At 46.2% G+C, this 975,459-nt stretch overlaps 3 protein-coding genes across 7 annotated transcripts in view; 1 reads left to right on the top strand and 2 right to left on the bottom strand.

The window, feature by feature from the left end:
* Positions 1–33,244: 33,244 nt before the first annotated feature.
* Positions 33,245–96,746, bottom strand: MED28 (mediator complex subunit 28). Its single transcript, XM_085642372.1, has 4 exons — positions 96,189–96,746; positions 87,583–87,649; positions 57,720–57,832; positions 33,245–33,646 (listed from the first exon to the last, which is right to left on the bottom strand). Exons 1-4 carry the CDS (start codon positions 96,333–96,335, stop codon positions 33,449–33,451), a joined length of 525 nt encoding a protein of 174 aa, XP_085498498.1. The 5' UTR covers positions 96,336–96,746; the 3' UTR covers positions 33,245–33,448.
* A 105,824-nt stretch (positions 96,747–202,570) lies between these two features.
* FAM184B (family with sequence similarity 184 member B) lies at positions 202,571–699,245 on the bottom strand. 4 transcript variants are annotated; one of them, XM_085642369.1, is made up of 18 exons: positions 698,732–699,245; positions 548,631–549,401; positions 527,029–527,164; positions 526,799–526,944; positions 480,597–480,803; positions 477,938–478,048; positions 467,911–468,051; positions 466,547–466,623; positions 463,727–463,850; positions 461,772–461,984; positions 461,509–461,662; positions 423,442–423,558; positions 396,422–396,602; positions 347,496–347,642; positions 314,211–314,328; positions 303,035–303,136; positions 246,443–246,645; positions 202,571–203,079 (listed from the first exon to the last, which is right to left on the bottom strand). In XM_085642369.1, the coding sequence occupies exons 1-18, from the start codon at positions 698,858–698,860 to the stop codon at positions 202,989–202,991; spliced, it is 3,168 nt and encodes a 1,055-aa protein (XP_085498495.1). In that variant the 5' UTR covers positions 698,861–699,245; the 3' UTR covers positions 202,571–202,988. The 4 variants fall into 4 exon arrangements, with proteins under 4 accessions (XP_085498495.1, XP_085498494.1, XP_085498496.1 ...); XM_085642368.1 differs by having other exon boundaries at positions 396,422–396,606; positions 423,446–423,558; XM_085642370.1 differs by lacking the exon at positions 347,496–347,642.
* Positions 699,246–817,827: 118,582 nt separating this feature from the next.
* The window catches only part of NCAPG (non-SMC condensin I complex subunit G), a 460,352-nt gene continuing 302,720 nt past the window's right edge, over positions 817,828–975,459 (top strand). For both annotated transcript variants that reach the window (XM_085642367.1, XM_085642366.1), the window contains exons 1-5: positions 817,828–817,945; positions 899,500–899,615; positions 914,452–914,673; positions 917,437–917,665; positions 937,944–938,089. In XM_085642367.1, coding sequence (XP_085498493.1) covers positions 899,505–899,615; positions 914,452–914,673; positions 917,437–917,665; positions 937,944–938,089 — 708 coding nt within the window. In that variant the 5' untranslated portion in view covers positions 817,828–817,945; positions 899,500–899,504. The remainder of the gene's footprint in view (positions 817,946–899,499; positions 899,616–914,451; positions 914,674–917,436; positions 917,666–937,943; positions 938,090–975,459) is intronic.

The raw sequence follows: 975,459 nt of genomic DNA, 5'->3' as shown, positions 1-975,459 counted from the left end.
GCTGCAACACAAAACACGACACAACAGATGTACCAGTATGCACAAAATGACTATCCAGAGTATCAGCGCTACACATGAAACAGCCTAGAGAGGGAAGTTGGCTTACCCCTTATTGAGGTTCCTGTAGATCAAGAGGGTCCTTATGTACAGAGTCAAGTATTAGGGAAAGACAGAAAGTTTCTACTTGATACAGGGGCAAGCAGAACAACTATAAGTCACGATGAAGTCCCAGGGGCACCCCTCTCAGGCTCACAAAATATTTCCCTTGGTTTTTCAGGAAAGCCTACTATTAACGAAGTATCGCAACCACTTGCATTTACAGTCGGTCCATTGACACGGACTACAGATCTATTGCTTACGAAATCATGTCCAGAAAACTTGTTAGGTATAAAAACATTGAAAGCTCTGGGAGCTATAATATGTTGTTCTCCGGACGGAGTACGACTATTTTTGCGTGACTTTAAAGGTCACTACGTGTCTAGAGACATGGACCACCGGTTACAGAATCTACCTGCACACTTATGGGCACAAGGCCCCACTGATGTAGGTTGTATGCACATTACACCATATCGAGTTACACTCAAAACAGGAGTGGTACTACCACGAATGCGACAATACAAGTTACCGCCAGATGCTGTAGTGGCTTTACTGCAAATCATTGACGAGCTCATTGCACAAGGAGTGGTTGTAGAAACCGACTCCAATATATGTAATTCTCCGATCATTCCGATTCTTAAACGAACTGATCCAAAAGCACCCCCAGTATATCGATTAGTTATTGATCTGCGAGAATTGAATAAATGCATTTTACCACAATATCCCGTGGTCCCAGATATCTCTTCATTACTGACAGCTATTGATTCAGAGGCAACGTTCTTTACTGTAATTGACCTCAAGAACGCCTTCTTCAGCGTCCCTATCGATCCGGAAAGCCAATATTTGTTCGGATTCAGTTTAAATGGACGAAGTTTTAAATTCGCACGCGCACCTCAAGGATTTACAGAAAGTCCTAGCATCTACAGCCAAGCACTGAAAAGACAACTTGACAGTATCCACATGCCTGTTAACACTGCACTGCTTCAGTATGTCGATGATCTACTGATCACCGCCCGAAGCGAACACGAATGTGAAAAAGCATCGCTGACGGTTTTACATTTCTTAGCCGACAAGGGGCACAAGGTGTCCCCTTCAAAGCTGCAATTTTGTGCCCAGCAAGTTGTGTACCTAGGGCACTTGCTGTCCAAATGGGGGAGACAGCTCACACCTGACCGCATCCAGTTAATTGTAAACATGCCACCACCCAAGACACAAAAGGAGGTACGTGCCTTCATAGGCCTCACTTCGTACTGCAGGCAGTGGATTCCCCAATATGCATTTTTAGCAAAACCACTCATTCAGTTGACAACCCAGGAGGCAGCGACATCGACTGTCCTCCCTTGGACTCCAGAACACACACAAGCTTTTGAAGACTTAAAGAAAGCTCTATGCCAAGCACCTGTTTTAGCGACACCATGTTACAGTAAACCTTTTACACTCTTTGTTACAGAACGTGAAGGTACTGCTTTGTCAGTACTCACTCAGGAACAAGCAGGATCACACAAACCATGCGCTTACTTTTCTAGCACATTAGATCCCGTAGCTCAAGCTCTTCCTGCGTGTCTGAAATCAGTTGCAGCGACAGCTTTAGCGATTAGACAAAGCGATTCCATAGTATTAGGACATCAATTGACAGTACAGGTACCACACGCAGTAGAAGTTCTCTTGAACCGGACACAGACACAACACTTGACTATAGCACGACTAACAGGTTACGAACTCACATTGTTTCAGCCACACATAGAAATCAGACGTTGTAGTACATTAAATCCTGCCACACTTTTGCCATTAAGTGGAACAGACCCACTGGCACATTATTGTATTGAAGTCATTACTATTACGACGAAACCCAGACAAGACTTGACAGATGTCCCATTACCAGATCCAGACCTGACACTTTATGTAGATGGTTCATGTATGAGAACAAGTACAGGAAAGTTAGTGGCCGCTTATGCAGTCACGACAGACACCGAAGTCATTGAAACAAATTGTATTGACACATTATCTGCTCAAGCAGCAGAACTTATTGCTCTGACACAAGCCTGTATTCAAGCCAAGAATAGAAAAGTTAACATATATACAGATTCACGTTATGCTTTCGGAGTCGTACACGACTTTGGAGTCCTTTGGCGAGAGAGAGGTTATTTGACTTCCCACGGCGCCAACATTCAACACGGTCCCCTCATTCAAGCTCTATTAGATGCAATACATCTGCCTACTTCAATATCTATCATGAAGTGTAAAGCTCATACAAAGGTCACCGATAGTATTTCCCAGGGTAACGACCTAGCAGACCGAACAGCTAAGCAAACAGCACAGAATCAGACTCATGCAACTGACTTGACAAAGACAATAGTTCCGACACTGACACACTGCATGACAGTTAAGGATCCCGCCCTTGATGTAATTGACATACAGACACATGCTACACCAGAGGAAATAAAGAAATGGACTGAATTAGGAGGGATCCAAACAGATCAGGGATGGATGACGAAGGGAAAATCTATATGGTTTCTCCCCGACTCAATGGTTCAAGTTATCATTAACACAATACATAGTCCAGCACATCTAGGAGAAAAAGCCATGTTAGACAGTATTCAACACATTTGGTTCAACAAACACTTACGAGCTGCAGCCAAACAGAAAGTCCGAACTTGTATGATTTGTTGTCAGTTCAATCAAGGTAAAGGCGTACCTGTAGAGCAGGGTGGATTTCAACCTCCCGATCACCCTTTTGAAGTCCTCCAGATGGATTATATCCAGATGGAACGATGTCGAGGATTCAAATATGTCCTCGTAGTTGTATGCGCTCTTTCCCGTTGGACAGAGGCGTATCCCGTCTCAGATTACACTGCCCCGACTACTGCCAAACAATTAGTTCGTGAATTCTTCCCACGGTATGGTTTGCCCCGTATGGTGTACTCAGATAATGGCCAGCCGTTCTCATCCGAGCTAATGAAACACATTTCACTCTTGTTAGGCTATCAATGGAAATTCCACTGTGTCCGACATCCCGAGGCAGCAGGTCTCGTGGAACGTCATAATCAGACCCTGAAAATACGACTTTCTAAAATCTGTAGAGAGAAAGGTGTCGACTGGATAGTGGCCTTACCGGTTGCACTATTTTACATGAGAATGGTAGCCCATTCTCGCACAGGGCTATCCCCGTACGAGGTGGTCTTCGGTAGGCCACCAAATATGTGGGGGACGCCTATACCTCGTAAAATAACTGATGTTGATTGTAATATGCTGACAGATTACCTTGCTTCCTTGATGTCTGCACTACAATCTTGCCGTTCACAGGTAGCTGCAGCCTTTCCCGACAACACCGAGGTAAAGCCCCATGAAGTGGTTCCGGGGGACCTAGTTTTCGTCAGAAACTTCGACAGGAGAAGCCCGTTGGAGCCTCGTTGGCAACAACCGAAGCTGGTTCTTCTAACGACGAGGACAGCAGTGAAGGTCGAGGGTCGCAAGGGTTGGTTACACTCGAGTCATATCAAGAAATTTCATGGACTACCATCCGATCTGAACTCTCAGCCCTGCCCCCTTCCAGAGACTGATTCAAAACTCCCCCTGGTTGAACAGACCAAATCACAGGAATACAAACTGAAACTAAGGTCTAGCAAGTCAGACAATTCGATTGTTTAAGTCCTCTCCAAGGTGAATCGGTTGAATTAAGTCTTTGACATGTATCCTCTAGACCGAATGAGAGAGAGAAATAGACAGAAACAGCTCAAGAAAGATGCATACTGTAAATCACTTCATAGTCACTGTATAGTGACATTGTTGATTATGTTTTTTCTAAGTCTTTTTATTATTGCTGCAAGTATACTGTTACACATGTACTATCCTATTTTCAAGCGTGCTTATAATGTTACTGCCGAACATTCTTTTAGTGAACTACCTCCACATGAGTTGTCCTATAGATTTGCGCTGCGCAACAACACATTCATTAGTATGTTACACCATTTCCATCAGACCAGCAACGCTACAAATTGTTGGATATGTGGCCGACTCCCTCCCTATCAGAGATACAAAGGAGTTCTGCCTCTCTTTCCGTATCCGTTCACACACAATGGTTCCTGTGGAGCATGGTTTAGTTTGATTAACTCTTTAGATTCAAACACCGTAGTTTACCAGAGCAACTGGGTATGGGGAAACCTGAACTTAGTTTTGCTTAAAGCCTGTTATCCTAACAAGGAGGGACTTCCCAAAAGAACAGGAACTGACCTAGAAAATGAAGTATATGGATTAGGTAATTTTACACTTAACCTCATGATTCTAAATGTTGAATCTGAAGCTACACTAATCTTGCCTGCTATGTCCGTATTACCAGTCAAAGGTGAATTATGTGTAAGAAAGAATGGTTCAGTACACCTGGGTCATAGTAAATGTACTACCGTGATCGAATTCAGTGATAAAGGCAAGTCTACATTTAGAGCTTCCCGTCATTCCTACTTCATCTGTGGTCACACCGCATATATACGCCTACCCCTAGATTGGGATGGTACCTGTTACATTGCATTCCTTCTGCCACCTGTTTTCCTAGCCCCTCCTGATTATCATAGAAATACCAATCTAGTACACCATAGACCCCAGAGAGATATCCCGATTGTTGACTACACCGAAACAGCATGGGAACAATATACCGACTTCAATAAAGGTCTCTTTCCTTACATAGGTGTTGTCTCAAACAGTAAACTGATACGTAGATTAACCAGAACCCTTGAAGCAGTAGTGAATGAAACTACCTCTGCCCTAGGCAACTTAACAGAGGAGCAGTCTGCGATGCGGATTGTTGTTCTCCAAAATCGTCTTGTCCTTGACGTCATCCTAGCAGATAGGGGCGGAGCTTGTAGGGTCATCGGATCAAGTTGCTGTGTTTTCATCCCAGAAAACGCGCCATCCGTATATAAAGCCATAACTCGTCTTCACAAGATTGCGAACCAGATACATCAGAATGCAGGCACCTGGACATGGTCCGGTTGGTTCTGGAGCGTGTTGTCAGCCTGGGGATGGAAAGTCCTATCCTTCCTAGGTATTGGATTTCTCATAGTATTCAGTTGCTGCCTATGTCTACAATGTGGACCAGCGATTTGCGGCCTGTGTGCCACATCGTGTATTCCACGTTCAAGTTTTCATTCAAGATCCCGGAAGAAGAAAGAAGAGCAAATGATATTACATGAACAGATTGATGGATTCCTGAAGATCGATATTTCATGAAGGGTCGTAGGGGACAAGGAGGGAATGAGGAAATATGAATTTTTATGGTCAATTGTGTCCCCTATCTAGACCCCAACGGCTCCATGTACATGTTACAAGTACATGTATGTTCCCTCCACTTCCAGCTATGAAGACGCAAATACAATTGTGTCCAACGTTAATATGTCCTCTTTCAGATCTGCCATGAATGGGTCAGATATTTCCGTTCCTAAGTATGCCTTGCCACCGTCTTTATATGGTATACTTTTCACGTTTTCCAGCTCTGGCAAGGTAGGCCCTGAATTCTGCCATCGAGCTTTTTCCTGTTTCTGCCTCTGAATGCTCCAGCCTGGACCTGCATCTGTATCCATGAACTTTGTCTTACTTCTTGCACGGCTAACGGTGCCTAGCCCGGCCTGTTGCCTGCCAAAACTGTATTCAGCCTTCAAGTTATCTGTTCCGCTCCTCAAGAAATGCATTCCTGTCTAAGTAGCTTAGGTAAACATCCCTCCAGCTACAGAGCAAAGGGCCCGGCCTTACTGTCTCCGTGCAAGTAATTCATGACTCTCGTTACCATGGTAGGCCCATGCCCCCTCGCATCTCATGTAGACACTTAGACGCTTGTACACGCACTAGCAGTCAGTATAGAATAGGCTTTGTCCGAAAAGACCTTTCCTTCCAGATAATATAGTTCCTTAAACACAAGATATTAGATATGATTTAGGACTAGGGTGTCCTGACACCCCAGACTTCTGTCTCCTCATGTAGGGCTAAATGTCAAGTTCCCTTCACCCTCTAGTTACACGTCAATCACACGTCATGCAGCTGCGCGCGCATCTCTGCCATATATTTTTTGCTGACTTAGCAGGATCCTCTTATGGATCCACCCACTTGTGTCATCATCATAATGACGTTTTTAGTATACGCCTCTATGCACGCCTATTGTAACGCCTTTTCTATTACGTATGTGTATTCTTATCAGCTGTTACGCCTCCTGCATCTGTCTCTACTGTAATGCATTACTATATATGCTATAACCTGTCAATAATGTATTGCTGATCCCTTCCTGAACCTTCGTGGTGACGGAACTCGATTGCCTGGTTCGAATCATCATTCCTTTGTAAGGAATAAATTCCCTATTATACCCTCGAATACCACGGATTCTGCCTCTTATTTTTACTGAGTTATTCGTATTGTATTTTACCGCATAAATTAAGTCTAGGTAATTTATATTTACCACAGCTTAAACAACTTACAGATCAAAATTTACAAAGCGGTCTTCAACCTGCCTAAATCTGCCTCAGCCTCACAAGTCAGGCTTGAATTTGGTCTGCAAAATCAGAAGTACCGGAGCATGAGCGGCTTCGTGAAACTCTGTCATAAACTTCGAACTGCTCACTCAGAAACATTGGACTGGCTAAGCTGGGAGGAAATAAAAAAAAGTGGGGAAACTGAAAAGCCGAACAGCTGGGGACAATATCTGAAACTATGTGTGGAAAAGTTGGAGCTGGAATCAGTCTGGAAATCAGGGACAGACAAGGCAACGCTAAGCAAACTAGCCAACGCAGTGGCAAAAAGGAAATCCTTTATGGAGGATAAAGAGACATTGGCAAAACGTCGGCATGGCTGGACCATCATGAACTCTTTCACAACTCTAAAACCACTGCCATATCTAGCATCCCACTTCAACGGTCACCTCAAAAAGGCATTTATAGCCTATCGGATGGGGATGCATGTCTCAAAAGACCGACTACCATCTTGGAAACCGCCTCACCAGACGAAACGATGCCGCCTTTGCGGGTATAATACAGAAACTTTGGTCCACCTTTTCTGTACATGCCCGGCCTTGATAAACCAGAGACGATTCTTACTGAAACCCATCTTCAACGAGCGAAACATTCGCTCTTGCAGACACGCAGTCACATGCTGGATCAGAGGCTCCTCCATAATCTTGGCATGCCGCGGAGTCAAATTTCTGGAAGAAGCAAAAAAAAGCCTAGAATTAATAGAACAGGAGGGCCAAACAGACAGTGGGCCACCTGGGACTTCTTAAATTCTGGACTGTATATGCACCTTCCCCAAAAGAAATGGTAGCTAAGAGTAATTATCCCTAGTATTTTTTCTTTTTAAATAAACATTTATAATCTTGTAATGTTATTTTACTATGCGAACTTTGTAATAATTTTAATTAATTATGCAAATAAAAATGTTCTTCTTCTTCTTATGCCTTTAATTAAGATCTTACTTAACCCATCATAGTAACTTTGAAAAACCTATTTCAAATTCTTCTTTGCAATCCAAATCATATCCACTACAATAGAACTCTTGTACAGTATTTCTCTTTTCAAGCAAGTCCCACTACATTCCCTCATTCAACTCACTTAGCTGTATGGACCAAAGTCCCAGAAACAGTGCAGCTGTGCTAGTGGGACAAGTTTGTTGTCGTTGCTCAAGTTTATCCTGCAATTTTTAGCTTCGGAAGCAAAGGCTCCCAAAATGGAATATTTGTACTCAACAGTGTCACAGGCAGTGGCGGCTGGCTTGTACCGAGGGTAGAGGGGCAGGGTGGGGGCACAAAAAAAAAATCACTTTTCTACGCAGCACGATGTCGTCCTCCATCGGGTGTATTCTCTCCTCCTGGAAGCTCCAGATGCAAGGAACTGCCCTACTCAATGTTGGTTCGGCTTTCACACCATGAAAGCAGCAGCAGGATTGGACAGAGCAGGCTCTCCCAGCGTTCCTAAGAGCACTGGAGGCCTGCACTTTCTCTAATCCAGCTGTCTAAGACAGGACGCCGAAAGAGGAGACACCTAGTGGGTCTCCCCACCCTTATTTCGTGGGTGTACCCCCTTCTTAACACACTTAGCCTATGCTTTTCCTGGTTGTAGCATATGGATAGTTTGTGAGTTACCTAGGAGCACTGAGTGAGCTGTTCACTGGCCTCCTTTGTAAATTTGGTACAGATGTTTGGGAAAATGGGCCTTCTTCATATTTTTTTATTTAATAAATTCACTGTGAACAAAAATTAAGCAGAGTCCTGGCTGGATTAACATGTAGCCAGCATCAAAGTGAGCAAGCAGAGTAAAAGGCTTTGTGAACCTTTACTGTGCATCTGTTATTTGGGTTACCTGTTCTTTGTGTAATAATGGCGTTTTCAAGATGGATGAGATTTGTCTAGAGTACAAACCCACCTTTGATTTCTTTCCCTCCTCCTCATGCATCCAAGCTTTCAGGAAGGATGCTATCCCAGAGGCCACACTACATAGAGCAACCCTACTTTACCCTAATTGGCTGCCTATCTTAACCCGAGAGGTGTACAAGTGATGACTGGCAGTATCAACTGCTGACCTTTAGAAATGTAAGTTAGGGCTCCTTTGCAGCTCATCATTTATGCTCAAGATCTACATGAACCCGGTCGCTGAACATGCATTCATAGAGGGTTATGGCACTATTGCACCCCCTGACAGAACTCACCTCAAATCAGCAGCCCAAGAATGTTCTATACAGATAGAAAGATATCCAGACGCATTTGAGGTACCCAGATTACGAAAAGAGGAAGCTCAAGTATTGGAGGAAGTAATAACACTTAAGGAAGTCAGAGAAGCTATCTGAAGCCTGGGAAAGCCCCAGGTCCAAATCGACTACCACCAGAATTCTTTGAACAAAATGCGGCACTATTAAGCCCCATCTTCTGAACCTGTTTCTAGAAGCACAAACTGTGGACAGCCTGCCGAAAGACCTACGAACAGCCACAATAGTGGTAATACATAAGAAAGATAGACCGCCACAGAAATGCAGCTCGTATCGACCCATTTCACTCCTTAACATAGAAACGAAGATACTGGCATGCATACTCACAGGCAGGCTCACAACAGTCATATCCAGCCTTATCAATGGTGACCAATCTGGCCTTATGCCTAAGAGGTCCACGAGAATAAACCTACGGAGAATACATAATTGGCTAGAAGTAGCCAACAATATGACAAACCCACATTTAATACTAACACTCGATGCAGAAAAAGCATTTGACACTGTTCACTGGCCCTTTCTCATGTCAACAGTGGAAAAGTTTTGCTTTAGTCCCAAATTTAGGCAATGGATAACTATTTTATACGAGCAGCCAATGGCCCGGGTACGGGTAAATGGAGCAATCTACGGGGAATTCTCAATAGAACGCGGGACACGACAGGGGTGTCCCCCATCCTTTTTGCCCTTGTACTGGAGACCCTTGCGTGCTTCATCAGAACACACCAGGACATGACAGGTTTTCTGCGCAATTAAACTGAGATTACAGATTAACGCAAATCATTATATAAGTCCGATTGGTCGCACTCTGCTCGTCCTACCAGCGTGTTACCCCAAGGCATTGTGGTCCATGAAGTAGCGTCGGCGAGTACGCCTGTGCCAAAGTTTTAAGTGAAAGTAAGTGTCGCGTTAGCCATCCCTGGACACGTGTTTCGAGGTAGTTCCCTCTCGTCGGCAGGGAGTAGGTATATGTGTAGGGTTGCTGCGTAGGATGCCAAAAAAAAGTATTCTCAGGTAAAGTACCACTCATGGCGCACAGGTGCTGATCCATTGGCTCGTCAGCCCCACCGGCTCAAGGGAGCCTGAATGCAAACAAAAGTCCGATTGGCCGCACTCTGCTCGTCCTACCCGCGTGTTACCCCAAGGCATTGTGGTCCATGAAGTAGCGTCGGCGAATACGCCTGTGCCAAAGTTTTAAGTGAAAGTAAGTGTCGCGTTAGCCATCCCTGGACACGTGTTTCGAGGTAGTTGAGAGGCAACTACCTCGAAACACGTGTCCAGGGATGGCTAACGCGACACTTACTTTCACTTAAAACTTTGGCACAGGCGTATTCGCCGACGCTACTTCATGGACCACAATGCCTTGGGGTAACACGCTGGTAGGACGAGCAGAGTGCGGCCAATCGGACTTTTGCAAATCATTATATGCGGATCATATCCGTCTCTATGTCACGAATCCCAGGATGACGCTCCCACGAATACTGGACAGTTTCGAATGCTATGGTATACATGCCAGATACAAAATTAACTGGGAGAAATCCTGCCTCTATCCAGTAAACCAGGGTTGGGGTTCTCTTGACTGCATGAGCCAACTCCAGGTAGAAAACAATGGAATACGATACTTAGGCATTTACGCTACCACTGATCAACGGGAAGCTCTAAACCGTAACCTCTACAGACTCCTTAGTGAATTTAAAATGGACATAGAAAGCTGAAAAGCGCTGCCCCTGACATTTCTAGGCAGGGCCACACTATATAAAATGATAATATTTACTATATTCCTCTACATCCTCCAGAATACATACTACCCAGTTGCAGAGGATGTGTTTGTTAAGACAGATGACGCACTACGTACATTCCTCTGGGATGGAAAACCCACCAGAGTGGCCTTAGCCACGCTACAATGCAATCAGTATAATGGTGGCATATCATTACCAGATATCAGAGCCTATTATTGGGCCACCCATTTAATAGTTGTCAACAACTGGGAACAAATGCTCGGCGACCATCCTACATATGCGTTGGAACGCACGTAATTTGAAATACATCCACACACACACTACCTTTATGGAGGGAAGGGAATTGCAAAATGATTAATAGCCATGCAGGTGGTGATTGCCACCTGGAAAAAAGCAGAAAGGCAAATAAAATGGAACAATAGAGTTAAAAGAGAAACCCTTATCTGGGTGGGAGGGAGACTTGAAGAATTTACAAAATTAAGCGGGTTCAAAAAGTGGGATCTGCTGGTATCTCCCAAATCAAAGACATACTAGATTGCAAGGAACTTGCCACTTTTCCCGTCCTCCAGAAGGAATATGATCTACATCAGAAACAGTACTACAAATATCTGCAATTGGCCCACGCGTCTTGCCACTTTTCCCGTCCTCCAGAAGGAATATGATCTACATCAGAAACAGTACTACAAATATCTGCAATTGGCCCACGCGTGGGAGGCGCACCGTATAGACACAGAGGATTTCCCCAAATATGCCCCGTTAGAGGGAAGACTCCTCATGGGCGAAATTAACGAAAAAGCAGTTTCCTGGACATATTGGGCCATAATAAACAATAAAGCAGACACTCTCCTGAAACTAAGGGCTAAGTGGGAAATTGAACTGGGAGTCTTAGACGATTTAGATTGGGGAACTGTGTTGATGCACCCACTGGAGATAGCCATTAAGTCACGGCTTAGACTTATTCAATTCAAGTACTTGCATAGGACTTACTATGATAGATCTCATTTACACAGAATAGGGAGGGCAGATACACCCAACTGCCTTAGATGTAACGAGGAATCTGGTACCTAATTTCATACGATATGGGAGTGTCAGAAAATACAGGCTTATTGGGAAAGCATACTGATTGAGCTGGAGGCTGTTTTGGGGGATAAGATCCCTAGAGACCCCAAATTTGTGCTACTAGGCATACATACTGAAGTGGACCTCCTGAAGTTGAAGTTACTATTAAACAATCTTGGCTTGATGGTTGCCAAGAGAGATTTGGCACGTAAATGGGGGACGACACAGGGGCTCACATTGGATGAGTGGAAGAAGGCAATGGATATGTATATGACAGGAGAAAAGAACACATATGTGGCCCGGGGCTGCCCAAAAAAGTTCCAGAAAATATGGAATCCGTGGATACAATACTATGGCCTTCAGATGGAAGATTCGTAAATGGTCACCCAAATCACAGGATAGAGGGGGGTGGGGAGGGATGGGACTGAGACGCAGGGAATTCGAGAAGTATATAATACTGACTTTTGTATCAATGCTGCACTTGTCAATGCCTCTGCGTGAAAATGTTAAAAGGACCTTGCTTTAATTGCTTGAAATTATAAACTGTATTAATGTTGAATTAAAGAAAAATGACACTAAAGATATTTAAAAAAAAGTTTTATACACTGAAGAGTGTTAGGCGGTCTTTGACACCCTGAAAGAAGGCATGTGCTCGGCACATGTCCTCAAAGCACCCGACTTTAGTAGAGCACTTATTGTCCAGACAGATGCTTCTGAACACGGGATTGGGGACTGTAAAATGATGAAGGCCAAGATGAGCCAGTTCTATTACTATCCAGAAAGTAGCGTTGGAATGCCATTGCAAGGGAAGCCCATTTGGACCACTTGTGTGTACACGCACTAGTTGTCTCTGATGAATACAGGCCCTAGCTAGGCCCGCAGGACACAAGGGTTCGCTCTCCTGTAATGGAATCTACAAGGAAGTTGGCCCGGAAACTGCAAAGTACAAAGACAAAGTTTATTAATCCTTAAGGGTGGTCCTACAATCCAAACAACACCCTTCAGTATTGCATAGAGTAGCACACAGAACTTGCGAACACAGTCCCCTTTTATACACAACAGAGGGGCTCATAAGTGGGTGGATACAACATGAGACGAAGAACATTACCTTTTATGGACATTTTCGATACAGAATCAATATGTGGGCGGAGTTAACACATCTCTAAGCCCGCGAAAACATGGTCAAGCGAGGATTAACTGATAACAGATGTGGTCAAGCCTGGGCATGCGCCAGACGGACAAAGGGGCTATTTATAGACTGTTACTAGGAAGATTACAAGAGCAACTAACACGAAGATAGGACTCTTCTCGTGCTGAGCACGTGGAGACATGACAATACAAAATGGAGTCCAGACTTTAGTCAACATAACGGAAGAAACTCGGTCCTAAAGGGGAATTCATGTCTTTAGTGAATGCTTAATCACATCGTTGTTTCAATTTTCAACAGACGACCCTTTCAGCATTTACTGAAGACATCCGGTTTATTAGAATAATCATCGTATATGTCAATTTTCATCATTTCTTCTATTTCTTTAGTTAAATGTTTCTGGTAAGTGACATTGGCAATAGCTTTCTCATCAGGAATACAGAGTGACACACATAGGGAACAGAGTAAAGGACCACATTGGATACAAATGCAACAGGAAAACAGAATTGCTACGATAATACAGAGACCAGTTAAAACCTTCCACCCCCATGTGGTGATCAATGCCCAAAACCATCCAGAAAAGGTCCAAGTGCCATTTTCTGTATGGATTTCAGCTGCAATTTTATGTAACTTGTTGACAGCATTATAGACTGATGGCGTGTGGTCAGGAATAAACACACAACAACTACTTCCGATAATTTTACATGCTCCACCTCGGTCAGCTAACATAACATCTAACACCATACGATTCTGCAATGCAACAATTCTAGTAATTTGTAATTCTTCCGTAAGATTCCCAAGAGCAGCAGCGGTTTGATTTGTCACAGCCTCTACAACTCTTGTTAACCTTCGAACTTTCCTACTATTTAGGGCAGCTCCAACAAAGAAGAACAATCCTAAATTAAAATCAATATACTGCTGCAGGCTAGTATCGGTTTGGTCAACATCATCAATAGATAGAGTACGTTTATACCTATTTACAGTCACATTATTCAACAACTTCAAATCTTTATGATAAGATGCAGGTGCCAAGAACACAGGAGGTAATAGGAATGCTACGTAACATACTCCAGACCAACCGGCTGGCAAACGATAATAACCTTTATTTCCACATACGAAGTATGTATTATGGGATGCTAAGAAGGTACTGTTATTCAACCCGTCGATGTTTAAGGTAGTGATACAGTCACTAACACAAACAGGAATATAACCCACACTCTGGACACACAGGTCCGCTTGAGCTTGTGCCACTTGAATCACGAATCGGTCTTTCCCCACAGTGTCCCTAGTGTTCGTGAAAATATAGGGAATCGATTCATTGTCTGGTCGATACTCTTCCCATTCCCAAATTGTCCCATTCGCTTGTGGATAACCATCTTTATCTTGATGACATTCCCTATTAAGTCTGAAGAGTAACCGTCCCACTGTAGGTTTCCGAGTGGCAAAAAGCAAAGTGTACCATGCTCTACAAGAGCCATTATGAGAAAAAGGAAGAGGTATGAACGGAGTTCCTCCTTTCTTCTGGTGCGCTGGCATCATGCCACATATCCAACAGTTCGTAGCATTAGTGGCAACATGGGTATGATTATCAAAATAAGGGGGGGAAAAAGAGGTTGATGGTTAGGTTCACCCTCCAGCAGTATATGTATCACAAAACAACCTGAACTAGTCAAGTAAAAGAACCTAACCTTAGGGAGAAGGAAGGTATCAGAAGCCAAATAGGTTCTGAAATACCAAATGTAGAAAAAGGAAAAGATTGTCCTTTTCTTGAGTCCCCTCACTCACCAGGGTTTCCCCACGGTGACATGCTTCATCATTGGGGTCCTCCCAGTCCTCTACGGACTGAGGCGCGCTGCGACTTGCGGATTACGTAGGAGCACTGGAAAATCAGACTATGTGTAGTGCAAGTGAAAGTGGAGTGGATTTGTGAAATTAAAATTAATCAGCTAGTGGGCCAAAATAGACTTTAATAATGCTCTAAGCTGAAGAAATTAAAAATGGGGTGATATACTAAGGTCCCTAGTTATAATGAAATAGGTGTACCTAGCATATTGTATTGTCAACTAGTTTCGAGCTTCCCCAGCTCTTCGTCAGGACAACACTGGGACCAGCCCAGTGTGACAGTGCCACTCCTAGTCAACCTTGATACGGTGAAAAATGAAAAAACGCTGCAACAGTGAGGCATGCGTAACTTATAATACATACGTTTTGTACGTCAGGAAACTTTTTTTAAAGGACATTGATATGCCTCATGGTCAACGGAGGGGCAATGGCGGTCTAATACATTTGTACCAGGACAGCCACGCATCGGAAAACCTACTGGGGCATTCTGCGGTCCGGAAGGTGTTGGCCCCAGTAGGTTTTCCGATGCGTTTTTTCATTTTTCACCGTATCAAGGTTGACTAGGAGTGGCACTGTCACACTGGACTTAGTATATCACCCCATTTTTAATTTCTTCAGCTTAGAGCATTATTAAAGTCTATTTTGGCCCACTAGCTGATTAATTTTAATTTCACAAATCCACTCCACTTTCACTTGCACTACACATAGTCTGATTTTCCAGTGCTCCTACGTAATCCGCAAGTCGCAGCACGCCTCAGTCCGTAGAGGACTGGGAGGACCCCAATGATGAAGCATGTCACCGTGGGGAAACCCTGGTGAGTGAGGGGACTCAAGAAAAGGACAATCTTTTCCTTTTTCTATATTTGGTATTTCAGAACCTATTTGGCTTCTGATACCTTCCTTCTCCCTAAGGTTAGGTTCTTTTACTTGACTAGTTCAGGTTGTTTTGTGATACAACATGGGTATGATGCAACATCTGGATGAAAGTGTTATTCAAATAAGACTGGCGATGCTTCAACTCTTGATACGGAAGGGTATAAAAGTAGTGCTCCTCAGGCACTGGAGTAGTCAAAACAAGCAACTCTCGAGCAGGAGTCACATCCTCAACAAACCATGTGGTTATCCCAACAATAGCTACTGTAAGAATAAAACCTGTTGCACAAAGGATTTTTCTTTTTCTCCATTTTAGAATGAAAAATCAATATCTTCCTGAAACTAAAAGGTTGTCAGAACTCTTCCCCTTAGGCAGCGGTTGATTTCTTCACCAGCGGGCCAAGACGGGTGTCGCTACACTAATGCAGGGCTGATCCCCCCCCCTTGCCACATTGGCTCTCCGTTTCACTAACCTAAGGGCCGTTCTGACAACTTGTCCTGATACTGAAGAATTCACTTCCTTGGTCTGAGATGATATCGTCTTCCTCCAGGAATCACGTGGTCCGGAAAGAGCTCCTCAGTGTCGTTCGGTTCCACAGCACGGCCTTTCTCTGCAGTCAGAATTTCTCGATGGTCGGTCAATACAGCAGGCTCCGCCAATCCAGGCGGCACTTTGCGACAGTGCAGGGAATGGATCCAGTTCTTTCGGTTGGAAACCCGCACAGCCGTCCTCGTTGCAAGTAAGACTTGCTCAGGACCAACCCATCTCGGCTCCAAGCTGTTCGTCCTTTTAAAAATCTTCAGCATAACATAGTCTCCAGGTCGGAGACTATGACCTTCGCCTGTGGACCGATCAGGGAGCGCCTCTCGGACCTGTTGATGAATAGAAACCAAGTTATCCGTTAACTGTGCCAGATAATCATTCATCATTACACAAGGTACATCATACACAGCCTTAGGCCTTGGTGGACCCCAAATATTCATTGGGCGTCCAAAAACCATCTCATAAGGCGTGAGACCGGTTCGAGAATGTGGTATCGATCTAATTGACAATAATGCCAGCGGTAAAGCATCTGGCCAAGTCAAAGAAGTCGAAGCTTGGATCTTAGCGATCTTGTGCTTCAGCGTACCATTATACTTCTCAACCAGTCCTGCAGACTGAGGGTGAAACACTGCATGAAACTTCTGGGTAATGCCTAGACCCTTCAGGACATACTTTATAACATCCGCTATAAAGTGAGGTCCGTTATCACTCCACAGCAGTCTACAAACGCCATATCGAGGGAAGAACTCCTTCAATAGCATCTTGGCTGTAGTCATTGCAGTATTATCTTTCGTAGGGTATGCCTCAACCCATTTACTGAAGGCACAAACCACTACTAGAACATACTTCAAATTGTTACAGCGTTCAAGCTGGATGTAATCCATCTGCAAAACCTCAAAGGGTGCAGTAGGTGTCACAAATCCTCCTGCTGGAGTTCGAGTACCCTTTCCTGGGTTATACCTTAGACAAATCATACAGGTCTGCACTACCCTCTTTGCCGTGCTAGCAATCTCTGGATGCTCCCAGACTTGAGTAAGCAATTTTACAATTGCGGAAGCTCCAACATGTGCTAGCCCATGTGCCATCTGAACCATAGGCTGTACAAAAGCTGTGGGTAACTTCCATCTATCCATCTGCTTATTTCTCCAACAACCCTCATCATCCAATTCTCCATCATTGGACCATTGCTCCCGTTCTTTGTCAGAAGCGGTCCTCTGTATTTCCAGCACTTCTCTCTTTGCATCGTGCCATCTTTCTACCTGCGACTTCACTACGTACATGGCAGTAGCACTAGGCTGCATTGCAGTCTCCCGTGCCACCCGGTCTGCCAAAGCATTCCCTTCTCCAACTTTATCAACCACTTTCTTATGGGCACTACATTTAATTATAGCAATCTTCTTCGGATATGTCAATGCGGTCAAAAGGTTGTGAACTAACTCTCCATGCATTATCTGTACTCCATGCGACGTTAGAAACCCTCTCTCCTTCCAGAGTAGGCCGAAATCATGCGCTACTCCGAAGGCATAGCGACTATCTGTATACACATTCACACACAATCCTGTACTGAGCTCACATGCTCGTGTTAATGCTATAAGTTCCGCTGCTTGAGCTGATTTCTGTGGTATGCGTGCTGTCTCCACTATTGTTTGCAGTGTGGTAATTGCATACGCTGCTGAAGTCGTACCATCTGGTAGCTTCAGGCATGATCCGTCCACCCACAATTCTCCATCAACATCTGGAAAGGGCGTATCTTGGAGATCAATACGACCCTTTGTCTGTTCCTCAGTCACAAGAATACAATCATGTGCTTTTCGTGCTTCAGACTGAGTTTCCGGAAACGGCAACAATGTAGCCGGATTTAACGTTACACACCTCTTTAACGTAATATGAGGAGCCAAAAGCGTCAACTCATATCCCGTTAAACGGGCACTGGTCAAATGCTGCGTTTTTGTCTGATTAAGCAGGGCATCAACAGCATGGGGGACTAATACCAACAGTTTGCGAGATAACACAATTCCCTCGCTTTGGCGTATTGACACAGCTGTCGCCGCAACCGAGCGAAAACAACCAGGCAATGCTCGGGCAACAGGATCAAGTACAGCCGAAAAATATGCACAAGGGCGCTGCTTGCCGCCGTGCATCTGCACTAAAACTGATAATGCACATCCATCTTTCTCATGCACATACAGCGAAAAGGGTTTTGTATAATCAGGGGTCCCTAACACTGGTGCTGCGCAAAGGGCCTGTCGCAATTGCTGGAAGGCAATGTCACACTCATTTGACCAGGGAAGCGGAATAGGTGTGTCTTTTGTCAAAAGGGCTAATAATGGCTTGGCTATGTGTGAAAACCCTAATATCCATTGCCTACAAAAAGAAACAAGACCCAAAAATGCACGCACGTCCTTCTGTGTGGAAGGCACTGGCGTGTCCAAAATTGCTTGAATACGATCTGGCGTGAGTGCACGCCCCTCCTTAGACAAAAGGTGACCCAAATAAGTCACCTTTGGTCTACAGAATTGCAATTTCTTCCTCGATACTTTGTGATTGTGAAATGCCAAAAAGGAAAGCAAGGATAACGTACTCTTCTCACACAGCTCAGGAGTGTCAGCCGCCAACAAGATGTCATCGACATATTGTATAAGGGCGACACCCTCAGGCAGAACAAAAGAATCCAATTGCCTTTTCAATGCTTGACTGTAAATGCTAGGGCTTTCTGTGTAGCCCCGAGGAACTCTACAAAATCGATAAGACCTATTATTCAGAGTGAAACCAAAAAGGTATCGGCTATCAGGATGAATAGGGATCGAAAAGAAGGCATTTTTCAAATCAATAACCGAAAACGTGGTCGCCGTTGGCGGCACCAAAGTGAGCAACGTCGTGATATCAGAAACCACTGGATACTGAGGTATCACGATCTTGTTCACCTCCCTCAAATCAATGATAAACCGATAAACTTTGGCATCCGTATCTTTCTTCAAGATGGGTAAAATCGGACTGTTACAGACGTTGTAGGGAACTTCCTCCACTACTCCCACCTTAATCAAATCCTGCACAATCTGTATAAGGGCCTCCTCCCCCTCCTGGGAAATACGATACTGAGGGAGGCGTGGTAACACCGGCCCCTCCTGGACACTAATATTGACAGGCGGAATCACCATCTGTCCCACATCGGTATCCGAAATGGCCCACAAAGTACGAGGGAGAGAAGCTAACACAGTATCCTCTGCAACCACACACATCCGTTCTGTCAGAGGGTGATTATCGTTTAATATCACACGTACTCCAGCGGGGGAGCAGCGGATCGTAGCTCTGAAGTGCTTGAGCATATCAAGACCCATAATGTTGTCAGGCGTGTTCGGAGCAAGCAAAAACGGACAGGGTGCAGAAAAGGGATCAACCTGGAATGCAAGGGGTCGAGAAAGAGGGCTTCGAGAGAGTGTACCATCAAACCCTACCGATGTAACCATTAAGCCAGATGGGGGAGCCCTCGGAACCAATTGTTTAGACAGCGCGCTACGAGTCGCTCCTGTATCTACTAGGAACCGATCAGTAGAACCCAAAACCTTCGCTGAGACATAAGGACCCTTCTGATCAACCGGCACTTCAACTGATTCTAACCCCCATCCAACGCATTCCTATGCATGCTGCGAATCATGGTACCCAGAGCGGTCCGTCCCTGACACTTGATACTGGTGCTGTCGATCAAAGACATTAGGTCTATCTCGCTGCTGCACGGTAGGTTCAAAACGAGCACGATCATTAGAATTCCCTCTGAGATTCGGGAAACCCCCTCTACCTCTCGGTGGACCTTGATTATGCCCCTGGCGAGATGCATACAACGCCGGACAATCTCTGGCCCAATGACCCGACTGTTTACAATACGCACATTGATTCCTATTTAAATCTGATCGACCCGAAGGGGGACCATAGAATCATCCCCTACCTCTATTGACACCCCGACGAGGCGGACCATACACTTGCGCTAACATCACCTTCGTTTTTAAATCTTTCGATTTCTTCTCCTCCTGCCCCTTCGCTTCTTGTTCCTGACGCTCATAATACTGAGCTATAGTCAGGAGGGATGTCGGAGACGCGGTGGACCAAGAACTTTCACTCGCTTTTAAACGAGCTGCTATTTCCGGTAATAAATTCGCCACATATTTATCAGCAAAAAGGTGTCGACCCGTATCATCCGTAAGTGACTGACCACTAAAATCATGAAATGTCTCCTCAAAGCGCGTAAAGAAATCTGCAACTGATTCATCAACTTTCTGTTTACACGAGGCTAACATGTTCCAGTCAATCTTTTTAGGGGGAATAATTGTTTTCAACTTGGTCAAAATAGCAGCGGGGAGATCTAAGATAATCTGAGGCGGTTTCTGCGCGGGCTTCCTCTCCCTATCCTCATCCTCAATCTCAGACCACCTAGCCTTAAAAGCGGCTTGATCATCCACCTTCCGTACAGATCGCCACATATCCGGTGGTAAGATAAGCCCAAAGAACAGATCTAAATCTGCTAAGGTAATAGTACAAGAATTCAAGGCCCCTTCGACTTCTTCGTAAAAGGCCGCTGGATTATTGCGGGGGTCAGGCAATGCATTCTTTAATGCCATAACATCAGCCCTATGCCAGGGAGTATAAACCCAATTGTACACAAAATATCCCTTAGCATCGACAGAAGTAATATCCGCACTAGTTCCCGCTCCTTTAGGAGGAACATACAAAGGTGCCGCCTCTCGCATGGGTTTAGCATGCACTAGTTCGCCCTTATCTGACTGGGAGGAAGACGGCTGCTGGTCGTCCGCCTGCAAGGTCAAGCTCTCCTCCTCCTTGTTCCGGCGCGCTTTGTCCCGCAGTTGAAGCATCTCATCCCGTAGCGCAAACAGACGTCGGACCGCATCAGGCACCTGAGAGGGAGAGAAAGTACCATTACGTAGTGCTCTAGAATCCGACACTATCTCCTGTGGCTCAAAAACATCAGAATATTTTCGAAAGGCAGCAACCACTTCATCAGAGAAAACGGCAGCAAAATACAATTTCTCCCTATCCTGCCATCCTTCCAGAACCGGTAATAACTCTGCAGAAGACATCTTATTTGAAACTGCACGATAAGAAAGTTTCCGAAGCTCACCCGAGCGCTCAAGAGATAACATGGATCGCGTGTCTATCTTATCTTTACCCAATCCAGAATCCTGAACTGTCGGAGCAGACGCACCCACATAAGGTGGCGGGGAACGATCTAATAGGAAAAAATCATCATCAAGATTAGTAAGGACAGGATAAAGAGGCTGCCGAACAGCATATTGACCCGACACTTGCAGCCTACGCTCTTTCTCTTGTCTCTCCGTCTGTTCTCTTTCCTCCCGACGCTTCGCTTCCTGCGCTCGCACATGATCATTCTTCCGTTGCTCTTTATCAAACAGCGCTTTCTCAAGTTTTTCTCGCTCACGCACTTCCTTCACCCATAATCGCACACACTCAAACATATCTTGACGAGCACGCCGTTTACACATACACTGTTCCACATACTCAATCTTACGCATATCAAATGATCCATACAAAGGCCAGCGCAACTCAGGATCCTTTTTGGTGTATTTCCTCCATACTGTGCTGTACATTATGGAAGAAAGACCATGCTTCACATACATATCCCTATTAGGAGTCCCCTCTGGGGGGGCTGGAGCAGATTCCTCGAGGTTTAACCGGTTTCCAAAGCAGCAGCACCACTTACGGAGTGCGCTAAAAGCAGGCATGCTCAAAAAATAATGCAAAATATGCAGTATTATCAAAAATAAATGGCACTTAAACTTTGCGCCGTTCAAATTTACACAGCTCCGGAGAAATATCTCCACATTACCTGCCTATATGTGTTGCAACGCATATATTCTCACAGTAATCAATACAAGATATGACCGGTCATCACAAATCAAACTCAAATAGCCAACCCAGGCTTCAAAAACTCGGAGAAAGTACCGTACAACGGTTCTGACCAATCAAGAGTGTCCAGATTCCAACTGCCAAGCTCCAAAATTCGCCCAAACGGCTGTCACGGCAGAACCGACAAAAGAGGTCTCAGTCGAGGACCGGCGCCACCCAGATGGTCAGTTCGGAAGGGAAGGAAGAAAACCTCGGGATGCCAGGACTAAAATGCCTCTGGCGGTGATCGCATCCCCGGCCAAATTCCTCACCTTCGTCACGACCAGTCCTTCGAGCATCCGAGTCGCCGATGAGCCCCACGTGACGGGCGCAGCTAGGCCCGCAGGACACAAGGGTTCGCTCTCCTGTAATGGAATCTACAAGGAAGTTGGCACGGAAACTGCAAAGTACAAAGACAAAGTTTATTAACCCTTAAGGGTGGTCCTACAATCCATACAACACCCTTCAGTATTGCATAGAGTAGCACACAGAACTTGCGAACACAGTCCCCTTTTATACACAACAGAGGGGCTCACAAGTGGGTGGATACAACATGAGACGAAGAACATTACCTTTTATGGACATTTTCGATACAGAATCAATATGTGGGCGGAGTTAACACATCTCTAAGCCCGCGAAAACATGGTCAAGGGAGGATTAACTGATAACAGATGTGGTCAAGCCTGGGCATGCGCCAGACGGACAAAGGGGCTATTTATAGACTGTTACTAGGAAGATTACAAGAGCAACTAACACGAAGATAGGACTCTTCTCGTGCTGAGCACGTGGAGACATGACAATACAAAATGGAGTCCAGACTTTAGTCAACATAACGGAAGAAACTCGGTCCTAAAGGGGAATTCATGTCTTTAGTGAATGCTTAATCACATTGTTGTTTCAATTTTCAACAGTCTCGTTCGTGTACATCTTGGTTAGCCCAGCCTGCACATACAATTCTTCCTCTCCACTTCCCCGCAACCTGGGTATTTGGCCGTCGGGTCTCACCCACAGCGCAAAAGCCCATAAGGAACAAAGATGAAGAGAAGAGCTTATTGTGGGTTGTGCAGCTCTTCCTTAACCTTTTGGTGCAGAGAACAGTGAGAGGCTGTACCTTACTGTAGCATGTGTATTTCGTGTATCTTGACATACTGGTTGTATATGCTATGTAGGTTGTGGTGCTTTAAATGCCTTTGTGTTTATTTGATCTTCACTCTAATTCTGTTGGAGCGTGCTGCATGGTTCTAAGAACTTCATGAATCATTTCTGGCTGTTCTTTGGTCCACCTGGGCGCTTCCTGTGTCATGGTTCTCTTTCTTGCAATAAGGCATTAAATTGATTTTACATCGACTCCAGTCTTTTGTGGATTCTTCACTTCACACCCCTTCTCCATTTTGGTACCAGGAGTGGGGTGAAAAGCATCTTTGGATCCACTACTGAGACTATGGGACCCACCGACTTCTCTTCTTACAGTTTGCGCTGGATCTTTTCAAGGCTCCGTGGGACAGAGGTCTTGGTTCAGAGATGTGCAAAAAGTGTGTGGTGTGCCAAAAGTGTGTACTGTGTTATAGAGCTGGCGCTAGGTTTCAGATATTTACTCTTACCCTGGTGGATTGAGCTAGCATCTTTTAACTTCCAACGCTCAGAATCCGAGAAGTCTTCTCGAGCTGGAATTTACTGTTGCAACACTGCTGTTTTCTCCACAAGTGCAGGGATCCGCTTGCGTCCTACTTCTTCTATGCTGCGTCTTCTCCATAGACGTCTGGAGTGTCATGACCTTTGCGCACATTAGGTGAGGGCCATATTGGGTGTGCTGTTTTCCTCTGCCTGTGCTCTCGTCCACTGAAATTGCAGCGGGTGACATTTTCCTTTGGGGCTTTTTCCTTATCCCGTTTTTAGGTCTCGCCTGAGCCAGCGCATGGGCTGCTCTCCGAGACATTTAGTTAGTGGGTTTTCAAAGTGCTACCATAGGCTTTTGCTGGCCTCAAGCTTGCGGTTACGCGCACGTGCGCAGCCATCTGCCTTTCTTTCATGGCTCATTAAGCCTTACAGCATGCTCCTCCACCCCTTCCTCTCTGCTCTCACTACCCCCTCCCACGCAGCCCTCACTACCCCTCCCACGCAGCCCTCCTCCTCTGTAGCAACCCACTTCCATGCTTAGCCTTTCCTCGCAACCAACGCATAAACACACAACCCGGCCCCCCTCCCGCACACACACAACCTGGCCCCACCCCCCCGGCCACTCACTGCCTATCAGCTACATGCCCCTCCCACTCCCCACCACAGTTCACGTCTCGCTGCTTGTTCAGTCTGCGAATTAGAAGCGCAAGTTTTCGTGGTACGAGTCGCCTTCGCAGCCAGCATTCATACACACCTGCTCCGGTTTGGCTAGTTCTTTGGCAGCGTAAAGCCTCCTGAACACTTTGTTTGGCTCGCACCATGCCGAAGTTCCGTAAAATAGTCATTCTTGCCTACCCTTCGGTCGGTGAGTGAAAAACGGTCATCATGCTGTGCATGCGCACATCGAATAGTATGCATCCCGCGCTTCGGTTACTGCGCATGCGGGAGTAAAATTGGATTGTTCTTTCAGAGAGAAATGAACTGCACCTATTGGAAAGATTATGTGTTACTTAGTGTCTGTTATAAAGAGATCTTCGTGTTCTCGCCTTAAGTGGCTCACACACCTCTATTCCTTTGGCAACACTTATTAGCCACAGCGCCGTTATCGGCTGACTACCTGAACAGACCACGCTTCTCTTTTGTCCCCATAGAGAGAGCTTCCGCCGATCACATCCATTTCGGGGTCAGACTCCTCCCCTCAAATTATTGCTCCGCCTTCTCCCACTGGCCACCCCTAGCCTCAGTACGTGTTCCGTTACTTTCCTGGAGCCACGCCCACGGTTCCGCTTGCCTTGCCACACGTTCATCTGGCCACGCCCCTTGCTTCTAGCCTCGCCCCTGCCGTCCACTTTGGTTCTGCCGCTCTTGCCTGACTCTGTTTTATGTTTGCCTGGGCGCTTTAAGTTTTCTTCTTCTGCCGCCCTCCTCGGTGTCCTAAGGATGGCCGGAGCTGGGACTCGGCTGCTGCTTCTCTGCCTCTGCACGGGGATGTTTTTGGAGGAGGCAGCATCACTTAGTACCACCACAGCATCAATCAGCACCACCACAGCATCAGTCAGCGCCACCACAGCATCAGTCAGCGCCACCACAGCATCACTGCAGCGCCACAGCATCAATCAGCACCGCCACAGCATCACTCAGGGCCACCACAGGATCTCTCAATGCCACCACAGCGTCACTCAGGACCAGCACAGCATCACTCAGGGCCACCACAGGATCACTCACCTTCACCACAGCATCACTCAGGGCCAGCACAGCATCACTCAGGGCCACGGCTGCATAACTCAGGGCCAGCACAGCATCACTCAGTGCTTCTTACACTTTTTAATTACAACTTCTCAGCATGCTGCACAGCAGACACTTTTCTACAGCACAGGTTAGAAACATTGGCAAAGTCAATAGCTCTACCTAAACACTTATAAGGCCCCCCCCAATGCATAGTCAATAGGTCTCGCCTTTGGGACATTATAAGTGTTTAGTTATCCAGCACAATATCCTTCATTAAACAACATCAAGTGTTGCATGGCTAATCACTTATAAGGTCCCGAAAGCGAGACCTATTGGCTATGCGACTGGAGGTAATTTGTGTGGATACTTTGGGGAAAAGTGGTCATTGAGCCGGCATAGAAATGACAATTGGTGGACTTCCTGCTATACAGGTGAGACTTTCAGTATGAGTCTTGGGTTGTCATGGCTACGGTTCAAGGTGAGGTACTACCTCCTGCTTTCTTGCAAAAGCCAGGGATTCCTGAGATTAAGTGGAGAGAATGGTTGCACATTTTTGAAAAATACATTACGGCCATTGATGCTGAGGAGTATTCGCTTGTTAGGAAGGTTGCACTCTTGTTTAACCATCTTGGCATTGCAGGACAGAGGGTTTTTGATAACTTGCCTATCGTTCCAGTTCCTTCTGAAGAGGATGTGCCTTTGAATATATATTTGGAAGCCAAAGAAAGGATGTGCAAACAATATACAGCGTACTGCTGGAGAGGCATACTTTTTCAAAATGTAAACAAGCCACGTTGCTTGTTTTGGCATTGAAGTGTGAATTTGAGAATAATGTGGGCATTTACAGAAGGGATCAATCTGTCTTTAACTGTTTCTCTAAGAAGATGCAAAAGAGACTTTTGACATGTAAGAATCACAGTCTTAGTGAGACAATCTATATAGCCAGAAGCATAGAAGTCGATTATAACCTCTAAGGTCATGAACAATCAGGCTTTGTCACAGGATAATTCTCATTACAGTTTACTTGCTGTCAGTCTAGTCATGGATGATTCAGTGATTACGGTTGTCAATAAGGATAGTAAATTCAAGAAAGGAATTTGATATAGATGTGGCTGAAGGAGTCACTTGGGTAATCATCCTACTTGTCCTGCAGTAGGGAAAAGGTGCAATCATTGTCGCAAGGTGGGGATTTTCAGGGTGCCTGCAGAGGTCCATCTGCTAATTCTGATTATCATGTGGATGTTCTGAGCTCTTCTGACTATTCAAAAGATTGTGCTGACCGATTTTACAATTTAATCCTCTCTATAGACGCTTCCTCCATGGGTACTTTGAAAACTGTCAAAGGTCCTTTTTGTCAGGCCTCCATGCATGGTAATACCATTACCATGATGGTGTACTCTGGTGCACCCGTCTCCATACTGGCTGACACTACGTTTTTAAAGCACTGGTCTCCAGGGAGGTGTATGAATTCTCCTGACATTTGGCCCAAAGCGTTTGGCAAACAGAACATTGAGCTCACAGGTAATTGTGTCTCTACTCTTGAATGTTTAGGTAGACAAATCCGCACCAAGGTGAATGTTGCGGTCAAGGAAAGGGACTTCATTGGGTGGATGCATCTTGCTAAACTAGGAATATGTTTGCATCCAGGGCATGATGTACCTATAATATCGGGGGATGTTCCAATTTGGGCTGTGTACAGTCAAGCTGGAGTGACTCGGTCAATGGTCCAAAGGTTTCCCACAGTGTTTAATGATACAATAGACACTGTAAAGGGGTTTGAACATACTATCTAGCTCAAGAAGGATGTTACCTCTGTGATTCACAAAGTGCATCCTGTACTGCTGAGCATAAGGGATGATTTGAAAGCTCTATTAGAAAATCTTACTGCTGAAAGTGTCATTGCTAGCACTGACTCTGAGTGGGTTTCTCCGATTATTTTGTCCAGAAAACGCTCAGGAGATTCGAGAATTTGTGTATACTTGAGGTCAATTAATCAGAATATACTAGTGGACTGTCACCCTCTTCCACGCATACAAGAGATGATGGCCAACATTGGTGATGCTAAATTCTTTTCCACCATAGATCTTCATTCGGCCTACCATCAAATACATTTCAGTCTTGAATCCCAGTCATTAATTACATTTTTCACTCCTTTTGGAGCTTTCAAGTACCTGAGGCCTCCATTTGGTCTTGCATCAGCTGCAAATGTCTTTTAAAGGACACTTTGTTAGGTGATGAGCCTCAGGTCCAGGCGTTCCAAGATGATATACTGGTATATACTAAGGCTGAAGAACACTTGCTGGTTTTGGACAGTGTTTAAAGTGTTATAAGAGGGTGGCAAGACTGTGAGGTTGGACAAATGTAATTTGTTTGTTCAGGAGGTGGAGTATTTCGGCCATACTATTTTGGCAGAGGGCATTAAACCCAAGACTTTCAATGTAGAAGCCATAAAGTCTGCTCAATCACCAAAAGACAAAGGTACTCTGAGGTCCTTACTTGGACTTTGTGAATATTACACACGCTTTGTCCCAGGTTATGCTTTGTTGGTACAACCATTGCGTTCACAGATCAACCAAGCTTTTGAAGACATGAAAGCCCTAGTAGTTAATGCTCCTGCTTTGCAGCCATTTAATCTGAGTGGGGAAATCTTTTATCATGGTGGATGCCAGAATTAACAAACTTTGGGCAGTTTTTGGACAATTTGTTGATGGTTGTGTGAACACTGTAGTGTTTGCTTCAAGTGCTTTATCCACAGATGAGGTAAACTATAGCACCATTGAGCATGAGGTGCTAGCATGTGTATGGGCAGTGGATACAGTTAAGACATATTTGGGGAACATGTTTAGATTATTTACTGACCACAAACCACTGGTATATCTGTGGAGTGGAAATAGTTTGGTAAGCCGTTGTCACGTTTAGTGAGACTGCTTTCAAAATGACAGGAATTTCATATCTGAAATACATTCAAGGTGGTGAGAATTTCACAGCAGATTGCTTGTCTTGCATACCTCTCACTTTGGAAGCTGACATAAGGGGTGATGAGTGTGTGGTTGCTGTGTAAGATGTAGGAGATGCACGTGATGGGATAATTTCAGAAGGTGAATGGTAATCAGCCACTGCACAGGATATTCTTCAGAAAGATCTTACGTTCACTAAACTTGGATGGCCCTCTGGCAAGTTGCAGTCTGATGAACTACACAGTTCTAATCACATTGCTGCAGAACTATTGTGTGCTGGTCAAATTTGTATGCGAGGCAATTTGTTTGTTCCACCTTCAACTCTATGTGAGCGTGTTGTTAGTGGAAGAGGAGTGGCGCACCGGCCAGGGCGTCTGACTCCGAAGCACAGGAGCTCACGGTTTGATCACAGGCAGCAGGTCAGCTCAGCACCATGTGACTCTGGGCAATAGCTTGCTTAATCTTCCAGACGGCCCCCAGTGCCTTGACGCCCTCGGGCAATTGTTTGCGCTTTACAAATCCTGCATTTACATTTACAATAGCTCATGAAGATCATTCAGGAATCTCAGCAGCTTTTAGCAAATTGAGGCAATTTTTATTGGTGGCCAGGCACAGACCGGATGGTAGCTGTTCTAATTGGTAAGTGTCTTCAATGCCTGGTTTTTGACAAGGCCTGGGCGTTGAATTCCGCTCGCGGAATTTGGGTAATTTTGCATTCTGCGGAAAACGCGGATTTGGCAAAAATTCAGTGCTTCACGGAATTGTTTGCTTATTCGCACTTTAAAAATGCGTGTTTGCGAAATATTTCTCCCCGAGCACGCAAACGGCGTTCGCGAACAGGGAAAAAGCATCGCGAACGGGCAGAACAAGCAATTTTGCGTGTTGGCAGAACTTTTGCATGCTTGCGGAGATTTACCGTTTCGCGGAGCTTTGCGTAGCGCGACTACGCAAATTCTGCACACCCCTATTTTTGACAAGCACTGGGTCACAGCCACTAAACCTCTTCATCCTGTTCTTTTACCATCAGGTCCATGGGCTAAGGTAGCCCTGGATGTTTCTGGTCCTTTTAATTTGTTGCCAACTAACCAGGAGTTTCTTACTGTGTTAGTGGATTATTTTTCCAAATGGATATTCTGCTTCTTTGTAGATTCACCTTGCACCAAATCACCAATTGATTTTCTGCAGGAAATATTCTTGATTGAGGGTTGTCTGCAATTACTGGTAACTTATAATGGCACATATCTTGTTTCTAGAGAAATTAAAAATTTAGTTTAGGTATTACGCATTTGTAGGTAACCCTTTGTAATCCATCTTCAAATGGTCTTGTAGAAAGGGCCAATCGTATATTAAAGGAAGGGATAGTTCTAAGAACTCCAAGAATAATTTCTGGCTGTTCTTTGAACAATCTGGAGACTTCCATTGTCATGGCTCTCTTTCTTGGAATACAGAATTACATTGCTTTTACATCGATTCCCGTCTCGTTTGTGGATTCTTCACTTCACACCCCTTCTACACTTACCCAACCCATTCCATAGGTTAGTCTCTATACTTCACCCAGACAAGAGCCAGGAAGCAGTCTCCTGTCAAACAACTGGTTTGTGTTCTGGTTGCATTGAATGGAGTATGCCTGTATGATTTTGGAACAGTTCGAACCATCTGCCAAGCTCTCACAGTTCCAGATATATCCTGGTTGAATTAAGATTAACCATAAAAGGCCAGTTATACCAGTGTATTCTAAGTGTGCCCTCTCTTCCCATAGGTGCCACCGGCACTGCAGGAACTTTACTGAAGTCAGCAGATTCTAAAATGCAGTTTTCCTGTAAGAAAGAACCTTAGGACCAACCTACTGAGCACTGATTCAGTAATCTACCTGGCCCTCAAAAAACAGGACTATCCTTTAGGTCCTTCACATGTAGTTGTACTCTTATCTAGTAAGTTAACATTTGTTGACAGTCACGCCCAAGAGAACATTTGACACTTTGGTAGCTGGGTTTTGAGCATGCACTTATGTTTCGGGGGTAAAATGTCTTATTATATATCCATCTTATTTTTAGGGATATGTTTTATTCCACTCTTTGGTAGCAGAGTGATATCAAAGAGCAATAGTGGTGCCCCTCTTTCAAACATTTTTTTTGCAAGAGTTTAGTTAGCTCTTGCCAAGTCTAAAATAAAGACCTGAGCCCTTTTGACGTTCTCCGACTCGTCTCAAAGTAAACTCCATAGGATTACTTGGCCAATGTTATCAGAATTCTAGCACCATGAGGCTAGAACGATGTTGGCTTAACTGACAAAATACTTTTTTTTTTTAATGTAAAGCACTGCCTGGACATTAGAGTTAGTGAATGTTATTTAAAGTACCATACCAGGGCGGAGCCAGGACGCGAATGGAGTGAGGCGTGCTTTGCTGAGTCTCCACTCCACCGCGGCCTGCTAAAAGCTTGGAGGTCTTGCCGCCGGCCACACTGAGCGACACGGGGGAGGGGGGGGTCTGGCCTGCTCATTGGCACCCCCGCCTACCTGAACTCTGCCTCCCGAGCTCGGTGCTGCCGCCATCTTGATTTGGTTATGGCGTGAGGAATCCTGTCCCTTGCACTCGTTCCCGGGCCCGCTGCTGGTCTGTCCTGCTCAGTAGATCGCCTAAGGAAGTGTGGACCTCTGTGAACCCTCGGGCCTGGTTTCCAAACCCAGAGCTCCTGCGGTGGGCAGGCCGGCTGAGTCACCTACACAGCTGCTGTCTTGCCGCGGTGCCCACAACGATCCAAGGTGCCTGCTGGTTGTAGCGGCTGGCCCTCTGGCACGCCGCTGAGTGGGTGGACGTTGTTTGTTGGGACTTGCCCCACCCCGTGGCTGCTGGGGGGGGGTTGGGACCTCCTGCTGAGCCCGCTAGCTCCGGGTCGCCCTTTAAGTGGAGGGATATACAGGCTCGTCCTGGCAGAGTTGACTCAGCTGTAGAAAATAGCGCGAGCGCTCTACGGATTAACAGAGCACCTTTCCTGCCAACCAGAGGGCAGCAGTGCGCTGGGGCTGCTGGTTGAAGCGGTTGGTCTCTCAGTTGTTGGGCCCCGATGCCAAGATTCCTGCGGCGGAGCTTCTGAGCACTACTGGAGCTTGTGGATGGTGTGTGGGCTTCCTGCTGGCTTGCCATCTAGACGTGGCCCCCTGACATATTGACACACCCAGCACAGCGTGGGCAGCCCAGTTGCAGGCCCCTCTTGCTTGGGATCACATCTCAAACCTGCTCCTTACGCACTTTACATATTAACGGTAGGCCTCCCCTACGATTCTTGGGGCAAAGGTGAATTGGAATTGCTGTTAAGAGACAGAGGGGTCCTAGGTCGCGGTCGACTGTGCCCGGCCTGGGAAGGACTGTGGCATTTCCGGACCACTGGGATCTGCAGAGGTTAGTGTGCACCTTACTGAATAAAGCCTTGACGGTCTGGGATTGACGAGCCCTACCACCAGGGAACTCCTTAATCCTTTTGTCTCAATAAGTTGGTTTGCTGAGCCTGAATAGTCTATAGCAAAAACCGTACTCTTTGTCCTCCTGCCCAGACTGTGGCTCCCTGGAGCTGGCAAGGGGTTGCCTATCCTCATAGAGGGCCCGTCCATAGCTACCTCCAGAGACTAAACATCACAATTCAAACTCTGCCTGCTCTGGTCAGATCTCTGGTAGTGCCATCTTTGAGCCTTGGGTGGTAATTCATTGGGAGTTGCTGAAATCCAGTCAAGGAGCTATAACCAACTATGCCCCCTAAAAGCAAAACCAACAAGGACCTGGATCCCACCTCGACCAGGGACAACCCAGTAGCCTCCCTATAGTCCAAAAACAATTCACAGCCCCAGGCCGCAGCCGCCTCGTCAGTTCCTGCAACTGAAAGAGCCCAGCCCGATCACACAGGCCTTCATGACCTCATTTCTCCAAGAGATCAAGGACGAAATTGATCTCTTAAGCAAGAATTCAAAGCTGGGAATTAAATCTCACGGACGCAAACCTTTCCCACACCTGGCAACCATTAATTAAACATTTCTCCAAGCTGGACCTCTCAGATTGGTCCCTCCTCGCCTACGAGCTTTACAGCTTTTTGACGATTCTCTTGAGCCCTTCTCTAGGGGTCGCCAAACGGCATCTCTGACTACATCGGAGACGGAGGGATGTTCCACCTCCTCCCCCTAGGAGGCCCCAACCTCCCCGTCCTCAAGATATTCTGCGCATCTCCCCTTCCCTGACCCCCTTAACTGGGGTCCTGTTTTTCCTTTTATTGTTCTAGGTTTGAGGTATACGCCTAGTTTTCCCCAAGTTCGCTAGCAATAATATTTGGTGATAAATACACGTATACGGTTCTACATACTTGAGTGTTAATTATTTCACTTCTTCATTAGTGGTGGGCCCACACGACTCTTTTGTATGAACCTGACATGGCACTGAGGCTTTCTTAGCCAATGCAATGTACAGCCGAAACCCTTGTTAGGGACGCAGCACACAAGCCTCCTCCTTCCTCTTTCTTATCCTCCCTTCCCCCCCTTATAATTTATTTTAATTTTTATTATCTTGGCCCCACTTTTTACTTTGATGTAAAGAGTAATGTCTTTCTCTTAAAGGATTCTATAGCTGTATTTTGATATTCATATTGGGGTTTGTTTTTTTCTGCTCTGTTTAATGGTTTGCTTTTCACTGTTTTCAATAAACCGATTTGAAATAAAGCACCATACCATTTTTCTATATCTAATGACCCCCTTCCACATAGCTAAGTGTAAATTGGAGAAGGGGGGTTGGGGGGGGAGGGGGGTTTACAGTCTGGTGAAAGGATAGAAAATATCCTACTTCCACCAGAAGCACGTATGAAGTATCTACATTTATCTGACAGTGATGCACACTCAAACTGCTTCTTAGTTTTAGTTATAGAAGATAAACTTTAAAGCTTTGCCCCCCGCCTTAAATCCAGATTTAGTAAACACACTAATCTGATAAGAAAGAAGAACACAGGGAGATACTCACATGTTCATCAATACAAAATTTTATTTACAAATACAAACTGTTTTTGTAACAAAATTCACAACACTAGTAATATATAACATTTAAAATGTACAAATTCCTTCTGAATTCAAAGTTAACTACGGAGGAATTCACAAAGTGAATAAGAAAAGAAGCATTCTTTTAGTGCTTCCCTAACATACGAAAGCTTAATGCAGTTATTAGGAAGGATCATGTTTGTTTCAAAGGAGCTGGAATATTAGCAGAGGCTTGTTCTAGATATGCCAAAGGTCCTTGGGGCATTTCGGGTGGCTTTTTGTGTTGCACATTGATATCTTCTAGGACCTGCTGCCAGTTTCGAAGTTTTGTCAGGTGTTTCTGAATCAATGTTTCTTTACGGAGCAATTCATTTCTTAGTTCTGAAACATCCTACAACAAAATGAAAGATCGATTAATTTACTATGCCAGAATTGCATCTACTTTACCCAGAACAGAGTAGTAAAAACAGGAAACATTTTTTCTGAAGTGAATTAAGGATGATTGATTTTTCAACAAAGTTAAAATTAGTATAACGGGAGAACATATTCATATCTTTAACCAAAAAAGACTTGAGCGAATTTTGGAAAACAATCATTTGCAAGAAGAACAAGTATAGGCAAATGTACTAGGTCTCATCTTTGGGACCTATTGCCTTTGACATTGTTTTTTAGCCATGCTATGCAGCCTGGCTAAAAAAGGAAAAACAGCACTATATACAGGCCATGTCATTTTCTATGCATGTGCAGATGTGGTTGTTTTTGTTTACCGATTCAAGTATTCTAGCGGGTGTGCAAGCAACATGTGGGGCGTGGGAGTAGAAGCAACACAGAGGGTGAGGGAGAAGTCCACAACATGGGGGACAGAGCAAAATGTGCAACGCATGGAAGGCAGGGATTTGGAAAGAGAAGCAAACAGACCATAAACATGAAGGTGGAGCTTGAGGGGAAGTAGCATACGGGCAATACAGCAAAAAGGAGGTGGCAACATGGAGAAGGGGAGAAGCACCTGGGTGTAAGAGAGCAAAACAAAGGGAAGAGAAATACACTGGAAAGCTGGTAAACATGTACTGTGATGGAGTTTAACCAAAAAGAAAACAAGTAGCACCTGAAAAGTAAGAAGTGGAAGGGTGCAAGTAATGAGGCCATGCTCCAGGGGACGGGAAAACACAAGTGGAGGATGCCAACAAATAACGAGCAAACAAATTAAAGTGATAAAGCCAACCGATGTTAAGCAATGTGCGGGCTCCACAGTAAGCGGACAATAGGTTTTTTGCATATAGACATCTTGTGATGTCTGGTGCATAAGACCTAAAAAAGGACACTAGTTTCACGTTGAGTCCAGTGAGACAAAGGGTTTCTATTTTAATTGCTATTACCACCTAGTGGAATCCTTTCAAGCTGCATACAGGATCACTACATGTTCTTAAAATACACCGAAATGGAAGTAAAAAAAGCCTTTCCTGAACCAGGCCGTCTAATTCTGCAATGGTATGGAATTGTGAACCTCACAGAGCAAGAGAAAGGGGATCTTAGTGAACAGTTACTTAATTTTTGGAGTGCCCAGAACGTTGCTGCTAAAAGTTTTTGATAAATTAGAGAAGCCTAGAAAGAAATGTCAGGGAACAATCCAGCTGCCAATGATTTACTTCCAATCTCAGGTGAGATGCAAACACATAGTGAAGTAGTGTTCTAGTAGCAAACAGTTTTGCTCTAAATAAGCTCTAGCTTCAGCCTAAAGAACATCCCTACTGAAAACCTACTTGTCTGGTGTATGTTGCGACCCCTAAGGAAGTTTGCGTAAATGCTCATCTTCTCCTAAACCTGGTTGGATACTGAGAGAACCATTTGTTGAATCAAAGGATAGTCCCACATCTGAATCACCAGGTTGTGCAGAGCGCAAAATAAAATTCACCGCCAACTGACTACTTCCTCTCATTAGACGGAAAGTTAAGACTTAAAGCCTACAAAGCGTCATGTGGTTAATTTTATAGATCTGTCTTTCAGCATCCAGAGGCAATGAGTCTAATTGTCCCCAGCCATTTCTAGACCCGAAGACATACTGAGCAGTGTGTGTGGTCACTGAAATTGCAGCAATTAAAACTTAAAATAGTGTCCCGCCAGTTGATTTGACTCCACAGACTATTAAGAGATACTAGCACTTGGCTGGACACTGAAACCACTTTGTAATGTGTGTCGAGCAACAAAAGCTTCCTGGAAGCACAATGGTTGACTAAAGCTCTACTATGCCTGCTTCAAGATTATAATCTCTGAGATGGGAGTACACGAGATAACGTTTGGGCTACAAAAAATAGCAGATCAAGGAGATTGTTACAAATGAAGGGAGGATTCACAAGTCAAGCATTGTTAGACTGGGCCTTGATTATCAACTTGCCTAAGTAAGAGTCAAAGTGGATCCTCTGAAAATAAAGTTAGTTCTCCCACTCTGGCAGGGCCTATCGTGAACTCTTAGTGTGATGTTCAGTTGAAAAGCATACAAAATGCTGAACTCAGATTGCAAATCTCAGAAACAGTCACTGAACAAGAACTATTGCCAACTAGGTCAGAAGACCTCCTACTAAAATGGCTCACCTTGGGGCATTTTGGATATGGAATCCAAGCATTAAAATTAGATGTCACACAGAGCGGTATATACCAAATTAAGAAGGACTGATCCATAAAGGAAGCCTATATGCCAAGCAAACAATGCACTCGCACCACTCTGATTTCACAGTTTTTTCAGGGTGGAAGCACTTGGGTCTCCCGTATCCACCCTCAAGTGGGAGAGAACATGGAAGGTGTCATTCAGAGGCCCTTTCTCCACTGACCTACCTATGATGAATGGTAAGGAGCCAAGGCTCAGCCAGCCTTCCTGTGGAAGACTGATGAGGGCCTTCACTGCCCCCTAGCCCCCTTGCAAAGGGGGCACGCCCTGAGAAAAGCCCCTATGAGCGCCACCAGAGTAACTCAGGTTCTCTGCCGCACTCCCTAGTAAACGCTGACTGCTACTCAAGAGCCCAGATGGGAAGGTGCAATGCAGGGTCAGAGAGGGACTTCCCTAGTAACTTGAATTAGGGGCCTGCAGTGGCAGCGCCCAGAGTTTGATGACATTTGCTCAACACATGAAGTGTCATACAAATGAAAAGGATCTGTGCAAGATGTAGAAAAATGGGAAGAAGCAGAGGGCTTGAGTGCATTGAGAAAGACTGGGGATCCCGAAGTGCAGAGGGAGGACTGGGAGGGAAGGTGAAAAGGCGTGTCACGCCTAACGACATCCCCAACAGGCAGACACTCTAAATTTGGGACAATCTGAGGAATCCTTGTCCCCTGTAAGGGCATCCAGGCACACAAAGAGAAACTAACTTAAGACTAACCCTAAACAGTGCCATTGCATATAGATGAGTCTTGAAGGGGTAATTGCAGGGAATAGCAGCCGAAATTCTGGAAAAAAACTGGTTGGAGGATAATAGGATTGGTTAACCTAGGCACACAGTTAGAGAGAGCCTGCCCTACCCAGACCCAAGATGATAATGCTTTTTCAAGTGGATACTCTAACTACAGATTCCTCACTTTATGAAAACCTTCCAGGAGCCAGACTGAATCAAGGGACTTTTCTCACACGCCTATGGGTGGTAGCATGCAGCTCGTGTCTACTCCCCAGAAATTACACCGGAGCCAAATATACCCGCCACCCCTGCATGCTGAAGTCAGTTTCTTTTTTAATTCTGTCTGCACCGGATACAGATCTCTTAGTCAGATTTGACAGTGTGCACATCACTAAGCAGGGACCTTTTTAAAGATAGAGAAAGTGTGATTCCACGGAACAGGGATATGGGATGGCCGGTGAGGAATCTACGGTTAGAGTATCCACCAGAAACAACATTACCAACGGAAAGTAACTTGTTCTTCTAATGGATATTCCTAAAATCAGACTACTCACCTCGTGAAGAGATACTGAAGTAATACCTCCTAAGGTGCTGGGTCCTTGGGATGGCTCAAACCACAAAGTCCTGCAAGACCGAATGGGCAAAGTGTCCCTCCCGCCAAAGTGGTTTATCAACGCAGTAGTGCTTCATGAACATCTGAACGGACAACCACATTGCATCCTGAGCAGCGGTGTGCCTGTCTAATCAGGCACTCTGCTTGCCAATGTAGTGGTAGCAGTATTGGCACTGGTTGAATGAGCCCTTATGCGTTCTGCTTCTTCAACAGTGAATAGAATGGTGTCACAACCTTAGGCAGAAAAGCCACTCAAGTCCAGTGCATCAGCCTGAGTGGAAAAAAAGGTGTTGGAAGGACAGTGATTTCAACTCACTCAGGTGATGAGCTGACTTTCTGTTACGAAGGAAACTGTTTTTAGAGTTGAAAGACAGAAAAGCACTAAGCATTGGTTCAAATGGAGTGCACATCCAATCTGAGGCACCACATAACGCATGAGTGGAAACGTGTGTGTTAATCCTTTAAAAAAAAAAAAAAAGGACATCACAATTGATTTAAACAACAAGTGTCAATATGGTAACTATAGCAAGGCCGAAAGGAGAGACAAATAACCTTTAACGATGGTCACAGCAAAATCTTGCTGGGTTAGAGAAAGCACAAGCAGCTGTACATGAGACACTGTATGGTTAGTATCTGTCCACAAGTACACCAAACAGCAAACTTCTCCCAGGGTCAAGCATAGAAGATTTTGGTGGATAGACCCCTGGACACCTAGATGACATCCACAACCTTGGGGGAAGAGGAGAAAGCTAGTTAACTGTTGCTTCTCAATATCCACACATTGAGGTGTCAGTTGTACAGGCTCGAGTGTAAAACTGCCCTGTTGCTGCAACAGAAGATCCTTCCGAAGCGGCAGCTGAATCAGAGGACTGATGCTCATGGCCAGGTGTTCCATGTTCCCACACACTTCTGGCCCAATTTGAAGCCTCTCAAATGACTTGACCACGGTTGTTACTCATCATCTTCAGAACTTCTGCGGGAGGCATACATTAGTCCCCTGTCCCACTCTAGGCAGAATGGCTCTCTGACAGACACTTTTTGGGTACCCCAGTACACAAAATTGACATCGCACATTCTCGCCGATGACAAATAGATCGACACAGGGATCTTCCCAGTGCTGGAAGACAGCCAGCGCCACTTCTAAATGAAATTGCAGTTTGAGAATTGCTAGACAACACAGGCTGTCTCCCCACCCCTGGCGTTCAAAGATACAGCCAGGCAGTTGACCATCAGAGAGATTCTCTGACAGTTCCAAAGGTGCAGAGCCTCCTGACAAAGATTCCACAAACACACTCCGCCCTATTTGTTGCAATATCACATGGCAGTGGTTTTGTCTATGAGGACCCGCACCAGCCTTCCCTTGATGGTTGGGAGGAAGGCTCTCAGCGCGAGGCAAATCACCTGTAACTCCAACAAATTGATGTGGAGGTGGGACACTGCCACAGAATAGAGTCATCAGACTTCCTTCTCTTCCAGATGACCTCCCCTACCCAGGAACAATGCATCCAAAATAACCGTCGGCTATAGGTGGATTAGGGAGAGAGATCTACCACCAGTCCAATTAACAGTCACTACTGCAGATAGTTGCCTTTTCCTCTATCATCTGGTTGAAATCCAAGAATTTCCCCATGTGCTGAGCCCACATGTGCCACCTGGTGTAGGATGCAGGAGGCCAAGAAGTCTCCAAGCCACTCTCGCGGATACCCAGACCCGGGGCTAAAACATCCGGACATTAGCCTGAATTTCCTGGACTCACTGAGCTGGAGGGGAGGATCGAAAAGGCACCGCACCAGAATGGCTCAGAAACAGGGTAGCTCCTGCAACCCAGTTAGTTGTTACTGGCATTTTTTTATCAAAATCTCCACAGAGGCGCAGAAGTTTGCAGTCGTTTGGAGGTGGTCCACAACTGACTGACCTGAGGACGTCTTCAGCAATCCGTTTTCAAGGTATGCCAAGATTGCTATTCTAATCATCAAAGTTGTGCAGCAACTACCACCATCACATTTGTGACAACCCGAGGGAACTGACCAGGCCAAAGGGGAGCACAGAAGACTGAAAATACTTGTGGTCCACCTGGAAACACGTCATGCCTGTGGGACTGCAAGGTGGAAATATTAAAATAGGTGTTTTGTAGATCAACGCCATCATCCAGTTACCTGGATCTAAGGAAAAGCAGGACTTGTGCCAGAGTAAGCATTTTGAATTAGTTCTTTTTTCTATTAATAACAAATAAAAAAAATTGTGGAGAGGGCGTGGATCTAAAATAGGACACAACAGAAAATAAAAGAGTAACATCAGGTTCTTATCTCCAATATCGAGCCCTTTTGATGGCCCATCCTTGTTCAAGAGAGCCTGAACTTCCCTCTGCAAGATGGATAAGTGGTCCACTGGCAATCGCTGTGGTGCTGGTGGTATGTGTGGTGGAGTGGATAGCGAGGGTAGGGCCTGTGGAGCTAAAGCCAGTTCCTACCCCCAACAGGATTTCCATGAGCCCCTGATGGCAAGTTAAAGAGATTTTTGATATGGCAGAGGCCAGGAGACTGAGTAGGACATCGCCACTGAGGATCTGAATATCAACGACTGGATCACTGACCTCAAAAGGACTAGGAACTTCTGATGCTGTGAGGTGGTCCGTGGCATGATCTCTCTTGGAAGCCTGCAAAAGGGTGAAACTGCTGCATGCGCGCTGAAAGAGCACAATGTAGTTCTGCTCTATTTAAAGCACCTCAAACAGATGAGTGACACCGAATGAAATGCTTTAAGCGACACCAAGATATCACTGGAAAAGCCTGTGGATCTTATCCATACACGGCGCCAAAGCAACACGTATGCTCTACCCAAGAAGTTTATAGGGTCCAGACTATCGCAGATGAGTTATTTTGCAGCTTCTTGTCTTTATTAAATGATTTGCGCCAGATTAGCACAAAATTCATCAGTAAGCATAGTGAGACTGGTGGAGGAAAACATTCACTTCCCAAATGTTTCCATGTGCTTGGATTTCTTATCAGGGGGTGTAATAAATAATGAATTTGGATTCAATCTGCTTGTGAAGGCTTCAACTACAAGGCTCTTTGGCATTTTAGCAGATGAAAGGTGGGCCTCCAGGAGCAGGTCTGTGTTGGCTAGCTACAGACTGGTGAGTAAGATCCAGATTTGGCCCACATACCCATTAGGGTATCCATAAAGGCCTCATTGACGGGGAGGAGTGGTTCTGAGGAACTTTTCTCAGGTTGTAGCACCTATGTTTTGATCTCAACCAAGGGGGAGTTGGAGGTACAGAACTTGCGCAGCTATTCTGATGACCACAGGGAAGGAGGTAGAGTCTTTTGTTAACGGGCTAGGTGGGGCATGTAATCAAGTGTCTGGAGAAGTGTCCAACCTGTTGGCATCCTGAAGGTACAGAAGGGAAGGAAAATGCTACTTACACAGTATGCATCTTTTCTTGGCATGTAGAGCTTTAGATTCACATGCTTTGCATAGCTGCCATCTAGTGATGGGTCTGGATGTTTGCACTTTGTTTTTCTTCTAAGAAGTCTTTTTCAGTCACGAGGTAGGCAACTCTTCCTTTCGGTGATAGTGCGCATGGGCAGTAGTAGAATAGAGATGTCCATGTGTATGTATCTAAGTAAGATATCACTGCAACAGGTATAGGTACCCGGGGAGGCGGGTGGGTGCATGTGAATCTACAGCTCTACATGCCAAGAACAGATGCATACTGTGTAAGTAGCATTTTCCGTTCGATGCCAGGTGAGCTGTAGATCCCATACTTTGCATAGACTATATAGCAGTAATCTCCCAAAGCAGTGGCTAACCTGTAGCTGTTGCAGTGCTTTGAAAGTGTGTACGTAGAACTGCCTGGCCCACACTAGCTTGCTGTCTTGGTAAAAACATCTACAAAATAATGTTTTGTGAATGTGTGAGTTGTAGACCATGTTGGAGCTTTACAGATGTGATCTATGGGGAGGTTTCCTAAGAAAGCCATAGAAGCCCCTAGTTTACGAGTGAAGTTCGCTCTAGGGGAAATTTTTAAAGTCCATTTTGCTTTTGCATAGCATGTTAGAATGCATTTGACTATCCACAGAGCAATACCTGATTTTGAGATGGGATTGCCTTTATGAGGCGTGGCAAAAGCCACAAAGAGTTGTTTCATCTTATGGAAAGGTCTTGTCCTTTCTATGTAATAGAGTAATGCTCTTTTAACGTCTAAGGTGTGTAGAGCACGTTCTGCCACACAATCTGGTTGAGGGAAAAAGACCGGCAACTCAGCAGATTGGTTGATATAAAAGGTAGAAATCACCTTGGATAGAAATTTAGGATAAGTCAGAAAAACCACTTTGTTTTGGTGTACTTGTAAAAATGGTTCCTGTATGGTTAGTGCCTGAAGCCTACCCACTCTCCTCAGTGATGTAATAGCTATGAGGAAAGCGACTTTCCAAGTGAGAAATTGCAGTTCACATTTTTGCAATGGTTCAAAGAGTGGACCCATCAGTCTGGTGAGAACAATATTAAGATTCCACACTGGGGCAAGCGGAAGTCTTGGGGGGGGGGGGGGGGGGGATGACTCTCTTGAGTCCTTCCATAAATGCCTTAATAACAGGCACTTTGAAGAGACAGATGTCCATTTTGAAGGTATGTGGCTATTGCAGCAAGATGTAAGCGTATGGATGTGTATGCTAAATTTGAACACAGTAGATGCAGTAAATAGCAATGATGTTCTGAACTGAAGTATCAAGTGGATTGATTTGATTGTTATTAGAATAAATAAAAAAACGCTTCCACTTTGCTGCATAGCAAGCCCTTGTAGTAGGACGTCTAGTCTAATGGTTGATTATGTTCATGCAGTCTGGCAGAAGATTAGGGTAGCCAAACTCTACGACTTCAGGTGCCAGGTTGCAAGGTTGAGATGACCAGGATCTGGATGTCTCATCTCTCCACAGCTCTGCGTGAGGAGATTGGGTGTAAGATGTCGTTTTTGGTGAGGAACTACTGAGAGCTCCAACAGGGTGGTGAACCACGGTTGACAGGCCCATGTGGGAGCAACTAGGATTATTGTCAGGCGGAAAAGCATAGGCAAATATCCCTGACCAATTTATCCATAGAACAAGTTACTTACCTTCGGGAAAACGATATATATGTAAGAAACATAGGTTAGTTATAGATTCCTTACCTTAGAATTACCCCCAGGCGTCAGACTGGATACAGAAAGTTTTTCTTCAGCAGTACCCCAGCGCATCGGAAGTTGGCAGTCGGTCAACTCCGCGTTCGTCTTCTGCGTCGCCAGAATGACGTTGCGGTAGCTATATAGATGCCGCCCTTGCGTGCGGACGTCCGTTCTGTACACGACTTTCCACGCCAGAAGCGCAGAGCCATGCAAGACACTGACCACTGGTGCACAAAACTAGGGCCCGGAAAGTATGTCCTTGACCTTAGAAGTCAGTTCGCAGAACGGGGAGGATGGGTGGGGCGGTAAGGAATCTATAACTAACCTAGGTTTCCTACAGATATATCGTTACCGAAGGCAAGTAACTTGTTCATCTGAAAGAAACAGTTAGTTATAGATTCCTTACCTTAGAATAGATACCCCAGCAATACCAACCCCGGAGGTGGGTCTGCGAACTAAGTTCACACCAAAAGTCCTGGAGAACAGAATGTCCAAAGAAGCAGTCTCCTCAGACTTGACTGTCCAGGCAGTAGTGTTTGGTGAACGTGTGCAGCGATGCCCACGTAGCTGCCCGACATGTTATTTAGGGGGACTCCTCGTCCCAAAGCAGTAGCAGCTGCCGTCGCCCAGGTGGAATGGGCACGCAGCCCCACTGGAGGCTCCTTCTTAGCCAAAGGATGCAGAAAGTGGAGCCTCTTTTCCTCTTTCGAAGGATGCGGAGGCGGAAAGAAGGTGGGCAAAGTGATGGTTTTGCCAATGTGGAAAGAAGTAACCACCTTGGGTAAAAAGGAAGGTCTAGTTCTGAGAACGACCTTGTCCGGATGGACAGCCAGAAAGTGAGGCTTGAAAGACAGAGCTTGCAGCTCACTCACCCTGCGTGCAGAGGTGATGGCCACCAGAAAGGCAGTTTTCAAAGTAAAGTCTCAGAGGACAGTTATGCAGTGGCTCAAAAGGGGCGTACATAAAATATGTCAGAACCAAGTTCAAGTCCCACTGGGGCATTACAAAGGGAACAGGAGGAAAAAGAAGAGTAATGCCCTTAAGAAATCTATTTACAAAAGGGGACTTGAAAAGAGAAGGCTGATCAGGGAGCCTGAGGAAGGCTGAAATGGCTGAGAGGTAGCCCCTTAAGAGTGCCCAGAGCAGTGCCCGGCTGGGCCACAGAAAGGAGGAACAAGATACCTCAGAAAGGGGATCAACAGCCTTTGCTGTGCACCATGCCACAGATTTGTTCCATCTGCAGGCGTATACAGTCTTAGTGGAGGGCCGCCTGGATTACATCACAGACTTCGGGAGGCAGGTCAAACAACATCTGCCATCACTCAATCTGCACGCAAGGAGGTGGAGGCTGGACAGGTTCGGGTGGAGGACTGTCCCCTACTGCTGCAACAGAAGATCCTCCCGAAGAGGCAGTCGGATCAGAGGATCGATGGCCATGTCGAGCAATTCGGGATACCAGACTCTTCGTGCCCAATCCGGAGCCACAGGAATAAGTTGAGCCTGGTCACGCTTGATCTTCTTCAGCACTCTGGGCAGAAGTGGTATAGGCAGAAAGGCGTATAGAAGACCACAACTCCACTCACGACGAAAAGCGTCCCCTTGCGAGTGCTGCCTTGGAAATTCCAATGCGCAGAATTGCTGACATTGCGCGTTCTCTTCAGTGGCGAATAGATCTAACCAAGGATCTCCCCACTGCTGAAAGAGACCTTGCACCACCGAGTGAAGACGCCATTCGTGATCCATCATGAACCTGCGGCTGAATTCGTCCACCCTAGCGTTCAGTGAGATTGCCAGGTGTTGAACCACAAGGGATATGCCCTGATGTTCCAGCGATGTCCAGAGGCGAAGGGCCTCTTGACATAGGATCCACGACCCCAACCCGCCTTGTTTGTTGCAGTACCACATGGCGGTGGTGTTGTCCGTGAACACCTGCACTACTCTTCCCCGAACAGAGGGAAGGAATGCTTTGAGTGCCAGACGCATCGCCCGAAGCTCCAGAAGGTTGATGTGGAGCCCGGACTCCGCCAGAGACCAGAGGTCTCCAATTTCCGCCTCTCCCATGTGGCCGCCCCATCCCAGAAAGGATGAGTCTGTCACCACTGTGTGATCTGGTTGGGGAAAGGAGAGGGATCTGCCATTGACCCAATCCTGGTTCGTTAGCCACCACTGCAATTGTCGCGCAGTGTCCTCGGAGATCTGGACGCAATCAGACAGATTCACCTTATGCTGCGCTCACTGGAACTTCAGGTCCCAATGCAGAGCCCACATATGCCACCTGGCAAGATCGACCAGCAGGCCCAGCAACCTCAGGGTCATCCTGACCGAAACCCGAGATAGGGGCTGAAAGATGGGAATCATAGCCCGAATATCCCGGACTCGCTGTTCGGGAGGATAAATTCGAAACTGCGTCGTGTCCAGAACCACTCCGATGAAGAGGAGCTTCTGAGAGGGAATCGGGTGCGACTTCGACACGTTAATGGGAAACCCCAGCAAATGCAGGAGGTCGGCCGTAGTCTGGAGGTGGGAGACGACAGCCTGGGGACAGCCCGCCTTCAACAGCCAGTCTTCGAGATAGGGGAAGACTGAAACCCCTGATCTGCGCAGATGAGCTGCGACCACCGCCATCACTTTCGTGAACACCCGAGGGGCACTAGTAAGGCCAAAGGGGAGCACAGTAAACTGAAAAAGCTTGTGGCCTACCGTGAACCACAGGTAACGCCAGTGGGCCGTCAGGACAGGGATGTGAAAGTAAGCGCCTTGCAAGTCCAGCGCTACCATCCAGTCTCCAGGCTGGAGGGCAGACAAGACCTCAGCGAGCGTTAACATCTTGAACTTCTCCTTCCGGAGGAAGCGGTTGACGTTTCTGAGATACAATATAGGACGCAGGCCTTTGTCCTTCTTGGGTACCAGGAAGTAGTGGGAATAGCAACCACGACCTACTTCTGGGGCAGGATCGCGCTCGATGGCACCCTTGGCCAAGAGTGCTGAAACTTCCTGTTGGAGAAGGGCCAGGTGATCCTCCTACATGCAATGGTACTGAGGTGACATGGAGGGAGGGGTAGTCTCGAAGGGGAGTAGCCCCTACGGACTATTTGCAAAACCCACCTGTCCGATGTGATGGTGCGCCAGTGAGGGACGTGATGGTGGATCCTGCTGCCCACTGGCGTTTGGTGGCCCTGAAAGGTCGGACTAGGAGGGTTTGGAGGCTGCTGCAGAGTGGGTTGTGGTTGACTGGCCCGCACGCTGGCCCCCAAAACCACGACGGTGGTTCCCACGTCCCCGGCCGCGCTGGAGCTCAATAGCATGCGCCAGCCTGTGGCTCTGGGCGGGACGTAGCGGGGCACCCCTTCCATAGGCGCAAAAGGGGCGAAAGGCAGACTGCGCAGGCTGGTTGGTGGAAAGGCCCAAGGACCTGGCCGTAGCCCGAGAGTCCTTAAATCACTCTAGCGTGTTGTCTGCCTTGTCGTCGAAAAGGCGACGGCCATCAAAAGGCAAGTCCATAAGGGTGGAATGGACAGCCCCGGAAAAACCAGTTGAACGCAACCAGGCGTAGCGTCGAAGGGCTACTGACATGGAAATCGTCCTGCCAAATGCGTCGGCGGTATCCAGCCCACAGCGGATGGTAAACTTCGGGTGAAGCCCGGGCCTCCTTCATGCACAGAGGCAGCACCTGCGCAGAGTGGGTGTAACGGCCCAACAGACATGCAGTGTTTACAGACCTTAGTCCCAAGCAGGCGGAAGAAAACATTTTCTTCCCAAGGTGGTCCAGCTTTTTGGGTTCCCTATCTGGTGGTGCGGTAGGGAAGGCGCCTTTAGAAGTGGAGGCTTGAACCACCAAGCTCTCAGGGGTTAGGAGAGGAAAGTGGGGTCACCCGGGGCCGGGCGGTGGAGTCGGGCAATCATCATGTCCACAGGAGCCCCTGTGTTGGGCCTGGACCACGTGCCCAAAAGGATGTCCGTGAGGGCTTCATTAATCGGCAGCAGGGGATCCGAAGAGCTTGCTGCCGGTTGAAGGACCTCTGTCAGGAGGTTAGTCCTGACTGCCACAGTAGGTAGCTCAAGAGCCTCGGCCGCCCTACGCAACACCACTGCGTATGACGCTCCGTCCTCTGTAGCCACGGTAGGAGGAGACAACATGTCAAGGTCTGGTGAAGTATCCAGACCACTGGCTTCCCCCAGTTCCTCTCGCCAGTCCTGTTCGTACATCAAGTGGTCGGTTAAAGGGTCCCCAGACCTCTCCCAGTTCTCCTCACCCTCCTCTGGCTACCAATCTGGTCTCAAAGAGCCAGGGTAGAACAAGGGCACAAAAGTACCCGCCGGCGTCTTATCTGGCATCGATCGACGCTGATCCGGCTCCGTGTCTGCCTCGAGGGGGAGGCTGGGCTCGAAGTTGGCTGAGGACACAACTGGTGGCAGACGTGGTGCCCGAGAAATCAGCACCGGTGGAGGCGTAACGAGGTCGACCAGCACCGATCCGGATCCAGGCCTGGCTCCAAGGGGACCCTGTGGCGCCGAGGCCGAAGCCGCTAAAGGCCCGGGCCCCCCAGCAGAGTCCACGGGGCCCAAAGGCGGGCTGGCGTTGTCGGGCTGCCCGAAGATGGTGTGCATAGCTTCGTAGAGCTGATGAAGCTGGGCAGGGGTCGGTCCCGGGAAGGGTGGTGTGGCGGGGGAGAGCCGGACCTACGGGCTCCGTACGCGAAGCCGTGGGAGGGGCACCACCCGCATCCCTCATCACGTCGGCCGACGGACGGAGAGAAGTTGGAGAGCAACAATGCTTTTTCGACTTCTTTTTGTGCTTCGACTTACCTGACCCAGAGTGTGAAGACTTCGAGGAAGAATGGTGTGGGCTCCACAACCAGTCCCTCGACCTTCTCCACGACTGGGACCTTGAATGACGCGGAGCCGACTGCCGGGCCTCGAGTAGCTTTCGGGACTGCTCCCGCAAAGCCTTCAGGCCATGGTCCGGCAATCGGAGCACGACTTGGGGTCGTGGTCACGCTCCAGGCAGTAGAGGCACACGCGGTGCGGATCCGTGACAGTCGCTTACAGGAACCGTAAGCCCTAAAGCCAGGCATCTCTCGTGCACACAAAATTTGTATTCAGGAACTGAAAGATAATATCACAGCACTAGGAGAAAGGGTTGAAGACCTGAAACGCATTTCAAATCGGTGAACTAAAAACCAGGAGCACCTCTGGAGCAGAATCATAACCCTATAGGAACAAAACACTGAACTACAATCTACACAAGAAGATTTAGAAAAAACAAAGCTGCCGTAACTAAACAAGGGGTGACCACAAAAGGGAGGAACACTAAGCCATCAAGATAGTAGTTCGAGATGTTTTCTGAGCTCAAAGAATTTTTCCAATAACTGGCTTTCTTATAGGGAAGAAGATCCAATATCAATGGGGTCACCTGGCTCGCCTCTTACTTCACTGGAATGACTAACAGAAAGCCCTATGCTCGCTCAGAGGCAAATTAACTCTGTAAGGTAAAAGTGTAGCAGCTGAGTTGGATCTCTTCTGATTTTTCGTTAACAATGGCCTACATGCAAACCGTTCACAACAGGGCCAGAACAAAAGACAACACAGACAGCAATGCAGTCTGGAGCCGGTACCTAAAGAAATTTAGGGGGGAGCCTCAGACCTCTCCCCAACACAAAAAGAGAAGGGGGACTATTGATAAAACAAACCATGCCAGTCAAACATTAGATATAGAGCCAAGTGGGCTTGAGGGCCAGGCTGGGAGGACAGGGGAACAAGCTGCACAAACAATTATTCTCAGTTTATGTGGCCTTAAGTCACCTCTGGCTATGCTAACCGTTGCCCTACCATTGTGGAACTTGCACTCTCCCAGCATCATCATTTATTTTGACTAGCCCAGGTTAAATTAGAATGACTGTTTACCAAGGGGGGAATGGGAGTGGGGATCACTTCAAAGGAATCGCAGAATAGGAAAATAAAGAGCCAGGATCTAAGTACAGGCAAGTAACTCTAAAGCAAGTTTAAACAATACCTCCCATAAGGTAAAGGGGTTAATTCCTTGAGTTATATTGCTAACCTTGACCACGATGCAGTCTTTCTTTATAAAAACCCACTTTCTCCAGTGTGACCAATTTCTTATGAGGTAACAATCCTCCCCTGACCAATGTTGGGCCTTTGCCCCAACAAAAACTGAAGGGTGGCAATCCTCCTTAAAGACTATATAGGAGGAGTGTAGGTCAAGACTAAAAGAGATTAATGGGAACTCTACATTAAAATACAGCTCAACCAACGTTGGGTGCCTTTCTTGCAAGACGATAGACACTGAGCAATCAGTGCCACACCACCACCCCCAACCCCTCTGGAGCCACTGCGGCTTCCCAGGACTGCTCTGGGCCCCACGGCCCATCCCTTTCATTTTGGTCCCCTATGGCAGCAGGCTTGAGAAGTAGGAATCGCCAGTGAATGGTCCCTGGACTCCTCTCCAACCACATGCTCTCTCCCCTTTTATCCTCCCCTCGTTTACCTTCTACCCCCTTTCCGTCCCTCCTCTCTTACCTTGCTCATCCTCCCCCCACCATCACCCTCCTGTCCCCTTTCTTCTTCTGTCATTTGTCTTTGCTCCCCTCTTCCCCTTCACCCAGCCCATCCACCCGTTTAATAGTCTTCCCTCCACCTCATCATCCCATCTAGCATGTTCCCAGTTGTCTCTCCCAGGCTAATGTGTCTCTGTTATATAGCACAGCCATGAATCCTGGGTTTGAATTACAGAAGCATTGCATCATATGCTGTACCACGGTTCCCCTTCTGTTTTTCTGATGTGCAAAACCTGGATGAAGAATTGTGAAACAAAAAAAAACAGCTATACCTACAATGCAACCCTCCGGTACAACTAAAATTATATGCCCCTAACACTGCCCAGGAACTCTTCCTCCACCAAATTAGGAACTGATTATGGGATGTAGAGATTTAATTGTGTGTAGAAATGTTATCCCAGTGTGGGACACAGACTTGGAAATGACCAATAACACTTACATAGAAATTGTTGTCAGTCCCAAGAAAGAAATACTTGGCCTAGGATTAGTAGATGCATCAAGAAACGTCTCATTTTACTTCCATGTACATGCCCCACACTCAGGAATATATTATATCCTGATTACACACTTGATACCGCGCTAGTCTGGAAGAACAAGTTACTGATCTTTCGGAACGTTCTTTTGGGTGGATACTCTAACCCAAGATTCATCACCTTTAGACTATTCCCCAGTGGCCAAACTGGATACATTAGTTTTCTTAGCAGCGCACCAGTGCGTCACCAGGTGGCGCTGGTCGGCTCCATAATTACTTTGTTCCAAACTAGAGGTGACGTAGCAAAGCATCATTTAAGCACCACCTTGCCCAGCAATGTAATTTTCTAACTTGACCCTTTCCATGCCCTTGTACGCAAATCAAAATACAGTTGGTGGTACCAGTGTGCAGAGCTCGAATGTGGGACCTCTTTAGATGGCAAAAAGGCCACTCCACAGAACAGGGAGGTTGGTAAAGGAAAGTGCAGGTAGAATAACTACCAGAAAGAGTTACCAAAGGTAAGTAACTTGTTCTTCTGCTGGACACTTCTAACTGTGGATTCCTCACCATTGAAATAGATACAAAAGCAGCACCTCAAAGGTGGAAGGTCTGTGGAGTGGACTCAGACCAAAGCTGGTGAAATGCCTTTCCCCATTGGACTTCGCTGCCAAGTCATTACTCTTTGGTGAACGTGTGCACTGATAATCATGTTGAATCTGGACTAATGTTGAGAACAGGCACTCTGCATGCTAACACTGTAGTAGCAGCCCTGGCCATGGTGGAATGGGACATTACTGCTTGCGGAAGCTGCTTTCAGCCAAGTAGTATTAGAGGGTTAGGGTGCCGCACTCACCGATCTACTGGGGGCAATACTTTTTTTTTCAGCCGTCTCTTGGGGGAAAGGTGCATTTTTTAAACTTGTTTCTGCTGCTATTTAACATGTTTTTACCGCTGTGTAAGTATTTTTAACTCTTGAACTTTTTAATTTGAGCACTTACAAAACATTCAATTTAAGAGGTGGTGGAGCTTTGGGACTATCTGGACGCTGGCTGACGTAGTTTTGATTAGCGTTCCAGTTTAAATAATTGTGCCTGGGGCGTGGACGCATACAGCGGGCACCAAAGGCAAGCCCGTCTGTGCCCAATCGGGACCAGGAACCCTGGTCCAAAACAAGTGTTATTAGATACTCCTGTTCACAGCTTTTTGCTCTACAAGGCACCCCCCATGATAACTGCCTTCACTCCATTCATCCCTCAAAAACAGATACTACCTGTAGACGCTGTTTGGAGCCCCTCCCCTGGATCAACACTACAGAGCCCAAATCCTATACTAGGGCATGATTAATTGAATATCATTGCCTTGCCATACGTTTGAACTCTTCTCTCTCTTACAGGAGGAGAATACAGATGCTGTATATTTTTTATTGAAACCTGGCTCCATTCAGAGTCCAGGCCGGATGTGGCACAACGCCCTTCCTCTAGGGTACTATATTTGGCGCAAGGATCGTGAGGGAAAGATGGGGTGGAAGGAATGCCATCCTACTCATAGAAGAGTATAGGTGCATGTTGGATCCTAGATCAATCCCAGACTGTTAAAGTGCTTCCTTTTCCCTCTACATCTCTCCTACCACCACATTTTCAGGGGTCCTATTATACCAGGCCTCCAGGTCCATGTGGGAAATTTTTCCAGGCCCTTCCAGACTTTGGCAACATTTGCCTGTACCAAAGCCTAATTCTCAATATTAGGAAGACTTTAATATTCACATAGAAGAGCTGGTGGGCGCTCACACCTCCAGCCTAATTGAAGACATTCTAGCCTTATAACTCTCACAGAAGGCGACTGGTCACACCCACGAGAAAGGCCATCTTTTAGACCCTATATTTTCAAACGGCATCTAGCTAAAAGCTGGTACCCCCATCTCTGTAATGAGGTCTTATCATTTTCTGATCCCTTTTACACTGAAAACATGTTATCCTCTCCTCTGCCCTGAACCTACTACATATAAAGATGGGCCCTTGTCGAAACTTTCCACTGAAGCCTATTCACAGGTCTTTAAGTACACCAGACCTACCCTGGGCTCAGACCCGGTGACAGCCAACAAAAAGGTATCCGAGTAGATTACTTCCTCCCTTGATCAGGGAATCCCTATCAAAAATGTGCACCAAAAGAACTAAAGTTCGCACCTTGGTATACTCCCACCCTTCATAAACTAAAACAAGATCGTAAGGAACTAGAAAGCTGCTGGAGGAAAGAATATTGTGAGACCAGCAAACAGAAATACCGGGAAAAGATAAGACTATCAGCTGGAAATTAGATGAGCCCAAGCAGTACATTAGGAGGAAAGAATTAAGCTTGACTCCAACTCTGCACGGGAAACGTTTCAGGTGGCAAAAACATTATTAGAGCCCTCCTCCAAAGGTCCTTCCATTTACCACCCACCTCCCGATGTAATGACCTTACCGAATTCTTCCAGAAGAAAATTCAGGACATTTATTCAGTGTTCCAACCTCCCAAGGAAGTTTTGATCTTGGAGGATCAACCAACACTCACCCCCCTTTATTCTTATTGCATTTCCCACCCTCAGGCTAGATAACCTCCAGGACATCTTAGCCACAGTCAAATCAGGCTCCCCCATGGACCCAGCCCCTCCCTGCATTTTAGGGAAGGTGGCAGGGAAATTTCTTCCTACCCGGTTTGATGTACTAAACTTTTCGTTGAGCACAGGGATTGTTCCTTCAACATTGAAACAGGCCATGGTGAAGGCTCTGCTGAAAAAAGCCAATTAAGTTTGCCTTGACTTAGGAAACTAGAGACCCATTTCTCTTCTCCTGGCTATGAGTAAGCTCTTGGACTAGCACGTCAACTCCACACTAGTTGATTTCCTAGAAAACCGTGGAATTCTTCATAATACTCAAACAGGATTTTGTCCGTACCATGGCACGGACACTGCCCTTCTGGCCAAGGTGGAGGACGCTAAAGAACGGCTGGATTGTGGAGAGATGGTAGCTATCATCCTCCTCGATATCAGTGTAGCATTTGATACTCAACCATGACATCCTTATTAAATGACTGAATAGCGCTGGAATCTCTGGTCTTGCTCTTGCATGGCTCAAATCCTTTCTGGAGGACAGATCCTTTCAAATCTTTGAGGGTGGCTGTACCTCTGTCTTCTTCCTGCTTAAATGCAGTGTTCAACAGGGCTCCTCGCTGAACCTTACACTTTGTACCTTATATACGAGGCCATTGACAGAGGTTGTCCAATCCTGCTAGATCTCATTCGTGACTTATGCGGATGACACCCAATTGGTCTTTTCTCTCACTCATAACCACAGCCCTCACTCGGTCACCCTAGGCCCCTGTCTTGAGACGGGTGCCTCCTGGATAAGTTACTCCTGTTAGAAATTAAATGGAACTAAAATTGAGCTCCTGATCCTTGGACGGATTTGGATTGGCCTAACTGCCTGGGACCTGCACTTGTTCCCAAACCGGCCCTGGGGTTATGGCTGGACTCTTTAAATCTGGAGGCTCAGGCAACACAACTTGCAGCATTGTGCTTTGGCAATCTTAGGATGGTAAGGAAAATACTCCTTTTGCTTCCACCACTCTCCAGGCAGCTAGAGGTTCAGGCCCTCATACTTTCTAGCCTGGAGTACTGGAATCCCCTCTACCTAGAGGCCCCCAAAATGACCCTAATGGAAACTGCAAGTACTGCAAAATGCAGTTGCTCGCATTCTCTACAATGTCCCTAAACCTCACTAAGCCCGCCATAGTCTCAAATCTCTTCATTGACTCACTGTAGCGGAACGTATTAAGTTTAAAGTATTCTGCATTGCCCACTGGGCCTTTTTGAATATCGGGCCTCTCTGATCACTTGTTCAGTGATCTTCCCTCATGTCCCTGGGCAAACCCTTCGCTCTTCTAGGGCTTTCTTTGATAAATGCCCCTCTATCAGGCGACCTAGATGGGGATGACGGCCCTTTGAGTTTAATGTTGCAAATCTGTGGAACTGCCTCCCTCTCAGTCATGCAGGACCTTCCGTTCCACAAACTACTTAAAACCTGGCTATTTCAGTACAGCCCCCTCTGAAGTATCGGAATAGACGTCTCGCACTGACCGCGCTAGAAGGCCACCGGGTAGCCATGCGCTATAGGAGTGCAACATAGAACAGAAAAGATACTAATACAGAGGACTATCCACCTTAATAGAGCCAACTACTGCACAAACGTACCTTTCTTTGCCCCAGAGAACCTTACAAAAAGCTTATTGTCTATCCAATGGTCTTTGGTGCTGTCGATGTAAAAGCTTGAGACACTTTTGGGGGTCCAGTCGATGGAGCCTCTCCTCTTTCGAAGGATAAGACATAGTAAAGAGCTTTGGGAGGGTGAATGTGAAAAGGAATCACTACTTTTGGCAAAAGGCTGCTCTGGTCCTCAGCATTAGCTTGTCCGGGGGAAATGGTGGTATAGGAAAGCTGCATTGAGAGAGCCTGGAGCTCACTCAAAAGCTAAAGTAGTTGCAATGAGGAAGACTGTTTTGGAGTCAGAAGACGCAACAAGCAGTCTACATTGGCTTGAAGGGGGGTTTAACATGAGGAAATTAAAATAACACTGTGGTATCACAAACAGTTTGAAAGGTAACGTGTCAAACCTTTCAGAAAATGCATCACAGCAAGTGTCAAAGAAGGAGGCTGGCGAACGCAAAAAGACTGAAATGGTCAGTGTAAGAAATTGGGTTGCTGCTTGAGGGGGTGAAACCCAACTCAAAATGAAACACAATCCTTGTCAGGGTGAGACACAAGCAAACCCTGAATTAACCTGTACTCAACCCTCTGGTAGCTTGGCACAGAGCGGTCAGACTTAACGTAGAGGATATGTGTAAAGTATTAATGCAGCATTTCAAACAGTAATAAAGTGAGTACACAACACTAAGTTGGTTTGAAGTTTAAAGATTTAAGTGCAAACAGCACCAAGAAGCACAAAGTACCAACTGTGGTAATCTGGTCACGCCGGACAGACACAAGTTCAGGATGACTGCCGGCCAGCTACAGGGACCCTCGTACGCCTGCTCAACTCAGTACCTTAATCCTAGTTATGAAGAGCTATAGAGTCGTGTGTGAATGATGCCGATGAGGGGCTTACAATACGAAGGCCTGCATTGAGGATGCGATGCGCAGAAACAGTTCTGAGGGCGGTGATGCAAGTTCTTGTGTCGGGAAAATCCATGTGGCAGAGGTGATGTGTCGGTTCTGCTTGGGGCTGAGCGGCGCAGCAGGGGAGATGCTTTGGTTATGCTGAAAGCACAGGTGGGCTGGCGAAGCACTTTCAGGCCCACTTCCAAGAATCCAGGACTGGAGTGGCACAACTTGGCAGGGAAAGACTCACAGATGGCAGAGTCAAGTGCTGGGTTCAAGGTTGTTGGTGCCTCTGCGGCAAAAAGATCCAGCCAGGGTTCTCTCCACTGTTGGAAGATACACTGCCCCCACCTTGAGGTGCACATGCCATTTGTGATCTGCCAGACTTTGCAGACTGAGCTTGTCTGCCCGGTCGTATAAAGATCCCGCCAGGTCGGTCTTGATCAAGGAGATGTCCTGATGCTCAAGTCAAGTTCAGAGACGTACCAACTCTTGGCATAAGACCCAGGACCACACTCTGGCCTACTTTTTGCAGTACTAATTGGCAGTGGTGTTGTCCATAAGAACCAGTACCCAGCCTTCCCTTCCTATATATAACAAACAATGTCTCGAGGGGTATCGTTTGAAAGGCGAATAGTTAAAGAGAAAAATAATTTGCTATGGAGGGGCAAAGGAAAAACAAAGAAGTGAAGCGAGTGTTTAAAAACAAAAAATGCTTTCCACATATATTTAAGTAAATTATATGTTCAACACAAAAACAAATGAATCCATATACAAAATGCACTGTGTTACATTAAATGTCATGTAACCTGTGATTAACGTGTAAAAGTGCTTATGAGAGGTGAACAGCGAAAGTGACGTGGGGGGGTATGAAACGGGAAAGGGGTCGCAAACAGGGTTATATATACAGTGAGATTGAATGTGATGCCAGTACAGTTAATACATTTTATGTACAAACTTTTCTGGGCAATCACACTCAGGGCGCCGTAAATTACGCTGTGAGAGTCGACAGCGTTTCGGCCTTTATGCAATTTTAGGCCATCATCAGGACCAGGTTACAAAATGTCAATACAGTGTGGGTAGGTGTCACGGAGTGAAACCTAGACTGACGGTGTGTCCTGGTGATGTGCGGCAGGCCGCTCTAACAGGGATGAATTAACTAAGTCGGTGCGGGCTCAGAGGGGAAGAATTCCAAACACCAGTCAACAAGAGGCAATCAAAGACCACATTGTCATGGGAGGGAAGGGTTATTCGGGAGCCCCAAGCGCAGTCAGAATGAGTCGAGATGGCAGCCACACACGCACACACTTCCTCTAATTTAAATACCTTGCAATATATTCTCCTAGGGATAACCTCCCCTAGAGTAACAGGACTTGGCTTTCTGACCACTGGCACTAAACAAATGTGCCAACCTCAAATCAGAAATCAGCTAGACTGCTACCCATACACAACCCACTGGGCAAGGTTGAGTAGAAAGTAGGAGCAATGTTGGTTAACTTTCAGTTCTATAAGATAAAATTCAGAGACTACCATGAAACTTCCAACACTTTTGTAAATGAATAACAGATTCAACAAAACAGAAATAAGAAAAAGGATGCATATTTTATAGCATATTTAAAAATCCTAGCCTAGTGCATACAATATGAATGGAAATCACACAGAATATGAACAGTAAGGCAGCGGAGCAAGCTATGGATAATATGAATAAGAAAAGAATTCTAGAGTGGTTATTGAAACCTATAGTCCTAACACTCTCCATCAGAGATACAGCATACCCGTTGAGTCGTTCTAAGACAGCAAAGTAGTTATTTTCTATCGCCTTAATGCAGTTCTGGAACACAAACAGCAACCTGTTAAGGTCACTCTGCTGGTTGTCTCTCTTAACTAAAGCAGGTGCTGCAAACTGGCATGACCCTGTCTGTGATATTCATGGCGATGCTCCCATAATGATACCAATCGAAGATACCCATGTTTAAATTAGCTTAGCAAGAGGACAAACCATCCTGACATCAAATGCGTCAGCTCGATTATCACCTTTATCTGATACATTTCATATTCTAGTTATAAAACCCTAGAAAGTGGATGTATATGCTGCGAGCATGTCTAAAACTTTACATTTTCTCTAATAGAAATAGAATGCTTTAAATAGAAATAGTTCAAATGCACATTTTGAAGGAAATAGAAGAGTCTGAACTCGATGTTTACGCCACTTTTTGTATTGCCGCTCTGTGCGTACCTTTAATCACAGATTTACTTTTCCTCTAGAGCCCCATAATTTACATAGCTTGTATTTTCTTTTAATATGTCACTTGTTCCCATTTGCGCTCTTTATATTTTCATAATTGTGTTGAGAAACAATAGCTCTATGTAAAGTGTTTAGTCACCCCGACTCTTGTCTACACTGCACAAAAGTTAGTAAATAAAAATAAAGAAAAAGAAATACATTATTGGTAGTTACCTTGTACACTGCACCTACTTTATTGGAATTCTGTAAGAAACTGATCACTTATGAAAACTTTGAAGAAGTTCTCTTGATGAATATCTTCCTATTGTCTACAGAATCCTACATAAGACAAATGCTCATTATGCATGGGTTTTTATGAAGATTAAATATGCAAGTTTTTGAAAGAAATTGATGGAAAATATTGTGCCTCCTTTTTCAAAGCAAGATTTCCATCCACATAATACATTTAATAAAATGTTCTTACTGCCAACCTCATCATAAATGGGGAAGCAAAGAGAAGTTAAATAGCACCAACAATGCAAAAAACATCAAGTAAAACATTTACAATTGGAAATTTCAAAAATTGTTCTTAAAAGCTGTGAAAAGCAGCAAGGGTTACCCAGGTTTAATATTTCCTTCAATCTCTCCATGACACCATGAAAACCAGCATACTTATTTCTAGCCCACAACTTGCAAGATCAAACACACTTTAAGAATGCCCAGCTATATGATAGCTTTTGGGGGTAGAAAAATCAAATTTAGCGAACCAATGTCAATCGATTCTTACCAAGAACCATGAAAGTATCATGGTTGAAGGTGGGCATATTCAAACAGTAGGAACTTGCATACCCTCAAATCTACAGAAAAAGATTTACACAGCATAATTCTTTCATCCTATAACATACCTCTTTAATAACTTGCTCAGGTTTCTGGACAGACAGCTGCAATCTTTTTTGTAAGAAAAAACATTCAGTCTGTCTTGCAACATCCAAAAATTTCTGAATACACTGATCAACACCTGCAAAGAAAAATATTTATATTTTTATGCCGTTACATTTCATCCAACTCATTTCATTGATCATTGTTGCATTAGGATGAAGGTGTACCATCATTTTGTTTCTGTATCTTTATAATCTTCATCTTCAGGTTATGGAAATTATAATACAAATGCTAATCAATGTAGGACTTGAACTTTGTTATACAGCCTTTTTATGAGGATCAAAAATATCCACCTACACACATTTCACTGGGAAGAAATCCACAATCGGAGACATTTCATTAAAAAAAAAATATCAAGTTTTTTTTTTTAAAGCACACTCAAAAATTATAATAGCTTTGCATCGTCTAATTGAGCACATGGCCTACAACGTAACAAATACATTACATGTCTGATGCAATGTGTGCATTTTGTGCAGTACAAGGATATGCAGTTATAACTTGTTAATGCAACTTTATAGTGTATATTTTTCCTACTACATTTTAAATTCTTCCAAAAGTATCTGATACAAAACGTACCCCCTGAATGAGATGATTAAATATTCTTCCTCATTTCATGTTACATTTCCAGAAAATTATAAAACAAAATAAGCATTGGCAAATCCAACAGGTCTGGCATTGGCTGCCAGCCTTTTCGCTTTGTCAATGCGTACTTTGTTTATAAAACATTATTGTTGTAGGCGCTACTGAGAGATATATCTATCTATCTATGTATTGGTCACATATTGCAATCCCTGGCACTGAAGGGAACAAATCTATGTGCAAATGTCCTCCTTGTGAAAATGCAGAATGCTGTCACTCCCAGTGAAGTTAGCCAAAGGCTGAAGTGGGCTGACCTAGTGCCCCATGGTATAGTTGGTGGAAGAAAATATGTGAAAGACACAAGACCAATGGAAGAAAAGGGCTGGCTCCAAACTCCATGAAGAGAAAATAGACAGACAGACCAACTCTGTAATGTGGGCTTATAATGCCATCAAGGGGTGCTAATGATATTTACAAAACCATAAGGGCAAATGGTTTATGTCATCTGTACTAGGAAATTATACAACCATATTACACATTACTTGTTATGTATTGTTTTTTATTACACAATTGATTAATTGCACTTAGCACTCTCTAGAACGATTTACAACATTTGACCATGATCTATTTAGCATTCATTGTATGCCCGACACTGCAGCTAAGTCGGTCAATGTTTTGAGAAAATGATTCTGTTGAGGATAAATGTGCTAATATTTAAAATGTCTTAAGCCACAATATGTATTGTTATAAATCAAGTTTTAAATGCAAAGAGCATTGTAATGACATTAAAACTATCCATTCTAAAATAGTTTTTTGTAGTACATTAACACTAAAAGGTAAGTTTAACAAGACCGATATAAATGAAGAAAATTTAGTGCAATTGAGACAGTAACTTTTTGATGACAGAGTCCTGCATTTGCAATGTTTATTTTCACACACTGGGGAGGATTCATTGGTAGATGTTTGCATCAAGGATGAGTGAGCTTGAAAGGTATGCTGATTAATTGTCTATGATCACCACTGCTACGTTAAAAGCCTATTTTTTTACCAGCAATGAAAGAAAGACTAAAAACTTCATTTGCTCAGGAAAGCGAAATAGTCTGCTAACTAGAACAGCACCATAAATAACAGGAAATAATTCACAGTTGGACCTCTTTTCTGGGAAATACAAACTTTGAAACAACTAAAAAACACTCAATTAAAAGGCTTAACCAAGTACATAAATAAATAAACCAGCTATACTCAGTACACCCCCACCTCTACTCACAATCCCACTGCCAACTTACAATTGCCAAGTTGCCCTCTACATGTGCAGCCACCCTCTAACGCCCTGCATCTGCCTTCACCCCACAGTTACCCCCTATCTTTTACTGCCAAGCTCATCTCTGTGATTGAAAGTCAAGGGCTTCTGCACTTGTGAATTAGAAAATAATAGAATATCCCCCAAATTCTTTTCAAGTTGGTTGTTCAATTATATATTGTTTTAAAGGAATATTACATTAAGTTCTGTTAATGTAGCCATCAAATAGGCATAGATCAAAAAGAAAGATGTTATCTTCCCAAAGGACACCATGACCCCAAACATTGGCAGTACTGTTTATTGTTTGTGACACTTTATAAAGATCTCGGAGTTCAGATATTTGCAGAGTGCTGCAGAAAGGTGTTGAGACTTTATAAGTTGTAAAAGTTCATCTGTACTGGACTAGTAAGAGCATAATGTGGCCCATGCATAATGAAGGAGCATCTGTTAAGTAATTGTACTTCTGAAAGACTACATCAGTACTTGGTGGACTTGGGGTTGGTCTTTCCTCAGGAATTGGGGAAGAATGCGGACCTTTTGGTCAATACAAGGGGGTTCAGAAAGACCCACGGTGGGGGTGACCAAAAGAAAGGAGTTACTGTTCCTCCCCAAGGTAAAGATGTGGGACACAATGGGAAAACATCCAAGAAACCTACTCCAGGTCCCCAATAACCAGTTCAGGAAGGTGGACCCAGAGACATCCCAACCAAAGCGTAGGTACCAGGGTACAAATTGGGATCTCTGGAAGGCTTGGTGTCATCTCTGTAAACAGAATGGACCCCGAAATGGGAACTCTTCCTGCCCCAAAAGGATTACCACTAGTCCAGTACCCACAGAGTTGCTAGTCTCCAGATGGAATCCCTGATGTACCCTGACTAGAGAGCACACTGAAGCTACTTTAATCTCAGAGGGAGGGGCAGATATGGCTACCCTGCTGTCAAGCCCAATAACCTGGAGAAGTACAGATAAAAGCCACATATCAATGGGGCTGAAGTAGAAGCAGTGTGGGGTACAGGAGCAAGTGTCACCATGGTGACTGAGAAACTGATATCCCCAGAACAGTACTTAACTGGACTGACATATCAAGTTATCAATGCTCATAACATTGCCAACGTTTTACCCATAGCTATGGTGAACTTGGAAGGGAGATGGGTTACTGGCCAAAAGACGGTGGTCATGTCCTCTACAATTCCAGTAGGTGTTTTGCTAGGTAATGATCCAGAGACCTCTGCATGGGCTGAGGTAGAGATGAGAACCCATGCAGCCTTGCCAAGAATACCTGAATGGATGGGTGTAAAAACAAGAGCACAAAGAAAACCCCAGGGTGAAAAGGAGGTATTGGAGCCTGGAATAATGGCCCAAACCTCCAAGAGAAAAGGCAAGAAGACTAGGAAACCAACTTCTGAGGGGAGACACGCTCCGGTACACTCTCCTCAGGGAGAAGACCCGTCAGTCCTTGAGGAAAACTGAAACTCGGGAACTTGGGCCTTCACGGCAGAGCTCTTAGGTCCAAGGGGACACTCAAGAGAAGACTTCCCCCTAACTGGGAATCCTGGCCAGACTAAGACTTGGAGTATGTTAGTCACCCACCTCTACTGGCCAAACAGGTCTCAGAAGGTGAAGGAGTTTTGCAACTCTGGTGTTGCCTGCCAAACCAGTGGCAAGACAGGTAACAAACCAAAGGGCCCCTTAATGTCACTACCCGTAGTTGGGGGTCCCAATGAAAGGGTAGGGATTGACATTGTTGGTCCCCTTGACTCTCAAGCAACATCAGGAAACAGATTTATACCAGTGGTAGTGGATCATGCCACTAGGTATCCTGAAGCAATTCCCCTTAGAACTGTCACTGATTCTGCAGTTGCCAGAGCCCTCAAGTATTTTTATTAGAGTCAGTTTTCCTAAGGAGGTGGTTTCAGACAGAGCTAGTGACTTCATGTCTGTTTACCTAAATGCCATGTGGAATGAATTTGGTGGGACTTACAAGTTCACTATCTCCATATCACCCACAAACCAATGATCTGTTTGACAGATTCAACAGAACACTATGAAAGGTATGATCATGGGACTCCCTGAAAATCTCAGTAGGATATGGGATGTCCCTTTTGCCATGCCTACTTTTCGCCCACAGATGGGTGCCTCAGATAAAGTGGGCTTCAGACCTTTTGACCCGTTTGGCTACCTTGTTAGGGGAGCACGGAGTCTAGTGATGGAAGGCTGGGAGGAGCATCTCCAAGAGCCCAAACTTGATATTGTGGATGATGTGATTGGCTTTCGCTCCAGGATGGCTGAGAACATGGAGAAAGGAATATGAACACTGTGGCAAGCCAGGAGCTCCCGAAGACATTGGTTTGACCAAAAGGCTTCACTAGAGGAGTTTCAGCCAGGGCAGACGGTATGGGATTTGGAGCTTGTGGCACCTAGGGCCCTCCAGTACAAATGGAGTGGTCCCTACCCTATCCAAGAAAGAAAAGGAAAGGAAAGAGCACCTATCTGGTGGACCTAGACACTTGCAGGGTCCCTACTGGGTCCTCCATGTAAATTGGCTGATGTGACCATGCTGATGGTCACTGATGAGGATCAGGAAGAAGAGTGTGAACCTCTCCCTGACCTTCCCTCAAAAAACCTTAAATAGGAGCCTGTGGAGGGATATGACTTGTCAGACGCCCTGACTGACCAACAGCATACTGACTGCTGGAGGGGCAGGTGGGGGCGTGGCCTAATGCCGATAGAGTGAGCAGCTCATTTCGGAGCTCCTCACGGCTAGCCCTATCCGGCAACATCCTGACCCCCCCACGTCTGTGGGAGCTCTAATTAGGGGCTGAACACTGCTGGGGAAGGCACACACGACCACAAGGTGCATACCCCTCCATATGGACCTGAACTAATCCCTAAAAGCTGACCCGGGCATCGGCTCAAGACCCAAGATGGCGGAGCCCGGAGGAAATAGCTGTGCCCGAAAGGAAATGCAGGAGCAGTAAGGAGGCCAGCGACAAGATGGTTGTATGCCCCAGAGCTGACCGATCTGTCAGAGCAGCATGACACATAGGCTGTGATGGCCATCAGGAGAAATTGCCCAGACCAGCTTCGACCCGGAGCAGGCAGAGAGCTCAGCCCCGGAACTGAGCAGACCCGGCCAAGCAGCGTGGCGCCAAAACTAGGACGGCCGGTAAGAGAGACTGCCCACACTGCCCTTGGCCCAGAGAAGAACAAGAGTGGCGGAGAGGATCGCTGTTAACCTGGAGGCAGCCCGGGCTGTGGTGATCTGGGCCGAAACGGTTGCTGGCCTGCAGCTCCCTGTCCTCGGGGAGGGACGGACGACTGACTGCCGAGGACGCGCGCTGGGTCCAAAGGCGCCAGATGAAACTTGGCGTGCAGACCCGAGGGAGGACGAGGATCGAGAGCCGGCTCTACGCCAGAAGCCGGATCACAGCAACGCTGACCCTACAAGCAAGTAGGAGAGCAGAGAGCTGCTTGCAGGGAGATGCCTGAAGAGCCCCGACCTATAGCAGCGCGTGGACTGGAGGCCTCTATCCCAAAAAGAGGCCAGAGGCTGAGCCAATGCTAAACCAAGAGGAGGCCTGGCTGAGAGGGGGCGGCCTTGTTGCACGCCGCTCCGTCGGATTAATACTGCCCCCGGCACCCTCCGCAGCAGAGGACAGAAACCACATAGCTGCGCCAAAGGAGAAAATAGGGCCTCCTAATGCTATGCAGATGAACGGGGCACTTGCTTGACTACTGCCCTGGAGGGGGAGAACAGGGAACCTCGGGCCCCCTGCCACCTGACGAGCCAGGAGCCGAGAGTCCGCTGTTGTTCCTGGCAAGCTAAAAAATGGAGAGCGATGGATAGAAATCACTGTGCGATGTTGGAGGAGCGTAGGAGTTGAAGGCCTGTGCCGACCACATCCAAGGGGGACTGACCCCTCCAGACCAGAGCCTCGAGATGAGGTAGATCTGCACTGGAGTGGGAAGCATCACCTGCGGAGTCGCACTGGATGGGGGGCCCTGGGCCAGCGGGACAGAGAATGAAGGCCTCCATCTCGCAAAGGGACCAGGCATGGATTGGCCTGAGAGTGGAGAGAGGGGCTGGCGGAATGGCAGAGCTGACCCCACACCACCCTTGATGAGTCGCTGCTGAACTAAACTCGGTCTACAGAAGCAGGAATAAAGTCCAAGAAAGACACTGCTGTGGGCCTGGACGTGGCCCCCCCCACGCTGAAAAAGAGACCCTGCCTCCTGAGCAAGAGCTTACCCACACAAATAGGCCGAATTACCCTGCATTGAGGAGCATAGCACCTACCCGACTGCTGCCCCGAGGGAGGTGGAACTCAGAGCCCATGGCATCAGGAGTTTCAGAGGGAAAAGTGACTAAGGCTTAGAGGTGTTGTTACCCACTCAATGGCTGTGAGGTGCCCCCTATGCAATGAGAGCTGCAGCTGCCGGCCAAGGCTCCATAGCTCATCTACGCCTGCAGGCGTGGACCCGAGGAAGAGCCTGCAGGCTGAACTAGCTGTGGCAGCGGACGACATCGCACTTATGACAAAGCAAATCTCGCCCGAGGCACCCAGTACCCTGAGCCGCCTATAGGCGGACCGCCACTACCAAACGCATAGCCCCTAGGGCACTAGACAGGACTCGTCCCTGAGAAACATTCACAGGAAAAGAGAACAAATCACGACGTGGCGGATACATACCAGGGCACTCACCCGAAGCCGAAACCTCGGAAACAATTGGCAAGCCATCCAAATGGAAAGACCTGGATCAGCCTGAGACAACTGCACCTGTGACATCAGAAACAACTGCGCCAACAGCCAACGGGACAAACACTACACCCATGCTCCAAGATTTATACTTCACGCTATCACAGCCTCCAGAGGCGCCCTGGAACTCAAAATTGATGCTATTGGCACTGATCTCAATTTGCTGAAAGATGAGCATAGAAAGCGAACGGAGAAGGTGACCAGCAACGAACGTGCATTAGCAGACATTTCCCCAAATATGGCCGCAATGAAAAAACAGCTGCAAGCCATGGAATTCCAAGTGCAGACACTGGAGACAAGAGAGGAAGATGCCGAAAATCGTTCCCGCCGCAATAACATACGGGTCATAGGCCTCCTAGAGAAAATTGAAGAAGCAAATGCCCTACAATAACTAGAACAATGGTTGCGCCCCAAGGGCCTCTCTGCTTTCTTTGACCTCAAGAGAGCTTATCGTATCCCGACGAGGCGTCCGTCGCCAGGGGCTCCCGCATGACTAATGATTGCGCTGCTCCTACACTATAGAGATCGGAACTCCGCACTAGCAGGAAAAAAGTGGAACCAAGGGTCAACAATGAGACTGTGCAGAGACTTCTCTAGGGAAGTCCAAAGACAGAGGACACCTAACCAGGAGGCTAAAAAGAAATTACACTAGATGGACCTCTAGTACTACATTCTCTTTCAGTCGAAGCCGAGAGTGATGACCCCAGACGGGGTGTGGTTCTTTCAGACCCCGCAAGAGACATGGGATTGGCTAGAAACCCAGGTCGAGCCAAGACCTAGCACAGAAGATGGAAAACGGGAGCGCATATGCAGGAATTCCTGACCCGTGCGACGCCGACAACAGGTAACGATACAATTCCAGGCTTAGGCTCGACTGGGATGTCAGAGAGCGATGGAGGTTGTAGCCCAAATAAGTAGGGGTCAACTGGAGCAGGATGCACCAGAGCAGGAGTCACTCCATCTAGACTCTGAATCAGACCAGGAATCCAATGCCTCTGGGTCATGAAGCTCAGAGATGCCCAAGATCACGCCCGCACCGAAGACGAGATCATTTAAATCCCGCCAGTTTGCTAGGCTGGCTTTCAGCCCTAGAAGCTACTAACCTTCTACCCACAGACCCTGGGAAGCTTCCTGAACAAGTACTCTAAGAAATGCCTCACAGTAATTCCCAGACATGCTGGATCAGAGCCTAGCTGCCCGTAGAATAGGCGTGGCACCCCTTCACACTACATAGCACTGTAGATGCTCTTTCACTAACGTTAACGAACAATAACATGGTTTGGGAGGGTAGCATGTTGCTGCTGGTCCTGGGGAAGGGGAGTTGGGGGCTGTTTGGTGCCATTACTGTTGGGACTTAGCGAGTCGCACACATGATACACACAATCTAAACAGGGACACATTAAGAAGGGTGAGCGGTATCACAAGTATAGAACAAAGGGAGTATCTACTCAACACAAACAATGAACATGGCTACTGATCTAGGATATAATTGTCTGACATGGAATGTCAGGGGTATGCTTACCACAGCAAAACGGTACAAAGTGTTCTCTTACCTGCATAGAAGAGGAGCACATTGCCTCACTGCCAAAGAAGGCCAGGCGCTGGCGAGGCCATGCGTACTTTACACATACTCGGAATATGCCAGAGGTACGCTTATAAGGATAAGAGAAGGGGTCCCATTCCAACTCACAGAGGTCATGATTGATACGGAGGGTAGATATGTGACAATAAAAGGCCGATTAGCTGGCCAAAAGGTGGTACTGGTGAGCATATACGCTCCCAACATGGATCAGGGTTCCTTTTTTTGCACATAGGTCTTGAAGCTTGGCTCAATGAGTAACAACAACAACATTAATCGGGGGCGATTTCAACTGCGTCTCTGAAACCCTACTGGATCGTTCGCATCCCCCGCTGCGGGGACTCCCAGTCGATCCACGCAGCCAAAACGTTTTCAAACTGGCAACAATAATGGGGCCTGATAGACTTCTGGAGACGCCAGCACCCACTGGGTCGAGACTACTCCTATTTTTCAAGCCTCTAATTGCACGTCCGCTTGGAATTTGTTTCTCTCCACCCCTAACATACATAACCTAATTGATGAGATTGAATACCTGTCCCGTACCATTTCGGATCAAAACTGAGACTGAGATGGGCACACCCCAAACCTTCCATACCTACATGGAAACTTAAGTCTGAATCAGTGAAGGACCCGGTCTTCCACGAGACTATGAGGAACAAAATCACTCATTACTTTGCTGGCAATGCTGGCTCAGCGTCCAGACCCCATACTGAATGGGATGTGTTTAAAACCGTAATGCGTGGGTACTGTATTGCAAAGTCCAAAGGGATTAGACGGAACATCTTAAAAGATGTAGAAAATGCTGAGGTCTGCCTACGAGACAGAAACCAGACGATCAGAAAATCCCGAGCTCCAGCGCAAACATCTAGAGGTGAAAGAGTAAGTGGCAACACAGGTAGAGAGGCTCCAATGTTTTGCTCATCGGAAATACAAGACGCATGCTGAACGAGAAAAATCGGGTGCATTGCTAGCATGGCTGGCCAACCCTAATAAGCTAGGTTCACTTATCCTAGAACTAGAAGACGGGGAGGGCTCCAGAGTATAGTCACCAGAGAGGATCGACATATTTGTAGGTTATTATTCACTCCCATATGCAAGCCCCACTGCAAGAGGCACAAGCATTATTGACCGGCCTCCAGATCCAGCGGATCACGGAGGAAGAGGCAGACGTTTTAGGAGGGGACATAACTGCCCATGAGATAATAGCCAATATTAAACAAATGGCGCGTAAGAAAACCCCGACCACAGATAGTTTTCCCGCAGAGTTTTACTCTACATATTCTGCAGAGTTAGTCCCTCACTTGATTACACTCTACGAGGCAGCCGGCATCGCTGGATTCTTACCAGACAATACAAGAGAGGTCATTGTAGTCCCTGTTGTAAAATCAAATAAACCAGCCCATGATAAATCAGCATACTGTCCGCTGTCAATACCAACCATGGACTATAAAATCCTAAGCAGAATACTAGCTACCAGCCTTCTACCTTTTATGATCACCCTAGTGAATAAAGACCAAGCTGGGTTCATACCATGTCGCAATACCGCAGGGAATATACAACGCCTTTTATCTGTCTTGGAGGTGAACAGAGGGAGTCAAGAGACAGCTGCAGTGGACATAGAAAAAGCTTTCGACAGCCTTGAATGGTCCTACCTGTACGAATTATTGGCATATATGGGGCTGGGGGAGGGATTTATTAAATGGACTAAACTCCTATACACCACACCCAGAGCTCAGGTGCGAACCGGGAGAACCAGATCGCAAAGGTGGCAAGTAGAGCAAGGCACAAGAAAAGGATGCCCGCTCTCCCCTTTGCTTTTCGCCCTTGCTCTGGAGCCCCTTGCAATCGCAGCTAGAACAGGGTAGTTTTACAGAGGGCTACACGTGGGAAATAGCTACCACCTCATAGCACTCTATGCTGATGACCTGTTGCTGTTCCAGGAAGGGAGAGAGCGAGACTTAATGGGAGCCCGTGATCTACTAGAGAGGTTCAGCTCCATATCGGGGTTCAAGGTGAGCTGGGCAAAGTCCTGACTCTACCCAGTGATACCAGATACCAACAGGACGCCCCCTAGGGGACCTCGCAAGATTGCGATGAGAGCCCAACTGCTTACCATATCTAGGAGTCCACATCTACCATATCTGGCCGGATATTTATGAAGGAATGAGGGCACCCATGGATTTCTGGCACACCCTGCCGCTCTCGGTGGCTGGCAGAATTGCACTCCTTAAAATGGTATTGCTCCCCCGCCTGCTGTATTATTTTAATGCACTCCCTTTATGGATTTCTGGGGCTTGTATTAGGAGACCTGAACTTCCAAATTTTGGCCTTCATATGGAGATCGGGATGAGGTAGTATTGCTCTCGCGAGAATGCTTCATCTGATAATGGCAGGTGGGCCTCAGGGTGCATAGGCCATCTCGAAATGACCCTCAGGTGCGCAAAGAACAGGCTAAATGCTGGCGCCGAGGGTTGCAGAGAATGGGTGTGAGGATAGCGTATTCACCGGACATCCCGATCGATATGCTAAAAGCCCTCCAACACAGAGGTAACTGGCGAGACATGGAGGTATGGATGGAAGCTGGGGAGACAAAAATGGGAGACCTTTATTCAGACACTGAACTACTGCCATTCGAAGAGTTTCGAACAGAGTTTGATCTACCTCTGGGACTCTTTCTGTTGCACAGTGCCGTCACAGCAGAAATCCGTAAACACTGGCGAACATGATCTACAGAACCCTCACCACAACAGAACTGCTACTATATGGCCCTGTCGGCAGGAACCATCAAATCAGTATCCTGCCATATATGGACTGGTGTATGTTTAGGGAAAAGACGGTGTATGTGGCGAGAGGCAAGCCAGGGAAATGGACTAGGGTATGGGGTCCGTGGAATTTATATCGAGGACGTATCTGCACCCTGCCTCTGACATTAGAGGTCGATATTGCTTTGACCCCCTAGCCACGCATTCTGCGGGAGGGTGTGAGGTGTGTTCCATGCTTTGTTTTCTCATTGCCCCCCTCTACCGCTTCCGGACAAGAACTGCTTTGGACACTGTATGTTATTCCCCGTCCTGGGAAGAGCACGCTGCTATTTCGGACTCTCATTGCCTTGAGTGTGTTTTATATTTAATAAAAAATGAAACTGTTGTTTTCAATTGCTCCTGGCCTATGGCCACGGCCTGTTATATGTGCTTACGAACTGCCGGGCGCTTTGCCTCTGGTTCATTTGAATGTGTGGCGTTACACTGCGGGCCCTCGGGCTCTATAGCGGCCGGCCCTGGTGGTTGTAGGCCCTTGTCTGTCTTTTATTGTGTGCTAACGGTTTCTAATAAAAAAAGAAATTAAAATCAGTATCCTGCCAGTACAGAGCGCTCCATGCTGACAGACTACGCCCACTGGAGGCTCTCCGCCTCCAGTGGGAAGAGGGACTTGGACACATCAACCCCAACGAAGGACTGGAACAATACTCTAGCTGGCATACCCAAGGTATCCAGAAATGCACGAATCAAGTTGATAAATGACTACGTTTTTCACAGAGCCTATTCGACACTTGATCGCATTCACAGATATTTCCAAACAAAAGGGGCAACCTGCCCGCGGTGCGGCGAAGCACGAGCACATATTATACCCATGTTCTGGACTTGCACCCAAATACGAGAATACTGGGAGGGGGTGGTACAAACCGTTAGTGAGGTCGTCGATAGGGAGATCCCCTGCACCCCAGCACCCTGCCTATTGGGATGGTTCTCCCATACGACCAATACCAAAGTCACAAGTAAATTCCAGGACCTGGCATTCGTGCTGGCGAATCGTGAGATAACTCAGAATTGGAAAGCTTCAAGAGGCTCTTATCTGGCCACCTGGAGAAAAGAACTCCTGAAATGGGCGGGATGTGAGGGGCGAATACTGATGAGGGAGGCTAAAAGGGGCTTGCAAAACATTGAGATGGCCAGAGCCCCTCATGTATGACCTAGAGCACCTGGAGGTGGAGACCCAAGAGAAAGAAGGAGCAGACCTCCCCCGGACATACATGCACCACCAGACCCAACATTACCCAGATAGTTCCCATGTCAGATAGATCCCACAGATCATTACATCGACGGCTCGCAAGAGGGGGCGTTTGATAATGAGGGTTATAGATCTAATGTGAGCTGTGATTATGGAGCACTCCCATATGTAATTACTAGTTAACATGTTGAATGAGCACATAACGGATGCTATGTTGTGAATTGCTGGATTGCTATGCTGTTTTTGAAAAAGGATCAATAAAATCGGTTTAAAAAAAAAAAAAAAAAAAAAACCTGACTGCAGGACTCTTTTCTTTGAATCCAGGTCAGACAACCTTGTGTACACGTGATGTGGACACTGGGGACAGCCTACTTGTCAAAAACAAACTTTAAAGGCAGGTCTGATCAAGGCAAGGAAAGCATCAGAGCTGAAGTCAGCAAGATGCTGAAGTTAGGGTGGATTGAACCCTCGGAAGTCCCTGGGCCAGCCCAGCGATCTATTCCAATGGGAGGTACAGCAGAGCTGAGGTTTTTGTGTGGATCATAGAGGTCTCAATGCAGTCACCAAGACAAATGTACACCCAATTCCAAGAGTTGATGAAATGATTGATAGGCTGGGTGCAGCAACGTTTCTCAGTAACTTTGATCTCACATCAGGGTACAGGAAAATTGGCCTCACGCTAGAAGCCAAAGAAAAATCAACATCCTCCACCCCAGATGGACATCACCAGTTTACTGTAATGCCATTTGGACCAAAGAATGCCCCCGAAACTTTCAAGTGGCTTGTGAAAAAAGTCCTGGCTGGGCTGGAGTATTTTGAGTGCAGCATATCCTCATGATATTGTGGTCTATAGCTCCACTTGGTTGGATCACCTTATCCAACTTGGCAAGGTCCGTGAAGCTCTGCAGAGTGCACGTCTCACTATCAAGGAAAGCAGGTGCCTGATAAGGCGGGGCTTTGTTGTATACGTGGGCCACCTTGTAGGTGGAGGCCAAATTCAACCTTTGCAGCCCACGATCCAAACTATTTTGGACTGGGTGGCTCCAACAGCTCAGACCCAAGCCAGGGCATTCCTTGGCTAGACTGGGTACTACAGCAGTTTTGTGAAGGGGTATGGTACTATTGTGGCACCACTCACATAACTGACATCCAAGAAGCAACCCAAGAAAGTAAACTGTACAGTGAGCTGTCAAAAGGCTTTTGACACTCTGAAGGAGCACCCATTCTAAAAGCTCCAGATTTTACAAAGCAGTTCATTGTACAGACAGATGCCTCTGAGCATGGGATAGGAGCAGTCTTATCACCGACCAATGATGATGGCCAGGACTGTTGCTTTATTAGCAGGAGGTTACTCCTCGAAGAACCATTGAGAAGGAAGGTTTTGCTGTGGTTTGGTCCCGGACGAAGCTGAGACCATACATGTTTGGTACTCACTTCCTTGTACAAACTGACCACAGGCCTCTCAGATGACTGATAAAAATTAAAGGTGAAACCCCCAAATTGTCGAGAAGGTCCATATCTCTACAGCATTGGTCTTCAAACATTTTAATCCATTTTAATCCCACACCCCTCCAGTGGAACAAAAAAATCTTCTGGCCCCCATCCAAATTTTTCACAAATATTCCTTTAAATTGGCAATGTTTAAAAATGTAGACACTTATTTAAAACACTGCAGTTAAGTTTTATTACTCTTTTAAAAATGCAATCAAATACATGATTGCCAAACATACTCTTTTGGTCAGCCAGGCCTAACGTGTAAAAGTATCTGTAGTGTGATTATCAGACATGGGTGTTGAGGTTTTGGAGAATATTTGGAGCCCCTTCCCTTTAGACACATACCCGCAGCTAGGATATAAATGGTAAAACAGGTTAGGGATGGCTCATTACAGAGCAGCTTTCCGCTGCTCATTTTTTTCCCACTTAAAACAAAGCACTATTAACATAGTGCTTCTTTTGGCCAGAGTCTGGCATCCCCCTCCCGGGACTAACCAAAGGCCTCCCTAGGGGGGCCCGCTGCCCAGTTTGAAGACGACTGCTCTACAGTGAATGGACTTCACAGTGGAACATAAACCTGGGACTAACCATGCCAACAAAGATGGCCTTTCCAGGTTCTTCCACTCAGACAATGAGGAGTCTCTTGGGAAAGGTTACTCTCACCTTTTATTTGGGGGAGAGGGTTGCGTAGGAAAGTGCCCTGTTCGACATGGTCACCACTACTTTTTGCGCACTATTACTTATTTTCTTTGACCGGAAGAAAACTAGGTCTCTGCTAATCAGGCCCTAGTACCTGTGCTCTTTATCCAAAACAAGGCAATCTCTAATTGTAACCCAATTGGCAAGGACTTTAGCACCCCTGTATGTCCCTAGTAAATGGTACCCCTGGTACCTAGGGCATGGGTACAAGTCCCTAAGGACTGCAGCATGTATTATGCCACCCTAAGGGAACCCACACCAACTGCATGCAGATTGCCATTGCAGGCTGCGTGAAATGGTGCAAACCATTTTTCAAAACATGACATGGCACGTTCCCTGTGTTCCATGCCCATCTACACTGCATATAATATATGCAAGTCACTCCTACAGCAGGCCTTTGAGCCCTAAGGCAGGATGCATTTTATTATGTATGAGGGCACCTCTACATGAGCAGATATGCGCCCGTGAGGTATAGTTCGATCACCAGATATTACAAGTAATCAGGCAAGCCATCTTAAGTATATGTAATTTGTACTGATCTAAACAAGTTACCCAGATACATTATGGCATCACTGAAAATAATGGTGTTTGGTTTCAAACAGCTGGTCTCAAATCTGTACTGATGCCAGTATCAGATTTATTGTGAAATGCACCCAGAGAGCACCTTAGAGGTGCTCCGTGAAAACCTAGTAGTTCTCTAGTGTGTTGGCTCCTGCCACCACAGTCAAGTTTCTGACCCCCTGTAGGTGAGAGACCACGCTGTCAGAGGCAAGCAACAATGCCTGCTTCGAAGGAAGGTGTTCACATGTCCTCCAGCCGGAAGTCTAGTGATTTTGCATATCAAGGCCAGAGGCTTCAAGGCCTCTACTGCCTTTGATATGCGACCTTGGCGTCCGCCTAGACATGAGGAATGCCACCCCCTGCCTTGATGCCCATTTGGCACCCAAGCAGGAAGGGGAAATTAGATAGTAGGCGTACTACACTTTCAGGCTAAGGAAGCAAAAGACACACAGATGATGGACAGAATGCAGAGCAAATCAAATATTCACCCCAGTCAAAAGATCTGGGTTAAATCCATCGTTCTTTTGCTCACCCTGCCACCCCTGGTTTAGCCCAAGCCATAGGCAAGTCAGTCTTGACCCTGTGCCTCTTGGGAACAGTCCAGCCCGAACTGCCAAGCCAGACCCTCTCTGGACCGGAAACAATCATCCTGGGACTGGTTTTGGGCATCACCCCTCATCAGCCTGGCTAGCTTGATTCCAGTGGCACAGTGAGCCCGGGACCCACGTCTGGGCATACCCGGCGCACTTAGGGCAAGAAAGCAAAAGACACACAGATGATGTACAGAATGCAGAGCAAATCAGACATTCACCCCAGTCAAAAGATCTGGGTTAAATCCATTGTTCTTTTGCTCACCATGCCACCCCAGTTTAGACCCAGCCATATGCAAATCAGTCTGGACACTGTGCCTGATGGAAACAGTCCAGCCGAAACTGCCAAGCCAGGTCCTCTCTGGACCAGAAACAAGCATCCTGGGACCGGTTTTGGCGCTTTCAGGCTAGGCACACCCTTCAGGTGGGCCACCTGAAGGGGACAGCCGAGAAAGGGTTTCACCCTCTTGGATTTACTGAAACTAGAACTCTGGATCAGGATTATGCCCACTCTCCACAAGAAGTGGTCATCTAGGGGGTGTAGACACCCCAGGGGTAGGTAGCCTATTTGCTACTACCCTAAACTTAATTCATTATTTAGGGGTCCCCTGACATGAGGGACTTAGAGTTTTCAACCTGGGAACAGAAGAAGGGCAAAGAAGAGCAGTTACCTTGAGAACTGAGGACTTACCCTGTACTTGGCACCAAACCCAGCCTTACTGCTGGAACTCCAACAATTGCACCAGCCTGGCTTGTCCAAAAGCTGTGCATCCTCCTAAGTGTTTGGAGGACTGTCCAGTACTTTGCCAACCTCGCAGCATCTCCCTTGGCGTGAAGGAGTCATCCACGTGCATCTGCAAGCACCGACCACACTTGCCCGGTACTCCTTTTTGCTACCTATTGGGTCAACCGAGGGAGCATCTCACCAGGAAGAAGTTGTCATGAGTCCAGGAGTTCAGCCCCATCGTTTCAAGTCTAGAGGTGCCAGACCCTCCTGGAGCATCCCTGCACCAATACCCAGGCTACAAAAGCCTTTGCAGCAACCAAGACTTGTTGCGTGTCCAACCGAGAAAACATGGACCCCAAAGCAGACCTGCCAACGAAAATACTTACCTGATTCAGATGATCTTGGTGTCTAAAAATATATAAATATCTGTGTTTTTCTAAATTAGTCTCTTATTTCTTTTTGAGTGTGTGTCTCATTTATTGACTGTGTGTACAACAAATACTCAACACTCCCCGGATAAGCTGCTTGACCACACTACCACAGACAGAGCACTTGAGAATATTAAAGTAAGTCCCTGTAAACCAATAAGGGTCATCTGGACTTTTTGCAAGTGCTTCCTGTGTCGACCACGCATTTTTACGTACCTGCAGGGTGGTTGTCGGCTGACCGCACCACACGGAACAGACCCGCTGCGGTTTCACTTAGTCAGCGATGTACCTGCTCCATCAACGGCTTACAGCACTGCGTGGAACACACTGCTGCCTTGCTTTGTCAGTGTTGTGCCGGCTCACTCTAGAAAACGCTGTGGAGAGCTTCAGGTGATGTGGCAAGACGCACAAGACAAGGCGCAGAAGTGCAAGTTTGGTGGGTGAGCAGTACTGCACACTGCTTATGCGCTGCCTTTTTGCTGCTGCCTCATTTTACCCCATTACACAAGCGTGTGTCCTGCAGTACTGTAGTTTGTTGGCAAGCAATGGGGCTGGAGGGGGGGCGACATTGGTTTTGGGACCATTGATCTGGCTGATTTTTCTGTCACACATAGAAAGGAAATAACAGGACTCGGTATTGCATGGTTGTGGCAACTCTAGAGCTACTGTGGCATTCTGTTCAATTTCGCTTTGTGTTTGCGATTTTTCCCAGCTCTTTGGATATTTCTACAGTATTTTTGTAATGGAGGAAGTGCAGGTATATTTATTGTGAATTATTTACATTTATCTAGAGTGTGATTTAACCTATCAGCAACATGCAGTTTGACCCTCCTAAGTTTCTACAGAATAAGGGTGAACCACCAATTATGTGGGTAAGGTGGTAGAAGGAGTTTGTAACGTATTTTATAGCCATTGATGGGGAAAGAATGGCTGCGGAAAGGAAGAAGAACATTCTACTGCATTGTTTAGGTTCAGAAGGTCAAGTGGTTTTCAGGAGGCTACCACCTATGGAGACGGCCATGTTGAGGATGGAACATCAGTTCAAGCCTAAGTCTAGTGTTGCACAACACAGGTTCAAGTTTTATACCAGTGCACAAGAGGAAGGCAAAAGTTTTGATGCATTTCTTACGGGTCTTCGAGCTCTTTAAACTAACTACAACATTATACCCATCACTGACGAAATGATTAGAGACAAGATCATTGTTAAGAGCAAAAAAGTTCAGGAACAGTTGTGGGTTTTAGGTGATCCTATCTTGCAATTGGCTATTAGCACTGATACAGCGTTGGAGCGGTCAGAATTGTGGATGAAATTGTTGAACAAAGGTACTAAGACTGAAGGTGTGTCTAGTGTGAATTCTGGTGGTAAAGGGGTGGGGGTGGGGGTTCAATAAACCGTCAATGCCGGAGGTGTCCCTGAAGCAAGTCAAACAATTGGTGCTGGCTGTTCCCATGGAGGTGTTAAAATTTCTAGAAGTAGTGACAGGAATTTTCATTGTTTTAGGTGTGGTAGCACTGGCCATATAGCGTCATCCTCAAAATATCCTGCTGCAGGTAAAGAATGTAGCAAATGTGGGCGTGTGGGTCATTTTGCACGAGTGTGTAGGGGTTTCAGGAAAAGTAGGTATGCCACTAATATAAAAGGGAAAGTATTTTGTGTTAGCGATGAGGGAGGTTTCCATGAAGAGGCTGAAGGCAGTGTGGAAAATGTACTGTCCATCAAAGGCACTGGTGAGGGTTTTCAGGAGGGAGGTATGAGACCTAAGTGTGTAGTTCACATTTTGGATGAGGAATTGGAGTTGATGGCCATTCCTAATCAAATTGGGCCATCATTACTAAGGAATGTTGTTTTCCCATTCGTGAGATGGTTGGTTATCTGCTTAGTTTGTCTGCTTCCACGTTCTCCACTCCTGGCATCTTTATTGAGGCGAGTGTTCTCTTTCTTTGGACGGCCCACCTCCAGGTTTCCTGTGCCAGTTTTGATAGGGCAAAATACTTTGTCTTCAGGGAGGTACATTCTGTAGGTCCATTATATTCAGGCGTTGAATCGCTTCTTCTGGTTTCCAGACCTCTTTGATGTCGAGTCGCCCCATGTGTGTTCCCTATCGTATGTTTGAGGCCTCCATGGTGATGGGCACTGTTGGATTTGGTAGTGTAAAATGTCTGCCCATTCTTGAATTTGTTTCACCATACCATTTCCTCTTGCACTTTTTGCATAGTAACCATTAGATCCTCCCAACTCCACATTGCTTGTGACCATTGGTTCTGAATCAATTTCCATACTGGCCTTGCATATGGAATTAGTGTTGTAGAGCTTATATTTAGCCTCCATTTTAGCTTTTAGGTTTTGCATGCACAGCGCTTGCAAAATCTATCGTTTTGAATATCTTACAAGGGACTTGCATCCAGACGTCACTTTTTATTGGTCCGTATGCTTGCCAGTTTACTTCCTGTTTCTATTGGTTATAGAAGTAGCTATTTCAGTTACCCTGCAGTTAAAACGGGTTATATTTAAATGGTGCAGCAGGTAACAAAGCTCTAGGGACCCCACTAAACACAGATTGTTGCTAAATGTTACTGCTAAACAGACAGTCACAAGTGCAGTTATCTAGCAGGCACTATGGTTATGATTACAAGGGTGCAGCAAGAGCAGCAACACAAGGACCAAAAGCACTAGGCACACCACTAAGCACCTAATATCGTTACATTTTCCTAATACGCAAGGCATTCACTAGTGCAGTTACCTTGCAGGCAAAAGGGTCATGATTGTAATGGTACAGCAGGTGCAATGGCACCGGGGCCAAAAGTTGTCATAACTCCTCTAAACACCAAATATTGCTATATTTTACTATTAAACAGGCAGTCATGAATGCAGCTATATAGCAGGCACCAGGGCCAAGATTTCAAATAGTGCAGCAAGTGCAGTGACACCGGGCCCAAAAGCTCTAGGCACCCCACTAAACACTGATTATTGCCATATTTTACAACTAAACACAATTGCAGTTATCTTGCAAGCACTAAGGTCATGATTTGAATGGTGAAGTTGTGGAACTATATTTTTCCTCTTTTAAGGCAGCACAGCATTTACTGATTACGGATACTCATCTTCCCCTGGCTGCACGCATTTAAAACATGCTTGTGTAATTCTGCTTTAGTGGGTGGAAATTTTAACTACTTTTTACATTCTTTAGGATATTGTTCCACTAAAAGAACTGCATTTTTTTCTGTGTCATGTTTGTCACTAATAAAATAGTTATTTTTCCTGCCAGGCGCATTATGTAGCGTAAACATGGACAAAGTAATTGATGTGCTTTACATGAGCACTCTCCGTGGTAATTTTTAACCTCCTTTATCCGTTGGTACAGTTTCAGTGCAACATTACAGCACCAGACAACTGCCGCAGTCTTGGATTGTAAAAACGGTCATGTGTCCTTTCTGAAAGTATTTCTTGAGTTTTGCAATTGCAGCCCGTTCCTTCTACTGGCCGGGAAGGGAGGCTGTACAGCTTCAAGAGCAGTACATTTTAAAATTCCAGATACTAGGCAATGTTGTTGCATTGTGTCAAAGCTGGTCTTTGTAAGCAAGCGTTTGGTAACTGTATGGGATCTGTGCTGCTGTTCTTTAAATCGGAAGGCATCTATTTTTTAAATTAAAAATGGTGATAAGACTGGCCTTTTTTCTGACTGGCCTTTACCGTGCAGATTGTATTGTTCTAGCACCAAAAACATGCTATATCATTTGCTGCATTTTCTGTTGCCCATATGAAAAAAGCAACATGGTAATTGAGCTATACTCAGTTAACTGAAGCAGGAGTTATTTCCTAATGTGAGAATTTTGCAGTTCATCTTTCTGGGGATGTAAAATGCATTCATATTTATTTGCATACTTTTAACGCATAGTATTTTAGCTTAATAATTGCTAAAAAGGGTTTGAGTTCTCCAAAGTAATTTAACAATCCTCCTGTATTTTTGTGGTTATGTAAAGAACACCAACTGCACATTCTTAAAACAGGCAAAGTGCAGTTATCTAGCAGGCACTAGGGAAGGGATGTGGAATTGTTATAGCCTGACGCCCAGGATATATTGTTTGGGGTCAAGGGCAACAAGTTTTCATGTGTATTTTGTCCTTGGGACAAGTAGGCCCAACCCCCTGCAGCTAACCTATGGCTGCCAGTTTGCAGTACCACATTATGGATCAGGGAAGGGCACTGTCTGAAGTTAAGGTAATATTTTGCCCATAGGTTACTGCGGTTCAAACTTGTATTTATGGTTCAATAATTGAACGCCTTTATTATTAGGGTGAGCGTTCCAAGTAAATGTTGTAAGCTCCGACTGCAGCACTGACAGTGGTTCCAGTATAAAAATATGCACACACGTTTTCAAAGTTTAGCAATGAGGCTATGTGTAATGCTCCCAGAATGCGCTCTGATTTGATGCAAATATTTCCAGAAACTTGAAAGCAAGATTGATGATTCTTTGCCTTCAAAATAAAATGTTCATTAAAAAAATGAAAGCAGGAAAAAAACATTTTTCTTCTCTACTGTCAAATTTCAGGTACCATTTCTTTGTAGCCCCATTAGGAACATGTGTTGATGCATGCTAGTATTTCCCAAAAATATTCATAATGGAAAATCAGTGTAACCAATTTCAATAAAATTATGGCAAAGCCAGTAGGTCTGGAATTGGTGGTCAGTTTTTTAGTTTTGTCAATGTGTGACTTATTTTGGCGTGGTTTTTGTAAAACCTTATTGGTGTGGGAGCTGTTGAAAGAGCAGAATGCGTTCACAGGGGAGGGAGAGATTTTAAATAAACACAAAAGGTCACGGTCAATGTCAGACCAAATTAGGGGCCCAATTATTAAAGGAAGCCTCACAAGTGCACCCATGGTATATGTCCTTGCATTAAGTGCAGCTTAACGGCTTTTGTGAAGTCCCAAGAATTTACAGTAGGACAAGAAATAGTGCTCCTAGAACATATTTGTGAACTGCACGCATGAGCAAATATGCATGTGCAGATTTGCTCATGCGAAAATCTGAGTGTTTGCAAGTTCACTTTTCCTCCACCCTCCAACCAATTTTTTCCCCTCGAACCACTGTCCCCCCCCCCCTCTCAACTCTGGAAGAAGGTTTTTTACGTCTGCCTTTGTCAGGAGTACATTTCGAACATTTCTCAGTATGGGAAAAGATTAGAGAAGAGTTGTTGAAAGTCCTTAAAACATGCAAGTTAGTAGGTTTGCACAGACTCAAAAGGGCATTCTAAACTTTGAACTATTGCTTACCACTACCTTCAGCCCGAATATGTAGATCTGTGGAAACGTGGCAACATAAGGGGATTGTAAGCATTCAAACACTATGGTATGAGCCCTGGCATAATCAGAGAGGCTATATCAGAGCTCTTATATAATGAGATTGCTGCCATAGTTTGTTGCTGCACTACATGGCACCAAAGGGGCAAGTGGATTTTGTTATAGGACAAGTAGATTTATGAAGCAACCTGCCCCACGGACAAGTAGATATTTTTATTAAATTCCACACCCCTGCACTAGGGTAATGATTTCAATGGTGTAGCAGGTGCAGTCGCACCAGGACTTACAACAAATGAGTTGAAAAAAAACAGTATTTGTTACAACATACAAACTTCTAAGTATATATCACAATAACTGAAAATGTAAGAGTACTGTTTAAGCAAAGAAAAATTGTAAACCATAAGCTCACAATGCCAATGCAAGTACAAATATGTACTATATGCTCATTATTGTTTCAGAGTTTAATTTTCATATTTAAGTTTTGCAATAATAACAAAAAGTGCACTCAGTGCATAAAAAAAACTTCGCAAGAGAAATCTGTAATAAAGAAAAACCAAAAAAACTTGCCCAGTTCAATATAACAATCTAACTTTTAGTGTGTTTCTTTCACTTATATGGCACAACTGCTCAAATGCTCATTTAAAAAATGTTAACTACATTTTTATTTACCTTAATAATGGACAATAATCAAACGCCACCTTTTCATCTAGTTTTCGTAATCTTGTTTTTTTGGATTTGCAAAAACAGCCTGTACGCTTCATTTGTATGCTTCTTCATCCACGCTTCACCTATTCTCCCTATAGCTGCACCACTTTCAAGACGACTTATCGGGTACATGTTTTTTTAAATCTTTGTCCTATACCATTAACCTTATCTCCCCGCTTTATAATACCACTAGTAACAGCACAATATACTGCCTTTTTGTACATAAGTCAGTCATAACACTTTAACATACTTTCTGTAACTTATATTGTAGTACTTGGCAAGCTACAACTTAGAACAACAAAAAAAGCTTACTATTAATCATATAGGCTAAACCTAATGCAATTGCTAATGCTTGTTTAACTTCGCATCTTTTTCTAATGGTGATTTGCAAGTTTTCCGCCTAGTAAGAGGGCGTGCCACGCATGTAATCATTTCTGATGGATATTGTCGCCCGATATTCTGCACAATATGCTTGCTATATTTTTGTGCTCGTAGAAGACTACTCTCTCCTGACTAACCTAAAACGCTGTTATGCACTTCTAGCACAGTAAGCAAATGATGGATTATTTAAAGAGCATCCAAGCTAAATTCAGTGAGAGGCACTTTGTGCCGAGGTTATCATGGAACACTCCTGTGAGGTGTGACTAAGTAGCAGCCCTAGTGGCCCAGACCTTCATCCTGCAAAGGATGATAATCGTGCAAGAGAAGTGCATCACTTTGACAAGTCCAATTGATTATTCAATGAGGCCAGCTTCCTGACGCACAATACAAAGGTATAGGCTTAGACCATTCCAACAAGTCTGGCAGGGTGGTACTCCAGCTATGCTCTTGTTGGTGTAGAAGTACTGTTGATAGGTAGGATTAACATTAGGAACACTTAACATGGTTGAATTGTTTGCGTGTTTCACAAATCTAATAATGCTTATAACAATTGTGTTTTTCATTTGTTTTAACAATCACAGTTCCATTTTATGTACAAGGATTAGAGCTTTTCAATACATATTTGAAAATGCATTATCATTTTTCTTTATAACACCTTAGGTATGCAAAAGTGACAAACGGAAGGGTTAGATCCGTTTAGGACAGTGATGAGTAAAAAGCTAGTTGCCTTGTTCAGTTTCTTGCATGGATAGGTGAAGGTGGTATTTCCAAGGCTTCCTCGAAGGACAGCTGAAGGGTCGGCGGCTGAGCAGCAGTTCCTGGAGGGCAGGTAAGAATACGGCCCATGTAGGGATGTATCATTAGGTGTTTCTGCCTAGCTTTGATCTCCTCTTGCAGTCTATCGAGGATCGGGTTGACAGTACCCAAGCCATGGTCAATCTTGGCGGTCGACGGGTTGGCTCCAAGGCGGGCACGGGAGACGCCGAAGCAGTCGGTCTCAATAGTTTCTTTGGCGCCGAGCCGGAACGCAGCGTCCAAAGGTGGTGGTTGGTGCCAACCATGGCTCGAATGTAGTGGTGGCCCAGCAGCCTATTTCTGGTGCTCCACAGCAGCTGTACGGGCCTCGATTGTGCGCGGAATTGAGGAGGATGGAGTACCGTACTCATTACTGGCTGCGCTAGTGGAAGATCCTCTATCGCCAGATTGGAGCTGTTGTCCGGAAGAAAGCTTCCTTATCTGTAGGTGACATTTGTATTTGGTGTTCTCCCTCAATGCCCTTGGGGCTGAATAGGTCTGGGATGTCGTCTCCGCTCCTACGGGACATTCCAAGACATCAAGCCCAACAATCATGGTGGGCATTCCATAGAGCAAAAGGAGCGGCAGGCATCGCAGGGAATTTCACATGGCAGCAAGAACAGTAGCAGAATGGCATCCATTCCATCACTATGAAGGCATGGTGGGGGGGGGGGGGGGGGGCACGAGTTGCGTGGGGGTACGTGTTCGGAATACAAAAAGAGGCTCCAAAGTGCAAATGTCCACGTGGGGGAGAGTTCGACAGTCTCGCCTGGTCGAAGCTGGAGTCGTCGACCGGAAACAGAGAGAATGGGCAAAATGCGACCCAGAAACAATACTGACTGTGGGAAGAAACCACTGTAGACCGAAAAAAAGCACTGAGACGGTCTCGAACCAGAGCACACGTTCAAACCAGACAGCAGTAAGCAAATAATCTAACAATGGAATTGATGACCGTGTGCATTACTAACAAGAGGAGTTGCCGCTGTACCTTGCGACTCTAAACACTTGTTTGAAGAAAAACAACTTGCACACATCCGGGTCCAACACTAGATGGCAGAAGTATACAGAGCATGTGTATATACAGCCACACACGCCTCAAAATGATGTTTTTCCTTTTCCCCTATTGCAGATGATTTTTCTATGGTTATTTTGAAACCTAACCCATGAAGTGTTTCTGTGAGAAGTTGGCCTGATGTAGGATGTCACTAGTTCTAGTGTACACCTTATATCAGTCCAAACAACCCTTATGGTGATTGGTTGTAAAGTCAACCTTATAGACCAGCTATCCTAGTGGTAGCATGGACAAGAGCAGTCTTAGGCTAAACTCTGAATGGCATGTGAAGCCAGCTGTGATACCATATATAATCCCTTGAATACCAAATGAAAGGACACCACAACAGATATATATCAAAATAAAGTGTATTTATTCTAGACAAACCCTCAGCACTCTTTATGAGATTAGAGGTAAGTACAACACAGTCTTATTTAAGCATACATTAAGTCACACAGGTAAGTAATACAGTTAGGCCCTAGGGGCCACGCAAACCATATACTAAGTAAGTGGTATAAGGACCACTGTCACGGAAATAGGATAGGCCTAGGGAATCGCTGGGGCTACACTATACTACCAAAGGTTAGGAAGTGGGAGGCCCACGGGATTCCGGTGCAGAGTGGAAACACTCACGCGTAATGCGTATAATCGATAGAAATAGTACAGTTTTGAATTAAGCAGTTTTAGGACACTTCTGGTATAGCTAGAAAGTCGAGACTCGGAAACTAGACCCTAGGATAGTCAATACCCTTGTGAGCACCGAAGTACCCAAGTTACCTAGCCCACGGGCTGCGGGTGCATAGGTGTGAACTTGCGTCGGGTTTCGTCGTGGACTTCTATGGATGCCTGAAGGAAAGTTGCTGACAGGCAGTCAGTGAAGTGTCCCCGGTGGATCCCAAGGCTGGGATCAAGAAGAGAAGAGACCTGCAAGCAGAAGGGACAGAGTCAAGGTCACTAGCCAGTGACCACGTGGAACCAGGAAGGAACCAGGCGATGTCGTGAAGATTGCAGGTGAAGGTGAAGCTTGTCGCTGCAGCCACGAGGACCAGGGAACGTCGAGGACGACCAGGACCAGGAGGCGAGCTGTCCCACGAAGGCTCTTGCTGTCGGCGGCGGCGAAGTTGGACTAGGACTCACCAAGCCTTGGCAAGCGGAACCCACGAAGAACGGAGGACTTGCTTCTGGTGCAGACCAGGAAGGTCTGGGGTGCTTCTTCTTTGCAGAGAAGCGGGAGCCAGTCTGGAGGAGCCAAACCAGCGCTGAAGATTTCAGGGTGCGTCGTCTCAAAGGCCACTAGCCAGCAGGCAAGCAACCGGACAGACGCGGCAAGCAGGAAAATGCAGAAGGGCCCCACGCAGGACTCGTGGAGTGTGGGGGGCTGATCTTCGGTGCAGATGGTGCTTGGGGTTGGGGCTTCTCAATCCCCGGTGCACAACTTCGAGGGTGCCTCAGAAGCTGCGCTTGAAGAGACTAGCCACTTTTTCCAGGTAGCCGGTCCCACGTCTCTCGTCGCCTCCACGGATCTCAGCACGGTTGTGGATGTGGATCAGGGTCGGAGAAGTCTGGAAGTCAAGGCTCTGGTCGGGCTCTGCAGTCGGTCCCTCGTAGAACTTTAGCAAAGCAAAGGGTAGTCTCTTGATGGTGCCTGTTTGCACAGGGTAGCCACTCCTTGGCCACAAGGGAGATTCTTCAGTCTTCTTCTTTCGTCGAATGTCGAAGGTCCAGAGTTTCTGTTCAAGTTGCAGGTTCAGGATAATCTAAAGTCTTGAGGCCCAACTCCCACTCTTATACTAATCTGGGGGGCTGGGATACCTGCTAGGTCACGCCTTATGGGTGGGACCTGGGAGGGGGGTGGTTACACCCCCTTCCCTTTGTCCAGTTTCGCGCCAGGACTGGGGCGCCCCAGCACCGGTTTGAACTGGACTAGGCACGGGACACCTTGTGTGCCCCAGGCCGGTCTCATTCTATACATCCCTCCCTGCCCCAATACACTAAGGCCTGTCTGGGGTGGTGCTAGCACCTCCCAAGGCAGGAAACCTATTGTCCAAGCCTCCCTTGCCGGGATCACTCCCAGCAGCAGGAGGTCAGACTCGTGTCTGTGGCAGCAGCATCCATTTTGTGATGCTGGGGCTCTGGTTAACTTTAACCGGGTAAGTAGGTTACAACATGTCTTCTCCCTCTAGAAGGGAGGAATAATATCCTCATCCCCAGAAATGGGATGGGGGTATTATTCCAAAGTGTTAGACACCTTACACGACATGTTTTGATAAAGCCAAACCATAGTTACCATAACCGTTTAAGATTATAAGGCACTTTAAGAGTATATGGTAGGCTATATCATAGAACAGCTATAAGGACATGGTTCCGAAAGCTGCAGACAGGCTCAGCTCATGCTAGAGCACCATCTCACATGTTACCAAGCACTCTGCCTCCAGGATAGTTAAGGCCTGCCATAGGAGTGACTGATAGGTACACATGTGTCTATACATAAGGTAGGTATAGGAATACTACACCTAAGCAAGGGGTGATTACACGGCCTTGCCCCAGCTGAGTGATCAGCCAGTTGTGTCATAATGGAAGGCCAGGCCAGGGGTGGCATAATACATGCTGCAGCCCCTGGTAGGCCTAGGGTACACCTATGCCCTGGGTACCTAAGGTACACTGTACAGGGGCCAATAAGGTGATCCTATCCAATTGGGTTATGCACCTAAAGTACATAGTATTAATTTAGAGAGAGAACAGCAGGGCTGTGGGTCTGATTAGCAGGCCCACAGCCACATCTAAGTCGAAAACCAGTAAAGCAAAAGCAAAAAGTGGGGGTGAACATAGAAAGCAGACCCTACTCTCCTACAGTTTCCATCACCGTTTTAATGCTGCTTGCAAACCTGGAGAACGAATTTGCCTTTACCAGCCTACCTACTAGGTAGAGGTACACATGTATCCCCTTCCTCCTCAAGTATGCCGCTATGGCCGTAAGCATTTTGTAAATTCCCTGGGTGCTGATTTTATTCCGAATGGTAGAACTCTGAACTGGTAGTGTGTTCTGTTCACTACAAAGTATAGGAAGTCTGTGAGTCTGTTGTTCATAGGGAGATGCAAGTTAAGATTCTTTTAGGTCCATCGTTGCCAAGTAGTCTCTGCCTCTTGCAATTGAGGGATGGCATCTTGTAGTGATGTAAATTTTTTTATTCTGGTCTATGAATTGGCTTAGGAAATGGAGGTATAATATTGGGCACAGTGACTTGTCGGGTTTTGGTACCAAAAAGCATGTTGAGTGGTTTCCCCAATTGATCTATTTTTGTGGTACACTTTCTAATGGTAGTTTCTGCAACAGCTCTTTTACCTCCTGTCATAGATATGATAATTCCGGTTTCGTATGTAGTCTTTCCTTTGGTTCGCTTTCTGGGAGGTGTCATACCTATGCAATATCCATGTTGAATTATGTTGAGAATTCATTTGTCTGACATGACCTTTCTCCACTACTAGAGAAAGGCCCCAATTTTTCACCACACTTGAGTTATGTGGAGGGGGCTCAGCATTGGAGAGTCATTCGTTTGAGGGGTTGGCTCCTCTGAATGGTTGTCCCCTAAATCTTGCGAAAGACTGCCTTTGTAGTGCTTGGCATTGCCATTGCTGTGCTGCTCCCTGCAGTGGACTTGTTTGTTGGAAGGGTTCGTGCGAACTGTTGGACTAGAAGCTACCTCTTCCTGTGGGTCTTCTTGTGGAAGAAGACCTGCTCCTAGCCCAATGGACTTAGCTGTGTAATTGTCCTTTTGTAGTTGCTCCAGGGTGTTGTTCATCGCACTGCAAAAGAGCTGCACTTTGTTTAAGGGAATGTTGATTATGTTTGTCTAGGCCTCATTTTAAAAACGGACAGCCCAAGCAAGGCATGTCTTCTTAGTGTTGTTCCCTACATCACCTGCCTGCTTGCCGTGTCAGCAGCATTTAGTGCAGATTTTATGCACGTTGGCTATAGTCTTGCCCTCTGATGAGCGAGTGCGCTTTCCTTTGGTACTGTTCTGGCAGGTGTTTTAGCAATTCTCCTACCTCTTTCCAGTGCTGGTGAGCAAGCCTCTTCAGCAGGGCAATGGATTTGGGGATGCAACATTGTTACAGCTCTTCTCTCAAACTTTCATCCCACCATCTCAATCCTTTTGCTCCCCTCTTCAAGAGATGGCCCGATTATGCCGGTATACTGGCCCTTTTTTTTGCATTGGCCACTATGATAGAGTAAGTTGGTGCGTTACCTCGTATGCAGGAAGGGTCTTTGGAAGAGCGTCTATACTCATTTTACATTCTCAGTATTACCAGTTTGCAGGTCGCTGGTTCCCTGAACGCCTCTTTACTGGACTGATCAATGTTTTACTGTCCACGGAATAATTGATCAATGTTTTACGGACCATGTAAATTGTTATAATACAGACATGAGATCTATTTTGCAATCTCACAATTTGGGTGTGTTTTATACTTCATTGTTGATATTCACCACATACACACGTTTCCTTTCTGGTTGTGTAATTGATAAAAATGTTAAAGTAATTTAAACAAACCTGACAAACAGCTGAAGACGAGCACGTCAAAGCTCCTTTCGAAGTGTTCACTTACTAGAATACGAAGCCATTTTTTAGATGACAAGAGGATAGCGATAAAGTTGCCTCTATGGCAGATCGGAAAAAAAGGAGCAGTCTTCTTTCATTAATTAATAGTTGCCAACCAACGCACAGTTAAGTATTTAACAGATAGTAATTCTGAAAATAATTTGTTACGCTAATATGAACATAAAATCCCATCTAAAGACAAAGTACATTTTATTGAAGAGCGGTTAGAAGTTCTATTTTGTTTAGAAATGTTATGTAACAAACAAGATTGCTTACCAGTCCTGATTTCCTCCTGATCAGTACCATTCACGTAGTCCTGGCTCACAAGTGACGCAAAGCATGCCTACAAAAACAATCAAAATAAATGGAATCAGTGTGCAAATACACAACAATATATTAAAACAGCAAAACTTTCTCCAGTCTTTTTTCTACAATGAAATACTTTGAAAATATTCCAGAAAGGCAGTAATAACTTTACAAAGAAAAAGTGCGCTAGACACAGGAAAAACCAACAGGACACACGTCGATTAGATGTAGATCACAGACCAGTTAGTTAACAGTTGGAATTCATCTAACACTATCCAGAACAATGAGGATGTCAGGCAATTTTCAAAATAACCTGAAATGCCCAGGTACTCTTAACCCCTTCGCTGCGGCGCGAATTCTGCCGCAGCGCTGGGGGGGTTTGGGGGCAGCACGGTGGCGCGGTGCTCATGACGGAACCGCGCCGTCATGCGTCACGGGCGAGCTGTGCTCATGACGGCGTGGTTCCGTCACGACTCCGCCCACTCTCTAATTCGCCCGCACAGGCGGGGAATTCGAACCGCGTGGGAGGAGCGGCCGCTCCATGACGGAACCACGCCGTCATGAGCACACGGTGCCCGTGGCTCATGACGGCGTGGTTCCGTCAAGGGCACACAAGGGGTTAAAGCAAAGTCTTGCTGATCAACAAGTACGGTCTATGGTTATTACTGATAAAGTGCACCAAATGCCGAAGTTTCTTGGCGCTGTAATTGTGACTCATAAGGTTTTTATCCGGCTGGAATGCAGACGACAAAGTCTTTATTGGGTAAACCAGCACTTCATTCTACAGCTGAAATTCGAAGTAATTGACAAATATACATTTCAAAGTGGTCTATTGATCTGATAAATATACACACTACCAATTGTGCCTGATCACACCAGACAATGTGCAAGCTTCAAAGTAAGGTGGCTCTGCTCCTCAACATTTCAAGAGTGTTTCTTTAACTGGAGTTTTTAATTAATAGTGAGTGTGCAAAAATGTGCCAAAAGGAATGCGGGCGACAGGCTGTACCCAACAAAAAGTGCTTTTCCAGCACTTATTCTGGACTCCTGCTCTGGACTCTAGTGACTAACTTTCCCGAATGCTCATAGTTTCAGTGACTTGCATGGCGTTCGATACTTGCATTATCGGCAACTTCCATTTCTTTGGTCGTCCGAACAGCACTGACCAATAGTGAGCTCCACCAAATGATACTGCCCATCACGCTTAAAGTCAGTAACTTACTGCTGAATCTACCAAAGGGCAAGGTTACCGGATCTCCTCCACTTTTTAATGTTTAGTGTTTCCTTAAGTCACACTTTAAACACTGCGCAGCAACGAAAGACCTTATCATCACTACCACTCATCACATGAAGTGCTTGTGTAATAAAAGGAAATTTCCCACATAGCCTAAATAATGTCAGGCCACATGCTTGTTCGAGTAAGCTCTATTCGACTCGGGGATTACAAAAACTGCAGGCCAATAACCGACATGGCCAACTCATGCAAGCATCTTGAAAATAAAGTTTTTCTACCTTACGGTTCAACTTAAACATTCAAAACCTTCTCAGCCTCTTAAAAAGTGGTATTTCTGCCCAGAATATAGCTCGAAAACAGACCACACCAAAATCTGGTACCTACCCTTGAAGTAGCTAACAAGGACATGGCATGCCACAGAGTACTTGACTATCATGACCTTCAGCTTTGTGCAAACACCACCATTGTTTGACATACGTCAAGAGGAATTCGTATTATTAAATGTATCCCTTCCCTTGTCCCATCCATCTTAGTAAATAACTTAACCCCTTCAATGCCACGATTTATGCATACTTCTGTGATGCAGACTTGCATTTTTCAGAAGTTCATACTCAGCATGTGCAAAGTTGGCCTGGACTATTTCATTATTGTGTCCTGTGCCCATGACATACACAAGTAATAAAGGCATGTTTTTATGAAGGGTACCTTCCTCTCTACCCATGAGATCTTGCGTGGAGGTGTGCAATGATCATCCGTCACAATGCTCTTCAAACTCCGCCACTACCTTTGCCATTAATCAAAGACAAATCGCAAACTATCCTACCATTTTTAGGACAACACAAAACTTTATAAATGCATTACAACAAAATAATACTAACAAGGTGTGGCTATGGAAGCCAAGATGATGGACGCCTAAAGACTCTGCTCCAGCTACTCGTGTATCAGACACTAGTATGGCAGACTGGGTGCCATCCTTAATGCGTTAGTGGACCTCCGATAGGAGAGGCTCAGGGGAGTATCTTTACCCTTTATTTTTCTGCTCCCCAGGATCTGGTACACTACGCGTGGCAAAGTGGAACGACGTGGGCTGGTGAGCCCGGGACACTGCTAGGCCGCAAAACGAGCCTCAGCATAATTTACCACACTCTTGCAGAGGATGGATTTGCAGCTCTTTTCAGTGGCGTTGGAGGGCATCCGGCTGACGACTTCAACCTGTGGTGGCAGGCTTAAGACCCCCAAGCACGCCCCTCCCCTCCCCCTATTGACGGAGGCTCAGCTTGGAGGGTGTGGTTTGCTCGCCACCGCAGGAGGTCTGCCAGCTCACGCTGAGGAAACTACACCTAGACTTGCCACTTGCTATCGTGGTGAGCTGTCACATGCATCCACAGTGAGTGACAGCTCATCCTGCAACTTGAGGACGGAACCCTTGGGTGCACTAGGACTGTTGGAGACCCGAGTGCCCCTGCATACCACAACATGTGTACCTTTGATGGTTGGTGCATTCCAGTATCCTTATCTGAACCATACCATAGGCAACGTCAGACAGTTTTGAGGAATGCAATTACACTGAACTTAACACAGAGGGCATCTCCCTGGCTCTATAGTGGTGCTCTTCTTGCCCCTCCTGCGCCCGGTCGATTACCCTTGCCCTTGGAATGGTGACTGGAGGCTGGAATGCCGAGAAGGGACGGAACATGCCAGGTGGAGGACTTCTGAGTTCACCTTCTTCTGTGGTGCATGGCACCACCCAAGACCTGTAGCGCTTTACGAGTAGCTCCTAATCATATGGGATCCACACTGGCCCTGCAATAGCAGGGCTCTACCTGTCGCTTGAGCATCTCGTGCTGCAGGATTGGCTGGGTACGATGCCGTGCCTGCAAGCGGGTCAGAGCAAGTTTGCCTTGTCCGTGGTGCTGCTAGCAAGACCACCCAAACAGAACTTGTCATGAAGGGACAGCCTCAGTCTGAAAAGGTGAGACGCCTGGACCCTTCGGTCGACCTATTGCGCCTCCATCTCCAGTCATGGACACCTCAGAAAAGTTGTGACTCCATCCTGGCTGCCATCGAACAATCAAAGACGACGCTGGGGCACATGATGGACGCGGTGTCTTTAAATTTAGGATTGCTCCGCGACTCTCCAAACAGGGTCTCCTGTACGTAGACGACCACTTTGCGGAGATCAAGCCTGCGCCAGTGGATATGAAGCAGCTGTTAATGGACTTGCAGGACCGGGTGTGCTACTTGGGAGAACGCGGAGGGGAGGTCTCGCAGCAATAATATCCACATTGTGGGCCAGGCGGATGGTCAGGACAACGTGTCCTACCTGGAGACTTGGATTAAAAGCTTTATGTCGGTGGGCAAGTGATCTCCCCTTCTCGATACAGAGGGCACATAGCGTGGCGGTGAAAAGCCCCCAGGATCTGCACACCAAAGACTAGTTTGCCAGACTACTGAATTTCAAGGACCCAGATGAGGTGTGGAGATAAATTACAATCTGCACTTATGCTCTTCCCAGATTACACCACATTGTGGAGCAGCTTCAGTGTGCGTACTTTACCATGGTTAAATGTAAACTGCGTGAGCTGGGCATCTCCTACTCCATTCTATTCCCAGTCATGCTCAGAGTAGTTCATGCAAACAAGTCATTCTTCTTAGACAATCTGGCTGCCATACGGCAAGAGTAGTCCCCAATCCCCTAACAAGCAGGCCCTGCTGTGGTGCCGACAAAAACGCGGACGATCAGTGCAGCGCACTGGATGCAATGTCACAGGCAATGTGTCTCCTTCAGAGGCTCAGAAAGATGACGACTGGCACCAAGGTGCCGAACTTCTATGGCCTTTGATCGTCGCGCAAATCAGCATCTCAAGACTCTTTCAGTGACATAGAATCCTCCATCTCTCGCGCCCCGCTCACCTTTTGGTTAGCCTACCCTTACTGACTCCTCAGAGATCAAATGACTTTCTGCAATTAAATTGTTGCTTTTGGGTCTTCACTTCAAGGGAGAGATAGGCAGGGGGTACGTGGGTGGTGTTTACACCCCTCTTGCCCCCCTCCTTTCACCTGGTGTTCTCCAACCCCTCCCTTACGCATCTCCCTGGCCCTCAACGGGGGCTTGGCAGCATTTCCCACTCGCCTGCCCCCAACTGTGACTGCCCGCGGGTCTCAACCTCAGGGCTTTGTTGTCACGTCCCTGGAACTCTATTCGCTCTATTTTTCTCTAGCAAAGACAAACAGGCCCATAGCGGTTCCTCAGTTCCTTTCAGAGTTAGCTACTACCCTGTAATGTGGTCTACTCATTGTTTAAGTGGTTGCCCCATCACCTTTATTATACACAGTGGTGCATCAATTAATATCATGCCAGTAGACCAGTTTAACAGCTTATCTCCTGTGTCACACCTGGCACCATCAAACACAAAAGGTATACACGTGGGTTGCTTCTAACAGTTACTGTGGTCCTGGGTTATTTACAGCAACCATGAGTCACAAAACAACGTCAGTGCAAGAGCAGATTCAAGTTTTTCTGGGAACTTCATTGAGTGCATGTCTACTTAGCTTTGCCACTGCTACCGACATGGGACTAAGATTTCTCAACTACAACCTCTGCGCCCAGTTTGGAATTGTGAGTCGGTTCCCATCGTTTTGGATGCTAAAGAAAATGAACGTGCAACTGCATATTAATGTGGACATTTGCCCAGTTGCACAACAGTACCATAGAGTCACTTTTCATTTACAAGAGGAAGTTGAGTAAGAACCCGAAGTTTCTATTGAAGCATGACATCATTGAGCACTCTACTGATCCTATGCCGTGGGTCTCTGCTATAGTTGTGGTGCTGAAGAAGGACAGTGGAGGTGTTGAGCGCATTTGTGTGGTTATGCACCAGGCCAACAACGCAATTGAGAAAAACAACCTAGTCCCCAAATTGCAGACATGATCAGGCAGCTGAACGGAGCAAAAGTCTTCTCCCCTCTTGAACTGAAAAAAGGATACCATCAACTCGAGCTGGAAGAGAACTGTAGGTACATTACTACTTTTTTGATTGTTAGATTGTTCAGATTATCTTCAGCCACGGAGATATTTCAGGATGTTATTTGCCAAGTAATTCAACCCGTTACACATGCTTTTAATAACAGTGATGCAATACTGGTATTTGGATCAACACAAAAGAAGCACGATAAAGGCTCTTATACAAGTGTAGATAAACAAAAATGTTGCCAACGTGCACTTGATTTTCAACGATTAAAGTCAAGGTTTTCAAATGTTTTTTACAATTGTGCTTCACTGGCCATTGCTCCGTGTCCAATGGTGTCAACGCCCTCTACGTCAGAGCCTCATCCAAGCTCATCAGCAGACTACAGAGAATCCAGAATGCCTCTGCACGCCTGATCCTCAAAGTCCCGCGCCGCGACCACATCACCCCCCACCTGAGGAATATGCACTGGCTTTCCGTCGACAAAAGAATCTCCTTCAAACTCCTGATCCACGCACACAAGGCACTCCACAAAACCGGCCCAGCCTATCTCGACAGCCGACTCTCCTTCTACGTACCCAACAGGAAACTCCGCTCCGCCGACCACGCCCTGGCCACAGTCCCACGCATCCGGAGAACTACTTCAGGAGGCAGATCCTTCTCCCATCGCGCAGCCAGGACCTGGAATACCCTCCCCCTCTACCTGCGACAAACCGAAGACCCGCTGACCTTCAGGAGACAACTCAAGACCTGGCTCTTCGACCAATAGCAGCAGCACATCCCCCCACCCCCAGCGCCTTGGAACCCTCACAGGTATGTAGTGCGCTTTACAAGTTGTGATTGATTGTTCGAACGTAACGATTGTTAACAAGTGTGCAAGAGGGACCACCCTTTCTGCTGGTAGGAGCACGATTCCAATAACAACAAGATGTTATCAACCAGTTGGAACTGGGTATTCAAGAAGTTATCACTCCTCAATCAAGTTATTGGTTCAATTTTTAAATGTTTTAATGTTCATTCAAGCCATATGGAACATGTGATTCAATCCATGGTCACAACATAGCACAGCTTCGCTTCCCTATACTGGAGGCGCAAAAACCTCAACAGGGCATAGACCCCCAGAAAGACAGATCGGAATTTTACTGGATCAAGAAATGACATGCCTTGTAGCCTCAAGGAATGAATGACAGAATTGAATTAAAACATTTTTTGTAAATGATATGATAACTTGCGTTTTTTCTCTGACATAACCACTGCTTTATCGGTTTTTCATAAGATATTTATAATTTGATTTCTACTTAATTTATACATATTTCCACATGTTGTTTATGTCTTTATTCGATTTTGAAGTAAGCAATTGTTTGCAGGCACCAGCAGCCTTTATTTTGATTTTTTTTTCTTTCAATAACAACGGTTTCCACAATCCTCCGGGCCTTAGCCTTTTTCTAGCCTTTCAACTTTATTCGCACCCTTTTTCGCACATTTTGTATACTGTTTCTTTAAGACGCTGGAACCTACATCGTCGATAAAACGCTAACGCGGATGCACGTCACGATTTACTGCTCCGCAACGCGGCTTGAACACCGAAAATATCTCGGTAAGCTCCCGACTTGATATATCCTTTTCAGTTTAGATACAGCATGTCTCCTTCCCCGTTGAACACCTAGCATGACTCGGGTGAGTGTGGGTAACTTTTTTCGAAGTCTTTGGTGAAGGTCGGAGTTTCCGTTGTACAGTATACGTTCATTTACTTACTTGTGTCACTGTTGTTTAGCAACCCTCACTTATATAGCTTAACCCGTCGGACACAGCTACCACTCCTGAGATTTGCACGGCTGTTTGACGCTCTTGACAACTCCAGTCAAAATGTTTTACCATCATATTTATGTTACTTGAATGATATTCACGATTGACACGGCAGCTGCCTCTCTATGGACAATTGTTTCACCAGCACTTTAACGCCTTAAGGATGCACTATCACGTCCCGTTCAGTTACTCAGTATATGCATCCTTCACTTTTTTCCTAGTTTTGGTAATCTTTGAAGCGTAATACAGTGGACTGTATGATGAACAGTCTCCTGTTTCCATTTCATTTTTTTAGAGCCTACTCAGTGACCCCTGACGAAGGGTAATGTTCCGACCCGAAATGCATTGGGTTTATGAATATGCCTTGGATTTAATTTGAAGTGGGACCATGGATTGAATCACATGTTCCATATGGCTTGAATGAACATTAAAACATTTAAAAATTGAAACAAGAATTTTATTGAAGAGGGATAACTTCTTGAATACCCAGTTCCAACCGGTTGATAACATCTTGTTGTTATTGGAATCGTGCTCCTACCAGCAGGGAGGGTGGTACCTCTTGCACACTTGTTAGTAATCTTATACAAGTGTGCCAGTTACCTGCTGATGCAGGTCTCACTCTGAATGCAGCACAGTACAAGTTTCACAAGACCAAACTTAAGGCCTTTGGTCATATATTCTATGATAGAGAATTACTCCTGAGCCGGATATGGTGCAAGCACTGACGTCCACTTGCCCTCCCCAAGCAAGAGTGTGTGGAAAGTCTATGTGAGGAAGAGAAGGTAAGGCGCAATCCTTCGCCTAGGGTAACTAGATTGCCCAGTAAATTGTGTGATTATGTTTTGAAATAGTATTAAATGTTATTTACAACATACATGCGCTCAACTGTTATGGAATTCATTTATGCAAGATAATCATAGCTCATATTGTATGTACATTTGTAATTAATGATTGCAGGTCCACATGTTGTGCATGTATGAATACAACTGTTAGTGTGTCAAATTGTTCTAGGTTCTTTTTTGGAGACATTCTTGTGTTTGTTGTAAAGAAGGAAGATGTGTTAGGTTGCAAAGTAAATAATGCAAGTATGAAGGATAGAGACACGGGAGAATGTGAGTTGGCTGGCGTTGGAGGCGGAATAGAAACCGATCCGTGTCCTGCGGTTGTTGATAAATAAACTTACATCTACTTACCTTACGACAGGCATCTTAATATTTACATGTTATTTTTATGAGTTATCAAGTATTCTTATTCTCTTGTAAAGAGTTCTGATGCCAGTTCCAACTAATATACCCCTCAAACAAATGAATACACAAACTGGGATAGCGCCATAGGTCCCAGGTGTTCGATCCACCAAAGACGGAGTAAACAAGGAAACAGAACTTCAGCAGCCCTGAATCCCACTGGTGGCTTGCTTAGACGTCAAGGCGATAGGTCGCAAAGACTCGGCACCTGCCTGAGCAACGTCAAGTTTCAGATAGCAAGCGAACACGCAGTGCAACACCGGTACAGCTTTAAAAAAAACAAAAAAAAAACACACACACACAAGACAGCATGGTTTCCCTTACCTCGAAAGACGCCTCCAGTTCGTCTACGAGGGTATTTCCTGCGTTTCTGGGGCCGGGCGGAGTGGACATTAGCCCCGCAGGAGGCAGACCTCCTGGCGGTACACCGGTTCCCTGGGCAGAAAACATTCCGCTCAGAGAAGCCGCCATGTTCTGTCGCTATTAGAGGCGCGGCTAGCTTTCACTTAGAGCAACGCCCTCCCTGTCTTCCCCGCCCCCAGCACCGACACAGCCATCACTTGTCGCGCACGCTGGTTACGTCACTTTTTTCTGCTTTGTAAAAATTCCATTTCCATTCAGAGCGATGACACGGGAAAGTGCGGTCAAAAAGTTCTCTGGCGAGGGTTAGCAGCCGTGAGGCAGCCCAGAGAAGCGGATATTGCAAATTATTTAATCAGTTAGTTTTATAGTTAATCAGTGAATGCTGTGGTGTTTAGAGGCGAGGCACCATCGCCGATCTGGTCTTTAGCTTGACGGGGAAGCGCGGCATGCCTTCAAATAAAGACAAGGAGCCGGAGGTGCATTGCTTACGTCTACCTCGTACACGCGTCCACTGACGTCATGTCTGCGGCAGTCCCTTTAATAAACTGCTGTCACGTGACCTGGGCCATACTATCTGGCCAGGTTCTAAAGGGGGCGAGACCCCAGTGTTGAGTAATGCAATGCAATCCACAGTCAAGATGAGTTTCAAGTAGTTATTGCATAAAGGCACCGACAGAGCACACCACCTTCAGTCCTTCTCCCTGGCTAAACGCTGATAAGAATACCGGTTGCCAGGATGAACGACTGAAGAATGGAACATTACTTTAAAAGCAAACATGGTGAAAAACATTCCTCGCGCATAGGCACGAGGTACACATGTACGTCTAACTTAGAGGGACACAACGCATCTTCCCCCTTAACAAAATACAAAAGAATAAGATACAATGCCAGTAATAATAAAAAAATAAAAAATAAAATTAAAAAAACATTCAATTAGATTGGTCATCACAAATATAATCATCTAACCATTTTGGTTTAGTGCGTGTGCGAGCAGATCGATCACCAACATTATCAGTACAAATATCAGTAGTAAATGCTGCTGCACTGTTACCTTCACCAGCAATTTTAGTTAAGTCATTCATAATTGCTGTAGCATTATTATCATCATCAGTTACATTGGTTGTGTCTGCTGAAATACCATCGTTAAGTACTGTGCCAGAAGCTCCAGGACTAACACTAGTATCAACCATGCTGCTCTCCACAAAAGAAGATGCAACAGCGGGGAAGTCACCAGTGCCAGCGACAGAAGACTCTTCAGCAACATGACAATCAACACTGGTATCCGCCTGAACAATGGACTGAGTAGTATTGGTACTGCTAGATTGACTGCAAATAAGGTCATCATCAATAATAAAATATTGAGACGCCTTTCTTGACAAAGCTGGATCCTCAGTTTTTTGTATAAATGAATTTCACTTTTAAGAACTGCAATGCGTTTCAAATTCCATACCTTTCCATCATTCAATTGCACAGCATTGCGAAAATTTTTAATGACTTTCATAGGTTCAAAATATTGACTCTCTCCTTTCTTTACTTTTCATTGTTTTTTTACTTTAACCCAAGTACCCACGCTAATGTCACATGTTTTGACATTATGTTTGAGATCATAAACCTTTTTGTTTTTAAAATGCTTTTTCTCAATTCTAGACCTTAGAATATCCATGGATACACAAGGTTTGTAAACATCAAACATCCATTCTGGATTTCATTTAGTTCGAACTGTTCTTCCTCTCATGACCTCAAATGGTGATACCCCTAAAACATCATGAGGAGAAGTCCTATACATCCAAATGGTCTTGAATAATTGTAACTCCCAATCACTATTGTTACTAATTGCGGATTGTATGGCATTTTTCAATACTCTGTTGAAGCATTCAATCATGCCATTTCCACTTGGGTTGTACAATGATGTAGTACAATGTCTTATTCCTACTTTATCAAAGTAGCTTTTAGCTATCTTTGAAGTGAATTGGACGCCATTGTCACTAACAAGTAGTGCAGGAAGTCCTTCACCAACAAAAACACAGTCCAAAAATTTTATAACTTCTTCAGAGTTAACCGTATCAACAATTTTTAAGACTGGCCATCTTGAGAAAAGGTCAATTACAGCTAACACATATTTGTTTTGAGAACCAATGGGTCCCATTATATCCATAGCGACAGTATGCCATGGTGCTTTAGGAATTATTGGATCGGCCATAGACGGTCTAGGAGTGACAAGTGTTTTATCAGAATCGGCACACCGAACACAATTTCTGATGAACCTCTCAATAGCTAAATCCATGCCCGGCCACCAATACCACTGCTTTATCCTCTGCTTGGTTTTAAATACACCGCCATGCCCTTCATGACACATTTTAATAATATCATCTCTGATTTGTAAAGGAGGAATGATTCTGTCTCCTCTTCTGATATTCTCATGCGATATAGAAAGTTCATCACAAACCTCCCAAAATTGTCTAAATTCATCTGACAATCTACTCTTGGATGACCATCCATTAGTAATGAAAATAAACATTTTCTGCAATACATTGTCCTTCTCATAAAGCCTTTTCCATTCACTCTTGTCAATGTTAGGTAAACCTTGATCATGACCTAATGCAACTTGAATATTTTCCCATTCATGGTCAGAACTGTCTAACAAGTTTGTGGGCATACGTGACAAAAAATCTGCCACTACATTCTCCTTACCAGGGACATAAACAATTTTGTAGATGTAGTCTTGCAATCTTAATGACATCCTAGCAATCCTAGGAGAAGCATTGAATAAACCTTCAGTGGGCAAGAGTTTTACCAAAGGTTTGTGATCTGTGCGAAGAACACATGGTCTACCCCCACACAAATGCTCTAAAATGTTTAAGAGACCAGATGCAAGCGAAAGTTTCTTTTTCTATTACCGAAAACATTTCTTCAGTTGGTGAAAGAGCACGGGAAGCATAAGCAATTATGAATTCCTTTCCCTCCTGATTGACCTGGGAAAGTACACCACCCAAACCTTTGTTGCTTGCATCTACAGTAATAAAAGTCAAAAGCACTTAAGGCTGGTGCATCAGAAATTGATTTCTTGATTCCTTCAAATTCTTTATCACAGTCAACAGACCAATTGAACTTATTCTTGTTTTTGAGTAATTGGCGTATGTTAAAAAGTTTACTTGATACATTGTGAACAAATTTGGAGAAGAACTCCACTAACTAAATAAATGAACGTACTTCATCTTTGTTCTTAGGGTGAGGAGCGTTTAATACAGAATCCACCAAAGAAGGCTTTGTGGATACTCCCTCACCACTGATGACATGTCCCAAATAAGTAATGGACTTCACGGCAAATTTACATTTAGTGTGTTCAACAGTTAAACCTATTTTTTCCAGAACGTTTAACACCTCCTTGAGCATAAAATCATATTCCTGTCTGTCTTTTCCAAAAACTAGAATATCGTCTTGGAAACATCGTACCTTGCTAAATTTACTAAAAAGCTGATGCATCAATCTTTGAAAAATTTGCGCAGCAGAGGCAAGCCCAAAGGGTAAACGTTTGTACTGAAAGCACCCTGAAGGAGTTATGAAAGCAGTTAATGGTTTACTGTTATTAATGAGAGGAATCTGATGATATGCAGCAGATAAGTCTATGGTTGAAAACCAATTTGCATTCCTCATTAAACTAAGCATCTCAGAAATTTTTGGCAGGGGAAACTTGTCTACCACAATATTGTTGTTCAGGTGTCTCAAATCGATACAAAGTCTCAACTTTCCATTACTGCGTCGTGCGACAACAATCTGAGAAATCCATTACAAGGATTCAATAGGTTCTATTATGTCAGCTTTAACAAGTTTCTCAAGTTCCAAATCCAACTCTTTTCTTAATAAAATAGGTCTGTTCCTAACTTTATGAATTTTTGGACAAGCATCAGGTTTAAAAATTATCCTGTGTTCAAAATCAGTAATTTTGCCAATTTCTTTACTGAATACTTTTGGAAAGGAATTCAAAATGTCCTTACACAAATCTGTATTGTCATCTAACAACATGACAGGGTCATCACTATTAGGGTTGAGTATAATGTCTAAACTTCCTTGATCTTTCCAGCCAAGTACTGAAGGACCCTTTTTTGACACATATAATTTCCCAAATGCTTCTCTTCCTTTGAATCTAAATAAAAGGGATCGATAACCTACCATATCAATCTTTGCTCCTGAGAAACCTTCAGGCTGGATATCAGGTGGAAGTAAATCATTTCCTAATTTGTCTACAAATTTGTTAACCCAAACCTCTTCATTCACAATAGTGTATGGAGATCCTGAATCAGCATATACCTGAACATTCACTCCACCAAAAGATATTAAGCACAATGGTTTCTTTTTGTTCTCTATTTTCTTATCAATAATATTTAGCAAAAATAACTCTCTACCTTCATAATCACCGTTACCAGTATTCTCAGTGTCTGTGATTATATGAGAAGAGAGTTTTTTGACTAAATGTTCTTCATCATCAGAATTAGTTTCATTTCCATCAACACATTTCACCTTGGAAAACATTTTTTTGTGACATACTTTGGCATAATGTCCCACAACATTACAATGTGAGCATCTTTGTTTCAATGCAGGACAAAATTTACTAGAAGCTAAATGTGAACTACTATCACAGCGATAACATTTAAAATGTTCATTCTTTTTAGAGGAGTCATATTTTAACGATTTAGAATTAAACTTTCTATTCTTTCAGAAGGGTTCTCTTTAATTTTGCTGACAGTAACTTCAGTTTTGTCGTCCACTTTAGATTCTTTTTTAAGTACTGTCGCACTGCGGCTGGATAATTCTGCCTTTCTTACAAGGGCTAAGATGTCCTTTAATTCCGCATCACCATTGATCCATAAACGATCCTGAATGGATGGGTCCCTGGTGTGCATGACCACTTGGTCTCTTATGAATTGATCCTGTAAGTGATCACATTTGCAGTCATCTGCAATGAGTCTAAGAGCAGATACATAGTCATCAATAGTTTCATTAGGTTCTTGTTTTCTATGAAAAAATTTGTACCTAGTAATGCCAATGCATACCTTGGGAGCGAAATAATTGTCAAAGTCTTTCAAAATGGCCAAAAATTCATTAGTATCACCACTTACTACCCCTTCTGCATTCAATCATACGCTTTTATCCCTCCAGGACCAACAGAATGTAAAAAAAGAGGTTTTTTTCTGTCTGCTGACATTTTGTTGTCTTCATCAATAGTTTTGATGAAATTAAAAAAATATGCCTTCCAGTCCAACCATTTCATACAAGGTTCGATTCCTGCAGGCCAGAAAGGTTGAGGAGGCTGCATAGTGTAACTTTGTGAAGCCATGTTGAAATAGAAATGTTATGTTGAGGTAAAAAAAATAACAAGTAATAGTAAAGAAAAAGAAAGAAAAGAAAAAAATAAATATAACCCAGAAAACACTCAATAGTGAGTAAAATGTACAGTACCTGTCGTGGTCGATGATGAATTCACTCTGTAATGTGTAGAAAAAGAATTGGCACTTCCGATATGCAACGTTGGATTAATGACTTCAAGTAAACTCAAAATGGTGTCACGTTTCTGTGCGTGACTCCAATGATGAGGGAACATTGAAACGTAATGAAGCGTGCTGCCGTTCTCTACACCAAAAGTAAACAAGCTAGTTCAGGCACTCGCTAAGCGCTCGCACCACAATCTCGTGCGCGATGATCGCCACGAGGAAGGCTTGCCTTACCAACTCGTACGCGATGCAGTCCAAACAGGCAACTTCAGAAAACTTGACGGAATTTATATAATTAATCTTGGATTGGCAGACCGAGCAATTCCTGGAACACCGCCCACTCAGCGTGCCGTGTTCGTCAGGAACACAATGTCGAAAAAGAAGAGCAAATTGCGCTGCCACAAAGTGAAGATCTAACAAACACGGAAATCTTCAACGAACAGGAGAAAAACAGGTCCGTTGAAAGTTGCGTGCTTGAAACTAACAACTTGAATTGAATAAAAATTCCGTCTAAAATGTGGGTTCTGTAAGTCAATGCCTTTTGTAGATCGTCGCCAATTTGTTTAGTAATGCAATCTACAGTCAAGATGAGTTTCAAGTATTTATTGCATAAAGGCACCGACAGAGCACACCACCTTCAGTCTTTCTCCCTGGCTAACCGCTGATAAGAATACCGGTTGCCAGGTGAACGACTGAAGAATGGAACATTAGTTTAAAAGCAAACATGGTGAAAAACATTCCTCGCGCATAGGCACGAGGTACACATGTACGTCTAACTTAAAGGGACACAACACCCAGGCACCCCTCCCTCGGACCCGAGGTTGGGACACCCTACTGGTCGCATCTGTTGCGTCACGGGTGCCACATAACACGTGTCTTGACGACGTGTAGTGATATAACGTGTGAGAAAAATGACGTAGGCTTTGGGTTGCAATCGTGTAGTATTCTTCAGTGTATTTTGTGCTCATTACCAATTAGTCTTGTTAATTGAGTTAAATGGCCATGCTGTTAAAGGCATAATCCCCCAGCTGAATAAATTCCCATTAAAGTTTGGTAGTTAAAAAAGATGATTTCGTTTTGAATCTGAAACCCACTATAGTTCCAACCGATGTCCTCGGTCCATCGGCTAGACTGTCGACTTTGGTGCTGGAAACCAGGGTTCGAGCCTCGGGGTCGCGTCCACATCCTGTGATTCTGGGCAAATCACTTAATCTCCCCGTGCCTGAATATGTAATGTAAATACGGTGCTCATGTACAGCGCTCCAATACCTTCGGGTCGAGTTCGCGCGATATAAAAGATGCCAAAAAAAGAAAAGAATGACCAGCAGACAAGGACGTTTTTGGCATGAGCCAGCTGAGCCCAGGCCCAAGCAAGCCTTCTGAGGCGTGCACATAGCTGTGTGTTTTAGGGTTGATGAAACAGTAGCAACAGCATTGCCTCTCTTCCCTGTCTCTGCGCGTTCGTTTCTCTGTCACACTTGCCAATTTACTGTGCCAACAGACCCGATTCAGGCAGGAGCCTCCCGATTTCCTTGAAGAACAAGCATTGGCATAGCCAATAGGTCTCGCCTTTGGGACCTTATAAATGTTTATCCAGAGCTATTGGCTTTATCAATGTTTTTAAACTATGTTGTAGAGCATTGTGGCTTCTGTGCAGCGTGTTGAAAAAGTATAATAAAAAAGTGTTATAAACATTTTTGTTACCTTATAGATATCCAAGAAGACATTTGTACAACTGAACGAGCCTATTAAAAAACAGAATTAACATAAAAAAAAATGTCTTCTGTTTTTTTTGTCCTTGCAATGCTGTCAACTTCTTCCTGCTTGTTCTAATGCTTGTTAGTTATAGGGTTTTTTTTGTTATGGGGGGCATAAACAACTTGAAGGTGGAGGTTGGGAAATAGTATCGGAATTACAAAATGAGCAGTGGATGGATACTAGGGGAGAATCAACAGATGCCCGATCCGAGGACAGCAGGGGCGGCTCCCCTAGTGGGCGTAAGAGGGCCATCCCAGTCTTTATTTTGCTTTCCTTTTCTGCCTGACATTAAATTCTGAAAACGACACGTAATAGTGATAAAAGCAAAACACACTTGTATTAGCACTTGTGGCCACAGTCACTCATAACACACATACATACAAACACACAACATAACTAAGTTGTTACTAACGCAGTACTCACCATCTGTCATAGTGACTAAACTCTGGTGGATGGCACGCATGCGCAATTTGCGCATCCTTTCGTCTCAGGCTGCCAAAATGAAACTGTGGGGCTGACGATCTGACATCCCTGAGACCTGTGATGTCATCAACCCCACATAGCAATAGCCTCCTGGGTCCAGCTCCACCCCTTGAGGACGTTTTAATAAAGTTAGCACCGGGCGCTGCAGCCTGAAGCCCTGCAGCGCCAGGGGCTTCACGTCAGTCAAGGTTTGGTACAATGCCACTCACTCCACCCTTACCTAACTCATCACAGGGTGGGGTGGGCTCAGGGGGCCTCATTTACCCACCCCACTCTGTGACGAGTTGGGGAAGGGTGGGGTTGAGATGCTGAGCACTGGATTCTGCGCAGTGTATCAGATCGGGTTTCAACGATCCACTGCACAGAATACAGTTCACAGTTTCCCATGTTGCTGTTCAAACTGCGCGCCATAGAATCCAGCCTGCAAGAGAGATCACGCTGCAGAAAGCAGTTTATCTTCCACACTTTGTCTTGTGACTCTTCCCAGACACCGGGAAGACAGGAACGAATTGTAGGCTGCTTGAGGTGAGTATGTTATCAAATTAACAGCAGCACTTCCACATATTCTGTCTTGGGAGGGAGGGGTGGGGGAGCAGACCACAACCAGCTTTTGTGTGTAAAAGGCCACTTTATTGAAACAGGTGCACATAACAATTATAAAAGCTCGGCCAACGCCTTACAAAACTAAACCTCACTAATCAAACCGCTTACCTAATCCCGTCCCCCGCCCCTAAAATTTTCTTGAACCCGCCCCCACCCGTACATTACAACATTACAAAATTACAAACAATACAAATCAATGCATCAACGTATAAACCTATAAATAAAAACCATTTGTTATACAACCTCTCCTGCCTGCCACTTTACAACTGTTGATCACCCAACCTGTGTAACCGCCCCATCAATTAACCTGCCTACCCTTTCCCTGTCGATGACCCAACTTCGAAACTGAACAACAAAACTCTGCCAACCCTGGCAAACTTCCAATAACCCCCGCACTGCACCTGTTCCAAGCGACAATACATAACCAATACCCTGCTCACCTGTCCCAACAACGCCGCCCCAGATTACCTTAAAAAGGAAGACCGAAAAGAAACCCCCAATTAAATATCTAGAGGGAGGGAGGGAGGGCAAAAACTAGTCTAGCTACAGCTTCCAGCCACCAGGTCACCCCACCTAAAATGGTGGCTGGGAACCGGAGCCCAAAGCATTTATGCTTGGGCTCTTTTTGGGCTACAAATAAACAAGCCCAAACGGAAAATGGCCGGCATGAAGCCTGCAAACCACCCCCGCCCCTCCCAAACTGCCCGGGGGGGGGACCTCCCTGCGGTCGGCTACCCCCCCAAACCCCCCTTGGGAGGGAGGGGTGGGGGGGGGGAGCAGACCACATCCAGCTTTTGTGTGTAAAAGGCCGCTTTATTGAAACAGGTGCACATAACAATTATAAAACCTCGGCCAAAGCCTTACAAAACTAAACCTCACGAATCAAACCGCTTACCTAATCCCGTCGCCCCGCCCCTAAAATATTCTTGAATCCGCCCCCGCCCGTACATTACAACATTACAAAATTACAAACAATACAAATCAATGCATCAACGTATAAACCTATAAATAAAAACCATCTGTTACACAACCTCTCCTGCCTGCCCCTTTACAACTGTCGATCACCCAACCTGTGTAACTGCCCCAACAATTAAACTGCCTACCCTTTCCCTGTCGATGACCCAACTTCGAAACTGAACAACAAAACTCTGCCAACCCTGGCAAACTTCCAATAACCCTCGCCACCCAGAAAGCAAGGGGGGCAGAATACTACACCCCTCACAGTATGCCAGAAAAATTTCAGACCTCCACAGAATGCTCCTGTACATTCAAACACCTAGACAACACTTCCCTAATTTCGAGCAAATAAAGGTCCATACCCAGCCTGGATAAATGGACCCCATCATCCCTGAAAAACTCCACTGCCTCAAAGCGAATGTCTTTTTGAGTTACCCTCCCAAAACCCAAACTCCTACAAAGCCTAGAAATCTCGAGATTCACCTTCTTACGCGCCCGGTCAATAGCCCTAGGTTTCAGGGTGCCTCTCCAAATTCTGTGAGGCACTAACTCTGTCCACAAAATGTGACAACCAGACCACTGCTCCTTCAAAAGTGACAGGTCCCTCTTCATTGCCCTCAACAACACCACTCCTTTAACCCCACAAAGATCGTTCACGCCCAAATGAATTAACAAAACATCCGGGCCCTGGCCCCCAACTATCCACTTATTCAGAGAGGGTATTAACTCCTTCCAAAGCATCCTCCCCTTTCCCTTCCAAACAATTTTAAACAAACGCTCATTGAATCCCAGCATTGCCCCAAAATAACAACGGCACGCCTGAACCTGCGCCCATTTGATGAATGAATGCCCAACTATCCAGATGGTCAATTCCGTCCAGCGGGGACCAGCTATGGAACCTGTAACGAAAAAAATGGTATGAGACTCATGACAGGGAAGATGACGCATGTGCTTCCTCCGCATTCCTTCTCACATAGCGTTGGAAACAGTTTGATGACCAGCGCCCCAGTCGCATAATATCCCGGTGGTATGCTTTCGTTGCCGCCCGATCCTAAAAGAATGAGTCCCAAACTGTGCCCCATCCAACCCAATACTCTGCAAGCCTTACGTAGCACCATGCGCAACTGGTACTCCGATACCCGGGCCCCATTGACGTGCAAAAAAACCAACTTGCCCACCTCACTTCCAGACAAAGTCCTCCAGCGCCGGGCCCAAGCAGCGGGCATGTAGAGGCAGGGGAAGCTGCCTCTAACCAAACTCCTTTCCCTAGGCTTCTCTGGTCTGTTTTTGAGCTGGCCAGCCATATATGAATCCCCCTCGCGGAGAAAAACACCTCTTGCCAATTGACGCCCTTTTTCCGCTTGGTACCTAAGAGCTCAGAGACTCTAAAAGCCCCAAAAAACATCCATACCATAAGGGTCAAAAACAAACATGCCTCAAATCCATCCCTACAAACTACTGGTAAAACTTCCAATAATCGTGCCAAAGTACGCTCCCTAGCCCAACCCTCCAACATCCTCCTCTCTACTTCCCCCGCGGATGGAGAGTAACCCCACAGGAGTTTCCCCATTAAAGAAATGCCCGCCAATTTCCCGGCGATGGTGACTCTAGGAAGACCCTTCTCAATGAGGTCTAAAATAAACTGGATCACATCTTCGGACCGCCTCCATACCTCCTCACGCCTACAGGCCCCTGATGCTACGAATTCCCTCCAGGCCAGAGCATATGCCGCACGAGTAGCCACTGCCAAAGAACCTACCACCAATTGTATAACCCTACGTTGCCTACATACCAAAGATGCTCCGGCATTGGGGTCGGTGTCCTGTCCGCCTCCTTGGCCAGCCCATGGAATCTCTCCCACTGCGAACGAGACAGAGCATCGGCAATGTCATTGTCCACACCAGGGATGTGCAATGCCCTGAAAGCATAATCATGTTTAAGGCAGCCTAGCACAAAAACCCGAAGCAACTTCAGAATCTGTTCATCTCTTGCTGACTGCCTATTGATAATCTCCACCACTGCCATGTTGTCAATCCGGAACAAAACCTTTTTATGTGCCAGCTCTTCACCCCACAGTGTCAGTGCCACAAGTACCGGAAAAAGTTCTAAAAAGGCTTTGCTCCTCCCCCCATCCCTCCATTGAGGAGGCCACTTCTCAGCACACCACCTGCCCTGCCAGTATAGCCCAAAACCGTCACTGCCTGCTGCATCTGAAAAAATCTGAACATCCCACTGCAAGTCATCCTCTCTGGCCAATGGGACTCCATTAAAAGAGTGTAGAAAAACTGACCACTTACGCAAATTCTCTTGCACCCCAGCCGACAAGTGGACATGGTGGTGAGGCAAATGATGTCCTGCCAGTGCCCACCCCAATCGCCTACAAAAAGTCCTCCCCACCCTCACCACCCTGCAGGCAGAATTAAGATGGCCTAGCAAGACTTGAATGTCCTTTACCGTCACTTTCTGTTCGATAGCATTCTGTCCAATAATTCCAACATTTTCACTTTCTTATCAGCTGGCAAGCGAGCCTGCATTGCCACGGAATCAATTTTGATTCCCAGAAAAGACATGGTCGTGCATGGTCCCATTGTTTTCTCCGGTGCCAACGGCACCCCCAAATCCTCCATGAGTTCATGGAACGTGTCCAGTGCTACCTGGCACTCCGTGGAGCCCGGGGAACCGACAAAAAAGAAGTCGTCCAAGTAGTGTGTCACCAACTCATGACTCGTGTGCTGTGTGAAATACCATTGCAAAAAGGTGCTAAAACACTCGAACAAAGCACAAGACATTGATCAACCCATCGGTAATGCTTTGTCCACGTACCATTTACCTTCAAAATGGATCCCCAGAAGGTTCTAATCATCTGGATGGACTGGAAGCAACCGAAATGCAAATTTTATATCGCATTTTGACATCTCTGCAGTTACGTCTGCGGTCACACCTAGTGACAATGCAACTTCAACTGAGGAATATGAAACCGAGGCCGCCTCCTCATCAATAAAATCATTAACCAAAGACCCCTCTGGCCATGATAAGTGCTGAATCAACCTGTACTGACCGACTTCCTTTTTGGGGACCACCCCGAGTGGTGAAATAATCAAGTTTTCCAGTGGCCAATCATCAAATGGGCCCGCCATTCTCCCTTCTCGCACCTCTTTGTTCAGTTTATCTTGCACAACTGACCTGTGTTCTGCTGCCGATTTTAAATTCTCCGCCCACCGCCTCTGCCGTGGCCCTCTGTATCCCAAATGAAACCCCTCTTGAAACCCTTCCAAAAGCACCTACCTCGCCCCCAAATCCCCATACCAGCGAGGGCAAGCCTTCTACCAGCCTCACCACCCTAACTGGCGTAGGAGCCTTTGGGCCCAGTCCCTTGAGGACCCTTACCTCCCCTAACGCTCTGGACTTGCTGAGAGGGGCCAGGGGTGTTGGCACTTGTCTGCTGCCATTATTGGCTTCCCTGCGGTTTAACTCCCCAACAGTTAACAAGGGGATGTCTCTTTCCGCACTTAGAACACTCGTGTCGGAACCTGCAGTACTCTCTTGTGCACAAGCCTTTATTAAAATCCCAGCACGCCCCAGTCCCAGTTTGTGTAGCTGTTGTGTTCCCCACCCCTCCCCTGGTGGGCTTTCCCTGAAAGGGCCAGTATACCAATGGTAACCCACTAGCTGTGAAGATGGTCTTACCCCCAGCCGCTGCTCCCATCGTGTGCTGCCATAAATCAGTGTCCAACTCACCCCACTTCGCCTCCGGGTCCCAAGCCATCTGAGCCCGGAATTCCTCATCATATTGCGCCCATTTGATTTGTAACTCCTTACTCTCTAAATGCTCCTTACCTGCCCCGGTTGCCTCAGTATTCGTCCCGCTCTCCACCTTGGTGCACTGCGTTCCCCCCACGTCTCCCGTTCCTACCCCCGATCTTTGACGTATTTTCCTCTGTGTAGCCTCCCATCCAACACTCCCCTCTCCCTGTCTCCCCCAGACACCATTTTTGGTTTGGCCCGTGGTTCTTTGCCAGAGCCGGTTTTTGCCGATTTTGTTACAGGGCCGATTTTGCAGCTATGCTGCAAAAACGGCCCTGTAACAAAAACGGCCCCCAGGGGCCCAAAACCAGCCCTCACCCGTGCGGCGCACCGGGGGATTGCCCGGTGCCCGCTACGGCCAGTCAGGTCCTGCTCCCTCCCCCCTACACTCATGAAACCCCCCGCAGCCCCACCCCTGGCCACCTCCTCCCCCAATGGCCTCCTAAAACCGTCCGCACCAGCCCCGAGCTGTATGGGGCCATGAAAATCTACACGGTCCCCTTCGCCAAGGCCACGCACCCCTTCCTCCCAAGAAGGAAAGATATCTAAGCCCTCCCATGCCCTGCCCCCACCAGCCGGATACAGATCTGCTGCCAAATCACCCTCAAACTCCATGAGACTACCCCTGTCCCCAGTGCTCCAAACCACAGACCCACTGCCCACCCTGGAGGTCCCCGGCCTCTCCAGACCAAGCAGGGGGCCCGCTCTCACAACCCCCGAATCCTCTCTGGCATCAGAACTGTGTAAGCCTCCCCACCCTCCTACCTGTGCCCACTCCCCCACCCCCACCGAGCTGCCAACCACCGAGGCTGCCGCGCTCCTAGAAGAATACGGGGGCGAAAAAAGAAGGGGGCTGAATGAATCCCTGTCCCCCAAGTCCTCCAACCCAGCCATAGCTCGATCCTCCCCGCCACCGAACCCCGTGTAAAGGCCCCCCACAGATGCAGAGGCCTTCAAAATGGGGCCGATAGTCGCCCCGCCTCCCACATCACCAACGCCGCCTTTTCACATCAACGGTGCCGGGCGGGGAAACGAGGAAAACCTGCCCCTCCCCCACCGCCGCCCGGCTATTTATTTGCGGCGCTCCGACCCAGGAGATAAGGCCCATGTCCCCCACCCGCCCGCTCTCTACCGCTGCATCAGAAGCCGGAGCGGCGGAAAGAGAGACAGAATGCCTCTTGCCGCACCGCCCACCCCCGCGCTTACCGCTGGTCACTGATGCCGATACAGCTCGCTCCACAAACACCAGAGCTGAAAAAGCCCCGCCGATACCGAGGCCACAACGCTCTTCCCCGCAGAGCCCTTCCCACCCCCACGCCCCACACCGCTTGCCTTCCTTGACACTCCCCCCTCCCCAGGCTAAAAATTAACCTCCGGGGTCGCCTTCTTGGCTCGTGGGCGGCCCCGCTCACTCACCGGAGATATCCGGGGACGTTTGGGCGATGTACAAGCCGCAACCGCTGCTGCTACGCCTGCTGAGGCCTGCTGCGAGGGGCGCGCCGGCCCAGCCACATCCCCAATCATCAAGTCAAACCCGCCTTTCTCTGGAGCCGGAGGGCTTCTAGCACACGATAATCCTCTGCCGCCATCGAAAATCGTTGAACAACTCACTTAAGGACTACCACAAAAACTAGTCTAGCTACAGCTCCCAGCAACCAGGTCACCAAACCTAAAATGGTGGCTGGGAGCCGGAGCCCAAAGCATTTATGCTTGGTCTCCTTTTGGGCTACAAATAAACAAGCCCAAACGCAAAATGGCCAGCATGAAACCTGCAACCCCCCCGCCCCTCCCAAACTGCCCGGGGGGGGGGGGACCTCCCTGTGGTCGGCTACCACCCCAAACCCCCTTCATATGTGCTTAGAACCATTGGCAAAAAAAACGGACTGGCTGAAGGACACCTTCAAGGCATGGGGCCAATTAAAAAGATATCGTAACATACTATGTTTTCCTGTTTTGTAAAAATAGGGGTGTAACAAATGCCCCTGCGATGCATGGTGTTCCCAATCTTCCAGGGCACCCCCATTCAGCCAACATATGACAATTTGGTACTGGAAACTCACATTCTGCAGACGGTCCCATTATTTTGCTTACAAATAAAACCTCCATTTCCCATTGTGCATCAGTAGGTGGTGACTGTCTTTTTAAATGAACCTTTGGATGTGGTAGTGCCCTCTCATAGGCTTCTGTAGCTATGGAGTGCTTATAGATATACAGTGAGTTCAGCAGCACTACATTTTAGCTACATTCTGCAGCCTGCCTTAACCCTTAAGCCCCAGACACTTGCTCAGCTTGCTGGGTCCTGAATAAATCATTGCAGGTGTGCATTTGGGAGAAGCACATTGGGTAGAAGGCTGAAGGTATGTTTGTTGCTCGAATTATAAAATGACTAGAGAAGGATTGGTTGGAAATGCCTCACTTTCAAGTGTTCGTGTAATCTTGCGTGTGATTTCTCCATGTTTGTAATTCCATTTCAAAAAGGAGTAGTTGCGTCTCGTTTTACATAAGCCTAGCATGACCCTGTCCTTTCACCTCAGAATAAGGCTGTGTGGTTTCTTAGGTTGAGCAGAGTAAACAGCTCAAGGAGAAAAGGCAGTGGTGTCAATTTTCTAATTTTAAGTCTGGCTCATGGAGAAGTGTGAACTGGGCATAATGGGACATATATGATTATGGACATTCAGACCTCCTAACCTACACAGTGCCACTGTGTATCACACAATATTGACATGCTGCGTATGCATAGCTGACACATTTTCGGATTGCTTATGTGTGATATTTCCATGGTTTCATTGCATTTATGAGTGCCATTCAGCAGCTGAATGTGTGACAAATTCTCTCAAGTAAATCCAAGAATGAGGTAAAAGGAAAGGGATAAATATTGGAAATTACGCCCTTTTGATTACTAAGAAGGTCTAAGAATATCTTGAAATTGTTGCAGAATTCCTGGAATGGAAGGTTAACACTGGCTTTAAAATGAAATTAAATCTCTGCACATTTTGCTGCAGCTTATGTTATACTGTGTGTAATACAATTTTAAATCAATGTGCATATTCACACCATGCTCCAGCAGTACTTGCTTCCTCTAGAATCCCTTTCCTCCATGTTTCTGCAGTAATCCTGCTCCAAGTTACTGCAACTCTTCTCACACTAAAGGCTCATGCTGCATCACTCTCATACTTGGCACCTGTAGCTGCACCCTTCTTGCCTGAGTCCTCCAGTGCTCCTCTCTAACAAACTTGCCACAGCACTTCACCCCTCAGCGCTTGCCTGGTTATTGCAACTCTTCCCTTCTTCCAGATTCCTGCTGAGCTGCTCTCCCTGCAGTAGTCCCCCACTTCTAGGTTCCTGCACCTATTCCCTCCTTCCAGGCTCCTATGGAACTTCCATAGCTCCATGTTCTTGCAAGGTGCTACTACATTCAGCCTGCTAAAGCATCCATTATCTCTAGGTTCCTGCACTTCCATATCCTCAGCTTCCTGCACTGTTTCTGTTTCTCTACTTCAGGTCCACTTCAGATATTGTGGAATTGATTTCCGTCAGGCTCTCAATTCATTGTCCGAATCTTCTTTCAGCACATCCTCCTTATAGCCTTATCTAGGCATCCTGCTCAAGCACAGATGTCATCCATGCACACAGACTTTGTTTAGAGTGCACACCTAATCCTTCAGTAGCAAAAGCGTAGATACAATAGTGTTGTGGCACTGGGTCCCAAAGACCCACTGAATTACTGTTACCTCAGCATTTTAATACTCATCTAGCAGAGTGGGGACGCATTTTACTTGCCTCAATTAGCACCTTTTCTTGGCACCATTGCTGTGCCACTCCCAACAAAATAAACAACCAATGCTTCTGCACCAATGTTGGTCATGATAGGATCACCACAGAATTTCTTGCTCTGGTTTGACTTGTGGCCTTACTCTTTGCTCTTTCTGTTTTGTACCTTCTTCCTCCACTCTACTTCTCTTTCCTGCCCTCACCTTTTAATTCACTCAATTCCATTCAAAATCACCCTCTGACCCTTTCTTCCTTGTTGGTGTTGTTATTTCTCTGGTCCAGGCATTGTTGCGTTCTCTCTGAGGCAATTGTCACTTGCACAGAGAGGTTGATCAGGAAGACCACTTAGGGTGTAAGTCATGAGCATTTGACACCGTTTATTTAGAAATGCCAGTGGAAGCTATTATTCTGATAATTTTATTTTCAAAATTGTACTGTAAACTGCCCCATTTTAACTTATTTTTACAAACAAATTCTTAGGGGAGAAACCACCCGCACCCAAACACTCCTCCGGACAATCACACTCTCTCAGGTAAAGTCACTCTTCCAATTTAAGCATCACCACTTTCAAACTTCACCGGCCGCCACTAGAGGACAGACTGAGGTGGTGGTGTGCTGGGGCTGAGGTGATGCTTAGCTGATGCTGAGTGGTACTGAGGTGGTGCTGAGCTGAGGTGATGCTGCACTGATGCTGAATTGCTGATGGGCTGTGGCTGTGCTGGTGCTGAGGTGCGGCTACGCTGGTGGTGGTACACTGATTGTAGTGCTGCACTGGTGTTGAGGTGGTGGCCCAATTACTTACGTTGTGTTTTCAAGAACAGTGGTACTACACCGTGACAATTTTCGGTAAAAGTAAACATTTACACCAAGCCCCTCTACTGTTACACACACACACACACACACACACACACACACACACGCACGGGCATGAACACTCCATGCAGAGTGCGGAAATCCGTTATCTCTCTGCTTTGCGCACCATAATGTGCTCTCTGGTAAACAAATATGTTTTTGTTCAGAAAAAAACTCATGCACAAACCTCGCAGGAAAATGACACTAGTGAAATACAACGCAGATGAGTATTAGAGCTGGGTTGGTCATGAAAAAGAGTGGGAGAGACATCTATTTTCTCGGGTCTCATACAATAAGGATTGCTGATATAGAGGCAATACAATAAATCGGGTGCGCTCAACATGTGATTATGATGCACCCCTACAATGAAATGAGATTTTCACTCTGTCAAACTTGTGCAGGTTTTATTTTAATATATTGCATATTCGCCCTGTGTTACAATACTGCACATGCAGTCTTATCTTGTGTTATTGAAATGCTGTTTCAAACTGTTTTGATGTAAAAAGTGTAAACACTCAGCTCATAGTACGTAATTTGTGAGAGAGCACCACATACGAATTGCCCCTACTATTTGACAAACCAAATTAGGTCACTTCAACATCAATTGAACTGTATTATCCAAATTACTAAAATTGTCATAGATTCTCCACTAAAGCCCATGGAGACTAGATTCCCCAAACATGTAAAAAGACTCAATCATTTTTGCCAAGAGTGACATTTACACACAAAGGCACACACATTTCCCTGGCCTAAGGAGGGAACATTTGACATGAACAAAATTGAGTACACTAAAACACATATAAAAAACAAAAATACAGGTCAGAAAAGAGACAAGCGGGAGGCACTGTTAGAATTGTAGGCCATCTTTGAAGAGGTTCAACGCGATAACTCCACGCTGCCAAAAGCAAGCAAGGCATCGTCACCTCCTCCACCATATGCAGAGATGGACGTGCTTGCAACATTACCCCTGCATTAGGATATTCTAACTCAATAGTAGCAGGAGCCAAGGACCCCCCTCCCACCCCCCCCCCCCACCGAAGAAGATCAGCCAGGTCCAAGCCCCAGAAATCTAGAAGCATGGGAGCCTCAAGCACAACCATAGTTTCTAGGCAAAGTCCCCAAAAGCTTGACTCCCCGTCCACCACACTCGACACACCAAACCTCAAAGGTGGGTCAAATACGCATTCCCACTAGGTCAGGCAAGTGCAAAAGTATGTCAGGGAAATTTGTGGCAGTCCTCGACAGTGGCACAGCGAGCTCAGGAGATGAAGGGAGACCCAGTCCCCCAAGAACCGTGGATGAGTGTGGGGCCACCGGGTTTACCCATGGAGCCCAGGAGAGTATGGAAAGCGAATTTGAGGGTGAAGCAAAGCTAACTAAGGCAGCACGCAGCTCTGAGCTAAGAGAACAGGCCAGACGGTGCAAGGTAGAGAGGCACAAATGGAGGCTTGAGAGAGAAAGCGCACGCAACAGGGAATTAAAGCAGGGCTACAGGGCAGCAGTCTCTCCTTATGAGGGAAGCAAAGCCAGGTACAGGGTGCCCCGCTGGGAAGAGTCAGAGGTCGATGAAAGGCTGTTAGCAGGCTCTGAGACACATCGTTCAGGCATAGCATAGGGGCTGACCAAGAGATAAAGGAACAGGGCAGCCTGGTACTTACTCACAGGCGAAGCAGAAAAAACAAGATGGCACCAGTGTGCGCACACAAGGGGAGCAACGACGTGGATAGGCAAACCCCAGAGGAGATAATAGCTGTGAGGAAAGGCAAGATCTTTGTGCGCCTGTTTTGCAACCTTTTAGCCAATTAAACTGAGGATAGGGACCACTATGACAAGCCTTGGCCAAGAGAAGGATTGTTTGAGACAGAGGACATGGCAGTAGCGTAGGACTGCATCAGACAGGACGGAGGAAACCCTAAGTGGGATTTCCTCTACATGTTATGTTATGTTATGTTATGTTATTGACTTTTGTATAGCGCGGCAATTACCCGGAGGTGTCCTGGCGCTTGTCTAAGAAATCCTGAGGGCCCTAAGAGTGAATCGACCGGAGCTAATCCTTACGGAACAGCCAGGTCTTAAGCTCCCTTCTGAATGACAGAAGATCCGTCATGGTCCTAAGATACAGAGGGAGTTCATTCCAGGCTTTGGCGGCACCGTAGACAAAGCTCCTGCCTCCCCAGCGAGCTTTCCTGATACGTGGAACTTGAGCCAGATTGGCTTCTTTAGATCGAAGGCTTCTACCCGGCACATACCAATGTAGTTTATCCTTTAAAAATTTTGGGCCTAAGCCGTGCAGTGCCTTGAAGGTCAAGGTCAAAGCCTTGAACTGGATACGGCTATTAACCGGAAGCCAGTGCAGGGCTTTTCTTCCCAAGGACGCCGAGGCGAATCTAGAGGTGCCCGTAAGAAGACGGACTGCAGCATTCTGCAGAATCTGGAGTTTACCCAGAGCCCTGCGTTGTGCATTTAGATACAGCCCATTGCAATAGTCCAACCTGGCAAGTACCAACCCCCTGACCACCATGTGTCTGCTGTCCTGAGGTAACAGGGGTAGCACTTTCCTCAGCATCCTAATGGTGAACATGGTTTTGGCCGTCACCTCCTTGATCTGATGGTCTAAGGTTAGTCTGTGATCAAGGATTATGCCGAGGTTTTTTGCTTTTACAACTGGAACTGGAAGCGTGCCCATAGAGTCAGGCCAGCAGGCCGGGGTCCAGAAATTAGATATATTTCCAAACAAAATGACTTCTGTTTTGTGGGAATTTAATTTAAGGCAGTTCTTTGCCATCCAGCTCCCTACTGCTAGCATACATTCCCGCAGACTGCAATCTCCCCCCCTGGCGTCAGAGAGACCACAATTTGAGTGTCGTCTGCGTAGGATGTGATGCCAAATCCATAGACGCTGATGACCGGTGCCAGTGCACTCACATAAATATTAAAAAGGGTGGGGCTAAGTGATGAACCCTGGGGGACACCACAAGGAGTGGAGAAAGGAGTAGACTGAAATTCCCCCAGTGTCACCACTTGTTCCCTATCAGTGAGAAAGGATCTGATAAGGTCCCAGGCTTTTCCGTCAATACCACAAGTTTTTAGGCGATTCAAAAGTATCGAGTGGTGGACCGTATCAAAGGCCGCCGACAAGTCGAGCAGGATCAGCGCCGCTTTCCCTCCTTGATCCACAGCCTCTCTGATTTCTTCTGTAGCCTTAATCAGGGCGGACTCAGTACTGTGACCTGGCCTAAAGCCATATTGCGTAGGGTCAAATGCTTGGGTATCGGCCAGAAAAAGGCTGAGTTGCCTAATCATCATTTTTTCGACCAGCTTAGCAGGAAGAGGAAGTCTGGCAATCGGACGAAAACTGTTGGGGTCATTTGTTGGTAGATTAGGTTTTTTTAAAAGTGGTAGGATTGAAGCAAGTTTCCACTGTCTTGGAAAGAGGCCAGTTTCGAACATAAGATTAAATATGCTCGTGAGCATAGCTCCTATCAGACCAGGGGCCAGTTTCGCCACCCTGCTGGGGCAGGGATCAAAAGGGGAGTCAGAGTTAATTTCCATCAGGCCTTTTTGGGTATCTAAAATCGAGATTGTCCGGAATTTATCAAAGGTTGGGCCAATAGCAACCTCTGTCCTAGGACCTTGCTTCCACAACTCCGATGAACCTGTACATCCCTCAGTAAAGACCTCAAAAATACATTCCACCTTAGTCAAGAAAAACGTGGCCAGATCTTCGCATAGTTGTTGGCTAGGAAGAACCGGACTTGGTTTTGGCGAAGCCAATAACGCAACTGTCTTAAATAATTCTTTTGTAGTGTTTTTAGAGTCTAAAATCTGAGCTGCGAAATATGTTTGTTTTGCAGATGCAATAACATGTTTATAAGTTTGTAGGCTGATTTTGTATGCTTTGCGCTCTGCCTCGTTGTAATTACTCCTCCAGGCACGTTCAAGTTTCTTACAAAGGGCCTTTTGAGTTCTAAGTTCCTGCGAATACCATGGGGCGGAGGGCTGTGCTCTCTTGGGCCGCAGTACTTTGGGCAGAGCTAAACTGTCACATGCCCGTTGCAGCCAGCCTGTATAGTATTGACAGGCGCTATCCACATCATCCAGCGTACCATTCGTTGGAGAGGATAGCATCTTGTTAAGGGAGAGTTCCTCCACTCTATTCCAGGCTCGGATTTTTATATGATTTTTTCGGTTAACAGTTTCCTTGTCAAGGGTGTCAAGCCGTATCTCAAACTGAACTGCGGCATGATCGGACCAGGTCAGTGGGAGAAGGCCCTGGAAAAGGAGATTGCTGGAGTTGGAAAAAATCCCATCCAGGGTATGCCCTCCCCTATGCGTCGGCCCTTTAACCCGTTGTGTGAGGTCAGCTGCCAACATAAGATCGTGCAGCGCAATGGTGTCCCCATCCTCTCTTGCTTCAAGATGGAAATTAAAATCTCCCATGACTGTGAAGGACCGGGAGAGCAGACCCTCCTCCAATAACGATCCTACGGAGGCCAGGAAAGGGTTTCGAATCCCCGGTGGTCTGTATACCAAACAGCCCTTAAAGGACTGTTGATGGGTGAGACCAAGATTAAAAAATAAGGCTTCGCACGTATCTGTAGGCTTGGGTTGGAAAGAAGCTTTGATGGACTGGTGGTATATAACCGCCAAACCTCCGCCTCTCCTTAAAGGTCTATCCATGTTGTACGAAAGGAAGTCCGGTGGAGTGGCTTTGACCATGTCCGGCCCTGAGTATGGATCGGTCCATGATTCTGTTATAAAAGCAACTTTAATCTCTAGTTCCTCCAAAAGTCTGGCACACTCAAGGCTGTGCTTAACTAGCGACCTGGCATTTAGCAAAATACATGCTAAGAATTCTTCCTTCTTAGTATTAGTTTTCCCAAGGTTCCCTTTTGTAGTGTGGATGGGAGAGTTGAAAATTTTAGGAATAAAAGTGGCACAGCCTGAGCCATAATTAGGAGGGGATGAGGGCAGCTCCTTCAGGGCCAAACAATGGCAGAGTGGAGTGGTCCCTTTTCTCAGGTTCAGCAGAGAGCGTGAGTCATATCTGCAAACTGGTTTGGCATCCGGCTCAAAAATGACAGCATTCCTGGCACTGGGCGCTGAGCAGGCGCGGACGGGCGCAGACGGGCTTGCCTTAGGCGCGCCTTCGGCGCGCCAGGACGCCTCTTTATACGCGGTCAGGGGGACTAGCCCGCTGACCTGCGTACACCTAAGATGGCGGCAATATTCGGAAGCCTGTCTCGTAGTTCAGACAAGCCTCCACCAGGTTTTTAAAAGCACAAATTATCACACCAAACGTTAAAATCAAGAGCAGCAGGCAATCAATTAAAAGAATGGTCGAACTTTGTACATGTGCAAATAGCAAGGAAAGTGCAAATGTCAAACAATTAATGCTCACGCGTCTCGCAGTAAAGCTCCCGGCTCAAGCCTCAGGAGCAGCAATGCCTTGGGAGATGGGAACATTATGTTGAGGGTCGACCCATAGAGTCACCTAGTGTGAGCACATGCCCCTTACTACAGAAGGGCGCGTCAGGGATTGTATATGTGCCACGCGGCAGGGATTGTATATGTGCCAGATGGATGAAGAGGGGTTGAGAACCAAGTCACTGTCATTGCTGGATTGAGCAGGGAAGTAGATTACATGCTTCGAGAAGAACACCGCAGGTTTCATCCTAGTGATCGGAGATATTAAGAGTCTGCTAAGCAGTGTAATTAGGGAGCAGATGAACACTGTGTTTGCCCAAGCTTGCATTCCAAGCTTGCATTCCAGCAATCACGCTACCATGCCAGCATGACAGGCCCTTAAGGAATTATTCCCTGGCCACCCAGATGTAGAAGGGCTTATGGCAGAAACCTTGAAGCCAGAGGAAAGTAGAAAGGATTTCCTGTATAGTATGAAAGAGAGATCGGGACAAAACTCGGACAGCCATGGACCGATACGAACCCACAAGTCCCATTTTTCTACAATATTCTTAAGAAAAGGTTACCCACTGAGATACAAAGGAGGCTGGGCAGCATAGTTGGGCTAGATATCAAACCCTGGCAGGAGATACAAGCTCACATACTCCCCTACCACAAAAAGAAGCAAGAGAAGGATAGAGAGAAGCAGGAGCAGGCCTAAAGAGACACATCAAAACTTGTTCAACACAAGTTGAAAAAGGCTGCCCTCGAGGGGGCAGCGATGGCTGCAAAACTTTAGAGGGTACCAGACAGGCAATCCAGAAGCACGACTAAATTAAGGTAGTGGAGGCCAGGAGGGCTGGTTGCAACCAGACCCTAGAGAGTGCTAATATTTCCACAGGTGGGGGTCACCTGGTAGAGAGATGCCGGATGCAGGCATATTATGAGCTACAGAAGCAGCAGAGGTCAGTGAACCAGGGCCAGCCGCCACAAACCTTCTCGAACGTCCCTCTTCAGCACCAAGCACGGGGTAATCAAAACAAACCCTACACTCAGCCGCAGGGAAGTCCGCCGTTTGCCTCATAGCCACAGGAGGAGTCTAACAATTGGGCGAACTTGTGGCAGCACTAGCTACAGATAGGGAACCCAGTGCAACAGGGACCAGGTGAACAATCCATCCCAGCAGGGAGGGATGACAGTGCGTTGGGGTAGTGCCTTCTCACAATCAGAATACCAAAATCCACAGTAAAGTAGGTCCCCCTCAATAGACGAAGACAGGAAACAATAAATAATATCAATGACCTAACCCCAGTAGCATAGCCCTGGTAGCGAAGACAAACAGCAACCCCCTTTCCCCTTTTCTAGAACAGAAAAAAACACAGACAATATTAGGGGGTTAAAAAGTTTTACTTATTTCTAGGATCTCAGGGTTATTGTGGACCATGCCGATCAGATATCCACACCAAGTCCAGGTATCAATGATGAGTCCATGGGAACACAGAATAGCCAGTCTTGCCCAAAGCACCTCACAGAAAACTAGGCCCCACTCTGCTAGCTGACTCCCCAGGAAAGGCCACTGCTGAGGGGCAGGGTAGTCTGACGAGGGAGCGGTGAAAGTAAAAAAAAACAACAACAAAATATATATCGATATGAAGAGTATGCACCCAGGTCCCACAGCCAATGTCTAAGGAGACGTACTCCAATAACCAAGCCAATAGGACTCCATTTCCTCTGGCCTCACGGCCAAGCTCAACATTTCCTTCATGCCGTGCAGCAGTTCCAACAGCATCCCCAGATTTCTCCAAAAGGCTCTGATACAACGGAGGCCTCCCTCTCAGCTATGAACAAAGACATCCTTGGTGACGGGAACGAATACTCGTCTAGCGCCTAAGATGGCAAGTCCTTAAAACTCTACAGTTCCCCGCTCACGTGGGCGCCAGTAAACTTAGAACCCTAAGTGCAGGGTGACCAGCCATCTCAGATTTGCTCAGACAGTCCAGTTTTTTAGGTCTTGCAGACCTAGCGTTGCAGCGCGCATGCACTGCGCTCTCTTCAAGGCATATTGTAATAGGGTATGTTTTAGAAGTGGGGTGGAAGCCCCGCCCCTATTTTTCATTGGCTGGCATCATCGTCTATGGTAAACGCTGGCCTCCGATTGAAAATGAGGCTTCTTAGTCCCTCTTCGTTACCACCCTGTTTCCTTTTGGGACGGCCCATCAGGACTGGATCTTTTACTTGTGGCGTTACACTGTCTCCTTCAATTATTGTGTAAGCACTTTTTTTTTTCATTCCTGCAATGGCCACAGCTTGTTTGTGGTTATTTGCAGCGCGGTCCTCTTTCACTTTAGGGACCGCGCTTGTATAGTTAATTGATTTGCCACGCGGGCTGCTTTCACTTTTGCGGCCGCGCTTGTTAAATCAGCTGCGAATGTATTTATGACTCAAGGCCCAAAATATATTCATGAAAGCAGCATTTATTTTCTGCGACAGTGTGGGCAGTTTTATACGATTGTATTGAAGGAAGAGTCAGCATGCAATAAATAACAGAAGCCTGTCTGTATCCAAGCCGCCGTGCTCTCATCAGTTGATCACTGCTGTCTCCCGGCTCTGTCTCCACGGGGCGTGGGTGGGAGGGCTGAGAGGACAAAGTGAAGCACATTGAGGGAGCCCTCATCCATTAATCATCGCTCCTCTTCCTTGCCTTGAATCAGCTGGAGGAAGTCTAGAGCTCAGCTCGGATCGCGCACTTCGAGGGGCTCAAGCAAGTCCGGGCAAGCAGCAGCAGTGCTTCCTCTCAGCCTGCTCACGGATGTAGGGCAGGCGGCAGCTGTGCGCGCACAGCTCCCATCTCCAGCCTGGATTACCGTAGCCATGTGACGAGAGGGAGCTCCATTAAGGACACGCAGATGCATATGTGCTGGAAGATGAAGCTTCAGGTAGGAGGACGGTCTTCGTGTCGTTGTTAAATAACCCTAGGTGTCTTTTTTTTGGGCACGACGACGTTCAAAATAGGTTTCCATGGTGGTGACATGGAAGGGCCTGCCGAGGAAAAGCCTCATTTTATACATGCAGCTACATTCCAGTTTAGGTTTCTGCTTGCTCTCCATTGTCTGCTGCCAGCGAAGGAGCACTTCCCAGTCACGTTAAGTGCAAATCTGTCCTTCCTGATCGCAACTCGGCGCCTTGACAATTATAAAGCAAAAACCAAAGGAAATGATGGACGGAGTGTTGAACATTGCAAGCACTCACCCCCAGTCAACTGATCTGGGTTTAATCCATCACCGTTCTTTAGCCCACTCTGCCACCCCAGTTCAGACATGGCCATATGCAAATCAGTCTGACCCTGTGCCTCATGGGAACAGTCCAGCCCGAACTGCCAAGCCATGTCTTCCCTGGACTGGAAACAAGCTTCCTAGGACCGGTTTCTGGCATTTCAGCCGTCTTCAGCCAGGCTTTCTTGAATCCAGTGGCAAAGTGAGCAAGGGACTCACGTCTGAGCATACCCTGCCAACTTATGGCGTACAAAGCAAAAACCAAAGGAAATGATGGACGGAGTGTTGAACATTGCAAGCACTCACCCCCAGTCAACTGATCTGGGTTTAATCCATCACCGTTCTTTAGCCCACTCTGCCACCCCAGTTCAGACATGGCCATATGCAAATCAGTCTGACCCTGTGCCTCATGGGAACAGTCCAGCCCGAACTGCCAAGCCATGTCTTCCCTGGACTGGAAACAAGCTTCCTAGGACCGGTTTCTGGCATTTCAGCCGTCTTCAGCCAGGCTTTCTTGAATCCAGTGGCAAAGTGAGCAAGGGACTCACGTCTGAGCATACCCTGCCAACTTATGGCGTACAAAGCAAAAACCAAAGGAAATGATGGACGGAGTGTTGAACATTGCAAGCACTCACCCCCAGTCAACTGATCTGGGTTTAATCCATCACCGTTCTTTAGCCCACTCTGCCACCCCAGTTCAGACATGGCCATATGCAAATCAGTCTGACCCTGTGCCTCATGGGAACAGTCCAGCCCGAACTGCCAAGCCATGTCTTCCCTGGACTGGAAACAAGCTTCCTAGGACCGGTTTCTCGCATTTCAGCCGGCTTCAGCCAGGCTTTCTTGAATCCAGTGGCAAAGTGAGCAAGGGACTCACGTCTGAGCATACCCTGCCAACTTATGGCGTACAAAGCAAAAACCAAAGGAAATGATGGACGGAGTGTTGAACATTGCAAGCACTCACCCCCAGTCAACTGATCTGGGTTTAATCCATCACCGTTCTTTAGCCCACTCTGCCACCCCAGTTCAGACATGGCCATATGCAAATCAGTCTGACCCTGTGCCTCATGGGAACAGTCCAGCCCGAACTACCAAGCCATGTCTTCCCTGGACTGGAAACAAGCTTCCTAGGACCGGTTTCTGGCATTTCAGCCGTCTTCAGCCAGGCTTTCTTGAATCCAGTGGCAAAGTGAGCAAGGGACTCACGTCTGAGCATACCCTGCCAACTTATGGCGTACAAAGCAAAAACCAAAGGAAATGATGGACGGAGTGTTGAACATTGCAAGCACTCACCCCCAGTCAACTGATCTGGGTTTAATCCATCACCGTTCTTTAGCCCACTCTGCCACCCCAGTTCAGACATGGCCATATGCAAATCAGTCTGACCCTGTGCCTCATGGGAACAGTCCAGCCCGAACTGCCAAGCCATGTCTTCCCTGGACTGGAAACAAGCTTCCTAGGACCGGTTTCTGGCATTTCAGCCGTCTTCAGCCAGGCTTTCTTGAATCCAGTGGCAAAGTGAGCAAGGGACTCACGTCTGAGCATACCCTGCCAACTTATGGCGTACAAAGCAAAAACCAAAGGAAATGATGGACGGAGTGTTGAACATTGCAAGCACTCACCCCCAGTCAACTGATCTGGGTTTAATCCATCACCGTTCTTTAGCCCACTCTGCCACCCCAGTTCAGACATGGCCATATTCAAATCAGTCTGACCCTGTGCCTCATGGGAACAGTCCAGCCCGAACTGCCAAGCCATGTCTTCCCTGGACTGGAAACAAGCTTCCTAGGACCGGTTTCTGGCATTTCAGCCGTCTTCAGCCAGGCTTTCTTGAATCCAGTGGCAAAGTGAGCAAGGGACTCACGTCTGAGCATACCCTGCCAACTTATGGCGTACAAAGCAAAAACCAAAGGAAATGATGGACGGAGTGTTGAACATTGCAAGCACTCACCCCCAGTCAACTGATCTGGGTTTAATCCATCACCGTTCTTTAGCCCACTCTGCCACCCCAGTTCAGACATGGCCATATGCAAATCAGTCTGACCCTGTGCCTCATGGGAACAGTCCAGCCCGAACTGCCAAGCCATGTCTTCCCTGGACTGGAAACAAGCTTCCTAGGACCGGTTTCTGGCATTTCAGCCGTCTTCAGCCAGGCTTTCTTGAATCCAGTGGCAAAGTGAGCAAGGGACTCACGTCTGAGCATACCCTGCCAACTTATGGCGTACAAAGCAAAAACCAAAGGAAATGATGGACGGAGTGTTGAACATTGCAAGCACTCACCCCCAGTCAACTGATCTGGGTTTAATCCATCACCGTTCTTTAGCCCACTCTGCCACCCCAGTTCAGACATGGCCATATGCAAATCAGTCTGACCCTGTGCCTCATGGGAACAGTCCAGCCCGAACTGCCAAGCCATGTCTTCCCTGGACTGGAAACAAGCTTCCTAGGACCGGTTTCTGGCATTTCAGCCGTCTTCAGCCAGGCTTTCTTGAATCCAGTGGCAAAGTGAGCAAGGGACTCACGTCTGAGCATACCCTGCCAACTTATGGCGTACAAAGCAAAAACCAAAGGAAATGATGGACGGAGTGTTGAACATTGCAAGCACTCACCCCCAGTCAACTGATCTGGGTTTAATCCATCACCGTTCTTTAGCCCACTCTGCCACCCCAGTTCAGACATGGCCATATGCAAATCAGTCTGACCCTGTGCCTCATGGGAACAGTCCAGCCCGAACTGCCAAGCCATGTCTTCCCTGGACTGGAAACAAGCTTCCTAGGACCGGTTTCTGGCATTTCAGCCGTCTTCAGCCAGGCTTTCTTGAATCCAGTGGCAAAGTGAGCAAGGGACTCACGTCTGAGCATACCCTGCCAACTTATGGCGTACAAAGCAAAAACCAAAGGAAATGATGGACGGAGTGTTGAACATTGCAAGCACTCACCCCCAGTCAACTGATCTGGGTTTAATCCATCACCGTTCTTAAGCCCACTCTGCCACCCCAGTTCAGACATGGCCATATGCAAATCAGTCTGACCCTGTGCCTCATGGGAACAGTCCAGCCCGAACTGCCAAGCCATGTCTTCCCTGGACTGGAAACAAGCTTCCTAGGACCGGTTTCTGGCATTTCAGCCGTCTTCAGCCAGGCTTTCTTGAATCCAGTGGCAAAGTGAGCAAGGGACTCACGTCTGAGCATACCCTGCCAACTTATGGCGTACAAAGCAAAAACCAAAGGAAATGATGAACGGAGTGTTGAACATTGCAAGCACTCACCCCCAGTCAACTGATCTGGGTTTAATCCATCACCGTTCTTTAGCCCACTCTGCCACCCCAGTTCAGACATGGCCATATGCAAATCAGTCTGACCCTGTGCCTCATGGGAACAGTCCAGCCCGAACTGCCAAGCCATGTCTTCCCTGGACTGGAAACAAGCTTCCTAGGACCGGTTTCTGGCATTTCAGCCGTCTTCAGCCAGGCTTTCTTGAATCCAGTGGCAAAGTGAGCAAGGGACTCACGTCTGAGCATACCCTGCCAACTTATGGCGTACAAAGCAAAAACCAAAGAAAATGATGGACGGAGTGTTGAACATTGCAAGCACTCACCCCCAGTCAACTGATCTGGGTTTAATCCATCACCGTTCTTTAGCCCACTCTGCCACCCCAGTTCAGACATGGCCATATGCAAATCAGTCTGACCCTGTGCCTCATGGGAACAGTCCAGCCCGAACTGCCAAGCCATGTCTTCCCTGGACTGGAAACAAGCTTCCTAGGACCGGTTTCTGGCATTTCAGCCGGCTTCAGCCAGGCTTTCTTGAATCCAGTGGCAAAGTGAGCAAGGGAATCACGTCTGAGCATACCCTGCCAACTTATGGCGTACAAAGCAAAAACCAAAGGAAATGATGGACGGAGTGTTGAACATTGCAAGCGCTCACCCCCAGTCAACTGATCTGGGTTTAATCCATCACCGTTCTTTAGCCCACTCTGCCACCCCAGTTCAGACATGGCCATATGCAAATCAGTCTGACCCTGTGCCTCATGGGAACAGTCCAGCCCGAACTGCCAAGCCATGTCTTCCCTGGACTGGAAACAAGCTTCCTAGGACCGGTTTCTGGCATTTCAGCCGTCTTCAGCCAGGCTTTCTTGAATCCAGTGGCAAAGTGAGCAAGGGACTCACGTCTGAGCATACCCTGCCAACTTATGGCGTACAAAGCAAAAACCAAAGGAAATGATGGACGGAGTGTTGAACATTGCAAGCACTCACCCCCAGTCAACTGATCTGGGTTTAATCCATCACCGTTCTTTAGCCCACTCTGCCACCCCAGTTCAGACATGGCCATATGCAAATCAGTCTGACCCTGTGCCTCATGGGAACAGTCCAGCCCGAACTGCCAAGCCATGTCTTCCCTGGACTGGAAACAAGCTTCCTAGGACCGGTTTCTGGCATTTCAGCCGTCTTCAGCCAGGCTTTCTTGAATCCAGTGGCAAAGTGAGCAAGGGACTCACGTCTGAGCATACCCTGCCAACTTATGGCGTACAAAGCAAAAACCAAAGGAAATGATGGACGGAGTGTTGAACATTGCAAGCACTCACCCCCAGTCAACTGATCTGGGTTTAATCCATCACCGTTCTTTAGCCCACTCTGCCACCCCAGTTCAGACATGGCCATATGCAAATCAGTCTGACCCTGTGCCTCATGGGAACAGTCCAGCCCGAACTGCCAAGCCATGTCTTCCCTGGACTGGAAACAAGCTTCCTAGGACCGGTTTCTGGCATTTCAGCCGTCTTCAGCCAGGCTTTCTTGAATCCAGTGGCAAAGTGAGCAAGGGACTCACGTCTGAGCATACCCTGCCAACTTATGGCGTACAAAGCAAAAACCAAAGGAAATGATGGACGGAGTGTTGAACATTGCAAGCACTCACCCCCAGTCAACTGATCTGGGTTTAATCCATCACCGTTCTTTAGCCCACTCTGCCACCCCAGTTCAGACATGGCCATATGCAAATCAGTCTGACCCTGTGCCTCATGGGAACAGTCCAGCCCGAACTGCCAAGCCATGTCTTCCCTGGACTGGAAACAAGCTTCCTAGGACCGGTTTCTGGCATTTCAGCCGTCTTCAGCCAGGCTTTCTTGAATCCAGTGGCAAAGTGAGCAAGGGACTCACGTCTGAGCATACCCTGCCAACTTATGGCGTACAAAGCAAAAACCAAAGGAAATGATGGACGGAGTGTTGAACATTGCAAGCACTCACACCCAGTCAACTGATCTGGGTTTAATCCATCACCGTTCTTTAGCCCACTCTGCCACCCCAGTTCAGACATGGCCATATGCAAATCAGTCTGACCCTGTGCCTCATGGGAACAGTCCAGCCCGAACTGCCAAGCCATGTCTTCCCTGGACTGGAAACAAGCTTCCTAGGACCGGTTTCTGGCATTTCAGCCGTCTTCAGCCAGGCTTTCTTGAATCCAGTGGCAAAGTGAGCAAGGGACTCACGTCTGAGCATACCCTGCCAACTTATGGCGTACAAAGCAAAAACCAAAGGAAATGATGGACGGAGTGTTGAACATTGCAAGCACTCACCCCCAGTCAACTGATCTGGGTTTAATCCATCACCGTTCTTTAGCCCACTCTGCCACCCCAGTTCAGACATGGCCATATGCAAATCAGTCTGACCCTGTGCCTCATGGGAACAGTCCAGCCCGAACTGCCAAGCCATGTCTTCCCTGGACTGGAAACAAGCTTCCTAGGACCGGTTTCTGGCATTTCAGCCGTCTTCAGCCAGGCTTTCTTGAATCCAGTGGCAAAGTGAGCAAGGGACTCACGTCTGAGCATACCCTGCCAACTTATGGCGTACAAAGCAAAAACCAAAGGAAATGATGGACGGAGTGTTGAACATTGCAAGCACTCACCCCCAGTCAACTGATCTGGGTTTAATCCATCACCGTTCTTTAGCCCACTCTGCCACCCCAGTTCAGACATGGCCATATGCAAATCAGTCTGACCCTGTGCCTCATGGGAACAGTCCAGCCCGAACTGCCAAGCCATGTCTTCCCTGGACTGGAAACAAGCTTCCTAGGACCGGTTTCTGGCATTTCAGCCGTCTTCATGCACTGGGACAGGTACAGACTAATTTGCATGTAGCCTGGTTCTGAGCTGGGATGGTGCAGTGAGCTAAAAAACGGTGATGGATTAAAACCATGATCTCTTGACTTGGTAAGAGTATTCTGCATCATTCAGAAACTCTGTCCATCACCACCCCCTTTTTCCCAAATCGATTTTATCCACACTCAGTTTGGGAGGGTATGCTCAGACGTGAGTCCCTTGCTCATTGCACCATCAGGATTCAGGCAAGCCGGGCCGACGAAGGCTGTGATGCCAGAAACCGGTCCCCGGAAGCTTGTTTCCTTCCCAGTATAAGAATTGGCTTGGTAGTTTGGTTTGCCCTGTTCCCATCATGCACTGGGACAGGTACAGACTAATTTGCATGTAGCCTGGTTCTGAGCTGGGATGGTGCAGTGAGCTAAAAAACGGTGATGGATTAAAACCATGATCTCTTGACTTGGTAAGAGTATTCTGCATCATTCAGAAACTCTGTCCATCACCACCCCCTTTTTCCCAAATCGATTTTATCCACACTCAGTGTGGGAGGGTATGCTCAGACGTGAGTCCCTTGCTCATTGCACCATCAGGATTCAGGCAAGCCGGGCCGACGAAGGCTGTGATGCCAGAAACCGGTCCCCGGAAGCTTGTTTCTTTCCCAGTATAAGAATTGGCTTGGTAGTTTGGTTTGCCCTGTTCCCATCATGCACTGGGACAGGTACAGACTAATTTGCATGTAGCCTGGTTCTGAGCTGGGATGGTGCAGTGAGCTAAAAAACGGTGATGGATTAAAACCATGATCTCTTGACTTGGTAAGAGTATTCTGCATCATTCAGAAACTCTGTCCATCACCACCCCCTTTTTCCCAAATCGATTTTATCCACACTCAGTGTGGGAGGGTATGCTCAGACGTGAGTCCCTTGCTCATTGCACCATCAGGATTCAGGCAAGCCGGGCCGACGAAGGCTGTGATGCCAGAAACCGGTCCCCGGAAGCTTGTTTCCTTCCCAGTATAAGAATTGGCTTGATAGTTTGGTTTGCCCTGTTCCCATCATGCACTGGGACAGGTACAGACTAATTTGCATGTAGCCTGGTTCTGAGCTGGGATGGTGCAGTGAGCTAAAAAACGGTGATGGATTAAAACCATGATCTCTTGACTTGGTAAGAGTATTCTGCATCATTCAGAAACTCTGTCCATCACCACCCCCTTTTGACAATTATAAAGCACTCTGACAGAAGGTGCACGGTTCACGCTAGAGGCGGCTTGCGTATTGTTGCACTGTTATCGCACTAATCATGCACAGCAGTCTTATATTGCATCACTGTCCTGTAAATACTGCAGGCGATGAGCACTGGGCATATTCGTATGCTTGTGTGTCCTTCTACTAAATTTCCGTGTTTATCTTTTCAAGTGGAGAAGTTTGCTGTCCTAAAATCTAATTTCGCACATAGACCACAGGGCAGGGGGGCGTGGCTTGGAAGCCGACGGGCATGGACGCGTGAGCGACGAGCTCCGCATCCAGCCCAGCTGAAATCCTGTTTCATCGAAGCCCCGGTGTCCCGAGGAACTCCGGAGGGCGCCCTTGCCCGGCTCCGACCCCAGGGACGGCGCGGCTGGACGGCGCGAGGTGACGGGGGCTGGCACTGAGGCCGGCCCTGAGGCGAGTGAGAGCCGGCACCGGCCATTTTGTGTGGCCTGCGGGAGGAAGCGCAGCCGCGGCCCGCGGTGATTTGGCAGCCGACCGGAAGTGAGACTTGCCCGGCTGGGGACACCGGAAGTGGCGGTCCCCCCGCGGAAGACACCGGAGCATTGCGGACCCCGGCGGAGGCGAAGCGGAGTTGTGCCTCTGGAGCCCCCGCAGGCTGGCGGCTGGGGGGCGGATCCTGCAGCTGTGTGTGCCCGGAGGAGCGGAGAGTGGTCTTGCGGCGCGGCTGACCTGGGGGCGGAGTGCGGTCGCCGGTGTTGTGGACTGTGGCCCGGAGGGTGAGGAGAGAACTGAGACCCACCCAGGACTTCGGACTGTGGCCAGCGGGTGGACGGCCTGCTCCGCCGGAGCTGCGGGGGACGTGAGCCCGGCTGGCACTTGGTTCCCCGGCCTGCACCTCCTTGGGGCTTTGGGACGGCTTTTTGGCGGGGAGCGGCGGCTTCTTACGGACGGCTGGAGGGCGGCGACAGTACTGGCAGAGCGGTGAGGGGAGGACCCAGTGGCCTGAGGTAGCGCTGCTTGCCACCGCCCGTATAGACAGGAGGACTATCTTCCCAGTGAGGAGTGGGACCTCATTGCCTGGGAGTCATGAGGAGCGAGGGGGCCGTGGAGTGCCGGCGCCATCACGGACAGGTGGCGGGACTGTGTTGGGCTCTGTCGACAGTGGGGGCGGCCCCGGTGCTCCATAGCGGCAACTGCCTCGGGGGGTCGCCCTGGAGGACGGTTGAAGTGGGTCCCCCGGAAGTGAGTCCTTGCTTGGCAGCATGGGCAAACCACGACCCAAGTTGGGGGCGAACCAGACGGGCCCCGTCGACGACTCCACAGGCGGCCGGGATGGAGGGGCGTGCTCTGAGCCCGCAACAGGCCTTCAACAACGCCAGCTGGACCAAATCCTGCAGGCCATATCGGACACGAGAGCTGCGTTGCAGAGCGACATTGCGCAGGTGTCTACGGATTTGGGTTTGCTCCGGGCAGACCACAGGAACTTGGCAGACCGGGTCAAGCAGGCGGAGGACACGTTGGAGCTGGTGGTCCTGGCGCAGAAGGCATCGGAGGCCCAGACGGCGGACCTTTTGCGGAGGGTAAAGCTCCTGGAGAAGCGGGCCGAGGATGCAGAAGGGCGTAATCAACGCAACAACATTCGAGTGGTGGGCCTGCCCAAGAAGGTGGAAGGGGGAGACATGTTGACATATCTGGAGACCTGGCTGAAAGAGGTGGTGGCGCCGGGGGGGCTCACGCAGTTTTACACCTTGGAGCTGGCGCATAGGGTCCCGGATCGCCCCCCGTACCCGGGCAGGCCCCCCCGACCAGTGGTGGCGCGCCTGTTGCACTACAGGGACCGCGATATTATCCTCCAGAAGGCTAGAACAATGGGCCCCTACCAAGTGGAGAATGTCCCAGTCTCTATATACCCGGATTACTCCATGGAGGTCCAGCGTAGGCGCTCCTCATTCCAGGCGGTGAAAAAGGCGTTGCGGGACGAGGGCTTGCAGTATTCGTTGTTGTTCCCGGCCCACCTCCGAGTTGTGCTGGACGGTAAGACATCCTTCTTCACGGAGCCCGCAGCAGCCTGGAGTTGGCTGGAGTCATCCCGTACTGGGGCGGCGGCCCACGTGGACGGAGGGGAGTCGTCGGGGACTCCGGCGAGGGCCCGTCGCAGCCGGCGCACCAGGACACGGACTGCAGGGGTCAGGACTCCGGGGGCGTCCCAAACTGTGCTGGAGCGATGGGCGGCGTTGCGTGCCGTCTCTGTTATATCAGGGGCCACGGCCTCCAGGCCCAGTGAGGACTCGGGGTCCCAGAAGGGCTCTGAGACTTCCCTCTCCGATGGTGCGGGGAGGGACGTGGAGTTGCTGCCTGACGTCACCCCAGGGACGGCGGACGGAATGCTGGACGCTTGACACTTCAGGGCTTCGCCTGTGTACCGTAAGGGGGGCACGTGCAGGGCGGGGGATGCCTGGGGTGGGGGGCCTCGCCTTGTGTTGCATGGGGTGTTGACAGTGGGCTGCGGGGGACTGCCAGGGTAGTCTGTTGAGGGGTCTGGGGCGCAAAGGCCTACTGTTGACAAGCCCGTCTGGCGCAGAGCCACCACCTCACCCTCACGGACGTAGTGAGACCCTGGTGGCTACCAGAGTGTTTGGTTTTTTGGGGTGGTATTTGGATGGGTAACTGCGGTTTAGCACCTGTTCTGGGGAAGGGAGGGAGTTTGGGGAGTTGGGTAGTTACACGGTTTTGGGGTGATGTCAGTGTGCCTAGGCGGGCCGGGGACGAGCGGAGTTTGGCCAAGCTCTGGGATGGTGACCCCACCTGAATTGAGATTTTTAACCTGGAATGTGAGGGGGCTCACCTCTATGGCGAAGAGATATAAAGTCCATGCATACCTGGTGCGGAGAGGGGTACAGGTGGCCTTCCTTCAAGAGACCCACTTAGATCGAGAGGAGGGGCAGGCACTGCAGCGGCGCTGGAGGGGCCAATTGTTCTATACTACTTTTTCGAAGTTTGCGCGGGGGGCCCTGATTTGGGTGAGAGCTGGAGTCCAGTTCCAGCCATTGGCGACGCTAGTGGACACGGAGGGGAGGTTTGTAGCAGTGCAGGGATGACTGGACGGGAGGGACATGGCCTTATGCAGTATATACGCCCCTAATATAGACCAGGCCGCCTTCTTCTCAAGGCTGTCGGGGAAGCTGGCGTCATATTTGACGGGGACGGTGGTGCTGGGAGGGGACTTTAACTCGGTGACTGACGTGGATTTAGATAGGTCCCACCCCCCCCTTGCTCAGTCAGTGGTCCGGCGGGTGGCCAACAGCAGACGGGTGTCGAGAATTCCTGTCATGCGAGGGGAAGAAAACGGTAACCAGCGAAAACGGACTACATCTCCCAGGATGCTTAGCGGTTGAGAGGTTAGGTAAACAGGAGAGCTGTTACATAACTCAAGGAAAACACGCCCTTATGTAAACAGGAGAGCTGTTACATAACTCAAGGAAAACACGCCCTTATGTAAACAGGAGAGCTGTTACATAACTCAAGGAAAACACGCCCTTATGTAAACAGGAGAGCTGTTACATAACTCAAGGAAAACACGCCCTTATGTAAACAGGAGAGCTGTTACATAACTCAAGGAAAACACGCCCTATAAAGGGAGGAACCGGGAGGTACAACGCTGTCGGATATTGTGTTTACACCGACGTACCTGCTTCGTGAAGAGCAGTGTTCCGGAGTGGTGCTCCAGTAAGGCAAGAACGGAGGTAGGTCGAGTCGTTACTCCCTGGGCCGTGTCTTGCCCCATCGTCACCTGTGAAGGACCCGGAAGCTCTACCGGTCAACCATTGAGCTTCGCTTTTTGACTCGGCTGAGTCAAAGCGCAGTGGCGCTTTTGCTGGTTGGAGTCGTAACTCCCAGCCAGACCAGAGATACAGGGACTGCCAGCTGTAACGCACACCAGGAGGTGTTTGCCGCGTTACAGACTCGGAAGTCCACAGGATCGATCGAGCGGCTGCTCTCGGTTCAGTCTTCTTGCTTTTTGATTGGGGTATCGGTGACGCATCACCAGGAGGTGACTCCGCGTCCCGGTGCAGTCTGAGGAAGAGGTTGAGCGGCTGCTCCCTTCAGGTAGAGACCCCGGCTGGGTGTTTCCCTGACTCCTCGATTCTCCCCAACACTCTTCGTGCCCCTCACAGCCTACCGATAGGCATTGTCGGCCATTTCATTTCTGCCCTCTGTTGGCATACGCCGGGATCGGCGTATATGCAGAGGACGGTTAGGACCATCCGTGCGGTGGGCTGGTAACGTACTTAGCCTGGAGGATTCCAGTGACTATAACTTTTGTTTGTTCTTTGTATTATTTTTGCCTTCATTAAAATAACTAACCCTTCACAAGTGGTTGCGTCCTCATTATCGTGTCTGTTAAACGATCCCGAGACGTTCAGGGCGTTACAAAATATCCGACCTTAATACACTAACTGTCTCCCGGTCGATAACAGACATGGCAACACTTGATGATGTGCTGGCTGCTTTAGCGACCGTGCAAGTTGAATTGGCTGCCTCTAGGCAAGAAACAGCCGATGTAAAAGCCAGACTGGATGCTATCCACTTGGACCCGCTCACGCCCAGCACCTCCCTCACGAACCCGACCCCTGCGGTAGTAGTGGAAATGCCGGTAGCCATCCCCTTGGCCACACCAGAGAGGTACAGTGGGGATCCTAACACAGTGCAGGTATTCCTCACACAAGTGGCGCTACATTTATCGTGCAAACCAAAGGCATTCCCCACGAGTCAGGCTCGTGTGGCTTTCCTTATTTCCTATTTGGCTGGAAACGCGGCACAATGGGCCGTACCTCTGGTGAGCAGGGACGACCCCATCTTATGTGATTGGGGTGCTTTTCGCGAGGAATTCCTGAAGGTATTCGACAGAAGAGCTGACTCGTACACGGCGGACCGTGAAATGCTTGAGTTGAGACAGGGATCCAACGACCTGGTGCAGTATCTCAACGCGTTCCGACGGCTGGTTGCGGAAACCAAGTGGCCTGTTGCTAAACAGACGGCGCTCTTCCATCACGGGCTGTGCGATGAGCTCAAAGACGCCGTGGCTCATATTGACCCTCAACCCAAGACATGTGAGGGCCTTATCAACCTGGTATTACGGCTGGAACATAGGCTAAGTGAAAGAAAAGGGGATCATGGGAGAAAAGGAAAATCCCTTCCATCCTATGTGACGGTGGGAAGTCCTGAAACTTCCACCGCATCCAAGGGAGAACCCATGGACATCGGCGCAATACGAGCGAGCCTCACAGCCACGGAGAAAGAGTCACGCCGTAAACAAGGATTGTGCCTATATTGTGGCAAAAAAGGCCACTACGTACGTGAATGCCCTGCCAAACCGAAGACGTCACGTTATCGGGCCAACCGGTCGGTAACAGCCGTGGTGGACATACCGGCGGAAAACTAGAGGACTCCCAGACCAAAGAAGGGGCATCTCGGAGTCACTCATCCATCCCTTCACTTTCCAACTCGGTCACTAAGGGACACCGACACCTGTTTATCACGGTGCACGTGGGAGTGCATGACCAGTGGATACCCGTTGTGGCCATGGTGGATTCAGGGGCCACTGGCATGTTTATGGACCACAACGAGGCATGCAGGCTAGGGCTAGTGCTTCTTCCCAAAGCTGTACCCGAAGACGTCTATGCTGTAGACGGAAGGCGATTGGTGACGGGGCCCATCGGGCAGCACACGGGGGTCCTTCCGATGAGATATGGGAGGAACCATTTGGAACAAATCGATTTTAACATCATCCGAGCGCCCCAATATGGCGTCATATTGGGATTGCCGTGGCTACAGAAACACAACCCCTCTGTGGATTGGCCAACACATCGCGTCGAAATGACGTCACCGTATTGCATCCTGCATTGTGGAAAAAGAACGGAATCCCTTGACGCAGATGAGAGCGGGAGTCAGACGGTGGCTACAGCGGCAGAAAAAGATGTGGCTCTCCCCCAGGCTTATCACAGTTTTGAGGATGTATTTGATGAGGTAAAGGCGGAAGTGCTACCACCACATAGACAGTTTGATTGCCAGATCGACCTGGTGCCAGGGGCCAGCGTTCCCAGCGGCAGGCTGTATGCCCTGACGGAGCCTGAAAACGTGCATCTCCGGGGGTACCTGGATAAACTCCTCAAGCTAGGATTCATCCGCCCGTCCAAGTCTCCGGCCGCCTCGCCACTCTTCTTCATCCCGAAAGCTAATGGGGAGCTGAGAGCCTGTGTGGACTTAAGGGCATTGAATGCGATAACCATAAAGAATCGGTACCCCAAACGGTATTACTGGGCCTCCCAACTAGCTGCAATTAATCATGGCCTTTACGGGCCCGCCTTGAACCCGGCATTTGAGATGGACAGGACGCTTCTGCCCGGTGGCGATTATAATCGAGCGCTCTACTCTGGCGCGCCCGACTCCCGTTTGACGGGACCGACGCGTGTCATGGTGCGTGTCTGGCACGCGGCTAATGCAGCTATGGGGTGGAAGGACCGTTTGACCCGAGCGTCTCCGCTGTATGCATCTGAGAGGTTGGGCTCCCTGTGGACGTCGAAGGGCTTCGAGAAGTGGGACACGATCGGAATCAGCACGGTGGGAGATCTCTGGACGAGGGGGGGATTCAAAACTTTTGAGACGCTGCAGGCGGAGTTTCAGCTGCAGGGCAGTGAGTACTTTCGGTACCTACAGGTCCGCCATGCGCTGGGCTCCGTCTTCCCGGATGTTGCATCCATTCCGGAGTCTTCCCCCCTGGAGGACAGAGTGCTAGATGGCCATGTCCCGGACAGCACGATCTCCCTCATATACAAAAAATTGATTAACGATAGATCGTGTCTGCTGACTAGTCTCCGCGAGGCTTGGGTTGCCGACGGGCTGGAGCTGGACGACGAGGATTGGATCTCCGCGGTGGCCTCTCCGAAAGAGGTGGCCATCCCGGCTCGCCTTCGTTTCGTCCAGCTCAAGATCCTTCACCGGGTCTACGTGACGGGGCCAAGGCTTTTACGTATGGGTTTTGCCGGTGATGGAATGTGTAAGCGTGGCTGTGGTGCGTTGGCGACTTTCATGCATATACTGTGGGAGTGCCCGAAGGTGGAGCGATTCTGGCGTGGTGTGCATGAGGTTCTACGAATGGTTACGCGTGTCGCGCTGCTGCCTGAAGCGAGGAGATGCTTGCTGAATGTCTGGGAACCAAATGACTACTCGGTCCCGCAGGCGCGGTGGGTGACTCTGGGATACATGATAGCCAAGCGTGATATTGCCCAATTGTGGGGATCCCAGAGGCCCCCTGCGGTGTCGGCCTGGAAAGAGCATATGGATTGGTGTATGTTTCGTGAAAAGGTGGTGTATGTGGCGAGGGGTAAGCCTGGGGCGTGGATGAAACTCTGGGGCCCCTGGAACGCCTACCGCGGGGGTATTTGTGAGCCGCCGCTGCTACCGGCGGCCTCGCCGGCTCCGTCCCCCTAGATGGCGCCCCTCCCTTGGCCGCGGGCGCGCGGTCCCCCAGTCCCTGATCTACTCCCGTCCCCCTCTTCAGAATCTTGCTGCTGGTTTGGATCCCCCACTTATGGAGCACGTGTTGTCACTTTGGATCGAGGGTTGCCTTGCGGTTGTGGTTTGTTTACGTTGTTTTGCGTTAAGAAAATGGAACCGTACTGTGGGCATGGAGCTGTGAGGCCTGCACCATTGATCACTCCTGTCTTCCTACTGTGCACCGCTGAGAAAGCTTTTTGCTGTATGTATGTAATATGCTTTTGATGCTCTAGCGGCCGGCCGTGTGGTTGTAGGCCCATACCTGTAACTTCTATAAACTGCAATAAACGGTTTCAAAAAAAAAAAAAAAAAAAAAAAAAAAAGAATCGGTACCCCTTGCCTCTCATCAGTGTACTTCTGGAACAGGTCAAGAAAGCTCGTATCTACACCAAGTTGGATTTGAAAGGGGCATACCATCTGGTGCGCATGAGGGACGGAGACGAGTGGAAGACCGCCTTTAAGACCAGGTTCGGCCTTTTTGAGTACCTCATCATGCCGTTCGGTCTGTGCAACGCCCCGGCAGCCTTTCAGTACTTTTTGAATGAGGTATTCAGAGAGGAGTTGGATATCTACGTGGTCGTATATATCGACGACATCCTCATCTACTCGTCCAGTGTGGAGGAGCACGTACACCACGTCAAAGCTGTGCTCCAAAAGCTGAGGGAAAACAAGCTGTTTTGTAAACTCAGCAAGTGTGACTTTCACGTCACGTCCGTGGAATTCCTCGGAGTGATGCTGAGTCCAGAGGGACAGGAGATGGCAGAACGAAAGATCAAGGCTGTGAAAGAATGGCCGGTGCCCCAAAGCGTGAAGGACGTCCAAAGTTTCATTGGCTTCGCCAACTTTTACAGGCGGTTTATAGATGGATTTTCAGGAGTGGTGGCCCCCATCACACAGCTACTGAGGAAGTCCAAGGAGTTTGTCTGGTCCCCTGAAGCGAACACAGCCTTTGAGGCCCTGAAAAGCGCCTTTGGTAAGGCGCCGGTGTTGGCTCACCCCGATCCGGATCTCCCCTACGTGGTGGAAGCGGACGCTTCGGATGTGGCGCTGGGGGCTATCTTGTCCCAACGCAACCACGACACAGGGGTGCTTCATCCCGTTGCGTACATGTCCCGCAAACTCAACGACGCCGAACGCAACTACCATATTGCGGAGAAGGAGCTTCTCGCAATCAAGGACGCCTTCACCGAATGGAGGCATTGGTTGATGGGGGCAAGACATGTGGTATCGGTGTACACGGACCATCGGAATCTACAGTTCATGACGGCCACAAGACACCTTTCTCCCAGGCAGCTGCGGTGGATGATCTTCTTTGCGGGGTTCAACTTCCGCATCACATATCGGCCGCGGACGGAAAACCGGAAGGCGGACGCCCTGTCCCGTCAATCTGCAGTTAAGGAACCATTGCCTGCGACCGAGCGTTCCATCATTTCCCCGAGGATGGTATTGGGGGTTATCCAACCGGATACTTTCCTGAGGGGAATAAAGAGAGGGATCAGGTCGTTCGCATGGCAGAGGTGGCTCCTCAGTCACAGAGAATGGCAGCTGAAGGACGGGATACCCCTGAAGGGCAGGTGCCTATTGATACCCACGCCTAGGCTAAGGAAACAAGCATTCATCTGGTGCCATGACTCTCCATGCGCAGGTCATTTGGGCTTTGAAAAAACGGTGGATAGCATGGGACGGCATTTCTGGTGGCCAACCATGAGAGTGGATGTCAGGAGGTGGGGACAGGAGTGTCCTACGTGTGCTACCATGAAGGCCGACCATGGCCGAACCCAAGGGCTCTTACATCCACTTCCGACCCCGGATAGACCATGGGATAGCATATCACTGGACTTCGTGGTGGGCCTACCGGTAGACCAGGGGATGATGGCAATACTGGTGGTGGTGGATTACTTGACGAAAATGGGGCACTTCATCCCCTGCAAGAGAGTCCCTACGGCCGGGGAATTGGCGTCACTACTTCTAAAGAATGTGGTACGACTGCATGGATTACCTGGGGTGATCGTGTCGGACCGGGGGTCGCAGTTTACTGCGCAATTCTGGAAGACTTGGTGCACTGCGCTGCATGTTAAGACCGCCCTGTCCACCAGCTACCACCCTCAAACGGACGGCCAAACCGAGCGCCTGAACCAAACGCTCAAACAGTATCTGCGATGTTTTGTGGACCAGGGCAGGGAAGAATGGGTCGACTTGCTATGGGTTGCAGAGATAGCCTATAACAACGCCACTCACAACTCCACACAGTCATCTCCGTTCTATAGCAACTATGGCCAACATCCCAGGTTCTTGCCATTTCTACATCCGTTCAGAGAGGACAGGATTCCCGCCACAGCGGACAGGGTGGCACACATAAAAGACACGTTGATGCGCTCAAGGGCTGTCCTAATAGAGGCCAAGAGAAAATACAAGGCTGCGGCAGACAGGAAGAGAAGGCCCGGGCCACTGTACCGCACTGGGGACTACGTCTGGATATCCACAAGAAACATGAGGTTTTGAAAGAACAGTGTGTTCCATCCCAAGTACATGGGCCCCTATCGAATTGCCAAGTGTATGGGTCCCGTGAACGTGAAGGTGTGCTTGCCCCAGTCATTGCGGATACACCCTGTCTTTCATGTATCATTGCTCAAACCTGCACCCTCCAAGCCGTCTGGGACACCTAGGCCGGTATGCGTGGAGTCGGAGGTGGAGTATGAAGTATCGGGCATACGGGCGTCCAAATGGCGCAGGGGGAAGCTGTGGTACCTGGTTGCGTGGAAAGGCTATGGCCCGGAGGAGCAATCATGGGAACCGGCTGAAGGGGTTCATGCTCCGCGCTTGGTCTCCTTGTTCCATCGGCGTTTTCCTGCCAGCGCTGGACCCGTGGGGAGCCGCTGAGAGGGAGGATGTACTGTCGAGAATTCCTGTCATGCGAGGGGAAGAAAACGGTAACCAGCGAAAACGGACTACATCTCCCAGGATGCTTAGCGGTTGAGAGGTTAGGTAAACAGGAGAGCTGTTACATAACTCAAGGAAAACACGCCCTTATGTAAACAGGAGAGCTGTTACATAACTCAAGGAAAACACGCCCTTATGTAAACAGGAGAGCTGTTACATAACTCAAGGAAAACACGCCCTTATGTAAACAGGAGAGCTGTTACATAACTCAAGGAAAACACGCCCTTATGTAAACAGGAGAGCTGTTACATAACTCAAGGAAAACACGCCCTATAAAGGGAGGAACCGGGAGGTACAACGCTGTCGGATATTGTGTTTACACCGACGTACCTGCTTCGTGAAGAGCAGTGTTCCGGAGTGGTGCTCCAGTAAGGCAAGAACGGAGGTAGGTCGAGTCGTTACTCCCTGGGCCGTGTCTTGCCCCATCGTCACCTGTGAAGGACCCGGAAGCTCTACCGGTCAACCATTGAGCTTCGCTTTTTGACTCGGCTGAGTCAAAGCGCAGTGGCGCTTTTGCTGGTTGGAGTCGTAACTCCCAGCCAGACCAGAGATACAGGGACTGCCAGCTGTAACGCACACCAGGAGGTGTTTGCCGCGTTACAGACTCAGAAGTCCACAGGATCGATCGAGCGGCTGCTCTCGGTTCAGTCTTCTTGCTTTTTGATTGGGGTATCGGTGACGCATCACCAGGAGGTGACTCCGCGTCCCGGTGCAGTCTGAGGAAGAGGTTGAGCGGCTGCTCCCTTCAGGTAGAGACCCCGGCTGGGTGTTTCCCTGACTCCTCGATTCTCCCCAACACTCTTCGTGCCCCTCACAGCCTACCGATTGGCATTGTCGGCCATTTCATTTCTGCCCTCTGTTGGCATACGCCGGGATCGGCGTATATGCAGAGGACGGTTAGGACCATCCGTGCGGTGGGCTGGTAACGTACTTAGCCTGGAGGATTCCAGTGACTATAACTTTTGTTTGTTCTTTGTATTATTTTTGCCTTCATTAAAATAACTAACCCTTCACAAGTGGTTGCGTCCTCATTATCGTGTCTGTTAAACGATCCCGAGACGTTCAGGGCATTACAACGGGCCTGGCAGGACACCTGGGGGTTGGTGGACACTTGGCGGGCCCATCATCCGACAGATAGGGATTATTCCTTCTACTCGGCCCCCCATGAGTTACATGTCAGGCTGGATAGTATACTGTGTTCGCCGGATGCCCAGACGTTGATGCGGCACAGTGAGTACCTGGCAAAAACCATCTCCGATCATCACCCCTGCGTAGGGGCGCTGCAATGGTCCAGGCACCGGCAGGCGATTCCTACTTGGCGGCTAAACCCCATGCTGCTGGAGGATCAGGTTTTCCGGGCTGAGGTTAGCGGTTGTGTAGAGCGGTATTTTGCGGATAACTCGGAAACGGCGTCGAGTAGGGCGTTGGAATGGGATGCGTTCAAGGCGGTCGTTAGGGGGGTCTGCATATCGTCCACCGCCGGGGTGCGGAAGACGCTGCTGAAGGACATAGAGGGAGCGGAGACCCGACTGCGTATGGCCGAACGGGCGCATCAGGCGGGGGAGGACCTGCAGGCTGCGGTTGCCGAGGCACGTGAGGGAGTGGCACGCTCCGCTGCTTTGACCATAAGGACTACCTCACCCGGGCGCACGCGGAGAGAGATAGGGTGGGCTCACTCCTGGCCTGGCTGGCGACCCCGATGGCCCGAGGTGCCCCAATACTTTCCCTGGTCGAGCCAGGGGGGACCCCGGTCTACTCTCAAACAGGGATAAATACACAGTTCTCCAGCTATTATGCGGGATTGTATGATAGCACTATGCAGGGGGCACCTGAAGGCTTGGATGACTTTCTATTGGCGGCTCGGCTACCCGGGTTGGATCCGGAACACGGGAAAGATTTAGGGGACGCCATTTAGCTGGGTGAGATTCGCGCCGCGATTTAGCACATGGCCCGTCGTAAGACTCCGGGGCCGGACAGACTGCCCGTCGAGTTTTGTGCGGCGTACACGGAGTTGCTGGCCCCACGGCTGCAGGCCCTCTACGGGGAGGCATGGCGGGTTGGGCGCTTACCCGCCTCCGCCCGGGAGGCGATTGTGGTACCTTTGCTGAAAACCGGGGGAGATGCTAGTGCTCGCACGGCATACCGCCTGCTCCATTTGGCGTTTACTGCGGGTGATGGAGGTGGATCGGGACGAATATCCAGAGGCCCAACGCTTTCGGTCGACATAGAAAAGGCCTTTGACAGTGTAGAGTGGCCATATCTATATCAAGTGTTGCAAGCATTTGGCCTGGGGGATGGCTTTGTACGCTGGACCACCTTGCTCTATAAGGATGCCACGGCCCGCGTGAAGACGGGGGCGACCATCTCAGCCCCCTACCGGGTACGGCGTGGGACGAGGCAGGGCTGCTCGCTGTCCCCATTGTTGTTCGCCCTGGCCATTGAACCGTTGGCGGCGCATGCCCGACTGGGGCGCTCCTACGCTGGAGTACAGCTGAGGGGGGAGGCCCACTATATCTCCCTTTACGCGGATGATCTGCTGATGTTTTTGGCAGATGCAGATGGCGCATTACGTGGGGCGACCGACTTATTGGGGGTCTTTGGTCGTTTGTCGGGGCTCAAAGTCAACTGGGGCAAGACATGCTTGTTCCCGTTGTTACCCGAGGGACAGGCCCCCCACTCGCTGGGAGCAATACGATGGGAGGGTCAATGTCTGCGCTATTTGGGGGTTAATATTTACCACACCCAGCCTGATCTGCTGGAAGGGAATATCGGCAGAGCCATTCGGGGCTTGCGTGGCAGCATAGGTTTTTGGAGTACGCTGCCACTTTCGTGTGCGGGGAGGGTGGCGCTGCTGAAGATGGTGGCGCTACCGCGCCTCCTATACTTTTTTCGCACCTTGCCCATCTGGATACCAGCATCGTTTTTTGAGCGGCTTCGTGCACTGTCGACGGGCTTCATATGGGGCTCGGGACGGCGGCGGGTGGCTTTGACCAAATTGCGGCAGCCGAGAGCGGAGGGGGGCCTGGCAGCTCCAGATTTTGAATGGTACTATCTGGCGGCGCAGCTCCAATGGCTCACACAGGCGGTGGCTAGGGAGTATAGAGACCCAGAGTGCCCGCAGGGCAGGTTGATTCCTCGTCATGTGATCGCTTTCATAGTCCTCCAGCAGCGGATGGACCTTGCTCAGCTCACTCTGGAGGAGCGCACCCTCAGGCAGTGCTGGAATCGATGTCAGAAGAGGGCCGCCATAGATCACCCATATGCCCCAGAGATCCCCCTGGGTATGTGTACGGCGCTCCCCCACAGGGGCGATTGGTCGGGACTAGCTGTTTGGGAGGAGCTGGGCATACAAGTAGTGGGGGATTTGTTTAAGGAGGGGGTGCTGTTGCCCTTTCAGGACTTGCAGGACTCTTATGGGCTCCCGCGGGGAGACTATTTACTTCATGCAGCCCTCGTAGCGGGCCTTCAGAGGCATTGGAGTATGGGGCTCTCGGAGCCGCCGGTCGCCGCGGGCTGCCAATACGTAGTTATGGCGGCAGGGACATCCAAGGCTATTACCTGCCTCTATCGCAGGCTGTCGACAGCATGCCTGCGGCCCTTAGACGCGTTGAGGGATAGGTGGGAGGTGGACCTCGGGAAGCCCATCCCCGAGTCGACATGGTCCACGCTGGTGCGGCGGGCCTGGAAGGGAACGCATAATGCCCGGTTTCAGCTGGTTCCGTTTTTTACACTACACAGGGCCTATCTGACGCCAGTTAAGATATTGCAATACTTTGGGGGCGCGCATTCTCAGTGCCCGCGTTGTGGGGGAGAGGGGGCTGATTTTCAACATATGTTTTGGTCCTGCGCGAAGTTGGGTGACTATTGGGATGATGTTATAGACTGCCTGAATCAGGTGACAGACCGCGATATTGCCCCGGAAATGGGGGCCTGCCTGTTGCTCTGGTTTCCCCATACCCGCCGAACGAAGATTACCAGTAAGTTTTACGACTTGGGGTTGATTATGGCCAAGAGGGAACTAACCATGCATTGGAAATCACGGGGGGGGCCTAGCTTTCTGAGGTGGAGGACGGCGTTTGCGAGATGGGCAGGAGCAGAGGGCACACTCCGGTTGCAGCTAGCACTTAGGAGGGATGATGATAAGGCATTGGCGACGGCCCGTGCATGGGAGGCGTTGGTGGTGGAACTTCAGGGGCTGATGTCTGACACGGGAGGAGATGGGAACACATCCGATCGACGGGAGGAAGCGGCAAGTGGGGAGTAGGAGGGAAGCCATGGGGAGAGGTGGACACACGAGCCGTGGCTAGACATGGGGGGACAACCCGAGCTTCCAGGGAACGGTCTAGGTAGCTGTACATGCTTCACAGGAAGGTGGGGTCTTAACAGGAGGAGGACAGGCAGAAGGGGGCAAACTGACATGGGCTGAGGGGAGCCCACGCGGGAAGGGTGATTTTTCTTATGTTCAAATGCCTGAAATATCAAGGGTGACACTCTCCGGTGGAGGGCTGAGGCTGTTGGGGGGTTGCATTGCGATGTTGGACAGAAAATATTTTTTTTAAAAAGACCACAGGGCAGGTTTTTGAACTGTCATCCAGCAGGACCGCAAGGCCTGTTTGTTCTGCATATCTGTATAATTTGCAGGGCTCTCTTAATGTGTGCCAGGCACTGACATGTAATCAAGTCTGGCCAGAATGTTGTTGCTGTTTGTGCCTTTTTTCTTTTTTGTTGAGTAAGGATGCAGACTCTGGCAGTGAACTTGCTGCCTTGGTAGAGGACTAGACAGCTGTCCAAAATCTAAACCTGAACCCACAGGATACAGTTGAAGGTGCAAGAGCAGAATTTGTTGGAACGGATGCGATTGGATGATGTTGCAAACATTGGTAGGATTCACAATTTCTCATATTTAAATCCTCCCCAAGTTTTAGAAATTGCTTCACTTGTTTATGTAAAAATTGTCAGCTTTATGTGACATCCCTGAGAAGATTAGAGATCAAATGTTCTGCTGGCCGGCTTATTTATTAAAATACACTACAAATACATTAGCAAACAGAGTGCTCTTCAGGGGCCATGGGAGACAGAAGGGGGCAACTCGGGGATGCCTTCAAGCCTTCTCGCATTTGCTAGAGTTATTGGCATTGTAAATGACAATGCCTTTTATTTATGTTTTAAAAACCAAAACATAAATAAAAGGCATTGTCTTTTACATTTACAATGCCAATAGCTCAAACTCATGAAAATGCGAGACCTATTGCATTGCAGATGTTTACATTGTAATAGGTGTCGCATTTGCGAAAGTTTGAGCTATTGGCATTTGTAAATGACAATGCCTTTTATTTATGTGTTGTTTTTTAAAACTGATAAATAAAAGGCATTGTCATTTACAATACCAATAGCTTAAACTCTTGCAAATACGAGATCTATTGCATTGTAAATTCTTGTTCTTTTTGGGGCCATCTGTCCCGGAAGATCTTTCCGGGGTCAGGGAAGGGCCCTACCGGGCTGGCATTTGTTTTTTAGCCCGTACATAGACTCTGTCCTGTAGCACCTGTGGATCGGTGTTCTCTCCATTGGTGAGCGCCGCCTGCCGGGCATTCTGCGCCCCTCAGTGATACTTCCATTACTGTGAAAAATTATCCAATCTTGGACCTGGGAACATTTTGGTAATCCTACCTCAGCTTAATGACGAGCTCGGGACTTGAGTCAGGTGCTCACTGAGCCTTCCAAGGCAGTGAATGCCCGAGGGAGAGGGGTGATGCCAGGATAGGAGGCCTCCAAAGCTCTACCCCCGCTCCAGAGGGATCGCAGGGCATCAGGTTCATCCAAAGCCAGACTCTACCGACTTCCGGTCATAGTTCACTCATGTTGCTCCAACCCTGCAAGCACCATCCAGGAAACAATAACTAAATGAAGAAACAACCTGCCTGATATATTAGTCAGGCGGAATCTCGCGCCATAAATAGAGAAAAGCTCAAAGTTGCTAAGAGCCATGTGATTCAAAACAATATGTATAAAAACATATAGACAATAAATCTCATTAAATGTTCAATATATTTTTTTAGTACATTTTAATATTAGATATGTGTCATTCCAAGAACATACGACAACGCGCGTTTCGGTGGAGACCAAAATTCCAAGAGGAAAACAGCTGTTCGGACTTGCTGATTAGGAAGTGATGAGAGAACAGGAAGTCTTGCTCATGCGAAGCAAGAACGTTGGGCCGCCTAACGAACCCTGTTTGCATGCCATGCCACATTGTGAAAAATAAAAAACTAAATTGTATTTTTCTTTACTTAGCATGCATTCGTAGTGCATCATGGTTCCTCCTGTTGTCACACTCGCATCTAGGCGAACCCTCGCTATGTACACCTACTGTGGACTTTGCCACTGGGACCGCATCTTGGTATACGTATGAATTTTTACAATGTGGCATGGCTGGGAGTGCACACTACTCACACCATACTGGGAAGCAGTAATAGACACCATTACAGAGGTCAGCGAGAAGCAAGTCCCGCTCGAACCTAAATGCTGCCTCCTCAACATATGGGGACCCACAGACCTCAATCACGTTGAACGTTAGTGGGCAACGACAGGCATAATGATAGGTAAACGAAACCAAGCACAAAAATGGGGGTCAGCAAGTATACCAACTTTTTTCGAATGGTGTAGAGATATGGATATGGTTATGGTAGCGGAAAAGGCCACCTTTGTTCACAGGGGGGGGCGCCCAAAGAAATGGGGTAGGGTGTGGGGCAAATGGAACTTCTATAGGGGGAACATCTGTACACCTCCGGGGTTGGATCAAGACTCGGACGAGGAGATATAATTCTGTTGTAGCCATCATAGTGTCGGTGTTTTTGTGGAAAATGTATACCGATTGACTCTGTGTGCTTGCCCTCGTGACTGTGATAATGTATATGCAGATTGTCTTTTATTGTTAATAATAACAATGTGGCATGGCATGCAAATAGCGTGTTTTCTGTGAATAACATACAGGAGTGGTACCAAGGAACTAGTTTCCCATGGTCCTAAAGAAGAGTCATAGGGGCACGGCTCAAAACATGTTTACCCATAGGATCGTAGGTACATTATAACCTCCTCTTCCTAATTACACCCAATTTTTTCATCATATTGACTAGAGGCAGGAATAAAATAGATATACCTACTAGCCATGTATTTTTAAACTACACCGTAACACGGCACTATCCTCCACTGCCCCCTTTTATAAACACCTTCTTTATCATTAAATAAAGACCAATAAGAGCTCCCACGTAGATCGTAGGGCGCAGCACGCCCGATCCGCAGCGGATTGGGATGGACCGGATGATGAAGCATCCCCACCAAGGGGTAACCCTGGTGGGTTAGGGTTATACAAGAAAAACTTTGTTTTTCCTGACACAAGAGAGTTATCAGGTGTACAACTACTGGGTTCTCTGTTTTGACATAATGCAGTCATTATAAAGCCAAAGGCTCTCTGTAGCACTTAGAATGCACTGAGCAGAGTGCATTCTGGGAGCGGTGATTTTTGTATGCCACCAGGGAAACAGAGCCACACACGAGCACTTGAATAGAAAATTGCACTGGCAGCACCATTACCAGTGAACCAAGGGCCTTATAACTATTCTGTGCATTAAGTGAGGAATGGTACAGACACTGTCCAGTGTGTGGATGAGATGCCTTTGGGTGTTGGAAGCTGTATTGCCTTTTGTGAGATTGGGTTCTGATTAAGACAGATCATCATGTGCCATGGAGTTAAGACAGACTTTGAGATCCTTGCCTCACTCATTAGCAATACCAACTTCTCTAATGGGATCCATATACACACGTCTTTCCAACAGTGGCTCGTTTGTCATTTGTCCTCTGTGAGGTGGGCCAGATAGTCTCCGTCATCCTCCAGTTCATCAGCCTCCTCTGGTACTTCCTCCTCCTCCTCCTCTTGCGAAGTACTGGCAGCTGAAATGGCTGCTTGCAAGAGTAGTGGGTTCTCCCCTTCCATTGTCCGTCGCCCCCCACTTGTGGAAGGTCCATTGTCCTCATCATCCTCATCACCTGGAAGACAGAGGTTGCAACAGGATACGTAATTGACCTATTATATGATGTGGTACAACACAAGGATTGCTTCTACTGTACTTTACATCAACGGATGATGCAAATGTGACCTGGTTTGGGTACACCTGCACTTGACAGCTCACACCATAGCACTGAGGTGTTGAAGGGAGATGTACAATGCACAAACAAACTCACCAGCTCCTGCCACAGCTCTGTGTTACTTTGTGATCTCCCCCGATGTCAACTGCTGAACCTCGCTCCTTATAGGTGTATCGGAAGATGTGGTCCTCAATCCAGCAGCTTGAGAAGGTAGTGACACCATACTTAATGATCTGCATGACTAATATGCTAACAGGCACACGTGACAGGCACATAACTGAAATAGTGTGTATATAACTTTTTACATACCAACTACAGATGCTATGCAGAAGGGATTTGGATGTTTGGAATGATTTTGGAATCCATAATATGGAAACACTTTATTTCAAGCTTACCTGATGGGCACATGCGAGTGGGTTTCACTGCTGCAGCCAGGATATCTTGTATACCCCGGGATGTTGTTGTCTGCAGCACTGATGGTATCCTGCCAGCAGCTGTTATGAGAAATACATGTCCACATTCAAGTACATAGGCTAATAGCAATGAGTTAACATGTACATGTCATTGTCATAGACCATTGACATGCTATTTCTGGCCAGTGTGTTGCATGTTTACCTCCTGAACTTTACATGTGGGCCCCTGGTCACCAGCTGCAGTTGCCAGCTGTTACCTCCACACAAAACGGACATCAACGAGATATCACATTAACAGTCAAATGTGTGTGAGAAGGTAACTGATTTTTGAAGGAAGGGGATCATTATGGTGAACGCCTCCACCTACCTTTGGTTACACCTTTATTGTTCGGCCCATCTTGCCTCATGAGTATGATGTTATCAGTTGACAAATCTAAAGGAGTGTACATCATCATGCACACCAGTTTCACATTTGCACAGCAGATCATATCATTGCATATGAGAGCTAACATGTGAGATGTCCATTAGTCAGGTACATTTTGTGGTACATTGTCCTTCCCTCCCCATGAAGTCACAACAACCATTTAGGACTGGGAGATTGTTATGTTCAATCTTTGTGTGACCTCTGTTACCATTATAGATGTACAACGTCATGGTAGAGCTTAGATGTCAACGGATGATGTCTTGTACAGCACACATCCTAACCTCACATATTATCCTGTCACTTATATATGAGAATATGGTAGAAGAGGATGCAAACTGAATTCAACGTTTCACTAGGATCACATATTGTGGTAAAGTGTAGAAGCTTGGATGGTTGCCGCCTACACTGGATTCCCATTTTGCAGTTCAGTCACCAGATATATATATTTCACTTCCTCAACATCCACCTTTCCAGCCCACACATCCCTCCCAAAACAACACAACCTAACTGGCATCAGTGCGACCCACACCCACATCAATTTCCATACATTTTGTTCCCTGTGATTTTCCTTGAGAGTTTTCATATCATTGACTTACAATCCAGTTGTGGCTGCTCCACTTCATATGACACAAGATAGTCTATTAGTACATACTGCACTCACTTGCCATACATTTAGTGTCATTCTTTCACTAGCCACCATTGTGTGATACGGTATGCTCTAAAACGACATATTTGGGCAGATGAGGGACAACAGTGTTGTTGAACACATACAGCATATTTTATGAGCATGAGCGTTCAGGTACACCATTCTTGGGTTTACTTACCAAGGTCCCGCGTCTGCCCAGTGTATGGTTCCTGACCAGATGTCCCAGCCAACCTTGTAGCAGATGTCACTGTGGGGCGTGGAATCCTGGACGACATCTTTGGGCCTACAAAAATATATGTGTTTACAGTTAACATTCTAGTTGCCACCTGTGATGCACTCAATCTCAGAGTTCAGTTCACAGTTCTGGCACTGTTGATGGAATACATGAAATATGTCCATGTGCTGTCTGCTAACATTGTAGGCGTTTGGACACTTTCCGGACCACTTTAACTTACCAGTTTGTGATATTGGTATGGATTGTTGTGGATTATGCTGTTTCCTCCCAGCAGATGCAGGGACCTCTGCTACAGTGGATGACTGTACTCTGGCTGAATGTGTCACTAGAGGAGAACTCAGCAAACCAAAAACGTACATGTGCAACTTGTCAGAAATTTCCTCACTGCATCTACATGCTAAGAGTAATGCTAAGTGCAGCCACAGCCAATGCAGGTTGGAGCAGTGGGGCAGTGAGAAGGTGGGGGGGTGGGGGCCATGGCTGGGCGGGGCAGGGGAATTCAATAGATGACGGAATATGGAAAATAAAATTATAAAAGAAAGCAAACCACTTGGACTCGGCGATGCGGCGAGTGCAAGGTAATTAGTTGTGATTTTTTTTCTTCCCTATTCCGTTTTTTGTCAATTTCCCGCACACCCTACCGCTCTTACTGGTTAGCTGGTTAAGTGGAAGGGCACAGGGCCAAGATGGCGGAGCGGTAGGACGTGTATTTGCCGGCTCCTGCCTGCCTGCCGCTCGCCCGGAGCAACACAGCGCGGCCCGTGTGGGGCGCTACCAGCTCATTGAGACCTGGGTTCCCTGCCTGGGATGTCCCGGTCCTGCGGGGAGCATTCGGCGGTAGCGGAAGAGGCGAAGGCGAGAGGTTCGGCGGCGCCGAGCAGAGCCAGCGCCGGCCTCCCCAGTGCGGGGAGGCCTCAACACTGCGGTGGGTCCTGACGGGCTGCATCGAGACCGGCTTCGGGGCTCTCGGGAGGCCGCGGCCCTACGCCCCAACGACGATTGCCCCTCTGGAGCTTGGGCGGCACACGTGCCTGAGACAGCCTGCCCAACCAGAAGCATCATCGGAGCGAGCAGCGGTGCCCCCGTTCGGCCTACGGGGCCTAGGCGGGAACAGCGAGACTTGCGCACTGAAGATAGCGGCCCTAGGGGGCTGTGGCGGCAGAGGAGACGGCGCCGATCGGGACCGACCTTCGGCCGCTGGGAGGGGGCTGCCTCGGCGCTGCAGTGGTGACGGCTCCGAGGTCACCGAAGAGTTCGGGAGCCGCGATGCTCCAGTGCGGCCTATGAGGCCTAGGAGGCGGTGACGGGGCCCGAGTGGTGGAGACAGCGGCCCTGCAGCGTGGTGGTGGCGGCGGAGACGGTGCTGGTCGGGGCCTTGGTGAGCGGCTGCTCCGGTGCAGCGGCCGCGACAAGTACAGGAGTGCTGCTGAAACCGGGAGCTGGGAGTAGAGACTGAGAGGCTACGCGGGCGGCGCGGGGCTACCCTAGTGGCGCGGCGCCCCCCCCCCTCATTGAACGCTTGGCTCCCCTCGGATGTGCCCTTGAGGGTAGGGCGGAGCACAACGGGAGTAATACTTCCTCGGATGGATACCGTGGGATGCAGTTGGTGCGGGAGGATCCCGGGGGGGTCCCGGGTCCGCGAGTGAGCGAGACTCCAATGTGACTCTGTAGCGCGCCGGAGGTACACCGAGGAGAGATCCTGCCCTCCCTGGACTCAGACAGAAAAGGCGACTAGTAGTGGGTGGTAGAGGTGTATTGCGCCCCAGCGCTTCGCCGGGCTGTGGCTGTCGGTGCCCCTGTGGAATTCCTGGCCCAGAGGATTGGCTGCGGGAGTCACGTGGCAGGGCGGTGCGGTCCCTCTGGTGGCAACGGCGAGGACCCCCTCTCTGTGGTGCTTTGGGGCATTGGCCTGGACTCTGGGGCTCCTGCTGCAGCCTGGACTCGACTGAATACACCCCGGGCCGCACTCTGGACTCAGCTGGGGTGGGCCCTACTGCTGGAGCGTCGGACCGGGAGCACGCGCCCATCTAGGGGGCCCCTGATTGCACTCTAGCGGACTCTCCCGCGGCGGCGCCGGTCTCCGAGAGGGCTCTGCCCTCCCTGGTCGCGCGCCCGGGGGAACCAATGGAGGAGGGTGAACATGTCCAAGACAGGCCCTCCAAGGTGAAGCCTCTGAAAGATATTTTCGGTCGGCCTTAGTCGCCCGCCTCCATGGCTGGCGTGACGCCTAACATTGCACCCTCCGGACCTCCCCCGAGCACCGGGGAGGAGCCCATCACGAAAGCTTTCTTGGAGTCCCTGTTTCTTACCTTACGTGCAGACATCCAATCGGTAAAAGCCGAATTCGCCGCCGAACTCAAGGATTTGCGTAGGGATGTTGATGGATTTGGAGAACGGGTTGCCACCCTCGAGGAGAAAAGTGATACGGCGGTAAATGACACAGCCCTGCTTCAACAAGAAATCCTCCGACTGCGGGATCAGAACAAGGATATCCAAATATGTTAGACCTGGCACCTTGGCGTGAGTCTCCCTTCCACTTTTTGTCACTGTGCCTCATGTGTTTTTATGGTGTTGGCCGCTCAGAGCACTGTGCCACTGCCAACCAGTCAATAACTCAAACAGAAGAAATGCTCTACCTATTCATATACAGGTGGATCAAATAAATCTCACTAATAACTCACCCACTATTGGTCGTCAACAGCAACACCATTGGGAAGAGAGCACACAAACAAATATAAATTGTGATTAAAGATAATGTTTTTCTCTTTATTCTTTTTGTTTAGTAATTTTGTTGATAAATGTACAAAAAACACATGTGCTCAGAGTAAGCAAAAAGACAGATTTTTTGGAAGGATATATACAAAAAATCAAAATGGGCCCCCATGGGGGAGTTGGAGGAGTGTATAAACAGTTAAATAACAGTCATTCTCATCAAACAACCCATACAATCATACACAATCAACCCAAACATAAAACATACATTTGCTCTACATTAAAATGTTTGTAAATATACAGAGGAACAATCTCCTCACAATATTGAAGTGTCTAATATGTTGGACACCACTAAATCGTGCAAAGGGACACGCCAGATCGTACAAAAGGACACGCGACGCGCGTTTCGGTGCAATCACCCAATCATCAGGGTGCCACCTTCTTCAGGGCGTTTTCTATAATCACAGGGGGCCTGCAGATAGGTAAGATTCAAAGAAAGAAACATCATATTGGAGGTAACAAAATGAATAATCAATTGTTCACATTGCATACATCAATAATAAGATAAAGCACATCAATAAATGATTAATATTTGTTCACAAGTCAATTATAGACCAAAATGGTGTGGCATGCAGGCGCTCAAGTTGGGTTTCAGATGACATAACCGAATACTGGACAAATAAACAAATACAATGAAGATAATCAGGATGTGTTAACCTAAAACAACTGCACATAGTAGGTAATCTCTCATAGGATAGATTGCCCATGGAGAAACCAAAGGAAGGAATCTAAGAAACTGAACGCAAATAGTGCGATAAACATAAAGATAACAACAGCCAAAAATAGAAAGAAGAATAATAGTATGATGTATTGTATGGGTTAAAGGCCTCACCCAAGTTCAAATTTTACGGAACATCATGTAGGACAGAGAAGCAATCATAGGGAGGGTTGTAGAGGGAACCACTACGATAAGTGTCCTAAATCAAGAAAAACATAAAGAAAAAGAAGCACCCAATTTAGAGTCATTTAACCCAGGTTGTGCTAGAAATGTAACAAAGAAACAAAACCGATCCCGCTTGCCTTTCAAATTGTGCGGTGGAAGCTACAGTCGGGGAAGCTTCAAGACCGATAAACGCCCCAATTTCTGTTCGTGAGGACGGTTAATTCCATTAATTGCTAGCAAGCTAGATGAAAAACAGAATAACACACAAGTATAGGTGAAGGCTGGAGATTTGAAGCTTGGGGCATCCATTCTATAGCTAGATGTGACACGAATGTAGCTAAATGGATACGTTTCAAGACAGGGAGAAGTCGCTAATTACTCGCGGTTTCAAATAGATTGTCGGGAGATTCAGTCATACCTTATAATCCGTAGCGCGATGATAGAGAGCCAACTGATCACGTTGCGGTATCGCAAGGAGTTAATGAGCAATATATCCCGAGAGCAGCCGCTCAAGTGGAAGTGTAGGTAATTGACGGGGCAATGAGGTTGAACTAAATAAAAAATGGTAAAAGAATATAATCAGCAGACCTGATTACTGTACAGATAACTCGAAGGAGCGCACTAAGTTTTTACATCAAAATCATGTAAGTATCTAAAATGCCATTACCGGTGCTGGGGGAAAGAAGGAATCTACGCGTCTGGTTCTTTACCTCATAGATGGATTCCTGATGTCTCAAGCCGACGTGGGGCAGTGATAGCGAGGTTCCGAGTCAATGGTTACCGTAGCAGATAACCGCGCGAACGGTGGGTGAAACACTGGGTCTTTAAATACAAACATAAACCAATGGGAGGACAACAAAGCTGTGACGTAAATGAGCATGTGATATTAACTTAAGTATGACAACGCCGATTGGTGCTCTAAGTAGGTCGGGAAGATAAGGGAAACGACCTATAGGTTCCCTGAATGGCTCGATACAAACATCTGCCACGAAAGAAAGAAGGCGTAGTCTCAGACATATTACAGATAGATCTGTTTCTCAACAGGCATTCCAAAAGGTTCAAAAGATGGAATCGAATAAGAGGTAGAACAGCGTATAAGTGTATAAACAAAGAATCTTGTTGTATGGAACAAATACAGAAAACGTGATTCAGATACATCAATCAAAGGGTGAAATGGAAAAATCTGACCATAAAACGATCAGTCACAAAAGTTTACAGCAGTTTAAAAAGTTGCCATAATCGAATGAAATTAAACAATCTGAAGAAAGATGTGAAAAATATGCCCCACATGTAAACCCCCAAACGAATCAACATTATATGGGTCAATAAAGATGGTTTGAGCCAGGTCAGCAGGGTGTGATATCGCCAGAAAAACAGCTCAACGGGGTTATAGTATCGCGTTTTCCCATGGTAGCGATTCATTCAGGCCATTTTTTTGAGAATCAAGAAGAAATATCCAGAAAACCTCACGTTTTTTACGGATGTTAGTGATGTTAGTGCCCTTATGGCTTTGTATTTTTTCCAGAATGGTGTAACGTAAATCACTTTCATTATGATTTGCCTCTTTCCAATGGGAAACGAGTGGAGCTGAGAGATTGTTACGTCTGATGTTTGATTTGTGCTCTCCAATCCGTACCCTGCATTCCCTCGCAGTTTCTCCGACATAGGGTAATTCGCAGGGACACAAGATGACATAAATACAATTTGAGGTACGGCAGTTGGTCATTTCCCCTAGTTCTACCGAACGGTGACGAAAGTTAATTCTTTCACTTACGATGGCATTGACACATGCATGGCATGTTCCGCATTTGTGGTGGCCACGGATGGGTTGGCTGCCAGTAATGGATTTCTGCACAAGTGGGGTCTTAAAGCTTGTGTATTTGGCCTTAACTAACAGGTTCCTCAAGTTTTTGTTGCGTCTAAAGGCAAATAGTGGTTTTGGAATCCTGGGTGCATCAGCGTCAAGATTTAGTAGGTGCCACTGGGAATTGACAATGTGTCGGATTCTGTTGTTAAATGAGGAGTGTTTTGTTATGCATATCAGTTGTTCAGTTTGTTTTTTCTCTTTGGGAATAAACAGTGTGTCCCGATTGTAGTAGCGAGCTCTTTTAAAGGCATCGCGTACCACTTTTTTAGGATACCCCCTTTGAATGAATTTAAGTTTCATAGCTTCTGAGTGGTAAAGGTAATCCTGAATTGAGGTGCAATTTCTACGCAAACGTAGAAATTGACCAAATGGGATGCTATTTTTCTGGCTGGACGGATGGAAACTATCAAAATGAAGGAGAGTGTTTCTCGATGTTGGTTTGGTAAACAATGTAACTTTTAATTGGGCATTTTCGTGTTTTACTGCCACATCCAAGAATTCCAAACTTGTGTTACTAATCTGGGCAGTGAATCTCAGATTAGGGTCTGCCAGATTGATCCATGATAGGAATTCATCAAGATTGTCCTTTTCGCCCTGCCAAACGAAAAAGATGTCATCAATGAAGCGTGCCCAGTATCGGATGTTCTCATAATACGGGGCCACTTCATTGTAGATGTTCTTTTTTTCAAAGTGCCCCATGTATAGGCAAGCCACACTTGGGGCACATGATGCCCCCATACTGACACCTTTGATTTGATGATAGATGTCTCCGTCAAATTCAAAGTAATTTTCCTCAAGAACAGTTTTAAGACATTCCATGAGGAATTTGCTGTTATGTAATGTCGTCTGGGTTTCCAGGATATCCTTAATAACCATAAGAGCATCTTTCTGTGGGATGTTTGAATATAAGGATTCGATATCCATTGACACTAAGAATTCTTTTTGATGGTTAAAATCAAGGCCCTCAATCTTAGATATAAAATGTCCAGTGTCTTTGACATAAGAATCCAGGTTGGTCACCATTGGTTGTAGAAATTTGTCAATGTATTTTGACAAAGGTTCTGTAGCTGATCCGATTGTAGAGACAATCGGTCTCATAGGGGGATCAATTTGGTTTTTATGTGTTTTAGGGACCCCATATATAATGGGGAACCTAGTAAATGTAGGGGTAAGGTATTCTGCTTCTGCCAACCAGTGCCACAGTGCAAGTGCTCCCTATTTAAAAAATATATGTTGGTTGGATTCCATGATTGGCTTATTTGATTTACTGTTAGACCCCATTAAAGTGCACCAGGAGTGCCCAGGGCTTGTAAATACAAATGCTGCTGGTGGGCTTGCAGCACTGGTTGTGCCACCCACAGAAGCGGCCTGGTAAAATGCATCTAAGGTCTGCCATTGCAGAACCTGCGTGCAGTCTGGTACTGTCATGCTGACTGGGCAAGTGCACCCAAGTCCCAGTCCCTAAACCTTCCCTTAACTTCATATTAGTCACCCCTATGGTAGGCCCAAGGGCAGGGTGCATTGTAAGCATAAGGTAGGACAAGCCCTGATGTGTGTGGCATGTCCTAATAGTGAATTACAGCCATTTTCGTTTTTCACTATTGTATGGCTACCTGTTCTCCATAGGCCAGAATGGGCTGTTAGAATTGTTACATCCTATGATCCTAACAGACCCAGGGAACATGGTAGAAATTCGAGTTTAGTATGCCTGAACTCAGAATAATAAAATACATCTTTTAGTAAAGTTTATTTTAATATTCTGTGTTTGCAAATACCACTTTTAGAAAGTTGGTATTTGCTTGCCTGACCATTTCAGCCCGCCTCTGCTATGATGTGTATCTGCCTGTCTGGTTTGTGTGAGTGGCAGGGCTGGGGAAACCCAGAGGGGCAGGGCTAGGTAGCCTGGTGGTGAATAGAGAGATTGACAGCCAGATGGGTGGGAGGAGTACACCTGGACTCTGAATAGGGCTGTGCTCTGCCACCACAATGCTGGCTCCACCTCCTGTGGAGCGGCTGATGTCTCTGCCCTGCACCCTGAATGGAAAGGCAGAGTCATGTCAACAGAGTGCTCAAGAACTGGTTTGGACTGGGCAAAGGCCCCTCTACCCCAGAGGAACAAAGGAATTAGGGGTACAAGTATTGGGACTCTGCTCCCAAGAAATTAGATCCTGCTTGACAAGAAGAACCTCTGCCTGAGGAGAAGGAACTGGGAAAGCTGTAAGGAGGAGTACTGTCCCTGACCTGAGGGATTGGCCTGCAGTGGTTGCCTTGCTGCTGAAGGGAGAGGAGAAAGACTACAAAGACTTTATTTCAACTTGTGCTTAAAAGATCTCCAAGGGCTTGTGCTGTGCTTGCCCCCTGAACGAAGTCCCAGGACCAGTGGACTTCACCCCCCAGCTCCCCAGAGTTCTTTGGAAGTGCCTGCTGCTGTTGTTGGGCCTTCTGAGGGACTGCGTGTCGCAAGGAGCTGGAAGCGCGACGCAAGGAGGAGAAGCGTGCCGCCGTCGGAGCTGCTGTCGTCGCATCTCGCAAAGGGTGTCGCCGCTGCAGCATCGCATCGAGCGGAAGCGTTTCGCATCATCCGGAAGTGCCTCGCAACGCCGTAGAAGCGCGTCGCCATCGCAGCCATCGTAGCTGACGCATTGCACTGCATCAAGAGAAGAGTCTTGCATCGAGGAAGAAGCGTGTCGCCATCGCAGCCATCGTAGTTTTCGCATTGCACCGCTTCAAGAAAAGCGCCTCGCATCCACGGAGAGTTATGTATCAATGGGGTAACCCGATAGACCACTGGACTCGGGTGTATATATTGGTATATGAAAAGACAGTCACAGTGGAACAATTTAGCTCAATTAGAACGCAAGTTTATAATATAAACTTAAATAGAGTTATGACAACACCTTATTGAGATACACAAATGACTGCATTTAATCGTTTGAGCATAGAAAAAGGTCAACATATCAACCTGTTCGACAGACAAACGCATGTCAAAATCATCATTTTCAATTAATAAGGGTGTAAGTAAGGTGAAAAGTGCAACATAAATCAGGATAAGTGCAGACAATGTGAAGGGGAAGGTCGTGTGTTTAAGAACATCCAAAATCAATTTGAAGACCTAACCTGCCACTTGAATGGCAATAACACAAATGCAATAACATGAACAAGAAAAGCAGTTGTAAAATCACTGTCAGTCTCATGTATTGAACAAAGGGAAAAAAAGTCGTCGACGTTTCGACCCCTAATCGAGCCAGCAATTAGGAAATCTTGGAAGCGGGGTCTTCTTCAGGACCAGTGGGGGGTAGAGGAGATGGACTTACACCTAGGGATAATGAATAGTATTAGTACGGTGTGTCTATGGGGTCATTAAATGTCATTAGGTAGAATTAAGATATTATTTACCAACATCAGCAGGGATGACTCATGCTGGACTATTTGTAGATTGGGCCCGAACGGCTCCTAAAACAAAAAGACGGAACAAGAGGAGAATGCACATCTGTATGGGGTCTCAATTAAGGCCTAATGATCAAACCAAGATGGTGTACTACTCACCATTCAATGTTGAAAAACCGGTGCTATTGGTGAGAATATTCTTATCGGTATCTGAAGAATCAGAGTGGGCAGTGGTTCATACGTAACCAGAGCTGGGGGGGCAAGAACACGAATTTCAAAACTCAAAACCGGGTTTGGAAATATACCTAAAACATTATGGTATAAACATCAAGGGTAAAGGAAAATGTAAAAAATGTTTAAAAACAAATTAGCGGCAATTATATCGAAAAAGGAGTCACCGTGAGGAGACAACGGGGGTACGGGAAAATTAGAGCATAAACAGCGCTGCGGGGTCTTTAGAGTTGGTGAACACCCAGCGTGTTACGGAATTAACGTGTAACCCGCCTGACGGCTCTAAAAGCCCGGAATCTAGTCAATTGATGTGTGGCTGGCAAAGGCCCATATGGCGGCTTTTACATCTAAAACCCAACAAAGGCAATGTGTCTCGCAGCGTGTTACGGAATTAACGTGTAACCCGCCTGACGGCTCTAAAAGCCCGGAATCCAGCCGTTCGGGCCCAATCTACAAATAGTCCAGCATGAGTCATCCCTGCTGATGTTGGTAAATAATATCTTAATTCTACCTAATGACATTTAATGACCCCATAGACACACCGTACTAATACTATTCATTATCCCTAGGTGTAAGTCCATCTCCTCTACCCCCCACTGGTCCTGAAGAAGACCCCGCTTCCAAGATTTCCTAATTGCTGGCTCGATTAGGGGTCGAAACGTCGACGACTTTTTTTCCCTTTGTTCAATACATGAGACTGACAGTGATTTTACAACTGCTTTTCTTGTTCATGTTATTGCATTTGTGTTATTGCCATTCAAGTGGCAGGTTAGGTCTTCAAATTGATTTTGGATGTTCTTAAACACACGACCTTCCCCTTCACATTGTCTGCACTTATCCTGATTTATGTTGCACTTTTCACCTTACTTACACCCTTATTAATTGAAAATGATGATTTTGACATGCGTTTGTCTGTCGAACAGGTTGATATGTTGACCTTTTTCTATGCTCAAACGATTAAATGCAGTCATTTGTGTATCTCAATAAGGTGTTGTCATAACTCTATTTAAGTTTATATTATAAACTTGCGTTCTAATTGAGCTAAATTGTTCCACTGTGACTGTCTTTTCATATACCAATATATACACCCGAGTCCAGTGGTCTATCGGGTTACCCCATTGATACATAACTCATCCTAGTGCAGGTTTTTCCTGCGAGGGTATTTGCTTTTAGCCTATTTAATTTGCATTTTCACATTATGACGGCAAATGAAACTTTATCATATACTGAGGAGTACATCGCCAATCTCATTCAGGACCCCACTAATCTCTTCATAACCTCCAACACTCCCAACATAGATGTGTCTCTCAACGAAAAGATAAACAAACTGGAAAGACTGGAGAAAAAGCGAATCCGTACAAGATTACACGGACACGTCCTGACCAAATACCTACAGGCTAATGTCATCCCGGTAGGATTACAAGTCAAGAACGAGCCTGCGATCTTTGTGGACCAACCCAAGTTCAAGGAGGGCTTCAGTTTTGTTGCCAACAACTGCTCACGGCACTGGATGGTGCTTGTGGTAGAAACAGCCCTTGAACAGGTCGAGAAACTTATGAAAGAAATCGCAGATCTTAAACGCGATATCTCTACTGACAGCGCTTTAACGAACGCCAAAGAAGCCTTGGAGCGTCTTGAGAAAACAATCAAAGAATTCGACATTAATACTCAAGCGAAGAAGCTTGATAAACTCTCCAAAGACGTACGTGTCTATGACAAGAAGTTGACCTACCCATATTTACACGACGACTATTACAAACAGGATCAGCAGGGTCGTTTTTTCAATAGAGGAAGGGGTGGTTTCAGAGGTACCCGCAGATTCACAACTTTCTCTGAATCAACAGGATCCACTGGAAGCGACAGCGAACAAGCAGGGATCGGTCTCAACTACCAAGACCAGGACACGGCATATTATCCACCATCTGGACCTTCTTTTTTAGAGGACAGACAATGGCGACCACCAAGAGGAAGGAATACGAATTGGAACTGGAACAGAGGCCGGGGACGCGGCCACCTTCAACAAGGATGGGGTCGAGGCCAACCCCAGGGTATGACCCCTGCCCAGAAGCAAGTGCATTTCCCCCAGGAACAGCACGGGGAAATTCAAACGAGACGCCGGGTCTATCGCTGGTGACCACCATCAAGGACCCTATTATGAATTTGTCCAATCATGTATTGACCAATGATGAACATAAGGTTCTCAGTAAAGGGTTATCATACGTCCCCACCACATATCCTAACAAATTTAATCTGCAAACTGAATTACACCGTTTCTTTCGTAAGATGAGGTTACGCTATTTTTTCCGTCAGTCCCCAATTCACTCTACGACATCTTGTACTGGACTCCGGACTCCATCCTCCTTCACTCCAACCTCACAAATGGTTTCACATCGGCTGTTAACCTATGAGAGCATTGTGCTCAAGGAGGCCCTCAACACGTGTTCCATCAAGAAATATGTAACACACAACGTTACCAGTGGTGAAAGGAAAGCCCTTGAGAACCTCAAAAACAATCGCTCCATAGTCATCAAACCTGCTGATAAGGGAGGTGCCATCGTGCTTCAGAATGTGGAGGACTACAAGGACGAGATTTACTCCCAACTGAATGATGGTGTCAGTTACACCAGATTAAATCATAATCCCTCTAAGAAAATCAGTAGCATGATTTTGCGGACAACTCAGGATGGCCTTGCTCAAGGTTTCCTCTCAAATTTGGAATTTGCCTACCTGAACCAGACTCACCCACGCATTCCAACGATTTACACCCTACCTAAAGTTCATAAGAATCAACAACGACCACCTGGGCGCCCTATAGTCTCTGGATGTGGGTCAATTCTTGAACCCTTGTGTAAATACGTGGATTTCTTCCTAAAACCTTTGGCTGAACAAACCGGGTCATATGTACGAGACACGATGCAGGTCATCAACTTAATTGATGGTATGTCTTTCAATCCAGATACCCAGATCCTTGTCACGCTGGATATTGTGTCACTATATACCAGCATCCCACAACAACATGCTCTAGACGTAATGTCAAAATATTTGGACACAAGAACACAACCTACACATGTCCCATCCGAGTTCATAATTCAATTACTCACTATAGCGATGACACAAAATTTCTTTCTCTTCCAAAATGAGTACTTCATGCAGACTAAAGGCGTCGCGATGGGGGCCAGCTTTGCTCCGGACCTGGCGATCCTGTATATGGACGATTTTGAGCAGACCTTTGTGAACAACATCATAAATCCATTTAATAGGCAAGTTGCGTACTGGAAGCGTTACATCGATGATGTCCTCATGATTTGGACAGGCAGTGATTCGGAACTCAACAATTTTTTCAAATGGCTTAATGAGAGAACAGGTGATATCAAGTTTACTATTCACAAAGACAAGTCCACCATTGACTTCTTGGATATCTCTATCAAAACTGCGGATGAGTGCCTATACACGACCCTTTACCGAAAGCCTACTGAGAGAAACACGCTACTCAGATATGGGAGTCACCATCCAAGAGGCCTACGTGATAATCTGCCCTTTGGCCAGTTCCTCAGGATCAGGAGAAATTGTACACGGAAGGAGGACTTTTTTAATGAATCTGATGATCTGATTGCTAGACTAATTGAGCGTGGCTACCCCAGACGGTTGGTTAAGAGGGCCCTTAAGAGAGCATGGTTCAATCACAGGGATATGCTTCTAACTCCAAAGAACCGTGAAGAGGACCTCAACAGGTTAATATGCGTAACCACCTTCAACACCAGGAGCAACAAAATCCGGCATATCATAAACAAACACTGGCATCTGGTATCATCGGAACTACATCTTCCTGAACCACCAATGCACTCCTTCAAGAAGGGCAGAAATGTTCGTGATCAAGTGGTAAAGTCCTTTCTGGACACACCTCCTAAGCCAACAATTGAATCAATGTGGCAACTTCCGGCACCAGTAGGCCATGTCAAATGTGGACAATGTAAAGCGTGCAATCTTACCATTGAAACTAAAGTGTTTCAATATAGTAATTGCACGGTGCCCCTAAAAACATTGACAAACTGCAACACTAAGAATGTCATTTACGCGATTGTCTGTCCCTGCAACAAAATATACGTAGGTCAGACTACTCAGAGGATCAAGTGCCGCATCCTACAACATTGTAGCAGAATAAGGTGCAACACCACGGGGGCGCCCATGGTTGAACATTTTTCAGCATCTAACCATCCCCCTGAATCGATGAAATGGCTAGTTCTTGAGGCCATCACTTTGGGCATCAGGGGAGGCGACCTGGGAGCAATTCTTAATACCCGTGAATGCAAATGGATGGACAGGTTGGATTCTGTCCGTAATGGCCTTAACGAACTTGACGCTACATATGCACAATTATCCCTGTTGAATAACACCTAGCCTTTACATTTGGGGCTTTCTCGTCCATGTATACCTTTATGGATTTTTGTTACATGGCACATATCACATTACTGACACTTTTTCCATCTTTTTAGGCTCATAATTGCCTTTATTCCCCTTTTTAAAATCTGAGCAAAACTCTACCTATTATTAATCCGTTGAGGGCAGTCTATCACTGCATCAGAATGTAAGCTGCCTTTGCAGTCAGGCCATTACCTTTGTATATACTTCACCCTGGAAGCTAAACTGTTCTCTGATTTTTATGCTGTTTTATGAATTGGTTTTCACGTTTATGAATTGGTTTTCACGTTGACGTATATCTGACAAAGTGTTTTTTACCTATCTTTGCATTTACGTACAATACTGTGAATATCATGCCTCAATGATACAAGCAAGATATTTAGATTGTAAGCTGTTTGACAGCAGTTTCTATCGGCATATTTGAGTGCCCTTTGTGCGTTGTTGAACTCTGTTTGCCGCTCATGTGAAAACACTTTCAGTTTTGCCTCTTCTGAGTGTTCAGCTGTGCTGACACACACACACCCCCTGCCCTTGTCCAATGAGCGCGTTACGCGCAAATCCCTGACGTACCTGCTTTCGTCAGCTACTTAAAGGGTCATGTGACACCTCCCAGGGTTAGCTGTCAGATGCTGTTGACGCTGCCCGGGAGGTATGTCAGACCGCGATGCATGCTCGCGTCTTCTTCTTACTGGAGATTGTCTCTCACCGCGCTGCTCACCTGCCTTTGCCCCATTAAGAGACTGGGTGTTGCTCCTCCTCACCTCTCCATTTGCGAATCTCCCGTTGCGAGACACATCGCCTTGTTGGATTTTAGATGTAAAAGCCGCTATATGGGCCTTGGCCAGCCACATATTAATTGACTGGATTCCGGGCTTTTAGAGCCGTCAGGCGGGTTACACGTTAATTCCGTAACACGCTGCGAGACACATCGCCTTTGTTGGGTTTTAGATGTAAAAGCCGCCATATGGGCCTTTGCCAGCCACACATCAATTGACTAGATTCCGGGCTTTTAGAGCCGTCAGGCGGGTTACACGTTAATTCCGTAACACGCTGGGTGTTCACCAACTCTAAAGACCCCGCAGCGCTGTTTATGCTCTAATTTTCCCGTACCCCCGTTGTCTCATCACGGTGACTCCTTTTTCGATATAATTGCCGCTAATTTGTTTTTAAACATTTTCCTTTACTCTTGTGGGTCCCTTGATGTTTATACCATAATGTTTTAGGTATATTTCCAAACCCGGTTTTGAGTTTTGAAATTCGTGTTCTTGCCCCCCCAGCTCTGGTTACGTATGAACCACTGCCCACTCTGATTCTTCAGATACCGATAAGAATATTCTCACCAATAGCACCGGTTTTTCAACATTGAATGGTGAGTAGTACACCATCTTGGTTTGATCATTAGGCCTTAATTGAGACCCCATACAGATGTGCATTCTCCTCTTGTTCCGTCTTTTTGTTTTAGGAGCCGTTCGGGCCCAATCTACAAATAGTCCAGCATGAGTCATCCCTGCTGATGTTGGTAAATAATATCTTAATTCTACCTAATGACATTTAATGACCCCATAGACACACCGTACTAATACTATTCATTATCCCTAGGTGTAAGTCCATCTCCTCTACCCCCCACTGGTCCTGAAGAATCCTGATTTATGTTGCACTTTTCACCTTACTTACACCCTTATTAATTGAAAATGATGATTTTGACATGCGTTTGTCTGTCGAACAGGTTGATATGTTGACCTTTTTCTATGCTCAAACGATTAAATGCAGTCATTTGTGTATCTCAATAAGGTGTTGTCATAACTCTATTTAAGTTTATATTATAAACTTGCGTTCTAATTGAGCTAAATTGTTCCACTGTGACTGTCTTTTCATATACCAATATATACACCCGAGTCCAGTGGTCTATCGGGTTACCCCATTGATACATAACTCATCCTAGTGCAGGTTTTTCCTGCGAGGGTATTTGCTTTTAGCCTATTTAATTTGCATTTTCACATTATGACGGCAAATGAAACTTTATCATATACTGAGGAGTACATCGCCAATCTCATTCAGGACCCCACTAATCTCTTCATAACCTCCAACACTCCCAACATAGATGTGTCTCTCAACGAAAAGATAAACAAACTGGAAAGACTGGAGAAAAAGCGAATCCGTACAAGATTACACGGACACGTCCTGACCAAATACCTACAGGCTAATGTCATCCCGGTAGGATTACAAGTCAAGAACGAGCCTGCGATCTTTGTGGACCAACCCAAGTTCAAGGAGGGCTTCAGTTTTGTTGCCAACAACTGCTCACGGCACTGGATGGTGCTTGTGGTAGAAACAGCCCTTGAACAGGTCGAGAAACTTATGAAAGAAATCGCAGATCTTAAACGCGATATCTCTACTGACAGCGCTTTAACGAACGCCAAAGAAGCCTTGGAGCGTCTTGAGAAAACAATCAAAGAATTCGACATTAATACTCAAGCGAAGAAGCTTGATAAACTCTCCAAAGACGTACGTGTCTATGACAAGAAGTTGACCTACCCATATTTACACGACGACTATTACAAACAGGATCAGCAGGGTCGTTTTTTCAATAGAGGAAGGGGTGGTTTCAGAGGTACCCGCAGATTCACAACTTTCTCTGAATCAACAGGATCCACTGGAAGCGACAGCGAACAAGCAGGGATCGGTCTCAACTACCAAGACCAGGACACGGCATATTATCCACCATCTGGACCTTCTTTTTTAGAGGACAGACAATGGCGACCACCAAGAGGAAGGAATACGAATTGGAACTGGAACAGAGGCCGGGGACGCGGCCACCTTCAACAAGGATGGGGTCGAGGCCAACCCCAGGGTATGACCCCTGCCCAGAAGCAAGTGCATTTCCCCCAGGAACAGCACGGGGAAATTCAAACGAGACGCCGGGTCTATCGCTGGTGACCACCATCAAGGACCCTATTATGAATTTGTCCAATCATGTATTGACCAATGATGAACATAAGGTTCTCAGTAAAGGGTTATCATACGTCCCCACCACATATCCTAACAAATTTAATCTGCAAACTGAATTACACCGTTTCTTTCGTAAGATGAGGTTACGCTATTTTTTCCGTCAGTCCCCAATTCACTCTACGACATCTTGTACTGGACTCCGGACTCCATCCTCCTTCACTCCAACCTCACAAATGGTTTCACATCGGCTGTTAACCTATGAGAGCATTGTGCTCAAGGAGGCCCTCAACACGTGTTCCATCAAGAAATATGTAACACACAACGTTACCAGTGGTGAAAGGAAAGCCCTTGAGAACCTCAAAAACAATCGCTCCATAGTCATCAAACCTGCTGATAAGGGAGGTGCCATCGTGCTTCAGAATGTGGAGGACTACAAGGACGAGATTTACTCCCAACTGAATGATGGTGTCAGTTACACCAGATTAAATCATAATCCCTCTAAGAAAATCAGTAGCATGATTTTGCGGACAACTCAGGATGGCCTTGCTCAAGGTTTCCTCTCAAATTTGGAATTTGCCTACCTGAACCAGACTCACCCACGCATTCCAACGATTTACACCCTACCTAAAGTTCATAAGAATCAACAACGACCACCTGGGCGCCCTATAGTCTCTGGATGTGGGTCAATTCTTGAACCCTTGTGTAAATACGTGGATTTCTTCCTAAAACCTTTGGCTGAACAAACCGGGTCATATGTACGAGACACGATGCAGGTCATCAACTTAATTGATGGTATGTCTTTCAATCCAGATACCCAGATCCTTGTCACGCTGGATATTGTGTCACTATATACCAGCATCCCACAACAACATGCTCTAGACGTAATGTCAAAATATTTGGACACAAGAACACAACCTACACATGTCCCATCCGAGTTCATAATTCAATTACTCACTATAGCGATGACACAAAATTTCTTTCTCTTCCAAAATGAGTACTTCATGCAGACTAAAGGCGTCGCGATGGGGGCCAGCTTTGCTCCGGACCTGGCGATCCTGTATATGGACGATTTTGAGCAGACCTTTGTGAACAACATCATAAATCCATTTAATAGGCAAGTTGCGTACTGGAAGCGTTACATCGATGATGTCCTCATGATTTGGACAGGCAGTGATTCGGAACTCAACAATTTTTTCAAATGGCTTAATGAGAGAACAGGTGATATCAAGTTTACTATTCACAAAGACAAGTCCACCATTGACTTCTTGGATATCTCTATCAAAACTGCGGATGAGTGCCTATACACGACCCTTTACCGAAAGCCTACTGAGAGAAACACGCTACTCAGATATGGGAGTCACCATCCAAGAGGCCTACGTGATAATCTGCCCTTTGGCCAGTTCCTCAGGATCAGGAGAAATTGTACACGGAAGGAGGACTTTTTTAATGAATCTGATGATCTGATTGCTAGACTAATTGAGCGTGGCTACCCCAGACGGTTGGTTAAGAGGGCCCGTAAGAGAGCATGGTTCAATCACAGGGATATGCTTCTAACTCCAAAGAACCGTGAAGAGGACCTCAACAGGTTAATATGCGTAACCACCTTCAACACCAGGAGCAACAAAATCCGGCATATCATAAACAAACACTGGCATCTGGTATCATCGGAACGACATCTTCCTGAACCACCAATGCACTCCTTCAAGAAGGGCAGAAATGTTCGTGATCAAGTGGTAAAGTCCTTTCTGGACACACCTCCTAAGCCAACAATTGAATCAATGTGGCAACTTCCGGCACCAGTAGGCCATGTCAAATGTGGACAATGTAAAGCGTGCAATCTTACCATTGAAACTAAAGTGTTTCAATATAGTAATTGCACGGTGCCCCTAAAAACATTGACAAACTGCAACACTAAGAATGTCATTTACGCGATTGTCTGTCCCTGCAACAAAATATACGTAGGTCAGACTACTCAGAGGATCAAGTGCCGCATCCTACAACATTGTAGCAGAATAAGGTGCAACACCACGGGGGCGCCCATGGTTGAACATTTTTCAGCATCTAACCATCCCCCTGAATCGATGAAATGGCTAGTTCTTGAGGCCATCACTTTGGGCATCAGGGGAGGCGACCTGGGAGCAATTCTTAATACCCGTGAATGCAAATGGATGGACAGGTTGGATTCTGTCCGTAATGGCCTTAACGAACTTGACGCTACATATGCACAATTATCCCTGTTGAATAACACCTAGCCTTTACATTTGGGGCTTTCTCGTCCATGTATACCTTTATGGATTTTTGTTACATGGCACATATCACATTACTGACACTTTTTCCATCTTTTTAGGCTCATAATTGCCTTTATTCCCCTTTTTAAAATCTGAGCAAAACTCTACCTATTATTAATCCGTTGAGGGCAGTCTATCACTGCATCAGAATGTAAGCTGCCTTTGCAGTCAGGCCATTACCTTTGTATATACTTCACCCTGGAAGCTAAACTGTTCTCTGATTTTTATGCTGTTTTATGAATTGGTTTTCACGTTTATGAATTGGTTTTCACGTTGACGTATATCTGACAAAGTGTTTTTTACCTATCTTTGCATTTACGTACAATACTGTGAATATCATGCCTCAATGATACAAGCAAGATATTTAGATTGTAAGCTGTTTGACAGCAGTTTCTATCGGCATATTTGAGTGCCCTTTGTGCGTTGTTGAACTCTGTTTGCCGCTCATGTGAAAACACTTTCAGTTTTGCCTCTTCTGAGTGTTCAGCTGTGCTGACACACACACACCCCCTGCCCTTGTCCAATGAGCGCGTTACGCGCAAATCCCTGACGTACCTGCTTTCGTCAGCTACTTAAAGGGTCATGTGACACCTCCCAGGGTTAGCTGTCAGATGCTGTTGACGCTGCCCGGGAGGTATGTCAGACCGCGATGCATGCTCGCGTCTTCTTCTTACTGGAGATTGTCTCTCACCGCGCTGCTCACCTGCCTTTGCCCCATTAAGAGACTGGGTGTTGCTCCTCCTCACCTCTCCATTTGCGAATCTCCCGTTGCGAGACACATCGCCTTGTTGGATTTTAGATGTAAAAGCCGCTATATGGGCCTTGGCCAGCCACATATTAATTGACTGGATTCCGGGCTTTTAGAGCCGTCAGGCGGGTTACACGTTAATTCCGTAACACGCTGCGAGACACATCGCCTTTGTTGGGTTTTAGATGTAAAAGCCGCCATATGGGCCTTTGCCAGCCACACATCAATTGACTAGATTCCGGGCTTTTAGAGCCGTCAGGCGGGTTACACGTTAATTCCGTAACACGCTGGGTGTTCACCAACTCTAAAGACCCCGCAGCGCTGTTTATGCTCTAATTTTCCCGTACCCCCGTTGTCTCATCACGGTGACTCCTTTTTCGATATAATTGCCGCTAATTTGTTTTTAAACATTTTCCTTTACTCTTGTGGGTCCCTTGATGTTTATACCATAATGTTTTAGGTATATTTCCAAACCCGGTTTTGAGTTTTGAAATTCGTGTTCTTGCCCCCCCAGCTCTGGTTACGTATGAACCACTGCCCACTCTGATTCTTCAGATACCGATAAGAATATTCTCACCAATAGCACCGGTTTTTCAACATTGAATGGTGAGTAGTACACCATCTTGGTTTGATCATTAGGCCTTAATTGAGACCCCATACAGATGTGCATTCTCCTCTTGTTCCGTCTTTTTGTTTTAGGAGCCGTTCGGGCCCAATCTACAAATAGTCCAGCATGAGTCATCCCTGCTGATGTTGGTAAATAATATCTTAATTCTACCTAATGACATTTAATGACCCCATAGACACACCGTACTAATACTATTCATTATCCCTAGGTGTAAGTCCATCTCCTCTACCCCCCACTGGTCCTGAAGAAGACCCCGCTTCCAAGATTTCCTAATTGCTGGCTCGATTAGGGGTCGAAACGTCGACGACTTTTTTTCCCTTTGTTCAATACATGAGACTGACAGTGATTTTACAACTGCTTTTCTTGTTCATGTTATTGCATTTGTGTTATTGCCATTCAAGTGGCAGGTTAGGTCTTCAAATTGATTTTGGATGTTCTTAAACACACGACCTTCCCCTTCACATTGTCTGCACTTATCCTGATTTATGTTGCACTTTTCACCTTACTTACACCCTTATTAATTGAAAATGATGATTTTGACATGCGTTTGTCTGTCGAACAGGTTGATATGTTGACCTTTTTCTATGCTCAAACGATTAAATGCAGTCATTTGTGTATCTCAATAAGGTGTTGTCATAACTCTATTTAAGTTTATATTATAAACTTGCGTTCTAATTGAGCTAAATTGTTCCACTGTGACTGTCTTTTCATATACCAATATATACACCCGAGTCCAGTGGTCTATCGGGTTACCCCATTGATACATAACTCTCCGTGGATGCGAGGCGCTTTTCTTGAAGCGGTGCAATGCGAAAACTACGATGGCTGCGATGGCGACACGCTTCTTCCTCGATGCAAGACTCTTCTCTTGATGCAGTGCAATGCGTCAGCTACGATGGCTGCGATGGCGACGCGCTTCTACGGCGTTGCGAGGCACTTCCGGATGATGCGAAACGCTTCCGCTCGATGCGATGCTGCAGCGGCGACACCCTTTGCGAGATGCGACGACAGCGGCTCCGACGGCGGCACGCTTCTCCTCCTTGCGTCGCGCTTCCAGCTCCTTGCGACACGCAGTCCCTCAGAAGGCCCAACAACAGCAGCAGGCACTTCCAAAGAACTCTGGGGAGCTGGGGGGTGAAGTCCACTGGTCCTGGGACTTCGTTCAGGGGGCAAGCACAGCACAAGCCCTTGGAGATCTTTTAAGCACAAGTTGAAATAAAGTCTTTGTAGTCTTTCTCCTCTCCCTTCAGCAGCAAGGCAACCACTGCAGGCCAATCCCTCAGGTCAGGGACAGTACTCCTCCTTACAGCTTTCCCAGTTCCTTCTCCTCAGGCAGAGGTTCTTCTTGTCAAGCAGGATCTAATTTCTTGGGAGCAGAGTCCCAATATTTGTACCCCTAATTCCTTTGTTCCTCTGGGGTAGAGGGGCCTTTGCCCAGTCCAAACCAGTTCTTGAGCACTCTGTTGACATGACTCTGCCTTTCCATTCAGGGTGCAGGGCAGAGACATCAGCCGCTCCACAGGAGGTGGAGCCAGCATTGTGGTGGCAGAGCACAGCCCTATTCAGAGTCCAGGTGTACTCCTCCCACCCATCTGGCTGTCAATCTCTCTATTCACCACCAGGCTACCTAGCCCTGCCCCTCTGGGTTTCCCCAGCCCTGTCACTCACACAAACCAGACAGGCAGATACACATCATAGCAGAGGCGGGCTGAAATGGTCAGGCAAGCAAATACCAACTTTCTAAAAGTGGTATTTGCAAACACAGAATATTAAAATAAACTTTACTAAAAGATGTATTTTATTATTCTGAGTTCAGGCATACTAAACTCGAATTTCTACCATGTTCCCTGGGTCTGTTAGGATCATAGGATGTAACAATTCTAACAGCCCATTCTGGCCTATGGAGAACAGGTAGCCATACAATAGTGAAAAACGAAAATGGCTGTAATTCACTATTAGGACATGCCACACACATCAGGGCTTGTCCTACCTTATGCTTACAATGCACCCTGCCCTTGGGCCTACCATAGGGGTGACTAATATGAAGTTAAGGGAAGGTTTAGGGACTGGGACTTGGGTGCACTTGCCCAGTCAGCATGACAGTACCAGACTGCACGCAGGTTCTGCAATGGCAGACCTTAGATGCATTTTACCAGGCCGCTTCTGTGGGTGGCACAACCAGTGCTGCAAGCCCACCAGCAGCATTTGTATTTACAAGCCCTGGGCACTCCTGGTGCACTTTAATGGGGTCTAACAGTAAATCAAATAAGCCAATCATGGAATCCAACCAACATATATTTTTTAAATAGGGAGCACTTGCACTGTGGCACTGGTTGGCAGAAGCAGAATACCTTACCCCTACATTTACTAGGTTCCCCATTATATATGGGGTCCCTAAAACACATAAAAACCAAATTGATCCCCCTATGAGACCGATTGTCTCTACAATCGGATCAGTTACAGAACCTTTGTCAAAATACATTGACAAATTTCTACAACCAATGGTGACCAACCTGGATTCTTATGTCAAAGACACTGGACATTTTATATCTAAGATTGAGGGCCTTCATTTTAACCATCAAAAAGAATTCTTAGTGTCAATGGATATCGAATCCTTATATTCAAACATCCCACAGAAAGATGCTCTTATGGTTATTAAGGATATCCTGGAAACCCAGACGACATTACATAACAGCAAATTCCTCATGGAATGTCTTAAAACTGTTCTTGAGGAAAAATTACTTTGAATTTGACGGAGACATCTATCATCAAATCAAAGGTGTCAGTATGGGGGCATCATGTGCCCCAAGTGTGGCTTGCCTATACATGGGGCACTTTGAAAAAAAGAACATCTACAATGAAGTGGCCCCGTATTATGAGAACATCCGATACTGGGCACGCTTCATTGATGACATCTTTTTCGTTTGGCAGGGCGAAAAGGACAATCTTGATGAATTCCTATCATGGATCAATCTGGCAGACCCTAATCTGAGATTCACTGCCCAGATTAGTAACACAAGTTTGGAATTCTTGGATGTGGCAGTAAAACACGAAAATGCCCAATTAAAAGTTACATTGTTTACCAAACCAACATCGAGAAACACTCTCCTTCATTTTGATAGTTTCCATCCGTCCAGCCAGAAAAATAGCATCCCATTTGGTCAATTTCTACGTTTGCGTAGAAATTGCACCTCAATTCAGGATTACCTTTACCACTCAGAAGCTATGAAACTTAAATTCATTCAAAGGGGGTATCCTAAAAAAGTGGTACGCGATGCCTTTAAAAGAGCTCGCTACTACAATCGGGACACACTGTTTATTCCCAAAGAGAAAAAACAAACTGAACAACTGATATGCATAACAAAACACTCCTCATTTAACAACAGAATCCGACACATTGTCAATTCCCAGTGGCACCTACTAAATCTTGACGCTGATGCACCCAGGATTCCAAAACCACTATTTGCCTTTAGACGCAACAAAAACTTGAGGAACCTGTTAGTTAAGGCCAAATACACAAGCTTTAAGACCCCACTTGTGCAGAAATCCATTACTGGCAGCCAACCCATCCGTGGCCACCACAAATGCGGAACATGCCATGCATGTGTCAATGCCATCGTAAGTGAAAGAATTAACTTTCGTCACCGTTCGGTAGAACTAGGGGAAATGACCAACTGCCGTACCTCAAATTGTATTTATGTCATCTTGTGTCCCTGCGAATTACCCTATGTCGGAGAAACTGCGAGGGAATGCAGGGTACGGATTGGAGAGCACAAATCAAACATCAGACGTAACAATCTCTCAGCTCCACTCGTTTCCCATTGGAAAGAGGCAAATCATAATGAAAGTGATTTACGTTACACCATTCTGGAAAAAATACAAAGCCATAAGGGCACTAACATCACTAACATCCGTAAAAAACGTGAGGTTTTCTGGATATTTCTTCTTGATTCTCAAAAAAATGGCCTGAATGAATCGCTACCATGGGAAAACGCGATACTATAACCCCGTTGAGCTGTTTTTCTGGCGATATCACACCCTGCTGACCTGGCTCAAACCATCTTTATTGACCCATATAATGTTGATTCGTTTGGGGGTTTACATGTGGGGCATATTTTTCACATCTTTCTTCAGATTGTTTAATTTCATTCGATTATGGCAACTTTTTAAACTGCTGTAAACTTTTGTGACTGATCGTTTTATGGTCAGATTTTTCCATTTCACCCTTTGATTCATGTATCTGAATCACGTTTTCTGTATTTGTTCCATACAACAAGATTCTTTGTTTATACACTTATACGCTGTTCTACCTCTTATTGAGCAGGGGTTATTTTAGGAGTGTAACCCCTTACCCTAACTAGAGGAAACGTTCCCTGCTTGTCACAAGTACCTACATGTGCCAACCAGAGAACCCGGATTCTAACAAAACACATCTGGAGGACCTCGAAAACCGGTCCCGAAGACACAACATCCGGATTAGGGGGGGTCAAGCCTACCGAGGACACCAGAGACCTGTTTGCTTTCGCCACGGCCCTCTTCCGGCACATTCTGGGGGGCGGTCCAGACGCGGACATTGTCTTGGACAGAGCCCATAGGGTGTGGGCCCGCCCCGGGGCCCCAATGCCCCACCAGCGGACATCCTGGTGTGTGTGCAAGACTTTAAAACCAAGGAATCTGTTCTCGCCAGGGCCCGAGCCCTCCATCCCATCTCCTTCCAGGGCCACACTCCTGTTCTATATCAGGACCTGGCCCTAATCACCCTCCAGAGGCGACGGCAGTTCCGCCCCGTCACGGAGCATCTCCGACAGCGGGGGATCACCTACTCGTGGGGGCATCCATTTCGCCTCATATTTCACCATGAGGGGAGGCTCCACCAACTGCGCTCTTTGATGGATGTGTGCCAGCTGCTGGGCCTGGCGGCGCCAGGAGATGTAGACGATGGCGGAGGAGTTGCATCGGGCTCAGAGACTCCTTCATCTGGATGGCAGAGGCAGACTAGACGGCGGCGCTCTCGTAGGTCGGCCCAGTCAGAGATCGTCCAGAGTCAGCAGGCAGCACTGCCCGCAGCGACGGAGGCGCGTGCTGGGAGCGAGGACACGGCCACGTGAAGCTAGAGTGCGCCTCTTGGGCGAATGCACTCTCTCAGCATCTGTGCTGGCTCTGGGTGGGCGGCGGGGGGGATGCTCTTCCGGAGGCTACGATATGGACCCCTGTTTATTGACTGACCAGTTGTCCTGGGACGACGGACTATGTTTATTGTTGTGTATGGGTGGTAGGTTGCTTGGGTTATGGGGGGTGATGTCCTCTTTTTTTTTGTTGGGGTTTTTGTGTTGCGTTGGGGTTTGCTCCTCTCGTCCATCCTTCTTCCCTCCACAGACAGATGGTTTTCTGGTAATGCGCTATATTCCGAATGTCTTTGTGTTAGATCCCAGCATAGGCGCTGCGCGCTACGCCTTGGCATGTCTTTCCTCCACACACTAGATACCCCAGAAGCCACTTAACATTTTGACCCTTAATGTGCGGGGACTCAATAACCCGGTCAAGCGTAGGGCGGTCCTTTACTTCCTGGAACACTCAGCCGCAGACATATGCCTCTTACAGGAAACGCATCTCACCCCTAAGGACCACCATAGGATGAAATTGCGCGCCTTCCCCACGCAACTCTTCTCCTCTAATCCCACCAAATCAGCCGGGGTTGCTATCTTGGTCTCCCGTTCCTTTCAAGGTAGGGTCCTGCAGAAGGAGGCTGAGATAAGGGGCCGCTTACTTACCTATCAGTTCCTGGTGGCGGGGGTCTCCCTCATTGTGGGCTCTGTTTACGCCACAAACGAAGGTCAGGATAAATTTTTCCACACCGTCCTCACTGAAGCCACGGCCAACACGGAGCGCCGCCTGTTGCTGGGAGGGGATTTGAACTTAGTTTTCGACAACTTACGCGACCGCTCGGCCCAGCGGACGTCTCAGGTGGGAGCTCTCTCTCAGGCGGGGTTGACCCGCTTTGGTGATCTTGGCCTCGTTGATCTGTGGCGCCACTTTCATCCCCGCAGCCGAGCTTACACACACTTCTCGGGGGCACATAAAACATACGCCAGACTTGACTACTTCATTAGCTGCTTCCCATTGCAGGCGCTTGCGACGGGCTCCGAGTTCCTTACTGCATCACTCTCAGATCATTCCCCAGTTGTGGCCACCTTTCACTTCCCCCAAGTCCAGCAGCCATTGCGGCACTGGCGGCTGCGCGACACGCTGCTACACTCTGCAACTAATGTCGAGCAAATCAAGGTAGCAATTGCCAACTACCTCACTCTTAACGCGAACTCAGACACGTCTCTAGCGACACAATGGACAGCCCTTAAAGCCGTCCTACGAGGGGACTTCATAGCCATCTCGACGGCCAGTAACGTGGAACGCAGTCGCAAATGGGCGGAGCTCACCCAGAGGGTGGCTGAACTGGAGCAGATGCACCAACGCACCGGCGCAGCCAGAGCATGGCGGCGGTTGTGTGTGGAGCGGAAGCAGATAGCGGCGCTAGACCAAGATAGAGCCGAGTATGCGGCTCTGCGGCTACGCCAGTCCTTTTACGTTGGCGGCGATAAATGCGGTCGTCTACTGGCCCATAAGCTGCGGGCAACCTGGCAGCACCAGGGGGTGCAAACCATTCGTCGGGGCCGTGGGGAGACCTCACGTCAGACGATGGGGCGATTGCGGAAGCCTTTAGGGATTTCTATGCGACTCTCTATTCAGGTGACTCCCTGGACCCATCCCACTGCTCCGCCTACCTGGAGACCGCGCAGATACCGGCTCTTACCCCAGCGCAAGCTGACCACCTTGATAGGGATATAGGGACGGAGGAGGTCATTGCGGCAATCTCGCGCCTAAAATTAGGCAAATCGCCTGGTCCGGATGGTTATTCGGCAGCCTTCTACAAAACCTTTTGTGCGCAGTTGGCTCCCTTACTGAGAGACCTGTTTAATACCTTCTCCCAGGATGGCGCCATCCCGGTGGAGATGCTAGAAGCATCAGTCGTGGTCATTCCCAAGCCGGGGAAGGATGAGACATTTTGTTGTGCGTACAGGCCGATCTCCCTACTCAATATCGATCTTAAATTGTACACGAGCATCCTCGCAACCCGACTTGGGCCATACATGCCCCAACTCGTGGAACAGGACCAGGCAGGATTCATATCACAGAGGCAAACGAGTGATAACACCAAGAGAGTCCTCCACCTCATTGAAAAAGCGTCGCGCACAGCCGGGGAATACATGTTATTGGCCATAGACGCTGAGAAGGCCTTTGACAGGGTAGACTGGCCATATCTAGAGCAGGTGTTGCGGCGGTTTGGCTTGGGGGAGAAGCTGCGCACACGGATCCTGAATTGTTACTGGCTGCCCATGGCCACAGTCCGGGTGAATGGACAGTCCTCTTCCCAGTTCCCCATCTGCAGAGGTACGAGACAGGGATGTCCCCTCTCCCCCCTCCTCTTTGCGCTATATATGGAACCGTTAGCTCTCCGGATCAGGCATCACCCCCTTATAACGGTCATTAAATTTGGCGGAGATGTACATACCATCAGCCTCTACGCGGACGATGTCCTATTGTCTCTCACCGATCCGATCCAGTCGCTCAGAGCGCTTTTTATCGAACTTCATAGTTTTGGGCAGGCTTCCGGTTTTAAAATTAACATGGAAAAGTCGATGGCACTTAATATCTCCCTTACCCAACACACGTTGGCTAGTCTACAGGAGGAGCACTCGATACAGTGGGCGGCTGTGAGAAGTTGGCCTGATGTATGATGTCACTAGTTCTAGTGTACACCTTATATCAGTCCAAACAACCCTTATGGTGATTGGTTGTAAAGTCAACCTTATAGACCAGCTATCCTAATGGTAGCATGGACAAGAGCAGTCTTAGGCTAAACTCTGAATGGCATGTGAAGCCAGCTGTGATACCATATATAATCCCTTGAATACCAAATGAAAGGACACCACAACAGATATATATATAAAATAAAGTGTATTTATTCTAGTCAAACCCTCAGCACTCTTTATGAGATTCGAGGTAAGTACAACACAGTCTTATTTAAGCATACATTAAGTCACACAGGTAAGTAATACAGTTAGGCCCTAGGGGCCACGCAAACCATATACTAAAGAAGTGGTATAAGGACCACTGTCACGGAAATAGAATAGGCCTAGGCCTACGGAATTGCTGGGGCTACACTACACTACCAACAGTTAGGAAGTGGGAGGCCCACGGGATTCAGGTGCAGAGTGGAAACACTCACGCGTAATGCGTATAGTAGATAGAAATAGTACAGTTCTGAAATAAGCAGTTTTAGGACACTTCTGAAGCAACTAGGAAGTCGAGACTCGGAAACTAGACCCTAGGATAGTCACTACCCTTGTGAGCACCGAAGTACCCAAGTTACCTAGCCCACGGGCTGCGGGTGCATAGGTGTGAACTTGCGTCGGGTTTCGTCGTGGACTTCTATGGATTCCTGAAGGAAAGTTGCTGACAGGCAGTCAGTGCAGAGTGTCCGGTGGATCCCAAGGCCGGGATCAAGAAGGAAGGGTACCTGCAAGCAGAAGGGACAGAGTCAAGGTCACTAGCCAGTGACCACGTGGAACCAGGAAGGAACCAGGCGATGTCGTGAAGATTGCAGGTGAAGGGTGAAGCTTGTCGCTGCAGCCACGGGTACCAGGAGACGTCGAGGACGACCAGGACCAGGAGGCGAGCTGTCCCACGAAGGCTCTTGCTGTCGGCGTCATCGAAGTCGAACTAGGACTCACCAAGCCTTGGCAAGCGGAACCCACAAAGAACGGAGGACTTGCTTCTGGTGCACACCAGGAAGGTCTGGGGTGCTTCTCTTTTGCAAAGAAGCGGGAGCCAGTCTGGAGGAGCCAAACCAGCAGTGAAGATTTCAAGGTGTGTCGTCACAAAGGCCGCTAGCCAACGGGCAAGCAACCGGACAGACGCGGAAAGCAGGAAAATGCAGAAGGGCCCCACGCAGGACTCGTGGAGTGTGGGGGGCTGATCTTCGGTGCAGATGGTGCTTGGGGTTGGGGCTTCTCAATCCCCGGTGCACAACTTCGAGGGTACCTCAGAAGCTGCGCTGGAAGATACTCGCCACTTTTCCCAGGTAGCCGGTCCCACGTCTCTCGTCGCCTCCACGGATCTCAGCTCGGCTGTGGATGTGGATCAGGGTCGGAGAAGTCTGGAAGTCAAGGCTCTGGTCGGGCTCTGCAGTCGGTCCCTCGTAGAACTTCAGCAAAGCAAAGGGTAGTCTCTTGATGGTGCCTGTTTGCACAGGGTAGCCACTCCTTGGCCACAAGGGAGATTCTTCAGTCTTCTTCTTTCGTCGAATGTCGAAGGTCCAGAGTTTCTGTTCAAGTTGCAGGTTCAGGATAATCTAATCTCCTGGGGCCCAGCTACCACTCTTATACTAATCTGGGGGGCTGGGTTGCCTGCTAGGTCACGCCTTATGGGTGGGACCTGGGAGGGGGGTGGTTACACCCCCTTCCCTTTGTCCAGTTTCGCGCCAGGACTGGGGCTGGTGTGCCCCAGCACCGGTTTGAACTGGACTGTGCATGGGACACCTTGTATGCCCCAGGCAGTGTCTCGTTTCATTCATCCCTCCCTGCCCCAATACACTAAGGCCTGTCTGGGGTGGTGCTCGCACCTCCCAAGGCAGGAAACCTATTGTCCAAGCCTCCCTTGCCGGGATCACTCCCAGCAGCAGGAGGTCAGACTTGTGTCGTGGCAGCAGCATCCATTTTGTGATGCTGGGGCTCTGGTTAACTTTAACCGGGTAAGTAGGTTTCAACATGTCTTCTCCCTCTAGAAGGGAGGGATAATATCCTCATCCCCAAAAATGGGATGGGGGTATTATTCCAAAGTGTTAGACACCTTACACGACATGTTTTGATAAAGCCAAACCATAGTTACCATAACCATTTAAGATTATAAGGCACTTTAAGAGTATATGGTAGGCTATATCATAGAACAGCTATAAGGACATGGTTCCGAAAGCTGCAGACAGGCTCAGCTCATGCTAGAGCACCATCTCACATGTTACCAAGCACTCTGCCTCCAGGATTGTTAAGGCCTGCCATAGGAGTGGCTGATAGGTACACATGTGTCTATATATAAGATAGGTATAGGAATACTACACCTAAGCAAGGAGTGATTACACGACATTGCCCCAGCTGAGTGATCAGCCAGTTGTGTCATAATGGAAGGCCAGGCCAGGGGTGGCATAATACATGCTGCAGCCCCTGGTAGGCCTAGGATACACCTATGCCCTGGGTACCTAAGGTACACTGTACAGGGGCCAATAAGGTGATCCTATCCAAATGGGTTATGCACCTAAAGTACATAGTATCAATTTAGAGAGAGAACAGCAGGGCTGTGGGTCTGATTAGCAGGCCCACAGCCACATCTAAGTCGAAAACCAGTAAAGCAAAAGCAAAAAGTGGGGGTGAACATAGAAAGCAGACCCTACTCTCCTACAGCGGCCTCCACGGTCCCCTACTTGGGAGTGCAATTAGGCCCTAACATCCGGGACACTGTCACCGCTAATTATGATCGGCTCCGTGCGGGGAACAACCTTTACAACGCAACTTTTACAACGCACTACCTTTACAACGCATTTTTTACAACGCATAATCCATTACAACGCATGACATTACAACGCATGACACTACAACGCATTTTTAAAAACTACCTTTACAACGCATTCCATTACAACGCATACTACCATTACAACGCATACCATTACAACGCATAATATTACACTACACTATCCAACACTTACCCTACTGTTGCACCCCCTGGAGTTAGAATAGTAATTTTTACCCCTATACTATCCAACACTTACCCTACTGTTGCACCCCCTGGAGTTAGAATAGTAATTTTTACCCCTATTCTATCCAACACTTACCCTACTGTTGCACCCCCTGGAGTTAGAATAGTAATTTTTACCCCTATACTATCCAACACTTACCCTACTGTTGCACCCCCTGGAGTTAGAATAGTAATTTTTACCCCTATACTATCCAACACTTACCCTACTGTTGCACCCCCTGGAGTTAGAATAGTAATTTTTACCCCTATACTATCCAACACTTACCCTACTGTTGCACCCCCTGGAGTTAGAATAGTATTTTTTACCCCTATACTATCCAACACTTACCCTACTGTTGCACCCCCTGGAGTTAGAATAGTAATTTTTACCCCTATACTATCCAACACTTACCCTACTGTTGCACCCCCTGGAGTTAGAATAGTAATTTTTACCCGTATACTATCCAACACTTACCCTACTGATGCACCCCCTGGAGTTAGAATAGTAATTTTTACCCCTATACTATCCAACACTTACCCCACTGTTGCACCCCCTGGAGTTAGAATAGTAATTTTTACCCCTATACTATCCAACACTTACCCTACTGTTGCACCCCCTGGAGTTAGAATAGTAAGTTTTTACCCCTATACTATCCAACACTTACCCTACTGTTGCACCCCCTGGAATTAGAAAAGTAACTTTTACCCCTATACTATCTAATACTTACCTTAAATGCAATTTAATATTATGCGTTGTAATGGTATGCGTTGTAAAGGTAGTATGCGTTGTAATGGAAATGCGTTGTAAAGGTAGTTTTTAAAAATGCGTTGTACTGTCATGCGTTGTAATGTCATGCGTTGTAATGGATTATGCGTTGTAAAAAATGCGTTGTAAGTGCATGCGTTGTAAAAGTGTGCGTTGTAACGTCATACATCCGCTCCGTGCCCACATCCGCAGTGAATTGGGTCAATGGAAGCATCACACCCTTTCTTGGTTAGGCAGAATCGCGGCCACCAAAATGACCATCCTTCCTCAGATCCTATATCTTTTTCAGACGCTCCCTCTTCGCCCTCCGACTGGCTGGATTCAGCAAACTCAGACAGATCTGGCGCAGTTTATCTGGCAGGGCCGCAAGCCCAGATTTAAGCATGCTATAGCAATTCCACCGCCCGAGCGAGGAGTGGGGGTTCACGATCTGCAGCTTTACTTTTACGCCGCACAGCTCCGCTACGTTGTGGAGTGGAGTCGTTTGGAGTCCGAGAAGCATTGTTTGTTCCAAGACCAAGCAGTTGCGGCAACGACCCTGCAGGGTGTCCCCTTTCTGCGTAGGGCACATAGGCCACCGAATCTCTATGCTTCCTATATTACGGGTACGATTTTGGAGGCGTGGGATCGTACCACCGTCACACATGCTCTGGCAACCTTTCCCTACCCCTTAACGCCACTCTTTAACAATCCGGAATTCCAACATGGCATGACGACTAAGGCCTTTGCACAATGGCGGCCTTCTCCGTGTAGATGCCTCGGGCATCTATTTGACACGGACGGCATTCTTCCCTTCCCACAGATTTGTACAGATTATGGCCTTCCAGAGACCGAGAGGCTCCCATACCTACAGCTCAGACACTGGGTCCTGCAACCCCAAGTGAAACCTGGTGCCCAGCGCTCCTTCACTGCTTTTGAGAAATGGCTTATTACTAGATCGTCAGATAAAAAGCTTATCTCTGATCTTTACAAGCACCTCCTGACTACTAACACGCATGCATACAATGCGGGCCGGACACGCTGGGAACGCAAGATTGGCAGATCTCTCACTCATAAGGAATGGGATGACATCTACTACAGGGCACGACATTCAGCACATCACGCTGGCCTTACTGAGACAATGACCAAGGTAGTTACTTATTGGTACTACACACCAGAGCGTCTCCACCGTTTTGACCCCCGCCAGAGTGCTCTCTGTTGGAGGGGTTGTGGAGAGGTGGGCACTTTAGAACATCTATTGTGAAGTTGTGAGCACATTCATCCGTACTGGGCCCAAATATTGGACGACATAGATACTCATCTGGACACGCAGCTCTCGCGCTTCCCTGCCTACATACTGCTCGGCCTACCAAATCCATTGATGTATCCTCTCAAATCCCGACGGGGCGCTTGATCGCCATAGCCCTGGGGGCGGCCACACAGAACATACTGGCACACTGGCGCTCCCCCTCGCCCCCGCCCTGCTCAGGATGGTTGCATAGACTGTGGATGGTATTGGGGATGGAGAAGCTTACTCTCACTCTGGCAGGCAGAGGATCTGAATTCCCAGAGCTCTGGCGTCCATTCCTCACTCTCCTCAGAACTGAATTCAGGGAACTAACATGCCCCCGCTACCTTAGATTGCTGCGTCTGGTAGATACACAGATTGCACAGAAGGCCCTCCCACGCAGATCTACTAGACTGAGATGATCCGCTGTGGTCTGAGGTTCTCCTTTCCTTTCCCGTGGGTTTATAGTTGATGGACGAGATGGGGGCGGAGGGCGGACACGTTTGGGGAACTTTTTGGTTTATGTCTTTGACAGGTTACCTTCTATTCCTTCCAATATTCTGTTTCTTACTTCGCTTTCTTTAGTAACCTCGCTCCATGCTTCTTACCTTGGTAATGTGATTAGTAGCGGCACTTGTGTCTGTTCTACATTGTATTCAGGAGCCGGGATCTGACTTCTCCTTTTCTATGGTTGATATGGAAAATTAATAAAAGATTTAAACCATAAGTGGAAGGGCACTTTGTCTATTGCTTTTTGCCAGTGTGAGGTGTATACTCCAGCAGTGCTGGGTCCCTGTTTTTGATAGTGGGAATGGAATTTGCCATTTCCATCACAAAGGTTTTCGGGACTTGTAGTGCAACGTACAGAAGGAGACACATGATTTCTGACTAACAATGTTTTTTACACATATTTGCGAGACAACTACCATAGTCACAATTGTGGTGCAACGCAGACAGACATTTCATATTCATGTTCTTGTCATCACATTTACATCACATTCTTGTCAGCACAGGTTTGCTAGGTTTCCCTAGGTGCTGGCTGAGCTATGGTCCAAAGCCTAGAGCAACCTACAATGGAAAAAAGAGTAAGTTTTCAGTTAAAAAATTTGATGATTTCATGTTGTGTTTAGGCCCATTTCCTGTTGCTACAACAATGTAGAAACTGGGATTAGGGTTCCTTCCTTGTAACGTGTTGGATAGAAAAAAATACATCATGTATTAACATTACAACACATTGCCACTGCACACAGTGCAGTCAGTATATGCATTAATTACACTTTGTTTTGTCTTGTTGTTTTGAGAGTGGAAAAGGATACCCCGAGTTCACACTTATCTACTGATGAAATTTATGCAGCCCAGATCATTGCCTGTTCTGATACAAGTAGAACGATTAGGTAGAGTGTGTAAGTTTCAAACAAACATGAAATACTGCAAATGGGCCTTGGATGGGCCAGAAAGCTCCGTTGAGGGTGTTCCACCTGCCTTGAACCCCGGTTAGGGTACATGTGTTTTGACCAATTTCATCAGTGTTTTGCATCATACACAAGCTTTCTGAATAGATACAAAGCATTGCTTCCCTACTTCAACAGAGAACAAAAATTAGACCTTTTTCGCACTGCATGCATATTCTCTAAGATTTCTCTGCACAAACGTGTGCAATCCATGAGTAAAATTTGGTGTCCCTAGGGTTAATATATTAACGGGAGGGAGACAAAATAATATGTTGTTTGTTTTATTTCTGCATGGGTAGGGCTTATTAACCCCTTTGCTGTAGGCTTTTTCCCTACCCTGTGCTAAGCCTTTTTTATGGCTAATTGGGGTTGTTCACGCTTAGGCCCCCATAACTTTTTGCCCACATAAGGTATCCATGCCAAATTTGCATCCTTTTTTTCCAACACTCTGGGAATTCTAAAGGTAGACAGGGTTTGTGGATTCCCCAGGAGGGGACAGATACATTAGTCAAAATACAGCTACATTTGGGTGTTTTGGGGAAACAAGTGCTGCAGAAGAAAGTGTCTGGGTTTGTTGTGCTAAAATTATCATCTTCCCAGCATTCAGGAACAATCAGACTTGAATCAGAAACACATTTTTTAAACACAGTTTCGGCATTTTACTTGGACGTAGCATATTTTTCCAAATTTTCTGTGTGTTCAACCTCCTTCCAATTAGTGGTAGAATTGGGTGTGAAATCTATGGTGGATCCTCAGAAAGCTATACAATTCTGAAAAGTACCCCATGGCCCAGTGGGGGCCACAGGGCCCCGTTCAGATCATCTGAACCTAGCCACGCAGGGGCAGCATTCCCTTTACGACACCGTGGGCCGGGGAAGGGAACACAGGGCCTCGGTGGGCTCGCAGACTCAGGCCTGCCGGCTCCTTGACCCTGCAGAGCCGCATCCTGTCCGCTCAACAACTCAGAAGCCCTGCCTGAGGCCAGGGTGAGGTGTTTCCAACCAAGCAGCCTACAGTTGCCCTATAGGCCCAACGATGCCAGATCGACCAGAGTCTGGTCTGGACCTTCCCCAGCCAGACCGCACTGTCAGTGACCGCGGAGCCCATTTACGCCACAGCGCACTTGGCTGAACAGAGGGCCGGCGCATGGAGCCCGGGTCCCGCCAGGGCTCTGACTGAGGGCGCAACCAAGGTCTCGCGGCCTGCCAGAGAAGGGGGAGAGGGCTCCTCAGGCCTGCCACTTCCACTTTGCCATGCCCCGCTCGTTCTTAGGAGAATGGTAAACCTTGCGTTGGGCATGCCGACAGTTCTTCCTGGGTGGCGTGGGACATCTAAAGTCACTGCTATTTGAGACCAGGCCCAGACATCTGCTGAGGGCTTCTCAGAGCTCTCCCAGGCTTGTGTTCCAGCTCAGCGCCCTTTGGGGTGGGTGCTTCAAGCTGGGTTGGTCTCCGCTCTTTAGCCCAAACCCAGTAGGGGGGCAAGAGAGTCCTGCAGCCACCCTGCCCTGGGTACTGATTGTCACTGCAATACCCTGGGCTCAGGGTGATGCCTTGGGTTGGTGCCCTCTACCTTTCTGGAGCTGAGGGAGCCAAGGATGGTTAATCCCAGGCCACATCCTCTCCCCACGGGCCTGCCTGGGAAGCCCATTTTCCTCAACTAAGGGGGGGCTTACAAAACCCAGGGGGGCGGGACAACATTTCGGAGTTAGTAATTTCCTCAGTGGAGAAGTTTGAGTAGTATTCACACAGGCCCATAAAAGACAACAGTTTGTCTTTGTCATCTGGCGATGGTGTTTCTCTGACTGCTCCATTATCCGAGATGGTATGCCCTAAATAGTCACTGTGCTCTTTAAACAATCTGCATTTTTCTGGTGTTAGAACTAATCCTTTGGTTTCCAAACTATCGCAGACCTTATTAAACACTTCTAGTTGCTCTTCATTATTATTGGTAAAAACTAAAATGTAATCTTGGAAACACTTAACCTTATTTTCTAAGTCCTTGAACATATAGAACATAGGGGCACATGCATCAAACTCCTCATTTGCGATTACCAAATAGCGATTTTTAAGGAAACGCTATTTGGTAATCGTAAATGCCTATGCATGTAGGAATCGCAATAAAAATAACATTAGCTAATAGCGATTTGGAAATTGCGAATCGCTATTAGCTAATGTGACTCCTTTCATTCCGATGGGCCTACAGGCCCATCGGAATAAATGGCAATGCATTCGCAAATTGCGATTACCAAATTGGTAATCGCAAATGCAATCCAAGGATTCCCGGGGGCCTAAGGCCCCCCTGATGCATCCCCCAAAAAAAGGTAAGTGTGCACATGTGAAGCACACACATGCCCTAAAGGGATGTGTGCACTACATGGCACTTTGAAAAATGCATTTTTCAAAGCATGCACAGATTACCATCAGCTCCAAGTTGATGGCAATTAGCATTTACTAAATGCACAGTTCGCATTTAGGAAAGGCTACATGCATTGGCAAATAAGGATTCGCAAATTGCGATTCCCTAAATGCATTCGCAATTTAGGTAATCGCAAAAAAATGCAATTACCTAAATTGCGAATGATAAAATGTACATGCATCTGAAAAGGCCTTTTTCCATTTGCAAACGGTCTGATTCTGCAAATCGGCCCTTTTGTGAACAGAAAAAGGCTTTATGCATGTGCCCCATAATTCCCTGGAAGATCTCGGGGCTGACGCAAGTCCAAATGGCTTCTTTTTATGTCTGAATAATCTTGAATGGAGTTATAAAAATAGTTAAGTGTTTTGACTCTTCTACCAATGGTATTTGGTAGTAATCTTGAAGGAGGCCAAGCGTAGTAAAAATGGATGCCCCATCGACAAGTAATGTCATCTCATTTATTTTAGGCAAGGGGTGTGTGTCTGTTATCATTGAGTCATTCAGGGCTCTTAAATAGACACATACATGTAATGCATTGCTGCTTTTCTTGGTCAGAATTAGGAGCTATACCCATTCAGAGGATTCCGTTTCTAAAGTAATGTTGTCACATTGTAAGTTTTCCAAACGCATTGTATTCTTTCCATGCATATAGGAGTACCCCTCTTAGCTTCTCTCTTACCGGTGTAACACCTTGCTTGAGCTTAATGCAATGAAAAAAGTCCTTCTGTTTCCCTAGTCTACTATTGAACACCTTGGGATAAAACTTGTACAACGTGATCTTTCGCGTCCACTCCATTGACAGCCAATTCCGTATCTGGCAGGGATGGGTTCACAACAATTTTCAATGATCACTGATCCTTCCATTCAAGCACAAACACACTCTTGTTTGTCACAACGATTTTTATCACTGCTGTTCTACCTTTAAAATGGTTTGCACAAAGAAGTATCCTGTAAAATCAATAATTCTTCCATCAAATGACACAGCCTTGATATCTGGTTCCATTTCTGTGTATCAGATGAATGGAAAACCTCTCAAATTCTTTCTTGCTTATAATGATGTAGGAAGACCCAGAGTCTGCCATCATGAGTTCCTTACCCATTACTTCAAGTGTATGCATACAGGGTTTATCTAACTTGTTATCCTCATTATTACCCACTGCATTGACTTCAGGTACCACGTTGCTCGTTTTAACATTTTATTGTTCATCCTTTATAGTTTTATAGTTTAAATCTTTTATTGGCATTTCAAAAATACACAAAAAGGCTCCAACCAAGGAAAATAACGACACCTTGCTCAGTCCCCAGGTGATGGGTAAATCTAACATTTCCCTGCTATAGACTAAGTTAAACGGCGACCAACTTGGAGACGCCATAGTAATCCCCAATAAGGTGTCATGGAGCAAATACTAAATCTAAGAACCCCTCCGCCCTTACCCTAACCCCCTCCCTCCCCGCGTTCCACGTCCATCTGTCCTCCGTCCCCCGCATTCTCAGCCGCGTCCAATCCCTACCCCTCTTTCTGTCCCTCGGATAGTCGCAGCAAACGTAGATAACGGGGACAAGTGACTTCCCTAAATTCTGTGGCCAACAACGTCAAAAAGGACCTCCACAACTCCCCATATTTGGAGCCCTCCCCAGTTAGTGTTAATGTGAGTTTTTCCATGCCCAAGACATGCCACAGTCGGTACAACCAGCCTGTAAAAGTTGGTGTGGTGGGGGAATGTCAATGAGTAAGTATGTTCTGCATCGCTGAGCCCAACGCTATGGCCATCTGTCTGCCCCTACGCGACTTAAGCGGGTATGTCAAAGGATTTGGGAGACCCAACAGTACATACGCCGGGAAGCGCGGTATCGAAGTGTCGAAATGCTTGTCCACTTCATCGAGCACCTGAGTCCAGTATGTCTGAACACCCTCACAATCCCAAAGCAAATGCGTCAAGGTACCTATCCGCCCACAGCCCCTCCAACAGTACGCATCCCTCTTCTTGTCAATCGCGTTTAAGCGCTCTGGAGTATAATACCAATAGGTCGCAATCTTTGTGAGTGTGTCCGTGAGTCCCATGTGGAACGCTGAGTGTCTGGCCCTATAATATATTCCCTCCCACTCCTCGTAAGTCAGAGTCCTACCGAGCTCCCCTTCCCAACGCGTCTTCCCTGTATTATATGTATGCGCGAGTCGCATTTGGAGAATTCTATACAGGTCAGAGATTAGTTGTTTATCTGATGAATGCGTTATTAACCATCGCTCATACTGGGAGAGCCGCCTGTCTGCCACGGGCGGACCCGTCCATCCAGCGCCCAATGTCGGACCTGGAGATAGCGAATCCGTTCCGTCCCCGGTAACCCGTAGTCCTGCCTGAATTGCTGAAACGAGCGCATCCCATCCGCATTGTACATATGATAAAGAAAACGGCAGCCCGCCGGTTTCCACCTGTGGTAGGCTACCGAGTCCATTCCGGGAGTGAAATCCGGATTGTCGAACAGGGGTGTAAGCGGGGAAGGAAAGGTGGTGAGATCATGAAAGACATTAGTGCGATCCCAGATTTCCTGGGGAATGCGGGTGATGTGGGAAGCGTAGAGATTGGGGGGCCTGTGCTGTTTCTGCAGGAAAGGGATTTCCTGTAAAGGCCGGGCTGCTACCGCTTGGTCTTGAAACAGCCAGTGTTTTTCCAACTCCCAGCGACTCCACTCCACCAGATAGCGTAGCTGTGTGGCCCGGAAATAGAGTTGGAGATCAGGTATCGCAAGCCCCCCGTTTTCAGGTGCGAGAGTGGACAAAGACCTCTTCATGCGCGGCTTCCGCCCGTTCCAAATGAACTGGGCCAGCTCCGATTGTGTCTGCCGAAGCCAACCGGCAGGCGGGTATAGAGGTATGGTGCGAAAGAGGTAGAGGATCTGAGGTAGTATGGTCATCTTAACCGCCGCGATCTTGCCCAGCCACGAGAGAGGATAGTATTTCCATTGCCCCAACTCTCTGCGGATCCTCCGGCGCAGAGCAGCATAGTTGAGGGCCACCACTCATGAGAGCGTAGGAGCGAACTGGATCCCCAAATAGGTGACCGATTCCTCCGCCCACTGAAAAGGAAGTGAGCTCTCCAGGTATTCCCGGATGGAGGGAGACAAGGAAAGGCTAAGAGCCATTGACTTGTCCGCATTAACCTTGAACCCCGCCACCCGTGCAAAGGCATCCAAGTCTGCCATGCACGCTGGCAATGCCTCCCGCGGGTTTGATAAAGATAGTAGCACATCATCCGCGTATAGGCTAATGGTGTGAACATGCCCCCCGAACTTGATTCCGGGCAAGGGGTTCCATATATGCAGCATAAAGCAGCGGCGACAACGTACACCCCTGCATTGTGCCTCGCGTTATGGGGAAGCTAGCGGACGTGTGTCCATTTACTCGAACCATTGCCGACGGGAATTTGTAGCAATTAAAAATATGGGTGTGGAATTTCTCTCCCAGCCCCATCCGTAGCAACACCTGTTCCAAGTAGGGCCAATGAACACGGTCAAACGCCTTTTCGGCGTCGATCGCGAGTAGCATGTATTCTCCCGACGTACGGGAGGCCTTCTCGACCAAATGTAGGACACGTTTCGTATTGTCGGGGGCTTGACGTTCTGGGATGAACCCCACCTGATCCGGGTCGATTAGGTTTGGCATATAAGGTGCCAATCGACCGGCTAGGATTCCCGAGTAGAGCTTAAGATCGACGTTCAACAGGGGGATGGGACGGAACGCCCCAAATCGAGTCCGATCTTTCCCCGGTTTGGGGATGACTGCTATGTGGGCCCCCAGGAGGTCTGGGGGGATCGCCCCCGCAGTCTAGAAGGAGTTGAAGAGCCGGGTGAGAAGGGGCGCCAGCAAAGTGCAGAACCTCTTACAGAAAATGGCGGTAAAGCCGTCAGGCCCTGGGGCCTTCGCCGGTTTCAACCGGGAAATAGCCCTAATCACTTCCTCAGGGCGGATGTCTCTATCCAGCTGGTCCGCCTGGACCTTGGTCAGAGTGGAGAGCTTGACCGAATCCAGGAAGGCCGCCCCATTATCGGCGGTCAACCTAGAGCTAGCGTACAGGGCAGCGTAGTATGCACGGAACGTCTCAGCTATGTCCCTGTCTTCAGTGACTCTCGTACCGTCCTCCCGGTAGATCTCGCGAACCCCATGGCGCTTCCGGACCTCCCGGAATTTGTGTGCAAGAAGGCGCCCGCACCTATCCCCTCCTGTGTAATAAGCATGCTTTAAACGGAGGGCGGCGTATTCTGCCCTATCCTGATCAAGAGCCGCCAGCTGCTGTCGGATGGCTTTCAGTTGCCGCCATACCCTAGGGGCGCCCGTCCTCTGATGCATTTGCTCCAACTCCTTAGTTTTTTGTGTAAGCTCCTCTCGCTTGTGTCGCCGCTCTAAATTGTCGGCCGCAGAGACAGCAATAAACTCTCCCCTTAGGACCGCCTTCAATGCCGCCCACTGTGTCGCTAAGGTCGTGTCGGTGTTGGCATTGTGTGCAAAAAAATCTGTGATCGATCTGCGGATCTGCCCCAGCACTTCCTCCCGGCGTAGCAGGGTGTCCCTAAGGCGCCATATCCTATCTGGTCGTACCACCGGCGGAAGAGTCAAAGTAGTAAACACCGGAGCGTGATCAGAGAGCGAGGCCGCCCCTATCTCCACTGCCACCGCCATCTCTCTAACCGCGGAAGAAACCAGGAGGTAATCCAGCCGCGCATATGTTTTATGTGCATGAGAGTAATAAGAAAACTCCCGACTCTGAGGATGAAAACTACGCCACAAATCGTCATGCCCTAATTCTCGTAGTTGGTTAAGGCCCGACGCAGAGAGCGCCCCTGCCTGATGCGTACGTTGACAAGATCTATCGCGTGTGTTATCAAAAACGAGATTCAAATCTCCCCCCAAGAGTATATGGCGATCGCTCGTTGCCGTGACCTCCGTGAGGGCGGACAGCAAAAAGCGCTCCTGACCCTCATTGGGAGCGTAAATTGAGCCAATAGTAAAGGTCAAGGCTCCCAAGGCAAATCTGTAGGTCAATAGCCGACCTCTAATTTCAGCCTCATTCTGCAAAACCTCCCCCCTAAATCACTGAGCCACCAAGATCGCTACTCCCGCAGTCTTGGTGGGGCTAGAGGAAAAAAGTTGTACCAGGAACTTGCGGGACCTGAGCCGGTGACAGTCTTGTGTTAGAAAGTGGGTCTCCTGAAGGAGACAAATATCGGCCTGCGAGTTCTCTAGGCAGGACAGCACGGCTCTACGCTTTACCGGGTTGTTAAGACCCCTAACATTGAATGTTAATACTTTAAGTGTGTGTGGAGGCCATGTACTCCGTCTCGCAGTGTCAGAAAACGCAATGCGAAAGGCGCAGCTCGCGCATGAGGACTGTACCATGGGCGAGTGCTACTCGCTCCCTGCGTGTTTGCGACCAGCACAACCCCACCCCATGATGGACATGGAACCCCATGCCCTCCCTCAACCAACCTCCCCCAACCCTCCCCAAACATCCCAACAGTTGAACAGCAATAGTCCAGAACCAGTGTCCTCCACTTTCCAGTGGATAGTGATGTAGGAACGTAAGGTACGGCAACACAGTGAAAAGGGCCCCCCCCACAGGCAGCCCGTTCAGAGATCCAGCGGTGTGTCCGGCCTCAGCCATCACTCAGCCCCACCGGGCGAAGGGCCACGCAGACCTGCGGAGACTGTCTCTAGTGCCGCTTGTTGTCCTCTGAGGATCTCCGCCACTTGAGGTTTCTTAGCGCGCCTACGACGGCCCTGTTGGCGCCAGCCAGGCCCGGCCGCTGCTGCATCCACTGGGCCCCCCTCAGCACCACTATCCTCCTACGGTAACTCCACCCCAACAGTTTTGCCGCCTCTGACAGGGACCGCAGTTGGTAGAGTGTGCTGTCAATGCGGAACACCAAGCGGAAGAGATGGCCCCAGCTATACTGGATGTTACGCTGTTGAAGGTGCACCGTGATCGGCTTGAAAAGTCTACGTTTGTGGAGCGTGAGAGCCGATAGATCCTGATATAGCACTGGTGCATGATCACGAAACTTCACTGGGTGTTGCTGACGGGCGTTGCGCAGTATGTCCTCTTTGGTGCGGTAGTCTTGCACACACACTAAGATGTCAGGTGGACTGGCGGCCGCAGGTCGCGGGGGACCCACCCTGTGCGCCCGGTCAATTCGCAACTCCGACTCCAGTGGGCGGTCCAAAATATGAATAAAGAGCTCTTTCGTGAAGGCAAATAGGTCTTTCGAGTCTTCAGTTATTCGCACCCCACAGATGCGTATATTATGGCGTCGAGACCGGTTTTCCAGGCCTTCTACGTGTGACTGAAGATCCACCTGCTGGTGATGGATCCGGAGGATTTCTTGTTGTAGCGCCGCTAGTTCCGTGTCTCGGCCATCACATTTGTCCTCCAGCGTGGCAACCCTTTCCCCTATGCCGTCCACATCCCTGCGGACTTCTTTAAGCTCCGCCATGAATTCTTTTTGAAGATTTTGGATATCAGTTCGCAGGCCAGTGAACATGGATTCTAGAAATGACTTAGTGATCAGTTCAGCTCCCTCCGGCTGCGTGGGCGGGGGACCAGATGCACCCGCCGCCATGACGCCTGCTGAGTGCCCCACCCGTGGCTTCTCGAACAGCTCTTTCAATGTCTTGTCTCTGCGGCCCTTCGGGGGACCATAACGTGCCCCCAGCTCCTCCGTTAGCCTGCCCGGGAGGAGGCACGACTCTGCCGCCTCCACCGCCGAATCCAATCCGGCGGGCCTCACTCCGGCCGCCGGGCCCCGCTGGTCCGGTGTGCTGCCCCTGATATCGCTCTGGAGCCGTGCCCTCGATGACGCTCCTCCCGGTCACTCCGTCGTGGAACGCTTCTCCGTCCCCTAGTGGATCTCCCCCCTCAGGTCCCCTCGCCACAGTCTCGCCACTCAGGGGCTCCGCCGGCTGCCCGGGATGTCCCTCGTCAGTAGGGCTCGCCACAGGACGACCTCAATGCTATGTGTCCCGCTTCGCGGGCTCAGTGGGTCCCTTCCATTGTGTCAAGTGTGCTGGGGGCCCGTGATCCGCTGGGCACCTCACCAGGCCCACCTCAAATGGCAGCGCAGGCATCGCCCTGATCCAGCCCCATGCAGCTCCCACTTCCTGAACAAACGTTCGCTGGGTCGGTGCAGGGGCAGAAGGCCCCCGACAAAAGAGGCGGCCCCCCCACGATCTCCGGGCTGCCCAAGTAGCGGTGTCCACAGTGGTGGGCCCAGTCTCTCCGGGGTCCCGATCCCAGGCCTCCACTCGCCGGCTCCGCTGGCCCTGGCCCGTGCACAGCCCCCGTGCCTCACCAGCCGGCGGGCTCCGCTCCCAGCGCCACTATCGTCCCTCCAGGCAGCCCGCTAGTCCTCTGTGGGGCCCAACGTGCGCGCGGGGCCCACCGATCCTCACCACTGGCCTCTATTCCCTTGGGCGTGTCGTCGAGCCCTGCACCCAGAGGAGGGCACCGCAAGTCCCCCGTCGATGGCCTCTGCCTGCCCCCCTGGACCCCCACCGATGGCGCCAACAGCGCGATCACTTGCCTGTCCGGCGATGGGGTCCCGTCAGGGTCCTGGCGCTCCGATCCGGTCCAGGGTCATCAAGGCTCCGCAGCGTCCCCAAGGTAGCCGATCCACGCCTCCCCTCTCCGGGACCGCCGCGCCAACACCACGCCGGCTGGTATCGCCGCTCCGCAGGGCCTCACGCTGCCGCCAAGCCGGCCCACTTCCCCGCTCTCCGGGCTAAGGGTGTCAGGTCTCCCACATGCGGGGGCGGCCGGGATCTTCACCCGGCGCGGCCCCGCCCATCCTCCTCCCAGGGCCCGCATAGCAGCAAGCCGACCCGGGTGCTCCCGCTACAGCAAGGCCGCTCCTCCTCGTGTCCGGGCCTCCACCTCGCGGGTCCGCTCTCTGTCCCGTTCGTTCAGGCTCCGGGGGTCTTCCCTCCGCCAGGCCGCCACTCTCCCGCCACTCTCCCGCCTCCGCAGTCTTGACAAGCACCCACTGGGCTGATATCATGAGTGTCGGCCAGCTGGAAACGGCCGATCACCGAAGCTTTTCTGGGCCGCCCGCGGGAGAGGCGAAACCACACGTCCGCCTAAGCCGCCATCTTAACCACGCCCCCTATTGTTCATCCTTTAGCAAACATGGTAGGATTTTTTCCTCCGACACTTGTGCGACATGTGAGTTAGTAAGTCGTTTATTTCCCCCACACTTTAGAAACTGGCTTTTTTACCACACAGGTTGCAGTTCCTATTAATAGCAGGGTATTCTTTAAATAATGCTATATGGAAGATGCTTCCCCAGCAATAAGAGCTGACTTTCATTCCTATTCTTTTGTTTTGATAGCTATCTGCTTTTGCCGGGTTACTCTCTGCACAAACTTTTACATTTTTCTTTTCCGATCTCTCTCCAGTGACCTTCTTCACCCAGGACAAAGATTGCTCTATTGCTTTGGCTGAGTTGGTGGCTTCATCCAGACTTGGGTTACCCATGATCCATAGCCTTTCTTGAATGCATTTATTGCACTGATATCTTACCAGTTTGATGCTGATGGTGAGTTTGAAATAGTGTTCTGATCGTACAAGGGCCTCTTCATAATCATCCTAAATATTCCTTGACCTTCTGAACCTAGACAGTGTGGAAGGATTCCCTTGCTTCTATCAACTGTCATTTTTGTGATGGCATCTATCGCAATAATGTAATTTAAAAATTCTTCCTTCCATTTCAACTATGTGAGAGGTGGTTTCCCTTTACATTTCAGAAATCTTTGGGGTGGTTCAATTGTATTTCAGAATTTATAACAGGGAATTAAAGATTGTGAGAGTCAGGATAAGTATATAAACAATATGTGGTACAAATGACTAACCGTTGTTATTAATAACCGCTTTACTGCTGGCGACAAAAATGATAAAAGCAGTCACGATTTCCACTATAGGTCAGCATTAAACACACAACAATACCCTCAAAAGAGCCAAAATGGCTTTATACAGAAAGAGGCTTGAAACGCGGGTAAAGTTTGAGGAGAATTCCAATCATCAGAATTGAGGCAGAGGATCCTGTGCACCAACCTCTTAACCACACTACTGATAACGTCCATGGGGCCTCCACTAAATGTTGTGTCTCAAAAGGGAGCAGAGTTGATTGGCTGGATCGGTGTAATGAAACAAGCACACAGGAGGGCGAAGGCAGCAAAGCGGTCTTTCAGTGCTCTGGCTGGAAGTATTCACCAAACAGCCTTCAACCGACGACAGTACACTGGAGGCTAGGAATGTGCACAGATTGACTCCAATGGATAGTACACAAGTTGTGACACAGAATGCACTACAAGGTTTCCACAAAAGGCCATCAAGAACAGGAGAAGGCCCAGCACACAGAAATATCGATCCCGTCACTCATCGCCAAAACGGTGTTACAACGTACAAAGAAAAGTAGCCAGGTATGTGCGCTTTGAACTCTTTATTTTCTCATGTAGGATAAGATAAGTCATCAGACGCTGCATTCCTACTGAAAAACTAGCTTTTCACCGAGGCACCGTTGCCTCAACATTCTTAGGGACGATACCAAGGTCAGCAGGGAATGTGGGGGGAGGAGGGGAGAGCAAGGGAAAGAAGAGAAAAGTCGGCTTTCTGAAATGGTATCTCTCAATTGAGAAAGACAATCTGCACTTTTACAATGACAACTAAGTTGACAGCTAAACATTTAATATTTCCTGTATTTTAAAATTCTGTATATGGAAAAACCTAAATTTAGAAAGTTCATCTTTAAGTTTGCTCCTTAAGTTCTGGCATAGTCCAAGCCAACCGAAACAGGTAATTATCAAGCCTGTCCTAAATCCCAATTTAAATCCAGACAACAATCCCATGACACTTTTACAAGCTATAGCAAGACTCCTAGAGTTGAGAAGCTAAGCACTATTAATCTTTCTTGAGGAACATATTCCATTTGATGACCCACAAGTGAGCTTCCGCCCAAACAGAAGTATTGAATCCACCCTTGTGTCAGTTCTTGATGACCTCCCCATGGCTGCCCACTGCAAAAATACAAGTGCCTTAATTAATTTGATTTATCAGAGGCATTTCATAACTGGTTGCAATTCAAATTAAGTACGACTGGCTAAGTCTTAGTAAGCGGAAAAAAGGAAAGATCCTGAAGGACGAGTGTTCCTATCAGGGGGGAGATATCCCTCAGGACAAGAACCCTCACTCATGATTAGGTGACATGCTTCATTATTTGGGTTCTCTCCTCAAACCGAGGTCTGGGCTACGACTTCTCTAGGGGAGGAGCTGAGGTGTTTTCTCTGAGAATGAGCGTGAAAAGAGGATGAGTGAGGGGCAGAGGGCATAAAAGTGTCAAAGGTGTAGTATAAAAAATGTCTGTCTGAGTCCACTGAAAATATATTAAGTGGTCACAGCGAGATGGTTAAAATGCATGACGGGTAGGGATTCAAGAGATATACCCTAGTACATTAGGTCAACATGTTTCTGCCACCAGGCATTCGTCAGGCCCTAACTATCCAGTCACTCGGCAAAAAGATGATAAAAGTGAAATTATTATCCCAAAGAGAGGGGACAATAGGCTTTTGGTAAGGTCCAGCGTACATGCCCTAGACTGTCACAAGGAAGAATGGTACAAAGTTCCTTGGTGCCTTAAAAATCTTGGTCAGAGACCTAGTTATAGTCACTTAAGGCAGGATGACCTGTCAGTTGAGTAGTGAGAGGAGAGGAAGTGAAATTATACAAGCCACCACTGGAACTGCGTGGCCCGATGTTCAACGTCCCTCTTCTTTTCAGATGGGAACGTGAAACTGTTGAGAAAAGGTCATGTTAATGTTATCAGGCATCTTTTTTTTTAACACAAACTTTATTGAGTCTTGTCGATGGTACATACACATGTATGATTAGAATCAGACGTTTTGTTTACATTTTCCTATAACAAGATGGTAATAGTCGCATACATGAACTACGTTTTCATTATTCAGAACTATTATCCACTTAATATTAGGTGTGGAAGCATTGCATAGATATGAATGTGGACACATTATAAGTGCATAAACAATAATAATGTGAGTATTGTCCGAAATATCAGTACCCATTACCCCCCCCAAATAAAACCCACCCCAAATAATATGAAAACCAAACAATAAAAACTGTTGCCGCTACAAAGACAATACACCCTACCAGATGTTTTGTATCGGGTGACGGTCAGGTCCGAAATCACAGGGGAAGGGGAAGGTGAGGCTCGGAGAAGGGGGGGGGGGGGAGAGGGGCGGGAGAGGGGGAGGGACAGGGGAGAGAGGGGGAGGTAGGGGGGAGGCAGAGGGGGAGGAAGAGGGGAGAGAAAGGGGAAGGAAGGGTATGTATGGGGGAAGTGGGAGAATGGGGGGGAACAGTACATCTTTTAGAAATCCAGCCATCTCACAGGCAGTAATCATGCGTCTGTACCGCTTTCCATCACTGTAGCCTGTGAGTCTTCCAACTCATCCCTTGTGTCTACTTTAAAAAGTTCTATTAGGTGTGCCCAGTCTAAGGATATTGGACGTTTTCGTAGTCCCCTATATTCTTCATGCTGTAGTGATTCAGACCTCTTTAACATCATTACAGACCATAAAACACCTGTGCTTCATATATACATATGTATTGGCGCTTACCTATTGTGCAAAAAAGTCACATGCACTCTCCATGCTCTTGGACCATCTCGTGGTGCCCAGCTGTAAGTGCACACAACATAAATGTATTAAGAATCAGGTATACAGCTATCCTTGTATACAACAGACATGGCATCAGAGGCGCTAGAGGAATCCGCAATCTCCTTGTTCTGTGCCTCCAGACAGAGAAGGCAAACGGCTTGACAGTATAGGCAGACACTTTGCTACTATGGTCGCTACTTCCATCAAGGCCTCTAATGCCTTAGCAATTTTGGGGCGATACCACTGCCAGTTATGGGCAGTCCTTGTACTTCTTCTTGAATATCTTCCCGAAGATAAAAAGAAGGAAGCAAAAGACCTGCTATAGGAAGGTGCTAGAGCTTCGTCCGAAGTGATTGACTCGGCAATGGATTTGTCTTCTATTGCTTTTAGACAAATGGCAGGAGATGCTTTTCTCTGTAGACAGGGCTGGCTGTGGGCAACATCTTTCCGCCCTGAAGTACAATCGAAAGTGTTAGACATGCCCTTCGACGGGGAAAAACCTGTTTGGGAAACACATGAACGAAGAACGAAGAACTTCAGGGTATCAAAAAGGAAACGGAGGCAGCACGTTCTTTGGGCACGTTGCAACAAAGAAGTTATCAGTCCTTTCGTGGGTGAAGAGGACGAGGTCAGTTCCAGCAAAGATCGTCCTATCAGTTCTACAGATTTCAGCCGTATTTCCAAAAATCGTACAGACCACAATATGGAGGACAGCAACAACAGCAGCATTTTCGGGCTTCCTATGTCTCATATAGACAACAGTCAGCTCGGAACCCGACGACTATGAATTTACAAATCTCGACATCGCTCCAGATTGCAAGTCCATCCTTCAGTGGGCCATAGCTTCTTCCACTAATAGGGCATACGCTGCAAAATGGAAAAGATGTTGCTACTGGTGAGTGGAAAAGGACATACATCCTTTACTCTCGACCCCGGAGCAACCTACTTCATTTAGCAAAGTCAAAGTTGGCTCATTCATCTATCAAGGTACACCTAGCTGCAATTTCTAGGTTTCGCAGATAGCCAGGGGAACTCTCGCTGTGGTTAACGCAAATTATTAAAGAGTTTATGAAGGGCCTTTTCAGAGTTTTTCCACCACTGAAACGTCCGGCAGTTCCATAATTAAACACAGTCCTATCTCAATTGTTGAAATCGCCATTTGAGCCGATCCACAAAGCTGATTGAAAATAAGTTTCAAGGATAAACGTCTCTCTTACTGGCCCTCACTTTGGCTAGAAGAATCAGTGAGATTCAGGCTTTCACGGTGGCTGAACCTTTTCTACAATTCAAACAGGACAAGGTAGTGTTGAGAACAAACCCTCACTTTATACCAAAGGTTCCAACGTCTTTTCACTTAAAGGAGCTGGTCGTGCTCTCAACACACTTTAGAAATCCTACAACTTCTGGATGTAAAACAATGCATCAAATTCTACATCCAAAGAACAAAGACTTTCAGGAAATCGGACCAGCTCTTTGTGTCTTTTGAATCTTCAAGGAATGGTCAAGCCCTTTGCAGAAACAGTATCGCACGTTGGATCTCTTCTGCAATTGTCTTCTGCCATAATAAAGCTGGAAAACCCCTGTCTGCAAAGGAGTCTGCGAACTCCACAAGGAAGATGGTGGCCTCTACTGCCCTCTTTGCTGTAGACATCTGTTAACTTGAGGTACATCTTATTTATATCTTTTACCTCTGTTTTACTTTATGCATTTGATTTCATGGTTTTACATGTTTCTAGTTATGTATCTGAATTTAGTGATGCATATAGATCTATATGCTTATATATGTTTCTTAAATGCTGTTTCATTCTCTGTGCATACGAAGGTCTTCGCCTAGTCGCAACGATTTAACAAAGAACACTGCTAACTACTCTGATACAAGCATGTGAATCTATGAAAGATTTAATACTGGAGAAAAAACAAGTTACTTACCTATACACTGTGGTTTTCCAGTATTGATATCTTTCATAGATTCACATGCGGCCCTCCCTCCTCCCCGTCTAGGCATGCCACTTCTTACCTCATGCTACTCTTAACCTTAGCACACTTGTGCGCGAAATCTGAGGTCTGGTGGCTCTGCTGAGGAGTTGAGGTCTAGGGCTCATCTCTGATTGGTCGAAGTTTGGACCTACATAAGGAGGCTGACGAATGTTAAAAGTTTTTATTTTCCTTTGGTGGTTTCTAATGTACTTTTACAGTACTTCTTTTCTATCTACTGGGATGCTCCCACCATGACGACAGGGAAGATACAAGAATGTAAATCTATGAAAGATAGCAATACCTGAGAACCACAGTGTACAGGTATGGAACTTATTTTTCACTTGGTTTCTGACCTAACATTGTCAATCCATTAAACCTCTGGGGTATGAAAAACCATGCCTGCCGCAATTCATATCCAATTCTGGTGCAATATCTGACAGAGAGAGGAAAAGAGAGAAGAGTACACAGTTTAATGAAGCCTCGCAATTCTTTCCTTTTGGCACTCTGTGTACAGGATATGATGCCGTATTTCACAGCATCTAGTTGAGTCTGTGACAGTGTCATGATCACTGATAGAGTATCGGAAACAAAAATATCGTGTGGACAGAATATCATGTCAAAAATATCAAAGACCAAAATTTCTAGAAGGTAATTACAAATAGGTAAATATAGATTTACAAGCTTTAACTCCACATCTATGTACATCGACGATATATATATATCGTCAAGGTACGTAGATTTCGACTTGTATATAGAAAAACTTTGCTTACCTATAGTAACTTACTTTCACGATATTTTAGTATTCAATATTCTTGACACAATATTTTGTCCCACGATATATGTGGTCCCGATATTTTGTCTAAACACCCCAGTTTTAATGAAAATCACAGGAGAGATCTCTGCTCTTCGGGCATCCATTATGTCAACAGCTGCCCTTCGTGTTTGAGCTGAGGACCCAATAATTGTGTAATTTCCCAAAGGAGTGCAACAGAATGGGATGCTTTTTGAGCTGGAGGAGCTGACATAATCCTGCCCTGAAAGCACCTATGGTCCCTTTCTCATGATAACCACCTGCCAGCATCCACACACCAGTAAGTGGCCTACTATCCACCAGTAAAAACAGATACCATGGGCCGTATTACACGTAGTGCCCCAGGGGTGCAACAGATGTGTGCACCAGATCTTCACACCCTGGAGGCACTACGGAATTACAGAAGAGGGCACAGATGCTTGTGCTGCCTCTTTTACATGTGTGCCAGTGCTATCTTGAGAGGGCATTCCCTCATTTGCTTGGAGGAGTGTTCCGATGCAAATTAGGGAATTACTGCACCATATTACAAACGCGGGCGTAGAGGCATAGTTGCCCTTAGGAGGCGCCATAAAAAGGGTGGCAAACTGTCAATGTGTATCCTAACGCCCGCCCAATGGAGGGGGGGATAAAAATTGGGAATTAGGGGAAAACGTTTCTTTAACAATTAACAAAGGAAGCTTTCTTCTGTGGTTGTCCTTTGAATCATTTGTATCATTTGTGGCCTGTGAAATTATTTGCACCTCAGTAAGGTAACATCCACTCAGTCTTGCCCAGAGAAGCTTCCACAGAGATCACAGAAAGAATGCATCAAATAACTGTGCTTTCTAAACTCCAATAGCCAATGAATTTGAAATACAAGAATACTCGTGGAATTCAGTCCTTTAAACCATTTTATTACAATATCCATCAGTAAAGCAATTTTAGCTATAGCATCAGATGAACTCGAAACACATGCCACATTAGCACAGTTCTGTGCAATGATTACATTGTTCAGCGACAGAAATTATTACATGAAAGGATACTGCAAACTATAACTGCTGTGTTGCTTGAATGAATTCTTCACATTCATTCGTCACATGATATTCTGACCAAAATATATTCCTGAGATACAAATGTAGCATACCAAGGTTGTAGAAGTGCAAATTTAGGACCGCTTAGCCTTTATAAAAGGCATCTAGTTTAATTATTTCATTTTAAGGACACGTCCGTTTTCAATCGAGAACCATTTAGAGCTTCCAAACATACATTCTTCTTATGTTTCTTCATCCAAGCAGGTACAGAATCAATCATTCTTAGAATGAAAAGTATTTCGTAAACCATTCAGGACGCTTTGTTTCTTGCGCCTGGTCTTCGCTAGGCTTAGCAACAACATTAACTTGAGGCCTGGAAAGTGAAGAAAAACAACAGATGGTACATGTTAACACTATTAATAGAAAGGACCTTATATTGATACTGTGAACAACTTTTCAGGGGCGCAAGACGGGTTTTTGCATCTGTTTTCAAGAAATTGCTTAGACAATATCCACTGTGATGCTGCAGAGAACACAGCTCAGAATCACACTTCCCTCATGCTGAGGTGGCTGCTAAAACCAGACTCGAAAACCGGCCAGGGGTAATACCTTTACCTCACAGAGTAACAGTAGTTTGCCAGGAGCTTTTTTTGAAGAATACTTGCTACTAAATGAGAGAAGCTTAGGACAATTTAAGGATGGGTTTAGGAAGATACACAGACTACACTTCTAAAGTTACTGCAGCCCTAAAGACGTCAACTCAGTAGTCTAGCGAGTTTACAACAGTCTGTTCGAAGGTGCGCGAGTTGCAGAAAGTTTTGGTTGTGGCATTACAAATTACAAATCATAACTTTGTAATTTCTAAGGTTTGTGTAGTTTAGGTTGGTTTTCTATAGAAATAATAAATAAAGATTTCCCAACTATAATTTATCTTCAACCTTTGGTTTTTTTAATGGAATTTCTATATTTTTAGTGTTTGAAAACATTGGTTTTTAATCATATAATATTGTTTATTTCGCCAGTAGGTAGTTATAGTTAGGACCTATTTTCCATAGGAAATCCGCAACAATCTATTCCCAATAACTTTGGCTCTGGTTGACGAATCTTCGTGAAATTTTCAAAACTTTTGGCCAGCTCCGGTCCGCTCCTATCCTGAAAGTCTCGGGGTGATTCGTCAAGCGGGGGCCGAGGAAAAAGGGGGGGTCCCAAAACGTGTTTTCCCCATGCAATGTTCCATAGGAACCTTTAGTCGCAGCTACAGCCCGAACTGCTGAACGGAAATACACCAAATTTGGCAAAAAGGTAGCCCTTGGTTCAGAGTCGTGCCTTTTAGTTAAATGGTGTAAATCCGTTCGGTAGTTCCTGAGAAAATCAAAGTAAAATCACATATATATCTGGGCGGAGCCTAACCACACATCTCATCGTGAGATCTGATTGGCTGTCAGCACTTCATCCAAGAAGTGTTGGCAGCCATCTTGGGATCAATTTACATGATAGCACCTCATTAAAAAGCATTGCAGTTAATAGAAGGTTTTAAGACTTTAGTTACATTATAAATCATTTGTTGATGGTTCCATACTAATTTTAGGAATTTTGGTGTGTTCTAAGGTGATTTTACCATGTGAAAAAGCCTTCTGCTGGCAAATCATGAATCATGTTTGAGAGAAAACTATTTTCTCATGCGTTTCCCACAGAGGTTTGGAAAGTGATCTATAGAGCATATTTTCTGTAAATTCACATTATCTTTCTCAGTCATGTGAGAATGAAGTCTGACATTCTCAGTAAAACATGTACATCCAACAAGGGAAGAGACTGTCATTTGATTCCTTTGTGTTCTACTGCAGCTTCCCAGAGTGTTCTAAAGAACAACTAGAGCGCTAACAGTCTTACTTATGACAAAAGTATGGCACACCTGAAGCCATCTTGATTGGAATAAAGTGGTAACACTTAAAACATTTAATTTGCAAAGGAACAACATAAGGGGGTTCATTTTGCCATAGAAATTATGATTAGTACTGAAGAAAGAAAAATTAGGGCACATTTTGAATGACTTCTCAAATCCTCTTCTATTTCATGAAAAAATTCTGACATGCAGACTGAAACATGCACTTTTAATACCAGCAGCAGACTTCCGTGGTGAGCAGTAGCTTTACTACAGTGATCTAATGAGCCACTAGAGTGCTAACATTCAGAATTTATGGCAAATGTGTGACATATCTGAATACCTTCTTGATGGAATCAAAGTAAAAAACTGAAAGCATTTCCTATAGAGGAGACTGCAGTAAATGAGGAAATTAGGAAACTTCATAACAAATAAATCTCTCAAGATGGCCACCAGAGACAAAAGAGCCCAAATGCAGCACAAATATCACCCAGATGTAGCCCACATGTAGCCCAATGACAGAAATGTGCAAAACACTTTTTATTTGTTGTGTTTTTGCAGTTTTATATAGTGCAAACTTGTCAGGTATTGGAGTGCTTTACATGAGCATTGGTTACATCACACAAGAACAAATTAATTTTAGTTGTAGACATAGGGAGATTAAGTGATTTGACTAGAATCACAGAATGTCAAGCTGAAGCAGAAACTCCAACCTGGTTCCCCTGTTGCAAGGTCTGCAGCTCTGGCAGTAACACCACATCCTCTCCCCTAAGTGCAACATTTAATGAAGTGGTCAACTGGATAAAAAAACTAAAGATAACAAATAATTTAAAAGTGCTTTGTCGCTATTTGAAAACTCAGAAAATATGTCCTCATTTTCGTTTTTTAGAGCACTAACCGTAATTTTGATGCAAATAAGACCCTCTCATATATCTAATTTCTAAAGGAAATGCTCTAGGTATTACAGTTTTGATTACATCAAGATGACGTCAGGCGTTCCACACTTTTGTAATAAATATAGAATGTTAGCAATCTAGTTGTTCATTAGGATACCGTTGAGAGGCCAGGGGCACAGACTCTGAAAATTGAAGGCAGGTAGGAGGGTGCAGAGGCAACAATTTGACCACACTGGGCAGGCAGGAAGGGCAGTGGCAGCACAACAGACTATGGAGGGCAGTGGAAAGGGGGCAGGGGCAACAAACAAACAATACAGGACTGGCAAGAGAGGCAGTGGCAATATAATAGACCATTGTGGGCAGAAGGAAGACGCAGTGGTAGTACAACCATACATGCCAACAGACCCGATTCAGCAAGGAAACGTCCAAAGTTTTTAAGCTCAAATGGACTTTATTTGATCTGTCTCCTGTCTACAAACTCCTCTTTTTCAATGTAACTCAAAGGGGAAAATCAATACCCCAGTTTGTTTTCAAAAACTCCCTCTTACCAAGTTCAAAATGTTCGCAAGTATGGTACATTGGATCATGGAAGGCAGGAGGAATTGGGGTAGGGACATGGACTCGGATAACAGAGGACAGGAGAGACATGGAGTGGTGCACCAAACTGACCCTACAGGGCAGGCATCGGGGTTTGCAGCAGCACAATACACCGCACAGGGCATGCGAGATGGGAGTGCAGCACAACAATTCATAGAAAGCAATAGGGAGGGGACAGGACCATGCACATGGACAACAGAGAACAGAGGGGAAAGAGGCAATGGTAGCTAGCTGACCATAATGGACAGACAGGAGAGAAAGCTGCAGCATAACAGACCATAAAGGGCAGGAGGGATGGATCAGGGGCATTACAATGGAACAGACAAGCCAGGAGGGAGGGAATAGGGGTCTGCACATGGAAACAGAGGGCTGGGGGCAATGGGGCAAGGCAGGAGCAGCAAGATGAACATGGAGGTCAGGCAGGATGGGCACTAGAAGCAAGACACACCATGGAGAGCAACAATGAGACTATGATGCCATACAGACAGACCATGGAGGGAAGGTGGGAGGGGGTCAGGGGCAGCTAGCTGACCACACAGGGAAGGTGGGAGGGGCCGTGGCAGCACAGAAGACCATGCATGGCAAGCAGGAGGGTTAGTGGCAGCACAATGGCTATGATGGGCAAGACGGAGGGTGCAGGGGCATGCACAAAGGACCATGGAGGATAGAAGGGAAGGTCAGGACCTGGGCACAGACAAGAGAGTTCAGGGGAAGGGGCCTCACAACAGACCACGCGGGGCAGGCTGGAGGAGCAGTTGCAGCACGACAGACCAGGGAGGGCAGAAGGGTGTGGCAGTAGAATGGACCATGGAGGACAGGAAGAAGAGGATAGGGGCATGGCATGTGGACAGGCAGGGTGGAGGTGGCAGGGACAGGTTACAGTCATCTGACAATGCTAGGCAGGTGGGAGGGGAGTGGCAGCTCAACAGAACACTCAGAGTAGATAGGAGTGGCAGGTCCATGGGACATGGTGGGCAAAAAGGATGGAGCAGGGGCATGCACAAAGACATCGGAGGGCAGGGGGAAGGAGAATAGGGACAGCAAGCTAAGCACAGAGGCTAAGCAGGAGGTCAATGATGGGCCATAGAATTGGGCAATGGAGGGCAGGAGGAGTGGACTGGTACATCATGCTAGATGGAGGGCAGTGGCAGCACATCAGACCATGCATGGCAGGAGGGAGAAGGCTAGTCCATGGATTCAGACAACAGAGGATAGGGAGGAGGTGGATGGGGCAGCAAGCTAACTGTTCATAGAAGGTGGGTATTAGGAACTTTATTGTTTTTAAAATGTGTGTCTGTGCGAACTACTTAAAATATGAACAAGTATGCAGAATAATCTCACTTTTATTCAGGAAGAAGAGGACGCTTGTGACTGTGACTCCAGGCTCACTTGGCAGAAACACCCCCTGACCCTCCACCCCCCATCGCAAAATGGAATGCCCGTGAAAAAGGGTAGGTGGACGCAGTGTTATATAGAACATAGTCCTGAGAGCACGATTGAAAATGAAAACTAGATATAGTATATGGTATAAACTATGCACCAAAAAGTGTGATATAAGATGAACCGGGGCGTGAAATATAATATGCAATACATTGTGCGCAATGACAGATTCATTGGAGAGCGCGAGATAGCACAGGCACTAGCGCGTGCTATGCGATATGCGCCTTGGAGTGTAATATGCACAGGGCAGTGTTGTGTAACCTAACTAGTCTCTAAAGTTGTAATATAAAATATGTGCTGGGGAGTGTAACGTTGCATATGCACTGTGACAAAGATATGGATCCCAGATTGTAATATGTATGGCATAGCACTGTGCGTTATAACATAGGCATCGAGGAAGGCACGTTAGATGGGGCAATATAACCCGTGCGAAGACAAGTGTGGCATGACATATTCACGGGGTGGTGTTACAGTGCACATGGGCTAGAGAGTGTCATAGCATATGCACTAGCTAGTGGAATACAACACAGAGGTGTGTGGCACTCAGCAGGCAATGGTGGGTGTAACACAGCATTGGGCTCTGCCAGAAGCGCGCTGTGACTCTCAAGTGATGTTCGTCCCCTTTCCAGAGAGTAAAATAAAAAGTATTACACATCCGGCAGTGGATGTGTGTTTTATTAACCGTGAGGGGGGTTTCTTGCATAGTTTTGGTCGAATTTTTGTCGAATCCCCTTTGAATGGCTTGGTGTGCATGTGTATTAAATGTGCCCGTCAATAGCTACCCATGTTTGTATAAATAAACGACAAGGGTGTCTACCGGGATTAGGCACGGTAGGGCATCAGACATGTCAGAGCTTCACTAGTGGTGTAAATACATTCCACGTGGATTCATTGTATGCATAGTCGCCTTTTAATGAATATCACTCAAATCGTCATGGTGATAGGTACGTACGGTTTGTCCAGCGTGTCCTAGGTGTGCCTATAATTATATATTTTTTTTAAATAATAAAAAACAGTGCCCGGCCCTGGGGATTGGGGTCAAAAAAATATAATTAGGAGACAGGCCCTAGGGGATGGGGTCATCAGGGCCAATAAATTAGAATAAGAAGGGGAACCACCCAGCCCCCCTTCTTAAAAAATTAAAATATATAAAAGACTGGCATTGTGCCGGAGGCCACGCCCTCTCTTTGCAGCACTCTGCAAACACGCCCCCTGGCGAATTGTAAGTTGGGGAATTAATTCCTCTTCAATACTGAGGGTCCCTGAGGGCCAACTAGCCCAACAGGCATCTCCAGTATGCGCCAGGGAGCTGCGCTGCAGACAGGTGTTCTGAGGCCAAGCCCCTTTTTACACCTCTCTGCAACGCAGCTCTGTGGCGCTTACTGGAGGTACCTAGTGGTCTAGTTTGACCCTAGGGACCCTTAGGATTCAAGGGGACTTAATCTCTCAACTTAGAACAGCCACAGGGCGCGTTTACACAGTGGTGAAGGGAGGGGACGGGGCCCGAGGTGACGTGTGCAAACACGCACTATGGCACGTTTTAAATTGGGGATATAATTTCCCTTCAATACTGAGGGCCCCTGGGGGCTAACTAGCCCTCCAAGTGCTTCCAGTAAGCACCACTGAGCTGCATTGCAGAGAGGTGGTCCAGGCCGTGCCACTTTTTACACCTCTCTGCAACGCAGCTCTGTGGCACTTACTGGAGGTACCTAGTGGGCTAGTTGGACCCTAGGGACCCTCAGGATTCAAATGAACTTAATCTCCCAACTAAAAACGGACACAGGTCGTGTTTACACAGTGGTGAAAGGAGGGGACAGGGCCTGAGTTAACGTGTGCAAAAACGCCCTGTGGCCTGTTTTAAGAGGTAGTTTTAATCCCCCTGCCCTATTATATACTAGGGGCTTACAGAGGAGGTCATGCTAATCACAGGGGGACCCCAACGCATAATGTTCCCTAGTGTATTTAGGTGTTTTCACTGTATTCTAAGTGTCTTTTAACATAGCACTGGCTCTAGGACTGGTTAGTCAGACTCAGTTACCACCAGTATCCGTCTGAAAAAGTTGAGGGTACAGGATGATTTTGCAACAAGGCTTCTTTCTGCTCTTCTTTTTGTTCTTTCAGCACGTTATCCTTCTTCCTGCACTTTTCTTCGTCTTTGAGGAATTCTGTTGCTTCTTTCTGCAATTCTTTTTTTTCTTTCTGTGCATTTTTTCTTCTTTCTTCACATGTCCTATCTCTGTAGGCATAGTTAGAAATTAGCATTTAAAAAACCTTTGAAATTCACAGAAAAAACCATAGGTTTCAGGCACGTTATAGTTAGGAATTAGCATTTAAAAAACCTCAGAAATTCACTGAAAAAACCATAGGTTTCAGGGGTGTTATAGTTAGCTGGACTTTTCACTTGTACAAAACCATTGAAATTCCCCCGTTATAGTTAGTTCAGCTAACTATAACTCGCGCGCCCACAATGCACTGCTGATGACGTCACATATTACATCACTCATGACATGGTCAGTGACATCACTCATGACATCACTGATGACATCTCAAATGACATCACTGATGTCATTTGCAGTGCATTGCGGGCGCGCGAGTTATAGTTAGCTGAACTAACTAGAACGGGGGAATTTCAATGGTTTTGTGCAAGTGAAAAGTCCAGCTAACTATAACACCCCTGAAACCTATGGTTTTTTCAGTGAATTTCTGAGGTTTTTTAAATGCTAATTCCTAACTATAACGTGCCTGAAACCTATGGTTTTTTCTGTGTAAATATATATATATATATATATATATATATATATATACTACTGGAGGTCACCAGTAGATAGTTATAGTTAGGACCTATTATCCATACGAAATCTGCAACATTCTATTTAGAATAACTTTGGCGCCGGTTGACGAATCTTCGTGAAATTTTCAAAACTCGTGGCCTGCTCCGGTCTGCTCCTATCCTAAAGTCTCGGGGTGATACGTCAAGCAGGGGCTGAGAAAAAATGGGGGTCCCAAAACGTGTTTTCCCCATGCAATTTTCCATAGGGACCTTTAGTCACAGCTACAGCCCGAACTGCTGAACGGAATTACACCAAATTTGGCAGAAAGGTAGACCTTGGTTCAGAGTCGTGCCTTTTGCTGAAATGGTGTAAATCCGTTCAGTAGTTCCTGAGAAAATCAAAAGTAAAATCACATATATATCTGGGCGGATCCTAACCACACATCTCATCGTGAGATCTGATTGGCTGTCAGCACTTCATCCAAGAAGTGTTGGCAGCCATCTTGGGATCAATATACATGATAGCACCTCATTAAAAAGCATTGCAGTTAATAGAAGGTTTTAAGACTTTAGTTACAGTATAAATCACTTTTTGATGGTACCATACTCATTTTAGGAATTGTAGTATGTTCTAAGGTGAATTTACCATGTGAAAAAGCCTTCTGCTGAGATATCATGAATCATGTTTGAGAGAGAACTATTTTCTCATGTTTTCCCACAGAGGTTTGGAAGGTGATCTATAAGCTAAACTGAGAGCATATTTTCAGTAAATTCACATTATCTTTCTCAGTCATGTGAGAATGAAGTCTGACATTATCAGTAAAACATGTACATCCAACAAGGGCACAGACTGTCAGTTGAATCCTTTGTGTTCTACTGCAGCTTCCCAGAGTGTTCCAAAGAACAACTAGAGTGCTAACAGTCTTACTTATGACAAAATGGAACACCTGAAGCCATCTTGATTGGAAAACAGTGGTAACACTTAAAACATTTAATTTGCAAAGGAACAAAATGAGAGTGTTCATTTTGCCATAGAAATTATGATTAGTGCTGCAGAAAGAAAAATTAGGGCACATTTTGACTTCTCAAATCCTCTTCTATTTCGTACAAACATTCTGACATGCAGACTGAAACATGCACTTTGAATACCAGCAGCAGACTTCCCTGGTGAGCAGTAGCTTTACTACAGTGATCTAATGAGCAACTAGAGTGCTACCATTCAGAATTTATGGCAAATGTGTGACACATCTGAATGCCTTCTTGAAGGAAGCAAAGTAAACAAGCATTGAAAATGCAATAGGTCTCGCCCTCGTTTAAGTTAAAGCAATTCTGTTTGTAATTAGGTGGCTTTTTAGCTTTGCTTTTATTAGTGTTTTTCAAACTTTCATGTACATAACATGCATATGCATGCATATATGTATATGTATGCATGCATTTATATTTTTATTTATATAGCTATGCAGATTATATATATGTTTATATATGTATGTATGTATATATATATATACATACACATACATATATATAAATGCATATGCATATAAATATGTGCATATGTGTGCGTGTAGAGAGAGGTAGAGGTGTAGAGTTAGAGAGGTAGAGGTAGAGAGGTAGAGAGTAGTACAGAGAGAGGTAGAGAGAGGTAAAGAGTAGAGAGTGAGTAATAGAGAGTAGAGAGTGAGCACTAGAGAGTAGTAGAGAGAGTAGCAGTGAGTGAGTAGGAGAGAGTAGTAGAGTGAGTAGTAGTGAGTGAGTAGTAGAGAGTGCGTAGTAGAGAGTAGAAGAGTGAGTCGTAGAGAGTAGTAGAGAGTGAGTAGTAGAGAGTAGTAGAGAGTGAGTAGTAGAGAGTGAGTAGTAGAGTGAGTAGTAGAGAGTAAGTAGAGAGTAGTAGAGAGTAGTAGAGTGTGAGTAGTAGAGAGTGAGTAGTAGAGTGAGTGGTGGAGAGAGAGTAGTTGATAGTGAGTAGTAGAGAGTAGTAGAGAGTGAGTAGTAGAGAGAGAGTAGTAGAGTGAGTAGTAGAGAGTAGTAAAGAGTGAGTACTAGAGAGTAGTTGAGAGCGAGTAGTAGAGAGCAAGTAGTAGAGAGTGTAGTAGAGTGAGTAGTAGAGAGTAGTAGAGAGTGAGTAGTAGAGAGAGTAGAAGAGAGTGAGAAGTAGAGAGAGTAAGAGAGAGTAGTACAGTAGTAGAGAGTGAGAAGTAGAGAGTAGTTGAGAGCGAGTAGTAGAGAGTGAGAAGTAGAGAGTGAGTAGTAGAGAGTGAGTAGTAGAGAGTAGTAGAGATTGAGTAGTAGAGAGAAAGTAGTAGAGTAGTAGAGAGTGAGTGGTAGAGAGTAGTGGAGTGAGTAGTAGAGAATAGTAGAGAGTGAGTAGTTGAGAGTAGTAGAGAGTAGTAGAGTAGTAGAGAGTGAGTAATAGAGAGTGAGTAGTAGAGATTAGTAGAGTAGTAGAGAGTGAGTAGTAGAGAGTGAGCAGTAGAGAGTAGAAGAGAGCGAGTAGTAGAGATTAGTGGAGAGCGATTAGTAGAGAGCGAGTAGTAGAGTGTTAGTAGAGAGTGAGTAGTAGAGAGTGAATAGTAGAGAGTGAGTAGTAGAGAGTGAGTAGTAGAGAGTGAATAGTAGAGAGTGAGTAGTAGAGAGTGGTAGAGTGAGTAGTAGAGAGAGAGTAGTAGAGAGTGAGTAGTAGAGAGTGAGTGGTAGAGAGTAGTAGATTGAGTATTAGAGAGTGGTAGAGTGAGTAGTAGAGTGAATAGTAGAGAGTAGTAGTAGAGAATAGTAGAGAGTGAGTAGTAGAGAGTGAGTAGTAGAGTAGTAGCGAGTGAGTAGTAGAGAGTAATAGAGAATGAGTAGTAGAGAGTGAGTAGTAGAGAGTAGTAGAGTGAGTAGTAGAGAGTGAGTAGTAGAGAGTAATAGAGAGTGAGTAGTAGAGAGTGAGTAGTAGAGAGTAGTAGAGTAGTAGAGAGTGAGTAGTAGAGAGAGTGGTAGAGTGAGTAGTAGAGTAGTAGAGAGTGAGAAGTAGAGTAGTAGAGAGTGAGTAGTACAGAGTGAATAGTAGAGAGTGAGTAGTAGAGAGTGAGTAGTAGAGAGTAGTAGAGAGTGAGTAGCAGAGTAGTAGAGAGTAGTCAGTCAGTGTCAGTCAGTCAGTGTCAGTCAGTTAGTGTCAGTGTCAGTCAGTCAGTGTCAGTCAGTCGGTCAGTGTCAGTCAATCAGTGTCAGTCAATCAGTGTCAGTCAGTGTCAGTCAGTCAGTGTCAGTCAATCAGTGTCAGTCAATCAGTGTCAGTCAATCAGTCAGTGTCAGTCAATCAGTGTCAGTCAGTTTCAGTAAATCAGTGTCAGTCAGTGTCAGTCAGTCAGTGTCAGCTAGAGCAGCTCTGCTGACCTGGTTCTCTGGCTCTAAAGCAGCTCTGCTAGCCTGGTTCTCTGGCTCTAGAGCAGCTCTGCTGACCTGGTTCTCTCCCTCTAAAGCAGCTCTGCTGACCTGGTTTCTCTGGCTCTAGAGCAGCTCTGCTGACCTGGTTCTATGGCTCTAAAGCAGTTATGCTGACCTGGTTCTCTGGCTCTAGAGCAGCTCTGCTGACCTGGTCTCTTGGCTCTAAAGCAGCTCTGCTGACCTGGTTCTCTGGCTCTAGAGCAGCTCTGCTGACCTGGTTCTCTGACTCTAAAGCAGCTCTGCTGACCTGGTTTTCTCCCTCTAAATCAGATCTTCTGATCTGGTTCTCTGCCTCTAGAGCAGCTATGCTGACCTGGTTCTATGACTCTAAAGCAGCTCTGCTGACCTGGTTCTCTGGTTCTAGAGCAGCTTGCTGACCTCGTTCCCCGGCTCTAAAGCAGCTCTGCTGACCTGGTTCTCTGCCTCTAGAGCAGTTCTGCTGACCTGGTTCTCTGCCTCTAGAGCAGCTCTGCGGACCTGGTTCTTTAGCTCTAAAGCAGCTTTGCTGACCTGGTTCTCTGGCTCTAAAACAGCTCTGCTGACCTGATTCTCTCCCTCTAAAGAGCTCTGCTGACATGGTTCTCTGGCTCTAAAGCAATTCTGCTGACCTGGTTCTCTGCCTCTAGAGCAGCTCTGCTGACCTGGTTCTCTGGCTCTACAACGGCTCTGCTGACCTGGTTTCTCTGGCTCTACAGCAGCTCTGCTGACCTGGTTCTCTGCACTCAGGATGCACGCACTCGACTTCGCGAAAATATATTTAAAAATAATATAAGTTTATTATAAGTACAAATATATTATTTTTATGAATATCTTAGATAATCTCTTGCCCTAATATGTATATTAAAGACACATAGTCGCGCACCCAGTGAGCCCCAGCACGTATATGACGTCACGCGGGACCCGCAACCGCGCAAGCATCTCGTACCGTAATGCGCATGTGTCGCGAATGCGCAGGAGCAGGAGTTTTTTTTTGCAATTTTCAGAAAAATATATAATGTTATTTAATGAATAAAATATTTATAAATAAACAGTTACAAAACTGTAGAAAATCAGCACAAAAAAAATAGGTATAACTACTATTACACTTAAAAATTAGCATTTAAATAACCTTTAAAATTCACTGAAGGCAGCCGAGGAAGATGGCCGAGATAACTTGGACCCTCCTGAGGCGCAGCCGGGAGTAGAAGGAGACAGAACTATTCACTATTTTTAAAACTTAAAATACTGTATTTTTGTCACTTGGATTTTAATTCACTCACCCCTCCTGGGACACATCCTCTGTGTGCAGGCACCCTTCCACGCTGAAAACGAGCGCTGGGAAGGGCGAAATCGCCGCATATCCCGCCTAATTATCTCCCCTCGCCCTGATTGGGCACGCCCTCTAGAGGCCACGCCCCCTTAGTGCTAGCTATAAAAAACGCGCTGAACTACTTGCTCAACTGCAGATCCCTGCCCAAACACAGGGCAGAGTTCGCATTATTGCTGGAAGAACGTATGCCAGACATTGTCTTCCTAACAGAAACCTGGCTGGCCACAGATTCGGACCCCGCGGTAATCACAGCCCTCCCTCCCGGCTTCCAAATCATTCGGCAGGACCGCCCTGAGGGCAGAGGAGGAGGTCTAGCTATTATCTATAAAGACCAATTCCTCTGTCGAGTAATTCCGGAGACCATCCCTGACTGCGAGAGCCTAGCCTTCTGCCTCGAACTCTCCCCTAACACCTGCTTCACAGGTACTCTAATTTACCGCCCTCCAGGCCCTCCCAAACAATTCCACAATCTTCTCGCCTCGATTGTGGCGGAACGCGTCAGCACTTCCTCGAACTTCACCCTGTTAGGGGATCTTAACTGCCACTTTGACTCCACAACCGATCACATAGCCACTATGATGATAAATGTCCTAGCAGCGCTGCAGCTAACCCAAATCGTTAGGTCCTCCACTCACGTCAAAGGCCATTTGCTGGACCCTGTGTTCAGCAATTGCGCAGATCTTACATCTAGCCTACCAATCCCCCTTCCATGGACTGACCATTTACTAGTCCCCTTCACCTGGACCACACTCAAACCCCCAACCATTAAACCCACAGTACGAATAGCCAGAGCCTGGTCCCGCCTTCCAGTCGACAAATGGATGAGCAAACTCGCTAGCAACCCTCCTCTCCATAATAAGGATCCACGCCTAGCTGACCAGACCTATGAAGACTGGATCACCTAATCCCTTGACAACATTCTCCCCAAAAGAAAAACCACTCTAAAACGTTCCCACAAATCGGCACCATGGTATTCAGAGGCCCTTAGGGCAAAGAAACGCCTACGCAGGAAAGCTGAAAGGAAATGGCGTCTGGACTTCTCTCCAATAGGAAAAACCCAATACCGAACGCTACTTAAAGAGTACAAAGAAGAAATCAAAGCCACTCAAGCGGCATATTTTTCTAACAAAATCATGTCAGCCAAATCAAAACCTAGGGAGATTTTCCTAATAGTAAAAAATCTCTCCAAGCTACCACCCAGCCTACCTGTAACCACATCCACAGAGCATTGCAACAATGTGGCAGCCTTTTTCCACCCAAAAATTGACAAAATCTACGCCTCCTTTCCCCCCCTGGCCACCTCCGTTCCAGCCTCGACTAACACAGTCTTGGCACACCCTACCTCACAGACTCCCACTACACTAGCTCACTTCCCCCCCCTAGATCTGGCATCTCTGGAAACTGTAGCCCGGAAAGTCAAATCTGGCTCCCCCAACGACCCAGCCCCACCAGACATTATAATGTCGGCATCTCAGGTCACCCTACCCATCATAATGGACCTCCTGAATGCCTCTATCTCCTCCGGCACGGTCCCTCCTGGATGGAAACGGGCCATGGTTAAAGCACTGCTGAAGAAACCCAGTTTGGACCCATTAGACTTCAGCAACTATCGGCCAATCTCCCTGCTTCCCTGGCTGAGCAAGGTGTTGGAGAAATACATCAACAGCCTTCTGGTCACCTTCCTAGAAACCAACCAACTGCTAGACCCCACCCAGACAGGCTTCCGACCCAAGCACGGAACCGAGATCGCCCTCCTCAAGGTCACCGAGGAATCCAGAAAAATCTTGGACCAAGGAGGATCAGTGGCAGTGATCCTCCTTGACCTCAGCGCGGCCTTTGACACGGTCAGCCATGACATCCTGCTGAACCGTCTGTCTAATGTTGGCGTCAAGCACCAGGCTTGGCTATGGTTCGAGTCCTTCCTGAAAGACAGATCCTTTCAGGTATTGACGGTGAATCAGTATCTACCAGCAGACCTTTAAGGTGCGGGGTCCCACAAGGCTCCTCTTTAAGCCCGGCGCTATTTAACATTTATATGAGGCCACTGGCTGAGGTTGTTCGTCCGTATGGAGTTAAGATCATCTCCTATGCGGACGACACCCAACTGGTGGTCTCACTGGCACATGAGGCCAACATTCCCATGAGCGGGGGACTCTGTAAATGCCTTGAGGAAGTAAAGAGCTGGATGTCTTCCTCATCACTCAAGCTAAACGGGGACAAGACGGAGCTGATGCTTCTAGGTCCCGCGAATCCTAGCTCCTTCAATTCCCTGTGGCCACCCTGTCTGGGCACCCCCCCAACACCCAAGGACAACATCAGGAGTCTTGGGGTGTGGCTCGATAAATCCCTGTCATTCGACACACAAGCTACCAAACTTTCCGCCACCTGTTTTGGCCTTCTTAAAATGCTCAAAAAAATTCTTCATCTTTTACCCATGGAGGCAAAACAAGTGGCCATCCAGGGTCTGATCCAGTCCCGCCTGGACTTCAATAACGTCCTATACCTCGCTGCACCAGACTACACACTGCGGAGACTTCAAACAGTACAGAACTGTGCAGCTCGGACACTGCTCCAGCTCCCACTCCGACAATCCGTCAGAGCTAGTCTGACCAGTCTACACTGGCTGCCAGTCCGCCAAAGAATCCACTTCAAAGCCTTGTGTATTGCCCACCTGGCTTTCTGGGACAAAGGCCCAATCATCACCCGCGACCTAATCTCTCACTACCATCCAAGCAGAAACCTACGGTCAAACCAGACTTTTCTGGCCACCGCACCAAGAATAAAAAGAGCCAGAGCAGGTGGTAGGACCTTCACCCATAACGCTTCCAAGCTATGGAACGCCCTTCCTCTTCATCTGAGAGCCAATTCTAATCTTACCTCATTCCGGAAACAGCTCAAGACTCTTCTTTTCAACTCCCCACAATAATTCTGGTAACTATCCCCGCCTCTGCCTATACATCTGTCGGTCCCTCAGCGCTTGGACGCCCCCGGGCATCAATCGCGCTTAATAAATCCACATACAAATACAAATACTCTAGCGCGGCTCCGGAGCCGGGCGCCCAAACCCGCACCGATCCTGTACTAATCCTGGCCCGACACCGGCAAGAAAGCTAGCGACTCACCCCCTGCACACCCGGGACTCCGTACGGGCGGCGGGGCCCCGGCGAGGTGTGACTGACCTTGAGGCTTCCTGCAATGGACGCGCGGCCTGGAAGCGGCGGCGGAGCCGGGGCCTCGAGTGGTGGCTGCACCGATCGGGAGCAGTCGGAGGGGGCGTGGCCAAGGCCCCGAGGCGTCGGCATTGAAGCGCCGAGACTGGAGGCCCCGAAACGAAGGAGCAAGCAGGGCAACGGGCCTGGAGTGAGACTTCCCCCAGCCTCACTCCGCGATCGAGGCATCTGGCGGTGGAGTCGGTGACACGACGGCGCCTCTTTCAAGGCAAAAGGCGAGTGGCCTGGGCATCTGGACCTCCCCCGCGGCCCCGTGGGGCCTTGCGGGGCGACGTGAGGAGGCTGATGGCGAGGCGCGGAGGGAGCCAGCGGAGACTGAGCAACGATTGACCCGGTAAGGAGCCGGTACACGGCCCGAGACCTGCGTGGTGTGGGGAGTAACGAGTGGTGACGACTGGACCCTGGGAGCGGCAGATAGGTGGCAAATCTGTGCCCCCGGGGCATAAGGCGACATCTACTGACCCCCCGTTCACGTTTCGGACAATCCCCGGATCGCCCCGGGCCTTGGCAGAAGGGGTACTGACACAGCCTGCGCCAGACAACATGGGGGGAAAGGGCCACCGTGGGGGAGCACAGGCGAAGCTGGAAAAATTTGCATTCCTGAAAGATCGGACTACCTCTTCCCCCCCTGACAAGACTAAAGAGTTTACCCTGGCGGATGTCATGGACACGTTGACCCAGATGCAGGCCTCAATCGGCACGATCTCCACTGACGTTGCGCTTCTTCGAGCAGACGTCGCAAAAATTAATTCTAGACTGACCGAGGTCGAGGCTACCACGGCAACCCTCACCCACGAAGCGGCCGAGCATCAGAAGCGAATACAAACTCTGGAATTGGTGCAAAAGCAGCTGCTAGTCAAGCTGGATGACCAGGAAGGCAGGTCAAGGAGGAATAACGTGCGTGTCGTTGGGGTGCCGGAGAGTGAACGCGGCCCGGCGTTGGACCTCTTTGTGGAAAAACTCATCACGGAACAGTTGCAGCCACGTGGGCTCTCAAAATTTTTCTCAGTAGAACGGGCGCACCGGGTGCCCGGTGGGAGGCCTCGACCTGGGGCCCCCCCGCGCCCGATCTTGGCCCGAATTTTCAACTTCCGCGACAGGGACGCAATCCTCCAGGCGGCGCATACCGCCCCCCCGCTGTGGGTGGACAACAGCACAGTTACCCTCTATCCGGACTACACCGCTACAGTGATGCGGCAACGAAGAGACTTCCTGGCGGTCAAGGCGGAACTCCGCACTCGAGAACTTAAATATGCGATGTTATATCCGGCGAAGCTACGAGTGGAGGCGGAGGGGCGCACTTGGTTCTTTGCAACGCCGACAGAGGCCACGGAGTGGCTGGAGGGGTGGCGTCCGGTGAGAACGAAGGGCCGAGCGGGGCGACCCCCTCGCAGCCATTCCGCCTCCCCCGAGAACCTGGAGGTTGAGGAGTCAAGAGCGGAGGGTGGCGCGCCGCGGAGCTGAGGCTGCGATGGAGCAACCGAATTTGACGACGGTGAGGGGCCTAGTGCCGGAGTGCACCAGGCGACCGGGTGGGGCTCGGAACTGGCAGGGGAATTGTTGACTCTGAATTTTTTTGTCTCCGGACAGTCGGTCGGTTACTTGAATGGACAAACACATGGTGTGGAGATCGTCGGCGGGGCTGTGAGCGGCTTCCCCCCCATACGCAAGTAGCAAGTTATGGGAACTAAGCACTCTGCTAAGTTGGGGTGGCGGGTAGTTCTAAATCCGCTGGGCAGGGAGGCAGGGAGGGGGGTGGGGGAACGGGGGCAGTTTGGTAATGTTGGTTTGTGTTTTGTTTCAGGTTTAGCAACTACTCATTGGTGTATTTGGCAGGCTAGGCATGTGGGGGACCACAGGAGGGGTACACGACAGTACACACTTTCCACATCCATCCATGACGACGGAAACACAAAGCGAAACTCAGGGGGCCACCGCTAGCTTAAGAGACGGGCAGGCACAGCAGCACTGTCCCTCTTTCAGTGTTCTGTCCTGGAACGTGAACAGATTAGGGGACAAGATCAAACGAGGGCTAGTGTTGCAATATCTCAAGCGTAGAGGGCCGGCGGTGGCACTCCTGCAAGAAACGCATTTAGTGGGCACAACCACGAAAGCGCTAGACAGATGGGGGTTCAAGATGGCGATACATTCGGAGTTCACGACGGGGTCCCGAGGGGTGGGCATATTAGTCAACAAACGTTATCCCCTGATTTTGGTTGACTCTCGTAGGGAGGAGCATGGCCGCTTTGCGGCACTGACCTGCCAATGGGAAGGGAAGTTGTACAATTTGGTGACAGTATACATCCCCCCGACACTTCACCAGGCCACTTTTAGGGCATTGGGTGAGTTCCTGCTGGCGCTACCACAAGGGGAGCTCATCATGGGCGGGGACTTTAATGCAACCATGGACCCGACTCTGGATAGGTCTTCATACAGGGAACATGGCAGCGCCATCCCCATTCTGCGAAAATTCACGGAAGCACTGGGCCTCATTGACACCTGGAGAACCTATAGGCAGGAGGAGAGGCAATACACATTTCATTCGGGGGCCCACAACACTCTTTCCCGCATAGATTACATTTTCACATCACCCACGGGGTTAAAGGGAATGACTGAAGTGTCGCACCTACCCAGAGGTATTTCGGACCACTCACCGGTGGTCATTACGTTTGCAACCTTTGACCCACGTAAACGCACAGTGTTCCCAGTTCACCCCGGTTATATCAAAATCCCTAAAATCAGCAAGGCCCTTAAAGCGACGACTACACAATACTTAGCTGAAAATAAAGATTCCGTGAGGAGCCCAACGACACTCTGGGAGGCTTATAAAACAGTCCTTCGCGGACAGGCAATCTCCATGATTGCTGATCACAAGAAAACCCAGCGGCAGGCGGTGCTGGAGCTCGAGCGGGGGGTAAGTGAGGCGGAGGCAATCCACGCAGCGCAAGCAGATGACGATTCGGCACATAGAGTCCGTATGGCGCAGCAGGAGTATAGGTCCCATCTTTGGGAGGCCGCACGAGCTAAACAGGTGGCAACTCAGCATACGATTTATGAGCTGGGGGACAAAGCAGGTAAACTACTGGCCTGGCTTGAAAAGGGGGAGCGCGCGGCGCGGTGGGTGGCACGGATTAGGCTGGATTCCGGGGAGTATACGTCGGAGCCGCGGCAAATAGCGGGGGCCTTGGCGGCCCACTACAGAACGATATATACCCCTGAGGCCTCCTCTACTGTTGCAGAGAACGAGGCCTTCCTTCGGGACATCGCAATTCCACGGCTGACCCCATCTGGGGCTGAGGCCCTGGAGGCGGACCTGACGGCTGAGGAGCTCACACTGGCGATTCTGGCCCTTCGCGCCGGGAAGGCGATGGGGCCAAACGGAATTCCGGTTGAATTCTATAAGCAGAGCGCCTCCCTCGTGGTCCCGCACTTACTTGCCATGTATAGGGACAGTCTCTCGACCGGGATCCTGCCCCGAGATCAGAGAGTGGCTACGATAGTGGCAATCCCGAAACCTAACAAACCCGCGCACGAGTGCGCATCTTATCGCCCGATTTCTTTGTTGAACGCAGAGGCGAAGATTCTAGCTAAGGTGCTGGCGACAAGATGACAGCCGTAACTCTCGACCCTGATACACCCGGACCAGTCGGGATTTATGAGTCACCGAAATACAGCTCTGAATATACGGCGTCTCCACGGGATTCTCGTGTGCCGTTCCTCGATAGAGGAGGATGCGGCAATCCTATCATGGGACGCACGGATGGCGTTCGACCGGGTGTAATGGCCATTTCTCTTTGCCGTTCTTCGCCACATGGGTCTTGGTCCCAAGATTTGCGCCTGGATCCGGCTTCTGTACACCCAGCCACTGGCACAAGTGGTAGTAAACGGGCACGTCTCAGACGCCTTTCCGTTGGGCCGAGGGACGCGACAAGGCTGCCCTCTTTAGCCGCTCCTTTTTGCTCTGGCTCTGGAGCCGCTGGCGGTGTGGGTGCGACAGGACCCGGTGATCCGGGGCCCTTAAATGGACGATGGGATGGGAAGATCGTATTTCCCTATATGCGGACGACGTTCTGCTGTACCTGGCCTCGCCGGTGCGCTCAATCGCTTGCCTCCTAGACATCTGTGCGTCGTACGGGAGGAGGTCCGGATATGAGATCAACTGGGAGAAATCCATTGTCTATACGCTCCGAGGCTCCCCGCCTCGGCTCCCGAGGGGATGCGATATTCGGGTGGTCGAGGACGGATTCAAATACCTCGGCATCTATGTAACTGCGGACAACGACAAGTTTGTGGCTGAAAATCTAACGAAGCCCCTACAAAGGCTTCGCAAGGACGTCAAGCACTGGCGCTCCCTGCCCCTGACGCTGCTGGGGAGGGCCTCTCTTTTTAAAATGTTGGCCCTCCCTAGATTCCTATACGTACTTCAAAATACTCCTTTCCCGGTTGCGCCTACGTATTTCGCGGCCGTCAACGCGGAGATCACCGGCCTCTTGTGGGAGGATAGGGCGTCGCGGATAGCACTCCATAAGCTCACCAGTGGGTGGTACGATGGAGGTATAGCCCTCCCAGACATGAGAACGTATTACTGGTCGCAACTTATGGTTATAAATCAGTGGCTTCATATGCCTGGAGACGACCCGGCGTATCGTATGGATAGACAACTGCTGGGGGCCGAGGGGGTCATGGGCGAACTTTACAACCCCAAGAGAGGTCGCGTTCCGGCAGGGCCCACAGCACATACCCTCCAGATATGGTTTGCGGCACAGCGGACTATGGGATGGGCGGGAAGGATTACCCAGGCTACGCCTCTATGGGAGACAAGACAGCTAGGGGTGCTACGCACCACCAAAGGATTCCACCAGTGGGATCTAATTGGCATCTCCAGGGTCGGTGACCTCTGGAAGAAGGGAGAGGTGGTCACTTTCACCCAACTGCAAGCAGATTACGACTTGGCTGACACTGAACGTTTCCGGTACTTGCAAATCTGTCACGCACTTCGGGCGGTGATCCAACCCGGGACCCGGCTCCCGGAGTCATCGCCACTAGAAGACCGGCTCCTCACGGAACACCTAACGCAAAGAGCGACGTCCCTAACCTACCGGAAAATGATAAACAATCGACCGGACCCTTTTGTGACCCTTAAGAGTAAATGGGAGGCAGAACTGGGAGACTTGGATGAAGCGGAGTGGCAGTCGGCGCTCTCCTCCCCTAAGGAGGTGGGCATATCGTCCAAACTAAGGCTGGTCCAACTTAAAATTCTGCACCGCACATATTACACCCGTACACTCTTATTTAAACTGCGGCGGGCGGACTCCCCACAATGTCTCAGGCAATGTGGGCTGGAGGGAACTCTTTTTCACACCCTCTGGGAATGCCCAGTTATAGCGCTATATTGGAAGGGGGTACTGCACACACTCTCCCAGGTGACCAAGGTCCCGACACTCCCGGAGCCGCGGAGGTGTCTCCTCAATATCTGGGAACAGACAGACCTCAAGAGAGTGACACAGCTCTGGGTGACACTGGGGCTCATGCTGGCGAAACGCAAAATAGCCCAGCGATGGGGATCGGGGCAGTCGCCTACCCTCGCTCAATGGATCCAGGACATGGACTCTGTAATGGTGGTTGAAAAAACTGTATATGTGCATAGAGGTTGCCCGAGAAAGTGGACCCAGGTGTGGGGTGGGTGGAATATTTATAGAGGAAATATATGTGAACCCCCGCACGATGCCTCAGACTCTGAACTCAGTGACCAAGAATAGCCAACCTATCGTTTGCCCGTAGTATGGGATGGATACGAATGTATGATGCAGACGGAGCGTCTATGTATATTAAATGTGCCCGTACTGATGTATTCCACTACCGATGGGCTGATTTCATGCGGAACTTGATACCAAGATGTGTTGCTTTTTGTTTGCAAAAACTCAATACAAATATTTCAAAAAAAAAAAAAAATTCACTGAAAAAAAACATAGGTTTCAGAGACGTTATACTTAGAAATTAGCATTTAAAAAATCTTAGATATTCACAGAAAAAAACCATAGGTTTCAGGGGTATTATAGTAAGCTGGTCATTTCACTCGTACAAAACCATAGAAATTCCTCCGCTATAGTTAGTTCTGCTAACTATAACTCGCGCGCCCGCAATGCACTGCTGATGATGTCACATATTGCATCATTCATGACATGGTTAGTGACATCACTGATGACATCTCAAATGACATCACTGATGACATCATCCATGTGACAATCTGATACACCTCATCATACACTAGTATAACCTTTTATCACTCACTGTAAAATACAGAGTATAATATTTGAAACCATTGACACACCAATACCAGTTACTACATAACCACTCACTGATTCCTAAGTCTACACACGCAACTACTGTGAGAAGTTGGCCTGGCACCAGTCCAATTGGACTCTTATGATAGATAGGTTTAAGACAACCTTTTCAAAGAAAGCTATCCTAGTGGTAGCTGTGGAGAGCAGCCTTCAGGCTAAGTCTCAGAGGAATGTAAAGCAGCTTGTTTTACCTTATAAGCTCTTGAATTACCAAACAAAAAGACACCACACAGGTATATATATAAAATATACATGTATTTATTACTAGACACAGTCTACTAATCTCTTTATCAGATTAGAAGTCAGGAACATATGTAAACATCAATGTTTCACAACAAGTTAAGCACAAATATGGCTGGGGCCCTAGGGGCGTACCAAACCATATACTAAAAAAGAGGTTTAGGAATATCGACTTGCAAGGGGACAAGGCCTAGGACCTTCAGAATCACTGGGGCCTCACTAATCCACCCAAGACAGGTAAGTAAAGGACCCATGGGAGGCGCGTGCAGTGTGAGAACACAGCTGCGGGTTCCCTGTTGACTTCAATGGAGCAAGTCGCGGTTGGAATTTTAACGTTGTAGGGTACTTCGGGAGAGTCTACAAGCAAGTCACTTACAGGGTAAGTAGTTCGACAGCCAACACACACAGGAGCACCGTAGTGCACGAGTTACCTCACCCAGGGAATCCGGGTGCATAGGGGACTTTTGGTGTCGGGTCGCGGCGTAGTTTTCAATGGGAGCCAAAGAAGTCTTGCTGCTTGTGAAGACAGAAGAAGTGTCCGGTGGAATCCAAGGCTGGATTCAGAAGAAAGAAGACCTGAAAGCCGAGGAGACAGTGTTCAAAGTCACTTGCCAGGGACCCGGGGCCAGGAAGATGGATGCCCACAGTCGTCAGGTGATTTCAGGTGATCACGGGTGTCTTGACTCTTCAGCCACGAGGTCCAGGAGGCGTTGACGACGACCAGGAGCTGGATTCGGAGTGTCTCACGAAGTCTGCAGCTTACTGAGGTGTCGGCAACCGGATTGGAGCCAACAAGCCTTGGCAACAGCAAGTCTTGTGGAAAGTGAAGAAAGTCAGCGGTGCAGACCAGCAAGGTCTGAGGGACTCAACCAGCAAGGGTAAGTCCGGGCAGGCCTGGAGCAACCAGGGGAGCCCTTTGGTTTGATAGAAAAAGTCTTCAGGGGACCCACAAGCCAACGGGCAAGGGATCGAGAAGACGCTTCGTGAGAATTCCCTTCGCAGGAGCCCACGGTCACTCTGGACGGGGTAGGCCTCTGATCTTCGGTGGAAATCCTGCTGGAGGCTTGGACCTCACGTGGTCCAATGCACAAGTTCGTAGAATGTCGTGAAGGGTTTGCACTCGACAATAGTGCACGGCACCTGGGTATTGCTGTTCCTCGTCATTTGTGGGGTCCACGTGCCTCAGCTTTGCTGGGGACTCACGATGGCCTTTGAGAAGTCAGGAAATCCACTTTCGGGGCTGTAGGGACTTCGGACTCCGGCGGGAGCGGGAACGTTTGTGACCATTGATTCAAAGTTTTGGTTTTGGTCACTCCTTGACTCCAAGGGAGATTCTTCAGTCTTCCAAAGGTAGTGGAACGTCAAAGGTCCAGGATTCTTCTTCAGAGCGTCATCCAGGGATATCTAACTTGCAATGGCAAGGGTTCCCTAACTTATACTACAAGGAAGGGAGGGACTAGCTCTATGACCCCTCCTATGGGAGGGTCAGGGGAGTGGGTGGCTACACCCACTTCCCTTTGTCCAGTTTCGCACCAGAGCAGGGGCAGGTATGCCCGTGAACCGGTTTGAGCTGGCATATGCACAGAGGAGCCTACTGCTCCTCCAGTGCAGGACTTCAAAGCACTCTAGGAGTGCACCCACCCAGCCCCAATACACTAAATCCTGTCTGGGAGGTGGTTACACCTCCCTGTGACAGGATGCCTATTGTTGGGCCTCCTCCACTGCGAGATTTGGTCAGCAGCAGGAGGGCAGCCCAGTGTCTGTGTTGGTGGCATCCATTTTTTGATGCCAGGGCTCTTTCAGGATTCTACCGTGTTTCCACAGTAGGTACATGTCTACCCCTCTAGAAGGGTGGGATCATACTCCCACACCAGTTACTGGTGTGGGGGTATGATTCTAAAGCGTTTGACACCAAACACGACATGTTTTGATGCAGCCATCCCAGAGTTAGTATTTACCGCGAGGTTATAATGTACTTAAGAGTATATGGTTTAACCGCATCCACAGAGAATAGACTCTGAGGGCTGCAGAGGGGCCCTGCTCAGGCAGAGGCACCCCCTCACTTGTAAAACAAGCACCCTGCCCTCAGGATTGACCGGTCCTGCCTTAGGGGTGACTGATAGCTTTATATGTGTGTGTAAGGTGAGATATAGGGAATCTATATCTCAGTGAGGAGTGCTAGCACTACCTTACCCAGGCTGCAGTAGCAGGCCTGTGGTGTGAGATTTAGTCTGCTTCCCAGGGGTGGCATAATAAATGCTTCAGCCCCTGGTAGGCCTGTGAAGTACCTATGCCCTTGGTACCAAAGGTACCATATACTAGGGGCTCATAAGGTACCACAGTATCCAATCACCAGTGCATCTAATATGCACTCCATTTTGTTTAGAGAGAACAGAGAGGCTGGGGCCCTGATTAGCAGGGTCCCAGCCTGACTATAGCCTGAAACCAGTGTAAACATCAGACATAAGTGCACCCCCCCCCCCCCCCCCCGCAAACGCAGGGACACTAAACTAACCTTGACCAGTTGAGTCTTGGTGTTCTAAGTGGAAATACCTTGAGAGTCCATCTGCATTGGCATGTTGGGTCCCAGGTCTATGTTCCACTGTATAGTCCATCCCCTGTAGGGAAATGGACCACCTTAAAGGTTTTGGGTTTTCACCTTTCATCTGTTTAAGCCATATGAGGGGCTTGTGGTCAGTCTGAACTATGAAGTGAGTGCCAAACAAGTATGGCCTCAGCTTCTTCAAGGCCCACAGCACATCAAAGGCCTCCCGCTCTATAGTTGACCAACGTTTCTGTCTAGGGGTCAGCCTTCTGATTATAAAAGTTACTGGCTGGTCTTGACCTTCATCATTCAGTTGAGACAGTACAGCTCCCACACCCAGCTCAGAAGCTTCTGTTTGAACAATGAACTTTCTGGTGTAATCTGGACTCTGTAAGATGGGGGCAGTGCACATGGCCTGATTTAGGTCTTCAAATGCCTTCTGACAGCTAGCTGTCCACTGAACCTTTTTTGGCATTTTCTTTGAGGTAAGATCATTTAAGGGGGTCACTATAGATCCATATCCCTTAACAAACCTCCTATAATACCCAGTCAGGCCTAAAAAGGCTCTCACCTGTGTCTGGGTGGTTGGAGCTACCCATTCCATTATGGTTTAGATTTTGCTCTGCAATGGTTGAACCTGGCCTCCACCTACAAGGTGGCCCAGGTATACAACCTGACTATGCCCTATCTGGCACTTAGTGTCCTTGATAGTGAGGCCTGCTTTTTGCAGGGCCTCCAAAACATTTCTGAGGTGGACCAGGTGATCCTGCCAGGTGGAACTAAAGACAGCAATATCATCTAGATAAGCTGAGCAATAAGTCTCCATCCCTGTCAGAACTTTATTCCACCCTCTGAAAAGTGGCAGGTGCATTCTTCAAACCAAAGGGCATCACCACAAAGTGGTAGTGCCCACCAGGGGTTGAAAATGCTGTTTTGGCCTTGGCATCATAAGCTAACTTGATTTGCCAGTAGCCAGCTGTTAGGTCAAATGTACTCAGATATTTGGCTGAGGCCAAAGTATCAATGAACTCATCTGCCCTGGGAATTGGATAAGCATCAGTCCTGGTGACTGCATTGAGGCCTCTGTAGTCTACGCAAAACCTCATTTCTTTCTTACCACCCTGGGTATGAGGTTTGGGCACAAGGACTACTGGACTAGCCCAAGGGCTATCTGAAGGCTCAATTACACCTAGTTCCAACATTTTCTGGACTTCAGTCCTGATACAGTCCCTGACACGGTCAGGTTGCCTGTAGATTTTACTCTTGACAGGCAAACTGTCTCCAGTGTCCACCTCATGGGTGCACCAGGAAGTCTGACTAGGGGTCAGGCTTAACATATGTCTAAACTGCTGCAGAACTTGTCTGCATTCAGTTTGGTGATGGTCAGTGAGGGTGCTTGCCAAAGCAACACCATCTACTGACCCATCATCAGGGTTCTGTGGGAGCAGGTCAGGGAGAGGTTCACTCTCCTCCTCCTGTTCCTCATCAGTTGCCATGAGCAAGCCCATGTCAGCCCTGTCAACATATGGTTTCAATCTGTTGACATGGAGCACCCTAAGGGGGGTCCTGGGAGTTCTAAGATTCACCAGATAGGTGACTCCTCCCTTTTGCTCAACAATTGTATGGGGCCCACTCGACTTGTCTTGGAGGGCTGCTGGGGCCACAGGCTCCAACACCCACACTTTCTGTGCTGGCTGATAGACAGTCAGTACAGCCTTTTGGTCATGCCAAGTTTTCTGTAGTTCTTGGCTGGCCTCCAGGTTTTTGGTTGCCTTCTTCATGTATTCAGCCGTCCTGGAGCGGAGACCAAGTACATAGTCCATCACATCCTGTTTGGGAGGTTTGAGAGGTAACTCCCAGTCCTCCTTCACCAAACATAATGGACCTCTTACAGGATGCCCAAACAGAAGTCCAAATGGGCTGTAACCAACCCCCTTCTGTGGAACCTGTCTGTATGCAAACAGAAGGCAGGGAAGTAAAAGGTCCCATTTTCGCCTAAGCTTTTCTGGGAAGCCTTTAATTATTCCCTTTAGGGTTTTGTTGAACCTTTCAACTAACTCATTGCATTGTGGGTGATAGGGAGTAGTGAATTTATACGTTACACCACACTCCTTACACATTGCCTTTAGATACCCTGACATGAAGTTGGTACCTCTGTCAGATATGACCTCTTTTGGGAAACCCACTCTGGAGAAAACTCCAATGAGGGCTCTTGCCACCACAGGTGCTGTGGTGGTCCTCAGGGGTATAGCCTCTGGGTACCTGGTGGCATGATCCACTACCACCAGTATAAATCTGTGCCCAGATGCAGTTAGAGGGTCAAGGGGACAAACAGTTTAAATCCCAGCCCTTTCAAAGGGTACCCCCACCACAGGTAGTGGTATCAGGGGGCTTTTTGTTGTGCCACCTGACTTGCCACTGGCTTGGCAAGTGGCACAGGAGCGACAAAACTCCTTGGTGTCCTCTGACATATGTGGCCAATGAAAATGTGGAACAAGCCTGTCCCAGGTCTTGTTTTGGCCCAAGTGACCTGCTAAAGGGATGTCATGTGCTAGGGTCAAGAGGAACCCCCGAAACTTTTGAGGTATTACCAACCTCCTGGTGGCTCCAGGGGTTGGATCTCTAACCTTCAGAATATAGGAGCCCCTCATCCCAATAAACATTATGGGACCCACTAGCACTCCCAGCAGCAGCCTGCTGTCTGAGGGGTTCAAGAGAGGGGCAGCACTGTTGCTCCTTGCTCAGATCTTCCCTAGAAGGTCCCCCTGCCCCCAATAACTCAACCTGATCAGGTTCAAGTCCCTCTGGGGCAGTTCCTTCTTCAGGATCTGCTTCTCCTCCCTCAAGAGGTGAATCTGTGACCTGAGACAGAGGGGAAGGCACTGCCTTAACCATACTGCTCCTCTTCTTGGGAAGCTGCTGGTCCATAGTTTCAGGATCCAGAGCTGGTTCAGTTTGATGCATTTTGACCTGTGACCTGGTCACAGCAAATACCTCTGCAGGTATGCCCAACATCTCAGCATGAGTCCATAACTCTACTTCAGACCAGGCTGAAGTCTCTAGATCATTGCCCAATAGACATTCGACAGGGAGGTCTGCACTGACCGCTACCTTCTTGAGGCCAGTTACCCCTCCCCAGGAGAAATTCACAACTGCCAGACTATGGTTGGTCCTGACAGTGCTTGCATTGGTAACCTGGTACATTTCACCCGGATGATCTGCCCAGGGTCCACCAGATCCTCTGCCACCATGGTGACACTTGCACCTGTGTCCCTGAATGCCAAAGCCTGTTTGCCATTTATTACAGGCTGCTGTTTGTATTTGCCCAGATCACTGGGGCTCACTAGGAAAGACATATCAATGTCTCAATCACAAACCAGCAATGCCTGAGTGGGTACTCTGACTAGGCCAGAGTCCACTTCAGAACCCAGGGTCAACCCTATTACACCCTTATTCTGAGTACCACCTCCACCAGTAGCTGAACTAGGGGGAACAGATGCCTTAGGGGCGGGAGTGGTGGTGGTTTGGTCTTTGGACTTGTTACTATCAGAAGTCCAGTGCCCTTTCTGTTTACAGAATTTGCACCAGGGCTTCTTTTGGCCTTTTCTCTTTGTAGACTGTGAATCCCCACCAGATGCAGATTTTTGGGGCCCTTGTGAAGACTTCTGGTCTTTTGACTTATCCCCACCTTTCTCAGAGCCTTTAGGATCTTGCTTCTTAGTGTCACCCCCTTGGTTCTGGGTTTTCTGCCTCACCCTGGTTCTGACCCATTTGTCTGCCTTCTTTCCCAATTATTGGTGAGATGTCAGATCAGAGTCCACCAGGTACTGATGCAACAACTGGTTTTGGCAATTATTAAGGATCTGTTCTCTCATCATAAGATTATACAATCCCTTAAAATCAGTAACTCTACTACCAACCAGCCAACCCTCCAGAGCCTTGGTTGCACAGTCTACAAAGTCAGCCCAGTCCTGATTCTGTGCTTTCTGGGTGTCTCTGAACTTCAACCTGTACTGCTCAGTGGTTAAGCCAAACCCATCTATCAATGCACTTTTCAGGACTTCATAGTCATCAGCTTCCTCTTCTCTAACAGTGAGGAGCTTGTCTCTACCTTTATCTGAAAAGGAGAGCCACAAGATTGCTTCCCACTGTTTCTGGGGGACCTGTTGTACTCTTCAGGCCCTCTCCATAGCAGTTATCCATTTGTGGATACCATCCCCACTCTGGTAGGGAGGAACAACCTTGGACAGGTTCTCATGGTCTGGAATGTATTCTCTGACTCTAGGGACACTGTTGCTGCCACCAGGGGGTTCTAACCCCTCTTTTCTAGAAGCTCTCTGGAGCTCAAAGGCTTCTTTATCTAATGCCAACTGCTTGGCCTTGAGGGCAAATCTTGCTTCCTCATACTGCAGCAGTTTGTACATTCTTTCAGTGGAGGTCTCTCTTCTATTAAAGTATGAGCTCCTCTGCTGGACAGATTCTCTGCCAGAGTGATAGGAGTGGTCAGATTCCGGAGACGAGGAAAAAGCAAGATGGCGTCCGCCTAGGCGCTCGCGTCGGTGCTCCCCCGGAGCTTTCAAATCTTACCATGCTCCTTTTGTATGTAATGACCTGGCTCTCTGGAATTCCTCACGGCTCATGGCTCCTTCGGGCGATTAATCCGCTTCACTGCGATGCTCACGGGATCAGCGTGGAGAGGGACGAAGAACGGGGACTGGCGCCTGTTCTGAGAGCCTGCTGCTCGCCGGTGTCTCAGTGCTCTGGACTGGTGGGCGGGACTTGCCAGGAAGCTCCCTCGACTGGCTCTCGGATCAGGATATCGTACTGCCTGGGTGGTTGCCTGCTCGAGAACGCCACCAAAACCTGCAAAGACCTTGAAAGACAAAGGTGAAGCGTCCAGTATGGCTCTGAACAGATCTACAACCTGTGCTCCTGCGGCCAGACTGGATGGGACTCTCAAGCAGTCTGGGCCAGGTAAGGCAGCAGCTGCAGTAACAGCTCAGGTAGGAAAAAACAGATGGGGCAGTATCAACACTAGTAAAAGGAGGAATCAAGCCCCTAAACCAAGTAAGATAGGTGCTGGTGCAAGTGTTGAAGAAGCACCAGGGGCTCTGGACACTGACTTACAATATACACCGCAGACCTCAATTACAGAATTTTTTACCAGCAAATATACAGAGACCTGGCAATCTTAACCATCTCTGCCATCTGCGATTAAAAAAAATAGTAGGCAGGCCACACCAGCAGTGTTAGATGCCACACCACAGGAAGATGTGATGGGAGAGGACGGAGAGGATGGGACAGAGGGCAGGGACCCCCACAGTTCTAGCGATCCTTTGCTACATGAACAATTAACCGAAGCTGCGGTGGCAGGGGGCGGCATGGACAAAAGCAAGGAGGGTAAGGACCGCGCCGCTGGGCTGCACGGTGCGACAGCGGCTGCATCCTCGGACACCACTTTGGAGGGGGTTGATACATTTTTTTCTTTGACGGATGACTCGGACTCGGACTCTGACTCATATAACAGCGAGTCTAGTGGGAATCTCTCAATCACATCGGAATCCAGCACCCTGGAGGCACCTGAAACAGCACTTAAACGCCCGAAGAAGCAGAAAGTGCGTAAGGGTAGCACTGAGCCCCGAAAACAAAGAACAAAGAAAGTTCCTGGTAGCGGCTTAAAATAGGATTACTCTCACACAAGGATGGCTGGGATTTCGCCAGGGGATCCTACTGCTGACAGCTCAAAGACGAATATCCCACAACTTACCAACGCCACCACTATTAGCCCCGAACTTAGCTTAATACTAGATTCTATTAAAGAGCACCGAGCTGAGACACGGGCAGATAGCAAAAAAAAGAGGCAGGCGACAAAAAAACTAGAAGGGGCTGTACGAAAGGTCGGGAAGGCATGCTCGGAGATTGGGGAGCCCTTGACCCATATTGAGGATAGAACGGCGGCCCTTGAAGATGCACTCATGGAAGTGAAAGAGCAAACCAAGATGCATGAACACCAACTAAGCGATGTACAATGGAAGCTGGAAGATATGGAAAATCGTCAACGCAGAAACAACCTTCGCTTCCTTGGTATAGAGGAAGGCCTGGAGGGCGAGGACATACGAGTATATATGCTAGACCTTTTGAAAACATCATTCCTCGAATTGGCCGGATGGAACTGGGCCTCGGAAATGCATAGAGCCCATAGATTTCCAATGTTTCGCAAAAAAACAACATCAGCTGACAGGAATTCAAAGCAGCCACGAGCTATCCTAGTATTTTTCGGGAATTTCCTGTTGCGACAGGCAATATTTGAAAAAGCCCACCCAGACACTCGACGGACATATCAAGGCGTATCATTCTTCACGCGCTCGGACTTCTGTCACACGACAGTTGAATGTAGGTGGCGACTGCGACAGGCTATTAAGCCGTTCCAGGATGCGGGTCATGAAGCTTATCTACTGGCTCCTGCCAGACTGAAAACAATTGTGCGTGGCTCAGTTACATTTTTTAAGTCAGAGATCCAGGCCAAAGAATATTTGTGCCAGGTTTCAAAGAGCGATAGTAATACTTGAAGACCAGGACAAGGCCGGGTTGGGATAGGGGGAGGGGGGACTGAAATTTGCTGTACATTTAGGCAGCCCTCTTTTTTTTTTTTGTTTATAGCAATTGCTTGGTCACTGATTTTTTTTTGGGTTGAATTATGTTCTTCTAGGAGCAAAGAAGCAAAGGAGACAATATATGTTAAGAGGGGGGGAGCACCACGGTGCTGTTAAAACGGCTTCCATCACACAGACCAGGTGGTCTGACTGCTTTCACTAGGGGGGGGGGAGGTGGGAGGGGCGGGACTGAGTAATCGCACGTTATGCAATATACAGCAAGTAGTGGTAACAGTATTATTGGGGCAGCATTTTATGGCCTTAGGAAGGAAATGTCCTGATACACATGAATTCAGGGGGGAAAGAGAATGGGCAGCAGGTACTCTAGAAGCAGGGGTGGCTTCACTTTGGAGTAAGACGCCAGGCCCTAATAGGAGGTTATCTCGTATGGTTGAAACAATCCCTTTGAGATATGGCTAGGTTGCGCATAGCATCTATTAATATCTGCGGCCTGAATGATAAGGCTAAAAGAAGGAGGGTACATGAAGAGCTTGGTTATCTAAAAGCAGACGTGTATTGCCTTCAAGAAATTCATGTTGCCAGAGAAGATAGGGCTTTGCTGAACACTCTAGGTTTAAAGGTTATTTGTCATACAACACAAGAAACCAGGACCAGGGGGGTGGCTATTTTAGTGAAAGGCACCTCAACTATTCCAGGCCGCAGCGCTGTTGACAAGCTGGGTAGATGAGTGATACAGGAATGCAGGGCTGGCAGTGGCTCTTTTACACTGTGCGTAATATATGCCCCAGTGTTGGATGATCCAAGTGTTTTTAACTATTTGGCTGTTGAATTATTAACGTGGCCTGGTCCATTTGTTGTTTGTGGGGACCTCAATCTAAATGGGTCAAGAGGGGGGCTCTGTAATATGGAAGAAAACTATACTGTACGAAAGCCACAATCATTTCATGCACTTGGGCATCTGCGTAGAGAGCTCGTTCTGGTAGATGTATGGCATGCCCTAAGGGCACCAGACCCAGGATATACCTACTACTCGGCCCCGCATGGCAGCTTTGCCAGGTTGGACTACTTCCTAGTTACACCTGTATTGGTCAGAGGGGCACGAGTGGAACTATATTCTAGAGTAGTGTCCGACCATAACCCGATTCTGTTCGAACTAATAATTGCTGGTCTGACTCGAGTACCTAGAAAGTGGTCGTTTGAAAGGGGGCTGCTTTTGGATCCTGATTATGTTGATCATATGCGGTCCTGGATTACGTTTTTTTTTCCATAAATAGGGGAAGCGCAGAGGAAGGGTTCGTTTGGGACTCCTTCAAAGCAAGCATAAGGGGTGAAACCCTGAGCTTTAGCATTGCTAAACAGAAGAAGGCCCGTGATCGCTGGGGAGAACTATATCGAACTTTAAGCACCTTGGAAATTAGATTAATTGGCGCTGTCCAAAATGGAAGAGACTTGGCTCCTGTCTTAAATGAGATAGCTATCACTAAGGCCCGCCTTAATAAACATCATGCAGAGAAAATAGCTGGGAAACTCCTTGCTAGCGAACAGGATCGCTATGAATACAATGAGCGCATTCGGAGGTATTTGGCAGTCAGGGCAAAACAGCAGAGCATGGATTTTAATATCAGGAAAGTTAAGAACATGAGTGGAAATATAGTTACGGAACCTGGGGAAATTAGGGAGGCCTTCAGGGAGTTTTACGCTAACCTGTATAAAGAACCGCCTATATCCGGCCCTGTATTACCAGACAACCACTCGGTTGGCCCGCTGGGCTCAGCTATACTTACAGATGAAGACAGGTTGATGATAGGGAGAGAAATTTCATTAGAAGAGCTGCAATTGGCCCTGTTTGCCCTCCCTCAGGGTAGGCCTTAAGGTTAGACTCTATACCATTAGAGTTTTATAAAATATTCTTTGCAGAAGTTCAGCAGGAGCTCTTGAACCTTGTAAATGGAGTCAGAAAGGGGATTTCACCGCCCAGATCATGGGATGCTGCCAACATAATTATATTCTTAAAGAAAGATAAAGATCCTATTGCTCTTGGCTCCTACAGACCTATTACACTGCTAAACAGCGACGGAAAGCTATATTCAAAGATCTTTGCTACCCGTCTGGCTGGGGTCATACATCAGCTTGTAACTGATAAACAGCACGGGTTTATTCCGGGCGGGGAACTACAGACCATATCCAAAGGGTAATAACCATATTTGATGCAACTGAAGTCTTGGCTAAACCAATGGGGGTCTGTTTTTTGGATGCTGAAAAGGCCTTCGACCATGTGTTGTGGGCCTTTCTTTGGAAAGTGATGGAGGGAGTTGGATTGGGGATAAACTTTATCAACGCTATCCAGGCAATATATAAAAGACCTAAAGCCTATCTGAGTATAATGGGATAACAAACTGAATCCTTTGTAATAGAGAGGGGTACAAGACAGGGTTGTCCTATGTCTCCCCTACTCTTTGCACTATTTATTGACCCTTTTATTAGAACGTTAGAAGCCTCACAAGAGGTTGTGCCCGTTACATTACAGGGGTGGGTTACTAAGACCCTCACCTATGCCGATGACATCGCCATAATTACAAGTGATCCAGACAGGGCTATAAGGGCAGTGGAGAAACTGGCTGAAGCATTTGGAAATGGGTCAGGATTTTTGTTGAACAAAACTAAAACCCAAATATTAGTCAACAGACACATGCTAGCAACTGATATTAGGATTACAAATGAGGCTACGTATCTTGGTATTCGCATTACTTCAAAGATAGACATGATAGTTGATAAAATGTGTCCCCTATCCTGGATAAAGCCAAGCTTGATTTTAGAAGATGGGATAACTTGAGACTGTCGATAATGGGAAGATGTAATTTAATCAAAATGATCTTTCTTCCCAAAATATTATACGTGTTTAGATCTCTCCCACTAGAAATTAATGATGGATGGTTTACGAAAATTGATCGGATAACAGCTAGTTTTATTTGGGCATACGGGAAGACCAGAAGAGCGAACGTTTTTATGTGTTTACCTAGAGGTAGGGGCGGCTGGGCACTACCAAACTTCAGGCTGTATTATCTCTCTGCAGTCTTGCAGTGTTATCGGATATTGTTTAGCTGTCGCACAATGGCGCAGGATTCCAGTATCAGGTCACCCTCCATTTATGAGCTGTTGCTTGGTAAACCGGCTCAGGGCTGTTTAATGATGTTTTTTGAGCAAAGCTATTTCAAACGAACCCGCTTTACGACTCTGTATGCAGCTTATAGGAATTGGGTATTGGTTAGGCAAAAAGCAGGGGTGGGTAGGTATAGTCGATATACCCCTCTGATTCAAAATGAGCAACTGCCTTGTATCTTTCAGGACAGCTGCTGTAATAGATGGGGGTGTAATGGGGTTAGTAGACTGGGAGATTTTTTGGTAGCTAGATCGTTTGCTTCTTTTGAACTTGGCCGTAGTAAATTTAATATCTCATCGCGAGATTTTTTAAAATATTTACAGACCAGGGATTTTTTTTTTTTTAAATAGGGGGGAATGCTGGCTATGATCAAATACCGGTATTGGAAGTAATGGTAAAAGAAGCTATCCCTTCCATCTCTCAGATATACGGCTGCCTAATGGAACTGGTCCCTGATGACCTAGAGAAGCATGAGGGGAAATGGAAGGAGAAACTTGACATGGTCGATTCAGGGTTTTAGGAATCACTGGAGCTAGGGGGCACAGTGATGTATGCCTCAAATTTGCAATCGCAATATTATAAAACGGCGTATGATTTATATATATAACTCCAGCAAAGATTGCAAAATGGGGCGGCACGGCTGGGACAAACTGCCCCAGATGCCAAGCTCCAGGGGCAGACCTGGTTCATATATTTTACTCCTGCCCCAGTCAAACTCAAATAGAGCTAGAAATTGTGCTCTTTTTAGGGGAGATATTAAAAAGTAGCATCACTCCGTCCCCGCAGCTTATGCTACTGGGAGTAGACAAAGCTTATTTAGGGCCCGAGCGTGAAATTATTTTTATAGCTATGACGGTGTATAGATTGTGCATATCTACTGTACGGCTGGATAGACTTCCTCCGACATTCCAGCAATGGAAAGGGCGCTTCTGCATGTATATCAATTTGAAATGGCCCTATGTAAACGTAAGGGTACTCAGGCTAAACGAAAGGCAAGGAAGATCTGGGGAGTATTATCTGCATGGATAAATGAGTTCTAAGGTGTTTTTAAAGCTGCAAACTACCCCTAAATATGACTCAAATTGGGTTAATGTTAAGTTGAGCATTACTTTAGCCCAGTTACCGGGACTTGAAGTGTTATTTTGTTTAAATCTGTTTTTCTTTCTCGCCTAACGCTGCCCGCGAATTTATGTACGTACACTTGCTGATATTGTATATGTATTATGTGATTTGGGGGGGGGGGGAAAGGAGTGGTCAGATTCCCTAGAAGGGGGGGACCGAGGCCTCTCCTCCACTCTGTCAGCTCTCTTAGGGAGAATTCCTCTGTCTTGTTCAGATCCTTGTGGATCTGGCCCTTCAACCACAGAGTCCAGGTCATCTTGATTTTCATCATCTGACCCAGACACTGTAATTGACCTACCCCCTGATTCCGACCTGTTAGCTCCTAGAGCTAACCTAAGATCATCTGCTGTCAGCAGATCTATCAGGTGTAGTGTGGAGGGACTCTGTCCTAGCTTCAGGTGCCTTGCAGCACACATGGCTTTCAGGTCAAAGAAAGTCATGTTCATATACAGAAGCTGAGTGGACCCACTGGCTCCACCCTTTGAGGACATTCTAGTGTTGTGCAGAGTTGTACTACCTACACTAGTTTGTGGCCTATTGATCCTACCTTGAGCTGTAGCAAGGGCGTGCTATCCCTTCACTCACAGCTCTAAGTTCAGTAGAACTTATTGATACTAAGCTTGACTTTATATGTACCTTGAGTACCTTTAGTGGTTTTCACTTAGTAATTCAAATAGAGATTTTCTGGTAAAACAATGGCAAGCTGGAATCCCACCGCTGCCACCAATGTGAGAAGTTGGCCTGGCATATGCTGGTCACTGGTTAAAGTGGCCACCTTGCACCAGTCCAATTCGACTCTTCTGGTAGATAGGTTTAAGACAACCTTTTTAAAGAAAGCTATCCTAGTGGTAGCTGTGGAGAGCAGCCTTCAGGCTAAGTCTCAGAGGAATGTAAAGCAGCTTGTTTTACCTTATAATCTCTTGAATTACCAAATGAAAAGACATCACACAGGTATATGTTTAAAATATATATGTATTTATTACTAGACACACTCTACTAATCTCTTTATGAGATTAGAAGTCAGGAACATATGCAAACATCAACGTTTCACAACAAGTTAAGCACAAATATGGCTGGGGCCCTAGGGGTGTACCTGACCATATACTAAAAAAGAGGTTTAGGAATATTGACTTGCAAGGGGACAAGGCCTAGGGCCTTCAGAATCGCTGGGGCCTCACTAATCCACCCAAGGCAGGTAAGGAAAGGACCCACGGGAGGCGCATGCAGTGTGAGAACACAGCAGCGGGTTCCCTATTGACTTCAATGGAGCAAGTGGCGGTTGGAATTTTAAAGTTGTAGGGTGCTTCGGGAGAGTCTACAAGCAAGTCACTTACAGGGTAAGTAGTTCGAAAGCCTACACACACAGGATCACCGTAGTGCACGAGTTACCTCACCCAGGGAAGCCGGCTGCATAGGGGTCTTTTGGTGTCGGGTCGCGGCGTCGTTTTCAATGGGAGCCAAAGAAGACTTGCTGCTTGTGAAGACTGAAGAAGTGTCCGGTGGAATCCAAGGCTGGATTCAGAAGAAAGAAGACCTTAAAGAAGAGGAGACAGTGTTCAAAGTCACTTGCCAGTGACCCGAGGCCAGGAAGTTGGATGCCCACAGTCGTTTGGTGATTTCAGGTGATCACGGGTGTCTTGACTCTTCAGCCACAAGGTCCAGGAGGCGTCGACGACGACCAGGAGCTGGATTCGGAGTGTCCCACGAAGTCTGCAGCTTACTGAGGTGTCGGCAACCGGATTGGAGCCAACAAGCCTTGGCAACAGCAAGTCTCGTGGAAAGTGAACAAAGTCAGCGGTGCAGACCAGCAAGGTCTGAGGAACTCGCCCAGCAAGGGTAAGTCAGGGCAGGCCAGGAGCAACCAGGGGAGCCTTTGGTTCGATAGAAAAGTCTTCAGGGAACCCACAAGCCAACGGACAAGGGATCACGAAGACGCCTCGTGAAGATTCACTTCGCAGGAGCCCACAGTCACTCACGACAGGGTAGGCCTCTGATCTTCGGTGGAAATCCTGCTGGAGGCTTGGACCACGCATGGTCCAATGCACAAGTTCGTAGAACGTCGTGAAGGGATTGCACTCGACTATAGTGCACGGTACCCGGGTATTGCTGTTCCTCTTCATTCGTGGAGTCCACTTGCCTCAGCTTCGCTGGGGACTCACGATGGCCTTTGAGAAGTCAGGAAGTTCACATCCGGGGCTGCAGGGACTACGGACTCCGGCGGAAGCGGGAATGTTTGCGACCGTTGATTCAAAGGTTTGGTGCCTGCCAATCAGGGGAGTCAATCCTTGACTTCAAGGGAGATTCTTCAGTCTTCCAAAGGTAGTGGAACGTCAAAGGTCCAGTATTCTTCTTCAGAGCGTCGTCCAGGGATATCTAACTTGCAATGGCAAGTGTTCCCTAACTTAAACTACAAGGAATGGAGGGACTAGCTCTATGACCCCTCCTATGGGTGGGTCAGGCGAGTGGGTGGTTACACCCACTTCCCTTTGTCCAGTTTTGCGCCAGAGCAGGGGCAGGTAGCCCCTGAACCGGTTTGAGCTGGCATATGCACAGAGGAGCTTACTGCTCCCCAGTGCAGGACTTCAAAGCACTCTAGGAGTGCACCCACCCAACCCCAATACACTAAATCCTGTCTGGGAGGTGGTTACACCTCCCTGTGACAGGATGCCTATTGTTGGGCCTCCTCCACTGTGAGTTTTGGTCAGCAGCAGGAGGGCAGCCCAGTGTCTGTGCTGGTGGCATCCATTTTGTGACGCCAGGGCTCTTTCAGGATTCTACCGTGTTTCCACGTAGGTACATGTCTACCTGTCTAGAAGGGTGGGATCATACTCCCACACCAGTTACTATTGTGGGGGTATGATTTCAAAGCGTTTGACACCAAACACGGCATGTTTTGATGCAGCCATCCCAGAGTTAGCATTTACCGCGAGGTTATAATGCACTGAGTATATGGTTTAACCGCATCCACAAACAGCCACAGAGAATAGACTCTGATGGCTGCAGAGGGGCCCTGCTCAGGCAGAGGCACCCCCTCATATGTAAAACAAGCACCCTGCCCTCAGGATTGATAGGCCCTGCCTTAGGGGTGACTGATAGGTTTATATGTGTGTGTAAGGTGAGATATAGGGAACCTATATCTCAGTGAGGAGTGCTAGCACTACCTCATCCAAGCTGCAGTAGCAGGCCTGTGGTGTCAGATTCAGTCTGCTTCCCAGGGGTGGCATAATACATGCTTCAGCCCCTGGTAGGCCTGTGAAGTACCTATGCCCTTGGTACCTAAGGTACCATATACTAGGGCCTCACAAGGTACCACAGTATCCAATCACTAGTGCATCTAATATGCACTCCAAGTTGTTTAGAGAGAACAGAGAGGCTGGGGCCCTGATTAGCAGGTCCCAGCCAGACTATAGCCAGAAACCAGTGTAAATATCAGAAAAAAAGTGGGGGCAACATAAGTGCAGATCCTACTCTCCTACAGCTACCCATTCAACAACAGAATCATTTATACATGCAGTCACTAATTAATAGAACACTATCAAATGCACTTATACACATATATAGACATTGACACATCAGCAGTCATCTTAGTCGGTTATGCAGTCATCCTACTCACTCATGAAAAAAATCAATCACACTTACACAATTATCCAACAACACCTCATTTATTCAAACACATAGTAACTCATAGTTAATATGTTAAAAAATGACCATTACAATTATACACTTATCATATAGTTACTCTCACAATCACTGACTCTTACACATACTTATTTATATATAGCAACTCTCACATACAATGCCTTTTATTTTTTTACTTTGTTGAAGATGTACAACTAAAACATATATTCGCTCACCAACACACAAATAAATACACTCAGTCACCCAAACAACTGTTTCCACATGCACTCTTAAACCTATACACCTAGTCAATCAACCATTCACACATCTATGCATAGAGTTACACACACCCCATCCAACCACACAAACTCAGTGTCCCATACAAATAATCACCCAACTAATCAATAACTAATATACACACTCATGTAGTTAGTGACCAACTGATGCAGCATGTTATACAACAACAGAGACAGTGCTGCACACATTCACATAGTTTAGTTACTAATTCATGTATTAAGTGAGAAACTTTTAATTACTCACTTAAACAGACAGTCAGACAGCTACTAAATCCTCCATCCAGACAGTTATATATCCACTCACTCTTCAATACAGATTGATATATATATATAATACATATTTAAATTTCAAACTAAACCACATTCACTGGATGATGTCATCAGTGATGTCATTTGAGATGTCATCAGTGATGTCACTGACCATGTCATGAGTGATGCAGTATGTGACATCATCAGCAGTGCATTGCGGGCGCGCGAGTTATAGTTAGCAGAACTAACTATAACGGAGGAATTTCTATGGTTTTGTACGAGTGCAATGGCCAGCTAACTATAACACCCCTGAAACCTATGTTTTTTCTGTGAATTTCTAAGGTTTTTTAAATGCTAATTTCTAACTATAACGTCTCTGAAACCTATGGTTTTTTCAGTGAATATATATATATATATATATCTCCTTACTCCGCCACCTTCCGCAATGCTAAATAGACGAATGCAGACCCAGGAATTGGAACAAATTTTCTTTATTGAGGAATACCCTGCACCTCCGCCATTACGTGTTTCAGCCTACCAGAGGCCTTGATCACATGACATGCTTTGGGAGTGGTCTCACCAACTTAAAGTGCTAGTGCAAATCACATGACAGGGTTGACGGGTAACCAAGGACATGAAAACAACAAACATATACATTCATAGTCTGTCCTCACCTTCTCTGTTTTTGAAAGTTCACTGTATGACTACAATAATTTATAATCATCATCCAATATACAACAGAATAAATTAAGCATTATAAATATGTAAATACATAAATATTTAGTGCTTAAGAGAGATGGCATAACATCATTAAAATCAATATAATGATAAAAATTGAACAAAAACGCGTCATTGTTGACCCCTGTGCTTGGCATTCATGGTCAGCTCCATTCAAATCAATGGGTTGATATCTAAATACATATAAATACATGCTTAAAAGATGTAATATCACCACTGAAATATGCTATTAATGCTATATATGATATATATATATTCACTGACAAAACCATCAGTGATGACACTGACCATGTAAATAGTGATGTAATATGTGAGATCATAGGCAGTGCATTGTGGGGGCTTGAGTTAGAGTTAACTCAGCTAACTAGAACTGCTGAATTTCACTGGTTATGTACGAGTGAAACCTGAGCCTCACTATAACGTCCCTGTAACCTTTGGTTTTTCCAGTGATTTTCTAATTATTATTTTTTTTAATTCGATTTCCTAACTATAATGCCCCTATAACCTTATTTTTATAATGAATATATATATTCACTGAAAAGGCAAGGTCACAGAGGAAGCTCATTCACATTTCTTACAGCCAAGCAATGGAACGGTCTGCCACCTAAACTGCACTGGTCTGAGTCATTGACTATTTTCAAAAGAATACTAAAAGCCTGGCTGCTTGATGCAGCTTTGTCTCTTAGATAATGCAATAGGATCTCTGTGTCTGCTTAGTGCGCCAGGACGCTTCTGCCGAAACAGCTGTACGCTTAACAAGTTTTAATTGATTGATTGAATTCCCTTCTGTTCCCTGGGGTTGCTGTGTCTCCTCCTTCACCTGCACCAGGGCTGCAGGCAGCACTCTTCCTCGTCACACATTTCTATTAGCTGCAAATCCTTCCCTGCTGTCTCGTAAGACATAGATGACTAGTTCCAACTTTATTTCTTCATTTACTTCCCACAGGTGCATCCTTTATCCCCTCTTCTCTCTTGTCTGTGTGCACTGCATATCTTCCCTCAAGTCCATCTCAGGTACCCACATTGTTTTTTTTCTTTCATGGCTACCCATTTCCATAGTGCCACTGTCCCTCTCTTTATTCGCAGGCTGTGTTCCTCCATAAAGGTGCTTTGTCTTCCCTTAAGTAAACCAAGCAATACTCCAACACTGTCCCTCCTCGATCACTTCTCAACAAGAAGCATCTGCGCATCTTTCTTATTTTCATCACTTCTGTCTCATGGATGTTAACCCTCTTTCCCTCATCCTTAACATTTCTCCCAGGAATGCTGCAACTCTTTTCATTCTACTTAATGTCTCTGCAGCAGTTATAAAACCCATTGTTTCATGATTAGCTTTCCATTTCCCCTCTACTGCTTCATGCTATCCAGGAGTAGCTAGACGGATTTCCCTCAAAACAGAGATCCTATGTATGATGGTGGCACATTTTATCCTTCTCCATTATGTTTTTTCCCACAAATGATTTAATTCCCTTTCTGATATTCCTCAATTCCTCAAACCTTTACCGCACCTTGCCTACATTGCTCGCCTTCCTATATCATGCCTCTGTGGCTATTGTAGAAAAATGTTTCAAAATAAAACATACGTGGAGAAAACATAATAGGAAAGAGCCAGGTACGACTGCACATCAAAGCATATGTGGCTCAGGTAAAGAGAACACCAAGGAATGCTAGAGGGAGAGGTGGTGAGGTGGGCAAAAAACAGTAGGAGATGGAAGTGCAGCAATGGCAGGAAAAAAGAAGTAGAGAGAAAAGACAGAAGTGGGGATGGTTTCAAAGATAACTGGATAACAATCAATAGTAAGGACAAAGTAATATGGTGGAGGAAAGAGTGACACAAGAAGCAATGAATGGACCTTTACTGGCAAGGGATTGAGAGTAGAGTGACCACAACCCAGTAGAAAACTTAGTACACTCGATGCTAGTGTGGAAAAACAGAAGTAAGAGAACAAGCTAATCAGTAGAGGAAACAAAGGTGGATAGAAGAGTGGACAAGCACTGGCAATGCCAATAGGTCTGGCTTTGAAGGTATGTTGATTGGTAATGTGAGGCAGTTACAAGTAAATAGCATGGGAATAGATATCTGTTGTGTGAAGGCAAAGAACTTTAGAATAATATTAAAGGTGGTTAAAAGGTCAGGTGAAAGTAGCACTGTCAAGCCAGAACTAAACATCATGTTGAGTAATTACTGCCCTTCTACCATCTGTACTGCTGCCAGAGAAAAACTACATAAATTATCTCGTTATCTAAGACACTTTAATAACATTCCATTGTCATGTGAGAGCCCGTCAAAATTCACAGGAGTCAAGCTGTCTTGGCAGATGAGGGGTGAAACCCAGAAACCAGACCTAGGATGCTTGTTTCCAGTCCAGGGAGGACCTGGCCTGGCAGTTCGGGCTGCACTGTTTTTGTTCCCATTGGGTGCAGGGTCGAGAGTGATTTGCATATGACTGGGTTCAAACTGGAATGGCATGGGGAGCGAAGAAACAATGGATTTAGGCCCAGATCTCTGTACTGGGGTGGATGTATGACATTGTTCTGCATTCTGACATTAAGTGTTCTTTTTGTATTCCTCAAAGTTCAAGCATAGGCAGCTAGCTAAATGAACAAAATGATCATAGCTGCCTGGAGGAAAAACATTTTTGTGTGGAGGCACACAACTTCTGTCCAATCAAAACATGTACTCCTGGCTCCCAAAATGTGGAAGGAGACAAAGCCCCTCTCTAGTGATGCTCACATAATTGTCTGGCGACAGCTACGCTGTCAACCATACCATAAAATGATTATGGGGAAACCAAACAGTTCTGTTGGGAGGTGTCACCAGATAGCTAAAGTAGGAGAATCCTGGTGGGCTAGAAGGACGATTTGACAATAAATGGTGTTTGGGAGAGAAATACAGGTGCCTTAAGAGAAGTAGATATGCAGAAGTGAGAAGATGGTGAAGCTTGAGTGTGGAATGTGATTGTACAGTATGGAGTCGGGGTACGGTCAGAATGAGCTGAAGAGCAGAGTGGAAATAAATCAGGAAGGTCTGTAGGTGAGTTTACAGGTGAAGTCCTGAAAGAAGAGGCACCAGACTAGATGGCAGTACAAAGATATAGACATATTTTACAACTAAACCAGATATAGATGAAAATGCTGTTTGGGTAATAAGTGAAAGAACAATTGAGATTTCCGCGTTGCATGTGACAGAGTAACACTGCGATGTCTGACTGCTGTCAAACACAAAAATGTAATGCAATGATATATTAACCATAATATACCTGGTTATAGGCCTGGAGTCGATAGGCTTCAACGGCTGTTCACAAGGGCGTCCTCGGCTTGGGCTCGGGTCTAAGCTGGGCGATTTCACTATTTGTCGGATGTTTTTTTTCTGAATTACTTCACAGTTGGCTAAACTCTTTTCGTAAGATACCAAGTTTGGAACACTCACAACTCGGATAGGTGCTTCGTCCATTTTCTTTTTCTGTCATAAATAAGAGCAGAAATTATTAACGCATTCCTAAAAAAAGGCGGTCAAGGAAATAATCTTACCTGACTCAGCATAACAAGCACTTAAATGAGCAAGAAATATTACTAGGTTACTTAAAAGGCAATTCAACTTTTTTTTAAGGTTATTGTTAGAACTGGGGGTCTCTAGTTGGCAATGGTATACACCTTTGTCCAAATAGGGACCCCTGCTTCTAAGTCAGGCTAAGGGGATTACACTCCTAGATAACCCCTGCTCACCCCCTTGGTAGCTTGGTACGAGTAGACAGGCTTATCTCAGAGGCAGTGTGTTAAGCATTTGTGAACACATACAGTAATACAGTGAAAACACTACAGATGGACACCACACAGGTTTTATAAAAAATAAGTATGCTTTATATAGACTTAACACAAGACCACAAACGACAAAAATCCACAATACTGTACTTAAGATTGACTTAAAGATGGTAAAAGTTACTTAGTTTTAGTTGATGATAAATGCGTCACAGTTCTCACAAAAGTACCTGGATGCGTAACGCAAAATATAGAAAAGGCTCACAGAGGGAGATGCGTCGGTTCCGTGCTCCGGGGAAAATGATGCATCGCGCCTCAATGCTTGCGCAGAGTAGGGGATGCGTCGTGATCCTTACCGGTGCAGGGGTGATGCGTAGGTTCTCAGCCTGCGGCCCGGTTGCAATGCACAAGATGGCGCCTTAATGCGATGCAACAATCCTGGTGCGATGCGAGAAGATGGCGCCCTTGATGCGACGGCGATGCGTTCACACCCTGGCAGCCTTGCGACGACCCTGTACTTTAGAGCCGCGACAGGCCCTGCGACATGCTTCTCCGGTAATGCGATGGCGTCACGCTTCTCCGGTGATGCAACAGTAGACAGCTGCGCTGAAGACACGCTTCCTGGGAGATACAGCGGCGGCACGCTTCTCCGGTGATGCGACGACTAGAGCTGCAGCGGCGAAACACTTCTTCTTGTTGCGTCCCGCTTCCAGCTCCCAGCGACACACAGGCTTCTGCAGATAGAATTCCCAGCAAGGAAATTCAGAGGGGAGCTGGTGGTGAAGTCTTTTGTCCCTGAGACTTCATCAGGAGGCAAGCACAAGTTCAAGCCCTTGTAGAAATATTCTGTAAGATGATGAAAGTCCTTTGAAAAGTTCCTTCTCCTTTCCTTGGCAATGAAGACACCACTGCAGGCCAACCCAGCAAACAGCACACCGGCAGAGGGGCAGTCCAAACTCCTGCAGCTTCCTTGGTTCTTCTCCTTGGCAAAAGGTTCGTCTTGTTCCCAGAAGTGATCTAAAGTTCTTGGGTCTGGGTCCCAATATTTATACCCCAAAATCCTTTGTTCTCTGAAGGCAGAGAGGCCTCTGCTTAGTCCAAACCAGTTCTTGAGCACTTTGTTTACAGGACTCCTTCTTTCCTTTCACAGGGCAGAAACATCAGACGCCCCACAGGAGGTGGAGCCAGCATTGTGGAGGGAAAGCACAGCATTGGAGCACTTTGTTGACATGATTCCTTCTCTTCTTTCACAGTGCAGGGCAGATACATCAGCCGCACCCCAGGAGGTGGAGCCAGTATTGTGGAGGGAAAGCCCAGCCCTATTCAGGTCCCGGGGGCAACTCCTCCCGCCCATCTAGATGCAGATCTCCTTATTCACCACTGGGCTGACTCATTCTGTCTCCTAGAATCCCCCAGCCCTGTCACTCAAACTCCAGACAAGGAATACACAACCTAGCAGAGGTAGGCTTTGGATAGTTAGACAAGAAAATACCTACTTTCTAAAAGTGGTATTTTCAAACACAGAATGTTAAAACAACTTTACGAAAAGATGTATTTTATCATTCTGAGTTCAGGCATACTAAATTCGAGTTTCTACCATGTTCCCTTTGTCAGTTAGGATTATAAAATGTAATAATCTAACTGCCTATTCTGGCCTGTGGAAAACAGGTAGCCTTGCAATAGAAATGGCTGTAATTCACTATTAGGACATGCTACACATACCAGGGCATGTCCTACCTTATACTTACAATGCACTCTGCTCTTGGGCCTACCATAGGGGTGTCTGATATGAAGAAAAGGGAAGATTTAGGGACTGGCAAGTGGGTGCGCTTGGTCAGTCAACATGGCAGTACCAGACTGCACATAGGTTCTGCAATGGCAGACCTGAGACACACTTTACAAGCTGCTTCTGTGGGTGGCACAACCAGTGATGCAAGTCCACCAGCAGCATTTGATTTACAAGCCCGGGGCACACATGTTGTTCTGTATTAGGGTCTGACAAGTAAATCAAATAACCCAATCATGGAGTCACTAATCAATACATCAATTTAACATAGGGAGCACTTGCACTGTGGCACTGAATAGCAGTGGCACAGTGCCCAAAGCATATATCAGCAAAAACATATCAAAAACAGAGGAGGCAATCTGACAAAATGGAAGGGAGACTCGCGCCAATGATGCCAGGTCTAACACTTATGCTCTGCAAGGGAGGTAAATATCAAGTGCAGAGGCTGTGAATGCAAACATGCAGTTCACAAGCAGGCTGCTGAAATCCTCACTTTTTCTGTTCCCCTTTTAAGACCTCATTATGAATACTGCAGGAAACCACATCTGGAAGTCCACATCAGGAATCACTTATTTCACCAGTAAGGTAATTCTGGTGCGGAATTGCAGAAGTATTAGCAGCATTTTCCATTGGCGAATGGAGCATAACTGGTGAACTTTCTTACCTATTCCCTTAAGGAGAAAATTCTTAATCTAGCACTAAAAGCGAAGTCAGTGACGGCCACTGGCTTCTCGTTTGAGATCCGGTCAGACCTGTCTAAAATCACCTTAGATAGACAGTGGGAGCTAGGCCAAAAAATGGACAAGTTTAGAGCAGCAGGGGCAACTGTACAAATGAGATTTCCTGCCTTCCTGAGGGTGATGTATAATAATAAAATGCATAATATCCGATCCCCTCAGGAGGCAGACGATCTAATAGCTTCCATAAGTCAGCACCCCTGAGAAGAGAAATTGATCAGGTTTCTGAGTTGGGGAGTCTCTCTTGTCCTCCTATCCTTTTTCTCTTTTCTTTTTTTCTTCTTGGGCTATAGGGCTTTAGGCTCCAAACGTGGGGAAAAGCGAAAAAGCGGAAAGAAAAAAAAAATCTTAATATTGCCCTAGTTTGACAGTGCCATCACGTCAAGTGTGGGTATTTGTTTCGGGACCTACTCCAACTAGACCATGAGATATTTAAGAAAGGAAAAAAGGGGAAACAAGATTAGACTAAATAACTTATATGAGTTAGGGGGGTAAGGGGCATAGCACAGCACAGTTAGAAGGAGGGATTAAGGGGGAAGAGATAAGGGAACACTCACTAAAAAGTGAAGAAGAGGGAAGAGGGGGGAAAAAAAGGAAAAAAAGAGAAGGAGAGAAAAAGGAAAAAAACAAAAACAAAAAAAAAATGTTTTATCTATTTCTCAAAGGGGTGATAAACACGTTAAGTTAATTTGGGTAGCAATGGGTGAGGTGCCCCCTCTCTTCTTAGTGATTCCATTTAGTCATTATCACATTTCCTACGTCCTTCATGCCATTCTCTTGGCCGCAGGAGTCAAATAGATCCTGAGGTGGAGGAATGCTGGTGCCTCTTCTCATTTGGCATTGTGGGGGCTTAGGGATGGTCTTTTTCTGACGCAAACTGGCGACACATCACGCCAGTATTAACAAGGGAGGGTTTTCCGGGGGGGTGGAGGGAGTAGGGGGGGAGAAAGTTAAAAAGTCCTCATAAGTTTGTCGCAGCGTTTCTTATATTTTATAAATTAGCCTTTAAAGGGTTTCAGGTCGGGAGATGTCGTGTGGACCGTTCTAGAGAGTCTGGTTCTATAGGTGGAAGGATAGGATGGACAGGAAAGGTTAATCTACCATGATTGGGCTGCAGTTTATATCCTGGAATGTCAACGGCTTGCGGGTGAGAGCTAGAAGACATATAATCTTACAATATTTAAAAGACTCTCCCGCGCAAGTAATTGTCATCCAGGAGACACATCTATTAAAATATGAGGTTAAGGATATGCTGAAAAACTTGAAGTGGGTGGACAAATTCATATGCACGGACCATAATGCCAACATATACGAGGGATACTTATAATATTTAAAAAGCAGATCTGTGCCCAAATCATGGATCAGAAAGAAGATCTTAGTGGTAGATGGCTATTGGTAAAAGTGCAGTTGGAAGGGCTAGTGTATACCCTAGTGGGTTATTACGGCCCGAACCAAGATGACCCGTCATTTCTGAATAAAATTCAGAATCACCTGATCTCATGCCAAGACCCCATTGTTTGGGTGGGAGATTTTAATATCGTCTTAAATCACAAGCTGGACAAATCGTCTAACTCAAGAGCAATAACTCCCTCTAAATCTAGGCAAATTCTTATAGCTATTTTGTTGAATCTGGGGTTGGTGGATGAATGGAGGCAGAGAGCGGGCAATAATCCAGGGGTTTCCTTTCATAACTACAAGTACAAACACAAGTCAAGAATGGACTACGCCTTTTTCAGTCATAAGCTGAAGGACGATTTGAAGGATATAACATATATTCCCTCTCACCTCTCTGACCATTCTGCTATTGTTTTTACCCTGTCACACCATCAGCAGAGCAGGCAAAACTCTTGGTCCTTCGATTGGACGATTCTGCTTGAAGAAGATGAAATCTGCTTCCTTGTTGCTGAGGTATGCATATTTCTGGACATCAATATAAACTCAGCTTCAATAGCCATTGTATGGGAAGCATTGAAAGCCTTCCTAAGAGGCTGCATAACAAACAGAGCCTCTTATAGATGTAATGCCCATAGAACAGCAGTCACCAACATAGAGCAGGAACTCAGGCAGATAGAGCTGAAATCTGGGTCACTCTCGGCAGAAGACCAGGAGAAGCGGGCAGCGCTGAAGGTAAAGCTTGAAAACCTACTTCAGGAAAGGGTGGCCAAGAGATGGGAGGCATGTAAGCTTTCACATTTTGAATATGGTGAGGCGGCTGGTAAAATCTTGGCTTGGAAAATAAAAACAGACCAGGCCAAGAAATATATTAAGGAAATAAAATTGGTAGGGGAAGCCAAGGCCAGATCCACCACCACAGAAATAGGGATCGCCTTTCAGGAGTTCTTTCAAAACATCTACAAGGAAGATATTGTCGATGACCAAGTGGCCAGGGAGGCTAGGGAGGTTTGGTTAGACCAGGCCCACCTCCCTACCTTTTCGTCAGATCAGCGCGACCACTTGGAGACCAAAATAACAGAGGTCGAAGTTAGTAACACCATCAAACAACTGAAGCGAGCTAAAGCCGCAGGCCCGGATGGCATTCCAGGGCAGGTGTATAGTGCTTTAGGTTCAGTTATAGTTCCATCTTTGACTGCCCTTTTTAACGCTATATTCTTAGATGGCATGGCCCCGCCAGAATAGTGGAATGAGGCTACGATTGTGCTGATCCCTAAACCTGGCAAGGACCCGGCAGATTGCAGGTGCTATGGACCAATCTCACTCCTAAACAATGACTAGAAGATCTTTGCGGCCATTCTTGCAGGAAGGTTGGGGAGTTAGATTGGTTCAATAATCTATCAGGACCAGAAGGGATTTATAAGGGGCCGACAGCTAGCAGATCTTACCCACGACCTGGTTGGAGCAATAGATATAACCACCTCATTCTGTCTCCCATTGGCCACCTTTACCCTGGATGCCACCAAAGCTTTTGATAGGGTCAATTGGCCCTACCTGGCCGCGGTGCTGAAAAGGTTTAATATAGGCGATAACTTCCGTCGTGCCATCTCACTTCTTTACAATGACCCAAGGGCTAGACTTCTGGTCAAAGGGGTTCTCACCGAACAATTTAAAATCACGAGGGGTACCAGACAGGGTTGTCCACTTTCTCCCCTCCTATTTAATATGTATATAGAACCCTTAGCTCAAATTTTGAGAGATGATAACAACATTCCCTCTTTCAAGTTTGGAGGATGGGCTAAGCGGATAGGACTCTATGCGGATGATATAATAGTCTATACATCTGACCCTGTGCAGGCTCTCCCCGCTATTATTAAGAGAGCTAAGGAATTCGGGCAGATTTCGGGATATGAAATCAACGAAGGAAAGACTGAGGTAATGACCTGGAACATCCAAAACCCAAAGTTGTCCGTTACTTCATCCATGCGCTACCTGGGAATAAGGATCACCCAGGAGATAGGTAAAATTGTTTATACTAACTTGGAACGGGTTTCACGAGAATGTCGGGCATTATTAAAAGCCTGGGCCTTTCTTCCATTGACAATTCTGGGGAGAGTTAGTCTAGTAAAAATGTCCATCCTCCCCAAGTACACGTTTATTTTTAATACCATCCCTCTAGCTTTTGATCAGAAGCAAATTCAAAAATGTCAACAAGACATAAATTCCTTTGTTTGGAATTATAAAGCTACCAGACTAGCATGGAAAAAACTGAGAAGGAGGAGGGAGAAGGGGGGGCTCACTCTCCCAGACCTACAATACTATACCTGGGCATTTAAGTTATCATACTCCAGGATGCTGTTGAAGGCTCCATCAAGTGCACCGATTGGTAAAATGTTCAAGGCCATGCTGAATGGGGCTGATTTGCCCCTTGATGGTTTTCTTTTTAAATTTGGAGACCGGAAGTTCTTCAAGAAGGTGAGGTTAAAGATCTTACTATCATTGGCCAATGCGTGGAAATTGATTGGGGAAAGGGTGGGGTTGCCCTATTATTCCAGGTTTGCCCCAATCTGGGACTCGCCGGAGCTTCCTCCGTGTTTGAGGGATAGTCTTGCAATACCTATTAGAGAGGCAGGGATAGTAACTTGGGGTCAGCTGCTAGTGGAGGGGGCATTGGTGGGTTGGGAGGAGTTATATGAGAAGGTCGGCCCAACACTATCCAGATTTAAATACATCCAGCTAGCCAGCTGGTCCCGGGAACTGATTAGGAAAAAGATACACTTGGGGAGGAGTTGCCTCCTGGAGGAACAGTTGGTAGAAAGACAAGTGGGGGGGAAAGAGGTAGCCTTCTGGTACTGGGCCATTCTGGAGGAGGTGGATGGGGACTTCACTCTACCCGATGTACAGTGGGGAGGGCTCACGGGGATGCAGTGTGAGGACATATGGATAAGATCTTTCACTCTCCTGTATAAACTGGTTAAGCCGGCTTGGTTGAGGCGGAACCACCGGTTTACCCTCCATCGAGCTTACCTATCCCCTCAAAGGCTATCTAAATTTCAGCCTGGAAAATCATGTAATAAGTGTAATCTTCCTGCAGCCTCCGACGTCCACATGTTTATGGATTGTCCATTTATCAGCACCTTTTGGGAGGAAGTAAAGATCACTTTGGACTCTATCCTTAAGAAGCCTATACCTATTACTCTGCCGTTAATTATATTGGGGGTGGACGATAATATCATAGGCCAGGCAAAGAACTTTTTGTTTTATACAATTCTGCTGGCTAGACGGCAGATTTGTAAATTCTGGGTAGACCAGAAGGCACCATCACACGCAGGCTGGCTAGAGTCTTTATATGATACATCAAAGGTGGATATGGCCAGAACATGTCATCATCGTAACCTCTCTTTTTGGAACTTGTTGGTCCAGTGGAAATAATTGGTTCTGTTGAGCCTCCGGGGTTTATTTATTTATGTATTTTTTTCCCCGGGTCCGATGATTATGCCATCATACTCCAGGTGCCTTGGTGGTCCCTTCCGAAAGGCTCATCAAGTTTAGATGGAGTAATGAGGGGTTGTGAGCCCTCGCATATATTTCCCTTCCTTCCCACAACATCATCCTGGAGAACGTCTCTCGCCGGTTTATTCTCGCTTGATGTCTGGGTTTGGGATGGAATAACATCTAGTTCCAGACGACATCTAAGGGGAGTGGCGCTTCTCATGGAGACTGTGGGGCAGGCAAATGGGGACAAAAAAAAAAAGACCTAATTATGAATACTGCAGGAAACCACATCTGGAAGTCCACATCAGGAATCACTTATTTCACCAGCAAGGTAATTCTGGTGCGGAATTGCAGCAGTATTAGCAGCATTTTCCATTGGCGAATGGAGCATAACTTTGGAAATCTGCGTTTGTGCAGCAACTCCTACAGATTTTTTCCCATTCCAGGTCTTTTCCTACAGACCCTGCGCTACCTTATTCCTGTGTAGGAGACGTTTTCCATCAGTACATGTTTTATCAGTTGACTTGCAAACTCCAGTTTGTGCTCGAATCAGAATGACAACTGTACTATTGAGGTTGGGGGGGGGGTCTTAGTACTCACCCTAAGTTTACTTGTCATAAAATTAGTCTTCAACATCCTAAATATAAATCAAAACTTCTTCTCAACCGAAAGGCTACAATTGAAGCTAATCCTCAACGTTAATTTGTCCCCAAAATGTAGTCATCACCAACTCTGCTCGAGTTGAGACATACGTTTCCCCCCAGAAGGAGTCTCCTTACTAGAACGCTGCCTCTGTGCCATGTGTCTCTAGCTCGTAAGCAATAGCCCCCTGGTGGCCATCCTTTGCAAAGGCAGGAGAGCACAGGCGTTGCTGTTAATGTGGCATCTCACTTTCATTCCCCATATACAATGCACCTAGAGGTTTATCAATTTCTCCAAAATCTTGTGCATTTTCTTTGTTATTAAACGGGTCAACCATGACATTCTAATGCATTGGCCCTATTGTTCTGACTCATAAGCTCCTGCCTCGGTGCCATTTCCCAGATTAAAGCAAGCACAATAACAAAATGCCTGCCATAGAATTTGTAAGGAGCGAGGATAGGATTAAATACATTGCTGAGATTTCCTACTGTAGAAAGCTGTAATCTGCAATTGAAAGACAGCTGCTGTACACCGGGAGAGCTCAGTGGCGCTTGCGAATGGCAGTTTAATGCTGCACTATAGAGTACATGGACGCCTACCTAAACCAACATGTTATCGGAGCAGAGCGAGATGACATGATGTGCGTGGCCTACCTTTACACTAGGAGCTCTCAGTTCTGTAGGTAACAAGCAAGCAGTCATTCCTTACCATAATATGCTCAACACATTTCCTTGCCTTTTGTCTCGTCCCCGCTCCTGTTCTGCAACTGTCTGAGCTGAAACGAATGCAAGCTTAAGATATTTGTTTTCTAGTTACGCCATCACTGGGCGCTCATTTTTCTGGTTAAGGAACTACCATAATGCAAAGCCCACGACTGTCCTCAGAAGATACCCATATAATTTATAGCGAAGACAAGTAAGAACAGTGCCCTTACTAACTACAATGTGAAGTCGGTAGGGACTGTTACCTTCTGGTATGTTTTCGACTTTCAGGCCGATAGATAGCATACTGCCTTCACGGGACAACACTGGGGCAGCCATAATATTAGTGGCATGCTCGCCGCATGAGAATGCAGCCAGCTAAGCAGCTATGCACGGGGCTCGAGGAGCTCTTGGGTGGAGTTGTCAGATTCATATCCTGGTGTACACTACTGTACAATAACACTTTACAGCACAGGGTAAACCGCCACAGGGTGAGACACTGTCTTCAATAACCTAGTAACACAACGTCGATGCTGTGTTACTACTAATAAAAGGAGTATTGCCTCTGTGTTGTACAGCCTACACCCAGAGGGGCATATTATCAAGAAACGGCGTTAAAATGATCGCCGCTTTAGCAGCAGTTTTCTGCCGCTAAAGCGGCGATCATTTTAACGACGTGCTTGATATGCCCCCAAGTTCTTAACCCGACAAATAATTGCTGCTGAGTTGCTCATGCATCAGATTTTTCAGTAGTGTGCAGTGTAGTTAATGAATTAGCATGTGCCAGGTTTTACTGAAATTTCGACAGCGATGTTGTAAAATACATTGAGGTACTGTCTTGCCTTAGGGATGCATAAAGAACATGGCACTTTGTTCGAGGTTGGCACTTTCTCTGACGTTGATATTTCTGTTGTACAATCTTGATTCAACACTGATCACTTAAATGACCACAGTTCTATTAGATGACTTGAGCTGTCTATAAACTAGTGTGTTGTTGTTGTGTTCCCTTTCTGATTTTCACCGACAGTGATCTACACCTTCTGACTATGAACTGGTGCAGATTTGCCTCCCTTAGATGCACAAGTATAGCATCAAAGTAGCATGGAAACAGTGGCGTCACTAGGGTTGGTGTCACCCGGTGCGGGTAACTCATGGTGTCACCCCCTCGCGACTTACCCCATGATTGACCTCCTCCGAGTCCGCCAGTGCCAAATAACGGGTGCAGATATCCAGAGCGTCATAATTCAAGAGTAAGGACCAAGAGCCCATTCACTGTGTTGTGTGGACTGTATGCCAATGTTGTCAGTTCCCTGAGTCCAGTCTTTGGGGCTTTGTCTGGACACTTTAATGGTGGATTTGAGTGATGGAGTCTAACGTTGGCCACTGCCCTCGGGATATTGTTTTACGCTTTGGGTGGTAGAGTTTAAGTATCAACAGGCCACTGTACACTTGAAAAGAAACTTCTTCAGAGTGTGCATCATCCACTTAATATGGACACACTAGAGACATTAATGGTTACTCTCGTCGAGGGGTCTCTGCTAAAGTCTTCCTTCTTGCATTGGCCTCCTTGATAGCCACTTTTGTCACAGGGCTTCACAAAATCACTCTTCCTCAATGAAACTTATAATCACTTAACTCTTAAAACTCTGGACCAGAACACAACCTCTGCAACACCATCACAAACTGCGATGGAAGCCTCGTAGTCACAATAAAGTCAGGTTGATTGCCAATAGCATGAAAAGGCCATACTGCATAACACAACATCAATATCTCTGAAATTCCTTCCCTGTTAGAATCCCGTGTACTTCCCTTACAGGGGCTGTCCACTCTGTGTCTGCATAACCCATTTTCCCTGGCTCTGTAGTGTCTGTAAAGGAACTCTACCTCCTATTTTTAGTGGTACTTTTAAAGGTCTAGTATTCACAACAGCCAAAAGCCTCATGGCATGTCTCATCACACAGTTCAAGCTTTTAGCTGACAGCCCATTGCATTCTGGCATTTTATTCTGTTGGTAGTGTGACAATGGACTCAAAAAATACTGTTGGCTAAAAAGTCTGGAATGGCTGAACGTATGACATGTGACTTGGGGACGTTTGACAGCTATCCATCATCAATAAATGTGTGGTACTATTAAAGGGACTCCAGTACTGAATTTGTACCAGTGGTGTACCACAGCACGTATTTCAGGGGAATGAGACTCTTTGCCACCTCCCTCATGGTCAGGTATCAGCTGAAGCTGTCTCAATTTACAGCAGTTAAGTCCCTCTTACGTTCTCCAAAGTCATGGAAGCAGAAGGACCACCAAAACTGAGATTTTTAACCTTTCAGCACACTGCTCGCCCTTCTGCTTTCACAAATCACAGTGGAAATAATAGGAGGCCCATTACTCGCCGTCCCAGACAGGGTTCATGTTGCTCCTCAGCCAGACTGTGTAGTCGACAAGCAGAACTTAGCACAGGTGTTTGGGTCTTTCCGTGGAGGAGGTAGGTAAGGCCTGCTGAGACAGAAAGCAACCTAAATATGCAACCTGTAGGAACCGATCAGAGCATGCAAGCTGTAAAAAGAAAAATAAGACACATAGTGCTCCATGTCTGGGACAGACCGCTTAAAACATGTAAGTTTGAGTGTACACATCACTTAAACATCAGTCTAGCTTGCTGTAAGGAAATGCCTTTTTTGTATGGTCATTCCCAAGTTTCTGGATTGATCCTGCAGGTTTTTCAACTCTTGGAGTTCCCATGCAACCATGCATTGTTTTTGAGGCAAAGTCACATCTATGCTGTAAGTATGCCAGCGCAGAGGCAGAGAAACTGTGGCATGTGATGGTAGATATGGAGCTGTTTATTCTCGCCCTTAGAAGCAACGCTTTGGGTGCTGTTCTGGGTTGCGTTAAATTATAGTAAATCTCCCCCTTGTTTACACAGGAAGTTTCACAATGTGAGAGCAGTAAGTAGCAGAGGCTCAGCAGGCAATGATGATCGTACATTTCGAAGGAGTGATTGCAAAAATCTGAGGAGAGATTGTCTCACTGAGCTACGAGGGAGCTTTATTATAGAGGAGGTTGTGGGTTAAGCATGGAATTTTAATTTACCAAGTAGGGATGGGTAACTAATGGATATTTCCATCATGTTCGGATTAATTATGTTGCCAATTGTTACAAAAACTGGAATCTCTGCAGTGAAAAAAGATAAAGAGGCATGTTTTAAATAAAAGCGGAGTGATTTCCAATTCGTCTGCTATATCTTTGGTATCTTAATAAGGCTACAAGCTACTATGCAAATTGGGAAACATTCTTTTTGTAGGATGAAGCTAAGTACAATTCAAAGTGCAAAATGAAAAGCTCGTCTGTACATTCTGTTAAACGCAAATGCAGACCATAATATCATTTTATGTTGCAGAAAAATTGATTGCTCTGGAAAACCACTTAAGTCACAACTATAAAAACAATTAAGGCACTGTAGCCTTTTCAGTGATAACACTACATTTGAAGTCACGGCTTCATAAAGCAGTAATGCACACAGTGAATTTAGATTTTCACAGCATGTGAAATTAACTTCCGGAACATTCGGGCTAACAAAGTGTAGGTTAACGTGATTGAAACCAACGCATAGACATAGCTTCTTCCAGGCATACATATAGCTGGTGAGCGATTCAACAAAGGCTTCATGGAAACCGATGGAGAAAGTCACGAAATACCATTCCAGGCCAATCTTCAATCGGGGACTAAATTAGCGAACAGCGTGCCCATCCACACAACACCGTATCTGGCAATTGCCCCAACCAACACAATCACGGGAACTCAGAAAACCCGTAATAATGATATACCAAGGCCATATCACAGAGCTTAGGCACAGACGAACAAACACAGCACAGAAACGAAATGCACCAAAATCGTGCTTACTAACCACCTCTGCATTCACAAATTGAAATTTGCCTAAGACCACCCTTTCTATCATGTGCAGCCACTATAATTTACACAAACGGCCATCTGCTACTTACAGGCCCCCGCCCAGCCACAGAGGAGTCGCGCTCCTCCACCCTGCCCCGACCCAACCTCGCTTCCTTACCTGGTGGTGGTGATCTGGACAAAGAAACAGCAGTCAGTCAGTGCTTAAATTTTAAGCACGTGTAGTTTGGGCACTGGGCAGTGGGCTGATGATGAAAATGGCGGGTCCAACCCCGGGAGGCACGTCACGTGAGTGACATCGTCAAAGTCCGGACTCCGGACGCCGACGTGGTATTTCTAAGCCAGCCTGATTGGATAATAATCTTGGCCGGCGTGCGGCCGGGTAACGGGTTCTTGGATTTAAAAGCAGAGGATCTGCAGAGGCGTCACTAGGCTTGACGCAAAACAAAATAACAAGTTTTTGTGTTTAACACTCACTAACATCATTTTGGTGTCACCCCATGTGCTGGTGTCACCCGGTGCGGTCCGCACCCCCGGCACCCCCCTAGTGACGCCACTGCATGGAAACGTTTACAGTCCTTAAGATGGAAAATTCTCCATTTATGGTCCAAGTGACCGAATGAAGTAAGGTACTTGTTAGAGAGAGGGCCACATGTCATTAGCAGGAAGAGACAGCATCCCAGTGTCAGGATTGCCGCGCACAGGACGCCGAGATCGGTGACTTCAGCCATTGCCTACGCCTCCTCTTCCCTGGCACACTGTGTCTCTTGATTTTATTGTTGAATTACCACTGACCACCAAGGGACATAACACTCTGCTGGTAGCGGTAGACTTGTTTACAAAGACTGCACATTTCATCCCGCTAAAAGGTCTCCCTACAGCGGCCACACTCGCCACCGTTTTTCTCCAACATGTGGTAAAATTGCATGGATTTCCCGCTGTGGTGATTTCAGACAGGGGGGCCCAGTTTGTTTCTCGGTTCTGGAGAAAACTATGTGATCTTTTGCAAATAGACGTGAGACTGTCATCTAGCCACCACCCACAGACCGATGGTCAGACAGAAAGAGTAAACCAATGTTTTGAACAGTATATAAGAACCCAAACATTAACCTCCAGTTCAGAATGGGATAACACGGTGTGGATTGCAGAATTTGCGTACAACAACAGTCAACACACATCCACCAAATACACTCCTTTTTTCTGTTCTTATGGTTTCCATCCTAAAGTTTTCCTTTCTATCTCTTCATCTGAGTGCACTGCTCCGGCAGTTAGTGAGTTCATTCAGAACATTCAAACCATACATCGACTCACACAGACCAATTTGAATCAGGCTAAGGCTAATTACAAGAGAGGAGCTGATCTACATAGATAAGCAGAACCACTATATAAACCAGGAGATGAGGTGTGGTTATCATCTAAATTCATACCCCTACGGGGTCCTTGTAAATTCAAACCCAGGTTCCTGGGTCCATACAAGATTACGAGAGTAATTAATCCAGTAGCTATGGAACTAAGGCTTCCAGTGACTGTAAAGGTGCACCCTGTTTTTCATGTATCCCTGTTGAAACCCGTGGAACCCGGTACTCGTCTCCCTCCAACACCAACGCCAATATCTGTGAATGGAGACGAAGAGTACGAAGTGGAAGCCATTGTTGACTCCAGAAGGAGTAGACGCCGTCTGCAGTATCTAATACATTGGAAGGGTTTCGGGGTAGAAGAACGCTCCTGGGCACCCGCAAGTCAGGTACACTCTCCTCGATTAGTACGTCAGTTTCATAGGAGAAACCCTCACAAGCCCAAACCAGTGGGGGGTGTTCTGGGGGGAGTGTACTGTCAGGATTGCCGCGCGCAGGACGCCGAGATCGGTGACTTGCTATCGCGCATGCGCGATAGCGGCCCGACTGTAGAAAAGCCTGAGGCACGATAACTCGGGGCTTCGCGTTCTAGTGTTGCCCCGCAGCTTTGTCCTGCGTTTCCTGTTTCCTGTTTCCGTATCCTCGACGCCTATCGGCGTTTTCACGCTTAGGACTTTGTTCCTTTGAATAGTCCTAGTTCCCTTTACAGAGCTCTGTTCATTTAGGATTTCCCGATTTATTTCCTTTCCAACCCCTTTATATCCTTGCCTCTGCCCAGTGCTCCGCCCGCCTGACTGGATTGTTGTCTCGAAGGCCGGCCGGGCACCCTTGCGTGCTCCGCCCGCCTTTCCCCAGGCGTTCCCGCTCCCGTCTTCACTTTCTCTGGGGGCAGGACAGCATACTCAGCGCTCCGCCCGCCTTTCCGGAGTTAGTTCCCGTGGGCCGGCCGGGTGTCTTGAGGTGCTTTTCCCCCAGTCATTGGCCTCTCGCTCCTTCCTCTAAACCCCTTTGGTGCTCCCCTCAGTATTTACTGTGCGCTCCTCCTGCCTTGCTGGATTTTGTCTCGAGGGCCGGCCGGGCAATCATTACGGACCAAGTGTGGATGAACAGGTTGCCGCCTCCTCACACAAACTACAGGAGGCTCATTTCACCAGACTGTGGCTACTCCATTGCTACATTGAACAGTGGATCATCGTCCTGCTTGAAGAGCCGGTAACGGGGTATGGGGATTTAGAAAGGGAAGGGGGAAGGCGATTAGAAGTTAATCTCACTCATGTATGTTTTCTACGTTTAGGATATATATATTGTAGAAGAGAAGGACTCCTCCAAAGCTGGCTCACATAAATCTCACTGTCATCTTCAAGTAGACGCTAGGTATTCTTATATGCACCTCTTTTTTCCTGGTGAATACCTCTGTGCCTCGTCTCTCCTCTTCTCAGCCCTCTCACCCTGTTCTGATATTCTTTCCAGATACACTATCCCCATGTTATCCAGAGAGCACAGCAGAGTCGGGACACAATCTACGTTTCAACATTCAGAAGAGGTAGCTGGCAGTTGCTCCAGAGATTTCTTCCCCTCTTTCCTTGTTTTGTTTCCCTGCTTTCCCCTATTGCCAGTGCTCTCTAGGGTTCGATAGAGGCATTGGGTAGTGGTGGAAGGTAGGGGTCTAGCAACAACTTCACCGAAACTCCACGGCGCTCCTGCAGAATCCATTCCTTGTAAGATCCTTACAGAACGCGAAGCCCATGTGGTTGTTCTGCCCGAGCGCCATGGACATGCAACAGGTGACATTAGCAGACCTAGCGAACATGATTGGGAATCTCCAGGTTGAGACTCAGGCCTTGGATACTCGGGTTAATTCCATACAGAGGGAGAGACATGGGGAGGGTAGTTCCAGGGATCCTACGCAAGTTATCCATGTTACCACACCACCTTCTATCCCCCTTGCTCCACCCGAAAGATTTGCAGGTGATTCATCTAAATTTGCAGCCTTCATTAGTCAGTGCCAGTTGCATTTCACGTGTAAAGCCCACTGTTTCCCCACTGACCAAGCGAAGGTGGCTTTTGTGATTTCATATTTGGGGGGATCCGCAGCCAATTGGGCAATCCCATTAATTGAAAGAGATGATGCTTTATTACAAGATTATGTGGCATTTAAAGAAGAATTTAAGAAGTTATTCGATAGACATACTTATACCCAGTCTGAAGATACTGAGTTACTCTCTCTAAAGCAGGGAACCACGGATCTTGCTTCTTATATCAGATCCTTTCAAAGATTGGTGGTTGAGGCCGGGTGGCCAGAGGAGAAGCGTGGCACCTTGTTCTATAGAGGGCTTAGAGACGAAATTAAAGATGCTTTATCCCAAATTGTGGATCTTCCTAGCTCATGTAAAGAACTTATTGAGTTAGCGGTCAGAATCGATCATCGTATGCAAGAACGCAAGAGGGAAAGAGGCAAGACAGACGTTAGGGTGGTTACCGTGAGAGAAAGGAAACCTGACCCCGTCCTTAGTAGAGAGGAGGGGGAACCCATGCAGATAGGTACCCTGAGGGGGCCATTAACACCCGAAGAAAGACGTTGCAGATGTGACAATAGGTTATGCCTATACTGTGGGAAAGCGGGACATTTTCTTAAGACCTGCCCTACCAAGCCTATACAGACAAAGAAGCCGGAAAACTAGCAAACCTGGAGCCCTGTGAGACGAGGACTCCGGGTTATTCTGGTTTGAGTGTCTCCTCTTCTGATCTCAATGCATCTTCGGGTCATTTCTTTGTTACAGCTGACCTGTCCTGGGAAGCGGGAAGGAATAAGGTTCCCATTATGATCGATTCAGGCGCCTCCGGGAATTTCATGGATAGGGCCTGGGCTCAGGAACATCAAGTCCAAACTCAAGATAAAGGTTACGGAGAAACCGTAACAACAATTGACGGGAGTGTTTTGAAATCAGGGCCTATTACGCATAAGACGGAATCCATTACGGTTCTCTTGGAACTAAATCACATAGAGCAGGTGGAATTCGATTTGATTCAGTCCCCTCAGTTTCCAATCATATTGGGTCTACCTTGGTTACGTTTCCATAATCCCCTCATTGACTGGCACAAGGCAACATTAAAGTTTAGACCTGAGTGCTGCAAGGCACATACTCTAGCTTCCAGTCAGGTCTCAACGGAAACGGACACCGGGGACACAGAGGTATTGCCTTAAGTTTATCACGACCTTAGAACCATCTTCGACCCAAAAGAAGCCACTTCACTACCCCCTCACAGACCATTCGATTGTAGAATAGATCTACAAGCTGGAGCTAAATTACCTTTCAGTAGAGTGTACTCCCTAACTGAGAAAGAAAATCTCTACTTACGGGAGTATCTGGACAACATGTTGGAGTTGGGATTTATCCGTCCATCCAAATCACCTGTTTCTTCTTCCTTGTTTTTTATACCTAAACGTGAAGGTGGCCTACGCTGTTGCATAGACTACAGAGCCATAAACAGGATTACCATCAAGAACAGGTACCCTCTTCCACTCATCTCCTCTCTTCTTGATAGAGTAAGAGACGCCCAGATCTTTACAAAATTGGACTTACGTGGGGCATACCATCTGGTTCGGGTTGCAGAGGGAGATGAGTGGAAGACAGTATTTTGTACGAAATATGGGCTTTTTGAATATCTTGTAATGCCGTTTGGGCTTTGCAATGCCCCTTCAGCATTTCAATTTTTTATTAATGAGGTGTTAAAAGACATGCTAGACAAATTCGTAATAGCCTATATTGATGACTTGTTAATTTACTCCTCATCCGTACAGTAACACATATCACATGTAAGACAAGTGTTGGAACAACTGCACAACAACCAGTTGTACTGCAAATTGGAGAAATGTACTTTTCATGTCCAAACGGTCCCCTTCTTGGGTTTCATAATTTCACCCAGGGGATTAAGCATGGATCCACAGAAGATGGATGCCATTCATCGTTGGCCAGCTCCCCAGAAAGTGAAGGACATACAGAGTTTCATAGGCTTCGCCAACTTTTACAGGCGCTTCATTAAGGGCTTTTCAGGGTTGGTGACGCCTATCACAAGATTACTAAGGAAGGGTACTCCCTTTGTGTGGACCGAAGAAGCGGATCAGGCATTCCAGGAACTAAAGAAGGCATTCACTCAAGCCCCGGTACTACAACATCCAGACCCTGGTTATCCGTTTGTGTTGGAAGCAGACGCATCAAACGCTGCGGTGGGCGGGGTGCTATCTCAAGCAGACAAGCTCACAGGGGAGTTACACCCTGTGGCCTATTACTCCCACAAACTAACACCCGCCGAAGTCAATTACGCTATAGGGAATAAAGAACTGTTAGCGATTAAAAAGGCATTTGAGGAGTGGAGGCAGTATTTATTAGGTGCGAGACACATAGTAACTGTGTATACGGACCACCGTAATTTGCAATTTTTGAAGTCTGCTAAGGCGTTGTCTATGAGACAATTACGTTGGGCCCAATTCTTCAGTGAATATGAGTTCATGATCCAGTACCGGGCAGGAAGAAAGAATGGCAAGGCAGACGCATTGTCTAGATTAGGATATGACCTTCCTGAAAAACAGATAGAACCTCCTTTTATTATCCCTCAACACAAGATTATAGGAGGGACTTCTGAAGAGGAGTTTCTTACGAAGACAAAGAATGAACAACAAACTGTGAAGGGACAAGAACTGATAGAGTCAGTGGAACACTGTATGAAGGATGGGCTTGCCTATGTCCAAGGGGGTTTAGTCTTAACAACCTCAGAACTACAAGAACAAGCGTTAGAATGGTGTCATGCTCACCCTTTGGCTGGACATCCGGGTATTAAAAAGACCATTGACCTGTTAATAAGGTGGTTTTGGTGGCCAACCTTAAGAAAAGATGCTGAGCACTTCGTAAAGACATGTCATGTGTGTGCACAAAGCAAGAGTTCTCATCAAAAGCCCACGGGGTTGCTTCAGCCATTGCCTACGCCTCCTCTTCCCTGGCACACTGTGTCTCTTGATTTTATTGTTGAATTACCACTGACCTCCAAGGGACATAACACTCTGCTGGTAGCGGTAGACTTGTTTACAAAGACTGCACATTTCATCCCGCTAAAAGGTCTCCCTACAGCGGCCACACTCGCCACCGTTTTTCTCCAACATGTGGTAAAATTGCATGGATTTCCCGCTGTGGTGATTTCAGACAGGGGGGCCCAGTTTGTTTCTCGGTTCTGGAGAAAACTATGTGATCTTTTGCAAATAGACGTGAGACTGTCATCTAGCCACCACCCACAGACCGATGGTCAGACAGAAAGAGTAAACCAATGTTTTGAACAGTATATAAGAACCCAAACATTAACCTCCAGTTCAGAATGGGATAACATGGTGTGGATTGCAGAATTTGCCTACAACAACAGTCAACACACATCCACCAAATACACTCCTTTTTTCTGTTCTTATGGTTTCCATCCTAAAGCTTTCCTTTCTATCTCTTCATCTGAGTGCACCGCTCCGGCAGTTAGTGAGTTCATTCAGGACATTCAAACCATACATCGACTCACACAGACCAATTTGAATCAGGCTAAGGCTAATTACAAGAGAGGAGCTGATCTCCATAGACAAGCAGAACCACTATATAAACCAGGAGATGAGGTGTGGTTATCATCTAAATTCATACCCCTACGGGGTCCTTGTAAATTCAAACTCAGGTTCCTGGGTCCATACAAGATTACGAGAGTAATTAATCCAGTAGCTATGGAACTAAGGCTTCCAGTGACTGTAAAGGTGCACCCTGTTTTTCATGTATCCCTGTTGAAACCCGTGGAACCCGGTACTCATCTCCCTCCAATACCAACGCCAATATCTGTGAATGGAGACGAAGAGTATGAAGTGGAAGCCATTGCTGACTCCAGAAGGAGTAGACGCCGTCTGCAGTATCTAATACATTGGAAGGGTTACGGGGTAGAAGAACGCTCCTGGGAACCCGCAAGTCAGGTACACTTTCCTCGATTAGTACGTCAGTTTCATAGGAGAAACCCTCACAAGCCCAAACCAGTGGGGGGTGTTCTGGGGGGAGTGTACTGTCAAGATTGCCGCGCGCAGGACGCCGAGATCGGTGACTTGCTATCGCGCATGTGCGATAGCGTCCCGACTGTAGAAAAGCCTGAGGCACGATAACTCGGGGCTTCGCGTTCTAGTGTCTCCCCGCAGCTTTGTCTTGCGTTTCCTGTTTCCTGTTTCCGTATCCTCGACGCCTATCGGCGTTTTCACGCTTAGGACTTTGTTCCTTTGAATAGTCCTAGTTCCCTTACAGAGCTCTGTTCATTTAGGATTTCCCGATTTATTTCCTTTCCAACCCCTTTATATCCTTGCCTCTGCCCAGTGCTCCGCCCGCCTGACTGGATTGTTGTCTCGAAGGCCGGCCGGGCACCCTTGCGTGCTCCGCCCGCCTTTCCCCAGGCGTTCCCGCTCCCGTCTTCACTTTCTCTGGGAGCAGGACAGCATACTCAGCGCTCCGCCCGCCTTTCCGGAGTTAGTTCCCGAGGGCCGGCCGGGTGTCTTGAGGTGCTTTTCCCCCAGTCATTGGCCTCTCGCTCCTTCCTCTAAACCCCTTTGGTGCTCCCCTCAGTATTTACTGTGCGCTCCTCCTGCCTTGCTGGATTTTGTCTTGAGAGCCGGCTGGGCAATCATTACGGACCAAGTGTGGATGAACAGGTTGCCGCCTCCTCACACAAACTACAGGAAGCTCATTTCACCAGACTGTGGCTACTCCATTGCTACATTGAACAGTGGATCATCGTCCTGCTTGAAGAGCCGGTAACGGGGTATGGGGATTTAGAAAGGGAAGGGGGAAGGCGATTAGAAGTTAATCTCACTCATGTATGTTTTCTACGTTTAGGATATATATATTGTAGAAGATAAGGACTCCTCCAAAGCTGGCTCACATAAATCTCACTGTCATCTTCAAGTAGACGCTAGGTATTCTTATATGCACCTCTTTTTTCCTGGTGAATACCTCTGTGCCTCGTCTCTCCTCTTCTCAGCCCTCTCACCCTGTTTTGATATTCTTTCCAGATACACTATCCCCAGTTATCCAGAGAGCACAGCAGAGTCGGGACACAATCTACGTTTCAACATTCAGAAGAGGCAGCTGGCAGTTGCTCCAGAGATTTCTTCCCCTCTTTCCTTGTTTTGTTTCCCTGCTTTCCCCTATTGCCAGTGCTCTCTAGGGTTTGATAGAGGCATTGGGTAGTGGTGGAAGGTAGGGGTCTAGCAACAACTTCACCAAAACTCCACGGCGCTCCTGTAGAATCCATTCCTGGTAAGATCCTTACACCCAGGTGATGGTCACCGTAAAGGGATGGGGAGAGGACGGCTGGCGTGGACCCAGTCTTGAAGCCATCACAACAAGGTCTCTTTCTGGTGTCCCTGAGAGGTCCCTGAATATCCTTTCCTGCTTGGCCCTCTTTTCACGTGCTGAGTCTACCACTAGAAAAGTATGTATTTCATCAACATCACAGGGTCTGTTTATGGACTTCAAACACGAAACCTGTGTTCTTTGGTAATGCTGTCTCGAACCAGAATCCATTGTAGTCATTGACTGGCAGATCTTGAGAGGAGAAGTTGCTGACAAGGTTTATGGAGTCCTGTGATCACGTCCTTTATTCGGGTCATTTTTGAGTCAGTATCCTTGTCAGGCTTCTGCACTGGTTGTAGAAGCGTTTTATTCCATCATGAAACTTTTGCTCACCCCTGCTTCTTTGCTGTGCCACAATAGACAAATGTCTCATTCATACTACCAGGTACATCCTATTTGACTAAATATCTTCCCAAATGAAAAACGTTAGTCGGCGTTTTTGCTGTAGAAAACGATTCCTTTTATTCTTTTAATCCATAGAAATTCTTTAAAATCTCAGCACGCATTCTCATTGTTCTGTTATGGACTATGGACATTAACTTCCTTTCATTAATCAATTATTTGCTCTTTTGAGTGCAGGACAGTCTCTGTTCAAATTTGTGTGGGGGGGCTGTATACCACTCCTTTGGAGGCGAATGAAGGTCACCTCCTGGGTCCTCTGCACCTAGTTCTAATCAGAATATCATAGCCGCCATACTCCATAACGACTGGTGCAGGGTATTGTCGCCCTGACCTTTTTCCTTGTACTCTTACATCCTATTTGATGACCAGTGTAGTGAAAGGTTTCATTTATATTTAAACCTATGTACGATCTAAGCCACTGTGAACTGAGGTCTGCAACGCTATGGGCCTGATTACGAGATGCTCATAATATGCAAACCCATGCCAACCCCTGCTTACACGTGGATAGCAATTACAGGTGTGTAGTTATTTAACACATCCGATATTTATCAAATGCGTTAAATAACTCAACCTTAATTACATTTTGGCATGTCAATCCTGCCGAAATTTAACAGGGGAAAACAATTGGTTTCATGCAGATTTTGGTGCAGTAAACACCAAAATCCACATTATTCCCCAAAAACTCGTTATAGGTGTTGTTTATTACACCCGATAAATAAACGCTTCCCTTGGTAGTATTTATCAGGGGTGATAAATAGCGCTTTAACACGTAATCAGGCCCATAGTCTACACCACGGAGGGTCAGAAAGCAAACTATATCAACAAAATATTTTCATGGAAGGATATGGATTTTTTAAAGATGGACATACAATGAAGACTAAACTTTTATTGGGTCACTAGGCGACAAAGCAGTAGTAAGGAGGCCCCCCCAACCTTGGTCAATAATATGTTTAATTACATGGTCTTTGCTCAGCACTCTGCCCCAAATGATTAAAAATATCGTTAATAAGTTGTTCAATCATGTTTCCCCATATATGCATTAAACCTCTTTTAATTATGCTCCATTACATTCAGAACTAAGTGAGGATTCCACATGAGTATCTGTTAACAAGTTGAAAGAAAACTTGAAGATTTTCCTATATTTTCAGAAATTTGCTGAACATTTGTTTGCATTTTTCAAACAATTATTCATTTTAGGATGCTAAACAAGAAAATATTATCCTGAACGTCAGATGTCTGGCAATAATAAATATGTGTATGTCTTTACAGGGATTGTCACAGGCACTTGTGATATTTTTGTGATTCAGTAAATTAAGCAATATATTTTCCAATTTTATACACAGTATGCATTCTATTCTTGGGAAGCATGTTTTGCTCGTCCCGATTGTTTGTGCAGTACAGCTTGCAGATATTTTATATTGTTTTGATTGTTTAGGAAATTGGAAGAAGTAGGTGTTTCTAGTCTATCCCTATAGCAAAAACATGTTAAGCACTGAATAGTCCCACCAACTTGCGGGGACCCCTTTATATATATCAGTGTAGAATTTTCGCCTTTCTTCAGGAAGGCCTGCAAAGACATTTAAGAGAGAGAGAGACAGATTATGCAGCCTATTTACATGGGCTACCATGGTCAGATTCTTCATCTTGAAGAGAAAAAAGGGCCCAGAATAAAGCAATTTTAAGATAATTTTAGTGCAAAACAGTATAAATATCCCTCGCAAACCCTTTTTAATGATAAAGAAGAAGGAAGCAGGACAGAGTAGCCTCATAGGCTGCCATTATATGTCTTAAAAGGCACTGTGCCATTAAGAATCCAGATACCACCAGCATCCCATCATGCACAGCAGGTAACAGTTACTTCAGTTATATTTGAAGGCTTATGTGAAGAGATATGGAATAAGGAAATTCCTCTGTTCAGTCCACCAAGGAGGAGGGAGGGTCGCCTATGACTATAATGTAAATACCCCTGCGAGAGAAAAGGAGTTACAGGTAAGAAAAAATTCCTTCTCTCGTGGGGGTTTTCCATTTATAGTCATAAGCACTGAATAGAGTAGCAAGCCCATCCGAAGATAACGCGGTGGAGTAGCCAGAGGATAATGTGGATAAGTTAAGCAAAGAGATTTCTGAGGGAAGCCGGTCCTACTTGAGCATCTGCTCTAGCGTCAGAATCTAGACAATAGTGTTTGGTGAATGTATGTACTGATTTCCAGGTAGCTGCTTTACAGATTTCTGGAATGGGAATATTGCGCATTAAAGCAGCCACGGCTGCCTTCGCCCTAGTGGAGTGTGCCTCAGGTTTAGCTGGAAGACTCTTATTAGCTTTTTAGTAGCATAATAAAATGCAAGATACTATCCATCGCGAAACTGATTGTTTGGAAGTAGCTGGTCTGATTGGCAGATGGCCTTTTTTAAAATCTAAATAACATTTTAGAACTCTTCTTACATCCAGGGAATGAATTGTTCCTTCCGCTGGAGTAGAGGGATTCTGGAAGAATGCAGGCAGATATATTGTCTGGTTAATATGGAAGTCCCATACCACTTTTGGGAGGAACTTTAAGTGAGTTTTCATAATCACTTTGCTCAAATGGAACACAGTATATGGTTCATGAGAACAGAGAGCTTGAATCTCACTAACCGTGCGGACGGATGTTATCGAGACAAGGAAAGCGGTTTTCCAAAAGAAGTGCTGGAGAGATGCCTTATGAATGGGTTCGAATGGATCCTGCATAAGGCGTGAAAGGACTACATTAAGCTCCCATGGAGGAGAAAGACGTCTGATGGGAGGAAAAACCTTCGTTGAGTACTCTAGGAAATCCTTGATGACGGGGATTCTGAAAAAAGTGTTTTGTGAAGGACATTTCCTGTAGGCAGTCAGAGCTGCCAGGTGAACTTTAATCGAAGAAAATTGTAACCTGGTTTTGCACATGGAGTATGGAAGAATAACATCTTCCTGGCAAGTGGTAGTGTCCTTGTTCTTGGATGAACACCATATGCAGAATCTCTTCCATTTGAAGGCGTATGTGAAACGAGTAGAAGCTGCATGGCTACTTTGAGGATCTCCATGCCGTACTGAGGCAAATTTAGATGTCCATATTGCACTAGCTCAGGAGCCATGCTGCCAAATTCAAAGAGGAGAGATTGGGATGAACTATCTGGCCTCCAAACTTTATGAGCAGATCCGGTCTGCATGGCAGCCTCAGATGTGGACGGATAGACCGGTGAAGGAGGTCTGTGAACCCCCATTGATGTGGCCACTCCAGAGCTATGAGGGTCATCTTCGTCGAGGACTGACCTAACTTGAGGAGAACAGCTGGGATCAGGGGAATCCGCAGAAAAGTGTACAGAAATCTGCAGGACCAGTCGATCCATAGGGCATTCCCCAGAGTCCCTGTCTGGAAGAACATTGATGCGAAGCTTTGGCATTTGCTGTTTTCTGCGGTGGCAAATAAGTTGATGGCTGGAGTTCCCCATCGTTGAAAATTGTCAACACACTTGTGGTTTTCTTGCAGGAGTCTGCTGAGTGAGGCTCCTTGTGCATTTTGGACACCTGGCAGGTGTGTTGCTGTGATCAAAAGTCCCTTGGCTAGAAGCCATTTCCAGATAGTCTGGGACTCAAGTGACAAGAGTGTGGACTTTGTCCCTCCCTGCTTGTTGAGGTAGTACATGGTTGTGGTGTTGTCCGTGTGAACAAGCAGGGAGCAGAAGAGGAACGACGGGTAAAAGGCTTTTATTGCCAGATGGACTGCACAGAGCTCGAGGAGATTGATATGGTACATTGATTCCTTCACCGATCACTTTCTTTGGTTCTGGAGGTGATCCATGTGGGCTCCCCAACCCAGCAGTGATGCATCTGTGACTATGGTCTGAGTTGGAATCTCCTGATAAAATAGAGTGCCTTGGAGGAGACTGGTTGGGGAATACCACCATTTGAGGGACAGCTTTACATGAAAGGACAGTTGTATCCTGTCTTCCCAGTAGCCTGTCAGTTGGTCCTACTGGTGATCGAGACATTCCTGTGGAGGCCTCATGTTGAGATGGGCATTCGGCATGAGAAAGAAGCCATCAATTCGAGAAGGAAGGATACTGTCCTTACTGTTGGATGGGAAGTTTTCATGAGAGCATGACATTTCCGAAGGATCGATAAGCATCTCTCCTTCGAAGGACACACTTTTGCCCTTACAGTGTTGATGGAGGCTCCCAGATAATGTAAGGTTTGAAATGGGGGTAGAGATGAACTTGCTGTGATTGATCTGAAGGCCCAGCCTCTGTAGGAGAGAGCAAGTCCAGTTGTGATGAAGCTGCGCTTCTTGAGACGTGGACGCCTTGATTAGCCAGTTGTCTATGTATGGGTAGACAAATAATCAAAATAGACCAAAATCTAGTTTCACTTCACCCAAAGTCAATCTACCAGTAGAACTGATCGACTTTGAAAAAGCTGTCATGAAAGATCTGGGAGAAATAGATCCAGCAACCAACAAGGTCTTTCACAATATCACCAGAGAGGAAAATGAGGCACTCCGAGAACTAGCAAACAACCCAGAATTGGTAATAAAACCAGCTGATAAAGGAGGGGCGATTGTAATACAATCAGCTGAGAAGTATGACCAAGAGTGCCTACGCCTCATCCACGATGAAAGGAACTACGAGGTCCTCAACCAGGACCCCACAGAGCAAATACGAGTGAAAATTGCAAGTGTGGTGGAAGAGGCATGATCAAATGGGTGGCTATCTAAAAAGGAAGGGGATTTTCTAACCACGACTTCACCAAGAACACCTTACCTATACACTATACCAAAAATCCACAAAAAGCTGGTCTCCCCACCGGGCAGTCCAATAGTGTCTGGAATTAGATCCATTTTGGAACCAGTCTCCAAATTTGCAGAAGCTTTCTTAAGACCACTTGTACAACAAACTTCCACGTACCTGAAAGACACCAAAGACGTCCTGCAATTGTTAGAAGGGCAAACATTTGACCCAGAAAGAGAATTATTGATAAATTGTGATGTGGAGAGCTTATATACGAGCCTTCCCCACAACGAGACCCTCAACATCATAGAAGATGTCCTGTTCGACACCGATTGGGACTACCAGACACCAAGAAACATGATTATGGAGTGCTGCCAATTGGCACTCAAAGAAAATTTCTTTGAATACCGGAACACTCTCTATTTGCAAAAACACGGGACCAGCATGGGGAGCACCTTTGCTCCTAGCATAGCTGGTCTCGATGTACATCAACTTGAAAAACAGAAGATCCTCAATCCCAACAATCCATTTCGTAACCATATACATATATGGAAACGATATATAGATGATATATTGATCATCTGGGAAGGAGATGAAACCACCGCCAGACGTTTTCTAACATGGTTGAACTGCCAAGACCAATTTTTGAGATTCACAAGCACTATCTCAAATGAAAAACTTGTCTTCCTTGATCTAAACATATATGCAAAAGAGGGAAAACTAACAACTACTACTCATTTCAAAGAAACCTCCAAAAACTGTCTACTATTGTACAATAGCTTCCACCCTCGACATCTCCGCGATAACCTCCCTTATGGGCAATTCCTACGCCTACGAAGGAACTGCACGGAAATCGAAGATTTAAAAAAACAATCAAAGGATCTGAAAAAGAAACTGGAAAAGCGCCAATACCCTAAAAAGGTGATTGATAATGCATACAAAAAGGCACGCAACAATTGCAGAGACAGCCTTTTGGAACCCAAAATCCATAAGGAGGAAGAGAACCGCCCAGTATGTATAACAACTTTCAACACAAACTCCAATGGTATCACAAAAATAGTAAACAAACACTGGCGAATCCTGAACAGTGGAAGCATCAATCTACCAAAACCTATCTTCTCTCATAGAAGAGGTAAGAGTATCCGTGATTTGCTGGTACACACCAGACCAAAAGAAAGAAGAGAAGAACAGACAATGTAAATGTATATGTATGTGTCTTGTAAAGCTCACTGCTGCGCTGAGGCGTCCTGGCGCTGTTGACCGCTGGGGAACCCGTCCTGGCTATCCCTGTGAGATGGTCCCTCCTGGGGTATCTCCAAGGTGAAACCAGGCATCCCCGGCGAATGTGGGGGGCCGTTGTGGAGATGAGGCAAGCTAATGCCCAGAGTTGCCGAGTGTGATCCCTGGTTAGAGTAGGCACCGAGGCGAGAAATATCGAGTCCGCTGGCCCTGATCCACGACCCTGCCGCGTCGGGAATTGAACCCTGGTCCCGGGCCGTCCTCTGCTTCCGGGTCTGCTGCCTCTAACCAGTGAGCCACACCACTCCATGCAAACCACTTTAATGCCCCCAATCTCTGGGCATCATCCCTGTGGAATGTGCAATGTGTGCAAACTAACTAAGAAAAGCAAAGAAATCTTGTTCCATGATGGAACCAAATGGGACCAAAGAAGATTCACAACATGCAATTAAAAAAATGTGGTTTATCTGATCACGTGCCCGTGTCTTTTGGAATACGTAGGAATGACCACACGCCCTGTCAAGGTAAGGATAGGGGAACACAAAAGTAACATTAAATACAAAAAGAGTACCACCAAGATGGCAGCCCATTTTTGGGAAAAAGGCCATAAGTGGGAAGATCTCTCGTGGACAGTAATCGAACAAATCCAAAACGAAAGGTATTTGTTCGAAAAAGAACAACGATGGGTGTTCCGTTTGAGTACTCATGAGAAAGGCCTGAACGATGAGATTCCTTGGAACCAGCTTTGATGTATACAAAATCTAACACAGGAATCCCCTGGCAACTAATGATCAACCAAAAAGTTGCAGACTCATAAGGAGTATACAGTACTACAATTACCCCCATAACTAATACTGAACAAAGAGGAGGTTTATGCCCTTGGAAACTGGGTTTCTTCCTTTTTCAGAGAAACTATAATTTTTTTAACCTGAGTATACATACACTCTATTTTTAAATGTAAATTTACAAGGTTTTTGCTTTTCAATCCTTATCCTCTGACAGGAAAATGTTTTCCAGTTAATATTTTTCCAGCCTCTAGCGTTCTACTGCTGGGATTTATTCTTTACTTTTTTTTCCATTAAGTTTTCCATTTTTCATAATTTGACTCCCGTGTTTTTTCAAAAAACCCACATACATGAATGCATGTCTGCGATGTCTCTAGCACAGCGATTTGTTTTTCTTTTTTGTTTTATAATTCCTTTAAATTCAACCTTTATTTGGCTGCCTTTTGAAACTCCTCCAAAATAATCCTCAAAACAAACAAATATATGCTTGCTTTTTCAACTGATTTAATGTTAATCGTTCCAACAGGAAGTGGATCAAAATGAACCCTGTTTTGGGTCCATTTACCGGCGGCCATCTTTAAAAATTCCAAGGTCTAGTGTTTTTTCAACCTATTCAGTGTTCATCGTTCCAACAGGAAGTGGATCAAAATGCAGCCATCTTTAAAATTTTAAGGTCTAGTGTTTCCAGCCACACCTGTTTCCTATCAAGCATGCCTCCTAGCACTTTAAAAGACCGGGCTCTGGCAAACCTCAGTTAGGTTCCGACGAGCCACGAGAAGGTACTTCCTTTGGTGATCGCGCTCCTTCCAGCATGTAAGTAGGACAATGGCATGTCCTTAAAAAAGCCAAAGAGACCACGCTTGTTTGTTTAAAAACCACCCTGGCGTTAGAACCTTGTTTTTCCTTCTGTTCTTTTAAAATACCCACAGTGTCTATTTTTTTTTTTTTTGAAAAAATTTTATTGTGCAGAGAAAAGGTTACAAGCACGGGCCTACAACCGCCAGGGCCGGCCGCTAGTAGTTAAAGTGGTCAAGCAGTTCAAAAACAATGACTGGCCCACAGGGGCTCCGCTATAGTACAGAAGATCAGACTGCACATAAGGGAAGTCAGGATATACACTTTTAACATAAATAACAACAAAAATAAAGAAAAACAAAAAGCAAGGCGAAACGACATGAAATGGGCGTCGAACCACAGCCGGGGGGCTCCACACCCGACCACCCGAGGGCGGTCAATAAAAGGAGGCCTGAGAGGGAGGGGGGGGCCACGGGAGAACCAAATCTGTACTCAGATGTACGAGATAAGCAAGGAACCCTCAAGGATCAGGGGGACGAGGCAACCTCAGACGTATCCACCAGGGGGGGAGCACAGATAGACCCGCGATACACATTCCACTGCCCCCAAATTCTACCCCATGCCCCCGGTTTACCACGAGCCACGTACACAGTTTTCTCCCTGAACATGCACCAGTCCATGTTCTCCTTCCATACGGACACGGTGGGAGGCCGTTGGGAACCCCAAAGCTGCGCTATATCTCTCTTTGCGATCATGTTCCCCAAGGCCGCCCACCGAGCCTGGGCCGCATTATAGTCATTGGGCTCCCATACATTCAGAACACAGCGACGCACCTCCGGCAGCAGAGCGACCCCAGTGACTCGTCTCATAACATCATGCACCTGGCGCCAATATTCCGCCACCTCGCGGCACTCCCATAGGATGTGGAGAAAGGTGGCACTGAGCCCGCAGCCACGCTTACAGAGCCCGTCGTCAGAAAACCCCATCGAGACCAAGCGGGGGCCCGTCACATAAACACGATGGAGAATCTTAAGCTGGACCAGACGGAGACGGGCCGGGATGGCCACCTCCTTAGGGGATGACAGTGCAGTCTGCCAGTCCTCGTCGTCCAACTCCACCCCATCTCCCGTCCATGCCTCCCGAAGACGTACCAAGAGGTCAGCCCGATTATTTATCAGTTTTTTGTAAATCAGAGAGATAGTACTGTCGGGGACGTGACCGTCGAGTATGCGGTCCTCGAGAGGCGATGAAGCAGGGACCGTGGTCCCCTCCCCAAAGACCGAGAGCAGGGCATGCCGAACCTGTGCATAACGGAAGAACTCTCTTTCACTAAGCTCGTGCTCGCTCTGGAGCGCCGCGAAGGATTTAACCGCACCTTTAACCCATAGGTCCCCCACTCTGCTGATGCCGATCGTGTCCCAGTGCTCGAAGCCTTTCGTTGTCCAGAGGCTTCCCAAGCGTTCTGAGGCGAATAAAGGAGTAGCACACGTTAAACGCTCACTCCAGCCCATCGCTACGTTCGCCGCCTTCCACACACGTACCGCAATCCTAGTAGGGCCCGTGAGGGTCCTACCAGCGGATCGAGAGTAAAGCGCTCTGTTATAGTTACCGCCGGGAAGCAGGAATTTATCCATCTCATATGCCGGGTTCAAACCAGGAGCGTACGTAGCATGGTTAATGGCAGACAGCTGGGAGGCCCAATAGTACCGTCTAATATCAGGAAGCGCGATGCCCCCGTCATACCAGGGGAGAGTCAGCTTTGCCAAAGCGATACGCGCTCGCCCGTCCCAAACCAGTCTCCTCTGCAAACTCTCCACTTCCTGAAGTAGGCCGCCGGAATGACATCGAAGGAGTTCTGGAGTGCATAAAGAAATCTGGGAAGGGACATCATTTTAAACAGCGCCGCGCGACCAAGTGGAGACAAGGGCAACTTACACCACCGAGCCGTATCCACCCTCAAACGCGTGGAGACAGGAGATTCTGCTCATAGCGGACCGCCGGATCCAACGAAACGTACACCCCCAGGTATTTAAAGCCGGACTGAGATATTTGGAGCGGAAGCCGAGGCGGCAAGAGAGGAAGGCCACCAGAGATAGGATACACGCAAGATTTGGACCAGTTAATTATCAGACCCGAATTTCTCCCGAAGGAAGTAAGGACATCAAAAAGAACATTGAGCGACTTCCGCGGCGAGGTGAGGTACAAGAGAATATCATCCGCGTACAACGAGACCCGATCCTCGAAGCCCGGGGCCCACCGGATCCCCCTGATCGAGGGCTCCCAACGGAGCCAGGCCGCGAGCGGTTCCAAGGCGAGAGCAAAGAGCAGAGGGGACAACGGGCACCCCTGCCTAGTACCGCTCCCGAGAGCGAAAGGCCGAGAAACCCGCCCATTGACAACAACCGGAGCCATTGGTCCAGCATAAAGAAGCTTCACCCAGCTAAGAAATCCCTCCCCAAAGCCAAACTTCGCCAAGACGGCCCAAAGGAATGGCCACTCAATGGTATCAAAGGCCATCGTGGCGTCTAAGGAAACCAATATGGCCGGTTCAGAGAAGTACTCCGCCCTAGCGAGGACACCGTGCAGACGCCGTAAGTTGAGAGCGGTATTACGATGAGGGATGAAGCCGCATTGATCCGGATGTATCAAGTCACATATAACGCTCAGCAGGCGATTAGCGAGGACCTTAGCAAGGATTTTGGGTTCGGCATTTAGTAGGGAAATAGGCCTATATGAGGCACAGCGGTCACGTGGCTTACCATCCTTTGGAATCACCACTATAGTAGCCAGACGCTGGTCGTCGGGAAGGGAACCCCTCTCGAGCGACTCCTGAAACATACGACGGAGGAAAGGCGCGATTTTATCCGGGCGTAATTTATATAGCCCACAGTGTCTATTTGAAGGCGCCCTACACCGCTCGTGTGAGCTCATGGAGCGATAACGATAAAATTCTAATATTATTATGGCACGTCCTTTTGAGAGCATGAATACCATTATTTTAAAAAAAATAAAAAGACACACCGTGAGATCACAGTTTAAAAAGGACGAGTGCACAGACTTTTGCCAAACATCTCCCATTTTTTCCAAGGCCTGTCATGGGAGTACGAATGCGAGTGCTCGTTTGCTGTGATCATTAATCTGTAACCTTTTGTGGCACAATCAGAGTGTACATATACTTCCTTTATGTATGAATGTATTGTAACATAAGATGTATCTTGCTAGGAGATACATATGTATGATAGAATGTTGAGCAAATGTGATACTGGGCACTAGAAATCACAAGGAGTGTTCTTTCAGATGATTTATGAGTAGAGGATATTAACCAAATGGTGCCATTACATACAACAGAGTTGCACAAGAGAAATATATCACAAAAAAGCTTAAAACTTTCCACGTGATGGTGATGTGAATAGATAAAGATAAATGATGAAAGCCATGATTTATCCAAAATATTTTTCTTTTCAGGTTCTTAAGATATACAAGTGGTATATTTTTCTACTCCCATAACAGGGAACAAAGGACAGTGTTTGTGACTATCAGGCATATGTACATTTATTCTATCACCCATTGAGGTGTAACAGTGATCGTTTTTTTGGTCCTGAGGAAGAAAGCCAAGGGGATGGCTTCTGAAACATGTCAACCTTGTAGGAGGTGACTCATTATAGTACACCATCTACACCTCCCCACTTTTACTATTCTCAGCCAGGGAAGACAATAAAGTATTTTTGTTCCACTACCCAGAGAATTTTTAACCATCTCACATTTTCTTTTCACGATTCCACGCACTACACATACTCACCAATCACTGAATAAAGTGCTCCTGCATCTACGTAAGTCGTAGCACGCCCCGTCCCGTAGAGGGGCGGGAAGACCCCAATGATGAATCATGATACTGAATCAGGTTTCAGTGTGTGAGAGGTATTTCACAATTTTTCTAAACATTGCCCTTCCCACAAATTGAGAGAAGGCGCTCTGATCCTTTTGCACCATTTTTCACGTATGACTAAACACTTCAAATAAAAATAAAAATAGCAGCACACACATGGGTGCATATATATTCACATAATACATGGTAGAATCCCTATGTTGGATAATGGGTAGACAAATATCCTGTGTCTCCGGAGATGGGCAGCCACTACTTCCATGCACTTTGAGAATGGTCTGGGTGCTGACTTCAGACCAAAGCGGAGGACTTGGTATTGGTCCTGACCCACCACAAACCTCAAGAACTTGCAATGCTTTTGACGATGGGAATGTGAAAGTATGCATCTTGTATGTGGATAGAGCAGAGCCAATTTCCCTGGGGGGTTAATTCGGTGTAATGCTAGCATCCAGAACATTTCTTGCTGAATCCACTTGTTGGCTGTTTTGAGGTCGAGAATGGGTCTGAATTAGTTTCTGTCTTTCTTCTTGATGAGAAAGTACCTGGGATAAATGCATGTTCCTCATTGTTGGAGAGGAACCAGTTCCACTGCCAACTTCTGTAAAAGGATGTTGTCCTCTGCTCGTAACAGTGGAAGTTGGTAGTTGGATGGCTTCAGAGGTATGGTCAGTGGAAGACTGATGAACAGAAGACAATATGCATTACGAACAATATTCAGCACCTAGGCCTTTTGCGTTATGTTTTGCCACTCTGCCAGGTAATGTTGTATGCTCACCCCCACTGGAGAAGGGAACAGAACAGGGGGAAGTAATAATTCAGGGCTTTGACCCAGAAGGCTGCTTGTCCCCTTGGGTAGACCTTCCTCTAGGCTGCCATCATAGGTAAGATTGATAAGGATGCTGGTGCTGATTCTGTTGCTGTGCACTGCTTTCCTTGCGGCCCTGATACCACTGAGAGAACTAGCCTCTCTGGGAGGAGAAACAGCGTTGGAATGGCCGGAAAGATTTTCTCTGCTCCCTGTGTCTCTCTAGGCCGACTGCTTTGAGAGTTTCCATTTCTGCCTTCATTCTTGCGATTTCTTCATCAGCATTAGCCCCGAAAAGAGTTGTTCCAGAAAAATGTAGATTCAAAATTTTCTGTTGTGACTCTGGCTTTAGGGATAATAGGCATAGCCATGAGTGTTGTCTTAGAGCTACTCCGTGGCAGAATTGATGAGCAGCTCATAGAGAGGAGTCTGCTGCAGCACCGATCACTTGATTCGAGACCATTAACCCCTCGATCTCCATGAAGTCTTCCCTTTTGTCCAAAGGGAGATGTTAAAAAAAACGGGTTCATGGATTGCCAAAGCACCCTGTAGTATCTGCCTAGTAAGGCAGTAGCGCTAGCTGCTTTAATGATAGTTGCTGCCTTCCCACACATCTTCCGACCCACAGAGTCCAACTTCCAACTGTATGAAGTAACCATAGAAGAAGGAGTAGCGGCATGTTGTTTCTTTGCCGCCATGACGATCACAGAGTCTGGTGTAGGACCTGTGCGGAGGAAAGCTGCATCCTGCTCTAGAGGACGATATTATTATAATTTCAAACATATGTTTATTAGCATTTTACATATACTGCAAAACAGTTCAGACAGATGGCACATAAAGGTATGCATACTCAGCATGGCAGCATGAAGAGTCCAGGGTTGATGTATGCTACTAGACAAATATCCTAGCCTGTTCCCCAAAAAGAAAAAGCATCTACAAAAACAAGTACAGATTCCAAATTTACACGGGCGAGCAGAAAGCTTATCCTAAAGGGTAAGATATACCTATAACCCGTCTTTCTTTTGCGACAGGTCTTGTCTCTACGCCTTCCAACGGGGAAAGTGCTCCCCGTGAAGAGAAAACCCCAGAGGTAGAACTCCCAAAAAATAACATGTAAAGGAACAACATAACCCACCCCCCCTCCTTCCCAACCCAAAAACTGGTGGCATCTACGCAACTCCAGTGTATTTCTGAATTGTATCATGCACACGGTGATTAAAATTGAAAGAGATGCATTTCTCTGGTAGAGGCGGGACATACTGCCAGTGGCAATCCCCTTGTGAGGAAAGTAACCAGCGGGCCCCATCGGTATTCAAAAGTTTTATAGTCATCTCGGAATATATCAGCCATCCTTTCAAGACACAGTAGATTCCAGAGTCTAGAATGCCATAGTGAGATGGCGGGGACCTCCTACTTTTTCCAGGCCGCCGCTATCACTACCCTCGCCGCCCCAATGCATGTCCACATAATGGCCTTATCGGCCGTTGTTTGACATATGAGAGAGGAGTCACTGAGGGCCAGGAGAATCTCTGCCTTAGTGGTCGGAATAGGATACCCTAACATAGCTTTAATTTGTGCGAGGAATTCCTCCCAGAAGGGTCTATGACAGGGCAGTCCCACCAAATATGTTGGAAGTCACCCAATAGCCCACACCCTCTCCAACATGTGTCTGATGTGTTCGGGAATATTTTTTTGAGTTTAGTGGGACACAGGTACCAATCCATCATTGTTTTAAGGTGGGCTTCCTGTAGCTCTATTGAATGATTGAATTTCGAGATGTCTGACCAGAGCCCCATCCACTCCCTATCTTGAATGTCGCGTTGTAAGATTCCTTCCCACATGGCCATATAGCGTGGTCTTGGAGAGTGTGCAGAGGTAAGTAAATAAGTGTATAAAAAGGAAATCACTCTTTTCATAGAGTCTACATTCTGTATATATGTTTCAAACTTCATGAATGGGCGTGTGGCCGCTTCATGGATATGGGGTGTGAGGGCCCAGGGTTTCAATTGAATGTAGTGAAAATGGTCAGTAGGTGCCAAGCCGTAATCCCTCATGCAGTTGTGGAAAGTAAGAAGATCAGAATTATGGAATAGACGAGTCAATGCCCTACATCCACCCTCCCTCCAGGGGCCAGAGGGTCCCTCTCGAAGAGCCGGGGGGAAAGCTGGGTGAAAACGAAGAGCTGTATATGGTGAGGGGAATGTGGTCCACTGTTCGTTCCCTGATATGGAGTCCCATACTCTCAAGGTGGTCCGGGTAGGTGTACTAATGTAGGCATTCTCAGGTCTCTCCCTCTTGGGCCGCCATATGAGGTCCCAGATCGACCTTCCTGCAATAGCTCTGTCCATATGGAGCCAGAGGACGATATTTTTTGTGGAGCCTGGAAGGTACCATCTTAAGAGAGGCTGGTGTAAAAAAAAATCTCCATAGCCGGTTAAAGAAACATGGCACTAGCGGTAACATGGGTCTAGTTACTGATCTCTGTTGCAGTGTCTCGAAAATGATCGATGTCGTTGGTGTTGGAGTCAACAAAGGAAAATTGAGCTTCATCGCTCCTCTCACAAGGACTTCTTGGAATGTGGTGACATCATCCACTGGTGAAATACGTGGAGGTGGAGAGTCAGACAATGTTGGTGAATAAGTTCTAGTAGACGTGGAGGATCTTGTCCAACACCGTGACTGATGATGGTGACCATGATGGGAGCGTCCAGAAGAAGCCGAAGTATGCCGTGAGCTATGATGATGGTGCCTAGAATGGTGGTGCAATCTAGATCGTGATCTCTATGGTGTCACTAGCACCTGTGATGGAGGAGACTGTGATGGTGGAGGAGGTGGTGGAGGTGGTGGCGGAGGAGGAGAATGTGGTGGAGAAGCTGGATCAAGACCGGAAGATGGAGAATATGTTCTTGAATACAGCGAGTCTGGTGAGAAGTAAATGTTCCTTCTCTAATTCCTAGTCACTTGTAGCCTGGAAGATGTCGAAAGAGATCTCAACATCGACAAACCTCTATGACTTGACATCAACCTACTTGTCGATGGTGAATGTCGGCATCTTCGGCGGTGCCTCGACGGCGACCTCAATGGAGACCTCGACATCGAAAGGGGCCTGCGGGTCGATGAAGCAATTGACAAACTCAACTGACATGGCCTAAACACTGCACAACATTGTAAATTGAATAGACGGTGAACAGGTCGGTGCCATACCTCTCCTCGACGTAGATGTCCTCGACATCGACCGGTACCGAAAATGTTTTTGCATCGGTTTTTTTCTTGGCACGTCTACCAGAGGCTGGTAACAGAGACCTGGTAGAGGTCTGACCCTCTCCATGCCCTGAGGTCCCACCTTCAGACGGAGATTGTGGCCTTCCTCTGTTACATGAAGGTGAATCTTTTCACAGTCTCTCAGGGTACACTTAGAAATGTTCCTGTAGTGCTGGCAAGACTCAGGAATGTGGCCTTCTGGAAAGCATACTATACATACATCATGTGGATCTGTCTTGGCCTCTTTTCTCCCACAGGCTGGGCACTTGTCAAAAAGAGATGGCATTTGTCTGGTAAATTGCCTGTAATTTCTGTCAGGAAAACACAAAAAAGGCAGGGAGAGACAAAAACGTCAGGTGAAATTGTTTACAGTCAAATTCAGTTAAGAATTTTGAAGAAAAAACTATTTTGGTTGAGCTGAATGCTACAGGGTCCTGTCAGCAGGTGCCAGACAAAATAAGTGAAGTACCTGCCAGCTGTTGTGAATGATGGGATACTGGTGGTATCGGGATTCTTAAAAGCATAGTTACTTTTTTGACATATAATTGCAGCCTATGAGGCTACTCTATCCTTCTGCCTACATCTCTATCATGAAAAAGAGTTTGTGAGGGATATTTATAAAGCTTTGCACTAAAATTATCTTAAAATTGCTTTATTCTGACCCCTATTTTCTCTTCAAGATGAAGAATCTGGGCACTGTAGCCTAGGTAAATAGGCTGCATAATCTGTCTCTCTCTTTCTTAAGTGGCATATATATAAATAAATAATAATAAAAAAAAAACATATATACATATATATGTATGTGTGTATATATATATTATCTACTGGCGGTCGCCAGTAGATAGTTATAGTTACAACCTAGTTTCCATAGGAAATCTCAAAATTCTATTTTGAATAACTTTGGCGCCGGTTGACGAATCCTCGCGAAATTTTCAAAACAAATGGGGCGCTCCGTTCAGCTCCTACCCTGAAAGTCTCGGGGTGATTCGTCAAGCGGGGGCCGAGAAAAAGGGGGGGTCCCAAAACACGTTTTCCCCATGCATTTTTCCATAGGACCTTTAGTCACAGCTACAGCCCGAACGGCTGAACAGAATAACGTGAAATTTGGCAGAGAGGTAGCCATAAGGTCAAGGAAGTGCCTTTTGCAGGTCTGGTGTAAATCTGTTCAGTATTTCCTGTGCGCGCACCCTGCCGTGCGCGAGCGCAATTCTGATTGGTTGTTAGATGTCGGTAAACATTCGAATCGGTCGAAACCAGGAAGTGTCGGCCGCCATTTTGTCTCTCGCAGTCTGAGGGGGTGAAAAAAAAGGTGGAGAACGTGAAAAGGGGGCAGAATGGACAGATCCTGACCCCCTAGCCTTGGTCAGGGGGTCACAGAAGGACCACCAAGGGAGAAAAAAACATTTTTTTTCCCCAAAAAATCACGAGGTGCGCGCACCGCGAGCGCACGGCACGCACTGCGAACCGTGGGTGCTCGGTGCGCGCTGCGCACTGAGCGCCCACTGCGCGCGCACGGTGCGGGCACGGTGAAAAACCTGAAAAAAAAAAATTAATAAATGCATAACTTAGCATTTAAAAAAACGGACAAATTCACTGAAAAAACCATAGGTTTCACACACGTTATAGTTACAAATTAGCATTTAAAAAACCTTGCAAATTCACGTAAAAAACTATAGGTTTCACACATGTTATAGTTAGCTGGACATTTCACTCGTAAAAAACCAATGAAATTCCCCCGTTATAGTTAGTGCAGGCAACTATAACTCACGCGACCGCAATCCTCTGCTGATGACGTCAGATATTACATCACTGATGACATATGTGTCTTTATGAAAAATAAATATTTGTAATATATGTTTAGCTAAAGATTAATGGAAGAAGACATGGGTAAATAAGTGTCTAAATACAGTGATGTAATATCTGACGTCATCAGCAGAGGATTGCGGTCGCGTGAGTTATAGTTGCCTGCACTAACTATAACGGGGGAATTTCATTGGTTTTTTACGAGTGAAATGTCCAGCTAACTATAACATGTGTGAAACCTATGGTTTTTTAAGTGAATATATATATCTATATATATCTATATATATATATAGATATATATATATATAAGCAACTCGTAACTCTTTCCCTTTAGGGAATCACAGGTGCAGACCTCTTATGATACCAACAGTATTTTTTATTTATTTCCCATTCATGATGTCCAGATGTGTTTCGGCCGTCCAAGCGGCCTTGATCACCTGACTACGCGCTTTAACAAGCCCGTTTTTTAAAGTGCAAGTGCTGATTGAATTTCAAATAGACATGGAAAACATACTAGTCAGCATACAAAATGCAATAATAGAAAATGTTAACTATTTGCATTGATACACAGTACATATTTGTTTTTGCTAATGCACAACCAATATCTAATTATATATGTCAAAATTAAAGGCCTAAATGCCTATACATATATAATAAATATTTCTAAACATATCCCTTTACTAATTTTTTGAACTGACAATTTTTTCCACATCATCTTACTATTCCTATTGTGCTCACCTTACCGTGTTATAAAAAGAAAAGAAAAACTTAACTATCTACACTCCAAAGGTAGTCCATCACTATACCAAAATATCTTACTGATAAACTTTCTCTATACATCGTATAGGATTTCAAAACTTCAGTCATATTTGACTTTATTCATGGGCTGGTGGGAGGAGCAGGTTGTGATGCACATGGCGGAATTCGAAAATGTGGCCCTGTGGCTGCGCTACATTGATGATATTTTTTTCATTTGGTGGGGTGATGAGGTTTTGGCTAGAGTCTTTATTGAGAAATTGAACATCAATAATCTCAATTTGAGGTTTACTGAACATATCAGTAAGAAACTAATGGAATTTTGGATGTGTGTTTGGAAGTCAAAGACAATATCTTGACGACCAAACTATTCAGGAAAGAGACTGCAGGAAATAGTATCCTCAATGCTAGCAGTAGCCATCCCCGCAATTTAGTATACAGTATCCCTTATGGGGAACTGTTACGTGCAAAAAGGAACTGCAGCGCTGATGTGGATTACAAATGTGAAGAGACTATCATGTGTCAAAGGTTTAAGGACAGGGGATATAGTAAAAAGAATATCCAGGATTCTATTTGTAGAGTAGAAAAGAAATCTTGAAATGAATTGCTGTACTCTAAGAAAGAAGATGAGAGTAGTGATTGTATTAGATTCATTAAAACATTTTCTGGCCATGCCAATGAGGTACGTAAAATTTTCAAAAAACATTGGCATGTACTTCTGACTGATGAACATCTCAAGAAAAATGTGGGGGATAATCCTCAGATTACATTCAGAAAAGGTCGCTCACTTCGAGATGCGCTCAGTCAGAATTATGTCACTGAATCCGACAAATTCAGAGGGAGACCAGGCTTCAGATGTTGTCATAAATGTAAAGCATGCAGAGGGAGCATAGATTGTGACACATTACAGTACCCAACTCCAAGAGGGAGTTCAGAATTAAGAAGAGTCTCACATGCCATACAACATATTGTGCATATGTTTTGATGTGCCCATGTAATAGATGGTATGTGGGCAGCACCAAACATCAAGCCAAAAAGCGAGTATTGGAACATCTGCGGGCTATTAGAAACAACAACAGACTATACCCCATAGCTCGGCACTTTTTTGAGAGCCACATGCAAGATGTCACACTAGTACGCATGGTGGTTATTGACAATGTGAATCTGGGTTTGAGAGGGGGCAATAGAGAGTTGTCCTTGAGAAAATTGGAATCGAAGTACATTATCAATTTGGAAAGTTTGGCACCAAAGGGGTTGAACCTAAGTGAGGAATTGGCAATTCATTTATATGATTAAGTATTCACTAAGAACATTGGTCCGCAGTTTGTTTATAATATTAATTTTAACATATACTTTTTCCTAGGTTTGCACTTCCTCTTGTTACTGTCCTATCACAGTGTGAGAAGTTACGTTGATGAATGGAATTGACCTACTGGATCGCATATGGATGCCCGTATTTATTGAGAAAATTTCACTCTGTTTATAGAAAGAATAATTTTACTATGAAAATATGTGCAATATGCCCACTGGGGCAATAAGTGTAAATGTATGTGGATATATCGTTTTTATGCCATAACCTACTTAGGGAATAAGGTTAAGTCACTAAGATTGAATAGTGTATCTTTATTGCTCGCTGATACTGACATCCGCTTAGATAATTGGCCTCATCATGTGCCAGTGAATATATTTGGATGGTGTATACCGAATGACAGCGGAGGCATATAGAACGCTATTGTCCATACATATATTATATTAATCTAGCTTGAGCTATATGACTTTGGTAGAAGAAAAATTGGGCATTATGCGATCTTTATTCGTACATTTATAATATCATATTCAAATTGTGGACTCGTATTCATGATGACACTTGAATTTAGTTCGCAAGAGTATTTGATTCTTCTTGTTGCTATTTATTGCACTAGGGATGTTAAATGGATTAGCAATGAGGATAACTGTACCTTTCCAAGATGGCCGCCATAGTAACAATGGTGTGGAGGCATTGATACGATAAGTCCGTTTTTTGTACATGTAACCAGGAAGTGTATTTAAACATGGTGAATGTGTATACATACGAGCGTGAACAAGGCATAAAGCTGAAACGTGTCGTTTTTTACCCTGCCATTAAAATTATTTGCAGCATTCTCAGCGTCCGAGTTTCTTCCTGGATTGGTGGAGAGTTGTGGAGTGCATTATAAGGAGTATCGGTATCCTACCTCGGACCGCCCACGACAGCCCGATTTATTGCACCGATATTTGTGGATTGTATATATATATATATATATCTATATTCACTGAAAAAACCATAGGTTTCACACACGTTATAGTTAGGAAATAGCATTTAAAAAACCTTACAAATTCACTGAAAAAACCATAGGTTTCACCCATGTTATAGTTAGCTGGACATTTTACTCGTAAAAAACCAATGAAATTCCCCCGTTAAAGTTAGTTCAGATAACTATGACTCGCGCGACCGCCACTCTATCAAAAGGATGATGTCATCAGTGATGTCATGAGTGATGCCACTGACCATGTCATGAGTGATGTAATATGTGACGTCATGAGCAGTGGATTGCGGGCGCGCGAGTTATAGTTTTCTGAACTAACTTTAACGGGGGAATTTAATTGGTTTTTTACGAGTAAAATGTCCAGCTAACTATAACATGTGTGAAACCTATGGTTTTATCAGTGAATTTGTAAGGATTTTTTAAATGCTATTTCCTAACTATAACGTGTGTGAAACCTATGGTTTTTTCAGTGAATTTGCAAGGTTTTTTAAATGCTAATTCCTAACTATAACGTGTGTGAAACCTATGGTTTTTCAGTGAATTTCAAAGGTTTTTTAAATGCTAATTTTCGAATGTTTTAATATAATTTTTATATATTTCTTTTACAAAAATTTCCTTATGTATACATTTATAAATTAGCTGTATCCTTTAATTTGGTGTGGCTCAATTTTTTTTTACTTTGAATTTGGATAAAGTTGAACAGCATAGTTAATATCTTCTATTAACTTATGTCCACTTTATTTCTTTTTTTTTCTATAAATTTTTAGGGTGCGCGCACAGAGCGCGCACCTAGTACGTTTGCGTACGTTTTTCATGTATGCAGACGTACGTTATCTACGTACGCATACATACGTTTTAGTGCGCGCTCGCAGCGCGCACCTAGTACGCATGCGTACTTTTTTGTGTACGCATACGTACGTTTTAGTACGCGCTCGCACTGTGCAACCAGTACGCATGCGTACGTACGCTTGCGTGCGTCGTACGTGCTCCGCGCGCTACACTCTCGTATACGCGCAGAGTACGCGCGCTGACGTTCACGCATGCGCGCGTGCTGCGTATGCGCGTTACGTACGCGCATAATACTTATGCGGATGCGCGCGTACGCGTTTGCACATGCGCAATTGCACCGTGCGCGCTCTGAGCTTGCTCCGTGCGCGCACCTCGGGTTATGTGATTAATAAAACAACACTTTTAATTGGTTTTCATTACTTTCAGTTTCAGATTGTTTCAACACCACACCCAATCCCCTCATGGCAAGTCATGTGATCAAGAAACATCACTTTTCATTGGTTCAAAGTACTTTCAGTTCCAGATTCTTCCAAAATCACACCCACTCCCCTCATTGTTAGTTCTGATTCCCTTGGAGAAGGAGCTACTCTGTTTTTGTGAGACAATGGCAGAGCACCAGCCACCTTCTGAGAGTGAACAGGACACTCTTGAGAGACAGAGGCAGAGGAAGCAGAAAGACTCCTTTATATGGCAGTTTTTCACTTTTCCTGAGGGACAAAAGAAGGTGAATGCACCAAAAGTCAGCTGCATACTTTGTCAGCGCACCTTATCACGTGGGAATGCTAATAAGAAGTACTCTTTTAGTATTCACACAATGTTGAGGCATGTTGAGAAAATGCATCCTGTGACTTTTCGTCAAGCTTCTGGAGCAAACCCTCCACCTGCTCAGCCGACGACATCTGCAGCAGCTCAGCCGAGCACATCTTTGGCAGCTCAGCCGAGCACTTCTTCTGCGATGGTGCCTTCACCTTCTTACACACCTCTGGATATTCGTCCTTGTTTTGGGAGGATGAGTACGCACTGCATGGATTGTGGTACTCTTATTACTATGGGTGAGAGCAGTGTTGATCTCATTCAGAGAAAATTTGAGGAGCACTATTGCAGTGAGCCATAGTTTTTTTTTTTTTTTTCGTTTTTCTCTTCCTCTGTCCCTACATTAACTCAAGGGCTCTTTTAAGAGCCACCTAAAATCTAAACACAAAAACTCGTTTTTTGAAACTATTTGTCTTTTTTTTTTTGGGGTGTGCGCACCCTGCGTGCACCCAATGATGTTTTTTTAAAAAAATAATCATTTTTTTCACCTTTAGTAAACCTTCAGGGACCCCCTCACAAAGAGAGGGGAGTGGCAAAGTAATTAAAAAAGAGATGGTGTACATTTCAATGATGAAGGGAACAGAGTCTTCTCTTGAACTTTAGACTCTGCATCGGTACTTACTTGTAGGTACCGAAAAACACTCAAACACAAGGGCTCTTTTTAGAGCCACCTAATATCTAAACACTTAAACTTGATTTTTATTTCTATTTTTTTTAATGTTTTTTTTCAGGTGCGCGCAGAGTGCGCGCACCTCGCCATGTTTTTAAAAAAAAATTAAATCTTTTTTTTGGCCCTTCGTGGTCCTACTGTGACCCCTGACAATGGCTAGGGGGTCAAGAACTCCCTACTCTGCCCCCTATTCACGTTCTCCACCTTTCCTTTTCAGTGCGACAGACAAAATGGCGGCCGACACTTCCTAATTTCGACCGATTCGAATGTTTACTGACATCTAACAACCAATCAGAATTACGCTCGCGCGCGGCAGGGTGCGCGCACAGGGCTACAGTGCGCGCACCCTGCGCGCGTATAGATATTGATATGCTTTTAAATGCTATTTTCTCAGGAAATACTGAACAGATTTACACCAGACCTGCGAAAGGCACTTCCTTGACCTTATGGCTACCTCTCTGCCAAATTTCACGTAATTCTGTTCAGCCGTTCAGGCTGTAGCTGCGACTAAAGGTCCTATGGAAAAATGCATGGGGAAAACGCGTTTTGGGACCCCCCCTTTTTCTCGGCCCCCGCTTGACGAATCACCCCGAGACTTTCAGGGTAGGAGCTGAACGGAGCGCCCCATTAGTTTTGAAAATTTAGCGAGGATTCGTCAACCGCCGCCAAAGTTATTCAAAATAGAATTTTGAGATTTCCTATGGAAACTCGGTCCTAACTATAACTATCTACTGGCGACCACCAGTAGATAATATATATATATATATATATATATATATACACACACATATATATACACATATATATATACACATATATATATCAACTGCTCCGGGGTCCCTGCACTTGGGCGGGACTGTTCAGCACTTGTGACTTAAATGGAAATACCCTGTGAGAGAAGCATTGGTTCTCATTGGATTTGGGGTGCTCACACACACAAACCCAAACATAAACTGATGTATGATTTTTCAAGGAAGTCAAGCATAAATGCTATTTTGGGTACTCTCTTATTAGTTGGCGATGTCAACCCCTGAATGTTACGGAATCATATCAAAATTATGTATTATCATCATCCGCACTCCACAAGTATTCTCAGTGGATGGCTGATCTCTCTCATCCTGTTTAATTGCCTGGCATACAAACCACATAGAATATGCAGTCTTTTTAAAACTTTGTGCATTTGTTCATAAAAAGAAGACATTTATCTTCAGCGTGGTTTGTGGCTTCTGTCCTTAGATGCCAGATATCTACATTTGGACCATAAGGAAACTTATCCCCTCTATGTACTTTTCCTTACTTCACACCATAAGCAATCTAGAAAGACGCAAAGACCTGCCTCACAGTAACAGAATAGCTGGGAAAATGCAAAAATCAAAATGTTTTTCATGGAATATCATTTCCCTTTTTATCTCAGGACACATTAATGACATATATCAAAATGAAATATGTTCAGAATTTGAACATTGCATATCTATTGCCTCCTTCGACTGGCTGGTTAGGAGAAAAAATTGCTTGTTTTCATCAATATCCTAAAATATTTTTTACTTCAGCCGCTCCTTTGTAGGAACAAAGAACAACTCACATTTCGGATTCTCTGGATCTCTGAAGCTGATGATATGATGCATGTCTAAAGTTTGCAACCGGTTTGGTTTGTCCACAGTGAAGTCCAAGTGGAAGTTCTGGTATGGAACTTAATGGTAGATATCAACTCCTGTCCTATAGGCAAACATTGAAGTCATGTTGGTATTTTCACCATCTATACCCTGAGAAAAGAAGCATTTGGAGCAAGAACAGACTCCCTCTGAATGGTTGCCTTGGAAGCATTGTGCAAAACACGTTTCTCAAATCTTCACACAACCTCCAAAATATGACATTTCATTTCTGCCTCCCTCACACAGAAGCATGCCTGTGACAAATGACAATTTGCATATGTTTCCTGTGTCTCCTAATGGTACATATACAATCATATGCGATGTGCAATAAGTTTACACGCTAAACCAGATGCAGTACAAACGGCCGTTTTTACAAAGAAGGCGGAGTAGAAAAGCTGGTATTGCTCAACTGTCAGGAGGCATCAGATCACTTCTGGACAAATGGATACATATCAAAAACCATATATTTTCCACATCGACTGGTGGGTGGCAGAACAGCCTCACTTTAGTTAGCTGGTCATGAGTCTGTGCCAAAAATGAGAGGTAAATAAAAAGTTAGCAATTGTTCCCAAAAGTTGATGCTTTCTGTCAGTTTCTCTTACACAGGAGCATGGCCTTGTCAAAGGCCAAACCATAAAGTTATTCCTTGATCTTTCCTAATTTAAGGGTACCAAAAATGTAAAGATTTTCAATAGGTTTGGGGCGCTCACAGACTGTGCACTGGGTGCATTGTATGCACCCATTTTAAAAAGAAATTTGAGCAAAACTGCTGATATGTGTTACTTGTCGTTCAGCAAAACACACAAGATGATGGACGGAATGTTGCACATTGGCAAAACATTCACCCCCAGTCACAGGTCTGGGTTTAATCCATCGTTATTTTGCTCACCACGCCACCCCAGTTCAGACATGGCCATATGCAAATCAGTCTTGACCCTGTGCCTCATGGGAACAGTCCAGCCCGAACTGCCAAGCCATGTAGGATACTTGTCGTTCATAACATACATCAACCCCTGGACCTTAGGGAAAAATATAATATTTTTTCAACATCTGTTCAGAATCTATGAGTGAGTAGAAGGACTCACTTTCCATAAACTACTGGTCAAAAGGCCGTGCAGGATATGGCATTTTCAAAAATGTTCGGAAAAAGGATATTTCCCTCCATATTCCATCCCACAGAAGCATGGCTGTGGCAAAGATCAGTCCAAAAAGGGGTCAGAGAAGAGTGAGGATTTTAAATGGGGCTGTGGCGCCCAAGGGCACTAAACCTGCGAACATTTTCAGAATAAAATTTAGCAGAAAAGCTTCTCTTTTTGCAGATATTAGCCCCGGGACCAAATGAAAACCTGACAAATCATACATTTTCAACATCAGCACATCCTACGAAATCTAATAATGTGAGGTAGACTTTCCTTGCTCCTATTTTCTGACTGAGAGATTGATAGTCACACAATTCCCCAAAAATTACATTTGCCTTGGCGCAAACAAATAATGACCAAAATGATAATCCTGAAGAACCACTGGATTATACCGAGTAGTAGAACAGATTAGTTTTGAAAGGTAAGAGTGTACATCCAAAGAGTTCCAATAAAGTTATTTATACTTGACAACCCCATTTTTTTACTAAATACTCCACACGTTAGACACATTCTTAATCACTTCAACAAGTGGCTCATTCGAACCCTTCCTGACTCCCACTGGGTGTGACTGCTTTCTTAGTTGGATTTGTGTTCGCGGGACTGCGAGGACCAGCTTCCTTTGCGCATCCCCACCTACGGCGCACCTGGGTCCCCTTCCCGCCCTCCTCTTGCACCAGCGAAGCAACGACTCGCGGCCCCCGCTTCGCGGGCGCCGCTCGGCGCTTAAATAGCCCTCCTTGCCTGTGAACTCTGGTGGCTCATTCGAACCCTTCCTGACTCCCGCTGGGTGTGACTGCTTTCTTCGTTGGATTTGTGTTCGCGGGACTGCGAGGACCAGCTTCCTTTGCGCATCCCCACCAACGGCGCAGCTGGGTCCTCTTCCCGCCCTCCTCTTGCACCAGCGAAGCAACGACTCGCGGACCCCGCTTCGAGGGAGCCGCTCGGCGCTTAAATAGCCCTCCTTGCCTGTGAACTTTGGTGGCTCATTCGAACCCTTCCTGACTCCCGCTGGGTGTGACTGCTTTCTTCGTTGGATTTGTGTTCGCGGGACTGTGAGGACCAGCTTCCTTTGCGCATACCCACCTACGGCGCAGCTGGGTCCTCTTCCCGCCCACTTTTATCCACTTACTTCAGGAACCATTCCTTCTTCCGCGCTAGCGGGACGCGTGCGGGACGACGGCCGGGGCGAAGACCGGGCTAAGAGCGGGCCGTTTGAGGCCGTTCGAGACTGTACGAGGCTGGGCAGGGTCCTCCTCTTAGCAGGCACCCCCCTAAAGGTAAAAATACTATGGCTACTGGACTACTGAGGCTGGCCCCTAAGGGGTGTAACGTTGTGGGGACTTTGGACAATTTTATAACCCGGGCTAGTAATGTTTTGGCTTACGAGATTGCTGCCACAGAACGTAGACTATTCCTAGACCCTATACTAGGGAAACGTTCCTCATTGGGAGCCATCATGTCCGTTCCTTCCCCTGACAAATCTGTGTCCCAGCCCTCAGATCGCCCGCTAGATGAGGTTTTGTCAAGTGAGTCACCTTCCTCTGTCGGCCCCACACTAATTAATCTTTCTGTTGTAAGGTCAACTGAGGCTGATTTACAATCAGCCGACCACCCCTCCCCAGCTTCTATTTTTAACTGTGCAAAAACAAGGTCCATGACAGACCGGTCTGTCAGAAGCAAATGCCTTGGGGCGAACCCACCAGTCACAAAAGGGAAGAAGCGTTAAGGGGTCCCAATGAGATGTCCCCCCAAAAAAAAACATAAAATACAACGCCAGTCCCTAATCTAGACCATAATACCCCCACGAAAGTGATTGATTTACATAATATCCCTACCCGAGACCCTGTAGTACCTCCTATTCCCATAGCCATATGCGAGGAAGCTTTGGGAGGATTAACCCCCAGCGCTTTTTGGGATAGAATGGCCGCGATTATTGATGGGAGTCTGTCTCCTTTAGCTAAGCGCTTATCTATACTGGAAAGCAAAATAGCACTGCTAGTTGATACCATCCAGCCCAATACAGTGGCAACAGTATATCCAGCCTCGAAGACATCCTGTCACCAACCTGTTATACCATCTTTTAACAGGCTTAGCGAGCAGGCCGTCGATCACTCTTCCCTTCACAATCAAGTTCAAATTGAAAGGGATTCACTATCCAACAAAGACGGCAGGCTTGCTTCTCCTCTTCCCCCACAACAGGTTCAAGTATTAAGTGAAATCGGCTGTGCGGCAGGTCCCCCACCCCAACCCCTCTCCTTCCCCCGGTCAACCCCAGTCTTGACACTCCCTCTAACATTAGGAATTCTCAAAGAATCGACCTACCACCAGACTCTAGTCCATACGTTGTGGTTTTAACAGGTGTACCTGAACTTCCCCAACATAGAGTTGAACCTTATTTGTCTTTAAAGCATAAGGTAATTCATTGGTTGAATGTTAACAGACCTTTGCCATCCAATCTAAATGGGGAAATCTTGATGGTACGAAGAGTCTCCTGGGTAGGCCGGGGTGTGAAGACTATAAGGGGAGACTGTATTGTTGTAAATTTCAGAGATCCTAGGGTGGTAAAATATGTGGGGGAGGGGGGGCGGCCTAATATGGCTGACGGAATTCATACTCCCTTCCTATCTTATTTTTATCCGCTAGGAGTATCCAACCATAGGAGGGACATAGTTAACTCACAATGGGGAAGAGCGGGGATGGGCCTTGGCCCCAGTGGAACTCAAGAGGCCGACACATATCCCCTACACATATCCCCTACGTTTCAATATACCTTGCCATAACAGGTTTAGCCTCTTGGACTGCATCGATTGACTGATGCTCGACTCGGACTCTGGGCATATTGCCCCAACGCAGATGGAGTCCAGGGTGAGCCGGGCTGTATCCCCATATCCCCAGGTATCCCTGGGTTATGATAATTGGAAAGCCCGGGAAGACGGGAATGCTTTGAGAATTGGGGGGGCACCCACAAGACTTTTTGTAGTGACTCCTGAATGCCGAAAATCCCCGAAAGACGGGAACACTCCGAGAATAGATGTTGGTCCGGGAACTTCCCTTGTTTTGACCTCGACTTCTAACTTGGGCGAAAGCTGTAAAAAAGGGACAACCCACCAGATCGAGTTGAAGCCAGTGGAGACATTACTTCCTAAGCCAATTGTGTCCCATCCTGTTATCTCCCCTATCAACACGTTGCCTCCTGAGCCCCCCATAGAATTAGGGCTAACAGTCAACACTAGGGATAATTCAAGCATCCCCCTGGGAATTACATCTATCCCCCACCGGTTACACCCCGTTAAACCCTCCACCATTCGGGTTGAGGGGCTAAAAATCCTATCCTGGAATGTGGCGGGACTATATCGTTTGTTAGAACTCCCCGATTGGGGGGAATTCATTGACGAACATGACCTTTGCCTATTTCAGGAAACTTGGGCACTGAAGCCTCACCATCGCTCAGGGTTTGCTACTTTCTGGGAACCCGCTGTAAGGCCAAAAGGGGGAAGGACATCGGGAGGGTTGTCCATCTGGGTACGAACACATTTGGGATGTACAATCAGGAAAATTAGTACTGACTCTCCGGACATTATGTGCTTAGCTATCTCTTTTCGGGATAAACATGAGTTGAGCCTGATAAACATCTATTCCCGTCCAGTGAATTACGGCCAAGTGTCCTCTACTCTGACTAGTTTAGAGGTATTCCTGACCTCAATCACCAACACTGACCAACTTATAATTGGTGGTGATTTCAACTGCCACTTCGAACCCCTGAATGGGTTGATTTCCCCAGTATCACAGGAAGAGGATCAAGTGAGGGCTATCCCACCAACTAATACCTATCCCACGAAGGCTTGGACACCACTGGTTCTCCAGCTCACTTCAATAACACTCACCTTTTCGCTAAGGGCATGTAATGGCAGGTTCCCAGCAGATAATCCAGGTAATCCAACTTTTGAAAGAAATGGCCAAACCTCCATTATTGATTACATTATGCTCAGCATGGGACTGTGGCCAAGGATCATGGACTTCCAAGTTAATAAATGCTGTGAAAGTGACCACAATCCCATTGCTGTAACCATGGAGGGTTTCACCAACTGCCATATTCCCGCTAATGATTTACTCATATCTGCACCCTTGGTTACAGCCTGTGGTGCTCGAAGAGTTAGATGGGAGAAGATGGCCCAATCCCAAAGGAATCTTTGTGCCATGTATACTGAGATTTATCCCCTATTGGAGAAATCTATGGGAGAAGCCATCTCGTCAAAGGCTCATCTAGAACTGGATTTGATCGGAGCAACCCACCTAGAACTCTGTGGCATTCTAGAGACCCATTTTAGTCGGGAAATCAGGAGAAATTCGGCATCTATGAGGGGGAATATCACTTGGTTTACCAAATCCTGCAGGGAAGCAAAGTCATCGCTTTTGATAACCCTTAAGAACGGTAATAAGCCATTAGTTAAGGAAGCGAGGGCTTACTTTAAGAAAATTACCAACGAAGGAAAAAAAGAATGGGAAATAAGCAGATGGGAGGAGATTTCCTCAGCACTTAAGAATAGGGACTCAAGATCGTTTTGGAGTTTAGTCAAAACTGGATCGTCACGTCCTAACCAAGCTCTTCAACCTAATGTTGGGGAAGAAATATGGCGTGGTTCTTTTGAAGCCCTGTACGCCTCTAAGCCACCAGTAGCGAACAATTTTCTTTCCTACCCTAACGTTTGCCCACCCCCTACCCCGGGGCCGGCTCAGAGGTGCACCCTTAGTGAGGTTAGAGTGGCTCTTAGTAAAGTCCTACCAAATAAAGCCCCAGGCCTAGACAGGATCCCAGGTGATCTTTACAAAAGTGAGCCTGACATCTGGGTTCCATATCTATATGGTCTTTTTAATGCAATTTTAGCTGGAATGCCGCTACCACCCACATGGGCCGGTGCCGAGATCATACCGATACAAAAAAAGGGTTCTCACCTGGATCCGGCAAATTATAGGCCTATTAGCCTAATCGACGTCGCCCAGAAGATTTTTGCGCGCATTCTTTTGGGGAGACTGCAAACCTGGATGGAGGATTTTAATATTCTAACCCCTCTGCAGGTGGGCTTTAGAGCCAAAATGTCAACTGTGGACCAACTGTTTAGGTTGCAAATGATCCACTGGAAAACTATTATTCTAGAAGGGGGCAGCCTTTATCTCACGTTTGTTGACCTAAAGTCTGCCTTCGACACGGTGGATCGTACCCAGTTGTGGGAGCTGTTAAAAGGGATGGGAGTACCTCTTTACCTCTGTGACCTACTCGAGCGATTACATAAAGATACTTTTGCTAGAGTTAGGTTTGGACTTAATGGAGAACTTACGCACCCTTTTAAAGTAGAGAAGGGAGTCAGACAGGGTTGCGTTTTAGCCCCAACTCTTTTTGCCCTTTTTTTAAATGGGCTGGTTGAGGATATTCTGGCTCTAAGAGACATAGATGCTCCTAAGTTGGCAGGCAGGAAAATTCCTGCACTAATGTTTGCAGACGACACTCTGCTTCTGTCCAGGACTCCCATGGGGATGGAAAGAGTCCTGGACGGATTTGCGACATTTTGCAGGAAAAGGAATTTAGTCATCAATGTGAGTAAGACCAAATATATGGTCCTCCACGCAGACACTATTAACCGCCCTATTCCAAAATTGGACAGTTTGCCCCTAGAACGGGTGAACATCTTTGACTACCTGGGCTTGACACTTAATAATAAAATGACTTGGGGCCTCCAGATCTTAAAAGTAAATTTAAAATTTGCACAGATATCTGGGGGAATCACAAAGATGTACAAAAATAGTCAATTAAAACTAGTTAGCCCACTGGTGGAGATTTATAAAACCCAGGCTAGGGGGGTGGTAACCTATGGAGCTGAACTATGGGGCCACAACTCAGCCCAGATTTTAACTAAGTCAGAAAATCAATTTTTAAGACAATTATTTGCACTTCCAATGAGCACTCCTATTCAGCCGCTTAGGATGGACCTAGGTATTCAACCTATTGCGGACCTGGTCGCTTCTAGACCAGTAATGTATTGGCGCCGGCTATGGAGCACCCCTGAACTCGCAAATTTTCAGGAGGAACTAAAATCTATCCTGTTGATACCAAAGGCAGGTGCCATCCCCTGGCTAGCTTATGTAAAAAAACTGCTGAGGGAGATAGGGAGAGAAGACCTCTGGCTCACACCTGAGGACTCTTGCCCTTCTCCTTCAAAAAGATCATTGGCAAAATTCTTGGAGGAACATAATTTGACTCAGGCTATTCGATTAGTTAACACTGCTAATTTGACCTCGGCATTTTTCGAGGTAAAAACTGGCTATAGCTTTGAGCCAGTAATAGATCTGATTCACCCAGTTATTGCCAAAAAATTATTTCTACAATTTAGGCATGGTTCACTCCCGCTCCACTCAAGAACGAATAAGTGGGCTGGTTCTGTCTGGCAGCCTTGCCCCGGGTGTGGTGCTTCTGATGAAACCGAGGTCCACGTTATACTTTTTTGTGCAGCCTATAAAGTCCCCTGCCGAAGATGGATTATCCAACTCGCAAATAATACGGGGGCTAGGAACTATAGAGATCTGTTCAGGCTGCTGAAGTACGACTCTTCTCCCTTATATGTTACGGTGATTGCCAAATTCTTGTTTTCAATGTGGTTAATCAGAAGACAAGTATTACCACACTAAGGCAATTCCTGTGTAATTATCTATCCTAATTATTGTTTTCTTTTTTATTATTCATATTTATAACTATGTATTATTCTCCTTAAACTTGCTGGTACTGTTTTATGTGTTAAATGAACTTTTATGGCTGACAGCCGAAATAAAGTTTTCTGACTGACTGACTGACTTCAACAAGTCATAAGTAATAGTAATCTGCCGAAGGTTCCACTTGCCACCAACAGTACAGTTTGAATCACATATTCCTCTGTATCTCCCAAATGCGACGATATATGACATGCATAGTTGATTATATGAGTTGTGACCTTGTAGAGATAAGATTGACTATACATTTTCTGTGCATCTTAAAGAATGTATCCATGGCTAGTGAGGCCACATTGCCACTCAATGGTAGGCTAAGAGACAATGCTGAGATTCAATCCTGTATATTCTTCAAACAAATGTCCACGAACCAGATTTTTCTGTTAGGCCTCACCCTTTCAGAAAAATGTTAGCTGAACAGTGGGATGCACATACTTATTTCCCTGGGTTTGTTTGATGTGGGTATATTTGACATGCATAGAGGTATAGAGGTTTTTAGTTTCAAATTGCAAGTGAGTACCAACCTCAGGATTCTTATGGACACTATATAGGCACTAGCCCTCTGTTTCTCACTCTGTATAGCTCAAACAATCTTGTAACACAGGAGGAAAGCCATAGCCTCCCTTGGACCACCAGTGCGGGTCAGAAGGAGGAAAAGCAGGAATAATAGATGGACGCAGTGATGTCTCTCCCCATCCCTTCCTGTTTCTTCTCATCCACCCCACATTGTGCTAGGGCTGTGGGCATGATGAGAAAGACTTGGATGCCAGCTGAGCTATTTGAGATCTAAGTGGAAACGTCTTACCTGGGGGTTCTCGTTGGGTTGACAGTAGGTGAGAATAGAAGGGGAATTGTAGCCTCTACCACTATTCTCCCAGCTGCCATCTCATGCCAGCCACAGAAATAGGGGTTGCTGGGTGGGTATAGTTAGGATAAAAGCTGAGAGCAGTGATCACTGTTCTAGGCCCTTCCCTTCCATTAATTTCACATACTCAATGTTCATCCATGTAAAGCCTGAAAGATGGCAATGAAACCCCTCCCAAGTTCTTCTGATAGACATGGTTGACCGTCCTCTGTTACATTAACCACACACCATTGCCATTTCCCAGTAGAACATTCATAACTGCTAGTAACCAGTTAGCACACTCAAATTCTGGCAGTAATAATCACCACTACCAGTTCAAAGATGACAAAGATGCCCATTGTACAATAGCTTATGTCATATCACATGTGCCTATGAAGGTTAACACAATACTATTTCCATTTGAATTTTCAAGTACGTGTACACGAGTAGCCATCTGCTGTGTAACACATCTCGCTTGACTAGTAAACAAATCTCAGTCTCAAAAGTTCATCATCTTATGCAGATGCAAGAATCTCATCCTAAACTTCATACTGGCATTTTTTATTATCACATAAAAATGATAAACATCTCCAATGTATGCTGGTGAAGACACACGTAAAGCACCAGAGTAAGACTGACATGCAATGCATTACATGAACCAAAGTGAGCCTTACTTCTGTCAGAATGAAGCCTGTAAACAAGAGTCTTAACTCAGTAAAGGCAATGTTTACCTGAGAAAGTTCAAATGTGCCCAATAATTTTAACTCAGATAGAGGATTTTGTTGCAAGGTTTAACTGGCCAAACTTGATACAGTTCCAAAATCAACAGGCATGAAGAGATGCATCATAACATTCACAGCATGGCTACCAGGACAATTCTTACATGTGTACTGTTACAGTCACATGATTCATGCGAAAGTCTACACTGCGCAAACTCTAATGTGGAGTGATGTCACTTGTTTATTCAATGGACTGCCTGTATTGATGAAACTACACTTCCCCATCAACTCCTTCATAGAAGCGGGGAAGATGTTTTTGTAAATGAGTCTAGGTGCTGTCCCTGCCTTGGATCTTCATGAACTTGTGGTAGTATAAATTGAACGGTCATAGAAGATGCCTTGTGTTTCACTTCAGACAACTTGGTATCCATATAGATAGAAATGGGCTATCAGTTTAAAGTGCTTGATAGTTAGGAATTAATTTGAGTTGAACTAGCAATTTGTTTTACAAAGTGATGGTTTACCTTCATCGTTGGAGTCAGGTTTCCCTGGTTAGGGTTGAAAGAATAAGATCGGTTGCGGTGTGCTTCAACACTTGGAACTGTATGCTGAAGTTTTCGTTCCTCCTAAAACACAAAACAGCTGAGGTTGAGTCACATTTACTAACAGTTTGAGCAATATTGGCTTTCAAAAAAGGAAATTGATTTACTGATCAACTTTGCTGCATTTGACTTGAGTTATTCCATATGGTATCATTAAATATCACTTCATTCAAGATAAAGTTACTCAAAATCATATCCTTTAAATGAATCCCTTGTAGGCACCTTTACCTTTTTGACTTTATTACCGTAGCTCACAAGGGTCTATTGGGTTACCCATTTTCTTGTTACACTTTTAGAAAGTAGGCATTTCCTTACTTTAGCCATTTGGTGCCTGCTGCCTGTCTCTGATTACGTCTGGGGTGGGTGACAGTCGGGCTTTTTGTATTCCCCTAAACATCCACACACAAAGGGATCTTATGTTAACCTGATGGGCCATTCTGGTAAGATGGGAGGGAGGATCTGGATCCAGCCTCACTTACATGTGAATATGCTGTGTCCTGTCCCCACACAAAGGGCTGCATACTGTCCTGTAGTAAGTCTGGATCCAGAAAGGGAAGGGAGGACTTATGTGCACTTCAATGGCATGCCTTTGAAGTCTCCTCTACTTCAAAGGCACAACTAAGTATAAGTACTGGACCTCTGACAGCACCACTTCGGTACACCTCTGGACCTGTGGATACTCTGCCAGAGAGAAGGACTGCTGTGCTGCTGGAAGGACTGTCACTCTGCTCGACTGCCACTCTGAAGGAGCAGCTGACTTGCTGTGCTGACCTGCTGCAAACGTCCCTCTTGCCTGGAGAGGAAGAACTGGACCTGAAAACCACCTTGAACGCAGGACACAGAGGGACTCAAATGGCTAGTCTGCTGGCCTCCTGATCTGAGCCTCTCAGATCCCTGGGCCCTTGGTGTGGTTCTCGAGCTCTTAAAGTCAAGCTTTTTGGCTTTTCATGTACGGGCCGTTAGCTCCAGAACAGTGCAGCTCGCACAGAGAATCAGCGCAAGCCACCACAAGTTCGTCTCTTTGTACAGCAAATATCGTTCGCTGGCATGGATCGCTACTGCAAGGCTCCAGCCAGTTTGTCCGCGAAGTCCGGCCTGCTTGTTGCGCCATGCTGACATCGCCAGCAGCGCTCTCCTTGCTCCCAGCGACCTTTTTCCCTGCAATCCACAAAACTTAAGAAGGTAAACCTTCAGCTGGTCTAATCTGGAACTGTATCCGACTCACGCTCCATCGCAGTCGGTCTGAACCTTTGGATTTGACCCGGTTCAATGTTGTTTTGCTCTTCTTTTATTAATGGAATTATGCTCTATTTTTCTAACATGCTGTGGAATCTTTTTATGTGGTGTTTTCACTGTTTTACTGTTTGAAGTGCTGCACAAATACTTTACACATTGCTTCTAAAGTTAAGCCTGACGTCTCTGTGCCAAGCTACCAGAGGGTGAGCACAGGTTAATTTAGGGTGTGCTTGTGCCTTACCCTGACTAGGATTGTGGTTACTGCTTGACCAGGGCTCATACCCCAATCAACCAGGAACACAATTTCTAACAGGTACTATCTACATGACTAAGCAGACAGTGCTCCCCTCTCAACATATTGAAACTGGCATATCCTGGATTGGAATAGTTTACTCACCAAGAGGTCCCCAGTATATGGTATAAAAGTGTACCCAGGGCCTGTAAGTTAAATGTCACATGCTGACTGCAGCACCCATTGTGCCATCCACTAAGGTGAAAGAGTAAACATGATTGCTGACCTACCATGTGTAGCCTGGCAGTGCAGTTTTAAACTGTAAATTCGACCTGTCAAAATATCCCCTTTTGACAGACCTGAACCGTCCTTTTGAATATTAATAAGCCCCCCCCCAAGTATTCGTTACTGTCCATAAGGCAGTGTGCATAATATTTAAAAATAGGTCATGTAAAGGTTTAATGTTAAACATGTTCTATAACTGAACAGCCCCAAATACTATTTTCACTGGTGAAGGGCTAGGTGTTCCATAGGAAAGCTTTGGGCTACAATATTAAATTGAATTGTGTCTCCAGCTACGAAGAAACAACAGATGTCATTACTGGACTTTTTAAAATGTTTATTATAACTCCAAATCACTGGTGAAGTTGGATTTTAATACCTATTTTGGAAAAAGTACTTTTAGAAAGTTACATTTCCCTGCCAAAAGCCTCTAGAAGCCCATTTGCCTGGGACCAACTGTCACTCCCCCTTGATGAGGTATGGGCTTGCTCCCAGAGCTGAGAAAAAGGCCTTGGGTGTGGAGAGGTGTTCTGTTCCTCTGGCAAGATAACCATCTTGGCTGTTTCAAAGAACTTGATTAACTCCAAAGAGGCCTACCCAGTCATAGGCAAATGTTAATAGACACCTGGGCAGGGCCCTTCTTTGTTACCCCAAGTCAGACAGGCATCAATCCCAATGGGAGAGGTGCTGCCCCAGAACTGGTTTAGAGTGATCACAGAGGAGAGGTTGCTCATTACCCTGGGGTGGGACCACAGGCTCTGCACAAGAGGAGAAGTGTTTCACCATCTTGGATTTAGGCAGAGAGGGGTACTGTAGGATTGTTTGCAGTAGGGCACACAGGACATGCAGCAAAGGTGAGTAGGGTTGCCCCTGAGAACCTTTAACCTATTGGTTAGGGAGGGGCCAAGAGTTATCTCCTCCCACAGGCTGGTGCCAGGCATCAATGTGGCACCCATAGTACTCTCCTTAGAACATTTTCAGGACCTGTGGAATAATAGAAGAGGACTGGACCTGCTGTCTGTGACCTCAGACGAGCCTGAAATACTGGACCTTCTCTACTTCTTGTACTCAGTAGCAAATCCAATTTAGCGAGACGTCAGAGAGAAACTATCCGGTCTCGTGGAGCCCTTTTCGGATACAGCCTGCAGCTTAGCCAATCTGGAAGAAGAGGCGCTCCACAAAACATGACTAACTTAGAAGGTAGAAATCTTCACCAGACAAAGGCACCAAAAGTACCTGGCCAGCAAGGGGCGTTCCTTGGGCACGAAATTCAAATTTGTCCTGCTTGGAGATTTCCCTCCAGAACTCAACAACTTAACCAAGACGTTGTCCAGTGTCTATCTAACAATGTAGAGCCCTTTTCAACCACAGCCAGCTGCCTTGCCCCAGTTGGGATTTTTGACTTCCATTTCAGAGACTAGGCCTGATTTAGATGTTAGCGGACGGGTTACTCCGTCACAACGGGGACTGATATCCCGTCCGCAGAAATCTAAATCCCATAAGATATTAGTAGATTTAGATTTCACCGGATGGGATATCCATCCCCGTTGTGATGGAGTAACCCGTCCACCGATATCTAAATCAGGCCCTAAGTCCAACAGTAAAACTTCCAGCAGGGCCGAACCTGGTTTCTACATCTGAGATGCATTCCATGGCAGTTTGACTTTACTTGTGCCTCAGTATCAGTCAAGCGCATCCAGATGACAGTGGTTGGCGAATAACATTTGTTGATTATAAAACCATAACTTTGGTTCCCTTTTGTGGATTTTTGTGATTTACTAAATTGGTTTTGAATTTTTCTTGTATTTTGACCTTCTTATTGTTTTGCTGATACATACATATTCAAACCATTGCCTCTACGTTAAGCTTGTGTGCTCTGTGCCATACCTACCACAGAGCTCAGGGTAATTTAGTGACTTTGAGAGTTCACCCTGACAAGGGTTGTGGTTGTCGCTTGAGGTGGGTACTTGCCCCCATCAACTATTACCACAATTTCTTACAACAGATATGACAGAGGTGTGTTCAGTGATGACAGGCAGGACAGAAATGTTTAAAAAATGAGAGGAAGATGTGCAGTCTGACAAGCAATGATGTCAGCCAAATGGACCAACTCTCTCTGAGAAAATTCCCTGAGTTAAGTTTAATATTAAGATACTGATGCATATTTAGTTGCCACCCTATGTGACTCTGATGCATATTTCTCATGGTGACTTCATTTTACAGCTGCTTCTGTCAACAAAGTACGATACCTTAGCAGTTACCACCACATTAGGGGATATGGCTAGTAAGAGGTGTGTAAAAGCATGTAGCCTGTTTGGCTATCTGGGGCAGCGTTTCAGTATCGACCAGTTACTGTCGTGGACGCTGGTTCTGAATTTCTTTTTAAAAATGCAATTCCAATCGCTAGTATTTTTCTCAATTTTATCTTGGCTGAAGTCACAGTGGTGAGAGCGGCAGTCCTGGTAGTTCAGTAGGCTCCAGAGCTGGTTTTAAAGACTGACCCTGCACCAAAATAAATATGTTTGCCAGACAATTGGTACATCTACTATTTCTTTATCCCTTTATGAATGTGTTAAATATAGAGGTGTGGGAATTTGTGTAATTTCCTTTTGCGTAATTATGTGAAATTTCCTAAAAGATATGCCACATTAACATTAAAACACACTTTGCATTAAAAAAGCTCAAAACACACAAGTGCCAAAAACAAGAGCTGCTTCTGCCCACATACATTGATCCAGCACACCAACAGAAAGGTGGATTATGCCTGCCAGTTATTGTTTCTTATTACCTATTTTGGGACACAACATCAAGCTGTGCAACAGACAGTATAAACGGGCAGGTGGTACTCATGCGATCATGCTCTGCAGCATTAGCTTGTCATTTTCTCCTCCTGCGGAGGGTAAATAGAGTGCGCTCATTTTGGATACCTCCATACATATTTTTATTCATCCATAATATTAACGCTACCCTGCACTAACTTAAGGTTATCATGCTTGCTTTCCCAAAACGTTAGTGGCCTATTGAGCCCTCGCCAGCTAAGATCCTCTTTCTGGCCTCATTTCTACATTAGAACTGGTGGAAGCCTCTGATACTGAATGCTACAAGGTTACTTACACAAAGATCAAAAAATGCAAATAAAAGTGTCCCTGGAAAACCTTACAACTTACACTCTTGAAGCAAAGGAAAGCCAACACTTAGAGGGGTAGAAGGAGCAAGAAATACTCAAAGAAGGTCACACCAGAGTAGATAAATACATAAATATACGTAACTATTCAACTCCTCGATTAAATCAACCAAGTGCAAGTATTGGCCAGAAAAAATTCCTATGGTAACAAACTTTGGCAATAAATTGTTCAATGCAGTCAACTCATTACTTTCTACACAGCCTAGCCCTCTAACTACTCCACCTTCTCCAGAATCCACTGACATGTTCTACTTACGGTTTGCTAAAGAGATGCTTACATAAGGTACAAAATTGAGACAACTGACAACCCATAAATTGCTTCAAGTGTGTCACTGCAGACATTTAGTGATTACATGGATGGAATGATTCTCTCTCCCAAACTAGAAATCTTGGGGCAGATTTACAAGAAAGTGCTGCAGCGCGACACCGCAAGCCCTTTAGCTGCGCCACGCTGCGGCACTTTCAGAGCACAGGAATCCGACATATTTACAATGATATGTCACATTCCTGTGCTCTCCCCTGTGCTGGCGCACAAACAGCTGGCATGCGCTGGCGCAGGCACCCTTGCACCATGGTGCAAGGATGCCTGCATCATGGGGAGATTATTCTTGTGTAGAAGAGGCACCTTCCTGCATGAAAACAATCACTACAGGCATTTTCCTCTTTCAATGCGTGCTGTAGAATGCAGCACGCATTGAAAGAGGAAAAAACGAGGAGAAATGAAAACATTTTCTTCGTTGCGCCTCGCTACGCCACTGTCAGGGGTCGCGGCGGCTGCGTACGCGCTGGCAGGCGCTAGGGTGGGGAAAAACTACGTTTCCCAGCAGCCTCAGCACGCCGCGTGACGTCAGACGCCAATCACCGCGACCCACGTGATGCGGAAGCGGTGATATGGCGAGGCGGCAGAAGGAAACGCTGCCGATTATTCCGCCGGAGTTGTGGTCTTTGCTGGACGTCTGCTGAGCCTGAAGGGCGGGTAAGGGTGCCATTGGCACCACTCGTTCTATATTGAGGAGTATTCTTTGAAGAGTGTGATCGGCTACAGAAGTGTGACTACGCTGGGAATATTTGTGAGCGCGCTGCGCTGCCCCTGCCTTTCCTGATTAAAAGTTACACGCAAAGTACCACAAGCCTGTTGTTGCATCTAGAACGCATGCCCTGTTGGTAGCAGTGATATGATACCGAAATACTTTGATGTTGTGGTGTGCTTTTCCCTATGTTGGCGAACTCCTAACTGTATCTGATTGCAGAGTTCATGCGAGGGAAATAACCACTACACCTATAACTAAGGAGGGGACGCCCTCAGTACACAGCCATTTATTTGTGACATTACACTTTGTATGAGTGACGTAACTCTATTGGGAGTGTACCAGATTCTACGCCCGCAGTCCACAGCCAATTATTTGTGACATTGCACTATGTATGAGTGGCGTAACTCTATTGGGAGAGTATCGGTTTCTACCAGAAGAGGTTAGCAAACCTGTGCAGCTAATCGTTGGGTGCATCGCAGTGCGGTGTACCTTCTTCTGATTCTATCAGCCTTAATATCATCGTTAATTTCCTTTTCAGGTTAGTGGAAGTATGGGTCCGAGAGAACAAGAGGGTGAGGGAGAAGAGGAGTAAGGTTCTTGTAATAACCCGTGTTCATTTGTGTTTTATACAGGTCTCCCTCCCTGCTGTCCCCATCCTTTCCTTCCCCCGCTTAACCACCCTTTAGTCTGCGTATGATTTGTATCCAGACTTGGGGCGGTTGAGAGGTGGACCACTAGAGCATCGATTTGATCCTGAGGATACGTTCAGGCCTGGGACAGCCACCCCTAGGGTGGCGTGGAATACTGACGCATTTCCAGGTTTACGATTCTTCGTAAATCTGGATATGTGTCTGGTTCCATGGGTGTTGCGTGGAAACCCCCACAGCAACACCCATGGAACGTCCCTTTCACGCAAAGTGCTGCACGTAAAGGGGCCGTATTTACAAGGAGTCAAATGAATGAAAGAATTTTGGAATGACAAGTATACGATGTCCGTATTATCCGGATAGTGACTTCTTACATAAATCGGAGTACTGTGCAATAATAACACATCAATATTCAAATCTATAGTTTATCCGACGTGAGAATATAGCATCCAAGATATGGGTAGATACTGGAGCAACAAGCGAGTCACGGAATATACTCCTGGACGGTACAGGAAGGTGTTTTACAATACATTGCATTATTTGTACAGTGTAGTTGTAACAAATAGCATGATAACTGGGAAAGGCTGCCAGTTATCATGCTGCTCGTTACAACTACACTGTACATAACTCTACTCTCCTGTTGGTGCACTTTATCCCATTGCTTTTTTTGTTCATTGTTCAAGGGTAAAGTATCCAGATGCCCGAGAGGCCTGGTGCATGCCACGACTGCACTCACCCAAGTGTGGCGAGGGGACAGTTAAAGCCTCCCGCCAAAAAGGCTGCACGGCACCACTGTGAGAGATTTGCAGGAAAAATGCTGTAGGAAAAAGACTGAAACAATTGTGTTAAAAATGTATTCTGAAAAAATAGAATAAAAAGAGTTGTGGCCACAATAAAATCGAAAAATGATGTGCATTACAGGGCAATGGTGAGTGTGCTGGAAGCATGGGCATGGGGGCATCCTGCTGCTAAAGTAGGCAGTGGGATATACAGTGAGGAGAGGAAGGAGAGAGGGACTAGGAAGAGGTTTTTAGTATTCAGAGATTGGTAGTACTAATCTGAAGTTAGGGGCTTTCAGGGCTCAGGTAGTGGTAGTGTTAAGTGGTAATAAGGTTGTTTTTAAGTTTCAGGGAAGGAAAGCCACAAAGGGTGGTTTGGGGCTTTTTTTATAATCAAGGTTATTGTTTTCAGACAACAAGGAAAGAAAAATAAAACAGAACTGTATTTGCATTTCAAGGATAATACATAATTGATTGATTAACTTCATCAATAAACGTCAACACACATTGCGGCAGGCATCTGTTCGTAAGGCTGCGCCTAGACCTGGTCTCAAGGAGTGGGGGGAGGGTGCCCTGTTACTCAGTCTGGCCCAACCACTTCCCCCAGACCCTCCCGTGTTTGGCTGGAGGTTCTGGGCTTTTAGGATTCAATATTACAGAAAGTCTTTTGTAGTAGATCAACCATGAGAAAATAAGAACTGACCAAAATGCTTATCATAATGGTTTTAGGATACATAGTGCTTCTACATACATCTGCCACCAGAACTATATATTGCCTTAAAGTCTCAAAATTCTCATTTATGACAGTATCCAAGTTATTCCAAAGGGTGCCTATAAGAAATTGGGTTATTGGTTGAGGGGGGGTGGAAGCCCCTCTCAGGCAAAAATCACAATTGTTGTCAGGGTGAACCACAAAAGTCACTAGATTAACTGGACCTTACCCCACTGGCAGCTTGGTAGAAAAGCAGTCAAACTTAACTTAGAGGCAATGTGTAAAGTATTTATGCAGCACACAAACTGTAATAAACTGAAAACACAATGCAAGAAAAATTTCCAAGCCAATTTAGAGTCAATTTTAATAAATAACATGATATCAAATCAACCAAAGCAAATCACTAGTACCGGAGATATTGAATTTCAAAGTTTTAAGTAAGTATAATGTCTAAAAGCACAAAGTGCCACTCACGGTCATCTGGTCGTGCTAGACCGGGGGAAAGTCACAACTTTAGGCTGACTGAAATGAAGTGTGGGACACAGGTAGTCCTGCTGAAAAAGTTAGCTTCTCAAAGTCCAGTGCATAGTTCATAGTGGAGGAGGTCGGGAGGAGAAGGCGCAGCGTCGTGGATGATCAACGCTATCACGTGAAGAGCAGGCCAGATGACACAGACTGTCGTCGCTGTGATGCGAAGAGCCGATTGGGCATCAAGTTTGGTCGTTGCTTGATCTTCATGTTGGCTATCACCGAGAGCTGTTATTGCTGTAGCGCAAAGGGCAGATCTCCTGTTGCCGGTTGTCCCTAGCAGTCGCTGTAGCTAGAAGAGTCGGGTTCACTGGAGCTTCGCAAAGGCGGGCGGTCGTCACAGGCAGCAGCCTCTCTGTGCACAGGCCCATTTGCAATCACTAATAGACCAAAACGTCTGCATTTCAACATTTTTCTCAGGAGGAACTCAACTGATGCCAGCCATGGGATCATGACCTACGGAGGGACCTCTTGAAAATCTGGAACTCACTCCAGCAGAGGCCAGCACGGCTCAGGCCGTTACAGTCATAGGTCCAGGCAGGTGATCAGCTGGGCAGTTGAAGGGATGCCCCTGGAGCTTGATTTGCTCCTCTAGCTCAGACAAATCAGCCAACTGACCCTTGAAGACACTCTGGTTAGCCTGTGATGAAGGCAGAAGGTCCAGTCGTCCTTCTCTGAGAGCAAGGCAGTCCTCAAGCACCAGGGCAGTCTTATGGTGCCAGGGCAGTCCTTCTGTAATATCCCCAGCTCCAGGAGCGTACTGAAGAGTGGCTATGGAGGTCCAATTACACCTGGTGCCAGCCCTTGTGGGAGGGGGGGCACACCCTGTATTATCCCTACACCTGGTTTTGGAAAGTTCTTCCCTTCTTCTTCAAGGCTCCAAGAAGTCTGGGGTGACAAAAGGCTGGTGTAAGGGTCCTTTGTGTGTGCTGGAGGCAGGCCCTTTGAAGTGTAAGAGGGGCAGAATGCAGCTCTGCCCCCAGCCATCCTAGCAGGATGGCCCATCCTGGCCACACCTTGTCCCCTCTGTTTCACTGTCTGGGAGGAATACACAAACCCCCAACATCAGAGCCATTCACAGTCATGTGACCCATGACACTGTCAGAAGGCACAAATGGTCAGGACAAGGAAATGCCAACTTTATAAAAGTGTTACAGCAAACAAGTGATGGACGGAATGCTGACAATGCAGACATTCTCCCCTAGTCAAACGATCTGGGTTAAATCCATCGTTCTTTTGCCCACTACGCCACCCCAGTTTGGACCCAGCCATATGCAAATCAGTCTTGACCCTGTGCCCCATGGGAACAGTCCAGACCGAACTGCCAGGCCAGGTCCTCCCTGGACTGGAAACAAGCATCCTGGGAACGGTTTCAGGGTATGTCACCCTTCTTCAGCCAGGCTAGCGTGAATCCAGTGGCACAGTGAGCAAGGGACCCACGTCTGGGAATACCCATCCCACTTAGGGCGAAAAGTGTTACGGCAAACAAATGATGGACGGAATGCTGACAATTCAGACATTCTCCCCCAGTCAAACGATCTGGGTTAAATCCATCGTTCTTTTGCCCACTACGCCACACCAGTTTGGACCCAGTCATATGCAAATCAGTCTTGACCCTGTGCCCCATGTCTGAACTGGGGTGGTGGAGTGAGCTAAAGAATGATGATGGATTAAACCCAGATCAGTTGACTAGGGGTGAGTGTTTGATTTGCTCAAACGCTCCGTCCATCATCCCCTTTGGTATCGCTCTGTTCGCCCTAGGTTGGCAGGGTATGCCCAGACGTGGGTCCCTTGCTCACTTTGCCACTGGATTCATGATAGCCTGGCTGAAGAAGGGTGACATACCCTGAAACCGTTCCCAGGATGCTTGTTTCCAGTCCAGGGAAGACATGGCTTGGCAGTTCGGGTTGGACTGTTCCCATGAGGCACAGGGTCGGACTGATGGCTGTTTTAAGACTGCACACATAAGCTGTAGTGGCAGGCCTGAGATGGTTTACAAGGCTACTTCAGTGGGTGGCACAATGAGTGCTGCTGCCCACTTCTAGCCTTTAATTTACAGGCCATAGGTACATGTAGTACCATACACTAGGGACTTATGAGTAAATTAAATGTGCCAATTGGGTGTAGGGCCAATTTTACCACGTTTTATGGACAGAGCACAAGCCCTTTATCACTGGTTAGCAGTGGTGAAGTTCACTGAGTGCTAAAGGCAAAAAAAGGGAATTCAGCAAAACAGCATTGGTGAAGACAAAATGTTTCAGGGGTGACCTTAAATATTTTGAAAATACTCCTGGATACCCACATAAAAACATAACATTTACTATTTTGTTGAATAAAATGTTTGAGGGCAAATCAAAGAAGATAATAAATGCGAAGAAATGTGACCAACGCTTTGCCTGTTGACTAAATTCTAAACCCTATTTATGCTCTAAATTAATAACATTTACGTCAACAAAGAAGCGCTTACCGAGAGCCGTTTGATAACTTGATCGCGCTCACTTAATTTCTCCTGCAAGCGACCAATGAGCTGCAGGTCTTCTGGTCTGGCCTCCCGCTTTCGTGGCTTCTCTTCCAGTTCCTTAATTCTGCATGGAGTCAAAAGGGTACGCATTCATACAGCTGGAAAGCACAGTATTTGCATTGAACTACAGCAGCGCAGCATGCAGCACTTATAGCAACTTCCCTATGTAGAGACGAAGAAAACTGAACTGCTGTGCCATACAAATATAAAAAGGCACTCGGCCTAATTATGAGCGCCCTTGTTAAGATGCGCTAATTATTACACTTGACATAAAACCCAACGCCACGATGTCCTAAATGTATCAGCTGAGATCATTATTGACTATTCCGACTTTTTGGAGAATAACATAAATGTACGTCGTGGTAAATAATGACCTTTTCCTCTACTCAAATTCTGGCAGGTTTGACATGTCGAGATTTCTTAGCGAGTGTGAACTTTATGCACTTTGTAATTACAGGGGCGAACGCTTGGTATGACAAACAGGGGTTTGAGCAGGGATTGCAATTTAAAGGGCCACTTGTAATCAGGTGCAATATGTTTCATAATGTATAGATCGTATTGAAAGACCCCCCAGCCTGTGTAGTCAACACCCGCTGTCCCGGCGGAGGTCTGCCTGCTCTACTGTTACATTGCCACCTGGGCGAGATACTTACCAGGTGAGATAAATATCTCCTATTCCAAGTTTCTCACCTGGAAATGAGCTATAACAGCCAAGACCAGAATTTACCACACCAAGTCAAGCATATTTTGCCTTTTTTTCCAGGCCCTCCCATAAGTTTTGACAAACTTTGAATCCGATCCCCACACAAACTATTTTGTATACGTAAAGTTTGAATAACTATAAACATGAAGCAAACGTCATCATTTCCGTTTACAGTATTTATTTTTGTAGCTGCCAAAATAAGGAACGCGGCAAAAAGATTTTTCTTTTGTCCATATACTTGAAAGAAAATATATCACTATGGCAAAAAAACAACAAAGTGACTGAAAAAGCACTGCAAAAGTCTGAAAGGTGTAGTGCAGCGGCCAGAGCGACTGACTCTGCAGCACAGGGTTCACGGTTTGATCCCCGTCAATGGCGGCAGCTCAGCTCAGCAGCCCTATAAAAATAGGAATTATTAGTATCTACTGGTTATATATCATTCCACTTGTGTAAGAGAACTTATCTCAAATACAAACTAGCTCATGATTAACCCTCCTAAAATATATTTACATGTCAAATGATTGACATGGAGCAACCTGATTTTGCATCAAACTTATCGGTAGCTGAAAAATCCCCCGCAATGAAAATAAATGCATGGTCATTAGACACGAGCTGATGGAAAGGCAGCTGCAAACAGTTTCCTTCATATTTACCTCTGTACTCAACATTGTAGGTATCATTAAGTCGCTTAGGGTCCTCACTGATTAAAGGCCCCTCCCGCTTGCGGTACTTGAGGTATGGGTACTCAGTACTGAGCCTGCACTGGGATGTGCAGTATATGTGGTCTCTAGGAGCACCTGGAAGCAGTGCCCAGAGTTAAAACAAACATTAGTAAATGCATTAGGTTTCGCCTATGTGATTAATTATAAGCTTTTTTGTTGTAAGTTGTAGCTTGCTGAGTAGTCGTACAATATAAGTTACAGAAAGTCTGTTTGTGTTATGACTTGTTTAAGTACAGAAAGGCAATAAATTGTGCTGTTACTAGTGGTATTATAAAGTGGGAAAATTAGGTAAATGGTGGAGGACAAAGATAAAAAACATGTAACTGATATGTAGGCTTGAAACTGGTGCAGCTATGGGGAGAATAGGTAAAGGGTGGATGAAAACTATACAAGTACAGCGTAAGCGATGTTTTGGCAAATCCAAAAAAACAAGATTACGAAGACCAAATGAAAAGGTGTTGTTTGGTTATTGTCCATTGTCAAGATAAATGAAAATGAACTTTCAATTGTTCAAATGAGTATTTGAGCAGTTGTGCAATATAAGTGAAAGAAACACACTGAAAGTGAGATTATTGTTTTATTGAGATGGGCAAGTTTTTTTTATTACAGGTTTCTCTTATGACGTTTTTTTATTCTGCACAGCACTCTTTTTTAATATTCTGAAAAACTCTGAACATGAACAAAAAACTCTGAAAGAATAATGAGCATATAGTAAATATTTGCACTAGCATCGTCATTGGCATTTTGTTACTTATAGTTTAAAATGTGTCCTTATTTAAACAGTACACTGCGACATTTGTAATTATTGTGCTATATACTTTGAAGTTTGTATGTTGTAACAAACATAGTTTTCCCCCCCAAGGCATTTATAGTAAGTCGCGGTGCCACTGCACCTGCTGCACCATTGAAATCATAACCCTAGTGCCTGTAAGGTAACTGCACTTGTGACTGTTGAAATGAAATGAAATGAATGAATGAAATGAAAAGAATATTTGTAGAGCGCGATAGCTACCCTAAGGCGTCCTAGCGCTACAGACAAACGCGGGCAAGGAGGTTGCCAGGTTTATTGGGGACTGTTAAAAAGCAACGTTTTTAGGTGTTTACGGAAGGGGAGCAGGTTGGGCTCTGCCCGCAGGTGGAGAGGAAGAGTGTTCCATAATTTGGCCGAATTGTAGGAAAAGGAGCGGTCACCACATCTTGCTTTCTTGATTTTGGGAACTAGGGCGAGGAATGAAGACACGGATCGGAGCTGCCTATTAGGTTGATAGGGAGTGATTAGCGATTGGCTAATGGCCGGGCCAGTTTTCCAGAAGGCCCTGTGAGCAATGCATAGGGCCTTAAATTTTATTCTTTCCCTGACCGGAAGCCAGTGTAGGCTCTTCAATCCTGGGTTGATGGAATGCCGGCGGGGATCTGAAGGAGTGTGCGGGCTGCACAATTTTGAATAATCTGAAGTTTGCGGGTTGTGGATTGAGGGGCCCCTAGATAAAGGGGATTCCTGTAATCCAGGCGTGACAGAATAAGGCCCTGGACCATGATCTGTCTTGCCTGAAATAGGAGAAGGGGAAGGATTTTTCGAAGCAGCCTGAGTAGTCCATAGCACTGAGCTGAGAGATTTACTGCTTGGTGGTTAAAATTGAGGGAGTGATCCAGCCAGACGCCCAAGCTTTTGATTGTGTTTTTGGGGGCTGGGGCGGGGCCGAGGCAAGTAGGCCACAGTAAATTTGTATTGAAGGAAGCGGTCTTTCCTAGGAGCATGAGCTCAGTTTTTTCTCAATTTAGCTTTAAACAGGAAGTTGTCATCCAACTGGCAACCTCCTCTAGGAAGCTGCTTAGATTGCTTGGTGTGTTGTCCGGCTGGTTTAGAGCCACCACTAGCTGAGGGTCATCAGCATAGGTGATGATTTTTACGCCGAAAGGATGGACGATCTCAGCTAGGGGGCTCATGTAAATGTTAAACAATGTGGGGCTCAGGAAGGAGCCCTGAGGAACCCCACAGCTGAGCGGCCGGCTGGTGGAAACAGTGTCGCCTTCAAAGACCTGGAAGGAGCGGTCAACTAAAAAGGATCTAAACCAGGTGATCGCATTTCCTGACACTCAAGTCTATGGATTAGTATGTCATGGTTTACAGTGTCGAATGCGGCACTTAAGTCGAGGAGGATAATTGCCACGGCGCCTCCTTGGTCGAGAATTTTCCTGGCCTCCTCGGTTACTGTGAGGAGGGAGGTTTCGCTTCCGTGCTGGGGGCGGAAACCTGTCTGGGAGAGATCAAGTAGGTGGTTACTTTCCAGGAACTCTACCAGTGCTGAATTGATATGTTTTTCCAGGATCTTACTCAGCCATGGTAGTAGGGATATTGGCCGGTAGTTGCTAGGGTTATCTTGGTCAAGGTTGGGCTTCTTCAAGAGAGCCCTGACCATGGCACGTTTCCAGGGAGGGGGAACAGTGCCAGAGGAGATGGAAACATTAAGCAGGTCGAGGGTGGTAGAAAGGATGTTGTCTATTGGTTTAGTCTGGTTTTGTCTGTTGTCTGTTGGTTTAGTATTAAAAATTATGAATATTCTGGTAGAGGTTTTTGGCCCCAGTGCCAAAAGCTCTAGCCCTGGTGTCTGTTTAGTAGTAACATTTGGCAATATTCTGCTAGAGCTTTTGGCCCTGGTGCCACTGCACCTTCTGCACCATTTATATCAAGCCCCATTTAACTGCAATTGTGACTGCCTGTTTAGTAGTAAAATATAGCAATATTGGATGTTTATAGGGAAAGATTACAAAATGTAAACAGTAAAGGTTCTGCCGCATTTACCAAATGAAAAATAGTTCGAATGATCAACGCAGATGGGAATGAGCTGGCATTTGTAAACATAACTCATATGCACACAAAAATAACATGCAAAATTATGATAATTGTGCAGGCCAGAAAGAACGAACTTCACATCCGGATCTAGCCCTGCAAGTATTATCCTAGGAGAAGGGGTAGCATTCTTTGAGATTTCAGGTCTTTTACTCGATAGGGCTATAACCTGTCACAACAGTGCAGAGTAGTTTTCAGATCTAGAAATGGAAGTGGGACAGATAGACCTGGTGTGTGAGTACACTACATCGGAGGTATTTTCTGTTTTCTAATCTTGTGTCTACTTATTTATGTACAGTGTTAAAGAATTGTGCGAATTTACAGAGATTCAGTGCAGCATGGAAAGGGGCAGTTACTGAGAGGCGGATTCACAATCTCTTTTGTGCAACTGCGTAACCTGCAAGTGCAAAGCAAGAGATCCTGATCCAAGACATATTGCACTATCATTTAGAAGTTAGCACTTTGTTTAGGAGTAGGAGCCAGGGCAGGTTCTGGGTCAGGTGATGCCCAATGGAAAGGAAGAGACCACTCAGAAAGTCAGTTGCTGGGTATTCATCAACCTTCCCAATAGTTTTTACAATATACAAACCTAACAGCGGACCCTCAAAAGCTTCTTTATGTACTCCTATGTAGAGACCCTACATCTGCTTAAACAGACTCCTCTCTTTAATAGGGATTACTTTTCTAACTGCAAATCAATAACATAATTGCGCAGACAAATGTTCCCAAGCGATTTAGAAATGGTTTCCGATGTTCAGCTCTCGGTGGAAAGAGGGACCAAACTATTCTGAAAAAGGCAGAGAGTACAGAGTAGTGGGATCCGTGAAGCGAGCTCAACACATATTGGGCATGTTCTCTGAGTTGCAGGAGAAAACCCATCAGGCTGCCTCGCAGGGCTTCAGTTCAAACCACAACATACGTGTTCTGCATTGTGATTTGATTTTGACTGTACACAACTCGCAAATACCCAAAGAGTGCCCTGGTGCTAGAGAGTGAAAGAGGTGCACTATTCAAAGCAAACATAAATGGGTCTTTAACTTCTAGCAGAAATTCAAGAGGTTGGGTTCTGGTGAATGGCAGGTGGAAGATATTTCCAGGCCCGAGTAGTCAATACAGAGAAAGCTCGCCCGACTGTGTATATCTTGGTGAATTTAGATGTATTTACTAAGTGTAATGAGCTGGGACGAAGGGATTTGGCAGGCACATAAGAAGAGAAGAAAGATGTTATATAACTTCTGGACATTAGGCTATGCATGGCTTTATGACAAAAAAGAGGGCCTCGAAAAGGCAACGTTTACACATAGGTCACCAACAAATAGCGCAGGATGGATAAAAAATTATGGTGCATTTGTTAAGACCTAAAATAAGACAAGCAGCCGCATTTTGTTCAGTTGCAGCTTAGAGAAAAGATGGATGGAAGGTCAGATGAAAAGATGGTTGCAGAACTCAAACCTACTTGTGATAAAGGACTGTACTAAGATTTTCCTGGATGGACGAGGAAGCAGAGGAATACTTTTACTCAAAACCTTCCCCCTAAAAAAAAAACACTTGCCAAAAAACAAACCCTCAGTCAGTGTTGATCAAGAGAGAGTTTACATTAATCCAGTTGGCCACTGAGCAACGGCAGCTTCTGAACTGGTCCTGAAAAAGTTCAGGCTCTCCACCCAAACGCAGAATAATATGAGGTACGTCCACGTAAGAAAAAAACTGGAAACCATAAGATGCTGTAAGGTCAGCAAGAGAAGCCACACAGAGATTGAATACCATGGTGTTCAACCCCCACAGTTGACTGTTTTAAACGTGGAACGATAGTGCATCATGGAGAATGCACAAGTACCTCACTTCAGGAAGGAAATCAACCAACTGATTATGTTGACCTGTAGACCAGTTGAGTCTCTTCAGGATATTGTCATGAGGAAGCTGCCAAAAGGTCAAGAAGAAGGATAAGGGCCGCAGAGCTCCCGGCATCTACAATTATCCAGATATCATTGCAGGCAGCTGTCAACACGGTTTCAGTACTGAGGCTGGAACCTGATTGGTAAGTGTTAAGAACAGAATTATCCTCTATGGGCCTCATTTACAATATTTTAGTGCACGGCAGCGCAGCAAGCCTTCCTGCTGCGCTGGCATGCTTCAAAATAAAAGGGCTTGAATACGCTGCATCTACAAGATACGGCGGATTCCTGTCCTTCTCCCCTGCGCCGGCGCACAAACAGCAGCTGTGCGCCAGCGCAGGTACCCTTGCGTCATTTTGCAAGGGTGCCTGCGCTGAGGGGATGATTGTTTTTGTGCAGGAAGGATTGCCTTCCTACACAAAAAGAAACATTAAAGGTATTTTTCTCTTGCTATGCATGCTGCAGAATTCAACACGCATAGGAAGAGGAAAAAACGAGGAGAAATAAAAGTATTTTGCCTTGTTGCGCCTCCTTAGGCCTCACCTGGGGAGGCATAGGATTCTGACGTATTCCCAGGTTTACAAACTGGTGTAAATCTGGGAATACTTCAAGTTCCATGGATGTTGCGTGGGAACACCCACAGCAATACCCATGGAATGCCCCTTTAATTCAGAGTTATGCATGAAAGGGAAGCATATTTACAAGGCCGTGAAAAGTCACGCAGGTAGACTTTACATGGCCTAGTAAATATGGGGAAGTCCACTGCACTGCCGTTACGTAAATAAATGTGACACACCGTTGGCGCAATGAGCTTGGAAATAAGCCCCTATGTGATCATTGGTGTAAATGTCATTGCATATGCAATATTATCCAGAACAGGTGCCTGAAACTAGTTGAAAATTATCCCACACCTGAATGAAGCTTGCCAGGTTCCAAGATGGCTGCCTCCTTCCAAGTTCCAGAGCAACCCCAGACTTGGACATGTGTTTCGGTACTGGGAGATGGTGGAAAGACCTGAAACAACAGTGAAGGCTCATTGAAGTGATGGTGCTCCCTGTTATGATCTATATTGCAGTAAAAACTACCTTAAGTGGCACAGTCTTCTATGGTGGGAACCATTCCAAGTGGCAAGCATATTGTGAGCATCTTTTGTTTATCGTGGGGTCCCGTATGGGGAAACACCGCTCCAAACTGATTTGTTTTTTGTGCAATCCAGAACAGATCCTCTAACAGAGTATTAGGGAATAGTAGAACCCTGTGTATCTCCTATGGATAATCCAGATCATTCCTAGAGACAACTAAACAGTCATACACACACATTTGCAATACAAAATTCACACAGTATGGCTCTAATAAACAACATTGTCTGTAAAAAATAAAAAGCAACCTTGGATATTTTCAACGGTCTCTTCTGCCAAAATAGCACCTGAAAGCAGAGATCTGACAGTATTTTCTATGCTCGGCTCTCAACATGGCTTATCCGTCTCCCTCAAGGGTATCAGAACAGTTCATGACTGTTTGCTGCCTGAGTATCGTAAATTCTACACAATACTGATGCCGAAACATTGTCCTGTGTTGATGACATATATCTAACGATGCTGACTGAAATACACACTTAGCCAGGGTAGATCACATTGTATTGTGATTTGCTGAACATGGCTAAAATTGAATTAAAAAAAACAAAAATTGCTTTTCTCAGTGTCTTATTTTTGGGATACGAGTTATAAAACGAGAGTAAGAGCCTGGCACCACATTTCCTAGAGAAATGTGCTCTCCTGCAACCACCAAATACACTGAAAATATTCCAATCCTTGTTAGGATTCTTTAACTTTGGCGGAACTTACATACCAGATTATGCACAATTCATAAAACCCTTGTACGATTAAATTCACCCTGATTTTTCCAAAACACAGTGGATATCACAACATACACAAATACTCAGAGCACTACAGACTGACATGCTTGCATCAAGACATTTACACATGTGTCAACAAAACAAACTTGGTCATCCATATTATTGCGGGTGCCATTGGCTTCACATATGTCACATTCAATGAAGGTGACAAAGTGCTGATTGGCTATAAATTGCATCTATATTCCAATGCCGAAATGTGTTTTGCATCCAAAGAAAAAATACTAATTGCAGTTCAGATGGCTGTCATTAAGGAAAGACCACTGGCTCAAAGAAGAGACATAATTGTCGTTACTCCTGTTCCAGACTTAGGGGCCGTCACAAAACCCAGCGTTTATAACGCGAAAGCCTTACATCCTAGATGGATACAATGGGCCACTAGATATTTAGATTTGGTTGAACGGGGGTGAAGGGTGGGGTCCACCCTGTACTGTTCATTGTCAATTGCCATAATACTGTCTTCAATGGAGTTTAAAATGTTACAATGTTCTAATGGCAGGTATGTGCCATGCTTCACCTTAGCATGCAATAAGGGTAACATTTTAATTTCAGATCTTGGAATTGTGATGCTCAATCTTTCAGGAGAGGTGTGAAGAGCTGATAGAAGAGGGGAGAGGAGCTGAGACAACATGCCACCCAACACACCACATGCAGCACATCCAGCAGCAGCGGCAGCAGCTGCAAGATAGCAGCAGCAGTTAACCTGTGGGCAGGAGGCGGCAGTACTGTGCTGCACTGCTGGACTACCAGGAGTACCGGGTGTGATTTTTGGTATTTGGTTCGGGGCCGGCGGCAAGTGAAGAGCCAACAGAGGGCTATAAGCCAGAACATGCTAGAAAGAGTTTTAAGGGCCACTAACGTAGGAGCTGGACCATGTACTAGGCCTGGAGAACTGAGCTCTGGAGTTGGGATTCGTTGGAGCTGAAGTTGTTGACTCGCTAGAGACAGCAAGCGAAATCCCCTGAGGCAGCTGGTGTGCTCGTCTGCCACTGGCAATTGAGCACCGTGACGAACTCACTACCTAAAAGTCAACACCGGTCAGTAAGGGGGGTCACTATAAGGGGGTTAGAGGAGGGCCCACTCGAGGTAGAGGTGCTGGTGGCAAGCTGTGTGATGTTGCATGCCAGGTGGCACCGGTAGATCAATCAATCAATCAATCACAGAATTTGTAGAGCGCACTACTTACCCGCAAGGGTCTCAAGGCGCTGGGGAAAAAAAGGGGGGGGGTGCCGCTACTGGTTGAACAGTCAGGTCTTGAGTAGCCTCCTGAAGGTCAGCAGGTCTTGGGTCTGTCGTAGGCTGAGTGGAAGGGTGTTCCAGGTCTTGGCAGCAAGGTGGGAGAAGGATCTTCTGCCTGTGGTTGTTCTTCGGATGCGCGGGACGGTTGTGAGGGAGAGGTCAGAGGAGCGGAGCTGGCAGTTAGGGACGTAGAAGAAGAGTCGTCTGTTGAGGTAGGCTGGGCCGGTCTTGTGGAGTGGCTTGTGTGCGTGGATGAGGAGTTTGAAGGAGATTCTCCTGTCGACGGGGAGCCAGTGCAGGTTACTCAGGTGGGGGGTGATGTGACCGTGGTGTGGCACATCGAGGATGAGGCGTGCAGAGGTGTTTTGAATGCGTTGCAGTCGTTTGATGAGCTTGGCCAGGGCTCCCGCGCAGAGGGCGTTTCCATAGTCGAGTCTGCTGCTGACGAGGGCCTGAGTGACTGTTCTTCTTGTATCTGTCGGGATCCACCTGTAGGTCCTGCGGAGCATGCGGAAAGTGTTGAAGCAGGAGGAGGAGACTGCGTTGTCTTGCTTGGTCATGGAGAGCATTGAGTCGAGGATGACTCCCAGGTTGCGTGCGTGGTCGGTGGGTGTCGGGGCTGCCCCCAGTGTCGTTGGCCACCAGGAGTCGTCCCAGGCTGAAGGGTTGGAGCCGAGGATGAGGACCTCCGTCTTGTCTGTGTTCAGCTTTAGTCGGCTGCTCTTCATCCAGTCGGTGACGGCCTTCATTCCTTCGTGGAGGTTGGGTTTGGTGGTGAGAGGGTCCTTGGTGAGGGAGAGGATCAGTTGAGTGTCGTCGGCGTAGGAGATTATGTTGAGGTCCTGCTGTCGGGCGATGCAAACGAGAGGGGCCATGTAGATGTTGAACAGTGTCGGGCTGAGGGATGATCCCTGGGGTACGCCGCAGGTGATCTCGGAGGCTTCGGATCAGAATGGGGGGAGGCGGACTCTCTGGGTTCTGCCGGAGAGGAAGGAGGTGGTCCAATCCAGGGCCTTGTCTCGGATCCCTGCGTCATGGAGGCGTGCGCGTAGAGTGTGGAGGCAGACAGTGTCGAAGGCGGCGGAGAGGTCCAGCAGGATGAGGGCTGCGGTCTCACCGTTGTCCAGCAGGGTCCTGATGTCGTCGGTGGCGGCGATGAGGGCAGTCCCAGTGCTGTGGTTGCTGCGGAACCATGACTGGGATGGGTCCAGGATGCTGTTTTCTTCGAGGTATTGGGTTAGCTGTCTGTTGACGATCTTCTTGATGACCTTGGTTGGGAGCGGAAGCAGGGAGATGGGCCGGAAGTTCTTGAGGTCTCTCGGGTCCGCCTTGGGTTTTTTGAGTAGAGCGTGGATCTCGGCGTGTTTCCAGCTCTCTGGGAAGGTCGCGGTCTCGAAGGAGAGATTGATGACGTTGCGCAGGTGGGGTGCGATGGAGCTGCTGGCTTTGTTGAAGATGTGGTGTGGGAAAGGGTCTGACCGGGAGCCGGAGTGGATTGTGCTCAAGGTCTTGATGGTGTCTTCGATGTTCACGTTGGTCCACGCTGGCAAGGCGTCGTGGTCGATGGTGTGCGGTGAGTCTGGTGTGTCGGTGTCTGTTGGGGTTGTCTGGGTGTTGAAGCTGTCGTGGATGTCGGCGATCTTGCGGTGGAAGAACGTGGCGAGGGAGTCGCACAGGGCTTGCGATGGCGGGATGTCGTTGGTGTTGGAGCTGGAGTTGCTGGCGTTGTTGTTCTCCAGGTGAAAGTTCAGGTCTCAGCGGAGGATGTAGTCGGTGGAGGTCAGGGCGTGCGTGCTGATGAAGTCGTCGATGGAGTTGCTGAACTGGGGTCCGGGGGGTCTGTAGACGAGGGTACCTCTAAGGGTGGTGTTGGGGTCCTAGTGGATCTGGAAGTGCATGTGTTCGGCGGTGCAGAGAGTGTCATCGGTGCTGGTCGAGACCCTGATGGTGCTCTTGTGGACGATGGCGATTCCTCCTCCTACTCCGTTGGTGCGGTCTCTGTGGGTGATCTTATAGCCGTATGGCCGTGGTTCCCAAAATGTGCGCCGCGGCACCCCGGTGCGCCGTAATGAGGAGCCAGGGGCGCCGCGACCACAATGCGTGCAGACAAAGGGCCGCTTGTAAAAACGGCGGGATCAAACCTTGACACTGTCCCTAGAAAAAACTGCTTTTGAATGAGGTGGTGAAACGCACACCGCTTCCACGAAGCCACAGTAGCGGGGCTGTTAGGGGCTGGGGTGAGGGAGCAGAGAGCTCTTGCAGTGGGCGCAGCCGAAGCACGCGCTGTTTACACACACACAGATCCATGGCACTGCGAGTGACGTGTGAGTGAGAAGGGGCAAGCGCTGCATGGTCTGCAGGGTGAACAGCCGTCAAAGTTTCTCGCTAATGAGAAAGATCAAACGTTAGCGCGTACATGCTTTACAACTAACAAGTGTTAAGCGGTTTATTTATAGGCAAAAATAATGACAGAATAACTCGTACCAGCAGAAGATAATCTTATGGTCATTTTAGAGGTTGTACACAAACTGTAAGGAAACTGCATGCCTTTTCGAACCACAACCATGTCGAATACACATGAACCACAAATCAGAAGTTAAACAGAAAAAATATGCACTGAACAAACTTACTGGGTTATCAAATACTTTGCAAAGAAAAATCCCAGCTGCTAGAGTAGTACGTTCTTAATGGTAACATGCACAATGCATACAAAGTACACGTAGACTCGTATAGGTAAAAAAAATGGCAGACACTCAAAACACTAACAAAAGTTACGTTACATGAGGCAGTGGTGGCCGTTGTGCATGTATCAAAGGCAATCAAACTACAAGAGGTAGCAAACGATACGTTACAAAAGGAAAGGTGACGAGTGCATGTTACAAAAGAGTACAAAGTACAAGTAGAGGTATAATACTGCACTAAATGGCAGACACTCAAAACCCCCTGGCAAGGTAGGGATTGCTTTGGGGTCCGTTCAGTGACTGTGTTGCACGGCACGCTCTCACTGACATTGCAGCTGAGGTTGTCTGTAACCAGGCCGAGGGGGAGAGGGGATTCGCCGGTTTATTTTCAGCTCCCCCTTGCAGTGAGCTTGGCCCCTCATAGGGCAGACCCGGTGTGTCTAATATACACAGAGTGCAACCTCTTCACCCGAGGCCGCAGTGACCCCTGACCTCCATGTGTCCAAAGCCCACATCCCTTGGCATGCGGGGTATTTAACTAGCTCGAGCCTCAGCACTCACTCTTAGAAGAACTGGCACTTAAGTGCAGAAATGCACCTGAACAGACTGGGACATAAATTAACCCAGAAAAATGTTTTTGGGCAGCTTGTGGTGGCGCAAAGGACTGATCCTTATCCAAGATCTTTTTTTAAATGTCGAGTTACATATATAATGTCTGACAGACGTCACAGGCAGTTTAATACTACAGCGCCTGGAAGAGTAACTTGGAGCATTGTTTGTCCGCAGCAGTAAATTATGCATGTAGCTTCTCAATGACTTCCCAAACCAGATCCTCTCTAAATTGGAATGCAAGCAATCCAAGTCCGGTTCTGGCCTTGTTTGGCCTCATCACTGAGGTGCAGTTTGAGTCCTATGGCACAGCGAGTTTGGGACCCACATCTTAGCATTCCTATCCTATTTAGGGAGACTAACAGGAAGCACAAAACCTGATTGAAGTAATACTTGAATTAATCGGTTCAGTGTTGCCATTGTCTGTGCGTCTTTGCTCCGGAGAATGGGTCTATTGATTGTAACGGTAAACATGTCTGTGGGTTACTGCGTTTGTCAGAGATTTCCTTTTGTTAGTTGCAGTTTACAGTGAGCTAATAACTGTCATAAAAGAACTGCTGGCAGACTTCAAGGTATAGATTTAGAAGATATGGGTTTTCCCCCCAGACTTTCCTTATTGAAATGTTGAGCAAATGGTTCACTTGTGTACAAATCTGTTCTTGTCATTAAAGAGAGCCCCAATCTGTTGGGTTACATTTGAAATTCTGAGTTTGTGCTTCTCCAGCCCAAGTACTCTTCAACTATACTGCCTACCAATATGGATGCCATGTGAATTCACCCCTTGGAGGCGGAGCTTCCGAGCCGGAGGTGGAGATTTTGGCCATGGTTAAATCTCCGCCACTGGCCGGAATCCCCACCTCCGGGCCAGAAGCTCCGCCTCCGGCCCGGAAGCCCCGCCTCCGGGCCAGAAGCTCCGCCTCTGGGCCGGAATTTCCGGCCCGAGTGCGGACGTAAAGTTAGTAGTCGTAAATCCATTCTGTGAATAGCAAAAGTAGTAAGTTTATTCCGTGAATCGCAAAAGTAGTACGGTCATTCTGTGAATACCAGAAGTAGTAAGTGCATTCTGTGAATACCAAAATGGTACTAAGTTTAGGATTTTGTCTTAAGTTAATTCTGTGAATCAGGCCCATAGAGTCTGTATAGACTACAATAGTACAAACTTAAATAACGACAAGGCAAAACTGCAATGCAGTCACACAGACAGAATATTAAACAATAGAGCTAGAATTTAAGAAATCCAATCATATAAAATAATCTGAAACAAGAATAGAATATGAGGCTAATGTACTACAAATTGATAACCCACGATTGTGTCATACACCCAATGGTATTGAGAAGCCTGATGTATCTCATATAAATGTTTATTTTCTAATGGATGAAAATTGTTTAAAAAAACCTAATAAAATACGTTAAAAAAAAAAAAAGTACTACAAATTGATAAGTCTATTCAAATTGAGCCTGATGAAATTAATACAAACAGTCATCAAATTTGTAGTAAAAGTTTAGGTGACAACAACGAAAGCGATGAAAAGAAGACAGTGAACCACTCTGGAGCTGTCAAAGAACAGATGAAGAATTACCCCATTAAATAAAGGGAGGGCGATGTGGACCTGGGACCTTACTGTAAATAAGGAAGAAGGAAAGGAATAAAATGGGAAGAAGAGAAACAAGCATTTGCAATGCAATCGGTCTCGCCGTGGGGACCTTATAAGTATTTAGCGATGCACCACATTATTGCACATTACTGCAACGAGACTGGTTTTGTTTGTGTTTGACAATGCTTTTTATTTATGTTTCAAAAACCAAAACATAAATAAAAGGCATTGTCATTTACAATGCCAATAGCTAAAATCCGCGTTAATGCGAGACCTGTTGCATTGCAAATGCTTGCTTTTAGGGCAAAGATTACATGCTAATGCTGCAGGACCTGTCTGGTGCCTTCAAAACTATCGACCACTAAAACAGTTTTTTTTTACATATGTATTGTTATAAATAGTAAGCAGACCTCCTTGGCGTCAGAGTACTGTTATTCCAGAAGAGGCATAGAAGCATGCTACACAACTGTCTGTCAAAAGACTGTCCGATGCCACAAAATGCTTGAAGACTAGAATCTTCATGCCACACCCCACAGCTGGGGTTTCTGAAGGTAACCTCCCTCCCCCCTCCCCATTTACTTATCGGCGAGTAGGTCTAGCCCTTAGTTGAGATCTTGTCCAACCCTGATTTTGATTTCCACCACTACACGAAGACGGGCGTCGTGAAACCCTTGCTTTAGTAGCTAGAGTGTTGGAGTTTTTATGGGCCTCTTCTATCTGCAGTGTGCCAGATAAAACAATACTCAGAATTGACATTATAAGGAAGAAAGATGGGTTGATAGAAAAGGGAAATAATGATGAATGGATGCAGGGATTGCTGAATGAGTCAATAGGTGGGTTGATGGATGAATGTGTGTAAGGATGGGGGGCTAAAGGAAAGGTGGATGAGTGGGCAAAAGAATGATGGGTGAGTGGGTAAAAATGGGGTGGATGGGTGGGTGAGAGGAAGAATGGATAAGTGGGTGAAAGGATAGGTGAATGACAGAATAGATGGGTGAAAGGATGGATAAGTGGGTGAGGACAGGAGGATGGCTGGATGAAAGAATGGATAAGTGGGTGATGGGGATGGATGAGTGGGTGAAGATGAGTGGATAGGAGGATGGCTGGATGAAACAATGGGTGAAAGAATGGTAGAGTAAATCGAAATCTGAGAGGATGGGCGGGCGAAGGGCTCAATTGATGGATTTAATGCTTTATTGATGGATGGGTAAGCCAAATGATTGGTGGATGGATGGATGCATGCATGCATAGATGATGGACGCATTGTTTTGTGGATGGAATGGTGAAAGATTAAATGATGGATAAAAGAATGAATGGATGACAAAATATAAGGGTGAAATGGTATATACCAAAGAGTGAGTGGAATGTAATGGGTTGAATGGATAGGTGGAAAGAGGGACTATTTTAATTTTCTGACTACTGCCCTGCATGAAGATATGCAGCTGTACCTTAGTATCAACGGCACTGGCAATAGTGACACTCTAGTCCAATGCCTTTCTGACGCAGTGTCGAGGATTTCCCAGATTTAACTTGAATTTAACACACAAGATAGTTCCTCCTGTCGCCTACCAGCTCAAAGCCCCTTCACCCAGATTGTACTGCTAATCTACAGGCTTTAAACACTTTCCTGGAGATTGTGAAATCTGCAATAACTTTAAGCTTCACGTTCACAATTTAGGGGTCGATTCCGATCCTGGAAAAACCGGGTACGAACCGTCGGTCGGAGTGTTTTCTCCGTCCGACTCGTACCCGGTAAGAACACCATACAAACTTGCAAGTACGATTCGCACGGAAACACCATTTCCGTATGAGTCGGAAAAAACACCGACCGACAGCAAAATCCATACGAATGTGATCCGGGACACCGCGGACGTGATGTCCGGACGGAGTTAGGCATGTTTTTACGTCCCAGCAAGTACGATTCGTACCGACAGCAGTCCGGACGGCAATATTTTTACGGCACCCAAAAAGTGCCGGAAAAGCGAAGGACGCCGCGATGCGAGCGGAATAGGGGGCCCGGTACGCGCCGTCCCCCCCCAGCCCCCCGTATGTATGCGCCGTCCCCCCCAGCCCGCGGATGTACGCGCTGTCCCCCAACAGCCCCGCGGATGTACGCGCCGTACCCCCCCAGGCCCCCGTATGTACGTGCTGTACCCCCACCCCCGTAGGTACGGTGCAGACCCCCACCCCCGTAGGTACAGCACGTACCCCCACCCCCGTAGGTATGGCACGTACCCCCACCCCCGTAGGTACGGCACGTATCCCCACCCGTGTATGTACGGCACGTACCCCCACCCGTGTATGTACGGCACGTACCCCCACCCGTGTATGTACGGCACGTACCCCCACCCGTGTATGTACGGCACGTACCCCCACCCCCGTAGGTACGGCGCGGACCCCCAGCGTGCCGTACATACACGGGTGGGAGTACGTGCCGTACCTACACAGGTGGGGGTATGTGCCGTACATACACGGGTGGGGGTACATGCCGTACATACACGGGTGGGGGTATGTGCCGTACATACAGGGTGGGGGTACGTGCCGTACATACACGGGTGGGGGTACGTGCCGTACATACACGGGTGGGGGTACGTGCCGTACCTACAGGGGTGGGGGTACATGCCGTACATACACGGGTGGGGGTACGTGCCGTACATACACGGGTGGGGGTACGTGCCGTACATACACGGGTGGGGGTACGTGCCGTACATACATGGGTGGGGGTACGTGCCGTACCTACGGGGGTGGGGGTACGTGCTGTACATACACGGGCGGGGGTACGTGCCGTACATACACGGGTGGGGGTACGTGCCGTACATACACGGGTGGGGGTACGTGCCGTACATACACGGGTGGGGGTACGTGCCGTACATACACGGGTGGGGGTACGTGCCGTACATACACGGGTGGGGGTATGTGCCGTACCTACGGGGGTGGGGGTACGTGCCGTACCTATGGGGGTGGGGGTCCGCGCCGTACCTACGGGGGTGGGGGTACGGCGCGTACATACGGGGGGCTGGGAGGGGACGGCGCGTACATCCGCGGGGCTGGGGGGGGTGTTCGGCGCGTACCGGGCACCTGTTTGGACCTCGCCATGGTTGATATAGGAGTTCGCTCCGGACGGTCTTTTTACCATACGGTTGTACAATCGGACGGACGGTACGAATCGTACTTGCGCGCTCGGACTTCAGTTTTCAGATTCGGACGTAAAAATGTCCGGGGACATGTCGGACACCTTTTCCGACCCGAGGACATGTCGGGGAATTTACCCAATGCGATTCTTTTCTACAGCACCTTCATTTGTAGCTGCCATTAGTATTTTTTTCTATTTCCATCACATGTAGTAGTACATATATAATTTTCATTTTATTTGATGCCCCCGCCATCATGTTCCAACAAACCTGAAACACATGAAACTCTTCGCCTGTAACAACACTTTCTGACCAAATTAACAAACACCTGGGTGGACCCAGTCCACGGACTTTCGTACTCACACGTACTTTCAGTTTGATAGATAAACATAATATTGCGGTTGACCTCGCATTCATTTTAATCTAGTGCATGTGTTTCGTCCTTCGCCCACTAGAGGGCACTAAATTATCTCTTTTGATGGATTCATTCAGGTGGAATTTCTTTTATGGCTGGGTTATGGGAAGAGGAAGCACGCCTGGGAGGCTGAAAATTTCATTTGTTTTTCCAAGCGGCAAGATATATTGTTTGCGGTGACTTTTTTGTTAATATACATCCTGGACAGGATTTATGCATATTGTTCCTCGTTTACATTGTCTTGCTCATCTCAAAATACTTGCGCAGGAAAACATTGTGCTTCCCTGTGAGATTTTCCTGAGACTCAGAGCAAGCGATAATTTACACACAAACAAGCATGTGCAATGCAATAGGACTCACATTTACGCAAGACCGATTGCATTGGAAACGGGAGTGTGGGCGCGAGAAGGCACGAGCACAACTGGGAGTGGGCGGGAGAGGGTTGGGGGGGCCCCAAAAAGTCACGGACTGCAGGAGGAAGGGGGAGGGACGGGAAGAAACTAGTCTATGCAGTAAAGGAGCCAGTAGGCATGGAAGGACACAAATGACAACATGGCCATCGTGAGGAGGGACTAACAAGCCTAAAACCAATCGGAAGGCAGCATTTAAGACACAAGCCAATGAAAATGATGGGCGGAGCTTCCACAAAGCTTCCATGCTATAGTGTATACTGCATGTCTCAACGAGACGGTGCAAGTCCTGCCTAGGCGAGACCTAAAAACGGAGGAAAAGGAGATGAACCACGCTGTATACTTGCGAAGATGGCTATTCTCCGAACTAAGAAAGAGCGATGCTGGGACCGTAGTGAAAAATAATATAGGAACTGAAACCATTGAGGGGCAGTGATGACCAGGCATTTATTCCATCTTTAAAGCCAAGGTGACACGAGCAACTGGGAATAACATTAATATAGGACAAGATGGTGAAGTGAGCAAAGATAAGAATAAGGAACTGGCAGAAAGGCCAAGGAAAAAATGCAGAAAAGGAAGCAACGTTTTAAGAAACTGACAGAAATAAGTGGCAGAAGACTGGATGTAGCAGATGATAAAGCTGCAAAGATAAAATGCCCTGTCTCAGGGCTCTTGTAGATGGCTGGGACACTGCAATCACTAAAATGATTAGCCTTCCACTTTTTCAAGGCAGGAAAATAAGTTGAGATTAACAATACGACCAGCGAATCTAGTATGGGGAAGGTGGTTACAAGTGATCCCAGTGCAGCTACCTGTCCCCAGGAATTAATTGACCAATTTTCTTATACAGGTTCCACAACTACCTGGACTAGATCCAGGCTAGTAGCTCTTTTCTATGCAGTGCCAGAGAAAAGAAAGAGACATCACAGGACATAAAAAGAGAAACTCTCATCAATCAATTAGATATGTGTAGGTATATTAAAAACAACGTAAGTGGAGTTTGCAGCAGCAAACATAAGTAAGTTAGTTGTAAGCCATCAGGATTAATTCCACATGATAGGAGTAGATGTCCTTCCATGTCAACAACAAATAACTAGGATAATGATTCACCACTGTGCAATTGGCCACTGAGAGAGTTTGCCAAGTCGTTGAAATCAAGTGACTCTTGCCCATTGTGGAGTGACGGAATAAGCAACTGTTTGGGTCCCAATGAGATTAGTTTTGACAAACTTTGCATCATCAGAAACAATCACTCGAGGACAAATAAATTACTGGATACTGGAAAAGTGACAGGCAAGCCAGGAGATGAAGATTGGACATGGCTAGCTGCAACCATGGTAGGCAGAGTCAGAAGTACAACCAATGATCAGACTGACTGATCATCAGACAACCAACAATTGCCAGGCAGCGCAAAGGACCAAGGAAAAGGAGACAAGTTGTGCCAATGAGGGTTTTAAAAACATTTGAGCATGGAATATTGCTGGGTTGACTAGTAAATTGGAAGATGGGTATTGCTTAAAGTTCATTAACAACTATGTGGTATTCAGTTTCTAGGAAATATGGGCCTTGTCCAAAAACAGTGTAAACTGATTTATGGAAATCAGTGAACCTGCAAAAAGGGTCATACACAAGGCGAAAAACAATTGGGTAAAAAATATCTTTATCCTAATGTGCTGCATGTGAGGCTCACTAATGTTAACAAGGAAGTCACCGGGTAATCACCGGAGGTGCGGGCGGTGTGGGGAAAGTTAGCTGAATATGTTAAACTCATTGGAGGAATATGACAGCTGCACTAAAAGAATGAGGGGCAGATGAGATAGGCACCTAATACTGGTATGTGGAGATTTCAATACACATCCATCAGACAAAATTGTTATCAAAGAGATGTGGTGGAAGATTACTGTTTAGGTCATGTTATGAGTCTACCAAAAGTGAGTAAGAAAGGGGAGTGCTTCTCATCATTCCTTTTAAATCAACAGTTACGTTGTGGGTAGAGGTGAGAGAAAGCACTTCTGAAAAGGACACCAAAAGGTTCTGAGAAGTTGTTACCCATCTAGAGAGGGGTGCTGTAAACAAGCAAGAGTGCAAATAGGTCCGAAGATATAAGTGAAATACTTCAGTGACCTATATAAGAATGATAGTAATGGTGTATGCATCTACCAACATTGAGTGAGGAACAGTGTGAAAACTATGCCACACTCAATGTTTTAATACCGGAAATAGATACTGCATTGACCGGTATAAAAACGTACAAAGCACCAGGTCTGGATTTAGTACTTATTGATCTCTTTCAGGAAGATTCTCAATTGTGGGCTACAGTACTCTCAAAAGTATTTAATGCACTTGTAGCTAGTAACAACTTCCCCAACTCCTGGTGTTCAGCTATTTTAGTGTCGGACCTCTTGGTCAGCCACAGCATTGTATTCGGCAACTTTCTCTTTAATGAGTGCAAGCACAGAAGGGTCTGGAATGCTCTCATACCTCTGCTCCAACCCCCTTAACTCACGTTCTAGCGTAGACAATGTACCCCTGAGGGACCGAGGAAACCCAGCCTGGAGACCAATGCAGACCCCCCGTATGGTCACCTTGAAGGCTTCCCTTAGGGTCCCCACCGCGTCCACCGACCCGGTATTACACGCAAAATAGTCAGTAATGGCCTCCCGAACGCCCTCACAGAATACTGTGTCCAACAAGGCGGACGACTGAAGCCGCCACTGGAAGGAGGGGGGAGTGTAAGCCGGCAGAGCCATACGGATATGCACGGGGAGTGATCCGTGAATGTCCGAGGCAAGTGTTCAGCATGCACTATCCAGTCAGCGGCGTCCCGGGTCAGCAACCAGAAATCTATACGGGACCAGGCGGGATGCGCATAGGAGTGACATGTACCCTCCCTAACACAGGGATGATGCAGACGCCAAATATCCACAAGCCCCAGCATCGACATACCGTCCTGCAGAGCAGTGACAGCCTTCTTGGGAGGCCTGTCCACAGTGGACACTCTGTCCATAGCAGGGTCCAGGGCTACATTAAAATCACCCCCACAGATAATGGTGCAGGGGGGCAGTTTATAGAGTTTCCCCCATAGATCATCATAAAAGGTGGGATCGTCAGTATTGGGACCATATACGTTGACTATAACTAGAGACCAACCATACAGTGTACCCTGCACTATAAGAAGCCTCCCACCCTCGTCCTCCTCTACCAAGAGCGGCAGAAAGGGAGTGCCTCTTTTGACCAGAATCATAACCCCCCGGGCATAAGAAGAGTAAGAGGCAGCAAGGCGGACCCCAGCCCACCTGGTAGCGACCGAAGACACCACTTGTTTGGTAAGATGCATCTCCTGTAGAAGAGCAATGCGAATACGATGTCGGTCAAGATAAGAAAGCACCTGGCGCACTTTACGCGGATTATTGAGTCGCCTTACGTTCCAGCTAAGCCATGATATTGTCTTGTCCGCAGAGTCAGTCACGTCCTTATAACAAAAGGCAGTAATCCTTCGTAATGCTCAAACACAGCCCCCAATTTTACCCCCTACAACCGCAGTGCACTGCCAATGTACAACTCATAACATAGCAAACCCCAACAACCTGACCCACCCCCTCCAGCAGCATAAACCTGCTGTGACACTCCAGAAAACAACAGAAAAAAAGGCACCCCAAAACATGTCGCAGATCGAGCAAAGCATTCAAGTAGGACCTCCAATCAGAAACCCATGCGACCAAGACACCGAAATGTGCCAAAACAGGAAATACAACTATGTGGGGATTTCCCATACAGAGAGGCACCAGAGGCCCCAGGCACCCCGAGACATACAGGGTGGGCCGAGACGGAAAGGATGGAGCCATCCAAATATGGGTACGAGTGTCCCCATACGGCAACACCTAGCACCATGACAGGAGAGGCCCCCCCCACCAGCATACATTAATACAGTCATTGCAGTCAAATCAACCAATGCAACGTAGAGCAAAACATCCAGATAAATACCATAAGGCATAATGAAACATCTGAAGGACCGTCTTAAGACATTTGAGGCAACTAAAGCCAAGTGATGGGGCCATCCAAGACGTTAGCGCGCAGGGCAGGGATCTGGAAAACAATACAAAAAGGAGAGACAAGTCTCGCCACTTAACCATCAGAGTCAGAGTCTCCCATCTTCCCATGTTGCGGCGAGCCCTGCGGCGAGCGACGCTCCAGCTGCCGGAGGTATTGGAGCGCCTCTTTAGGGGTAAGGAAGATGCGGGCCTTTCCATTATGTTGAATGCGCAGGCGCGCCGGGTAGAGCATTGCATAGGGAATGCTGAGAGATTGCAGTTTTTTCTTTACGGCATGGAACTCCCTGCGCGCCTGCTGCACCGCCACCTTGAAATCAGGGAATAGCTACACATTAATTCCCTGATAACTCAGGCTGCCCTTCTCCCGGGCCAGCCGCAGCGCAGTGTCCCGGTCGCGGTAATTCAACAAGCGGGCTATAATGGGACGGGGTGGCGCCCCGGGGATAGGCCTGGCAGCCAAAGAGCGGTGGGCTCTTTCGACAATGAGAACTTTCGAAAAGTGCCCGCCCCAAACAAAGAGGTAAGTAGCGGCTCCACATACAGTTTCATAGGCCCAGTGTTGGTCGATTCCGCAATCCCAGTAATGCGTAAGTTGTTCCGCCTAGGCCGGGCCTCAATGTCCTCATTCTTAGCCCTAATGACCTCCAAGATCTTTTCCATGCTCGCACACAAGGAACTAACTGCGTCCACTCGATCTTCGGTCGTAGAGATGCGTTGCTCAGCCTCAGCCAGATGTGCTCAATGTTTATCCAGCCTGGACGCCATTGTGTCCATACGCATGTTCAGATTGTCAATTTTGGCATCAATAGTATGTAAGCTCTGCTGTATGGCTATCATCATGCGCTCCAGTTTAGCCCCAGATCCCAGCTCACGATCTGGTTCCGCGTCCGAAGTAGCAGGAGTGAGGGACTTATGGTTCTTTTTAGCCGCAAATGTAAGCTTGCTCTGCTGTTTGTCGGTGCGCCCCATAGCCGATCAAGCAAGCACCAGAGGCGCACAAAGAAAAGGAGCGGCAGCAGATAGCAGCAGGTAAGTAGCACTATGGCGCCAGCACCCGAAGGCCCAGGATGTGGATTGCCCGGTCACACTGCCAAAAAACCGCAAACAAGGCGCACAAAGCTGCAGGGGCACGCCGATCTACAGGCACAGAGGGCACACCGCCTGCAAAGCGACGAGGAGGCACGCCACCATAGGCCCCCCCGCCACCAGCAGCCAAAGCAATAGGCCCCAAGCCTCCAGGCCGGCAGTGCAGGCGCTCCGGGGGTGATCGACCACCACAGCAGGCCTCAAGAGTCCGCCGCTCTATGGAGTCCACAAAAATTGCGGGGGCAAGAGGTGACAGGACCCAAAAGAGCGCCAAACAGCGAAGGCAGGACCGGGATGCAGGCGAACTTCAGGCCAGATCAAAGCCACCCAGGGGCGCGCAAAGCTGCACCACGCTACACAGGTCCCTCGGCGGCAGCAGGGTAGGCCCAGCGAGGCCCGCAACAGTCAGCAGCCTCACCTCAGTGTCGCAGGAGCAGCCGCAGCATCCAGCAGCGGAGACAGCGCAGCGGCCGACACCTCCCAGCAGCCACCAGGAGCAGGTCCTCCGCGCGCCGCCGCAGCAGACCCGGCCGCCTCTGGGACTCGCGGTGCTCAAGGCCGGGCAGGCGCCGGACGGGAACCACGTACCACGCTGCCAGGCTCCAGACACCCAGAACACACCGCTCCGCAGAGTGAGCGCCACCGAAGTGACGCAGGTTCGGACCCGCAATGCCACCAGGGGCAACGCTACCATTCGCCAGCAGAGCGACACGCCTGGAGAGCAGCTGCAAGACAGCAGGACATCAGAGGGAGCGGAGCGGCGCCGCCATTACACAGGGGCTCCGGAGGCAGGCAAAACCGGAGCAGCGGGACAGCAAACACGTCAGAAGGATACCAGACTGGAGCCAAAATGGTAAGGAGGGCAGATCCGGGCCACGGAGGTGTGGATGGCACTGAATTCCCCAGGATATTAGGCGGATTGGAGTCTCGGCCAGCAGAGCCACACTTAAATACAGCCATCTTGCTCCGGGCTCTCTAGCGCCCCCCCTTCCCTGAGTAGACTTTGGTGTTCAGGGGAGAGTCTATGTTTGAGAGGTGGAAACGTGGGAGACGTGAAAATGTGCTCCAGACAATAACAATGTTAGATAAAATCCAACATCCACTGGTCGGAGGTGACGTTCCGCCAAGCGGGAAAGAATCTTTGTAGGCGCCCTTGACAGGTGTGTATGATCAGGGGGAAGAAGAGGCAAATCAGAGCTTAGTGTTGTGCAGGTCCCTAGCCGGAGCAAACGTTACCCTGCCTATCGCTGATAAGATTCTACTAATGAAGTTGCTGGATGTTGACATTCTACACACAAAAGTGCCTCTGGTGAGACACAGCTGATTTGCACAAGCTGCTGCACCTTGATTTGCTATAATTGGATTTGTGTGGAAAGTCTTGCTTAAAATTGTGAATAACTTAATTAAGCCATGCTGCTGTTATTGTTTGCGCTAAGAACATTGCTTCATCTGTCTTGTGACATGCTAGAGACATGTACCATAAGTAAAAATAGGTAGGAACAGAATGGTAGTGGAAATAACGAACCGATTATCTTATTGGTTAAATTTTATTGGAATTATTTTAGATATAGTTTAAATTATGATTCTTTGAACTGTATATGCACTTGCACTCTATTAAGATGCTCACACTGAGCCAAGCAGCAGTGCTTTGCCAGACTCTCCGCTTCAGCAAATGGCACCGCTGTCGCTTCCTCATGTTCAGCGTTTACCTCTGTGGAGTGAGTTCTCCTTTTACGCAATTGACTGTGTTGTTGCCGCAAAGGACACAGCGCGTTTTTATCTGAATATAACCTTGGACATGCAGATTCATCTATCTATCTAAAAAGCGAATTAACAGTAAGTAGAAGAGAGGAGTAGGCAAATGAAGAGGGAGTAAGGAAAGCGGTATGGTGACGAGGATACGAAGAAATGAGGGGGAAAAATTGGCTGCAGAGGAGCATCAGCGGCGCCCGCCCTTAAATTTATCGTTCGTGAGGGGATGCGGAGGCTGGAGGGTCCGGCCCCCTCCTCTCTCCCGAGGGCCGTCCGGCTCTGGGATCCGATTCCGGCGGTCCCGGCGATCTAAGGTGAGGGTGCTGCATTGCTGGAGGGGCCTCTGGTGGTGAAAGGCAGTGGGCCACCCCTCACATACTGCCCATTCAGTGCCTGGCTCTGGGGGCAAATATAAATAGTGGGGGCAATCAATTTGGGCTTGCCTGATTCAATAATGGTGCCCAGAAGAGACATGCTTGACCATAATATGGCGCCCTCCATGCACCACAGCAGCATGCAGGACTTAGCCTAACTGCCCCTTTGAGACTCTATGGGACTCTGTATATATGATTATTGGGAGAGGAGGCCGGCGTCGAGCATGAGCTTTAAGGTCAACACCCCCTGGTGGAAAGATTGGATGCCTGCCTTGGTCCTCGCAGGTGCTGCTCTTAGACCTCAGAGCTGGAAAAGGGTACACGCTTATCCCTGTTTGCTGAAGTAGGAACTTCCTCCAGAGCGTGAAAAGGCGACTGCAGGAGGGATTAACGCAGGAGAGGTGACACGATTAAAAGTGCGGTTTCTCCACACGCGGTGGGAAGAGGAGAAGGAGGTGCACATATGCCACCAAAAAAAGCCTCTGCTAAGACCCCCTGCGCATACAACAGAGGTGATAGCGGGGGGTCTACCCCAGTTGAGCCTGGCGCCGAGTGTGCGATGGATGGCTAGCGCTGAGGGCTATTTGGGCACCTCCAGACGAGTTCCCAGACCATTGGGTTCCCGGCCATATTGGAAGTTTCTTTTGGGACACCGGGGCCTGCGGCGAGAGGTTTCTATTCCTACAGTGGCCTTTGGATTTGACTGCTTGTTCCTGGCACTACGTTGCCCCAGTGAGGTGTAGACGAGGTGATCTTTTCCGGCGCCCCAGGCACAGACGCATAATCATTGCCTGGAACCGGTCAGTGGCGCGGACCGAGAGTTCCCCCCCCCCCATATTGAACAGCTGGGCCCAGTGTGGATTCGTGCTGAAAGTCATGCTTCTTGGGTCTGATTTGTGTAGGGCGATGACCAACCTTGTTTCAGCGCAGCTTCGTATTCTTTATTGGCCGGCATCATTAACTGTGATTTTGGCGCCATGGCTACCAATAAGGGATCCAGGCAATCTATCCTGGCTAAATTGTCAAAGTTTGCTCACTCTAATGCAGACGCAGCAGAAGATAAACCGGCAGAGTCTGAGGAGAAGCAACCGACGCCTGCTGAGGGCCCTTCCCTCTTTGATGTAATGGAGTAAATGTCATCCACCATGGCCGCCAGACGGTGAGGAGCTCCAAGAGGGAGCTTCGAGGCTGAGGATTGCTCAAGCGAGCTGTAATCCTTGTTTGGCCTCGTATCCCGTACATTGGACCCCCGAGCCGATACCGGAACATTCGACCCATGCTGGGGAACCTATATGAATGAGGACTCACTGACAGTGGCCGGGACGCTTCAAGAAGGGACAGGAGAGGTGCCCCGGCAGGTCGATGGGGTTCGCCGCATCCCTGGATCGATGGTGGTGACTGCGGCTCAAGGTGAGACTGGGCCTTTGTTTTCGAGTGTGGTCCAGGTGGCACTGCCGATGGGTGAGGGCTCGGCTGGCTGGAGTGCACCACGAGACTTGGTCCAGGTGCGGACCTGGAGTTCGCTTGAGGTTCTCGCCCAGAGGCCTGCACTGCACCCTCACCCCCCTGAAGGCATAGCAGATACCGTAAATACATGGTTGGTGGGGTCCTGACCTCTTGTGATTTAGGAGATACACTGCCAGTAATGTTTTACACTGCAGTTAATATGGCACTTTAAAGTTTAGTGTCTATACTGCATAAAATTGTATGATAACTATCTCCCTGCCTTATGCTTGATTCCGGACTGTGCCTCGGCATTTCTTCTTCGGCCTGAGTCCTGATTGTATCTCGGAAATTCTACCGTTTAACCATGCGCCCACCTTACCCCACCCGGAACTCGAATATTGTGCGCTACGGACCAAACTCCTGGTCCATTAACTACCCAGACAAAATGACCAGTAATGCAAAAAAGAACTTCAAGAATAGTATTCTAAAACAACACCCGGAAACACTCATTTTAAATAACTTACACACAGCGACCAACGGCAACACGAAAACTAACTTCATTTTCTACACTAATCGCCCGGCTAAATGGAAAAACACCTTCTCTCTTCACCTTCAAGTCGCCAAGTCAGTAATCATTCCCTATGGTGAAAAAATCTCCACTTCCATCTCCCCGACCTTCAAAGGGGAACTCACCATCTCCATCTACAGAACTGGAACCATTCTCATACAGGCCACCGACCCGCACCTCACCACTTTTGACCGCCACTTCCCCACACTTCTTTCCTCGTTAACTCAACTGAGCCGTCAAACCATATCTCCCCAACCCACCATCACCCTTACTAATAACGTGGAACTGATCCCATCTCCCTGCCCTGAAGAAACTCTCTCCAACTCATGGACATCCACCGTCACTCACTATAATCACACTACCCCTATCATTACTCTCCGACGCCAAACACCCACAACTATTACATCTACTGAGCACACTAGGAACAACAAACTCACAATTAACAAACACCACAAGACCGATCTAGATCTTGACAGCTCGGACTCTAACCCCTTCCCTCCCGTAACTGAAATCCCCACAGGCACTCTCCGCTCGACCCGTGATAATCTGAACCCTCCCTCACAAACTACCTCTTCCTCCAACAGAGACCCTTTTCCCCCGACCCTTACGTCCCCCATGTCCAACGTCATCTCCAATCCAGTGGTCTCTCTGCCCCCTACTACCACTGCACACTCCCCCGCCGATGTCCCACTTCCGCAGACACAACCGGTCTCCACCGATTACCTCACTGACAACCCCCGCGACATCCCTATGGCCAACGTCGTCACCAATCCTTTAAACTTGTTCCCCCCTATTATAACTACACGCTCCCCCTCCGCCGTCGCACACCCACATACACAATCTGCCTCCACCGCTAATCTCATTGAAATTCCCCGGAAATCTGACTTCTTACCTAGAATTTCTCTCCCTCCTCACTTGGACAGTAGACCCTCTACTCCTCCTTTGAACCCCTTGAATGGGAGCATTAATAATCCGGCTCCCCGCGTCCAACCTCTCCCCTCTCCTAACCCCACTGACTCTGTCCAATCCCCGACCCCTGTTCACTCTCCCTCCAAAGTCCCAAGTCATTCTCGGCCCCTGCCTAAAACCTTAAACTTTTTCAGCTCAATAGCACAGCAACTGAACAGAATGGAGCTGAAAATTAACTCCCTTGCTGCTGATTTCCTATACTTACAACAAGATCTTCTCAACAGGACCAAGCCGCCGTGCTCCCTCTCCCCGGGTAGATTTCCTCCCACCCCACTCAATACCGCTCCCTTGGCCCCTCAGTGCACCGCTCGTCCCTCCAGTCCATCAGCGAGTCAGGCACTTCGACCCAACCGGGATCGCCAACCCTTTTCGATACCGAAACCTGATGAGATCAGCAACTCCTAACTCACTTTGAGCCAGAAGTCAGCCCCTTTCCCCATCCCTGTTATTATCGGCACTAACAGAATCCTAAAAAATGTCCACTCGCCTAGACCTCCAGCTCAATACTCCTCTATCCACCTCACTCCCCCCATCATCGAGGCTCCCCGTCCTCTCTCTTGCATGCTCCTCAACTGCAGATCAGCAGTACAACACGCCACAGACATTGCTGAAGCTCTAATCGCTGAAGAAATTGACTTCGCTTTCCTCACTGAATCCTGGCTCAATGTCTACTCCACACCCATTCTTGACATTCTCACCCCTCCAGGGTACACCATCATCAGACAAGACAGACCGATCAAAACGGGGGGGGGACTAGCCATCATCCACAAGGCAGGAATTCAGATTACCAAACTTAAACCTGCAGAATACCTATCGTTTGAATACCTAGGTGTCGAACTCAGTGCCAAGGGCACCTCACCCATCAAATTCCACACCATCTACCATCCTCCTGGAGAGCGTACCCTTTTCCCCGAAGAACTAACAGACCTAATATCATGGTTCTCCATGACAGACACTAAAGACGTGTTCCTGGGTGACCTCAATATCCACTGGAACGACCCAGAAGACTCCACTGCCCAGAACCTAACCAACCTACTTGAAATATATAACCTCAAACAACTCTGCAATAAACCAACTCACATCAAAGGTGCAACACTGGATGCGATCATTACCAACAATGATCTGGTCTCTCTGACAGCAATTTCTCCCATTGACTGGTCCGACCACCACCTCATTCTGTTCAAGATTGATGCACTTGTCCTCCACCAACCTATTAGTGATGACAAACCTAAACAGTGGACTAGAAATATCAAAGCAATCCCTTTATCTGAACTTGAATCCAAGATTCATGCCCATCTTCAACTCCAACCCTCATCATCGACGGCCGATGACCTCACTACACACTTTAACTAAAAAATGACAGAGGTTCTAGACCAAGTAGCTCCTCTCAAACTCAAACAATTGAGGCGAACAAAATCTAAACCCTGGTTTAACGTGGTTCTGAATGAGGAAAGGCATCAACTCAGACAAATGGAAAGGTCTTGGAGACTAAACCCCTCGACCTTACACCTAGCGCAACTTAGATCTGCTCGGCAAGCATACAAAAAACACATTTTCAGTGAAAAGGCGTCTTTCTTCCGCAGCCAAGTAGATCTGGCAAAAAACAGACCGAGAGAACTCTTCAACATTGTCGAAAGCCAAACTAACTCTCAAGAAATCAAAGCCACCAATGAACGTTGTTAAGAAATTGCCACCTTCTTCACTAATAAAATCTCGAAAATTGATCAATCCTTCATCCAAATCTCTAACCCTCCTTCCCTCTTAACCTGCCCCACTCTAACCACCCCTGATCATTCAGAAAGAGTCCTTACCAAGGACAATCAGGTCTGCCTCCAGCTAAAAAACAATGCACATTGGTCCGACTTTGAGCTAATGTCAGATAATGAGGTTTTCAGTATAGTTTCTAACCTAAAACCTTCCTCCCACACTATGGACCCCATCCCATCCACACTCATAAAAGAACTTAACCACACCTTTCTGAACTAAAATCATCAACGCCTCTCTCACCTCAGGCTGTGTCCCAGACTCCCTTCAACTTGGACAAATCACACCCATGCTCAAAAAACCAGGGGCCGGCCCTAATGATCTCAACAACCTCAGACCTATCTCCAACCTCCCATTCCTTGCAAAAACATTGGAGAAATGCGTTCTCCAACAACTCAACAAACACATTGATGAGTTCAACCTCCTCAACACCTTTCAATCAGGATTCAGGAAAGGCTGTAGCACGGAAACAGCTATGCTCAACGTCTCGGACGATATTCACAAGGCTTTAGATGAAGGTGATGCCTGCCTACTCATCCTTATTGACCTATCTGCGGCATTTGACACAGTAAATCATCCAGCGCTTCTGGAGACCATGTCGAAGCGCTCTGGCATCAATGGCACAGTACTAAAATGGTTCACCTCCTTCCTTCAACACCGCTCGCAACAAATTAAAATCAACTCCTGTCTCTCAAAGCCAACAAAAGTCACACTTGGGGTCCCGCAAGGCTCGATCCTCTCCCCGGCGCTCTTCAATCTTTTCATGGAGCCCCTCACAATCATCTTGAAAAAAGCTGGAGTGAATTACCACATTTACGCTGATGACACCCAAATCTATTTCAAAATCAAGTCTCCCAGTGACATCCAACACCTCAATGCCACTCTAACGGAGATCAAAACTTGGTTCAACGCTAACCACTTAAAACTCAATCCAGATAAAACAGAACGAATCCTATTCTCTCCAAAAAGCAACCATCGTCCAATCCAAGAGTGGCTCAAGAATCTGGTCGCCCTAAACTGCCCCATCGTCCTATCCGACTCAGTTAAGTCTCTAGGTATCACCCTTGACAAGAACTTATCTTTGGAAGCCCACATCAAAAACTCTGCAAAAAGTGCTCTTTTCTCTCTAAAACACCTCAAGAAATTGAAACCTTTTCTTCCCCATGATGACCTCAAGACAGTAGTCCAATCCCTAGTTCTCTCTAAAATCGACTACGGGAACGCCATCCTAACAGGGACTCCAAAAGCTCACCTAGCCCCTCTAAAGGCAGTGTTGAACATGGCCGCTCAACTCGTATCTGGAGTAAAAAGATTTGATCACATCACTCCAGCTCTCAACTCCCTCAACTGGCTTCCCATGGAAGGGAGGTGTATTTACAAACTGGCCTGCATCGCACACAAAACCCTTCACTCTCCGGCCCCTAACTACCTGAACAACAAACTGGTAAGAGCAGGTCAATCCAGATCGCTGAGAAGCTCCAACTCACTCCTTCTTATTCATCCGAAACTGAAAAAGAAAACCACACAATACCGATCGTTCTCTGGCAACGCTCCCAGGATGTGGAATGCTCTCCCTATAGTCCTCAGATGCAACCCCTCCTTCTCCTGTTTCAAAAGGGACCTGAAAATCCATCTCCTTAACAAATACTTTCCTGACCAACGTCAACTAACCTAGACTAATATCCGAGTTTACTCCTCTCTCTTGACATTCAAGGATAGTTTTTATCCCTGGTTTTGCTTCCTTACTGCCTACTATGTAATGCAATTTCCGTCTGTTTTTCTTTACAGTATGTATGTAAAGCGCTCTGATACCTACGGGTCAAGCTAGCGCTATATAAAACTTTTAAAATAAAAAATAAATAAAAAAATGCTGGGAGTCAGACATGCTTCGATTGCATGTTGTAGTAATTGTGATCTTCACATTATCAATATTAATAAGTGGCTGTGTCGGAATCTACTACCCCCGAGCCCTGATTCGGGTCCTGAATCACCCTCGCAACAAACCGTCTCTCTCTCCCTTCCGGTTGCCGGATGCAGACTTGGAGACCGGGATCACCAATACACCTCCCTGGAGTGGCCCTTTAATTTTTCCACCGACGAGGGAAGCCCCACCCCCAAGGGGACGGACGACTACATCCTCTGCCCGGATAAGATGCGTGAGACCAGCGAGAGGTGTGTCCATGACCGGAAGGAGGAAGCTGAGGGAGCCCAGGGTACTGAAGACGCAAGGACGAGATGAGCTGACCGTGGGGAGTCGGAAATCCCAGGAGAACAGCCGGAGGATGCTGCGCCCAGCCACGGCCCTGGAGGGACGTGGCTCCAACAGGTGCGTGCCAGGATTCGAGGAGCTGGCAGGGAAGTTCGTGTCCACCGCTGAGGTTGGAAAAAGTGCGAGTGTAGGCTAAACTGTTCTGTGAGGCCCCGCAACCTGCCTTACTCGCTTCCCTTCCCTGGTGTCGGTCCTCCCTTCCCCCCACACTCCCTAATAACTGGGTGCGTGCCTCATCACTCCCGTTCCCATAGGCTGGTTATAACCAGCACTAATACTGGTTCTTTTCCTTTTGTTTTGGCCCTGAGAGACTGAAGCCCGCGAGTACGAGCGCCAAGGAGGAGACTTCCCATCCCCTGAAGACGACGCCGTCGGAGTACATCTTTAGGATTGCTAATTACCTGCATGTTTCATTTGGACTAAATAAAGAATCCAAAGGATTTCTTGTATGCGTGGTCCATTCTGCTACCGACAGCCGCATCTGTTTTTCAGCCTTTGAATTGCCATTATGTGTGTTCTTAATTGTATTTATATAAAGCAAATGTGTTTATCTGTCAATTGTAAGGCAAATACCTTAAACAATAAAGATTTTCTGATTTTAAATTTCAAGTGATTTTTTTTCAAGAAGTGTTGAGCAGTTACTATTTCATTTTTAAAATGTTTGACTTTATGTAGCTTCAACAGTTTTAAGGGGTACCATTTTGGCAAAAGAAGGTTGCTTATGTGTCGATACGAGTAATCCATAATTTTAAAGTGTATTTAGATGAGGTTACATTAGCATTACTTACTCATTTTCTAAGGAGACTATCTTTGCTTGAAGATGTGCTTGAGAACTACTGAACTCGGACACCATGGTTTGCATTTCCTTCCGGTGATCGTGTCGCAACGATTCCAATTCAATTTTTTGCTTCATTTTGAGATCTTCCTCGAGTACCCTTTCAATAAAATGAAAAATATCAAAAAGTTGTGAAAACTGCTATTATATGTTTAACCTCTTTATAAAGTCAGTCCTATAATTGCTACATGCTGCATGTGACCGCAAGAATCAAGTGCAAACTCCTCTACTCTGTTCACAAGTTCTTCAATACCTACAAAAAGGCCCCATTGCACGCCCAATGGGATCCTGCACTTGTCAATGGCAATGTTAATTAGACAACACACCTATAACTGACTCAGACATGGAGGTAGGATTGTAGGGTGCACGTTCCTCATCTGAGGAATGCTCTGAAGCCAAGTCTGAGAGCAGAGCCCAGCTACTTTCTTTTCAGAAACAGCTAGAGAACAGAACTGTTCCATATTGACTCCTATTGAGTTTTCACAACGTGGCCAGGGAAACGCATAGCTCTCTAGAAAATCTCTATGGAAATCAAATATTGTTTAACATAATTTGTTATTGATATTATAGACGAAAGCTATAGACAGAGAATGGTCAAAATACGATTAGCTTATGTGGCCTACTTCGTAAGTCAGATTTACATTCCACTATGCATTTTTATTGCATTTAACACATTTTAACTCATGCCAGTAGTCACTCAACTATGTTTTTTACTTAGTACTGAGCCTGTCGGTCAAGACTGACATTTTTTAATGATGGACTTTCAAATGGTGCGCACTATACATAAACACTAACAAAGTTTACACCAGTGGCTTTACTCCTATGTTCTGAATACATTTACAATATGCTTAGAATTCTCCAAAAAATTGACATTTACTCCAGGATAATCTGCACGTATACCTGCTTTCAGTACATACACACAAGCATTTTGAAAGTTATAAATGGGTGTGCCCTGTTTAATTCGGATTCGTAATTTCTCCATACCATTACTTCAGATTTATAATTTCGAATTGGAAACCTAATAAGATTTAAAGGAGCAGATATATATATATATATATATATTATCTACTGGCGGTCGCCAGTAGATAGTTATAGTTAGGACCGAGTTCCAATAGGAAATCTGAAAATTCTATTTTGAATAACTTTGGCGCCGTTTGACTTATCTTCGTGAAATTTTCAAAACTAATGGGGCGCTCCGCTCAGCTCCTACCCTGAAAGTCTCGGGGTGATTCGTCAAGCGGGGACTGAGAAAAAAGGGGGGTCCCAAAACGCGTTTTCCACCATGCATTTTCCCATAGGACCTTTAGTCGAAGGTACAGCCCGAACGGCTGAACAGAATTACTTGAAATTTGGCAAAGAGGTAGTCCTCAGGTCAGGCATGTGCCTTTTGCTTAAATGGTGTAAATCTGTTCAGTAGTTCCTGAGAAAATCAAAAGTAAAATCACATATATATCTGGGCGGAGCCTAACCACACATCTCATCGTGAGATCTGATTGGCTGTCAGCACTTCATTCAAGAAGTGTTGGCAGCCATCTTGGGACCAATATACATGATAGCACCTCATTAAAAAGCATTGCAGTTAATAGAAGGTTTTAAGACTTTAGTTACATTATAAATCATTTGTTGATGGTACCATACTCATTTTAGGAATTGTGGTGTGTTCTAAGGTGATTTTACCATGTGAAAAAGCCTTCTGCTGTGATATCATGAATCATGTTTGAGAGAAAACTATTTTCCCATGCTTTTCCCACAGAGGTTTGGAAGGTGATCTATAAGCTAACTGAGAGCATATTTTCTGTAAATTCACATTATCTTTCTCAGTCATGTGAGAATGAAGTCTGACATTCTCAGTAAAACATGTACATCCAACAAGGGCAGAGACTGTCAGTTGATTCCTTTGTGTTCTACTGCAGCTTCCCAGAGTGTTCTAAAGAACAACTAGAGTGCTAACAGTCCTACTTATGACAAACGTATGGCACACCTGAAGCCATCTTGGTTGGAATAAAGTGGTAATTCTTAAAACATTTAATTTAAAAAGGAACAAAATGAGGGGGTTCATTTTGCCATAGAAAGTATGATTAGTGCTGCAGAAAGAAAAATTAGGGCACATTTTGATAGACTTCTCAAATCCTCTTCTATTTCATTAAAAAAATCTGACATGCAGACTGAAACATGCACTTTCAATACCAGCAGCAGACTTCCCTGGTGAGCAGTAGCGTTACTACAGTGATCTAATAAGCAACTAGAGTGCTAACATTCTGAATATATGGCAAATTTGTGACACATCTGAATGCCTTCTTGATGGAATCAAAGTAAAAAACTGAAAGTATTTCCTACTGAGGAGACTGTAGTAAATGAGGAAATTAGGAAACATCATAACAAATAAGTCTCCCAAAATGGCCACCAGAGACAAAAGAGCCCAAATGTAGCCCAAGTATAGCCCAATGACAGAATGTCCCAGAGTGTTCTAACGAACAACTAGAGCGCTAACAGTCTTACTTATGACAAAAGTATGGCACACCTGAAGCCATCTTGAATGGAATAAAGTGGTAACACTTAAAACATTTAATTTACAAAGGAACACAATAAGGGGATTCGTTTTGCCATAGAAATTATGATTAGTGCTGCAGAAAGAAAAATTAGGGCACATTTTGACTTCTCAAATCCTCTTCTATTTCATAAACAAATTCTGACATGCAGACTGAAACATGCACTTTCAATACCAGCAGCAGACTTCCCTGGTCAGCAGTAGTTTTACTACAGTGATCTAATGAGCAACTAGAGTGCTAACATTCAGAATTTATGGCAAATGTGTGACATATCTGAATACCTTCTTGATGGAATCAAAGTAAAAAACTGAAAGCATTTCCTACTGAGGAGACTGCAGTAAATGAGGAAATTAGGAAGCTTCATAACAAATAAATCTCCCAAGATGGCCACCAGACACAAAAGAGCCTAAATGCAGCACAAATATCACCCAGATGTAGCCCACATGTAGCCCAATGACAGAAGTGTGCAAAACATTTATTTTTTGTGTATTTGCAGTTTTATATAGTGCAGACTTGTCAGGTATTGGAATGCTTTACATGAGCATTGGTTACATCACACAAGATCAAATTCATTTTGGTTGTAGACATGGGGAGATTAAGTGATTTGACCACAATCACAGAATGTTGAGCTGAAGCAGAAACTCCAACCTGGTTCCCCAGTTGCAAAGTCTGCAGCTCTGGAAGTAACACCACATCCTCTCGCCAAGGTGCAACATTTAATCAAGTGGTCAACTGGATAAAAAAACATAAAGATTACAAATAATTTAAAAGTTCTTTGTCGCTATTTGAAAACTCAGAAAATATGTCCTCATTTTGTTTTTTAGAGCACTAACCATAATTTTGATGCAAATAAGACCCTCTCATATATGTAATTTCTAAAGGAAATACTCTAGGTATTACAGTTTTGATTACATCAAGATGACGTCAAGCGTTCCACACTTTTGTAATAAATGTAGAATGTTAGCAATCTAGTTGTTCATTGGGATACTGTTGAGAGGCAGAGGCCAGGGGCACGGACTCTGAAAATTGAAGGCAGGTAGGAGAGTGCAGAGGCAACAATTTGACCACACTGGGCAGTCAGGAAGGGCAGTGGCAGCACAACAGACTATGGAGGGCAGTGGAAAGGGGGGCAGGGGCAACAAACCAACAATACAGGACTGGCAAGAGAGGCTGTGGCAATATAATAGACCATTGTGGGCAGAAGGAAGAGGCAGTGGTAGTACAACCATACATGCCAACAGACCCGTTTCAGCCAGGAAACGTCCAATGCTTTTAAGCTCAAATGGGCTTTATTTGATCTGTCTCCTGTCTACAATCTCCTCTTTTTCAATGTAACTCAAAGGGGAAAATCAATACCCCAGTTTTTTTTGCAAAATCTCCCTCTTACCAAGTTCAAAATGTTCGCAAGTATGGTACATTGAATCATGGTAGGCAGGAGGAATTGGGGTGGGGACATGGACTCGGATAACAGAGGACAGGAGGGACATGGAGAGGAGCACCAAACTGACCCTACAGGGCAGGCATCAGGGTTTGCAGCAGCACAATACACCACACAGCGCATGCGGGACGGGAGTGCAGCACAACAATCCATAGAAAGCAATAGGGAGGGGACAGGACCATGCACATGGACAACAGAGAACAGATGGGAAAGAGGCAATGGTAGCTAGCTGATCATAATGGAGAGACAGGAGAGAAAGCTGCAGCATAACAGACCATAAAGGGCAGGAGGGACGGATCAGGGGCATTACAATGGAACAGACAAGCCAGGAGGGAGCGAATAGGGGGTCTGCACATGGAAACAGAGGGCTGGGGGCAAGGTGGCAGGGCAGGAGCAGCAAGATGACCATGGAGGTCAGACAGGATGGGCACTAGAAACAAGACACCCCATGGAGAGCAACAATGAGACTATGGTGGCATACACACAGACCATGGAGGGAAGGTGGGAGGGGGTCAGGGGCAGATAGCTGACCACACAGGGAAGGTGGGAGGGGCCATGGCAGCACAGAAGACCATGCATGGCAAGCGGGAGGGTTAGTGGCAGCACAATGGCTATGATGGGCAAGAAGGAGGGTGCAGGGGCATGCACAAAGGACCATGGAGGATAGAAGGGAGGGTCAGGACCTGGGCACAGACAAGAGAGTTCAGGGGAAGGGGCCTCACAACAGACTGCGCGGGGCAGGCAGGAGGAGCAGTTGCAGCACAACAGATCAGGGAGGGCAGAAGGGTGTGGCAGTAAAATGGACCATGGAGGACAGGAGGAAGGGGATAGGGGCATGGCAAATGGACAGGCAGGGTGGAGGTGGCAGGGACAGGTTACAGTCATCTGACAATGCTAGGCAGGTGGGAGGGGAGTGGCAGCTCAACAGAACACTCAGAGTAGATAGGAGTGGCAGGTCCATGGAACATAGTGGGCAAAAAGGATGGAGCAGGGGCATGCACAAAGAAATCGGAGGGCAGGGGGAAGGAGAATAGGGGCAGCAAGCTAAGCACAGAGGCTAAGCAGGGGGTCAATGATGGGCCATAGAATTGGGCATTGGAGGGCAGGAGGAGTGGACTGGTACATCATGCTAAATGGAGGGCAGTGGCAGCACATCAGACCATGCATGGCAGGAGGGAGGAGGCTAGTCCATGGATTCAGACAACAGAGGATAGGGAGGAGGTGGATGGGGCAGCAAGCTAACTGTTCAGAGAAGGTGGGTATTAGGAACTTTATTGTTTTTAAAATGTGTGTCTGTGCGAACTACTTAAAATATGAACAAGTATGCAGCATAATCTCACTTTTATTCAGGAAGAAGAGGACGTTTGTGACTGTGACTCCGGGCTCACTTGGCAGAAACAACCCCTGACCCTCCACCCCCATCGCAAAATGTAATGCCCGTGAAAAGGGTAGGTGGATACAGTGTTATATAGAACATAGTCCTGAGACCACGATTGAAAATGAAAACTAGATGTAGTATATGGTATAAACTATGCACCAAAAAGTGTGATATAAGATGAACCGGGGCGTGAAATATAATATGCAATACATTGTGCGCAATGACAGATTCATTGGAGAGCGTGAGATAGCACAGGCACTAGCGTGTGCTATGCGATATGCGCCTTGGAGTGTAATATGCACAGGGCAGTGTTGTGTAACATAACTAGTCTCTAAAGTTGTAATATCAAAATATGTGCTGGGGAGTGTAACGTTGCATATGCACTGTGACAAAGATATGGATCCCAGATTGTAATATGTATGGCATAGCGCTGTGCGTTATAACATACACATCGAGGAAGGCACATTAGATGGGGCAATATAACCCGTGTGAAGGCAAGTGTGGCATGACATATTCACGGGGTGGTGTTACAGTGCACATGGGCTAGAGAGTGTCATAGCATACGCACTAGCTGGTGGAATACAACACAGAGGTGTGAGGCAATCGGCGGGCACCGGTGGGTGTAACACAGCATTGGGCTCAGCCAGGAGCACGCTGTGACTCTCAAGTGAGGTTCGTCTTCTTTCCAGAGAGTAAAATAAAAAGTATTACACATCCGGCGGTGGATGTGTTTTTTATTAACCGTGAGGGGGGTTTCTTGCATAGTTTGGTCGAATTTTTGTCTAATTCCCTTTGATTGGCGTGGTGTGCGTGTATATTAAATGTGCCCGTCAATAGCTACCCATGTTTGTATAAATAAACGACAAGGGTGTCTACTTGGAGAGTACCCACCGGCGGGGGCGCCGGGATTAGGCACGGTAGGGCGTCAGACACATCAGAGCTTCACTAGCGGTAGAAATACATTCCATGTGGATTCATTCTATGCATAGTCGCCTTTTAATGAATATCACGCAAATCGTCATGGTGATAGGTACATACGGTTTGTACAGCATGTCCTAGGTGTTTCTATACATATATATATTTTTAAAATAATAAAAAACAATGGCCGGCCCCGGGGATGGGGTCCCCGGAGCCATAAGTGGCCTGAGGAGGGGGGCAACGCAGCCCCCTCCTCAAGAATTTAAATTAAAAAAAGGCCATGACCCGGGGGTTTGGGTCCCCGGGGCCGATTAAGGCCTTGGGAGGGCCAAATTAATTTTTTTCAACTAAAAAAATTAGGGTGCAGGCCCTGGGGGATGGGGTCCCCAGGGCCAGTAAATTAGAAAAAGAAGGGGGGCCACACAGCCCTCCTTCTTAAAAAAATAAAATAAATAAAAGACCGGCATCGCGCTGGAGGCCACGCCCCCTCCTTGCAGCACTCTGCAAACGCTGCTTACAGTTGTAAGTTGGGGAATTAATTCCCCTTCAATACTGAGGGTCCCTGAGGGCCAACTAGCCCAACAGGTATCTCCAGTGTGCGCCAGGGAGCTGCGTTGCAGACAGGTGTTCTGAGGCCACGCCCCTTTTTACACCTCTATGCAACGCAGCTCTGTGGTGCTTACTGGAGGTACCTAGTGGGCTAGTTTGACCCTAGGGACCCTTAGGAATAAAGGGGACTTAATCTCTCAACTTGGAACGGCCACAGGGCGCGTTTACACAGTGGTGAAGGGAGGGGACGGAGCCTGAGGTGACGTGTGCAAACACGCCCTGTGGCGCGTTTTAAGTTGGGGAAATAATTCCCTTTCAATCCTGAGGGACCCTGGGGGCCAACTAGCCCACCAGGTGCTTCCGGTAAGTGCCACTGCTCTGCGCTGCAGAGAGGTGGTGCAGGCCGTGCCCCTTTTTACACCTCTCTGCAATGGCGCTTACTGGACGTACCTAGTGGGCTATTTTGCCCCTAGGGATCCTCAGGATTCAAGGGGACTTAATCTCCCAACTTAAAAAATGGCCACAGGGCATGTTTACACAGTGGGGAAGAAAGGGGACGGGGCCTGAGGTGACGTGTGCAAACACGCCCTATGGCGCATTTTAAGTTGGGGAAATAATTCCCCTTCAATCCTGAGGGCCCCTGGGGGCTAACTAGCCCACCAGGTGCTTCCAGTAAGCGCCACTGAGCTGCGTTGCAGAGAGGTGGTCCAGGACGTGCCACTTTTTACACCTCTCTGCAACGCAGCTCTGTGGCGCATACTGGAGGTACCTAGTGGGCTAGTTGGACCCTAGGGACCCTCAGGATTCAAATGAACTTAATCTCCCAACTAAAAACGGCCACAGGGCGTGTTTACACAGTGGTGAAGGGAGGGGACGGGGTCTGAGTTAACGTGTGCAAACAAGCCCTGTGGCGCGTTTTAAGTTGGGGAAATAATTCCCCTTCAATCCTGAGGGACCCTGGGGGACAACTAGCCCACCAGGTGCTTCCAGTAAGCACCACTCCGCTGCGTTGCAGAGGGGTGGTCTAGGCCGTGCCCCTTTTTACATCTCTCTGCAACGCAGCTCTGTGGCACTTACTGGAGGTACCTAGTGGTCTAGTTGGACCCTAGGGACCCTCAGGATTCAAGGGGACTTAATCTCCCAACTTAAAACGGCCACAGGGCGTGTTTACACAGTGGGGAAGTGAGGGAACAGGGCCTGAGGTGACGTGTGCAAACACGCCCTGTGGCGTGTTTTAAGAGATAGTTTTAATCCCCTGCCCTATTATATACAGGGGGACCCCAACGCATAGTGTTCCCTAGTGTATGTAGGTGTTTTCACTGTATTCTGAGTGTCTTTTAACATAGCACTGGCACTAGGACTGGTTAGTCAGACTCAGTTACCACCAGTATCCGTCTGAAAAAGTTGAGGGTACAGGATGATTTTGCAACAAGGCTTCTTTCTGCTCTTCTGTTTGTTATTTCTGCACGTTATCCTTCTTCCTGCACTTTTCTTCGTCTTTGAGGACTTCTGTTGCTTCTTTCTGCATTTCTTTTTTTTCTTTCTGTGCGTTTTTTCTTCTTTCTTCACATGTCCTATCTCTGTAGGCATAGTTAGAAATTAGCATTTAAAAAACCTTTGAAATTCACTGAAAAAACCATAGGTTTCAGGCACGTTATAGTTAGGAATTAGCATTTAAAAAACCTTAGAAATTAGATGTCATGAGTGATGTCACTGACCATGTCATGAGTGATGTAATATGTGACGTCATCAGCAGTGCATTGCGGGCGCGCGAGTTATAGTTAGCTGAACTAACTATAACAGGGGAATTTCAATGGTTTTGTACGAGTGAAAAGTCCAGCTAACTATAACGCCCCTGAAACCTATGTTTTTTTCAGTGAATATATATATATATATATCATCATGATGCACCCTGATTGATGTTAGGATATAGCCAGGAGTGAGTTATTGAAAGAAAATTTTACATGAGGCACTGGATCACGAAGAATTGTAGGAATTGAATACCATGAATTCATATATATATTGTTGCTTGGAATCTTCTCTGTGAAGCCCTGAAGAAGCAAAATGAAGACTGACATTGAGGCTATGTTCTATGACCTTATGTATATGTAGAAGGTCATCGATGTATATGCTGGATTATAATACATGTGCTTCTTATTAACTGAAGAGAAAAACGTTTTTTGCACGTGATAAGGCCAGAAAATAAAACAAGGATTTATATGGACACTGATATTTGCATTTTGTGTTTTTCTCAGTACATGGCCTAATATATATAGATATATATTTAGTATATCCCCTCAAACTTTTATTTATATGTAAACCCCCCACAGAAGCAAAAGGTGTGCTTTTAGGGCTCAGGGGCAGAATAAGTGTAGGTGTAATAAAATATGAGATGGTAAAGGTTAGAATAGGCTTGGTGTGCACGTTTTATTATGGTTTAGTGGAAAAAGTTATTTTAGGTTTAGGCTAAGTGTTACATATTTTTTGTTTTTAAAAAGGGGAGGAAGGCTTATATCAACTTTCTCCTCACGGTCCACCTGAACTCCAACAACAAATTAGACTCTTCTCAAAATGGCTTTCGTCCTGGCCACAGCACAGAGTCGGCGCTCCTGGCTGTGACAGAACATCTTGGACAGCTTTGGATGCAGGGCAGACGTCGGCATTGATCTTTCTGGATCTTAGTGCCGCGTTTGACACAGTGACCCACGCCATTCTGTTGTGACGCCTGGAGGAGGCTGGAATTGTAGGCTCAGCCCTAAAGTGGCTGGCCTCATTCCTTGCTAATAGGATGTTTCAGGTGATAGCCCCCCCTTCACCTCTGGCATCTTTCCCATCAAGCAAGGGGTGTCACAGGGCTCTTCCCTGAGCCCTCTGCTTTTTAACCTATATGTACAACCTCTGGCTGTAGTAGCCAAGAGCAGAGGGATGACCATGGTCTTCTATGCCGACGACACACAGCTGGTGGTGTCTCTCTCGAGCGACTCTAAGCAGGACGCTCTTAAATTTCAAGATGATCTTGTGGTAGTCGCAGAGTGGATGACCGCCAACTGTCTCCAACTTTATGCTAACAAGTCGGAGGTGTTGTTGGTGGGAAAGGACCATGGTATATGGAATGAGCTCTGGTGGCCAAAGAGCCTTTTCATTGCCCCCTCCCCCAAGCAGGCAGTGATAAACGTAGGGGTTTGGATGGATCGTTCCCTCAACTTCCAGACTCAAACAAAAAAGGTGGCGGGAACCTGCTTTGGGTTGTTGCGAGGACTCAAACCCATCTTGGGCTTTTTTGATGCCCCTACTAGGCAGATTATCATTCAGGCCTTGATTTTGTCTAGACTCGATTATGCCAGCTCACTGTATCTGGGAGCAAACAAGACAGATATACACAGGCTACAGAGAGTTCAGAATGCGGCCGTAAGATCTCTCCTCGGTCTGCGCAGAATCTGCTCGGTGACTAACGCTATTTGCCGTCTCCACTGGCTGCCTGTGGCCAGGCGGGTTGAGTTTAAGGCTCTATGAATAGCCTTTAAGGTCCTGAAATTTGCCTGTCCTGGTATTCTGACTGACCTGTTTCTACCCTATGTTCCCTCCCGCCAGCTCTGTTCCATGGGACAACACCTGGTGGTGGTTCCCCGGGTTAGGAGGGTTCGCGCCTGAGGTCGTTCTATCCGGAACAGAGCGGCCATCCTCTGGAACACGCTGCCTGCCCACATTCGTGGGCTCAACAATTACCTAGAATTTAGGAAAGCCATAAAAACCTTTCTCTTTCCCACTCCGTAGACCTCTCCGGGGCCCTCCCTGATCCTGCCCACCTCATTGATGTCCGCGCCGGGACGCCTCTTTGCTGGGGAAGCTGTTGCGCTTTATAAAACCCACTAACATAACATAACAGGAAGTGGGGAGCATGGCTGGCCGTCAAAGTTGGCAGACACACATTGAATGTGCTTTGCACTCCTTGCCCAATAATCAGGCATCATCCAGGGAGGGGATCTCTGAACGATAACCATAAAAGCAAGTGGTAAATCAGAGCGGTGCACTACCAGATTGTTATTTTATGTCACACAAAGTGGTCAGTTTTCTTTCAATAGAAAAAGTCTTTATTATGATTATCCAACAGAAATGTAAGGACAGTCTCAGCCAATGCGTTTCGTTCAGAAATTGAACTTCGTCAGGGCATGCGTGAGAATGGATGTTCACTCCACAGTAGGGCACTTGGTGTGACATAAAATAACAATCTGGTAGTGCACCGCTCTGATTTTCTTCAAACTTTGTCGATCTGCTTGGCAGTTTGCATCCCATAACGGCGGATGCAGGAGCAGTCTTGTGCACACCAACTACAACTATATTACTAACTACACCTTATGGGAACATAGTAAGGAGGTGCGGCATTTGGAGTCCGCCGTTAATCCTTGTTTTATAAAAGCAAGTGGTGCCTCCGGTACGACTTTGGAGGCCTCAGCTGTGAGTCTACATTTGTGATGGGGCATAAGATGTAAGCATCTCCAGCCTTTGTCGGAGGTTCATCATGCGGAGGACTGCCCTGCTGAACTTTGCCGTGGTGAACCGTATACACCTCGGGCCTAGCAGAGGCTGACAGGTGACGGGTACATGCCCTCAAGGCAGACCTGTAAGCAGTTCCGAAACAAATGCCAACGATTGCCTGCTCTTTAGTAGGGTGGGGGAAAGCACGACTGGCTATCGGCTGCCTGCAAGTACCCATTGGTGCTGTCCATGATGGTGGAGGAGGGGGTGCTCGCCCACAAAGCGGGCTGGCATGCATGGTCTGGCATTTTCAGAGTCGCCCCAGGGCTCTGATTTAATGTTGGTGGGGTTCTGACTGTGTGGTGCTCCCCAGGGGCGCTCTACAGAGATGCCAAATTAAAGAAAAAGGAATACCCCGGAGCACAGGGGCTCTAACTGAGATGTATGTGTCGAGGACTTGAGGGGGTGAAGTTTTCAAAGACAGAGCTCTTGCAGCCCGCTGTGGAACAGAGGGCTCAAACAAAGAATCACTGTGGATTGGCGAGGGCCATGTGGAGTATTAGTGAACACTCACAACACAGGCCGGAAGGAGTGGAAGCTTTGATGGTATATGTGTCCCCCCACCCCAAGCCTCCACTATAGCTGTGTTTGTGAGACCCTCCGTGAGAGCTGGAGACAAGCATCCTAGGGTCCATACCTGGAGAAGAGTCGTTATGGGAGAAAATACCACCCAAGAACTGGGAGCATAGTGTCTTCCAACTGATGTGAGCCTGATTAGGCCAGCATACAGTACAACCCATGGATCCCCTGAGACTATAAATCAATGAGCAACAGATGCGACAGAAAGAGGGCCAATATCAAATGGCTGCTCATGACAGCCCTTAGGAGCAGGAGATACTCAAGGTATTCCTCAGGGTGCTCGAAGGGCTGTCCTCCATTGTGTATATGAAGTAGACAAGTGAAGGTATTCCTCGGGATGCTCAGAGGGCTGTCCTCAATTATGTATTCAAAGTAGACAAGTGAAACACATGCCCTAAAGGTTTCCCTCGTGAAGTAGGTTGCGAAAGTTGGCACAGCTCAATGGGCAGGATCAGGTCCCGCAAGAGTATGCTGCAATCAGGCAAAGCAAAGAAGGGAGAAATGATACAGTGCAGAGGTTCCAAAGATGTGCATGCTGCAGAATTACATTCAGATATGAAAAGCATGGTACCTGATAAATTAGATCAAATCTAGGCATTGTACTTCTGTTTTGCTGAGACACATTTGTGAGGAGGAGGAGGAGTTTGCCCGCGGTCTGCAGTCCGAGCGTGCGGAGTGGAGGGAAGTCGGAGCTGGAGTGAAGCTGTGACCGAGTCGGTGATCAGAGCTGGAGATGGGGTTGAGCTGGGGTTGAGCTGTGGCGAGCGAGCTGGTGTGGCGGCTCAGTCTCCCGCTCACCCGGTTAATACTTTCACTCACTACATAAAACGAGTGGAGCCGGTGACTAGGGAGCTGGGGTTGAGGCGAGTCGAGCTGAGCCGAGTGGTGACACACCGACATCTCGTGACACGCCAACACCCTGAGCTGAGCGAACAGCAAGTGGCAAGCAAGTAGCAGCGAGAGGCCTCCCGTCTCCCGTCCACAGCCCGCAGTAAATTGTGAGAGTAAATTGTGAGAGCGGGAGCCAATTACAGGACGGATTCAGGATTCTGGCACCCCGGGACTTTGAAGACAGCAGCAGGAGGAGGCAGGAGGACGCACATCGTCCAGAGGATAAGAGCGTCCGTAGAGTGCTTGGAGTGCACTGGAGTGCTTGCCCAGCGGGTCAGCTAGCGGCTTCCTGAACGGCTTGCCTAGTTGTCAGCCATCCAACCACTTTCTTTACTGGTTCTGCTCTTTTTACTCTTGAGGAGCGGCGAGCAGCGGGATGAGCTGCGAGCTGCAAGGTAGCTGGGAGCTGCTAGGTCGCCGGTGCTGGTGCATGTTGGAAGTGTAAGTTGGAGCCCGAAATCAGCACTGTTGTGCTGTGCACTGCACAGATCAGGACTCAGGAAATTGGCCAAGTCCCCTGTTCCTCCGTTCCCCCTGTCTCCTGCGGAGGACTTCGGAGGTCTTCGCAAGCTCCAGGGAGGCAAACAAGCTGAACCAGAGAGTAGGTGTAAGCGAGGGCAGGAATGAGCACTCGAGCAAGAGAGCGCCACCTCCGTAGTGGGGGTTGCAGAGTGAAGAGCCCAGGTGTGTTCCCAGAAGTGACCCAACTAGGTTGGGTGCGGCTTGTGACACCCAAGTGCGCCCTGCTCTCACGCTCTCTGCCTCCTGCTACCCGCCAGCGCTGCCCGTGCTTCTGGCCTCATTTACTGCTGCCATCCCATCGCTATTTCAGTCGGGGCTTGTGACACATCCACAAGCTGAGCAGAGCAGTAGTAGCAAGGAGGAGTCTTGTGGATTCTTGTAGAGCTAGATAACGCTGGAGGAGTGGAACGCCGGGGAGCAGCCGGGCAGCTGGTCAGAGTGACCCAACCTAACGCCAAGAAAAGATAAAAAAACATCGAACATCGAACTCAGGTCATACGATCTTAAAGCTCAAAAAAGTGCCTAAAAGCATAAAGAGATGCGCTCAGGGAGAACAAGAAGAGCGCAGGAGGTAGTCCGGCGGGGACAGAAACAGCAAGCCTGGGCAGCTTCATTCATAGAGGACAATGAAGATACGAAAGTCAACATAGCAAATGGGGTATGTATGGAGGAGCCAGGCATAGTGGTACAAGGGGAGGGGTCAGCAACCCGCCCCGTTAGATCCCCAAATTGCAATCAAAATAAAAGGGCGAGGAAAACGGTCTTTTCGAAGAACCCAGTGGATGTACTGCTTACATATCATAAGGATATGCACATTAGGGATCTACAAAGCCCAATACAACCGCAACCACAACCAAGGCCATCTGAGACGCCTGAGTATTCCAAATTGACCTCCAGTGCGGCTAGGAGTAATAAGGAGAAGTCGGAATGTTTTTCCCCCTCGGGGTCTAAATACAAAGAAAATCCTGTTTAATTGGGAAACCTGTGCCTTAAGTAGTGACCGGCTAAGAGGGAAGGAAAGTAGTGTGTCAGTGGCCTTGCAAAAGGAGGCACCTGTCACACAGGAAGCAGGCGATAACAGTTTACCACAATGGAAATCAGAATCTCCCACTAGGGTTAGGGTGCTAACAGGGCCAACGGATCCATCGACGTCAATGAAGCCAACTAGCTTGGGGAAAGAAATCCAGAGTCTAGCGCAGGTGCATCAACAAATAGATGACAACATGGTAAATCCAGTAAAGATGGATGATTTAGGTGACCTAGAAGGAATAGACCCTAAATGGAAAGTAAATCGAAATCAGGAAACGGTCTTATCAGGTGCCTTTGGGGGTAAAACTACTCCTGTAGAGATAGAAGCTCAAGTAGAAAATGCATATGATCAATCTCATGAACTATCTCAGAGAGAGGATAAGGTTGAGGGACTAAATCTGTGGGAGGAACAACCAACTGGTTCCCCTATAGAGGACCTCCCGGGTATTTTCACTCAAGTCGGCTCCCCAAGTAGTCAACCAATGGGAGAACAAGGCCGGGAACAAGGCCAAAATAGTAATACTTGGGAGATCTTACTTAATTAATTACTTTCAATCGGTTGTCAATGCTTTGACATATCAATCAAGCAAGTTGGACATCCAGGTGGATCTATTAAACACAATGGCATTATACATCACGGTTATTGACACAAAAATAGGAGTATTGAACCAGTTGGTACAAGGGATGCAGGTGAAGAAGCAGGTGGAGATAGTGCCCACTAGCACTTGTGCCTGTAGCCTTGTTCTGGAGAAATTGTCCACACTCCCTGGGATGCTGGGTCAGGTCCTTGTAGAGATAAAGGAGCAATTACAATCTGCCAAAGCAGCGACGAGCCCTGTAGGTCATATAAACACCAACAGGTGGGAGACAGATGAAAAAAAATCAGCCCAAATAAGCGAAAAGGAGGAGAGGTGCCTCCGGGGGGAAAATTCCAGTGCGGGAATTTACAGCAGAGGAACGAAGTTGATTTCAAACGGCAAAGTAACCTGGAAAAAAGCGTAGCCCATAGGAAAAGGCACTCAATGTCCAGTCATCCAGTACACCAGGTAGGAAGGAGGCAGAGGAGCATGGAGTATCTGAACCAGCTTTACAAGGGGAAGCAGACAAGATAAATAAGCTTTCTAAGAGACAGCGCAAAAGACTTAGGAAAAGCCATAACAAAAAAGAGGTGGAGAGCTCTTCAGTACATCAAGGGAAGATGTATCCAGTTTTTTCTTCAAAAATAGGTAATCGAATGGCGTGTCAAGAAAAAAGAATGAAGACTTGGTAGGGAATAACAAGGTGGAAAAGGATATCGAGAGGATATCTGCTCGAGTGGAAGTAAAAACGATGACGAAGGAAATGGATCGACAAACTGACGAGACTCAGCGGGGGTCAGTCCAGGTCAGTCCAGGAAAAAATGAATTAACAAGCCAAAGTAAAATAGTAAAGTCAGTGGGGGACCGGTAAAGAACTCAAAAAGCTCTTGAAGCAGAGAAAGGCATTGAAGACAAAGACGAAAAGGAGATTAGAATGCGGCGCTTCGTATTAACGCTAGTCCTGATGCTGGATGCCTGCCCATATTCCAGGACGCTTCCTCAGGTAAACTGCCTCCCGCGCTGGAGCGCTTGGTTGTGTATCTGCCCGTGACTCTGCCTGCCCGTGCTGGAGCGTTTGTGTAGTCGCCCGCATTGCCGCACTGGAGCGCTTGTGTGTGTGTATCTGCCCGTGACTCTGCCTGCCCGCGCTGGAGCGTTTGTGTAGTCACCTGCATTGCCGCGCTGAAGCGCATGTTTTAGTTGCCTTGCCCTGAAGCGCTAGGGCGCTTGTTTTGCCTCTGCCTTTAATCTTGCCACATTGCGCAGGAGCGCTTATTTTTTGTATTTTCCCTTGACATTGCCACCACGCTGGAGCGCTTATTATTTTTGGGTTCTTGCTTATATAGCGCAGGAGCGCTTGTTGATTTGTTGTACATTGCGCAGGAGCGCTAGTTACTGTGGCAAGCTATTCTATTCTTTTCTCAAAGATGGCGGCAGATCTTATGATGTCCACGAATGAGGTAACTGCTGACTTCCGCCATGAGTGTGTGTTAGTGATTGGTAACAGGTTTGTTTGCGCTGATTGTAACAGGTATTCCCTTGTCTCCCTGTCCAGCTTGCCCACGGTTCATCCGAACAGAGGGACGCCCTCTACTACCTTCCTGACATCATCCTGCCATTATTAACTACCTTCCCCACTCCCATCTTCATCCTAGTTTGTTGTCAGATCTAGAGTGGGGTAAGGTGGGCGTGGGGGAGATAGCTCATGTCGTCTCTGCGAGATCTCTCCGCAAGAAAAACGTAACTTGTGGGGTATCTGACAGAATACAAAGCTCGCGCTGGCCCGAGACCAAAGAAGTATCCGTGTTTTACCAGGGTCTACGCGATGACTTGAAGGACCTAATTTCACAGATGCCTGATCCCCCGGATGATAATAGGTCCTTTCATCGATCTGGTGGTCAAAGTTAACTACAGATTACAGGAGCGAAGAAATGAGAGAACCAAAGGAGGCGACAACCGGTTCCTGACATTTAAGGACAAAATCAAGGACGAGCCAACCCTTTCCGGTGACGTGCCTGAACCGATGCAAATAGGCGGTATACGAGGACCTCTCACCAACGAGGAAAGAGAGAAAAGGAGAAGACAGAACCAGTGCCTATACTGCGGTAAAAACTGGCACTTCATCAGGGAATGCCCAGTAAAGCCTACCCGAACTAACGGAAGAAGACCGTTTGCACTGCCTGTATCCAAGATGGACAAGGCGGGAAATGGAGAAACCCAGTAGGTAGCGGGGTCCAGCTACTGGGTTCTTCGTCCAGCGAGACAACGACCCCTGCCTTTTTCAGTGGCAGCCACCACCTGGGTGTTGAGGTGGTCGTACGAGCCGGGACAGGGCAGGTATGGCAGGTGACCGCCCTTCTCGATTCAGGTGCCACCGGCAACTTCATTGACACCCAGTATATGAAGAACCTGGGTATGGCCACGGTAATGAAGACGAAACCAGAGACAGTAAAAGCAGTGGACGGTACTGACCTCACTTCTGGTCTTATCCGGTACCAAATTGAGGACTTGAGTATGGTGTTTGAGAACGAACACACGGAAACCATAGCTTTCGACGTAATCGATGCCCCCCAGTTACGAGTTATTTTGGGCCTGCCATGGCTAGTGCGAAACAAACCCATGAATAGTCTTGGATTCAGCCTTCAGCAGCACCTCCTGCTATAACCCTACCAACTCTTCTTGTGTGAGTACCATACAGGCCCACACCCTACCAATGACAGGAACCAGCATGACAACACAGGACAACGTACCACAAGCATACCTCGACCTGGCTGCGGTGTTCGACAAGAAGGGAGCCATCACCCTTCCTCCTCACTGTCCGTTCGACTGCAGGATCGATCTGATCCCTGGCTCCACGCTTCTTTGTAGCCGGATATACACCCTCACTGAAAAGGAGAACGAGCACCTCCGCTCCTACCTGGATGAATATGTATGTATGTATGTATAATTATTTGTAGAGCGCACTGTAACCCTACGGGCATCCTGGCGCTATAGGCATAATGCAGGGCAGAAACAGAGTAGGGGGAGCAAGGAGGAAATTAGACTCTGGGAAAAAGCCAGGTCTTGAGCCGTCCACGGAAAAGAGTCAGATCCTGAACCTGTCGTAGCTCCGAGGGAAGACCATTCCAGAGTCGAGCAGCCGCGGAGCTAAAAGCTCTGCCTCCCAAAGTGGCTCTCTTTGTCTTGGGAATCAAGGCCTGCCTAGCTGAAGAAGAGCGCAAAGTGCGCGAGGGGACATACCAACCAAAACGACTTTGCAGTGGTATAGGGCCAAGGCCATGAAGAGCTTTGAAGGCTACACACAGGGATTTAAACATAATCCTCTGTTGCACAGGCAGCCAGTGAAGCTCAGCCAGAGCCTTGGTGCTGGAAAAATAGCGCGGTCTTTGAAGGGCTAGTTTTGCGGCAGCTGCCTGGACGCGTTGAAGCCTCCGGATCAGATAAGCCGGGGACGCAAGCAACAAGGCGTTACAATAGTCCAGACGACTAAGAATGGTGCAGCGAACTACTGTGCCTCGCACATGAGGGGGCAGAAGAGGTAAGATCCTGCTGAGGCCTCTCATGATCATATAACAGTTTGAGACCACCTTGTTAACATGTGACTCGAGGCTTAGCTTCTCATTGAAACAGACCCCCAGATTACGTACAGTCTTTACAGGAACCAGGGGGGTGTCCAAAGGAAGAGGCCAAAAATTGAGAGGCAGGGGTGGCGATACCCTGCCCACTGAGCAATGTAAGATCTCAGTTTTGGCACCGTTAAATTGCAGATCATTGTTTTTCAGCCAAGTCGTCATTTCCAGCATGCAATTATGGAAGGTGGGTAGAGAATCCGCCTGATCACCTTCCAGGGAAATGATTAATTGTGTGTCGTCGGCATAAATAACAGCCGTAATGTTGCAAGATTTAATGATTTGTACCAGAGGTCGCATGTAAACATTAAACAGTATCGGGCTGATAGAGGAGCCCTGTGGGACACCCTGTTTGTTAGGCAAAAATTATGACTGATATGGAGGCAAAAAGACCGCCTGCCGTCTGTCCGACAGATAGGACCATAGCCATTTTAGGGCCAAGCCAGTGATCCCCATCTCTTCGAGCCGATGTAAGAGAATCTTATGGCTAACTCCACACCCCCAAAGCGTCACTCCCTTCAAGTCAATTAGGGCGCGGTCGCTTAATGATGACGTTTAAATAGGCGTCAGGCACAAAAGACTGGAGCGCTGACCGCCTATCGAAAAAACGCGCTAGTTCCGGTCACGCAAGTAATTAGGTTACCAGGAATAACTTTGTGCAAAAGAGCAAGAAACAGTAGCAGGTATATTTTAAAAAAGTGCGAGTCAATTTTAAAATCAGGCAGCGATAAAAAACACAATTCCCAATTCGATAACTCCACACCCCCAAAGCGTCACTCCCTTCAAGTCAATTAGGGCGCGGTCGCTTAATGATGACGTTTAAATAGGCGTCAGGCACAAAAGACTGGAGCGCTGACCGCCTATCGAAAAAACGCGCTAGTTCCGGTCACGCAAGTAATTAGGTTACCAGGAATAACTTTGTGCAAAAGAGCAAGAAACAGTAGCAGGTATATTTTAAAAAAGTGCGAGTCAATTTTAAAATCAGGCAGCGATAAAAAACACAATTCCCAATTCGATAACTCCACACCCCCAAAGCGTCACTCCCTTCAAGTCAATTAGGGCGCGGTCGCTTAATGATGACGTTTAAATAGGCGTCAGGCACAAAAGACTGGAGCGCTGACCGCCTATCGAAAAAACGCGCTAGTTCCGGTCACGCAAGGAATTAGGTTACCAGGAATAACTTTGTGCAAAAGAGCAAGAAACAGTAGCAGGTATATTTTAAAAAAGTGCGAGTCAATTTTAAAATCAGGCAGCGATAAAAAACACAATTCCCAATTCGATAACTCCACACCCCCAAAGCGTCACTCCCTTCAAGTCAATTAGGGCGCGGTCGCTTAATGATGACGTTTAAATAGGCGTCAGGCACAAAAGACTGGAGCGCTGACCGCCTATCGAAAAAACGCGCTAGTTCCGGTCACGCAAGTAATTAGGTTACCAGGAATAACTTTGTGCAAAAGAGCAAGAAACAGTAGCAGGTATATTTTAAAAAAGTGCGAGTCAATTTTAAAATCAGGCAGCGATAAAAAACACAATTCCCAATTCGATAACTCCACACCCCCAAAGCGTCACTTCCTTCAAGTCAATTAGGGCGCGGTCGCTTAATGATGACGTTTAAATAGGCGTCAGGCACAAAAGACTGGAGCGCTGACCGCCTATCGAAAAAACGCGCTAGTTCCGGTCACGCAAGTAATTAGGTTACCAGGAATAACTTTGTGCAAAAGAGCAAGAAACAGTAGCAGGTATATTTTAAAAAAGTGCGAGTCAATTTTAAAATCAGGCAGCGATAAAAAACACAATTCCCAATTCGATAACTCCACACCCCCAAAGCGTCACTCCCTTCAAGTCAATTACCTATGGAATGGGTTCATACGCCATTCTAGGTCCCCTGTATCCTCTCCTCTTTTCTTCGTGGCCAAGAAGGAGGGGGATCTCAGGACGTGAATTGACTTCAGGGCCATGAACGCCATCACCATCAAAAATAGGTACCCACTGCCGCTAATTTCCAACCTTCTAGACCAGGTGAAAAACGCCTCCATTTTCACCAAATTAGATCTCAGGGGGGCTTACCATCTAGTCAGAGTCCGGAAAGGTGACGAATGGAAAACAGCATTCCGGACCAAATTCAGCCTCTTCGAATACCAGGCCACGCCTTTCGGACTCTGCAACGCCCCTGCGGCGTTCCAGTTCTTCATCGACGAAGCATTGAGGGACTCCATCGATATATTTTGTATAGTGTATATCGATGATATACTGATCTATTCACAGACCATGGCAGACCACGTACAACACGTTTGGGCCGTCCTCCAACAGCTGGGACGACATGGTTTGTACGTCAAACTGGAGAAAAGCATCTTTCATACCGAGTCTGTCGAATTCCTGGCACATGTCATCACTCCAGCTGGTATCCAAATGGATAACAAGAAGGTAGAAGCTATCTTGCACTGGCCATCTCCAACCACGGTGAAGGGGGTCCAATTCTGCTGGGATAATAAGGCAGAGCATGCCTTTCAGGAACTAAAAATGAAATTCACCACAGCCCCCGTTCTGAGGCACCCCGACTCTGAACGACCGTTCACTGTGGAGGCCGATGCCTCACAGGACGCTCTAGGAGGTGTGCTGTCGCAAAGGGACGCTGAGACGGGTCTTCTACACCCTGTAGCGTTCTATTCCAGGAAACTCCTACCAGCCGAATGCAACTACACCATCTCTGACCGAGAGCTCCTAGCCATCAAGACAGCTTTCGAAGAGTGGCGCCACTACCTGAAAGACGCCAAACATCCCGTGATTATCTACACAGATCACCGGAACCTGCAATTCCTTCGTTCGGCTCGTGCCCTCACATCCAGGCAATTACGATGGACTCTGTTTTTTAATGAGTATGACTTCCGCATCACGTACCGACCAGGAAAAGAGAACGCCAAGGCCGACGCGCCATCCCACCTTGAGGACACCAACGACTCTGTGTTCGCCGCTGAGCCCTTGCCCATCATTCCCGAACAGTGTTTCCAGGGTGTTGTGCTGTCTTCTGAGTTCCTCTCCCAACTCCATGACGACATCACACGGATCAATCCGTCTTCCTTGGTAGAGAACCACAAGGGTGTTACCACACAGAACGGGTTCTTGTATAAAGAAGACAAGTACTACCTTCCTCTGGTAGCCCGCCAACAGCAGGCCCGGTACATGTGTCACGACCATGTTCTGTCCAACCATCCGGGATATCACAAGACGATGGACCTTTTACAGAGACATTTCTGGTGGCCCACGTTGGAAGAAGACACCAAGGTCCATATTGCGCGTTGTGCCATGTGTGCCCAGGGAAAGAACATGTCTGGACCATCCATTGGGCTGTTACATCCTGTTCCTGTTCCTCCTCATCCCTGGCACACCATTTCCATGGATTTTGTAGTGGAATTGCCGGCCACCACGTTAGGGTACACTACTGTCCTTACCATTGTGGACCACCTCACGAAAATGGCTCATTTTGTACCACTGAAGATACTACCTTCGGCAGCCAAATTGGCAGTGATTTTCCTGCAGAACGTGGTTAGACTGCATGGCATACCGTCTGTGGTGATAACAGACTGGGGTAGGCAGTTCGTGTCTCGTTTCTGGAATGAGGTCTGTACTGCCATGGATTTGGACGTTCGTTTGTCATCGGCATACCACCCTCAGACCGACGGTCAAGCCGAGAGAACAAACCACACCATGGAGCAGTATCTCCGTTGCTTACTTCTGTCAACAGAAAAGGAATGGGCAGAAGTGCTGTGAATGGTGGAATTCGCTTATAACAACAACACGCATTCTGCCATCGGTATGTCTCCCTTCTACTGCCTCCAGGGCAAACATCCCAGAACTATGCCATGGGAAGAACCACAGAGAAGTCCCTTGCCCACGGTTCAGGCATACCATGCCAGGCTCTGCACACTCTGGCAGCAGGCCCGGTTTGAACTAGCCAAGGCCAAGGAGTACTATAAACAGTACGCGGACAACTGCAGGAAGAAGGAACCCACCTACAAGAAAGGAGACAGGGTGTGGCTCTCCATTCGGAACCTCAATGTGCACGGCCCCAAGAAACTATTACCCCGTTTTGTGGGTCCTTATGTGATTGAGAAGGTGATCAACCGTGTGTCCATGAAGCTCTTGCTGCCTCCTTCGATGAAAATGCACCCCGTCTTCCATGTCTCCCTTCTACATCCCGTGCACCCTGAGTGCAATGTGTCCTCCCCTCCTGTTCCAGTTCTTAGGGATGATGACATTGAGTAGGAGGTCAGGGCTATACTTGGTTCCCGTCGTACCCGGGGGAGGCTCTTTTACCTGGTTGACTGGAAAGGTTATGGTCCGGAACAGAGGTCCTAGGAGCCCCCGTCACATGTATGCCACACTTCCCTGTTGGTTCGCGCCTTCCATGTCCGTCACCCACTCAGCCCTCGCCCTGACACACCTGTATGATTCTGCTGTTGCAGGCGGGGGTTCTGTTTTGGGCGGGGGTGCTGTCATGGTTCGTTTGTTGGCCCCCCTTCCCCTGTCACCTGGGTGCCTGTGTGCGCATGAACCTTGGCTCATGCGGGAAGCATCCTCCTCACTTCTGGTTTTTCTGCCGGTTAGTGGTCCAGCCTTCCTTGCCGGAACCGCTATGACGTCACTGGTGCTTCTGGGGGAATCCGTATAACAGCAGCAGTTTTCCCCCAGTTCGGCGCTTCGTAATGACGCAAGTCCCTATGCCGGATGCCTGCCCATGTTCCAGGACGCTTCCTCAGGTAAACTGCCTGCCACGCTGGAGCGCTTGGTTGTGTATATGCCCGTAACTCTGCCTTCCCGTGCTGGAGCGCTTATTCTTGTAACCCGCATTGCCGCACTGGAGCGCTTGTGTGTGTATCAGCCCGTGACTCTGCCTGCCCGCGCTGGAGCGCTTGTGTAGTCACCGGCATTGCCGCACTGGAGCGCTTGTGTGTGTGTATCTGCCCGTGACTCTGCCTGCCCGCGCTGGAGTGCTTGTGTAGTCACCCGCATTGCCGCGCTGGAGCGCATGTTTTACTTGCCTTGCCCTGAAGCGCTAGGGCACTTGTTTTGCCTCTGCCTTCAATCTTGCCACATTGCGCAGGAGTGCTTATTTTTCTGTTTTCCCTTGACATTGCCACCGCGCTGGAGCGCTTATTATTTTTGGGTTCTTTCTAATATAGCGCAGGAGCGATTGTTGATTTGTTGTACATTGCGCAGGAGTGCTAGATACTGTGGCAAGCTATTCTATTCTTTTCTCAAAGATGGCGGCAGATCTTATGATCTCCACGGATGAGGTAACCGCTGACTTCTGCATGAGTGTGTGTTAGTGATTGGTAACAGGTTTGTTTGCGCTGATTGTAACAGGTATTCCCTTGTCTCCCTGTCCAGCTTGCCCACGGTTCATCCGAACAGAGGGACGTCCTCTACTACCTTCCTGACATTATCCTGCCATTTTTAACTACCTTCCCCACTCCCATCTTCATCCTAGTTTGTTGTCAGATCTAGAGTGGGGTAAGGTGGGCGTGGGGGCGATAGCTCATGTCGTCTCTGTGAGATCTCTCTGTAAGAAAAAGGTAACTTGAGGGGTATCTGACAAAGAAATTCCAGAGTTAAGTCATATAGAGTCTACGGACATACAATCAGTAACATTTGTAAATATCCCAACTTGGGAAGGTGAGGAACCGACTATGATTACATGGGCCACTCCAGAGGTAGCGGACCGAGTCTGGGCTGAAAAGGAGAAATTTGAAAATGGGGCATTGAGATGACTAGGGAAAGGGAGGAACCCTATCCACAGTTTTTAGATCCGGATGGTTGTGGCACCCGTCGAAAAATGGTAGGAGAGGAGTGTGGCAGGGGACGTCATAGCCAAATGAAAAGTTCATTAATGTGTAAGAAAAAGCAGCAATCTGGACTAAGAATGATCTTAAAGGGGGCAAGGAGTAGTTCGTTTACACCTTTAAGGGACAACACAGTCACTCAGGCAGATAACTACATAGACGTCATGATGAGCAAAGCAGCTCATCCAAAATCTTATTGGTCTTGGCTCCCGAGTGTGCTGAAATTAAGTTTCCTGGATATCTATGTTACAGTAAGCCAGCAATCAAAATAAAATTGAAGGGGCGAGCAGCAGGAGTGCTGGCTTTATATGTAACAGTGGACCTAAGAATAAAAAATCGAATAAGTTGAAATTGATCATTCGAACATACAAGCTATTTAGGTGTGGCCTCTTAATCCAGCTAATAGGATCACCTTGATGATAAAAAATGTGTACACACATCCCCTTGGTAGCAGAAAAAAAGAAACAATTGATAAGATTCTGAGTTTATTGACATCGCAAAGTATAATGAGTCCAGTTCCGTGGATCCTCTTGACGGGAGATTTTAATATGAATCTTTTCCAGGTGACGCCCAGGGATCAAATACTGGACGTAATGCATCAAATCTGGCACATCCCGGCGATGGAAGTATTCAAACAACGATCAGATATAATGGGCAAAGAAGTGGTGAAAAATTTGGAGCACCATGGACTCAGAGTATTGAATGGCCGGATGTATCCGGATATTCCAGCTCAAGCGACTCATTACTCGGCAAAATCGAAAGCCGTTATAGATTACTCTTTAGTATCACTCCCACTATATCAGATTGTAACAAGTTATAAGTTGGGCAATAGGCTGGAAAGTGATCACCAGCCACAAATGATTAGACTTAATATTTCTCTACATGACCAAACTGCCCCAGAGTTAGGTCAGTCAATTGGCCTTACCTATAAGAGACTACACTGGTCAGTAAATAGCATACAAAAAATCGAACAGCAAACAAGAGACCAGTGGGAAGCCTTAAATAAAATAGTTCAAAATCCTTTGACTCATTGGGAGCAGTTTTCAATCTGTCTAGTAGGGGAAAATGCTGTTCAGTCAAAAGTCATGGCAGCAACAGTTACATCTTTCCCACATAAGATGTCTACGCAACTTAAATCAGCGAAGAGAAAATGTAATCATGCCTTAAGGGTTTTAAGAAATGACGCATCCTCATGAGGTATGGTTACAAACAAAGCGGAGCTAGATTTGTATTGGTGTAAAATTAATTATGCAGCGAAACGTAAAGATGCACGTGAGTTTTGGAGAGTGGTAAATCAAGCCAATGGCAGGAAACAACAACTAATAACTTCAAATATATCGGAAGAAGTCTGGGAAAAGCATTATGGATTTACGTCAGGAGTCATAAACCGCATAGCAAATCTATTGGAAGATGGATCAGGGGATAATACAAGGGACATCACGCAGTTAAAGATCCAGTACACAACAGTGGAGAATATTATAAGTTCTAGTCGTCGGAGTGGTGCTCCAGAACCAAATGGCATTCCTGAAGCCCTATTTAAAGAAAACCCGCAATATTGGGCAAAGAATCTGACAATATTATTTAATCATGCCTTGCAGAATGAAGAAATCCCCAATAAATGGAGGGGCTCAATATTGGCCCTGATTTTTAAAGCTGGTCAGGCCTCGGACCCTGCTAATTATAGGCTAATAGTCTTGATTGATTGTGAATTTGCTAATTGTCTGCTGGCAGAGCTAACGGCTTGGGTGGGAGCCAGTAAACAGCTGCCAATGAATCAAACAGGGTTTATATAAGGCATGGGTACTATTATTAACAAGGAAAACTACGACGTAAGTAGGGTCTAAGGGAGTATTTAAAGACCTGGCGTGGATATACTCCCCAGTCATAAGCTAAATACACTACAACAGTATCAATGGGTCTATACAGACAGTTAGAATCACAAGAGACCTAAGAATCGCAACCATTAACCTATATACCTCTAGCAGGCTACAGAAGAAAAAATCCTTTAAAAGGACGGATTCCCATCACTCACCAGTGGTGACATGCTTCATCATCTGGGTCTCCTCCTAGTGTCACACTAATGGCACTAAGGGCTACGACCCTTTCAAAAGGAAAGGGGAGCTTGCGGTTCAATGAGCCATCTGGGGAGGTGATATATACATATTTTTTCACTTTTTGAAGTAGCAACAACTTAGTAGTCCTGAAGAAGGCATAGGATAAATATATTTGTTTTTTGCTGAAACATGTTGACCCTTCACACATAGACAGTAATTTGTTGAAAACTGTCGTTTGCACTGTTTTTAGGTTTGATCACTGAGAGATATTAATAAAAGTTTTTTCTCTCAGCGGTCAATTTTAACTCACTTTTTCACAGCATCTTTGCACTGCACTTAGCACTCCCACACAAATCGATTACTCACATCTGTAGGTTCAAATTCAGCGTGTTTTATCGCTACAATCTGTATAATTTAAAAAAAAAAAACATCCATGAGCTCCCCTTTCTTTTTGAAAGGGTCGTAGCCCTTAGTGCCACTAGTGTGACACTAGGAGGAGACCCAGATGATGAAAATGATTGCAGATAGAGGTAGGAAGGGGGTGTTGATTCTGCTGGATTTGTCAGCTGCATTCGACACGATCTCTCATGACATTCTTTTGAGGCGTCTCGAATGCAGCGGCATCTCAGGTATGGTGCTGAGATGGATTAAATCCTTCCTGACTTCGCGGAGACAGGCTATCACCCTTGGTCCTTTCCTCTCTTCCGAACGACCCATTTCAGCAGGAGTCCCCCACTACTTTTTAATGTCTATATGGCTCCTCTTATCACTCTGATTAGTTTCTTCGGGATTGAGGTTCTATCATATGCAGATGACACTCAAATGATTATCTCTTTGGAGAACGACTCCACGCAAGCTGAAATGAATTTTAAAGCTTGTTTAACAGCGGTCCTCCAATGGATGTCGACTAATCATTTGAAGTGTAACACTGATAAAACAGAGATTCTCCCCATAGGGATTGACACTTCTTTCCACCCGTCTAAGTGGTGGCCCGATGGGGCAACCCCACCCCCTGAGGTGGTCAAGGTAGCCAAGAACCTAGGAGTCCAATTCGATAACTCCCTTTCCTTTCATCCCCATACCAAAGCAGTTGCAGGAATGTGCTTTGGCTTAATCAAAACCCTAAAAAAATTCTTCCGGTTTCTCCCTTTGTCTGCTAGAAAGTCCGTAGCAGTGGCCCTGATACTTTCTCGTATGGACTACTGTAACGGGCTACTGGCTGGAGCCAATAGATCAGTCTTAAAGAAGTTTCAGGTGGTACAACATGCTGCAGCCCGCCTGGTACTTAAACTTCCCAGAAAATCCTAAGCGTCTGCCGCCTTGAATAAACTCCATTGGCTCCCGGTCCACAAAAGAATTCTCTTTAAGATTCTTCTTGTCACGTTTAGGGCAAAGATGAAGGTTGGTCCCAAATTTTTGTCGGCACGTGTCACTCCTTATACTACTACTAGGCCACTCAGATCTTCCTCGGCAAACCTTCTTAAACTACCCAACTATAGATATAAACTAAAAGGCGCAAGAACCTTAGCCTTTTTGGGTGCCAGAGCATGGAATAAGTTGCCAGCCCAGATCAAACTCTGTAATACTGAACTTTCATTTAGGAAAGATCTCAAAACCTGGATCTATGGTATTTCGGACGACTGTTGTTTTGCTCTGATCTAATTACTCTCAGTAAGTCAATATTCTGTGCGTTCACTACCGTATGACGTTAGCGCCAAGATACTCCTTGCGGAGTGATAGCGTGCTCTACAAATACAATCTCAAATCAAATCAAATCATGAAGCATGTCACCACTGGTGAGTGATGGGAATCTGTCCTTTTAAAGGATTTTTCCTTCTGTAGCCTGCTAGAGGTATATAGGTTAATGGTTGCGATTCTTAGGTCTCTTGTGATTCTAACTGTCTGTATAGACCCGTGGATACTGTTGTTGTATTCTTATAATTGAAATGGCTAAGTTTGGCCTTTGACACGGTACAAATGAATAATCTTTGGAACAAGTTATCGAAAAGTGGAATTGCAACTAGTTTGTTGAGTGGGATCCAACTGCTGTATACCAATACCTGGAAGAGAGTAAGGTTGGGCAAGGGTACAGTAGAGTAAAAAAAAAAAATGAAAATAAGGAATGGGATGAAGCAAGGATGTGTATTGGCTCCTACCTTGTTCAACCTTTATTTAGCTGACATCTCACATAGGTTGAACGATATCAACTCTAATTCCCCGTCGGTGGCCGGTTTAAAGGTTTCCCACTTATTGTATGCCGACAAAATTGTATTAATAAGTTATACAAAGGTGGGGGCTGCAGAGACTAATAAACAAAACTGCTCTATACGCTTCATCTCATGGGTTAAAGGTCAACTTAAAGAAGTCAAAAACAATGCTGGCGTCAAGGGGGTTAGCAGCGCGACCTATATTGAGTATAGGAGTGTCTGTGTTAGAATCTGTTTCAGAGTATAGATATCTGGGTGTCATACTAGATGCTAGGGGTTCGGGTAAGAATCAGTGGGCAGCACTACAGAAAAGAAATAACTCATTAACTGCAGCTTTTGCTACCCTCTAGAATAACTTAAAAAGCCTTTACCTCAAACCGTTACTACAAGTAATGTCAGTTTAACACGTTCCATCTCTGACATATGGAGTAGAGACCTTTAGAGGACGCGCTGATAATATCATAGACAAGCTGGTGAAAGGTACCTATCATCGCTTGTTTCATCTCTCTTAGCAGACATCACCAGCCCAAATTCAACTTGAGTTCGGCCTTAGACGACAGAACCTAAACAGCTTAGGGGCATATTTGAAATGTTGTCACAGACTAAGACGGGATAATAACTCAACGCTTATGACAGTGCTCTGGGAGGCGATAAGTGACAACAAACATAAGCAGGCCCATGAATACTCAAATTGGCTATAGATACGTTTAAGGCTGAACAATTATGGGCTTTACCCCTTTCACAGGTGGCAGTACAATTTGGTACAGTACAAAATGTTCCTTGCTATTGGATAAAGCAGTATTGGCAAAAAAATCCCATGCATGGACAGTGATTGCTTTCTATGATATACTCAAATCTCAGAGCTATCTAGGGGATTTAAATAGCCGAAGGGCCAAGCTGAAGTTTATGAGTCTCCGGTTAGACAACTGACTGACTGACTAATGTATTTGCAAAGGGCTCGATTGCCGAGGCGTCTTGGCGCTAAGATAGGTTCATACTACTCCAGATGTTTGCTTATTCAAGAGCACCTGGGAAGCAGCCAGGTTTTAACCTGTTTCCTAAAGATGTTCCTGTTGAATTGCAGTCTCAGCTGTGGGGGGAGGGCATTCCACAGCTTTTCAGCTAGATGAGAGAAGCTCTTGCCACCCCATCTAGCCTTTTTTATTCTGGGCACGAGTACCAGCCCTGTATTGGCAGATCTCTAGCTACGCATAGGATTGTACCAAGAGAATAGTTTTTGAATGTCAATAGCACCACCTCCGTATAACGCCTTGTGCACTAGGCAGATGGCTTTGAATTTTACTCTTTCGGGGATGGTAAGCCAGTGGAGCTGTCTGATGCTGGCAGACGTGGGATGGTATTTAGGAAGAGTGAGATGAGCCGCCGCATTTTGTATAGATTGTAGTTTTGCAATTTGACCTTTGTCTATACCTAAGTATAACGCGTTCCCGTGGTCAATACGAGAGAGTACCAGGGCTCCAATTACCGTTTTCCTTAACGTGAAAACATGAAAGGGATAAACAACAGAATTTTGTGTAGAACTTTCAGGGTGAGAGAGCAAGCAGAGGTTACTTGGTTGATTTGCTTTCCGAGCTTTAGTTCAATTGATACAAACATGTCGACAAGCAGTCATAGCCAGCCTGCAGGGAGAAGGTTTACAATTTACTGGTAGACTTTTGAAGTTTATAGAAATAGTAGAGAGGAAACTGACTAATAGTGATCAATGAAGAGATTGTTTAGTACTTATGAATTGAGGAATAGTACTTTTAATTATGTGGTTTTTAAATAAGGGCCGAGGATTGGTCATGTATGAAAGGTAAGGAAATTGCATAAAGATGTTTTATTGAATGAAATGTAAGAAAACTGAATTAAGATGCTTTTTACTGTAAGTTTTTATTAACTGAGCAATACATCTTTTTCATAGATCAAACCTTGGCAGTAATCAGAGACACGAGGACTGCACTTCAAGTGAAGAGCGTGACAATGGTGACATGCCTGAGCTTGCAAAAGGAGGGGTAGCGAAAACGCAAGGAAAATGTCCACCATAATTAAATGACTTCAAAGGATCTACTCCTGAAGATCGCAGACCTGGCACAGCAGGTGCAAGAGTTGACAGAGTACGATTTCTTGACAGTCAGGCTGAAGATTCAGAGGACCTTGGCAGGTGCAACAACCTGCACATTGAGGGCTTGATCAAGAACATGGAGGGCCACAACACAACACTGAATCCTGGTTCCAAAACGAGATATCTCCGCCGAGCCTGTTGCCTATGTTTACAGTGGAATGTGTCCACCAACTGCATGCCAGGAGGATCCCCCAGGGGCACCAACAATGCCGATAGTAGAAAAATCTCAAACTACCACGAACAGGAACAATTCTAGTAAAGGCCAGGTTGAGAAACCCACTGATGGCGGTCTCCTCCAGGGTAATATTCTTCCCTGACTTCACGCTGAACATACATCATAACGCCTCCTTTATGAGTGAAAAAAAACCTCATAGAACTTGGACTTAAATATGCTCTCTTCTTTCCAGCTAAGCTGAGGATTGTAGCAGCCCAATAAACTAATTTCTTCAAACAGCCAGAGGATGCTTGAAGCTCACTCAAACAATATCAGAACACAATGAAGAGCCAACCTGAGCGCAGCCCATGAGTGATGGCCCAACGCAACGATGGAACCAGATGTTGAATGAGAAGAACTAAATGCTGGACCATATATAATGCCCCCCCCCCCCCCAGTTGCAGGCCTAAGAGGGACAAAGGGCAGCCCTTGAGACATTGGTTGCAATTCGAGACGTTGACAAGTACCTATCTAACAAGAATTTGGAGGAAGAGACTTAAGTGTCAGACATGAACAATAATTCAATCTGGTTCCCGTTGGTAACGCCACAAACAGCTCAGTTACAAAGTTGAGAGCTGGGGTACTGATAAATGAGTGGTCATTCTCATGCTAGTAAACTGTGTGGACAGGACTGAGTTACAGTGACACGGTAACATGGTGGCACAAAAAGCAATTGCCCTTACATAACAGAGACAGTGCCGGTCTGGTAAACAGGAGTACTTCGGGGGCTAGTAGTTCTGTGAGAGGGCAGATGACTCCCCAGAACTGGAGAGAATTACATACTATAATAGACAGGAAAAGCACCTTCATGTACAGTAGGGCTTCCCCTTCAATACACATAACTTTATAGTGCAATCGCAGGGCTCGGAACTAGGCCCCTTAGACAAGACACAGATAGGTGCTGGATTACTTCTCTCCATGAGATTCGCCAAAATTACGCACTCGCACTTCAGAGACTAAAGTGGGAAACATTGGTTGAGCTAAGTGCTTACATTTGTTTAGACAGATGACAGTTTTGCCTCTAACCAGGAGCTTCAGGGGAGGAATCATGTTATTTAGGGTGGTTCCTATCTAGATGCCGGGGGTGGGATGAATTGCTATACTAATAAACAAATACCCCCAGATAGAGACAGTCGAAACAATAGCCTCAGAGTGCAGACATATTCAGATAAAATATGGTGGCACAGGGTAGGTACTATATATGGCCTATAATATAACCCAGTTCAGAGGTCCATGGCGCAAGCAGAAGCTATTGGGCCTAACCGTGGTAGGTGAGGCCTTTCACTTCTGATGTCCAAGGGTCCACAATACTATAGTCTTTGAGCAACTGGACCAAATACCGCTTCAGCACTTGACTCCCATTGGTAGAGTGGGTTGAGCAGTCCAGGGATCCCCAGGAAGGAGGTAGGTGCAGGGTGAACAAAGACTCTTAACTCATAATACACCAAGCAACCCCAATAAATGATAGTCCATTCAAGACTTGTTTTTATGTAAAAGGTAGTATTTACATACAAACACAAAGTATAATACGGCACACCACAAATAATACACAAAGTCTTCATAAGTCAGGCATGATAATGTTACCCGGTTCAGCTTTCGAGTCGCACTTCCTGTCTTTTCGCAGGGGTTATTCACCATTCAAGTGAGGAGATATCCAAGCTAGGCCCGCTAGTCAGTTCAAGTTTTAGAAATTCCATGATGGTTTGAGAAAGTCCAAGTTTCCCCACACCATAGCTTGATTGTCAAGGCAAGTTTCCTCACAGGCCTGGCGACCTGGTATTTAGTCATCCATTCTCGGTGGATTGGCGGTGCAGAAGGCCTAGAGTGCATCGGCAGCCAGGCGTTGCATAAGTCTAGATTCTGTGGTCCAGGTGCCAGGTGTTTAAGGTTCTCCTTTGGTCATGCGGTATGTCTCCCAAAATTTGATAAGTTAAGTAAGGGTCTGTTTCCCTGTGTGCTGCTTTTTGAGATCCCCTATCTATCGAGAGGGGGCCATAGTGAAGTGTCAAGAAACAGCTTGTAGCAATGAAAAAGAAATGGGTTGTGACCCGCATAGGAAGAGCAGTGATTCTTCTATCTGAATCCAGGAGCACCCAAGACCTGTCATCGGACTTTGGGATATATCAACAAACAATGGAGGGACAGAGGGCGCTTAAAGGTCCGGCATACGTACCCCAGAGAGACAAGTACGTTAACAGAGTATGCAGTTCCTGACGTGAAAAGCAGAGGAACGGGAGGTGGCTAGGAAGGTTCATTACCCTGACCCTGTATTGGAGACAGGGTGTCCACCAATTTGGGAACTAGGGCCCTCAGACACCCGGCTGGGTGTCATGCTTCATCATAGGGCATGCTCCTCATCAGGCCGGTGCTGCAATAACTGATGGGCACCCTATGAAGGGTTCTTTATCGGAGATCTTTTCATTCCAAGCCATCGGGTGCAGTGTGGGTAAAGGGCCTTCTGGTGTAGATGTGTGTGAACGAATGTGCAACAATAGTGTAAGGAGGGTTTTTTAAAAGGGGACTCCAGTGGTGCTCCAAATTCTATTTTAATCAGATAGCCCACTGGTCCCAGTTAAAAACAAACAGTGCAGGCCACTTCAGAAGTAATGTCCAATGGCGGCTGGAAGTTAAAGGTCGACATGTTTCTTGCCTAGTGTGTCAATCAGATCATGTGGCAATTCTTCAGGACTAATCTCTGTTTACTATCTACACAATGGTTGGTTCACTCTTAGTGTCATATGTGAACCAAGCAAACGAAACCTAGCAATGAGGTACCTTATGTATGTAGACCAACCCAATTAGGGCGAATACCTGGCTCCTTCGAACAATTAGCGGAGGAAAACGCTATAATTATTGGCGTCGGTTCAGCAGTCGCTGATCAACTCTAGACCTACCCTATCCTCCATCATATCTCGTTGTAGCGATGCACCCGGGGGAAGGCACTCAATCTTCACAGCGACCCCCAACTGTCACACAGGGGTTGCGAGTGGAACAAATAAGATGACGGCCCTCTTCAGGTCATGGCACTGCACAGGGCGATGGCTCTTTTCACATCACAGCGTTGCACCAGGGTGGTGACTATTATTCTTCCCCTGGCTCCCACCTGGCATACGGGGGTTGTGAACAGTGCACACAGGCTTGATCGGTGCTGTGGTCTCGACAGACAAGATCCACTCAGCAGGATTCCTATTGAACCTCACTCCCTCCAAGTGATCCTCACAGGATACTCTGGTCTTAGGTTCGGCAAAAGATTTTGCTTGAGATTCCAGGGTGAGTGTACCTGATGCTCCTGCATGATGTCCCCTCACCCCAGCAGTCCCTCAGTTTCAAGTCCTGGTCACAACAGGCAGAATGGGTTGCTTCTCCACGCTGATTTACAGCATCAGTTTGACAATTTGGCAACCTCAAGCTCCTCAAGCTTATTGTGTGTTTCCAGACACAAATGTGACTTAGTATCTCAATCTTTATAATATGTGTTATGGGTGTAGCTCCTTTTGAAGTGCCCTCTCCTCTGTCCTGTCTTTTGTCACAGTAGGAGCGAGTCCATGTTTGATAGGCCCACAACCAGGCCGGGCCTTGCGAGGGTCTTGAGATTCACATTGTTAATCAGCTTCTTTGGGAGTCTTCTTTAGATAATGTTGCAGTATTCTATGTACTCCATCCACAGGCATCTTGTTAACTCAATCAGATGGGCAGTAGGAAGGAGAAGAATTTACCAGAGCATGGAGATTTGTTAGGTGGATGAAGTCAACAATGACAACCAGGTTTTTAACTTTCACTGTGGCCGATGGTGAGTTTCTACGCATTGCAAGCCAATTGAAGAGGAGAGATGCATATTGGTGTCTTCCCAAGGTTAGCATTCCTTTTCTACTGTTTAGGTAGAGGAAGCGTTCTCTCGGTCAGTGTTGGATGTGCTGTAGGACAAACACTGAGTTATTTAGAAGAAGGACACAGATTTAAGCATTGTCCATGTAGCTCTACACATGAATGTTGTACTGATAGCCTGTGTTGGAAGGGATGCATGTAGCAAATGAACTGTACTAGGAAAGGTGCAGAACCTTGGGGAACATTTCATTGTAGCCTGTGAAAGGAGGTTTCTGGAGCTTCTAGGCATACCTCTTGACTTCAGTCACTAAAGAAAGAATTGATTTAGTTAAGGGCACTTCTAGAAGTCCCAACTTGTTCTTGGTCATCAGAATATTCAATAATGTTGTTAGCTACAGCAAGGCTAAGAAGAATCAAAGTAGGGTACTGGCCCTCACTGAGATTTGTTAAAGTTCTTCTATGAAGTCTACTAGTGCTAATTCAGTTCCTCTGGTGGGTCCAAATCCTGACTGGATGTTCTGTAACAGTTAGTGTTGTTCAATATACTTCTACAGCTGTTCTGTAACAATTATTTCTATCATTTTACTTGGACATGGGACAATGGAAATACAACTATAGTTTTCCAAGACATGAGGGTTTGCTGTGGATTGTGGGTGGTTTTAAGGAATCTAATAGGAGTGTTCATTTTTGCTAGCAACTATGCCCGTTGATAGAAAGGAATTATTCACAGAAATCAATGAAGATTATTTTTAGATGTGATTTCAAAACTGAAACATATGTTTACAGTGTTGTGCCGTTGCGTGTAAGTTACCTTTTAGATCACCATTATTGGTCAGTCTTTTATAGATGCTATTTCTTACCAGTTCTTTTGTTTGCCTTGCTCTGTTTTTAAACCCATTTTTTGTTCTCCAAATTGACTTTTGGCAACATCTTCTATGGATCTTGTAGGGAGTTTAGATTCCCACAAACTGTGGTTTATGACATTAATGTTCAAGGTTTAGGCATTGTCTTTTTAATGTCACCAGTCCATGTTTGAACTACTGCTGGTTGCTTCAAAGCTTTGCTTGTGTGCTCTAATGTTCTTTGTTGTTAGCTTGTTGAGGGTAAAAGTAATGCTGTAGTTTTTTTAATTTTTATTCAATTTCATAACAAATACAGAAACAATATAACAGTGCAATATAAGTCGCCGGAGTGGGAAAGAAAGATTTCTACCATCCATTTGTATACATTTAAGAACATGTCAATCAAAAAGATCATTTCAGTAAAAGGATACCAGTAAAGCCATACCAGACGTAATAAAAAAAGATCAAGTAAAATGTTACCAGTAAAGCCATGCCAGACGTACATGATTGTAAAGCCAAAAATGTAACTTGAGTATGCAGTCTATGCATAACCACAAATTCAAGGCATTCAATTTGCAGACATATTAAAGCTGGATTATTCAGAGCCCACACAATCCAGGATTTTATCTATTGTTTTAGGAGCTTTCTTTCTGCTGATGAGGTGCTATTCTGATGTGTTCTGAGATATTAAGTATTCTTGGAGGAACCCCAAATGTTTTTATGTCGTGATATAAGAGAAAGGGTGGAAGTTTATATATACAACACTTCATTAAAGTAAATAAGGTCCGCAGTTCAATCCCTCACTGCAGATGTTGGTCACCTACTACCCTTCATTTTGCTAACAGACATACTATGTGCCGTAATGAGGAGATATTGCTGGGCACTAGGACCCTGCACACACTGGACCGTTAGGGACTGGACACCGAAAACCGCTTCCGCTCATGAAGGAGCGAAACAGAAACTGGTAACATAGGGTTGGGACCCAAAGGAGAGAAGTGGTGCCTGCATGAGTGGAGGGCTAGCTGCAAATAAAGAACCCCTAAACTCACCTGCCAATCTCACTAGGTCATTATACCAGCACCTGGGCATTGGAACATGACATTTGGCGATGAACGTGGTGAGCCGGACCCAAGCGACGAGGATATGCATGCTCCGCGACGTTCACCTGCATCGGCGCGGCACCAGGTGCCCACCCTCGTCGAACCATGGCAATCAGTAACAGCGCGATGTCGGTAGCCCACCCCGAGTGCAATGCAATGATTCGGCATTTACAGCAGCGTCGGGAGCCCACCCCGGTTGCACGCATCAAAGTGTGGTCTTAGGAGCCAGCCTGTTCAAGCCTCCCACGTGTAGATCTGTCTATACCACGAAATCTTGCGAGATCTTCACTATCTCGGCAGCCATCTTTGAGTCAGGCAAATAGGCCTCTGAACTTCGTGGGATCTCCAGTGGCCATTTTAAAGTCAGGAGTCACGATTGGTACTGAAGCTGCACTCTAGGAGTCAGGATAATACATCAAGAGGCACTGTACTTGCACTCTTCCCAAAGGATCCATAACAAACATATCAGCAACAAGCACTACACATTGAATCACGTGCTTGCAAACTACTTGCTACTGAAATGGCTGACGAACGCAATAAGAACATAATTCCGAGTGGGATCTTTCGATGCCCTCTGTCCTTTGATCTCTCTGACTCTCAAACGAAGGGTGCTGGGTGGGAGAAATGGATCAGGAGCTTCGAACACTATCTGCGTGCCACCTGTAAAAACTTCACGGATGAACAGGCCAGGGATCTGTTCCTAAAACTTGACGGGGATGAGATGGAAAATCTGCTCATAACTTTCCTGCCTGAGCCCATAACTACTTACAAAAGCCTAATAAAGACAGTTTCGACCCCATCGGTATGTTGACTTTGAACTGTACACGTACACAGTGTGCGAAAGTGCGGATAAGTCCCTCAACGATTTTGCAATCTGGCTGCTCAAATTAGTGACCTGATGAGCTTGACAAATTTGACAACGAGGCAGCAATTAGGCTGCACATAATTGAAGGATGTCTCTCCACTAGGTTTCTCACAAAAATATTTTAAAAAACATACACAATAGACAAAATATTAACCATGGCTGGGACAGAAGCCAGAGCCACATCGCACGCCTTCCATTTTGAAAATGGGAGAACATCAACAATAGAACAAGCTCATCGCATGGCCGGGGGCAACGGCAGACATGACAAGTCAATGCCGCCTTTGAACGAACCTGACAGAGAATACTATAGCTGAGGACTGGAGTACCCGCAAGTCGACACCTGTCCGGTCATGGGACAGAAGTGCTGCAAATGCAACAGACACAATCACTTTGCGAGTATCTACAAGGGTGAACACGTCAAGTTGGAGGTAGGGCGATCTGCCAGGCCGATGTCAACTAGACACGCCAGGCACATGCAAGCATGTAATAGTAGCCCCTCAACAGACTTAGTCTCTGTTTCTACGCGAGGGACCACCGAACGCCTATACCTCATGACGGATGCCACAGCACCTAAGAACTCCTCAACGCATGTCCAGCTACTCGATGAACAGCAGTTTCAAAAGATGAGCACAGTGAATCTCCAAGTAGGGAAACACACACAATGAGAATTGTGATCGACAGTAGAGGCACATGTAACATCATGTGCGTGTTGGAATATGACAAAATATAACAGAAACACCTGTTGTTGCCCTCCACTATTGATGTTTTCACATGGGTTGAGAAACACCCAGTAACGAACATGGGGACATTTGTGGAGATGCTCACATGCAATGGGAGGTCTGTGCAAGAAGAGGTGCACGTCCTAAAATGTGACATACTGACACCGTGTTTACTCAGAAACGTCACAACTCATGGGTCTCTTGGCCATGACTTTCACATGTCTGACCATCACAGCATCTTGGAATCTTGGAGTACCCACTCTTCAAAGTGCTTGGAAAGATGAAGAACACACAAGTCACCCTTCGCATCAATGAAGCAGTCAAACCGGTAGCTCGGAATCACAGCAGAATTCCAGTGCACCTCCAGCCGCAGGTAGAGGAAGAACTCAAAAGCATACTAGCGCAAGACATTATTGAGCTCACAGGGGGATCATTTTCGTGGGTGTCCCCCACTGTGGCTGTGCCGAAGCAAAACAAACAGAAAATTTGCATTCGCGTTGACATCAGTATACCGAACACAGCCATCGAAAGGGAACAGCACCCAGTACCTCACCTGAATGACATGATCAGCTGCCTTAATGGAGCCTGTGTGATCTTCAAGCTAGACCTAGTCAAAGGCTATCACTAGCTGGAACTTGACCAGCAGTCATGTTACATTACCACATTCTCCACTCATTATTCAAGCAAATCGATGCCAGGCATTTTTTGTGCAGCCCAATAAGTTTAATAGCACCCTGGGGTTAGAAAATGGCTTGGTGAGGACAGTGGTTAACAGTAGGGGGGCTTGACATATCTTTTTCTATCATGAGACGTGGGGCTGTATACTTAGGATGGTACCGATGGAAGCCAATAAAAGGCATTTTGCTCCTGTGCCACCCAGAGGTTCCACTTGAGATACCGCCACAAAAAAAGGGTCTCAGTAGGATAAGAGAAATAGTGCTGAAGATGTACAAGAGCTTTGGTAGGAAAATCATCTTAACTATCGCAACCCTACCAGCTATAGATAGGAGGAGGAGTCACCAGCAGGCAGTTTTCCCCTCAACATTAGCCATGACTGGTTCATAGTTTTCTTGCCTAACCCTTCACAGATCACAGTGAATTTACACACCCACAAAGTGCTCTGCCCATCATTCAGTTAAGTAATCAAATTGTGGCTCATGTACGGTGGGTGTGATAGGAATGCATTGGGACTTATTCCGGTTAACTTGGAGTCCTGAAACAATTCCAAATTGTTTAACCTCTCTCACTACGTAAAAATCATCTGCATACATTGAGGTCAAATAGTTGGTGCCATCAATCCAGAGGTCCTGAGTCGCAAGGAATTCTGAAAAACGTATGCCATGGCTCAAGTGCAAAATCAGACAGCAGGGCCAAAACTGGAAACCCTGCCTTGTACCTAGAGTAATTGGAAAGGAGGCTGTTTTCCATTAATCTAATACACACCTGTTGCTTGTTTTATAAAAGGGTTATCCAGCCCAATATGTTCGCCCCAACCCCATTCTCTTGAGGACAGCAAACATATATGGACATACAAGGGAATCAATTGCCTTTTGTGTGTCCAATAGGGCCCCCCTAGATCAATTCAAAGGCCATGAGTAAACAAGGTTTGTACATTTTTTGAGATATAATGCCCTAGGATGAATCCAGGTTCCTTGGGAAACACCACACCTCACATCACAAGCTGTATATGATTAGCAATTATGTTGGCCAAACTTTTGGTGTCAATATAAATTAAAGGGAGTGGTCTACAAGAGGGACATTCATCAGGGATTTACCAGGTTGTAATAAAACTGAGATGAAAGCTTTTCAAAGTGTGGGGGGTGATATTCCACTCTCCTGAGCCTCCTCATATACAGATAACAAATGTGGAGCCAGCAAATCAGCATATCCTTTATAGAACCCAGACGCTTTGCCTCCGGGGGTGTATTTTCTCTTCTACCATGAGTGCATGGTTAAGGGGCTGCCTTTCAGGATGCTCCATCCAGGCTACAGTAGCCATTGGAAGACACTCTTATTTCCTCACACATGGCAATGGATTTTGTTATGTAAAGTTTAGTATCATAGTCTCAAAATACTGTTCGTAGACATGTAACATGAACCCTCATTACCTTTGATTTTGAGAAGCATCCGGTCGGCATGCCTGGGTTAAAGCAACCAAGTTAAAGTGCAACTAGGCCTCCAACTCTCACCAATTTATTGTGGATTTGCATATTTGCTCAAATATTTTAGTTTGCGATCTTATGCACAATAATCTGAAAGCAGCTCAGGAAGGTACCCCACCACCGCTCGATCGCTAATGTCAAGTAGTATCCATGATGTTCCTCATGTGGCTTCCCTCCATGAGCTTTGGAAGTCTCAGTTACAGGTAAACTGGGAAATGTTCTGAAAGAATGCAGGAAGTATTTGCATCTCAGTAGCTGGTATGCAAACCTCTCTTGTGACAAGCCAGTAGTCAGTGTGAGACGTATCATGAACAGAGGAAAAGTAAGCAAAGTCACTTATGTGTGTATGTCTAGCATACAAAATGAAGACCAAGTTGTAATGTGTTTTAAGTACAAGAAACACAAGTGCCACAAGTGACAGGGAGAGGGATCTAGAAGTGTGTGTGGATCTGTCTCTGGGCAGGTCCAGTGTTATACTTAAGTCTCTGCTTCACAGTAGGGTACAAGTGACTAGTTTTGATGTTCATAAGGTGATTAAAGGAGTAAGGGGAATCCATGTTTTGTCAAAATGAGTTAAGTAGCGTTACATGTTGCTTATTTATTAACCCTTGCAGAATTAGGTAGCTGCCCTCCTTCTCAACAACTGTTTTTAAGTGACAAAAGTGTATTGTCCGTTTGATCAGTATCCCTACTGCTCTGGAGTGGGAGTTGAATGAAGAGAAGTATCTGTGTGACCCCCACAAGAGGTAGCAAATACCTTTTCAGATACATTAATCAGGTGGGTTTCCTGCAAGTAAGTGATGCAGAAATGTGCCTATTTAAGTACTTACCTAGCTTTTCTCGTGTCATTAAGACCCCTAATATTCCATATAAACAGCTTAATTGAGTGCATGTTCTAGTCAGTCATCAGTCATGCCATAGAGCTACAAGAGTGGTAGCGACTGTCAGGTTATGAAAGGTCGATCTCTATGAGCACTCTATTTCTAGCTGCAGAAGAGCTGTGTCGTAGGGCCCAAAATGCACATGGATTACAACTTCAAACTCAAGTAAATAAGTCCACATTTTCACCATCCCCCTCCCAAACAGAAAACTACAATCCTCAGAACACAAAACCCTCTCTAAAGCATACCCAACATACCATTCTCAATGAGAATGTAAGGTAAAAAGCCTCATTAAAAAATAAAGATTGTGGGCCCGATTCACAGAACAAACTTAAGACAAAATCCTAAACTTAGTACCATTTTGGTATTCACAGAATGCACTTACTACTTTTGGTATTCACAGAATGCTCTTACTATTTTTGGTATTCACAGAATGGATTTACGACTACTAACTTTACGTCCGCACTCGGGCCGGAAATTCCGGCCCGGAGGCGAAGCTTCCGGCCCGGAGGAGGAGCTTCCGGCCCGAGGCGGGGCTTCCGGGCCAGAGGCGGAGCTTCCGGCCCAGAGGTGGAAATTCCGGCCAGTAGCGGAGATTTAGCCATGGCCACAATCTCCACCTCCGGCCTGGAAGCTCCGCCTCCGGCCCGGACGTAAAGTTAGTAGTCGTAAATCCATTCTGGATGCCTGAATCTCCTGTAGGTTTTGGGCTTGCTAATGAGGTGAGCACTTTGATAAGAGTATATCGGAGTCAAGCTAAGAAACCAGTATATGCATATTAAATCCCTAATGAACATACTGGGAATATAAAGCCTTCACCTAAGATGGCACTTTTGTTTATGCAATATTTTGAGTGTGATATTAGTATTTTTGCTACTTATTATTCTAAGCAGTCTATTTTTTACTTGCAGGCTCACAGAATGAATTTGTGAAGATTATAAACAATGAAGAATGATGTATGGGGTGTGGTTAGATATGGGGTCCATGGATGAGCACTGTATGAGGGCCACGCCTCCATATCACGAGCTGGGTCCATTGTCATAGGCAGTAGTGGAAGAAGTCCAGCTCACTGGTGGAGCCACTCACAGTTTTGTCAACTCAGGAGGCACCATATCTGCTGGAGCTCAACAAGTCTTTGGATATCCAGGTGAATGGGGTAAAGGCAAAAGCACCCCTTCAATGGACGCAGCTCTGGGTTTTCTGGTAGGTTGACCCGTCAAGTCAGACCGGTGACCAGTGGGTAATATACAAAAGAGTATAGAAAGTTGTAGGACAGAGGGACACTGGTGATGAAAGTGCTATGAGGAGCTTGGTGAGGGACCGTCTACTCTTTTACCAACTTGCCAGGCTATGCAGAATCTAGGGATTCCAGTATGTTCCATATACAAACATGTAGTGAATCAATTTAAAACTGGCCTTTTGTGACACAGTCCTATAAGAATTGCACATCCTGCACCACAGAACATCTTTCATTAGAAAGAGATCAGGCTCCCAATTTGCCCTGACTTTATTTATCACAATAATTTCCTTATGCACCAAAGGAAGCTGGCTCTTTAAATAGTACACCAAAATGAGGCATACTGTGCAAAGATTCCAGATATCCCTTACAAGTGGACGGGGCTTGCTCTAGTAATCCCAAGGTGCTCTCTTAGGGGGTAGTGTGGTCGAGCAGCCTTAGGCTTATCAGATAGGATTGTTTGAATTCTGCAATACACACACAGTTAATAAATGGTGCACACGACTCAATAAGGAGAATCACACCGATTGATAAAGATAACATTTATCTTTATATATTTGGCACCTAGATCATCAAAATCATGTAAGTATGTTTTGTTATAGAAATGTTTTTAATTTTCAAAAGTTGAGACAGTGTAATTTTCAGAGGCAGTAATGTTATCCTAATGAGGAAGAACAAATACTGCATACAAGTTCTTTACAACGACTTACGAGACCAATTTCCTGGACTTACGGTGAGTACGGGGCAAGGTCCAAGGCAGCACCAGCAGGTCAACTCGGGTGCCTGGGTGCAAAGGTGCAATACAGCATCTGGTGTCCCACTGAAGTCAATAGGGATCGGTCCTTTCAGAAAGAGACTGCAGGTTCGGACTGGGAGGCCAGTCCGACTGAACCAACAGGGGGGCTCAGGACGCACGATGCTCAGAAACGTGGGGACACCTTTGGTCCTCTTCTCCTCGGGCCGGGGCAGTCGGATGCAGAGGTGACCTGAGTTGTAAAGTTTTTGGCACCGGGGACACTCATGATTGAGAAGGCCTGCACAAAGAGGCGACAGGAAGTCCACAGCTGAGAAACCAAAGGTGGGTTTCAAGTCTGGAGGGTCTGAGGACCACGCTGGCACCGTTGGCTTACTTCAACTCAGACTAAGGGGCACGGGTGCAGTGGTGCTTTCCGGTGTCAGGTAAGTAGGAGTTTCTGCAGGAGCTCCCAGGGTTTGGAGGCACAGCAGCTGCAGGACGAGATGACTTTAGTGCAATTAGTCGGGAACAGCCGACAGCCTGGCAGGCTTAGCACAAAGTCAGTTGCTTCACCAGTCCTTGCTTCACGCAGCTCTTCGGTGTCCTTCTTCTTCTTAGGTCGGCAGGAATCTGATTTCCTATTGCCAGGGGCTCTCCTAAATACTAAACGTAGGGATGTTAGGGGAGTGTAGGGTAGTAGCCACAAGAATGGCAGATTCCTGACCTCCTGAGAGCATTGGCCCTCGCCCCCGGTGTCAGAAACGTGTCTGTGGTGGCAGGCTGGTCAAGACCAGTCAGCCAGCACACTAGTAGTTGGTCGGTTTTTAGGGGCACCTCTAAGGTGCCCTCTGGGTGTATAAATTAATAAATCCATCACTGGAATTAGTGTGTGTTCATTAATACAAGATGTTTGATACCACAAATCTTTGGTTTCAGTGATGCCATCATGTAGCTGAGGAACTCATTTTCACCAGTGTCCAGCACATGTACTTAAAATGGCTTCCCTGGTGACTTGTTCTGGAAGTAATTGATCTGGCCAGCACCGGCACATCTGCTTATGCAGATATGTCCACACATGTAGTATAGTGCACCCTGCCTTATGGCTGTCAGGCTTGCTGTGGGGGTGACTTACATATACTGTATGCAGTGTCTGTAGGCATGGCACACAGGTCTGTGTGCCATGTCGTGTTTTCGCTTTTGTCTGCACCAATGGCAGTCTGCATGAGTTAGGTGATGGGGGGTCCCCTAGGTTGGCACAATACATGCTGCAGCCCATAGGGCCCCCTCTTTGGTACCCATGCCCGAGGTACCAGGGGTATCATTTACTAGCGACTTACAGTGGTGCCAAAGTTATTGACAATTGTGGGAATAATTGTACAGTTTTTGGAAAGAGATGTGGCACTGGAGACCAGAACAGCAAGAGCCCAGTGCATTTCCTGTCAAATTTGCATCGAATACCAGGTAAAAAGTGGGGGTGACCATGTCAAAAAGGTGCACTTTCCTACAGGCACACACCTTACACAACTTGATGATGGGTGTACACACTTCATCCAGACTCAATAATGTACACTTACAAGGTGCATTTCTAGTTCTTTAAAAAGCAAAGGTAACTCAAGCTGAGATGCTGAGATAAGTCAAGGAATTAGGTATTTGTTACACTTATAAACAGGCACAATAAATGACCTAGATATTACACCTGTCACAGAATCAAAGGACCAGAGCACTCATAGTATTTGTTCCTCAGGAGCCCAGGTTCCGCAGTACCCGTAGCCCTGCAAGATAACCTGAGATCTACACAAATGATGCTGAGAATATCTGGTCATGTTGGAGCATAAAGGGTGCTGTATATGGTCGTGTGGGTAAGGAATCTACACTTTAAGATGGTATAGAAAGGTAAAGGGTTAGCAAACAGAGGCTGATGGACTACCAGAAACTCCACCAGGCTCTTGGATTCCAACTGGGATACACCTTAAAAAGTTCTAAAGTTGGTAATTGTCAATTCACTGGGTCTTAAGGGAATCTAAAAGAAGAAATAATAATTCAAACAAAGATTCTTACAACAAAAGATTCACGCGTGATGAATCCAGCTGTACAAGCTGACAGACTCCACTTATTGACTCACTGTAAAACATGTAGCGCTCTCAGGACTAGAATTATTTTAACAAGCATAATCTGACCCAACGAAGATATCAAGAAAGAGAAACTAAATGAAACAAGCCGCTCAAGATTATTAATAAGGGTGTAATATTGTCTACATGCCTAGGTTCCTGAAATGTGCTAGAGCACATACCAACAAACAGATCACTAAATCTGAATACATATTTTCCAGGTACTGAACAGAAGTACAAAACTGATTTACACCAGTTAATCTGGATTCCTTAGGCCATGTTTCTCAACCTGTGATCCAGGGACCACTGGGGGGTCCGCAAAGCCTACTCAGGGGGTCCGTGACTGTTTCGAAAATTAAATATTTTTAACAGATTAATAAAGTGTATAAATAAAAAAGCAAAATGTAAAGTAGATTTTTAAAACCTTCTTTAGATGTAAATGAATTAGGAAAATCTCCAAGCTTCCCAATAAAATTAAGATTTTCATTTTTTTTTATATTTGTTTGTGAATTACATACAATATTTCATCATGTGTCTATTTGTTTGATGAATGCTTGTGTCTGCATTTTTGTGTGTGTATTACACTACCCCCAGCACGACCCCCTACACTACACAAACACCACAACACTACCCTAAACCCTAAAACACTACCCTACAGTACACAAAAACCACAACACTACCCTAAACCCTAAAACACTACCCCCAGCACGACCCCCTTCACTACACAAACACCACAACACTACCCTAAAACACTACCCCCAGCACGACCCCCCCGACCCCCAGTCCGGTCCCTACACTCAAACACTACCCTGCACAACCCCCCGACACTACCCTAAACCCTAAAAACCTACACATACACTACACAAACACCACAACACTACCGTAAACCCTAAAACACTACCCCCAGCGCGACCCCCATGACCCCTAAACCCTAAAAAAGTAACCCCCACCCCATGCCCAATCCCCCTTACCTCTCTCTCCTCGTGGTTCCTCTCTCCTCCTGGTTCCGGCTTCACATCGTCTCTGTGGGGCGGTGCACGTCGTAATGAGGAAACAGAACAGCCTCTGTTACCTTACAACAACGTGGATCGTCTACATTTTTTTAGAACGCATGGTCATTTACTATACATAACTTTACAACGAAATTCGTTGTAAAGGCATGCGTGATAAATGACCATGCGTTCTAAAGAAATGTGTAGTAATGACTTCACGATGTACAACTCATGCGCGGTAATGCATGCGTTGTAATGGTATCGCGAAGTAAAAAGCTTGTTGTAATGGCTGTTTACCGTCAGATCTCACAGGCACTTATGCCACTGTCATCCCATCCTGAGCTAATTTGGGTTTAAAAAAATGTTCTAGCAATCAAGGGTCAGTGCTAATATTGGCCGGACAAGGGCCTCTGTCTTGATTTTCTGCAGAATGGCCAGGTTGGGGAGATGACTTCTGAATATAGCAAGGACAATCAAGAGATCAGCTGTTCTCAAAGTCTAATTGTAAAAGCACGTCAATCATGTGTAACCATCATGCACATGCCTCATAATTATTTGCTTTGCCACCAATAGAAATTGAATGTCAAACTACTGCAAATCTTAGAAATCATACGCAAGATTATATAAGGTTTTTGATTTTACAATATCTGCATTCACTAACATTCCATTCTGTTATCAGCCTGTTGAAAACACATTTCTTTTGTGCAGGTATATATCATGTGCTCCCTGGGAGGGGGGGAGGCAACTCTTTCTTTTAAAGCACAGCACCTATCATCCTATTTGAAGACCTATTTCCAATGTCCGCTCAGGTGTGCAGTATTCATATTTATTATCACAATGGACACTGACTCTTCACCCAAAAGACACTTGCATCTGCAATTTGGTGATGGATAATGATTTAAAGCTTTCGTCAACACCTACATTAATGTAAAGTAAATAAGTCTGCCGTACAAATACCAAAAGTGAGTCGCTCAGGATGAAGTTATAGGACAGGGGTGTAGAAGGAATCATGCGAGAAGATAAGGGTCATTGGCAGCTGGTGAATCACGCCTGGAGCAAGAAGGGGGAGTATATGGGAGTTTGTCATGCACATCAATACATTTAAAATCAAGTGTACAGCTGAATTATAAAATGGGGCATAACAAAGCAATTAAGTGATACCTCCTTCATTGAATTGAGGAAGTCAAACACAAATTGGTCAACAATGGGCAGTATGCATATATGCATAATGTAGGGAAAAGACCATTTACAGCTAACAAACATATTTAAAAGAAAATAAATAAATGGTACAAATGGTACCTACGTATCTACAAAAAGTAAAAGAAAGATAACATCAAAGGACAGTTTCCTACACTGATCTTGAATGTTTACCATGCAAATATTTTACATGTGGTTTTAGGTTCACTATTCACAATTTTATTTTACTTTCAAGTGGGTCTTGATTCTCCAATGGCAAAGATGAGACGGATGGATTGGGAGAAGCTTGCTTCCATCTTATAATTTAATGAGATGGTCAAGAAGCAAAACATAGTCATATTTAGGTAGGAAACATGCTGCAGTTGCTATTATTCAAGAGACCCATGTGATTGTGAGGTAGCATATGAAGTGGCTTTAAAAGCGGTTGTAGGACATGTAGATATATAGAACTTGGCAGAGTTGGAAAGATATATGTTTAAAGTGGGAGGAACTTCAGAGACAATTATTGAAATATGCTTTGCACACAACCCATGACTTTCACCCACTTCCTCATGACCTCTCCCCTTGGCTGCCCTCCATTTTATCCTCTCATTGTCAAGCATCTCATTAGCGTCCCCTGTAACATCTCATTGCTATTCCACCTTAACCCTTTGCTTGCATTCCAGTCCCCGGCTGCTCCCTCCCAGTGCTGGAACTAATAGTCTCTTCTGTACCACCCTCCCCTGCTTCCGCCCCTTTCCTCTCAACTCTGCTCAATAAGCATTAGAGGTTTACACACCTTTCCAATGACTTGTAAATAATCTTATTTACTGTGATGTATGTAATATTAGGAATATAGTTAATCTTATTTCATATTTATAGATAGCGGATCAATATTTCACATTACTTTTAAAAATAAGAAGACTGTGTATACCACTGCATGCTAGAGAAAAAAATACAAAAAACTGCAAATGCAACAGAAGAGAACATCTGGGTACAACAGATAAACTAGTATGAGCACGTGAAACAAACTGACTTACGCAGTACTAACTACTTCTGCAAGCACAAACAGTAGGCTTTAAAAGCATATAAATTCTGCTCCTTGACCTTCAGTAGAAGATGATGGTGCAGTTTCACTTATAATAAAAATCATTTGAATCCTCGATTCAGGCGTGCAGGCAGTAGTAAATGAAAGCAAACCTTCTATGGCGCCCTTCCTTTTCGTGAAACTGTGCGGCCTCTTGCTTCTGTATTTCTAACTCTGCACTAAGCAGTTCTGCTGAATTTTTCAGGAGCGAATTCTCCTTTTTGAGTTCAGAAATTTCATTCTGGCAATTATTCAGTTCACCAAGAAGTGATATTGTCTGGCTTTGGTTGCTTTCTTCCTAAGAAAAAACAAATGTTATCATTACTGTCTACATAGCAAAATATAACCAGAATAACATTGCACCCAAATGCAACCGACGATGCTATAAGTCAACGAGACACCAGTGTGACACCAATGTGATTGGCTGTAACGTATCAACAGTTAAGACACACACTGTCCTTTCCATGTGATCGGTCAACTATCTGCGGCTCAACCACCTCAAAGATGGTAATGTGGCACCAAAAAAAAAGCTTACTGTCCACGACAGCAGCTTTATGTGACGCAAATGATGGCACCCTCTTCCACAGTGGCATTAGACAGTTATCAGCAGTATGGCAGATGCCACCCTTGTTTACAGTAAGGCTAACCTGGCATCCATCAAATCACAGATGCTAGAAACATGCGCATTGTCCGTGCCTGCCCACAAACTCCACTAAAAGGGTGACCATACATAAGTGAACCTGCATATAAACTTAGCATCACAATATGTTGGTCCTTAATATTAAGGTCTTAATATTTTGGTCGCCAATACTTTTGTCCTCAATCTTCTTGCATACAGCCTCTCTTCTGTCGGGGGTTTGGGATGTGGCAGTGGAGATGAACCCCGCTTTTACCTCCGTCATACCGGTGTGATCAGTTATAGGTTGTGGAAAAAGATGGCAAATCTATTGGTGATTGCTATCAGGTTAGTCAGTATTTGACCTTGTTCGTTGATGATTGTTGAGATAGAATATTTAGATTCAGCTTGCTTCAACGCCATTTCCAGTAGCTTACCGGCCTTTTCACTCCGCTCATATTGTTTCTATTTCATCCTTAAGAATATATTACGAGTTCAGCAGTCCACAGGACCGCCAAACCCGGGGTGGCGACCATCCTCCGACCACCATCACACAGCGGGACTACCACGAGACCGCCAGCACCTCCGGGATCAAGGATCCTGCAGGGCCAGCGGTCTGCAACCGGCTGTAATATGCTGGCGGTGCCACTGCTGGCACCACCGAGCATATTACGAGTTTCATTTTCGTCACTCTTTTCATGGCGGTGATCCTGCCATGAAAAGGGTGGCGGAAAGGGACCCTAACACGCCCCCTGCCGGATTTGGGCTGGGGGGTGCATGCGGGAGGCACATGTAGTGCCCCCTTGTATTTGCACCCCCACTTCCTGCATGGTGTGGCAAGAATGCCATGCCATGTGGGAAGGTGCAGTTGGCGGTCTGACTGTGGCGGTCTGCATTATAGTCTCTTCTATGAGCCTTGCAGACCGCCGCCGTCAGACCGCTGAAACACCGTCCACCAGACCAGAATGTAACTCTTGATCTGGTGGGTGGTCGCACCACAGGTTTGTCGGTCCTACAGCAGACGGTGGAGGACCGCCAACGCTGTAAGACCACAAAACTCATAATCAGGCCCTAATTCTACTTTAGATGTATATAGGTCATCTTTAATATCATATGTCGCCTTAAGTGCTGATCTTAAAATGAATTAGTGTAGTTCCATATTATACTGCCCGTATAGTCTGGAAACCTCACCCTTCAATTGAAACTGGGACGTCTTACTCATATTTTCAGATCCTGCTGCGTCCCTAATTAATTTCCCTCTTAAATAGGCTTTCCTAGCTGTAGAAAGTGTCTGGGCCAAATTAATCGAGCCCTCATTTAATCTAAATATGCCATAAAGTAAAGAATGCAGGTGGTCTTTGTAGGCAGGCATTCTAAACATGATATGCTCATCTGCCATGCGCCTTATGGTGGGACATTTAGGCCAGCGACTATTTGCAACAGGACTATGTCGTGATCGGGTGCACTGTTGAAGATAATCCAAAGTAACAACATCACTCATTAATGTGTACTCCCTCTCTCCTGGATGCAGTAAAGGTCACGATTCAACAGTTCATTGTCAGTTAATAAATCTTGTGGGGAGTGCCTGTCCTGAATCGTCATGCATCAAGTCTGCCTAGTGCTTGTGCTCACTCCCCTAAACATAGTGTGATTGTCTTAACCTGACTGGCATATTTAATTTACTTGTAAGTACCTTGAAGAGTGGAATACCATATACCCAGGGCCTGTGAATTAAATGCTACTAGTGAGCCTGCAGCACTTATTGGGCCACCCACTGAAGTAGGCCTTTAAAACATGTCCCAGGCCTGCCATTGCATCCTGATTGCAGTTTTAAACTCACAATAATGTATCCAAACCACAATGAGGCTCATAGACCTACTCAACTCCTTATGTGGCGTATGCCGCAAAATGCGGAAAGGAAGCAATTCCTTTTGTTATTTAACCCTCACTCACCCTATTGGTGTCATACTTCATCATCGGGTCCACCATGACTCCTAAAGGTCAGGGTGGGGTCGACCATATTTCAGGGTGCTCCTAGGATATGTAGTCCAGGGGGACTTAAAGATAAAAATCCTACTACAATCCCCAGGTATCCCATTATTCACAGGGATAAAGTGGACGTTAAAAGGATCAAACAGGGTCTTCTTGGAGGTTATGGTCCTATGACCCTAAAAGACTGCCAACATGTTTCAGCCCAACAATTCAGTGGCTAAAAATGGTTCTGGGCTTTTGTCAAGGCACAACAAATATTCCCTCCCTGGTGTTGACCCCAAAAATGTTTGACCTATATATTAGTGATGAAGGTACAGAAAGCTGTAACCTTTGTGACAATAATAATAATGAAAACAATAACAACGGGGAGAATACTTATCTCCCTTCTTCTGATAGCAAAAAATTCCGCCTGTAAGGAGAACAAAAGAGTAGAGGACAAACAAATATGCATTACAATAACAGACCCGATGTACGATTGCGCCCATCACTTCATAGACAACAGGTAATTCATGATTGCTTCTAGAGCTACTTGCAACACAGTAGATGTGTAAATGTAAATGTATGGTTTTTTATATAGCGCTGATCACCACTACGAGTATCTCAGCGCTGTATTCATACCGCTGAAGGAACCCTTCCTGGCTTTCCATGTGAGGTGTCCACTCCTGGGCACCCCCAAGGTGAGGCCAGGCATCCCAGCGCTGTTGGGGCCGTTGTGGAGATTAAGCAAGCTATTGCCCAGAGTTGCAGCGTGGGACCCATGGTTAGAATAGGCACTGAGGCGAGAATATCCAGTCCGCGGAATTTATAGCCCGAGACCCTGCCGAAACAGGAATCGAACCCTGGTCCCGGACCAGTGCTCTGCATCGAGGTCTGCCGCTCTAACCATTGAGCCACACTTCTCCAGATGTCTATGCAGTCTTTCAGTTTTGGCGCAATCCCTTCTGTGAAAATGATTTCAGGGCAGACATGAGATCAGTTATGTTGTAACAGGTGAACATCAAAGCAGAGAGCACGTGCTCAATGCAGTTGGTCTGTGTGAGTAACAAGCATGAGAGATAACCGGCACCATCCTCATATCACATCTGTTACGCCCAGAGTAAGTGCCACAACTGAGAATTCTATAATATTGTTAGAAATTTGGTTTCTAGTTGGCAGAGGTATGCACCCTAGTTCAAGCAGGAACCACAATCTTAGTAAGGGTAAGTCAAATACACACCCTAAATTTACCGAGCAGGCAAGCTTAACTTAAGAGGCAATGTGTAAGTATTTGTGCAACACTTAGTACAGTAAAATAGTGACAACACAACACAAAAATACACCACACCTGGTTAGAAAAATAGAGCTTAATTTATTGAACAAAACAAGACCAACATAACAACAATCCAATAAGTAGAACTGGAGTCATGAATTTCTAAAGAATATCTGTAAAAAAAGTAGCGCCAACCAAGGTTATCTGGTCGCACTGGACCTGCTCAAATCTGAAATCTGAAAGTTCCGGCCGACCGTGATGGAGCACAGGTCGGATACAGGGACCAACCTTCTCCCGCTTAAAAAGTATGTTGAATGGAGGATGCTGTCAGGACCTCTTCCCGGTTACGTGCTGGCTGTAACGCTAGCGCGAACCAGGAAGTGAAAAAGTAGAAAGCAACTACAGCTCCCGGCGTCCTCCGCGAGTCACTCCCCACGTGACCGCTAGGCGACGTCGGAAGTCGCGTAAAGGCAGTGGCCCGGGAAGAGGGCGCTGCTGATGATTCCAGTGTTAGCGGTCGTCAGCGACTCCAGAAGACCCAGTATACAGGCGGTAAGAGTGCTACTAAGGCACGTTTCAGGAACAGCTGCTGGTTTATGACCCGCGAGGACACGAGAGGCGGGGCTCTGCTTCCGTGTTTTAAAGGCTAATACCCTGTTGGAGAGCCCGGGGCAGGGCTCGTTCAGAGGGAACATACACTCCCTCCTGGAAACTTGGCCAACAGGTTGCTGTGTGTGTGTGTGGGACAAGGAAACCCAGTAACATTGTTTTGATCCCTTGATGAACTTTGTGGGCCACCCCAACGTTGTGTATAATAACAGCAAGCAGGCGACCTTAGCAGAGCTCGGACGCTCCACTGTTTAAAACGCCCTTCGTTGTCAGAGCGGAGAGGCAGGACGCCTGCCTGGTTAAACCCTTCCATGACTCTTGGACAAATACGTAGGCATCACGGGGGTTAAACTAACGATCAGAAGTGTGTGTCTTGAGCCATAGGGCATTGAGGAGCATCAATGTTCAAGGCTGTTCACATTGATCACATTGATCTAATAAGAGTGTGATTATATTACCAACCTTCAGGAAACTCGACAAAGGTCGTTGTTCTGTGTTTGTTTCTGTTATCTTTTCTTTTCCTTATCCAGAAGTGAGAGCGAGCTTCGGGCGATGTTCCTAATATTCGTTTAAGGTCATACCGGCATTTACTGTGGTACGTGTTGTGCAAGTTCTCTGCAGAAAGCGATCCATTGAGGGGTGGGGTACAGAGTGTATTTTCAACATAATAGTTCTTCTTTGTCCTCCCTAGTGCCAGGCAGACGAATACACATATGCCCTGCTCTCTTCTGGTGGTCATGGCTCCGGTTATTTTCCTTTACAGGTAGGGGGGGAAACACATGGTTTTAGAGTTGTGTCACAAAGCATTGTTTGCAGCAGGGCTGGTTGATTGCGAAACACCTACTGATAGTGTTCTTGTTCCTGTGTCTTTTTCAGGTCTCCCTCCCTGCTGTCCCTACCCTTTCCTTCCCCCGCTTGATCACTCCAACAGTCCGAGAGTATTGCATTCCGGACTTGATGTTATCGGGAGGTGGGCCCCCATAGAGCATCAACACCACTCCGAGGATCTGAGAAGGAACTGCCTGACAGATGCGTTCACATCGAAGACCCAATGCGGGGAGCAGAAGAGGCAATACATCGCCGCTGATCCCTTTGGATCTAGGTGATGTGTGGGTTCCGATCCACGCAGTCAGAGATGAGTTGTCGGCGTACCCTTTCCAACGAAGGTGATGCGTCATTGTTGAGCCGCGCAGTCGATGCATCAGTGTCAATGGAGTCACATCGGTTCTGACTGGTGCAACAGCTGCGATACATGGATTGTTGCTGGTTCAGCACAGAAAACCCACTTTGAAGGGCCTAGGACTGGATTGGCACCAATTGGCAGGGTAGGACTCACAGATGGCAGAGCCCAGGTGCTGTTTCAGGGTTGCTAGCAGCCTTTAATGTCCCTGAGACTTCAAAACAGGAGGCAAGCAGACAAGCCCTTGGAGTCACTCTGGGTTCAAGTGGTGCACGTCCAGTCCTTCTCACCCAGGCAGAGAGGGCAGCAGGCAGTTCAGCACAACAGAAAAACTTCTCTTTCAGAGCAGCAGTCCAGCAGAGGGGCAGTCCTTCAGCAGCACAGCAGTCTTTCTTCCTGGCAGAGTACCACAGGTGCAGAGGTGTACTGAGTTGGTAGGGTCTGAAGTCCAGTTCTTATACCCAGTGGTGCCTTAGAAGTGGGTGAGACTTCAAAGTTTTTTTTTTGTGTCTTGCAATTGTTTATTAAACAAGAAATAAGAATGTACAACATGGATGATCGTCATCCCGCATGAAGATTTAATAATGTGCGGACGTTGCACAATAGAAAAGAAAAGAAATATGAAAAACCAGGATGAATAGATACATACCAATAGGAAGGGAGGGGGGTGAAGGGGAGTCGTACAAAGTGGAGTTAGGGGCAATGTTTGTGGGCTGCTGGGGGGACGTGGACAAATTCTCCTGCGCCATATCAGAGATCAGGGGTGAGAGATAATAGTCTGTTAGGGGGGGAACCCTGAAGGCCCATGTCGCCGTCTTTGGGTTGGTTCCCAGGAGACTTATCTAGTGGAGCTGACAGCGACCTGTGTTTGCAGGGAGGGTCGCAGGAAGGTAAGGATCATGGGTAGGAGACGTCTCCTGGGTGGAGGAATGGCTGGACCCGTGGATAGGTAGGGTGTCCGAGGCTAGGTGATATAGGCAGCACGCAGGGCGGGTGGCAGATCAGGGAGAGGGGGAGGGCTACTTTCCAGTCCTGTTGGCGGTAGCATGTCTGTATAGTGCTGGGGGTGTGTGTGGAGATACAGTGAAAGAGATAAAGAAGAAGAGGAAAAGAATGGTGACTGATAGCCTCGTCTGCTGACTCCGGTGTTGGGAAGGTGCTTCTCGCCTGTTGATAGGTCTGTGCGTCTGGAGGGGGAGGGGAGAAGGGGTTGTGGAGAGGGAGGAGGGTTTGGTGGAGAAGAGAGGTGGAGAGGCATGGGGGAAGAAGGGACAGTGTGAGGGTATAGGGAGGGAGCTGGTTGGGTGAGGGGTCTATGAGTGTTTAGGGTGGGATGGGGGATAGTGGTTTAAGAAAGGGGGGGTGCCGGGGAGGGTGGCAGGGGGGGACAGGACGTGGTGAGACAGGGTGTGGAAGTAGAGGGGAGGAGAAGAAAAGGACAGAGGGGTAGAGACCGATATGCTAATGGAGGTAGGGGTAGGAGAGATAGTGGGAGTGGGGTGTGATGAGACAAATAAGTATTCTGTGTTGTAATAGTGGCAGCCAGCTGTGCAGTTCAGTGTGGTCCTGCGTAGGGTAGGTCATTGGGGTAGGGGGTCTGGAGCACCTGGGGTGGATTGCCTGCTGTTGTTCTCATCCTGTAGGAAGGGTGCACATGTCTGAAAGAACAGATCGGGCTGGTCTTGCAGGTTATAAATGGCTCGCTCGTGTGAAGCCATCTGGATCATGGCCACTAGCCAAGCCTTCTGTGATAGGGGCGCTGGCGACCTCCTTTGGCAGAGGATACATATATTGGCCTTGGCCAGAGCTGTGTGAAAGAGAAGGCGCAGTGGTCGGGAGAGCTCTGGTGAGTACTGTGTGTCATGGAGGAGAATGGCTAAGGAGGTGAGTGGTAGCTGCAGAGGCATTGAGGTGCTCAAGACTGATCCAACGTATGACCTAAAAGGTTGGATCCAGGGACATTCGCAGATTATATGCGTCATATTGTAGTGGGTGCTCGCACATCCCCATTAGTGCGCGAGCAGAGGAGAACTGCTCTATTCAGTTTAGTTGGGGTCCAGTGCCAGTCGTGCAGTGTTTTAAAAAGACAGGACTTCAGACGGGCCTCCCTCATACTCCTGTCCAGAGCCTCTAAAGTGTCTGCCCATTCATCGTCTTCATATGTGACTGATAGTCGGGCATGCCATTAGGCGTGCAGAGCTCCTGAAAAATGCTGCGAGAAAAGGTGGAATGAAAGTGTGCCGTATAGTCCTGACATCACCCCTTTATATCTCCACTATATATTCGGATAGGATACTTCCGGCGAGGACTGTAGGGATCACGGGCGAGGTCCGAGGCAGCTCCCCAGACAGTGTTGTAATTGTAAGTAGTGGCAGGTTTGTTTCGGGTGGAGGCCAAATTCTTCTCTCAGTTGGGCAAATGATTTAAGGTCCCCATTTATTAAGAGTTGGTCTATGGTGTAGATACCCGCTTTACTCCAGTGAGTCCAGTGCAGGATCTGTCCGTATGCTGGCATTGCTCTACAGGGGGGCTTTTTCATGCAATCGTGGGTCTGTCCCGAATAGATGATGGTCACGTTACCAGGCCTTGTGCATAGCGTGCAGTACCGGATGGAAAGTGTCATGGCTGCCGGGGCGGGCTCCATACATGATAGAAAGGCCCATGTCGGCGGGTAGTATGGCCCGTTCAACGTGAACCCACTGCGGTGGGTCATGGACACTAGGTAGCATGTATGCCAGTTGAGAGAGCAAGGGCGTAATGTTCCACCGATGGGAGGCCCAGGCTTCCGAAGGACCGACATGCCATTAGCTTGGTTGCAGCTAATCTGGGTATCAAAGAGCCCCACACAGAAGATTGGATTTGGGAGTCAATGAGACATAGTGTGGACAGAAGTACTTGAACTGGGAGCATCCCGAGAGTGTACGTGAAGTGTGGTCTCATTACCATCCGTACCGCCTCCACTCTGCGCCACATGGAAAGCCCCAGTACAGACCATTTTTCGAAGTCACGTTTCATCTGGGCTAGTAGTGGGTCCATGTTGTCCAGGACCATACCCTCTGTGGCCCTGTTCACCAGGATACCAGAAACTGAAGGCGGGAAGGTTGTCATCGGAAAGGGTAGCCGTGTAAGGCCGCTTTGGTGGTGCCGGCCGAGATTGGAAGGGCTTCGCTCTTGTCCCAGTTTACTTTATAGCTAGAGAGTGTTGAGATGTCATCGATGATGTCTAGCAGGGCAGAGAGGGATTTTTGTAAATCGGTCAGAGTAAGAAGGACATTGTCCGCATATAAATATATCTTGGAGTGCCCGGTTGGGAGTGGGGTGCCTACAATGTTGGCAGAGCTGCAGATAATAGAGTCTAAGGGTTCCATGGCCAAGAGGAAAAGGAGTGATGTGAGGTGGCATCCCTGACAGGAAGCCACTGCAGTTAACCTGGGCCGTAGGGCAGTCATATAGCAGCCGTACCTTGGCTATGAATTGGTCCCTCAGGCTGAAGCACTCCATTGTAGCGAAGAGATAGTCCCATTCAATGCGGTCGAACGCTTTCTCTGCATCAAGGGAAAGGGTCAGTGCGTCTGCCTGTAAATCTTTGGCCAAACACTGGGCGTGGGCTAAGGTTAAAGATGGTTTCTAGAGGACCGACCTGGTACGAAGCCCACGTGCGTGTGTGGTATAAAGACGGGAGAACCTTGCTCAGACGGACTGCTAAAATGCTGGCCAGAATGTTAATGTCACAGTTAAGTAGGGAGATAGGCCCGTAGCTGCCTCATATCCGAGGATCTCTCCCAGGCTTAGGGAGAACATCGATTAGCCCCTTATTAGACACTGGTCCTAGGGAGGATATCTGCGCTGCCACCTGGAAAGAGGCATGTAAAGTCTCGATCATCTCGATCGTCTCCTCTCCAGACCATCTATAAAAGTCTGCAGGGAGGCCGTCCTCCCCGGGGGCTTTATGGTAGGGTAGCTTGGATATTGCGAGTGCTATTTCTTCTTTGCTGATCTCCCCCTCCAGGGGCTCTCTACCTTTGTCCGAAAGACGGGGGAGGTCAACCCCTCTCCGGAAGGCAGTCATGCATTCCCTGTCTGCCGGTTTCCCGGTGCGTAAAAGGTCTTGTAAAACTAGGCAAACTCGTTCACAATCTCCTGGGCGGGGTGAGGACCTCACCTCCTGCCAATGTTATAGCAAGGACGGCCATAGCGGCCTCCTGTTGGCGGAGCTGGGCTGCAAGTAGTCTACTGGCTTATTCCCCTTGTTCGTAGTATCACCCCTTCATTCGTTGTAGAGCGTATTTCGCTTTAGAGGTAAAGAGGCTATTGTGAGCCATCTAGGCCTGTTCTAGGGACCTGAGGTGTTGCAGGGTGGGTGTAGTGTGAGATGTCCTTCTCTAGTTCCTTCTGCCGGGTAGCCATCTGTCTGTTGGCCATCACGGCATCTCTGAGAAGTCTCCCTCTAATAGTGGCCTTCAAGGCAGCCCAGAGTACTCTACGGGAGGTCACTTAGTTATTGTTATCTGAGAGATATGAGGAGAGGTAAGCTTTTAATTGGGATTTACCCTGTGAGGTGTGGTGGCGCTGTATGTTTATTCGCCATGGTTTGTGTCCCGGGGAGGTCCCTGGGCATACCCGTCCCGAGTGGGACGGGTTTGCCCAGACGTGGGTCCCATGCTCTCCATGACACTGGAAGTCAAGCTGTTCTGGCTGATGAGGGTTGAAAACCCGAAACCGGTCCTAGGATGCTTGTTTCCAGTCCAGGGAGACCTGGCCTTCCAGTTTGGGCTGGACTGTTCCCATTGGGCACAGTGTGGCCAAGTCAAACAAGACAAAGTGGAGAATGACCTGAAACAGTGCCTCTGTGAGGAGAGCCAGGGAGGGGGTTTAAGGAGGTAGGAGAATGTGTTATAAGCACATGCTTGTGTAACCCTGTGTGGCTCAGAAGAAGAGGAACATGCCCAGTGGTCATTAGGAGGGGAGAGGAAATTAGGGAGCTTACAGGAGCAGCATAAGAGTGTATGCTGGTTGCGGGTGTGGCTGGGAGGGGAGGTCACAAGGAGATATGGCTATAGCGTAGGCTTCTCTCAACAACAGTGGTAGCAGTGGTAGCTGCGTTTCTCTTCATCTGGAAACAGGAAGGGCAGAGTAAGAGAACAACCTGTCCCTTACTACTGGCCAAATTCCCCGGAAGTGGAAACATGCCACCGTTGTCCCTCTCTTAAAAAAGCCACATTGGATCCAGCCAAGCTGAAAGGTTTTAGGCCTATTTCTCTACTCCCTTTATTCTCCACAATAGCAGAAAAACACATAAACTATCAGTTGATGAAATATATTAAGTCCACAAATCGAGACGGTAATACTGCGGCCTTCAAAATGCTGGATCTGAGGGCAGCGTTCAGTACCATATCCCATGGCCTTGTGCTTGAGCGGCTGTGGTCTAATGGTGTTGGCGGTTCAGCCTTTAGATGTCTCGCCTCTTTCCTTGAGAATCGGATCTTCCAAGTAATACAACCACTTTTCTCTCCTGAGGTTTTCCCATTACAGCAGCCCAACACTGTTCAATCTTTACATGCACTCTCTAGCTGATATCATCAAGCATTTTGGTGTCAAAATTGTGTCATATGCCGATGACACCCAATTGATTATTATGCTGAATCAGGATGGGGGTCTTTCATCTGATTGTTTCAGATCTTTCTTGGTAGGACTTGCCTGAAGGATTGATCATAGCTGCCTCATGATGAATGCTGAGAAAACTGAGGTGCTGGTGGTAGGGAAACAGCCTTATATCTGGTCCACATCATGGTGGCCAGATGTATTGAGACCAGTTCCGAGCCCCAAACAGAAAGTTAAAATCTTCAGTGTATGTTTCGATAGTAACTTTACCTTTGACAATCAGATATCTTGTCTTGCTGGCATCTGTTTTGGCACCCTAAACATGCTACAGACGTTTGTGTGTCTACTGTAATCTATTGTGTTTAGGTGTAACTGATGATAGACTTAAGAAAGTTCAAAGGGTGCAGCATGCTGCTACACGTTTGTTATTGAATATTCCTACAGTCTTCCATTTGGCCAAGCGCTGGCTAAGCTGCACTGGCTCCCAATAAGTAAGAGAGTGATGTTTAAAACTTTATGTTTTTGCCACACAATTCTGAAAGGAAGAAGCCCTCGCTACGTTCATTTTCTGATCAAGGCATATTGCCCTAGCAGAAGTCTCAGGTCATCTGAAGCAGCATTGGCAATAGTTCCTAGAGTGAAGAAGGCACATTTGGGTGGTCGGACCCAAATATGTGTCTATTGTTTACATTAAATGAGCGGTGCTGAGTCCTAATAAGGGCTACTTGGTGCATCATTTGGGTCAATGGAAGAGGAGGTGCACCTGTTACACTCCTTTTCAGGAGTCAGTTCCAGCTGACACCAGTTTCAGAACCGATCATGGTTTGTCCCTTTCTTTTTCATTAGCATTCTCCTCCTTCCAAACTGCTTCAGTATATATCTGGGATGAGTTGTTTCCTGTGTTTCTACCAAACTGGTGTAGTGTAGTGTAGTTCCTACATCCCTGATAGGCTCTGTGCATTGGAATAATATACACTATAGTTTTGACATAGGACTGAGGTCAGTATGTCTCTATTGAGTACATTAATCTTAATTACTTGTGTGTGCCAGCTAACTCAGAGGTCACTAGAAACTTCTCGAATATACAAGAAGGGATTAGTTTCTGATAACCATATAAACATGACAACTTTGTTTCCCTTAGAGTCGGAACAATCTCAGAACCGTGGAAACAATAGATAACAGTTTCACTCAGTCAATCGTGCATGCTTTGTTTCTACAGAGTTACACAGCAATAGAGAGACAGGCGTTTCAATAAAAAGGGGTTTATTGAACAGTCTTATTTCTCAAGCAAGAGATATGAACTGCTACAATCGTAAGACAGGATGCGAAGTACAATACGTACAGAGTTAGCAGTAAGATGAAATAATACTGCAATAGCATGGTTTGTAGCTATGACATATATTCATAAAATACATACATAAATAACACAGGCTAAAATGTGAATACTCATCTGATGCTTCTAAATAGTTCTACCCCAGTGTACCTAACCTAAGTGTAGTACGGGGTAAGAAGTAGGTGCTGTTTTCTAAAGTATAGCTAGCTATAGTTTTAGTTTTGCCAAGAGTTGCCAAAAGTTTCTCTAAGTTCTAGTCTGCTCCATACCTAAGAATATGTGAGGTTGGAATCTCTTTCCGGGACTCGATATCTAACACCCCGCAAGGGGAGTCAGAAACACTTTAGCTGGATTCTCTGCGAGGAGGATGACAGCGTCTGGTCAGTGCATCAGGCGGGAACTCGATCTCCTTCCGAACTTGCTGTGGCGAACCGCAAGTAGGCAGTCGAACTGGACCGTGCCGGAACCGTGGTTTGCCAGGGCAAGTGCTGGTATATTTATACCTTGAAGGTGTTTAGGAATGCCTGTATTGACGTAAAAGCCAGGCATCGGAACGTCATGCATGAACCCCTAAGGAATTGATGTTCATGCATACTAAATGAGCTCTTGGAGAAATCAATATCCAAGCAAGGGAAATTCCTAAAGGCTTAAGAGTCTGGTTTTCCAAGAACTCGTTGTGACGTGGATTGACGGATGTAGGAGACCATGCCTGTATTTGGTTAACATGGACAATGCCTAAATAAGGGCTGGATTTTCTATGCCTAAATAAGGGCAATATGAATTGTACCTATATAAGGGCATAAATCGGGAAACCTATATACGGAATCTAAATCTACACACAACAGTAGGGTGCAGGCTGAAGATCATCAGAGGCAAACTGGCAATACCCCTTTCACCAGACTATCATTGTTATTTAGGGATTCACAACTTTATGGAGAGCGGGTTTCTGGACTTGTACAAGACTGTTACAGAAAGGAACGAGTTGTAGTAGAGACCACATCACTGTGAGTGCATTTTACCTTTAGTGGTGAGTTTTCGGTGCTGCATGGAACCTGCATCTTCATTCTTTCCCCTCCAGTTGCTATCACTCTCCACTGATTCTCAGTCAGTGCTCTACCTGCTCACGGTCATCAGCCTTATGGCCAGCCAATAAGCAGATCATTTCACCATTTGCGGTGGTCTGAAGGCTAGTTGGTGCATGGTTACAGTGGTCAAGAGGATTGTATGGTGAACTGTTATGTTAAAGCGATTTATAAAGCGCGCGATTACCGGATTCGGTGTCCTGGCGCTAGCTACTTCTCCCAAGAAATGGCCGGGTGTAAAGAAATTAATTCACATTAACTGTGCAAGTATAAACCAAACAATGTAGACAGCGTTTAAATGTGAGACCAGAGATGGCAAAATTAATCATTCATAGGTGCTGGAAGAGGGTAGAAGGGGGCAGCAGCCCCAAAAGAAGAATGCTGCAGTTCAGAAGGTGAATGAGCGATAATGATGCCTTTAAATTTTGTCGGGTCATATTTGCTATTCGTTCAGGCTATGCCTTCTGACAAATTAATGCTTATTCTTTTAATATGTAGATTGGTTTTACTTCTCTTTCTCTAACAGCAACGTTAGAGGATTTTGTAAAATTAGCTATCTGACAATCTTGCTTGGACACAGGGAGAGTGTAAAAAGAAGGGCTGCAAGATGTCAGTTGTTTTCTGTTAGACCTGTCAGCCCTTTGGGTGGTCCCTCCTCATCATTATTTATTTTGTCCCACTTTTGCCTCAAACCCTGTTAGTATTTTTTTCTTTTTGGGAACCACCAGACTTTTTAGTATTGATGCAGATTCAGGGAGCCATTTTATCTACCCCTGGAACTTCTGTCTGAGGGCCTGAAACACAAAATGGTGGCCACCCATTGTCACCTGTGACATCACTGGAACCTACCAGCACCTTCCAGAACATTCCAGAACCCTGTGACCGTGTGAGGCAGGTTTAGAATGTTGGGAAGGCATCTCCAGGTTGGCAGTTGGAGTTGGCAGTTGGCACCTGACTGGTGAAGAGAGAGGAGCACAGAACTGAAGGAGGAAGGAGTGAGGCAACAGGGGTGGAAACTTGTGCCTGGAGTGGGGTCCAGAACCCCACCCTTGATACTAGTCCCTGCTGACTGAGCCCAGCCTGGAGCCCTGTGTGGGAGAAAGCAAGAAAAACCATCTTAAGGACCTGGACAGCCGGAACAGGCCTTAAAAGTAAAGAACAGCAAGTTCCTGACCTGGTTACTGGTAACTTCCTGAAGTCCGACGTCGAGAAGCCTGGAGACCTGGAGCCCGAGGTGGAGAAGCGGCGCTGACTGGAAAGCAGACGTCGTACCCGGAGCCGCCAGAGGTCGAGAGAGGGCGCCGACGGAGGTCGTGGAGACACCAGAGGTCGAGGAGGAAGTCACCTGAGGTCGAGTGTGCGGCGTCGACGGGGGAGTGAAGTCCGCCCCCCGGAGTCGCCGGAGACCGAGGTGAAGCGTGCCGGAGGTCGGGAGTGGAGATCGCACTCCGGAGTCGCCGGAACCTGAAGAGAATCGTGCCGGAGGTCGGGAGTGGAGGTCGCACTCCGGAGTCGCCGGAACCTGAGGAAAGGAGCACCGGAGGTCGGGAGTGGAGATCGCACTCCGGAGCCGCCGGAAGTCGACATCGAGCCAAGGCCGCCCGATGTCATCGAACCGGAGCCGCCCGAAGTCGACATCGAGCCAAGACCGCCCGACGTCATCGAACCGGAGCCGACATCGAACCGAGGCCGCCGACATCGATCCGGAACCGCCTCCCCGCGTCGACAAGAACTGTCATTGAGCCGAGGCCGCCGACATCGAACCGGAACCGCCTCACGGCGTCGACACGACTCCAGCGGCGTCGGAACTTCATAAAAAGGGCAGTAAGTGGAATAGAGGGCGCCTAAGGCCCTGTGAAGCCCTAAGAGACCATCCTAGAGGCTAGAGAGGTGCTGGAACCAGCTTGATAGTGCCAGGGGTGAGCTGAGACTAATACAGAGGGGTTGTGTAGTGTGGGAGAGCCAGATCTCTAGATTCCCCCTTGATCTACCTCAGTTTAGGCCTCAGCCTTGTCCAGGCCAGGTAGTACACCCCTCAGGTCATCCAAAACTCTACAAGCTGGGATTGGGCCAAATCATCCCATAGTACCTCAGGAATGTGAACTGATTTTCAAGTGTCACTGTTGGCTTTTATTATTTATTGAGAGCACTGTATTTATTGTATTCATCCTATTTATTGCCTCACAGTATTTATTGCCTCACAGTATTTATTGTTTCACAGTATTTATTGTCGCACAGTATTTATTGTCTCGCAGTATTTATTGCCTCGTAATATTTAATTGCCTTTTATGTAATGCACTTATATTTATGCCTTGATTATTTATGATCGACCTTATTTATTGAATCGTTGAAGTATTATTTATTTGACTTACCCTTCCACAGGAAAAGCCTTGTGTACTGTGATTGTATTATTATTTATTTAATCAGCAACTAAGAGAAAAGAAGATAAAGAGATATATTTTCAGTATAATTTTTAAGGTGTAGTGTCGTTTTTGGAACGGATGCACGCATGGTTATTGTGTGGGTATGACGTATGCTTAGCACGGTGCCTGACCCCCGACCGCTCGAGCCAAGCTACCACAGTGTATGTCTGGGAGAACACCACCACCCTTCCAGTGTGGGAGTGTTTTTCTAACATAATTGGTGTTCAGTGGTGGGATAGAGCTGTGCCTACGTATACTCGACAATAACTGTGGGTAGTCCATAGGCCTACACCGGGAGTTTTCTCCAAGCGGACTTCCTAATTGTGAGTTTTTGTTTTTTCCAAATTTACTCTGGTGGTGGGAGGAGGTATTATAAAAGGTACCCCCCTGCATAGCTTCTGCAAATAACTGTCCTCTGACCTGAGTGGGCAAGATGGAGTTTGTACTGGAGAATTTAGAAACGTACACTGTGGCCCAACTCAGGGAGTTTTGTCAGCGGGAGGGGGTATATTGTCCCCCAGGAGCAAAGAAGGGTGCACTCCAAACCAGCTTAAGGGCTTGGGGGGAGGCACGACGAGAAAGCAAGGCTGAGGAGGAGGACAGGGATAGAGAGCCTGACAGTGAGGGAGCTGGTTTGTACCAACCTGAGGTGGGGAACCTGTTAGCGGGGCCCAGGGCACTTTCTAGGAAGGGCAGCAGTGCCTCTAGCGGTGGCTTGTCTGAAGTGGAGTTAACAGACCGGAGGGAGAAAAGACAGCTCACATGGGACTTAGCAAGGCTGGAGAAAGAGAAGGAGGAACAGAGGATGGCTCATGAGCTGAGGTTAAGGGAGATAGATCTCCAGATCCTACGAGCCGGGGCACACCCTATTCCTAATGGTGGCAGCGAAGAAAGAGAGTTCACCAGGGAACCCAAACCCTATTTGCCGAAAGACATAGTGGCTAGCTATGGAGTGGGCGACGATATTGCCAAGTGGCTAGCGGCCTATGAGGTCTCATTAAGGGCCCATGGGGTTCCAGAGAAGTACTGGGGAGGGGGATTGTACAGGTACATGCCTCCAGCTGGTAGGGATGCATTATTGGCCCTAGAGCAGGATGAGCAGACCCACTACCCCACCATGAAAGTGGCGCTCATACGAAAGTTTGGACTAACACCCGAGAAATACAGACAGAAGTTCCGGGGTAGCCACAAACTGGGCACACAGAATTGGGTGGACTTCCTGGATTATGCAAAGAAGGCATTAGAGGGGTGGATTCAGGGCAGTGAAGTGAGGAACTACGAGGGGTTGTTTGATTTAGTATTGAAGGAACACCTGCTTGAAAAATGTTTCCATGAACTGCGTCAACACCTGGTGGATAGCAAGCTGACCAATCCCCGGAAGCTTGCTGAGGAGGCGGACATTTGGGCTAGTACCCGGGTGTCCACAAGGGGGACTGGAGGGGATACTCAAAAGGCCGGACAGGGCGCCCCCCAGAAGAAAGAGGGAGGGGAAAAGAAAAAGGAGTTCTCCAAAGGCCCCCAAAATAATTTCCAAGGTAAGGGAACAGGATTCACCCCTAGGGCTAACCCACCCAGAAACCCTAATCCTGGCCAGAGTCAGCAGCCAAGGGTTGTCCATTGCTTCGAGTGCGGTGGCGTTGGACACTATAAGGGAGATGCGAAGTGCCCAAAACGACCACCCCCTCCCATTGGAGGAAAGGCCCCCGGAGTAGCTAGTGTAGTGCTCGGGGAGGAGATGCCTTTAATTAAGGGAAGGGAGTGGGCGGGTGTCACTTTAGTGTCCCTGGGAGAACGGGAGATGGTTCCTAAGATCCAGGTGCCCGCAAATACTATAAAGTATGGGCAGTGGGTCACCATCAACGGCCAAAGGGGGGAGGCTCTGAGAGACACAGGAGCCAGTATGACTATGGTGCGTAGCCAACTGGTGTCTCCAGAGCAGGTGATTCCCGATGTACTCCACCCTGCCGCGATGGCTGACGGCAGAATGGGCCACTATCCGGTGGCCGAGGTTCCCTTTGAATGGGAAGGGGTTGCAGGTTCACTTCGAGTTGCCGTAAGCCCTGCCGTGCCAGTCGATTGTCTACTAGGGAATGACATGGAGCACAATGCTTGGAAAGAGGTGGAATACCGGACTCACACTGAGATGCTGGGTACACCTGTCTGGGCCTGTGTGAGCACAGGGTCCGCGACTACCCGGAGAGGGAGTTCGTTCAGGCTGGAGCCTGGAACAAAGGCCCAGCCAGCTGCCGATCAAGGGAAGAACCGAGGACGGGTGGAGCCTGCCTCGGCATCCGCGCCCCGTGTGACGGATAGGCCACCGGAGGTGGTGGACCAGGAGTCCGCGGTGGGGGATGTTACCAAACAGGAGAACCTACCCATCCCGGCCGAGTGGCACGTGGAGGGAGGCCCGACCAGGGAGGAATTCTGCCAGGGCCAGGAGGAGTGCCCTACCCTTGAGGGACTGAGGCAACAGGCCGAAGCCCAGGCAGCAGGGAACGTTGAAGGGAACTACAGTGTTTACTGGGAGGATGGCCTCCTCTACAGTGAACCCAAGGCACCCCTACATGGATCGTCACGAGCCTTGGTAGTCCCTCAACGTTATCGAGCCTTCCTTCTGGAGTTGGCTCACGAGATCCCATTGGCAGGACACCTGGGGCAAGACAAGACCTTCGCCCGTCTGGTCCCACACTTTTATTGGCCTCAAATGAAAGTGTCGTCCGACACCTACTGCCGGACATGTGTGTCTTGCCAAGCCAGTGGGAAAACAGGGGTGAAGCTGAAAGCTCCTCTGGAACCACTTCCTGTCGTTAGCACCCCCTTTGAAAGGGTGGGCATCGACATTGTGGGTCCATTAGATCCGCCTACTACAGCTGGTCACAGGTTTATCCTGGTTTTGGTGGATCATGCCACACGGTACCCAGAGGCTATACCTCTAAGGACCATTACAGCACCTGTTGTGGCTAGGGCCCTGATGGGAATCTTTACCCGAGTGGGTTTTCCCAAGGAAGTTGTGTCCGACAGGGGGACCAACTTCATGTCAGCATACATGCGGGCCATGTGGAAGGAGTGTGGAGTGACCTACCGGTTCACAACTCCTTACCACCCCCAGACCAATGGTCTGGTGGAGAGGTTTAACAAAACCTTGAAAGGCATGATCAGAAGTCTGCCTGAAAGCCTGGGGAGGAAATGGGACGTCCTCCTACCCTGTCTATTGTTTTCCTACAGGGAAGTGCCACAGAAGGGAGTGGGCTTCAGCCCCTTCGAGCTTTTGTATGGGCACCCTGTGCGTGGACCTCTCAGCCTGGTGAGAGACGTATGGGAAAGAACTCCCAGAAAGCTTCCCCAGGACGTGGTGAGCTACATGCTGGCCTTCCGAAGCCAAATGGCTAAGTTGTGGAAGCAAGCTTCTGACAACTTGGAGGCCAGCCAAGCAGTAATGAAGGCGTGGTATGACCACAACGCTCACCCGGTGGAGTTGGAGCCTGGCCAGAAGGTGTGGGTGATCGAACCAGGAGAGCTTAGCGCCCTCCAGGATCGCTGGTCAGGACCCTTTGAGGTATTGGAGAAGAAGGGTAAGGCTACCTACTTGGTGGATCTTAAGACCCCTCGTCAGCCCCTACGGGTGCTGCATGCCAACCGCCTCAAACCCCACCACGAGAGGCCCGAAGTCATTTTCATGATGGTGACTGACGGAGCAGAGGACGCGGAAAGCGAGCCTCTCCCCGATTTGTTTGCGTCTCAAGAGAAGGATGGGTCGGTGGAGGGAGTGATTCTCTCCCCATCCCTAACTCCTGAACAGCAGGAGGACTGCCGCCAGGTCCTGGGACAGTACTCTTCGTTGTTCTCCCTTGTTCCGGGTAGGACTCACCTGTGCGTCCATGACGTGGACACAGGAGACAGCCCACCTGTGAAGTCCAAGATCTACCGGATGTCAGACAAGGTGAAGGCCAGCATTAACAGTGAAGTCACTAAGATGCTGGAGCTAGGAGTGATCGAACCTTTTAGCAGCCCCCGGTCCAGTCCGGTGGTGTTAGTACCAAAAGCCGCACCACCGGGTGGCCAACCGGAACTGAGGTTCTGTGTGGACTACCGGGGACTAAATTCGGTAACCAAAACTGATGCTCATCCGATCCCAAGGGCGGATTAATTGATTGACCGGCTGGGAGCTGCCCAATATCTAAGTACCTTTGACCTTACTTCTGGGTACTGGCAGATCTCTTTGACTGATGGAGCTAGGGAAAGGTCAGCCTTCTCCACGCCCAATGGCCACTACCAGTTCTGTGTGATGCCCTTTGGGCTCAAGAACGCACCTGCCACGTTTCAGCGTCTGGTGAACCAGATCCTCACTGGAATGGAGAGTTTCTCTGCTGCTTATCTGGATGACATAGCCGTCTTCAGTAACAGCTGGGAGGATCACTTGCGTCACCTGCAAGCTGTTCTCCAGGCCCTGAGACAAGCTGGTTTAACGATCAAGGCCAGCAAGTGCCAGATCGGGCAGGGGTCGGTAGTGTACCTTGGACACTTGGTGGGTAGGGGAGCGGTGCAACCCCTCCAGGCGAAGATCGAGGCCATCATGGCCTGGGAACCCCCCAAGACTCAGACTGAAGTCCGAGCATTTTTGGGCCTCACCGGATACTACCGCCGCTTCGTGAAGGGATACGGTACCATCGTGGCCCCCCTCACGGAGCTTACGTCCAAGAAGCAACCTCGACGGGTAGTCTGGACGGAGGCTGGTCAGCAGGCCTTCGTAAAGCTGAAGCAAGCCATGTGCGAGGCCCCGGTCTTAAGGGCCCCAGACTTTTCCAAGAAGTTCATTGTCCAGACAGATGCATCGGAACATGGCATTGGGGCAGTGTTATCGCAACTCAATGAAGAGGGTCTGGATCAACCCGTGGTCTTCCTATCCCGGAGACTACTTCCCAGGGAACAGAAGTGGAGTGCAATAGAGCGAGAAGCCTTTGCAGTGGTATGGGCTCTGAAGAAGTAGCGGCCATACCTGTTTGGCTCGCACTTCCTAGTTCAGACCGACCACAGACCCCTTCGTTGGCTGATGCAGATGAAGGGGGAGAATCCCAAGTTGTTGAGGTGGTCTATCTCCCTACAGGGAATGGACTTTCAGGTGGAACATCGGCCTGGAGTGGACCACGCCAATGCAGACGGTCTCTCAAGGTATTTCCGCCTTAGTGATGAGAACTCCCAAGGGGTTGGGTAGCTCTCCCCACTTTCAGCTGGGGGGGACGCGTGTTAGACCTGTCAGCCCTTTGGGTGGTCCCTCCTCATCATTATTTATTTTGTCCCACTTTTGCCTCAAACCCTGTTAGTATTTTTTCCTTTTTGGGAACCACCAGACTTTTTAGTATTGATGCAGATTCAGGGAGCCATTTTATCTACCCCTGGAACTTCTGTCTGAGGGCCTAAAACACAAAATGGTGGCCACCCATTGTCACCTGTGACATCACTGGAACCTACCAGCACCTTCCAGAACATTCCAGAACCCTGTGACAGTGTGAGGCAGGTTTAGAATGTTGGGAAGGCATCTCCAGGTTGGCAGTTGGAGTTGGCAGTTGGCACCTGACTGGTGAAGAGAGAGGAGCACAGAACTGAAGGAGGAAGGAGTGAGGCAACAGGGGTGGAAACTTGTGCCTGGAGTGGGGTCCAGAAACCCACCCTTGATACTAGTCCCTGCTGACTGAGCCCAGCCTGGAGCCCTGTGTGGGAGAAAGCAAGAAAAACCATCTTAAGGACCTGGACAGCCGGAACAGGCCTTAAAAGTAAAGAACAGCAAGTTCCTGACCTGGTTACTGGTAACTTCCTGAAGTCCGACGTCGAGAAGCCTGGAGACCTGGAGCCCGAGGTGGAGAAGCGGCGCTGACTGGAAAGCAGACGTCGTACCCGGAGCCGCCAGAGGTCGAGAGAGGGCGCCGACGGAGGTCGTGGATACACCAGAGGTCGAGGAGGAAGTCACCTGAGGTCGAGTGTGCGGCGTCGACGGGGGAGTGAAGTCCGTCCCCCGGAATCACCGGAGACCGAGGTGAAGCGTGCCGGAGGTCGGGAGTGGAGATCGCACTCCGGAGTCGCCGGAACCTGAAGAGAATCGTGCCGGAGGTCGGGAGTGGAGGTCGCACTCCGGAGTCGCCGGAACCTGAGGAAAGGAGCACCGGAGGTCGGGAGTGGAGATCGCACTCCGGAGCCGCCGGAAGTCGACATCGAGCCAAGGCCGCCCGACGTCATCGAACCGGAGCCGCCCGAAGTCGACATCGAGCCAAGACCGCCCGACGTCATCGAACCGGAGCCGACATCGAACCGAGGCCGCCGACATCGATCCGGAACCGCCTCCCGGCGTCGACAAGAACTGTCATTGAGCCGAGGCCGCCGACATCGAACCGGAACCGCCTCACGGCGTCGACACGACTCCAGCGGCGTCGGAACTTCATAAAAAGGGCAGTAAGTGGAATAGAGGGCGCCTAAGGCCCTGTGAAGCCCTAAGAGACCATCCTAGAGGCTAGAGAGGTGCTGGAACCAGCTTGATAGTGCCAGGGGTGAGCTGAGACTAATACAGAGGGGTTGTGTAGTGTGGGAGAGCCAGATCTCTAGATTCCCCCTTGATCTACCTCAGTTTAGGCCTCAGCCTTGTCCAGGCCAGGTAGTACACCCCTCAGGTCATCCAAAACTCTACAAGCTGGGATTGGGCCAAATCATCCCATAGTACCTCAGGAATGTGAACTGATTTTCAAGTGTCACTGTTGGCTTTTATTATTTATTGAGAGCACTGTATTTATTGTATTCATCCTATTTATTGCCTCACAGTATTTATTGCCTCACAGTATTTATTGTTTCACAGTATTTATTGTCGCACAGTATTTATTGTCTCGCAGTATTTATTGCCTCGTAATATTTAATTGCCTTTTATGTAATGCACTTATATTTATGCCTTGATTATTTATGATCGACCTTATTTATTGAATCGTTGAAGTATTATTTATTTGACTTACCCTTCCACAGGAAAAGCCTTGTGTACTGTGATTGTATTATTATTTATTTAATCAGCAACTAAGAGAAAAGAAGATAAAGAGATATATTTTCAGTATAATTTTTAAGGTGTAGTGTCGTTTTTGGAACGGATGCACGCATGGTTATTGTGTGGGTATGACGTATGCTTAGCACAGTGCCTGACCCCCGACCGCTCGAGCCAAGCTACCACAGTGTATGTCTGGGAGAACACCACCACCTTTCCAGTGTGGGAGTGTTTTTCTAACATTTTCCTAACATAAACTGTACAAATATTTGAAAACAGCTTAGCAGTTAGAAAAGCACAAAGATTTTAATAGGATCAAAACAATTCAAGACACTTTACCTGGTGATGTGCATATGATAAATATTTGCTGAAACCTGATCTCCACACCTTTTTATTTTGGGTAGTTTTCCATAGCACAAACCCAAATGTATTGGAGCACTTTACATGAGCACCAGTCACATTACACAAGGACACATTCATTTTTTAGGCATGGGAAGTGATTTGCCTAGAATAACAGGATTTTGAGCCGATACCTGAACCTGGTTCCCTATTTCTGAGTCTTCAGCTCTGGCCGTAACGCCACATCCTCTCCCATTATTTGTGTGCTAGTTTTGCCAGTAAAACTTCATGTCAATGTGAATTGTTTTGCCATTTCAGTGGAAATTGTGCTATCTGTAAATTACAATTTGCTACCTCACCATGCATTAATAATACATTTGCAACAGTGTGCTAAAAAACGCACCAGCGTCCACATACCAAACCTTTGCCACTCTCCTGCTAAATGGGCGTGTGATGCTTGGATTTTTCACAACCCCTATGACTTCAGTGATGTAACATCGATGGCAGTACCCCCACTTCGAAAATTCTTCCAGCACCACTGCTCTTTGCCGTACTTTGACTATCACTGATGTAGGATATTGACTGCCCTCCTCCCATATGTGCGGTTGCCAGAGAAATAAATATATAAATTACCTAGTTGTCTATGATACAGCAGTAGTATTCCAATGTATGCCCCTTCGAGTTCAAACTTAGGCAGCAGGATAAATAAACAAAATTATCCCAGCTCCATGTTGGACAAGCACTTTTTTGTGTGGAAGCACACAACTTCTGCCCAATCAAAACGTACAGCAGGTCCACATGTGGGTGGAGCAAAACCCCTTTCTAGTAATGATCACATCACATAATTGACAAATTTTTCAGCGGCAGCTGCGCTGTCAAACCAGACAACGACTACCCAAGTTGGCAAGCCTGAGCCGCTTTTTTGGTATCTCACTAATGGAGGCAACTTATTTTTTGGAGCCCTGGCCTAAAAGGATGTCCTTTATGGGCAACAAAATATTCATGTTGGAATTCAGAAAAAAGTTTTTGGGGAGCTGCCAGGCAAAGAAGGGGTTTGCTGTTTTTGAGATGGACGATCTAGGGCGCGATGTCGTAAGGAAGCAACTCGGGCGTGGCATTCCCTGGATGCGCAGATTGGTAGGGTGAGAATTCAATGCAGAGGTTAACAGAAGAGAAACAGTGGCGTAGCCAGGGGGGGCGGTGGGGGCGGTCCGCCACAGGCGGCACTATTTTGGGGGAGGACAAAGGCATTCAGATAAGGCTCGGCTTGCTTTCCTGGACGTTCGGGGACGGGCAGAGAAGGAATAGGACTCGGGCAATGTCCTCTTCTTTTTTGTGCTGGCAGCTGCCCCCCCTCTCTTCCTATTATTCCCTCTCTTTCTGTCTTGCTCCTCACTTACTGAAAACTGTAACTTGAAGAAACAGTTCACAACCTCTTTCCTTCTTTCATTTAGTTGCTACCCTGTGAAATGAATCCAAAAAAGAAAAACACTCTTGCGGGAAAAGCCCTTTTTCTGACATTTTTCTATTCCAAAGTGCAGCGGGATGGAGAGAAATAGAAGGTTTTAAATATGAAAAATAAATACATAACTAAATAAAGCAAGACAGAGTGGTTGCAAAGTGGCCAGATTGGTTTTATTTACATCCAAACACATCAGCCTCACTTTTTAGACTTTGCAGTGATACGCTACTTTTGTTTTCTCGTCTTTCTTTGAACAGCATTGTTGTCCCCAGGTGGGGAAGTGCACCATTCCTGGAGGTACTGCAATACCTGGTTGATGGATGGATTGGAAAATAAAATGTGTACCATGGCTCTGTTTATGGATGTGGTCTTTTTAAACCATACTGTTTACGTTTATTAAGGATATAAGCAATGGACATTGAAACGGTTCCCTTCAGGGCCCTGTAGTCATGTCCTTAACTTTTCAGGTAAAACCACTCGCTGATTTCTGAATAGTGAGTGAGAGATCGTTAAGGTAACCATGTTGTTTCTGCTTACATTTCACATGCTTTACTTAATCTTGCATTCCCCATGAGTGTTTGCTTTTACTTTTTTTTTTTAGGCAGCATATTACTCTTATCAAGTGCATAATTTAAATTGAGCCACATCCAAGTGTTTATAGCGGGCACAATTAGGTTATAGCTGAAGGCAGTACGAGTTTCTCTCAGTGGGGCAGTATGGTGTTCAGTGGGGGAGAGGATGTGGCACTATGGCCAGAGCTGTCGAATTTGGAACTGGGGAACTGGGTTCAGCCTTCATGACCAGTCCACCAGACCACTCTACTGAGGGAGCATATTCGCATGCTAGACCTTACAAGGCCCCACTAGACCTTAGAAGGCTTGATGTCTTAGCACAAGCAGGTGTACCCTAGTGGTGTCAATTGTGAGATAACCTTGAAGGCCTGTCCACCACAATCCATACTGAAGTTCATCTCCAGTATTGCGGGCAGGCCTACGAAGCAGCACACCCTAGAGCAACAGTGATCCAGTCACTGTGACTCTGTCACTGAGGTCACATGAACCTTGAGCAGGTTAGGGCGGTGCAAATAGTGTGACCGCACTGGGTACCTATTTCGGGTGGGTGCATAGTGTTTGCAAGTATATTATGGCTTAAAAAAAAACTTGCTGCCACCTTCCTGGCCTCCAGAAATTTTCAGAAACAATAAAAATGTCATGATAACTTTGGTGATTAATGTTCTTCCTAGAGAGAGATCTGAGCTTTGTCCAGTGGAAGGGTTGACTCCTGGAAAGGTAGCACAGAGGGTTAATATGCCTGCTGCAAAGAACATGTACCATGCAGATCACAAAGTGCACTGCTTTAATGGGGGGACCATGATGAATGGTCATTTAATGTCAGCTGTAGATAATGGATCCCTGAACATTGTCATGTATGGGCATGTTTGCATTGTGCTGAGGGATTACCAGGTAATTGTTCACGCAGCTCTCTGATGGATGTCACATGCGGTTTTTCTGAGTCCTCAGATAGATCATGCAGTGTGTGTGATCCCTTTTGTACTGCCAGTCACCGGTGTATTCAACTGTGTAGCCTTGGAGCGTGTCATGTATGTGCATGTAACTTGCATGATCGAGGTAACTATTAGCGGCGATACTACGTGTCTCTCGGTCCTCTTTCAAGTGCTTGCCGTCCTTTTTCCCCAGGGGCGGCAATCTGAGGGATAGCCCCGGGCGCCACAAACTCTAGCTACGCCTCTGAAGAGAAAGGCAAGGCTTAAAGACTGGTAGGGGTGATTTTAAGCAGCACCGGTAGGTTGAAGTTAGGAGTGTGGGTCATGAAGAGGGGAGGGCACTAGGCCCAAGGGGAAATGATTATTTAGGATACTAAGAAGTTAGGGGGACTGGCTTGTATTAGGTGGTCGGTAATGTAGGAAGAAAGGTACAGTAAGTGTCTGTAAGGCAGTCTTTTCACAGTGTCTTCCGATAGCTCCTCCATCCCGACCAACGTTGCAATGAGAGACATTTTTATAAAGCGCCACTCGGTTCAGGCTTTGAACGGTGCTTTACTGCCACCTGGTGGTTAAGTAAAATAAAACCAGTTGACCATAAAAGAGGATAACGGCACAAAGGGCTGACTGAGCAAGATGGACAGCATAAAGGTATTGAGGAAGGAGTGTTTTTGCACATTATGGGTAACATATACGCTACAGTTTTGAAGCAGCTGTTGAAGATAAGAAACTTGCCTGATGTTTCCTCAGTCCCTTCAGATGTTTCAGCTCATTCAGCAGCTCCTCAATTTGCTTTCTTTGGTTGCTACAGGAAATCTGATGCTCTGATAGCTCTGCCCGAAGGGAATCTGCAAACAAAAACCAAAGGGCAGAGGCCGGTTACTGTGAGTACTGACGTCCAGGCACAACAGTACACATGGATGTCTGTGTTTGTGTGTTCTCCAACTCCCCCCAACGCCGCCTCGCTCGAAAGCTAAATCCGGATTTGAAAAAAAAAACATCTGTTAATTTCTTTTAAGTATGATGTGTCAGTATGACTTCACTGCATCCTCCTACATGGGTTCAATGTTGTTTTGTAGAAAAAAGTCAGCCAGGAGTCATTCATTCAGTCACTAGTAAGCCTTACTCGATTTCAAATGAAATCATAAACGCATTAAAAAAAAATCACAGCATAAATATATATATATATATATATGTTAAGAACAGATACGTCGATCATAAATGACTATATAAAAAATTATGACATACAATAAAAAAAATTGGACAATAATAATAGAAAAATGCCGACATACAAATATGAATTAAAACATGCCATCTAAAAACGCTGTTATTATATATATAATTATACATCATTAAAACGTCTTTCCTACAAAGATCGCTACCCACAAAAAAATTGACAAAGAGCAGAATATATCCAAAGAAGTTAAGGTTTGCAAAAACAAATATGCGGGCGGCATTGTTCGAAGTTAAAAGGCTTTTAGTATAGCGTTTCCTCGGTTCTATATACAGTTTACAAAACAGCAGTACGTGCATAGGGCTCTGTTGTGGCACTTGGTCACAGGGACAGTTATCCAATGCAGCCAGGTAGTCGGTGTAACACACTACACTCGTGTATACCTCAGGCTTGCTTCTCCTGCTCAGGCTGTGAGTCCCTGCGATGTACAGTGTGTGCGGTGTCCGAGCTCATCTGTAGAGGATACAACTTTACCGTGAGGAGCCGAGCCATCATCAGAGCCTTCACCGGGCAGCATGTAAATCTGGCCACAAGGGGCCCAATTCTAGCACTACGATGAATTTGCAGTGTCTAAAATAGGGGTCAAATTAATGCCGCATAGTGCATTCTCCCGCACATATGGGGAGTTAAATTTGTATCAGTGCAATTGAACTATGCAACGGGTTCCCCCAAAATGAATTTTGAGGAAGTTTGTTCCCTGAAAGAAGACATTTGCATTTGTTCATTGTGGACTAACCTCTTTAGCGTTTATTTTTATTTTTTTGGGGGGAGGGGGGACAGTAAAAGGAAAATGCACTGTTGTGTGCTTTTATGGGGTAAAATAGGACACATGCCACGGTCCTCCAAACACCTGACCATGCTTTAGGGTGTGCCTCCTTGGGAGGACAGTTTTCATTTTAAGACTGACTTTTTTTAAAATCAATTTGATAATTTTGTTCTTCTTAAAAATCTATTCTACCAAAGGCATGTTAGACCTTTCCAGGTCCATACAACAACAGCTTTAGCTGTCTCTCCAATCTTATGTATTTAAAAACGAATCCTCATTAAAATATACAAATATAGTGGCTTCGTGCCAACTATCTTCACTCATTGGTCTCTTCCATTGTTATTCAGCTGCTACGCGCATTTTGCTTCCGCCCACCACTGCATACAGCATGAGGCAATGGCTCAGCCCACTGCAGCAACTGGCTCTCTAACAGTGTGAGTGCCAGCATGCATCCATTTCACATGTGCACATCAGCATAAAAAGCAGTTGAATTAAGGGTAGGGCCGGACAGGCCGTAGCGGGAACCGGGCGTTTCCCCGGTGGGCCGCCCGGGGAGGGGCCGGTTTTGGGTCCCCAGGGGCCGTTTTTGTTACAGGGACGTTTTTTTGCAGCATAGCTGCAATATCGGCCCTGTAACAAAATCGGCCGAATGTGGCCCTGGCAAACAGGGGGGGGGGGGCGGCCAAGCACTTTGCCAGGGCCGGTTTTGGTTCCCAGTCCGGCCCTGATTAAGGGCCAGATGTACAACTGCTTTTAGCGGTCACAGACGGCAAATTGGGCAGTTTGCGGCTGCTAAAAAAAAGGGTTGTAGCATGTACAAACCTATTTTGTGAGTCTGTAACCTATTACTGACTCGCAAAATAGGGTTTGCGACTCGCTATTAGGAAGGGCCTTGCCAACGGCACCCCTTCCTAATAGCAAGTTGCACTAGTATGTACAATTGTTTTGCAACCGCAAATGCAGTTGCAAAACAGTCACAGTTAACACCTACTACAAAAAGTTCTTTCATTTAAAAAGCAAACACACACTTAGTGGTCTCCTGTCCCCAGCAGGCCAACATCCCAATGATTGTAGCCCATTACCAATGGGTCGCAAATTGCGACCCTCCTCAAGAATGTGATGGGAATGCGGTCGCAAAACATTCGCAGTTACCACTAACTTCAAGTTGGTGGCAACCCATTCGCAAATGGGAAAGGGTCACCACGGTACCCCTTCCCCTTTGTGAATGTGGGTGCCAACAGTTTTTAAGAGCAGACAGTGGTCCCACGGACCACTGCCTGCTCTTAAAAAATGGAAAGGTAGCTTTTCATTTTTATATTTGAAATGCATCCTGTTTTCCTTAAAGGAAAACAGGCTGCATTATAAAAAATATATATATATATAGCTTTATTTAAAAAGCAATCACAGACATGGTGGTCTGATGACCCCAGCAGGCCACCTTCCCTATGAGTGCACGCCATTCCCAATGGGTTGCAAAGCGAAACCTACCTCATGATGATGAGGCAGGCCCATTTGCGGCCCACTGCAAATCGCTAACAGTGTCAAACACACTGTTGTACATCGCAGTTTGCGATTTCCTAATAGCGAATCCCTAGAATTTGTATCAGGAAATAGTAAACATGCAATTTCATACACCTGGCCCTTGATCTCCTGTGGCCTATATGAGATAACTTAATCCAGCTTGAGAAAAAAAATGCAGGAAAGATAAAAGACGACGCCAAGGGTTCTCTTGGTACACTCCTAGAACTCCTGGAACGTTCTTTCGTCCCAGATACAGCAACCTCCCCTTGTAATACCTGCATTCATTCCTTATACCCATTCTCTTAGCTCCTTCCTGTAATGTCGCCATGAGCAGTGCAATAGTAGTGCACTGATGATGACATGGAGACTTCACGTTCACATGCTCCTCGTGCGCATGACAGAAGCGGGGAGGCAGGAAAGACTAACTCAGCATGGCGCTGAGGAGCAGAGAAGATGCTCTGGCAGCTTCGCTAATGAAGGATCCCAAATCCATTCCATGCAGCCTTCATCTGTTTGAGTGTAGGTAGTTAAATATAGATAAGAGTGATGAGCCTGAAATTGTGCCTGAATTTGTACGTAAGTGTGTCCTAGTCAATGCACTGATCAAAACCTCCACCTTTGAGCAGTGTGTGGTATTTCATATATGCTCTTCTTCTGGTGAAGCGCAAGCTCCCTCATCCCTGTGTATCGCACTGATCTCAACATCACTTACCTAAATGTTCTACATTTGTCAGTTGCTGATGTATTTTGTTGGCTGAGATTGATTAAACCACTTGCTCGAACTTCTGGTGTTCCTGGAGTTTATGTTGCATCAAGACTGGTAAATTTCACCTGATATAGATGACTCCACTTCTATTTCCTATTTGTTCGAGCTTTTCATTGCGCTAGCATTCAAAGTTATTTTATCATCTTGGAAAGACAATTCTAAAATATCTTCATTGATGTGGTGGAATTTTATTTGCGATGAACATAGGATTGCCAATGTCTCTTCTTCTAGTCTTTCTCAAAAAATTAAATCTGATCTTCTCTGGTTACCTTTTACATCTTATCTTTCTACACATGCTCCTATGCCCTAAATTGCTTTTTTTTTTTTCCTCTTATTATCATATCTGGTTTTATGTCATTCTCCATTTTCTTATTTATTTACTTATTTATTTACTTATTTATTTTTGTCTTTTTCTCCTCTCTCTTCTCCCTAATTCTTCTTTCCCTTTCCTAGTTCTTTTTCTTTTCTTTTTCCTTTTACTGTTTTCTCATATATTATATTTCTATATTAATTGGTTATTTACAAATTGTAACTATGGTTTTTATTCTGTGTAGGATTGTATTCTTCCTTTTTGTTTGTTCCTCTTGAAAACTCAATAAAAATTCTTAAACAAAAAAAAAAGACTGGTAAATTTCAATCTGGGGACTATCCTGGAATCATGTTGTTTAAGCTGAAGACGGCTGTCAGGTTTACAGCTCGGCACGCCATCCGAATAACATCTTACAGCTTTTGGGGCCAGATGTATGAAGAAACCATTTTGCTATTTCCAAATTGCGAATCCTTGCAATTGGCAATTAGGAAATCGCAAAACAGCATGTATAAAAGTGTTTTGAACACTTTCTGCGATTCACAGTGGGTCGCAAAATACCTACTTCATGAATATTAATGAGGTAGTTCGCAATTTGCGAGCTATTAGGAACCGCTAAAATCACAGGGATGGTGGCCCGCAGGTCAGCAGACAACCATGTCTGTGATTGCTTTTAAATAAAGCAATCTTTCTTTTTTGTAAAGCATCCCATTTTGCTTGAAGGAAAACGGATGCTTTTCAAAAAGAAAAATGAAAAGTTTTATTTTTTAAGAGCAGGCAGTGGTCCGGCGGACCACTGCCTGCTCTTTAAAATGCTTTTACAAACATTCACAAAAGAGCAGGGGTTCCTTGGGGACCCCTTCCCATTAGCGAATAGGTTACCACCTACTTAAAGTAGACGGTAAAATGCAAATGTTTTGCGACCGCATTTCGGTCGCAAAACATTCATACATACCGATGTGGTATTAGGAAGGGAAGCCCTAAACACACCCCTTGCTAATACCGAATCGCAGTTTGGGTTTGATACATGTGAAAAGCCTTTTATTGCGTTCGCAAATTGGCCAAATCTGCAAATCGGCCCATTTGCGACCTCAAAAAGGCTTCATACATGTGGCTAGGGCCGGTTCTAGAACTTCTGGAGTCCCAGGCGAAAGGGAAGATGTGAGGCCCCTCTAACTTGCATGCAAAATCACAAGCAGTGACATCACAGAAAGTGACATCGCAGGACTATTGATCTTATTTGGCATCACTGAATAGACCTAAAGTGGATATCAGTAACATAGACAAAAAGATAAACATACACATGAAATAAATCCAATATTTTAAAACTGTATTAAATGAAAAACCTCTCACACTATGGTTCGGAGATTTCAAAAGGCTCCTTTATCTTTCTGTGCATTATTGTGCCACTTTAGGACGACATTAATACTTAGTAATTTTTTTTTATAGTAAATCCTCTCACCAGTGTCCCATACGCACATGCTAAGAGTCATGGGACAATCTTTTTTGTGTGTGGGCTCTTTACTCACCAGAATTAGGTTAAGTGTAAAAACACAACACATATAATACAAAATCACAAGACACCATTGCAAACAAATAAATATTGTACACAAATAAAAAAAGACTTAGAACAACCGAGACCAGTGCTAAATCATACATTGACTTGAAGGTATGCTGAAGATTCAAGGGGTTTTCAAATCAAAGTTTTTGATTTGGTGTTAGAACTATAGGAAGTGGGAGTGGCCGGATTTAGCGCTGGTGGAGCCCTGTGCGACAATGTTTGTTGGGGCCCCCCCAATGACTCCTTCTGCCACGGATTCCCTCACTACCACCCTTTAACAGTGCCCCTCAAGTCTCCAAAACCACATTCTCGCTCAGATGCATTTAATTTGATTTACAGCGCCACTGATGCCAGTGTAGGGTATCAGAGAACTTTATATCACACATATTACACAGAGACAATCAATCATACATGTGTAAATCACTGTATAAAAAATGTTACATAAGACAAAGGACTACAAGGTGTAGGAGTCACATGACAATCATACTAGTAGGCAGTAGAGTTTAATAGTGATTGGTCTGGAGACACACAAACTCTGAATTTAGAACGTAATACCATGGTTGGGTGTTCTCTTTAATAACCAGCATTGATTTATATCCAAATGAGCCCTTTTTGCAACATTAGGATAATCAAAGACTGGGGAAAAAAACATAACGCTCTAATTTATACCTTGCCATTTGCATGCAGCTCTTAAATGACAGTTAATAGTTAATCGTTCTATGTTAGGATTTTGACTTATAAACCACAAGTAACAAAAGGATTTCACGGACAAAAGCAGTAACTCACAGACCTATTTACATTATGCGCACTTTGTGGTCTGCATGGTACATGTTCTTTGCAGCAGGCACATTAACCATCCGTGCTAACTTTCTACGAGTCAAAACTTCCACTTGAAAAAACTCCATCCCTCTCTAGGAAGAACATTAATCACCACAGTTATCATGACATTTTTATTGTTGCCGAAAATTGTTCGAGGCCAGGAAGAAGGCAGCAAGTGCTTATAAAAACATGTTTTTTTTTTGTTTTGTTTTTTTAATTTCTTTATTGCGGATTTAAGGTTCACAGCACATAATAAAACAGTACTATTTTACAAAAAATTCCGAATTAGAAGCCTCACATTCTCTGTCCAGCAACAGTTAGTCCAATTAGGGTTGCCTTTGAAGTGTGCACCGAACCAGCAATAAGCATGAACATTGTCTTATAAAAACATGTTATACTTGCAGCCATGATGCCCCCACTCAAAGTCAGCGCTAAGTGTGATCTCACCGGTTGATCGCCCTAGAGCCTCCCTGCTCAAGGGTCCTGTGACCTCAGTGACAGAGTCACTGTTGCTCTAGGGTTTTCTGCTTCCTAGGCCTGCCCAAAAGACTTGAGGTGAGCTTCAGTAGGGGTTGTTGTGGACACGCCTTCAACGTTAACCCACACCTGCCACTGCTAGGGTCCACCTGCTGGTGCTAAGACAGCAGGGCTTCTAAGGTCTTGCAGGGCCTTCTAGGGTGTAGCATGGGAATCTGCTCCCTCAGGAGAGTGGTCCGGTGGACTGGTCATGAAGGCTGAACCTGGTTCCCCAGTTCTAAATTCGGCAGCTCTGACCATAGTGCCACATCCTCTCCCTCACTGAACACCATACTGCCCACTGAGAGAAACCCCACTGCCTTCAACTACAACCCGATTGTGCCTTGCTATAAACACCTGGATGCCACTCAATTCAAATTACGTACTAGACAAGAGCAATATGCTGCCTAAAAAAATAAAAGTGACAACATGCTGGAAAAAGCAAACACTCTTACGGAATGCAAGATTAAGTAAAGCATGTGAAATTCAAGAAGGGACAAATTGGTTACCTTAACTACTTTGCACTTATTATTCAGAAATCAATTAGTGCTTTTGCATGAAAAGTTAAGGACATGACTGCAGGGCCAGAAGGGACCCGTTTCAAGTCCGTTGCTTATATCTTGACAAAACGTAAGCAGTATGGTTTAAAAAGACCACATTTGTGAGTACAGAGCCGCAGTATGCATTTTGTTTTCCAATCCATCCATCATGCAAGTATTGTAGTACATCCAGGAATGGTGCACCTGGGGAAAAAACAATGCTGTTCAGAGAAAGACAAGAAAACAAAAGTAGCGCTTCGCTGGCAAACTCTGTAAGTTGCGCTAATGTGTTTTGGGCGTGAATAAAATCTGCGTGAAGACTCTATCTTCCTTTAGTTATTTTTCACATGTTTAACCTTTTATTTCACTCCATCCCGAGGTTTCACTTTGAAAGTGAAAAATGTCCGAAAAAGACGACCTTCCAGGAAAAGTGTTTTTCTCTTTTGGTTCCGTTTCACAGGGGAATAAATTAAGGAAAGAGGGAGTAATGGCTACAAGGCCCAGGGAAGGGGACCCCAAACCTGGACCTTGCAGCTTGCTCTAGTGCTTAGAGACCAAGGGAAAAGGGGCCCCCTCCCCAGGGCCTCGAAGCAGTAACAAGGCAATTTGTAAAACACTGCCCTACCAAGGCAGTTCTACAGACATTTTAAATGTACATTCCAATCAAAACAAGCATTTGGAATGCCATCGTTCTCGCCTTTGGGACCTTATATGTATTTAGATATACAGTACATTAGCCTGGGTGCTGAAACATCTACTGTTCTTTAACATGGAGGGAAAGTGAGCACCAAACTGCGTGACACGCCAGGTATGGGAATACATGGAGAGAAATATTGCCTTTCAGTGGGAAATGTTATAGTCCAAATCTCTGTTTTAATATAAAATCAGGGCCTTCGGTGGTCATATCACTGAAAATACAAGATTTAAAAAAAATATTATTGTCTACGGGTGCTCGTGGAAGACAATTTCGATGGACTGATTAAATCTAGAGAATGCTGAAGTGATTCTGGTATTTTACTGACCTCTAACGGTTATTTTCTATCAAGACAGTTAAATAGAGGCAGTTGAACAGCAAAAAAAAAGTTACTAAGCAGAAGCAGACAAGTCCTAGGGCTGATCTCCAGAGCCCACAAAGTACATACACATATAAGTATATACTAAAGGTCTCAAATGCTCGACCTAAAAACGGGTGTTGCAAAAGTTAACTAAAGCCAGTTGATCTGGCTGCTCCCTCCTCCCCTCACTCACGTCTCCTTACCTGTGTCTGGCTGGTCCTGGAAACAAAGGGGCCTTCTGTCACCTAGCAACATAATGCCGAAAGTGAATGGTCGGTACTTAACAGAAGCGCTGCCCCACCCCTGACACTGTGAGCCAACATAATAACTGGCCCGGCTGCTGTGCTTTCCCTATTCTATTTGTCCCTTCCTCCAACCCTGCACCCCCAGGAATGCCACCACTCCCTGACCAGCAAGGTCAAGACACCTGCATTTGTATTACGATTGTGTGGGGCAGGGGGCCCTGGAGGAGCAGGTGGGCTAACTGCGAAAGCGTGGCCTTTCACAGTGAAGCGGGCCCCCTGTTTTTTAGCTGAGCACAAGGCCCTGGGCAGCTACCCACACCTCTCGCCCCTGCATGTGGCCCCTTATTTCTTTACGTAATTACATTGCTGGAAATATAAACGAGGTGAGCTTGTTTTGTTGACTGTTCAATTTTGTATTGTACCAATTCATTCACTTTGCTTTTGGAAGGAGGGAGAGCTGGGAAACGCTTGTCAGTAATCTTTCCCATACATAATGGCCGTGGAGCGTTCCGAGCTTTGATTGCTGAAACGCACGGTTTGCTTCGAAAGCGGCATGTACTCATTGAACATGGATACGCTTGTGCGCATGTACTGCCATCTAGTGATGTTTTGTTGAACACTCTGTGTGTGTTCCAAAAAAGACCCTTCCATGTTGATCGGTTTCAGCTTTACTCAACGATTGGTACTTTGCAGAATCAAGTTCAACATAATGGATGGACACCACTTTTGATATTGAATTGTTTCTCAGTGATGCACACACCTGGAAGGATCATTAGTAAATTCCGCTCTGCTCGCGGAATTTTGGCAATTCCGCATTCCGCGGAGAAAGCGGAATTGCCGAAAATTCAATGATCCGCGGCATAGCGGCATTTTTTCCTTGTTTGCGCTTACAAAATGCGTGTTCGCGTGTGCGGTAGCGACCTACCGGGATCCCGGCTTTCGCCGACGAGTTTTCCTATCCGTTCACATGCGGCATCCTGTGATCCCGCAAAAGTGTGCAATCGCGGACACATCATTTAGATGCGCCATTGGACATCTGCGTTCGCGAACAGGAAACACGAATCGTGAGCGGGTGGGAAATTAGCAGACACATATACATTTGGTAATGTATGTGAAGAAAGGATAAGAGATCAGTTGGTGCTACATTGCAAGTCGGACAACACTAGAGAGGAGTTATAGCTTAAGTATGAGCTATCTCTGGACAATGTTACAAGTACTGCAAAGCATGTGGAACACATGTTGAGCTGTGTGCAAGAACTAAGCACAGAAAAAATGTAGAAAAACAAAGTGATGTGTGTTATAGAGATTGTTGGACCCGGCCTCGTTGCGTGGCCCATCCAGACCCGTAGCGACACCAGACTAACCTCTACACCCCACACGACCCTGACTAACGTAGCCTACGCGACCCGGAACCCGGGGCTACCCCCATCCTCCCCTCCATCTTCCCGACACCGGGCACCCTTCCCCTTCCATCAGCCTCGCGGCCTCCAGTGAGCCGGCCCAGCACCCCAGATGGTCGCCCTCGACTCAAGCGCAACCCCGGCCTAGTCGCGCCATGCTGGCTGGGGAGAGAGAGAGCTCCTGGTGAGCAGGAGAGGGAGGAGTAGTTTCATTCACACCTGGCCTCCTCCTAGAGATAGTTTTGATCGCCCCTCCGGCCACCCTGAGGGCTGGCTCCACGCCTGCTGCGTGTCTGGGATCCCTCCTGACCCCACTTTGAAAGGATCAAAGGGCCGCGTGGCAGGAAACCTCAACAAACGACCCCCAGGCGCTAAGACCCCTGCCCGTGAGGGCTCCGGACATCAAAGAGGAGTCACCCTATAACAAGGGGCGCTCTGGGACCCTCGGCAGTTGAATCCTGGAACGAAACAAGCCCTGCTGACGTGGTCGCGGCTGAAGAACATCATCCCAACATCCGACGGAACTCTTGGAACCTCGGTGAGCCCTGCAGACAGCGTCGCGGCTCCACCTGGCAGAGACGGACTTCTGCCTAGAAACATCCGAGCCCTGCTGACGTGGTCGCGGCTCACCTTGCACCCTGGAGAACTCTGAGCCCTGCTGAGCGACTCGCGGCTCCTGGAAGATTGTCCGACCTCCGACACCCTGACTCGAGCCCTGCAGATTTGGTCGCACTCAAGAGACATTCTGGTCCGGCTGGGCCCCAAAGATCGTCTCGTATCCCCCGGCTCGAGGATTGAGAGCCGTGCGCCGGATACGCTCCCGCATTGACCCAGATCCTAAGACTGTCCCGCTACCCCTACCCCAACCGAGACTTTGTGAGCCCTTGCTCTACTTGTACATACGCCTCTGCGGATCATAAAGATCCTGATATTCCTAGATAAAGCATACGTACTTCAGAATCTACGGTGTGGTGTCTCTGTGTTGCATGGTGCTAAATCAGCGTGTACGATCCTAGGTACGAGACCCAGCCCTGAGGGGGTCTCCTGCCAGTGCTCGGCTACTTCTCCCGGAAAAGGTGGGGCGCTGGGTGGTCAGGTACATATTCTGTCCTTCCCTGAGGCTGGCCCTTCTAATATTGGTGGCAAGCGACGGGATCCGAACCCACAATCTAGAGATCGTACAGCGAACGGCTGACGCACTACCGAACAAAGACGGCAGAAGAAACCACCATGAGCACCGCTGAAACCGACGCGAGTGCTACGTTTTGTGTACAGCGGTTAGAAGAATACACACACAAGGAGCTGAAACAATTTTGCAAACAAAGGAAGATCGCTACCACTGGTCTGAACACCAAGGAAGACATGCAACAAGCCCTGAAAGCCTGGGTGGAGTCCGGAGCCTCCCTTCCCCGACTGGACGAAGTCGGTGAGGAGACAGAGCGGCCGGACGAGCTCAGGAACTTCCCGAGAACAAGTCATAACGCCCAGGCACAAAGCAACGCAGCGGATGGGGGCTGGTCCCCGGAAGACGTCACAGACAGGGAAAGGGACCGAAGTCATGAACTAGAAATGGCCAAACTGAAAATAGAAGGCGAGATAAGGCTAGCCGAAAAAAGGCTAGCGGTGGAACAACTCCGAGTACAAGGAGAGCTAGAAGAAAAGAAGTTGCAACGGGAGTACGAGGAAAAAAAACTTCAGCTGGAGCACGAGCGCAGCTTGAAAGAAATAGAGTTCCGAGCAAGGAGCGAAGGAGCTCGACCCCCGGGGGGCCAAGAACCCGCACCCCTGGGGGAACCGAAAGTCCACATCCCTAAGGATGTGGTCAAAGAGTACTATCGAAATGATGACATCCAGCAGTGGTTCAAAGCCTACGAGGTAGCCATGACCTCCCACCGCGTCCCACAGAAGGACCAGCGGGGCCGGGTTGTGGGGGCGATTCCTGAGCGAAGGACGGGACACCCTCCTCGACCTACCGGCCTCTATGCAAACATCCTACAGCCACATGAAGGAGGCCCTCCTCACGAAATACGGCCTCACCCCCGAAATGTATCGGCAGCGGTTCCGGGACTGCCGAAAGATCCCAGGCACCACCTGGGTGGAATATGTAAACTTTTACAGCCGAGCGCTGGAAGGGTGGATCAAGGGCAGCAAGGTAACCACCTTCGAAGAATTGACCGACCTCATTGCCTGGGAACACTTGTTCACAAACTGTTTTGTAGAACTACGCCAGCACCTGCTTGACAGCAAGCTCGCAGACCCGAGGAAGCTGGCCGTCGAAGCAGATCGCTGGGTAAACACCCGGGTCCCCCGGAACCCCGTAGGAGACTACCACCGCAGCCATCAAGGACCTCCCCGTCAGAGAGGGGGGGGGGAATCAAGGGAAACAGAGGGAGTTCCCATCCGGGCCCACGCGTAGCCCCCCGAGGAACCCATCCCCGGGGTTCCCAGCTCCTCCGCCAGGCAGTACCGCCACCCCAGGCAGACAAGGACCCCGGGTGAATATCACATGTTTCCGCTGTCAACGGCTAGGGCATTACGCCAGCGACCTTCAGTGCCTCAAAGCCCAGAAACCCCCCACGACAGCTCCCCCAGCCCGACACATGGCCAGCGTAATCCTAGGGGAGGAGTTTGATGACCCTGAGGGATGGGAACCTGCAGCCATGGCCCTAGTCTCTCTAGGAGATCGAGATATGATTCCCGGGGCACCCCTACCCGCAAACACCAAGAAGTACCGCCAGCTCGTAAAGGTTAACGGCCACCCGGTGGAGGCCCTTCGCGACACCGGGGCGAGCATCTTTGGTGTCATCAGCCACTTAGTCCAGGCGGACCAGATCATCCCAAATGTCTTTTGCCCTGTGATGGCTTCCGACAACACTGAGAGTTTGTGTAAGGTGGTCTTGGTACCATTCGAATGGGGGAGTAACCGGAACATTGCGGGTGGCTGTCCGAACCGCACAACCTGTAGACTGCCTCCTGGGAAACGACCTGGAAAGTTCCCCCTGGAGACAGGTCGAGCGCAAGACCCACCTCGGGATGATGGGTCTACCAGAATGGGTGTGCGCAACCACCCGATCCATGGCGGCCCGACTACCCCCCCCGCGGGGGAGTCGAGGACGAAACCCCCAGCACCACCTCCGTTGACCAAACCGGAGACGACCCTGTTGAACCTCACGCCCTATCCCCAGGAGGAGAGCCCCTCGCCGATGACGGGCTCATTCAGCCCGACTACACGCAGATCACGGAGTTAGGTGATCTGCCCGAGTTGGCCCAGTGACGCCACGAAGGGGGCCCCTCCCGAGAGGAGTTCTGCCGAGAACAAGCGACCTGTCCTTCCCTGGTCGGACCCCGGCAGCAGGCCGCAGCCCAAGCCGCGGGCGACCAAACGGGAACCCACTTATTGTATTGGGAGAATGACCTCCTGTACAGCGAACAGCGGTCTGCCGAGCAAGGGTCAGCCCGGGTGCTGGTGGTACCCCTACGCTTTCGAGACTTCCTCCTGGGCTTGGCCCATGATGTACCCCTGGCCGGCCACTTGGGCCTGGACAAGACCTACCACCGCCTAGTAACGCACTTTTATTGGCCAAAAATGCGAGCCCACGTAGAGGCCCACTGCAAGTCCTGCCCCACGTGCCAGGCCAGTGGTAAAAGTGGAGGGAAGCGCAAGGCTCCCCTCCAACCCTTCCCAGTCGTCAGTATCCCCTTCGAGCGGGTCAGAATTGACATCGTGGGGCCCCTGGATCCCAAGACCGCCCAGGGTCACCGCTTTATCCTCGTCCTAGTGGACCATGCCACACGATACCCGGAGGCCATCCCCCTCCGTACCGTCATGGCCCCCGTGGTGGGCCGGGCCTTAATGGAGATCTTCTCCCGGGTAGGGTTCCCCCGAGGCACCAATTTTATCTCAAAATATATGAGATCCCTGTGGCAACAATGTGGAGTATCTTATAAATTCACTACCCCTTACCATCCCCAAGGCAATGGCCTAGTGGAGCGGTTTAACCGGACTCTGAAGGGAATAATCATGGGTCTCGAGGAGCCCCTGCGGCGTAAGTGGGACGTCCTTCTCCCCTGCCTCCTGTTCGCCTACAGGGAAGTCCCCCAGAAGTCCTTGGGGTTCAGCCCGTTTGAATTACTGTATGGGCACCCAGTCAGAGGTCCCCTGAGCCTGGTCAAAGAGAGATGGGAGACTGCACCCCGGAACCCCCCGCAGGATGTGTTCCGGTACCTGTTGACTCTCAGGAACCAGACTCTGAAGTTCCGAGAGCTGGCCGAGGCCAACCTCGAGGCGAGCCAGGAAGAAATGAAGCGCTGGTATGACCAGAATGCCACGCTGGTCGAGTTTCAGCCCGGCCAGCAGGTCTGTGTGATGGCCCCAGTGAAGCCGTGCGCCCTCCAAGACAAATGGACCGGGCCCTTCAAAGTGGTCAAACAAAAAAGCCAGGTGACATACGTGGTGGACGTCCAGTCCCCTCGGAACCCCCTTCGGGTCCTCCACGTGACCCGCCTCAAGCCTCACTTTGTGCGGATGGAGTTGAGCTTGCTCCTGGCCACAGACGACGGGGCGGAAGAGGAAACGGAGCCTCTTCCTGACCTCTTGCGGGCAAAAGAAAAGGACGGCTCCGTGGAGGGGGTGATCCTCTCCCCCTCCCTCAAACCCCAACAACACGAGGACTGCCGCCGGCTCTTGGGCCAGTTCTTCCGACCTGTTCTCCCTTGTCCCCAAGGTCACCGACTGGTGCGTCCACGACGTGGACACCGGAGACATCCCACCGGTACGGCACCGAGCCTACCGCGTCCCCGACCGAGTCTGGGCCTGCATCCAGGCGGAGGTATCGAAGATGTTATCTCTAGGGGTGATCGAGCCCACAGACAGTCCTTGGGCCAGCCCAGTGGTACTAGTCCCGAAAGCAGCTGCCCCTGGTGTTGCCCCCGAACTACGGTTCTGCGTGGACTACCGGGGGCTCAATGCGGTCACCCGAGCCGACGCTCACCCTCTCCCCCGCGCAGATGAGCTCATTGACCGCCTTGGGTCTGCTCATTTTCTCAGCACCTTCGATTTGACCTGCGGATACTGGCAAATTGCACTCACGGAAGGCGCCAAGAAGCGGTCCGCCTTCTCCACCCCGGATGGGCACTATCGCTTCAGAGTGATGCCATTCGAGATGAAAAATGCCCCGGCCACCTTTCAGAGACTGGTGAATAGAGTCCTGGCCGGGCTGGAAGAGTTTAGCGCCACCTATCTGGACGATATTGCGGTATTCAGTTCCGAATGGGGTGAGCACCTCCAGCACCTCCGGAGGGTCTTGAGGGCCCTGCGCCAAGCCGGCCTCACAGTGAAAGCCAGCAAATGCCAGATTGGGCAAGGATCGGTGGTCTACCTGGGGCACCAGGTCGGCAGCGGGCAGGTCGCCCCCCTCCAGCCTCCAAGGCGTAGGGTGGTCAGGTACATATTCTGTCCTTCCCTGAGGCTGGCCCTTCTAACAGAGATGAAAACGTTCAGCAAATCTAAAGTAATATTTAAAGTAAAAAGTGCTTTGGGAGTGTTTCAATGGGTCATTTAGCAAAATCCAAAGTCTGTTCTGCATTGAAGGTTTCCTGTAATAAGTGTGGAAAAAGGGGACATTTCATGAAATGCTGCGGAAGTGGAGGTGCTTCTAAATAGTGTGTGAAAGTTGCCTGTGAAGATGTTATTTTGTAGATTGGTCATTTTGGTAAATGCAATCCTATTGAGACTGTTAAAATTGAAAACAGAGATTGAGCTCATGTTTGATTCTTGCTCAAGACTAACCATTATTTCTCAACAGGTGTTCAAACTGTTTTTTGCAGAGATAGTAGTTTTAAAGAAATGGACAAAAATCAGGATGGTATGGAGGACATCTGATTAAAATGGTTAGTTACTTTCATGATTTGATTGAATTCAGTAACTGAGGAAAGATTTATGCAACCGTCAAAGGTGGTAATATTCTTGGTTGGCCACACCAGTAAGATTTTGTTATTTTCTTGCATACTAATGCTAATCCTCAGATTTGCATTAGGGAAATGATTGTCTAGAAGGAAGGTGTAAGCAAACGTATCTGTGGAAAATTTTCAAAACAATTTCCAAAAGATTTTGATCCCAATTTAGGTTGTTTGTTGGGATAGTCTCACAGCATTAAATTACAAAAGGGGCTACACCTTCTGAGGCTAGAGTGAGAAAATTACCTTTAAATGTTCAAGATGATGTAAAGAAAGAGCTGAGTCCTCTGGAAAGTGAAGATATAATTGCTCATATAGAGGCAACAGCTTGGTTGCCACCTGTTGCAGTAGCTAACAAGCAGAATGGTGACATAAGACGATTTGAGGAGCTTGAATAAAGAGGTCGTTTTTGATAAGTTTCCTCTTCCAAATCTGGTTGAGATCGTTTCCATTGTCTTTAAAGCCAAATATTTCACTATGTTGGACTTAGCTTCAGCGTACCACCAGATTTAGCTACATGAAAGCTCACAAGAACTTACATCTTTTATAACACCTGTGGGTTCTTTCATATTTCTTAGGATGCCATTTGGTCTTGTATCCGCGGGTTTCGTTTTCCAGAGGGCCGACCATACTATTATGGTTAATGTGGAAAGTAGCAAGTGTTTTCATGACAATGTCCTAATTTGGGGTGCAATCTGGGAAAAACACAATGAAAGAGTATTTTCTGTTCTAAAAAACATTGAAAAAAGCAGGCATTACTGTAAAAGAGAGCAAATATAAGTTAGGTAAAGAGGAGATAACTTAATTAGGGAACACCATTTCCGAGAACTGCCTTCCTCCAAAGAAAGATTTGATAGAAGCAATCTGTAAACTTGAATCTGCATGTAATAAGGAAGAAGTATTATCATTTTGGGGAATGGTGGAAATTTATATCTGCTTTATTCCCAATTTGGCTCACAAAACAATGGCAATGATAGACTTGGGTAAGAAAGGGAAAGAGTTTTTATAGGATGATAAGTGTGAAAAAGAATTTCAGGGATCAAAGAAGGAATTAAGAATGGCTCCTGAGCTGAAGACTTTGGTGCCTGAGAAAAAAAAACATTGTTTGTGCAGATGCGAGTAAAAAAGGGATTGGTGTTATATTATTGCAATAGGACCAAGTAGAATGGATCATTTGTTTTGCTTCCATAATACAGAGGAGTGCCAAGCTCAATTATTCAGTAATAGATAAGGAATTTTGGCTGTATGTTGGGCAGCTAATAAATTCAGAGATTTTCTTTGGGTAAAAACGTTTGCCATCAGATCACATCATAAACCGTCCAAGGAGATTTTTTCACTAAAATAGAGCTTGATGCAATCTATCTCGGCACATTATCAGGAAGTGGGTGGTTGAACTACATGTTCGTACCTTCTTTATGGAATACATTCCTGAAAAGTCTAATTATGTGGCTGATTATTTATCAAGGCTAATACAATATGATGCAGATTCAACTGAAAGGGGCGTGAATAAAGATGTGTGAATTGATAAAAAATGTTTGTATAATCAGGAATGGTGCTATTCAAGAAACAGAGTGGAAAAGCGAGACGGAGCAAGAATCCATTTTTTAAAAGTGTAAAAATGATTTGAAATTAGGCTGGCCTGAGAAAAAGCTATTGGAGCAGGAATTGTGTGTTATCAGAAAAGGCAAATTTGTTGTTTTAGAGGAGACTGGCTGGTAGTGCCTACAAAATTGAAAAGGGAAATTTTGGAATTAGCGCACAAAGGACAATTTTGGATCATAAAAACTAAAAAGCGCATTTGTGCATATTTTTAGTGGTCTGATTTTGATTGGCAGGTGGAGAGGTTTATCTGAAAGTGTGAGGAATGCAGTGCCAGTCATAAATCCTGGAAAACTTGCACACCTCCTATGGTATGCAGAGAGCTACCTTCGGGTCCTTGGGAAGAAATTTCTTTAGACATTGTGGGTCCATTGAAGAGCGAAAGTTATACTCTTTATTCGATTGTGGCCATAGATATGTTTCTTGGTGGCCATAAATTACGTGTTTCATTGATATTATCTCGATCTCTTGAGGAATTCTTTCAGCATGAGAGTTTCCCTAGTTCCTTATTTACTGATAATGAGGTGTTTAAAGGAGTTTCAAGATTTCATACACTGATGTGGAATTTGTCACAAGAAATGCTCTTTGTACCACCCAGAAATTAATTGTATGTGTTAGAAATGGGGGTCTCTAGTTAGCAGAGGTAGGTACCTTTGTCCAAATAGGGACCCTTTCTTCTAGTCAGGGTAAGGGGGATAGACTTCTTAAATAATCTCTGCTCACCCCCTTGGTAGCTTGGCACGAGCAGACAGGCTTATCTCAGTGTGTAAAGCATGTGTGAACACATACAGTAATACAGTGAAAACACTACGAATGGACACCACACCAGTTTAGAAAAATAAGTAATCTTTATCAAAACCAAAAGACAAAAATCCACAATACAGTAATAAAATTATGACTTTCAGATGGTAGAAATAGTTCAGTTCAAAGCAAATTGCAGATGCAACACTTTTCACACAAAGTACCTGGGATGCGTCATGCAAACAAACAAAACGGGCCGCAGGGAAGGTGATGGTCGGTTCCTTACACTCAGGGAAGGTGATGTGTCGGTTCCTTGCTCCGGGGGAGGTCATGCGTTGGTTCCTTACTGCAGCGCAGCGGAGGTGATGCGTCAGTTCCTTACCGGAAAGGAGGTGATGCGTCGGTTTTTTATTGCGTGGGGAGGTGATGCATCAGTTTCTCACTGTGTACCCCAACAATATGACAAACTTGGTGCCTCAATGCGATGCAACGATCCAGGACGATGCGTGGATTCTTCCAGCTCCCAGCAGAAAACCATCTCTAGAGGTCCAAAACAACAGCAGGCACCTCTTTGCAGGTCAGAACTTCCAGCGAGGAAGTTCAGGGGAGCTGGTGGTGAAGTCTTGGTGCCCCTGAGACTTCTGAACAGGAGGCAAGCTCAGTTTCAAGCCCTTGGAGATCTTCCTCAAGCAGGGGACACAACAAATAGCAAAGTCCTTTTCTCCTTTCCTTGGCAGCAAGTAGCCACTGCAGGCCAACCCCAGACAGCAAACAGCACAGGTTCAGTATTCCTCCTCAGCTTCTCCAGCTCTTCTCCTTGGAAAGGTTCCTCTTGATTTCCCAGAGGTGATCTAAAAGTCTGGGGTCGGGTCCCTCTTTTTATAACCCAACATCCTTTGTTCTCTGAAGGCAGAGAGTGTATGTACCCAGCCAAAACCAGTTCTGTGGGGCACTTTGCAAGCGCACAACAACCTCCATTGTCAGTGTGAGCCCTGACTCCAGACACACCACAGGGGGGCGGAGCCATCATTGTGGAAGCCAGGCACAGCCCTATTCAGGTGCAGGTGCTACTCCTTCCACCACTCCAAATGCAGACTAGGCCTATTCAGCCCAGCCCAAACTCATCAGGCTCTCTGGAGCCACTGCTACTCCCAGCCCCTGACACTCCAAAGCCAGACATGCAATACACAAAACTAGCAGAGTCACCCTAGATGGCTAAGCAAGAAAATATCTTCTTTCTCAAAGTGGTATTTTCAAACACAGAATACAAAAATCACCCTCACTAAAAGATACATTTTAACATTCTGGGTTCAGGCATATCAAACTTTATCTTTCTACCTTATTCCCAGGGGCAGTTATGTTTATAAGATGTTATAAACAAACTCCCCATTTTGTCCTATAAGAGCAGGTAGCCTTGCAATAGTAAAAAACGAAATTGGCAGTATTTCACTATCAGGACATGCCACACACATCAGGGCATGTCCTACATTTCACATACAATGCACCCTGCCCACAGGTGCACCTTGGACCTACCTTAGGGGTGACTATTATGTAGAAAAGGGAAGGTTTAGGGACTGGCAAGTGTGTGCACTTGCCAAGTCGACATGGCAGTCCCAGACTACACACACGTTCTGCAATGGCAGGCCAGAGTTTACATTTACAGGCTGCTTATGTGGGTGGCAGAACCAGTGCTGTAGTTCACTAGCAGCATTTGATTTCAAATCAAATCAAAAAGTTCTTTATTCGACCTTCCGAAGAGAGATCATAAAAGATGCAGAGGCAAATACAATGTTAAAAAAACATCTCATTAAAATATACCAACAATATAAAATTCATCATCACTGATCATAACGTTAAAATAGTTTTAACAACCAATAAATAAGAAAAAGATCAAACATAACATTAGTACAGAAAAACACTTGTATCCCATCGTCAGCCCAACCTCGGCATTAATGGCTCAACAGAATCAATCTAAGTTCGCTCTATGGCGCATGATGTATTGTAACAAATTAGAGACGATGTAAACCAAGGCCGCTCCATCCAATTGCTGTAAGAAGAGAAAGGCTGGGCGACATGTTCGAAAGCCCAGTCGTTTTAACAATGGGATGAGTAGTTTTTTCCGGTGATCCGTATAAAATTTACAGAAAAAAACAGTGTGCATTGTGGACTGAGTAGAAGTCTCGTCGCAAGGGCAGGGGGAAAGTATTTTCACCCAATTATTTCTTAGCGGGAATGCAACTAGCCGGTGAAAAAAGTTCAGCCTAAACCTAACCAGAAGAAATAATTCATAGGGAGTAAGGTTACAGATTAGGTACGGCTGCATCCCGAATACCGTCTGCACGGTTAAACTATGTCTAACAGATTGTTTCATGGCTTCGGAGGTAAGTCTTAACTCTTCGAGGTGATTTAAACAAAGCTTCTTAAAAACCTTCCTCGGTACCTCCCGAATTAAAAAGGGATCATGGTAGTATTTTACTAACCCTAGGTCAATCAAAAATCTTTTGAGATAGGATAACCAGCTAGATTTAAGTGCATTATCTAGGACTTTACAGTCTTGAATAATTGATTGTGAAAAGACTATTTTGTCCGATGACCAGATTCGATGCCACAATAAAAGTGGCTGAATTCTTGCGAGATCTGCCACATAGGGGAGACCCAATTCCAGGTGACAGGAAAAATTTGCGGAGCTCCTTGGCAATGCAAGAAGATGCTTCAGAAAGATATTTTCTATCCCCTGGATAGAATCCAAAGCAACATAGCCCCACACACCTGCTCCTTTCAAGGCCACTGTGGTACATTTAGCCTTATATATTTTGACCATTTCCGGGGGTACTTTTTTACCTAGTTTCCTGGAGAAATTTACAAGGGCCGTGGTGGTTCTCATAAATTGGAGTTTCCTCACTTCAACTGCCGCCTTACAGTTTAATTTCTGGTCTATCATCACGCCTAGGTAAGGATATTTATCAGTAGTTGCCAATTTTTCCTTGTTCAGATAAATATCCCTGGTTTTATTATTTTTTATTTTACCAACCCGTGCCTTCATGACAAAAGTTTTACTAATGTTGACCTTAAGGTCCAGGTTAGCCATGAAGGATGAGTACCTGTTTAGCGCCCTTTGTAATTCATTTGGGGTGCGGGCCAGTATCACGGCTTCGTCCGCGTAGAGAAGGGCCGGAATAAGGCGATTGCCTACGATGGGGAGGTCGCGGGCCCCCCTCAGCATATCTCTCTCCAATCCGTTGGTATAAAGGGTGAAGAGAAAGGGGGCCAGAGCACAACCTTGCCTGACGCCCCTCTCCACTCCGAACGGCGCAGTGAGTTCTCCACTGGTCCCAAACCTCACCCTGGCAGTCGCATCTGAGTATAGTTCTCTCAAATAGGTGACGACTCTCTGCTCCACCCCCATCTCTAGCAAAACAGACCAGAGTTTCGTGTGACTGACACAATCAAATGCGGCAGAGAGGTCAACGAAGACCATGTAGAGGACACCGGCCTTAATATTTACATATTTATCTATCAAAAGTGATAGATTTAAGGCTTGATCAATAGTCCCGAGGCCCTCGCGAAACCCATATTGAAGGTCGGATAAGATGTGACTATCCTCGGCCCACTCCTGCAAACGACCTAGAATTATCCGACCCATCATTTTCCCCAAGGAATCTAAAAGGGAAATTGGACGATAGCAGGAGGCTAGATTTCGGTCCCCTTTCTTGAAAATGGGAACTAAAATGGACTTTTTCCAGGATTCCGGGAATCCCACAGTGCACAGTGCATTAAAAACCCTCATCAAATAAGGAATCAAAAGATCAGTGTGAGTTTTAAAAAAGTCTATTGGGACCCCGTCGGGGCCCGGGGCCTTCCCTGTCTTACTTGCACTTAAGGCCCGGGTTACCTGGTCTAATGAAATGTCCAGGTCAATAGGGAACGGAGAGGGCCATAGATCACAAAAATCACCAGTGGTTTTATCGGTGGATACTGGGTTTTTCATAAAGATTTTGGAGAAATAATCTACCCAGTCGTTTTCATCAATAGCAACCTCAATTTTGGGGGAGTCACCACTGTCCGTTAGAAATGGAGATTTTACCACTTTCCAGAAAGCGGCACTGTTTTTCGATAAGCAGCTCTCATGTAATTGGTCTCAAAATTGTTGTTTTAACTCCAATTTTCTTTCTTTTAAAGCAGAGTTATAAGCCCTCCTCAGTTTGGAGATCTCAGCAGGGACCCTAGTTGTCAAACGTAGTGCGGATTTTAAGTTTGAATAGGCTACGGTACAACTGTGATTAAACCAGCCCGATCTATTCCTTAATTTGTTGTTATTTTTCGCCCTCAAAGCTTCATTTATGGCTTTGGTCAAAATTCCAAAGTTGACAACAACATCAATATCTGCTGTGGCCAAATCTAGACATTTTTCAATGGGCGAAAGTACATTGGTGACCACTGTTTTAGTGATTTCAACAGGATCAACAAGGGCCCACTTAAGGGAATAGCCATTACACCTGTCCATAGCTAAGTTATTTTGATCCAATAGGCTGTGGATATTAAGATTGTGTCGGTGAGAGAGCTGAATGGTGACACTCAGGGGATAATGGTCACTCAAGACAATGTGATGTAAATAAAAACAGCTATCACCAATTAAAGCTTCGTTAGACAACAAAATAAAGTCAATAGTAGAATGAAAACCTCTCCCATGAAAGGTGGGAGCCATTGACATGCTTGGATTTACTAGATTGTTTGCAATTCCTAAGTCTAAATTGGACATAGCTTCATTTAGGGAGCTGCCCAGTCTTGTATGACTACAATGGGGAATAGGGTTGTCACTCTCATCATTAATACCACATAAAAATTGGTTAGCCACTTGGCAAGGGGGCTTTAAAGTCACCACCCCATAAGGTAATTACCCCCTTGGATAGTTTCCTTGTAATAGATGAAATTAAGGAACTAATAGTATTTACTAGGTTCGCAGCTTCTGTCTCTGAGAGGTTATTATAGAAATTTACCAAAAGAAAAATTTCCTTTGTATTTATTCCAAAACTAAGGATCTGATAGTTGGGATCAAGTTTTATTACCCTCAGATTGTTAATATTGATCAGATTTGAGATGTAAATATTTAATCCGCCCTTAGCCCTTCCAAACTTAGATGGTTGGGTGGGTGAAAAGTAAGTTTTAAACCCATCTACGTGGATCTCCGTTGTCAGCCACGTCTCCTGTAAGCACAGAATGTTGAAGGTGGAAATGAAATTACTCCATACATCATTCGCAAGTTTGGAACGTTGTCCAGCTACGTTCCAAAATAGGACGTCAATTTTAGGCTTAGTAATCTCCCGATTATGGCCAAACGTGGTATTCGAGGATGGGGAGGGGAATACCCCTGGTACGTCCACCCAAGATTGTACAAGGGTTTGATCCCGTTGTTGTATGTAATTGTTTTGAGCTGTGGAAAAATCAGGGCGGGGAAGCCGGGGGTCGCAGTTATCAGATGACTTATCACCAGACCCCAGGAGATCCCGATTTTTTCTCCCAGTAGAAAGTCAATCCACGTCCTTCAAACCGCGGAGAATTGAAAAACGATTGGAGATGGGAATATTGAAATTTGGGCCCCCGGTTTGGAACCGGGGATAAATTGTAGGGTGTATGGGTTTTCTCAATAATGGCTGTGGGTAAAAATAAGTCAGATCATAAGTTCTGATAACACTCTGCCCTGCCCCTTGGTAACAATTTACTATGTGCGTTGTTGCCCTGTGATCTCTAAAATTTACAATGATCAAATCCCCTTGTATTTCTTTCGGTCTAGGGCCGACCCAGCCCAGTCTACGGACATTTAGAATTTGCCCATGAATATTTAGGGGTAAGGTTCTATTCTGGGCCAGCCAATGAACGACCTTATTTTTTAAGTCAGAGTATCCCTCTTTTTTCCCTTTTTCTAGTATTGGGACTCCTGCTAAAGCGATAACATAAGGTACCGCCTCCGGAGGCAAATCTATGTGCTCCCTATTTGCCCCGTCGGGGTAACCCAACACACTTGGTGCAGTTCCATTTTGTCTGGGCGAGACAGTCCCAAGAGATTGCTCCCTGGGATTTATCTGCCCGTAATCTGTATCAGACACAACCGTCTGATGTGTTGTCAAGAGTTTTGGGCTCAAGAAGGATGGTACTGTTTGGACGGCTACTGACCTGCTCTGTCTATCAGCAGTCAATAAAGGTGGATTTAATGATGACGGGCAGTTTGAATGTGTCACTCTATCTGAAATATGAAGTTTTATTTGATTAGTGTTACTTTGGATCGAATTTTCCAGTGACCCAAGTTGGTTGGACACTCTCTTCAATCTTTCTAAGAATGGAAGAAGGAGTGATCTAACAAGAGACTCCAAACGTTCCGTTAGATCATCAATTAAAGAATTAAAAAAGTGAGGGTCCGAGTAAGTCTCGCCCCCAGGCACCTTTGCAGTGTCTGAGGAAGCAGACCTCTTGGAAATTTTAAGTAAATTAGTTTTATTGTGACCTTTTTTCCCTCCCCTTTTCCTTTTCTTAGGTGGTGGGCCGACAGAGAGGTTTTCTTTACTTTTGTTCATCTGGGCTGTTACAGTGTCAACACTGAGAGTATGACTCTCTGAGATAATAGAAGCTGGGGAAGACAGAGAGGATTGTTTGGGCACATTCCCTATGGTATTATTAGAAATATGAGCCAAAAGAATGTTATCTTGCACAGATATAGAAGTATTAACATCGCTCAATGAATTATTCCCCAGGCAAGGCAGGGGTGGAGCAGGCTCTGGGGAGGTGACCAACTGGAACGAGCCTAGTGAACAGCGCTTATTCGATAGATGGTCGGCCGATAAGCGTCGCTCCGCCAGGGCAATTTCTTTTTCGAATACCGAAGTGGCCCTTATAAGAAAGTTGTCCAGAGTACCGCATACAGAAACTCCTAAAAGCGATGGTCTGCCTTGGGAATTACGGGAAGACATGGTGAGCAAAAAAGGATACTTTCGCTACTCAGTGGACCTTAACAGTCAATGCGATGAACACACCAGGGAGGACACAGACAAGGAATTATACGCCCTTACAGGTAATGGTCGCCTCAGCGATACAGTTCGGCCAAAGAATAAGAGTCTTACGGTAGTAGTCCGGTGAACCAGAGCCACGATGTGGGGCCCTGCCCTGCCCTGCCACCTTCTGCCCCTGACGGCCACAGACGGCCCGCCCTTTGCCCGGGCTTAGCCCGACGCAGCCCGCGCGCTGTCCCGCGACGCGGGAGGAAGCCAGTGATTTATAGCGCCTCCAGGCGCTTAGGCGGCGTGTCCAGGTTCCGCCCTCAAACCGCTAGGTAGCCTGGGAAATGAAGTCCCTCCACACTGCGGCCGCGATGGTTTGGCGGTGCGGCGGCGGGAGGGAAGGCAGAGGGCTACTACACCCAGGTCAGCAGCGAAGAAAGATCAGGTAAGTTCAGTTTCCACGGTGTGATGCGTGATTCAATGTGGTCCCCCGCTCCACCGGAGGAAGCCAGTGATTTATAGCGCCTCCAGGCGCGTAGGCGGTGTGTCCAGGTTCCGCCCTCAAACCGCTAGGTAGCCTGGGAAATGAAGTCCCTCCACACTGCGGCCGTGATGGTTTGGCGGTGCGGCGGCGGGAGGGAAGGCAGAGGGCTACTACACCCAGGTCAGCAGCGAAGAAAGATCAGGTAAGTTCAGTTTCCATGGTGTGATGCGTGATTCAATGTGCATTTGATTTACAGGCACTGGACACACACAATGCACTGTACTAGGGTCTGACTAGTAAATCAAATATGCCAATCATGGAATCACTAGTCCTTAACAACAATTTACAAATGGAGCACTTGCACTTTGGCACTGAACAGCAGTGGCAAAGTGCCCAAAGCATCTAGACCAGCAAAACGAAGTACAACACACAGCAAAAACACAGGAGGCATAAGGCAAAAATACAGGGGAAATCCACGCCTACGGTGCCAGGTCTAACAGTATGGTAGAGCAGTTTGATTGTACTTTAAAGGGCAATTGAAGTGACTGGAAGAAATCCTTACAAGTTATAGGTTGTCTCCTCACACTATAACTAACAAGTCATAGTTCAGAGGTAGAAGGCCACACAATGGTTTAATCTGTGGATGGATGTGCTGGAGGAAGGGGTGTGTTAATGTGTCATGTGAGAATGCTCGAGGGTTGGAGAGAGGGAAAATATCCAAAAGGAAAACTTATTTTGATTAAATCAAAACGGTAAAGCATGCACATGTATAAGTTGGTGATCTTGTTTAAAAAGCATGCACCTGGTGGGTGGAAGTTTGTGGATCTGTGCCGGTTCCAGAACTTTCCATCACAGAAATGTGAGGAAAATGTGTTTTTTGTTTTACAAAGTTTGAGGTTTGCAAGGGATTTTGGGTAACAGAACCTATTGAGACCCACACAAGTTACCCCATCCTGGATTCCCCTGGGTGTCTAGTTTTCAAAAATGTATAGGTTTGCTAGGTTTCCTTGGGTGCCAGCTGTGCTAGGACCCAAAATCCACAGGTAGGCTCATTCTGCCACCATGGGGAGGGGGAAAACGGGGGCTATTGCCCCGATATGCCCCCAAGGGGGACAGAAAGACTGTAGCTATTTTTTGGGGGGGTGGGGACATTGGGATGCCCCTTCTGAGCAGCCCCCTCCACTACGTATTAAAATAGCAGCATAATCGCTGGCACCTAGTGTGCTCTCTGCCCCCCCCCCCCCACCCCCCCCGGGGAAGATCAGGGGCTCCTGCCCCATCTACCTCCTGATGGGGGGTGGGAGACTGTGGCATTTTTTTTGGGGGGGGGGCATTGGCATGCCAATTCTGGACAGCCCCCACCCGAACTTTGGGAACAAAAATCCCTTGTGTCTAGTGTGCATTCTGCCCCCCGGGGGAGTGCAGATAAGGGGCTACTGCCCCTTTCTGCATCCTGCGGTAGACAGAAAGACTGAGGCATTTTTTGGGGTGTTGGGGGCATTGGCATGCCCATTCTGGGCAGCTCCAAACCCTATGTATATATATAGAAAAATCCCTGTTTCATTGTGGGCTTTCTGACCCCCCTGCCGGGGGCAGATCTGGGGCTACTGCCCCGATCGCCTCCTGGGGGGCGTGCAGAGCGACTGTGACATTTGATTGGGGGGTGGGGGCGCTGGCATGCCAATTCTGGGCAGCCACCCCCCCGAACTTTTGGAAAACAAAATACCTGGTGCCTAGTGGGCTTTCTGCCCCTGGGGGCAGATAAGGGGCTATTGCCCCATCTGATTCTTAGAGGGGGCAGAAACTGTAGCATTGTTTTAAGTGGGTTGGCCAGCCCCCCCCCCTATGTATATATATAAAATCCCTAGTGCCTAGTGGGCTTTCTGCCCCCCATCTGCCTCCTGGGTGAGGGAGCAGAAAGTATTTTTCCTTCTCTAGGGGGGTAGGGTGGGGGCATTGGGATGCCCATTCTGAGCAGCCCCCACCCCAGGCCTATAGAAATATCATCCCTGGCGTCTAGGGTGCTTTTTGCCCCCCCCCGCCCCCCCCCCCCGGGGTGGACAGATTGGGGGCTATTGCCCCATCTGCCCCCCAGGGCGACAGAAAGACTGTCTGTGGCAATATTTTATGAGGGGAGCAAAGGCCATTGTCCAAGGAGCCGCTCCCCCTCCCTGGTAGCTAGTGGGTAGATCCCTGCATGGGAATTGCCCTCCTGGGGCGATCCCCAAACAGGGATCCACTAGGGAAGGGTACCATTGGAAAGGGGAGATTCTCCCCTTTCCAACGATACCTCTCCCAAGTGTTTCAATGCTCGGGGGGCTGAGAGAGCCCCACGAGCATCAAAACATTGAAACTGAAACTAGGTTTCAGTTTCGTTTTCCATGTAATGACGACAGCGCGTCATACGCGAGATTGTCTTTACATTGAAATCCTGAAACGGCCTCGGGAGGTTGGGGAAGCTCTTCCCCACCTCCTGAGGCCCCATAAGAAACAAGCATTGAAAATGCAATAGGTCTCGCCTTTGATTAAGTTAAAGCCATTTGCTTTGCTAATGGTATAGCAACGCAAATGGCTTTAACCTGATGAAAATCGAGAATTTTTGCATTTTTAATGCTTGTTTTCCCTGAAACGCCCACACAACTGTACAAGCAAAGGGAAACCTGCGAAAAACGTTTCAGTATAGATCAAATCAAAGCAGAGGGCAGATAGAGAGTGGCCAAGGCGCAGCATACCTGGCAGAATAAAATAGTGGCAGCTCATAGTTAGCAGCCCGAATAACAAAGCAGGTTCACATAGCGCAGGAACGAGGCACTGAGTAGTAAGGGCAAAGTGAGGCCACGCCCTAAGCCAGGCCATGGGGCCGGTAGTAATTGGCCTAACATGTCATACGAGACGTGGCAAAGCTGCCCCAGTTCCTGCTCCAAACAAAGAAGTATTAACTAGATAATAAAGAAAAAGAACAGAAGCCGCGCACCTTAATGCTCTAGGGTATTATTTTTGAGAACTCCTCCGCCAAAGGTATGTACGCGTATTGCCAAAATGGAGGGTGCACAGTAAGAAGGCTCGCTCCGTTGAACGCTCGCTTACCTACATGATCCGCAGGTTACAAGCGCGAACATCTGCAGGGCCAATTCGGCATTTCATTCTTCTGAGATGTACTACTCCACGGCACAAGTCCTTCGAAAGATAGTTGGGGGGGGAGGGGGGGTGACTAGGTAGCATATGCAAGTGCTGGGAAGTGACATCACAATACGTAATGTCATATTATTATATTGCTCATTCGAAATTGGATTGGCCTCTTTTACAATAAAGTTAACATAACGCATGATTTCTTTTACTTTATAAATCACATATAGTTTTTCCACATATCGAAAAATGACTGAAAGGGAGAGGTTTTGAACACACTTGTGAAACTTGCTAGATACTTCCTTAAACGTTCTTTAGATCTTAAACATAATGTACTGGGTTTACTTTTTGAACAGTAAAACGTGATGCTATACGTGTTTGTTTTCTGCTGGTGCCCTTTATCCAGCTTCAAGGCGCATTTGCTGTTCTTTAGGCGACAGACGCTTTTTTGCACTACTTAAATTCCTCTAACACTTTAGGGCCAGTGAGTGGCCTTTCACCACATCTGTGAAGCTGTCAGCAGGACTTTAAGTGGCTTGAGTCCTCTAGGTCCTGGCTTTGAAACACTGTCCACTCTGCCTCTTTAATCCGGTCTTTCACTTTACTGAAACAAGCATTTACAATGCAATGGTCTCGGCATGGTTAAAGTTAGATCTATTGGCATTGCTCATGACATTATTTTTGTTTATGTTTTTGTTTTTAAAACATTTAAAGAAACGGCATTGTTATTTACACTGTCAATAGCTTAATCACTCTCAAATGCGAGACCTATTGCATTTGCACCCACACACAGAGCCACCTACACACACACTGATTAAGCTATTGACATTGTAAATAACAATGCCGTTTCTCTACATGTTTTAAAAACAAAAACATAAACAAAAATAATGTCATGTATGGGCCAGGCATTTACAAGTAATCCAAGCTGCAAGGCAGAGTTTCTTAAATAGAGGTTTCTTGTCTAAAATGCTATGCAATCTCTCAGGCTATATTAAAGGACTTATGGAAATTGAAAGCTGGAGTTTAAGATAAGCCTTCAAACTGCCAAGCAAAGGCATTTGGCCCTAGCTTGATGTATGCACCCTGCAGTGCATGTACAAATAGTGTTGTGTCTTTAATTGTTCAGGATGGGGTGTCAAAGCAGATGTGAATGCCTCTGCACTGTGCAATCGTGTGCAGAATACAACCGTTCCTGTCCAAGACTGCCGTTATCGACAAACCACTGATGGAACCAGTGTAATCAGTCTGAAATCAAGTACATGAAAGAAACAATATCCAACTGGTAAACTAGTTCGAGGAATTTCTAGATGACCGAACACCTTTTCAGCAGTCCTGTCAATATAAGCCTGTGCTACAGTTAAGTTTTTTTTTAAAAAAAAAGATCACGGAATACAAACATGAGTATGACGGCATATCCGCCGAGGCTTTTATAACATCAGGATACAGGACACTCAATAGCCATGGTCCAACGCCATCCCATAAAATTATATATATATACATACATATACACACACACACAATGCTTAAGTAAATCACACAGACAACTCAAAGTTCACATGGCCACAGATTTATTAATAGAAAAATGTAATCACCGCTCGCAGGCGGGTAGTACAAGGGGTAGGTCAAACTTTTATCACTCCATCCGAGTGAAACTCTTAAAAGCAGGTTGTATTTAAGGTTTTAAAAGTATTTTCAGTCGATCCTTGGGTTAACAACTTGTAGATTCTAGGCTTAGCCCGCTACAGATATCTAGTTCATACCGGCCACTCCCCAACCATCCTTGACCGAGTGTACTGTGTCTCCTTTGCGATATACTCCAGTCTTTCCCCGCTAGCACTACTATATGGCATCCCAAGCATGGTTTTCATCTTTTGATGGCTCTGCTTTTGCTGTCTATTTCCCACCAAGAAATGTAGTCTCCTATGCCCTTGGTCTCAAGGCTTGCAGTGTTGCAAGTCTACCTTTGTGGGTAGGCGAGGAACATTATTCCCCAGAGTCTGAATGCTTTTATAACCATGCTGCCAAAGTGTTGGAATCCCTTTACAGATCCCCCAGTTTACTTCAGCATCTTGGTACCTTCTGAGCAAAGTTTAAATGCAGCCAGCTAGATCCACTTCCCCCAATATGTTCATTAGAAGCATGTCACACTGACCAAGTACAGGTCAACCTTGTAATCTGCTAAAAGCCTAAACTTTCAAGATCAGCCCATTTCTAATCAAATTAAAGTCCATTCCTCTGCAGAATTTGCACATTTCAAAGTTTAATTTCCTCCTAGATTTTTCAACCACATATTGGAATGTTGCTCCCCACCAATTGAATCGCAGTATAATTTTGGACCACGTTACTCATCAGACCAGGATCGAGGATATTGCAGTCTAGCCTCATCTCATGTCATTAAAGTCTCCCCCTTCGCAGTAAAGGCAGACAATTTCCTCCCTTGTTGTTAATCCAAATGGCATCAGTGAAAGCAAATGAAGAATACTGTCGGGGCTTGAAGGTGGCCAGGTCCCTCAGGGTCTTAGACATGGTAATAATTAAAAAAGTAAAGTTAACGGGTCCCTTTTGGGGCCTGTATTTATGTCCTTCACTTCACAGGCAAAAACACTGATCGATTTCTTAGTCTTGCATTCCCAGATATTTACATTCTTTTGTGTAGCATATTACTCCTGTATTGTGCATGATTTGAACTGAGTACCCTCCAGGTTTTAATATGGGTGTCACGATTAAGAGCTATGCAGTTGAGGATGCAGGCAGTGCGAGTTTCGAACAGTGCCTGTCAAAAAGGTGTTCAAAATACATGGTCATGCAGTTCTCAGCCTCTTTGAAGAATGAACAGGGAAAAGGTCACATATTCATATTATGTGCAAATATGCGTAAGAGTAAAAATAAATAATTTACCTGAACACCACTGTATTGCATTCCTTCTTCTTCTGGCCACAGGCTCCCAGACTGCACTGCGGGGAATCCTAAGGCATTAAAGCAGCGTTGTGATTGGTCTAAGCACGGTCAACTTGGACTCCCAGACAGACTGGAAGCCTGTGCCTGCTCTTTCCAGCGCAGCACAGCAGCTGGGACTGGAAAGAGCTTCAGTGCGCATGACGGTTTGTCCAACCTGAGACGGCAGGCCAAACAGCCAAGCGCATGGTAACCAGATTCCTGGGGCGGGTTGGGGGATTAAAATAAAACGGGGTTAATTATTGTTTTATTTTGAGGGTGGTGGCAAGAGGGGGCGGCACTCCTCTGGCCTGAGGGGGTGGGGGCGCTGATGACGAGAGTGATTGAAACTCTGAAGACCATTACCCCTTCCACAGACCCCAGTAATGTTTAATTCATTCTTAGTTTCAGAATTCAAACATTTTCAATAATATTTACAGCAAAATCATGGCAGTTACTCATCTTAAACAGCTAACCAACCTCCATTTTTTGGGGGGCATATTTATATTGCGCGAACCCAACCCGAAGGTATTGGAGCGCTTTACATGATCACCGGTTACGTTACACAACGACAATTCATTGTTTTGGGGTAGGCACAGGGAGATTAAGTGATTTGCCCAGAATTAAAGGATATGGAGGCTCGAACCTTGGTTTCCCAGCTCCAAAGTCGGCAGTCTAGCCATCAGACCACATCCTCTCCCATTAGTAAAACCAGGAGTCCTGGCTGGTTTTAGATGTATGCCAGTCGTAGTGTTATAAATATATATTGAAGTAATACGAGAAATCTCAGAGAGACACCAAAACACCGTCAGGTGGCACACTATGGGAATCAAAGATTTCGTTTACATGTAAATCACACATTTACACATGCCATGCTTCCTTTAAAAGGCGAAGCCAAGACGGGGTCGCTTGTACAGTAAGGTGGACACAGTTTCAGGAAGATAAAGTTGGGGTTAATCGTCACTCTTTAAGGCTAGTGTGCTGTGATTTGCCGAAAAGTGAAGTTCCTCGCCTGTGAGAGACGCGTTGGCAAAAATGCAATTTGAAGATGTCAAAGAATACTGCGATTAACATAACTGCTCACTTCACGATTTCAAAAGGGGGACATGTTTAGTCACAACCAGGTATACGCTTTGAGCTAAGATTGGGGCATAAACCGTGCTAGTCACACAGCTCCACACCCACGTACAGTACTCATTTGGAGAAGGTGCATTCTGGGAGTTGTAGTCCACCCTTGCCATTGTTAATGTAACAGAGTGCCAGAAGGAAAGCAGTACGCCAGGAGTGTCAGCGCTCCTAACACCTGCCTTCTGAGTCGGGTTAAACGCGACCATGGCTGGCTGGGTCCAGGGGGGCCCCGGTGCAGTGTGCAGTTTTCCCAAGTGCTGTGGCGGGTTCTGCAGGGCCGGTGCCTCCGTCCATCAGGCCAGCGCGGAGCTCTGCCAGCACCTTCAGGGCTGCTTCCCGCTTGGTTCCTTTCTTCGTGGGTCCGGTGCCCGAGCCCTCCACCGCTTCCACCCGGCAGGACATGGCGTACTCCCGCTCATGGGGCTGCCCCCTCTCCTCGAGCTGCGTGTACTGCGGCAGCCGCCATCCCTTGCTGGTGCACAGAAGCAGTAGACCGCCAACACAGCTTTTACCACAGACCGAAAACGGGCGGCCATCTTGCGTGAGGCTCATGTGACGTTTATTATCAATGTCGGTGGACGTGAGAGTGGTGTCGTGCTGGACACTTTCTAGTGTACAGAATCAGAGGTACAGGGACCGGAGGTATAGAGCCAAGAGTCCAGGGGGCCTGTTGTGTCGGGTGATTGCCGGGGTGACGGGCCAGCACCGACACTGAGAGGAAGAGTGTTACTGGGGCCTAGTCTTTAAAATAAGACACGGGAGGCAGGAGTGTAGGTGTTACTGGGTCTCGCCTGCGTAGCCCAACTGGTCTGACGCACGTTCACGCGGACCCGTTGTTAGCCGAACATAGGCCATATCACCAGCAAGCAGACGAGACCTCTTGCCACAAGAGGGCACGCTCAGAAACGAAACAGATTAAGAGGGCGTCCTCTGCCTGGTGCCGGGCTGCTTACAGCTTTGGAGGCAGTGGCACCACTCTGTTGAGACAACTGCGGTCGTGTGAACGCATGACTACGATACAAACAAACTACGTGCAAATAAAAACTGCCATGCTTGAGATTGATATCCATGGCGTCCTGCATTCGCAGCAGATATCTTGTCTCATTTTATACTTAGCTAAAGAAGCAAGACTTCACCGCAGCGAGCCTTACCTGAAGAGTTGCCACCCGTGGAGTAGAGAACACGCACACCACCGCCTTTCTCCGAGGCGAAGCAGAAATGCCTCGGAGAAAGGCAGCGGCGGTTTCGAATTCGGGGGCGTGTTTTTCTTTACTCTCCTCTTGCCATTGGCTGGAGGAGATAATTAGAAAAGTTGGAAAAAACACGCCCCCGAATCCGAAAAGGACGGGGCCTGTTCGGAGTGACGGACCTCTTCTCCAATGGCTGGCCAGCATTCAAGAGGCCAGCCAATGGAGAACAGGGGAGTAGAGGGGCGGGTTCAAGCCCCTCTTCTCCAAGTCATTATCTCTTGCGAGCGAGACTGCGCAAGCGCAGCCTTCGCTAGCCGAGACCTAAAAAGGAAATCCCTCTGATGTTTGCAGCAGAGAGATTTAGTGCACCTGTGCACATGACGGAATGGTTCCGTCATGAGCACAGGAGCACTGGTGCTCATGACGGAGCCATTCCATCATGAGGACCCAAAGGGTTAAAAGAAAGCTGAAAGAGACAAAACATTACTGAAATATGCTATGATCACATACAGAAAGGCATCTGGAGCAGTAGTACAAAGTGCCTCGAGGAGCAACAGGCATTTATTCCCATCTTTTTCACCAAAGCCTACTTCTATATTAGGAACTGTAGATGCTCGTGGGGATCTCTCTGTAAAGTGTGCAACCACGTAATCTCAAAGAAATGTTCACCTTTGTTCCTGCAGCCACATTGTATTATGGATGCAGGGCAGGGCATACAGGCTACAGGGATGTGCACTGACTGCACCACATTGAAGATGCGTCCTAAGGGCATCCTTTGAGGGTAAACTCTCAAACATCCCCCTGTAAGCTGTCACATACTACACCCAACTGCAAACGGATCTCATCCCCTGTGCAGGCACGAGTATGTGCCTGGACAATGGACAGCACTTTTTTATCATATAGAGTACTGTCTTAGTCTGCACTAGGCGTTCACAAAGTGGATGCACCTTGCACAGACCACTACCATGCCCGTTTGTATTGTAATACAACCCCTAGTGTGTAAAAAAAACAATTTAGACCAGAGCGGGCCTAAGGAAATGTTGAGTGCTCCTGAACTTTTGTAGTCAGTCTGTACTCAGTTTGCTGATATGGTCACTCAAAAGTCCTGTAAAAAGTACATCCACTTCTTTGGACATAAACATATACATATGTCCATCTTCAACAGGGGTCACAGCATAGTTTTCAATGGGCATCACATCCCGTCCCAATGTTCTGTTTCTAACCATGAGGTCAATAGCTACTTAATTTCCCCTTAAACCTTAAGGCATGTGTCAGGAGTTTAAATTGACATTTTCTGGATTGGGTGCCAGTGGAGGTCCTTCAGGTGCTGGGTGATGTGGGTCCTATTTGGCAGGTTGAGGATGAGTCTGGCTGCTGCGTTCTGGATCGTCTGGAGTCTCCTCAAGATTTTGGTGGTGGTGCCTGTATAGAGTGCTGAGAGCAAGAGGATTGGCAGTGTAGGAGACTATGTTGATGTCATGGGCTCTGAGGATGTCTACAAGTGGTGTCATGTAGATGTTGAAGACGGTTGGACTGAGGGAAAAGCCTTCAGGGATGCCGCAGATGGTGTGCTTCGGTTGAGAGGAGAAAGGAAGGAGACGTATTCTCTGGGTGCGCCCCGTGAGAAAAGAAGCCATCTATTTGAGCGTGTTGTCTGTGATGCCGATCTGTCATAGTCGAGTGATGAGTGTACAGTGGGAGATGGTGTTGAAGGCTGCAGAGAGGTTGAGAAGGATCAGGGTGGCTAATTATCCTCTATCGAAAAAGCTACAGATGTCATCTGTTAATGCGATCAGTGCAGTCTCTTTGCTATGATTGGCTCTGAATCCTGTTTGTGAAGGGTCCAATAGGTTGTTTCTCTCTAGGTGTTCGGTGAGTTGGAGGTTGACAGCCTTTTCCAGGACTTTGCTGGGAAGCGCGAGCAGTGAGATGGTACAGTAGTTCTGGAGTTTGCTAGGGATTGCTGATGGTGTTTTGAGGAGGGGACAGACCTTTGCATGTCAACAGTCATCAGGAATGGTGGCTGTGGTGATGGAGGTGTTGAGGATGGTGTTGAGCTGGTGGCTAATCTCATCTCTTACCAGGTTGAAAAGTCGATGTGGGTAGGGGTCAGTGGGTGCTCCAGAGTGGATAGAGCTCATAAGGGTATTTGTGTTCGATGTAATGAGTTGTTCCCATGTGGAGAGTGGGTGGTTGGTGGTGATGGTCAATGGGATGCTGAGAAGTCCAGTGGGTTAGGGATCAAAGTGGCTGTATATGGTTGCTTACTTCTGAAAGTCGTCTGCGAGGGAGTTGCAGAGTTGTTGTGAGGATGGGATCGAGTTTTCAGTGGCAGACAAGGATGTGAACTCTTTGACGATTGTCAAGAGTTCCTTGGTTTAGTTGGTGGTTCTCCATCTGGCATGTAAGTGCATCCTTCTTCGTGGCTTTGAGCTGGTAATGGCAGTTGTTGGGGGCCGATTTGTAGGTGGCTCAGTTGATGTTGATCTTGCTTTTTCACCACTTTCTTTCCAGTTGTTTACATCTGTTTATTTGAGCTGAGTTCTGGGGTGTACCAGCTGGCTCGTTTGTTGGATCTGTGCGTTTTGACAGGTTTGGTCGGTGTGACTTGGTCGGCGGCACTGGTGATCCAGGTGTTGAAGTTCTCTACTGCCTGCTTCAGGTCTGTGGTAACGTTGGGTTGGGCGATGGTGAGGGCTTTGGTCCATTGGCGCTAAGTGACCTTCGTCCAGCAGTGGAAGGGGGCGCTGTGATGGTTGGGGGTGATGCTGGTAGGTTCGGTGATGGTGAAGTGTAAGATGGATTAGTCTGACCAGGTCAGTAGCGTGGTGTGGCTCTATCTAATTCTGTTGCTAGACGTGAAGATGGGGTACATCGTGTGTCCTTCTCTGTGCATGGGTCTGGGAATAATTGTTGAGGCCGGCGTTGTCCATTCGTTCTAGGAGGTCTGTGGAGTTGGTTTCTGCAGGGTCATCCAGGTGGAAGTAATGGGGCGTCTACTTCTCAACTCACTGTCAACTCATCATGAATATTAGCAAAGACAATAAACACCTTGTTAGTAACCTGATATACCAAGTAGACGAGTTATTTTGCAAACACAAGGCTAATATGTCATTTCTAGGAGGTGCATGGAGAATCAGACCCGCACTTGTGAAATCCACTACCCTTGTGTTTGATGAACTCCTAAGAAGAGTGTACAGATAACTGAAGTTTACCCTTCCCAAAAAGGCAGAGATGATAAACAGCCTTTACGGACTGATGACTTCTCGATCAGAAGTTTTTTTTCCCTGCCATCAACAAGAAGACTTTTCAAGCCTTGTTTTCTTATTGTGGCAGTAGTCCCAGCTTCCTATAGGCCTCACCACATTTGACAACAACAGACAATAAACATGTCTTTTAATGGATTAGACAAATATATTACATCTTGTAGGTCACTTCTCTTGAATGTTTTCTGTGACTTCTGGAATCAACACGTTTTAAACAGAGACGGGTTAGTTGCCACTGGGGACTCGGCTGCTGAAGACTGCATGTGTGTTTCCAAATAAGCTTTCTTGAGTTTTTCTACAAAAAAAAGGCCTCTAGAACTGAATAGTGTATCGGTGTACAGCAAAGATAAAGAGCTACCTAAACAGCCAAGGGGCATTGTCAAAAACTTCCAAGGGAACCTCATGTTCTATGGTGTTTTATTCAGAGGTGAGCTGAATAATTTCCTATGCCACACGTTCTAGCCACTTAATACTTTAGTGCTCACCTATGCAGTATTAGAAAACATTTATACGCCAACGACATGGATGAGTACTTGAAGCCCAGTTAATAGTCATCCACATGTATACTATTATTGTTAGCAGTTCTGGAAAATGAAGGATGATGCCCTAAGAAGCCCAAAGAGAACCGAAAGTCCTATTAAAGACAAAATTCCATACCTAAATGTGCTGTTTGCTGCTTTAGTACACGATCCCGTTCAGCCTGCAGTTCATTGTTCGCCTTCTCTTCCAGTGTCTGCATTTCTAGTCTGTGAGACTGGTTCTGGAGTCTCAAGCTTTCAGCGCGCTCTTTCTTAGCTCGTTCTTCCATCTCCTGCAATGATGAACAATAATAAGAAAAGAGAAGCTGATATTTTCTGACAAGCTGAACTATTTCTACTACATTAGAAAGTAACCCGAAAGGTACGCCCCATCTGATGTACCTTTATTTCCTGTCTTTTGCTTTTTTCCAGATTCTTCAGGGCTCGCTGATGAGTGGCTTCTAGCTGAACTTTCACAGTTTGACTTTGCTTGATGTTGTCTTGGAGATCCTGGAAAAACTTTTCTTTTTCCTTGTTGGTCTGTACTGTTAATTCCCTCAGTGCTTCTTTGGACCTACTGCTCTGCTGTTCCAAAGTCTGCTTCAACTGAGCAATCTACAAATAAAATTGGAATTTACACTTGTAAGTATTCACTGCACAACATCTGAGAAAGAAACTCAACACTGCAGAAATGTAACCATAACAGATGACAGTTTATTAAACAAGACCAACCATTGCCCCTTTAATGTTCCCCCTGCTCTCCTCATACGCAATAAGATCAATATTTGAACATGTGAAGGCCCAGTAATATCATACACCAACAGATTAAATTACTACATCTCCTCCTCTAACTTTTGAAGCAAGACACATTGATTGACACATTTGACAAGCCTTTAGGAAAACCAGAAGGTAAACATCTTGCTAAGAAGTAAGTACAATAAGCTGCCATTTCGAAAGATACTTGTTTATTGGGGTGCAATACTTCTAAGGTAACCTAATCCTACTCTGTGTACTGGCTCTCTCCTATTCCCAGCCTGCAAGAAGATTTTGAGAAAAAAAGGGAAAGACAGGAGGAAGGACGAAAAAATGAAGCAACTTAAGCAAAGGAGCAAGGACGAAAAAAGGTTGCAACTTAAGCAAATGTATTTTTAGGATCACTTGGATAAACTGTGCATCACTTTAAGAAGCATAAAAAGTATAGAGTGTGTAGAATGTCGGTGGGCTAGCCTAAGTGGTTACCTTGCTGATATCTCCGATGGGCATAGGGGTCTGCAGAGCATGAGCAGAGCTGTTTTTGTTCTGCTGGCTCTGGTAGGCATTTTAGGAAGATGTCTTAAGGAGCAATCATTTCTTATACATGAGGCTATCTAACTAACAATGGTTCTCTTTCCAACATCAACATCAATATCTTTGCTAGCAGATGGTTCATGGAACTAATTTCCCTGATCTTGTTTTGGGTTAAATTGAAGTGGACTCCTTACATCCATGTTTTGAAAGACCACTCCAATATGAGCACGCAGAAAGAAAATAGAGAGAGCTCCTCAAACAAATGAAAGGTTGACAATACCATGGAAACAAAAGATGTATGTTTTGGAAGAAGAGAAACACTGTTTGAGGTACTGAGGCACATAGCCCTTACAATTCATGATTGCATCTCCCAGAAGTTGTCCAAGAAAGCAGATTCACGTCACATGAGCTTAAATGCGAAATGGCTTATTTATACAGGAGAGGACAAGGCAAACATTTTATCTATCCATATGTTTTCTAACCTGGGTTAAATTGGTGAAACAGGCCAATCAAGTTGCCTCTCATGCCCTCAACAGTCAACAAATCCACCAGCAGGGTTCTGTGCTTGCTGTGCCACTAAACAGGTTCTGCAGATAAATCCCGTTGGGCAAGGCGCCTTGCTTCTGCGCTGGGAGCAGGTTAGGGATTTTCAGGCATCTGCTAAAAAAGTCAGTTTCTCAGAGGAAATACTTAGGTGAGCAAAGCTAGTTTCTTAGGAGAGGGTGCTCTAGCTGTGAAATTGTTGGAACTTGGCGTATTGTGACACATGCATCACTACCTGAAACAAGGAAGTGACCAAGGAAGAAGAAGCAGAGCAATGCCGCCAGCGTTTGTAATCTCTGAGCAAGAGAAACACAAGTTTCAATCCACAATGATCAGTGGAAATAAATACATTTGTGAAGGTGAATCATCAGCATGGAAGAAGTCAGCTGGTCAGAGACTCCCATGATCGGAGAACTTCAAGTATTCTTTGAATCCAAAATGATTCCCACAACAAACATAGAAGGGATTGGACCCATTAAGACGGGTCTACGGGACAATACAATGGGGCGCATATACTGTGACTATACCTGGGACTGTAAATCGTGTCTTTGTTTCTTCCAGTCCTCCTGTAGGGCTTTCATGTCCATGTCTCTCTTCTCCGGGGTCAGGGGTTGCTGGTCGTCCTTTTTCAGTGCACATTTGCACTCAGTTCTTAAGAAAGAGAACTGTTGTGATGTAGATTACTCAAGTAGCACATAGAGGACTCATAGACATCAGATAGTACAACTTCTTAGCATAAATGACATGTAGGAACCTGACCCCACAGGCAGCTAGCTGTATCTTGCTCAGCCAGCCTTCAGGTCTACACAGCCTCGACCAAGTCACTGATAGAGCTGGGAAGAGAGACCATTTAGCCTGCCTAGTTGATGATACGTTATTCTCAAGCAAAACAAATACATGGGTTACACATATACACCAAGTGAATGCCTCGCATCTGTACATAAATATAGTACTGAAAAACACATATCTTTAATTAAACAAGTAGACATCAATTCACCATTTAAAAACCTTTACATAAATATAGTACTGAAAAACACATATCTTTAATTAAACAAGTAGACATCAATTCACCATTTAAAAACCTTACATTCATCAAGCCTACTGAGTAGGTCAACCTATTAATGATAGCCATGGAAAGTTTGTTTCACCTTCAAACATTTTGTGCGTTTTTTTCCTTTGTGATGGCGTCTCCTTCCCAACCCACTTTCCACTCATCATGATACTTAGCAAAGACAATAGTAACCGGATATCCCATGTAGACACCATGCTATTTGGCCAACTCAAGACTAAAGTGTCATTGCTAGGGGCTGCATGGAGACTCAGACGGCCCAGCACTTACGCAAGCCACTGCCCTGTTTCTGTTACTTTTCTGCTTACTTTACTAGTTAAAAGATTGTTTTTGCTCGGCACTGCAAGATTATTTTCATGCTGAAAGAACACAGACAAGCCAGATGCGACCAACAAGGGGGAGATCAATGTTGCTTGCATATTTGTGTCATAATTCCATGCTGGAAATTGCACACAACATTTTTCCGCACAAATTAACAATTTACCGGGCTATTCTATGGACAATGTCACTGCAGAGAAAAACAGAAAGTTAGACTAAGCACTGAATTAAAAAGCGGTTTTAGCCTCATAAGTATGGGTATTTGCATGTGCCAGGAGAGACCGAATGGAAAGACTGAAGCTACCTACAGCTTCTGTCCCTAAGATTGGCAGACCCTGCATAACAAAATCTAAGCCCACGTTCCGTATTACACAAGTGCCCCGGGGGTGCATCAGGCATTTCCTCCCGATTTGTGCACCCCCTGTGCACTTTGGTATTTCAGAAAGGGCTGCAGATGCTTGCTCAGCCCCTTTTGTAATACAGAGAGCGCTGGCACACATACATCGCCAGCGTTATCATTAGAGGGGGTTCACTCATTTCAATTAGGGCGTGGCCCATATTACAGATAGGGAACTCTTTCCATGTTTGCGCCATGGTGCAACTTAAAGCAGTTGCGCCGGGTGCAAACATGGAAAGTGTGCCCTATCAGGAAGAATCTACTGAAGACAAACGCCTGTTGCGCCCCTGGGGTGCTTGTGTAATACGGCCCCTGGGCCTGTATTATAGACAGGGTGCACTTTCCAGCAACTTTAAAAGCTGCTCCGTGTTTCTCTGTGCAAGCAGCAACCTGCCTGCACTTTTAAAAGGGATTAGAGAACCCCTTGCAGGTGGGTACATGTAGGAATATGCGATGTTACAACGCATACAATACATTGCATGCCATTACAACGCAGTCGTTACAACGACCACGTTGTTACATCGTACACCTTGCATCCGTTACAACAACTTGCTCTAGGGGGCGATGGAAGTTGGAATAGTTAATTTACTATTCCAACTCTAGTCTGTGCAACAGTGGGGAAGGGGTTGGATTTTAAATTCAACACTTCTGCCCCGTACAGCAAGTCTTTGTAACAACTTGCGTTGTAATGGTTTGCAATGTAACAACTTGGTCGTTGTAACGATCGCGTTGTAATGGAATGAGTTGTATCGCATTCATTGTAAAAGATGTCTCCATACAGTTAGTGACTGCATCTGCTTGCAAGGGGAAGACTCGGGATCCATGGGATCCTTAAGTGGGCTGCATTTAGAAGGCACATTGAAAGTGGCCCACCCTCAGCGTGCCTTCTAAAGGCATGTTTGCCTCTGTGCCCACGTCGGTAATACAGCGCGGGCACAGAGGCAAAAGGATTCCCCCATTTGCATGGCGGAGGAACGTCGCCCCACTGCTAGAAACCAGCTGATGAAAAATAAAATGATAATAAAACAATTTATTATCATTTTATTTTTCCCTGGAGTGATAAAAGTAAAGCTACAAATAAATATAAAATTAGGGCAAAAACCAAGTTCTTATAGCTTGAGGAGACTATGCCTGTGTGAAGGGGAATATGCCTAATAAAGAAATGGGCACTTGGGCCCTGATGTGCAGTCTCAGCTTGTCTTTGAGTTTTTTCTAGGGCAGTCTGTGGCAGTGCAGTGTTTTGCTCAAGATACAGAAATCTTCGTCAACTGAACATTTTCACAACAGCTTAAAGCAAACGCCTAGGTTTTTAACGAGAATTTTTATAAGCCAGTTAGGGTAAACTGCATTCCTGTACTTTCTTTGCTTACTATGGCCCCTGTATCCTAATTCATACAAACAGCAAAGGTTTAGACAACATTTCTGGCTCTCTAAGAGAGCGTTTGACAAGGATGTATCCACCGCTCTTGCAAGAAGTCTAAATGCAGCCTCAATGCACCCACAACTAGAATAAACAAAGGTGGTTAAAAAGCTTCAACATAGAAATTATTATTCTTGGATTACCTTGCTTTCTCTTCCTTTCTGGCACTTGTAGAAGTTAAGTGTTCCTTGAGTTTCTCTCTTTCTCTCTGAAGTTGATCCTTTAAGAGACATCAAAACGAAATGAGACATTTTTAACTGCAGTATATTTCTCGTTATGGTGCATGCTGCATTTGAGTAAAAAAATAGATAAGAAAATAAATTGTAATCTGATATTGGTATGTATGACGTGAAAATTAGAAAGTAAATATTCACTGGCATATCTGAATATCTAAAGCAGCACGACAATTTATTAATTTGAGGACATATTCTTGAGAAACTTTTGAGAGTTGCCATTTCACACATGGAGAGGAGTTTCTGTGTGCCCAATTGTACATACTCATACCGAGTATGTTGGAATGCCTTCCCAAGGATTTGACATTTTTACCATAACCTTCCACAAATTTTGTGGATGTTCCCTTCACCTTTCCACCACATGAAGACATTTCATTTTGCCCTTTGACAGGCTTAAATTTCCAAATTCTTTCATGGTCGAAATGCATCAGAGAAGTTTGTCAATGCCTATTAAGGGGTATGTTTGTCAGAGTAAAACCTTTCAGGATCTTCCTGCCTGGAAACACCCACTCCTGGGAGTAGATTCATTCACATAAAAATCCTTCTCTGAGTTAAGTCCTTTTATACGAGTGTGAAATTTACTTTGTGAATAGTAAAAATGTATTTTACAAAACGCTGTTTGTGTAAGTAGCAGTAGCGGCTGTTACCGAAGGGGGCGGGGGGTGGGTTAGAGGGGATAGAAATTAAAAATTAAAAGCACTTACCTGAATACTGCCGGCTGAAACCTCTCCTACGTCCTCTTCTCCACAGCAGGAAGCACACAGCCTCCCAGAATCCCCTAGCCAATCGGGGTGCTGCGTTACAGCAGCGTTGTGATTGGTCGAAGGGCGTGGTTGACTCTCAGAGAGGGACTGGGAGGCTGTGCATGTTCTCCACCTAGGCTGTACAATACACCCTGTGGAGAACATGCAAAGTGTGCATGACGGTTTGGCTGGCCTGAGACGGCCGGCCAAACCTTCATACAAACTTAAGGTGCAGCCACCACTCCTCGTCCATCGACGTCACGGGAGCCCTGCCCGGCCGTAACCTCACCTGGCTTCAAGCCAGGTTAGATGGAACGTTATCATTTTATTTTTTGTATTGAGTTTGCAGTTGAAATAGTGGGGTGACGCTACTCCAGCTTAGCGGAGGAGCCGCCGCTGGTAAGTAGCCTATACTCTTGCCGGCCTTTGGTGTGTACACCTTGTATATTCATGTTAACCGAATGGTGGGAATGACAGTGGAATAAGTGACACAAAACAGGGAGAGTTTGGTTGAACAAAAATGATGCTTACTTGCAGCTCTAAAATTCGGCAGCGGGCTCGATCCAAGTCTTGTTGCAGCCTGTCTCGGAATTTTTTGGAATGGGACTGTGACATTTCTTTGTGTCCAGCAGTGCCTTGCTTTTGTTTGAGAATTTCTTCCAGCCTGGCAACCTGCAACACATTACCAAATGGACACAGAAATTAAGACATTCACCAGCTAGCAGGGAATACAAGAGCTGACAAGTGGGCTCTGTTTCAACAGCCAAGACATTGTTAAGCGAGGAAAGTAATCACAGGAGCAGCTGTCAACACTGATCCCTGTATCACATTAACTTGACACTGCTCTCACTTGTAAAGGATAGCATGTTATACCATATCCTGCCTAAAATTATAAAATCCACATAAATGAATATTGCGGTCAATTTCTACCAAGTGGAAGAGACACATGGCCCTTTTTAGGTCTCACCTTTGCTGCGAGCATCCGCTGCATAGGAGGGCCTTTAGCCGTCGCTCTGCTCTTTTTAAAGCACGTACTCATGCTTGTGGCGGCATCCACCTAGCGGGAGTGAGCAGCGGCACGCATGCTAATTAGCTGTTGCTCGCTCCTGCAAGGCGGATGGTGCCACAAGCACGAGTGTGCTTCAAAACAGCTGAGCACAAGTACGAGCTTGAAAAGAAGGGAAACGCCGTACATGCACAATGGACTTTCACTTTCGCGGCCTTGGGGCCGCGGTTGTTTTCATTATGAGCGCTTTTCACCAAATACGAGTGAGCCAGCCCATTACATGCTGCATGACACTGTCCCACTTAGTAAGCGCTTCAATGTAATCAAGCACTTCGGACGCCACACTTGTAATTTATGCACATACATATGCTTTTGTTTTTTTTTATTTATGCTTAATAGCACCCGATTTGTTCGCTCTCCTCCCTGTGTGCCGTGTTCATCATAGAAAGCCGTGCAGCCTCTTACTTGCACGCGCCTTTGTTCCTCACTGCAGAGAAAGTGGACTGATTCTTTAAGCCTCATGTACAGACGACAAATAAAACGAAAGGCAGACAACCTTTGGTAATATGTTTTATCCAATTTGCTAACACAAAGAACATTGAAAGAATGGTACTTTTTCAAGAATTGTAGTTATTTTTAAAGGTTTTAGTAGTGTCTGTTCATGATCACCGACTGATTGAAAATCTACGTATCACAGTCGGGATTGATAAATGTAATATTTCAGAAGTCTCGCTACATGATTAATTGTCATTATGTACAAATCTTTGTTAAGAAATTTCTGTACAGATAAATATAAATATGTGGCATCGCTCTACATATTTCCTTAATCTGATTCCCTTCCAAGATGTCTTCTTTTCGTGCTGCAGTCATAGTCTAGCGCCAAATGACTCTCACATGTGCTTCGTGATCTCTCTCCGCACTTTGTTGTCCAAAGTTTTCGCACCATGGAGCGGCGTGTACGGCTGCTAGGTGGCTGTTATGAGCAGATCCTCTTCGGGTACCGGGCGGAGAAGCTCCACGGGCAGGTACAGCATGTTTTGGCAAAATAAAGTGTGTTTGCAAAGTCGTTTTGTTTTTAATGTTTGGCATAGAGCTAAGTGTCAATAGTGTTGAACTCGCCTGGTCCTGTTTGGCTGCCACCGGCCTGTTCGTTCAGCATACTCTGGTCTTGTAATATATTTGGAAATCTTGCTTCTGGCATATGTCTGTGGGACGTTTCTCAGAGGTGCATGTGTTGCTCTCACGGGTCATTGTCATGTGTGTTTGTGCGCATCTGTTGTAAATGTGGGTGTTGCAGCATTCCATTTCCATTGGATATTAAACCTATTGGAACTCTGCCTCTCCGCCAGAGGTTCTGGCCCCGCTTGATGGTTGCACTCACTGAGAGCTCAGACATGGGCCTGGACTGCAACACTAGGCTCCAGCACGCTGTGTTTTTGTAGTTATCAGTACTTATGCCCACCACATTCCTTGACCGTTTTTGACAGCTGCCATGAACGCTTTCACTAACTAACTAACTATCTCAATCCCTCTCACTAACTCTCTCACTATCTAACTCTCTTTAAAAACACTAATTCAAACTATGTCTCTCTCACGGACTCTCTCTCTCCAAGCAAACTCTCTATCTCTCTCTCCCACTAACTAACTCTCTCTCTCTCTCTCACTAACTAACTCTCTAACTCTCTCTCACGCTCTACTCTCACTAACTAACTTTCTCTCTCACTAACTAACTCTCTCACTAACAAACTAACTCTCTCATTAACAAACTAACTAACTCACTAACTATCACACTAACTATTACACAGGTACTATTTCCAAAGCTTCAGCCTTCTGTTATTTATGCCCCCCATAAAATAACAGGCATTGGCATAGCCAATGGGTCTCGCCTATGGGACCTTATAAGTGTTTAGTTATCCAGCACAATATCCTTGGTGCAACAACATCAACTGTTGCATAGCTAAACACTTATAAGATCCCAAAGGCGAGACCTATTGGCTATGCCAATGCTTGTTTAACCATGTAATCCATACCTTGCTGCACAAAAAGGCATCATCGAAGATAATCCCTAAATTCCAATTCATAAAATTATGTCCTACCGACATCTACACCATAAGATGGAACTTAGGGCCTGATTTAGAGTTTGGCAGATGGGTTACTCCTTCACAAAAAAAGTAGTGTATATCAGAGGATATCCCATCCACCTAATTATAAGTGCCGTCGGATATACTGCACTTGTAATAAGACAGTATATCCACCTCATGTCTGACTGGGTAACCCCTCTACCAAACTCTAAATCAGGCCAGGAGTTCTGAAGAAACACCCCAGGACAGCAGACTCCTCAGTTCTAAGTTTAGAAATGGTGAGAAAGTGGTGTCCCAAGGGTGGGACGGAGGATGCCATTTGGAAGGAAAGGAAAACAAAAAATGTAACTTTATGGTTACTGACAAACGTTTTAAATGGTGTTTCCAATCAATTAATGGGGAGAGGATGTATCCTAGGGCCGTCAATCTCAAAGCTGGGGAACCCGGTTCGAGTCTCGGCAACGATGCTCAACATCCTGTGATTCTGGGCAAATCACTTAATCCCCCGTGCCTAACAAAAATGAATGTGTCCTTCTGTAACGAAACTGGTGCTCATGTAAAGTGCTCTGATACCCGATGTCTCGGGTCTAGTTTGCGCTATATACAACTCTACAACAACAAAAATAATAATTAATGCAATAAAGTTTGCTATAATAAAGGTTTAGTATGAGCATTTAAATTTTGTGAGAGAAAATGTTATCCTGGTGGGGAAAAAACAATGAATAAAATGAGTTTAATGTGCTTTGAAGATTTCCATGGTGCATGCAGCTAAGGACAACCACGGTGAAAGTGCAAAGGAGGTAGGCCGGGCAGTATGCCGATTCCCATGCCTAGATTTTTGTGAATCTGCAGAAACTGACACACCTACACAAAGGGCTTCCTTCCTAAAGCCATTTGCACACTAAGTTCAAGGTAGTGGCACAACTGGCTTAATTAAAATGAGCAACCTTAATCAGGTAAATTTGCACTATTGTACAGTACAATCAGTACATGGGGTGTTAGACCTGGCATCCTTGGCATGGTTTTCCCCTGTCTTTTTGCCTTTGCCTCCTCTATTTTTGCTGGGTGCTGAATTTCGTTTTTGCTGGTCTAGATGTTTTGGGCACTTTGCCACTGCTGATTAGTGCCAAAGTGCATGTGCTCCCTCTGTACATTGTCATTATGCATTGGTGTTTCCATGATTGGCTTGTTAGACTTACTAATTCTCTAGTACAGTGCACGGTGTGTGCCTAGGGCTTGTAAGTCAAATGCTGCTAGTGGGCCTGCAGCACTGATTGTGCCAGCCATACAAGGGGCCTTTCAAAGTGGTCTCAGACCTGCCACTGTAGTGTCTGTGCGCAGTCTCTACTGCCATGTCCACCTGGCAAGTGCACCCACTTGCCAGGCCCTCACCTTCCATTTTATTACATGTGAGTAACCCCTAAGGTAGGCCCAAGGTACCCCTGTGGGTAGGGTGCAGTGTATGTTTATTTATTAATTTGCAGAGTTTTATATAGCGCTGGCTAGACCCAAAGGTATCAGAGCGCTTTACATGAGAATCCGCGAGTTACAAGTTAATAAAATTTCCAACAGTTACAGGAGCCAAGTATAACATAGGGAAAAACAGACAGTGTTACACAATAACATGAGTTACTAGCGGATAGCATAACCAAGACACACGTCCAAGGGGCAAAGAAGGTAGAGGGGGGAAGCTAAAAAGGGGTAGGGAAAGCAGATCGGGTCAGGCAGACCAGCAAGGGGGAAAGTATTTCAGGGGATGGATGGATGGTCGGAAAATGATCATCTTTAAATACCGCTTTCTGTCCTCCACAGACTTTTGTGAATTGCTTCCTCCTGACCTGTGCCGTCCCATTTGAGCTAGGCAAAGACCTCGATTTTCAACAGGTACATTTCATTTCAAGTTTACCTCGCATGTAGGTCGCATTGATTTGTAAGGAAAGCCTAATTTTGGGCAGTTTCTTTCCACAGACATACAAATAACAGCGTCATTTACCATTGGCTTGACGCTGGTTCCCGTCTACCTAAAGTAAGATTCTGACTTTTAATTTTTTCTAGACACCCAACGATAGTCCAAACCCCAAGAGGTTTATTAAGTTACAGGACTGACATAGGTTCATGACGACTATAATATTATTTTGTAGGGTTTAACAGCTGAAGTTGAATGAGTGCTTGTCGTTCAGTTGTGAAGGTAAGGGCTGTTGTGCTGAAGAGGCAGTACGAGCTAGGGGTCCATTAGAGTTCATTTATTAAGACAATGATTTTTCATCTTATGTTTTTCAGCTACACTGGTCCTGATGAGAATCCCCATATCTGGAGGGATTCGAAACGCGTAGACCATGGAAGTTTAGGCCAATCAATCAGAAATTATATTCATGTCGGGAACTCAGTTTAACCTATGTTGTTGATGGCCGGTTTTCTATTAAGTATAAGAAAAAACTTGTTTGTCATATTATGTTTTGTGGTATAGAAGTATGTTTGTGAATGAGAAGCAGTTCCAGTGGTGAGTAATGTATGTGTGGTAACGGTGAGATTTCTGAGGGAGTGAATTGTGTAGTTGGGAGTGTGCACAAGCTAATTGAGATGGTTACAGAAGCACTTTCATTGTAGTGAGTGAAGCGTTCTTTTTCAAAAAATGGTGATGAAAAACAAAAAATTATTTTTCTAATATATTGTGTAAAATTCTAATGTAAATTATGAAATGACTTTTGATTAAATCCAACGGAAATAGAGGTTGTTGTGACATTGATTTCGGTTTATTGCACTATAATTTAACTTTAAGACAGGTGCAACACTGGCGTTTTTTTGTTCTTTGAGTATAGTAGGCTTGGCCTTGCTGTGTAGAAGCCAAACCCTGGATTGGTTTCTTCCAACTCACACCCATCACCTCCGATGGGAACCCCCACCTCTAAAGTCTCTAAAGGCTAAGGGCTCCTCTTTCAAAAGCACTTATTTCACCATCGCGATGTTAATGGCAGCAACCTGATCTCTATCAGGCAGAGCGGGCTTAAACACTTCTACAGCAACATTGTAAGCAATAGTGTCTTGCTAGCACATGCTGCTCATGCAGGTTCGACCCTTAAAACCCTTAGGGCATCTACTGATGTGCGTGACATGTCCTGATAGTGAAATACTGTGTATTTCGTTTTCACTTTTGAAAGGCTATCTGTCCCATAGGATAGAATGGGAGTTTATTTATAACATCTTATAAGTATAACTTACCATTGGGACAAGACTGAAAGATGGAGTTTAGTATGCCTAAACTCTGAATATAAAAATGCACCTTTTAGTAAAGGTGATTTTTATAATGTATGTTTGAAAATGCCACTTTTAGAAAGAGGGTATTTTCTTGCTTAGCCATCCTGTGTGCCTCTGCTGGTCTGTGGATTGACTGTCTGACTTTGGAGTGACAGGGGCTGGGGATGTACATTCACTGTAGACAACCACTGGGGGGTTGAAGTGTGTCCTGCCTTTCCCGAAAGAGTCAGGGCTGGGCTGAATAGACCTGGGCTGCATTTAGAGTAGGGGGAGGAGATTTCCTTTCACCTAGTCTGTCTTACACAATGCTATCTCCAACTCCTGCCAGGAAGCTGGACCAGAGAGGACAGAACTGGTTTTGAATGAGCACAGAGCCTCTCTGTCACAAGAGAACAAAGAGAAATGGTATATAAATGAAGGGGCCCAGGCCCTAGAACTTTAGAATACTTCTGGAGTCTAGAGGAACCTCTGCCAAGGAGAAAATCTGGGAAAGATTAAGGAGAAATATACTGTGTGCTGTCTGGGGTAGGCCTGCAGTGGCTGTTTCTGCCAAGGAGAGGACAAAGACGTTGCTGTGTGCTGTGTATACTGCTTGAAGAAGAACTCCAAGGGCTTGAAGTAGAGCTTGCCTCCTGCTCTGAAGTCTCAGGGACACAGAGACTTCACCACCAGCTCCCCTGAACTTCCTTGCTGGGAGTTCTGACCTGCCAAGAGGTGCGTGTGCCTGTGTTGGGCCTCTAGAGCTTGTTCATGCTGCTGGGAAAAGAGAAGCAATTAAAGAAGTGTGACACATCCACACCAGTTTCCGCCGCAACACCGCCATACAGGAAGGATTCCCACGCATCGCCATCATGCTGCTGAAGAAACTGACACAGCGCCTGCCCGCGGCTGGAGAATTCGCTGCACACCGAGTCTCGTGCACCGATCTCCAAAGCCCAAGCTCACCTCACCAATTCAGACGCAAGCCCTGCTGTGCGAGTGCAAGTACCACCGCAGTAAAAAACCGATGCATCGCCTCCCCGCACAGTAAGAAACCGACGCATCACCTCCTCTTCAGTAAGGAACCGACGCATCACCTCCCTTTGAGGAAGGCACCGACGCATCACCTTCCCTGTGCGTAAGGAACCAACGCATCACCTGCCCTGTGCATAAGGAACTGATGCATCACCTTCCCTGCAGCTGTTTTTGCTTATGAGTTTGACACATCTAAGGTACTTTGTGTTGAAAGTGTCACATCTGTAGTTTGTTATGGACAGAACAGTTTTTACCTTTTAAAAGTCATATCTTGATAACTGTATATCGGGTTTTTGTGTTTTGGTCTTATTTGGTTTAGATAAGGATTACTTGTTTTTTTAAACTGGTGTGGTGTCCATTTGTAGTGTTTCCACTATGTTACCGTATGTGGGCACAAATGCTTTACACACTGCCTCTGAGATAAGCCTGTCTGCTTGTGCCAAGCTACTAAGGGGGTGAGCAGGGCTTATTATTTAGACGTGTATCCCCCTTACCCTGACTAGGAAGAAGGGTCCCTACTTTAGCAAAGGTGCAAACCATTGCCAACGAGAGACCCTCATTTTTAACAGGGGGTATATTTCACAGGGCCACATCTGCTCTCATGTGTAACATGTCAGTTTATGGGTTTGCAAAATTGGTTCCACATCGCTTTGCACTCTGGAAAAGGAAAGGAGTAAATGTCCTTCCAGGGCCTGAAGGGCTAGGAACGTCCCCAAAATTGGTGGGGGTGAGGGACAAGAGGTTTTACCAAGGGGAAACTTTCTTCATATAAAAAAAAAGAGTTGTGCAAATTACTGAAACTATTCTTGTAAGCATAATTCTACACAATGTACAATTATGCAGGTGAAATGGCTAAACATGGAGGTAAGTAGGATTTCCAAAAGTTATTCAGAAATACTACAGGAAAACTGAAACCATCCCCATTCATCAGAAGTACTCTTGTAAATGCTTGCGAATTCCATAACTTCGGAAATGTGCACTCAAAATTAGATGTAAACCGAATTCAGATCTTATTGGTCTAAAATTCAGGTCCAAATTTGTGGAGAAGTAGTAGTTCCTATTTAAAAAATGGATAAACAATGCTTTTGAGTGTTTTGCATAACTAATATGTGCTTAAAGAATTTTGGCTCATTAAAACCTTTGGGGCTTATTTACAAGCCATGTGGGCTGCCGGAACGTCACTTTTTGTGATGTTCCGATGGCGCACAGGGCTTAGCCATATCTACAAGGCACAAAAACCCTCCCTGCGTGGCTTTTCATGGGCTAGTAGATATGGAGTAAGGCAAAGCAGCACAAGTTGCTGCCTTGCCTTACTCTGCATCCAAGACGTGTTCTATGCATGTTTCTGTGGGTGTTCCCACGCTAACACCCATTGGCTTTTACACTGCTCCAGATTTGCAATATCTCGTAAACCTGGGCAGCACTAAAACCTTGTGCCTCCCTAGAGCAGGTTGAACGAGGGGAAATGTTGACATTTTGCCTTGTTTTTTCCTCTTTCCATGTGTTATGCGGAAAACGCCTCTAGTGATTGTTTTTGTGCAGGAAGGTATCTCTTCCTGCAAAAAAACAATCATGCCAAGAACACAGACATCCTTGTACCATGGTGCAAGGGTGCCTGCATTGGCACACGGCTATTAATTGTACGACGGCGCTGGCTGACAGGACAGGAATGCATTGTATCTTGTAAATACGGTGCATTCCTGCCCTTTCTAATTGGCATAGGGCAGCGCAGCAAAATGAATTGGGGCGCTGCCCTGAGCAAAGTTTTTGTAAATATGTCCCTCTGTCTTTAAGACAAGTTACCAATATGTCAGTAGGATGCTGGGTTATGGATTCTGTTTATATCAAGAATATGATATACACCAAACATACTGCTAGAAAAAACTTTCCAGACAGCTGTACATCAAGATTAACTCAAAATGGTGTTAATAAGAAGATGTGCACAGTATCTCCCCAATAACTATGCAGAATGAGCAAGTGTTATCATAGTATGCAATTTGTAATTGATATACTTATGCATAAAATATTACAGATTTTCCATCATTCTTTCTTCCTCAAGCTGAAAAAGGGGTTTTAGCTAACTGTCCCTCAAATGTTGAGATAGCTGCAAATATATATACAAACTCCACCACTGAAATATTAACAAATAAAAAATACCTGATGTGCCAGTCGTGCATTAGAGAAATGATACATATATAATGATAGGATTTTGGTGAATGGCAACACACACACAAAAAGTTAAGAGGCGAAAGAGCCCACATACATCTGAAAGGAGGCATTCCATCAAACTTGGGCATTAACGTTTGGTCGCCTGGCTCTAAAAGGACTGGGGTGACAGTATTTAAATCTCCATCGAGCAGGAGCTACTTCGGTGAAAAAAAGGAGAGATGGCACACCCACCGACCATGGCGCTCTTGTAAGTATATTTTTATATTCAAGGTTTTTTTCCAAGAAAATAAAAGACTAATGGCTTTCATAGCAGTCTTGCACAGAAGGGATGCCGTTGGGAATGGTAGACTGGGCGGCCTAAGGCGTTCAGAGTTCTCCATATGTGAGCCAGGGCCAGCTCTGCCACCATGATCACCGCCTTTCCCAAGGGGTGAGGTTTCATCTGTTTTTCTCAGAAATTACTTAGTCGCCATCCACTAAGTGAAGCAACAAGGACCCCTTTTAAAGTTTTATGAACAGCCCAAAAAAATCTGTGGACGACAGCGACCTATGTCACACTTATAGTGGACAATGTGTCATATTTCCATATAACAGCTAGAGAAGTGTGAACACTCCCACACTGACACAGCTTGAGGCATCTCAGGGAAACATTTCTGAGGTGGGAGGTCAACCTGCCATGGTAGACTCATGGAATTGCTTTCACAAGTGTGGATACTGGAGATGTAACCCCAAAGTTAGGATATCATTCTTGCACCCACATGTAAAATCTCTCTGATACGTTGTATTGTGTCCCTTTGCATGGGGCATTGTATGGCTTTTGCATTGTAGTTTAAAAGGCGCTGTTTCACAGAATGGACATTGCTGGAAAGGGTGGTGTGTTATGGCCGCCAGAACAGCCTTCGCCATAGTGGACCTGTGGACAGTTCTGCTGTCAGGGAAAAAGTGAAAAAATTAAGTTGAAAAGTCAGGAAAACTGGTAAACACGCATTAAAAGCAGAACACCCTTTATACATCACTATAAGCAAACTTGTACCTCTAACAGCGAATCTTTAAGTTTCCCTTTGAGCATTTCCTTCTCTTTTTCATGTTGCTGTATTTCATTCTCTGACTGCTTCTTAAATTCTTCTAGTTGCAAATGAATGTCCTAGATTAAAATAAGAATGCAAATCATTGGTTGATGAAAAGACAGTAATCTTTACACAAATTAGAAAATTGTGAACTTGTTGAATTACAAAAACCATTAATTAATGCAGTGATCTGCCTAAAACCCTTGCGTAGTGCACAGCCATTATGAAAAATAAAATGCTACATTTAATCATTGTGTTATCAACATTTTGTTAAGAACCTCACAAAGCAATTGATAATTATAGTGCCAATAAAGTGGCCTTAAAAACTGAAAAGACTCCTCTGCCTTGATTTACAGCTGTAGCTTACTAGAACATCCTCCAAATTTGGAGAAAGATGCTAAATCTGGAGAATTTCCTTCACCATACTCTCATCTTGGAGAAGGAAACTGAGCCAGTGCATCATCCTATGGAAGTAGCATTTATTTCAGAGATTTGATGATTTTCCATTGTCATCAAAATCTAAGTCGGGCAACCATGCCCTTACTCTTTTCAGGCTCGGTTTTAATGTCTCTAAGTTAAGTCACATGTTTTCGTTCGACAGGGTGGCACGGTTAAGCCTCTTTCATGAATCTCAGCTTGCCTGGATCTTGTTTAGCAGAATGCAAGGAAGACAGCTAATGAAGCTTTTTGTGGGGCGAATGGGAATGAATTTTCTAGAAAGCACAATTTATACACCCAGAAAATCTAGCTGACTTAAAAATTTACTTCATATATGTGTAGGTGTATGTACACATAGTGTATGCTGCTCATGTGTACATTATGCACATTTGGAAGTGTAGGCAAAAGATATATGTAGTATACAATTTTTCTCACCGAAGACAGAACATTCTGTCAGACTATGGTGGACTGTTCCACTGAGAAGCAAGGTAAGTACTGATTTGCATACGATTGGCCTCTGTCTACAATGACACAGTGGACGAAAAACGAAGGGTTGAAATGCCAACCCGCGCGATTGCCAGCGGTTTAGACCTTTTGAAAACATTACCCCATTCCCTTTTGTGTGACTGCGGTAAGGTCCTACTTGGCGATGGGTGTGCTCAGATTTGGGTTCCTTGTTCGCTGTGCCACAGGATCCAAGCTATACATCACTGACGAGAATGAACAAGGTCGAAATCAGTCTGGCAATTTAGGATGTACTGCCCCCGAGAGGGCAATGTCAGCACTGACTCAATATTATGTCCGAGCAGCCCTCCCACCAGCTTTTGTGCGTGTGACAACATGCTCTCATCATTTCTCCTTCTGGATCTCCTTTACTATGGTTGGCTTTACATCCCTCACTCCTGTTATGTTTTTCTCTTTGTTTTTAAGAACTATTATCTGCAGAGCAACAGACATCACAGGCTCATAAATAACTAATCAGTGTTCACAACCCCACTCATATCGCAATAATGAGTTGTGCAGATTTTATCACACTCGGTAAATAGTGGGTGTGACAACATTCGAATCCCGGGGATATATTGGAAGGTTTGACCTGCTGATACTTACCATAGGCAAAATGCCCAGAGAACGATGGGACAGGTTTATTTTGGTAGAGTAAGCACCGAACTCAGCATACTATTCCCCACTTTACCTGTAAAAGCTATAAGTGATAATTATCGTGCCTGATAAATTCCAAACACCTAAATGAAGATTTTATGTTTCTTTAGAGCACAGGAAACTGGGCCAGTTTGTATGAGGGCCTAAGGCTTACTTGATGTTTGTTTAATCATTCAATTTGTATCTTGAACTTACATTTGGTGAGGAAAGTATTGTCCTGCTGGTCAGACAGGCGCCTAAGACCTCCCAAGCCTGTAGCAAGCCAGGTCTCTGTGGATACGGAAGGGTTAATTGCTCAAGCCTTACCCACTGCATCGCTGCATAGAGGAAGAAGCGTCAGATGAGGAGACATTCGATTTCACAGACTGCTAGCTGTCTCTCGGCCGTCAGGACTTCACCTATTCTCGCATACCCAAAGCACTCTGAGGCTACCACAAGGTGACATGCGACACCTTACAGAAACACAGTACAAACAGCCGTCTGGAAATTCATTAGAGCTGGAAATTAACTTTGCCAAGTGATAGTTGCGAGAGAAAAGATAAAAAGAAACTGTCACTGGGACGCTATTGTACTGCACTAGAATTGGAAACCGTGATGCTGGATTTAAAACGCATTTTATGTGTTCATTAATTGCAGTATAGCAAATGTTTTTAATGTTTCTTTGACACTCTAGAAAATATCGAACAAAAGCGTCAAAGTATCAGATTTAAGATTATTATTTAATATTGAGCTTTGTTCATACAACCTGCCTTATCCTATCATTTACTGATCTTGGCAGGGAGCGAAGTGAGCTTTGATGGACAACAGATGAATCTGGCGTGGCTTTATCGCCTTCCATTTACCATCTCTTGTATCCCAATACCTCCTTCCCCATGATGCGCAGAGGACAACTTTTGGGAGTTTTAGCCATCCATCAGGAGAGGAGGGCCACTGAGGGCCCCAATCGCATAGCGCAGAGTAAATTGAATAACAATATCATAGAATAAAGGCGTATAGCACAGTTTCCTAGCAACAGAATATCACTCCCACCTTCTGCAGTTTTCTTCTTTCAGCTTCCATGGATGCTTGCACTGACTTGATCTCTACTGTATGTTTCTTCACTAGTTCTTCCAAGCCCTTCACCAGTTGGTCCTTCAGACGCATTTTCTCCTCATCTGACTGACGTTTGATTTTACATAGCTCTTCTTCATGACGCAAGTTCATTTCTTCTTTTTCTAGAGCATGTTCTTTCAAACACTGTAATACATTGAGATGCACTGATTTAAACAATTTAAGCAACTTTATAAAACGGGAAAATGAAACATTCTTTTGAAAAACCCTAACTCCCCCATCTTTTTTCTAAACCATTTAGCATGGGACATCTGCTTGAACGTAAACCTTGAAAGATCACAGTACTGCATTTTGGGGCTTTGGCCTATACCCAGAGAAGTGTTTTGTCTGCCGCAATGGTTCCTGTTGAAGAGAGTAAGATCACTTGATTGTGATAACTCAATATAAATGTATTCACAAGACTCAAGTCATGTTTCTCTACAGTTCCTTTGTTACAAAATCCGGATCCTAAAAAGCCATCTCGTTTTGAAAGTCGGTGCTTTGTCCCATGCTGTGAATGCCTGACCCTTGCTACAGGACAGTTTTACTTAGGAAGCACAGCCAACTGCTCAACATGCGAGCACATTGGATGGTGCAGGTAAGAAAGCAGGAAATATGCAAACATTTGACTTTTCCTGACCTTTGTTGAAGCTGTCCCACAGCCTGCCTGCTCCCTGTGTTACGCTGTCTTTTTGACACCGGAGGACGCCCACACCAGCGCACCTTAGCGTTTCCCTGCCGCTGCCGCATCCACCACCCACGCGGCCGCTGTGCGCAGGGAAACTACTGCTCCCAGCAACCCTTGCGGGACGAGCCCGCCCACGTCATCAGAAGCGCGCTTGTAGGCGCATAAAGCCAGCTGGAGCCCCCGCGACGCGGGATCGCGCGCGGGTCGGCGCCGGGAGAAGCCCGGGACAAGGGCGGGCCCTCTGTAGCCCTCAGGAGCCGAGGGAGGCCGGGCCAAGCACACCCCCCTAACATTTGCTGGTACTGTTCATAAACCTTTTCATTTTTCGTATGACATCGTTGGACTGTTGGACTGTGATATATTTTCTTTTTGTAGTGTTGTATATGTCCATACAGTGGTGTTTTTAAACAAGATATGGCTGATTGCGCTAATAGGGGTACACTTGATGGTTATTTATTGAAAGTTCCCACGGGCTCAGATCGTGAGGCAACACTTGCTGAATTAAGAGTGAGGCGTCGTAATTCTATTGAACTAATTAAAAGCACGCCTCTACTCACGAGCCCACAGCATTTGGTAACTACTCCAGTTGAGAGTGGGTATTCACCTAAAGATACTCCACTCCCTCCTGGTAAAAATGATTTAATTGTACAACCCCAAAGTGTATGTGTTGTTGAGACACTGATTGATTTATCCCCAACTGTTTCACATATATCCTCGAGCCAAACGGCTGAGTTAGCAGTTTGTAATGGGTCCCCACAAGCTGGTAAGACCCCACCCCACAAGGCTAATTCATCGAGGCAATTTAAATTAATGGGTCCCTTGCCTAATAAGCGGAGAAGGATAGATCCTGATTTGTCAAAGAATAGAAAGACAAAAGGTAGCCGTAATTCTGGCATGGCAATCATTGATAAAGATCCTACTCATTGTGCAGTTAATTTATCTTCTCCTGGTAAGCTTACATCCTGTCTTTCAAATAACATAAATGTTAAAGAGTTAATGGGTAATATAGATGAGTTATTGAAATCTCTTTTGTTACCTGTTGTTGACAGCTTAAAAGTAATTGAAAAAAGGTTGGAGAAAGTGGAACTCCTTATAAACAGTAAAATGGAATCAACAGTGGGTTTTTGTACATCGCACACAGTTCCTTCCGTTGGACCAGGCGCTGTTGAAACACCTTATATTGCTCCACGTCTGGAGACCACTTCCCAAACTCAGTCGAGTACCAGCAAGATAATCCGCACAAATGTAGATGGCGATACAATGCAACCCACTACTTCGAATAACACCAGTAATTATTTGGGAGATAATGTTTTGCCACAAAATGGCCCAACGAGTGACAGAAAAGGTCATAAGTCAGCTCCTATTGTCAAACCACACCGAGCTTCCTTTATTAACCTGCCACCGGAAGCTGTCCCCCTTGTGGTAGTTCTTGCGGGTGTTCCTACCCTAAAAAACGGCATAACAGAGGGATATTCTCAGCTAAAAAACAAGGTAATTCATTGGCTTGCCCAGAACCGCCCTCTTCCATCACATATTAATGGGGATATTCTTCATGTTCAACGTTTACCCTGGCTGGGTAATACACAAAAAAAGATAGATGGAGATATTATTTTAATTAACTTCAGGGACCCCAGAGCTGTCAGTCATATTCTTAATTGGCACATTAATTACACGAGATCTTGTATTACTACTTGGGAACTGACCTTTTTTTATCCTAGAAGTGAGATAGTTCCCAATATTAATTTTGAGGCACCACTTCTTAACCAATTTAATCCTCCTATCCCGCTGAGAAATCGCTATGAGGCACTAGCAAGTCTTGAGGATGTGGACTGACTTGATAGCCCTAAAGCTCCCCCTTTAGCTTTAGAACAGCCATCCTCTGTGACACTTCTAGCTTCCAGTGATCCAAGTGAGCAACTATTATCACAAGCAAGCTCAGATACTTTTAATGGCTATCCCCCTGCCCCAGATATTCTACCACCTGTTGACAGCTTGGTGGGTATTAAGACAGTCCTGGGGAACCTACTCTCCTGGAATATTGCTGGTCTATCCTCTAAAATGGATTCTGAGGATTGGATAGCTTTTGTTAATCGTTATGATTTGTGCATATTTCAGGAGACTTGGCTTTGTGAACCTCTTTTTGTACAGGGATACCTGAATTATTCGGTGCCTGCATTAAAGGGACCGAGAGGAAGACCAATGGGGGGACTAACCATATGGGTCCGTCAGATTCTAAAACTAACTATTAAAGTTGTAGAGACTAATAATCGAGATATCCAACTAATTAAAGTGAACCTAGAAAATTTAGGTATGCTGGATATTTATAACATCTACGTCCGGAGTAATAGGGGAGGGAGTCTAGAGACTCTAACAGTCTTGAGCAGCCTTCTTGACACCCACTCTCCAAACAACAACATTGTCATTGCTGGCGATTTTAACAGAACATTTGAGCCACTGATTAATGAAGACAATCTTTTTGGGGAGGAAGAGGATTGCCAATGGGGAGTCCCTAAACTAGAGCTCAAACCGGTTGCACGTTGGACCAGTGACGTCATAGCCTTAAACTCTATCTGTTATGAGAAGGGCTTAAGAGCTCTGAATGGAAGGTCTATCAGTGACAGGAATGGAGCCAATACGTTTGATAATGGGCGTTATAGTAGTCGAATTGACTACGTTTTATGTAGTCTTAGTCTGTGGTCCTCAATAAGCGACATGGAGGTTGTTGTGAGAATTGAGAGCGACCATAATCCTTTGTGTATTAGACATAAATGGTGGTCCCTACCCAACCAGCACGCTGGTTTTTCTGAGCTGGTTCCTCCTGAGATTGTTCCAACAAACGATCTACGCAGATTAAAGTGGGAAAAGATAGCAATTAATTCTCAAGCTATTGCTGACATATCTGACCAGGTCGACCAAGCAATGCTGGCAATTGAGCTCTCTAACTCACTTGACACCGGTTCAGAAAAGGTAGAAGGAATACACAATACTCTTTTCTCTACAATCAAAAATTATTTCCTTAAACCTACAAAAAATAACGGACCTAGAATCGTTAAGCCCGCCAAGTGGTATAATAAACAATGTAGAGAAGCTCGTTTAGCCTTGGGAAATGCTATTAAAGGTGGTATACCCCTAGTAATTCAATCAGCTAGAAGGGATTACAAGATCAGCATATCAAAGGCTAAGAAAGCATGGGACGAACACCATTGGTCCGAGTTACTGGTAGCCAGTAACAAACGGGATTCCCGGTCGTTCTGGCACATTGTTAGGTGGGGAAAATCGGGTTTCCCAGAAACCCCATATAATAATGTGCCTGAGGAAAAATGGGTGACATTCTTCAGAGCACAGTATGCCAACCCAAATAGTTTTAGCTTGGGGCCAGAAACTAGAGTAGAACAACCCCAGGAAACTTTTTTCAGTGTCTCTGAGATCATGAAGGCACTTGGTTCAGTGGCAAGTGGGCGTGCCCCTGGTCTTGATGGAGTGCCAGCGGATTTATTTATTAATGATAAAGAACGCTGGAGTAAGTACATCCACCTACTCCTGAATGCCATTGCTTTGGGCGCGCCGGTACCCACTTCCTGGCAAGGCGCAATAATTATTCCTATTTTCAAAAAAGGCGACCGGTCTAAGCCAGGTAACTATAGGCCAATAAGTCTCATAGACACTATACAAAAAATTGTGGGACGAGTTATCGTCAATAGGCTCCTGGATTGGGCGGAGGAGTTTAATGCTCTTTCACCCTTCCAGGCAGGTTTCCGTCGCTCCACCAGCACAGTCGATCAGGTTTTCCGATTCACACTGATACAGTGGAAAACCGTATTGCTAGGCGAGGGAAGTCTCTACGCGGCTTTTGTTGATTTAAGGGCCGCTTTCGACCTTGTCCCACGTTCTATGTTATGGGCGGTACTTAAGAAGCAGGGACTCCCAAACGAATTATTATCCCTCATCATGAGACTTCACGAATCCAATTATGCTAGAATCCAATGGGGGGGGATGGGTTCGGTAACCGCGGACTTTCCAGTTGAAAGGGGAGTTCGTCAGGGTTGTTCGATGGCTCCTGTGCTCTTTACATTATATATCAATGACGTTGTGGGCCGCTTGCTCTCAGCCCAAGTGGATGCCCCTTCTTTAGCAGGGACTAAAATCCCTATTTTAATGTTCGCTGATGACACGCTCATCCTATCGAAAACTCCTAGTGGTCTACAGCATGCCTTGTCAATCTTTGATCAATTCTGCGGGGAGTATGGCTTAGAGGTTAACACTGCCAAAACTAAGCTTATGATTTTTAACCCCCATCGAAGTTTTAAATCTAAAATTACTTTGAACAATCGTCCGCTAGAGGTAGTGAAAACCTTTACATACCTAGGTATTCATATATCTAAAGAGAAGACCTGGCGGAACCATATTGATCTTGCAACACTTAGGCATAGACAACTGTCTGGTGCTATCTGCGCAGAGCACAGGAAATCCTTAACTAAACCTGTTAAACCCGCCTTGCAGATTTATGAAGCAAAGGCTTTAGGCTCCGCGCTATACGGCGCTGAGCTTTGGGGTTTTGAAAAGGTGGCAGCACTTCAAACCTCGGAGAATAAATTTCTCAGGGCTATAACTGGTGTTCCCAAAAGCACCCCGTTATTGCCCCTAAAATATGATTTGGGTAGAAGAGCAGTCACAGATTTAGTTAAGTTACGACCAATAATTTACTGGCACAGGTTGTGGACTACCCCTGTACTCAAACATTATGCCGAGGGTTTTCTAGATATTATGAGTTCCGATGTTTACCACAAAATTGGATGGTTGAAATTATTAAAGACATCCCTTATTGAGCTTGGTATGTCCCAACTTTGGGAAGATCCAACGAGAGCAATCTTTCCCTCCAAAAGTATTCTAAAAAGTGTTTATTGGGAGATGGTTGCCTCCCGACATTGGAGAAGCTCAAGCGCTGGTTCAATGTCTGGTGAATTTTTAGAGGCAAAAATGTATCCCTGTTTAGAATTGTACTGGGACACTATTACCAGGCCTGGAGATAGGAAGCTCCTCTTCCAACTCCGAGCAGGTGCACTCCCCCTTAAATTTTTGACAGCTAAGTGGAATGGTGGATCCTGTGACACCTGCCCTGTTTGTGGTATTACTAAAGAAACCATCGGCCATTTTTTATTTTCCTGTAAACCCTATGCGGTACCAAGGCGCATTTGGTTGTCCCCAATGTGCAAAAATTTTGGGACAGATAGCAGCACTGTGGCCCTGCGTATTATATGCACTAGCACTTTGACATGGGTTTCAATAGCCACCGCAAAGTATTTAGGCTGGGCGTGGTCAATTAGAAGGAGATTGCTAGGTACTTAACTACTCTCCCAACTATTGCAGAGACTGCTAGCTATTGACTATTCTCTGTCATGTTTTATTCTCGTGTCTTATTAGCCGTTTTACAATTATTTTAAATCGTGTTTTTAATTATTTCTTTCTTATTAATATAGGTAGAACAGTACACGCATATAGGACTAAACATCTCAGTTAATAATTTTCTCTTCCATGAAGTGTGCTTTGTAATTGATGTCATTGATGAAGTTTAATCTTGTTTTAAAATGTATGTATTTGTGTTTGATTATTGTATTGTGCTTTGGCTTTTATGAATGAAATTCGAATAAAGCATACTCTGACTGACTGACTGCAATCATTTAGAGTTAATACCCATTTGTGATGCTATCTTGGCATGTAGGCTTTCACAGTGTTTTTTTTCAAGCACTCCTACCTTGCAATGAAAAGCAGCTCATTGGGATACATTTTGTTCTGTTTTTATTTCCAAGGTATTTACAGGTGTAGTAAGTAAATGCACAGAAAAATAAAACGAGAAACACACACACACCTTAGAATTCAAATAATGGAAAAAAACTCTTAATGGAAAATACGAATTAAAAGAAATTCACTTTGGTCAAAAATAATAGAAATAAACAGACTTATATGAAAATATTACCTGCTAAATAACAGTTTTTGAAATAAATAGATATGGTAGACCCCAGACTGAATCACAGCTAAGGAAAACAATTGAAGTGGAAAATAGACGTACGGTAGAGAGAGAGAGTAGGATGCGGAAAAGCTTAAGAAAAGATATGACAGTACAGAAAGCGATCCACTCTAAAAAAAGAGAGAAAGAGCATGGAGGGAGGAAAGTAAACTAATTTTGAAAATAGGAGAAAAGGAGGAGGTTGGGGTGACCCCTCAAAAAACACAAACCAAGTAGTAGGGAGACTAAGATGGAGGGGGAAATGGATGGAGAAAAAAATATGCAAGGGATGAAGAAAGCAGTGCAACTATTGGGGAATGGGGGTTGCAGTAACCTCCTAACCCTCCACGTAACAACAGTTTAAGATAAACATGAAATAAACCTCAATGGTAGGAACTAGTAACGAAATGAGGGCGAATGAAAAAATGATCCATGCAATCCTTGCTGAAAAGCCAACAGCGAAATCTAATTTTTAAGATGAATACAATTTACACCTTAAAAATCATCCAAGAAGACATTCTATGAAGTGATTTATATGAAAAGGGTAAATGCCATTTATCTTAGAACTCAGATTAAACAGTTTAGGTGAGATGGTTATCCAGTATTAGTATTCTATCACTTATTTTTTCTATAAGAATGAAGTATAAGCGCTTACAGGGCTACAAAGGCATAAACCTTGTCAAGATAATATTCAGATAAGAAAGGGTACTAGACGGAGAGGATTACATTTGTTTCCCTACAAAGGATCATTACCACAATTCAAAACCCAGTGGTTTTTAAACTCATGTTCTCAAAAATTTTCACATCTTCCTATGTGGCATTATGAGACCAAATCAAGTGAGATTTACTGTTCTAAGACAAGAGATAGTTGAAACAAACACTGGGTTTGTGGCAGCAATTCATGAAGTATTGACATGCTGGGACAACAACATAATATTTTGTTATTTGGCAAAGTACATGCTTTGCTACAGGGAAGTTCTTGAGGAAAGGAGTTAACACATGACTGTAGGGGCTGAGAGAGCTGATACCACTCATGTTATTGTTAATTAACAATTGCGTAGTGACATTAGTGCACTGCAGCGTCTTTCTGTAGTCTAGCATATGACATTACCTCCAGGTTACAAAGCTGCTATTGTTAGTTTGTTCCAAGTGACAGTCACACCTCACCATCCTTTACATACCCTGTTCTCAGACTTTGTAACCAACCCTACCGCTATTCCAGGGCATATTGTCAATGGATGGTCATTGATTTATACACCAATGAAGCTAATTTTCCAACAATTAAAAAGGATTCTACATCCAAAACTATTGTATTTTCAAATATTCAGAATGTATGAACTTCTACAGAATATCACCTCTAAGAGAGGGACTAATTTCCTCACCACATTCTGAAATCAACTGATTCTTGGTAGTAGTTTCATGTTTATCACTCACTTATCACCCTTAGAGTGGTGAACAGTCAGAAAGTGAGTTAGCTCCTATAGCATATTTCTTAATGTCCTTGAATGTATAAATTTAAGTTATATGGCTGCCTTTGGTAGAGCTCACCTGCGACAACTCTTTCCTTGTTGCTATTGAAACATCACTCTAATTTTGTTACCAAGCCTAAGATGATGCTAAATGATATGAGGCGTGAAAAAGGTTATTCAGAGGCCATGATTTCCTAGGAGTATAAAGAAAATTAAATAGTCTATTTGTCCATGTTTCATTCTTCACTATACAAACATGCTAGTTGAGAGACTGCAATGTTCAGTTCATATTTGATTTGTATCCTCCATTTCACATATCACTTTTGAAGCAGGTGCACAGAACAGTCAAATATTCAAGGTAGTAGCCTCCTAGCGATTCCACACTGGTACCGAGAGGCAGGATGGGTTGTGTATGCTATGGAAGGCATGTTGTTTGAAACTCTCAATTCTATCACTGTTACTTACATGAGAACTCACCACGCACAGTTATGCAGTTTCATCCACAGCTACAAGAATCAAGGTAGCCCTTGAGTCCTGCCCGTTCGTTACACTGCTTTAGGACTATTATTCCCAAGTATCTGCCTCCATTTTGGTCATTAGATGGTTTTATATTCGGATGACTGGAGAGTCCTAGGTGGGACATCATACCATGCCTGCTTCCATAAGTATTCTGGGCTACTGTTTGAGGGAGCATTGTACTTGGTACAGTGTTACGATCGAAAACAGTGGAAAGAATATTGTGTAACACAAATGTTGTGTCTGAAATACGGTGATGTCAAACATTTTGTGGGTCAGAATATAGCAGGTAAGATTATCTTTTTTTATAAATGTTGTTAAAAATATTGTTGTATCTTGAGTATTGTTTGTATTAATATATTGTATTTGTTTTTAAAATATTTGCATTTATTTGTATAATACTTTCAGGTGCAGACTGTTGGGTTTATGGGGAATAAGGCAAGGTACGTTTTTTATGTTTAAAATTGTGTTAAGTTTTCATTTTAATTAAAAAACATGTTTTAATAAATTATTTTTATTAAATTATATTTGTATTTTTTATAGTATATAGAATTTAAATTCAAAACAATAATTTCAATATTATAACATTTATTTAACTTTCTAATAATTATATTTTGTATATAATACTGTATAACATTTTATAAACATTTTTCCTAAGTAATTAAAATTATGATTTTTCTATGTAATGTAATTGCATTTCATTAATTTCAATTTGATGATTTTAAAAGGAGTTTATGTAATTTGTGTATTCTTTACATTGGGAGTTTAAGATTAGGTATTTTGATTTTCATTTTTAAAAACTCTATTTTTTATTATTGTTTTAATATAATGTTTTAAAATAATTATAGTTAATGATTTGTAAGTTGTAGTAGATATTCGTTTTTTTCATTTTTAATTGTTAGTACTCACAATTTCCTTTTTTATGTTGTGTTTTAATTTTTTTAACAGATGTCTGTAATTTACACTTGAAAACGTAATGTTTATGACTTCGTGGTAGTTGTTAATTTTGAAATCTAAAAAATATAGTACTTTCTCTAACGTTGTTAGGTATGGAATGACAATAGTAAATTTGCAACCCTTAAGTCCAACCCTTTCCCTAAATGGTTAAGTTTGGAGCTGGAGAAGTAAATTCAAATCCCCTCAAAGTCCAACACTTTCTCTAATGTGATTATGTTTGGAGTGAGAATAGTAAGTTTGACCCTCCCCCGAAAGGCCAACAATTTCTTGATTGTGATGAAGTTTGGAGTTGGAAGAGTAAATCTGATATCAGCACTATATCAAGAGATCAAATCCCAGGTAACAAGCTTTACATCTCCATTTTCCATGGCCAACAATAGTGTTTCCGTTTTGAGCTGAACAGCTCTTGATATTATAGGAGTGCCATAATTTTTTAATATTGCTTCTCACAAGGTTTTCTGTACCAGTAGTATGTGTTGTGTTTCACAAAAGTCTTTGTAAACTAAAATTATCGGAAGCTCCACAATCAATCCATTTTTTCCTGTGCATAGGGCTATTGAGTGTACTGATGAAGTACAGATGGAAATGTGACTTTTTAGCAGCAAACACTTTTTGATTAGGCAAGCTTGCACAGGAATTGCTCTTCAGAGAGATCTGCATGAAATACATTTTATGACAGAATGCTTGTTGTCACCACAGTATAAACAAAGTTTCTCTTTTACTCGTCAAGATCTTTCTTCAACAATTAAAAGTCCTACCACTGAACTGACCTGCATAGGCTCTTCATTGGTCTGTTTGTCATGTATTGGATTCACAGGTTGTATCGTTCGGAATGGGTTCTCTTTTCAACTCTCTGTGCCTTAAGCTGGGCTTTTGTCTAAAGGGTAAGGTCTATAAGTGCATCACAATCTGTGAGTCAGTTAGTTACTAGCAATAGTTCATCTTTTAGCTTCTGTCTTAATCCATTGTAAAAAGGGTCTGCCACCATCTTTTGAGTACAATTTGTTTCAACTCCCACTTGGAACTGGTTAATATACGAAACATGCTCTCTTGTTCCTTGTTTAAGATTTAAGTGTCCCAAATGCAGGAGGGTAGTTTTGCCAGTGAACTTCAGGGGAGGGTAGTTGTGAATCTCAAAGTTAACAACTAAAAAAGCAGTGGGCTATAAGGTTGAGGGGTGAGATGGCCAAGGCTTGGGATGGATTGTTTCATGAGGGACAGGGTCAGAACTAATTTGCATTAGGTTGACCTCTGTCTAGAGTGGGTTATTCAGCAAAAAACAATGGTTTGGAAATGCCACCTAACAATTGCCACTAATCAGATTATTTACAAGCATTTATCCCAACACCATTTTGGTGTTTGAATGCCAGTAGTGTGCCTGGAAACTTGAGACCAGAACAGCTTTCCAAGCCTACTACTGCCAATCTTTATGAATTTCAAAAAGTAGTAATTTGCACCAGTGCTTCTATGGCTGCAGATTTACAATTATCTAGTACACCAGTCACTATATATATTTAAGCTTCTGCTAAAAAAAATTAACAACTTAAAAAGTTTGATGTGAAATAAGAACAATGAGAAAAAACGATACAGACATAGCGATCTGGGGGGTATGGCATACCAAATACTGCCCCCTCCAAAGCTACTTCCCAGCCCGTCCAACCTAGGCCTTATAGTTCTCCTTGAGAACACACTGCTATAGTCACTTAAGGTCACATACAACACACCAGCCCGAGTCCCTGCCCTGGGATTGTTTGAATTTTTTTTTATTTTAACTTCACACACTCTTCTTTGCCTCTGCTTTGAGAAGCCTTGATAGTAGAGTTGTCAAATCGGTGCACGTAGGCAGGACAACATTTGTCCAGCCTTCGCCTTTTACAAATCTTTTTATCAGGTGACTGACGAGCCCATGTACTAAGCCCAAGTTGCAAATAGCGGTGTACACGCCATTAAATTAATAGGGCGAATCGAGCCAGAGGTAAGTCAAGTGTCGGGCTTGCCTCTAAGAGTCGGTGTACAAGTGAAGCCATGAAAAGGTTTGCCATGTATATCATTTAAAAGACATAATGTAAAAATATGATACAGTCTCTTCAAAATTCAAACAAACGTATTTCTTTAATAGTACATCACTTCATATCACTGAATAGACAGACATTTATCAAAAGTAATAGTTTTTAAACATGAACATAGAAATATTAACGTCTCTCTCCCTAACTACAATGCCATTATGGAAATAATAGGCAAGTCAGTACTCATATAAACATGGTCTAGATTTCTATAATAGATGGAGCAACATTATAGACTATTAAATCAAACATATGATGCCCTTGAAGAGCACACAGCCTGAACTCAAGTATTTAAAAGTGCTATAGTGCTATCATATGTGATGATAAAGAAAAAGGAGGTTCTGTGAAATACAATATTTGCCTAGGATCACACAATTTGGACAAGCTGAGAAACCAGTACTGATTCCAACTTATCTGGTTTCACATTTTGAAATTCAGCCACCAGATGGGTATCTGTTTCTCTCTGTCTCTTTCTCTCTCCCCCGTTTACATCAAAGGTCACTGTTTTACCTTTCATTCTTGGCTCACAACGAGAAAAAATGGTAGAAGAGCAGACCCGACTTAGGGCCCCAGGCCCAACTACCAAGCCAGGAATGCATTTATTTGGGGATGTAACACCCTAAATATTCCACCATTCCAAAGCTTTGCCCCTGCCCAAATGAGATCTCTAGAAATACGAATCTCAAGGTAGAGAAACCCAAGGAAAAGAAAAGAACAAAACAACAGTGCAGGGAAACAGTCCTTCTGTTGGCCTGATTGGTTCTAAACCTCTGCTTGACCTGCAAGTGCTGGTTCCCTCGTCTCAGCCGCAGCCACTTATGAACGAGTCTCCACTGCTCTGATTGTTTGTTCTTGCCAGTTCATCTCCGAATTCTTCCATGTGTCATGACACACGCATGCATCAAATTTTAGTTTCAAACCGTCCTTTTGGCAATCAGAGATGCTGAGAATGCTGTCCTCTAGAATTATGGTTGACCTTTAGTTTGACCTACTGGACTGTAAAGGCAGCAAAACTATCTTTGTTGGGGCACAATCTGTCGTCTACAGCACCTTTGTATGTATGTATGTATGTATGTATGTTTGTATGTATGTATGTTTTTTTGCCCTGGGACATACAGCATGAACAAAACTATAAAGCAATGATTTTCTGTCCATAGCTGGGCAGGGAGAGAGATGATTCTGGTTAATGTACAAATGATGCTTCTATTCATATGGCCCAGTGTGGTTAATTGGAGCTTAGGATTCTTTATTGATGGATGTAGGAACTATCCATTAGGTAGCACACATCATTGCACAAACTGTCACCTATTCAGGAAAAATCTTACATATGTTTTGGAGAAGAGGAGGCAGAGACTTTATATCTCCTGTGACTGAGTTTCCAGATGGCCCAAAACTCTGACTCCAAAAATTCATATCAGGGACATTTCTGGCTCATACTTGGTAGCTTGGCTCAAACAGCAATACCTTCCTCGAGGAATGCATGTGGTAATTGCGCATCAAGAAATCAAGACAACAATACAGTTGAACAATAGTTAATTTTACATTTTCGAACTACGCTAGATACAAAGAGAAACATTTAGTAAGTGCATTATCACAAAAATTTGAAAAATGAGATGTACGGATAAGAAATTGTAGCAAAAACAAAAAAAGGTTCATCGAAAATAATGGGAAAGCGAAAAAACAATCTTAGGCCCTGGCAAGAGGTACATTGGGATTTAGACAACATTTTGGCCAACTAATGGGCTACAGTTTGGTGGTCCAGCCCCAGCAAATGTTTTACTTTGAACTTTTGGGAAATTATCAGCAGCGCAAGGCTGGAATTGGTGGGGTAGAATGAGCTCCCCAAGGGTGGATATGTCTGTTGAGAAGTCCCTCAGTAGCCTCAAGCTTCACACTATCAAAAGATCATAGCAGGCTGAAAACACTGATGTAATGAACTTGCTTAGTTTGTGTTTCTTGAGGAAAAAAAGTTCTTAAACTTACATTTCTAGACTACTGGCTCTTCAGACAGCAGTCAACAGGTTCAAGGTGTAGGAGAGCTCTTCACAACTCAAGTTGTGATCGACATAGAAATGACCAGTTCTATCTGGTTTCTGTCATTTCTCTGCAACAGTCCAGGCTTCATCTATTCAAAGTACATTATCAATCACCAAGCATAGGGTAAATGTATCAAAGGAGTAGGTAGGAGAAATTACCACTTGTAAATGGTACACTGTTTTTATTACAGGCAGGTCACAGCCGTCTCCGTGCTACGGCCTCCTTCAACTACAGAAAAGTAGTTCCACAGGTACAAACATGAAGCACTGCCAAGACCTGGATCCGGAGCCCTACACCCTCGGGGCTCATTAACAGTTTAGTTTTACTCGTCCTTGCAGCAGCTCCCTAATGTTAGAATTTTAAGACAAAACTGGATTCAAATCTCTCTGCAGGCCTCGGTAAAGTACTAAGGAATTCTCCAATGCAGCCGCAGGGACATTCTTTTATGTTCGAAGACTCTAATTAGCTCACTTCTGGCAGTGGGTACAGCAGTGCAAATTTATAGTGTAAAATAGTCAACGATTGGGGGTGTGGCTTAGGAGCCGAACATGGCGGACGCGTCTCCTTAGAGCTCCGCTAGTTCGCCCCTTCCCAAGGACATTATCCAGGGAACATGATCCAGGTCTTGGCAGTGCTTCATGTTTGTACCTGTGGAACTACTTTTCTGTAGTTGAAGGAGGCCGTAGCACGGACATTATCCTGCTGTATCCTGACCCCTGTTGCCGCTACTGCAGGTCACCCGCCGAGGAGCACCCCAAGACCCTTTTGGCTGAATTTGGCAGTGTGGTGTGCCGAGAGGACCCTGAGCTGCGCCCGATCAGCGGTGGCCATGAGCTGGGCCGCGGGCTGGGTGGGCCGAGCCGCGACTGCTACTGGCTACGGCCGCTGGAGAGACGACAACGGAGGCGGCTGCCCTGCCCTGTGTTGCCCCGGGTTGGAGTGCGGCGCCGACCGGGCCCTGTGGGGCGGCTGTGAGTGAGCGGATCAGGCGGACGGCACGCAAAGCCGACGGGACGCCATCGCGTGACCCATCCCACCGCCGTTCTAAGCACCGGCCCTACGATGAGGAGGCTCCAGTCGAGGCCCGGCGCCTGGTAGGTGCCTACATCACCTGGATTGCCCTGTGTGCCACCGGAGACCGATTGTTGTGGGGTCTACCTGTGCTCATGCCAACCCCCGCTGCATGCCCCGGCGCTGCAATAAAGGACACCACACCTCGTGTACCAGGCTCGGCGCGTGACTGCCTCGGCAGGCCGCTCCCCTTTATTTTTATACCAGGCGTACGCCACGCTCGTGGCGTACGTATTGCGTAGTAACATCATGCGCTCTAGCGTCTAACGCTAGAGCGCTAACTGCAACATCCCTCTCCAACTTGGACAAAAAAATAAACCAAAATCCATAACAGTCACTCACTTGCGTGGCAGGCAAAGTCTCTGAGGCGGCTGCTGGGCGTGGGGTTCGCTCTCAAACCATACCTGGCCGTGGCCCGAGTGCCGGAGCTGGGTGGGAGGTTATTCGGGGCTTCGCCTTCCGGGGTGGCGTGATGGCTCTGCTCTGGAGCGCCGCAGGCTCCACTGGATGTTAGTTCTGGTCCCAACTCCGGGGTTGAGATCTCTTCCGCCGCTCCGCCCAGTCCCCTTTGGTCGCAGTCGGTGGCCTCCGGAATGCGTTTGAACCACGAGATGTTCCTGGTGGTCGACTCCACCCCTCTTTCTGCCGTGACCATTGTCCCTCGCCTCTGTGCCACGGTCCAGCTGCCTTGTTCATACCGGGGTCTGAACTTTCCTCCCGGTCTTCTGTCTTTCACGAGGACACTGTCCCCTGGTCTGATGTCGCGGTCTCGACTGCCTCTGGCCCGGCTGACTTGTCGGTTGCGGTGCGCTCGCCTTTGGAAAGCCTCCTCCGCTTCGAACGGTGGGGGCACCCACCCAGGGACTGCTGGTAGCCCATCTCGGCGAGGCCCGTTGAGCATGAGGGACCACGGGGCTTGTTTTGTGGAGCAGTGGGGCGTGCTCCGATACTCTCCCAGGAATCGCTGGATTTCTCTCTCGGGATCTAGTTGTTCCACTCCGGCTATTCGAATTACTTTGTTCAGGGTCCTCATGAATCGCTCTACTTCTCCGTTGGCCTGCGGCCACTGAGGAGTGATTCGCCGATGTTGTATTCCCTGACGCTGAAGGAACTCCTGGAACTCATGGCCGTGGAAGGGTGGCCCGTTGTCACTCTTCACCTCTGAGGGGCGCCCAAACATGGCGAACATTTTCTCCAGCGCTGGTCCCACGAACGTGAAGGCTGTAGATGGTAGAGCTTCCACAATGGGGTACTTCGAGAAATTGTCCATGACTACCAGCGATACTTTTCCGTCTGGGAGGCTCCCAAAGTCTATACTGATCTTGTCCCACGGGTATCTTCCTGGTTCTTCTGTTATGATGGGGGCCGGAGGCTCCGGGCCGCTCGTCACCTGGCACGCGGCGCAGCCTCTTACTACCTCGTCCACCATTCCGTCTAGGCCTGGGAACCATATCTTCGCCCTCATCCTGGTCTTCATTTTCTCCGTCCCTTGATGGCCTTCGTGGGCGATGGCCGTGGCTTGACGGCGTAGTGCGGCGGGCATGACGATTCTAGACCCTCGCAGGATGACACCATCGCGGGTCATACTCAGTTCATTCCGCACTCGCCACATCTGCTGCAAGTCCTTCTTGTCCTCGTCCGCCCACGAGTTGGCGGTGTGCAGGAAATCAGCCCAGGACCCCTTTTGAAGAGCCCCCCGAGTCCTTGCCAGCACGGCGTCGTGCTCCCCGGCACGTATGATTTCTTGAATTGTTAGGATCCGAGGGCAAGTTAGGGCAGCTAAAAGGTCGATGTGCGCCTCAGTTTCCTCTTCCTCTTCTTTCCCGACCGGGGCCGCCACCCCTTTTTCCGGGTGTCGAGACAGAAAGTCTGCCGGGTTCTTCGCACCCGGCCGGTAGGTCACCTCCATCTGATATTGCTGTAGACCAATGGCCCACCTCTCGATCCTCGGGGGGGGGGTGGGGTGCTGTCCCCTTGAATAGGGGCACCAACGGCTGGTGGTCTGTCACCACAGTGAACGGATGCCCGCAGACATACAGGTGGAAATGCCGGCAGCCCCAGCGGATGGCGAGCGCTTCACGTTCAATCTGAGAATATCTCTGTTCAGTTGGGGTGAGCGCCTTGCTTGCGTACGCCAGGGTGGCCCATGTGCCTGGTTCTTGCTCTTGCGTGAGGACTGCGCCCAGTCCTACCGGGCTGGCGTCGACAAGCAGCTCTGTCTTCCTGGTTGGATCAAAGTAGACCAGAGTGGCCTGGTCCAGCAGCGAGGTTTTGATCGCACTGAATGCATCTTCTTCTTCTTGCCCCCAGCGCCACAGGGTGTCTGTCTTCGTGAGGCGTCGGAGGGGCTCCGCCGTGGTGGCTAGGTTGGGGATGAACCGCCCACAGTACGTGGCCATCCCAAGAAATCTGCGGACCTCTGACGCAGATGTCGGGGCTGGGGCGTTCTTGATGGCTTGAGATTTCCTTGGATCCACTTGAATGCCTCGATTGGTGAACGTGTATCCGAAGAATTCGATGCTCTGTTGAAAGAACTGGCACTTCTCCTTGTGCAACGTGACCCCAAACTCTCTCAGCCTCGTCAGTGTGGATCGGACTCGCCTGTAGTGTTCATCCACTGTCGTGGCGTGTATCAATATGTCATCACTGACATTTAATACTCCTGGTAGCCCCTGCAAGATGTCTCTGATAGTGGTCTGAAATATTTCGGCTGCCGAAGAAATGCCAAAGTTGAGGCGTCGGTACCTGCGTAGCCCCAGGTGCGTGCTGAAGGTAGTGATGTATCTGCTCTCTTCGGCTAGCGTTAGCTGGTGGTACCCCACGTTGAGGTCCAGTTTGGAGAACCACCGAGCTCCGTTAAGGTCTGCGATTATATCATCCATCGTGGGTGTGATGTGCCTCTCCCTTTTGATGGCCTTGTTGGGCAGCCTCATGTCGATGCATACTCGAATCTTGCCTGGTTGCCGGGGCTTTTCCGCTATTACCATGGGTGACACCCAGGGGGTGGGTCCAGTCACTGTCTCTATGACACCTTGCTCCTCCAACCTCCTCAGCTCCTCTTCTACCAGCGGGCGTAGGTGGAAAGGAATCCTCCTGTGCTTTAGCGCCGTGGGTGTGACTGAACGGTCAATGTGGAGCTTGACTGGTGGTCGTCGGATGTTCCCCAACCCGGTGAACAGCTCAGGAAACTGGTCCAGCAGAGTGGACGTCTGGGAGTCTTGCACCTTCCGGAGGAATGCGATCAACCCTAGGTCTTCGGCCGCGTGCCCGCTGAGGAGGGTGTCTGCCTCTTGGTTGATCACGTGGATGTCAATGGTGATCTCTGCATCATCTGATTTCACTGGTACCGTCATCTTTCCTGCCAACGGCAGTGGCGTGTCACTTCCGTAGGCATAAATCTGAGCTTTTGACCGTCGGAGTTCAGGCCTGGGTCGGAGGCGCTTGTATTGTTGCACTCCCATCACTGTGACTGACGCTCCTGTGTCGATCACTGCGTTGATTCTGGATCCGGCGACTAGGATGTCGCACCTCGGTTGCGGCCTTCTCGAGCTCTTGAGGGCTCTGGTGAATGAGATCAGGTACGTCTCCCCTTCGTCATCATCGGACTCCATCGCATCTTCCTGCAGGGCCTGCGCTTGCTTTCGCCCTGTGGACAACGACAGCTGGGATAGTTGTCTCACCATGGTTTTCTCCGGCCTCTTTCCTCTCCGATTCCGTTGTGAGGCCCGTTTGCGACAAACAGACGCAAAGTGATTCATTACGCCGCAGTTGTCACACGCCTTCCCTTTCGCAGGGCATGTTCTGCCTTCGTGTTCATCATACCCGCAGTACCCACACGGGGCTGCAGGCTTCTTTGCCGCAGGCCGGCGGGATGCTTCGCGCGTCTGGATTGCGTCGGCCCGCTCTGTTTTGACTGTTACTCCTGAACCGGCGCTTCGCGTAAGCGCCACCTCCATCTCCTCCGCGCGGGCATCGGATAGATCATGGGACCGTGCCAGCACTAAAATGTCCGCCATCGGGATGTTCGGTTGGCGGAGGATGAGTGTCCGCAGCTTCTTGCTGCGTATGCCGCATATTATCTGGGCTCTGATCTCTTCTTTGGCTCTGTCACCCACGAGGTGCGTGTCAGCCAGCACCCTCAGTCGAGCGTGGAATGCATCCACCGACTCCCCTTCTTTTTGCCTCGCTTGGCGCAGTTTGAAATGTTCAAAGTCTGGGTTTAATTGGGGGTCGAAGTGCGCATTGAGGGCTCGCACTGCCGCGTCATAGTCATCCGCGTTCCCTGTGTTGGGGAGGTGTTTAAACAGGAGGTAGACTTCTTCTCCTGCATAGTGGAGTAGTAGGGACCGTTTGACGGTGCCATCCGTCTCTCTGGTGCCCGCAAAATAGTTGTCTAGTCGGCCAATCCATGTCTGCCAGCGTGGGGCGGCAGTGGCGGGGTCAGCCGCTTCACTGAACGGCGGCAGGACGCCGGACGCGGGGTGCAGAGGCATCGCCTGGGCAGGGCGCTCATCATCCCCCATGGCTCCCTGGGGCACAGCACAGCAGGAAGGAGGGCAGCGGGCGGAAGAGGCCGCAGAGATAGGAGAAGCTCACACTTGGTGCAGCAGGAGGACGTCAGGGCTCCGCTGGGGCACAGCAGGCAGGCTGGGGCAGAGGGCTTCAGCACCCAGTCAGGGCACGGCAGGGGCACAGAGCTGAACAGTCCAGGGGCCAAATCGACAGAGCAGAGGCAGGGATGTTCATCTGCCAGGACAGGTTGTGTTAGGTGCACACGTGCACTCACCGCAGGACAGATGGGCCTGGTTGCACTCCTCGCGTGAGGCCGATCGCGTATCAGCCGGCCCGACAGGAACACGTGCGCGCGCGCGGGACTGCCGCGGAGCGCGTCTTACAGCTGGGGCACACGTGGTTGTTCTCCGCCTTCGTCGCCAGTGTTGTGGGGTCTACCTGTGCTCATGCCAACCCCCGCTGCATGCCCCGGCGCTGCAATAAAGGACACCACACCTCGTGTACCAGGCTCGGCGCGTGACTGCCTCGGCAGGCCGCGCCCCTTTATTTTTATACCAGGCGTACGCCACGCTCGTGGCGTACGTATTGCGTAGTAACATCATGCGCTCTAGCGTCTAACGCTAGAGCGCTAACTGCAACAACCGATCATCCTGTCTTAGAACTGCAGATCCCCATCTTGTGAGTGAGACCACGTGGGGTGAGTCGGGGGGCCTGGGTCCGCGGCAGTGACTATCTGCGCCCTACCTGCTGGTGCCGCATGTTGATTCGGAGCCTGGCCGGTGCCTCGACTTTGCTGTGTGGTGCCCCGTTCCTGCGCCCGCTTCCCGGGTGGGGACAACGTGCAGCCTGTGGACCTGAGGTGGACTTGCAGTTAGCACGTGGCCTTGGGGCTGTGTGGGTCCGGACTACACAGTCAGCTGTCACCCTCTCTCCAGAAGGGACTCCAATCTGCTGCGCCGGGGCTCTGGCGGCAGCCCTTACCGGATCACCTGGGGCCTTGGTGAGCTTCTCCTGAGTGCCGCCCGGATCTCCTGTGGGTGCGAACGCTGGTGGCACCGGGGAGACATCCTGGGCCTGGACCCGGGGCTGAGTGACTCTCACCTCTACTGACTATCCGCCATCCTCTGCCAGCCGCCCCCTACATCACTGCTCTCTGCGGTGGCCAACTCTGTGCAGGGCCCCTTCGGTCTGCTCCTCCACTCGCCATGGGCAAGGACAAGCATGGCACGACGGCCCCCAAACAGAACACCATGGATCACTGCACCACCTGCCCCGCTGGGAAGGCAGCTGCTTAGGGCCTGTCCTCCGACACCGCAACATTGCTTGCGGTGATCAATCAGTCGCGGACGGCACTCGAGGCCCAGATCGGGGCAGTCGGCTCCGAGGTGTCTTTCCTTCATCAGGATCTTCAGAAGGCAGTGGACTGAATCACGGAGGCGGAGACTCGGGTCTCCACAGTGGAGGACATGGTATCCACCATTCAGAACAAAGTGGACAAGCTCGCCACAGTCTCCAAGGCCGTCCACAATAAGGGGTCAGAAGGCATCAACAAAATGTTACAAAGATATCTTCCTGGCAAGAACTTGAGATCTGCAAGTAAGAACCAGGTTATAGTTCCCAGGGTTAGGAAAGCCAGGTGGGGGGGAGGGCTTTCTCTTTGATAGGGGCTAATCTGTGGAATTCCCTTCCTTCCCCTATTTCCACTCTGGAAACCCATTCAGTTTTTCGAAAGTCCTTGAAGACCTGGCTTTTTACCTGTCCTAATCTTTTTTCCCAACCTTAACCTTTAAGCTCTGAATTCGTTAGACATCTCCTATTATGATCCCGTTCCGCAGCGCCTTGACGCCCCTGGGCTAAGTTCGCGCTCTACAAAACTTATATTCATTCATTCATTCCCAGGAGCTGGCGCTGCGGGTTGAAGATACGGAAGGTTGGGTCGCCGTAACAACATCCGCCTGGTGGGTTTTCCAGAGGGCTGCGAGGGGACGTTGATGGATGGCTTCCTGTCGGGCTGGCTAAAGGCGCTGTTGCCACCAGAGGCCATGTCTCCATGCTTTGTGATCGAGAGGGTTCCCCCTGCTCTGACCAAGAAGATGCCGCCTGGGGAACGCCCGAGGCCGGTAATCGCCCGGCTCTTCAACTATGCCGACCGAGACGCCATCCTTTGGTATGCCAGGCTCCATAAAGACAAAATCACCTTCCATTCCCAGTGTACGCCCTGAACGTTTTGGGTAATGTTGGGTGATGTTGGGTGGGGGGATCCATTGGGGGAACAGCTTAGGTCATCATGTTTGGGTCCTGAGACAGGATTCCACCGTGACAGATACTCTGTGCTTTTGGAAGTATGGGGGTGTGGGGAGCGGGGTGGGGCATGTTGGGTTGTATTTCGTTAGTTCTATGTTATGAGTACCTTGCACACCATTCCATATTCCGTAACAATGACATCGTCTGTCACTACACAAATTGAAGATTGGACATGACACGCACCTCAGGTAACTCTCCGCGGGGGGAACTTAATATTCTAGCCTGGAATGTTCGGGGTTTGTAGAACAAGGTCAAGCGTGGGGCGGTACTCCACCTAGCGAACCGTTATTCGGCAGACATCCTACAATTACAGGAGACACATCTTCTGGGCACTAAAGCCCCTTGCCTTTCTCGATATGGGTTTGCCACGGTGTACCACTCCGGCTTTTCGAGGGGTGCGCGCGGCACAGCAATTCTCATTCATCGCTGTGTGCGCTTCAAGTCACACAGCATTGGCTAGATACGGGTGGGTGCTTCACGCTTATATCAGGTACCATAGCTGGGGAACGGGTCACCATTGGGAGTATCTACGCCCCTCCACCGTTAGGCCAGACATTTATAGACAAACTAACACAGTTTTGGGGTGATCTTCCGGGCGGCCTGACGATACTGAGAGGTGACTTGAACGACATCATGACTCCACTTGATCGGTGGCGTGCTAGGCCACCAGACGTACCTCCTTCCGGATCCAAATTGAATATACTGGCACATACACTAGGCTGGGCTGACTCATGGCAGGCCTTTCACCCCTCGGAAGCAGGGTTCACCTATGCATCGTCAGTCAGCACCCTTTCACGTTTGGATTATCTATTCCTCCCACACAGCTACATCCACCGAGTGACACACACATCCAATTATGCCCTCGGGGTCTTTTTGATCATTCGCCGGTCCAACTCAAGTTGAGCCTTCAGACTCGTAGAGCCCCCTACCGATGGCGCATGTCCCCTTGGCTGCTCCGAGGCTCTGACTATCAGGAGATGCTAAAGCGGGCAATCGCTGATTTTCTCAGTTTCAATGCCGCCACCACCCCGTCCCTACCCCACCCTCTGGGAGGCCTTCAAGCCCACGATCAGAGGTGCAGACATAAGCTATCGCTCTGGAGAGAAACAACGGCGCTTGGCGCAGGTGAGGGAGTTGGAGGTTCGTCAGGTCCAACTGCAATCCCAAATGGTGGAGGGCTCGGACTCCAGCGTCCGTCGGAACTTGCTGCATGTTCAGCAACAGCTCCACCAGCTGCTTACTGATAGCGCTAAGGAGACCTGGTTGATACAGGATTTATCAATGGGGCGACAAGTCCAGTCAGATGCTACATTGACTATGCCAGACCCAATCGTCCCCGACGCAGGTTCCCCTTCTGAAGTCCCCAGATGGCGACGTGCGCCTCCCCCAAGGCCGTGGTTCAGGCCTTTTCCACCTTCTATGCGACACTGTATGAGGAGCGCGAGGTCATCGCCGAGTCCCTTATAGATGACTTCTTCACAGATATTCCTCCTTGCCGCCTATCAGATGATCAACGCGATAACCTAGACAAGCCCATCTCATTAGTTGAACCGCGGATGGCACTATCCAACATCCACCCGGCCCGTGCACCGGGCCCGAACGGGTTCTTATGCGATTTCCTGCGCCCTCATATAGGGACCTTAGGTCCTCACCTGCTTGAGATGCTGCACGAGGCCTTGGAGCAGGGCATTCTGCTTCCGGATTGGCGGCATGCCGAAATTGTAGTCTTCCTCAAGCCTGGCCACCCTCCTGAAGATCCGGGTTCATATCGCCCCATTTCCTTGCTGAATTTCGAGCCAAAACTTTTGGGGAATGTCTTGGCCGACCGCCTCCGTGCATGCATTCAGGATCTGGTACATCCGGATCAATCCCGTTTCATGCCACAGCGCTCCACCAGACACAATATCAGACGGGCCCACAACGCCGTTGCGGAGGCCCATCGTCTGGGTCGCCCCGCGGCAGTCTCATTGGCTGACATTGACAAGGTGTTTGACTCGCTGAGTTGGACCTACCTTTTTAAGCTATCATCCTGGGACCAAGATTCAGGGCCTATGTGAAACTCTTATATACAGATCTCACTGCTTCGGTCCGCACGGCCTGGTGCTGCTCTACTCCCTTCCCTATCTGCAGGGGCACGAGGCAGGGGTGCCCCTTGTGCCCCCTCTTATTCGCATTAGCGATTGAGCCACTAGCCGCATGGGTGCGCAGGGACTCAGTCCTTCGTGGGCTGGATTGGCCGCCGGAGTACTCGGACAGGATTGCGCTATACAAAGATGATGCCCTGTTCTTTATGTCTGACCCGTGGGCCTCCAGACCCCGTGTGCTCCAAATCCTGCAGATTTTTGGGGAGACTTCGGGGCTATGCGCTAACCCGTCCAAATCAATCCTGTTCCCCATCTGTGGCGCGCAGTGGAATCAAGCTTGGGCCTCGCAATTGATTGTTGCAGACGTGGGCTTCAAGTACCTCGGGGTCTACATTATGCGTCCACTCATCCCCACGATGAGTGGACGCATAATATAGCTCCCTTGCTCCCCGCCGTCCGAGATGAGACGACGATTTGGTCCCACCTACCCCTTTCGCTATATGGCAGATCCGCAATTTTCAAAATGGTATTGCTGTCGCGCTTGCTCTATAGGCTATAGAACTATCCATATCCTATTCCCCCGTCGTGGTTTCTCCAAATAAATGCACTCCTGAATAGGTTCCTCTGGCAGGGGAGTGCGATCCGGGTGGCGTTGGCGATGTGCATCCAATCCACGTGCTGCGGTGGTATTGCGATGGCCGACAGCCGGGCGTACTATTGGGCTTTGCACCTCCTTGTGATTAACGAATGGTAGTATGGTTCTCAGGCAGACCCGGCTTATGCTGGAGAAAGGCTCTTTAAGGAGGATACTCCGCTGCTTCATCCTCTCTACAGTTGTTCGCCATTAGAGGCGTTACCCCCGGCCTGCCGGACAGTTATTCAGATATGGAGGCGGGTAGTTCGGTCCCTGGGGTGGTGGGGTATGTTGACCGTCGCCACTCCCCTCTGGCAGGGAACACACCTTCGGCCTGTCTCGCCACTAGTGGCATTTCGTAGGTGGGATGACATTGGGATATCCACTCTCGGAGACATTATGCAGGGGTCCACACTTTAATCATTCCAGAGGCTGCAGGTGGATTTCGACCTTCACAAGTCATAGTTTCATCGGTACTTGCAGCTCCGACACGTATTGACCCCCCTGATACGACATCTTAAGTCACTGCCTGAGTTCCACCCGCTGGAAGGTCAGTTGCTGATGAGAGACCTAGGGGTTCACAAAATCCAGCAAATTTATCAAACCCTCACTACACACTCGAAGACCTCTATACATTGGACTCGTGCGGCGTGGGAGACAGACCTGCCCGTCCTGATGCACGATGATTGGGCCGAGGCGCTGGCCAGCCCTAGGTATGCCACTCTCTCCACCAGATATAGGCTTATCCAAACAGATGAGAGGTCATTCCTGCATACGGTGTGGAGTTGTGGGGCATTGCAGCTCTTCTGGTCAGGTGTGTTGTCTTGCATGGGGAGGGTACTGGCATGGGACCTTCCGGCGGACCCTAGACTGACGCTCTTACACAGCACTGAGGACATTGGGGGGAACAGATATAAGAGACACCTTCTGTTCTTGGGCCTCACATTAGCTAAGCGAGACATAGCGTAGCGGTGGAAGGCTACATCCCCGCATAGCTTAGCCACTTGGAAAAAGGCCTTCGATATGTGCATGTCATTGGAGATTGCAGTGTTTTAGGTAAGGAGCTGCCCACAGAAACATGGAAAGATCTGGGCTAGGTGGGTCAAGTACAGGGACATTGACTTGTCTTTAATGGTGCAGCCACGCCCCCGCGACCTTATCGAGAGACTAATGGTGAATGACTTGCCAGTTTAACGTGTCAATGTTATACAGATGTGGACGGAAATTCATTCGATGTGTCTATATTATATTTTTTAAGTATGTAAGGTGCGCGTTTGGGGGGGAAGAGGGTGTTGTTTATGGTCTGATGCCCTGCAGACCTCATGGGTGGGTAATTCACAGTACCTAGAGTTTATACACTGTGCCTTTCAAATGTACGTTGCTTGCTGGGCGCGGCCCATCTGGTAAAATCAATAAAATCTGTAGTTAAAAAAAAAATAGTCAAGGATCGGTGACAACTACAAAGTGAAACAAACTAAAACTCCAGTGAATCAAATTAAATCTCTTGTGGTTTCCACTTCCACGTTATGCAGCAGTTTAATCCAGATACTGTTTTAGAGACATTATTTCAGACAAAAAACGATGTCAAACGTAGTCTCTTCCACCACCGAATGTGTGATGGCATGACAACATTTTGTTTTCCAGGTGCTCATTTCTAATGCTCCCCAAACTCAACGAAGAGGCAGCCCAGTCACTCTCACCAATGATCAGGAAAATCTCGACCTTCAAGCCCCCATCTGCAGTTGCCCCCATGCTACATTTGGCTCCCAAAGTGCGAGGTTGGTCCCCCAGCTCGTAGTACAAGTTTGCTGGAAAGGCTACTCACAAACAGATGTGATCTTAAAACTCTGAGGCCCATTTTCGATCCTAAGAAGTATCCATGGAAAGCTGTGTCCAGCGCAGGTTTCCAGGGGGAGCAGTGTAATTTAAGTGCTCATCACTTTATATGCAACTTATATACTCAACATTTGTTTAACTATGTGCATTTTTCTAAATCAATTGCAGTAAATTGTAGTAAGTGGCTGTATATTCAGTTTAAAGAAATCCACGCATATATTTAACTGTTATAAAAAGAAACTATTAATCATGAATGCTTCATTCTGCAATCATTTGTGTTAACTATATTCATTTGGAATCTGTTTTGAATCTAATGTTGACCTAACCTGTAACTATGCCTTAGCGCACGTTACGTTTTATAAAATGTTTTGCAAGTGTTTTGTTTTCTCTCCTCTGCATGTGCCTTAGCAATGTCCTCGTTCAGTTAGAATAGACGTATTGTTCAGCTAGTAGGACTGGCGGGACTGATCTTTTTCCAATGAAAAAAGGCATTTCTCCTAAACTCCTCCCTAGTGACTGGGGAGGTCCCAAGCTACTTCAAGGAAGCCAGAATTATCCCCCTTCTCAAAAAACCCGGCGCGGATATTTCTGATATGAAAAATTATCGGCTAATCTCCCAACTCCCCTTTCTCGCAAAAATCTTAGAACAGCACGTCCTGCAAAATCTCTCCAGGTGCCTAGGGGATCATCACCTCCTGGGGGACAGGCAAGCCGGTTTCCGAGCTCACCATAGCACTGAATTGGTGCTGCTATCAGTGCTGGACGATATCAGACTGACTGCTGATAACAAAAAACCCTGTGTGCTGGTCCTCCTCGACCTGTCGGCAGCGTTTGACACGGTCAACCACACCTTACTCCTGGAAAGATTACGAACAATTGGAATTGGGGGATCTGTCTTACAATGGATCACCTCATTTCTGATCATCCGCGCCCAAAGAATTCAGATGGGCGACTGGGTCTCAGAGAAGGGATCTATTCCCTGCGGAGTCCCACAAGGGTCTGCACTTTCACCCCTTCTATTTAACATTTACCTCAGTCCTTTAATCAATGCCCTCACGGCTATGGAGTGCCATATCTTCAATTATGCAGACGACACACAGATCATCCTTCATATTGATAACTCCCCTCAAGCACAATCCCAGGCAAAAGAGATTCTACTCTTCACGGTCAACTGGATAACGGCCAACTCACTTAAGATTAACCCTGACAAAACTGAAGTCCTAGTCATGACGGATGACCACAACCCCTGGAACTCTCTCTACTGGCCTCGGGAGTTGGGCAACGCCCCAGTCCCGGTCCCAGTGATTAAAAGTCTGGGAATCAAAGTGGACGCCAAACTTACACTGGCCAATCAAGTCTCCATGGTATTTGGCACCTGTGTGGGCCTACTCCGGCTACTAAGGAGACTCTCCCCTATCCTCTCATTCTCTACCATGAGAACTGTTGTGTCTGCCATGATCCTGGCCCGCCTTGACTACGCCAATTCACTGTACATTGGACTACCAGACTCCCTAGTGGGAAAATTACAGATAGGCTCATCTTCAAACTACCTAGGCACACGCGAGCCTCGCCCCTCCTGCAACGGCTCCATAAAACAAAGGGCGAAATTTAAAGGCCTCTGTATCGTTCACAAAGCTATCTACGGCCAAGCCCCCACATACATCAAACAAAGACTTACGAAATACGTGCCAGGGCGCTCACTTAGGTCCTCCACACGGAGCCTCCTACATTGCCCTCGCTTCAACTACGTCACCAAAGGAGGGAGAGCTTTCTCCTCCCTCCTCCCCACTCTTTGGAACGGGCTGCCAAGCCAACTCCGTGTGGAAAGCCGCCTTCTTCCCTTCAGAAAACAACTAAGAACCATTCTGTTCACAGAAGCCTGGGCGTAACTGTCACCGTACTGCCTGGATCCATCGCTACTCTTCTTGCAGCGCTTAGAGACCTTCCGGTATTAAGCGCTCAACAAATCAAAATTAACATACCATAACATTTCGAACAGCCAAGAGCTCTCTCAATCGAAGATTGTGTAATGTTGATGAACCTCACATATGCCAAAGGAACAGAATGTAACTGGATGTAATGCCTGTGTGTCAGAATCATTTCAAGGCAATATGGCACCAATTGCAGTCTTGACTTTTTCCATGTCCATAGTAATGCCATTGTTTGGTATAAAGTTTGGCATAAAGATGATTCTGTTGTAAGCCCTATAAGGCTTCTTTTACATGATTTTGGTATTCCACTGAGGTTTTTGAAAAAAAAGTATCACATCATCCAAACAAATAATGACCTAAATATCCAGAAAACCTCTAGATATAGCATTTATTGGGTTTTGAAATGTGGCAGGATCATTACAGAGGCCAAATGATATGTTAATGGCAGTTTTCCATTGGATGCCTTCTAAATAAGCAATATTGCATGCTCCCCAACGATCTAATTAAGTAAGACATAAATGAAAGGTAAAGGATAACTACTTTTAATTGTAATAGCATATAGGTAATGCTAGTGCGCAGAACGGTTAAGTTCACCATCTGGCTTAGACACAAAAAACACTAGAGCTACCACAGGCAAGACTGAATATCTACTGAAGCCATTAGCAAGGTTGTCTTGGATGTTCTTTATTTCTGAGTCTTCTTGGACTGATAAGGTGTAAATTCTTCCATGGGGAATCTGTCATGCCCCGCGGTCATGCCCCGAGACGCGGATAGTATTTAAAGGGGTGAAGAACGTAGTAACGCTGCTTAGCGTTCTTGCAGTTAGCCCATTTCCGTCCTTTTGCGATTTGCCTGACTTCCGGTTTTGATTGTGGTTCCTGTTTCCCCTGTTTCCGGTTACTGACGAGTCGCAGTAATCGAGTGCTGGTGTACGCGTAGTTCCTGGAGTGGAGTGGCGTTTTTCGAGCGTACCGGAGCGACATTAATAGTCGCTCAAGTCCCTCTGGTTGGTGTAGCTTTCCCGGCTGAGTTCACCGTTACCAAGTAAGGTCTCAGAGTCCGTGCCTCTTCTTCTGTTGTTTCTCGGGGGCCCTGTGGGTCCTGTTTCCGCATGTAGTTCTGTGGTGCGGGCTCTTTGTCCTAATTCTTATTTTGAGGTCTGTAGAACTTACGAGTGGAGCTTGAAGTTAAGGTGCCTCTCGCTCTTTGTTAAACCGGAGTGATATTTGTTTCTGGTGGCATTTATTCTTTCATGTTTACTGACCCTGGAAAGTATCGTTCGACCCTTAAATCATTAAGGCTTTTCCCATTCTTGATCTTGCATTACGTCCCCTTATACGTAGTGTAGGTGGTGTTACCTAGCGTGGACCATAGGGCACTATTTTAGGTTGCAGCATTATTATGCAGACATCACGGTAATCATTATTCGCAACTCTGAAGATAAGGTGGGGGACCATTGACATTTATGAATACCTGACTTACGCTTATCCATCCCTTTTAGCTCTAATATAACCTACTCACCTTCCGCATAAGAGAAGAAGAAGAAGTTAGTTAGTTTCCTTTCCAGCTCGCTTGGAGAGTAAAGGGTGAGCTAGAGTATCTTCACATATTACACTTATTTGCAAAGGGACTGTTGGATTTCCACTTATGTCTTATCCTGTGATTTTTCTGTAGAGTCAAGTACAAATATTCCTGCTGTGAATTCCAAGTGAGAGGGAAATGAATCGTGGTAGGTTTAACTAATCTAGAAGGTTCACATATATGAGGTCGTTGGAAATTGATGCACAGTAATAAAGACTTTGTTTTGCAGCTGGAAGTTCCTGCCTTTTATCCCTGACGTGATCCACCCACAAGATCAGCCTTTCTCCCTGCCTACCCTTGTTTTGTTTCCCTGTTTTCCCCTAGCGTGTCCTCCGTACTCTAGAGACAGATAGTGTCGGAGGGACGCAGGGGACGACTGAGGACATTTCTTCAGGATTCCTGACGCTCCTGTGGAACAAACCCAGCGATCCTTACAGAACGCTAAGCCTTAAATAGTGGGTTCCGCCCGAGCGTCATGGACCTAGGAGCAGTTACGCTGGCAGATGTTGCTGGCATGTTAGGCAACCTGCAGGCGGAAACTCAGGCTTTGTCAGCCAGGCTAGACACCCTCCAGCATAGACACGAGTCAGTGGCCACGGGGGGGAGAGCTGAAGCGGCACCTTCAGTGATACACGTCACTACCCCTACTTCCATCCCTTTAGCGCCCCCAGAGAGGTTCTCAGGTGATGCTTCTAGGTGTGCCGCCTTCCTTAGTCACTGCCAGTTACATTTTCCTTGTAAAGCCACTTGCTTCCCCACAGATCAGGCCCGTGTTGCCTTTATGGTGTCCTACCTTAGTGGAGTGGCCGCCGATTGGGCCATACCTTTGCTAGACCGTGACGACCCTCTATTATACAATTACCCTGCCTTTAAGAGGGAGTTTCGCAAATTGTTTGACAGACATATGTATACACACTCCACTGATACTGAATTACTGGCCCTGAAACAGGGTAGCCAAGAACTGGTGACTTATATTACTTCGTTTCAAAGACTGGTGGTTGAGTCCAATTGGCCGGAGGAAAAGCGTAGTACGTTGTTTTATAGGGGGTTGCGGGACGATTTAAAAGATGCCCTTTCGCAAATAGTGGACCTACCCTCGGCTTGTACGGAGCTGATAGATTTGGTGGTTAAAATCGAACACCGTATCCAAGAAAGGAAGCAAGAAAAGGGAAAGAGCGACCCACAATATGTCCCTGCCAAAGAAAAGAAAGTAGAATCCGTTAAAGGGCCTGATGAAAGTGAGCCGAAGCAGATAGGCATAGTGAGAGGGCCGCTGACACCGGAGGAGAGGCAACGAAGAAGATCCAATAGGCTCTGCCTATACTGCGGAAAGGCTGGTCATTTCCTAAGGTCATGCCCGGTCAAACCAACTCCATCTAAGAGTTCGGGAAACTAGAAAGCCTGGGTTTCGTGGAGATGGGAATCCTGGGCAATTCTGGCCTAACAGTCTCCTCTTCTGAACACGACATAAAACCTATCACTCACCTATACGTGTCAGCTTATCTCTCCGTAGAACAACTAGGTCTCCATGTAGCCATCATGATTGATTCAGGGGCCTCTGGGAATTTTATGGATGAGGATTGGGCAAGGTGTAATTTAATACCCTGTGTCAAGAAAGACGTGTCCAACAAGGTGATTTCTATAGATGGCAGCTCTCTTGTTTCAGGGCCAGTAACCCACAGGACAGTTAGTCTCCACATGCACATAGACCCCGATCATCAAGAAGATATTGAATTTGATTTAACCCGGTCACCACAGATACCAGTTCTTTTAGGTATCCCTTGGTTGCAGACACATAACCCTATCATTGACTGGCAGAAAGCGACTCTCACGTTTCGTCAGGGTACACCCCTTGATTCTAGGATAGCAGTCGCTCAAACGATACTGACGGATCCTGTGCCTGAATTGCCTGCCTGTTACAGTGATTTGTACACGGTGTTTGATCCCAAAGAAGCGGAAGTCCTTCCCCCGCATAGGGTTTACGACTGTCGAATAGATCTAGAGACAGGAGCCAGAATTCCGTGTAGTAGGGTCTATGCCCTTACTGAAAAAGAAAACACATACCTCAGGGAATATTTGGATACCATGTTAGAGAAAGGGTTCATTAGGCCTTCTAGATCTCCTGCCTCTTCATCTCTGTTTTTTATACCTAAACGTGAAGGGGGTCTTCGGTGTTGTATCGACTACAGGAGATTAAATAACATCACCATTAAGAACCGATATCCCTTGCCTCTGATTGCCTCTCTCCTTGACAGAATACGCAATGCTAAGTTTTTCACTAAGCTAGACCTGCGTGGCGCCTACCATTTAGTGCGTGTCAAGGAGGGAGACGAGTGGAAGACTGCCTTCTGCACTAAATACGGGTTATTCGAGTATTTAGTAATGCCCTTTGGGCTTTGTAACGCTCCTGCTGCGTTTCAATTCTTCATCAATGAAGTACTCTGGGATATGCTAGACTTACATGTCATCGCCTATATTGACGACTTATTGATCTACTCTCCGACTATGTCTGAACACATAGGCCATGTCCGAAGGGTGTTGGAGCGCTTACACGATAACAACCTTTACTGCAAATTGGAAAAATGCACCTTCCATACACAAGAAGTGCCTTTCTTGGGATTTATTGTTTCACCTCAAGGACTCAGTATGGATCCTGTCAAAGTCAATGCCGTTCTCTCTTGGCCGGCACCTGGTACTATCAAAGAGCTACAGAGCTTTCTGGGTTTTGCCAATTTTTATAGGCGTTTTATCCAGAAATATTCCGAATTGGCGCATCCTATTACTGCCCTCTTGAGAAAGGGAGTTCCGTATGTATGGTCGGCGGAAGCAGAAGCATCCTTTCAGCGCTTGAAGAAGGCCTTCACGCGCGCGCCTGTTTTACGGCATCCAGATCCAGCCTTGCCCTTTGTGGTTGAGGTGGACGCCTCTCAGGTGGCAGTGGGAGGGGTTTTGAGTCAAACTGTTCCAGAGAGCAGCGAGTGTCACCCAGTAGCTTATTTCTGCCATTAAATTCACTCCTGCGGAATATAACTATGCGGTGGGAGACAAAGAACTACTGGCAATAAAGAAGGCTTTTGAGGAGTGGAGGCAATATCTCCTAGGCGCTCGGTTTCCAGCTGTAGTATATACAGACCATCGCAACCTCCAATACCTTAAATCGGCCAAAGCCCTGTCCATGAGACAACTCCGCTGGTCTCAATTCTTCTGCGAATATGAATTCACTATACAATTCCGCCCTGGGAGTAGAAACGGTAAGGCGGATGCCCTATCCCGGCTGGGATTTCAGCAACCTGAAGAGCCAGTTGATACACCCTCTGTCATTCCCAGTGAGTTCATCATAGGAGGGGTGATCACAGAGGAAAGGTTTAGGGATCAGATTAGAAAGGATCAACTTTCATCGAACATGCATGCCATCGTTGGGTCACATGAGTCAGTTACTAAAGATGGTTGTGTTTGCGTTCGCGGAGGAGTAGTGTTGCCCACCCCCGGCTTGCAAGCCCAGGTATTGGAATGGTATCATACACACCCCTTGTCAGGGCATGCAGGAATAAAGAAGACTACCAAGGTCATACGTGAGAGGTTTTGGTGGCCTAATATGCTGAAGGACATAGAGCAGTATGTGAAGACGTGTCATGTCTGTGCCCAGTCCAAGGCATCCCATCAGAATCCCGTGGGACTGCTCCTACCACTTGCCTCTCCTCCTGGCCCGTGGCATACCGTTTCCCTAGATTTTATAGTGGAACTACCAGTGACCAAACGAATGAATAACACCTTGCTTGTGGTGGTGGATCATTTCACGAAGACTGCACATTTTGTCCCCTTGCCTGGGTTGCCCACGGCATCAGAATTGGCCTCCATATTCTTGCAACAGGTTGTCCGCCTCCATGGTTTCCCTTCTGTTTTGATTTCGGATAGGGGGGCCCAATTTGTGTCTCGGTTTTGGAAGTACTTATGTACTATGCTGCAGATTGACGTTCGGCTATCCTCTAGTCATCATCCACAGTCGGATGGCCAGACCGAGAGAGTTAATCAGTGCTTTGAACAATATGTAAGGAATCAGGCCCTGCACTCCTTAGCAGAGTGGGACGAGTGGGTATGGGTGGCAGAAATCTCGTATAACAACAGCTCACATACTTCCATCAACCTTACACCTTTCTTTTGTTCGCACGGTTTCCACCCCAAGTTGTTACCCGTGGGGGTCCCTATTGACAGCCCTACTCCTGCTGCCAATGATTTGGTACTGAAGCTACAGGACATACACAAGAAAACATTAGATGACCTAGACTTGGCCAAGGTGAGATACAAGGAGGGGGCAGATTTACACAGGAGGTTGGAGCCTATTTATACTCCTGGGGATAAGGTGTGGCTTTCCACGAAACACATAGCGCTCAGTGGTCCTCGCAAGTTTAACCCCAGATACATCGGTCCTTACAAGGTACTCAAAGTGGTTAATCCGGTGGCTGTGAAGCTCGAGTTGCCTGCTTCCTTTAAAATTCATCCAGTATTCCATGTATCATTGGTAAAACCCGTTGAGCCAGGCACAAAGATCCCTAAGAAGCCCGCTCCTGTCACCATTCAAGATAATGAAGAATATGAAGTCGAGGCTGTTGTAGACTCTCGCACCAGGGGTAGGTCTCTCCAATATCTGCTGCATTGGAAAGGGTATGGGGTGGAGGATCGCACCTGGGAGTCTGCTTGTGATGTGCATGCTCCCCGGTTGGTACAGAGGTTTCATCAAAGGTACCCTGAGAAACCCAAACCGAGGGGAGAGCATTGTGGGGGGAGTGTGCTGTCATGCCCCGCGGTCATGCCCCGAGACGCGGATAGTATTTAAAGGGGTGAAGAACGTAGTAACGCTGCTTAGCGTTCTTGCAGTTAGCCCATTTCCGTCCTTTTGCGATTTGCCTGACTTCCGGTTTTGATTGTGGTTCCTGTTTCCCCAGTTTCCGGTTACTGACGAGTCGCAGTAATCGAGTGCTGGTGTACGCGTAGTTCCTGGTGTGGAGTGGCGTTTTTCGAGCGTACCGGAGCGACATTAATAGTCGCTCAAGTCCCTCTGGTTGGTGTAGCTTTCCCGGCTGAGTTCACCGTTACCAAGTAAGGTCTCAGAGTCCGTGCCTCTTCTTCTGTTGTTTCTCGGGGGCCCTGTGGGTCCTGTTTCCGCATGTAGTTCTGTGGTGCGGGCTCTTTGTCCTAATTCTTATTTTGAGGTCTGTAGAACTTACGAGTGGAGCCTGAAGTTAAGGTGCCTCTCGCTCTTTGTTAAACCGGAGTGATATTTGTTTCTGGTGGCATTTATTCTTTCATGTTTACTGACCCTGGAAAGTATCGTTCGTCCCTTAAATCATTAAGGCTTTTCCCATTCTTGATCTTGCATTACGTCCCCTTATACGTAGTGTAGGTGGTGTTACCTAGCGTGGACCATAGGGCACTATTTTAGGTTGCAGCATTATAATGCAGACATCACGGTAATCATTATTCGCAACTCTGAAGATAAGGTGGGGGACCATTGACATTTATGAATTCTTGACTTACGCTTATCCATCCCTTTTAGCTCTAATATAACCTACTCACCTTCCGCATAAGAGAAGAAGAAGAAGTTAGTTAGTTTCCTTTCCAGCTCGCTTGGAGAGTAAAGGGTGAGCTAGAGTATCTTCACATATTACACTTATTTGCAAAGGGACTGTTGGATTTCCACTTATGTCTTATCCTGTGATTTTTCTGTAGAGTCAAGTACAAATATTCCTGCTGTGAATTCCAAGTGAGAGGGAAATGAATCGTGGTAGGTTTAACTAATCTAGAAGGTTCACATATATGAGGTTGTTGGAAATTGATGCACAGTAATAAAGACTTTGTTTTGCAGCTGGAAGTTCCTGCCTTTTATCCCTGACGTGATCCGCCCACAAGATCAGCCTTTCTCCCTGCCTACCCTTGTTTTGTTTCCCTGTTTTCCCCTAGCGTGTCCTCCGTACTCTAGAGTCAGATAGAGTCGGAGGGACGCAGGGGACGACTGAGGACATTTCTTCAGGATTCCTGACGCTCCTGTGGAACAAACCCAGCGATCCTTACAGAATCTTGGTCCAAGATCCAGAGTAATAGCACAATCAAATTCTTGAGGTGGTGGAACCTCATTTGGTGATTTTTCATTAGAAACATCTGCAAAGGTATGAAACGGAGGAGGCAATTCTGCAGTAACATTCTTTTGAGGTTTAATAATGGAAGACAAGGTTTGTGCAAGCCTTACTTGAGCTGACAGGAAGCATTTCTCCTCGAGAAGTCTGACATAAAAAATATAATTTTCCTTCCAGTCAATAAAGGGATGCTGAATACGAAACAATGTGGTCCTTGGATAAGTGCAAATGCAGCGCATCTATGACATCAAAGCTGAATTCCTCGTGATACCCATATGATAGAACCATAATCAAATTTGTAGTTATATATGTACCAATGCCAAAGAAGAGGTTTGCCACAACAACTATTGGTGCAGCTTGTCATATTCTAATGAGTTTTAGAACATTTTTCATAGAAAGGCCATTATCCATAAAAAAGAAATGAAGGCTGTAGTTTATACAGGTCAAGTTGATATTGAAAGGAGAATAGCAATGACAAAATAAGCAGAGCTTTCAGCAAGAGTAGATAACTGACAAGAGCTCAAACCTTACCTGCTGTTCAAGGTTGAATACTGGTGTTGGCCAAAAACTGGGCTCATTACCTCACAAAGAGACCATAACCTCTTTAATATAGACACAGATTATCTTTCTGACCTCTATCCTTTTTTTCATTGGTTAATCATTTTTGCCCACTACCATGTTGCCTTGGTTTTGCCGTCGAGACATTTGAAGTTACTATGTCATCTACCCGCCTGTATATTAAGTAAGAATGCTGGAAAATTAAATAAATATGACGCCACTCCTGGCATCTTCCCTTACTTCTTCTAAACTGGTCCAATTTGTAGTACTAACTTTATATAAGATCGATTGATGGTAGAACGACTAACCACTCAGGAAAGGTCATACCTAATATTGTCTCTCAAGCCTTGATAACACCAAATTGGGCAAGAAACATATTATAGTCTTGTAACAAACTGGTTCACTTTCTGACCTTGTAAAAACACGCTGGATGAGTGTTTTGGAAGGTACGGAACACTGCATGGGTTTATGCTTGCTGCAGGCAATGTTTGTTTTAAAATCAGGTAAATCAACCATCCCAACAAACCATAAAACTGGCCACAATCAGGCAAAAACTGGCCCCTACTGACCTTTCTGACCAGCTCTTTGGGCATTGCCAGATTGCCCTAAAGGCCATTCTAACCCTGCGGCACAGAAGGAAACAACAATATTGAGTAAACAAATATAGATGATGCATCAAAAGTGTCAGGACCGGTCAGCCTCGGTGCCAACAAACCCCATAATGAGGAAATAGCATGGAAGATTACAACTCCCATGAGGCCTAGGTCAGGGCTCATGGGTATTTCTGGCAGTCGCGCACGCCGACGTGCGTGCGAAATTTGTGGTTTCAATGGAGCTTGTGGAGTTGAAGCTGGAGCAAGTATCGGCGGCATCCAAGGGCGCCGGTGCATCCTGATCGCGACTGCTGAAGAGTAGCTGGGCTTGCCTACACCCACAGCAGAATGGAGAACCCGGCTGTGATGCGGTGATACTCGGCGGATGATTCGAAGAAGCCCTCAGGTACTTTTGTTTCTACGCGCACGAGGGAGTGAAGTGCGATATTTCACGGTCAAAGGAGAGGAGCGTCGCTCCTGGAAGACCGACTTTGTTGGTTGGGGACAGGCAAGAAGGATTGCCTCTTTCCAGTTATCTTGGATGTTAACAGGAATGGGTGTTCCGCCTTATTTGTTATAGACCTTGCACTTTCTGTGGATTAACGTTCATTGTGAACGAGAAGGCGTGCAGGACGCACAAGTAACTGAAACAAGGAACCTGGCTGTGTTGGGTATGCGTTCATTGGCTGAATAAGGGATACTTTTCCACTGAAGCACCTCATCGTTCCCTATTTCGGAGTTCCCCTTTTTAGTTCTTCCTTACGTTTGCCAGCAGGGGTATGTATGAGAGGTTATGACCTGGTCTGGTGTATGATGTATGTGCAAACTAGAACAGATGTCTGATAATCTGTACACCTTTGTTTTGTTAGGTGTATGCAAGAAGCCAATCACGGAGTGAATGAAACTCTGAGGTTTACCTGGAGGACATCGGCTAGATGTTTGTCACAGGTATATGATTACACACGCAGTGAGAATTTTACAGAGTGTAAACTTGTGGTGGCTTAGTACTCATCCTGTACCTTTTTTGTTTCCTCCCAGGTCCTATTCCCTGCCGTACCCTTCCTATCCCTTATCCCTCGCTTGATCACTTCATTATTCCGTTTGTAATTGCTAGCGGAATTGGGGAGATCAGGAGGTGGTCTCTTTGCGCATCGTTCCAGTCCTGAGGAGCTGTTCGGAGCGTGACAGAATTACGCACCCACGACAGTAGCCCCTCCTGGCTGGAGCGTTGTGTCAGGAATGGCCACATTAGAAGATGTTATGCAGGCTTTGGTTGTAGTACAGCAGGAACTAACCACGTCTAGAGCTGAAACAGCCGCTCTCAGAGAGAGATTAGACAGACAGACATGCAACCCTTTTGATGTCAACCCTTCTGCATCACAAATACAAGTGCACATTCCACCCCTCATTCCCTTAGCCACTCCAGAACGGTTTTCAGGGGATCCCCACAAAATTCAAATATTTTTGACACAAGTGATGCTGCATTTCTCTTGTAAACCGTCCTTGTTTCCCAATAACCATTCAAGAGTGGCTTTTGCCATATCGTATTTGATAGGGGATGCTGCTAACTGGGCCGTGCCGTTAGTCAAACACGATGATCCAATCCTGTCAGATTGGAATGCGTTTCGTAGGGAGCTAGAAAAGGGTATTCGACAGAAGAGCCACTACCTTTAGTGCCGATAAGGAGTTGCTAGAGTTAAGACAGGGTAAGAAGGAATTGGTGACATATTTAACTACTTTTAACCGTCTGGTGGCAGAAACAGCCTGGCCTGAAGAGAAGAGGATGTCATTGTATTACCAGGGGTTGCGTGATGACATGAAAGATGTGCTGGCACAAATCGATCCCCAACCCACTAACTGGACTGATTTGGTGAATCTTACCCTTCGGTTAGATCATCGTCTCTCAGACAGAGGTGATAAAAGAAAGGGAGAGAGATTTAGTCCCAGATATGATCGGGTGTTTCGGAAGCCTCCGGTGGAACAGGACTCAGGACCTGAGCCAATGGAAGTGGGAGCCATCAGATCACCCCTCTCTAAAGATGAGAGAGATGCACGCAGGATAAATGGGCAGTGTATGTACTGTGGCAAGAAGGGGCATTTTGTACGTGACTGTCCTACCAAACCAAAAAAACCCTTTAACGGTGGGAAAAAGGTAGCAGTCGCTGTTTTTCGGGAGGGACTTGAGACTGTAGAGAAGAGGCCATTAGCCATTTAGAAGTCAGAGACAGAAGGCACTGAATGGAAAGTACCTTCTCTGTTTGTATCTGAGGTTAGAGACACAGAGTCTCATATCGTGCTTCAAAAGGAGTTAAAAGTACCAGGCCTTTCACAACAGGTGCTGGTGATGATTCATTCGGGTAATTTCATAGACGAAGGATTGGTACAGAAATTATCCCTATCGCGTGTCCCCAGAGGAAACCCAGAGAGGGTACTGGCTGTCGATGGAAAACTCTTAGAATCCGGGCCAGTGACAGAACAGACAGAGTTGGTGGAGTTGTCGGTGCTCGATGGTACGCAGACCCATAGTGAATCACTTTCGTTGAATATCATAGCTGCTCCAAAATACGAGGTGATTTTGGGTATGCCATGGCTGTGGCACCACAACCCCACTATAAACTGGAAAAACAAGACAGTGCACTTCCTTTCAGAGGAATGCCAGAAGGGTTGTATGCACAGTTGACCATCACAGGCAGCTGCTCTGGCCCATCCATTCTGTATAGTCACGGCAGCAGAAAAGGCGGTTGAGTTACCTTCTGAGTATTGGGCGTATCGTGACGTGTTCAGTGAGTCACAGGCAGAAATACTTCCGCCCCATAGAATATATGACTGTCAGATCGATCTGGTAGCAGGGGCCACATTACCCTCTTGTAGGGTGTAAGCTCTTTCTGTAATAGAGACCAAGCACATACGAGAGTATCTAGATCACTACCTAGAAATAGGGTTTATACGTCCCTCACGTTCTCCGGCAGCCTCTCTGCTTTTTTTTTCTTTCTAAAGCTAACGGAGAGAAGAGAACGTGTATTGATTACCGTGTACTGAATAAAAACACAGTCCGGAACAGATATCCTCTCCCCCTAGTGTCTGTGTTGCTGGACCAAGTGAAGGATGCTTCAGTGTATACCAAATTGGATCTAAGAGGTGCCTATCAATTGGTTAGGATAAGAGAGGGGGATGAATGGAAGACCGCATTCAAGACCCATTACGGTCTTTACGAATATACTGTTATGCCGTTCGGGTTATGCAATGCCCCGGCGGCATTCCAGTATTTCCTAAATGATGTGTTGAATGAATACGTGGATTTTTTCGTGGTGGTCTATATCGATGATATTTTGATATATTCTGAAAACGATATGATACACAAACACCATGTCTTGTTGGGGTTACAGAAGTTAAGAGAGCACCACCTATTTTGTAAATTAAGTAAATGCGATTTCCACGTGAGTGAGGTATAGTTCCTGGGTGTGATGTTATGCCCAGCAGGGCTCCGCATGACTGAGCGGAAGGTGAAAGCTGTTTTGGAATGGGCGGTCCCCCAGAATGTGCATGATGTGCAAAGCTTTTTGGGGTTCGCTAACTATTACAGAAGGTCCATTCTGCATTTTTCACACATGGTAGCCCCCATCACAAGACTTCTGAGAAAAAGGGAACAGTTTGTGTGGACCAGCGATGCTACAGAAGCTTTTGTTCAGTTAAAGAAGGCTTTCACTTCAGCCCCGGTATTAAGACATCCACAACCGGGAAACCCCTTTATAGTGGAAGCGGATGCTTCGGATGTTGCGACAGGGGCGGTGCTCTCACAAAGGGAGCAACAAACGGGACAGCTACATCCAGTAGCATATATGTCAAAAAAACTAAATGCCGCGGAGTTAAATTATACTATTGCAGAAAAAGAATTGTTAGCAATAAAACAAGCCTTTTCGGAATGGAGACACTACTTGTGGGGGTCCGGACATCCTGTAACGGTATACACGGATCACAGAAACTTACAATACATGAAAACAGCTAGACAGCTGTCACAGGGTCAGATGAGGTGGATGCTTTTCTTTGCGGAATACAACTTTGTCATTACCTTCCGTCCAGGAAGCGAAAACAGAAAGACAGACTCCTTATCCAGGCTAGGCATCGACTGTTGTAAACGGAAGGGGCTCAATGAGGCGATCATTCCATCTAATAAGGTAATTTGTGCTTTAACAGTCAATAACTTTCTGGAAGAAGTAAAAAAAGCACACCCTTCGGAAACATGGGATGAGTGGGTAGGGACAAATGAACACAGAAACCTCCAACAAGGATTGCCTTTTTTTTATCACAAATTATACCTCCCTTCAACGGCCATGCAACGGAAAGCATTCGAATGGTGTCACAGTTCGGTTTTGGCAGGCACCAAGGAGTAACCAAGACCAAACAACTGGTACAGCGTTCCTTTTGGTGGACTACTCTAACCAAAGACATTAAAACCTGGGTATCTGAATGCAAGGTCTGTGCCAGATCCAAGGGTGAGTCAACGAAAGCTAAAGGAAGGCTAGTGCCTATGCCTACTCCAAAACAACCTTGGCAAAACATAAGTCTAGATTTCGTCACGGGACTGCCGAATAACCATGGCAACACAGCCATATTAGTTGTAGTGGACAGCCTTACAAAAATGGGGCATTTTATTCCTTGCTCTAACCTCCCAACAGCAGGTCAGACTGCACAGCTGTTGCTGGAACATGTGGTGCGTCTTCATGGATTGCCGGATGTCATAGTCTCGGATAGGGGGCCCCAGTTCGTTGCCCGATTTTGGAAGAAATGGTGTAAGGCCTTACAAGTGACACCAAATCTGTCCACTAGTTTCCATCCTCAGACAGACGGACAGACCGAGAGGCTCAACCAAACAGTGAAGAAATACCTATGGTGCTACTCCAGGGAAGCAGAAGACTCCTGGGTTTCATTGTTATGGTTGGCCGAAGTAGCCTACAATAATGCATGGCATTCTTCCATAGGGGTCTCTCCTTTCTACGCAAACCATGGATACAATGCTAGGATTCTTCCTATATCCATCCCACGGGACCTTGAAGAGCAACCGACTGTAAAGAAACGTATTCAAGAACTCCAGAACATCCACAAGAAAGTTCAAGGGCATTTGATTAAAGCCAAGTTACAGTACAAGAGATGGGCAGATGCGCACCGAAAAGATGGTCCCACCTATCAACCAGGGGATAGAGTGTGGCTCTCAACCAAAAACATACGTTTTAGAAGGCGCAGAATCTTTCACCCCAGGTTCATCGGACCATATACCGTGGTTCGACAAATTAATCCTGTGACGTACAAGCTGCGGTTACCTATACACTTACGTATACACCCCGTGTTTCACAGCGGATTGTTGAAACCAGCCAAGGGAGAACGGAAAAAAGCAGCACCACCTATGCTTAAGGACGGGCAGTTGGAGTACGAAGTGAAACGTATTCTGGATTCTAAATACAGAGGTACTAAGTTGCGGTACTTGGTCTCCTGGAAAGGGTACACCGCCGAAGACGATTCTTGGGAGCCTGTGACTAACATTCATGCCCCGAGGGCGATCCGAGCCTTCCATGCTTCCCACCCTGCCAAACCTGGTGCAAAGAGGCGCTTGGGGGAGGGGTATACTGTCAGGACCGGTCAGCCTTGGCGCCAACAAACCCCGTAATGAAGAAATAGCATGGAAGACTACAACTCCCATGAGGCCTAGGTCAGGGCTCATGAGTATTTCTGGCAGTCACGCACGCCGACGTGCGTGCGTAATGCGTGGTTTCAATGGAGCTTGTGGAGTTGAAGCTGGAGCAAGTATCGGCGGCATCCAAGGGCGCCGGTGCATCCTGATCGCGACTGCTGAAGTGTAGCTGGGCTTGCCTACACCCACAGCAGAACGGAGAACCCGTCTGTGATGCGGTGATACTCGGTGGATGATTCGAGGAAGCCCTCAGGTACTTTTGTTTCTACGCGCACGAGGGAGTGAAGTGCGATATTTCACGGTCAAAGGAGAGGAGCGTCGCTCTTGGAAGACCGACTTTGTTGGTTGGGGACAGGCAAGAAGGATTGCCTCTTTCCAGTTATTTTGGATGTTAACAGGAATGGGTGTTCCGCCTTATTTGTTATAGACCTTGCACTTTCTGTGGATTAACGTTCATTGTGAACGAGAAGACGTGCAGGATGCACAAGTAACTGAAACAAGGAACCTGGCTGTGTTGGGTATGCGTTCATTGGCTGAATAAGGGATACTTTTCCACTGAAGCACCTCATCGTTCCCTATTTCGGAGTTCCCCTTTTTAGTTCTTCCTTACGTTTGCCAGCAGGGGTATGTATGAGAGGTTATGACCTGGTCTGGTGTATGATGTATGTGCAAACTAGAACAGATGTCTGATAATCTGTACACCTTTGTTTTGTTAGGTGTATGCAAGAAGCCAATCACGGAGTGAATGAAACTCTGAGGTTTACCTGGAGGACATCGGCTAGATGTTTGTCACCGGTATATGATTACACACGCAGTGAGAATTTTACAGAGTGTAGACTTGTGGTGGCTTAGTACTCATCCTGTACCTTTTTTGTTTCCTCGCAGGTCCTATTCCCTGCGGTACCCTTCCTATCCCTCTCTTGATCACTTCATTATTCCGTGTGTAATTGCTAGCGGAATTGGGGAGATCAGGAGGTGGACTCTTTGCGCATCGTTCCAGTCCTGAGGAGCTGTTCAGAGCGTGACAAAAAGTATTGACAACTTTACCCTGGCATAAGCTTCTTTCACTAATGCCACCTTGACAAACACTAACTTTGACAAGGTGCACTCACTATGACATGCTTTTACTCTGACGGAGCTGATTTACCGTTGTTACAGCAGGCATGGCCCCATCAAAGCCATGGTAGGTCCAAGTGAAGGTACTGCTGAAATTAAATGTCAAAGGAATGGGGCAAAGTAAGGGTATATTGAAGTAAAATTGACACCTAGAATGTGTACTGGTGGAACATAAGACAAACACCTGCGGAGTAGGAAGCACAGTGCATGGAATCCACCAAATGAATATTAAAAGCTGCTTAAAAGGTATGGCGACAGGTGCGGCGGAAACTGAAGATCCCAAATTTGAATGTTTTTCCCCTCACTCTTTGCTCCAGGCACTCTTCATCCGATTTTCCAGTACCAGGTCACCTTTAGATGGGGGAGAAATGGAATTAATCTTCCTGGCAATTTTTGTAGGGAAGGGCCATTTTTATCGTTTACTAATCTACAGGATGACTTCGGGTGGGAAAGAGAGATTTTTTAAAGTATTTGCGGATATGGAGTTTTTTAGGGGCTAATGTGAACAGGCCCACTATGAATTTTGAAAAGATCTCTTTGGTGGAGATGATATGGAGGAAGTCCCGGATTGGGAAGATTTGTCATAATCTGCTTCAAGCTTGACCCAAATGATATTGAAGCTCAGAACACAAAATGGGAAAATAGGCTTAGAGAAGCAGCTATTAATATTGAGGACTCATTGGAACTGGTGAATCGGATGCTGCTAACTGGAAGTCCCAGGAGGCAACACTTTATGTCTGTTTTTTACCTTTACTATACCCCAGGAAAGATAGCGAAATAGGGGGAACGAGGAGAGGGAAATGCAGCAGATGTGGCTAACAGGCAACCATGATATTCATATGTTTTTCTCTTGCCCTAGAATGGATGTCTTCTTGAAGGATATCGAGGCCTTCTTATTTACAGTTTTAGGGGTCTCTGTGTCAATTACACCTGCACTTTTAATCCTCTGATTATTGAATAACACAGAGACAAATAAGGGGATAAGATCAGAGATAGGGTTTTTGTTCATTGCAATGGCCATTGCCCGCTGGTGTATCACCACCCAATGGATAAGCAGTGACCCCCCGCAACCTTTGCTAGCTGGCGAACGAGGATGCTGGCTATTTACAATATAGAATCCACGGTATACAAGTCAATAGGACGAAGGAAAAGAAAGATGGGGCAGAGAATCTGGGCTCCTATCGCAGGATTGGTGAATCAATAATAGTTGACCACACTGAACTCGGTAGAGGTAGTCTTTATAAAATCTTCAGGGGAATGGTAGTAAGGGATCAGCAAGCAAAGACAGGTAGGGACAGCATTACTCTGTTCTGAATCTGAAATGCTCGCCTGCTGATTATGTTAATCATGGAATTAGTGAATTTCATACCAGATTATTCTATTTATTGCACTGGCACTTTCTCTCTTATGCACATTAACAATAGATGGAACGATATGAACTGTTTTCTCCTTGTATATACTGTATGAATTGAATGGTTTTAACGTGCAGGCTTATTTTTTTTATCTCTTCCTCCTTTATCTACTCACGTTATTTAATGTGCAATTTAGTATGTGAAGAAATGCCATGACATGTATTATTGAATTTTTTTGCAAGTGGAAAAAAATCAATAAAAATATTTTAAAAAAGGAAGCACAGTGCATAATGGTTTACTTTAGTGAGATCTTCTGATGGTTTTAATCTGATGAATAAAGTAAAAGATATTGAAGAACGTTCAAAGTAAAATCGCAGTATTATAGAAATTACATAAATTGCACTGGGAAATATAATTAGGGCTACCGGTTTAATGGTATTTATTTTTTTGTCATTTCCGTCTGTATTTATCCATATTTATTTTTTGACAACTTTATCTGTATTTATCCATATTTATTATAGGTATTGTGAAAATAAAGCTGAAATTGGTATAGTTCCACATTTATTTAGCCAATAAATACGCAGTCATGCTTGAATGCCTGCCAGGTTTCAGTGATATGAACACCCACAGAAGATAAATCAATGCACTTCTATGAAAATATGCACATTTCAGTATTAGCCTTGTGCATATCTACTGCTGTTTAAGCTTCTTTACTAAAATTCCTTTCATTTTTAACTCCCTTACCTATCAATCCACACAGTTATTGGCCTGGCAGTCATGGCAAAGTGTATTTAGAATCACTCAAAAAGCACCCAATTTCCATTTGTATCCCCATCTAAAATTAAATACAGACAAGAAAATAAATGTTTTTCTGTCTGTATCTATCTGTAAAAATCAGTAAAAACGGAAAATATGATATAATTAATTGCAAAATCCTAACTCCACTTTCTCCTTTCAGAATCATTTACTCTGCCCACCATGCATACATCTTGTTGTTATCCCCACTCGCCCAAGGGTACCTGTTTGAGCATGAGTGAGTCCTCGGCGCCCTTTTTCCCTTGGCTATGTTTAGTGGAAGCGTTCTGCAGCTGAGATATCTGGTTCTTCAGATCAACCACTTCGCTGACAGCCTCGTTCTGTGAGTTTAACACAGTTTTCACCTGCTCTGTAAGAGTTAAGACAGTGGAGACTGTTGTTAGCGCCATCTGCGTTCTGAATGACTCACTGTGATCTATGTTGAGCTCCCTACCTGTTTTACTTTGTATCTCATGTTCTTGCATCATGAGTCGCTCCTTTGCCACAGTCAGCTCTTCCTCCGTTTTCTTCCAGGCACCATTTGTCTCCAGGACCTCATGCCGCGCCTCCCTCAGCTGAGTTTCCAGTTCCTGTTAAGAAGCCAGACTTGATCACTTTTCCCTTTTGATTTACTTTTGTTAAAACCTATTTTTAAAGATCACACGTTTTACAAGGATGTTAAGTAGAAATTAACAGACTCACAATTATTTTGTAACTGGTAAATGTAAAACCGTTCACATAATTTTGAACGACTTTGGCTTGCTGTTTATTTTAAGTTACAAACCATACTCCATGTGGAGATCAGGTATACTCACAGGAGCTTATTTCCAAGCCCTTTGCGCTGTTGCTGCGTCACTTTTTGTGACGCACCGGAGGCACAACCTGCTGCCCCATATTTACAAGGACACGTAAAGCCACCCTGCGTTGCCTTGTAAAGCCACCCTGCGTGTCTTTCCGTGTCTTTCTAAATATGGCCCCTTCACATCCAACACTTTGCCTGAAAAGGACGTGCCCTGGCTGTTACTGTGGGTGTTCCCGCGCAACATCCATGGCTTCTGCCGCATTTCCAGATTGGAAATCTGGTTCTAGAGTGCCTGTGTTACGTTCCTGATGTCACGAGTATTATTGATATATGCAGTGTTAACGGAGTTTGTGCCAATGTATGATGAACAATATGTCTGTCGTGCGATTATACTAAGCCCTAAACTTCCCAATAAAAAGTTTATTAAAAAAAAAAAGAGTGCCTGCGTCACGCATGGCAGCTAATTGTGCGCCAGCACAGGGGAAAGCAAAGGGATCCGTCATATCGTTGTAGATATGACTCACCCCTTTGCTTTGGAATTAACGCGGTGCAGCCAAATGGCTTGCGGCACCGCACTGCGTTAATTCCTTGTAAATAAGGCTTACAGTTTATCAAGTTAGGACAAGCAAAGTGGCTTAATTTTTCTTGCAGGGGCTAACTCAGTTTCAAGATAAAACCATAAAAAAACAACAGTTCAATGTATTCTTTGAAGGGGATTACAAGTAGACAATTTATTTTATGCTATTATTCCAAAGAGAAAGGAATCCTCTGGTACATTACCTAACAAGGAAACAATTACAACTAGATAATGATAATGTGATACAGATAACCATGTACTGTATGCCCTTGTACAATCATAATATCAATTACATTTTGTTTGAGAGAAAGTTACAAATGAGGGATCTTTAAAAATCTTGAACATCCAGGACTGAAAATTAAGTCTCAGTATAAAATTTGCGCCAACCACACTTTGCACTCTGGAACTTGTAGTTTTCTTATTTTCCAAAACATATTTGAGCCTTTAGGCTCAACCGTACGTTATGCTGTTTACTAGAATATCATAACTAGTTACAGCTGTCACTCGTATCTCATGTTATAAAGGTCCAATTGACACCTAATGTGGTTATGTGATTACTTTATTGCCCAACCAGGTTTGTCAAACCAAAAAATGTGGTCTTTGGATATGGTATGCATACAAACAGCAATAGAATAATAATTACATTAAATAGTATAAAGTAACATAATGACTTTTCTATAATTCAGTGCCTTTTCTTGGGTTGGTGATGCCCCTTGCTGAGGTCCAAGGATGGAAGGATCAGCTACCAACCTACATCTGTGCCTTGTTTCCAATGGGGCAAGGTGAAAGCCACAGTCACACTTGGGCAATATGGGAGGGCAGGGGGATCAGTATACCCCACCTCAGATACGGCAAGGGGTAAGTATTGAGCACCCTCCCGTACTTTGAAAAATATACATCATCTCTACTGCTATGCCTGTAGGCAGAGCCAGGGAGAGGATTAATTCCTCCCACACTTGGGCAAGGTAGGGAGATCTGTGATTAGCCTTTCTGGGCAGACAAATGGAACCAGGTTGAAAGACATCTTTCTTCTTTATCCCTCCTTGGTCTGTCAATCAAGCCAGGTGAAATACAGTGGTGGCCGGCATGGCTCACGGGTGGCAGTGCGGGCACGGGAGAGTCTGGGGGCACAGGGGGTTGTGGGCAATGTAAAAAAATGACCACTTACCTTGCCGCCAGGTCCCGCGTCTCTGCTCCTGCTCTCCTCGTCTTGACTCGGGGAACAGGAAGAACAGTCAGGCTCCCCAGTCCAATCACAATGCTGCAAAGCAGCGTTGTGATTGGTCTAAGCATCCTGGTTCAAAGCTCAGCCAGGGAGTGGGGACCTGGGCATGTTCTCCATACAGGCTGTAATGCAGCCTGCATGGAGAATGGAGAAAGTGCGCATGACTGTTTTGGGCGGCCCGAGAGGGCCGGCTAAATGGTCATGTGCACTTAGGAGTGGGCAAATCACTCCTACCCTGCCCTGCTCCGAGAGCAGAGCAGCCCGACCACCCACCTGCCCGCCCGCAAACTAATCAGCATAGAAACATAAAATGATACTATCATGAACTTATTATCATTTTATGTTTCCTTTACTTTACACTGATTAAAAACAGTGGGGAGACGCTGCTCTACCATAGCGGAGAGGCTGCCACTGGTGAAATATTCAAAAGAGGACAGGTCTACCAATCAATTTAAGAATAATACAGCATCTTCAAATCCTTCATTCTGATTTCTATATTTTTCATTTATTTTATTTTGGTTTCCTCCTAATATGAGTGAACATTGAGAGGAAAACGTTTGTGAGTGGCCAGTATACATGCATATGTCCTAATAACCTACCCGTAATCTACATTATCCTGAGTCACAGCACTGGGGAAGTAAAGTGAGATTTGCCTCAACCATGAGACAGGATTGCATAAACATTTTTGTTAAGTGTGCACCAATGTGTGGTTTCTCCACTTCCTGCTCCTATAAAATAATAAGACATCTATGCCCAACTCTTTAATGTCTGTGATAGGAACCACTATAGAATCAGAGGAGGGTATTTAGGACTCTGAAGAGGAAACTTGTAGTAAGGAAGATTACCAGCAAGCATTTGGTGCATTACCTTCTCATCCCATTTCTAACAGATAGAATGTGATCTAGTTCAAAACGGTGCATGAAGAGTTTAGCGTACGGTGCGGTGGCGCAGCTTCCCATAGAAGTTCCAGATAGTTGAATATAATATTCATCATTCCATTCAATGTAACTATGACAGAGTGAAAAATGTATATATCTTCAGATTCTCGTCCATGTCAGTGTGAATCAAAAAAGATTCTGTGGCCTGTAACCCCAAATCATGTGGGAATGAGGTATACAGAGATTTTACATCAATGCTTCATAGTATAGGTTGAATGCGTTCCTCAATCTCAATATTGCTTATTTTGGTCAAGAAGTCAGTAGTATCCTTGAGGTACATGGACATGCCTCGAGATAAAGGTTGCAAATGACGATCTAGGTACCTTCCGATAGGTTCATGAATAGAATTACGAGTGGAGACAATCGGTCTGAAAGGTGTTTTTTGTAGACATTTGTGGATCTTAGGTAAAGCGGTTTGAAAATCTAATTATCTTTTACAGATATATTGATCACATCTTCTTAATTTGGAAGGGAGAACAATCTAGCCTAACTAAGGCCATCACTCAGATAAATTCCATAGATGAAAGAATTGAATTTACCCATCACATGAGCACTGAGAGGATTACGTTCTTGAATGTAGAGATTGTCATACAAGACAAACGATTAACAACCACTGTATTTGTTTACCAAACCTACAGATCTAAACAATTTATTACATTTTACAAGCTTCCACCAAATGGCCGTAAAGAAACACCTACCTTACTCTCAACTACTTAGGCAGAAAATGATTTCGCACAGTGAAGAACGGTACAAAAAAAGCCAAAGCAAGATGGTCATTAGGTTTAAACAAAGGGGATACCCCCAACACATCATACAGGCAGCTGTTGACAAAGTCCAGAGTCCAGTTTTCAACCAAGAGTCAAAAAGTAAAAACAGTAATTCGCAAATATTGACCAATATTGCAAACGGAGGTTGACTTCAAAGGTATATTTTAGCATCAACCGCTTTTCGCATACCAACGGATGGATAATCTCAAACAACTACTTGATAAACCAAGCAATCAGAGCAACTGTACACACAGAAGAACATTACGTTGCTTAAATTGTGGGAACTGTAATAACATAATAAAAGGCACTACCATCACGCACCCCACCCAGGGAACACCGATTAAACTAAGAACTATGGCAACCTGTAATACTAGCAACGTAATCTGCTTACTAAAGTGTCCTTGTGGATAACCGTATGTGGGAAAGACTGAACACAAACTAAAAACATGGTTGACAGAACATAAAAGCAATATCCGAAAAAAAAATAAAAAATCAACTGTTTCTATGCACGTCAATACTTTCAACCACAACATACGCCAACCTAGATTCTTAGTACTAGAACATGTACCTCTAAAACAAGGAAGAAATAACAATAAATACCTACTTCAGCAAGAAATCTACTGGATGAAACGATTGAACTCGATCAGCCCCAAGGGACTCAATGAACGCATGGACCTTAGTTGCTTTTTATGATACTAACATGCATACCGTTGGCTTTTTTCACAGTGGTATTTTGCATAATTTCTTATTTTGTACATATTTATACATTGGCAAGCTAAATGTTAAAGTAGTCCAACATACGTTATATTAGTCAAATTGCCCTAATAACTGCACGGTTTCACTCTGCTATTTTTATTTCTTCTTTTACATTCCTTATTTCTTGAATTTTATTTTACGTCTCATGACAAAACGAGCAAAATGGCAGTATCCTCTTTCACTTGGTATTTCAAGCCCATTTCTATGTTGATTTTTCGGATGTGAGCGTACTTCCGAGATTAATCAGTCTTCTATTTTTATTCCTCGGTAATTGACACCGAGAACCGCAGAGCACACTCGTTTAGAGGCAGCATGTTTACTATCGCATGCCAAATATCAGGTATGCGCTTGAACATATCACCGTTTTTTAGTTATCGTCGACAGATATCACGCTAGGATTTAGGACGCGGTTTCTCCCTAACAATTCTGCTTCCACTACAGCTGTAAATATAGTGGCACCGCTTGTTAAGAACCAGCTTTAGTTTCTGCCTTCTTTTTCTTTCACTCTCGGGATTTTATTTATTCCCTCTTTACTATTTTCATGGCACTATGGAATTACTCTTGGTGCTCTCACTGATATTTACTTGTCTTTACTGGGTGCTCCAGTTTAGTTTTTACTGCGCATGTAAATTCTTTAGAGCACAAGAACCACCATTTTCACAGTTATTGGTTTATTGGTCTGTCAAAGAGCTACTTGGGCAATCTGCATAATGTTCATTTACTAACTTGGTTTATCTCCCTTTATTTCTTTTTATTTTTTCACAAACTGGATCATGCTACCATTTTTCTATTCAGTTAATTAAAACATAAGTAAAAGGTGGTACCCAGGACTTGGCAAGTAATCAGTGACATTCTTTTATTTAGGAACCCACCCCTGACGAAGGGCCCTGCCTGGAATGCATGGGTTTCCTAACATGTGAACACGTTGTAAAAAGCCCAATAATGTAGTGTGAATTGAAACATTACAATTTTGGAATTAAGGAAAAAACAAAAGACTAAAAGAAAATTGCAACCTAAGTACAATTGGATGAACTAATCTATTTACTAAAAAATTACCACAGGAGTGCCAAGAAGGGTAGTTTTCACCTTTTTGGAAAACGCTTTTCAACATTTCTACATGTTCCCAATGAAAGGTTGTTTTTATTAAATGTAATAAGGTAGCCCAATGTTATCCCATGGGAAAGGTAGGCCTTGCAATAGTGAAAAACAAATGTAAGAGTTTTTCACTACCAGGACATGTAAAACATAAAAGTACAAGTTCGACTTTTCAAATACACTGCATCCTGCCCAATGTGCTGCTTAAGGCCTACCTTAGGGGTGACTTCTATGTATTAAAAAAGAGGGTTTATGCCTGACACAAGGTTTATTTTGCCAAGTCGAACTGGTAGTTTAAAACTGCAGACAGGCTGCCATGGCAGACCAGAGACATGTCTAAAAGAGCTACTTATGTGGGTGGCACAATACTTGCTGGAGGCCCACTAGTAGCATTTAATTTACACAGGCCAGTGCACATGTATTATCACTTTACTTGGGACGTACAAGTAAATTAAACGTGTCAATTGGATGTAAGCCTGTTTTACCATGTTTTAAGGAATAACCACAAGCACTGATTCCCTGATTATTATGTGTTGAAACTGAAAAATAAAGATTTAATAAAAAACAACAAAAAAACAGTGTTTTTCTTTGATTGCCAGTAGATCATTGTCTCAGGAGGCTTCCAAAGTCATGGATTTTTCATGTTTCTTTAATCTGTATCAAGTGATGATAGTTCTCTATAGTGTACTGGCGTGACCCACACCATTTTAATACACATACCTTCCACTACCACTTTCAAAGTTTCCCACAGTACTTTGCAATCCGATTCCATATTTTCTATAAAGCTTGTTATGGCTTCTTTGATTGTATCCCTCAACACTCAGTCTTTAAGCACATTTAGTAGTAGCCTCTATGTCAGTATGTTAGTTTGCTATCACATTATATAATGGGGTGAGTGGTCTGATACAGATCTTACTAAGGTAGTGTATATACTAGTAGTTTGTCCAGCTAGATGTGTGGCTATGAGAAACATGTCAATTCTAGTATGAACAAAATGCAATGGGGGAGTATAATGAGTATTTGCTAATGCGGACGTGCGCACCTCTCCAGATATCTCATAGGGCCCAATTAATCCTTTAAGTGAAGAAGCCTTTCACCAGCCTGGTGGTAGGCACTCCCAGCAAAAGAGGAAACGATTTATCACCTTGTTGGTAGCCATGTAAGTAAAGTCCCCCCCACATATTAGAAGTATTTAGTCATCAATGGCTAAGCATAAGCATAGTATAATAATATTACGGGGCAACATCAGTTGCATATATACTCAGAAGAGCAAGAGAACAGCCCTGTAGTGACCCTCGCAGTAATAGATATCTGCCACCAGGGCACACCATTCAGCTGCTGCATGATAGGGAACCTCCTGGTCTAACTCGTATACACACCTCTCTGGTGAATGCTGAGCATTTAGTGTGATAAAATTGACCCCTCCAGGGATGGGAGGACCGGATTTCTTTATATGCCGACGACATCCTTCTTTATCTTGCTTCCCCTTCGCGATCACTGAGGGTGGTGTTAGACATCTTTGCCAGCTTTGGAAAGAACTCGGGCTTTAAAATTAACTGGAGCAAGTCGTTGCTATATGTCCTCCATGGGAAGGCCCCATCCTTGCCCGAGAACTGCCCAATTCAGATAGCTGCTGAGGGATTCAAATACCTTGGCGTATTCGTCACCACAGATGCCAGGGCACGATATGGGCGGAACCTCCTCCCACCCCTGCAGCGGCTCAAACGGGACACCAACACGTGGAAAACACTACCCCTGTCGCTCCTTGGACGGGCAGCGCTTTTCAAAATGATGGCACTGCCCCGCTTTCTTTACACCCTCCAGAACTACCCGGACCCAGTCCCGCATGCTTTCTTTAAAGACGTTGAAGCTCTACAAAGGGATTTATTATTGGACGGGAAACCGCGCATAGCACTCCAGAAGTTAACTCTTGGATGGTATGATGGGGGTATTGCCCTTCCTGACATTAAAAGTACTATTGGGCAGCGCACTTATCCGCCATAAACCAATGTATGTACGGAAGCGGGGACGACCCAGCCTACTGTATGGATAGATGGCTGCTCCCGGGGGGAGACTTTACGAGAGCACTCTATTCTAGGCCGGCTAAGTTTCCTCTTACTGGACCTACCAGACACACGGTGCAATTATGCCATGTGGTCAACCGTAACCTGGGATGGGCAAACAGACTCACGCCCGCAACTCCACTCTGGGACTCTGAACAGCTGGGCACACTAGGGCGGACTAAAGGGTTCGACAAGTGGGACCTCATAGGTATCTCTCATATCAGGGACCTCTGGGGGCAAAATGGGGTGGTGTTCTTCACCTCACTACAGCAGACGCACAAGATGGCTGACTCAGAATATTTTAGATACCCGCAAGTCAGACGCTCCCTTCAGGCTAACATTCCAGTTGGAACGTCACTACCAGAATCCTCCCCTCTTGAAGATAGATTGCTTGACGGACACTTACCAGAAAGAAGCATATCCCTCACATACAAAAAACTCATTCACCATACTCCAGACCCTTTGCAAGCACTTAGGGAGAAATGGGGGAGGGGCGATTTGGAAATTGACGATGAGGAATGGCAGGAAGCACTCTCCTACCCTAGAGTAGTCGCCATTTCGGCGAAATTGAGGCTGATACAGCTAAAAATTATACACAGGGTTTACCTCACGGGGCGGCAACTAGTGCTTATGGGTAGAAGCGAAGATGGGATGTGTAGGAGGCAGTGCGGACTGAAGGGTGCCATCCAACACACACTCTGGGAGTGTCCGCTGATTCAAAACTACTGGAGAAAAGTCCTTGAGCGCATGAGTGTGGTCTGGGGGGTTACCCTTCGGCTTGAGGTTACAAGATGTCTCTTGAACATCTGGGAGCCCACAGACTTGAATAAAAGGTAGGCTCTGGGTGACACTTGGGCAGATGATCGCTAAGCGAAATATAGCTCGACTTTGGGTGGCTGCAGCACCACCGACGGTGAAAGCGCGGAAAGAGGATATGGATTGGTGCATGGCAAGGGAGAAAACAGTGTATGTTGCCCGTGGGTGCCCCTGGAAATTGATAGAAATCTGGACTAAATGGAATGTGTATCGGGGAGGGGTGTGCGAACCCCCTATTGTTCCTTCCCTTGACGAACAATTGATGATCTGAAACCAATTACTTGTTAAATACGCACTAGCCCCAGGTTCGCTGGGGAAGGGAACTAGAGGCTCACCAGGGTAATAGGAGACGGCCTGCCTCCAACACAAATTGTTAAACACAAATGGGGCCGCTCCTATTGGAATGACTTAAAAAGTGCTCAGTAGTGTTATGTGAATGTGAGTGTGGACATCTCACCGGGGAGGAGAACAGTATACAGCTAGGTGATACCGCGGAGAATGCACCTTGACGAAGGTTTGACTACAGGGGTTCTCCTTTACTTCCCCCTCCCATGAAGTACATAGAGTTAAGGCTGTAGGGTACTTATGACCCATAAAACAGCAGAGAGTGACTAAGGTCACCCCACCGCAGATTTTCTCTAACCACAGTGTTGGTAAGAGTGGAGCCCTGTATATATTTAAGTACTAAGGTCCTGATGAATGCCAAGTACCTCTGTTGACATAAGGCAGAAACATGTCGACCCAATTTCATACGGCGAGGGGATAATAACTCTCCCAATTTCGCCGTTCACCTGTTTTTATATACCATACAGTCTCCTAGATCATTAAAAAGTAAATGAGGTTACTGTAGTGGTTTTTAACTTCACTCACTCACTTTGGGCCCCACTTAGTTAGAAGTGCATCCCTGTCGTCAGGTGTATGCCCGCCCTCTAACAAACCGAGTCTTTAGAGGGCGAGGACTGGCCAATGATGAAGCATGACACCAGGTGGTGTGTGAGGCCAGTCCGTAACTTTTTGTGAGATGTCCACACTCACATTCACATAACACTACTGAGCACTTTTTAGGTCATTCCAATAGGAACGGCCCCATTTGTGTTTAACCAATTACATGTTGACACTGTTGTAAAGTACGATAACACAATATGCAATACCACTGCTTGTAAATGACACAGTACCCTGTAATATGAAAATGATTATTCGTATGACATAACCCTCTTTTGATGTTCAATAAAAAGAATTTATAAAAAAAATGACCCCTCCTCTTCTTCACCCAAAAAAACCACTTCTAAAGTTTCTGTCCATCATCACCTGTTATGTGGATTTCCTGAAAACAGCAATGTGAATCACTCTTCTTTTGAGGTCCAAGAGTATTGCATACCTTGGGGGGGCGTGACTGAATGCTGATGCCATAGATCGAAGAACTCAGAGCTCCTGCCCAGCGACCCCCCCCAACCAACAGCATCTTGCTAATATATTAATTTCAGGGGGCTCCCAACCATAGTATAAGTCCCCTAAGGCCCTGCTGCATGCCGCAACTTCCTTTGTGCAACCGCCACCGCCGAGGAGAGGAACAGCTGTGCAAAGGAGAGCCTCTGTATGCTGGGCTACAGAAACAAAAGAAACAAGCAGAATGGGCGCCGAAGCTGAACACAGGCATACGGTAAAACAAGCAAAAAACCCAAACAGATAAAGGACCAAAGCGTAAACATACAGTGCTTAGTGCCTGCTCTGTGGGAGGAACAATAGAGAAAAAGGAGAGACAAAGAGGCAGGACTGATGACTAGAAAGCAAGAATTTTTAAAGGACACTGAAACAAACAAATGAAAAGTTGGGAGAATGGCTTTAAGCCCAGGAGAAGTATATGCTAAAGTATATACAAGAGGGCTCGCATGCTCGACCTAACCAAAGGCATTTTAGCTTAAAGTGAAGAGCGCACCATCCTCAGACTGCTTGGGAGTGGCCTGCCATGTAAAACCTGAACCACATAATTAATGACTCAGGTGACACATTTCTGGCAATCTGGCTGCCTTTGACTGAGCACAAGACTTACAAATTCAGAGAAATTACACACCAAGGTAATTTAAGGTGATGCATCTCATGGAAAGGTGGAATAAAGGTTTAGGGCAGATGTTTGCTCTTAGACTGTGTACTTGGAGGTAAAGACCTAATGTGTTGCACATGCTCTATGAACAGGGGGACAAAACATTATTGGGATTGAGAGAGAGGGAGTTTGATGGGATGATGATAAATAAATTAGTTTAACATTAAATATATGATATCCTGTACAACTCAGAGGAACATCCCACACAAAAGAAAGGTGTAGCTTTTGTGCTACTGATCTTATTTTACATTTTTTTTTTCATCAAAGATATTTTTATTGATCTTTCAACAAGTAATCTGAAACAATACCCACACAACTTCCCTCACAGGGGAGGAGAATTCTTTGGCAGAAAAACAGATGATTTGACATGATATATTGTCCAGCTTAGATCTAACCCCTGTTACAAAGAGTGGATTACTGGAAGGTACACCTTCTGATACCAACGGGGCTTGGAGTTCAGTCTTTCAAGTAAAGAGTTCGAACAGTAACTCTAGATGTGATTCATCTTCTTTCTGCCGTATTAACTTGTCTAAGCCTCTCTGTTGGAAGGCGCTACCCACAGTGGAGATGTTATCATAACATACCCTTCCCGCCTCGAGAGTGAACGTACTGAAAACTAAAAAAGAATATCCCTCCCTGGTTCCCACCCCCGTCCCCTACCGTGGTGGCGGCAACATGCAGGCATGTGAATTAACCTACGAGATTATAGTCTACTCAAAATTGAAAAAGATGAAGGGCCCTAATGGTGGAAGGGCAGACGGCCGATGGGAGGTTTCATGAGAGAAAGGAGACCAGAGGACCCCACTTGAACTCAAAGTTCTTATAGTTATCTCTGAAAATGTCTGACATGCGTTCCAGGCTAAGTAATTTCCATAGGCGGGAGTGCCAGAGGGAGATGGCCAGCGCTTCTCTCCGTTTCCAGGCGGCTGCCAAAGTAATCTTAGCTGCACCAATACTAAGCCACATTATCATTTTATCTGCTCTGGTTTGATGTTCTAGAGAGGAGTCCCGGAGTCCCAAAAGGACACCCGCCATAGTTGTGGGGATGGGGTACCCCAACATGTCCTTAATATGTGCCAGAATTTCTTCCCAGAAGGGGCGAATAGTTGGGCAATCCCACCATATATGCTGAAAGTCCACCAAACAGTCCGCAGCCCCGCCAGCATCCGTCTGAGGTGTTGGGAAAGATCTGGCTAAGCTTGGACGGGTGTAAGTACCAGTCCATCATAGTCTTCAGATGGGCTTCACGGAGTTCTGTGGAATGATTAAATCTTAAGATATCAGACCACAAATGAGCCCATTCATATACTATTTATGTGCCCAGGCACAACACGCCTACTACTGGCATCACCCGGTAAAATACCTCCCACATTTAGCGGTGGAGGATGGTGATGCGGATCCGATACCACTCACTCATATACTGCCGCATGCGCGACCACACCTTACATCACAGGAAGTCAACACGATACGCACAACGTCACAAGCATGGCAGCGCATTAGTCAATTAGCGAACAAGACTCCTTTATATACACCGAACTTACCACTAGCACACCACCCTGCTATATCTGTCACACAAGAACAAAAGAGTATGGGGATGCTAGAACAGGTGGGAATAACACAGTTGGGTGACCTATATCCCGATGGAACTTTTCTTACCCCTGACGATTTATCGTATGTGCAAAACCAGTCGCTCCTTTTTAGATTCACCTATCACAGGCTCAGAGCGGCCATAAAGGAATTATATCCTACATTTCCCAGGGAGCCCCCAAGCCTTCAACCACTGCAAACGCTGATAGCAGCTACCACGCACTCCAACTTGATCTCACGACTCTATAAAATGGTGCAAACGGAAATAGCCACAAATACGAATAAAGCGCGGGACAGATGGAATAGCTTATTGGAAACTCCACTAACTGATGCAGATTGGGTCTCATGTTGCACGCTCTCTACACTGCTCACACCTAACGGAAACCTCCGCATAATACATTTTAAATACATCCACCAAGCATATTACACCCCAGCCAAATTAAGTCAGTTCGGATTACGTGATAATGCGCATTGTAAGAGATGCGGAACAGATCAAGCAGACTTTATCCATCTTGCATGGGCGTGTCATAAGATACAGAAATTTTGGGAAATTGTAACCTATCAGGTGGGAATGATGGTACTGGAAATATTACCGTGTGGGCCCCGGCTGTGCCTCCTGGGCCTTGATATACCTGCACGATCAAAACAAAAGAAACTAATAGCCATCATGCTATTGCTGGCAAGACGCAAGGTGGCGATGCACTGGGACAGTAAGACATCCCCTACTCTCACAAGTTGGATTTTAGATGCTGTATATTGTAGGGATAATTTTTCACTCTATGCAGAAGAACTGCCGACCAATTCTAAACCCTCGGACATTTGGGAACCTTTGACAAGATATTTGTGTGAGCATCAGGACTTACTTACATCAAAGCACTAAAAATCATATACCAAATTGTTGTGAGGGATATTGTTCAATTACGCTGGCTGTTTCTAATATGTGACGTTAGATGCCGTGTACTGCCTGACCCATCACTGAGCTGTAGTTGTGTAGTTACTGTTGTGTAGATTGTCAGAACCTTCAATAAAAGTTAAAAAAAAATAAAAAAATGAGCCCATTCATCCTCAGTTATAGCTCGCTGAAGTAAACATTCCCACATGGACATATACCGTGGGCGGGGGAAAATCGTGGTGGTGAGTAAGAAGTTATAAATGAACGAGATCACTCCCTTCATCGAGGAAGTCCTGGTGAGAAAGGCCTCAAATTTTGTGAGGGGGCGAGTGGCTGCCTTGCGTACCTGAGGAGTAAGCGCCCAGTGTAGTAGTTGGGTGTAGTGGTACCTTTCTGTGTTTCCTGTTCCATAATCACGCTTGCAATTATCGAAAGTAAGGGGGTCAAAGTTGTGGAATAGGTGTGTCGGGGCGAGGCATCCTCCCTCCCTCTATGTGTCAAAGGGCCCCTCGTGTAGGGCCTGGGGAAATGCCGGGTTGAAATGGAGTGGTGTAAACGGAGAGGGATACGTAGTCCACCTGTCGTCACCTGCAACTGAGTCCCATACTTTTAAGGTGGTGCGCGTGGGGGTGCTGATGTACGTGTTCTTAGGTCTATCACTTTTGGGTCGCCAGATTAAGTCCCATATGGTCCACCCAGTCACACTACGATCCATATGTAACCAATTTATTTCAGATTCCTGTTGTGACCATTCTACCAAGACTCGTAACTGCACCGCTTTATAGTATAGGTGGATGTCCGGGAGACTTACTCCCCCCACCCCGCGGGAGCGGCGTAGTAGAGAGAAAGAGAAACGGGTGCATCCCCCCTGCCAGATAAAGCGTAAGATCATGGCTTTCACTTGCCTAAAGAAGTCCCCCTCTAATTCTATGGGTAAGGCCTGAAATAAATATAGGAGCTTAGGGAGAAGAGTCATTTTCACAGCGTGGATCCGGCCCAGCCAAGACAAAAAGAGAGGTTTCCATCTCGTGAGATCCGTTTGTATTCGAGTTAATATGGGGGGGGAAATTGGCCGCATATAACTTCTCTACCATTGGTGTCAGCTGGATTCCCAAGTATTGGATAGAGGAAGCAGCCCACGGCAAAGGAGTAAGGGACTGGAGCCTGTGAACTTCCGTCTGCGGGAGGGTGAGGTTGAGTATATATGATTTATCTAAATTTATTTTAAAGCCCGCTACAGTTTCAAAACGTTCAAGCTCCGATTGCAAATGTGATAGGGATGTGGCCGGTTCGGATAGGGACAAAAGGACATCGTCCGCAAATAAGGATATTTTATGCGACTCCCCGTAAATGGCAATCCCTGTATTCCAGGATTAGCCCTAACCGTTAGTGCTAATTGTTCAATACTAAGAGCGAAGAGCAGGGGTGATAGGGGGCATCCCTGCCTAGTGCCTCTAGAGTGAACGAAGAAGCAGGAATGTACCCCATTGACTGCCACCTTAGAGCGGGGATGCAGATAATTGGCTCGGATCATGTTTACAAATTTGGGCAAAAAGCCGAATGCTGTAAGCGTGTGAAATAGAAACACCCAATCAACCCTGTCAAATGCCTTCTCGGTGTCCAGCCCAACTAAAACCGCTGGGATCTTGTGTCTGTTGGCCTTCTCTATCAATGTATAATTCGACGGGTTTTATCGTGTGTCTGGCGACCCTTAATGAATCCGGACTGGTCAGGGTGTATGAGGGCAGGCATGAGATCATTTAGTCTTTTGGCTATAATAGAGGAATACAGTTTTGCGTCAAGATTTAGTAGGGCAATAGGCCTATAAGAGGCACAGCGGTGAGGGTCTTTCGCCGGTTTAGGAATTACCGAGATCATGGCCTCGGACATGGTGCTAGAAGTCTCGCCGTCCTCAGCCATCTTATTAAAAAGCCGCAGGGGCTAATGTCGGAGGAGAATGTCTTGTAAAAGATGGCGGTATAACCGTCTGTTCCAGGGGCTTTGTGGGGCTTCAGACCTTTAATAGCAGAGGTAATATCCTCGATGGTAATAGGGGCGGTGAGTACTTTGTTCCATTCAGTGGACACCCGGGGCAGGGGCAGCGTCTGGAGATATTCTCGCTGTTTATTCGAGTCAAGAGTGTCCCCGGAGTACGGAGTTTTGTAAAAAGGAACCAAAGATCTCCGCCTTGTCCTCATCTTTATGTGTAATGTCCCCGGAGGGCCCCTTAATACCCCCTATATACTCTCTTTCCCGTTTATCTTTTAGTTGTCTGGCCAGGTGTTTAGCAATTTTGTTGCCCTGCATATAGGATAGATGCCGTAATTTAAGAAGTGTGAACTCCGCCCTATTAGTATAAATAGCCCAAAGTTTACCTCTAACCGCTGTCAGGTTGCGCAGGGTTTGTCTAGTGGGGTTCAGTTTATGAGTATTTTCAAGAGCAGACAATTCCGCCTCTAGTTGTTCCCTCTCTCTGGTGCACTGCCTATTTAATGCCGCATTGAGAGCGATACACTTCCCTCTAAAAACAGCCTTAAATGTGTCCCAGTTGGTATACTCCGATGTCTCCTCCGGCTTATTGAGAGCAAAAAATTCAGTAATGGTTTCTCTCAATATGGTACAAGAATCCTTGTCCCGAGCCAGCGACGCCGGGAAGTACCATCTGGGGGAAGTAGGGGCATTCCCGTCCCAAGTGAGACAGATAGAAAATAGACTATGATCTGAGACTGACATGGGAAATATCTTGGCCTCCCGTAGGTTACCCTGTAAGGATTGGCTAATAAAAATGTAATCTAGTCGGGAGTAAGTACGGTGAACATGTGAGAAGAACGTGTAATCTTGGGTTTGGGGATAGAGAGTTCTCCAAGTGTTCAAAAGACCCAAGTCCTGTAGACCCGCTGTGTGTCCAAGGTGAAAGAGCCCATATCAGAGCATTGTGAGTGTGTACTGTCCAGCCCTTTCTGCCATATTAGATTGAAGTTCCCCATGAGAAACATTGGCCCTTCCACAAAATTCGTTAATTTTCCCAGGAGTGCTTGAAGGAAGCCTGTCTGACCAGTACTGGGGGCGTATAACGCTACGAAGGTACACACTTTCCCTCTCAAAGGTCCCTTAACCATGACCCAGCGGCCATCTTTATCACTCTGGACCCCCGTCGGATGGAATTGTATAGAAGAACGAAACATGAGTGCCACCCCCCTGTGTTTCGTGTGCACCGAGGGCCTGTAGATGAGCGGAAATTGTCTGTGTTTAAGGCGTGTGTCCTCATCCCTGGCTAAGTGGGTCTCTTGCAAGGCCACTATATCAAGGTGATGGTCGATAATGTACTTCCATATTTTTTGACGTTTTTGGGGGGAGTTAAGACCTTTAACGTTCCAGGTTCCAATAGTAATTGGCATTATGTTATAGGAACAAACTACTCCTCACTAAGGACTCTGACAACTCCCTCATACCCCTGATCTTTGCCTGCCTCCCAGGTGCCGTGCTGTGCCATTGTGCGTCGCCTTTGCCTTGACATGGATCAAAGAACCCCCCGTCTGTCATTGTTAAAGAGCCGCCACCACGTCCCTCCCTCTCCTCACCCAAAACCCCTAAAAGGAAAAAAACCAATATGAATAAGTAAACAATACAAAAACCATTGCTAGGTCACCTTGCGGGGCTGAAACGCCCCCACATGGATCAGGGGGGACAACAGGTCCGAGGACCCAGTCCACGCCCATCCCGGCAAGTTTCTCAACTGTGAATCATCTTTACAATACTGAAACTCGGGCCATGCTATAGGACCATATTTAAGAGAGCCAATAGAGCAAGTCTTCCGTATTAAATAATGAGACAGTTAGCCGTAAACTGTATACCAGTGTAGAATTAGAGTCAAACCTACTATTGGGCGGCCGATACACCATTTTTAGAAGAAAGAAAAAAAAAAGGATATGGCATAGTTTGTCAGGAATCGCGCATCGCGCAGAACCCATCCCCATCGTAGCACGCGCCTACCTGGCATACAATTCCCATGAGGCCACACAAAAGGGGGTGGAGCCGCGTCCTTTAAAGAACGCGATGCGCACGGGCCGGCGTGCGTAATTCTTTGAGCGAGTCCGCCCTCACTGTTCACCCCTCGCAGGCATCTTGGATTGTTCTCCTGTACGAAACCCACCTGGCACTCTTGTGGATCGCGCTGAGCCCCGCGGGACGACAGCGCCCTTCGGCCGTAGCTTCCTTGTCCTCCAGCCTTCACCCTGCTCTTGCCTGGGACCGCGTCATCGCGAGCTTCCACGACCCGACTGGCTTCCAGTGAAAGAAAAAGAGACAGGACCAGGTGAGTCGCTTCCAACACTGCCCTGCCTGGGGTGCTGGAGAGGCAGAGGAGTTCTATAGAGACTAGATCAGGATCAGGGGAGAAATAACTGCCTTATTTAGGACGTTCCCCGTATCCAGAACTATGCCTGTATCAGGGGGGGATACCGCTGCTCCCACAGCTTGTGAGGTGACTTCCTAGGGACTCTCTCTGGGGGGAATTAGGAGAGAGGAAAAGGGGGACCTGTTAGTTCTGGAGCAAGAGTTATTGGTCTACTGGCAGTTTTTTCTCTACATACGAACCCTGCAATAGAGAGAGTGTTACGAGACTTCCTTTTTGTGTTTTCAGGACATTATCGAATCCACGTTTTCATTTTGGGACAGCACATCTATGGTAGAAACCTGTTATATTCTGGATAGGGAGACTAGAGTGCTCCTCTTGAGCAGCAATGACCGCAGAGTCCGGTTAGGGGGTTCTCCGATACCCAGTCGTTTGTATTGCTGATTTTGCCTTAGGGTTTGAGTGTGTATGGTATGACGGAATACCCCCCATTGGTCGGTCAGATGTGATGCTTGATCTTGGGGTGCTCTGCCTAAGGTGGTTTTCTTTATAGCGAGAATTGAAGAGAGTAGTGTTACCTGTTTCTGTTTGTATTGTAACGCTGTTTTTTCTTTCAGGTTCTAATCCCCGCTGTTCCCTTCCTACCCTTCCCTCACTTGATCACTCTAATCCTCCGTGCAGTAATTGCTGGAGTTGGGGATATCAAGAGGTGGATACCATATAGCATCGCTCAGATCCTGAGGAGTGCCCGACCTAAGGGCGGAGTCGTAACATAGTTCTTACGTATGGCGCTTCCTCAGTCCATGATGTGCCCACATCTCCAATAAAGGGCCCTGGCACCCCGAAATTGGGGCCAAGGAAAAGTTCGAGGTTGGGTATCTGCAGTCAGAAAGCGGCTGTAGCCTCACTACTGCTGGATTCGGAGATCTCCCGAGACATCAACCCCATTGGCAAGTGGTCTTGGAATCGTGCAGTACACTGCTGGGGAAGTCGAAAAGTCTTGTCTCTGTCGGGGTGTTTTCTGTCAGCTATCACCGGCGTCCTCTATGCGTACTCGTCACCCAAGTGGAAGTGGATCTGGCACCCTGGGAGGGGTCTCCGGTTCTGCCTTGAATGGGACCATTCTCCTCGGGGGGAGGCCCAGGAGCTCCAACCCTTCCTTTAGCTCAATGATGTGGCGTTGCTTGTTCTGGAACTCAAAACTGAGCCCAAATGGGTAGGTCCACCGGTATCTGATGTTGTCAGCTTGTAGTTTGGCGGTGACAGGCCTGAGCGTTTGTCTTCGAGCCAATGTAGATGACGCGACCTCTTGATATATGGTACAGGGATGATCCTGAAAGGAGATAGTGTCTTTCGATCTAGGAGCCTGTAGAACCGCCTCCTTGACCTTATAGGAGTGGAACTTCGCTAAAACGTCGTGGGGTCTCCTCTTATCGCCACTCTGTAAGGCACCCACCCGGTGGACTCTGTCGCGCTTTATCTTGAGGGTCTGGGGGCTCAGAATCTCCGCGAAGAGTCCCTCAATAAAGGCTTCTAGGTCCGACCCTTCCGCACCTTCCTCCAGGTCCCTGACTCGAATGTTCTCCCTCCTCGCTCGGTTTTCAAGATCCTCCGCTTTGAGTTGCGTCCGTTGTAACTGCTCCTTAAGAACACAAACATCTTTGCGTAGCTCGGTAGTACTGCTCTTGTTCCTGGTGTTGCGTCTCCTAGTCCAACACTCTGGTGCCCACAGAGTCCACATCATGTTGGAGAGAGGTCAGACGGGCCGCCAGGTCAGATCGCAGTTGGTCAATGGAGGATTTGATGTCCTGACAGAGCTCGGTACGTAACTCAGTTTTAAAGTCTTTAAGCATGGTCATTAGATCCGTCTTCGTGATTGCCATGGTTGCCCATTCTGTGTCTCTTCTCAGCGTCGGCCGCTTGTCAATGGGCGGAAAGAAGTCTGATAACTTGCTGGTCGTCTTGCTCGTCCCCTTATTTGGCGGCATAGGGATGAGGCCCCACGAGTCTTCGCAGCGCTGTCTAAGGTATTATATAAACTCTGGGTCTAGCCTCAACTGGGACACAGGTGAAGGCACAAGAGGGGCCATCCTGCTTCTAGGCATTCCCTTAGATCAGTAGCAGGTCCACTCCGGGCCCTCCGCAGGTTCTGGTGGTCAGTGTCGGGGCGCCGCCACGAGCGCCATGTTAGGAGGTGGGCGCCATGTGGGAAAGAGGTACTTTGGGTTTGAAGAAGGCTGCGTGTAGTATCCAGCACAAACCGGAGTATCAAAGTAGGAGAGGCCTCCAGGAGGTGTAGGGGCGCCTCATTACAGAATGTGAAGCCATGAGTCAGGGAGGCAGATGCAAAGGAGACTGTCGTTCGAGAGTCCCGTGCACGCGTATTCGTCGTCGTGCAGGCTGGGAGACCACACGTGCTGGCAAGTGCACATGGGGGTGGGGTTTAGTCACTCGGTCCTGAGTATTTTCGCCGACAGACTTGCGGTGGTCACAGAGGGGAAATCGCCACTCGTCCCCTCAAGCGAGCTCTCCCCAATTACGCAGTCATGTGTCCGCATGAAAAGGTAGACATTTGATAAAGTTTGCCGCCATATTAAGGCATTGCGGCCGCCATGTTAGAGTCAGGCAAATTTGCTGTGCCGCCCCGCAGTTTCCACCTCCTCCAGGGACCCCCAGCGCGCCTCGTGGGGCTCACCACTGTTATCCTCAAGGTGCCGGTGTGCCCATAGAGAGTCCGCAGACGCGACGTTGCTCCGAGGGGTCGGGCCGTCTCTTGTCACGGGCGAGCTCCGGCCGCCATCTTGGCCCTCGCCGGTTTCCCCTCCGGGAGAAGTCGCAGCCGAATAAAGCCCATGCAGGCACTCCGGAGACAGCAAATTACCCTCCACCGGCGCCACACATCATCCGACGCTGGTAGGTTGTGTTTTCGGATGATTCTGCCTCGGGTAGCCGCCAAAAATTGCCCAGAGAAAGCGTGTGGACCAGGAGCCGAGGCGGTCAACGTCCGCTCGCCCATCTTGCCCGGCCACGCCCCTTGATTGTACATTTTTTGTAACTATCTGGAAAAAATTATAAAAATGTTTGAACATCAAAAAAATAAAATTACTGGTAACCAAGATTGGCTTTGTAAAGAATGAAATTCTACAGCAACACCTGAATGTCTGAATTTCGAACTATCTATCCGTACTTGCACATATGGAACTTTATGAAATACAATTTGATATCTCTTATTCATTTCTTAAAACACGTAAACCTTTGATATGTAGTTTTGTATCTATATATGTATTACTTTACTCCTACTGTAAAAAGAAAGAAAAAGAAAAGCCTTCGACTATATGTCTCATTCTATACCTCTCTCAAAATATCCTCTACCTCTATTATCTGGCTCATCCCAAACCTCATTCTACTACTATGATCTCCCTAAGATCCTATCCTGACTCATCCCTCCTATCCCTCCTTGACTTACCCCAAAAGTCATTTTACTACTATGCTCTCCAACATCACACTTACTGGACTCTTCCATCCTGTAGCCCTCCTTTAACTCATCCCAATAATCATTCTACCACTATGATCTCCCTAATAACCCCTTCTAGACTCTTTTCCCCTCTATCCCTCCTTTGACTCAGCCTAAACCACAGCTGACTAATAGGAGCTCCCAAATAACACTATCTAGACTCTTCCCTCTCCATCCCTCCTTTATCCTATTCAATCAAATAAATAGACTCACAATTAACACTTTATATTTTCCTATTCTAATCTATCACTAATCCTTTGGGTTCTAGAGTAGCATGCTTCTCGCCGAAAAGCGCTACAACTCCTCGTCAGGGGTAGTACGTGCTATATAAATACAATTACAATTACAATTACTGGAGCAAAAGTGGATGATACATTCAGTCAGATTTTCGAATGTGTGAAATAAACTAAATAACCCATATTGATTAAATATTGCTCTTAGGTAAAAAAAATATAATTCCACAAATGTTCACTGGTGCTGAAATTCTGTGCATGTGACATTTTATTGCTTTAACAAGCTGAATATTTTAAAATCAAGTTATACAAAATATTATTATCAATAGCTTTTACCTGTATCCTGTCTTTCATTTTATGAGAGTGCTTCTTTAATTCACAAATCTTCTGGCTTTTTGCTTCAATATCAAGTTCCAACTTCTTTACTTGCTGCTGCAGAGCTGCTTCTTGAGCCTGAAACCCTTTCCTTTGCTCTAGTTCCCTTTGTTGCCACTGTTTAAGTGTCTCTGTTACGGACTGTTGCAGAACCTTTTTCAATGCTTCTTTCTCTTTTTCACAGGTAGCCTGTAATTTCATAGTTTTCTGCACACATTCTTCGCTTATTTTTTGGTTCTCTGCCTTAAGGCTTTTCATTTCACTTAACAAGGACTCCAGCTCCAGTTTGTGCTGTTCGTTTAATTTCTCTTTTCTGTCCAAGCTCTCTTTTCTATAGGCTGTGCATTCTTTCCTGAGGTTGTCTGCTTCTTGGTGCATTAGTTGGAGTTGTTTTTCAAAGTCAGTCTTCATATCTAACATATCCTTAGAAAGGCAAATTATTTTTTCAGCATGTTCTATCTCAGTTCTTTGATCCCGCTCTTCCACTTCCTTCTTGTACAAGGCCAAATCAGCGATGGCTTCTTCCCTCAACTCCTTGTGTAGCTCCATGACCTCTTCTAGCGCCTGGAGGCGCTGCCTGAGCTCTAATTCTTCTTGTTCTTTCATTTTATATTGATTCATCTTTTCCTTTGTCTCGGTGATAATGTGATCAATCTCGTCCTTGTGAGAATCTTTAATGGCATGGATACTGGCCTCAAGTTCATCGTTCTTCATATTCAGTGAGTAAATTACCTGCCAAATAAACAAACTTGTACTGTTATATCCTCTGTAATTAGTTATTAACACTTAATTGAATCAGTTTTAAACACAGTTTGCCATCACTTGGAAAAAACAATGTGTTGCAGATATGTATTATGCATTGTATTTCAATATTCTATGTATCATAGGCATAGAGACCAACATCCTGTTTTTTGCTAAAACGATTCTGTTCTCATAGGAATATGCTCTACATATCACACGCATTATTATCACATATGTTTCTATGTACTAATTTAGCTGACAGACCTATTGCACTGAGGCCATTACACAGCTTTATTTACAGAAGAAACATAAGAAAGAATTCCATAGAGTCCCATTAAACAGAATTCCACCATTGCACCTTGGGTGCTGAGCCTACGATTCGAAGAAAATTACCACCATTTTCTTTTGGGAGGCTGGTGTTATCAGTGCCGCCTGGTCTGCCACAATACCGCATGCAATTATGCGACTAAGGTGCTGCCCACCCGCCTAATGGAGCGAGGAGGTTTCAGCATGAGCAGGCTATATGGGGAAGCCCTACTGGAACAAGGCTTACTTTGAAAGCTGAGAGGAAGTCATTCAAAGCATTCCTAAGTGCTGTGTCAAAGAATCTTGCAGTTTGTCCTTAGTGTTTTTCATTTTCAATATGGGAAGTTTGCTAACCTGGGAGCTGTTTGGTCTTAGGGTTCACTTTAGATTGTAGTAATGCGATATTTTCATTTTTGGTAAACCGTAATACATTATGTTACATTAAACTTGTGACAGTACTAGCGCTCTAAATGCCCAAATCATAAATCATAAAGTATCCTATGCAGTTCATCCAATTTAAACCTGTACCCCTGGGAAAAGATATTTGTCATTAACATTTCACTTTCTGTTGTCCTTGTGATGCTCAGATAATGTTCAATCAATAATTTAAATATCTTACCTGAAGTAGTATGCTTTTATCTCTTCCGTGACTGTCTGCTCTTATAACACACGTATGTTTTGCTCTGGTTATGGTGACTATGGCATTGTAAAGCTTTACTGTACACTAAAATGCGTCATCTATAGACTGGCGGCTAAACCAACTAGGGATAGGAAACAGAAATGTGTTGTTATTTTGCATTGTCATTGCATAGAAAAAAGATGAACACGTTACTCTCTTTCTAGTGGATTTAACTGCAGATTCCTCACCTTAAGGAAACCACCAGGCGCCAGAGTGGATCTTGGGGATTTAAAACAGCATTGCTCCAGCATGCCAGTAGGAGGCGCCATGTAGCTCTGCGTTGACTCCGTACTGCCCCTGAAGTAATGAACGGATCCGCATATAAGCCCCAACCCTGCGCGCCAAAACGTCAGTTTCTTTCTTGACTGTCTGTGCCCATCAACGTGGGACCCAACAATAATCATAAGTACCAGTGTGCAGATCCTAAATTAGAACGTTTTAGGTTGATTTAGGAAGGAAAAGAGACCATACCACAGAACAGGGAGGTTGGAGGACAGCGAGGAATCTGCGGTTAGATAGATTATCCACCAGAAAGAGTGTTATTGAAGGTAAGTAACTTGTCCTTCCAATGGATACTGCACGGAATCCTCTCCTTTAGAATGGATGTCAAAGCAGTACCTTTCCACGTTTTGAGTCTGTGGAATGACTAAGACCAATAAGTCTTGCAGGACCAAATGGCCAAAATTCCCACACCATCAGGCCTAGCTGTCAACGCAGAAGTGCTTTGTGAACATGTGCACGGATGCCCATGTCAGGGCCTGACAGACATCCAGAGCAGACACTCCAAGTGATAATGCAGTGGCAGCAGTGGCGGATCGCAGAGGGAGTGCTGTGGGGCGATCGGGCAGGGAAGGGAAGGGAAAAGGTAAGGGGTAGTGGAGTCGGACATACGAGGGCCAGGAGTAAAGTAAATAAATACAATACTTTTATTTATTTATTTACTTACTTTACTCCTGGCCGTCATATGTCAGACTCCACTACCATCCCAACCTGCCCCTCCCCGCCCCGCAGCACTCCCTCTGCAAGCTTCCACTGAGTGGTAGCAGCCGTGCCTCTGGAGAATGGTCCTGGAGGCTGCTTCCTGGCCAATACATAGCAGACCTTAATGCAGAAGACTATGCCCTGCATTGCCTTTCTTTGCCCTGGAAAACCCCACAAACACTGATTTTCCACCTGATGGTCTTTGGTGCGACTGATGTAAAAGCTCAGGCTCTTTTAGGGTCCCGCTGATGGAATCTCTCCTCTTTTGAGGGGGTGAGGCAGGACAAAGAGCACTGGGAGGGTTATGGATTGCCCAAGGTAACAAAGCAGCACAATCTTTGGGAAAAAGGCGACCGTGGTCATCAAAACCAGTTTATCTGGGAAAAATCGGGTATAACACGGCTATACCCAAAAACCTTGGAGGTCACTCACGCAACGAGCTGAAGGTACAATGACAAGGAATACAGTCTTCATAGTCAGGAGAGGTAGTGAACAGCTGTGATTCAGCTCGAAGGAAGTGTACATGAGGAACGTGAGGAACAAATTGATATTCCAATGCAGAATTACAAAGGGTTTGAGGGAAACATATGTGTTAAACCTTTCATAAACCTCAGCAGAACAGGTGATTTAAACTAGGACGGCTGGTCCAACAAGCGCATAAAGGCAGAAAGGACAGACAAATATACTTTAATGGTGCACATGGTAAGTTCTTTCTGGGCCAGAGACAAAACAAACAACAAGACATCCGTCAGTTTAGCCAGTTTGGAAAGGCATATCGGAGTCCCATGCTCCGCTCTAAACGGAATGCATCTCTTAGAGAGAGCCTTCCTGGAAGCTCCAGTGCACAAACGTTTCACAGTGCACTTCCTTGACAATGAAGAAAAGATCTAGCTAGGGTACTCCCCAATGCTGGAAGACATCTTTTGCCACCACTATTCGTGATACACCAGGTGCCGGCAGCTGGGTTTGTCTGCCCTAGTGTTGAAAGATCCCACCACATGGTTCATGACTAGGGAAATGCCCTGATGCTCCACCCAGCTCCAGAGACAATGAGCCTCTTGGCACAGGTCCCAAGAAGCCACAAAGTCCTGCTTGTTGCAATACCACATGGAGGTGGTGATGTAGTCCTAGAGAACCTGAACAAGCCTCCCTTTGATGGACGGTAGGAAGCTTTTAGAGCCAAGTGAACGGCCCGCAACTCCAACATGGTGATGTGGAGTCGGTTATCTAGCCAGTGACAAGAGTACTCTAATCTACACCAGATGACCTCACGAGCCCAGCAGTGACACATCTGTCACCAATGTCTGTTCTGAGTGTGGCAGGGAGAGAGGCCTGCCGCAGATCCAACTGCAGTCAAGCAGCTGCTGCTGCAGATCTACTGCAGTCTCCTCCAAAACCTGGATAAAATCCAACAGGATCCCACTGTGCTGGTCCGAATGGGACTTCAGGTTTCTCTGCAGAGTCCACATGTGTGCCACCAGGCATAGTCAATGAGCAGGAAGTAGGAGGCCAACAGGCATAGAAGACTCAGAGCTCTGATACCCAGGACTGTGGTTCAAACACTGGGATATATATATATATAGCCCGAAAGTCTTGAACTCACTGTGTTGGTGGGAAGGCCTGAAACTGCAAAGTATCCAGACCGGCTCCATTAAAATTAGCATGTTGATAGCGAACCCCAACTATGTACAGATGCTCGCCATAGACTGGAGGTAGTTTACAACTGAGAATAGCAAGCCTGCCTTCAACAGCCAGCCGTTGAGGTAGGGGAAAACTGGAATTTCCCACCTCCGAAGGTGTGCTGCAACAACTCCATCATTTATATAACTCTTGAAGGGCACTGGTGAGGCCGAATGTGAGCACAGCAAACTGGAAATATTCCTGGCCTACCGTGAAATGCAAGTAGCATCTGTGGATCTGCAGAATGTGTACATGAAAATGGGTATCCTACAGGTCCAACACCACTGTCTTGTCAACTGGATACAGGACAGACAGAACCTGGGCCAATGTGAGCATGATAAAATTGTCCTTCCACAGGAATGTGTTCAGAGGACAGATCTAAATTACGACGAAGGTCTCCATCCTTCTTTGGCACTAGGATTTAGCAGGAGCAACAGCTAGTGCCTATTTCTGATGACTGAACTTTTCATAGCTCTTTTGGACAAAATAGCATGCACTTCTTGCAGCAAGCTGGACAGTTGCTCCTCTTAAAGCCGCTCTGATGTGGGTAAAACATTTGGCAGGTTGGAAAGTAATGGTAGGGATAGCCCTGTAGAACATTTTGAAGATCCCACCTGTCGGATGTTATGTGGATTTGTATAGCGCACTAATCACCTGTGAGGGTATCCAGACTCTCAACAGGGTGGCAGGCGATTGACTACCTAAAAGTTATTTGAAAATCCAGGTCTTCAGCTTCTTGTGAAACTCGAGAAGCGATGGGGAGGATCTGATGTACAACAGGAGGCTGTTCCAAGCTTTAGGAGACACAAATGTAAAGGTGTGACCTCCTGCTCTTCTGCTGTGTGTGGGGGGTACGTGTACAAGTTAGCATCCTGCAGAGCGGAGATGTTTGGAGGGTTGATGGAAGTGCATGCATTGGTTTAGGAATACGAGGCCGATGTTGTTTAGTGCTTTGTATGTCTGCCTGAGGAGTTTGAAATGTGTGTGTTTGTGTTTGGGGAGACAGTGTAGTTCTCTGAGGTGAGTTGTGTTATGGAAGCAGCGGGTGGGTTGCGCACAGGTCTTGCTGGTCTGTTCTGGATAGTTTGGAGTCTGTTTAGGAGCTGCTTGGTTATTCCAGCATGAAGGATGCTTCCATAGTCCAGTTTGCTGGTTATGAGTGCCTATCTGACGGTCTTTATGGTAGTCACTTGAAGATTGTTCGCAGTATCCTCAGGTTGTGGAAGCGGGTGGAGGTCACTGAATTGAGCTGGGCATATATGTCAAGTGTGTTGGTAGCCCTACTGAAGCCTTGTACGGAATTCTTGGGAAGGTGCCTCAGAGGGTGTCAGAAGTGTGCCAAAAATATGCAACAGGGCCTCCTTAAAGGCCTAAATCTGTTGCGTAGACGCTGATGGAGTGCATCAGTATTGACTGCGGAAACGACTCCTTGGCGGGGGACCAAGACGAGACAGAAAGCACTCTGACGTACTCACACCTTTGATGGAAGAGAGTGGTGGAACAGGGCCAAAATCGGCATAGTCTTTTTGTGCTTCTGCTTCAATTTACTGGAAGACCTTGACCACAAAGAGGAACAAGTCACAGGAACAGCCTTGAGAGAGGTAGCAGGTATGCATCCTTGACTGTGAGAGGGACTTTCGTGATTTCTTACAGAGTTCGTCAACATACAGCTTCGATTCATGTTTACGGAACACCTTCAGATTCATTAGGGCACATTGTTTGCACAACTTGAAGTTGCACCCCGAAACCAAACATTTGACGCATACCTTGTGCAAGTCTATCAAAGACGTTTGCTTGTGACAGTCCAGTCAAGGTTTGATGATCCCTTCTGTAATTGTTAGAGGTTTATGTTACATAGCGCACTGGTTTTCGGAAAAATGTTACAGAAAAGCCTGTCAATCATTGAGAAAAAGGTGCGAGCAAGCTCGGATGAGTGCACGAAGAAATGGAAAAAAAGGAATTGACATTGGCGTGAAGGGGTGGCACTTTTATGCAGCTCCATTTGTAACTTTTGGGGCAGGACAAAGTCAACGTGGCTTCTGGAATGGGAGCAATTGTGTTGTAAATCTTACAGATACAGTCTGGCTCCTGCGGGTATTCTAAAGGACAGGAGTCTGTGAGTAGAAGTATCCATCATAAGAACTATAATTTGGTGGGGTGTAGTGGTTGCACCAAGGGGTAACCCCTTTGCTGGAACAGGTACTTGGGTATATGACTATGTGAACTGTTCTGCAACATTCAAATTCAGCACTAATTAAAAAGGTAATGTTGCCCTGAAAGTGAAACATCATCATATCAGGAGATCAAGAGAAAAATGAACTGTGTAAATGAGAGATGCCCTCATTGAAACTTGATCAGCATTTTACTGCTGAATGAAGATTGAAAAAGGAAATGATAAATGCAATGACTACCCTATTAAAGACAGCCTTACTGAGTAAACATACCTATGAACAATTCTATCCTCTTTTGCTTGGATAATAGTGTTAGACCTGGCATTATTTTAGACCTGGCTTTTTCAGCGGGTTTTTACTTTGTGGCCTTCAGTTTCTGACCTGTTTTTGTTGCTTTTATGACTCCGGGTGCTTTACCACTGCTATCAGTGCTAAAGTGCCTATGCTCTCCCTGTAAATTGTATGTATGGATTGGTGTTTCCATTATTAGTTGATTTGATTTACTAGTCAGTCCCCAGTACAGTGCACTGTGTGTGCCCAGCACCTTTAAATCAAATGGTGCTATTGGGCCTGCAGCACCGATTGTGCCACCCCTATAATCAACCTGTAAATGTAACTCAGGCCTGCCATTGCAGAGTCTGTGTGCAGTCTAGTAATAGTGCACCCACTTGCCAGGCCTTAACCTTCCCTTTTCTTACATGTTAGTCACCCCTAACCTGCCCACAGGGGTAGTCAGGCCCAATGTACCCCTGTGGGCAGGGTGCAGTGTATGTGAAAGGTATGACATTCCCTTATGTGTGTGGCATGTCTTGATAGTGAAATACTGCCTATTTCGTTTTTCACTATTGTAAGGCTATGTATTCCCATAGGATAGAATGGGGAGTTTGCTAATAACATCTTATACGCCTCACCTCCCCTGCGCAGCAGTAAGGAACCAACGCATCAACTCCCCCGGAGCAGGGAACCAACGCATCACCTACCCTGAGTATAAGGAACCGACGCCTCACCTTCCCTGCGACCCTTTTTGTTTGAGTGCATGACGCATCCAAGGTACTTTGTGTCAAAAGTGTTGCATCTGCAATTTGCTTTGAACAGAACTATTTCTACCGGTGAACAGTAATAATGTCGAATTTTTAATATCGAATTGCCAAAATATGGAGTTTCTTAAATAGAATGGACAGAATATCGCATTGCCAAAATATAGTGGTGCAGAATATCGAAATTCAGGTAAGAAATATCGATTGTCATAATATCGAAGTTAGTAATATCGACAGTCATAATATAGTTGTTAAAAATATCAAATTTCTTTATAGTGTTTTAAGTGTTAGAAGTATGTATTATTTTTGTAATGTATGTTTTAATTTTTTTAAAGTAATGAATTTTATGTTATTTAATTTTTGTGCAATTTAATTCCGTAGCGGGTTGTAGGTTTATAGGGGAATAGGGTGGGAAGTATTTTAATTGCAATTAAGTAATTATTTATTTTTATGTATTGGTATTGATAATTAATTTATTGTTAATTAATTATTAATTGGTAATTATTTTTTATTAATTGATTAATTGATAATTATATTAATTGTATTAATTTATTATTCGGAGCGGGTTGTGGGTTTATAGGGTAATAGGGTGGGAAGTAATTCAATTGTAATTAAATAATTATTGAAAATATGTTTGTGTATTGATAATTAATTTACTGTTAATTAATTATCAAGTGGTAAATATTTTATATTACTTATTAATTTCTGGTATTGAAAAATAATTTGTGGTTAATTAATTATTAATAGGTAATTAATTTTTAATAAATACTATTTGTTGGTATTTATAATTAATTAATTGTTAAAAAAATTGTCATTGGTAATTAATTTCTAATACATTTTTCTTGGTATTGATAATTAATTTATATATATTTCATTATTAAATCATTACTTTCCCTACTGTTGCACTCACTGGAGGGGGAATAGTAATTTTTACCCTCCCGCTATCCAACACTTTCCCTACTGTTGCACTCTCTGGAGTGGGAATAGTAATTTTTACCCTCCCGCTATCCAACACTTTCCCTACTGTTGCACTCTCTGGAGTGGGAATAGTAATTTTTACCCCTGCACTATCCAACACTTTCCCTACTGTTGCACTCTCTGGAGTGGGAATAATAATTTTTACCCCTACGCTATCCAACACTTTCCCTACTGTTGCACTCACTGGAGTGGGAATAGTAATTGTTATCCCTACGCTATCCAACGCTTTCCCTACTGTTGTACTCACTGGAGTGGGAATAGTAATTTTTACCTACCCGCTATCCAACGCTTTCCCTACTGTTGCCCTCACTGGAGTGGGAATAGTAATTTTTACCCTCCCACTATCCAACGCTTTCCTTACTGTTGCACTCACTGGAGAGGGAATAGTCATTTTTACCCTCCCGCTATCCAACGCTTTCACTACTGTTGCACTCACTGGAGTGGGAATAGTAATTTTTACCCTCCCGCTATCCAATGCTTTCCCTATTGTTGCACTCACTGGAGTGGGAATAGTAAATATTACCCTCCCGCTATCCAATACTAAAAATATTGAATAGTTTCTAATAATATTAAGTTAACATATATATGTATTAAAAAATAAAAATGCATGTTTATTTATTTTAATTTACATGAATTATTTATTAATTGTAAGGTTATTTAAGTATTTTTAAGTATGTTTTACTTAATTATATTTATTATTTCAGAATTTTACATTACTTTTAAGACATTTAAAAAATTCGATATTTTAACAAACTATATTATATACAACCACATTTTGGATTCAATATTTTTGTACTTACCTGTTTGTAGATAGGAAGTCGACATTCTGTCATTCTATATTTTAGCAGGTCGATATTTTGCTCCTCGATATTCTGTCAGTGATCCATTTCTACCATTTGAAAGTCATATTTTTATTACTGTATAGTGGATTTTTGTTGTTTTGGTCTTGTTTGGTTTAGATAAAGATTACCTATTTTTCTAAACTGGTGTGGTGTCCATTTGTAGTGTTTTCATTGTATTACTGTATGTGTTCAGAAATTATTTACACACTGCATCTGAGATAAGCCTGTCTGCTCGTGCCAAGTTACCAAGGGTTGAGCAGGGGTTATTTTAGAAGTGTATCCCCTTTACCCTGACTAGGATGAAGGGTCCCTACTTGGACAAAGGTGCAAACCATTGTCAATTAGAGACCCCCATTTCTAACAACTAGCATTATCTGTGTTTATATAGTTTGGACGGAGGTTTCCGTGCCCCACAGAGATTGGCTTGGCAAACCCTGAAGTCAAAATATCAAGTTTTAATTTCAATAATTAATATATTAATCTTATGTGTATTGTTGGTATGATTGTTATTCATTTCTGTAGGACTCTGGAACTTGTTGCAGCCTCCCCCACACTTTATGCCTGGTATTTGATGCACCAGTGACTTTAGTGTACTGGCTTCCAGCATGTCACCCTGAAAAATGGGATAGCATAGTAGGAGCTTTCCACCAAGGCTCTGGGCTCTTCTTCATGGGCCTTGATAAAGAGAGCATTTTCTGTAGAGATTTCTGTTCCTTATGTCTAAGGACTTCTCAGTCTTCTGTCACTGTGCCGGCAAAACCTGAAAGGAGGACCTTACACTTGAAAATTGGTAATATATTTTTCTTCTGGTTCACTTCTTTTTTTCCTAAAAAGGACTACCTATCCTAGGAAGAACCCACTGTTTGGTAACCTTGGGAGCTATCGCTACAGCCAGAGATTAATAATCTTCCAACGCCCTGATTTTGCTAAGCAAGTTTTCTGGTTTGTGCAGCTGAAGAGAGTAGTTCATCTCCTACCACATAGCATTGGTCGTTTGTCAGCCTGGTTGTGTAGTATGATCAAATAGTGTTTTACTGGCACAACATCATCTCCACTCTTATAAGGCCTCACCGGTCTGGTGAGCCAACCGGCAGCAGGGTGTTTGGACAAAATATTGAGTTAATATAGAACACTGTTGTCAAGAATAACTTTTCTTTATAAATAATATTGTTTTCAAGAATATCGTTGTTTTAATATCATTTTCATTAATATAATGGTTAAAAATATAACGTTTTAATATTTAATATATTAATCTTATGTGTATTGTTGGTATAATTGTTGTTCATTTTTGCAGGAAGCTGGGTACATTTTGCAGCACCCCCCTCATCCCCCACTTTTTGCCTGCACTTTTGACTGAAGTGTGCTGGGTTCCTGCTAACCAGGTCCCCAGTTTTCTCTGAAAATGCACAATTGTTTACCCAATTGGCAAAACCTTTAGCACCCTCTGTAAGTCACCTAGTAAATGGTACCCCTGGTACCTAGGTCCTAAGGTACTAAAGATGGTTTCATAGAGCAGCAGCACAAAATGCGCCACCCTAAGGGACCCCACACAAAGCACATGCAAGACTGCCACTGCAGGCTCTGTGTCTTGATGCAGACAAAACTGAAAACATGACAGGTCACACATTCTTGTCTGCCTTGTCCCCTACCACTGCATGTAATATTTCTAAAACTCCCCTACCAGAGCCTTAAGGCAGGGTGCTGAATATTACATGTGAGGGCATACCTCCATGAGCAGATATGCCCCTGTGCTGGTCAGCCCGATTACTGCCAGTACAAGTGACCAGGGTACCCATTTTAAAACATGTCCTGGGCACTGGTGAAAACGAGTTCCACAGCTACATGATTGCTTCACTGATAATAGTGATGTTTGGTATCAAACATCTTGCAGTGGTAAACCCACACTGATGACAGTGTGGGATTTACCAATTCATGCACCCAGAGGGCACCTTAGAGGTGCCCCCTGAAAACCTTCCAGCCTCTGGTGTCCTTGCTGACTGGTTTTAGTCATCCTCCAAACTTTTCAGTATGAGGCACATGGCACATTTACCAGTTTTGACTTTTTTTCATTTTTCCCCTTTTTTTCTCCATCTGTCTTTACTATTATCTATTTTTCTTTCTTTCATTCTTTTCCATTCTCCATTCATTCCTTCTTTCCCTCATTCTTTCCTTCTGCCCATTCTTTTCATTTGTGCTTCTTTCTATCTCTGTCTGTCTGGTTTTATATTCCCGTTTAATTTTCTTTTCTATTTTCCATCTTTACTCCTTCTTCCCATTCTTCTTGTCATTCTCTCATTCTCTTTTGTCCCGTCATTTCTTCTTACCATCCTCCTATCCTTCCTTTGCACCCTTTTTTATCCGTCTTTTTATTATCCTTTCATTCATTAATATTCCTTTCTCTTCTTTCCTTCCAACAACCTTTCATCCGTTTTTGATTTTCTGTTTCCATTATTTAATTCTATTTTTCTGCTTTCCTTATTTCTCTGTTCTATTTTTATTCCTTCCTTCTTTTCTTCTTGCTACCCTTCTTTCTAAACGTAATTTTTAATTTCCTTCCTTCTCCCTCACTTTTACCCCTTCCATCCATACTTCTTTCCTTCCCTCTATTCTTTTTTTGTACCTTTGTTCTATCCTGCTTCCTTTTAAATTTCCTTTGTTCGTTCCTTATTAGCATTTCTCTTTCCTTCCTTCATGTTGGCTCACTGCATTTGCCCACTTTAAAAACTCCTTTCTGTCACCAAAAAGCTTTGGACCTAGTTTATAGATGCAACTTCTGAGCAATGTTGGGCCTTGTAAAGTTTTCCAAAGCATCCGGAACCAATACAAGATAGGGCAGAGCACTATAATGTCAGCAGTAGTTTTAAAAAGGAAATAACCAACCTACCATTCAGCTTCTGGAAATGGATTGTTCCTCCGCTCCTACAAATTCAACAAACATGGCGCTCGCACCTCTCAAGCCCTCTATATTGACTATAGAATTAGGGACAAACAAAAAGTGTATTATTCTAGATAGATTTCAATTTTTCTATCTTTGTCCTATTCTGACATCTTGTGGCTAAAACTGGTAATGCAGCCAGCTATTTCCTCTGTTCTTGAAGTTAGGAATAACGCTTATAGTAATCAATCTGTATAAAGCCGAAGAGACCAGCGGTGTATTACAGTCTTCGGACCAGATAAAATCTTGCAGCGGGCCATAGTTGGCCCACAAGATATAGTTTGGAGACCCCTGTCCTAGGGTGAGAGCCTTTGCTCTCAGAAGATCCAGAACAAAAGCCTGTCTGGGAAGAGGATGAAACACCCCCTCCAACAGGATGACCTGCTGATTAGCCTCCTTGGGCCAGCGAGCTTCAAAGAAGCTGCCACCTTTGGAATGCAAATTTGGCTTCCCTCACAGGAGAGGAAGCCAATCCCCCTGTCCGGAGTCCCCTTGGCACCTCGACATGCGGGAAAATGAGGAGATCCGTCCTGTAAGTCAATGTACTGTACCCGTTTCCAGAACTTGTTCTTCCTTCCATAACATTGCAGAACTCAGAAATGGCTTTTATGAGCACAGACGCAAAAATCGCACAGACAAAGACCTACTTGACCTGTTACTAACTGCAGCAGTGAAAATGGTCCTAGCAAACTGGAAAGACATTAGTAAAACCACCTTCAAAGGTTGGTTCAACTGGATCACACATCTTAGAGGCGCGGACAACATTGCACTCCGGAACTCACCATGGAAACCAGCATCCAGGAAAATGTGGAATGCGCTGGACACGTACCTGGACTCTTATGAACCCCCGTGAATATAATGTTACGTCAGCAAGCTTCCTACATTGATGCCAATCACGCCACAGGACGTCATATGTCACAGAAGCCACAGGGGATATTTAGGAAATGTAATTTTCGCTGCCTGTCTCCTGTCTTCTTTCCCTCCCTTGTATTTATCCCCTTTCTCTTTCTCCTTCTCTTCTTCCTCTTCTTCTCTAACTACTGCTAGGTGGGGTTAGCTAAACATTTGGGACTTGCAAGTCCCTACATATCAAAGTATAAAAAGTGCCTGTAACAACTCTGCTACCCTGTAACAGAACCGCCAAGATGTTCATATAAAACATTTTTTTTAAATAAAATATGTGAAATAAAAAAAATAAAAAAAATGTTCCACTTTTTAAAGTGGAAAATTAGCTAGTCAGGTAGGCATGCCACCTCCAGGCTAGTACCACCCCTAAGGTGAGGTGAGGTGGACACGATTTTTCAGAAGTAGCCATCTTTGTAATGGCATACTTAGGAATTCTGGGTTAGGGTAATGCCCGTTTCCCACAGGAAGTGGTCGTGTAGGGGGCGTAGTGATACCAAGGGTCAGTAGTCCATTGGCTACTACTCTGCACTCCCCTAACGCCGTAAATTCAGTATTTACCGGAGCCCCTGGCACTAGAGAAGCAGACCTAGATGACCTAAGAAGAGAGAGGACACCAAAGAGCCCTAAAAGCAGAGAAGAGAGAAGAAGCACCTGACATAGTACCCAGTGGTGTAACAAAACCTGATGCCCCCCCTGCAATGTACATGGAGGTGCCGCCCTCCGGACTCACTCAGGAGAGCTGAGGCCAAGGTACAATGCTGAGGGGGGCCCCTGGAGCTCGGGGGTCCCCCCTGTACTGCGGGGGCCTTTGTTACGCCACTGCTAGTAACAACCCTGCTGGCATGTCTGCATCCCTCATTGAAAACAGCGTCAAAGTCAACTCATCCTGCAGCTGTGTTTCCAGAAACTTGGGAGGACTGCCTGCCTTCTAAAAAGACCCAAGACCTCCTGTGAACAGCAGACCTGTTCTAAATCTCCAAAAAGAGAAGACTCTGGGGCCCCCCAAACCGGCAAAACCTGACACCCAAAGCCACCACTACACCCAATCAATCAGGAGATTATTGCCTGTAAGTCACTGTACTGTACCTCTTTGCAGAACTTCTTCTTCCTTCCACAAGATAACATTGCAGAACTCAGAAATTGTCCACCTTTTTAAAGAGAAAAGAATATATATTTAAAAACTTAGGGCCCGATTCACAGAATTAACTTAAGCCAAAATCCTAAACTTACTACTTTTGGTATTCACAGAATGCACTTACTACTTTTGGTATTCACAGAATGCACTTACTACTTTTGGTATTCACAGAATGGATTTACGACTACTAACTTTATGACCGCACTCGGGCCGGAAATTCCGTCCCGGAGGCGGAGCTTCCGGCACGGAGGCGGAGTTTCCGGCCCAGAGGCGGGGCTTCCGGGCCAGAGGCGGAGCTTCCGGCCCGGAGGTGGAGATTTTGGCCATGGCTAAATCTCCACCTTTGGCCGGAATCCCCACCTCCAGGCCGGAAGCTCCGCCTCTGACCCGGAAGCCCCGCCTCCGGGCCGGAAGTTCCGCCTCCGGGCCGGAAGCTCGGCCTCCGGGCCGGAATTTTCGGCCCGAGTGCGGACGTAAAGTTAGTAGTCCTAAATCAATTCTGTGAATACCAAAAGTAGTAAGTGCATTCTGTGAATACCAAAAGTAGTAAGTGCATTCTGTGAATACCAAAAGTAGTAAGTTTAGGATTTTGTCTTAAGTTAATTCTGTGAATCGGGCCCCAACTTACCTGAACGATTTGTCTCTGATGCCTAAACATATAAAAAGGTACTTGGTATTTTTAGGTCTCGCCTATGCAGCACGCATGCGCTGCATAGGAAAAAGACCTTTTGCAATGGACACTGCTTTGCAGGCAAAAACATGCACGCATTGCATTGCTTTCAATGGCAACACGTGCACGTTTGGCGATTCCCTTGCGGGAGCGAGCTTTGGCGTCATGTGTTAGCAATTATCGCTCCTAGTGCTGCTCGCTCCCGCAAGGGAAACGCTTTCACTTTTGCCGCCACTTGTGTTTTTTTACTTTTAGCGCGAGGCGCGCGAGGCGCGCGCGCTTGTACTTTAGCTGTCTGACCCCGCTCCTCACTCTTCCCTCAGTTTCCTGCTCTCCCCACTCTTATCTTTCCGTTTCTCACTCCTCTTTCTATCCCCATCTTCACCCTCGCCATTCCTTCACCTCTCTCCAGCCGCTCTCCCCCTGTAGCCCTCTGTCTCTCAGGCTCTCTTAGAGTGCCCCCTGTACTCAGTTAGAACGGCTGACCTTAAGCTGCCAACACCCCAGAAAGGCATCTAAGATCAGAAGAAATTGCGGTCTCCTCGCCACAGGGCCCCGCAGCGGAGACGCTGAGATGCACAGGTGACATTTCTTTATTTCCTCGCGCAGAGCTCTAAAATCCTCTCCTCAGCTGCCGTTTAATGAGATGCTGGAAATTCAAAGAGTCGGAAGTCGAGTCTTTGTCTGCCGAGTGTGGAGACTTTCTGTGCACAGCGAAGCATTTAAGCCAAGCTCAGGTCAGGTAAACAATGTCGGAGTCCTAATTAAGGAACATGCGCAGGTTTGCCGACATTCGTTATTTTATTTTTATATCGCCCCCTCTGATGCTGCGAACAAAGTGACAGGTGAGGCTGTAATATGCTGAGCTCCGTTCAGTCACACACCATTCTCCAAGAGTCTCGCTACAATCCACCGCTTTCAAGCAACGAAGTTAAAGCAGATATTTCTAAGAAATAAGGTCTGCTGCTTGGGAATCTCTCGCTATGTAGCTTTACAAAGGGTAAGAAGTCTGCTATTGCAGAAAAAATGCAATGGTATGTATTCGTGTATTTAAGCCCAACTGGTGTCTCCGAGTTAGATGAAACATTTCTTGCTGTCTCATAGAGGAAACATCTCAGAAATTCAATATAAAGAACATTTGTCCGGAATCCAGTGAACCACCCACAAACTTCAGCAATCTTAACCAATCCAAAAAGATGGTCTAAGAAAGTAAATACATAAATATACATATTGACTTCAGTGAGGGGAAGTCATGGTTCAAACTAATAGATGAATGCCACTAAAAATGTCCAACTGTGATTAGCGATGCAGGGTTAACTCCCTTTCAGATGCACTGCTCATGACCTAACAGACGGCACTAGTCATATCATTCATAATATTACTGCTGCCATCACATTTGATCTCACCATATACTTCTCTATGGATACACAATTGTTTGTATATGTGCCCTTATTTACTGATTTTGCATTGCTATATGCTATTATTGTTATCGCATATCACCTATACCCAGGTGTGGACAAAACCCCGCTTCAGGGGTTGATCACAGGTCCTGCCCAATGACCTGATCCTGCAACTTCCTCCCTAAACCCTGTTGATAAAATGCACAACATACCACCATCAAATGTACAGAGTGGGAGGCTAGCACAGGTCCTTGCCTTTGACCAGGGCATGTGCTGTAACCTGTGAGCTGGAGTGATTCTTAAAGATTTTAAACAGTTTTGTACTTTGACCATGTATATTTACAGTTACTGATCCACAAGGCTCTTAACTATTTGGTATGGGGCACTTGATAGCCTTGTATGATGTTATTTGTGTCTTATATTGCTCATGACTTGTTTTTTTTTTTTATAGTCGTCGGATGTGTATTTATGGTTTTATTATTATGGTAGTATAAATTGTCGTTTATTGTTTTACGAGTTGGTGACCTAAATAAACAAACATTTTGGATATCTACTGGTTACCTGGTTTTGAAATATATGCAACATCTCTAAGAGCGTCTTAGAGAGCCTGTTCATTTTAAACAATGTTGCAGTTGTCTAATCATGCAATCAACAAAGATCCAATGAGATTTACCCAGCAGTCAGCTCAGAGGCATGTTGGAATGCTCTTGGGAAGGTAATGCTGCAAGCTGGTGCCCTTACTGACTTAGGATGACTCTAAGATGAAGAAGATGACAATATTCCATATTTTCTTGTGACGTGGGCGGTGGCGCATTTGGGCTTAGGCTGAGTGGCCGCTCAAAGGTTGGTGTGTTGGTTCTGTTGCTCCCAACAGGAGGATTTCAGACAGTGTCAATTTCAGACATAGAAAGTTCTCCTTCATCCAGTGGAGCACGTGTCCCAGACAAAATTAATTTTGACGTATGTCATTTATAATTTTTCTAGCTGGAAATAGATTTGTGTATCATTTTACATTTGAGAATTTGCCTATGCTTTTCTATGAGATGGTCCTGAGGACATACATACATATTGAACATCAGACAGGATAAAAAACAAGCTTTGGCATAGCCAATAGGTCTCGCTTTTGAGACCTTATAAGTATTTACTTATGCATCACAATATCCTTGGTGCAACAACATCAACTGTTGCATGGCTAAACACTTATAAGATCCCAAAGGCGAGACCTATTGGCTATGCCAATGCTTGTTATAAGTTGGTGCGGATCTCCTTCTGGAGTCGTGTATGTCATTTATTAATCCTTGTGTGTATTTGCAAATGTCTTGCACTACTTTTTTGGTTACGCCTAAGGCTGCTTGACCACACTACCCCTAATAGAGCTCTTTGGGATTTCATAGCAAGCCCCTATCCACTCATAGGGGAAAACCTGGGCTCTATACCCCGTATATCAACTTTTTGATATATCACATAAAGAGCCAGCTTCCTTTAATTTTTTTTCAAATAAAATGTATTTTGCTATTTTGTTTACTGTAATTAGTAATTTAGAGTGTCGTAGCAGGTTGTTAAGTTTGTAAGGGTTTAGGTTGGGATGTTATTTATATGAGAAATATATATATATATTTTCATACTAATTTGTTTTGTATTTTAATTTATTTTGAATTGATTATTTATTATGTACATTTTCTAAGTGTTATATTGTAATTAAAAATTAACGTTTACTTTTAATTTAATTTATTTTTATTATTAGTAATAGTAAGTTATATTTTAGTAGTGGTTTTTGTGTTTGTAGTGGTATGGGATGGTAAGTTAAATAATAAACAAATTATTAACAATTTGTTTTTAAATGTTAATTATTTGATTGTTAACTATATAAGTAGTTTAATACTAATTTGTTTAAATTATACTTCAGCTGTGGGTAGCTAGGTTTGTAGGGTTTGTATGTGTACAATACATTTTTTTTGTAATACTGAGTTTGTTTTAGCTGAGTTAATGGGGAAGAAAATAAATATATAATAAGTTATAATAATTGATATTTATATGTAATTTATTAATGTACTGTGTTGCTGGGTTGAGAGGCAAGCTCCTGATGGAGCGCAAAACAAGCCCGCTCCGCCCAATCCCCACACTGCTCTCATGGTGAGAGGAGTCTCAGGATTGGCCGCAGGGGAAGCGGAGAGCTTCAGCCTGTGCACAGAGGAGAAAACCGGCGAGCAGAAGATCGACAGGTAATTTTAAAACAAATAGTTTCAGCCCCCTCACGCTGCCCCCGCGCTATTCTCCCACACTGACCCACCATATTTCCCTTACACCAGCCACTACTGTGTTTAAAATGTGTTACTAAATGGCACAATTCATATATGTAATACTTTTGAAGTCAAACACTTTCCCTACTGTTGCTTAGACAGGAATGGGAATAGTAAATCTAATCCCTCCATATTCTATAACTTTTTCTATAGTTGTTTAGACTGGAGTAGGAATAGTAAACTTAACCCCTCCAAAGTCCAACACTTTCCCTACTGTTGCTTGGAATTCTGAGGGGTTAGATTTACTATTACCACTCCAGTCTAACACTTTCCTTACTGTTGCTTAGACTGAAGTGGGAATATTAAATGTATCCCTCCAAAGTCCAACACTTTCCCTATTATTCTTTAGATTGGAGTGAGAATATCCAATGTAATCCCTCCAAAGTCCAAGCCTTTCTCTACTATTGCTTGGACTGAAGTGAGAGCAGTATATGTCAACCCTGTGAAATTCAACATGTTCCCTACTGTTGCCGAGACAGGAGAGGGAATAGTAAATTTAACCCCTTGGAAGTCCACCGCTTTCCCAACTGATGCCTAAATTGCAGTGGGAATATTATATCAAATCATTCTGGAGTCCAATAGTTTTTCTAATATTGGAAAAATAGAATTTACATTATTATTTCTTTATTTTGTTATGTTTGTTTTTATATTTTTAATTTTTTTATGTTTATATTATTTTTAGCAAATGTGTTTTTGGTGATCTAATCTTTTACTATTTTGTATTATGTATGCATATATGCATGTGTGTGTGTGTGTGTGTGTATATGTGTGTGTGTTTATTAGTAGATATGTTTTTATAGTTCCTTATTGAAAATATTTATAAAACGTTAATCTAAAGTAAAATAAATATGTATCATTATTCATGTCAAATTATATATATATATATATATATATATATATATATATATATATATGTGTGTGTGAGCGTTTATTCCAATATATATTAACATTATATATATGTTCTGTAGCAAAATATTTAAAAGATGATTATTTAAACGGTATATATATATATATATATATATATATATATATATACACACATCAGGCACAACGAGCTTCTCTCTTGCCGAGGAACTTTGTAAGCGAGGACCGGCGGTACACCTTGCGCCCCCGCAAACCTCAATATGTGCAAGGGGATCAGTCAACAAACGCAGGATGGAGAGGAGGGTCAGGCACAGGCAAAAATACATCAAGAGGAAATACGAGAAGAGCTTGGAAGAAATGACGAGTGGAATAGAAAACACTGTCATCAATCTTACAGATACAGTATTATCCAAAGCTGAAGAGCAACTTCTCTCATTGGGCCTTTCTTACTGTCCTACACATCGCTTCTCTTACAATCAGGCAAGGATTGACATGTTTAAATTTATTAGGAAAATTAAATTAATCAAATACTTCCAGCTAAACACGTTTTCCGACAAATCAACTGAATTTTCATCCGGTGTTATCAACACTGAAGGGGAGTTGCAGGTTAAGGACATTCCTAATCTACAGATTCTTTGTGATTTGGCACAGGAAACCTGCAATGAAGACATACCAACAGTCAGCCAAGATCTGTATCATAAAAGGACAGCCCTCAGCCCATTTCGCCCTGTATCTACCTTTCTCCCACTTATGCCCAAAGATGCAGTTGATGTCATCAGCGACAGAGTCATTACTGAGTTGAAATCGCTAAACAAAACTGTGTCATTTCAATCGCGACAGAAAGATTTTAGGAACAATCAATACCACTTGTTAATCACCAAACTTCAACATAATCAAGATCTCATTATCAACAAATCTGATAAAGGTGGTAACATAGTTTAATGGTCACGCAAGGACAATTTATCAGAATCTGAAAGTCATCTTTCTGACACTTCTTGCTATAAACATTCCACCAAATTTGAAATGAGAGCAGCAGAAGATACAACTCACAAAAAATCCACCAATGGAAAAGAAATGGGCTATTTACTAAACAAGAAATTAATTTTCTGATTGTAGAACATCCAGTCACTCCCAAATTGTATTTTTTGCCTAAAATCCATAAAAAGGTCACTCCTGTCCCAGGCCGCCCGTTTATTTCAGCACAAGGAAGCATGAACGAGAACTTATCAAAGTATGTTGATTTCTTTCTGCAGCCGCATGTGATCAGTCTACCGTCATACATCAAAGATACTACAGATTTTTTAAGTAAGATCAAAAATGTAATTTGGTGTTCTGATTATTTGCTGGTGGTCATGGACATTGAATCTTTTTATACAGTATTAATCACTGCCATGGCATTAACGCCACTAACATTTCTTGGATAACCGGGACATCAACATGAGAGATCATAATTATCATGCTGTTGGAAATAATTGAGCTGTGTCTTACGACCAACTTTTTTATGTTCCACAATAACATTTACCAACAAGTGCGTGGTGTGGCAATGGGGGCATGCTTCTTCCCCAGTTACTCAGGTTTACATGTAGGCTGGTGGGAGAGTCATGTCCTCAGAACCACACACGCACATTGGTGGAATCACATTGTTCACTATTGGCGATACATAGATGATATTTGTTTGATCTGGAACGGATCTAGGGAAGATGCTTTGAAGTTCGTAGGAGAGATCAATTCCAATGATTTAAATGTAAGATTTACTGCTTCTATTGATAGCTCCAAGGTCGAATTTCTAGATGTTTTGCTGTATGTTGATGAAGGTATTTTACAAACTAAGTTACACAGAAAGTCCACCGTTGGTAACTCGATCCTTCACGCAGGTAGTGCCCACCCTCGCCACCTCATCAATAGCATCCCCTATGGTGAATTCATCCGTATCCGGAGAATTTGTAGTTCCGATTCAGTTTCCATGGAGTGTCAAATGGCAGCTTTTCGCAGATTTCTCGGCAGGGGTTATAAGAAACTCCAATTGATCCTTGCCATTAACAAAGCTAATAATCTGCAAAGAGATATCCTGCTTTTACCCCGTTCCAAGATTAGACCTGACATAGAGAGTTCTCAGAACGATGTTTGCCCTATTCGCTTAATAACTACGTTCAGTGCACAAGACCAGGCAATACTTAAGATTATTTATTCTGAATGGCCCATTGTCTTGACCGACAATATCCTTGGTCCTATTCTACCTAGCTTACCAGCCTTCACCTTCAGAAGGGCACCCTCAATGAGGGATGCCCTCGTTAAATCCATGCCTGAGGTGAAATCTAAAAATACTTGGCTCACCAAGACGGGTTTCTTCAAATGTAATTCCTGTCGTGCGTGCACATTTGCTAAAAACTGTACTCACTACACAACAGCCTTCAGTGAGAAAGAGATAGCTATTAATGAACATCTTACATGTCGTACCGAATATGCTATTTACAAACTGAAGTGCTCCTGCAATCTTGAATACATTGGTAGTACGAAGCTCCCGGTTCATAAACGCATTCTTCAGCATGTTAGGGCAATTGTTAATTCTGACCACAATTACCCGGTGGCCAGGCATTTCAAATTTATTCAAGACAACAAACTAAAAGATTTGGAATATACAGTTCCCAACCCCGGTCGGGGGGGGTAATCGAGAGAAATTACTGAGACAACGAGAATCCCATTTTATTTTAGTTCTTGACACAAGAGTCCCTAATGGTCTTAACATGAATGAAGATTTGCACAATATTTTATGAATAATTTTTCTGGTGTTTATCTATCATGATGGTATTGTATTATGATAATCATTTGCTTTCATTGAATCTTTGTTACATCTGTCTAGTAGAACATATATTGGTTTGTTCTGTGATTTTATTATTATCCTTGCACTTGCACTTTAGGATCGTTTAGGCTTAAGCGATTCAGGGTTTTTCAATTGCTGCTAAGTGTTAGAGGATTTTTTTGCACTGCACTATTTTGCACTTCTTTGTATTTTTGTATCTATTTTTGTATCTTGTTGTTTACACAGACTTTTTAACCATTTGGCATTTTCTGTGTATATGTATCTGTATTTTTTAGCTTGCAATTTCGATATTTATTGATTTTAATACATTCTTGTCCTTCTTTTAGTATTGGGTCTCTTTAGATTTGATCAGCTACCTCTTCAATATTGCACTTGCACTTTATTGATGAACTAGCTGCTACTTATTAGACCGATATGGAAAGGACTATTTTGTATTTATAGTTACTGATCGATTTGCACGATAGGATATACAATTGTATGATGCCTCTTGGTTTTTGGTTTTTGTTTGGCTTTATTTACATTTGGTCATTTAAACTTTTTGTATTTGAGAGAAATATAGTTGGAAACTTTGTATTTAGGACACTTGCTGAATATTGCTTCCAAAGAATAGCATCAACCTCCATTTTTCAGGTTACGCATTGGCAATTACAGTATTCATTTTTGCACTTTGTATTTATTATATGTTTTATATTTCTGTCCAAATATTATTATATATTTTTCTCTGAATCACAATTAATTTATTGTACTGAAATTTGAATCCTCCCAATGCTTATAGTGGAGTGTTATTATCAGTAGTTGACCATGTATTGACTGTAGTCTGTTTTCTATACTGATTAACAACAACAGTTTGTTTTTGTAGTTGATTGTGCACATTTTTCACCTTTTAAAAAACGTCACAGTGTGGAGACGCATCATGTGATCAAGCTCCCCCCGCAGAGCGAAAGACGTCATGGCAGGCACTGCTCCTGTGATACTTTCTCTTCAATAAACTGCTACTGCTTCACCCACTTATGGTCTGTGGAAGTCCGTGATTTGTCCCTGGAGTCTGGAGGTCCGTGCCTGGGGTTCCGCCTGTAGTGATTCAGCGCAGACAGGACGTCTTTGTATATATATATATATATATATATATATATATATATATATATATATATATATATATATATATATATATATATATATATATATATATATATATATGTATTACCTACTGGCGGTCGCCAGTAGGTAGTTATAGTTAGGACCACGTTTCCATAGGAAAACCTCAACATTCTATTTTGAATAACTTTGGCGCCGGTCGACGAATCCTCGCGAATTTCTCAAAATAGGTGGGGCGCTACGCTCCGCTCCTACCCTGAAAGTCTCGGGGGGATTCGTCAAGCGGGGGCTGAGATAAAAGGGGGGTCCCAAAACGCGTTTTTCCCATGCATTTTTCCATAGGACCTTTAGAACGAGCTACAGCCCGAACGGCTGAACAGAATTACTTGAAATTTGGCAGAGAGGTAGTCCTCAGGTCAAGGAAGTGCCTTTTGTAGGTTTGGTGTAAATCTGTTCAGTAGATTCTGAGAAAATAGCCTTTAAATCAATATATATATCTGAGCCCGCTTACGGTACGCTTACCGTACGCTTACGGTAAGCGTACGGCGGCGTGCGCGAGCGCGATTCTGATTGGCTGTTAGATCTTAGTAAACATTCGAATCGGTCGAAACCAGGAAGCGGCGGCCGCCATTTTGTGTATTTCACTCTGAAAAAAAAGAGTGAAAACAAGGAAAGGGGGCAATGAGGAGAGTTACAGACCCCCTAACATTTGTAAGGGGGTCAAAGAAGGACAGAAAAGTACAAAAAAAACATTTATTGATTTAAAAAAAAATCACGGGGTACGCGTACGGTAAGCTTACGGTAAGCGTACGGTAAAAAAAAAAAAAAAAAGATAAATGAAAAGCAGATTTAAGAGTTTAGAAATTAGGGAGCTCTAAAAAGAGCTGTTGTGTTTATGAAGTCATTTTTTTAGTGGTACCTACAAGTAAGTACCGATGCAGAGTCTAAGGTTCAAGAGGAAGACTCTGTTCCCTTCATCATTGAAGTGCACACCATCTCCTCTATAAATGTCTTGCATGTCATAACGCAAGTTGTTGTGGTAAATGGCACCCATACCATAGTCACGGAGGAAAGCAGAAACAGATTTGTTGACGTGCTTTCTTGCTTTGTCAATCTGTGGACAGAAATGATTGGACCAGTTCCATTTTTGCCTTTGGCATATGTTGGAAAACACAAAGGCAGTTTTAGGGAAAAGTGAAAACAGTTGTGCAAAGGTGTCCTTCATAAGCATTTCCAGACCTACCCCAGTCAAAGTGCCTAGGTCATTGCCACCACAGTGCACTATTATGAGGTCAGGGTGTTGGATTTGCATGAAGGATTTCACCAATGGCATCAATTGGTGCCACTTTAACCCTCTCTGACCAATCCATTTAATGTCTACATTTGGCAAAGCAAGGTCTCTCACCATATCTGTTTTCTCTGCAAACTTTTCACTCCAGAAGACATAGCTGTGCCCTACAATCCACACTGTGAACATCTTCAAAGGAGAACTGGATGCACTCAGGAGGTGTCTTTCAGTAGAATGGCAATATGAAAAGAAAGACAGTTTGGAAATGGAGGCATACATATTTTTTTCAAAACAAAAAGAACTGATTGGCTGTTTCATACCATTCTAGAATAAAAACTAGGCTGTTTCATACCATTCTAGAATAAAAACTAGGCTGTATGTGTAAATTAATAGAAGCATGTTTTGTATTGGTACAAAAAAATGTGTAACCAAAGAACAGTACTATGGATTTGCTGTTAGGTTTGAAAAGTCAAGCACTCTTGCTCTGTGGAATTGAAACATTGTTTGGCGAACTTCTGACCTAACTCAACACAGCAGTGTTCCATGAGCTGTTGCTATGGTAGCAGGCAGAAGTCAAGTTGGGGGAAGGGTACTAGGCAGAAGTCAAGTTGGGGGCAGGGTACTTTTGGAAAAGGGTTGGTTTTCAACCAATAGAAATGTGTGAATACATGTGAAAAAAAGGGGGAAGCACTGAGATTTGAAACTTACATGTATATGTGTGGAAAAATAGAGGGAAAGTTTGCCATTATCTGGTTCTGCTGAGAGGAGAGAGGTGAACACAACAGAGATCCTGGCTCTGATAATCTGCTGTTTGAGTGTCACATTTCTTTCACAACTAACTAATTTTAAAGGTGAGTTTACAGTTTGAGAGGGGATGTATGTGGTAACTTAAGAAATGAATAATAGAAATGGGAATTGTTTTTGTTGTAGTTACACATGGTGGTTTCATAATGTGTCAGTGTGTAAAAGTGATTTACACTTGCCCCGAAAAAAAAAAAGAGCAGTAAGTGTGCTTTCAAATTGGCAAAGAAATTTCGTTTTGGGACTAATGTGAAAACATGACTCTGTGTGCAGAGAGGAATTATAGGCAGAGATTTATTGCGTAAAATGATGAATGCAATTGCTTTCACAATTAATAGTGAAATGCAATTTATTCTGAAAACAGCAAAAATAAGGCAAAAATATTTTTTGGTAAAAAATGTAAATATGTGTACTGTATTATTAAATGGTTTAAAAATATTAATACTTTTTTCTTTATTTTCAGATCGATATAGAAAATTTTCGGAAACTACAACCATTTTAAAAACTTTTTTTAAAAAAAACAAATGAATAAATATTTTTTTGAGTGAGTATGGTAAGTCAATAATAAAAATTGTAGTCTCTCAAGGACTTTATAATGTGATAAATGATTTTTAGTGTTTTTTTTTAAAAAATAAAAAAAAGGTACGCTTACCGTACGCGTACGGTAAAAAAAAAAAAAAAAGTTTTTAAAAACAAGTAAAAAAAAGATGGAAGATAAGGTTGGCTCTTAAAAGAACCGTTGTGTTCATGCAGGGACAGAGGAAAGGAAGCATGGGAAAATCATTCAAAGCTACAAATGTGCTGATCTATTTTGTTGTTCACTAGGGAAACACTGGTCTCCCTATGACAAATTAGACCTTTACAAAATGTGCAATGAATATCAACCTTCCGAAATCGAAGGTTCATTTCCAGAGGGCCAGCAAAAGGAGATTCTCCCCCCACAGATGAAGGGCTCACCTGACCTGCAGAAGAAGGAGTAAGCCCTGCAGGTGATGGTCCAGGCTGAGCTGCTGTGGATGTACTGGCTCGTCTTTCTGAAGAGTTACCTCCAAAAAGATGACCATGTGTCCTTCTGTGTACATCCTGGAGGTGTCTCTTCATGGTGTGATTCCCAAAGGAATACTTCCTGTTAGGATTACCTCTAGAAAGTACACGCTTACACAGCTTGCAAGTAACTAAGGGTGCATCCCAAACATAAGAAGGCTTTACTTTCCTCGCTCTCTGCCTCAAGACAGTGCTGCTGGTGCTAGCCTCACTCTCAGAAGAGCTCTGCTGTTCTGCCATCGTATCCCAAAGACAAACCAGCTCCTTCTCCCAAGGGATCACAAGCAGAAATGAGGGGAATGGGTGTGGTGTAGGAGAGTTCTAGAACTGAAAGTACTTTCAACCAATCAAAAGTTGTGTTTCATGATCACATGACCTACCGTACGCTTACGGTACGCTTACGGTGCGCTTACGGCAAAAAGTACGCGTGCGCGTAAAAAAGACACGCGCTTGCGCGCATGCGCATAACAGTCACTCCCCGGCACTTCCGCGTAACGTGCGCGTGTGGCATAAGCGCGCACGCGACCCACGCGCAGTACGCGCGGCTACGCAAAGTACGTAACTATACGCAAGCAGCGTAGATAGATTACGGGCGTTGCGTAAACCGTACGCTTACCGTGAGCTTACGGTACGCGTACTATAAAAAAAAAAAAAAAAAAATCTGGAAATAAATTTTACATGTTTATTTTAAAAAATTTATATAAAATAAATATTTAATGATTTTAAAAATTTAAGCATAGTCTTTATAAAAGGTAAGAAAATTAAATTAAAAATATGTTTGAAAAAAATGAAGAATAAAAAAAAAAATAGCATTTAAAAAACCTTGCAAATTCACTGAAAAAACCATGGGTTTCACACACGTTATAGTTAGGAATTAGCATTTAAAAAACCTTAGAAATTCACTGAAAAAACCATAGGTTTCACACACGTTATAGTTAGGAATTAGCATTTAAAAAACCTTAGAAATTCAGTGAAAAAACCATAGGTTTCACACATGTTATAGTTAGCTGGACATTTTACTCGTAAAAAACCAATGAAATTGCCCCGTTATAGTTAGTTCAGCTAACTATAACTCGCGCGCCCGCAATGCACTGCTGATGACGTCACATATTACATCACTCATGACATGGTCAGTGACATCACTCATGACATCACTGATGACATCTCAAATGACATCACTGATGACATCACTGATGACATCATCCTTGTGATAGAGTGGCAGACCTCCTCTCACCTTAATATAAGCTTTGATACACACATTCAAAAATAGAGACTAAAATTTTCAAAACAATGGACATACCAATACCAGTTACAACAACCTCTTCAGTAATTCTAAGATCAACATACACATCCACTCATTCACCAACAGTCCTATACAGTCACTCATACATGTACTCACTCATCATATGTACTCATACACCTATACATCCTGTTACATAATGCCACTCATCCATAGAGTTACTCACACACATAGTCACTCATGCTAATAAAGAATCAAACATACATTCACCTGCATATACAGTTATACACACACCACCACACTTACTTCTACGGAAACTTACACATACTTAGTCTTTTAAACAATCACTTATAGAAACACATACTTATTCATACAGGAACTCTTTCAATCTCTCCCTCTCACATATACTCACATATATACACCAATAGTCACATATACTAGTTTAAAACATATGTAGTTACTCATAAAGACACTATTGAGACAGTCATTCACTCACTAACACACCAATACACACACGCATCCACCCATGCAGTCCTGCACACATGCTCTGTTCAACACATACAAACAGTGAGTCACTCATTCATGCACCTATGCACTACGTCATACCCCCCACCGAACCATGCAGACACTCAGACTAATACTCAAAAAAACCAACTAATAACCTATATAGACACCCATGTAGCTACTCACCAACCCATGCAGCCACTTATACACAAAGTGAAAAAATGATACAGATATTTACATATTTAAATATTACTCACTAAGCCATGTATTCACTATGATACACTTAATCAGTCAGTTACACAATCAATTTTTCAAAAAGAAATCATCCATTTAGACAGTAATATACCCATTTATTCTTCTATCAACCTTGAGATATACATATATAAAACATATTTAATTTTCAGAAAAACACACATTCACTGGATGATGTCATCAGTGATGTCATCAGTGATGTCATTTGAGATGTCATCAGTGATGTCATGAGTGATGTCACTGACCATGTCATGAGTGATGTAATATGTGACGTCATCAGCAGTGCATTGCGGGCGCGCGAGTTATAGTTAGCTGAACTAACTATAACGGGGCAATTTCATTGGTTTTTTACGAGTAAAATGTCCAGCTAACTATAACATGTGTGAAACCTATGGTTTTTTCACTGAATTTCTAAGGTTTTTTAAATGCTAATTCCTAACTATAACGTGTGTGAAACCTATGGTTTTTTCAGTGAATTTCTAAGGTTTTTTAAATGCTAATTCCTAACTATAACGTGTGTGAAACCCATGGTTTTTTCAGTGAATATATATATATATATGTATATATATATATATATGTATTGATTTAAAAACTATATTTTAGTATGTTTTTGACGATATTAATGTCCACAATAATTTTGCCATTTCCATTGTAAGTGTAGGAACACAATATTGTGGTAAACAATATTTTTAACACAATATTTTTGGCAACGATATTGTTTACCACAATATTGTGTCACTGATTTGGTAGCAGAGTGTAAATTAGTTTCACTTCTGAAGCCATAGGGCCTAATTATGACTTTGGTGGTCCTCCGCCGGCACCATCACCGCTGCATAGGCAGGAGGACCACCAAGACTGTGGTCAGACCGCCAGACAGACCTGAATTACAACTGTAATCCGGGTGGGAGGAGCAGCAGTGGTCTCACGGCGGTGGTCTGTTAGACTCATAGGAGAGCCTAACATGCAGACCGCAGCCATGAGAGTGCTGACTGCGCATTCCTGCATGGCAGAGCATGCACCATGTCGTGCATGCCACTTCATGCAGGAAAGGGGGTGCAGTTCCAGGGGAGCACAGCTTGTGCCCCCCGAATGCACAGCCAGGCCCAGAGGCAGCAGGGGCCCTTTCGGGGCTCCCTTAGTTGCCTCTACGCCACCCTTTTCATAGCGGACCCACCGCCATGAAAAGTAGAAAGGCAAATTGAAATATGCTCGGTGGTGATGTTGTGGTACCATCAGCATATTCCTGCCTCTGACCGCTGCGCCACCACCGCAGGGTCCTGAATCGCCGGTGGATGCAGTGGTCATGTGGCGGTCCGACTGGCACACTTTTACTACTGCAGGCGGGTCCGCAGTGTGGCGGTGGTCGGACCCCCACTGCGAGTCAGGCAGTCCTATAGACCACAGTACTCATAATGAGGCCCATACTGTTTTTCATCAGGCTTGTGCCATACCCAACTTCAAACCTGCTTTTCCTGTGATACTTCTGCAGCAGATTGGCAGCGCCTCTGCTATCCTGTACACACAGAAACTGTATCAACTTGGCCGTTCATTCAGAGTACATTTCCAGATTGCACTGCGTGGGTAGGATCTCAGAGACTGCGCTTTGCCTGAATGGCTCTAGTTTCACTGATTTACAGACATATACATAAATTAGAACACGTAATGCTAGTGCATTATTTATTGTATGTACAGTTTACCATATCCATTGTTTACCTCATCTGCTTTTCTTTCCCACTGTAGTTATAATACATAGATATTGTTTGCACACTAAGGGGAGTGATGTTCATTACAGGTATTATTTGGTACAATATTTTGTTACTTTATTGTACAGGATGTTATATACTATGCCTCTGCTTGGTACAGTGATCTCGTCTGATCATGTCTTGTAGATCTCCACATTGAGCGTCTTCACACTATCCCTGATACCTTCCCTTAACACATGTAAAGAAGCAGTGTTCACAGTTAGGTGGTACAGAAGATGTACCTTAGATTTTGACCTCCATGCAACTGCCTGTTAAGAAAGCTTAAATGATGACAACAACAGTACTCATTCCAAATTTCAAGTATCATGAACAGAAACCCAACACATCCCCTTCTCTACCACCTTTGTTTTACTGCAACAGAAAACACCATAATGATCAATCCCAAAAGGAGACTTATAGTAACTATCTTATTTTGAAGAAACATGTAGACACTCCATTGGCAAAAATTATTTCACAGGTTACCCTCATTCATAGTCCTTGGGGTGCACAGGATGAAAGCATGTGCACATGGACGTTCAAACTGCCATCCAGACTGTTCTAACTTGCCACGTCTTCTGATCTCAATCTAACCATAACCACAAACATTGTTAACCGCTCCCTTCAGCGCAATAAAACAACTAGCACTTTAGCCTTGCTCTAAACTTCGCAATCATCCAGTTCAACTAATTCATCAAACTTTTTGATCACTTTTCTTCGAACATCAACACTGCTGTCATATCTGTGCACCACACCAGCCTTCTTTACTTGCACTGTGCCATCCACGTCCAACTTCACCCCTTTCCTCAATGTACCTGTTTTGCACTGTGTTCTTTTACAGCTCAATTGCCAAATTTTTCTTCATTCATCATGTTCATCCACTATTTATTCAACTTAGTTCTGGCAGCTTTTCCCTCTTAAAAGCCTCCAGGGCTTTTAAGAGGAAGAGTTGGTATAGATTGCCCATAACATTTCTCTTAGGCCACTCTCTTTAACTTTTCCCCATTCACCAAGGCTAATTGTATATGATCTTTAATCACATGACTGAATTGCTCTACCAGACCATTACTCCTATGGGGATAAACCTATATTCTCCAGTGTTTATCACCATGCAAAGTTACATACTCCATCATCTGGAGAGAAATCAACATAAACCCATTGTCCCTTAATAACTCATCAGGGATGCACTCACGATTAAAAATACCAGACACAAATGCAATTACTCTACAAGACGTGACCTCACTGACAAACCTCAACTCAGGCCATTTGGTGAAATAATTAATTATGACAATGGTAAACTTTGGCCCTTCACTCAGAAACCCACATCCAATGATAATTTACTCCACAACCACACTGGCATGTGCATGGGTTTAACAGGAAATGGATGGGTAACCTGTGACTTGTCACTGTCTACACAAGAAATGCAACCCTCACTTGGCGTTCGACCCTGTTCCTCATCCCCACCCACTAAATATACTCAAGTAACTTGCTTTTCATTGCACTAACACCTACATGTCCCTCATGTGCAAAACCACCAACCTCTTACTCATTCCAGATAATACAACTAGCAACCCATGTCTATGTGCAATTCCACCTTCCACTGTTTTGTTATCTACCATGCCTTGTTATAGCAAGCACCATCTTCAACACTCAACTTCTTCTGATTTGGCCACCAATCCTGAATCTAACTTACGAACTTTGACAAAAACGTAATGATCTTCTATACCTTTTAACTACTCTTCCTTTTCCAAAGTCATATTCAAAACCACACGCATTTGGTTGAACCCCCGCCATTTGTATCATACTCCATCCCCTCACCAATAGCAGCTTCTATTCCCTCTCCTTCCATCATGTTCATAGGCTTCATTGTAAGAAAGCAGTTGTTAAGTTTCTCCAAGTACTTATCCCATTTTGTAATAGAACTTCTGAACCTGTATTGCCATTTTGCAATCCCAACCTGAATGCCAATGCCCCTAGCTCTGTGACAGAATAAGTGACTTTTGTAAGGCCCTTGAATCAATTGCCACTACTTCCTCACGCACTTCACGATCCTAGAGTATCACCTTACATTACTGGCATCTGTCACCAATATCCATTTGTCCCATGTAGCAAATATTTTTAGGGGTGCGGATTCAGCACCTTCTGTTTCACACATTTGAAAGGAGATTTACATTTAACCAATCAACAGAAACACGCATTCTTTTTCTTCAAGAGCCTCAATGGTGCTGTCTTTTCCACAAAATGAGGTACAAACCTTGCACAGAACTTAGCAGGACCAAGGAATAGCCTTACTTGTTCCTTATTTAGCAGTTCCTCATTGCTATTGTTAAGTTCTCTTTCAGTTCAACACCTTGCTAGAAATGTGATCCCCCAAGTAATCAACTTCTTCTTGAGCAATTTTGCATTTCTCACTCTTTAGCGTGAAACCTTGAGCCCTCAAAATGTTCAAAACACTTGCAAGTGTTCGGCTGTGCTCAAGTAGCCCTGAATACAAACACATCATCCTGAAAATATGCAACTCCCTCAACATGTTTCAATAGAATATACATGGCACTCTGAAAGATGCTGATGCTAACCCAAACTGCATCCTTTTAAATGTGGAACCCCCTTCATGAGCAATAAAGGGATATCAAATGTCAGCATTATTTGTGCTGTTCTATCTGGTTACCCAATAGCAGTATCTCTGAGATATTTGGCAAGGGATGACGACCCACCCATATGTCGTAATTGACCTATTCAGCTGCATTCCAGCACCACCGGTGCCAATCACTGAGAGCTTCCAATCTTTTTAATTACCACCTCCTTGCGCAACCTAGTCTAACCTTATGTGCACAAGTTTCAGACAATTTTTTTAACTGATCTTGTGGCAAATCCTACCCAACGTATTGTTGAATACGTCTGGATAGCTCTCCACTCGTGCATTATCAACATTGCACAAACTTTAGACCCTACTCACAAACTGGAATTACCCTGGATGGTTGGGATCAAGAACACTATTCAATCCCCTTTGTTCACTCCACCCCACAAGCAAGAACCATGGCCACAAACTCAACCTCACAGATCACAGTGTTCTTGAAGCTGAGTTCAGCATCAAATTTGCCAATCACCTCAATGGTTTTCAAACATCTTGATTTTACATTTCCATTAGAATTGAAACTTTGCCTGTTCCTCCACCCCAATCAAGGTATAAGGAGAACAAAAATCAACCATAATCCTTACATCCACTCCATTCATTCCAATTGAGCAACAGAGAGCATTATTAACTCTACCTTGAATAGCCAACACACTCGTTATTGTGGATTGTCTCCTCCACGCTCACTGTAAGACACTGTATTATTATTTTGGATGGCGGGTGATTACCATCCTCAAGGAATAATCACAACTCATGTCAGGATGAACCATTGAAGTCACAGAATTAACCTAAGCTCAACCCAATGGTGGCTATGGTACATAGCAGACACGCTTTACTTAAGGCAATGTGTATATATGCAGAGCCAAAACAGTACTAAAGTAAAAAAGTAACACAATAAAAAATCCCAAACCGAATGAGTAAAATTCAGTAAACAAAATTAAATCAAAATTTTAAAAAATCCAATACGGGTAACCGGAGATATACATTTTTGAAATTTTCAAGTAAGGATAGCACTAACAAGCACAAACTGCCCAGGACAGCCAATGGTCACAGGAGACTGAGACGTATTCCCACTTTGAGACTGGCTGCGATGGAGTGCAGGTCACATATAGCAACCAAGTTTGCAAGTTTGTGATGATCAAAGATTGTACTTTCTGACTTCAGTCCTTTAAGTCCCAATCCACCACAAGATTATACTGATCAGCTGGGCAGTTGCAGGAAAAGCCTCTTGTAGCTTGTTGTATCCCTGTAGCTTGAGAAGGAGGTCAGCCTTATGACCCCTTGGAGTCCACTTCTTTGTCCCTGGTACAACAGGGACATCAGGCCCAGTCCTCAAAATCTCCATCAGCAGGTTCAGCCCTTTTCTGATCTACCACAGCTCCAGAATGTTCTGAAATGGGTGCCAGGAGATGCCACATTTTTTATGTCTGGCACAAACTAGTAGGTGAAAATTACTCCGCAGCATGCCCTAACCAATGTATTAAAAGTTCCCAGGGCCCCATACCTCCGGGAACTGATCTACCTGAGTCCTCACCTCTCGAGGATCACTTATTAACGGACTGCCTAACCAAAAAAGCAATTTCTTTAACATACCGTAAGTTGGTCAATAATCAGAAGGATCCCACACACAACCTTAAAGAAAATGGCTGGCAGAGGTGGGAGAGATGGACGAACAGGATTGTCAGGAGGCACTGGCGTCTCCGCAGGAGGTGGCGATTCCCTCCAGATTAAAACTCGTGCAACTTTAAACACTGCACAGGACATACTACACTAGAACTACACTCCACAAAATAGGGAGGACTGATACACCACTGTGCCTTCGGGGTTGTGGGCTCACGGGCACTTTCTATCACACATTATGGGACTGTCCCCAAATTACACAATACTGGAGGGCGGTTATGGCCACGATCACTTGAGTGTGTGGCTTCACTGTCCCCCGAACCACGGAGATGCATACTCAATGTGTGGGAGCCAACAGATCTTAATCATGCAGAGTAGGACTGGGCGACCCTAGGTATCACATTGGCCAAAAGGAATATTGCTCAACACCGGGGAGCACAGACGGCCCCCTCCCATCAGCAATGGTGTTGTGACCTAAATAGCGCCATGGTAGCGGAAAAGGCAGTATTTATTAATAGAGGGTGCCCCCGGAAATGGCTGCGAGTATGGAGGAAATGGAACACGTTTCGGGGGGAACATATGCACCCCTCCATCCGAGGAATCTGATCCAGATCTGAGTGACTGATAAACTTAAAGTACGCTTTACATGGGAGGTCAGTTATGTAACGCACAGACGGACCTTACGAAATTGAGGTTGAAGCAACTGTACTTATACTCTTTTTGCATTGTGGCACTGTTTTGTATATTACGTAAACAAACAACTGTAACTGTAAATGATGGTAACCAGCTGTATTTGATGCACATAACAATAAAAAGTAAAAAAAAAGTTTGCAGGGCCTACCTTAATAACTTTGAGCATTTTCAAGGTAGGGGATGTCTTTGGCCACATTGAACGTGGGCTCTGAGGGTAGAGGGTGTGTGTGGGGAGTGCCCTGTGGTTGGTGATCCTCGTGTCTTCCTACGTCTAACCATAAAATTTACTTTGGGACAGTCACTGTACCCCCACTAAACCCAGGGACAGAAGTCTGGTAGAACAAAGTAGGGATTTCCAGCAACCAGACAATGGATTCACAAGAATGTTCTTGTCCCTTGGGGGTGCCCAAAGTTTGATGGTTAAAACCCCAGCAGACTTGTCAAGTAGTATTTTATATTCAAGCAGGATTTTAATCTGTAATTTCAAAAAGGGAGGCTCACAGCTACACACTGCATATTCTGTCAGGTTAAGAGGGATCCTCTCTGCCCATTCAAGTCAGCCTATTGTTTGCTCCTGGAAGGCATTTCACACCCATTCACACCTATTCTAATGCTAATTATTGCTGGCAGAAGTAGGAAAGCAGATGCAAATGCGCCTCCAGAGACTTTAAGGCTGGGAAAAGGTAACTTTCTAAAAGTTTCCTTACTATTTATCAACACTCCTTGAATTTGATTTTTAATAACCATTAACAACAGTTATTTCATTATTTTTCTAGCTGTGTACTAACCAAAATTAGCATTATTAAATGTAATAATGTAACCCAGTGTTTTGTGGAACAGCCAGCTTTGCTACAGTGAAAATTGCTTTTGGGGCTTTTGCACTGCCAGGACATGTTTATCATTAAATTCCTACATGCCTACTTTTACATACCAATCACCCTGCCTTATGGGCAATACAACCTAAATAGGGTGAGTTATAAATATTTAAAAGGAAGGTTTTGAACTGACAAAAGGGGTTATTTTGAGAGGTCAACTTTGCAGGTGAAACTGCAACAGCCAGGCTACAAATGGTAGGCCTGCAGTCATGTTTGTGCTGCACAATGGGTGCTGCAGTCTACTAGTGGCATTTAATTTACATGTCTTGGGTACACTTTGTACCATAGACCAGGGAATTATAGGTAAGTTAAATATGCCAATTAGAAGTATGCCAATGTCACCATGTTGACCCCTGGTTAGCAGGGGTTCAGTGCAGAGAGTTATACAGCCAGCACAAATATAGGATCCAGCAAAAGGTGAACATTCTAGGGTGAAACTGCAGAAAAGACACATTTCATACACTGACAATAACCATAACAAGTCCCAAATTGCTGCCTTCCATACCACTCTTGCACACGCACCTTGAAACACACCTGAAACAGACCCTGGACAGCTCTTAGCATTCCCATGTTGATTTTTGCTTCCACGCCTAAAACACTACAAACCCATATTATACACTGACTACTTTTTCTCACTCGTCAGTTTCTCAGCTCTTTGTGTTTACCGCTTGCCGTTCATATAGATACATTCATACTACCCACATCAACTCTCAAACTCTTACTGGAAAAACACACCTCTTTAATGTACATGACTGCTTGCTCTATGCTTTGAGCAGTTTTTACTACCTTTCAAGACCTGGGTCTTCTGTTGACAATCTTTCTTGTACGTTTTTGCTGTTAGTGTTTCCAATTAGCTGTTCTCTAATCAACTCATCAGTAAATTCTCTGTAATTGCAGGTATTCACCAGACTTCTTAGTGAGCTACATACTCATCCACAGGTGTGACAGGTAAATGTGCAGTCTGAAGGAACTTATGCCTCTCCATTACTACATTCATTTTAGGATTAAACCTTGTATCAAGCATTATGACACACATATATTTGTCCATCGCCAACCCTCATAGTTACGACTTCCTTGGATGAGTGATTTTATATGTTCCTACCTTTGAGTGGCAAGATTATGTTTCAACAAAACAATTGTTTCCTTGATGCAAGACCATCAGCTTCTATGGCATCGAAGTACGCCTACAACTCCTCTTTTCATTGCTGTCAGTTTAGGGCACGTTCACCTAGCATAGCCAAGAAATGTACAAGTAGTAGCACACTCTGCATGTTGCTGTCACTGTAATTCTAAGTTCTGTATAATCAGAAAATTCTCAAGAGATAATAGCTTTTCAAAATGTGTAACTAAACAGAGAAAGATTTAACAACAAGGTGATCCTCAAACCAGCATGATCATTTTTAGTTGTTGCTTTTCCCTCACACTCAGTCAAGCAGCACCCATAAGCACTCACAAATATGCACAGTGTTTATCGCACAGGGGCTGCACAACAATTTTTCCACTGTTATTGAAGGTTTCGTAAAGAAGAAACTTGCTTGGATGCAATCCTCTCAAATACCGTATAATACTGTAATCGATTTGTCTTATAAATACTAATATTGCATTACACATGATATATTGTATCTAAGGGATGCTTGCCTATGTGTATTACTAACCAGTAACCCGAGTGTCACTAAAAATGGCCGACAAAACGCAGGAATTTCACTGCGCATGAGTCTACTTGATCTACGTAGTATGACATTTTCTATGCTTCGAGGGAAAACGTTTGCAGCTGCGCAATAGCTTCTAAAATGGCAGCTTGTAACTCACATGTTAATGCGCATGCTTGCTTAAACTAAAACCTTGCAAGTTTTACTAAATTGCTAATGCGAAAGATATATATAAGTAAATGGGATTAGAGTAGTGATAAGTGGTATACAGTGAATTCATTTATTTTCGTATTCTAACATGTCTTTTTCTGACTTTATTATTAGTTCGTATTTGGGCCTCAGAGGGTGACTGAAATCCCTACCCCACCTGACCCGTGCGCATGCGCACTATACCCTGCCCGGAACTATGATGACACCGTTGAAACCCAGCCAAGCTCAAGCTGGCAAGACTCCCTTGGGAACTTAACCCATCGACCTGGACAGAGGAAGCAAATTTGAACAAATTATATACAATGTATTGATTATAACGTAAAATGCGAGTGGGAATAAAGCTTGGGAAAAAGAATTAAGGGGTGAGAACATTGAACAATGAACCTAAAGTAAAAACTACATTTAGCATGGTGTGATGAACTCACCTCCTTGCCTTTTCCAATCAGAAATAGGGGATTACACGATATTGAAACATTTGGGGGTGGTACACGAACACAGAATAGTATAATTGAGGTAGTTTAGTTAGTTAGCTGTCACTGACCCGTCACAGACCCAACACTGATGCTGCCACAGACTCTGTCAGAAATAGCCTTTCTTAAATGCCCATTTTGCATTTAGGAAGTTTGTGGTACATGTACTTAGGAAATCGCAAATAGGAAATCACGATTTGCGATTTTTCAATTTGGCCTGTTAAGAAATATAATTTTCTTTCGTACATCTAGCCCCACGTTTGTAAAAAGTGTATGTATGTATGTATACATGTTTGTGTGTGTGTATATATATATATATATCTATATCTATATATATATCTATATATATATATATATATATATATATATATATATATATATATATATATATATATATATATATATATATATATATATATATATATATATATATATATATATATATATATATATATATAGATATATAGATATATATATATATATTACCTACTAGCGGTCGCCAGTAGGTAGATATAGTTATATCTATTTTCCATAGGAAATCCGCAACATTCTATTTGGAATAACGTTGGCGCCGATTGACGAATCTTCGCGAAATTTTTGAAACTTTTGGCCAGCTCTGGTCCGCTCCTATCCTGAAAGTTTCACGGTGATTCGTCAAGCGGGGGCCGAGAAAAAAGGGGGGTCCCAAAACACGTTTTCCCCATGCATTTTCCCATAGGACATGTTGACGCAGCTACAGACCAAACTGCTGAACGGAATTACACCAAATTTGGCAAAGAGGTAGTCCTCAGTTCAGACTTGTGCCTTTTGCTTAAATGGTGTAAATCCGTTCAGTAGTTCCTGAGAAAATTAGAGTTAAAAAGATAGATATATCTATGGCCTCGGAGGATCCGCGCACCCTCCCCGCACCCTCCTGAGCACGAGCTGAATGCTAATTGGCTGCCAACACTCTGAATCAGGAAGTGTTGGCAGCCATCTAGTGCCTCGGTAGAACCGAGGCACAAGGAAACCCAAAAAAAAGGCGCAAAACGTGACAAGGGGGCAGGGTAGAATCACCCTGACCCCCTAGGCCTGCTCAGGGGGTCCCACAATGTGGAAATTTAGCTTGCGAACTGAACATTATCTGCGCCATCTTGCCTCTCCCCAGCGCCACGCACAGAAAACGCACGGCACCCATTTTAGGCACCCCGCTCTCTCTCCCCGCTCATTGTCGATCACCAGCGCGTCCCTCAGGCGCTGCGAACATCCCCGCGCGCTGGCCACCCCCGCTCTCTCATACATGGGCCCTAAAACCTCTCCTTCTGCGCAACCCTGCCATGGAATCGCACCCCGTGCCTGACCAACACCTCCTTTCATCCCGTACATGGTCATTCATCCTTTTGATAACCCCCTTCCTCTGCACCCGATTGTCCGGACCGATCCCAGACCACCACCTAGCCCTGCGGATGCTGTATATTGCCCCTACTGTAAAGGAAACACCTCACATCAAAGGGATTACAGTAGATCAAGGCCCACACCCCCTGAGACCCGACCAGTTGCACACACCCCCGGGAACTGGCGGAATATCCTGCTGTGTGATAGCCATCTCCTACTGCGGGTGGGGTGGGGACTTCCACTGTAGTCATGTGTGAGAGCGGATCTGAACTGGGGATTCTTTCATGTTTCAAAGCAATCTCAAGAATGTGCCATGTACAATAAACTGGTGTTATCGCCATAAATGTGTGTATAAGAGGCCAGGCCTCAGAGATGCAGTTAGAGCACCTCGTGACGATACCTTGCTGTCTGATCTGATGTGTTCTACTCCGACGGAATAAAAACTTTGTTTCCTGCCTTCCAGTCTCCGGCGCCTGCCTCTTTTGTTGGTTAAATCATCGAATGGTATAAGAGGCGATTACCGCCGGGCAATCCTTGAAAGGTTATCGACTGCAACTGCCGCTACCATTTAACAATTGGCGTCCCAAGCGTGGGGCCCATCAGCGACACGTGGATCCAGTGGGAGAGGTCCCGACGACAGAGTGAACGACTGCAACGATCGGGAGAGCTCCTGCCCGATAGACCCTCGTCTGGCAGCCGATCATCCGAACTTCACTGGTTCCGAGCAGACCTCTCTCGAGAGATATACGTTCCTGACTGGGAACCATCAGGAGTGCCGCGGCAATAACGGAGAGTAGAGGACGATCGGGCGCTGGAGGCGGAAGACGAGAAACTGTCCACGCGGTCCGGGTAAGGTCGTGAAATACGACAGATCGCTAAATAATTGATTGATTGATTGAAAATACTAGTATTGCTTATTGATTGTTCTTTTTGAGGTATTCGCTGTCTACAAACGGGGAAGAGTAGAAATACTCTCTCTCCCTTTGCAGATAGTGAAGGGTAGGTAACGCGGACTTTTGTCCCCCATTGTAATCTGTCGTGCCTATTTTTTCCTCCCCACTGATTGATTGTCCGAATATTGATTGTTTTGAAGAATAGTACTTCTTGAGATATTCTCTGTTTGCAAACAACGTAGAATAGGGATATTCTGTCTAGTCTTTGCAGACAGTGAAGGATAAGTAACGCAGACTTTTGTCCCCCATTGTAACCCGTCGTGCTTATCTCTTTCTCACCATTGATTGATTGATTGTCCGAACACTAGTTGTTCGATATTGGTTCTTTGGAGGTATTCTCTGCTTGCAAATAACGTGGAATAGAGATATTCTATCTAGTCTTTGCAAGCAGTGAAAAGATAGGTAGTGCTGACTTTTGTCCCCGTTGTAACCCGTCATGCCTATCTTCTCCCCACTGATTGGTAGTTGGTTCTGCCCGGACCGCTTATTAGAGGTGAACCATCCGGCTCCACTGGAAGGCACCCCTAATAAGGACATGTTCACTAAATACGAACTAGTCGCCGTAGCTTATAGCAAGCTATGGCATAAATATACAAAGAAGGACCCCGAGAGTCAGTGGCCACTGATGGGATCCTTCGATGACCATAAAATGGAAACGCTAGAAATAGCTCTACGTAGTAATAAAACGACGCCTACTATGCTCGACAGTATCGGCATGTGGCGCAAAGAAGCAACGCAACGGAAAAAGAGGGAAGAAGTAAAAGCAGAAAAGGAATTACGAAAGGCAGCTCACCTTGCCGCTAGAAAGTTAGAGGAAGAGATAAAGGAGAGAAAGGAAGCTAAACTAAAACAAGAGTCTGAAACATCAGGCCAGTACCCTGTTAGGACCCCCTCTACGCTCTACCCTGAGTTACCTTCGAAAGCAGTACCAGGGCCTCGGTCCTCACGGCCTCCGCGCCGGCCGAGCCTCTTGTACTGAACACAACGTTAGCAATAACGTTAGATGACCCTGAAATGAGAAAGAAAGATTCCGCCAGAGTGAATCGACTAACAAAGGATGAACGAGCCGGAATCGATAAGGTAGTAAGGACACTAGTAGAGCGAAAGGAAAGTGAGGAGTATATAACAGACATGTATAACTCGTATGCCGACAACCACAGACGGCACTTCGTCGTACGACTTTGTTATCACGCCCTGAATACATATGAGGATAGGTACCACGATAAAGGTCCCGAAGGCTTAGCGACCCTATATAGGAAGGTAGACATTGGGGAAGGAGGAGAGGGCGATGTGACGGACCTCTTCACTCGTACACTTGAGGTCTCCCGGCATCTTAACGAACACAGACAGACAACCAAAGCAGAGACCCCCATAGCGACTGAACCCCAGGCAGGAAGGGCTGATACCATGATACCCATCAAAGAAGCCGCCCCCTACTGGGTCCCCCCACGAGGTCAGGGAACACACGACGACATCAACCACCAAGATGCGAAGGGAAGGGTTGTATATAACTGGGTCTACCAGCCATGGGACCGACAAGACATTTTGACCTTTAGAAAAACCGTACCCGACTTAAGAAAGAACCCAACTGCCTTCTACACCGAACTAGGTACAGCCTTAGGTTCAACAATAATGACCTTAGCAGATATCGACTTGTTCTTCGGGTTATGTCTGCCGGCTGATGTGTGGAAGCAAATCCGGAAAGTCGACCACGCTGAGCCGTTCGGATATACCTGGGTCCAACTCGATACCATAGATAAACAGCGAGAACCGGGACAAAAACCCCCAAAAGCCATATTGGAGCTCCCAGACAAGATTGTACAGAAATTGAAGACTCTAATCCCAGAAAGAAAGGTAGACTGGTCGATAGTGACGGCTTGTCGCCAGAAACCCCAGGAGGATGTGTCTGAATACTTCTCTCGATTCGAGACAGTGTTTTCCGATTATAGTGGCCAGGACATGACCACTGCAACCGGACATCACCTCTTTGTCCAGAATTACGTGAAGGGTCTGTCACAAGAAGTCTCCCAGAAGCTACAGACCAGCGAAAGTAGTTGGGCAGCCTCCAAACCCGCAGCTATCCTTCAGATGGCCCAATACTACGAACACCAAAAGAATGAGAGCGATAGGGCGTCCGAAAGAAAGAAAAAGGAACTGAAGGAAAGAGTAATGATAGCTCAGTTACAAGGGGTGACCATAGGAAGGGAGCCTCCCAAAGGAAATTACCAACCGACCGCTCCTAGAAAGCTACCCCCTAGAGACCATACACCTGCACCCTACGCTGGACGAAGAGACTTAGACGGGAACCAATGTGCGTTCTGTAGAGGGTTCGGACACTGGAAATCTCAGTGCCCGGTCCTTCTGGAAATGAACAGAAATAGAGACACCAGAGACATAGCACATGACCCCAGAAGTAGAGGACAGGGACGAGGGTACACGAACGACGCCACAAACGACAGGCCAGGCAGACCAAACACCTTTGACCGCCCCCGACAGTACCAGTGCCAGCAGTCCGACTACGAGAACACCCATGACTTTGCATAGGACCGCCAGGGGCAAGGGAGGGATCCAGTCGAACTCCGTGTTGACCAGCAAGGTCCTTACGTCACTGCTAAGGTCTTGGGCACAAAGTCTCCATTTTTGGTAGATACTGGGGCGACACGTAGTGCGTTATCTAAACGACTGATTCCTAGGGCACCCTTGTCTGGCTCACACGTAACCTCAATAGGCTTTGATGGAACGCCCTCCACTAATCCCTTGTCCGCACCAATCTCCTTTGACTTAGAAGATAACATCACTGATGCGACATTTCTGCTCTCCTCCAACACCCCCGATGCTATTATGGGACTCGATTTGCTAAAACATTTCCGAGCTACCATCAGATGTTCCCCAGACGGAGTTCGAGTCATCCTGCACGATAACCCAGATCTGTTCAGGCCTTGTCTCACACGATGTATGTTCTCTATAACCGATGCTGACCTGTCCGTACTCAACACGTTACCCTCACATCTATGGGCTAAAACCGACTCAGATGTAGGGCGCATGGTGATCGACCCTGTACACATAACCTTCCGACCGGACGCAGTGCTCCCAAAGCTTCCACAGTATCGGATATCGCCCGAAGGTGAGAAGGCATTGGTGGAAATCATCCAGTCCCTAGTCGATGCAGGAGTGGTAGAAGAAGTAGTCAGTAATGTTTGCAACAGCCCTATCCTACCCATTGTAAAAAAGCAAGGCGAGGGAGATGAGAAAGCATACCGCTTCATTGTTGACTTACGAGAAGTTAACAAAGTAGTCATACCTCAGTACCCCGTGGTCTCAGACATCACCACCATCCTCACCCTGATTCCGTCCACTGCCACCACCTTTACCGTTATTGATCTCAAGAACGCATTCTTTTCCATCCCCATCCACCCAGACAGCCGCTACCTGTTCGGCTTCACTTTAAAAGCCCGTTCGTACAGATTCTGTAGGGCACCCCAAGGCTACACTGAGAGTCCCAGCATTTATAGCCAAGCCCTCAAGAGACAACTAGATGCAGTCCAACTACCCGATGGAGTGGTGTTAATACAGTACGTCGATGACATTCTTTTGGCGGCCGACACCACTCCACTTGCCGTCACAGCCACCATTCACCTCCTCCACTTCCTCGCGGAAAACGGTCACAAGGTCTCCAGGAAGAAGTTGCAATTCTGCCAACCCCAAGTGACATATCTAGGCCACCTACTATCCAAAGACGGGAGGAAACTTACCCCTGACCGAATTCAGACCATCCTAGAAACCCCTGTCCCCAAAACGCAGAAGCAAGTGCGGTCCCTGGTTGGTCTCACCTCCTTCTGTCGACAGTGGTTGCCAAACTTCAGCCTCATTGTAAAACCTCTGCTTTCCCTGCTGGCTAAAGACGTCCCCTTCCCCCTCCCCTGGACACCCGAATGCCAGTCCTCCTTCAGAGAATTGCGAGATGCCCTTTGTTCAGCACCAGTCCTAGGAACCCCAGACTACACTAAACCTTTCTCCCTCTTCACCCACGAAAGGGAGGGATGCGCATTGTCTGTTCTAACCCAGTCCATAGGTCCTAAACAACGCCCTTGTGCCTACTTCTCTGCCACTCTTGACCCTGTAGCCAGAGCTTTGCCCGCCTGCCTTCGAGCAGTAGCCGCCGCTGCTGTCTCTATCCGACAAAGTGAGGGGATCGTGCTCTCGAACCCCCTCACTGTATTAGTACCCCATGCGGTTGACACCCTCCTGAACCAGACCAAAACTCAGCACCTGACTAGCGCACGACTGACTGGTTATGAACTGACTCTGCTTGCACCCCACATCACATTGAAACGATGCACCACTCTGAATCCAGCTACTCTACTACCTCTCCCTGACACTGACCCCAATGCGTCCCCTATACATGACTGCGTGACCCTCACTGACGAACAGACCAAGAGTAGGGTTGACCTCCGAGATACTGCCTTCCCGGACCCTGACGGAGAACTGTGGGTAGATGGCTCATGCATCAAGCTCCCCGATGGCACCACCTCAGCCGCCTATGCAGTCACCACAGCCCGAACAGTTGTAGAGACAGCCCGCATCACACAGCGATCCGCGCAGGCGGCTGAACTGATCGCTCTCACCCGAGCATGCATCCTAGCAGCAGGGACTACCGCAAACATTTACACAGACAGTCAGTACGCCTTCGGGGTAGTTCACCACTTTGGGCTCCTATGGAAAGAGAGGGGATTCCTGACCTCACATGGCACACCCATCTTACATGGAGATCTAGTCTCCGCTTTGACCGAAGCAGTCCTCCTCCCCACACGGCTAGCTGTGATCAAATGCCAGGCACACAAGAAGGTGACAGACATTATAGGACAGGGAAATGCTCTGGCTGACATTACTGCCCGAACCACAGCCGAGAATAGGTCCACGACCCGCATGTATGTGACCAGGTCACAAACTGAGAAGTGGAAGGATGCTAGAGAAACGATTAGGGACATCCAATTAGCCAGCTCGCCACACGAATTGACTGAATGGGCACGGGTGGGATTGAAGGACGATGACGGTTGCTGGCGAACTAAAGACTCGAACAAATGGTTGCTACCTGACTCATACTTGATCCCCATGCTGACCATGGCGCACTCCCCCGCACACATAGGGTCTGCCCCCATGATCGAACTCATCTCCAAAGGTTGGCACAATGACAAGATCCCAGACTCAGCCAAACGTCTGGTCCAACAATGCCTGGTATGCCTCCAACACAACCCTGGGAAAGGAATTGCTGTACCCCGGGGAGGGTTTGGGGTTCCTAATCACCCCTTTGAAGTCCTACAAATGGACTACATCCAATTGGAAAGGTGCCAAGGTTTGAAGTACGTACTTGTCGTTGTGTGTGCCTTCAGCAAGTGGGTGGAAGCCTACCCAACCCGCGACAACACTGCTATGACTACCGCAAAAGTATTGCTGAAAGAATTCTTCCCCCGTTACGGCCTTTGTCGAATTCTGTGGAGCGACAACGGCCCCCACTTCGTAGCCGAAGTTATCCAACTCATCTTAAAAGGGTTGGGTGTAAAACAGAAATTTCATGCGGTCTTCCACCCCCAATCTTCGGGCTTGGTTGAACGACATAATGCCACATTGAAACTCCAAATAGCCAAAATAGCCAAGATAGTTGCAACCACAGGACTAAAATGGCCAGACGCTCTCCCGCTAGCATTGCTATCAATGCGTTCCACTCCTACCAAACACCACTTAACCCCCTACGAGGTCGTCTTCGGGCGGCCCATGAACCTTTGGACTGCACCGAAACCGACATCCATCCACGACGTCCCGGACGTCCTCATGTCTGACTATTTGTACAACCTAACTAAAACGTTGTCTGTTATCCATCAGCAGGTGCTGCAAGCCATTCCCGATGCTTCCAGGGGCCCCGGGCACGACATCCAACCCGGTGACTTTGTCTTAGTGCGTAACTTCCAGCGCACCAAGAGTCTGGAGCCCCGGTGGACGGGCCCCCTGCAAGTCCTAATCACCACCCGAACAGCTCTTCGAGTGGAGGGGAAGCGTAATTGGCTGCACGCACACCATTGTAAGAAGATATCACCGACCCTGACGACAACCGACAACATCACCGCCCAAGAGGAACCCCTGGACAAAGACCGACCATCCCTGAGCTGCTACCCGGATACAGAGACACTTGAATTAATGAAATATCCCGATCCCACTGTGCCATCCAAGGAAGGGTATAACCTGCGACGAAAGGAGGGAACCTCGGCTAAGCAGACCACGAACTAAGTCGAAATCTCAAAACGGTAGCCTAATCACCCCAAAGGCCTCCAGAAGAGAAATTAAACAAAGTCTGTGGTTCTGCCCGCTACTGAGTCCCTTGAAGATGATGGAAGCACCCGACATGAAGATGATGGAAGCAACCGGACGTCCGAAGATCCACTACAAAAACCCAAAGACTGACAAAATGCACAGCTCAAAGACTATTGCACTTTTTATTACCCTTCTCTTTTGTCTTCTCCTCATGGTCACCTTCTGGATCATGGAGGAGAGCGCACCCGCTCATAAGACATTGCTGACCACCGTTCAACCTACCACCATGAAAGAACACCGTCTGATCTCACTTTCACCCCAACTCCGAGAAAGGCGTAAGGAGTTCTGGAATAACTCTTTTGTGCAGTTGCTCCACCAACACAATCTTGCCGCCAATGCACTAATTGCTGGATCTGTGGATTGCTACCACATGCCACTGGACACTCTATCCCTTTCATCCCTTCACCTTTTTCTGTCCATGGTTCCTGCCTCGCCTGGCTAATCCTCCTGCAAGAAAGCTACAAGGACAATGCCACTTCCGGCAAAACTGTGTCACACTTCTACCATGGGTTCTGGCTGAACAAAACTGGAAAAACTTCTGCCCCCTTCTCTCCTCTGAGATCAAACACTTCCTTTCACATGGACATCTCTGCCAAAGAACGAGTTGAAATGCAGGTGTTCAACAACCCAGCCAGACCCACCTTCTCTTACCTCCGGAAACGAACGGCCGCCACCCTAACAGTGGCCCTATCCGTCATCAACATCACTGGACTTGTGTGCCTCGAAGGCCTGGGGGCGCAGCTGGTGGGCCACAGCTCCTGCCTCATCACCCGAACATTGGACTCAGTTGATCCACCCTCCTTTGTTACCTCCCCAAATATGTACTTCGTCTGCGGTACTAAGGCCTACACCTGGCTTCCGAAAGGTTGGGGAGGCACCTGCTACATCGCTTTTGTCCTTCCTCCGACATATGTGGCTCCAGCAAACCATCACCGACAGAAACGTGCCAAAGACATTGTGCAAGCCGACTCCACCGGAGCACAGTTCATGGACGCAGTAAAAGGACTTGTTCCACTTTGGGGCCCAATGGCAAACAGCCGTGCCATCCGCCACTTAACCCAGGCAGTCGAAACAACAATGAACATTACGGCTGGCATCCTCACCAACAACACCGCCGAGCTACAGGCCGTCCGCCTGGTGGCTCTTCAGAACCGCCTTGTTCTAGATGTGGTTCTGGCTGACCGTGGAGGAGCATGCCGCATCATTGGATCCAGCTGTTGTACCTACGTACCGCTAAATATAACAAGATTAGGGAGTGTAGAGGTAGGGCCTACGTAGGCGCTAAGGTGGATACGTCCTCCACTTTAGTATCAGTTATAAACAAAAGGATCCACCTTGAAAAGAAGGTACTGGGGAAACTGAAAAAAAGGGGGGATAATGGTAAGTGAGTGTCCCTAAATGTGTTAGGGCACACTCAGTGTTGTTTAAATACCCCTCACACACCAAGAATGGCCCATGGTGTCATGCTTCATCATAGGGGTCTTCCCGTCCCGCTGCGGGACGGGGCGTGCTGCGACCTACGACTACGTGGGAGCACTTTTGATGAAGTACTATGTGTGGTGTAAAGGGAGGGTCTATTGTAGTTGTGAATATATGTGTGTTAAAAAGCAACTGGCCCAAGGAGACTGAAAAAAACTTTAATTAGTCCCAAGAGGGCTGGAGCTATTAAAAACAAAAGTGCGGAGTTTGCCTACGTGATGTGTGGTTACTCCTTGTGGGTCAACATGTTTCGATGCGGAGCATCTTCATCAGGACAGGACAAAAAGATCCCTCCCAAATAGGAGCGTGTGCTTAGTAATATACAAAAGTGAAACAGATGCAATAAATGGTGCACGTATATACAATACCTAATCGTATGTATGTGAATCTGCAAAACAAGGAAAAAAAGGAATACTGAATAAAGTTCCTTAGTAGGAGATCGTAGTACCTGTAAATATAGAAAAACATAAAAACTACGCAATGTGACTTAGATTGCGTGCTTCAGCTGTAATATTAGCGTTATCTGGAAGGGGTGCAGTGACCTGTAAAAGGAAGGACAGTACAAGACACTACAGAACAAAAAACACACACTCTATGCCTAATCGTGAAAAGTTAATAGTATTCCAAGTGAGAAAAGTGGTTAAAAAACGAAAGACATACTTATATGTAAATGAGGATACTGCCTCATGAACCTAGAACGGGTAGGATCGTAATGGAGCCTCAATTCTAATGGAGAGAGAAAATAAAACAAGGGGTCACGTTGTTACCTCTGTTGACAGAAGTGCCGGGCGAAGTCTGCAAACCGGAGCTGTCTGCAAACCGGAGCTATGGCTCCGTACTTACGTGCCCTGGCTGAAAATCTCAGCTACGAGTCTGTCCCTCCCGCGGTTCCGCTGTGTAATGGAACCAGGGCGGGAGGAGTGTTTATAACGCTCGTGATTAGCTCGGAAAAAGGTTTCAGCTGGTGGCGGCGCGGTGTATAGAAGTGCTTCCGGGTCAGGGTTGAAAAGAAAGACTAGACTGCGTGCATTGGATACGGAAGTGAGTAAACAACTCCTCGTAGAATATTAATAGAGAGGAGATGTCGGCAGGGACAATGTAAATGTACCCGCGTGCAAACGCTATATCTAAGAAAAAAGAAGAAAGAAATTCTTAATAACGGTGTTCATTGCAGGATAACGCTGAGCTCATAATTATAAACAGAATATTCATCTTAAGTTGTTACATAATTAATGAAGGATACATATGGCCCGCTGCTGATCCGGTGGATCAAATGAAGGTGATTTCAAGAGGTAACACACCACGGGGGAATTAAGGGGAGGTGTGCTGGTGAGCCGGATGCTTCTTTAATATTTAAGGTGCGAAGGCAACATAAATGCTGAGCTCATAGTCAGTGTGAGAAAGATGTTTACACTGAGCTAGTAATTAAAATATTACTGCGCATGGCCTGTTACTGACACTGATCGCTAGTTAGAGAAATAAGTCTATGAAGTTATTGATTGCACCAAAGAGGCAAGTATACCTGCGCCGTAATGGGGGAAAAGTCCAAAATAATGGGGTTTTGGGACACAATCCGGTTTTTCACACCTACACGTTGCTGATAGGTACAATAGAAAAATACCTCCATATTATATCAATTGTGCCCAAGGTATATCGTCATTCAGGCCCTTTATATGAGTGCCTAGACGGAACACCCAACGTTGTTCTTTTTCAAAGAGTCCACGATCATTGTTGAGTTGTTCAATGATAGTCCACTTGATTTCATCCACACCATGGTTCATGTTCAAAAAATGGGTGGCCATTCTGGTTGTGCCCTTCTTGCAGCGGATATTACTCTTGTGTTCTCCAATTCGTACCTTTATTTGTCTCGTGGTCATGCCAACATATTCCATACCGCATGGGCAGGTGATGAGATATATCACGTTCTTGCTGTTGCAGTTCGTGAATTTGCGTTGTTCCCATGACGTACCATTTGAAAAAATGAGCTGGGTACTCTTTTTTGTGAGAGAGCACGTACTGCACGTGCCACATGGGTGATGCCCTCTGATGGGTGGCAACAGGCTACACGTATTCTGATGTGTTGGAAGAAGACGTGGTCTGGTGTGAACCAAGATATCCCTTAAGTTGCGGCCGCGTTTGTGGGAGAACATTGGTTTTGGGAGGTCAAGACCTCCACAGTTTAGAATCTTCCAGTTCTTATCGATAATTTTAGACACTTGGTTAGAATGGGTATTGAAGGTGGTTACGCAAATTGGTCTGGTTTCCTGTTCTTTCGGTGTCCGGTTCTCCAGCAGAGCTTCTCTATTGTTATTTCTGGCACGCTTGAGTCCTCTTTTGACTATCCGTTCTGGATAGTTGCGATCTAGAAGCCTCCTTTCCAGATCTTTGGCTTGTGTTTTGAAATCCGTTAGCTCTGAACAATTCCGTCGTAAACGGAGAAATTGTCCGTAAGGGAGATTATCCCGCAGATGCCGTGGATGGAAACTATCATAGAGTAACAGGCAATTCTTTGCCGTCGGTTTGAAATGTGTTCTGGATTTTAGCTTTCCTTCTTCAGCATATATGTTGAGGTCAAGGAACACCAGGTTGTTGTTAGAGACAGTGTGGGTGAATTTGAGGAACGTGTTCTGTTCATTAAGCCAAGTCATGAAACTGGATATTGATTCAGAATCGCCTCTCCAAATCACAAAAACGTCATCTATATAGCGTTTCCAGACAATGATGTTGTTGAAGAATGGGTTACTTTGAAGGAGTATTTTCTGTGATTCCAGATGGTGGACGTACAGACCCGCTAGACTCGGCGCGAAGGTACTCCCCATACTGGTACCGTGTTTTTGCAGATAGTGTACCTCCTGATATAGGAAGAAATTCTTCTTTAAGGCTAGGGTGATGCATTCCATGACCAAATTCCTGGGTGTGTGGTAATTCCAGGTGATGGAAAAAAGAACCTCTTCTATGATGTCAAGGGTCTCATTATGTGGGAGACTGGTGTATAAGCTCTCCACGTCTAGTCCGAGTAATAGATGTTGAGTAGGGTCAAAGGTGAGACCTTCAAGGAGTTGTAGTACTGCTTTAGTGTCCTTTAAGGTAGGTATCGGTGGCTTGAACTAACGGGCGGAGGAAAGCGTCCGAAAATTTAGATAGAGGCTCAAGGATGGAGCCGATACCCGATACAATTGGACGTCCTGGTGGATTGTCGAGGTTTTTATGGATTTTGGGTATGGTATAAAAATAAGGTGTCCGGGGTGATTTCTGAATAAGAAAATCGGCCTCTTTTTTAGATATCCAGTCATGTGTGATTGCTTCTTCAACCATACCCATTATCCGTATCCGAACTGCCTCAGTGGGGTCATCGGGGAGGATTTCATAATTCCGCTGGACGCCTAGGAGTCTCCTGCATTCGGTGTCATAGTTAGTAGTCGTTTGGATGACTATAGCTCCGCCCTTATCTGCTGGTTTTATGGTGATGTCAAAATTATTGGCAAGCTGCTGTAGTGCTTCCTTTTCAGATCTCGTCGTGTTCTGAAAAGTTTGGTGTTCCTTCTTGAATATCGTGTTCAGATCTTCCATCACGGCCTTTTCAAAGGTCAACACTTCAATGGGTATAGTGGAGTCCAAAGGACTAAAGGTAGATTTTGGTCTCAAACCAGTGTCGGAAGGATGGCTGTCAGAGATAGTCTTGTCGGCAAAGAAAGTTCTCAATTTGAGCTTACGCATAAACTCTTTGATTTCTAGACAGAGTTTAAATTTGTCTACCCTATTTGTGGGGACGAAACCGAGGCCTTTTTCTAAGGCTGCCACTTGGGGATCCGTTAGTGTAACGTCAGAGAGATTAACCACTAACTGAAAGGACAGTTAGTGGTTAATCTCTCTGACGTTACACTAACGGATCCCCAAGTGGCAGCCTTAGAAAAAGGCCTCGGTTTCGTCCCCACAAATAGGGTAGACAAATTTAAACTCTGTCTAGAAATCAAAGAGTTTATGCGTAAGCTCAAATTGAGAACTTTCTTTGCCGACAAGACTATCTCTGACAGCCATCCTTCCGACACTGGTTTGAGACCAAAATCTACCTTTAGTCCTTTGGACTCCACTATACCCATTGAAGTGTTGACCTTTGAAAAGGCCGTGATGGAAGATCTGAACACGATATTCAAGAAGGAACACCAAACTTTTCAGAACACGACGAGATCTGAAAAGGAAGCACTACAGCAGCTTGCCAATAATTTTGACATCACCATAAAACCAGCAGATAAGGGCGGAGCTATAGTCATCCAAACGACTACTAACTATGACACCGAATGCAGGAGACTCCTAGGCGACCAGCGGAATTATGAAATCCTCCCCGATGACCCCACTGAGGCAGTTCGGATACGGATAATGGGTATGGTTGAAGAAGCAATCACACATGACTGGATATCTAAAAAAGAGGCCGATTTTCTTATTCAGAAATCACCCCGGACACCTTATTTTTATACCATACCCAAAATCCATAAAAACCTCGACAATCCACCAGGACGTCCAATTGTATCGGGTATCGGCTCCATCCTTGAGCCTCTATCTAAATTTTCGGACGCTTTCCTCCGCCCGTTAGTTCAAGCCACCGATACCTACTTAAAGGACACTAAAGCAGTACTACAACTCCTTGAAGGTCTCACCTTTGACCCTACTCAACATCTATTACTCGGACTAGACGTGGAGAGCTTATACACCAGTCTCCCACATAATGAGACCCTTGACATCATAGAAGAGGTTCTTTTTTCCATCACCTGGAATTACCACACACCCAGGAATTTGGTCATGGAATGCATCACCCTAGCCTTAAAGAAGAATTTCTTCCTATATCAGGAGGTACACTATCTGCAAAAACACGGTACCAGTATGGGGAGTACCTTCGCGCCGAGTCTAGCGGGTCTGTACGTCCACCATCTGGAATCACAGAAAATACTCCTTCAAAGTAACCCATTCTTCAACAACATCATTGTCTGGAAACGCTATATAGATGACGTTTTTGTGATTTGGAGAGGCGATTCTGAATCAGTATCCAGTTTCATGACTTGGCTTAATGAACAGAACACGTTCCTCAAATTCACCCACACTGTCTCTAACAACAACCTGGTGTTCCTTGACCTCAACATATATGCTGAAGAAGGAAAGCTAAAATCCAGAACACATTTCAAACCGACGGCAAAGAATTGCCTGTTACTCTATGATAGTTTCCATCCACGGCATCTGCGGGATAATCTCCCTTACGGACAATTTCTCCGTTTACGACGGAATTGTTCAGAGCTAACGGATTTCAAAACACAAGCCAAAGATCTGGAAAGGAGGCTTCTAGATCGCAACTATCCAGAACGGATAGTCAAAAGAGGACTCAAGCGTGCCAGAAATAACAATAGAGAAGCTCTGCTGGAGAACCGGACACCGAAAGAACAGGAAACCAGACCAATTTGCGTAACCACCTTCAATACCCATTCTAACCAAGTGTCTAAAATTATCGATAAGAACTGGAAGATTCTAAACTGTGGAGGTCTTGACCTCCCAAAACCAATGTTCTCCCACAAACGCGGCCGCAACTTAAGGGATATCTTGGTTCACACCAGACCACGTCTTCTTCCAACACATCAGAATACGTGTAGCCTGTTGCCACCCATCAGAGGGCATCACCCATGTGGCACGTGCAGTACGTGCTCTCTCACAAAAAAGAGTACCCAGCTCATTTTTTCAAATGGTACGTCATGGGAACAACGCAAATTCACGAACTGCAACAGCAAGAACGTGATATATCTCATCACCTGCCCATGCGGTATGGAATATGTTGGCATGACCACGAGACAAATAAAGGTACGAATTGGAGAACACAAGAGTAATATCCGCTGCAAGAAGGGCACAACCAGAATGGCCACCCATTTTTTGAACATGAACCATGGTGTGGATGAAATCAAGTGGACTATCATTGAACAACTCAACAATGATCGTGGACTCTTTGAAAAAGAACAACGTTGGGTGTTCCGTCTAGGCACTCATATAAAGGGCCTGAATGACGATATACCTTGGGCACAATTGATATAATATGGAGGTATTTTTCTATTGTACCTATCAGCAACGTGTAGGTGTGAAAAACCGGATTGTGTCCCAAAACCCCATTATTTTGGACTTTTCCCCCATTACGGCGCAGGTATACTTGCCTCTTTGGTGCAATCAATAACTTCATAGACTTATTTCTCTAACTAGCGATCAGTGTCAGTAACAGGCCATGCGCAGTAATATTTTAATTACTAGCTCAGTGTAAACATCTTTCTCACACTGACTATGAGCTCAGCATTTATGTTGCCTTCGCACCTTAAATATTAAAGAAGCATCCGGCTCACCAGCACACCTCCCCTTAATTCCCCCGTGGTGTGTTACCTCTTGAAATCACCTTCATTTGATCCACCGGATCAGCAGCGGGCCATATGTATCCTTCATTAATTATGTAACAACTTAAGATGAATATTCTGTTTATAATTATGAGCTCAGCGTTATCCTGCAATGAACACCGTTATTAAGAATTTCTTTCTTCTTTTTTCTTAGATATAGCGTTTGCACGCGGGTACATTTACATTGTCCCTGCCGACATCTCCTCTCTATTAATATTCTACGAGGAGTTGTTTACTCACTTCCGTATCCAATGCACGCAGTCTAGTCTTTCTTTTCAACCCTGACCCGGAAGCACTTCTATACACCGCACCGCCACCAGCTGAAACCTTTTTCCGAGCTAATCACGAGCGTTATAAACACTCCTCCCGCCCTGGTTCCATTACACAGCGGAACCGCGGGAGGGACAGACTCGTAGCTGAGATTTTCAGCCAGGGCACGTAAGTACGGAGCCATAGCTCCGGTTTGCAGACAGCTCCGGTTTGCAGACTTCGCCCGGCACTTCTGTCAACAGAGGTAACAACGTGACCCCTTGTTTTATTTTCTCTCTCCATTAGAATTGAGGCTCCATTACGATCCTACCCGTTCTAGGTTCATGAGGCAGTATCCTCATTTACATATAAGTATGTCTTTCGTTTTTTAACCACTTTTCTCACTTGGAATACTATTAACTTTTCACGATTAGGCATAGAGTGTGTGTTTTTTGTTCTGTAGTGTCTTGTACTGTCCTTCCTTTTACAGGTCACTGCACCCCTTCCAGATAACGCTAATATTACAGCTGAAGCACGCAATCTAAGTCACATTGCGTAGTTTTTATGTTTTTCTATATTTACAGGTACTACGATCTCCTACTAAGGAACTTTATTCAGTATTCCTTTTTTTCCTTGTTTTGCAGATTCACATACATACGATTAGGTATTGTATATACGTGCACCATTTATTGCATCTGTTTCACTTTTGTATATTACTAAGCACACGCTCCTATTTGGGAGGGATCTTTTTGTCCTGTCCTGATGAAGATGCTCCGCATCGAAACATGTTGACCCACAAGGAGTAACCACACATTACGTAGGCAAACTCCGCACTTTTGTTTTTAATAGCTCCAGCCCTCTTGGGACTAATTAAAGTTTTTTTCAGTCTCCTTGGGCCAGTTGCTTTTTAACACACATATATTCACAACTACAATAGACCCTCCCTTTACACCACACATAGTACTTCATCAAAAGTGCTCCCACGTAGTCGTAGGTCGCAGCACGCCCCGTCCCGCAGCGGGACGGGAAGACCCCTATGATGAAGCATGACACCATGGGCCATTCTTGGTGTGTGAGGGGTATTTAAACAACACTGAGTGTGCCCTAACACATTTAGGGACACTCACTTACCATTATCCCCCCTTTTTTTCAGTTTCCCCAGTACCTACGTACCGGACAACTCACCCTCAATCTACAAGGTGATCGAACACCTCCACAGACTTTCCTCAGAGATTCATCAGGAACAGGAAGGATGGTCGCTTGGGAGTTGGTTTGGGGACACAATAAAGAGCTGGGGGTGGAGGTTGTTTTCGTTTATCCTAATACCGATCGTGATACTATGTGGATGTTGCTTGGGGATTCAGTGTCTGCCACTTGTATGTTCGCTTTTTATGAACTGCATCTGCCCTAAGACTTTGAACTTTGAAGCGGAACGAATGAAAGCCCTGTACGAGGTAGAAGTTCGTAGTATTATGGGGATAGATCCGAACTAAACAAGCTGGCGAGATATGTTAAAAGGGAGGACTGTGGAAATTTAGCTTACGAACTGAACATTATCTGCGCCATCTTGCCTCTCCCCAGCGCCACGCACAGAAAACGCACGGCACCCATTTTAGGCACCCCGCTCTCTCTCCCCGCTCATTGTCGATCACCAGCGCGTCCCTCAGGCGCTGCGAACATCCCCCGCGCGCTGGCCACCCCCGCTCTCTCATACACGGGCCATAAAACCTCTCCTTCTGCGCAACCCTGCCATGGAATCGCACCCCGTGCCTGACCAACACCTCCTTTCATCCCGTACATGGTCATTCATCCTTTTGATAACCCCCTTCCTCTGCACCCGATTGTCCGGACCGATCCCAGACCACCACCTAGCCCTGCGGATGCTGTATATTGCCCCTACTGTAAAGGAAACACCTCACATCAAAGGGATTACAGTAGATCAAGGCCCCCACCCCCTGAGACCCGACCGGTTGCACACACCCCCGGGAACTGGCGGAATATCCTGCTGTGTGATAGCCATCTCCTACTGTGGGTGGGGTGGGGACTTCCACTGTAGTCATGTGTGAGAGCGGATCTGAACTGGGGATTCTTTCATGTTTCAAAGCAATCTCAAGAATGTGCCATGTACAATAAACTGGTGTTATCGCCATAAATGTGTGTATAAGAGGCCAGGCCTCAGAGATGCAGTTAGAGCACCTCGTGACAATACCTTGCTGTCTGATCTGATGTGTTCTACTCCGACGGAATAAAAACTTTGTTTCCTGCCTTCCAGTCTCCGGCGCCTGCCTCTTTTGTTAAATCATCGAATGGTATAAGAGGCAATTACCGCCGGGCAATCCTTGAAAGGTTATCGACTGCAACTGCCGCTACCATTTAACAACAAGGCCCCCAAGACCAAAAAAATATTTATATATTTTTTTTATATCGCGGCCTCCTGCGCTTCGTTTTTATTTAGCCCCCAGGGGGGCCAAGTCCCGGGGGTATTATGTATATTATAATGGGGGGCCCAGAGGGCCCCACCAGCCCCGGGGACGGCCACCCCCAGGGGCTTATCTGATTTATGGGGGGGCTCTCAGCCCCCCTAGCCCCGGGGACCGCCACCCCCTGGGGCTTTAAGTCAAATGTATGCGGGGGGTCTCATGGCCCCCTAGCAGCCTCGGGGACCGCCACCCCCCGGGGCTTGTTTTTTTTTTAAACAGAAAAAACCCTATGTGGGGGGGCTCGAGCCCCCCCACACGACCCGGGGACCGCCACCTCCCCGGGGCACTAATTGTTTAACATAGGGGGTCCGTTACGGACCCCCAAGCCCCGGGGACCACCACCACCCCCGGGGGCTATAAATTAAGGGGGAGGGGGGACGCGCGGCCCCCCCCTGGAGTCAATGATGGCCCTGGGGACCGCCACCCCCCAGGGCCGGCTCCTGCAGTGCCCTGGGGTGCCCACCCGGGACAGTGCTATTTGCAATGGCAGGGCGGGAGCCTCGCTGCTCCCGCCCTGCCATTGCAAACTGCTTTGCTTCATTGAAGCGAGAGCAGGGAAACCTGCTCTCGCTTCAATGAAGCAAAGCAGATTGCTTTTCCACATGGGGAGCATCATGTTAGCTGCTCCCCATGTGGAAAAGCAATGCCGGCTCCCGCAGGAGGCGGGGAGCCGGCTGGGACCGAGGGGGGATTGGGGACCCCCCCATGGTCCCCAACAAGGTGGCCAGGCCCCGGGGGATGGGGTCCCCGGGGCCAGTAGTGGCCCAGGAGGGAGGCCACGTGGCCCCCCTCCTAAAAATAAAAAAAAATGTTTTTTTTTTTTTAAACGGCCCAGGGGATGGGGTCCCCGGGGCCATAAGGGGCCACAGGAAGAGGGCAAGGCAGCCCCCTCCAAAAAACAAACTTTTTTTAAAAAAAGGGCCATGCCCCAGGGGATGGGGTCCCCGGGGCAAATTATGGCCTCGGGAGGGGGGCCACGCGGCCCCCTTCCCGATTGTTTTTTTTTTTTTTATTAAAAAATTGGGGGCAGGCCCTGGGGATGGGGTCCCCAGGGCCAATAAATTAGAAAAAGAAGGGGGGACTACACAGCTCCCTTTCTAAAAAAAGAAAAAAAAAAAAAAAAGAAGGGATCGGGTCGGAGGCCACGCCCCCTCCTTGCACCACTCAGCAAACGCGCCCCCTGGCACGTTTGCAGAGGGGGATCTAATTCCCCTTGAGTACTGGGGGTCCCTGGGGGCCAACTAGCCCACCAGGAACAGAAGGGGGATGGGAGCACACTGCTACCTCCCAGCACAGTTCGCCCCTTTGCATCCTGGTACATGCAGTTCAATTTAAATGCTTACTTGAAATTTTGCAGAGTGTCTCACCAAAGTTGGTGCAGGTTAGTGCTGTTAATCTCTAGACACATGTGTTTCTGGATTTCATCCTTCTTCAGTAGAGATAAAACGAAATTCTTCTGGGGTTTGCTGAGAAAGCTGCCACAATCCTCTCAGGTCTCTGTACCTCTCCCTGAAATTTTGCAGAGTGTCTCACCAAAGTTGGTGCAGGTTAGTGCTGTTAATCTCTAGACACATGTGTTTCTGGATTTCATCCTTCTTCAGTAGAGATAAAACGAAATTCTTCTGGGGTTTGCTGAGAAAGCTGCCACAATCCTCTCAGGTCTCTGTACCTCTCCCTGGCGCACAGGTGCCTCCCATGAGTTCGTCAGCCCAGTGGCTCAAGGGAGCCTTTTTGAAACAGAAGGGGGATGGGAGCACACTGCTACCTCCCAGCACAGTTCGCCCCTTTGCATCCTGGTACATGCAGTTCAATTTAAATGCTTACTTGAAATTTTGCAGAGTGTCTCACCAAAGTTGGTGCAGGTTAGTGCTGTTAATCTCTAGACACATGTGTTTCTGGATTTCATCCTTCTTCAGTAGAGATAAAACGAAATTCTTCTGGGGTTTGCTGAGAAAGCTGCCACAATCCTCTCAGGTCTCTGTACCTCTCCCTGGCGCACAGGTGCCTCCCATGAGCTCGTCAGCCCAGTGGCTCAAGGGAGCCTTTTTGAAACAGAAGGGGGATGGGAGCACACTGCTACCTCCCAGCCACAGGAGGAGGGCAAGGCAGCCCCCCTCCAAAAAACAATTATTTTTTTAAAAAGGGCCATGCCCCAGGGGATGGGGTCCCCGGGGCTAATTATGGCCTCGGGAGGGGGCCACGCGGCCCCCTTCCCGATTGTTTTTTTTTTATATAAATAAATTGGGGGCAGGCCCTGGGGATGGGGTCCCCAGGGCCAATAAATTAGAAAAAGAAGGGGGGCTACACAGCTCCCTTTCTAAAAAAAGAAAAAAAAAAAAGAAGGGATCGGGTCGGAGGCCACGCCCCCTCCTTGCACCACTCAGCAAACGCGCCCCCTGGCACGTTTGCAGAGGGGGATCTAATTCCCCTTGAGTACTGGGGGTCCCTGGGGGCCAACTAGCCCACCAGGAACCTCCAGTATGCATCAGGGGGCTGCGTTACAACGCAGCTCCGTGGTGCTTACTGGCGGTACATGGTGGGCTAGTTGTCCGCCAGGGGACCTCAGGATTCAAGGGGACTTAATCTCCCAACTAAAAACGCGCCACGGGGCGCGTTTGCACAGTGGTGAAGGTAGGGGGCGGGGCCTAAGGTGATATGTGTGCAAACATGCCCTGTGGCGTGTTTTAAATTGGGGAATTCATTCCTCTTCAATCCAGAGGTCCCCTAGGGGCCAACTAGCCCACCAGGTACCTCCACTAAGCGCCACGGAGCTGCGTTGCAGAGTGTTGTAAAAAGGGGCGTGGCCTCTGAACACTGAGATGTCCAAGGACTGAATCTAGCATCCAGTCCTGTGGTTAGAAAAGTAATCCATAATGTAACTAAGGGGCGTGGCCTCTGAACACCTCTCTGCAACGCAGCTCCCTGGCGCATACTGGAGGTACCTGGTGGGCTAGTTGGCCGCCAGGGGACCTCAGGATTCAAGGGGACTTAATCCCCCAACTTAAAACACCCCACGGGGTGCGTTTGCACAGTGGTGAAGGTAGGGGGCGGGGCCTGAGGTGATATGTGTGCAAACACGCCCTGTGTCGCATTTTAAGTTGGGGAATTAATTCCTCTTCAATCCAGAGGTCCCCTAGGGGCCAACTAGCCCACCAGGTACCTCCAGTAAGCGCCACGGAGCTGCATTGCAGAGTGTTGTAAAAAGAGGCGTGGCTTCTGAACACTGAGATGTCCAAGGACTGAATCTAGCATCCAGTCCTGTGGTTAGAAAAGTAATCCATAAAGTAACTAATTGCATTTGACTAGAAATTCACATTGAGCTCAATGTTGCTTTATGTTTGAAATTGTGTTGCCCATTGCAATAACTGTAACTACTGTACTTAAAAGTCGATTGCCTATTTGCAAAGTATTTAAAGTAAAGTAATTCATTCTGAGAAAGTATATTTTGTATTGTAATGTATAATGTAAATAAAAAAATAAAATATCTAAAAATAAACAGTTTAAAAAATGTAGTAAATCAGTATCAAAAAAATCAGTATAACAATTAATACATTAAAAAGTTGTCATTTACAAAACCTTTGAAATTCACTGAAAAAACCCATAGGTTTCAGGCCTGATATAGTTAGGAATTAGCATTAAAAAAACCTTTGAAATTCACTGGAAAAACCATAGGTTTCAGGCCTGATATAGTTAGGGATTAGCATTTAAAAAACCTTTGAAATTCAATGAAAAAACCATAGGTTTCAGCCCTGATATAGTTAGGAATTAGCATTTAAAAAACCTTAGAAATTCCCTGAAAAAACAATAGGTTTTAGGTGTGGTATAGTTAGCTGGACATTTCACTCGAACAAAACCATTGAAATTCCTCCGATATAGTTAGTTGTACTAACTACATCTCGCGCGCCCGCAATCCACTGCTGATGATGTCACATATTACATCAGTCATGACATGGTCAGTGACATCACTGATGACATCACTGATGACATCATCCACGTGACAATCAGATACACCTCATCATACACTAGTATAACCTTTCATCACTCACTGTAAAATAGAGTGCCAGATTTAAAACCATTGACACACCAATGCAAGTTTCTAAACACCCACTCAGTGATTCCTAGATCTATACACACATCTAATCACTTACCTATAGATTCACTCATACATGCTGTCAATGATCAATAGAACACTATCAAATATACTTATACACCTATATCGACATTACACACCAGCACACATCCTAATCACTTATGAAGTCATCCTACTCACTTATGCAAACAATGGATCATACTTACTTTTATTTAGCTATACACTTATATAAACACCACTTCATCTATTCATATAGATAATAGCTCATACTTAGTGTGTTTTAAAATCACTATTACAACTATACAGTTATCCATACAATCACTGAGTCTTATGTATACTTATTTATATACAACAACTGACACATACACTGGCTTTCATTTTTCTAGTTTGTTGGACATGTACCATTGAGACATATATTTGCTCATCGCCACACCCATAAAGATATTCACTCACCCAAACAACTGTTATAACATGTAGTTTTAACTTCATATACCTACTGAATCAACTATTCACACATCTTTGGGCAGTCACACACCCCCCACCGAACCACACACACATTCACTCTCCCATACAAATACTCAGTTAACTAATCAATAAATAATATAGACTTTCACGTAGCTAGTAACCAACTAGTGCAGCAGTTTACACAACAACTGACACAGTGATACAGATATTCACACAGTTTAGTCACTATCCAATATATTTAGTGAGACACTATAAATTAGTCAAGTAAACAGTCAATCACACTGCTACTAAATCCTCCATCCAGATATTTATATTTATATATCCACTCATTCTTCAATGCAAATTGCTATATATATAATACATATTTAAATAACGAACCAAACCACATTCTCTGGATTATGTCATCAGTGATGTCATTTGAGATGTCATCAGTGATGTCACTGACCATGTCATGAATGATGTAATATGTGACATCATCAGCAGTGGATTGCGGGCGTGCAAGATGTAGTTAGTACAACTAACTATATAGGAGGAATTTCAATTTCTACCCTGCACCCTTTATACGTTTTGCACACTTGATCCACTGATTTCTTGAGCCTCACTTCTACCGAGGCACAAAATGACTGCCAACACTTCCTGGTTTGGAGTGTTTACAGCCAGTTGACAGCCAATTAGCATGCAGCTCGTGATCGGGACGACGCGCGCTGGGTGCGCAGAGGGTGCGCGGATCTTCCGAGGCTATAGATATATCTATGATTTTATTTTTCTCTTTTTTTATTTTTTTTCGTTATATTTTTATTAGTTTCGGTTGTAGTTATGCATACATTAGAGATGATGATTCAGCAATTAATAAGTACATTTGTACATTAACAAGGAAAAATGGTCACATTTAGATATCAGCCATTGCTCGGTCCCTATTCCGCCTCATTTCCAGTTCCCTCGTTGGGGAAATACAAAGATTACCACGGTACACATTCCATTTGCCCCATTTCCTATCCCACTTCTTAGGGCATCCCCGAATCACAAAAACTTCCTTTTCTGCAATCATACATTTATCTACTTCCCGTAGCCATGCTCGTATGGTTGGAGAACTCGCCACCCCCCCACCCCTTAGCTATTTCTCTTTTGACCAGGGTATATCCAAGCGTGGCCAGCTGTTGTTCCACCTCTGTAAGATCTGTTTCCGCCCATATATTGAGCAGCCCCAACCCCGGCCTGAGAGTCATTTCTTTCCCTAAGGCCGCTTGGATATGAGACGTGGCCCCCTCCCATAGCTGGAGAAGCCGAGGGCATTCCCATATTGTGTGGAAAAAGGTAGCCATAGAGTTACAACCCCTGAGACAGAGTGAGTCAGTCCTGGCTCCTATCTTTGCTAGTGTTACTCCCGTTAAATATGATCTATGTAGAATCTTGAATTGTATTAATCGGTATCGGAGGGTGATGGCTGCCTCTCTAGGGGACATCAGAGCAACCTGCCAATCGTCATCTTCAAGTGATCCAAGGTCCCCCTCCCGTTTTTCTCTGAGCTTATGCAATGTGTCAGGTATGTTATTGCACAGTTTCTTATAAGTCAGCGAGATACCTTTGGCATATAGTGGCCCATCAAGCAGCCGATCTTCCAATGGTGATGACTCTGGTAGCTCTGCAGGGTTCGTCAGCGCTGTGGTGAGGGCGTGTTGAATCTGCATATATCGAAACTGCTCCCCCTGTGCCATTGCATACTGATCCTGAAGCTCCCTAAAACTGAGGATCGACCCCTTTTTGATCAGGTCACCGACGACGGAGATCCCAATAGTGTCCCACCTATCAAAGCCGGGTTGATGAAAGAGAGAACCCAACCGATGGGCATACCATAGCGGCGTTGCCTTTGTGGGGACGTTTGACCAACCCAATCGGGAGTTAGCCCGATGCCAGATAGCCAATGTATGAGAAAGAGGCCCGAGGTATCGCCCTCGTTTTGCTTTGGAGTACAGCGCTCCCAGGTAACCCGACCGTCCAGTTTGATATCTGTCTAGCATATATGCTGGATCATTAGGAGAGCGGTAAATTCAATGGTTTATCACCACTAATTGCGAGGCCCAGTAATAGAGTCTAAGATCCGGGAGGGCTATACCTCCGTCGTACCAACCTTTCGTCAGTTTATTGGTGGCAATGCAGGGGGCCCTTCCATCCCAGAGCAAGGTACGAATTGCACTCTCCACCTCTGTGAAATATGTGTCTGGAACTTGGTATGGGCAATTTTGGAGGATATATAAAAACCGGGGGAGTGCCAGCATCTTAAACAGGGCCGCACGACCAAGTAGTGACAAGGGCAGGGATCTCCAGTGTTGAACATCTGTTTTGAGCCGGGCCAGTGGGGGGATCAGGTTACGACCGTAAAAAAGGGCAGGGTCAAAGTTTGCATAAATTCCCAAGTACCGAAAGCCAGCCTCTGCCACCTTAATTTCGCAACTTGGGGGAAGTCAGGGAACCCGCCCCCGGAGCATAAACAGTACGGATTTACTCCAGTTTATTCGATAGCCAGAGTACTTTCCAAAATTCGTGAAAATGTCCAACACCCCATGAATGGATTGATACGGGGAGGCCAGATACTGCAGGATATCATCTGCGTACAGGGATATTCGATCTTCCTGGCCCTCTGCCCATTTCAAGCCCCGTACCATCACGTCCCGCCAGATCCAGGCTGCCAATGGTTCCAACATTAAGGAAAATATCAATGGGGACAGAGGACAGCCCTGTCATGTTCCTCTTTGCATCGTGAATACTCGTGAGGTATAGTTATTGACTCTCACTTGGCCCTTTATATCTGCGTAGAGTAATTTAATCCAACCTAGAAATTTCGGGCCAAATCCCATCTTGGCCAAGACTTCAAATAAATACGGCCACTGAATGGAATCAAACGCCATAGAGGCATCCAACGACAACACCACGGCATCCTCTTCCAGAACTTCCCTCGGTGCCAGCACGTTGTTAAGTCGGCGGATGTTCAGTGCTGTGTTGCGCCCCGGCATAAACCCTGACTGGTCAGGATGCACCAGCGATGAAATGACTGGGATCAGTCTGGTGGCCAGAACTTTAGCTAGGATCTTGGCTTCAGCGTTGATCAGTGAAATCGGTCGGTAAGAGCCACATTGATCCCCAGGCTTCCCTGGTTTACGGATTACAACTATAGAGGCAACACGCTGGTCTCCGTGCAGCCTCCCTTGCTCATAGCATTCGTTATACATGGCACGCAAATGAGGGGTAACGTATGAGGCAGTTGCCATCAAGAATTCGATGGGGAGTCCGTGGGTACCCATGGCCTTCCCTGAGTATGATTTTACTTTTGATTCTCTCAGCAACTACTGAACAAATTTACACCATTTAACCAAAAGGCACGAGTGTGAACCAAGGGCTACCTCTTTGCCAAATTTCGTGTAATTTCGTTCAGCAGTTCGGGCTGCAGCTGCGATTAAAGGTTCCTATGGAAAATTGCATGGGGAAAACACGTTTTGGGACCCCCCTTTTTTCTCGGCCCCCGCTTGACGAATCACCCTGAGACTTTCAGGATAGGAGCGGACCGGAGCGCCCCACCAGTTTTGAAAATTTCGTGAAGATTTGTCAACCGGCGCCAAAGTTATTCCAAATAGAATGTTGCGGATTTCCTATGGATATATAGATATATATATAGATAGATATATATATTACCTACTTGCGGTCGCCAATAGGTAGTTATTGTTACAACCTAGTTTCCTTAGGAAGAGGTCATTTTCAGGTGCCTATATCTTTGGCGCCGCTTGATGAATCTCCAGGAAAATGTCCCCCAAAATTTGCCATGTACTTCAGATGGAGTATGGAAGGTTTTGGGGTGATCCGTCAAATGTGGGCGGAGAAAAAAGGGGGCGTCCCAAAGCGCTTTTTCCCCCATGTCAATTCCCATAGGACCTTTGAACAAGCCTACAGCTAGAACCGCTGGATGGAATTACACCAATTTTGGCAGGAAGCTAGATCTTTTTGTGATTTGGTGTAAATCCTTTCAGTAGTTTGAGAGATATTAGGTGGAAAAGAAATTTGTGTATCTGGGGATGCGGATAATTTGTGGATCTACCCGCTAATCATCCGCAAATCTGGAGGTGAAAGGAAGGCCCTGATTTGCTGACCGCAGCATGAAAGAAAAGTTGCAGCGGCCATTTTGTTTCCTCGCATCGGCTCGTGCAGTGAAAATACACTTTAAAACAGATATAAGGGGGCATGATACAGTGGGGCATGATACAGTGGGCCAGATGTATCAAAGGGTTTTACCCATTCTGTGTCTATGGGAAAATGTGTTCGTACATATGTCCCAGCATCCTGATTCCAGATGACGAATAGAGGGGTCCCTGAGGGACCCTTATGACCCTAAAATTGCGGGGGGTTTTATTGCTGCAATTTACTATCCGCGGATCCTCTGCGAATTTTGGTCCCAGAAGAAAGAAAAAAAGCCATTTAAATTCACTGATAAAACCAAAGGTTACAGGGTCCTTATAGTTACTAGTGGTAAGGTGCTTGTGCCCTCTCTTTTAAGCATGGTAAAATTGGTACACACCTGATTGGTCCATTTAATTTACTTATAAGTCCCTAGAAAATGGTACTAAAGAAACCCAGGGGCTGTAAATTAAATGCTACTAGTGGGTTATAGCACTCAGTGTGCGTGAAGGTGCCTTCCAAGCAAGGAATCACTTCACACAGTAGTATGATGGTAGAAGAAGCTTTATTCTTAAGTTAAAAGAGCTCATCCATCCAACCTCTGCTCACCCTCTCCAGTCCAACTGTCACCTCTTCCATGACCTCATCACATTCTACACATTCTAAGATCAGGCTCATCCTTAATACAGGGCAGGCATGAGCCATAACATATTGCACACCTCCCCTTTTACAATAAACAAGCTTCCATTTAACAAGTAAACAAAATATAGATAAATACATAAAATAAATGTAGAAAACAAAATATACAGAGGTACATAAAATAAATGTAGCTCTCAACAATACCTTCATGCAGTTTGCAAACATATGCACAAAGAGTACCTCAGATAAATGCAATCCCCATCATTATCATAACACAGTTATTTTTACAATTCTTTCACATAGTCTTTTAGGTAGTCAGGAGTTTTCTTCTCTCTATGAGATCTTTTGTTCACTACCCCACAAGGAAAGTTACTTTCTTTGTCTGAATCTTTACTCAAGACTTTATCCTCTCTAGTTGTCAATGGAATAGGAACTTCTGGGCTCCCAGCAAAACACTACTTTATAAGGAACACCTCTATTCAAGGTCCAAGTGAGGGAATCATCTGTCTTGCCAGTATTGGTGAAAAGTTTGGAAACTTTTATTGGCTTAGAAAATCTCACATTTCTTTCTTTGCTACATGTTCCCTTAATCATAACCCAGTCACCAACCTTCACTACAATTTTCTTGACATATTTCATTCTGTCAAATTTTTGTTTACAAGCTTTCACATTATCTTCCTCTATTAATCTCCAATCATCAACCCTAATTTTCCCATCAAATTCTCCTCGTAAATCATTGACCCAACTGTGAACTACTAGAGTTTTAGGACATCTACCATGAAATAGTTCAAAAGGAGTTTTCCCTGAGACAGAGTGTGGAGTGAATCTGTATGCTTCAACCCATTTGTTGAGTTCATCCCTCCACTTTAAGCCATTGACTTTGGCCATGTGTATGGTCTCCTAAAGAACCCTGTTGAAATGCTGTACCATTCGGTTGGTTTCAGGAAGGTATAATGCACATTGTTTATGTTTTATTCCACAATTACGCAAAAATCTCATGAGACAAGTTGTACACCATTGTCATTTAATAATGCCTGTGGTAGACTTTTCCTTCCAAAAACATCACTAAACAATGTTATCACATTCTTGGTCTTAGTTCCCTGTGTGAGACATGTTTCTGGCGATCTTGAATACATGTCCAAAGCTACAATCACATATGTTTTCCATTCGTCGCCATGTTTTGGACCTAATATGCCCAATGCAATTTCCTGCCAAGAATAATTGGGACGTTCTCTGATGATCATAGGCTGCATTCTGGGCTTTACCACCTTCTCACTGAGAGCACATTGTATGCACTCTCTCACCCTTCTTTCCACCTGTATATCCATTCCTGGCCAGCAGTATGCGACTCTAAGGGCCTGATTTAGATCGTGGCGGGACGGGACTACTGCAGTCCCGCCGCGGCGGTAGTTCCAAGTACTCCATCAAGCTGACAGTGGTCCGCCCGCCGTATTTTGATGTTGATACTGGATACAAGTACTCCATCACCGTCAGGCTGGCGGGTTTGCGCCAAGCTGATTTAGATGTTCCCGTTGTGCTGGTGGTGTCCTGGTGGCGGTCTGGTGATTGAGTGAGTTCCTGGTGGAGTGGAAGGTGGTAAATTCAACTTATTATTGTGTCAATACACACGTCATGCTTCCATGAAAAACATATGTAGGCAACGTGTTATGTCCTTCTGTGTTACCTATTGCATGCCACTCACACAACTCTCACACACTATTGAATGCCCACCCACAGGCACACATTTTATTTTGGTGTCAATACAGGTGTGTTCAATGTATCTTGATGAGTAGGAAATTAAACACTGCTGCATGACACCTAAGAACAAAATTGCATGTAATAGCAATTCCGAAATCCACAAGGCTATGGAATTGTCAACACACAATACATAGTAGGACAATTGTACAAGTAGCGTACCTTCCAACTCGGCGACAATGGAGTCGTGTGGTGGTTTTGTGGTGGAGTCGAAACAGCAAAGGAGGGACCTGGAAGAGGGGGTACGAGACGGAAGCGGAAAGCAGAAAAAAAGGTAAGTTTTTACCTCATTTCCTCGGATTCCACCAACTCAAAGTAGGAGGGATTCCTGCCACAGTTGCCTAGACAGAAAGACACATCAATGAGTTAGGTGGGACTCTTGGCTGGAGTCTCACCCACAGCTGCTTCTGCCTACGGCATTGTCGATGCAGATGAAGATTCCTGGTGGAGTCAGAGGGACCATGGCGGTCTTTCGTCCATGAATCTGCCAACATCTAAATACAGAGAACGAATCACCAAGTTGGCAGGTGGGAAAACTGAAGAAAAAGCAATGGCGGGACCCGATCTGCCAACATCTAAATCAGGCCCTGAGCCTCTCTTTGGTTTTGGACATACGAGATCAACTCCCCCTGGGAGATTGAGGAGGGACTAATCTGGTGCCCCGATACAGAAGACCCTGATTCTCTGACAATTCATCCTTGACTTTCCAGAAATTCTTTCACTCCCTTTGCTTTTCACACCCAAAACTTATCTGGTATTAAGAGACCTGTTCTGGGAGTGAAATTCAAATTTCTCCCCCTGGCCCCAGTATTCGACCCACGCTCCATCGCAGTCAGCCTTATCTTTTGACGTTGTCCCAGTCTAGCACAATCAGATAACCGCGGTTAGCAATTATGCTTTTTGGCACTACTTTTTGTACCTTAAAATTGTTCTACTGATTGGAGTTTTGCCATTTTGGTGTCAATTTATTTATTAAAATGTTGTCTATTGTTTCAAAAATGGTTGAGGATTTTTCTTGTTATGTGTTTACTTTTTTACTGTTTGAGTAGTGAATACATACTTTACACAATGCCTCTAAGTTAAGCCATACTGCTTTGTGACAAGCTATCAGAGTTAAGCACATGCTGTTTAGTGACTCCTGTGGTTCACCTTGACAAGGATTGTTATTATTATACGAGGTAGGTTCTCACCCCCCTCATCTAATGCTCAAATCTCTTACACAACCTTTCCAACTTTTGAAGCACATTCTGTTTGCCTTACTGCAAACTATCCTACAGTGCACGATTCCAAGGCAAATCCAACAGAATCTTTCTGCCCCTGAAGAGAGCTTGTGTGCTAGTCAGTGGTGTGTTTAGAGAAATTAGCAGTCCCTACCTCTTCAGCTACACAAACTTTGTTTTGAGACCGGCTCCCCTTCCCAATGGGCTTGTTCCAAGCTGGCTACAGAGGGTCTGCGGAACAAAAAGCTTATTTTCCCTTAGAGTTCCCTTTACACTTAACTAAGAATGGGCAATCCTTATTGATGTCCCTTTCAAGTTAAAGATGTTCCTAGGGTCTCCCCAGCTGTTCTTACTGAGCTAATATCTGTTACATACTTCACAACCTGGCCTTCCTGGGAATACACCTAAGCCATTGTTCCTGCTCTGCATACAGTTTTCACTTTTACCCCTCATTAAAGGAAAGCACTAGCAGGGCTACCTGCCAGTAGGTTAATGCTAATTAGCCACTGGGGGTTAAGGCAGGTAAAGTGTAACTTTTTTAAAGTAGCTTATCCTAGATATATAATAAAGATCTAACTTCACCACTGAACTGGATTTTCAATAAACATTAAAAATAGTCTCTGAATTATTTCGGTAGCTTGTCCCAAACTGGAGATAGCAGGGATATAATTTTTCTGAACTCTAATTTTACTCATAGGAAAACTACAGCCGTATATAGTGAAAATATCATTTGAGGGCTAGTCACATGCCAAATGTTAAATTCATCCATATACCACTTTTAAATACTGGGAACTGTACCTCGTGGGCCACAAGGCCTTCAGAAGGGTGACTTATTTAACATTAAAACTATGGATTCTTTTCTGTTAAAAAGTTTTCTTTTGGCAGGATCACCCGCAAGTTTAAATACTGCAGGAGTCAGGCTACAAAGGTGGGCCTGAAGCCATGTTTTATTTGTCAACATAGTGAATGGTTTAACATGTGCTGCAGGTGACTTAACTTTTCCATGCCATTGGTGTATTTCCTGCACCATATACCATGGTCTTACTGGGAAGTTAAATATGCCAATTAGGAATTAGCCAATTTTACCATGTTTTAGAGGTCAGAGTACATACACTGGCAACTGGACAGCAGTGTTCCATTGTGTAGAGTTCAAAGCCAGCAGCATCCGTCCAAACAAATTGGGGTGACCATGCAATAAGAGGCACTTTCTCACACTGGCAACTAAATATTTATGGTCTCCAATTGTTACTTTGCCCCCTTTACTTGGTCTGACATCAACTTCCCTACCATTACTTCAAGAACACATTTACTTTGCATCTGCTGAGTTACGCAATTACTTTGACCAAAACATCAGAAAAATGACTTTTAAGGTAAGTTTATGTTAACATTATCGTTAAACAATAACTATAACCAAAATATACTTAAATCATTTAAATGTACCTTTGCCTAATGTAGGGTTAGGAAAGGGTTAGTATTACTGATATACGGTAATGCAATTAAAAATAATTAGGGGTTCAAGTTTAGGTTACAGTAGTTTTAAAACAATGTTAGCTATAAGTATTTATATTATTAGCTTAATTATACTAAATTAAAATAAAATCAATAACATTTGGAGGAATGAGACTATGCTTATTCTCAAGATAATTGAGCACAATAAAAATTAAATTAAAAGTTAATATATTTTTTAAAAATTGTTTCTTTACTTGGTTTGATATCAACTTCCCTGCGATTACTTCAACAACACATTTACCTTGTCTTCTTTTTGCTGAGTTACATAATCACTTTGCCCAAAGCATCATAAAAATGACTTTTCAGGTCTGTATATGTTAGCATTAAAGTTAAACAATAACTATAACTGAAATATATTTAAATAATTTATGTTAATATACCTTATTATAACATACTAGGGTTATGTTAGTATTACCACATTTCTGATTCTTCCTGAATCTTACTATGGGCATCTGTGTGGCGTATAACTATGCATTCAGGTTTCGGTTAAAGTCGTTTTTTAAAAATGTTAGTTAAAAGTATTAATATTATTAGCTTAATTATGTTACATTTTTAAAAATTCAGTACAGTTTAGAGGCATGGGAATAAGGTTACTCTCAAAATAATTTAGCCCAATAAAAATTATATTAAAAGTTAATGTACTTTTGAAATATAAATGTAAGACAACATTTCAGTTAGCATACGATTTATAATCATTTTTATTTAATTTGAAGTTAGGGAAATAAGTTATGTGATACATTAGGTTAATTTGTGACCCATTGGAAGGCTGGAAGGGTGACACGAGTCTAAACTTCCAGATTTGGGGTTGAAATGACAATCAAATAGTTTTAGATGTTTGGGCATTGACATGGTTACAACCCCCAGCAATCTATTAGAACTGAAAGTGGGTAGGGTTCTCAAGAAAGTAAAGGGTTTGATTCAGTTCTGGGCATCCCTTCCACTATAAAGGATGCACAGTATAGCCCTAATTAAAATACTGCATAGATGTCTGTAAGTCTTCCAAGGCTACTTCAGGAATGTTGCCAAATGGCTTTGAAGGAATGGAAGAGTCTGATGGTTTCCTTCTTATGGAACAATAAGAGAACAAGGGTTACATTAGAGACCCTAAAACTACCCTACGATCTACAGACCTAAAATCTGGCACTCCAGCAGCACAACCTAGTATTCTAGGAGGATGAAATTCCCAACTGTCACAAACAGCTGCTGAGTGGATGCAATGTCAGGGGTCTGTTAAATCTGTTCATGACAAAACCAGATGGAGGAGTTGGACTCACCCACTTAGGTAGATATGTGTTTCTGGGTTATGTGCAGGTTCCTTAAGTCCACACCATTACATGGTATGATGCTGAAGAGGGTCTACTCAGGGCTAGGGCACCAAAACCAGATGCAGAGGGGGTAGGCTAGATTATGAATGGGTGCAATACACTAGGAGACTTACACTGGGACACCCATTGGTTAACATTTGAGGAAACAACTGTTAATTGTCCAGATAGGACAATTTCTATTCTATGCAAGGATGACACAGAAGCTAGAATTTCCAGGCAGTTCTCTCTGAATTGGAGTTGCTTACAGACTTGATAGTCTTGACAGACGGGAGCACACCAATTCCTACAATAGATGCTGCAATTGGCAGGGTAAGACCTGGAGGATAACTGAAAGTCAAGAAGAAATTGAATGCAGTTCAACAACACATAACCAAATCCACCTGAAAATGGACACTGCTCACATGACTGAATACTCTAGTAAGGCCAGACTTAGGAACATCCAATGGAAGTATATAGAGCATCATGAAAAGTCTATCCAGATTGACCTGACTTGCCCCAGGTAAGATGGGGCTGGAGCAGACCTGCTCCATATGGGATGGGACTGTAGGATAGCAGCAAACCTCTGGACCAGGGTGATAAATGTGATGGAGCAGAGGCTTAGAAAAGCAAAATATTAGGCACAAATTTGCATCCCTATGCCTAATATTGCATAAAGACATATCATGATTCATTGGCTATGTTAGACTTGACTGCTTTAGAGTGATCTTCCCCCCTACTTTTTGCGTACCTCCTCCATTTTTCTGACCGCGGTTTTGCTGGCTTTCGGACTTTGTGCACTATACCACTGCTAACATTTACTAAAGTGCTTGTGCTCTCTCCCCTAAGAAACATGGTAACATTGGCTTATCCTCCAATTGGCATATTTAATTTACTTATAAGACCCTAGTAAAGTGCACTACATGTGCTCAGGGCCTGTAAATTAATTGCTAACAGTGGGCCTGCAGCACTTATTGTGCCCCCCAAAATAAACCTCTTATTCCACAAACAAACTGATGCGCGATGACTGCCCCAGATTCCGAGACGCCCAGCCTGTAACATCAGTTGAACTGAATATAAGTTTAAATTAAACCAAGTGATTTATAGTAATCAAAGTTTATTCCAGTTTCATCAGTGGTTTCATAGTTCATACGGAGGCAGCCTGCTTCCAATTTTCACGTGCATAAAGAATTGCCCATCCAGGATTTTTTCCAGCATGTCAGAATGCACGTTTTCATCCTGAGTATCCATAATAATGTACTGCTATGTGCTTGGGTTAGGCCCATGTAGCAACACTACACATTTTCTTACATTGTCCTCTTTCTACACAATAATATTTTACTGTGACCTTTTGCACATATGTGTGTGTGTGACAATGCTGGATAAGTTTCTCTGAAACTGCTTTGCTTACACATCTGGCTTCATGCAACATTATCATGATGCATCAAACACTTTGGGGCCGATTCCGATCCGGGTTGGAAGGGCACCGAATGCGATCCGCCCGGAAAAACTATGCACCGTACGCGTGTTTTGCGCCCGACTCATACAGCTGTACGAGCGAGCAAGTACGATGCGAGATACATGAAATTCACCGACCGACTCGTTTCCGGGTCCGAACCGCTCCGTATGTCTCGGTCGGAAACTAACCGTTGACGTGCAATGAATGCGATTCACGACCGAGCCAGCACGATGCACGCATCGGACAGCCTGTGCGAGCCGAAGTGTCCAGTTCGCAAATCGTCCGGGTGGTTGCCTTTGGGGGTCCACGTCGGACCCCCTGTCACCCGCAGCCCTACGTCTCGGACACGGGGGAGACCTATGGGTCTCCCCAACACAGGCATGTACGGTGCGGATGGCACTGACACGTACTCACTGTAGGGGGCACACTTGTCCACGACGTACCCATTCAGTCAATGGGAGCCCATGTACGCGTCGTACGACCGGCTCCCATTGACTTCTATGGGAGTCCGACCGAACCGAGTCCGACAGCATATGGCCGCATCGTACTCGCTCGGTCGGACTGCAGGACTCCGGCTCGGTCGGAAAACACTCCGGATCCGGCTCGGAATCGGCCCCTGAGTACAAGGCCCTTGCGTGCGTTGTGCAAATGTTGTTCTTTCTTTATCCACGGGGCGACAGGGCTATTTACATACCCATAACAACATTAAACTGCATATACATCACAAGGATGCTTCTTATTATAAATAAAGAAGCATTTCCAGGGTTTAGCAGAGTAGGCACTTCAGCTGAAGTCGAGGGGTCCCTGCATGCTGAGGCTTCGGCAAGCCTCACATCTCCGTGAGGGGTGTCCAGCTCTGACCAAGATGGGGTCCTATATTCTTTCCCGCCAGCTATCGGGGTTGGATCATCCCGTGGGGGGATTTTTGGCTATACACCTACCCACACCCTAGACACAGATAGAGTAGGGATTGCATAGTAGGAGTACGTCTGATTACCCCTTTGTCTTATATGCCTGCATATATAAACAGTTTTAGCACCATGGTGGAACTATATCTGCTTTCACTATTTTGGTGCTTATAATCACTTTCATATGCTTCTGTCTACTGATTATCGCAGCACATGTATTTTATACAAGAATAACGTTGGTTCAATAAATATATTGAAAACGTCCCATTGTGCATTCTCTGTATATTTCTCTGAGAACAAGAGAGCACGAGTGACTGAGGGAAAGGGTTTTGGATCGGTTACCACGATCCCTGAGGGGACAATGATTGTCATGTTCAGTCATTGCCAGAAACCATCCTCGTTTGGGTTAAGGGGACTTATGGTGGCATTGTAAGCTAGCTGGTCTCTAGGCCAACATATACTATGGGGGTGAGTGGAATCAGTCTAGGCACCTCACCCAAAGTTTGTTGTCCACAAACATGTAGTGGTAACTACACAACAGTACACCTAATGCATTTCGGGAAAAGAGCCCTTCGTCAGGGGGAACTATTAATGTAGAATGAAGCCCATCAGTCAACCTACATGTAGTGACAACATAGTCAAAACAAAAACACTCAAACAATGTACAATAAACATTTACTTAAGATTTGATGCACAAAACCATCACCAAACAATGCTGTAAACAATATCACCTTTAGATAAGCACAAGGGGGAGGGCGCACGCTGCCTCTCTTCCCATCAAATTACTTCCCATGGCATTCTGGTAAATGCAATACGCTTACTTTCAAAGTTGCTGTCGTTTTTCACCAAAGTTGGTGCAGGTAGTGCTGTTATCTCTAGACACGTGTTTCTGGGTTTAACCCTTCATCAGTAGAGAACAGAAGTAGTATAGTAGAGAGCAGAGAAGAGTCATCTGGGGTTGCTGAAATGCTGCCCAAGTCTTCACGGGTCACAGTACTACTCCACAAGCACACAGGTGGATCCCAGATGAGCTTGTCAGCTCGCTGGCTCAATGGAGCTTTTTCAACACAAAGGGGAACTAGCACACTACCTCTCATCCCAGCACAGTTACCCAAAGGCATTCTGGTGTGAAACCTTAAAATCTGAATCTCTCGTTTTCTGATTCAACTATGCCTCATCCATACTCACCTTTGACCTGTCTTCAGCCTGATTCTGTCCCTGATGCCACCTGCATAAACATTAGGTCACGAAGCTAAAGTTGAAACATTGTAGGCTGCGTAAACATGCAGAGTCAGCTTGCTCGAAGGTTTTCAGGCAATAGTTAATCCTTAAGTAAAGTCTACTCAGAATAGCACATTTTGTCAGATTCTTGCCTTAGCTCATTTGTTTTATTTACCTCTGGGCTTTCCCTTGTTTGTGATCTTCCCTATAAAAACCCATGTAGCCATTGTATAAGTGTGCTCCTTTCCTTGAGTAACTCCATGGTGCTCGTTGGATGAGGACCCATTCTGAATGCTTAATAAATTACCTATGGTTTGTACTTCGCTCCACTGTTGATTCCTCCGTATTTGATAAAGAACCTGTGGCGAAGTGGTGAGCCCTGCACCAGCAGGTTATAGATTAATCTGCTCCACACTGGTAAGTGCCATATGCTTACTTCAAAGTTGCTGTAGTTTTTCACCAAAGTAGGTGCGGGTAGTGCTTTTATCTCTATACACATATTCCTTGGTTTCGCCTTTATCAGTAGAGAGCAAAAATAGTAGAGAGCAACTAAAAGTCATCTGTGGTTGCTGAAATGCTGCCCAAGTCTTCACAGGTTACAGTACCACTCCACAGGCACACAGGAGCATCCCAGATGAGCTCGTACAGCATGTCGGAATGCACGTTTTCATCCTGAGTAGCCGTAATAATGTACACCCAATGTATTTCGAAAAAAGAGCCCTTCGTCAGGGGTAAATATTAATGTAGAAGAAAGCCCATCAGTAAAACTACATGCAGTGACATGGCAGGATGGGAGGGAGGAGCTGGACCCAGCCTCACTTACACCTGATTAGGCTGTGTCCTGTCCCCACACAAAGGGCTACATACCCAGTGTAGTGATCCTTTGAGAAAGTTGAATTTCTTACTGTAGCTATTTGGTGCCTGCTGCCTGTCTCTGATATACATTTGTGGAGGGTGACAGCTGAGCTTAGTGTATTCTCCATAGACAGCCACAAACAATAGGAGCGTAGGTGTGACTTGATGGGCCATCCTCGCAGGATGGGAGGGAGGAGCTCGACCCTGCCCCACTGAACAGGCTGTGCTCTGTCCCCACACAAAGGGCTGCATACCTCTTGTATTGAGCCAGGGCATGAAGGGAGGATCTTTGTGCACTTCAAACACCTGTCTTTAAAGTCTCCCCCACCTCAAAGGCACAACTGGGTATATGTACTGGGCCTCTGATACCGCCACTTCAGTACACTGCTGGACCTGTGAAGACTCTGCCAGGAAGAAGGACTGCTGTGCTGCTGAAGGACTGCCCCTCTGCTGGACTGTTGCTTTGTTGGACTCCTGCCTTGCTGTGCTGCCCTGCTGCCTGCTGTTCCCCTGCCTGGGTGAAAAGGACTGGACCTGCATCACTTGAACCTAGGGGGACTCCAAGGACTAGCTGACTGACCTCTTGGTCTTACGTCTTGGGGACGTAAATGACTTCCATCTTACCTGCTTCTGCACCTGGACTCTGCCATCTGTGAGTCTGATGTGCCAAGTAGTGCCACCCCAGTCCTGGAGCCTTGGAAGTGAGCATAAGGTGCTTACTATAGCAAAACCCATGCATCCTCTGTCGAACCGCATTGCCACCGTTGCGTGGATCAGAACCGTCGCATCGCCCCTGTTGTGTGGATCGGACCAGCGCATTGCTCCTGTTGTGTGACCAGAACCAGTGCATTGCCTCTACTACGTGGATTGGCTCCAATGAATCACCTTTGGAACCACCACTGCACAAGGTCTCCGTATCTCCGTCGACGGCATCTTTGAGAATGCCAAATCGCTGCATCGCAGCTCTTCGCTCATTGGAGCCGAAGCATTGTACATGCGCTAGGATCAGGACTGACGCATTGCCACCACTTCATTGATTGACACCGACGCATCGCTTCAGGTGCACCCCGCATCTTCGACTTTGACGCAGACTGGATCAAGGCACTTTTGTTCAGTGGGCCTCACTGGGTCCCAGTATTCGGCACACTCTCCATTGCGGTCAGCCTGAATGTTTGACTTTGTCACAGTCTGGCGCAACGAGATATCTCAAGTAAGCGCTTATTGCTTCTAAGAGCTATCTTACAGTTTATTCTTAAAAAATTCATATCTCAAGTTCTACTTATTGGGTTTTTGTCGTTTCGGTCTTGTTTTATATATTACATTAAGTTTGATTTTCTAACCTGGTGTGGAATCTTTTTGTGTGGTGTTTTCACTATTTTAATGTTTGATGATTTGCACAAATACTTTACACATTACATTTAAGTTCAGCCTGACTGCTCTGTGCCAAGTTACCAGAGGGTGAGCACAAGTTACTTTAGGGTTTGCCTGCTTCTCACCTTGACTAGGATTGTGGTTGCTGCCTGACTTGTTCTTATACCTTAGTCAACGACCAAACCAATTTCTAACAGGCTGCATACAAATGGTCCTCTAGTTGAGTCTCTACATGAAAAATTGTAAAATTGCAAAATAGTACTGACTTCTCCCTACACAGCCCTCAGAATCCCTCTTAGACGAGGAGATACAGTCATTCAGCCATAGTTACAAGGGTGAAGTACTCGGTCTGCGCCAGGAATTCTGAAGTTGTATAATATTGGTATTGCTCGGATTTAAGCTACACTTGATATTGTCTATATATCAGGGCCATCCAGGCCATATTGTATTACCAATACATTTCAATAAAATATGTTTTCGAAAAGAAATTTGCAAAATAGTTTTTGAATCTTCAAGCTTTGCACGCCCATTATCTCTGCCTCATCCGAACTTGGTATTGAGCTCACTATATTTTTTGAGGATAAGATAAAAAAAATACACTCCACTTTGTCTGCACCTTTGTCTGACTTATCTGTCAGGTCAGCTTCAGATGCATTAATTGGTTTCATGAGCAAGCTGAATCTGTCATCCTACTTGATCTGCGGTGTTTGATAGGTCTCTCACCTGATCCTACTACAACCACTCTCGATGGTTGGTATCGGTGGGAGGGGCTGGGGTGGCTTAAATCCTTCCTTAAAGAGAGAGAACAAGAAATATGAATTGCCCCTGTCAATCATCGGCCAGGAAACTGACCTCTGGGGTACCCCAAGGATCATCATTGAGCCTTACATTATTTAACATTTATCTGGCTCCCCAGACCATACTAATAGAATCCTTTGGTCTTAGAACTGTCTCCTATACCAATGATATTCAGCTTCTTTAAAAAGCCGATTCCTCTTCCCCTTTTCCGAAAGAGGCATTTAAAACCTGCCTCACTGACACACTGCACTAGCTGAGAGAGAACCATCTGTTCCTCCCCTTCGGAGCATGCATCGTCAGTGAGGAACCTAGGGGTAAAAATAGATGATAAGTTGTTCTTCACTCAACAAATCACCCCTGTCGCAGACTCCTGTTTCTCCCTTTTGAGACACCTGAGAAAATTCTTGGATCTCTTGCTCCTGAAGACACGTACGAAAGTGGTTCACACATTAATCACCTTAAGGCTGGACTATGCCAACAGTCTTTATCTTGGTCTTCTGAACAAATTGATTAACAAACTCTAAGTGGTGCAAAATGCGGCTGCTCACCTGAAGTTGGATAGCCCATGGAGATCACATATTTCACACAATCAGTAGGAGCTGAACTGGCTCCCACTGAAAAAGAGGATCCCTTTTCATCCTGGTAGAATGACTCGTAAGGTCTCCTTACTTTTAGTCTCAACGCCAGGACACTCTTCGGAGTGGCTGTGCGCTCTACAAATCCCCATAATTCATTCATGTAACTGAATAGGCACTGGCGGAAGAAAGAAGAAAGTTATTGGTGTGTATAGGTGAAAGGAGAGGTGAGGACTTACAAACTTGGGGTCAGATGCTGCAAACTTTTAGTGAACTGCCAGGCATAATAGAGGAGTTAAAGAGTGAAAAGAGGGAAAGCGGAGGGAGTTGGTGTGTCTGAGCTAACTAGGATAATATCAGAGAGAGTGACGCAGAGCAAACTATGTTATAGCAATCATATGCATAATCCAGAAATACAGACATATGTTGCTACAATTATCTGTTTACGTTACTGAATTTGAGAAAACAATAAAACAATTTTCAAAAATAATAAATCATCACCCCCCTTCCCCCAGCGCCTTGAGACCCTACGGGTAAGTAGTGCGCTCTATAAATGTCTTTGATTGATTGATTGATTGATTGATTGATATTTGAGCTTCAAATACAAAAGAAATAAAATGCTAACTAAACTATAACAATACAATATTTTAATTTAAAATGGTGCAAATTATTTAAATTTAAATTATTAGTATTAGCTTTCAAAATACAATTAAAAAATCAATGTACTCAAACAGAGTTTAAAACAGGGCTATAATTACTTAATTTCTTTTATATGAACAATTTATATTAATTTAATTTAAATAATGGTTTATTTGGGGTTAGGGTTCGTTTTTGACACAATTAATATATAATTTAATTCAGCTTAGGGTAAGCATTAATGAATGTATTTGTAATTAATTCAAGTTAAAAATAAGATTAAGGAAATAGTAAAGTTTAGGGTGAAGGATGAAGTGAAGATAGTAGGGTGAAGTAAAGTGGACAAAGTAAATGCCATTTCAGTGCTATGGACAGGTGGGCAACGTAAAGGTAGGACAATTATAATTGAAACCCAAATCATACATTCTATTTCTAGCATCTTAATGACTATTTTCTCACGTAGTATGCCATTTGGTATGTAAGGAGATGTCAGCTCAACACTGCAACACCGCAGTGTGCTCATTCAGCCTGGAATTTGGATTTACCGAGGCCTATCATCAGTATTCCCCACCAGAATCAGGAGTATTGTGTTCTCAACCGTAGCTGGAGACCTTCGACCATCCTTTTTCTGCTAGATGAAAATTGCAGAATGTGTACGTGTGCTCGTCTCCTAAGACATGATTACACCTGTAAAGATATACTATGTGCCTAGAACAAGACACATTTTGGCTGAATACCTCCTATCCACTTTCTCAAAAACTATACCACACTATACAAGGCTGATGAGAACAGGGACATGTACCCCTCAAGATACTACTTATCAGAAGTCAGTTATTGTAGTTTGAATCACATGACTGGGAAATACTCGATTCACTCTTAACCACTGAGGATGTAACAGAGGCAATTAAATCTCTGCTAGGAAGGAGGGCATGGGGTTTAGATGGCCTCACACCTGAATTCTATAAAGAATACACTTCGATTCTAGTGCCAAGCCTCTTAAAGATATACAGAGAGATCCGTGAGGCGAGTACACACTCCTCGACTCTTCGTGAGGCAATCATTATATTTCTAACCAAACGGGTGAACCCGTGGATGAATGTTCATCCCATCACCTTTTGTCACTACTCAATCTGGATACCAAAATCCTGGCCAAAATTATTGCCAAAAGGCTCCACCCCCTATATGCAGGGTATAGTTTTGCCAGAACAATCTGGATATATACCCAGGTAATCCACATCAGATAACTTACACACCTTCTTTGCACTATTACAGCAGGTGGACACAGACCTCCCCATGGTGGCCGTCCTGCTGGACACCCAGAAAGCATTTGATTCTCTTTCATGAGCATTCATGTTTATGATGCTCTCCTGGATGGTAAGGGGGAAAGTCCTTCGGGGGTGGATCCAACTACTTTATACGAAACAGTGGTACTTCACCGTGGGACTCCAGCTAGTAGCCAACAGTGCTAGGACTAACTTCCATTCCCACCAACCACACTACGAACCTCTGGATCATCATTGACAACAAACTCAACATGACCGCCCAAGTCAACACCGTCACTGTCACATGCTTCCATACCCTAAAGAAGCTGAGGGAGATTTTCAAATGGTTCCTGATTTGCACCCGGAAAACTGTCACACATGCCCTTATTAGAAGCAAGCTCGACTATGGGAAAACCCTGTATACCAGGTTCAACCAAAAACTCACCAGAAGGCTACAGACCATTCGAAACTCAGCAGGCAGAATCACTGTCAACCTCCCATGCTGGACTTACATCACACTACATCTGAAGGAGCTACACTGGCTCCCAATACACAAACGAGCACTATTCAAACTCCTCGCCCACACTTTAAAGACATTACATTACACTGGCCCAGCATACCTCAACAATCGCATCTGCTTTCACAAACCTTCCAAACACCTCTGCTTGACCAGACTCCTACTTGCACATGCCCCAGGTATATAGAAAACTAGATGCAGCGGTCAAGCCTTCTCCTACATTGCTCATAAATTCATAAACCACCAACATCTGGGATGGTACGACGTAGGGAGGAGCTACCTCACTTCCTTATACACAAATAATAATAATACTCTACATCAAACACCCCACAGAGCTGTCAATACATTTGGACAGATCTCTGGGCTTCAAATAAAATGGGACAAACCCTGCTAACAGACACAACTGCCTATTCAACGATAGATATCCTGCTACTGTGGTGTGATGCTCCAAAATAATACTTGAGAAAACTAATACACCGTGACCCTGCATTGATAATACAAGGCAACTATGGACCAACAGTGAAGAAAATCAAACACCTAGCCAGGCGCTGAGCACCCCTTCCACTCTGACTAACAGGTTGGATAGCAGTTCTAAAAATGATCTTTCTCCCTAGGCTGCTCTAGCTATTTGTTAACATTTCCCTGCTACTTACCAAAGCTTTCTTCAGCACTATCTGCTCCATTACCATAAGTTTCACCTGGGCCAACAAACAATTGAGAGTAAGCAGACCACACTGACACACTCTCCAAATGTGGGACACACTGACACAATCTCCCTAACCCAAAGGTGGTATGGCTGCCCCTAATCTAGAAATGTATTACCTAGATGTTCAAGTCAAGTACCTTGTTCACTGGAATCATCAAGGGTTTCACAACCCCTCTCGCACAATTGAGCAAGATATGACAGGTACCACATTGCTGATCACCTTTCCAGCTGGGAACGTCAACCACCCAAATCCACACTTCGACATTACTACAGGCACATCCTATGCCTGCCACTCTCTAGCACACCATTCAGGATTAAGGGAAATCTTCTCACCCTGGTTTCCAATACATAAGAAACCCGTACTACGAGCCGAAAGTAGAATAACAATTGGCATCCCTTGGTATTAACACACTCGGAGATTTATTTATCGATGGTGAATTATTGACGCTTAAATCCCTCAAGCAAAAGGGCAGACCACCCCTCGCGATGTGTTTTTTGTTCTGGTGTACACAAAAAAGACTGCAAACTCATTTCCCCTAATTCCCGAGCAATCCACCCACTTTCGCAGTCTTGATGCTGGTCTTCGATTCCCCATCACCCTGAGGCCTAATTAACCAACTGTACAATGAGACTTTTAAGTCGTGTAAGGGATGTGGATCTACAACTAGAGAAAAATGGGAATGGGATGTGAACATCGATCTTAATGACACCATATGGAAATACTGCTGCTAGCAACTTCAAAGAATATTGACACTCAGACCTTGGAAGTAATACTTACATGCAAAGCTGGTAGGTGCCTCATTTCTCTGTTGTATAAGGCCATGAGGGTAGATGCGAATAATCCACCCCCAAGGGTGTTCGCCGCATGGAACACAGACGAGAAGGAGCCCCTGGGGGACGGGGACTGGAGGACGGTGGGCGCGCTCACACGCATGATCTCATGCAATGCCCGCTTCCGGCTCGTCCACTATAATTATGCGCATTGTACATACATGACCCAGGAGAGACTGCATCGCATGGCCCCGGAGAGATCCAACTCCTGCTTTAGATGTCATAAGGAAGGGGCCAGTTTTCTGCATCTGGCCTGGGAATGCTCCGAGATACAACTCTTCTGGACAGAGGAGAGAGGGTCAGGAGAAGCGTTAGCTGGTGTGTGCGATTGACGCCAACCCACTGTCTGCTGGGGTTAATACGTAAACCTAAAAAACAAAGCAAGACAGTGTACAAGCTCCTGCAACTACTACTAGTGCTAACATGGCATAGAATAGCGATTGTCTGGATGGGAGTACAGGCGCCTGAGGTCACGGCATGGCTGAGAGACGTGCGTGAGTGGACACTAGCCGAGGAGGTACATATGAAAGCGTGTCGTCTAGACGAGAAACTAGAGGAGGATTTCAGGGCATGAAGGGAACACTGTTATAATTTACTGGTCGATGAGGCTCAGGCAAGCCCACAAAGCTCATCTGGTGGGGAGGCGACAGCACGAGCTCAGAAGGGGAATGGGATTAGATTGTTATTACAAATGGGGGACTCTCATGTTATTGTTTATGCTATGTTTAACTACCGGGATTGTAACAAATGTGTTCAGGCCTACGCTATCCTTGTTTACTGTAATAACAACAGGGACATCTCCGCATCCACACTTCCACGCATCTCACATCTCAAAGACATTTGCCTTCAACTCCAATCTTATCTGCAACCTCAATCTAGCTGTAATACTGTGGCATGTCGATGCTGATTATGCTTTTTTTCTGTGTACACTGTTATCAGCTATGTTCCTGAAGCTCTTACTAACTACTCAACTATGTATTTATGCATAAATTCAGAATATCATGGTCTGTAACAAAACATGTCAAATACAAAAGGAAAGTTTGTGTTTGTAAAACAATGTTAATATGAAGTTAAAAAAAGAAAATTGCCATATTTCACGCTTTAGCCCACTTTAGTAGTACTAAACCGGGGGGTGCTTCGAGACCTCCACACCATTGTGATCTCCATTTTATGTCAGTTCTGCCTGTGGCATTGAGACCACGCCTGTTTCTTCCATCCAGCAATATATGATAGCGAAACAGTCCCACAGTCAACTCGGCTTGGAACGCAACAGCAACGCTGGTTGTGGCTATCTGTACAGGTCTGCCCATGCCTTGACCACAGGAACTGAGTTGTCTACAGATCCTTCAATGAATCCACCCATTTCACAATACTAACCTTGAGAAATGGAACTTTTTAAGGCTTCTGAATTGTTCATCTCTTGTTAGATCTCCCTAGTCTTTAGCAGGGTCTGATCTGGGGCCTCATTGGACTGTTTTAGAGTTAATGTTTTGCTTGCAGTTCTTCAGTAGCTCAGTTTTGTGGCAGTTTTCCCGTAGCCTTTGTCTGCATTTGCCCTTGTATTTAGGCACTGAAGTTCCAGATTGCAGCTGGTGCATTTAACCTCATCTAGGACGTCATTACACCCTTTTAGTAGATTTGATACAGATCCTGCTTTCTGTTTAGAGAGGACCAAGTGTATTAACGTGTGGATGAGATATTATGGTAGAAACTTTCCAGCAGGACGTCGGGATCAAAAGATTCAGGAAGTTTATCCTAGCTGAAGTGTATATTGCTTCAAACTCTTCAGAGTTTATGTTTTTGAAGTACCTGGCGTGATTGTGTCTTCTGGTTATTATAGAGTGCATCATTACAGCAGTTCTGACATATTAAGAAAAATTTAAAAGCTGTTTGACTATTGCGAATATATTACTTTTTTGGCCCTATCTATAGAAGGCGTGAGGAATAAGTCCAATACCAAGCACTGTCTGATGGAAACCAAATTCCTGCATGTATTCAAGAAAGTCTGAGACTGGCTTTGATTCTGGTCTGCCAATCAACCGATTGAAATCCCCAATTATGGAGGAGCCAAGATGGCGACCGGGACGGCAGCGTAGATTCCCGGCTCCGTGAACCTCCGCATCCCGCACGGCTATCCTGCATGAGATCCTTACTCTGCGCTACGAAATCGTGTTCGTGAACGAAAGTGGCAACCGATCGTGTGACTCCGAGGTTTCTGACTGCCGTACAACCGGAGAAATCAGCGGTTGAACTTTGCGGCCCGTGCGGTCCCGAAGCCGGGACCTCGAGTGGACGCCTTCGCCGGGTGGCAGTTGAACAACAGCGGCCTGTGGTGACTGGGTGGAGTCGGTCCACCGAAGCGAAGCTCCCCTTGGCCTGCGTGCTGTTGCGGACTGATGACATGCCAGGGTGTACAATTCTCGGATTCTGTGGCGATTGCCCCTGCCTTTGACGGTGAGCTGCCCGGACGCCGTCCCTGGCTCGCCCTGATCCTTGGGGGCTGCTCCCGGCTTTCTGCGGGAGCTGGTCCGTGGCGGAGACGACTGTTGCCCGTGCCCGCGCAACGGCTGAATCTGTGCCTGCCCCAGGATCCCTGTCTTCAGCGACGTGGACCTTGAGGCGTTGTTCCCGGGGTCCTGGCCCCAATACGAGTCGGGCCTTCCCAGCGGCCATTTTGTCACGATGCAGCCTACCCTCCTCTCCGCTGGGACGCAGCGAGCCAGGGGGTGTGTGACTTTCGGGAGTGTGGCGGAGCGATCAGAGGGAGCTGCTCTGGGGTACGGCGACCTCCTGGAGGCCCTTGGTGCCCTTCATTACTCCTTGGCTCATGGCGCCGGGATCCTGGGGGGGAAGCTGGATGATGTGGTGACAGCGTTGGGACAGTGGCGGCATGCTGGTCCACAGGTACACAGTGGCTTTTTACACTGCACACAAGAGGAAGATGTTGCGGCCCCCCCCGCGATTAGTGTACAGCCGGACACTCCGGACGATATGCTGCCGTGTGGTCGGCTAACTGTGGACTTGATCTGTTCCGGAGGTATTGGACCTGAGCGGAAGATGGTGGCCTTGTCCCGTGTGCGGTCTCCGGCGGCCCGGGGACAATTCCGGCAACGTGTGTCTCATTTGGCTGATTCAGCCTGTCTGGACCTTGTGTGCAGCGCAGATCCTGGGGCGGCACTGGAAAAGACACCCCTCCATGAAGCGGTCAGTGCGGATGCTCAGAGACTTCCACCCCACCCGTGTGCGGCGCTTCCCGACTGCTTTTGGACACTCCTGTACCTTGGGACATCGGACATGGTGCTGGGTCGAGGGGCAGACATGGGCAGAATCGCAAAAAGCGGTCAAGGCTGAGGCCGATCCTTCGGGGGTGGTCACCTAGTAGACAGGCGGACTCACGGTTGCGCGCTCTCGTGGTTATTCGCATAATTGGTGTATGATGCTCCCCATCCCCCCCCCCCCCCTTTTTTTTTTTTTTGATATGTCGACTTGGTGCTGCTAATTGCTTGCTGGGGGGAGATTTCACCGTGCGGGAGGGAGAAGCCGGGGGTATGTTTTTAAGGCCCTCCTCCAGTTTATTATATTCTTTCCGCCCCCCCGTCTGGGGGGGCTCTTTCTCACTTTCTTTTTTCCCTGTCTCTTCTATATTTCGGGTCTAGTTCCCGGGCGACAGGCACACTGCTGGGGGGTGGGGCCATACTCATTCGCAGAGGTGCAGGGTGGGGGGATGGGGGAGGGGACTCTTTAGTCTTTATCTCTTTTTCCATGGCCTCCTCTTTTTTCTCTGTTCCTTTTTGCTTATTTTTCTGGGATCAGTGCGATACACTACCCTGATTGTGAATCGTTTGCTTTTCATGTGTGCCACAGTTTCCGGGGGGTTCGCTGGGCTTTAGGTACGGGGACTTGCAGGCGCAATTATTTTTTTGATATTTCTCCACATCCGTACTTTTTCGCGCCTGCGCCATTGTTTCAATGTATTGCTGCTTATTGTTTACGTCTCTTATCCTTGCCCCTTCTCGCTGTTGGGAAATTGTTTGGCACCTGATCCTACTGTTTTGTCTTATCATAAAATGAAAAACCCTTTCTCTCCTGGTGTCCTACCTGCGCGGCTCATTGGCCAGACTATATTGGATTGAAGAATTTGCTCTCCGAGGTGCCGCCTGTGTTGACATTTGCTTTTATTATCCTGCTTACTTAGCGGCCGGCCCCGGGGGGTTGTAGGCCCATACGTGTAAATGATTGAAACATCAATAAAGGTTTTTCAAAAAAAAAAAAAAAAAAAAAGAAATCCCCAATTATAAACATTCTGCCGGCTACTATCGTCATAGTGGGCCAGTTCAAGAGCTTTATTCTGGGGTGGTTGGGTAGACACAATACAATCAAAGGATGCGAAATCCTATTCTCCTCCTTCGATTGTGTTGTTGTGTGTGTCTGCTGTACAAATGAACCACACACTCCTGCAATGCTGGGTTGCAATCTAGAGGATGAGCGATTTCCTGCTCATATTTCGAGGCCTTTGGTAGTTTTCTAGAGTGGGATTTGGGGGAGCGTCACCCAGCAGGGGAACTGATCCACTACCTCAACAACTTTATATTCATTGGCAAACTGGGATCCGCTGAGTGTGCAGGTCAGTTGGGGCAGTTTGTGGCATTAGCAGACGAGCTAGGGGTGCGACTGGCTCAAAAGAAAATAGAGAGCCCAACCACACAAGTGTCATTCTTGGGCACTGAGTTAGACACCATGCAAGGCCAGTGCAGGCTGCCATCAGCAAAAGTAGATGATCTGAAACAAACGGTAGTGACACTGCTAGGTAAGAGAAAAGCTACACTGGGGGAGATGCATCAACTATCAGGCAAGCTCAACTTTGCCAACCATGTGATACCAGCAGGGAGGCCATTTGCCAGGCATTAGGCATGGTTAACAAAAGGGCTGACAAACAAGCAGCACAGAGTCAGGCTGACGCAAGGGATGAAGAATGATGTCCGGCAATGGACGACATTCCGAGCTGATTTCAATGGGAGCTTGATCTGGCAGGAATCCTGGGTATAGACAAGGCAGCTGGAGCTGTTTACCGATGTAGCTGAGGGCGACGGCTTTAGGGCCATCTTGGGCTCTGCAAGGGTGACTGCCCGCTGGTCGGCACATTGGCATGAGAAGGTGATCGCCAAGATGCTGATGGTACTGGAACTCTTTCCCATCATAGTTGTGTTCTCCATATGGGAAGAGCAACTCGCCAACAAGAAAATTACTTTATGTGTAGATACTCACAGGGTGGTCCAAGCTTTGAATTTGGGGACAGCGCATTGCCCAATAGTGGTCCACTTGCATTTGGTGGACTGCCATCTCAGGGCTAATATTGAGCCAGGGCCAAGCATATTCCTGGTGTGGAAAATGCAGCGGTTTGATGCAGTGTCGCATTTTTAACAGCAGAGATTCAGGGAGCGGACCCCGCATGCGGATTTCGTCGGGAAGTCAGTACTACGAGAACTCTGGAACCTGGTAAGATTCGATCTGAGCATGCTGGTGGACAGTGCTCTAGCTACCAGGACACTTAACAGATACCGTACATTCTGGGTGAATTTTCAGGTGATAATCGGCACACAAGGGTTTGGCAAAGTGTCCAGTAGGGACATGGATGAATGTATACAGTGGGCCTTTTCCTAAAACAAAACGTAATCTTGGCACAAAATCACATTAGTTTCCTACTATGCAGATTTAGCTGGTCACAGCAACCCTGCCAGTACTTTCTACTATAGGGTATCCATGAAGGGATGGGGTTGCCTCCAACCAAGACAACAAGACAGGTGTTGTGAAATGTAGTGTCCAAAACATGCTGTACTGTTGGGTGTATTAATGACTCTATGGTTCAGTGTGACCCAGGGGCAATGCTGCATGATGGGTTCTCCCCTAGAGTGCAGTGCCTTGTGATGTGTTAGCGCTGATAAGAAGAAGAATGTTTGATGGATCAGTTTAAGGTTAGTGGGGAGGGGGAGAGAAAGTAGATCACAAGCCACATCCAAAATTGATACTGCATTTTGTGCATAGAATGACACACTGTCATCCAAGCCAGAGTTAGCAAACACAAAAGAGGCATCCGAAAATCCCCAACAGGAATTCAAATGTGAAGCTGTCCTCGCCGTCTTTCATAAAATCAGCTGTGCAACTCACTAATGAACTTTATATTAAAAATGTTTATAATTATAATTTATGTTTTTTATTTTCAAAATACTGACTGTTGTTTTGTTGGCACGCTCATCATATTTTTAAGAAGAAAAAATTACTAATTGAAAGCAGTGGCGAGTTGTTGAGGGGTCAGGTGTGCGTTTATTTGATTCTGAATTTCCCAGTTATTGCAAACCCCTCCCCTTCACATAAACTCTAAGACAGGCCAGAAAAACCTAACGGCGGGGAAGGCGAGACATAGAACAGAGACCCAGAAATGACTTCATTTAATTGCTTCTAATTATGCACGTAGCACAGACTGCCTCTAGGTAGCCAGCAGGGCGCTGTCCGTCAGTCACTATTGAAAGTCCTGGTCGCATGCATCTCCATTCCGTTCTTGAGAGCAGACGGGAGCCGGGTGCCCGTCGTTAAAAGAAACTGCGATGCCTGTGGACGGTAGCTCAAAGATGTATCTGTTGTACTGTAGACAAGTGTTCTTTTTCCCTGTGAGTAAGCATATTTTGTAGTAAAACCCTATTACTCAAAGAAATTGCTTTGTAATCTAGGGTAACTCTCATCCAAGATAGCATAATGCATCGACTTGAAAAAAAAGTTTGTGAAACACGCCGGCCCACTTCAAAAATGATTGCATGGCTCCCTTCTGTACACTAGACTTTTCCAAGAAGGTGCATGACTGACTATTGCGCCCAGGCCCAGAAAACGATCATAATACAGCACCCAATGCCAATGTAATAAAATCATTCTTTTTAAAAACTGTACAGCATTTAAAAACAATTCAATGCCTCGCTAACAAAAGAGTGCAGCACACAACAACGGTTCACTGCAGTGTTATTTGTGAGAAGTTAAACAATAGTGATGCAAAATCTCTCCACAATTGGTGCATTATTTTTCAGCGTATTTTCATTCTTTGTAGCATACTTTTCATGACCTACACAAAACAGAAGATAATTGCAGTGGCGGCTGGTGACATTTGAAAGTGGTAGGGCGTAAAAGTCAGGGATGAGTGTTACATCATGAAGTGAGCGAGCCCGACTATCATACAAGAGAGTTCTTTATAATATAAATTTTAAAAAAGAGTGGAGAAATTATTGGTTTATAATATTTATCCATAGAATTGCATGATTGAGAAAATGTAATGCCTATATCAGTGGAAATGTGCTATTTATGAATGACAGTGCGCTACTGCACTATCCTCTAGCAATATATTTGCGACAGTGTGCTCCAAACGGCACGACTACTAGTAACATACTACACCCTTACGGATGACAAGCATGAGCCTTGTGTTCTGCAGGGCTGGTTTCAGCTCATCAATAATGGCAGGTTCACTCCCAATTTGGGGATTACACTGCTTAGGCAAAGCTTCTATTTATTAGAGGGGAAATTAAAGAGGATGAAAAAGAGGTGAGGCGCTAAAGAGATAAAGTGTCTTTATTACAATTCTACATGTCGGTTTCTGGTCAAAGCAATGTATTGGGGAGAGGAGTTTGCCTAACTCCAACGGCGGTCGACCTCGAATCTGGGGAACTGAGGTTCGAGTCTCGGCAATGACCCTGCGACTCTGGGCAAATCACTTAAACTCCCTGTGCCTAACACAAATGAATGTGTCCGCATGTAATGCAACTGGTGCTATGTAAAGCGCTCTGATACCTGATTCGGGTCAAGTTTGCGCTATATAAAACTCTGTAAAAAAAAAAAATTAACTAAAGAGATGACAGCATGCCTCTATACAGCGATAGCTTTGCAAATAGCAATACAACACATTAGTAGTACAGGATTTTAAGTAATGTCATCATCTAAATTCAACTGCATGAGCTAAGGAATGGAGTCAGAAAGGTTAAATAGCAATCAAAAATTACAGTAATTATTTGAGGAAAGCCCTTTAAATGTGTTCTGAAGCCGTCTTAATGACCAATGACTGATAATTAAAGCAGATACAGATAGAAAGGCAATGGTAAAAATGAAAATAGACGATTTTTCAGAAACCTAAAATGTGAACAAATTGCTGGTAAGTTACATAACGGTGAGAAAGGCAATGGTAAAAATGAAAATAGACGATTTTTCAGAAACCTAAAATGTGGACAAATTGCTGGTAAGTTACATAACGGTGAGAAAGGCAATGGTAAAAATGAAAATAGATGATTTTTCAGAAACCTAAAATGTGAACAAATTGCTGGTAAGTTACATAACGGTGAGAAAGGCAATGGTAAAAATGAAAATAGACGATTTTTCAGAAACCTAAAATGTGGACAAATTGCTGGTAAGTTACATAACGGTGGACGAGCTTAGAGGCGACCCCGCCCGCGCCTCAGCCCCCACATTACCATCCCGATAATGTAAGGAAAGGGCGCACGGTTCATAATCTTGTAATAGCATTACAGCCCTTATGTCTCACGCTAGACTGGTAGCTAAAGGTTATCTTCCTCATTATAGGCCCTGGCTGCCGCTCAGGCCTACAACTGGAGAGGGCCGTAACCGTTAACAACAGATATAGCCCTTTGCAGCGGTTGTTAATCCTCTAATTAAACCGTTGGCTAATGAATTACATCTTTAGAAATTAACCTGTTCCCTAGTTATATCACACAGATATGAGTGGGTGGGAAAACTATTCTGTCTTGTCGGCAGGGGGGACGAAAGGAAGCCAAACCATGCGCTGGAAGTGGAACGTTTCAGTACCCTACAATGTCGAGTGTGTGCTTGGGTACGCATCAAGCAGAGGGCTCAGGATCCGACATTTAACAGCAGGTCTGCCGAGTCCTGGGGTTCAAAAAAAGGGAAAAGGCTTACCTGCACATGTTGTGTCGTTTGAAACCACGGCTGCAGGCGCCTTTTTCCAGCAACAAACACACCCCTCACGGAATTAAGAGCTGCCTGCCAAACTGAAACTAAATGGATAGCCACTCCCGGTCGCCTCAGCCTTACCCAATGAGAAAGCCTCATTTACGGAGGCGAAAGCAGTGCTGTAATTGTTACCACCCCCTGCACTCAGTGCACTGTGAGCCAGCCCTGCCCCTTCCCATTAATCTGAATGGCGCTCCACTGACCGCGCCCTGGGCCAATTCATTATCGCCCCATTTGAAACCCATTTACTGCCGCTTTTTTCAGCCACTCCCACAAGGCTAATGTCACCCGCCTCCTCGCTCCTCACTTGTGCCTCGAGGGCGAGGAATAGTTCTTGCCCAGCTTTTGCACATGCACATATTGCGCACGAAGACTCCGGGACAAAGTATAAGTAAGTAGAAATATATATTTGTTTTACATAGTTTCTGTTTAACTTTCAAGTTTCAGGGGAGCTCCAAGCAGTGAGCACTTCTTTAAACTGCTCCACTGGTGTTCATTCTCTCCCATTAGTTTTCTACGATGCTGGTAGGTAGGGCAATGCCCCCTATGCCCCTTAACACCAGCCGCCACTGGATAATTGTATACACCAAACCTAGACCATAGGCGCTGCAGCAGAAAGGTCTACCTAATATTATAGGCCATTTTCTTTTTTTTTTTTTTTTTTTTTCTAAACCTTTATTCGTGCATATTAAAAGAACAAATACGGGCCTACAACCTTCAGGCCGGCCACGATACGGTTAAGCACTGATACAAACATTACGGCCCCTGTGCTTCAACGGTCAAGGTTAGCAACGATTTATGAAACATACACTGGAGAGATCCTTGACCCCAGGGAAAGGAGAAGTGAAGGTTAATTTTAAAGTTTTCAAAATAAGTTTATCAGGGAAATAGTCAGTGAAGAATAAGAACCAAGGAGATTCGAGTCCGCACGATATCTTCACCACACGGGAGAGCAGCAGCATCATTAAAACAGCAATGGAAGTAAAATCGCAGGCAGTGAGGCAATGCAGTTATATAACAGGATAGTCGCATGAGCAATTACGCACCCCTCCAGTGCCGCCCCCACTCAGTCAACCCCCCACCCGGACCCAGAATCGAAACAAGTATAGCGCAGAAACATAAAGAGAAAAAAGGCTTATAGAACTAATTGGAAACAGTAAGTTACCCCCCCACCCTACACCAATGCGGAGGCTACGGCCTTCCCCCCCCCCAGCATAGTGCCTGTCGCCCAATAAACCCGAAATATAGACAAGAAAGAGAGTAAGAATAAAGTAAAGAAAGATAAGAAAACAGTACACCTATGTTAAAGGGGGTGAGAAAAGAATAGGACTATTCTAATCTAAACTCCCGAAAAGAAGAAAGTGGGGAGGAGCCTACGTATCATCAGAGCGCCCTAAACCATCGGCCATCTTTGGCTTCCACACACTGAGAACCCACTACCCCAAAAGCGGTCGTGTGAAAATGAATTGTCACAACAAATTAGATGAAGGAAGACAAATCGCGACGAATGCGCACAAAGTACACATACAGTTCCAGTCCCAGTCCAGCCCCTCCGTGAAACCATGGCGATATTAATCAGTCTAGCCCTGGCCCGATCGCGGGCTTGAGATTAAGCCAGCCCCTACATGAAGGCCCCGCACCCCGTGCAGAGAAAGACAATATGGCCGTTTGGGAGAAGATGGTGAAGTAGAATCCCAAAATGGCCGCCGACCATCTGTAGAGGTCCCTTTGTGCACCACAGAAAGTTCAGACATGGCATGTAGAGTACAGGAGTTCCACAGAAAAGAAGCAGTAGGCCACCGTGAACGATTCCTCGAGGATGTTAGGTGTTGCTCAGCCGGATACTCTTGCAGACGCGGTGAGGCAGGCAACAATGAAGCAGGCAGCAATGAACGGGGAAACAAAGTATCCGCTGTTAAGCTGGAGAGCAATTGATCCTGGGTGCCGGGAAAGCCAGATGCAGGCACCAGTGTAGCACGATCACACACAGCCGCTGCGTCCCCGCAAGAGGACAAAAGCACTGGCAGACCCACGCCGTGTTGATGACAGACGGAGCGCTCACGGCCCGCAGCCGACCACAGGGAGTCAAACTGCTCACTCAGCGCCTGAAAGCGAGCAAACATTTGTAAACGAAAGTCCCGCAGGACGGCCAGTACGGAGCCGCATGTTAGCGGAAGCTGCACCCCCACATCGGCAGCAATCCGGGACGGCACTGTGGAGCTGCTGTCTGGTGGAGGGAGGGCGAAGCGGGCAGCGGGCAAGACCGGAGTATCACACCCCGGCCGCGAGCAGGCAAACAACGCCATGTTTTACCGCCGGACGGTACAATGGCCAGGGGGGGGGGTCGTAGCAAGGAGTCAGTTCCCCTCAGGTCTGCGCCGCAACTGGGAAAGCCAACAGTCGCCTCCCTTCCCTCGGGTTCTCTTTGCAGCCGACTAGGCAATAGAAGAAGGGGGTCGGCAGCCTCCCACAGCGCGGTCCACAGATCGGGGCAGGAGACCCGCCTCACCGGGGCTTACCCTACAGCCCCAGCCCTTCAGGCGCAGGGTGGAGGAGGTGTCTGGCCGTCCCTCCCCAAGCTCATCTGGCGACAGTCCGTGGTGTTAGGTGAGGTCGGGACCGCGGGGCTCGGATTTACGCTAGCGGGTCCGGGGACTGCGGAGCGTCCCGGGGGCCGGCAAAGGCCACAATGGAGCAGGGGTCCAGGGCGGAGAACAAAAGCACCAAGAACTCCGGCATCCGGGCGGGCTGAGACTTCGGGGAAGTGGCGGCGTGGACATCGCGTCGTCGTACACGTTTCACCTCGAGAATCGGCAAGGTTAGGAATCAGGATAATAGTCCGGGGCCAAGGGCCGACGGAGCCGGGCGCTCAAGCGTCTGCTCCGGTCGCCATCTTGGCTCCTCCCCTCTTATAGGCCATTTTCACCAACTGAATATACACATGGGTGATAGATGAATTAACGGTGCTCTTCAGGCCACCAGAACAAAACAGTGTCTGAACCAGATATTAGGGCTTGGGAAGAATGGGAGCCTTCCAGTGCAAAGAAAAAGTGGCACTAGAAGACAAGAATAGAAGCAATGTGATCTGCTATGATGTCCTAGCAGAGCTGCTGCTGAAATTATTTTCCATTTAGGGGAAAGAAGGGAAATTTCTGAGAAGTCATTTAATCATTCTGACTACAAGTATTAACAATATCAGCAACCTTAGTCCGGAATTATTTTTTATTCAACTATAGCCGGAAATATGTACTGTCTAAGTTAGTTTGATCATGCACTTGCTGCTACAGCACGACTTTTTGAAACTTGTTAACAGTTTCTAAAAGTGTTGTTCAGTTCTTGTTATACAGCTACTTTAATCGCCTCACCTCTTTCGGTTTTTTTACTATGCCTGTTTTATTTGTGTTTGGCTTATTACTTTATCCCAAAGTCGGTTGTGCTACTTTTGTCTCTTTCCATTTTTAATATTTGTTTGTACATTCTATGCTTATCTAACATTGTGTCTGACTGTGAGGCACCTGCATCTCAAATACTTTGTCTGTGAGTGTTGCTTACTTCAGAGATGTGACTTATCCTGATACACCTACTCAAGAAAAATAGTTGGTGAATCTTGGTTCCGTCTTTATGCTGAATTATATTAAAAATCCCTCAAGTCCTTCAGTCCCTGAAAGAAGAGCTAAATCCAGCATAGAATTTAGCCTTGAAATTAAAAGGCATCTCCACTACTATTATATCTAAATCAGGCCCTCTGTCTCTTAACCCCTTCAGTGCCACGCCCTTTCCCCCTCCTGTGCCGGGCGTTGCATTAGTGGGTGGGGTTCATGACGAGATAGTCTCGTCATGGGCACAGCGCGACCGTGCTCCATGACGAGACTATCTCGTCATGGGCACAGAAGAGGTTAAATTATTCTGAGCTGATTCTCACTCCCATAATAACGCGATGAAGAAATGTTCCATCGATGCCCAATGGATCCAGTGGTACTGCTACATATTCACCACTATTTAAACACAGCATAATCAAGAAGGTATTACAACACTTCAGCTTGGTGTCCGGGTAGTTTGCAATCTCATCAACAACGGCAACAGTGTAGGGACCATGTTTAGTTCCCTTTGAGTTTGGATTCAGTGTTACCAAATCAGGATTCTAGAAATATGTTGAACCCGGGGGCGTAGCATAGTCAGTGAGAATCGGGAGGGGATGAATCAATGATAGTCCATCCGGGTATCGCCGTCTCCCTGCCAGAATTGACCTCCCGCTTCAACAACGTCATTGGCAAACACGGCTGGCAGAGGGAGTCCAGCCAAAATTACCGCCAGATCAATCCTGATGTGCCTTTCCGTTGAGTAAACTGTGGGCCTGATTTAGATTGGTGAATGACGATTCTCAGATTAACATAAAAAGAGAATCAGGATTTCATTAAAGACAAGGAGGCTAACATTATGCATACATTCTTTTAATGCCACTCCTGAGCAGCTCCTTTAAAGAACACAAAGTACAAAACAATCCAGAATTAGAACCACACATAGTCCAATAAATGCCTCAGAATGTTCATCCTCTTTTAAATGCAATCCTTTGGAATGAAATCCTCTTCCTCTTCTTAACTTCATTAACATCAAATCTTGAACTCAGTCTACCCAATTGAACATTAATCTAAAAATAAACAAACACTTATATATTAGAAAATATCTCCACTAACATATTTTTCCTTTTTTTTTTTTAATCTTCAAACTTAATAATATATTAAACATTCCAATCTCATTTTAACTTAATATTCTCTTTTCTTTCTTAATTTTTCTTTTCCTTTTTTTTTTTTTTCAAACATCAAACCATCTCCTCCTCTTTTTATGGGTGAGGAGGGAGGGATATTGTTAGCCTCCTTGTCTTTAATGAAATCCTGATTCTCTTTTCATGTTAATCTGAGAATCGTCATTTCATTTCAAGACAGGAGGCTAACATTATGCATGTTGAAAGCCTCTTAAAACAACATTTGACATATGCTCTACCGGCCTAAAATAATTTCTTGCAAATGTATCTGCATTTGACCAATCTGCCGCTTTCATGATACTCTCCAAACTTGCACCAAACAAACAAGACTTACTTGCCATAGCACCTCTAACTGAATGTGCTTTGAATCTTCCAATATCAACACCTGCCAAACTCATAACACATCTCACCCATCTTGAAATCGTAGCAGTACTAACTGCCCTAAAAGGACTAACAAAAGAAATCAACAATTGATATTCCCCATCTCTTCTCCTTTCTGCGACCCTACACTCATACTCTCTTAAACAATCCACCACACATCATTTTTTACATTCCTCATACTTTGGATAGAACACAGATGTCGACATCGTCTTAGTTCTTTTAAAAATTTCAAAATACACACCATCTGGAACAAAATGTCTATTATTTAACTCTAAACATTTCACATCAGAAACTCTTCTGCATGAGATCAAACACAACAAAGTTGCTAATTTTATCGAAATATTCTTGTTACTCAAGTATTTATTTGATGGCCAATCACAGAATTACCGTAAAACCAAATTGACATCCCACAAAACATCATAACGTGCCCGGGGAGGTCTCCTCAATCTCATACTCTTTAACACTCTACAAACCAGAATATTACTACCAATAGACCTACCTCCTACCATAGCATGGCCTGCTGAAATTGCCGACCTATAACAATTTATGCTCCTATAACTCAATCCTCTATTAAAATGCTCTACAAGAAAATTCACTAGCTCTACAACAGGGGCCTCCACGGGATCCAAACATCTCTCCAAGCACCAACCCATCCAAATTCTCCAAACTCCCTTATATCTTCTCCTAGTCCCTGGGGCCCATGAATCCTCGAGCAACTCTGTAGCCTCATTCGAAAGTCCCTCAACGCAACCGGATCGCCTGACACCTTCCAAACAAGAAGGTCCAATCCCTCATTCAAAATTAGAGGATGAACCTCTCCCTCTTCGTTTACCAGCAAATCCTCCTCTGTCCTTATCAAAAAAGGAACGTAGCACACCAACTCCAGAACCGCTGGAAACCAGGCCTGAGTTATCCAAAAGGGTGTTACCAACACTATTTGACATCCTTCTCTTCTCACCTTAAATAATACCCTCTGAATCATTGCAAAAGGGCGAAAAGCATAACCCTTCAGATTTATCCATGTTTGCTGGAAAGCATCCGTAGCCAGGGCTTCCGGATCCGGCATCCAACTGAAAAACTTCACCAACTGACGAGTCAATCTCGTCGCAAACAGATCCACCTCTAATGGACTCCAAACCTTCTGAATTTTCTTGAAATATTCCTTCCCCAACATCCAATCGCTGAAGTCTCTCACATTTCTCGAATTCCAATCTGCCACCACGTTTTTTATACCTGGAAAATATTCTGCTCTCAATGCTATCTTCTTCTCCAGACAAAACAACCGCAGCACTTTCGCCACATTCGACAGTTCCTTTGATCTGCATCCTCCCAAACGATTTATATATGCTACAGCCGAAATGTTGTCCATCTTCAGTAACACAGTCTGACCTTTCAAACTCACCAAGAAACTTTTCAATGCATACAAAGCTGCAGTCAATTCTAAACAATTTATGTGCATTCTTTTCTCTTCCTGTGACCAAGCACCACCTGTCTCCTGATGGCCTAATCGAGCCCCCCATCCTATCATACTCGCATCCGTCTCTAACGTTAAATCCGGAAGACATCCAAAAATTGCCCTTCCATTCCATACTTCCAAATTTTGCATCCACCACTCCAGTTCTTCCTTTTCCTCTTTGTCCAACACTATTTTGTCCCCATACCACAATCCTCTTCTCAATGCATTTGCTTTCACCCTCTGTAATGCTCGATAATGTAGGGGACCTGGAAAAATCCCCTGAATCGACGATGATAACAAACCTAGAATCCTTGCCAAATCCCTCAAGGTCATACACTCCTTACTTTGTGCCCTCTGCACCTCCTTCTTTATCATCTGTACTTTCTTCTTTGGCAACCTTAATACCTCTTTCTGTGTATCTATCGTAAAACCGAGAAAATCTAAACTCTGAGCTGGTTGAAACACTGACTTCTTCTTGTTTATTAAGAACCCTAAATTCTCCAAAGTATTCACAACAAATCTCAACTGACCTTTTAACTCCTCTGCTTCTTGTGACATCAACAATATGTCGTCCAGATAAACAATTAACCTGAATCCTCTTTTCCTGAAAAAAGCCACAACTACTCTCATCAACTTGGTAAAACACCACGGGGCAAAAGACAGCCCAAAAGGAAGGCAAAGAAATTTGTACAACTGTCCTCTCCATCTGAACTGAAGATATTTTTGGCTGCTCTCCTCCATTGGAACATTGAAATATGCATCTTTCAAATCCAACTTCACCAACCAATCCCCTGATTGTAACATGTCTCTTAGAAGATGAATCCCTTCCATCTTGAAATGTCTGTAAACTAAAGAATGGTTCAGACCTCTCAAATTTATCACAGGTCTCCATCCCTTCTCTTTCTTTTCCACTAAGAAAATATTGCTCACGTAAACCCTTAAACTGTCTTCCACCATACAAATTGCCTCTTTTTCTAACATCTCTTTTACTTCTAAATCTACAATTTCCATCTTTTCCTTGCAAAAAATTAACTCCTTTGGTTCTGTACTCTGAACAGGTTCCCTTTCGAAATCTATTTTGAATCCCTGAACCACATCCAAAATCCATAGATCTTTTGTAATCATTCTCCATGCTTCTACAAAATACCTTAATCGTCCTCCTACTTTTCTGAGGGAAGAACCAGAAATTGTCTGCATACTCACCTTTTGTTCCTTGATAGGACTGACTTCTTCCTCTTCCCCCTCTATATCTTTGGTATCTTCCTCTTTGTGGAAAGAACCTTGAGGATCCTTGGAAACCCCTTCCTGATCCTCTATTCGAATAATTATATTGTGAACTGAACTGGGACCTTTGGATTCCTCGGCCGGCATACTGTCACCGTCTGCCGGCCCCTCCAAAAACACCAAACACCTTCCTCATATTTGTCTGTGCTCTATCAAGCGCAGTAAAAGTTGCCACATGTTTTCCTAAACTTTTTACAAATCCTTCCCCGAAAAACAAACCTTTTGCGTCCTCACAATGCTCCTTGTTTGCCAAATCTCCTAACTTTGGACTTATCTTAAAGAGTACTGACTTTCTTCTCTCTGCTAACAAACTAGAGTTTGCATTCCCCAACAACACCATTGCTCTCTGACTCCAACCACGTAACAAATTTACATCCACCTCTTCTCCGTTTAAATATGCTTCCTCTGTCATATCCAATATTGACAGGAATTCCACCGCGGCGCTGGGGGGGTTTGGGGGCAGTTGCGGTGACGGCCGCAGCATGACGGAACCACTCCGTCATGAGCACAGCGCACCCGTGGCTCATGACGGAGTGGTTCCGTCATGAGCGGAGAAGGGGTTAATATCATTGTTTAGATCATCCTCATGATCTACATCAAGCACATATTCATCATTATACTTGTTTTCTAGTGTTTCCACTCTGTCATCCACCTCCATATTAAATTCTTCATCTGAGATGTCTTTCGTGCCACTACGGACACCTCTCTCTTGCGTACCGCCAAGGGTACCACTCTTTCTCATGGTGTTTAAACCATCTTTTCCATCCTTATTCATGTGCTTAGTCTTTTTTACCTTTTTATAACCTCTCTTCTCTCTTTCAACTTCCTCTTCCTCCGAGCATGACCAAAAATCTTCATCCGATTTACTTTCTTTCCTTTCCTTTTCCTATCCATTACAATTTGAATAACCTCCCTCATTGAACTTTTCACCTCAGTTTGAATTAATCTTCTGAGGTTTTCTTCACTAACTCTCCCTTCTACCACACTAATATTCTTTGCAACACTAACCTCCTCAGAATCCATCTTTCTAATTCCTAAATTCCTCTCTCTACCTTTCACAAAAACTACAGACCAAAATAGCACCAGCTGTTCTCAAATCCTCTCCGTTATTCTCCTCTCTTCGTTTTCGTTTTTTTTTTTTAATTCAACTCCTCGCGTACAAAAAACTACACATCTTCTATTCTATTCATTTGTTCCTGCCCAATCCAATATGGCCGCCCATTTCTCGCGAGATCTCGGCAACCAATTGCCTTTCTCAATGCTTTCCAGGCTCTCAACCGCTCCGTCTTCCTTCAACGGCCTAAACAAATCTGCGCGCCCTACCTCTTCATTCCTCGCGCCTGCCTGCAATCGTCTGCATTCCTCGCGCCAGCTTCTAACAAAACGCCTCTATTTTAAAAGGTATCGTTGCGCGCGCAAGCCTATTTACCTCACGCGCCAACCCAATAAATATTCATATTCTGCTTGTTTATACTCGAATACCTTGCGCTCGTAATTACCTGAACGTTAATATCTCTCCTCACTGGGACACACTATTTCTCTCGACAAGTCATTTCTAGATATACTTAATAAAATACACTCGAAAATACTCCACTTGCTTCTCATGCATTTCGCTTCTGAAAATTAGAAGCTAAACAGTCTCTCCTCCTCTCATACACACACATTCAAAACTATCCTTTAAGCTCTTAATAAAATGTCCACTTATCTGTTCAGGAGCAGCATTTAAAAGAGGATGAACATTCCGTGCAGGAGGCATTTATTGGACTATGTGTGGTTCTAATTCTGGATTGGTTTGTACTTTGTGTTCTTTAAAGGAGCTGCTCAGGAGTGACATTAAAAGAATGTATGCATAATGTTAGCCTCCTGTCTTGAAATGAAATCTGGTCCCGCCATCACTTTCCAAAGGTTTCACCGTCCACCTACTTGGCTGTCCGCCCACTCTATTTAGATGTTGGCGGGTCTATGAATGATGGTCTGCCCGAGTACTGCCGTTTCCCTGCCAGAATTTTTCTCCCGCGTCGACAGCGTCATTGGCAAAAGTAGCTGCCGGAGGGAGTCCAGCCAAGATTACTGCCGGGCCAATCTAGATGTGCCTTTCAATCGAGGAAACTGTGGCGGGGACACATCCAGCCTTGAGCTTGCGAAATTGAAGGAAATGAGGAGGGAACATACCTTTTTTTCTGTTTTACACTTCTATTTCTGTCTTGAACCCCAATGACCACGTCCTTCCTATGTTGCTACTAGTTGACCACAATGCTAATCAACTCCGTTGTTGCCGGGATCTAAGGTAAGCTTCTTTTTCACTTGATTTACTATGAATCGTGCATTAACATTTGATTTGGCCTTGTGTATTTTCACAATGCTCTTAAATGCAATTTTTTTCGTATGTGTAATGCAGTTGTGTTTATATTCCAACTTATCAAGGTAAAATGAACAATGTCAAATATTTGTTTGTTGTGGTGGTTGTGGGTGCTGTGGTGCCTGTGGTTGTACATTCAAAAGTGTGTGTGTATGTTGTTTGCGTGCTATGCTATATGTAATAAAAGTGGCATAACACATTACCTACATATATTTTTGAAGCAAACTCAACATATATGTGTAGTGATACATTAATAAGTAGTACTTACCAGTCTCCACTCCACCAGGGACTCACTCAGTCAAGAATCCCCTGCTAGGACAATGCCAGAACAATGGGGAAATCAAAATAGGCTTGACACAAACTCGCCGGCCTGACGGTGACAGAGTACTGTTAGCCAGCAGCGGAGTCCGCTGCGTCGACGGAGGTGGGCCGCTTACGCAGCAGTAAACAGTCTGTTGATGCAGACTGCGGTTTGAACCAGCCTACATTTAAATACAACAGGCGGAACTCCGTCAGCAAGACAATTGATTACCACATCCACCTCACCGATTATTGTTATTCAAAAGATGCATATACTGCTTCCTGGTTCTGTTACATTATGAATATCCCAGATGATGCCGAGGTACAGAACGTCCAATGCTTTACCCGTGTAGCCATCCAAATGCTCACAATTAACTTAACAGTCCAATTGTACTTTGGTCATATAGAACCTGAATTGCCATACGTGGCATTTTTTATAACAAGTCCACAAATACGACATGAAATTTGTCGTATTTATCTTCACTGCTGTTTTCTGTCAGGCATCTTGAAACGTGAGAAATAGTTGTACATAATCGATTTGGGACACACCGAGATACAGTACACCTAACGTAACGCACCATGTTTGTATCAGTTGTACATTGGCGCCTGACTAAAAGATTTATGTAACAATGCTATTTGATGAAGTATGATGTATTGTGTGGTTTTACCTGCAACGAAAACTCTAATAAACAGATTTCTAAATAAAATAGTTGTACATAATCGAGATCTCACCTACCAGAACAGGTTACACCGTTTTCTGTTTGCAACACAATAAATAGCCCGCCTACAAGTGGACTGCATTAGAGCGAGATATTTACTTCAAATGGTTAATTACATTACCGTGGGGTATTACAAGTGCACTGCGAAGTTGCGATCCTTGTGGGGATTCTCGTTTGCACAGGGATCACTGTTACGAGTTGTGTGATAATGGGATTTGCCGTGTGTGATAAGTGCCTTTACCGTGTTCCGCTTATTTTGTAATTGGGGCCTGTGTGACCTTCTGTTCCAAGTTTTTCACTTTTAAATGGGACATAAACTGCGAAATCTATATTTAAAGCACCATATTGTGCAGCGTTTGCCTTTTTTCTGTTAAAGTTTAAGCATGTTTGACCAGATAATTCATGAGTAACTCGGGATTCCCCTCACTCTTCAAACTCGAGTTTGCAAATGTATCTAAATTTAATACTAACCTTTAAACAAGGCCTTCACGCCAGAGCGCTGAGATTTTAAGGGGATAAAGGAAATAGTTTGCAGAACAGATACAACACAGGGCTATTATGCTATGAAATGTTAAAACCCCTGGTAAATTACCCGAACAGAGCTTCTGTTCAGAAAGCATCTAGTCGAGTGAAACAGTCTTCTTGTTAAAGTAGCAGTCGACTGAGCCACATGTATTGGTCGCTTTGTTTTATACAAACACAACCAAACATAATGTTGGCTGATAGAAAACACTGTTGTGTTCTGTCAACTGCTCTTGTTATCGCAGGTGCGTTTGTGTGTGATCCACACAAAAATGTTGGAAATGCTATTTTTTTCCTAACATTCAGCGTTTCTCAGAAATTATTGTTTCACTGTAATTATGTAGGTATGTGTGGAGAAGTCCCACGTGGCATCATGCTTAAAAGAACGCATCTAACGCGACTGCTTGTCTAGACAAAAGTCTAAATTAAAGAAGACTATAAAACTGGCACGCATACCTAGGAGGGAGCCTGAGAGCAGAGGCCAACAGACTAGTGATTAGTTTCCTTGGCTGCAGTAACGTGATCACCTGCTGTCGCCATCGTGTCTCCACCACTGTGTATGCTAGCTCTGCTTGTAGGTCTGGGGCAGATGTAGTGCACCATGCACTTCGACGTGAGTAACTGGGCGCCAAGATCGTGGCTGGTCTGTTGCAAGAAATATGACGTGGGATTTGGGCAGAGTTTTTTCACAATGTAAACAAGCATTTACAATGCAATAGGTCTCGCTTTACTGAGAGGTAGAGCTACTGGCGCTGCAGTATTATTTGCAACGCCAATAGCTCAACCCTTAGTAATACGAGACCGACTGCTTTATTTTTTCAATATATGGTTCTAGTAACCAGCGCGGCAAAGACGGCGTGCAGCGCTCCTTACGACAAACGTACAATACTGAAAAAATTGAGTTTGATGAGCCATGCCGATGAAAAGAAAGGCGCTGCTCGCCTACCTCTATTTTTTCAACATTGTAATTTTTCGTAAGCAGCGTTGCATGCCCCTGTGCCGCTCCTGTTACTAAAAGCTTATAATATTGAAAAAAATAGAGTTTGGCGAGCTGTACCAGAGGAAAGGCACAGCCGCCGTTGTTAAAGATGATGGCAAGCCTCGTTATGTGTGCAGGGTGAAGCGGGAGAGCTAGTCCTGCCTGCAACCGCAGCTAGGAGAAAGTAAGTAGTAAAATAGTGCGCGCACACTGTAGAAAACTTATCGAGTAACAATACACATAAGAGGGCCAGTCTAAGTGGGAGGTTACAAAAGGCGGTACGAAGAAGGGACTATTGAGCCTATTCGGAAATCAAAATACCTGAATCCAGCATGCCTCGTAGAGACTATGCAAGCGCTGCCTAGGCAAGACCTAAGAGGATGATGGAAGCATTTACTAGAATTGACACACTTGTTTCCAAACACCAGCTCTGTAATTGGGCACAAACCTAGAAATACTATTTCTATGTCACATAGAATCGTAGTGACACCAATTAGAGAAGAAAAGAGTGGCCACAAGACAACACCAGCTCCAAGAGATGCGGAAGCCTGGTAATACCAAGGGCTGAAGAGAATCACGAAAATGTGGCATGTTTGTGAAGGTATTCACGATAAAATACATGCCATTTTAATTAGCCTGACTTTAAGACATGCAAAATAAGTAGTTACATCAAAAGTATTTAAATCTATACTGTAAAGTAGCATATGAAGCATGACATTTGACCTCCTTACTTGCACAATTAAGACAGTGTTTTATCAAGTATACATATTTAAAACCTTTTTAGATTTTTTAAAATCTGGAACGTGTTTAGGATTTTAAGCAGTCTACTGCTAATGACGTTGTTAAATGTATGTGTTGCCTACATTTTATTAAAAGCCTTAACAAAACTAATGACATACTTTGACCTTGGGGTGATATGACTGCCAGCGACCTATATATAGGAATTAGATAAAGGTAAAGTCTGGAACAACATGTAATGTCAGTGTAGAATGCAAACTTCAGGACCTCACACAAAAACATTGTTATGTCAGGCGTGGGGCGGTGGCAAGTAGAGTAAAAGGAGTTGGAGCCACCTGGAAACATCAGCTCCAGGGACCAGCGGAGAGAGCAAGGTTGAAATGCTATGACAGCGTGAGAACACATGCTGGGCATTTATGGCTGCCAGGAAATGCCGGCAACGCGGGTTATGACCTTGTGGGAACTACAGATTCCATAGCTTTTATAAATAATCCTTTTTATGGATTACACTGAAGGCTATCCAAACGGAACTACATCTTGGCGCTGTACTTACAGCGTATGAGACAATTTACAATGAAAGACTGGGTGATCTCCTACAATAATCGAACCGGTGACCCGCAGATGCATAGAGATGATCTGCAGTGGCCCTCTGCCCTATCTCACTAATCGTCTATGACCTGCATCCAGATCCTGGCTGCTGCAGCAGCCCGCGGTGTCTAAATTATACAGGATTGGAGTAATATGAGGTAACACTCTGCAGAGAAGAGCCTGTGTACACGCGCGTCTGGAATAGGCTAAAGATACAAGTGCTGTGGATCAGTAGAGATCACTGACAAAGCCCAATGGATTCGGATTTTAAACAGTTCGTGCGCCAAAACATACAACCTAAGCATGGAGGGCACCCAAGGAGGCATACAGTTATCTAAGCACACACACCAACTGACCGACGTTCCCTCTATGCCAACATCAGGCATCTGTGTGCATAAACCATAAGAGGTACAGTCGCCTCTACAAATAGTACAAAGGACGCGTCAGTACCCACCCACAGAGGTACATGTTCATCCAAAGAGACCAACAGACACAATCACACAATAGGGCGGTGAAAAGGACACAAAATGAAGGGTACAGAACTGGTGCTGGGTGATGCAAATTTCATATGTAGCCCCTCAGCAGAGTAAATTTAATTTCAAGAGGACTGTAGTGTCAATGCCCATTTAATCTTTGGCCTCTCTTCTTTCACTCACCCATGGTGTTTGCTGAGTTGTAAGTCCCGGGAGTCTCTCTGCCCCTACGCTGTCACCTCATGAGTTTCATAGTGTCCCAGAGCCGACGGAAGCGACGGCACATCTCACATCTCAGAGGCCCGCAAACACGGAGGAAAACTGTAGACTCCATAACTGCTGCCATCACTCGGGGAGCAACGGTGGGGGCGCGGGAGTACACGCTGCTCGGATTTGGTTTTATAAAAACGTAAAGGTCGTCAATATTGTTTTTAATTTCAGCTGTCACATCGCAGCGCGGGGCAGAGGCTGCCAGAAGGCCCGGAAACGAGCTTACGCGGGGAGGAAAGAAAGTGAAAGTGTGCCGTGTGTGCGTCCTGCTAAGATGCTGGAATTGAAGAGACGGCCGGGGAACTGTGGAGAATGCAACAAAGCAGTGCGCCGTGCATACGCGTGCATATGTCCTGTCTGGGCACGTGCACATGCCCTGTCCGAGCAGGCACGCCGAACGAAGACAGGAAGGGAACCAAACATGCTTCCCTCCCAATCGAAAGCACGTATTTAGCAGGCGCCGCCAGTAAGAAGCGTGGGTGGAGCTTCCACCCTCGCTTCGCAAGAAAAGCAAAGACAATAGATGTCGCCAGGAGCGTGCAGTGCATGCGCTGCGTCGCTAGGCGAGACCTAAAAATAGGGGATGAGAGCTGCATCCATCATTATGAAAGCCTCCCACCAAAGATGCATACATCTAAGGCTCTATACATGCTTAAAGCAGAAAAGTGACTTATAGAGCTATGTGAAAAAATAAATTTTTCACCCAGATGCTGAACTGTGGCTTAAAGTACAGACAGATTAAGTTCATCAACATTTAGACCACAGTGAGCCTATTCGGGCAGCAAATGAATGCCCATACATGGGAACAATTCGTTTTTCCACATAAATTATTAATAAATGAGCGAATGCAATCAACTTTTTTCTACTGATATTGCTAGGCTAGTAGTTGTTACATTAGAGGCGTGATTAGTTCAGGTATAAATTCTATACACAGGGAAGGCGGATGGGATGGCATGGGATGTATAGCGGAGTGCAGGAACGGAGGGAAGATACGTATGAAACTAGGAATACCAAATCAGGGAAAGACACAACTGTGAGCTGGGAAATGGTGGAAGAGTAAGGAGTGCTTAGAAACAACAGCTAGCACACAATAGGTGCCTAGAACACCCGCAACAAAGGCACAAGGAGGTGTGAGGTTTCTGGATCTGGCAGGAGTAATCAGGGCAAGATAAAAGGGCAGGCGTCACCCAAAGGGTTCTTCACCTCTGCCAAACAGAGAGAAAGGCTCAGCCCTCGCTCCTACTATATACCGAATGGCAGTACTCAGGAAGACCAACCAGTAGCTCCTTGCTATAAAAAGGCCTAATTGAATTTATAAAGGACCCCTCTCTCCTCAACCCTTAGTTCATTGTCTGGATCTCCTCATTCCAGTTTCAAGAATTTCAGCAATACACTTCCACTGTCTGGGAAAACAATCTCACCTCATCTTGCGCAAAGGTCAGGGCTGGGATATGCAAAATGGATGATACAGGCCTTAACTACTCTAGCTCACTCATACAGACCATGCATCTATGACGCTCACTAAATACACAAACATGCACAGAATACACTTGGGACTTCACTGCCAAGGTTTGGGAAACCGCATAGAAGGGGAACTTTACATGAGAGGTCCTTAGGCCCCTGATCCAGTGACACAGATAAAAAGGTCTCAACATAACTATGGATTCCCAAAACATAACACACTGCCGCCACCACCACTTTATGTGCTAAGCTTGCAAGAGGGACAGTAGTCTCCTGCCACTCAATGAGGGAACACTTGGTGTGCTTGTCCTGGGCACAAGACAAGTATTGCACTTAGTGATGTTAAGGGAGAGGCCTAGACCTCTGTGAGCATGCTAGATTAGCATAATGGCATGGCTAAAAAACAGAAATCAGGAAAACAACACACTGTCATAGTCATAGTCATAGGGTTTTATTGAGTGAACATTTCACCCGGAGGGGTCTCAAAGAGCTGTAGCGAATGCTGGTGAAGGTGAAGATAGAATGGCTGAAAAGAAGAGGGTGGCCTGTCAGAATGACCAGGTTTTAAGCTTTTTTTGGAACTGTTTATGATCTGAAATTGTGCTGAGCTGCAATGGGAGTTCGTTCCAAAAGCAGGGTGCTAAATGATAAAATTATCGTCCACCGTGCCTGGCGGTACACGCCCTGAGTGGAGTGAATAGATGTTTAGTTCCAGACCTAAGATTCCTGTGGCAGAACTACCAGTTTAGTTTTTGGGCCAGGTCACTCAGCCCATTTCCAAACAAGGTCTTGTGTACCAGACAGCTGATCATAAAACGGATCAGTTTCCTAATTGGGAGCCAGTGGAGAGCTTTCAGACTGGGCGCCGGCGGGGACCAAGGAGGAAGGTTTAGTAACAGCCTGGCAGCTGTGTTCTGCAGAACTTGGAATCTGGTGACCAGCTCTTCATTAATTGAGGCCATCAGAGTATTTCCATAGTCAAGACAACTGATGATTAAGCCTTGGACAAGCGTTTTTCTTGATTCTTATGCAATCCACCATCGGACACTCAGGGTAGAGTAACACAACTGTATATCAAGAATAGACATTTCTAGTTCAGTAGACACCTCTCATAGATCAAACTACCCATAACTAACTCCACCATTAGAGAAGAATGGTCATTGGGTCAGCAAAACCAGCGGGAAAGTCCATCTGTACTCCCATGATTCATTCCGGCTTTGTGCTCCAACTGAAATCTAGGCCTTTGAACAAGGTAGACAATCTCAGCAATTTGGGAGTTTCATCTCTTATTGCCATCAGTCATAAGAGTGGTTTGTGGTCTGTTTGTACCACAAAATTAGCATTAAACAGATACAGTTGGAACCTTCTCAAAGCCCTAACTATGGCAGAGCATTCCTTGTCAATGGCCATCCGGGTCTACCTTCTGGGAAGCAACATATGACTAATAAAGATCACCAGACGCTCTCTACCTGTATCATTGAGTTGAGCCAGTACTGCTCCAACTCCCTTAGCTGAGGCATTCATATGTACAATGAAGGGTTGTGGTCATAGTTCTCTGTTAGGTCCTCAAATGCTTTATGACATAACCTTCTTGGGTTGCTTCTTAGATATCAAAGCTGCCAAAGGGGCGACTATGGTCCCATAGTTTGCCAAAAAATTAGTATAATAACCAGTAAGGTGAATCTTTCTGTTACCCACCCAACAGCCAAGGTATACTACAGATTGTCCAGAGGAGCAACGCCGGACTGCTCGTTCCGCACCTCACGCCAGTTCCAAATAGTACGTTTGCCGTGCAAACAACCCTAACGCCAGCCGTTGCGTGAAGTCACTTTGCTCCAGATCAAGGAACCGTTTTTATGTCAAATGGGGGTGCGCAGCTCACAGAGTCCAGTAGTCAAATGTTGATGAAAAAATAGTTTGTTTCAAATTGTGTAAAAATCATCAGACATAAACGCTCCAGCCAACTTGTTTCAATCTCAAACTGGGAACTTCTTCAGGGCAAATGAAAATAAGTGTAAAACGCCATTGGTTATATGGAGATCGTGACAGTCTAAGTAGATCCACACGAAGAGTGAGATACACACGTTCTGCATCCAGGAGTTATCATACCTGTGATCGCGTTGCTGGTTCCCAGTGCAATACATGGGACCCTGTCAAATAGAAGAATAAGAATATTACCTATGGAATACCGATGGTTTTTGAGTGTTTGTCTGCTTATTTGTGCTTTGTCGGTCGAGTGACTACTTACATCGCACTGTGTCTACTTAGACTGTTACGATCTACGTCTAGGTGCTTCAGGAGGTACTCCCATGAATTGCAAAACACAGGAAAATAGCATACAGAACTATTTTAACCATGATAAAACATGGTTCATCAGATGATGGAAAGTGGCATGAGCATTCTTCAACCCAAAAGGCATTATTCTAAACTGGAATAACCCCTCCTGCATAGAAAATGCTATCTTTACCAAGCACCATGCACCAAGACAACTTGCCACTAATCACTAATCAAATCAAAGGTGCTTAAAAATGTTGCGGCAATCTGCCAGTCCACAATTCACCAGCTCTAGGGATCAAGCGTGCATCTGTCTTAGTGATGTAGGATCCCGTACTGTCATAAAAGCACAAGTCTGTAGAAGATTGCTTGAGCACCAACACCACAAGGCTAGGCCACGCATTATGGGATCGCTCAATGATGCCCAGCATCTTGGCCACTTCCGCCTTCATGCATTCTGGACTCAGTCAGGTATTCTATGAGACTTGCATTCCAATAGCAGACTATCTCCTGTGTCTATGTCATCAACACAGACAGGAGTCAACTCGGGGTCAGCCAGAAGAGAAGGCAAAATCATCCAACTACCTCTCATTTACACTCCATCGAGTGTTCAGGTACGAACTCAGGAGCAAGCAGTACCCTTTCCACATAGTCATATTTCATGTTGAAATGCAGTAAGTCAGGAAGAGGCCCACTGTCTTCATTAGCTTCCTTTACCATAGATGTGATGTTCGCTTTGTAATCTCTCCAGAGGTAAGGCTTAAACTGGTTCACATAGAACACCCTCTAGGGTTCTCTTGTAGCAACTGTGCCCACCTAGTAGCTCATATCATAAACCTATTGCACTACTTGTATTTATTATTATTTTTTTATTTTACAGAGTTTTATATAGCACAAACTTGACCAGGATCGGGTATCAGAGCGCTTTACATAGCACCAGTTGCATTACATGAGGACACAATCATTTTTGTTAGACACGGGGAGATTAAGTGATTTGCCTAGAATCACTGGATGTTCAGCTTCATTGCCGAGACTCGAAGATTTGAGGTCGACCGCCCTAGCCGTTAGGCTAACCCTCTCCCCACATCACATATCCTTCAAAGCTCTGGACAAATGGGCTTCAGCACTAACACTTCCTGATCAAACTGGTATCAAGCCAGTGTCATTTTCTGGTCATACAACCCCTCCATCATCTCCTGGCTTTCCTGAAGGTTTTTCTTTGACTGGCTTGTGTATTGCACCATCACCTTCCTGAGGCCAATCACGCAGTCCATCACATCCTTCAAAAGTGACTCGAACTTCCTTCCCACCCTTCTGCTGATGAAGCTAACAGGGCCATGTAGTCAGTTCACAAGAGGAAGTTTGAAAACCCTAATAACTACACCCTTCTGTGAAAAGTACCTGTCACTGTACAAACGACATGGCAGGGAAGCTCCCACTTCCTTCTGAATTTCTTGGGCATCATTCCCATCATCCTCTTATGGGTCTTACTGAACTTTCCCACAAACCTGTTTGTTTGTGGGTGATAAGCCATGGGGAAGTAGTAGGTCACATCAACTTTCTCCCACATTTCTCTAATGTATGAGGAGATAAAGTTGGTTCTGTGGTCGGAAATTATAATCTTTTAAAATCCAACCCTAAAAAAACATCCCTAGACGATACCTAGGTACTACCTTTCCAGTTGTGGTCCTCGGGGGTACCACCTCTGGATACCTGGTGTCATGATCCACCACAAACAAGATCACACTTGTCTGGTGCAGAGGGAGATCAAATGCAACAACGTCTAATCTCACCCGCTCAAATATAACCTCTACAATTTGCAAAAGCAATAAAGGTGGCTTGGTCTTACCTCCAAACTCACCACTTAACTGGCAAATGAGACCGTTTTTGCATAATCTCTCTGTGACCCTGCACTTCACTGGCCAGTACAATAGATGGTCCAACCTATCCTGGGTGTAATGCCCACGTGTTCTGCCAAGGACACTTCATAGGCCAGTAACAACAGGACATTCCTATGCACTAGCACCTGGCTCAGGTTTCGGGATCTGTGTAAAGTAGTTCACCTTCCCAGCCAACATTATAGCTGCCGACCACTTCCCTGTTCCTGGACTTCCTTCTGAATTCCAACATGCATAGTGCACTCAACTTGAGCCTTGTGGAATTCCTTCTGGGTAGTTCCTCCAGCAGCTCATAACCCCTGCAGTTCTGGTAGTGACCCAGACTCCAACAACGCCTGGTCTAATTCAGGTGTCTCATCCTTCCCTTCGTCTGGAACAGGGACGATGGACAACATGGCCAGTGCCTTCTCAGAGTCTGTCCTGATCCATTTACTACCTTGCCCAGGTCCAGAAAAATATGGGATTGTCCCAGTCTCTTCCTGAGACTGAGGTGCAGCCTGTACTCTGGTCTAAGTATCTGACATGGTCCAAGCCATGTAAGGCTCTGGTCCTGATACTAAACCAGGGAATACTTAAAAGTTGGTAGAATGCACATCATATTTCTCATAATTCATAGCAAGTTCAAAATGTTAAATGTATTTAAATCCATGCGTACAAATTATGTGGAAGTGATAATGGAGCCTCGTCTGGTTCCAGCACAGAGTGCACAGCCACAAGATAATTTCACTAACAAATTAATTGCACAAGTTTCTTCTTCATTTTAATCCTTTTTATTGCTTCCAGATCTCAATTCATAATCACTTTATGTCCGTACATGATTCAAATATTGTAATCGATATTCAACTAATGCCTATCCATGCCTCTCTGAACAACACCTGGGGATTCACCCCTCCTTATAGCGTAATTTAGTTGTTGGACCAAATGCATTTTGGGCAGCATATGCCCTTCCTCGGGGGTAACTCCAAAATCAGAGTGCCCTCAAACCACCATTCTCTAACAGACTAAAATTAACCTTTATGCACAACAAACATTGCCGATCACCGAAGTGAATGTGCTGATTTTTAATCAACTATAGTTCTGTAAGCTCCTGTATCTCTCAGGGCAAGACCCTTCTGCTAACTGATACTAGCTTCCAAAACAAACCCCCCTGTGTTTGGATGTATGTCCTTCAGGGTATCTGGGTTCTATTCCCAAATGTGCATTGCCCCTTAGTTGAGTGCAACATGGCCCTCTTGGGTCCCTTCACCCACTCATCTCACTCGCTATCATGGGTACAGCTGGTTATGGGTCTTGCACCTGACAGTTTCTCTTGTTTTGCCCTTCCTTGTGACACCTACATGTAATCACCTTGGGCTTGGAAGAATCTTCCTCTCCTCCCTTCTCCTTGTGTTCCTGATTCAGAACGCAATCCCCTTTCTGCCCTTGTCCTCCTTTGGACACTTGAGCAGTGCCCTCAACCTTCTGGTCTGGTTTGGAACCAGTCTGTTGAGAGTACTTCTCTCCCTCTGACTTGGAGTCACGGTGCTTCAGTCCTTTGTTAACCCTGTTAGCTAAACACATATCAACTAACACTAGAAGTTTCTGTGAACCCTGCTCTGTCAAGTCTGGGAGGTATTGCATAAGTGTGGATAGAGCCCTCCTCAAGTTGCACTATGATCATAAGCTGGTTAAGGGCATGGAAGTCCTTGGCTGGCATCCCTTTTAACCACTCATTCTAAAAACACAACACATTGTGCATGCATATTTCATACGGAACACCATCGCTCTTTAACTTTCTTTAAATGTCTGAGCTGGCTTCAGCCTGAACCTTCTGATCTGAGCTTTCTTCATTCCCTCATAGTTCAGCTGCTCAGCCACATACATTCTCCCAATGACTGCTGTACTTCTAAGAGCAAGCCATTCATATACGAGACTGCCTTAGGCACATCATTCACAGCCTTCACTCTACAACTTAACTCAAAGTTCACAAACCATTCCCTGCCTTTAAATTTCCTGCTCCACTTGTGCCCTTTTTCTCTCCTTGTGAGCCCATTCTTCCTGTCTCACACTCCTCCTTTCCTCTTGCTACTGGTCAGCTAATCTCAGCTTCCCCTTCTCAAACTTCCTGTTCATCCCTTCTTAAGCTTTAGCTTGCAGAAGAGGTAACTGCAAGTTCAGGGTCTCGGCTACACTTAACCCATTTAAGGGAATACCTACTGGAGTCAGTGATAATAATACCCTAGAAACCGGTGGCAGTGATTCCCTTGCAGAAACACTGGAAAGCAAATTTGGGATATAAACGCAGAGGATCTGTTTCAGCTAAACTTACATGGAAGTTTACGCTTTGATTGTTTGCTATTCACAAAGCAATTTACGACTGCGGACCTATCTTGTATGTGTGGAGTCTCCGCACTCATAAAGATACACCTAGTAAATCACTTTGTGATTAGCAAACAATCATAAACTTACACTAAAGTGTAAGTTTACCTTTTTGAATCAGGCCCAGAGAGTGCCTGAGGAAACTCTATTGTAAGGGGCAAAGAGAGCCTGACACCCAACAGTGCCTCCCTGGGTTCCTATTGTAATATCTTTCCTTGAATCTACGACAGTTTCTCATCAGCCACCACCAGTTTCTCTAACTGGACTTTTAACAAACTCACAAGGACATGTCCTTATTCTTGGGAGCACTCCATGGTCTATTTAAACGCAGAACCCTCAACTGATCTAGGGACAGGCGTACTCAAATTAATTTACCCCAACTAAGCTTGCATCTGCCATAGTAATGTGCAGGTCCTAATATGAGGAAGCTGGGCTTACAGCGTTTTTGGTGGAATTGACTTTTTAAAGATCTCACACTGCTTGCCACCATCTCTCACAAGACACAGGGGCTACTGGGCAGCAAACACTACAATTGTGGCCATTTGCCTCGCATGTCACAGGGTCCATCCTACTATGGCTCTGAAAACTGGGGCAAGTACATTCCCTTCAGCACTTGTCTCCCAGTGATAGTAATGGTGAGCAGTCACAGGCTTCTCAGGGAGGAAGTGTGGGGGAACTCCAGCAGAGAGCGCGCCAATCACAAAACAACACACTAAATTAATGTCCAACCCAATGCTTATCCTTTCAGGATGGAGAAGTACTTTAATGCCCACTAGAATGGAATACTACACACTATAATAACAAGATACAATTTAGAGTCCTTGGCACTATCAAGGGGTGCTGCACCTCTATCGGAAATACACTGCACCCTTCTCCCTTAAGCCAGGCTATGTTCTCACCTGGAGTCTGGGACTCCCTTCTATGGGGTATAAGGATTTAGAGTGATTATGGTTCAGGTGCAGTTATATCGCCCCAGAAATAAGTGCCTCTGTTTCTAGTTCTCAATTTTCCAGATGGAGTGGATCTGTCCACGCAGTATCAATACAGTCACACAGCTTTGTAGGGGGCTTATACTCTCGCTGTCTGTAGGCTTCACGCTGGCAATACTGTCTTTGAGTCCAGGTTCATCTGCTGGGCCTGCACTCGTGCAGTGTGCCCCGGCAGAGGTGCAGGCGGTAGTCCTGGGTCGTCACGGTGCCGATCGTGCCACCTGTGAGTGTTGGAGCAGTTGGGGATTTCAGCAAAAGGCATTAGTATACAAGGTCCCTTTTATTCAAATGATTGTCTGTCTTCTGCCTTATCTTAGTGTATGTGTATGCAATATATGCTTCAATTCTTTCTACCCATCCCATAATGCAGAATGCATATATATGGCATCGGATTGTGGTCTTGAATTGTTATTTTTTTTAAGAGAACAGATGGCACTGCATAATTTTCAATACAACAGTTTCTAGTGTAAAACGATTTATAATCAAATGTTTTAAGACAGATAGTACTAAGGGAGTAGGTAGTTTATTTTATTTAAACTGTACTACACAAATATGACGTCGCTTTAAATGCTATGTTACATAGACAAGTATATTTTCAGTTTGTTTGTTGTGTATTTAAAATTAATAAATAAGTGTTCGATAATGTAAATGGTTATGGTTCACACTAAACCAGATGCACAGTAAATGAGAATCCGTTGCAAGAGTTTGATTAATGATATCAAACTCAAACCTCACTTGAGATTGTACAGTAGACGACGCTAGCTGGAAAAGTAATCTAAAAATATTTCATTGGGCTAAAATAAACCATTTATTTAGTTTGCCAGAAAATGTCTCGCTGCCATAATCTAGGGTGGGCATGAAAATGACTTTATTCAATCAGATCATGCAGTGGCTTCCAGAAAGAGTCATCATGCAAGATATCGGTTCACTGATGGCAAAACTTAAGGAATTTAATTTTAGTTTTCATGAGACCAGATGGAATGTATATCCGTCTTTTTCTTCAAATCAAACTCCTTGGTATTGGTATGGGGGTGCTTTGCTATAGTTTTCTAACCCAAAAGTAAAGAACATCACTTTGTTTACAATATTTTCCAAACGGAACATCGCAAATTGAAAGCCTACACTACACCTGCTTTATGCGGTTTGCAGAATTTGTGAGTGCAGACCCGCAGGACGCCGGACAAGATCTGCCGCTTGCCAAAGCTTACCCTAGACCCCCAGAAAAAACATTTAAACGTGTCCAGCACATACTCTTGTTTACATCCTGTGTTAGTTCTGATTCCTTCAGACAATGCAGACTTATTAACAAAATGTAAGTCACACCCAAGTATCTTAACACAAAAGCTGAATGGCTCCCAATAATAACAAGGGAATATCCCAAATACTTAATCTGTGTCACAACTGTGCCCTGCAATTCAGTCAAAGGGACTTTTAAAATCTGCAACGGGAGTATAGCAAATATTTTCTGCATAAAACATATTTTTAGTTCAATATCGGCAGACAATACGTGAATGTGGCTGTAACACAGTACGCAAAAAAAGCTCGAAGACTGAAAAGCTACAAAAGCAGGCAGTCAAATCTTGCCTCCTCGCTCAAGGCCGTGAATATGCAAGACCTGCCTCAAAAGCACTCAAGTGGCCCTCAGTGACGAGGAGCATCAGCTGTAAAACGTTTTATCATGCACAGACAACAAAGACTAGGAAGCAGATTGTTAAGAAGATGCAGGGAGACCAGGAATGAGTCAAAGACGTAGTTTAATCCATAGCACCACCAACAGCCCAAGCTGCTGCTTCACCCAGGACATCCAGCAAACTGCCAACCCCCCGCCCGCATTCTTTCAAAGCCCCACAACATTCTCGGCACGCGTCTGTTCCAACATGGAATACACGAGCGCACACGAGATCATAGCACATCCCCTTTACATAACAATAAAAAGAACAGATGATAGCAAAAACAAAAGCAAAATAAAACACAAAAAACCTTCAACAGGTGTTCAGATAAAAATCATTAAACTTTGCAGGAATGCGACGCAACCTTCCAGAAGGTTCCCTGGAATGCACCAGATCAGGAACCACTGAAATACCAGGAGAGTTATCCCCACTTGAAGAAGCAGAGAAACTGGTTTGATCCGAAGCTGGAACAACACCAGAACCTGACTCCAAAGAAGGATCCAACCCCGAGTATTTCACAAGCCTCGACATGTTCCACTTACAACCACCTTGCATTGTAACCACATTCTTGTGTATGGAAGAAATCAAAAATGGACCCATAAACTCTGACATACCCTTCCTCGTAAACCTGGGTTTTTTAACTAACACCCACTCCCCCACACACCATGACTTAGACTTAACAGCGTTCTTGTTATCAAATCTTTCTTTATACCCCATCTGGTAAGAACGGACCCTGGATTCCACCTTCTTCCCATCCAAAGGAATTTGTTCATGCAAAGGAAACCAAGTCGGATTCAACTTTGACCTTGCATGTCTACCCCTCAGAAGAAAGAAAGGTGAATTACACATAACCTGGTTCACCGTGGTACGATGGGCCCACCATGTATCACGCAACACATCCTTAAGAGGAATTTTCGTGTCCAAAGCTGTTTGCACACAACCCTTGACAACACGATTCATGCGCTCAGCCAAGCCATTGGCCTGGGGAGAATAGAGAGCTGTTTTCAGGTGAACAACACCAAAATCATTCAAAAATTCTTCCATCTCAGACGAAACAAATTGTAGACCATTATCCGTGATTAAATACCTCGGAACACCTTCCCCAGCAAATTCGTCTTTGAGAAATTCTACAATAACTTTTGTGTTGACATTACTCACACACCTTGTAGACACCCATTTGGATGTATAATCAACCAAGAGAATAACAAATCTCTCAGACGGCGCCAGTAAATCAAATGGTCCCATTAGATCTAAACCTAACTTTGTCCACGGCTGACTAGGAACCTCCACCGGAGACAAAGGAGCACAATTGACCACTTTAGATTTATCATTTGACGCACACAAATGACACTCTTTAACCACAATCTCCACCTGATGATCCATTAATGGCCACCAATATCTCTCCCTAAGCCGAGCCTTAGTGAGACTCCTACCAAGATGTCCCTCGTGAGCTAAGTTTATCAATTTTGGTCTTAATGATAAAGGAGGAATAAACCTACCACCTCTCAACACCCCTCCATGTGCAATGGTTAACTCATCCTTAACAGACCAAAAAGGACTAAGCTCAGAATTTACATCCTTGCAATTAGCCGGCCAGCCTTTGATAATAAAATCCTTAATACAAGGAAACAAAGGATCTTCAGAAATAGCCTGACTCCATTCTTCATGGGAAATGGAAGATTCCCTAACCCAAGAAACAGAAAACTGTTCAACGTCCACATAGTCTTCATGTTCTTCAATTGGCAACCTCGACAGACAGTCAGCAATCACATTCGAGGACCCAGGTAGATACTGCACTTGGAAGTTAAATTCCTCCAACCCCTCACTCCAACGTTTTAGTCTAGGGGTCAACCTGTCACTCTCCATACACGAAAAAACTTGCACTAGAGGACGATGATCTGATCTTACAATAAAAGGAATACCCCAAAGGTAAAATTTGAAATGTTTAACCGCCCAAACTATTGCAAGCGCCTCCCTCTCAATGCACGAGTATTGCTGCTCAGCCTTTTTTAACGCCCGAGACGCAAAAGCAACAACCTTGTCTACACCATTCTCTACTTGAGATAGTACAGCACCCAACCCAGCCAAACTCGCATCAGTGGTAAGAATAGTTTTTTTTTTAGCGTCAAAATGACCCAAACTGGGCAACTGACTGATGGAGCGTTTAACAGTACCAAAAGCAATCTCACAGGCATCATTCCACTCAAATTGTGTTCCTTTCTTAAGTAAATTCCTTATTGGCTCAACAACTGAAGCAAAACCCCTAACAAATTTAGCATAAAATTCCGCCAAACCCAAAAAGGATCTAACCTGCTCTTTATCCATTGGAGTTGGAGCTTCCACAATGCTTTTAGCTAACTGCAACTTTGGTTGGATGCCCTCCCCAGAAATTACATGACCCAGATATGTGACTGAAGACACCCCAATTCTGCATTTCAGTTTGTTAACTGTGAGACCCTTACACGCCAATTTCAACAAAACCCTTCTTAAAGTAGTGTCATGTTGTGAATCATCCCTTCCATAAACCAGGATATCATCCTGGAAAAAGATGACATTTGGCATATCACCAATAACTAACTTCATAATACGTTGGAAACAGGCCGCAGCCGATGCCAATCCAAAAGGCATCCTGACATATCTAAAAGCACCTAAAGGCGTCACAAAAGATGTCAGATGCTTAGAGTCAGCATGAAGAGGTACTTGATGATATGCTGATGATAAGTCTAAAACAGAAAAAACCTTGGCACCACTCAGCATAGACAAAGACTCATTAATGTTGGGTAACGGTTGGCGGTCCACCCATATCCATTTGTTCAGACTTCTGAGGTCCACACACATACGAATGCTCTTCCCAGAATCCTTGGGAGCCAAAACAACCGGAGCCAACCATTCAGAAGATTCAATTTCCTCAATAACCTTCAAACCCAAAAGCCTGTCCAACTCTTTCTTTAAAGGACTCATCATCATGTTCGGTACTTTCCGAACCTTGTGCACACATGGTATAGCGTTTTGTTTCAAAATGATACGATGTTCAAAACCTTTCAAAAGACCTAACTCATCAGTAAAAACTTGGGGAAATTCCTCAAAGAACTTGTTGGAATTAGGAATGCAGTCAATAAGCATGACTTGATCCGCAGCTTTAAGAGCATTGGGATTCAGTATAATACCCAAATCCCTCTGGTGCCTCCATCCCAACAGATTATCACCCCTTTGTGCCACATAGATTTTCCCAATGGTCTCACGCCCCTTGAAAAATATACCCATAATTGTGTAACCAAAAACATTTATACGTGACCCCCCATAGCTAACGGGATTGATATCAGGGTCAAGCAACGTGATATCAGGAAAGGTTTTGTTCCAATTTTCCTCACCAATCATTGTAAAGGGAGAACCTGAATCAGCTAATACCACAAAACTTTGCCCCCCAATCACAACATCACACTCAGGCATAAATATGGGATCAGCATCAACGATACCATCACTTCTAACATTGGAAACAACCATCGTAGAACCTGATGCAACAGGTTCATCATTTTCAATACAATGGACCTTGCCAAGAGACTTACAAACTCTAGCGTAATGGCCTTTCATACCACATTTTAAGCAAGTTGCAGCTTTTGCATAACAATTCTGAAAATTTGCAGAGTGATTTGAACTCCCACAACGATAACATTTGATCTTGTTACGGTCAATTTGAAATTTAGGTTTAGGAGCTTGAGCAACTTTGCCAACATTGTCCCCAACAACTGGTTGTTGAACCAAAGATGTAACCTCATGAATGCTGCTGGGAGTAGGAGTACAATCAGTGGATGTCTTGTGCTCTTTCATTTCTTTTACCCAACCTGAGGTGTTTTCCATGCCTTCTACAATTGCAATTGCTTCACGAAGTGACGGATTCTTTGAGAGGAGTTTCTCTTGAACTCTGTTACTATTTGTACATCTAACTAACTGATCACGAATCAGCGATTCAGTCAAATCCCCAAAATCACAAGTTCTGGCTAAGGTCTTTAAGGACGCGACATAGTTCCCCACTTTCTCTTTAGATTCTTGAACTCTCATAAAGAACTTATGACGCTCCAAAACAACATTGATGCGTGGCCCAAAGTAGTTCTCAAGCATCTTCATAGACATTTCATATACATCAGATGGTTCACCAGATCCATCCCCAACCGGAAGTTCATCAATACTATCATAAATATTCCGCCCTTCCACTCCCAAATTATGTAGGAGAATAGCCTGTTTTCGAATGGCCGAGAATCTTTCCCCCCCAATTGCCACCAAATAAGAATCAAAAAGGTTTTTCCACCGCTTCCAAGGAAGTAATGGCTCACCCTTTTCACACAAAAATGCAGGTGGTTGGCTCATTGAGGTCGACGACATTTTTAAGGCAGAATACAGAAAAAATAAATAAAACAAAATTGACTAACAGTACCTTAACACAATCTCGGTAAAAATTGAATTGAAATCACCATTCCACACGAAGAACAGCGTTTCAAATTGATCCTTATTGCGCACCGTAGTAAGCTTCCTGTGTAACCAAGGTTACGACTAGCAAAACGGAGCTCGTCACGGAGACCATGTGACGTGTGATGCGTAGAGACGTGTGAGGCGTAGAGACGAAGGACGAGTCAGCGAAGATTCCAAGACGAGTCAGCGAAGCTTCCAGCGCTGCGCATGCAGGGAAACACTGCGCTCGAGCACCGTGAAGTTATGAAGGTAAGAGTGATTAAATGTGAATCACAGATGACCCGTAGTGCCTCCGACAAGCCACAGCAATGCGAGGGATTCCTTCTTCGTCTATTATTTTCCTTACGCCATCCGCAGTCTGCACCATGACCCAAAAGTCAAAACTTGAGCGTGACACACCCCCAACAGGCTTCAAGACCATAAATCCGATCGAGAAATGATCGAACGGGTGTTGGGAGAAAAGTCCGTTCACAAACTCGAAATCAGTCAAACATCGAAAATCCGTTGTTTTGTTCAATAACCAATCCGTGGGTTCTTACAACGTTGGTGGTGCTCCCGACATCAATCGTCGCCAGTGTTAAGAAGATGCAGGGAGACCAGGAATGAGTCAAAGACGAAGTTTAATCCATAGCACCACCAACAGCCCAAGCTGCTGCTTCACCCAGGACATCCAGCAAACTGCCAACCCCCCGCCCGCATTCTTTCAAAGCCCCACAACATTCTCGGCACGCGTCTGTTCCAACATGGAATACACGAGCGCACACGAGATCATAGCACAGATCATTGGAGATTCTTGGTCCCAGGTTCTAGTAGACCTCACCTTCACATTAGAAGCCAATCATCTCCGCTTAAAGAAGCTCTTGAAATCTAAGCTTTTTAACTTTATTTATGTTAAAGAATTTTGAATCAAAGGTAGTGAATGAAGAACAGGGAGGGCCTGATTATGAGTTTGGTGGCGCCACCACCCCGCTCCCACACCGCCAAACAGGGCCGTCACCAGCCAGCCAGATTACGAGCATTATCGTGGTCTGGTGGGCGGGTGGCGTGGCGGATCCACGGCGGTGCAGTTTAAGGCTCATATGTGAGCTTGAGCCTTAAACTGCACCACCGCGGGACTGTCAGTGCACGTTCCTGCACAGCATGGAATGTGACGTCCATGCCATGCAGGAATTGAGTGCATGCACATGGAGGGGGTACAGCATGTGCCCCCCTGCATGCACCCCTGCGCACATGGCCAAGTGGGGGCTCTGTGGGGCCCCCTTTTCTTTCCTCATTGCCAGCAGCTTCATGGAGTGAGAACCTCCATGAGACCGTTGGTGGTGAAGAAAGTCGTAATATGCTTGGCCGTGCCGCAGGGCACTAGGAAGCATATTGCGCCCCTCAGACTGCCACTCTACAGCCAGGGAGCTCTGATCCCTGGTGGTTGTGGCGGTGCCATGGCGGTCCAACTGCCCAAGTTGTAATCCGGCTGTCGGCCCACCGGTGCAGCAGTGGCCAGACCACCACCGCTACCCCACTGTGAGTTTTGCGGACCTCGGACACAGAGCTAACATAAATCTGAATAAAAAATCATTGTAACTTGCCACATTACTTAGGTTTTTTAAGGGCAAACGTTACAACACAAAACTAAAACACGTAAAAAGGGTCAGAAAGCGCAAGGGTAAAATAAATTCTATTCATGCATACTATAAAATATAATATTAATAGTAAGCTCAAAGTAACCCTATGAGTACTGTTCATATAGTACTTTAGAATCAAAAGCAGTCAGGTGTTGTGGGATGAGGGACTCCTTCCTGCATATGTCATCTGGTATGTGCTTTTGGTACAGGTTCATTGTTTTAGTAGGGATTCATATTTGGTGAGCAAGTGAGTGAGCCACTATTAGCAGTTATCATTCTAGTGATGTAACCAGCAGCGGCCGGAACAGGTAAGCGCGGTGAGACGGGCTGGGAGTGTAGGGAAGTCGACAGACGACGGAAAAGATATAATTAAATAAATAACTGTGCCGGCCACCGCTGGACGTACCTCCAGTGACTTTGATATCAGCAATGCATTTCAGTCCTTATGATATCACTAAATGAATGCCTAGCTCCAGGGCTCAACTTCTGTCAGTGTAATCTGGGGAAGAGTCTCTGGTTTAAAAAAGTTACCCAGGAAATTTCGTATCCTTAACATGGGATGAGCCACATGCTCCTGAGCTCATGGCCTAGGTTAGTAGAGCCAATCCTCCTGGTAAAGGGAGACCTGTGGTCCCTCTCCTGTTCCCAAAATGCTGGTGACCTGAGGGCACATGCAATGATCACAGGTACCACTAAAGTCCAAGATGGCAGCAATCTTGTGATGGATGTCTAGTAGTTGTAGCATCTTCCCCAGCCCAGAAGCATGCAGATGAATAACGCCACATAGGAGCTGTAGTTCATTACTTCACTATTCCTCAGCATACACTCACACACTGCGCATTACATCATACTTTCTCATAAACCACACCCTAGCACCTCTTCACATATTACATATTTCCTTTTTAGAGTCAGCCCAGAACCGTAAGGGTCCTAGTGCGCCTGACACCTATTTGCTATATTTCTACCTTTGTTAAATGAAAGTGGCCGACACCAATAAAATCACATTTCTTTGATTAGTCGGCGAGGTGCTCGAACTTGTCTGCTGGCTCTGGTGATCCGAGGTGATCAAGGGCCACTCTGATCGGACAACGATGACATAGGCCCAGACACTTGAGCCTGACCTGCTGACAGGATCATCTTACACATGGTTTCAGAACTTGACAAGTGTCGCAGTAGGTGTTTTAAATTTGACGCATCTCGAGTGATGGATTGTCCAGGACGATGTGCTGTCACCACGTGTCCTTTGATCACCACAACTTGTAAAGTATCAGCAGCAAAAATAGTATTTACGTATTTGTCTCTGGTTCACCTGTACCCAGTCTCCTTTGTCAGAGACTGTATCCTGGGCATGGCGACGCTGATCTGCATAAGTTTTCATTCTCCTTTTCCGAGTCGCGTTGGTGCCCCGAACCTTGTCAGTATTCACTCATCGATCCAGGCTCCATTGAGTTAGTTTTGTTCTGATGGTTCTACCAAATATCAAGGTGGCTGAACTCTCACCAGTTGTGGAGTGAGGAGTTTATCGATTGACTCGGAGGGCCTGGCACATGGCTTGATTCAGATTACTATCCTCCATGGACACTCATTGAATGAATCTCTTGAGGGTGCCCATGAATCGTTCAACTACACCAGTGGCTTGGGGTCAGAGGGGATATGCTCTTTTGGTGTTTGACGTTGAGTCGCACAAGAAATTCTTTGTAAACGTTGCTGTTATAGGGCAGGCCATTATCAGACAAGTGTATTTCAGGGACACCTCAGGTTGCACAGATGTCATCAAGCCATTTTATGACTTTGTCATGGGTTGTCGAAGATAAGTCTTCCACCAAAAGAAAACGTGAATATTCATCTATGACTAACATGATATGGTGTCCATTCCAAAAATGCACCAAAAAAGTAAACAGCAATCCTCTGCCAAGCATGGGCAGGAAGGTCAGACATTGTCACTGGGTGCTGTGTCACCTTAGGGGACAAACAATTGCAAATATGTCATGCCTTCAGCTCCCTCTCAACTCGCTAGCTGAGGGAACCACACTCGATCTCTTAGGGCTCTTTGGATGGCTACGATACCACGGTGTCCTTTATGGGCCAGCTCCATGACCCTCTGTCTTAGGCTTCCAGGTATGATGATTCTCTAGCCTCACAATATGATGACATTTTGGGTGACTGCTAACTCATCCTGTACATTTTTGACCTTTTGAATTCAACATCTTCGGCAGGGGGCCGGATACTTCTCCTACATAATTGAGTGGTAATAAGTTCTTTGATTATGGTCATGTCTTTATCTGCATTGGTGGCAGCAATAATTTGCTCTAGAGACAGAGCCACTGGTGTACTGGATCCCATAATACATTTGAGATATATCCCAGCTGTCTTTGAGGTCAAACTGTGATAAGACTGTGGCACAAATGAAAAGTAATCTGCCAGGTTTTGATCCTTGCCTCGTTGGTGCATGATCTACTAGTTGTACTCTTGCAGTATTAACCCCCACCTTTCGATGCGAGGGTGCATCTTAGCCTTTGGGTTTCCAAAAATTGCAAGCACCATCTGGTGGTCCGTGATGACAGTGACTCATTTTCCGTAGATGAATACATGAAAATGTTCGCAGGCCCACACCACAGTCAGACTCTCCTTCTCCGGCTGAGAGCAGGCACGTTCTGTTTGAGACAGGCTTCGACTAACATAGGCCACGGTGTGTCTCTGAGCATTCGAATTGCATTGTGTTGGCAAGGAATGCCCCTAGCTCTACCAGGATTGCATCAACCATTATTTCAGTATGTAACTATGGGGTCAAAGTAGGCCATTTGAATTGCATTTTCAATTGCATATTTAATGTCTTTGAAACTCTGGTCGCACCCCGGAGACCACTGAAACGGTGATTTAACTTTGTCAGGTCTCTCAATGGGGCACTCAGTTTAGCAAAGTTGCAGTTTATCTTGAGCAATAACTGGCCACGCCTAGGAAGGATCATAGCATGGTAACATCCTTGGGTAGGCAAGTGGATGACAGTGCTTGCACCTTGTTTGGGTCTGGAGTCATTCCCGCTTCAGAGAATATGTTTCCAAAAAACTTGAGTTTGGTTTTGTGAAATTCACACTTTGCGGTGTTCAAAGTGAAACCTGCTTTGGTGAGTAACTGGCCCACCTGGGCAAGGGCTTTATTGTGTTCTTTCTGTGTTCTCCTAAAACCAGTATGTCATCACTGTAATTGAAAGCATGTGTAACCAGTTGGATTACTCTGTGAATACCATCCTCAAATATCTCAGCAGCATACTTAAAAACTCAATCTCTTTAATTCGAACAAACGAACCTGAGTCGAAAAGGTTCTAATGTACCTGCCGTTTTCTTACCAACTCAAGTTGATAGTATACTTCGTTCAGATTGAGACAGGAAAACACTTTGGCTATGTTAAATTGCATGATCATGTGGACCAGGGTGTCTCTTTCTCTTGATGGCTTTGTTTGCTTGGCACACATCAACGCAAATGCATACTGCTCCGCTGCTAACTTTCTTTTGTACTACTACTATGGACGAAACCCAGTGCATAGACCCTGTGCAGCATTCAATATGCATCTGACTCTTTCTCTACAGCTTCATGTAGATGAAAAGCAATTCTACAGTGCCGCAGGGCGAATGTCTTCATTGATCTAAAGCTGTACTTTAATTTTCTTTAGTTTTTCCAGGCCATGGAGCAGAAACAGGGAATCTGCTTGTGGTCTCATATTGAGCACAGATGTTGTAGTTGAGGGATATATACCTCATGTCAGCAGGGGTGGCAAAACTGAGCAAACCGGCCTTCTAAGAAGTCCCTTGTAGAACAAGAATGGTGGCTTGCACCTAGGTCTTTTTGTGTCCCATTGTCGCTGTGAATGATCTTTGACTCTGCATTGGCTCAGAAATGGCCTAGGTATATACTTTTGTGCCGGATGGAGTGAGGTGAGGCAAAGGGGATAGGCTGTTGAACATTTCCATGGGCATGATATTAATTAACACACCACTGTCTATAAAGAAAGTTATTGGAGGATCATTCACTTTCAATATGACTTTGGGACAGTGTCCAAAAGAAGTTTGTTGCTTTGTTTGGTGAACTTTCTTTGAGCTGTGATCTTCTTTATAGGCAGCTAACCCCACATGTGCATGCCATTCTTTGGTAGACATCATCAGCGCACACCCATCTTCGCTCATGCTCGATAGTGACGGAGAAGAACCTTTGTACAGTGAGCTCGACAGTAATTGATCTTGCTTAGTTTCTACTTGCCGTAGCTGATGTTGCTTTTTAATTTTAGGGGCGTGGCAAGAATGCTTCTGGAACGGTTTTGTATCTATCTTGTCTTGCTGTCGTGACACAATCTATTTTTCTTTAGTTCGGCACACAGTTAAAAAATGGTTCTATTTCTCACAACCATGGCAGACCTGCCATATGGCTGGATATTTACTTTCATGGGGAAATAAAAACCCACATCGGAGGCATAGTTTTGTTTTCCTTGGAGACGTCAACTTTTGTGTTTCTTTATTATGCTTCTGCTGGCGTTTCTCAGTCAATGCCGATTCACTGTGTGCTGTTCCTGCTTCCATGTCAGCAGCTTGTCTGTGTTCTTGTTCGTCCGATGTCATAGCCATCAGATTTCTCTAAACTGTGTATTTCTTTCAGCATGCACCTTCTAAACAAGCTTCTGAAAGGCGCGCATGACTTCTTTGTCAGCGAAGTCGCAGAACTTGCAATGTTTAATGAGTGCGTCAAGACTTTCAACAAACTCATCTAGCCTGATGTCATGCTTGGTTGAAAATGTATCTTTCATAGTCAACATTCAGCATTGGATAGAACTTGGCCTACAACACTACTTTTACCTTTTGGTATGATTTTACATCAGTCTAAGAGACCTTCTTTAGCATTTCTTTCACTCTATCACCAGCAAGGTTTTTCAAATAGTTGATTATCTTCTTCCACTAGCGCAACTACAAATTCATTGAAGGTTTCTATCCACGTAGGTCATCTAGAACCAAAGTTCTGCTTTTTAGAAGTGTCGAAAGGCAGTGCCGTTTTCAGGAGCACAGATGCATTGTATTTCACGTTCCCTTCTCGCGGCATTGAGAGAATGTCCTCTTCAGACAGCTTTTGCCGTGCACACTATTAGAAATGCGGTCTCTAGTTCGCAGAAGTTTGCACCCTGTCCAAGTAGGGACCAAACCCCTAATTAGGGTAAGACAGATACACACCATAAATTAACCTATCCTCTAGCTTAGCACAGAGCAGGCAGATAACTTAAGAGGCAATGTGTAAAGTATTTGTGTAACACTAAAATTACAATACCTCAATGAAAACACCACAAAAAGACTCCACATTGGTTTACAAAAATAGAGAATATTTATCTGATTAAAACAAGACCAAATCAACAAAAATCCAATACGTAGAATTTGAGTTATGATTTTTTTAAAGATTAAATGTGTAACAGTGCTTAGAAGTTACTGGCGGTCAAAAGGTTACTTGAGGTTGTGAGGAACCAGTGCAAATTCAAAGTTCTGGCCCAACGCAATGGAGGACGGGCCAGCTACAGAACCTACACAGGGTATGCTGAAAAGTACCTTGGATGGCGCATGCGTCGACATCAAGGGCACGATGCGGCTGTCTTTTCCACGCAGTCGGGTCACTGTGTCGTCATAGAGCTTGACTGAAGTGAAGGCAATGTGCCGTCAACGAGTTGCGCAGAGCGTCGTAATCGAGCCGCGGAGGCTGTGGAACTGCTGTTGTTGGTTAACCGCTGCCTCTGCGTCTAAGGGCGATGCGTTGGTTACGACCAGCGCACTGGTGACAATTGTTCGTTTTTGAAGCAATCAGCTACAGCCCTGGTACTTATTACCAAAAGTACCTTTGATATAGGGGGTGACTTCAAAGGAGTTCTCTGAAGTGCACAAGGATCCCTTTCAACCATGCCCTGGCTCCAGGAGGTAAATCAGCCCTGAGGGCAGGACACAACCTATTAAGATGTAAGTGTGAGCCACCGTTCACCCTTCCTGCCCAGGAAGGCTATCAGTATGCATATGAATGCAGATGAATCCCCTGTCACATCCAACCCTTCCTGTGTTGTGGCCGTCTAGAGGGAATACACAAATTGTAGCTGTCACCCAGCTCAGATGTGTATTGGAGACAGGCTGCAGGCACACAGAGCAAAGTTGAGGGTTGAGAAATGCCCTCTATCCAAAAGGGGATTTCAAATATGTAATGTCAAATCCACCTTTACCATTAAGAATGATTTATTATCATCATTCTGAAGATATTAAACATGAGGTTGCTGCTCCTTTCCAATCAGGAATTATACCTTCAAATATGCTTTAAGGAATCCCCAATGCTAGCCTATGGAAGAAGTAGGCCGCACAGCAGTAAAAAACGAATTTAGCTATTTGTCACTGCCAAGTTATGTAAAACTTAAAAGTACATGTCCTGACTTTTAGTTACACAGTACACTGCCGTTAGGGTAACTAAGGACCTACCTTAGGGATGACTTGGGAAGTTTAAGGCTTGGCAAATGGTTTTAAATGTCAAACAATGATGGACGAACCCTATCAATGTGTGGCATTATCACTGGTAGGCAGTGTTTGGGACCCCCTGGGTTTGTTAAAAGACCCCTCACACACCAACCTAGTTGGTGCATGCTTCAACGTGACCTTCTTTTGCCCACCTATCCAGCCTCCCTGTGAGATCCCAGAGACCACCGCCACATATGGCGCGATCACATTCGCCCTACCAACCCAATGAGGAACTGGACACACCTGCAGAACCCTCGGACTCCAACTTCGAAGTCCCTCAGCACCATTTCATTGTTATGCTTCCCTCCACGCTATGTGCTCTTAATTGAGCCAAACACTGTACTTTTGCATATACCCAGTCCAGCGTCCACACTTTACACTTTGCTTCATTACATCACTACTTCAGACATGCCACTCTTGCAACTCTATAGCAAAAGTGCAGATATGCTGTTCCTCTAGAGTCAGGAAATACAGAGTCAGAAAAGAAGGGAACCAACAGTATACCCGGTGTCGGTCAGTGTTGGCAATTCATGTGTTGGATTTTAATGCCCTCACACACCCTTGCAGGTGTCATGCTTCATCATCTGGGCTGCTCCTCGTTGGGTCGGCGGTGCAATACCAACGGGCACCCTAAAATGGGGCACTTTAGCGAAGATCTTCTATCCAACAGCCGTGCGGTGAAGTACGGGTGTGGGGCCAGGACAGTGTAGATGTAGTGAAGTGATTTAAAATAGGATTGGGAGTACCTAAGAGAAGACTTTATTCTGGGGGTCTCCTATCCTACATAAAAACAATAAACAAGGCACTAGCCAGAGTAGAGTATCTAGCTCAGTGGTGTCCTTGTTACAACGTGTAGGTCAACATGTTTCTCGCTTATAGTTATCTGCACTAGCGATTCTTCAGGACCAAAAATGAATGTAAACTATCTACACCTTGCATCAGTGGTATGCAGAGATATCTTCGTAAATATGTGGTAATTAATTAATGTACCTGTTAGCACCTGGATCTACCTGTTGAGGAAAGAGATAACTTGATTGGGAAACAAGGAAACCCTACCCACAAGGAGCCTGGGTATTACGTGCTATAAGGAGACAATGGCTCATGCGGATTAATACTTATCAATATAGTATATAATCTCAAAATAATAATCAAAAAAAGAAATGGGGAATATAAAAGATGTCAGAAGAAAAGGCAAGACCATACACGCTGGTTCTTATTTTGTGAAGAATGATCTTCGTTTATATTACTAGAATTTCGACACAAGAGGTGTACATAGATATACAATACAATTTTGACATTAGACAAACAAATTACAAAATTAGTGTCCCAATAAAGAAAACCTAAACAAACAATTAACATACCATATAACATACAAACAAGGTTTTGATTTCACTTTACAAAGGCAATCACATATAATTAATAATTCAAATTGGCAACACTTAATTAATGTAGGTGTTGATTAGTGATTTGCCTATCGCGTCAACGGCGTTTCGACCCTGTTCCAACTTAGAGGGTCTCGTCAGGACTGTCTAATATAGGGACACCTTAACGTCCAGGACTGGTGTGTATACAGTGACACCGTGTTCGAGGTGAAAAGGTTAAAATATACTCACAGGTACCCGGCCGGGTGCCCTGTGAGAGGAAGCTCACACGGAGGCAGTAGCCCACTGTGACTCGATGTGCTCGTGATTGTGCGTGAAGTGTGGATACTTCTATATTCCACACTGGGCAAGGTTCCAAACTTTGGTATAGCTGTCACCTCGTGGAGGCGAGTCCGATCAACTCTCTCTCTTCTAGCGGGTGTCCGAATATCCCGCGAAGTGTTGCAGCAGGCAAACCAAGGTCCTGTCTGCGAGGTACGAGGAAAGAGATAAGGCATCATTCAGGCTGTGGTACAAAACAAGCATTGATACGATCTTAACGGTGACTCTGACACCTCCTGATTAACATCTGTGAAGTGAACGCAACTTGCGTTGTGAGGAAATCTTTAAAAACATTGATAAAAACAACACATGGTGATTCTCCGCAGTGAACTATGGTGACTAATTGTCCCTGTGGAAGAAACACGCAAGCAGCAGAGATGAGATGGCCTCACCCAATCAGTGTAATACCCAGGCTTCAACAGCGCCCGGTGAAACACGCATAAGGCTTAGCTCCTATGTATGTGGACTGGATGGGAGACAATATAAAAACATATAGCAAACACAATCATCTTGAAGGCAGAACTGTTTGTCCTCATCATGGTGACGTTGTTTAATGTGAGGTATATTAAATAAATGCTAGCTTATACGTAAATGGTAGACCATGATCAAATACAACCATATACTAGTCATGGCTGGTCAAGGAGAACTTGTGCGGTAACCTTAAATAAAGTTGGTAAAACTGATAATATTAACATCTGGCATATATGCTCATCCTCAATTAGACTTGTGGTTATGTAGGGTTGTTAACATGTTGGTTATATAGCAGTGTGTAAAGAAACCCATCACGGAATGTAGCGTTGGCGGAAGGTAACGCTGGATCAGTGCAAAAAATGGTTGTGTGCTATCCAAACGTTGATATTTATATGGAGGGGGTCTCTACTGTAATGGCACTGCGAATAGTAAAAATGGGGATAAGTTGTGAATGCAGCATTAGACATGGCAGTACAGCGTGTGCTCGAAGGCGCTAATGATAAATGCCTTGTAAACGTGTGGGGCTGAGGTCATCAAGAGATGCAAGGTGATGTAAGTAAACGAGCTGTCCGGTATGCAGGTCGGTAAGGGCCACTTGGATATCGTTAATATATGTATTGTACTTCGTCTCAAAGTGGCCAAAAATGCAAGGCGCTCGGGTAGCTGGAGCTGCGGAAGCAGCATACAATATGGCAATGCAACGTGTGTTCGAAGGTGTCCATAAAGATTACCTTGTAAACAAGTAGGGCTCAGGTCATCAAGGGATGCATAGAATAAAGACATAGTGTCTATTGACGTTTTTGTTGGGTGTACAGGTCGGAAAGGACCGCTAGGGTATCGTTAACGTATGGCTGATACTCCGTCTCAGACTGGACGGAAAAGCAAAGGCAGAGCGCTCGGGTTACCAGATGCAGCAATAAATATGACAGTGTAGCGTATGTGCAAGGACGTCAGGTAAAATTACCTTGAAATCAAGTGGGGCTAAGGAGTAAAGACGTTGTGTCTGTTGACATTCTGTTCAGTGTTCATGATCGGTAGAGACCGCTACGGTTTCATTGACGTATGTATTGAACTCCGTCTCGAAATGGTCTGAAGTGTAAGGCGCTCGAGTTACTAAAGCGAAGTATAGGCAAGGATGAGCGCAGCGCTGGGGCAGTTTAAAGGCGGTGTGTTCATAAATACTGGGTTGATACATTTAACTCACGGTTTGTGCTTGTTATGCTTTCTTCATGACGTGCCCTGTTCACCGGGTCCGGGAGGTGGCGGGAGCGTAAAGACGACGAGATTTAAAACCCGGAGGGTGATCACGTGATCGTGGGTGTGGTTTACTAAGAGAGGGCTATGAATGGTGGCCATCTTGGAGTGGTCACGATTGAGATACCATCAAGAACTTATATGTTTAGTACTGTGTTAGCACATACGCTATCACACGTGGTTATTTAAAATGTAATACTTGCAAAAAAGAAAGGGGAATAGCATTTAATGGTTTGTGTAAATTATGATGTCAATAGAAACGCCGTGCTAAGGATCGGAATAGGTGCATGCCGATTCTAACGGCGGCCATTATTAAATGGTTAAGAAGTGATGATTGTGTTATCATACTGGATGTCACCAGTAGTAATGCAAGTGGAGGGAACAGAGGATTAAAGGTTAAATTCTGATGGAGCTCCAGGGTATATCCTCGTTGAGTCCCTTGTCATGAGTGGATAATAGATGTATCCATCGTTGCTCTTTAGTGAATAAGTTAGTCTTCGATATGTGTGGGGTTGCTTCCAAGATAAACCATCGCAAGGAATCTGGTGAATGGGTTTTTTCAAGATAGTGGGCGCACATTTTGGTGTTGCTCTTGTGACACCGGAAGTTACTACGGTGTTCAGAAATGCGTAACTTGATCGGGCGGGTAGTCATACCAACATAGTATAGGTCGCAAGGACAAGTAAGTAAATATATACAGTTGGCTGTGTTGCAGTTTGTATGAGATCTCATCTCCCAAAGAAAAGTGTTGTTCAATCTAATGGTTTTGTGTATAGAAGTGAAGGCACAAGCTGTACAAGTTCCACAAGGGTAGTGGCCAGTAACTGCTGGTAATTGCCAGAGTGTACTTTGTCGATTCATTGCTGATGACTTAGGTCTAGTGTGAATGAGCATGTCTTTGAGGTTCTTGGAGCGTTTGAAGGCAAACCGTGGTTGATCTAGGTTAAGTGAACATGTGTTAAGAATGTTCCAGTGTTTTTTTAAAACTTTGGTAAGTTGGTTGGAGGCTGGTGTGAAGGTAGTCACACATGTCAACATCTCGGACATCATTTTCACTTCTTTGCGCCCTAATAGGCTTTCTCTGTTGTTATTGCGTGCTCTCTTCCTGGAGAGAGCCACATTTCTTGGAGGATAGTCTCTTGCAGTAAGATTTTGTGCGAGGATTGCTGATTCAGATTTATATTCATCCACTGTACTGCAATTCCTCCTGACCCTGAGGAACTGACCAAATGGTAAGTTTTAGGGTGGTGACTGCTAAAGAGTAAAAGGCTGTTGCGGTCAGTGCTCTTTCTGTACATGGTCGTAGTTAATTGTCCCCCTTGTATTTGGACAGTAAGATCTAGGAAAGCTTTCTTGTTGGGAGATGCCGTGATGGTGAAATTCAAATAAGGATTAACATTGTTAATCCATTCGAAAAAGTCACTGTAGGACGCATTGTTCCCTTTCCAAAAAAACAAGATGTCGTCAATGTATCGTTTCCAAAGTAGTATGTTACCACGAAAGGGATTAGAATCGTGATTGATATGTCGTCCCTCAAAGGCTGCCATGTAGAGGCAGGCCACACTTGGAGCAAAGGTACTTCCCATAGTTTCAGTGAGGAACAAGCAGCAGAGATACTAAGAGCACCCTCGATTCTGACAACAGACGGCGATGGCGCCACTGGTAGTCAATCAGAGGAGTGGCAATCACTATCAACAATGAAAAGGGAATGGGTCAAGATCACCCTGCACGGTGCTTTGATACTGAATACCTCAGGGCTAACATCTCTCCGAATGGCCTCGTTGTTAAAAACTTCCCCAGGATCTTCTGGGAGGATGGGCAATTCAAGATTGAATGGTCACAAATTTCGTGGAAATGTACTAGAGATCTCCTGATACTTATCATTAATACAGCTAAGAGATTGGCCGATGAATTAATGATTCGCATTCAGGTTGCTGAAAGTACCTTAAAGAATGCAACCCCGAGCCCTAGTTTTAAATCAAAACTCACTGAACTAAACAATGAAATAGCTGAGCATAAGGAATATCTACTAAAACAGAAAGTTGTGAAACTCCAGAAAGATATCAAGCGCTTCGACAAAGAAAAGGTATACCCATAACTCAAGTCCGATTTTATACCATCGGGAACGGGTTACCTATCTGACACCAGTACTAATTCCTCCAGACGGGGGTCCTCCACCAACAGCGACTCCAGTGCAGAAAACTGGAGACCCAACAACCCTAGAAGGGGAGGAAGGCAGGGGTACAATACCGACCCACCACTCATTTACCAGGACCCTGCATTCTGGCAATACCCAATGTTCCCTCAAGGCCCACCTCAATTCGGACCCCCAGGCATGGGCCAGCCTTTTTTAGGCAGAGGTTGGGGCAGAGGGCGAGGGCGAAGAAGAGGGAATCAGCAAGAAAAGAGGGTGCAATGGGAAGAACCTCAACAGCGGGTATATGGAACCAGGAGCCACATCACCAACAAAAAATGAACCTTGTGGTGAACTTATCACCAAGAATTCTAACCAAAACCGAACAAGTTGTCCTCCAGAAAGGTTTGGGATTCGCCCCAACACCTATTGTGGACTACTTTAAACAAGCATGTGAAATACACCAGTTCTTCCACAAAATACGCCTCAAAGCTTTCTTTGATGGTAAAGAAACCCAGGGAGAAACAGACTCGGGGTTACATAACCCCTCTACCTTCACACCCCATAATGGTATGGTACCTAATGAAGTTCTTACCTATGAACAGGCGGTTCTCAAAGATGTAAAAGCACTGCCTGCCTCTAGACACTTCAACAATATGTCGAAAGAAGAGGTGCAGGCGATGGAATCACTAGCCAACGACCCTTCCATCACCGTGAATCAAGCGGACAAAAGTGGAGCGACGGTCATTATGTCAACATCTGACTACGACACAGAATGTTTAAGACAATTGAGCAACAGACAATATTACACCCCCATTGCCAGAAATCCAACCGAAAGACTGACCAGAACCATCACAGGACTGGTAGATTCAGCAGAGATTCAGGGATGGTTGAGTAAGAAGGAGGCTTCCTTCCTTACCAAGAAAGATCCCAAGACCCCCTACTTTTACATACTACCCAAAATTCATAAGGGGGTAACCCCGGTACCGGGCAGACCCATCGTATCCGGGTTTGACTCCGTTTTGGAACCTTTATCACAATTCTGTGATCACTTCCTACAACCATTGGTCAAACTGGTGCCGTCGTACCTACAAGACACCACTTATGTATTACGTCTACTTGAGCAATTCCCACTGACACATGAGATCAACTTCCTCATCACTCTAGATGTTGAAGCCTTGTACACCAACATACCTCAGAGAGCTACACTAGATGTGATAGAGGAAGACCTGCATGCAGCTACATGGGAGTCACCAACCCCGCCCAGCTTCATCACACAGTGTGCTACACTAGCTTTAACGGAGAATTTCTTCGAATACAGAGGGCAGCTTTACCATCAAACACAAGGTACTTCCATGGGAAGTACCTTTGCTCCAAGTGTGGCCTGCCTCTACATGGCAGCCTTTGAGGGACGACATATCAATCACGATTCTAATCCCTTTCGTGGTAACATGCTACTTTGGAAACGATACATTGACGACATCTTGATTTTTTGGAAAGGGAACGATGCGTCCTACAGTGACTTTTTCGAATAGATTAACAATCTTTTTTTTAATAAACTTTTTATTGTATATGAAGTTTGGCACAAGCTTAAAAAACAGTACATAAAGACAATATATCCAGACATCTCTGTTTTTCCAGGCAACCGCACGGGGATTTTACAGGCATCACAACTGTGGACAACTTCCCCTCCCTCAAATTCCAGCCTCTCCATCACTCCCGTCTTCAGAATCCCCCTCCGCCCGCATCCCCGGAGGCTCACAGATAAATCCCCTGAATTTATTCCATGCCCCCCATACTCTGCTCCATTTCTTCGGACATCCTCGATGGATGAAAACTGCCCTCTCGGCCATCATAGCAGTGTCCAGCTCTCCACACCATGCAGCCAGCGTTGGTAACTCTATCGCGCCCCATTTCTGTGCGATGTTGCGCTTTGCTACTAGTATCCCCAGCGTGGCCCATTCCTGCAATGGGCGCGTGAGGTCGTTTGGTTCCCTAACACTTAGCAAGCATTTCCTGGGTTCCGGCGTCAATGACACCTCCACTGCCTGCGATATGGTCCTCATTACTTTTACCCAATAGTCCCTGATCTTAGCACACTCCCACACCGTATGAAAGAATGTGCCCACCTCCCCACAACGCCTCAAGCAGTATGGGTGCGGCGCCGACCCTATTGTGTGAAGAGTTTGTCTCGTGTAGTAGATTCTGTGTAGGATTTTAAGTTGTACTAATTTAAGTGTGGAGGGTATTCCCACCTCCCGCGGTGATGCCAACGCCTCCCTCCATTCGAATTCGCCAAAGTCTCCCAGATCTCGGGACCACCTCTCCCTGAGCGCTACATGCGGGTCGGGTAAATTATTTATTAATTTACGGTAGGTTAAGGAGGTCGCCCGCTTCGGCATGTAGTCCGTCAGCAGCCTATCCTCCAGGGGGGTGGCCTCCGGATCCTCAGTGCCGGCCGGCAAGACCGCTTGCAATGCATGTTTGATTTGCAGGTATCGAAAAAGCTCTGATGGTACTAAGTCATACTGCGTTCGAAGGCGCTCAAAGGGTATCACCTCCCCCTCGTGCCATAGGTCCCCCACCGTGGAAATTTCAATGGCATCCCATTTGTCGAATCCTTTGCACTGTTTTAGGCCGCCCAAACGTTGTGTTTCCCATAATGGGGTTAATTGGGTTATCTTTCCTTTCCAGCCCAGTTTGGCATGTGCCTCATACCACAGGTTGACCGTCTGTTTGGTGGGTCCAATCACCGCCGGTGATCGTCTTCTATTATATAGTGCAGACATCATACCCTTATTTCCTAGCCCATGCCTGTCTGCCTTGAAAGCGGGATCTGCCTGCGGGGCGTGTATCCATTGGTTGATTACTTTCAATTGGGCCGCCCAATAATATAGTTTTATGTCGGGGAGTGCAATGCCACCATCGTACCACCCTTTAGTCAATTTGCGCTGCGCTATTCGTGCCGGCTTGTTCCCCCATAGCAGTCCGGAGACCTGGGTCTCTATCTTTTTGAAGTAGTCAGCCGGCACGGGGTAAGGTGTATTTTCCAGGGCGTACAGGAACCGCGGCAGCGCCATCATTTTAAATAGCCTTCCCTAGCAGTGTCAAAGGCAATGTCCCCCAGTGAGTTGCATCCCTCTTTAAGCGCTCCAGGGGGGGCAATAGATTTCTTTTTAGAAAGTCATCCGGATCAGCTGTGACATACACACCCAGATACTTAAAGGCGTCACCAGTGATCTGCAGAGGACAGTCCCCTGGGAGTTGTGGTGGTGGGCCCCGAAGCACAAAGAGCACCGACTTGGACCAGTTTATTGTATATCCAGACGCTCGACCGAACTGGTCAAATATATTCAGTAGCACTAGAATGGATCTCCTGGGTGAAGTCAAATATAATAGGACATCGTCCGCATACAATGGGATGCGGTCTTCCCAGCTGTCCGTCCACCTAAGACCCCGGATCATTGGCTCCCATCTGACCCATGCCGCTAGCGGCTCCAAGACAAGGGCAAATAATAGCGGTGACAGGGGGCACCCCTGACGCGTGCCCCGGGACAGCGGGAAGTCTTGGGATATGTGACCATTCGCAGTCACATACGCCAGTGGATTTACGTACAAGAGACGCACCCATGCGCAGAACTTTGGGCCAAAGCCCAAGTGCGTCAGCATCGCGAACAAGAAAGGCCACTCCACCATATCAAACGCCATACGGGCGTCCAGCGATAAAAGAACGGCTGGCTCTTGAAGATATGGTATGCGGGCCATCACTCCGTGCAGGCGCCTCAGGTTCAGTGCCATATTTCTATTGGGCCTAAAGCCGGACTGGTCCGGGTGAATTAAGGTGGTGAGGTGTGGGGTCAGCCTAATCGCGAGGAGCTTTGCAAGAATTTTGGCCTCTGCGTTTATTAGGGAAATGGGGCGGTAGGAGGTGCAGTCCTCCGGGGGCTTCCCGGGCTTCGGGATCACCACCACCGTGGCCAAACGCTGATCCGGCGGGAGCTCACCCATCTGCAAGCAATCGCGGGGATTAACAATCTTAATCCTTATTTGAATTTCACCATCACGGCATCTCCCAACAAGATAGCTTTCCTAGATCTTATTATCCAAATACAAGGCGGACAATTAACTACGACCATGTACAGAAAGAGCACTGACCGCAACAGCCTTTTACTCTTTAGCAGTCACCACCCTAAATCACTCAAGGAAAACTTACCATTTGGTCAGTTCCTCAGGGTCAGGAGGAATTGCAGTACAGTGGATGAATATAAATCTGAATCAGCAATCCTCGCACAAAATCTTACTGCAAGAGACTATCCCCCAAGAAATGTGGCTCTCTCCAGGAAGAGAGCACGCAATAACAACAGAGAAAGCCTATTAGAGCACAAAGAAGTGAAAATGATGTCCGAGATGTTGACATGTGTGACTACCTTCACACCAGCCTCCAACCAACTTACCAAAGTTTAAAAAAAAACACTGGAACATTCTCAACACAGGTTCACTTAACCTAGATCAACCACGGTTTGCCTTCAAACGCTCCAAGAACCTCAAAGACATGCTCATTCACACTAGACCTAAGTCATCAGCAACGAATCGACAAAGTACACTCTGGCAATTACCAGCAGTTACTGGCCACTACCTTTGTGGAACTTGTACAGCTTGTGCCTTCACTTCTATACACAAAACCATTAGATTGAACGACACTTTTCTTTGGGAGATGAGATCTCATACAAACTGCAACACAGCCAACTGTATATATTTACTTACTTGTCCTTGCGACCTATACTATGTTGGTATGACTACCCGCCCAATCAAGTTACGCATTTCTGAACACCGTAGTAACTTCCGGAGTCACAAGAGCAACACCAAAATGTGCGCCCACTATCTTGAAAAAACCCATTCACCAGATTCCTTGCGATGGGTTATCTTGGAAGCAACCCCACACATATCGAAGACTAACTTGTTCACTAAAGAGCAACGATGGATACATCGTTTATCCACTCATGACAAGGGACTCAACGAGGATATACCCTGGAGCTCCATCAGAATTTAACCTTTAATCCTCTGTTCCCTCCACTTGCATTACTACTAGTGATATCCAGCATGATAACACAATCATCACTTCTTAACCATTTAATAATGGCCGCCGTTAGAATCGACATGCACCGATTCCAATCCTTAACACGGCATTTCTATTGACATCATAATTTACACAAACCATTAAATGCTATTCCCCTCTCTTTTTTGCAAGTATTACATTTTAAATAACCACGTGTGATAGCGTATGTGCTAACACAGTACTAAACATATAAGTTCCTAATGGTATCTCACTCGTGGCCACTCCCAGATGGCCACCATTCGTAGCCCTCTCTTAGTAAACCACACCCACGATCACGTGATCACCCTCTGGGTTTTAAATCTCATTGGCTTTACGCTCCCGCCACCTCCCGGACCCAGTGAACAGGACAGGTCATGAAGAAAGCATAACGAGCACAAACCGTGAGTTAAATGTATCAACCCGGTATTTATGAACACACCGCCTTTAAACTGCCCCAGCGCTGCGCTCATCCTTGCCTATACTTCGCTTTAGTAACTCGAGCGCCTTACACTTCAGACCATTTCGAGACGGAGTTCAATACATACGTCAATAAAACCGTAGCGGTCTCTACCGATCATGAACACTGAACAGAACGTCAACAGACACAACGTCTTTACTCCTTAGCCCCACTTGATTTCAAGGTAATTTTAACTGACGTCCTTGCACATACGCTACACTGTCATATTTAATGCTGCATCTGGTAACCCGAGCGCTTTGCCTTTGCTTTTCGGTCCAGTCTGAGACGGAGTATCATCCATACGTTAACGATACCCTAGCGGTCCTTTCCGACCTGTACACCCAACAAAAATGTCAATAGACACTATGTCTTTATTCTATGCATCCCTTGATGACCTGAGCCCTACTTGTTTACAAGGTAATCTTCATTGACACCTTCGAACACACGTTGCATTGCCATATTGTATGCTGCTTCCGCTGCTCTAGCTACCCGAGCGCCTTGCATTTTTGGCCACTTTGAGACGAAGTACAATACATATATTAACGATATCCAAGTGGCCCTTACGGACCTGCATACCGGACAGCTTGTTTACTTACATCATCTTGCATCTCTTGATGACCTCAGCCCCACACGTTTACAAGGCATTTACCATTAACGCCTTCGAGCACACGCTGTACTGCCGTGTCTAATGCTGCATTCACAACTTATCCCCATTTTTACTATTCGCAGTGCCATTACAGTAGAGACCCCCTCCATATAAATATCAACGTTTGGATAGCACACAACCATTTTTTGCACTGATCCAGCGTTACCTTCCGCCAACGCTACATTCCGTGATGGGTTTCTTTACACACTGCTATATAACCAACATGTTTACAACCCTACATAACCACAAGTCTAATTGAGGATGAGCATATATGCCAGATGTTAATATTATCAGTTTTACCAACTTTATTTAAGGTTACCGCACAAGTCCTCCTTGACCAGCCATGACTAGTATATGGTTGTATTTGATCATGGTCTACCATTTACGTATAAGCTAGCATTTATTTAATATACCTCACATTGAACAACGTCACCATGATGAGGACAAACAGTTCTGCCTTCAAGATGATTGTGTTTGCTATATGTTTTTATATTGTCTCCCATCCAGTCCACATACATAGGAGCTAAGCCTTATGTGTGTTACACCGGGCGCTGTTGAAGCCTGGGTACGCTGTTGAAGCCTGGGTATTACACCGATTGGGTGAGTCCATCTCATCTCTGCTGCTTGCGTGTTTCTTTCACAGGGACAATTAGTCACCATAGTTTACTGCGGAGAATCACCATGTGTTGTTTTTATCAATGTTTTTAAAGATTTCCTCACAACGCAAGTTGCGTTCACTTCACAGATGTTAACCCCTTCGCTGCGGCGCAAATTCCGCCGCAGCGCTGGGGGGGGTTTGGGGTGAGCGCGGCGCCGCTATGCTCATGACGGAACCACGCCGTCATGAGTCACGGGCGAGCTGTGCTCATGACGGCGTGGTTCCGTCATGACTCTACCCACTTGCGCTGATCGCCCGCACAGGCGGGGAAACAGCGCCGCGTGGGCGGAGCGGCCGCCAACGGCCGCAGCATGACGGAACCACTCCGTCATGAGCACAGCGCACCCATGGCTCATGACGGAGTGGTTCCATCATGAGCATGCAAGGGGTTAATCAGGAGGTGTCAGAGTCACCGTTAAGATCGTATCAATGCTTGTTTTGTACCTCAGCCTGAATGATGCCTTATCTCTTTCCTCAACAGGTAGATCCAGGTGCTAACAGGTACATTAATTAATTACCACATATTTACGAAGATATCTCTGCATACCACTGATGCAAGGTGTAGATAGTTTACATACATTTTTGGTCCTGAAGAATCGCTAGTGCAGATAACTATAAGCGAGAAACATGTTGACCTACACATTGTAACAAGGACACCACTGAGCTAGATACTCTACTCTGGCTAGTGCCTTGTTTATTGTTTTTATGTAGGATAGGAGACCCCCAGAATAAAGTCTTCTCTTAGGTACTCCCAATCCTATTTTAAATCACTTCACTACATCTACACTGTCCTGGCCCCACACCCGCACTTCACAGCACGGCTGTTGGATAGAAGATCTCCGCTAAAGTGCCCCATTTTAGGGTGCCCGTTGGTATTGCACTGCCAACCCAACGAGGAGCAGCCCAGATGATGAAGCATGACACCTGCAAGGGTGTGCGAGGGCATTAAAATCCAACACATGAATTGTCAACACTGACCCACGCCGGGCATACTGTTGGTTCCCTTCTTTTCTGACTGTATTTCCTGACTCCAGAGGAACAGCATATCTGCACTTTTGCTATAGATCTACTGCCCCCCCCCCCATATGCTGGACCTCCCACTCTAGCTCGAGTGGAAAAAGGCCCCCCTGTCCCTCCTCTTTTGCATACAACTCTTGCAACTCTGCTTTATTACAGCGCCTTCATTCTGCTTTATATCAGCACTACTGCTAACAAGCCAGAGCGCGCCACTCTTGCGCTACATGCCGCCCACTGTGCATGCGCACACCCTCGAATCCCATCCGTGCATTAAGATAGAGTACCTGCTCCCAGCCACACATGCGCAATCGCCCCTTTCGCTCCAGCCTCGCATAGCCCGGCCCCCACGCGTTCATACCGGCACGTACTCCATGGCTCCAACAACTACATTAACCGAGCCCACACCGGCCCCCATTCTCATCCGGGACTACGGGAGACCACAACAGGTTCTTAACGGGTCCGCTCTGATATCAAGTAAGGTTGTGCTGCTTGCCATATCTACAGGCATTCCGTGAGCATTTACAATCCCTGCAACTCACATGCCGCTTTTCTCTTCCCAGAGTTATTCAGAGGAGCGAACTCCTCCCGAGCCCCGATCAGTCACTCACACTCAACCATATTGTAATTATAATATCTTCTACATAAGCGCCGCTTCCTGCTTTCCGTACATTGTTTTTAAACTAATTTGGGCACCGCGCATGACGGCATAGTGCCGGTCTTTCCACGTGTGCGCTCACCATTCTAAATGTATAATCTACCAACACTGTGGCTAGTCTTACACCTAGTCACGCTGCAACACTGTAAGAAACACGGTGATCACGGCCATCATCGTGACAACCCCATGTTGCCACTAGACTGTCGCACAGAAGCCTCACAGCCTCAAAGCAACGCTAAGACTGCTAACCATAATAGGTGTTGCACCAATTCTGCATGCAGCATGTTCACTATATATATATTCATTTCATTACAGGTACCATCACCAGGCAGGTCAATTTGGATGACCATAGCACCTAAGATTGCATTTTATGTTCCTTAATACCACTGCCAATATATTATCTGTTCGTCAGAATTATGTATGTATACATGTTTTGCGCTGTTCTTTCTTTACCCACAGGTTCTTCTTTTTACATACGTGTCCGTAAGTATGTAGACACGCAGTACACACACCTTAGCGCGTGTGTAGGTACTAGTTTTACTGTTTTCACTTTTCAAGTGGCACCACATCTTTTGCCACTCACTTATTTCCACGGTCCTGAAGAAAGCCCCTCCTACATTCCCCTGCGGGCTAAAACATGTTGACCCATCACATAGCCAACTACAAGAGAATTATTTCTTTTTTAGTTGCATCACACACAATTTTTAACCATATCCTGAGCCGCCAGTAATAAACATAGAGGCAAGGATTCTCAGAGATATTTTTAATTCACACCACATCACATCTGTGCACCGCACCACCTCTGCTGTAATCAGGCGTCGTAGCACAACCGGGGGGCATTCGGCCACCCGGTTGGGACCCCAATGATGAAGCATGACACCAACTAGGTTGGTGTGTGAGGGGTCTTTTAACAAACCCAGTGGGTTCCAAACACTGCCTACCATTGATAGTGCCACACATAGATAGGGTTCGTCCTTCATTGTTTGACATATATTACACAAGGGATACGGACGCACCCCCTCCTTCCCTTGCTCTCCCATTGTTTTCGACAAACGGTTTTAAATGCAAAGTCTAGGCGGCAGTGAACCACACACACAGGCCCTGCAATGGCAGGCCTGAGACAGGTTTGAAAGGCGACTTGTGTGAGTGGTACAACCAGCGCTGCTGGCCCACTAGTAGTATTTAGATTACAGACCCTGGGCACATGGTGTACCACTTTACAAGGGACTTACAGGTAAGCTAAATATGCAAATCAGGTATACATCAATGTCAACACGTTTAGGGGAAAAGCACATGCACTTTAGAACTGATTAGCAGTGGTAAAGTGCTCAGAGTCCTAATGCCAACAAAAAAGATACAGTAAAACGTGGAGGTAAGCAGGCACAAAGTTGGGGGAAAACCACCCTACGATGACAGGTCCAACACACATCAACACCTACAACTACTGCAAGCGCAACCCTTGTGTTTTGGCTTGAGTCACCATGCTCGATCGGAGGTCATAGTATGTTTCCTATGTTTTTGATGTGAGTAAATTCACTGCTTCTCGTACCTGGTTGTTACTGTTGTAATATTTCTGCTTTGTTTGAGCAATTGCTCTGTATTCGAGGTGTAGCACAGCGTTTTCGTCGACCGCTTCACCAGTGGTTATGGCAGGCGTTTTGAATGTTCTCCTCCACAGACCCTTCACTTTCTTCTTTGGCTGTGTATGGACTGGAGCAGGGCTTTGACTCCACTTGTCCCAGTTGCAGATTGCTTTGCATCAATTTGACTGACTCCGGAACACAGCGGCTCACAGTTTGATCCCCGGTGCCGGCGGCAGTTTAGCCCAGCACCTTCTAACCCTGGGCAATATCTCGTTTAATCTTGCCGACTGCCCCCAGCGCCGGGACACCTCTCCGGAGGTAGCTGTGCGCTTTACAAATGCTGGTATTTATTATTTATATGGCTGGGTCTTAACTGGAAAGACACAGGGAGCAAAAAAGCAATTGATTTAGGCACAGGTCTCTGTACTGGGGTGAATGTTTGACATTGTGCAGCATTCTGTCCATCAATTGTTCTTTTTGCATTTGTCACCCCGAGTCGGATGGGTATGCCCAGACGTGGGACCCGTGATCTCCATGCCACTGGAGTCAAGCTAGCCTGATTGATATGAGGTGACGCCCCGAAACCGGTCCCAAGATGCTTGTTTCCTGTCCAGCGAGGATCTGGCCTGGCAGTTCGGGCTGGACTGTTTCCATGGGGAACAGGGTCAAGACTGATTTGCATATAGGTCTGAACTGGAAAGACACAGGGAGCAACAAAACAATGGATTTAGGCACAGGTCTCTGTACTGGGGTGAATGTTTGACATTGTGCATCAATAGATCTTTTTGCATTTGTCACCCCTAGTGGGACGGGTGTGCCCAGATGTGGGTCCAGTGCTCTCCAGGCCACTGGAATCAAGCTAGCCTGGCTGATGAGGGGTGGTGCCCCGAAACCAGTCCCGGGATGCTTGTTACCATTCAAGGGAGGACCTGCCTGGCCGTTTTGGCTGGACTGTTCCCAAGGGAAACAGGGTCATGACTGATTTGCATATAGCTGGGTTTGAACTGGAAAGGTGTGGGGGGCAAAAAAACGATGGATTTATGCCCAGATCTCTGTACTGGGGTGAATGTTTGACATTGGCAGCATTCTGTTCCTCAATTGTTCTTCTTTTAACCTACAAAGCCCGGCTTGGCAAAGGTCATGAGTATCAATGTCAGAGGCTCAAACCCTGATATGAATCTGCGCTCCAGTGAGAAGGAGTTAATGTCAGTCCCTCGTATTTGACAATCTAGATGCGGTGGAATGTCCTTCTCCTATTTGGCCCCCACCCTCTGGAACGAATTACAATTTTTTTAGAACATGACCTGCCTATAATAAATTTAGAAAAGCACTAAAAACAGCATTGTATTAGATTTGGTTTTCGCCTTTCTGTACTGATGGTGCGCCGAGACATACCGGAGGGGGTGATTCTTGTGCGTTATCAAATGTAATCATTTATTCAAGGTAGTCCTTAGTATAGGACTACGATTAAGTTCTATTTCCCTCTCAGGACACTCTTCTCCTTGTGTTTTTTATCCAGATCCCTCTTCTCCATGAGAAGGCTGCTTCACACAGTAGACGTTCACTGTACTGCTCCCAGTCATTTGGCACAAATAGCTTTTTTATTAAGTAATTCCCTGTTTGTAACCTATGAGAACTCGAAGTGAAGCAAAAAGCTGACTGGTGCATCTTGGTGGCAGTGGATTTGATTCAGTATGTTCATTGCGTGCAAAGAGGCAGGTGTGCCTCTGCCTTGTTCCTGAAACAGGAGGTCAACCGAGATAAGCTAACTTACTGGGCACAGTGCCAAAGCACAGTTTGGCATGCTTTTTGTGTGCACTGTTTACTTCAACATGAGCAGCTGTTGGGATAAACTCACAGCGGTTACCACATTTTTTATGCCCATGTCCTCATCGCTGGTGCTCGCTGTGTTTCAAATCTTGTTGACTACTTGGGTATTCATTATATCAATTTGTAATGATTTTTCCAAGGAAAGTGGATGTGGGGGGGAATGGTCAGATCACTCACTGGTGATCATCTTTACTCAAAATCTTCATAGTAATGGTCTTGCATTTCCACCTTCCCAATCTCCAACACATTACACAACCACAGTGATCTTGCTTAGTATTTTTCAGGTTGACACTTCATGAGAAAGACATCTTATGGTAGCTAGCTGGGGAGTGGTCACCTAAGGAGCTCCCAAAAGTATAACAAAAATGAAGGACAAAGGGAGGCTTGCCTGTCTTGTGAGTGAGGCCTCAACAACTCAATTTATAAATGACTGTGACGAGGGAGATTTAGGCACAGAATAATGAAGATTAAAATAAGTAATGGAGCCGGAATCCTGTTTTTGATTGTGAAGCATGCAGCTACTCCGCATTATCAGTAGAGACTGTGCTAGCTACGCTGGTCAGAGAGTGAGCGCTCTGTCTTTGCTACTTCTCAAGCAGTTTGCAGCTGCACCCAATGTATTCCAAGCTCAGCCTGCACCTGCTGTGCTGCTAACATTGCAAGGCAACTCGCACTCTACATACGGGGCGGGGCGTGTTATGTTTATTCAGCCAATGAAAGGGACGGGGACTGTAATGCTACGCTCCTGCACATGGAGAAAGGATCTTTGCAGTACTTGCTTTGCAGACCAGTTGCTGCAGCCTGCACTGCATGCATAGCGCTGAAAAGTTAACTCTCCTCAGCCAGGCTCCATACATGCTCCTTGTTTATCAGCAAAGGCACTACAAATGAAACGAACTAGTCCTATCTGTCCTGCTTGATATACGAGGTGCAGTAATGCAGGACCCTCATTAAACACAGGAAAGAAGCGAAGGGTTGCAAAGAGCTTCCGGGGAGGAAGAGGTTCCTATATTTACCCCCTGTGTGCCGACATCAGTGCTGAGGGAATTTGGTAGGCAGGGTGAGGAGTGAGGGGCCTGTGCGGTGCAGCAGCAAAGGCAGAGAGCTGTTCTCTTTCACAGCGGCGTCCTGCTCGTGCAGTGCAGGATCCGGGGATGAGACCTGTGCCACCAGAGGGAACGGTGTAGTTACAGCACAGCTCACATGCAGCGTTTACCCTTCGCCCGGACCCTACAGGGCCGCTCCTACTGTCCAATCTATAAATGCGCAGAGGTGACCCCGCCCCATTCTTCTTACCTTGGTGAGCTGGGCGATCTTTTTGCACATTTTCGTATGCATTTCTTGGCCGTATTCTTCGGCAGGGTCCGGGTGCTCCGTTTTCGACCCGTTGCAGGTCGCGGGCGGGTGCACCTTGCCCGAAGCCATTATATTTTCCGAGGATTGCAGTCCGGCTCCTGCCCTGTCCTCCTCGGGCTGGCAGCAGCAGCTGCTGGAAGGCTTCTCGCCCAGTGGCGGGCTAGCGGAGGCGGCGCAGGTCTCGCGCTCAGGCTCTCTCCTCTCAGCAGCCGCCGTCTGACGCCCCTTGCTCCAGCGCTGCAAACCTCCAGACCCTTCATCAAAGCAGCCCCGACAGGGCGAAGCGTGCGCGAGGCATGGTGGTGTTTTTTTGGTCCGCTCTGACAGAAGATATGCCTCCGATGGCCTGCGTGCTGCGAATTCCTGGGAGCACCCACCGCATTACAGTATGCGAGGCACGTTGTTACACGGCGCTTTCAAGCAGGCATTGTTGAGTCACATTCCTGATTAGAAGACCCTCATTCGGCCTTCTGTTTCTGTGCGTGTTTCCCAGTTGCTCACTGCCACCGATCCTGTCACTGGCGAATGCGGTCGAATACATTTTTCTTCGGGAGTTATGGAGTTTGATTGGCACTGGGTGTCCGTGTCAAAGCAAAGAGGTGCTTTATTTTAACAGGTAGTAAGTAACCTCCAGGATTTATAACTTTCTCTGAAATTAGTGATATCGGATATTTGATACCACGTGCACCCGGCTACAATATTACAAAATTGACAGCCTAAATGTTTAAGACCTTAAGTCTTAAAAAGGAAAAAAAAAAAGAGTTTCGATGCGACGGTGCATAGGATTCTTTTTTGATGTTTTGTCCCATTATTTAGGACTGCACAACATCTGCTGGGCCAACGCACCTTGCTGCACGAGTGACATGAGTTAAGTGTATAAAACCCCATAAATGATTACTTAATTACAATAACTGTAACCCCATTCCAGACCTACCCGGTCCCTTCCCGTCCCCGCTTCTACACGGACCAAAGCAATATCTCATCAAGCGATGCCTACCCAGTACCCACAGTACCCACCCTGACGCTGCTGTGAGAGATGTGTATTCCTTCTGTTTACTCTAATAGGGCTTTGGGAGGGGGAGGGCGACCATCGGGAGGCCTGACCACCTGGGGGATTTTGGGCCATTTGGTGCAGCCCAGAGCCCAATGGGGCTGGTTGGGCTACAGTTGGGCTGGCCCTATAAGACCGGCCATCTTAGGTCACCAGACACCATTTTCAGTGGGTGACACGACAACCGGCCTTATAGGTACAGGATGTTGTGTTTGGATCCCTGACCTCTGCCTGTGAAGGGTGGGGGCCCTGGGTACACACCCACGCTGTCTGGGAGCAGGTATGGGGCCTCGTGCGCGCAGCGCAATAAACACTCTGCAGCCGGTTGCTTGGTTGGGCGCGAACTGCCGCGCTCGCCCGCCCGTTTATTTGTTTAACTACGCGCTCACGTCCCCGACGTGAGCGCAACGTACGCATATTGTCCAGCGCTCTAGCCGAAAGGCTAGAGCACTAACTATAACATCCCTTCTCAACTCAGTCCTTGACGACAGTTCAATTCTTAGTTCGCCGCATCGCTTACTTGGCACGCAAAGTCTCTCAGCCGACTGCTGGGCCTGGGGTTCTCCCTCAGCTCATACCTGGCGGCCCTTCGTGCGCCCGGGGCCTGGGTCTCGGGTGCCACCTCTTGCCTTGGTTCACCACCTGTGCAGTCGGCGCCACCTGGCTCAGACTCTGTGTTGCTCCGTGGGTTGGAGCTGGGTGCACTCGCCGGGATGTCCCCGGAGTCGTGGCCTTCGTCGAGGTCTGTCGCCCCTTGGTCGTCTGCGGGTCTCCTCACCACCTTGAACCACGATATGTTCCGGGTGACCAGGTCTCTCCCTCGGCGCGCTGTCACCATGGTCCCTCGACGGTCGACCACTCTCCAGTACCCTCTTTCATATCGTGTCTTAAACTTTCCTCCCGGCCGGCGCTCCTTTAGGACCACCGTGTCTCCAGCCTGAACCTCTCGGGTCACAGCCCTCCGTGCCTCACTGACTCTGTTATTTCGCCTTTGGCGCCTCCGGAACGCTTCTTCCTCGCTGAATGGCGGCGCTACCCAGCCGGGGGCTACTGGCAACCCGTCCCTGCGAGCTCCGTGGAACATTAGTGCCCAGGGCGCTTGTCGGGTGAAACAATGGGGAGTGCCGCGGTACTCCCCCAGGAATCGCTATAGTTCTTGTTCCGGGTCTAGCTGTTCGGACACGGCGATGCGTAGTATTTTGTTGATGGTGCGCATGAACCGCTCCACCTCCCCGTTGGCTTGGGGCCATTGCGGGGTGATGCGCCTGTGTCTGATGCCGTGTGACTTTAGGAGTTCTTCGAACTCGTGTCCTTGAAATGGGGGTCCGTTCCTATATTTACCCCCTGTGTGCCGACATCAGTGCTGAGGGAATTTGGTAGGCAGGGTGAGGAGTGAGGGGCCTGTGCGGTGCAGCAGCAAAGGCAGAGAGCTGTTCTCTTTCACAGCGGCGTCCTGCTCGTGCAGTGCATGATCCGGGGATGAGACCTGTGCCACCAGAGGGAACGGTGTAGTTACAGCACAGCTCACATGCAGCGTTTACCCTTCGCCCGGACCCTACAGGGCCGCTCCTACTGTCCAATCTATAAATGCGCAGAGGTGACCCCGCCCCATTCTTCTTACCTTGGTGAGCTGGGCGATCTTTTTGCACATTTTCGTATGCATTTCTTGGCCGTATTCTTCGGCAGGGTCCGGGTGCTCCGTTTTCGACCCGTTGCAGGTCGCGGGCGGGTGCACCTTGCCCGAAGCCATTATATTTTCCGAGGATTGCAGTCTGGCTCCTGCCCTGTCCTCCTCGGGCTGGCAGCAGCAGCTGCTGGAAGGCTTCTCGCCCAGTGGTGGGCTAGCGGAGGCGGCGCAGGTCTCGCGCTCAGGCTCTCTCCTCTCAGCAGCCGCCGTCTGACGCCCCTTGCTCCAGCGCTGCAAACCTCCAGACCCTTCATCAAAGCAGCCTCGACAGGGCGAAGCGTGCGCGAGGCATGGTGGTGTTTTTTTGGTCCGCTCTGACAGAAGATATGCCTCCGATGGCCTGCGTGCTGTGAATTCCTGGGAGCACCCACCGCATTACAGTATGCGAGGCACGTTGTTACACGGCGCTTTCAAGCAGGCATTGTTGAGTCACATTCCTGATTAGAAGACCCTCATTCGGCCTTCTGTTTCTGTGCGTGTTTCCCAGTTGCTCACTGCCACCGATCCTGTCACTGGCGAATGCGGTCGAATACATTTTTCTTCGGGAGTTATGGAGTTTGATTGGCACTGGGTGTCCGTGTCAAAGCAAAGAGGTGCTTTATTTTAACAGGTAGTAAGTAACCTCCAGGATTTATAACTTTCTCTGAAATTAGTGATATCGGATATTTGATACCACGTGCACCCGGCTACAATATTACAAAATTGACAGCCTAAATGTTTAAGACCTTAAGTCTTAAAAAGGAAAAAAAAAAGAGTTTCGATGCGACGGTGCATAGGATTCTTTTTTGATGTTTTGTCCCATTATTTAGGACTGCACAACATCTGCTGGGCCAACGCACCTTGCTGCACGAGTGACATGAGTTAAGTGTATAAAACCCCATAAATGATTACTTAATTACAATAACTGTAACCCCATTCCAGACCTACCCGGTCCCTTCCCGTCCCCGCTTCTACACGGACCAAAGCAATATCTCATCAAGCGATGCCTACCCAGTACCCACAGTACCCACCCTGACGCTGCTGTGAGAGATGTGTATTCCTTCTGTTTACTCTAATAGGGCTTTGGGAGGGGGAGGGCGACCATCGGGAGGCCTGACCACCTGGGGGATTTTGGGCCATTTGGTGCAGCCCAGAGCCCAATGGGGCTGGTTGGGCTACAGTTGGGCTGGCCCTATAAGACCGGCCATCTTAGGTCACCAGACACCATTTTCAGTGGGTGACACGGCAACCGGCCTTATAGGTACAGGATGTTGTGTTTGGATCCCTGACCTCTGCCTGTGAAGGGTGGGGGCCCTGGGTACACACCCACGCTGTCTGGGAGCAGGTATGGGGCCTCGTGCGCGCAGCGCAATAAACACTCTGCAGCCGGTTGTTTGGTTGGGCGCGAACTGCCGCGCTCGCCCGCCCGTTTATTTGTTTAACTACGGGCTCACGTCCCCGACGTGAGCGCAACGTATGCATATTGTCCAGCGCTCTAGCCGAAAGGCTAGCGCGCTAACTATAACATCCCTTCTCAACTCAGTCCTTGACGACAGTTCAATTCTTAGTTCGCCGCATCGCTTACTTGGCACGCAAAGTCTCTCAGCCGACTGCTGGGCCTGGAGTTCTCCCTCAGCTCATACCTGGCGGCCCTTCGTGCGCCCGGGGCCTGGGTCTCGGGTGCCACCTCTTGCCTTGGTTCACCACCTGTGCAGTCGGCGCCACCTGGCTCAGACTCTGTGTTGCTCCGTGGGTCGGAGCTGGGTGCACTCGCCGGGATGTCCCCGGAGTCGTGGCCTTCGTCGAGGTCTGTCGCCCCTTGGTCGTCTCCGGGTCTCCTCACCACCTTGAACCACGATATGTTCCGGGTGACCAGGTCTCTCCCTCGGCGCGCTGTCACCATGGTCCCTCGACGGTCGACCACTCTCCAGTACCCTCTTTCATATCGTGTCTTAAACTTTCCTCCCGGCCGGCGCTCCTTTAGGACCACCGTGTCTCCAGCCTGAACCTCTCGGGTCACAGCCCTCCGTGCCTCACTGACTCTGTTATTTCGCCTTTGGCGCCTCCGGAACGCTTCTTCCTCGCTGAATGGCGGCGCTACCCAGCCGGGGGCTACTGGCAACCCGTCCCTGCGAGCTCCGTGGAACATTAGTGCCCAGGGCGCTTGTCGGGTGAAACAATGGGGAGTGCCGCGGTACTCCCCCAGGAATCGCTATAGTTCTTGTTCCGGGTCTAGCTGTTCGGACACGGCGATGCGTAGTATTTTGTTGATGGTGCGCATGAACCGCTCCACCTCCCCGTTGGCTTGGGGCCATTGCGGGGTGATGCGCCTGTGTCTGATGCCGTGTGACTTTAGGAGTTCTTCGAACTCGTGTCCTTGAAATGGGGGTCCGTTCCTATATTTACCCCCTGTGTGCCGACATCAGTGCTGAGGGAATTTGGTAGGCAGGGTGAGGAGTGAGGGGCCTGTGCGGTGCAGCAGCAAAGGCAGAGAGCTGTTCTCTTTCACAGCGGCGTCCTGCTCGTGCAGTGCAGGATCCGGGGATGAGACCTGTGCCACCAGAGGGAACGGTGTAGTTACAGCACAGCTCACATGCAGCGTTTACCCTTCGCCCGGACCCTACAGGGCCGCTCCTACTGTCCAATCTATAAATGCGCAGAGGTGACCCCGCCCCATTCTTCTTACCTTGGTGAGCTGGGCGATCTTTTTGCACATTTTCGTATGCATTTCTTGGCCGTATTCTTCGGCAGGGTCCGGGTGCTCCGTTTTCGACCCGTTGCAGGTCGCGGGCGGGTGCACCTTGCCCGAAGCCATTATATTTTCCGAGGATTGCAGTCTGGCTCCTGCCCTGTCCTCCTCGGGCTGGCAGCAGCAGCTGCTGGAAGGCTTCTCGCCCAGTGGCGGGCTAGCGGAGGCGGCGCAGGTCTCGCACTCAGGCTCTCTCCTCTCAGCAGCCGCCGTCTGACGCCCCTTGCTCCAGCGCTGCAAACCTCCAGACCCTTCATCAAAGCAGCCTCGACAGGGCGAAGCGTGCGCGAGGCATGGTGGTGTTTTTTTGGTCCGCTCTGACAGAAGATATGCCTCCGATGGCCTGCGTGCTGTGAATTCCTGGGAGCACCCACCGCATTACAGTATGCGAGGCACGTTGTTACACGGCGCTTTCAAGCAGGCATTGTTGAGTCACATTCCTGATTAGAAGACCCTCATTCGGCCTTCTGTTTCTGTGCGTGTTTCCCAGTTGCTCACTGCCACCGATCCTGTCACTGGCGAATGCGGTCGAATACATTTTTCTTCGGGAGTTATGGAGTTTGATTGGCACTGGGTGTCCGTGTCAAAGCAAAGAGGTGCTTTATTTTAACAGGTAGTAAGTAACCTCCAGGATTTATAACTTTCTCTGAAATTAGTGATATCGGATATTTGATACCACGTGCACCCGGCTACAATATTACAAAATTGACAGCCTAAATGTTTAAGACCTTAAGTCTTAAAAAGGAAAAAAAAAAGAGTTTCGATGCGACGGTGCATAGGATTCTTTTTTGATGTTTTGTCCCATTATTTAGGACTGCACAACATCTGCTGGGCCAACGCACCTTGCTGCACGAGTGACATGAGTTAAGTGTATAAAACCCCATAAATGATTACTTAATTACAATAACTGTAACCCCATTCCAGACCTACCCGGTCCCTTCCCGTCCCCGCTTCTACACGGACCAAAGCAATATCTCATCAAGCGATGCCTACCCAGTACCCACAGTACCCACCCTGACGCTGCTGTGAGAGATGTGTATTCCTTCTGTTTACTCTAATAGGGCTTTGGGAGGGGGAGGGCGACCATCGGGAGGCCTGACCACCTGGGGGATTTTGGGCCATTTGGTGCAGCCCAGAGCCCAATGGGGCTGGTTGGGCTACAGTTGGGCTGGCCCTATAAGACCGGCCATCTTAGGTCACCAGACACCATTTTCAGTGGGTGACACGGCAACCGGCCTTATAGGTACAGGATGTTGTGTTTGGATCCCTGACCTCTGCCTGTGAAGGGTGGGGGCCCTGGGTACACACCCACGCTGTCTGGGAGCAGGTATGGGGCCTCGTGCGCGCAGCGCAATAAACACTCTGCAGCCGGTTGTTTGGTTGGGCGCGAACTGCCGCGCTCGCCCGCCCGTTTATTTGTTTAACTACGCGCTCACGTCCCCGACGTGAGCGCAACGTATGCATATTGTCCAGCGCTCTAGCCGAAAGGCTAGAGCGCTAACTATAACATCCCTTCTCAACTCAGTCCTTGACGACAGTTCAATTCTTAGTTCGCCGCATCGCTTACTTGGCACGCAAAGTCTCTCAGCCGACTGCTGGGCCTGGAGTTCTCCCTCAGCTCATACCTGGCGGCCCTTCGTGCGCCCGGGGCCTGGGTCTCGGGTGCCACCTCTTGCCTTGGTTCACCACCTGTGCAGTCGGCGCCACCTGGCTCAGACTCTGTGTTGCTCCGTGGGTCGGAGCTGGGTGCACTCGCCGGGATGTCCCCGGAGTCGTGGCCTTCGTCGAGGTCTGTCGCCCCTTGGTCGTCTCCGGGTCTCCTCACCACCTTGAACCACAATATGTTCCGGGTGACCAGGTCTCTCCCTCGGCGCGCTGTCACCATGGTCCCTCGACGGTCGACCACTCTCCAGTACCCTCTTTCATATCGTGTCTTAAACTTTCCTCCCGGCCGGCGCTCCTTTAGGACCCCCGTGTCTCCAGCCTGAACCTCTCGGGTCACAGCCCTCCGTGCCTCACTGACTCTGTTATTTCGCCTTTGGCGCCTCCGGAACGCTTCTTCCTCGCTGAATGGCGGCGCTACCCAGCCGGGGGCTACTGGCAACCCGTCCCTGCGAGCTCCGTGGAACATTAGTGCCCAGGGCGCTTGTCGGGTGAAACAATGGGGAGTGCCGCGGTTCTCCCCCAGGAATCGCTATAGTTCTTGTTCCGGGTCTAGCTGTTCGGACACGGCGATGCGTAGTATTTTGTTGATGGTGCGCATGAACCGCTCCACCTCCCCGTTGGCTTGGGGCCATTGCGGGGTGATGCGCCTGTGTCTGATGCCGTGTGACTTTAGGAGTTCTTCGAACTCGTGTCCTTGAAATGGGGGTCCGTTGTCACTCCGCAGCTCCTCGGGGTATCCGAACATCCCAAATACCTTCTCCAGGGCGGGCCCCACATGCACGAAGGCGGTGGATGGTAAGGCCTCTGCTATCGGGTATTTCGAGTAGCTGTCGATGATGACTAGTGTGACTCGCCCGTCGGGCAGGCTCCCAAATTCCACGCTGATCTTCTCCCATGGGCTTCGCCCATGCTCTTCTGTTATGATGGGTGCCGGTGGTTGGGCCTCCCCTGTTAGTTGGCATGACTGGCAGCTGAGGACGGTGTCGTTGACATAGTCGTCCATACCCGGGAACCAAACCTTCTCTCTCATCCGGGCTTTCATCCTCTCCGTCCCCTGGTGCCCTTTGTGGGCTAGCTGTGTCGCTCTTGTCCTGAGGGCCACTGGGACGACAATTCTGGAACCTCTTAGAAGGAGCCCTCCTCTGGTCACGCTCAGCTCGTGGCGCACCCTCCACATGTGTTGAAGGTCCTGTCGGTCTTCGCTGGCCCACGAGTTCGCTGCTTGCAGAAAATGCTGCCAGGTTCCTTCGAGGATGGTGCTCTTGACCTTGACCATCACGGGGTCTTGGTCGGCAGTTTCTCGGAGCTCCTCAAGCGTTATGGCCTGGGGACACGTCAGCGCCGCCACCATGTCAAGGTGCTCTTCGGCCTCGTCTTCCGCGTCTTTGTGCTCGGGCTCACTGCAACGTTCTGGGTGTCGGGACAGGAAGTCCGCTGGGTTTTTGGCGCCTGGCCGGTATATTACGCTCAGGTGGTACTGTTGCAGGCCGATGGCCCACCGCTCTATGCGTGGGGGCGGGTGTGGGGCTGTCCCTCGGAATAGCGGCACCAGCGGCTGATGGTCTGTCACCACTATGAACGGATGTCCACACACATACAGATGGAAATGACGACAGCCCCATCGGATTGCCAGTGCTTCCCGCTCGATTTGGGAATATCGCTTTTCGGTGTCTGTGAGGGCCTTGCTAGCATACGCAAGAGTTGCCCATTGCCCCGGTTCTTGCTCTTATGTTAAGACTGCCCCTAGCCCTACGGGGCTGGCATCCACCAGGATTTCGGTCTTCTTGGTCGGATCAAAGTAGACTAGTGTCGTTTGGTCTAGTAGCGCCTCTTTGATCGCCTCAAATGCATTTTCTTCGGTGTCAGTCCACTGCCACACCACATCGGTTTTGGTGAGGCACCTGAGGGGCTCGGCCAGGGTGGCCAAGTTCGGGACGAACCTCCCGCAGTACGTGGCCATTCCCAAGAAACTGCGTACTTCCGCCACTGACGCGGGGGCCGCAGCCATTTTGATGGCGTGCGACTTTCAGGGGTCTACTTGGATGCCGTCCCTGGTGAAGATGTAGCCAAAGAATTCGATTCTTTGTTGGAACAGTTGGCACTTCTCTCGGTGTAGGGTGACTCCGTGCTCTTGTAGACGCGCTAGGGTGGCCCGGACATGGCGGTAGTGCTCCTCCACTGTTTTGGAGTAGATGAGGATATCATCGCTCACGTTCAGGACGCCAGGACGCCAGGGAGTCCGACCAGGATGTCTCTAATAGTGTTCTGGAAGATTTCGGCAGCCGATGAGATCCCAAAATTCAGGCGTCTGTACCGCCTTAGCCCTAAGTGTGTGCTAAAGGTAGTAATGTAACGGCTCTCCTTTGCTAGGGTGAGTTGGTGGTACCCTGCATTTAAGTCCAGTTTTGAGAACCATCGGGCGCCGTTTAGATCGGATACAATGTCATCCATGGTCGGCGTGATATGCCTTTCCCTTTTGATGGCTTTGTTTGGGAGGCGCATGTCGATGCATAGCCGGATCTTCCCAGGTTGTCGTGGCTTCTCGGCTATCACCATCGGTGATACCCATGGTGTGGGTCCTGTGACCTTCTCTATTACACCCTGTTCCTCCAACCTTCGGAGCTCCTCCTCCACTAGCGGGCGTAAGTGGAATGGAATGCACCTGTGCCTGAGGGCTGTCGGTTGTACAGCGGGGTCTATGTGGAGCCGTACCGGCGGCCTTTTGATCTTCCCTAGTCCTGAAAATAGGCCTTGAAACGCTTCCAGCAGGTCTTCGACCTGCCTGTCTAGGACCACTCTGAGAAACGTGATCAGTCCTAGATCTTCTGCAGCGTGGCCGCTGAGTAATGTGTCTACTTCCTGGTTGATTACATGGATGTCGATAACGATTTCCACCTTTTCTGACTGTACGGCCACCGTCATCTTTCCCTTCAGCGGAAGCGGCGTGTCACTTCCATAAGCGAATATCTTGGCCTTCGACGGTCGGAGCTCCGGCCTCGGTCTGAGGCGGTTGTACTGTTGCACGCCCATCACCGTCACCGACGCGCCAGTGTCTATCACGGCGTTCACCTCCGATCCAGCTACTAGTATGTCACATCGTGGCTGTGGTCGCCGGGTGCTTTTGAGGGCTCTGGTGAACGACACAAGGTACGTTTCTTCCCCATCGTCGGACTCAGTGCTTGAGTCTGGATAATCTCTGGTCTGTTCCCTTCTGGGCCTCGGCTGCGACGACAGCGACGTGTGTGACAGTTGTCGCACCATCTTCCTCACTGGCTTGTCTCGCTTGTGGCTGCTTCTCTGCGTCTTCCTGCGACAGACCGACGCAAAGTGGTTGTTGATGCCACAGTTGGTGCACGTTTTCCCTCGAGCAGGGCATGTCTTGAGGGGGTGTTCGTCGTACCCGCAGTAGCCGCATTGCTTGGCGTGATCTGGGGCCCGCCGGTCGCGGGGCCTCTGTGGCCGTTCTTTCCTCCGGACTGCGTCCGTCTTCTCCACCTTCACCTCGACGCTTCTGTCAGCTCCTTTCACCAGGGCCAAATCCATCTCTTCTGCGCGCACCGCTGACAGATCGTGTGTTCTGGCCAGGACGAGAATTTCGTTCATCGCGATGTTGGGCTTGCGAAGTATCAGGCCTCGCAGCGTTTTGCTCCTGATTCCCAGTATCAGTTGCGCCCTGATTTCTTCTTTGGCCCGATCCCCGACCAGGTGCGTGTCCGCGAGGGCTCTCAGCCTCGCGTGGAACGCGTCAAACGACTCCCCTTCGCGCTGTTTCGCTTGGCGAAGTTTGAAGTGTTCATAATCAGGGTTGACTTGGGGGTCAAAATGTGCATTCAGAGCCGCCACCGCCGCTGCGTAGTCAGTCGGGGGTCCCGTGTCGGGCAGGTGTTTAAATAAGAGGTAAACTTCTTCTCCCGCATAGTGGAGGAGTAGGGAGCGTTTCACCGCTCCGTCTGTCTCTCTGGACCCAACGAAGTAGTTTTCCAACCTGCCCAGCCACGTCTGCCACCGCGGAGCGGCGGTCGTGGGGTCCGTGGCTTCACTAAAAGGAGGCAGCACCCCCGATGCGGGGTGATGGGGCAGCGCCCCCACAGAGCCGGGCGTCTCATTGTCGCTCATGGTGGTGTCGAAACCACCGACTTGTGTGCAGCGATCGTCGTGCACTCACTTGGGTAGCTGGTGGCTGCACGTGGGCAGGCGCGGTCTGCTGCGCCGCTAGGCGAGGCCTTCTTGGCTAAGCAGCCGGTGGATGAGCTCCTGGGGTTCAGCAGTTACCCCTCGCCGCCAGTGTTGTGTTCGGATCCCTGACCTCTGCCTGTGAAGGGTGGGTGCCCTGGGTACACACCCACGCTGTCTGGGAGCATGTATGGGGCCTCGCGCGCGCAGCGCAATAAACACTCTGCAGCCGGTTGCTTGGTTGGGCGCAAACTGCCGCGCTCGCCCGCCTGTTTATTTATTTAACTACGCGCTCACGTCCCCGACGTGAGCGCAACGTACGCATATTGTCCAGCGCTCTAGCTGAAAGGCTAGAGCGCTAACTGTAACACAGGACAGAAAGATTTTGTGAAGATTTTGTAAGGATTGTGTGGCGGACTTTGTAGTTTTTTGGTGCCCCGCGTTTGTCACGCATTGTCGTACCATCAGGGCTCCTGTGGATGTGTGTGGCGCTTTGAGGATGGCAGCCCCGGGAGACGACCCCAGGGTGGCGGGGGCCATGCGCCTGCTTGCGGAAGTGGGCCGCATGGATTTGTTGCGTCCCGCGGCGGAGGTGAGGCCTTCACGGCAGGCGGGGTCACGGCGGCGGTGTTAGCATGCTCGCCACTGTGGACCTGCAAAGCCCAGGATAATACTGCTGGGGGCGGGGGCGGGCGCGGCCGCGCTACTAAGGCGGCACCGCGGGGGAAGGCAACGTGGCGGGGAGGTGGGGCGCGGCACCCAAGCCTCCCCTTGAGTTTGTGCCTGGGACGGAAGGGGCCCCATTGGGTTGGAAGCGCTCAAGGAAGCAGCGGGGGGGGAGGAGGCATTAACCATAGATCTGGCGGAGGGCTGCCAGGCGAGCAGGGCGTTGGGGACAGGCATGGGGCAGCCAGGTGAGGGGAGGAGCAGGAGGGTCCTCCAGGAGCAGGGGTGGGTGCCCACCGGGCCCCGTTTCAGGTACCTCAGAGGGGAGAGCCTGGGGAGGGCTTTGGGGGGGAGGAAGGGGGGAGGTCACTGCCGGGTCCCCATCAATGCTAGAGCGCGGGGAGGGGGACGGAAGGATGAAGGGGCAGGCGGACACTGGCAGCCGGCCTGAACAGTGGGGGACCCGGTGGGGACCTATGCTGTACCTGGAGCTGGGAGGGTGGTTAGAGAGGACCCCAGAAGGGCTCAGGCATTAATGGTCGGAGAGCGGTGGTTGGGCACGGGAGGGGTGTCCCGGCGGCAGGGGGGTGCTGGTAGAGGCGGGAGCAGGGTACCCCCTGCACAGGACAGAGGATTGGGGGTGGGTCACACGGGGAAGAGGCTCATAGACCTATTGGAGTGGAGTGAGGGGGAGGAGGGGGGAGCAGGGGGCCCCGAAGGGGGCCCTGAGTTAGTCACAGGGGTTCCTTGCAGCAGGATAGGGGACGGGGGGGGCACCCCGGCGGCGATGGGGGGGCCATTTCATGGGGTTCTCCTGGTGGCTGGTGGGGGAGCGGAATTGGCAGTGGGGTCCAGGGGCGGCAGGGACAGAGGAGGGTACTAACCCCTGCTTGTCGGACCTCGCCTTTCCTTTCCAGAGGCAGCAGGTGGGATACTCTGGTGAGTTGCATGCGGCTCCGCCTCGCCAAATGGATGGGCAGGCAGTGCCCCGTGCAGGCAGCTGGACCCCTGCGTAGGACGTCCAGGAAGCGGCACAATGTCGGACAGAAGAGCGGTCTTTGGTGTCACTACCCCGGTGGGTCGATGCAGCCTCAGGGGACAGGGCACAGGGGTCGGGACTGCCCAGACGGGACGAAGCGGGGAGACTGGTTTCGGACCAGGGGCATGCAGGTTTAGACGTTGGAGAGCTGATACGCAATGGGAGGGAACAGGCACGTGTACACAGGGAGGAGCCAAGGGGGGACAGACAGTTACTGTCGCATGACGGACAGTTACTGTTGGATTACGACAAGGTTAGCTTAGAGGACGGGGAGATTCTAGAGGAGGAGGACGAAAGACAAGAGGGATGGGGAGGTTGTTACTAATGATGTGCCTAGTTTTTTGCAGACGGGTCAAGGCAGCTCGCACACGGTTACGGATAGATTGGTGGCACCTCCTGCACAACTGGTTAGGCGGCGGGATCCGGTTAGGACGCCGACCTTGACGCCAGGTAAGGTCAAAGCACGCACACAGAGGAACAGCACAGCGTGGGGCGGTGTGGCAGTAGGCACAGAGGCATGGGGGGGTGCAGGCACGTAGTGGGGACACCGACAGGGTATCAGGGTGCGGACTGGTAGGGCCAGCCTTGACGGCAGGAAAAGAACAGGCAGGCACGCAGGAGGGTTACAAAACACAGGGCAGGTTGTCCGTGGGTACAGACGCATGGGGGGAGGTGAGGGGGAGGTTCGCTTGCTGATAGGTGCATACATCAAAGATACAGGGGTGGTGCCAGAGGCGCAATAAGGGGGCGGGGAGGAGAACAAGAAGGGGCCGCTTCACCCGGACAAGGGGAGGGCCAGACGGCAGTGCCAAGCACAGCCCCAGCTGCAGAGGAAAAGGGGTCAGACGGGGTAACAACAAGAGGGGTGAAGGAGAGCCATGACGTTCAACTGAAGAAGTTGCCATACATAGTGATAACTCAGCCATTGGTGGCCCACCTTACGATGGCCAGAAAAGAGAAAATTTGGAACGGCATATATGTAGACATGCTGAAGCTTCTGCATAGGCAGCTTACGGCGAAGGAAGGGTCCAAAGAAGAGGAATTAGAGCTTGCCAGGAGACCACGGGTGGCCATGACAATCGAGAATTGGTCGGCAGCCTTCCTGATATTTGCCAGTGTATATTGCGAAAAGTTTCCAGACAGATCCGTCGCATTGTTTAAATACATGGACGTGATCAGAAGGGCACAAGTAACGTACAGGGGGTACGCATGGTCCCATTATGATGAAGAGTTCAGGGCATGGCTGGCTTGGGACACGGAAGCGAATTGGGGGGAGATAGATACAGACTTATACCAGCAAACAATGGGAGCGGTTAAGTTTGGCAAGATGATATAAACGGCCAGTGTACATGGTCCCCCTCCCCTTTCAGAACCGCCCCACCCGAGGGGGGTGGGGTACACAGCGGCCGGCACCGGGAGTACGCACGGAGCATGCTGAGATTTTAATAAAGGCACATGTGCCCGACAATACTGCAAGTTTTGGCACGAATGCTCGAAGTGCTGAGGCAGTCACCCATTGGTGCACTGCTACAGACCGGGGTTCAGCGGGCAGGGTCAGCAGCCCAACCAGGGCACACCGCATCCCGCGGTGGGTACGGGTGGCAGAGGAGCGCAAGGGACTATGGGAAAGGGCTCATACACCCATTAGGCAGGGCCCCTTGGACCAGTGGTTGGCGTCTTATCCACGGAAAGAAGACGCAGAGCTTTTGAGACACGGCTTTAAGGAGGGTTTTCGGCTAGGGTATGAAGGGCCTTGGGTGCCAGGTGGGAGGAGAATTTGAAATCTGCGAAGACACACGGGGCGGTAGTGCACGCCAAATTGTCCAAAGAAATACTGGAAGGACGCATGATGGGCCCGTTCATGTTTAGCCCCATTAGAGACCTGATCATTTCCCCAATTGGGGTGGTGCCAAAGAAAGACCCAGGGCAATACAGGCTGATCCAACACCTCTCCTGGCCGGACTTGACATCTGTGTCCTGTTCTTCGGTGGACGTGGCACGAGAATTGGTTGCCGCGTATGGGCCAGGGGCCCTCATGGCAAAATGCGACATTAAGTCGGCTTTTTCGCTTACTGCTAGTACACCCTGATGATTACCAGTTACTAGGCATACAGTTTGAGGGTTCCATCTTTGTGGACAAGGCGCTGCCGATGGGATGTTCCATATCCTGCGCATTATTTGAGCGCTTTAGTTCATTTTTGCAATGGGTTTTCTCATGGCACACTGGTAAAGAGACGGTGACACACTACCTGGACGACTTCTTCCTGGTGGGCCAGCCTGGTTGTGTGGACTGTCAGCAGCAGCTGACAAGTTTTAAAGAGCTCGTGGCTTACCTGGGAGTACCCCTGGCACCAGAGAAGACGCACGGTCGCAGTACGGTGTTGTCATTTCTTGGCATTGGATTAGATTCAGGGGCAATGGAGGCACGCCTTCTGATGGACAAAAAACTGCACATGTTGCTGCTGATCAATGGTTTACTGGCCAAAAGAAAGTGACAGTCAGGGAGGTTCAGGTATTGCTAGGACATCTGAATTTTACGTGTAGGGTGGTAAGGGCAGGACGGACTTTCTGCAGGAGATTGGGGATGTCCCTAGCAGGTTTGACAATGCAGCATCACCACATGCGTCTGTCAGCCGGAACGAAGGAAGACTTGCGCATGTGGCGCACATTTCTGGCACAATTTAACGGCATCCCAGTGGCGCCGCCGGAGGAATGGGAGTGGGGTGTCACGATCTATTCAGACGCCGCAGGGGCGTGAGGTTTTGGTCTCTACTGGCAAGGGAGGTGGTGCGCGGAAGAGTGGCCCCAACATTGAAAGAATGGGGGGAGGAGCATTGCCTTTTTGGAACTCTTTCCACTAGTGGTGGCTGTGACAGTATGGGCATGGGAATTGGCCCACAAGAAGGTGATTTTTAAGGGCGAAAACATGTCAGTGGTGCAGGTGGTGAACAGGCAGTCAGCAAGGGAGGCCCAGGTGCTGAAGTTGTTACAGGTTTTTGTGCTGAGCTGTTTGGAACATAATATTTTGTTTGAAGCCCAGCATGTGCCGGGCGTGGACAATGACATTGCAGACGCTTTGTCTCGTTCACAGTGGCAGAGGTTCCATGGTCTAGTCACTAAGGCGGACAGAGGCAGGTCACCGGTTCCAGCAGGAATGTGGTACGTAGGAGACAAAGGGTTTTCCAGCTGGTATTAGGGTCACTAGCCGCATCCACACGGAGGGCATATGAACAGGCTTAGAAGGAATTTCTGGAGGACGGGCCACGGCGAAGATCGGAGCAATGGGCAAGGGAAGAGGAGGTACTGCAGTTGATACACTCCATGATTGACAGGGGTTTGTCGAAGGTCACTTTAGCAGGTAAGTTGTCTGGCATAGCGTTCATGGGCAAACTATGGTGGGGCTATACACCCTCGGTGGGGGAACTGGGCAGTCGCCTCCTGGAAGGTTGGGCGAGGGAAAGGGGCGGTAGGCCTCGGGCGAGGAGGCCTCTGTCATTGGGGCTATTGGCCGGCTTGATCGGGGTTTTGCCGCAGATCTGCCGAAATGCGGAGGAGGTTGGTTTTTTTTCCACCCTGATGTCTTGGATGTATTTCGGGGCTTTCCGGGTCTCTGAATTGCTGGGTAGAAAGGGGGCACAGGGGGTGCAATGGAGCGATGTGGAGCTTCCGGAGGAAGGGGTAGCAGTGCGGCTTAAGCGATCCAAAACAGACCAGCGGGGAGTTGGGAAGTGGGTGGTCATGGGTACTGCCAGGGATAAATGGGTATGTCCAGTATTTTGGGGGAGGATAGTGTCCAAGGGTCGGGATTCAGGTGACAGGGAAGTGTTCTCCAGGGAGGCGGGCAGCCGGGTGAAGGCGGTGCAGTGGTTATGGGTCATGAGGCAAGCTCTTCTATTTTTGGGGAAGCGCCTGGACAGTTTAGAACGCATTCTTTTCGCAAAGGGGCAACGACAGACGCAGCGAAGCTGGGATGGGGTCAGGGCGAGATTATGTGTTTGGGTCGCTGGAAGTCGGACTGCTTTAAGACATACATTCAGCTGCGAGGCTTGGGCAGGGGGAAGCGTAGTTCTGTGCATTTTCTTGTCTCATAAATGTGCCTTTTCAGGTGCTGTGGCGGGGGCCTGCTGCGGCGGAATTGTCCATATGGATTGTGGGACATTCGTTTGTTAAATGGGCAGAACGTTATGAGAGGTCAAAAGGGAAAGGTGTGAATTTCGGTCTGGATGACACGTTATTTCAGTGTTCATGGCAAGGAAAGGGGGGTATGCGGTGGCACGAGTGGTTCCCCCATTAAACAGGATGGTGCGGGGCAGTATTTGTCCTGACGTTTTGATTATTCATTTGGGGGAAAATGACCTGGTTTTGTGTAAGGGTTTGGCACTGCTGAAGCAAATGAAGAGAGATCTCCTTGAGATAAAACAGCAATGGTCAGGGTGCTATGGTATCTGGTCGGAATTCATACCTAGGAGGCATTGGAGGAAACTCAATCTTTACACTAATAAACAATGAACCCGTTCCCAGAAACGTCTACCACATTGTACCAAACGTCCCAGACTCTGATTGTAAAATCAACTATAATGCTTGAATAAAACGGGAGACCCCATTTCCCATTCTTATGAGGCAAATCTATGCTGAAGTTTACAGAGAGCTTTACAGAGTTCTTAATAGTTATAATTTGTATGCTTTACTGCTAAACCTATATCAGGATAGTGCCCTTTCTACATGGTTGTCTCTAACCTTTTTGCCTGATACCTGTTGCAGTTTGACTGAGTGTGCCCTCGGTCCCTGCCAACCAGGTTCCCAGGGCCTGTGTTTTTTCCCTAAACTTTACCACTGTTTCCACAAGTGGCACAACTCTGGCCTACCTATAAAGGGGTACCTATGGAACCAAGGGCATGGTACCCAGGGTAATCTGAGGGCTGCAGCATGTATTATGCCACCCTCAGAGACCTCTCACCACAAACATGCACCACGGCCGTTGCAGCCTATGTGTTTTGGTGCAGCTAAAAGTGAAGACTCGACATGGCACACATCCCTGCCAGCCCTGCATGAGGCCTAGGTAAGCCACCCTTAAGGTAGGGTGCCCTATGTCTCATATGAGGGCCTATCCCATGAGCCAGCAGGCACCTATAATATCTAAGGCCATTCTTAGATATTATTAGTGCTCAGTAAACCATCCTGAGTATATGGTCTGAAAAAATTGGTCCTTATAAGTTTCCTAGCACCATAATGGCTTTACTGACTCCTGGGATGTTTGGTATCAAACATCTCAGAATAATATACCTGAACTGATCCCAGTGTCAGATTTATTATTCCCTGTACTCAGGGGTCCCTTCTTGAGGGGACCCCTGAACCAAAGCAGCCTCTGGTGGGTTTCTGACTGGTGACCACCAGCCTGCCACCACAAGACAAGTTTCTGGACTCCTGGGGTGGGAGCCTTCGCTCTCTGAGCCCAGAAACAAAGCTTTTCCTGGGTGGAGGCGTTCACACCTCCCTCAGGTCAGGTAGAGCCATCGGTGGCAGGGGAGCTTCAAAGGTCTTGCTGCTATTACAAAGCAACCCCCAGCCTCTCCTGCTATTAGGAGCAGGCCCCCTTCCTGTCTCACCCCAGACAGGCGGGAAAAACCAGGACAGCCCAGAAGGTGTGCTCACCTCTGCCAACCCCACCCCTCAGACGGGGGAGGCGAGGTGAAGCCCACTCTTCAGTGCCCGCCATCTTGCAGATGGCAGGCACCCGCCAGTCAAGGATAGAGATGGTGCTCATCTCCCACGTGGGGTGAACACCTTAAGGACAATAGCCCATTGGTTACTACCTCGAGACCCCTAAAACGCCCCCTAAATACACTATTTAGGTGGCAGCTCTGAACCTAGAAACTAAAGTCAACTCGACAAGAAGAAGGACTGAAGATCAATGCTGCAAAAGAAGAGGACGGAGATGACTGTTTTGGCCCCAGCCTTACTACCTGTCTCCTGCTACAGAACACCAACAATCTGAAACTGGTGTGTCCTGCAGCCAGCAGCCTCCAAGAACCCAGAGGACCTGCCCTGCCTTCCCAAAGGACGCTGTTCTCCTTTGGACACCGGATTTGTCCAACCCGCAACCCAAGCAACAACAGAGTAAACTCTACCCCTATAATTGAGAGATGTACAGTGTATCATACATTAAAATACACAGAGAATGACACTCAAATCGGATTAAGGTAATATGGCATACAAACACTAGAAGTCACCAAAATAGTGTTTGTATGCCATATTACCTTAATCCGATTTGAGTGTCATTCTCTGAGTATTTTAATGTATGATACACTGTACATCTCTCAATTATAGGGGTAGAGTTTACTCTGTTGTTGCTAGGTTTCATTGTTCCCCCTTTTTCTCTACCCATATTACGTTACTAGGGGTTGCCCTTTGTTCTTTGGCAACCCGCAACCCAAGCCAGGACTCCATATCCAGCCAAATCCATGAGTCTTCACCTCTCTGTGCCTGAGTCCGAGTGGCCTCCAGCATGTTCCCCCCAGTGATCCAGACCAGTTATCCAGCTTTGGACGACATCCTCCGACCTTCTCCTCGACTCCTACAACCTCATCCTGAAGGGTCCTGCAACCGGAACTAGTGAGAAGAACCCGACACGAAAAGACACCCCTGCAACTGCAGCCCCTGAGTCGTGAGGTGCCCGACTGACGATGTCCTGGTATCCAGCAACTCCTCAACTTCATCCTGTTCCCTTCGTCCAGTCTTCTGGCTTCAGCCTGCAGTTCTTTTATTCGACCGGCAACCCCCTTAGCATTTGGCTCCCTACACCTCCTCAGCACCCTGCACCTAGCCACCCTGCGCCTCTGGTGGTGTGGACTTGGTGCTAACCTGGCACTCCCTTTGCCCTCACCTTATTCCCAGGAACTTGCCTCCCTAGACCAGGTGTCCTGCCCGTGAGCAGCCCCCAATAAGATGCCCCCAGCCCTATCTGCTAACATTGGCACCCTGCACTCTGCACCCGTCCACCCTAGTGCAGCTAGTAGTGAACCTTGAGTGCTAAACTGAACCTTGGAGAACCTTGGTTCTACACCCTAAAACTCCATTCCTAAAACCGTTTTCATACCTGCAAAACGAGCACTTCGCGTTTCTCCATAGGACAGTATGATGGGTTTTCTCTGAAAAATCTTTTGTGTTGAACTTGTCTTGTACTGCAAAAGTAACTAAGGGGCGTATTATGACCGTGGGCGGATCGCCACCGCCCGACCGGCGGTGGCGATCCACCCGCCAGAACTCCCCGCCTGACGGCCATTTATCCCCGCCACATTAGCATGGCGGGGGGAACGTGGCGGACGGAAAGACTGTCTGCCGCTTTTCCGCCGGCAGTCAATCGTCACGATTGCCTGCTGGGCGGAAAAGACTCACAATATGGTGGCGGTATATATTGGGGCCCGTTGCAGGGCCCCAGGGGTTTGGGGGGGGTGGATGCCTGCACTTTCATTGGCATGCACAGGGTGGCAGGCACCCTGCGGTGCCTGTCATGTTGTGCATGCCAATGCAAAGCATGCATATTTTGCATTGCGGCGGGTGCTGCCGACCGCACCGCCCGCCACAATGCATAATATGCAGGATGCGACTGCCAGGGTGGCGGGCGCATCCTAATTGGCATAGCGGGACCGCCGCACATCTGGCGGTCGGTCCCGTTTATCGTTACGGTGGCGGGCAGACAAAATCCGCCCGTCATCATAATGGGCCCCTTAGTGCCTTCAAACGAGTTAACCTGCTTACTGATGTCCTGTGAGATTATTTTTGTGCAAAAGTAGAGAAGTAACTGAAAAGCAACTAAAAAGTAATCTAAAGTAATTGTAAGTGTTTTAAAGAACTTGCAACCCATTTTTCGACTGCAAAAGTAATTTGTATATTCCTACAAAACCAGGGCACACTGTATTTTGAAATGTAACTGTATGAAAAGTATCACTTACCTGCTACTGAGTAAATCTTGGTTCTAATAATAAAAATAACAAAGTAACAACTTTGTATACAAACAATTGGCCTGGATTCAGTCTTTGAGGGTGTGACATCATTTCTTGCCTGACTGTGTACAACAAATGCTTAACACTACCCTCTGATAAGTCTGACTGCTCAACCACACTACCACAAAAGGAAGTAAGGTATTATCTACATTAGCCTCTATTATACCTCTGGGGATCCACTGGACTATGTGCACACTATACCTTACTTTGGTATAGCATATACAGAGCTAGTTTCTTACACCTATTGATGGTAGAGTTAATTATTTTAGCATATTACTAATTATATAAACCTTTGAAACTTTGACCCACGACTGTCATTCTTAACAAGAATGTCACAGCTCTGATTATTGAGAGTGATTTTACATGCAGTAGAGATGGGTCCAATCTAGGAGCACCAAAGTCCGTAAAGGGACTACACCACTCCCGGGTCCAAGCCGTTGGCATACTTTTTGATATGGTTATCAATTATTGGTTTGCGCGCTGAGAGATCTGGTAGTAGAGCTATTAGTTGTAATTGGAACCGAGCAGCAATTGACAAAACCTAATTGGCCATAAAACCGATTACTGCACCATCATGGTACGGACAACCCCCGCCCCCCTCCAAGATTCAAATTGACCCAGTCACAACCCGAACCTGGTTCCGGGAGATAAGGTGACTGAAGATGGACAATGTGAGTATTAATACGGATTTGCACACATGCAAATAATAAATGGATCGCGAGGCAGTGCATGTTTGGAGTTGTAGTGGGTATATTGTGGTGAAATGCAGTTAGTGAATTTCGAGCCAATTATGTGGCCGTAGCTTTTGAAATTGTGGGAGTGATAGTTATTGCATTTTCGATTATATTTTTTTATTTTTGACAGTGACGGATGTGCGGGTTATTATACGTACGATATAACGTTGGAGAGAGGAACCTGAAGTTAGAAAATTGAACTGTTGAACTTGTCTGCCAATGTAAGGTATACTGTAAGGTGCTTTCAGTCACACCAAGATACATACGTAACATTTCCTTTCTACGGGTGTATTAATTGAACATGATGGCGGTTAATTTCTTGGTGCATGGGAGTGAGCGCACGAGTATGGTAACCACTTTTTTTTTTAACTTATCTTTATTAACATTTTATAGCATCAACAGCAGCAGTCAAATCTTGGTATATGGTCGTAGAGTACATATTCAACAGTGTGCTGCAAATGTGTCCACAGCAAGGCATAACACAGGAGTATGATGACATGTCATTTCAATCTTCAGTTACCCAATCAAAAAACATATACCACTAGCCTATAACCCCAGTACCCCCTGTCAATATGCAAAAAACTGAGACATATTATAGAAACACCCTAATTACTCCCCGGCAGGCGGTGGTGCAAAGGGGAGTGTAAAGCCAAAGGTGCGGAGAGGAGGCTGTCAGCCACTCAAGCGCTAGGAGCAGCAGCATGCCGCCCAGGCGGGGCGGTCGGTTCATGTACCCATTATGGGGACATCCCTCAAAGAGAGGCGGGGAAGACAATATCTGATGGGGAAAGGTGCTGCTATCTCAAAGGATCGCCAGAGGGATCTATTTTGAGACCTCTTCTCTGCCAGGTTGTCCCTGATGAGCGGATAATAATTTGTCCCACGCTGCCTCTATGGGTCTCTTCCTCGGGGCCCTTGCCTCTTCTCAGAGTGCTGTGGCTTCCTCGGTGCCCCATTTGATCGTTGCCACACACTAGCACTCTGCACTCTGGAGCACAGCGGCCTTCCAGTGCATCGCTATCATCCGTTGGCCTAAAAGTAACATCAAGCCGATGAAGCGGTTTTGACCCAGCCTACCCGCCGGCACTTATAGAGGCCAATTAGGCATCCGCCCCCTCCAATCCCAGGCGGCTCATAACATGGGTTATGGTCGTGAATACTGCCCAAAGCACGCAAGCACTCGGGCAAGACCAGAAGATATGTAGCATGTCCACCGTGGGGGTATGACATTGATAGCAATCAGGGGATGCTGTAGGGTATATTTTGTGCAGCCTGTCCGCCATAAGGTAGGCCCACTGCAGTATATTGAATTGAATGTACTGAAAGCGTGTGCTACAAGAGACTTTACGTAGGTACCCCAGGGTCCGATCCTACTCTTCTATGACAGGTCGCGCCCTATGTCACAATCTCAGTGCCATCGCAAGAGCACCAGTGGGTCCAGAGTTGCATGAGAGAGGGCCTTCGAAAGCCAAGATATCAAACGGCGCCCATTGTGTAGAGGACATGCATCAGGGGTTCTAATGCAGGCTAAGTTTCAATTGGGACCCACATTTGCGCCACTGTAACGGCAAAGCATCTATGCATCAGGAACTGGTCCGCTGGTAGCCCTGATTGTTCTGACAACAAGTCAAATGTGATAAGCACTCCATCCTGGAATAGGTCACTCACGGTGCCGAATCCCACCACGTCCCATACCCCCAACTGCTCTTGGCCGGCAGCCTTTATAAAGACTCAAATAGAGCACAGAGGTATCTCAGGGGCATACAACATTGTACCGGGCATGAGCCACCTCACTGGGCGATGGCACTCATATGGCCACTCGGAGGAGGTTGTTAGAGGGCAGCACAGAGCCAGGAAGAAACAGCTCCCGGACCAAGCCGATCGGACCTGCCCTTGGTGTAGATAGCATCTCCAACATGTGCCACCCAGGTAGCCACTGCACCAGCTACAGGACCTGTGCTGCCAAAAAGTAATGTTCGAACACAGGGGCGCCAAGCCCTGCGCTCTCTGTCGGCTGTTGCAATTTGGACAGAACCACCCTCCTACCCCCGTTCTGAGTGGCCCAAAACACAGCCGCACAACTGTATGTAATCTTCCTATCCGCCCCTCGGCAGAACCACTACTGAAAGCCTTGCATTGTCTACCAATTAAAAAAAGGTCAATCTTCAAACTCTGTTGGCTAACATATAAATCACTAACAGGAAACAGACCTAGATACCCACGTCAAAAACTGAATTACTACTGTCCAGTTAGGGATCTGTACTCTAAGGACAAAGCCTTAAACCCTTGTGTCTGATTGACTAGATGTGTGTGCAGGTCTTTCTTTTACCTGGCCCCATACTATTGGAATGCTTTGCCTTATTATGCCCTGATTATATCAAATTCAGGAAAACGCCTAAAACAATTTTATTTTAATATTCTGTGTTAGGTTTTTGCCTGGGTTTATCGCTACCGCCGATATACATCTTCAGAGGTGATTTGTGCACTATAGCAAGCTTTATTAGCATAACATAACATTAACATTCAAGGAGAAGCAAGCAGGGCAAGGGAAGGCAGAGAAAAGGGAGGGAGGAAGTAATTGAGATAATTGGAGCTATCCCTAAGCAATCTTCAACTGCTTGTTGCAGGAGGTGTTCCCCCACTACTGTCTCCTGCGCTTCAGAGCACCCAAAGATCCCCTCCCACACCCGACTAAGCCGACCGGCTGGACTTGACCAGATCAGACCACAATTCCTATCAGCCGTGCTGCCAGTCATTGTTTTGCCCCTCCCGGCGTAGGATATAGATTGCCTGTGGATCACAGATCAGAGGACGCGTGCGGGCCGCAAAGCCTGGGCCAAGGGCGGGCCTACACGCATCCATCATAGCCTGGAGGAGGCTGGGTAGGGCCACCCCTCTTTTGCCTATTTCCCTGGCTTACGGTACTGTACCCTCCTGCCCCAGCGCTGCTTGTTGTCCCTGCGTTGCCTGCTGTCCCTGTCCCAGCGCTGCCGCTGCCCCTGTCCTTGCTCTGTCTGCTGCACCTGTTCCTGCGCTGCCTGCTGCCCCTGTGCTGCCTGCTGCTCCTGCGCTTCCTGCTCCCCCTGCGCTGCCTGCCTCCTCTGCACAGGCCCTCACCATCTCCATACCCAAGGCCTTAACAGATCTCAATCAGGCCGTTCAGAACTTCGCCCCCTGGATCTCCAACAGTACAGAAAAAGTCCCCCCACTGAAACCTACAAAATCCAACAAGATCCCCAAACATGCCAGCTGATACACCCCAGAACTCAGGACCACCAAGCGCATCTGCCACCAACTGGTGAAACGATGATGAGCCACTAAGAACCCCCTCACAAAGCTGCTCACAAAACAGCCCTGAGCAACTATCACCAGCACATCAAAGAAGCCAAGAAAGCAGCCATCACCACCCGCATCAACTCTGCAACCAACCACACAAAGGAACTCTTCAAAATAGTCAAAGAATTCTCCAACCCAACAGCCACACAGAACACCATTCACCCCTCTCAAGAACTCTGCGACGCCCTCTCAGACTACTTCTACAGCAAGATCACCCTCAACCCTGATGACATCAACCAACCAGCGAACACCAGCCAAAACATCCCCACCTGGTCAGCACTCAACGCCCTGACCACCTCAACTATTATGTCTTCCATCCACGCTGGGGCGCCCACCGATCCCTGCCTCCACCACTTCTACAATCTCACAACGAACACAGTCATCACTCAACTCACCAGCATCCTCAGCACCTCCATCTCCACGGCAACCTTCACGGACAGATGGAAACACGCAGACGTCATACCCCTCCTAACGAAAGCCTCTGCCGACCACAGCAATTTCAAAAATTATCGTCTGATCTCCCTGCTCCACTCCTGGGCCAAAGTTCTCGAGAAAGCCATCAACCAGCAGCTCACCGAATTCTTGGAACAAAACCACCTACTGGACGCCTCTCAATCAGGATTCCGTGCCAAACACAGCACTGAGACTGTGCTGATTACCATCACATACAACATCAGAACATTCCTCGACCATGGAGAAACTGTGGCCTTGATCCTCTCGGCCTCTCTGAGTCATTCAATAGTCTCCCACAACACCCTCCTGAACAGACTCCACAACACAGGCATACAGCAAGACACCCTCATGTGGATCGCCTCCTTCCTTACAGGACGCACACAGAGCATCCGACTGCCTTCCTTCACCTCTGCACCCAAAGACACAATATGCAGCATACCACAAGGATCATCCCTCAGCCCCACCCTGTTTAATGTCTACGTAACCCCCTTGCAGACGTCGTCACCTCCCATGAACTCAACATAATATCCTATGCAGATGACTCAACTGATCTCTCGCTCACCGAGGACTCTTCAAACGCTAAAACCAACTTCTGGAATGCCATGACCAATGGAGCCAAATGGATGAGAGACAACTGCCTCCAATAAAACTGGTATATTGATCTTCAGGAAGAACACCTCTGCATGGGACCACAGTTGTTGGCCTGCAGAACTCGAACCCCCACCTACTGATCACACACTCAACATTTGCATAATCCTTGACAGCGGACTGACCATGAAACGAAAAGTTAACGCAGTCACCTCCTCCTGTTTCCACACAGTGTGCATGCTCCGCAGAGTCTTCTGATGGATCCCAACCAACAGCAGAAAGATCGTCATTCAAGCCATCGTCACCAGCCGTCTTGACTACGGCAACACCCTCTTTGCCGGAATCTCCACCCAGCTCCTCAGATGATTCCAGACCATACAGAACGCTGCAGCCAGATTAATCCTTGTCCTCACCAAACTAACCCACATCACCCCCCACCTGAGAGACATCCACTGGCTTCCCATCCAGAAAAGATGCCAGTTCAAGCTCCTCGCGCACGCCTACAAAGCCCTCCATGACCTTGGACCTGCCTACCTCAAAAACCAACACGCTAGACACCTGCAATCGCCCTCGCACACAGCCCCTGCATTTGTTGCAGCCACAGCAGTAGCCGCTTCTTTTCCTACATCGCTGCCAACACCTAAAATGACCTTTCCCTCAATCTACCCATAGCCCCTCACTGACACACTTCAGAAAGAGACTCAAGACTTGGCTCCACGAAGACACCGTACCCAAATAACCCTAGGGATGACAGTGCTGTGCTTTACAAATGCTAGTGATTGATCCTTTAATAAAAAACGATGAGAGAAAAGGGGAAACCTAAAAAGGAGGCAGAAACAGAGAGGAAGAGGACACCTTCATAGACGAGCTCCTCAGCATAAGACCACCTCCAAACAATGCAGCAGCTGCTTTATCGAGCGCTACACCCTCAATAGTAGCTGAGACTGCGACAGTCACTGAATCCCATACAGAAGCTTGTGCACCCCCAAGTTATACAGAAACTACTGTTTCACTTTCCGCTCAGACCTCAGCATCCATAGCAGTAAGAACCCTGTCTTTTTTTGGGTGCCGCAATCACTTGTTCCGTTGAGGCACTTGTTAGCACTCTACCAAGTCAACTCATTCCAAGTGTACCCTAGGACCCCACTCTGAGGCACGGAGTAATAGCACTCACTATGAGCCCTGAAAGGAGAGAGTTTGTCTAGTACTATGACAGGAAGTCAGATGATTATTGCAACCCTACCAGTCAACCCACCAAGCACAGGACAAACCCCACAGCCATTTAACGTTGCTTAGCTCAAAGCCAAATAAGAAGAACTATATATATATTTTAACTGTTTTTATTGATAACATCACATCATGTAAGAAGAAATATTTAAGGGAAATGTGGGAATAGACTTTCTAGAGCATTACAATGAGAGCAAATTGCTATATATAAGCAAGGAAGTAGCAAGAATGGCAAGAGAGGTGCATGCGAGAATGGAGAAAGTGGTGGATAAATGCGGAACTGAAAACTCACGAGAAAGAAGTTGTGGAAGAATATTAGGACTATGTTGAGCGAAAAGGAATTGAAGCTGTTAAAGCCGATGAGATTGAGAACCCATGTGAGAGATCTGATTGAGAACATTAGGGATTGGAGCAAGACCGAGAAATTTAGGGAGCTGTGGTCTAAGAAAGAAAGGGTCAAGACAAAAGAATGAAAGAAACTGCCAAGGAACATGAGGGAGAGGCCACAGGAGAGGTAGTAAGGGAATACCCTTTAAGGTAAGTACAGGGAGGAGCACATGTATATATCCCGTGGTCCAGAAAAGCTCTTTTCCACTTTACAAATTCTTTTCCTAAGTTGAGAGAAAATCCTGATAAGTGGTGCACATAGATGGAACAGATTGTTCCCTTTTCCAAGGTCTTGTGGCAAGATTTCAATGTATAGTTTGAGATTCAAGAGGGCAGCTCAATGGCCAACACAGTAGCCCCCTAGGATAGTAGCAATGAATGCACTAAGTACGACAAAGTTATAAAACACTTAAAGACGAAGGTTCCCCAAAGGGAAAATAATTGGCCCTAACATTTTATGACCATCTCTCGAACCTAAGGAGTCTGTACATGTATACTTCGAGAGGTTAATGCCAGTTTACTGGGAGCATAGCGAATTGAATGATCCACTTGGAGACAATATGGGAGGGTTCTTTACTGGTTTTTCTGCAAGGACTACAACTCAAAATCAGCAATCAGATCATCCAAGGTGTCCTTTGCTGGCAGAGTAAACCACGAGATACTGCAGTATGCAAAATATTGTAGTGGCATGCTAGAAGCAAAGCAAAAGGGGTTTAAAGAGAATTACATGATTGTGCAGACTCAATGGCATTAAATGGAGTAAAGAAGGGACTTAATGCACCCTCACTGGGACCCGAAATTATCCCTAGCAAGGAGATTACATGGCGGATGGAGGAAATGCCCTGGGAGTAGGGAGAGTCTGAGGAAATGCGTCAGGAACCAGCATAAGTGGCCTAAAGAAGTTTACCCCTTACCATATTTGCAACAAGGTCAGGGATTGGAATCGGGATTGTCGATATTACCCAGATTGAGTTATGATCGATGCCCAAGTTGCGAATCTTGCAGTGCACGGAGAGTTTGATACCTAGAACCCCTATGTCAACCACAATGATCCAGAAATGTGGCATACCACAGAGTTACCCTGGCCTCGTGCAGATGCAGGGAGGAAATCCCTAATTCCAACCGAGTCACAGAGTTCCCCAAAACCCATTTGTGTCTCAGAATGGCCCAGTTCCCATGATGTTTGAGAGATCTTGAGACTTTGATCAGGACCAAGGATGGTGCCTGAGGGAGGAGGAGGAGGAGTGCAAACTTCGCTCAGTCCTGGAGGTGGACCAGAGTGGACCGTACGTAGATGGAGATGTTACCAGACATTCTGTTTTTTTCCTGATAAGACACAGGAGCCACTCCCCCGACCATCAGAACAGTTGAGGTCCCTAACGTACCCCTCTCGGGTGGGAAAGTCCAATTTTTAGGCATCCACAATCAGCAGAGTACCAATCAGATTACAGCCACCGTCTCAGTAAAAATAGGAGATATCAAGGAACAACACCAGTCCTTAGTGAGTGATTCAAGTCCTATAAACTTGCTAGAAAGGGATCTTCTCTGCAAACTCAACTGCTTCATTTACTGTACGCAGGATGGAGTTGAGATTGAGACCCAATCAGCCGATGCAGAATTTAATCTACAAATGCTAGAATCTGTCATCAAATTGTATCCAGTCATTACTAAGGAGGGTCTACCAGTAGATTTGAGAGAAACAGTTATGGAAGATGTTTGGATTTCACTGGGAGAGAAATTAGATTAATTAAGGATGCTTCAACCCAATGCTGTTTTTCCTCAAACCCATCCATACAGGATGACCCCATAGGCTATTGCAGGAATCAACCCTTTCATCGAGAGCATCATAAGGAAGGGCATTCTAAAGGAGTCCATGTAATTCCGTGCCCATGGCCTTAGAAAAGGCAAACAAAAAGTGGAGGATAGTTCAGGATCACTGACAATTAACCAAATTGTCGTTCCATGCTATTCTGTGGTACCGAACCCTGCTGTGATTTTGTTCTAAATTCCCCCAGAGGCCAGATGGTTTGCGGTCATAAACCTCTATCAGGCCTTCTTCTCGGTTCCCCTACATGAAGCAAGACATTTTGTTTTGTGTTCTGTTTCGAAGAGAAGACTCTCTTGTGGTATCATGCTTCACAAGAGTATACTGAAAGTCCATCCTATTTCTAGCAGATACTTGAAAAGAATTGAATCTTTGCAGGTACAGTGCAGCTCAACCGTAATCCTAAAAATCAAGGATCTTTTAATTGCATCAATGTCCGAAGAAGCCTGCAGATAAGACCCAATTGCTCTGCTCAACCACTTGGCTGAGAATGGGCATAAAGTGTCTCTTGAGAAATTACAGTTTTGTCAAAAAGAGGTCATGTACCAGAGACATCAGTTAGAAAAGGGAGTGAGGCAAGTGTCCCATGAACGCATTGAGACAGTCCTTAAAATGAAATTCCCAACTACACAGATAGTGCAAATATTTTTGAACATGGTTGGCTATTTCCGACAATGGATCCCAAACATTTCCCCACGTGAACCCATTATTGAGGCTGACTCACACTGATGTCAATGACCTGGTAGCAAAAGGTGACAAGCATGAAAGTCTTGCAGGAGCTCAAAAAGTTTACTTTACAGCGCACCCGCTCTTGGAATGTCAGGCTACGCTAAAGAATTTGTTCTCTTTTGCCATTAAAGAGGTGGGTGTGCACTGTCCGTACTAACACAGACCCACGGGGAGACTAAGTGTCCCATAGGGTATTTTTCAGAGACCCTTGATCCTGTAGCAGCAGCTTTGTCTTGTCTCAAAGTGGTTGCTGCGGTGTGGTGAGCCTTAGAATTCAACTGAAGCAATAGTGATGGGTTACCCACTAATTGTAATGGTCCGTCACTCGATTGAAATCCTCATGGCCCATATCCGCACACAGAATTTGACAAAGAGTCATTTAAACCACTATGAGAGAATTATCCTGGCAGCCGCAAATGTCTCTATCAGGTTGTAACGCCCTGAACGTCCCAGGATCGTTTAACAGACACGATAATGAGGACGCAACCACTTGTGAAGGGTTAGTTATTTTAATGAAGGCAAAACAATACAACGAATAAACAAAAGTTATAGTCACTGGAATCCTCCAGGCTAAGTACGTTACCAGCCCACAGCACGGATGGTCCTAACCGTCCTCTGCATATACGCCGATCCCGGCGTATGCCAACAGAGGGCAGAAATGAAATGGCCGACAATGCCAATCGGTAGGCTGTGAGGGGCACGACGAGTGTTGGGGAGAATCGAGGAGTCAGGGAAACACCCAGCCGGGGTCTCTACCTGAAGGGAGCAGCCGCTCAACCTCTTCCTCAGACTGCACCGGGACGCGGAGTCACCTCCTGGTGATGCGTCACCGATACCCCAATCAAAAGCAAGAAGACTGAACCGAGAGCAGCCGCTCGATCGATCCTGTGGACTTCCGAGTCTGTAACGCGGCAAACACCTCCTGGTGTGCGTTACAGCTGGCAGTCCCTGTATCTCTGGTCGGGCTGGGAGTTACGACTCCAACCAGCAAAAGCGCCACTGCGCTTTGACTCAGCCGAGTCAAAAAGCGAAGCTCAATGGTTGACCGGTAGAGCTTCCGGGTCCTTCACAGGTGACGATGGGGCAAGACACGGCCCAGGGAGTAACGACTCGACCTACCTCCGTTCTTGCCTTACTGGAGCACCACTCCGGAACACTGCTCTTCACGAAGCAGGTACGTCGGTGTAAACACAATATCCGACAGCCTTGTACCTCCCGGTTCCTCCCTTTATAGGGCGTGTTTTCCTTGAGTTATGTAACAGCTCTCCTGTTTACATAAGGGCGTGTTTTCCCTTGAGTTATGTAACAGCTCTCCTGTTTACATAAGGGCGTGTTTTCCCTTGAGTTATGTAACAGCTCTCCTGTTTACATAAGGGCGTGTTTTCCTTGAGTTATGTAACAGCTCTCCTGTTTACATAACCTCTCAACCGCTAAGCATCCTGGGAGATGTAGTCCGTTTACGCTGGTTACCGTTTTCCTCCCCTCGCATGACAGGAATTCTTGACAGTACATCCTCCCTCTCAGCGGCTCCCCACGGGTCCAGCGCTGGCAGGAAAACGCCGATGGAACAAGGAGACCAAGCGCGGAGCATGAACCCCTTCAGCCGGTTCCCATGATTGCTCCTCCGGGCCATAGCCTTTCCACGCAACCAGGTACCACAGCTTCCCCCTGCGCCATTTGGACGCCCGTATGCCCGACACTTCATACTCCACCTCCGACTCCACGCATACCGGCCTAGGTGTCCCAGACGGCTTGGAGGGTGCTGGTTTGAGCAATGATACATGAAAGACAGGGTGTATCCGCAATGACTGGGGCAAGCACACCTTCACGTTCACGGGACCCAAACACTTGGTAATGCGATAGGGGCCCATGTACTTGGGATGGAACACACTGTTCTTTCGAAACCTCATGTTTCTTGTGGATATCCAGACGTAGTCTCCAGTGCGGTACAGTGGCCCGGGCCTTCTCTTCCTGTCGGCCGCAGCCTTGTATCGTCTCTTGGCCTCTATTAGGACAGCCCTTGAGCGCATCAACGTGTCTTTTATGTGTGCCACCCTGTCCGCTGTGGCGGGAATCCTGTCCTCTCTGAACGGATGTAGAAATGGCAAGAACCTGGGATGTTGGCCATAGTTGCTATAGAACGGAGATGACTGTGTGGAGCTGTGAGTGGCGTTGTTATAGGCTATCTCTGCAACCCATAGCAAGTCGACCCATTCTTCCCTGCCCTGGTCCACAAAACATCGCAGATACTGTTTGAGCGTTTGGTTCAGGCGCTCGGTTTGGCCGTCCGTTTGAGGGTGGTAGCTGGTGGACAGGGCGGTCTTAACATGCAGCGCAGTGCACCAAGTCTTCCAGAATTGCGCAGTAAACTGCGACCCCCGGTCCGACACGATCACCCCAGGTAATCCATGCAGTCGTACCACATTCTTTAGGAGTAGTGACGCCAATTCCCCGGCCGTAGGGACTCTCTTGCAGGGGATGAAGTGCCCCATTTTCGTCAAGTAATCCACCACCACCAGTATTGCCGTCATCCCCTGGTCTACCGGTAGGCCCACCACGAAGTCCAGTGATATGCTATCCCATGGTCTATCCGGGGTCGGAAGTGGATGTAAGAGCCCTTGGGTTCGGCCATGGTCGGCCTTCATGGTAGCACACGTAGGACACTCCTGTCCCCACCTCCTGACATCCACTCTCATGGTTGGCCACCAGAAATGCCGTCCCATGCTAGCCACCGTTTTTTCAAAGCCCAAATGACCTGCGCATGGAGAGTCATGGCACCAGATGAATGCTTGTTTCCTTAGCCTAGGCGTGGGTATCAAGAGGCACCTGCCCTTCAGGGGTATCCCGTCCTTCAGCTGCCATTCTCTGTGACGGAGGAGCCACCTCCGCCATGCGAATGACCTGATCCCTCTCTTTATTCCCCTCAGGAAAGTATCCGGTTGGATAACCCCCAATACCATCCTCGGGGAAATGATGGAACGCTCGGTCGCAGGCAATGGTTCCTTAACTGCAGATTGACGGGACAGGGCGTCCGCCTTCCGGTTTTCCGTCCCCGGCCGATATGTGATGCGGAAGTTGAACCCCGCAAAGAAGATCATCCACCGCAGCTGCCTGGGAGAAAGGTGTCTTGTGGCCGTCATGAACTGTAGATTCCGATGGTCCGTGTACACCGATACCACATGTCTTGCCCCCATCAACCAATGCCTCCATTCGGTGAAGGCGTCCTTGATTGCGAGAAGCTCCTTCTCCGCAATATGGTAGTTGCGTTCGGCGTCGTTGAGTTTGCGGGACATGTACGCAACGGGATGAAGCACCCCTGTGTCGTGGTTGCGTTGGGACAAGATAGCCCCCAGCGCCACATCCGAAGCGTCCGCTTCCACCACGTAGGGGAGATCCGGATCGGGGTGAGCCAACACCGGCGCCTTACCAAAGGCGCTTTTCAGGGCCTCAAAGGCTGTGTTCGCTTCAGGGGACCAGACAAACTCCTTGGACTTCCTCAGTAGCTGTGTGATTGGGGCCACCAATCCTGAAAATCCATCTATAAACCGCCTGTAAAAGTTGGCGAAGCCAATGAAACTTTGGACGTCCTTCACGCTTTGGGGCACCGGCCATTCTTTCACCGCCTTGATCTTTCGTTCTGCCATCTCCTGTCCCTCTGGACTCAGCATCACTCCGAGGAATTCCACGGACGTGACGTGGAAGTCACACTTGCTGAGTTTACAAAACAGCTTGTTTTCCCTCAGCTTTTGGAGCACAGCATTGACGTGGTGTACGTGCTCCTCCACACTGGACGAGTAGATGAGGATGTCGTCGATATATACGACCACGTAGATATCCAACTCCTCTCTGAATACCTCATTCAAAAAGTACTGAAAGGCTGCCGGGGCGTTGCACAGACCGAACGGCATGACGAGGTACTCAAAAAGGCCGAACCTGGTCTTAAAGGCGGTCTTCCACTCGTCTCCGTCCCTCATGCGCACCAGATGGTATGCCCCTTTCAAATCCAACTTGGTGTAGATACGAGCTTTCTTGACCTGTTCCAGCAGTACACTGATGAGAGGCAAGGGGTACCGATTCTTTATGGTTATCGCATTCAATGCCCTAAAGTCCACACAGGCTCTCAGCTCCCCATTAGCTTTCGGGATGAAGAAGAGTGGCGAGGCGGCCGGAGACTTGGACGGGCGGATGAATCCTAGCTTGAGGAGTTTATCCAGGTACCCCCGGAGATGCACGTTTTCAGGCTCCGTCAGGGCATACAGCCTGCCGCTGGGAACGCTGGCCCCTGGCACCAGGTCGATCTGGCAGTCAAACTGTCTATGTGGTGGTAGCACGTCCGCCTTCACCTCATCAAATACATCCTCAAAACTGTGATAAGCCTGGCGGAGAGCCACATCTTTTTCTGCCGCTGTAGCCACCGTCTGACTCCCGCTCTCATCTGCGTCAAGGGATTCCGTTCTTTTTCCACAATGCAGGATGCAATACGGTGACGTCATTTCGACGCGATGTGTTGGCCAATCCACAGAGGGGTTGTGTTTCTGTAGCCACGGCAATCCCAATATGACGCCATATTGGGGCGCTCGGATGATGTTAAAATCGATTTGTTCCAAATGGTTCCTCCCATATCTCATCGGAAGGACCCCCGTGTGCTGCCCGATGGGCCCCGTCACCAATCGCCTTCCGTCTACAGCATAGACGTCTTCGGGTACAGCTTTGGGAAGAAGCACTAGCCCTAGCCTGCATGCCTCGTTGTGGTCCATAAACATGCCAGTGGCCCCTGAATCCACCATGGCCACAACGGGTATCCACTGGTCATGCACTCCCACGTGCACCGTGAGAAACAGGTGTCGGTGTCCCTTAGTGACCGAGTTGGAGAGTGAAGGGATGGATGAGTGACTCCGAGATGCCCCTTCTTTGGTCTGGGAGTCCTCTAGTTTTCCGCCGGTATGTCCACCACGGCTGTTACCGACCGGTTGGCCCGATAACGTGACGTCTTCGGTTTGGCAGGGCATTCACGTACGTAGTGGCCTTTTTTGCCACAATATAGGCACAATCCTTGTTTACGGCGTGACTCTTTCTCCGTGGCTGTGAGGCTCGCTCGTATTGCGCCGATGTCCATGGGTTCTCCCTTCGATGCGGTGGAAGTTTCAGGACTTCCCACCGTCACATAGGATGGAAGGGATTTTCCTTTTCTCCCATGATCCCCTTTTCTTTCACTCAGCCTATGTTCCAGCCATAATACCAGGTTGATAAGGCCCTCACATGTCTTGGGTTGAGGGTCAATATGAGCCACGGCGTCTTTGAGCTCATCGCACAGCCCGTGATGGAAGAGCGCCGTCTGTTTAGCAACAGGCCACTTGGTTTCCGCAACTAGCCGTCGGAACGCGTTGAGATACTGCACCAGGTCGTTGGATCCCTGTCTCAACTCAAGCATTTCACGGTCCGCCGTGTACGAGTCAGCCCTTCTGTCGAATACCTTCAGGAATTCCTCGCGAAAAGCACCCCAATCACATAAGATGGGGTCGTCCCTGCTCACCAGAGGTACGGCCCATTGTGCCGCGTTTCCAGCCAAATAGGAAATAAGGAAAGCCACACGAGCCTGACTCGTGGGGAACGCCTTTGGTTTGCACGATAAATGTAGCGCCACTTGTGTGAGGAATACCTGCACTGTGTTAGGATCCCCACTGTACCTCTCTGGTGTTGCCAAGGGGATGGCTACCGGCATTTCCACTACTACCGCAGGGGTCTGGTTCGTGAGGGAGGTGCTGGGCGTGAGCGGGTCCAATTGGATAGCATCCAGTCTGGCTTTTACATCGGCTGTTTCTTGCCTAGAGGCAGCCACTTCAACTTGCATGGTCGCTAAAGCAGCCAGCACATCATCAAGTGTTGCCATGTCTGTTATCGACCGGGAGACAGTTAGTGTTATTACGGTCGGATATTTTGTAACGCCCTGAACGTCCCAGGATCGTTTAACAGACACGATAATGAGGACGCAACCACTTGTGAAGGGTTAGTTATTTTAATGAAGGCAAAACAATACAACGAATAAACAAAAGTTATAGTCACTGGAATCCTCCAGGCTAAGTACGTTACCAGCCCACAGCACGGATGGTCCTAACCGTCCTCTGCATATACGCCGATCCCGGCGTATGCCAACAGAGGGCAGAAATGAAATGGCCGACAATGCCAATCGGTAGGCTGTGAGGGGCACGACGAGTGTTGGGGAGAATCGAGGAGTCAGGGAAACACCCAGCCGGGGTCTCTACCTGAAGGGAGCAGCCGCTCAACCTCTTCCTCAGACTGCACCGGGACGCGGAGTCACCTCCTGGTGATGCGTCACCGATACCCCAATCAAAAGCAAGAAGACTGAACCGAGAGCAGCCGCTCGATCGATCCTGTGGACTTCCGAGTCTGTAACGCGGCAAACACCTCCTGGTGTGCGTTACAGCTGGCAGTCCCTGTATCTCTGGTCGGGCTGGGAGTTACGACTCCAACCAGCAAAAGCGCCACTGCGCTTTGACTCAGCCGAGTCAAAAAGCGAAGCTCAATGGTTGACCGGTAGAGCTTCCGGGTCCTTCACAGGTGACGATGGGGCAAGACACGGCCCAGGGAGTAACGACTCGACCTACCTCCGTTCTTGCCTTACTGGAGCACCACTCCGGAACACTGCTCTTCACGAAGCAGGTACGTCGGTGTAAACACAATATCCGACAGCCTTGTACCTCCCGGTTCCTCCCTTTATAGGGCGTGTTTTCCTTGAGTTATGTAACAGCTCTCCTGTTTACATAAGGGCGTGTTTTCCCTTGAGTTATGTAACAGCTCTCCTGTTTACATAAGGGCGTGTTTTCCCTTGAGTTATGTAACAGCTCTCCTGTTTACATAAGGGCGTGTTTTCCTTGAGTTATGTAACAGCTCTCCTGTTTACATAACCTCTCAACCGCTAAGCATCCTGGGAGATGTAGTCCGTTTACGCTGGTTACCGTTTTCCTCCCCTCGCATGACAGGAATTCTTGACACAGGTGATGTTTGCAAAATCCTGAGGGAGTTGATAAGGGTGATTTTGACCATGACCCTGTTAGTGTTACCAAATTGTGCACAAAACCAAGGCCCAACATGATGGATGTACCTCTTCCTGAATCAGACCATACCCTTTTTGTTGATGGGTCTTGTCTGACAGCCCAACGTGGTATTTTAAGAGCCGCCTATTCTGTATGCAAACTAAGTGGGCTTGTGAAAGCAACCTCCCTGTATCATGTAATGTTCGCACAGATAGCTGAATTGATTGCCCTTACCAGAGCCTGTTGTACATAGGAAGGCTCACGAGTTACCATTTATACTGACATACAGTATGGATTTGGAGTTATGTACAAATGTGGGCAGTTGTGTTTGCAAAGATGTTTCATGTCCTCTGCTGGTTCCCTCATTAGGAATGATCTGTATGTCTCGTATTGGAAGCTTTGCAATTGCCAAAGGAAATAGCAGTGGTGAAATGTGCTGCACACAAAAGTTGCAGTGTCGTAACCAAACTTGAAGGGGCCCCCCTGCAGGGTACGTGGAGGGGCCCCCTCCAGACTCCATCTGGAGTTCCCTGGCCGAAGTGCATTGCTGAGGGCGCCCCCTGGAGGTTGGGGCCCCCGCACCTCGGGGGCTGCAGGGGCCTGAGTTACGCCCCTGAACAGTTGCAACAATTTCGTCGCCCAAAGAAATCATAATGCGAATAAAATCGCTCAATAATGTGCTCTTGATTCAAGCACCTTTCACATGAACGAGCCATTTAATGCAAAGGAGACTCTGTTTCAAACATGCTACTAAATACCATACACACTTTCAGTGAACTAAAAGAATTTCAACATACTGCCTCAGAATTAGAAAAGGCTAAATGGGAGGCGGATGGGATGTGTAAGAGATGCCAGTGATATTTGGGTGTCCAGTGATGGGAAACCAGTTCTCCCTTATTCCATGTTGCCCGCTATGGTACGGCACATGCATGGCCCCACATATGTGGGAAGAGACGGAATGGTGTCCGCCTTCAAGCTGTATTGGTACAATCCCCATTTCCAGTCAATGCCAGAAAGTCTGTGTCAGCATTGCGCCACTTGTCAGAAGCGAAATGTGGGCAAAAAGGTTGTGGTGACCATGAACCTTGTTGGAGAGTCTGATGGCCCTTTCAACCGTCTTCAGATCGATTTTGTGGAGATGCCTGGATGTAACCAATTGAGGTATATCCTCGTCATGTGTTTATTCTCACAATGGGTTGAGGCATACCCAATCAGGAGATGTGACAGTCTGACAGTCGCTAAACTATTGCTGATGGAGTTAATACCGCAATTCAGGATGCCAATTTATGTTGAATCGGATCAAAGAACAGACTTTAAAAATGAGATAATGCAGTTGCTGTGACCAGCACTAGGAATTGACCAGAGATTCCATTGCAGTTAAAGACTTTAGGCTTCAGGCATCGTAGAGAGATTGAATGGGATGATGAAAGATAAATTGGCCAAGGCCTGTGCCTCCATGTCAGAACAATGTCATACATTCACCCCAGTACAGAGATCTGGGCCTCAATCAATTGTTTTGTGCTCACCATGCCTTTCCAGTTTGGACCCAGCCATATGCAAATCAGTCTTGACCCTGTGCCCAATGGGAACAGTCCAACCCGAAGTGCCAGGCAAGGTCCTCCCTGGACTGGAAACAAGCATCCTAGGACCGGTTTCGGGGTATCACCCCTCATCAGCCAGGATAGCTTGACTCCAGTGGCATGGATAGCACGGGACCCACGTCTGGGCATACCCGTCCCACTTGGGGTGACAAAATGCAAAAAGAAAAATTGATGGACAGAATGCAGAACAATGTCATACATTCACCCCAGTACAGAGATCTGGGCCTCAATCCATCGTTTTTTTGCTCACCATGCCATTCCAGTTTGGACTTAGCCATATGCAAATCAGTCTTGACCCTGTGCCAAGTGGGAACAATCCAGCCAGAACTGCAAGGCCAGGTCCTCCCTGGACTGGAAACAAGCTTCCTAGGACCGGTTTTGGAGTTTCACCCCTCATCAGCCAGGGTAGCTCGACTCCAGTGGCATGGAGAGCATGGGAGCCATGTCCATCAGCTGTGTGTCTTTTACTTAAATGGCCTGATGCACTTCCTTTGGTTGGTACTGATGAGCATTTGCAATACTCAATGTAAGTGAACAGGATTGTCTCCTAGCAAGGGTGTTGATTAGAAGAGCCATGCAAATTCCTTCTGTTCCTGCTTCTGCTCTTATGAATATCACAGATGACATAGTTGTTAAGTACTTCAAGAGATTGGTTGATGTGGTACATTCTATCTCCCATCAGGTTGATGCTGCTACTCCAGCGGTCCGAGAATCTCCAAGGCATAGTTTGAACTCTGGCAATTGGGTTCACATAAAGAAACACGTTCACTAGTCCTGTCTGGAGGAGCGGTGGAGAGGTCCCTAACAGGTGATGCTGGTCACCAACACTGCCATCAAGTGCACTGGTTTCCTGAACTGTATAGATGCCTCCCACAGCAAGAGGGTAAGACGAGAAGAGGAAGAAGCAAAGCCAACATCCACTACTTCCTTGTATCACCTTAGATTTGAAGTTTCTGAGGCTCCCGAAGAACAAGAAGACCTGTCTGAGGGGTCACAATATCCATCGGTGGAGCATCCACAGGAACGAGAACCAGGTGAAGGTGTTGTCATCCCAGCAGCCACTGGACTGCAAATATTAATTCTCCAAGACAGTGAAAACTCATTAAAAGCTGAAAAAACCTGCCAAAGTCAAGATTGTAGGGGGAGCGCGGTTAAAGGAAGTTCCAACTCTGAAACTCTGAAAGTGGATCAACTTCATCAGAGCCGGAATTCTAAAGCACCTCTAAGTATTGTGGCTTGACTGAAGAAGGCTGGCCAAAGACTACGACAACCCGAAAGAGATTATTGACAACTAGGAAAAGACCAGAGACAAATTAGGGAAGTTAGCGAGTTAGACGTACCAGAGCTGGTTGATCAACATTACATTTTTGACTAGAGCGTAGACTTGATTATCCCCAAATGACCCAAGAGAGAGAGAGAAAGGACAATCAAAATTATTCTGGCCGGTTTTGGACACACCTTGCCAAAATCAACTTGGAGTCTGATGATTGCCTGACCAACATTAAAAAACGTCTTTGAGACAAAGGCTGTTCTGCAGAGAGATCATTCACACTATATCCTGACTAACATTGAGAATGACGATTAGAGAGTGAGGATAACGGTCAGAGGACTTTAAAGCATTAGGCCTCCAGTTGATGCAGAGTAAAAATCCCTGTAGCTTTCGAGATAGGATAGTAACGGAAGGGTAGAGATCAGACGACTAATCGCTTAATTCTGAGATTGCAGTATTTCCTGATTCTGATATAAAGTTAACATGGAGCAGCAGCTGTGCAAAAGTTTATTAGTAGTTTTTGCCTTTGCTATTTCTGTTTGTATGATTCGCTGGCTGTTAGATGTCTAGCAGCTGGGTGATGATATCCCTCATACTCCAAAACACTACAATTAAACTTGTCGGTAACCCAGTAAATGAAAATAAAGTTTCACATGTTCCACAGCATGAAATAGTTTATAGCTATAATTTCTACTTTCAGGTGCTAGCTGGTGAAGGTTATGCAGGTAGAAAACCGTTATATGAATTCCTATCTGTGGCTGAAGGGGCAGCAAAATTTCATTTACTTCTGTCGTATTCCTTTTCCTGTTGTGTTTTCCTAAATCTTTTCTATCAGCAGAACTAAATTAAACTGCTTTTTTTCTGATTATGACAAACCTTTAGAAGATGTTCCAATGGAGATTGATGCGAATATGTATTTGTGGAATACTAAACATATATAGCGTTCTTACAAGGCTTTTAAATCAAGGGATCAGCATGAGTATATGATGAAATTCTTTACTCCTGAAACTAACATGAGCGCTACTAACCAAAGCTTGTATGATGTAGCCTGTAGGATTAGGACAGATGAGAGGGTATTCGTAGATGAACTGAATGAAAGCATGTGGGAGGTAAGGGTAGAAATATGGCTCCAGAGGCTGTGTTACTTTCTTAATATTGACTGTTTATTTAGCAAGAGCACACAAAAGGGAATATACTAGACACTCTATAACTATGATTGCAGTTAAGTAGGTAAGTAAAGGCTTATAAAGTGCACAAATTCAGAGGTGTCTTGGCGCTGGGGAGAGCAGGACGATGGAAAAGTCAGGAGGTGCTTGATCACTGTTGAGGAGGGAAAAGCCAGGTTTTAACTTGACTCTTAAACTGGGATCTAGACGATAAAAGCCTGATATTGAAGAGAGTTAGTTCCAGATCTTGGATTCCAAGAAAGAGAGACATCTGCCTCCCAATCTGGTCTTCTTAACTCTGGGGACGTGGACCAGGGCTTTATTGGAAGAACTTAGCATCCCACGGGGGGCATGCCATTGGAATAAGTTGTGGTAATCGTTGCCCACTCTCCCCCATAAAGGACTTTATGAACCAGGCACAGCGCCTTAAACTGAGTTCTCTGCTTAACTGCAAGTCAGTACAGGTTTCTGATTGCTCCCGCGATATGACTATATTTTGGAATGTTTAGCAGAGTACGTGCAGCCGCATTCTGTAGGGATTGAAGTTTTAACAGCTGGCATTTGTCAATGCCTAACTAGAAGGCGTTACAAAAGTCCAAGCAGAAAAGAATAAGAGCTACCACAACCGTTTTCCTCAATTGCGCAGGTAGAAAAGGTATGATTTTACAAAGCATTTTTAAAAGAAAGTAACAGGCTGATGTCAGCTGATTGATCTGCCCTGAGATATTGAGCTGAGCATCACATAAAAAACCAAGTTTTTTTTACTTTGGTAGCAGGGACAGGATAGGCCCCAGTCACTGCTGGCCACCATGCTTGGGTCCAGCTAGGAGGACCATTTCCAAATTCCATGACCTCTTTCTTGTCCATATTTAATTTTAAGTAGTTCTTATGCATCCATTTCATGATGTGGCCAAGACAGCTATGGAATCTGTCCGCCACCGAGACTGCCATTGATGAAATGGAGATAATTATTTGGGTATCGTCAGCATACGATACAAGCGAGAAGCCATGGTCCCTAATTACTTTGGCCAATGGGGTCACGTAAAAGTTGAACTGCATTGGAGAGAGTGCAGATCCTTGTGGCACTCCCCCGGGGAGAAAGAATTTGCCTGATTCTAGGGTGTCCCAGCACATCCTCTGTTCTCTAGCAGGGAGGAAGGAGGTGAGAAGGGTGAGCGCGGTGTCTCCGACTACTTCTGCCTCCAGGGTCGCGTAAGTACAGTGTGATTAACCATATCGAACGCGGGTGATAGGTCAAGTAGGATCAGGATGGCCCTGCCACACTTGTCAATTTGCCAGTGTATTTCCTCCGTGGCAATGATTAATGCAGAATCCGTCGAGTGGACCCAACAGAAGCCATGTTGTGAATGGTGTAGAGGGTTGTTGGAATTTAGGTAGTCCATGAGCTCTGAGTTAATGTCCTTTTCCAAGACTTTGGCTGCTAGAGGCAAACAGGAGATCGGGCAGTAATTTGTTACCTCAAGAGGGACAAGAGATGGTTTCTTTAAGAGGGCTCGGATGCAAGCTTTCTTCCAGGAGGTCGGGAAGACACCAGATTTATAACATTGTTCAAGAGGGGGGCACGTAGGACACTGACTTTGTTTGAGACACCATGAGTGATGTTCGGTGGACATGGGTCAGTTGGAGATCCAGACTTGATAGCCAGTAATAGGTCATTTACCCTGTTGGTTGTCAAGGAGGAGAAGCTGGTCAGGTGACATTTGTTAGATGTCACGTCTTCCGTAGGTCATAAGAGCCTAGCAAAAGATAGGAAGGAGCTGGGAGTGCTCGCTGGAACACGCCCACAGAGTTAAAGAGTAAAAATTAGGCTAAAAGCAATTAAAAATGCATGAGAGCAAATACAGAGTAAAACAGTGCTATGTATATATTGGGTAGGTTTTAGTGGGCGCCTTACTTCACCTAGCGTCCTCTGGCTATGGCTTGGCAGGAGCACTGCTCCCTCCAAGCCATAGCAAACTGCTTTGTTTCATGGAAGCGAGAGCATTGAAAAATGCTCTTGCTTCCATGAAGCGAAGCAGAATTGCTTTTGGGCACAGGGACCTGCATGTTTGCAGCTCCGTCTGCCCAAAAGCAATGCCGGCTCCCGCAGGAGGCGGGGAGCTGGCAGGGACCGCGGGGGCCTTGAGGCTCCCCCCGTGGTCCCCAAGGACGTGGCCATGCCTACAGAATGGGGTCCCCAGGCCGAAAAAAGCCAGAGTAGGGGGGCCGCTTCCTACCCATTTTCATTTTTAAAAAAAAGAAAGGATGTGTCCATGCCCCAAGGGATGGGGTCCCTGGGGCAATATAGGGCCTCAGGAGGGGGGGCCCTTCCAAAAATTACTAAGATAAATAGAGGGCAGGCCCTGGGTGATGGGGTACCTGAGACCAAAACTGGCCCAGGGAAAGGGACTACGCAGCCCCGTTCCTTAAAAAATGTAAAATCTTTTTTTTTTAAAAGGCCCCAGGGGTTGGGGTCCCCAGGGCCAAAATCAGCCTGGAAAGGGAGGGGAGGCCGCACGGCTCTCCTCCCGAATTAAAAAAAATGTAGCAAAGGCCCAGCCCTGGGGGATGGGGTCCTCAGACGTAGAAATAGGCCTCGGGAGGGGGCTGCGCGGCCCCCCTCACGTTGTGTTACAAAAACAAAATGGGTCAGGCCCTTGGAGATGGGATCCCTGAGGCCCAAAAGCATCAAGGGAAGTGGAGCCACACAGCCCTCCTTCCTAGAATTAAAAAAAAACGGAAGCCAGGAACTCACGAGGCCCCGCCCCCTTTCTCAACTACTCTGCAAACATGCCACCTGGCACGCTTTTGGTTGGGGGATGAAGTCCCCTTCGTTGCGGAGGGTCCTTAGGGGCATACTAGCTCATCTGTTACCTCCAGTAAACCCCATAATGCTGGATTGCTCAGAGGTGGTCGGAGGCCATGTCCCTTTTTCGACTACTTTGCAAACGCACCTCTCGGCGCACTGCTGGTGGGGAGATGAGGTCCCTTGCCTCTTGAGGGCCTCAGGAGTAAAGTAGACAGCATCCCCCAACTAAGAGCGCATCAGGAGGTGCGTTTGCAGAGTGGTGGAGAAAGGGGGCGTGGCCTGCAACCACCTCTCAGTAATCCCACTGTGTGGGCCTTACTTGAGGTAACAGGTAGGCTAATTGGCCCCTAAGTATCCCAGCGATGGAGGGAAGTTTTTCCCCCCACCAAGAGCGCACCAGACTGGTGGAGAAAGGGACCGTGGCCTGCTATCAGAACTCAGCAATCCGACCTTGGGGCCAACTACCTCTCTTGTTACAGTGGGATTGCTAGGAAGTCTTCGGAGGCCACGCCCCCTTTTCTCCACCACTCTGCAAACGCGCCTCATGGCGCACTACTGGTTGGGGAATTAATTCCACTTCACCTCTGAGGGACCTTGGGGGCCAAGAAGCCCTCCTGGTAAGTCCTACGTAACAGAATTTCTGAGTGCTGGTCGCAGGCCCAGATCCCTTTCTCCACTACTCTACAAACACGACTGCTAGTTAAAAAAAACATTGAAATTCCCTGAAAAAAACACAGGTTTCAGGGATGTTATAGTTAGAAATTAGCATTTAAAAAACCTTAGAAATTCACTGAATAAAACACAGATTTCTGGGACATTATAGTCAAAAATTAGCATTTAAAAAACCTTAGAAATTTCAGAAAAAACTAAAGGTTAAAAGGACGTTATAGTTAGGCTGACATGTCACTCATACAAAATCAAAGAAATTCAGCTTTTGTAGTTAGATGAGCTAACTATAACTCACGCCCCAGCAATGCACTGCTTATCACCTCACATATTACATCACTCACAACATGGTTAGTGACATCAATGATGACAACACTCATGACATCTCAAATGACATCAGTGATGACATCATCCACAGCATCTCTGATGCACCCACTCACACCCCTATGGAATCTTTTATTCACCCACTGCCACTGCCCATCTCAGACAACCATTCACAAACCCATTCATAGATCGATACCAGTTCTTACACACCCACTCACTGATTCATTGATCTATACACACATCCACTCGCTCACCCATACTGCCACTCATAGACCCACCCACTCACTAATACAGCCATTGACATATACACTCATACAGACATACAGGTGCACACACACTGAGTGAGTCACCCATAGAACTACTCACACACCTAGACACTCACCCATAAAGTGAATCATACAGCCACTTACTCACCCAAACAGTTACACACCTACCCACTTACTCACTCATACAAATAGTAACACAATCTCACTCAGCTATATAGTCACTGACAGAAGCATGCATACATCCAAATAACCACTCTCACATTCACTCACTCACACATACAGTCATTCATATACCCCGTCACTCATGTATACTGCCTTTCAAATACTCTGTTACTCACCCACACTGACACATGCACTCAATCATTGACACAGCCATTCAGACACTCACACACCCATACAACTTCTCACACATGCAACAGTACCCCATATAGCCACTAACTCACTCACTCACTGATCTATACAGGCAGTCACACACCTCTTCACTGACAAACACAGACACCCAGATAACCACAGATGTAGTCAGACAACCAATCACTCATATAGCCATTCACTTACCCACTAACACAAACATACACCCAGTTAGACATCAACTGACAGACAGATGCACACATTCACACAGCCAGTCACTCACCCATACACTCACTGAGACACCTAATCCCTCACTTATACAGTCAGTCACTCACCCACTGAGTCATCCATACAGTCACTCATACACCCACTTATTCACCAATACACCTTGGTATATATATTTAACATATAAACCACACTAGTCCCGGCGGATATCCGGAGGAGGGAACTAGATGCACAGGGCGCTAGGAGCAAGCCAGCCTCCAACATACAATGTTACACACAAATGGGGCTGCTCCCAGATATCTGGGAGCAGCCCCATTTGTGTGTAACATATATATTTAACACTCATAAACTTTTACAAGACACTCACAGTCACTGGATGATGTCATCAGTGACATCATCAGTGATGTCATTTGAGATGTCATCAGTTATGTCATGAGTGATGTGTCACTAACCATGTGTAGATCTTGCAAAGCATTCTGAGGGTGTTGAAGCAGGAGGAGGAGACGGTGTTGACTTTTTGGGTCATTGACAGAGAAGAGTCCAAGATGAACCCCAGGTTGCATGTGTGGTCGGTGGGTGTCGGCGCAGTTCCCAGAGAGGCTGGCCACCAGGAATCGTCCCAGGCAGAAGGGGTGGAGCCGAGGATGAGGACCTCCGTCTTGTCTGAGTTCAGTTTCAGGTGACTGCTCTTCATCCATTCGGCGACGGCCTTCATCCCTGCGTGGAAGTTGGTTTTGGCGGTGGCAGTTGGTGAGGGAGAGGATCAGCTGGGTGTCATCGGCATATGAGACTATGTTGAGGTCGTGTGATGGGAGGATGTTTGCGAGCGGTGTCATGTAGACCTTGAAGAGGGTCGGGCTGAGGGATGATCCTTGGGGTATGCCGCAGGTGATCTTGGCGGCTTCGGATCGGACTGGAGGGAGGCGGACTCTCTGGGTTCTGTCGGTGAGGAAGGAGGTGATCCAGTTCAGGGCTTTGTCGCGGATCCCCGCTTTGTAGAGGCGTGTGGTGGCAGACGGTGTCGAAGGTGGCCAAGAGGACCAGGAGGATGAGGGCCGCGGTTTTGCCGTTGTCCAGCAGGGCCCTGATGTCATCGGTGGCGGCAATTAGGGCGGTTTTGGTGCTGTGTATCACACTAATGAACTAGCTTTTCCTCTTGATCGCTACATAAAACAAAGTAAACAACGCTTTAAGCAGATCCTTAGTAACATCTTTGAATTGCCTATACCCTCAATAGGTGTTTCATTGAACAATGTTAAGATTAGAAAGCTATCTACTTTAGTAGATCGACTTGCTTTTAATACGGCAGGAGCCTTAACAATTATAAATGAGGAATTTCTTGCTATGAGAGCTATGATTCTGCAAAACCGTCTTGCGTTTGATTTGCTCCTCGCAAAGGAAAGTGAAGTTTGCAAAGTCATTCAGGTCGGAAACGCTGCATGTATATCCTGCGAATGGATAAGCAGCTTGATAACTACACTACTAACATTACAAAGGTTACGCACAAACAAACTGAATTGGAAGAGAACAGTGTCTGGAAAGAAATAGGTTCCATATTTAGATCTATTGGGAGAGGATTTGCCAAGCTAGTAGAGTGGCTTGGTAGTGTGGGTGGAGGAATATTGAAACAACTTTTAACTCCTCTCTTGGTTATACTGATCGGCATTGCATGTGTGCTTATTTTCTTAAAACTTTGCAAGAATTTTTCATCAAGCAATGGTATGGACTGTAGGTATAAGAAGCTGTCAGCAAGGAAAGGAAGAAAAAGAAAGTGGCGTGACATAAAGGTTGAGGAGGCACAAAGCGATTTCTAGCATATCGACCAGTTTGACCTGCTTAATAAATTCCAATCCGGCTTCCGTGCAGGTCACAGTACAGAATCAGCCATGACACACATAATTGATGACGCGTTACAAATCTTGGATCAGAATGATGCATGCCTTCTTATCTTGCTGGACCTATCCTCAGCATTTGATACGGTCAAACACGAGAATCTATTGGACCTGCTGAAGCACAGAATGGGTCTATCAGGTACAGTGTTTAACTGGTTCACCTCATTTCTCCATAATCGAACACAACAATTCAAGGTCAAAAACGCCATGTCTAAACCCGTCCCAGTAACATTAGGAGTACCGCAAGGGTCTGCTCTATCCCCGACTTTGTTCAACCCTTCATGGAACCCCTCACCGAAATTCTTCAAGCCTCTAACGTGCAATATCACATGTACGCTGACGACACTCAATAATACATTAAGATCCACACCCTAGATGATATCAAACTGCTCAACACAACGCTGGGGAATACCCAGTTATGGCTGGCAAAAAACCATCTCAAACTAAATGCCTTAAAAACCGAATTCTTGCTTATAGCTCCACCCGCCCAAGTCCCCTTAATGCAAGAATGGTTAAAACACCTTACGGCACTCAACGTCCAACCAATCATTGTTGACTCAGCGAAATCTCTGGGAATAACTCTCGACTGTAACCTCAGTATGCAAAAACATATCAGCAATGCTACGAAGGGAGCTAACTACCAGATAAACACACTGAGGAAGCTGAAACCCTTCCTGCCTACCAAGGACTTTAAGCAAGCAGTTCAAGCACTTGTCATCCCCAGAGTCGAGTATGGTAGCGTCTCTCTCTGTGGCCTACCCAAGGCAACCACAGCACCACTAAGAGCCACAATCAACGCTGCAGCGAGATTCATCACTGGTTCTAAAAGAAATAAACACATCACACCGGACCTCAAATCCCTGAATTGGCTCCCCCTGGAAGCCCGAATTCACATGAAGATAGCATGCATGACGCACAAAGCCATACACCACGATACACCCAGATACCTATCACAAAAGCTAACAATCTCCGGAGGGCTCAGATCCTCTAGAAGTGCGGAAAACCTAATTCTAAAACCACAGAGATTCAACAAGAAAAAGACTTACAACCGTACTTTCTCAGGGATGGCACCAAGAATTTGGAATGCTCTACCACCTGAAACCAGACTTAACACCTCTTCTGCATCCTTCAAAAAGGAAGTAAAATTAATTCTCATGGCTAAATTCACTTGAGGACTGTCCATTGAGGACTTGTGATCTGCTATAGTGTTACCACTACCCGGACTATGACAAGGATCCAGCTAAGTTTTGGACATCCCATCTTACTGTTTCACTGTTTCAAGAGGATAGAGGCCCGTTGTACTTGTTCATTGTGTTCTTGCATTATGTTTTTTCTGTATAGATGTTACAATTTCCCTGTGATTTATGTATAAAAACTCTATTTGACTGTTAAGCACTCTGAAACCCGCAAGGGTCTTTTTCGCGCTCTATAAAATCTTTCAAATAAAAAAATAGGACACCTTGAAGGACCTTGAAGAATATAAAGAGAAAAACCAAAAATTCATAAATTCTGTACTGTAATAAGGATGTAGAATCATGATTTAGAAATCATCGGGATTGTGAGAGCTGTTTTTTCCTTCTGTTCGCTTTAAATACATTAGAAACTACGCTTACGGTAATATAGGCCATGTTCACACTGTTCACCATCTTGAAATGATGTCATAACACACCATGTGATGAATAGTGCTGTTGTTTTTGTTCGAAATAAAGAAATGTGAGGCTTTACACTAATAAACAGTGAACGTTCCCAGAAACTTCTAAGCACATTGTACCTAAACAAGGACATCCTAATAGTCCCAGGTTATTGTTGCACAATGCATCAACTATAATGCTTGAATTATCTGTGAGAATTACTAAATCCAATGTAATAGTAAAATGGGAAAATCTTCAATTGTATTCTGTAGTAAAATGCTTGCTCCCCATTGGTACATTTTCTGAGAACCCTGTACTTGCGTATAAATGTATGAAAACCATTGTCTAAAGTCCTATAAAAGGACTCAATTTCTCTGTATCCCGAAACTCTGATTCCCATTCTCATGAGGCAAATCTATACTGGATTTTACAGAGAGCTTTATGGAGTTCTTTAAACTTATGATTTGTATGCTTTGCTGCTAAACATATTGATGGCACAGTTCATGTATTTTGCCATTAATCCTTATATTAACTTTTGAAGCTTTGACCTGTGTCCATCATTCTTACTGAGAAAGTCACAGCCCTGATTATTGAGAGTGATTTTACATTCACTAAAATTCACTAAAGACGGGCCCAATCAGGGAGCACCAAGTCCATAAAGACCCTACACCACTCACAGTCCAAGTTGTAACTATGCTTTTTGGCATGGTTATCAACAATTGGTTTAAACACTGACACTGGACCATCTCTGAAGATTTCTCCTTCTCTCTCCATTCTTACACCTCCTGTTGTACGGTTCCTACTAAGTAAGTAAGGTTGTGCATTGTGGACAACATAAACATCAGAATATGGGGACTGAGTCCACTTATATAATCAGACTATGTTGGCTGAATTTCTGGCTAGCTCACAGTGCGCCACTTGAACTCCTAAGCCTGACAGGGTACTGGATGGTGTCTGCAACCTCAGAACACGACCACTCTGACCCCCCTAGAAAACCTTGGAAACAGATCTGCCCTTTCATTGTTACCTTAGGTATGCCCATAGGGAGACATAAGAAATACACACATTGGCATTTTAACCATTTATTGAAGCAATTCAATTCTATTGTAAAAGACATGAGCTTCAATTAATAGTAGAAGGAAACAAAGCATTGTTACCAGCATTACAAGAATGATGATGAAGATGAATAATTCAAGCATTATAACATTGCCTTTGTCCTTTTCAGGAGGGTCATAGAAGTCAGCAGGACTGGCAGTCAGTCACGGGTGAACATCCAGGATAATCCTTGGAAGTGCTCCTATGACAAGCTAAGTGTCAGAAGCAGTTTATATAATAAAACCTATGTCCGTTCGCACTGTGTCTGAGGTCCACTGCTAAAACATCGTTTATATTACCGATTCAGAGCTGTCTCCCAACGGACAAAAAGAAGCAAGAGCAGCGAGCTCAGTGCACTTCATCCTTGGACAATATTTATAGTGTCATGATAAAATGCTTATGAGGAAATGTGCTTGCAAGCAGAATACTTTCTGCGTATGTTATCATTTAAGTGCCAAGCGTGTGGAAAGTCACTGTTCCAAAAAGGTGTCAAGTTTAAACTTGGACTTTTAAAAATGGAAGCTTTTGTGCATGGGCCTTGTTCAATTTCACTAAGCTCCAGTGGCATAACAATAGCCCCCATGGTGTGTGGGGGGCACCCACCATGCAATTTGCCAGGGGGGGGCCCTTAAAGATTCATTACACCACTGCCACACCCCAGTGTTGTCAGTCCTCTCACCAGCTTCACTCTCCCTTTTAGCCTCACACCAGCATAATTCCTCTTTCCCTTGTAAAGCTCTGCTCTGGATGCTGCATTGCTGCTCTGCTTGCGCACTTACTCTGCTGTACCCAGTGCAAAAAAAACACACAGTGTACAGTGCTTTGTTTTTTTGTAGCTAGGTTTATGTTACATAGCTCATATACATACATAGTGTCACTGTCTAACAGTCCTGAAGTAGAAACATTATGCCATCTGCGTTACCATCGTTTTTAAAATGTATGCCATAATAGACTAAAGATATAATTCTATAAACAAAGAGAATATTTCAAATGAGAATGAAGTTCTGTGAGATTATTAATGCAAAATCGCAACATGAGTTATGCTATTGTACGGTTATTAATGCTCTATCCAATCATATTTTTCTACTTCTTTGCAATTCTTTATCAGAACACGTGGTACCTTTACCACACAGTCTTTACAAAGTGGGTAAATATCACATAGACAATTTTCAGGAACATTACAATGTGGGACTTTATGACGCCGGAACGTAATTTAAACAAAATTACATAAGCACTCGTATAGGTGGAATTTTATAAACATTCATGTGAAAACACAAAGGTTAAAGTGACTATATAGTTAGGTAAAAATGTGTGTCAAAAAATATAATTTCAAACAACAAAAAACATTGAAATTCACCAGTTATAGTTTAGTGCACTGCTTATGACCACACCTATTATATCACTCATGACATGTTCAATTACATTATTGATTACATCACTGATGACTCTCATCCGTCGCTCCAAAAAGCCCCCACAGCTAATCAGAACGCTTGACTTTTTTTAATTCAAACCCAGCTGTCAATAAATCTATATTTTTGTAACCTTAATTTCCCTGAAACTATCAATTTACACGCTGAAACTATTGATTTACACCAAATCACCGAAAAGCAAACGGTCTGGGTAAAGCTGTAGCTTTCTGTCAAATTTGGAGCAATTCCTTCCAGCAATTTTGGGCATAGCTCTGTCTAAAATTTCCTATGGAAATTGCATGCAGAAAAAAGTGTTTTGGGACCCCCTCTTTCCTTGGCTCCTGCTTAACTAATCACCTCAAACTTTTCCAGGAAGGTGCTGAGGTAAATAATCTTTTTTGTTGGAAGGTGAGCGAAGATTCATTAAGGGGTTTTTAGGGTTCTGGGTTGGGTAGGGTTAAGGGGTAGTAAGGACTTTTAGGAGTTTAAGGATAGGTAGAGCTAAGGGATAGTAAGTGTTTTTAGGGTTTAGTGATGGGTAGGGGCAAGGCGTAATAAAGGGTTTTTAGGTAGCAGGGTTGGTTAAGGCTTAGTAAAGGGTTTTTCAGCTTTAGGGCTAGGCAGAGGTAAGGGGTAATAAGGGTTTTTTAGATGTCAGGTATGGGGAAATGGGCTTACAATAATAACGCACACATATATCTATGGGGATTCCCCCATTTTAAAAGGAAAAAATATACATTTATTTTGTTTTATAAAATGGGTGTCCTCATTTAAGCAGATAGAAAAATGTATATATAATGTTTTTTAACTAAAAAAACAAATGTTGGGGGGTGGCGTGAGCAGCCATTAAGTCCGAGTGGACGTAACCCAGGGCTCAAGGCAGCGGGGGCCCTGTCCCCTACTTCGGCAGCCAGCCACCGGCACTGTGATCAGAGAGACTGGTGGCACTAAAAAAAGGTAACTGGGCAGGCCCGCACAAGCACATCCAGGAACATAGCCAGCCTGGGCCTTCAAACATGACATAGCTGTGGCGCGATCGAGCCTGCGGCATTGATAAAAGGTAAAGAGAAAGCCAACAACCTGTGCCGGGCACTGGCCAGCATTACACTTGCCACAATGCTGCAGGCTAACACCATTAATACAATTTGGATGAAAGTGACTTTAATGCCTACTCGCAGGGCCTGCCGGTGTGCCTGATTTCAACATGGCACCCAAGCCACAAGGCTCCCTAGTGGCGCCACAGGGTGAGTCCTGCATGGAGGTGAATTAAGGAGGTAGCAGTCCTCGTGGGGCAGCGGTCTACCCCAGGCGACATAAACTCTCCTCCTAAGTAGTCTGTAATGAGGAGGCCTCGTTGAGGATAAAAGCGTTTCCAATTTTCTACAGGGCGCTCAAAGCTATCTCCCCACGTGTCCCTAGGTGCTACGTCAAGAGCCGACATATCAGGCAGCAAATACTCACTCTGTGCCATTTAACACCAGTATTCTTAAAGGAGACGGCGTGGGCTGAATGAACAGCCCTGGAGGGTCTGGTGTGGAGCACTGGGGGCCAGCTCTTCAAAGTCAACAAGACCTACCTGCATAATTGGAGCACATGGCCCCGGTAGTAAGCAACAATGGATTGGGTTCGGACCTCTGGTGACCTGAGGGATTCAGGCAGGGGAGAATATAAGACGCGTTATAGATTGATTGATACTCTGCCTTATGTCTTTGGAGAAGGGACAGTGGCAAAGGGGCCGCGACATGTTGCCTACCTTCACATGATCTACCTGAGGATGCACTTGGGAGTACTATTTTATAATTCATCTGCCCGGTCCCCCAGCTGCAATCTACATGCCTCAGAAAAAAACACAAATGAATAGAGTGTTGAGCTACTTTCAACTGACAGAGGCAAGAGACTCACATACTTCTGTGGCTAATGAGGACGTAAAGGCATTACTAGAGAAGACCTCCTTTCTTCCCTTCAAGATTTTAAAAAGGAACTGTGGGAAGAACTCAATGCGTATCTTGCTACCTCTCTAGAGGCTCTCTAGTCTGGTCTCAACTCCAAACTCACTTCCTTAAAATAAGGATGTAGGCCCAGTGGGGACTTGCACTCTAGAACTCAATGCAAAAGCCAGATCCTTGAACAATGGGTGGACCGGATGGAACGCTCCTCTGATCAACTTAGGGTGCACCCCCAAGCTACACTCTTAAATGCAAAGATTTAGAAAATCGTTCACGATGCGACAGCATTCACCTACGAAATCTGCTGGAAGGAGTAGAGGGTCTGAACTTGGAGGTGTTTGTGGAAGGATTGTTCTCCAAGCTCTTGGAGTTTGACCGCGGCAAAATTGAACTAGAATGTGTCCACCAGGTTGCTCCACTGTTACCTGGCTAATGGAAACATACCTAGGATATTTTAGCGAAATTGCACTCCTTTAAGGTGAAGGACGGGATCTTACATGCAGCGAGAAAGGCAGAGGAGGTATCCTTCCAAGGTGTGACATGCTCCGAGTTCCAAGATTTTGCTCCAGCGACATTGGCTCAGCGACTATAGTTCCATCCTGTTACTGATAAACTGTGCCATGACCACATCAAATACAGGTGGACCTATCCCTTTGGTCTTGCTTTTGAATATCACACAAAGTACATCACTTTACAGATCTATCAGAAGCAGCAACTTTGTTGGGGGTGTCGGTCCCTGAACTTGATAATTCTGAAGGAAGTTTGGAAGGCCCAACCACGAGCCCTAAGACTGGAGCAGATAAACGACAACGGCTGTCACAGCAGTGACCGAGACAACAGGGGAAACGCAGGGCCCCAAGCTGAAGCAAATACCCACGAAATGTGTTGATACTTTAATACCTGTACCGTAGGCCCCCATATGGGTATTTGTTATTTGTCCATTTGCAGGCTAATATAGTCTTATAGAGTGATACCACGATGAACAGAGTCCAGAGAGGCCACTGTGTCCGATCATGGTCCATATATGAAAGTAATTGGCCTTGTTCTTGAGTGTAGCTAGAACGCTTATGTGGTTCATGACATACACGCCCGAACTTCTGAGAACTATTCCTTTACTACTATATTGTTGGGGAACTAGGTTCCCAAATGTTACTGTTTTGTTGTTTATAATTATACTATATGAGTAGGATTATACTGATGCGCTGTGGGGGAGGGGACGGGTGGTGAGCGGAAGCATGGGGGTGGACCCCTATAGCCTACACGTTCTACAAGGGGGTTTTGGGTGGATAGATCGGGGGCCCCTGAGTGAGAATATTAATCGGAAGACATCATGGTGTTAACTACATCAACATGGAATGTTAAGGGGCTCAACTCTCCGGCCAAATCCCACAAACTCTAGAAATACATTTTGGATCGGAGACATGATATAGTAGCACTGCAGGAAATTCACCTTAAGTGCAGCGAGGATCATAGATTGCACCATAATGCGAATCCTCTGATTTATAGATTCTCTGCCCCCACCAAACACAATAGGGTCACCCTCCTCTTTCATTCCTCTTTAAAATTTCAACCAACGGGCTGCAAATCTGATAAGGAGGGAAGATAATATTGGTAAAGAGGACAATAATAGGTCAGATTTGCACAATCGCATCAGACTATGCCCCCAATTAAGCTCAGTATTGAGTCTTATCCATTCTTTCCTCCCTCTTTGGGAGCTTTTTTTTCAGACAGATGGAGAGTGTATTCTAATGGGGGATTTTAACCTCACCTGGGACCCGTAGCTAGATAGCACCCATCCACAGAACTCGATCACAGGGATCTTCATTAGGGCCCTGAAGCAAACTATCCAGTCAGTGGATTTAATGTACGCCTGCAGAGCCACACACCCTACCACTCGAGAGTATACTTTTTTTTCACACTAGCATCGATCATATTCCAGGCTCAACTACATATTTATAAGCCAGTCACTGGAACACTCCATTTTAGTGTCCATTTTCCATTCTATTGCACTCAGATCACGCCCCTGTAGAGCTTACACTACATTGGAGGGCCCCACACCTAAGCTTCGCCGGTGGTTCTTCTCTGAATCTCTCGCCAGAGATCGCCTTTTCCAGGATGAGCTGCGTAAGAGTATCAGGGAATTCTTTCAGACTATAAAGCCTAAAGATACTAACCTGTCTAATTGGTGGGATGCCTTTAATGCAGTTTTCAGAGGGAAATGTATCTTGCTGTTATCGACTTTACAAAAAAAGCAAGATTGGCTGCCGCTTGAGGCTGAACTCCAAGTGTTAGAACGGGCCGATAAAGACACTCCATCTTTAGCACTACAGAGAAAGGTCACAACTCTTAGGGAGAAACTGAACATGATATACACGAATAGAGCAGAGCTCACTTTGCTATACGTCAAACATGTGACATATGACTGGGGAAATAAGGTGGGCTCTCATTTAGGACGATAACTCGGGGTCAAACACGAGAAAGAATATATTGGCAATATCAATCAAGAGACAGGAGGGATGGCTACATCCGAAGAAGATAAAGCAAATGCTGTGTGATTTCTACAAACACCTATACATGTCTGAGACACGAGGGGAAGAGGAACAACTAGAATACCTGGTGGGGATCAAATTACCTGTGAAAGCTGATCAGAATGAGGAGCTGGGTAGCCCGATCAGTGAAGATGATGTTCAAACGGCCATCAGTACTCTTAAATTACATAAATCGTCTGGGCCTGATGGGTTTGGGCCCAATTTTACAAGAAATTTTGCTCTAATTTAGTCCTTCATCTAACATTCATATTCAATCACTTGGCGTCTGCCCGAATGTTCACCCCTTTGATGAGCGATGCCCTGATTTCAGTCATTCTGAAACCTGGGAAGGACCCTCATTTTCTGTGCCTCCTATAGACCTGGATGTCAAACTCCATACTAAAAGTCTTGCTGCACGGCTGGACGGCATTATGCCGGATCTGGTCAATCCGCACCAATCAGACTACATCAAAGGGAGATAAACACATGATAACCTAAGGAGGAGGGTGGCCTACCTGGTTGAAAAGACTACCAAAAAACAAACCTCAGCAGTTCTCCTAGCACTAGATGCCGAAAAAGTCTTCGATCGGGTGGATTAGTGCACTATGAAACAGTGGCAGGTTATCGCATAATTTTTCACAAATCTTTTCTTCTCAATTTGACCCTGTCCACACATAAGATGGAAGAGCTGGTAAGTTGTACTCCCATCCATTGGGCTAAGAAAGACCTCACCAATCTGGGGATTTCCATCACTTCCAAGATTTCCGATTTGTACTGGGCTAACTCCCCTCCACCTCTTCAGCAACTTAAAGCTGACCTTAAACAATGGGCATCCATGTATTTATTATGGTTAAGTTGCAGTCACGCGATAAAAATGACTGTCTTACCAAAGCTTTTATATCTTTTCCAGGGACACCCAATCAAGCTGGACCGGGACTATTTTCCAGAGCTCCATTCTCTGGTGAGTCAATTCAATTGGCAAGACCGCCGAGCCTGACTCTCCTATAAGCTGCTGTGCTTGCTGATAGAGGCTGGCGGGCTGACCATTCCTGATTCTCCAACTATACTAGAAGGCAGCACAACTAAGAGTGATATCTGAGTGGGCACTGAGGGAATCAGATGAATTTTGGCTCCATATGAATAAGGTGGGGGTTAGATGCTACGTACCCCCAATGCATACCTTAGCACAACTACAAAAATGACCCTGAAAGTATTGGATGCTGTGAACTGAGTGGCTGAGTGGGCTACCCTCCACTTTCCTTACACTCCTACACACTTTAACCCTGCCTTCTCACACACACTCACGCCAAGCCCCGTTGACCTATGAAGAGAGGGGGGATGCCTGACCATATCTAACCTATTTCATGGATGGGAAATCCTCACCTTTGAAAATTGCCAACAAGACTTTGGAATATCAGTCTCAGAGAGATATTATTAAACTCAAGTGAAACATTGGGTCCTCCACCCAAATCTGAAACTAGCAGCTACTAGAAATCTCTCCCCAATTGATTAATTTGTAAGACAGGTGGTAAGGGGGCTAAAGGTTGCATCTCCTTTCTCTATTCTCCTTTAATTAACACTTTCCACACAGCATATTGAGTTCTGGACCAATGCATTTGGGGAAACGGTAGCAGATGAGCAATGGCGAGAACTTTGGAGAGACATCCCCAGATTTAACCACTCTCTGGGGGTGAGAGAGTCCCATTACATAGTACTTTTTGATTGGTATCCCTACCCCACCAAATTTAAACAATTTATCATCTGACTTTGGTTTGAGAGGGTGTGGGCTACTTGGCAATTTCCAACACATATGGTGGGACTGCCCGATCTATCCCCCATTTTGGGCTGAAGTCTTAGATTAGAATAAAACCATATTGGGTTACCCACTTCTATCCATGTCAGACTTTGCTTTTATGAGACTCTTAAACGTCAAACTTCTAGCAACTGATCCATTATGTGCATATGTTTGGGGGCAGCTAAGATAGTTTTGGCTGCATCTTGGAAGAAGACCATGCCACCCTCTATATCGCAATGACAGGCCAGATTGTCGCAAGCTCTGGCAATAGAGAAAATGGCTGACATTCTATTGAATAACTATATCAACTTTTGGGGTCCCCTACTCACTTTCCTTTCGGAAGGCCTTCCACTCACCGCCTGCCACACTCATACAAGAGCACTTCACCTCTTTCAGATTTTATCCCCCAAGGGTTGATGATGACCTTGGGACTGCACATGACCCTCCCCCCATCTGGTGGTTCCACTGACACTAGCTTGCTTATCATCCATCACACATTATATGACTTTAACATACTCATGGTTTGTTGTTCGGGGTTTTTGGGAAGGGGGGAATAAGTTAGGCAAAGGAATTAATTGGATGATAAAGCTAACCTGATGACAGCGGTTTATCTGAATTGCCTGATTGTAATGAAGATGTCATTATCTATTTGCATCTGAGTGTAACACTAGATATTTGTTATATACGTCTGATATCTTCTTTACGCTCCACTGTCTCTGCATGGTAATGTAACCTATCAAAAGTCAATAAAGAAAGTTTGACACTAAAATAAAAAAGATTATGGGGGTGTTATAGTTAGGCTCAGATTTTACTCACGCAAAACTATATAAATTCAGCAGTTCTATTTGTAGTTATCTCAAGCAACTATAACTCATGTCCTTAGGTAACTGCAACTCACGCCCGCCCTGCACAGTTTTCTCATGAATAATTTCACTGCAATTGTTGCAGTGATATTACCAATGATGTCATAGAAGATATCATGAATCATGTTATATGTGGGGCAATTAGCAGTTCATGGGAAGAGTGCGAGTTGACAACATGTGACGAGTCCGATAACGAACTGAGGACTTTGTTGCCCTTCGATTCTGACCCAGTTGTTTCACCCTTTGTGCAGGAAGGACAAGAACCCTTTAAGGGAATCTCTCAGGCGGAATCCCCGGGGTTGTGGCCCATGACGTCATACCCAAGCGGCCGATCGGAGGAGCAGCGGGCGCAAACAAGAGGGACGTCCTTCTTTCAAGAGACGGAAGCGGGTTTCCCCGGAGCAGTAGAGGTCATGGCGTGGACAGAGAGGAACAGCGGAGGCAGAATAGCAGCGAGAAGAAGCGGAGCCGAAGAAGAGACCGAAGCAAGTACTGCCATGGCGTGCAAAGATGACAAGCCGGGAGGCCAAAGGGACTACGTTTCACCCAGCCGCCCCCCTGGAGGAGGGTGGCTTACTAAGGTACGGGCGACGCTACAGGGGCTTACGGGACACGGGAGGGGGAAGGACGTTGTATAGAGGGAGGAGGGAGGTCACGTCGGGGCTCACTCGGTGCCGGTCAAAGGTGACTTCTCCCCTCACTCCCCTTCCCTGAGAGAGAAACGCCAGTTTTTCCCTGCGACTCACTCCGGTCTATTTCTTTTGTTGTTTAATCCCCATCCACCCACGCCATTTCCATCAACGTTGGGGAGATGACGTACCGAATATCCAACCCCAAGTCTAGGGGAAGACCTGGTGAAGACGGAACCTTTTCCAACCAGGAGTTCGGACCCCTGAAAGACCACAGACTTTGACTTAATTTTCGTGCTCTTGACAAATTGAATTTTGGAATAAAACAAAACTTGCTGAACTTTATCCCTCTCATTGGTTTGGCCAGCCTCCCTCTGGGAAAGATCCCGGATTGCGACACAACAGAATCATCTTTTATTATTTGTGTTTTTTGTTTACAGTGTGGCTTTTTTTGTCCTTACGCCCCACTACCCTTCAGTGTTAAATTAAACGTATGTCAGATGGATTACTGACTTTGAGGGTGAGGGCGCAGGGCCATCATCCTTGGATTATCCACAATATTATGTAATCATTTTACCATGTTTGGAACAGTGAGAACAAGCACTTTACCACTGGTTAGCAGTATTAAGGTGCAGAGAGTACTAATTCAAACAAAAACAGGTTCAGCAAAAATAGGGTAGTGAAGTCAAAAATGTAGGAGAATACCACTCAAAAGATGGTCATTTCTAACACGTATGATGAAAAGAAAAGGAGAGTCCGGTAATAGAGTGACAAGGTAGCACATCCAATACAGCTGACCCACTAGGTGTAATTTTAAAGTGCCAACGCATGCAAACACAAGCATGACCAAATCTTGTCTTTATGTTGCACATTAAAGTCAGGCCTGTTGGCTTTACCAATGCTGTTTGGTTTTGAAAATCTGGTCACCCTATACATGTAGCACATTTTGTTCCCTAACCCCCACATGCTCTGTCCTCATGCATTGGTCAGTTGTAGTAACACAAATATATTATTAACTTTCACAGTGTATCTGACTGTGCAACAAAATAACCACGCTGATAGCAATCTCAAGTTATCCCATGTTAGGCCTGCATTGCTCGCAGAGTTCTTTATTTCCTCAACATTCGGCGAATTATGGTGATGTATCAGAGAGAGATCCTGCTGGACCCTGGGTCCTGTGGGTATTTATTATTGAGCTGGATTTTGGCTTGCCCCCGTGAGTCGCACTGACTCTGTCCTAATGTAGGTGGCGGGCACCGAGACACATCCAGCGGCACGCACACTTGCAGTTTGCACAGAAGCTGTTCATTTCAAATCAGAGCGAGCTGAAGACCCAGGTAGTTTCTCAAGCCACTTGTCAAACAAGTTATTTTCGTACAATTGTCTCTATGACTTGCGAAGCCCTTAAGACACCCTACTGAAATACTGATCCAATCAACCCCCTGACCCCCAATAGAACACATCTGGAGGGTGTAGTCCTGAAGACCTGGTGTACTTTACATCATAACTTAATGGGACGCAACCTCATTGGCACTTTAGTTCAAATGCTTGTACGTTGTATTTCATGAAACAAACTACACTTTACAACATTAAATGGGTTGCTGAGAAATTCTATGTATTTATCAGTTCGAACCAAGCGTCTACCTTTTATATTCAAATCACTTTTTCACATTCCACATGCACGGCGCTGCTGCACTTTTTGATAATTTGTGTAGCAATTGTTTATGATCGTTTTACATTTGGTGTTACACTCCATTTATATTTCACTTTTCAATTACCTATCTCAAACTCATGTGTTGTTGACTTGCAGCATTATCATTGAAGAGTATCTTTAATGAAACCTTCTCATCAAATGTACAACACGTGGCTTTACCTGCATCCGACAGAATCAATCTTATTAATAAACAGATGCCCATATACTGAGGAAGACAGAGTTACCCCATTACTGTAATTCTTGTTTGCAGAGCAACAGCCTCCAGAGGAGGGTTTAAAGCCCTGTCTTTCCTCTCCAGCTCAGCACACCACTGATGCCTCACTTAAAGGGTAATCAGTAATTCCTTTTCTCCGAAGCTGGGAACAGTGGGGGTCAAACAATCAGAGCTAAAACCTAACACATTGCTGCAGACTCAGACAGGTGGTCTTCGTAGCAAAGTCACTCAGCGTAGAACTTTACTAGTTGCTAAGAGATAGAGTATCGGGCGTGGCTTCCACGCCAAGCAAGATGACGGCGGGTGGCTGAGCTCCGTCGTGACAAGGAGCCAATGTTTATTTTCTAGCCATCTTTTTGTCATGCCTGGTGCCCACAGACTTAGGTGGGTGTTAGACTTGGCATCTTTTGGCGTGTTTCCCCTGACTTTTTGATTTCTAACCTCCCGGTTCGGACTCTGTTTTCGCTGGTTTAGTGCCTCTACGCACTTTCTCACTGCTCTTCAGTGTTGAAGTGCAAGTGCTCCTGTGGTAAATTTTGTTATGAATTGGTGTTTCCATGATTGCCATATTTAATGTACTTGTCAGTCCCTAGTAAAGTGCACTGAGTGTGCCAGGGCCTGTAAATCAAATGCTACTAGTGGGCCTGCAGCACTGATTGTGCCACCCACATGAGTAGCCCTGAAGAGGTAACTCAGACCTGCCACTGCAGAGTCTGTGCGCAGTTTGTAACTGCCATGTCGACCTGGCAAGTGCACCCACTTGCCAAGCCCCAACCTTCCCCTTTTCTACATGTCAGTCACCCCTAAGGTAGGCCCAAGGAACCCCTGTGGGCAGGGTGCTGTGTATGTTAAAGGTAGGACATGTACTGAGGTGTGTGACATGTCCTGGTGGTGAATTACAGTGTTTTTTGTTGTTCACCATAGCAAGGCTGCCTGTTCCCATTGGACAGAATGGGGAGTTTGTTTATACCAACTAATAAATATAACTACCCCTGGGAACAAGGTAGAAAAATAAAGTTTAGTATGTCTGGAATGATAAAATGCATATTTTAGTGAAGATGATTTTTACATTCTGTGTTTGAAAATACCACTTTTAGAAAGTAGGTATTTTCTTGCTTAGCCCTCCTGTGTGCCTCTGCTGGGGTTGTGGATTGACTGTCTGGCTTTGGATGACAGGGGCTGCAGAGGGGCAGTGGCTCCAGAGAGCCTGATGGGTCAGGGATGGGCTGAATAGACCTGGGCTACATTTAGAGTAGGGGAAGGAGCTATAACACATTTATAAAATATAGAAAACACATATTCAAGCTTATAGTTGAATAATGAGGTAGCAGTAGTTCTCAAATACATTATGCCCCAAGACATATAAATCACTGTATCAACAGCAGACATCACATCTGCGGAAGTTACATAAAAAAGAGGAATCACAGCTTATTGTTGTTAATTAATAATAATCACGGCTAGTGATAATACATTTATAAATGTAAAAATCACATATTTAAGCTTATAGTTAAATAATGAGGTAGTGGTAGTTATTAAATACATTATGCACCGTGGCATATAAATCACAGTATCAACACTGAAAATAAAATGAGGTTAATAAAAATCAAGAAACCATAGCATATTATCATCAGTAATATGCAGTATGGCCACCAGTCATAAAAAAACATACAAAACTAGACGGAATGATAAAAAGATGGTAGTTACATAAAACAAAAGGTTATTTTGTTACCCAGTAATAAACACAGATTCCTATTATACAGACATGTGCGCTAAGCAGACAACCAAGACAATCTCTTGAATTGTTTTCTTTTTTTTGGAGGGAGTGCTTGGCCGGGTATGGTTATGGGCTCATGAGGGTTGTCAGCAATAACTCGGCGGTCATGTACAGGTGCTCTTTGAGGGTCATGTGAAAATGGTGATGCAGGGGGAGAAGGAATAAGAAAAAGGGGCAACTGCACTGTTTTTTAAATGTTCTAAGTAGATACGATGACCACCATGTCCTTACTCCAGCGGAAAAGGGCAAATTTACATATCCTCCTTGCGTCACAGACCCGTCATCACCCTTACTCATTCATACACACATTGATTGGTGGGGCCCATAACACCAACACTCATACGACTTCACTTTGAATCTGCACACAGGAGGAAGAGGAGAAGCGCTGGACATGTGGGGGTACCTTATTACCTATAGGGAAAGAAATTAATTACTCAATATGTACATTTTCCTCTCCTTCCTTCAGTACCTGTAGAATCTTAACTTTAACATCAAGACACTCGACCACTTGGTCGATGGACCGATTAGTTGGACTGGTTGATGGTGATTTAGAACCAGCTAAAACACATTTAAAGCTTCGGAATCTTTCATAAATACTTTACCTAAAGAATCACAAACTCATTTTCTGTTAATCAATGTTTCGTTTATCTAATTAATTTGCTTTCATTGGTATAATCAGCAGTTTGGTCAACACAGAGTTCAAATTTTATCATTCAGCACAATTTTACATGACAATTATATTTACCTAAATCTTTTTTTTTAAAACAATTTTTATTAGAAACAAAGACAGCAGAAATGACAATTAACTTGACAATGTAGAAATGCCAGTCCATACCATTACAACTCATCCTCAGCGCCCCTCCACGAAACTGAAGTCCAGGTTATCTAAATCCAAACGCCGCCAGTCGCTCCCTGCAATATGCACTTGCGTGTCCCCGGGTTAGGAGTTGTCATGTCTCTCAGGCCATTCAGGACTCCTCACCCTGTGTGCAACTGTTCCTGCGCTCCCCCCACATGTACCAGCTGCCTCTCCTTCCTGAGTTCTGTCGTCGGAGAGATACATATGTTTCCTCTATACTTATTCCATTTTCCTCACTTGTGATCCCATTTGTGCGGGCACCCCCTCCCTTTGAATACTGTTTTTTCGGCTAGCATGGCATGATCCATGTCCTTAGCCCAATCTGTCATTAGTGATATGGTGTCAACTCCCCACCGCTGGGCAATGTTCTGCTTAGCTACACACCACCCCACTGTGGCCCACTCTTGCTCAATCTGTGTGAGGTCCGTCGCTTCCCAGATATTGAGAAGACACAGCGTGGGTGTCGGGTGTATTGTCTTACCACATGTCCTAGCCAGTTGTCTGGTAACATTAGCCCAGTAACTCTGTATGAGGGAGCAGCCCCATAAGATATGTAGGAAGTTCCCGTCTGAACACAACTCCGAAGGCATAGTGAGTCTGGTCGCCTATTAAGTCTGTGCAGCAGAATAGAGTCAAAGTATACCCGATGTAGGATGTCCTCATCGGTCAAATCCCCTAGTTCTGCCTCACAAGCCGCCCTGAGCTTCGACATCGGATCCACCCGGTTGTTGATCAGTTTCCTGTACGTTAGTGATATGGCCTTATGGTTCATAGGGTCCAGCAGGAGCCTATCCTCCAGGGGAGAGGAGTCCGGAAGGGGTGCATTTTTAGGTCGAGCCGATTCTATGGCATGGCTAACATGCGGGTAACGAAATCACTCTGATGGAGCTAATTGCTATTTGGCCTGAAGTTCCGGGCATGATGCCTTTTTTCCCTTAACCCAAAGGTCGCCCACCTTGGAAATTCCGATCAGTTCCCACTTATCAAACCCCACATATGTGCTTAATCTCCCTAAAATGTCCGGCTCCCACAGTGGGGTAGCCTTCGTTAGGCATCCCCGCCATCCCATCCGGTTCTGCGCTCCATGCCACACCTCCACAGAGCGCGCCTTCGGGCCGGTCAGTCCCAATTTCTTATGATTGGTGTTAAGGGCTCTGTTATAGCCCCCTTTCCCCATTAGCCAATGGTCCGTGCGGAAGCTCGGATCGTCATGTCTACCGAACACCCAATTGTTGGCCGTCAGTTGTGAGGCCTGGTAATAAAGGCGAAGGTCTGGCAAACCTATACCCCCATCATACCATCCCATTGTTAGCTTAGCCATTGCTATGCGGGCGGTTTATTGTCCCACAGTAAATCTCGTAATACTGCCTCTATCTGCGAAAAATAGGAGTTGGGGACCGGATTGGGCGTATTCTGTAGCGCATATAAGAAACGCGGCACAGCTAGTATCTTGTATAGGGACGAACGGCCCAACAATGTCAGAGGGAGAGTTTTCCAATATACCACATCTGTACGAAACCGCCGCAACACCCCCTGGAGATTCCTTTCGAAAAACAACGTAGTATTGGTGGTGATAAATATCCCCAAGTAGAGGAAACCCTGGCTGGCCACCGGGATAGAGTATCCTCGAGGACTTCGAGGAGGTTCTCCCCAAAGGGAATACATCTGGGATTTAGACCAGTTTATTTGATACCCAGAGTGTGCCCCAAAGATATGAAATATGTGGAGTACCCGACCTAGTGAACGAGCTGGGGAGGCAAGGTATAGCAAAATATCATCAGCATATAATGATATTCGGTCCTCGTGTTCTTCCGTCCATCTCATGCCTCTGATCCCGGGATCCCCCCTTATCCAAACCGCCAATGACTTGAGAACCAGAGCGAAGAGCAGAGGCGACTGTGGGCAGCCCTTCCTAGTGCCTCGGCAAAGGGGGAAGGAGGTGGAGCGATGGTTATTCACTAAGACGTGGGCCCTGGGTTGCGAGTATAACAACTGGACCCATCTCTTGAATTTGGGGCCGAAACCCATTCGGTGTAGGACTGCGAACAGGTATTCCCATGCCACGGTGTCAAACGCCATTTGTGCATCGAGCGCCAACAGTATTGCCTCCTCAACCAGGGTATGCACCCACCCTATAACCCCGTTGACCCTTTGCAGGTTACGTGCCATATTTCATATTTACCTAAATCTTGATTTTAGCGACCATTAGCCCTGCATAAATCATGCTCTTCCGATGTAAGCCTCCAATTGAATGCAGGCTAATACCGATCAGTCTGGAGAAAAGTTCTTTTGCCCCGCACAACACAGTCCCAAAGATCTCCGGGGACCTGACCCTCGTAAAAGCAAATTGATCAACGGGATTCGGATCACCCTCCTGGAACGCAACAACGACGACGACAACACCCATCTACTAAGCCCCCTTTTATAATAAATTTGGATAATCCTACCACATTTTTTGGGGGGAGGAGCCTAGCGCGTGACCAAGATGGCCGCGTGAGCTCGGAGCTCCTGAGACCCTCGCTCCCTCCGGCAAATATCCTGTGAAGAATCCTGTTTTTAACACCCGGAACATTGGAGGCGAGCCGTTGCTGAGGTGATCGTCGCTGTCCGGACTGAAATCGCCTACCGGAGGCCGAAGTTGTGCCACATGGAAGTTTGCGGCCTACTCCCCGGAAGATGCCCGGGGCTTGCACTGGCACGGTGCCCGAGCACTAATTGAACAACAGCGGCCGTGTGAGGGGCGAGCCATCGGAAGGACGGTGTCCTCACTTTCGCTTTCGCTTTCCTGATTTCATCGCGCCCTGGCCTGGGAGTGAGCCGCGCCGGTCACTTGTTGCTTTGTCTTCTCTGGATGGGCAAGGGGACTGTTTCTGCAGCAGATCACGATGTCAGCCAAATCGGAAGCCGAAAAACAGAAGCCCAAGAACACCAGGCGGGGAGGATACACCCAAACCAACAACATGGATCGTTATGCCCAGCAGAAGGAGTCACCGGGCGATCGGGATGGCCACTGGAAGCCTTGAAAGATGGTTTGCCCCCCGCTACGGAACCAACCCTGCAGGATGTCATGGGGGCCATCGAGGGGATGCAGTCCTCTATCGGGCGGCAATTCGAGACCCTGGCACATAAAGTGGACACAATCTCGATCGACGTCAACTTGATTCGGGCAGATCTGGGGAAAACCAATGAACGGGTTCAATCCTTGGACCTTAAAACCTCTGGCCTCCTGGGTGATGTCTCTGACTTGCAGCTGGAAGTCCGAAATTTGAGGTCCGCAAACGACCTCTTTGCCCGACGGCTGGAGGACTTTGAAGGCCGGGCACGACGCAATAACGTGCACATTATTGGGGTCCCGGAAAACTCGGAGGAACAGTCGGTGGACCTGTTCGTGGAGGACTTGGTGGTAAACCATCTGGCGCCCAAAGGCCTCAGTAAGTTCTTTACTGTTGAACGGGCCCACAGAGTCCCTGGTGGGAGGCCCAGGGTGGGGGCCCCTCCGAGACCGATTGTCGCCAGGATCTTTAATTTCAGGGACCGCGACGCCATTCTACAAACATCACGAGTGTCCGGCCCGATGACTTTCCAGAACACCACAGTGAGTTCACGTCTGCGGTGTCTTTGTGGGAAGCGTTTAAAACTGTGCTGAGTGGAGAGGCCCTTTCCTTGATAGCGGCAGCCAAACGTCGGAGGGATGCGAAGGTCGCACTGATTGAGGCGGAGATAGCGGCTCTAGAGTTGGTTTTGGAGGAGGAGGTTACGGCAGCAATGCTGCATAAATTGAGCCTTAAGCAGTCGGAGTATAAGGCCCTGGTGACGAATGCGGCCAAAGCCCTGAGTAGGGAGCAGCAGGGGCGACTGTACGATGTTGGGGACAAGGACGGGAAATTAATAGCGTGGCTGGATAAAAAAGAGCGGGTTAATCGTGTGGTGCCAGAACTAGTTACAGAGGGTGGCGTTAGTGTCACTGAGCCGGATGGCATAGTCCAGTGCTTTGCAGATTATTTCCGCACGGTCTACACCTCAGTGTCGGACAGGCCGGTGGAGGACTCGTGTGAACTTCTGCGTGATCTGGCTCTGCCTTGCCTCTCTGACATAGACAGGGAAGATCTAGATGGTGACATCACAGCTGACGAAGTCGCGGGTGCTATTCGTTCACTGCGCCCGGGCAAGGCCTCGGGCCCGAATGGTCTGCCAATTGAGTTCTATAAACTCCGGCCGGACAAGATTGCTCCACATCTGCGAGCTATGTTTGTAGAGGCGCGGGAGATAGGATGCCTTCCATTCGACCAACGCCTGGCGACAATTGTGGTCATACACAAAGATGGCAAGCCCAGGAATAAATGCAGCTCCTATAGGCCGATTTCGCTACTTAATGCCGAGCCGAAAATCCTCGCTAAAATACTGGCCAACCGCTTGATCAGGGTGATCGGGGATCTGATCCACCCGGACCAATCCGGTTTCATCCCGCACCGTAACACTGCGTTGAACCTTAGGCGCATCCACGGCGTGCTCGCAAGGACGGGGACGCTGCAGGAGTCGACCATTGTGGCTGCACTTGACGCCACGATGGCTTTTGACACGGTAGAGTGGGCATATCTGTGGGCTGCACTTGCAAAATTCGGCTTTGGGCCTGGCTTTGTTGGCTGGGTGAGACTACTATATGAAGGACCCTTGGCTAAAGTCGCGGTTAATGGTAGGGCGTCCTGCCCGTTCGAGCTGGGGAGGGGCACCAGGCAGGGTTGTCCCCTGTCGCCGTTGTTGTTTGCTCTCGCTCTTGAACCGCTGGCGGCATGGATACGATGGCACCCGGACATAAGGGGGATCCGATGGTCACCAGATCATGAGGACCGCATTTCTCTTTATGCCGACGACATTTTGCTATACCTCACTTCACCCAGGAAGTCTCTCATAGTAGTCTGTGACATTTTGACTTCTTTTGGTAGGAACTCGGGTCTCACCATTAACTGGGGGAAGTCGTATCTGTATGCCCTGAGTGGAGACGTCCCTGTTCTCCCGCGGAATTGCTCGATCCAGATCGCACGGGAGGGCTTCTTGTATCTAGGGATCTATATCTCCACCGATCCAATTGCTCGGTATGAGAGAAACCTGCTCCCTCCATTGACGCGCCTGCTGCGGGATGTGGCGGGTTGGCGGCGGTTGCCGCTTTCCCTCCTAGGCCGGGCCGCGCTGTTCAAAATGATGTCTCTTCCCCGCTTTCTCTATGCCCTGCAGAATACCCTGGAGCTGGTCCCGGCCAGCTATTTTCGGGAGGTCGAGAGCCTCCAGCGCTTGTTGCTGTGGGATGGCCGACCGCGTATAGCTATTGCAAAGCTGACCCTTCCGTGGTACGATGGGGGTATCGCGCTTCCTGACATTAGAAGATATTATTGGGCCACTCAGTTGAGTGCGATCAACCATGGAGTCTACGGTCCGGCGCTGAGCCCTGGCTTCGCTATGGATCGGTGGTTGCTGCGCGGGGGTAATTACTTTAGAGCACTCTACTCCAGGTCAATGGATGGGTCCCTCACGGGGCCAACCAAGACGGCGGTGCACATGTGGAAGGCTGTTACGAACTCGCTGGGTTGGAAGGATAGGCTTACCCTCGCTACTCCGCTGATTGACTCTGATATGTTGGGGAAACTTTGGCACACGAAGGGGTTCGAGAAATGGGACCTGATTGGGATATCCAGGGTGGGGGACCTGCTGGTTAAGGGACGAGTGAAATCGTATGACGAGCTACGGACGGAGTACGATCTGGAGGGTACGGAGTATTTCCGGTATGCACAGGTACGCCACGCTCTGCGGTCCGTCCTCGTCGAGGGGGAGACCGTGCCTGAGTCCTCTCCCTTGGAGGATCGGATCCTGGATGGCCATATGCCGGAGAGTACAATCTCTTTAATTTACAAGAAGCTTGTTAATGTCCGGACTGACCTCCTCCTGGGGGTGCGTGATCAGTGGACTAGGGACGGCCTTGAACTTGATGATGAGGACTGGCAGTATGCCATCTCCTCTCCGAAGGAGGTCGCGATCCCGGCACGACTAAGGCTGGTACAGCTTAAAATAGTTCATAGAGTCTATGTCACGGGGCCCCGACTGATTCATATGGGTTTCTCCGAGGATGGCTTATGTAAGAGGGGCTGTGGGATGGTGGGCACCTTCCTACATATCCTATGGGAATGTGGTGTGATAGCGTAGTTCTGGAAGCGAATTCATGTTGTGATGCAGGAGGTCACGGGTATTGCACTGCTGCCAGAGGCACGGCGCTGTCTTTTGAATGTCTGGGGTCCTACTGACTATGATGCGGCGCAGACTCAATGGGTGACCCTAGGAAATATGGTGGCGAAGCGTGATATTGCGCGACTGTGGGGTTCTCAGAGACCTCCCGCTATGGAAGCATGGATGGAAAATATGGACTGGAGCATGTTTAGGGAGAAGACGGTGTATAGTGCCCGGGGGCGGCCTAAGAAATGGCATAAGATATGGGGGCGATGGAACCAGTATAGGGGTGATATATGTCTGCCCCCGGCCACTGAACCGTTAGAGGAGCAACTTTCCCCCTAGCTTCACTTCCAACTTGGGATTTTTATGATGATTATATGCTAGAATGTTAGCGCCTCTGCTTCTCCCTCATCCACCCGACCGGTTGCTTTGTTCTGTCTTTGGGAATGGGGCCGCGCCCCCATCGGGAACTGGCACGAGTTTATTGTGTATACTGCCTTGCTTGTGTTATTTACTTTAGGTTGTTCTAAAAAAAGGAACCTTTGTTTTTTCCTGTACCAGAGCTGTGGACACTTCCATGTGTTGTACTTAATTGGCTGCCGAACCTCCGGGATGTCGGCTGAATAGCTGTGTTCCAGACTGACATAAATAAAGGTTTTTAAAAAAAAAAAAATCCTACCACATTTGCTACTTTGGAAACGGCTCCGATTGGTCGAGCCATCAAATTTGCAAATTCCAGTGGCTTTTCGATACGTTCCTTGGTTCCCATACTCTACTGAAGATGTCATCTATGGCTGTGACTGTTCTCATGCGAAAGGGTCCGAAGTATCCATATCACAATAACTTTGGAATAGGTGTCCTTTGTTTCCTTTCAGTCATACTAGTTGAACTTTGGCAGCCCTCCACATTCCTTTCCTTGACAAAGAACACTGTGACTTGGTCAAACGGGCGCCTGGAGATCTTCGGTGCCATCCGAGTCCGCATCGCGCTCACACGACAGTGGCCACTTCCGAACTCCATTTTGGATTTTGCGGCCTAGTAGGCCTGAATGCCAACTTAAGCGAAACAAACACAAGGAATAATTAATATACGGAAATGAAGATTCTAATGTTTAAACCCACACTAATCCCTTTATATATTAGTAGTTTCCTAGCTTATAGCAACATTTAAAGCAATATTACTCACCATTTGGTCCTAGCAGGAACGCAAAACATTAACAAAAAGCAATATAACCATGCATTTTTCTATATCAACACAATCTATCGTTAATATGCGTACCATAGTTATTGATTAGGGTTATTTGCCATGCAATTTGCATTTAGTCCCGCGTATAATTTGTGTTTATTAAAGTGTAAGGTTGGTTAATTTAAACATGGCACACAATTAATATACTTTAGTAATTAGAAAGTTACATAATTAGTATTTTCATGCAAAATAGAGAAGGTATACACATTTTTGCTTTACCTGCTCCACCATCCTAGCACCGATGCTGGAATGTTCAGTTCTGCTAGGCTCTGCATGAAGGCGTCCCAACTGATAGGCAATTTATTACTAGCGAAGGAGTGTGTTTGTGTCACGCCTCTGACCAAGTCGTGCAGGTTTGAAGCACGTATAACATTACCTTTATAAAGAAGTTCCCCCTTATCATTCCAGAAAGCTATGTCTTTATTTTGTTTAATTTTATTAAGAAGTAATACGGCTTTCTTTTTGTCCCGGGGGTTAACATTGTCAAGGATTTCATTAACTAGATTAATGGCTGGTGATTCTGGTTCTCTGACGGGTGAAACGGGTGGCTCTTGACTTTCAGGCATTGATAAAGTCAGGCCCTCTTTTTCTATTTTACCATGATGGACAAAGTTCAGATACTTTTGAAGAATAGAGGTATAAAGCTTAGCCTTTTTGCGAACAGGTAAATCACTTCGCTGAAGAATTTCTCTCATCTCAGTATGCAACAGATCCGTGGCTAATTTGCTAATGTCAGTATCGGCGCTTGAGGGGTTCCACATTCTGTTTAGCTGATGTTTAGAAACAAGATACATTTTTCCAATGTATGACATCACCAGCGGCACAGCAGGCCTGAGAGAAGCAGAATAGCGAAGCTTAGCAGTGATCCTATGAAGCTCCCAGACTGCTTGACAAGACTTTTTTTTGTTTTAATAGCGATCCTTTATGGTATTTTCTACTATAGACAGTGTTGGAATGTTTGTGTGTGTGCAAGTGTGTGTGTGTGCATGTGTGTGTATGTGTTTTGTGCTCAGAGTCTAGTTTTAGCACTGATGACTATTACAGGACGCTTCAGACTGTTCAGTGCTTGAATCAAAATTGTGTTTTTTCTCTAACTTAGATAATGCCAATGATGCAGCAATCTCCAACCATCAAATGCCGAATTCTAGTACCCAATACCCGGTTGTATAAAGGAGTTCAAGGCTGCCGCCTGATGATCTAAAAAGCAAAGGTCGGAATCGTAAAGGAGAGAGGCTGCAAGGGCCACATGTGCTGCAACCACTGCCTGGGAATTTTGGGGGGAGTACTGGTGGGGGCACCGCATTTAATAAGTTACCACCGGTGTCTGTAAATGGTGGTTTGAGAAAGAGATGCTCTGGCTGAAAATATCGGGGTGCGCAAAAGCGCAATAGGAAAGCAAATGCTACAGATAACAATCAGGGGCTGGTGTAAACAGCGAACGCTCCATGAACCCACACTCACAAGGGGGGCGTCAGACAGATGTTACAATTGGAGGACTCTGCATCACCAACCCCCCACTAAGGGTTGCCCGAGTCGCTATTTACCATAATTTAAAGACTGGAATTGCCCCCTGTGTGGCAGCAGCCGCGTAGTCCACAGCAGAGCTACAAGCTCCTTGACATGACATAATTAAAGGTAAAATATTGTGGCTTGCTGATGTCGCAGCAGTAATGATATTCAATATCAGGTTTATAGACTCTATAAACTTTCTGCCCATGAAACTCAGTAAACTTCTGCAGGCTATGGGTTTCCAAGATTCCAAAGGGCATTTCCCACATCACTTTAACACTTTGCAGAACCAGAACTACGTTGGTGCTATGCCCTCAGCAGAATATTTTGGTGTAAACTATATGTCACCCTCTGAGAAAACAGAATTCATGTCCTGGTATGAATCTAACAAAGATCAGGTGTTTGGTTTAAAGAAGGAACTGACTCATTACTGTCAACAAGAACATTTTAAGAGAGGCCTGTATCCACTTATGAGAATGTGTCATCGCCATGGCCAGGAAACAAATCTTGGTGAACCCGAGTCAGGCAGATGAGAATGCCTATGCCGATGTCATTGACCCCTTTCAGTACATCACTTTGGCTTCAGTCTGCTTGGTGATGTTCAGATTTTATTTTTTAAAACCTTCCACATTAGTGTTGCTACCTCGTGATAATTATCACAGACAGCAAAAGAGATTCTCAACACCCGCTATTCAATGGTTGATGTATTTGGAATACAGTGGAAAAAATCACCATATGTCACGCTTTGAGAGGCAGGGAGCTTGTCTGTTTTGTTATTCAGGAAACAATTTAAACAGGTTGACAGGATGTACATATGGGCAGTTGCTTTACCGCACAACTATTAAACAACTATTAAACAGGAGTTCTTAAAAAGACGAGCCTTCAATGTCAGAAGTAATTGGGAACATGCATGGCGTGAGCAGTTAGCATGTAATCTAGAACTGCAGACTTTTCTCAAGGATCGTGAATTACCCGAGCCCTTGAAACCGCGTGCTTCACTCTACGGAGGACGAACCAACGCAGTTACTCTTTATCGAAAGGCCTCTGGTGATGAAAAGATTTTTTACAATGATTTTACCAGCTTATACCCCTTTGTAAATAAGACAAATGTCTACCCTGTAGGACATCCTAAGATCCTTTATAACGATTTTGGCGACCCCATAAGGTATTTTGGTCTAATCAGATGTAGAATTCAACCGCCTAGAGGACTTTCTTTCCCTATGCTTCCTTACAGATTTGAGGGCAAACTACTATTTATCCTGTGCCTCTCCTGCACAGAAGCTAGATGGGCCTTCCACAGTGATCAACTTGATGGGGAACGCGCTCTGACCGGCACCTGGTGTACTGTAAAAGTGAAAGTCGCTCTGAAAAAAGGCTATGTGATGGGTTGCATTTATGAGATATGGCATTTTGAAAATGTTTCAATGAGATACTTTGGTCTGTGCGGTACACGCTTTGTTCTGGATGATCCAAAGATGCTTAATGGGTAAACTGGTAGTTCACGGTTGGGTGCTGATGGGTATCTCCCTCTGACCAAAGGGAGTCAAATGATACTCAAAATTAAAGTAGCGCAGTTTTAACTAAAACAGTGTCCTCATGGAGTATTCCTTTGGGGTGGAACCCCCTCATTTATTACGTTGAAGGTACACAGGATTCAAACCATATTCTTTGTGTTCTTCACATTTATTTTAAACCACTCACTGTGCACTCTCCGTTTATACTTCACAACAAGATGGCCGCCACGTTTTTAGCATTCCAATATACCCTATTCCAAAATGGCGACGGTGTTTCTTGAGTTATCTTCCGCATCCTGCGGGCATGTGTTTGCAGACGCATGCCCCAAGATGCGGTCATACTCCGAGCTTTAAACAACTTAGTGTACATTTTCCAGTAAGAATTGCACCTGCACCAATTTGGGTGACACCTCTGTATCACTTTTGTAAGACCGTTGTCTGATTCCCATTCTTTATGTTTAGAACATTGGAACGCAACGAAGCGTTGATACAGAACCACTGACGTTCTGCAAGCTATATAGAACCACTCGATTTGATGAGTAAGTCTCGCATTAATGATTTTTTCAAAACTCTGGGCTATTACCCTCGTAGTATACTCCTTGCACGGCACCCACTGTTTTTCTTTTGTCACATCTTGTTAAAGTATTGCCCTTTTCCACCGTTTGTTTTTTGGGCACGGTGGGCTTAAGCGGTTCCAAGCACCGGCTTCCTCTGGTCACGTCACATTTTCACATTGCATCTTTCCATCGCTTAAGTTAATGTTTCACCTGATTTTTTGGGTTGTATTATGCGCTAGTTTCGTATAACGTGGCTATGTTCAGCCAATGCACCTCTGTTCATCCTAATTGACTCACCAACACACTGTGAATTGGATTTTTTCATTTATTCAGATATTTTGTTGCATGCGTGCAGAAGCTACTGTGCATTCATTTAATGTGCTCGTTGAGGCTGTGATCCACTTAAAACTTAAAAAATTGTTTTATTTCACAGAACATTCCCCCGATGAAGGGCTTGGTCCCAAAATGTATTGGGAGCATTTATCCTATATCAGGATTTGAAGCAAGTTGCATTTACGCATTCAAACGATAATTTTGAAATACATTAACAAATGAAATTGTGAATACGATATCTTTGAATACCTATGTGACGTAACATGGTTTAAAATAAATGTGAAGAACACAAAGAATATGGTTTGAATCTTGTGTACCTTCAACGTAATAAAGGAGAGGGTTCCACCCCAAAGGAGTGCTCCATGGGGACACTGTTTTAGCTGGAACAGCGCTACTTTTATTTTGAAAATGTTTCTCATGATCTGTTTACTGACTACATCAATTTGCCTCTTAGAGACAAGCAACAAGCTGCGGGTTATCCCCTGTGGTGTACCAATAATAAGGAGAAACAGAAGTACCTGAGGGAATATTTTCAGAAAGAGGGTATTTGATTGTGAGCTAAGAAAATCCATGTGAACCCCACTAAAAGACAGATTGCTAAACTGTTTCTCAATTATCTATGGGGAAAACTGGGAAAGAGAGAAGATCGCTCGGAAACTACTCTAGTGACTGAGCCAAATGAATTTTATAAGTACTTTTTTTTACTACCTACTGCGAGTTGTCATCTTACGAGTTCATGGATGATGATACCGCTTGTGTGTGTTGGCGGTATACCAAAGAACATTACCCACCTTCATGCAACGCTAACATTTTTATTGTCAGTTTCACCACCGCTTATGCTAGATTAGAGCTGTACAATCTCCTGGAGTTGCTTCAAGACTGCTGTCTTTACCACGACACAGACTCAGTGATTTTTGTGAGCAAAGAGGGTGATGTTAACCCCCCTTTTGGTGACTATCTGGGGAAACTCACAAGTGAAACACCTTTCGATGAATACATCACAGAGTTTGTCTCCGCCTGCCCCAAAACATATGGTTATCGCTTATCAAGTGGTAAAATCTGTTTGAAGGTGAAGGGGATCACCCTCAATGTTCAGAACCGTGAAAAAGAACATTTTCAAAACTTTAAAGAGCTGGTCACTCAATATGCTAAGCACACCGAAAGAGGTGAATGTGTTCCAGAAGATGAGAGCTTAGTAGAGCGGCACCCCTGCATTGTAAGAATTAAAAAACGTTGGGATATTGAGACACGCCCTCTATGCAAAAGGTTGAGTGTTGTATATGATAAGTGATTTCTTAAAAATTACTATAAAACCCTGCCCTATGGCTTTTAAGAGTCATCCATCCTCTGTGTAAGCACCGGGCTAGAGAGAAAAGGCTTTCTGCTCTGGGGTTTCTAGTTTATTAGAGGTTGTTTAAAGTATGGATATTAGATTACAGCATCCATTGTCATGCATCCTCGTAGGTCCTTCCAATTCTGGTAAAACAACTTTGGGAAAATGCTCATCAATTGCTGACCTAACCAACCACCAACATAGTGTGGGCCTATTCCTGTTGGCAGCCGCTCTATGAAGAACTCTCACAAAAGGTTCCACATCTCAAATTTGTCGAGGGGCTCCTGCAGCCTTAAATGATGACAATGTATTTCCACCCTATAGTGTTAATATACTAATTGTAGATGATCTAATGGCCTCTGCTTGTGACAGCAATGAAATTGAAAAAGCTTTTACTCTGCATGTTCACTATCGAAATCTTAGCAATACATTATGCAGAACGTGTTCTGCCAAGGTAAGAACTCACGAACCATTGCTCTGAACACCAAGTACATGGTGCTTTTCAAAAACCCCAGAGACAAACTTCAAATAATGACTCTAGCCAGGCAGATGTTCCCGGGACACTCTAGTTTCTTTCTAGAAGCCTTTGAGGAAGCCACTCATGTTACATTCCACCCTTAAACTTTGCTAGATTGGTGTTTCCAAACTGTGGGTTGGGAGCCGATTTTCGGTGGGTCATCAAAGCCCAGGCAATAAATAAAGATGTCTTTAAATTGTGTATTTATTGTGCCACATTTGCTGCGCAGAGGTCCAATGTCAGGCTAATTCTTTTCCTGTTTATTTTTTAATAGAGGACCGGTGTTTACCAATTCTTCTCATTTTGTAGTCAGAGAAAAGTGAAATTAGTTATGTGACAACCTGCTAGGGTACATGAAGTGAGAAAGGAAAGTGGGAGGATGTCATTTTTTCTTAATACATAACAAAATGTAGGAATGAATGAATATGATTTATAAAGCGCAACTAATGCCCATGGGTGTCTTGGCGCTATAGGAAATGAGGAATAGCTACAGCCGATGTCAGAAGCGAAACTAGCCAATGGCCAGGTGCCTTCTACTCCTGCGGGCTTTTCTAAAAGTAAGTAGAGAGGGAGCAGCTTTTAGTGTCAGTGAGAGGCTGTTCTAGAGCACTGCTGTGGCCCTAAAAAAGCTCTTCCCACCCCAGTTGGTTCTCCTAAATGGAGGGACAATCAGGTTCATGGCGGAGCCTGAGCGAAGCGTCCTTATTTATTTATTTATTTTATTTATAAAGTTTTATATAGCGCGAACAAGATCCTGAAGGATGTCAGAGCGCTTTACAATAGGATGGACGGTAGGTAATAAATGCAATATCGACATCGAGTAAGAATAACAAACAAGCATAATTACAAAATAACAGCATAAGGGGTCGGAGGAGGGTAATACAATAACAGGTACATAGCGGGCTAAGAGAAAGTCACACGGTGAGGTAAAGAAGAGTAGCATCCACTGAAGGTCTAACTGCTGAAGGAACAGTGGCTTAGAGCCGCTGATCCTAACCACATTAAGGTAAGAACTTGTTCATTAGGAACCTTTAGGCTTCTAGTTTGAAAGGAATCGTGGAGGACATTCTGCTTACTTCCGGAGGAAGAGCGTTCCATATCTTCGGAGCAGCGCCGGAGAAGGCTCGGTGGCAGGTTCTCTTTTTGCTGAAGAGGTGTGGTTTCAAGAGGAAAGTGTTAGCGCTTCTTGAGGCACTACCACCACAGGATAATTCAACCTTTTGTGCTAGGTAACTGGGAGTTTTGAGATGGAGGCCTTTGTGCGTCAGAACGGCACCTTTAACTGAATTCGAGCTTCGTATGACAACCATTTAAGAGATTTTAAGACTGGAGATATGGGCGCATTTCTTTTGGTACCTGTAACCAGTCTAGCCGCAGCGTTGCTGGGACATACCACTTGAGTTTCTCCCTGAAATGGGCAGGCCCTAATCCATGCAATGATTTGTAGGCCTTAAATCTACAATGTTGTTTAACTGGCAGCCAGTGTAGTTTCATAATGGCTCCTCTAGCTGATTCATGATTAGGGATTTTAAAAAAGAAGCGGGCCGCAGCATTTTGGAGCCTCTTTTCGAGACTCACTGCGAGAGTAAATGTATGTAAATGTATGTACATGTAAATAAACTGCACACATTCAGCAGTTAGGAAAGCAAAAATGAAGCACATTTTTTGTAATTTTGAAGTGTGATGGAAACAAAGATTTAATTAGGATTGGAACAAATCAGGATACTTTATTTGTGCATCACCAAGTAAATACTTACTGAAACCGAATTTCCACACATCATTTGTATGCAATATAGTTTTATCTAAAAAAAACTGTATGTCTGTTCATATTTAGTAACCATTTCAATGGAAAATTTGCTGTCTGTTAATATGAACCCACTACCACATGATTCTTTACTACATTAAACAAGCATTGGCATAGCCAATAGGTCTCGCCTTTGGGACCTTATAAGTATTTAGTTATGCAGCACAATATCCTTGGTCCCAAAGGCGAGACCTATTGGCTATGCCAATGCTTGTTCTAATAGGTCGGCTACCTAACTTGGATGAGAACCTAAAATCCCAGTTAGAATTTCTACTCATTTTGGCTTTAGTATTTAATAGCTGTTGTGTCCAAAAGCCGTTTCCTGTAAACAAAACCCCCAAATAACAAAAGGAATTTACTTTAGGTATCGGGGTATTATCAATAAAAATGTTCTGCATATTTTTGGTTTATGCCCACAGATCATAGTAAGAGTTTTAGATTTGTTAATCACCATTTTTATGGAAGACATAAAGTCTCCAAAAGCACACATCAATTTCCTTAGGCCAACTGTGGTCCTGGACAGCAAGACACGGGCAGCATCAGCTTGCAAAGACTGTAGAAATGTATCCACCATATGAATGAAAAGAGAAAACAGTAACGGGGCCAAAACGCAGCCTTGACGAATACCCTGCCTCACCTTAAAAGTGGGCCAAAGCAAACCTTACTGGATAACTTCTAACAGAGGCGTGCAGGGAAAGCTGTAATTGGTCTAGGGGTTTCAAGAGAAATCAACAATGACCATAGAAGGGCATGGTCATCTTAGTGTAAGGCCCTACTTAGGTCTGTGAGTCAAGGATAAAGACCGCCAGGTTTAGCTCTGGTGTATTTCCCTATCAACAAGACCAAGTTGACACATTGGTCAATGGTTCCCAGACCCTCTCTGAAACCGAACTGGCCAGGTGATAAAATATAATGTTCTTTTACCCATTCTTGCAGCCACCTCAGTAGGATCCTAGTAATCACTTTCACAGAGGAATCCAGGAGTGTTATAGGATGATAGTTTTTAGGGTCTGATTTAACGCCCTTTTTGTAAATTGATACAATAATGGAAGGACCACAAGACGCTGGGATCATATCAACAGCAGCTACTTTAAACAGTCTTGCAAGGATAGGCCCTCATTATTCAGTAGGAGATTTAAACGCATTACCAGCACCGTATAGGGTCCAGGGGCCCACCTCCCACCACTAACCTGCAAGGCCAAGAGAATCTCATAAAGGGTTCTATTCAGTGGAAGGGGTTCCCATCTATGCATTACCTCACGACCTTCTACCCCCATTATCCCAATTATACTGTTTAAACATTTCAGAAAAGTATACAAACCAAGCCTCACGGAACATGAAAGAACAGAACTCAGTCTCTACTCTAAATTGAATACAAGCATTTGCAATGCAATAGGTCTCGCATTTACACGGTTTAAGCTATTGGCATTGTAAATGACAATGCCTTTTATTTATGTTTTAAAAACGAATAAAAAAAATGTAAGACATTGTTATTTGCAATGTCAATAGCTCAATTTGCTTAAATGCGAGACCTATTGCATTGCAAATGCTTGTTTTAAGCAATATTCAAAGAGCAGTCAGACAGTCAAGCATTATGAAATGCTGCTAACCTCTTAAATACTATGGTGGCAAGTGGACTGTGAGGCAACATCCCACCGCGTGGCCGGCCTGAAGGGAAGTGTTTTAAAAAAAATATTTAAATTTACATACCTCTGCCACCTCCTCCCCCTGCCCGCCACCCCTGGAAAATAGCTGCCGCCACTGTAAGCACTTGAATACTTCAACCACAGGCCATTGGGCCCTGCAGTCTTGCCCTCCTCCAGTTGCCTTTTTCGGTCTTCCCATAAGAGGAAGCTAATCAGCAGATCTCATATGAAACTCAGTTTTTATAATGACAGTTGTTTGTTTATCCTCGTAGGGAGGGTGTGCTATTACCCATGTGAAGGTGAAAAGACCAGCTTACTGTTTCCTGTTTAGAACTGGAAAGTCTTTGCTTCTCTGCTCATTTGTTTTGACTGTTGTTGCTCCTTCGTGCTGCAGTAATTTAGGTATATATAAGTGAGGAGCCAATGCGACTTGGAGAAGGTGAGAACTGAAATCTATAAAAGAAAAAGAATATTATGTATTCGGACAGCTAAATAAATGTAATAATACCTAGGGTACGTGATGAGCAGAAAAAAGAAGTGCATTCTAAAATGAAACGTTGGAATGCCACATTCCTTTCCACTGGTTTGTCTATAGAGCTCGCTCTTGCATCCTCTGTTGGTATTTACCATGTTTTTAAGTGAGCAGTTCAAAGTGACTCTTCTCTCCACAGTGGAAGGTCGCAGAATTCATTCCTTTTCCCACAAAACCTCACTAGCCTTTGAGGAAACGAAAAACAACCCACTTTTCATTGTCAAAAATCCTGTTCCCCAAAATTGCAATGGTTTGTTTTAATTCCCACATTGAGCCCCATCAGTTCATGCCTTTTGACGAGTAGTTTTCCATATGCTTAAGTTCACGTAAACATGAGTGGCTTCCATGCGGTTATCACTTCATGGACAATCACAGGAGTTTGCACTGGAAAAGAAAAATTATTTTAATGGAGTTTACAGAGGTGGCCCTGCAGAGTTACTCACGCAGAAAAGTCAACCAGGGAAGCAGACTGTAGAATTTCAGGTCTAAAACTCCACAAATCGTGAGAGTTTGGAATTTTACTAAGATTGTGCATACTTTGGTGCAGAAAACCTTTTGTGAATGAGGCCCAGATGGTCGCTCAACCTTTCACCACTCCGACAGTTTCTTTTCTGCCGCTTTGATTCGCTGACTGATCTTTGAGCCACTTGCTCTGATTTCAATAATTATTTTGAACATCATGTATTCTGGTTGAAATTGCACTTGTGTCCAAATATATCTCTGAAGCCCTGATCTTCCCAGGATTTGATTAGTGCACGTATTTGCCTAGTTCTCTGCTCAACCTTTGAAAGTTTTGTTGTTACTTTAACTCGTTATGAAAAACTGTCATTCAACCTAGAGTGAATTTGCGAGATGTGGGAAGGAGAACAGAAACGTGATGAGTGAAATGCTCGAATTAGTCTCAGCACTGGGTTTTACTTGGGGCCAACATCCAGTCCATTTTTTTTTTTACCACTCTGCCACTCCAAGCAGATCACTCTTGGGTTCGGCTTTGGGCATCGCTACTGAGATGCAGCTCAAGTCAAGTTGCAGCCTGAGCATGAGAATCTCAATCTCGGTATATTCCATCGCATTTAGGGCATTTCACAATGAAAAATAAACAAGCTCCATCGCCTAATCCGAACACAGTGTGCTGCTTCCAGCGTGGCTGAGGAAGTGGAGTCCGGAAAGTGGCCAGACTACTGACTGATCAGAGCGAGAGAGAGAGAGATGTTTACAGAGATATTAATAACGTATCTCAGTACTGAGTGGAAGCTAACACGGGGTAGTGCAAGCCCGAGTGGAAAATGTTCTGAGCTCCAATAAAATCTGAAACTGTGGAGTAAATGAAGAACAATTAGTAAAAGAGAGAGTGTAATCATAAAAAATGTGCAAATGTGTGTTTTTTGGTGAATGCGTAGGAATAAGGAAGGTGGGGCAGAGAGCCCCATGAATGCGAGAGAGTGACATGATGCATAAGAGGGGTGGGAGGGCGAAGGGCATACTTGGGAGACAACTGGAAATGACATGCATTCTCATGAAGTGCTTCACTAAAAATAAAAATAAAAATATTCCTGGTAAGTCTGCACTAGGGGAAGAATAGAAGCTGCCAATGAGATGGTAAACAGGCTATGCTACACAGGCAGGACAAACACAAGCTTCTCGGGCTAAAATAAAACAAGCATTGGCCGCGCGGCCGTAAAAGTAACGGCCGCGCGGCCGTGAAAGCGAAAGTAATCGCGAGGACGGGACACGCTGTGTGGTAAGCACGCGAGTGGTGCGCGCGCAGCAGTGATTGGCGGCTGCGAGCGTGCACGCTCGCGTGAACGCAAGCGTTAGGCCAGCGAGGTCTGGTAGAACTTTGGAAACCCGTATACTAAATGTCTCTCCGAGCAGCGCAAGCGCTGGCTCAGGCGAGACCTAAAAATTGCTGGGTCCGAAAGTTTGTCGTACTGACAAATGGGTTGTGGAACTAAAAGGTTTGATAAACACTGTGCTAGATACACATAGATGTTAGCAGCAGGTTTGGTGATCCGGCAAGATAGTTTAAAATGCAGTGGGTTCCTGAAGAATTAAGCAGAGCAACTTTTCTATCATATTTGTCCTTTTTATCAATTCCTTTATAAACACATTAAAAACAAGCATTGACAAAGCCAGTCAGTTTTTATTAGTGGAAATAGCATTAATGGGTGAATGTTTGTGTGGCGTTGTATTGATAGGTAAGGCATTAATGTCTTGTCATCTTGCTTCCACACCCTCCGCCTCCTACGCAAGACCTTCAAATGGATCCCCCCTCAAACACAGAAAGACCGTCACTCACGCCCTGGTCACCCGCAGACTCGACTACGGCAACGCACTCTACGCCGGAATAAACAAAAACCTCACACGCAAGCTACAGAACATCCAGAACGCCGCCGCAAGACTGGTCCTCAACCTGCCAAGACACTGTCACATCTGCCAACACCTGCGCACACTCCACTGGCTCCCCATCGAAGCTAGAGTCACCTTCAAGATGCTCACCCACGCTCACAAGGCCCTTCACGACACCGGACCAGCATATCTGAACAGCCGACTCAAATTCCATGTACCCCAAAGGACCCTACGATCAGCCCAGCTCTCCTACACTGTGGTCCCCTGCACCAGAAAGACCAGGTCAGGCGGCCACTCCTTCTCCTTCCTCGCGGCCAGAACCTGGAACGCCCTCCCACTTCACCTCAGACAGACAATATCTCTCCCCATCTTCACAAGAAACCTCAAACCTGGCTCTTCGACAGACCCCCTCCTTGATGGACTGGAACCTGCGAAGATCCCCCTTCCCCAGCATCTTGAGACCCTCACGGGTAAGTAGTAGCGCTTAAGCCTGTGATCGATTGAATGAGGGAATTGAGAAAAAGCACATCTGGAAGCAGATAAATGGCAAATGCATAAAGCATGATCACACGTGCTAACAATTCTGTACATTTAAAGACATCACAATGTTTTTTTTTGATGAATGATTTATTGTTGAAAAGCATTAGCAAAATAAGGCTTTTCAATGTTTTGGATGGGTCCATTAAATCCACTGTCCCTATCTTCTTAGGAAGAAAATCACATAATGAAGCATCCTCTTAACCAACCCAAAATTTGAAACTGCAAGTTTGGCCTCTCTCCTGAACAGACTACATTAGCTGTGTTAATCTGCGCTTGCATGCAATGGTATTGTCAAAATCAGTCAGAAAATTAGGTCCAAGTAATGAAAGATCCCTGACATGTTACAAAACAGCAAACTAATGCATCTAATATAGTTTCCAGGGAGCTGACATCCAATTTGACATCCACTTGAAATAATGCCAACCACTCAAACTAGGGAATTATGAATTAATAAAGAAAAATCTAGGATGAAAACTTGATATAAAATAGGTGTTGAAATAGATTGTTGATTAAACATCACCAACACCATGCGGACGATTGAGCCAGTCACTGACGATTGAACTAGTCACAGCCTCGTTTTCTAGCACCAATATCTTTGAAGGCATTTTGACTTTATGTGGAAGGCTGTGTCCCACAATTCTTCTTCTCAATTCATAAAGTTAGAACATAAAGTGAACTTGCAAGTCACAGTACAGTGCTTAAACAGTAAATGGCTGTGCTGGGATCAGGTGCCAATTGCAAAGATTTTTGTTTTTAATCAAGTGTTATAAAAAATGAAAGGATAGATGAGGTCCAAGCCCCCTCTTCCCTCCCCCAGACTGCCCTCCATAAAAAAAGATTAACATCTGCTAATGGAGATTTGCCTCCAAACTTGATCAAGATGACTTGAGCAGAAACAAATCCTCCATTATCGAATTTTCAAAGATAAGAAGGCTCTGCTTAGCAGTACTATAATTAACATACACATGAGCAGAGGTGGTGTAATTCTACATTCGGATGATGTACCACCATACAGTGCATGTCTATTTAACCTATGCGATACACGGAGTAATACATATATAAGGGAGCTCTATGGAGTGATTTAACAAGTGGTGACGATACAAGGAGCACTGTGGAAAACAATCAGTACAAGTGGTATACATAGTAATTCGCAGTAAAGCTGTGTATAGGGATTAAACACATTCATACTGGGGGGGTGGAGGGTGGCATCTCAACTCAATGTGCTGTTCATTACAAAGCCTAAATTAAGTATGTGTGTCTTTGTTTCACGTAGCCCTGTCTCGCAAACGTTTGTCAAACAATTGCAGTGGACAACCAAGAATGCTCATATACTGTCGTTCAAGTTTAGGCAAGACATATATCATATCCAGTCCATGACATGAGTTACTTGGCAGTACAGAGTATTAACTCAATGCAACAGCACACCACGTTATTGACTGAAAACAACTTACACTCTCCCCACCTTTAAAACAAGCTTAAAATTTCGAATGGAGCTGTGATTTTAGAATTTTTACATCACCCACTGTCATAGTTACTAATGAGGGTCCTGTGATTGTACAATTATTAGATCACTCACTGTCGTAGTGAAAGTTGGTTTGCACCAATGGTTTGCTCACTGTTTAGTGATGCCTGTGAAAATGTGCATCAAAATTAGATACTGGCGAGAAGATGTGATCTCTTGAACTTCCACCACAAGTGGGGCCCTAGTGCATGTGTCAAAGACGCCATGCTTTGAGTAGGATGTTAAGCAAATTCTTCCCCTTCACAGCATTTCTGAATCATTTGAATTGCACAACATGCAGCAACAGTTATTGTGGAAAGTGTGACACTGTATTATTCCTTTAAGTTGTACGGAATTATCTTGTAGCATCATTCTATGTAGAATGTGTATCTTAAGAATGGATATGTGGGTTCCATGAGAATCAGTTGATCTGAGCAGTTGATGGTTGAGGTGAATAAACCCAACATACCTGATACCTTCTGTGTTCCTGCGTCTTCTTCTTCCATCGAATACACTACATTTTATTGGCGACGATCGTGGGAGTTTACTCTATCACCTCAACATCCAGCGTGCTCTGCCCGTTTCCTCTTGTGATCGGAAAGGTTCGAATCGTAACTCTCCTCCAGCGGCAGCTTTATCCGAAGTAAGAGAAGTTTAAACTTCTCCAGCGGCTGTTACCTATCCTGTGAAGTGAATAGAAAGAAGGTGAGGAGATTTGAGGGAGGGGCAAACAACCGCACTGATCTGCGTTCCAGTGACGCCATCTCTGCGTTTCATGCACAGCGCATGTGAGATGAATTCTCTACGCTGTTCTGCGGTCCAGTGCGCATGTCTCGAGAATTGACAGCGCAGATCTACAATCAGGTGACGTCGGTGCTGGTTTCCGTATACCGCGCATGCCCGAAGCGTTGATGCTTTCTTGTTCGTCTGTGGCTTGCGGTCCACAGTAATCCACGTCCTGCGTTTCAGACTCGTCGGACCCTTTCAACATTGTATGTAGCGGGCGTTCTCATCTGATAGACAGATCAGAAGTTCGCGCTGCTACGAGTATGTACATGGGTATTAATAAATGTTGAGCTCAAGTAAGTACATTTTGACGCGTCATAGATCAACTCCGGCGTAATTTAACACGGAAGAAAACATATTTAAGGAACAAAAGAACATCTATCTTGAGGTATTTTAAAAAAAAAATGTTTCATACGTATTAGCGCGTCTATTTTCTGCCAGTTTATCGATGACTGGCACATCTTCATTCTGTATTAAAAGAGACAAGCGTTGATCACAAAGGATACATAATTTGGAGGAGGCCATTTGACTTATTATGAGGATTATTTTTTATTCATGCATATTATTTATCATTCTTGTATTTGCTTCATAAGATAATACACTGTTTGTAAACAGTGCAAATTAATCCATTACTTTACCTCTTCCAATAATAATTATTGTTAGAATGTTCTAATATGTTTATTTAGTTGAGCAATTTTCTAGGTCAGATACTTGTTATATCTAAAATAATTTTTTTTTTAACTTTTGTGATAGTGATCATTCTTATTTTATCTCAACATGCAGAATGTTACTCAACCTCCATTTTTTTTAACGAGTCCAGGTGAGCCAAGTATAAAATGGCAAAAATTGAGAAAAAAAAATTGTGAACTACGCCAGGGTCTGTGGGACAAACCTAAGTGTGGAACGCAAACATTCCTTATTACTACATTGTCTAGGAGGTGAGGGACAAGAAGTTCTTGAACACTTACCTGAACTCAGTGCCGCTGAGCAGAGAAATTTAAATGAATATGAAATATGTGTTTTACATCTAGATCGTCATTATCTTCCAAGTTTAAGCACTATTATCGAAAGATATCATTTTGGACTTCGTGAACAAAAAAAAGATAAATCGGTAGAAGAATTTGTTTCAGCTTTAAGGAAATTAGCTTCATCTTGCAAGTTTGGGGGTGCTACGGAGGAGAGAATAAGAGATCAATTTGTATTAAAATGTGCTCATGATAATATTAGAAAGGAACTATGGTTAAAAGATGAACCACCGTTGGATGATGTAATAACGATCGCAAAACAAGTTGAAAACATGATGAAATGTGTGGACGAATTGAGTGTTGAAAAAAGCAACCCTGTCGCTACTAGCACCAATGTTGATGAGGTTGTTTGTCAAGTAAAAAACAAGGATTTAGAAGTTAAAGACAAGAATTTATTCTCCTCAGTCACTGAAAATGTTTCTAATAGTGTTGGTAAGCCAACATGTTTTAGGTGTGGGAGACTAGGACATCTGGCTAATGCACCTTTCTGTCCTGCCTTAAAGGTTGTTTGTAGTACCTGCGGTAGAAAGGGTCATTTTGCAAGATGTTGTAAAAGTAAAGTAAGGAAAGGAGATCAAGTTACTACAAAAGTTCAACCTCAAGTCAAAGTGGTAACTTTTCAAGTAGGTGTACTAGAAGCCATCCACCCATCCCATTTGGTTGATATTGAAGGGGTTGAACTAGAGTTTAAATTTGATTCATGCTCTCATTTAACCATGATAAATGAGGACATCTTTAAAAAACATTTCAACACCACTGTCAAACTTGTTAAAAGTGACGTTTCTCCACAAGGTGGTACAACTATTAAAATGTTGGGGTATTTTTTAGCAACAATTGAGTTGTGTGGACGCATGATTGCTGGTAAAGTGTATGTAGCCAAGCGTGATGATGCTCTTTTAGGGTGGCCTCATCAACGTCTTCTGGGTGTCACCCTCAATCCCAATACTGTTCCCCAAGTTCAAATACAGCAAGTAGATGATTTAGGCTCAATGTTTGCAGAACAGTTTCGGGAGGTGTTTGGAGACAAACTTGGATGTCTCAAGGGCTATAAACATCACATTCGACTAAGAAAAGATGCGGTCCCAGTAGTTGCTAAAAGTAGAAGAATACCTGTGAGTGAACAAATCGGTGTTCAAAAGGAGATTGAGCAATTAATAGAAATAGGTGTTATTGAGCCGGTAGAAGCCACAGAATGGTTGGCACCCATAGTTGTAGCTAAGAAGGCCAAAGGAGAACTTCGACTTTGCATTGATTTGCGCTCCCTTAATAAAGAAGTTACAGTAGACCGATTTTCGTTGCCCAACATTGACGAGATGGTCAGAACCTTAGTGGGTGCAAAGTTCTTCACCACACTTGATTTGGCGTCGGCCTATCACCAGGTTGAACTTGATGAGTCGTCACAAGAGTTGACTGCGTTTGTGACACCTATGGGCACCTACAAATTTCGTAGAATGCCTTTTGGACTTGTCTCAGCAGCTGCTGTTTTTCAGCGTATCATGTCAAGGATTTTGGGAGGGCTCAATGGTGTTAGGTGTTCTCAAGATGACCTATTAATTTTTGGTAGTTCTAAGTCAGAACATTACTCAAGAGTGTGTGTGGTATTAGAACGTCTGAGGGAGTCAGGACTAACGCTAAAGAGAGAGAAGTGTAAGTTTGGTGTTGAGCAGGTCAATTACCTTGGACATTGTATTACTGTACATGGTGTTTTCCCAAAGAAAGAATTGGTTGATACTATTGTGAACATAAATGAACCAATCAATAAAGAGGAACTTCTAACATTTCTTGGAATGGTGGAGTTCTATAGTAAGTTTATTCCTAGTTATGCTGATAAAACTCAAAATCTGAGGAAGCTTGCAGCAAAGAGTGTTGTTTTTTAAAGGTCTGACGAGTGTGAAAATGAGTTCCGTTCCATTAAAGAAGATTTGATGAAAGCCCCTTCGTTACAAGCGTTTGTGCCAGGGCATTCCACTTACATATTGACTGACGCCAGTATAAAGGGACTAGGAGCGGTCTTAATTCAAAAGAATGAGGGTGTAGAAAAATTAATTGCTTGCGCATCAAGGTGTCTGAGAGGTCCAGAGTCTAATTATTCAGTCATTGAAAAGGAGTCGCTGGCTATCTACTGAGCTCTAAGAAAGTTTGGGAATCTTGTTTGGGATACTAAAGTAAAGGTGTTGTCTGACCACAAACCACTTAAAGAAGTTTTTTCCAAAAAGGGTTTAGATTCAATTTCCTCGAGAATTAGAAAGTGGATTATTTCTCTTCAAGAATTTGATTTTGACGTAGATTATATTCCCGGTGTTATCAATAATTCGTCTGACTGTCTTTCTAGGTTGGTGAATCCTAAGTTGATTGACTTAGATGAAGATGTTAGTAATGAGGATGATGTCGTAAATGTCTGTGAGGTCACCCCTGGTGCTATTAGTGAATCTGAATGGAAAGATGAAATTGAGAAAGATCAAGAGATTAAGAATGTCATGGAAATGTTGAGGAGTAACAAACGTCTGGAGAAACCGTGGGCTCTGATTGGGGAAGAGCTTTCAGTTATTGATGATCTTCTTGCTCGAGGTACCAAGCTTGTTCCTCCAGCAGGTATAAGGAGTAAACTTCTCAGTTTAGCTCACTCTCGGCATCTTGGGATAGTTAAGACAAAAGAGTTTTTAATATTACAATTTTGGTGGCCAGGGATGAACTTAGAAGTCAAAAGGTTGGTTCGTGAGTGTGTGGAATGTTGTGCGAGTGATAAGATATTACGCCAGGGTCTGTGGGACAAACCTAAGTGTGGAACGCAAACATTCCTTATTACTACATTGTCTAGGAGGTGAGGGACAAGAAGTTCTTGAACACTTACCTGAACTCAGTGCCGCTGAGCAGAGAAATTTAAATGAATATGAAATATGTGTTTTACATCTAGATCGTCATTATCTTCCAAGTTTAAGCACTATTATCGAAAGATATCATTTTGGACTTCGTGAACAAAAAAAAGATAAATCGGTAGAAGAATTTGTTTCAGCTTTAAGGAAATTAGCTTCATCTTGCAAGTTTGGGGGTGCTACGGAGGAGAGAATAAGAGATCAATTTGTATTAAAATGTGCTCATGATAATATTAGAAAGGAACTATGGTTAAAAGATGAACCACCGTTGGATGATGTAATAACGATCGCAAAACAAGTTGAAAACATGATGAAATGTGTGGACGAATTGAGTGTTGAAAAAAGCAACCCTGTCGCTACTAGCACCAATGTTGATGAGGTTGTTTGTCAAGTAAAAAACAAGGATTTAGAAGTTAAAGACAAGAATTTATTCTCCTCAGTCACTGAAAATGTTTCTAATAGTGTTGGTAAGCCAACATGTTTTAGGTGTGGGAGACTAGGACATCTGGCTAATGCACCTTTCTGTCCTGCCTTAAAGGTTGTTTGTAGTACCTGCGGTAGAAAGGGTCATTTTGCAAGATGTTGTAAAAGTAAAGTAAGGAAAGGAGATCAAGTTACTACAAAAGTTCAACCTCAAGTCAAAGTGGTAACTTTTCAAGTAGGTGTACTAGAAGCCATCCACCCATCCCATTTGGTTGATATTGAAGGGGTTGAACTAGAGTTTAAATTTGATTCATGCTCTCATTTAACCATGATAAATGAGGACATCTTTAAAAAACATTTCAACACCACTGTCAAACTTGTTAAAAGTGACGTTTCTCCACAAGGTGGTACAACTATTAAAATGTTGGGGTATTTTTTAGCAACAATTGAGTTGTGTGGACGCATGATTGCTGGTAAAGTGTATGTAGCCAAGCGTGATGATGCTCTTTTAGGGTGGCCTCATCAACGTCTTCTGGGTGTCACCCTCAATCCCAATACTGTTCCCCAAGTTCAAATACAGCAAGTAGATGATTTAGGCTCAATGTTTGCAGAACAGTTTCGGGAGGTGTTTGGAGACAAACTTGGATGTCTCAAGGGCTATAAACATCACATTCGACTAAGAAAAGATGCGGTCCCAGTAGTTGCTAAAAGTAGAAGAATACCTGTGAGTGAACAAATCGGTGTTCAAAAGGAGATTGAGCAATTAATAGAAATAGGTGTTATTGAGCCGGTAGAAGCCACAGAATGGTTGGCACCCATAGTTGTAGCTAAGAAGGCCAAAGGAGAACTTCGACTTTGCATTGATTTGCGCTCCCTTAATAAAGAAGTTACAGTAGACCGATTTTCGTTGCCCAACATTGACGAGATGGTCAGAACCTTAGTGGGTGCAAAGTTCTTCACCACACTTGATTTGGCGTCGGCCTATCACCAGGTTGAACTTGATGAGTCGTCACAAGAGTTGACTGCGTTTGTGACACCTATGGGCACCTACAAATTTCGTAGAATGCCTTTTGGACTTGTCTCAGCAGCTGCTGTTTTTCAGCGTATCATGTCAAGGATTTTGGGAGGGCTCAATGGTGTTAGGTGTTCTCAAGATGACCTATTAATTTTTGGTAGTTCTAAGTCAGAACATTACTCAAGAGTGTGTGTGGTATTAGAACGTCTGAGGGAGTCAGGACTAACGCTAAAGAGAGAGAAGTGTAAGTTTGGTGTTGAGCAGGTCAATTACCTTGGACATTGTATTACTGTACATGGTGTTTTCCCAAAGAAAGAATTGGTTGATACTATTGTGAACATAAATGAACCAATCAATAAAGAGGAACTTCTAACATTTCTTGGAATGGTGGAGTTCTATAGTAAGTTTATTCCTAGTTATGCTGATAAAACTCAAAATCTGAGGAAGCTTGCAGCAAAGAGTGTTGTTTTTTAAAGGTCTGACGAGTGTGAAAATGAGTTCCGTTCCATTAAAGAAGATTTGATGAAAGCCCCTTCGTTACAAGCGTTTGTGCCAGGGCATTCCACTTACATATTGACTGACGCCAGTATAAAGGGACTAGGAGCGGTCTTAATTCAAAAGAATGAGGGTGTAGAAAAATTAATTGCTTGCGCATCAAGGTGTCTGAGAGGTCCAGAGTCTAATTATTCAGTCATTGAAAAGGAGTCGCTGGCTATCTACTGAGCTCTAAGAAAGTTTGGGAATCTTGTTTGGGATACTAAAGTAAAGGTGTTGTCTGACCACAAACCACTTAAAGAAGTTTTTTCCAAAAAGGGTTTAGATTCAATTTCCTCGAGAATTAGAAAGTGGATTATTTCTCTTCAAGAATTTGATTTTGACGTAGATTATATTCCCGGTGTTATCAATAATTCGTCTGACTGTCTTTCTAGGTTGGTGAATCCTAAGTTGATTGACTTAGATGAAGATGTTAGTAATGAGGATGATGTCGTAAATGTCTGTGAGGTCACCCCTGGTGCTATTAGTGAATCTGAATGGAAAGATGAAATTGAGAAAGATCAAGAGATTAAGAATGTCATGGAAATGTTGAGGAGTAACAAACGTCTGGAGAAACCGTGGGCTCTGATTGGGGAAGAGCTTTCAGTTATTGATGATCTTCTTGCTCGAGGTACCAAGCTTGTTCCTCCAGCAGGTATAAGGAGTAAACTTCTCAGTTTAGCTCACTCTCGGCATCTTGGGATAGTTAAGACAAAAGAGTTTTTAATATTACAATTTTGGTGGCCAGGGATGAACTTAGAAGTCAAAAGGTTGGTTCGTGAGTGTGTGGAATGTTGTGCGAGTGATAAGATATTACGCCAGGGTCTGTGGGACAAACCTAAGTGTGGAACGCAAACATTCCTTATTACTACATTGTCTAGGAGGTGAGGGACAAGAAGTTCTTGAACACTTACCTGAACTCAGTGCCGCTGAGCAGAGAAATTTAAATGAATATGAAATATGTGTTTTACATCTAGATCGTCATTATCTTCCAAGTTTAAGCACTATTATCGAAAGATATCATTTTGGACTTCGTGAACAAAAAAAAGATAAATCGGTAGAAGAATTTGTTTCAGCTTTAAGGAAATTAGCTTCATCTTGCAAGTTTGGGGGTGCTACGGAGGAGAGAATAAGAGATCAATTTGTATTAAAATGTGCTCATGATAATATTAGAAAGGAACTATGGTTAAAAGATGAACCACCGTTGGATGATGTAATAACGATCGCAAAACAAGTTGAAAACATGATGAAATGTGTGGACGAATTGAGTGTTGAAAAAAGCAACCCTGTCGCTACTAGCACCAATGTTGATGAGGTTGTTTGTCAAGTAAAAAACAAGGATTTAGAAGTTAAAGACAAGAATTTATTCTCCTCAGTCACTGAAAATGTTTCTAATAGTGTTGGTAAGCCAACATGTTTTAGGTGTGGGAGACTAGGACATCTGGCTAATGCACCTTTCTGTCCTGCCTTAAAGGTTGTTTGTAGTACCTGCGGTAGAAAGGGTCATTTTGCAAGATGTTGTAAAAGTAAAGTAAGGAAAGGAGATTAAGTTACTACAAAAGTTCAACCTCAAGTCAAAGTGGTAACTTTTCAAGTAGGTGTACTAGAAGCCATCCACCCATCCCATTTGGTTGATATTGAAGGGGTTGAACTAGAGTTTAAATTTGATTCATGCTCTCATTTAACCATGATAAATGAGGACATCTTTAAAAAACATTTCAACACCACTGTCAAACTTGTTAAAAGTGACGTTTCTCCACAAGGTGGTACAACTATTAAAATGTTGGGGTATTTTTTAGCAACAATTGAGTTGTGTGGACGCATGATTGCTGGTAAAGTGTATGTAGCCAAGCGTGATGATGCTCTTTTAGGGTGGCCTCATCAACGTCTTCTGGGTGTCACCCTCAATCCCAATACTGTTCCCCAAGTTCAAATACAGCAAGTAGATGATTTAGGCTCAATGTTTGCAGAACAGTTTCGGGAGGTGTTTGGAGACAAACTTGGATGTCTCAAGGGCTATAAACATCACATTCGACTAAGAAAAGATGCGGTCCCAGTAGTTGCTAAAAGTAGAAGAATACCTGTGAGTGAACAAATCGGTGTTCAAAAGGAGATTGAGCAATTAATAGAAATAGGTGTTATTGAGCCGGTAGAAGCCACAGAATGGTTGGCACCCATAGTTGTAGCTAAGAAGGCCAAAGGAGAACTTCGACTTTGCATTGATTTGCGCTCCCTTAATAAAGAAGTTACAGTAGACCGATTTTCGTTGCCCAACATTGACGAGATGGTCAGAACCTTAGTGGGTGCAAAGTTCTTCACCACACTTGATTTGGCGTCGGCCTATCACCAGGTTGAACTTGATGAGTCGTCACAAGAGTTGACTGCGTTTGTGACACCTATGGGCACCTACAAATTTCGTAGAATGCCTTTTGGACTTGTCTCAGCAGCTGCTGTTTTTCAGCGTATCATGTCAAGGATTTTGGGAGGGCTCAATGGTGTTAGGTGTTCTCAAGATGACCTATTAATTTTTGGTAGTTCTAAGTCAGAACATTACTCAAGAGTGTGTGTGGTATTAGAACGTCTGAGGGAGTCAGGACTAACGCTAAAGAGAGAGAAGTGTAAGTTTGGTGTTGAGCAGGTCAATTACCTTGGACATTGTATTACTGTACATGGTGTTTTCCCAAAGAAAGAATTGGTTGATACTATTGTGAACATAAATGAACCAATCAATAAAGAGGAACTTCTAACATTTCTTGGAATGGTGGAGTTCTATAGTAAGTTTATTCCTAGTTATGCTGATAAAACTCAAAATCTGAGGAAGCTTGCAGCAAAGAGTGTTGTTTTTTAAAGGTCTGACGAGTGTGAAAATGAGTTCCGTTCCATTAAAGAAGATTTGATGAAAGCCCCTTCGTTACAAGCGTTTGTGCCAGGGCATTCCACTTACATATTGACTGACGCCAGTATAAAGGGACTAGGAGCGGTCTTAATTCAAAAGAATGAGGGTGTAGAAAAATTAATTGCTTGCGCATCAAGGTGTCTGAGAGGTCCAGAGTCTAATTATTCAGTCATTGAAAAGGAGTCGCTGGCTATCTACTGAGCTCTAAGAAAGTTTGGGAATCTTGTTTGGGATACTAAAGTAAAGGTGTTGTCTGACCACAAACCACTTAAAGAAGTTTTTTCCAAAAAGGGTTTAGATTCAATTTCCTCGAGAATTAGAAAGTGGATTATTTCTCTTCAAGAATTTGATTTTGACGTAGATTATATTCCCGGTGTTATCAATAATTCGTCTGACTGTCTTTCTAGGTTGGTGAATCCTAAGTTGATTGACTTAGATGAAGATGTTAGTAATGAGGATGATGTCGTAAATGTCTGTGAGGTCACCCCTGGTGCTATTAGTGAATCTGAATGGAAAGATGAAATTGAGAAAGATCAAGAGATTAAGAATGTCATGGAAATGTTGAGGAGTAACAAACGTCTGGAGAAACCGTGGGCTCTGATTGGGGAAGAGCTTTCAGTTATTGATGATCTTCTTGCTCGAGGTACCAAGCTTGTTCCTCCAGCAGGTATAAGGAGTAAACTTCTCAGTTTAGCTCACTCTCGGCATCTTGGGATAGTTAAGACAAAAGAGTTTTTAATATTACAATTTTGGTGGCCAGGGATGAACTTAGAAGTCAAAAGGTTGGTTCGTGAGTGTGTGGAATGTTGTGCGAGTGATAAGATATTAAAAACTAGACAAGTTCCTATGGTATGTAGGGAATTACCAAAGTATCCTTGGGACGAGATTGCTATTGACATTGTGGGTCCGTTGCGAGGTATGAGTGACACTCCCTATCTTATTGTAGTTTTAGATCTATATTCCAGGTGGATTGAAGTGGGTGCAGTTAGAGATATCTCAACAGGGTGTGTCATTAAGTTTTTAGAAGGAATTTTTAAGAGAGAAAGTTTTCCCAATAGTATTCTCTCTGACAATGGGCCACAATTCTGTTCTAGAGAGTTCTTAAGTTTCCTAAGTAACTGTGGGATTGTTAAAAAAAGAAGTGCCATTTACCACCCAGAAACAAATGGAGCAGTAGAAAGAGTTAATAAAACCCTCGAAGAAAGTATACAACTAGCAAGGGTGAATAGTTTGAACTGGAAAGAGGTCCTGCAGGACAGGATTACAGCTTATCGTATGTTACCACATTTAACTACTGGGAGGTCTCCCTTTGAACTTCTTAAGGGGAGAGTACCCAATTTCAAACTATGCCCAGGATGGATGAATTTAAACAAAGGTCTTGTTGACAATCAAATTGGTGTTTGGAGAAACAGAGAGGTGAATAAACAGATCAATAGGAAAGTATATTTCGATAACAGGAAATCTGCTCAATTTAGTGAAGTGAAAGTTGGTGATCAAGTGAAGATTAAAGCTCCTGTTGGGTGTAAGCCTTGGTCTAAGTTTTCAAGGAGTAAGCTTGTAATTAAATTATTCAGAAATGCAGTTAAAACTGAAGATGGCAGGATTTGGAACAAAAATGGTGTTGTTGTAGTTAATCCCAACTTGTCCTCTTTTGAGGGTCAGAGGGTTCTTGGTAACTCTTGCTACTCCTCGACAAACACCATTCATTCTTCTACTAGGCCTCCAGGTCTATCGACGGGTGTCAGAGAAAGGAGTCAGAGGGTGCGACGACTCCCAGAGTACATGAAAGACTATGTATGATATGTTTGCTTCTTATTTCCATTTTTGAGAGACTATGTATAATATGTTTGCTTCTTATTTCTATTTTTTTTGTTATTATTCTTCTCTTATTTGTATTGTTGTAAAAGAGGGAGGTGTGTGACATTGTATTATTCCTTTAAGTTGTACGGAATTCTCTTGTAGCATCATTCTATGTAGAATGTGTATCTTAAGAATACATATGTGGGTTCCATGAGAATCAGTTGATCTGAGCAGTTGATGGTTGAGGTGAATAAACCCAACATACCTGATACCTTCCGTGTTCCTGCGTCTTCTTCTTCCATCGAAGACACCACAGAAAGCATAACTAAAAACAGATAAACTGTTTTAAGACATCCAGAAAACAAGATAGCGTCACCCAAAAGAAGTAAACAAATATAAAACAAAGATTTTTACAGAATTCTGTAGCTCCACTGCAGTGTAACTTACATATCGGGATTTAAGATACTTGTTATTACGTTAAGCCAAAGTATTGGAGATTGGATTTCAATCTTTATAGCTAAGGGAGGAAAGAGCATATATTGTTTACAATTAGCTATTCACCTAACGTGAAGAACAATGGATTTTCAGAGTACAACCAATGTGTGAAACCTCAACAGAGGTAAAAGCAAACAGCAGGAAGTCCAGGCTTCTCTTCCCTCAGGCTGCTCTCGCTATCTGCATCAGGATAGAAAAAAAAGCTGTACCGTGTTTCTACAAATATTTATTAGCATGTGCCAAGCTCAATGTACCCCCCAAGCCAAATATGACTAAAAATCTACCCTATAATCTATCCACTCTGAAAAAAAAATTAGTACCATGATTTACAAAAATGCATTTTTAGTTTTCAAAAAACATGAATTTATTTTGCAATTAAATTCATATGAGCTGGACAAGACTATCCGACTAATACAAAAGCCAGTTTTCTTGCTTCAAACAATCCTAGGCTTGTCTGAATACTTTACCTTCCAGCTTTGGTAAAAGTTTGTTGGGGATAATCCAGCGCGAGACTGGGAAATGGGGAACAACATTTACCGATATCCTCCCTGCGTCGCAAACCCGACGTCACACTAGCTCATTCATACACACATTCATTGGTGGGGCCCATAACACCAACACTCATACGTCTCTCTCACGAGTCTGCACACAGGAGGGATGAGTAATTCTAGCGCTGGACATGTGGAGGGAAATACCTTATAACCTATAGGGAGAGAAAAGTTATTTTACAAAATGTACATTAACATCATTGGCCTATAGATCCCTAGTCCCAAACATCAAGGCACTCCACCCACTTGGTCAACGGACCAATTTAGTTGGATTGGTTGATGGTGATTTAGAGCCAGCTAAAACACATTTTAAGACTCAAAATCCTTATTTCCCTTAATGAAACCACAAACTCATATTTCTTGTTAATCAATATTTGTTTATCTAAATTTTCATAATGATTAATATTTGCATTTGTCTCGTCAAAGTTTAGAATTTTTTTAGATCAATTCAAATAAATCGCAGAACATCATATTTACCTAATCTGGCTATCTGAAGTCCTCTAATTCTTTGGTTCTGCATAACCAAATTTTGTTGTAAATTGTCCGAAAAAGCAGGCCAAAGCTCAAAGTCCTCTGCTCAGCACGTTACAGTCCCAATTTGTCAAAGGACCAGATATCGTGCAAGGATCTATCATAGCCTGTGGATTTAGAAAAAGTTTGTAGTCATCAAGCAGTCGGGCAGCATCTGGATCTTCAGAAGAAGAACGTGGAAAAATGATGAATGAAAAGAAAGAGAGATCTGCACCCTCCCTATTCTACTACCCTTTTTCATAGTAAATCAAGTCAAAGAAGATACAATTTTAGACTTTAGGACAGTCGTGATTGGCTGGTTGAGATCGTACGATTTATATTCCCAGATTTTCAGTACAGTTCGAGGGGTGAGGTCATTGGTCAGCGAAGTGTCGGCTTGTTCCGGTTTACTGTAAGGTTGATTGTTCCCATGTCTTGGCGAATGTCCCGTTTCGTATCCTTGACCGGGGACATGATGTGCAAAGGTCGCTACGAGGTTTAGGAGATTTCTTGCACATGCGCAGCTCACTCCACGCCTCATGAAACAGTGGCCACTTCTGCGTGTGGTGACAGCGGCCATATTGGATTTAGGCCCAGATGCCAACTTAAGCGAAACAAACACAAAATAATAATTAATTCATAGAAATGGTGATTCTAATGTTAACCCCTTGCTAATCCCTCTATGTGCTTGCATGTATCTAGCATATAGCAACATTTAAAGCAATTATATTCACCTTTTTCGATCCTCCTCGAGGGTGCAACATCACAAAGCAACATATATCATGGAGTATTCTATTACCACATATACTATTGTTAATATGCGTACAGATTTTAGTTACAAGAGTTATTTAGCCATGCAAATAGCAAATCCCATGTCTAGTTTAAGTATTAATAATGTTGATTAGTATACATGCAACACTCGTTTAATAATATTATAATTAATAGATTATATAATTAGTATTTTCAGTCAAAAATAGAGGAGGTATACAATGTTTTGCACTACCTGCTCCATCAGGGATATAATAATTATATTTTATAGTGACTGCTGGCACAATGGATTGGGGGAAAGAAAAACACACACTAAGGTTGAGGCGATATGGGCCAAAGCTGCTGACTTTGGAGCTGGGGAACCAGGTTCCAGTCTTGGCTCCACATCCTGCTATTCTGGACAAATCATTTAATCTTCTAGTCCCTGAAATAATTAATGTGACCTTGTGTAATGTAGCTGCTGGCGCACCAATACCTTCGGGTCTAGTTGTGCTATAAAACTACAAAAAAAATGTTAAACAACAAAATACCCTGATACCTAGAAGCAGTCTGCAAGCTCACGAGTCTCATGAAGTACTAGGTATGTCATATGGAGGCAGGCAGCAAAACAAGGAAGAGCTGCTTGGAGTTTACAGAAGGGAGGAATAACATTGGCGGGCATCTTGGACGGAAATCTTTACCTACACAATGATGATAAGCATAATGTGCACATGAGAGCCTGGTAAATACACGCCACTCAAGTCCATTAAAGTACCAGTGAGTGAAAAGATTCAATCTCCTCTAGCATAATTAAGGCAACCAATTGGCAAAAATGGAGGATATACAACAAGGTCAGCCAGTACATTTTGTGTATGTTGGTGTTTGACACAAATGTTTACATAGTCTGCTGTCGTTTCCCTGGATATATGCCGTGCTGCATTACCTGAAACTGTTCAACCAGCATTGTGATCTGGAACAAGTGCTTCTTATGGTGGGGCAGAGTTTGCATTGTCTGCCATGCACACACTGTGAAATTTGTCTTATCCTTGTCCTTCTAACATGCTTGAAATTGAACTTGCGTTAACATAACATATGAAGTACTGTCTTCCATTTTGAAGTGACGCTGTATCACACACCACATGCTTATTGTTTTTGTTATTTTCAGCAAAATACGGAATTGCAATCTCATCCCAATGTTCTCAGGCAATTGTTATACAATGCGTCGACTAATGTGCTTGAATAAACCAGGAGAGTGACTGTATTCTGTACTAAAATGTTTCTTCTTGCGCGTTTTTTATTGGTGCATATCTTGAGAGCCATGTATTTGCTTAGTAATGTACAAAATGCTCTGTGTAAGATCATATAAAACAACAAACTTTTCCTCTGGTACTAGGATTCTTCATTCTCACTTTGTAAAGCAAATCTATGCTGGATTTTGCATAGAATTTTAATTCAATTACTGGGTTATTTGTGCTTATGATATAGGTCCTTTATTGCTAACCACGCTTATGATATATTTCCTATAGTGACCACACCGTCATCCGCTCCACTCAACACGTATGCACAGACGTCACCCAAAGATTACACTGACACATTCGTTATGGGTGAAGAACTGCTGCAGGTTTATTTCATACAACATAAGTATGACGATAGAGTGGGCTATCTTTCGGGCGATCCAGGGCAAGCAGCCCCTCGCTGCTCCGCCCGCCTTGCGAGCCAGCACGCACGGTGGGTCGGTGCCCGGCAGTGCGGCACATTCTTTTCAGATCCTCCTTTGGATCACGTGATCTGTGTAATACTCCTGCCCCTTTTAACAGGGGCGGAGCGTGTTATGGCACACCCCCGGTTGGTCAGGCCCCCCAACCGCCCGAAGGACTAACGGGGCGCCGTCGCGGTCTTCCCAGAACCTCCTTCGGCTCCCGGACCTTGGCTCGGGCACCCTTACCTTGCCGGACAGGGGTACCCTTACTGTACCGCCTGTCGCAGAGGTACCCTTACTGTACCCTTCTGCCTCCAGATCGCCCTGTAACTCCGCCACAGCTCTGGGGAGGCTCCCGTCGCTGCCAGAGCCCCCCCTTCCTCCCTTCGCTGTTATAGGTGCCCTGCCCTGCGAGCTGGCTTTAGTGGGCTAAATTATGGGTCCTGTTCTGTAACCCGTAAATAACAGCAATAATTTGCAACTTTACTCAGAAGCCCCAGGGCAGATTCACAAAGAGATTCCTACAAGAAGCGAATTGACTACAATCCATCTGTACCCTTCATTCCTTGAACATAATTTTATAAACAATGGAAGAATATGTTCTCTGCAGGTAAAGGTGGATGTATTTTTGGGAAACAGAGTTTCCTTCCTAGCACGAAGCAGGTTTCCTTTTCAACTTTGTCTAAAAAAGGTGCTGTATTGATAGTGTTTATGGTCCCCGAATTACTGCTGCTTCGAGGTATGCATGATGTCTAGGCAGGGCAAAATATTTAAAGCTGACTGCTTATATGGACGCCTTTTTCATGACTCCGGATAAAGCCAATATGACTGGCTGACTAAAAGTTGAGAATTTGCTTCTGAAGGATACATATCTTTCAGCTCGAGGACCAAAATTTGTGAACGTTTCAAACTCCCTAGGCTACAAGGAAAGACTGAGCGAAGGAGCGCAACACCTAAATCTGTTTTTTAGGCTGGGAAATAAGGCCTGGGTAACAAGGCGTTGATGAAATTGGCGTTTATGGACCCGAAATCCTATTGTGATTTTTCAATTGGGCCAAATTAGGGTCCTTTCTGGCTTAGAAGTGTGTTTCCAACAGCTCAGCACAATAAAGCAAGGTGAAGGTACGTGTGAGTTAACTGCCTTCCCTACGTTTATAAACACAAGCTGACATCACGGGTATCTACTGATGGGATGGGCACTTAAAAGCTGTGAACATAAGACAGTATGGGGGCAACAGCCTCTGTCTTTGTACTCTCACCCAGCACACGGAAAACATATGCTCACTGTCCCTGGCTGCTTCATGTCACTGTCTCAGAATGGTTAATGCCACAACCTTAGCTAGTGACAGCATTATTAGCAAATGATTCGTTGAGACAATCTCACCCTCCTACAGCATGCTAATACAAATCAATGAAAATCGATAAAACTGCTAACTCTGCCGTATTTACTTTTGCGGCCATTAACTCCCTACTTTAGCTTCCTTTCACATTGTATTATTATCCTATTGTTTACTTCAAAATGACCCATATCTCAGCAACATCTCCTTGTTTTAGCCTTCTACTGCCGATAATGACCTAGCATTCTGGGGATCTATCTTAACTAACCAGATAATACAGGTTTTATTGAATATTTTTGCAAATTAAGTTACATTTAAATTAGATGATGGAGTCGTGTTCTAGCCTTGCTGTTCAATAGTTCATATAAACTCAAACTAAGATAGATATTATTGAAATATTTCGGTTCATTCCTACTTTTTAATTTACTGAAAATTAAAGTTTATTTGCTGAAGACGAGATGTAATTTGAACTAATATTTTAGAAATCAAATCAGTTTCAATAATTAAATTGGCTCAGCACCTCCTTCCCTAATTCAAAACCTAATGCTAACCACACAATTATGGACCTATGTGCAAATGCCATTTTTATTTAATACAGGCACTGCAATTATTTACCGTTTGTTTAATGCTTGTTATATAATGTTGTTAGTTAATGTTATTGACTGATGCAAATTGAACTGCACTTTTTTAGAATTCCTTTTGTAAGACGAGGTAACCCTATCTGACCTTTAACCATAACTATCAGTCCAAAATATCGTTAAACTTGTTGACTTCTATTTAATTAATTTCAAAATAATGTAATTTCTTTTTTATTAATTGTGTATTCCAACAGTATGGCTTGCTGTCACCTTGTGAAACATCCTGTGTGGTTCCACAAGCTCTGCTTTCGAATCTCTCAGTTTGTGCATAAACACATTATGTTCTGCTCCTAAAAGATTGTGGAATCCCATCCAACATTAACATTTGTTATGTTGTGTTATACTAAATTTGTAGGGCACACGTACGAGATTGGTTTCTTGGCGCTACTCCGAAACCTGTTAGTGGTATGTTACTCATATACCTGTCTAAGTAGCCATGTTTTTTGGAGTTTGCGGAAAGTCGTGAGGTCTGTGCAGGACCTAATCTCTAGAGGTAGGGAGTTCCAATATCTGGGACCTAGTGTGCTAAACCTTGTTCCACCAAAGTGTTTCCATTTAAAGGATCCCTGGGGAACACCACACGTAGTTTAATCTTGGGGGGTCGTGACGTGGCCAAGGTGAACATTTCACGTCAACACATTTATATCGTAGAACGGATAAAAGAGAGCAGTATTGTTTTTTTTTTATTTTATTTTTTTATTCCAAAACAAAATTACTTTTGAGATTTTTAACCCTAACCACTTGATGTGCCATTGGCTTGACTATTTGGCAATGTCCCTCTCGGAGGCGTACCGCTCTCAGATATCATTCACCCAGCACGGGCATCTATGAGCTCCTTGTGCTTACTAAAATGGACCCGATCCTTAGTTGCCAGGACACAATGCACTTAAATGTCATCTTGCCCTGGTGCCTATCAAACAACTGTGATAGCATCTGTCACCGTCATAAAATAACTAAACGAACTTCAAAAGGTCGCCGAAGAGGCAAGCCAGGCTAAGTCTCGGTAGACCATGTCACTCTGGGCTTTACCTTGCCTCCCTGTTTCCTTGTACACCGTGCCCAGGTGGGCAAGTCGCCGGTGCTCGCGGGAGCTCTTGCCCTTTACGTAATTCGTATTACGAGGGCAGATATTTGGGGCAGAGCTCCTTGCTGTGATTGCCGAGACTCAATGAGCCACCGTGGCTTTGACGAAATGTAGCACCAGGGGACACTTTTACAGCATTGGTGGGATGCGAACCCTGGACCTCCTGCACCCGGTAATCCCTTCTTCCTCAAAAGGGGGCTGTCCTGTGCTCACAAAGCTGACAAGTACTCGAAACCACCCCCTTCCGCGCGATCGAGTGATCGTATTTATCGCGCTACCATAAGCAGGAAATCTACGGCACCTTTACTGTCCAACCAAAAATCCCTTTTTATTCGGTGTAGCGCTTTAACACGGCCGTTATGTCTGCCCCCACTATGCACCATACGTGTTCGCTGTGCTCGTGCTGGAGCAGGGTTTTCTGTCAAAACTCGAACATCAGCATATATTTTTTTAAATGTTATGATTAAAATGACTAATAATTTATTACTAAATATTAATTACGTTGAAGTTTCTGACTAATCAACCTTACTAATGAAAGAATTACACGTGGGAATGCATTTGTGTTGCTTCATTAATACGTGAACTAAGTTGGTGAGCAAATTAATTAAATAAGTGTTGCTAAATTGCTATTTGTAATGTGTTTGCGCTTTAAAAAAACGTGCTTTAATGCTTCTTTATGTCGCGGATGGCTAGATAATTGCATACACATAAGGGTGTTAGTGGGAATTAACACTGTATAATCATTACGATGTAGTAACGTTGTTTTGTGTTTCTTTTAATTAAGATTGTCCATTTTGGCCTAGACAAAGATGGCCGACAATTACAGCCTGCATTTGAGTAGATGAAATACGAAGAGAGGCCTCGCTGAATATGGTTGAAATCATCCTGACCTCGGCCTCTGTCTGTATTAAAAGTTTCCGTGAGGACAGCAGCTCTGGGCTTGATGCCAGTTGTCACCAGTTATCCTTGGGAAAGAATAAAAGCCACAATGAACTTTGATAAACTTGCGGTGGCTTCACTATGATTCCGAGGAAGAGCATTCATGGATGTTACATTTTTAAGTTTGTGCTTCCTTCTTCCGTGTTTTTATTTTTGAGATTTTCGAGAGCGGAGGTTTTTCTAAATGTTGCGAGTCAACATCCTTTCCTGCTCGCTCTGCTCAACGGCTCAACGGACGTTTAGAGTTTGTTTGTAACTTTTAATGTGTTAGTTTTCCTATAAATATTGTTAGACTAGAGAGGGTCTAGGGCCACTTCTTCCCGAACCTATGCTCGAGAGGATCGACGCTGATTGAGAGGACGGCGACTCGGGAGACTTTATTGAGAGACCTGTCCTGACCCAAATACGACATTTAGCTAGAATAGGTAAATATGAGAATAATGATTTTGCTATTGATTGACTTTCATTTGAACTAATTAGATAAAAGATAACCTTTGTTTGAATTCTAGTGTCGGGTGGTTATTTCTTTGTCATTTATTGAGTTTCAAATGTGTTCTTAATGTTTAAATCATGACTCAAGACTGATCAATTAGGTCGCATTGACCTCAGTTTAGATGCAGATTGATTTAGGATTTCTCTCGTATATTCAGTGTGGATAGAGTAATAGAATGAATGTTAGTGTGATGGGCTCTAGTGTATGATGAGTGTATGTGCGTATGACTGTATTACTCTGTCCGTGGAAGTAGGGAGAATTTATATGTTCCGATCTGCAGCAGTTTCCTGGTAGCAGTATGATGGTTTGATTATTGTCTTGATCTGATAGATTGCTTGTACATAGGCTTTTGGATTCATTGATTTATTGATTGATGTTGATATATGTACTAACACTATATGTTGAGGTCGTCGTATTGAGTTATATGTAGTGTGTACGGCTTCTGGAACGTGGGGAGCTGGTGACGGTTCCGTAGTAGGGCAGAGGGAAGTGAGTGCTGCTCTCGGGAAAGACGGGATTGTTGGCCCTGTACGTATGCAGGGAAAAGCGTGTGACAATTGAAGTTGCGCGTCACATTGTCTGGGTTCGGAATCAGTGACATCGTCGTGTGTTACTATTAGAGACCTATTTTCAGTATAAAAGGAGTGTGTATGGTAGCAAAGGTTATCTGTGAAACTCTGGTCTTAAGTCCCAGGGATCCGTAAGGTTTGCCGTTAAAGCTTACTGCTGGAGAAGTAACAGGTATTCTCTGAGCTTGTTTGAAGGACTGGGCAGAGGTAAGCGCTGCTTGGTTAACGTGTGTTATAATTCTGTAGTGGGACAGACTGTTCGCTGTTCTCGGGAAAGGCAGGATTCTGTGTGGATGTACTACATTTTCTGGTATGAAAGTGCGTGAATGTATGAGCATTTAGTTGATTGTGAGACTCTTTGGAGCATTCCGGGAGGAAACAGTTAATGGATGCATGATAGAAGGGCAGAGTAGAGGGATGTGCTACTGTGTCAACGAAAGTAATAACTCCGTAGTGGAGCAGAGGTAAGCGCTGTTCTCGAGAGAAGCGGGATTTTTTGTGAGAAAGACTTTACTTTACTATTCTGTGGTTAGCGAAGCAGACAATGGAGATGTTTATATGTTGTAACTAATAGATTTTGTAGAATCTGAAACAGAGTCTACTAAGAAGGCTTTGTAAAGGAGGGGTAGACGAGTGACAGGAGACAAGAGTAGAAGCGACTGCAGCGACTACTGACGTCAGAAAGACCGCGCTGTGATTGGGCAGTGGATTAGAACAGTGCTCACGCTGTGATTGGTGCGTTGGTGTGAGCCGCGCAGGGATTGGAAGGAGTACAGGGTGACATAGACGCTCCGGGATTGGTGCGTTAGTGTGAGTCGCGCTGTTATTGGATAAAAGATCGTACAGTTGTGGAAGGGACTAGAGAGTTGTGGTAAACGCTAAAATGTATTACCAGACGGAGGAAAAGAAGAAAAAATCCTTGTTCGGTAAAATTAAGAAGTGGTTCGACAAGGATAAGAACATAATAACTAGAGAAGGTGAATTGCTACCTCCGACAAGAACCCCTGCATCCTTCATGGTTGCGAAATATGGGTATCATACCTGTATATGGTTAGACAATTGGGCTAAGTACACTAAAGACGATGGTGTTTTAGCGTTCCCGGAACATGGTTCATTTAATCTGGCCGTGTTGAGAAATTTACGGGAAAAGATGATGTGTCTAGAGCCTAGACCAAGGCCGACACAGTTTGAGGCGTTGGTAGAATGGGAAGATGAGGTACATGAGCGAGAAAAGCAGAGGAGTGGAGGTAATTATAGGTATATTTTTGGGAGGAAATATGATCGTGAAACTCATCATGATCGAATGAGGAGATGGCGAGATGCTAGTATGTCAGAGGGATTATATCCTATGAGAACTGTTGAAGAAACGGAAGGGAGGAAGGGTACGGAAAAGGTGCCTGATACAGAGGTGAGAAGGTATGGGGCTAATGATTATGAGGATGAAGTCTTGGATGACATGATCTATAAGAGACCGCCACCATATAGACCAAAACCAGAAGAGAGAACGCCAGTTGCTACTCCCATAAGAGACACATTGCGAATTGTTAAAACAGAAATGGTGACACCTGATCTGAAAAGTGGTAACTCTTTCGCGGAAAGGGAAAAAGAGAGAGAGCGAGAGAGAGAGAGTGCAATCGGGGATGAGAAAACAAGAGAATTAGCCAGAACGACATCTGAGTTGACTGAGAAAATGAGAGAACTAACAAAGAATCTAGAAGCTGTTACAGTACCTGTAACCATAGGTCCGGTTATGCCTATTTTTGATAAGCAAAGAATGGGTGAAAATGGTTTGACAGTTCCCTATGTAGGAAATGGTTTGGTTGGTTCTTGTTCTTTGGGAGAGTCAGGAATAAGGACAGAAGGAAATAATTTGAGACAGTTGAGACATGACACATGTGGTGGAGAGTTAAATGTACAGCCTAATTCAGGATTGAATACTGGTTGTTTAGGAGGATCAATATTGGAACCACAGAGGATGGCAGAACAAGTGGGTGCAGTGAAAAGGTCTACAGAAATAACAGCTGAAGATTTGAATGATTGGTTGAAAGTTCTTCAAAAGAAGGATAAAGATTCACAGGCAATTGATGTAGCCAGGTTGCGTATAGAATTGGAGGAGCTTATTGCGGGAACAATTCCAACAGAAATGTTGAAAAATCATCAGGATGGAGAGTTGTTATTCATGTGCAAGAGTATTATCTGGAGGGCTAAGAGTACACATGACAGGTTAAAAGGAATAGCGAGTGAACTAGGAGTTGATATGGATAAGGTGAAAGCTTTGCAGAAGCCTTACAGGGTGGATTTTTCTGATAAGGATATTGAGAATCTAAATGATGTAGGTAGAACAGGGCAGATTAAGGAAATGATCTCCTTATTGCGAAAATGGGGTGATGTGGAAAAATGGAAGGATAGATGGTATAAGAAAAGAGAAGATTCAGTGGATAGGACTTACTCAGCATTTCCTATGAGAGAAAAAGAAAAAACAGTGGATGCCTATCCTATGAGAGAGATTCCTGGAGGAGGATATGTACATGTCCCATGGACTAGACAGGATATTTTGTCATTTACGAATGATTTCCCTCGACTGAGAGAAAAGCCCGTTGAGTGGTATAGGCAGGTAGACAGGTTTGTGAAATTGTCAAAAGTATTGTGGATTGACCTGAATAGTCTGTTTGATATAATTGTTCCAGCAGACTTGTGGGCAGAGTGTAAAATAGTTGTAGATTGGCCTGCTAAGGAATACCCAAGAGATCAGAAAACAGGAGCTCCAGACCCGGAGGTCATGAAGAAGTATGAGCAAGTTATTGTGTTCCTGAAGAATAAGGTACCCCCTAAAGAGACAGACTGGGTTAAAATAGATCGAACACATCAAGAAGCGAAAGAATCAGTTCATGCTTTTTATGAAAGGCTGATACTGGCTTTTAAACAGTTTAGTGGAGATGAACATCTGGGTGATAAGGATTTGAGTCATTTTGTATACAGGTTTGTATATGGCTTGAGACCTGAAATCAATGAAAGGATTCGTGAGCACACAGTCGATTGGCAGAGTAAAAAGATTGATGAAATCTTGAGACATGCGAAATATTTCAGTGATGAAATTGAGGCAAAACAAAGAAAGCTGAAAGAGAAAGCAATGTGGGCACAGGTGAAAGTTGCAGAAAGACAAGAAGCACAGCTGGTGGAACAAGCAAATAATCCAGGAAATAGGCCCAGATATGGCACAGGAAAGGGAAAGGGGAATCTAGAAGAGGCCAAGAAGAAGTTCCCATGTCACAACTGCGGACAATTGGGGCATTGGAGATCCGAGTGTACGAATCCACCATTAGTGAGTAATGAGAATAAATCATTGAATCAACAGGTGCAGAACGAGGGGTGTAATCATCAGCAGCAACAGCAGAAGGTTGTCAGACAGCAGAGTCAAGAGCCAAAGCCGCCCTTGCCGCAGAATAGAGGGTCCCAGAAATATAACCAGGACTCAGGATTCTACAATGATGAGCAGGTAAACAAACCGAGACGTTCAAACCTGGTACAACAGTACTGGTTAAAGAATGAGGGGAGTGAGTCTGAAGGGGATTATTGACGGTGCCGAAGAGAGGAGGAAGAGTGCATACTTGGTGCAACTCTAGAAATAGACCAGGCAGGACCATTTGTAGATGGGAAAATAAATGGGGAAAATGTTACTTTTTTGGTAGACACAGGAGCGACGAGATCAACTGTCAGGTCAGCAGATATAAAAAATCTTCCTCTCTCGGATGAAGCAATCCAAGTGGTTGGTGTAGCTAATACACAGATTAAGACTCGTCTTACTGAACCAGTAAGGGTAAGAATAGGGAAATTTTCAGATATGCACAGATTTGTAGTCTGTGACACCAGTCCAGTGAACCTGTTAGGTAGGGACATATTGTGTAAGATGAATTGCACAATTTTCTGTACTCCGGATGGAATGGCTTTTGAGACACCAGATGAGGATGTTTTGTACAGGATGACTCTAGATAATAGAGAAAGTGAGATTGTTGGAACATATGCTGTGTTTAATCCAGATGATTTGCCTCAAGAGTTGAGACACACAGTGAAAGCAGCGGTTTGGGATTTTACTGGAGAAGATGTGGGATTGATGAATAATGTAGATCCAGTGAAAATTTCAGTGAAAGAGGGAATCGTTTATCCTAATATCCCACAGTACAGATTGACACCAGAGATAATTGAGGGAATAACCCCTATAATTGACAAGATGATTCAACAGGGTGTTTTGAGAGAGTTACTGAGTAGCCCGTGTAATTCACCGATAATGGGGCTGAAGAAACCTAATGGGAAGTTCAGGATCGTACAAGATTTGAGAAAGATTAACAAAATTGTGGTAGCATGTTGTCCTATTGTGCCAAATCCGTCAGTGATTTTGTATCAGATTCCTCATGATGCTGAATGGTACACGGTAATTGATTTGTGTCATGCTTTCTTTTCAAATCCATTGCATCATGACAGCCAGCCGATTTTTGCATTTCGGTTTGGACAGCGTATTTTGGCATGGTGTCGTATCCCACAGGGGTATACAGAGAGTCCTTCAATATTCAATCAGTTGTTGAAAAAGTCTTTGGAGAGTTTGATCATGCCTGAAAGTTCAGTACTAGTGCAGTATATCGATGACCTACTTGTGACATCGAAGACACTTGAAGCTTGTGAAGTAGATACCATAGCTTTACTGAATCATCTGGCAGATGGAGGGTTAAAGGTATCTCCGGCCAAATTGCAATTTTGCAAGAAAGAAGTACATTATCTTGGACACAATATTGAAAAAGGTCTGAGAAAGGTGACCAATGACAGAATCAAAATTATCAGAGGAATGAGAGCCCCAATGACCCAGAGAGAAGTGAGGATGTTTCTGGGGATGGTGGGTTATTGTCGTCAGTGGATAAGTAATTTCTCCTTGATAGCAAAACCACTGATTAAATTGACTAAAAGTGAGGTGAGAGACCCATTGGAACTGAATGCAGAACAAATGGCAGCATTTGAAGAATTGAAGAGCAGAATGTGTGAAGCTCCTGCTTTGGGAATGCCAGATTATGAGAAGGAGTTTGAGTTGTACTGCAGTGAGAGAAATGGATGTGCACTTTCAGTGTTAATCCAGAAACATGGACGACTGAGAAGGCCAATTGCATACTTCTCATCAACACTTGACCCCGTAGCTGTGGGTTTGCCAGGTTGCCTGAAAGCAGTAGCTGCTACATGCAGAAGCTTGGAACAGAGTGAGGGTATAATAATGGGATATCCTGTAAGGGTGTTCGTACCTCATGATGTGGCAATTCTTTTGACAAGAAGCAGGACTCAATATATGTCACATAGTCGGCTGACTAAATATGAGAAAATCATTCTGGGAGCATCAAATGTGACTCTTGAGAGATGTGTGAATGTAAATCCAGCAACTCTTTTGCCAGATGCTGAAAATGTGAATGTGGGAGATGATGTTGATCATGATTGTTTGGATGTGCTTGACTACTGTACAAAACCCAGACCAGACATAAGAGATCTGCCACTACCTGAGAGTGATCATGTGTTGTTTGTGGATGGATCATGTCTGAGAACTGATGATGGTGTGCTAAGTGCAGCATATGCGGTGTGCAAGGTTTCAGAAGTTATGGAAGCTTCGCCTTTGAAGGGAGTTAGATCTGCTCAAGTAGCTGAATTGGTGGCATTGACAAAAGCTTGCAAGATTGGGAAGAATTTGAGAGTGACTGTGATGACTGATAGTCAGTATGGATTTGGAGTGGTTCATGATTTTGGCCAACTTTGGCTGCAGAGAGGTTTCTTGACGTCGAGTGGGACTCCTATAAAGAATGCTGAAGTGATTGGAAAGTTGCTTGAGGCGATACAGCTGCCTAAAGAACTAGCAGTTGTAAAATGTGCTGCTCATGGACAAGGAGATGATTTTGTAACTCTTGGTAATCGTTTTGCAAATGACATAGCACAGTATTGTGCAAAGAACAATCATTCGATTAACCGGGGAAGAGAAAGGGAAATGTCTTTTTGTTCTGTGATGTTTACTAATGTCCTGGAAACATGGGATGAGGTGAAACAGTTGCAGGATGAAGCAGGAGATGAGGAAATGAGAGATTCGATCAAGGCAGGTTGTGCCCCAAGAGAGAAAGATCATGTTTGGATCTATAGAGATGGAAGACCAGTTATGCCTAACTCAATGTTGTCAACAATGGCAAGAATGTATCATGGCCAGGGACATCTGGGGAGGGACGCTATGATTAGGTCCTTTAAACAAACTTGGTACAATGCAAAGTTCAGGCTGATTGCAGAGAGTATCTGTCAAAGGTGTTTGATTTGTCAGCAGTTTAATACTGGAAAGAAGACAGTGGTGAGCCTAGGAACAATAGGCAGAGAAGGAGGTCATTTTACCAGAATGCAAATTGATTTCATTGAAATGCCCCAAGTGAATAGATTGAGGTATGTTCTAGTGGTAGTCTGTTTGTTCTCAAGATGGGTAGAAGCTTATCCGACTAGGAGAAATGATGGAATAACAGTGGCCAAGTTGCTGTTAAGAGAGTTGATTCCTAGGTACGGGTTCCCAGTGACAATTGAGTCAGACAGAGGTGGACACTTCTACAATGAGCTCATGGGTTTAATTTGTGAAGCATTGAGCATACAGCAGAAGCTACATTGTGCATACAGACCAGAGGCTTCTGGTGTTGTTGAACAGATGAATGGCACAATAAAAAACAGAATTGGTAAGATGTGTTTAGCCACTGGAATGAAATGGCCTGATGTCTTGCCTCTAGTGCTAATGACTATTAGGTCTACTCCAGATAGAACTACAGGGTTGAGTCCAGATGAAATACTGATGGGACGAGCAATGAGACATGCATTCGTGCCTGTCAACAAGTTGATGACAATAACTGATGACATGATTTTGGATTACTGTAAAGGCCTGGCTGACGCAGTTCATTTTGTGTTTCACCAGGTTGGAGAAGACGCCACCACACTTGAAAAGAAGCAAGCCCATGATCTGAGTCCAGGGAATTGGGTGAGAATAAAAGTGCACAGAAGAAGAAATTGCTTGGTTCCAAGGTGGGGAAGGCCAAGGCAAGTCATTTTGACTACGACAACTGCTGTAAAGTGTGCTGGTGTGAAAAACTGGGTTCATGCAAGTCATACTCTGAGAGTTCCTAATCCAAAGGATGGGACTGGTAAAGAGTATTTTGAAGAGTCGGATTCCAGTGATGATGCGGAGACTGAACCAGTGAGAAGAAAAAAGAATCCTGAAAGGGGGAAGGAGAAAGAGAGTCAGGTGATTCTTTTTTCTTACCAAGAGAGGCTTCAAGAGTAACATTAAGAGCCTCAGGAGAAAGTTCAGATTCTGGAAAAGTGCCTGAAGTTTCAACAAGCGGTGAAAAAGAAAGAGGAGAAAAAAGCAATTCCACAGAGACTACACCTGAGTCAGATGAAGAGATTGAGAATCCACTAGAGATTACTCCTGAAGAAGTAGGGTCAGAAGAAGATAGAGAGGGACAGATTGCGGAAGACCCCCGAGGAGGTGTAGGGAACATTCCTGATAAGCTAGGTGAAGGGACAAGTAGACAGCAAGAAGATTGCGTGTCGGAGACCCGAGGAGGGACAGTAGTAGGGAAATCTCAATCGGTGGAGAAAAAGTCTGTGGAGCAAAAGAAAATCGTTGATGAACAAGAGGCAAATGAAACAGAATCAGATGAGAGTGAGAATGGGAAACCAGAGGGTCGAGTGCTGAGAAAGAGAACTTGGATTGGAGAAAGAAATAATAAAGAAGTGAGACCGAAAAGGAATGTAAAAGGAGATCTTTGGCCTAACAAGATAAAGAGGTTGAGGTACAGACTGACACGAGCGAATTCATCGAAAGCTGAACAGGTGAACGAGGTGTCCAGTCAGAATCAAGCAAAAGGTGAAAAACAAAAGGAGTCGAAGGAACCAGAGGAGATCAAGAGAATCAGAAAACCTAACCAGAAGTACAGGTCACCGGAATGGACGTACGTGGCACTGTCTGAAGAAGAAGAGGCAGAAAGTCAAGGAAATCCAGAGGGGACCTTACGAGAAGTGGTTAAGGAGGAGAAAACTGTTGGAATCCTGAAAGTTATCTTGACTGACATTGGAGAAGAGTCAGATGCTCAGGATATTGAAGATCTGATACAATTTGATGTTGCTGAAGAAGATGTGAAAAGTGATGAAAATCCACATTGAGTGAACAGAAGGAGTCACTTGGAGAAGAGTGAAAAGAAGAAAATCTAGAATTAGCTGTTTGAAATAATCTAGAGTTCTAGAAATTCAGTAGTGGAGTAGTAGAGGCTAAGTCAAAAGACACTGCCAGAGTAATAAGATGGCTAACACAGAAAATAATCAAAGTAGATGTACCTTCTTGAAAAGATGGTGTAGAATGTGCTGCTGCTGTACAGGATTATTAATGCTACTATGGAGTGTACTTGCTTTACTAGTTACATTTAGGGTTACAATAGACACCTTTGGAATACATACTGAGAATATGACTAACATGGGGAAGAGTTCGCAGAAAATAGTGCCAACTAGAATTAGTAACTTATACATACATAAAGATAGATCGATTAATGATTTTTCAAGCAATGTTTTTTCAAAGTTGTTGTACGAATACGTAAAGACAATGCAAGTAAGGGATTGCTACGTCTGTATGCAATTGCCTGCATCCGTTTCAGAGGGAGTTACTTATCACCATCTTCCAGCTACGTATGGGATTTCATGTAGTGTGTTAAGTAGTGTTTTTTATTTGTTAGGGAAAATAGATTATGAGATGTCTAATAAAGATAATATTTTTGGGCAGTTGCCTATGGATAAGAAACTGAACCCTGCTAAAGAAGCTAACATTTTTGGTGAGATTTTTATTGAAACAGAAGAATTAACATTAGATTACATTTTTAGAAACAATTTAACTTGCAGTTGAAAGAAGAAGAGAAGGCTTTCCTAGACATGGTAGAGAAAAGGAGAGTGAGCATGCATGAAAAGGCAGGAGAATATAAAATGAGTGAGACAGTGTGGGACATTGAGATGGGAAAGGAGTTGAAGAGAGGGGCCAGTCCAACTTTGGCTTTAGATGCACCACAGAAGGGTAAACTATGCATTACCAGAAGGAAATCCCAATATGATAATTATTTTGTTGGGACTAGTGAGTGCCATGATACATACTTTATTGCAACAGGATGGGGATTCAAGGGAGGAGAAGATCCAGTTTTCCCGGGAGTGTATTATATTTGTGGGAATAAGGCTTATTACAGGTTGCCTGACCATTGGTATGGCACATGTTATGTTGGCCTGGTCTTTCCAAAGATTTTTCATATAGATAAGATAGAGGATGTAGAACAAATTAATCTACTAACACGCTTTAAGAGAGAAACTTGGTCAGAAATTGTAGGAGATATTTTTGGAGCTTTGATTCCAGCAGTGGGAATTTCATTAAATGCATATGGAATTCGGAAACTGTCAACAGTGGTGGATCGCTTATCGACAAGTACCGCTGGTGGGTTTCTTTTGGTAAATACGGAGATGGTTGCCTTACGCGCCATGTCAATGCAAAATCGACTTGCCCTTGATATTCTATTGGCCAAAGAGGGTGGAGTCTGTGGAATGCTGAAGGTTCAACATTGTTGCACTTACATTCCTGATAAAAGCAGAGATCTAAAGGTCTATATCAAATATATTACTGATTTGCATGAAGAATTAGTACCACTGGAAGCTGAAAGTATCTGGACTAAAATGGCTAATAAGATGATTGCTGTTAAGAACTTCATTGCTAAAATAGGTAGTACCATAATTGGTAAGATATTGTTTCCATTGACATGTGTGATTGTTGCTTTATTGATACTAAGATTAGGGTGTTTGTGTTGTAAAAACAGGGGAGGGAAAAAGAAAATAATAAGAGAAAATTCTGAAAAGAAACAAAAGAGGTCAAAGAGAGACCCACAAGAAATAGAATTAGAAGAATTTAGGGAGAGTGTTTACTTGGAGTCGAAAAGGGATGATGAAAGAGAGTCTAGTGTGTAGTGTCATAAAAAGACATTTCAATTTTCTCCTAAGAAATGGGGACTACATTTTTTTTTGGGTTGGTTTTTTGTGGTGATAATATATCACCAAAGGGGGGATTGCTGGAGCAGGGTTTTCTGTCAAAACTCGAACATCAGCATATATTTTTTTAAATGTTATGATTAAAATTACTAATAATTTATTACTAAATATTAATTTCGTTGAAGTTTCTGACTAATCAACCTTACTAATGAAAGAATTACACGTGGGAATGCATTTGTGTTGCTTCATTAATACGTGAACTAAGTTGGTGAGCAAATTAATTAAATAAGTGTTGCTAAATTGCTATTTGTAATGTGTTTGCGCTTTAAAAAAACGTGCTTTAATGCTTCTTTATGTCGCGGATGGCTAGATAATTGCATACACATAAGGGTATTAGTGGGAATTAACACTGTATAATCATTACGATGTAGTAACGTTGTTTTGTGTTTCTTTTAATTAAGATTGTCCATTTTGGCCTAGACAAAGATGGCCGACAATTACAGCCTGCATTTGAGTAGATGAAATACGAAGAGAGGCCTCGCTGAATATGGTTGAAATCATCCTGACCTCGGCCTCTGTCTGAATTAAAAGTTTCCGTGAGGGCAGCAGCTCTGGGCTTGACGCCAGTTGTCACCAGTTATCCTTGGGAAAGAATAAAAGCCACAATGAAGTTTGATAAACTTGCGGTGGCTTCACTATGATTCCGAGGAAGAGCATTCATGGATGTTACATTTTTAAGTTTGTGCTTCCTTCTTCCGTGTTTTTATTTTTGAGATTTTCGAGAGCGGAGGTTTTTCTAAATGTTGCGAGTCAACATCCTTTCCTGCTCGCTCTGCTCAACGGCTCAACGGACGTTTAGAGTTTGTTTGTAACTTTTAATGTGTTAGTTTTCCTATAAATATTGTTAGACTAGAGAGGGTCTAGGGCCACTTCTTCCCGAACCTATGCTCGAGAGGATCGACGCTGATTGAGAGGACGGCGACTCGGGAGACTTTATTGAGAGACCTGTCCTGACCCAAATACGACATTTAGCTAGAATAGGTAAATATGAGAATAATGATTTTGCTATTGATTGACTTTCATTTGAACTAATTAGATAAAAGATAACCTTTGTTTGAATTCTAGTGTCGGGTGGTTATTTCTTTGTCATTTATTGAGTTTCAAATGTGTTCTTAATGTTTAAATCATGACTCAACACTGATCAATTAGGTCGCATTGACCTCAGTTTAGATGCAGATTGATTTAGGATTTCTCTCGTATATTCAGTGTGGATAGAGTAATAGAATGAATGTTAGTGTGATGGGCTCTAGTGTATGATGAGTGTATGTGCGTATGACTGTAGAATTACTCTGTCCGTGGAAGTAGGGAGAATTTATATGCTCCGATCTGCAGCACTCGCATATATTACACGCGCGCACAACTGATCCCAAGGCGGCAAATTTAAAAACCCTACTCAACTGGAGCCGCAGGTACACTTTTCTCAGCGCTGTTGCCTAACTCCCCAATGAAACTCTGCTCCGGCTGCCGCGCCTAACACCCGCTGGTCCCTAGATGCAGTCGGAAGAATGGCTCGAGCCCCGAGCCGCCTCTCAGGCAGCCCCCGAGGATCGACTGCGCACTACCCAAGTAAGGATTCCTGGGTCAAAATTTGCACTCTCCAACCCACGGGGGCTGCCCAACAGACCTGCCCGAGCCCCGACACCTCACCGCCGTCCACACGGGGACCAGACTGCTAACCCCAGCACCGCACGGCTCTTCTCCCGGGCTGACTCCACGAGGTCCCGCGGCGGGTCCTGTCCTTTTGCACCGATGCGATGTGCGCAAACTCCTGGGGACGCTGTCCCACGGAAATGCTGGCATCTCGCGCGGCCAGGAATGTAACACCGGAAGCAGAGGGCGATCTGCGGGGGGGGGGCGGGAGGCTTACATAGGGCCTGGCCCCGCCCAGCCCAGCGGCCCGCCTCCCCCAGCAATGCCCATTGGGGCCTCCCCTCCCCAAGACGCGGCCTCGAGAGAGGTGGAACAGTGGGGGGGGAAGGCTCCGACGGGTGGCCACTAGAGAGCTGCCCTGCTGATGTCCCCCTGCGTGGGACGCGGGCAGCGGCATATCTTGCTCAATAATACTTAATATTAACTCCTTAAAGTTTGACCTATGTCTGTCATTCTTACCAAGAATGCTACAGTTCTTGCAGAATGGCACACAAGGCTAAGCCCAGATTTTTCGCATGTGTATTTTTAAGCCACGCCCTTAATTACATCGGCCACGCCCCTTTGTGGTACCCCCTTGCTTTTAAATTCCACTGAATGCCCTGACTAAACGCATTGAAATACAAATAATTAAACAAGGGGTGTATACACCAATCAACTTGAGAGCTCTAGGGGAGATGCATGGACTCAAATGTCAGAGATTCTTAGTTTACTCTGAGACCTTGGACACTGTGGGGTGAAGTGTACGTTCCTCGCATAGTGTCCGGACTTAGCGGCGACATCATAGCCTCAGACAAACTTTGAAAGTATGAAAATAATGCAGAATAAGCAAAATGTCGCGCGCCTGACCATAAGATGGCAACTGTGCAGGACAGCACTTTGTTTCCGCTGTTGAACCTCGCGAGATATGTACTTCCGGTGCATGTTAGTGACGAAAGGGATGCAAGTTTAAACTGAAATTGGCGGCTGGTTTGAGGAAAGGGAAAGATTCTTGTAGCTTGATTGCCGGTAAGTACCTGCAGGAAGTAGCAAGCGATTTGCTTCTTGCAATACGCAAGAGTACAAGATGCTTGCTTTATTGGGAAAATATTACGGACTACATTTAACTTTTGGGTTGGTGTGGGTAGTTTACTTGTTTATGGAAATAAGCCAGGATGTGTCGTGCTTTATCAGATGACAGCACAAAAACACACCTCATTCAGACGAGAGATTTTTAAAGCCAAATTTGACTTAAAAGTAACTTTCGCCTCTCCGAAATTGCCCCCACTTCTGTACAAGTGGGCGAAAATAAAGCCGCCTATTACTCTTTTCTTTTATCTCTGTTATCACTTTCCAAGTGTTAACATGTATGCTATAATATGTTTAGTGAGCATATCTGACTAATAGGGCGCTAGTTGTCATTGTGAGATGGTCACTTTATTTTCTGTTAACTCTCCGCATACAATGTATGCTTACATTTTAATTTACTTAGAAGCGTTAGCCTTTTATGCTCATTGTGTGGTTGTGGTTTATCTTCATTTCTGATGTGCTTATGAAAGCGAAAAAAGAGCACGTCTTTATAGAGAGGGACCATACCCGCCAGTTTTTTTTGTCTCCCTTGCATTATAACGAGTATTGTGATGTTTTCAGGGACGTAATTCCTATTCAGAAAAAGTCGTGCAATATTGCAAAGGGTAACGCAAGGAAAAGGTAATGTGCGTAAGTTTCTGAGACTTGAATGAAGTTCCCCGAGACTGTAGACCAAAATATAAAAGTTACAAGTCGAGCAAGTCGGAATTTCTCTTGCAAATAGGGGAAGGGCTTCCCCAACAGTGGTTCCTTGAATACTGGGCATGGTCAAGGAATTAATGGGAGTGTTTATGCAAACATCTTGACATACATACACAATGAGTATGGCAACGCCAATAGGTTGTGATTTAATGTGTCAACTCGTGTAAACACAGGCATGCATAATGGGCATTTTCATATGCTAACACGTTAAACCCAGACCTATTGACTTGCCAATGCTTGGTAAAGATTGTAGTGGTGCTAGTGTTCTTGAAATCGTGGTGGTGACCTTGTTGGTAGTGTTGGTGTCTGGCGTTGGTGATGGCTCTGGCATTGGTCGTGGTGGTATTGGTGTCAGTTGTATTAGTGGTGGTTTTGTAGTGCTGGTTTTGATACAGAGCTCTTAAGTTTCCCAATTCGATGCACTAGTAGCGTATCCAGTCCGTGAATTTTCTTTGAATTCTGGGACTTGTATTTAACATCAGACTTAAGAGGTTAGTAGTGCCAGGAAAAGAAGTGAAACTGGCCTCTCATGAGGTCTGTTTGAGTCTTTTAGTCTGTGGGAGCATCATCAGTATGGCATAGACCGATAGGCAAAGGTTTCTCCTCATTTGCATGAGATATCAATCGAAGTGAGGAATTTCCCTCTTGAGATTGCACAGGAGTGACATGTGCCCCCAAGCAATGGGTAATGCACAAGGGACTCTGCAAACATTTGCAGCCCCATCCGTAATACATTCGTTTTTTGGGCACGGAAAGTAAATGCAAAAGTAAATACTGCTGAGCCACCAGGGAACTTCAGCAATGTGCTCACGTGCTCTAATGAACTACCTTTTTTTTTTTTTTTTTTTTTTTTTGGAAAACCTTTATTACAATTTCAGAGACATACAAATATGGGCCTACAACCATCAGGCCGGCCGCTAATGCACAATATAAGCATAGACACATCTTAATAGCATGAACTACATTTCTGAGGCAAATTTATGTGCATATTTTTTACAGAAAAATGAGCGATTAATATTCTCCATACCCTTTTGTATTGTGGCCAAATAATTTTTTTGGGGGGGGGGGGGATTAACATTTTCTTAATGTTTTTATAAACGTAATACATTAAAACAGCTTAGATTTTGGCTGGGGTATGTGGGCGTGTGGTACTGGGGAGTGTGTCCAAGACTAGACCCCTGTGCACAGACTCACCCAAAATTGATCCCCCCCCCCCAGTCTCTCAAATGCACTTAATTTGAGAGAATTCATATCTATTGTTCCCACTTTTCTGTATACAATGCATTATGAGATAAAGTACTGAAATGACAAAGTGTTATGTTTGAGTGTATTGTTAAATGTGAAATAGTTCTTTGAGCAATGAAAGTAGTCCATAGACAGTGGAACGATACACTTATTAGCATGATAGTGAGCTGCTATGAAAGTAGTCCATAGACAGTGGAACGATACACTTATTAGCATGATAGTGAGCTGGAAATGCCCTTTTGCACTGCTGTAAGATGTGATAAAAATGTCTCAAACTGTTGGCTGTTATAGGCTTATACAAATAGGCCAATGGCTGAAGGAGACTGACCCAAATCCAACTCGGTTTAGAGTAAGCAATAGGTGGTGCCGATAGTTGCACTTTAAATCCACAACTCAGACCTGAATGAATAAAGGTAGTCTGAATGTCTTTGACAGATGGGGGTTTCCTGATATAAAAGCATCTTTTAGGGATGCTCTAAATTATGTAAATTAGTGTGGCTTCTTCTTGGAAAAGAGTAGTACAAGTAGGAACATTGGAGCACCACCCATTGGGTGATGGCAGAGGCAGTTATTTACTTTGGGGATTAAGTGGGACAGAAACATGCCTTATTTGTTGGATTAAAGACTGATTTGCAGAGTGGCTTAAAATGTGTGCACTTGTCATGGCTGCAGCATTCAATGGCTCGAGATACGTGCGCAGCCAGAACCCCACCAAAATGGCGATGAAGAAACGCAAAAGAACAGTAAACGGGTGTTCTCCTTTTTCACACCCATGATCTGGTGCAACATTCTCGTATTGATCACAGCAGTCTATGCCTCTTGCAAATCAGGAAAAAAATCCACCACTACAAGAAACACTGTCTTTAAACACCATCAATAGTGCCTGACTCCACTCTGAAACTTCAGCAGTGCCCTTCAGCCCTAGGAACCACTCTACCTTCCCAGCTGTGCACAAAAAACGTTGCCTCTATCTAGGTTAGCCCTTCTCCGATTCCACATATTTACATACACGCTCCTTCCTGGTCTGCCTGTCTTGAGACATTTTGTGATTCACCCACGTAGGATATTCATCACAACGAGTATGAAACTTGAGATTAATGTGTAATTTGTTGTTGTGTGTATTTCTGGTACAAAGTGTGTTTTGAATACATGGCTTCAGTTGAAAGACGCTGATGGTATATAAAAAAACAACAAAAAAAACTCTACAGTCAATGTAATTGATTCCTCTCTAGAAGTGCCTAAATATATTATATCCAGGTTCCATAAATGTATGGTGGTGTTAGATGTTTGACTGCAGGCTGCTTATATCACCAAACTGATAATATGTATAGTAAAAAAGCATTGGTGCAGAAAATATGTGCTAAATATCGCTCTCGACATGGCACAGCAGTAGATATGGCTTTTTCATACGGCATACACTTTATTAACTCATGAGTGTAATATCATTTCAGCCCAATATGTGTAGTGCCGTTATATTGGAAAGTCTTTCTTGTTGGCCCTTTAAGTTATACAGTTACAATTGCCAATCTGTACTTCTGAACTCTACATCTTTTTTTATGGCTCTGCAATATTACATCTTTGTGGATACTCACAATTTTGTTTATTTTCAGACATTTTTTTTAAATACACTAATGCACATCACATATGTAACTAGGTTGTACTATCAGACATGATGGAGGGGTAGGCAAGGACTTTAAGAGCAGATTGAACAAGGCTAGGAATGCCTTTTGGATGCTGATCGATGTGTGAAAGTTATCTCAGTACAGCACTAACACCACGCTGAGGTTTTACCAGAGCTTCATTCGTCCCACACTCTTGAATGGATCAGAATGTAGGCAGATGACGAACAGCGACATAAGTAAACTGCCAACCTTTCACACCAGTAACCTGAGAAGAATCTTGCACATTTTCTTTTTTTTTGCAAATCTGTTTTTATTGAGTTTGAATTTGAACTTTAGTACAGGAGGACATTGTACGGCATCATGTTTCACATACAGTAAGACATAAACTTATACAGGCTTATAGAACATGCCGACTGCCAACACGGGGGGGGGGGGGGACAACCTGATGTCTGTGTGCGCACCCACCACCACCCTCCCGGGAGCCAGCCACTCCACCCTTAGCAATTCCGATGTCCTCTCTGCAGGAGGGGCCAACACCACCACCCACCAGCCATTGAGCCGTACAAGGGCAACTAATGTCGCCTACACAACTGAGGCATCAATAAAGTCGAAAAGGTTACATGTAATACAAAAGGAAGAACCCACAACAATGGCAGCGTTGACAGCAATTCGCATGGTGCGCTCCTACCCCCCCCCCCCCGAACTCCAGGAGTACCCCTCTAAGCCCCAATGGGCGCAGATGTTCCCAAGCGTCCCCATACGCCCCATCCGTGGGCCAGCGATAATGGGGGCTATGCTATCTCGTCAGCGAGCCTGCCTACACTGCGCTGCCGCCTGCGCCATTGCCATCCTGTCTGGCCTCGCCCGTGCAGCCTGTGGTACCCTCCCCCTCCGAGCGCCGAAACTCAACAAGCAACTGTTCCCAGCGGTCCGCCATGGGCTCCCTCCGCAGCCCCAGGGTGTCCTCCCTACGGATAGCCGCCCCCTCCGCCCTGGCCCATGCCTGAAACGATGAACTCCAGGCCCGCGCGTGCGGTGGGTCGTGTGCCTTCCATCTCCGGGTGATGAGGCGCTTCGCCACCACGAGCCCCAGATCCAGGAATCGGGACGCTACCTTGTCCTTGGGCGACCTGGTAAATTGGTGCAAGATGTGCTCGGGCCAGTCGAAGGGAATGCTGCGCCCCGCCCTCCAATAGGCGTGCAACACTGGGCAGCCCCACAGCATGTGCAGCAGCCCTGCCCCTAGCTCACGGCACCGAGGGCAGAGCGCGTCAGCGCGGCGGAAATACCTATTAATCAGCTCAGGTGTGAGGTAGGCCCTGTGAACTATGAACAGCTGGATTTGACGGAACCGCATATTGCAGGGGATACGCACTGGGCTCTTGAGGACTCTCTCCCACTCCCTGTCCGTCAGCGGCCTCCCCAGGTCCAGCTCCCACTTGCCGCGGAGTGGGCCCAGATCAACCGCCGGGTGCTCTCGCAACGAGGCGGCGAACCAGGTGTCCGCCCCTCCCCATGACATGCAGATATTGCATAGTTAGGTGTTGGGCAGGCTCTGTAGCCATGCTTCCCCATTTGGCGGTCAGGCTCGCCAGCAGTGAGCGGTGCGTGAGGAACCCGCCGGGTGGGAGCCCGTCCTCCGACACCAAGGTCTCGTACGGTATCAGCTCACCATCCCTGTATAGGTCCCCCAGCGTGTGCACGTCTGCCGCCCACCAGCCCGTCAGCGCGGGGGCCGCGAGCACCCCCCCCACCTCCAGGAGAACCCTCTAGGGGTATCGCCGGCGCATATGGCACCACCGCGCGCGTGAGGTACAAGGCCCTCCGGAAGCACCTGTGCGCCACCGCCAGGAGGAGCGGCAGCGGTCCCACAACCGCAGCCAAGGGGTGGAAAAGCCCGGTCACACGCTCCAGCGAGTAGGGGGCAGCCACCGTGGCTGTGTCATCCCTGCCCTTGTCTGCCAACCAGCGGGCGATCCATTGCAGCTGGACCGCAAGGTAATAATGCTCAAAACAGGGCGCCGCCAGACCTCCCCTGTCCGTCGGGAGGAAGAGCTTTGCAAGCGCTAACCTGTGCCTGGCGTTGCCCCAGACAAAATCCCGCAGCATCCGGTTAAGCCTGCCAAAAAAGGCGGGGGGGATGTACAGTGGCAGGTTGACAAAGTAGTACAGTAGACGAGGGAGCATGACCATTTTGGCGAGCGCCACCCTGCCCGTGGTTGTCAGCGGGAGCGTGTTCCAAAAGGCCACCTGCGACCCGAGCGCCGTGACCGCCCTCCCCAAGTTGACATCAAACAAGTCGGCTGGGCAGCGGTAAATGTGTATCCCCAGGTATCGAAAGGTGCCGCCCCTCCACTGTACCGGCGTGCCATTCAGGCTGTAGCCCGGGTCCTCAGTCTCCTCGCCGAAAGCATACAGACAAGATTTACCCGCGTTCACGCGGAGCCCCGAGACAGTGGCAAAGGACCGCAGTAACGGGGCCAGCCGCTCCGGCATACTACCTACATCTCTAACGTACACCAGCAGGTCATCCGCGTAAAGCGACACCTGGTGAACCGCGTCTCCTAGTGGTATACCATCTCCCAGGGTCGTCCGCAGAGACTCCGCCAGCGGTTCCACCGCCAGGGCGAACAGCAACGGGGACAAGGGACATCCCTGTCGGGTGCCCCGGCCCACCGGCACCGCCTCCGAGACATGGGGGCCCAACCGAACACGGACCGTGGGGTTCCTGTAGAGTAGGTCAACCATCCGGAGGAAGTCCCCATCCAGCCCGTACTGCAGCAACACCGTGGACAGGTAGCCCCACTCCAGGCAGTCAAACGCCTTCTCCAAGTCTAGGAGGAGGCACCCCGCTCTGGGCCATCTATGCACTGCCTCACCGGCCACCCTAAAGTATCGTCTGAGATTGAGCGACGTGGACCTCGCAGGGACAAACCCGTTTTGGTCAGAGTGCACCAGGTGCGGGACCACCGGTGCTAACCGGTCCGCTAGGACCTTCGCCAGTATTTTGTAGTCGACGTTGAGCATCGCCAAGGGGCGGTAGGAGGCCAGGGCTGTGGGGTCGCGGTCCGGCTTAGGCAGGGAGACCAGGAACGCCTCACGCATGGAGGGTGGGAGCGACCCCATCTCCAGCGCTTTGCTGTAAAGCTCGCGCAGCAGCGGCACCAGGGTCTCGCGATATGCCTTGTAGTACTCCGCGGGCAAGAATCTTGCACATTTTCTGGCTGCAAACTATCTCCAACCAGAAAATGCTCACGAAATGCAAGCAAGAGAATATGGATGCCATCATTAGGAGAAAAAGATGGAGATAAATAGGATACACCGTCGTAAGAGAACTAGACTCCATCACAAGAACAGCTCTTCACTGGACACCAGAAGGTAACGGAAGAGAGGCAAGCCAAAGACCACGTGGAGGCAAGCAGTGGATACGGAAATGAAGATTCTGAACAACAGCTGTGACACCGTATAGAAACTTACCCTAGCCCAAGACCAACAGAAGTGGAGGTCCATTGTTGCTGCCCATTATGCAAGGTGGCATAATGGGCAATAAATAAATAACACACTTCTCCACCACCATAAAACCCCACCTACCAATCGCCACCAACATTTTAAGGCTTGGACTCCTAGTTCAGGCGTTGAAGTTTGGAATCACCTGACTCATTCTTTTTTGCATAATGTTACAGCCTTCTGCAGATGAGAGCATGCATATAACCAACCCTTGCCTCCCTGGCTATCTGCACCCTCCCTGCCTGTGCACCTCCTTTCCAGTCACTGGAAAACAATAGAATTGTTCATTTTTAATACACCCTCTTTTCAGTTAGTAGACACATTCACAATACCAAGCTCTGAACAATAAATCAGTCATACCAAACTGAGTTGGAGCTCAGCACTCATGAGAGCAAGGGTGATACACCTGGCACCCTTGACATGGTTTTACCCTAACATTTTGTCTTCAGACATCCTGGTTGGATCACTTCGTTTTTGATGGTCTTAGGACTTTGCAGCAAATACCACTACTAACCAGTGTTTAAGTGCTTGTGCTCTTTTCCTAAAACATTGTAAGATTGGCATATATCCAATTGGCATCTTTAATTTACTTGTGAGTCCCTAGTAAACTGGCACTGCCTTTGCCCAGATTGTGCCACCCACTTAAGTAGCACTCTATACTAATCTCAGGCCTGCCATTGCAGAGCATCTGTGCAGTTTAAACCTACCATTTCGACCTGGCAAATTACCCCGAAACCGGTCCCAGATTGCTTGTTTCTAGTCCAGGGAAGACCTGGCTTGGCAGTTCGGGCTGGACTGTTCCTACGAGAAACAGGGTCAAGACTGATTTGCATATGGGTGGGTCTGTACTGGGTTGGTGAAGTGAGCTAAAGAATAATGATGGATTCAACGCAGATCTGTGACTGGGAGTGAGTGTCTGAAAAGGTTTAGCGCTCTGTTCGTCATCTCCTTGTGTTTTACTTTTAGAAAGTTGGCATTTTCTTTCCTTAGCCATTTGGAGCCTGCAGCCTGTCTCTGGGTCACGACTGGGTGTGGGGGTTGTATGACTGTTCAACGCTAGTAAAACAATCACCTGCCTCTAAAATGCATTTGTTACCCAGCATTTGTTTAGCATGCATATGCTTTTACCTCGCAAGCCATAACCATGCATTACTAAGACATGTTAAAAAAAAAAAAATATATGTATATATTCACTGAAAAAACCAAAGGTTTCAGGGGCGTTATAGTTAGGAATTGGCATTTAAAAAACCTTAGAAATTCACTGAAAAAACCATAGGTTTCAGGGGTGTTGCTGGACATTTCCCTCATACAAAACCCTAGAAATTCCCCTGTTATAGTTAGTTCAGCTAACTATAACTTGCGCCCCCGCAATGCACTGCTGATGACGTCTCATATTACATCACTCATGACATGGTCAGTGACATCACTGATGACATCTCCAATGACATCACTGATGACGTCATCTAGTGACTGTGCGTTTCTGTAAAGTTTAAATATGTTCTATATATTTATAGTGACAGAACCTGTGGAAGATTGAGTGGGTGTACAAGTGTGTGAATGGATGATTTTCTAGGTGCGTAACTGACTCTATAAGTGAGTCATTAAATGTATCTTACTGCAGACTAGTGACTAAACTGTGTGAATGTCTGTATGTGTCTGTGTGTAGGTGTATAAGTGGCTGCGTGGTTTTGTGAATACCTATGAGTGTCTATATGGGTTATTGATTGGTTGTCTGAGTAGTATCTGTATGGATGCCTGAGTGTTTGTGTGGGTAGGGTGTGTGTGACTATGCATAGATGTGTGAGTGGGTGATTCTATGGGTGCATGGTTTTAAGAGTGCATCTGTGATGAACTGTATAGTTGGGTGAGTGTATGTATGGGTGTGTTAGGGATTGAATTTATATCTCAGTGGTACATGTGTGACTAACTACATATGTGAAAGGCAGTATATATGTGTGTAAGAGTATATAAGTGGGTATATGTGATAGTGTGATTGTGAGAGTGGCTGTTTGGATGAGTGTGTGCTTGTATCAATGATTGTATAAGAGCGTAAGAATTTGGTACTATTTTTATGAGTAAGTGAACCTGAGTGTGTTTAACTGTATAGGTGAGTATATTCGGCTGTTTAATTACTTGCACGACTGACCAGGGGTGGGGGGGGGGAATCATATCGCCCGACCCATGTTGATTTTTATGACGGGCAAGAAGATTTACTGTCTATTTTGTCCGACGGACAAGTAGAGATTAACTCACATCAATATTAAACGATCTGTGAGGTAAATGCTTAAATTGGTGGCTTCGGAGAGGAGACGCCTGTGCTAGCGAAACCGCGCGAGGCTCCGAGCCGGGCGGACCGGACAGTCCACTAACCCGGGCAGAGAACACTGCGCTGGGAGCCGCGCGCCTGGGAAGGGAGAGGAGGTAGGAGTAAGTGTGTGTGTGTGTGTGTGTGTGTGTGTGTGTGTGTGTGTGTGTGTGTGGGGGGGGGGGGGCGGCGGAAACTACGACTTAGAATTAGTTCTGGAAGAAAGTGCGAGGATAAGAGGAGAGAGGAGTAGCCCAAAAAGGGACTAAACGATGGACAGAGCACGAGATGCGAAAACAAAAGACGGGAGGCCGGTAAGAGAGGAAAAGGGTAATACGGGTGGTGGGGACAAAGAGGTGAGGCAGAGCAGAAGAGGGGCGAGGAAAAACCGCAAAGGAGGGAACACAGGATAAAACGATAAGTGGAGTGAAAACGTAACGGGGGCCGAGGGGGAGAGAGTGAGAGAGTGAGGGGGAGAGAGAGAGAGAGAGTGAGGGAGAGCGCGTGAGGGAGACCGTGCTTTGAAGTCTTCGGAACAAAAGCGCTCCTACATTTTAGCAAAAAGTTCCTTTTGGAAAGAGTGTTTGCCTCCGAAGCAGGGGTATTCTTGCACCGTGAGACTGTGGGGGAGGAGTATCACACGGGTGTATTCCTGCAAAGGTACATACACCACAGGGAGTATTCTTGCACAGGGAGTATCTCGTTTACAGCAAGGCTGGAAGTGGGACGCACAATATTCACCCCTGTGCGACTAAGAAAGGCGCTCGCTCGCTGCAGAGTATCCCTTCCCCCGGGGGCACACAGGGGTATTCCAGCGCTGTAAGCAGCTGGGGATGGGTTGCTGGAGCATCCTATCATAGTAAGGGGTGGAGGAGTAACTAGAGGATCCTTTCACGGTCGGGGGCAGTTTATCCTTTCACATGGAGTTGTACAAACATGAGTAACCCAGTCGGTCTGTGTTACTGGCAGGCCCGGCAGCTCAAATGCAGATTATCGGTACTTCGGAGGTTTTCCGCTCTGCAGATCAAATGACGACCAGAAAGAGCCGCTCTCTACAATCCCGCCAAAGTCGTCACGTAAAATCCGGGAACGGGTGGAGGGTCTCTGCTGTCTGAAGCTCCTCACACGTGAGGAGAACATGAGGGCATCGTCCAGGGCCAGGGGAGACTGAAACCCGGCATAAGGAAATGGATATGCGGCATGTAACAACATAGCGGGGGTGGCGCCCCCGCCTCTGCTCTCACCTGAGAAATCGCCAACACCCCTCCCCCCCCCCCCCCCCCCCCCTTTTCAGCGCGGCCGCAGGGCGGGAAAGGCACAGACTGCCACGGGAAATGGAGTAGCACTGATCTGACTGGCTTTAACTAAGGCCCCCCCCCCCCCCCCAACGACTTTGACCATCTTGCCGGTTGTAAATCTACGGGTCAGCCCGGAGCCGTGGTTACACTGGGAACATCCAGGGGATGCACACTAGAGGAGCAGCAAGCAGCACACAAGTAGTCACTAAAGCGGGTACGCTGCAAAGGGAGTTGACCTGTCTTCTCTCTACATGCAAGTCTCAGGTCAGTGTGTCATACATGCCAACATTTCAGAAGAGCAAAGCGGGACATTTTTTCGAAAAAAAATCGGGAGAATGGGGCCTTGAATCGGGTTACTGTCATGTATGGGCTTTGAAAGTGAGCTGCTGCCGCTTCGGACATTTGAAACGCAAATGCACTTTTTTTTCTTACCTTTCAGAAGCATGGAGCGCAATGGCAGGCAGAGAGAGGGTGACGCAGGTGTTGTGCACTGGCCTGGCAGGTTGCTGGCAGTGGATACACCAACCCCCCCCCCCCAGTGTGTGTTAGCCCGGGCTGAGACAGCTTCCCGGGTACACACACAGCCGCCCCAGCGTACTTCAGAGGTCTTTAAAAGACCATTCGCTTGTTAATCCAGCTTTGTTGGTTTTTCACCCCTTCTAGAGCCCCCGCCACGCCACTCTGACCGTTGCTGGAAGAATTAGCACGTCACACATTACCAAGCCCTGTCAGCTGAAACCCCGAGGACTCAGGCTTCTGGATGCTTGAATCGGGAGGCGGGAGACTAGCCTTGAAATCGGTAGTCTCCCGCCTGAACCAGGAGGGTTGGCATGTCTTTTTTTTATTTTTTTTTTTGTCCGGTGTGTATTCTGTTGTGACGGCCCCTCATGTTAATACTACACCTTCTAATCCTGATAATAACATTGCATTTTGCTGCGGTGCCTGCACTAAGCCCCTCATTGGCTCAGCCCCGCCCCTTAATTATAACCACTTAGCTTGGTTTAAGTCTAGTCTCTGGCTCTGAGAGAGGGGTAAAACTCATATATATGCAGTCCCTGGCTTGGCTAGTCAGTCTTACTGTTCCCTCTACGTATATTGCTCAGCTCGACAGTGGCTCAGACAGGAATTGTAGTCCTGGCTCACGAAAAATTAACTAAGGATGCCACAGGTGGGCTTAAGGCACCTGTTGATTCTCTCGATTGTGGGGACAGGTTATTTTCGTTATCTGATGTTTCAGAGGCTTCTGGGCCTGAGGATGAAGTGGCAGTTACAAGCTCTGCAGTCTCAGAGAATAGCAGCAGTAGCTCACCTGAGAATGAGAGCACCACGGTTAATCCATTGGAAGGGGGATTAACCTTTTAAATCAACTACTGGGTCAAGCAGGCAGCCAGCGGCATCTGCGCTTAGGTGGGACTATTCGGGTAGCAAAAAGTCTCTCATGAGCCACCCCAGGACACATTAATTGATTTCAAAATAGCGCATGCTGATTAATCAACTATAATTAAAGCTGCTAAAAGTGGCAAAAGTGTGCATTGTATTATATTATAGTCATGTGCTGGGATCTGCAATTTTACAGTGAATGTACACAAAATATGCAGGGAGATATTTAGTATTTTCAATTTCAGTTTGCATTTTTGGTACTTTCGCCCAGAATAATCAAGTTCAGAGCGTGTCTGTTACACTGCGAGTATTGACTGTGTCTTGATTTTGAGGTTATTTGCTTTAAATATGTAGGTTATTGGGTTTTATGTTTCTGAGGCCCCCTTTTGTTATGTTTTGCTGTTTATTCTGATTTCCTCAGCCTCTCAGGGTGTTGGCCTACTGCAGTCAGGGGTGAAAGATGCTTCTATAAACCAGAATATTGGGGGTTAAACCAAATTTCTCTTTCTGCCCGGAATAACCCAACCCCTGCCTACTTACTAAGAAAAGCGAACCCATAATCTTACAGATGCCTCCCTTCTCATCACATTCATTTTTCCTTCTGCCGCTCACTCACTGCTTAGCGCCTCAAATCCTGTTCTACAAACCTGACCACCTCTCTTCCCAGCATACTCTTTGCACACTTCCTTGCATTCTTGTACACTACTTCATCACTGTCAGCCCCCCCCCATCTCCATTTCGGGTCCCACATATTTCCACTCTATGAACTCACTGCAACCACCATCTGTCTCTTTTCTCCTGGCTAGTAAGTCTGCCACCAGTGTCTTTTATGCTACATGCTCACGAGCCACAGCATTACTCTCCCCTAGGGGCATAGAACATGTAGTGAGTTGGGGACAAATGGGCCAAGCATGACACCTGTATTCTGTGTAGTGGATGAATAGGGCATGAGAGGGAGGATAACACTATTCGGTCTGTATTGAGAGAAATGGGTAACATGAAGCTTACAGTGTGAAGGAACAGAAGCAAAGGGAGATGGGATGGAGCCTATGATGAGTCAGTGGAAGGGTTATGGACTGTAATTGAGAGGAAAGGAGATGTGTTTCGCCTTTATGGTGAGAGGAATGTGGAAGCTTATAGGTTGCTGTAAAGGGATTTGCGTGGTTGCTTACTACTGATGGGCAGAAGCGGAGGGCAACTTTACTTAGGTGGGTGTAACCGATTTAAAGCAGCAGCTAAATTATTTAGGGTAGTAAAGGGGACAAGTGGATTTTATTACAGGACAAGAAGATTTCTGTAGCACTTTGTCCCTTGGACAAGTAATTTTTTACAAAAATTCCACACCCCTGGACTGACTAGGTGTGTCAGTACCTCAATGGATGATTGGCGGTGTGTGAGTGTTTATATAGGTGTATAAATGCATATGATAGTCTTGTACGGAGTGACTGTAAGTATGAGTGACTGTACAGGTGAGTGAGTGGAGGTGTATGTAGACCCAATAGTTAATGAGTGGGTATGTAGTTATTGGTATTGGAGTATCTATGGTTTTGAGAATGGACGTCTGAAATTTTGAGTTGGTGTATCAACGGTTAAATTAGGGTGTGAGAAGATGCACTAATTTATCACATGGATGACGTCATCAGTGATGTCATTTGAGATGTCATCAGTGATGTCATCAGTGATGTCACTGACCATGTCATGAGTGATGTAATATGTGACGTCATCAGCAGTGCATTGCGGGGGCGCAAGTTATAGTTAGCTGAACTAACTATAACAGGGGAATTTCTAGGGTTTTGTACGAGGGAAATGTTCAGGTAACATCCCTGAAACCTATGGTTTTTTCAGTGAATTTCTAAGGTTTTTTAAATGCCAATTCCTAACTAGAACGCCCCTGAAACCTTTGGTTTTTTCAGTGAATTTCAAAGGTTTTTTAAATGCTAATTCCTATCTATAACTTATCTCTGAAGATATCATGAAAAGCATTATTTTTTAAAAGTAGGGTGCACATTGGTTTTGTGGAAAAGCTTCTTTGTGATTGGTTAAGAAAAAACAGTTTCAACGTGGCGTACATATCATAGGATAAAATTTGCTCAGCTCAACCACACCTGCTACTTGCATTTGGAAGGCACTGTTCGAACTTAAAACAATCGTCAACTTTTAACCTGCACGTGTCGTTAAATGTTCAAGAAAATGTTACAAAAAATATCGTAAAGTTTAAAAAAATGTATGAACTTTTAAGCTGCACGTATTGTAGAATGTTCTAGAAAGTGTGTTGATAGAATACGTTGCACTTCTGACTTCTATGTGTTGTTGAATATTTAAAAAAACGGTTCATATGGAAAATTAAAAAGAAACCAATAGGGAAGTTTTGAAACCTAAAAGAATCAAGGAACTATTCTAATTTATTCTTTACATGTATTTGTGTGCAGCAACAAAATTATAGACACAACAGCACTAGGAAGAAGCAGGGAGTGGGGGAGATGGGCAGAATGGCACACATGCACAATTAAGTACAACACACATATAGACTAACAATGGCCAAAATGAAACACACCAACAAGGAGCACAAGTCACACAACCTGCCAACATCACACCACTGAATGAGCATAGAAGTTAAAACCACGCTGCATTCATACAGGATGTGTACAAAGGCCAGTCGTTGGTGTTGTGGGATGTCTGAGACCGTGGTCATCATGGATGAGATGCCCAGCATGTGGCACATGGTCGAGTTCACTGTGTGTTATGTTGCCAAACGGCTGCTCCTCGCCCCCACACTTTTGTACGGTGAGCTGTTGTATCTCGTGCACTCATACGGCACGCCATAGTAATGCCTATTTGCGCATGTCCTGCTACATTCCAACTACAACATCACAGTACCGTTTGGAGGTGGTGCATGCCACTTTACAACATCAACTGCTGCGGCTCTTGTAACAGGCCACACCAGAACACAGACCCACTTACCGGACTTCCTGTATACGGACATGTCCGAGACACCCCGTTCCCCTTGCCGGATAGGCACACCCCTGCACTGACCTGTGAACGACAGACCAGCACACGCCAGTTGTGCATGCAGGCGGATGCGTACGTAGCTACGCATCCAGCCTCACTGCCAACGCTGAGGGGACAGCACACTGTGATGTTGCAGGGCTCGTGCCTATCATGCTAAGACAATGACCACAGGGACACACTTACTAAGATGTGGGTTTGGGGGGCATTGGCGGTCCTGGAGTTGTTGAGAAGAGTCTTCTGGCCCTCATGGGTATCCCTGTATCATGCTCATTGACTCTATGGCACCTGTGGGTGTTCTGGTGTGGCTCTTGGCTGTGTTCCCTTTCATGGTGCAGGTAGTTGTCCTGCTTAACACCAGCAAAAAGCAGGTGTAAAATCCCCGGTGCTAACGTGTCTTATCGCCGGAATTTGTGTCGCATTGCAATTGGTGTGAAACTTGTGATGTGATTTTTTTTTTTTTTTTTGTGTGTGCACAATAATATACGAACTGAGCAGTGTATCTCGTCAAGATCCAGCACGTGACGCACTATTCCCAATCAATATAAATACAATGACATTTCTTAATAGATTTTGTGTGTACACTGTAAGTGCAGCCAATACCTCAGTGCAATACAATTCAGAATTTAAGTATTTAGAATAAATCGCAAAGGTGCACCTCATGTCTTTTTGCACGGGAACGGCTACTCTCCATTTCATTATCAGCACTTTAACGGAAGTAAAGTTGAGATAAATCTAACACACTATTCACAAGTTGGTGCAAACTTCAGATATCACCAGTATTCCAGCGATAAGTGCCCCAAAATTTAACACCATGGTGGACTCCATCAAATAACCGTAATAAGAACAAGAAAGAGTCACACAGCAGTTAAGAGAACAACCAAAAACATTATTATTTTTTTTTTCAAACTTTCTTTTTTATATTAATAAATATATAAACGATAAACTATTTTCAAACTTAATTTTTTTATTAACATAAATATACACAATAAACTAAAACAAAATGTAACAACAATAATACAAAACACCAAGGCGGAACCACGGATGTCGACGACGGACCTAGAAAATCTGAAAGATTGTTAAAAAAAAAACAATCTGGTATTCTCAACAAAATACCACGAGAAACAAATCACAGATATATAAAATGCATACAGCTAACAACATTTTATAAGTTTAACTTACAAAAACTGTAAATGTTGCCGCTTTAAAATATTTACCGAATCTGAGGATTTTTTTTTGCAGAAGGCACCACGCCTACAACGTTTTTCTTCAGTGGTGAAGAAATTTTTAACTTTTTCCAAGGGGCAAACCAAGACCAATGCCACCTTCTTCATTCGCAAGATTTGCCAAAGAGTTCTGTTACGAGGGGATCCTAACAAAAAATACGCGTGCGGCACAGCAAGTATGATGAAACACCTAAGGACCCTTCATCCAAACAATCTTGCACGAGAAGAGTGCAAACAGATGAGAAACACTCCTGTTCTGTATCTGTAAAAAAGAATCACAAATAAATGTATATTAATAACTTTCAAATTTATACTATTCCATTACTGTACAAACACATTTTATATAAAAACTGACTAAAACTATAGCCCTGAACCACAAGTGTGACGATGGTTAAAACACTACATGCATAGTGCATACTACTTTGAAGCAGTTCATGCCCTAAAGCCTACCTCACTAAAAGACTACATGCTAACTGACTAAACGATTACAGTACTATAAGGAGACACACTGGGTGAGTGACAGGGTGTTTGCTAGAAGTGTATGAATACTAACTAGGGAATTGAAGGTGTGAAAGACCACTGTGTAGGTGGGTAGAGGACTGCATGCATACTGGATAGGCATTTGAAGCAGTCCATGTGCTAAGGCCTGGGTCAGTGTATGAATACTTAGGCACTGACTGAATGATTAGACTACTGCAAGCAGAGTGCCTTGGTGAATTTATAACTGTTTGGGTTTTGGCACAGTGAATGAATTCGTACATGGTGCTAAATGGGTCACTAGAGGAGTGCAAAGGGAGTGACAAGTGCTGGACTGTATGGATACTGACTACGAAATTGAAAGTGTGAAAGACAAATGTCTAGGTGATTAGAAGACTGCATGCATAGTGCATAGGGGTTTGAAGCAGTCCATGTGCCAAGGCCTGGGTCAGTGTATGAATACTTAGGCACTGACTGAATGTTTAGAGTACTGCAAAGATAGTATCTTGGTGCATTTATAAGTGTTTGGGTTTTAGCACAGTGAATGGATTAGTACATGGTGCTCAATGGGTCGCTAGAGGACTGCAAAGGGAGTGACAGGGTATTTCCTGGAAGTGTATGGATACTGACTAGGGAATTGAAGGTGAGAAAGACCATTGTGTAGGTGGTTAGAGGACGGCATGCATAGTGGATAAGGGTTTGAAGCAGTCCATATACTAAGGCCTGGGTCACTGGATGAGTACTTGTGTACTGACTGAATGATTAGAGTACTGCAAGGAGAGTGCCTGGGTGAATTTATTAGGATTTGGCGCAGTGAATGGATTAGTACATGATGCTGAATGGGTCACTAGAGGAGTGCAAATGGAGTGACAGGGTGTTTGCTGGAAGTGAACGGATACTGACTGGGGAATTGAAGGTGTGAAAGACCATTGTGTAGGTGCATAGAGGACTGCATGCATAGTGGATAGGGGTTTGAAAAAGTCCATGTGGTAAGACCTGGCTCAGTGCATGAATTCTTAGGCAGTGACTGAATCATTAGAGTACTGGAAAGAGAGTGTCTTGGTGAATTTATAAGTGTTTGGGTTTTGGCACAGTGAATGAATTAGTACATGCTGTTGAATGGCTCTCTAGAGGACTGCAAAGGAAGTGACAGGATGTTTCCTGGAAGTGTATGGATAATGACTAGGGAATTGAAGGTGTGAAAGACAAGTGTATAGTATGTTAGAACACTACATGCATACTGCATAGACCAGGGGTCTCCAACCTTTTCTGTAGTGAGAGCTACTTCTGCTCAAGGAAAGTCTTCCCGAGCTATTAGCAAATTTTATACCTGCAAAATAGTGACGACACTATGACCACCCAAACCAAGATTTTCAGTAGTTACCACCCAAGTATACCAAGTGCGGTTACCAGCAGAAATGCTGGGTAAAGGTTCTTCACTATTAAATGCCTCCCCTTGACTTAACATTCAAATCTTGACATGCCCAGTGGCACAAAGGACATAAGCACAGCAGTACGTCTCCCCAGCTCAGCTTGAATTATCATTCACCAGTTTCTGAAAATGCACATTTTTCTATCTAATACTACTTTCCACTGTGGGCAAACAAACTCAATTTTCCAGAAGAAACCTCATTTTTGAAAACTAAAACTGTCTTTAAAATATCAGTTTTCAGTTTTTGAGAAATGCACAGTCTCAAAACATCAGCTTGTCATTATCATCATGTACTCACATGTACAAATGCCTCATATGGACAGACTACTTTGAATTCCCTGGTATTACAGTCATATGCCATGGATGCTCACCATTGGTATAGGAAACAATGGTCCTAGACTTCTTTAAAGCTACAATTCAGTCATGAAAAACATTCATTAGTCAAAGGGCATCCCCTTGGAGCAACCTCTTTCTCTATTTGGAGCATTGAATATGGTGATCTGTTATAAAAGTAACTAAATAATAAACAGTCACTACTGGAGCGATATTTTGTGCCTTTGTGTCTTTTGAGGATATACTTGTTTGCATTGTAAAGAAAATGGTGGTACATTAATGATACAATGATAATTCTATATGTACTGGATGCCCTTTGACTAATGAATGTTTTTCATAACTGAATTGTAGCTTAAAAGAAGTCTAGGACTGTTGTTACCAATCGTTGCCCAGGTCCGTGGACAATTGTGGGTTACCCCATTATATCATAATGGATGCTCACCATATCACCAAGGATGCCTGGATTATGCCAGTAATGCCCACCATTATACTAGGGCCACAGTTGTGCCAAGGCTGGAAACCAGAAGGATCAGGGATAAGACCACATATCAGTCATGACCATTAATATGCCAGGAATAGGTACATATAGGCAAGTCATGCTCAGAGTAAGTATATGATGGCTGCCAGCATACCACAACTAGACCAAAACTACTAAAATAGTCCAGGATGACCATAATTGTGCCATTGGCACTTTTATGTCAGGAATGGACACAATTATGCCAAATATAACACTCTTATGATGGGGCTAGCATATATATTTGGCGGTTCTTGGCACCAGGCATAGTTTCAGGAAGCAATAGTGTTTATTATGGGCACACACATATATGTTGATGAATCTCTTAATTTTCTCTGATCTGGATCATACCCTGTTCTCCTCAGGTCTTGAGCTGATCATGCATCTAACTGACACATTTTCACTCTTGACTCCTGCAGTCCCGCACTTTGGTGGGTCAGCACTGACTACAGCTCAGGCTACTGCTGCCATACTTTTTATATGGTGCACATGTTGTGACTGATAAAGGAGGGACTGCAACATGGTCAATCTCCTTGTGGCTTAATTATATTGAGATTGGATACAGACTGTCATGTAGCAGGTCCTATAAGCTGGCGCAGTGTGTGTTTGAGTGTTAGTATGCGTTACTGTGATAAGTTTGGCTGGCTGTCACTCTTGGGGTCTTGAGATGATCAGTGCTGGCTTCTTTAATAGGCACCTACTCTGAAATTGATACTGGGCTTGACTTCACCTCAGAGAGCTACCAGTAGCTCCCGAGCTACTCGTTGGAGACCCTTGGCATAGACATTTGAAGCAGCCTATTTGGTACTTAGAAACTGACTAAATCATCAGACGACTTCTAGGACAAACTTTTAAATTTTCAGTTCTGTCACAGTGAAGAGAATAGTACATGGAACTGCACCTTAGTGTCAAACCCTGACTCATTTTATCAATGCATAAGCAAAGACTAGCTTCTAATGCTACTAAAACTTGACAACATGAAAGGTTTTAAATTAGTTATCTGTCAGCAAATACACGATGTTACCAAATGCTTCTCTCACAGTGGTTCTCAAATGCACAGACTCAGTGTGATTCTAGACAACAACCACTATACCTAGGAGTTTACCAAAAATCATTCACTACTGTGGAAGTGGTAAGCGAACTGCACACAATCTTCATATTTCAGGACTGCACTTTTATGTCAAAGCCTGACTCCTATAATCAAAGCATAAGCAAAGACTGGCTTCTAATGCTACTAAAACTTCACAACATGACCGGTTTTAAAACAGGTATATGTCCGCAAATACACGATTTTACCTAATGCTTCTCTCGCAATCCTTACCCAAATGCACACACTCAGTGTGATTTTAGACTAGCAACACTATCCTAGGAGTTTACCAAAACTCATTCACTACTCTGGAAGAGTTAATGGTACTGCACACAATCTACATATTTAAGTACACCACATCAGTGTCCAAGCATGACTCATTTAATCAACGCATAAGCAAAGACTGGATTCTAATCCTACTAAAACTTCACAACATGACAGATTTTAAAACAGTTATCTGTCAGCAAATACATGATGTTACCAAATGCTTCTCTCACAGTGATCCCAAATACACACTAACTCAGTATGATTCTAGACAAGCACCACTATCCCTAGGAGTTTACCAAAACTCATTCACTACAGTGCAAGTGGTAAGGGAACTGCACACAATCTACATATTTCACAACTGCAATTTACTGTCAATGCCTGACTCATATAATGAGAGCATAAGCCATAACTGTCTTCTAATGCTACTAAAACTTGACAACATGACCTGTTTTACAACACTTATGTCAGCAAATACAAAATGTTACCAAACACTTCTCTCACAGTGGTTCCCAAATGCACACAGACTCAGTGTGATTCTAGACAAACAACACTATCCCTAGGAGTTTACCAAAACTCATTCACTACAGTGGAAGTGGTAAAGGAACTGCACACAATCTACATATTTCACGAATACACTTTAATGTCAATGCCTGACTAATTTAATCAACGCATAAGCAAAGACTGGCTTCTAATGCTACTAAAACTTGACAACATGACAGGTTTTAAAACGGTTATCTGTCAGTAAATACACAATGTTACCAAATGCTTCTCTCACAATCCTTTCCCAAATGCACACAGACTCAGTGTAATTTTAGACAATCAACACTCTCCTAGGACTTTACCAAAACTCATTCACTACTGTGGAAAGTGGTAAGGGGACTGCACACAATCTACATATTTAAGTACAGCACATCAGTGTCAAAGCATGACTCATTTAATCAACATATAAGCAAAGACTGGATTCTAATGCTACTAAAACTTCACAACATGACAGGTTTTAAAAAAGTTATCTGTAAGCAAATACATGATATCACCAAATGCTTCTCTCACACTGATCCCAAATACACACTAACTCACACTGTGATTCTAGACATGCACCACTATCCCTAGGAATTTTCCCAAACTCATTCACTAAAGTGCAACTGGTAAGGGAACTGCACACAATCTACATATTTCAGAACTGCACTTTTGTGTCAAAGCCTAACTCATTTAACCAACGCATAAGCAAAGACTGGCTTCTAATGCTACGAAAACTTGACAACATCACAGGTTTTAAAAGAGTTATCTATGAGCAAATACAAGATATTACTAAATGCTTCTCTCACAGTGGTTCCCAAATGCACACAGACTCGCCGTGTGATTCTAGACAAACACTATCCCTTGCACTATACCAAAACACATTTCTTCATCTAGAAGTAGTACTACATTTTAGTATAGAAACATAACATAACTCATTTAACAAATTCATAAACAATGACTGGTTTCTAATTCTACCAAAATATAAAAACTGCACAGTTATCTGTCTACAAACACATGAAAAACACAAATGCCTATCACAGAATGGTTTCTACATGCACACACATTGTAGAGAAAAAAGTACTCCCTACACTTTAGCAGGAAAAATACATTAGTCTGATTAAAATCAAAATAGTCTACATGCATCCCCTCACAATTAAATAACTCATCTTTTCAAGTTCTTTTGTAGATTAAGAAGTATACCAATCACTCACCATATTTTCTTTTACAGAATCTCTGCACTGTGCACCTCTCAGCAAAAGCAAAGAATGGAAAAGTTTCCCTTTCATTTTCCACACATATACATGTAAACATCAAATCACAATCCTTCGCACATAAACTCAAAAGCAATCACACATTTCTATTGGTTAAACATTTCAACCCTTTCCAACTGAAATACATTTCAACCCTTCCCCCAATCTGCCTTCTGCCTGTTACCATAGAAACAGGTCATGTAACTCTGCACTGAGCTCACAGGTCACAAGTTCAGCACACAATGTTCCTACACAAGACTGGACTTTTCAACACATCAGCTTATCATATATAATGTTCCTTACATTCTGTTTTTGTTAACCAATAACAATCATACCTTTTAAAAAAACAGAAATATACACCCTACCTTTCAGTGTAGAAAGTTGTCATAGAACCAATGTCTTGTCGTTTTAAAAAAAAATTTGCCGTGGATCCGCGGACCCACCGCGAGAGTATCCGTGCATCCAACGCGATAGGATGCGCGCACCGTGCGCGCATTTCGCCGTTTTTTTTTTTTTAAAAAGGGGGGCCCCAGCACCTCTAGAGGGTCAGAGTATTTCCACTCTGCCCCCTTTATATCTTTTACACACTTATTCCCCTTCCATCTACAGCCTTGCTTCTACCCAGGCAGAAAATGGGTGCCAACAGTTCCTGGTTTCGAATGTAGAGAGACGCTCGACAGCCAATTAGCATTCAGCGCGCGATTGGGAGGGTGCGTGCTCCGTTCGGGGAGGGTGCGCTTACGGTGCGGGTACGGTCCGCGGATCCTCCGCGGCCATGGATATCACTAACTTTTTTACCCTAATTTTCTCAGGAACTACTGAACAGATTCACAACAAATATGCAAAAGGCACAAGTCCGAACTGAGGACTACCTCTTTGCCAAATTTGGTGTCATTCCGTTCAGCGGTTCGGGCTGTAGCTGCGACAACAGATCCTATGGGAAATTGCATGGGGAAAACGCGTTTTGGGACCCCCCTTTTTTCTCGGCCCCCGCTTCACGGATCACCGCAAAACTTTCAGGGTAAGAGCGGAGCTGGCCAAAAATTTGGAAAATTTCGTGAAGATTCGTCAATCGGCGCCAAAGATATTCCCAATAGAATGTTGCGGATTTCCTATGGAAAATAGGTCCTAACTATAACTATCTACTGGAGACCGCTAGTAGATATAAAAAATATATATATAATTTTATCTACTGGCAATCGCCAGTAGATAGTGTTATATATATTCGACAAACCAGAAAGGCTCTCCAAACCTCCGCACGGCGAGAAGAGAGTAACTTGACTCCAATAGGTAAAATAGCAAGTTTTTTATTCCTCACACTCCTCCGTTATCTGACGCGTTTCTAGCCACATGTGCCCTTGATCACATACGGAGCGCAGTCCGCCATGATTTTTATATATCTTTCTCATGTACACCCCCTTCAGTGTCGCATGGTAACAAACATAAAAGAAACACTACATCTCTGACTCTCCATTGGCGCTATCTATAAATATATTCACTGAAAAAACCATAGGTTTTACAGACGTTTATAGTTAGAAATTAGCATTTAAAAAACCTTTGAAATTCACTAAAAAAACCATAGGTTTCAGGGACGTTATAGTTAGTTGGATAATTGACTCGTATATAACCAGAGAAATTCGGCCGTTATAGTTAGTTGAGCTAACTATAACTTGCGTGCCCTCAATGCACTGGTGATGACGTCACATATTCCATCACTCATGACATAGTCAGTGACATCACTCATGACATCATCCAGTGAATGTGTGTTTCTGTAAAGTTTAAATATTTTTCATATATATCTATGCCAAGGTGTTTTGAAGTGAGTGGATTTACAAGTGCCTGAATGGATTATTTATTAGGTGCATGACTGACTATAAGTGAGTGATTGAACGTGTCTTACTGAATGCATGGGTTAGTGACTAAACTGTGTGAAGTCTGTATTAGTCTCTCAGTTGGTGTATAAGCAGCTGCATGGGTTGGTGAATAGCTACATGAGTGTCTATATGGGTTATTGATTTGTCTGAGTATCTGTATGGGTTCCCGAGTCTCTGTGTGGGTGGGTGGGTGGGGAGGTGTGTGAAACTGTGCATAGATGTCTGAGTGGGTGATTCACTGGTTGTATGGATTCAAAAGTGCATCTGGGAAGGGCTGTATGGGTGAGTTAGTGTGTGTATGGGTGTGTTGAAGAGTGACTGAATGTCTCAGTGGTATATGTGAGTAACTACATATGTTTTAAGGCAGTATATGTGAGTGTTGGATAATATAAATGACTAGACGTGAGAGTAAGTTATTTGAAGAGTGGGTGTATAAATAAGTGTCTGCTTGTATCAGTGAATGTACAAGGCAGTAAGTATGTGTTAGTATCTGCATAAATAAGTGATGTGGTGTGTGTATAAATAATGAAGTTGGTGTGTAGAACTGTACACATGAGTAAATGGGTATGTGATTGATTCTTTGCATGACTGACTAGGTGTGTGAGTAACTCTATGGATGAGTGGCGGATTGTCTGTATGTATAGGTGTATGAGTGCATATTATAGTACTGTATTGATGAGTAACTGCATGTATAAGTGACTGGATGTGAGTGTAGACCTACAAAATAGTGGGTGGTATGTAGTATCTGGCATTGTTGTGTGTATCGTTTCAAAAATAGTAGTCTGTATTTTAGAGTGTGTGTATCAAAGTTTGTATCAGGGCATCAGTATGTGCATCAGATTGTCACGTGGATGATGTCATTTGAGATGTCATCAGTGATGTCACTGACGTGTCATGAGTGATGTAATATGTGACGTCATCACCAGTGCATTGCGGGCGCGCGAGTTATAGTCAGCTCAACTAACTATAACGGGTAAATTTCTCTGGTTTTGAGTCAAATGTCTAACTAATCAAAACGTCCCTGAAACCTATGTTTTTTTTTTTAGTGAATTTCAAAGGTTTTTTAAATGCTAATGCCTAACTATAACATCTGTAAAACGTATGGTTTTTTTCAGTGAATTTCGAAGGTTTTTTAAATGTTAATTTCATATTTTAATATTTATAAAACGTATATTTTTTTCTATTTTTTGCTATAATAGTTTGGAACTCTAGTATCCTTCTTTTTTTTATTTTAAAAATGATGTAATGTTTTATAACTTAAAAAAAAAATATGTACTTTTTTTTTTGTGTGAAAACTGGTAGTGTACCAAGCTCCATCAGCACGCGAATCCTATCCGCCATATTGCTAAACTCGTAAATGATGCGCATTTCGTATCCGACGGGTTCGTGGCACCGCGTCCCATCATATACGTATGTGGTCGCACCAGCTGCTACTTTGGTATGTGACAGGTTGTACCAAGCCACGCGTTAGTCATGTACGTATGGGGTCACGCACGCTGCGAGTTTTGTATGCACCGAGTGCACGCTGCCAGGCCCTGTGTTATGTCATAGACTAATGGTATCGCGCCGGGTACCCTCTTTCTTTTTTTTTATGTCTCAAAACTATATCTAAATAAGTTTAAAGTGTATATGAGAGCAAGCGATAATCTAAAATATTTTAAACATTTATATATTTCTAACTGTAATAAACTTATATTATGGTAAATATATTTTCTCAAAATCGCGTCGGGTGCGGCCTCCTTGCGCGCTCGGTGCTCGATTGCCATGTGTCCTTTAAAAAACAAGCATTGGCATAGCCAATAGGTCTCGCCTTTGGGGCCTCATAAGTGTTTAGCCATGCAACAGTTAATATTGTTGCACCAAGGATATTGTGCTGCATAACTAAATACTTATAAGGTCCCAAAGGCGAGACCTATTGGCTATCTTTTGGAAGTAACAAGGACCCCCTGTAAAATATTTAGGTCAATTCCTAGGACAGGGCAACAAACACAGTGTACTTAGTTGGTACACAGAATATATCATTATAGTTTGTGTCGCTAGGAACGTATATAAAATAGAAATACCACTGTTTTGTTAAAGTATATTGGCCTACCTTCGCCAGGTACGAGTAATATTGTGTAATCGTATCGCTAGGAACATATGCAAAATAGAAGGAATATCGTTAGGCTAAATTACATTGGCTTACTTTGGCTAAGTACTAGTTGCATCATGTAATCATTTCGCCTATACTTGATTTCGTAGACCATCTTGGGCAAAAGAAAAAAAGAAGATATATACTTCAGCATATCATTGAAAAGAGTATAATATATATCAAATCATCTGCTAACCACGTCTCCGCATTTAACCGGGTAGGCATTATTCCCTCTTTCTCCCTGCCTGACTGTAATATCAGATAAATGCTGTGAAGACCATGTTAGTTTATAAAAATATTCACAACTATATATTTCCTTAGAAATCACCGGCGTATTTGTTGCTTCATCAGTCCTTCTCTCAATACGTCCCATTTATCAAAGAATATCGGCTGATAAAAGAATCAGTCACAAGGTAATCTGTCGATATTTCTAGACCTATACTAAAATCATAGTTTCATTTTCATCAGTGTCTAACAAGAATAACCCCGCCTTTCCTCTCTATCCCCTCCCTTCGTTTGATCTACTTTTCAGTGACTACTCTATCAGCGAGCATTAGATCTCAACATTTTTCGACCTTTTTACTCTTATTGTTGTTACGAGTAAGTTTCCCTTTTGATGGTCATATTGTGTCTATTACCCCTTTCACAATTGGTGATCATTATCCACTCTTGGGATTTCCTGGTAATCTTTGATCAAATGGGTCTATCTACCGTTAGTTTTGAAAAAATTCTTTCATTATCAACTTTAATTCACTTTGTTCACTTTGGATATTATTCCTTTCATAGCACCCTTTACTTCAGCCCCTGGTCACTATTATCATCCTTCCTCCACCACCGTTGTTCTATCTCTCGCACTTACTTATAGTATGTTTTTGATAAACTTGGAAGAGCCAATTCAAATTTTATAGCTAATCACATTAGCTACTATGTCATCTTTATAATCATGTTATTTTATTGTCTAAGCCAGTGTACTTTTGATTTTCAGGAAAAATTGTGTGGCTTTCCTGACGAAGGCGCTAGTGCGCCGAAACGCGCGTCGAAGACAATCTATTGCCGCAACTTTGTATATCTTGAATGCTTACATTTTGGTTTATCTTCCTTATTTTATATTGTGTTCATTGAATAATTTTTTTATGTCATTGTATCTGTATTTTAGTCTGTATTTTGCTAAGTTTTGTTAATATATTTTTATAAAATATGTGTATTTTTTTAGAAAGTGTATTGTGTTTTGGTCATATGTTGATTTAAATATAAAACACTACTATATGTTGACAACAATAAAAAAATGATTTTTTAACTTTATTACTATATGGTACACTGGCTCTTATTAAAAGTTTTTCTAATGTTTTTAGTTCTATATCAATTGACCTAGTGGCTGATATCTGTATCAATTTTGATTGCCTAGGAATATACTCTTCACTGTGAGACCTATTGGCTATGTCAATGCTTGTTGTCTATGGGTGTGAGCACACATGAGGGGCCACTGTGTAGGATGGGATGACACACAGGGGCAATGAGGGAGAGGTGAGAGGCGTGCAGAGAAGCAAAAACAATGGAGCTGCAGATTAATGGACGTTAGGACGGAGAAAACGTGTATTTATGTACCATCTAGTTCCACTGCAATCAAACACTCAGCAACACTCGGTTTGTCAACTGCGAGGGCATAAACGGCGCAACCTACCCTGCTGGCACCAACTGCCTTTACAAAATAGAGCGCGAGAGAGCACTGTCAGACTGTGGGTTGTGGCCAGAGTGTGTGTGGGGGTAGAGGGGACTTGGAGGCTTGATTGACATGGGGAGGGTCCGAGAAGGGGAGGGGGAGGAGCTCCCTGTAAAGCGCCCCTGCATTCTGTAGATGGGACAGCCTGATAGCATTCAATGGCATTCTACTCTAGATTGAATTGGAAATGGGGCCAGTTTATACACACACAACACTTACTCATTTGCAATGCACAGCACTGTGAAGCCATTTAACCACTCCCGGGACAAAGGGGGGAAACATAGCGCCCCTGTTTCTTCAATTAGGTCAATCTTAATAAGCAGCATTGCCTCCCAGGGTAGAAAGAGATATAATGGGCTCCGTGGACAACGCGTCCTCTGAAACCACCCAATGCCAAGGACAGGCCGCCAGGCAGCGTCACGTTAAAACAAACTCCTGTTTCAGGGCTTTGCAAACATTGCAAATGAAACCAGCATTGGCGGCCGTGAAACTGAAGCTGACGGAGGGGGAGAAGGGTGGGGGTAAGGTGCCTTTGAGTGGCATAGGAAAGCCATAAACTAAGGAAAGACAGATGGCGCCTGATAGGAAACTGAAGCGGTGAAAGTACACGGCCGCGTGCACTCACGTGCACGCAAGCTTTAGGCCACAGGCAGCACTTAGAAAACCCGTACACTAAATGTCTCGGGCAGACCAGCGCATGCGCTGGATCAGGCGTGACCTAAAAAGCATTTGATTGGTTCATAACATTTCCCATTGCAAGAGTTGGAGGACCCCACCCATTTTAGCCATTCTCTCTACAGCGTTTCATGAGAGACTCCTCTTCTGCTTAGAGAGCTTTTTTGAATACGTTTTGCTATGTACGTATATCTGACACTACACACAGCATGCAACCATCATCTTCATCAATATTCATGTTCTGTAAAGTAGCCTTCCACCTGTGACAGCCATGCACCTAAAAGTTACATACCCGAAGTTTTCCCCACTGCCAGAGGTAACATGGTTGCATACGCTGTCCACAGCACAATGTAATGTGGTACGGCCCAGGGGCAGTATCATGCATAGATAATGAACACACGGACACAGATAAATAGTGGAATTGGGTACAGGCACGTGCTCTCGACTCCTCTTTATTGCCAGGGTCACATATCCAGTAACGTCTGTGCTGGATGTGTGTGGGGTGAATGTAAACCAGCCCTTAGGGAATGTTTGCTGCTAGCATCAACTACAACAGTAATCATTGGATCACACACAGAGATTCAATAATAAAAGGGTCAATAGTTTGTGCTGCAGTAAGGTAGGGACAGTAGATGTGAAATAATACACAAAAGATTCTAGCATAAAAGAACCATAACTTGTGGTATACTGAGATACAGGCAGTAGATCTGAAATAATACACACAAAGATTGTATCATAAAGGGTCCATCAGTTCTAGTGCACTCAGATAGCCACATCAAAAGAGCGACCCTTGACCTTGCCAGGTAGGTCGCTCCTCTACTACACAGCTCCGCCTGTGTTATCCTGCCTGCTGCTGCTGCTGCTAGTAAGCTCCCCCTCTGCCCGTTTCGGCCTTCTGTGCCCCGTTTCGGCCTTCTGTGCCCCGTTTCTGCTTTCTGTGTCCTGATTCTTGCCCGGTTGCCCCTGGCAACCTCGCCACTCCGATTCGCTCTGCTGCGTCCCCTGCGGCCCCGCCCCCTCACTGACCATTCGCTGCTGCTCTGCCGTGCAGCGGATGTGCGCAGCGGGCTATAAGATCACCCGCAGAGACCGCACTAACGGAGTAGGAGGAGGAATCGCCATCATCCACAAGAACACCATCAGGGTCTCGACCAGCACTGACGACACTCTGCACTGCCGAACACTTGCACTTCCAGATCCACACGAACCCCAACACCACCCTTAGAGGCACCCTTGTCTACAGAACCCCGCACCCCGACCCCCAGTTTAGCGACTCCATCGCCGACTTCATCAGCATGCACGCCCTGACCTCCACCGACTACATCCTCCTCGGAGACCTGAATTTTCACCAACAGCAACTCCACCACTCTGATCGCCAACCTTGCCAACCTTGGACTAAGGCAGATCGTCACAACGCTGACCCATTCTGCCGGCCACACGCTAGACCCCGTCTTTTCAAGCTCCCACGTCTCCTTCAGCCACACAACCGAACTCCCCTGGACCGACCACCGCTGCATCCACTTCACCTTCCAGAAACCCACCGCACCCAACAGATCCCACACCACTGTTGGAATAAAGTCACCGAAGACCAACTACAGGCAAACCTTGCTCTCAGCCCACCCACCGACCCCTCCAACACCGACGCTGCCCAAAACCTCAGACGATGGATAGATGACTGCGCCAACACCCTCGCCCCGCTGAAAAAACCCACCTACAGAGACGCCAGCAAGAGAGCCAGCTGGTTCACCCCAGAACTCCTAGCATCCAAGCGTACCTGCCGGAAACTAGAGAAAAAATGGCACAGCGAAAAGACACCGGACAGCCACTCAGCCCACAAAGACGCCGTCCGCAACCACCATCACCTCATCGGGTCTGCCAAGAGGATCTCCTTCAACGACCGCCTTGACAACAACACACACAACAGCAAGGAGCTCTTCAACATCGTGAAGGAACTCTCCAACCCCAGCTCCAACACCCATGACATCCCGCCGTCACAAGCCCTGTGCGACTCCCTCGCCACCTTCTTCCACCGCAAGATCGCCGACATCCACGACAGCTTCAACACCCAGACAGTCCCAACAGAAACCAACACACCAGACTCGCCACCCACCATCGACCACGACCCCCTGACAGCATGGACCAACGTGAACATCGACACCATCAAGACCATGAGCACAATCCACTCCGGCTCCCCGTCAGACCCTTTCCCGCACCACATCTTCAACAAAGCCAGCAGCTCCATCGCTCCCCACCTGCGCAATGTCATCAACCTTTCCTTCAAGACCGCGACCTTCCCAGAGAGCTGGAAGCACGCCAAGATCAACGCCCTACTCAAAAAAAAAACCAAGGCAGACCCGAGGGACCTCAAGAACTTCCGGCCCATCTCCCGGCTCCCGTTCCCAGCCAAGGTCATCGGGAAGATCGTGAACAGACAGCTAACCCGATACCTTGAATAAAACAGCATCCTGGACCCATCCCAGTCAGGGTTCCGCAGCAACCACAGCACAGAGACTGCCCTCATCGCGGCCACCAACGACATCAGGACCCTGATGGACAACGGCGAGACCGCAGCCCTCATCCTGCTGGACCTCTCCGCCGCCTTCGACACGGTCTGCCCCTTACCCTATGCGCACGCCTCCATGACGCAGGGATCCAAGACAAAGCCCTGTAACGGACCACCTTTCTCCCCGGCAGAACACAGAGAGTCTGCTTCCCCCGTTCCGATCCAAAGCCTCCGAGATCATCTGCGGCGTACCCCAGGGTTCTTCCCTCAGCCCGACACTGTTCAACATTTACATGGCCCCACTCGCACGCATCGCCCGACGGCACGACCTCAACATAATCTCCTACGCCGACGACACTCAACTGATCCTCTCCCTCACCAAGGACCCCCTCACCGCCAAACCCAACCTCCACGAAGGAATGAACGCCGTCGCCGACTGGGTGAAGAGCAGCCAACTAAAACTGAACACGGACAAGACGGAGGTCCTCATCCTCGGCTCCAACCCATCAGCCTGGGACGACCCCTGGTGGCCAACGGCACTGGGGGTAGCCCCGACACCCACCGACCACGCACACAACCTGGGAGTCCTCCTCGACTCAACGCTCTCCATGACCAAGCAAGTCAACGCTGCCTCGTTCTCCTGCTTCAACACCCTCCGCATGCTCCGCAGGATCTACAGGTGGATCCCAACAGATACAAGAAGAACAGTCACCCAGGCCCTCATCAGCAGCATACTCGACTATGGAAACGCCCTCTATGCGGGAGCCCCGGCCAAGCTCATCAAACGCCTCTGCACGCCTCATCCTCGACATACTACGACACAGCCACATCACCCCCCACCTGATAAGCCTGCACTGGCACCCGTCGACAGGAGAATCTCCTTCAAACTCCTCATCCATGCACACTAGGCACTGCACAAGACCGGCCCAGCCTACCTCAACAGACGACTCCTCTTCTACGTCCCTAACTGCCAGCTCCGCTCCATCGACCTCTCCGTCGCCACCGTCCCGCGCATTCGAATAACAACCATCGGCGGCAGATCCTTCTCCCACCTCGCTGCCAAGACCTGAAACACCCTCCCACTCAGCCTACGACGGACCTAAGACCTTCAGGAGGTTACTCAAGACCTGGCTGTTCGACCAGTAGCGCCCCCCCCTCCCTTCCCCCCCCCCCCAGCGCCTTGAGACCCTCGCGGGTAAGTAGTGCGCTCTACAAATTCTATGAATCATTGATTCACCATATGCACAGCCAGCGATGATGCGTACTGCGGGCGGGCCGTACTAGGAACACTGTCTGGTGCGTACAGGACTGCATCATCTGCAATAGCGACTCGATTTGAATTGTAAACACTGCTGTCTGCAGTGTAGGCCAGAAAGAGCGGTCAGCAAAGGCCCACAGCCACGTGGCGTTGACTTGAGCTGCCCAGTTTTTGTCATACGCGAAGCAACAAAAACAGTGTGCGGAGCCTACAATGATGCGTATGCGTGGTGCGGACAGTGCGCACTGGAGCAATGTCTTTTGCCTACAGTACTGTGTCATCTACAATAGCGACTCGATCTGAATTGTGAACACTGCTGTCTGCAGTGTAAATTGAATGCAGTAGTCAGCACAGTCATCCATGAATACTTGTTCTCACTTCCTCTTCACAAAATACAACCACATAAATTACAAAAAACTGCAATAAATCAAAACAATTTGAATTGCGATCTCTGCTGTCCACAGTGTAGACTGTTATTCAATGTTCTTTTCCACTACCAAGAAGAATTTGGTCATTGTACTAAACGTATAACTCATCTATAAAAAGTTCTTCAAGCAAATATACTAAAAGGATATTGTGTATATTTCAATAGACGTTGTAGTTAGTTACCTACTGGATTCTGTAATTAAACAATCGCCACTCAGCCAAGCCCAATGATCATGTGCAGCAATTAGCTACGGAAGCACAGAGTCTGATGCACCTCAACGGAGGGAGTTCTGTAAAAACAAACAATCAGCAGGTAATATCGGACATCGTCCATTCTGGGATCAAGACACCGTTCCACTGTTGGGACCTAGAGTTGCTTGCACCTGGTCGAAGGGAGTACCTTCATCTCCACTCTCAGATGCAGTTCTAACATCGTCCATTGTGGGATCAAGACACCGTTGGTACCTGTTGGACTACTGTGTTAGTAGTATACATAGCACTCCATGGTGCTGGGCCTCAGGCTGGGCGCTGTCTGCCTGTGTCGCAGTAGCCAGCGTTTATCTCAGGAGCCTTCCCAGCTTGCAGACCTCTGCACAAAAGCTTCCGCCGGCACGTGGTGGGCTCTTTCACATACGGTGTTGTCGAAAGGTGAACTGTGGGGCGTCACAGCGGCCATGCCGGTTTCTGGGTACCAGCAGACTGAGAGCATTATTCCCGCAGCTACCTTTCGCTCATGGCGTCAGCCTTGTGGCGGTGTAAGCTGCTCAGACCTGGCAGACATGTTCACCATTCCGAAAGAGAACCACACCCAGAGAAACATGCCTTTTATTCATACACCTAGGCTAGCCTTGCGTATGCCGAGCCAGCCCACTACGCTAAAGATTTGTCGGGGAGGGGGCACGTACGCGCTATGTTTTCGTAATCTACCCTACTGACTGTACTATCATGGTTGCGTCCACTGTCCACTTCACTCACATGTTCATGTCTGTGACATGTCTGTCCGGCACATCCCCTCAACACTTTGCATTGTATAGTTTTATAATCGAGAATCACTTGCCACCTTTGCACATACTTTGCTCCCATCTCTCCCCGCATTCTGCATTGTGTGGCAGAGGTGCTATGCCATGTTTGGTTTGTGTACATGGCTAGCCACGGTTCCCACAGTACGTAGTGTTGTTGTGTCTGCTAGGTGTACATCTTGTTTGTCATTTTGTATGTGATTATATAAGGTAGTGCGTTTATTTACGAGCAGTGTTTTCTCCCATATCGCTGTCTTAAGGAGGATACAGAAGTTTTCTCACAGGTGAAGTGCGACCACAATGGCAGTCATTCATTACTATGCAAGAATGTCCAACTGCATGATGCTTCTAAGCTTACAGCCCCCAATCTTGCGTGCTTTCTTAAAAGCACGCCAACTCCCACAATCAGACCAACATTCACACAGCTTTCTAACGGCAGTTATCTGGTTCTTAATAACATGGACTGCTACAGAATGTGTGAGCTGGCATACCGTATGTCCTTACTGTTTCAAACCAGTAACTTCCTGTGGCAATCTCTATTCCCACCCACACAAAGTAACTCCCAAAGTTCAACTTGGCCTTCAATACCTACTTTGAAAACAGATTCTATTAAACTGAGCAGCTTTTGTTTCAAACAGAAGTGTCCCTCACTTCTCCAAAAGTAATTTATCGACTGCAGATAGCATGAACTTCAAGTAAAATACACTCCCTTTTAAATACGAACCTCCCATTACACTTTGTGAATTGTTACACAATTTGCAACACATCCGACATTTAAGCTCTGGCACACTTTTTAACACTATCTCCTCCGGCCTTGTCACAGGATTCAAACTGTTTTTGGTATAATACCAGACTTCATTCATTTGTTCATCTCTGGAATAACAGGAACAGTGCCCATAATTCTCGCTCTGTTTGCGGCCATCCTACTAATATTTTTTTTCTTGTAAAAAATGGCTGCGCTCCCTGTGGTAACAATCGTGTCTGACAGAATACGCCTCTACACGAAGCTACATCAATACCGTGAAAAAATGGAACAACTTTTCGGCTGCCTGCCTCTATCTATTATAGGAGCCAGCTACAATGACATTTACACATATGCAATCTGTGTGCAACCATTTTTTTATTGCAAAACTTGCCCATTCGACTGGTGAATGGATCTATGCCTTGCCAACATTCCAACAAACGCTTCCGATATTCAGCAGGTAATGGAGTATCTTGAAAACCATGAACTTGATTGTTCGGGCAGTGGAGCAATGGCGGATGCAATGCAAAAAGGTATCTTGGTGGAATGGGATTTATGCGCAGCCGCGAAAGATCTCCTGCAACGTGCGACCTTTGACAACATCGCAGATTGCCTACCAATTCAAATTGCCGGTCCAACATTCGAGGAACATTACTCTCCCTTCGAGGATATGAATTGGATCGCTTCGCTTTTCTCAAACGATGGCAACAATCTCCTCTTGGAACATTACGTATCTCAAGCCGCTGAAGAACTTCCTGACTGCAATCTCCAAGATTTGTAAGAAATTCACTTTATTCTTGGATTGACTTTTTTTTTTTTTTCTCCCAACTTTTTTGACTTTTGCCTGTACATTTTTTTTTTTATACACTTCAATTGAACTATTTTCATATAATAACTTTCTAAGTATGCTTAGGCATTTGAACTCTTTTTTCATTATTGCCCCTTACCTCTCCAGACTAACCAGGGACGGGTGATGTATGGCCTATGCTATTTACTTGCTAAATTAGCCTAAACCCGACATCCATTTTGAAACCATGTCTATTCTTTGTGCACACGTCTCTCTGCCTGCCTGTTATCCACGAAGCCCTTTCACACAAATTAGCTCATCCTCAGCATTTGCTCACGAGCTGGCGATCAAGATCAAAAACATGCATTGTTTAGGAACTGGTTGGCACAGTTTGGTAATCGTATCCTACCTTTATTTTCATTATACAATTTACAGTCATTAATGTCTAATAGGTATTGTTTGTCACATGGAACTGTAACATGTAATGTGGAATTGACTGATGCAGGAGCTTAGGTTTGAAAACAGTTGAAGCGGTTGGAGTTTGCCTCAGCTGGATGCCTTAGCTCTTGCACCAGTGGGTCCATTTATGGTACTTAAATTAAGACACTTTTTATATAACTTGTAGACTCCATCGCTTTATTACACACACAGCCAGTTTCTTAAACACACCTGATTTCACCATTTGTCTTCTGTGGCATTGTAACATTCTGCATTATATTCTTCATGATTATTTCTTTATTCCCGCTTGCTAAAACACTCCATTCGAGTCTTCAGACCGGTATGCTACAGCGGCCAGTTTGCTACAGTGCCCAGAGCACATCAGTTTACAGCAATCCGCTCACGGTTTCATCCCCGAGTGTACCGGCACCTCACCTCAGCACTATCTCACTCTGGGCAAAACAGCACTTTCACACTGGTAGGGGTGAATACTTCGCTTCACACTCCATTTATTATTATTATTATTATTATTATTTGCAGCTTATAAAGCGCACTTATACCCGAGGGTGTCCTGGCGCTGACAAACTGAGCATCCCTGGGGAACGAGTGTCTAATCCCTGAACAACCAGGTCTTCAAGCCCTTCCTGAAAGAGAAAAGTTCCTCCGATTTCCTAACGTGTGCTGGCAGACAGTTCCATGCGGTGGCTGCACCGTAGGAGAACAGCTTTCCTCCCCAGCTGGCCTTTTTTTGTCCTAGGCACCACCACTACATTGCCCTCCATAGAGCGCAGGGCCTTCCCCGGCACATACCACTTGAAACAAGCCCTCAAACACTCTGGGCCAGTGCCTTTCAATGCCTTGAAAACCGTACACAAGGCCTTAAATTGAGAACTTCTATGTATCGGGAGCCAATTAAGTTTCCTCATTCCTTCTCAGATTGAGGCATGCTTAGAGGTGCCTGTCAACATTCTCGCTGCCGCGTTTTGCACCATCTGCAGTCTGTACAGATGTTTCTTTTTCAGGTTGAGGTACAGACTGTTACAGTAGTCAAGACGCGACAGGATGAGAGCCGACAGTGCTAGCCGGAAGCCATCCGTGGGCAGCAATGCTTTAACTTTCCTCAGTATCCTGAGGATATGAAAGCAGGACGAGGCCACTCCACTGACCTGACTTCCAAAGTCCAGTTTCTGGTCCATAATCACCCCCAGATTCCTAGCTTTGGGTGTGGGCACAGGTGGGTGGCCAAAGCGTCGGGCCACATAGCTGGGGTCCAGGTGTTGGGATTATTTCCGAATATCATTACCTCGGTCTTTCCAGCATTTAGTTTAAGGCAATTAGCGGCCATCCAACTTGCGATACCTTATCGCACCCCCTAACCACCCCACAGAGCTCACATCGCTCCTACCCTCCTCTTTCCTACTTTTTTTGCTCTTTTTTTCCCCTTACTCGCTTCAACGGAATCACAAAATGGCTGCCAACACTTCCTAGTTGCAACCATTCGCAGCCAATAACCAGCAAGCTCGTGTAACGCCTCAGCCAATCAGATTGCAGAATTCCCAGATATAGATATCTGTAAATTTCTATATTTCTCCAAAACTACTGACTGATTCACACCAAATAAACAAAAGCGTGCTTTCTAGACCAAGACCCTTCTCCCTGCCAAATTTGGAGTAATTCCGTTCACTCGTTCGACCTGTAGCCTTGTCTAAAGTTTCCTATGGAAATTGCATGGAGAAAACATGTTTTGGGACCCCCCTTTTTTCTTGGCCCCCCTTTTTTCTTGGCCCCCCTTGACGAATCACCCACAAACTTTCAACATAGGAGCTGATATGAACAAAGAATTAGTTTGGAAAATTTCCTGAAGATTCATCAAACGACGCCAAAGATATAAGCAAATCAAAAAATGTTCTTCCTATGGAAACTTGGTCCTAACTATAACTACCTACTGGCGACCCTCAGTAGGTAATATATATATATGGTAATGGCTTATACGTGCTAAACAAATGCATAGTAAAAAATGCGTGGTGAAGGCACTGCAATGTAAAAATCGTATTGCAAAGCCTGTTTCCCGGCGTGGGTGACAGTTGGGCTTTGTGTGTTTCTACTAGACAGCCACACACAATGAGGAGATTAGGCGTGACTGGATGGGCTATCACTGGCAGAATGGGAGGGAGAAGATGAACCCAGCCTCACTTACACTTGAATAGGCTGCATCCTGTCTCCACTCAAAGGGCTGTATACCCCCCTATTGTTAGTCTGGAGCCAGGGACAGGAAGGCAGGACACCTGTGCACTTCAAAGTCAAGCCTCTAGAAGCTCCCCATTTCAAAAGCACAACTATCTATAAATACTGGACCTTGGACACCCCCACTTATCTACACTTTTGGACCTGTGGATACTCTGCTAGGAAAGACTGTTGTGATGCTATAAGGAATGCCACTATGCTGGACTGCTGCTCTGAAGGAACTGCCACCCTGCTGTGCTGACCAGCTGCCTTTTTTGTATTTGAATTTTTTTTAAAACATTTTTTTATTTTTTATTTAGTAGATGTAGCAGGATAAGAACAGGCAGTATTCATTGAATACTTTACAATTTCAGTACAAGAAGTGCAAGGATACAAGATTCAGCAAGTTTACATTCAATATGAAAGGGAAATAACACGTATCAGGATGTTGGTTTCAGCTTGTGCGTCGCTCTGTAGGCTGAAAAAGGAGTGTACTGGCTCTTAATATGTTGTACATGTCCGAATTATTCAGCTGCTTGTGGCCGCGTAGCCTTCACGGTGACTTAATGTCTCCCTGCATCTCCTAGTAGGATGAGGGGGCCCAATAAATAATAACATATAGAGTCTCCGTCAAATGGCGTGGAAGGCTGAGGATGGAGATATGTCTTAGAATCGGAAAGCCGTAACGAAGGTTGTGGAGGCATGAGCGGTGTTAGTAGAATGATGCTAGACAAAATGTTATATTAGTTGGATTTACAAACCACGTAATCACCAGCAGGTCTCTTAGTGCTGAGAGAGAGTAGCTGAAACCCCACCATCGGCTGTCAGTACATCAGGTCAAAGCGTATGTTGTTCCCAGGCCTCTGTGAATAGGAGAGTTTTAAGTGTTTTCCTAAATGTGAGAAGGGCTGTTTCCTTGCGTAGGCTTTCTGGTAGCTTGTTCCATAGCTGGGGGATCAGGACAGGGAAAGCTTGCCCGCCTTTTGTGGTTGTGTTGAACTGCGGACAGGACAGCAGGCCTGCCTCGGACGACCGGAGGGTGCGTCCTGGCACATAGCTTCCAAGGCGCTCCTTGATGTATACTGGGCCATGTCCATGAAGGGCTTTGTGGGTGATTCAAAGGCCCTTAAACCTGACTTGCTGTTTGACGCGGAGCCAGTGCAGCTGCTGCAACAAAGGTGCAGCATGTGAGCCTCTTGAGAGCTTGAAAATCGGCCTAACTGCATCGTTCATAGTTACTTGCAGCTTGCTTAACAGCTTCTCTGTTAGTCCAATATACAGGGCATTGAGACACAATCATTGCTGACACCACCATCCGCTGAATAGAGAATGAAAGGAGGGGTGCTAGTTTCCTCAGTTGTCACAGCAGGCCCACACAGGTCCCTACCACGGTTGACACTTTGTTCGACAGGGTGAGCTTGGCATCTATTTTAATGCCTAAGCTCTTTACGACTGGCACTTGTGTGGGAGTGGCGTCTAACTCTTGTGGCCAGAAGAGGTCAGTCCAGGGTTTACTTCCTGTGCTAATGGCTGGGACCTCTGTTTTCTCAGGGTTGACTTTGGGCAAGTTGGCCATCATCCAGTTGACTGTGTACCTGAGAATACTTTGTACATGCGAATGGGCTTGAGAAGATCTGTCAGTTTGAAGGATCAATTGTGTCATCTGCGTAATTGAACACCTGACAGTCCACTCGGGCCTGAGCTACCACCAGTGGCTGGAATAGATGTTGAAGAGTAGTGGGGACAGCGCCGAGCCTTGTTGGATTCCACAGGTCAGTGCCCCTTTGTTGGACACACGGTCTGCCAGCTGGATCCTTTGTGTTAGATCTGTCAGAAAGGAGGAGATCCACTGATGTACCACCCCACAGATACCCATATCAAAGATACCGGCCAGTAGTTGATCGTTATTCACTGTGTCGAACGAGGCTGTGAGGTCTAGCAGGACTAAGGCACCCAGCTTCCTGCTGTCGGCCGTAAGCCTGAGCTCATCCAACATCGATAGCATCACCAGCTCTGTGCTGTGGTGGGCCTTAAAGCATGCCTGCCGTACCTTGAGTAACTGTTGTTTCTCGATGAATAGTGATGGGGTTTTAAGGACGTGCTGTTCCATTACTTTAGCCAGAAAGGGGAGCTGAGATATGGGTCTATAGTTCTTCAGGTTGGCGACATCTGTCCCTGCCTTTTTCAGCAGAGGGGTTACCTTGGCTTCCTTGAAGATAATGGGGACCCTCCCAGTTGTCAGAGATAGATTAATCCGAGTGAGAATCTCTCTCTTAGCACTGGTAGAGCCATTTTGAACACCCTTGGCGGACAGGGGTCCGCTGGCAACCCTGACTTGATTCGAGCCGTAATATGGAAAATACAGTCTCGTTCTAACCTCGGAAAGGTGGAGAGTATCTCACTGTGGTGGCATGGCGGTGCGTCCACAATGGGGGGCTCTTACTGGTATGATTGTTGTTTATGTCGATTAGAATGTCCCTGACCTTGTATAAGAAGGAGGTCTGGAACCTATTGCAATCTACTGGGCTGGCAATTGTTTCCTGCACCTGTTTTTTTCTGAGTTCCTTCAATATTCTACAAATTTCTTTCTACATTTTATCTTCCTCCCTAATTCTGGCCCCGTAGTACTCGGCCTTTCCTGTAATGATGGATTTTTTTATATGGCTGACATGGCTCTATATTCCTTGAGCGCCTCTGGGTGGTATGATTTACGCCACTGTCTTTCATGTTGATGTAGGGTTTGTTTCTTTCCCCTTAGTTCCTCAGCAAACCATGGTGCCCCTTGCCCTTGTTCCTCACCCTATCCTTCCGGGCAGGTGCTATTTTATTGATGACATCTTTCAGCTTGTTAGTGAGAGACTCACTCTCCTGATCAAGGTCCTCAGGCTGTAACCTCCTAGGAGAGTTTCCTCTCAAAGCATCTCCTAGGCTGCCTGCCTCAATTTTGCTCCACCTTCGTACTACCCTCCATTCTGGGGGTGGTTGCGTGGACCGCCTGGCCAGAGAGACCAGGGACCTGATCAGATAGTGGCCTGACCAGCTACAGGGTCTGACATCTGTCAGACTGGCCTGTGGCTGAGTGGTCCAGATAAGATCTAGGGTGTGTCCCTTATCGTGGGTGGGGGAATCTACAAACTGTTGTAGCCCCATTGTGGCCATGTCTCCTCTAGCTGGCTGGCATGTGACTCTCTGGGCATCTGGTCCCAGTGGTAGTTGAAGTGTCCCACCACCAGTTGTTGGTACCGTGAGCGTAGGTCACTGACTATTTCAGTGAGTAGCTTGTTTAACAGGGGAGGTCAACCTGGGGGGCTTTACACCACCATTATTGTCAGGCACGAGGACATGGAGCTTATTTTTGCCCCTAAAAGTTCTGCGCTGTCTAAGCTCTATGCAACAAGCCTTTCTACCACTACCTGCTTGTTGTAAAACAGAGCTACACCACCCCCCCCTCTTTTCCCATCCTGCCTGTTATGCCATAGGACATCATAGTCCATGGGAAGGGCTGCTACAATATCTGGACCAGAGCCTCCATCTAGCCAGCTTTCTGTTACTGCTACGATGTCTGGGCCTTTGTCATGTAGGAGCGAGAAGATCTCTAGGTTGTTTCTGGAGGGATTGTGTATTTAGTACTACTGCACTTAATCCCGGGAGGTTTCCTATCCTAGCACCCTTAGGGATATGGGACTGCATGGCAGTTCTCACTCCTCTCCCATGTTTAGCAAGTATGTTCTCTGACCTCAATTTGTCTTCCACCAGCTTGTCCAGGGGGTAATCCCTGTGTTCTAGTGCCCACAGCTGCTCCGCTGAGTAGGCCCGGATTTAACCAGGGGTCCTGGCCCCTGGCCCCGGTCGGACGCTCGTAGACGGGCTTGCCTTAGGCGCGCCAGCGATGTGCCTTCTGTGCGGTTCTGCTCCAGCCCAGCTAATGAGTACTCCCTCACCCTACCAATCAGCCCTGCAGCAGCTGAGTTCCCCGCAACCACTAGACCGCCCCGCGGCAGAAGTGAGTGGATGTTTGTGCCCTGTGTGTCGGCACAAGTATTTAAGTAAGATGACAGTGAGTGATTATTTTTTTAAATAAATTGTAAGGTACATCTATGTGGACACAGATTCAATGTTAAAACAATGATAAAAACAAATCTTTACCGCGCGTACTCCCAAACCACCTGGTGTTAAAATTAGGGGATTTGCGGGTCGGAAGGTGTTATGTGGGTGGTGACGGGGGAGGGGTTTGGTGAGTGTCTCTGGGGTGGTGTCGGGCGCGACCTGCTGCCTTCTTGCCTGAGTGAGAAGGACTGGACCTGCAGCTCTTGAACCCAGAGTGGCTCCAAGGCTAGTTGACTGTTCTGAAGCCTCAGGTACACAACAGGCTTCCAACAGCGTCTTATCTTCACCTGGACTCTGCCATCTGTGAGTTTGCCCTGCCAATTGGTGCCACCTCAGTCCTGGACCCTTGGAAGTGGCTTAAGTAGCTTACAAGCCTCTATGGATCCAGTGGAGCCGACACATCATCTCTTCTGCTGCACGGTGCAAACCTGAGCAGAACAGACGCATCGTTGTTGCTGTCTGGTATGGACCTTCGGAGAGACGCGCATCGCAGCCCTCTGGAACTACCACATTGCCCCGACTGCACGACTCACCTCGGCACTGGCCCTCGCCGACACCACTGGACTCCTCATTGCAGCTGTTCTGAACCGACGCATAACCCCAACTGTACGCCGCATCCTCAGCGCTGGACTTTGCATCGCAAGCCTTGTAGATGGGATCCTCGACGACGCAGGCCCTCGCATCACAACCTCACGGAATCTTGCACCCGGCGCATCGCTTCGGCTGCGCGGTGTATCTGCGCAGATCCTCGCAATGCGAACCAGGATATAAGGTACTTTGTTCAGCGATTCCTAACTGTACCTTACCCCAGCTCCATCACAGTCGGCCTGAGCTTGTGGCTTTGTCCTGGCTTGGCGCAACCAGATATCCTCAGTTGGTGCTTTGTGCTTTTTGGTGCTATTTTTACTCACATCTTTAAAATTGAATATCTCTGGTTTTCTTAATTTGGTGTTTGTTGTTTTTAGTCTGGTTTTATTTATGAAAAAAGGTCTATTTTCCTCCCTAGTGTGGGATCATTTTTATGTGGCGATTTACTTTATTACTGTTTGAAATGTTGCACAAATACTTTACACATTGCCTCTAAGTTAAGCCTGAGGGTCGAACAAATGTTATTTTAAGGTTGGCTTGTGCCTCACTCTGACAAGGGTTTTTTGCTGCCTGACCATGACTCATACCCCAATCAACCAACAACCCAATTTGTCACAAAGGGTATTTCATAGTTGCCAAGGGTAGCACAACTTAAAGAAAGATTTAATCGACACAATATGCTGTTTTTATCTAGAAATGCAATAGTTGCTTCCCTGAGCCTATTTTGAGCTAGCAACAACAGTTTTGTTGTTGGTATTCTTTATTCTGTAAACCAAAGAAGAATGAGAGACTTTGCATCTGCCTACATGTTTTGATACCTGTCATCTGGTGATTGTGTACATGTTTTGGCAATTGATATATTACCCCAAATAGCTATTTGTGTATTTTCGTTAGAAGATTTTATGTTCGGACTGAGGTGCACCCCTGCCCACACCCATCTGCGTGGATAGCTGGATTCCTGGTACCGAATTTTGGTAATTGCGAACATGGATCATGCATGAGCACCATAGCCTAGACCTGCCTCTGTCTCACGGTGATGCAGTCTTTTTAGATTTGGACACTGTTGGGGCTGTTGCCCCTTTCAGTGATTCCTGTATGCCAGGGGAGAGCCACTAAGAGTTTTTGGGCAGTCGCCTGGTGCATCTGACCTCGTTGGGGGCAGTCGCACAAATTGGTGGAGTCCCTGAAACCAGAGGGGGGAGTCAGAAGCAAGGTCAGAAACTGCCCTGCAGCATTGCCCCTGCACTCTGAAGTTGTCACCTGCGACTGCCTCAGTGTGCCTCCGCCTGACCACGGGAGGTCACAGTGTGAGCTGCTTTGCCAGAGCGTGGGAAGAGGCTCTCTGACTTCCAAACTCTTCTGAAGGCTGCGGTTGGGTAAGACCGGAGCAAGGACGCAAACTTGCTTAAGCTCGGCAGATTAGTGATGGAAAAGCTGAAAGTTTCAAGACCAAAGCCAGGCTTTGATATGCATCGCTAGTGCGGGCAGCACTGGTGGCCTCACCTCCAAAGATCTGTCAGTGATACGTTGGTTAGAGTGGATACGGAGGGGGAGAGAACCTGCGAATTGAACACGGCCCAGATCTGCACTAGGGTGCTAGCCTTGAGAGACCATGTGTTTTATTTAGTGTGCTGTGTTTGCATGCAGAATAAATATTGCTTCTCCTACCGAAAATGGTATTAAGAGCCTTGAACTGCTTGACCTGCGCTACTACTAAGCACTGTAGGAGTAGTACATAGCCCATTTACTCATGGCCCATAGTAGGTCGGGCCTTGGGACACCAGGAGTAAATGCATGGTTGGAACCATGCCTGCCCTGGGACCCTCTGAAAGGGGTTCTGATATTATACATCTAATATTTTTACTATTGATTCTGGAATAGACGAGCTGTAATTGGTTTTAAACTCCCAGTAGATTTCTACCTCTACATTCTGAGGATTTCAAGAGAACAGTAGTCCATGCATTAATAACCTCCAAATTGGATTGTGTAAATGCTCTCTACCTGGGTCTCTCTGATTACCTCCTGGGTAGACTCCAGGTGGTGCTGAATTTAGCCGCCAGGATTCTCCTTAACCCCTCCAATTAGAACACACATGTCCTCGCTTCCGAGAGCTCTTTACTGGCTTCCCATTAAAAAAAAAAAAGGATAATTTTTAAGTTAATGGTCCTTGTTCCCAAAGCTTTGCATGCTTCAGGAGCCGGATACTTGAGAGAGGTGACTTCCAGAAATGTTACGCCCCTCCTATGAGCGTCTTGCGAGAGTTTCCAAAATTCAGCGGGCAAAACAGTAAGCAGAATCTTTTCCTATCTTGTGCCTGTCATATGGAACAAACTTCCACAGGGACTGTGTTCCATAATCGATCTTCCCATCTGTAAGAAAAAACTAAAGACATGGGTCTTTCAACAATCCGTGTAGGACCGTCATTGTGGGTGCAGCCTTCCTGATCTAGCCCCGGGACACACTGTTAGAAGCTGTGCGCTGTATAAATCCCATTAACATAACTTAATGTAGGTGCTGGATATCTTGTGGCAAAGGGAGTGCTGCCTTTAGTACTTGCACTTTAATGTTGGTGGTTTTTCTGTAATCCTTTTACCTGGCAATCCTTTCCTTTTCTATGACCTGTATTTTTTTTCAAAACTAGGCATGCTAGAAACCAGACCATGTTTATGTGGAAGGGGAATGCAACTGATCACCCTTGTTCCCTTGGTTGTTCTCTAAGAGTTAAGACAGTTGGTTAGGCAGGGTATGGAAGAAGGCTTTAGGGAGGTCATAAGCATAAGAACCTATAGTGTTTGTAACTGAGGAGTCAGTCGCCTCACTGTGGACACTTCTTTATGGGTGAAAATGAAGGCGTCAGAGGTGAATATGTATGCAATTAGTTTGCATACAGGGCCTGGTATTTGGCATATCCACTGACCAAAATAGGCTGTTGCATTGCCAACCTTTTTCTCCTACTATACCTGTGGGATGTTCGTAGTGATGTAGTTAATGAAATGAATGATGAGGTGATATGTGAGGAAACTGGTAATTGAAGTTATGTGATGTAATTGTCACTTTTGTTGTCATCTGTGACATCGTGAGGTCGTAAGTTTATTTTTTTTTTAACTTTATTTATGCTTTGAAACAGTTACATATTAGTTCAACATCACAGTTTCAGCATGTTCAATAGAGCATTTGGAACAAATGTCATGCAGCCAACCATACACTTCTCAGGAATAACCTCCCATGTTCAGCGATTATGTCCGATCAATGACTAGGACGCAGGTGAGCAATGAATAGAAGTTAAACCTTTTACAATCCGCGCAGAAGGACCACCCAAACATAGGAGCACTATTGACATTCGCAGGCCTTGCAGCACATAAGGGACCCTCATTAGGCTGGTATTCAGACCACTCCTATCTGGCAAAAGGGAACACATCCTACGTAACCAGGGACAGACTCTCTGCTGAATTTACCCCCTTTCCACTGCAGTCGGGCAGGTCGTGGTTGCATCCCCCTCGGGACTATGCGTTAGAAGATATCCCACCAGCGGCCCCCATATATCCTTGGGTTGTGAAGCCCTCAGCAGTAATTCAGCATACGTGCTACTCTGTTCTTGACAGTAAACCATATCTGCCAGCCATTCCTTAAATTTCGGGGCCCGGCCTCTGCCCCATCTGCAGGCCACTCTTCGCTTTTCCAGCAACAGAGAGACAGCAACATACTTTCTGTTCTTTGTGGGTATATGCGCTGTGTGCCCCAGTAGCGCAAGCATCGGATCCCTGACTAGGTGAGTATCAATCATACCCTCTAATGCCGTGAACACTCGTTCCCGGTACTCTCGCACCTTTTCACAATCCCAGGCTAAATGCAGAAACCCCGCACCCGGCTGCCCACTTCTCCCACAGCAATCATCTTCAGCCAATTTAAAACGCAGCTTTTTCACCGGCGTGTAGTATAATTGGTGCAGAAACTTTAAGTGTATTACCCGGAATCTGCTACTAGCCGATATCTGCGCCGTCTGGAGACAACCATATCGCCACTGGTCATCAGTGACCTCACTCCCAAAATCCTCCCCCCCCCCCCCCCCCCCCCCCCACCGTATCTTGGACGAACTATCAGTTCCCGCCTCATATGCTCGTATCGAGGTGTACAATCCGGACACCAAGTGCCTGCCATCCGCAGATCTCCGCATCTGGTGCAACGGCTCCAAACTCTCCGGTTCCCGGGGGAAGTCTGAAAGTATCGATCTCATACCCTGTTGCAATCGCACATAAAGAAAAACATCTAGCGGCGTATGCGTCTCAGCCTTCAAAAATTGTGCAGACGTGCGAAAGATTCCCTCTTGAAAAAGATCTCCCCATGTACTAATCTGCACTTGTTTACATAGATCTTGAAATCCTTTCTCTTGGAGCAGCGTCAGATGCGGGTCATATGTGAGTGGTAGCCTCGGAGAGTAGAGGAACGGGACATCTAGAAGGGCCGCTATTCGACGCCACACCTCCACCGTGCTAGTAATCGTAGTAGGTGATGTCCCTTGCGTGTTCGCCGGCCCATATATGAGGCCACTAAGGGGTACTGGGTCAGCGAGCCAGTCCTCCACCGCCACTTGCGGCATGTATCGCGGAGGATATACCCAATAATAGGCATAATGCGCTTGAGCACTCAAAAAATAAACCTTGAAGTCTGGGACATCGAAACCCCCCTGTTCGTATGGCCTGGTTAGTATAGACCACTTGAGTCGTGACTGTTTACCCCCCCACACCAATCTTATGAGTTCAGAGCGTAGCATAGCGAAGACTCGCCCCGGGTGATAGGGAATATTGAGAAATAGGTACAAAAATTGTGGAAGGACTACCATTTTAATGAGCGACGCTCAACCCGTCATGGACAGAGGCAGTGCCATCCAGCGAGTAATGTTAGCTCTTAGGCGTTAAAGTGCTGTGCCATAGTTCGCCCGGATAGATTCCTCCCTATCCCTAGTCACCCGTACCCCAAGGTACTTCACATCATCTTGACACCATTCCAGCGAGAGGTCAAGTGGGAAAGGCGTCACCACCGGCGTGAGCTGGAACACCTGGGACTTCCCCCAGTTAATTCCCACTCCAGAAAGCCTTCCGAACCGAATAAATTCCCGCAATATGGGGTTAATGTTACTTTGCGGGTCTCTGATGTATAATGTAATATCGTCAGCATATAACGATATCAATATTTGCCGCATACAGCAAAGGAACGCTTTATCATTATGAATCTGCCGTAGTCGGGCAGCCAGCAGCTCTACAGCAAGAGCGAATAACAAGGGGGATAATGGGCACCCTTGTCGAGTGCCCCTGGAAAGCGCGATTGGGGAGGACAATGCGCCATTAATCAGTACTCGGGCCTTCGGTTGGTGATATAAAAGCTGGAGCCAGGTCAGGTATAAACGCGGGAAACCCATCCTCCGTAGTACTCCGAACAGATAGTCCCATTCCACAGAGTCAAATGCCTTGGTGGCATCGAGAAATACCGCAGCTAGCGGGAACTCGGGATCTACCGTCTGTATCAGGGAGAACAGTGTCCGGAGGTTATGCGAAGTCGACCTGCCTGGCACGAACCCTGACTGGTCCGGTAGCACCAGTTTGTCCATCAGTAGGGAAAGGCGATTAGCAAGCACCTTGGCCAAAATCTTGGCATCGCAGTTTATCATTGAGAGTGGCCTATATGAGTCACAAGAATCATGGTGCTTCCCAGGCTTCAGCAGCGACGTGACTATTGCCTCCCTCATTGAGGGCGGTAATGTGCCCACCTCTAAGTATTCCTCATATACTTCCTTGAGGACTGGTGCCATAATGTCAATATAACTTTTATAGAATTCAACCGGCAGGCCATCTGATCCAGGCGCCTTCCCGTTCTGCAACTGCATAATTGCCTCTCGCAGTTCGTCTAATTCGAATGGATGACATAAGAATTCACGTTGCGCATCGCCGAGCCAGCCCAATGCTACTTCCCCCAGAAATTCTTCCATCTCGAGCGGCCCTCTCCTCTGAGACGTGTATAGCGTGCCGTAATGCTCAACAAACACGTCGAATGCCCAAGGAGTCACGCTGTAACGTGTCGTCAGGTCCCCGCACCTCCAATTTATACGTGCTGAAGCGGGGATGTCGCGTCACCGCCGCCAATGCCTTCCCAGGTCGCTCCCCCTCACCATACCTGCGTGTCACCCAGTATTTCCCTCGAAACTTCAGTTCACGTTGCGCCTCAGCTTCGTACTTTGTAAGCGTATCTCAAAATACACTATGCACTTGTCAAGTTTGTCCTTGCCCCATCTGCCTCTTCAAACCTTTCAATTTCCCCTCTAGTCGCCTCAGCATGCGTTGTGTATCTTGTAACACCCAATAACTTTTAGAGAGACAAAACCCCCTGATCGTCACTTTGAAAGCCTCCCAGATAACCTCTACACTGCCCACTGAGCCCTTGTTTCTAGCAAAGAAGTCCTGAATCTCCTCCTGTAGTTCCGCTTGAAACGCAGTGTCTAATAGGGCCGTGAGCTGCAATCTCCATCGCGGCCGGGGACTATCAAATCCCGGAGGGGTAAACGATGCCTTTACCGGGCAATGGTCTGAAAAAGTTCTAGCCAAATGTGACAGTGTGTGTGCCAGGCACCAGCCCTCTGGACAGAAAGCAATAGTCCATTCTTGCCCAGGTTCCTGCATGGGAGGTAAAGTGCGTGCCCTCCCTCTCTAGTGGGTGAAGATGTCTCCCAACTGTCAACCAACCCTCCTTCTTCTAGTACACTATATAGCACCTCCCTGGACTTAGGTCTAACGCCAAGGCACATCACTATACTATCTAGATGCGGCTGCAATGCAACATTAAAATCCCCGCCCCATATTATGTGAGTGGAGCCGACTGTCAGAATTTTACCCCACAGATCAGTAAAGAAGTCTGGGCTATCAATGTTGGGGCCATAGCAGTCGGCTATCGTTATCGAGTCACCCCCCAGCCTACTCCATGTTATAACATACCGACCCTGCGTATCTGCAAACATCCCTGCCTGTTCAAACTGAACCTGTTTTTTAAAAAGGGTCGCTGTCCTACGGGCGTAGGAGGAATAGGATGAAAACAGGTGGTGGCCTGCCCACTTTCATGCAAAATTGTTACAAGCCCGTGGGTCTAAATGAGTCTCCTGCAATAATGCCACTTGAACCCGCTGCCTCTCTAGGTACGCTAGGATCTACCTCCGCTTCCTCGGATCTCCAAGGCCTCTTACATTCCAAGACAACACATTTAGCGTGCCCCTACTCTACTGCACCATTGATGGTTCCAAAGTCAACAGTCCCCATATGGTGCAATCCCATACATTTCCAGTATTGCATCTCAAGAGTAATCTGTACATAAAAAACAGTCTGCATGTGTTCCATATCATACCCATGAAACTTCCTGCTCCCTACCACCCCCACCCACTGAAGCATCCCAATCATGCCAGAATGAAACCCCTCCCCCTTAACTCCCGTCAGCTTCTCCATGTTCGATTTGTCAACGATTTCCCATTCCCCATAGGGAAGCGACGAGAGAAAGCTGTGAATAACTAGTAACAAACATAGGGTACTTCCCTTTGAGGCCTTGCTGCTAGGTGGTACTCGATAACCTCCAGTCAGTCCGGACCCGGTAGCAGCGTCCACCAGTCCCAGACTAGACACAGAGGGTGGCTGGCCAGAACAAAATAGTCTTCTCCTCTACACTGTGCGTGACCCATAATGAGGCGCTTTTGTTGGCTAGGACGGTATTCAGCTTCCCCCTCCCACATTGATACACCTCACATTTTACCATAAGTCACAGTGGTAGCCGATTCCTCCTGTCCGCACCTGCCACAGTAGTTTCCATTCCATCTCTGGCGAAGGGGAGCACTCCGACTCTGTTTTGTCTCCAAAGCTGCTTCAGAAATTCTTCTGCCTGGTGCGGGTTAGTGAAGAATCTCTGTGTTCCCTGATGGGTCACCCTGAGACGAGCAGGATACAGCAAGGCATAATCTATTCCAGCCTGCCTCAGTTTCTGCTTCACCGTCGGGAAGTGGCGGCGTTCCTCCTGTACATGTATTGTGAAATCCGGGTACATCGTAAAGGTCACACCTTCATACGATAGCTGTCTCTTCTCCCTGGCCACTCGTAGAGCCATGTCCTTATCTCTGTAGTTGAGTAGGCGAGCGATGATCGGTCGGGGGCGGCGGCCGAGGCCCAAGGGAGCGATAAGCGCGCCCAACTATAAACTGTGAAGATAGAGCGTCTTTTCCCACCACTGCCGTGAGCAATTTATCAATATAGTCTTCCAATCTCCCTGTAGTTGTGCTCTCCGGTATGCCCAAAACGCGAATGTGATTTCTACGGCTACGTGCTTCGATGTCCTCATTCTTTGCCGCTATTACTTTAAGCAGTTTGTCAAGCTGTTCTGTTGCTGTTTGCACTTGGGCGGTGGTGTCTTCAACAGTGGAGATTCGTTGCTCCGCCTCATTTAACCGCATCTCGTGGCTCTCAATCTTCCGAGCTATCACATCCATACGGGTGGCCATTGCGTCTATTTTATCTGTGATGCCCGCAAACCCCTGTCTCATTTCCGTTAGGATAACTTGCAAGTCACTCCCCGGGGGGGTCGTTGGCTCCGGCTGGGAGGATGCCACGTCCACCCCCATCAGTGGCTGTCTCATCTGCTTCCGGGCATCAAATGTCAGCTTCTGGTGACGAGCCTCAGACTTCCCCACCGTAAGGCCTCTGGGAGGAATGCCGGGGCCCAAATCCTTTTCGGTCTGCGGGTTCCACACGTGGAGCGCAATAGGTTAACCAGCCCAATGCTAAGAGGCAGTTGATGGCACTGTGTACACGCCGTCTCGCCGTCTCACTTCGTGGCAGCACCTGACCACTGTGGCCGCCCCTCCGCAGCAGGGCTATCACACCAAGCCTCCGCTCCTAGCCACGAGGCTCCACTCACTCGAGTCCGCAGCACTCCACCTTTCGCACGTAAGTGCCGCTGTGTATCCTGCCAGGTGCAACTATAGTATTCGCCCGGGACCGGTATTGTGCAGGGGGGAGTGTGCCAGTCGAGCCCCAGATGCTCACGCCTCCGCGCCTAGTATGCTACTCCTGTCGGTCATGAGAGCTCAGCAGCCCTGATACCAAGGCGGCCAGACTTTCCCCTCCAACCAGGCCCGGGAGTCTGCTCACTCTCAGCACTTTACTGCACACAAGGATCCATAGTGAGAGGGTTCCTCCTCCTATGCCAGCTGCTCCCTGCACTTCTCCGCACCAGGCTCTAACGCGCTTCTTGTACCAAGGCACCTCCCATGTGGGCTCTAAGTCTCTCACCGCGCTAGTGGTGAGCGTGCGTGGCCTACCTCTCCCCTGTATTGCTTGCAGGCCTTGTCAGCAGCTCTCCTAGGACTCGTATAGCAGGCAGAGGAAAGGAGCCCCTCGTCTCACCTCCTCCACTCCCTCCGTCTAATACCTTCAGACTGGTGCGCCTCTGTACTCGCCACCCGATCAGGCCAGTTCCGCTCCTTCTCTGAGCACCACAGGTTGGGGCTCCTCATCCACGCTCCATCATCACCCCTGGCAGCAATCAATTGTGGCCTGTGCCTCCCAGCGCCAACCGCGTCATGTACCTTTTGTTTGGGCGCCGCGGGAGGTAGTGAGTCTATTTCCGCACAGCGGTGGCTTGTAATTATACCTGCAGCCGTAGCGAATCCTGCCAACGATGTCTTTGCGGCCTGGCTGCCGCGTGGGCCGCTTGCGTAGCTGGCGTCTCCGCCCTCCAGTACCGGGCGAGTTCCGTCCGCCTTCCGCTACGAGACTCAGGGGCCAGTATTCATCCTCCCGCAACCTCTCGCCGTCAAACCGCAGCAACGCTGGGGTCTCTAGCCTTGCAGCACTTCGTGTCGTGAGGTCCGTCCCGTCTTATCAGCATGTGGAGAAGGCTAAATTACGGATCTCGGAGCCAGCCTGCGAGAGCTGCTCAAGAAGGCAGCCATTTCGCCCGCGCGCCATCTAGCGCCCCCCATGTGAGGTCTTAAGTTGTACAATAGGAAGTTAATTATGATTTGCTCAGCTAACCACCCTACTTGTGTGGCCAGCTGTAGAGGGTTTTGGCAACGTGGTATTGCCTGCATCCAGGCCCTACGCCCAACTTCCTGTGTGCCTAACTCCTGCTGCGCATAGCCATTGGCCATGTGGAAAGGGCCTGGCCGCAGGGCCTGGTGAGCAGCCATCATGAGTATGTGGTGTAGGCATCATCGAACCCTGTGTCAGTCACCTTTCCATTCACACCTACCACAATGTGAGCCATTAGGATATTGGATGGAAGGATATAAAGATATATACAAGGTACTAACAATCCCTAACCCGCCCATCTGTCTGTAGGGCCTTGACTGTGCGGGCGAAAGTGACTAAGCGGACACTGTGTGGCTGACTGCGGGGATATCCGCTTCTCTGTTGACCACATGGAATGTGGTGGTAATCTCTTGTACTGTGGACTTTACTCATGATGAGCACAGACACTTGATTTCATGTACTAGAATTTTGCCTTCCTTCGCCGCATGTTGCAAACACTTTTATGCGGGGCTAAGTGTAAATTCTCCTTGTGCTCTCGATGGGGTGATTGCAGTTACCATATTAGGAAGTTCTGTATTTGACGGGAGGATCACAATTTATTTTCAAAATAATCACAAACTACTCATCTTTGTGATCAGTAAGGGACCAAACTAGTAACATTGGGACAAATAAAAAATAAATCACTAAATAGGCAGATCTGTCCCTAGCCAAGCATACATTCCAAACAGAAAAGAAACCAGCATTGGCATAGCCAATAGGTCTCGCCTTTGAGACATTATGTGTTTAGCCAGAGATATTGACTTTGCCTATGTCTTTAAGCAGTGCTGTACAGAAGTCTGCCGCAAGCTGAAAAGTTATAATAAAGAAGTGTCAGAAGCATTTATGTTACCGTTTATATGACCATTATGTACAACTGAACAACCATATTAAAAAATTAACAATAAATAATGGCTTGAGTTTTATTTTTTTTTTGTCCTTTCAATGCTGGCAACTTCTATCTGCCTGTCCCAACGATTGCTTGTTATGGTTTTATTTTGTTGTTTGGGGGGGGAGGGGTGGGCATAAATAACAGGAGGGTGAAGGTTGGGAAATAGTATCTGTATAACAGTCAGTGAGAGAGTCAGTTAGTTAGAGAGTCAGTCAGTCAGTCAGTGAGCGAGAGAGAGACAGTCAGTGAGAATCAGCTTTTTTTAAAGCTTATTTTTATTGATTGTAAACAAAAAAGGGTACAAATTTCCCCTAATACGAAGAAGAGATATCGAGGGAGCCAATAACGAGTGAGGGAAAGTTAATCCTCCACTAACTCCCGAGTGTAGCCAAGGGAAAAATAGGGGGAAATTCCCTTGGTGGAACTAGAGCTCTCACACACCTAGCAAGCTAGGTGTCATGCTTCATCATATGAGCTTGCCCCTTGTCAAGTCGGCGCTGCAATACTTGACGGGCTCCCGTGCCGGGGCTCTTTATCGGGGATCTTTTGTTCCTGCCGGTCGGTGCATGAGGGTGAGGGGCCTAGTGTGTGTAGATGTGAAAAAGAGTGGGTTAAAACGGGTCAGTTAGTCCTAATAGGTATTTATTCAGAAGGTAAACTACCCGATTAAAATGGTGTAGAGTGGCTGTGTACTAGAAATAAGGTATCTAGTCATGTAGCTCTACTCTAAAGAGCAACATGTTTCATGCCTTGTATGTCAGGAGGATCTGGGCATTTCTTCAGGATCAGGAAATCTATCTACACTAAGATGGTAGGGTGCGTTCTACATACCTGACCTGAAAAGTAAGTTGAGAATAGGTTGAACAAGATAAAAATATCTCTTCTTACTATAAACAAATATCATCGTGGAATGGTGAAATGCGAGTACTGTCACACTCAAAAAAGTCACCGTGCCCACAGGTTGATCAACTTCAAAACCTATACCGTGAGGTGCCTATGTGAGCCAGACGCGATCAGTACTTAAGAAATAGTGATTAGGCTAGAAACTGAATAACAGTGATATATTACTCATGGAAAGGCTGTGAGCGTAACAAGAGTGGAAATCTATTGGCTGGACTCACCTGGTCTGTTACTACAGATTACTAGCAACAGTCCTGGCGGTAACTTAAAATGGACACCGATTGGGTCCTATAAAACATAAATAAATAAATAAAAATCAGGAAATAAAGTAATGTAAATGAACATAAACAAAAGTAGGCAATGAGCCTACCAAGGTGTAAGCGCTACTCAAGGGTGCAAGAAGGGAGTCACCTCTTCCCGTATAAGACAAGTCCCACTCGAAAGAAACCTCGGACCGGTGACTAGGGGAGAGCGGTAATGAAAATTCCGCCGTGCGTCAAAAGTACACCGGTCGGGTCAGGAGGGAGGGGGGCTGTATTGGGGAGAGGTACTAACCAACGCTGCCCAAATGTAGCTCTTGGCGGTGGAGGCATCGAGAGCCATATGGGAAATGAGCCAAAGAGAGAGAGAGTACTCACCCGCGTCGATTCACGCTGGGTTGAATCACCTACCCTACCGCCAGGAACCGGGGTGGTACCTAGCCGAGGTTGTTGTGGGAAGTTATACTCTGCATCACCAATGGGAAAGTGCCGTTACGTCGAGGGCGTCTGACGCGCATGAAGCGTCATAGAAGGCGCTCGCGTGTACCACGTGATATTATGTGTTTCCAATGAATCTAAAGCGTGGCGGCCATGTTAGTGCAGGATAGAAAAACAAAAATACTAGGTACGCAAGGAACTACTAGAGAGGCAATATCTGTTGGAGATCCTAATGTGGTGCCAGGTGAGGCAATGTAAAACGGTCTAAAAATATGTTGTGCATAGCGTTAATTTAAATATAATACCTCGTAGTATTGGGTATTTTTAATGAAGCATATAGGCTTAGAATAGAACTGCATTACTCATAACGCGGATAAGTGCGGAAGAACCAAGTCGGGTGGCACTATCTATTGGTTGTACTATTGCAGTGTCAGGTAAGGCAATGCAAAGTGGTATAGTGTTATGGAGTAAACCGCGTCAAGACCCATGTGGAGGTAGGGAGTGGTAAAGAAGGAGCCTGTAATCATCCAGACAGGACATCGATCACTCCAGGGGTCAGTGGGGCCATGAATAGACAAGACATCCCGGTGCTAGAAGGGTCACACTAAGATTGTTAAGTGCTGACTAAGGGAGTGAGCCCCATGGGATGTCATCATTGAGTCCCTCAGTATGGGAGGATAATCTATCTACCAATCTCTGTTCAATCCTGAACAGTGATGGTTTAGAAATCTGTGGATGAGATTCCAATACAATCCAGTGTATTGAGTCTGGGGAATGTTGAGCCTCAGTGAAGTGTCTGTACATCCTCGTGGTGGTTCGTTGGCAGCATATGTTGCTCCTATGTTCAATAATGCGTGTTTTGACTGGTCGCATGGTCATACCTATGTATTGTAGACCGCACGGACAGGTAATCAAATAAATACAATGTCTGGTATTACAGTTGGTATGTTTTAGGATGCACCATTTGAAGCTTGGTCGCAGGTTGACTTCCTTGGTTATTGCCGTGTATTTACATGCTGTGCACGTGCCACAGGGGTAATGTCCTTTAACAGGTGATAGGCCCCATAGATTTGTTTGCGCAGAGTTAGTGTGAATCTTGGGTCTCGTGTGAATCAGAATATCTCTTAGGCTGCAAGTTCTCGTGTTGGCGAATCTTGGTTTAGGGATCTGTAGGTCCCCTGTATTTAGAATGCTCCAATGCTTCAAAATGATCTTTTTGGTGGGGACTGAGTTGGGTGTGTATGAAGTCACACATGTAATTAAGTCAATAGGAGGTTTATGGTGAACATCTAGTAAAGACTCTCTAGGATTGTTTCTCGCTCTCTTCATTGAGTCATTGATAATTTTAGAGGGGTAACCTCTAATCTTGAGATTGGTAGCCAATGTAGCTGATTCTGTTTTATAATCAGCAGTGGATGTGCAATTGCGTCTTATGCGCAAGAACTGGCAAAAGGGTAGGTCGTCTTTGAGGGCTCTTGGGTGATGGCTTTGGTATAGGAGTAAGCTGTTGCGGTCAGTTGGTTTCCTATACAAAGAGGTAGAGAACTTCCCTTCAGTCAGCCTAATGTTTAAATCAAGAAATGCCACATTAGTATCTGAAATAGTGTGGGAAAATTTCAAAAAGATGTTCTGCTGGTTAATCCATTCCACAAAGGCATTACATGTATCAATGGAACCATGCCAAAAAATTTGAATGTCATCAATGATGCGTTTCCAAAGTTTCAAATTGTGGGCATAAGGATTGTTGTCACTGTTGATGACATCTTTTTCAAATGCTGCCATGTACAGACAGGCTAGACTAGGGGCAAAGGTGCTCCCCATCGAAGTACCCTGGCATTGATGGTATAATTGTCCTTTAAATTCAAAGAAATTTTCAGTTAAGGCCAGGGTTGCACATTCCATAATAAACGAGATGGGAGTTGTGGAATGCCAATCCATGGAACTCAGAGCCGCTTCTACGACTGTTAAGACGTCTCTCTGAGGAATGTTGGTGTAGAGAACCTCCACGTCAAGAGTGACAAGGAGGTCAATCTCGACAGGGTCCTCTGTTGACTAAATAATTCTGAGAATATCAGTCGTGTCTCTTATAAAGGAAGGTGTGTTCCTCACTAGGGGCTGTAAGAAATGATCAACGAACTTAGACAGAGGCTCGAGGGTTGAGCCAATACCAGAGACAATGAGCCGCCCAGGAACCGGGGTAGTGCCTTTGTGTATCTTGGGTAAGGTGTAAAAGTAGGGGATCCTTGGTTCTGTGGCAATTAAGAAAACTGATTTATTGTGACTTATCCAACCGTTAGTCACTGCCTCATGTACTAATATGGAGATAGAATTAGTGAGGCGTGAAGTTGGGTCAAGTGTGATTGGAGCATAGTATTTGTCATTGGTGAGTTGGCGTTTACATTCCTCATCATAAATGGCTGTGGATTGGATCACAATTATTGATTGTCACAATAATGCAAATATTCTATCTGTCAAGTCGCATTATGAACATTGCGTTCTTGCATGAGCAAAGTAATCGAAAGCATCTCCCACCCACCCACCACCCCCCCGGGCTCAAGCTAACATTTTCATACATGGCATGTGGTTATCCCCCATGCAGACACAGTGATACATATCTTTGCATATAAAGTTCATTACATGAGCAATACACATACAGCTTAGACTGTCCTACATCTTACATTTTCTACACCATCTGACAATACTTGCAGCCCCGGCCTATGCATTCTGATGCTATTCTTGTAATTCTTTGACCACAAACTCCTCCACCATTGCATTCTAGTCTAGCGAGATAGGTACCTTTCGCATCCCTTTCTGTTCTTCTCTTTGAAGCCCCGCACCCTCCGCCCTACCCCCACACACCACCTCATTATACCAGTCTAATAATTGGGGTGGCCTGGTAGCTTTCCACCTCATGGTTATATTTCTTTTTACCAAGATCAGTGCAAGGTTTGCGAATTTGCGGGCAGGGTTTCCCTTCTTCCCCTTGGGACCTAGTCCTAATATGCAACATTCCAATAACCGAATGTTCCTCGTTGGTGCCACACTATTCACTAGTTCCTGCACAGATGACCAATAATGCAGGAGTCTCGGGCAGTCCCACAACATGTGTAATAAACCGGCACTTGGAGAATGGCAGAGGGGACAATCACCTGATACCTCTGGGATCATTAGGCTGAGCTTGTGGGGGGTTAAGTGCGCACGATGCACAATCATGAGCTGGATTAATTTAAACTTTGGGTTTCTAGAGACCTTGCACGGGTGTTCTAACAACATCCCCCATTCCTTATCCGTGAGTGTACGGCCAACATCCGTGTCCCACCTATCTCGAGTCAACTACAGTGACCCGGACATGTGTGCATGTGCAGATACCCTGGTACAGCCACTTCAAGTGACTGCCAGCACCCATCAAGTATTGCATATGTGTTAGTGCATTTGTCTGTGGCTCGGCCCCTCCCGGGGTCCTAACCGTTTTGATATAGCGAGAAATGTGTGCATGTAGCAGAAACAATCGATTTGTCACCCCTGGCTCCTGCACGAATGTGTCATGATTCATCAATGTGCCGTTGGTGAAGAAAGGGGTCTGAGTCACCCTTCCCGAGTCAGTCAGTGAGAGAGTCAGTCAGTCAGTCAGTGAGAGAGTCAGTCAGTCAGTCAGTGAGAGAGTCAGTCAGTCAGTCAGTGAGAGAGTCAGTCAGTCAGTCAGTGAGAGAGTCAGTCAGTCAGTCAGTGAGAGAGTCAGTCAGTCAGTCAGTGAGAGAGTCAGTCAGTCAGTCAGTGAGAGAGTCAGTCAGTCAGTGAGAGAGTGAATCAGTCAGTCAGTGAGAGAGTGAATCAGTCAGTCAGTGAGAGAGTGAATCAGTCAGTCAGTGAGAGAGTGAATCAGTCAGTCAGTGAGAGAGTGAATCAGTCAGTCAGTGAGAGAGTGAATCAGTCAGTCAGTGAGAGAGTGAATCAGTCAGTCAGTGAGAGAGTGAGTCCGTCAGTCCGTGAGAGAGAGTCCGTCAGTCCGTGAGAGAGAGTCCGTCAGTCAGTCAGTCAGTGAGTGAGAGAAGTCAGAGAGTCAGTGAAATTCAGAGAGTGAGAGTGAGCTGCTGCTGTTACAATACTGAAAACACACATCACTATCCCTGAATATCAGATGTACACACATTTAGAATTTGACCAAAGAGTGCATGAAAGAACTGAAACTGGATCATAAAATCAAAGCTGTTTCCAACAGGTCCCCCCAAACTACATTTGGCCCAGGACCCCCAAAATCCTTAAAATGTCCCTGTCTGCCATTGCTCTGTTGGGATTTTCTGTTGTGGAGGCACCCATTCACTGAGTCCACAGACTAAATATGTAACATTGTGTGATTAGATACCTCCTCCCAGAGGGCCGTGATTGTCTGCCAACGCTCTATGTTGCTCGCGAGTGCTTTTGTAGTATGGTATCATGCGCATGCTTGTGTAGTATGGTGCCATGCTTGTGCGGTACGGGGGTCGTGCTTGTGTAGTATGGTGTCATGCGTGTGCTTGGTCATGCTTGTGTAGTACGGTGTCATGTGTGTGCTTGGGCAGTATGGGGCCATGTGTACCTCCCAGTACGGCATCATGCGTGTGCTTGAGTAGTACGGTGTCATGCGTTCCAGAACGCGTGGGAGTCTTCCTGCGCTCTACAGCACTCACGAGAGGTCGATACCCTGTAATATACCTAGGCGTGGTCCTTTCTAGCGGTCCCTGGCAGTCAGCTGGTAGGTATAGGGGTTCTCCCTCGGATTTCTGCCTGCACTCTACCAGTGATGACTAGAGTGTTGGGGGCGTCTGCCATAGATTAAGAGCACCTGTGTCATCTGGTGGGAGGCGTGCCCCCCTAGAGGGCCCTGGGTGCCCGCCAGCGCTCTGCTGTACTTGCGACCTCCCCGCCGTGCTCCGCTGTGCTGAGGTAAACTTCGGTTTCAGCCTGTGGTCTCTGGCCGGCTCTCAGCTGGGCCAGCTCTAGGCGGGAGGAGGGGCTCGCCATGGAGTGTACGTTGTGTGATTAATGAACTGCTAACATTTGCACCGACAGCGCTGCTCCCTGCAAGGGCCACATAGTCTTCACTGCAGCCGCTGAAATATTGTCTGATTTATGGCTGGTATAAGAGACGCTGTTCTGCCCATTCGAACTTTTCAGGCTATGTTACCTCCCCTGCTCACTTGGCGGGGTGTGACGTGAGCGCCATGCCTTCTTGGCGCTATTCGAGAGCAGTGGAGTGTTATTGTTCCTCAAGCGGTTTAGCAGCCTCTCACATTCCTCAAGCAGAACGCCACACAACGTCACACACTGACCTATAATCCAAGCATTCCTGCTTGTGTCTTTATATCTGTGCCTATTAAAAACAGGAAGTGAGTATAAGCTGTGTGTACAGCGTTCCTTCACCCCATGTCACCGCTGCACTCTGAATCATGCATTGTTTTTCATGTGGAAAGAAACTAGGGGAGTACAAAAGAACAACCACTCAACCCATTGTGTTGTCCTGAGCTCTTGCAGCTGTTTTTACTTGTCATTTTTAGCATGGTTGTTTACTGCCACGGAGAGCTGTTTACTTCTCAGTTCACATCATAACATAGCCTTGCTCCCACTGAATCCGTGTACCAGCGCAAGGATTTTGTTTTTTAAACTTGCATGCCTACCATATTTTCCGTGCATCATTGCTCAAAACCTTAAGACAATATTTGTTGTTGCTCACTAGTAGCTGGCACTGTACACTGAGTGTGTTGGCTCAGCTTCCTCGGCTGAGCGGCCCATTTCCAAGCAGTGCTTGTGTTTCCAGAGAGATGATGCTGTGTACATGGCCTGCTGCTTGTTTCTATACAAGGCGTCCTCTGGTTTATGGCAGAGTCCAGCGCCATGCTCGCCGGGGCTTCTGGGTCGACAGAAATTAATTCAGACACACTTAACGCTAGGCAGGCCTCCAGAGAGCCCAGGCAAGGAGGAGCGTCGATGAGCCAACATGACGTCAAAGAATGAAACCAAACAAGCGCGGTACGCGCGCACTGCAAGTAATGCGAGGTATGCAGCTGGCACCTGGCCACGCTGCTGCTCTCTCCCGAGCTCCCTAGGCCAGGTGAGAGAGAAGGCGGTACATGCACCCGCCTTTGGCCAATTGCGTGCTGTCTTTCTTAGAAAGACGCACGCAAAGGCCAATAGTGTGGGAGCCCAAAAAAAAACGCACGAGTGTGTGGTACCACTTGGAATCCCTTACGAAATGCCTTGCATATCCGTGCATGCGCGCTGGCTCAAGCGAGACCTAAAAACTATGGCCTCCAAACCCTGGCCAGACTGTACATGGGGGTTACACATTTGTCAAGAGCGTTCCTTTTGCCCTGTCTGGCCTAATTCACACATTGTCTTGAGGAAGTGTTGAGCTTTTAATTTTTTTATTTTTATTTGTGATCCACTGATACCCTTCCCGCCCTGGCTGTCCATATCATCCAGTCTAGCCCACAGACAGCCCTCTACTCGTTAGTGTACCTCTGCCCTTTCCAAAGGGAAGTCATTTTCCACTTCACTCATAATATTTCCTCCAGCCTTGCAAAAGAACAGTCATTCTGTCTTCAGTTAAGAAATGCTTTCCGTGTTTCAGGCATGATGAAAAGTGGGATTTAAGGTTAAATTATTTTTTTGGGTTTTGTCTCGTAGGCTGCATTGAAGCCCCATTTCCCCCGGTCATCATTAAATGAAGTTTGTTTTTAAAGTAAAAGTTTATATAGCTAATAGACATATATCATTATTATGGGGTAAAGAATGAGTTCTTTGACCATATATAATAAACCACGCCGAAGGCAAAGTTCCTTTATAAGTTCATGGAACTCCTAAGTGACTTGCAATAATCTTATAAAATACAATAATGGGTAATTTATACCTTGTACCTGATCACAGCGTTACCCTTCCCACAAATACGTCAGTCCTCAGACATGAACAAAAGTAACCTGTTCAGTACAAAAATAAACACCAAAAAAGCAGTTAATTAATATTTTTTTTAATCGAATCCGTTTGTCAGATTAAAAAGATTGTGCTGGCCTGTGTAGAAACGTACAGTGATTCTATATTTCCTCTAAATGACTTAGTTCCTGGAAAAAATAAACATGTCAAAAATATTTTGCTTCTGCTGATTACTGTTACCATTTTAGCAGCTACGTCATTTTCAAATTACAGGCGACAAGCGACATCACAAGTCACCTGTAATAAGGAAATTAGAGACCGGCTTTTACACTGGGATTGTAGGTTCCACTGTATTAGAATAGTAAAAACATTTTATACAGTATATTGTCTCGCCTTTCACATCCTCTTCCTTGAGCTAAATCTTGACTACTTGACTCGATAGTCGAAGAGTCCTGGGCAGCCATCTTCCCATTGCTAAGTGAATAAATAGAGTCCTGGCTGGTATAATACATATAATTTGTCCGCAACTGCAGAAATGGGGCTGTGAAGGATGGGACTTGTAGAAATATCGATTATTATTAAGGGAGAGAAGTTGATGACCTCAATAAAATATAAGCAATCTATTGCCAAATGAATAAAACGCAGGTGCCAGTTCGGAAGCCTGGTGTGTCTGTGGCTCAAGTGAGGTGCTTTGTTTCCGAAATTGTATAGAATGTTCTAGCAGCATAAAATGAATGACACACGAGGAATTCAGCGAAAACGTGAAACTAGTTAAGTAAATAGCACAATTTAATGATTAATGTAATGCCAAAAAAATAAATAACAGTTTAATGGATCAGAAGCTATGGTTTGTTTTTATTTTAACAAAATGCCAACAAATATTCCCATAGAATACAGTAGGTTTATCCAGATTGTTCTCGTATAGCACAGTGCTTTTTAGGTCCAGTCTGGGCAGCGCATGCGCTGCTCGGTGAGGCATGCTGTATTAGAGTATGCACTTGAAGCTCCGCCCACTCTCTGCCCATATTTTTCATTGACTTGTGTCTTTGTCCTTTTGTAAATGCTGGCTTCTGATTTGGTAAGTGGCTTGTCTTCATCTGTAACCTCCCATGAGCACTGGCCCTTTTACTTCTGTTGTTACACCCTCTGTGTTATTTAGTCTCTAAGCACTATTTCTTTAGTCTTGTCTTCTGCAGGCACGACGTGCTTTGCAGCAATATTCTAGAACAAGCATTGGCATAGCCAATAGGTCTCGCTTATGGGACCTTATAAGTATTTAGTTATGCAGCACAATATCCTTAGTGCAACAGCATCAACTGTTGCATGGCTAAACCCTTATAAGGTCCCAAAGGCGAGACCTGTTGGCTATGCCAATGCTTGTTGTTAATGTGACGGACAGAACCGTATACTAATGACCGCTTGTGGTGGATGGACACTGCAAGAAAGGTAGAATGGTCATCAGAAATAGTGAAGGAGAATATTTTGAAGGATCAGTGTGTTTACAAGAACTCAATACCAAGCGAGGAATAAGATAGAGAAGTTGAAGGAAGGTGACTGGGTGAAAGTTTGGAAGGTTGGTAGGTTGGGGAAAGTAAGTATGCAGAACCTTTGAGAGTGAAGAAGTGTTCACAAAATTCTGTGAGGTTGAGTGATAATAGTGTGTGGCATATAAGTCTGATGGTAAAATGCAATGAGACCAATGATGAGGAAATGGCGAAAGGAAAGCAAATGGATTGTATGAGAATGAATGGTTGTGGAAGGATGTGGTGGTGGAACATGAACATGATTTGGAAGGATTGCAAGCAGAAAGGAGAGCCTCTGAAGACACGGATGAGGATCGGGGGAGGAAGGTATTAGGATGGAACGAACTAGCTGATTAGGAAGGATCATTCACATTCTGAAAAAATAGATTAATTTTTTTAGTGACGTAGAATGGTATTCATTATTGATCCGTGCATAGTTTAGCATCATTGAATACAACTATTATTGTGATATCATGCTTAAGTATACCTAAAGGAACTGGTTTATAGTATGATTTTATGCCTTTTATTTAGGAAGGTATTAATCTACATTTTAAGTAACGTTTAATACAGCTCAAGTGTTTTATCAATGTTTTTTTTGGGCTGATTGTTATTTTTGTTTAGGTGTATAAAGAGGAAGGATGTGTGGTGTTGCTGCCTGCGTGCAACAGCATGTGTGAGGTTATGATGTAGTTTGGAATGGGGGATGTTAGAAGGTTCTGTGGTGGGCAGTTGGAAAAGGTTTGCGCAAGGAAGGTGCCCTTCCCTGCTGCTGCAGAGCTGAGAATAAAGGAATTATTTACTCTTTCAGGAGTGTGTATCTAAACTACAGAAAAATTATAGCACTCACGGCAGAACGGCTACAAACTCAAGTTCACCAGTATCCGAAATCACTAAATGCTGCATGAAGTTAGAAAGGACCCGGAGGGGTTTCCAAGGTACTTAATCTTAGACAGCAGACTGACGGCACAACAGGAGCTACATTTGTGCCATGGATGCCTGCATAGATCGGTATAGACCTAGTCCACTGCATTTTACATTTCTCATGCTCATATCCACTACTATGCAATGCTCCTTCCCGACCCTATGCCCGTTCAATCTGCCTCAACTCCCAGAGTTTTTTGGGAGTGAAACTGAAGATTTTGCAGCAGACACAAAATGCTCGGCGCAACATAGGAACGAAAAGAGGCTTGAGGGATAAGCGCTGCCAGTGTGCGCTTTACCTTGCTTACTGTCAAAACGTCTGCATCTGTTCTTCCTGTGCCAACGAAGCTTTATAAATTATTAATATAAAAAAGTCAAAACACTTCAAATAAATCTGAAGTACGTTTCCATAAGTCCAGAGTTCGCGCTATATAAATCTGCACACAAAAAATGAAACCTGACTTTATTGGGGGTGGGAGGTTAGGTGCGTGTGTTTATTTTTCTTGTTTAAGCTACAGCCTTCCGAATACGGGTACGTGTGAGTCCATATTTACTTTTAGGCACGAAATTACAAATCCCCTAGTTCAATGTGGTCCTTGCCTACCTTATCACGCATACATGGGGCCACGCGGCAGCTCATTTTGGCAGCGATCATTCAGGTGTTCATCTTTCAATTTCTGCTAAGTTATGTAATAATATCAACGAAACGCCGCCAACAGATATTTCTGTGCACTACACAAGTTTAGTATTCTAACTCTCCGGAGTGGTGTACAAAGGAGTATGGAAAAAATAGCCCGTTTACATAGAGCATACCTTGCAGCGCCGTCCCCTTGTAAAGCCTTGCGGGAGAGCACAGTGATACAAAGCACTGCTGGGGGCGTTGTCTGACACGCCAGGGAATAAAACGGATACTGTTTGGGAATGAACATCCTGCACTTTAATGAAGACATGGTAAATGAGAATGTGAAGGGGTGGATGGGTGACACAAATCTACTCCACACCACACAATTCCATCCCACACAAGTCCACAACTAACAGTTCAACACCCCCGCCACATACGTCCACTCCAAACCAAAACACACGGGTAAAAGATATGGTCATTTACAATGCCAATAGCTCTAAATCTTGCAAATGCTAGACCTATTGGCATTGCCAATGCTTGTTACCCGTGTCTATCTCCACCAACCACACAATATTTCAGAGGAATTCTTTATCTTTACTCTGTAGCCCAAAGGCTTACCTGTCTCTGGCACTAAATTATGGGGTCGATCTCTCACATCGCACAGTATTGAGGACACTCCTAAGAAGAGCACTTGGATAGTTATTAACCCAGATGGCACTGTATTTTGGTTGACATTTATTTCACCTGGCACAGTACAATGGGCCGTCATCTCTCTTGGTCCAAAAAAGTCACTTTAATTTCCTGGAACTCGAATCCAGGGTATTATTAGTCAGTAGTGAAAGAGTGCCGTAGAAGTGTCGGTCCGATTCTTCCACCAAAGCAGCTTCCTTTTCAGCCATTGACACCCTGCCCACCTCTGACCCTGGTACGGCTGCAGCTTCATACTCCTCTGATTGATCCCTCTGCTCCTTGCAAGAGGGTGTAGTGCCTGTGAGAATATTTCCGAGATGGAAGAGTCTGCAGCCGCCGCACCATCAATCTTCGTGTGAGTGATGGAGGTGCTAATCTGTACACTGGTAACACCCTAGCCCATAGCTATACTTCCAGTAAAGCCAGATTGGCGAACAAACATTTCGTCTCATGACAATCGCAAGCTACCTGCAGGTTTGATTAGATTGTTCTTTTGTAGCCAGTTAAATAAAATACACCAAACCTGTGTATGTGTTACTGTAAAAGCCGGACGTGAAAACGCTTGCAAATTTGGCATTGGCAAAGTCAACAGGTCATGGGTTAATGTCAGGACCTATTTACTTTGCTAATGCTAACAACGCACGTATGCAGTGGGCGCGCCATCGCACCTAATTTTTTTTTAAATTGCTTATCTGAGATAGATTGGTAAATTAAAAAAAAAAATGCACAAAAGCGCCTTTGTAACAAAGCAAAATGCGTGTAGGGGAAAGGGTGAACCAAAGGCAAGCATGGAGAACCACTAGGATGAGATGGAGGAGTGACAGGAGTGGGCAGAGAACCCTTCGGGTGAGACAGGGCAATGCGGGTGCGGGGACACAGAGTCAGCAACAGCGAGAGCAGAGGTGCACACAGACGTACTGTGTGAGAGCGACACGAGCGGAGAGCAGAGAACTATACAAGGGAGATAGCTGGATAACAAATTTACACAAGCTGTTTTGGAGGGCGTCACGAAAAGGCAGCGTGCATGCCTTGCGCGGCAGCAGGGGTAGAGGAGGAGGGCTGCGTGATTCATTTGCGGGAGCGAGCGGCTGGCGCCGTGATAATTGATAACATATGGCGCCAGCCACTCGCTCCCGCAAGTGAATCGCCAGACGTGCACGCTTTGCCATTGAAGGCAATGGAACGCGTGCACGTTTTGGCTGAAAAGCCGAAGCAATTGCTAAATGTCTTGCCTATGCAGCGCATGCGCGCTGCCTAGGCGAGACCTAAAAAGGAAGGTATGTTTTGGACGTGCACTAACTGATACTATCTTCAACAAGCATTTGCAATGCAATATGTCTCGCATTACAGAAAGTTAATGCTATTGACATTGCTAATAATAATGCAACGCCGATAGCGAAAAATGCGGTAATGACAGACCTAGTGCATTGCAAATGTTTGTTTAGTATAACTAATGCTTCTGAAGTGTTATACATTTCTTAAACCACACACAATAATACCTGAAGTTGTTCAGTCGTTTGTTTTTATGGACTAGATTTTACTGATTATTTTTGGTAAGAACATTCTAAAATGTTCGATGAATAAACAGTGTAAAAAAAGTAACAACAAAGGATGGTGTAGACGGGGATAGGCTGTTGAATTTCTAGGAAGAAGCAAGGCAGAGCAAAGCCAGGGGTCTGGCTTTCTTTGCAGATTTATATAGCACAAACTCACCCCGAAGGTACTGGAGAACTTTACACGAGCACCAGTTTAGTTACACAAGGACAAAGTCATTTGTTTGGTAGGCATGGGGAGATTAAGTGACTTGCCCAGAATCACAGGATGCTGAGCCGACACAGAGTCTCGAACCTGGTTCCCTACCTCTAAAGTCGGCAGCTCTGGTCGTAGGGCAAAGTGCGAGCCGAGTCATGAAACATTCGGCATATAAATGATGCATCACATGTCTTGTAAAAACACAATAAGGCGCCGTCCTCCGGATAGTGCTTTTGCCCTTTGAAAGGTGCAGTATGGAGGGTGAAGTGCACTGGTTGAATGCGGTACTCGCGTGTAATGCCTACATCTTCAAACCAATAGAAATTGTATATCCATTTGCAGTATAACAAAACTAACCATACATGAAGGTACAGCGTATGAAGCGTCATTCACCACGCTCCTTCAGACATACACAACCGGTTCATGTTTCAGAATGTGCATAAAAATTACATTGCACAGAATAAATTGGGGAGGTGCACACAGGAAAGAAACGGTGACTTTGACGTTAAATATTTTAATGCTGTGAATAAACTGGGATATTTTTGGTCGTGAGTTTGTGTCTGGTAGGACTTTCATTGTCTCTGTAGATAGGCATGAGGAGGAAAGGCTTCAGACACATTCATTCCTTTTTCATTCAAAAATATGCTGCGGTCTTCAACCCAGTACTGCGGGCTGCCCGAAAATCAATGGAAACTTGGCGCGATTTAGTTTGCTGCATACATAAGGTCCCTCAACTCCCAAGAGACTGTTAGTAAAGAGGAACTATGTAAGGCCGGGCTTTAAGTGGTATGAAAAAACTGGGGGCCTCTCAAAGGGGCGTGACCCGGCCCACTTAAAGCCCTGATGTAAGGAGAACATTGTTTATATCACATACTTGCGTTATATATTCAGGCTGAAGATGTCACTGGCCGCCACGGGGAGGCACCTTTGTTTCGTTAGGTGAGCACCAGACATTGCCTGGCCTTAGTTGTTTATCCGGAATACTCACTGATAGCCCCGGCTGTGTGTGCATAGGCAAAGCATAGCTGGCAGGGCGTTCGAAAACAAGAACCTTGGCAAAGCCAAAAGAGCTAAAACATTAACATAAAGCGCGGTGTCCCTGTAGCGAGCGCCGCTATTATCTTTGAAGTTAAAAAAAAAAAGCATTTGCAATGCAGTAGGTCTCACATTTGCGAGGGGTTCAGCTATGGGCATTGTAAATGACCATGCCTTTTATTTATGTGTTGGTTTTTAAAACAGATAAATTAAAGGCATAGTCATTTACAATGCCAATAGCATAAACTGTCGGAAATGCGAGACCTATTGCATTGCAAATGCGTGTTTTCTGATGCAGTAACCCAGAGACAGCCATCCTTCCTCTAGACTCAGGGAATGGTCTTTCCTGTTATTGAGTCCAATTCAGTGGGTAGCCTTAAAAAGAAAGAAAACAGTAATATGGTTTTCAGGTTTGAAAGAGAAGGGAAAGGAATGAGAGTGAATTTGAATGAAGAAAGGCAGGAAAGAAAGGAAGGAAGGGAAGAAGGGAGGAAGGAAGAAAGAAAGGAAGGTAGGCAGTCAGTCAGACTGGTGAGAAACAAATGAGTGAAAGCCTGTCCGAGAGCTGGTGTGAGTGTCACAGGCTGATAACCACAGGAAATAAATACATCCCTCCGATTGGGAGGACCTCTGACTTACTAGAGATAAGACCCTATAAATCAATGCTGGAGAGGGGCAGTGTGGGTCATGTGTGGGTCATGTGTGTGCTCGAGCCGTGCCCGGAAAGGAGGCGCTGGGTGGGCTGGTGCACGAGCCGCAGCCGTGCCTGGGATGTACGGGGAGGTCAGGAGCCGTGCCTGCGCAGGGAGTGCAGCACCTGGGGCGGGCAGGGAGTGTACGGCGCCTAGAAGGGCTGGAAGGCAGAGCTGATGTCAGGGGCTGGGCCGGGCACAGCTACCTGTGGGAGGAGGGAGCAGGCACCGTGCACAGCACAGGTGTGGAGAGGAGGGCAGGCGCCGTACACAGCACAGCTGCTACGGAAGCCTAACCGCAACCCCCTAAACTCACATAAAGCTGATGGCAAGAAATGTGTTTGGTTGTTGGCTTTAAGTGACTTAGCCACCACTCCTTGCTTTGCTCCGTAGCTTTTAAAAACACTTTTCGTACTTGGATCTTTTTGCTCTGCTGACTTCACCTGTGGTTTGAGGGCAGACTCTGCCAGGTGCTTAACACACAAGAGTCATTAGCTGGCGAACGATTCTGCTGCCAAAATCACATGATGCTTCTTAGAGGCAGACTGCAACAACAACGCTCATAGCACTCCCTTCTCTGTCTGACCCACATTCACCCCCACAATTACATCTTCGTATGTAATGTATGGTGTGCACCTTTTATATCATGTATATGGGATTTTTGGAGTGTCACAGCTCACTGTTCTGCTGCCTCAAACACCAGAAGAAAGGCAGTGGAAAGAAAGTAGCCCAGGGGTATTGTAAAGTCTGTAGACGCAGCCTCGTCGGAAGTCCTACCATGTCAACAGTAGCATCCATGGCCCGAATTGTATTGTCTTGCACCTTTACGACATTAAAAAAAACTTTACGAACAAAAAAAGTGTCAAGGAAGAGACTTAGTGAACCTGTGCAGTAGTGGGAAAAGGTCCCAGACACCGCTGAGGGCTGTGAATCTCAGGGCCATGAGCTTAAACCACTACGATTCAGGAGCAATGCAATGGCAATTCGTCTAGTTCACCCATAATAACAATCCCACGAGTGGTGCGCGTGCGCCACAGCGGGACATGTGGTCTCAATTATCGCGCCCGTTTCTGGGCACGATAATTGAAACCACATGGTGGCGGTGTGCGTAACAGACACCAATAGGCCATGAGCGTGACAATGCGCCCGCCTTTGGCCAATTGCGTGCTGTCTTTGATAAAAAAAAGACGCACGCAAAGGCCAATAGTGTGGCCCACAAGGAAAAGCACACGCACGAGCGTGTGCGATTCCTAGGTCTGTTTTGAAACCCCCTACATGAGGTCTCTCGCTGCGCGAGCAGTGCTTCGCACTGCAACGCTAGGCGCAAGACCTAAAAATCACCACCTTTAATCATTAAGTGGTTATGGTGTTTTTATTGCACCTTTTCTTATTACACTCGGAGTATAAACATGTTAGACATTTAATACATGTCACAGAGAAAGATACTGTACAAGGTTTATGGAAACTGATAAACAATGACGATCAACATATTTCAAACCAAGATGCACTGGGGAAACCTATCCATAAACAAACAAATATATACAAAACAACAGTGTAACATACAACAAACCGTTCCTTATTTATATGGCAGTGCAACACATTGGTACTTAAGCATGTGACGTGCCAAGTACAGCTAGATGCTACAGGGATTACAACAGACAACTGTCCTATTTGTATATGATGTATTTCATATGCTGATAGTAGCTGTTACTAGCTGTGAGGGGGTGTTGAACCTGCCAGCCCTTTGGCTGTCCCCTCCTCATTTTTCTTCCTTTATCCTCTAATTTTTCTGTCCACTAGTTTTTTTTGGTGTTGACTTAGAGGCTTTGGGCGCCCCATTATCACTAATTGATAGTGTGGCGCAAGGTGCTTCCCTAAAATGGAGGGAGAGAAAGAGATCCTCCACAAAATGGTGGCCTAAACTGTCACCTCAGAGCCTGGGCCAAAGGCTGGCATGAGGGGTTCCAGAACCTTCTGGGCCACTCTAGACAGTCAAGGCCCAGGGTATATATAGAGGTGAGGTGCGACGGCCATTTTGTGTGAAGTGAGGTAGTCGGGAGTAAGGCACCTGAGTGGGGAGGTAGGTGCGCTAGAGGGGGGAACTGACTGTTCTTAGGGCCTGCTTCTCCCCCCCCCCCCTTGGTTGACACTGCCCCCTACCTCGTGACCTAGCCATGCTTTCAGCCTCTGACCCTGGGATCACGTCAACCTTTTGGGCTCCCCGCCTAGCCAGGACCCCTGAAGAGAACCGGGGAAGAAAGTTACCATCGCCGACCTTATCCTCTACATCCCTGCTGTTGCCCGGAGCCCTGGAATAGTTCAGATCTAGTTGACTGTCCTCTGCTCTTGGCTGAATAAAACGTTATCACCGCCACAGACCCAGGAAATTCGCTGTGCGATTTGATTGCCCCCGAGCTGCATGTCACCCCCTTAATTTTAGCCACCCCTGCCGGGGGCCCCATAAGGAATCGCTCACCGCTGCGGCCCAAGGCCGGAAAGATCGTCCCTCCTGTCACCGGAACTCGTGGGGAAGACCGGGGCCCTGCCGCTGCCGTCGCAGCCTCTGCAACGCGGCCCTCCGTGAGGAGAGGGCCGCCGAAATTCTCAGTAGGCCGCGCGTTGGCCTGAAGCCAAGGACTCGGATCACCTGACGGGGGCGGACTGCCGAACTCCGCCCCGCCGTTGCGCCATTGGTTGATTGGGCCGCGCCCCCGCAGACCACACTGCCATTGGCGGCTGCGGGCGCGGGCCTCTGCGGAGATTCCTGGAAGCGACTGAAAAAGCCTTGCGGAGCTCCCCGGCCACGTCTGGCCCGTCCGGGGGCCCCGCACTGTCCCCCTCGACCCGGATGTCGCCGGGAGGGGATGAGGAGACGAGGAGTCGTCGGCCGTGACCCGCGAGGGTCGAACAACGAGGTAACCCCTGGGGAGGCGGGCGCAAGACTGAGGAGAGGCCCGGGACTCGCCCCTCCCCCGGGGACGACTCGGGTGCCAGCCGGTGGACCTCGTGGACCCCACCAAGGGGGGAAAACATTGCACCAGCCTCGCCCCCCTGGACTCTCGCTCGTGAAGAGTGCTGCGAGGGAATTACTCGGGTGGTGCGTGTGCTCTGCTCTTTTGCTCGCCTGGAAGGCCCGGATTTTATGCCCCAAGGGAGTGCAGCCAGTCCTATTTTGAGGCACTAATGCGGGGCTAGGCGCTATGCTCGGGTGCCAGCTTCAAAGCGCTAGTGAGGTCCCATTTGAAGCGCTATGTGCCTGCACTATGTTTAAAATGTTCTATTTGAAGCGCTGTTAGATGGCTAAGTGCAGCGCTATGTTTAAAATGTTTTATTTAACGCGCTATTGAATTTGCTGTGCTGTGTTTGACCACCAAGTGGGCGCGCTTGATTCTATACCAGGTCTAAGGTTTTTAAGTACTGCCAATCTAGTCGCAATGAAATGCTTTTATCCCTAATATGATTTAGATAAAAACTGATTGGTTTCATTTGAAAGTAAAGGAAAGAAAACATGATAAAAGGAAAGATAAAGCTTTTCTAACTTTTCTAATTTCTTGGTGTAGCGTCGTTTTTAGTGATGGTACGCTGGTGTGCTGAGGTGAGTGTGACGCAAGCACGACATGCTACTCTGGAACGAGGCCTTTCCACCTGAGCCAAGCTACCGTAGGTCTCTAGGTCCAACAGGGGGTCGACGCGTTTCTGAACCCAATGCGTTCTCCTCAGGACCGGGACAGGGTCTGACACTACAAGACATGAAAAGGAAGTTTGAATGAATAGGGAGTCCCTGCGTTAATAGAAATGGGAGAACAAATGATTGTTTGGTGTAGCGTGAGCTTACCTATTGAAGTGGGGTGATCAGTTATTGGCTTAGAATTAATTGCACGTATCCGAAACCGAGTTCAACGGTATACTATAAAGACAAAATGAAGAATGAACTACATTTTGGAGGGCATGTATTAGAAGCATATCTAATCATGCGCTTTAATACAGCCACAAAAGGACTTGATGAAATGTCTGAAGTAAACAGATTGAAAGTTACCCAGAATAGTGTATTTTGGCTACCACTTGCCTCCTTGTGTTATCCACCTAAATTCGGCTTCATTTTACCATTTTAGTTATGATGCATTGGTAGAATAACCAAGACTATTACTCACTACGCTTGACCATATAAAGAAACCAAGCCGAAGGTAAAGTTCCTTTATAAGTTCATGGAACTCCTAGGTGACTTGCAAAAATCTTATAAAATACAATAATGGGTAATTTACACCTTGTACCTGATCACACCCTTACCCTTCCCACAAATACTGTTGAACTCGGTTCCGGATATGTGCAATTAATTTTAAGCCAATAACCGATTACCACACTTCAATAGGTAAGCTCAGGCTACACCAAACAATCATTTGTTCTCCCATTTCTATTAACGCAGGGACTCCCTATTCATTCAAACTTCCCTTTCATGCCTTGTAATGTCAGACCCTGTCTCGGTCCTGAGGAGAACCCTCAAAACGCATTGGGTTCAGAAACGCGTCGACAACCCCCCCCCCCCCCCCCCCCCCCCCCCCTCACAGCTAGGAACAGCTAGTATTCACATTTGAAATACATCATATACAAACAGGAGAGTTGTCTGTTGTAATCCCTGTAGCATCTAGCTGTACTTGGCACGTCGCATGCTTCAATAAGTACCAATGTGTTGCACTGCCATATAAATGAGAACTGGTTTGTTGTATGTTACACTATTGTTTTGTATATATTTTTGTTTGATATGTTTCCCCAATGTATTTCGGTTTGAAATATGTTGATCGTCATTGTTTCAGTTTCCCCTCAACCTTGTACAGTATCTTTCTATGTGACATGAATTAAATGTCTAACATGTTTATACTCTGAGTGAAATAAGAAAAGGTGCAATAAAAACACCATAACCACTTAATGATTAAAGGTGGTGATTTTTGAAGATAGTATCAGTTGGTGCACGTCCAAAACATCCCTTCCTTTTTAGGTCTCGCTGAGTCGGCGCGCATGCGCTGCTCTGAGAGACATTTTATAGGTGAGTTTTCAAAGTGCTGCTGGCTGGCCTAGCGCTTGTGTTCACGCGAGCATCGCCAGCTTTCAGCAGCACTTTGAAAACTCGCCTACTAAAGTCATCAAAGCTGACTGCATACCACAAATTCTAAAAATATGCATTTCACACACTTCCGCATCCATCACTCCACTATGCGCTGGATCCTAGAACACGGTAACCCGCTCCTTCAGCAAATAAACGTAAATAAACCATTCGACAAAATACATGTAGTTTTCTTCTCTGTTTCCTTTCCTGTCTCAAATCAAAGCATTATTGTCCCCTGCTGGCTGCAGTGGGAAACTCCGGTTTGTGAATCTCCATATTTTTTGTTCCCCGGTGCGTGCGGTTCATGTGGTCTTCACATGTCGTTGAGACAACGGCTTTCACTTGAACGCTGAAACCTTGCCTCCCCAGCGAGAGAACACGACTACGAGCCTCTTCATGCTCTCCGTTCGCTAAGAACCAATCCCAGAAGCACTGGTCGCACTCCCGTGGCGCCTGCTCTGGTCCTGACCAAAGCGACGTGCGTCATCCAGACAGCTCGCTGTTGGGTCGGATGCATACACGACGCTTTGAATCAAAACCCACCACGCATGAACTGTGAGTGCGAACAGGCAACACCGAACTACTTGTACTTAAAAAATCGGTACCTAAAACGCCTGTGTTCTCACTTATCTAATGCTATGTGGTCCGTAAGTAGCTATCCTTTATTTAGAAAGATACCATTAAATTATGTGGTGTGTTTGTACGTATGATTTATAGGAGTAGCGCAGACCCAGCTAGAGGCTAACAGAATGCTGAACATTGGCGCATGTATTCCTTGTCCTCTGTTCCATTGGGTATTCCTCCAATGCCTCCTTGTTAAACTTATCACTGTTTGGGCACTTCAATTGTACCAGTTTAACACCTAAATGTAGCAATAAGCAACCTAAAGGTGACCCGTCAACCTCTGCAAAGGGCCTTCTTCTGCGCAGCAACATGTTGCTGTGGTTTTCGTAACTGTTGAACCCTTTGAGGCAGAAACAAAATGGTTTTGTCTTTATATTTGCCGATTATGCAGCAGATAATGTATTATGTGCCAAATGCAGCAAATCTTTAATAATGAGAAAAATATCGCAACTACACAAATGCATAGTTGTCCTAAATGGTTTTGTGCCAATGAAACCGTCCATCAGTTGTATTTTCATTTAATTAACACCATACATTGCAGCAAAGTTATCCTTCATCACTTCATGCTACCCCCTTGTGTTGATTGATGTCAGGCCAGAGGTTGACACAATGGTAAACAGCATCGTTTTAGGTCTGGCTACGGATACTTGCATTTGTCTGGGGGACCTCACATTATCGAATCTTAAAGAAACTGCAATATAAACAAGACCGAGAGAGTGGACTTGGTCCCAGCCCCATCCAGCCATAAGATGTGTAGCTGCAATTGAGAGTCAGTGTGTGTTATTTGATTTATTTTATTCTCTGGCAAAATCGTTTTGTAATAGCCAATTTATGGATCTTTAGTTCAGGAGGAGCTTGCTATTTGGATGCCTTAGCCCACCTTAAAGACCAAGTTTTATTCACTGACAGCCCTTGCGTGCTAATTTGTTTTACTCATAGTTGTTAAAAGAGCTGAAATCCAAATCCCCTGCCCACACCAGTGTCCGGCCCCCACATTTAGAGAGGTATCGGTTTACCTGTGTGCGAAAGCCTGCAGGTTCCCGTCACACCTGGCAGCATACACCGGCCTTGGGCAGACCCAGTCTCCAGGGCCACTGACCCTTGTCAATGAAACAGGAAATGGGCCCTTTAAATGAACAGACATCAGAACAGCCACATGGAAGACAAGCATTGGCATAGCCAATAGGTCTCGCTTTTGGGACCTTATAAGTATTTAGTTATGCAGCACAATATCCTTGGTGCAACAACATCAACTGTTGCATGTCTAAACACTTATAAGGTCCATAAGGCGAGACCTATTGGCTGTGCCAATGCTTGTTCTAGTTAAATTGTGGCCTAGTTTGGACGTTAGTATAGGCCCAATCCCTTGTTATATTGCAGCAATAGTCAACGCCATGCCCGCTTTCACTTTCCAAGCTGCTGGTACAAAGGCGACCACTTCTTTGAAATGCCATAGGTCTCGCATTTAGGAGAGTTTGAGCTATTTGCATTGTAGATGACAATAGCTTAGACTCTCAAGTGCGACACCTATTGCTTTACAAATATTTTTTTTTGTGGGTTATTTCCAAGCCCCCCATGCCGCGCTTGCACTTAATAGAGGCAATGCCCCTTCTTTAGACGTGCCTCGTCTAAAGAAAGGGGCGAGGCTTCTGCTGATTACTGTTTATTTTTATTAAAACGGATCAGAAAAAGGGGACCTGTCTTTCACCCTAGCTAGCTCCTGGCAGCAAGTATTGTGATGTCAGTCATCCACTATAAAAAAAAAAAAAATGAAACGTATTACAGTTTAGCAGCTACGTCATTTTCAAAGCACTTTTTGGAGTCTTTTATTGATGAAACAAGCATGCTAATATAATCTGCATGTTTAACTTCTAAATATTAAGCATTTCAGCCTTGCTGGTTCCAAGGAATATTTTACAAATTTCTTATTTAACGTTAGAATTCTGCATGAAATATCCTTAAATCGTTTATTCTGATGTTGAAGGCTGCAATGTGGCCTGCATCCAATCTTGACCTCTTGACGGCTAGATGCCAGGCTTTAAATCTTACAACTGCACGCCGCATCCCATCTGGGACATTTGGCGTTTGTGCAACTTGGGCGGTGTTTGCATATTTTTACCGCAGCCTACCTTGAAGGTAAATATGCTAATTGATGTGTGTCAGTTGTCATGTTTAGCGGTAGCCACACTGAGAAACCCCGAATTCATGGATTGAATATTTTGGAGTAATCTCGGCTCTGGCAATTACATAGGGCTGCATTCTCGCCCAATGTTTTTTTTGTTCACGGTGCACTGTAGCCTTAGAGCAGTCGGCTTTAGCATAACTCCAGCATGAACTTACACACCACGTCCCGTTTGAATGTGAACATGAGTAACCCCAGACCTGTCCATGACCTCTGCTGGATCTGTCATTGTGTTAGGTGAAGTGAGAGCGCGCGTTACTGCAGTCTCGTGCATTTCACTGGTATCCAGGCACAGCGACCTCTAGTGAGGAAGAAGAGCCAGTTGACCTAGAGAGTTCAGTTGCCCGTGAAGTGGGCAAGAGGCCCTAACGATTGCATCATGGTTCGTTGGTCTTGAGAGCACCTGTTGCTTTAGCTAGACTACGCGTGACCGGTGTGCCTCCCTTTGCTGAAATACTCCAACTCCTTGGCCCAATCTATCAATGATCTGTCTATCGAGTAACCTGATATATCGTAATGATACCCAATAAAAGCATGGTTAATCAGTTGTCCTTATTTGTTTATAGTAATTCTTAAGCTGGTGTCAATCACGTGGATTTATTAAAGTGCTTCTAGCTAGAATGAGCGGTCGGGGTAGGGTATTCGTGCATTCCAAGAAGTTGGAAGATGCCTCTTCCATCTGCCTCCCACCGCCGAACAGCAGCATGTGGTACCCTTGCATTATTTTGTCCAGTAATGTTTCTTTTGGAAACTGTCATGTTAGGTTGTGGAATATCTTCTCGGTGACGTTTGACAAGACAAACCATTCAATCAGGGTATTAGAAAATATTAAAACCTAAAAACTTGATTTTAGATTATTGATGGTCAATTTTAGGGATATTTCACCACAGCCCTAAACATTAATGGGGTGAGAATCTGGAATTCGCTTCCTCCATTGCTCCGTGCCGCCACCTCTATCCGGATCTTCAAAGCTGACCTTAAAGCTCTTCTATTCCAAAGACACTTTCAGAACTAATATCTTCATTCTCAGACCCCTCTAGGAAGTTCGTTAGTCATTGTAAATTTGTAATATTTTCTTATACATTCCTCACCCTTGCTTGCTGTGTTTGATATTGTGTTTTTGCCTTCTATGTTTTTCCCTACCTCTTCTTGCTTGCTGTGTTTGATATTGTGTCCTGCTTTCTTTGTAACGTACTATTTTGTAACATTTCTCTCATGTAATGTAACTGGTTCTGTTGAACAGCGCTCTGACACTTTTGGGTAAAGTCCGCGCTTTATAAAACTGCATTAAATAAATAAATTGATGAAATGACAAAGGTTCGTTCTTATAGACTACTTTAATTTCTGTGATTTTTTTTTTTTTTTTTTTTTAAATGTGGTGATACACGATTGTTTTGTCTGATGCCCGTGGGTGCTGAGGGCTTCCCTAATTATTAAGAGGTTGAGGGAACGTAATTCCGAAAATGCAGACCGCTGTAATGGTAGATTCCACCCTATAAGAAGTGCACAAGAAGAAATGTAAAGGAGGGAATACTTGTCCTAGGTGTCTGCAAGACGGCGTGCACTGCCCTATAATTGCACCGGGGGGATGCTCGTGTTAAGGGTATGTTCATTAGAGAGCGTGCTGTTGGGCTGCTTTGTGTCCACCCCAGTATGGAATTTATTTTAAATGCAATGCGGCTAATGGAGCTTGTGCAAAGCCTAGAGGACTGACTTTAACGTGCCAAAGCATGCAAATGGCGTTTGCGCTTGTCTCACAAATGTGGTACATGTGACCCGACTGCCCACACTGCACTGTCTTTCTGGTGGGCTGTGCGCAAAGTTTATAGGGCAGAGAGGCTGAACCTACTTATCTTCTGCAACTGGCCTATATATGTGCACACATGGTTTTCGTTACAATGACTGGTGAGCTGTACATGGTCACAGAATTTCTGAACCGGGTTGGATACTGCACCTTGTATTCCCCTTGTCAGCACAAATGAAATGGAAATCCAAATAGCAAATTGTGATTTTAAATATTACTGCTTCCAGTTTTATGGTTTTTAACTTGCCACATTGCTGCCTGTGTTTTTATTTTTTTCTTATTGGTATTTATCCATATTTATTTTGAGATCGTTGAAAAATGAAGCTCTAACTAGCATATTTCCGCATTTGAAAGATGCATGCTCTAATTTTTTTGTAGAGTTTCAATGAGCTAAGTAGCCATAAGCAACAGAAATGCACTGATCTGAAAACCGTAGCATTTTAGTGCTATCAGGTGCTCAGCGGCATTTATTCAGGCTTCATTATTGTACTGTATATCCTTGCCTTATTATTCTGCTGTCAAAATGCCCTATTGTGGACCAGGCGAATAAAATTGACAGCTTGGAGAGACACCCCAAAAATTCGGATTTCTAAGCTTTTCCTATTTTTGTGTGCAAACTATCTCTTTATTGAAATATCGCGAGACCGAGACAATAACATGTGCCATGATGCCTTGAAGGCAGCAAGGCAAGTATATACAGTACATTAAGTGGACAAGAATCATGATAGCTGATGAAAACCGTTGCGCTTTCCACGCAGGACAAGGGTCAGGAACCATGCATAGATTTAGAGATGGAGTACCAATGCATCAGTGGTGAGAGAGACTCTCCCACCAGCATAACAAAGAAAGGAAAGATGAAGAACCAACAAAACAAGTGCACAGTGCAAAAGGCGTATCATACTAGGTTAGAAGCAATTCTTCAAAGATGTCACGTAGGCTTGAGGAAGAAGACCAATGAGGATGGGGGGGAGAAGGGGCGAGGGACTAAGAACACAACTAGGAAATAAATCCCAAGCAAGTCTCAGTCAAACCACTGGAAGGCTTCAAGTCTAGGTAGTGTCAGGCCTGTAAATTTCAAACAGGAAAAATATTGTAGCAGAGGTCTCCAGAAAGGAGTGAATTTACCTTTCGTGTGAGTAATCCTGTGAGAAAGCGATTCCATGGCTGCCACAGGCGAGTGAACATTAGGGCTGTTGGGAGGAGCAGTAGGTTACTTCCAATGTAGAGCACTGAGTTGTTTAGCCACTCCCAGCTTGTGTAAGGTTAAATGCCACTGCGTTGGTCATGGCCTTGAGGTGTTGTGGTCTAATACCAGTAGCACTGTTGGGTAAGAGTCTGGGATCGGATAACCTCCTGTCCCCTTGATGTGACTTAGGATCTCTTTCCAGGAGGTCTTGATGCCAGGGCATGGCCACCAAACGTGTGTGAAGTCTCCTTATGTCGAGGAGCATCACCAACATACAGGAGAAGAGGAGGAAAGGATAGTGTGTAGATGGGAAGGAGTGAGATGCCAACGCATCATGGCCTTGTATGCCATCTCTTGTTGGGGGTATGCTTTGAAAAGTCCGTGGGACATCGCACTATAGGCCCTCCCATTGTTTTATGGACAGTTCATCCTCAATATCAGTGTGCCATTGTGCTTGGTAGGAATAGGGGCGAATGGGAGCAGCGTTGGATAATCTGGTAGGTGCGCAAAATGATGCCAGTGGAAGAGTGGCCCCTGCATATTTGAGGGGGTGATTTCCCAATTGCGAAGCTGGTAATATTGCAGCCTGGTAGACTTGGGGAGCCAGAACTCCTGGTGACGTTGGTCAAATGACTTAACAGATTCCCCCGCAAAGAGGTCCCGCAAGGTACGGCAGTCACCCTCTCCCCAATGGCTGTAAGAATGAGGCTGAAATGCAGGAGCTAAGTCCGGGTTTTGCGCGGGGGGGTGTGAAGGAAAGGTGGTGAGACCTCACTTCACTGCGACCCTGTCTCATATTTCTACACTGTTTTCGTGGAGGTGGCAATAGAGGGGTTTCGAGGCCTTGCGTGCCCGGGAAGCCATGGCGAGTCCTGGGGGGGGGCGCCGGGTCACAGCACGGTCCATGTGAAACCAATCTTTGTCGCTTTCACGTACCACCCACTCCAAGAGGTAGCATAGGTGGGAGGCCCAGTAGCATTCTAGGAGATAAGTGTGCCCCAACCCTCCCTAAAAGAAATACAGAAGGCAAATCGGTCCTTGACACCCCACCCCCCTGGATTTTTATTTAAAAAAAAATATCGGGACCCTTAATTAAAAGCAAGTAAAACTGCAGCAACTATGTAGTGACTTCATTTTTCTGTAAACTGAAAGTTGTTTTTTAAAGGAAATTGTTATGCATTATTATTATTTTTTTTTTTGTATTTTCAATTTAGGTACAATGACGTCGGAAAAGAAATTACTGCAAATCAAGGAGGCTTTTAACTTGGCCCAGAAACCACATCAAAATCATGCTAAATTGGTGGCGGCATTGAAACAGACCTACAACAAGGTATCTATGAAGTGTTACACTGGTAGAAAGTAGAATAACCCAAGTTGTGAATGCTGGTCATGCCCCTTTTGCACTTGAAAGCTCTAGTGAAATGGCTTCCAGTCCTTTAGACAGCTACGTAATTGGGTAAGCTCTAAAATTTAACAAGCATTGGCATAGCCAATAGGTCTCGCCTTTGGGACCTTATAAGTGTTTAGCCATGCAACAGTTAATGTTACTGCACCAAGGATATTGTGCTGGATAACTAAACACTTAAACGGTCCCAAAGGCGAGACCTATTGGCTATGCCAATGCTTGTTAGCATTTGAGTGTGATTATAGAGGTATGGGCGAAACCGTTTAGGGCCGTTCCGTCCAGAATTTGATGGCCTGTGGTGTTGAAAGCACTGCTAGATAACAAGGGTATAAGAAGTCGGGAATGGGCACAAGTGAAGGGTATGACATGAAATTCGTAATGTCAAAATCATAAAATGTGTGATTTAAGATATGGATGTCGTTTAAGAACAAATGTGTTATTTTCTTGAAAGTTAAAAACAACCAATAACTGCATTGTAAGTAGACACACGAGTTTTCCATTTTTACTATAAATGCTTCCCTCTCTTTATTTTAAAAATCACAAAGAAGTAGAGGTTAAGGGTCTGATTTGCAAAGGGACTTGCGTGTAGTAAAGGTACAAGTGTGGAGTCTCTGCACTCTGGGCATCCTCTCTGTCCAGCGCACTGCAGTGAGTGCAGTGCGGAGATTCTGACATGAGTGAAGAGACACGTAACTTTATTGCATATTAGTCCCTTTGTGATTTGAGCCCTAAGCCTTCATTTAAGGGTCTCACCATATGTTCAATCATGTCTGCTAGATCAAACGTTATGCATATAATCAGAAGCCCTAGTATTAAAACATGCCATCTTGTAATGTGCCATACATTGTCATTACCTTTTCTGTTTGCGAAAGGCACCAGTTATCGAAAGTAGTAAAATAAACTTTTACTAAACTCACCTTGGTGAAACTGCAACGATTGCTGCTGCTTATTGAGGAGCATAAGGGCTGGTACCCAGCTAAAGCCCCGTGCGCTCATTGAGAAAAGTGTGGGGTGACCAGCAATATCAAAGAAGAGGCAGAACGATCTAAGAGTATGAGCTGAGCATAGACAAGAACAGAGGAGAGGATAGGATAGTGGAATGAAGGGTCCCGAACACAGGAGAGGGTTGAGTAGTCTGTTACAGGATAGGCAGTCAGTGCGAAGGGAAACGCAGGGGAAACTGTTGGATGAAAGAGGCAAAGATTTGATGAAGGGAGGACGAAATGGTTACAGGGGGGGGCACAGGATGGATTAGCTACTTTCTTAAGAGGAAACGTTTGTTAGGAGGATGTTGTGTTAAATCGTAATAATGTAACTGCACAGGGTTGAGGCGAGTGAGGACTTGAGCACTGTGGACTAATTATAGTGTTAATCTTGGAGCAGATGTAGCAGGGTGAAGTCATGAGCAGGTAAGGATGAACAATAGAATACTGATAATGGAAGATGATGGAGAGAGTAAAGAGCTGAAGGTTTGCACAGAGCGCTTGTGGATGGTGAGGTAATGAGGTCCTGGAAATAGATAGATTTACACCTCCTAGATCATTATGCAGTGTATGAAGGGCTTGCTTATTAACCAAGAAGTTAGCAGTGAATATGTGCTTTCGCCATTTATGTACTGCTGCCCTCATTTACTGTTATGCGCTCTTATTTCAAGTGTAATTCATGGCTGAGGCCTATCTTTGGTACAAGGTGGATAATGAAGCAGTTGTATGCGCTGTAGTGCAAGACTGAAGTGAGGTCTTTATGAAGATCACGTGGAAAGCAGTGAGAGCAGTGGGGTCCTGTTTTCTACAGCAGATGGGTACATGAGAGAGCGATCTACAAGGAGGCGAACTGATTTGCATGTGAAATGTGTGATGTCAGATGGAGCGATGATGGGTTTAGATTTGGATAAAGTGTTTGAAATTAGCATAAAATTGAGTGGCTTACCTTGCTTGTGGGTGGGATTAAGGAAGGTGTCATTTGAGGAGTGATCAGACAGAAGTGGAGACACTGCCGAAAGCATCAGTAAAATATTTTGGCAAGTTATGGTCACACAAGTGAAAGCAGAATAGTTTGTGAAGGCAATAAATAGGTGTGTAGCATAATTTCCGCCAGCTGTAACTGAAAGCCATTACTATATAGTTACAGAGACAAATGCGTTTCCAGATGTTTGGAATGAAAGAGGCTTATGGTGCGAGTCCTAATGAGAAAACATCTTGTCATTCATAATAAAACACTGACCAAGGAGAGTAAGATCACATAGGTATGCTTTTACTAAGGTAATACCTAAAACAAAAAAAATGTTAGATTGTTTTTGAAATAACAGTAAAATCATGAGTCTGAGTCTTAGGACTTGGAAGGCCAGTGAAATACGGACAGTATTGGAGCATGCTTGTATAAACTATGTTCAGGATCCTTTGAGACACCTTTAAAAATACATTTTAATACAAGTAAAAGGGATAGCTCCTTTCCGCTCCTAAAGCGTCTTTTTTTTTTTTTACGCAGAACAAAATGCTGTATGGTGCTCTGTATAAAACACGTTAGCGCCACCTGGTGTATTTCATGCAATACGGCCCCAAAAATGTTCTGCCAAATGCAATGGATCTCCGTCACATAAACAAAGGCAATAAAAATCAAACCTCAAAGCGGTGAAAGTGAAAGTAATCGAGCAGAGCATCAAAGGGCTGGGTGAGAAGGGAGGGGGGAATGCAAGGGTCAAAGCGGCTGAAGTGAAAGAAAGCTATGGAGGGGGGAGTGGGAGCAGTTGTGCACGTGCATGTGATCATGCACTCAAGGTTTAGGCCAGCCAAAAGACTGTGGGTAGCACTTTGAAAATCCCACATACAAAATGTCTCTTCGAGCCTTTGGCTCAGCGAGACCTAAAAATGGAGCTTCATCTCCTTTACATTGTGAGTACCTGCACTAAATCCAATCTACTTTGCGGTAATGCGATGCACCTGTGGGTGCATTTTGTGCAAAGACAATCGCGCTAAATGCAACAAACACAAACTGCATCAGCCGTCCGCTCTCTGTTCCTTTTCTCTTGCCGTGGACATTTTTAGGTCACGCAGACCTGCGTTGCAGCGTGCATGTGCTACTCTCTCTGCGAGGCTTCTTGTAAACGGGATATTTCAGAAGTGGAGTTGAAGCCCCGGCCATCATTTTGATTGGCTGGTGTCACCGTTTATGCTAAACTCTGGCTCGTGACTCAGAATGAGGCCTTTTTGTTACCACCCTGTCTCCTTCTCGGCCGGCCCATCCGGACTGGATCTTTTACTTGCGGCTTTATACAGTCTTCTTTAACTAATGGGTGAGCTCTATTTTTTTATCATCTGCGTAATGGCGACAGCTTGTTTCAGTCACCTTTGGCAAGGGCAGCCGCTTGTTTGTATTTGCATCGCGCTTTCACTGAAATTGAAATCACGATGCAAATATAAACAAGTGGCTGTTCGCCTAATGGCGACAGTTTGTTTTTAGCCAGCGTTGCAACCTGCTCCTCATTGCAATGTCGTGCTGTCCTGCTCCCGGTCGCGCTCTACGCTTTGAACATTAGCAACCACACAGGTGCCATTCTTAGTATTTCAGCAGGCGCCCACTTAACTTTCTGACCTTGCAAATGCTTGTTGCACTTTTCAGCCATTCATTTTAATTTTCCCACATTTTAATCATTTTATTTCCCTCAGCTCAGCTCCCCTTTCACAGTCGCCACACAGGTCACTAACCCTCCCCCCCCCCCCCCCCCCCCCCCCCGTAGACACACACACACACACACACACACACTTCATTTTGCTATGCGCAGCACCCATCTCACAGCCGACGCGCTAGTCATTAACGTTCATCTTACACATTTCAAGTTTATTTCTCTCAGCGAGGGGGCAACCTGAACACCTATCTGGCCCAGTCCTTCGTAGCAAACTGATTTACTGTGGATTATATACAATGCTGCGTTTTGCTCTTCTGCGCGAGTGTTGTGCAGTGGAGGATCAGTCAGCAGCAAATTTTTACATAATTCTTTTTCATGTGGTGGAAAAATGTTTCATATTTTATTTAAAGCAGGGCAAGCCGATCTGCCTTCCAATGGGGATAAGATAGTGGTACAATTTTATTTTTAAATAAACTTGCACCCAAGAGTATGGATGCAGTTCACCAACCAGTAAAAAAACAAGGATATTGCCTCCACGCACCCTCAATATTTGGTTTAAAGAGTGTGGCCATTGACCCTTGACATTGCGAGTCCTAAATAGTAAGAGCTGTGTTCGTTTCCAGTTATTCATTTGTAATAAAATCTCCATTTTAATGTTGGCCACATACAATGTCTAAAATGTGCAGCAGATCGATCTGGTTAAGGCAGCCCAAGGGGGTGGTGGTGGTAATTTAGGTCCAGGGCAGTACAGCCTCAGGCTAAGTCTTCGATGTGTTCAGCTTGACGCTGCAGTATTTAAGCCCCTTTATCAGCTTCCATCCGACCTCTTCCTTTTGTTTTTATGTGGGGTTCATTAACTTTTCGTGTCACCTGTGAATGGAGATTACCAATTCTTTTATAAAGGTGAGAAAGGGGTGCACACACAGGGGGAGGAATGGAAGAGGTGGAAGACACCATAGGAAGCTACCCCACTGTATACCAAGGAACTGAGGGCAGGTTCTACACCAGCAGCTTTCATTTCTACATTGCAGGGTTTCTTAACTGGGTCTGCACAGTACCAATGTTAAAATTATGAATGCAAGGGGCAGGTGCAGGGAGGCTGGATAGGCGTCGTAGCCATCATTAGTGCAGCAGTTGTACCGGAGATGATAGCTGTAACGTGCACTGCAATCGCTTTTTTAATACAAGTGGGTAACAGAACCCAATGTACTTGCTTGTATTAGGACCTTGACTCTATCATACACCCCAGGCCTGGATCCATGCCAGATTACACGCATTTGCAATGCAATAGGTCTCGCATTTGCGAGATTTGGAGCTATTGGCATTGTACATGAAAAAGCATTTTATTTACATGTTTAAAAAACCTGCAATAATAAACGACATTGCCATTTACAATACCAATAGGTCAAAGTTCCGAAAATGCGAGACCTATTGCATTGCAAATGCTTGTTGACCCTTTTAACCCTGAATTACACAAGCGGACTCGAGTACTAAATTTTGCATTACAAGAGTAAGGCGAAATTACACAGATTATTCCAATGTAATTAACATTTCGCCCTGGCCTAGAATTAATATGGCAAGTTCAAAATAAAAAAAAAAACTTCAAAGTTGCCAGCTGTACTTTGCCGGTCTTCTTGTTTATATAAGTTCTCTCCAACTCTGTTTTATCACGTCTTTTGGAGAAAATAAAACCGAATTGGATCCACAAATCCTGACAAATAACAGATAATTCTCAGTTTTACAGAAACAAACCATTCTTTAATGGAGAAGCAGCTGGAAGATTAGGCAAAAAACCTCTTTCTCCATGATTACTGTTCAGTTTTAAACCCATATGGGAAAAAGACATCACTTTAACAGCTATTGGAATATAATGCCTCATAACCTGAGGTGAAGGCACGTTAGGGGCAGGGAACCATCTTAACCTCTCAGCAGCACACAGTACAATGGAACATGCTATAACGTTCAAATAGGCTTAAATATTAGGAATGGTTGTTGAGTACTACCTTAAAATGGCCCCACTCATTGCTTTCAGTATCAGATGGGCTCTGTATGTAATATTTATCAACGCGTGAGGTGACTTGAGAAACGCCGCCGAGTTTCTCCCTCTCATATCGGGGTTCATAATCTAGACACCTGCAATGGCACAGCTGATGTTATGTCCACTTACACATCAACTTGACCGATATCCAAATTAACATCTGTCTTCAGACTGATGTGGGTAACCGAACACACCTCAGCAAATGTTGTGACAATGCATACCTTTAGAAGAAGGAAATTATGTCCAGCCCAAATTAATATCGCAGTGCTTTGTGGGCCAAGTCCTGGATCTTCCCTTTTTGTCTATTAAACCTGAAGTCACCATTGCCACCTTGTACAAAAATATTAAAATAAATATAGCTGTCATCCTCCATGAACTCGCCTTCTCCTGAAAATCCATGTTATGGCATAGGTATAGGTTTTAAGCTACCTATTGTTCTGGGAGTCTTCTTCATTGAGCAATGAATGCAGCTCACCTGACCACTGGTGATGCAGCAACTTAATTTCTTCAGAACAAAGGGCCCAGTACATAAATCCATACAAAACGCTTGCAATCAACACATTAAGGTTTCCTACTTGTTTGGAGTATATTTCCAGTCTTAACAGGCTTTTAAGAAATTCCAAGTAATTCCAAAAATTAGCTGAAGTTAAATAGGTATTGTTAGAGTTCAGAAAGTTAACTTTTAATGTAATTCATTTAAAATAAATTGGACATACATGTAGATATTTGTCATAGGCTGGCATACAGTTGGCGGCAGGATTAGACTAAAAATCTTTAAAATTAAAAACTAGTACTAAAATAAATGAATATTTATTACTGGTGGAGTTAAGTGATGAGGGAAGCATCAAAATGAGATGTTATCGGAACTTTAACTGTAAAGTTAAAAACAAAAAAAGGAGCTGCCGAGCTAATGGAAGAGGTAAGTTCTGAAAATAATAGTAATGAGTAATTGTATTGAGTATTGAGTATGAGTATTGAGTAATTGAAAGAGTGATGGTGGACTATGTGCGACATGAGCTCATCACTTAACACCTGCGAGACCTCCACTGGCTCCCCGTTGAGGAGAGAGTAACCTTCAAGCTACTTACCCACACCTCCAAACCTCTCCACAACACCAGACTCAAATACCTCAACGAAAGAGTCTCCTTCCACGTATCCCAAAAAATCCTCCGCTCCATTGACCTCACCCTAGCAGAAACCCTGCGCATCTGCAGAACCAGAGCGGGTGGAAGAGCCTCCCCCCTATGTCGCAGCTAAGGCCTGGAACAAGCTCTCGGTCAACATCAGATGCGCCCCTACTCTGCACATCTTCATGAAGAGCCTCAAGACCAGGCTTTTCGGCTGACTCCGAGCTGCACCCCCCACTCCCGTGCCTTGAGACCTTCACGGGTGAGAAGCGAGCTTCACAATTCCCCGATTGATTGTTTTGTAATTTGAGATACTTGGAACTAACGTTTATAGATGGTGCAGTTTATGACTTCTTAAACCTGGAAGCTGAAAACCAAAGACATCAAGATAATCTATCTCTACACAATAATCCAGTTATCCAGATCTCGGCTGGTCAGTAAACCAGGTTCAAGAGAGTGGAGCTTGGATGGGTGTTAGGTGAGTTTCTTGGTTTCTCGGAAAGCTGCTGTGATGAATCTAATTTGCTTTGTAGTGTCAGTCAGTCAGTCAATTACTTTTATTCGATTAATAAAAATCAAAAAAAGACGCAGCAAACAGACAGTCACATAGGATACAGGACAAAAGTTCATCAAATACAGTGATAATTATAAGTAACGTATTGTCAAGATTAAAATGTTAAAATATACATATTTCATAAGTTCGATTCAAAGTTTAAAAAAATAAATATGATACAATGATATAATTTCAATATAAAAAGTCTAAGGAAGTCTAAAAAAATAAAAGTTAACTCCAGGAGGAGAAACCACCAGCCCTTCATACCAAGTCAGTCATAATGGAACTTAACCGTGCGCTGACACGCTTCTTGTTTATGCGAACAGCCGCAACTAGGAAGCTTGCTACATGGAATGCAATAGTAATGCTGGATAAAAGTTGCAAGAACAGGAGCGCTGGCCGCACTTGTAAAAAACCAGCCTCCTTTAAGATAGGTAGCAGGTATTTTTTCCTAATCTGTGCGTAGTGTTCGCAAAACATAATAAAGTGTAGTGTGTCCTGCGTAGAAAAGTTGTCACAATCACATGGGGTTGCATTTTCAGGGGTGGTCCATGTGGGATAAAAACCTAGTACAAAATGTATCAAATTAAAACAAAATTTGATTAGGAGAGACCTGTGAAATGGACTGGTTACAAAGGCCAAGTAGAGCTCAATACCAGGAACAGTTATAAGCGCAAAGTTCCTTCTAACTAATGGCTTTTTTAGTTCCAAGTCCTCCCTCTCAGCCATGAACAGATTAACTAATGCAGTTTTGGTCCCCATAACATCCTTTTTGTTAATACAATCAGGGGAATTAAATAGCTCTGGTCTGCCCACCGCTGCCAGCGTTCGTTTAACGGAAGCCAGCCAAGGAATTCTGTGGGCTCTGTCCAAGGCAAGGCAATCCTTAAGTATCAGGTGAGTTAAGGAAATTTCCTGATTAAGCCAGGTTTTTAACCAGCAAATAACGGGGGCCGCTTTAATTAGGTCTGCCACATACCCCACGCCCAGCTCCGAGTGTATCGTAAAGGTGGGTGTGGACTGAGGGACGGACAACAGAGATCTTAAAAACTTGTTCTCCACCCTCTGGTTGGTATCCGTGTTAGTATGACCCCAGATGGCAGAGCCATAGGCAGCTATGGCCTAGGATTTAGCTTTATAGACTTTCAAAATAGCCTCCATTGGGCGAGCTCCCAACCGTTTGGCAAAACCAAGTATAGCTGCGGCCGATCTTGCCACAGAGTTGCCTTTAATTTTATGTTGCGGACCCCATGTTCCTTTCTCATCGAAGATGACCCTTAAGTAAGTAAAGATGGGAACCCTTTTTACCTCATGACCTAGGCAAAAAAAAGACTTAGATTTCTTTTTCCTACTGGCCTGACCCGTGATCATGACCTGAGACTTTTGTGTATTAATTTTCAGGTCTAAGGAGGTTATGAAATCACCAAAAGAGGCCAGTAATCTATCAAGGGCCACATCTGAGCGGGCCAGAAGCACGGCGTCGTCGGCGTATAGGAGGACTGGGATCTTAATCTCTCATACACGCGGAACGTCCACCGCTGAATTGGCCAACGCTGAGTCCAGAGCATTTATATACAAAGTGAAAAGGAGGGGTGCCAAAATGCACCCCTGCATAACGCCCCTCTCTGACCTAAAGCATCTAGTGCACCTTCCTCCTTGTGTGACTCTCACCGAGGCTAATAAGCCACAATGCAGGTCTGCCAAGAAGCCAACCAGAGGGGGATCTACCCCCATATCCAGTAGGATTCTCCACAGCTTTGACCTATTAACCAGGTCAAAAGCTGAGGAGAGATCCATAAAGGCCATGTACAAGGACGCCTCCTTAGCAATTGTGTATTTGCAGATAAGTAAATGAAGGTTTAAACATTGATCCAGCGTGCTCCTGTTAGCCCTGAAACCATATTGGGCATTAGATCGTATACCACTACCCTCAAGCCACGTAGTCAGCCTGCCCAGGATGACTCTGCCTAAGATTTTAACGGCAGAGTCAATTAAAGAAATAGGCCTATAACAGGCTGGGTCACCCCTCTGACCTTTTTTAAAAATTGGGATAATAGACTTAGCCCAAGACTCAGGGATGAACTTATCTCTAGCGGCATTAAAGACATTTGTCAATATTTTGGCCCAAAATTTTGGAGCAGACTTGTATAAGTCAGCAGGAACACCATCTGGACCCGGAGCCTTGTTTTTAATTGTCTCATTAATAGCTTTTTCCACATCCTCCTCCCTAAAGGCAGAAACTAGACCAACCTGGTTAAAAGGTAGCATCCCATCTGAGTGCCCAGGTGAATGGAGACTATAAATATTTTCAAAATGAGCTAGCCACCGCTCGTCTGGAATACTACATTCCATAGCTTGGTACTCACTGCCGGAAAAGTATGGGTGATTAATCACTCCCCAGAATTTAGAACTATCCCGCAGGATTTCTGGTGACTGTAGGTTATTCCAAGCATCATCCTTAATCTCGTTTTTACGAGCTATGATGGAATGTTTATATTGTTTCCTCAAGGCTACTATCAATAGTCTATTTCTAGGTATTACTTTAAGTGCCTTTAAGAGGGCAGAGTGAGCCTTAGAACAATTTATGTCAAACCATTTTTTACCTATTTCCCTACCGGAATTGGTTTTTACCAAAAGGGCGTTATTTACTTGTAGGCAAATGGTGTTAAAGGCCTCAACTATCCTTGAGTTGGCATTAGCATGGTCTAAACATATGCCCACCTCCGTTTCAGCCTTGGTCAGGACCTCTTGTAGGAAAGTGACCGGGGTCACTTTAGCCCATTTCAGTCTCCTGCCCTGATCTTTTAAGGAAAGGTCTGTGGTTCCTAAAATTTTTGTATCTTTAAAAACCAGTGACCCTCCCGGAACAGCCTCTACTATCACGGGATTATGGTCACTGAAAACAGAGTCTTCTACCCTGTAATTTAAAACCGAAGACTAAATCAAAGAGGATAAAAATATGTACTTGATGACTGATCCTGAGTCTAATCCTTTAAATGTAAAAGACCTCTGCCTTTCCATACAACAACCGGATTCAGAGAGGTTTGAGGAGGCCAAAATGCTCTCCAAAACCTCACCTTGTTTGGTGTGTTCGAAATGTGTGGATGATGAATAGGGAGATCCCTCGTCATTATCCACAATACATCTCAGACTGCATGGATGGATATTAAAGTCACCCATCAGGATGACCTCAGGGCTATCCTGTGACGCTCTGAGTTTATCTAAAATTTCCCCTAGAGATTCTAGGTGCTGATTTTGACTGACACTATCTGGAGAATTGTAAAAATTAATAAGTAACAGAGTTGGATAATTTGCGACCGCTAATTCAACAACTAGACAGTGTTGGGATCCTGATTCTAGCTGTGTTGCGCAACCTTTCAAATTCAGTGAAACTAGAAGTGCAAGGCCCCCCCCTCGCCCTGCCCGCCAGGCTGGGTGTAGCTGGAATATAAAAGTGGGCATAACCATCCAGAGAAAAACTGTTCGAAGTATCCCAGGTTTCTGGTAATGCTATAATATCATGGGATCTAACATAACCAGACCATATCTCGTCCTGGCTTTTAGATCGAATACCCGCGATATTCCAGTTTAAGATTTTACATGTGGTCTTCATGCAGGATTTATGCGCAATTATATCAACCTCTCCTCTACCCTTGAACCCACCTATAGGGATATTTGGTGTGGGGGAACTAGTAGAAAGCAACCCCTCTAGCACCGGTCAGGCTAAGGCTACAGGATAACACAAGTTGTTGAAGGAATTAGGGGAGTGTATGGCGGGCGCTGGGTTTATTCCCCGTCTTGCCTGATCTTGACTAGGTCTTACAGATGTGCTAAGATTAAAATTATAAAAATGCCGCAAATCATGTACCCTGATTTCCGACCGATCACCTACAGAAGGGTAGTCACAAATGAAACGCACTACGCGACTATCCTTAAAATTAATAATAATTGTGTCCCCTGAGACATCTTTGGGTCTAGGGCCCACCCAACTAACTCTTCTGGCAAAAAGGATCTTCCCGTCCATATAGTTCGGGATCGGTCTATTCTTGTTTAGCCAGAAAATAACTTTATTTTTGAGTTGTTGGTAGGATTCCCCTATGCCCTCTTTGAGTTCAGGGACACCAGTCAAGACGACAACAAAGGGAGTGGAATCCGGAGGAAGATAAATATGAGCTCTGGGGAATTTGTTGGTTCTATCCCCAGACTCCATATTTCGTCCTTTACGGACACCTTTGCTTGGCGTGTTAGTACTGGAAGCACCCTTTTGATAACCCTTTCTTGGCCGACACCTTGATTAATGGCATTATCTTTGTCCTGAATCCTAGAAGGGACAACCCTAGAATTGGCCTCAGATAACGCATCAGAATCAGAGGGAGGAAATGGCAGGACAGGAGGAGTGAAATTGGCCCTGATGGAATTATCACCGTCTTTAGTGACTAATTTGATAACATTTTTCAATGAAGAAAAGTTATCTAGAATAGTTTGCTCAAGTCTTTCGACCTTTTCATTAACCACTTTTACCCTTTCTAAGAGTGGCAATAATAAATAGCGCACCATTTGCTTTATCTGGGGGATCAGGTCGCTATATTGGGGCTGATTCGAGGGCCTATTGATAGTCTCACCCAGGAATGAGTTATCTTCAGCCTGAGCCTCACCCGTCACAGATGATACATTTTTCGTGATGTTGGAAAGCTTCGCCTGTCTCCCTCCCTGGGACAACCCATCTCTTTTCCTCTTAAGTTTAGAGGATTTTGCAGATTTACTGCTGGCCCTAGTCTGGGGGTAGGTAGAAACAGGTTTAGGAATGTTAAGAGCACAACCTATTATAGGGGCGACTTCTCCCAGGGCATCGATCGAGTCACTGCGGACCAGTGATGTAATAGTGCTATCCCCAGTATTCCCCCGCTGCACTAAGTCACCTATAACCTGCCCTGCTGAACTTTTAGGGGATTTCGCTGATGCAAAAGTTCCCATAGATGAGCGTCTAGCTTGAATTAGCTCTGAGGATAAACGACGCTCAGTAATGGCTAATTCATGTTCCAATACTGAAACCGCTCTGGAAATAAAATGATCAAGAGTACCAGACACAGATCCACCCCCACCGGTACGCTTCCCTTTGCCCGCCATCAAATACGGGAAATACGGAAACAGCAGTACAGGGGAACAGAAATACACGTATAAGTTAGTAATAGACCTCTAGATTAATACAAAATGATGAAAATTAGTGTCCCGCAGGCCTCCGCAACAAAAACGGAAAGCACTTGCCTGCTGTCCAACAACTTGAAGGGACACTTCTACCTTGTGCGCAGGGACACAGCAGCGATGTTAGAGCAGTGGCCCAGCCCAGTCCGGTACAGTCAGGGACGGGCAAGGACGGGCCCGCCCTTGGCCCGGGCTTCGCCCGGGCGCTGCCCGCGCGCATCCTGCGCTGTGGGAGGCGCTCCTCGAGTTTGTGCCTTGGCGCTCAGTGATGACTCTCTCCGTGCGCCACGCAATGCCCCCTGGGTAGTGTAGGCGCTAGGGAAGCCGTTCCCCTCACGGCACTGGCGCTAGCAGTTGGCCACAGAGATTGAGAGGCCCACAGCAGGAGCAGAGGTCACCGGCCGTTCCCCTCACGGCGTGTCCGTCGTCAAACAGGTATGTCGCGTCCCGCACTGCGGGAGGCGCTCCTCGAGTTTATGTGCCTTGGCGCTCAGTGATGACGCTCTCCGTGCGCCACGCAATGCCCCCTGGGTAGTGTAGGCGCTAGGGAAGCCGTTCCCCTCACGGCGCTGGCGCTAGCAGTTGGCCACAGAGATTGAGAGGCCCACAGCAGGGGCAGAGGTCACCGGCCGTTCCCCTCACGGCGTGTCTGTCGTCAGAAACGGGTATGTCGCGTCCCTGCTGTGATGAATCTAATTTGCTTTGTAGTGATTTGGGGACTTCTGATTTTAAACTCTCCCATTACAACATTCACCCTCTTTAACCTCACACCTGCAAGTAATATTAATTTAACTAGCCAAGTATGTTAAAGTACTAAGAAAATGGACAGTTTGCATTTGATAGGGTCTGTATATGTGCAAAGACGTATAACTCATCTTTGAATAGTGATGTTCGGTTATTCTACAAAGTGGTGCTGGTGGTACTAGTTTGATACAAGTTGGTACCCGGAGACAGCCTAGGATATGAAGTACTACAGTAGTATAAGAATACTTTTTTGATTCATTGAGATTTTAACTAATCAAAATCCCATTGCACCACAACAGTATTGTTGATGTTTTTATTTGTATTAATTAGGTTGAGTTCCCAGATGTGTAAAAAAAAAAAAAAAAAAAAAAAAAAAGCAGTAGTACTTCTGCTATGTTGATTTCTTGGTGTATCGTTGACTGCATTTCAAGAAAGGAATGTAACCCAACAGCTGTTTCTGAATGATGATCTCCTGCTGTCTGTAAAACATGTTTAATTATTACAATATTAATAGAGTGTATACTGTTAAGCTAAGGGTCCTAGAAAGTGTACTAAATATCCGGATCCAACTAAGTCGATGGTTCCATTAGCAAATTGGATCACAAGCTCTTCGGGAACGTGGAAGACAGACCGGCACAATAGCCTGGACTCTCCCACAAGGAACCTGGGAACGGTCCGATCTCCGCGTGCTTCAAGGGGCTCTTTTCTCCAGAAAATAGGGTCACTGGTGATTCGACTACAATCCTAATAAAAGGAATGTAAGTCTTGGGGTCAACTATTACTGTTTTTCACAGAGGTTAGGATTCACTTGTCTTGTGGTCAGTTTAGGAACTCTACCAGAAGATTAGGTAGCTGTTGTTGGGTCCTGATGATTTGCCATAGATCCGGACAGACATAAAAGGCATGGGACATGTTGACCAATTCCTTGACTAAAATTCTTTAGACTAACTACCAACTAATAATCATCGAGGGACAATACAAGGAACATTAGTTTCCCTTTCATTCTCTGATCTGTTTTTAACTTTAAGATTGACTCTGGAAATGAATGCATGGTAATATTAGGAGTCTGTAGTTTCATCCACTTTTCGCCAGTCTTCCTAGATAGTCTTTAGTTTCTTTCAGCATTGGAGACAATCGAGTCGCATGCTTGCAGCCCGGTTGACGATAAAAAGATATTCGGCAAAGAGCCCCCTAAAGGTGCGTGTTGGGCATTGCAGAGGGGGCCCAACCAGGAACACAGCCTGATGATGAAGCATGCCACTTTTGGGTCAGTGAGGGCTTGTGCTCTAGTTAGCAAAGGCTTCCATCGACCTAGTTGGCTTTGGATATTTAATACACTATCCAGGACCCTTAGCGAGAATGGTGTATTTTACTAATATTGTTACATTTTGGGAGAGTGTATACTGGATTGAAGTTTCTCTCAGTCCACTTTCAAAGATGTTTCATTATTTCAACATTTGTTTTCTTTTTAGATGGAAGACAAATCTATTTTTCATGAAGAATTTGTCCATTTCCTTAAATACCCTATGGTTATCTACAAGCGTGAGCCTGCTGTGGAGAGAGTAATTGACTTTGTAGCACGGTTTGTCACATCATTTCATCAACCAGAGAGTGAAGATGTCAATGCAGACGAAGAAGAGGAGGAGGAAGATGATGACTCTCCTGTGAATTATTTGTTTAATTTTCTGCTTAAGGTATAACATATTTACCTATGCCGGGCTATGTGTGTATTTGTTAGCTGACCCATGACTTGATGTGAATTGCTAGGAATGGCTTATGTGTGAAACAGATGATGTATTTAGAAGATGCATCGTCTTCACTTGTGAACTGACTGTTTGGGCTGTATGTCTTCATACATGCATAACTGGCACAAAACAGAGTTACTCTGCTTCTCTGCACAGGTCTGCAGACCAGCTTCATTTATGGTTGCCTGCCATATCGCAGAACCTGACACCATATAATCATGAGACAGATTTTTGTTTTGAACGGCAATCTCACTTGTGTTGCAATGACTTTCGAGGGCAAGTGAGCGTTCTTTGATTTTTTTTCTCTTGCTAACAACCATTTTCAGATCTTTTTTTGTTATTTTTACCAGTATCTCTTCTGAGTAAGCCTCCAACTAAGCAGCAGTTGCTCTCAACGTTCTCCCACTGGTGAGGCATTATTCTTTTCAGTGGGAAGACAATTTCCTTGCATCCCACACTTGGTGCTGATTACTTTCATCTAAGCTCCCTTTTTTCTCATGCTACTCTTCTGGGCGACCGATGGAGATCTTGATGCTTGATTAACTAACAGTAATGGGCTATAGCGCTTGTCTCATAGTTAAAAAAATATACCACGCCTTTAACTTCATGATGGCAAAGACAACTGGCATGAGGATCTTCATTCTGTTGTGGTCCTCCTCAAGGAAATCTCTGAGATGTGGCCCTTGTACAGTACTTCAGCTGGGTAACTTTACCAGCAGGAACATGCAGACCAGTTAGATGCAGAGGCACAATTTATGCTCTAATTGACTCACCTCTATCTTTTTACCTGCCAAGGGTGCCCCAGAATGAAGAAAGGTTTGTTTAGCATCCATAGGCATTTTTAGCACTCCTCTTAGAACACCTGCTGCAATAAGAATTGATTCATGGTAGATACCAATATGCTCCCTCAAAGAGTGGGGTTGACCTCATCTGGTGGTTGTGATTACTCCGGGTGAGGGCCTGATGATGAAGCATGCCACAAACAGGATTGTGTTAATGAGGGCCCTTTTAAAACAAAGAATGAGTGCCCCCACACTCCTTAGGTTGGAAATTGGAATATAGGAAAACTTATTTAGCTTTGTATGCACCCTCTCTAGTATAGGATACTAAAGGAGTATGCCTGGGTACCAAACAGTCAGGTTTGAGCTGTCTGTCACTGCAACTCACCATCTTCAGTGTTCTTCTCACTCAAGGGATCATCCCTGAAGATCTCAATACAGACCAGATCATCCCCTCCTCAAGAAATCCACAGTAGTCACTGATGACCTTGATGGCTACTAGTAAGATCACTGAAAATGTAGTCTATGCACACTTCTAGCTCACTTCAACATGAACCATCTCTTGCATGACTATCAGTCTAGCTTCAGATCAGATCGCTGCAGGAAAAAGACAGCTTGCTCAACAACATGAGCCTGGAAGGATTCAAATCCCAACTTTCACCCATTGGCATGTTTCTCTGATTCACCCTGCTAACGTACCTTATCCTTAACAAAACCATAACCAAGAAAACAAAGATGGCCTAGCTCTTACTCTCTACTGAAGAAAGTGGAACCATTCCACCCAGAAAGCAACTTCAGAACTACATTCATGTCCTTGTATGCTTGCATCTTGATGGTGGATATGCATGTGCACGTCCTCCCAGATTCCAACCTGGCCCACACTTTCGGGCATTCTACAATCCACAGCATGCCTCTTCAAGGACCTGAAGAAATGTGACCAAACCTTGATGGGTGTCCACTACCTCCCCACGCCATCCTGCACAACTTCAAAACCAACTGCATTATCTACAAATCGTCATGACCGAAACCCTGCCTAGCTGGCTGACAAACTTGCCACCTATGGGGACTCTTGGGACACCCACAGCCAGGACACTGTCAGACTAGTTGAAGAGTAAAAAAGAAGAAACAAAAACTGACATTGTCCATTAAAGCGCTATAGGCATGTTATTCCAGATGATGTGTGCTTAAAGTGTTCCTATCACTAAAACGTGCTGAATCAGAAAAGAGGAAAGAACAGAGCTCAAACGAAGAGAATAGAGCAATAAGAACAACAGAGTGATCGACCATGGTGAGTGCAGCAGGCTAGTCTGAACAGTAAGTAAAGACCATCTAGAAAGGCGAGCACCAGACAAGGTTTGCCCAAAAAAAAAAAAAAAAATTCAGGAGCGGACTGGAGTAACCAAATAGAAAGCTAGGCGGGTAAAATAGAATGTTGGAGCAGGTATAGTTTAAGTAGAGGTTTATCATTATTTTTTTGTAAGATGAGTATCATGCTTAAATGACAATGATGGGTAAACAATAATGTAAGATTTGAACATCCATAAGAAGTCTGAAATGCACTCAGTAGGATTTGCACAGCAAGGAAAGATAAAGTCCTGGGATGTGATCCTGAACTGAGTTGAGTTCTGCAGTTCTATTGAGTAGTTCTACAAGCGGCAGACTTTTTGCATATTCTATGGTGATGACTTTAGCATTTAAAAGACTTGGGTCAAATGGGAATAATGGTTTTTAGACACTTGAAACTGTTTAAGACCTCAAACGCATGCATTTATTTGGAATGAATGCTCCCGTATCAAATGATCCTGTAGGATAGCTATCATTGAATTGCTATGATGACCCGAATTGCTAGGTATTAACATAGTTACACTGTTTACACATGTAGGATGCATCTCTGGTTCAACTTTTGTTTTTGGCTATCCTATGTTTTTTTTAGTGTCACAATGCGAACAGCCAGCCTGTGCGCTTCCGAGTGTGCCAGCTTATTAACAAGGTCCTGGGAAGTTTGCCAGAAAATGCCCAAATAGATGATGATTTGTTTGACCGAATTCATGAAGCCATGCTGATAAGAATAAAAGACAAGGTCCCAAACGTGCGAATCCATGCAGTTCTAGCTTTGGCTAGACTTCAGGATCCACAGAATGAGAACTGTCCAGTGATTAACGGTGAGTTATTTGTTTATACCGTTTCCATTCTATATGTAAAATTCTTATTAGTGCACTAGCAAAAGTAAGGAAATGTAGTGTTCACGTTTGTCTAATGAGGGCGTTTTTGTATTGTAATTGTGTGCATTTTTATCACACTACAGTTATTTTCATAGAATCATTTTTATCCCCTTTTTTATTTTACAAAATGTTCATAGCTACATATGGAAATAATACCATATTTCTGGCGAAAAGTTTTGACCTTATTTGCTACTTTCGAAAAGGAGTTAAGAAATACAAACTGCTACATTAGCTATTAACTTTTACATGCTGCCTCCAAGGCAATATTAAGTTGCTTAGCACTTGTGTGTTGCAATGTATTGGGACAGAGAATATCCCGAACAATGTTATCTCCCTCTAGGATTTGTTTCCACCAGAAATAAATTTCCTGTTAATAAGTCTGTACTCCAGATTCCCGTTGTTTAATGTCGATGGGTAGTGGAGACCCTTTCACATAAACACGAATGCAGGGTCTGAATTTCAAGAACAATTAAACATTTCCCTGTATTTCAAAGACTTTTGTATAAATGATTTTTAAACTGCACAGAGCTCCCGCCTCCTACTTGAAGATCCATTTCAGCTGACAGATGAAAGCAACATAAGCAAATCCGAATGTTTGTTTCAGCAAACCTGAAACTGCTGCGTTAAACTCAAACTTTAGTCCTTCTCGAAGCTTATTTTATGATTATCCGACTCGATGGAAACACTGGGTGCTAGACACTAGCCTTTCCTTCAATGTGTTTTGAAAGTTTTGTTTTAAGTTCAAACCCACTAAGATGAACAGGCTTAAAAAACGGCATTAACCAGCTATTACTGTCATTCTGAATGTGCTAAAAATGCGTTATCAGATTAGTAAATCTGAAAAACCCCGATCGGAACAACACACAATTTCATTGCACACTGTATTGTGTTGCAACATTTATAGAGCCCTTACTACCCTTATGTGAGTGCTGAAACTCTTGCTTAGAAGGATTACACGTACGTTCAGCAGTTAGCAGTTATTAGCAGTTAGCTGTAAAGCATAGGTCCTTCTCCAAGTCATAGGCTTGGACTCTGAACTGATCTCTGGGCCGTTCCAGCAACCGTTCCACTTTCCACTCAGTCTTCTGGTAAGTTGAGGCCCAAACATGAGCATAAAAAAGCACAGTGGGTTTAAACTGTAATCCTTCAGCTGATCCAAACAGGCACCAAGTTTCCAGACAGTCGACACCACAGCAGATGAATGCCTTGCAAGAGGCAATGCAGCAGACATTCAGGTCGCTTCTGGCTCCCTCAGGCGCTCCTTCCAAGGAACTACAGGGGCCTCCCATCAAGTTATGGTGGAGGGGGCACGTGAGCCTCCGCTGGACCCACTACCGGGCCCATACAGACTTCAACACTGGCCCTACAATCCAAGCTGGTTCACAGTCCTGGGATAGCCAAGCCGCCTCTGTATTTCCATGAAAACTGACCTTGACTTAAAATCTCTAATGGTTGCCTCTCCTTTTCTTCCAAATGAACTTCTCCTTACTTTCCATCCTCTGCATGCATCCTCAGAGAAGTCACATGCATATTTGCCATAATCCCCATTATTGTAATTCTGCAAATTGCTTATCCTCTTTTCACAGATCACAACCTGTCCTTTAAAAGTCATACCCCTACAACCTAGCAATAAACAAACTCCTATAGCTCATTAACTACTACCTCCAACTATCTGCATAAATTCGCATTTCTTCCTTCAAACTAAACATCACAACTAACTCCTGATAATTTAATCCAACACATAGAAACTGGAGTAAATGTATGGAATGGTTTACTTATGAGCACAAGACTAATCCCAGTACCAACAATAACCACTGAAAAACCACTTATCGTGGGTTCTGGAGTAGTGTACTGTCTGGAGTAAAGCGCTACAATGCCAAGAGTAGTAAGTGCTCTATGCTTACAATTCAAAATATAACCCTCCCAGCCCACACCAACGCTCATTTGTAGTCCATATAGGCTGCATAATAACCCCATTATATTGATTGACAGTGTGAAAAATACTAGAGGTTCATGTCCATCAGCCAGTATTGTACCAGTCAACAGCAATTCAACCACTAATCATTAACTGAAGAGACCTGCCACACACAAATGACTTTAGTCTGCCACTGCCAGTCCCAGCAAGCTACGGCTGCTTGTTAACATCTCACAATGACAATAAGATATGGAATATTAAAGTATATGCTAGCAGATCTCGCCAACATTTTTCTCCTAAACCTAGGCCTGATCAGGAACATCCATTTTAAACAAAACCTCTCAGAATGTGCAGCCCAGTACAATAACCAGCTAAGTAGACTATTATGATAAGAAATGCCATAAAGGGAACCTGCAGAGTGGTTCAAAGCTGCCAGCTTACTGACATCCTTAAAAGGCACACCTATCACTCTTATGCTTCTTCATTCATCACACTGCTAAGCGTTGCGTCCCATAATACGATAACCCCACCATGGTGGTTGGCACATATGAGATCAAAACAAAGATAACCCAATTCCGACCATCAAACCAATGCGATTTACGTGTAATCCATTTAAGCAATAGTTTCAGCACTCACATAGGGGTAGTAAGGGCTCTATAAGTGTTACAATACAGTGTGCAATGAAATTGTGTTTTGTTCCGAGCGAGGTTTTTCAGATTTACTAGTCTGATAACGCTTTATTTTAAGCAAATTCAGAATGATAGTGTTAGCTTGTTGTTACTGATTTTTTTTTTTTTTTTTTTTTTTTTTTTTAAGCTTGTTTGTTATAGTGGGTTTTAACTTGGAATAAAGCTTTTAAAATAAATTGGTGGAAGATGACCCAGTGCTGACACCTTTGTCAGACCCTGAACTAATGTCCGCCCGAGCTCGGCCGATGCAAAGCTATAAAATTAGAAGAGGGCAATGGGTCTTCATGCAGCCTGACTCTAATCGTGTGCCTCTTCTGAATCTCAGCTATGAGCCGAACCTCCATTATCTTTTGGTTCTGACTCTATCCTGTCAGAACCGGCCCATAGCAGGGTGCACTCCACTATGAGTAATGGTGAGGAGGGCTGTTTGTTCTCTCCCTCATTACACTGATGATGGCTTATTGTGAAGAAATGGAGTGTATTATATGCTGTGGTTGTGCGATCTCACTATGTAATACACTTGCCAACCCCATTGGGTACAGTAGGTATCGTCTGTCAAACCCTCAGCACAACCCTGGGTGGCTGTGACAATGAGCAGCACGGCGGAACAAGTGTAAAGTATTTAAACAACACCAAAACAATTGAAGAATAAATCGAAACTCAAGAAATCCAACACCAATTTAGAAAAATATACTGTATTTTTATATAAAGTTAGATACAAAATAGATCCACAGGAGGGTGCCAGAGATATAGATTTTACAAGAATTAATAAATCAAGACAATTCACTTCACCGCAAACAAACATTGGCAAATTCAACGTATTTGACACTTGCTATTCTTTTCAGAAAATGTTGAGCTAGGGGGTTACTTGGAGTCACTTTAGACGACCAACTCCAGTCAGAGGGACCAATTAGGTCCTCAAGAACTGTTTTCTCAACAGGTGAATCAAACTTCTTTCAGTTCCAGGCACTTTTATCCGATGCAGACTTTTCCAATGAAAGTGATCCTAGTGCAAGGGATAAAGGATGCTGAAGATGCTTCAAGGATGCTCTTGGTGCAACGCGGTTGATGGGAATCTTACTGAGGGAATTCCTCAGTCCATGAAGATGGTGAGGGTGTCCTGGTTGCACAGTTGATGTCCCATGTTGCCCTGTCCAAATTTCAGTCGCCACTGGTCTACCAGTCGCTCGCTGTTGCTGTTAAAGGCCAATCCTTCCTGGGTTGATAACTCGCCCTCTGAGGGTCCTAGCAGCAATCCCATGCTCCACAAACTCTGGCGCAACTCTGTGCATTGGGTCTTGGTCCCTGGTGCTGCATGGCAGCAGTACTAGCTACTTGAAGGCGTTGGGCAACCAACTTCCCCCAGCAGGCTTCTTCAGCTGTTGTGTCCCTGTGCTACGAACAGGAGGCCAGTTAGTTGGCACTTGGAGTCTTTTGGATTTACTGGGCTCTGGAGATGACTTCTTGAGCAGGACAGGTCAGGCACAGTCCCTTCCTTCGGTACTGACCAGGTGCAGCGCTAGTCAGTGCAGCCTCTTTGCTGGTCCCTCGCTGCTTCTGGGCAGCTGCTCTTCGACCCTTCATCCAGGTCAGTTGAGTTCTGATCTCTGGTTACCATGGCTGCCATGTTTAGCTTCAGAAAGTGCCCTCCGGGTAGGATGTGGTTGGTAGTCAATGGGCTACTAGTTTCCCTCCCTCCTAATGACCAATTCCTGTGGAATGTGACATCTGGCTATCGCAGGATGCACCATTCTGCCCACTCCCAACATAGCCAGAACCCTGTCTCGACATTCCAAACTCACCTTAGCCACCCCCCAGTGGTGTGGCTACCACGGTGATACAAATATGTTCTCTGCGTAGGTTTGGATACAATAATTCCCACAGCAGGACTGTTGGTTCCACTGCGGTGCTTCTTTGGCATGCCTGAATGAGGTCTGTAGGAAGCTTGTGTGAAGAGTCCAGGCAAACCTGAGTTGGTTTACAGAGGCACAAATGATAACCCAGTTGCGCTCTTTTGTGGCAGTTAGGGCGAGCAGCTAGGCTTATCAGAGGGCAGTAGTAAACATTTGTCGTACTTGGAGGCAATAAATCACTCACTCTAGAACAAATCTGAGACCAATTTAGAAAAATAAGCTGTATTTTTATGTTAATTTTGATACCCAGAACTTCATTTTCAAGTACTTTTTTAAAATATGAATTATCACAGGTAATTAAATAGTTCACTTAAATGCGTCTCTGCGCAGCAATGCTTCCTTAGTGGAGGAAAGGCATATGTTGCATATAGTTATTTGCAATCGGGTACTGGGGGACTCCTTCGGGACTTAGTCGTAAGGGGCCAAGGTCCAAAGTACCACCAGCAGTTACTAATTACCTGCTCTGAGGCGTCCAGGTGCAGAGGTGCTGATTGGGTTGGTAGCTGCGATTGCTATGCCTGCAGGAAGAAGCGGGGCCACCTATGAACAGGCTGCAGAGGGGGACTTGGGAACAAGTCTGGTCACAAGGGTCTTGGGAACAAGAAAGCACCATTGGTTCGGTGCACAGGCTGGGGCGCTGGGTGCAAAGTGAAAAAGTCAGCTGGGCCTGGTGCGTCCTAGGGTCTTGCGGTTGTTGGTCTTCTCTGGTTGAGGGTGCAAAATCAGGAGAGCTTGGCTACTCATAGTGGTTCTCTGCGGTAATGACGTCCCTTTACGACTGTCGCTGGAGTCTGCATTGGACTCTCTTTGCTTGCTGATAGGGGTCTGGTACCCCGGTTATTGATCCTATGCAGCTCCGGTTGGTCATGGTATCCTTTCAGTTGGTGAATGCACTGATCTGACCTTCAGGCGCACCTGTACCTCTCCCTGTGGGCTGCTGCGTCGGGCTGGCCGGTGGGCAGCAACGCGGAGATCCTGACTTTGCTGTTCGGTGCCTGGCCCCAGGCCTTTGCTGCTTCCAGCAACTGTCCCCCACCGGTTCTGACCCCCACTTTGGGCTGTAGAATCAGCGGGGGGAAAAAAGTGAGTAAGGGAGGTGTGACCACCTTAGCCAACCCCACCCCTCAGGTGGGGGAGGTGATGTGTAGCACAACCCTCAGTCCACACCATCTTGCAGATGGGGGGGAACCAGCAACAAGAGTGTGGTGGTATAATATGGGGGTTGTACCCACCCCAAGGAAGAGACCCATTGGTCCCAACCTTTACCTACATGTAACACCCCTAAATCTAGTATTTAGGGGAAAGCCTGAACCTTGCCTCCTCAGACAAGAATCGACAAGAAGAAGAGAAGAAGGACCAAAGAACCTGTGCTTAACTTAAAAGAGGAGGGCGCCCACTGACTTGGCCCTAGCCCTACCGGCCTGTCGCCACCTCTCACTTGCTACAGCGAAATCCCACTGTGCCCTGCAGCCAGCAACCTCAAAAACCAAGAGGACCTGACCTGCCTTCCAAGTGAAACCGTGAGTCTGCACCACTCTGCACCTGATGCGTACGACCCGAGTTAGTGGCCCAACACCAGGAGTATGTCTCCCCGGCGATCCTGACCTAAGATCGGGTGATCTCTGACCTGCCTCGACCCTCCAAACGACGCCTGCAATCTCTTTCTGGAAGACCCCCACAACTTCGACAGGAGCTGATAAGAAAACCAGATGCCTAAAGACACACCTGCACCCGAAGTCCCACAGCCTTGGGTGGCCCAACCAACAGTGTCCCAGCATCCCCGGGCAATCCCAACTTACTTCTCCAACCGGTGATCACCTCCATAAGATCTTCGTCCTCGAGCCTGCAGTCTTTGTTTAAACTGGGGAATCCCCAATGAAAACAGGGCACCCGATGCCAAAACTGCACCCTGTCGCCCCTACGCTGATGCGGGTGTACTCTTGGTGTTAATTCTGATCCCCCTTTGCCCTGAGCCTAACACCAGGAGCTTTGCTCCCACAACCTTGTGGCCTGTTCATGGGCAGCCACCAACCGGAGGTCTGCTATCCCCGATTGGATAACATTGGGCCTCAGCACTCTGCACCCGGCCGCCCTTGTGCCGCTGAAGGTGCTTTGAGAGTGCATCCTTGACCCTGGGAGAACCATGGTTCTTACCCTAGAATACCAAGTCCCACAACCAGGTACTTGCCTGTTAACCGATCATTACATTTTCTCCAGAGGAATACATTGCCCGTTTTCCCTTGAAAATTGTTCTAAGTGTGGAGTTAGTTTTGTATGAGAACTTGAAAAACTGCAAATATTTGAAAACTGCTTTACTTACCTCTTCTCCAGGAAATGTCCCAGTGTAATAATTAGGCATATCACAGTGAGTAGAAAAAGTAATCCATAAAGTAATCTAGCTGTAATTTCCACTGTATTGAAAAGATTTACAAACCTGTAACAAAGTAAATATTCAGCTTGCTTGCATTGTTCAACCTGCCTTGAAAAGTATCATTTAAATGTACCTGTACCAGGCTTGCTCGGTTTTAGAAAATAAATATAACTAAATAATAATTTTATACAAAAAAAATTGGCCTGAGTTCAGTCTTTGAGTGTGTGACAATAATTTGCTGCCCGAGTGTGAACAACAAATGCTTAACACTACCCTCTCATAAAGCCTTACTGCTCGCCACTCTACCACAAATAGAGAGTAAGGTGCGATCTACTTTTATCTTGCATACCTTTGGGGTTCCACTGGACTCTGTGCACACTATACCTCATTTTGGTATAGTACATACAGAGCCAGCTTCCTACACCAGCGACCTCCATATTTGGTGAGAACTGGTCCCCCCCACTTCAATAAAGACTCCAGAGGACAGCGTCCCTGTGTAAGAAACTGGCTCTATATATACTACACCAAAATGAGGTATGGTGTGTATAGAGACCTAGTGACCCCAGAGGTAGGCAGAGGTTAAAGTTAGATAGAACCTTACTCTCTAATTATGGTAGAGTGGTCGGACAGTGTTAAGCATTTGATGTACACACTCAGTCAGCAAATGAATTCACATACCCAATAACTGAACTCTAGGACAATTGTATTTGTATAAAAATATATACTGTTGTTTTATTTTTAGAACCAAGCAATCCTGGCACAGGTAAGCATTAAATACTTTTCAGTAATAAGTTACTGGATATAGAACAGTTTGAAAATGCAATAGCAATTGTACTTTTTGATTTACAGAGGATGCAGTAGGTTGCAACACTTAGCAAATACAGTTCATTGAAATGGATAGGCTTTTACAGTAAGTTACAGGTAAGTTACTGTTTGTTACTTTTCTTACTCAGTGCTGGATACCTGGATTCAGCACTGGTATATTTCCTGTAAACAGATAAGTAAATAAGTTTTGGTTATTTGTGCGATTTTTAAAGAATATTTTTAGATTTCAAAACTCCAAACTTAGAAACTTTTTGGAAGAAAATTGTCAATGTTATCCTATAGAGGAAAAACAAATTAACGGTTCACAGGTAAGTAATCGACTGTGGAAGTTAAGGTTCTGGGGTTAGACTCGGGGGTCCCCCCAGGTCAGTGATGCACTGTTGTTGCACCCTCAGTGGCACTAGGGCGGCCGGGTGCAGAGTGTTGTTATCCAACGGGGGAAAGGGGGCTTCCGGTTGGTGGCTGCTGACAAGCAGGCCACTGGGTTTTGGGAGCAAAGCTCCTAGCGTTTAGGTCAGGGCAAATGGGCAAACAAAGTTGCACAAAAGGTGCACCCTCAGCGGCACTGGGGCGGTCGGGGCAGAGTGCTGTTTCGACGTCAGGCACCCTATTTTCTATGGAGAACCTCCTGTTTCGAAAAGCACTGCAGGCAGGGAGACTAAGGACTTCTGGGTGCGATCACCACTTGGAGAGGTAAGTTGTGAAGTTAAGGGTTGGTTAGGCAATGTCGGTTTGGGCACACAAGGCTGTGGGTCGTCTGGTGCAGGGGTCGGATCTTCTTACAAGCTCCTGGTTGCACATGGGGGGGGGGCCTTCTGGATTTAGGCTGCAGGCATCTGCTGGAGGCTTGAGGCAGGTCAGGGGTCACCGGATCTCGGGTCAGGATCGCCGGGGTGATCTCCTCGTGGTGTTTTTACGCTCGGGCCGAGTTCGGCGGGTGCAGAGTGGGCTGATTCTCGGTCTCTGACTGATGCCAGAAGCTGCAGTTTGAACAAATCCAGTGTTCACAGGAGATGCAGTCTTTAGAAGTGAAGGCAGGCAGGTTCTCCGGGTTTCTTGAGGTTGCTGGGTGCAGGACACACCGGGATTTCACAGGAGCAGGTTCGAGGGTGAGACAGGCTGGTAGGGCTGGGGCCAAGTCAGTGGGCGTCGTCCTCTTGTTAGCTCTGCACGGCTCTTCATTCCTCCTTATCTTCTTTCTTGTTTCTGGATCGGAGGAAGCAAGGTTCAGGCTGCCCCCTAAATACTACATTTAGGGGCGTTACAGGTAGGTAAAGGGCAGGGACCAACCCCCTATTCTGCCACTCTCCAGTGGGATGGGGGCAGGAGCCTGTCTCTGGTTGGCTGGGTCCCCCCATCCTCAAGATGGCGGGGACTCGAGGTTGTGCTTCGCCTCACCTTCCCCACCTGAGGGGTGGAGTTGGCAGAGGTGGGAACACCTCTCTTCCTCACTTGTTTTTCCCACCGGTTTTCCCGCCCAAAGTGGGGGGTAGAGCCAGTGGGGACCAGTTGCTGAAACAGCAATTGGTCTGGAGAGGCTCACAAAGGCGGTATGCCTTTGAAGCCTCTCCTTCATGAACCCTGACTATCCTGGGGGAAGAGGCTTGGCACCTCGTCCCAGAATGTGCATTGTTTCAGGCCCCTGAGAGCAGCAGCTCTTGACCCAGGGGTCCAGAAACATGTCTGTTGGTGGCAGCCACTTAGTCAGGTCACTAGAAGTTGGTTGAGTATCAGGGGCATCTCTAAGATGCCCTCTGTTGTGAATTTTACATTAAATCCCACACTGGCATCAGTGTGGGTTTAATGTGCTGAGAAGTTTGATAACAAACTTCCCAGTTTTCAGTGTAGCCATTATGGTGTTTTGGAGTTCGTGATGACTATTTCCCAGCACCATATACTCTTAATGGCAGCACTGCACTTACAGTGCCCAGGAATGGACTTGGGCACTGTAGGTGTACAGGGCTCATGTACCTGTACCCTCACCACTTGCACAGGGCACCCGGCTAGAGGGGTGACTGTATTCCCGGGTAGTGGTTTGTGGGCATGGTACACGGGTATGTGTGCCATGTCGACTCCTCACTTTGTTCTGCACCAAGACACGCATCCTGGCATGGCAGTGTGTGATTGTCAGGGTACAGGGCCTCTAAGGGTGGCACAATAAGTGCTGCAGCCCTTAGAGGTCTTCTCTGGTCACAGTGCCCTGCGTACCTGTGGTACCATTTACCAGGGGCTGAAATGTGGCCAGAGATACCAATTGGGTTTAGGCTTCAATGCAGTTTTAGGGATGGAACATAGGCCGTGGGTACCTGATTAGCTGGAGCCCAGGGCACACTCAGTCAAAGAACATCAGCAATTCAGCAAAAAGTGGGGGCATACCATGCAAGAAAGAGGGCACTTTCTCACACCCTGTCCACAAAAGAATATCCAGCACCTGTGAGACCAAGAAACCCTGCATTCGTTGTCCACGACCCGTGTCCTGAGTGTCCACCCATCCTTAAGTGGTCCCCTAGTGGCTCTGACCTCAAAACCATCAAAGGTGGGAGGGGGGGGGGGGTGTGAGTCGCCTCTAAGGTTTCGCGTCGAAGCCTGCAGACTCTTCACGACGACCCCCTCCACCGCGATCGGACCAGTAAGTGGAATACCGACATCAAAAGGCACCCCTGCAGTCTCTGACCCTGCGTCATGGTGACCTGAACCGGAAGTGTGTTGACCTAGAGAGACATCTCATCTTAATTGCCCAGCTATTTGTTCCTCCCGGAAGACTTCCTACAACTAGCCTGCTGCTGAAAATCTAAAAACAGCAAGCTCCATAGGAAAGTACTAGGCTCCTGACACCTCCTAAGCACCCTGCACCCACCTGCACCTACTGGTGGTGTGGACTTGCTGCTAACTTGGGACCGCCTTTGCCCTCACCTGAACCCCAGGAGGTTGCCTCCCATGACAGAGTGCCCTGCCTGCGAGCAGCACCCAACCGTGGCATCCCCTAGTGCTATTGGCAAAAATTGACACCCTGCACTTTGCACCTTGCTGCCCTAGTGCCGCTGGTGGTGCACCTTGAGTGCTAAGCTGAACTTTGGGCAACCTTGGTTCAACCCCCCAAAGCTTAGTTACTAAACCCGGTTACTTACCTGCAAACCGAACACTTCATTTTCTCCTTAGGATTGCATGGTGGATTTTTCACAGAAAAATGTTTTAAGTGTTGAACCTGTTTTCGTACCGCAAGAAAGTAACTTTGTGTCTTTTAAAGAGTTAACCTGCTTGCTAATGTCCTACAATGCCCAAACTGTGTGATTAGTTTTTTTTGTGCAAAAGTGGAACAGTAACTAAAAAGTAATCTTAAGTAATTATCAGTATTCCGAAGAGCTTACAACTCATTTTATTTACTGCAAAGTCATTTGTATGTTCCTACAAAACCAGCACACACTGTATCTTGAAGAAAAGTATCACTCTATTTAAAGTATCACTTTTCTGCTACTGAGTAAATCTTGGTTCTAGTAATAAAAATAAAGTAACAACTTTTTACAAAAACATGTGGTCGGGATTCAGTCTTTGAGTGTGTGACATCATTTCTGGCCTGAGTGTGTACAACAAATGCTTAGCACTACCTTCTGATAAGCCTGACTGCTCAACCACTCTCTCGCAAAAGAGAGTGAGATTTTATCTAGAAGTCCAAGTAGGACCAGCACCTGTTCTGCCTTTCCAACTCCAGATCTTGAAGGAGGCAGCTCAAGACCAACAGTGGTTTGAGTGACCACTGGTTTGCTCTGCAGCAGGCCAATTCCGCTTCTCCACTTGGACCTGACAGTGGTGATGGACACTGCCGGATTGGAAGTGTCACCTGGGGGGGGGGTGGAAATCCGAGGGCTCTGGTTTTCAGTGGTGGTCAGGCTCACAACAATCTTCTGGTTTTACAGGTCACTTGTGTGCCTCAGAAAGTCTTCCTGCCATCCTTCAAGGGGAGACTGGTGAAGGGACTCATGGACAAGACCACTGCCCTGTGGTACTGCAACAAACCGGTCCAGTGGGGTCCTGGGTCCTCTGCCAGCAGTCATTGTCTCTGGATGTGGTTGGAGCATCAGCGCACCTTAGAGTTCTCTAGTCTCATGTTAGTAATCCCTAAATGCCAAAGCAGGACAAACTAAGCAGAAGTCTTCTAGCAAATCATGTGTGACAGTTGAATCTCGAGGTGGTGCAGGAAGTCTTTCACCAGTGGAGAGACCCATGGATAGATCATTTCACTACCATCAAATGTGCAGTGTCCCCAATTTTGCGTGTTGCAGTTCCTGTAAGTGCTCCTCAATAGGAGACTCATTCTGGCTGGAATGGAACATGGTTCTCTTTTACGCCTTACTGCCACATCCTCTACTGCCCCTGGTTCTGAACTCGTAGCCCCAAATTGGGCCAGGAAAGTGTGGTACTCTGACCTCCTGAGTGTGAGCATCTGTCTTTCAATCAGTTTGCCACTTGAGGGGGACTTCCTGTCTCAACACTACAGCAGGGTCCTAAATCCGACTCTCCAGAATATTCTCCATGCGTGGAGTCCAGTCGGCTCAATTGACTGCGTTTGATTTGTGCCTGAAGTCGTGGATATCATCCTCTCTGCCAAGTATCCCTCCACAAAATCAATTTTTGCTGGCCACTAGGACAAATTTGAGACTTAGTGCAGGGCCTGACATGCAGAAACCTTACAGACTAAGTTGTTAGATGTCCTTTTTTACTAATGTCTTTAGCAAAGCAAGGCCTAACATTAGGCACTGTAAAGGGTTATTTGTTGGCCGTTTTGGCCTTTCTAGGTTTGCTGGACAAACTAATGCACTTGTTATGTTGCAGTTCTTTTCCTTTGAACCCTTTTCAGAGCATTCACTTTCGAACAGGTTGCCATAAACCGCTTGGTAAGTATTGAAAAAGAGTGCAACTGTAATTCAGTAGTTTTTTGCAATACTTCAGTCTTTCATTAGTATAGGACACGTGAAATCAGACTTTTCAGAGATGCGTTCCTTGTCCATAGTACTTTACACAGTTGAAATTTTGCTCATCATTTCTGTTTTCCTGTGGACCTAGGTAGAAGCTCTGTATCTCCATTTACACTTCAGATAGTATTCCTGCAAATGTTCCTCAAGGCTTGCTAAAAATCAATGGTTATTCCTACAAGACATGTACAGCATTCTCGTATGGAAAAGAATGCTGTAAATCTGGTTCAGCAGTCTCTTCCGATTTCAGGATGGAGGCAGCTACTTTGAATTTGATAGCTGTATTCCATCTCTGGCCTAATTATGTTACTGCTGCACTTACTCCCAAATGTTGAGCAAACAAGGACTATGAGTAAATAAAAATACATTCTGGATTTAACCAAACAACAAGACCCTCCATGACACCCAAGGCCGCCTGGCACAAGTACTCTTTTACCCCTGCAGAAGACAAAATCTCATGAAGTACATTTTCTTCTTGAGCCCTGTTGTTTAGTAGTCCCATCATTCATTATGACATGCAGCTCGAGTGTTGGATTGTGTGCCTCTCAGAGCCGAGGAGCTGTTTTTTTACTCTAGTAACCTGTCAGTGTCCTGTGTAGGCAGAAAAGTTTGTTTTATAAAACAAGCATTGGCATAGCCAACAGTTCTGGCCTATGAGAGCTATTGGCTTTGGCTATGTTTTGTACCCATGCTGTACAGTGGGGGAGATGCTTTGCAGTGCAGCTAAAACTGATTTTAAGAAATGCTATGTAGCAGCCAGGGCTAATGCGCTTTTTTTTTTTTTTAAAGTGTATTAGCACTGAATGCATCACAGTCTTTATTTAAAATAATTTTTAGCCATGCTGCACAGCAGCCACGCATACAGCATGGCTGCAAATCATTGCAAAGCCTGCAATGGCCATTCTGTACAGCTTGAACAAAAGCCAATGCTTGTTAGTTCTTGGCACAACACCTCTGTGATTCTGAGCAAATCAATTAATTTTCCAGTATGTTGAAAATAAAATGACACTTAGGATATTTCGCTATCACAAAGAAAGCAATTGTGCCAATGTGCATTTCTTAGTGAAAAAACATTAGTAAGCAGATAACGTCTGGTACAATAAAAGCAGACATCTGTTTCAAATGAGAAATGGGCATCTTTGGAGTGTGTGTGGCATAGTAGAACATGGCTACAAATGGCAAAAGGATCAACAATGATGACACGGAAGAAGTAAAGATAAAAGTAGTTTTGCAGCGTGAATCTTTCTGGATTCACTATGCTGTGCATTATTCCGCGATCTTGTGGTTGGGTCCGGATTCGTAGTCTTTTCTTTGTTTTTTTTTTTTTTTTGTAGCTCAGGTGGGCGGCGACGACCACCATTTGGTGCACCTTCCGTGACGTCGTCGTGCTTCCTGCGGAAGTCCCACCTTTGGGGCGCCATCTTCAGATTCTTTTTTCCGCCGTTGGGTCTGGATCGTCATCGAGAAGCTCCAGAGTTACAACCGAAGGAAGAAGAAAGAAAAGCGAGTTTCATCGACAAATACTGCAGAGATATCACAGGAAAGGAAGATATTTCATCAGGAGCGCGAAGAAAGGAGGTTCAGCCCCCTTTTTCTTCGACCTTGGAGAATGCGCGCTCAGAGGCCCTGAGCGCAATGGACAAGACGCCATTCAAATTCTGCCCAAACTGCCACCACAAGTTCGCGCAGAAGGACCAGCATCCAGTCTGCAACCTCTGCCTGCCAGTCGAACACCAGAGTAAGGACTGCAACGCCTGCTCAGCCTTCGCGCCGAAGACGCTCCGGGTGAGGGAGCGGCAGAGAAGAGCCAACGCCAGCATGGATGGCAAGGGTAAGGCCCCGTCTCTCTACGATCTGGGCCTCTCCAAGGACGAGGAGGACAACATCGCCGTGACAGCCGAAAACTTCACGGTCGTAGAGACCGACAAGAAAAAAGAAGACGTGGTAAGAGAATCGTCGAGCGCAAAACAGAAAATACCTCAGACACGAGGGTGACTCGAAAAAATCAGAGTCTAAGTCCACGAAGGGAGCCCCGGCGCCGAAAACTTCGACGACCAAAGGGGGAACCATGGACAAGAGGCCGAGCGGATCCTTCGAAAAGGACTCCCTGGTGCCGAAAGACGCCGAAAAGCAAGGGTCGTCGAGGACAACCCAGGATTCAGGGCGATCGACACAGAAAGAACGGTCGACGTCGACGCAAGTTTCGGCGAAAAGACCCGCGGTCGACGCCGAAAGCATCTCCGAGATGGAGAAAAAGAAGAGGCGGCTCGAGGCCAAAATGGAGAACATCCTTCAAAGGAAGAAGGAGTTCGACGCAAAGATGAAGGAATTCAAGATTCCTACGGTTTCATCGACGGGCGTCGTCGAGGACGAATTAGACACCGAGGGCCTGACGAGGGATCTCGAAGAGGAAGACGAGACCGATTATGACGAGGAAGCAGAGGAAGAAGACCATCAGTCGGTCTTCGGCTCGGCACCGTCGACCAGCCACGAGATCGAATGGCATGAGCTCGACACCGAAAACCCGGAGGAGCCAGTGGACACGTACCCTTCGAGGCCTTCGCCACCCGACGACATCGGGGTGTACAATTTGGTGGTCAGGAGCGCAGCGACAGCCTTCGGCGTCAAACTCGACGAAGAGAAGCCGAAAGCCGATTTTCTCCCCGAGACCCTGCTCCCCATCCAGACGAGGAGCCAGTTCCTCCCCATGCTACAAAGTGTGATGAATCAGGGGAGAGACGCTTTCAAGGAACCAGCGACCTGCCGGTCGATCACGCCCAGGACTGAGAAGAAGTATAAGCACTCTTCCCTGGACCCCCCTTACATCAAAGGAAGCGTGACCGCCGACTCCATCATAGCTTCCACGGCCAGGAGAAGGACCAACGTACCAGCAACCTCTGGCCCACCACCTGATAAAGAGAGCAGGAGGATAGACCTCACAGGAAGAAAGGTCGAGAGGAACGCCGCAATGAACTGGCGCATGGCGAATTCCAATGCACTCCTCAATAGACACCAGTACCAGCACTGGGACGAGATGGGGGAGCTAGTAAAGCACCTCCCCGAAGAGTACCGCCAGAGAGCCTCACACCTAGTAGATGAAGGCAAAAACATCGCCAACTCCTGCATAAAGACGGCGTTGGACGGGGCAGAGACTTCAGCAAGACTCATGGCCATAGGGGTCACCGAGAGAAGGCATGCATGGCTAAGAATCTCGGGATTCAAACCGGAGGTGCAGATCAACATCCTTAGCACCCCCTTCAACGGAGAGACACTGTTCGGAGCAACAGTTGACGAGAAGCTCACACAGCTGAAAAAAGAGAACGAAACGGCGAGGTCCATGGGGGCCCTACAGCTGAGGGGAATGAGGTGAGGCAATCCCTCAAGGAGACCCTACGGTAGGGGAGGAAACCAGCAGGGGCCGTCGCACCAGACGTTCCAGCAGGGTCAGCAGGGTGAAAGTCACGGACAGGGTCAGCAGAAGCAAAACTGGCAGTACCAACCTCGGGGCCAGTCCTTTCGCGGGAGAGGGAACGGACGTGGCCAGAGAAGGAGAGGGGGGGACCAGCCGTCATCAAAGTGACTCAGCACGCAGGAGGACGCCTACCCTCGACAGGCCCCCAGGGGTGAGGCGCGAAACAGTAACACCAAGGGGGAGAGAAGGATCAAAAGCCTACGAGCATACAACACCAGTAGGCGGAAGGCTGAGGTTCTACCTTCACGAGTATAACCACAGACAAGTGGATACTGAACACCATGCAGTTCGGATACTGCGTAGATTTGGAGAAAAAACCGCCAAACAGGAAGCCAAAGGGAAGGCAAAGATCGGCTCAAGAACTGACCCTACTCAGAGAAGAAACACGGAAACTCCTAGAAAAGAGAGCCATAGAGGCAGTGCCGTTCAGAGAACGCAACAAGGGGGTCTACTCAAACTACTTCTTGGTGCCGAAAGTAGACGGAAACCTCAGACCCATCCTGGACCTGCGATACTAAAACAAGTTCATCAGAACACAAAGGTTCAAGATGACCTCGCTGCAGGAGGTACTGCCCCAAATAAGACACGGAGACTTCATGGTCACCGTGGACCTCAAGGATGCCTATCTGCACATCCCAATAAACAGAAGACACAAGGGACTTCTAAGGTTCAACATCGACCAGGAACACTACCAGTTCACAACCCTGGCCTTCGGATTAAAATCGGCGCCAAGGGTTTTTACAAAATGCCTGTCGGCGGTCGCGGCCCACCTGCGAAGGCAGGGGATACACATCTACCCCTACTTAGACGACTGGCTGGTCAAGGCAAACTCACGCGAGAAGTGCGAGAAGCACGCAAAACGCGTAACAGATACTCTCACGAATCTGGGGTTCTCGATTCACTGGGGGAAGTCATCGATGGAACCGGAGCAGGTGAAGATTTTCCTGGGGGCAAAAATCAACTCCCTGAACAGTACAGTGGTGCCCAGCGACAGGAGGACAGATGCCCTACTGAAGGAGATGCAACTCTACCAGAAGGGGCGAGCTCTGACAGTGAGGTCAGTGAGCAAGATGATGGGGATGATGGCGTCGTATATCCAGCTGGTGCCGAACGTACGCCTGCACATGAGACCATTCCAGGAATGGCTACAGCAGCAATGGTCACAAGCAAACGGAAGTTGGGAGGATCTAGTGGTTGTTACGCACGCAGTGCAGGAGGCGATAACTTGGTGGAACAGAGACAACATGACAGCAGGGAGAAGCCTGACACCACCAAACCCAACAATGACCATTACCACGGACGCATCGCTAAAGGGATGGGGAGCGCACATGGACAACCTCAGAGTGAGGGGTCTGTGGACTCCAGCAGATGCGGTTCGCCATATCAATTACCTCGAGTTGAAAACAATCCTGCTAGCCCTGAAGGCATTCCAAAGGCACCTGTACAACCAGAGGGCGTTGATTCAAACAGACAACACCACGGCGATGTTCTACATCAACAAACAGGGGGGGACACAGTTGTTCCCTCTCTCCTCTCTGGCGCAGGAGATTTGGAGATGGGCCATACCTCTCAGGATAGATCTACTGGCAATTCACCTACCGGGGAAGGACAATGTGGAGGCAGACTGGCTAAGCAGGCAGACCTCGGCATCGCACGAGTGGGATCTCAATGGCCATGAAGCGGAGAAGCTTTTCCGGAGATGGGGAACTCCCACAATAGACCTATTTGCAACACGCCAAAATGCAAAATGCCAAAGCTTCGCGTCCAGACAACCAGATCAGCAATCCCAGGGAAATGCCCTATGGATAAGCTGGTCGAGGACATTTGCCTACGCCTTTCCACCGATACCCCTGTTGCACAGAGTGCTCGACAAGTGCAGAACCAGCAACATGACTCTGATCCTAGTGGCTCCACAGTGGGCAAGGCAGACATGGTTCTCACAAATTCAAGAAATGGCACAAGGCGATCCATACAGGTTCGAGAGGAGAAAGGACCTGCTCTCAATGCAAAACGGAGAGGTCCTGCATCCGGAGCCAGAGACCCTCAACCTGGCGGCATGGCTCCTGAAGACCTAGAGTTCGCACACCTAAGATTGCCTCAAAGCACTATGCGAGTGCTACGGGAGGCAAGGAAGCCAACTACACGAAAATGCTACAGCGCAAAATGGAAGAGATTCACTGTGTGGTGCAGGAAAAAAGGCCTGCAAAACAGAATGACAAGGGACTCAACAGTGCTGAGGTACCTCACACACCTTCTAAAGAGTAACCTCTGCTCGAGCTTCCTAAGGGTACACCTAGCGGCGATCGTTGCCTACACCAGAGGTGAAAAGGGTGGAAGTTTCTTCACCTCGCAGGTGGTGAAGAGATTCATGGAGGGAGCCAAAAGAATGGCCCCGCCGAAAAGGTTGCCGCCACCGGCATGGAATCTAAACGTGGTTCTGACGGAGCTCATGAAGGCGCCGTTTGAACCCATTCACAAGGCCACACTGCAAATGTTGACGATGAAGACGGCCTTTCTAGTGGCCATAACCTCACTACGCAGGGTGAGCGAGCTTCAAGCGCTAACGCTACAGGAACCCTACATTCAAATTCACAAGGACAGGGTAGTCCTGAGGACGGACCCGCACTTCATGCCCAAGGTGGTGTCGGCGTTCCACATGAATCAGAGTATTCAGATACCAAGTTTCTTCCAAAACCCGACTACAAAACGCAGAAAAGGCCCTGCACACCCTCGATGCCAGAAGAGCGGTGATGCACTACATTGAGAGAACCAAGGAACTCAGGAAGTCGAAGCAGCTGTTTGTGTCCTTTGCTACTAGCTTCATGGGTAGGCCAGTGACTAAGGGCACCATCGCGAGGTGGATTGCCCTCACTATTCAATTCTGCCACGAACAGGCTGGACAGGAGCTAGCGGAGGGGCCCCAGGCTCACTCCACAAGGAAGAAAGGGGCCACTGTTGCCTTCCTGGCGAACACGCCCATCCAGGACATTTGTCTCGCAGCAACTTGGGCATCTGTGCACACGTTCACAAAACACTACTGCGTGGACATTCAGATGAATAAGGAAGCACAGGTTGGACAGAAGGTGCTTCAACACATTTTCAACGACCAACGCTCATCTTCCACCCAGCCGCCACAAAATTAGGAAAACCGCTACGAAGTCTATGCACAGCATAGTGAATCCAGAAAGATTCACGCTGCAAAACGAATAGTTTCTTACCTGTCGGTGTAGTTTTGCAGCTTGAAGATCTTTCTGGATTCACTAGCGAACCCACCCACCTCCGCCAGAAAGATGAGGCTGGAGGAAGAGGGGGTGAAATGGAAAAGATCAAAGAAATGAAAACGTACAGAAAAATGGACAAAAAGGATTAATCGATCGCCTAGGGTTAAAAAAAAAAAAAAAAAAAAAAAAAAGGAAAAAAGAACCCGAAGATGGCGCCCCAAAGGTGGGACTTCCGCAGGAAGCACGACGACGTCACGGAAGGTGCACCAAATGGTGGTCGTCGCCGCCCACCTGGGCTACAAAAAAAAAACAAAAAACAAAGAAAAGACTACGAATCCGGACCCAACCACAAGATCGCGGAATAATGCACAGCATAGTGAATCCAGAAAGATCTTCAAGCTGCAAAACTACACCGACAGGTAAGAAACTATTCGTTTTTCAGTCAAAGCATGACCAGCGGACGTTCAGCAAGCGGAAGCAATCGGTATTTGGTCCATGCTCCAGCCAAAAGAAGAGGAGTTGAAGCCAGCACATGCTACCAATTAGGAGGCAGCAAATAAGAGTGACAATGAAGCCAACAAATGTTAAGCAATGGCTGGGCTGCAAGACCCTTTTTCTATACTATGTGCATGCAGCAAATACGCTGCTGCACACGAAACCTAAAAACAGATTCTGACAGATTTAAATGTTATGTCCCTTTTTTTTCTACAATGTGTTTATAATGATATGACCACCTCTACCTAACACTTGGAAAGTGCAAGCTGTCACTTTTACCAGACTGTTAAGTTTTATGTTTTTCTACTTTACAAAGTTGTGATTTATTATTTTATTTTTATTTTCAGCTTACATGCTTCTGCTTGAGAATGATTCCAATCCAGAAGTGCGACGTGCTGTGTTGTCCTGTATAGCTCCTTGTGCTAAGACGTTATCAAAAATCGTAGGCCGCACAATGGATATAAAAGAAGTGGTCAGAAAACTGGCCTTTCAGGTGAATCTGAAATACTAAAAGTTTAGTTTTCATTGTACTGATAAACTGTGTGCATTTTGCCAATTATCAATATCCCGCTATTATGCACTATTAAGTGTTGAATTGTCAGAATTCCAATTGGCAGTTGTGTGTGTTGGAACTGCTTATAGTTGGTGGTGAAGCCTTAATTATTGCCAACAAGCATAGTTTGAATATGTTGATATCTTGGATATAGTTTGGTTTTGAACACTTGACCTAAGACCTATTCTAATAATGAAGAGGAAGTAATGTTTATGAAGCGAGTCAACTTGTTAACTCAGGACATTTTTATTTAATCTCTAATGTACACAAAATTCTGGATATATATTGCATAGTTTTTTGTTTAATGAATAGGTGCCTCCATTGTTTTTTAAAATCTTTTTTTGTGTTTTGTACATAGTTTTAAAATGAATCCGGAAATAACTTGAGTCTAGCAAAAAGTTGAGATTAATAGATAATAATTTAAAGGGGGGGGGGGGGGGGGGGCTTGTTGTAAGGAGAATCCAGCGATCCAGGGCTGCCTACAATTCCCTTTCAATCGCCTCCCAGACAAGAACCAGCAGGACCACGCTGTGAAAGAAACCTGCGCCTGACAGAACATATAGTACAGCTGCCCTGGGGGGCTCTGCTGGTCCTGAGAAGCCGCAAGGGAGTCATGTGTGTGACATTCAAGTCATTAGGCTGGACCAGTCTAAGGTGTGCAGAGATAGCAAGCTGGAGGGGGCCGTTCTGGACTCCATCCACTTTGCATCCTCCAACTCCTCTACCTAGGCCTCCCACATTCTACGCAACCTCGGGCTTTAGTAATCAATGAACGATAAATTGTGGAAATTAGCCCCTCTGTTTAGTCGCCCCATCAACATTTTGGCTGCGAGAGGATTAAACTCTGGAATCTGCATATCTGAGTGAATATTCGCCGACAGACCATGCTGCAGCTGCAGATATTTATGGAACTAAGAACTTGATAGTTGGTACTGTTCCTGCAGCTCCTGAAAGTCTGTAAGTGGGCAACTGATGAGACGTCCCCGAGATGAGTGATACCTATCCTGTCCCACTGCACAAAGCCCTCCGTACCTGCAGTATGATGAAGCCAAATTCCGTGCCATAAGGGCATTTTCCGGTGAGCCGGCGATCTCAGCCCACAAACCAAAGCGCCACCCTCCAGCACAGCAATACCTCCCAGGTGCTATTAGGGAGGGATGTCCAGCCCATGGAACCAGTCATTAACCGCAACCTGCTGCGAGGTTGAACAATAGCCATGCAGGTCTGCTATATCCATCCCTCCCTCGTAGGGAAAACAACTTTATTTAACAAAATTTACAAAAGCCACCCGAGGGCGATCACAAGTCAACAGAAAGATACGATAAGACAAAGTAGTATTTTGGAACAAGTTCCTGGCGATTGTATGGGGGAGATGTATAGAAAACACGGAAGGACCATCATTTTGAACAAAGTTACTCTCCCCAAGAAGCGGTAGACGAGCTCACCTCCGTAGATCCTCCCTCATCCCTGAAACCAAAGGATTTAGATTAAGGCTCCAAGCCAAGTCCAGGAGATGTGATATGTTAATACCCAAGCATTTAAAGGGAAGGCGGCACATGGGGATTGTTGATCGCCACTCACAGACCTCATTGCTATATACGGGGACCATATGGGGACCAACAGAGACTTGGACTCCTTCACTTTGAGGCCAGAGACCTCCCCTGCAGGATCTCCAAATAATGCGGGCCTGACGTCTGCGGGACATTGGGAACACCGGGGTACCATCTGCATATAGTGTGATACAATCCTCTGGGCTGCTGACCCAGGACGACCCCTGAATATGAGCATCACACCTAATAAGGCTTTCCAGTGGCTCAATCAGTAGGGTGGATAACAAGGGGGTTAAAGGACAACCCTGTTGTGTGCCCCTACGGATAGGAAATGGGGGAGACAAAATGCCATTAACACTGACTTGAGCAGTAGGGTGGACGTAAAGCAAACCGATCAGAGCATGAAAGCGGGCCCCAACCCAGCCCTCTTCAGCACTGCATTTAAGGACCAGTACTTCTTAACCCCTTCGCTGCTAGGCCTTTTCCCCTCCTGTGCTAAGCCTTTTTTGGGTTATTTGGGGTAGTGCGCGCTTAGGCCCCTGTAACTTTTTGACCACTTTAGGTATCCACGCCAAATTTGCGTCCTTTTCTTCCAACATCATGGGGATACTAAAGGTACCCAGGGTTTGTGGATTCTCCTAGAGGGTTCCCAGAAATTAGTCAAAATACAACAAAATTTTGTTTTTTTTGTGAAAAATGGGAAAAACTGGCTGCAAATGAAAGCTTCTGGGTTTTTCTCTGCAAATGGTATAAAAAAAAAGGGTTTGTGGGGCTGAAATCACCATTTCTCCAGCTTTTAGGGAATGACAGAATTTTGTCAGAAAACCAACATTTTTCACAGTTTTGACATTTTTCTGGGACATACCCTATTTTTGCTATTTTTTGTGCTTTCAACCTCCTTCCAGTTAATGGTAGAAATGGGTCCAAAAACAATAATGGATCCTGGAAAGCTATACATTTTTGAAAAGTAGACAACATTCTGAATTCAGCAAGGGGTCATTTGTGTAGATCCATCAAGGTTTCTTTATAGAAACTACCAGTTAAATATAGGAAAAATAAAAAATTAGTTGAAAAAAGCAGCCTTTTGAGTCCACTTTTTCACCTGTAACTTCTTCTAATTATGACATCTCTTAGAAAGCAATGTACCGTTATATCCACTGGACCTTCCTGGTTGTGGGGATATATAGGACTTGTAGGTTCACCAAGAGCCCAAGGAACCCAGAGTAAAAAACTGAGCAGCATTTTGTAATGGTTTTTTTTTTAGTTCTGGGTATAAAGCAATTATAGTGTGAAAATGTATACATGGAAAAATTGGTATGAAAGACACCTATGTATTTCTGAAATGGGAACAAATTACAGAGTTTAGAAACAGTGTATATTTGCACTTTTTCGAAATTGGGAATACTCATACTTGCATGACAATTACTGGTCATTTTTCAAAATGACTTTTTTTTTACACTGTCTTTCATTTGGAAGGGAGAAATGCATCAAAAATCAATAGGTAATAACAGTTTCTTTACAAATCTGAACTACCCTAAGTCTCCCGATAACAACGGTACCTCACTTGTGTGGGTAGGCATAGTGCCCACGACAGGAAGTGGCTCAAAACCTAAGGTGAACACACCACATTTTCACACTGAAAATGTACACATTTTTTGCGAAGAGTCTAGCTATAGTTTTTGAACCCTAGCCCTGCCGGCACCTAGGGAAACCTAGCAAACCTATACATTTTTGAAAACTAGACACCCAGGGGAATCCAGGATGGGGTGACTTGACTGCCTCCCACCAGGTTCTGTTACCCAGAATCCCTTGCAAACCTAAAAAATTGCCAAAAAAAACACATTTTCCCCACATTTCTGTGGTGGAAAGTTCTAGAATCTGCGTGGATCCACAAATTTCCACCCATTCCGCGTTCCCCAAAGTCCTACGAGAAAAATGGTACCTCACTTGTGCGGGTCGGCCTAGTGCCCGCGACAGGAAACGGCGCAAAACGCAACGTGGTCACACCTCAATTTTGCAGTGAAAAATGACCCTTTTTTGGCAAAGTGACTAGCTGTAGTTTTTGAACCCTAGCCCTGCCGGCACTTAGGGAAACCTAGCAAACCTATACATTTTTGAAAACTAGACACCCAGGGGAATCCAGGATGGGGTGACTTGACTGCCTCCCACCATGGTCTGTTACCCAGAATCCCTTGCAAACGTAAAAAAATGACAAAAAAAACACATTTTCCCCACATTTCTGTGGTGGAAAGTTCTGGAATCTGCGTGGATCCACAAATTTCCACCCACCCCGCGTTCCCCAAAGTCCTACGAGAAAAATGGTACCTCACTTGTCGGGTCGGCCTAGTGCCCGAGACAGGAAACGGTGCAAAACGCAACGTGGTCAGACCTCAATTTTGCAGTGAAAAATGACCCTTTTTTGGCAAAGTGACTAGCTGTAGATTTTGAACCCTAGCCCTGCCGGCACTTAGGGAAACCTAGCAAACCTATACATTTTTGAAAACTAGACACCCAGGGGAATCCAGGATGGGGTGACTTGACTGCCTCCCACCATGGTCTGTTACCCAGAATCCCTTGCAAACGTAAACAAATGACAAAAAAAACACATTTTCCCCACATTTCTGGGATGGAAAGTTCCGGAATCTGCGTGGATCCACAAATTTCCACCCACCCCGCATTCCCCAAAGTCATACGAGAAAAATGGTACCTCACTTGTGCAGGTCGGCCTAGTGCCCGCGACAGGAAACTGCGCAAAACGCAACGTGGTCACACCTCCATTTTGCAGTGAAAAATGACCCTTTTTTGGCTAAGTGACTAGCTGTAGTTTTTGAACTCTAGCCCTGCCGGCACCTAGGGAAACCTACCAAACCCAGACATTTCTGAAAACTAGACACCCGGCGGCTTCCAGGGAGGTATGGCTTGCGTGGATCCCCCAACGTTTCCTTACCCAGAATCCCCGGCAAACCTCAATTTTTGCTGGAAAAAATCACTTTTTCACACATTTTGGGGTGGGAAAGTAGTGGCATCACCGGGCTCACACAAATTTACCACCACCCAGCGTTCCCCCAGGCCTCCCGGTAAAAATGGTGCCTCACTTGTGTGGGAGGCCCAAGTACCCGCGGCAGGCAAGGGCCCAAAACGTAGTGAGGCGACATCAAAATGGCCCATCGAAAAACCACCTGGTTTTGCAAGGGGGGTCACTTTGGTTTTTGGCCCGGTGCGCGGCGGCCATCTAGGGAAACCTACCAAACCCAGACATTTCTGAAAACTAGACACCCGGCGGCTTCCAGGGAGGTATGGCTTGCGTGGATCCCCCAACGTTTCCTTACCCAGAATCCCCTGCAAACCTCAATATTTGCTGAAAAAATCACTTTTTTCACACATTTTGGGGTGGGAAAGTTGTGGCATCACCGGGCTCACACAAATTTACCACCACCCAGCGTTCCCCCAGGTCTCCCGGTAAAAATGGTGCCTCACTTGTGTGGGAGGCCCAAGTACCAGCCAAGTTCCAGTCCACGGACACCACCAGCCAAGCACCAGTCCACACACACCACCAGTCCACGCACACCGCCAGCCAAGTACCAGTCCACGCACACCGCCAGCCAAGTACCATTCCACGCACACTGCCAGCCAAGCTCCAGTCCACGCACACCACCAGCCACGCACCAGTCCACGCACACCGCCAGTCCACGCACACCGCCAGCCGAGCACCATTCCACGCACACCACCAACCAAGTGCCAGTCCACACACACCAACAGCCAAGCGCAAGCCTACACACACCGCCATCACATTTAGGATTTTTTTAGACAAAAAATAAAAACACACACAAATTGCAAATAGATACTAATCTTCTAACAGAAAATCAGCAACTAAATACATTGCACTAACACCAACCTTGAAACAGAATCAAATTATCCAAAGAATACAGACCAGGTAGTTCACTATACCACTCAAGAATCCTCCCAAAAATTATTTCGTGTGTGGTACGCTCTAAAACAAGCAGGGAGACACAGTGCAGGATGAGAAGGACAGTCGGGGCAGTACATACGACTCTCCTTCCGCAAACCTTTTCGCCAACAGACTCCATCTCCTACTGGGAAAATCTTTTGCGGGTGTGGGAGGAATGTGATCTGGAAAGTGGATAGCCAACTTCTTGTACCAAATGTAAGCCTTACGAAGAGCAGTGTACGGTTCCAACCTCTGATCTACTCTGTCAACACCTCCCATGTGCCTATTATAGTCTAAAATGCACACAGGTTTGCGCGCTTCAGCGACCTGACCCCAAACAGTCACAGGTGCAGTGCTTTCATCATGGATGGTAGTCAGCATGTAGACATCTCTCCCGTCTGTAAACTTCACAGCAAGAAGCTCCTGGCAACGCAACGCACTGCACTGTCCCCGCACAAGCTTTTGACAAACCAGTTCTTTCGGGAAACCTTTACGGTTCGAGCGGATTGTGCCACAAGCAAGAGTGTCCACTTTGGCCAATTCCCTGAACAAACGCACACCAGTGTAGAAGTTATCTACATATAAATGGTGGCCTTTGTTAAAAAATCCTCTTCCAAGTTCCCAAACAATTTTCTCAGTCACTCCAAAAGTGGACGGACAACCAGGGAAGTTAAACCTAGATTCCTTACCGGTGTACACCCTGAAATTAGAGACATATCCAGTCCTACTGTCACACAGCATATACAGCTTTATTCCATAGCGTGCCCTCTTACTAGGAATGTATTGCCTAAAAACCAAGCGGCCCTTGAACAACACCAAAGACTCATCCACTGCAATTTCTTTCCCAGGGGCATAAATCTCAGAAAATCGATCAACAAAGTGATCAAGGACAGGCCTAATCTTAAAAAGACGGTCACAGTCAGGGTGATCTCGTGGTAACGCTAAACCATTATCAACAAAATGCATCATCCGAAGCAGAAGCAAATACCTGTCACGACCCATGACTGCCGGAAAAATAGACGTTGCCATCAAGGGACTGCTAGACCAATATGAAGACATTGATGGCTTCCTTAGCAAGCCAATCAAAAAAGTTAAACCCAAGAACTTCTTCATCTCTTCAACATTTGTGGGAGTCCACCGGGTAGCTCTAGAGTGTGGCTTAAGATTGGCACAGTTGTCCCTCAAAAACTGTTCGGCATACAAATTAGTCTGCTCAACAATCTCTGCAAAAAACACATCGTCCATAAACAACTGAAAAAAATTGACCGGCAAAAAGTTTTCAGTATTCACTCTAGACCCTGGAACACCAGTAAACTCTGGCAATGCCGGCTGCACCATGCCAGGGGCAACCCAGAGGTCATCACTTTCAAAGGGAAGCCTTGCAGCCCCAGCCTGCAGCCCAGAAGCCTCTTGCCGCACTACACCAACGGGAAGCCTTGCAGCAGCAGGCTGCAGCCCAGATGCCTCTTGCCGCACTACACCAACGGGAAGCCTTGCAGCCCCAGGCTGCAGCCCAGATGCCTCTTGCCGCACTATCGGCACATCAGTCTCCGCCTCTAACACAGGCACTTCATCCGCACTAAGAGTATCTTCATCATCCGATGACTCCATACGGAGAGACAACTCACTGCCAGAATCGTCCCCTGCCTCCTCTCCCTCAGATGCAGAGTCAGTCTCTGAACCAATATCAGAGGAAGACTCAAACAGCAAACCAACAACCTGCTGAGCAGTCATCCTGCGGCTAGCCATTATACTTACTAAGATAGAAAACTGCACAAACAAGTCAACAACAACCAACAATGTGCAAACCAAGTAAGTAAAGAAATGTGTACCTTTATCACTAAGATCAATGTACTCAAAAACTATACAATCCAATTACAAGAGACAGCTGCACTCACCAGAAACCAACTCTGCAGTGACACAGCAAAAACCAACGATATCAAACTAGAAAAGAAAAAAAAGAAATTACTCCCAAGACAACAAAATACACATCGAGCACCAATGCAAAAAGTTTTTGACACTCAAAAAACAAACATACTGCTATTATTACACCATTTGCAAAAAAAATTCGTGCAGAGAAATCAAACACATTTACATTGTACAAAAAAAAGTCTCTTACCAAACTACACAAACAGCAGAACCACCAAGCACAATGAAAAGAGCAAACGCCTTCACCTAGAACTAAAAAGTAAACAAAAAACCATTACAATTGCAATTCACAAAACATATAACAATAAACATTATAACACGCTAAGTCACTACCCAAATGGTCAATCGAGTTGTGTGCCAGGTGGGGCAGAAAACAGCAGGAAAATAAAGGCTACTCTGTCCCGGGGCGGGTGGGCCAAATACATATTATAAAAAATTGCACCCTGGAAGCAAGGGGTCAATTCGATTTTTATTTACACTAATTCCCTGGTGTCTAGTGGGCTTTTCTGCCCCCCCTGGGACCAGAAACGGCTACACAAAAGACCGATCTGCCCCCAGGAGGGGGCAGAAAAGTCTTGAAAAATATTTGACCCCCAGGAAGCAACCCTTACCCAAGGGGTCGCTTCCTACAATATCACAAAGATCCCTGGTGTCTAGTGGGCTTTTCTGCCCCCCCCTGGGAGCAGAAACGGCAAAAAAACTAAACCGATCTGCCCCTAGAGGGGGCAGAAAAGTCTTCCAAAAATATTGGGGGCCCAGGAAGCGACCCTTGCCCAAGGGGTCGCTTCCTAAAATATCTAACAGATCCCTGGTGTCTAGTGGGCTCTTCTGCCCCCCCCTGGAAGAAGAAACGGCAAAAAAATTGAACCGATCTGCCCCCAGAGGGGGCAGGAAAGTCTTCCAAAAATATTGGGGGCCCAGGAAGCGACCCTTGCCCAAGGGGTCGCTTCCTACAACATTGCAATGATCCCTGGTGTCTAGTGGGCTCTTCTGCCCCCCCGGGAGCGGAAACGGCACGAAAATTCAACCGATCTGCCCCCAGAGGGGGCAGAAAAGTCTTGCAGAGATAATGGGGCCATTGGAAGCGACCCTTGCCCAAGGGGTCGCTTCCTTTAGTGCTAAAACGCATCCCTGGTGCCTAGTGGTGGCATTCCTGCAGCACGATCGCGACGCTGTGCGCGATCGTGCTACAGGAATGCCCTGTATTGAGACATCAGGGGAGAGGAAATACTCTTTCCTCTCCCCCGATGCCTCAATACTTTCAAAATCACCGCCGCGGCCCCCGCGTCCCCACCGGAGAACTCTACTAACCTGATGCTGCTGCTGGGACGCCCGGAAGCAAATGGCTTCCAGGCGTCCCAGCACTTCCTGATGACGTCGGCGCGCGCTGACGTCACCAGGAAGCGTCGGGGGGCTCGGGGGTGGCAGTGGAAACTCTTCCGCTGCCATCCCCGTCTGTGGGGGCACGATCGATGCCCCAGGGGGGGAGCGCCAGCGCTTCCCCCAGGGGCTGTCCTCATGACGGAGCGGTTCCGTCATGAGCACAGCCCAACCGATGCTCATGACGGAACCGCTCCGTCATGAGCATCGAAGGGGTTAAAGAAGCCTTCTCAAAGTCCACTACAAGAAAAGCTGCAGACCCACGAAGACTGTGAGCCTGAGAGAGGGCTACCCGAACTCTACTAACACAGTGCCTCATACTTCAGTCTGGCATGAAGCCGCATTGGTCTGGATGGATCAAAAAAGGAAGGCACAGCGTATCCGATTAGCCAGCACTTTGACAAATATTTCATTTTAAATGGCGAATTGATGAGAGAAATAAGTCTCATAGGAGCATCTATCCTGAGGCTGGCCTGGTTTAGGGAGCACCACAATTGTTGCAGTGTCTAGTCCCCAAGGGAACGCCACTGTGCTGCAGACTCTCCAAACACTTCCAACAGGTGGGGCAGCAGGGCATTCTGGAACCTCTGATAGTGCTCCATCGGGAACCCATCCGGGCCCAGAGTCCTACCCGAGGAGATATCCGAGACTGTCTCTCCGATCTTCTCCCCCGTAAGTTCTTGATCCAGGTCTTTGGCGAGCCACTGGGGGATCGAGGGCAGCGTAATGTCCCTGAGCACTGGGAGCTCGATCCCATGAGAAGGCCAGGGTACCCCCGCATACAAGGCACAATAATCTGCAAAGGCTTGCTCCACAGCTAGAACCTCCAGGCAAAGTTGCCCACTGGTGTTCACAACCGATGGCATCACGAAAGGTGACCTCCCTGGTGGCCAGCCAATAAAGAAGTTTCCCAGACCTGGCCCCATGCTCGTAGACCCTTTGTATCGAAACCCTTCAACACTGTTAGGCTTCCTCCAGAGAGACCGGCTGTAGGCGAGAACGAGTCCATGCTAGTTGACTATTAAGGGCCAATAAATGTCGCCGCTGGACCTTCCTTTTCATGGATAGTATCTGGGCCTCCAGAAACGTTGTTCTCTCCAATTTATTTGGATGTTTGCCCTGCACATATCCTTTAATCAAACCACATAGGATGGGTTTACTGGCCTCCCACAGTGTACCCGCCAAGTCCACAAAGCCCTCATTCACCTCAGTGAGCACGGATTTCGGATTCAGTAAGGTTGGAACACTCTTGATCTGCAAGGTGTTACATGTGAATCTGCCACATGAGTCTCTGTGCCGCAACTGGGAGTCCTGTATGAAAGAAGAGGGGTGTAGGAAGTTGGCTCTTTATATACTATACTAAAGTAAGGCATAGTGTGCATAGAGTCCAGAGTCAAGGGAGTCCCCAGAGGTATAGCAGAGGCTAGATTAGGCAAGTACTAACAGCTCTTTGTGGTAGTGTGGGTGAGCAGTTATGCTTATCCAGTGGGTGTGTTAAGCATTTATTGAAATCACTCAATCGGGTACTGATGCACAGACTTGGAGACAGAGTAAGTAAGTATAAAAAAAAAAAGGTATTCTTCTGTTTTATTTTAGAACCAGGTCTTGGCACAGGTAAGTAAAATATACTTTCAAATACAAGTCTGTTCAAGGAAAGGCAGTTGTACTTGAAATTGCAGTTGATACCGGTTTGTCTCACTTTTGAATGCAATTTCTATTACATTATAAGTACTTTCAGATTACTTTTTAGTTACTTCAGGATTACTTTGATACTAGGGGTGGTATCCATAGATACCACACCTATCTAGGCTTTTTATATTTTGCAATTGAATCCTCTTTTTTTTCATGCAACACAGTTCAACACTTAGGCATTTTCTAGGCCCAAAATCTCTTTACATGGGTTCCTATGGGAAAAAAGTGTTAGCAGATTTGAAGGTAAGTACACCACTCACGAGGGAGAGTTTTTGGGGCTAGAGCCAAAGTTCTCCAAGGTCTAGGTTGGCACTCAAGTTGTATCACCAACAGCATGGGGGAAGACGGGTGCAGAGTGCAGGGGCTCCAAGTTAGCCAATGGAGATATGGGGGCCTTCGGTTAGGGACTGCTAACGAGCAGGCCACTCTGTTGTGGAAGCCAGGAGCCTCGGGTTAAGGTCAGCCTTGTAGGAACCAACGGCTAGCACAGTATCTGCACCACCAGCGGCACTCTGGCTGCAAAACGGAAGTCGGGGACTCTGTGCTTTCCTATGGAGACCTTCGGTGGTGAAAACTTTACAGATGGACCATCTTATGAAGCAAAACAGGCACACGCACATAGCTTAATACCTGGTCAGACAGTTTTCTATGTGACGTAGAAGTTGTCATGCTGAAACGATTGTCTAAAAACTCAAGGCTGCTTACAATAATTAGTATGTTGTATGTAGACGCTTTGCCCTGTTGCAAACTTTTTCCTAGAGCCTAAAAACATGCTTGGTCATAATGGACACAAGTTGTCAACTGTCACCTAACAGAGGGTTACTCTTCAATGCAAACATTTATAGCCTGTTCAATACCTGTACACACCACACACCTATGATGCACTAGGAGCACGTGTTTTTGTAGATACACCTGTTGTGTAGTTTCTAAAAGGATCTGTGCGTTTGTTGGACAACATAAACTAAGGGATTGGTGTCTAGACTGATTCCGGACACCCCTGCAGGATATGTCGGCCTATAGACCAGTTAGCCCACAGTGCCACCATAAGCCCCCTAACCTTACCAAGGAGCGAATAGTTTCTGGCAACCATCGAACATGACAACCCTTGACCCTTCTGGGATCGTGGAAACCGTGCAGTAGTTTTTGGTAAGTCAATGGTGCTCACTCAGTCTCAGAGAGATACGCAGCATAAACGTTGGGGACTTTTTCAATAAGCATTTATTGAACCAGCGTCATTCTAGTATAAAACATGTTAGATGCGACAATCGATAGACAGAAGCTAACAAAAGAGATTACAAGCACCAACAGAGGAAATAGAAGGTAGAATTCTTCCATGGTGCTAAAACAGTGAATATATGAAGGCATATAATCATGACAGTAATCATTTGTACTCCTATGATGCAGACCCTACCTAAGTGTACCTAGCATGTATGTGGGTGTAAAGCCAAGAATCCCCCAAGGAAAGTGCCAACCCCACTACCTGATGGGAGAGAACAAAGGACTCTATTTTGGTCACAAGTTAGACACCCTGCAAGGAATGTCATACCGCTGTGTGTTGAAGCTTCTGCAGGCCGGGACCTCAGTGTCTGTGTCTGCGTGGAAGCATCTCCTCTCCTTCACTAGTGAAGGTTCACTTCTTTCATACAGAAAAGGTGGCCTCGGGTTCTACCACAATCAATATGTTATGAGTATGATTATGTAGATGAGGCTAAATCAATAAATGTAATTTATGCAAAGTAGCCTGATCGCCCTAGGTTGAAAGATAGCAATAACTTTTGTACAGAGTATGTTAATCCTGTTATGTACGGCATTTGCATGGGAATTTTACTAAGAATCCTCATGCATAATTAATGAGGCTAGTTTCAAGGAAACCAATCGACATTTATTCAGCACGTAACTAGGTAAAAGGTCAGTGCTACAACCATTATGCAGGGCAAGATTGGACGAATGTAGGTGAAAAGTCACTTTGCTACTTAGGCCTAGCTTGGGGGACATAACACACCCATTAGCTAGACCCTGCCTACACAAAATTAGGTAGAAAAGTAATATGGTAGTTACCCACCACTATGTAAACTATAAAACAACTAGCACACTCATTGGGTGATATCAGTGAAGATGTCATTTGAGATGTCATCAGTGATGCCATCAATGATGTCATAGAACAGTACATGAGTGATATAATATGTGAGGTCATTAGCAGTGCATGGTGAGGGCGCAAGTTCTAGTTAGCTCTGATAACTAACGGGTAAAAATTCAGATTTTGCAAACGTCGGTTGCGGACCTTGTCACCTAACTGTAACATTACTTTAACCTTTGTTTTTTTCCAGTGAATATATGCATGCATTAATTGCATTATGTTATATAATGATGAGATTGGGTCAAATTGACAATGTGAATTTATGTCTGCATTGCGATAAATAACCTAGGGTGCATAATTTATCCGCGCTATTGGCTGCATTTTTTTGTTTATAGATTGAGTGCAGATTATGTGGGGCTATATGGGCAAAGCCCTTTGCTTTGATATAATGTGCCTGCCATCAGGCCAATATTTTCTCCTGGATTGTATTGTCCACGTTTATCATTGATAGTGGCCTATATGCCTCACTAAGGGGTCTTTCCCTGTTTCAGAAAGAACCACTATCATCTCCTCCCTATGTGTTCCCAGCCATTGAGCTTTCTCTGGTGCTTCATTATGCATATTCAGCAGTGAGAGTGAGAGAGCCAGTAGATCTAAATAATCCCTGTAAATTCAATCGGTAGCCAATCATTGCACAGCGTTTTACCATTTGTTTTTGCTGAATGGCCCGTTTTATATCTTCTACCTCTGTAGGGTTGTTCAATAATTCCCTGGTTTCCAGCCTCACTTGAGGTAAATGTGCATCTGTTGAATCTGGTCAATGTCCTCACAGTCCACTGTAAAGGGTGGATTGCATCCTTTAAACCTTTTATTGCTGCCTGGTCCCTCCGTATGTCACCTTTGTGGTTTTTATAGCTACAATTATGTTCTCCAACCTTGCTCCCCATCAACCACCCATGCCAGTAGATGTCCAGATTTGTAGCCACTATCATGCTGCATTTATACATATGTCCTGTAATCCTGTTTTACTAGCCCAAACGTGCCTGTTCCACAGATTCAGTCTTTTTATTTCTCTTTGTCGTTCCCACCTGCCCGAGACATCTGATTTTCTATTTCATATACATTCCCCCTTATAGTACCCTTAAAGGTTTTCCTTAAGGTTCCAGCCAAACTCCCCAAGTTTGTATTGTTGGAGAAACATTCTTCAATGGTGACTCCGAGTTCCACCCTTTATGGGTGATCTATTAATGCTCTTGGTAGCAATCTCCCATTGTAGTACTGGTGTCACATGTCTCCCCCAGGACCATGTGAGCAATAGGGGTGCATGATTGATAATGTGCAGTCTACGTACTCAGATTGTCGAGTTCAGGATGTGTAAAGGTGAAGTCTGTCCTCAAAAAGTCACCATGTGGTGGAGAGTAGGAGTACCACACCCGGACCTCCCATGGTGCGATCTCCAGTATGCGTAATGTATTTGTAGTCTCCAGTATTGCCATCAAATATTGCCCCAGTGTTCTACAGGTTAAATTGGAGCTGTCCAACCGCTGTTCATTATGCAGTTAGGCTTCCTTCAGTGATATTCTATAGTGTAAATATGGATTGAGAAACGCCACAATTTCTTCAAAGAAGTGTCGGTATTTGGTGTATATGTATTAAGAAGAAAAATGTCATGTCACACAGCATCCCAGTTACTCCAATGTATGTACCATCGGAATATTCATATACCTGGTATGTTGCGAGTGGGGCACCGGGAGCCACCTGTATTGCTACACCTCTTGCCTTTAACCTGAATTCAGCATATCACAGTAGACCCCCTCTCCTGAGTTTTAATCATGTTGCGAGCTGTGAGGTGCATCTCCTGCAACGTTGCTATTTGAACCTGCCTTTGACATAAGAGAAAATTCTTTGTCTCTTAGTCGCTCCATTTATCCCTCACACATTCCATTAAACCAACTACTTTGGGTCTTTCCTTCATAACTTGATTCTCCTAATTAGTGATGATTGGATTATATGACCATCAACCTTAAATCTGTATGAGTTCACTGTGGTTCCCCTGTTAATAAATTTTGCTTCTGTGAGGCTTCCCTCAACTCAGTCCTCACTTCCTACCCAATTTGACAAACCAAACAATTTAACAGCAAGATCATCATGTTAAATTGGGCTGCATTAGACTGTGCAACTGAAGTACCAGCATATCCCATACTGAATCCTCACAACTTCAACTACTCCTTCCTCATGTGCGGCAATAGGCACATATGGTCTGGATCATGTTCATGAGCCCCCCTCATATTGTAGTAATTTACATGGCATTGCATGCCTATCTGCATAGCTGTGCCACATTATGTGGTATTGACTCTCAGGTCTTAACTTTCGGTTACTCCCAAAAATTATTTTGCCTAAACATAGATTCTTGAACGCACCTGGGGTAGATATGCATATGGAATATAGAGCTGTTGTAGCTTTCGCATGACTTCATCCAATGTTTTATGTTTTTGTTTGTGTGTTCAAACCAAAGTCTAGATAGAAGGATATTGGATTCCCATTGTACAGTATCTTGGTGTCTTGCGGCTGTCAGAATTCTTATTTTTGTCTTGCTACTTCTGCAGCTGCACAGTCCTTATTCGTGAAGGCATCTGTCTACACCTAAAAACCTTCAGTCCACATACTATCTGTAAGGAGTTTTGGTATGCACCTTTCCATGTCATGGGCTGTGCCTTTGATCCCTCCGTCAAAAAGAACAATTGATTAACAGAATTCAGAACAATGTCATACATTCACCCCAGTACAGCGATCTGGGCCTAAATCCATTGTTTTTTTGCTCACCATGCCATTCCAGTTTGGACCCAGCGATATGCAAATCAGTCTTGACTGCGCCCAATGGGAACAGTCCAGCCCGAACTGCCAGGCCAGGTCCTCCCTGGACTGGAAACCAGCATCCTAGGACTGGTTTCGGGCTTTCAGCCCTCATCAGCCAGAATAGCTTGACTCCAGTGGCATGGAGCTATGATCCCTCCGGTACACCTAAAATGCAGACATTATTTGATCATTGTAGGAAGGTGGATATCTGACTATGTTTACCCCCAACTTTTTGCCTAGTTGGTTTTTCGACTTAGTTGGCCTGAGATCCTGCCATTCAGGGTCTCAGGATATCTGCTCTCTCTTTAAAATGGACTCCATGTACCCTAGGTACATACCCAATTGGTAAGGATCACCTTATTGGACCCTGTACAGTGTACCCTAGGTACACAGGGCATAGGTGTACCCTAGGCCTCCCAGGGGCTGCAGCATGTATTATGCCACCCCTGGCCTGGCCTTCCAATCAGACACAACTGGCTGATCACTCAGCTGAGGCAAGGTTGTGTAATCACCCCTTGCTTAGATATAGTATATCTATATCTACCCTTAAAATAGACACATGTGTACCTGTGAGCCACTCCTATGGCAGGCCTTAACAATCCTGGAGGCAGAGTGGTTGGTAACATGTGAGATGGTGCTCTAGCATGAGCTGAGCCTGTCTGCAGCTTTCGGAACCATGTCCTTATAGCTGTTCTATGATATAGCCTACCATATACTCTTAAAGTACCTTATAATCTTAAACGGTTATGGTAAATATGGTTTGGCTTTATCAAAACATGTCGTGTAAGGTGTCTAACACTTTGGAATAATACCCCCATACCATTTCTGGTGATGAGGATATTACTCCTCCCTTCTAGAGGGAGAGACATGTTAAAAACCTACTTTGCTGTTTAACTCTGACCAAAGTCTCAGCATCACAAAATGGATGCTGCTGCCACAGACACGAGTCTGACCTCCTGCAGCTGGGAGCCCTCCCAGCCAGGGAGGCCTGGACAATAGGTTTCCTGCTTGGGGAGGTGCTAGCACCTCCCCAGACAAACTTTAGTGTATTGGGGCAGGGAGGGCTGAAAGGAATGAGACATGCCTGGGGCACACAAGGTGCTCCATGCATAGTCCAGTTCAAACCGGTGCTGGGGCACTCCAGCCCCTGCTCTGGCGTGAAATTGGACAAAGGGAAAGGGGGTGTAGCCACCCCCCTTCCTGGTCCCACCCATAGGCGGGACCTTGCAGGTAGCCCAGCCCACTAGCCCAGTATCAGTAGGTAGCTGAGCCCTGCAGAATTAGATTATCCTGAATCTGCAACTTGAACAGAAACTCTGGACCTTCAACATTCGACCTCAGGAAGAAGACTGAAGAATCTCCCTTGTGGCCAAGGAGTGACCACCCTGGGCAACCAGGCACCATCCAGCGACCGCTGCTTGCTTTGCGACTGATCCTACGAGGGACGACTGCAGAGACTGACCAGCGCCGAGCCTTCCAGACACCTCTGAACCAGATCCACCTCTACAGCAAAGCTGAGACCCGTGGAGGCGACGAGGGACGTGGGACCGGCGACTTGGGAAAAGTGGCTAGTAACTGACTAGCGCGACTTCTGAGGCTTCCTCGAGGCTGTGCTTGGGGAATTGAGAAGCCCCCATCCCGAGCACCATCTGCAAAGAAGATCAGCTCCCCACACTTCACGTGTTCTGCGTGGGGCCCTTCTGCACCCGAGTTGCTCGACGTGTTGTCCGGTTGCTGGCCCGTTGGCTAGTGACCTCTGCGACGACGAACCTTTGATTTCACCTTGCTGGTCCGGCTCCTCCAGACTGGCACTCGCTCCTCTGTGAAAGAGAAGCACCCCAGACCTTCCTGGCAAGTCCTCCATTCTGCGTGGGTTCCGCTTGCCAAGGCTTGTTGTGTCCTAACTCGACATCGCCGCCAGCAAGAGCCTTCGTGGGACAGCTCGCCTCCTGGTCCTGGTCGTGCTCGACATCTCCTGGTACCCGTGGCTGCTGCGACAAGCTTCACCTCTTCACCTGCATCTGCACGACATCGCCTGGTTCCTTCCTGGTCCCTTCCCGGCTCCTGGCTGGTGACCTAGACTCTGTCCCTTCTGCTTGCAGGTATCCATCCTTCTTGATTCCATCTTTGGGATCCACCGGACACTCTTCACTGACTGCCTGTCAGCAACTTTCCTTCAGGCATCCATAGGAGTCAACGACGAAACCCGACGCAAGTTCCCACCTATGCACCTGCAGCCCGTGGGCTAGGTAACTTGAGTACTCCGGTGCTCACAAGGGTATTGACTATCCTAGGGTCTAGTTTCCAAGTCTCGAACTCCTAGCTATCCCAGAAGTGTGCTAAAACTGTTAATTCCTAATAACTACTATTTCTATCGACTTTTACGCATTACACGAGAGTGTTTCCACTCTGCACCTGAATCCCGTGGGCCTCCCACTTCCTAACCTTTGGTAGTATAGGGTAGCCCCAGCGATTCCCTAGGCCTATCCTGTGTTCGTGACAGTGGTTCTTATACCACTTACTTAGTATATGGTTTGCGTGGCCCCTAGGGCCTAACTGTATTACTTACCTGTGTGACTTAATGTATGCTTAAATAAGACTGTGTTGTACTTACCTCGAATCTCATAAAGAGTGCTGAGGGTATTTTGGCTAGAATAAATATATTCTATTTTTATATATCTGTTGTGGTGTCCTTTCATTTGGTATTCAAGGGATTACATATGGTATAACAGCTGGCTTCACATGCCATACAGAGTTTAGCCTAAGACTGCTCTTGTCCATGCTACCACTAGGATAGCTGGTCTATAAGGTTGACTTTACAACCAATCACCATAAGGGTTGTTTGGACTGATACAAGGTGTACACTAGAATTAGTGACATCATATATCAGGCCAACTTCTCACAATCATGACCTACTGTCTAGGTCAGAAAGGTTGTCCTCGAGTCCCTTCGTTGTTTCTTTCACTTTGTGCAATGGCTCAATTGAATCGTATGTAGTATCTTCCACTTCAGTTGTACGCTCCCTTATTTTATTCTTGTCTTCTTGTAGCAGTTACATTGGCCGTTTAATTGTATATCTTCTCAGCAATAGCCTTAATCCCATCCTTGATAAGCTGTTTGAGTTCTGAGTCAGACATGAGCAGGGGACGAACTCTATGCCCAACAGCGTGCTTCATGGTTGCGAGCTGCGCCACCTTTCCCCCTTCCAGCCATTAGCTGATCTCGCCGACTAGCTCTTAAGTAGAATGCTAGTGCTCCGTGTTTATGCTCCTAGAGTCGACCAAGCCCATCTGTCTCTTTCTGGGAGTCAGGCGCAGGCCATATGCTATGGGTGGTGTATGGGTTTCCTAAGTGCCCCTCAGTCTGTTCTAGCACTGCTCTGCTTCTGTTCAGCAGCATGTGACAGCCCATATGCCTGCTCCTGCAGCAGCCAAAACTCTCACCATCTGTCAGTCCTCCGAGTGAGTGAATTACCCTGCCTCTGTTCCGCCACAAATACAGCACATTTAGAAATGACCATCCTCTCTGGGTAGCGGCGCGCCGGAGCCTCAGTAAAATGTTGGCTTAAGCAGCCATCTTGGCTCGACCTCGTCTGCCCAAGCAAGAGTACATCTGATATCACATATCTTACATTTCCTTATCACAGTACATAGTTTCTAAAAAGAGAGATGACTTCAGGGTACAAGTCGGAGTGGCAAGCGTGTAGGCTGCATCTTTCCACTATTTTCACTGGGTACTCGCCTTCTACCCTGCCAAGGAGCTGGGTCCCACGGAAATATGCTGAACTTGTCCCGAGTAATTGGTAGACACTGGGACACGTTCAGTAGCACAAGCACGTTGTATGCTTTCTATTCCCAGCAGCAACGTGCAGGCAGGAGGGGTCTTTTTTATTTCCATTTTCAGCTGGGCCAAAGATTAAGGTCCAAATAAAGGGGCTATCAGACCCCTTTTGGGTCCAATATGATCCTGGCTTGGGTGTCTGTTATCACTCCACATGTACTAAGGAGAGGCATGCTTTCGACATTTTCTCAATCCCTGTATATGAGCGATGCATGTACTGTAAGAATGTCAGATGTGTTGGTCTTTCCCAGTATTAACACAAATATTTTAAATACAACTATTTTATTTTTTTATAGTGCTGCTCATCCCAGTGCAGGGTGTCAAAGCTTAATGTGATCTACACAGTATACATGGAGAATAGATCATGTAAGTGTGTAAATCAATGTACAAGATGTGTTGCATAAGACAGAGAGGGCTACAAGATGTAGGAGTCGGATGTCCTTCGTAGCTCACTGTGCTATATTATAAGGATTACGTTTTATGAACAACAAGTAACAAAGGGTTCTCTTTTATAAAAGAAGTAACCCACTTACCTATCTAGATAAATAAAAATCTGTCATTTGAATGTTACTTGATGTGAATCATAACATAGTGGTGCACCCAAAAGCAGAGTCCACTGTTCCATTTGTTATAGCATCCTTAATTAAATTCTGGTGTTAATTCCTTAAAAACCGCAAACTCGTTTCATTCAAAAAGATTGGACTTCCTTAGGGCTTTTAATTGTAAATACTGTGGTACATGGTATCTGAAAGAGACTGTAGTCACAGATTTCTTAACTTGAGACTTACCCCCAGGCGTCAGACTGGATCTGGAGATTTTTTTTTGCAGTACCCCTGCCCATCGGTAGGTGGCGTTGGTCGACTCTGCGGTGTCTACTTAGACGCCGCCCTTACGGACTGACGTCAGTTGTTTTTTTTTCCACGCCAGCCTAGTGCTGATTCGGAGAGAGGTTGATCCTTAGTCATTTTTTGACTAAACTTTTTTAGACTTTTGCCGATATCTTTTTCGAGTCTTCAACTCCTAGTGCACGAGGGATGTCCCATCGTCGGACCGGACCCAAGTCTTGTGACTCCTGTCACGAGCTAATATCTGTCACGGATCTGCACCTCGTGTGCCTCTGGTGCCTGGAGCACGACCACGAGCCAAAGTCGTGCTCGGACTGTCTGGCCATGAACCTGAAGTCTTTGCGGAAGTGGTCTCTAAAGCTTTTGGAGGCCTAGCAGTCGGCTCCGCATCGCTCAAAGTCCCAGTTGAGAGGAAGGTATCGGTCGCGGAGCCACCATCCCCATTCGTCATCCGAGTCTTCGCCCTCCTCTGGTAAATAGAAGCTCAAGAAGAAGGCGAAGATGCACCGTCGCTCTTCGCCTTTGCCCCGCCCGTCGGCCGACCCGAAGTGCGACCGAGTGCCGTCGCTCTCCAGCTCAGTCTAAGGAGCCTGCTCCTGGGATGGCTCCGCACTTCCCTCCTATTCCCGAAGCCGGAGCGTCCCCTGCCCAGCTTCGAGCTTTCTACGAAGTGCTTCACGGCATCTTTGGGAAGCCAGATTCTGCCGGCGTGCCTTCGGGCCCTCAGACTTTGCCCCCTAAAATCCAGGCCTGGATCCGGATCGATGCCGGTCGACCTCATGGTACCTTCTTCGGTGCCGATTCCAGTGAGGACGCCCCTGGTGCCAGTTGTCCCCCGACCCCAGCCTCACCCCCGACTAGGACACGACGTCTGTATCGTCGACGGAGGGTACATTTGTGCCTTTGTTCATTCCTGGTGTCCCTTATAGGCCTGAGTGGCAACCAGAGGAGAGTGAGGAGGACTGGGAGGGGTCTGTGGACCCTTAGGCTGACCAGCTTGAGGAACCGGACTGGCGGGAGGAACTGGGTAATGCTTGTGGTTTGGAAACCCATCCAGACCTTAGCATGCTCTCTTCCCCACCCCCCACCCCCCCCACATCCTCCCTCCCCTCCTTGCCCCTCTACCGTTGTATAGGTCGGCTGAGGCTTTGGACGTGGAGCTTCCTATGGTGGCAGCCAGGACTAACCTCTTCGGGGCCCCTTCTGTCTTTTAATTAAGCCCTCACCAATCAATCAATCAATCAAGAAATTTGTATTGCGCACTACTCACCCGGAAGGGTCTCAAGGCGCATGAGGGAGGGGGTCTGCTACTGCTCGAACAGCCAGGTCTTGAGCTGTCTCCTGAAGGCGAGGTGGTCCGGGGTCAGTCGCAGGTGGACGGGCAGGGAGTTCCATGTCTTAGCCGCCAGGTAGGAGAAGGATCTTCCTCCGGCGGTGGTTCTCTGGATGCGAGGGACGACGGCGAGGGCGAGGTTTGCGGATCGTAGCTGGCGGGTGGGCGTGTAGAAGGTCAGGCGGTCGTTGAGGTATCTTGGGCCAAGGTCGTGGAGGGATTTGTGTGCGTGGGTGAGGAGTCTGAACGTGATCCTCTTGTTGACGGGGAGCCAGTGCAGGTCCCTCAGATGGCTCGAGATGTGGCTGCGTCGGGGGACGTCCAGGATGAGTCGGGCGGAGGCGTTCTGGATACATTGAAGTCTTTTCTGAAGCTTGGCTGTTGTGCCGGCGTAGAGGGTGTTTCCGTAGTCTAGTCTGCTGGTGACGAGGGCCTGGGTGACCGTCTTCCTGGTCTCGGTCGGGATCCAGCGGAAGATCTTACGGAGCATGCGAAGGTTGTGGAAGCAGGCTGAGGATACGGCGTTGACTTGTCTTGTCATAGATAGGGAGGAGTCCAGGATGACGCCCAAGTTGCGTGCGTGGTCCGTAGGCTTGGGTGCGGTGCCTAGGGCTGGGGGCCACCAGGAGTTGTCCCATGCGGAGGGCGATGGTCCCAGGATGAGGACTTCTGTCTTGTCCGTGTTCAATTTCAGGCGGCTGATGTCCATCCATTTGGCGACGTCTTTCATCCCTTCGTGTAGGCTGGTTTTGGCGGTGTCGGGGTCTCTGGTGAGGGAGAGAATCAGCTGGGTGTCATCGGCGTAGGAGATGATGGTGAGGATGGTGAGGTTGTATTGGCGTGCGATGGCAGCGAGGGGTTTCATGTAGATGTTGAAGAGAGTGGGGCTGAGCGATGATCCTTGCGGGACGCCGCAGATGACTCCGGTGGCCTCAGAGAGGAAAGGAGGGAGGCGTACTCTCTGTGTTCTGCCGGAGAGGTATGAGGTGATCCATTCCAGGGCCGTCCCTTGGATGCCGGTGTCGTTGAGGCGTTGGACTAGGGTGCGGTGGCAGACAGTGTCAAATGCTGCGGAGAGGTCTAGGAGGATGAGTGCCGCTGTTTCACCGTTGTCAAGCAGGGCTCGGATGTCGTCGGTGGCTGCGATGAGGGCGGTCTCGGTGCTGTGGTTGGCTCTGAATCCGGACTGTGATGGGTCGAGGGATCCGTTCGACTCGAGGAAGGCGGCCAGTTGCTTGTTGACGACCTTCTCGATGACTTTGGCGGGGAAGGGAAGGAGCGAGATGGGGCGGAAGTTCTTGAGGTCGGTCGGGTCCGCTGTTGGTTTCTTCAGCAGAGCGCTGAGCTCGGCGTGCTTCCAGCTTTCCGGGAAGGTGGCTGTGTCGAAGGAGGAGTTGATGATGTCTCGGAGGTGGGGTGCGATGGTAGAGGCGGCCTTGTTGAAGACATGGTGGGGGCACGGGTCTGTCGGCGATCCGGAGTGGATGGTGTTCATCATGCGTGTTGTGTCTTCGGGGGTCACCTTGGTCCATGTCTGGAGGATGGCGGCGGGGTGCATAGGTTCGACCGATGGGTGCGGGGGTGAAACGCCGAAGCTGTTGTGGATGTTGGCGATCTTGCAGTGGAAGTACGAGGCGAGGGAGTCGCAGAGCTCCTGTGAGGGATTGATGTCGTTGTTGCCGGTGCTGGGGTTAGAGAACTCCTTGACGATGTTGAAGAGCTCCTTGCTGTCATGGGCGTTCTTGTCCAGTCGTTCCTTCAGAGATTTCTTCTTGGTGGTGCGGATGAGCTGGTGGTGTCTGCGGGTAGCGAGTTTGAGGGCGGTCATGTTGTCGGCGGTCTTGTCGAGGAGCCAGGCCTTCTCGAGGGTGCGGCAGGCCTTCTTGGAGTTCTTGAGTTCGTCGGTGAACCAGGGGGCCTTCTTGCTTCTGTGCCTGGTGAGTGGGTTCTTCAGTGGGGCGAGGTCGTCGGCACAGGAGGTCAGCCACTGAGTGAGGTTGAGGGCTGCTGTGTTAGGGTCCGTTGTCCCGACAGGTGGGTTCTGGCTGAGGGAGGTGGCGAGCTGGTCGACGGTGATCTTGCTCCAGTTCCTGTGGGGAACCCGCTTCGGGTGGTGGTGGACCGTGTTCTTTTTGAAGCTGAAGTGGACGCAGCTGTGGTCAGTCCAGTGAAGTCCGGTGGAGTGGCTGAAGGTGACGTGCTTGCTGGATGAGAAGACGGGGTCGAGCGTGTGGCCGGCGTAGTGGGTGGGGGTGTTGACCAGTTGCTTCAGCCCGAGGTTGGCCAGGTTGTCCAGCAGGGTGGTGGTGTTGCGGTCGTTGTTGTTCTCCAGGTGGAAGTTGAGGTCCCCGAGGAGGATGTAGTCGGCGGAGGGGAGGGCGTGCGGGCTGATGAAGTCGGCGATGTCTTCGCTGAATTGGGTGCGTGGTCCTGGGGGTCTGTAGATGAGGGTGCCTCTGAGGGTGGTCTTGGGGTTGAGGTGGATCTGGAAATGCAGGTGTTCGGCGGCGTTGAGAGTGTCGGTGGAGTCAGTCGAGATGCGAATGGTGCTTTTGTGGACGATGGCGATGCCTCCTCCGGTCTGGTTAACGCGATCTTTCCTGATGATCTTGTAGCCGTCCGGGATGGCGATGGCGATGTCTGGGGCTGAGGAGGCGTTCATCCAGGTTTCCGTGAGGAAGGCAACGTCAGGAGATGCGGTGTCGAGGAGGTCCCAGAGTTCCACGGCGTGTCTGTGGACGGAGCGGGTGTTGAGCAGGATGCACTTCAGGTGGTTGCTGTTGTCCGTCTTGGTGGGTGCGGTGCCGGTGCGGAGGCAGGAGAATTTGCAGGATCTGCAGGCGAAGGGTCCGTGGGTGTGTCTCGGGGATGCTTGGTGGCACCCGGGGGTTCGGGCGGTGTTGAGTGCGATGAGTGTGGCGGCATCGTAGGTCCTGCGGGGGGTCTGGCGCTGGGCGCGGTCCAGGCGCGGACGGGCGCAGACGGGCTTACCTTTGGCGCACCTTCGGCGGGAGGGAGGGTCAGCTGGGAGGCGGGAGGCTGGGTGGCCAATGGGAAGGAAGGGGAGGCGGGACTGCGGGGTCAGTGGCGGGAAACCGGAACTGGGAGGCAGGAAAGGAAGGCGAGTGACCGGGGCAGCGGCGGCGGTGAGCTGGCACGAAGAAGGGCAGCAGAGCAGGCAGCGAGCGGAGGGCAGTACCTGGAAGTTGCGGGGCAGAGGTCGGCGGCGGCGGATGAGGTAAGTGGCGTCAGGGGTGTCAGCGGTGACAGCAGGCGAGCAGGCAGGCGTCAGGTAGTGGCGGGGCAGAGGTCAGTGGCGGCGGAAGAGGTACGTGGCGTCAGGGGGGTCAGCGGTGACAGCAGGCAGGCAGGCGTCAGGTAGCAGGCGTCAGGTAGCAGCAGTGGAAGGGGAGCGACCACCTGTAAGGAACGTCCTTCTTGGCTCTTGGTCTAAGCCCATCACAGAGGCTCCTGTGGGCAGGATGATTTCCCGAGGCCACCGGCTGGCCCCTGATAGCTTGATGGTCCAAGCCTCGTCCTTTAAGGGTACATTCCCTACTGCTCTCCCAGATAGGTAATCCAAGAAGCTGGACCACCTAGGGAAGATATTTTCTTCCGCCAGCTTAGCGCTGCTCTCGGTGAACTCCACACACCTCTTGGGTCGTTATACCCATACAGTGTTGGATATGGTTGCGTAAGTGCCGCCACAGTGCCCGGAGGAGGTTCGGGTCATTCTCACCCGTGCAGTAGCAGAGGGTAGAGATGCAGCTAAGTTCCCCATCAGATGTGGGCTGGATACTGCCGACTCTGGGCAGAACGGTTTCCACGTCAGTAGCCTTGAGGCGCTACTCCTGGTTGAGGACGAATGGTTTCTCTGGGGATGTCCAATCCACCTTACTCGACATGCCCTTTGATGGCTGTCGCCTTTTCGGTGACAAGGCGGACTCTGAGCTCGAGCGCTTCATGGATTCTAGGGCTATGAACAGATCCTTGGGCCTTGAGGCAACCTCTCGCCCCATGAAGTCTGCTTTTCGTCCCTTTTGTGGCTACGGAAAGGGGGACCCACCAAGTTCGACCCAGTCTAGCCACCAGGTCATGCAAGCTCCCCAGCCTGTAGGTGGCCTCAGAAGTGGGACCCAGCGACGTGGGTCTGGGGGCCAGTGGGCAGGCCAGTCCCCCCAAAACCTCCCTGCAGCAGCCTCCAAGCTCTCCTAGTCTGACCTTTCAGGGCTACCAGAGACCAGTGGGATGAGCCATTACGTCCCCCACTGGCAAAACATCACATCGGACAGGTGCGTTTTTGCAGATAGTCCGAAGGGGCTACTACCTCCCCTTCGAGACTACCTCTCCCTCCATGCCACCATCCTTCCATCGCATGTCAGGGGATCACTTTGGCCCTTCTCCACCAGGAAGTTGCAACTCTCTTGGCCAAGGGAGCTATCCAAAGTGTCCCTGTGCCAGAAGTAGGTCGTGGTTGCTACTCTCACTACTTTCTGGTACCATAGAAGGACAAAGGCCTGCATCCTATCTTGGACCTCAGGGCCCTCAACCACTTTTTCCGGAAGGAGAAGTTCAAGATGCTCACGTTGACTCAGGTCCTGTCTGCCCTCGACCCCGGAGACAAGATGGTAGCGTTGGATTTGCAGGACGCATACTTCCATATCCCCATCCTACCAGTCCACAGACGTTACCTACGGTTCATGGTAGGCCATGAGCATTTTCAGTTTACCATGCTCCCTTTTGGCCTTACCAGCGCCCCTCGGGTGTTCATGAAAGTGATGGCGGTGGTCGCAGCTCATCTGCGCAGATCAGGGGTTCCAGTCTTCCCCTTTCTTGACGACTGGCTGTTGAAGGTGGGATCGCCCCAGGTTGTCGTCTCCCACCTCCAGAGTACAGCGGATCTCCTGCTCTCGCTCGGGTTCACTATCAACGTGCCGAAATCACACCTGACTCCCTGTCAGAAGCTCCTTTTCATCAAAGCAGTTCTGAATTAAAGCAGTTTAGGGCTTATCCTCCCGAGCAGCGAGTCTAGGATATTCTGGCTATGATAACGATGTTTCAGCCACTATCCCAGAGTTCGGTGAAAATTACCCTAGAGGCTGCTGGGCCTCGTGTCCTCCTGCATCCTGCTGGTGGATCATGCCAGATGGCATCTGTGGGCTCTGCAGTGGGACCTGAAGTTCCAGTGGGCGCCGCATCAGTGGAATCTTTCCGACTACGTCCAGATCTCGGAGGGTACTGCGCGTCAACTGCAGTGGTGGCTAACAAACCAAGCTTAGGTCAGAGGAAGATCCCTCTCCCTTTCCCCAACGAAACCTTAGAGTGGTGACGGATGCGTCACTCCTGGGATGGGGCGGCCATCTGTGAGAGGTGGCGATCAGAGGCGTCTGGTCTCCGGCAGAGTCCAGGCTCCATTTCAACCTGCTGGGGCTCCGGGCGATTTGTCTGGCATTGAGGCTCATCGTCTCTGAAAATGGCTCTAACATCAGGGCATGTCCCTGGTGGTTCAACACCTGGCAGGTTCTCTGAACGCCAGGGCGGACGAACTCAACTGCTGGTGCCTGGTGGATCACGAATGACGTTTTCACTCGCAGGTAGTGCAAATTCTTTCAGCGGTGGGAAGAGCCTTGGTCAGATCTGTTCGCCACCAAAGAGAAGGCGCAATGTCAGCAATTCTGTGTGTTGGAATTTCCAAGGTGACACTCGCTTGGCGGCGCTTTTTGTCACAAGTGGAACTGCGACGCGGCCTCCTTACACCTTTCCGCCTGTACCACTTCTGCCCAGAGTGCTGAAGAAGATCAAGCGCGACCGGGCCCAAGTCATTCTTGTGGCTCCGGACTGGGCACGTAGAGTCTGGTACCCAGAGCTCTTAAGCATGGCCATCGATCCTCCAATCAGACTGTCTCTTCAGGAGGATATTCTGTCGCAGCAGCATGGGAGGGTCCTCCACCCAAATCTGTCCAGCCTCCACCTCCTTGCGTGGAGATTGAGCTGCGACAGTTGACAGCTTTTGACCTTTCTCCTGAAGTCTGTATGTCATCTTGGCAGCCAGGCGTCCCTCCACTAAGATGGTATACGCCTGTAGATGGAACAAGTTTGTGGCATGGTGCACAGCAAAGGCTGTGGATCCACTTTTTGTCTCTTTCCGAGGTTCTCTTGTACTTTCTTTGGCACAGCAGGGCTCTGCTCTGGGCATTCCTAAAGGCTACCTTTCTTCACCTTCCTGATAAGTCTTCTCTTTTTAAGTCCCCTATTGTAAATAGATTTCTAAAGGGCATTACTCGCCTCTTTCCTCCTTCTCCGTTGATAACGCCCTAGTGGGACTTGAACATGGTCTTAACCTATCTTATGTGCGCTCCTTTCGAGCCTCTTAACAACTGTCCTCCCAGGCTCCTCACTCTGAAGATAGCTTTCCTTGTTGCCATCACCTCTGCTCGCAGAGAGTGAGCTTCAGGCTTTGTCTTCCAAACCTCCTTTTCTTGCTGTTCATCCGGACAAAGTAGTCCTCCGCACAAGGCCTTCTCTTCTTCCCAAAGTGGTTACATCTTTCCATATAGGACAGACCATCACTTTGCACATCTTCTTCCCACCTCCACACTCTTCCAAGGAAGAGGAGAGACTCCACAGTCTGGACCCAAAACGTGCGCTGTCTTTCTATTTCAACCGCACAAAAGATTTCTGGGTGGACGATCAACTCTTTGTTGAATATGTAGGGGCCAAGAAAGGTCAGGCTGTGCAAAAACGCACCATCTCTCGATGGGTTGTCCTATGAATTAAAATCTGCTACTCCTTGGCAAAGAAGGAAGCCACAGTGGGACTGTGCGCCCACTCCACCGGGGTGACGGCAGCTACTACTGCTTTGGGGCGTGGAGTCCCACTCCTTGACATCTGTCAGGCGGCCACGTGGGCATCTCTGCACACGGTCACAAAACATTTTGCCTGGACTGCCAAGTCTGGAGAGACGGCTACTTAGGCCGTTGTGTTCTACAGGACTTTCTGGTGTGAACTTGGTTCGCAGACCCACCTCCGGGGTTGGCATTGCTGGAGTATCTATTCTAAAGGTAAAGAATCTATAACTCTCTTTCAGATGAACATGTTACTTACCTTCGTTAACAATGTATCTGTAAGAGACATATGTAGTTATAGATTCCTTACCGCCCCACCCATCCTCCCCATTCTGCTAAAGGACTTCTAGGCATAGGGACTCCCTTCCAGGGCCCTAGTTATGTGCACCAGTGGTCAGTGTCTTGCAATGGCTCTGTTCTTCTGGCATGGAAAGTCGTGTCAGAACTGACATCAGTGCCCAGGGGCTGCGTCTAAGTAGACCTCGTGATGTCATTCCGGTGACCACGACACCAACAAGAGGCGCTGAGTTTTCCAACGGCAGCTACTGACGCACGGGGGGTACTGCTAAAGACAAAATCTCCAGATCCAGTCTGACGCCTGGGGGTAATTCTAAAGGTAAGGAATCTATAACTACATTTGTCTCTTACAAATGCATCGTTACCGAAGGTAAGTAACTTGTTCGTTAATGCGAAGTCTCTTCATCCAGTTGGTCCTTATTTATCATGCAACACAATAGTCATCCACACTGGGTGTGGGGTTATATGTATATCTGATGGGAGACACTGACCCAGGTGTTTTAACAAGGGATTTGAGTATCCCATTGCAATATGGATGCCTATTGGGTTGTGAGGAAATATGAATTTTGTGATCAGTTATGTCCCCTATCGTAGACCCCAACGGCTCCATGTGCATGCTATACGTACATGTATGTTCCCTCCAGTTCCAGTTTTGAAGACGCAAATATATGTGCGTCCACCGTCAACATGTCCTCTTTCAGATCCGCCATGAATGGGTCAGATATTCCATTCCTAAGTATGAAAGGCCACCGACTTTATGTGGTTCACTTTCCACATTTTACAGATTCAGGCGAGTAGGCCCTGAATTCTGTCATCAAGCCTTTTCCTGCCTTCTGCCTCTGAAAGCTCCAGTCTGAGCCTGCATCTGTATCCATGAACTTTGTCCTACTCCCTGCGCGGCTAACGGTGCCTGATCCAGCCTGTTGCCTGCCAAAAACTGTATTTCACCTTCAAGATTATCTACTCCGCTCCTCATCCGATGCATTCCTGTCTAGCAGCTTAGGTAAACATTCCTCCAGCTACCGTGCAAAGGGCCAGGGCTCGCTGTCCTCATGCAAGTAATTCATAGGCCCCGTTACCATGGAATATTCCTACCCCCTCGGATCTCATGTAGACACTTAGACGCTTGTACACGCACTAACAGTCAGTATAGAATAGATTCTATCCTAGAGACCTTTCCTTTTGGATAACACAGTTCTTTAAACATAGGATATTAGATATGATTTGGGATTAGGTTGACATGACCCCCAGACTTCTGTCTCCACATGTAGAGCTAAATGTCAAGTCCCCTTCACCCTCTAGTTGCACGTCAATCACACGTCATGCGGCTGCGCGCGCATCTCTGCCAAATATTTCTGCTGACATTGCAGGATTCTTTTATGGATCCACCCACTTGTGACATCATGTATAATGACGTTTATTAAATTACGCCCATATGACCGCCTCTATTAGTTACGTATGCACAGTTTATCTGTATTATCAGCTGTTACGCCTCTTGCATCTGTTTCACTGTAATGCATTTTCCTATAAAACCGATTATCTGTCAATAATGTATGCCCTTCCTTCCTGAACTTTCGTGGTGATGCAATAGAAGCCTGCAATTCGAATTGCATTCCTTTGTATAGGAATAAAGCCTTTTAGAACCTCTAATACCACGGATTCTGCCTCTTATATTTACTGAGTTATTCTTACTAGACTTTACCGCATAAAAAATAGTACCGGTAATGAAATATTTACCACAGTTGCATGATAAATAAGGGCCGATTGGATAAAGGGACTTTGTATGAAACCATGTACTGTTATGTTTTGTAATGTACCCCAATATAGGCCTGGGTAGTCACCTAACCTTTCGTCTTCATTTCCCTGCTATTGTACTACACAACGGTTTTTGGTATTGACCTTTTAGCTAGTTAAGGTGCTGAATAAATGTTGTGTGGTTTTCCCAGAAAACTAGCCTCATTTATCATGCATGAGGATTCTCAATCACAGCAGGATTACCATCTTCTGTATAAAAACTATGTATAAGGGTCATCCCCTTACTCCTCCTCGGCCGACATGACACAGCATCTGAGGGTACCTTTTGGGTATATATACACCATGTCTTTGCTGGGGTAAGCAGAGGAGAAAGACTTCCATGCTGACACACTAACGCGAGACGCTGAGGTACCTGCACACAGACACTCCAGCTCGCAGTTGTCTGACATCCCTCGCGGGGTGTCCATCTCGAGACAAAGACGGAGTCCCACAGTCTCTCACTTCAGGTTATGGGGTTGGCTTCAGCCTAGGGTGATTCTTGGCTCTACACCTCCATACATGCTAGGTACACTTAGGTACATCTAGTTAGGGTTGCATCGTAGGAGTACACATTATTAATGTCATGTATTTATATCCTTGCATGTATTCATTGTTTTAGCACTATAGTAGAAATCTACCATTCTTTTACTCTGTTGGTGCTTATAATCATTTATATCTGTTTGTCTTATGGTTGTTTCAGCATGCCTATTTTACACTAGAATGACGCTGGTGCAATAAATGCTTATTGAAAACATCCCCACCGTTTATTCTGTGTATATCTCTGAAACAAAGTGAGCACGAGTGACTGAGCGAAAAGTACTGTACAGTTTCCATGATCCCTGATGGGACAGAGTTGTCCCGTTCGATAGTTGCCAAGAACTGTTCTCTCCTTGGTAAGAGGAGTTTACAGTGGCACTGTGAGCTAGCTGGTATACAGGTGAACATACCCGGTAGCGCTGTCTGGAATCAGTCTGGACACCAATCCCACAGTCTGTTGTCTAAACGCGCAGATCCTATATAGATTTATAGGAACTGCACGACAGTACTACAGTATTTACAATTAAAATCCCTGAGGAAATTCAATCTTTTTGAACAAAACATGTTGGATCTTTTTTTGGATTAAGATCAGATTTTAATAAAGGATGCTTAAAAAACAAATGGAACTGTGGACTCTGTGCTTTTGGTGCACCACTCTGTTATGATTCTCATTTGTCTCTGCTCAACAGCAGTTTCGTATAACGTCTGGTACTAGGAATGAAGTGCACCATTTCTTGATTAAAAGGAACTGTGTGGGAGGTGCGGTTTGATGTTCATGTTACATGATGTGCTTTGCTGGAGACACATTAACCTTCTATATCTGAAAGAGACACGTTAATGATAGATTCCTTACCTTAGAATATTCCCCAGGCATCTGTCTGGATCCGGAAAGTTTTCTGCTTAGCAGTACCCCTGCGCCCCAGTAGGTGGCGCCGTGCGATTCCGCGCCAATCACTGGCGTCGTGCACGCCGGGACAACGTCAGAGGCTACTTAGGCACCACCCATGCGCGCTGATGTCAGTCCTTTCTTTTTCCGCGCCGAAAGTACAGAACCGGATTGAGCACGTACCTCGGTCAATTTTTGACCACTTTTTGTCTTCTTCTCTTGTCTCCTGGTGCGCGTAGGGATGCCTGGCTTTAAGTCTTGCGGGTGTCACCGTAATATGTCGGTGTCGGACCCCCATGATGCCTGCCTCTACTGCCTGGAGACCGACCACGACTCCCAGGATTGTCGGGACTGCCGTTTATCCCACCCCTGCCTCGGTTCTCGGACCATTTTGTTCCGACCTTGGATCCTCATTGGGATGGGGCTCTGGTTCGGACCCGGCTGGCGCCACTCCTGGCGCCGCTAGCACCCTCTCCTGCTCCGGTCCTGCCGCCGCGACCGGCTCCTTCTACCCCGTAGCCGTATGAGGACTGGGACGGCTCCGAGGACCCCCTTGTGTGGCAGTGTGACTCCGAGCAGGATTGGGTGGATGACCATCAAGACGCGGGTGAACTTGATGTGTCTTCTGACCCGGGGTTTGCCTCGCCTTCGCCTACTATGGAGGAAGGCGCTTCCTACACTATGGTGCTCTGTCGAGCCGCGGAGGCTCTCCACCTCGACCTCCCTCCGGTGGCCCTTAAGACCAACCTCCTTACGGAGGTGCTCCAGACGGCATCTACACTCGTCGGAGCCGCTGCTCGCTTTCAATGAGGCCCTTACCGAAGTCCTCATGGGTACTTGGTTGCCAGTAGATAAGAACATCGCTAGTCGTCATCGCCCGGCGCCTGGTGATCCCGCCGCCTTGACCACTCACCCCACGCCTGAGAGCCTGGTCATTCAGGCCTCGACATCGCAGAGTGCCTTTCCCTCGGCTCCTCCAGACAAAGACTCTTAAGAGGCTGGACCAATATGGCAAGAGGTTGTTCTCCTCAGCCAGTTTGGCGTTGAGATCGGTTAATACCGCCTGCTTACTGGGCCGTTACTCCCACGCAGTGTGGGATTCGGTGGCGGAGGTTCTACCTCAGTGCTCTGAGGAGGTCCAGGCTGTCCTTTCCCAAGCAATTGCGGAGGGCAAGGATGCGGCGAGTGATTTCCACGACTGTGGCATTGCGGCGCCCAGCCTGGTTGCGTTCCACTGGCTTCTCATCCGATGTGCAGAGCTCGCTCATGGACATCCCCTTCGATGGCTCCCGCCTCTTTTTTGATGAGGCTGACAATGCCCTGGAGCGCTTTAAAGATTCTCGTGCCACGGCCAAGTCTTTGGGTCTTTCCTCAAACTCCTGCCACAACGGGGTTTTGTTCCTTTCGTTGCCAGGGCAGGGGTACCCAGGCACACTCCTCCGGCAAGCCTGTGTAGAACCAGCCTCAATGAGGTTGCGGACGTGGGTTCCGCAGGGGCGGGTCTGGTAACCAGTGTGCGGGGCAATCCACTCACCCCCCCCTCCCCCCACCGCTTCCGCCTCGAAACCTTCCTAATCTGAGCTTCAGGGGGCACCCCACGCCAGTGGGTGGCAGGGTTCACCTCCACCTCCCCCACTGGCTCGAGATTACGTTGGATAAGTGGGTGCTGCAGATAATCTGTCAAGGATACTCGCTCCCCTTTCTGTCCTCCCCTCCAGCCATGCCACCTCGGTACCACCGCATGTCGGGGGGGATCATTTGGTTCTTCTCCGTCAGGACGTCACAGCCCTCCTGGCCGAGGGGGCCATCGAGTACGTTCCGATCAGGAAGTAGGGAGTGGTTGCTATGCCCACTACTTCCTGGTCCCCAAGAAGGACAAGGGGGGGCCTGCGCCCCATCTTGGACCTCTGGGACGTCAATCGCTTCCTCTGGAAGGAGAAGTTCAAGATGCTGACTCTAGTCCCAGGCAGTTGTCTCCCACCTCCAGACTACGGCCGACCTCCAGCATCTGCTTGGGTTCTCCATCAATGTGCCGAAGTCGCACCTGAGTCCCTCTCAGAAGCTCCCTTTCATCGGAGCGGTTCTGGATTTGACGCGGTTTCGGGTTTATCCTCCCGAACAGCGGGTCTGGGATATTCAGGCTATGGTGCTGCTCTTTCAGCCTCTATCCCAGGTTTCGGTCAGGATGTCCCTCCGGCTTCTGGGCCTGAAGGCCTCCTGCTGGTGCCGCATGCCAGATGGCATATGCGGGCTCTGCAGTGGGACCTGAAGTTCCAGTGGGCGCAGCATCAGGGCAACCAGATCTTGGAAGGCACGGCAATTGCAGTGGTGGCTCACAAATCGCAATTGGGTCAATGGCAGATCCCTCTCCCTTCCCCAACCGGAGCACACGGTAGTGACGGATGCGTCCCTCCTGGGCTGAGGAGGCCACATGGGAGAGGCGGAGATCAGAGGCCTCTGGTCACCGGCAGAGTCCAGGCTCCATGTCAACCTTCTGGAGCTGCGGGCGATCCGGCTTGCACTGAAGGCATTTCTTCCCTCTGTCCGGGGAAGTGTTAGTGCAGGTGTTCACGAACAACACCACTGCCATGTGGTATTGCAACAAACAGGGCGGGTGGGGTCGTGGACCCTTTGTCAGGAAGCTCTGCGCCTCTGGTCATGGCTGGAACATCAAGGTATTACCTTGGTGGTTCAACACCTGGTGGTTCAACTTGGACGTGGCGCAAGCTCTCTTTCTGCGATGGGGAGAGCCTTGGTTAGATCTATTCGCCACTGAAGAGAGCACGCAATGTCATCAGTTCTGCGTGTTGAAATTTCCAACGCGGCAATCGCTCGGAGACGCTTTTCGTCGCGAGTGGAACTGCGGTCTGTTGTACGCGTTTCCGCCTATACCACTTCTGCCCAGAGTGCTGAAGATCAGGCGCGAACGGGCCCAAGTTATTCTTGTGGCTCTGGACTGGGCTCGAAGAGTATGGTATCCTGAGCTACTCCGTATGGGCATCGATCCCCCGATCCGTCTGCCTCTTCGGGAGGTTCTTCTGTCGCAGCAGCAGGGGACGGTCCTCCACCCGAATCTGTCCAGCCTCCACCTCCATGATTGGAGATTTAGCGGCCACAGTTGACACCTTTCGATCTTCCTCCCGAAGTCTGTGATGCCATCTTGGCAGCCAGGCGTCCCTCAACTAAAACTGTGTAAGCCTGTAGGTGGAACAGATTTGTGGCATGGTGCACAGCGAAGACACTGGATCCCCTTTCTGCCCCTCTTTCTTTAGTTCTCCTGTTCCTTCTTTCTTTGGCCCAGCAGGCCTCTGCTCTGGGCACTCTTAAACGTTATCTTTCAGCTATCTCTGCCTTCCTACGGCTTCCGGATCAGCCTTCTCTCTTTAAGTCCCTGGTTGTTAACCGTTTTCTTAAGGGCATTACGCATACGTTCCCACCTGTGCCCTTCATAATGCCTCAGTGGGACTTGAATCTTGTCTTGACTTTTCTGATGTGCGCTCTCTTTGAGCCCCTTCATAACTGTCCCTTACGTCTATTTTCTCTCAAGACGGCTTTCCTGGTAGCTATATCACCTCTGCCAGGAAAGTGAGTGAGCTCCAGGCTCTTTCTTCCAAACCTCCTTTCCTTTCTGTTCATCCGGACAAGGTGGTTCTGAGGACACGTCCTTCTTTCTTGCCAAAGGTTGTCACGCCCTTCCACATCGGGCAGACCATCACTTTGCCCGCCTTTTTTCCGCCTCCTTCACGGGAAGAGGAGCGGCTCCACCGTCTGGACCCGAAACGTGCACTTGCTTTCTATCTGCAGCGTACACAGCAGTTCCGGGTGGATGATGAGCTCTTTGTTGGCTACGTGAGCGCCAAAATAGGTCGGGCGGTGCACAAACGGACCATCTCCCGGTGAGTTGTTCTGTGCATCTAAGCATGTTACTCCTTGGCCAAGAAGGAGCCTCCTGTGGGTCTGCGTGCCCATTTGACCAGGGCAACTGCAGCCACTACTGCCTTGGGACGCGGTGTACCCTTGCAGGATATTTGTCAGGCAGCTACGTGGGCCTCGCTGCACACTTTTACCAAGCACTACTGCCTTGACAGTCAGGTCCGGAGAGACTGCTTCTTTGGCCGTTCTGTGCTCTGACTTTCTGGTGTAAACTTGTACGCAGACCCACCACCGTGGTTGGTATTGCTGGGGTATCTATTCTAAGGTAAGGAATCTATCACTAACGTGTCTTTCACATGCACAAGTTACTACTTGTGTAACGATGTCTCATCACTTGTGTAAGAGACATTAGTGATGGATTCCTGACTTGCCCCACCCATACTCTCCGTTCTGTGAACTGATTACTAGGGTTAAGGTCATCCCCTTTTAGGGCCCTAGTTTTATGCACCAAAGGTCAGTTTCTCGCATGACTGTGCGTTTCGGCGCAGAAAGTTGTGTAAAGAACTGACGTCAAAACTTTTCGGATCCAGACTGACTCCTGGGGAATATTCTATGGTAAGGAATCTATCACTAACTAATGTCTCTTACAGATATATCGTTACACAAGTAGTAACTTGTGCATTACTTTGATTCAAATCTGGGACTAAACAAAACGGATATCTCCAGCAAATGCGTTAACTTCCAGAGTAATCTTGCCATTATTATTATTCCCTGATATTTACTGGGCACACAAAGATCTCTGTAGCGGATGCCTCAACCCCATGAGATATTTTAAAATGCAGACTTAGCAACCAATTAAGCAGAACAGATGCAAAAAATGGAAGTATTAATTGAGGCCCAGATTTTGCGTCGGGTTAGCTCCACTTTTTTGGCACAACACTGACGCAAAATCTAATTTGTGAGATCTCGTAATGCTCTCAAATGTACTCCTGATATATCTGCTAAACATATGTGTGAGGTCTTCATATCTGATGCCACTTCTTGTGAGGCCATGTGCGATGTCATGTTCCATGTCCTAAACTATGATGTCACGCCCCATGTCACTTGGTACTGCCTAACCTTGCTGCCCCTCCCCCCCCCCCCCCCCCCCCCCCCCACGGAGTTAATTTTAACACACCAGCATTTCATAAAAGCATTATTTATACTTTGGTGATGTTTGCTTCTCTAAAATGTTACCAGTAAGCAAAACGTGTTATGCAGTTACCAGATGCTGTTAAGAACCTTCAGCAGTGGCAGAAAGGTGAGTAAAGTCGCACCTGTTAAACTGTGTCTAGCACCAGTGAAACAAAGTACGGGAGTACATCGCAGCCAGTTCTATTGTGCTGCTATGGCGGTCCAAATGACACTTTTTTGGGTAGAATTGAGGCGCCTGGTACCTGGGCGCTTGACTAATATGTACAGTGTGTTACAGAAATAGACGGACTACTCATCTCGAAGGCTAATTCATTATAGTGTATAGTAATTTGCGGAGTCTGCTCGAATTGTGAAAAGTGGCAATCAAATTGGGACAGCAGTGTTAATTTCTGGTACTCTGCAGCAACTCAAGATACACATGGTATATTATCTC

Source organism: Triturus cristatus, chromosome 2_2 (assembly GCF_964204655.1).
Source record: "Triturus cristatus chromosome 2_2, aTriCri1.1, whole genome shotgun sequence".
NCBI lineage: Eukaryota > Metazoa > Chordata > Amphibia > Caudata > Salamandridae > Triturus > Triturus cristatus.
This window is presented reverse-complemented; position numbering and strand designations above follow the sequence as displayed.

Excerpts from the sequence above, each read along its gene's own strand:
- MED28 (XM_085642372.1), bottom strand. The coding sequence starts at position 96,335 with ATGGCGGCTTCTCTGAGCGGAATGTTTTCTGCCCAGGGAACCGGTGTA. Across the intron at positions 87,650-96,188 it reads AACTGGAGGCGTCTTTCGAG|GCATGCTTTGCGTCACTTGT; the intron begins GTAAGGGAAACC and ends TTGTTTTTGTAG. Across the intron at positions 33,647-57,719 it reads CTGAGCAAGTTATTAAAGAG|GATGTTTCAGAACTAAGAAA; the intron begins GTATGTTATAGG and ends ATTTTGTTGTAG.
- FAM184B (XM_085642369.1), bottom strand. The coding sequence starts at position 698,860 with ATGGCTTCGGGCAAGGTGCACCCGCCCGCGACCTGCAACGGGTCGAAA. Across the intron at positions 526,945-527,028 it reads TGAGATACAAAGTAAAACAG|AGCAGGTGAAAACTGTGTTA; the intron begins GTAGGGAGCTCA and ends TAACTCTTACAG. Across the intron at positions 314,329-347,495 it reads ATAGTCTCCTTAGAAAATGA|AATTAAGGAACTGGAAGAGA; the intron begins GTAAGTAATGCT and ends GACTCCATGCAG.